We start from the raw sequence: 958,820 nt of genomic DNA on the forward strand, positions 1-958,820 counted from the left end.
AATCCCTAGGTTTATAATAAATATAATAACTAATATTAGAATAACCTAAGGAAAGAATATATTTAAATTATATATATATATATAAATATTATAAAAAAATAAAAAGTTTATATCTAACCCTATGATAAGGAAATAACTAAAAATCCTTAGTACTTAAAAATACTATTTAACCTATAAGATAATATATAAATATACCTTATATACTAGGAATATTAAAGTATCTCTTAGATATTATATTAATACTATTAGTATAAAAAGTACTAAGAGGAAAAATAATAATAAGACTATTTCTTAATTATATTATTTTATTAGCTAAATAATAAACCTTATATATAATATAAGATAAACAAATATTAGGTATTTTACTAATATACTTTTAGTAATATTTTATATATATATAATATTATAATAAGCTTTATTATATAACCTAAGAATATAAATAAATTATATATTAGATTAAGGATTAATAAAAAGAAATTAACTAATACGAATAAAATAACCCTAAAGCCTAAACTAATACCTAGGCTAAGTAAAGCTACTAGGAATAAGTTAATAGCTAGATAAATAACTATAACTATAAAGCCTATATAAATAGCGAGTATAAATATAATTACCTTAGCTATACTGAGGTAATATTAAAAAACTAAGCACCCCGTTTAATATAGGGTAATAAATAGATAAATAAAGAAATATATTACCCTAGAAGGCCCTTTACTTTATAAATAAAATACTTAAATAATAATACTTAGAACTAAAAGTCTAAATTAAAGGAAAATAATTAAATATTTTAATAAATAATAAAGCTAAGTAAAATGATTTTAGCCTAAAAAAAGAAAATTACCTTAAGAATATATCACCTTCGTATTAATAGTTTAAATAACTCTTTACGGAAGAGCTTAAGATAGGTTTATTAAAATATATATATTATAACTTAGAAATTAAGTTTATTAATAAGAAATAACCTAGCTTTAATAAATTTTATTTACTTAATAAAATATAATTATTAATATTAAAGAAATATTTTAAAGATATATTATAAAAAAGATATATTAAGGAAAGCAAGTTATTTATTAGAGATCTTATTATCTTTATTTTAATAAAAAATAATAAGCTTTAATTTTATATGAATTTTAATATCCTTAATATTATTATAATTAAGGACTAACTATTATTACTTATTATTAATATATTAATAAATTAATTTTATAAAATAAAATATTTTATAATACTTAATGTTAAGAGAGTATATAATTTTATTTAAATTAAAAAAAGATATAAATAAAAAACTACTTTTTATATTAAGTATAGATTATTTAAATACTGTAGTATACCTTTTAAACTTCTTAGTATACTTATTATATTTTAATAAATAACTAATAATATAGTATAAGAATACCTAGATATATTTATTATATATTACTTAGATAATATTTTTAATTTTTTTTAAAATAAAAGAAATATATCTAGAATATATATATATAAGGTATTATAAATATTATAAAATATTAAGTTACTAATAAAACCTAAAAATACTAAATATTATATATTAGAGATAGAATTCCTTAAATATATTATCTTATATAGTAAGATATATATAAACCTTAAGAAGGTCTTTATAATTAAGAAATAAAAAGAACGAATAAATATTAAAGAAATCTAAGCCTTCTTAAGATTTATTAATTATTAATATAAATTCCTTAGAGCCTTTAAAAAATAGCTATATTTCTAATAAAATTTCTAAAAGAATAAGGCTTTATAATAAAAATAATAATAAAGTAAGCCTTTAAGTAAATTAAGGAATCTATCTTAAGTAAATTAATACTTAAAATATTTAACTTATCTAAGTAAATTAAACTTAAAGTAAATACCTTATACTTTATATTAAGTACCTTAGTTAAATAATAAGATAATAAAAGACTTCTATATTTAGTTATATTTTATTCCTATAAGGTATATAAAATAAATCTTAATTATTTTATTTATAATAAAGAATTCTTTATAAATATTAATACTTTTGAGGAATTTTAATATTATTTCCTTAGAAATAAATATTAAATTAAGATATATATAAATTATGAAAATATTACTTACTTCGCGAAGATATAAAAACTTAATAAATAATAATTATATTATATTAAATACCTTTTAGAATTCAGTTCTTATTATATATCTTTATATTACTTAAAAAAGAAATTAAAGTATTATAAGTAATATTTTAATAATTTTAATATAAAATGCTTTATACTTAAAGCTAGAAGTCTTAATAGGCTTAAATTAATAAGGTTTATTTATATAGTTTATTAATAGCTTTAGTACTATACTAAAGCTAGCTTTATTTATAATAAATAGCTTATATCTTACTTAATAAAAAAGATTAAAATATAACCCCTATATTTAATAGCCCTCCCGTCTAATATTAACTTTCTAATTACCCTTTTAATTCTTAATTACTTAAAGAAATTAAAATTACATTTATTATCTTTATAAAAAGAGATTTAATTATAACTAATAATAGCTATAACTAGGGTGGTGATTTAGTTAGTGATTAATTCACTGACTAATTAACTAAGATTAGTTATAACTAAAAAGTCAGTGATTTTTTAGTCTTAGTCTAATTAAAGTTAGCCTTTTTTTTTAACTAAAGAAATTAGTTAGACTAAAGTCAAGGGCTAATTTTAACTAAGACTTTTTAGTTAGACTAAAAGTGACTAAAGAGTTAGAATTTTAGTTACTTATTAATATAATAAATAAATAACCTTAATTATTAGTAATATAAATAGCTTATATAATATCTCTATTTTATCTATATTATAATAAATTAAATCTTATATTTTTATCTAATTTATTGCGATTATTATAATACTTTTAAAAATAAGTATTTTTAAGAAGCTTATTTAAACCTCTTTAAGAATAATAAGCTAATTTAATTAATTATAGCTTAAATAAATTAGTTAAAATTAAGATAAAATATATTATAGCTAAAGGCTTATATAATGATACTTATAATAGTTTTTATATTATATAATATTCCCTTAGTAGCCTTTTATAGCTATTTTTAGTAATATTTCTTATTATATGAGTAATAAAAAGCTTAACTTTTTAGTCTAATTAAGAAGTCTTAGTCTTAGTCTTAGTCTAACTAAGACTAAAATAGGCTAACTAAAGTCAGCCCTTAACTAAGACTAAAGTAACTAACTCACAACCCTGGCTATAACTAATAAATTAATTAATAATATATTAATAATACTAATAATTACTTTTTATAAAAACCTTTAAGTAATTAAAATAATATAATTAATATATACTAATATATTTATTAATAGAATTAAAATAACCTTAGCGAGGAAATTTATAAGCTTTATAAAAATATAAAAAATATTTATAATAAGCTATAAGAAATAATATTAAATATATCCCTTTAGAGTATAATATTAAATAAAGACCTTAATAATCTAAAATATATTAAATTTATAACCTTTCGTTATAATATTTTTTTTTAAAAACTTTTTATCTATTAAAAATATTAATAAAAGAATTAATTATATTTAAAAAAAGTTTTTTTTATTTAAAGCTTTTAATAAAAATTAAAAAGAAAATATGCTTTTATTAATAAGAAAAATTAATTTCTTAGGGACTTTAAATATAATTAATATATAATATAACTTATAACTCTTATTATAAGTATTAATACCTTTTATTATATTAAATAAAAGCATTAAAAATATCTTTTAGTTAACTAAGATCTAGCTATATAGCTATAAGTATAATTATATTAGGAAATAAGAGTTATTAATATTATAAGTTTAAAGAGATTAATTTATAGAGTTAGTATTAAAATTTAAACTTAAAAAGAGTTAATATTAAGGCTTAGTATTAAACTAAAACTTATTAATAAATAAAGGTCTATAGGTTTAATTAATAAAATCTATCTAATAAAATATATAATATATATATCTTAGCTTATATAAAAAAGATATCTTAGGTAATAAATAATTACTTATATTAAGTAATAAGTATTATTATATTACTTAATATATAAATAAAAAAATAAAATAATTACTAATATTTAGGGTTATAATTTAGCTACTTTAGTCTTAGTTAAGAACTAACTTTAGTTAGTTCGTCTTAGTTAAGGCTCTAATTAAATTACTTTAGTCTTAGTTAGCTATAAAATTTAGTTAGGCTATTTTAGTCTTACTTAGACTAAGACTAAGACCAAGACTTTTGAATTAAACTAAAAGTAATTAAAAAATTAAGCTTTTAATTAGTTATATATTAAGAAAAATTACCTATAAAAATTATAAAAGACTATTAAGAGAATATTATATAATATAAGAATTATTATAAATATCCTTATATAAGCCTTTAGCTATAATATATTTTATTTTAATTTTAATTAATTTATATAAAGTATAATTAAATAAATTACTTTATTAAAAAGATTTAAATAAGTTTTTTAAAAATATATATTTTTAGAATTACTATAATAATCTTAATAAATTAAATAAAAATATAAGATATATTTTATTAGAATATAGATAAAGTAGAGATATTAGATAACTTTTTTATATAATTAAAAATTAAGCTTATTTATTTATTATTTAAATAAGTAACTAAAACTATAACTTTTTAATTACTTTTAGTCTAACTAAAAGGTCTTAGTTAAAAATAGCCTTTAACTTTAGTCTAATTAAATTCCTTAGCTAAAAATTTAAATAAATTTTAGTTAGACTAAGACTAAAAAAGTACTAACTTTTTAGTTATAACTAATCTTAGTTAATTAATTCGTAAATTTATTACTAACTAAATTATAACCCTGCTAATACTACCCTTAGAGAACTTAGAAGACTTATAATTAAATAAGTAGACTAGGTAGAAAGCTAATAAGAAATAATAATATATTAAAAATATTTATTTATTTTATAAAAATATATAAAAGAATTTATTAAATATTATTATTAAACTATAAAATGTAATAAGAAATTTAATAATAGAGATTTCTAAGAAACTAGATATTAATACTTTACCGAAGAAGACCTTAATATAGGACCTAGAAGTAACTAAGATTATAAGATATATTATTATAATTATTAGCTAAAATTATTTCTTTAATATTATAAATATTACCTTATGATAAGAATAATTTATAAAATAAAATCAGATAATTTAGTATTAAAATAAATTTAATAATATAATAATCAATTTCTAGACAATTTAAAAATAAATAAATAATTAGCCTAGATGAGTTATAATATAACTATATATATAAATCTATAGTTATTAGCTATATAAATACTAAGGTATTAATAAAACCCTGAAGTAAATTAAACTACTAATTACCTTTCTTAATATAAAGAAAATTATTATACTAATTATTAATTAATATACTTTATATATATAACATAGGATATAATATTATAAACCCTGTTATTAATTATAATTACTTTTAGTTATAAAATAACTATAAGACTTAATTATTATAAATTTTATTACTAAGTTATTTTTATTAGTAGAATTACTTATTAAAAACTTTAATAGTAATACTTTAGTTATTATAAATAAACTTATAAAATTTTCTTATTTTATACTATATAAAGAATTAATAATAATTAAAGAATTTACCTATTGATTTTATTTCTATGTTACTAAAATGTATAATATATTAGTTAAGATTATTATAAATTAAGAAATCTTATTTATTTTAAAATTTTAAAATTTTAATAAAGTCTTAGAAAATACTTAGAAATTAATTATAAACTCTTTATAATATATTATAAAGAGATAAATAAATTAATAAAATATATAAATTAAATATTAAAATAATACCTTTAATAATATATTAATTATAAATAAATTACTTAAGTAAAAAAACTATTAAATACTTAGCTAATATATAATATAGCTATAAATAAGAATATAAAAAATATATTAACTTATATTAATTTTATATTTATACCTAATATATAATAATAAATAAAGTATATTATTATTTATTTAAAGCTAATTTAATTAATAACTAATTACAAAACCTATATAGAGAAATAAATATAAAACTTAAATTTATTAAAAATAAAATATTAAATTATATAAATATTAAAAAAATTAGAAAATTAATCTTCTTAAGAGAAAATATAATATATCTTATTTAGTATTAAAAGTATTATTAAGATCATTATTATTTATATATTTATATAAGCTAAGATATATATATTATATATTTAATTAGATCGGTTTAATTAATTAAACCTATAGGCCTTTATTTACCTTTAAGTCTAGCGCTGAGCCCTAGTACTAATTCTTTTTAAATTTATAAAACTCTAATACTAACTCTAAGAACTAATCCCTTTAAAACCTATAATATTAATAACTCTTATTTCCTAATATAATTATACCTATAGCTATATAGCTAGATCTTAGCTAGCTATAATAATACTTCTTTAATTCTCTTATTTAGTAATATAGAAAATCTTTATAATTATTATAAGTATTATAACTTATATCTTATATTAAATATTATTTTTTAATTCATTAAGAAATTTAATATCTTTATTAATAAAATATTTTTTTAATAATTTCTTTTTAAGAGCTTTTAATAAAAAAAGCTCTTTTTTAACAAAGCTAAAACTTTTATTAATATTATAATTAAATAAAAAAAAAAGCGAAATAAAAAAAAATATATAAAAAAAAATAATAAATATAATTAATAATAAATTAGTATATTATATATTTATATTAAAATTCTTAAGGCTTTTATTTAATATTATTACTTATAGCTTAATATAAATATTTTTTATATTTTTATAAAGCTTATAAATTTCTTTATTATAGTTATCTTAGTTATATTAAAGAATATATTTATAGATATTAGCTATATTACTTTAAGTATTTAGTTAAAGATCTCTATAGAAAGCTATTATAATCTCCCTAATATATTACTTATTAATTAATTAGTTATAGTTATTATTAATTATAAAAAAACCTCCTCTTATAAGGGTAATAGAAGTAATTTTAAACTCTTTAAGTAATTAAAAGATTGCTATTAGAGGGGAGAGTTATTATATAAAAGAGATTTTAATCTTTTTAGTTTATTAAGATATAAGCTATTTATTATAAATAGAGCTAGCTTTAATATATTATTAAAGCTATTAATAATTATATAAATAAGTCTTATTAATTTTAGCTTATTAAGTCCTTTAGCCTAAGGTATAAATATTTTATTATGTATATTATTAAGATATTAATTATAATATTTTAATTTTTATTTTAATTACTATAAAATTATCTAATAATAAAAATAATAAGAAACAAAAAAATATTAATATTAAAGTATTATAAATTTAAAAAGTTTTAATACTAATACTTAATATTAAATTTAAAAATAAATAAAAATTTATAAATTTAATTAATTAAATTTATTTTATTTAATATATAATATATTATAACTTAATTTTATATTATTAAAAATACTAATTAAAATATTTTAATTTATATCTTAATAATTTTTATTAATAAAAATTTTATATTTAAAGCTAAAAATCTTAATAACCTTAAATTTATAAAGTTTATTTATATAATTATTAATAACTTTAATATAATATTAATATTAACTATATTTATAATAAATAGCTTATATTTTAATTAATTAAATATATTTAAATCTAAGCTTTTTTAGATAATAATTCTTTTTATTAATATATATTTTTTAATTAAAATTCTTAATAATTAAAAAAATTTAAAATCTTAAAGGATTAATAAATAAATAATATATTAAAAAAATTATAATACTTATTTTTTATAAAAACTTTTAATTAAATAATTAAAATAATATAATTAATACTTATTAATCTATTCATTAATATAACTAAGGTAATTTTAATAATAAGATTTATATACTTTTTAGAAGTATATTAAATATTTATAATAAGTTATTAATAATTATATAAAATAAAAACTTTAAAAGTATTAATAAAGATTTCTATAATAAAAATTTATTATTAATTAAACTTATTATTTTTAATTATATTTTATTTTTTTATTTAGGCTTTTTTTATTTAATTATAATATTAATAAAAATAAAAATTTTTTATAAAAAAGCTTTTTTATTAAAAGTTTTTAAAAAAAGTTATTAAAAAAATATCTTATTAATATAAATATTAAATTTCTTAAGGACTTAAAAAATACTACTTAATATGATATATAAGTTAGAATACTTATAATAATTATATAAATATTTTATATTATTGAATAAAAAAAATTTAAAAAACTATTGATTTAATTAATTAAAATCTAGCTATATAGCTATATATATTATTAAGATATAAGAATTTTTAATTAATATTATAAGTTTTAAAGAACTTAATTTCTTAAGCTAGTATTAGAGTTTTATTAAATTTAAATTAAATTAATATTAAGGCTTAATATAAGATTAAAACTTAGAGGTAAATAAAGATATATAGGTTCATTTTACTTAAATTTATTTAATTAAAATTATAATATTAATAATTTATTAAATAAAATAAAAATTATTTTCTTTTAATAATTACTTCTTAGTTTTTATATAATTAACGCTTATTTTTTTTAATTATTTTAAAAAAAGTTTCTTTTTTATTTATAATAATTACTTCTTTTATTTAATTTAATATTTTTAATTAATTTAATAGCTTTTATATTTTACTAATATTCTTAATATAAATTCTTTTTTTTTACTTATATTAAAACTAAGAATTATAATAATATATATTTAAAATATCTTTAGTTATTTAAATAATATAAGGTTTTTATTAATTAATATTATATTAATTTATTTTTTAAATTATTTTTTAAATTATTTTTTAAATTATTATTATTTATATATTTATATAAACTAAGATATATATATTTTATATTTAACTAAACTTATAAGTTTTTATTTATTTCTAAGTTTAATATTAAGTCTTAATAATATTCTTTTTAAAATTCATAAAATTTTAATATTAATTCTAAGAATTAATCCCTTTAAAGCCTATAATATTAATAACTCTTATTACTTAATATAATTACATTTATTACTAGGGTTATAATTTAGTCAGTAATTAACTCACTAACTAAATGACTAAGCTTAGTTATAACTAAAAAGTCACTAACTTTTTATTCTTAGTCTACTTAATTTACTTTGAAATTTTAACTAAAAAAATTAGTCTGATTAATTTAAAGCGCCTTTTTAACTAACACTTTTTAGTCTAACTAAGAGTAATTAAAAAGTTATAGTTTTAGTCACTTAAGTATATAATAAATAAATAACCTTAATTTTTAATTATATAAATAGGATAGATAATATCTTTATTTTATTTTTATTATAATAAAACTTACTTTTTATTTTTATTTATTTTATTAAGGTTATTATTATAATTTTAAAGATAAATATTTTTAAAAAGCTTATTTAGAGCTCTTTAAGCATAAGAAAGTAATTTAATTAATTATAGCTTATATATAGGGTTCTAATTTAGTTAGTAATTAATTTACTAATTAATTAACTAAGATTTATTATAACTAAGAAGTTAGGAACTTATTAGTCTTGATCTAATTAAAATAAAATAAAAATTTTAACTAAAGAATTTAATAAGATTAAAGTTAAGGGCTAGTTTAATTAAGACTTTTTAGTTAGACTAAAAGTAATTAAAAAATTATAGTTTTAATTACTTATTAAAATAATAAATAAATATCCTTAATTTTTAATTATATAAATAGCCTATATAATATCTCTATTATATCTATATTATAATAAAATATACCTTTTATTTTTATCTAATTTATTAAGATTATTATAGTAATTTTAAAATTAAGTATTTTTAAAAAGCTTATTTAGAGTTCTTTAAGAATAACAAAGTAATTTATTTAATTATACCTTATATAAATTTATTAAAATTAAGATAAACTATATTATAGCTAAAGGCTTATATAAGGATATTTATAATAATCATTATGTTATATAATATTCTCTTAATAGTCTTTTATAGCTATTTTTAATACTTTTTCTTAGGTATAAGTAATTAAAAGCTTAACTTTTTAGTTACTTTTAGTCTAATTAAAAAGTCTTAGTCTTAGTCTTAGTCTAACTAAGACTAAAATAGCCTAACTAAGTTATATAGCTAACTAAGACTAAAGTAATTTAGTCAGAGCCTTGACTAAGACTAACTAACTAAAGTTAGCCCTTAACTAAGACTAAAGTAACTAAATTACAACCCTGGCTAAAGGTCTGAATAGGCTTAAATTAATAAGGTTTATTTATATAATTATTAATAGCTTTAATAATATACTAAAGCTAGCTCTATTTATAATAAATAACTTATATCTTAACTAATTAAATAAATTAAAATCTAACCCCTTTATATAATAGCTCTCCCCTCTAATATTAAACTTTTAATTACCCTTATAATTCTTAATTACTTAAAGAACTTAAAATGACTTTTATTATCCTTATAAAAAGAGGTTTAATTATAACTAATAATACTAATAACTAACTAATTAATTAACTAATAATATATAAATAATTATAATAGCTTTTTATAAAAACCTTTAATTAAATAATTAAAGTAATATAGCTAATATTTATTAATATACTTTTTAATATAATTAAGATAACCTTAGTAAAGAAATCTATAAGCTTTATAAAAATATAAAAAATACTTATAATAAGCTATAAGATATAATATTAAATATATATCTTTAAAGTATTATATTAAATAAAAACCTTAATAATTTTAAATTTATTAAATTTATAATCTTTAATTATAATATTTTTTTTATTTAATCTCTTTTATTTAATAATAATATTAATAAAAAGATTAATTTTATTAAAAAAGAGCTTTTTTTATTAAAGGCTCTTTAAAAGAAGCTAAAAAAAGGGTAAATTCTTATTCGCGAGGAAGATTAATTCCTTAGGGACTTAAAATATAACTAATACGCGGCATAGCTTATAACCCTTATTATAAATATTAGTACCTTCCGCTATACTAAATAAAAGATTTAAAGAAGTCTAATAGTTAGCTAGGATCTAGCTATATAGCTAGGGTTATAATATAGTTATCTTTTTAATTAATTAGTTAAATCTTTAATTATACTTTAAAGAGCTATATAAAATTAGAATTAAGAGCTAGAAATATAAGAGTTTTTTTATTAAGTAATTTCGCTATTTCCCTATTAAGAAAAAATACTATTACTTATTTATTTTTTTTATATAGCTTATAATAGCCTTAAGTTACTTTTGTTTACTTTTTTAAGCCTAAATTAATTAAAAAATTAACTTTTTTAATTTAAAAAACTATAACGCCTTATATAAACTTACTTACTAAGCTATCTTATTTTTTCTAAGTAATCTAGCTATTTATATATATATATAAACTGTTTTTATATTTTTAGCTTATAAACCTAATTTTTATAAGCTTAACTAAAATCAAAGGTATAGTAACTAAAGGTAACTAAAATAATAACTAAATTACTACCCTATATATAGCTATAGGCATAATTATATTAGGAAATAGGGGTTATTAGTATTATAGGTTTTAAAGGGATTAGTTCCCAGAGTTAGTATTAGAGTTTAAACCTAAAAAGACTTAGCACTAGGGCTTCGTGCTAGACTAAAACTTAGAGGTGGATAGAGCTCTATAGGTTTAATTAATTAAAGCTATCTATCTAAATATATAATATATATATCTTAGCTTATATAAGTATATAAATAATAGTGATTTTAATGGTAATTTTAATAATAATTTTTTATTATTATAGCTATATATTTAGCTTAATTATCGCTTTTCTTATCTTAATAGTCTTCTAAGAGTTAAATTAAAGTATTTAAGAGATATAAGTTTTAAATATAGTATTTAGCCCTAATTAAGTATTATAACCCTAGGCTTATAATTTTAATATATTAAGAAAAAATATAATTAATTTATATTTAAATTTATTTTTATTTATTAAGCTTTTAAAAATAATTAAACTTTAAAAAATATTGTTTTATAATATTATTACTATAATAATACTTATTTTAATAAAAAAACTCTTAGTTTTATTATACAAATTTATGACGCTAATTAGACCTAGGGTTATTCTATAATATATATGTTTTATTTTTTAATTTATCTTATTGTCTTTATTATTAATAAAAAGAGGTACTTTTAGCTTAGTTATAATATTTTCTATCTTAGTATTTTTCTAAAAGCTGAATTTAAGCTTTAAAGAGATAAAGGTCTTAATTAAATTATATAGAGCTTATTAAGTAATATAAAATTTAGAAAAAATCTTTATTATAATATATATATATATATCTTATAAGGAAATTACTAATAGAAACATAGTAAGCTTATTTAATTAATTATATTTAATATAACTAATTTTTCCCCTTAACTAAAGATATAACTTTTAGTCTAATTAAAAATTCGTAGTTATAAATTGTTATTAACTTTAGTCTAACTAAAATCCTTAGTTAAAAAAATAAGGCAACTTTTATTAGACTAAGACTAAAACATTACTAACTTTTTAGTTATAACTAATCTTAGGTAATTAGTTACTAAATTAATTACTAACTAAATCATAAGCCTAGTCTTAGTCTTGTTTATTATTTAGTCTAACTAAAAATTCTTAGTTATAAATAACTATTAACTTTAGTCTAACTAAAATCCTGAGTTATAAAATTAAGGTAAATTTAATTAATTAATAACTAAAAAATTACTAACTTTTTTATTATAACTATTCTTAGTTAATTAATTAGTAAATTAATTACTAACTAAATTATAACTCTAGCTATTTTATAAAAGGGATCTTAATCTCTTTAGTTAATTAAAATATAAGCTATTTATTATAAATAGAGCTAGCTTTAGTATATTATTAAACCTATAAATAATTATATAAATATACCTTATTAATTTAAGCTTATTAAGAATCCTAGCTTTAGGGTATAAAGCTTTTAGTATTAAAATTACTAAGATATTAATTATAATATTTTAATCCTTCTTTTAGGTAATATAAAGTTAAATAATAATAATATTATATTGATAATAGTTTTAATTAATAGGGTTAGTTATTTAAAATATCTTACTTTTTATATAATAGTAGTATATTATAGTATTTTAATAAGTACCTTACTTTAACCTATAGGCTATATGTATATAAAGCTTCTTATAACTCTAAGATTAATTTTAAAATATATTATTTATTTTAAAGACTTAGTTTATTCTTATAATAGCTTATTTATTATACTTTTTTTAAATACTTTATATAAATCATAGCTATAGTTTTTATCCTTTTATTAAATTAATTAAAAACCTAAATTAAGTATATAATAAAGTAACTAATATCTTCATTAATTCTTTTATTAAAATTCTTTTTTAAAGATCTTAGGTATTTTAGGATTTTTTATAAAAGACTTAAAGCTTTTTAAAGGTATTAAATCCTAAATAACTTTAAAAAAAATATTTTTATTTTTAAATAATAAATCCTTTTAATCTTAAGTTTATTTTTATAATCGTATTTAATTATATCTATAAGATTATAAGAAATTATAATAATAGTTTTTTAATATCTTTATTATACTTTTTATAAATCTTACTTATAGTCTCTTTAAGTAATATTTTATAGATATCTTAAGATTATATATAAGTATTTATTTAATTTTTATTAAATTACTTAGAAAGATATTAATATTTATTTAATTACTTAATAATATTATAAACATTAATTTTTTATTGAACCTTATTTAGTATTTTAAGTTTTTTCTTTTAATTATATATATTAATTTAATTAAGGTCTTTATTTATAAAGAATTCTTATGCTTTTCCTTAAGTCTCTTTCTAGCTAAAGCCTTTTATAGCTTATTAAACTTTTCTTATTATCTTAAAATTAATATATAATTTACAAAGTCTTAGTTTTTACCTTTAAAAATATTTTTAGGTTTTATTTTTAAATTAAAATTTTATAAGTATTAAATTATATTATTTTAAAAAATTAAAAAATAAATATAATAATAATATAAATAATAAATTTTTTAATTTTTTAATTATAAATACTCTAAATAAATTAAAAAAGGCTTATTTAATTATTATCTTAATATTATTATTAGCTTTTATATCTTAATTAATAATATTTTATTATATACTATTAAGGCCTTTAGTATTGTAAGTTATTAATATAATATATTATTATATAATTAAATAATTCTAAGTTATAATTATATTTTTTTCTATATTATATTTTTAAAAAGATTAAAATATCTTAGTATAAAGATATCTTTAAGTATTATTAAAATCAAAATAAAATAATAAGTCTTTTATTAATTAAGCCTTTATATTATAATATTATAAATACCTTTATAAGTAATTTAAATAAAAATAATTTATTTATCTTTTATATATTAATTATAAGTTTATAATATTTTATTATTTATATTTATAAATAATAAAATTACTATTAAAATTAGTATTATTTATATATTTACATAAGCTAAGATATATATATTATATATTTAATTAAATATATTTAATTAATTAAACTTATTAACTTATATCTACCTCTAAGTTATAGTCTAGTACTAAGCCCTAATATTAATTCTTTTTAGATTTATAAAACTCTAATATTAACTCTAAGAGCTAATTCCTTTAAAATATATAATATTAATAATTCGTATTTCTTAATATTATACCTATAGCTATATAGCTAGATCTTAGCTAGTTATAATAAGACTTTTTTATTTGATTATTTAATATAATAAAAAGTATTAATATTTAAAATAAAAGTTATAAGATATATTATATATTAATTATATCTTAAGTTCTTAAGGAATCAATTTTTCTTTAAGATTTTTTTTTTCTTTAGGCTTTTTTTAAAAAACTTTTAAAAAAAATTATTTTTTACAAAAATTAATTCTTTTATTTATATTATTATTTAATAAAAAAAGGTTTAATAAAAAAAGATTATATTTAAAAATTATAAGGTTAATATATTTTCAATTATTAAAGTCTTTATTTAATATAATATTTTAAATATATTTATTTAATATCATTTCTTATAATATATTATAAGTATTTTTATATTTTTATAAAATTTATAAAATTCTTTATTAAGATTATATTAATTATATTAAAAGGTATATTAGTAAATATTAATAATATTATTTTAATTATCTAATTTTAAGATTTTATAAAAAGTAATAATTATAATTATTAATATATTATTAAAGCTATTAATAATTATATAAATAAACCTTATTAATTTAGGCTTATTAAGACTTTTAGCTATAGATATAAAGGTTTTATTATTAAAATTACTAATATACTAATTATAATAATTTAATTCTTATTTTAGGTAATATAAAGTTATATAATAATATTATAATTAAAGATTATAAGTTTAATTTATTTTAAATATTTATAATTATTATTTAATATAATACTTTAAAGAGCTTTATATATTATTATTTCTTATATTATATTATAAGTATTATTAATATTTTAATAAAGCTTATAGATTTTCTTAATAAGATTATTTTTATTATATTAAAAAATATCTTAATAAGTATTTATTATAATATCTTAATTATTTAATTATAAGACTTTATAAAAAATAATTATTATAATCTTTTTAATATATTATTAATTATTTAATTAATTAATTATAATAATTATTATTAATTATAATTAAGTTATTTTTTATAAAATTATAAAAATATAGTTTTTTAAGCTTTTAATTTCTTTATTTAATAAAAATTTATTATTAAAAAATTAATATTAAAAAAAATATTATGAAAATATATTATACTTTTTTAATTAATTAAAATATAACCTATTTCTTATAAATATAGCTAATTATAATATATTATTAAAATTATTAATAATTATATATATAAATTATATTAATTTAAACTTAATAAAACTTTTAATATTAAAATTATTAAAATATTAATTATAATATTTTATTTTATATTTTAAATAATATAAAAATATAATATATATATATACTAAATATCTTAATTAAATAAATATCTTAAAAATCTTAATTTTTTTTAATATATATAATAAGCGAGTAAGCTAGGTAACCGAGTAAGCTATATTTCTTAACCTCTCTTTTAGAAATTGCAATAAAAATACTATAAACTATTTAATTAATTAAAACTACTCGCTATACTTTTCCCTAGATATCTTAATTACTACCTAATAGGTCATTATATTATAGCCGGGTTAACTATAGATACTATAACGCTAAATACCTAGTCGCGCCGACCTTCCTTAACTACTACGTCTCGATAATTTAGCTATTACCTATGCATTAGTATCTATTTAATTAATTACTTACCTTCCTTCCTCTATTATTATAACCCTTCTTTTCTATAGCCGGGTTCTTTTTGCCCTCCGGCGCCGACTAAGTATCTTATTTGCCTCCCGAAGGTCTTTATTCTTAGTAGCTAGTAAGGTAACCCGATATATAACTATTTTTATCCCCTTCTTAAGAGACCTTAGGGCTTTAAGGATTAACTCTAGGGAGCTACTTTAGTGCCTTCTAATTTATCTTTTAAGGTATTTAGATTAAGATCCGGCCTTAAGCATAGTCCTTGGGGTCTTTAAGACCTAAGAGGTTAAGGGCTTAGATCCCTCCTTAATAGGCATTAGAGTCCGTAGCTATATATTAAGCTTTAAGACTATAATTTCTAGGTTAAGGGGAATAAGGTTAGCTCCTTTAAAAGCCCCCTTAATATTTCTCTCTATTATAGTGGCCTCGTGTATAATATAGAAAGCCGGAAAGAACTTAGTCTTTAAAATATGGGTTATAAAGTATCTAATTAATTACTTTATTTCTTAACTATAAGCTTGCTTTAATATACTAAAGTACTTAATATTAAGAGGCTAAAATAAATAAGATAAATAAGGTAATATATAAAGCTAGATAATTTTCTTTTTCTTATAATATCTCTTAAATTTAATAAAGTAATAACTTTTATAGCTATTAAGGATTAAGAGATAATAAGATCTAATTAATTAATTAGTTATATATCGGTTAAAGTACTTTAGCTACTTAAGACTAATCTTATTATTAATCTAGCTATTTTAGGTTATTATAATTACTTAATTACCCAGGAGGTTATTTTTTTAGTACTAATTAATAAGGTAATATTAGCCTATATTAATAATAAATAGCTAGATTACCTAGCCTTTTATATTAATTACTTAAATAACTATAATCTATTCTTAGTTTTTAGGCTATATTAATTTTAGCTTTAAATACCTTTCTAAGCCTATAATAACTATTCCGCTTATAATTATACCTATAAGAAAGCTAGTCTTATTAAAGTTATAGATATTATTTAATTAGATATTATACTTCGCGATTATATTCGCTATAAGCTAAAACTAATCGCAGATAATAATTAGATCTTTATACTTAGCTCTCTAATAGTTATACTTCCGAAAAAAATATATCTTAAGCTCTTAGTATCGCTTAATAAAGTTTAAAGCCTAATATATACTAATAAGTAATATATCGCGGTCGGTAAGTAATTAATTAGCTATTTCTTTTATACTATAAAGCTAAGGGGGAAATCCTCGCGAATCTAGGTCGAGAATAAAGTAAATAAGGATCTATTCCTCTAGATTAAATAAGCGATGCGATTTATTAAAAGTATCGCATTAAGATTAGATACTAGTCTACCGGCGACGTAAAGTATAATAATTAATAATATATATTTCTATAACGCGCTAGATACTAAGTCTTAGGTTATTTTAAAGGGCCTAAAGGGTAAGAAATATTCTAGCCTTATAATTAGACTATGATATACTAGGCGGTTAAGAATTAATTAATTAAATAGAGATAATATAGGTTAAGGGATTTTTGGCTCACTTAGTTGCCTAGCTTACTCGCTTATTATATATATTATAAAAACTATAATAAAAATATAATAAATTATTTAATTAATTAAAATTATTTATTATATTTTTCCTTAGATATTTTAATTATTACTTAATAAGTCTTTATATTATAACTAGGCTTATTATAAATATTATAATATTAAATACTTAGTTATATAAATTTCCCTTAATTATTACTTTATAATAATTTAATTATTACTTATATATTAATTTTTATTTAATTAATTACTTATTTTTTTTTATTAATATAACTCCTTTTTTTTATAATTAGATATTTTTTATCTTCTAATACTAACTAAGTATTTTATTTATTTCCTAAAGGTCTTTATTCTTAATAACTAATAAGATAACTTAATATATAATTACTTTTAGCTTTTTTTTAAGAAATATTAGGGCTTTAAAAATTAACTCTAGGGAGCTATTTTAATATTATTTAATTTATCTTTTAAGGTATTTAGACTAAGATTAGGCCTTAAATATATTTTATAGGGTTTTTAAGGCCTAAGAGGTTATTTAATTAGATACCTCCTTAATTAATATTAATATTTATAGCTATCTATTAAGCTTTAAGATTATATTTTTAAAATTAAGGGAAATAAAATTAGCTTTTTTAAAAGCTCTCTTAAGATTTTCTTTTTATTATAATAGCCTTTTATATTATATAAAAAGCTAAAAAGAACTTAGTTTTTAAAATATAAATAATAAAATATATAATTAATTATTTTATTTCTTAATTATAAGTCTTTTTTAATATATTAAAATACTTAATATTAAATATATAAAATAAATAATATATAAAGCTAAATAATTATTATTTTTTATAATATTTCTTAAATTTAATAAATTAATAATTTTTATAATTATTAAGGATTAAAAAATAATAAGAATTATTTAATTATTTAATTATATATTAATTAAAGTATTTAAGTTATTTAAGATTAATTTTTTTATTAATTTAATTATTTTAAATTATTAAGCTATATTAATTTTAGCTTTAAATACCTTTTTAAGGTTATAATAATTTTTTTATTTATAATTATACCTATAAAGAAATTAATCTTATTAAAGTTATAAATATTATTTAATTAGATATTATATTTTATAATTATATTTATTATAAGTTAAAACTAATTATATATAATAATTAAATCTTTATATTTAGCTCTTTAATAATTATATTTTTAAAAAATATATATTTTAAGCTCTAAATATTACTTAATATAATATTAACCCTAATATATATTTATAAATAATATATTATAATTAATAAATAATTAATTAGTTATTTCTTTAATATTATAAAGCTAAGAGGGAAATCTTTATAAATTTTAATTAAAAATAAAATAAAATAAAAATTTATTTCTTTAGATTAAATAGCTAATATAATTTCTAAATAATATTATAGTAAGATGAGATATCTTTTTATTAATAGCTAAGAGTTTTCGAAGAAATTATATATATATTTATAATATAATAAAGACTTAAGTTTAAGTTATTTTAAAGGGTCTAAAGATTAAAAAATATTCTAGCCTTATAATTAGATTATAATATACGAAGTAAAGAAAATGTAATTAATTAAATAATAATAATAAAAATTAAGGGATTTTTAAAATATTTACTTAACTAAGATATTTATTATATATATATATTATAATATTATTAATATTATAATTTAATAAAAAAACTTAAATAATAAAAAATATATTAATTTTTAAATATTATATTTATATTAATATTTTAAAAATTTATATTTAATATTATTTAATATAATTTAATATAATATTTTTTATATTATTATAAATTTAAAATTCTTTTTAATAAAAATATTTTAATTATATTAAAAAATATATTTAGAAATATTAAATATAGTTTTTTAATTATTTAATTAATATTTTTAAAAATATTTATTTTAATTTTTTTAATATATTATTTATGATTTAATTATAATTCTTATTAATTATATTTTTATAAAAATATTAAAAATAATTTTAAATTTTTTTAATAAATAAAAGTTTAATAATAATATATAATATTTATTATATAAAAAAATTAAATTATAATTTTTAAATTAAAAATAATATAAATTATTTATTATAAATAAAATTAATTTTAATATATTATTAAAATTATTAATAATAATATAATTAAAGTTTTATATTTTAAATTTATTAAGATTTTAAATTTTATATATAAAATTTTAATTTTTTTTTTAAATAATATATAATTAAATATTAATAATAAATAAAAATCTAATTATATATTTATAAATAAAAAATTTTAAATATTAAAATTAATAAAATATTAATTATAATATTTAAATTTTTTTTATTAAAAGTAATAAAATATTAATTATAATATTTAAATTTTTATATTAAAAATAATATAATATTTATATTATATATTAATTATTTTATAAATTAAATAAAATTTTATATTTTTATTAATAAAATTTTAATATTTTTTTAAAGTATTTTTTAAAAACTTTTTATTTTAATAAGATTATTTTTTTATTAATATTATAATTTTATAAAAAATATAATATATTTAATAAATAAGTAAATTAAATAAATACATAAATAATTTTTTTTATTTTTTTAATTAAAAATTATAATAAAAATATTATAAATTATTTAACTAATTAAAATTATTTATTATATTTTTCCTTAGATATTTTAATTATTACTTAGTAAGTCCTTATAATATAGCTAAGCTTATTATAAATATTATAATATTAAATACTTAATTATATTAATTTCTTTTAATTATTACTTTATAATAATTTAGCTATTACTTATATATTAATATCTATTTAATTAATTATTTATTTTCCCTTTTTTATTATTATAACTCTTTTTTTTTATAATATAATCCTTTTTATTATTTAATAATAATTAAGTATTTTATTTACCTATTAAAAGTCTTTATTCTTAGTAATTAATAAGGTAACCTAATATATAATTATTTTTATTCCCTTCCTAAGAGACCTTAAGGCTTTAAATATTAACTCTAAGGAGCTATTTTAATATTTTTTAATTTATTTTTTAAGGTATTTATATTAAGATCTAGCCTTAAATATAATCCTTAGGGTCCTTAAAACTTAAGAAATTAAAAACTTAGATCCCTCCTTAGTAAGTATTAGAGTCTATAGCTATATATTAAGCTTTAAAATTATAATTTCTAAGTTAAAAGGAATAAGATTAATTTTTTTAAAAACTTTTTAAATATTTCTTTTTATTATAATGGCTTTATATATAATATAAAAAATTAAAAAAAACTTAGTTTTTAAAATATAAATTATAAAATATTTAATTAATTATTTTATTTTTTAATTATAAGCTTATTTTAATATATTAAAATACTTAATATTAAGAAATTAAAATAAATAAAATAATATATAAAGCTAAATATTTTTTTTATATAATATTTCTTAAATTTAATAAATTAATAACTTTTATAATTATTAAAAATTAAGAAATAATAAAAATTAATTAATTAATTAATTATATATTAATTAAAATATTTAATTTATTTAAGACTAATCTTATTATTAATTTAGTTATTTAAAGTTATTATTATAGACTTAATTACTTAAGAGGTTATTTTTTTTAATATTAATTAGCGAGGTAATATTACCTTATAGTAATAATAAATAATTAAATTACTTAGTCTTTTATATTAATTATTTAAATAATTATAATCTATTTTTAATTTTTAAATTAAATTAATTTTAGCTTTAAATACCTTTCTAAGCCTATAATAATTATTTTATTTATAATTATACCTATAAAAGAAACTAATTTTATTAAAGTTATAAATATTATTTAATTAAATATTATATTTTATAATTATATTTATTATAAGCTAAAATTAATTATAAATAATAATTAGATCTTTATACTTAGCTCTTTAATAATTATATTTCTAAAAAAAATATATTTTAAGCTCCTAGTATTACCTAATAAAATTTAAAGCTTAATATATATTAATAAGTAATATATTATAATTAATAAGTAATTAATTAATTATTTCTTTTATATTATATAGCTATAAAAGAAATCCTTATAAATCTAGGTTAAGAATAAAATAAATAAAGATTTATTTCTTTAAATTAAATAGCTTATATAATTTCTAAATAATATTATATTAAGACTAAATATTTTTTTATTAATAACTTAGAGTATAATAATTAATTATATATATCTTTATAGTATATTAGATATATAAATTTAGGTTATTTTAAAAGGCTTAAAAACTAAAAAATATTTTAGCTTTATAATTATATTATAATATATTAAGTAATTAAGAATTAATTAATTAAATAAAAATACTATAAATTAAGGGATTTTTAGCTTATTTACTTATTTAGCTTATTTATTATATATATATATTCTATTAAAAATTAAAATTATAATTAAACTTTAAATTTTAAAAATTATATTTATATTAATATATTTAATATATTAAATTAATATTATTTTTTATAATTTATTAAAAAATTATATTTTTTATATTTATAGAATTTTTATTAATTATAATTTTTTAATTTTTAATTAAATATATTAAAAAAAAATATATATTATAATTTTTAAAATATTTATATAATATTAAATATTAAAATAATTAAATTCTTTTAAAATATTTTAATAATTTAATATTATAAATTTTATATTTAAAATTATATATTTTAATAAATTTAAATTAATAAAATTTATTTATATATTTATTAAATATTTTAATAATATATTAAAATTAATTTTATTTATAATATATTATTTATATTTTAATTAATTAAAAATATTAAACTTTAATTTTTTATATATTAATTTTTTTTTATTATTAATTTTTTTATTATTTTTAAATTTTTTTTAATTATAATTATTAATATTTATAATTAATTAATAATATATTAATAATTATATTTATATTTAATAAAACTTTTTAATTAAATAATTAAAATAAAATAATATAGTTTTTAATATAATTAAAATATAAAAATATTTATAATAAATTATAAAAAATAATATTAATAAAAAATTAACTTTATTAAAAAAAACTTTTTTTTTTAAAAAATCTTTTTATTAAAAACCTTTTAAAATAATTAAATATAATTAAATATTTAAGATTAAAAAAAATAATATTTTAAAATTTAAAATATAAATAATTATAATTTAATTTTATATTATTTAAAATAATAATTAAATACTTTAATATATATTTTAATAATAAAAATTTTATATTTAAAATTAAAATTTTAATAAATTTAAATTAATAAAATTTTCTTATATAATTTTTAATAATATTAATATTATATTAAATTTAATTTTATTTATAATGTATAATTTATTTTTTAATTAATTAAAAAAATTAAAAACAATTTTATATAATAATTTTTAATTAATATATATAATAAATAAGTATTATAATTATATAAGTATTATAAAAATCCCTTAACTTATATCTTTTTTATTTAATTAATTATTTCTTTATTACTTAATATATTATAGGCTTTTATTAAGTTTAGAATATTTTTTACCTTTTAGGCTATATAAAATAACCCTAAGTTAAGTATCTAATAAGCTATAATTATTTATAAGGTTTATTATTATACTTTATATTATTAATAATATAATATTTAATCTTAATATAATATTATCTAGAAATTATATTAGCTTTTTAATCTAAAGGAATAGATCCTTATTTACTTTATTCTTAACCTAGATTTATAAGGATTTCCTCCTTAGCTTTATAATATAAAAGAAATAGCTAATTAATTACTTATTAATTATAATATATTACTTATTAATATATATTAAGCTTTAAATTTTATTAGGTAATACTAGGAGCTTAAAATATATTTTTTTTAGAAATATAATTATTAAAGAGCTAAGTATAAAGATCTAATTATTATTTATAATTAATTTTAGCTTATAATAAATATAATTATAAAATATAATATTTAATTAAATAATATTTATAACTTTAATAAAATTAGTTTCTTTATAGGTATAATTATAAATAAAATAATTATTATAGGCTTAGAAAGGTATTTAAAGCTAAAATTAATTTAATTTAAAAATTAAAAATAGATTATAATTATTTAAATAATTAATATAAAAGACTAAGTAATTTAATTATTTATTATTACTATAAGGTAATATTACCTCGCTAATTAATATTAAAAAAATAACCTCTTAAGTAATTAAGCTATAATAATAACTTTAAATAACTAAATTAATAATAAGATTAGTCTTAAATAAATTAAATATTTTAATTAATATATAATTAATTAATTAATTAATTTTTATTATTTCTTAATTTTTAATAATTATAAAAATTATTAATTTATTAAATTTAAGAAATAATATATAAAAAAATTATTTAGCTTTATATATTATTATATTTATTTTTTATATTTTAATTTCTTAATATTAAGTATTTTAATATATTAAAATAAGCTTATAATTAAGAAAAAAAATAATTAATTAAATATTTTATAACTTATATTTTAAAAACTAAGTTTTTTTTAGTCTTTTATATTATATATAAGGCTATTATAATAAAAAGAAATATTAAGGGGGCTTTTTAAAGAGGGAGCTAAGCTCTTAACCTCTTAGGTCTTAAGGACCCTAAGGATTATATTTAAGGCTAGATCTTAGTCTAAGTACCTTAAAAGATAAATTAAAAGGTATTAAAATAGCTCCCTAGAGTTAATCCTTAAAGCCCTAAGATCTCTTAAGAAAGAGATAAAAGTAAATATATATTAGGTTATCTTATTAATTATTAAGAATAAAAACCTTTGGGAGGTAAATAAAATACTTAGTTAGCGCTAGAGGGTAAAAAAGATTAAATTATAAAAAAGAGGGGTTATAATAATAAAAAAAAGAAAATAAATAATTAATTAAATAAATCTTAATATATAAATAATAGCTAAATTATTATAAAGTAATAATTAAGAGAAGTTAATATAATTAATATACTTAATAAGTAAGTATCTTAGATAAGTAAGTATCTTAAAAATCCCTTAACTTATATTATTCCTATTTAATTAATTAATTTATAATTACCTAGTATATTATAGATAAATTATAAGGCTAAAATGCTTTTTACCCTTTAGGCCCTTTAAAATAACCTAAGGTTAAGTCTCTAATGCGCTATATTAATATATATAGTCTCTTAAAAGACCTCAAGTCACTAATAAAAAGGTATTCTTTTTATATAAGAAACTACTACGAAATTATATAAGCTATTAGATCTAGAGGAATAGATCCTTATTTATCTTATTCTTAACCTAGATTTATAAAAATTTCCCCCTTAGTTTTATAATATTAAAGAAATAGCTAATTAATTACTTATTAACCGCGATATATTACTAATTAATATATATTAGGCTTATAACTTTATTAAGTAATACTTAGAGCTTAAAATATATTTTTTCTAAAAATATAATTACTAGATAGCTAAATATAAAGATCTAATTATTATCTATAATTAGTTTAAGCTTATAGTAAATATAATTATAAAGTATAATATTTAATTAAATAATATCTATAACTTTAATAAGATAGGCTTTCTTATAGGTATAATTATAAATAAAATAATTAATATAGGCTTAAAAAGGTATTTAAAGCTAAAATTAGTTTAGCCTAGAAACTAAGAATAAATTATAATTATTTAAATAATTAATATAAAAAGCTAGGTAATTTAGCTATTTATTATTAATATAAGCTAATATTACCTCGCTAATTAATACTAAGAAAATAACCTTTTAAGTAATTAAGTAATTATAATAACCTAAAATAGCTAAATTAATAATAAGATTAGCCTTAAGTAATTAAAATACTTTAATTAATATATAATTAATTAATTAATTAATTAATTTTTATTATTTTTTAATTCTTAATAACTATAAAAATTATTAATTAATTAAATTTAAGAAATATTATAAAAAAAAAAATTATTTAATTTTATATATTATCTTATTCCTTTTATTTATTTTAGCTTTTTAATATTAGGTATTTTAGGCTATTAAAAAAGGCTTATAATTAAGAAATAAAATATCTAATTAAATATTTTATAATTTATATTTTAAAAACTAAGTTTTTTTTAGCCTTTTATATTATATATAAGATTATTATAATAAAAAGAAATATTAAGAGGGCTTTTAAAGGAATTAATTTTATTCTCCTTAACCTAGAAATTATAATCTTAAAGCTTAATATATAGCTATAGACTCTAATACTTATTAAGGAGGGATCTAAGCCCTTAATCTCTTAGGTCTTAAGGACCCTAAGGATTATACTTAAGGCTAGATCTTAATCTAAATACCTTAAAAAATAAATTAAAAGGTATTAAAATAGCTCCCTAGAGTTAATCTTTAAAGCCCTAAGGTTTCTTAAAAAAAGGATAAAAATAATTATATATTAAGTTATTTTATTAATTATTAAGAATAAAGACTTTTAAGAGATAAATAAGATACTTAGTTAGCGCTAAAGAATAAAAAAAATCTAGCTATAAAAAAAAAAGGTTATAATAATAAAAGAAAAAAAATAAGTAATTAATTAAATAAATATTAATATATAAATAATAGCTAAATTATTAAGATATAATAATTAAGGAAAATTAATATAACTAAGAGTTTAATATTTTAATATTTATAGCTAGCTTAGTTATAATATAAGGACTTATTAAGTAATAATTAAGATATTTAGGGAAAAATATAATAAATAGTTTTAATTAATTAAATAATTAATAATAGTTTTTTAATAATTTCTATTATAAGAGTTAAGATTTCTTAAAATACTTATTTATCTAAGATATTTATTTATTAAGTATATTAAATATTTAATATTATAATATTTATAATAAGCTTAGTTATAATATAAGGACTTATTAAGTAATAATTAAGATATCTAAGGAAAAATATAATAAATAATTTTAATTAATTAAATAATTTATAATATTTTTATTATAATTTCTAGCTTAGAGATTAAGATTTTTATAATTATAATACTTATTTATTATATATATTATAATAATATTTTTTATTTAATTTTTTTTATTTTTAATAATAATATTAATAAAAATTTAATTTTATTAAATAAAAATTTTTTATATTAATAATTTTTTTAAAAAAAAAAAATATTAAATTTTTATTAATAAAAAATTAATTTTTTAAAAAATTTAAAATATAATTAATATATAATATAATTTATATTATTTATTATAAATATTAATATTTTTTATTATATTAATATATTTAATAAGTAAGTATACTAAATAAGTAAGTATAATAAAAACCCCTTATTTTATATCTTCTTTATTTAATTAATTAATTTATAACTAGTTAATATATTAGGCCTTAATAATAAGGCTAGAATACTTTTAGTACTTTAAGTTATTTAAAATAACTTAAAATTAAGTCTTTAATATATTATTATTATTTATAAAGTTTATTATTAAACCTTATATTACTAATAATAAGGTATCTAATCTTAATATAATAATATTCTAAATTTATATAAGCTATTTAATCTAAAAGAAGAGATTTTTATTTATTTTATTCTTAACTTAGATTTATAAGGATTTCCCCTTAAGCTATATAATATTAAAAAAATAACTAATTAATTACTTATTAATTATAATATATTACTAATTAATATATATTAGGCTTATAATTTTATTAAGTAATACCTAGACCTTAAGACATATTTCTTTTAGAAATATAATTACTAGAGAGCTAAGTATAAAAATAGTATTATTATTTATAATTAACTTTAGCTTATAATAAATATAATTATAAAATATAATATTTAATTAAATAATATCTATAACTTTAATAAAATTAGCTTTCTTATAAATATAATTATAAATAAAATAATTATTATAAATATAAAAAGATATTTAAAGCTAAAATTAATATAGCTTAATAACTAAGAATAAATTATAATTATTTAAGTAATTAATATAAAAGGCTAAGTAATCTAGCTATTTATTATTAATATAAGCTAATATTACCTTATTAATTAATATTAAAAAAATAATCTCTTAGGTAATTAAGTAATTATAATAACCTAAAATAATTAAATTAATAATAAGATTAATCTTAAATAATTTAAATACTTTAATTAATATATAATTAATTAATTAATTAATTTTTATTATCTTTTAATTCTTAATAATTATAAAAATTATTAATTAATTAATTTTAAGAAATATTATAAAGAAAAAAAAATTATTTAGCTTTATATATTAATTTATTTTTCTTATTTATTTTAGCCCCTTAATATTAAGTATTTTAATATATTAAAATAAGTTTATAATTAAGAAATAAAATATCTAATTAAATATTTTATTATTTATATTTTAAAGACTAAGTTTTTTTTAGCTTTCTATATAATATATAAGGCTATTATAATAAAAAGAAATATTAAAAGGGCTTTTAAAGGAGCTAATCTTATTCCCCTTAACCTAGAAATTATAATCTTAAAGCTTAATATATAGCTATAGACTCTAATACTTATTAAGAAAGGGGCTAAATTATTAACCCCTTAGGCCTTAAGGACCCTAAAGATTATACTTAAGGCTAGATCTTAGTCTAAATACCTTATAAGATAAATTAGAAGGTATTAAAATAGCTCCCTAAAGTTAATCCTTAAAGCTCTATAGTCTCTTATAAAAAAAATAAAGGCTATTATATATAAGGTTAGTTTATCAATAACTAAGATAAAAGACCTTTAAGAGATAAATAAAATATTAAGTTAGCGCTAAAGGGCAAAAAAGACTAAATTATAAAAAAAGGGGTTATAATAATAAAAGAAAAAAAATAAGTAATTAATTAAATAGATATAGATATATAAGTAATAGCAAAATTATTAAGGAGTAATAATTAAGGAAGGTTAATTAGACTAGGTATTTAGCGCTATAATATCTATAGTAAGTCTAGGTATAATATAAAGACCTATTAGGTAATAATTAAGATATCTAGGGAAGAATATAATAAGTGATTTTAATTAATTAAATAGTTTTAATAATCTTAAGGGCTAAAAGTAAGATAAGGTAGGCTTCTTATAATAAAATATAAATTAGGTATAATCCTAACTTTAAGGCTCCTATAAGGATTAGGTATAATTTATATTTTATTATAATAGTAAGAGATAAGGATTTTACCTAAGAACTAAAGGGTAGTTAATAATATAAAGGGAATAAAGAGATAATAATAAAAGAATAAATATATAAGAGGGTAAGAGTATTAGTGCGACTAGGTATTTAGCGCTATAATATATATAATAAGCCTGGCTATAATATAAGGACCTATTAGGTAGTAATTAAGATATCTAGGAAAGAGTATAATAAGTAGTTTTAATTAATTAAATAATTTATAGTATTTTTCTTATAATCTTTAGTAAAAAGGTTAGGATTTTTATTATACTCGCTTATCTATTATACTCGCTTATTAAATATATTAATTAAAAAAATTTAAAAATCTTTTAAATAATTAATATTTAATTATTAAATTAAAGCTTAAACTTTTTTTTATTTTAATTTTTAATTAATTATTTTTATATTTTAATTTTTAAAATAAATATTTATTTTTCTTATTTATTAAATAACTTATTTTATTAAATTAGCTATATATAATTATATATTTATTTTTCTTAATTAAAATATTATTTTTTTAGAAAATAAAGTTTTAATTAATTAATTTAAAATTATATTAATTTAATTAAAAATAGCTTTTTTTAATTAATTAATTAAAGAATTATTTCTTAATTATTTTTATAATTTATAATTTATATAATTTCTTTTTTTTAATTAAAGTTATTATAATTAATTAATTAATTTATTAAATATTATTATAAACTTTTTAATTTTTATAATTAATTAATAAATTAATATCTTAAATAATTAATTAAATTAGCTTTATAATTAACTAATATAATTATATTATAACTTTTTATAATAAATATAAGTAAACTTATAATTAGATTTTTTTTTATTATAAATATTATATTATAAAACTTTTAACTTTTTATTTTTTATTTTTTTCTTAATTTTAGCTTTATAAGCCTTTTTATTAAAAATTTACTTATTAAATTAATTAATTAATTAACTAAGGAGCTTATAGTTAAAATTAACTCTTAAGGCTATAAGGTAATCTTTTTATTAAAAGCTTTATTATACTAACTAGCTAGCTTTTTTTTCTTATATTTAAAAGCTTTTTTTTTTTTTTTAAGTTATAATTCTTTTTTAATTTTTTTTTTTAATTATTACTAATATATTAAAAAAGCCCTTTTTATTATTAATTAATTAATAAATTAATTAATTAATTACTTAAAAAGTTATTATTATAACTAATTTATAAGCCTAAGCTATTACTTTTATTATAAAATTAATTTTTTAATAATAGCTATAAGTAAAAGCTACTTTTAATTCTTAGCTAAAGCTTTTATTAATTAATTAATACCTTTATTTTTAATAACTTTAATAGTTATAACTAATCTTTTTTTTATAGCTATAAGTATTATAATAACTTTTTTCCTTTCTTATAACTAGTCTTTATAAAGGCTACTAGGTTATTTTTTAGCTTAATTAGTTAAATTACCAAGGGAATTATAGCTAAATTAACTCTTATAGCTAAGTTATAACTCTAGCTTATTAGCTTTTTCCTTTTTTTAATAAGTAAGCTAGCTATAGCTAAATTTAATAACTAATTTTAGCCTAATTTAATAGCTACTTAAATTAATAGCTTACTTTAACTAATTTTAATAACTAAGCCTTTAAATCTTTTATTAAAAATAATTATAAAAGTCCTTATTTTATTATTAATTAATAGCTTAAGAAATATACTTATTAAGAAATTATTATTATAATTTATTTTTAAAGCTAAGGCTAGCTAGGTAGCTTAAAGTATAAGCTATAATAAGTAATATTAATTAATATAAAAACTAAAAATATTTTAATTAGTTAGACTTATAAAAAAGCTTAGGTATTAAAATTATTTAATAACTTAATTAATAAATTAACTAAGAAATTATTATTATTATTAACCCTTAGTGCTATATTAAGACTTTTTTTTTTTATTATAATAAAAAGCTATAATAGCTATAATAGCTATAAGGGCTATATTAAATACTTTAGCTAAAAAGCTTATAAGCTATTACTAGCTTAATTAATTAGCTAGCTAAGTAATTTATATATATAGCTAAGCTTCTAAGCTAAGCTATAACCTTACGAGCTAAGTAAGCTTTAAAGACTAGTAATAAGAGAGGTAAAGCTATGTTTTTTAAAGCTTTAAGAGCCCTAGCTAGCTAGGTTAATAATTAAATAAATTAATTAGCTAGCTAGGGAAAATATATATATAAATAAACTTCTAAACTAAGTTATAACTTTATATACTAAGTAGGCTTTAAAGACTAGTAATAAGAGAAATAAAATTATATTTTTTAAAGCCTTAAGAAAAGTATTAAAAGCTTAGCTAATTAAATTACTTAATAAATTAATTTATTAACTAGGCTAGTAATTTATATATATAACTAAGCTTTTAAGCTAAGCTATAACCTTATAAGCTAAATAGCTATAAGGCTAGTAATAAAAAAATAAAAGTTATATTTTTAAAAGAATTTTTTAAAGAGTTTAAGAGTTTTTTTTTTTTTAGCTAAGTTACTTAATAAATTAATTAATTAATTAGCCTAGAGTTTTATATATATAGCTAAGCCTTTAAGCTATATTATAACTTATCTTTTAGGGCTCTTAAGACCTTATAAGCTCAGGCTTTAAGGTTATTTATAATTAGCTTCTTAGCTAGGCTATGATTTTTTTTAATTCTTATAAAGAGGTTAATTTTAAATTAGTTAAAGGCTAGCTAATTAGGCTAATTAAAGAGCTAAGAGGGCTTTAATTCTTACTTTTTTAATTATAGCCTTTATAATTAAAAGTAATTAATAGCTATAAGAGGAGGTATAAGTTAGGGCTTAAGCTAGTTAGGAAAATTATATACTTAGTTATATAATTAACTAATTAAAAAAAGTATCTTTTATTATAGTTTTTAGCTAATTATTCTTTTATCCTAATATTTAAATTAGATTTTTTTCCCTTTTACTTATTAAATAGCCTAAGTAGCTAAATTAGCTAAATTAGCTATATATAATTATATATTTATTTTTTCTAATCAATTATATAGCTATAGGTATAATTATATTAAGAAATAAGAGGTATTAGTATTATAGGTTTTAAAGAAATTAATTCCTAGAATTAGTATTAGAATTTTACTTAAAGATAAATAAAAGTTTATAAGTTTAATTAATTAAACCTAACATATATGTATAGCGAGTGCAACAGTCATGCGAGTATAATAGTTTTATTTTACTTCTTAAAATAAGGTTTTTTTTAAAAAATCCTAAGAAATCTAGATTTGGCTTAAAATAACTATAATATAAGAGCTAGCTTAATTATGTAATATATAACTTATTCTAATTTTTATAGATTATTAAAAAAATTCCTTATAAGGTAGTTTAGAAAAAAGTATATTCGCACTATATAAATAGCTATTTCTCTATAAAGGCATTTTTTTAAAAATTAATAAAAATTATATACAGTTTATTTATAAGTTAGATAGCTAGAAATACTTTTTTTAAGTTTCTACCTATTTTATTTAAGTTTTTATTAAAGTTTAAAAATCCTAGTTTTAGTGCACAGTCTAGCTGTTGCACTCGCCTAACTATTGCACTTGCTTATTATATACGTTATCTAGTTAAATATATAATATATATATCTTAGCTTATATAAATATATAAATAATAATAATTTAATAATACTTTTAATATTAAAATTTTTTTACTATAAAATATAAATATTATATAAATTAAAAATAATTATTTTTTATATATTTTTTATTAATTTTATTTAAAATATATTATAATTATAATACTTATATATATATAACTAATTATTTCTTAAATATCTTAAAAATAGCTTATATATATTAATTTTAATTATCTTTTTTTTTTATCTTTTATTATAAAAGCCACTCTAAGCCCCCAAGGTACTACCTTAGATTGCTTATTTTATTTGCCACGGTCATGCCACGCGAAACGGGAAACTGATTTAGTAAGGCATGGCGGCAGATGGGAGGCGGCAATTGCCAAACCCCGCGGGGCACCAGACTTTCAGGTGACCAGGCTCAGCCTTAGGGGCTAGCGCCGAGGCGGGAGGCTAGCTCAGGAGAAGCAGAAATAAGCAACGCCAATATTGGCCTTAGCCCGAGCGCGATGCCAAGGAGGAAATTGGATGCAACCAGCCACCACCACACAAGCAACCCAATCAGAGCAACACGGCCTCGCACGGCATAATGATGCAAAATCATAGCCAAACAACGCGACGAGCTAGCCGACGTTTACGAGCGGCTAGAACCCCATAGCCGCTCAGCCCTTCAGCCATGTCCCATGTCCACAACGGTAGTGTAACCCCTTGGGACATGGCGTTCGCCGACTCACCGTAGGCGCTCGTACCGTCAGTTCTTTGTTTCTCGGATTCTAAGATTAGCCCGAGCTAAATGTCAATAGGCTTGTGGCCAAAGAGTCGAGACCGACCTAATTGTGAGCCGGGAACCGAAATTATGGCACCTTGCCGGATTCCGGGAGCAGATGGCCTCGGAGCTCCAACGAGGATATCCGGCTCGATGATGATAAAAGGCTGAGGCACTTCTCTCTATTTCGACTTGCTCTCCAGACCTCCTCAGCTGTCCAGTCTCAGTCAAAACACTCTTTTCACCCTGACATTCTTTTGATCCATTCGTTGTCAACACTTGTCTCTCATTCCTATCACTTTCCTTCAATAATTGCTTCCCTTTCCAAGCCGTCAACATGAAGCTGTCTGCCCTCACAATCCTTGCCATCACCACCGGCATCCTTGCTGCCCCCGTGGCTGACCCGGTTGCCGTTGCCAGCTACGGCTACGAAGCTCCCAAGAGCAGCTATGGCAACAAGGAGGTGAACTACGGCAACAAGGACGAGAAGAAGTACGCCCCTGTGAAGAAGCCTGAGCACCACAACTACAAGGCTCCTGAGAAGAAGCCCGCGTACAAGGCCCCCGTCAAGAAGCCCGCGTATAAGGCTCCTGAGAAGAAGCCCGCCTACAAGGCTCCTGAGAAGAAGCCCGCCTACAAGGCTCCTGAGAAGAAGCCTGGGTACAAGGCCCCCGCCAAGAAGCCTGCCTACAAGGCTCCTGAGAAGAAGCCCGTCTACAAGGCTCCTGCCAAGAAGCCTGCCTACAAGGCTCCTGAGAAGAAGCCCGCCTACAAGGCTCCTGAGAAGAAGCCCGCCTACAAGGCTCCTGAGAAGAAGCCCGCCTACAAGGCTCCTGAGAAGAAGCCCGTCTACAAGGCTCCTGCCAAGAAGCCCGTCTACAAGGCCCCCGCCAAGAAGCCCGAGCACAACACCTACAAGGCTCCCGAGAAGAAGCCTGAGCACACCACCTACAAGGCCCCCGCCAAGAAGCCCGCCTATAAGGCTCCTGCCAAGAAGCCTACCTATAAGGCCCCTGAGAAGAAGCCCGTCTACAAGGCCCCCGCTAAGAAGCCCGAGCACAACACCTACAAGGCTCCTGAGAAGAAGCCCGAGCACACCAGCTACGGCTACTAGGTGTGTGAGTTGACTTCTGTGATGTGCTTGTGTTGAGTGGGCTGGTCGGCAGCGTCGGACGTATCGTTTTAATCATTAATGGATTCCTTCGGGATACCGCTTCTGTGCTTTGTGGAGGACTCCCTTGGACAAATCTGATCTGTCTTCTTGTACGCTATTTTAAAACTGTTGAATAATATTGACGGGACCTTTGCTTGCCTCGCTCACATCGTGCTGTGAAATGAGCCTTTTGCTCCCCTGGTTTTGTTGTGTGATAAAACGGGCCAATGGGTTTCATTCTGTTCAACCCCTCACTTGGATAGCTCCTGAAACAGTGGTCTTGCGTAACTGAAAGGCGAGACTCGGCTTGACGCAAGGTGTGGCATGACGTAGGATTGAGTTTCCAAGCTAGAAATGTGTTGCCATGGCACAAGAATTGCCCATCCTTAGTAGGCTCTGTGACAATGCAGACTGACTATTCATCTTGATCAATGATTTAATCGTACAGTTGCTTCTCGCGCTGGCATACAGCCGGATGACGGATTGTTCCTGGCTTGAGCTTGCTGAAGTCCAGGTCAACCTCTTCCTCCACAGCAGGGAATGGTCCTAGAGGCGTGATTGCCAGTGGATTGATCTTATAGTGACTTTTGGTATACTGCTCCATGATTAGCGTCTGCGAACATTGTGTGATGGTATTGGATCTTACGTTCTCCTTGATGTGTCTAAAGTCTGTTGTCTCCTTGAATCCTGGTACGTTCCAGTAGAGGTTCTTCAACCACTCATGAATGACCGGGTAGTTGCCGCGGATGGTTCCTAGGTTGCACTTGAAGTGTTGGACGTAGACAACATCAAATCGCACAATTGTTGCATACGCGCGGATGTCAATTTCCGTCAGCTCCTTTCCAAAAACATATGGGCCTCCATGTTGATGAATCAGACTCTCGAGTTTATTGAGAGCCGCGAAAACCGTTGGCACATTTTCATCATAGCCCTGTTGGGTTGTGGCAAACCCTGCTTTGTAGACACCGCTATTAAGGTCTCGCTGCATCCACTCGCTCACGTCGTCAATTGTCGCCCTGAGATGTTCTGGATAAAGGTCAAGTTTTCGGGCCGGATCGTCCTCCGCCAGGATCGAGTCGAATGCGGATGGGAGCCATCGTAATAGCTCTGCACTTTCATTGTTCACGATCTGGCCCTGCTTTCTATCCCAGAGAAGAGGCACACTGTATCTGCCTTTGTACTCGGGATCGTCTTTGAAGTAAACCTCGTGCAAGTACTTGGACTTGAAGAGCAGATCCTCAGTTGATCCCTCATACGTGTCGTCGGGGGAGCTTGGGAACTGCCACCCGGGCCAGCCCTTATCGTCGCCTTTGGGGTATGGCTTGACAACAGAAACATCAATGACCGACTGGAGTCCCTTGAGGTACCGAACCAGGTTGACCCGGTGAGCAAAAGGGCAAAAAAGACCAATGTAGAGGTGGTAGCGCCCAGCCTCTGGGGGAAATTGGCCGCCTGGGCGCACAATCCCGTGCCACGAGTCTTCTGGTGAACTGTGAATCGACATTGTAGAGCCGTAGATCCGAGCGTTCTGAGGTGTAAAAGCGTAAGTTCACCATAACCCCGCTCGATGATGAGATGGATTAAAGTGGCTGAGTAATATTGACAGACCCAGCAACCCCAACCAAGAGCCCCGTTACTCCAGCGGGTCCCCCTTCGCCAACCTTTCGTCTGTGAAGGATCTGAAGATGGGACAACGTAGGGAGCTTGCGCCAATAGGGAAGAATTGCTTGTGGCTATCATGAAGGCACAGTGAAAAGAAATCACTACAGATGAACTGAAATAGGCATGTTCTGGTAACCCATGTGAAGCTGAGGCGAGCTGGAGGCGGCTAATTTGTAGCAACTCTGTGCATGCTGGTGACTGGAACATTACCTTCTGACCTTGCCACTCACGCTGGGGCTACAGCGCCCGGTTTGCGAAAGGCTGGCGAGTGGAAGTTTTTCACACTCAGCATAAAAGAACTCGAGCAAGTCATAAATCACAGTTGAGAGACAAACAGGGGGGTATTCACTCTTACCAGACCTCGTGGCATAGATGGTGTGAAGGAGGTCATCAAAGGGTCCAAAAAAGCTTTGCTATCTCCAACTCCACTCACGGGACTTTGCGATGCTTTCGACCCAATGCCTACTAGAAGATAAGGAAATCATCGCCGAAAGTATGACGCATGTGTGGTCGAACTCGCGGGAGCCGAAATTAAGAACATTCTGCAAAGTCATTGAAGCGATAGTTGATCAATTGATGCGGTTTACGTCTTGGTGGTAAAGATGAGCCTTCAATATTTGACTGCCTGAGTACAGCGAACTCAGTAGTGGAAGTATAAGCTCATTTCCGACCCCTCTGATCGCTATCAGACTTTGAGATGAGCACGCTTATTGTGTCCTCGACCTCATCAAAGTGACGTCTCATCGTTCATCTCTTCGTCTTCGGGGGCTTTACTACCCCCAGTCTGCTCCTCTTCGTCTGAGTAAATCAGGGGAGGGGGCGAGTCAGCGATGCGAGATCTCAGCTCTTGTCGCCTGTCCCTCCAAAGCAGCAGTTGAATAATAGCTGTCTCCAGTACTTGGTGAGATGGTTAGCATATAAAGTTTGGCAAAGGAAGGGGATGGCAACTTACAAAGTAGGACTTGCAAGATACTTGAATACGTGTACCCCTTTCTGGCAGCAGGAAAATCTGTGGTTTTCCACATGAAGTTGGGCACCTTAACATGTTAGCAGATGCTTGGAAGAGGGAAAGATCCGACCAACTATAGCCTGAACGACATAAGCCAAATCGTTTGCGACGGCGACCAACAGAGCGCGCTTCTCTGTATCAGCCGAACAGATCTCATTAATCCAGCTAAGGATGAGCGGTCCAGCGCCATGCTAAAGTTCGGTCAGGTAAACAGTTTTTGCGTTGAGGTCATACGTACACCAATGTGACTCAGCCAATAAACGACCATTCGAGAATCGATATCGGAGTAAAGTGGCATAGACAGAAACAAAAGGTTAAAGATGAGCTGGGATAAGTTCAGCATTAAAAATCTCATAGCCAGCTGGGAAATTACCGTAAGCGCTGCACCAGCGTAAATAAACGGCCAGCGTTTCCCCTGAAGAGGCCCATCAGAAGTCCAGGCCCAGGCAAGTGCCATGAGTATGAATATCGCGGTAGTCGGAATGGGCACTGCATGATGTTTACATTAGGGCCAAGTGCCTCAACACACCGATCGCTCCGATCGAGCAGACTAGAACCTACAGCTGTTGATCTCAGGGACGGAGAAAGATTTGCCTGGCATTGGTGGTGGTTGGGCATTGAAGCTCTTCAACCAATAGCCCATAGCAGCCTGAGGATTTCCGTTATTCCAAAGAATATACAGCAGCGCTGTTAAGGTTATGAGTCAGTCTCGATGAAAAGAGTTTTGAGTAGGACAACATACGGAGATGATAAGTATGCCAGCTCCGTAGAGTCTTTTTCACCTTGGCCCTCGTCCAAGGTTGCTTGCCAGCTCTTCCAATTGCCTGCATGCGTTTCACCGATAGGATATGCTCATCCTCAGTTGTCCACCAGGTCCTCTTCCCATCCTGCGGAAGATTTGGGAAGAAGAAGTAACCAGCAACTGCAAGGGGGAGTGTGATGATTCCATCGATGATGAAAAGCCAACGCCCTATGATATAAGCCAATAATTAGCGCTGCCCTTGTTGGAAAATCCTCTTGGAAAGTCCAAGTTGTTGAAAGACAAGCGAAGTGTTGATGACCTACAGCCTGCACGACCATGCACTCCATCGAGGTTTGTGTATGCAGCAGCCTGAAGAAAACCGCTAAACATTGACCCAATCGAGCCCGCTATCCAAAACAACATGGCCCGTTTTCCAATTTCTCGGGGAGTATACCATGATCCCAACATATAATGAATCCCTGGGTAGAACCCGGATCTGAGGATGGGGTCAGCGGCTCTCTCCAAACCAATGCGAGGCGACAGTCAAATTGTCGAGTGTCGGAGCGGCAAGGTCACTCACTCGAAGAATCCTACGAAAAAGCGCAACGCGTAGAGACCACGATAAGATTGAACAGCTGAAGTGCAAATAGTTGCGATCCCCCATCCAACCTCCAAGGAGGGAATAACCCATCGTGGTGAGATTCGAGTAAGCAACAAGTTGGATGGAATTTGACCGATCACGTAGCCAACGGTCCAGATAGAAGTGCCTATCCATGGAGTCAGTGACGGCGGGTACAGATGGAAGTTAGGTAGATAAGAGGAAGTGCTTACTAGTGACGAGCTGATTTCCGTACATCTCGAGGTCCTCCTCCATACCGCTCAAGAAAGCATTATTGACGTTGGTTTGGTCGATGTTCTTCAAGAAGTAGCCTATCGAGGCAAAGGTGAGGATAAACGCGTCAACTTTGAAGAGTAAGCGGCGTTGATCTGGAGGAAGCTCCCACGTGTCCCAAATGTAGCCTTTCCACGTTTGAACTGGCTTGACGACGACTTCATGATGGGTACCGTCTGGCTGAGCTTCTACAAGGGGTACATAGCCCTCTGAGCTTTGACCCTGCACTTCCGTCATGACTGAGAGTGGTATAGAAGAATGTGAAGTGCCTGGAAGCTGATATGTGTTCTTTCCGTTATTTCTAAGAAAGAGGAGTTCAATTGCTGAGAGCGACCGTCATGCCCAGCGTTGAACTGAATCAGGTGGTCACCCTATGCGCTCATCATTCCCACTAATCGCGTCAGTCAACTAGCCTCATGCTATTGGCTCCCTGCTGTCATCTGAACGACAGTGTCGCGCTTGATTACGAAGCAACCTGGTCAAATGCGACTGATGTGTACCAGTTGACGGATAATTGTTATGAAATACCCGGTGCATCGTTGCTGCGTTGGCGGCTATAAAGTTAGGTTACCGGAGTTCTAACCATAGAGCTTATAGCGACGCAGTCCAACACTGGACTCACTAATTGCAGGCAAAAAAAGCAGCTGCAAGTTTCTTGGCGCCCTTCCTTTTTGGGCAAGTTTTTGGCCTTAGGAGGTGTCGTATTTAAATAAGATTTAAAGAAAAAAAACAACCATCTTCCAACTCTGGGAGCAGGAGGTTGCCTTTCTGTCTCTTCATCGAGAGGCCTACCTTGTCCCTACTTTACGTGAAGATTCAACATTATGGGTCTTGGCTTCTTCTGGCTTCCATCGCATGAAACGTGATGGTTATGGATTAAGTTGGCCGGGGATTGTCGAAAACATTTCACCGAAAAGGTGTGGGCGAATCTTAGCAACCTTTGATGTGAAGCACACACCCACGGTATTGAGTTTTGATGCCGTCATGTATTGATAACTGTCTTTTCTGTTGTGGCTGATGGCTTATTGTCATCATTGCAGACAATAGTAACGTGCACACCCACACTAAACGAAAGTAGTAATAATAGTTCTCTTCTCTGGCCTTCATCGAAACCCTCCATCACTCGACTCTTCGTCTTGTTCCCTCCATTTCTTTCCCTACCATCCGCCTTCTGATTCTTCCTTGGATCGTGGCTCTCAGATTAGGTCTCACTGCATGATATTTTTGCGAGATGCCTCTCGGATAAGACGCCACGAATACCATCCCTGTGTAACAGGATACTCGCAAAGCATCACGTAAGATTCCTCGTATATGCACCTCGCAAGCGCGCTATATCACCGCATCTAGCCCGGTGTGCCCAGACTGACCACGGAGGGTCACGATAAGCGACCAGGTCCCGCCTGGTAGGACAGAAGCTGATCACTGCCTCTGTAAGAACGACTCTCCGACAAGTTACGGGGCTGAGATCATCGTGAGCCACCCAACTTTGCATCCTCGTGTCAGCCTAGAACCTAGAATTAAGGACCCTGGTCCCACACGAGACGTGAGCGTGAGCCCAAATGATATCGGGGCCAACCTGTGGATGAGGACTTGAGAGAACAAGCTCAGGGTCTTGAGATCTATATATACCGTACAGGCCAAGGCACTTCCTCTTGTCAACATTCCAGTCCAAACATCCCCCCCGAGAATTTGCCTTTCCAAAGACTTGAACCCGGCCATGGATCTTTCAAAGCTTACTCAAAAGAAACTTGACGTCTCTCGTGGTTTCACATACAGCTATTACACCTTCCCCGCACAGGGCTCCAAGCCTACCCTCATCCTCTTCCACGGTTGGCCCGACACTGCACGGCTCTGGGCCGGCCTCATCAATAATTTCCTTGTCCCGTATGGCTATGGGGTTGTTGCTCTAGACTGCTTGGGCTACGGCGGAACCTCCAAACCTACTGATGTCGCCTCGTACGCATACCAACACATGACGGCCGACATCACCGAGATTCTTGACGCAGAAAAACTGTCTACCGTCATCTCTGTGGGCCATGACTGGGGCAGTGTCCTTGCTCAGCGGTTGTACAACCTCTACCCCTCTCGGGTAGCAGGTCTCATAATGGTCAACGTCTCTTACATCCCGCCAAGTCAGAAGTTCGATCTTGATGTTGTCAACGAGTTGACAAGGAAGGCCTATGGCTTTGGCATATATGAGTACTGGAACTTTTTCACTTCGGACGACGCACCCAAGATCATGGGGCAGAACCTGGAGTCTGTGTATAGCGTGGCATTTGGGGACCCCTATACTTGGCTCGCGAACTGGTGCAGCCCCGGTGGAATGCGCAAGTTCATCAACGATGGTCAGACTCAACCCACTCTTCCTTACGCTACCTCTGAGCACAAGGAAGATTTCATGGACCGGTTTGGGAAGCCACCTGGTTTTGAGGCACCTAGCTGCTGGTATAAGGCATTCCTGGTTCCCGAGCAGAGCGAAGCCGATTATTTGCTGGTCTCTGAAGACGCAAAAGTAGTCAATGTGCCGGCCTTCTTTTGGGGTGGGGAGCAGGACTTTGTATGCAGAACAGCGGCACTGCAACCCAACATTGATGCAGGATATTTGCCAAAGGTCAAGGGTGTAACGAGAGAAGGGGGTCACTGGGCACTCCTTGAGAATCCGGCGGAGTTCGGCCAAGATGTCCTGGACTGGCTGGAGGAGACTTTCCACTGAGATAAGACATATCATATGGCAGCATCAATGAGTAGTAGATCGACTGTTGATGAGCGGTTCTCAAGTAATCTTTGCATAAATTATGTTGCTTCCATTTTAGAAGACCCCAACAAGCGCTATACTGCTACACTGTAACATCTTGGACTCCAAAATCCTCCCAGACGACCCTACACATGTTCAAACCAGCCATTTCAGCCCAACTACAAGATTAACCTAACTTCCCGAGGCTTACAATGGATTCATAATCAATCTCTTTGATGTCTAGGCATACACCCTGTCTACCATTCCGAACCTCTTGGTTGCCATCTGACCGATGTCATCAGCAAAGGCGATGTGCCCAACATCCCTTTCAGGGTGCACGTCGACGATCTTGAGCCGCCGATTCCTGAGTAAACGTGACCTTTCCTCGCCATCCAAGGTACTTCCCCCTGGAGGGACATTGATATACGGAGAGTCGCGAGTCAAGCCGGCGACGTTTGTGAGGAAGTCTGGGGCGCGAATTATCAGCCTAAGAACGATGGTAGCAACTGCACATATGCTCATCACGACAAGTGAGGCGATGTAAAGCCCCATCCATTTATGCTGGACCCGGTACACCACTGTGGCTATGCTAAAGCTTCCTGTTGTGCTGCCGTACTTGGGCTCCATGCCGGTAAGAGCAGCAGACTCAGTGATGTTGTGATCGGTGAAGCCAAGGATAGAAGGCATATCGTAAGAGATGCGCAGTGCAGTGTTCATAACCATCGCTAGACGCTGTGCGAATACCTTTAGCGGTAAACGCGTATATTCATCGGTGAGCGCCACGGCGTCCCCCTCGATGCCACGGGCTGGGTCGGCCAAATAATTCTCAAGTGGGGATCGGTTTCCGGAATGATAGGAGCTTGCTATCCAGGGCAAAAATGCTATAAAATATCCTGCAGCTGGGGCCCCTGGGTCAGTTTGATTGATCTTGGTGATCATTTGGTTGTCATGAAATGGCACTGGTTGAGCTGGTGAATGCCGGATCTTGTCGGATCTGCAGACCATCTGGCCTAGCCGCTGTTCTCGCTGACACTGAACTTCAACATCGACATAGATATGGCTAATATCGCAGATAGTCGAGTTCCCCTTGGTGCCAAATACCAGACTACCTTGAGTGATGGGTCCTTGGCTTGTGTGGTTTTTGGTTGAAAAGTTGAAGCCGGTGAGGGGAGATGGCGTATCCATATAGATCTGTTGAAAGCCATTGGCATAATTGCACATTCTCTCTTCGTTTGTTATGCTGCTGTTGACTGCTTTGTGAAGAAGCAATGCATCAGGGGTTTCTTCACGCCATGTTGTTGTATTAAACCAAGGAGAGCACTGATAAAAGGTTAGTCATGAGCGCCTTAACGCAAATAGAGGTAGGACAATAATGCTAGACGAGCCAGGTGTACCTACCTCTAGTGTTGCATAAGTCGTTGAAAGCTGAAAGCTAATGTTACTTGGAGTTTCTTGTGGGATGCCTCTGACAGGAACCCCGACCAGAGATTCGTAGGTGACAAGACGATCAGTAGGGACTTGGAGCCAGCGATAGGGGTCTTCTGAGTCGTATCCCGGCAAGCCAGTGATTTCAGGTACTCGGACGTTCTGCCAGAGATCCATCCTCGCAGCTACAATAGCCGTATCCACACCTCCAAGCCCTCGTATCGCAGCATCAAACGTCGGGCTTGATCCGTTGGAAGCTTGAGCAATAGCATTGGATGCAGAAATTGCGGCCCCAAACATAGCGTATACCCTCCCAAGCTGGGTCGCGAGATTGGAACTGCTTGCCCAGAGTATCCTGTTGAAAGGTAATCCGATGTCCGCTGCAGGGCTGTGCATCAAGCCGTGAGTCGTCGTTTCGATGAGGGACGTCAGGCGGACAGTTCGGTAAGCTGCCTGACCACCAGCTGGGCTAATCACCTATATGAATCCGAGAACGAGAGACCAGAAAGTGAAGATGCGAACAACGAATGGGCTTTTGAGCGCGCTGACCAATGTCTGGCTGCTCAACAGTACTTCAAGGGTCTGGACATTGTTAGAGAAGGGGGCAAGGTTAGATCAAAGCCTCGACTGGCAAAATGTTGGAGTTGACAGGTCTGGTTGATCACTTACACCAAGCTTAGTCCCACGCTCTGCTTTGAACAAGGCAATGGTTCGAATCAAAGCGCCGAGGACAGCGGAGAAAGCAATAGGCCAAAAGGTAGAGGCCAGCCCAATAGCCTCGAGTACTCCATCGCCGTAGGAAGAGATGGGTTGGTAGTCCAATCGAGTTACCAAGCCTGCCAGGACTGAGCAAGTGAGTAACCCGTGCAATACTGGTGACGACGACGCGCAAACCTACCAAGGAATGGAACTGGGATCACAAGCTGTGGCACATAGGGCGCAGCGCGACAAATAGAGGCGTATGCTGAGCTTGGAACCGGCCGCGGATGACCTGGCCAAGACGGCGACTCATTCAATCCCCTGCCCCCCGAGATTGAGACTCCCATGCTTTTCTTCTCGGGTTGTAGCAACTGATCTGGTGGCATGTTGACAACTGTGCGAACGCTGCCTGCTGTCAATCCAAAAAGAACAGATTGGAGCGAAGAAAAAAGGAGAAAGAAGGCGCAGAGGAGGATAAGAAAGGGCGTGCAGGGGGCATCTTAAACACTTCCTTGATGGTCTGATACAGCTTCAGCTCGCAAAAAAAGAACCAATCCCGTTGCGCATTGAGATCCTACCCACAACGCAATGACAACTGCCCACTGTAAATAGTCAGCCCAGTACGCAAGGATATCGCCTTGAACGATAAAAGCCTTTAATCGTATTGGAACGGGTGGCATGAGATGAAACTAAGCAAATACTACAACTAAGCCTAGACGGCCTAACATCCGATCTCCTGGTCAGAGGTGCTCCACATTCGATTTGCCGATGCCGACCGGGGGACTTGGGGATCTTGTAAAGAATACCAGATCGAATATCAGAATTGGCAGAAATTGTTGAGAGTTCGTTTTACATGGCCAGGGGGCATGAGACGTTCTAAAGTTGACGTAGCTAAGAGCCGCGGTCTTATCCGCCGCTTCATAGGTCTGGAAGCATCATCTTGGCCGACGATATTTGACTGCCCTGGTATTGCTCTTCTATATTAAAAGCTTGGCTAGTAATTCACATCTAGTATCGAAACTACGAAGCCTGTTGAATACCTTCAAGAAACTGGTTTAGCTCCTCACTGCCCCGCGTTGGTTTTGGTCAGGTTTCTCACATTGTATGAATAGATGTAGCCGACCACTGTACAGTTCTGGTGACAGAGGGGCTTGTTAACGTGTGGATCAAAAGTTAAGCAATCTTAGCTTCACTTCATGAACCATCGTCTACTGGTATATAACTCTATTACTCTGATTGACTGGTGTGTGCAGATTTGCAGCCATTGAAGTGAAAAGGCAGACGGCCCTTGGCTCAACGATGAATTTTTTCGAGGTTATGTACTGTAATCTGTATATGGTTTTGCGTGCACAACGTCTAATCGATCTATTTCGCTATGGGCGGTCGTCCTTCGTTGTCCATAAAAACAACTAGTAAATTCCCCTGACCTTCAGACAGTCAAGAAGCACCGCAAATCCACCGGCTTTCTGCACTACGTGTCAAGTTGAACTCAAGATTTTTATACAAGGATATCGTAGCATCCAAAGCAAATATGCCCAATTGCCCAACGCACGGTGTGTAGAGTTCGGGGTGTGGTGTCATTAATACAGGGCTTGCTGAAAACGGGCAGTCCAGTGAGTTCTGTGAAAACCTGCTGAGTGCTTGTGTTTCAAGCCCCTGGTGATGGTCGCGTCTGAAGAAACGGCTATGCGTTTGGACATGTGCGCCGTGCCATTTGGGGCGGCGGTGTTTCTGCCCGTCATGAGGTGATGCCGCCACTACATCCTCTGGGAAACAAGCCTGGATTGTCGGCCAACAGTATGGAGACTCCTTATTTACTTCCTCCGAAGTAACTCGTTTACGGTTACAAATGCTACATTCCCCGGGTTACTTAAGCGTCCTATATTGCTATATTGGCATCCATGTTACAACGAGATATGATATGCGGGATGCATCTGAGAATTGGCAAAGAATGTGAAATGGCGCGGGGAAAGTAGGTTCCTGGGGATGCCATAACGATAACTATGAAGGGAGAGAAAATGAGCGCCAGTAGGCATTGGGAAAACCTCTTTCGTTTGGTGAGACTGCATGCCCCCAGGCCAGCCAAGGTACGGTTACACAGACCCTTTATCCGAAACACGGAGCCGTGGTCGCTCTCAACAGAGTGCCTTGATCATGGTAGCTCAAGGCATCGTACTCAAGAAGCACACCATGGTGATGCCTGCTCTATTTTCAAATAGTTGATCTCACGAAACTTGTTTCCAACCATTCGAGAGGTCAGGATGCATGGTTGCGTGCTTGGACGCATACCCAATCACGATACAGCCCACGGAGTAAGACGGTGGTAGTGTCGACGCTGCACAGCCACCCATATGACGCAATTTTGTAGGGCGATTGGACCCTGGGGACAAGAGTCATGCCGCTCAAGGCATACCAAAGTCCATAAGCACCGTGTTTTCCCGATGGGCGCACCGACTCGCTGGTCGCCCTGAGGCTGAAAGACAACAGCCACCTGACCAATGTTTGGGTTGCTAAAGTCACTAGCCCTTATGGAGAGATTTCAGCGGCATTGTTGCCTAGCACAATAGCCTATCATGTTCCCCATCCCGCCTGAGAGCCAAGTGTCAGAATTATCCACTTTTGTGGTACCAAGATTACTGCTGCGGCCACACAGCTCCAGCTCGCTGGCTCCAATGACTGCACTTTTAACCAGCCCTTTGTTTCTTGCAGCTGATGAGGCCCGCAGTCCTCTTCCCCGCTAGGCTGCACACGAGGCAACTGTGGGCTGACGTTGTCGCCCGCTCAGGATGGAATCAAACACACCTCCCTCACTTGAGTCACTACCTATCAACCAAACAGAGAACCTATAAAGACTCTGCACGTTGACCCCTGCCTCTGAAGCGTCTATTTCAAGCCTAGGCGTATTAAGCACTGCAGAGCTCTGGACGCATCACCGGAAATCTCTTGTCCTCATTGTTTACTGCTGCAGTGGTTTCGCTACCCCGCAAGGCATGCTTGGAGATGACTATTGATCAAGCGCTGACGGCGCATCCCAAGGATGCATTGATCCCCACTGATAACCATCAACGGCCAGCGGTGCAAACACCCGAGAGAGATGCTGAGCCCACAGCTGAGCCCACAGCCGTCCAGAGTGCTGGTCTTCTCAAGTCTGGGCTTTTGTCGGAGCGAGAGAGCGAGGCATGGCAGAGGGCAATAGAGACTGTGGTGGAGAGTGTCGTCTCTATCCGCTTCTGCCACCCATATTCGTTCGATACCAACCTTTCCGCATCAAGTGAGGCAACTGGGTTCGTTGTCGACGTTGAAAAGGGGTAAGATTCAACTCTCAGACAGCTGGATTTGCTGCTAACTCGACAAAGCATTGTTCTTACAAATCGACACGTTGTTGGAACTGGGCCATGGACAGGATACATTCTCTTCAACAACCAAGAGGAGGTCGACGCATTCCCAATTTACCGTGATCCCGTGCATGACTTCGGTTTCCTGAAGTTCGACCCCTCAGCGGTCAAGCATATGAAGCTGGCAGCTATCAAACTTCGGCCCGATCTTGCTAAAGGTAAGAGCGGGCACTATGAGATGAGTAAAAAGAGTTGTCAGGCTGATCATAAATACAGTCGGTGTGGAAATCAAAGTCATCGGAAACGATGGAGGTGAAAAGCTTGGTATTCTGTCAGGTTTCATCAGCCGCCTTGACCGAAATGCTCCGTTGTACAAGGGGTACATGGACTTCAACACCTGCTACTACCAAGCAAACGCGTCTGCCGCTGGAGGGAGCTCGGGAAGCCCAGTTGTCAATGTGGATGGCTATGGCATCGCTCTTCAGGCTGGTGGTCGAAGTGACGGTGCCTCCACCGACTACTTCCTTCCTCTCGACGGCCCGCTGCGCGCTCTTAACAAGATCCAGCAAGGCCTGTCCGTCCCACGAGGCGAGGTTCAGTGCGTCTTCCAGCTTAAGCCTTTCGACGAGTGTCGGCGACTGGGCCTTAGTTCCGAGTGGGAGACTATCGCACGCAAGGCTTTCCCGAGGGAGAACAACATGCTCGTCGCTCACACTGTTCTGCCAGAGGGACCATCGGATGGCAAGATAAAGGAGGGCGACATCTTGATCAAGATCAATGGCGTACTGGTCACTCAGTTCCTCCAATTCAACACCATACTGGACGAGAACGTTGGGGAAACCCTCCACTTCTTGCTTCAACGAGATGGAAAGGATGTGGAGGAAGATATCTTGGTCCAAGATCTCAACGAGGTCACACCTGATCGCTTTCTGGCCGTCAGCGGCGCATCATTCCATGACCTCTCCTACCAGGTTGCTCAGAGGTACACAATTGCTTGCCGTGGGGTCTACGTATGCGAATCCGGCCCTTTCCATCCATCAGTTCGCAATGACATTGTCATCCAGAGCATCAGCTACAAAGACACGCCAGATCTCACAACCTTCATCGAAATAATGAAGGAGATTCCCGACAGAGCGCGGGTTGTCCTTTCGTTCAAATACTTGTGGGACTGGCACACCCTTCACACTGCTGTCGTGTCTGTTGATCGACACTGGTTTGGGAAGATGAGGATGTTCAAACGAAACGACTCTACGGGGGCATGGGATGTCGACATACTGGCGGAAGCGTTGCCTGCAGTTCCCCCAAAGCCTCTCACTGCATCCTTTGCTGCTCTCACCCATGTCCCTCATCGAGCAGTTGCCGATGTCGTGAGGAGCTTTGTTCACGTCAAGTACTCTACGGCCTTGTTGCTTGACGGGCAATCCGTACATGAGAAGAGCGGCATGGGTCTTGTCATAGATGCTGACAAGGGCCTGGTCCTTGTTGCCAGGAACATTGTGCCGACCAAGTTCTGCGATATTGAGCTTACCTTTGCCGACTCGGTCCTGATCCCAGGAAAGCTCGTGTTCCTTCACCCCTCTCACTACTATGCTGTCATCAAATACGACCCTAGTCTCGTTGATGCGCCAGTACGAAGCGCAAAACTCAGCACAGAGCAGATCTCACAGGGAGCTTCTACCCTCTTTGTTGGACACAACGGGAACGGGGAGATGGTTTACAGTTCGACAACAGTCACTAGGGTCATGCCCCTTGAGCGTACTCCGCCCAACCCTCCCAAATGCCGTCCGATCAACCTAGACCGGATCGATGTCGACAGCAGACTCAGCGCACAATGCACAAGCGGAGTCCTCATGACAGAAAATGGCGATATCCAGGCGATTTGGTTGGTCTTCGAGAGGGACGATGATGAGGAGACCAGCTTCGGTCTGGGCTCTCTCGCCCTCCTCCCGGTGATCACAAAACTCGTCCAGGGAACAATCCCAAAGCTCAGAAGCCTTCCAGTTGAGCTCGAAGCTATCACCATGATGGAAGCCCGCGTAATGGGTGTTGCCGAGGAGTGGATCCAGAAGGTTGGAAAGAAGTCAGTGCAGCATCGACTCTTCACGGTGAAGAGAGTTTTTGGCCAAGCACCAGACCAGTTGCTTGAAGGGGACGTTTTGCTGACACTCAACGACGATCTCATTACCCAGCTTCCCGAGTTGGAGGTCATGTACTGGCATGAAAAGGTCGACGCAGTCATTGTTCGCAGTGGAAAGCAGCTCAACCTGCAGCTTGACACGCTGCTAGAAGATGACTTTGAGACATCCCACGTTGTCAACTTTTGCGGCCTTACGGTTCAGAAGCCACACCGAACTGTGGTACAATCGATCAAGAAACTGCCTAGTCAAGTCTACATCACGACCTGGCTTCATGGATCTCCTGCCGCTCTTTACAGCGTCTATGCCACCAGATTCATTACCCACATCAACAGCGTACCCACGCCGGATCTAGAGTCGCTCGTTCCTGTTGTGGCTGCCATTCCTGATAACACTTGTGAGTCTCCAAACCTGATAGCCTCTATAATCGCTGTGTTCTAACAATATATTTCCCAGACTTTACTGTCAAGGCTGTTGACTTTGCTGGTGCTCCGTTTGTGGCTACCGTAAAGAAGAACGAGCGGTATTTCCCGACTGTCGAATGGATAGCTGATGCATCACGCGATGAGGGTTGGAGGCGTGTGACCTATGATGAAGGAAAGGCTGTGCAAGGGGAAAGCATCTATGGAATTACCTTTTGATCATTGATGGGCTGGAGTCAAGGTAGCAGGATTCTTTTCTCGTAGTCATCTCTCAAAGACTGTATTCCACTCAACCTAACACTAGAAATGAATGATAATAAGAGAGCAAAAAGGAAGCAGGCGTCTGTCTGTCAGTGTCTTGTGGGAGCCAAAGGCGGGATCTAGGGGCCACACGGGGCAAAAAAACATACAACAGCGGGGATTCGCTGGTCGTCACCGACCCAACTACTAATCCGCCCCTCACCGGCTTATCTATGGGAGAGCGGACGGGATCCCGAGTTCTCCGGTGGGTATGGTCGTATGTGCTAAGAAAGACGCAGTACTGTGGTTATATCTTGCAGAGCCAAATCCGTACACACAGAGCCCGGTGGCGAAAGTGTCCACCCTCAGGCAGGGTATGGTGAGGAGTGATTGCGGCGTGAAAAGAATCGGGTGAGGCAGTTGCAATTGCACTGAGAACACGCTTGTGAACTCATATGAGACTGAACAGCATGAGCGTCACTCAATGATAGAGAAATGGATTCGGGTGAACTCAAATGCTGCTAGTGAAAGACCTCACTCTTTTGACTGGTCTATCGTTAAAACGGGACGGGAAGTGATGTCATGCCGAAACGTTAACTTGACCACGACAGTCTCCTATGTTTGGGGTTGGGAAGCTGGTAATGGCCTCGCTCTAACTGACGGCATCGACATTGTCAATTCAACCGATGAGAAGACCTCCAAGCATGGAGAGCCCGCGATAAGGACACAGCACAGAAATAATGAGGAAATGTCTGACTGTCAACGTGACCAAGCGACTTCGGGGGCACCGTGGGGGTGGATCTTTTCATTTGTCGAGACTCGCCAAAGAGACCATCACAAGACACCAAAGTGGGCCACTGATTGCCATGTCGATATCTCGCTTACCGGTTCCCCTTTTTCCCAGGCGGCCTGGCCACAACAGAAAAGCCCAAACTCAATACATACTGTATGGGGCACTATCGACGATCACTTGGCCAACTTACCGCCATTCCATGTCCAATCGGCTCTGTCGGACAAACATGGCCGTATTTTCCCATCCCGCGAGGAACCTGGGATTGGGCACCTCTCTTCGTCAGCATCATGAAAGTGTCTTGGAAACTTGAACTCTTACACTGGGTCAGCGGTCAGTGCTGAGGGCTTGTGACTGCCACTAGTGTGGCGTGGGTGTTTGGAACAGACCCGAGTCGTGCCTTTGAAAGACATCGTAACACGTTGAGAGACACGCGTCAGGGCTCGAGAAGTTGCATGCTTTTGCAGGTGGGTGGGAGGTGGGTGGCGATAGGTATAAGGCGGTTTCTGCCCCCTCTGCCTCCAAGAGTATTGTGCTCAATTCCATCCTCAATTCCACTCTACTGTTGATCAATTGATACACAATGGTTCCTCCTCCGCTCCCAATTCCTGAAAGAACCCTTTCTTTTTCTCGCACGGACCCAGACGTCCAGGTCGAATATCCACCACACCATGAGCTCCCATCTAGCAAGCCGGTGGTCGGACAGGGAGGGCAGTTCTCCAAGCCGACATTGGCGTCCCTCTCTCTTGAAGGCAAAGTGATCGTGATCACAGGAGGTGCAAGAGGGCTGGGTCTGGTCATGGGCCAAGGCTGCGTCTACTCTGGAGCTGATCTTGCGATTGTCGACTTGAACAGTGAGCTTCGCGCCCAAGAGAGTTGTTGTCGGTCACAGGGTTCCTAACGGCATTCAGAGGATGAAGCAGAGTCCCAGGTCGATGAACTGATTGACGCTTTCAGAAAGGAGAACCCGGGATGCGAAAGGTCAGCCTTTTCACGACTGTTTCATGGCGTATTTTCCTAACTCATCGAAACCAGACTACCCCGAGTTACGGCGCACTACGCAGATGTCTCAAAGCCGGAGTCTGTGGACAAGTGTATTCGCGAGATTCTCAACACCTACCAAAAGATTGATGGTCTCGTAACCTCAGCCGGATTCACAGAAAACTTTGACGCCATAAACTATCCAATTGACCGAATGCGCAAGCTTTGGGGTGTCAACGTGGACGGTACCTATCTCTTCGCCGTGGCTGTCGCCAAGCATCTTATGGAGCGAAAGGCTCCTGGAAGCATTGTTTTCATTGGTAGCATGTCAGGGGCGATCGTGAACGTCCCTCAACCACAGGCGTAAGTGCCAGGGCAATGATCTGACTATTTCTCACCAACTAATCGTGATAAAATACAGCCCTTACAACGCAGCGAAAGCTGCGGTCAGGCATCTTGCTGCGTCATTGGCCGTTGAATGGGCTCACGCTGGAATCCGCGTGAACTGCATCTCTCCTGGCTATATGCTAACAGCTTTGTAAGTCTCTCACTATGTAAATCTTGGCCTGGTTGGTTCTGACAAAAAGTAGGACAAAAAAGATCCTGGCCGATAACCCCGATCTTAAGAAGACTTGGGTGTCTCTCATTCCGCAGGGTAGGATGGGTCAGCCTGAAGATCTGATGGGCCCCGTCACCTTCTTGTTGTCAGACGCAGCTTCGTATGTCACTGGCGCAGACCTTCGAGTCGACGGAGGATACACCATCACATAAGATGGGCGACTGAAGTGGTATTGTATTGGTCAAAAGTAGAATTTGTGTAGCACAGCCAAAGTAAATGCAAGAAAAAATGAGTCCAGCTTTCTCATATGACATCGTATATGAATGTTCGTCTCTTAAGTAGAGTGTATTGTGTAGAAACTGCAGCTTCAAAATATGGAGCAGTAGCAGACAGCCCCGATAATGATAGGACCATATACGAGTATTGCCTTCATTTTGCCTTTGTCGAGCGCTGAAGGCCTCAGCGACAGAGGCATCTTTGTAGCTAACAGACAGCAAGAGCCCAGAAGAGACTCACCTGATTCGTGAAACATACAGAAGCCTGAATGTCTCTGCAAATGTTGCCACTGCTGAGGTTCTTATTTGTTGTAAGTAGTCTTGAAACCCTATCCGCATTTGACAAGGCACATGCACAATCAACATGTTTCACTGGCCCAGAGCCTAAACTGCAAGCGGCATTCCGATAGTCAGATGTGGCCATCCCGACCCCGGCGCTTGGCCATCGTAGACTGCGTCTGGTATTTCTAGCGAAGTATGGCGCAGTGAGAGGTTGGGTATTGCCCAGATTAGTTATCGAACTCCTGTCTAGGAGGAACAACGGAAGATTGATATCAGATCTCGTATCAATTTGTCGCTACCATTGAAGCATGACCTTACATTGCCCAAATTCCTGTCAAGCTTTTGTTTCACACCCCAAGCTTCTCCCTCCTTTAACCATGTTACTCTGCTGAAAATGTAACAAATGACATAATAGCACCAGCTTCAGTGTGACTCGCGAAATGGTCTATTGAAAAGAATGGTGGGCGGATGTGTTTTTTTTTTTTTCATTACCTGCAATGATGACAAGAAGCCATCAACCACAAGAGTAAAAAACACAGTCATAATACATAGCAGTATAAAAACCCAATACCGTGTGGGTTGATGTGTCCCATTACACAAAAAATCAATACATACGATGCAGTCGTGTTCGAGTAATCCCTAAACAGCCAGGCGAACCTTCAACTTGTCACCTCGAACAATTTCATCTTGCTTGGCCATCAGCTCCGGCAGATCCCAAGTAAGGTTGACATATCGTCCTGCCAGCCACGATCGCCTTTGAGACGTGAGGAAAACTAACGAATCCGCACTGAGCTCCGGGGTTTCGACAAAGACTACAAAGCAAAGTTAGAAACGATAGGCAAGCGAAAGGCCTTGGAGTCCTACCTGGTCGGTACAAAGGAGGCAGATCGTCAACACTGCCCATTGTTGTTGGGACGTTTCCGGGATGGATGCTGTAGGCCACAATCCCATCATTCTCATGCTCGGCACAGATGAACTCTGTTAGTCGTAAGACGGCCAGCTTTGATATCTGGTAAGCACTAATGGTGGGAGTCACACAATGAGCCCCAACACTGCAGACGTTGACGATAGTCTTGGACTCGCCCTTGAGGAGCAGAGGAAGCAAGGCCCGCACTACAAGATACGGACCAAAAACGTTCACCGTGAGCACCTTCATCCACTCGGTAGGGTCAGATTCCAGAATTGGCTGCATCGAGAGAATGGCGGCATTGTTGATCACGATGTCTAGATGTCCGAACGCCTGCTTGACCTGATTTGCCAATGCTTCAACGCTCTCTGGGTTGCTGCAATCAGCCTGGATGGCCAGGATTTCGGGCTCTGAGTGCCCAACCTTGAGGGATGTTGCTTTGATTGCTTCAATGGTGGTTGACATGTCTGATCTGGCAACGATGACAAAACGAGAGGCTCCAGCCTTTGCAAAGGATATGCCCATGGCTTGGCCAAGGCCCCTTGATGCTCCAGTGATTAAGACTGTCTTTCCACGGAGATCCGATTTAGTCGGATCTATGGCTGGGTAAGTGTCACAGTGTACGACAGAAGTCATATCGTAGTCAGCTGTGTTAGTTAGAGCGTTATCGACACATAGGTAGAGTTTGGTGACATACCAGGGCCCTCCAAGGGGTTTGGTGTACCACGGGGAGGAGGCATGTTGAGTCGGTTGATGATGTTTACGCTTCGCACTTGTGTTTTTGTGTTATTGTGAATGTCGGGTCCTGGTTGTTATGTGAAACAATCTCTAGCATCAGGAGTACTTATATCCCCCAGATCGTATAGATTTATAAGCGCCGACGGCCTCGTTGTCGACTCGAAGGCCGACGGAAATTCCGTTTCTAAGACAGGTGCAGATACGTGATCATCAGTGGGTCATTACAAGTCACCCAGGTTAGGTACGTCTTTCTCTGGGTGCTCACATTTGCATTGCTACACCTCAGAAAGTATTTGTACTTCATTCTACAGTATCTACCGTTTAATCTAAGTTGGAAATGCTAGCTCATCCAACGCACTGCTCCAAACGACATCCCCAAACACATCTGGTGCAATATCTGCGTGCGTCTGAAGGCTCTGTGGCATGGAAGCACTCAGGTCATACGTCACACCTTCTGTGCTCGATGCCCCCAACTGCATATTACTCCCGGCCTCGTATATTATGGACCTTGGTACCTCATGGAGGCCAGAGGATTTCTCTCCTAAATATTCTTCGTACGTGGCCACCACAGCACCCACCATGCCCGAAAACATTGTCACCAAATCCATTTGAGCGTCTGCGGAAGATATCAAGGCCGTCAGCCCTTGAAACTTTTGCTGCAGCTCCTTCCCAAGGGATGATAAATGAATCACCCTCTCGACAGCCAGAGAATCACCAGCCGGGATGACGATGTTAGTTGCATGGTCGTCTCTCAAGGCATTGCCTCCGCTCTGTGGCTCCAGCAGGAAACTTGCCGAGTTGGAAAGACAAGACAGGGCTCGACAGATCTTGGCATATGTGTAAAAGGTGAGATACCAGACTTCTTGCTCTGGGCACTTGATCACTTTGTCGATGAGTGATTTACAAGAGAGTGACAATTTCCGGAACATATTATGCCTTTGGCCAAGTGAAGTTGGAGAGCTATCCCAGAAATCGTGATGAAGCGAAGTCTCCGAAATTAACGTCTCAAGGAGGTGAAACTCCAATTGTAATGCGACTAAAAAGGGGTAAATATGAGATTATTGCCAAAGAGAGTCTGCTCCACGTACGGTTTTGTTGGAGTTCCGGTAACAATGACCTCTTCAAGCCATTCAACTCACGGCTGAAGGCTTGCACGGTCACGGTGCTCACGAACTCATCACGGATCTCCGTGTGGTCCAAATCATCATATGCAAATATATCGCATATGCGGCGGGATAGCTCATTAGTCTGAACAAAGTACGATATCAGATGGTCAGTCGGATACTCCAGGCTGGTAGCAAGGAATTGGCGAGCCTGTTCAATGTATCTTGTATGTGGCATTGCGCAGCGAGTTCTAAACTTGGTAGCAATCCTGACTAATTAGTCCCGGGCTGGACAAGCAGGTAAGGCGATGAGTTCTCACCAAGATGCTGTGCAAAATGTTCCGAGCAGCGCTCGTAGTTGATCAGTCGTGCGCGGAGACCTTCTGCAAGACTCTGTCTCGTCTGGGCCGAGGTCAACCTTCCGTTTTCCATTGTCTGGGTTTTGATCCAGGCCGAGATTATGAACAAGTGCCACACACAACTGTGCGAGCTGGACAATTTGTTGTGTCTCTGGTAGAAAGTGGTATTGATACCAGGCCAGATAGACAAGGAGACCTTGTAAGAGCTCCAGGCTACTCTCTGACTCCAAGAGCACCCTTCTGTGTGCCTGGATACGAACTTCCTCGCCGAGTTGTCTCTGCAGTGAACAGTCCTTAAAGAGCATGGACGCCATGATACAGAGAAACAAGAAGGGCGTGTTCGATCTGAGCGAGTTGATATCTGCTTCCGCGTTGGGAAGAACGAAAGGGAAATGGTAAATAGCTTCAGTACGGTACTTGTCAAACAGGGTCTGGGCCAGGTCCAGAGTGACAAGGTTCCGATCTATCACATCACGGGGTGCCAGGTGTATTATGCCGTGCTGCGGAGCCAATGGAAAAGCGGAGCTAGTGATATCCGCAAGGCCGGATAATCCTTGAGGTTGAAGCTGCGAGAGGATTACACTCGATGAGCTGTGCAGTTGGTTATTAAGCAGAGACAACAAGAACTCGATTCTTTGCTCCAGTAACTTGACACGACTAAAGCTTCATCAGCATTCCTTAGAAATGGAGACACTGTGAGGAGAAAGCTCACGATGTGCCAGATGGGCTCTTTCTCTTATTCAGAACGTTTTGATATACACATCTCTTTCCGAGGCGCGTGCACCGCTCACACTCAGTGGGAGAAATTGGGAGACATTTCGACTTGCCAGCGGTGCAATTGACACATGCCCTCCGTCTCAGGCCGACAGTCGTCGGGGCTTGGTTGGCAGACATTTCGATGTTGGAGAAAAATGGTAGATGCTGGTGTGGTGAGATTCCTCTGAGAGTCTTGCTCCTTGCCACCCACCCAAGCAATGATTGCTACGTCATCGCACCAGGGGTCGGAAGTTCCGTCGGCCAGATTACTCCCGAAAGCTGACGGGGTTAACAAAGGCGGGTCCGGACGGCCTTAAGCGGGCTTTTGCTCCCTTGTCCGCTTATGTCCTCTTACGGCCGTTCTTGGCATTCCTCATCCGTCCACCAATCTCCCATAGCTACCTGGGGTACTTTGAGCGTGCTGCTCTGGCTCAAACGATACGGGACTGTTCCCTTAGAACCGTACTCATGGAGCGAATTTCCCGTCGACGGAGGCGACCGGCCCTTTCGTGCATTGAGTGCCGCCGCCGCAAGATCAGGTGCGACAGAGGACAGCCTTGTCAGCATTGCGTCTCGGCCAAGCTGCAGTGCGCATACAGATTCTACCGCGAGCCTAGAGAGCACACCACGATCGCACAGCAGCCGTTGAGTCCATCAACAGAAGGACCTTCACCTGTATCACTGTTTCCGCAGAGGACTACTCCTACACGACAAGTCGATGACGCCTTGAGCCTTCAAGTTACATCTGTCCCAGCAACAGAGCAGCTTGGTAGTTCACGGCTCAGTGCCAATGGCAAGAATGGTGAGAACACACCCGCCAGCTCACATGATGAGGAGGCGCGTATCCACGATCTTCTACTCCGTGTCCAGAGACTTGAGGATTCTTCAGCAGCGAACCCTCTACGTGGTCTATCCGAGACTGGCCGGACCATTCTTGCTCGACAATCTGGCTTGCAAAATTCTCAAGTTATCTTGAACAAGACACGGATCTTGAGGTGGAGCCATTGGATGGGCACGGCACCAGAAGTATGATGCGCATTCCCTGCTCATGCACTGCGACTGTTGCTGACAAGTACAAGTTTGAACCCATCTACACCTGCTTCAGCGCAGCCACCAATAATGATCAAGCAGCTCTAGTTCAAGATCCATTTCTACAAGCTGAGATCGCACACGTTGGCCAACTTCTTCAGAAATGCAAAGATGCGGCAACGGTTATCAAAACGCGGCGGTTAGGCCTACCGCATCCCGAGCCTACTCTACCTCCCCTCGCCCGTGAAGTGGCTGATGCGATGGTATCCCGTTACTTGCACACGTTTGAGATAACATACCGTGTGTTTCACATTCCCAGTTTTTGGGTCGAGTATCAGAGATACTGGAGCGATCCGGAAACCTCTCCTTTCAGCCTCCGTCTCAAAATGCTTCTTGTCATCGGTATCGGATCCAGCATTTACGAACGCGATGATGTACCTTCTGGGCTTCGCGATACGGTCTGCCAATGGATCCACGACGCCCAAGCTTGGCTGGCTGGCCCGTTAAAGAAAGATCGCCTCGACTTGTCCGGACTGCAAATCTACTGCCTCACCATCCTGGCCCGCCAAATATTCTCCATTGGTGTTGATTTAGCATGGATATCGGTGGGCTCCCTCATACATCGAGCCATGCAGGTTGGGCTTCATCGTGACCCCAAACATCTTCCTCCAATGTCACTCCTCCAAGCTGAGCTACGGAGAAGACTATGGGCTACCATACTAGAAATGGCCGTACAGTCATCTTTGGACACGGCGATGCCGCCGAGGATATCCTTTGATGAGTTCGATACAGAAGCGCCATCGAATATCAACGATGACGAACTGGACGAGACATCAACAGCAATACACCCTCACCCAAAGACTACTTACACGCAAATGTCTATGCAGCTGATACTCCTTGATTCTTTACCGACCCGGCTCCGGATTCTTCAGCTTCTCAGCGGCCTCCATTCGGAACTCTCCTATGTAGACGCGCTGGCACTAAGCTCCAAGGTTTCCGATGCTTGTCGGGCCTATAACCGCTTCCTGAAAGACAACGAGCATTCTAAATCTCTATTCCATCGGAACCTGCTTGAATACCTTATTCGCCGGTTCATGATTCCCTTGCACTGTCCTTTCGCCAGCCAAGCGCACGTCAACCCGCTCTTTCACTTCTCGCTCAAGGTCAGCTTGGATACTTCAATGGCAATCATATCTCCTCAGCCGGATGATAGCTTTGCTCGTCTCATGTCTATCAACTCTGGCTTGTTCCGAGAGGGCCTTCGGTATGCTTTCACGACCATCACCTTTGAACTCATCCAGCAGACTGAGTCGCAGCGGATCGAGGGTACACTAGGACGCAGCTCACAGCACCGCGACTCATTAAAACAAGCTGTGCGGGGAATGATGGACCTATCACTGGAACGCATTCGTCAGGGGGAAACAAACATAAAAAGCCACATGTTTCTTAACATGATCTTGGCCTTGGTCGAGGCTAAGGAGGCAGATGTTCCCCATGAACTCAGGGTTGCCCAAAGTGCAAGAGAAAGCCTGGAGCTATGCTTTGGTCTTCTACAATCACAAGTCGGAACGCCTTCAGACTTTACATCTGGTCAGATGGGCTTTGCATCCACGGGTCTTGATGAGCAAGGAGGATCGATGCTGGACTTTGACCTGGACTTCTTTTTATCGGATACGGATTTCTCTTGATAAATCGATATCAATGTACCATAACTCCCGGCTTCTGAGTAGAATTTGTAATTATAATAACACCGTCTTGCCAATCTCGACCCTGGACCTTAATCGTTTCCTCGCTAACTAGCCTCTCCCGCAGTCAAGTGCTCAACGAACCATATGCTTTATTTGCGATCTGTTCTCAAATTACAAGTTCAAAAGCGACATGAATAGGGGCAAAGCCTAGAGTCTACGCCTAGGCGTTTCCCAGTAACATCATGACTGGCCGTTTCGGCCGTAAGCGGCCTCCGGACGTAGGCGGTCCATGGGGGATCCCTATTTAACCCAATATCTGCGCACATTACATCTTGGCACTCAAAAAGCTGCATCTCAATCCCTGTCTTTCATTGAATCTCCCGGTACTTGCCCCTGTTACAGCTGTCGTCCTCTCATTCGGCACACCCACTCAGTACTCACTCCCCTTGCCCATTAAAAATGTCTCGAATCAAAGTCCTCATCAGTGGTGCAGGCATCGCTGGCAACGCTCTGGCTTTTTGGCTCTCAAAACTTGGTCATGATGTCACCGTCGTCGAGCGATTTGCCAACCTGCGCACGAACGGTCTCCAGCTGGATCTCCGAGGTCACGGTGTGCAAGTCCTGAAGGGTATGGGCCTTGAGCAGGCATTCCGAGCCAAGCAGGCGCCTGAGGAAGGCATGCAAGTTGTCGATGGCTCTGGGAGACGTCGGGCATTCTTCCCTGCGAATAGAACGGGCAAGGGTTTGCAGGCCTTTACGACAGACTACGAGATCATGAGGGGTGACCTGGTCCGACTCATCCACGACGCCAGCAAGGATCGAGTCAAGTACATCTTCAGCAACTCAGTTAAGAGTATCGAGAATGGATATGATTCGGTTCAAGTCCATTTTGCAGATGGCAAAGCGGATCGATACGACCTCCTGGTTGGCGCTGATGGTCAGGGATCACGCACTCGCAGAATAGTGCTTGGATCCAAGACCAATGATGGATTTTACCCTCTAAAAGGCGACTTCGTGGGATACTTCACATCCCCACGGCCCATAAAGGAGGGGGAAGGGTATATCGCCACAATGTACATTGCGCCCGGTAGACGGGGCATCATGACCCGGCGGCACCGTCCTGACGCCATTCAGGTATACCTTTCTTGTACGACAGACTCAAAGCGGCTCAACGAAGCACACCAGGGAGATGTTCTAGAAGAAAAGGCGGCATTGACAGAAATCTTCCAAGGCGCTGGCTGGCAGACAGAGGAGCTGCTAGAGGCTCTACAGAAGTCTGATGACTTTTACTGCCAGCGTATGGGCCTTGTAAAGCTGGAGTCTTGGTTCCAGGAACGGGCAGTACTGGTAGGGGATGCTGCCTACTGCCCGTCAGCAAACACTGGAATGGGTACAACCTCAAGCATCGTGGGAGCCTACGTCCTGGCCGGTGAGATCGGGAGGCACGTCGGGGGCTCCATGTCCATGGGAGAAGACGTCAAAGCTGGTCTCACTGCGGCGCTGAAGGCTTATCAGGACAAGTTTCAGCCCTTCATGAGCCAGGTCCAAGAGGGAGTCCTTGAGGATACTAATGACTTTTGGAAACCATCCTCCCCTTTCGGCATTGAGCTGATGAACTACGCTCTTGGGGCTGCATCTCTCCTCAAGTTGGACTTGCTGAGCAAATGGATTCTCAGAGAAGATATTAAGGGGTGGGATCTCCCAGAGTATAAGGAAATACTGCAAAATTAGATCGGAGTGTAGTTCGTGTATAATAGTCAGTCAATTTGTATACTACTTGTTATTTACGTCTGCACCAAGTTGCACACATTTCATCCATTGCGATTCAGCCAGCCATCAAGAGTGAGTTCCTTCAGACCATTGTATCGATAAAGAAGTCTACAAGCGCCAAGCAACGCAATCATTGTTCGCTCTACTGCCAAAGAGATAAGACATCTGGTCTAGCCGAGTATTACTACACAAAGACAAACATGCTCATAAGCCCTCATCGCAACTCTCATCTGGAGCTCAAATCAGCCCTTCACCAAATTCTGTCATCCACACTTGCTCGCCCTCTTGATCTCAGCCTCTAGCTGCACCTCTGTTTCGAGGAGCCCCATGCTTCTGCCGAGGCCGATCAGGGACAGTCACCAAGCCCTTGACACCTCTCAAACCCATCTTGCCAGCTGTCGTCTTTGCGATCGGGGGAGTATCGGGAGATCCAAGCCCCTCCCTAGCGTAGACGTTGGCTTGTCTCACCAACTCAACCTTGTCCCATTTGAGGTTCTTGAGGTAATTGTTGTAGTAACCAAGCCACGCTTGGTAGATCCGTGCTTTGTCGTCCTCCTCCATCTTCTCGGCAATACTCAGCACTTCCCCTGCCAGGGACAGGTCAGGCTCTCGGGGGCTCAGGGTGATTTCCTTGAGAGACCATTTAGGGAACCAGGCCTCTGCAGCCGAAACGATCAGAACGCCTCGACCATCAGCGTCGGCGCGTGCTGTTCGTCCAAGGCGATGGATGTAGCTTTGTTTGTCAGCAGGAAGACCGACCTGTATCACGGTAGTGACGCCCGGGAAATCCATTCCACGAGCAACGACGTCTGTAGCCACGAGGATGGAGCTGCTAGAGTCGCGGTATTCGTTTGTGATTTTGGTACGCTTGTTCTGCGACATCCGGCTGTGCAAGACGGATACTGGAGGCAGTCCTGGAAGGGCAGAGAGAATTTGGCCATAGAAGTCGGCGAGGGCAGCAGTTGGGGCAAACAGGATGGCTTTGAAAGTTCCATCTTGAGCGGCCTCCTGACGAACGCAGCCTGCCATAGCGGCCGCGACGGCTCCAAAGGTCGGGACCTCAACAAGGAACTGGGGAACGCGCTCGTGAGTGTTGACTTCGCCGGCCGGGATGGTCGAGATGAACTTGTAACCAGGAGCCAGAACAAGGCCAGCTACCTGCTGAACATGAGGAGCAATGGTCGCGGAGAAGAGCATGCCTTGGCGGTTTGTATCCTTCTTGTCGGGAAGACGGTTGACAATCTCCCTGAGATCCTTCATGAAGCCCATGTCGAGCAGCCGATCAGCTTCATCGAGCACGAGGCTGTTGACGTTTCTCAGCGAATAGACGATTTCTTCGTTGGACATGTGATCCAAGAGACGGCCAGGAGTGGCAATGAGGATGTCGCAACCACTGAGGATCTGTTTCTCTTCGCGGTCCTTGTTCGTGCCACCGATGGCGATCTGGACGCGATAGCGCGGCAGTCTCTGTAGCAGCTTGGTCGCTTCAGTGGAAATCTGCATGGCCAGTTCTCGGGTAGGGGAGATGACGAGGAGTGAAATGCCGGCGTCAACAGGTCGATTCTCTGTGAGCATGGTCTGGAGAGCTGGGAGCAGAAAGGCCATGGTTTTGCCCGTTCCTGTCTTGGCCTGGACGAGGCAGTCGCTTCGGTTTGGGGGCAAGAGCTCGTCCACGGTAGCGGCCTGAACTGGTGTCATGAATTCAAAGCCCATATCTTCTGTGATGGTCCGGATGACCAAAGGGTGCACCTGGTTCTGTTCCAGCAGTCCATCGAAGCGACGGGTGCCGAGCGGGACGGGTTGCTGGGGTTGGGGCTGAGACGGTTCAGCGACAGGAGCAATCTTCTTCGCCTGATGCTGTGAGCCTCCTGCAGAGGCAGAGGGTGATGGTCCCGCAGGGGGGTTGCCTTGGCCACGGTTGGATGAGCCGTGGCGAGGCCCTCGCCGATTTCCGCGCCGACGGCCGGCGCCATTCTTGTGGCCATCCATCGGGTTTTGGGATCCTTTGATAGGCGTATATCCTTATATAAAGACGGTATAAAGGAGTGCGACAGTCTCCAGTGTTGTTGTTGAAGAGCGATCAAAGGTTTATATCTGCCTTTCGTGGTTGTTGATGTTCCTGGATGCCTGAGAATCGGATTTTTTTCTTTGATGAGATAGATTGCGCTAGGCTTGGTTCAGCAGTAGATTCTAGGCCACACAGGGCTTAGATCGACCCCACAGTCAAGGCACCCTGGTCCTTCTTAATGCAGGGAGAAATGCGGATCAAAGGGCGGCAGCTTGATGATGAAAAAAAGAGAAGACAAAGATCTCGTGTCAATATGAGAAGAGGGCGGAGCGACGCTTGCACATTCTTTGTTGCGATCATTTCAGTGATGAATGTCATCGCCCTGTGTCGGGCAAAGGTCGGGCTGGCTGCTGACTGTTGTGCTGCACGGACCAGCTCTAGTACCCAGGTTGTCACGCACGTGCTGTGCCATGTGATTGTCCATCTCGTGTCGTGCACGACTTGGTGACCTGCTACCACTCCGTAAATTCTGATGTGATTTAATATCAATAGGAGATACCAAATACCCAGGCTGAAAATTAACCTTTTGAATAGCTTAATATTCCATATGGCATGCGGAGTTCACCCTTGCATCAAGAAGCCACCTCTGGTAAGCTACCTACCCTACGGCTTCTTTATTTCTCTTAGGGAAAGGTAATGCACCTGCATGATTGTTGGTGGTGACTAGAATCTATAATTAAGACTCCGCAGCTGCTTTTTATAGCATAAGTGCTAGTTGAAAGAAACTGTCATATTTAGGTATACGTCACGGTCTGGAGGAACATGGCAAAGATAGCTGCGTGCAGAGGACACATGAATCCTTCCTGTTAGGAGAAGACAGTATACGTGGCGAACTCAAGTGTTTAGGGTAGACTTCTCTATACTCGCCAATTCCGGCACAGGGCATTAGACTGAAGGCATTAAACACGGGAAAGGCTTTCGTCTATCTGCCAAGATTAGGACCAGGGGACTATGTAGTTGGCCATCTCTAAGCCGGGGGATTGATGACATATATGGTTGAGTAGTAAGGTTAGCTCTTCGTTATATCTGTGTCCTTTTTATACGGGATACTGTTCCGCTTTTGATCATTGGCTGTCTTACTGTCAAGACATGTGTACAATCGTATGATGGTCATGAAATCGACAAGGATTTTGCTCTCGAGTTCAATGCAATGCTGACTGACAACACACTCAAGAATGTGCATGGGGCAGGATATCAGGAAAGCAATGCGTTTATTCCATTGCGAAACCTTTGGATTCATTGAAGAGTGCAAAATTGACCACCCTGAGGTCTGGTTTTGCTGCACCTGTCGTCGCCCCAACGCTTTGTTCTGAGCGCCATGGGCCACCTAGCCTTGTGACGAGTTGGTTGATAAAGCTTCATAGGCAATATATAGTACTATACAAGATGTCACATTGCTTTAGTGATAAATTTAAATAGTCTTTAGTTATTTTTGGTGTATGTCACTGCAACGAAACTGGCTTGAGAACACGAGCCCCCTGGGAGGAGTGCTTGCTGGACGTCCAAGCACATAAGCCCTAGAGTGATCTAGTACCTGTCAGCTGCCCTTGCGGTATCAAGCATATATCTCTTCTACGAAAAATTTAGTTTTCCGATACCTTGGCAGATGGCGTAGAGAAACCTTAAAGACCTGTCACGCTGTGATGCGGAAGCTGCTGGTGGCTAGGAATACTGTACAAGGAGCTACGTGTTGACTGTTATGAAACAAGACCTCGTTTATTTGAGCAGTCGATTTAATTTTGAACTAACATTGAAGAGACGGGTTCATCCCCTAATGGGAACAAACGCGCGTTACTGCGTGAGGCAATCGGTCTGACAGCCAAGCTCAGAAGACGACTGATGCTATTTGATGACAGACATCACGCCAAAGTTGGATCCAAATGTTCCAAGTGCACACCACTCTGTATTGAAAGATATCCTAAATGACATGATCTTGGTCTTGGGCGCACTTGGCCATCCATGAAAGGGGCCTGCGCAAGGACTACTCTGGCACCAAAGCCTTAGAAAGCACCATCCTGGCAGGTGAGGCAACGAGCCACAACATGAGGGCACATGAGATGCATACGCTCAGCTAGAATCCAGCCGGGGCTTAGATTACGGCGGCGCTAGATTTGGGGCTTACTAAAACTGCTAACAGGCATGGCTGCATCAGCAGGATTTGTGACCGAAAGGCATATGAGAGACGCAGGGGTACTCGGACGTTCTGTCAGTCCATCTTGGCCCCAGTCAGAAGTTAGACCGACGTCTCAGCTCGGTGCCAGGACGTCCGCGGACACCGTGAACGAGCGCTCGGATAGGCCTCGCAAGTAGTGGAGCGTATCTTCGGTTTGACTGTGGGGGTCCGAGGCTCGACGAGCAGATACTTATCCGCGTATTCAAAGATCGGTGCCGAGGCTGTGCAAGGGTTTTGTGTGCGAGCCCCGTAGTATCGCCATTTTTGGTGGTCTCACAAATACGCCTTGCCGTATCGTCTCGGACCTGAACGTGGTTGAAGTCTCTGACCCGAGCGGTGTTACCGGATCGTCCATAGCAATTCGAAGCCCTGCAGGAGATCTTGTAGACAGTTGCCGGGCCTTGAACCCGCAGTCGATGCCCAGTGTCATTCCCAGTGGTGTTTCAATTGGCACATAAGTGGTAGGTAGGCTTTTGGTAGGTAAAGGCACATTCATGGCGGCTTCGTTATTGAATAAACTAAAGATGACAACATCTTCCTAATTAGATATTATTTCCAAATCACTAAATCCCCTTCCTTATGTCAACTTGACGTTCTTCATCTCATCGGTGACAGACACGAGTTTGGTGACGCCCTTGGTGGCCTGTAGCAAAAGGTAGTTGATGACGTTGAGCCCCAGGACCAGCCCGATGGCGCCCAAGCTGAACCAGACCCATGGGCGATCTCCAACCCACATGAGGGTCTTGGTGTCTCCATGGTGCCAAGAGCAGCCTTCCAGGTCGGTGATGTACGGCTCCAGCTCAGTTGCATTGATGACTTGGATTGCTGGGGTGGGCAGCGATGGCTGGTCGAGCAGCCAGTTCTTGATGATCATACTCAAGAAGAAGGGTCCGGAGCCAATCATGATGGCGGCATGAGGGAGCAGCTTGGCCCAGGGGCGGGTGATGTCGTTGTAGTAGAGGAGCTTGGAGATGGTGGCTAACAAAACAGGGTGGCCGGCAGACGAGATCATCAGGTCGTTGGAGACACCAGTTGGAGTCGTCGACTTGAACACAGCGTGGTGCGTCTCGCCATCAGCTTCGAGCTGCTCGAAAGGAATTGTGTGGTTGCAGTTGGTGTCCATGTCGAGATAAATGCCTCCATAGTGGTAGAGGACAAAGTAACGAATGGCATCGGCGCGCTGGATGGGGAATGTGTACTCGTCCCAGGTATCCAAGAACCATGAGTATTCGGCCTCGATGAAGTCGCGAGCAATCTCGTCGGTCCAGAGCTGCGAACAAGTTAGCACCAAAACAATCTGGGTGTTGCCGGTCGGTCGAGCGGGCGAACCTTGTACTCGAAATCCTTATAAGCCTCCTTGCAGGTCTGCTGCGAGTGAATCCATTTCTCAGGGATCACATCAGTAGCGATGGTCTGGTGGAAGATGCGAGGTATCGTCTGGGGAGGCTGAGTCGGCTTGGGCGCAGCCGAGGGGGCAGCATCGAGGGGGAAGGTGAGGCGGGCGCCAAACAACTCCTCATTGCGGACGAGGAGAGTGATGAGGGGTTCGAAGAGGAGGACGACGAGGCTGACGATGATAATGTCGGTGAGCAGCAGGAGAGCGGCGTACTTTCTCGGTCTGGGCAGTCGCAAAACCTTTCTCGGCCAGGCCGACCAGCGAGAGACAGATCCTCCCACAGATTTTCCCCAGTCGAGGCGCTCTTCGTCGTAGGAATCGTCGGCGTCAACATTGGCGATGAGGGGTGCGGCTGAAGGGCTGGCCGACCGGCCTCGGTTTGGTGAAGTGGCTGTCATCCCAGGCAGTTGAATAGGCGACGGCTCATTGGGCGACACACAGATACAGAGAGGGAGAGAGAAAAGAAAAGATGAAATGGAAGGGAGGGACGGACAGTCGGAACTTGGCAGAGGTGCGCGCGCGTGCGATGGTAATAAGCTTAAATGAGAGAGGGACGCACGCAGTGTTGGGCCCCTTAATTGCGCAGCCCACCCAGTGTGAGAAGGCGAAGAGAGTTGGGAGGGTGAAAAATCTCTTGCGGGCTGTGTCTGGGCGCAGTAGGTACCTAGCAGGCTGGCGCATGCAGTGGCTACAGGAGGCAAGAAACTGCGAAAAAAGCCTGCGAAAAGCCTGCAGCAAACAGCCCGCCTCGAATAGCACAGCGCTGTGCTGGTGCACCACCCCGACGGACGGATTAGCGTCCAGTGAGACCACGCGTCAAGGACTCAGGGGCACCGCGCGTTCTGTTGCATTGTACAGTAGCGGCTGGATTGGCCAATCTGCACTGAGGCCTCGGCAACTGCTGACTGGGGAAGAGGGTGTGGGCAAGTTGAGTCTCGACGAGGCCCAATGATAGCGACGTCGAGGGGGCATCCTACGTCAGACAGAATCTCTGACCGGCCAGTGATTGGCGATGTCCTTCATTTCAGGGGCTGACAGGTCCACCTCGAGATGCGAATCAATCTCTTGTAATGACGCATCGCTTCACCACGTAATGAGAATCGCGTGTCACAGCCCCCAAACCAGGCTAGAGCTGGTCTCTTGTCTTATCACCGGGGGGGCCCGCTAAGCCCCCCTAGCAAGCGACCGACGGGAGTGTCAAATCTGTTTGTTGCTTGGGTGCCGGCCGATTCTTTTCTCTTTTCTTCCTCCGACCCGACTTGCATCCTTTTTAGTCGGTTGTTGGTTGAAGCTATTCGTCTGGTCTATCTTTTTTTTTTCTTTCTCTCCTTCGCATAGTCTAGACCGAATAACTCAACACAACGCAAAGCATGGCGGAAAAGGCACCAGAACAGCCCGATGTTGGCCAGCCACAGTTTGCCTACCACGCCGTGGTGGAGCCTTTCGTACGTGTTTGTTTGGGCTTTACTTCGCGGCTCAATTGCTAACAGGGCACGTGTGCGTGCTGTGTAGATGATTGTCGGCATCATGGTTGCGTCTTGCTACTTCAATCGACTTCGGGGCTACTCAATCTCACCCTCAAACCAAGACGAGGGCCTCCTCGGCAACGCAAAGCTCGAGCCGCGTGACCAAGATGACCTCTTTGACGACTCGGATAGCTTCGATGAGGCTTCGCCCTCGCTGACGCCCGCAGCGGCCACGACGACCGAGACGCATCCTCCCAAGAAGCGATCATGCTGCGGCACCATCGTCCATACGCCCAATTCCTCGCGATACGCCAACTACCCCCACAGCCGCTTCATACAAAAGTTTCCCTTCTTGGTTGAGATGTTCTACTGGGCCATCAACCTGCTCTTCTACGTCAGTATCAAGGGTATCAGCGGCCTCATCTTTTCCACTGATGGAGTGTGGAAGATGGCTGAGGGCCACGGTATTGCTATTCTGAACTTTGAGCAAAATGGTCCCTTTAGCTTCTTGTTCCCGATGCGCGAGGTTGCTGTGCAAACCTTCTTCAGAGAAGGCCACCAAACCATGTTGACGATCCTGAATCGGGCCTACTCCCTCATCCATATTCCCGTCACTGTTAGGTACGTGGTAGCTGTGTCTCTCTGCTGAGAGAAGCCATTCTAACGCTCGATAGCTTCCTCGCCTGGTACTACTATGCCGCGCCGACCCACGCCCAGTTCGCCGCCGCCCGTCGCATGATGAGCCTTACCAATATTGTCAGCTTCTGCGTCTTTACAACATATCCTTGCATGCCTCCTCGTCTGCTGCCCGAGGAGTACGGCTTCTTCGATACGGTCCGTCACGAGGACGCCGAGTCCATCTACGCTACCAACCAGTTCTTCAACCAGCTGGCGGCGTTCCCCTCGCTACACTTTGGCTACTCGTTCTGCATCGGCACCGTTCTCATGTACCACTCTGGCATTTTCCGCCGCCGCCTCGCTCCCCGCGAGAAGCGCATGTCCAAGGCCTGGCAGATCTTCTTTGCCGTTCTGAGCATCGTGTATCCGTTGTTTGTCCTGACAATCATTGTGGCAACAGCTAACCACTACTATCTTGATGCGCTGGCCGCCACGGGCGTTGTGGCCATTTCTTGGCTTTGCAACCGCTATCTTCTGTATCTGCTTCCCTTGGAGGATGTCTTCCTCTGGTGCGTCAGGCTGGAGAAGCCTGTTCCTACCACTGGCAACCGCCGAGGATAGCGGGTTTCGATTCGGACACGGCCTCCCTCACGAATATAGTTGGAGATACCTGTATCGAGGTATTTTATTTAATGTATAATGATGTATTACATCTACGGAGTACTGTTTTTAGACGGTGGAAATGGCCCAGACAAGACCGATACCCGGGTACAAGGACAGGATAACTGGAGCGCAAGTCGGAGCATAAAAAGCTTGACTGCGCTTGTTCAGACCAACGAATCATGCCCTTATGGAAGTCAATAGAATACACGCGAGCCAGTGGCCGCCTACGCCTGGCTGGACCTCAAAGTCTCACTGTGACAGTTGTGAAAGCCCAAGCCAAGCTGCAAGCCATGGCATCAGGTGGGCTGTGCTGGTCACTCGGTGACCTTGGATGGCAGCCCTGGTGTCGCATTGCACAACCCCCTCCACCACATGATCTTCTCTTCAGCGCCTGATACGCACTGATTGAGCATTGAGCATGAAGCATGGCGCCTCACGCCCCGAGCCGACATGGTGCATCAATCAGAGCTTGTTAAATTACACCGGCGTGACCTGCCCGTGCCCGGCCGGAACCCCCGGAGTCTTGAAACTGTCCGACGGCGTTTGCTTCAAGTGCCGCGGGAACGGCGGAAATTGTGGTTCTTCTGGTGGATATTTATTTTGTTGCTGGGTTCATGGAGCCACTGTCGATCCATGAAACTAATCTCGATACTGGACTGAACCAAGAAGCTGTGGCTAGGCTGGCTGGCTGGGAGGGAGGGTTACAGTTTGTGGGAGCATGCAGTACCATAACGTCCAAAGGCATCGACCATACTCTATGCGGAACAAGGGAGAAGCGCCAGGGCTGCAGATACAACCCAGGAAGACGCTGAAGGTTCGAGTCTAGTATTGACCGCCATCGTGGTCGGTGCATACTGTATTATCGCACTCGGCTGTCAGCAAAACTCACTCCTTCAGGGTCCAAAATTAACCAATGAATCAGTTCCCGTTCCCGCGGCGTCTGGTGCGTCGGACTCGGGAAACTGGTTGAGCCCGCATCCCGCCGGGAGTCGGTGAATAAATCCCCCCAAAATCTTACGTGCTGGTAGTTGGGGCCCTAAGCAGCTCCTGAGACCGCGACACTCATATCCGATGAAGAGTCTTAACATGTGTCCATGCTGGAGATGTCGCTGCGAGACGTCTTTCAAGGCGGACAAAGTCTTCCGTTAGTTCAAGATTCAGCAGGAAATCAAGCACAAAATGACGCGACCCCACTGCAGGGAAAAGCAGCCAAGATCAGCCCTAGCCTCTACCTTCCAAGAGGGACAAGGATCTTCAAGCTGCCAAGGAACTGGGCACTGTCGATGAGATGACGAGCCACTCGCCATCCAAACCGAGAGAACGAAAACTCTCGGAAGCTGTTGCGAGCTCGGCACACAACTTCAAAGCAGCCACTGTTACTGTAGCTCAACCCCGTGTCAACGGAAGAGATAGTTGCCGGGGGAATGATTGGGATAGAGGGGTAACCAAAAGCTTGACGCGCGGCATGTGGGAGTGACAGGGCCCCTGGTAAGTGTGGCATCGGGAACACCAGGCTAAATTGGCGCTTCTTTAGGGCCATTCGGGATTGCTTGGCGGGAAGTTCCATGCCGAAGTGAGGCTCTGTACAAGCGCTCCTGTCGAAGTCGATAGAGACAGAACCGTGGTCGTCGTAGTTTTATGCTCGCAGGTGGCTGTGACTGGCACAGGCATACGCGTACTTCGACAGTGGTTTTCAATTGTTGTTAGGTGCAACACCTGTTGAAGGCGCAGTTCTGGGCTGACGCGGCGATGACGCTAGAAGCAGAGGCTGCATGCTGAAGTCTACAGGTGTGGATTTGGGAGACACGATGTCGCTACTGTCGTCAAAGACATTTCGAAGCTGAAATGAGCGAGACAACTGGGAGATGCTACCTTTCGCTTGATCCTCGAAAGATCTGAATGTTCTAGATGTAGTACTAAATGACTCTCATTGTTGATTTGGAAACCTCGCTGTTTCGCACTGTAGACTCTACAACAGCGACTCGGTCAACCTCGAGAGATGGTAGTGGCGAGAGGAAGAAGACCTTTTACATGTATGACCGTTGTGTTGAAGGCTCAGAGCTACGGGGACTCTGGGCTGCGGCCACAAAAAGTAATGGAGGCCAAGTCTGACTTGGATTGCATCTGGAACTCGGTTGTCCTTTCCAATCAAGCGAAACTGAGGCTGAAGATATTGCGTGTTGCCCAATTACAGAGGAATGCCCGGAAAGCTGCGAAACTATAGCTTGAAAAGACTGGCAAGATCAACGAGGCAAAAGTGAAGAACGGGGTGTCAGGTCATTAACGAGTATTGACCTTCGAGTTCAACATGTCTGCGCAACCACTATCCCTGTTTAAAGGGATATTCGACGAGTTGATTTATATGTATGATATCTGCCATACGTTGCCCGTCTATTCGTCTTTGGCGTCTTGGATAGAGCCCCAACGAACCCATAATCAGATCTAGCTCGAGCACCACCAAGCCCACATTGGTAGCGTTGAACCTATATGAGCGGCAGACGATTCCTGGTATTCGAATTATCGTTACAGAAAGTCGTTGACGCCTGATCAATTGGGTTCTGAGGCCGTACAGGCGCTCATGCTGCCATGAGAAAGCTGAAGCTCAATGAGGAACTACCCGTTCGCACAAAGGGGTTTCAAAAATGTTCTCTCGAACTAGTGCTGTGGCTCTATTATACATAAAAGGGTGATTTGGTAAATGCCGTATCCTTGTAGGCGTATAGCTTCACCCAAGCGACTCTAACTTCACGATCCCATCTATTCTCCATTCTCCTGCATGTGTTGTCCTGACTTCTACCCTGACTGGGCCTTCACGGCCGCGTGGAAGTCCTTCAAGAACCTCCACCTGCTCTTCTCCTTCCATCCATTTTCCTTCCAGTCATTGACCTTGTCCGGGAAAAAATTGATCACATCCAGAAGAGTGTTATCGTGGGCAACGACCACGAACACATCGTCTCTTGCATCAAGCTCAATGACCTTGCCTACTGAATTTTCTGCCTCAGCCACGTTTCTATCTGGGGCTTCTGAGAGATTCTGGTAGAATGGTTTATCTCGAACCTGTTGTGGGTGGACTTTGACTAGCACTTCACCTGGACAAATACTTCCAGGCAGGAAGGACGGGTTAGAAAACGGGGATGGTGAGATATTTTCAGGTAGAGGCAGATATTGTGAAGGCCGGAAAGAGCCACAGTGATGGGCTGTATCAGCACCCATGAGAACAAAGGTCGAAGGTGTAGTTCGAGCCAGCGCGGCCATATGACCGACGGTATGCTAGAAAGCACTGTTAGGTCGCCAGTGCTTCAGTATGTTGGTTGGCTTTCTTACACCGGGAGAATCGAGAAGATAAAAACTTCCATCCTGAAAGTAGTCGACGGTACGGATGTCTCCAATCTTTGTGGCGCCTGAATGAGAGTCAAAGTCGATCTCGTGAAGTTCACGCCCCCTGTTTCGTATCAGCAACTGTGCCGGATATACCAACTCGTCCACGTACTTGTAATCCGTCTCGAGAATTAATCCTTCAGGGTTTGCAGGATAGCCGGGCAAAAGAACGTCTTTAAAACCTGGGCCAACAACCAGAGAAGTCGTGGGGGGGAATGTTGAGGGGTCTCCAGAATGGTCAAGATGCCAATGACTGAGGAGCACAGGTGTAAGTAGCCTTTCAGTTTGCAGGTAAAGGACTCAACATACCTCCAGATGATGGCTTTGATGCCGTTCAAGTCAATGGAAGCTTCTGTCAGAATCGAGGCAACATCGGTATCAACGGTTACAGAAACTCCCAACTTCTCTGACTCTGCGACAAAAGACTGGAGGATGGCTGGTGGGGAAGCGCCAATGTCCTTGCGAAGCCCTAAGTCGAAGATGAGCTTCTGGCCGGATGGATGCTCGATCAAGAATGAGTATGCAGGGCACTCCAAGAAATCGTGACCTGGAACATGGTCCTTTACAAAGGTTGTCATTGGTATACGCAGCCGCGCAGTGCTGTCAATGACTCTGACATCCACCACGTTAGTTGAGGAGGGAAGTTCGAAGCTAGGAAGAGAGGCTGCCATGATGAGGAGAGATCTCGGATGTGCTGATATGTTTGTGATTGTGTCTTTAGTGGGAGGTGTTTTATTAGGCGGCCAACCATTTATACACAACGTGTTACTCTTCCTGGCTGTTCAAGGTGATGCTATTCCTCCGCGTTGCAAGCCACCGCCCACTTTTTCGAAGCCATTCCCGCAGAGTTGGTCCGGTGATCAGGTACAGTGGCTTAGATAGTGCCATGCGGGAAGCACAGCATAGGCACTAACAGAATCTAAGTCCCAGAGATCTCATTCCTCCGGTCCGTCCCTTGGCAGGCCAGGGTCTCCCCTGTCAAGGCCACAATCTTTTTATGACACGAGAACAGCTAGAGTCATTCTGCTGGAACTACATGTTGTCTAATGGTGCTGAGTGGGCTCTTGTTAGGACCAAACACGTAACTAGGCCGATGATGGAGTGGTAGTGAATCATCCACGGTCAGATTATGGGCAAGGCATGCTAACATTGCCTATTAGCTTCGAGGTTTATGGAGACAATTGTTCGACAATACGCTTGGCAAAGTTTGGGTTTATGTTATATCCGCTGACAAATCTCGCCTCCAGATTGATGATACCCAATGGCTGGTGGTAAGTAGAAGAGCCGGGCCCTGGAATATTTGAAACCCGAGGCACGCTTGGTAGGAAAGTGCGGCGAGGTTGAAAGCGTGGCCGTTTTGTGCAGACTGCATCTGACCCAGGTAGTAAGTATTCCGATTACATAGCTATAAATGGCTGAGATCATGAGCCACTCAAGGTCTCAGTGGCAATAGGACTCAGTTTAACTCTAATGAATACCAAGTATCGGCGTAATGACAGAATGGAAAATGCGGCTGAGATTTCAGGCGTCCTCCCACTGGTAGATGATATGTCGCTCCCCCAATGCCGCCTTGAGGACCAATAGCAAGTCGTCAACCGAGGTCAGGAACTTCAGATACAGAGTTACTGCCACGCAATATCGTCGGTGGTTCTCGTCCTTCACTAGTGTCGTGGTTAAGATGGCATCGCCGCCCTGGGCGAGGTACGCCTCGATGGCCTGGCGGACGAGAGGTGCAGGCAGCCTCTCTGGTAGAGGGGAACCCGTTCTGAAAGCCTGCTCAATAATGCCAAGCACGGCCATGATGTCTCCAATGGAACGGTCATCGAGGATACCCGCCGTGCGAACGAGTCGTTCCTGTAGTTCCTTTGGGAGAGAGCCCGCCAGCTTGAGAAGACTTCCAAGAGCCTGATTCATGTACTGACACTGCTCTTGTGCTTGTACGAGGACTTGTTGATTGAATGGTCCGAAGCTGAGCTCGCCCTTGAGAAGGCCAATCGAAGCACTGAGCGACATAAGGACCTCTGATACCTCGATAGATACCTCCTCTGCTACCGTGCTGAGTGCTGGGTTTTGATCCGCTCGACCCCAGTGAGAGATGAGGAGGGCGTAGTGATCAGAAAGCGTTCGGACAGAGTTTGCGAGTGTCTTGCAGACATGAGTCGTAGCCGAGGGAGGACTCGGAAAAAGCTGCACAATGAATGCGGCAGCGAATCCAATCAAGACGGTAACTAGCCGTTTCCAGAATGCAACTTCACCCTTGCCTGGAAGTCCATATTGTTGAATGTGGTCATGATCCCAGCTGAAACCAACAACGAGGGCAAAGGTGGCTCCAGCCATGATGCTCGCCTGGGCGTACGCTGGGGGTAGAAAGATTCGCCACCACATTAGTGGAACAAGCATCACAGCTGTGATGGCTCCCATACCATAGGGATTCCCTGGGCCATGGCCTGATCCGATATACCATGCAACCATGCCCATTACGCCGCCAAGGACTGTCCCCAGTGTCCGCGCAACTAGGGAGAAGGTGAAGTCTGCCAGATACACAACTAGACATGTCTGAGCGCTGATGACGGCCCAGATACCCTTTTCTCGATAAAAGAAGCCCGCGGTGCGAGGAAGTGATGCGGGAATGGACAGTGCAATGGTCACAATAACCATCCGAAATGCGAACATGCCAGCGGGGTTTGTGAGCCATCCGTAAGTTGCAATTAGCACACGGCTCAAAGGGTTTCTGCGGGAGGACGAGCCTTGGTGCACTCGGCTAATCTCCAGGCGTCTTCGAGCCTCCTTTGTCTGCTCATCGAACGCAGCGGAGTCCTTGGTCAAGTCAGGGTCGTCCTCGTTTGATGTGCCAGAGACTGGAATGGTAAGCCGCCCGTTGAATAACCAGGAAATGGCATATTGAAAACGATAAGGGATCCAGATGCGATGAGTAGTTCGTATCTGCGACAGTTGGAGAATGTAGTCAAGGAGCTTCTCTGTTGTTTCTACCATGTTCAATATCCGCTCCTCAACCACCATGGAAATAACGATACCGGGAAGAAACAGATTATCCGTGCCTTCGATATGCTTAAGTCGACCATTCTCGTCAAACAGCTCGGCATGAGTTTCAAGGACGCCTTTTGTGGTGTTGACAATGCAGGTTTGCCTTGCAGCACGGGAGGCGGCGAGAGCGTCTTGCATATGGCGTGCCAACTCGTCAAATTGAGACTGAGAGGGTTTTCCAAACCATCGGCATGAGTTAACAGCATGAATGTAGTCGCTGGCGAGCTTGATAGCCTCGGAGCCTGTTTGTAGCACTTCAGAGGTGGTCTGTTCCAGTGTCGTCCTTGTTCGGGAGCGGATGGCGGCGGTCTCGGGTGTTTGAAGGGCCTCCATCAGGTTGGCGCTCTCAAACCGGTGTCGTTGACCAATTTCATACCCTTCTTTCTCTATAGCTCGCCCGCCGCCTTTGTCGTGACGCGTTACCGAGTGTTCTTCCTGCTTTTGAGCTGCCCGTATCCTGGCGATGTGGAAGTCGATCAAATACAGGCTCGCAAACATGACCTCTCGAACACGCCCCTGCAAGCCATGAACATCGTCTGAATTCCATCTTCCACGAGAGAAGTCGAGAGGGAGAAAGGCAAGAGATGGTTGTATGGCTTTGAAAACTGCAATCATGTTGGCTCGGGTTGCTCTTAGCTCAGCCAGGGAAACGTGTTGATCGGCTAGACGTTTGCGCGTCGAGTCCAACGCCTTATCCGTCATGCGTACGAGCTTCTCTACCTGACCCAGCACCACGTATGATGTTGACTGGGGGAAGAATAGAACGCAGCATGCTGCACCAAGTCCAGCGCCGACAGCACCCGGCTTCACTAGAACCGAGGCCAAACTGCCCAGGAAACTTGGAACCGTTGGGCCCACGAGTATGAAGATGTCGGTAACAATGGTGCCAAAGATCTGCATGACAATGAGCTTGGGGTTTGAGCACCTCAACCGTGCCAGGACGTATATGAAGAAGCAGCCCATGACGTAGAAAACCACTACTACACGTGCGTCGATCAGAAAGCCTTTGTGAACCAGCTTCTGTGCCTCCCATACCACGCTCTGACCAGATATCTTGGCCGCTGCAGCAGCTTGTTCCTGCAACGCGGCAAGCCTGGCATGTATGGTGATGTTGGGTCTCGCTGCAAACGCGGCCTTCATTGTGAGAAGACCCCAAGCCCAGGCAAGACACATGCCGAATAATAGCGAGAGGGCAGCTAGCAGGTAGACGAACAAGATGCTAGCCGGCGGAACAATGAACAAGAGAATGGCGGCAAGGAATGAGGCTAGGCCGATGCTCTGGAGTGCTGGGTCAATGAAGATAAGAAGCATTGAAATCCACACCGCGGCCCAGCAGCGGAAGAAGATTTTGAGGTCATGGAGGTTGAAATGGTCCAGCCACTTGGGAAGTTGTCGCCGCCGAGGCTGTTTGAGCGGTTCCTCTTGAGAATCCACCATTGTTCATGCTGCTCACTCGTTTCGGGGGGATCATCAGAGGGGAAGCAAGTCGTGGTCGGTCAGCACCATCATCGTATTTATTGGGGGGTCCAATATTTATTAATATTGGGGCTGGTACCGGTGGCTATGACGTCTTTGTGCTCACAATTCCGCCGATGCAAACCTTGATGCGTGTCTAGTTCCACTGCTAGCAGGGTCCATGCAGCCCGCTACGAGAGTTAATTGATTGTGAAGTGTCCTTGTCTTATTGACTTGAAACATGCTGATGATGCGGTGAGGGCGACACCCACCAGCCTCGATAATTATTTGTGAAGGTCGTGTCTCGCCATCGGAGAGAAAGTTCGAGGCACACCTATCAATGCTGGAAATGGGCTTTCGCGATAGCGTCAACGGGTCCTGGTCCTGGTGTCAACCCTGAATAGATGTGGGAACAGTCGTCATGGCTCCATATCTTGGCCATGGACACCTTGGTTAAGTGTGTGTAGCGGTGTGTATATCTAGTATTTCACACAAATTGACCATTTGGCTACAGAATTAGGCCAATCCCAATCTTCAATTACCTTCGAACCTAGGTTACCTCTGTAAAATAAACAAGGAACAATAATGAAGATTTCTTGTGCAGGCCGGCCCAGAACAGTAGCTGACTCGTGCGGGCTGTGGCCTCAGGCACCCATCAAGACCATTCAGGTAAAGTGTGTGACTGGCCATTCCCAAATCATCTCCAACAAATCTCCCGCAGGGTGGTCAATCAGACAGGAGAAAAGAGCGGCACAGCTGGCGTAAGAGGAGATAATAATTGTAACCATGCCTCCTCGATCACAGCCACGTGCTATGACCTTCACCGGGTATGTTGATGTGCTCACGTTACGTCTTCGAGTACTGATAGTCAGCTTGGCAGCTGCTGGACATGCAAGAGAAGAAAAGTCCGATGTGATCTTCGACCAACAGCGTGCAAAAACTGTGAAAAAAGGGGGATAGTCTGTGAAGGCTATGGAATCAGGCTACAATGGGTTTCAGACTCGCTAGGACAGGCGGAGTCGGGAACTGGCCTTCAAGGGCGCCGTAGCCTTCGACTTGGTATGCACCATCACTAACACTCCGGCTCCTTCACTAACCCATTTTCATAGACCAGACTTGCAATCTGTATGAATCAGCAACCATCGACAACTTTCTCTCGGCCATTGACCACGAGATTGAGTCAGGGCTATCATCTCAGCAAGGTCCCTTCTCCGCGTTCCCAGCCAAACCAACAGACACGCCTGGAATGGATGCATCTACTACGCAACCAGAGACTTTTCCCACGCCCATAGTCCCAATGGAATCTGATTTTCAAGATGCAGTTCAAGGACAGCAGTGGATAGCCCAAAGGGCCTCTTCTCTTGAACTACAGTTTCCTGGTACTGAATCGACCCCAGACACAACGCAGTGGTGGCCATTCGACTCCGACCTCCCATCCTCCTCCTCAGGGTTGGAGCTCGACAACTCACCAAGTGATATAAGCCCTCTCGGTTGCTTCCCACCAGTCGAGGAATCAAGTGACCAGCAAGCCTCTTTTGACCCTGATCATGTCGAAAGAAATCACCAACTGACACCGACATCAGATGCAGTATTGAACTTGACCAAAATCGACACACACTTACCAAAACACATCTCGATAACGCTGTTTGGGAACGCAGAGGTCGATTCGTTGATGAACCATTACAATTTACACGTGGCAGATCTTCTCCAACCGATAGATCATTCCGGGAACCCCTTCCGAACCTTGTATCTGTCCACGGCGCTTGAAGGAGTCTCATATCGTGCATGGGATACGGAAACACCGACAGCAAAAGTCTACTCTGCTCTTTCTCATTCTCTGGTAGCCGCCTCGGCTTTTCACCGATGGAATTGCGACCAACTGCAACCCCATTATCGAGAAATGGGTGTCAAGCATCGATACTACGCCATTCAGGCACTGCAGGGTGCCATTCAACAGGCAGCCCCTGCTGCAAATTATAAGATTTTGATGGTTGCAGTGCTATCTCTCATCACTATAGGAGTCAGTCCAGGCCTAGGTTAAGACAATTGGACGAGCCCTGCTAATGCAGCACAGGTACTGTCGGGAGAGGGCGACGACTTTCGCTTTCATCTTAATGCTGCAGCCCAGCTACGTAGTCTACGCAGTCGATGGAAGATCATGAGCCGTCAATCGAGACAGCTCAATGAGATTGGGGCCTTTCTAGCATTGTTGGCTCGCACGCTCACCTTCCAAACCTCCACATCATCTTGGCCCAGCTGTGATGCCCAGTCCACCGCAGAGGACAGCACGATTATAGAGCGGAGCGGCAGCTATGAGTACTTGTACGGTGTCACGCCTGATATAGCCATGTTGATCTACCAAACATGTCAATTGGCCGAGCATCTGGCACGATTCCACGAAAAAGGAGAATCCATGCCGGATGACTTTCTGGAGAAGTGTGAACAGGTTGGAAACAGGCTCCAGGCCTGGCGGTTCAACTCCGAGAAGATATCATCAATCCCACGGGGCGATGAATTGAGGTTCACGATTCTGATGCACCAAGCCAAAGCCTGGCACAGCGCAGCGCTCATCTACTATTACACTCGCATCCAGGATTGCTCACCTGAGGATCTCGTCGAAGAGGTCGAATGCGTGGCGGAGCATATGCAAACAACTGAAGATGTAAAGCTGGCATTCGACACTGCATATGAAGAGCCAAAAATGGCGCCCCTCACTTGGCCAGCGTTGATTGCTTCTTGCAACGCTATGAGATCCAGGCGTGAGGTTTGGCGAAGGTGGTGGGCACGCATGCAATTGTACAGGATCGCCAATATTGATAAGCAATGGAGCATAGTGCAACAGATCTGGGAGATAGTGGACGGTCGAGAAGAGAAAGGAGAAGGGTCTGTTACTTGGACCCAAGCTTTTGATAGCATCGGGATACATGTATTGCCAACCTAGTTGGTGTTTGACGAGATCTTTCTCCGAGACCAATGGGAGAATTGTTGAAATTGTGCATTAGCTTATTGGTTTTAGAGATGCCAAGGTAGCCAGTCAAGCAGATTTCAAGTTGTTGTTATAACACTATTTAATCAATCGTTGCCTCAAATTTGATCATCTTGTAGGTGCCTCAAGGGCCGCCGCTTCGCTTCTCCCATAGACACCCAAGCAGGTTGCAGCGAAGCAGCATGAACACGTCCTTCAGCACAATGACACCACGAAATCCAACGCGGCATAAATTCTTAGCTCTGAGATGGAAAATCTCTTCTGACAAGAGGCATTCCACTGCGAGGTAACTATGCTGACCCTCCTTTGTCAGAGAAATAAACTCTCTAAGCAAGAGACTCCGAGGTTTTCTCCACACCAACCACACTAAAGAGGGTATCGGGCCGCCAAGTGGGCTACACACTGCATTGCCAAGATGACCCCATGATGACAGTCATATTCACACCCTTCCAGAAGATCAAGCGGACAATAATACTCTGCAATTTCGACGCAGAAGGGTGAGCTAGAAATATCATGGAAGAAATGTCTGGTCTACAACATCGAGACATTGAAGGTATGGCGTATGCAACCATCATCTATTATCTATACCACCTAATGAATTCCTTTCTCTAAAACCGTGCTTGCCATCATTTTCCCACCAAACCGATATTCTTAAGAGTCATAGATCACCTTTGATACAACACCTTGATCAAAATTGCCGCCACACAGAAGAACAACACTGGTCTTCCCCGCCATGTCCTTGGCAACCTTATTGAAGCCCGCAAGGGCTAGAGCGGCAGAACCTTCAACAATCATGTTCTCGTCAAAAGCAAGAGCCTTCAGGCTCGCAATAATATCTTCTTCGTCGCACTCGATAACGTGGTCTACCACCGAGCTTGCTAGCGGCAGAGTGATGGTGTCTTCGTCGATACCCCCTGCTACCGCCTCAGCGAGGGTGGGCAGGTGTTCCGTCTCAACTACTCGACCAGCGCTCATGGAAGCAGCCAATGCCATCGAGTTGATGGCAGCAATGCCGTATACTTTGGTCTGAGGGTTGAAGGCTTTGATGACAGACCCAATGCCACTAATCAATCCGCCGCCACCCATGGAGATGAAGACGCAGTCTACCTTGTCGCACTGCTCAAGGATCTCTAGTCCAATGGTGCCCTGGCCAGAAACGATGTCACTGTCGTTGTAGGGCGAGATGTATGTGTATGTTCCAGAAGCAGCCAGCTGCTGTGCGTGCTGCTCAGCCAGGCCTGTCTCAGCACCGTGCAAGATCACATCAACGCCGTATGATTTGATCTTTTCAAGCTTTGCAGGAACCACCGTCTCTGGCAGCACAACAGTGAGTTTCTTTGAAAGGGCTTGAGATGCCAAGGCGGCACCGATCCCATGGTTGCCAGAGGATGCTGTTATGAGCGGCCCTTGTCCAGTATGGGCTGACATCTTGGACATGGCGCCCCGAAGCTTGAAGGATCCGGTAAGCTGAAAGTTCTCCGCCTTGAAGAGAACCTTTGCGCCATGGTCTTGCCCCGTCTTCCTCGCTGGAATGAGGGGCGTTTCGTAGATGTGATGGCGGATGCGATTCCGAGCTTGAACGGCAAGAGCGGCGATTTCATAGAAATTCGACATGGTGGACTTCTGAATAGCGAATATATGTTGAAGGGAGATAAATCGGAAGGTTGGTCGGGGTGGCCTGGTGTTTTTTAAACCTTGGTCTTAACATACCTCAATTTGGTGCTTACTGATAACTAGCTGGGCCCGAAGGGGTGAATGTAGTCTTGAATGGCTCAAGACCTGCATCCGAGATACTGCCCCCAAATACTCCCAGTCCTTTCTGCTCGTTCATTGAGCTATATTTTACTAACTTCCAGAGTAGATTCATCTCATTTCTTGGATTGTATCCTATAATTACTTCATGGTGTTTCGCTGCCACGATTGAAGGCCTCCGAGTCATTTGCTCATGCTCTAGGCTCTTACAGTGTCCCGGGACGAAAGTAGGGGCTGGCCAACACGTTCTTTTTCTCACAGCTCTATGATTTCCCGGCTGCTTTTCCTACCGTAAGCTAATGCGTGAGTAAACGTTGCCTTCCCCCTCATCGCTGAGTAGAGGTTACAAGCACATCTACTCTATCCCTCAAACCCCTCACCCTTGTAGCAAGGCGGAAAGATACGTAAACATGGCCAAACTGACTCACCAATGGGCTCGTTGTTCAAGTGACTCCGAGTTATTGTTCCACATGCAAGCTAAACGTTGCGGCTTCTGTGGGTCAGATCTCGGAGTCTCTTGCTCTACCAGTCCCGGGTGCGGGCATCGGCTCTACATGGCCCACCCACTCTATGAAGTATAAGCCAATTATGAAGCAAAATGGAAGGCAATATTAGCAATGGGTCACGGAGGATGCACATCTCCAGGAATAGAAGGGTAGAAGATAGTGTCAAATTGACAGCAGGCCCATCTGGTCCAGAGAGTAGGTGATCATCGTTAGCTGAGTTCTTCGTGTATATTTACTCACTACCCAGTTCCCTATTATCTACTCATATCGAAAACGTTCCTTGATTTATCTCCTTTCCCTCAAATTGCGCACCATGTCGTATCGAGAGCCTGTTGTTACTTCTGCGGCTTGCGCACCCCTTCCCCAATTCTCCCAAGCCGTCAAGTTCAACGGAATGGTGTACTGCAGTGGCACCATCGGAATTGACCCAGCAACTGATGAACTCGTCTCAGGAACGGTAACGGATCGCGCACGCATGGCTCTCAAGAACCTTCAAGCTGTACTTGAGGCCGCTGGGAGTGGGATGGATCGCGTGGTGAAGGCAAATATCTTTTTGGCCAACATGAAGGATTTCGATGCCGTCAATATTGCCTGGGATGAGTTCTTCCCCAAAGATCCCAAGCCCGTGAGTTTGGTCAAAATTAACCAGCTCTTGGACTGAGTCCAGACTGACAACCGCTTTCCTTAGTGTCGGACTTGTGTGGCTGTCCACCAACTTCCACTGGATACCGATGTTGAGATTGAAATGACAGCGAGCTATGACTAGAGGGTGCAAACTAGCATTGTGTCTGTGAAATCGGGTTTCAGATCAGGGGAGATCATTGCCACCGAACTGCTGTCCCCTCAACAGCATTGTGAAGGCCATCGAGCCAATGTCTGGCAGGGGTTTGGTCATCAAAAACAGGAATAGATCTGGATTCATGAATTGTATTGTGCAGCAGTTCAATCTACAGACAACTGAGACTCTACTTATCCTTCGTGCCCTTCCGGTGCTGCCTCAAATCTCTGGCTCCATGCTTGTAGCAAGGTCAATCAGAACAGGGTTCGCTTTGCCTCGGCCAACAGCCAGCATATAGATGCGCTTTGAAGAACATGTTGGCTATTTTATAGTCGCAAATTTAGGTGAGCGTGTGCCGCTTCCGCAAGCCGAATAGAGTTATCGAGCCAGAAGGTGGAAGCAATAGCAGCAGCTGATAGCAGAACGAAACAATTTATCGAATGCTATTGAATGCCCTTTAACATAAAAGATTCTTCCTAGTAGATAAAAGCTCTCTGATCAGGTTAAAAGTCGCCTTCTCCCGTCTATCCTGACTATATAATTGCATCTATTCCAAAAGAACGAATATCTTAGAGCCGAGCCTGTCCGGCTGGATTCACAGCGGGGTCATTCATAAGTTATTTTACGTGCAAACATGACACCATACTCTGACGTCCCTACTTTTTCCAATATTATCACTTTCAGCTGTCATTCTTTGTAGACTTGTTCTTTGAGCCGAGGCCCGAAACATGAGTCTGGGGAAGAAACTCATTGCAACCCAAACCCACCTCTTCTTGGGAGCGGCCCGAATTATATGTAGCAGGGATCTAAGGGCCGATTTATAGTACAGTCACTTGAAAGGTTATTCGACGGGATCGGCGGAAACTCTACAAGGGTTGCGGAGCTTCCACGCTTGAGGGGAGTTCCTTAAAGACGTGAAATGAGGCCATCAACATCCCAGCAAACGGCGCCAAGCACTGTCCAGCATACAGAAGCATTCTTTCCTTCCCATTTTATGTAAAAATTAGTAACCCTCCTTGATATTCCTTACTCTTTCAACCTTCTCTCTTCATCATTGCCGATCCTGGCCCTGCATACCCCGTGGGGGAAATCTCGTCGGACCGGCATCGAGCCAATAGCACACCTACATCTGGGTATGTAACCACTTTCAGCAGGCCCGCCGAGCTCATATTAACCTCGCATGATTATGCGCTGGGCTTCGGGCCGATGAGAATACAGGGACGCACTTGATGCAACAGCCTGTCGAATGTTTCCAATGGGATAAACCACGCCTTGCACCCCTGTAACACACATCGTCATTGGGTGGGCAATCTAACTCGAAACGAGATTCTATTAGTCTACCCCGCAGTAAGCACCAATCATTCCAGTGTCTTGAGCTCGGTCGCTTTCAAGCGAATCGGGCCTCTCGCGCATTCAACCCCAGGTGATGAAGGCTAAACCGGATTGGCTCCCACGCTCATGACAGGGGCTCGTGACATTCAACTCTTGTGGACGGGTTTATTAGAGACATGAGATCCAAGTATTTAGATGCTCATGAGTGCCACGCATTCCACTGTCCGAGTGCAAGACAGAATACCTCGTCTTCAGCAATCATTCGTCCCAGCCAAGATGAAGCCCCTCTATGCATTGGCTGCTGTCTTTGCCAGCATATGTCCAACCGCTCTTGCAGCAGATGCCGCTGCCTGGAAATCTCGAAACATCTACTTTGTTCTTACCGATCGGATCGCTCGCAGCTCCACTGATAATGGAGGCGCATGCTCAGACTTGGGCTCCTACTGCGGCGGGACCTTCAAAGGCTTAGAGTCTAAGCTTGACTACATCAAAGGCATGGGCTTTGATGCCATCTGGATCACCCCGGTTGTCTCTAGTAAGCCTGCACGGTCCATATATAATCATCTCAGTCAATAACCATGTCCCCAGATACTCCAAATGGATACCATGGGTATTGGGCCGACGATTTGTATGCCATCAACTCCAAGTATGGGACAGCTGAAGACTTGAAGAGCCTGGTCAGCTCAGCCCACCAAAAGGTGACAATTCCATGTCCTCTAGCAGGCCCAATACTGACATATATAGGGAATCTATGTCATGGTTGATGTGGTCGCCAACCACATGGGCCCAAATATTGGGGGCCACAAGCCTGAGCCTCTGAACCAGCAAAGCTCGTACCATTCGGGATGCGAGATTAACTACTCCGACCAAACAAGCATCGAGGTTTGCAGCATCGCTGGCCTCCCTGATGTCAAGACGGAGAATTCCGCGATCCGCACTCTTTACCAGAATTGGATCAAGTGGTTGGTGAAGGAGTACCAGTTCGATGGTATCCGGATTGACACAGTCAAGCACGTCGAAAAGGACTTTTGGCCCGGCTTTCAATCGGCTGCCGGAGTATACTCGATCGGAGAGGTTTTTGATGGGAACCCTGACTATCTGGCTGGATATGCTAGTGTCATGCCTGGCCTTCTCAACTACGCCATCTATTATCCGATGAACAGATTCTACCAGCAGCAAGGATCGTCTCAGGATTTGGTCAACATGCATGATGAAATCAGCGCCAAATTCTCCGATCCTACTATATTGGGTACCTTTTTGGATAATCACGACAATGCTCGATGGCTAAACCGAAAGAACGACGTTTCCCTTCTCAAGAACGCCCTGGCCCATGTCATTCTCGCCAGAGGCATCCCCATTGTCTACTACGGAACCGAACAGGGCTATGCGGGAGGGAACGATCCAGCGAATCGGGAGGATCTCTGGCGAAGTGGATTCAACACCAATGCAGACTTGTACCAAGCCATCTCTCGTCTTTCCAATGCACGATCAAAGGCCGGAGGTCTTGGCGGGAATGACCACAAGCATCTATTTGTGGAAAACAACGTCTACGCATGGAGCCGTGCCGGGGGGGACCTCGTCGTTCTCACCACCAATCGGGGCCAGGGCTGGTCGGGTCAGTACTGCTTCTACACACAAAGGCCAAACAAGTCATGGAACAATGTTTTTGGACAAGGTTCATATGCTTCAGATAATGATGGCCGGGTTTGTGTCAATGTCACGAACGGGGAGCCTGTTGTCTTGCTTGCGAGCTAGGCAGCTGATGGCTGATGCTTTGTGCCCTCTGAGGCAATTCATGTCAATACTTGTTTCATTTCGAACCCACTCATTTCAAGAATATTCAGTGTTTTCAGAGTACATAGGTAGTCCAACCGTATATAACATGATCAGTCTTTACCCAAAATTTTAAAAATGAAAAACGAGTGGACCACGCGAACACAGGGCAAAGCCGATAAGTGCAGCACAGTGGCTGTCAAGCTTGACTCTATTCACAAATGCTGACAGAGACAGGGAGCGACAGCCCATAAGTTCCATCATCGGCAGGTGGGAATTATAAGTACCGTAGAGTAGAATTGGGTATGGTTTAGGGTATCACTGCCTCGCTCTTGTAAAGAAGCTGATGATGCATATAAAATGTCCGTGGGCAAACGGCTTCGATGCGAGTGTCAGGTTTGAGTAAAGATGAAGCCACAGAAACGCTTTGCCTGAGCCACGCATGCTGTTTTTTCTCGGGCGAAACAGATGTAAGGCGGGGTTATGCTTTTATCGATGGGCGCGTCGGGGAAGCTTCGGATATCTTCTCGCTATAATTTGAAAACTTTTTTACTGGTGTAGTGCCCACTTTTCTTGAGGTGGGTCCTATTGCTCACGTAATTAGGTCTAACTAATTTCGGAAGGACGGGATTTCGTCTTTAAGCGGGTCCGCATATGTACACATCGCTCAGCAGAACGTGGTCGTCAGTAGCACGTTGAAGAAGCGCAGCTTGGTCCCAAGTTCACAGCGGGTTGCGAGAAGAGATTTGGGTTTTGAAGTTGATATCATACTTTGGAAAGCTTCTTAAATTATAGTTGTGCCATGGATTCAGGAAATATAAGCTGCTTGTTAGGATCTCGGTTGCTGGTCCCGATGCCGTGGATAAGAGCATGCCCTGAGATGCAAAGATAATAGAATAACCAGAGGCTACGAGGTCCAAGAGTAGCAGGTCATATGTCTATGATTCAGTGTTAAAGCTGGTGTTAATCGAGTGGTTTCATGCGGTCAAACATCTGTTCCTTTCAACAAACATTCTCACCCAGGCGCACAATCAGGGTGGAAGCAACACAACCCTCTACGATGGTCCTCGTTGACACTCGTATATAGTAAGGCCCCTTATTCATAAGTTAAGCTCAATTGTCATTAGATCGGGAGACAGAAAGCCTAGATGTATCTGATTATACTAATATCAAGCGAACTTGCTTGATGGCGTTCCAAGGTAATTATGTCTGACCAAATCGAGTGGTCAATCACTTTTCGATGTGAGATTCTTACCCACCATTTCATGCCATTTTGAAAGTCAATGTGATCTCAATAACGCCTCATAAGAAGTAGGTGAGAGACGATGCTATCAGCGACCATTCGTAGATTGCCGTGTCTCCTCGGGTCGTATTCCGTAGTCACGGGCGCCACTTTTGAAGGCGGTCGTAGCCACAGAAAGGACCACACTTGGCGTGAGCATCTGTAAGCAAAAGCAATGTGTTGATACATTCTTCTGTATGCTCAAACGAAGAAAAGTTCGGATCATGTGCACTGCGTGCATGGGTTTGTCAGTCAGGTTGATCGCGAGATGTACTGACTTGACCCGCATATTCTGAACGCTGGAGTTGGAATCTAGCACTTTCCCACACTGAGTATCACTTAGGCATGCTCCATGTTGGAGACCGGAAAGAAGTGCATGCAACATGTCGACTCCAATTGGCACACTCTGGCAACCCTATGTGCATTTCACATCTGGCCCATCACCCATTTCAAGACATGACTGAGTCCCACCCAATTGCTTGAATCACAGTCCCCTATATCAGACGACATCTCTCTTGAGGCTCAACTATGGACACCAGCAGTCCAAGCTTGAACTCGTCATTCGGCAAATAAACATTGATGGGTGCAGCAACCGGCTTCTCTGCCGATGAGGAGACGCCGAAAGACCAGATGACCGGTGGGGACCGTCCGGGGCAGTGCCGGCCGCATCTGGGTGATAAAGGAACCGGAAACTAAGCGCCGGCAGCTGCATTGAGATGGACTCAAAGGAAACTTGTTGGACGTGCTTCGGGTTAAATTTGTAGATACTATCTTGCGATGTAAAATACGCTGCCTTCGAGTTTGGGTAACTCGGAACTCTCAAGACTTCTCTCACCAGCCAAAGACTCGGTTTCCTCCCCGCGCCTCGGCTATCGCGCTTGGTGTATCTTCTCCGATCCGGGGTCGTAGGAGGCTGGGAGTGGCGAAGAAGCGGGGGAGGGCGTCGACAGGTGGTGGAGTCGATTCTTCTCGACTTGGAATCGTCGGCTACGCTAACTAAGTTGACAGAGGAGGGGAAACAAGCATGCAACTCTACAGGCCTGTCCAACCAGCGGTGGCGGAACTACGATGATGGCGGCGATATCGGCTGGCATCCCGAGTCCCTCCCTATCTTTCATGGCCAGCAAAAGTCGGAAACCAATGATGACGAGAACATAAATCCCCTCTCTGACCCTCCGCTGGACTTCTCTTGCTGTTGTTCAGTATCTCTTCTTTACGTCCCATCACCTTTCATAATGGCTGACACATCACGACCCGTCCTGATTCTCGGCGGAGGCTGCTTTGGCCTAGCGACCGCGTACCACTTGGCCCAGAATGGTTACTCAGACATTACCGTCTTGGAAAAGGACCACGAGGTCCCCAGTCGCTTCTCAGCAGCCAACGATCTCAACAAGGTGATCCGAGCCGAGTATGCCGATCCCTTCTACACCGAGCTGGCTCTGGTAAGTTTCCTGAATTGCATTGGCCATGCACACTTTACTGATGCATTTGAGTAGCAAGCCATCCGGAAATGGCAGACTGATCCATTGTACAAACCGCACTACCACGAGACGGGCTTCCTCAACGTTGGATCCAACAACGCGCCCGACCAGACAAAACGAGTTCTCGAGAGTTATTACGCATCTGTCAGGGACAATTCCGCCTTCAATGGCAAGGTGCAGCGCGTGAACGGAAATGCCGACATCAAGAAGCTGGTTCCCGCATTCCATCATGTGCAGCGCTGGGCTGGCTACTTCAACAAGCTGGCGGGGTACGGTCACTCTGCCAACGCTTTGAGTGCTGTGTATGCAGAGTGTGTCAAGTTGGGCGTCAAGTTCCAGCTTGGCAGCCAGAAAGGAGAAGTTGAATCCCTGGTCTACGCATCGAGCCGAAACGGCACCAAATGTGTTGGAGCAAAGACCCGAGAAGGCCGAATCTATCTTGCCGACAAGACTATCGTGGCTTTGGGCGCCGATGCCTCCAACATTATTCCCCGCATGGGCAAGCAAATGACAGGTCGCTGCTGGGGTGTCGCACACATTCAGCTGACTCCTGAAGAGGCTGACAAGTTGAGAGGCATTCCCGTCACCAACGTGCGGGATCTTGCCTTCTTCTTCGAGCCCGACAAGGCCACCAACAAGCTCAAGTTCTGCCACATGGGAGGTGCTTACACCAACTACGCTTGGTCTCAAGATGGTCTCTCAATTCCTTACTCCGAGCTCTCCGAGTCGCAATTCATCCCTGAAGAAGATGAGGTGCATATCCGAAAACTCCTAAGAGAGGTGTTCCCACAGCTCGCGGATCGCCCGTTGATTGACAGACATCTGTGCTGGTTTGCCGACACGGATGACTCAGATTACATCATTGACTTTGTGCCTGGAACCGACTCTTCACTAGTTGTCCTCTCCGGTGACTCGGGTCATGGTTTCAAGATGCTTCCTATTTTCGGACAATGGGTACAGAAGTTGTTGGTTGATGAGAAGCAGTCAGAGCCCAAGTGGCAGTGGAAGACGTCAAAGCCCAAGGAGACGGCCGCTTGGCGTAGTAGTGGTAGTCAGGAGCTTGCAAGCGTAGCTCGCGCCAAGTTGTAATTTCGTTGTTGTAATATGTATTAGATAGACTAGATTGAGAGTCATTGAATAGTCATGCAGCTGGTATGAAGCAATCGCGGAAATGGTTCATTCCCTGACAGCTCTATTTCCATCCAAATGGCCTTGAGGCGCTTCTTTGGTCTATTAGTTGGCTTGCGCGCCAACCGAGTCCCAAGAATATTGAGACTCGATGATGATAATCTTGGAGTTCTGAGGGTGCATATCGTACAGGTTCGTTGATCATACTGCAAACCCTTTGCGGTTCGATGTCTCGTAACTAGATTCCAATACTTATTCAATTAGTCAGTTCTTGGGCTCAAGGCTTTCTCGAAACATGCATGAGATGAAGACCACCGGTAGTTGGAGGAAGGCAATCCACAATCCATGCTTAGTATGTCTATATATGATTGCTTTCAGGTGCGGTTGCTCGATCTTTCAAAGATTGACATTTCCATGAAGAACCTCATTTGCGTAGCTGTACCTTTTGGGTAGCCTAGGATCGATAGTTTCTTGAGTCAAGGATGTGACAAAGATGAACAACACGATTTTCAACATGGTCAAGCTGTTAACACTCTTGCACATGGTCAAATCGCATAAACCTTGTCTGCGTTTCACCGGCTGCCAGTTTGGCAGAAGATTAAACGGCTGGCAGCACACTTACAACTGTAAGAAGGCCGAAGCGGTCGAAGATGATAGTTCGTTCATGACAGCTTTTAAATCAGAGGCAACTAGCCAACACCACGGAAGATCATAATATCGAGCCTGTTAAAGACTTATTCGAAGAAATAACACTCAAGATAGGTATCTTGAAGCCATCGGGGCAGTATCTTTCCTTATCTCCGGCCGATTAAGATCATGATGCATACATCGGCTCCCACATAGGTACTTAACAGTCTCGTTTGCTCGGCCCGCGACCGAAGAGCCCAAGTATGACTGCACAGTCACTTCTCAGAAATTGCATTACAAATCGCTACTGTCCGAATCGCAAGCCATGAGAGGGGATCCTTCTTACAAATCTTGGACTGCACACCATCTTGTGTCTATAGAGGGGTAGGCAAGCCTATCCCATTGTAGTCAAGATCCTTCATGGCGCCATTTTCTGTGGAAAACACTGGCCAGATGTTAATGTTGCAATGAGTTTTGCATATCGCATCGGAAGCGATAACCAATGAGATGACGTGCAAACCAGGTTGGTCATCGTGTGCCATTATGGCGAGATGACCTTAATTGGGGAACCCGGGGATCGATGCAACAATGGCTATGCCATAAATAAGCGTGTGCTTGGCCATATTAGATGGAACAATCAAACAGATCTTCATATCCCTTCGACTAATAATCCAATCAACTCTCAGCCACCCCACACCATGGTTCCTGCTCCGATCGATCCCAGCATCAAAGATGTTGCCGAGCCCATCAAGGACTCTCTCAAGCTGCCCGCGCCGGCTCGAGAGAGACTTGAAAAGGCAGGCATAGACCTGTCTAAGGGCTACCCTTATCGTCCCTCGCGTCCGCTATATCTGCAAGACGTGTACAAGATCCGTGATCAACCTCGTGACTACGTCGACGCAGGAGCTAGGGCAGACAAGTCCAAGAAGAACCTTTTCTCTGCGGCGACAAAGGTTACCGACTTGACTGCCCACATCGGAACTGAGATCGAGGGTCTGCAGCTCAAGGACCTCACAAACGAGCAGCGTGACGAACTTGCCTTGTTGATTGCTGAGCGAAGCGTCGTCTTCTTCCGAGACCAAGATCTCAGCCCTCAGCAGCAGAAGGAGCTTGGCGAGTGGTACGGGGAGGTCGAGGTTCATGTAAGTATTTAGGAGCCAAAGTTCTTACAAGTAATCTGACATTTTGTTCCAGCCTCAAGTTGCTCAGGTTCCAGGCCTTCCAGGTGTTTCCATCATTTGGCCTGACCTTCAAGCCACGGAACGACCCGCAACCTTTCGCCAGCCTGGAGGTGCGTCAAGATGGCACACAGATCTAGTCCACGAGCGCCAGCCTGCTGGAATCACTCACCTTCACAATGACACTGTTCCCAGTGTTGGCGGTGACACTCTGTGAGTTTTGCTTAACGTCTATTGAACGATCAAATACTAACGGGTCGAAAGCTGGGCCAGCGGATATGCTGCCTACGAGAAGCTGTCACCAGAGTTCCGCAAGATCATTGACGGAAGGTCTGCTGTGTATCGATCTGCACACCCTTACCTGGACCGAGATGACCCTGAGGCTGGTCCCAAGTACATCGAACGTGTTCACCCACTCGTTAGAGTCCATCCTGCGACCGGTTGGAAGGCCCTTTGGGTCAACCGAGCTATGACGGATAGGATTGTGGGACTTGACAAGGCCGAGAGCGACGTCATTCTCGGATACTTGTACGATGTGTACGAGAAGAACATTGACATCCAGCTGCGCTGGAGGTGGACACCTCGAACTTCAGTTCTTTGGGACAACCGGTATGTACCTTGATCCAACACATGGGGAAGTCAAGACTGACATTTGTAGTATTACGATTCACAATGCCAGTTGGGACTACAGTGGTAAGGAGCCACGACATGGAACTAGGGTGACATCGTTGGCTGAAAAGCCTTACTTCGATGCCGCAGCTCCAACACGACGAGAAGCTCTGGGATTGCTTGGTGAAAGTGAGAAGGAGGAACTTGAGGCCTCAAAGTAGACTACCTACTGGCATATAGCAAAGAAAGGTGATTCAAGGACTGCTTGGTTTTGTGAATTCTCATGCGCGGTAGAAGTGACCTGTGATCTACAAGTCACTATAAGGGCTCGAGGCAATGGTGAACCAGTCATCTGCGTTGCCAGAATACAGCTCCCACAACGCTGCGATGACAAACTTTGAGCTCCTAACCACTCAGATACCTTTAACTGGCAACTTATTTATAAGTAGCCAACAGTGAAGAGGCCAACTTCTAATTCTGTTACTCTCGCTCTTGGTGTTAATATCGTACATCCAGACAGGGACGATTTGATTCAGATCCTCGTGTATAAACTGATGAGCCCCCCAAAAACCTATCCAAACAAAGTAACCCATTTCATTCTCAATGAGATCAAATGCGTTTTGAGATGGCCGCGGTTGGAGACGGGAGATTTTGTCACTGAGGGATATAAGTTTTCGCACATGTATATTGTTTTATACTATTCTAACATTGTAGGAAATGGGATTCTTCTCCCTTCAGCTACTCGGTGACTCATGATGAGTACTGAACTGTTTTTAAAAGTCTGAGTTTGTAGAATCGCCCTCTCACTATGATCGTCCCGTAGCCCCTCAGTACTTGCATTACCAACCACGACCGTCCCGCCATTTTTGTTATCATCGTCAGAGAATCTCTCAAGTTCAGTGGCATTATCCTCAGGAAACTGCGCATACTGGCTGCGGCCTTTACGCACTCGGCTGCGCGTGTTGCTCTGCTGATGCTGACCATAGGACGTTGTCCCATAGTGAGAGGCCCCCGATGATCCCACAATACGAGGCATGAAGTGCTTAAAGAACTTGCGTAGGGTCGGCATGGAGCCGCATATGACAAAGAGATTTGCTTCGATGAATCTACGACTGTCAGCATCACCATGCAGGCCGACGGCCAAAGCGTGACGTACGTCCATATGTTGGCGGGTGCAGAGTCCCAAGAAACATCTGTGCTGGCTAGCACCACGGGTAGATACACCAGTCTGGTCACCGATGTGGCAACGGTTCTGCAAGAATCAGAAAAGATCTACAGTATTCTGGAATCACTTACAAGGATCCAATTGCAAAAACGATGATGGCTCCAAACTTTTGGATCTTGGGCATGTGTAGATTATACACCATGGGAATTGGCAACACAAATAGTATCACGTCGGTGACAATGTTTGACACGGCTGTAGCCATGTATAGAATGGCCGCATCAGTGCATGAGCCACCTTCTACCTTGAAGTCAAAGGCCTTGCGGGGAGGGTTGCAAAGGAACCACATCATAAATGTAATGATGACGGTGTAGGCCGTGACGATGCCAATGGTAAGCCAGACTGCTATCCGGAAACATCTTTGAGGAGAGAGGTGGAGGTAGAAGGAAAGGAGAGACAGCTTGATGAAGCCATTGCAGAGCTGGTAGATTGGCCCGCAAAGATAACTTATCTACGCTTGCAGTCAGGTTTGGGTTGAAGATCGAACAATGCAGCAAAGTTTACTGACTAAGGAATATCGTTGGAAATCTGCGAGGCTCATCTCCCAACTGTGAGCACACATTCCGCCTTGTGCGATGGAGGCTGTGAAGTTGGGGTTAGGTGAGTCAAGTGGCCGAAGAGGTTGAAGAGACTTACCGATGAGCAAAGCTTGGGTCAAGACAGAGAACAACTATCAAGAGTCAGAAACAGAATCTGTCTGGCATCATGGACATCAAGGAGAGTTACCCAGCCGAGAAACATGAACCCTGTAATAAGGTTAGCAACCTCTGCTCTATGTGACTATACCCTTAGACTTCTGCAACTTACCATCATCAATCTGCAACCCCTTGGACAAAAAGATCTTGGTGTAATATCTCTGCAACAGAGCAATCAATGCCAGTGGGGCACCGAGTCCAAAGATCAGATAATGCTCCAGCTTCTTCTGCTGCTTGGGGTTGGCAAAGTTCAGAGGCCCATAGTCAGGAGGAGGCAGGCGGAAAACCTCTGTGCCGTTGATGGTCGGAAAAGTCGTCATGTTTTCGGCATGACGGAAGTAAACGAGGATGAGGAAGCCAGGAACAAGTCGATCTTGGGGATGCAGAAGTCCTAGGTTAAAGATGGGAATGATCTCCTGAACTGCTGAACACGAGCTCTGGTCATAGCTTACAGCCGCAGCATTGGGTGCAAGGTTAGCGTGAAACGCCGGTTGTTGACGATTAAGGCACGAGAGGTGCAGTGGGAGCCGTCAATGTTCGCTCAGCCCGTGGCTTGCACCGCCAAGCCCGCATCATTGGCTTGGAACGGCGGCCAGCCTCCGGGAAGTCGGGATAGTCCACACCGGCCAAGGTCGCGCGGGACGGGCTGCGCATGCCAGGCCATCCCCTCGAGGAAAAGATTGGCATTTTGGGGATTGGTGGCTTCCGTGATGACCAAATCCCTGATGCAGAGCTGAAAATTGGTGCCTATTAGAAGGGGCGAAACTCTGCTAGTATGCCTTGGCACGCCTGAGCTGGGCTGAACTGACAGCCAAGAAAGACGCAACGATGAAAAGCAAATTGGAACCTTTCGTGGAAGATTCTCAAGCAACCAGATATTGGCGTACAGATGTCAGTCATAAATCTCATCGGCTGTGCGGAACCTCATCTCGATAAACAATATGACAGTTGACTAGCAATCCAACCTTCCCCAGATCACCAGCGCCAAGTGCGGAGCCTAGCTGAATGCCCTGGTCTAGCATCTCCACTGATCTCCAAACCCCTCAAAGTCTGAGCGGACAAGATCTCACATTGACCAGTCCGTGCTGTGCATGGACTAAATTCTCGCAAGTCTTGCCCATCCTTGGAGGCTCCGTAATCATGCCTGTAACACGGGATGCTTTGGTTCATTCAGATGTCTTCCAGATTTTATTAGGGCCTGATCTTCCTTCTTTTCTTGTTGATCTTTTCTCTATCTAACAGTTGGAATCCCAATCGAACATTTTCTTGCTTCTTGTACATCTCATCTGTCCTCGCAATGAGAATCTCCCTTGCTAGTCTCGCCCTGTTGGGCGCTGGCGCGTCAGCCACGGCTACACACGATTCATGTCCATGTGTGGGTTTTCTGCGCCGTCCTCAAGCCTCTCCAGCGTCTTGCTAACACAGACAATACAGTGCTCTGCCCTCGCCGCCGTCCCTCAACTTAAGGGAAAGATCTATGTTCCGGGGAGCAACGCATACGACGCCCGTTTGAAGACCTACTATTCAGCCAACGCCGCCCTCGAACCTTGGTGCATGGTTCTCCCTGAGACTACACAGGATGTTTCCAAGATAGCTAAGGTTATCTCCAAGAAGAAGTGCCCGTTTGGCATACGCAGTGGTGCACACTCTGCATGGGAGGGCTCCAACGGAGTTGAAAATGGCATCACCATTGATTTCAGTATGGATGTCTACGCCCTGCTCCCCTGGGTCATGGCTAACTGCTGGGAGGCTACATGAACTCTACCACCTACGACTCGAAAAAGAAGATTGCGTCGATTCAGCCCGGATCCAATTGGGGCCGTGTTTACGAGGCGCTCAACGAATATGATGTCGCGGCTGTTGGCGGCCGTGCCTCTGTCGTTGGTGTTGGTGGCTTCACCACTGGAGGAGGAGTAGGTGCCCATTCACGACCACCCTGGCACCCGTTGGCAGCGGTCAAGTTCTAACCACTCTTTAGTACTCGTTCCATTCCAACGCTCGTGGTTTTGCTTGCGATGTTGTCGCCAACTTTGAGGTGGTTCTCGCTGACGGTCGCATCGTCAACGCCAACAAGAACCAACACCCTGATCTGTGGAAAGCCCTCAAGGGTGGCTCTGGAAACCTGGGGTTTGTGACTCGAGTCGACCAATGCAAGTTCATTTCCCCTTCATGACTGGACTTTCTCCTGGTGCTAACCTGAACCGTTCGACAGACGTTGTTGACTCAAACAAGCTTTGGGGAGGCTTTGTTAGCTTCGACCTGTCGCAACGCGATCATGTGTTTGAGTCATACATCGACTTTGCCGAAAACATGCATCTTGACCCTGCCTCTCAGCTGATCGTTTCTGTCCAGTACAACGGAAAAGAGCGCATCCTGATCTCGGTCGTCTCCAACTCTGACGCCATTCCTGCTGTCCCGGCTTTTGACGACTTTCTCTCTCTCCCAAATGTTTCCAACACCCTGACCACGGGCAAGATTGCGGACCTTGTCCCTCAGTTCACGGGTCCTACACCCTTGGGCCTTTAGTGCGTTCTCCTATGGCCATCCCGTCAATGCTGTACTGACCTCGTTCTAGTACCAACTGGATGACTGGCATGACCACGAATGATATTCGGGTCATAAAGTTTGTGGATGAGAAACATGCCGAGTACGTCGAGAAGATGAAGGCGGCAGCCCCCGACTCCGACTTCAGCGTTCTTGTCCAGTTCCAGCCATTCACTGAGTCCATGGTGGCTCACTCCCGCAAGGCGGGCGGTAATGTTCTCGGTCTTGAGGATGTCGTCGCTGATGGTCCTGCCCTCAATTGGCTCATTGCTGTCACTGTAAACACGGCTGAGAACCAGAAAAAGATTGCCCCCTTGACACTGGAGTATAGGAATGCCATCAACAAATATGCCACCAGCATTGGCGCCAACAAGAACTGGGAGTACCTCAACTACGCTCTGGGCGACCAGGATCCAATCAAACATTATGGATCCGAGTCTGTCCGATATCTTCAGGCCGCCTCTAAGAAGTATGATCCTCAACGCGTGTTCCAGAAGCTGAGAGCCTCCGGGTTCAAGATTCCCGGCAGGGGTTAAGTTGTCTGGAATGAGAGAATTTCTCACCTCAACGAATTTACGCCTATAGATCAAATGCCTTTATCAATAGATAGACTATCTTGTACTGGTGGGAGACATTTACTGCGCTCGCAACCACCTTCCATATTCCAACATGCCCCCAGTCTTTTTCCAATGATGACTATGGATCTAATACCTTGCCTTATCGCATCCTGCTCGCTTAACCTATGTTGAGCTCACCTGGTCAGGGGCCGTGACCGCAATAATTCCGTTCGCTGCCGATATCTCCGCATTAGCTCCGCGAGATCTACGTTCCGTGAATCAGCCTGAATGCTGCGTTGCTGATGCCTATTTATTGCGGGGTTCTGAATCATCATCCCGTCCTCTTCTTATTCTCTTTCTTCAACTCCAAGATGGCTACCAGAACAAAGAACGCCTTGAACAACCAGGTCCCAGCTGGGGCTGAACTGACTGCCATGTCCCCCGTTCAACCAGATCCATATCTCGTTGCCTTCGATGACCAGGATAGCGAGAACCCCAAGAACTGGCCAGAAAGACGGAAGTGGACTGTAACCAATGTCCTCTCGGTAACTGGCTTCAATCGAATCCTCGTGTCAACTGTCATGGCCCCTGCACTGTCCTTGATTGCAGTCGATTTGGAGATGAACTCGACTGAGGCTATGATGGCCTTGAGCATCTACTTGCTGGCAACTGCTTTCGGCCCGCTTGTGATCGGACCATTGTCCGAAGTCTACGGCCGCCAGGTGATCTTGCACGCGTCCAACATATGGTTCTTGGTCTGGAACATCGCTTGTGGCTTTGCAAGCTCCAAGGAGCTGCTCATTGCTGCCCGGTTCTTAGCCGGCTTCGGAGCCAGCGCTATATACGCACTTGGAGGTGGAGTCCTGGGTGATATATGGCGCCCAGAGGAGCGTGGGAGGTCTCTTGGGTGGTTTCTTCTGGTTCCTCTGCTGGGAGCCGCAGTAGGTAAGTGTCCTGAACTGCGTGTCCGCCAAGCCATATCTAATTCTACTCACAGGCCCAATCGTTGGTGGCTTCATGACATATCGCGTCTCTTGGAGATGGATGTTCTGGTCAACATCCATCTTTCAATTTGCCATGGTTGTCGTCTCACTGACCAGCTTCCGCGAGACGTTTGCCCCAGCAATTCTTAAAAAACGAGCCAAGAAGCTGCGCAAAGAAACAGGTGCTCCATACTACACACAAGAAGAGCGGCACCGAAGCCAATCAAATCTCGCTATTATTCTTGGCCAAGCTTTGAGCCGCCCGCTACGGCTTCTTGCCTTCCATCCAATCATCCAAGTATCATCCATCATCTCTGCCATCAGCTATGGGCTTCTGTACATTGTTCTTGCGAGTTTCGCCGACCTTTGGATCCATCATTACCATCAGTCCGTGGAGATCAGTGGCCTCCACTACATTTCTTGCATGCTTGGAGAACTCGCTGGGTCTCAGCTTGCTGGGCCTTTGATGGACTATTCGTTCCGCAGAATGGAACGCCGTGCCGATGGACAACCTGTTCCTGAACATCGCATCCCCCTCATACTGCCTGGTGCTATTCTGGCCCCCTTTGGCTTCATTATCTATGGGTGGTGTGCTCAGTACAAGGTTCACTGGGCTTGGGTCGATGTTGGCATGTTTTTCACAACCTTTGGCATGCAGATTGCAGGCATGCCCATGCAGGCATACACGATCGATGCTTATCCGGATCATACATCCAGTGCCATGGCGGCAACACAGTTCCTCAGAAGCTTGACTGCATTCTTGTTCCCCCTGTTTACCCCAAAGATGTACTCGGTTCTGGGTTACGGATGGGGAAACAACACTATGGCTTTGGCAAGACTCTTCTTTGGAATTCCAGCACCACTTCTCATGTGGAGGTATGGGGCGAGGTTGCGGGCAAGGGCAACATCGAGCTTCTAGGCGCTATCATTTGACGTCAATGAATCCTTGTACAAGGAGAATGTGGGAATATTGCAGTTTCCTTCTTCTCAACTTGGATTTCGGCATTGTGTCAAGATATGTTTACCTGCTCTTAGACTTAGGGGATACTACAGAACACAGAAATATCAGTGTTAGCCAGGTAAAAATGTCAGTCATTTTTGTAGCTCTTGCGTTTTGGGCCCTCCGCCAGCTTGAACTCTTAGTTATCGGAGATAGTTCTTGCGTAATGGGGCCTCGATCTGCAGCTCTGGATAATCAAGAGGGCCGTTGTTAATCGTCATTTGCTCGAGTTTCCATCTCACCATTGGGGATTAGCTTTTGTCTATGCAACCCGGAGCAGATCAGTTCACTAGACATTGAATGGCCGCCTTGTTGAAATAGATTTCTCTTGGAGATTGTCTGTCTATGAGTGGTGCATCAAAGATCCTGGCCTTTCACACCAAGTTGTTCCTAGCGCCTTGATAATTAAAGCCATGTTCCATCGTCTTCTGCCGTTTATTCACCTCTACCTCTCGCTGCTTCCATCTGCTCTCGTTCTTCAATGGTCAAGTCACTCTTGGCCCTTCCAACATTAATAAATGACAACATCAACAGCGCCACTCCTGATATGCCGACACCGAACCATAATCCGACTTGGTAACTCTCCCGTAGAGTAGGGCGTGACGTCTGTCCCACGGCCACATCGGCAAATCCAAGAAAGAAGCTGATTCCCAGAAACAAAGTGCTGTTGATCAGTGCTCCCGCAAGTCCTTGACGCCGTGCAGGTAGATTTGTCGTGATAAAAACGTTACTGACGGTAAATGTAATGTCGATGCCAACGGTGGATGCAACCATAGCCGGCAGAACCCAGGCCCAGTAGTTCGGGTTTTCTGGCATGAGAGCGAAAAGGAGGCAGGAGACAACATAACCCACCCCAGAGACTATCAGTAGGATACGACCGGGAAGTCGATGGAGAACTAGGCCTCCCACTGTAGCAAGGAGAAGGCCACCAACTATCAGAGGAACATACCATAGAGCCGTCAGCAGAGGAGATATCTCGAGGACAAGCTCAATGTAGAAGCTGCTGTATAGCAGGAAAACGCCAAAGCTGCCATAGGCAAAGAAAAGGGCCACGACAAGGGTTGTCATGTATGGCGGCGAGAAGAGGTCAGCTGGGACAAGGGGGTTTGGGACAACCCAACCTTCGAGGTATACGGCCGCAGCGAGAATCGCTACGCCAACTATAATAGTGGCAATAATTTGAGGACTTGCCCAGCCCTTGGGTGCCTGCGAGCTATCGGTGATGGCGTATACCAGAAGGATAAGACCCGGTACGATGGTTGCCACCCCCCACCAGTCCATGCCGAGGCCGTCAGGGGGGTGTTTGGTAAAGTCATTTGGGATGGAGAAGAATCCGGCGGCGAATATGACAACAAGGATGATTGCACCAATCCAAAAGTACCATTTCCAGGACAAAAGTTCGCCCGAGATACCTCCTATCAGGATGCCGATGAAGAACCCAAGAGGTGCAAAAGCACCATATATGGCAAAAACAAAATTCTTTCGTGGCCCTGGTCGGTATGTCTTGCCAAGTAGCGTAATACCGGCAGGTAAAAAGGCCGCTGCTCCAATTCCCTGCAAAGCACGGCAGATAATGAGCATGATATAGTTGTGACTGAAGCCGGCAACCAGACACCAGACCGACATCCATGCAAGCCCGCTGTTGAAAATGATGTATGCGCCATGCATATCACTCAGCCGGCCCAGTGGTAGCAGAAATGCGCCGGTGACGAGAGAGAATACGCTCGATGGCCACGTTCGAGATGCTTCGGGGATTTCAAGCTCAATGGCTAGCGGTGGAAGGATGATGTGAAATCCTGAGACGAAGAATTCCTATTTTTCTAGTCAATACATGCAAAGTAATAAAGAACCGATGAAACGAGGAACATACAGCCATTGCCATTGAGCCTAGGAGCGAGAATATGAAGCCCAACTCGGCCCATCGCGTGGCAAAGGCCGCTGGCCGCTGTCGGCCCAGCTTTTCAACATCGATGATGGTATTCGTTGCGGATTCAGGATCCTCGCTTTCGACGACGACTTGTCCGTGAGTCATGTTGGAGACCGGGTCACGGAAGAGACGCGGTAGACAGCAGATAAAAGGCAGTCAAAAAGAAAAGGACAATGTCGAGCTACTTATCGTCGATCAATGTTGAACATACTGGGCCGGCGCAGTGTTGCTTAACACCCAGGTTGAAGAAAGGCCTGTCAGGAGGACAAAAAGGATCAGGAATTGGGCCAGGGTGACCCTTGGTTCTTATTCCGCAAACTCTGACATCATGAGAGTTCATCTTGGCAAAATGTCCCTTTGCTCCACCCACAACTGCAAGCTCTAAGATTGGGCTGCCACTACCACACGATCTGGGCACGAGATAAGATTCCCAATCAATGGCCTCTTACGATTGGCTTGAATACACTGCGGTGAACGATGGTGCCAACCGCTCGCGACAGTGTCCGCATGGCAACTCAACAAAGTTGCGTGGGGTATTTTTGCCTCTGCAGGACATGGGGTTATATCTTCCTGATTCAGACTAGCGTCTCCACAGCTCCGTATCGGCGACTGGATCATTTGTCATCCAGAGCTGATGTGAAGGATGGGTTGAAGGAGGTGGCTTGTCTCGTTGGTAACAAAGTACTCTGCACTTGAAATTGTATGTTGAAGAACCGGATCTCTATGATTTAAATATGCCAAGTTCATCCAGTCGGTTGCGCCCTCCGAGATGTTCGGTGTTCGGTTAGTTCCCACCAAGAATTCCGCTGGACAGCCGACCCCTAGACACTCGTATAATTACAACTCCATGGGCATTTCAGTTACCGGGTCGACCATCTGGTGCACCTTTGTGAATTGCCGAGGCACTTGGGTTTCCAGTCGCAGTTTCAACCCAATTATCTCTTCTGCGTCAAGGGTCCTTACCGCCCCGTTTGCTGACCAGCAACTGCTATACCATGTCAATTGTCGGTTGCATATCTTTAGAGATAAGGCCGCTCTAGTCACGCATCGACTTAGTCAAATTTGACCTCGTCGCTCGCTCTGGGTCACCGCTTATGGACCCTCAGCGCCCTTCCAACAAAGCTTGCCACAACTGCCGTTACAGTAGGTTACGATGCGATCGATCAGTTCCGGCCTGTCGCAAGTGCACCACTACTGGCAAGGAATGTCTCGGCTATGGGAAGCTGTATAGATGGGCGGGTGCAGTGGCCAGTCGAGGCAAGCTAGCCGGTAACAAATTGCCTGTGTTGAACGACTCAACATGGGTTGCTGAGGGGTCTGCAATCAAGTATAAAAGCACGGCGACCAGAGACGCGGTCGTCTCTGCAAACGCGAGGCTATGCCATAGCCGTACTCAAGCTTTGGCATTTTCAAGTCCCAGCAACCAAACGATTCCCTGGGCTTTAGTTGACCCTATGTTCCAAGATGTCCACTCTATGGAACGCCAGTATCTATCATATTGTTAGTTCCCCTTTGTGACACAACGCATGCTGTTAGGGTTGAGTCTAGGCTAACATCGCAAGTCACAAATCGACTCTGTCCGGATCTCGTGGCTATAGACCTCCCAGGCCTAAATCCCTTCCACGAGTTGGTCCCTCTAAGCGGAGCACATCCACTCCTGAGACACATCGTTATAGCTGCCTCGGCAACTCACATGTCTAATTTCTTAAACCCTCGAGCTCATAGTCAACTCAACTGGTCACAGTCCTCAACTCATCAGGCATTAGCAGCTTCCCGACGTGCGGCAGCAGATGCCTTGGTCGCTAAGCAGAGAGGGCTCGAGGCACTTCGTCTGGCGATTGAGGAAGCTAGCCCCCTTAAGAGCGACATTCTTCTGGCGGCGGCCCATTTCTTTATCGCCCTGGAACTCATCGAGTCTGGCAAGCATGGCTGGAGAGCTCACCTTGAAGGTAGTGGCAATGTGCTCAGACATCTTCAACCAGGGGGTTATTCGAATAAGATGCTCAGAGACTTCATCATAGCCGACTGTTACATGTAGGTCGAACCCACCAGTACACTAACTCGAGGCTGACCTTCTTCAAGAAGCTATATCTTTGCATCGACAGTCGTCAACGGCTTATTGGCCTCATCATCTTACTTTTACACTGCGCAAGCTCCATCAGTCATCCGCTTTGCTTCCAACAACAGCTACATTTGCTGCCCCGCTGAGATCTTGCAGATATTATTGGCTGTGGCACGACTCTCAAACGAACCCAGTGATGATGACGTTTCCATTGCGAGGGTCACTGAAGAAGGGATGGAGCACATGAATCGTGCCATGTCGTATGATCTGGATGCCTGGGCGCGCGAGATCAAGAATGTGCCACATGGTCGCCAAGTCACTGAGATTCAGAGCCGCACACATGCCGGGCGTGCACACCAGTTGGCATGTTGCTTGTACATCCTATACGCGGTTCCCTCGATCAGGAACCACCTACCTCCAGACACTGAGCAAACCTTGGAGCAAGACCTCTTCCTCCAGTTGCTGTCAATACCTCACGGGGATCCAAGTTTCAAGACATCACCGTGGCCAACCTTTATTGCCGGAGCCCAAGCCCGAGACCCAGAGAGGCAGGCCTGGAGTATGTCAAGGATGAAAAGACTCGCCGACTGCCTTCCCTGGGGATTTGTATATACTTCCATTGACACGCTGCAGGTAATATGGGGCAGGAGGAGAGAGGATGGAGCACAGCACAATTGGTTGCAGATTTTGAAGGACCCAGAAGTTGCCTTTATTCTGGTTTAGGAGCCGAGCACCACGTCTTAAGTACGAGTTAAGATACTAAGCATAATAGAATAATCATGAAGACCTCTCTTGGCAAATCAATACTCGAACCTCCATCTAACATCCGAGTCACCCTTCCAGTCTTCCACCTCACCAACGTGCTTGATCTCCTCCGCCACCGCGGCACGGCTTTCATTCTGCTTCTTCAACCTCCAACCCAGCAAAGTCACAACGATGACGTTTGCTACCAGATAACCCAAAGCCATAGAGTGTCCAACGATGAATCGAGGACCATCGTTGGCTCGGTACAGTTGTGTTCCCAACACGGCTCCAAGATTCCCGATGCTGATCTGCATTGCGTTCGCGATGGCTCTCTTTGTCTGTCCCGACACGTTGATTGCGGGCCAAGAAAGCACCAGGGCGGTAGCGGGATATATACCAGCGGCAGCAAAGAAGGTTCCCAGGTACGAGACTCCTGGTCGAGTTGTGGGATTAGTGTTGGCGAGGAGGATTATGTACCCGATGGCAGCAACAACTGATGACCCAGCGATGAACAGAGCACGTCGGCCTAGCTTCTCAGAGACTATAGCAACACCCAGCGTCGTGAGAAATGCAAGGGCATACGGTGGAATAGTCAAGAGCTGTGCGACTGCTGCTTTGTATCCAAGATCCTTAATGATGGTGGGCTAGATTGACAATGTGAGCATCGGGATTGATAGAATCGCATCGATAGAGACTAACCAGAAACAAGGATAGAGTGTACAGAGGCAGACTCATTGTGTGGAAGCCTAGGCCATAGAGCCAGCAACTGGGATCCCTCAACGCCTCACGGACCGCTGCCCAGCTGAATTGTTCCTGTCGAATAGCATCACTGTCCGCTGCCAAGCGCTCATGGATGAAGGTCCGTTCAGCCTTGGTGAGAAATTTTGAAGTATCAGGGTAGTTCTCGATGAACCAATATGCCGCCACGGCCACCACAACGGTAGCTATCCCCTCCTGTTGAGTGTCAGTTCGATCCAGGGGTATGTTACCGTGGCTCTTACCAGAATGAAGATCCAGCGCCACCCATTCTCCCAAACGACACCTCCCATCTTGCCGATACCCTAAACTTCTGTTAGCTGGATGAATTCCTTCGCAATGGGGTAAAGAGGTCTCACATATGCGAGGATACCACCAAAGGCACCGGCAAGGGATGCTGCACAGAAAAACAGCGAAATGCGATACTGCCTCTCTCGTCTCTTGTACCACATGGAGAAGTAGAACACCACTCCTGGAAACAAACCGCTCTCAGTAACACCAAGAAAGAATCTGGCGATGAGGAAGCCCTTGAGGTCTTGAACGATGCCGAGTAACGTAGCTACAATGCCCCAGGCAATCGTAAGGGTTGGAAGCCAAAGCCTTGGAGTAGTGCGCTTTAGAATAATATTACAAGGAATCTTCTAAGGTATTAGCAAAGGAATGGCGCAGGTTAAGGGCAACAGACCTCGAAAAGTACATAGCCCACAAAGTATAGAGTGAGACCTGTCAAGTACTGATTTCCAGCTAATTACCACACAGGTTAGCATGAGTTTTAATCCACAAGGAGATTACAGGCCCCCGTACTCATATTGAGGTCATCGACCATTCCCTCGATCCGGGCGTTTCCGACTGTTCACGATGTCAGTATCTACTTGTCGTGGTCGAAGACCAGTCCAAGCCTTACCATTGCTGCGATCTAAGAACGATAACAGATACAGGACCCCAACGGCTGGAAGTAACTTGGCGTCTAGTTTCCGCAGAAGCGACTTTTCGTTTACGGGAGGTTCAGTGTCGATGGTGCCAGCCTCATCGCTAAGATCAGGAGGCGAGTCTGTCTTAAGATCAGAAGCCATTTTTGCCGAGATCAGACAAAGACTGTGAGTGAAGGTTGGGCATTTGTCCGACAAAAAAGTGCGTATCACCAGCTTTTTAATAAAATTCTGACAGTAGCCAATTGTGTGTCTAGTGAGTTTTATTGCATCATGATATCCTTGTTCGTGTGTTTTCGAGGTAGCATCTTGCAACGACTCGAGGGTTACAGCAGAAGTTGATGACCTTTCCATTCTCGTCTCCCACCAAGTACCTCTACCTGATACTCTATGTTTAGTGGCTGCACTATAGAGTATCTCTACCAAGATCTGCATCTCAATGAGTTATTTGCGGAGGGAGGGATAAGTCAAACAGCAAGCGTCCGAATGTGGATGTGATCGCGATGAAGTGCTCCCAGGAGATCCCCATGACGTCTCCGCGGAGAGAGAGATCACAATCGTAGCCAATCAGAATTGACCAATATCGTGATTTCGGCACTTGAACCCGGGGTTCTGGGGGTGGCTTTTGGTGTGTTATCAGGGCTTTGATGTCGCCATACGATGGGCCAGTGTCGTGCTCTTGACACAGCCAATTGGCGTGAGGAGAGCCGTGGAGGAGTTGCACCCGAGGAATAGCGAGGTTGAAATGGTGTGTGAGGTAAGCCTTTCGGTGTGGATTCGTCTTGTGCCGTCCATCAAAGGCACTCGCCTGTCAGTCATGGTCAAGATGCTGCAGCATGAGATAGGATGGATCATGGTCGACGGGCTTGGTTGTTATCCAGGACAAGGCAAGCAATGACCACACTGTCATTTTCGATCAAGTCCCACTTTAAACGCACATTTTCCATACCTAATTTATATACATGTCTTCAAGCATATCTCCAATGGCCTCTTGATCAATGTTGCGATTCAAGAGATGCACAGTGACCCTTACACTCGAGTCTTGCCATATTGTCACCCAACTTGGCAGTTTCAGCATTATCACCCGCTATAATCGTATAATTCTTATTTCGTTTCATTCATTTCCAGTCTCACACTTGCGTCGATAATGGAAAATTTCAGCCGGACTTCTTTGCTGGTTCTCCAAGTTTCACCTTCACCACCAAGACAACCATCTCAACACACAGAGTAGCCCATTGTATTTTCTCAATTTCTGACATATCGCAAAGACTTTTAATTGATTCCATATTCATTTTTTTCTGAATTCCTTTTCTTTGTCCTTTTCTCCCCGCCCAAAAAGCCCTGTCAAGCCCATCACGGTCGACGAAAGCTCCTTCCTCTCGGTTTCCAGACAGTGCACGTGACGCACACCCCAGATCTCTTGCATCCCTCGACTCCTCCCATTTCATTCCACCTCCAATTCTTCCATCTTCATCATCTCCAGTTGGTGAGAAGGGCCGTCCTTGGAGCTCGCCTGTCGCTGTGCTCGATACGCCAAGAGTCTATCCTACACGACTGGGCCTCTTCCTCGCCGCGATCACCTGCCCTTCCATCCGCTCTACTCGTCGCTACTTCGCCTAAAGACCCCATCATGTCCTCTCGAATTCTCCAAGATGCGGGTATCTTGGAACTTCTCAACTGCCTGAGATCCTCAAACGCCAGCGACTCGAACGAGCAGGACGAAGCTTCACCCAACGCCAATTGCCCCGAGCAAGTCATTCGCGACACCTGGAACCGCCTGCGTGACGCCTAGTGGGCGGTCGCCATTCAAGTTCAGAGAGATGAGGAAGCAAATGGCCGGGCCTCAGATGACGTCAGCCTACTCGACTGGCCAACCTTTATCAGACAGCAGATCCCCCTGACCTCTCTCAAGGTCATTCTTCATGCCATCCACTCAGACGATTGGGCTCGCGCTGCCACCAAGTCCCAACTTACGGGCCGTCTCCTCACACTCTCTGTTCGATTTGGGCTGGGGACAAGAGTTCAAGAACCGTGGCTTCTCTTCCTCTACCTCGGCCAAACGGTACCGTTGAGTCTTCGCCTCGTCAAGAAACTCAACGCGTGGCTTACTGCCAATGAGCACATCGATACCAACCTCGTCCTCCCTGCTATCACGGAACAATCCATTCGCCGCCATGGCCGCCAAACCCAGTCGCCTTACGCAGTCTTCGAAGTCGACGTCGACAGAGCAATACAGTACTTGGATCAGCATCATCCGCGATCCAGTGCCAATGTCTCCACCCCTACTTCCTCTCACCACCAAGTCAACGGAACCATACCCGAGAGAAATGAGGCGAGAAGTGATCCCAACGGCAGTGTTGATGGCAATGTTGCACGCAACGGGCAGCGCGTTCTACGACCTCGAACATTCAGCCAGAGGGATGATACAGAAGGGCAAGATGAGCATGAAGCGAACTCCAGGAGGAGAGTCCGCCGCCTCCCTCGTGACTCAAGTGAAAGCTCTACAGTCACACCAGAGGCTGGCCGACGTGCAACTCAAGGTACATCAATCATGACACCTCTTGGAGTCCCTGACATCTCCCTCGGAAGAGTGGAGTCTCCCTCGATGAACTTTTCTGGGGGCCACAGGGGACGTCAGAGTGCGGATAGTGCTGGCGATGTCGGGTCACCAGGACTGGAAGCGCGTCTCAATGCCCTGAGAACTCTGATTCAGTTCGGACCGGCTATCGAGATCACCGGCAGCGACCCGATGGCTCATCAGACACGAGGCCTGTTTGACTCGATCACTCATCTTTCGCAGCTTGCACTCGCCGCATTTGGACAATTAGAGCAGCAGGGCAACCGACGAAGCACCTCGAGTTTCTCAGATCGAACGTCGCGCTGAAAGAACGTGAGGGAGTCAGAGGTTGTATGGGTTTTTGTCGCAGAATTCTGGGCCAGCAAGAGTGTCAGGGGCTTGTGGAGTGTTGTTGCGGTTGCTATGAATAAGTTAGCACCATGTACTTCCAGTTTGTGCTGTTCTATCACGATCTGGCAAGAGAGTTGCTTCGCCAGTTATAAAAATTCTCTCATGTCGAGATGATAGTGCAATCATAGTTAATCAACGGATCAGTCACCCTCCACAGAGGTACCATAGAAATAGACCTAGATGATCAACGTGAACCCTGTCGATGATGCCACCATCTTGCAATGAAGCGACCCCGAGCCTCACAGACTGATACTGCAATCCCCCTGCATTGGAACTCAATACTCTCTAATATTCATGGGTTTCTCAGGCCCGCAGCGCAATTGTCTTTCATTTCTCGCATCTGCCAGGGCGTAGCCCAAAACCTCCCCACGTTGTTCAGAACACCCGGTAAGTCAAATCACGTCAGAGCAGATTCAAATGTCGCAAAGGCGGAGTTCCATCCCTACAAAGTTGCTTGAGCATCGCCATAGACCATTCTACACTGTTCCGGGCAGGAAATGACTAAATCTACCCCAATGCTCTTTAGCTGAACCGGGCGGCCATGGGCAAGGAGTTCCACAACTCGTTAGTGACTAAGCGGAGGACTACTAAATAACGCAAAAGGTCCAGTTGGCCGAGAGTTGTTGTGCTCACCAATCTTCCTTTTTATTATCGTCCTTTACACTATTCGGACCATTCGTTCGTCAGGGTATTCTTGAGAACTCAGCATGTCACTTCCTGCCTTCCTCTACAGCTCGAATCACGAGCCACTCTCTTGTGTGGACATGCACACCGTGGGAATGCCGACCAGAATCATCTTGAGCGGCTACCCAAACATCTCAGGCACGTTGCTTGAGCAGCGAACACAGGCAAAACTACATCATGATTACATACGTACACGCTTGTTGCAGGAACCTCGAGGACATTCGGGCATGTATGGGGCCGTACTTCGACCAGAAACCGAACGTACAAGATCAGGCGAGGCCCACATGGGAGTTCTCTATCTCCATGGCGAAGGATATAGCAACATGTGTGGACATGCCACGATAGCCGTTTGTCGGCTCCTTATCGATCTTCAAGACACAGTGCATTTCCCAAGGAGGCATGACCTCGTATATAACGCCGAAACGAGAAGTGTGCGACTAGTCCTGCATACTCCAGGGGGGCTTGTGGAGAGCGACGTGCCGACAATCCAAGATGGCGCTCGATCAGATCCAACTCGCCCCGTGAGCTTCGTCTCTATTCTGGCTTTCTCGCTGGCGACTGACCTTTCGGTCGATATCCCGGAACCTTATCGGTGGCCAGAACTTGCAGACCGCCCGAGTGTCACTCTTTCACTAGCCTGCGCGAGCGCCGCGAGCTGTCATGTCGACATATGCGAACTAGGGTTCCCGCCCTTTAGGGAGGCCATCGACATCAGTTGCCTCGATTTCGCAACACGCCAGCTAAAGGCAGCACTGAACAACTCAGAGCTTGTCAAGTCACACTTGATGCTACCAAATCAGAGCGATACTTGCGTTTTCGGGGTCATGATCGAGGACAAGAACACAGGGTCTCCAGCAGAAGGGACGAATGGGGCCGAAACAGGCATGTATTTCTTTGGCGATCAACATCTGGACAGATCACCCACCGGAAGTGTTGTAGCTGCACGAAATGCCCTCAAGTATGCCAGGGGAGAGCTCAAGGTTGGAGAGTCGTGGACATATCACTCCATCTTAACCAACAGGCACGGCAGCGAATACGGGTTCGTTGGGAAAACCTTGCGTCTGGTAGAAACCGAGGTGAGGGGCCAGAATATGAAGGGCGTCGTGGTTCAGGTCAGTGGACACGCCTATTATTCCGGGGTAAATACGTATGTAATCGAGAAAGAGGATCTCGTCGGTCAAAATGGATTCCTCCTTGAGCATCTGGATAGACAAGGTAACAAATAATTGACACTATCGAGAATTTGACGTGAAGCCCTTCTATGGGCCCCATAAATACCCAATATGACGTCTTTATAGAAGCCAACGTTCAGAGGAGGACAGCCATTTTCTTGAGACTTGGTCGAATGCATTACATGGGAGGCTGTCGCTAAACTTCCGCCTTGGCCGGGAAAGCTCCATTTCAGGCCCCTCTTCGGCGAATAGCGTTTGGTATTATGATCAATGACTTGAAATTTCGAGGTTATCGCTTGACAAGATTTGCTGATGTTGGCGTGCTTGATCTGGGTAAGTATATGATGTGGAGGTTCAAGAGGAGCATGTGTTTGACGGCGTACTTGGAACATACATTCCCCTCACTGTTCGACATTTGGCACAATATCCAGCTCCCCATTTCTCTACGGCTCGGCTTAGTAGAGTCACTGCTTCAGACGAAATATGGAAGGCCAGATGAAGCAGGAGAATGAGTTGGTGCATCCAGTACAGCCAGCACGGCCAGTACCATCGGTGCGCGAATGCCGTCGCGTGCTGTTAAAGACTGATGCTGTCGTCTTACCGCTCTTGACGATTGCTATGACATTGGGTTTCCTAGACAAGGCAAGGGCTCTTACTTTATTCTATCAGATCCTCGATCGCTAACGAAAACAAGTAGAATGCCTTGTCTTTCGCGGCTCTATGGGGCCTCAAGGAGGACACGCATCTCGTCGGCCAAGAGTACAGCTGGCTCGGTAGCATCTTCTACTTCGGCTACCTCTTTGCCGAGTTCCCCAACCTGTGGCTTATCACACGGGTGCAAATCGGAAAGTACATCGGTGGGTGTCTAACAGCGTGGGGGGCTGCTCTGTGCCTCGTGGCTGTCTGCCACAACTTTGCCGGCGTGGCCACCATTCGGTTCTTCTTGGGAGCCTTCGAGGCTTGTTTGCTGCCATGCATGATGCTTCTCAATTCGATGTGGTATCGGCGAGAGGAGCAGCCTTTGAGGACTGCCATCTGGTGTAATACCCTTGCCGGCGTGTTCGGTGGTATCTTGGCGTATGCCATTGGCAAGATTGAGGGCCCGTTGGCAACTTGGAAGGTTCTTTTTCCATTTTCGCCTTTGTCATCACTCAGGACGCTAACTTGGATTCTCAGTACATATTCATCATTTATGGGGTCGTCACTGTCGCCATGGGCATCGTGACCCTGGCCTTGCTCCCTGACACTCCAGCAAATGCCTGGTTCTTGAAGGCTGAGGAGAAGGTTATTGCAGTCCAGCGCGTCGCAAACAACCAAACAGGTGTAGTACGGAGCAAAGTCAGTGTCAGAGCCTTTCTGTTCATTCTCAATCTCTGACTGGGAGCACTCAGAACTTCAAATTGTCACAGATTAAAGAAGCCATCCTTGACCCCAAATGGATCATATCATCTCTCGGCGTCTTCGCATTTTCAGTTACGAACGCCAGCATCACAAACTTCAATCCTCTCATCATATCTGGCTACGGTTTCTCACAAAGCCGAACAGCGTTGCTCGCAACGCCCCAGGCAGCTATTGCCATGGTGGCTCAAACAGGGTTCTCGGCAATCACTTTTTATGTACCAAATCTTCGATGCCTATTCTGGGTTCTTTCAGCATGCCTCGCTATGGTAGGCGCCATCATGGTACACGTCCTCGACGCAGAGCTATACCGAAATGCCAGTCTAGCAGGCGTCTACCTCATGGGTTTCTACAATCCTCCCTTTATTCTAGCCGTGAGCCTACAGACTTCCAACACATCCGGGACAACCAAGAAGAGTTTCGTGTCTACTTCCATAGCAGTCTGGTATGGTCCGTACACCTCCACTCCTCAACTTGATTTCTCTCACTAACGCATGAGAAGCTCTTGGAAACATTGTTGGTCCGCAGTTCTTCCTCGAAACAGAGGCCCCTCGTTATCAGACAGGCATCGTCGCCCTTGTATGCTCGTTTGCTGCTGTGGCGGTTTGCGGTATCTCTTATGGTACATTTTGCATATTTGAGAACAAGAGGAGAGACCGAAAGTTTGGAAAACCCAAAGACGTAGCTGAGACTGGGCTGGTTGTCGAGGAGGAGAACTTGACAGATATCGAAAACACCAACTTTCGGTACACGATATAGAGAGCGAACAAGAGCCTTGTTACAATGAAATGAGGAGGGAGGCTTTATCAATGATTACTTGAGCACTTTCGGATTTTATATAGCTATGCTTCCTGAATCTAAACAATAGACGCAACATGACTGTGTATTACAACCTCCGTCGCCCCCCTTCTTTCTCGCAAAGGTCATCGTCAAAGGCAGCGCAGCTTACCACAAATTAAAGACGCCATTCGGTACATCGCGTCGCTTCAACGGGCTGGAGGTATCATTCCTCGTGATGTTCTGGATGGTACAACCCTCAGTTTCATACACCTCGGCATATGTACCCGTCAGAACAGCTCCCAGCCACTCAAAAACGGCAGAGAGACCGTACGCAAACTCCTCCGAGTGCGTGCCAACCGAGTTCCGCTGGTACAAGATGTTGGCACCGACCTGGCAGTATCTCTCGATGAGGGCATCCGTGTCGGCGACCTTGCTGATCTCATCGTTGATGGCCTTGTAGGCGAAGATGGGCCATTGAGGCACGCCGTGATAGCCCATGATGCCATCGCGATTGATGATTCTTTGAAGCTTGGGGTCTCGGAAGGTATCGAGACCGTCTTTGAAGAAGTCACCGATATCAACTCCGGCATATGCGACACCAGCCTCGGGTGAAGTAAAATCCAAGGCAGCCAGGAACCCGGTCTTGTTGTACGGTCCCTCAGTCTTGAGCTTGGAGATCAAATATTTCTGTACCTCGGGGTATTGGCTGGTCAGGCCGAGGATAGCGCTTGGGGCCAATCCAGCGCCGTCTTGGCCGGTGATGGACTCGAGAACACTGGTCACGTTGGGGGTCAGGCCTCCCAAGGCAGCGCCGACAATGGTCTCTGACAGGTCCGGAGCGTATTGAACCACCAACTCAGACGCCCACTCGCTAGCAAGGGCACCTCCAGAGTATCCCCAGAGAGCGACGCGAGGCGAGGTGGTGTTCAAACCCAGGCCGAGGGAGAGCACAGCACGGACCGAGTCAATGGTTGCATGCCCAGATATGACACCAGCAGTGAATGAAGCCAATGGGCCTTCATAGTCTGGTACAGAGATGAAAAGCCCCAGCCCCAAGACTGTACCAAAAGGAACGCTGGCATCGGCATCATACAGAGTGTAGCTAGGGCTGGCGTCAACGTCGGCAGAGTCGTATGGCACCTGGTAAGACAGGAGAGCAGCCTGGTCAAAGTTGCGTGCTGCAGTGCTATTGGGTCCCAACTCTGGCACAAACAGGGTGGTGACGGCCCACGTGGGCTTATACTGGCTATCAGTCGTCCGGTAAAGAATGTTGTACACGGCCGAACTGTTGCCAGTGACCTTGGTCAAGTTGCCGGGTGCAGGTCGGAGACGCAGGACAGCGCCAGGCTCAGCATTCTCGAACCCTTCTGGCGCAGTGTACCATGGATCTTGACTCGGTGGGAGGGGACCAGCGGAGGAGGATCTTTTGTGGAAATGGGAGGCTTGGGTGGCAGAGACAACGCCCAACCAAAGGCTCACGAGAGCCAGGACACGATGGAGAAGAGCCATGTCGCATATGACGCTACAGTTGGCTTGACAAACAGCAACAGCAGATTGGCAGTGGCAGGCTTTTGTTCATCAGGTCAACTACAATACAATACCTCAATGACGCGAGCGAAGCATGGCTGAGCCGAGTGATCCGAGTCCGAGAAGCATGTCAGCCAAAGCTGCAGCTGCGGCGAGCTCAATTCGCACAGCCGCGATGTTGTTTGTCCTACGGACATTGCGGGAATGACGGCTTCACGGCGTTAGCCTCTGGGGCTAGACACCTTGGCGAGGATGCGACGAATCGCGAACAAGCTAATTGGGGAGTTGATGAGATCAGCGTCGATCATGGACCCGATATGGAGCATCAGATGGGGCTCAGGATTCAATGTTCCACTCATCCCGACACGGGACGATCATGACGGTATTTCCCACGGTACTTGAACGGTCGCTTACAGACGGAAGGCTTAGCTGCCAAGCTGTCTGTGCTGGAGCTGGCCAAGCTCGGGGCGGCGAATGAGACAAATCTCGTCTGCTTACCCCAGAACCAGGCTGGACAAGAGGTTGGGGGCAGTCCAAATTGGCATCATCCGTAGGATAAGATCTCGCCTGGTGTCTAAATAGGCAATGCCAGGCTCACCTCAGACATTTCTCAAACGAGACATGAGATTCGAGCTTGTGTATGGACAAGTCCACGAGGTTGGAGCTGGGCAAGACATCAGAGCTTCTACGCGAGCTTATTGTCTCTCATCAGGCTATGCGTATCACCAGGGCGAAACCTAAGCTTCGGCCTCGCGTCAGAACCATGCGTGGAACAGGGTACACCGACTATACCGACGGAATTGAAGGCTCCCGGGATAATGCCAGTGAAGGAACCAGTTTGTCAAAGACAGACACCAGTGCAGTCAGACACTGCAATCACCAGGGCATATTTTCGCATGGCCCGAGGTGTCTCGCGATCCAGTTCAAGGTCGGCAGAATCGAGACACCCAACTTGTCCGTCGACTGTGTATACCCGTCGATCGTTTCCGAATGTGCGATCGTCGAAGTCCGGGGCCATGGCATCGGAATCGGGAGCGCGACGCGATGGGATGAAGACGTAGGCAGGGAATGCGTTTCGTGTCGGTCGGGGAGGCGGATTTGGGGGATATTATCTTCGATTGAAGCAATCGCGGGGCTGTCAAACACATGGGCAATTATGTCGTCGCGTGATGTCGATGTTGAGCATGAGCTTGGGTGGACGAGGGCGTATATATCAAACCCATTCCTGGTGCTCAATCCAATCAATTGCCATAGCCGTAGCCATGCGCGAGGTCAATCTCCGGGACAAAATATGCGTCTTCGGAGGCGGTGTCGAGTGGTCGCACAGACGCGGTGGCAATGTCTTGCCTCACGGGGCGTGACGAGGCTTGGCATCTATCGTTTGTCGATCAAATGATGCTCTCTTGGCGGTTAAAGTCCGTGTAACAGGTACCCAATAGGGCTTATCGGTGGCTCGAGCCCTCTCGTCCGTCAGGTGGCATGCGCGTTTATCGAGTACCGCATCTTGTCGATAAATGTGTGGCTGGGCTTGGTGTTGAGGATCGCGAGATTGACGCGTTGAGCGCGTGTTCGACGCATTTGTTCACTTCATGTGTATCAGCTTTGATGAACATAGATCAAAGGCAGAAGCACAAAACAATGCAGAGAAGAGGAACATGCCGGGTTTTAACATGATGGGATGCCATCGATTGCGCCATATACCTAGCACTAGTTGTCAGTCACGAAAGATAACATGGCGATGGCGAGCTTGGTTAGTCGACCTAGCCAACCAACACAGCCAAGACAATATGCTGTATCGCCATATCATAGGCCAGCCGTTAATATTGTCGTTCAAGAAGGCGATATGGCAGCCCGGATCAGAGAGATAATTCGTTGATTGCGTCTCACCCAAATCTCCCCGCCTCGCCCTTGGTGGTGATGGTGTGGTCACGTGGTGTGCTCTATCCATCAGCGAGTCGCTATCGATAAGCCCAGCAACAGAGACAATTGATGGTAAACACTCCAGCTTCAAGTTTGCTAGATGGTTTGAAATGTAATGAAAATTACGTGTAGATCTCCCGTGACTTTGGCTCCTTGTGATACTTTTTCTTTTAATGCTTGTCAAGTGTTAAATGTGTGCTAGAAGCTATTCAGTTCTCCACCATGACCAACACAGAATGCGTTTCTACAGCGCTGAAATTTACACGACAGTCACACCGAATCATCAAGACCAAGACTTGAAGGGCTAAGAAACCGAAACCAAATGATGCTATAGAAGACAGAAATGCCAATTTCCAATAACAACTCCTCAGTCACTCATTGAAGCCCATCTCACCCAGTTGTGACACATTACCCTACAGCGACGGATCTCTCGGAACAACCAAAGATACCCTCGGGCTGCCGACACTTTGCGGCATTTACCAAATATTCTGCTACCGTCTGAAAGAACCGGCTTTCCTATCATTGCCCTCTCTGATCCTCCATCGTGTCATACAGTGTCATCCAAGGGCACGCATTTCAACCTCACGCTTGACGTACATGGCACTTACAACATTCGCGACACTCATTCAGATCAGCAACCCAGCTGTAACTACGCAATTGCCATTGACACCTTGCAGACACTCAAGATCATGTGCTGAGGAAACGGGACCGGATGAAGATCAGCCGCGCCACTACAAAATTCAGCTTTGGCATCCTCTCAGCTGGCCAGACCCTTCGATCTCGCCGAACTTGGTTGATGGTTCTCGATCGTTCAACAATACACAGACAGATGGCTCTAGAACACTGAAAAGGATCGTCTAGAATTTCGTCACGATCATCCCTCACCGTCTCTTGGGCTCTCACTAGCAGTAGAGCGATCGTGTAGAGCCGCCGATCTTTGGCGCAGTGACATACCCGTACACACATATCAGCCACATGGCAAAGCAAGACGGTCCATGAACCGGACACTGCTTAAACAGAAGAACTAGCAACCTTGATGCAATCTTCTGCCCAAGCTGATCGGCCAACTTCCATCACAGTCTCCTGTTGACTACGAGATAATCTCACAGAGGCTATCCGCAGGCTGTCAGCTCCGGTCAGAAGGCGCCACTCATTCTACGCTGCAAAAAGAAGAAAACAGTATTGGAACTAACTAACCAATGGTCGCTGCCTAGCCGGCTCCGTGGGCGAGTCCAGCCCCGTTTACTTGCGGGTAAGACCGGCGAGTCAAGGCCAGACGCCACAGGAACACTGTAATTTACCCCTGCCGAAAGGTGGAGGAGAAGATCCGTTTGTGGCTTTGCGGTAGGAGCCGAAAACATAGCATCCAATCACAAGGCGGAATCCAGAAAAATGGATTGGCCGTTAGGTCCCCGAGGCTGAATAAGGGGACATTACTCTTGGCATTTTGTTCCTTTTCCATACTTTCAACCCCGCTTGCCCCTGAGTTGTGCAAAAGCCGGTGCTGATCTGAAGCCACTATTGATTCTTTTCTACTCCACGAGCCGCTGAGGATAAGGCCACCAACAGTCAGAGACAATGTCAAACAGGAGAAGAAGTGGGAGTGGCGGGTTACCTTGAAACCATGTGTTTGACCCGCTCCGGAGATGTCTAGCAGCTAGAGAAGCTCTCCCCTGGTGTCTGAGAAGCCACAGTTCGGATATTGTTTGGCGGTTTGCAGGCGTAGCCGCCCTCCAACTGTGCCCATCACTCGCGAACGGCCTCCTCGGCGAACTCATCGGGTGACGATGAGTCGATCAATGTCCAGACCGACAGAAGCTATCGGGGGAGCTATTGGAGCCACCGGGACCGCTACACAACCGGCACCAGCACATTGTCTGACATACGTAGCAAGCGTGAGCGCCTTTGGCTCATAGCGGGTCCTCGGTCCCTCATGCCCAGAGACGTATGGTTGGAGCGACAGGCCGGAGCACGCTATTGCCTAGCTACTCGAGCCACCAGAGCAGTTCTCGCGGCTTTCACGTCAAGGCGAGGGGCCTCGGCCGTGGCGGCCGCCAGTCTGGATTCGCTGGCAAGTGGTTAGACAGTCGGCGTGAGTGCGGGATGACCAATCGGCAGCGATAGCAGGCGAGGCTAGCAGGGGCATCACAAAGGTCCCAGCAGATTCCGAAGCTATCGAGACGATCCAGTGACATGGTGTGGTGTGGCGCGTGTGGCCTCGATAGACTGATGAATAAGGCCAACATGCATAATATGCATAGAAATGACAGCCAAGGCTCGGCTCTCGGGCGGGAATGGTAACGCTGGGATCATTCAGCCCTGAGCAGAGACGCCACGTGCCTGGCCAGTATCGACGCCTCGTCCCTGATGCGGTTAGCTGTTTGTGGGGGGCTGTACCTCCTTTTCCAAAACGGCGGAACAAGCACCCCGGCCAGCCAAGCATCACCCTCGATTGAGCCAATGCCGTGCATGCCCAGACTTGTTGGGCTGAGGGCTTGGCCAGTTGGAGAAGCACTTGGTGTCACGATCTGCAGCCGTCGGACCATCGGGCGTTTGTTGTGAAGGAAATAAAATGAGAGGGATCTTGGGACAGGAAAAGGAGACGCAGTGGATAGGGGGCAAAACATCGCCGGTTCAGAGGCCTCTCCGCCAAGCAAGAGATCTCGACCATCAACTCCTGGTGAGGTTCTACTGTATCATCCAGGGCTAAGCACGACCCTGAATCTCCGAAGCCCCAGCCCCTCTCGACCAGAAGCTTGGGTCTGTCTTCCTCGATTGATGCATACCCCGTCGACGCTAGTGCTCCATAACGCTATTGGCATGATCACCCTTGCTTGGGCCTCGCCCTGGGACCGAGCTCCTGCAGCCGACGGTCATCGGTGGCCCCGGGGTCACTGAATGGGGAAAGTGTTGGTCGAGATCTCGTTCGTGGCGAGCTGATATATGGGGATGAGCTACGGACTCTCTTGGATCAGACTCTTGATTCGGGAAGCCGGCATTTGACCGGGGAGGACAAGCAAGAGCCAACATAGGGCCAGTCTCTTGGCGGTGATGTTCCGGATCGTCCCCAGCATGATGTAGGTGTATGTAGGCTGGTGCCATTGCTCTGAGCCAATCGACGCATCGTCAGGGACCTCTGGGGGCCTGTGCCGTCCCCATCCGACTGAGATATGTCTCCCCATCCTCATGGGTCATGACAGTTTTGTCTCATCCTTAATCGAGCCCTATAGAACCGTGTCCGTGGACTCTGTAGATCGGCCAAGTAAACAATCAACTGCGGTCAGGCCTAGATTTCAATAGCGTTTACTGGTGTGCGGACATGGTTTGTTCTTTTCCAGACCTAAATTTCAGCTTCACTCTGGCCGACTTCCGCATGACCCCAAAGAAGCAAACTTGAAATTCATGCGGCATATCCCTGGCGAATCAGATCAGCCTCTACGAGATTGGTAGAGCACCAAAGGGTGTCTGTGGTGCCCTTCCACCTTATTGCTTCTTTTGCTCTCTAGCTTCCGCTAGCTAGACGTTGCCAACCTTATTAGCCTCCCTCACAACGTCCCGGCGCTTCGGGCCACCAGGAGGTTCTAGGCTTGGGTCACTATCGCTGAGGCTAACGCCAAGCTATCGAAAGAGGCTGGATTATTTGGGAACGGTTTCCAAATCCAGCTCATGTCCGCCGGTGAGGCTTCTGCTAACCCTTTCTCGAGCTCACTGAGCTGCGAGCGACAATGACTAGGCGCCACCGCAGAGCTCTGCAGCCAGAGGGCTGGATCACCATGAGCTGGCGCTTCCAGGACGGTCTAGTCTCGGGCACAGAGAGAAGCAATCCCCGCCCAACTAGTTGCATCGCTCGGGGTCTAGATCGTCGGAAGCAATTGCCGCCTCATGATTTTCACCCTTTGGGCGGGAAAGGGGCGTAGATGGCTATCAACTAGATGGAGAATCTACCACGATGCAAACAGCCTCGGACTTGTATAAGAAGCCCGTCTCCTTCGCACTCATCTCAACTCTTCAGGCAACAAGCTTCAATTCAATCATTGGTTAACAGACACCAGCAGCTCTTCTCTGGTCTCACAAGGCATCTGCCCTTGCCAATTCTTTGTTTGCTCCCCCCGACTCTCCCTCCTGAACATTCACCATGTTGTTCAAGGCTTTCTCCCTCAACCTGCTCCTGACCCTCGGGTCTGTGGCCGCCTCGTCCCTCAGCGAGCGCGACACCTCCTCTCTCGAGGCTCGTGTCACCTGCGGCAAGAACACTCTGAAGATCGGCAGCAAGTGTTACTGCAAGTCCATCGTCTTCAAGATGGACAGCAACGGCGACTGCGGCTGTGACGCCGGCTACAAGGTGTCCGGCCTCCTCTGTATCGCCGACTGCCCTGCCAGCGCCTACGTCAACTGGAAGAACCAGTGTGCTTGCCAAAAGAACTACCTCAAGTTCATTGGCGGCGACTGCAAGTGTCAGCAGGACAGCCAGACCGACGACGGCTCCAAGTGTACCGATATCTGCCCCGGCCCCCACAACAACTGGGTCAGCGGCACCCACTGCGAGTGCGATACCGACTTCGTCTCTGCTACTGCTCCTGGCACCGGCTGTGTTCGCGACTGCTCCAATGGTGCTACCCCCAACACCGACTCGACTGCCTGCGAGTGTCTTGCCGACCACTTTGTCCTGAAGGCCAACGGCAAGGAGTGCGAGTGTGACCCCGACTACATCCCTGGTGAGGGTGCCGACGCTGGAAAGTGTGTCCCCAAGTGCATCAACGGCGCCACCGCCACCACTGACCACAAATGCGAGTGTCTTGCCGATAACTTCAAGCTCACTGCCAACGGCCGAGAGTGCGAGTGCAAGGATGACTACGTTCCCGGTACCGGGTCTGACGCCGACAAGTGTGTCCCCAAGTGCTTCAACGGTGCTACTCCCCTGGACGACCACACCGGCTGCAAGTGTGAGGCCGCTAACTTCAAGCTCACCGCCAACGGCCGAGAGTGCGAGTGTGTCGATGACTACATCCCCGGCACTGGCGCCGACGCTGACAAGTGTGTCCCTCGATGCTCCAACGGTGCTACTCCCCTGGACGACCACACTGGCTGCAAGTGTGATGATGTCAACGCCCACCTTGTCAACGACGACCGCGAGTGTGCCTGCAACTCCAAGTACACCCCTGGCAGCGGCAGCCAGGCCGGTATCTGCATCCCCGACTGCTCCAACGGTGCTGTCCCCAAGGATGACCTCACTGGCTGCAAGTGTTCCGACATCAACGCTCAGCTCACCTCCAGCGAGCAGGAGTGCACGTGCAAGTCTCTCTTCAAGCCCGGTACTGGTGCTGATACTGGCTCTTGCGTCCCTGACTGCGGTACGGCTACTGCCAAGGCCGACAAGTCTGGATGCGAATGCACCAAGGATCACTTCCAGCTCAAGGACAACCAGGTCGACTGCGAGTGCACCCCTCCCTTCGTTCCTGGCACCGGCGCCAACTCTGACAAGTGTGTCCCTGTCTGTGTTGGTATTGCTACTCTGAAGGACGACGGAAGCGCCTGCAAGTGCCCCAGCAACGCTCACCTTAAGACTGGCGGCGTTGAGTGCGACTGTGACACCAACTATAAGCCCACCACCAAGCCCGCCAAGCAGCCCGCCTGCGTCTACGACTGCGGCTCCGCCAAGCTGAACCCTACCTTCAACGGCTGCATCTGCGACAAGCCCAACACTGAGTTCAAGGATGCCGCCACTGGCTGCGGCTGCAAGGCTGGCTACACTGGTCTCTCCCGATTCGGCTGTGTCTCTGACTGCGGCACCACCGATGCCAAGTGGAACAGCGCCAAGTCTACCTGCATCTGCAACGTCAAGGCCTACAAGTACACTCCTGCCAGCGGCTCCACCAGTGCCAGCTGCGCTTGCGAGAAGTCCACCGATGTCTACGAGGAGGGTGACGGTGTCTGCCACGAGCCCTGCGGCACCGATGCCGACTGGAACAAGAAGTCCCGCGCCTGCATTTGCCGCAAGAAGGGCATGCAGTTCAACAACGGTGCTTGTGCTTGCCCCAAGCCCGATGAGCAGAAGTGGAACGGCTCCAAGTGTGTCGCCGACTGCGGTGACGATGCTCAGTACGACAACAAGCAGGCTCGCTGCGTCTGCCTCAAGCGCGGCCAGAAGTGGGCTAACAAGGTCTGCTCTTGCGACCCTGGCTTCACCTGGAAGAACCAGAACAAGGGCTGCGTCGCCAACCCTGCTTAAGAGATCTCTTTTACGAGAGCGACTCCTGATTTGGGATTTTGACGGCCCACATTCATTAAAATGTCATGTTTCATGTTAATGTCACCTTCACTTCTTGTCTTGGTTGAGTTACTGAGAGGGAACGGAAGGGTTTCTTCGACTCACAGTACATAGTCCACACTCACTACTAAGAGCTATATTTACTTGTTAATTTATATTTTTGTGTTTCTGGAAACTCTTTGCCTTCTGCTCTCTGCGCCCTCGTGATTAACACTGTTTCTCCAACCTTGTGAAGTTTCTGTAAAACTAAAATGGCCTCCTGCTTTTGAAAGACCATGTTCCTCATGCCCTTGATCTACCATCCACTGGCCTCTGACTCAACTAGGCTACCGATGCAATTTAGGAGCGCCAAACGGCACTGACGCTAACTAAATCATCCCCCAAACAGGCTTACTCTCGAGCCAGGGATCGCCCTCTGCGAAGGTTCACCCATGTGGTACCTCAGTTCTCTAACCTTGTTCGTAGCTAGGAGTTGAAATTGATGAGACATTTGGTGGTCATGAATGACAACGATGTTTATGTTTGAGTGGAATAGAGATTGGTATATTTTGATATTAAACTCCAAGTGAACCCTGGTTGCCAGAAGCTGTGAGTCTTGTCGAAGCCTTCCTTCTACCATAACTCCCTCTATACTCCATACGTAAATTCGCGATACTTCTTTTGGTAGTAGTACGTCGCCAGTCCTCCAGCAGCACCAAGGGCCAAAGGAATTGGTGCCCTACCTCCCGTCTTGATTATCCGGGGGATAGCAGATCCAGTAAGAAGGACGCTGTTTCCGAGGGCAAGCTCGGCGCCATAGTCCTGGTTGGTCTTGAGAAGGTAGCCTAGAGCACAGTGATGAGTAAACAGGACAGCTAATTGTTAATTCTTAAGGGAGTTTTCATACCGGCATAGGCGTACGAGACGCCCAGTCCTAGCCCCGCGACGAGAGAGGGTGTTGAGCGGGTTCGCAGGTAGCCGGCGGTTCCGCCAGCCGCCACTGTTCGAAGTCAAGATTAGCCACGGATACGCAAGAATTGACACAGATTGAGACTTACAAAGACCGGCAAGGGTAAAGGAAGGGTGTTCGGCCATGGCTTAGACTTTAGTGACACTCAATGGCACTTCAATGGCTTCCAGAAAGTTGTTGCGTGAGGAGAACTTCGGGCCAGTGAAGGGAGATCGGCGCGGCCAATCAGGGTGACTAATCAATGACAAGGCCGAGTGAGTGGATGGCGAGATTCGGACCTCGGGGTTGAAGAAAGTCCGAGCTCAATTAGATCCGGTTGGCTCCGGAGAAGATAGACCGACGTGATTGGACAGATATGACAATTAGCGCTCTAACAACTATGGCGGTAATTTGGCACTCTTATGTTAGAGCCTTAACATCCCGACCGAGATCTTGGGAATGTTTTCAAGTTGAGTGTCCTTTCAGTTAATAACTTTAGTTAACGAATTGCACCCTGGCTTGAACGGCCTATTTGTTTCATAAATTTCCAGGCTGGGAGTATTTTGCTGTCTCCGAGGCGGAAAACTCACATCAACTAAGCCATCGTTCTCGAGCCGGTAACGATGAACAGTGCACACTATTCGAGAGACGCCTGGGTTTCATTACACATGCCACTGGCCTCAATAATTTATTGATACATAAGAGAGTACATGATGATGGTCCAGCCCAAAGCCCACCAGATGAGTTCCCTTCACCATCCCTCATCCAGGACAGTTAGTCCCTCATATCCCTGCCCCACGACTTCAGTGTCGACGAAAAACACAGCAATCGCCTTGGCCCTCTTGTGTTGACTGTTGTTCTCTCCGACCGTGTGGCGGCAACCAGGCTGCTCGATGAAGCTTTCTCCGACCTCGTACACCTTGGGTGGATTGCCATTCATGCCACTCAAGATGTGTCCCTCGGTTACAGGAGCCATAACTGTAGCCCCACCATGGCGATGGGGAGGCGTAAAGCCGTTTGGGGAGTAGTCGAGCTCAAGAGCGACGATGGACTTTCCAGATGCGCCTTTGAGCTCGTAGTCATAAAGCACTCGGATGGTCTCTCGTGGCTGAGTCCTGTGAGGCACACTGAGTCAATATACATACGATTGAAAATTCTACTGATTGCAACCTACTGTGTTTCTTTGGCTTTGGATTCCATTTTGGGAGGTTGGAGGAGAACCCAGGCAATGGGATGAGCATGTTACGAATTTGATGAACGATGATTATGCCATAGTAACCACTATTTATTCTTCCTGACCGTCAGCATCAATGACGGATATTCATAACATGGCCTAATGTTCCTCTTCCATCTCAAACCATTGGAAACGACTATCCGGATGCTGACTTGATAGTCGGGAACTACAGGCCGGATGCCGAGTTGTTCAGGGAATCGGAAATCCCCACCTCAATTGCCGATTCCCCGTGTAAACGGATTCCCGATGCTCTGCCCGTGTGCGCCGAGACGGCTGACCGGTAACTTAGTAAAGAGGGACATCTCTGAGAATCAGATGGTTTGTAATCTATTGGTGCGTGTTATTTAAGCCATGCTTCTTACTCATTGGCAGTATCGGGTCCTCATTCATCATTCCTCCCATATTGTACCAAGAGCCACCACCATCACCCATCACCGCGATGAAAGCTGTTCAAATCCTGGGCGACAAGTCATGCCCCAAAATTGTCACCAATTGCTCTCTGGAAACCCCTAAGCCCGAAAATGACGATATTCTTGTCCAAGTCTACGCTGCCGGAATCACTGGCGACGAAGTTCTGTGGCCCGAAGTCTACAACACCCCAACCCGAATCCCGGGCCATGACATTTCTGGCATCATCTCTGCGCTTGGCCCTGGCTATTGCGGGCCTTTGAAGATTGGCCAGGAGGTTTTTGCGTTCCTGGATGCAGACCGAGGTCAAGGCCAAGCCCAATACGTCATTTGTTCCCCCGACGAAGTTGCTCCGAAGCCAGCATCCATCTCACATGCAGAGGCGGCTGCGCTGCCGATCCCGGTTCTGACAGCCTGGGAGGCAATGATTGAACACGGCAAGGTTGAGCCTGATATGAAGGTCCTTATTACTGGGGCTTCCGGTGCAGTTGGGATACTGTTCGTCCAGTTGGTCAAGCAGATGGTGGGAGCCCACGTTATTGCCTTGGCCTCAGCTCGACACCATCCAGCTCTTACGCAGTTTGGTGCGAGCGAAGTGGTGGACTACAATACTCCAAACTGGGAAAGGCTAATCTCGGATGTGGATGTTGTCTTTGATACTGTCGGCGGAGACGTCTTGGCCAAGACTTGGGAGACTGTCAAGGAGAACGGTGTTATTGTAACGGTTGGAGATCCGCCGCCACCCTGGGCTTTTGGACGGGGAACCGCTGTCGAATCTATCGGGAATCCAGGCGTAAGGTATCTGCACTTCATCGTCTCTGCCAACGCAGAAAGGCTACGGAAGGCATCAGAGATGATTGATGGTGGGCGTATCAAGGCATTGGCTGTCCAGGCTTTCCCGTTCCTCGAGGCAGAACAGGCCTGGCTTCATGCCCGGCAAAGAAATCGAGGACACAAGGTCGTGATTGACTTTGATGATGCCAATCATGATGTGTTGGCAGGGAAGAAGTAAGAGGAGTAGGGGCAGATTGTGTGGCTTGCTGTAATATATTGTTTCTTGTCTATGATCCTGTATAAATCGTGAGTCACTTCACAAGTCTCTTAACAGGCTCAACATAAAGTACCCACCGTGTCCAAAGCTCTTGGCGGACGGGACTTGGATGTAGAAATAGATAACATGTAAGAGATGCATCAGTGCACAACGATGCGTCAAGACCAGCGGGCTCTTATCATTACTGCCCTGTCCACCATGATATATCTGTGGCGAAATCACTGGAACTATACCATCCACATACTGTATCCATATTCGCAAGAGACGCCAGAATATCATCATCACTGCTCAGCTGTCCGCCTTCGGAGCCAGGTATCTCCTGCCCCTCGCCGCCAGAGAGACTCGGTACTCCAGTTGACTGAGGAGTGTTGCCCTTTGTACTTTTTGGCCCTAGCCCAAGCACATGCCGTGCAATCATCTGAATCTCCCGCACATTCCTAGCTGTTCTGGGCCATACCTCTCCCAATGCTTTCAAACACCCAATGGTCATGCGGATCTGATCTCTTGCTATTGCCAGCTCCTTTCCCTTGTGTAGGAAATTACATGCTGAGAGTAGGGCCAACGTGCCTTCGCTCACCATGCAGGTGATGAATGGTGTGTGGTTGAAGGGTCGAGCCGGCAATGCGAGGAGACGAATCTGAGCTTCTACTGATCTCAGGACACGTATTGTGTGTACGTTGATTAGATCCGGTGTGGGGGAATCGGCAGGAGGATCCCGGGCACAGCTCGAGACACTCTCGATGGCGTTGAATCTGAGGTCTGATAGAGGTCTGTGTAGGCCGATAGTTGCACTGAAAAGGTCAATCCTCAGTACCTATATGCACCTTTGAAGGCGTCTACAGCAGAGTTATGATGGGAGACTTACACATGGATCACCAGATGCGCTTGGAACATGAGCTCATCAATGAGGCCTGTCTTGGAAATGACTTGCTTGTCATCTTTGGGCAGTAGAAGAAGCCATGCATCAACCACAGAGTCGGCAGCCTCAATGACCTGTGTTGAGGCTTCCTTGACAGCAACTTTTGGTGCTATCGAGATTGCCAATGCTGCACATCGTACGGCGCCAATGAGATACGCGAAAGAAGAGAATGACGTGTCGTCGGAAGCGAACTCACGACACTCGAACTCTTCCAAGGTCTTGGGTTCGGGGATCTCCTGTCCAAGTCTCAGCAAGAGCTGCAAGAAAGACGATGGTATCTATAACTCACCCCTGATTCGTACTCGGACTCTTCACAAGGCAGTTCAACAGTAGCCTCAACATCTAGCGTCGCAAAATTCATGGCGCCCAATGTGCCCGCGTAAAAGGCATCCACGATGAACAGCATCCACCACGTCCGTCTCCAACATTCTACCAACACTGGGTCCTGACATCCATTCTCTGTGGCAAACTCTTGACGGGGCATTCCAAGTCGTAGGGTAAGTTGAATGGCAGCATCCATTTCCCGTTTTGAGTCTTCTTTGTATCCATGCCAGAAAAGCGCTATTGAGTACAAGAGGCGGCATTGTACCATGACCGGGTCGTTTGGTGATGCTTGTAAGAAACAGAGTTCGACAAAGTCTTTGAACGAGGCGGACCACTGCTTGGAGTCATAAATGTGGCCGATGAACCGCACGACAGCGACCAACGGCTTGAAACTGGCCTCTCTGCCCGGGTCTTGGCAAAGCTTGATCAAGTGTCTTTTAGGGAGGATGAAAGGATGAAACCTGTGGAAGTCCTTGTAGTATAGGTTGACGAGAGCATCATTCTCGATGTCCTGGACTTGAACCTGGGGTGTTGTTGGCGGTGTTTGGCGAGAGAAGCCCTCATCAAGACCAAATCCGCCTAATATGCTAGGATCATCAGGGATTGTGAAACCAGGCGACAACAGCAGAGGCTCCGAATTCTGCCCGGCCGGGGCCTGGGGCTGTGGGATTTTTACTGGAGCTGGCTCAACGCTGCCCAGAGACGGTAGACCCTCCGCCGCGGCGAGTCGTTGGCGCCGTTCTGCCAATGCCGCGCGATCCAGACCACCTCTGCGAGAGCGGGCGTAGAGGCACTCCCTAGTAGCTTCAGCACATCGAGTGCATTCTGGTTTCTTGCCATCGCATTTGAGGTGGCGTGCGCGACATGGCAGACACGCCAAAGAAGAGCGAGTGGCTCTGCTATTTCGAGCTGGGACGTCGCTGTTGGAAGAACTCATTAGGCCGGGCTATGAGGTCATACGGTGTTGCTTTGGCCTGGGATGATGTTGTCCGGTCTAACTTTGAAGGGGCTGAGTATGGGAACCCGGGTACTCGGGTATCCGATGGGTACCCGGTCCCCACCGGCCGGAGCCCGGGATAATTGGTTGCCCGATTAGGCTATCTCCGGAGATGCAAAGCGTCTTGATGAAGACGAACAACTCTGGGATAGAGTACAAGGCAAGATATTATAAAAGTTCAGGGCAGTTTTGTACAGATAGATCATCCAAATCGCAATACAAATTTTTCTGTTCCAGTACTACACCACTATCACCATTACCTTCAACACTCATCACCATGCCAAGCAAGATTGTCATCATTGGTGCCGGCTTTGCAGGCGTCTGGAGCGCTCTCTCAGCTCAGCGTCTCATCAACCTCAAGGGCAAGGAAAAGAATGTCGAGATTCTTGTCATTTCCCCAGAGCCATCCTTGGTCATGCGTCCAAGACTCTACGAGGCCAACGCTGCCAGCATGAACTACCCGCTCAGCGATCTATTCGGCTCTGCGGGCGTCAAGTTCTTGCAAGGAACTGTCGATACCATCCAGATCGAAACACACACCGTCAAAGTCCGGACTGCTTCTGGTGGCGAGGACAGTGTGCAATACGACCGACTCATCCTCGCAGCGGGGAGCGCAGTCGTGAGACCTCGTGGAGTTACGGGGCTTGAGGAACATGCATTCGACATTGACACTCTGACCTCGGCTACCAAACTTGAATCCCATCTCGAGGGTCTTACATCGCTTCCGCCAAGCCCTGCCCGTGATACCATCGTCGTGTGCGGTGGCGGCTTCACTGGCATCGAGCTTGCGGCCGAACTCCCCAAGCGGCTTAGCCAGCATAAAGGCGCCCGTATCATTCTGGTTGAAAGCGCAGATGAAGTTGGCCCGGAACTCGGACCAGGTCCGCGTCCCACCATTCTCAAGGCCCTGAAAGACCTCAACATCGAAATCAAGCTCGGATCTCGAGTCGCAGCTGTTGACTCCAAGGGCGTAACTCTGGCTTCTGGCGAGCGTATTGAGACTTTGACGGCCATCTGGACTGCAGGCCAGAGAGCTACGCCTCTCACGGAGCAGATTCCCGGGGTCAAAGACTCGCTTTCTCGTCTTCATGTTGACGAAAACCTCCGTGTTCCGTCAAGCGAGGACGTTTTCGCCACAGGAGACGCTGCTTATGCGCTTGCCGATACAAAGGGCCATTATGCCTTGATGTCTTGCCAGCATGCACTTGCACTCGGCCGTGTATCGGGCCACAATGCTGCCGCAGACCTACTCAACGAACCCAATGTGGCATATTCGCAGCCTGGCTACAATTGCTGTCTGGACCTTGGAGGCTGGGGTGCGGTGGTTTCTCGAGGCTGGGATAGAAACGAGCAGATTACCGGAGACCTAGCGAAACGAGGCAAGGCCTTCATCAACCAGAAGGTCATCTATCCTCCCGAGAATGTGGAAGAGGCCATTCTTGCGGCTGACCCTGCTACTCCAACTGGGGATGCGCATTTTAAGATTCTTCTTGAAGCTATGGCCTAGGCGGTCTATGTATGAGGAGTCACATTTCCCGTGTGCCTCCATCTTGTGTTGATGTTGGACATTCGTTCAAATAGATCTAGATATATAGACTAGACAGATTAAAGGGGCACTCACTACTATGCATACATGGCATATTTCCAATATATAAATAGGTCTCTGATTACACACTCACGCTGCTTGAACAAATCGTCTAGCTTCTGATATTAAAAGTGTGGGAGTGAATGTTGATGGTGGTCACCTCCCAGGTCTTACCACCGTCAGTTGTGTGCAATCCCGAGGAGTCGGCTTCGTTGATACCCAATGTGTTTCCAAATGACTTGTCGGCCTCGTTCAAGATGATGGTTGTGTCAAGGTATTCTAGCTTCCATTAGCTGCGCCTACTGCGAGTATGAATACCAGGAACTTACGATGGGCCGCTACCGTGCCGACGCAAGCATCGTCTTGACACTCAACAGCGGTGCCCCAACCCTCGGCGTGACCAGAGGCTATATTGTGTCAGTGGTCTACACATTCAGGTCCAATCTTTGTTACTTACAAGTTGAGAGGGACGAGATAACAGAGCCACCAACTGTGACGGTCTGGTCGTATTTACCGGTAGAGTCATTATAGACGTCTAACATCATATTAACTTCATGGCAGGTAAGGGGTCGGGTTGAACACACAGTGAATGGTGAGCTTGGTGCCAGCCTTGGCTGGAACTTGCTTGCCACCGAGTTGTTCTCCTACTTCAATCAGTCCTGGGTTCCCTTATCAAGATAAACGCGACTGTAGGCTACCTTGCAGCGTGCTGGCCCATGTGCACCATTGCCCAGCGCTTGCACCACATTCCCTAACTTGAAGTCAATTATTCCGCTCACTGCCAGACATTCTCGGGTTTCACTAACCGCTTAGGGTCCGAAAACGCAACAGCGAGAGCCTGGATAAGATCACCACCACTTGTTCCCATGCCGGGCCACAGAGCAAGGCGGTCCTTGGGAGGGTTGGGAACCTTGGGCAAGACAAGTGTCGTGGTGGCTTCACGGATCCATGACTTTGTCGGGCCCAGAGAGAATGCAGGACCAAAGCCCACAATGTTCTGGCAACTCGCCAGCTGGAGGAGGCCGAGAAGACCGAGAGACGTCGAAAGCTGCATGTTGGCCTGATTAATGCAATGTTGTCCTTGTGAATTATTGTTGCTGGCTGTGAGAGTGAAGAATAGGTGTGAGGGACTCAACTTGATATATCCAAATGCTTTCAAGGCAGGCCTGTTACAATTTACGAGGCGGAGAATCACTACATAGGATTCCACCTATCAAGCCTTGGCGCGCATAGTTGTTTCATGCCATCCATGGTGGGGTGTCCTCCGTGCTAATAAGTCAAGTGCCGATATTCCGATCAGTCTGGTGTTTTGAGGAACCCCCTAGTCGACTCCTGTTACAGGCTGTTTCCCCAATTTTGCAAATGGCACAAGCTCCGGTGCCGAAACAGGTGAAGGTAGCACTGTAATCTTGGATTCTGACGTTTCAAGACCCATGAGCCCTTTTGATGGTCTGCTTGTCAGATGCGGCTCGGGCAAACGATATTGTCCGAAGAAATGGTGTCGAAGCTCACTGTGTTGCCACGAATGAGAAACGGCCTCCTGGCCTGGCTGGTGGAGTCGTTTACCAGTGGAAAGGCATTGTATTCTCGTATAGAGATTGTGTAGCATCGGGCTAACTGATATAGCCCTGTCCCTTCTTTTGGAAGGGGACTTTTGCCGCCATGTAGCCCGCGGTGATAAGGAGAGACGATTGACAGCAGACTTCAGAGAGCGAAAGCTACCATTCGATCTTGACGGCTATGTCGAGGGACTTCATTTTACTGTAGACCATGAAGGGAATATTCGAAGCATACGAGTTCATGGCTGCCCAGGAAATTTCCGCAAAGACTCGTTGTCTGTTTTCCATGAGTTGATTCTGGTGCTAGTACCCTGGCGTTGTCCTGTCATCGAGGCTTTTACTCCGAGAATCGTAACAACACACTTGGAACAGTCTAGCTTGGACCCATCGACAAGGACAGAATAACTCGCCAATACACAACCATGGCCTTCTCACTATAGTACACGTGTGATGCTGTTCCAGACTACTCTGCGTGTTTTGGCATCCGCTTAACCGTATCTGCAAGCCATTGACGTACCAAGACAACTGTGCACTTGCCTCTTCCTAGCTTCCATTTACGTCTGCTGCGTGGGTGCACTGTGGCTGGCCTTGTGTTAGACAAGCAACGACGCGTATTTTACGCACGCCACATGGCACCTGACGCAGCGACCGTAGCTTCAACCATTCAGGCGGAAGAGATTGTATACATTACTAGCGACCATGACCAAGCTTTGGGCTTCTGCTATACGGTCCAGTTGCAAGTCATTGACTTTGGGTTCCAGTCCTGTTAGACTGGTCCCAATCAAGGTTATTTGAGAAACATTTCGCTTTAAGGTTAATGCATCCTATCAGATGTCTATCAAAGATGGGCGCAGTCTCTGTTTCATAAAGCAATTACGCGTCTGCCTCTATTTCTGGTGCAAAGACGTTCAGCTGTTGTCTGTCCCAGCCACGAAAATGTCACTACGTAACGCGCTGCGTAATCTGCTGCATGAGCTGACTGCCCAATCGTAAAGAGGCTTATTTGGATCTTCTAAGATGCGAGTCTAGTCCAATCAGCATCAGGATGCCGCCAACGGGCTAAGGCTTTTCTCCAATAAGAGGCTAATTAATTACCCCGAAGCCCGACTTGCAAGGCACAATGGTCCATAATGGCTGAAGGAATGATCGTGTAGTCGAACGGTGATTTTCGAATGAAAGCAAATATTGTCAAACAGAGCTAGAGGTGCCATAGAATGGCATAAAGACTCGAAGATGTCCCTTTGGACTTGGCCATCACACTGTGCCTATCAATCTAACCCTACGAGATCTTCTAATTGGACTTGTTGAACCCTTTCTAGCCTTCTCAAATCATTACTCTATCATTCACCATGGTCAAATCGGATCGTCCTCCTGCCAATGCCTTTGTGGCTGCTGCTCGCAAGATCTATAACCCCATCGGCTTCTCCAAGGGCTACAACTTTGTCTTATTCTTCGTCTTTGCAGGAGCATTGATGGGGTTTTCTCTTGCCAGGCTGCAGTATCTCGACTATGATGGGACCTTTTGTGGAAAAGATGGCCAAGCCGGCATTGGTGAATGCTACTTTTCCGGCAGAGGAACTCCCAGAATTGGTCTCTTGATGCATCTTGCTACGATCCTTCCCGCCGGGCTACTCGTATGCTTTCAGTTTGTTCCAGCAATTCGGCACAAAGTCATACTCTTCCATCGAATTAATGGCTACATAATTCTGGTTCTATCGCTCATCAGTACTGTTGGTGCTCTTATGGCCGCCAGGCATGCCTTCGGAGGGGGCTTGGAAACTCAGCTTGGGGTTGGGTTCGTGGGGATCGCATTCATCACATGTCTGTTCTTGGCGTGGATCAACATCAAGAGGCTACAACTGGAACAACATCGAGCTTGGATGCTTCGAGGCTGGTTCTACGTATGTCATGGCTCATGAGTTCCCTTCTGTGCTAACACATGACAATCTCAGGCCTCGAGCATTATCACACTTCGAATCATCATGATTATCATGGCCTCTATCATAGGGTCAAGCAACGATTACTTTCAACCTAGGATGTGTGCCCAGATCGACTATGTTCTTGGGGAATCCGACACAAGAGCAAGCTACCCCGATTGCGACAGTTTCTATACAGGAAAGGACTTGGACAAGCAGGTTCTGGTCAAGGCCGATATGGGCGATGGGAGCTCTGATATGGAAGTTGGCGCTTCTCTTGGCCTTGCCTTTGGTCCAGCACTATGGTTGGCGTTTGTTATCCACGCGATAGGAATCGAGATCTATGTATGTTCTCACTTCCCTCGTCTCTGAGTGCAATCCGCACTCGACGCACCGGATTACTGACCATCTTATAGCTGCGACTGACGCCCATTGAGCATGAGAGGTTGAGAAACATATCCCACCTCAGACAACAGGAGGCCGGGATGAATCATCCTGGAAGAGCTGGACTGACAGCCGACCGACTTGGTGATGCTACAATTTGGAGGCCTGTAGATTCCACGAGGGCACCTGATGAGGTTACACGACTGAACAAGTAACTCTCCGATGCGCGGTGTCAGCGGAATATCCGTAATTCAGGACAGAATATGGGTCCTCAGTCAGAGATTGGGTCAAGATGAGATGATAAAGAAGCTACAAGGCCTCGTATATTCTTGTATCAGCGGACACCCTCTTCAAAGGTCATTATGAGTGCTGCAGCTCCGATTACCAGGCCATCGATTGGATAGAATGGCTTTCATGTTCAGTTTCCCTTGTTCCCTCTGTTTTCTGTTCTTCGTCTTTTCTCTATTTAGTCTTCATAGCACAAATGGGTGGGCTACTCTTGAACAGACAGCCTGGCGCGGTGACAAGATCGCAAAAAAATCACCATAATGGAAAGCTCATCATCTACCGGCAGGCTTGTGCAGGACGTAAAGCCAAGGATGGATGCTAACTAATCCATCAACAGCACCACCTCAGCCCCTTGTTGTTGCAGCAGTAGGGTGGATGATCTGCAAGTCGGTCTGGTGGGCAGCCACGTACGTCTGCCCTAAAGAGATGAGTGCAGAAATTGCGGTTTCAAGACGATCCACCCAGAAGGGGCATGGATTCAAGGCTATAGCCCAGCCATGAACAATGGAGTTATCGATGGGTGATAAATGCGTTTTGGGCGTTTTTGTCGCTCAAACACTAGTCATTGGTATCAATCTGTACAAGATATCTCTGCCTGAGTATCAGTCTACGATGCTACGTCTTGCTGTGGCCATAGTCTCGACTAGCGAAAAACAGGAAGCGCATAGCGCGGCAACATTTCCATGCTGACATGACACGGAGTAGACTTCTGCAATTGTCATGCAGCTGTGGGAACCCTGCATATTCATGACTCGACAGCCAAGATTCTGCGGGCCGAGGCTCTTCAATGGTCTCGAATTGACGCATCGTGACTGGATATACCAGCACCCGGGACCTGTACGAGACCCCTTCAGGAACCCAGGCTCATCCCTGCCATCTATGATCGACATCCGAGAACAAATCACGATGGATTCATTCGCTTCCCAAGTCCCACAAGGCCTATTCTAAAGGCCCATCGCATCCCCGGCCGCTTCGTAGACGGTGGAGAGATGTCCCAGCTTAGGCATGCATATGTTGTATCAGCAGCAGCACAGTTGTCTCTTGCATTGCCTAATGTTCAGTTTAAAACCTGGGGGGCGGCATCAACCCTACGATGGACAAGCGTTTGCAAGTCCAAATCTCAACGCTACCAGAGCACGAAATGCTGGTCAACACGAGTCTTGAAGTCACTCTGGCTGAGCTCCATGGCAGCCAAGCTTTGGCCATTCTCATAAAGATCTTGGCTGTTAGCTATGTCTCCTACCTCACTCTATGGCTCGTCTATGCTCTTTTCTTATCCAACCTGCGCAAGGTCCCAGGGCCTTTTCTCGCCAAGCTGACTGGTCTGTGGGAGGTCAAGAAGGTGGTCGCAGGAAACATGCATGGAATCATGGTTGACCTGCACAAGACTTACGGTACCATACCAATAATGCTCAGCTATTCTCTTGAACGCGATTCAGTAGACACTAAACTAGCTTGAGCCAGGTCCTATCGTGCAGATTGCGCCCAACCGATACGACTTCAACACGCCCGAAGCTGTCAAGACCATCTACCGCATTGGTAACGCCTTTACGAAGTCTCGCTATTACGAGCCATTTGGTACCCCTGATTTCCATAATCTGATGAACGCATTAGACAACAAGGACCATGCAGCCTTGCGAAAGCAGATCGCATCCCTGTATACCATGTCGGCTTTGTTGTCTTATGAGCACTCTGTCGATGCCCAGACAGCCATTCTAATGGAAAAGATGCAAAACTTCGCCAATCGAGGAGATGTCGTCGATCTGCCCCAGCTCCTTCAGTTCTACGCTTTTGACGTTATTGGGACCATCACGGTGAATATCTCACGATAAGACACATCCCAGAAGACCAGGCCCTAACCTGACATGCTTTCACTCTAGATTGGCAAGTCGATGGGGATGATGGAATCTAACACCGATATGTATGACACATGTCGGGCTCTAGATGGAATGTGGCACGATACCGCAGTCTTGGGACTCATTCCCGGCATACACTTACGGTATATACAACTCGCCAAAGTTCTCGGCTTTACACCTCCGACAAAGGCCCTGGATTCGTTCATAGACACCCAGATGCAGCAGTACACGGAAGCTATGGAACGGAAGGGCGGTGTTGGAGATGATGAAGACACCTTCTTAGCCAGAATGCTGAAGTTACAGGAACAAGGAAAAGCTACCAAGAAAGATACTCGACACTGTGTAACCATCAACATCGGCGCAGGTTCTGATACTACAGCTATCGGTCTCAGCTCTATTGTTTACTATCTTTACAGCAACCCACGCACTCTTAATCGTCTCCGCGAAGAACTTGATGAGTTTGTCGAGGCAGGGGAGTTATCAGATCCTGTGGGTTTCCAGCAGGCACAGAAGATGCCATACTTGCATGCTGTCATCAAAGAAGCCCTGCGGCTTCATCCTGGTGTGGGTACGCAGCTCACGCGTGTCGTGCCCAAGGGAGGTGTCGTCATTGAAGGCCAATTTTTTCCAGAAGGGGTAAGTAGAAATCCTTGGTTCTCTCTGTATGAAAATGCTGGAAGAAACCCTAAAAAAGCGCTACTAACTAAGTGTTCAGGCGGAGGTGGGCGTCAATGGATGGGCTTTGTATTACAACCAAGACGTCTTCGGAGAGGATGCAGCCAAGTTCCGACCAGAGCGATGGCTACAACCCGGTGAAGATGTCAGAATCGCATCATCTTTTGCGGTATGTAGACATATCCGTCTTGGAAACTCACACAGACAAGAGGCTAATATCAGTGCCCAACATCTAGTTCGGCGCCGGTCCCCGATCATGCCTTGGCAAGAACGTTAGCATCCTCGAGATGTCCAAAGCCATTCCTCAGATTGTGAAAAACTTCGATATTGAGCTTCAACAAGATGAATCGTGGAAACATGAGTGCTGGTTTTTCGTCAAGCCAGAGTTCAAGGCACAGATTAAGTTGAGGGCTCGTTAGCGAAAGTTATCACATCCGAATAGCTTGAGGAAGTAAAGCCCTGGCCTGGGAGTCTAAAACGACGCTTGGAGTGGATTGAATGCACAACATCGAGCAGACAACACGATCGGTTACGATATGGACGCCTCATCAAGTGTCAGGCCAGCAAGTGAGCCGCTCTTTTTCATGAGCATCATCAACAATCAACTCTGCCAGCAGACCCTTCTGCCGCAAGTAGTGCTAATTCTTGAATTATAATCAAGTAGGCGGGCTATCCCATGAATCTGATGTACCAAGGTGCATAAAGACTCGGATTAATTTCTCAAGGTACCTACCTTCCTACTTCCCAGTGCCCTCCTTCTATCCTGTAATCATCACGGAGCGGAGTTTCATGTCCCTCTCAATCCCTGCGCATGTGGTTGATAAAAAAACCGACGGGGATAAACTCCGCAAAAGTCCGCAACCCCAAAGGCCGACACTGGCTCCCTAGACCCCGCCATTTGCAGACGGAGTTACGCCATAAATGGCGACGACCGGAGGAATTCGTTCGTATGATTGGTAATGAACATGATGTGTTGAAGAGTAGTAAACGGAGGCAAGAATGAACATACTTGGTCGAGTATAAACAGCCCATATCTTCTCAGTCTTGATATGCCTAAGTGACAGACACATTGCAGCTTCTTCCTATTTCTATCATCAGGTCATCTCCATCAATTCATACGACCTACTGACTCTGATGGATAGCAGTCATGGCTCAAGACGCCAAGATCATCTTCTACACCAACCGCCAATGCCCTTGTACATGCCCTGGCGTCCCGTTCTGCGAAGACGAAGCTGACCAACCTTCTCCAAGATGCTCACCGGGTTCATATCACTTTATCCGAGCTGGGAATTCCTTTTGAGGAGAAGCAAATTGACCTCGAGGTTCCAAGAACAGAGGCTTACTTGAAGATCAACCCACGCGGCAAGGTCCCAGCTCTGAGCTACAATGGCACCATCATCACCGAGTCTGCCATCATCGCCAAGTTCCTCGCGGATGCGTACCCTTCACACCTTGTGCCGCCATCTAACTCTGTAGACGGTGCTCTCCGCCGCGCTCGAATCGAATTCTTTGCCGATACCTATGCCAACAATGTGCTGGGACTGCTTTACAAAGGCATCTCAGCAAAAACGGATGCTGAAGCTGACAAGATTGGCCAAACTTTGGTCGAAAACATTGTCAAGGAGGTTGAGCCAGAGTTGAACGACGCTGCGCCGTATTTTGGAGGGAGTGACAAGATCACTCTGGCAGAGGTCAGTTGGTTCCAAGTCTTTGGCCTATCAGGACATGATCACGCTTATCAGCCACTATTGGAACTGTTTAACTGACTACTCGCACAGGTTTTGGTAGCCTCCTTTGTCATCCGTCTGTTGTCATTGGGCAAAAGTGGAATTCTATTCAAGGAAGCACTCAGCGGGTTGGAGGCCAAGGCTCCGAACTTTGCGAAGTGGGCAGCTGTTCTGCAAAAGACGCCCAACATTATTGACATCTTTGATGAGAACGTCTGGACAACGAAGATTTCTGAGAGAATTTCTGCTGCCCGGGCTTGATGATGAACCTCAACCCATATATGGGGCAATGTGGTAAAGGGGGATGGTAGAAGCTACTCTAAGCCTGTCATGGGCGCTTGATAGTAGAAAAGGGTCATGAAAGAGAGGGGGGTTCTGCTTTGCTAGGAAATTGATCATACGGCCTCATTCTGATCTCACTGCGTGCCTACGTTTTATCCGTACAGTGAACTATCCTGTGCAGCAACTCGGCCCATGAGGAGCGGGTTCATCTTACAGCTTGTCCTTTTCACACAGCCAAATGTTGAACATTGCTGCCCAAGTGTGTATAATTTGCTTGTTGTAAGTTGGTGAAGGCCAAGCTAAAAAGCTAAAGATGCACAAGCTGACAAGGCCAAACCCTAGGAAGATCACGGGTTCTCACGTTCCTGACAACGAGACCTCTACAACACCGATACCATGTTGTATCTTATCTAACCGAAACTTCACCAGCAGCGACGGATGAGAGCAGCGTGGCAAGTGAGAGATACAGCTCTCAGCCAGCAATAGCACGCAGCCGTTAGGCAAAAAATGGAGGGCCTTCGAGGTCACCAAAAAAACATACAACAGCGGGGATTCGCTGGTCGTCACCGACCCAACTACTAATCCGCCCCTCACCGGCTTATCTATGGGAGAGCGGACGGGATCCCGAGTTCTCCGGTGGGTATGGTCGTATGTGCTAGACATCGCTGCTAGAAGAGTTCATATGTTGAGCGTACAACATGCGGGAGAGACACTGAAGCAAATGGTAGATTGTCCCGGGACTAGCGCACGTCGAGTTGATCTTGGCCCTGGTTCACGGGTGGATACTCACCAAATTGGCCTTTCAGTCCCTCGGCAGGTTGCATACTGTCCCGGGTAGATTCATGGTAGCAGAAGACCAACATGGCAGATCTGAACTCCTGACTCACTTAAAGGGTCAGAATGCCATGATAGAATACAGGCTGGAAGGAAGTATTATCATAGTCCACGGCAAGTTCAATTCTATGGTGTATCAACAAACGTACTATGGAAATTTTACGTAGCACACATCGATGCTTAACCTCTTCTTCAATACAATATCTTAGCCAATTTCGCTTGACCCACGTTGTGAAAAATTCGAGCGATTAGTCATCAATGAACCATCCGCGATGGCCTCAGGCGCAAAGAAAAAAGCCACCAGAGCCCCACAGCAAGTCTGTATAAAAAGTCCTTCTCCCTCTCAACTTTTGAACTTTTCTTTCTTTCTTCTTCATGTCGACAATACTTCAGTAAGCCTATCCCTACTGGTAGCCTCCTGATCAACCCTCGCTAACGCCCTTTGCAGGAGAATCATTTCTATAGTATTCGACCTTCTCTTGGTTCTCCAAAAGAGCCACAGATCCCACCCTGGTTGATGAGTGCATATCCTCGACACCCTAGAGTGAATACCTTGGTCCTCTCGCTCTGTCTGCAAAGACGGCGGCAGTCGCCTTGAGCGGCTGCTGTATAGAGAGTTGTTGTTCCCTCATGATGATCTCGACCCCAGCAGCGGTCTTGCCTTCGGGCGCGCGGTTGGGGTGGGTGTTGATGGACGTCTGACAGGCGTGTTTCTTTTTTCCTTTTCGTTGCTCTCTGAGGCTTGCCTCGGAAGTGAAGAAGAGTGCCGTAGCAGTGAAAGTGATTGTGGGATTAGAGTAGGGGTCGCATTAAGCCTTGAGAGGATCGACAGATTGAAGACAGTTGATCCACTTCTGCATGTTCCGTTGCGTCTGAGAGTCTCCACCCTGTTTCGGAAGCCCAGCGCAAGATTGTATGCTCTATGATGCTTCAGTTCGTGCCTGTAAGCTGCGACAATGGCCAAAACACGTATATGAACTCAGACACATGTATGGTCTAATTGCCCGTGACTACTCAGTCGATCCCATCTTATTTCACCACATGGGCCACCAGCAGGCCTGGAGGTTGGAGATGGGTCTCGATCATCTCGGTTATGATGTCAAGAAATCTCTGTTGCCTGCTCGTTACTATGGAGAAGAGTGCAATGTTTTGACCGCTGTTTGAGAGCAGCCATCTCACCGAGTGAGTGTATTGGCCATTGCGGATCTCCAATGCTCAGTGAAGTTACGACCGGTCAAGGATACTCACGAGCCACAATCAACTATCTGAATGACTGTGTGGTTACACGGGTTTCTGTTCTCAGATACGCGTTCTGCATCAGGGTTCCCTATGAGATAGCGCTCTACTCGCACAGCATTACTCCTTAAGATGTGCGCACTGCCTGTCATTCGACGCGAGAGGATGTGGTGATTTGTGAAGCAAGGAAATCAGGTATGGGTCATGTGAAAGTGAATTCGCAGTTGCAAAGTGGAGAGTGTTAGCGGGCTGCAGCGAAAAACCCGTTGGCTGGAGCTGCATGGTCTCTTGCTTCAGTGCGCTAACAGTGGATCCTTCGTGCAACACGCGCAATCAAGTCGTGTTTGCTCTCCCCTGCGCGTCGTCTTTGTACCTTTGGCCTGCGAGCGGGCGACTGGCGGAACTTCCAAAAACGGAATAGCCGCAGATTCTCTCAGGGCGCGTCTGACTTTACGCGTCCGCAACACGCTCTTTACGCGGTTCAACATTCCTCTCGCGCGCGTTGAGCCTATACCATTCAGAAGGCAGATCACCGCTTGGGCTTGTAAGCTCTCCAAATCTTAAAATGGTCTCACCGAAAAAGTGAAGTTTTGGGCTTCAATGTGTGCCCTAGAATAGTTCTGCACCATCCTGCTGGCCAATTTGGTACCTCAATTCTTAAGGACGCGTCAACCCACCTTTTGCGATCTTGCTACTAGGTACGCAGGCGACTGGCGTAAGCCTTCCTCTATTGCCAGACCTCCCACCCTATAGAGGATTGCACCCATCTGGGTCGATATTCGGACGCTTGGGCCCTCCTGTCCATGCCTGTCTCGAAAAGCCGAAGCCCACCAATTACAGCGAACGGCTCGGGAGTGCAGCGTTGGTTTGTTTCCAGATGCTGGGCGCGTGTCATCGGCATGGGCGAGCTGATCCCCTGCATCGACGTGCGAGGCTCAAACTCCTCTTGGTTCATCATTTTGATGAGCCTCATTGAAGTCGTAGACAGCTCACGTAGATCGTTCCTGTGATGTGACCAAGAATTCTTTGCATCAAGATTAAGATGCTTTGTGATTGGCCACCTCGCCAGACAACCAGGCACAGCACCTTGCAAGGACGCACTCCCGCTAATTGCTGACAGGCGCAGCAGCACACAGGGAACCCTTGAAGCCAAGTGAGGCCCAGAATAGAGCATCTTAATTGGCTGGCTCGCCAAACGTTTACCCCAAGGGACATCACAGCCCTATGGGAATCATACTCTTGATACTGGAAGCACTGAAGCAGTTGAACACTACCGATATATCCACGATATAAACCTATCCTTACCTCTGAAATATTGTCTTGGATATCTCATCTCTTTAATCCAAACACTCCTCCGCTTTATACATCCGTCTAATTAACATCACACACTGCATCATGAAGCTTCCCTGGCTTCTGTCCCCACTCACTCTCGGGCTGGGAGTTATCGCCCAGTCCTTTGTTTCGCCGCCAACCAAGGTCGAAGTGATGCTCTCCAAGAAATTTCCTGGAGCCAAGATTTCGTACAAGCAAGTTCACAACCTGTGCGAGACAACCGAAGGTGTCAAATCCTTTTCTGGCTATGTTAGTCTCCCAAGGGACTTTATCCCTGATGCCAAAGACTGGGACGAGGACACTTCGGGAAACTTCTTCTTCTGGTACTTCGGTATGGTATTATCTTGCTAGGAAACTAATTTTACATGCTGATTGGCCCAAACAGAGGCTAGAAATGACCCCGAGAATGCGCCCACCTCCATCTATCTCGGCGGAGGCCCTGGATACACTTCCTTTGACGGTTCCTCCGTATTCCCCTGCTACGTGAACCCCGATTCAAACTCGACGACTCTCAACAAACACTCTTGGAACAACCATGTCAATATGCTCTACATCGAACAGCCTCTTGGCACTGGCTTCTCCTATACAAAGATTGAGAATGGCACTTATGATACTTTGACAGGAGAATTTACTCCTGTAGTGAATGGAGAGACCTTGCCAGAGCTGAACGTTACAAACCTGCAGGCCACACTACAGACTGCTGGCATTGGAGACACGATGAACACCACCAAGACGGCCGCGAGAACTCTTTGGCGGTTTGCACAGGTGTGGTTCAACGAGTGAGCGACCCCTCCAACGAATTCTCATGTAAAGTGCTAACCATGATAGGTTCCCCGAGAGGGCCACAAATAACGATGAAATTGCTATCTGGGCAGTGTCGGTAAGTGTCGTCCATGGCCCTTCTAATACCTTACTGACGTATCGTCACCCAGTACGGTGGTCTCTACGCACCCGTCTTTAGTTCCTACTTCATCGACCAGAACAAGAAGATCGAAAAAGGAGACCCTCCGGTCGCCAACTCGACCGCCCTCAACTTGGTTACAGTTGGATTGTTGAATGCCATGGTGGACATACGTTCCATGGCCTTGGGCTTTCCAGACTTTGCGCTCAACAATACCTACGACCTTCCGGTCTATCCCGAGGAGGTGGCTGAAATGGTACTCGGGAATATCACCGCGCCTGACGTCGGCTGTCTCGCTCTGGTCGACAAATGCAGAGCTGCCGTAGCGAAGGGCGATCCAGAAAGCACGGGAACCAACAACGAAGTCAATGAAATTTGCCTCAAGGCAATGGGAGTCTGCTTTGGCGCGGTCACGATTTATGACCAAGTATCACCTGTTGGTCTCCCACATATGAAAAACGCCAGATAAAAATTGCTGACTGGGACACACTCTAGTATCATCATTTTGATATCACTTTGAATAAGTACGCTTCATTTCCTACCGAGTATGAAACTGCCTTGCTCAACCAGCCCTGGGTGCAACAAGAGCTAGGTGTGCCTTTGAACTACACGCGAGGCAACAATGAGATTGAGGCTGCCTTTCTTGGACGGACTGGTGACATGGTTCGCTACGGCCTCGAGTACATTGGCCATCTTCTCGAGAACGGCGTCAACATTGCCATGATCAACGGAGATAGGGATTTCCGCTGCAATTGTAAGTTCTCGACTAATCCAGCTGTCTGACGTAAACTGACAAGATTTGGACAGGGTTTTCGGGAGAAAACGCCTCGCTAAGCATTCCATTCGCCGAAGCTCACCAGTTCGCCGCTGCTGGATATCAACCCATCATGACTAATGCCTCCTACGAAGGAGGCTTCGTTCGTGAACACGGCAATCTCTCATTCTCACGAGTGTTTCAAGCCGGTCACAGCACGGGCGGTTATCAGCCTGAGACCGTGTCTGCCATCTTCGAGAGGGCAATGCTCAGATCTGATGTTGCAACTGGAGAGATTAAACTTGCCAAGACCCCTCACTACGCATCTAAGGGAAAGGCAAGCGTCAGAGACGTCAAGAACAAGCTGCCTGAGTTGATTGAGAACATCTGCTATGTCTTGCAGCCTGGCGATACATGCACACCTGAGCAGCTTAAGGCCCTGAAGGAGGGCACCGCCGAAACGGAAGACTGGGTTGTTGTGGAGCCGGCCGGGACGAAGGGGGAACGCGTCATGGAGGGTAAGGGTGGCGATGGAGAGAAAAATAGCTCAAAGGGATCCAGCCAAGATGGAAGCCAGACGACGACATCTGGTGGCGTTCGTCTGACTGATAGCTTGACTTTTGCTTTTCTCCTGGTGGTGGCGACGGTCATTGTTTGAGGCAAAAACAGTTTTCCACCTGAGTAATTGTTGCTGGGCTGTTCTTCTGGGGATAGAAGGCGAACTTGGGCTTTGGGTCAGATTTAGCTTCGTTCTTTTCAGTAATAGAAGCAGTGGTATTTGTGTATTATTAGCAAATTTCGTGTTGTACCGCTCATTTTCAACCACTGCTATCTGTTCAGATTCCGTCTATACTAAAAGTGCACCGTCAACTCTCTCACCGGCCCATGCAAGTCGGTGTCATTGCTCGGACACATCAGGAGGCGAAGCTCAGCTCGCCGCTTGTTATACAAAGTGGCGGCATATACCTCTTTCACTCGCTTATCTTCTGGTATCGCCGGTACATCATCCCAACTGACGCTAGCATGAAGATTGAATGAGGGTTTAGACCAAGCACTCCAGGGGATAGTCAGTGAGGTAGGGTCCAACAACGAGGGCACGTAGTCTCGAGTATTGATAGGCCCCAGTGATTCTTCCTCCACTGCTACGATTGTACCGAGGCCTTGGGCAGTGGCGTCGCTCCTCCACATGCCTTCGACTCTGTTGGCCTTGAGAAGCATCTTGAGGGCGGCATGTCGCAGGGAGTGGTGACGACAGCGGTGTGTGACCAAGAACAATGGGATGACCAAGCCGGGCTCAAGACTAACTCTGACTGCATTCTTCCCACTTGTTCTCTTGTGAAGTGTCGCTGCAAGTCGAATCGCGTACTCAAAGTAGCCCAACAACGAGTCGTAACGAGTTTCAGGACCAAAAGCAGTTGCTCGAATAAGTATCCGAAGAGCGACATGGTACAGGCGGAGTGAGAGTTTGGTAGTATTCTCGTCATACGTAGGCCGAGTGTTTGAAGCTTCGTATATGGCCATGTTGGTCTCCCACTGAACCAGTCGTCTGATGAAGCCGTCCACCTTTGTGAGCCAAGGACCATACGGCGTCGCCTCGTGGAACAAGCCACTATCGAGGAGAAAGAAGGCTCTAGAGATACTGAAGAGCTCGGAACTGAGATCCTCGTAAGAGCTTGGTGGGATAGAGGGGATCTCAAGGAAACGGTTCAGATCAAACGCTGCTGTAGATTCGTTGTAGGGATATGGCGACACCGAGTCACTAAACGTCATGGCTTGAAGATCGACCCTCATAAGAGAACCGCCGAGGATATCGAGACTCTTGCCGTGGGCGACGTCTTTAGAAATGATCCCAAGGCCGGCCATGACATGTGTGTGCATCTCTCCCCAACGCCCAAGCATATTTGCAGAGGCTGCAAGGGCAAGCGACAAGCTCACCACTTTGGCAGACGAGTTCAAGTCCTTGGCAAGAGCCATGGCCTTTCCGTAGTGTGTGATGGCGCGAGTAGAAAGATCTTCGATATCCGTGTTGCCCGTTGCAGCTGGAGCCTCTGTCCTCTGATGAAGGGCCCCTAATGCGATCGCCGCATGCCATATAGCGGGTTCGCCGTGTGCCAGCTGCAAAACGCTTTGCTGCCAGAAACTCGATGGAAACAAGCTGCATGTGCTTGGGACAGTGACAGTGCGGAAAAAGGCAAAGAAGCTTGGGTCATCTGGCGATGTTGGTCTGGACGGAGGGGTCTGAGTAAGGGCTCGCGAGACAGGGCCAATTACAGACAGTTGCTTGACGGCTTCGACAAGCTGTCGGCGCGGCATGAAGCTTTCTTCGGAGAGATAGCCATCACAGACACGCTTGGTAGACTGGCACCTCTTGCACTGGGGCTTTGCCTCGTCGCATTTTACACGACGGATTCTGGACTGATGTCAGCGATGGCGCTGCAGAGTCATAGAAGATGGACATACCTGCAGGTGATACAGCCCTTCTTTGACCTGGCCATGGGACAGTTAGCGGCTGAACGAAAGCAGCCAATAGGTTGTGAAGGATGCTCAAAGTAGATGGGAGTTGGGTCGGGGATGCTCGTTCTAGGTCGAAGTTGAAGAAGATACGTCTTGACTCAGCCCTACCAGCATTCGACGAGGTTTTAACAAGCTACACACTCGAGACTGCGCCGTCTGAGGGCGCGCAAGGATCACGCAGGGACCCTGGTCCAGGCATGTCAGAGTTTAGCATGAAGCAGATACGAAGAGTACGAGGACCAGGGTCCTAAACCCTTTTCGGTCATTCCCGAGCAGTGTAATAACTGATGAATTATTGAGCCTAGATGGACCGAGCTTGGTCCTAACAACTTGAGAGCATTCGTCTCTAAGGTGCACTTCGAGGAACCATAACAACTCATAAAACTGTTTGACCTAACGAACGTAAGGATGAATAACCGTTTACGGAACTAACCACATAGACCAATACTCGTCAACCAACCAACCCCCGGGGAGAGAATCCTGTGCTGTAGGCGACCAGGCAAGGATATGACAGGTCTCACAGCTCAACACCGATCACACCCTGACCATGTCGCAATAGGTGTGAGCCGATAATGTGATTCTCCTCCTTGAGCTGGCAAAAAGAAACCCTCAACAGGCGAAAACATACAACAGCGGGTATTCGCTAATCGTCACCGACTTAACTACTAATTCGCCCCTTATTAGCTTATCTATGGGAGAGCGGACGGGATCCCGAGTTTTCTAATAGGTATGGCCGTATGTGAAAGCTTGGGTACGTGCTTTTGCTTATAATGGGCTTGAAACTCCCAAGATTCCAAGTCGATTAGCCCCTAAGCCTGGGAGCTCAGTTGTCAAGTGTTTTGGTGGGTGAGGCAACCCATTCTTCAAAGCGGAGCGGATACTTGAGGTATTCATCGACTTTTTGTTACTAATGACTTGGGATTGTTCTGAAAACGCCTTGCTTACTACTATTACAGACCTGAAGTATTGCGAGCCCCCCTTTGATCTATTCTTGCTCACTTTTCGCCCCTGACTTCTCAATGCCCTCCTCCCCACCCTCCTGCCTCTGCTTTCCAACATCCTTCTTCACACTTCGCCACTCCATAGATAACGCGCCGAGCATGGTCAAGCACACAAGAATCAATCCTACCCGGAACACAATTCGAATTGATTCGTTGTAAGCGACCAAGACCGTCGTCTTAATCGATGGCGGTAAATGTGTTAGTGAAGTTGCGCCAGCGTTCTGGATATTTTCAGCACTGAATCCCGGGACGGACGATAAACTATGAAGAAGCTGGTTGTTGATCATGTTCTGAGCCACCGAGACAAAGATCGTTCCACCTAACAATTGAGAGAAGAACATGAGGGAGGCGCCAATGGGGATATCCTTCTTCGTCAAGACGGTCTGAGCAGCGAGATTCGGAGCCTGGGAAACAGAGCCCATGCCCCAACCATAAAGGATTTGATAGCCGATCAACTTGGGTGTGGAAGTGTCGACGTGTAGCGTGGTTAATAAGCCAGCACCGACACTCATGAAGCACACTCCAAGAATCATGAAGGGTGTGTAGTAGCCAATACGCTTCACCAGTATGCCCGTTGAAAGAGACGCTACTACCACAGAGAGTACGGTAGGAAGAATGCGAAACCCTGAGTCTACTGCCGAGACTCCCTGAATGGCCTGGAACCAGATGGGCAAGTAGTAGGCTGAGCTTAAATTAGTCAAGGTTTATGACTGGTCTTTACTGAAGAAACCCACTGAAGATCATCATCTGCGAGCCTATGCAGAGTGTTGCGAAGAAGCCGGCGGCGATGCTGCGCTGCATAAAGATCCTGGGCGGTATGGTAGCTGTTTTGGGTAGAAAGACTTGGACCATGGCGAAGCCCAGAAGCAGTAGACCGGCAAGAACGAGGAGAACTATAACACGTCCATCGTTCCACTGTATAATCAATTAGACCCTGGCTTTGTTTTGGACCTTTGTACTTACTGCATGTACCAATCCGCCCCATTGAAGTGCCAAAACTAAGCAGACAGTACCTGGGATAAAGAGAACTGTGCCATAAATATCCAACTGCAGTATCTTCGCCTTCAGCGAGAGTTTTGTCTTGTCTTGGTCAGGAATATTGAGGAGAAGCTGTATAACAACCATGGCCACTCCTCCAAGAGGGAGATTGATATAGAAGCACCATCTCCAGGTGACTTTGGAGGTGAATACTCCTCCAAGCAACGGCCCGACAACAGATGCAGTGCCAAAAACAGCACCGAACATGCCTTGGTATAGTGGGCGCTTGTGTAACGGAACGGAGTGGACAATCACGACCATCTGGGTGGAATAAGGATATCAGAAACTGTGAACCTCAAGTGACAAAAGGTTTTTCGATAACACTTACCACGCCGGTCATGATACCTGCCGCTCCCAATCCCGCAATGGCCCGGCCAATGATGAAGACGACCGAGTTGGGTGCTGCGCCGCAGATAGTAGAGCCAATCTCGAAGAGTAGGATCACGGACAATAGTGTCCTCTTGATGCTCAAAAACGAGTAAATCTTTCCAAAGAGAAGCTGGAAGGCGCATAGTGTTAGGAGATATGCAGACCCATACCACCCGATATCTGTGACAGCGTTGAAGTCATCCGTGATTTGGGGAATGGCCGTCGTGATAATCAGCCTGTCCTGTAAGTTGTTAGCTCCAATGCTTCTGTCCGTGATATGGGTAGGCTTACCAAAGAAACGAGGAACATTGCAACAAAGACAGAGGTGATGAGTAAACCGAGCCTTAGACCGGAAGGATATATTGGCTCTTCGGGAGTAGTCTGTGTGGGTGTAGTGCTTGGAGTATCATTTGTATCGGATGTGGCTGGTTCGGGAATCGTCGTGGTTCCACCGCGGTCGAGGGACTCAGAATCACCTTCAACCCTCTTCTTCTTTCCAAAGAACATTGCGTCAGGCTTGAAGCAAAAGTTGTAACGCTCGCTGTGATGGAGAGACCAGGTAGGGAGGCGCGTAGACTTTGAATGCCGAAGTGCTGACTCTTTGGTGGGATGAAGAAAGAGATAAAGGTCTTGAAGAAGGATCACATTAATAAGTAAATCATCAATGGAGAGTCCCGACCTTCTGCTGGTACGATCGGTGGTTGTAAAGGGGAGAAAGGCGCCCGAGGTGGATCGGCCCCGAGCGCCGGGAGCCCCGATTTCGTCTCGGGCCCGAAGGCTCCTAATTAGGCAAGGAGATTCCCCCCCCCCAATTCGATTGTCATTCGATTTTAATCCGATTGCAATTCGAATTTGATTCGAATGTAATTCGATTTCCTTTGAGTGATTCACATAGAAGATGCTGAAGGGCTGCCCGTGATTCACTGCCGCTCCGGCCTTGAGTGCCATCTCTTTCTGTTCAGGACCCTCATGACACATTGGCAACCCATCCCTCCTGTTCATGTTACGCTTTCATGGGTATCTAGGTAGGCTATTATTCAATACTTAATTTCTACAACTCAAGGCTCGACTGGTGCTACATCTTTGACCAGCCCAGAATCAGTGTATGCCTCCATTTGGTGGAGTCGTCCAGGCCTGTTAGCATAAGAGAAAAGTGCCCTTTGCCCGCCTGACGCGTAGCTACACTCCAGTACTGAAAGGTGCGTCTTATCGTAATATATGAGACTGAAGATAGCAAGATTAGGCGTAGCAAGGCTGGAAGTGCTAATATATTATGAGATATTCACTAGACTATTCCATCATTTGCTCAGCGTAAGCGACGCCGCACATTCAACAGCAAACCCGAAGCTTCTCGCGTACCATCCCGGACCCCAATAGCTCAACTCCAGATTATGCGGTGCAGCCCTGATGATGCTCGTGTCTATCCTGGTGCTCTTGGGCAAGGCGGCAACAATGTCCTTGAGATGCTCATCTGTGGCAACCCAGTAATGATCCCTCTCAGCAATTGCAACCATGATGGGCGCGGTGACGTTGGCACCCCATTTTTCTTTCCATGTGGGAAGCCACGACGCTTTCAAAGCGACAATCTCATCGAAGGGCATGGCGTGGTCGATTCGCTGTGACTGGGCGTACACCTGCTCATCTGCCGTTCCTGGCAGTAGTAGAGTGCTATCTTTGACTTGAACGGGAATGTTGATATGCGTAGGGGGAGGGTTTGGCTGCGCAGCATGGCCGCCAGTGGGTTTCAGAAGAGAGCCAAAGCCAGACATAACAATGCCTCCTAGTGGGTAAGTCGGTGTCTCAGAGCCAGTGGTATACAATGAAGCCGCTACAAGGGCACCGTTAACACCGAGACTATGACAATGCAAGACAATGCTGTTGCAGCCATTTGGAACTCCGAATTCCTTCCATAGGGCTGGGAGAATGTATTGGTGCAGCTTTGTACCCCATTCCTCAGGGAAGCTGGATCCTTCTGGGATGGGCGTGACAGGAGTTGAATCAACGTATCCAGGACGGTCAATGGCCACAAACGGAACTGACAGAGAGTCGCTTGCCAAACTGGCCGTGTAATCAGGAGTGGCGTCAAAGTATCCGCTGTTATAGCAGCCACCGTGAAGGCCAACGACCAGTGGGCAGTACTTTGGCCTGGACGACTTGGGTGTGGGAATATGGCGTATTCCCGACACGGTAGTGTTGTCAGCGAGGACAAGCTTGAAGGCGTCCATGGTAAATATTCCGATAAGTGCCTTCGTGATGTTGCACAAGTTCACCGATCGATAGCCTCGCGTCTCATCAGGACAATAAATTACGCACATTAAGCGAGACTAGACTTGCTGACAAATAATCCACCACTGGAATGCGCTGATAATGGCCCCATTGTTGCGGTCTGGCCCCATCGGATGTGACGGTCCAACTCCAACCTTCACATCCTCCTTGGCCTTTCCAGACTCAGTGGAGATCGGCAATAATAGTTGCAATCCCATAATGTCAGAGGCCGAGAGACAAGAATCTCCCCCGTCGACGGAGGAAGCAGCAGCACAAGACGTGCCTCGCGACCCGCACATCGACGTGGATGATGCACCCGCAGATGAGGGGTACACGACCGACGCGCAGTCGACCACCTCAACGTCGATAGCCTCCAGCGTGCGAGACTATCAGTTTGAGAATAGTCGCAGGTATCACAAGTTCAAAGAAGGCCTGTATCAATTCCCGAATGATGTGCCCGAGCAGGAGCGGGAGGACATGAAGCACACCGTCGCTGTCCACCTGCTGGGCGGCAAGCTGCATAATGCGCCGCTCGAGGACCCGCAAAAGATAGTAGACATTGGCACAGGAACGGGCAGCTGGGCGATCGACAGTGCGCCATGAGTTGATCCAGTGTCTAAAACACATGCTGACTCGTTTCTTCAGTGGGCGACGAGTATCCAGGTGCTGAAGTCATTGGCATCGACCTGAGTCCTATTCAACCGCCTTGGGTTCCTCCAAATGTCAGGTTCCTCGTTGATGACGCCGAGGCGCCTTGGCTCTTTGGCCAAGACTCGCTAGACTTGGTCCACATGCGAAACATGTCGACGGCAATCAAGGATTGGGATACGCTCCTTGGGCAGGCATACAGGTACATCCGAAATACCCTTGAAAGCAGCACAGCTGACATGTCACTTTCAGCAACCTTAAGCCTGGCGGTTGGATCGAGTTGCCCGAATTTCGCTGGGTATATGGCTGTGACGATGCAACCATGCACCCTGACTACACGCCCCCCAAGATGGTGGCCAACATCAAGGAGGGATTGGCCACGTTTGGGGTTGACATGCACGCGTCGGAGAAAAATGAGGAGAGAATAAGGAAAGCAGGTTTTGTCAACGTTCGACACGAGATCAAAAAGGTACCTGTCGGACCGTGGCCCAAGGACCGCAGCCTCAAGACTATAGGCCTCTACAACAGGAGCATCATCTACGATGGCCTGCAGGCTATCACTATGGGGCCTTTTACTCGAGGTTTGGGTTGGACGCCCGAGGAGGTCGAAGTCTTTCTTGTCAAGGTGCGGAAGGACTTGATGGATTCTTCTGTGCACTCTTACGTGCATTTTCATTCCCTCTGTGCACAGAAGCCGAAGACAGCCTGATGAATTGAGTCCAGACACCCAGATTGACATGTATGTTTAACAGTTCTTACTCCTTCTTTGTTCAAGTTATAAGGGTATGGATGTAAACCGTATGCAAGCCGTCCGAGGAGGGCCTCTGGGCAGAAGAGGTCATCTTGACAGCAGAACATATCAACCTTAACCTGTAGCGACACGTCAGAGTGAAACAAAGACCCTTGAATATTCTAAATTTATCATTCAAGCCGTCCCGCGCTACTACTAACCAAAACCGGAGATCTTCGCCGGCAACAGGACAAACATTGGCTGAACGACCATCTGCTGTAACATGTCAACTATCACCAACCTCAACCGCTTCTATATCGCCGACTCAATGTAGGCCACGTAGGTTTCTCGAAGATGCCGCAGCGTCAATTGTGCATGTGCAACGTTCAAAGACCCAATCACGTTCCTCGGTCAGTTGCCGCGCCCTCTCCCAACAAGCCACGGAACCCGTTCCGCCGAAAACTCACTCATCGTTCCGCCATGTCTCGGCCTCAACTAGTTACGTCAGCCCACGATGCACCTACTGACAAATGAGTCACCGCTATTTGTCTAGAAAAGCCCGGCCTAGTTCCCATCTACTCCTTGTTCTGTCCACTCTTGTTCTGTCAATTACAAACTTCAACTTTCACCATGTCTGTCGAGACCGAACGCGCCGCATCTCTCGTGGATGCTCAGAAAAAGGCCATTGAGCTCTTCAACGAGATTGAACGAGACCTCATCCGTCCTGGAATTAGTGAGAAGGAACTCAACGACAAGATTCACGCTTTGGGAGCTGAGCGCCATGGAGTGAGGACACACTGGCACAAGCGAGTCATTCGAAGCGGACCCAACACATTGAAGCCATTCGAGGAGAATCCCCCAGACCGAATCATCGAGGAGGATGACATCCTCATTGTCGACCTTGGACCTGTGTTTGAGGCGTGGGAAGCAGACTTTGGACGCACATATGTCCTCGGCGATGACCCCCATAAGATCAGACTTCGCGATGCCCTCCAGCCCATCTGGGTAGACGTCAAGGCGAAATATGACAAGAACCCAGACATGACTGGAGAGGAGCTCTACAAGATTGCCTCTGCTGCCGCAGAGAAGGAGGGCTTCACATTTGGTGCCCCCATTGCGGGCCATCTTGTGGGATCGTTTCCGCATGAACGCATTCCTCGCGACAAGATCAGCTTGTACATTGCTGACGGAAACAACAACTCGATGAACTCGACTGGAAAGGATGGACATAAGAGGCATTGGATTCTCGAGATTCACCTTCATGACAAGGAACGTGGGTTCGGAGGCTTCACTGAGCAGCTTCTGACAGCAGAGTAAGAGTAATGGATGATGGGACAGGATGGGGAAAGGAACCAGTTGGGGTTCAACACTCCAAAAGAATGCTCAGAGATATAAAGTTATCGTTTGTGGTAATAGGTTGTATTGATACAGGAGGATGGATCTATTCAACTTGCATCTCATACAGGAACCCAATGACCAACATCAGTGCACAGGTCTTGACGAGATTCACGCAGCCTGCTTAAATGGCCCAGAGAATAACCATTCCGCAATGAGCTTCTGGCTGTGCTTGGCTTTAGGTTCAGCATCCAAGGCATGAGCTTTGTCCCTGTGCACCGACTCCATCTGTTTGTGGTGATCAAAGCTGTGGACCTGATCCGGAACAAGCAGCCACTTGTAGCTTCCATTCTCCCTTGAATCCTCGAAGCAGTACTTTTCGTCATCAAGAATGAGCTCCCCAACAGGACCTGGTTCATCCTTGCCCACTCTCACCTCACCAACAGGACGACCAGCTAAGCCACAAATCATCCTATGTGAGCCACCCACGAGCATGTCGAGCTCACAAGCAATCACGAAGACACATGGAGGCAAGGCATCCTTCGAAGCGTAGATGGGGCTCAGGAGGGGATCCTGTAGATCTTGACCATGTGGGATATAAGCCCAGTCAAAGATTGGAGAGAGGCGCAGCAGCCAATCTGTAGGTCGAGCACGAAAACCTCCTAGCGAAGGTTTGTATCTCCGCGTCTGAGTCTTGTAATTGCGATCGATAGACATGTCCACAGGCGCATACAATGAGATGACGGCCTTGATGCGACGGATGCCATCTCCACTGCCGCACATGCTGGGGAGAGTGGACACGGAGAGTGCAAGGTTACCACCAGCTGAGAAGCCTGCGATGGCAACTCGATCTTTGTCGATTGGGAGCGACGAGTCGGACAGGGCTGCTAGGATAAGCTGCTCCAGGTCGTATATGGCTGTTGGAAAGCGAGCACTCGGGGCCTTGGGGTAGTCCAAGGCAATGACCAAAACGGAGTAAGTATCGGAGAAGTAACGGTTCCAGGCATCGTCATTTTGAGGATTACCCATGACGAAGCCGCCTCCATGGACGGTGAATAATATCGGAAGATTCTGGCTAAGACCGTCATGGTAGGACTTTGGCGTAAATATTCTGGACATTATGAGCTCCAAATACACAGCAAGAACACATTTGCAGATCGTTTACCTGATAGGAAGCTCTGGGCGGCATGGATAGGATCTGGTTGAGTTGGGCGGATCGTTCGGCTTCGAGGCCAATCTGGCCTTCATCGATGCAACACGTTGACCAGCTCGATTGATATAGTAGAGCAAGTACACAAAAATCGTGTAGTAAATAGTAGTCAAGGTAGGCAATGGCTCATGAAACTGGCTCCGAGCCGAGTCCAAATCGCCAGCGGAACTCGCCATGTTGAGGTTGTATCAGGGGCGGATGGACGACGACCCAGAGGCTCAGTGCGATAACGAGGGCTCACTGGGAGAAGCAGACACGTTAGAAAGAGGACAGATGGTTCAGTATAGCTTCAGTAAGCACACTTCAGCTTGAGATTAGTGCCTTCAGCCCGACGCCTCGCCTGGTCAACAAGCCACGGAACCCGACTCTGAGACATCAGCACGTGTTCGGGGCCTTCGGGCGCCGAGACAAAGTACGCTAGACCAGATTGGATGCCGAGAGGTCCGAAGCCCGCTCTCTCTTCCCTTGGCTGGCCCGAAGACATGAGACCATGCAAGCTTCACTGTTTCTCCAAGAAGAGAAGTCCAGAGACTGACGATAGCCCGATTTTTTTTTTTTTGGCAACGACTCGAATGTTGGCTCTGCAAAACCTCAACCCTCAGACATCATGTCCCCCACACCACCAGCTACCCCAGGCCTTCACAAGAACGCCTGTTCCCTCTGCGCTCGCCGCAAAGTCAAATGCGACAAAAAAGACCCTTGCTCCAACTGTCTCAAGGTGCAGACGCAGTGCTCGTACGAGACCCCAGCTCCACCCCGTCCTCGGAAGAGGGCTGCCGACCAAGATCTACTGGCCCGATTGGCTCAGTACGAGGACCTGATGCGGAAGCACAACGTCGACTTTACCCAGCATGCTAATATCTGGGTTCCTTGTGAGCTAGAAGGGGACCTAAAAGCTAGTGGCTCGCCGGCACTAGATGTTGCTCCCCAAGAAGAACTGTGAGAGAGAGTTCCACCATCTTGCTTGCACACTATACTGACTCTGCATCTAGATGCCTGTGGTCAAATCTTACCCCAGAGGTATGATATAATGCTCCTGACTCTTGAACCACCTCATACTAACACAGCTGCAAAACAAGCTCAAATATCCTTCTGTCCAAAATCTGCGTCATAAAGACGACCCATTCCTCCATCCCACACCCTCACTCCAGCTGATGCTACCTGATGCGCACCCCGAGCTTCACGAGTTACACCCAGAACCCAGACACATCTATCGTTTCTGGCAGATCTTTGTCGAGACTGTCAACCCTCTCACCAAGATTATCCATGTGCCAACTTTGCAGCAGCGCATCATGGATGCAAGCTGGGACCTTGTTCATATTCCCAAGCCCCTGGTAGCCATCTTGTTTGCTGTCTACACTAATGCTGTCACATCAATGTCCTCAGATGACTGTCAAGCCTCCATTGGCGCGAGCAGGGACACTTTGCTGACACGTTACCGAACCGCAACAGTTCAGGCTCTTATGGAAGCCGAGTTCCTGACATCAAGAGAGTTTGAGGTCCTTCAGGCCCTTGTTCTGTTCCTCCTCGCAGACCCAGAATCCGAACTGTGTTCCACTCTTACTGCAACCGCTATTCGGCTAGGCCAGAAGATGGGTTTGCATCGTGAGAATGCAGACTCCAAAATCTCTTTTTTCGAGAAGGAGATGCGAATTCGGCTCTGGTGGCAGTTGCGTGGCCTCGATGCAAGAGTCCGCGCTGTCTCGATCCCGGGGATCAAGTTGCCAACATCAGAATGCGGCGACGTCCGTCCTCCACTGAACGTCAACGACGCAGATCTACACCCTAACATGACGGAGCCTCCAGCTGAACACAAAGGTCCGACCGAAATGTTGTGCGTGTTGATGAAGTATCAAGTCACACACTGGCTTCGATCCTCGCCCAAGGCGGCAAAGTTCTTCGAGAACATCAGCCATGGACCGATTAAAGGCAAGATATCGATGGAGTCGCAAGACGAGGCAATCAACGAACTTGAAGGCATATACCAGGAAAAGTTCTTGCGTCATTTGGACAAACGAATACCTCTACATGGCGTGACTGATGCCATGGCTCGGCTTGCCATTGCTCGTCTGCGGTTCAAGCTTCACCATCCACGGGGCCGAGCCATGGGTGGCAAGGATGTGTATTTGACCAAGAAAGAGGGCGATTTGCTCTTCGACTCAGCCGTCACCTTGCTGGAGCTGTCCAGCTACGGCATTCGCAGCAAATTTTCATCACATCTGTTTACCCACTTGACTCACTGGTCTCAGATGGACGCTTACATCTACATTCTTAGCGAGCTACGGTGTCGATGCACAGGTGATCAGGTGATGCAAGCATGGAAGCTGGTCGAGGAGCTCTACATGGAACATCCAGAGGTGATGAGCGACACCGAGAATGCTCTCTCCAAGGCGCTTGGTGACCTGACCCTTCAGGCTTGGGAGGCACACAGAAAGGAAGTGGCACTGGATCAAGGAGTTCCACCACCCTTCATCCAACTGCTCTGGACCAAGAGGAATGATGAACTTGAGCAGAGTATGCAAGCACCTTCAGCGCCTGATGTGGAGGATCTGGGTGGTTTGGGGTTGATTGATGATAACAATTTTAACTGGGAGTACTGGGACGACTTGCTGCGACTGTAGACAAAACACAATTAATCGCTCAATTAATGAGATGAGAATTCCTCTGAGGGAGTTGATTCACGATGAATCTCCATTTTTGGGTGAAGAGTGTGATGTGAGACCATCTCGAGCTTCACAAGTAGTTCACAGAGATCAATCACTAGGTCGCTAACGGGCGCTCGTTTGCGCAGGGAGAGGGAGGCAACCGTTTCTTGTCGATTGGCCGTTTTTGTTAGTTCTCCGTTTCTGTTCCCCGCCAGTATTATCCGTTATTACTCTCCGTTATTACTCTCCGTTATCATTCTCCGTTCCGTCTCCGGCCGCCGTTTTGCCAGATCTACCTTTGCGCCCCGCCGTACGCCGCGCATTGCTCACCAGCATTAAGCTTAAGGGCCACTCCCGCAAATTCGACGCTATTTCGGCGATCAAAGGTCAAGAATTTTCTTAAGCATCTCTCAATCCTATCAGTTTTCATCTACGTAGTTCCTCTATTGTTCAAGAAAGTTTCTTCAGAAAAGAGCATCTGAAGTGCACCCACTGTTGCTAGATGTGTTGGAATGCATTAGAGCTGGTCTTTGGCCTTGGCCGTGACCTCATCTATTAGTGGTCTAGACTCACCTTAGCAGGTCACTCAAGCCAATGGCGCGGCCGTCCAAGTGTCGTAGTGATCGCTAGTCCGTATTAGCGTTGTCATCTCCGACAGGCCAGAGCGAGTAGGAAAGGGGGAACAACATCTCGACAGATGGACTCGAGCTCATGGTTTGCCGCTGTCGATAGAATGAGCTACTGAGAGTTCGTTATCAAGGAGGGCGAGTGCTGTGTTGGCTCTATTTGTCTGTTGGTCACACCAAACCGCGAAATACAGCCGCAATTCTCACCCAACAAGCCCTTCCCGGACTTGAATTCTACGCCCCGCCTGGACCCCTACCCAGCCCACTGGCTCGGCGGCATCCTCCCGTATCCTAGCTGCAGCCAGGGTCTGGGCCATCCACTCACTCCAGGCCATTGTCCAGGGCCAAGACCACGACCACAACAAGACAAACCCCGCACATGTGACGCGTTTAGCGCCAGTTGTTGGTTTGGAATCCTCCCCTCACCTTCGATTTTGGAAGTGTTTCCACTCTTTCAGACTTCAGAGTTCATCATGTCGTCCCAGATTGAAGCTGTGAGTAGCTGCGCCTGGGACTGAACCTCCCATATCCCGTTTCGCCCACTAAATAATCCACCAGGATCCAAGCGTCGGCTATGAGAGCGACGTGACGGCAGATAGGTATTTCTCTCTCTGACCATGTTGGCTGGTCCCGACACTGACTGTAAATAGCGATATCGATTCGACCGCGTCTATTACTTCCAGCATCTTTGAGAATGAGTACTTTCAGGGTAGAACTTATGCTAACCCCAAATATGGCAAGCATTGGTAAATGACTTTCAACAACTCGTTGGCCTCTGCTAACGATGCTAAGGGCACCCAACGATGAGGAGCAGCTCGAAGCCCTCGACATTATGTATGGCTTCTTCACGGCCTATGAGCTGCGCTCTTGGATCTAACCTAAAACCTACAGACACCATTGGTTAACTTTGATGTTGGACAATAAGCTGTACCTCGCACCTATCGGAGACAACCCCCAGGTCAGTCCGTGGCACCTTGAATGAGAGGATCTGCACTGACCCTGATAGAATATCCTCGATGTTGGAACCGGAACCGGAATTTGGGCCATGTGAGCATTTCTGAAGATCGAGACATTCACCCACTAACTCTCCACAGCAACATGGCCGACGAATTTCCCTCAGCCAAAGTCATCGCCACCGACATCACCCCAACACAGCCATCTTTCGTGCCACCCAACCTGGAATTCCAAATCGACGACGCCCAGATGGAATGGACCTTTGAACCAGAATCCTTTGACTTTATCCACATCCGTTATCTGCAGGGATCGATCGAGGACTGGGACAAGCTCTACGGCCAGGTATACAAGGCTCTCAAGCCCGGAGGCTGGTTTCAACACATTGAGCCTGATCTCCAGATGCTGTCTCAGAACCCGGATGTCGTTGTTGATGATAAGCAGTATGTCCCATACTTGCTACCTAACTGTTCTTCATGTACTGACCCCAAGTCTGTAGCATCTTTAGCCGATGGGCTCAAGTCTTCAACGAAGTTGGCCAAAAGATGGGCCGAACATTCGACTTTACCGATCGCAAGCAGGAGAAGATGGCCCAGTCTACAGGCTTCTCCCGCATCACTTACCAGGCTCACAAGATCCCCGTCGGCCGGTGGCCCAAGGATAAGAAGAAGAAGGAGCTGGGAAGCTTTGTCGGTCTCTCCTTCAGCCAGGCACTCGACGGCTTCGTAAAGATGCCCTTGTGTGAGATCCTCGGCTGGAGCCCTGAGGAAATGCAGCTCTTTGGCGTCGAGATGCGTAAAGCTCTGATGGATCCAAAGACACAGGCGACTGGCTGCGTGTAAGTGATACCTACTCTCCCTGCTGTGATAAATACGCTGACCCAAGGAACAACAGTTTCAGCATGTATGGCCAGAAGCCAGAGAAGCCGATTGAAGAGGCTTTGGCCAAGAACTAACGCACGTTTCAGCTTCTTCTATTGGAAACCCTATCATCTCCATCATAATCCTCGTCTATTGCTTCTTCGTTACCTCCATGCTTGTGATAGTTCCTCTCTTTTCTCAAGCGCGTGGTTCAGACTCTGTACGGCGGTTTGTTTGGCAACATGCCTATTTTGTGTGATGATTGCGATGAAAGAGAACGATGAAATTACTCAAGTTTTCTATGCCATTGGAGCGCTGTTTGTCCCCTTCAGCTTGAATCTCATTTGGCCTGAATGCATATTTTCTGCAGCGATTGTACAAGGTGATTCCCTCCTCTTGAAGGCAGTTTACTGAACAGACCTGCCGTGTTCCGGTCTTGATTTGATGCACTGGGATACTTTCTGCCTTAACGGGCTATTGAAGGAATTTGTTCCAGAAAACCCCGATCTCATGACGAAGGAAATATCTATTACCCGATCTTGACTTGTGCCTTTTCCGCATGCTCAAATGAATCCCCCAAGTCTTCCAAATTCCAGTAAAAGTGTCCGATACGCCGAAACAAATTGCCCTCAACATCCTCGATGAGAAGCAGGCCCTCTCCGCGACCTCCAAAGTTCCGTATATGCAGACAACACACATTGACTGATGGATTCTCGGCAGCTGCCGTATCCTCATCTGGTTTGCAATCGGTAAACCCTTCATATCTGGCTGTCTGGCGTTCTTTATCTCCCTCTTCCGTTCTAGGTTGGTAGAAGAACAGCTCACTCGTTAAAGGATAGAACACAGCGTGTCTCGTATTGCCCCTGATGATGATATATCCAGAAACCACGGCACCAAACGATGCATCGTCGTTGGCCAAGTCGACTTGCACATCCAGAACTTCGCAAGCAGGTTCAGGTATTGATGACTCGACACCAAGCTTGCATTCAACCTCTCCATCAACCGAGGCCCATGACCATGAAGGTGCACGATAGGTTTCGATTTTGGCTTTTCGCTTGTCGACGGTTCCAGACGATGGGAACCAAAGATGAGTGACTTTCCACAGGAGATTGCATGGCAAATCTGTTTCCCAGAGTCCGGCTAGGTATCTCCCAGGTCTCCCAAGGGTCTTGGGGATGGCTGAGAAAGCGATAAGCTTGTCCGCGGGATATGTCAAATTTCGTTGCGAGTAAGCTGTGACAAGATGGTTCCATTGTTTCTGAATGTCCATTAAAGTGCCCGAAGAGTTACTTGTGCCGTCAACGATCCAGCTAGTCTTAAAGTGTACCTTCCAGGTCGTTCTAGGCGGACACCCAGAGTCGCATCTCTCAACCGAGTTACATCTCCAACGGACTTGGGTGGAGGAAAATTCCACAAGTCTTGGTGATAAGACACGCTCCTGAAAGGTCCATGCCCTTGAATTGATCGGATCAGGCATACCTTCAGGGATTGGCTCTGAAGTCGCAATGATGGTCCCCTCAGCCCCAGATTCATTGACGTATCGAAGAGCGATTGGGTCCAAAGGCTGAGGTATGGAACGAGTTTGAAGAAACCCTTCTGTAACGGTCGCGGCGCTTGACGCTGATAGTGTGATGTATGCTTGATTGTAGACTTCGCCCATCTGGGCAATGTCTTGGGCCTTCTCGTTGCTGTCGTCTTGCACAATGCAAAGGCTGTCTATCCAAATGTACTGGATCCCGAGACGATGCGTTGTAGCGATGGAATCCTGCAGCGTCTTTGGAAGGCTTCTAAACTCGATACCATCGTATCTTTCTTGAATTGTGGCAATGGTGGTCATGACGCTCTGGTTCTGTCCACCCCAACAGTAGCTGAGAGCGCACCACCGAATGTCTTCACCAGCCTCTGGAGCATAAAGTCGAAGGCTTGGTGGATTTGTCGATCCATCGATGCGGATTACCCGTCGAGGCGCAAAGTCGCCTGTTGGTGGAGGGCAGGTTCCTTGGTGATAATGCGTTTCGTAACATTCCTTGATATGGGACCTCAGAAACTCGAAGGTCTCTTCCGTGTCAACGCGTTCTTTGATGGGCCTGAATACAATGTCTTCAGCCGCCGGATCCTCTGAAGGCAAGTCAGTCCATATGTTCAGCTGCATGCTGTCAGAAGCAAGGCATACCTGGCGGGGCCACAATCCTCATAGTATCAACCTCGCTCACCCAACTCAAACATCGCAGACTAAAGCCACTCTCCGTATTATAAGATATCTCAAATGGTCGGTCGTAAGGGTTCAACATGCTTTTGGCGAGCATCAACGCAGATCTGCGCTGCCAACCCTCGAATCGTAGGAACTGAGGTTGATCAAACCGTGGCTGTCATGAATTTGGATCAAGTGACTGTGCCGTTGAAAGGTCAAGGAATGGAAACTTTGGATAACGAGAGAATAGCGGACAGCCTGCTTGCACAGCTTGATACACCTCGCCTCGAGTGTGTGGAAGTGTCACGTCGTATTGACCGTAGGCTTCCTTCTTGACGGGTTTATCGAGGAGGATGTGATTGCAGTGCTCACATGTGTGAGGCTGGACACTTTTGCCTGAAGCCATCTTCATTGAAAGGTCGAGTGTTCAAAGAGTTGAGTGAGATTTGCTGAGCGAAACTTTCTGCAGCGTGTCCTTATCCTCACTCAGCTGAAAGAAGGTTGGCGCATCGCGACTTAGCTAAGCCAAGGCATCTAGTGTCTAAGCCTCCATTTGCCAGACGCTTACTTGTGTGGTAGCCAAGGATAGAAAGAAGCAAAATTGCAATTTATTCTTACAAATGTTGAATGCGAGGTGTTAGTTCGGAGATGTTCTAATTGCACGCGTTGAGAGTGCACATGAAATGGTGTAGCATGGAAGTTTGTTTCCATGACATGAAGGGAACAAATACGTAACATAACGATAGCTCTTCTTTGAAAAGGAATTAAGGAGTATACTTTGCCCTGTTGCTAGTAAAGCCCTTGTACTGACTGAGGTGGAAGAGCTATGTCACCTTCGACAGAGGAGCCAGCCAAAATGCACCCGACAAGGGACATGTAGTCGACGATTGGAGAATATAGGTATGCCAAAGATAATAAGGGACCTCTTTGTCCTAGCAGAATCCCGACATTTTTCGCACTAATTATTTTCGTCAAGAGACGACCAAAGTACCCAAGAGAACAAGGAGCGAAATGAACGGCAAAGACAGAACGGCGACATAACCTCGGCACAGCTGTATTTGGCCAATGAACCAAATCGCGGGAACTGGAATATTCTTTCTACCCTTTAAATTAGATGCATATATAGTCCACCGCCTTGCAGCTTCGCTTATTCCGCTCGTGAGGCATTCTGGCCACCCGGTTCGCTCTTATCCGCACACTCTCACTCATTGCGAATCTTTTGTTGTCAATGATCACTCTAACCCCCCTTTGTCATTCTAAATGACAATCTCGAACACATGGAAGATAAGTGCAATGACGGCGTCAAGGTCCAATCCCGCAAAACACCACAACCTTGGGCCATGTCATGACAACAGCCATCATGCACTTTGCCACCTTTTGTCTTATCAATGCAGAGCAAATATCCACCTCACTCCTCAAATTCGGGCCGGTGTCAGTAGCAGATGTCCTTATTGATAAAATCGTGCAGGAGTGGAAAGGTAAAAGACTCACAACGACGTGGTGATGATTCACATAAGACCAGGGGCAGTGGTCTTGTCGACACTAGCGCCTATTCCCTTGCGACTAAGGATCAATTCCGGGCAGCCCTATTAATCTTCATTTTTCAATTGATCTATTGTGACTGAATAAGTAAGTTGTTTGGAGTTGACAGCCCATCGCTTCATCCCAAGATCTCAGCTAGATCAACCTCTCCACAAATCGTGCTCCCACTTCCAGCCACGATCGATGTGCCTGAGCCGAAATGGCTCGGCCCGCATCCAAGCCTAGGAACAACTATTTGTAATGCTTTGTCTGGCATGTGCAAACAATAACCTTACCAAGTCTGCGGGCTGGAGATGCCGTGGAATGCATTGACGCCTGCATCTGGACTGGCGCGCCACCGTGTTTCCCCTGACCATGACATTCCTGTCACAATTCTGGATGTCGGCCCACTCCAGTTTTGAAACTCAATCGCACTGAGCATGGTTATAGTGAGCGAATATTTATACAGGTAAGTGTGTCTTGTGGATGGTTCTTGGACAAGCACCCTTCAAAGATATCCACCATGCATTTCACTTCGTACTTGTCAGTCGCCTTCTTAGCCTTGGGCTTGACTGTGGCCTCGCCCCAGGGCAGTCTCCAGAACCGTTCACCGGAGCCTCCTTTCAAGAATGGCAAATATGTCGTCAGCCGCAGGGCCCAGTTCACCAACAAGAAGGTCTTTACTTTCCCCGGCAACAAGCTCCCCAAGGGGCTCACCGCGAGCAACTACCCGGCTGGGGACAGCCACAGCTTCCTCCCTGCCAACCTCAAGGTCCGTAACAACTACCTTGAGCTCCATGTTCCTGGTGGCCAGACCAAAATGCCGTACAAGTGCGCCGAGGTCATCACCGACGTCCAGAACATCAAGTACGCCAGCGTGCGAACTACTGCCATTTTTAGCGAACCTGCTGGTGTTTGCAATGGTAAGTCTGTGCTCTTCCATCAGTAGGGTAACATTACTGACATAGCCCCAGGCATGTTCTTCTACCAGAGCGACACTCAAGAGATAGACATCGAGTGGCTCTCCGATCCCGAGTCGCAGTCCAACGCCGGCACCCGCCATGTCTGGTTCACCAACCAGGACGAAAACGGAGATGGCAAGAGCACCTACAAGGCCGTCACTCCTCCCAAGAACCCTACCTCGACTGAGCACGAATACCGCGTTGACTGGACGGCCGGATTGGTTCAGTTCTACATCGACGGTAGAAGGATTTGGCAGACTACCCAGGACGTGCCCACTGAGCCTGGTGCTTGGATCTTCAACAACTGGTCCAGCGGCGATAAGGGCTGGAGCGTTGGTCCTCCTGTCCAGGAGGCAGTTTTCAAGATCAAACAGATCGAGATGTACTACAACACGGCTTGAGTTTGCGTATTGCTGCCCCGAAGTCTACATAATGCCTGGGAAAAGTGACAGCATTTGGATATTGACTAGTGCCTTCAGTAGTTATATAACGCTCGGTTCTCAAGATGAATGGCTTTCTGTTGACATGTCCATGATGGTATTGAATAAACCTGACATGCCGGTGCGACAAAGCAATTCCGGGTGTATACGCTCCGGGCCGAAAATTCCAAACGATATCAACACACATATATGTCAATTGTCTATGATATGTCCATGTTCTATCATATACTCATCACCAACCAACCCCTCATTCACTCGTCTCACTCGGTCTCTGCGCATAGATGGAAACACTATCACAGTTAGCAAAAAATTCAAACCAGGAGAAGAAACCTTACATAGGCCAATAAGCATGAATAGCGGGATTGTTCAGCTCCGCCCTCGCACCGGCCACGAGGACAGTAACCTCCTCTCGGCTCCACCCATGAATCCTCGTCAGCGGCGCCATAGCGGCACCTTCAAGTGCATATCCCGTGTTGATATTATTCCATTGACCCAGAAGCTTATGCTTCTTATCCTTGGGCCATGGGTTGGACGGCCACTTGAAATACGTGTCGACAATGTCGGTGAAGCCAACTTCAATCATGAGGTCCTTGATGTGCTTGTGGGTGACCATGGCTCGGCCCATCTTCTCGGATGCGGAGTTGAGGAGCTTGTTCCAGATGGCGAGCTGGTTCTTGGGGGTGAGAGTATCGTCGTCAGACTTCATGGCGATGTCGACTTCTTGAATCTCGACAAAACCTCCAGGCTCAAGGTTGCTGGTCGAATTAGTCTCGAGACAGAGTAATACAGGAAATATCATCGCTTACTCATATATCTGGCGCAGATAATCTTTCCAGTTGCCGACACTGATATTCATCATTCTGCTGTGAATATAGTCAAAGGGCTTGGAGTAGCTCCATTCCTCGTCAATATCGTCCACGATGAACTGAACATTTGGGGGTACACTTCAAGTTGTCAGCTTGATCATCCAGAAGAACAAGGAGCCTTACAATTCTGGCTGTGTAGGCGACAGGTCGATTCCAATGACCTAGATGTCTGTCAGCGCAAGCTTCGCTAGATGCTAGTTACACTACCTCTGCCTCAGGATGCTCATCGGCATAGTCCAGGGCCCAGATGCCGGTACCAGTGCCCAAGTCCAGCACGCGCTTGACTTTGGCGTCGGCGTCGTTTGGTGGAGCCAGGCCAAGCTTGTTCTCCAGCGTGTAAAGGAACAAGTGGTGCTGCAGATCTACAACACTGAGCAATCATCACCTCCAAAGGTTCAGAAACGATTTACCTAGTCGTTCATTCTCGATGTCGTCATTGGGCATGGCATACTCTAAAGCACCGTCAGTACGATGTTTTCACCAGACTCAGCAAAGAACTCACTTCCGTCCTTATATCGGTGGTAGGTTCTGCCATTCTCACGGCGGTAGTCGAGAATGGAGGCCGAAAGACTCTGTGTCGACGATGCTGCGTCCTGTAACGAGCGGGGTTGAAAATCAGCTTTGTGCCTCCTTTTTTGTGCATTGCACAAAGCCTTACCGTCTCATATGATGAATCTCCGTCAGTATCAACCTGCACAGATCAGCCAGTGCCATCTCGCAATCACAGAGCGCTCAAACCTCGTCATCAGGGACCACAGCTGGCCCCGGGCTGGTCGTATTCTCTTCTTCTGGTCCGCACATTGTCAGCTTTCTTATCGCCAAGCTTGAAAAGAGACGGACGACGCAAGCGCGACTTGTGAAGACGGGATCTGCGAGGGTTAAGTATGCTGAGCCCCAGCGGGAACCTGAGAGCAAGCCAATCAGGACTGCATTGTTGACGACCAACGAGTGCCACAATGCATGAAGCGGCAGAAGGCCCCCCCAATCACGGGCTGGTGTTGTTTCCTCTTCTCGCGCGGGATGCGGAGAATCATGAGTTTTGAGAGAATACCCTGTAGCTCCCCGCTTTCAGATGTGAGCTGATGCAACATGCATGCGTAGATCATCGTGATAGGGAAGTATCTGGGGAAGCTGGTGGTCCCTGGGAGCTGGAGGGGAGTATATCCTGGGATGACATTAGTAGAACGAATGGAGGGTTCATGTTGCAATCTCAGCATATCTTTCTGAGTTTAGAGGGTCACACGGAGATTGAGTGCCAAGCATGCATGGAAATCTACTTGGTGGCTCAGTAAAAAAGGTTGGGTTCCTAGAATTGGCAAACTCTCGATCTAATAGTTGGAATATCGTCAATATAAACTTGCCCATGTTTTGAGCCTAGGGCGTCGGGTTGAAGTTAGTTCCCGTCAGCCCGTACCAATGAGACGCTTGGTACAAAGCGCACAAATATGCGTCTAGCCAACCAACTAGCCTAGGAGCACACTGCAATGCGACAGACCAGGTGGATAGAACATGCGTCTGAGTAATCTTTGTACCACTTGATATTTATAGAAGAGTTTTGAATACCCAGCAAAGTAGAACTCAAGGTGGCCAACTCATTATGCACCATCACCATCACTGTCACATGCACTCGGAGCTGATGGCGTTACTGCAACGGAGTGTGTTTGGAGCCAACAGTGTGCAAAAGACCGCGATCCAAACTATTAAAACAAGCTCTTCTTGACAGAATAAAATTTAAAAGCCAGCAATAAATACACAAGACCATCTCTCCATCTACGGCTGATTCGCTCGTCTACGACAAAACCAACGGTCACATTCCCCGCGTTTCCCTTCCCAATGCGGCGTCTCACCCGCCAACAAAGGGACCAACAACTCCAATCCCATCTGCCAAGATCTGTTTGATGCCGGCAATTGAGCTGACATGTCTTGAGCACGGGTGCATCGTTTGCTGGTTTGTTGGTCGCACAGCAGGCTGGGCATACATGACAGTGTGGGTTTATTCAGCCCTGTGTTGCTGAACCCTGGAAGACTTGCATCGTTAAACCTGAGGCTTAAGCAGATCCATTGATCCCGTCGGAGGATTTTCGTCTCCATTGATCCATCGCTTGCGACCATGTCTGCTTGTCTCATAGCCGATGATTGCCTGAGTCGATTTTCGACTTGGCAACGCAAATCACAGGCCAACACGTGGGGAGAAGTGCAGCCGAGACTGGTGGATTGACGAAGAACGTTATCGCAGCCAATCAAGACGTCTCATTCTAGCGCGTCTGTCTTTGACACAGTGCCTGGTGCGAGTGCGACGCGGTCGATCCTTGGCTGATGATGGATGTGCCCCTGCCAAGCCTCAAAGCTTGGCATAGCACAGCCCCGCCGGGTCTGCTCGCCTGCTTGCTTGCTTTACGAGGGAGCCAAGGAGAGGGGAGAGATCCTTTCGGATGGTGACTCCTTAATTTGCCAGATTCGTCTACGAGTCAATTGCGCCTCGTCGGTTTCCTCAGCCGCGGGGTTTATCACCATGGGCAGATTCACAGAACAGGGGCTTCAGGGGGACAGAGGCCACATTCTCGTAAAGAATTAATTATTGCGTGCGAGCTAATCAGCGCCATTGGCAGCTTGCGCAAAAACCAATCTATTATTTTACTTTAAAAATTCGTCAAAGATATTGTCTAATACACTCCCGATATGCATCCGTTGCCCCCTGGCAAAAATAATGATCCGACACCAACTCCTTTGCTGGCACGTCTAGCCACCCGGGTGCCGAGTCGCCGATGCCAAAGCTCAGCCAGACCTCGTCGTCCAAAAATCCGTGACTCCTCTGCTCGGGCTGGTTCCCGTGGTACACCATGCTGCCCGTCCAAATGTACTTGCTATTAGTCTCGCCGTGGTATGTGAGCTTCTTGCTCACGCTCAGCATTGTGTAGGGCGCCACCGCCGAGTAGACAATGATACGGTGATCATACCACGTATTCGTAAACTCGGGCGGGTCGTAGCGCATCTGCACCATGCCAATCATGACTGTATTGTGTTCGTGCGGTTCGCACTCGCCTCGCTTGCACAGCGTGAGGCTGAGCATCGGTGTCGATTGATGAACCCGTCGGTCGCTGAGCATCACATCGTGGATGCACGTGTTCTCCATGCTGTGCCATGTCTTCTTCTCGTTGCCCGGAGGGAAGGGTTCCTGGACAGCGGAATCGCGCTCGGCCTCGACGTCTTGGACGGGTTGGTTGGTCTCGTTGAAGCGGAAAAGCTGGCTGGGTTCCACCATGAACATCATCTCGTCCTCATCCTTGCTGAAGGGAGAGTAGATGGGTGCCCAGTTCTTTTCGCGCTGGTATCGGGGATCCGATTCTTGGCCCTCGGGGGGTTGCCGACGAAGTAGGACCGGTTCGGTGAACTTGATGGGCGGCAGCTTCTTTGCGTGCTTACCCATCTGTCTGACGAGCTCGGGGACGGCAGCACGGGCGTCGATGATGTACATGCCCTCGCAAAGGATGGGGTCGTCGACCTGGTGCGTGAAGATGAGCATGGGAGCACCATGCTTGGTCCAGAACAGCTTCATGTCCTCAGGACCGATGTACTTGTCCATGCTGGGTTCCCTCTTGCAGTGGTGCTCAGGACCAGCAAAGTCCTCGACAAGCATCTTGGACCAGTCGTCGTTCGCCGTCAGCTCGGGCCGACCAAAGTTATCGTAGGTCAGGCTGACAAAGGTAGCGACCTGTCGCGCCAGTCTGTATTTTTTCCCCTTGATCTCCTTATCAACGTGGGGCGCGCGGGCGATGACGAGGAAGTCGTGCTTGCTCCCCTTGGGCAGCTCGAGCAGGGTCGGGTTCATAATCTTGTGGCCTGTCGACTTGACATTGATGGTGTTGTAGAAGCCGAGGTTGTTTCGTGTACTCGTCAGGAGACGGTAGTCGTTTGTGCGGCTGCGGATGGCATCGTAGCCTTTGGGCCCCGAGGGGAAGAGGTAGTCGGATTCGAGGTGGAGGGTGCCGAGGATCAGGACGACGAAAGTAGCGATTGCCGCGTAGAGGACTACGCGCTTCGGGTGAGGGAAGCGCATAGTGAGCGATTGCGCCCTCACATCGAGGTTGGACAACAACAGATGGTGGTGATGTCTCGGCAGCGGGTGGGAAGGGGGCTTTTCATCTGAGACCAGACTCCAAGGGGGCGACAAGTCTTATAGCGTCGGTGTCGGTGTTGGTGTCGGGGACTACCTTCCTTGGTCAAGCTTTTTCCTTTCCATTTTTTTTTAGCACGTCACCCACTGTAATCAAGCATTTGCCAATGCTACTCGCCCCTGTTGATGCGCTAGGCTCCATGCGTTCGAAAGGCCCCGACCGAGTGGAACAGGGTTCATTCGTACTGTGTATCAGCACTGTATGACATGGTCTGATTGTCGATGAGGACACAGTGTGCATCTCTGTCTCATTTCGGCAGTCTGCTGTAGTCCACCAACAACACCAGGTCCCCAAGGTCCAACCAACACAAGGAGTCGAAGATGATGGAAGCTCTCGTTCAATTCAGCTCTGTTTTTCAGCTGCCTAATCGCTTGCAAGCGAGCCTCGCACCGTATACCATATCTGTCCATCAAACGTACCCCGACCAACCACCATCACCCACGAGCCCTGGAGATGAGATGGATGGCCCGCCCCCCTGTGGTCCGCATAATTCTGGGTCAAGAAAGGCCAGGGCTGGACCGCGAACTCTCTCCCAGGTTCTTCTCTTCTGGAAAAAGGAGGCGGAGCTGATTGGCCTCGGCACTGCCAAGAGCGGCATTGGGCCTTGGCCTCCCCCAGATGGAACCGCTCATCAGCAACATCTGACATGTGTGCCAGTTTGTCAGTCATTCCACGCCCAGGAGCCAAGACATTCGAGATTGGAGCTGACGGTCTTTGTAATGTCTCTGCCGGTTAACCGGAATAGCCGAAAACAGTTTTAAACTCTTCGGTTACCGGCAAGATAGGTCGCACAGCGTCAATTCTAACCAGGTCTTGCATCCAATGACGATGAGCAATTCTGTCATTACGCAACCCCGCGCTTTGTCTCTGGTCGTGCATCCATCCATCTCGGCCAAGACTGCGGACCCTCCCCTCTGTCCAATGTGCCACCCTAGACATGGAAGAAAGGCCACAGTATCAACCAACATTCCCGTCATGTTACTGTTGCATCTCCGTGCTGCACGTAACATGGTGCGAATGCGCTTCAGTCTCATTGGCTACCTATCTAATAGTGAAGCGTGCGAGTTGAGCCGAAGACGCGTATAGTAATCTAATTGTCCAACAGACAACAGCTATTCCGTTTCATACAACTTTTTGACATAATTTTGGTAAAGAAAAAAAAGAACATGGTGGTGATATTATTACGTCCCTCACTCTACACGCTGGCTTGCTAGCTCGTGTGTCTTCCTGGGCTTCATGGATCAAGCAGTGATCTCATCTTCTATCTCTCCAAATCGTGATTCCTATCTCGGAGCGTATTTGTCGCAGATGGGGCATTGGATATCCCTGAAGGTGGTCGGCGCATCGCGGTCGAGGAGGAGCCACGAGGCGAGTTCCAAGAACACGCATCCTAGAGACCATATGTCGTATTTCTGGGTTATCTTACCATCGAAGTCAAGATCGGGAAGTTTGTAGGTATCCGAGTATCCGGGGATACTTCTCGGGATGGTGTGCGACTTGGACCAGAAGCTCTCAAACTCGGTCAAGCTAAAATCAGGGATGACAAGGTAGCCGCTTTCACCTTGATGGTAGCCCAGAGACTGATACGACGCCTAGTGGAAGATCATCGCTGCTTGGGGACTTGGACTTCCCGACTTCTGTCCTTTCTCGATACAAAGATGGTAGAGTTGTGCTGATACAAACACTGTACCATCAATACTCGAAACCAGACTTTTCGCACTTCCCAAATCATCCCATTTCCATTTCGGGCCTGGAAGAAAGACTGACATTTGCCTTTAACAGGCGTGGAGGCTACGGGATGTTCCAGTCATTCTTGGAGCGAACCCTGCTCTGGAAAAGAGATGGCTATACCAGCTCTATGAAACCCATCAAGCTCCCCCCTGCGCGGAACCTGCCGACGTGGTCGTGGATGGCGTACAATGGGGTCATCTCCTATGTTCAGGCCGAATTCGACAAGGTCGACTGGACCAAGGAGTATTCATCTTCCTTCGACTCAGGAAGTGGCGCTCTCGGCAAATGGCACTGGGAGACAAACGGTACGAATAGGCCACCTATCCTAGGGCTTTCAAGAGTCAGAGAGCTCGACTCGAACAAAGACAACCTTGGGTTACTTAAGAGGATAACCTTTGACACTCTCAGTCCCAAATGGCAAGCCCAAGACATGCGGTGCGTTGTTATCGGCAAGGCCAAACGAGGCGACTCCTTTGGTCCTTTCAACTTGAATTGCTACGTCTTGATTGTCAACGCTTCTTCGGATGAGAATCTACGTGGAGCCTATCTCATAGTTGGGGCAGGCGAATTGATGGAGAGCGAGATTGTCTGGGATCGTTATGAGGCAGGGAATTTGCATTAATCGGTTGCGAAGCTGTCATGTCACGCATTCGTCTTGTTCGCTAGGCCATGACTATCCAACTAGAAAGAAAAACACAAATGATCAAAGAACTATTACACAATTGTTACGGTGGATAAGCAGCCCTGAGCAGCCAAGTGATTGGCAAGTACCAAGCCAAGGCCTTCCTTGAACTTCCCCCTGAACTCGCCTTGATCTCTATCACTGGTCCGAAGTTTGACCTCGCCCATACCCACCCTGCGATATACCAGTCCGCCTGTGTCATTCTGAACGTCGGGAGCCTCCGTTAGTAGGAGTCCTGGCATGCTGTCGAATCCTTGCCCATAGACCTTGCAGGCTAAAAGTAGGAGCCGGACAGGCTCTCCGAACCGCAACTCTGGGGCCTCGCCCGACGTCGTTACGATATCCGGGAAAGCAAGACAAATCATCTCCAGCTTCATATCTGTTTCAGTGACTGACTTGTTGAGGAATTGCATTTGGAAGGAGATGTTGCGACTCTTGTCCTTCGCTTGCAGATCATCCGGTGATTTCATGCAGACGTCTAGCAAGAGGCCCTTAATGGTCAACCTTGCTGAAGATAGTCTCCCATAGGGGTTCGGGGTAGCCAAACTGTACTGCACATCAACCACTTCAGTCTGTGGGAGTTCGTTGGTGCTTGCATTCCAGACAGCCTCCACAGACCCCACGACGGAAGCCCATGACCAAGTTGGTGCGTAATATGTCTCGCGCCTAGAGGTCCCAAGTTCATCGACATGCCAGCACACAGTACTACCTAGCATGCCCTTCCACATCCCGCCGATGTACTCCATACCCATGGGGCCAGCGAGTGCAGCAGCGACTCCAGAGATGGCGGGAAGTCGATCTGACTCGTGGGTGATGGCGCGGCGGGTGAAGGGAGTGACAACTTCGGACCAGACAATGCGAGGATCGCTGGAGCGCAGTACGAATGAGGAGTCTTTATCGCCTGTCATTCTGTCCAAGTTGATGAGTCTGAGGGCCTCCTTACGAAGGGCGGATCCCGGGCGACACTCGCAGAGATGGACCTCACGACAGTGCCAGACCAGCTCGTGGGAGGTGAAACGAAGGATTCTCCCGGATAGAATGTGTTCCTGGAGGGTCCATGCCCGTGTCTCAAGGGGGTTCTGAGCTCGATTCTGGGGGCCGTCTCCGATGTTTGTGGTCCAGTGCCGGTCAGACTGCCACGGCCGTGCAAATACCTCGACTTGCTCAACCTTGTTCTGAACTTCTGCAACGGCCGCAAAGGATTTCCTAATACTGAAAGGACGCGAGTGAAAACACCCCTCAGTACTGTTACGGGCGGCGGCAGCGGCTATGGTGATGTAGGCGTTCTGGTAGACGTCGCTCATCTTGGGTGACTGGACGGCCCAGTCATCCTCGTCATCCTGAACAATGCAGAGGGAGTCGATCCAGAGATACCTGATTTGAAGCTTCTGACAGGCAACTATGGCATCTTTGAACGTCTGCGGAAACTTGGACAGGTCGATTCCTCGACAAAACTCGTCAATGGTGCCCTTGGTGGTCTTGAGGGGCATCACATCACCCCAGCAATGACTCAGAGCGGCATATTTACCGCGCTCATCTGAGCTGGGTACGCAAAGGCGGGGGTTTATGTCTTTGGAACCGACATCCAAGATACGTGTGGGAAACGGTCGGTCTTCGCTTCCACGCCTACACTCGTCGTGGTTATGGACGCATTGTTGAATCCAGCCGTGAACCACGTCCCAACTTTCGGGCGAGTTGGCTTCAGCACAAACATGAGTGCCAGTACCGATAATGTCCCAGGGACGTGTAGTTTCTTCAAATGTGTCAGAATCTGCATTCTCTGCTCGGTTTCGGTGGTCAAAGTATAATTACCTGGCAAATGGTAAAGCTCAAAGCTGCAGATCGAAGACTCTTCGCAACCCATATAATGACAATGGAGGTGAATCTGAAGAGCTCCATCGAATCCCCATATCAACTCGGCAACATCGTCAACCTCACCATCATACCAGCGCCTCCCAACAGAGCGGTTCTCGTAGCTGATCTCTGCAATGTCTTCCCAGGAGGTGTCGAGAAGTGGGTATAAGGAGGCCGTGGCGTCCCTCAGCAGCGTGCAGACTCTGCATCGAACTGAAGCATTCCGACACAGCTTGCTAAAGTTCATCTTGTGTGACGGATACTCGGTCTCGTGGAAGCCAACGATAGGTTTGAGGTCCAGGCAGATAGCGCAAAAGACTCCGTTCTTCAATGGATCATCCTCCAACTCGATGCGTTGAAAGAGGACCTGAATCTGGCCGACTTCTTGGCGGAATCTTTGGAGATACTCCCGGAACTCTTTGAAAGGGCTCTCGGGTATCTTAAGAATAGCCACGTCTAGGTTGCTTATGGCCCTATCGAGGTAGATAGTTTCAACGGCGTAACACTGCCTGGCGTAGGCAGTGGCCATGAGGCACCCAAGCAAAGCATAGATGTGGCCGTATCCTTGCTTGTCTGGCATATCGGGCTCCCATGGCTCGCTCTCTGTCGGCGGCCTGAAGCACTCAATGTTCAAGATGAGGTCGTCGAGGTCTGCGCCTTCGCGAATAGCCTCGAGCATTTTCTGCGCGCTTGGGGCCTTGAGTACACGCGCAGCCATGGTAAGTGCGACATAGCAGCAGTATGAACCCTGTTCCGGCTCGCCGGGTGCTTCGTTTGATTTCTCAGTTGAGTCTTGCGATGATGCAGGTGTTTCATCGGACCTTGTCCCCTGATCGCCGACATTGACGGCGTTCTCCTCTACCTCAGCAACCTCTGCGGAGGAGCCCCCCGCTTCTGTCCATACTGCGGCATCTGCGGCCTCAAAAGCCTTCTCAAGGGCGTCGTCACATCTCTTCAGTAGCTCAGAAAGGTCGAGACACTGATCACTAAGATAACCCAAACGAACAGCCCGTTCCTCACTCAAGGGCATTGTTCCCTTGATAATGTTGCTGGCCAGTTGACGGATCTCATCGGGCTGATCGACCAACGATGGCAATCTACCAAGCTCCAGGATCTTGTCATCGTCGATAGCCAGAAATATGCTCTCTGGCCTCAAGATGGTCGGTTGATCCGCACCTGAGTCGGAGTCGTTGTCTTGTAGAAGTATGCATTCGCGCCTCTTTAGGTAGAAGTTTCCTCCTGTATAGTATGAGGTGCGCCCTTTGTCCGACTCGGGGGAATCATTGGGGAAATCTGCTGTCTCTTCGTTTCTTGAAGCGGTGCCGGAATTTGAGCCATCTGCTGTTGGTTGCTCGTCGATGGGTTCCATGGCAGGTGGCGATGGCAGGCCTTCAAGATCAAGACCACCTAGGTCTACTCTGTCGATGAATTCTTCGTGTCTAGACATGATTCCGTTGCGATTTATTTCGTTTCTAGAGATGTAGAATGTTTGCCTGTTTGAGGAGCGGGATATTGTTTGCAGTAGGAGACATTCAGCTTGTCTTGGCATTTAGCCGCGCGCATGCTGGAGGCCTCTTCCAGCCAATCAAATACAAATTTGACATCACCTGCCGGTGCGAGAAAGCCTACTAGTGTTAGGGGTAAAAGCAGCACGATTCCTTCAGTTGCGAGAATAGTGAAAGACCATAGGGCGGATGCGTGATGAAAGCCTGTTGAGAATGCCTAGGTGGGGAGCACATGGTGTTGGGCTGCCTACGAGGCATACCGCCGGGGGTTTCTAAATACGTACATCCTGGGCTGTGTAGCTAAGTGGATGATCTGACTTAAGTAGCAGAAATCTAGGCTAGGCGTGGTAATCTGACTCGAAGCAAAGTGTAAAAATGAATGTTTGATAATATTATGTACGCCTATCTATCTAGGACAGGAAGGATCGTGTCTCATGCGTTATAACCAATCATCTAGTTATCCCATGCCTTGTATGTCCATCAGGCCAGAAAGTGAATCTCAAAATTCTCAGGCAAGTTCGTTACAGGCAAGGTAGTAAGTGCGGTAGTACTTGTCGTCGCCCATACAGGTCTTGGGCTGGATCTTCTTACCACCAAAGTGGCAGCCGGCATCGTCGTAAACACGGACTGCACCAGATTAGCACACATATCAAGGATTATGGTAAGTGAAACTTACGGACGCAGCCGGGCTTCAGTTCGTCGATGATGACGGAGCGGACAGTCCAGAATTCGTCGCCAATGTTCTCGTGCTCTTCGTACTTTTCGCAGCGGTTGGCCTCGATCTTCTGGAGCTTCCAGTCGGCAAGCTTGGTGCTCTTCGTGCACTTGTGGTCACTGAAGATGGCGCCCTTGAGGTAGATGGCGTCGTCCGGCTCCGGAACTGGCTTGTAAGGAGAGGCAGAGACACCCATGGAGAGGGCGGCGATGGTGGCGATGATGATGGAGAACTGCATGTTGAAGGTTGTTGGTGTTGGTATTGGGGGTTGGTTTGTGAAGAGTGTGTTGTTGTGAGGGTGTTGTAGTGCTGTTGTTGTGTGTTGAGCTGATGTGTTGGAGTGATGAGGAATTGTTGATTGAAGGTTCGCATCGGATGCCTTTATACTCATTTCTCACCATCAACAGGGTCCTGCTCTTCTGTATGTCGTCCCGAGTTGTCATGATGATCTCAGCCTCACTCGTTCCCATGAAGAAACAACGTTGCACGTAACTTCAACGTCTCACAAGGATCTGATCATGATGCAGGGCTGTTTCTGGACACGAGCTGCCGTTGGTTGGGTGGCCCCATATCGACCTGCAGATGGATGGCTGGTTACATGGGCCGACATCAAGGGTGGATACGATGCCCCGGATCGCCAGAGTCTAGAAGGGCACGCATCTCAGCCCAACGGTTATTTTTAGGTCGCGACAGTATCGTGACTTCGATGGTTAGCTGCGAGAAGTAAGCTTCATCGGGATACGATTACATCTAAAGCCATGTTACTTCCATACCCGCAGTCTCCCATCTGCCCTGGGACGGCCCGTCGGCATAACACCCTTGCGTCGATCTTGGCGCTGAGATGCTTATGACCTCGTAGTGGGGTAGGGCTCGACCGTCTTCTGCAGGCTCAGCCTCTCCATGTTCGAGACCAATTCACTCCGGCCATGTATCAGAAGCCGTGGAACCCTTTGCATTTCGTCGTATTGGGACGTGTCAGAGTTGCACTCTCACGACTTTGGACGCAGGTCGCGTATAGAAAGCAACAACGCTTCGGTGCGTCCGTCTTTACGAGAGATGCAGATGGATTGCAATCATTGATCATGAGTTGGAGAACTGTACCCACCCGGCCATAACTCCTGATCTACATCGCATTTGGGATTCAAGTGAGGGTAACTGGGAGTCGTTGGGCTCTGTCTGTGATGGTCTGAACGAGAAAGATGAGGACCAGCATCACCACCAATACAAAATGAACATGCTTAGTGCGAGTAGTAGCTTAGGATATTGCCACTCTTCCTTAATGGGATAAACAAAACAGGTAGCACGCGGTCGAGGTGGGTTGCAGATGCCGTGTCCTAACTCTACCTACCCTAAAGATAAACGGTAGATTTAAGGAGGAATAGACCCGAAGGATAGTTGCCTTGAACTATTGAGAAATATGTAGATCTACTACCAGTATTTGAGGGTGCTTTATTGAGTTTACGCTTGTGGGCTGCCTTGGATAATGTTGCAGTATCTGGTTCTCAGGGCCGAGTGACTGGTGATGGCTTCATTCAGTGGAACCACATTCCCTCTGCCTGGATGGCGTCATTGTATTAATTGCGGTTTTCTTTCGCATGAAGGACCCTAAATCGAGATGTGACCGCTTAATAAACTGAATTGAGAGGGCAAACTTTTACAATAGGCACAAGTCCAGTTGACCCTTTTGCCAGGCAGCCAAGATAAAACAGGTTGATGACGCCAACGCATCCCAGGCAACAGAATTATCTGGGCTATTAAACTGCTCAGACCTACCGGAGCCGAATGCAAGCTTGGAAAACTCATTTTACTGGAAATTACGCATTCCTTAATCATGGCCTCACATCAAGAGACATTCGATGACACCCGTTTTAAGGTGTTTACGTGGTTGAATAATACTCGCTACGCGGCATCTTCGCTCCAACCTTTGGTCGGAGGCCAGGCTAACTTTACCTACCACGCCAAACTCTTGACTCCTCTTGAAGATGGGACGACTGAAGTTGTGGTCAAACACGGGGAGCCCTACATGGCAAGACATCCCACGAACGAGATCACAACACATAGATGCGTGGGTTCATAGAACTGGGATTCAATATATCGCTAATAGTATATAGCGTGTTGAAGCTGAGTGCTTGAAGGAGCTCAACTCGGTAGAAATACACCTGAACCAGCTTGGCGGAGCGAATTGCACTGTCAGAACGCCGAGGTGCTTCTACTACGATGATGATACCAAGACTCAGATACAACAGTATCTTCCCAACACTGTTGATCTCAAGACGTACATCCAAACTCATTTCTCGTGGTCAACTCTCAAGAAACTTGAGCTGCCATGCCGTAATGTCGGCAAGACGCTGGCAGAGTACATCTCCAAGTTCCACCTCGCCAGCGAACATATGATCCAAAGGACGGCTATGGAGGGCGCTCAGTCTCCGCCGAAGCCATTTCCTGCGCTTCGAAGCAATGACCAGATGCAGTCACTTAAGCACATGATCAATTATGACTGGTTGTTGCAGCGAATTGATCAGTTCCCCGAGATTTTGTCCGAGGCGAGAGACGTATTTTACCAAGTCAAGCTACAGGCATTGCTTCAGTCTGATGATAAACCCATACACGGCGACTTTTGTCCCCAAAAGTGAGTGCATCCAGTGCATAGACCGGGACAGCTACTCACAAACTTGGCAGCATTCTCCTTCCTGACGCGCCTCTTGATTCTCAAACCAACATCTCCTTGTTCGTCGTCGACTGGGAGAACGGCCAACTTGGCGTAGAGAACCTTGACCATGGAGAAATGATAGGGGAGCTTTACGCCCTGTGGCTGTCTCAGAAGACGGACGCGGCGCTCTGGGTGGTGCAGGGATACTCCGACGGACTTGGGCCAAGACCGACGGACTTTGTTTGGAGGCTTGCTGTGCAGGTGGGCGTCCATCTCTTGAGCTTTGGCACTTTTGGGGGTAGTCCGGCTCAAGCTGAGGATGTGGCGAGGCATGGAAGAGACATTGTTGTGAATGCCTGGAAGAAGAACCGAACTTGGTTTGATGAGAGCGAGCTTGCATGCTTGTTTGCTCGAGTTGAAGAATAGGCAGATTGAGGCTCAGGTACACCATACGAAGCCAACACTACCAAGATAATGACCAAGCCCATTCCATGTTAGCCCTACAGCCAACGAATCAACACCTCTCTCGATCCGCTGACCGTCAGCACTAAGACGCCATCTCCAGAGATCCAAGCCCAACGACTGATTTCGTCAGAATTGATAAATTCCAATTCTTGGCTTTCATTTGAACTTCCGTGTGCCCACCAAGCTACACAAAACTGACTGTGTGCCCAAGATCCGAGACATAGGTCGGGCCCGAGATGGGCTATCTTGTGCTTGCAGCTGCTGCGGCCGTGACCTACGGTGTTGTGGTTTGTGTCTATCGTCTCTATTTCAGCCCGTTGGCCAAGTTCCCAGGTCCCAAGATTGCTGGTCAGACAAATCACCTACATCACCACCTTTGGGACACACTGACATCAAATAGCCGTTACTTCGTGGTATAATGGTTACCATGACCTCGTTAGCGGTGGTCAATACATCTGGGTCATTGAGGAGATGCACCGCAAATATGGCCCAATTGTGCGAACCCGCCCGGATACGATCCACGTCAACGACCCAGCCTTTATAGAAAAGCTATACTCGCAATCGCCCAAACACCGACGGGAACGACATAGCACAATCCTGGGGACGATGCAAGCCGACGGTTCTATCCTGGCAACTAAGGACCACGACCTCCACCGCCGCCGTCGCGCCGTTCTCAACCCATTCTTTTCGAGCCAGAATGTGAGACGTCTGTCTCCGGTCATCAACGGCATCTTGTTCAATCTGTTGCATCGAATGGAAGGCTGGGCTAAAACTGGACAGCCCGCCAAGCTGAACAGCGCATACAGAGCTGCCACCAAAGACGTCATCCAAGCTTATGCTCTCGGAGATGGAGAGATGTGTCTTGACATGGAAGACTGTAACGCAGCCTTCTTTGACGTGTTTACTCCGCAAAGAGTCTGTCATCTGGGCACTCATGCGTTTTGGTTGGCGTACCTGATGGCCAATCTGCCTCCTGTGATTATGACTACCCTTCTCCCACGGGTTGGTGTGTTTGCAACATTTATGATCGTAAGTGTGGGCAGCCCCTTGCAGTTTCACATACTGATTGTTATTCAGAACCTGAATGCAGAGATCGACCAGATAAAGCAGGCGGATAAGCTGCCAGAGGGTAAGACCATCTTTCACGAGATTCTCCGTAGCGACATTCCTAGTTCCGAGAAGGAAACACCCCGTCTTGCGGATGAGGCCATGGTCTTGGTCATTGCGGGGTCAGAGACAACAGCTTCAACCTTGGCCGCTATCACTTACCACCTGCTCGCTGACCCGAGTCTCATGGCACGACTGAAAGTTGAACTTGAAAGAGTCATGCCCGACGTGAACGAAATCCCCGATCCTTCCACGCTGAATGGGCTACCGTTTCTCAACGCCCTGATTCAAGAAGCTATTCGTCTGTATCCTGGGGCATCTCACCGACAAGATCGAGTTGCCCCCGACGAAGATCTCGTCTACCAGCGTCCAGACGGCCAAACCTTTGTTATACCTGCCGGAACAGGTGTTGGAATGACGGCACCACTGGTCAACCGCAACCCCGACCTGTACCCCAACCCACTGGAATTCCGCCCTGACCGATACCTCGAGAACCCCGGCCTCGCCGCCTACCAGTTTGCCTTTTCAAAGGGAACCAGACAGTGCATCGGCATCAATCTGGCGTATCAAGAGCTGCAGACTTTTGTTGCCGGCATCTTTCGCAAGTACGACGTGTATGATGCATCAAAAGATAAGCAGAGCGGTCCGACCATGGAGCTGTACAAGACAAAGGAGGAGGATGTGGCCATCTATTCGGATTATGTGACTTTTGGTCAGTACCCAGGCAGTCAGGGGCTGAGGGTCATCATTAGAGAGTAAATGACAGAGAGGCGAGCGGGTTTGTATTGGACTATGGGTTTCGTGTAGCTAGAAACACATGATGTGCTATTTCCTAACAGGCATCCCCTGATATAGTGCTTGCGTACAATTATAAGATTAACAGGAACCCCATGACGGGCTCTCTAGGGCCTACTTGCATGCGATTTGTGAGACTTGGCGGCTGAATCATTAGATGAGAGAATCCTTCAGTCGTATACCCATCACCAACACCTGCTCCTCTCCTCAAGGCAACATCGGCAGCTACAAGATATGGTAAGCCATCCCAAATCGATAACTTTTGCTTCTTACTCACAGAACCGTTGTCAGAGCGGATTGGAAGCGTCACTGTCTGGAGAGTCTCCGGCAGACGAGGATGACTACGAACAGCGGCACATCCTGGCCCATCTGCTGAAGCAAAAGTTCAAATTTCCAAAATGGGGCCCTGAACAATCTGGGATAGACACCCTGGATCTCTTCATCGTTTGTAGAAACACCTTTGATGCCTTTGACAGACTGTACAGCCCCGTTAATCAGGCTGCCGACTTTGTCTGGCAAACTCGACGATATAGTTCAGCTCGGCAATCTCCTCTGGAGAAGCTTCCGTCAGAAATTTTGAGAGACATTGTGTCCGCTCTTGAGATCACGGATCAAATCGCTGCTGCTCTCTGTTCCCAGTACCTTGGGTCCACACCGTTTGGGTCATCCGCGAGCATCTCTGTTTAAACCACAAGCAGGTCTCTTGGGCAGGCATGCCGATTATTTATCTTTCATGGTGGCCTACGTATCTTCCGCAGGCTCCCTTGGAAGTTGTACCAGAAGCAAATTGTCCCTCATGTGACCGAAGAGCGAACCGAATATGGATACGGGATTGGGTCAGGGACGCAATCATCAGCTCTGAGACGGCTCTTTCTCCCGACAATCATCTCCTAATCGAACAAATTTGGAATCAAATCCCATCGAGCGGCATCCTAGAGCACCTTAACCTACATATGGAATCATGTCTTGATGTGCGCGCACCTAAAAATAGCTCTAGCTGTTATCTGCGCAACAATACATCAAAAGAATAGGTCGGCCTCGAGACCGTGAAGAATGGAACCAGCACCACAGCAACATTTGTTGGGCATAGGTGGCTGACTCTGGAAATACTCCTCCTATGGCTGACCACTATGAACCGGACTCGAAGAACGGAGGTATCCGACTGGGGTAAAGAACCAAAGATGGAGGGATGGGCATGGAACTTTAGGGCGGATGAGTAGAATTACCCAACAACTGAGACCATGCGACGGATGACTGAATTACTCGGTTTCATGGTGCTCGGCAAATGGGCCAGTCATTGCCTGGACGTGACCGATGAGGTTTCCGAGGAGATGATTGTTCATTGGCACGATCGCACTCTCGACGTTGAGAAACGGGCCCGGAGCTGGCTGATGGCGATTTACACAATGGCCCTGAAGTAAGGAGGTTTCCTGAACTGAGGCAGCACTGGGAGTACTGGCATCAGGTTGTAAAGGAGGAGAAAGAGCGAGATGCCTGCTATGGGGGTTCTTGACGGAGTGAGAAGATGTACTGATGATCTAGGGAATGTGATTCTCTGGATCACGGGAGACGGAGACAGGAAGATACATTAGCCTTGATTGTTTCATGTGGAAGGAGTTGGAACACATCATCTCATAGTACGAGATTAGCTGATTCAATCATGTCCCCATATTATCCACGCACCCAATAACCTGATGTCCGATCCAACGATCGATGATCGAGGACGCCAAGCGTACTGACCGGCTAAAACGGCCCGCGTGGCATTGACACAAAAGGCGGGATTAACGCGTCCAAGATGGCGCCGCAAATCTCCGTTCCAATCATGTTATTTGTCACCAACTTTTCAGGAACACAGACCGGTTTTGGGGGTTGCATTGTGGAGAAAGTGATCTTGGTTTGTCGTGGGAGGTGACGTCAAGGATACGGGGAATTAGCCTCCAGCCAACACCACGTTTCTTGACTTTATTGCCAGTGATCTCATACGATTGATTTCGCGACAGTAAATAACTAGTTTAAATGAAGTCTCTGGAGTCAGAACAGACACTCTCCCCGTAGCTTCCATCCATCCATCTATCCGTGGTCGCAATGCCTCAACACCAAGGTCCCTCGAGCCGCCGGCTCCTCCAATTTCTGCTATTGGTCGCACAAACTTCGGCTTCCACTCTTTACTCCACCTACAGCTTCAATCCCCTTGAGCATCTCGGCGGCATATCGCCTTACTTTGAGCCCCAAGACCCCCCAGCCTCTCCAGATGCTCCCCAGGGCTGTAAACCAGAGCGTGCTGCCTACCTAGTGCGACACGCAGCAATCTACGCAAACGACTTTGACTATGAAGAGTACATTGAGCCCTTCGTTGAAAAGCTGGAGAACCACACCAAGATTGATTGGAGCAAGATCCCGTATTTGAACTTCTTGGCCGACTGGTCTGCCCCATTTTCGGATGCCGAGGCCGAGCTTCTGACCCGAGTGGGCAGATTAGAAGCGACGCAACTGGGAGTTGATCTCGAGTTTCGGTATCCCAAGTTGAGGCTCCCAAAGCGAGTTTGGACCTCATCTGCTGAGCGAACCCTCAAGTCTGCTCAGTCATTCGTCCGCGGACTCGAGATGGACAACCAGACCATCAAGGTCGAGAGCATTTACGAGTCTGAAGAGTCTGGAGCCGACAGCCTGACGCCTTATAGCGCCTGCCCTGCCTACTCGTCATCTGCTGGTAGCGACGAGGCATCCGTGTACCAGGAGAAGTACGCAAAGCCTATCATTGCCCGGCTAAACGACCTAGCTCCCGGTTTCAACTTTACCGTCAACGACATCTTCGGCATGCAGCAGTTGTGTGGATATGAAACCGTCATTCATGGAAAGTCTCCCTTCTGCAACCTGGAGCTCTTCTCGCCCGATGACTGGCTTGGCTGGGAGTACTCGGAAGATGTTCGATACCACTACAACGTTGGTTATGGCAACCAAGTCTCGGGCTACGTCGGCCTTCCATGGTTTAATGCGACAGCCGATACCCTCCTCAACAAGGAGTCAGATGACCAGGACCTGTATGTTAGCTTCACTCACCGTGAGCTGCCTCCCATGGTGTTGGTCGCAATGGGCCTGTTCAACAACTCCCAGTTTGGAGGTCCGCCTCAGATCAACGACACGATGCCGCTGAGCCGTATCAACTACCGACGAGCCTGGAAGAGTTCTCATGTCTTGCCTTTCCTCAGCAACATTGCTATTGAGCGATTGAACTGTACGGGCAGCTACGGATACGACGACGGAGAGTATTACCGCGTGCTAGTGAACAGCGCACCTCAACCTCTGCCAGACTGCGTTGACGGACCAGGGACGAGCTGCTCGAGGAAGGGTTTTGAGGACTATGTGCAAGACAGAGTGGACATGTTTACTGGGTTTTCGGACAAATGCGGCGTGGACTACAAGAACACAACGGATATTCTATCGATATATCATGATTGACTGAGATGATTGAACGAGATAATGAAATAAATACACGTGGCATTCTCTTCATTCCCGTTCGTCCCATATCGCATTCAACATGGCGTGTGCCGCCTCGATGAACTCCTCCTTCTTCAGTTCATGCGCAAGAATAATGCGAATAGCATAAGCCGTCGTATTGACAGAGTCGATTTGCAACTCTAGCTCATGAACTATTCGCATCATATGAAACAAGAGCTTTTCCACAGGAAAGGGCCGCGTCGCGCGGTAGATGCCCTCGTTTGAGTCTTCGTGAAGGTTCATGATGATTATGTCGACCGAAGGAGGACCCGTGTAGACGGCCCCGGTAGATGTACGAAGCTCCCCGGTCTTTGGATCGTTGTATTTGCCGTCGACAACGGGGCGTTTGGCCTCGGCATCCCAGTGAATGGGGTGGAACTCGTTACCGTCGAGACAGTCGCCGCTTGTTGAAGACATGGCTGATGAGAGATATGATAGAAGATCTAATATTTGATGAATTAAAGATGATGCGAGTTTGATGAATTGTGTTGAACAAGTCAAGATTGAAATGGGTGTAAGTGACGCCTTGGGATGGAGTTCGGAATAAACAGGGCCCGAAGCATCGTCTGAGCTTCACCCACTGATGGCTGCCTAAAGAGGTCAAATCCTGCGCCTGTTCATCAACTAACCTCATCTTTGAACGTTCTTGCATGTTGCTTCATCGGCAAATTCTCATTTCGCCATGGAAACCTCAAATAACCCTACCTTTAAATGTTTCGCTCGCCTTCCGTTAGAGCTGCGCCTGCGCATTTGGGAGCTGCTGCTCCCCCCTCGTCGCGTTCTTAAGATCGGGCCTAGCACCTACGAGAAGAAGGCGTCAGAATTTGGTCAAGTCTGGACGAACGACCCTCCTTTGACGCTTTTATCCACCTGTCGCGAGTCTCGCAGCGTGGCTCTCGACAATGGGTGCTTCACTAGGAATCCCACAGAAGATTCAGCCCCTGAAAGCCTAGTATGGGTTGATCGCCGTCCGAGGGCAGTATATCTGCCCCTGACCGCAGCCTCATACTCTCGAGCACGTTCATTGCCTATTGATATCAAGGCATTGGTTTGTCTCTGGCCCACAGTGGAGGGCTTGCAATGCCTCAAACAGTCTCTCCTTGACCAGCCTACTTCAACACCAATCCAAGTCATCTACATTGGACTTTCAGCCGTCGTCTACAACCATCCAGCTTGGGGAGTAACCTACCCTGACTTGAGCAATCTTCCACCCGAGCTACTTCCTCCAAACCCTCTCTACGAAGCGTCCGACATCCTAGTCATGGACTTGCATGATGTACGACTGCCGGCGTTGTTGGAATGTGCTGATGGGATGGGGCAAGGGATACCGCCAGCTTTCAAGTTTCATAAGAAAGCTAGCTGCTTCCTGGAGACTTTGAAACTTTACTGGGAAAGCAATAGCAGGGCTCTAGAGTTGCGTGAAGCTTGGTATGGGACGACACATGACCACGGCGCTGTCCTCGATGTCCCCTCCACCATGTCAACAAGTTCGCAGCTTGGTCGGATCGAATTGAAGCCAGCAGTGATATTCGGAAAGACGAGAGACGCGATATTTTTTGGCCGCAACAACGATCGGAAATCGCACGAGCGGTTAAGCGGCATCATCTTCTCGATAGGCAGCCTTCACCTCTCCAGAAGAATACGGCCGAGTCTTTATAGCCAGATCAGAGGGCCAAACTATGCCTGTGGGGTTACGTGCGGAGGTAGAATAACAAGCCGTGATCCTTGAAAAAGTGTTTGGATATCTGCCTGGGCAAGAGCGCCGAGGTGGTGGCGGAAAATAGGCGTTCCTACAGTCGTAAAGTTGGGGGTGATCATTTGAGATATATATAGTAAGGAGTGAAAGCGGAAATAACTGATGGTGTGGAAACTACGGACTGGGTCAAAATAAATGGTGTTACTACCGTGAAAAAGATATAGAGGCCTGCTCATATGAAAGCAAGCAGATCTTTGACGGGCTCCTCAACCAACACCCACTCGTCAGCGCCCAACTGCCCAGCCTCAACTTCCTTCTTCTCTCTACCCTTTCCTGGCTCTGGGTACTTCTTAAGATGCTCAATAGCCCAGACGAGCTCCTTTGTCAAGGCCGGGGGTATTCTGCCTTCACCCGTAAATCTTCCAATGCCTGCAATCTGGAAGAACCCATTCAGCCATTCCTGGGTCTCCCCCCTCTCCCACCTGATCTCGTGAAATTTGCGTCTCTCAACCTTCACCTTCTCTTCTCTCTCCCTTTCCCACTTTTGTTGCTCCTCTAGCGGAGGCAGTGGGATGGCATTTCTACCAGAGTAGAGTCGTGCTAGGGCGACTGCTTGGTACTCGAAACTTCTAAACGTTAGAACCCGTGGGAGTCCCACCAGTGCAAGATTCGAAAAGTCTTGGAAGAACGTGTGCCAGTATGTCTTAATCAGCTTGTTTGCTTTGTAGTCAAACAGCGGGCGACCGTTGGCCTTGCTATTCCACCAAGGATAGGAGGGCCTATAGCCGGTGCAGTAAATGATTTGGTCAATATCGCTCAAGGTAGTGTCGTCTTCAAACACAATTGTACCGTCTAGACGATACTCTTTGATGATTGGCTTCCATTCAACTCCAGGAGGAGCTTCATCACCGTCCCATCTCGATTTTGATCTTCTCGACTGATAGACGGGGAGATGAACGGCTTGGAGCAAATCAACCGTAACATCGTGTCCTGAGGTCGAATTTCCAATGATGAGCACCTTTTTTTTGGTGTAGAGATGCGGCGAGCGGTAGAACTTGGAGTGCACGACACGGCCAGGGAACTTTTCCATGTACGCTTCCAGGCCATCAACAACCGGCACCTGGATCAGTCAGTTAGCAACAAAAATATAGGCCATATACATTTACGCACCCAGGGAATTGAATAGTGTCCATTGGCGATGATGACGGCGTCAAATTCCTCTTCCCACCAAATGTCGACCCCTCGCAAGGGCTCATACTTTCGGAGAGTCAGCTTCCACCTCTTAAAGCCATCACCAGGCGTAAGTGGTAGCTGTGATACATCCTCCACGGTGGTGTTGAGCGAAAGGAACTCGTCAGTCTTGTGGAGCGAGAAATAATTCTCGATGTACTGGCGAGGGACGTAATGTGGAACAAATGGCCCATAGGAAAATCGAAGGTCAGAGAATGACATGGCGATATCGGGGACATTGGTCCTTCATTCTATCAGCGACCTCATTCTGAAAGTAGGTAGTTCAACCTACGTGAGATTGTCGTAAATCGGCGTGTGGGAATATCTCTCTTGCTGGTTTGGAGGTGCCGTCGTCGGAAGATTCGTTGGGACGTCCAAAGGCTTGTCTATGTCTTCTGGCAGGCCTCCCGGTTGAATCGTGGGGATTGTGGGATTGGGATCGTATATCCTCAAATCCGTGTCAGCAAATAATCTCCTTTTTCTAAGGGTAGGGCTCGAGTTACCATGTTCCGCCAGGCGTTTCTCTTCTCTCAAACACACGTATGCGGTCATAGTAGTCTTCAGCCTTGAAAGCCGCCGCCGTTATGGCCCCTAGAGTAACATGATTAGATTCGAGGACGTGGGATAGATCATGTGCTGATAATACCGGCGGCTCCAGCTCCGATAATGGCGACCGACTTGATCTTGTTGTTGTTATCACTCATTCTGTTCTAAAAAGTCAAGATATTGAGGGACGCAGAATTCCAAGATAACTCTCTTGCGGGGATGGAAGATTAGAAATTGGTCAACGTTCCTCAACGTTAGATAATATGCATTTGTATTCGTCATGATGGATGCAGATGTCACCATTGCTGCATCACGTGAAGTTGTTGGTGTTGCTCCAATCATTGTCACGACCTGAGACCGGCTGTCGATAGCAGTGCTGATCGAGAGTTTATCGCTCTGATGAGACCAAATGATAAGCAAAGTAGTAGGAAACGTGGTTTTAATGTTTTCGGCAAAACAATGTCACACGTTGCTGGGCTTATGCTGTAACAAGATTATGCCTGTTGACCTTGGACCCATCCGTATTGGCTGACCAGTGGATTACGAGAGCCAAGTCGCGGGCGAAGCAGTCAGCTTCGCTACCCAGGACCAAAGATCCATATCGTATTACCTGGGTGAGCCACTCATTTCCGTCAGCTAACCGCTTGGGATCGTAAGATTCATCCCGGCTTGATCAGCCACTCGGCTTCCAGGGCAGACGGGTTCCGGACCCTAAAACGGCGGGTTTCTGCGCCGACCCGGTAGGATTGTTCACCCGATATGGAACCACGGTGCGACTTGGCATTTGGTATGTGCTATTTAAGAGGCCAAGAGTTTGGATTGAAATTTATGTCGATTCACTTCTTCGTCTGTTTTCCCAGTTGGCTCGATTGTCATAAACATCCGTCGACATAAATTTGCTCCCAACATTACCAATCTTCATTGGTGAAGACCATCAGCATCCTTCATCGGCAATGGCTTCTGCGGATTCGAGCGCCAAGCAGTCGGTTCTTATAACCGGCTGCTCAGATGGTGGAATAGGCGCTGCTCTCGCAGTCGCCTTCCACAACGCTGGCCTAAACGTCTACGCAACCACTCGAGACCCTGCCAAAATGAAGCGCTTGGTATCTCTCGGAATCAAGACCCTCACTCTGGACGTTCAATCAGAAACCTCTATCGCCGAATGCGTCAAACAAGTTCCCGCCCTCGACATCCTCGTCAATAACGCTGGCACCCAATACATCATGCCGGTTGTCGACATTGATATCGCTGCAGCAAAGAAGATCTACGACCTCAATGTATGGTCTCATATTGCCGTGACACAGGCTTTTCTGCCGTTGCTACTTAAATCATCCAATGGCATGGTGGTGAATCAAACATCCCTTGGCGCTGTTGCCACAGTACCCTTCCAGGCTGTCTACAACTCGTCAAAAGCTGCTTTGGCCATGCTGTCCGACACATTGCGCCTAGAACTTAAGCCATTTGGCATCAAAGTTGTGGACCTCAGAACGGGCATCGTCAAGAGCAACTTGGTCCAGAATGCGCTACTGAGGAAGCCACCTATCCTACCAAAGGATTCTATCTATGAGCCCGCCAGGGATATTCTGGAAGCAGCCATGCGCCAAGAAGGGTACGAAGGACAGGGTCTGGAGTCACAGGATTGGGCAGATGCTGTTGTGCGCGATTTGCTGAAGAAGAACCCGCCGCCTGTCATCTGGCGCGGTGAGATGACTTGGCCAGTTTGGTTTGGCAGTTTCTTGCCCTTTGGATGGTTGGACGGGATTGCAAAAAGGCTGGCTGGGCTTGACAAGGCAGAGGAGGTGCTGAGCCGCGCAAACAAGTAATAGCATATCTATAACAGGGAGGAGACGCTTTGGGGGGTGTCATGCGTTGGAGCGTACTCCTGGGCTTGCTTATACGAAATTGAATCTACACGGGCATATTAAGTCAATCAGTATGGGTATCTAACGTCTCCAAGAGGAGTTATCGGGCACAGTATCAAAGACCACAATATTTTTTACAGGGCAAGGCCAATCATTTTGACTACAAGCGAAGCCTCGAACACTTCATTATTAAAAGAATGAGTGCCGTAGCAGGCCGATTATCTAGCATTTGCTCATTACCATGTGTGTCAAGTGATCATATGATTTGAGACACCTATCAGGATCAGAGACGAAGCGTGACCCTTCTAGACGTTGGGGTCAAAGTATGGCCTCTCAGCCTGGGGTGTGATGCGCAACATGTGCCGTCGGGTCTGACCCTCCTTGACCTGAAAATCGCGGAGGGCGGAACTACACAGTGTCAACATTGGCTTGCAGGTTTTGGATACTCACGAACACTTACTGCTGGGTGATCCGGTTGTCATAGACAACAACTGTGCCTGGTGTCCAGTGTACTCGAATGTGCCAGTCTTGGCCATGCTCAATGTGGTCGTAAAGGAAGTTGAGGATGTTTGCTATACACTAATTAGGATCTGCTACCGCGTCTTGATAGGAGTTCTACTTACCACTCTCTTCTTCCTTCAAGCCTTGAATCCGCCTCGTGTATAGACGGTTGACATACAAAGACTTGGACTTGGTTACAGGGTGAGTTCTAACAACAGGGTGGATCGTCTCAATCGGTTCGCGGATATATCGCTCCTTGTGATCAGCAACCCTAGCCTGCTCAAATCCAGAGTGTGTGGCTTCGAGGCCGTGCAGCTTCTCACGATACAGTGGTGATAGCGCATTGTATGCGGCCACTGTCGAGAGATAGAGCGTGTCACCTCCTGATTGAGGGGCGTCAAGTGCCAAGAAGATGGTTGTTCCCATGCCATTGCTTTAGAATATTAGCTCTAGTCTAAGTGATGAACACTGCATGTGCTTTGACTCACATCTCATAAGACATGTCGGTGTGCCACTTGATGCTGCTGACATTATTCTTGATCTCATTGTCTACTGCACCAGCTCTAAAAGCGTCGTTAATATCAGCACAAGGTATCAGAGTGGAACATTCGAGGACGTACGTAAAGTCTCGGTAGACTGGCAACAGCTCGGGATAGTCCTTGACATGTCCTCCATGCTGATGAACATGCAGCTTGCCAAAGTGAGCACCGAACTCCTTCTGCTTGTCAAAACCAATATCGGCAAAGTCCTGTCCACGAAAGACGATAACTCCGCGCTCGGCTACCAGAAGCGCGAGTTCATCCTTTTGCTTGGAATCGAGAGAGCTGAGCTGGAGACCATGGACCTCAGTGCCCACAGCTGGGGTGATCTCCTGGAACGAAGAGCCTGGGGCATTCAAGAGGGCAGCTTTCGCAGGATCGGCACGGAGGCCTGGGTCGGTATGCTTGAACTCTTCCAGGGGTGGTTGCAAGCCTGGTTTGAAATGTGGGAGATAGTGGGAATATTTGTACTGAGCTACGTCAATATTGATATGCTAGAGTAGTGGACAACTACCAACCTCATTCTCCTTGTAGTTGATTGAAGTATCAAACTTCAGCTGAGACACAATCTCTGAAGGCTGGGAGGTAGTCGTAGTCGCGGTCTGAGTAGACATGGTTCTCAGTGATAGAGTCAAGGATTGTGTGACGTTATTTGCTTGATCGCCTCAGATTATTCCCACGTCTCATGCCCAGCATTTATCAACATGACTCCGATTCTCGGAATGTCCATGCTTGGTAATATGAAGCGGGGGATCGCCATTACTCCGAGGAGAAATGCACCCTGAGCCATTAGCGACGTCGCGAAGGCATTGCGACATCCCCTAGGAGGTTGATGTGACGTCTCCGAGTGTCGCGTCTACCCCGACCTCGCCCTTATCCCCGGTTTCTCGTCATAATTCCCGCGATGACGAACTTTATTTCCTCCCTTCTCATTCGTCCCTTGTAAGATAGGGTATCGGGTGCAGTTAACCGCTTCGCATAGTTCACACAATCGCCATATATCAAGCTTATGACGACTCCACCTGAAGATAACGCGGTGCAACGTCAGATAATACAAAGAGAGGACGGCGAATATCGGAGAATGCCCGACTTGATATCCAACCAGTACAGCTTACTTCCACCGAGTGTTTTTGGCCATGTCTACTCTCAAAGAACCAGCTGTAGTTGTTGTTGGCAACTCTCCATCTTCAACGGATGAAGATATTGCAGTCCCGATATCGACAAACGTTAGCGAACGCATAGCTTCGAAGCGACCTCTATGGCGGCGACTGGTGGGTTTCTTCTGGGACTCCGTTGATGGAGATCCTCGAGACAGGCGGTACATCCAGAAACTGGACACATTTCTCTTGTAAGATTTATCCTTACTTCGCTCCAGGCAACTTGTTAATAGCTACAGTTCTTATATCTGTCTCGGCTACTTCATCAAATACCTTGACCAGACGAATATCAGTGCGCACATGTCGGTTTATGGTGTTTGGGTTATCGCTTACCATGTTCAGGCAATGCATTCGTCAGTGGAATGAAAGAAGACGTAGGTTCACTTGATAGCGGAAAGAATCCCCCGTTAACATTCTTCCTCTAGCTCGGTTTATACGGAAACGAGCGTAACTGGCTTAACAGCTACTTCAACATTGGGTACTTGATCGGTACTGTGCCAACCCAGATGGTGCAGCTCAAGTACGTTAGGCCGTCCATCTGGATTCCTCTCTGTGAGGTTCTATGGTCGGTTCTCGTGATGGCTATGGCATCTGCCAAGAACGTGGAGACGGTAAGATGCTGCCGTAATCCCCCTATAGAGACTCGGGACTAACAAATCACTCTGCAGCTTTACGCCCTCAGATTCTTCGTTGGCTTGCTTGAAGCCTGTGCCTTTCCCGGATATGCTGCATTGCTCGGTGGTTGGTATGGACCCCGAGAGTTGACTAAGAGGATGGCAATCTTCGAGCAGACAAGTGGTATTGCGTCCATGTTCAGTGGCTACTTGCAGGCAGCTCTTTACAAGGGTCTTGGAGGGCGTCATGGCCTTGCTGGTTGGCAATGGCTATTCATCTTTGATGGGTATGAACCAAGACCTTTTCTTTCCCCAACTTTCCGTAGCTGATGCTTGGTGCGTTTAGAATCATCTCAATCCCCATCGCCATCTGGGGCTTTTTTGCGATCCCAGATCTGCCGCATACCACCCGCGCATTTTACTGGACAAAAGATGTAAGTCGGCTAGGATCATTCTATTACGTACTTCGAGGTTAACAAATCATAGGATAGAGAATACGGCATCCAGAGGGCTGAAAGCAACGGCCGTGTTGCTCCTCAACCGTTGACCCTGCAAGCCATCAAAGGAGTCTTTTCCAACTGGAGACTCTGGGTGTTTATCTTGCCATATCTGTAAGTCCAGCTGTCTCGAAAGGTGATCCAGATGCTGATAATTACAGAATGGTCGCTCAGGCAGGCAGCGGCACTGGCTACTTCAACCTCTACCTCAAAGCCGAAGGCTATAGCGTCGTGCAGACCAACGTGTTGCCTACCGCTGGTAATGCCATCAGCGTTGTAGCAGCTTTCTTAGCTGGAGGAATTGTCGATGCCACCCAAGCTCGTCTTACAATGTCTGTCATTATTCAACTCGCTGTTGTGGTGTCCAACATCCTGCTTGCTGTCTGGTATATCCCCAACGGCGCAAGACTGTTCGCATACTTCTTGTCGTACGTTGGAAGTGCGGCCCAGCCTATCATAATTGTAAGATTACCCAACTATCTCAAGTTTCTCCCACCAAGATCGCTAACAATGCATCTCCTAGTCGTGGGGCCACCATCTCAACGCTGGTGATCCAAACCTTCGTCAGCTCTTGGTTGCAACTGGCAACATCTTCACTTACAGTTTCTCGACCTGGTTGCCCCGTGAGTACAGCCCCGTTCTTAAGAACTATGTAGCCCAGGAACTAATGCGTTACTTGCAGTGGTCCTCTTCCCAACCTACGACGCTCCCCATTACAAGTACGGATACCAAGTCTTGATTCTCTTCGGTGGTTTGGCAGTCATTGGTGCTTACTTGCTTAAAACTCTCCAGGGGCGGTTCGGATAAGTTGTGCGGTATCATAAGACGAAACACAAGCGACGGACGGGCTAGCACGGGTCGCTACTGTCACGCCCTCATAGCCAGGACTTTGGCCTGGACCTGGAACCAATCAAGGCCGGCACTCAAGGTTAAATAGTCGTGTCTCAAAGCTCAGTTGTAGAATTGACTTCCACTTCCTCGGTTGCCTCATGGATTCTGTTGGCATCCTTAACTACACCTAGATACAACACAACGCTGCGCGGAAGAAATCAGGGCCGCTCTCCTTGCACTACTCATAACGTCCGGGGTAATTTTTCTTCTTCGTTGGACCCAGCCCGTCTAGGAATAGTACATTTCACCTTTTCTTTTTCTTCTTGGGTTGGCTATGGAACACTTGGGGTGTAATCTTCTCCCACAGAATCCTAGCACGTGTTGGTTTGGGAGATCGGCGGCGATCATGGCTGTTCTTCTTGCGCCTTGAGCGAGATCTGGGTGAATTGGTCTCACTTCTGACTTCCGAGTGAGAGGTGCGTGCAGTAGAAGAGCCCGGTTGCTCGGGGGGGACAACTTCGGGGCATGGAGACGGTGTCTGGGACTCTGGCTGCTGTGCGTTGGTGGAGTCGCCATTAGCATCAGACTTTGTGTGTTCAGCCTCGGACTCGGACTGTCCCTCGTCGGGAGAGGGTAATCCTTTCAAGTGTGCCAAGGTCTGGAACTGTAGCTGACTGCCCCCGCTCCTGATCGTAAGCCTGTCACGACAAGCAAATCTGAGAACAGATGACAGCCAGGATGTGGGCGCGTCAATTCTCTCCTGCATACGTGTGACAAACGGCCACACGACTGAGTTCTGCTCGCATTGATTGCATACATTCCCTGAAACTTCTCTGAGGCATAGAAGGCAGAATGAAGTTGGTCGCACCTCTTTGACACTACCGTCGATGAGCCGTGTTTGGGTCAGACAGCCCGAGCAATTAACCACTTCCTTCCATATTGGGGGCGAGTTTCGTGATCCAACAGTGACGGCAAGTGAGCCGCCCTTTGGTGGATGTCCGCGGGGGCATCTCCAGCCGTCGTGGTCCTTGAGTAGCTCATACTTCTTCCAGGCGGTGCTAATGCGTGGGTCAATGACAATGTTTCCAAAGGATTCTTCTTTGATTTCTCCTTTGGGGCTATCGCAGCATCTGGCTGATATGTACTTGGGCGATATGAGCGATAGAGCGAGGTACTGTAAAAGACAGACACGGCACATGTAGTGCTGGCATGGGAGACGTCGAGTATTTCTGCCCTTCCACTCGTAGGAAAGGCCACAACTTTTGCACTCGACCATGATGGCCGTCCTCACAGATTCTCTGCTTTTTGTTAAATAATCACAACAATATATCAAAGTAGACGTGAACAACACTCACTTTGGGGTGTCTTCCACAGGATACGGGGGTGTCGCAGTATCTTCTCTCTCGGCGTCTGAGTCGGTGTCGCTCTCGCATTCTGATTCCTTGTCCGTACAATCTGTCCCGGAACTATCCTCAGTATTGATGGGTCGAGCTTGATTTAAGGGAATTGTCTGTGGTATGCTGTCCTCTGTACTGTCTTGCCCGCTTTGTGTCGCGCTTCCTTCAGAGCTGTTGTCGTCGTCGATATCATCTTCTAGGTCTAGAACCCATTTCGAATCACCGGGGAGCTTTGGAAGTGGATCACTCTCATGGTTGTCGTCTGAGCAGTCTTCGACTGATGGCGCCTCGTAGTTAGACTCAGAGATAGGGCAGTCAGTGCGATGCGCTGGTATCGCCGTTGTATTATCAGGAGACCGCGCCTTTGAGGCCATAGTAGGATCCGTGACTTGGTGATATTGTTTGGTCGTGAGAGGAACAGGAGTTCGTATCGTGGCGTGTTCATCACTACTCCATGCTTTTGAAGGCATCGATGCGTCTGTGATGTCATGTTCCTCCTCATCCGCAGTGGAATAGGACCTGTGACATTAGCAAATGATCCATATGGATTTTCTACAAGTTGAAATATCTCACATATCTGATGCATCTTCAACCGTAGGGGGAAGTGGTGTAGTGAACCATGGGTGAAGCATCGCCTGCGCCGCGGACAATCGATCCTCGGGAACCGGCTGCATGAGTTTGATGATAAAGTTGCGTCCAAGTTCTGAGACATTGTGAAACTTGAGCTTCTCTTCCGGGAACTCCAACATGCCCGAGGCATAACGAAACATGTCGGACAGATAAGAAAAGGCAGAGGCGTTGGTGAGTATCCTGTACGCAACCGCGCCCAACGACCACATGTCGACTGAGAACGAGTAGGTGACGTCTGACTCGACGCCGAGAGCTTCTGGGGCGGCAAATCCCAGAGTGCCGCGTTTTAATGTAAGGAGAGTGGTAACGTCTTGATGCCGGCGCCTGCTGATGCCGAAATCTGCGATTTTGACGAACCAGTTTGGGCCTTTGGTGACAACCATGATATTCTAAAGTTGGGTTAGCTCTTCCACGTTCGTGTATAGAGACTCAGTTCTGGCCTACTGCGGGCTTTAGATCGCGGTGAATGAAGCCATTATCGTGCATGAAACTCAAGCCTTCAAGGGTTTGCTTCGTGATTTCTTGCCCTTGAGACTCTGGCAGCGGTCGTGTGAGGTAGCGCTGGAGGTCGCCGAGTTCGAGGAATTCCATCGTGATAAAAACAGAATCTTGATGCTCATACCAGCCACGCGAGCTCACAAAGCAGTGCCTGTACTGCTCGACTATCAGTCACCAGCCCAAACCCAAAGCGTCGAGACAACACAAACCCGTGGATGTGAGAACTTCATGATAGCTTCGAGCTCCCTAGCATAGTCCAGTTCATGCCCTGGTACAACCGACTTCTTGAGCTCTTTCACCGCTCGTAACTCCCCAGTGCCACCATCTTCCCTCTTTTCTAGATAAACAGTCCCGTAAGCGCCTTGGCCGAGATATCTCCGCCTGACCCAGCGCTCTTCTCTCCGGGTCAGTCGCTGCTTCAGCGACTGCCCCGCCTCATGGAAAACATGTTGGATGCAAGATTCTAGGAACTCGGTGTTTATCTTGGAGTCGCGGACAAGATCGGACAGCAATGGCCGCTTGCTGGACATCCTGACCCGGTCCTGAAGTCGTGGCGTGAGTTTTCGACTGGAGACATGGAAGCGGGGTAGCTCTTTGACAATTCAGCCAGGACTCGGCCGAGACTCGAGCGGTGTTGATGGCAATGCTATTATCAGTTCCCAGAATCAGAAGAGGATGTGAAAAGAGTGCGGGCTGGGCGATAAGGATACTCTTGTTGTATATATAATAAAAACGATCTGAGGGAACAGGAGGGCGCAGCTGAGGCTGAGTGAAATTTGTGCATATTCATCTTACGGCGATGCATCTTCTGCCTCAGGCATTAAAAGGCCATACAGGAAAGCCAGGGAATATTCAGAGATAATATTAAAATCCACTATAGAAGAAGAGTTTAATACGAAAATTATAAAAGGGAGATAAATATTGGATGTTAACTAGTGACTTTTTATATAAAACGAAACTTTGCTAAAATTATTAGCGTAAGTATCATAATAAACACCCATTTGCAAACCATAAACAATAGCGTAAACCCAAAGAACTATAGTGAAGTCTGAGATCTTGGGCTTCTTTAGTTTAAGGCCCCTTAAGCAATTCAGGGGAGAAACTATAAGCGATAATATAAGTCTTAGCCTAACCCTACTTTCTAATATAGATAACCTTATGGTTAGCACTCTGCTCGACGGCCTCGTCCTAGACGTTGATGTCCCACTTCAGGTCGTCTGCGGTACCGCTCAGTCAGCACATCGTCTTCTTCAGCGAGTCAACATGAATCAGCGCCGTAGATGCACTCACAGTCTGCGGCAACGTTGAATCGCCTGGGCTTCTCGCCAAGCTTATTGGTGGCCGCAATGTCCTCCTTGGACAGCTTAATCTCTTCAAAATTAGAGCGAATACGCGAGGGGGTGACGGACTTAGGGATGACCGAATGGCCACCGACTTGGGACCAGGCAAGGATGACCTGAGCGGGGGTGGCGGCCATCTTGGCGGCGATCTCCCTGATCGTGACGTTCTCGATGAGTAGGGGCTCGTTGTTGCTGTTGTTGCCGAAGGCCGAGTAGGCGGTGATGTGGATGCCATTCTCCTTGGCGTAGTTGATTAGAGTGCTGTTCTGCTGGAGCAGTTCGCTGAGTTGAAGAGATTTTAATCTTAGAACTTACGCCATCAGGAAATTGCCGAGGTCAACTAGCCCCCATGGCATGCAAGCCATATACGGAACTGTGGCCAAAGCAAGGCATGGATATGAACCGCGCAAAGCGGTTGAAGGTGGTGTGAGTCGACAAGTATATTTATTCTCAAGACCTGCCGTCCGTAATTCGAAACTAGAAGACTTTCCTCGACTGTAGTGAAAAATAAAAGCGGGCATCTGTAAAGTGAGAAGCCCGTTATGGATTTGGTTTTTAAGCCCCGATATCCTAAGGCAGATGTAGATGTTAACAATTGCAGTAGTAGTCAAGAAGAGTGGCCGTATTGGGGGCTACCCCAATGCATCTGACCTGTTTCTACATGTAGATTGTGCATTCAAGTGTGATCTGGCAGCAAACCACCCTTGCTTAGGAGGATGGCCTCTTCGTATGGACCGAGGTCAGGCATGATGACTCGTTGTTCCCACTACCGGCTATGGGTGATTCCTTTCGAAGGTTCGCGTCAACATTCTCAGGCCTGCCACTCTCTAACTAGTCAGAGTCTTCATACATGTGACTTCGTCTACTACCCTTGACTGAAACTTCTATCCAAAAAGCCCTTCCCCTAGCTCGCCCCTCATACTCTCACGTTAGTATAAGTTTCACTTCTATTTACAATGAGATGCGATTTGGATATTTTCTTCACTTGATAAAACCACAGTCATCTTCTACCCAAGTTGATTCATATGTACGAGAGATGCGCACTCGCAATTCGGAGCCGTGTAAGCTGTTCCTTATCTACATCGGGCACAGTTTCATCATCTATACTCAGTCCTGATGTACTCTCCTGGAACCCGAGTTGTATTGAAAGCTGAGGTAGCTGGAGTCTATAACAGTGCAAATGAACATATGCCTCTATGCATAAATGTGGCGCACAGTCGCGAGTCGGGTTCATGTCGTCAGTTGTGAGTCCGGCTGTGAGTTTGATCTGGGGGCACCATCCGCGGGTTTATGTGAGAAGCACAGGGAGTCGTAACAAGATGCCTCCAGCTCGAGCCTCCAACCTTCTTGCCCTTGACAATGATGTTCCTGCATTGATAGAGCGTCCGACGTCATTTTGATTACTTTTTCCCATCTGCGATCCCGGCGGGACACGTAGGCCCCTCAGCATCCTTTGAGCTAGTATCGCCATTCAACCCTGGTACGTCCTTGAAAACTGCGAAGCTGGAATGTGTCTCCTCCAAGACAGGAAAGTGGAAACCACACTGCGGGCATTGCTCATGTAGTACCTCCTGTTCCCTTGCCAGATCGTACTTCTTGTCTTGCGTGTGATTACAGACAGGGCAAATACGAAGAAGCCGCGTCCCCACAAGCTCGAAGTTCGTGATGATATCCTCCATTATGGCGCCGTTAGCCGCCCATGACTTGCAATACTTATGGTACGTATCTTTATGCCAGTCATATAGTGCGCCGCGACTGGTCCAGAAGCTACACTCATTGTACCAGCTCCGGTCATCGGGGTGTTCCCACCACGTGAGGTGAAGGAAGCCAGGGAGGGTCATGAGGTGGCGTCGCGTATCGGCGAAGAGAACTTTGAATTTTTCATATGCGTCGGGACTGGAGAACCGTACCCGCTGCATACTCAAATAGATAGGCATTTTGATAAGGTAATATGCAAAGTATTATAGTATTGCGACGGTATGTGAAGCTCTGTAAGTGCGATTTATCTTTGAGGCTCAAATATTGATATCCTCAGAGTAGGTCACTTCTCCTTATATATAGGTCTTCTCTGAAGCTCCACCTACGTTTATTAATTCTCTTGTCTCCGAGGGCTAGGAATGATGAAAGGCGGGGCAGGTGCGCCCGTTATCATGCGTTCGAACGGCAACGATGGATCCCAATGCTTGGTCAAGGGCTCGAAGAAGCGGTGGGGGCGGACTTCCGAGCAACCCAACGGAAATAACACAGCCGTAACACAACTGAAGGATGGACCCCAATGCTTGGGGGGTTACGCTTGGTCTGTAGCTAGCTCGGGAAACTACCCAATTGTACGATATGCTATTTCGAGAACCATCACACCATCCAGCAATGAGAGCGACGCTGAACTATCGGGCTTTTACCATCTACAGCAAACTCGAGGAGGACAACCCTTCCCAGTGCAGGGTTTTCCTGGGAAGGAAAGAAAGAGGACTCATAATTGGTACTGCCATAACATTCTTCCCCCCTGGAAGCTTCCCTGGCAGTACCTATTCCAGGCTTCTTCACAGATACCACAGCTTCATCCCCTCCCCCGAGGCGGGGGCTATGCTTCTACTACCAAATCTCCATGTCGGTTTCCATTCATACATAAAAGCGGGTACGGTCCGTCTACCCTATCTTTCGGAACACGACTCAATGAGCGGCCAAGATAAGGATGTGGATTTAAACTCACACGCCTCGGAAACATCCCTGATTGGCTGGCGGACACGACAAGAGAATTAGGGCCTCGACGATTCACACCTAAGATAACAGACCACGCCTTCGAAACAGTGTCTCAACTTCACGTGATAAGAATGACGCCGTGCAAGATAAGCTCCAGTTCCCTTGCTCAGGATGCTTATTCGATGTTTCCTCGGCACCCTCTTTCGATGCATGAGAGACTTCGACGCTTTGGCTATGAAGAATGACAATGGAGCAAGACGCAGATGAGCATAGGTTTTTGAAACGGACAAGGCAAGCGTGTCTCAACTGCAGGTAAGAGGCATTCACTAGAAGGCTTGGTTAGAAATTCTCACTGTATTGTCAGGCGCAAAAAAGTACGATGTTCTGGGGACCGTCCAATATGTACATATTGTTCACGACTGCGCCAGAAATGTTCCTACGATGATACATCGAAAACAGAAGTGCTTGGTCAGGCGCCTTGTTCTGTGTCGAATCCGGCAACGAAATACAACGATGAGGTCCTATCCATGTCTTCTCTTGAGAGCCGGCTGTGTTCGCTGGAAGCAAGTGTCCAGAGGTGAGCACTCGTAGGGTCAAGAGCGTTTCAATTCGCTAACAGATAAGTCTCATACACTTGCTGACCAGCGAGCGTGGTCTAGCCGGCTCCAAACCAGTTGGCGGATTTGATTTCGTTCTGCCACGCCAAGCGAGGCCCGAAGGATGTACTGCAGGAGATCCAAAGGTGTCATCTGTAATATCTGCCGGTGCCCTTATTTCTGCAGCCGATCTTTACTTCCAGTATTGTCACAACCAACCCTACTCATTGTTCCACGAAGAGAGCTTCCGACAGCGGCTGGCATCTCAAGAACCTCCAGTATATTTGCGCCTCGCGTTTTTGGCTACGGCTAGCCGGTTCTCCCATCTGGGACATGTCCATCGCGCGACCGGGGTACTGTCAATGTACGCCGACCAAGCCTGGGCTCTGGTTGTCAAGCATTCAGCAGTCGCTACAGACTGCGCCGACGCCTTATATATCGCGCAGACGATTCACCTCCTTTGCGTCATCGACTACTCAGGTAGGGTCTATCGTGGCCTACTCACTCCCTCTTTTTACCATCATGCTAACTTTGTGAAGACGGAAAATGCACGGCCGCCTGGATCAAGCTTGGGCTTGCTATTCGGATAGCTCAGCGCTACCACTTCAATGATGAACCAGATTCGCGTCTGGAGCCTTGGGAGAGAGAAGTGTACCGGCGGACATTCTGGTCGATCTACCTGCTTGACAGGCTCATCTCATGCGGCAGAGAAAGACCTCCTGCCATCCGCGATAGGGATTGCAGGCTACGTCTCCCATGCAGTGAGAGGGCATTTCGACAATGCTCCCAGACACAGTCTCCAACATTAAGCCAACTCATCGGAGATGCTCCAGAGGTAACGACTCTACCAGCCCAAAGTCACTTTTGTCTGATTATCTTGATGGCTGCTACGCTTAATCGCGTAGTACAGTATATACTACGTGAGAATACACAATTTGGTGATGCCGTTCCATGGTCGGCAGCATCTCGATATTCAGCCCTCGAATCAACTTTGTGTCGGTTGGAGCTCAACTTTGGAATGCTGGTCCCATTGAGCAATATATTAAACCGGACACTTGATGTGGATGGAGTGGTAGACATGCGAACCGCAGGCCCTCTGATATATAGCCGAGCCCTCTTTCACCTTGCAGGCTGTTTGTTGCACCATCCTTTTCTTCTTCAGCATCGATTAGGGGATACGGCTAGCAGAGCGCCTGCTGATTTCTTGCGCAAGGCTTGGGCATCGGGCAGAAGGCACGCAATTGCACTTTCGATGTTGCAACAGACGCAAAGCCTTGGCTACATCACAGTCTCTTGCTTTAGAGGCTACTGTGCGATGGTAGCCGGATCAATTCATATCCTGTTCTCGTCTGATAGTAACGAGGAAGTGCGCACAGCATCGATACAGCATTACGAGGAGTGTCGAAACCTCTTGAGGGAGTTGTCACATTATTGGGAAAGTTCAACACGAATGGTGTGTCCATTCCGTCGCAAATCCTTCCATCCGGTCTAACACATGTAGGTGGCGAAACTCGAGCGTCTGTATAAGGACCGAAATCGCTATCGACAATTTTTCAACTGTCCAACGGCAATCGGTGAACGGCCCAAGATGACCGCAGTGTGGGATAGTATTGACAACTGGGTCCCTTCAGGCCGCTCCACGAGTCCTGACCATGACCCCGCGGAAGAAATGCAAGCAATCCACTTCAGTCCCTCGCTGGACTTCTTCAACTTCTCAAACAGGCTGGAGAATATCAATGGTTACTTACCAAGGCTGGAAGAGGAGTGGTTTCAGCTTGGATGATTAGAAAGTATGTGTATATCTGCAACAAATTTATTCGCGTACAATAACTATACTTCCCCTGTGACCATTCTAAATCCTCTGTGGGCTAGTTACCATGTGTCTCACACTCAACTCCTCCTTCAGCCACACTCAAGACGCATGGCTGGCTTAGACTCATTGAACAGGTTTGTCGTTTGTGGCGACGAAGTAGGTCTTCACAAACGGCCCTTCGGAGGTCCAGGAAACCTTCAGGCCAGAGGGAAGTGCAATGATATCTCCGGCTTGAAACTTATGCATCTTCCCGGACTCATGCTCAACGATGGTCACCAGTCCTTCCAGCAACATGATGGTTTCGTCCCCAAGCGGCGAGCTATACTCGAAAGAGGCGGAACCGTCCTCGTTGCAGCCTGGAATCCCGCGCCCGGTTCGCCAGAGCCCAACTTCCAGAGTTCCCGTGGAGCCCGTGCTGCGTACCAGGGTAAATTCGCCAACGGCCTGCTGACCCTTGCCTGGCTCCTCCCAGGTAAAAGGAGCCCAGCCTTGCGGGTTATGATTGATGTTGCTAACGATGACGTCGTCGAGTTTGGTTCCCGGAGTAGCACCGTCCCATATTACCCAAAACTTCTTCAAGAAGGGCGTGGTAGAGTGCCAGGAAAGCTGGACATGCTTTGGATGGCTGATGATTGTTCCTGCTTCGAGATGATACTTTTTGCCGCTAGATTTGATCGTGACCTCGGACGAGCCTTCCAACAATAGCATCGTTTCGTCACCCAGAGGGGCGGAATAGACGACATCGCAGCTGCCATCGTCGTTGCATCCAGCGATACCAGGGCCAGTACGCCAGAGGCCAGCAGCGAGGGACCCAGAGGTCCCACCAGTCCGGATAGTCACAACTTCTCCTTTAGACTGAGGGCCGAAGACGGGGTCTTCCCAGTCAAACGGTGTCCAAGTTCCGGTAGTGTTGCGGGAACCGTGTTCGAATTCGTGAACGTTGACCATCTGGATAGATTATTCTTAGATGATAGGGATTATCGAAGTAGACGAAAAAGAAGTTGCTGACTGGAGGGGCAGGAATGCATTTGCAGAATGAGAGGAGAAATGCTATTAAGTAGTCACAAGGCGTTCCTGAATTTGGGAGTCTTATTTTAGCTCAGCGCTCATAATCTTGGGGAATCAAGGCCCAAGCCGTTCAGTAATTGTTACGCCGAACGATAATGCGCATGAGATTTCTTATCTCGAGACGTATTGGAGGCGCCATTGTCGTGACCTGTGGTGGGTACGGCCCGAGATTCGGGCCGTGTCTCATCCTTTAGTAACTGTTCTAGTATCTGGCCGAATCATTATGCAGCGCTTACCGTCTCGTGGCTAACAGAAGACTTTCGACGACTCGATAGAAGCTGTCGTAGCTCATGAGTTGGACCTATGATATCGATCCCAAAACCAACCCGGAGATCACCCCATTCCCTTCTCTACTAGTCTGTTCTACCTAAGGATGCTGCAACTATCATCGTGCTCAAGGAAAGACATGGAGCATGACAAAGCTCAAGGGACTACGCTCGGGATTCGGAGATAGCAATTTAATGACCCGGGCCGCGTTCCGTGCTTGCATCCGAAAGAACAGGGCGCCAAAGGTCCGGCCTGCCGGGGTCGACCGCTCCGATCATGAATATCGACTAACAGAGTATCTACTTCCTATCTGTTGATCGACCTTGTAGCTCCACCGTGTGGCTCAGATAGATCCAACGGACCGGGAAATCGCCCAGTACGGACGAAAGAATTGGCCGAAGGTTGCCGAACTGATCGTTGAGTGCTAAGGGATGAATTTCTTTTCAAGACGACAAGAACACCAAAATATAGGCGTAGAATTAGTATCACTGATAGGATGAAATACGGTCTTCTTCCGCCTGCTGTTCGAATGCGATAAGATGCAATGTAGAAGCATCATATAAAGCCCCCTTGATTTCTTCCATCTTACACATATTCACCCCCAGTTTCATCGTTCAAATACAAAAAATGTCCGAAGATCGTCCCAAGATATCAACAGCTCCTGAAGCCCACGAGACGCCAGTCGTGACCGGGCAACACTCGAGCAAGCGACAATGGAGACCTTACTTGGTCGATGTAGTCAGTATACGAACATTGCCTGATTGTCCAACATGTTCATCCGGACTTACAATAGATATAGATGTTGAACATTGGCCTTGGAAGCATGTCCTTTGGCTATTCTTCTGGTGTAATTGGTCCAACAATTGGTAAAGTATCATGGCCACCCCGTCCGACCCAAACTAACGCAAGTCGCAGCCCAACCGTCTTTCGTTGAATATTTCGATCTTGCCACCAGATCAGATTCCACCAGCCTCATCTCGTGCATGAATGTGAGATCCCTGATCCTCAGTGTTGGGGGCCGTACTGACATTAAGGTTCCAGTCGCTTTTTTTCGCTGGTGCGGCCATCTTCATATTGACGGTCCCAATTTTCGCAGACAGATGGGGCAGGCGAGCTGCCGTAGCAGTGGTAAGTATCGTGCAAAATTTCGTGGACGAAAAGCTTTCTGACTACTCTGTTCATTCAGTCAGCTGCAATTATTGTCATATCTGGGGCCGTAATGGCAGGATCTGTCAATGTTGGCCAATTTATAGTCTTCCGCTTTGTATCTGGGGCCGGGTAAGTCACCACCACCCTGCCACTGGAGGCCTCAACTGACACATGCTAGAACATATATGATGATCTCGGCAGTAACACTCTGGATGACGGAGATCGCGCCTCCTGCAGTCCGGGGAGTGTTTGTTTCCCTTGTAGGAGCCAGCTTACTGTTTGGTTACTCCGCCTCTGCCTGGGTAGGCTACGGCTTCTATCATTTGGACAGCCCCCACGCCTGGAGAGCCCCTTTCGGTGAGACAGATGCAGTCTGTAATATTGGCCTACGCTAATGATTAAACAGCTTTTCAAGGACTGCCTGCTCTCGTCTTACTTGCACTTCTTTACTGGCTACCAGAATCTCCCCGTTGGCTTATGCTAAAAGGCCGCTATGAGGAAGCCAGGAACAATCTTTTGAAACTCCACACTCCAGAAGAAGCGGGTGTCGAGTTCACCCAAATCCGCTTACAGGTTGAAGTCGACAAAAATCTCGAAGATTCGTATTGGGCAATGTTTGCAAACAGAAATTACAGGAAACGGACTCTGATCGGAATGGGGACCTTTGCCAGTATTCAGACGTCCGCCATCTTGGTGATCAATAGTGAGTTTTACAGAATTAATAGTGTATACGGGCATCTGCTAACCCCTAGTAACAGACTACGGCCCTATGGTCAGCGTCATCATCTTGGAAACCACCATGTCTGCTTGGCTAACATCGCTTTAGATTTATGGCACGCTTGGCTTCGACAACAAGACGCAACTCTTATATGCAGCAGCCTGGCTCACTCTCGGCTGGGGTGGTGGGTGCCTCGCTCTCCTTGTGGTCGATAAGATACCGCGGCCGAAATTCATCGGTTACGGTCTCCTCGGGTGCCAGGCATGCCTCATCATCGAGGCGGCATTGGTCGCTAACTTCGTGGGTACCAACAACATGACTGCTCTCAGGGCTGCAGTTGCGATCCTATTCATCTTCGTCTTCATTTACGAGTTTGCATTGGATAGCGCCCAATTTGTCTATCTGGGTGAATTATTCCCAACCCACATACGGGCCAAGGGGGTGTCACTGGGTTGCGGAACACTTGCATTGATGAATGTCATATGGTTGTCTGTTGCACCAACCGCTTTCAAGTAGGTCCTGCACTTCATTCGTACGACTGGTTCAAGCGCATGGCTAAACATCACAGTGATATTGGGTGGAAATTCTATTTGTGCTTTATTATTCCGGGATGCTTTTGTGCCTTTGGGATTCTGTACTTTTTCCCAGATACTCTCGGTCTGCCACTGGAGGAGATAGATGCGATTTTTACGGTACGTTCCTCTTGGATGGACTACCCTTTCAATGATCATTGGACCGCTAACAACCATAGGATAAGGAAACGATCCTTAGTATCCCGAATGGCGAGGTAGACATGGTCCATACAGGTGAACTCACTGATTTCAAAGAGGTCTAAACTCGCAGCACATATTAGGGAGGTGTCAAAGTGTTGGTTACGGAAACAGAATATTTAATTAAAACACGTCTCTTCTAACTTGTTAACCGGGTGTTATTATGCCTCGTGATTAAAGAGTTTTATTAAAATCTTTCTACCGAAGCCTCGTCACTCTACCTCCTCTCAACTTCTGGCTTACGTGCCCTGCTAATTGTTCTGGTCTGGCACTCGCGGCACCGCTGCAGCTCCGGCTGCGGCTGCCAATACCCTCGTACTCTTTTTACTGTCCCAGCCGCCTGGCTCTTTATAGACACGAAACGCTTCAGTCGCTCCAGCAAGTAAACTCGCGGCGGCAGCCCTCTGTATCCGACTTGGCGTTTGACTCTGGTTGGCTCTGCTTGAATGATCCTCTCTGTGGCCTGGCCTATCGTCTGCCTCTCGATCTTGACTTCGGTTTGTGTTTGATCGTGATGTGTGTTGTGTGTACGGACGATGCTTCTCAAACTCGGCGTCTGCTCGGCGTCTGGCTTCTTCATGTGCAGCCCTCGCTCTGGCACGTTTTCTCGCCAGATCATCCATGGAGTCATCTGGGTCATCCTCAACGGTTGCATGACGTGGATTCCTTCTCGGTTCTGGACCCGCATCCGAATACGATCTGGCCCTGTGTCCACTTGGAGGAGTTGGCGGTTCTCGCTCTGAATCATGAGCGGAATATCGCCTTCTTGTGATTTCTCGTTGAGAGTCAGATGGTTGACTGTCGATATAAGACCAGTGCTCGGATCTAGCTGAGCCGCCTAAGGATCCTTCGCTCTCGTATTCCACACTTATACCTCGTCGAATATGCTCCTCGGAGGCTCCTCGATGACGGCGCGTCTTCCGTCTTGACTGGCGTGGTGGTTCTAGGTTGGAGCCCTGATCTTCTCTAAGACGCTCATCCGAGTACCTCCTTGGTTGCTCTGGGCGTTCCACCCGCACAGTCTCGGACGTCTCCTTAATGTCATGCCAGCTCAAGTGAGTCCAGTCGTAGAGAAGATCATCAACAACTTCTGCCGCCATGGGCCTCTTTGAAGCCAGAACAATATCGGTGCCCTGTGAGTTGCGGAGAATGAGGGCGTTGCTGCCGTCGGGTCGGGGCCCAGCGTCTCCTTCATGAGCCTTTCTTTCGGCTGTCGGCGAGAAAACCATGTCGTAGACCCACAACGCAGTCTCATCGGGGGTTTTTTGGGATGAAAGATCCTCATTGTCGTCTGGAAAGTCTTGTTCAGGGCCTGATACACGAATAGTGGGTGTAGTCGGAGAGCCATCAATAAGCGGTGTCTGCGGCTCTTGCTGCCTCTGACTTTGGGATGTGTCGGTGGAAGACCCCTCGATTGCCTCCTGATCCGAGCTCTGAGTCAAATTGAGGAGCGACTCGTGAGCAGTCTTGACGAGGTTTTCAGCTTGTCTTCTCAACCTGCTCCTCGCATACTTCTCCGAATCATTGCCAGGGCGTCGCCTGCTGTGTTTTGTGACTTTCTTCTGCTGAATAGCCAGAAGAAGGGTCGTGCAGACGAGCTGAACAGTGCTCTTTTGCGTCTCGATCTTGTTGAGCAGATCTCTGACTTTACCCTTCCGAAATGTCCACTTGACCCTCTCAAATCCGGAGCCACCTCGAGGGATGAGCTCCCATACTTCAGCATGTACATATTCGATTTGTCTGATTGCTGAAGCGACGGATTTAAGGAGCCATCTTGTATGCATGTTTCGCCCATCGATGAGGACTTGCTTCAGTTGGTCCAAGATAATCGAGAGATCCTGGACTCCCCGCGCTATTGAGACGATGTCTTTGGGGGCATTCTGGTACGAGTCGATGGTGTCGAAGAGCACCTCTACAAGGGAGACACCCGCCGTGGCGATGCCTGCGACACCGGCAATGATTGACAACGGATCCATAATGATGGAAATGCACTGACAGGGAGTTTGCAAACGGGCCAAGTTAACAGGGCAATCAGGTGGAATTTATGGTGTCGCAAGGCAGCCTGATACCAAGAGGCAACCTGACTTGCATTGCATGTGGCGTCTCAGCTGAGCTAAGATGTCAAGGGAAACATATTGGAGGGCACCAGGTCTTGGTGGTATGGGTTGTCATTGTACAACTCGAGCCCGGAGTCATTCACTCCCAGTACAGCAAGCCATGGATTTCTGTGTAATAATGCGACGGAATTCATATCAATAATACTAGGGTCTAGTTCACTGATTCCCATCCATTAAGCACAGCAGATCTAAAGTGTTACTGGGGCTCGTAGGTTGACCAAGTTGAACAAGTACATGTTATGAGGGATGCCTTGGTGAGAGCCTTGAAGCGCTGAGCCTGTGCTCCCAACTGTCAGTCGCCATCTTTCTAGCCCAAAAACGCCTTAGCAGCCGCTGCAATCCAATGAGACGCCCCTGTGCCGACCTCCTTGGAGGTCACTGCCGCATTCTCCGAGAGCCTGGTTCCCTTTTCACAAATTCCATTGGTCAGTCCGCCTCACTTTCAACCCAAAGGACCATTGAGGGGCATCAACGCAGCGACGTCTGAGGGAAGAGACCAGAAGAATGACAAGAGGAAATAACACAGCGAAGAGGATCATCGTTGAGTGGCTCGCTTCACTTTGCGGCAAACGCGGACATGGCAGTTCAAATCTATATTCAGATAGATAAGATTCATGCATGCAGGATCCGACATGATGAAATGCAGTGCAATGAGGGACCAACACATCACTGATTCCTCTTGGCCCGCGGAATGAGGCCCCAGCATAAAAACATTCCAACCAGCAATGTCACCATAATCGGCTGCAGAACAGCAACTCCTGCTTTTGAGGCTATCGCGCCTGTCAAAAATGGAAAGACAGCTGACCCAGCCTGGCCCACAGTGGCCATGAAGTCTGCCAATAATTAATTGCTGGCTCGATCGTGGCGAGAGCTGAAACGCAACATACCTATAGCAGCAACATGCAACTCTCGAGGTAGTAAGTTTGTGAGAACTGATACCCCGACGGGGAAGAAGGGTGCAATAACAAAGCCAAGGAGACTGATGGCGACTGCATCGACGGCTACGTCAGGGACAAACCAAAACACCAACTGCAACCCGAGTCCGATGAAGATGTAGATAAACACCATGCGTCGGTCGCCAAGTTTATGCGTGATATCGGCAAGAAGAATATGCCCTATCATGATGCCTCCCCAGAAGCCAGACGCGACGTAGCCGGCGATACTGGGGGGACTGTGTCGCACTCCAATAAGGAACTCGATGACCCAGCCTGGACTTATTAGCATTCCCATGAAACATTTTGGCGTGCTTTAACTTACCACCGGCAGTAACTTCTGCTCCGACATAGAGGAAGAAGAAGAGACTAATTATCCACACTGATTTCTGCAAGAGAACGGCTTTCATCTGGTCGCTAGCGTCCTCGCCATCGGTACCCCCAAAGGACTTGAAGAGGCTATCTCTAAAGCTCCAAGACAACCATGCAATATTGGAAAGTGTCAGAACCAACATCATGAGGTAAAACAGATGCCAGTAAGGAGTCTTGGCAGCAAACGTCGTCGCTGCAATAGGACTAAGCAACGCACTCAGACCATGCACAGCATGCAACACGCCCAACCACTGGTGTTTCGCATGTGCGCAACATAGGTGTTCACCTGAGCGTCAAGGTACGCAACACCCAGACCTGTAAAGAAGAAGAATGATCCAGACACTAGAAATGGGGGCTTTCAGAAGGTGAGGGCATATGCGATGAGTTGGATCGAGGCGCCGATGGCAAGCGTGCCTCCCGTCCAGATAAGGCGGCTGAACCAGGTGTATGATCTATATACATGCTCAGGCCAACCAAATTCTCAAACGCTATCAAAGTCCCCCTGCCAAACTGAGTCAAACAGCTCAGCAAGCCATGGTTCCTCATACAAGCCCTGGAAGAGCTCATCTGAGAAGTTCAAACACTGGCCATCCATCGCACCACCCAAGCCTTCAGCAGCCTGTTCTTGTGGCACATTCTGCGGTAGTCTCGACTGCATCTCTGTCATGAACAACGTTTTGACAGCCCTGAGGAGACCAGCAGTCCTAAATAAGAGGCCCATGCGAGGACCCGGGTCGTCCACGATGCCCATAGCCATAGCAACTTCTCCGAGTACCTCATGGGAACGATCGAGAACACTCATTACATCTATCCTCTTTCTCACCTCTTCCATATCCCATCCCGGCTCCTTATGGATCGTCAGTTTGAAGAGTATTACCAGGCAGTGGAGGAATTGCGTGCAAAAGTCGACATTGATGCCAGCCAGGTCGCTTAGAGGCATATCAAACAAGAGTCCCAGCCATCTTTCGGTGCTGCCCAAAGCTGAATCCAGATTTTGAAGTCTCTGGAAGTTTTCCGGGATTGATTGACTGCTTGTCTTGGGTTCTCCAATGAGGTGTTTCTTGAGTGCCAGTTCCGCATAACACAGGTACAGCTGGATGATTCCTATCCCAAACTTAGTTCTCTACATTTTTCTCGGGGCAGCTTTGTGGAGATATTCAACTCACTCTCAGACTTGATGTTGGCAGGCAACGTATCTCTCACTTCACCAAGCTGCCTCAGCAGTGCCGTGATAAGAGTCGCAGATGGTGACTTCTGCGTGCCCTCCAAAAATGGCTGCACTGAAGCAAACGGTTCAGCCTGGTGGAAGATAAGCTGACACTTGATCTGAGCCACGAGTATGGCATCGAGATGCGACTCTCCTTGCTCGGAAAGAATTTGTAGACATTCTTGCATGTAAGCAGTCCAGCGCATAGGCTCCGTCTTGCGGAATGCGGTCCAAGTTCTGGGATCAAGACGTCAGACAGGGGCCAGTCAAAAAGGGTGGGCGTATACATACGATGAAGACAAGTGAAAAAGAGCAAGAATAGTTCGTCGCTCCTCTAGTGTTCGTTCCCTCCGTGCCTGTTGCTGCTCGGCAACAGATCGCCCGAATTTGCAGCGCTGGGTCCCATTTACGGGTGGTTTATGCAAGCCGAGTTCAAAGGCCAGTGACACGGCCATTTGAGTAAGCATTGTCATGAACGGCTTGTCCATTTTGAAGCCATGTGACCTAAAATATTGTAAGCGCAATACTCTGAGCTATTCAGCTGTTTCGCATACCATGACGCAAAGCAGATGAGTCCAATGAGCAAGTCGAGGTTGGCGAGATGCTCACAGACTATCCTTTTTGATATGATTCGCCAGATGGTCTCTTCCATGACAAATTGTTGCGAGATCTGCTTGGATGACAATGCCATAGTCACAAACCAAGTAAATGGTTTCTGCTGACGAAACTCTCGCGAACTGAGAGAGGGAGGGAGGTGAAACAGTGGTGAGTTGGGTAAGAAGGAGCGCCGAAAAGTGTTGAGCTGTTCCTCGGCAACACGATCTGTGAGGCCATGGATAGACATGTCACTCAGTATCAGAGAGGAAGGATCACTTGATTCGGGTTCCACGGGACGGAGGAGTTCGACCGTGGCATCGGCCGAATTTATCGCAACGTCCGGCTGGTATGACGATGCAGGCGATGCTGGAGTACTATACTCTGGCGGCGGATCGAAAGGGATTTGTCCGCTAGGCTCAACTGAAGGGAGATCGTTCGTCCCTGGAGTAGCTGTCGACCTGCTGGCGCCTTGTGACTGTATTAGAGAGACAAGATCGTCAAGTCTCCGCTCCAATCTAGCGTCGGCACTGGGTGCAGATCGTATCGCGTTGGTTCTGCTCTTTCGGACACCAGCGGCAGGCTCGCAGGAAATTTCAAGGCGGCAACATCTAAACCCAGTCAGACATGTCATCTTGTCACGCATATAAAATGCGTCTAAACGGGTCTCACCTCTCGCATCTCCCTCCATTTGAGCGATAAAAGCACTTGCACTTGGCACGGGAGCAGCCAACACAGGCTCTGCCATAAGGTGCCGGAATCCATGGCGTGGAATATGGAGGCGTACTCGGGGCCATTTCTGCTGTTCGACGTCCGAGGTTGATCAAATGCCAAGGTACTTTAACTGGACTGATTGAGGGTCTCAAGCAAGGCGGAAATGAAGTCCGCGGGGTTGGGGCGGGATCCACGCGTCACTGATGCCTCAGGCACCCAAGTGCCCGAACCCCGCGGGATTCAGGACGCCATGTTTCAATGTCGACGGATTTAACGACGGTATTCGAAGTTCAAGCAGGAAATGAGGTCATTGAAGATTGTGTATATGAGTGCTCTAACCATTCTATGATATACCTTCCTCCCTCCACTCTTTACATCCATCATCGCAGTCTCTCTCCCCAATATCATCTCAGCCAACTTAGCATTGACCCTCCTTGACGATACAAGATCCAACTCTCCCACAAAGTCCCAACTCTCCATAATGTCAGGTACTCTCAACATCTTGCGGCAAGCCTTCTTCGCCGGGTCCCCGAGGTTCATGCCAAAGGATCTCCCCGATCTCAAGGGCAAGGTTGGTGCACTCACGAACCCTGGCTACCCTATACCTCGACCAAGAAATCTGACAATTTGCTAGGTCATTGTCGTCACTGGCGCCAACACGGGAATTGGCAAAGAGATCACCCAGATTCTTTACTCCAAGAATGCGCGTGTTTACATGATGGCGCGTTCTGAAAGCAAGAACAAGGAAGCATGTGATGCCATTCAAGCTGCCGTCCCCAGGTCTGGTGGAGAACTGATCTGCCTCCCACTTGACCTTGCCGATCTCCCAAGCATCAACGCTTCTGCAGCTGAAATCCTGCGCCGAGAAAGCAAACTCCATGTCCTCTTCAACAATGCCGGTGTTGGTTTTACTGAACATGGTTCCAAGACCAAGCAGGGCTACGAACTTCAGCTTGGCGTCAACTGTCTTGGAACCTTGGCCTTCACGCAGCAACTGACCCCCACGCTAATCTCCACAGCGAGAGACTCGCCCGCTGGGACGGTTCGCGTGGTCTGGGCCTCGTCCACAGCTGCTATCGCCACTACCACCAAGCGCTACATGGAGAGAGTCAAGGACATCACCAAAGAAACTTCGGCAGAGCAGTACTACATCAGCAAGCTTGGTGACTACTTCTATGCCACCGAATATGCCTCACGACACAAGGGACACGGCATCATCTCAACCCCCCTCAATCCCGGAAACCTGGACTCGGAGTTTTGGCGCACGATGGGCCCTGCTTTTCACTGGTTCCTCCGCAAGACCGTCTTGTACCCTACAATCTACGGTGCATACACCAACATCTTTGCCGGCTTCTCCCCTGAAGTGACCTTGGAAAAGTCAGGAGCATTTGGTGAGTTTATCTGATAATGGCTTCGATTAAATATCGACCTGTCGCTGACTACTCAATAGTGGCTCCGTGGGGAAGGTTGTGGCATGCTACCAAGGACATGGTCGCTGGGTCCAAGACCCGGGCAGAGGGAGGCACTGGCATCGCCAAAGAATTCTGGGAATGGAGTGAGGCGCAGGTTAAGCAACATGCGAAGTGATCTTATCTGTGGTGGCAGCGTTGACGGCTGCCGCCGTTCCTGTTTCGCTTTTCCCTTGGGTTGTTTCAGTAGGTCTACGAAATTGTTAATGGCGAGGGAGGGGGATTATAATTGATAGAATGCGGGATAATATACGTCGTTGGTGCTTCTTAAATACCGAAGCTACAGGAATACTTACAATCGTGAGTCTCACGGCGATGCCGAAGCACTAGTGCTTCACATTTCATGGCGGATTCGAGCCCATGCCATCTGAAGCTTGCCCTACCCACGGATCAACGAGACTTCGCCACTAGACAGCCGTTCCTTAAACATGTGGCATTAAAGAATGGGCTGTGGACACTAAATTGGGAGATGGACTGATAAGGGGTCAAGTGATTGAAGTCATGAACGTCTTTTCAAGGAATCTTCCGTTGAAGACCGGAGCCACACGGATAAAGTTGCGTCCGCGCCTTCAGGGTCCAGGGGAAACAACCTGGGCAATTAAGACGTTTGTGTATCTAGAACAGAACAGGGCAGGAGACCGGCAGTTGGCTGAAGAGTACGAAAACCACCGGGGCAGGCATCATCCGTTGGGAAGAAACGCCATTCCGGTGGCATCTAGTTCCAGCCCAGGGTAGATAAACTAGCAGCTTTCGAGGCACGGTCTGGGCCTTTCGGCTGAATACCGGGGACGTTTACGAGATGCTGATCCCTTTCGCTTAGTGACGGATGTGTCACCTTTAACAGGTTGTTGTCCCTGAAGGTGATCTCTTGAAGCGGGGAAGGACAGGGACCAACATGTCGATCAATGATCACCATGGGCTCCAGTGATTTACGCGTTCCCAAACCCTGGGATATGGGCATTGACAAGAGAGGCCAATAACGGCCAAGCTGAGACAATCTTTCCCAACTAGGCAGGACGATGCTACGCGCTAGGCTGACTCGTCGAGATTACCGATCTCTTAGCTCGCAACCTTGATCCTATTCCGGTCAGCTAAAACGCTGCCGCACGGATGACGCATCCGGTACTGCCCTGACGATGGCTTCGTCACTAGCCCAGGAACCTGCCGTCTTACGCGAGTCAATTCATGTGCTCCTGCCAGGCATCAAGTGCCGGCAGTGGATAGTGACGATGCATCCAAGTCTAGTCCCTGAGACGGTCTGCGAGGTACGGCCGTCAGACTGGACGCCACCTTTGTTAGTGGCGTTTATCCTCATAATGCGGAAGCGCAAGGCTTGTCGGCATTGAGCACTAGACTTTGGCATGTGGCCCTAAAAGATATGGGGAATCTGCAGCTTGTGGGTAGCAGAGAAGAGCGATTTGTCGATCGGTGGACAACTTACCGAGATACTGAGTACTTCCACATGACGAACCCTGAAGATATAAGGTGTCTTGTGCATTCCTCCCCTTCGCTCGGCCCTCGTATCTCGTCATCTTTTCGTCTCTGATCTGTTTTCTGTTGCCCAAGATGGTGGATCTCGCCTCCATCTACTTTGGCCTCTTTGTGGGTGTCTTTGTCTTTACTATTGCCAAGGTCATCGGGCAGACTCGAAGTATCTGGAAGCGCACCCACAGTCTTCACAATACGTACCTGTACTTGATCTGGGCCGAGGCTTGGACCAACTTTATCTTTGCCATTGTTACCTTTTTGTTCTTGAACAATGTCATCAAAGGAAGGCAAGTGTAATTCGAGTATGCCATTGGGGGCCATAGCTAACTGTCATCTCCAGCCTCATCTTTTTCCTTTTTACAGTTGTACTATGGGCATTCCAGACACAACTCCTGCCCCAGATTATTGCCAATCGAGTCGCCTTGATCATGACCAACAAGCGCCGAGCGACGCACTTAAAATGGAGTCTCGTCGTCAGCATCGGTCTCATCAACATCGCCGTCTGCTATATCTGGACTGTCGCCCACCTGGAAGGTGCCACCCCAGCTCAGGTCCATCACAATATTATCTTTGAAAAGGTGGAAAAGATCTTCTTCCTTATCATTGACTTGGGACTCAACTTGTACTTTTTGTATCTGGTGCGCTATCGCTTGATTGAGGATGGCCTGGGCAAGTATTGGAGACTCTTCAACTTTAACGCTGGCATGGTGGGCATATCTACAACCATGGATATTCTCTTGCTTGGCTTCTTGAGTCTACCAAATCCCTACCTGTAAGTTCACCCTCTGTATCACTTGACTGATAGCCACTGACCTTTTATAGATATGTGCAATTCGCTCCTGTGGCATACATCATCAAGCTGTATATCGAGCTACTGATGGCCAGCCTCATCTCCAAGGTGGTTCGGAGCAGCGAAGCTGGCCGAGGCGAAGGCTGGTACTCGAACAGCAGAGAAAGGTCCAACCCGACCAACTACGGTCTCACGTCGCGTGCAATCATCACCAGCACCGCCACGGTTTCGAAACCTAGCAACACCATCATGAGCCGTTTAGGCAAAGAAGCTCCTCCGGCTCGCGAAGGCAGCCACAATGGATCAGAGATTCATCTGGCCACATTTCCAGAGCCGCATGGAATCACGAAAACTGTTGAGACGACGGTTGTGGTGGATGACGGTGACGACGGCCGGAGCGAGAGTACTTTCAAAGGCACCTATAAAGAAACGGTATGAGAGGGAGAGTTTATCTTTTTGAGTTGAGTTAATGTATTGTAATGAATCATGGTAAGCTTCTAGTACTGTAATAATACCATATGATGGAGAGGTCCTTGAGAGAGAATGCCTACCACTTACTCTCATTTGTTTCCCCCTCTGCCCATCTTTGTTTCTTTCCACAACACCACAATCAACTTCGTAACCATGTCAAGATCCTCCCTGTACTGACTTTGGAAAATATCTCGCCCAAAGCGATGCTGGATCTTGTCGGAATGCCACCGCTTTGTCTCCTTTGTCATGACTTGGAACAATTCCTCAGCGTGACCGTTAGAGGAATAAACGAAAGCCGTTCTCCGGAAGAATTGTCGCACACTTGATTCGCTAAAATCTCGTCGTAGTCCTGATTTTGTCGGCCATGGGATTTCACTGCCGCTGAGGTTGTCCGTCTCGTCGACGGATTTCCAACCATTCTCGTACCTCTTCCATGCATCTGACCAGTCGTTTTTCCTTTTCTGCTTCCTCCGCTCTTCTTTTTGTCGTGCACGTTCGGCTCGCTCCTTGGCTTCTCGTTCCTTTTTCTCTTGTTCTTCGCGTTTCCTGGCTTCTTCGTCCCTCTTCTTGGCCGCTGCACGTTCCTGAGCCTCTCGTATTCTCCTCTTGCTCCGATCAATCATGCGCTGCTGGTCTTCTAGGTGCTCTCTGAAACATTCAAAAACACTCAATACTGAAGGAGTGGGCCGAAAGGGGTAGATTGGTGATGTCGGCTGTTGCTGAGCCTGCTCCCGTCTTTGCAACTGTTCCTCTACCAGGGATAGGAATTGTTGCACTTCTTCCTGACTCCCACATGTTGAGTCGCCCATTTTTCTTCTGGTGCAAAACCGCCGGATGTTGAAAAATGGCGCCTGTGATATACCCAAGGGTTGCTCAAATCTGGAGACCTTGTCTGCTTGGCGTTTGTGGTAGTGGCACAATGTAGCGGTCGACTCATACAGCTCGGTGTGCTGAGATCGCTGAAACGAAGCTAGTTGACGAGGACAGGATGGTATTTATGCATTCTGGGGAGAAGGAAAGATGGCATCTTAGATGCGAGGTCTTGCTTTGTTTCTCTCTCTCTTCTTTTGTTGGGCATAATGACATCTTCAAAAAGAAACCAACAGCTACAAGAATAAGAAGCACCGTACCAACACATAACGGTATGAAACCTAATGCTGTAAAACACCGACATACACAAAGATTACATTGCTATTAAATAGGCTTCATAGATATCGCCGTAGAAGGTTATTAATGCTTAAGCCGACATTACGACGGATTCTCATCTTCACTGGAAGGAAAATCGCCATCATAATCAATGAAAACACAAAGCTGTTAAAGACAAGTCTGTTTCTGTTCTGCCAAGACGGGCTGGATATTTAGTAACCTGATTGTCTTGAGTTTGGGCAAAGTAGAGGCCGCGTGAACTGTAGGAGGATGTTCCTGGTAGAAGTGCATGACCCTCGCAGTAAGGCTGTTGACCGATTTGAGTTGCCCGCTGCCATAAACTCTATATAATTGCTCGCAGGCCGTTTATGAAAACTCGTGAATGGTGTTAGCAGAGTTCAACGGCTCAAAGATGACTCTCAGCCCTTCCAGTTCGGTCACTTCGTTGACGGATCTTACCTCGGTAGCAGCACAGCCCAAGCTCTTTCGATGTTATCTGGCATCCCCGAACCTAAAGAGCCGCTTTCCTGGGCAGCCAATCACCAGCAAACTCTAGTTGAAAGTAGAAAGTCTCTCTGAAATCAGGGTTTTGACAAACAGATAAGTCTATTACTTTATCATGCAATAACGCGTACTTGTAGGTCGCGCAGACAGAGTCTGGTGGTCACATCGGCCGTCCATATTGTTTGAGGGGTTAGTTCATCAAGCATTCCTTGTTACTATGAAACGCCGTAGTATTGTACAAATGAGGTGTGATTATGCCTCCGCGACTTAGAATGTGACTGGCAGGTCAACAACGCCCACATCTCCGCCCAGCGGAGTAAAGTTGATCTTTTCGAAAGGCACAGCAATCTTGAGATCAGGGAATTCCTTAAACAGGGTGGCTATATCTCCTTAATTAGCTCTACTACAAAGGTAAGAAACCTTAGAGTTATCACTTACCAAACACAGTGGTTAGCTCTGTCTTGGCAAGGTGCTCAGCAATGCATCGATGGGCACCGAATCCGTAGCCAAGAGGATCCTCAGCAGGCCACTTTCGGTTCATGTTGAACTCATCGGGGTTCTCAAAGATGTCTGCATCACGGTTGGCCGACTGATTCGAGGCAATGATGCCTTCGTTCGCCTTGATACGCTGGGCTGAGTTAACTTTGAGAGTTCTTAACCACATAGTTGTTGTCAGCCTACCTTGCCGCCAATTTCGAGGTCAACTTTGGCAGTTCGCTTGATAGCGAGAGCTGACGCCGTGTGATATCGGCACAGTTCTTCGACGAACTGGGGGGCCAGGGATGGGTTTGCCTTCAGCTGCGCCAGTTGCTCCGGATGTTGGAACAAGGTAACAACACCCTGATAATCGTTAGAAGCTGAACACTTATGCAATGCTGCAGAGCCAATCTTACCAACGCGATCATGTTGACCATGGTGGCATTGCCAGCAACGAGAAGTAAAAAGGCAATTTGCACTGCATCAGCCTTTTCAATGTTGCCAGGTTTCACCTGTTCCGTGCAAAGCTTGCTGATGAGGTCGTCCTTGGGCTCTTCGAGGCGCTTGTCGACCAAGCTGGCCAGGTAGTCGAGGAGCTCCCTGTTTATAAGTGAGTAAAAATCTCAAGATTGACCTAATGGGCACTTACTGGTTTGCTGCAGATGCTTCTCGGGCTGTAGAACTTCCGTTTGTTCGGATGGCATTCTGATTCGTAAGATACTCCAAATCGTTGAAAGGGACTCCAAGGATGGTGTAGATGATCTGAAGGTAAATCGTCAGCAACGTAATGGTGGTAATAAAGTGGAAACTCGTACGTATGACGGCACTGGGAGCGCAAACTCCTTCACCAAGTCAACTGGGCCTGTAGCACAACCTTTCTTCTTCATGGCAGCCAAGAGATCGTCGACTGTCTTCTGGATGTACGGTTGCAGCTTCTTGACATGTTCGGGAGTGAAAAGAGGCTCGACCATACCCCTGTACTAGATATCAGAGCTGAACTTCCCGGAACTGTCGCCGTGAATGACTTACCTCTGGTTCATGTGGTCTGGAGCATCCATATCAACAAAAGTTGGCTTAGCCTTGGCAGCTTGCTTGCCGCCGGCATTTAGCTCCGGGAAGCCAGGGCGTGTGCGGACCTGCAACGATCGTCAGCCAAATAGATTCATAAGGAGCTTCTTAGAGTCCTACCTTGGAGAGCCTTTCATCAGTCGCAACAAACGTGACATCCTTGTACTTAGTCACAAGCCACGCAAGACTGCCATCAAACAGCTTGACCTTGGACACTGGATCAGTAGCTCGCAGACGCGCAAACTCAGCCGGGGGCTCCATCCCAGAAGCCCGCTGGAACGGAAAACTTGGGGGTTCTGACGCCATTGAAGCAGCTGTCCTTATGAACTGCCGCGTGGGTGGACTGCGTAGAAGCAACTTGGTTGAGATGATCTTTGAAGGGACGGGCCGCATATTTATGGATGTGGATGCTGATGATCTACAGGGCAATGAGAGAAGTGATCATTCACTGCATCAGCCTCAGAAGTCTTATACTCAGCTCTCCGGAATATACGGGACATCATGAGATCATTGGATTTCAAAGCAGTGTACGATTTGTCCTCGGAGATGGCCCACTCTATTGACTTCTCGCAAGGTTGTACTGGCTCGGACGTACCACACTGCTAGCGCTGCTGCATAAAGGAGGAGTTGCAAATAGCAGTGTCTCTACTCGCAGACTATGTCTGCATCGAAATGTAAGTCAACGTCATTGTGATACACCTCAAGGTCCGCCTTCTTCGCGCCAGTGTCAACGACTGCCACTTAAGATCTCGATACGAGGGTCTAGACCAGCTCCAAGTCACTTGTATCGTCCCGAGCCGTCCGGATGCCCAACGGCGGAGACTAGAACGTTTTGTGTGTTAGTGTCAGCATCGCCTGATGAGTAAATAAATGGATCTCGTTGGTCCAAGCCCCCTGCGCGACGTTTGAGATGCCTCCGTGGAGATGGTTCAACTACCGCGGAGATGCTGAAATCTGCCGCTTAAATGCCCACCCCGGGGAAATGTTAAAATGATATGATGCCATGATCTGATGGAAAAAGCGTTCCACTTGGTCAGCATGCATTTGTTCAGCCCTTGAAGAAACCCGCGGAAGCTCCTGATCGCGGTGTCGGTCAAACGACCTGTGAGCTTGGCTCTCTACCGGAGATGCTCTCCCAGCCTGCATCCATGCCAATTCTCCTCTCGTAAGCCGAGATTACTGGATCTCATATAGGGGCGATTGGGCCACATACGTCGTCGGGCAAGCAATGATGTGGAATCAAAAATTCAACAACTAACAGAAATAGCAAGCACGAATCATCTTTCGAGGTCCACGCGTCAAAACCCTCATCTAGCCCGGTGCGAACCCCCATTCATTAGTCTAGGCTGCCCCGTAAAAAGTCTTGCCATTGCCGTGTTCATCATTCATTCCTCTTGTCATGCGCTTTCGCCCCTTTACTTGGTGCTGTGAGAGACGGAGACGTGCCTCGTCTCGATTCTACTCTCCTCATCTGTCGCAGCGCTCTTTCTCCTGCCGTCGAGGAAATGCAGGTGAGAGTGAGTGTCCACATGAGGCCCCTGATACTCAACGCCGTCGATCTTGACAGGGGCTTCCATACAGAGGTACATGTACCAGTAGTACGCGGCAACGAACAGACCGCCCCCGAGGATGTTTCCCAAGGTTGCAGGGATGATGCCTTGAAATGAATTGTCAGTTTTTGCCCTTTCAGCTCCCCACTGGAAAATGGAGTTTCTTACCCTTCCAGATGTACAGGCCAACATCCAGCCCGGGAGTGTGCAGCCAGATGCCCATTGGCATGTAGAACATGTTAGCGACAACGTGGTCAAGTCCCAAAGACACGAATGCAAAGATGGGCCACCACATTCCGATGACCTTTGAGCTCAAATCCTTTGCCTGAGTTCCGAGGAAGACGGCCAGACACACGAGCCAGTTGCAGCCTATGCCTCGCAGGAAGATCTGATGCAACTGCGGGGTTATTTGCTTCTTGGTTGTGAAAGAAATCACCTCTTCCTTGTAGGGAGAAGCATCGAAAACACCGCCATCTGTTCGACTCCGTCAACTTCAACTCCCACGTGGCCGAGATTGGCGAAATCTTACATCCCATGATAATGGCCATGACAAACAGCGAGCCTGCGAGGTTCCCGAAAAAGCAAAGGAACCAGTGGAGCAGCATCTTTCGGGCCGGAAGCCGGCCGTGGAGAACAGATGTCATTGTAAACTGGAAAACACGGTTAGCGGAAACTTGGGAGGCGCAGAGGTACCCAAACACACCATGGTGGTTGCGGTGAACAGGTCAGCTCCGGTGAGCACAACCATCACCAGGCCCAGGGGGAAGACTCCAGCCCCTATCAATTTGATGAGGCCAGGGGCATTCTCTTGATACCAAGGGGCTGTCATGGCAGTGAGGGAGACGGCACAGCCAAAGGAGAGGAGGCAGCCAGCAGAGACTGCGGAAAGGAAGACCTTGTCAGGCCGCATGTTTCCCTTCCTGACACCAATCCTGGAGATGAGTTCTATCGTCTCCGCGGGCGTGTACGCCGCCAGGTTGTTGATGTTTACCACAAGTGGGTTACTCATGGTGTAGATGAGTTTGGAAGTGAGATGTCGATATTTCAACTTCAACAAAAGCTTTTTGATACTCAATCGAGGTCAATTGGTTTGGATTTTTCATTTTTGTATTTCTCAAGAGAATCACCATCTCTTTAACTCTCCCAACTCATAGCCCGCAACAATAGCTTCGCAGTCCCAAGTCCGTCCCGAGGCCATCAAGGCCTGCGGGACATCGGGACGTCTCCTGACGACTGGTTTCTAATCAACGTGAGACTCTCAACAGTCGTATTGACATCGTGAGATTGCTTCAATGAGATTTCTGAATCTGGCCCGACTTGAGGCTTCAGGAGACCTATTCTCCTCCATCGTAGGGCTGTTTCTACCAGATAGTCTCACCACCATCGGAAGACCTCATGAATAGGAGGGTGCGTATGCCCTGCCTCTAGATGATCACTTGGACCTCGGTGACCCCATCAACGTCTTGGTTCAAATGTTTTTACCGGGCTAATGCCACAGGGGTCTAACCTACTCCGGCCAACGGTGAGGAGCCGTGGCCTTAGGGGTCCTGTCACACGGCGGACCACGCTGTCTGATTACCAAGCCCCTATGCTCCAGGCTTTAGGGCTCCTCTGCCATGGCGTCCTCGTGGTCTGATTTGGTTGTTATAAAGATATCATCCTGGCCCACTCAGCCCTGTTTACGCCCGAAATACAGCCTATCAACCGAATCAGGGATTCTAACTTGCTTCTTTCTTCACCGTTACACAATGACTCGCTTGGTGACTACATGCCGGAGCCTCGTTCCAGCAGCCAGTCAACTTTGTTCAATGGGAAGCAGAGCCGCTGTCTCCACTGCTCTCCGTGCAACCTTATCGAGACAGGCCAGGAGAGCTCCGGCTGTTGGGGTCAGATCCTTCACCTCAAAGCCGAGAGTCAATAATGGAGCCAATTATGCTCGCTTGGTTCCTGTCGTCGCGGCTTCTACTGGCCTTGCTCTCGGCTACTACCTCTACCAGCGTGGCTCTACCCCGGTCCGTATGGACTTGACACCGCCAAAATGCCACAATTGCGTAGACGAGAGCATCCCAAAGGAAGAGAAGGGGGGCGACTGCGGCTCAATGGAAGGCAGGGGTCTGGATTGTTGCTCCAAAGAGGTAAGTCAGATCCCCTCGTCGGGCTAGTTGTGATTCTTAGGCACAAGCTGATATCACTAAGGGCTCTATTGCTATGGTCCCTGCTATTGGTGGAGACCCCAACATACAAGTATTCGAACCTATCACCGAGAATGGTGTCCAGCTGGCAGATCTTCCCGTTGAAAATGCCGTTCTTACAACCGCTCCCAATGTTCCACCAGCCATCACAAGAGATCACCCTGCTCTTGTCAAAGTCCCACTTGTCACTACAACCAAACTTGCACAGCTCACAAGCCAGTACAAGTATGAGCAGTGGACTTTCAACGGCACAGTACCAGGACCCTTTATTCGGGCCAAAGTAGGCGATGTCGTGGAGCTCAGCCTTACAAACAAGGATCCGGCTGGCAATCCGCACAACATCGATTGCCACGCCTTCACAGGACCCGGAGGTGGCGCTGCTGTAACAACAGCTGAAGAGAACGAGACGAAGACTGCTCGCTTCAAGCTGCTCTACCCAGGACTCTACGTGTACCACTGCGCCGCAGCGCCAGTGCCCGTTCACATCGCCAATGGCATGTACGGGCTGATGTATGTGCAGCCAGAAGGCGAAGATCTTCCTCCCGTGGACAAAGAATACTACGTCATGCAAAGCGAGTTTTACCATGAGCCCCCAGAGGTCGACGATGATGGACGTCGTTCTGAGATTGTCGAATTTTCCTATCCCAACGGTCTGCGAGAAGAACCTCAAGTTGTCGCCTTCAACGGCAGTGAATCCGCTCTCACAAGAGACAAGCCCCTCAAGGCAAATGTTGGCGACAACGTCCGAATCTTCTTTGGCAACGCTGGCCCCAACTTGACGAGCTCATTCCACATTATCGGCTCCCACTTCAAGAACGTGTACCGAGACGGGGGTGTTCTCAACCCACCATCACAAGGCATCCAGACAGTCTCGGTTCCTTCCGGCGGCTCAACAATCGTGGACCTCAAGATGGCAGTTCCAGGGACCTACACCCTAGTAGACCATGCCATCTTTCGTCTGGACAAGGGAGCTGTTGGCTTCCTCAATGTGTCAGGGCCGCCAAACCCAGCCGTGTATCAGAGCCCTCAACCGCCCAGGCCATGTGTGGGATGTAAGTTGCATGCCTGATCAGGTCATCTCTCGTCTCCACTCGATATCTTGATTGTGTGGCCAAGACACAGGGGGGCTGAGCACTGCGCTTATCATTTCTCGCATCAAGGGGGGCTAAGATGGATAAATTGGGGTCTTCTTTCATTTATGGCTCGGAAAGACGCTTGTAATTATGGTCTGGGTGAGATTTCGTCTACTCAGGAGGATTTCGTTGGCCTTGGGATCCCGTGGTTCATGACGCATTCCGGAAAAGGGATTGATGCGGCTTTTGTGATTCCCATTGATGGCAGCTTTCTTGGCTTTGACACGTCTCGGAGGAGTTTTGTGACTTTTATGCGACGATTCATTATCTTGTCTGACTTCAAATTCATGAATCTGAAAATCTTTTATTTCACCTCTTCCGCCCAGTGTGGATTAAACCTCTCCGAAGGATGTATTGAGCACCAAGTGCTGTACCCAACCACCGGGTCAAAGTTTGCATCAGAAACAGCGGAGGGAAAGGACCGGGAAATGGAACCGGGCATGGATAAACCGTCACGGGGATGCTCACGTGTACGAGCATAATTCAACCGAGCAAGTGTCGACATCCCTGCCTGCACCTTGTTCACCTCGTGGCTCAACACGCTCTCTCATTCAACCTCATTGAACAAGCTAACCTAGACCACAGCACAACGGAGTGACTTTGTGTTTATAATACCTACCTAGTCGATAATGCCATCACTTTCAGCTTTGATAAGAGTGCATCTTCGCCTCGGCCATCCCCGTTCAAGTTATTATGTCTTACTTTACCGTCGCGGTGTCGATTAGGGATCCAATCACTTTTGCGGATCTCGCCGTCGGCCCGTCGCCCTGCGGATCTCGATCCACCTCCTGAGATAATCTCCAAGCCAACGCAGTTTTTAAACCATGGCTGGTTAGCTTGGATCTGAAGCTTGTCACATCGGATGAATTTATTGGACGTGCTTCACCTACAGCTTGGTGGCTGGCTCAAACATGGTTCGCTAGGGGAGGAACTTTGGTCTTGGCTGGTCCATCTCCAAGGGGGTTTTGCCGAGTATGACGTCTACGATGCAAAATATCCCCAAAGTTGTTATGACCAAAATCATCGTCCGTTGGCTTTTCAATTCCATTTTGCAATTTGACTCTTCAATCGCCAATATGAGCTTCAACCCCTATGCCTTTCCTCTTTCGCCGAAAGAATATGCGCCGAGACCGGTGCCCTTGCTTGAGGAATGGAGGCAGCTATGGAGCGTCTGGGATCTTGTGACGACCAAGATGATTCCTTCCGATGCTCTGATGGAGCAACCAATCCATTTGCGCAATCCACTACTCTTCTACCTAGGACATATCCCGACCTTGTGCGTTGGGCAAATCTGACCACTATATCTCATCGTAGGGCTAATGGTGATCTCCCAGTGAAGATATACATCTAACCAGAGCAACCAACAAAACACCAACCGAGCCAGCGTACTATCACAAAATCTTTGAGAGAGGCATTGATCCGGATGTTGATGATCCATCCAAATGCCATGACCACAGCGAACTACCCGATGCTTTCCCTCCATTGAGTGAGATCCTCGAGTATCGTGAGCGTGTAAAGTCTCGGATCAAGCATCTTTACGAAACCGGCCAAGCACACTCAGACCGTTGCGTTGGTCGGGCTCTTTGGATTGGCTTTGAACATGAGGGTAGGTTTGCTGCAGATATTTGAAGATTTGATCTGACAGCAGCTGCACAGGACTTCACGCTGAAACCTTTCTTTTCATGACCATCCAGAGTCCCAACATCCTACCGCCTCCGGGAATCCAAAAACCTGACTTTGCGAAGATTGCCAAAGAGGCAGCGTCGCGGCGCCTTGATAATCAATGGTTCACGATACCAAGCCAAACATGCACCATCGGTTTCCGTGATCCAGAAAGTGACCAAGGACCAGACCGATTCTTTGCGTGGGATAACGAGCGCGAACCGTACGACGTCCACGTCCCTGATTTTCAATCGCAAGTTCGACCAGTGAGCAATGGCGAGTACGCAGCGTACTTGATCGACGCCAAACAGGTACAGATCCCGGCAACTTGGAGTAACATTGGCGACTATCACAACCAAACGGATTTCTACCCCTTTATCTCCCGTCTCGCCGTCAAAACGGTCTGGGGGCCAGTTCCTTTGACTCAAGCCCTCGACTGGCCCGTGATGGCCTCATTTGATGAGGTAGAGCGATACGTAAGCTGGGCGGGAGCTCGGATTCCTACTCTACACGAACTTCGGAGCGTGCATGAATTTGTCGAGCGCCAACGCAATGCCCCGGACAGCAAAGTGAACAAAGGCCTTCATACAGACCCTTATGCAATCTTTACCGATCTCGCGGGTACAAACTCTGGCTTTCGGAACTTTCATCCGCTTCCGATCACACATAATGACAGCGTCTGCGGGCTGGGTGATACGGGTGGTGCGGCGGAGTGGACGAGTGACTTCTTTGCCCCACAGGCCAATTTCAAGCCGATGGATATCTATCCGGGATATAGTGGTGAGTTTATTGATCTGAGATGACTCTTAAGAACAGCTTCTTGGGCGGCTACTGACAAGTCTACCAGCCGACTTCATGGATGGGAAGCATATGGCCGTTGTAGGGGGGAGCTGGGCTTTGCACCCTCGTATCGCGGGGCGAAAGAGCTTGTGAGTATCTCGGCCAGTTCGAATGTTACTGACACTAACGTAATCAAGTCTGAACTGGTGGCAAAAGAAGTATCTTTGGCCATGGGTAACATTCCGCCTTGTGAGAGATGTTAAATAGCTAGACAGAGAATTGTCAGCCGAGGCTATGCAGTACCAATACCGCGTTTGAGGGAGTAACTGAGCCGGGGCTGCCAAAAAATCGTTGAAAGTTACTACCGAGAAGTGAATATGAGGTTCGATATGAAGCTGAACTGTATCAGTGCCGTGACGTCCAAGTGAAGTTTTTCCCTGGCTTTCCACGGGAGGCTGGCTCCATAGAGAATTTGTGACAGACCATCCACGTTGTGTGGTTAAGCGAGTTGAAATATAATCTGTATAATGCCCAGACCTCTATATGCTCTATGAAATTCAGACGTGCGCGCCGTTACATGATCCCAAACTATTCCCGCTTTACAAGGTCGGGGCGTTTGGCGTGATGGGTACCAAACCACCCTTGCCCTTGAACACCTCCAAAATATTAGCCTGCTCCGTCAAAATAAATCTATCCGTCTGCTTTCCAATGGCAGCTAGTCCCTTCCAACGCTCAAAATCCTCGGGGTTCCTCTTATCACCATGTGCTTCCTCCGCGTGTTCCCAGTGTCCTTTAGAGAACCCTAGCATGCCGCTGACTTTCTTGCTCGTAATGTCGTAAACTAGGGACACAATGGTACCTGTCTCCTCGAGCCAGTTGATCTGCCAGAGCTCTCCTGGTCGTACACACTGATATGCGGCGGTTTGATAGTTGATACGACCGGCCATCGGGCCACCGTGGATGGCATAAACGACACGGTTTTCAGAAAAGAACCAGATTTCGTAACGCCATTTCTCTGGGTTGCCCTCGGCGTCTGTAGCGTTGTAATCGTAAACGAGGTGTGTGTCGCGGATATCATCCTCGAAGGATGGGTCAAGGGGTGTGTTTGTTTGGTATCGTGGGAGAGCCATGATGAAAATTTATGGGTTGTTATTAAGATCAAACTTTTTCCCTTGATATAGCTTGGGTTCCATGACGTCTTTATACTCTCCCAAATCTGGTGATCTCGCTGAACGCCGAGATAACGTCATCCACTCCCTCGGAAAATGCGGCTCCCAGAGACTCCACTACGGCCGGAATTAACAAGACAGGTGCCGGGATGCCTTGCCGATATGTATATCCGAACCTCGATATGGCCAGAGCTTAAAGTGAAAACTTAAGTTGGCGTCGTATGATGTCACACCGCGCGACGATAACGTCCGAAAATTGGCGCAAAGCGCCGCCAGTCTCGCGATGTAGGAATACAATCAATCGGCCCTTTGGCCCAACAGACTGGAGTGGAGTTTCGGTTCGAGGCGCGTCTATTATCCTATTTGGTTTAACGCTGTTATCCTTTTGATAACTAGTCAACGTGAGGCGCTTTTATTGCCCTGTTTCGTACATATCTATGTCCCCGTGGCCGATACACATAGACAACTGTCCTCACGCTGCTGTCAGGCGTTTCGGCCTCTCCGTTCTATTGTTTGGTCTTCGCGATTCCAGATTGGACACATAAAGCTTCTCCCATTCGCACGTGTATTTTACGGCATAGTTAGCTGATCTGGTGATATCATCATGGCGATGCGACGCTTACAATGCATCTTGTAAACGCATGGCGGGAGATCCAACGAGAAAGTCATCTTATCAATATCATACAATACTATCAAAAATGAGGAACCATCTGGATCCAGGTGGGCGATATAAATACCCCTATAGGAACCTTCCTGATACTCATAAAGGACTCGACAATTATAAAAACCCTTGCACCACAAGATGCCACAACAAGCATCCCAAAGATGCCAAGACTCATCTTAAAATACCTCGATGCCAGGACATCCTTGGTATTGGTCGAATACACTTCAAATGTGATGAAGAGAGCGACGCCGATGCCAAAGAAAAATACGGGCAACGCGCACGCAACAGTCAAGCAACTGATCTTCCAAGCGAGTTTTTCTGCACTTGTTGGGAACATCCAGTTCCATGCTGAGAGATGCACTCCCCCGTATATGGCCGACATGACCATGGCTGAGAAGGGTACCCAGGGCGTGTTCAAGAGGGTGAAGAGTCGGGCGCAGAATAATAGATAAAATCCATAGGACTTCTCCTCATCCTTCAGGGTCTTGAAGTCCAGATTTCCTCCCCGATTGGTGAATGGAAGTTCACTAAAAGTGTCGGTGTCATTTTGGGGTACGAACTCGTCCAAGCGAGAAAGATAGAGTGGTAGGGGTGGCCCGTCACTCGGGAGGACACCCGGTATCCTCATGGGTTCGTCGACGTCGCTTAGCTGGACCTTTGGGGCCGTTATAGCCAACTCGCGGCGTTTCTCGAAGGCGAAGGTTCTGAAGATCGAATCCCACCGACGAATAAACTCCTCTGATATCTCGATATGACCACGGTCGATGAAAGGAGCCAAAAGAGATCCATCCAAAGAGTCAGAAGAATTTCTGCGCAGGAATTCCGAAGATTGCCGGTTCGAATTGTCATAGTAATATGTTGAAAAGTGATCAGGGATAGGCTGCTGCATGCCGTTGCCATAATGTCGGGTACCGTGTCCATACAGGGCGACGCCGGATGGTAGAATGTTGCCATAATACATCTTCGACCCTAGTTCGGGCATAATCCATTTCATAGGTTTGCCGTCCAGCCCCAGCGGAGGTTCTTGGTAATCACTCCTTGGAGCCTCGAAGAGTGCCATGTGATAGCAGGCCCACGAGTAAAACTGTTGTTGGACTTTCAAGGCTATCTCGCCCTCGAAATCGCCCATCTTTACCACAAGAGGCTCTTGGACGTTGAGAGGTTTCTAAGAGGGCATGTTAGTTGCTATTGTGAATAGATGCCTCGGACGCAGGGAGGAAGTAAACTATACCTTGAACCAGCAAACATAGAAAAGTACTGCACACACCACGTGAACCATGGTGTGGACCTCTAACAATGTCAAGGGAAGGTTGGTGATCTTCCTAGAAATACACTGTATCACCATCCAGAGAACTTGGATGACCACCAAGCACTTCTGGAGAATATCGGCTTTGCTTTTGTCGTCAATGTCCTTCTTTTGAATCTTGATCCAGTGCCCCCGTTCAGCAAGCCAGATAATAGTCTGGGTGCTTGGGCGAGCGGTGAATGGTCTCCGCGTGAAATGTTCCCGCCAATCGGTGTCCATGTCGCTCTCTGACATGATTTCATCAACGTCAAAGTGTAGACCTCCCATAATGATAAAGAAGGCATATCGAAGATCGATTTCAAACTTTTATGTCATTTCAGTATATCATTGATGTACGGGACACGTGCGGAGAGACATCTTACGTTCGCATCTGATCCCCCTCGCCGCCCAAGCTCAAAGTCTTCTCGCCGATTCTTGCGACGTATCTTAAGGAGTCTAGATTTGAGATTCCATGCTTGCCGTAGTTGATATGCCGCCATGAATAAAGCAATTTCAGGCGCAAAAAGGGTCAGGGCGACCCATTTTAGCTTTTGAAGGAAGATAAATCGTGAAGAGGTCTTGATGGGGACGTCTAGATGCAACGCGGTGTAGATACACGCAACGAGCGTGAGCACGCAGCTTTGTATGATATCGAGACTACCGCGGACGTTTGGCGAATCGGTCCAGGTAGGGGCGAAAATGGTTCGTAGGTCCTCGGTGCTATTCTCATGCGGAATGAGAAGAGACCACGGGATTTGCGTCGACGAGTTCGCCATCGCCAGATGAAGCGCTATCGCTTCGTGAAGTTGTCAACGACTCTTCAATTTCGACATAGAAAACAGAGATAAGGATGAAAGATGTGAATTTTTGTCACAGCCTGGTTTGGGGTCGAGACCTATTTAACGCGTGCCAAGGTTGACTTGGGTTGAAAACCAGGCCACCAATCACAAGCTAGGAGCCCATGGCTGTGCAGCGAGCTGAACGAAACATGGCTTACCAAGCTAGGTCGAGAACCAATAACTAACGGGGAACCTGCAGGCGCTTTATCGACTATTGGAATTCCAGGCTGTCTCGACCGGCTTTTTTTGCCGGTGCCGATTGCCAAGGCAGATCGGATGAAGCCTGTACCTGAAACCATAGTGAAGGTGAGGAAGGCAATGAGTTGGACCATGCAACCCGTGATGAAAACGTCGCAGAAGAGAACGTGATGTTGTTAGTGTTTTTATCAATGACGTCTCCGTCGGCCACAACATCAAAGAACGTAATAATCAACACATGATGGCATTGAAACCCAATACCGTCATCTAGAACAGTGGGAATTGTCCAATTATGCGTATGACCGTTTGAGCACTCAACGGAGACATGTAGTTCAATCTCCAAGGCATTACACCGTTAGATTGTCACAAACAAACTTACTTTTCTGTCGTGCATTTTATGCAGCCTTCCCGGGAATGCACATGTCGTCTTGTGGCTGGGGCCTGCCAAGGAACCGGATTGTGGCACCAATAGATGATCACCTTGGCATTCTCCCTTGCCAAAGACCATATTTAATCTACAGTAGGTGATGAACATGACTGAGAACCTTCAAAGCAGATGGAGTTGAAGAGATTTTTGTTTGATGTTGCGTTGAAAGAGGCTTGGCCATGGCGGCAGACTTCAACTCCTGTCAAGTAAGCAAGTTAATAGAAGGTCATAGCTTGTCCTTAACAGTCTCACCCAGGGTTATTGACAATAGACTGCTCTACGGAGTACGATAGAAAAGGAAAAGCATCAGTGGCTACCCCAGAGCAGTCACAAGCCAGTGGGAGCGGAGGCTGAATGATTCGCGATGTGGCGTTCCGGGGCGGCCAAGATTGCACCCGAGCCAATCTCTCTCTCGAGTAGCTAATCCTCTCGACGCCTCTTGATATCCGATGCGGCACATTGATAGCCGTGGCGCCAGGAAACTTCAGCACGTAACTCAAACCTTGGTAATCCTGCAGAACTGTTCATACAAAGTCTCGGTTCCTCCCGCAGCACCGCGATCGACCTTCTCGACCTTTGACCTTTCCATGTTCACTCGAACAATACTACAATGGGCCTCCAGCACCGTCTAATATTTGCATCAATTCTATTTACCTCATTTCTCGTACCAAAGGCCCTTGCGCGTGACCTTTCCTCACCCAGCTTATCCGAGTATCCTCGCTGTGCAGTACGACTCACCCCTACCCGAGGATCCCCTCTTTTGACACCCTGTTCTAGGCAAAATGCATGATCACCGCCCTTCAAGGGGGCTTTTGTGCCCCTAGCAACCAGACGTGTATTTGTGTAGACCACGAGTTTCAGCAAAATGTCACGAGCTGCGTGTCCGCGACCTGTACCATACCTGAAGCATTAAGTGCGTAAGCTCCGTCCAGCCAACAATAGGTCACTATCTACGGGATCTGCGCTAATACCTGGTACTGCAGAGGCCAAGAACTCCAGCTTAGCAGATTGCGGTGCTCCAATACGCGACCGCTCGCAACAGTTTGTCACTCTCTCCACTGCTCTCACTGTAGCAGCAGGCGTCTTTGTTGCAATTCGGTTCGGTTATAAGCTGTCGGTCTCAACTATCAACATCGATGTCGATGACTGGCTGGTCCTGGCGGCAATCCTCTCCTTCATTCCTGCTGCCGTAATCACTGTCCATGGTACAACGGCCAATGGGTTCGGTCGAGACATCTGGACTCTTAGTCCTCAGCATATTACCACAATCACACGCCTCTGCTACATCCTAGGAACATTATACTTCCTGCAGACTGTGTTAGTGAAGCTGGCCATTATCGGATTCTACATACGCATATTCCCTATGCGGGAAACCCAGCGTCTGCTCTGGGGCACCTTCATTTTCACCTCCTTGTGGGGCGTTGCATTTGTCATTGTAGGCATCTTTCCCTGCACGCCCATCTCATATTTCTGGGACCAATGGGATGGACTGCATAAAGGCAAATGCAATGACATCAATGCTATTTTATGGTCGCACGCCAGTTTCAGCGTCGCCCTAGACCTATGGATGCTAGCCGTGCCGCTGTGGCAGCTGCGAAGTCTCCAGCTCCATTGGAAAAAGAAGGTCGGCGTGGCCTTCATGTTCAGTGTTGGTACCTTGTAAGTTGTCTCCCCTGTGGCTCTTACTCTGCCGGACACGTACTGATGCCTTGATAGCGTAACCGTCGTGAGCGTTATCCGTTTCAAATCTTTGGTACATTTCGGCAAGTCGATAAACAAGACATGGGAGCTATATAATGTGTCTGTCTGGTCCACCATTGAGATCACTGTGGGCATTATGTGCGCCTGTCTCCCAGCGATGCGCGCAGTGCTCGTCAAGATCTTCCCCATATTGTCCGCTTCATCGACGCAAAGTAGCAGAGGCAATCAATACTACGAGCGACATAACAGTCTTCCACCCATGGCTGGTAGAATGGGGGCCCAGGCTGTGGCAACTGCCAGCGCCAATCGACTGCATTCTGACGAGGAGCACTACGTGGAGACACCTGGGATTATCTTTCACAAGACCTATGGTGTGCGATACAGCGAGAGTGATGAAGCGAGGCTCATGCCAGAGAAGTCTGGAAACTCATTTGGTCAGAGAAAGCAGTGACGTACGGAGGAGACAATAGTTTGCGAACGGGAAGCTGTTGAACGTTGTGAAGAGCTATGGCTCGGGCATTTGGTTGAGAGCATCATGCGCTATTTCATTAACCAAAGGAAGCATATAATACGGCTTCTTTAAGGAGTAATATGGAGTGCCTATTTAATAAGGATATAACCAACCACTTGGTTTCATAGGCGAGCTGAGAATAAATGGCCACAGCTGGAAATTATGAAACTGGATGACCACCGTACCTGGTAGCGTCCGTATGCTGTTTCAGTGGCAAAGTGTTTATCCCTGCACTTATCGATCCCTCTATACATGCATTGACGTTGAACGTGCTCCCTTGGTGCACGGTGTGCCAAGTTTCAGAGTTGTCCATTTAAAATGACAGCTCCACCAAGGGAGTTATTGGAGGAGCACTTTGCATAAGAGGCTATGCCAGGTCAGCCGACCGCAGTCACCAGTTCATCATTTCATGGCTCTAGATTGTTCTCTCTGCAAATTTTACGCGGTTCCTCAAGTCTACCTCGCTTATCGACAAGAGTGTAATACAGATTGTGCTTTTGTCAACCCATATAAGCTTGATGAGGACAGAGTAAGATCTTTGCCTGGGCCCCTGTCATCCTTATTAAGTGGACCTAGCTTGCATTACTGTCTGCAAGCACTTAATAATCTGATGCTTGTTAGCACAGTTGCCACTGCCTGATGACATCCTGCCAAGGGGCTTTCCCTGGCAGCACTGACGTTGATCCTTGGCATTCACAGGGGGAGCCGATCTTTCACAATCAGGATTCATCTAGGAATAGCCCTTGACCCCTGCGCCACATGCGCCTTGCGGTAACCATTGCGAGGGACCCTTTGCTGTCTCTTGGCCCGTGGCTTTCTCTGTTTCGGCATTAAACATGACACAGCCAAGAATCCTTCAGAACATAGATATAATGGGATGCTGCCCCAGTAGCGTACCCATTGGAGATACATCCGCACGTTTCTTTATTCTCCAGCAATTTGCGAACACGAGGAGCAACAACTTTCACCACAATAGAATGATTCACAAGCTCCCACTTGTCTTCGGGGTAACATGGCTTTACCTTACTGGCGCACTTGCTGAGCGCAACTGCGACAACAGACTCTGTCTCACATCCTTCCGCTGGTGCGACTCAAGCCCATGTGATTTCCCCGACAATATCCTGTCGATACATAGCGACCTCGGCGACCGCAATACTGGGTACGGCGTCCTCCTTGGCACTGACGAGTACAACATCACCTGGATCCATGCCGACTCGGATCATCCGATTTCTATTGAGTGGCGGTTCCTTGTAGGCGAGACTGAGCCTGATTACGGTGGAAGGCTTCTTTCCTGGGGAGTTAGTAAGTGATCTTCGCTTCCTCCCTTACTCTAACATTCAGGGAGTGTCGATGCTGACCATCTCAAGACACAACGGATAGTCACTATGTCTTCAAACCTTACGACCTCTTCGCCAAGATGGCATCCTCTCCCAAATTCAACCTCACAGAGACTGAAATCCGTAGTCTCGCCAGTGGCATGATCAACGTCATTTTCATCAGACAACCAGAAAAAGGCGACGCTCAGGATGGCTGGCAGGACATGAGCTCCCAGTTCTCGGTGCAGAACGGATGGGCTGCTGCAGCTGCCCGAGCGCAGTATGACATTGGAAAGCAGAAGGAAGCGGATAAGTGGGAACTCGGTGTCGGTATCGGTGTAGGTCTTGGTGTGCCTTTCTTGATGGCTTTTACTGGGCTTCTGACCTGGTGGTTTACCAAGAAGAGATGGGCATCGACAGAACCTCCCAAAACTACAACCTAACAGCCGAAAACACTAGTAATCACAGGCTGTGTGTGTATGTCTACCTGTATTTACTCTCTCAAGTCCTTGCGAGCTAGTTCCCTGATACCTAAGAGAGACTTTACTAAACCTGAATCCTTAATTGTGTACTCTCGCCCCTGGTGTATGTGATAGTTGCGTTTTGATTCTGGCCTTGGATAGAAGTCATCTTTCACTCCTCGCATGATACTACCTATGAAAGTAGTTTTAATCAGGGTTTATTTAAAAAGAGATTTGAAACTGAGTATGAAGGGGTACCATAAACTTGCCTTTGCCGACTGGTGATGCACGTGATAAGCAAGGTGGTATCATACTTACAACCCACAAGGGTCTATAATGTTATGAGGTATACAACACTCATCTAGCGTGGCGGGTACTATTTATAGTGCGTTTCGAGCGAGGGCGCTTAGTACTGCTGTACCACCCCCTCTGACCGAGCCAACCAGGAGCTGCGAGAAAGAGAATACATCACATGCCACTATATGAACATAACAGGCCAAGTACCAGCATTTCCCCTCTATCTCTCCCGCGTTGATACTTAATAGACTTCAAGCCAAGATCAACTGAACCACGATGGCGAGATCATCAATAGAGGCACTCCCACAAGGTGGCGAATCTGCTCCACTGCTAGGCGAAATCGGCCTTAGTCCCCCTGAGGGGATGGATCCCCTGACTACCTGATACCTGGTTCGTAGTGGCGAGGTAGATGCGTTCCCACCCTTTAACATTATAGACCCTTGTGAGTTTAAGCGCCGGCAAATTAAATTGCTGCTGCGCCGCTCATGCCGACGTCACCATCCCTGAGTCCTTAAAAGGTGCTACTACTCGCTATCAACTCTGCTCGATATCTCAACCCTTCACTTATCTCGATCTTCTGCCTCAGTTAATCCATCGAGGGCCGGGCTTCAACTATAATAAAGAACACATTTCTTCACTTATCTCCTGTTCAACTTCAACACATATCAACATGTCCCTACCCACTCAACCCGAGCGAACCGCCCAGTCATCTGAGGCAGTAAAACTCCAGCCGCTGGCCCATCAACCCATGGGTATTGCCCTCTTATGCATATTCTCATCCGAGGTTAAGCTAACAAGACGTGACTCAAGACGCTCAACGACCGCAGCCAAATGAGCAAGCTCCATCAGATACCGAGCTCAGTCTCAGAGGTGGTAGGGCGGGCGAGGGCGCGTGCCCTGGTCGGTTCTGCGGCATCCCATGCCCCCTCAACTGTTCAATCTGCATCATTCCCATTCCCTGTTGCTGTTAAGGATTTTTCGCGGTATGATTGGTTATGTGTGAGGAACATCTTGGAACATCGGGCGAGTCGACGTACTAGTAACTCTGTATTTGTCAACGGAAAGTAAATAAGTAGTTGAGCGGCGTGGATTTGAATAGCTATGGAAATCTATCATGTTATATCAAGATCTCGCGTCCCAAACTGTTGACAACTCCATTCATAGGACCGTGACAAAGCTGCAACACTCTTTATAGATTCCTAAAAATTCACCGTTGAGGCTCTATCCTGCCGTGCTTCGAATTAAATGAGCCAAGTACAATATTATCCCTGATGACCTTCCACTCCTCCAGTCTCATCCTGTGCTGTCTGGTGTGAATGTGCGTACTCTGCCCCTCTTCATACGAGTCATCTCCATACTCAGCCACAAGCTTTACTACCTTTACATTATGTTGCCACATCTTGTTCAATTTCAATTATCCTCGCTTTCTATCGCCATAGCTTCTGCGTAATCTGGGAGAAGAGACAAAACTGACGCAATATCGTCATCATCAGCCCGCCCTGAAAGGCTGGAGATTGGTCTCCTGGGATGCAGTTGCGAGGACCAGACCTCTCTTTCTTCTTCGGTGCCGTTGCTGCCGGAGGTTCCGTGGCGAGTAGACTCGGCGCCCCGGTCAACATGTGTCGGGTCCACCGCCAGGCTGGATGATCCGTCAATATAGAAACACCTAAGACGGGACACTTCAGTGTCATAACAGCCACAACGACTTAGAAAGATAGTTTCTTCGTGACTCGTATCTTCAAGAGAGAAGGAAGTCGGAGGCTCAATGTGCTCGTTGATTCGACAGTCGATAAGATACACCCCGATGGTTAATGTCTTCGATGTCACCCACCTCTGCTGTCTGGGGGAATCCATGGTTAGGTAACACGCACGGAGGGTAATCTATAAAGAGCAAAGCATCAATACTTTCGTCCCTCTGAGTTCTTCAGAGTTCATGGGACTCACCTCGAGATGATGTTCCACTCTGAAGGGAGCGTTATGGCAACTGGCATTTAGCTGTTTTTCATGGGCTTCGCGCATTTGCCTGCAAGTCGGCAACCGAAATTCAACGGCAGCTGGCCCTGGCTGAGTGGCCATTGCCATTGGAATCCAGACATCGTCCTCAAGCTGTATCAACTGATCATGGGGTGATAGAGAGACCCTCCGCTGAGACAACTCGCGTCGAAGACCAGTCTGCGAAAGATGCGTCACTGTTTGCACAAGGACGCATCTAGCAGATGTGCCGAGGGCAGAGAAGGAAAGAGTGGCTACGATTCGTATCAGGCCTCCAAAGGTAATGATGAAACGAGAGGCTTCCAAAATGAAAGAACAGTTGGCTATTTCCCCACGGATGGTTCTCGTACCAAAATCCAAAAAAGGCCCTCCCTGTATCACCAAGATTTCATGCCTCAGTTGGAGAAGGGGGTCAGCAAAAAGTCGAGGTTTTTGGAAAGTCACTTGAACTTCCCATCTGATCGACATATGCTCAGTCTGCACGCTGGCCTTCTGTTTCCAATGAAGGAGAATGAACTCGAACGAGGTGGTGTATGGCCCCTCCGCCAAATAGTTGAGATAAGGCAAACCATCCCAGGCCTTTGATAACAAGGGCTTGACGCCTGTTAACGTCTTCCTTGTGCTTTTCAAGGTGGTATTCAAGTCGAAGTTGGTGGCCTTCCGAAGTCGTAGTTGTTTCCTCTCAGAGCTTATAACCTCCGCTGGGCCATCCCCCCAGGGCCTTTTCGTTGTTGATATGCACCTAAGAGTGACGATGGCATCGGTGATCTGGACCGCCTTGAAAACTTGAAGATATATTCCGCCCTGGAGTACCAAATCCTGGTACGGTCCCAGGATGGCAAAGGGCTTTGAGAACCATAGCTGACATTTCATATTGTTTTCTGAAACGGCCTCCGTTTGGGGCACAGTAGACACCTCGTCGACCTTACTGACTGGTGCCGGGAAGGGGGCTGCTCGATGGTTGCTTGGGCCTGAGTCATCCCTTTCGACCTGGCTTAGCTTTTCTCCCGTACTGGCAACAAGCGCTCTTTTATGATTGTCCACCTCTGTTGCAATGGATTCCTCAATGGCTCTCAGCCGCGAGGCTACTTCAACGGCCTCGTCGCTCATCTCACCAAAAACTTGCTCCATCATCGCTAGCGCCGACTTCAAGGCTTGTTGCGATGAGATCAAATCTCCAGTCCTGGCGCAACATGATGCAAAGTCACGTAGCAGGCCCGCATGCCTCGGGTCGCTGGTCTCCTCAGTTTGTGTCGTGCGGAGGTAGTCCATGGCGGCTGAAAAAAGCTTTTTTGGCGCTTTGCGGCTTTCCAAGTGAAAGATAGAAGCCTGCAATGGAGGAAGGAATCATAAAGAACTGGTATGCAAATCTTCCGTTTGGCGGCAGTAGATCACTCTCATCGACGTGTCTTGAGATTGTATCCAAGCAGCGATCAATGAGATTGGAGAGCCGGTAAGCGATATCAAGATTGCCTCTTCTCTCTTTCGCTTTCCTACTCATTGTTAACACCAATCTTTAAATTACGTAAACACTCTTACCCTTTTCGTGCGCTCTGAGACTGGATGTAGCGCGCCAGGCCATAGGAGGCCTGCATAATCCACTCTGTTCTCTCCTCACCCATGGCATCAAGACGCCATTGACAGAGAGAGGCATGGAGAGAGATTGACATCACATTGCCATTGGCATCGCTTACTTTCTTGACCAAAAAAAGCCTTTCAAGCTCGTAGATTGCTAGTTTGAGTTCAATGTCGTTGTCTACCAAGACTTGGAGCTGGCTCGACAGGTCGATCCCTTCCAAGCTGTTTTGGCACTTGTGGAGCTCCAGGCCATGCAAAAGAGAGATTGGAATACTCAACGGTCCATAAACGGAGCAAAGGCTTAGTAAATGGCCAGTATGGGGGTTCTTGGCAATCAGTGACTTGTAAAGGGCGTCAAACATGCTGAAGAGGGACTCGCTTGTATCCCACATCCACATTCCGGGGTCAACTTGAAACCGAGCAATACGCTTGTAGTTCTCGGTGAAATCTTGCGCAAAGGACCCAAGGGGCATAATTCCCTCATGAATGAGGATCCCGGCGAGTTCAAGACCAAGAGGGAAGCCGTCAAGAACCTTGGCCGCTTGCCTGGCTGCATCTTGGTCTAGGGAGGGTTAGTGAAGGTCAAACCACAATCACACGACTTACCCTCTTGAGTCAGTTCCCCTTGACCCGTCGAGGCTCGCCACAGAAGGTGAGACTGGGCAGATACCCCGTCGAGGCGTTCAACCGGAATTTGCGCCCTCTTCAAGAGACGTGCTATCGCCTTGTGTGTTGAGGTGACACAAACAGACCCAGGCGAAAGGTTCATAAAGGGTTCCAGCAAGGTTCTATTTGGAATCGGATCGTTCGCTCGATCGATGACAACAAGCCAGTGGTTGTCCAAGGTGTTTCGCAACCAGTCCAAGACAAAGGCTCTCGGTGAAGCGATTTGCCCCTGGACCTGGACGCCAGCGACGCGTTCGCAAATGCCTCCAAAGCAAGAAGCAAATGATTGCTCAATGCTCGTCTCTGAGGCTGCATCAATCCACAGGATTGCCGAGAATTGGAGTCTCCGCTGGGTCACATACTCGTGGGCCAACTGCGTCTTGCCGGACCCAGAGATACCGCAAAGGATAACCCCTTTCTGTCCTTCTGACGGCTGTTCAAGGTACTTGATCATACCAGATATCTCACTTTCTCTTCCAAAGAACCGATCGGTCTTTGGTGGAAGTTCACATAAAAGTGCACCCTTGAGAGGACTTAGAGGGACATCGCATATATCTAAGAAACTAAGTACAAAACCCTCAGAGCAGTGAAAGTTACTTACCACTCTGCTGAGAGACAGCGTCTCCGGGACCCAGGTGATACAATACTGCCTTGGCATAAGCAGCAGCCATTGCCGCAGCATACGGCTGCCAGTCTTTGTTTTTGTGTTCGTCCCCGTAGTCGCAAACACCCCGAATGACGCCGACTGGAATACGATTCATGGTACCAGCCGCCTCCATCTCCAGCCCAATTATGTTGTATTTGTCTCTCAGCTCGTTGCGTCTTTCTGCATTCCTCACAAGCTTATCGCCACTCCCGATGGGGCCATACCACACACGGATCCGGTTGTTTGCTGACCGCTCGCCTCGTGTTACGACGTGAAAAGCGCCCTCGCTATCAGTGCTGTAGAGAACATCTTTCTCCTGACCGGGATCCTGAAAGGTGCCCCGAGGATGCTGCTTGTCCTTGATTGTCTCATACAGAGGCAAGAATTCGTCGACATCATTGGGTGCCATCATCTTGATACTTCCTATAGCGGATCGGACGACAGTTTCGGTATTGGCCAAAACACGGCCAAGTCGCAGCGGCTGAAACCCATTGGCGGTTTCCTTGCCGAGCTCATAGGCAATAAGCCCTGCACTCTCGCCCTCCGGCAGGCCGACGAGGACATCTCCAAGCCGGATATCAAAAGGAGATATCAAAACGAGGGACTCTTTCGAGATTCGGAAGTCCCGCTGCGATGCCGACGAGCAAGCCGAACCAGAGATTGGGGAAAAGCTTCTTCACCTGACTCGCCAGGGCCGCAGCCGAGCCGGTGCCATACTCCTGGCTCTCGGGCAGTGTGGCAATGATGATGTTGTGTCCGTTGATATCTCCAGCCTGGAAAACGTAATCATCGCCTCGGCTAACGGGAAATCGGCCTCTGTGTCTGTGGTCGAGCATGTGGAGAGCTGCCTGAGCCTCGGTTTCCAACGGCGCGATCCACGCGATCGTATAGAGCGCAGGATCTAGCCTGTTCATTGTGTCGTCTTGCGAGGATCAACAGGTAGCCGGATCAGATGATGGAAGTTGATGGAAGGCGAAAACTGAATCAGGCTGCGAAGAGACAGGTCAACCCCGCTGTTATCTCTTTCCTCTTCACTACATTTTCAGGTCGCCTCGATTCAGACCTGCAGTAGGTGGCTGTGCGTCTGAAGTGGCGTATCCTCGAGTGCCAAGCGTGACGAGGCTCTGGCCGACAGGTCTTTTCTTGGTCGGCTGCCATCGAAGGAACTCTCGACGATGATAGTGGCAGCATGTAACTTGGACCACGAGGGGAAAGGAAGGCGATTGAGCCTGGTAAGCACGTTCTTCGGGAGGACAGAAATTCGGGCATTGAACAGCGATGTTGAAGCAAGGAAGATCGCGACTATCATCACCGAGGGTGTTCAGGGGTTACCTAAGATCTAAGGCATCCATTCATATGGATGAAGGAAAAAGAAGCACCAAGACATGCATAGGTGGGCATTAACATATTCTCAACTAAAGATAGTATACGTAGTAAGTAAAATAGACTAAAGGTAAGAATATCATTTTTCTTATTTTCATATATTTTATTTAGCTCCAATTATATTATTGAACGTAGTTAGGTAACCTTTTGTGTCGCCCCCTGCTTCGCTCATTTCCTCACTCGTGTACTGTTGCTTCTGCCCACGGCGCTGCTTCTGTCCTTCTTTCCTTCTTTCCTCATTTCGTCGTACGCATGCAATTGCCATGTTTATGAAAAATCTTTGGACCGACGGCGACACAGTTATTTATCCGATCCCGCCTCGGAGAGTAATTGCCCCGTACGCACTCAGCCGTAGCCCGTTCTGCAGACCAGGATGGGGGCAGGCAACCCACTTGTCGTTGGATCCTCAAGCCACAGCGAAAGAGCCCAGGTAGCCAGAGCTAACAGCTTTCTTAGACAACTTGGTGAGGCCTCAATGCGTTAGCCTTTTCCGACTGCAAGGCCGAGAGATGTACTGCATTCGATAAGCTCCCATCTTAATCACCTTCAAACACCACACAGGCTCCGGGCTTGCTTGAGCATCCAGGGTAACTGTTTTATCGATAAGGGGCTACGATAAGCAGATAAGCATCCATGTAGCAAACAGCAACTGCACTTGCCAACAGGGTTACTGGCACACCTTGATGGATTCATTACCCAATTCTCCACAGGGCTTCCCCGGCAGCTGAAGGCCGACTGCGGAACACGGGTGCGGAAGCTGGCCGCCCAGAGTACAAAACACGTACAAAATTGCATGCCATTGGTTCAACTTGCGAGTGGCCTGACTCCAGAGCTCCGAAAACCGCCTCGAGCGTGAGGTGTGTCGGGATGGTGATGGTGATTTAATCTCCGATCTTATCTGATCGATAACTTAAAGGTCAATGCCACCCGACGACCCGACGGACCTGCTACAAGTGATATCATCGCTTTTCATGGCCTAAATATTGAGCGAGTCGCTGAATACCCCAATCGAAGTCACCAAGACTTCTTCTTCAATTACCGAGCAACTTCTCGTCTCAGGGTTTGTCTACACCCACTACGATCCCAATGGAATCCAAGCCCAAGGCCATCATTGTTGGCGCCGGAATCGCAGGCCTGGCAACAGCCTGGTGGCTCGACAGAGCTGGCTGGACCTCGATCATTGTCGAAAGAGCCGCCAGCGTGCGAGAAGGAGGCTACGTCGTCAGTCTTTCCGGCTGTTGCCTCGACACTCTCAAGCAGATGAACGTCTTTGACGATTTGAAGGCTCGATCGTACAACTTTGATGAAAACGTCATCAAGGACACAAAGGGCCGCGAAATGCTCCGGTTGCACTACGCTGATGTGCATGGCGGGCTGGATAGCTTTGCTGTGCGTCGAGGTGACCTTGCCGATGTCCTTTTTAAAGCCTTGCCAGCGACGGCATCTATTCAATTCGACCAGACGCTGGAAACCGTCATAGACGACGGAGACAAAGTCAAAGCAACCTTGAAAGGTGGCGAAACCATTGAGGCTGACCTCTTGATCGGCACCGACGGAATCCGCTCCTCCATCAGAAACCAGTTCTGGAAAGGCGCCGATTGTCTGGAGGACCTCGGCTACTCTTACGCGGTATACGATGTCGACGAGAAGAAGGAGCTCGAGGCGTCATGTGTCTCTTTCAACAGCCCGGGACATCTCGATGTCTTCTACTGCTTGCGCAATGACCGACTGGCTGCAATGCACATCTGGCGAGACGACCTCGCCCATCTTCAAGAACGAGACGATCGTTTCGGCATTCTCCGCAAGGTCACAGATGGGGGAGCCGCGCAGGTGACCGAAATTATCGACAAGGCAGAAGCAGCTGACAGCGCTGTCATCATTGATAGCCTTACCATGGTGTGCTTGCCGCAGTGGTCCAAAGGGCGCGTTCTTCTCGTCGGAGACGCAGCTCACTGCCTCACGCTACTCTCCGGTCAAGGTGCCGGCATGGCCCTCACATCTGCCGAGATCTTGGGCAAGGCGTTCATGGCGACTAAGGACATCCCGCAGGCTCTTGCCAGCCACGAGAAGAAGCTCCGCCCTGTCATCGAAAACCTCCAGCGCCGCAGCAAGAAGATGGCGGCCATGTACATTCCGAAGAGCATCTGGGGATATCACCTTCGAAACCTTGTGCTCAAGATTATGCCGAGTTCGTGGATTGCTTCGTGGCATGTTAGCAGTGCCAAGGTCGAGATGGACTTGGCCACAGTTAAAACCTGAGGCCGGCTGCATTCATAGTCGCAAGTTCAGGGGTGTTCTTAAGGAGTAGAAGGAGAATATCCAAAGCGAGCCATTCATCTCGAATTCTATTAATATCTAGTAATCTGCAGTTAACATCCGTGTTTCATGACCACGTTCAACTCTTGTCCACCTGCGGCTCCTCTGTCTTAAATGCCTCCGGATATAATTCAACCATCTTCCCATAAGCCTTCTGAGCCCTGTTCCTGAGATCCCATTCTGCATCTATGCTTGCTGCATCCGCAACCTCCTGTAGCTTCGAGGCCCAGAGCTTCCACCTTGCTGGCGTCACCTCAACGCGGTACCTTTTTAAAGGCTGTTTCACTTCCTTGATGTAGGCATCTCCTGCAATCAGGATGTAGTTAGCCTGGGCAACCACTTGGGCTTTTCGACCAATATTGGTTGCCAAGTCTCCGGAAGTACGTGTTTCGAAAGCACTTTCAAAATCCCCGGAAATCCAACGGGTCCCGTCCGCATCCAAAAGCTCAGCGCTGAAGAGCTTCGCCAGCAGAGCTGATTTGTTGACCCATGAATGGGAGGCCTGGCTTGCAGTCCGGAATTCGTTGTCTCTAGTAACTCCCTTGGCTATAGGCGGAAAGCCATATGAGCGTCACAACAATAGGCCATGGGGCTGGCTTGTACTCACCATGACTGCTATTCCAATCCTCGGCAGCAGCAACCTCAAGCCCCCATCCGAAATAAACGAATTGAGGGTCCTATTAGTCGTTAGCGCACCGGACAATGATGGTCTAGAAATTAAGGGAGCTCACCTCCTTGCCGAACTCATCTGCTGCATCGCGCTTGATACCAATCAAGAAATTGGCAAGCCTGTCGTGTCTGATGTCCGTGAAGGGGACTTTGCCTACTGTCTCAAAGACAGCAATGGAGGTCTCATTTAAGATGCCCCCAGCAGCGTACTCGGGCGGCTGTCTTCTCCACAGTCTTCTCCCGCGAAGCCAGCAACGTAATGTTCGTTGAACCGTTTGATGGCCTTGGTGACTGCGGTGTCGTCGCTGTCGGATGCAAGGAGCAAATCTTGGATGATCTCAAAGTAAATGGCGCCAGAGTCAAGTTGTTCATTTTCCTCGGCTATTCTGCCCTCGACATGTATCAACCAAGGGGGCCTGTCTGAGGGTGCCAGCGGCTGAACGTCATTCGACTTTGATTCATCCATATTGTTGCTCATGGTAGTAGATGTGACAATTGTGAAAGAGTGAGAGTGTGTGGAAGGAAGAGATTCAATAGAAGGATAGAAATCTGTGGGAGCTGTTGGTTATGCAAAGGTCAAGAAACAGAGCCTGTCAATGGCAGTCTTGTGAGTGAACGGAGGCCTTGCTGGGCTGCCTGTGGAGAGGCACAGCGACAACGCAACAACGGTAATTCATTTTGCCGCTGGAGTTTGACTGCACCATCTACTATTGTCCAATCACATTGTCACAGCGGCGTGCGTGGCAAGACTCGGGTGACAGGATACCGATGATCTTACAACGGATGAGAATCGATATGCTTAAGTGAGGAGGCCACGAAATTCCCCATAGCTAAGGAGATGATACTTTAGTACGAGTTTGTTGCTTTTGTATGGATAGGCGGTACGTCATGTATTGTGAACCTCGAGTGACTGTAGGCAGCAGAAGGTTTTTTTTTTTTTTTAAAAGGCCACTATGTTAGCATTAGGATATAATGCTATGATATGTTAAAAATGTGTTCTTTATTATAGTTAAAGCCTAGCCCTCGATGAGTGAATTAAGCTAGAAAATCATAAACCTCGAGGAAATGAGGAGCTCTAATGAACGGTATGGACATGTGCCGGGGATCTATTCAAGTTAACCTGTGTGAATGGTTATGCTCTTTCTATCTCATCTCTTCGTGTCCCCTGTTAAACCAAGCGACTTTTGGTTATGCATTGGTATCGACCTCACCCCTGATCGCTTCCTGTACCAGTCCTATTGGCCTCATTCTTCTCTCGACATCGAGCTAGTTCAAGATCTTCGGTCTTTTAGCTCAGTTAATCCATCAAGGGCTAGGCTTTAACTATAATAAAGAACATATTATTAATATATTATAGCATTAACGTACATGATAAGCATATGCACCAAACAAGTATGTGCACCAAAAATCCCTCAATCATCACCAATGCCATTTGATCAATTAATTATCAACCAAAAATCATGCCTCAACTCTATTCTGAACGTCAAGTCCTTCTTGCGCTTCAAGCTCTCCAAAATAACCCAAATTTAAGTCTCCGAGGCGCTGCTAGGCTATACCAAGTTAACTATTGGGCCTTACGTCGCCGGCACAATGGCATTCAATCTCGACGCGATTGGATTCCTAAATCACGCAAACTATCTAATCTAGAGGAACAGATCATTATTCAGTTCATTCTCGACCTGGATTCGCGAGGATTTCCCCCGCGACTGCGTAGTGTTGAAGAAATGGCCAATCGATTGCTCGCCGACCGCGACGCGCTACCCGTCGGCAAGCGCTGGGCTTCCAACTTCGTTAAGCGACACCTAGACCTCAAGACGCGTTTTTTTCGGAAGTACGACTACCAGAGAGCTAAGTGCGAAGATCCAGCTATTATTCGTAACTGGTTTACGGTTGTGGCGAACGCAATCGCGAAGTACGGCATCCGATTAGAAGATATCTATAACTTTGATGAGACTGGCTTTATGATGGGTATAATTCAAAGCGGAATGGTCGTCACAGGCACAGATAGGCGTGGAAAGCCAAAATCAGTGCAGCCTGGAAACCGGGAATGGATTACAGTCATTCAAGCGATCAATGCGGAAGGCTGGGCGATCCCGCCGTTCATCATCGGCGCGGGCCAATATCACCTCGCCAACTGGTACCGAGAAAGCAACCTCCCGGGCGATTGGGCTATTGCGACGACCCAAAATGGCTGGACCGATAACGAGACTGGTCTAGAGTGGCTAAAGCACTTTGACCGGTGTACAACCAATCGATCAATTGGTTCCTATCGTCTCTTGATCCTCGATGGCCATGAAAGTCATCATTCTATCGATTTTGAGAGGTTTTGCCAGGATAACAACATTATCACGCTCTGTATGCCACCTCATTCATCTCATCTGCTTCAGCCCCTTGACGTCGGGTGCTTCAGCGTGCTCAAGAACGCTTACGGTCGAGAAATTGAGCATCTGATCAGATGCTCTATAACCCACGTTTCGAAGACCGAGTTCTTTCCGGCCTTCCACGCCGCATTTCAGGCCACCATGACACAAAAGAAATATCAGATCAGCCTTCAGAGGAGCCGGGCTTGTTCCTCTTGACGCGGAAAGTGTGGTCTCGAAGCTTGATGTGCAGCTACGGACTCCAACGCCGCCTGAGGAAGTGGCTGAACCCTTGACCCCTTGGGTCTCAAAGACCCCAAAGACCGTGCTTGAGGCTCAATCTCAGTCAGATTACCTCGAGAGACGAGTTATAACGCACAAAAAGTAGCTCCCCAGAGTCAATTCTAGAAGCTATACGGTCTTCTTCTAAGGGAACAAAGATAGTTATGCATAAGGTTGCCTTACTCGAGGCTCGGGTCAAAGACCTTGAACAGGCGAATGAGATACTAAGCCGGCGCCGGAGGGCAAAAAAAGGACCCGACTACAGAAAAGAGGGGTAATGACGGTAGAGGAAGGACGGCAAGCAATTGATCAAATGGATGTTGATGCGCAGGTAGTGGCGGAATCGTCGAGAAGTGGTGGTCAAGGAAGGTCGGCGCGACCGGGTGTTCGGCGTTGTGGTGTCTGCGGCAAGCCCGGCCATAATGCAAGGACCTGTCAGGTAGTAATTGAGACGTCTGGGGAAGAGTATAGTGAGTAGTTTTAATTGATCAAATGGTTTGTGATGTTTTTATTGCGGCTTCTATCTTATGGGTACAGGAAAAGTGGTGCACATACTTGTTTGGTGCACATGCTTATCATGTACGTTATATCCTAATGCTAATATAATGGCCCTTTTTTGTAGTCTTTCTGCTGCCCGTAGTAGAAGACTTATACCTAGCTGCATCTTAAAAGATTATTTCATTTCTTGAAGGGTATTTAACTGAGCCCTGTTCTCGAGATCCCACTCGGCATCCGTACTTGCTGCATCCGCTCCCTTTGTAACTTCGAAGCCAAAAGTTTCCACCTTGCTGGGGTCACTTTATACCTTTACCCTGTCATAATTGAGCAGTAGCTCCTCAATTTCCTTAAAACCGCGGTCAGATGCATATTCCAGCGCTGTCCTCCCAAGTTCATCCTTTATGCTAATGTCGACCCCATGATCTAGAAGAAGCTGGACTGTTGTCGTATGGCCCTGTTTAGCTGCGTACACCACAGCCGAGCCTGCTTTGTGAGAAGGGTAGTACTCCCACAACCTGCGCATGAGCCATGTCAATATATCATTTAAGTGTCGGAAAGGCCCACCGGCCCTTGCATTGGCATCAGCGCCGTGTTCAAGCAGCAGCCTCACTGCCCTGTCCTGCCCATTGCTGGCTGCGCAAATAAGTGGTGTCAATTTGATTAATCCCATGTAATCATCTTCATATCCACCCAGGTTCACATCAGCACCGTATTTCAGCAAGAGCGGCACCATTCCCTCATGTTCCGACGAAGCTGCACAGTTCAGGGGTTCGTATTGCCCCTTGACCGGGACACCTCTGTCAATACGTAGCCTAGTTATTGACTCGTGGCCCATGTGAATTGCAGTTATAATTGCTTCCATGCCCTGCCGACTCTTGGGGTCGAGACTGGGGGGCCAAATGCTGGGGCATCTGGAAACCCTCCTCAGCAAAAAGCTCGCCGAGGCTAATGAGGATCGGAAAGCGATCGTACGGTATGAGGCCGAAGCCCTGGCATCAAGGGACGTTGAAGATAAACAAGACTTGATTCACGAACTTGGCCGGCAGCGCGCCACGATTGATGCATTCCAAGGGATCTGCGAAAAAGCCTTGAAGACCGTCGTATTCGAGCGAACTGGGCAGACCATCCGCGATGTCAAAGCCACGGACAATAGCGTGGCTCTGACGGGGTTTGCCAACGCAGAGGGGGAAGAGACACGTATTGAGCAGGATATATCACAGATTGCTGCAGACGGGCGCAGCATTGCAGTTTCTGGTGTTGTGAACAATGTGGATTTTACAGCCTTGTATTCGCAAATACATCAATCGAAGTAGGTCGAACTATGTACGAGCGAGGCTCAGGCCGTTCAATGGCACCGCATCAATGGCAAGTCCTTTTGCCGTTGGAGTTTGGCTGTCCCATTCTTGCACGAAAACTCCCTGACCACTCCCATAGCCATCCTCTTCGCTTACCCTTTTCCTGGAACGAGACCCAAGCTCAGCATCGACTTCCTCTAAAAGAAATAGAATCCCCGGCATCCACAATAGGGCCGAAGATATACGACCCATCAAACATGATGGCGTATGATGGTCCTTTAAGTTGTTATGGTGGTCGAGATGACGGGTGGGTGTGGAGCGGAATTGCCCAAAATGGTATCCCCGGGCAGCCTTCGGACTGACCGTTCATCAGCCCTCGGACATGGTCAACCTTGGGCAAGGAACCGTGGTGGTCTAGACTTCAATGATGTTTCTACTACTCAACATCCAGGCTAAACCATTGTGTAAAGGGACTAATCAAGAATGCGCACCATAAGAAGACCAGTGTTGCAGAGTACAAGCATCCAACGACTGTTGAGTCTGCAAGGCTTCACGTCTGGTCCAGGTAGCTACATCGTTCAACTGTCCATAATGATAGAGACTAGGCGATACGAGATTCCGTAAAACAATCTTAATATGTTCTCGTCATCAACCCCCCTAGACGACACCAGGTGAGGCATATCTGGGAACTACCTGGCCACTCCTCGCCCCTTTCCCTGTTACAGAGCCGACCTCCAGTAACATCGCGCCTCTTGAACTATCTTGCTCCCCAGCTTTCCCCCATACTTCAAATTTTTCATGGATGCCCCTGCTCGACTGGTGGCCCTGGGGCTTGACTCGAGATAACTCTTTTGCTAGCTTGGCATCTAACCCAGACTGGCTTCTCCATCTGGGGAGGAGGCTTCCCCGGGTTGGGGAAATTGATCAATAAAGAGGATCTAATACTACTCTGGAAGCTTTCAGCTCTCTATTTAAAGAGTGACGAATCGCTCCTCAGTAGGGTCAGTCAGTCCTCTCCTATACCAACCTCCATTCTACTTGAATCAAGTCTTCTCATATTTCTCACCTACTTCTTCATTATCGCCCCTCTTACGTACTCCACTATGGGAATTTTCCGCAAAGCTTCTCTGTCGCGGCCGGAAGGCGAGGCAGGCAAGACATGGCCAGCCATAGCTATGGGCTTCTTCGTTGCCTTTGGCGGAGTCCTCTTTGGCTACGGTATGATGATGTTCCTGCTGCGCAGTGTGTCAAACGGCTAACGGATTTCACAGATACTGGAACGATCTCAGGTATCCTCGCTATGCCGTACTGGCAGCGGCTTTTCAGCACTGGCTACGTCGATCCCAACGGTGACCCCAACATCACGACCGCACAAGAGTCCACAATCGTCTCTATCCTTTCGGCCGGTACCTTCTTCGGTGCTCTTAGCACGGCTCTGTTCAGCGATTACCTCGGCCGACGACCCGGTCTTATAATTGCCTGCTGGATCTTCAACCTCGGGGTTGTTCTCCAGACCATCGCCACGGCTATCCCGATGTTTAGCGCCGGTCGATTCTTTGCAGGCTTTGGAGTCGGTCTCGTCTCGGCAATGAGTATGCCTCCTGCTACAATAATGTTCCGTTCTAGTCACTGATTGATTACTAGTTCCTCTGTATCAATCCGAAACAGCGCCGAAATGGATTCGGGGTGCCATCGTTGGAGCTTACCAGTGGGCTATCACGATCGGCCTCTTGTTAGCTGCCGTCCTGAACAACGCGACGGGGATGAGGAATGATACGGGATCCTATCGCATCCCCGTGGCAGTTCAATTCGCCTGGTCGCTTGTCCTCTTCTTTGGCATGCTGGTCCTTCCAGAAACACCTCGATTTCTCATCAAGAAGAACCAGCCCGAGAAGGCCGCACTCTCGCTTGGTCGAATCCGCCGTCTCCCCTCTGATCACCCCGCCGTCCAAGAGGAATTGGCAGAGATCCATGCCAGCCATGAGTACGAGAAGAACCTTGGGCAGGTGTCTTATCTAGACTGTTTCCGTCCACCTCTGCTGAAGCGCCAGCTCACGGGCATGGCCATCCAGGCCCTGCAGCAGCTCAGTGGGGTGAACTTTGTTTTTTATGTAGGTAAAGCTATTCCAGGCTGAGAGAGACATTCTTACTAACTAACAATTAGTACGGCACCAAATACTTCCAGAACTCTGGCATTTCGAACGGTTTCATCATTTCTATGGTTACTTCAGCGATCAACGTTGCCTCGACAGTCCCTGGCATGTACGCCATTGATCGTTGGGGCCGCCGACCTCTTCTCCTCTGGGGAGCTATCGGCATGTGCGTTTCTCAGCTAATTGTTGCTGTCTGTGGAACTGTCTCAACTGGCCAAAGTGCCTCGACAGGCGAGATCTTTGTCAAGAATATGGCCGGGCAGAAGGCTTCTGTGGCATTTGTCTGCATCTACATTTTCTTCTTCGCTTCCACTTGGGGTCCGTTGCCTTGGGTGGTGAACGGCGAGATTTTCCCCTTAACCGCTCGCGCCAAAGGTATTAGTATGTCTGTCGCCACGAATTGGCTTTTTAACTGGGCTATCGCTTTCTCGACGCCGTATCTTGTTAACTATGGCGAAGGCTACGCGAACTTGCAGTCCAAGATTTTCTTTGTCTGGTTTGGAGCTTGTTTCCTTTGCATCTTCTTCGTGTACTTTTTTGTTTACGAGACAAAGGGTCTTTCTCTGGAGGAAGTTGAGCTTTTGTACGACGAAGTTTCTGTCGCAAGCAAGTCAGTCCATTGGAAGCCTTCCGCTACAATGGTGCAGATTCAGGGCGGCCAGGTTGATGGAGAGAAGGTCATGGATACTAGGGAGCTGAGCGCCTCTCACCATGAGGGCAAGTCTTCGGAGAGCGCTTGATGACCACGGGTCAAGGGCCAAGTCTGCATAGGATGTGGTCATATCAACCTCTTTGTACCTCTATCTTGGGCTGCCGGCCCATGTAGCATTGAGAAGACGAGCAAACCTTGGATACGTCTTCTCTAACTTTAGCCCAAAATTGACAGGTTGATGTAATCATACTGCCTTTGGGACTTTGCTTCTCTGAGGTCTTCTGTTTGACCCCGCCGATCGCCCATCTGTCAAAGTTTTCCGCACTCAACGTGTAAAAGAGCATCAATGCATGAGTAGCATAACGTTGATGCCCTGAATTGGCTTCAAAAGGCCGTCCATTAAAACCGAATTTATATGTGATTAGACCCCAAATCTCATGCAGGTCCTTGTGAAAGAACGTCAGTCATGCTCTACCCGTTCTTCACAGCGTCGATATGTTGCAAGGGTTAGGGCCATAAAGTGACGTCAAACCGTGAAGCCGGGACTCATCAGCCTGAAGCTCAGGGATAAAATTAGTCGTGTACACTCATATGTGCTGAAGATCCACCAACGATTCACTGGTATGATACTGCTCCAAGGATGTAGAGTAATAACGATCCATCATGTCCCATCATAACCCCATTCCCCAACATGAGCAACATGAGCAACACGAGGCGAACCTAGACCTGCTCTAATTGGCAACTCCGCAGGCTCCTGGGCATTGTGTCGGTCCTTTACCGGTCCTTCCCCATGTCATGACTCGGTATCATCCAATCAAGCGTAGCCTTTCATGAAGTGACAAGTCTGGTTCCAGGAACGCCGGCATGGGGATCAGTCTAGATTATCGTGGGGCCCCGCACAGATGGAGGAAGTAATGGGAAGGACCGTCTTCTGCGCCACATCAATCCTATGACCTCGGGTCTGCTTCTTGGCAGTTCCATTACTTCATTTTGACGATCAACTAAAGGGTTTCATTAGAAAGAGATTGGTTTTGCTAGTTCGGGTGACACGGCGGCCTTCCCGTGTAAAGTGGTAGGCCCGGAATTACTGATTCGGGTAATACCGCGCTAGTTCTCAACCTTGAATCTCGGCTACCTCAACTAACTTGTTGTCTATAAGCAGTGCTGTTGAGTATAAAAGCAACATGGAAGGAGATTCTTCATCGAGAATGACCAAAACATCCACATACGCATACGCCAGTGACCTAAACGACGAAGCGACGCCATGACTCTCCTTACAACCAGATCCGTGGCATCAAAGTGCCTGAAGTGCCCAACATTTCTTACTGGGAAATGTGCAGGAACCATGGCCACCAAACGGCGCATGGCAACTGAGGCTGTTGTTTTCAGTAGAAAGGACAAGAAGGAGGGTGACATATCGTCTGTTTTCACGTCCTTCTCTGGCCGAAAAGCCGAACCCTTACCCGAGAGATTCCGAGACCTCAAGGCGAACCTCACTGCCGGATTTGAAGAGCAAATCCAGAAATCCTGGGATGATTTGGTTGAGGTTCTCAAAGTTCGAACTGAAGAAGTCGCGAAAAAGCGCGAATCTGTACGTCGTGAAAGATGATGCATTGTCCCAGGATGGTATGACGCCGTGCTAACTCAAACAGATCATTCCTCAGATTCAATTCTCCGACATTCAGACTAGCAATGTCTCCTCAGCCAGCATTGATGCTGTTCGACGAACCGGCGTTGCTGTCATCAGGGGCGTTGTGCCCAAGGACACCACCGAGGCACTTCTCAGCGATGTGCGCCAGTATTTTTCCAAGCATGCATTCAAGGGCTTTCCGTCAGATGCCGACCAAAAGGTCGGTGATGCTTTATCTACATGGCAGATCGCATTTTTAACACGAACCAGGTCGTTTACGAGTCGTACTGGAGTCCATCCCAGGTCAAGGCGAGGTCGCATCCAAACATGCTGGCCACACAATCGTGGATGAATCAGTTTTACCACGCCGATACGGATCAGAAAAGTTAGTAGTCTTGCTCCAATGTCTTTGCCCGCAGAAGCTAACTCGGCCGATCATAGTTGACCTTGGCACTCCTCTTTCTTATTGCGACCGAGTCCAGATTCGTCCTCCTGGTGATAAACAATTTGCGCTTTCTCCACACGTTGATGGTGGAGGCGTGGAACGATGGGAGGACAAAGCCTACAACCATGTTTATCGCAAGATATTCCAAGGAAAGGTAAGATGAAACTTTTCATCTATGAAGCATATCATTAACCGTGAGAAGTGGCAAGAGTATGACCCGTGGGATCTCACTGGCCGGCTCGACGCCAACATGAACATGTATGATGGACCAGGAGGTTGCTCTGTGTTCCGCACGTTCCAAAGCTGGCTTGGGCTGTCTCGACATGGACCTAATGAAGGTGAGTTAGCAACCCTCCATACGCCGAATTGTGGCTAATCAAAAAGGAACTCTCGTCGTTCATCCCATCTTGCAGCCATCTACGGCTTACTGGATGCTCCGTCCGTTCTTCAAGCCCACCCAGAAGGGCTCACTGAATGGGTGGAAGTTCTCCCTCGACGACGACGATGGAAACGTTTTTCTTCACGGTGCGAATCCTGGAACCGCGCAGGAGCATAACCCTGACCATCATCCGCATTTAATGTTGAGCGAAACTATGATACCTTACCCTACCGTCGAGCCTGGCGACACTGGTACGTTCAAATGAGGTCAAAACAACATCATGCTAACATCTGCAGTGTTCTGGAGTGCCGACACTATCCACGGCACGGAGAGCGAGAACACGGGAAACGTCGACGCCTGCGTTTTTTACATTCCATCGGTCCCGCTGACAGCTAGCAACGCGGTAAGATGCTTGAGCCTTGTTTGGGAAGAACTTCTAGCTAATGTCGCGCAGCAATACGTCGCGCAGCAGCGGGATGCCTTTCTGAAGGGAGTCCCTCCGCCTGACTTCCCTGGTGGCAGCGGAGAGTCTGAGTTTGTGGATAGAGGAAGCACTAAAGATATTTTGAGCGACTCTGGCAGGCTTGCAATGGGATTGAGTCCTTTGAACACATCGGAGGCGACCAAGGGGAAGGAGGGTCTTGTGTCTGAGGTGAACAAGATCTTGGGTTACTGAGAAAGTAATCATGTAAGAAAGCGGTTTCGGTGTACCTCTTAGCCCACATGACTCCGGAATGTTGGGAGTTTGAAAAGTAGCCCTGAAGATGATCGGGTGCTTCGACTCATTCCTTATTGCGCCGCATAATCCCATGACTGTTTCGATATCACATATTGGGTAACTATTCAAGAGAATACGAGCTTGAACCATTCCTTATTTTTAAACTGCGAACCTCGCATCGTCCGCTGTCGCTGCTTGTTGACTTCGATTCTACAGGGTGGAAAGCAGTGAACCCGGCGAGGGTACGGGGAGTCACAAAGGTAGTTCCCGCACAGGCTAATTAGCTTTTTTCTGAAACCTTCCTAGGTGCACCCGTAAAAGGCTGACGGGCGCTACTCCAACGTTTTCCACCTCGCAATTGCATCATCATCTGTTTTGTTCGCCTTATCTTAGCCATTTCCTGCGCCATGAGTGGCGAACTACCCTTCTTGGAATTTTCCGAGTTCATCGCCGGAGGCATAAATGCCGGGGAATACGTCGATTTCGATGAAAGGGCTGATATCAGGTGCGAATTACGGAGGCAGGCCCAAAAAGTTTTGTCCCGCGCTAAAAGCCTCATAGCCCCACACGAAAATTCAGGCGAATCAGAAGCAGCAAATTCACAGCCAATTACTATGAGGAATATCTCTGCCTTCTTTATACTCATTTCCTCCTTCAAGCTCAATGATTTTTCTGATATGTGAGGGGATTCTCTCTATCCAGGCTTGGATCTTCTCTTGCGGCAGCTCAGCCCAAGCCTTCTCCCAAGCTCGAATAGCTTCCTGCCGGCTCTTCGGAGCGCCTTTCTTCGTAGTTGCCCTCTTCAAATACGGCCAGGCAGGCTCAATCGCGTTGAGGTCAGGCGAGTTGCCGCACCAAAGCATCCTTTGAACCTCAAAGAGGTCATAAATGCGCTGTTGAATATGATGACTATGTGCCGGCGCCTTATCTTCCTGTACGATCGTGCCGGGCCTCTCTTTGGCACATTCCTTCGCAAAAGGAAGCAGCTTCGGGATCAAGATCGAGGTCTGATAGCGGTACCAATCGATGCCTCCTTTCGAGCTTCTCGTCAGCTTGCCGTGCCCCTTATCCCACTTCCATTGTGGCTTTGGCCCGGGCAGCTGCCGCAAGTGAAGCCTCCTCATCCCATTCGAAATCTCCCACTCACTTCTCATCAGCGGCTCAAGCTCCTCATTCATCTTCTCCACCGCCTCGGCGGCTTCCTTCTTCTCTTTCGCAGTCTCTGGTGCCCAGCAATGACAAGGTCCCTTCTTATCGTACGAAAAGGCGGCCCAGAACATGAACTCGCTGGCGCCCTTCCACCTCTCGCGAATACAGCTGCGGAGGAAGCGTTCGTCGGCTTTCCTCCACACGCGATAGCCCCCGCGGCGGTGTAGTAAGATGATTGACGTTTCATCTGACCAGATGACATTCTTCCAATCCTCTATAGTCCAGTCGCGATGGGCTATACACCAGTCAAGCCGCTCTTTCTTCATCTTCTTCGTCAATCCAGGCTTCCTCGTCGGCTTGGTCTTGCGGTAGCCTGACGCCTTGAGGATTGATCTGACTGTTGACTGGGAGATATTGATGCCTTGCAAGCTAAGCTCACCCGCAATATCAGCAGCTGATTTCTCCCTTCCAAAGCGGTCCCGGCTAACCTTGGCGATAATCAGGTCTTTCGTCTCTATCGTCTGCTTCGAAGGCCGGCCAGATCGAGGTGCATCTTCAAGGTATTCATCTCGTAAGGTCAGCGGTACGAGATTTGGGTCAAATCCTCGTTCGATTGCGCGTGCATAGATACGGTTGACCTGACGGGTTGAAAGCCCTGTGATACTAGCTACCTGAGCAGTAGTCTTACTGCTACAAGGTGCCTTAAGGGCCACAACTAAGGCACGGGTTGCAATATCTGTGTTTGGGGCCATAGCGAAAAGCGGCTTGGTGGGCAAAATCGAAGGAAAAGCTGCTGAGCAAGATCTACATACAATTTTGGTGGGGGAGCTGATGACACAGTTTCCTTGCTTTTTTGGTGGGGCGCGCTAACCTCTTGGCAGGACAAAACTTTTTGGGCCTGCCTCCGTAAATGGCAAAAAGATCACCCTCTCTGTCTTTGCGGGCTCTCGAGAGGAAGATAACGGAGGCGAAAATGGGGAAGGGCGCTTCGAGGACCAATTTATCCTTGACTTGGCCGAAGCTGCTGATATTGCGATGGACGATACGGATGAATATGCGCTTCTCGTCGATGATATATAGCCATGGCCATCATGGAGATTGGAGCCGTTCCCTTCGCCAAGATCGCGCCACCCTTGACGGTTCCCTACCTTCCTGCCACAGACCTACGTTCAACCCTCTACCCGAAACAATTCGACTTCCGCCTACAGACCATCGACGGGAAACCAGTCATATTCCCCATCTCACCAAAGGATGCGGCGTACGTCCGTAAAGAATACGTACCAGATCCCAATTTCATCTACGAGCCTCCAGCCGGATTATCACTTCCCAGGTACTCATCAAAAGATATCATGATCGGAGAAGAATACCTTAGGGGTATTTTTAGCGCCGCAAAAGCGCGAATTCGGTCCCAAATGCTATTTTGCATGGCTTTTGCGAGCGGGATCAGTCACTCGGATCTTGATAGAGAGGTTGAGACCCATCACAAGATGCACCAAGCTTGCATTATAGCTGGAATCCAGATACGAATTCCACAGCTCAGGGGGTTTATAGTACATGCCGACTCGGGGGCGGTAATTGGATTCTTACGCGACTTTGTTGAGCAAGGACCCTACGGAGGCACCCTAAGCGAGACACATCTGAATAACGTACCGAAGAAGCTGAGGCAGAAATGGCTGCTGCAAATAAGTGAGACCATGGGGTTTTTGCACAGCTTTGGACTTTTCTGGGGTGATGGCAAGGCGGCGAATGTGGTCACTGATCCGAACGACGCTTGGTTGATTGACTTGGCCGGTGGATGGACGAATGGGTGGGTTGACAAGTAGGTCACTGGGACGATGGAGGGTGAAAACCAGGCGTTGCGGAGGATGACGACGTACCTAGGCTTTGCAAATAAGATATTCCTGCTGTGGCAAGGAAATCTCTCTGTCCGCTTATGCCTTGATAGATAGCTTGCTGAGCATATACCTTCTTTGTTTTACTATGCTGTTAGGTGAGGGTAGTCATGTAGACCGATGTTTAATGAAATCATGCAGCTTTTGCACAAGGCATGGTGGCTTCCGAACATATAGAGCGGTATTTCAGCAACATTTGGGATAGGCTCCTGTTAACGAGACCCGTAGGCAATCCCTCCGTTTGACTGGCTCAAAGATTGACCAGACAAAAATAGTGCTTATACCTCAGCCCCAGTTTGCCTACGAGACTTTCATCTTCGCCCTCCACGGTACTCGTCTTCGGCTTGTTCTCATTATGACCCGCCATCGCATGCAGACCCTGGCGGTAGCTTCGGTAGTCGGTGGTAGTTGCGGGGAAGTCAGACACCCACTAGACAGATCTCAGCCCATTATTCAGTATTTCATGACTATTCCTTTGTCGATCTTTGACCCAGGGGATCCGAGTCGCCAAAGAACGCTCATAATCACAGCCATGTTTCAGTAAATCGAATCAGATCTCGAGTCTTCAACACACGCAGGGGCCAGAACTTGGCGGCCGGTGCCGGTATGGAGGAACTGGGCTTTCGTTGGTCAACTGAAAGGCAAATTTTCCGTTGTCTTCTTCGAAAGGCACGACCCCTCAGTTGATTGCAGACCGGACTGACGCCGTGGCGTGACAACTTGTCTCGTCAAGAACACAACTTGGCAGTTCAATGTGCGGGACCGATTGGCTGAGGTGGCACGGTTTCATGTGGCTGACCGAGTTGAGAAGTTGTGGCGAGCTGAAATATGTATGTCTCGCCCGCTGCGTTCAAAGAGCCTAGACAACAGCTTTTTGGCGAGATTGCATGCGTTACCCCTCAATTGATCGTCCAATGAGTCCCTGCGCTAGGTTGACTCTTGAGCGGTTACAGAAACATGGCTTGGAGAAGGATTCCCTTTCATAGATGAGTTCACACACTCTCTTATAGCATACGGCCGGCTTAGCATAGAATTGGCGTGGAAGAGTTAAGAAATGTTTGATAAGGCCTAATAAAGCGTGGATCACAAAGAAACGCCGCGTAATCCAAGCCTCACGCTTGGCCAAGACCTTGGTCATTCCAAGCATCAGATACTGTACTATTCGCAGCTCAACCCCGCACGACCCTGATGTGTTGGGCTGCAAAGGTGGCGCAGCCCGTGTTGATATGTCTCACTCTGAGTGAATACTTTTATGCAGCTACTCTAAGCTGGAACACAGTTCGATAGTACCGAGTTCCGCAGAACTCGGACGAGCTTCTTCATGCACACTCGAAGCGGTAAAGATTCACTCGTAGGGCGAGAGGTATCAACATTACAAGTCTAGACTAGGCACAGACTCCTTTCTTGATACCCACGGGAGGCATCGACTCCAGTTGTTTCGACATGATGGATTGGTGTATTCAAATAGGTAAGACTGGATATGCTAGCCGAGACAAATGAGTGACATGAAGCTCAAGCCCTCATGTGAACGCATTTGCGACCTCACAGCCTAGCTTCACAGACAAGGGCAACTCAGACAAAAGATCCCGATGTTGCATTGCATTTCGAGACATTGACCGCGGCCTATGGTGCAGGGTCTCGAAGCCAATGAGGCAGAGTATACAGGCCACGCATGTGAATCGTCATCAGTGGGATGGTGATCTTGACACATCGTAGAGACAATTGTTGAGACATCCTCGATCCTCTCCTTGCTGCTGCTGCGTCTTGAGTCTCCGTATTCGCATCTCGGGTCATCGGGCTCATCCTGATGTTGCCGAAAGCTGACTCTTTACGACTATAAAAGACCCCTCTCCTCGACAGCATCACATTCAAGTTTGTCCTCCAACATCACGCCCAAGACCCTTCACTAACACCCGCCTAGAATGCCTTACACCATCAAGGTCCGCGTCTACCAGACCAACACCAACGCCTACTTCCACATCGTGGAGAAGGGCTGCTGGCACTACGCCAAGGGCGCCGAGTGGAGCGAGCACAACGGCATTCTCACCCTGACTATGGGCGACAGCGGCACTTCGGGCATGCTCCGCTTCAAGACGGAGCAGGGCAAGGAGGCCTTCTTCATCGCAATGGGCGTTCACAACTACAAGCCCTGGGTCGACACCGTCACCGGCCTCGCCGACGACGTCACCTGCGTCAAGGCCCTGCCCGAGTACTACGGCAACGCCTCCGACAGGACCCGCTCTCGGGAGTCTCAGCGTACCTCGCAGTCGATTCTCAACATTGATCGCAGGACCATTGCTACTGAGTACAAGGTTTCACAGGGCAATGATCTTGAGCTCAACATTATCATCAACTAAGCGGTGGCGGGGAAAGGAAGACTATCTGTTGCGATTTAGGTACTTGCTTGAATCAGGACTTGTAGATTTTCCAACGATTTCGATGCTATACTTGAATGTCCCCATGATCTTGTTTTGTGAGTGATGAAGTGTGCGTATCAAGTACTTCCAGTGTCCAAAGTCCCCAAGTGTACTCGTCCTTTCTCCACGGATATCACAGAAACGGCAAAACATAGTCCTGAATAATGCTCAGCTATCAGGTAGAAAATACACGTGTGCTCAGTCTTGTCACTCCACATCAAACTGTTCGGTTTCAATCAACGGCTTCAAGGACCGTCGTCGTAGTGAGTCCCTTAGTCTGCCTGAGGGTTTATCAAGTCCTAGTGCTTTTGCAATGGCCTATTTCCAATGTTAGTCAGAAACTCCCAAGGCTGAAGCATGTCCTCACCTGGCCAAATGTCGCACTGACACTTGTCGGATCTTCCACATCACATTCAGTATAGCCGATAGCCCCAGCTCTTTCGGCAACCCGACCGCCTTCAATTGAGTTGTCGGGCAAAGCTTCCACTCCAGGCTTGTTCTTATATGTCCCCACGATGAGGTAAGGGGTTCCAGGACAGTGCTGAATAATCTCGGGGATCCATTTGTACTCGACCTCTTCCAGTTCAGCGCTCGACGTCGTCTTCCGTGAAAGGACAAGAAATATGCTAGTTGATTGGTAGCTTAAAACTCGAAGCCGCGTGTACTTCTCTTGGCCGGTCGTATCGTAGAGTGCCAGACGTGTCAAATGGCTATTAACTCTGCTTTGGGTTAATGGCTCGATAGGAGGTGAGTTTGAGTAGACTATGAGCACTTACTTGACTTCTACAACAAAATTCTCAAACGTCTTTGGCGTATACTCGCGCGAGGTGGCACCTCTAGGATACGCGTAGGTCTGAAGTATTGTATTCTTCATAGAATTATCATCACCGATGACCACGATTCTAAGATTGTATGTTAGCAACGGCGACAAGTTCCATTTGGAGGCTCACTTAATAGCTCTTTTGGCATGGTACCCCCTCAAGGCGGAGGCGACTAGTCGTGTTGAGCCTCTGTTACGCTCACCAGTCGGCCTCCTTGTCGGCCTCGGCCTTGCTTGGGTTGATGTTTGGGCATCGTCTCTTCTAGGCTCCGCCTCCACAGTGGTAGAAGTCGTCATAGTAGCAGTTAGCTGCTCCGTCAGCAATATGGAAAATGTTGACCCAGGCGCCAAGAGGTCAATGTCGTCGAGAGTGATCGGAAGCCGGAAAGCCGATATTATGGATATGTCGTTCAAACTCAAGCCCGAAAGCATACTCCAAGCAGCACTCGGCGCTGTGGATGATGTGAACGAAACATCGGATTCGTTCAACTGGGTACGATTATACACTCTAGACCTTTCAAGCGCTAGCTCAAAGTCATTCCTCGCGACGATAGAGGGACTCGTGATGGTGATGGACTGTCTCTTCTGTGATGCCGATGAGATAGAGGAGGAGGAGGAGTCAACACTCCTCACGCTCAGAAACGACAGTCGCCTGGAGATTATGGATGATGCATCATCAAAGAATTTGACTGATCGACTATCAGACATGAGGTTGCCTTCGAGACGCTGTAACCGATGTGCGAGTGCTTCATTCTGCTGCAGGACTTCGTCCACTTTGGAAAGGAGCGTGGTATGGCTGGTGCGAGCCTCCAACTCGGATTTGCTGTACGGTATTTCATGTCAGTAACATCCAGTATATTCCATAAGCATGCCGAACCTCTGCAAAACTGCCACCATCAATGATAGCGAGCTCTTTTGAGATTCGAGTCTCGGCAAGAGACCCATGACTCTCTTCTCACTCCATGCCCATCGCAGGCGGTGCATTAGCCCATCTTTGGGACAGACAATCGATTCAAGCTCCGAAATTGTCAAGACTGAATGAGTTATGACGATCGAAAGATGGTCCAACTGAATCAAAGCTTTCCGAGAGGGGTCGAGGCTCTCGATTGAGTCGATGAGGGACTGCACCGACGACAGCGTCAGCTTCATCTGTTCCACCGTCTCAAGTACCGAGGCTGCGGAGCTGGGCGCATCCGCAGCGGTTGAAACGAAATTGGACAGGACGCCATAGACCTTGCCCGCAGCGGCCACCAGGCCAACAACAGACGCGGCGATACTCAAAGGATCAGCCATGAGGTCTTTGAAAAGCGACAGAGGCCGCCAGACAAAGTGCGAGGCCAACAATCGCAGCGCGAAATGCCACGAGGGGCTGAGTCCATTTTATCGCGATTCTGGCCAGTTATCAGCCTGGTGGCTTGGACTATTGAGGCGTCTAGTCGCCTTGAAAAAGCGAGGGCCGCCAATCAGGGGATGGTTCGCAGGTTGCACAGAGTGGCAGTACGGCGCCACCTTAGAGCACATTGGCAATAAGTGAGATACCCTATAGGATATATGGAAGTTTTGAATTCATCCTACGATATGTTCGTATCATTTCTAGCTTGAGACATATGCCCAGAAATGACTAGAAACCCAGGGCTCAAGTGCCTAAGTGCCTTCAATCCTAAATTAAACATGCGGCAGTAGATACTCTAGGGCAAGGAAACGCACGTGTTGAGCTAACTAAGAAAGAATCTGAGTAACGCGGTTGTGGATATAAACAACACCATGAAAACGAAATGGATCTCCTCCAACCATGTAAGCGAGTATGCATCGGGAACAGAAGTTGAGGCTATTCCCCGGGACAGTGCCAAGTAGTTGGCTCAAGACTGCTTAATCTTTTCCAACCCACCCTTCTCTTGAATCTTCTTTTCAAGCACGTCTATACCCGCCATCTTCTTCATGGTACTATCAGTCAAGCCAATAGGAAGCAAAGTGGCGAGTCGAGCTGTGCCGGCTTTTCCTCCCCTCGACACCAGGTACGGTGGTTTGCGCTGGCTAAGGTCTCCAGCAACCTGATTCGCCCACGCCGTCGCATCAGGTTTGACGATGCCTTTCTCCTTTCCGGACATTGTGGCCTCGATATCTTCCTTGGCAAGGTTATAGATCGAGTCTGCGGGAAGCACAGGATGGGGCGAATTATCGTGAAAGGTTGACTTGACGCCACCAGTCAAGAGATTGATGACACGAATGCCAAAAGGGTCGAGTTCAATGCGCAGACTCTCAGTTATGCTGGTTGCTGCAGCTTTGGAAGCACCGTAGGCTCCCTGGAAAGGCAACGCACAGCCGAGAAGACTTGATCCTGAGGTGTTGTTGGCGATGATGGGATTCCGGTCCGACTTGAGCAGCAGGGGTAGAAACGCCCGAGTGACACGAATGATGGAAAAGACGTTGAGCTCGAACAAGTCGTGAGCCTTGTCGATATCGATGTGAATAATGGGCATGCTGTAGCCAGTGCCGGCGTTGTTGACGAGTCCATCCAGAGAGCCGCCAGTCAATTGCTTGACGTGTTCGACGGCAGCAGCAATTGACTCTTCGGAACCAACGTCGAGTTGAATGCATTCAATTCCTGCATTCTTCACGGCCGTCAATTTTGAAAGGTTGCGCGCAGAGGCAAAGACGCGCCAGTCGCGTTTATGAAGGGCGATGGCGAGGGCAGAACCGAGACTGCCATCAGAGCAGCCCGTCAAGAGAATTGTTCGTTTTGTCGTCATTTCGATGTTTTTGATGACCTTATTGAGTTATCTACTTCTACCACAAAACAGCCGCTGACTGGCATTTTTATTCTCATCGCCATCAAAAAGTCGCCGAGCCTCAATCCAAGTTGAAGCCTCACGACGCTCCAAAAAGTTCCAAACAATCGGGAGGATTTTTAACCGGTTGCCCCCATTACTCAGCGAAAACACGGGGCTCTGGAATGCAAACTCGCTTGGCCTGGGTCCGTCGGGGCACGGTTAGACCGCTAACTGGGGGCCAAGTCCGCAAAAGCCCGCTGTTGATGAGAGCTGAGACATTGATTTGGGGCTGGTGGCGTTGGCCCGATTTTCGGGCAAGTCCATCAGATCAATCACTTGCAAGGTTATTCCGAGACTCCGCTTCGTGGATCAAAACCCGCTCCGGAGGATGATAAATGCTGTTACTAGGAATATTCTAAAGAAACACAATAACTATTTCTTATCGGATCATAGTATGGATCGATATTTTGTGATTTTCTTCCATGACGTCCGTCGCGGATCGAGAAGACATACCGCTGGACACGTTTAGAAATGAACTTCTCTTGCTAATTAACCTCCTTCGAACCGAGACTTTTCTCCTAAAACGCGCAAGATCAGTCAAAGTTATTATGCTACTAGGTTCACAGCAAAGTGGCCACGGAATCAGCTCCTGTGGCCGTTTATCAATGGGACCATGCCAAGACGACAACATTCTGGGCACCAATGACGAATCCTGACCTCCCTCAAAACCTCCGAGGTGTCCTACAACCAGCCAAACCCCAACTGGCCTGACTGACGTCTGATATTACACCTCCAATATGCCCAAACCACCCGAAGAGGGCTAGAATCCGGCCATCGATCCCCTTGCGCTCTTAAATACGGATTTATTGAGAATATCCTACATCACGACTTGAGCGCTTAACATGGAGTCCCGGACCATCCCCGCAATGCAACGTCTACTCGCGGGGTAGCGTGTTTATTTGTTTTGCGCACGAATCGTATTCTATCGCCAACTCTAAACTTCGGGGAAACTTCTTTGATCGGCTGTCACTTTCCAAGTCTGGAGTGATCCGCGGAGGCCAGGGTTCACGATGCCACTACTATAAATGACGGGGAGAAATAATGCAAATGTTCAGGTCACCGTCCTGCTCATGCCCTCAAGCCTCCTCTCTTACTGTTTTTGCTATGCATCTCTGGTCTCGATCCAACCTGAGTGCTCTCTTGGCTCTTCTTGCAGCCAAGGGGGCATTCTCACGAGCTCTTGTTAAAAGAGATAGCCCTGTCCTACCAGGCCTCTGGGCCGACCCCAACATTGCCGTCGTGAACAACACCTACTACCTCTACGTCACGACTGATGGCTTTCCAGGATGGGGCGGAAATGAATTCTTCTGGTGGAAGTCTGAAGATCTCGTCTCTTGGACCAGAAGCGAGGAGCCCTTCTTGGTCCTCGACGGCGAGAATGGCAACGTCCCTTGGGCCACCGGCAATGCCTGGGCACCTGGCTTTGCAGCCAAAGATGGGAAGTACTACTTCTATCATAGCGGCAACAACCCTTCTGTTTCAGAAGGCCACAAGAGCATTGGAGTGGCTGTCGCCGACCATCCCGAAGGACCCTTCAAGGCCCAGTCAAAGGCCATGATCCAGGGCACCAAGGATGAGGAGATTGTCAGCAACCAAGCCATCGACCCCGCTGCTTTCCAAGACCCAGAGACTGGAAAGTACTACATCTACTGGGGTAACGGCGTACCCATTGTCGCCGAGCTGGACGACGACATGGTTTCGCTCAAGCCCGGCTGGCACAGACTGGAAGGTCTCGTCAACTTCCGCGAGGGCCTATTTGTCAACTACCGCGACGGGACTTATCACCTGACATATTCTATTGATGATACGGGGTCTGAGAACTACCGTGTCGGCTACGCGACGGCATCCAACCCCATCGGTCCCTGGACTTATCAAGGGGTGATCCTGCAGAAGGATACCTCTCTTGGCATTCTCGGCACGGGACATAACTCAGTGCTCAACATCCCTGGAACTGACGAGTGGTACATTGTCTATCACCGCTTCCAGATTCCCGGTGGTGGTGGTTTCAAGCGGGAGACTACTATCGACAAGCTGTACATCGATGAGGATACTGGGCTATTTTTGCCGGTGAAGCCGACCTTGGAGAGTGTTGGACCTCGAAGACTTCCTTGAACAAATGTACATACTTAGGCCAGAGTAGAATTATTCAGTCCTCGATATCACGCTTGTTGAATTTACATCATTCTCAAATATAGCCGAGAACGGTAGAGTCATATAAACAAAGAGTCCCAACATCTCTGCAGAGAAGACAGAAGAACTGGTCTATTCCAGTGCAACCTAGGACCAATCCACCAAGCGCCAATTGGGCATTTCTCTGTGCCCGAATTTCAAAGAATCAACACTGCCAAGCATGGCATATGCGGTTTCAGAAGGCGCGAGAAGGCGAGTGAATTCTGGATGAAAATTAGAACAGGTCGTAGCCGGGGTGTCTCCCACCAAGGACAGCTTGTTTGAACTCACAGCGACGGTTCCTGCGAACCCTTCGAACAAAAAGCAACAGCTCTTGAACAGTCTGGGCAGCACCAAGAACGATCCTCATCCTTTCTCGGATCTGGTCGACCAGCTCCCGTTCGCCCGCGTAGTTGCCCGTGTCCCTTAGAAAGTTGCAGCAGGTGGTGCAGGTCTGGGCATTCCGGGGGTCGTCGAATAGGGCATTGCAGCAATCTTCGCAGAGGCTCATCTTGTACCGTGAATGAGAGTGTGAGCCTTGGAGAAGTGCGTGTGTGGTGATGGTCTTGGGGTGTCTGTACTAAAGGGCGTCAAACGACTCTCTTTATAGTTATTTCTTACTTGAAGCGGATTGCAACTCCCGAGCCTGGTTTCACATTATCAGCTTGAGGCAATTAGTTGGACGCGGATTAGAATCGCAGAGCCTCACTTTTTCTGAATCTGACCTGTTATTCGCTGCCGAGTTTCACGTATGCAACTCTAGATGCCATCCTGCGCAGCCTGCCTCTGCCCGATGCAAGCCCCCCCAATTACCACAACCCATTCGTGGGGTGGCCATGTATTTTAGTCTGGTGATTTGAGGGAATTACATGTGAAGCCTCGTTATGTGTCATAAGGCAACATTGCACCCATCCTTTTACTCTATTTTCTCACCTGCATTCACTTATCTGGCCTCAAACGCGTCATGCCGAGCCTGATCTTGGACTCGCTTGCACTTTATTCCTCAGGACCATCATGTAAGCGAGCAAAGAGGGGATAATGAGCTACATGCAAACGATGCCGTGTATTAAAAACAACTCGACAGTTTAGTCTTGTCTAATATACTCTAGTTTCTACCCATAGCGTGTTCAATCTCCTTCAGCGCAGCAAGAACCTTCTCGTCATACTGTCGTCGGCCGACAATTTGCAAACTGACAGGAGCATCCTTGTACTTCTCCGGGCTATACATGTCGTACACAAACTTGTCTTGGTCGTTCTTGGGCACGTAGCTGGTGTTCTTGATATCCTTGGTAGGATCGACAGTCGTAACTGGGAAGACTGCTGCTGGGTAATCGAGGAGGTTCCATTGAGCCGTGTATCCCCAGTAGCGTGACTGGTCGTGGGGTGTAGCGGCTCCGAATGAGGGAGGGCAGAGGATAACATCGACTTCTTGTCCGTCTTTGCCTGTGTTTGTCCAGGCGCGGGCGTATGCAGCGCGGTAGTCCTCTCGCTCAGTGCAAAGCTGAGACATGTTAGCGCCGAAACTTGGACAGTCAAAACTAGGCACCTACCTTCCAAAGCTCATGTTGAGTATGGTTCTTAACCTTGGGCTGCTCTTGGATGATGAACTTTGTCAAAGGCAGAACAGGCTCTCCACTAGCCTCCATAGTCTTGAGAGCCTCCTCACCACCGTCAGGCCAGTACAACTCAGAGATGATATCCCAGGCCTTGTCATGGAAAAGAGGCACGGCATCCCAATCCACAACTTCCATGCCCGCCTTTCGACATGCCTCTGCGACCTCGGTCAATGCCCGGGTCATGGGGGGATGAGGCTGCACAACACCATCCCACCACATAACGGCGACCTTGAGAGGCCTCGTAAAGGTGTATGGGGTCCATTCCTTGACCGTCAGAGAAGGGTCAATCTTCCAAGGCTTGGATGCCAGGGAAGCCTTCATGAACAGCTCAAGAGCTTCACGGTCGACTGTCATGGGGCCTGGGGTTGAGGCGATGGTCTCCTTGCCAGCCATGGGTGCTCGTCCACCCATGACTGAGATGCGCTTGAGAGTCGGCCTTGAAAGGCAAGTTAGCTAAGGTGGCTATTTTTCATTTTAGGATGCCATACTTGAAACCGTAAACACCAACATGGGCTGCAGGACAGCGGATGCTACCGCCAATATCACCACCAACACCCTAGCATTGTTAGAGAATTTCTTAGCAGAGTAAAACTCGTCTTACCAAGATACTTCCACGGATACCCAAAAGAGCGGATTCACCACCACTGCTTCCTCCAGAAGTCAGGTCGCGGTTATAGGGGTTGACGGTTCGCCCATAGATAACACTGATGGTCTCAAGGTGCATAATCGTCTGCGGTTGAGTGGTTCGCGCATAAAAGACACAGCCTTCATCGTAAAGAGTGTCATAGAGCAGGTTAGACCCATGGGGCTTGCCAATCCAGGCTACAAATGATGCATTGGTGGTGACATTCTCGCCCACCATGCCGTGGTGTTCCTTGGTAGAGATTGGGAGGCCAAAGAGCATTCCTCTCGGCTCGGGTAGAGAATCGAGGTGCTGAGCACGGGCAATTGCCTCGTCCCACATGAGTTCCACAAGACAGTTAGTCTAACACCGTTAGCCGATAGTATCCACTTTGACATGACATAGGGCGTACGTACAGCAGCCTGGGCCAACGCGGCCCTTCGCAAAAAGGCCCTCGTGACTTCTTCCACCTTGATCTTTCGCTCTCGCAAAAGAGAGAGCAACTCTGTGACGGAGTAGTTTTCCGTGATCTCAATCTCACGTTCGGTCAAGACGGCCTTGGGTAGACCCTGGGAGTTGAGGGGCAGCTCGTCTGGGATCCCCTCCAATTTGGGGTCAACCTTGGCGAGGGACTCATCACGCTTGGCCCTCGCCGACGCAACTGTCGCTTCGTAGGCTGCCATTGTTTATTCTGATTGTCAGCTGCTTATATTCAAGGTTGAGAAACGGTGATCCATACTGGAAAGAAAAGCCAGGATGCTGGTAGATGCTGGTCCGTGCAGGGGTTATAACAACTTCTCCCACAACTTGATATGCTTATGAAGGAGGAAGAAACAGATATCGAGTCTTGGTGCAAGAAACAGGCGGGTTTATAAGGCCGGCCTCGGGTCCGAACGGCTAACTGATAGAGGTAAGCCGGGACCCCGCACTTCGGGGGTTCAATGACAATATGAGCGGCAAGCGTCGGTTCCGAGACCGGTATCTGTTAGTGTAGATAAGCATCATGGGATCTCGTGTACCCATATTGGGGATCTGTGAGTGTTGCTTGCAAAGCCACCGCTAATAAGAGACCTCTACTGCTCCCATATCCTAAACTAGAAATATCATTGTACCCAGTGCTGTCAAAGACTACCTCCCATTCCCAGGCTCTGCATTTGGCTCCCTAATCATTGTAAACAGCTTAATCGCATCTCCATCATCATCACAAATCATATCCTTCTGAAACTTGAATCCCCATCGTCCGTAGATAGCCACGTTAGGGACATCACGGCTCGACTCTAGATAACACTTCATATTCTCAGCATCGGCTTGATCCGTAACAGCCTTCATCATCTGAGCGCCAACACCCTTCCCTTGTGCCTCTGGAAGCACTACCATAATGTTGAGGAAGTAGTATCCTCGGGGGTCTGCCCAGAGCTCTGATTGAGCCTTGGCTTGGGCATCTTTCCAGATGTAATATCGCTACATCGCGGGTTAGCATGTTGGTATGACAAGCGGGGGTTTATCATGTTACTTTGACATTGAGACCTCCCCTGCCATAGTAAAGATTCATCCAAATTTGACCAAAGTAGAGTCGCCAGCTCTCCAGCCAGTCATTCCACGTGGGAGGTTGGTCTGCCGGTTGGGGACGTAGCCACATGGCTACACCAAGTACTTTTTCACTACCCTCTTCCTTTGCAACATGGAATATTCCATTTCGCATGCCCCACCGCATCCTGATCCCTAGAGACACAGAATTCCGCTCGGGGTTAAACTGGAGAGACAAGTAATCAGTCAACGGCTTAACCTGAAGAGGCATGTTGGGTCCAGAGCGGGCTGAGTAGCAAGCGCAAGTTGTAGGGGTCGTTGAAATGAAAAGAGTAACGTCCGCCTACCTTGGTGTGGTCATATACCCATACATTGTATGGATCTCCCGCAAAAGCCTGTCTATTAGTACGTCAGCTTGCACTATGTCGAGGTGCTATGCTCGGCTTGAATTGTTCCAAATACCAAATTGCGACGTCGTTCAGGCGGGTTGAGAGACAGCCTGGGCTAAATACTTACTGCACGGCTTTAACTGCGCCAGGAATATCCGCTTCGGTAAGATCGGTGACGTATATTGTCATTTTCAACTAATTTGGCTCAGATAATAACTTATATGAGATGACTGAAGGTGATGGAGGACAGTCGATAATCCAAGGTTGAAGAGTCTGCGGGGTTGATCAATCTAGTTCCGAATCAAGGCCGCGCAGAATTGCCCAATGAGGGAGGTGAATCCGAGACATTTCCTCCCCCATGATAACGAGGGGAGATAAGAGCCACTTGATTTGCGCCAAGATTCTGCTGGAAACTTTTGTTTGCAAGAGGCCCCGTAGAGGCCAGATGAATCAGCATCCCTATTCGTTGAGCCAAGATAGTTATCCTTTTGACAAGTGTCAGGTGAGATTCCCCTCCTCGGAGGGGGTTAAATTTGCAGTGCAACTGTCATTTGGAAAAAGTCATTTACAACCCTCCAGAAAATCCAGAAGAATAGACAAGGCTGGGTTTACGCACGGATAGCTACTATGAATTTGTTGAGGGAATGGAACCTGCGGCATAGACCAAGTGCTAAGGGCTCTGGTCAAGTATCAGCTACGCGTCTTCTTCTTTTGGCAAAGCCAATGGCTTTATGCCTACGGGCTTGAGCTCATGAGGTTTGAATCTGTAAAACTTCACTGGGCTGGCTGCAAGTTTAAAATAATAGGGACTAATGAACCGTGGAAATGCCGCTTAGAAGCCATGAATTTTCTATAAAGAATAGGAACCCTCCCCCTCATCCTTATAACATGATACTTCATAGTGAAAAGGCGCCTCAGTGTTAAGCTTAATCAGGTATCAACCGTCCTGCCCCTGAGTGACATTCAAGATACCCTTGCTTGGTTGTGAACTGCATGGTCTGCAGATCACTATTTCTGGTATTAGTCCATACCCGAATCCTGAGGTTTGATGTTGCCATACCGCAATGAGCAAAAGAAAATCTACTTGCTGCTAGGCTCGCAGTAAAGAGCCTTGTAACCAGTGAAACAGCCCTTTCCATAGTCGTTGTAGCAGTCCTTGAAGTCGGAACCCTTGCGGTCATACAGCTCGCTGATGCTTTCGTCCTCGGTGTCGGTGGCAGTTAGCCAGCCCTGGTGAGGGGGGTCGATGCCCAGGTGGCCACCGTGGTCGGCGTGGTGGCCGCAAAAGGGAGCGGTGCCAACCCATTGGCACTTGCTGCGCCGGAAGGTACAGTCGGCGAGGGCGCCGCGGGCCAGGATGGCCATGGTGATGGTTGCGAGGATGGAGTGCATCTTGGTAGTTGTTGAAAGTGGAGTGGAGTGGTTGTTTGGAGGTTATTGTGAAGGTTGATGTGTTGATGGTGATGAAGGATGGGTTCATCGGAGGGATCCAGATGCCATTTAGATATTTTTACTCCTCCCGAAGTATTCTCCTTCCTCAATCAGCGTCAGCAAAGTCTAAGTGGCGAAGCAATCATCCCTCTCTGTTTCGGCCGTTTGTCGGTGAGCTGTTGGACCATCTGAGGGCCATCGCAAGACTCCACTGACACGGCATGAAGCTCCTCATCGTAGCCGTGTGAGCAGGGCCCTTGGTCACGGACGGGGTAATTATGTCTTTCGAATTCCCGCCATTTTATTTCCGTTCCAGCTATCGGGCGTGAACGCCTACCCGATACCCTCTATTGCTTTTCGCAGGTGAAATGGCAGTATTGAAGATGCATCTTGTATCCCAGAGAACAGGACAATCTTCATATTCATCATCTAGGAAGAATATCGTAGCTGTAGGCATGGAATTTCTGTCATGGCCAACTCAGATGAACTGGCTGCCCATGAATGATACCCCAAGTCGCCTTCCATCATCTCGCCTAAATCATTGTCTTCTTGCTATTCAGAACACACTCCTCAACGGACCCTCGGTCTTTCCATGTCTTTCAGCAGCGAGTTCAATTATTCGTGTATCCGAGACTGCCGACCTTCCGTGCCCCATCCAAACCCGGAGCTACCTCCGTAACCTCCTTTCAATCTGACACAAGCCCCGCTGAGACACCGATCTCATGTCTCGATTTCATTGCCGGGAGAATTACGAGAGACAAGTTCCATCCCGAACCCTTTCGGATACTTAGGTCCCGCATGATCTAGATCTCCTGAGACAATTCTCCCAGAAGAGGAAACCCGGGGTGGCGGTCCGCTTGTCGGGCCGCTTCTTAGCAAGCGGGATCTTGACATGGGTAACGGAAAAAGGAATTTGATTACTCTTCCATGATCCCGTGAAACCGATTTGTAAATCAAGGGATCGGACCCGTGGACACGGTTTTGGGTCCACGGGCCGGGTATTGCCTCCTGCTATGCAGTCGAGCCTATTGCTGTTGCTACATGGTCCGAAATTGCTTTGTCGTAAGTTACATTATTAATTATCCCGAATCCTGAGTATCACGTCAAGTTCCCATCTCTTGCTAATATGTCCACTACTCAGTCTGTGTCAAAATCCGCAACCTCTCAAGCATCCTCCTATCAAACCTAATGATGATGACCCTGCCGGCTTTGCACCCGATGGCAAGAGTGTACCCCAACACCGAGTATTGACAGTCTCGGCAGTCGGTCGGCAATTTTAGTATGTCGTGGTCTAGCCACTTGACCCAGCATGTCTTGACATCGACTCTAAGTTCTTGACGGAAGTGAATGACTTGATGAGACCGGGTGGGTATCAGGCCACGCACATCCGATGGGAGGGGACACTCTCCGACACTTGTGAGAAGACCTCTCTCTCCGGGGAGGAACGAGAGCTGATGAATCGCATGAGTAAGATCCATAACCTTGAATAGACGCTCCTCGGTCTTCCAGTTCCAAACCTCGGCCCACGGCACAGGGACGCGGCTGTCCAGAGTAGCCGCATATGACGTAGTAGTCGCCACGTATGGTCCCTTGTCCGAGAATGCTGCGAAGGGCACCTTTGCCAAGGTCGAGTTGGTCCCTTCTTCAAGCTTCGAGATGAACCGTCCTTCTGGCAACCTCCATATACACAGGCTGCCTTCCAAATCTGTTGCCACCAAAGCGCCATCGGCCGAGAACCACACATTTCCAAAGTTGAGCTCACGAGGCCCCGAGGTGCTATTTTGGTCGACGATGAGCTTCTTGGTCTGTAGGTTCCAGAGGTGGAATTTCCCTGCCGCGCTGTCGAGGTAGTGCGTTGGGCGAATGCTTGCTGCCATAAATTTGGAGCAAGGGGACAAGGCCAGGTGCAGAATCTCATATCCCGTGGTCGGAAAGACGTCCTGAACCTCAAAATTCATGCTCCTGCGGTTCCAGACACGGATCTCGCCATACCCATTCAAGCCCGTGACGATGCTTCGCGAGTCTGGAGAGATGGCAAGACGAATGGACCCCAGCGCATCCTCAAACTGCCATTCACAGTCCCCGGTTCTTGTATTCCAGATACTGGACGTTTTAGCAGACTGCCCAAGCCCCACGAGGTTTGAGTCATCAGAGAAGACGATTGAAAGCTTGGTTTTATCGTACTCCATGGTTGAAAGCTCGTGTAGACATTCTCCTGTGTTGGTGTTCCATATTCGAAGCATGTCATCAACTGACACTGTTCCTATCATGGTGTTGTCAGGAGAGAACTTGATTTGATGTATCGTTCCGAATGCGTGGTGTGGCTCATCAACACTTCGCTTCCAATCCCAAATCCGAATGGTCTGGTCCATGGAGAAGGATGCGAGAACCGCGCCGTCAGGGGAGAAGAGTATCGAGTTTATGAGACCCGAGTGGCCTTGGAGGATATTGACACAAGCATTCTCAGACAGGCTCCAAATCTGAATGGTCGAGTTGAGTAAGGCCAAGGCCAAAAATTTCGAGTCAGGCGAGAAGACCAGTCTTTTGACATCCGACGGGAGGTTTTCAAAAGAGGACAAGCATCTGCCAGTTGCGGAGCTCCAGATCTGGACTTTCTTGACTGAACCCGTGGCTATCGTTTCCGAATCGGGAGAGAAGGTAGCGACTTCAACGGTCCCTGGGCCTTCTCCGGCGTCATCTGTCAGCTCGCAGAGAAGTGCACCGCTGTTTCGACCCCAAACATGCATGGACTTGGAGCTCCAGGAGTAACCGCCTCGGCCATAGATATCGAAATAGAAGTATGCTAGCACCATACTTGAATCAGGCGAGATTAAGGCCCTTTCATACCGGTCTAGAGTGAACGAGGTCTGACCTGTGCCGGAATTCCAGAGCTTGGTTGGTATGCCGTTGCCGTACGAGACAATAGTCTTGAGATCAGGCGACAAGATAGCTTCACGGACCATGCCGCCCGGTGGCATGAGTTCCTGCACGCATGCTCCCGTATCCCGGCTCCAGGAGTATATTGCCATGTCACTTGACACGGCTGATAAGAACCTAGAGTCGGCTGAAAAGGCCATTGAGGAGATCTCGCCGTTATCCGCCATCAACTCGTGCACGCAAGCCCCTGTTGCCAGACTCCAGATGCGGATGATTCCATTGATAGCAGCAGCCGCTACAACTTCTGCATCTGGCGATAGAGCCGTGGCACAAATGGGAGCACGGGTGCCTTTGAGTTCGTAGATGCATTCTCCTGTGTCCCAGTTCCAGACTCGGACAGCTCGATCCAAAGAAGCTGAGACAAGGATTGAGGAATCCAGTGAAAAGGCCACGGCGTTAACTGGAGCTTGGTGGCCTTCCAGAACCCTCAAACAGGTATCCCAGTCGGGCTCCACTAATGGTACCAGAGTAATCCACGGGGGAATCTGACTCCTGAAGGCTTGTCTGATGGGGCTATTCTTTGGTGCAAAGACCAGTGCAGAGGAATACACCTGCAGCGGAGCGAGATTGATGCCAGTCGCGTTGGAAACCAGGAAACGCATGGCGTCAGCAAGGAACTCGGACAGCCGCTGAGCGTTCTGGGATTGCGACTGTGACTGAGACTGCGATATGTCAGCGAGCAGAGTCGGGTAAAGCAACCGGAGTACATACCAGGGCTGTCTGCAAATTGGTGATCAGCTGCGAAACTTGCCACGCACGGTCAATCAGTGTCAAAGCCTCGATCCAGACAAGGAAATGGTGGGTCAAGAAGCTATAGACAAGCATGATATCCTCCTCCTCGAGGCCAGCCAACTCCTGATGGTACACCCAATGCAGGCATGCGTACTGCACCACACCCGGCAAACGCTCATCGATCAGTTTACGATCCATGTCGGAGCGACGAGTTCCGGGATTTTGAACTGTGCAGATGTCAGGCTTGAGGTGATCTCGCATCAATCCGAAGCAGCGTCTGGCCAAGTTCCTTGAGACAGCCTTTTCATCAATCCAGAATGGATTTTGCGCACGAGTCGCCGTATCGACGAGGTAATCCCTGAAGGACAAATGCAGTGTCCTGACTGGTGCATTTGGGGATTTTGGAATGCTGAGAACAGAGTGAAGCATGTCGAGCCTGTCGTCGATTGTGCTCTGTGGGACGTCGATGAGTCGTGATAACGTGATGGTAGAAAGAGGACTGGCGAGGGTGACGATAGCACCCACCACTCGTCGAAATTCTCCAATTATGTGTTGCCTCTCATCGGTGGATGCATCGGCCAGTTGTTGGCTCAGAACGGGTGAGTAGATGATGTGCATCTTGGAAGCGCCTCTCCTGTTCTGGTGTTGCAACACTTTTTCCAGCTGTCGTGCGGGACTACCATGTTTCCGATCGTTGATGAAACGGCAGATGGTTGCTGCAAAAATGAAGAGAGGGACGGCGCTTTCGGTCAGTGATTGGATCTCGGTAGGCTTGGGCCAATTTGGAGGCAGTTGGCGGTTTTTGGTGACGGAGGAATTCCAGCCTGTCCGAATCTCGCTGAGTTGGTACTGAAGGAAAAGAGAAATGTCGCGCTCGACGACGCGACGAGGGATCTCGTGGAGGATACAGTCTTGCCACCTGCCTTCGACAGCGCTAAAGCCAAGTCGCACTGGCAACTCTGGTCGACTAGTGACAAAGACTCGGAGTCGTGGGCGTTGGACATCTCGGGTTTGAGAAAAGAGGTTAATGATGAGCTTGATGTCTTCGTCTCGTTCGCATTCGTCCAGGGCATCAATGACAATGACCAGTGGTGTTCCATCTCTGAAGAGGTGGGCGCAAGCAGAGAAGGCGTCAAGAATGAGGGTCTTGAACTGTACTTGCGCGGCCTTCCCAACAATGGTAGGATCGGAATCGAATCTCTCCTTGATCTTTGGGCCCAGTGCGGGTTGACTAAGGGCCAATTGGCGTGCTATCGTGGTGAAAAGCTTGGCCAAGTTGCCTCGATCTGTCTCACCCCTCTTGAAGAAAAAGTTGGCTCCAAGCAGACCGTGACTGGCAAGTGAACGGGCGATTGTTCGAGATATGGTGGACTTTCCCGTCCCCGCCATGCCATTGAGCCAAAATATTGTTTTGCCATTGGGATCGTGGATCCAATTGTTGATGTGATTGAGAAGTTCGACTCGAGTGTTTTGTAGGCATGTCGGGTTATGTTGTTCGGCTCTAGAGTCGAAAGAGGCACCGTCGGCGAAGGGGAGTCGGTCGATTGCTATTCTCTGTCGGTCAACCTCCATTCTCCTTCGATCAACCTCCATTCTCCTTCGATCAACTTCTACTCGTCGTCGGTCATTTTCGGCTTTGTCGTCCATTTTGAGGATCACGTCACTGTTAGGCGCGGGTCAGCCCGAGTCTAGTCGGACGGGTAGGGACGGGAGGGCCAACTTACGCGACATCCACCTGGAGGACATTATGAACGATCCCCGTGCATCGCTCCAGTTCCAGGATCGCTTCCTCGACCTTTTTCTTCTGGAAAGACCACATCAGGCTGCTGAATCGCCCACGGTTCGACAGCAACCCCTCCAGCCAGAAGAGCTGAGCCTTGCCATCGCCCATCGCCTGGGCGAGCTTCCTCGAGGCGTGCAGTTTCGCCCCGCGAGGGCTCTGCAGTAATTGTTGGACATGTTGTGAAACCGAGTTCAGCTGAGTGGCGGCCTGCAGCAGCCTCGCTCGCTCAGGCTTGGAGTTCTTGACATCCTGCGCGTACTCGGACAGCCATGCGATGACCTTGACGGAGAGATCGACGACGGCGATGACGTTTGCGGCGACACCAAGACCTTCCATCGTTGATCAGTATCAATCGGTCGGCTTCATCGCTGGCGATCGCTGAGAGGGAGATTAGGAGTTGTCGGCGCAAAGGCAATGGAAGGAAGGATTGCGGCTGAGTGCGGGGGTCGCGAGTTCTGGACCAGGCTGCCATGAATGGATGCTGGGAGGGTTGAAAAACTGCTAATGCAATCTCCACGTGATCTCTCAGAATGAGGCCAGCCTCAATCAAGCTGGCTTCATCAAGAGCCATGTTGTCGATGTTCTTTCTCTTCTTTACATGGTCACGTTCAGTCGCAAAGTTAATTGCGATTAATCGTTTGTCCCGATATAGCGAGTCTCCACTCCTGCGTAAAGTACCTTCCTAATACAATCCGCCTGCCAAGACATGCACAGTGCATTGGTGCCTTGGTACAACCTCACAATCGGGACGGGCGGCCGATAGGTCACTTGGTTGCATACTTCTCCTGCCCAACCGGGTACGAAAATCAAACCGGTGAATTTCCATTCGCTACTCAGAGTCCGGTTCGGGGCACAAAGATGACTGCATATACATGCCGGCTTCTGTACCGTCTTATGTGTCAGCTTTCCTTGGCAGGGCTAAGTCAACCTCCCCGCCTACGCAACCTGTCTAACTTCTAAACACTCAACGAGGAACATGATATGGGTTAAACATTCAATAATGTCGCAAAGATCATTTTATCCTCCGGTCCTCCATCGCTTGAGTTGGAACCACTTGCCCACCCAGAGCCAAGCCCACGTTACAGAGCATCCGATTGTTTACCCTACACTCGTGAGTTATTCGTAAAAAGGGGCTGGATCACAGCCTGCCGCTGCCAAGGACACTTCAACGTAAGTGAGCCTATGAGGCCCCTCCATCCGAAACCCCAACGGGGAGAATTGCACCTAGAGCATTACCACCGGAGAGCCCGAAATGCCACAACGCGAGGTGGAAGCCGCGCTGGTGAACGAAGAATAGGTCACCGACGCTGGAGCTGACGAGGTACTGAAGACTAGAGACACAAGCTCCCCAGAGAGCACGGCCAGCGTAGATTGAGGGCATATGCTTGGGGTTTGCCAGAATCACACTGTAGCCGATGATGCCGGTGATTCCTAATCCAAAAAAGACAGGTCTTTTGCCGTTGATATGGGCCAGCGGCGTCGTGAGGATGCCAGCGAGGCCGAGGCCGACCATGAGGAAGCTCACGGACCGGGAGACCTGGGTGAGCGTGGTTCCTATCTCCTTGGCCATGACGGCGTGCGAGGGTTGAGGAAGAAGGCTGGTGCTGAGGAAAGGCCACTGCCAATGGCAAGGAGCCAACTATGGAATATCTTCTCCCGCTCGGGCCAGTGAATGGAAGCTCAAGATACAAGATGGCTTGGAAACTTTTCTATTGGCAATGTCCTTAATGTTCACTTGAGGAACGTTGGTCTCTTGCACTAATTTGACTCATCATACAGAAACTCCAGGTCCTTCGTGATACTTCCCCACTTAGCCTTGAGCATATCTGGGAAGTAACTAGACTTTGGCGCCCACATTCCCTGGCCACCTTTAGGGAGGTGACTTGCCCCAGCCGTGACATACGTCGATGTCAACCCGGTTACGGACTGCTCCTTCGTAGATTCTAGATCCTGAATCCGTGGAACAATAGCTCGTGCCCCTTTCTTATGGATAGTGCAAAGTAGTCTGACCAACAGCTCCGCCGTCACGTCTGCACCTAACGTGAAAGAAGCATTAAAGTATCCCAGTATAAAGACCATGTTTGGCACATCCTGTAGCAGAGATCCTTTCCACATGAATCGTTGAGTGGGGTCAACTTCCTGCTGATCAACCGAAAGTTTCACCCCACCCCCGAATTTGAGGTTGAGCCCGGTGGCAGTGACAATAATATCAGGGTGTAGTATCTCTCCTGATTGGAGTTCGATCGCATTCGCAGTGATATCTTTGATGATTCCAGTAACCACATCTGCTTTTCCCGACCGAAGCGAAGAGTAGAAGTCACCATCTGGGCAGAAGCAGAGTCGCTGTTGCCAGGGGTCATATCTCGGGTTGAAATGAGGATGCCACGATACGCTTGACGGGAGTTGCTTTCGAGCTGCCTTGGTAAGAAGGAACTTGGCCACCTTGGGAAACCAAGTGCAGAAGGAGTAAAGAAAATTGCTCAGGAAAACCCAGCGTAGGCGATTGATGCGTCGAGCGATAGGATGAGGTAGAATCTTGCGAATGATTGTCCCAACCAAGTCTCTAGTAGGCAGAGAATATACATAGGACGGGCTTCTCTGAAGCATGGTGACATGATCAGCCTCCTCCGACATTGCAGGCACCAATGTGATGGCCGTGGCTCCGCTGCCAATGATGACAACTCTCTTGTCACTGTAGTCGAAAGCCTCGGGCCAGAATTGCGGATGAATGACAGGCCCCTTGAATCTTTCGATCCCGGAAATCTCAGCAGCAAGAGGTTCGTCATAGTCATAATATCCGGTTCCCAAGATGATAAAGGATGCGCGGAACGTTTGTGGTTGCCCATCAGCAAGCACCTTGATTGACCACGACAAGAGCTTTGAGTCCCAGTCCGCCGAGAGGACTTTATGGCGGAAGCGAATGTTCTTATCGATGCCGTGACTTGTAGCTGCTTGTTGCATATAGTTGAGAATCTGTTGTCCCGCTGCAAGAGGCTTTTCTCCGGCCCAAGTGTGCCAGGAGAAGCCAAAAGTGTGGACATCGGAATCCGTCCGAATACCTGGATAGCGAAACAGGTCCCAGGTACCGCCGATAACATCTCGGCCCTCGAAAATCGCATAGGAGGTCCCTTTCGGTGCCCTTGTCTGGACATGATAAGCAGTGTTGATCCCAGAGATGCCGGCGCCGACTATGACAACGTCAAAGTCTACGGTGTTGCCGCTCGATTGTGTCATCGTGTGCTGGTTGATTGTTGGTTGAGAGTAATTGATCTTGGAACACCCGGAAATGAGAGATTGTGTAGTTTTACTGAAATGAGGAGTGCATTCTAGTTCAAGGACGGTGAACGATTAAATACATTGTAGGACCTCAGTATACGCTCGTCAGCTTGCGAAATGGCTGAAGTCTCGGTCCCCCGCTTCGGCCATGCAGCGGTCTCTGAAAAGATACGTGGCAGACTCCCTTAACAGGAAGTAAGTCGCCGCTCCGGAGGTGGGCGACGCTGAATATATGGTAGGACCTCGGTATGCACTCATGAGCTTCCTGCATGGCAAAAGCAAGGGACCGAAGTTCCGACCATGTAGCCATTTCCATCAAGATATGCGGCGAATTCCCTTAAAGGGTAGAAAGAGGCCGCTATGGTTCTTATGATATTAAGTGTAGTATGAATACGAAGCATGAGATTAGCTGGGTATAGATGGAGAACTCAACCCGGAAGGGGAGGGGGCGATCTTGGCCTTAATAGGAAGTAAGTCGCCGACGATGCCTAGGCGATGCAGGGGCAGTTTGCAAATGCCATTACGTGTTTCAAGCCACTCAATAAGGGTTAATGCTCGCATCAACGAGTTGGCTTTCCTGTTAATGGTTCTTGGCTGAGTGCCCACCGGGATTCCGAGAATCCGTGGCCCATGTGCCGCAATTTTGGGCTCGGCGTAGATATGAGGTAGCCTAAATGCATCAAAACTTGGTGTAATAAGCATATCTATGCCTTGAGCAAGTGAAAGTAGAGCAGCGTGGAATTGTTGAGACCGAGCAACGCCGAAAATGAACAGGTATTGATAGGTCAAAGTAGGCAAAACTGTTACCATGAGCATCCATTGAACGGACCTATTGTGAAGGGCTCAAGCAATATTACATAGTACAAAGTAATCACACCGGGCCGGCTCAAATAGCAAAACATCCATCGTAACCCTCCGCGAGCTCAAACCAAAGTCCCCTGAATCCTTGTTCCCTCTGATACCGGACAAACGCGATAAACCTTAGTAGCTGTGTTGTGTGCAGAACCTGGACGTTCACCTTGGAAATGTGGTCAATGACCTTTTCTCCAGGTCCCTCTACCTCTAACATGGCGACTAAGAGGGGGAACATCATTGGCATGACTCGGCAGCTACTGGCATCGGAAAGAGCATAGTATAGCAAATGCCCAATAATTTCCTTAGCCATATCTTGGGCCTCTTCATCTTCCCTGCCAAGGGGGAATCGAAGACGATGGACGACGAGCAAGGCCGCCAGACGATAGACCTTTGCCTGAGTCACCATGGCCGTGGATTCCTCTTGCGTATACGTGTCAAGAAAATCAACGGGAAAGATTGGTTCCCAGGCGTGGATCATCCGTTCCACGTCCTCATATGGGTCTTTCCCATTCTGTCTGGACTCTCTGGCGAGACTACTACACTCGCAGAGATCGTACAGCAGGGGCAGCAGCGTGCAGCAGAGCCCGACATAACGATCAACGACGACTCTTATCAGAGAAGGAAAGCGAATAATTGGCACCGTTCGTCTAACGAGACACTCGATCGTGTCTGATAGGACGGGGGTAATAGTGACAGGGTCGAGAGAGGGATTTTGAAGAAGTAGATCATAATACGGGCGAATTGAGAGAAGGGCACTTTTCATGATGGTGTGTGCAGAGTGGCAAGTCGTGAGAGTCTCAAAGACGGCCATAGCTGAACCAAGTCCCAGGATGGAGGTGGCCAAGTGAGCTTCCAAACCCGAATTTCGTTGCCTAATCAACGCAAGGTTTTGCAGAGATCGTAAGCCGTTCGCACCTGCCATCAGCTCAACGGTGCTCAGACTTGGGTGCGCCACCTGCAAACGGCGAATGAGGCTCAAGAAGGCGAGATAGCCTCCAATGTGCTCGGTGTTTGATGGCGATGTCACAAGCCACCGGACGACCGAGTAGAAAGGGGTGTTGAAGGTCGGGCCGATCATGAAGTAGCCATGCGTGGCCGAGAAGTCATCGGCGTCTCCCAGGTATAATTCGCCCAGCGACACAAACGTTGTATGCGGCATGCTTAGCGATATAGCGCTGGCCCTACCCGCTTCAACGTCGACATGGGACGACGATGAAGCGGGCGAGCGGGCAGGGCCGGTCTCTGTCAAACAGTCGGATTGGTCCTGCGCAACGTCGATGCCGGACGTGCCTAACGATGTAAAGATCCCAGCCTGTCCGGAGGGGAAATCTGGGGCAGTGGCTGGTCGACCGAGGCGGGCTCGCGGTCTTCGGGTTGTGCAATGTTTGCCGAGACGGAGGCACCGGACACAGCTGGCCTTTTGGTTACTAAAGGCACACTTGTGCTTGCTTCGGTGACAACGATCACACGATCTTTGCAGCATTTGGTCAGGCCCAATGTCCAAGTTAATTCGGAGGATAATGGGTTCGTCGTAGCATCAAGGGCTCAGTTCAAGGTCAAGGAAAGAGAGGATGCGTTGTGTAGAGACACCCCAGATTTCCCCGGATTCCGCTAGCGCCGTGTGCCGCGCCGACCCCAGTCAAACGAGAACCAATCAGCGGTTTCGGAACCTCGTACTCCTCCTATCCTTAACAACCAAGCCCTATCTGGAAAGAATGCCCCGACCGTACAGTAGCGTGGCCTCCCCCCCGCTGGCCTCGGCCTTTCCAAGGCAGCTGTACTTGTGTTTTGCTACCGGATCGGTGTAGAGAGTCAACTAGTCTTGGATGCGTTCCTCGGTTTATCATGTGGCAGTCGTTTCGTTTTGTCACTCCCAAGCTTTATAAAAACACGATCGGCATGTCATGGTCGTAGATGCGCATATGATACCTTGACAACCACCTCTCAATCCAATACCATGTTTGGCTTTCCGTCGGAAGCCTCGTGGCAACATCTTGTAGAGCGGTCCCTCAAGATCGCCCTGCCTGAAGCCATTGCAACCAAGACGCCTACCACGACTGTCGTCATTGGGCTTAAAGCTGTGGTGGCCGCAGCAGTTGCGTATGGCATCAACTCTGCTCTCAATGCCAGAGCCATGGAAGGGCTGCTTTCGAAAGACACCTGGGATTGGACCAAGGAAATCGTCTTGATCACGGGCGGCAGCAGTGGTATGGGTCAGATCATGGCCAAGAAGTTTGTTGCAAAGAAGATTAAGGTCATTATTCTTGACATCGTACCTCCTCCAGATGCGGAGCCCAACCTCCTGTTCTACCAGACAGACATAACCCAGCCAGATGCCATCAAGGAAGCAGCCGAGCAGATTCGCAAAGACGTTGGTGACCCGACTGTCCTCATCAACAACGCGGGCATCAGCCTGGGTATGAATCTCCTGGACTGCAACGAATCGCAGATTCGGCGCATGTTCGAGGTGAACACCATGGCCCTGTTTTGGACGACACGCGAGTTCCTGCCAGACATGGTGAAGAAGAACCATGGTCACGTTGTGACCATGGCGAGCATGGCTAGCTTTGTCACTATTGCGGGCAACATCGACTATAGTTGCTCCAAAGTTGCTTCACTCGCTTTCCACGAGGGCTTACGCCAGGAGTTGAAACATCGATATAACGCCAGAAATGTGCAGTCGAGGTAAGAAGAGTGTGGTCAAACAACCCTATCACAGAATGCTGACACGTTCCTAGCGTTGTCCATCCTTACTGGGTCCGCACACCTATGACCACGAATTTGATGGCGAGCCCGGATTTTAAAGATTCCATCATCGAGCCAGAGGATGTAGCGGAGCTGGTTGTGCGACAGGTCCTTAGTGGTAGAGGCCGACAGCTTATCATCCCTTGGACGAAAGGGATTGCAACGATTGTTAGAGCATTCCCAGAATGGCTTCAGGAGATGGTCCGCGACTCGAAGTCTGATATTCTGCGAAACACACAATTTTAATGAAAGCCCCCAGTTTAGAACATCATGAAATCAACACCGCACGTTCATGATATGATGATATAGTTGAGCTCCTAGCCGTTCACTCGCCTAACTCGCGTTCTCTCCGGAGTCCAACTCAACACCCGGGGAACCACTGCTTTGGTCCTAGAGGAACTCTTCACTAGATCGCCATGCATTATAAACGCCCCGAAGGTCTCATTATACAATCTCCATCCTCTAGCCCGTCGATCCGAGACATTTCATGTGTGTGGTGACACTAGAAGCTCACTCTTTGTGCCCATCTAACCTTGGATCTAAGAACTATGAGATGTACGCACCAAGACGTAATCCATTCGCCTCACATGCAGCGCGCCCATCTCCAAAATATCTAAATCAATTCCTTGGGTCGTACGTGTACTTGAAATCTTCGAAGCGAGGGTGCCTCAACACTTCAAGAAAGTGGTTCACAGATCCTGACCATGGTCCTGTAACAGTTCCAAGTTAGTCTAAGCCTCTCTTCACGTCTACCAACCCCAGCTTCTGGGACGACAATAGAGACACAGTCGGGCTACTTACCGATGACGGGGCCATCTACTGTCCCATTTTTGTACCTGTTGAACAATGTGAGCTAGCAATCTCATCTTTTATGTGGTAATGATTCAACGATTACTTACCAACTGGTGCACTCCCCGGTCCATGTCATGCCCTTCATGAACTCATCTTTCCACTCGTTGAACTCGGATGTTGCCTTGTCCTTGACGACGACATAGCTCAGGTCTTGAGTCTGGATTTTGAGAATGAAGGCGAGGGCAAAGTCTACCTGGCGCTCGATAGCCGGTATCAGAGATCCGTTGCTGATTGGCGAGTTTGGGCCGGTTGTCACTGCAAATTCGTCCGATCATGAGCAGAATCCACAGATATGGTGTCAAAGTCTGTGGCCAGCAGAATGGCCGTGTTGGAGAGGTGAACTTATGGAAATAGTTGGGCATCGATGGAGCCGTGACTGAAAGATAACCCCGGGCACCATTTTCAGCCCATTCCTGTTGCAAGTCCACGCCTCCTAACCAGACGATGGGAAACCGCGGCACAACAGAAGTGACTTATCCCGTTGTGGTTATGATGACATCTACCTCGTGGAGCTTGCCGTCGACTGTCTTGATCCCCGACTCGAGTCGCTCAAGCTTCGAGTTCTGGACGTGCCGCTGCCACCAAAGGCCTCTCATACTGATGCGAGAGTTGCGGTGCTGTTCTCGGGAGGGCTCGACTGCACCGTGCTTGCACGGCTTGCGCATGATCTAATCCCCCTTGGCCAATCTATTGACTTGATCAATGTGGCGTTTGAGAACCCCAGAATAGCTGCCGGTGACCTTGGCAATGTGGGATGTCTCAACAACCACATTGTCTGCTGTGAGAGCTTCCAAGTAGCCGTGGCCAGGCGTGACGTGCCGACAGCCTAATGGAAACTTGGGGATGAGTTTTTCGCATAGTTCTGGGTCATTTCCGAGTCGCGTGCGCATCGACTTGGTGACGTTCTCGACGCCTTGTCTCTGGGCATCTGAATAGCGATAGAATGATAGAAAGAGCGCATTCATGCCATGTTCGATTTCACGGCGGTAGGTGAGAAAGTAGCCTGGGTCTTCCCGGGATCGTTTCCTTTCCTCCTCACTGTAGGTCGTGTGCGGCCCTGTGAGGCGAAGTGACCGGCAAACTCGGCAGCAATCCAGGAGGGAGACCGGTGGAAGCTCACCAGTTTCCCAACAGCTTAAATAAAAGGTCAGATTCAAGTCTCACATGAATATTCAGAACTCACTTGGTTGGATGGCTGGCACCACTTGAATAGCTGACGCGCCTGATCCTATCACGGCCACTCTCTTGCCTGATAGATCAAGCCTGTTGTCCCAGTGGGCCGTGTGCACCAGAGTTCCACGGAACTTATCAAGTCCCTGGATAGATGGCCGTTCTACTCGGCGACGCAGTTCACCCAATGCTGCCATACATGTCATCTGGAGCGGCAATGGCGTGCGAGGATGCAGCAGTACTCTGCAAGGTGCTATCTGGCAAGTCCATCTCCAAGCTCAGTGAGGCTCTCGTAACCTACCAGAATCTGCGCCAACCAAGAGCCTCTAAGGTCCAGAAAGCAGGACGAACGCTTCAAGATGCATATCATCTACCTGGCGGTGAGGCGCAGCAGGAGCGGGACATATGGATCACCAAGGATGTTGAACGGAACCCGATATTCTGGGGGCACAAAGTTAGAAGAGATTGGCTGTTTGGACACGATGCAGAGGACATATAAGAGAGACCAAGGCGGGGACCGGATTAAAACTACGTTGTGTTGAAACGTCAATGAGAGCTTTCTTTGAGTGAATGCGGGCTGCAAAGCGGTGATTCTGGTGCATGCTAGGACAGATGCAGAGATGGAACTCGGAGTTGACCATGTCCGTACAGACTATGACTAGATGAGCTACAGGATTTTCAGGAGCCATCTCGGGATAGGGACCTACTTAACAGAAGAGGCCGTCGTTAGCCTTTACTGCTTGGGTGGCTAGAGGTGTCGGCGCTGAAATCATGACGGGTCCTCAAGAGCCCCTTGCCCATACATCTCGGCGATACTACTTTACTTAGTAAGGTCTTTGAAGGGAAACCCCCCACTTGAAAGTTTGAGTCGGTAGCAAACGCAACTGTCAGCATTCATGCTACCGCTGCTCTCAATGACGTGTACAACTAAAACATATCCAGCTCCCAGCTTTCTCCGGTCCTCGCTACTTCGGCATCTTTAGGACTTCTGATATCATTCAAGCGTCTCAAGCACATCATCTTCATCATGGATGACTTTGCGCGTTACTCAACTGGGCCATCAGCTGAGTGGCTCCGGTTCGAGAAGACCTGGAAATGGCCTGAGGTTATTCCCACTATGACGATTCGAGAAGCCCACGATCAGGAAAATAAGAAGACCGCGAAGCTATTTGCTAATGTCTTGGGAAGACCAGGTAAATAGCCAAGTTCTATTAACTACTATATCGCATCATCCCTTTTAAAAACCACCAAGTTAACTAACAGTATCTTCCTTAGATACTGGTCTCGAAGTCACGGATTTTCATATCCCTACCACAAACGGCGTCAAAATCCCCATACGCCTCTACCGGCCCCTTAAAGAGGACTCGGACAGCTACGATGAGAGCCCGGCCCTCTATATATCTTTCCACGGTGGTGGATACCATTTTGGAAGCCTAGAGACGGAAGACCCTCATTGTCGGCAAATCGCACTGAACACTGGTTTTTTCGTTCTGAATATCAACTATCGACATACTCTTGAGTGGACATTTCCTGCTCCCGTTGACGACAGCTGGACAGCGTTCCAATGGGCTGCGCAGAAAGGACCTGAGTACGGAATCGACCCGGAAAAGATATTCGTCGGGGGTGTCAGTGCGGGAGCCAACCTCGCCATGTCTGTAGCTCTGCGAGCCTTGAGAGATGATTCTCTTCTCAGCGTCAAGGGACTTGTTCTTGGCACTCCATCGACCGTTCATCCGGATCACTTCCCAGTCGAGCTGCACAAAGATGCGCCGTTTATCAACGCCCAGAAACTCCGAAACCTCACTGATCTTTATCGTCCGGATCCGACGGATCCGTCATTCTCGCCCCTACTACGATTTATGTCTGACTTTGTTGGCTTATGACCGGTATCGTTTCATATCGCAGGGCTTGATCCACTCCGCGATGAATGGCTTCTGCTGGAAGAAAAGATGCAGACAGCTGGGTAAGTCATATCAGCCAGATAAAAAGATAGAAAGAAGAAATAGTATGAGCCATAATGCTGACTCGGTTGGCTTTCTAGGGTTCAAATCACCTTGCACTTTTACCCAGGAGTTCCCCATGCGTTCATGTCCCTACCAATGCTTCCTTCGGCAAAGAGGTGGCGGCAAGGGATGCAGAATAACCTAAAGACATGGTTCGGGCAGTGATTCAAGATCTACTAGAGGTGCATGAAGCTCAAAAGCAACATCAAACATTTACATTCCATAAGTTCCACCACTCACGTGGATTCTAGCACCCGTTACGTAGTCGCTCGCAGCACTGGCTAGAAACACTGTGACCCCTTTGAAATCGCTGGGCTTTCCCCATCTGCCGGCAGGGATTGTCTTGAGTATCCTAGTGCTTGCTTCCTCATCTCCAAAGCTGCGGTCAGATATGGGAGTGCGTATCCACCTGGTCGTTTTGGTCAGTCTTGAGGGTCACCAGTAAAACCCTTCCACTCGGGATGGAGACTTACCCAGGACAGGGCACATTGACTTGGATGTTGTAGATTGCTAGCTCGTTTGCTAGCGAGTTCTTTAGTTGTCCTACTGCCGCCTTGACAGGTCCATATACTGAGAATCTTGTCATGGCCCTCTCAGCTGCAATCGAAGCAACGTTGATGATCTTGCCCCCTTGCTCACGTTCGGCCATGTGCCGTCCAACCAGCTGCGAGAGTACATATACAGCGATCTTCTGACTCAATTAACCCATCGAGGGCTAGGCTCTAACAATAATAAAAAAAATATTTTTAATATATTGTAGTATTGAAGAGTAATTCAACCTCATAGCATACCCAAAGGTTGATCAAGGCATCCTAGTTAGAGAAATACAGTTTTACACACAATCAAGCCATCATGCCCAATGCCTTTCAACGCAAGATTCAATATCAAATATGCTCTGCAGACGCTTCCGCGCTCAACACTCTGCCTCAACGAACCTCATCTCACCAAGAACACGTCGCCAGTTGACAATGATGTACTAGGTATTTATATCGCCTATATATAATAAAAAACTATCATCTCCCTCAGCCCTAGCCGAGAGGCTCACACCGCAGCTTATTCAACGGTCATAAACCTCAAAGTTAGCCGAGTTTAAAAGCACAATACCCTTGCTCCTCCACGTGTCACTCTCAACTGTATTGGTCACGTTTCCTTCATAGAGGAAGTTCTTTGGTGCACCATGACCCTTAGCCTCTGTGTATAGAGGCCACTTTGGAATGGACTTGCCCAGACTCGGGACTGCGTTTTCCCGTCCTTTCCAACCGTTGGGGTTGCCAGTCGCAACAAACTTGATCCAGTCGCTTGCCATCAACCGCGAAAGTTCTCTATATGACTCGGCCAGCCCTTGAAACGGCGGGGTGCGAACCGGAGGGTAGCCTGTGCCCTCAAGATTGAGCATAGCAAAGGCCACTTCAACAAAATGTGTGGCTCCGTCCAGGTAAGTAGCCCAGGAAGGAATGGCGTTGAATCGAAAAGAGTAGACTGGCAAGTTGTGCTTTGCCCAGGTCTCGGCTGCCAGTCGACGTGGGGCTACCATCATGACGTCTCCGTAGTATGTGGCGGTTCTCCGATACTGCTTACCATATGACGTCGGGGGGATCCAGTCGGCGGCGAGGTTGGGTAAGATCTGCTCTCGGCCCTTCTCGGGGTATGCTTTCAGAATCTTCTGTGCAAAAGACTTGCTGATTGGGGGAGATGAGTTCTCGATTGCCTTCTGGAACTCGTCCGAAGTATTGATGCCTTTTGGTGAAAAGCTGGTTCCTTCATCTGTGTTAGCCCCAACGATGATTGGGACCTTCACGAAATGCCCATCAGCGAGTTGTTTAGATGAGTGACGGACCACAAAGTCGCCATCAATCTTGGGCGTCCATCCACCAGAAAGAGCTGTGGTGTTGAGCACGGCATTCAAGTCCTTGAAGGGTAGACCCCGCAAACATTTGACAGTATCGCAGCCGGTCTTTTCCAGAAGTAGCTTGTATGAGGCCTCGGCCAGAATCGTCTGAGAGCCAAGGGCCAACGGAGTTCCACTTTCCATAATGGCGGCACGGAACAAGCCATCATCTCGGCCATTGTAAGCCAGAATCTGCGCCCCTACAGATGCAGCACCGGCGCTCTGGCCCCAGATCGTAACCTTGGACGGGTCACCGCCAAATGCAGCAATGTTCTCGTGAATCCAGTGAAGGGAGAGTCTCTGGTCGCGCAGGCCCATGTTGGAGTCGCCCTGCTCGAAGAACTCGGCCGAGTTGAGGAAACCCCAGGCACTGAGACGATAGTTGATGCTGACTGCAACAATCGGGTGTCCGATCTTCACAGATTGCTCCACGATGAAAGACAGGTTGTATCGGAGGTCGACACCACTGCCCTGGACGTAGCCTCCGCCATGGATCCAGACGGCCACGGGGAGCTTCTTCTTTTCGTATCCTGAAGGTCGGATGACATTCAAGTAAAGACAGTCCTACGTGGAATTTAGTCATCATTTCTCCCGGCTGTGGTTTTTACACTCACCTCGCTCGTATTATAACCAATTTGCGAGGGCTAGGGATATCAGTATGATTTAGTCGAAATAGGTCCCAATAACTTACTCCGTAACCGACGCAAGCAGGCGAGTACTTGACAGCATCACGATTCCCCTTCCAAGTTTCACGGTAGGACCAAGGATTGCGGAATCTAAGGTCGCCAACCGGGGCTTGGGCATAAGGGATGCCGAGGAAGAAGTCTTGGTCATATTCTGGAGAATGAACTCCTCGATAGCTTCCATTCTTGACGGTAGCCACAGGCGTTGTGCTATAGGGCTTATGAAAGGGGCCAGCCGCAACTTGTGCCAGCGACTGGGCTAGGACAAAGACACCGAAAGCCAGAGACTTCATGATGATGACAGTAGTTGCGAGCCTGTATGTCTCGGTAGATCAGTAAGGCGACGGACGGGCACGGCGTCATTTTAACGTCTAGCTAGGTAGTCATAATCTGGGGTCAGTCTAATTTCTGCTAAATATTTACCCAACCCCAGAACAAATGAGTCGATCTACCTTTTATCCTGGATGTCCGAGGCCGAGGTAACATCGTCACCCCGCAATATCAAGGAAGGCGATGCGGAGAAACTGACCATCTGCGGGGACATTGACCCTCACTTCGCGAATAGCAATGATCCCATACGCTTACCGAACGGTCTAACTTGCCTCAACTCGTGCTAAAATACCAGTTCGGCTGGATAATTATTCCCGAATGCGATTTCACCTGCCATCTCATATCCAGCCAGTTTTCAACCTCGGGCAAAACATTGATACACTAGGACGCATTCTTGAGAATCATTTCGTGTTCACTAGCTAGGACATACTAAACATAATCTTACTCGACCTGCTTCTCATGTCTTCGCTGATCGGCGCTGATGTAGTAGACGCCCTTTCGTGTAGAGATGAGTGGATCCTTGGACGATGTGATACCCTTGACACCGCCCCTCTCCGGAACCGGACTGAATGCAATCTGTTGCTGTCTGGCGGCGTTGTCATCCGAGACCTTGTTGATCTCGAGCTTACCAACAGGAACGAAGGTGGTGCTCTTGTATGGCTTTGTGGCATCGTCCAGAACGTCGTGGGGGTCTGCGATGTGTGCCTGGATCGTGAAGACGATGGGCTTGCCTGGGAATCGCTGGTGTAGATCATCCTCCAGGTAGCTCTTGGGGAGGTTCTCGAGGAACTTCTTGTCCTCGTCGGTCTTCTGGGGGTAGAGATGCTCCCCATCTGCGGGAATGAGGCGGTACCGCACGTTGGTGACCTTGCCGTCCTTGTTGGTCAGGACATGTGTGTTGGGCTCGTAGTACGTGATAGTACCATAGTTGTGGGGGTTTGGCTTCTCGGCCGACACAAATTCCCTGGCGGATTCGTGGCCAGGCTGACCGAGAAAGGCATTGAACGCAGCCCCAACCTGCTTCAGGATCTCCTTCTCCTTGGTAGCATCACGGCCCTCCTCAAGGGCCTTCTTGAGCGCGGCTTCAGCCTTTCCAACAGCCCCAAAGAGCTTCAGGAAGGCCAAGAAGCCCTCACCGTCCTTGGTGGCGAATCCGTTGAAGGTGTGGGCGATCAGGTCGGTGTACGTATCACAGTCAATCTGGAAACGGACAGCGATACCCTTAGGGGTGGCGCCGTTGTCCACGTCGGCAATGTGAGGGATACCACCACCGACAGAAAAGCGAGCGACGACAGGGGTTGAGGGGTGGTTGAAGTGAGGAGCAATGGAAAGTGTCTTGGCCTCCTTTGTTGGTGTGAATTTACCCTCAACAAGAAGACCCTTGGCGTGAGCTGTGTACATGAGTGAGACTGAGATCAACATCAAAGGTTCTGAGGTACATACTGGTGCGATAGCCAGGATGCTTGCCGAAAATCGCCTGCATGGCATTCACCAAGTCCTTTGGGAGTCCGCCCTTTGCTGCGGCATCTGCGCTGCCATTGGAGGGAACACCTTGAGTGGAAGACATTGTGAGGGACTAGACTCGGTCAAAGTGAATGTCAAGTAGGAATAGTTTGGAAAGTTTGTGAATTATGGAAGAACAAGGCGACTTTATCAAGTCGAAGCCGACGCAGCGAGATTGCCCAGGTGAGAAAACAATCGAGCACGACATTCCTCAAGGTTCCATCACATTTTGCCTTATCAGAGAGTAAGCGGTTCTAGAGTGGTCGCCGCCAAGAGACAGCCAGCCATTCCGATGCATATCGGCGATCACGGGCTTTTGTTGACCATGCATTCGTAGCGCTAGCTCCGGTGCACAGCCTCCCATCTGCTCTTTCAACTATCAGGACGACTATCTCGACTACCTGCACAAAGAGACTCTTTTCTCCCTTGCAGAAACATAGCGTGAGGGGATATATTCTCGACCAGCCCATTGTCCTGACCGATGCTGCAGAAGGGAAAACAGCTCCGGCCTCAATGCACGCCACTGCAAGCTCCAAACCTCGCTCCTGTCGATGGAGGCTAGCGGTGTGATATGGTGCGTGGTACGAATGTGTCAATCTCGGGGCTGAGTAGGTTGTGCAACAGTGGCATCAGATGTGGTTGGCGCTGTATTACAGGGGGGACTTGAAAATACGAGCACGAGCTGAAACAGGCAGAAGACGAGTTCAAGGCACGCTGACCATATCAACTGCCGTGATTGGGGAATGGCCTATAGGGTGCGGCAAGGCTTTTGCCAAGAGGCAAACTTGCAAGCTTGTGAACAGACAGGTTTCCATTGCGCGGGCGCTGACAGGTCCAAAGGTCGAGGTCTAGAGCCTCACGTAAGTCACCGCCAACGGGCGTGATCCCGTTGTGGCGGCTTAGGCGCACCGAGACACACATCAAGTGTGGTGTGGAATGTGAAGTGAGGATGCCCTACCCGATCGGCTATTACCTTGTGGGCATGTTGGAATGCAGCGTTATTGGCAATAGTTTGTTTGTCTTCGGAAGAGATACCAAGACCGGTCAAGCATGATGGGGCTTGCTGCAGAGGAAGGCCTCGTCTCTGAAGACTTATCAGTTCCTCAACTCAACTGAGACTGTTGAGACCACTATTGCGAACTAACGGCCGTCGGTGCGGCACTACCCGCGGGCCCGCGGTGCGTGTTCGCCGAGACATTGCTAGGCTAGGCCAGGGTCAACAGCCAGCCACATTCGCAACGTATGGCAAAAGATGACCAAATGCGCCGCTCGAATTCGCTCACGTCAGTTCCTTGGCTGTTTCCCCGCACAAGGGAATGTCGCCATTGCGGCAGTCACCTCCACAAAACGCGTGTACAGGGCGACGAACCAACGCCGAGACAGTCAATGTTGTACAGGACCATTTCAGCCGCACTACGACTTCAGGATGGACCTTGTTCATCTTCATGTGTTATCTTGCAGCGAGGAGATTCCCGCCAGATTAAGCTGGGTGCACCTCCAAGTGGCTGGCTGTCTGGCGGGGAAGCGGACGACGTGCAGAGCTGAAGACATGTCTGCATTAGAAGCCGCGTGTTTCCTGGACCTTTTTTTTGTTGTTGTCGCGGATCAAAGAATCCAGGCTTGCTTGGCTACTGCTACTGAGACGAGACCGGAGCTCAACATACAGCGTTGTGCGACCGTCCCAGCCGTCGGTTGAGGAAGGTCGTGATGATGTCCACAATATCCACAGTCCAGCTGGGAGACGAGTGGCAAGGTGAACGAGTAGTATATAACGAGGGAAATATCTAGACTCTGGACTCCTCATCACACTCTCTCTACATCCTCATCATTACCCCTCCCCTATTCGATCTACTAGCACTGCTCCTTCACCATGTCTGCCGCCGTCCACAAGCCCCTCCCACCTCGCTCCCAGTTGGACAAGATCCTCAAGGGCAAGGTGAGGAACGATGTCGAGAAGGAGGACCTGCAGGTCTTTGACAAGGGCGTGTTCATGAACGAGCTCTTGCGAATTGGTATTGCCCTCGAGACCACCAAGCAGGGTGTTCTCAAGGGCGGTCTCGTTGCCAATGAAGGTATCAAGAAGGGAACCTTCAAGGGCACACAGCTTGCCATGACCGAGATGTACAAGATCATTGAAGAAGCGTATGTTGATCCCCAGCACCCTCATCGACAGAGTCTAGCTAACCGAGCTTGAGTGCTGCGGCTCACTATGACGCCCGAGGCTTCGAGCCTATCTTCCCCGTTGAGAGAGATCTCACGACCAAGCAGCAGATCTACCAGTGGACCGATGGATCTGACGGCTACCCTCCTCATCTCAAGGACCTCCCTGATGATGAGAAGGACGACCAGACCAACAACCCAGAGGAACAGCCCAGGAGTGAGGGTGTCGGCAAGATCTTTGACTACAACAAGACGCAATTCGTGAGGAACATTGCCAAGGCCGTCGGCTTCCTCATCCCCAAGGAGATCGAGGCCGAGGGCACGCCGTACGCTGGTCCAACTCTTGCCGACTGCGAGCAATGGAACCGAGATCACCAGAGCCCGGCCACCGACATCATGAAGGGCCGCAACATCGGTGAGCATCAGGACTGGTACTCGGATGCCCGATTTGCTCAGCAGCACCTGAGCGGTGTCAACCCTTCAACCATCGAGAAGGCTCCCAAGGGCAAGATCCAGGAGTACATTGCGCAAGCTGAAAAGCAGGGCGCTGATGGTATCAAGAAGATCCTCTCGAGCGGCAAGGACATTCTCATTCAGGATTACTCGTACTTCCGAAAGGCTACAGGTCTCAAGGATGAAGAGACCTTTATCAACGTTGTCCCCATCCTCAATGAGCAGAACGTACCCATCGGCAAGGCAGAGCGATACGCTTGTGCTCCGATTGTCATCTTCCAACTACACGAGGACGGAAGACTTCACCCACTCGCTATCACCATCGACTACAAGGGCTCTCTCGACAAGTCTGTCACCATCTTCAACAAGAGGCTGACCCCCGATGACAACAAGGTCAACGAGAAGGAGGACTGGCCGTGGCGATACGCCAAGACCTGCGCCCAGACTGCCGACTGGGCTAGACACGAGATTGCTACTCATCTCGTCGACACGCATATGGTCGAGGAGGCCATCATCGTCGCCACCAACCGAACCATCCCCGAGGGCCATCTCCTGTACGAGATTCTCAGCCCCCACTGGTTCAGAACCCTAGCCCTCAACTCCGCCGCCCGCACACTTCTCGTCCCAGCCGTCATCGCCAGAATCGCTGGCTTCGGCCCCACGTGGAACCCTGCGGACCCTGACAAGTCCAAGTACCGAGCCTTCAAGCTTGTCGACTACTCGTACAAGAACTTCAACTTTGTCGACAAGTACATCCCCAACGACCTCAAGAAGCGAGGCTTCGACATTGAGAAGGAGAAGTACGAGAAGTACCGCAACTACCCCTACGCCTACGACATGTACCTGCTCTGGGGTGTCATCCGCGAGTTTGTCCAGTCGGTGCTTGAGACCAAGTACAAGTGTGACGCCGACGTGAAGAACGACAAGTACATTCTTCCCTGGTGCCAGGAGATCCAGAGCCAGAACGGTGGTCAAGTCACCTCGTTCCCCACCATCAAGACTGTTGACGAGCTCATCGACGCTGTCACCATGTGCATCCACATTGCATCTCCCCAGCACACTGCCGTCAACTACCTCCAGGACTACTACTACAGCTTCGTCCCCGCCAAGCCTCCGGCGCTCTGCACCCCCCTGCCCGGTGACCTCAACACCCTCAAGGGCTACACGGAGGCGGATCTCACCAAGGCACTCCCCATCGGCACTGAAGGTCCCAAGTGGAAGGACTGGCTTCTGGCGGCCCAGCTCCCCGAGCTGCTGAGCTTCAAGGTCGACGACCGGTACAACCTCCTCACGTACGCCAAGTCGCTGTACAACGTCAACAAGGCCCGAAACATCGGGGACAACCCAGAGTTCAACGCCGCTGCCATCAAGGACGCAGCCAAGACCCTCTACAGCCGTCTCAATGACCTTTCCGAGATTTTCCAGATCATTTCGCTGGCTCAGACTAATGGTAATGTCGAGTACCCGGTCCTGGAGCCATCGACGACTGCTATCTCCATCTTGATCTAAGAGGATCAGCGAGGTTACTGCGGGATGGTCTAGTCGCCGAAGTCATGAACGTCGCGTTGCGGAGAGAAGTAGTCCAAAACAGCTCAATGTTACAGTGTTGTACCATCTCCTAAGTCCTGTGTGTAACCCTTGGCAGACATATGAGTCTCCATCCGATAAAGATATTGTGATATCGCCGAACATTTAGGAACATCATAATCTTTACACCATGAAATCTCCCCCCACGCGCCTTGCAAGCTACATGACAGTCACTAGATGCTTGCCCACGCCTAAGAGGGCCATGCCCAATAATCACAAACGAGGCGTAGATACCTGTTGCCCTCTGATAGGTAGCATTCACTTTAAAGAGGCCTTCTGTTAAGCAATATTAATGGCCCTAATTGTCTCGGTGACTATTAAAAGGTATCTTTCTCTTCTGCCATGAGCCCAGCGGTTATTTTCTTCCACGTCTTCTCTTCGTTTCCAGTCTATCTCAAAGTGATCTGGACTAGTGTCCTCTCTCAGTTGATTCAGACGCAACCCCCTCAAGTCAAGATTGCTTTCTCTGCGATACAAGGAGTCAATAACTTTCTCTACACGTCTGACAATGAACTTTTTCTTCCGATGAAGACGAAAGGGTAGGGGGGCCTCCTCTGCCACAGTCGAGGAGCATGTTCCCGGCCAAGAAGGCGAAGACGAGGTTTGTCAGACATGCTTCAACTGGACACTCCGGGTCCCTCAGCCGAAAGACAACGGTCCTGATCCGGTTCTGAAACTCGCCTTTGGCCAATTTTCCGCATCCAAGGCAAACGGGAGATGCCGGTACTGTCACATCATCAATCAATGTCCAAGCAGTTTAAACCAGCTGGGAACACCACGATATCGATCACGGGACCTCCAAACAAGCCCTTATTTGTATCCTGGGATGATAATGAAAATGTATTTACTATTCATATATTAATTAAGTAACAAGATCTCTGCTCATGCAAAAAAGAAGGAAAAAATGCAACTTCTCCCACACAAAAAGCGCGCCAGCAGCTTCATCGCGCAACGAAGGCACTGTCCCGCTTCAGCCACGCCTCGACATCCTTGATGTGTGGATGAATGCTCTTGGCCAGCTGAATGTCCACATTGTAACCATCTTCCTTGAACCAATCCAACATCACACCGACTTCCTTCACTCCCGCCTTGAGTGCCTTCCCCAGCAGCCCGACTGTCGTGCCCACGCCGGCGCCCGTGAGGTTCTTGAACCTCTGGTTCAGCTCCTCAAAGGTAAGCTTTTCTCCGGCAAGCCCTATGGCCTGCTTGTTGAACCGCTCCGGATTGGCAAAGGCCTCCGCTGCGAAGACGCCAATGTCAGAAGTGGCAATCCACTGCAACGGCTTGTCTTTCATGGTGCTTCGCAAGCTCGTCATGAATACCTTGGCCTGGAAGTCTGGCGTGATGTTATCCAAGAAGATGACAGGGCGCAGGATTGTCCAGCCCATGGCGGATTTCCCGTTGGCGGTGCTGTCGCGGAGGTGGTGCTCAATCTGATGCTTCGCCTTAAAGTGCGGAATTTGGGTTGGGTTGGTCCAGGACCGCTCGTTTCCGCCGCGGTCGACGCTGCTGTAGACGAAATACTTGACATCGTTCTTGATGGATTCGTCAATGAGTGCTTTGCCTTGGCGGATTTCTCCCTCAAAGGTGGTGCCCTTGGCCACTGCGGCTTGGACTGAATAGACGCCCCAGATCGGGCCAGAGGCGACCTTGTTCGCAGCTCGAAACAGTGAAGGCACGTCGTCAAGGTTTCCCTCGACGAGTTTGACGGAGGATGACTTCTTGGTCAAACGAACAGCCGATGGCGACTGTGCATTGCGAGTGACGGCGAGGATGGTGAAGTCTTTGGAGAAACGAGCGAGGACGGCTTCCACGACACTGCCGCCTTGTTTACCGGTGGCACCAGTAATTAGAAGATTGCGGGACATGGTGATTATGACGGGAGGTAACTTGTAGGAGATGCAAGAGGAAAATGTCGGCGATGCAATAAGACAGCGAGAAACACGGATTGTATTTAAACAAATTGTATAGCTAATAATATTAATGATAGGCGGACTCTATTTACCGCCTTGCATGTCGTATTGAGGTTCATCCGCTTTTTGTCAGCACGCAACAAGCGCTCTTAATTGCCAACCCCGAAAGACCGCTCAATTTCGGTGGCCAAGTCTCCTGATGGAGTCCCACGGCTCGGCCTCCGGCCAACCCTGCAATCACCGAATAATGTCTGTCCTTGTTGTTTGCCAGTCGGCATTTGTCAGCGATCAATGCCTTTGTTTTTGGCCTTATTGTTTTTTTTTTGGTTTTTTTTTTGGGTCTTTGGGGAGGTCGTTTTTCTCCGGCTGTCGCTAACCTCGCCGAGCGTTTGTGGAGTCATCAGGAATAGCCCATATCTCCTAAGAGCACCCGTTCCTAGAGAGCCTGGTATAAAATGGTATCTTGTTCTTCTGTTCATCAGACTCCCTCACCTCGTACATTCCCATTGAAAATCAGCAGTAACCTCAACCCAGTACCTCTCTTACAACCGTCTTGTTTCACTCACTGCCAACATGTTGCTTTCCACCTTTTTTCTCGTTGCTGGCAGCATTGGAGCCGCAGTAGCCACCCCTGAGCCTCCTACTCTCTCATACCTCTTCCGTATGAACCTCACCCTCAGTTCAACCATCAACACCGGTCCAGGACCAGCAGGAACTCGATTGGCCATCCCCATAACTGGTGGAACTTTGTCAGGCCCCAAGGGCGAAGGTACGAGTTGACCGCAAAAGATGAACACGATGAGCCCCAGCTCACCATTCTCAGGAACTGTTCTCCCCATCGGAGCTGACTTTGGTGCAATCGATGCTTTGGGAAATTTCAATGTCGACGCACACTCTGTGATACAGATGGATGACGGATCCTATGTTTACAGTCACTCTGCTGGCCCTTTGATCTCTGGCCCTACTGCTTTGGACAGAGTCAAGTTTGAGACTGGAAGCACCAAGTACGCTTGGCTCAACGAGATTCTCGCGGTAGCCGTCACTGATTTCCCGGGTCCCTGGGTATCTCTCGATGTTTGGCAGGTGAACCCTGCCTCCTAATGGGTTAAGCCTCATCCTCGCGCAGGGTGCAAGATGGGAGTTTTGCTCGGTACCTAGCACACGTTCAAAGCCAAGATAGACTTTTCATGCCATAGACACATCTTAGACTCGAGAGGAAAGTTGAATTTCCTAGGATCGGGAGGAGGATGATTGAGCCGGTGATCGGAGAAGATGTGATGAGGCCCAAGGTTGAGCCATGTTGTTGTATTTCATTCTTATGTATATATTAATAAAAGTAGACAGATGTCTACATTAACCCTTAGCATCAAAGCAGCGTCGAAATAAGCTGGCTCAATCTGAACTATTCCTAACAGTTGAGTTTCCCGGTACAGGCTCGATGGATTCGTTGTGCAACATGAAATCATCAATCACGATAGTATTTCGAAGCTCTTCACAGCACTTTACGTCGCATACTACGGTTGCGTCAGGTCCCACGAAATGAGGAGAAGACAATAGATGGTTACCCAGAAATTAAAAATTCTATGCCATGCCGGTTGAGACGACCTCGATGAAGAGATAGTTGTCTCTCTCCAGGGTAGACTCACTCTGCTCTTCAACGCTCCTCAGCTTAACCTTGTGTAGGTACTCGTAATAACGAGCAAACAGTCTCATTTTCATTTTTGAATAAGGCCAAAATCCCCTCCACCTATCTGAAAACAAATTTCATCTTGGCTAGTGGCCTACTGATACCATGGCTTTATAATATCACTCATCTGGGATGTAACCAATGGACTCCGCCAATCTTCTATTTTGACTTGTAGAGACTCGAGGTCACATCACTAACCACTGCACCCTGGATTGGGTCGTGCTTGGCCTGCCGGGGGTGCGTGTCCTGATTCTCTTCCTAGCACGCCCTGGTAGACTTGTTTTGCTCCATTTTTTAGACACATTTACCGCGCGCTACAATGGCCGACCCACGGAGCTAGACCAAGTTCGACAGCTTCTTCCTGGATGGGGTTGAGCGATCGGGCTGATCGCGGCCCGCCGGTATTATCCTCAAGACCGGTCGGACCAACCACGGCCCTACGATATTACCGTTCAGACCGAAGGGACGTGCCGACTTGTCAAACGGTGCCGCATCGGATTGTCTCGGTGGTGCAGTCATGACCGAACCAGCGTGCTGACTACCTAAATCGAAGTGCTTCCCTGTATCATGCTTTGTTAGATGATCTTTAGATGCTTCCGAAGTTCGATTCCGACATGGTTACCTAAACCCAACCCACAACATTCTTTTACAAGAGGAAAGCCGGCACGCTCCCTAAACCCTCAGAGATTTCCGATACGACTGGACTCTCACGGCTACGTCTTCCTGTTCGCTACAAGTTACAAGCCCTACCTCAACCCCCCCGACCATGGCGTCCCACGCCCAAACCTCTCCGTCTCCATCTTCTGTCCCCGAAGGCAATTCCATCAACGAGCAGAAACGGGACCCTCGCCCTTCATCCGACGACACAGTCATGGTTGACGACCCTGATCAAGCAATTACGACGGGACACGATGTCGACAGCAAAATCGTCGGCTGGGACGGCCCAGATGACCCAGATAACCCCATGAACTGGCCAAATCGGAAGAAGTGGATGATTACAATCTCCTTGGGCATGTTGACATGGGTTGTGACGTTCGCAAGCAGCATTTTCAGCACAGCGGTTCGGCCTGCTGCGATCGAGTTCGGCGTGTCAACAGAGGTCATGACTCTGGGTACAAGCTTGTTTGTCTTGGTGCGTTCGCTAGCAGCACCGAGGTGGCTTCGCCTCTTGGCTAATCAGTCCCTAGGGATTCGCTTTTGGCCCTCTAATATTTGGTCCCATGTCAGAGGTGTACGGCCGTAAATACCCGCTGTTTGTTGGATATTTCGTATTTGCAATATTCCAAATTCCCGTGGCCACCGCCGAAAACGTTCCAACCATCCTCGTCTGCCGATTCCTGAGTGGCCTGTTTGGCTCGTCCCCCCTCAGCGTTGTCGGCGGCGCGCTTGTCGACCTTTGGCCCCCCGTGGAGCGCGGCATTGCCATGAGCATCTTCGCTGGCGCGAATTTTGTCGTGAGACGGCCTTCTTCCTTGAAAATAAATGACTTTGACGCTCACGAGACTTACTGCAGGGTCCTGTTGCCGGTCCGATCATGGGCGGGTTTATCACCCAAAGTTCGCTCGGCTGGCGATGGACAGCGTACATCACGGCCATTATGGCAGCTCTATTCGGTCCCATAGCATTCATAACGGTTCCTGAGACGCTGGAGTCTTCCCTACTGACTAGGAAAGCTCGCTCAGTTCGTCTCTCGACCCGAGATTGGGCCATGCATGCCGTTGCAGAAGAAACGCCTGTTGATCTCGACGAGATGGCGAACCGAATCCTAGTCCGGCCTCTAGCCATGCTGGTGCTCGAACCCATTATCATCCTCGTGACCCTTTACATGTCTTTTGTATACGGTCTCATCTACCTTTGTTTCACAGCATATCCAGCATCCTTTCAAGAGGACCGGGGCTGGAACAGCGGTGTTGGAGCTCTCCCGTTCCTGGCCATAATACTGGGCGTTGTAATTGGGGCCATCATCATTATCATCTTCTCCAGGACCCGGTTTACACGCATAATCAAGGAGAAGGGTCATCTGCCACCTGAGCAACGGCTTCTACCGATGATAATTGGCGGGGCATGTTTTCCCATTGGACTCTTCTGGTTCGCCTGGACCTCCAACCCTAGCATCTCATGGGTGCCACAAGCCATAGCTGGGGTTCCGCTGGGAATGGGTGTCATGCTGTAAGTGTTGACGATTTAGCGGGTTTGCAAAACGGCTGTTAACTTTTCCCTCGCAGTATCTTTCTCCAAGGCCAAACCTACATCATCGATAATTACCTGATGAATGCAAACAGCGCCCTCGCTGCCAATGCTGTAGTCCGCGCACTCTTCGGCGCAGGATTTCCCATGTTTGCAGCAGCCATGTACAAAAAGCTGGGGGTTGGTTGGGCCACCAGCGTTCTTGGCTTTATAGCCGTCGCGCTTTTCCCAGTTCCAATCCTTTTCTATATCTTTGGAGAGAAAATTCGAAAGCTCAGCCGATATGCGCCAAGTGGTGGCCGTCCAAAATAGCCGCAGGCTGAAACACTCATAATCAGGCCTCAACGGTACCTTTTGCACTATTAACTCCCACTTGGGTTGGGGACTCGGTAATACACTTGGGGGTTTGGAAAATGGTCTCTCAATAGACGGTCCAATTTTAGAATCGACTGGTTCGGGGTTTTCAGTTATAGAGCGGTTCGGTTTTCAGTTCTTGAATTAGAACACAGTATTTTTAATAATCTCAAACAGAGCCTTTTATTCCATGATCCCCGGACAAGCGCAATCTTTATCTTGGATGAGTCCGACTTTTGTCTACGTGACAATCCAACCCAATGATGCCTATCAAATACCTGACAAATGTGACTATAAATCATATATTTGTAGCTCGACCTAGTCAAAAACCCCTCTACGCATCTAATCAGCGGACGCATCTATACAATAGACTAGGCCTTTGTAACCCCTCAGAGAACTTCGTCTTGGTGCTCAAGGATATCAAGGCGAAGATGACCCGGTGCAACGCCGTGTTCCAACGGCCGGCATACTCTCGCCACCCAGGCCAGAGTAGGCGCTCATTATCATGTTCTCAATACTATTCCAGGCTTGGTGAGTTCGAGTAGTCATATATCTTGGTAGGCAGAATTGAACAGAAAGTGATGTGTGATGAAGCCTTGTCTCGTTTGGCGAGAATGGGTATTAATACCGATGTTGGCGGAAGTTGTTGTACCTGGTTTCTAGTTATTAGCAACTTCGAAATGAGAAACTGCCTTTGCGTTTGCGCTCTTACTCTGTCTAGAGTGCTCGAGTCCATGCCGACCTGCCTCATCCCTAAAGCAAGCTGAATCGCTAACGAGCGTGAGAACGGGTCCTTCTCGCCAGCGTGAGCCATTGCACCAAGAAGATATTGGAGATGCTGCTCGCTCTGCAAATATTGGGTTTCCATGTAGTCTTCTAGAAAGATCAATGATGCAAGATATGCAGAAAACACCAAGAAATGATCAGTCATGGCGCCCTTAACGTCGCCAGTCGACTTGAGAGCGTTCAGTATTTGCTCTGCCGAGGGTAAAAGTCGAAGCCTGCTGCTTGCAAACAAGTCTGCTGGGAGGCCGAGCTCTCTTATCTTTGCCAGCGCCGCTCGGTGTATGCAAATGACTGAGGTGTGAATACCAACATTGACGACGATGGCGTTCCGGTTCCACCCGCACTGCGGGAGGCGCAGGCTCTCTGGGAGGTACAGAATCATGTTGGATAGGTCGGCGTCAATGCTTCGCTGTCGAGCCCAGTATGGACCGTTCAAAATGTCCTCGATGTTGTCATTTGGGAAGGACCGGAATGTGTGCTCTAGAGTTCTGTAGAACGTATAGGCGGTGAGCACCTTACCAGCGAAGGGAGAATAGACCATAATCCCTTGAAGGGCGTCTATGAGCCAGGGCGTTGCTTCATTGGTGCCCATCTCGAAGGCCTCGTCGGACGCAGGTAATCGAGTCTCAATCTGCATCCGGTTGATACGTCAGCCCTTTGGGCTTCTCAAGCCTCCGCAACCTATTGCTCGACTCACATCCTTCTCATTGACTAGGGCGGGCCAGCCTGTGATTCCACCCACGAAGCGATCAGAGCAGAAGATGACCCACCAGGTTCTCCTTCGTTCCTCAACCTCAAAATAGTCTCTCGGTGGAGGAAGCGGAGGATCCGTTGGCTGCTGTGGACTATCGAGACGGTGCAACCCGAGCATCTGGGCAATCCGGACACACTTGGACAGACTGACAGACGCGCGAGAGAAGAGGAGATTTCGGGACTCATAGGTCCCTAGCAAGCACCAACATTGTGTATGGGCTATGGTGGTAAAGTACTCTCCTTGGCCCTAGCCGAAGGGGTCAGAATTACTGTTTCCTCGTGCATTTTAGTTCATGTACTCACCTTCATCTCATCTGCCTCGGCATACCGCCTAGACCGTTCATAAAACGGCATTGCGAGGTGTGCGAACTCCTGACGTGTTGTTGCGGCTAGAGCCAAGACGGCGTACTGCAAGGACATGGGCGGACGCATATGGGCAGGGCGATGTAGAGATGCCGTGTAGCGTGTGCGGTGCAACATTGGAGCGTCTTGGTTTAATTCATCAAAGTACAAACCAACTCTATGATATCTCAGTTAGCTCAGTCGGGCACACGTGCACACATTCCCACGGATCAAGAAACGTAGGAGAAAGGCGGCAATAAGGTGACCAAGAGGGTGGAGGCAGTAGCTCACAGTCGTTCAGTCAAATGGCTGGGCGGAAGCTGCTCAAACTGACCAAGTCCAATCAGTTCGTTTACCGTAGGTGGAACCTCCTGAGGCGGCATGGCAGTCGTTTGGAAGAAGGGGGCACCATCAGACCCGGGCCCGTAGAAAGTCGACTGGCCGATGTCTGTTGCATCATGGTTCCAGTCCAGATCAAGTCCAGCTTCCTCACCAAGGGAGACGGGATCATCTAGTAGTGCGTCTGCTCGGCCACTTTGTTTAAATATGTCCTCTAGTCGAGCTTTAAGAAAACGATCAGTTGACGCAGCTTATTGGCAACAGCATCACCATCACCCACCTAATCGGGTCTCCAATGTGGCATGAGAATTCTTCTTCTTAGTCAGTCGCTTCTGTCGCGAGTTTGGGAACACGCATTCATCTCCAAGTCGAACGCATCGGCCGCAGGCGGGCTTCAACCGATCGCATTTCACCTTACGAGCCCGACACTGAAAGCAGGAGAGCGTGGTGGTGCCTGTGCTGGTGTGTCCGCTGGCCTGCTCGCCTTCTCGTTCCCCTTCCCACGTTGAGGCTTGGCTGCTCGTTCCGATTGACGGCATATATTCATTGCTGTTTGATGAAGAACCGGCCCTGAACGGAATCTCGTGCGCCATCTCGGCTGCTCGGCGAGTCGGTCAAGCTGCGGTAAACACGGCGTGAGTATAGGTAGCGTAAAACGAGCCGAGCGCGAGCCAGACGGCAGGTTGAAATTGAAGACTCGGGACAGTGTATGGTTTTCTCTCATGAAAGCAATGAGGGGTCCAATGTCGTTAAGGGCTACTCGAGCTGTGCTAGGCATTACTCATCAGAAGAAGCTGAAGTCATGGGGTAACGAAGGGGCAAAATGTTGATATTCACCCGCGCGCGTATTACTCAGCTAAAGTTGGTGGTGTCTGGGTCCGCTTGCATGGCCTAGAAGGGTTCATTTTCCGTCTCGGCAATTGAAGACTAATCTGCATACGAAGTAGTACCTTATGCATACAGGTCGCAGGTATTTCAAATCTTAGTAAATCATTTTGCCACCCTTCACACGAATTTCCCGAGAAAGTGTTTTAGCTGATCAAGTTCCTCTCAAGCACCCTTTGGGTCCTGGAGATGGGCTTCGGCTCTGTCCAGACTCCAGAGTATCAAATAGCGCAATTATACTCGGCCCGTATGCATCCTGTTTGGTCGCAAATCTGGATTTGTAGACTCTATTGTTAATATCGTTATAGATCCAGTGATTTGCCTCGTTTGGCTTGTTCCTGAAAAAGAGCCGGGTAGAGTTGCACATTGCCATGTTCCTCGTCCAATAGACGGTCAAACTGGGCCAATTCTTAGCCAACGAGAAGATAACCATCAGGGAAAAGGACCACCAACCTCAGTATAAAGCATCCGAATGATCTCACTGTTTTCATTGTTCGCCATTGTTTTTAGCTTCTCGTTATAGAGGATGGGAACGGTCAAATGATCCTGATAACCGGGGTCTGATTCGAAATACCCATAACGTGTGTCAATGGTACATGAACATAGAGGATGACGAAGAGGAAAAGAGAAACGGGGGTCTGCACGGATATAACAAGACATAGGAATACCTCGTTGAATTCAAGGCAACTAAGTAGTGCGAGAGCTTGCTTTCTACAACAAGGCACAAGTCCTCGAAGCCTAGCTTTACAACCACAAAAAATCGAGCGTATACGCATTAGAATGAAAAGACCTCCAACGACACTCAGAACCATTGAGATCTTAGGGCGCCCTGTCCACGACATTCGACAGATCCGACACGTGGATCCTCTTGTTCGTCGAGCATGGGCGTTTCAGGACCGTCCACTGTCGAAGAGGTTCCTTTCTTACTCGTCTGCTCTGACTTGGTACTGCAAAGGGAGATCTATCTGCCAATGTGAATTGGGCTTGAAGGCTGATTCTCTATTCAACGGACCCCCCTATCCCGGCCTTGAGCTCCCTGTTTTGAAAAGTCAGACATGCCAACGCTTTCGAGGTTAATGTGCCGTGGTCTACGTCCCTCGTTTGATCTTCATCACCTATGGCACAACGAAATCGTTCACCCGTACTCTAAGGGGTGGCTGACGAAAGACTCTGATCAACCGCCGGCATTGTCTGGTATGGCCAAGAGGTTTCACGGGAATATTCCACACAACAATTATATGGCTGGAATGGCGACAAGATATTACACGGGGTCTTTGGTGAATAACAACAACGAGCGAATCAGGTGGGCCGGGGGGCCGTCTACCTGAAGATGGATACCGGGCACCGTCTTGGAGTTGGGCGTCAGTAGAGGAATCCATATCATTTCTATCCCACCATCGAAAGACATCCAATTTGGAGATCTTCAGAACAAGTGTCATCGAAACTCAATGCCATCCAGAAAGCATGGATAGCCCCTACAGCCATGTTTCAGATGGCTTCCTCAGATTAAAGGGGCCCGCCACATTGGCCTCCCTGACCATCTCGCCTACCCCTACCGTCAGTCTACACTTTACACGGTTCAAATCCAGCCCAATCAAGAAGAACGTGTGATTGGACACCCCGGTTCAGAAATTGCGTCTCCCTGGCGACTGCGGCACAGCAATTGTCAGATCACACCACCCGAAGCAGTAGCAAAAGATCAAGGCACGGGTGACTTGTGTGGTTTTGCACGACAGCGTTGAGGTGGCAAATAATTCGAGTGCAATTTCGCGACGGTTTTTGCTTGTTTTGTTCAAATATATGCAAGGTCATCAATCTTACCTATGGTCAGGATCTGTTGTTTCAGCTGTTGGAACTCGAACGCAATGATAGACGCGTCTCTGAACCGAGGTCAATCAGGATCAAGCTCAATGCCGACTGAGTTCAGAAAAGAAAGATTCCTTCTTGTGATTCAAGTATTATAATCGCTGAATATATACAAGATCTCTGAGAAGACGTAGTGGGAAGACAAGAACGCTCACACAGCGGGAGGACATAAACCAACAAGGTATAGCCATAATAGCCAACGAATAAATTAAAACCAAATAATCTCAGAGCTCATGCTTAGTGTATCTTGCTAGTATCCTGCGCGATTATTCCAATCTGAAACCCTTGACGTCAAAAAGAAGGAGAAGGCGGTTTTGGTTGTGCGGTAGCGGTTGCAGAGTCTTGTCCGGTCGAGGGGAGCGCCTTGAATTAGACGTGGCTGGGATCGGCAACGGTGTCGTCGACGTTGATGACGTTGGCGTTTTCGTCGACCTCGTACGTCTTCTTCTGCTTGGACGTCTTGACTGGGCTGTCGGACGCGAAGATGTGGTCCAGTTCCTCGAGCTATGAGGGCTGTAAGCGAGGTTCTCAGGCTGTAGAAGAAGGGGGCTTACAGTTCGGTTCTTAGTCTCGGGGACGAGGAAGTAGAGGATGCCGGACTGGATGAAGCACCAGACGCAGAAGACGATGTAGGTCTTCCAGGCAATGTTCTTGAGAGCGACGGGAATACCAAACTGCATGACAAGCATAGCTATTGAGTCCGAGTGTCAGTATGTCATCTTGAAGGTATACAGGGGGGTTCATACCAGCAGAGGTGAAGAGGGAGCTGAAGGCCATGCCCTTGGCTCGGATCTCGTAGCTGAGGACCTCGACGGGGTACAGAGCCTGGAGAGGAGTCCAGCCAACTGAGTAGCAGATCTGGAAGATGTAGACCCAAGCAAGGACAGCCCTGGAGACTGAGGGGGCAACCTTGTCAGCCTGCGCCTTGTCGTCGACATCAGTGATGTTTCCGATAGAAGCTGGGACAGTGACGCCGATCCAGCAGAGACCGCAAACGATGTTGACAACAATCAGCATGGGACGACGACCGACGATATCAGTGAGAGTGGCGCCAAGCATGGCAAAGGCGATCTGGACAGCGTTGATGCCCATGGCAACGTCCATCTGCTGTGCCTCGTCGCGGATGCCTGCGGTCTCGAGGAAAGCGGCGAGATAGTAGGAGACGATGTCTGTCACGAGTTAGTTTTGCTAAGTCTCCAGGCTACAGGTTGCACTCACTGTTGCCAGCCCACTGTCCGAAGAGAGACACGAGACAGTTGCAGGTGAGTCGGTACATCGAGGCTCTGTCCTTGAACAGGGCGCGGTAGTCCCACCACCTCTTGTCAGTGCCGTCCATCTCCAGATGCTCCTCATACTCATTAAGCTGGAGCTTGACCCATTCACTCTCGGGGTTGCCTTGGCCGTGGAGCCTGACCAGGTTCTTAGTAGCCTGTTCCTTCTTGTTGTGAGTGTACAGCCATCGAGGTGACTCGGGGAGCCAGAGGGCGCCGAAGGCGATGATGGTGGGGAACATCAGCTGGAGACCGAGGGGAACCATCCAGGAAGTTCTACCCGCATGGTGAAGACTGCCTCGAGCAGAACCGCTAGCAACGAGGGCTCCGACGGGCCACATGACGTTGTAGAGACCGGTGACGACACCACGATGGGCAGGGTGAGAGACTTCGACGACGTAGACGGGACCGGCGGCGGCGGCGATAGCAACACCGAAACCAAGGAAGAAACGGCCAGCCATGAACTGGTCGACGCTGGCGGTGACGTAGCAGGCGAGCTGGATAATGACACCGATGATGATGATCGAGGCACCGATTGTCATGCCGGCTCGTCGGCCCCAGGTATCGATGGCGGGACCAACAAAGGGGATAGCTACGACGGAACCAATCTGGTACATGGAGGTGACGATACCTAAAGACGTGTTAGTTCCCTGTCTGCCAGGCAAGATATAGCGCTACAATCAACAACGTACCGGTTTCGATACCAGCAGTGCCCACGTCAAAGAAGGCCTTGAACTTCTTGTTGGAGAGGAGAGTTCCAAGGAGGGAGCCATCGAAACCGTTGGCGGTAGAGCAGCAGAAGGCGACGGCACTGGCGATCAGAAGGATGGCGGCGGGAAATCTGGGAGGCGGCTCCTTGAGCATGGCCTGCTGGAAGGCCTCATCACCAATGGCCGTCTTCTTGGCTGCGACGACATGCTGAGCCTGGAGTTTCACGTGTCAGCTAGGCTATCCAACGCTTGTTTCTAGGGGACGAGGGAGACCCACGTCGTACTTCTCGTCGTGCTTTTCGCTGTGGATGGAGGACCCCATGGTTGAGGTGTTGCGCTTTGAAGCGATGAACCTTGTGGGGAAAGTCTGGGCTTGAAGGTTTGGGTTCAATGGGTGAGAATGTTCTGATCCTGACGAGTTCCTCAATTGACAGACGGAAGAGGAATATATATAATTGTCGCGAGGCGGTGGTTTGTCTGCATCAGAGGGTTGTCTTCTGGCCTCGTGTCTTGTCGCAGTGTGGAACGCGGTCTGCAGATCCGGTTCACCACCAAGATCTCAAAGGGCTGATTGCTTTTTGGGAACACCAGGCCGCTTCCAAACACGGGGGTGCCACGGATCGACGGACGGGGTTCCGAAGAGCGCTGGTCTTTGAAGAGCCCATGCGGGCCCTTCCCTGTCCCCCGGTCTAGACTGGCTGGACCCAGGGTGAGGGTGGTAGGAAGGGAGCCATCTCGCGTCTGCCACTACGCTACAGAAAATGGGAATCGACAATTCGGTTCCCGCTGGGCAAGGAATCTCGCGGCTGACGGCGATGGCGCCCCCCAGGTGAGGTAGGGCCGACTCAGGGGTCAAGTGATTGGATGCAACTCCGTCCAGTGGCAGGACCAGTAGCTGACGAGCGGGCAAGCTCCAAAGGCAGATCATGTCGGGCGGACGCGCTTATCGGCTTCGTGGCCCGTCAGCTTGTGTCCTCGGGACCGTGTGGGAGGCTTCGTCGGCCGACTAAACGGACAGCCGAGATTCCTCGAACCATTTGCTAGAGGAAGCCCCCAACAGTAGGCGCGCGAGCCCTCGACCTCTCCATGCCTCAGGCTGCAGCTCCCGTGGTCTTGCAGCATGGGGAACAGAGGGACGAACCACCTGAATTTGGATAAAGCTTGGCCGGGCCGCATTGCCGTCACCAGTCATTGGACGCGAACCCCTGCTCACCCAGTGCGAGGACAAAAGTTCCGCGTGGTTCCTCAAACGGTGTCTCGGCCGGATGAGGAAAAGAAGCAGAAGGCCTTAGTTCACGACAGTGTTGAGGCTTAGACAAAGGCCAAGAGAAACACGGCATAGGCATGGCCTTGCTATACCAGAAGATCAAATGCATTATCTGAGAAAGCCCCTGGATCACTCTCTCTGAAGCCAAAACATCAACACCAAACAGTGGCTCGCGTCGCGTGTTTCTCGCCAGCCATGATCCCCCTTGTCAAGCCACTCACTCCCCGCATTATGAGCTTATTCCTCCACGAATGACCGACGACCCCAACGGGCCGTTCCCCCGATTTCTAGGCCGCATGCAGATTAAAAAGAACGGGGCCTTTCGGCAAGACGGGAATCATGGGCTGGCGTCGACCAGGAGACTCCAGGCGCCCCCGGGACAAACATTCTCCAGAGAGCGGAGTCTAGCCTTGGCCTGGCCCACGAGCTTTATTGAGCACGCGCCATGCAGGTATTTCCCGGAATCCTGGCCACCTGTTGCCGAGACACTTTGAACGTCTAGTTGGGGAAACATTGGATGCACACTTTTGATTTGAGATTCCTCTGCATGTTGGGCTGAAGACTGAGCTGTTGGTGCCGTCGACGCCGTATACGCCGCCATTAGCGAGCACCCAGATGGCACATCTATTTGGAAAGATGCCGTGAAGCCGACGCCAAAAGGCCTCAGAAACAGTGCCGAGCTGTCAGTTGGCCTTTGACGGGGCGCGATCCCCGTATGCTTGGTGACTTGACCCACTGATGCCAGATTTAGAATCGAGAGCCGCTGCTGGTGGTGGGTTGGGGCTGACATGTTGCCGTCTTGGATTCGCTACCCCAGCTCTTGTCGGCGGCGTTACCGTGATAAGATCAGCCACAGACCTTTCTCCTCCTGTCGTCGGGATCGAGGTTCCATGCTCAATGGGGCATACTTCCGTGTTATGATTCCACAGCATCGGTAACTTGTCACGCTAGTTCAATATCCCGCCTCTGATTTCGCCTCTTCTGTCCTCCACGGCGAGGCCCGAGTCTCCAGACGGGCACAGGTCCAGGCGAGAAGAGTTTTTTCGTAAATTTTACTCGTGACAAAATCATGCGATGCTTGTCTTCTCCAGACTCCGGTCGTCGACTGACCGAGAGGCTCCATAACTCTGCTGTTGCCGGGGGAGTGATCAGTCCGATCCACTTACTCACCCTTTCTTGCCTTTATGGAATGCTGTCATTAGGCAGGGTGGGTACCAAACAACACTGCTGAGTGACTAGCCATTCCGCTGTAGACGAGACTCACGTTGGAGTCACGACGGCATGCCAGAACGTCTCAGGAGACAGTGGTATGGATGAATATGATTGCACCAGTGATTTGTGACATGATTGCCTGATGAACAGAATTTGAGTTGTTTGCAATTGATGAATAATTGATTACTATGAATGTCTGAGTGGCAAATAAGAGGCAAAGCCAAGCCGTAGTTGTGGATGGTAATCAGGAGGAGTGGCGATGTTTCTACACCAGCGAACATCAGAAAATTCCAAATTCCACCAACATCCTACACCTGTGCATGAAATCACCTTCGTAGAGAGCTAAAGTCAATCTATAATAAGATCATCACCAGTCAGTTCACCATTCCAGTTATTAGCCTGGCCATGCCGAGCTGGAGCGCTCAAAGAACCATCCCCTATAGGGTACTTACCACTTCCGCTTTACATGAACTGAAAGCTCCTCGCCAAGATTTACGAATCATATCACTGTAATGGGCATCATATAAAGGCTCTAGTGTTTCTGGTGAACACACACGTAATGTTGCCTGTGCTGAGTTTATCTGGAAGGCGCACACAATCGTAGGGGAGTCTGTAGAGGAACGATTTCTGGATGTTGGGCGAAATAAGACGGCCAAAGTTGCTTCTCTCGGCTTTGAGCGAGCACCAAAACCATGAAAGATCTGCAGGGAGTTAGGCGTAGAAATTAAGGGGTCACAGAGACAGTCGAACCAGACGAAACTGTGTTCTTTTTGTGCACTCGCCTGACAAATCGAGGGATGAGCTCTGGGGATTACACCGATATGATGGGGGCAAACAGGGTCAAGATCATGAATTTTACTCTCACACATCACATATAACAGGAGTATCATCAATGAAGATGCCCTCAATGGACGAGCTGATCAAATCACGCGCTCTGTCATGGAGATGCCAAAGAAGGGCAAAGGAACACGTGGGTGGAGAGGGGAAACAACAACCAGCCAATTGCAGAACGGTTTCTAATCTTATCAGTAGCCCCGCTCGGTGCATAATGTGTCTATATGCATCATCCCGTGATCCTCTGAAAAGCCTCAGTCAGCAGATGCTCCACTGAAGCCAGACGCATCAAAGGGAAGCATGCAGCTGTCCCTGTGGCTGAGGAGAATCAAACTCGACATAACCGCTTCCAATCGCCCGTATACCCGTTTCTACTCGTCTCTGGCGCAGAGCCAACCTGACTATGGCATCAAACGGTCTCGCATCCCGACGTACGAGTATCGACCGTTGCTGAACCCAAGAGACACCCGTGTGGCTATTCTCGAGCCAGCTGAAGCCTTCAATGAGCCCCTCCGATTGACCCTGAAGCGAGTCTCGCTTAGCAGCCTTGGTCGGGTTCGTTACGAGGCCTTATCTTATGTCTGGGGACCAATCACAGGTGATCGACGCGTGTACTGCGATGGCAAGGTCATACGCGTCACCCCCAACTGCGAATCGGCGTTGCGCCATCTCAGGTTGAAGAAGAAGCCACGGACGCTCTGGATAGATGCTCTCTGCATCAACCAGAGCTCAAATGCTGAGAAGAGCAGGCAGGTCCCCTTGATGGGTGACATCTATGAGTCCGCATCACGAGTCCTCATCTGGCTTGGCCCTGGTAGCAAGGAGATTGCCTCTGTGTTTCAGAAAGCGACTTTTCTATACCCATTCACCTCATCACCTCTATATGCCCTTCGATCATTCGGTCCCAGAGTTGGAGACCAAGTTAGAAAATGGAATCTTCTTTACTCCGTCTCCAACTGGCTGTGGCACCACTGCTGTAGGTGGCAATTACTCATCGCCTTGAATCAGTCTTGGCTAACGTGAAGAGAAGACATTGGAAGCCGGTCTGATGCTCAAGTCATGAGCGTCATCAGTCGCAACGAATGGTTCTCTCGCATGTGGACCATCCAGGAACACTTGCTCGCAAAGCAGTCCGTTCTCGTCGCTGGACATGATTACTGCTCATGGACTGCGTTTTCCTCTTACTGGATGTGGAGCTTGACAGCCATCCGATCTGTCAAAGAGACTTCTATGCCAGCTTCGTTACGCATCGCAACTTGGATCGCATTCAAGAATGCTACAGCAGCTCGGCAGGGGCAAAGCATATCATCGGCACCCTTTGACATTTTCTCCGGATTCGTCGAATGCGCCCGCACCCATCGATCAAGAGACCCGCGAGACAAGGTGTACGCTTTCTTGCCACTGATACAGAAGCTTGAACCTCGAAAAGCTCCGCTTCCCGTCAACTATTCCCTCTCCCCGTCCCGTGTCTACGAGGAGTTTGCAAGGTATACGATCAACATGTCAGGCTCACTCAAGTACCTCGAAAGCCTGCCGCCCCTTCGGTATCGAAGTACAATGCCCTCATGGGTCATGGACCTTCAAATACCCTCCAAGTTCCCTCTGATGCGATGGGCTGCCAGCCAACTCGGTGCTAGGGCGACGGGGGACAGTAAAGTTGATCTTCATTTGCTGGAGTACTCCGGACCGAAAGAGCTTATGCTCCGAGGCTGTGGCATCTCGCAAATTGAGACACTCTCGGCCCCCGGCCCGATGAAGCCGAAGCGTGTTGGCGAGCTAGAGGATTGGTTCTTTGGGTGGATCAGGGAGATTGGGAGAGCGGTGCATAAGGGTGAGGTCCCCTGGGCATACACCTCTGCTGAGTCTGGACTTCAAGAGTTCATCGACGGGGTATTCCGCTTCGATCCCTTCCTGGGCGGTTGTGTTCTGTTCCTAACATCGTCGGGACACCTCGGAGTGTCAAGATTCGATCTTCAGCATGGGGATCAGATTGTCCTCCTTGCTGGCTGCTCCCTGCCGGCTGTACTGAGGCCTTCCAATAACCAGAAAGGCAAGGCTCACTTCATGGGGGTCTCTTACGTTGCAGGCATCAGTCACGGAGAAGCTTGGATTCATGGTGACGAGAACACTGCTGCTCCATGTGAGACCTTTACTCTCATTTGATGAACGACACCTTGATGATACGCGATCCGTATCCCGCTCTATTTCGCCAAACAAGAACGATTCGGACGACGCTGACGATGACGAACTCGATAACATGCTTGCATCTGCTAGCATGGACAGACCTCGAAGACGCTAGGGGGAACACAATGATCTTGAGTCCTCGTATCTTGTCAAAGCAACTTGTTGTGCCGTCTTGGGCAAAGGAGAGTCATGGTGCCCAGGTCTGCCCATTGGCCCTGGTGTCTAGGCCTGCTATATCCGTCCCCCGGCAATAATATCATCTTGATACTAGCACCCGTGGGCATACAGTCACCACGGCAGTCCCATTAAATACGTGTTCGGATATATCGAAGAAAAATCGCCAAAGGCCTATGCCAACCCAAATCCTCGTCACAAGGACCATTTTCGATGTGTTGCAAAAGCCCACTCATATATCGAAAGGGGGTCTCGCAACTAGGACATTCGTAATCGTACTTTGGATCATCACAGCGATAGTTCCGGTACTGGTGACAGTGGCATGCGAGGTCATCGACGACCTGGCAGTCGACTTCAGATGGGCATGTTCCAGCTTCGAGGTGCAACACCATGGCCGAGTTGGTTGCAAATTGGCGATTGCATCCCAAGCACTTGATGTCCTTGGCCGCGTGGATGATCTTGTGCTATTGTCCATGTGAGTTACTGCTCCAGCCTTGCCATCAACGACTCCGCGACAAACATTGTTGAGGTTGGACGGTGAAGTGAAGCGCTGCCCACATGTGACGCAGAGGTTATGTTCGTCTACGTTGTGTTGCTCGAGAAGCCAATCGCTGTCAAAGATTTGGTCGCATCTTATGCAAAAGTGGTGATCATCTTCGAGGTGGTCATCGAGGTCATCCGCGTCTTCATAGTCTCGGACACCGCATAGGTGACAGATATTGTGTCGGGAAGAATCTCGCATATGCTGTTCTTTGGCGGCCTGAGAACGAAAATCTCTGTCACATCGGACACACTCGTAGAACTGGTATGATCCCATCTCGTTTGTTGTTCAACGCTGCAGCTGCGTCTGAAGGGGTTGAGGGGAAGGCTTTAATAAAATGGATGGCTGAAGGGTTCGCGGGGTTTGATCACCTGAACAGGTGGCGGACGTTCGTAACCAACGCTGTTGGTGGCTGATTATGCGACGAGCCTGACGGTTATTGGATACCTTTTGATCAACCTAAGTTAGCCCCTCTTTGAAGTACTTTCTATCTTATATTCACTCAATATCCACCACACTCCCGTGGCATCTACGTTGTCTTGGTACAAATTTGTTACGAAGAGCTCATTAAACAACATATTGCCAGTGCAACCCGGTTCTCTCATGACCATTTGCATGCCCTTGAGCATCTGACTCACTTGACCCTTATTCACATGTACATAACATTACATACCTATAATACATCGTCTATGCTTACATGGGCTCTACAACGCCTCATCCAACCCATCATTCGCGTCGTCCTTTATTCGTAGCAGTGAGCTCATGACATATTCGTAACTCATCATCGTGACCGTGGCCGCAGGAACACTCCGCGCCATATTAACCCCCATACCATTATAAAGCGCCCTCCAACCCTCTTCACGGAGTATCGTGTGAAACGTATCGACGATGCCCCGATACTTGGCCTGCAGCACCATGCCGCTGAGGCCTTCACCCCGAAGCCTGGTAAAGCCACCAAGCCCTTCAAGAAACTCAGCTCCGGGAACTGGCCGTCTTTGGGTCTGCAGTCTGGTGCGAATGACCTCATGGGGATATGTGACACCACTGGCTGCGATCTTGGACAGGACTGAGGCGGAAAGGATGCTCACCCACTCTGCTTCATCATCTCGCGAAGCACCCATTCCCTTTCCCGTGAACTTTGTCTTGAGGTATTCATAGGTAGGGAATTGGACCGCCACGTGCGAGAGGCCCAGTAAAGCAGCTCCGAGCCCGGAATAGAAGGCCCCCACGCCCTCAGTCGTGTACATCTTGTATGCGGCATCAAGCGTCGAGTGATAATGCCAGTGTGGCCGATATATACGTTTTTTGCGGAACAGTCGACTTCTACATGGTCGGTAGGCCTGCGACATAAGGCGAACCTTGACTGTCCAGATGGGGTTGGTGACAATTGTTGATGCAGTGCCGGCTGCAATCGATGAGAGGATGTTTACGGAATTTGGTCTTGAAGAAAGATAAGCTGGCTTGAACATCAGCACCTGTATTTGAGACTCCGATGGCCCTGATTTATCTGCGGCTAGGTATGTGTAACTCACGATAAGCTCGGGGCAATGTGACTTTGGAATGTTGGTACACTGTGAACCAGATAGCCCACGTCGGCAGATATCCCAGTAATAGAGGCCCCATCCCCCGGTACATGCCCCTCATCCCCTCTCCCCTCCATATGACCCGTGCCGTCTGGGTAAGACCTCGGTAAAGCTCATGTTTGCGGGATCTACTTGCGAAGCGGACCGGGACAAGGCTACCCTGGGCCTGTAGTCGGATTTTGATGACATCTAGAGGGCAAGTAAATATTCCCGACGCGAAGCCGCCGACTGCGCCTGAGAAAGCATTCAATTGCCCTTGTGTCGCGTTGGTCGCCCACGTTTCCAGCGGTGAGCGAGGGGCTCTGGGTGAGGGCATCGCCACATGAGGACACCAAGATGCTTCACATATAGCTTTAAGACTGCTTTAAACTGGTTGAGGGAGCGTTTGAGGCATGACTATAGGGGATTTGAAAGGCGATTTGAGATCAATTGGCGTCGTGAGATGAGATGATGAGAGAGTGAGATTTTGCTCTTCAGCTGATAACGTGACCCAACTTGACAGGGGTCGACCATTTGTTCCCGTAATTGGCCGACTTGCTCCCAATGCCCCACCTCTTGTGCTAGAATGGCTACCCTAGAGATCCGGGTAAGATCCTGGGATTCTCAGCGCAACTCGGGGAGCAGGTGAGCCTAGAACAGTTGATATCCCCTTCCTAGAGAAGACTGGTGATTTCTTTATATTAGATACTGTCTGAAGCATTTCAATATAGCGTAGTTTCTTGTTTTATCCCCTTGCTGTAACTAATTGATCTCAATAGCTCATCATGGTAGAGTTACTCCATGTACATCCTTGGGTTTCTGTGTTACCGATGAGAAAGTATCAACTGGCGATATAGTTTGTGGTTGACATTGTAGAAATTCTTTCTCCGCGCTGAGGGAGATAAAATAGACTCGAATGATTGCTAGTGAATGGGCAATCCTAGACCATGACCTACTTGTCGGGAAAATGAGAGCTTCCCGTCGTCGTTTGCCAGACTATGGGCCGACCTTGAAATGGGTATTGAACCATGTAATAGCCTGATCCTCTGCCTCTGATGCCTTCTCGGCAAGACCCTCCTTCTCCATGGATGCACGAACGCAGAAGCCATGTCCAGCTCCTGGGTAGATCTTAATCTCACCCCTCGCTGATTCAGGCTTTGACTCGGCGAGGGCCTTCATCTTTCCCGCCGTCTCCACGGGGAACTGACTGTCATTGTCACCCACAGCGACCGAAACTGGCACCGTGACCTTCTCAAAGTCACCAGGGAAGCTTAATCCGCTAGGATGGCCGGTGAATGCTGCGTCAATGATAGGCTTGCCGTCTACCTCAACACCGTGAGATAAGAGAATGGCAAGCTTGCCACCCCAGCAGAAACCAGCTACGCCGACGGGAAGGGTGGAACCCTCTGCTTTTCGAAGCTTCTCAAAAAAGCTCTCGGTGATGGGATAGGTCTTGCCGAATCGGTTACGTATCATGAAAGGTACCACGGCCCAAAGGGCAAGGAGCAAGTTATACCTGTGATAGTGTTAGTGACATCAAGTACAAGACGTGTAAGAGGCGTGCTCACCCTCGCCTGAGCCAATTTCCAGGGGCCATGGCAATGTGCACTCTGTCAAGGGCAGACACGGGAGCAGCATCCCCTGGCATGTCAGTCAAGTGAACCCCCAAAAAAATGGGTATGGCACTCACCGATCATAACGTCTGGCAGGTAGACTTTGTAGTTGCTCTTGTCGGCGTAGTTGTCGGCTAGGAGTCGACAGTTGACAAACTTCCAGCCAAAGGCATCTGGGATGACGACGACTATCCCCTTGACCTCCTTCCCCTCGGATGGCTCGACGACGTAGGTATCGAGATCGTGAAGCTTGATTATCTTGCCTCGAGGCTCGCCATCGTGGACACTTCCCTTGAAGCAATCGGGGCAGGACATTTCAACCGAGCAGAAAGTTTTGTGCTTATTTTTACTAATAATTCCAATTCTTCTAGGGCACTAGGACTCTTTTTAATTAACATGAAATGCTTCTTGGGGTTAACATGAGCGTCACTCGTGGCGGAGATAGGCTAAGTCCGATCCACGGTGCCGACTCGGCGAGGAGGCTGGCTGTTTACGCCTGACCCCCTCTGTTGCTCAGGGCGTCAGCGCCTCATACGAAAATGCGCGGCAAATGAAGCCGAAGGCGCGAGGCCGAGTGTCATATTTGATGTAGTTGTTGGATATGCATAGCTGTGTCGTACGCTACTTACGTCTTAGCGCACACGTAAACCCTTCAAATGCTGACGTCCCCAGTATCTCGGTCCATCTCTTTTGACGCGACGAGGCGAGGTTACAATGCTTATGGATCTTGTGCTATGCGTCAGTGAGTAGTTGAAAGCCGCGCATTGCAAGTAGATTAGTATTGAACGGCGCTTGCTTCTGACCCCGGACTCTTGTTTGCTTGCCGCGCGGTTGTGTCGCCAGCCTCCCTCTGCTGAAATCTATTTTTGTAAGGACACAATGCATAGGCGCAATGGAGGCAAAGGAGCGTTCTACCGGATGATTAGATCTTGAATCGGAATCCTATTCACCTACGCGACATCCCGAAACCTGAGTACACGACAAAGGAAATGAAGAAGTAGTGATGAACGACGCCAGCCATGTGGAAGGATCAAGATTATCCAAAACTTCATATGCGGGAAAACCTAGATTTGATCAATTCTTTGAGAGGCGATACTGGAAGTTACAAGTAGTCTCGTCAGAGGAGAGGTTCCTATAAGAAGATAAAGATGCGCACTTGGACACGTCGAGACCGTGGTTAACCGTGGTTAGCAGCATTGTACGTTGGAAGCAACCATGGACTCACTCGCAATGTTCCCCACATGTGTCAGTGAGAAAAGGCTTCAATTCATTGGCCTCTTGGTCAACAAGGTCGAAGAGCCACCCATTGCCTCGTCCAATGGACCAGGGTTGCCCCAAGACACTTCATGGGGCTTATCTTGGCCCCCTGTCTCCTCCTAGAATTGCCAGATTGGGGATATACCCGAAGCCAATACCATCTGCCTCTGTATCGCCAAACAGAACCGATTCACTTGATACTGCCTCGGTTAATCTCTGTGCTGTTCACGCCCCCGCAGATCACCCCCAGCCACTCGTGACACATTTATGCTTATCGTCAGAAGATCGCATTGCGTCCCTCCCGTGGCCATGTTTCTCCACCTCCGTGTCTCGGAGTATCTATTCAACGCGATAACACCCCCGTTTTAACAAATGATCACTCTCTCACTCTCTCACTGCTCTTCAATGCTACTCAATCTTTAATCATGCTCGAAAAAGCCGACAGTGAAGCGCCAGAGGGTGCATCTGTGACATATGGTGAGGTCACAGTCCAGACTGTGAAGCCATTCACGACGTTATCTGCCCTTGGCATCGGCTATGGAACCACAAACACCGCAGTTGGCCTTCTGCTCGTTCTCGGTAGCACTCTCCCCATGGGAGGTTCGCCACTGTTCTTCTGGGGCTTCCTGGTCATGGCTCTAGTCGGCTTGGCTACAGCCACCACTCTTGCCGAACTTGCCTCCGCCATGCCTCATCCCGGTGGCCAATACATCTGGGTGAACCGACTGGCGCCACCGCATTCACGGCGGTTTCTTTCCTACATCACTGCAGTCATCAGTTGGCTCGCTGCCGTTGCAACAGGCGCCTCAGCGTGCCTCTCTGTGCCGACTGGTGCTTGCGCCATCATCTCGCTCCTCGACCCCAACTTTGTCTACAAGCGATGGATGGGCTTCGTTGGGTTTCAGCTCCTCAACATTATCACGGTGTGCTGCGCGAGCTTCGAGCATGCACTCCCAAAGATCTCAAAGATCATGCTTTTGTTTAGCTGCGTCACCATAGCAGTCGTCTTCATCACTCTCTTCGCCATGTCTGACGAACACGCTTCTGCTAAAGACTTTTTCACTACCTCAGTCAACGTCTCGGGGTGGCCAAAGGGAGTTGCTTTCATCATTGGAATGAACGGTGCAAACTGGAGCTTCTCATGTCTCGACGTCGCCACGCATCTTGCAGAAGAGATGCCTTCGCCGAGCACGGATATTCCAAAAGCTCTCATTTGGACGATTATTATTGGCTTTACCTCCGGTCTCCTCGTCGTCACGTCAGTTCTTATCAACGTAACCAGCATCGATGGAGCTGCCGATAACTCGGCCGTCGCTCTCTTCTACCGCATCACGGGCAGCAAAGCCGCAGCCGTTGGTCTTTGGGTACCAGTTTTGATCACCACAGCCGGTGCAGTCTGGTCGATTCAGACTTGGCAATCACGCCTTGCCTGGACCATCAGTCGCGAGGCAGGATTCCCTCTTCATCGTCACCTCAGCAAGCTTGCACCGGCGCCGTTCCATACCCCCGTGTGGTCTCTGCTCTGGTCTGCTTCAGGAACCGCCATATTTGGGTGCCTGTATCTGGGCTCAGAGCTCGCCTTTAATTCTCTCATCTCTACAGGCCTTTTGCTCCAATACATTAGCTACAGCATCCCTGTTGTCCTGATGCTGCTACAAGGTCGACCCAACTTTCAGCATGGGCCCTTTTGGTATCCCAGGCTTGGACTTCTTGCAAACGTGGTGATGCTTGCATGGGCGCTGGTTGCATTGGTCTTTTACTGCTTTCCTTATTACCTCCCTGTTGTGGCAGATGGGATGAACTACACCTCTGCCGTCCTTGCTGGCATTGCTATGGCCACTGGGACTCTCTGGTTTGTGTATGCCAACAAGAACTACGAGGTCAAGGAAATTATGGAGGACTGAAGCTTTCTTGACCACGATTTATCTGTTAGCAGCCGGGGACCCAGAGGAGCACATCCTATCTGCTCGGATGAATCTGAGCTATCCGGTTTGGTCAAGCTGGATATCCAATTAATATGAACAGAAGACTTTTGCCTTATTCTATCCTAACCTATTCGAGATGTAACTTTGTAAGACTGACAACTCTTTGCTAAGTTAAGAGGGCTTTATTCCGTGTTCGAGCTGGAAGGCTTTCAACGCATACCAAGGCTTCTCATGAGGCTTTATCGCGACGCCACCTAAGTGGCGGTCTGATGGACAGCTGAAGCATTTTACTACGCCACCACTCGCAGCTGCACAGCCCTGTTCGAGACGCCCTGCCAGCAAAGATGTCACTGGCATGCGACATATAAAATCCTGCTTCCCCTCCCATCCTATTCTTGACCAGAAACCAAGCAACCGAGAGTGACCCCTGAGGCTACGTCACATTTGCATTGAAAACCATCCTGCCAGCAAATTGTCCAATTGTGCTTTCAATTCCAGGCCAAATTCGACCTTTAACCTGTCAAACATGGAACCCATCAGCTTCGCGGTCTCAGTCATCCCATTGTTTCACTCCTGTCTTCAGTATTTTCAGCTCTTCAAGACTGCGGAATCCGCATCCTTGGATGTTCAAATTCTTCTTTTCCAGCTTGACTGCCATCACGAAGATTTGATTATCTGGGGAGAAAAGCATGGTGTTTTCGACGAGATCCAGCCTCGGGTCTCCATGCCGGAAGAAGTTTTCAGCAGATTGGAGACGGCCCTTCGCCTTTTGGAAGCTCTATTCAAAGACACTCATGCTCTTCGTGAACGCTATGGCGTTGTCGAATCAAACGACGGCGGCGAGTCGGCAACAACTGGCCAGGACACGGCTTTTCCAAGCTCAGCGGGATTGCGTCGCCTCAACTGGTTCAGGTCCCAGAAAGCAAACTCTGACAGGGAGCAGTCAGCAAAGCCTTCATTAGGAGTACTACGCAAAACACAATGGGCGATTTACGACAAAGAAAAATTCGAAGGACTTGTCCAGAAGATTGGCGAAGTCGTGGGCCAAGTCGAGAAGATCCTGCCCGTACCGGACGAGTTCCGCAACCAGACAGCTCTCCGCGATATAGTGCCTCTCATCGAGGACCTCGCACGACTGAAGCTGTTCCAAACTGCGAGCGCAAGCATTCGGCCTGCATGGTCGAATGCTGCAAGCGGGTTGATCATCGCTTCAGAGGCTGCATCTGTTCGTGGGCCAGGTACGATTTCGCGCTGGATTGAGCAGGTGGACGACGGCGAGTCACGCCTTGAAGACAACCCATTACCACATCAAATTGCAACAGCATCGACCAACAACGCCAAGACACCCCAAAATAAGCCAAAGGAGCTCAGTTTCGAGATCGAGTACAGGAGCTTGTGGAGCCTGTGGTTCGCCTTCCTCCCAAACTGTCCATCTTCGTCTCTGGGGCTTTCATGCGCTACAAGGTTCCTCGAAATCAATGCAGACTGTCCGGCATTTATCAACGTGGAAGATGCGAAAAAGACATGGGGTCTTGGGCCAAAAATCAAACGAGCTCTCCAGAAAGATCCAGACATTGGGAAATATGCGGAAACACTCGACAAAGTGTCCAACATCAGTTACGAGTTACAGGATAAGGTTGCAGACTTACTCGATCCCATTACCGCCGGACTCCGAGCCCAGTCGACATTGCACATCTACTGCCCCCCCTGCCGGTGCGCTATTCGGACGGCCCTGATCCTTTGTCATCAGGAACTCTCCGGCGGCAAGGCTTGGGTCAGGGTAGACGACAGAATCCCAACCACATGTTGTGACGCACAAGACACGGCCCAGCTGCTACAAAGCTTCATAGAAACCATCAACGCATATGAGCTTGACCAGAAGAATGTCTTCCCGTCAGGGAGTCATCGTGGAGATGTGGAATACATGGACAAAGAATGGATCGAAAATCGCGTCTACACACTCCAGGTGGATCTCTACGCTGGCGAAGCCCATGAGGACCGCTTCAAGAACTTTGAAAGCTGCCTTCGTGACATGGAAAAAGGGGAGGGGATCCATTCGGTTGTCTTAGTGGAAGCGAGCAGTGGGGCTTGGATTCTGCAAACCGCGCCGTTCAGAAAATCTCCTCGGATGCCGAAGCAGACAGAGGTTTACAGTTACCGATGCCCGAAGGTTATATACTCTTGGAATAACCGTTTCGAGGACAAAGGCATTTACCGAGGTACCTTCACTCCTAGTGACCTTGTCTTCCCTCATCAGGACCACGAAACTTCTCGAAAACGTCCGAGACAAGACGAAGGAGATAGCCGGGTTTGAGGCTGTACATACTCTGGCTAAACACTTCCACCTCGATGCCGACACAGGACGCCCGCAAACGGGCCTGCTCAAGCACCTCAGTCCGACCTTAGCATCAACTCAGCTTGGAGAGGCAGGAGTTCATCTCTAGAAATGGAAATGGATTTTGGTGTGCTTGAGTTTCGTCTCCAACTTCTTCCTCATGACGGGCAAGAGGTAGGCTTCATGATAAGGGGGTTAGGAGAGTCGCTTGGCGACTTCGCTGTAGTCGAAAGAGTTGCCGAACCTGGGCACAACGATGTACGGACTCGTCGGAAGCTGATAACAATCCAAAACCATCTGTGATTATGGCTGAGTTTAGAGAGTATGGCAACAAGATATTGCACAAGAACCCTGGTCTTCTCCTTGTCGCTACAGAGGGCGAGTGTTGTGGCATCCGAGTACGTTGGGGGAATTTGGTACTCTTCGAGCAACGTAGCCACTTGCGACTCCCGGGATGTAGCATGTAGTCCCTTACTGTAGTTAAAGCCTGCATCCCATTCTTTGTGCTCGTTTGCTGCGAGATGCTCGACAAGGGCTTTTACGCCAGAGACAAAAAACGACGTGATATCAGTTGCTCAAATGCCCCAATGCCGTCAATAGTAACGTCGCGAACCAGCTCAGCACATTCGTCTCGTGAGTATGCGTGTGTGATGTAGTCCTCAGTACTGTCGGAGATGAAGGCAACGATGAGGCGGTACTTTCTGGAGCTCATCTTGGTACGAGGGTATGTTTAAAAGAGAGCGCATGGCATTCTGTAAGAACAAGTAGAGCTGCAAGAACTGCAGTGCGTGAAAATCGGAATAATGAAGTGTAGGGCTGTGGCCCGAAGCTATCCTCGATAATGAGAACCGGGGGCGAAGGGGTCATATAGCTACCGTTGTGTGGATGTCTTGTACCTCTAGGCAACGCGTCCTCGGCTTGGTTCTATAACTTTCCATCAACACAGTTACTCCCATTGAAATAACAGAATCTGGTCGGAGGGAACTTGGCTGCCTCTCCTATGGCACAGCTGCGGTATCTCACGGTTTGTTCCTAGTCGCAATACCCCATGTCAAACTAATCTCGCATCTCAGGAGTAGGCATACCATAAGACACTACCGGGAATATGTAACAGGATGCCACAGGTATTTCGCGAGACTTTGATACTACAACGAGTGATATATAACCCCCCTCGGACTCGTAGTCCGTTAGGCGATTTGTGTTGTAGTTGACAGATTCAGAGATAGCGAGCTAAATATACTTCCTATTTACCTATCTATAGCCTTGCCATCTTCTCACTAGCAACAGTCTAGACCCTCAGTAGAATATGTTTAACCCAGGGGGTTTTCCTAATCCTCGCCAATCTCTCGCGAGATAGGATGAAATGCATCCTTCTTCTGCTCTATAACTCCGCTTCCCCAAGGATCAGTATCAATCCCAACAATCGGTGTCTTGCACTTCGCCTTCAACGCGGCCTGCGCCTCGTCACTCTCGTATGGAACGCAATCGACCCCGATATCACCATGCATTCCATCGCAAATGATGACAGGCTTTCCACCACAAGGTGTTTCCACGTTGAAATCCTTGAGGGTGATGTTGGAGCAGACGGCGGATTCGCTGGCTGAGCATGATAGACGAGCAACAGCGTTTCCGTATACTCCAGAGGTGTAACCTGTAAAGTTCTCGAAGTGGATGTTTGTAATATCCATACCTGAGGGATACTTGTTGCATTCCTCGGCAGATTTGTTGAAGTAGCACGAGTCCAGGAAGATGCCATAGTCCATTCGCGCAACCCAGAAGTTCCTAAGGCTGGTATTAGTATTGGTTGCAGGCAAAATTGAGTAGGTAGTCTACTTGAAGGTCACGTTGTTGACATATCCTGTGCCAGTCTTTTCACCTGCCCAGACCTTGATACGGGCACCGGAGTACTATTGCACCGGTTAGCTTCTCCGATCGAGGGATAGATGGACCAACTCACATCGCCATTCAGCATCCAAACGTTCTCGATGTGCACGTCATGAACATTGGAAACCTCGCCCTCGTACTGGCCAAGAGAGCCCATGGACTTTAACACAAGTTAGATGGAGGAACTGCTGGGCATTCTACTAGAGCCTTACCTGGCCGTGCGTGCCGTTGCAGTACATGGTGTTGACATAGAGATCAGAGCTGTTGGGCTTGGGCGAAAAACAATCGTCGTCAATGTTGACCCAGGCTCGTTCGATATGAACCGTTGAAGTGTTCATGGTGTTCATAAAATCCGTGTTCTTCGGGATGATGCTGCCGTTGTTGGACAAAGCCGTTGCCACGACGTCAGTGTATCGGATGTTCTTGGAGCTGACGATGAAGTTGTTCCAGCAAGGAGAGTCCTTGAGGTGGATTCCAGAAATCTCCAAGTTCGTCGTATTCTCAGCGTAGAAGAGAATAGGCCGGTAGTACTTGTTGTCGGGGTTCAGAATGCTGGACAAGAGTAAGCTATGATTGGGATGAGGGCAATGAGAGCAACTCACGAGCCTGTTCCAGCCTCGAATTCATTCCACCAACGCTGACTGGGTACTTGTTAGTTTATATTCGCCTTAAATGAGAATTCGACGCACCCCTGGCCCTCAATAACTCCCTCGCCATAGATCTTGATGTTCTTACCTCCCCACTTCCAGAACATGATCGACTTCTGGAAGGGGTGGTACCAGGCATTCTCCTGCCAGTACTCAACGTCGTCCGTAAACTGTTATTATGTTCAGTATATGCGATGCTTGACCGAGAGGAGAATTCTTACCCGAATCTCGCCGTCCAGGTGGATATGAATGTCATTGAGCCCTGTTAAGTCTAAAGCCTTTCCAATGACAAACGTCTTTCCCTTTGGTAGATATAGTGTGCCACCACCATTAGCTTTCAACACACCCCTCTTGAACCTCTCCGACGCATCGTCATGATCGTTCTTAGATGGGCGAATGGTGATGATCTTGCGGTGGCCATGGTGTGGTGGTTTGTAGGGATGTTTATCGCGGAACTCTGACAAGTCGCGAGGGACTCCTGCGGGGAGGCTCACAGCATTGACAAGAGTCAGAGCCAATGCTCCCACAAGATAAAGAGCCCGAAAGGAATGCATGATAGGAATAGGGACGCCGCGTGAGAGACTGGGAATGGAACCAGCTGCCAGACGCAGGAGAGCGAGGTTCATGCATTCACTGACCCCCATCCTTATTTAAATATTCGGTCTTCGATGCATTTCCTTTCCGACCTCGGGATATTCTTGCAGCGACAAGTTGCATCTGCAGCTCGATCCTCATACCACCATGGCCCTCTGTGATCCATACTACGGCGTAATATGGGGTCGCCAAGCCGGCCGGAAAAGTGGTTCACCAGGTTGTCGATGCGGGGAACCGCTGACTCGTCTAGCATGGGATGCGACGATCGTCTTCGCTTTCAGCTAGGTGAGGTAACCATTGGTGGAATTACCTATCGCCATTTTACCTATGTTAGTTGCTCTTTAGGTTTAAGCTTGATCCTGAGGGGTTGAGAAAGACAACGGCCGGAAAAACGGATACGAACAACAGGCCGAGTCCTTTTCCGACATCGGCACATTGTCTTGCTCTGTTCCTATATCCTTGTCTTCTTGTACTTTGCGGTTTTAACTGTCAGTAGCTCACTCAAAAGAGGCCAGGGCGAACGGTTCCATACTAGAGGAGATCAAACCAACATCATGGTGGTGACGTCTGGATATCCTGACTTGATAGATTGCAGTAGAAGGGTGCGAGTCAAGCCCAGATTCCTCGCGCAATATTTCTGCCAGTGAGTTCAAGTCGATATCGTGTCCTATCTTTATGCAATATCTGACCAACCACTTGAAGTGGTAATCGCTGATAATACTGGCGGCGAAAAGTGAACCATGGAGAGCTAGGACAGGCACTTCGACCAATGTCGGCACCTCCGAGTTGATAACAAATCTCTGTCTTTTCGAACATACCTGGTTATCAATGAAGCTCTATGTAGAGTATTGCTTCTTTTTTTGTGCCCACTCGAGCTTTGACCTGTGGCTTGTTCAGAAACACGATCTTCCTGAAGGAAGATCCAGATCTGGTTCCATGTCAAAATGCTAATTCGCTATCATGAATGCCCTTCTATATGTTAACTCAGCAAAATCGACCAAAGGCTAGCCATTTAAGCTAATAATAAAGATGAGTTATAGCATGGTCTTTCAGATGCAATTAAGCTCAATAACCTTGCTGAAAGTATCACGAGGCGCTCCAGGACCGGCTAGGGCAGCCAATGAGGCAGTCAACATCACACCAACTATCGATTAGCTCACCGGGTTTGACAAAATCCGGGCCCGCGGGACTAAGACGGCCCATCTCAACTGTGTATGACTTCATCGACCGAAACACCAACCTCCCTTGACCCGAGATCTCACTTCAGTCTTCCACACTACACTCAGAGACTTTAACCATGGCTACCCTCAATACTGTGGTACCCGCTCTTCCTGTCCTCCTGGGCCTAACTGGTGTTGGGGTGGGCATCTACAGCTTCGTTTCGCCCACCAACGCCATCCGCATGTTTGGACTGCGCGCCCCTTCACCAAGCGATAAGAATCTCCCTTCACCACATGCCGAAGCCTTCCAAAGATCCGCTATATACACCTATGGCATCCGCAACATCGGCGTGGGCCTTGCCAACCTCGGCATCTTTGCGTTCTGGAAGCTGTCTCCGGTGTGTCAGACCAACCCGGCCGCGTCGGATGCTGTGAGACAATGTCTGGGAATTTGCCTCATTTTGGGCACAACTGTTGGACTGGGTGATGCTTGGATTATTCGACAATTCGCCAAGGATGAAGGGGTCCAAGGGGAGGCCAAGACTGAGGCAGCCAAGGCTAGTGTTAGCCACGCTGTCACGGCAGCCGTCATCTTGGCGACAGGCATCTTCTTGGTTCTGTAACGGCTTCGGCTCGATGCAGATAACCTTCTGGGCTGTTTCGCATTATATGTTCCCATCAACTCACCTCCATACAAACCGGCACCATAGAACGCCACCACTCAAAAAATTGATCGGCCGATACCACTCTTCAGCACCTTATCAACAAAATTGTAATTCACAGCTGTTTGTTCGAGCTTTATCTTCTTCTAAGTGCAATTATTATAAGTCAAGGCATTGAAATTGAAATTGTTGCATCTCTACATATTAAAGAGTTTTGCACTATGCTAGAAGGCTGCCGTTCTAGTCTTCTACTGCTTCCTGTGCAGGCCACCCGTATCGCCAGTGTCATGGATGGCATTGGGCACAGCCCTCTCCACACTCTCAGGCAGCTTCTCCTGCAGCTTCTGAGGAACAATGGAAGCCTCACCTCCTCCCTTGGCGTGCGACTTGTTGGTGGACTGCCTAGGCTCGGAACCAGTAGGATGGATCTTGCAAGTATCAGTGCATTGTACTTGGCACATCTGACGAGTAACTTACAGCCTCGGGAAGCTTCTCCTCAAGATTCTGGGGTGCCTTTCGCTGCACGGCTGTGGGAACCTTGGAATCGCCTGTGGCATGGGACATGCCCTGGCCGCGCTCGTTCTCCATTGGCATCATTCCAGACATGGCAGGTGATGTTTTGTAGTATGTGCGAGAGTTTTGATACTTGAGATGGGAATTGGGTAGTGTTGTTGGAGTTGGTTGATGCAAAGAGCGCAAAACTCGGGGCTGTAGATGGCGGGGTTTATATCTTTTGCTGCTCAAAGGCTTCTGCTAGACTGGGGAGGATTGGTGGAATAGTAGACGTCATGACTTAATCGTGATCTAAGAGAACGCGTAGAGCCGCGCTGTTGCTATAGTGCAATGCTGCACACGTAAGCCCCGTGTCTTGAGAGGCATTCCTCAGCATTCTTGTCTCGCATCGCCGGTCCTGGGAAGATCGAGAAACCCAAGTAAGCATAACGCCATTAATAGAGTCCGTTCCAAGCCGTTTTGGTCACTGTGCAACGGCTTAATTCGACCCGATCGACGGATAGACCGTCACCACTGGGGAAGCCATTAGTCGATGACGTCTTCTATTCTAGAGCATCAGGGGCGGAAGGTTGTCTTGCGAGCAGTGTATGAGTCATTGGCATTGATAATTCACCGTGGAAATGTTACCTTGTTTCATTTTCCCATTACAGTCTCGACAGGCCCCAATCTCCAAGCCTAGAGCCCGTGGTTGTTACAGTTAGCAGGTCTGTTATCAAGCCAAGGTCAATGACGATGTGGCTTGTTTCCACTACCTACACTAAGACCTTCTGTAAAGGATTTACTAAAGCCGATATGGTCGCGATTTGTGCATAGTCCTTCAATGAGTATGGGCGTATCTTTGCAGGCAAACTTTTGCGAGTGCGAATGCGAAATGTGAACACCCGCCAACACAACGAGGCGCAATTCGCGTCAGCAGCGTCACTAATCAGATACACATCTGCGAAGTGCATGTATGACCTATGTTGACTCGGTACTTGTTGAAACGTATCGTTCACTTTTGCCTCTGGCATAGCGGTCTATTCTGTTCCACAGCAGCATTTCTTATGCGCAACGCCCACAACGCCCACAACGCCCACAACGCCCAGCAGTGAATCCGTCCTCAGACAGCCGGAGGGCGATTGTATTGGGTGTCAGGCTCTTAGCCCAACCACTATCACAGTTTATGAATTTGTGTCGTCGTCTTTCGCGGTTCTTTCTCCAGCGTTACGGATGAAACTGAAGTGTCTAGGAAGGCCATTACTCCCAAGCCCACACAGCTTGCAATCAACATTATGTCCTGATCCACATCTAAAGATACGTTATTTCAAATTCATAGGGCCGGCTGTAGCCGGGATAAACTTTCTATAGTATGGGATACTGACTTCACATTGTATCTTTTTGGTTTTACCTTCTAACGTAAATCTCAACTTGGATACCATACTAGATCGCGCCCTTTCGTGCGATGGTCTCTTCCACGCAAAATCAGCATGGAAAGTGTTGATGCCCAACATATCCGTCCCAAGATGTAGTTTTCACGCATGCTTACAGCGCAGATGCAGCCTCACAGTGGCGTTGGTATCCTCTAATCAACATCGCGCTGCCAGGTTGCCTCTACGTCCAATCATAACCTCCCCAGTTGCACTTCTCGCCTCATTTTCAAGCAACCCCTCATTTTGTATCAGCTGCTTTATTTTGACTGCAATTTTGCTGCAACTACAAAAGCACCATTCAGTCTTCAGTGAAGCAAGCACACCTCGATCTCACCTCACTCCCTCATCATAGCAAAAAGCCACTGATATCCTCCATTGATACTCTCCATCAAATATATTCCCACAGAAATGGATTTTGAAGAAGAGGACAAAGAGAATGTGTGAGTTTCACTCCCTAGGATAATCGACTGATACCCCGACTGACGGGTTTCACTCGCCCGATTAGGGAAGCAACAACGAATTAGTAGACGGCTGAGGTATTCTTACCTCTAGTCCTCATAGAGTTGGCTGGTGTTGGCTGAGAAACAGCCCATTCACAGACAGGGATCTGGGTCAATCACAGTAGCTCAAGAGACGAGATTGAGTGACAGGAGAATCTTTCATGTGGCTAGCCGTAGACATAGTTGGGAATATGTTCAACGTTGATTCTTATCCACGTAGCATCTTCCATGCATTTGAGCGTTGCGCTCAAGATAATTAGTGTCTCAAGACTGTACTATCCATTTGCCCACTCATCCATTAACTTCCCCATTTCCCAGCAGCAAACACCCTTTCTAATGCGGTTGACTGCCCGGTGCCCCCGGATTTAAATGCGGATTCAGTGGCAGTTCATGTACAGGCGGTACCGTGCTTCCCGGCAACTCAGGCTGCTGCCATCCAGTCAAGGGCAATTCGTGGACAGGGGGCGATGCGTATGGAGGCAATCCGGACTGTGGGTGATGCTGAGGGGGTAGTTCATAGACCGGAGATGAAGCTGTGGTTACTCCCATATGGCTAGTATCCTTCTCGAGTGTTCCATAGGCCGCCGCTCCGGCTTGAGGATAAGTCCCAACTGGCTGAGGTTGAGGCTGAAAGTGGGGAGGATTCGAACCAGCAGGGAGCTCATTTATGCCATTCGTCAAAGTTGGCGCTGTCGGTGGTGCAGCTGGCGGGTTCTTCTTTCGGCGGAGACGGTAGAGGATACCTCCTATTAGTGCCGCGGCGGCGGGGAGTCCTACGCCGAGACCAGCACCAAGGCCGGCTTTCGAGCTATGATGTATCTTGTGGTGGCTGCTGGAAGACCCGTAGTCGCTTCCCGAGCTGTTCTCGGAAGAACTTCCACCGGCCCCTGTGTTGCTATCGGAGGATGTACCGCTCGATTCTGTTGGGAGAGAAATTCCGTCGGCGCTCGTCGCTTTCCCCGTTGCTGTTCGTTTCGTCAGTCACAGCTTGCCCAGAATGCCAACCACCCTTTCAGTTGTACCTGACGATGAAGTATTTGTAGAACATCCCAGCCCGGACGGCATCGTGACGCCCATACTCTTGCATAGAGATCTTGCGTAAGCCTCGGCGCTTTCACGGTCGCTATCAGAGCAGGCCTCGTGCAGACAACAGATCATGGTGTCGAGGAATGTGGCATCTTGGCAGATACACTTGATGTCTAAATCGCTGCATGTCGTGTTCGCTGATGGCGAGTCGCCGTCGAAAGTGGTGAAGCAAGATGACTGCAGCACCGCAGAGTGTTAGCGGATGTGGCCGACTGTTGAGCAAGTTCGGGGAGCTTACCGCGCACGATGGAAGTACTGGCAATGCATCTTGAGCCTCTGCAAAGGTTATCAAGAGGCACGCTGCCAATAGCAACACTGTCTTCCTTGCGAGTGTCATTTTGAGTCAAACCCAAGATGCCAAGCATCCAGGGGTCCTTGACGGCGCGCTACCCCATCTTTAAACAACTGGCAGGCTGCCCGTTTCTGCAAGGAAAACGCCCAATTTGGCCTTAGTGAAACAAGCTGAACACACGGCATCGATAACCCGGGGAGACGACCTGCAGGCTGTATGATGGGGTTGAGATCTGCCTCGCTCTGATAGGCTCAGGGGTGGAATTCCTCGGATATGGGTGCCGGGTTGAGCCCAATCGCCACGATCATGGTCTCTAGCGCCAGCCAGATCAGCCTCATTTAACAGCCGCAGGGGTCTCGAGAAAGCCCATGAATGCCGCTTTTCCGGGAACTAACTGCAGCTGAGTTTAGCCGCATTTTTATGGCCGAAAGGGCGGAATCAGGGCCGTCACTTGATCAAGGGTCTTAAGATAACCACAGGTTGCCTATACGATGTAATTACGACTCATAATTTTAATCCTATTCTTCAGTTATGGTCAGGCATGCCCTTTCAGAAGATATATGAATCCTAATTGACACTATAATATTATCATAATTAATAATACAATAAATATAAAGAATAGGTATGAATATCAACTGTTGGTGGTTGAAAAGGATTCCCAGGTCAGGGTACCACGTGGTCCAAGCGCTTGCCCTTTGGGTTAGGAGAGAGGGGAAAGAGCCTTACGAGGCACCCGAGCCCCGTCTGCTGCGTCTACATTACCTGATGTTAATTGTCTACTGACGTTCCTGTGTAAGGTAGCTATCAAGTGCTTATGGTGCACCGTCTTGCGGCTGCTTCATCATGGAAGTCGCTCTCACGTTTGGCAGTCTGGGCGATATCATTGCCATCTGCCAGGTTGCCGTCCAGCTGGGACGTGCCATCGGTGTTGGAAGCGGGGTCGTTGGCGAGAGCGCCAAAGAATACCAGGATTTCGGTGAGGACCTGGATGCCTTTGTCCGCATCCTGATGCAGGTTGGTCTGAATGCGTCTCTACACTCTAATGAGGGAGTTTGACAATGCGATCCCGCAGGTTGTGGCGACGTACCAGCAGCACGAGTTTTCGCCCTATCTAGACGGCCTTGACAATGCTGCCAAGTCCGTCATCGATCAGTGCGGATCTCTTATTCAAGACACCCTGGAACATATCCAACCGAAATACCATGAGAGTCTCCGTGTTGGGGGGTCTGGCAAGAAGATTAATGATATATATAGGAAGATTGAGTGGTCGATGAGGGAGAAAGACCGGCTGCGGTATACCCGGGAAAAGTTGCAAGATGGCGTCCAGAGGCTTTCACTTCTGACCACCCTCGCTGCCAGGTTAGTTTGTAGAGTGGAATCACATCACAAGGTAGTTGAACTGCCATGCTAACTCATGAGCTCTCCCTAGGAAATCCGCCCGAGTTGACAATGCCACCCTATGTAGTCGAATCGAAGAAATCCGACAGCTAGTGTCTGACACCAGCCAAAGTCGCGAGGAGATATTTGAACTTCTGCGAGTCCAGAGCAGAGCGAGTGAGAACCAAGCTGAAAAGCTCGAGGATATGAGCCAGCAGCTTGTGACACAGGAGAAGAGCAGCCGGGACATTCTAGGGCTGGCCAAGGACACGTTCTACGGCATGCTTGAAGTAAAAGCCCTCCTCGTTCAGATCTCCCAAACTGTTATCAATCTACAGGTCATAGCGTCTAACTCCATGTTCCTTCGTCCACTGGACCCGACTAAGGAGCTTCCCGTCATCCTAGAGGATGCCCTTGGAAACGAGCTTCCAATCCCAGCTCAATGGCTGGATTCATTAGAATGGGAAGTATGCATGTGCCCTTCCTTCTAAGTCCTGTGAATTTCTATGTTTAACTTCCCTAGGTCCTTTATGGCTTGCTTAAAGGCCACTTCAAAGGCCGTAACGGCTATGATATGGTGCTGAAGCGAGAATACGCCCTCGAAGAGAGTTCATCAGGACGAGATCTTGATACAGATCGGCCTCTTTACTTTTGCCTTCGAAGAGGGATGAAGATTAACATGAGCATGATATTCAACGCCTCTACCGTCGTCACTGGCGCTTGTCCACGATGCAATAAAGTGACAGATGTGCCGGAAGATGTCACTGTCCAATGGTAAGTAAGTCACAAAGTCATTCGATATAGGCGTGAGACTTAACCCATCCAGCACGAGTTCTGACTGCGGGATGTGGTTCCGCACGCAGAAGGTTGTTATCGAGGCCTCAGAAATTTCGGATTCATTGCAAGTCACTGGTGTCAAATCTGCGCCCATCGGCCAGATAGTGACAAGCGTTCCCGTCCAGCCTGCCGATTTCCAAAGAGTGCGACTTCTTCGCCAAGAAACCCCTGAATTTCAAAACACATCCCCTAGTGACGAGATGTACAATATTGAAATGGATGAGCGTAGGAATGAACGAAGACACCAGCCTGCCAGGGCCTTCCAAATCGGTAACAAAGTATGTTGATTTCTCCATGCTGTTTATGTGCCGCTGTGTATTAACGCACTGCTAGATTATCATTGAAGACGGGGATGGCGAGGTCATCAAGACCTACGAGCTACCTACGAGCAAGGACCACAACACCGACGATAGCAAAAGTTCAGCTGCAAGTAGCGAAGCTAACTTTGGAGGAGTATTTGGAAGAGCTGTGGCGAGTGAGTCGGTAACAAAGGAGTCAGTCGTCGCAGAGACCGAGGCAGCGGACGATAAGGACACCATTGGCGGTGTCGATCGGCGCATGACCAAGGATGAGTTCATCCACGAGGTGGAAAAGTTGGATTCCAAAGCCAACGCCTCCCCTGAGCTATAGAACGAACTCTGTTGAGTGGCGGCGATAAGCTTCATAGCATGCGTGTTGTTGCAAATGACAATGCATCACGGGAGCTGCTTTTGAGTAAAGGTTGGGTGACTTTTCTAGTTGAGTGACGAGCTTAGGAAGTTGGAGATGAAAAGAGATTCAAATATCGGTTTCTTTACTAGGCTTTCGTAATCACCATTTCGAATTAATACCCGGATTAGCTCGACGGCCTGGCCTTTTGAAGTAGAGAAATGGATGCGGGTGCCTGACCCGAGGTCATGTGTATTTCAATGCGGACCGTAGCTTGATCTATGTATGTTGTGATAGTCTGATAGATCAGCCTGAAATTCAACAAATTGGTCCGCTGTATCTAATTCGGTTGGCATCCCTGGTAGCTACCTTAGAAAGCTGTGCGCCCAGTCTTGACAGTCTTGATGATCCCCTTCTCCGCCAGCTTCTCCACCAGGTCCAGCAACATATTATCACAACCAGGATACGCCATGGGATCCATCACAATGGGCAACTTCTCGGTTTGCAAGTTGATGACGCTCTTGTAGTCGACCTGGCCAATGGGGATTCCAATCTGCGGAGTCGAGAGAAGTGGTGAGAGAAGCAGAGGGTTCAGCCACTGCTTGGGATCCGTCATGTAAAGGAAACCAGCACCTTCTTTGTGGTTGAGGAACTCCCCGCAGTAGGGCTTCGAGGAACACGGGGGTCCAGACGTCGTCTTCTCCATACTTGTCGAGGAGGCTTGTGAGGACCTTGGCGGTAATGTTTGTTTCATCGGTGATGAAAGTTGTCAAGGCTCTAGAAGAACTTCCAACAAAAGCAGAGCAGTGCCACGTAGCGGCAGCATCGTCCGAGACATAATAGCTCAGATTGCCGAAATGCAGCACCGAAGACGTTGCCCCAAGGCCAGCGGGGGCTGAGGCAGTGGCTGCCGTGCACAGGCACCCGAGGGTTGACAGAAGCACCAACTTACTGGATAACATAGCTACGAAGTTGAGGTAAAGCTGCTGAACGGTGTGAGGAATGCTCAACGGGGGCGAATGGCTGCAGCTTAAATAGAGGCCCCAGATCAACCTCACTTGTTTGGCTTTGACTCTAGATCACCACTGTGGTGAAAGATAGCTGAACCACCTAGCTATCCGGGTTAGGATATCTGGACCCGCTCCTTGTGCCGCCTGTTATCTCCAGCAGGCGATTCATCTGTATTTTCATGATGATAGGAAACATGTTCATTACCGTTATGTAATTTCTCTCCTACTAACCATGACATTACGGACGTGTGCCGTTATCTCTCCCGTCTTGTAGAAGAGCTCCTAATGAGGCTACCGGAGGATTGTGGCCAGACTCGGAAACGTCACCGTTATCTCAGGCTAAGCTTCGGGTATGAGCGATCTCGAAGAGCTTATAGTCAACATACCAGCCTAGTCTTAGTCACTCCCTGGCTCCTTGTCCTGGCTAAGCGATCCTGGCTATCCTCAGCAGTGGATACACCTTCTAGGCCATGCGTATTCTAGCCACTCTGGCAGTAGCCGAGGTATAGGGGTTGGGGGTAGAGAGATGCTTGGGTTCATCCATGACTCGAGTACAGGGTCCTCGTCACTGGCAAGATACGATAGGTTCAATCCCGATGGCTCTCCTCCGCAAGGGCCGCAACGCGAACGTCAAGAAGGCCGCACATGCCGCAAACGCCTATCATCTCCCCAGAGTCCGATAGAGTGGGACAGCCGAGTGCCTCAATAACATGCGTGCAGAGAATTCATGCTCATCTTCTATCCTTAATTAACCTGGCTACGCCCACGAACTATCTGATGCTATCCCGTCCTACAGCGCACCCGCCTTGGACAGCTCAGACACATCCTAAATCACCAAGGTTTAGCAATATAACTTCATTCCAGGTCTAATTTGACTTACCATAAACACATAGAATGCCAGTCTCGGCTTGGAATCCTCGCCTTTCTCGAGGATGGCCCTGACGGCGTAATTTCCCTCCGAGATCTGCGTGTTTAAGTGGCCAATGGTGACACGGCGGTAGAGAATGACCTCGTTCGAGTCGGGGCTCAGAGAAAAGATCTTGCGGGGGATGTTCTTGCAGGATTTCATGTAGTCAAAGGCATGCTCACGCCGAGCTCCGATCTCTAGATATCCACCTCGCCAGTAAAAAAGGGGGGAATAAATGAATCCAGGCTTACCAGCGGCACCACAAGTCGGTTCTGCACCGCCACGAATGAAGACGGCATCAGGTGTGTACTGGTCGACATAATTCTCCTGTTCGGTGGGGTTGTCGGTGGTGATGTAGAACTCCTCGAAGAAACGGACGATGTCGCTGCTCAGAGCAGGGATGCGGCTTGGATGGTGCACTCGGGATTGGACATGGCGGTAGGTATTTGCGAAGTTATATTGCAGGCGAGAATTCAAGATACAATGGCTAATACAGCAGTTCTATACCTACGATTGATACGATGTCTTTATATCATGGCCATCCTTCACCGCAGCATCATCCAAGCCACCACGCCGACAACATGAAGCTCTCATCTCGGAGACTTATCTGACTCGGAATCCACAGTCCGGATTCCAAGTCAAGCCGAGAATCCTATGACGCCATATCCGGCCATATAAAGGCTCATTTAATTCAAACCGATTGACTAGGTGCTGAGTGCGCCTCCGTCGATGCTTGCTAGCGTAGGGCCTGTTTCGCTGCCGAGTATCGGGCTGCCGTTGCATTTATAATCCGACTTGAATCATACGGTTCCCCGTAAAGCTAATCATGAAAAGATTTTAAAATAGTCTGTTTTTAGCACATAGAATTCCTAAAATACTTGAGAATACCATTTTGACCATCTCATATCTTGCATTGGCAGCATGACCAACATTACGCACATCGTCCTCTTCCAGTTCTTCGGCCACGTTAGTGGTGAGACTATTGACGATGTATGGCTCCTCACACCCAACCCCAGTCCCATGTCTAATCAATCATCCAGGTCGTGTCTCGAATGTTCCAGTTGAAGGAGAAGTGCCTTGACCCTGTGACGGGAAAGCCTTACATCCTGTCCTCCAGGGGCGGCCGGGATAATTCAGTCGAGGGAAGGAATGTGAGTAGCAAGCATCTAAACACCAAATGCTTCCTACTAAATGGCCATTGATGGTTAGAACGGCATTGCCCACGCTTTCGTCGTCGAGTTTGCCAACGAGGAAGATCGCGACTACTATACATTCAAGGAGCCAGCACACCTCGAGTTTATTGCAAGCTTGGATGGAATCGCGTCTCAGGTTACGGTGGTAGACTTCTCAGACAACCAATTTTAATTTGCAAAAAAGGGGTTACCACGACTGTGGAGGTACTGAACATATCACCTCTAGTGTTAACTACAAGAGCTTAGTATTAAATATGAACCACCTGTCCAAGTTTGGCGCTCCTGTAAATCGCGTCAATGACCCGCAACACTTCCCTGGCCTCGGTTGGCGGTACTGGGACAGCATCTTCACTCGCAGACCGGATCGCCTCTGCAAAGGCTTCATAGAGGCCTCCATATGTCTTGGGTGCCTCGACATGGTAATCCCGCCCCTGAAATTTCCCGTTCTCATCGACACAAATTAGCCGCCCTTTGTACGCAGGATCTTCCACTCCAAACCCAGCAGCATCAGGAGCCAAACCCGCCTCAAGCTGGGCTGCTTGCGAATCTCTCCCATTCTTGGTGAAAGACCCTTTCGTTCCACGAATCCAAAATCGCCTCTGAGTTGACTCAACACTCATATCGCTGATTCGAATGTTCACGATGAGCCCGTTGGCGTAGTTCAGCTGCGCTTGTACGCTATCCGGCTTGTCTGGGCTTATGCGTCCATCTCGTTGGCTCGAGAGCACCCCGTACACCGAAGAAGGCAGACCAAATAGTGTGTAAGCTTGGTCGATCAGGTGCGCTCCCAGGTCGAACAGGGCACCACCACCCTCGGTCGTGCCTAACTGGCCTCTCCAGGTCTCGAAATGCTCAGGGCGATAATAGTCGAAATGCGTGTCAACCTCGTAAATCCGACCAAAAATATCATCTTTGATCAGGTCTCTGACAGTGAGAAAATCGCTGTCCCATCGTCTGTTCTGGTATACACAGATCAAGCGCTTGTTCTCGCGGGCAATGCGGATCAGTTGGTCGGCTTCATCAACCGTTGGCACAAATGGTTTTTCGACAAGAATATGCTTTCCAGCCTGTAAACAGAGCTTTGACAGATTGAAGTGGGAGTCCGGAGGGGTTGTAATGACAGCGAGGTCAATCGCCGGATCTTGAAGTACGGGATCGAGGGTGGTATAATGCGCGAGCGAGGGGTGGTCATTGGGGGCCGATGATTCCTTGGTCGGTTTGCGCTGTACGATCGAGTGCAACTTGAGGAGAGGTGAGGCTTGGATGAAGGGTATATGGAAGATTTTGGCAGCCAGGCTATCGTTTCGTCAGAGCCGCAATCAAGTGGTGCAGTTGCCTCTAGCACAACAAGATGAAAACATACCCATATCCCACGACGGCGACCTGCAATGGGCTGTCTTGAGTTTTCGTCATTGTTCAAAGTGAGTAGGTTGCTGCATATGCTTAACAAGGATCATGAGGGAGGAGGCATTCATATACGGTCGGCCGTACTGGTGGCGGTACTCTGCGACACGGCGAGACATTGCCAATTCGAGAAAACCTGCCAAGACTTCGATTAGTATCATGATTGCGGGGTTTCTGAGTGTGCTCTGAAGGGGAAATTTCCGGCGATTTAATGCCATATTTCCACACTCGGTTGGGCTCTTGACTGTGGCCAGGGGAACAGCGTTCCGCATCCTGCGGGGATGCCATCAAGGCCATTTACTGAGACATGCGCGGACCGGGAATTACTCGGTGTGTACAGGCCTTTACTTCGCGATATTGAATTCGGCTTGGGTCAAAGTGGTCGTTTATCATGATAAGTTACTGATAAGCTGATATCACGTCACGCCAATTGGCCAGGGTCTCTATCCGTCATTGGACACGTAAATACACTCTCAAAACATGGCCAATACGGACATTCACATAAACAATTATAGTCTTTAGCAGTGGGTTTGAGAACATTCCAAAGGCGGTCTTGTATCTACAGCTGGGCCTTGTTCACCCGTTGGCCTTGCTCATCAAACCAGATCTTTCCCCCCGTAACCATCGACTCTTGCAAGGCAACACCAATCTTGACCACCTCGACCGCGGATTCGAGCTCAATCCACGACAGCTTGTTATCCAACACGGTCTCGGAAAACCTGTTGGCCTGCGTCACAAACGCGTCCTGAAATCTCTCCCAGTAATTCTGGGGCATCTCCTGCGATACCCCGCCGGCTTGGTAGACATGGACATGGTTCAGCCTTGGCATCATATTGACCACCAGTTTCCCTTTGGTCCCTATCATCTCTGTAGAGTCCTATGTGCCAGCGGTTATCGTACGGGATGCGAAGAGCGAGATCATTCGACCGTTGTGGAACTCCATCATACCAATAGCGTTGTCGCTGTCGTTGTATTGCCGCAAGTCTAGGTGGCACGCTGCAGTGCCAACTGCATGGACTGACTTAATCTTGGCTTCTTCACCAAAGAACCAGAGGGCAAGGTCAATATCATGGATGCACGAGTCCACAAAGGCACCTCCAGAGATGGCGGCGTATAAGACAAACTGTCCTGTCGGGTCCAGGATCTCGCAGCTCTGGCAACGCATCACCGTCGGTCGCCCTATGAGGCCTTGTTGGACCTTTTCGTACGCAGCGCGATATGAGGCATCAGAACGTCGTGAGAAGCCACAGATGACCTTGAGATCGGGTCGTGTCGCCGCAGTATCTAGCACAGATTGGGAGTTGAACTTGGTCAGCTAGACTCCTCCTAAGGATAATAAGTTCGAGGTTAAAAGAAACTATAAACTCACAACTTCGACAGTAGTTGAAAGTGGCTTTTCACAAAGCACATGTTTTCCAGCTCTGATGGCCATGTTGGACTGCTCAGCATGTGCACTCGTCGCCGAGGCGATACACACAGCCTCAAGGCCAATGTGAGCAAGCATGTCGGCAAAGTCTTCATATACTGTAAGTCCATGCGGCGCCAATTCCTCGCTCGCCCATTGCCTCTCGGCTGCGTCAGGACTACAGACGGCAATGAGGTCTGCGCGATGGACTTGTTGGAGCCAGGTGATGGCGTGTCGCTTGCCCATCCGGCCGAGGTCTGCTACACCAACTTGAACTCGTCGAACTGGCATTTTGTCAGAAAAGCTTTGTTGAACCGCTGAGACTACATGTTGGAGCTGAGTATGATGGGAGAGGCTGCCTATTACTTCCCCAGGCTATCATGGCCTGTCTCACCTGGAGAGTCCTCCCACGTCCAAGCCATCGTCCGTTTCAGGGATCATGCATATCCGGAAACTCTTAGCCTGCTAGTGATCACCCCGATCCATGACATAAACAGATCCGGGGCCCATTATCTCGGCTCCGTTCGTGCGCGACCCACCGCCGGTGGTTGGAGGAGACCGCGCCCTTCTCACGCCCTACAATCAGGGATATGTTAGCGTGAGGAAAGGCATTCCCTCCCATGTTTCTTATCAAATGCTTTTAGGCGAGCTGTTACTCTTTTCGATTACCAGACTGTTCCGGCGAATGTTTATTCTTGTTGGCAGTCGCCATTCTCCCCGGACCAGGATGATGGGCCATGATGCTTTCTCCACGTTTCTTGTCGACGACCCACCCCCACAACTGTTGATGCATCAGACGAGGAGAACCTGGGGACTCGTCCTGGGGTATTCGGGGGACACATTACTTGGAATAAACGCGTGATAATTGGGTGTCGTCACTGTTAATAACCTGACTTGGGTACGGCCAAGAGTACCGCTTCATAGGGTATGAAGACGAACGGGAGGACCACAAACGTGCTAATATCTCTTCCTTTTCAAGCAGCATCTTGACCACTTCTTTTACATCTTTGATTTGTATCCCCACTCATGCATCTGAATACATAGACGGACATTCAGCCTTGCTGCAATGGAACCCACAAAAGAGTCAAAGTTAGACACACACCCGAACGCAGGTGTCGACTTCTCTACGGTTGGTGCTGTACATGAGGAAATCACTTCCCCTCAAGGAGATGGTTACGTTGCCTATGGCCCCTCTGGTGAGGCCCCTCCACATACTCACAACTGCCCGCTGAAGGTTGCAACTAACGTCCTGAAGGTATCAAGGGAGTGTTCGCGTCACGGTTTGGCGGGTACTGCGCTGCCTTTGCTGCTCTAGGCGGCTTCCTCTTTGGACATGACCAAGGAGTCGTCTCAGTGACCTTGGTGATGGACGAGTTCCTGAATCGCTCCCCCGAGGTATCTGATGAGGCGAGTGGCTCAGGCTTCAAAAAGGGTCTTATGACCGCCATGATTCCTCTCGGTGCTTTCATCGGTGCCTTGAACCAAGGCTAGATTGCCGATTGGATCTCGAGGAAACGCTCGCTAATGGTGGCGGTTGTGATTTTTACGATCGGTTCATCGATCCAGACAGCTGCTGTCAACTACGACATGTTGACTGCGGGGCGGTTCTTCGGTGGCGTCGGTATCGGCATGTAAGTGGTTCTTCTCAATCATCTCCGTTCAAAAGACTCACGGCATCAAGGTTATCTATGGTAGTTCCGATCTATATCTCAGAGATATCACCCCCTGAGATTCGTAGATCCCTTCTAGTCTTTGAAGAGCTCTCAATCGTCGTCGGCATTGTTGTCTCCTTCTGGATCCCCTTTGGCACAAAGGACACTCAAGGCCACTGGTCATGGCAACTGCCTTTCCTCCTTTAGATCTTCCCTGGGGTTCTGCTAGGCGTCGGTGCCTTCTTCCTGCCGTTTTCACCTCGTTGGCTTGCCTCCAAAGGTCGACACGAAGAACCCCTGGTTACCCTCGCTAGACTCCGCTCATTACCTACCGATGACATCCGAGTTCGTGCCGAATGGACCGATATTGTTGCAGAAGCACGCTTCCAGGAGGTTGTCCTGAAAGAACGGCGCCCTAGACTTGTGGAAAGCAGCAGCATAATTTCCAAAGTTCAACTAGAAATTGTCTCGTGGACCGATTGCTTCAAGACTGGCTGTTGGCGTCGCATCCATGTCGGTATTGGGATCATGTTTTTTCAACAGTTCGTCGGAATCAAGGCCTCAGTTCGTTCCCATGTTTCCGTATAGTACCTTTCAAGACGCTAATTAGCGATAGTCTACTATTCGCCGACCCTGTTTGCCACTATGGGCCTGAATTTCAATATGCAACTCATCATGTCCGGAGTTGTCAACTGCGTCCAACTGGTCGGCATTATCAGCAGCCTCTGGACATTGGATCGATTTGGCAGGAGAAAGATCCTTCTCACAGGTAGTATTTGCATGTTCATTCCCCATCTGATCATCTCGATCTTCGTCGGTAAGTATTCTCACGATTGGCCTAGCTACATTCCTGAAGGCTGGACCTCTGTGGCTTTTCTTTTAGCCTATATGTTGGCCTTTGGATGCAGTTGGGGTCCAGTGCCTTGGGCGATGCCGTCTGAAGTCTTTCCTTCGTCTCTTAGAGCCAAAGGTGTCGCTCTTGCGACATCCCTCAGTAAGTACCAAATTTCTCCAATCTCCAGCCACCCGGTCTCTCAAAACCAAGTGAAACTAACACAAAAAAGGTTGGTTGTGGAATTTTATCATCGGCCTCATTACCCCACCGCTTATCCAAGAGACTGGCTTCGGGGCTTACGTCTTTTTCGCAGTCTTTTGCCTGTTGTCTTTTGTGTGGACCTACCTCTGCGTCCCTGAGACGAACGGCAAGACCCTTGAAGAGATGGACGAGGTCTTCCATGACCGTACTGGTACTCCTGATGTTGAGAGGAAGGCTAGAATTCTTGATCAGTTCCTTCGTGAGCAGCGGGGAGAAGGGCTCAAGTCTCCTTGAGGCGCCTTCTCCTAGGGGTCATACAATGACTGGGTCTTTGTTTTCGTCAACTTCAGTCATTTTTGTGACATTTCTTTTTCCTAGAAAGAGCTCTTGCTTCTCGTTGGCAACGTGAATATCATGCTAGGTCCTGGAGATTATAGGCCAACGTCATCATACCTAAGCTCTTATCGTACTCCAACGTCCTGGCCCCATTTAAGGACCCTCCTCATGATAGGGACAAGGGTTGAAAGTATTCCCGATATATACGAAGGCTATAGACTCGCTTTCTCACATAGTTCAAGCTAGTGGATGCACACCCATTTCCAAATCTGCAACGCCGAAGTCCAGAGCATGCTACAAGTAGCAAGATGTAGCAGGATGCCTTACTCGGGCTTTTTGGCGTACACTGAATATCTATCAAGACCGTTAGAATTGTTTGAATGCACTTGGGCAGGGAAACTCACATCGGCCAGTACATATGGATTCCCAGGTTCTTAAAGTCCTTTCTGACTCCAGCCAGCAGAAGCTGCAATTCTTCGATGCTCCAACCCAGCCCGCCTGCCTCCTTGGGTCTCGTAAAGATGGCAAGGCTGAGGGGCTCAAGGGCCTGTACGCCGTTCTCATACGCCCACATACCTATATGGAGGTTAGTGTCTAATCCATACAGGTATCTTTCGATTAGAGTCCAACACTTACCGATTTGCTTATACTTGGGATCTCTGGCCCAAGCACTGCAAGGCCACTTCTCTTTCACTTCGACTATATCAACGAACCCCGCATCTTTGAGCCAGTCCTTATAAAAGAGGGCAGTGTTGAGTGGATGACCACCGCCTGCAAATCCTTCCTGGAGCAGTACCGACCACTGGTACGCAGGATGTTCTTCCTTGAGTGTACCGTCATCAGATTGGAGAGGATATATGATATCCATAAGCTCGAGAGTCCCACCAGGTTCCAAATTGCTATCAGCAGGTTAGCTGGTGATTCAATGCTTGGGGGGAGATGGCTGTTACTCATAGCATTGCTTCAAGTACCTGGACCAGTTTCGGATAGACCCAGTCATGAAGCGTGAGAAGATGAAGTCGAATTTGCTGCTGAAAGTCCAATCATCTTCAAGATCATCCACATAAAAGTTGACGTTGGGGGGCACACTATTAGCGGGTCAGAAGAAAGCCGTAGAAGAGTACCACGCTTCAACTCCTCTCTGTTCTTACAATGATGGTTGAATAGGACTAAGATCAACCCCAGTTATCTAAAAACTCAGTTGTTAGGGTATCTAGGGTCTGATAACGCTTGCATATTTCGCTTACTTGACTTTCAGGATGCTCGTCGGCTGGACAATTGTCAAAAGTTTGGTCAAAATGTAGACTTGTACAGAATTAGGGTCGTACCGTAATCAATGGACCAGATACCAGTCCCGCAACCGGCGTCAAGGACACGGTTGAAGGGCCTGTCAGCTGGGGCACAGTGAAGGTTTCCATCAAACGTGAACAGTAGCAAATTGTGCTGGAGATCTTTGCTAGGTTAGACACATAGATGGTAGCACGGAAGCAATGACACAAGTACCTAGGCGTTCATTTTCGGTCTAGGAATAAGGGTGTCAGTGAAATATGTCAAACAACAATTCAGACGAAGAAAGAAACTGACCTCATCATTCGGAAGAACGTAGACTGGTATCTAATTAGCTACACATAGAATCGGATAAAGAAAGGATCCATAATTACCGCCGTCCTTATAGGCGTGATACGTCCTGCCATTTTCCTGCCGATAAGCAAGGATGCTAGATCCCATCGACGTTGTGTCGCTGACGTTATCCTGCCAGAGTCAGAGACGTTGATTCATTTCCATAAATGGGCACATGAAACCTCACCCCTCCGAATGCAGAGTCAGCATCGTCATCTTGGGCAGCAGCCTAAAGAGGATCATGAGAACAAAATCCTGCACAAGCCAAGGGACTCTCCAACATTTTCGTCGACGGCAAGCGGGGCATTATTGCCCTGGACCGGTGGAGGGCTTGTCCCCGCCGCCTGTTGTTCTGGACTGGCGCACATGCCCGACTGCTGTGGTTTGAAGGTGGTTCGTACAAGGTGTTGCGTCTGACTTTATGTTAGGCAAAGAAATAGGTCAAAGGTTGATGTGGAGGGGGCACGGTGAGACTAAATCGCTCATGACCTTTGGGGTGGCCCGTATTTACAGGTGGCATGCATAGTCGGCCTCTAACAAGATGCACCGTCGGCTAAAGCATAATGTTTGCTTCGAGGTACCCATCTTTAGAAAAGTGCATGACAAAGAACACGGTGTCTATCTATGTGTCATGTCGGCCAGTTAAACTTTCAAGCCCTTGTACTGAGACAAGGTTGCATTACGTGTTAGCAGCGATGATCTATGCAGAAACAGGGATTGTACAGCTATACAGTGTCAACTGCACACGACCAACGTTATTATGTGCTCGGATAGGATATTAGACCTGAGCAAAAAGGGTATTTATTAAAGTTTGCTTCTTAACTATAGAAACAAGTGACGAAGATTAATCTACTTTCTTTCCTAATTGGTACAAGCAGCAGCTCCCTTGCTTGTCGAAGTCACCCACTTGGTCGTCGTCGCCTTCACCGTTGATGTCGTGGTCTTGGAGACCGTGCTCCTCAAGGTCACCGTGCTCGAAGGAGTCAGTGTGGTCTTGACAGTAGACCAGCTCGTAACCGTCTCGGCGGGAAGCGTGATGGTGGACGTCTTCTTGGCGGTGCTGGTCGTCGTAACCTTGACAGTTCCTGTCGCGAGCGTGGTGGTCACCGTCTTGTAGGCCGTCACAGTCTTGGCGGGGAGGGTGGTCGTCTTCTTGACGGTGACGACGGAGGTAGAATCTTGCACAACAGTGGTGGTGGAAGCCTTGAGAGTCGTGGTCTTTCCAGTCGTCTTAGTCGTGACAATCGTGGTGGTCGAGCTAGAGCCAGGGATCGTAACTGTGGTGTACTTGGTGGCCACAGAGGTGGTCGTTTCCGAGACGGTGACAGGCTTGAGTGTAGATGTCTTGCCTGTCGTCTTGGTCGTGATGCTCAGCGTCGTAGTGGTGCTTCCGGGGACAGTCGCAGTCGACGTCTTGACGTTAGTCGTATAGGTCGTAACGACTGTCGAGGTAACCGTAACTAGACCAGCAGCGCGAACTTGAAGCTCGATGAAGTCGCGGTGTGTAAGACCGGCAGCAAGATCAATGGATGGGTTACCATAGACGACCGCAGCTCTGGGCTTGATCGTTGCCACAGCCACAAGACCATCCAGATCACGACGCTTGTTGGTCGGAATGCAAGTAATCGTCGTCTTCTTGCTCGTGGTCTCAGTCAAGGTGGTCACAACCGTCGAGTACACGGTAGTCGCCTTCAACGAGGTGGTCGTGACTCCACCAGTTCCAGATGTGACAGTCTTGGTGCTGGAAACAGTGACAGCCTTGGGGGTTGACGTCTTGGTGGCAAAAGTAGTGGTCAAGACAGTCTCCTTGGACGTAACTGACTTGGGAGTCACAGTAGCGCCGGTAGTTGTCACAGTCGTCGTCACAGCCTTGGCAGTGGTGGTGACCCAAGACGTGATAGTCGACTCAATGACATTAGTTGAAGTCTTGGTGACAGCGGCGGGGGTGATGGTGGTGCCAACGTCAACAGTCTCGGTCGTCTTGGAGGTGATGAGCTCGTCAGCCTCGGTTGTCTTGGAGGTCTGCGTGATGGTTGTCTTCTCCACAGTTGTCTTGGTCGTAGGATCAGGCGTGATGGTGGTTCCGACATCGATGACAGAGGTAGACTTGCTGGTGACAGTCTTGTCAGAGGCTGTGACGGTGGCGAAGAGTGTCTGAGACGAGGTGACTGTCTGAGTGGTGTAGACGGTTGTGTAGCTTGACGTTCCAGTAGGAACAGCGCCTGCAACAAAGGGTGTCGCGGACACGAGGGTTGAGTTGATCCAGGCCGTGGCAGCGAAGAAAGTGCCCAACTCGAACTGAGCAGCCTCATCACCGGACAGTTGCTTGGCGAAAGAGGCACGCTTGCTGGTGGAGGATCCAGCACCAGTGTTTTCATACTCTCCAAAGATGACGTTTCCGGTTCTGGGGTCAGCGTTCGTCCAGTCATCCCATCCAACGGCGGGGATGCAGGAGCCAAGGTCGGACTCGACGTAGGCGACACGAGCATACTGGTTCCATGGTCGACCAAGGTAAATAGTCGAGTACGAAGCGCCGTTGGCAGGAGTGATTGTGCACTGGTCAAAGACGAAACCAGCGGGCGTAGTGGTGTCCGTTCTCTTGTGGGCAGTCAAGGCGATGCCGTTCCGGTTGGGTGAAATGGTCGACTTGAGGAAGTAACCCGCTCCAGAACCCCAGATCATGTCGATGTTACCCTCAAAGTACGAGTTGTAGGCAAAGAAGAAGCCGTTGATGAGGAGGGCATCCTGGTTGCCATAGACTTGGCAGCCATAGAGCGAGGCATACTTGCTGCTCTTGACACCAAAGCCAAGACTAGCGTAGCTAAGAAAAAGTAAGTTAGTGTTCATGAGAGAAAGAGATGAGTCACATACTTGCTGGTTGTGCCGAAAGTGTTCTTGAAGTTGATATTGACAGCTTGGAAATAGTTACCAGTGGCGTAGAAGGTAGCGGAATCCGAGTTGGAGGCGTCAGCCTGAGTGTCGATACCCTTGTCATAGGTAATTGTAACCTGGTTCTGGGAGTAGTCATCAGGCGACTCGGAGTATCCAAGGAAGATGGTTGTTCCGGCTCTCGCGAGAACAATCTGCTCTTTGTATGTACCAGGGTATATGAAGACAGTGGGGGTGATCTTGCTAGAAGCGGGAAGCGCGTTGATGGCTTCCTGAATGGTCGCATAGGTAGTGACTCCATCAATGGCTTCCTTGGAGACGATGTAAGCGCCAGCAGGAGGAGTCGTGCCACTGTACTCGGTAGTACCGGGAGTAGGCTCGACAGTTGTGCTTGGCTTGGGTGTGGTGATCGAATCCCAGAAGGTCTTGTCGATCCAGTCAGTGCTGTCCATGACGGATGTGAGGGAGTACGAGTCACTCGTGAGAAGAGTGGCATATCCAAAGCCTTCTCGAGCAGCCGTGTTCTTCTCCCAGCTACCAGGACCCTCATTGGCGTACTCAGCAAAAGTGATGTGGTCAGTTCGAGGATCAGTAGTAGACCAGATCTTCCAACCGGCAGGCTGAATGATGCTGTCCAGATAACTGTTCTTGATCACCACCAAGGCATACGCAGAGTACGGGCGTCCAAGGTAGACTTGTCCCTGAAGATCAACAGTGGCTGACGCAGCTTCAGTGAAGAGACATTGGTCAAAGATGTAACCTCCGATGGCCGAGTCGCTCTTTCGGCTCTGGGCCGTGATGGCAGACTTGGCTCGCTTGGCGGCAAGAGTACATCCCTTGAAGTAAGCCTTGCTGTAACCCCAGATAAAGTCAATGGCACCCTCGATGTAGCAGCTCTCGTAGTACTGGTAACCATCTGTAGCGCCGTTGAGAAGAGTATCTTGCCAACCGACGAAAGAGCAACCGTAGAAACCAATCTTGTTGCCGTAGACACTGGCAGCCAGAGCAACGTAGCTGGGAGTGGAGCCGTCCAGGTTGTCCGTGTTGATGAACTTGACGTTGTAGAAGGCAATCTTGGTGCTTGCAGTGGCGATGGTGGCGGTATCAGCGTTGCTTCGACCAGCAGGAATGGTGCCCGCAACAGAGAGGCCCTTGGCTTGGGTGATGGTGACTTGGTTGCTGCTGTAGGTCTTGCCAGGCTCGGTCTCGGTGTATCCGATGATGGTGACAGGACCAGGTCGGTTGATGGCGGGGACTTGCTCCTCATAAGTACCGGGATAAATGAAGATGACTTGTTCTGTCGAGTCCTTGGGAAGGCTGGCCAGGGCATCGGTCACGCTTGAGTAGGAATCCTCCTTCTCGCCATTCACCGAGACAAGGACGGCACCCTTGGGAGGAGCAGTGCCATCAGTGAGATGGAAGGGGAATGAGGATGCTGTCTCAGTCGGGGTCGTGGTTGAAGATGAAGTCGAGTCGCCAATGGTATAGCTAGGAGCATAGTTGTACGCCTTCATGTCGAGCCAGCTAGTGCTACCAAGGAATGAGCCCAGAGAATAGGGCGCGACCTCAGACTCGGTAAGCTCCTTTGCAAAGCTTGCACGAGACGAAGTCCAGTTTCCGGGACCAGTGTTGTTGAACTCGCCAAAGAGGACATCTGAAGTCTGAGGGGTGCTAGATGACCATACCGCCCAGCCAGCAGCGGAAATGTGCTTGTCAAGGTACGAGTTCTTGTAGACGACAAGCGCATACTGCGACCAGGGGCGACCAAGAGAGGTCGATCCAAAAGAGGAGCCGTAGCTATCAGTGTAGGTGACCAAGCAAGTGTCAAAGATGAAACCACCAGCCCAAGATGAGGTCTTGCGGTTCTGAGCAGTGATGTAGGCGTTTGGTGTGTTGGAAGCAATGTAGCACTGGTGGAAGTAGGCCTTGCTGTAACCCCAGATGAAGTCGACACTACCCTCGATGTAGCTGTTGCTGAAGACCTGCACACCCTGGTTCACAAGGAGAGTGTCCTGGAAACCCTTGAATGCACAGCCGTAGGCCGCCATGTTGGTGCCAAAGAAGTCACCAGCCAAAGCCGCCGTGCTGCTCGTCTGGGGGTAGGTGTTGGTGAAGTTGAGGTTGTACAGCGAGAGTCCTGCGTTCTGTGTGTTCTTCCAGAAGATGACGGGAGTCTCCTCGTTCCTGGAGGCGCTGGTCGAGTAACCCAGCTTAAACCAGATGAGAACCTTGTTCTGGGTGAAGTCATTCTCAAAGCTTGTCTCACCACGGAGTGTGATGTGGCCGCTGGTTCGCGTGAGGGTAAGCTGCTCGTTGTAAGATCCAGCCTTGATGTAGATGGTGTAATCTTCGCCGTCATTGGGGATGGCAGCAACGGCAGAGGCGACAGTCGAGAATTCATTTCCAGTTGGCGAAGGGGCCACAGTCAAGGTTGATCCAGCGATCGAGGCGCTCGAGGTACTGGAAGCTGTCTCGGAAGCTGTCTCGGAAGCAGAAGTGGCGGCAGAAGTGGTGGTGCTGGAAACATCTTCCGATCCATAGACAGACTTGGGCCAGCCAGCGAATGGTGCGATGGCATCCTTGTCAAGCCAGGAATCATCTCCGAGAATGCTGGCAACCTTGTAGGATGACGTATCATCCGTAATAGTGACAGCTGAGGCACGGGCCGAGGAGTCATATCCTGGTCCTGTGTTGTTTCCCTCAACGAACGAACCAGTGAAGGTGGAAGGCGACGAAATCTTCCATCCAGCAGATGCAATGTGACCGTCGAGATACGAGTTGACAAAAGCAACATTGGCGTTGGTAGTGTAGTCTCGGCCCAGGTAGGCAGATCCCTCGGGGACCGAGCTATCAGAAGGCACAACGGCACAGAGGTCAAACACCAGACGAGATCCACCGTATGAGCTTTGGAACTTGTGAGCTGCAATCGTCTGGCTGGTAGTCGTTCCCTTGGTTACAATGACAGAGTTGTAAATGTAACCAGCGCCCTGTCCCCAGACAAAGTCTGTCGTTCCCTCAATGCGAGAGTGACTGAAGAAGAAGTTGCCATAGTCGAGGTACAGAGTTCCCTGAGATGACGCAATGTTGCAGCCGTAGAAAGCCACCTTGGTACCCTTTGCGTAGACGGCCAGAGCGACGTAGTTGGTGGTGGCATCAAACGAGTTCTCAAAGTTGATGTTGTAGAAGGACACCAGCTTGGCCTCATACTTGTTGGCAGAGAAGGTAGCAGTTCCAGATGAGCCACCACTGCTTGAAAGAACACCATTCTTTGCAGAGATGGTAACGCGGTTGTTCTTGGATGAAGAGCCATCGGTGCTTTGGCCACGAATGATGGTGGCGCCAGTGCGAGAGATGGAAACCTTCTCGTTATACGTGCCAGCCAGGACGTAGATGTACTGAGTGGTGGCATCGTTGGGGAGAGCAGCCGCAGCTGAGGCGATGCTGTTGTAAGACGCACACTTGTTGCCTTCGGGACCAACAACTACGGCAGTGCTTGGCACAGATGAGGGCAAAGCACACGCGGAAGTCGAAGTTGTAACCGCGGCTGATGATGTCGCCTCTGTAGTTGAAGTCTCATGGCTCTCGGTAGTGGAGGTCGTAACAGCCTCGGATGACGCGGTAGTAGACTCAGCAGTTGTTGAGGTTGATTCAAGGGCAGTAGTTGATGCTGTCTCAATGCTGGTGGATGAAGTCGTTTCCGATGAAGAAACATCCTTGGCATTGCTAGCCTTGATAGCAGCTAGGACGCCAGAGTCAATCCAGTCGGTGTTGGAGACAGCGACGGAAGGGTTGACGTTCTTGAAGAAGGCGGAGATGTCATAAGGCGCAAGCTCGTCAACCTTGGTGACCCAAGAGATGTACTTCTCCTGATCGGTAACATGGTTCGGGTAACTACCATCACCGGTAGTTCCGAACTCAATGTATTTGTTGGCAGTTGACTGCGTCTTGGAGTCGACGTAGACACCAGTAGCAGCCAAGAAACCAGCCAGGCTAGAGTCTCGGTAAACAACAACCGAACCATCTCCGTTGGCCGCGGCGAGGTAGACCTTGGTGTTGGTTAGTCCGCTCTTCTGGATGACGCTGGATGTGTCAAAGACAATTGTGGAGTTGTACATGGTCGAGCCGACCAAGCCACCCTTGTTGTACACCAGAACTCCATTGCTCTTGGTAGCCGTGATGGTAGATCCGTAGATGTAGAGAGACGGGGTGTTGTAGATGACCTTGTCTTGGGCCTCAATGTACGAGTCGGCCACAATGGCGGACGACCAGCTACCCGTGATGGCGGCAATGCCGGCAGCGACAAACTGACAGCCGTAGAAAGCGTTCTTGGAGCCCCGAAGGAACACCGCTCCTCCGGTACCTCCATCCTGTGAGTTTGAGAACTTAATGTTCTTCCAAGTCGTACCAGCGTTGTTGGCTACCGAGAAAGACAAGGCCGGGTTGGCACCGCCGCCATTCTCGATGACAACGCTGTTGGAGGTATAGTCGCGCTTCTTAGAAACCTCTCCAATAACAGTGACAGTGGGGGTAGCGGCAATCACCACGTTCTCGGTGTAGGTGCCAGCAAGGACGGTGACAGTGGGGTATCCGCTCGCTTGGGCAGTCTTGATGGCCTCATTGATGGCGGTGAAGTCTCCGCTTCCGTCGGCGGCGACTGTAAGCACTAGATGGGAGTCAGTCGATGTTGGAGCAACACTCTCTGAAGTGGTCTGGCCAGAAGATGTAGGGAAGGTGGATGTGGTAGAGAGGAGGTCCGTTGACGATGACGTTTCCGACTGGGTCGACTCTGTGCTAGACGACACAAGAGATTGTGTTGAGCTAGTCTCAGAGATCGATTCCGTGGCGCTGGTCTCAGTGGATGACTCCTGGGTGGTGGTGGTCCCGACTGAAGAGGATTGATCCGTAGCGGAACCAGTTGAGAAGGTTTCCGACTGAGACGAGGTTGTAGCACCAGTCTCGCTGGTTAGTGTCGTGCTGCTCCCCTCAGAGACTGATCCTGAAGTCGTCGATGTGTCGGCATCAGTTGTTTGAGTCGAGGTTTGAGCAGTCGTAGTCCAGCTTGAAGCAGTATCAACGCTAGACTCTATCGATGCTGAGAGAGAAGTCACAGCTTCGGTCGAGGTCGTTGAGGATGGCAATTCGAAGGAGGATGTCTGACTGCTCGTTGGCTCCGTTGAAGTGGTGTCGCCAAGAGTAAGCGATGTATCAGAAGATTGGGTGCTTTGCGTAGTGGACTGGTCGACATCCGATGAAGATTGAGTCGTAGTAGATGCGACTGCCGATTGGGTCTGTTGAGTATCCGACGAGACAGTCGAAGTAGCCGTAGTGAAAGACGAATCAGAGGATGAGAGCCGGTTCAGCCGCGGCCTACATCCCCTAAGGAGTGGGTTGATGGCAGTGGAGGACGATGTAACAGTATCGACCTCTCGCTTCTCAACCCGATCGGACGGGTCATCTCGTGGCCAATGAGGTGCATCGGCCTCTCGAGGGAACAGATTGATATCAACAAAGGGGAGGGTGTCAGGGGCAAGATGAGTATCCAAAGGAGCGTCAAGAACGAAAGTAGGGGAAGTGAAACGAGCGGAATGGCTGGACGAAGAGTGAACGAAATCAGGAACAACTGAACCTTCTTTTGCAAGGCCGCTCCCGCAGAGCAGCGGGAGCAGTAGCCAAGACAGTCTGGCCATGGTTTGCCGATGGTCAGTAACCTGACGTTGTCCGTGTTGATTCGATCCAACACGAAAGAAAAGAGAAACGGAAAGCGACAGCGACGTAGACAACGACCCACGGGTAATGGGGGGAGATAATGATCATCTATTATCTTGAAAGCTTACGAATCTGCCCATGCATCACGCCTACCCCCAAAGTTCAGCTCTCCACCTGAATTGTCGCCTCTGACGTTCGAGATCTCGGTTCTCCCGGTGAGAGTCTGTTGTACAAAAAGGAAGCGACGACAGCTAAAAACGAAACTATCGATTTCACCAACCCCGCCTGAAAGTTCTTGCACAGGGAACGGGCGAATGAGACATGAACCGAGCCGAGTCAACACGGACCTGAGAGCCGAAAGTGCCAAGTCTCGGCCGTCCATACTGTTAGTCCCGGGAAAATCTGGCCAGGCGTCGACGGCGCGGCGATGGATTCCAGATTGGGTGTAGGCTTGATGACTAGAAGCTGAACGCCCTCACCAGAATGGTTCTATTCTTTGCACGGAGACCAATTAAATTTCACAGATGACGACGACTTTGAGATAGCGGTTGCAAACCTAACGGCCCTGGCGTCATGATAAGACTCCTGAGTTCGAGTACACTACCGTGACAGACTGCCGGGACGCGGTCCAGCCCCTGGAGGCCGCAGACTTTTTCAGCTCCAGGCTCTGTCTCTTTAAGACGCGTGACGATATTCGGTCAAAGCGAGATCTAGAACTATGCTGCAGAGCACTTTGAACAGTCTCATAGTATCAGCTGGCAGCTGCCGAGGAAAAGACTCTGCCGACAGGGGCTTCACGCCGGCGACATCGGCAGACAAAATGGCGACGACCCATGGCGTTTTAGACTTATTGTGACACTTGACCGACACGTGGACATGGTCACAGCGTCTGGATAGCTTGGTATTGGATTGGTTCGGGATGTTCCGTTTGATTGGGTCGAGCTCCTGTGGCTTGATGAGACATCGACACGATCAGTGATTGGATGGAGCCCCTGACTCAAAAGCTGGCTTTTATTGGCGGGAGTTGATTCTTCCGCCAGTAACAGATCCATGGTCCTCATCAAGTCGGCAACTCTAGAGAACGGCTGGTCTGTGATAATCGGCATGGAAAAATTTCGGAAGTGTGAACATGTTGTCAAGACACCCAAGGCATACGATGCCCATTTGACAGATTTGCAGAGGCCATCAAGTCTAGGAATCAGAGCGCGGCTCCAGCCCTGCCAAGAGTCTAGAACAGATTGATCATCGATTACCTACCGGTGTCTGGTCAAGCTTTTCAATGTGAATACATGGACCACATTTGATCGTCGCCGAGAAAGGCAATTCCATTCGAGCCTTGCTTATCAGCTGATATCGCGCGTATATGTTGTGGAGATCGAGATGTGCCCCTGTAGCCCAAGCTTGGTTAAAGGGTCTGCTGAATGCCCATATGGAAAGATGCCAACCATTAGTTATTGCTATTTACAGCGGATTCTCCCCTTTCCATGAGCTCTGCTAGTGCGTCTATTGTTATTTTATCTCTCCTGGCTCCCTTAATGATGGTCTGCCAAGTCCTGGTCGATCCCTTCTTCGCGTCATTTCTCAAGCCCAATTCATTTTGTGAGGGACTCGTTCGGATTCAGTCCGGCGATGATGAAGTATTTTGAGGGCAATGGCAAATATTTCAACACCAGAGGATAATTTATACTCTTCTAGGGTCGGCATTGGGGAATAGCTGGATTGTACAAGCGCTGCTAAGTGGATGTTATGGAAATCTGGCGAAGGATGTGGCTATGAAGTGGTTTGCCTATGTCGGTCAAGACAGAAGCGGAGGAACGGAGCCGAAACAAAACCATATGAGCCCTAAAAAGAAAAAAAATAAATCAAAATAATGTTCTATGAGCGAATTCGCCATCTCATGCGCAGATGTTTGAGAAAAATGGCCAAGCCCCTTTCTTGCGTCATGGGGTAGGCTCCTCAAGAGAAGAATCGAGACCTTGAAGAGAGGACAAGCTGGGCAGGAGAAAAACTGAAAAAAAAAAAAAAAAAAAAAAAAAGCCACTGTGTTAGCATTGGGATATAATGCTATTATGTGTTGATAATGTGTTTTTCGTTATAATCGAAGCCCAGCCCCGATGGGATAACTGAGCCGGAAGACGCGAAGACAGGCTGGAGGCAGGCTGGAAGCATATCCGAACCCAGCTCAAAGGCCATGGCATCATCCAGAGTCTCGCTAGGGCAAGGGTCGAATGCTAGTCAGACCTGGAAATTAATGAAGTACGTGTATGACGGTGCTACCTGTGATGATATTTTAGAGTAACATGTCGACATTAATAACCTTCCAGGCCGTAGCATCAGATATCCAACAACGCTAGCGAAAAATCGTTTCTATTTACTCAATGACGAAGCATACCTTATTCTCCTCCTTTCTCAACTCTATTCAAACATGCGTCGAATGTGGATTACCACGAAAGGTGAAGGCCCATTGTTGAGGATTGCTCGGTACAGGGTAAGCGGAAGCCCCCGCGCGGGAACCGCGGAACAGCCAACGTGAAAGATGGGTATAGACTGGGAGACATACATGGCGACTTCTGAGGCTAGAGCCACTATTTACACAAGGCCCTTCATGATATTTTCCTTGGTTGTCTGAAGACTTCAAGCCGGATCCTGACAATTGTCGCCCGGTCACGTGCTGATCGTGCCCTTGAAGAGCTCACGTGACTTGGCGTCAGACACGCTCCTGGCTCCACCTTTTCGTCATCGAGCTTGACACGACGCATGTCTGCGGCACATCACACCTCCATGCCATTGCCAGATTCGGATCGTCAGTCTTTATTTTCGGGCTGACTAGAATCCTCTCGAGAGGCTTGCATAGTCCGCGTCGAACTTGAAGTTCCAAAAGAACCGTCGCCACCCCGCTCCGCGCCATCAAGATGAGTACCTTTGAGGATGACGAATTCGACTCAGGCGACGACCTCTTTGACGGGGTTACCGCAGAAGAGCTTGTCCAAAAGCCAAGTGTCAAGCATGAAAGAGACTACTCAATAGGGGTGGAAGCTCTTAATCCTGCGAAAAAGGCGCGATTCGCGCCCGAAAATGCCGAGGACCAGTCGAGGCTTCTTCTCGCTGAAAAGATCCTGGCTGAGAACTTTGGGCACAAGTCTTTCAGACACGAACAAAAGGCGGCCATTAATCGAATCCTGGCCGGCAATAATGCTCTCGTTGTTTTTCCAACAGGTGCCGGGAAGTCGTTATGCTACCAGGTGAGCATTGCCCATGCCTATTCTGAGTCTCTTCCCTGTCTACCCTTACTTACTCCTCACCAGATACCCGCAATTGCATTCCCCGAGCTCGATCGCCAAACGAACGAGAGACATCTCAATGATTCGGGAATCAGCATCGTCGTTTCACCCCTCATTGCCTTGATGAAGGACCAGGTCGACGCGCTCAAAAAGAAAGGCATCGCAGCGGAGTGTATCGACTCTACCAAAACTCGAGAGGAACTACAAGAGATCAACAATTCACTCCGCGAGGGAAAGCTCCGCCTGTTGTACTGTGCTCCAGAGCGGCTGAACAACGAAGGATTTGTCGAGATGATGAAGCGTGTCAAGGGTGGTGTGCGTCTCATTGGTGTTGATGAAGCCCATTGTATCTCAGAGGTGTGTTTGCCTGTCCCAGTAATACTGATAATCATAGCTAATAGATCCCCAGTGGGGACATTCTTTCCGTCCAGACTATTTGAAAGGTTGGAGACTTGCCTGCCCGTTGGTCACCTGAGAACTGACACAGTCTAGTTGCTCGATTCGTCAAGGAGATTCATGCGGAGCGAGTCATTTGTCTGACTGCGACAGCCACCCCTCCTGTTGTTGATGATATCTGCGAGGCATTCGACATTTCCAAGGAGGGAGTATTCATGACGTCCATGTACCGTCCAAAGTAAGTATTGTGACTAAGAGGATTTGAGATCTGGCAACTGACCTCCCTAGTCTCATTCTGGAGGCCAAGGCGATGGCAACAAAGCAGGACAAATATGAGCCTCTTTTCGAGTTCTTGAGAACCCACTCAGGTTCTACTCTCATCTATGTGACCGTTCAGAGGGTTGTACAGCCCTACACCTGTGCCTTTTTGTTTACTGACATCTTCTTCAGCAAGCAGAGGCCTTGGCTTATGAACTAACTAAGAATGGGTTCCCCTCTCACTTCTTCCATGCCGGCATGAAGGTGGAAGAGAAGAAGAAAATTCAGGACGAGTTCATGGCCTCGAAGATCCAAATTGTGAGTTCGAATATACTGTTGACATTGTTTCCTCAATCTCACATAATCCAGGTGGTTGCGACGATCGCCTTTGGCATGGGGATTGACAAGTCAGGTTGGTTCACTTTCGTAACTCTTGAGAATTAGACTAACGGCTAAAGACATTCGCAACATTGTCCACTGGGATCTACCCAACACTGTCGAAGAATACTGCCAACAGGTTGGCCGAGCTGGCCGTGATGGGGAACAGAGCCACTGCATGCTCTATCTTTGCCCCGAAGACTTTTACATCAAAGAGACATTTGCGCGAGGAGACTTGCCTTCCCGCAACTCCTTGCACAACCTTCTGACGGACATCTTTGATACCGAGGTTGTTACCAAGCCTGTAGGCGACACGTTCAAAGCAAGCCATTACCATCAAGGGGCGGAATTCGACATTCGCCAGAGCCCCTTGAGCGTCATTTATGCCACGCTGGAACTGAGATTCAATCTCATTCGGGCAGTTACACCGGAGTACAGCTCGTACAAGTTTGAGGCCACACCTAGTTACTTCCCCCGTCTTAAGAACGACAAGTCCCCCGAAGCCAAAGCCATCCTCGAAAAGGCACGAAAGGCGAAGAAATATCACACCATTGACCCGTCTGAAGTGGCTTCACTCACAGGAACATCTCGTATGGAAATCGTCAAAATTCTCAACGATCTCAACGACTCTGGCGCCATCATACTCACCGTTGGCGGGGTGGAACAAAAGTACAAGATCCTGAAGGAGCTCCCAAGTATTGATGCCGAGATTGATGCTCTGACGGATGAGGTGTACGCAAGTCTGCAAGTGCGTGAGAAGCAGGCGCTGGAAAGAATTCAGCAGGTGATCAAATTCATCACTGGGCGAAAGTGCTTTGGTCTTTCGATTGCTGAGCATTTCGGGATGAGTCTCCCTGACGGCAAGAAGAAGTGCGGACACTGCACATTCTGTCTCAGCGGCAAGGCTATAGAACTGCCACCATCGCCACCCAAGACTTTGAACCGGGCAGCAATTCGAGAAGTGTTGAACGCGACTGATGTCCGAGACGACGCGCGATTCCTTGCGAGAGTTGCTTTTGGCATCAAGAGCCCACGGGTGACCAAACTGAAGTTGGACAGGAACCATGTGTTTTCGTCGATGGCGGATTCTAATTTCGAGGTACGTTGAGAAGCTACGAATACTGTAGGATTTACTAAGCGTGTGATACAGATGATACTGAAAGAGTTCGAAAAGGCGTGTGATGAGTGATGTGAGACTGCTGCCTATCTTGCTGTTTGATGCACATGGCGCACAATAGCACCAAATAGTGTCGACGACTATCGTTTTTTTTCTTTCTTTTCTCACGGATTGTTCGGAGGGTTACCAGAAACGGCGAATGCGAGCGCTATATGTACTATTTGTTGTTCTGGCTGATGTGATATCCAGAACGTCATAAGTGGAGATAAAGTGAGATGGCACAGTTGACCGGGGGGTGTCATGTCACGGAGAATTAATGGGCTTACAGCTTTAACTAGCGGCTTATGGCTTTTTTGTCTCTGAATTTTTTGGGGTTAAACTAGGTATCAAAATGGTTTGCATGACAAACGAACGAACGACAAGGATGCCGTTGAAGCCGAAGCCGACGGGGCGGAAACGAGATTGAAGTGAATCAGGCAAATCATGCCAATGACGACGCACTGACAAAAAGCTTACCGCCTGCTGACTACGACGGACACGGACAAGGGCAAAGTCCGTTTTTTCCTTGGGACCGTTTCCTGTCAGATCTGCCTAGAACTAGGCTGGCGTTGTTCTGGATGGGACAAGCAATTGCCCCCGTTGAGAAGTTTTCAAGCTTCGAGGTGAGTTCGGGAACGAGGAGCCGTGTCGTGCTCGTAATTCGGTTGCTGGGTACGAATCCCGATGTCTCGGGTTGATGCCCGACAAGGAAGTGATGCATCACATGAAGGGGTCAGTGTCAATAGTTCTCAGGTATTTCAACATGATTAGACGTGTCGACTTTTTTTCAGCTTGAAAGAAAAAAAAAACAGAGTTTAAACACTGCCTGTTCGTCACAGCTGATTGAGAGGCTGGCTGGCAGGCGATGAATGCGCTGTTAAAAGTCGTGCCACCTGGACATGCGTGAATGTGGCCACCTGCGCTGTGCAAGGCTTTTCCGGGCGGCAGATCCATAGCGCCTTTGGGCCGTGACAGGCTGTTTTTGCAGCGAGTGGCTTGCGTTTGCGTAAGGAGGCAACGTTTGTACACAGTGTTGAAGACGGAGTTGGAAGCCTCGGGAAGGGGACTGAAGAGAGAGAGAGAGTCCTAGAATTGTGTGTTTGTTTCGGCTGTAAAATGTCTGATTTGACGTCAACTCCGTTTGACCTTTAAAAACGGTTGTAGGATCGAATGGATGATGGATGCTGACATTCCTTCCATCGTCAAAGACGGCAAAAAAGAGCGCGTGCTTTTTTGACTGACCTGGTCCCGTCGTTGCGTGGGTCATGCAAAAGAACAGGAGACGGCAAGCCACAGGGGGAGACGGTACGGGAGACGAGATGCACTTTTCCGGGGTACGTCGTTTCTTTTGGTCGCCACGAGCGGTCGCAACAAAAAGCCACAAAGAGCCAGAGCGAGAGCTCAGCCATCAGTGGTGATGAATAAATCTGACTGTGTTGTGCTTGTTGTACTGTGCTGTGCAAGCAAGCAAGGCACCGACAGACCCGAGAAAAGTTGGAGTTCCTCCGCTTCTCTCCCCTTCTATTTTGGACTGGCTGGCACTGGCACTGCCAGCTGGCGTGGGGTAAGGTCCTGGAAGTCAACTGTATTTGTACGGAGTCAAGGTGGAGTGTGCCCTGACCGCCGATCGCATCTACCTCAAACGTCGGGCCTCGCAGGGAAGGGAAAACGGTCGGGTCACTGACGTAAACACGTCACAGCGGGACGAGACAGGGGAGACACTGCTGGCCTTGAATTATTGGGCCATCAACAGGGCCCTGCCTGTAGCATGATGGGCCATGGGATCGCCCCCAGCTAGAGAGCCAGGCCCACTGCTGCAGCGGTAGTTGCGCGATACGAGGCTTTGTCACACAACACGGCCAACAGCAGACCTACCCTTGCTAAAAATAGGCTTCTCGTTCTATTTTCTTGAATCTTGCCTTTTTCCCACAGTGTTTGCTGACTTGGAAGGAATCTCCATGACTTTTGTAAACTGTGCTCAGCCTGACTCCGACGTCAGTATCGGTTGACCCGGGCCAACCAGAGTTTGTAGAGGCAGCTTTTGGTGGGGAGCTACGTTACGCGGCAGGGCAGATCATTGACAATAAGGATCAGGATCCCCAGTGTTTTTTTTTACTTTCTCAGACTTCTTCTCGATTGAACAAAAAATTCTTGTTTTTTTCTTTGTCTGTGTCTGTGTGTAGACCTGTTTGTTACGTACTACCGTGTCCTCTCGTTTCACCAGGGGGATCAAGATAATTCCCATCTTCCATCGTCGTCGTTCGTTTTTTTACTCTTTCCCACTTCCCGAAGCTCCCGGTAAACCCGTCATCGCATGCTCTCAAGCTAAGCTACTTTTGACGGGGTCAACCAACGTCCATCATGGTCTTTAACGAGCACGGCCAGCCAAATTATGATGCGCCGCGGGAGATGCAGGATCTCCCAGCGGGACAGGCTGTGAGTTTGGAGCAGGATAATAAATTTATGAGGCCATTCACATTGACAATTCCCCTTCCAGTACCATTTTGGTGGCCCGCCGCCCGAAGAACCCGGCGATCCCACCCGCCAGCCCCTACAGCCCTTACAGCCCTTACACGATCCATACTCGCCCGTATACGACCAGTTTACGCCTCCCGGTACCCATCATGGCGTGACTCAACCTCCAGCAACCGACTTTGGCAACATTACACCACCCCCAGGTATCAACAATCCTGTACCCGGGGAAAACGACTCTTCTCGAGATCTCCTCCATGATCCCTACGGCCACGGCGGCTTTGGCGGTTACGGCCATGACCCCAATCGCCTGGGGTCCCCGAACTCGGAATATGACGTCGAGGCTTCGAGATTGGCAGAGTCGAGACTCTCGGTCATTCGAAGAGCTGCCACCATGCAGTCTTTTGACCAGAACGAGTCCCTCTCGGTGCCAGGCTTTGTGCAGGGACGTCCAGACTCGGCGTTTCACGACCCAGAGGAGAGCTGGATGGAGCGACAGCAGCAGCAGCCCCTCACCCGCGGCCTCACCCGATCGCGAACCCGCAAGGTCAAGCTCGTCCAGGGCTCCGTCCTAAGCATCGACTACCCCGTCCCCAGCGCCATCAAGAACGCCATCGAGCCGCGGTACAGAGACGCCCCGGGGAGCGTGCAGGAGGAATTCACAAAGATGCGCTACACGGCCGCCACGTGCGATCCCAACGATTTCACCCTGCGCAACGGCTTCAACCTCCGCCCGCGCATGTACAACCGCCACACGGAGCTGTTGATCGCCATCACGTATTACAACGAGGACAAGGTGCTCCTCGCCCGCACGCTCCACGGAACGATGCAAAACATCCGGGACATTGTGAACCTCAAGCGCTCCAAGTTCTGGAACAAGGGAGGCCCCGCGTGGCAAAAGATTGTCGTCTGTCTCGTCTTTGACGGTATCGATAAGGTCGATAAAAACGTCTTTGACGTGCTGGCCACGGTCGGCATCTACCAAGACGGCGTCATCAAAAAGGACGTCAACGGGAAGGAAACAGTTGCCCACATCTTTGAGTACACGAGTCAAATCTCAGTCACGCCAGACCAGCAGCTCGTCCGACCCTCGCACGACAAGCCGCACCGTAACCTCCCGCCCGTGCAGTTCATCTTCTGTCTCAAGCAAAAGAACAGCAAAAAGATTAATTCGCATCGATGGCTGTTTAACGCATTTGGTCGCATTTTGAACCCCGAGGTCGCTATCCTCATCGACGCTGGAACGAAGCCCGGTCCGAGAGCCTTGTTGTCTCTGTGGGAAGCCTTTTACAACGATCGCGACCTTGGCGGAGCCTGTGGAGAGATCCACGCCATGTTGGGCAAGCGAGGCATCAACCTCCTAAATCCCCTCGTCGCGGTGCAGAATTTCGAGTACAAGATTTCCAACGTGCTCGATAAACCCCTAGAAAGCGCCTTTGGCTACGTGAGTGTCCTTCCGGGTGCCTTTTCTGCCTACCGCTTCCGCGCCATCATGGGCCGACCGCTGGAACAGTATTTCCACGGAGATCACACGCTCTCGAAGCAGCTGGGCAAGAAAGGAATCGACGGTATGAACATTTTCAAGAAGAACATGTTCCTTGCCGAGGACAGAATCCTCTGCTTCGAATTGGTCGCCAAGGCGAGTCAGAAGTGGCATCTCAACTACGTCAAGGCGTCCAAGGGCGAGACCGACGTCCCAGAGGGCGCAGCCGAGTTTATCAGTCAACGACGAAGATGGCTCAACGGATCCTTTGCTGCGTCTCTCTATTCTCTGATGCATTTTGGTCGACTATATCGATCTGGTCATAGCATCATCCGACTCTTTTTCCTGCACATTCAACTCTTTTACAACTTCTTCAACGTCCTGTTCAGTTGGTTTTCACTGGCTGCGTATTACTTGACGACAACCATCATCATGAAGCTGGTCGGCACGCCTCAGGTTCTTTCAGGATACCACGGATGGCCATTCGGTGATACAGCAACGCCCATCGTCAACGTCTTGATCAAGTACATCTACGTCGCCTTCCTGGTTCTGCAATTCGTCCTCGCCCTCGGAAACAGACCCAAGGGATCCAAGTACAGCTACATCGCATCCTTCATGGTTTTCGGTCTCATCCAGCTATATCTCCTCGTGCTTACCGGTTACCTCGTCTACCGAGCCTTCACCACCACGCCGATCGAGGAGCAGATTTCCTTCGCGTCCGGACAGGCCTTCTGGGATAGTTTCTTTGGCGGCGGTTCTGGTATTGCCGGTCTGATCGTCATCGCGCTTGTCACCATCTATGGTCTCAACTACATCGCCTCCTTCCTCTATCTCGACCCGTGGCACATGTTCCACTCGTTCCCCCAGTACATGATCCTCATGTCGACGTACATCAACATCCTGATGGTGTACGCCTTCAACAACTGGCACGATGTCTCGTGGGGAACCAAGGGCTCTGATACCGCTGAAGCTCTTCCTTCTGCCAAGGTCATCAAGAATGAAAAGGAGGCCGTCGTTGAAGAAATCGAGCAGGAACAGGAGGACATCGACAGCAAATTCGAAAAGACCGTTTGGCGAGCTCTGGCCCCCATGAGCGAAATGAACCAGGAAGAGCCCGAGAAGAAGGACGTGGAGGATTCGTACAAGTCCTTCCGAACGGGCCTGGTTATTCTCTGGTTGCTCTGCAACATTGTCCTGATCGTCTTTGTCACGACGGACGATTTCATCACCCTCGGCGTCTCTGTAAGCCTCCCCCATTTCTTCCTCTCAAACAGCACTGACAACCTCGCAGAAAGCCGCCGACGTTCGAACGCCCATGTACTTCCGATTCCTCCTTTACGCAACAGCTGTGCTGTCCATCATCCGCTTCGCCGGTTTCCTCTGGTACATTGGCCGAACCGGCATCATGTGCTGCATCGCGAGAAGATAGAGCGATACGCACCACCAGTCAACGTGTCTATGAACTGTTTTCTTCTTTCTTTTGGGGTAAAATTAGGGAAACTTCATTGCACTCAGGAAATCCTTTTTTAATTGTTTGATCTTTGTTGTGGATGCATCTCGGCAGGGGAATGGCTAGGTGTCTGGCCTTTCCGGCATTGGGGACTTCGTCGGTCTAGGCATCGTTGCCTTGTGTTGACGTATCGAGCCCTGATCTTCCTCGCCGGGCTAATTGGCGTTCTTATTATTGTGAAAGCCATTCTGATCATGATGGCAGGAGCCGAAGGAGGAAGAAGGCAGGTCTTCCCTAGGAAAGGTGGCATTGTATTTGGCGTTGGATAATAGGTAGATTGTTGACCTGCTTGTTTAATTCTATTCGGTAATATGGTCTAGATACCATTTTCTGCATTCTATGGACCTTGAACCTTTCTTCCGTTGTTATAGTTGACAAGTGACGTGAAGAGACAGTAGTATCAACCACAACTGATCAACACATTTCTCATCTCGACGGACATGTTAGCAACATGGCGACAGAATCAAACACAATGTCGTATTGCCACTATCACGACGTAGATTCACCGCGGGCTTAAGCTTTGTCGAGATATTCGTATATGGATGGGGATTGCAACTGGGTAGCCCTGCAAGAGTTAAAAGTCGATATTTTTCGTATATCTAGGGCTGATTGAGATATTCCGGGATGGGCTTCAAATCGCCGATGCCTTCATTCTTTGCTCCAGTCTTTGTTATCACGAACAGTTCGTGAGGGTAGTTGAAGAATACCCCGATCCAACAGCCGTTGTACCCTACAGGCCACATCTGTCCTGAAAGAATCAAAAGCACTCTCCGCCTTTCTCATGTAGTTTGATCCATATCATATTGATATGTAAGGACTAAGCTCTACCAGGAAGCTTCGAAAAGACGCAACCAAGACACAAGAGTCATCTCTACACGAACGACTCTTAACACCAGTGTCACAAGCTCAAGACGATCACTCGCTCACAACATGACAATCTAATGCCTTTCGAACATGGCCTCCACTTCCTACCCCCTGAAATCCCAGCCCTGTGAGTCTACCCCGGATCCACATTAGGAAATTAATTGCGAAGCCAAGATCTAAAAGTAGGCGGCATTTGTAATCGCACTATTTTGGACAAACGATCCAAGGGCGAGATTGGTGCTTACAAATGACCCCGCTGCGGCGCGGTTTAAACACCCATGGGTATATCATGGCTTCATCAGCCCATCTAAATATGGATAGTTTTCAAAGAGAATAGCTGCAAGTTTGAGATTAACGCGAACATGACCAAGATCTTCCTGTAATCTTGATAATCTTTGACCCCCCCCGAGAGTTTAATCAAACTGATTCCTGTCTAGGACTGGCGCCACTGGCTACATCGGTGGTGATGGCCTCCACACGCTGGTGAAGGCGCATCCCGAGTACGAAATTACCGCGCTTGTTCGAAACAAGGAGAAGGGTGACCTGGTCGCTAGCCAGTATCCCTCGGTTAAGCTAGTCTACGGTGATCTAGACGACTTTGAACTGCTTGCCGAGCAAGTCTCCAAGGCGGACATTACCTGCCACTGGGCCAGTTGCGAGCACGAGGCCGCCGCCAAGGCTATAGCTGAGGGAATTTCACGCAAGGCCAAGGATGATGCAGGATTTGTCATTCACTTATCTGGAGCCGACATTATCTGCTACCCTGACTTAAACGATGAGACTTATGGTATCAAGAGGGACCAGGTGTTTGACGACTGGGATGGCATTGGCGAGGTCACCTCGCCTCCTGAGAACGCACCTCACAAAGAAGTTGACCTCGCTATTCTTGGTATCAGTGGGAAAAATGCCATTGTCTGCCCCCCAACCATCTACGGTCCAGGCCGGGGCCCTGGTAATCAGAGGAGCATCCAGGTTCCTGAGCTAGCGTTGCATAGCTTGAAGAGGGGTGCTGCTATCACTGTGAAAGAAGGCGAGAATATTTGGAACTCTGTTCATGTGCACGACTTATCCAAGTTGTGGCTGAAGCTCGTCGAGGCCGCTGCCCAGGGTGGAGGCAAGGCTGATTGGGGTTCAAATGGATACTACTTTGTTGAGAACGGAGACTTTAGCTGGAAAGCCATTGCAGAGAAGATTGCTAAAGAGGCAAAAGCTCAAGGTCTTTGGGAGGATGAGAAGGTGGAGAGTTTAAGCGTTGAGGATGCCGACAAGGTGTGGTCTTATGCTTCTTTCTTTTGGGGAACCAACTCTCGCAGCCGAGCTATCAGGGCCCGCAAGATCTTGGATTGGGAGCCTGTGGAGAAGGATATCTTTGATGATGTAGTTGCAGTTGTCAAGGCGGAGGCTGCTTCTTTGAAGCTGGCTGAGTAGGCTGGTTCAACGATAGATTGGGTGGGACGCAATACATCTATCTATCCCGAGATTCTTTTCATAAAATGCCGCAAGCACCGATTGGACATATGCTTCCGAGAAACTTCAACTCCAAGATATTGTTGGAACTCATCTCATCAAGTCAGCAACTGAAAATAGTTGACACTAAAGGTGACTCGGCTCAGTTCCTGCATCTGACTCGGCTCTTGTATCTGTGACTCGGCCCAACCGCGTGACTGAGTAAAAACGATCCGCGCCACGTTAGTTCCAGAATCGGCCTTTGATCCCGGGAATATTTTGAAGGTTGCTGGAAGCTGGAGAGGCACATTTGGCCAATCATTCCAACACATCGGCATCAAGCACCGACTCTCAGTCAACCGCTATCATGGCTCGGCATGTCGGAAAGGGCAAGTCACCGCGTAAATGGTATCAATATGATAGCGAGGACGAATATTTTAATCGACATGTCTTCTAAACTCTAATCCTGAATTGTCAAGTTAAACCATCATTGCAATTGAACCATTCCTACTCGCTTCTGACAAACCTGTTTAAACACGAACATGCGAACTCTTCGATACATCTCCATCGTCGGCTGCCATGCCGAGGGCGAAGTCGGCGACGTCATTGTCGGCGGCGTGCGAGATGTTCCCGGCAAGACAATGTATGAGAAGCTCGTTCATTGTCGCGATAAAGAGGATTCTCTGCGACAACTCATTCTCAACGAGCCACGGGGGAGATCATCCATGAACACAAACCTACTCCTTCCGCCGACAGACCCAAGGGCAGATGCAGGCCTCTTGATCATGGAGAGTACCGAGTATGCCCATATGAGCGGATCCAATGCTATGTGTACAGCTACGGTACTTTTGGAAACGGGCATGATTCCCATGAAGGAGCCAGTGACTGAGCTTGCTCTCGATACTGCTGCAGGCCTAGTCACCGTCAAGGCGCAATGCGACGCTGGCAAGTGCAAGTCTGTCAGTGTCGAGAACGTCCCATCCTTCGTCGATACACTCGACCTGAAAGTTGACGTGCCTGGGCTGGGTGTTATTTCGGTTGATATCGCTTGGGGTGGTATGTGGTACGCCTTCGTCAAGGCATCTGACCTTGGTCTAAAAGTCGAGAGCAACAACGGAGCTAAGCTGGTCGAGCTTGGAGAACGAGTCAAGGATTACGTCAAGGCCAAGCACACACCTATTCATCCCGAAAACGACGGCATTCGTGGCGTCACTGTTATTTCCATCACCGAAGATCTTAAGGACGAGGAAAGTTGCAAAACTGCCCTGAACACAGTCGTCGTCTCTCCAGGCCGCTTGGATAGGAGCCCTTGTGGAACAGGCACATGTGCTAGGATGGCAGTCCTGCATGCGCGAGGTCTCTTGAAGGTTGGAGAGGTATTCAAGCATAGGAGTATCATTGGTACCGAGTTTATCAGCCACATTCGAGGAACAACTCAAGTCGGTGACCGACAGGCTGTGTTGCCAACTATCCAAGGGAGGGCATGGATTTCAAGCTACAAGCAGATTGTGCTGGACCCTACCGACCCCTTCCCGGAGGGTTTCAGGGTTGGCGATCAGTGGCATGTATCTGGTGGCGTATCTTAGAATGTCCTGCATGGACTAGAATACTTCAGCAAAATCTATAGCTTCGACTTCAATGCCTGCTTCTCCTCTGCCAGCTTTCTCTTGCGTCTCCATCCTTCCAGCTTAGGGGCTACCATGCCAGTCCAGATCTCCAACCACTTTGGATCGAAAGGAGGTAGCGTTCGGCCACTGGTGCCTTCGGCCGGTTCCCCAGCAATGTTCCTCAAGAACTCGAGATACTTGTCGTAATCAGGGGCAATAGAGTAGTAATCCTTGCCCCCCTTCTTCTCGGCGACTCGTTTCCGCTCCCACTCGAGCTGCTCGGGAACTGATGGCAGTGGCTTGGCTCTTCCAGAAAGCGTTCTCGCGACAGCCACAGCTTGCCATTCGTATGCTCTGAATGTGAAGCCGCCTCCGAGCTAATATGTGTGGTCAGCTTGTGAAACAGGTCATGAGATAAGGAGGACATACCATTCCAACAAACGTTAGGGTTGGGTCTTCAATGTTCCATGTGTGTTGGTAGACGCCAGGAAGTCGCCGGTAGGCATTCTTGACCCGGGATTGGACCTCAGGTAGGAACGGAAAACTGAAAGTATATCCCGTTCCGTAGATGATGTGGTCTACCTTGTCCAGCTGCGTGCCGTCGGTGAAGTGAACTTTGCCAGTCTCAGAGTCGAGGCGACTGATTGCGGGCTTGATGGCTATTTTTGGATGCGTAAAGGGCTCCCAGCCAAAAGCTGGGATGGGGTCGCCACGTATTGATGCGTATACTGGGCCTTCAGTAAAGTCGAGGATTTCGTGGATGATCTCGTGCGAAGACACCGAGGCACCAACCACAATAACACGCTGCCGAAGTTAGCTCTCTGGTGGGTTTCCCTTTTGTAGTGCACTCACCTTTCCTGTGTACTTGGGTCCTTCCCTGAAATGTTTACTGTGCTGAACAACCCCGGGGAACCTCTTGTCAAACTCGATGAGTCCGTCAACCTCTGGCAGCCAAGGAATATTGTAGTGACCCGATGCAACGACGAGGGCATCAAAGGTCTCACGCCACCAATAATTTCTACCATTGACGACTTTGCGAAGAGTCAATACCCACTCGCCATTCTCCTTGATAGCACGCTCAACTGTCGTGTCCAGCTCAAGCAGCTTCTCATGGCCGCCTCGAGAGAAGATGCCCTCTACCCACTCACGGATCGTCGTGTGGTGACGGAAAGGAGCTTGGGGTCCATACTCGTCCAGACTGCGCTGAGAGAGCTTGTCAGGGAATGGCTCTTGGGTGAAACTCATGATGGCCGGCGTGATGTTGCTGTGAAGATTCTCGTGAATGGCCGTGTCTGAGAAGCGGTACTGATGACTATTGACAGCCTCGGAGACAGGTGTGACGGCTGGGAGATTCTCTGGAATTGGCACAGCAGTGTCAGCTTCCCCGGCAACCAGCTTTTCTAGGGAGGGGATCCCGGCTGGCAGATGAGGTGTGTGAATCCTAGACAGGCGTGTAAGCGTCCAATGCGCGTCTGTAGAGCAGTAGAAGCTCACCATGTTCCACCGACACCAGCTCGGCGGTCAAAGACACGAATCGTATCAAAAGCTCCCTCCTTGACCAAGGCATCAGTGGCAATGGCACCAGCGGGACCAGCGCCAATGACGGCGACGCGACGAATCTGAGTAGGCATATCTAGAGTCTCGACAACGCATTTGTCAGTCCCCAAAGTGATCAAGCGTAATAGAGAAGACAAGATTCCGTGAGACATGTTGAGGGACAAATGTCGTCTTAAGAAATGGCGGGCTCGGTTCAATTGGCTCCGAAACCGGGCTAACTTGATTACGCCAGATGTCTCACGATGGCGTTTATGCATGTTGAAGCACGTAACACCAGAAAGATATGTACGTGATTCTGATAACTTCCAATGAATGGGTAGGACTAGATATGAGGCCCACCATAGTTTGATAGTAGGCGAGAGCGCGCGGGGAGGTGCTGGGGTGAGATATATTGTTCCGACTCAGGAGTGGTAGAGATTGTCCGTGATTTCTGACAAATGCAGGTGGACATAAATACCCATCGCCAATTATACATTGAGCAGCTTTGATAAGACCTTGTGCGCATTGAATCCACGCTCAGTGCCGCGACATCGCTTCTCAAGGCAGTCGCGTTGTGAGCTAGCTCAGAACTGTCGCTGGTGCTGTGATGGCATAAGGCAATCCAGGACTCAACAAGATTGGTTAAATAATAATTCTATTATATGTAATTTATTAGGAGCATCGTTCAGCTAAAGAAATGCCTTACTCCCATAGGTAAACTAGCTCACATAAGTTGGCGAGGGCTCAACTCCAGGGTCACAGTCGTAGAGCATGGTTTTCTTCCAGTGTATATTTGCACTGGCTCACTAACAATAAAAACAGCCCAAGCTAATCATCATTTCTGCATCAACTGATGTAACACCTCAAAAGAAATCGCTGGTTCCCTCCTAGAGTGATCGGGCTCCTCTTTCACCAATCTTCACTTGTCAACCACTAGAAAACTCGCTACTAGTTGGGTCAAACCCACTGCACTGGGATAAAGAGATAAATATTGATGCATCCACGACTGCAAGGTCAAGTGCCGATTCCGCTGGTCTTTGTGGCCCGAAGTTAGAGAGCAGAGGCTCATCTACATGAAGTAATGGTGGGTGAAACGCTATAATTGAAGTTCGATGCCAGTGATTACAGTGAGCTATAGACCGTTTAAAAGACCTGATATCTATAGAAAATGCCCAGGTGGCCTTGGAATATGAACTTCCACCCTTTGTTGGCAAGGACAGCTTCCCAAAGAATAAAGACAAGCTCATCTGACTTAAGCCAGGAACGTCAACAGACAGCTCGACAACGATACTAATATTTCTAATTGCCAAAATAGAAACAATGCTTGCTCGGTCTAAGACACGGTCTAAGAGTTGCATAATGCTTGTGGCATAGGCTCCAATGACCCTGAGCTCATTGTCATCCGCCAAGCAAGCGCCCTCGAATACGAGATTGAGAGCCTCAGAAGGCTAACACCGCCACTGTCAGTTAGGCAGGGAATGCCGTGATAACCGACATCCTATTCGTATCCCGATGAGGTGACCACAACAGTCATCATCAGAATGACGATGATTGCCGGTACCGAGACACATTGCTTGCGTGGCAGCTGGCCCCTCAGGGGTTGGTCTACCAGACCCAGAGCTGGGAAGAGCCAGGTAGACGTGGCCAGTTTCCAATCACAAGGGCTTCTATTCTTTGCCAGATGTACACTATCTATGCCCCCAGAAGACACATGCTCTCAAGACTCAGCACCAATGGAAACTCTCATTATGCAGTCAAAAGATAAGGCCGCTCATCACGGATCTACTCATGTCATACCATATCAAGGTTAAGACTGATTGGCCAAAGCTTTAGTTACGATGAGCATCGCACCCTCTGATTGACTTTTTCACAAATCTCGATTTAGTCTTTGCATGATCTCATTTTTACGCTCTTGGCTTTTGGCGTGAGGAGATTCTGGTCCGACTTTCCGAAGATGGAGCAGTGCCCAATGTGGACCATGCCGATCTGCTCATCATCGAAACGGGCCCAGCCGGCCTTATTGCCGTTAGCTGATGGGGTTCTACTCCGCATTGAGTCATGGGCATGGGGTTGGAGGTGTGTTTCGAGGGATCACTTGGCTTGCATTGGGGTCTGGTGTGAGGGCTTGCTTGGCATTGTCAAGGTGTCACTCAGGGGTCAGACAGTTCGGTCATAATCTGTATCAATTTCTTCTAGAACAGTCGCAATACTAAGCAAGGATCATTATGAACTCGATGTTCTCAAAACAATGCTATGAAATTTCACTTTTTCCTCCAATCACCACCCCTTAAACGGCGATGGGCTGCTTCTGATTCCTGCAGCAGTCGACAGCCGAGCAGAACTGGACATCGTTCTCCACATTGGGGTTCGCAGCGGTCTGGGGGATGGACTGCCGAGCGGGCCAGATCTCCTGGTCCGCCGAGATCTCCTTCTTGTGGTGCTCCTGCAGGGCCTCGCGGACCTTCTGCTGGAAGAACAGGGGTCCCTGCTCCATCTCGGGGTGCATCTCGCCGTTGACAAAGACGCCAGCATTGACGTTGCGCTGGGCGTTGGCGCAGAGGTACTTGTCCTCGGACATGATGCGCTTGTACATGTCGCTGATGACGGTGAAGTCCTCGTCGCTGGAGTTCTTGTTGCGGAACACCTCGTACCTCATGATGGACTTGCTGGGGCTCTTGGGCACAAAGCGCTGGATCATGAAGAAGTGAGGACTGGCCATGGTTAGCTTGGCTCGGGTGTAGATATAGTGATGAGACTTACGAGACGTTGGTGGAAGCATTAGGGAAGTAGTAGGTAGCAGCAACTCGGAATCCCCTCTTGATCTGGTCTTCTGTAGGGCTGCCAAAGTGCTGGATGTACGCCTTCTTGGTCTCAACATAGTACGAGTTGAGGTCGGCGATGGAGGGGATGTCAGGGTGGGCAACCTTGCAGTGGTAGCACTCGTTGTAGTTGTCGGCAAGGATCTTCCAGTTGTAGTCGCCCTCCATCTCCCAGGTGTGGTCAAAGGCGTAGTCCTCAAAGTTGTAGAAGGAGAAGCGCTCATGAGCATCGATGTTGTCAAAGTCGTCGCTCCAGGCGATCTCAGGCTTCTCCTTGCCATCCATGTTGACCCAGATGAAGCCTCGAACATCAACGTGGACGTGGATGGGAAGCAGACCGTTCTTGGACTTGTCAAAGCCCTCGAGGTCTTGGTAGCCGGGAGCCTTGGCGAGCTTGCCATTGAGGCCGTAGGACCAGCCGTGATACTTGCAAGCAAAGAAGCTGGCGTTGCCCTGGTCACCCTTCTCAGGGGGGAGGACAGGGAAGGCACGGTGGCGGCAGATGTTGTGGAAGGCGTTGATGTTGCCGTCACGGTCCTTGCAGATGATGAACTCGAAGTTGGCCACCTCGTACTTTAGCCAGTCTCCGTTGTTGGGGAGTCTAGCCTTGTGGGTGGTGAGAAGCCACTTTCTAGAGAAGATGGCCCGCTTTTCAAGATCGTACATCTCCTGGGAGGTGTACCATGAGGCTGGGAGGGCTCGGATGGCGCTCTTGGTGTCAGGGGCAGGGGCGGGGGCGCCTCCACGGCCAAAGTAGCTTTTCAAGAATGACTGAGCCATTGTGATGTGTGTGTGTGTGTGAAAGAGATGGAAAGAGGAAGAAGAGTGGGAGTGAGAGGAGTGATTAGTGTCCGAGATAAGACAGGATATTAAAGTAGGTCTTATAGATAAGAGTTGGTGGTGGAGGAAGCTGTGCTTATGAAGCTGGTGTTGAAGATGTTGATAAAACCACTTTGAGTTTGGAGCTGGTTGTCTTCTAAATAGTTGTCCGCCTCTCCCATCTCGGACACCCAAGAATAGACCGTGGCATGCACTATCCCCCCATCTCTTGCCACCTGATACCCATTGCCATGACAGATGGAGTTGCTGATTGGAATGAGGTGGCCCTCGACCGCGGTGAGTTGGCCCGATCACCTGACCGGGCCGTCTATCTCTGGGCGCCGGACTAGCATATCTCACCCCCTACAAACAAGGCCAAATCCGCCCTTGATACACCCTCCTCCATGGGCATGGACCCAATCTCTCATCGATGACGGTCTCTGGGGCCGTTGATTTGACCCCGGCGCCACTGCCAGCCGCACGCACACGGGGAAGAAAAACAGATTGTCCCCCACGTCTAGATCACATCGAAGGGTCGACCCCGGACCTGCAGAACTGTCTATACCAGGAACAGGCATCTCAAGGCTTGTCCTGCAGTCTCGATCACGAACTTGTGAAGCACCGGCAGTTGTTTGGAAGCGAAGGAACACGGGTGAGTGAAAATTCGGCTGGAACTGCTCTTCTTAGGATTTTCGTGTGAATACCGCCGGCAGGGTGTGCACAAATCGCGTCCACCTGATCGGTAATAAGAACGCTGTGAGGGCTGTACGACTGGGGGAGAACCGACAGCCGGCGCTGTGACCGCCCTTTGTTTGGGTCGTACGGGGACACGATTTCGTAACAGCTTTCAAAATGCTGCGCACCGCGGCCTCAGATCGAGGGAGACGCGCGGCGAGGCCGAAGGAGACGGCATCATCGGTAAGGATTTGCTTTATCGCCGCGGGGATGAGTTTTTGCCGTGATTTACAAGGTCTCAACTAATACGGGAGTGACGGCGAGCAGATTCTTGAGGGTTCATCTGTAAGTGTCTGACCGTGAGCGGAGATTTTGAGTCCGTCGCTCACCAGTCCGCAACTTGCAATTGACCGCAGGCGATGCAGATGCTTGACTTTCATTAGTTTCCGAGTAGAGAGCGTGAGAAACCCATTTTCTGGTCATTTCACCAGCAGACAGCTCTTGTCGGGGGTTTGCTGGCAGTTGTGAGTGAGACGAGCAAAATGAGTGTCACACGTTGCGAGACCAAAATGAGTAGCATCCAAGCTCTGATACAGGAGCTACCATGCATCAAGAATGCAAGCTTTTTGAATCTCTCTATCCGTAATTCCCCGGTGTAGTACGCGTTACGCTGGTGTTTCTCGACTTGGTGTTTTCTCCTCAAAGATGAGAACCAGCATGCTGTGAAACTCCAAACACGAACACGAACAGCTTGATGAGCGTGTGTGTATCATGACCAGAATTAGAACAATAATTCAGGATTCAAGCTTTGCAGACCGTGATACAGCGTTCGTCGAGATAAAGCTGTCAATGCGAAGAACCGTTGTTCAACATGCAAATTCAGCCCCTGACGATCCGGCTCCTGATCAAGATTTCAACGCATCGGCAGTTGAAATTTCTCCGACCTGCTAGAAGAACGGAGATCCCGCTAGAATACCAGAGAGAATATTTCTAGAAGAACAGTAGATTCTCTTGTGTGAGAGGGAGGGGTTGCGATAACCTCAAGCTACCTGGTCTTGATCTTGCCTACCCTACAACTGTGAAGACCACGATGGGAAGGAGAACCAAGGGCCAACGCTGCAAGACTGAGTAATCAACAACAGTTGATTGAATCTAAGGCATGCCAGACTGGCAATGCAATTGACGATTCAGGGATTTCGGTCTCCTTCAGCTTCGTTATTCATCAATATCAAAGCCTTTGGCTAAACACCAACACCCAACCATCGCCAGTCAACCACCGCAACCATCAACAGCCAACTCGGCCTCAATTTCAAGCCACAGCCTACATGCAGGGTCCTCTCACCACAATCTACGGCCACTAAGACAACAGCATCTACTTCACCCTCACGAAACACACCGGGGACAATGAAACCCGTAACGGTCCGGAGGTTTCACAACCCGAAAGCCTTCTCGAAGGTGTCCGGCCTCAGACAAAACACGTGGGGGGTTGTGACATGCTCGGCAGACCTTCCGACGACCGAAAGCCGGAGCTGGATTGTAGGGGGGTCAAATGATGGGACGAAGGAAACGCCACTAGCGTCCTGTAGCTTCAATTGGGACCACGTGTGGTGCCTGGGCCCTCTGCCAGATGTGACGAGTGCCGTCGCTTCGAGGCCTGCAAACTTCGAGACCGTCGTGGACTGCGCGCTAGCAGTCATGGCAAAGTCCACGTCGAGTGATATGCATGGGTAAAGAGACCGGATTGTCCGGATAACAAAGTGCGGTCGACTCTCGGCTGCAGGAGCTAATCTATCTGGCATGGATATGGATACAGGCAGACATGGATATGGACCCCAGCAGGCGGCAGTTGAGGCGAACCAGGCTACCGGAGGCGTGGGGCCTGCAACAAGACAAGACAAGACAACAATAGATGGGTGTCTCAATGCTTAGCTGGCAGATCAGATCAACTGACACAACTCGAGCCACACCCTTGCGCGTCTGATGCCAATTGAGGTTTGACAATTGCAAATCTCGCGTCAAGCTAGGCCGGAAACGGAGCGGCTATGCGTTATCTCGAGGGTGCGGGGAAGCGAAGCGAAGCGAGAGAGATGAGGCTATCAAGACAAAAGAAAGAAAAGCTTGGACTCCTTCGATAAGTTTTGCAAAGACCGGAACCGTGCAGGCCGATCTCAAGTGCGGGGTATTGGCTTTTCGCTTTTCTTTGCGGGGGGGCGAAGACGCGGCGTCTGAGATAGGGCTTTACCTGATACGGCAGCAGGCATGCACACCGTACATGATGGCTGCCGCCCGTGTTGGAGGCCAGCTGACCATGGCTGTGAACGGGGAGGCGAGGGGAAAGCTTGACGGAAATCTTAATCTCGAGGGAGATGATGGTCGACGAGGGAGGTGAAGACTGTGGAAGGGGGGAGGTGAAGGGTTAGAAGGGCCGACATGCTGTTTTGTTCGTGATTGAGGCCAATGAGTTTTCATTGACTTTGTTCAACTCTCCAACACTTGTCAAGACCCGTTGCCTGCTGTGACTCTTATCTCAAGGTTGCCAAAAAGTGATGCTATTCCCAGGGTGGTCACGTGATCGGACTTTGATACGTGATCGGATTCCGGCCACATCGACCGGAATTCCAGACACTCTACGGATAATGAGATCTGGGGGAGGAGAATCGGACTCCGGTACCCACCGACACCGGACCTGCTCTATCAAGAGGGGTGATAAAAGGCCCAATGGACGAGACCAATGGACAAGGTCAATAACTCATCAACTCGACCAACAAGACGCACCAGACTATAATAATCTCTGTCTGGCAATTGGCAAATCAAGCCCTTCATTCGTCTCTGCCCCACCCTTCTCCCGGAGAGCCAGCCAATAGCATCACTTGCACTCCTGCACAAGTAATCACCTCGCAATGGCCTCCAACCCTTCTTCCTATCTCATCGTGGGAGCAGGCGTCTTTGGCGTCTCCACCGCCTTCCACCTCATCAAGAAGTACCCGGACGCCTCGGTCACCATCGTGGACCGGGACCCCTACGACGGTGACAACCGCGTGGCGGCGTCATGGGACTGGAACAAGGTGGTCCGCGCAGACTATGATGATCTCGTCTACTGCCGCCTCGCCATCGAGGCCCAGGACGTCTTCAAGTCGGACCCGCTGTGGCAGCCCTACTTTCACGAGACGGGTGTCTACTGGATCTGCCGCAGCGATTATGCTCAAGATGTCATCAACAACTACAAGAAGCTAGGCCGCAAGGCTGATATTGTTGCTGTCTCTGTCGAGGAGGCCAAGAAGCTGTATGGCGGCCTGTTTGACCAGGCTGACTACACTGGAGCCAAGGAGGTGCTCATCAACAAGACCAGCGGCTGGGCCGCGGCCGGTGACTCTCTGCGGGCCATCACCCGCGAGGCCATGAAGCTGGGCGTTAAGTACGTTGTGGCTGATGTCGCGACCCTCCAAATCGATGACAGTGGTCGCTGCACCGGCATCAAGACTGCCAAGGGCGACGTTGTTTCAGGCTCGAATGTCATCCTCTGCACGGGGGCTTACACATCCAAGCTGCTCGAGTATAGCGCCGCGAGCAGTGGCCTCGAGGAGCTCCGTGCTGGACCGCGGATCGTGGCCGGTGGCATCACGACAGGGATGGCCACTCTGGATGAGCGGTCATACGAGACAACCTACTCCAAGATGCCTGTCGGATTCCAGGGATACACTGCCGCAGAAGGTGATTTGCCCCGTTGCCACATGTTTCACAGCAGCTAACAGCCATATACAGGACCCTTTATTGGCAGCCTTCCTCCTACAAAGGACAGGGAGCTCAAGTGGTGGGGACGCACCATCTTCAAGAACACTCGCCAGGTCCTGCCTGGACGGTACATCTCTGCGCCGCCAGATGATAGGGATTATGCGCAGTGGAAGGTGTCTAGCAAGCTCAAGGAGGATATTGACTACTCCAACCAAGTATTCTACGGAAACAAGGGAGCCCACTGGACCATGGAGAAGCACCGTATCTGCTGGTAAGTTTTTTTTTCCTTCTCCAACAGCGAGATAGCTCCGACTGACGTCCGACAACTAGGGACGCCTTCACAACCAGTGGAGACTTTATCATCTCCCCACACTCTGGAGCCAAGGGCCTCTACGTAGCAACCTGCGGCTCGTTCCACGGGTACAAGTTCTTCCCGGTGCTGGGCAAGTACATCGTGCAGATGCTCGAGGGCGAGCTGTCTCCTGAGCTTGCGGAGAAGTGGGCCTGGGACAGGGAGCGGCCCGACCCAGCTCTGAACCCTGAGTGGCCGAGGGCAGAGATGAAGGATCTGGCCGATCCCGCAGCGAGGCTGTAAATTGTGATAGAAGCTGTAGAAGAAGAAGGAAAGAATGCATGCATGCTTGGTGTGAGGGGAAATGCGTCCTCCCTCCTGCGGAGAAGGGGGCATGCTCGGGAGTTGGCCGATGTCGGCACAGGGCTTGCGTGGCAGGGGATAACAGCATAATCATGACTATCCGTATAATGAATAACATCATCGAGTTGCGTTTTCGAGTCAGACCGACAGAGGCAAACCGGACTGTGCGGTGAAGTGAGTGACTGGGTGCTAATCTTTGTCTTATCTCGTGCTATTGCTATCGTCTCCTTACATCCCCACTCTTGCCTCTCTCCCCCCCACTTGTTATCTTTTGTTTATCTCCGGTGCTTGTCTCCCTTTTGACACTTGTCGCTGAAGTACCCAGTTAGGATAGTGAGGCGAAGCCTTCTATAATGCATACGAGTCATCGGTATCATAGCATGGATGTATGATGTACCGTTGTATCTGGATATTGTACATGTGTGTGTGTGACCTTGTAGAGCGTGACTCTGTAGTGGATCTGTAGATGCCCAACGTGTAGCTCAACAGTCTAGCAAGATAGACACAGCATAGTCTCTTGACCTCACCTGAACTCGTCTATATCTCCAACTCTATTCCCTATCCATCCACTACCTACACCACCACGACCGGATCTTCACGGAGTCGCCATCAGGTGGACCACACTCCTTAGTCCCCTGTTAGCGCACCCCCGGTATCCGTAGTGAGCTCGCCTAACCCCGCGTTATCAGCCAGGGCCAATGGCTGATGCGGGGTTTGCAACGGCACGGATTGGCCCTGAAGTGTTGCCCTTTAGTGGAGGGCGCCCCCAAGTATTTAGTGGAGGCGGGCCCCTTCTTGCTCTTACGCACACCGTAGGTCCCGCTACAGTTGCCTCTGATCGATCCCCCCCTGTCGGTGCGAGTTGGACCACCCAGCAATTAAATGACGCCTCCAGACGAAAACACCACCACGAGCGTTACCAGTTCTCGCGGGAGACGGCGATCACATCATGCCTGCCTCACTTGCAGGTACGTTTTTCTCCCAGTTTACCCCGTATGCCTACTAACTCGGTCAGGCGCAAAAAGACACGCTGTCCTGGCGAAAAGCCGGCGTGCTCCAGTTGTGTCCGTCTTAAACAGTCATGCTCTTATCCGCCGGCGATAAGACCCTCCCAGAGCGGCCCCTCGGTACGTTTATACCGTCTCCCTGACGCTTATTACATCTTGACGAATTACAGGAGGAGAGGCTGGCTCACTTGGAAGAGAAACTGGATTTCCTGCTGAGTGGAAGCTTGTACACAAGCCCCAGCGTCTTTGGTGTCATCTTGTGCTGACTCTTCATCCTAGGCCTACCCACGCCACTCGTCAACAGCAGCAACAGCAACAGCAACAACAACAACAACAACAAGATTCCGCCTTTGAGGAGAACACAGACACTTCTGAAAAGTCGTACTCAGGGCATCCTCTGGGTCGTGAACCGAGCTATCCGACCAGCCACCCCTCGGTCAAGTCGGACTGCGAGAGTTCGACGCTGAGGCCGAGCCCAGCCGATATCGCCTGCGGTATCGCCCTCTACTTTGAGTTTTGCCATCGGCAGCCCATCTGGTGCTTTGAGCGTGACGAGGTCAATGACTTTGCCTCTCTGCATGATGAGCTGGCTTGCAGTATCCTGGCTTTGACGCTGCGCTTCTCGGAGAACCGTGATCAGTCCCAGCTGTATGGCAACAATGCCAAGAGTTTGATCATGCTCCGGATTGCCAATGGAACTGTGGATCTTTCTACTCTCGAGAGCTTGTGTCTACTATCCTATTCTTCTTTTATGGGTATGTTATTCTTGACAAGTCTCTGGAACCTAGCTAATTTGTCTAGATGGAAACGTTCATCTCGGTCAGTTCCATCTCGGCCTGGCCTTCCAGCTCTGTCGATCTGCCATGCTCGATCTTGAATGCGTGTATCGCATAGAAGATCCGCAGGCAGACCGCAAAAAGAGGCTTTTCTGGAGTCTTCAGATGCTGGAGCAGTCATACGGCCGACAAGAAGGTCTTTTGAGTGTTCCAACCGAGATTTGGCGGCCATCCTATTCTTCATATCGTGGACACCACTCCGGCGCAGACCCAAGAGCACCAAGACTACCGAGAGACGATCTTGGATGCTCAACACCAAACGAGCCTGGAATCTGGAACACAAGTGTCCATCTAGGCTGGGTCTGGAGTCAGGTCAGAAAATACGTCTCCGACTGCGCTCACAACAACCTCAAGGAACCCTGGCGTCACGACTCAATGTACGCCAAGGTCCTTGCCGACTTTATGGAGACGGAGAATAGGATCCCCATGTGTCATCGGTACGACACAGTCAAGTTCTACGAGCGTAAGGTGGAGGATCTCAAGATGCACCGCGACTATTGGGCGCCATGGTTGAAGGAGCAGTTCACGTACCACGTGATTCCCACTGTTCTCAACCATCCGTTCCTTTACATTGTCGGTGCTCAGCATAACCCCAACCTTGCGATTCCGAATACCTTTTGGAGAAGGTCGTCAGAGCTTGCACTGCTACACTCAACCTGGATCGTTCGTATGATCGACATGGTTGTGGATAAGCAAGTACCGTTGGCGGATCCCTTCTTTGGACATGTCGCGGCTATCGCAGCTACGGTACATTTGTACTATTGCTGTGCTGCTGCTACGAGACTCAAGCACAAGTCCAATACCGACTTTGCAAAATGCAGAAGGTTTCTCAAGGGGTTCATCCCAACTTCAGCTGCCTGCAGAGTATTGGTATGTCTCATATAAAAGTACAGAGAACGAAGCTAACAACAACTCATAGGATCGCAATCTGGACAAGATGACACGAATCGCCGCCGGCTCTGAAACCATGGATGTCGAAGATTGGATGCCATCCAAGATCTACCTCAGCGTACCCTTGATGTGGAAGATTCTGCAATTCAACACCGTCGCCGACTCCCACGAAATCCCACACGCCGGTCTCCTGGATTCCTCCCTCGTACCAGTCACTGCCAACGAAGATACAAGCGAAAACCTGACTCTCGAGATCATCGTCGCCACTTCACCAGAGATCACCATCAACACAGCGGATGGCGGCCAAGAAGCACCCACCATGTCGTACAAACCCACCGTCTCTTCGTCATCACAGCCTGACTCGGCGCGAGACACAGTCAGCGACGAAATCCCTGTTGACGACAGCCTCACGCTGTGCACCACACCATGGCTGTACGCAGACTCGTCACAGTTTGTCAACATAGGGGACATGGGCTATGACGACTCACAACCTGCCATCAGCGAGAACAGAGGTTCTGCGTGGTGGGAAGGTGAAAATTTTAGTAATATCATGTTTAATCACTTTTAGAATGCGTAGCAGGTTTCCGGTTCGAGGGGTTCACAAAAGTTGTACACATAGAGTGGGAGTTAATAGAGATAGTCCTTTGGGAGTTGGGCATGCCTACCTACACGGAGAGCTCACGACACACAAACCCTGCAGAAACACATCCAAATCTCCTACCGTGCATGCCTCCCGTGTCTCCAAAGTGTGGATCATGCGGAGTCTCATGGTGCTGCAAGCATTCCACGCTCTCTCACGACCCTCCCGATATGGGGCGTCCGGGGTGCCGAGACCGGGGAGGAGGCGAACAGTCTGGGGTTTTTCGGCTAGATGTGGGGAAAAGAAGCCACCTCCGCGGGGAAACCGAAGCGGAGATGACGAATTTCTACGCTAGTCATGCACGATTTGTCCAACCCTGGTCTTTGGCTTGGGGCCAGGAACAGCGACTTGGTGAGTCATTTTAGTCAGAAGAAGGGCCAGAAGGCTTCTAGCACGACCGGATACGTCGACCGAAGCAAGAATCTGGGGTGTTGAGTCTGGGGTAATTAGACGGGGGTTTGTTTAGCTCCGGGGTAGTACAGCGTGATCAGGTCAGGGTCCGGGAATGGCCTCCTCTCGAGTCAGTTTCCAGGGGATCCAGTTGCCTATTCCAATCATGGAATTGTTATTACCCACCGTGATGACTGTGTCTGTGCTTCTAGTCTCGGGACCTTCGGTGCGCGGCATATTCGCCTCGCGTTCGGGTTGGTGATGTTGCTGGCTCATCATTCTATGGAGCTGGGAAACCTTGATGACATTTGCTGACCAGTTGGGTTATAGGAAATGATATGTGAACCCCATGGCTTAGTTAGATACGAGTAGCTGGATTGTTGTTCGAGCTGGCATTTGTCAGATCCGGGTCAATACTACCGAAGCCTCCACTAGTAGCGCTATTCGTCAGCATTGTCAATGAACTTCCTGTTGGAGGCCACATAGTATGATGCATTCTTTATCTGCACATCATACTCCGTGGGGGTCGTCTGTCTAGAAATCAGCATTCTCGTGGGGTTCTTTTCGCCCCTCATGTGTGAAGACTTTACCCATCTGGCTAGTAGTGGTTCCTGGGAGTCACGGTTGCCTGAGGCCTGATCTCCTGGAGTATAGCCGTAGCCATTGCCACTGCGAGCAGCTCCCATGTGCACCACTCTGTGCCTTCTGTTCTCGAAACCCTATGAGTACCGTTCAAGTTGCTGAGAGGAAACAACTGCTAATGTCCTAGGCCTTCAGATTCAGAAACCCTCTCATGATCCGGGGCGACGATGTAGCAAAATCTTACATCCTAGGGATGGTGCCGTGTCGACCGCCCTGCTCTTCGTCGCCTCCGTCACGACGTTGAACGGAAACTTCCAATCGGTCACTCCATATCTACATCTTTGGTCAATTAGCGGCCTCCAGCCTAGAAACCCCTCTGGCCACCTATCACGCTCCTCATCGGGTCTACATACTGGCTGTTGCCCTCTCCTTGAGGCATGTGCAAAGGCACTCTTGTTCCATGGAGCAATCTCAAAGCCCGTGGAAACCTATTTGGTGAAACTAGAGGTGCAATAGCGGCCAAATCGTTGCCAAAATGATCGTTATGGACAACCATTTTGTCAATAGACAACTCCATGCTATCAACGCCCTCAAGATCACGACCATCATCTGCATCTTGGCAACAGGAACCAGCTGAGCGACCAGTCCTCTCCGTTGCCTTGTGCCGAAAACGATCTCTTTTCGAACCCTGAGGAAAATATTACAAAATTAGTTTACCCATACTCTTTTTCTCTAACTCCACATTGCCGATTCTGCCTCGCTCTGACTTCAGGTTTCCGAGGACACATTGGAAGATTGTGGTCTGGCACATCTCTCTCATCGCAGTTTATGCCTTTATTGACTAATTGGCTCTTTTTGGCATTTTTTTACTCCCATCGCGCCTCAATGACAAAGGGTTGGTCAGAAGACGTTCTCATCTGCCGTGCGTTCGGGCCTACTGTGCCTGGCGTTGCGAAAACGGTGTTTCTTTCGGGAGTTAGCATCATTGGAGGGAAAAGCCGCTTAAGAGCGTGTTAAGTCGGGCCAGTAAGCTCTATTGGTATTGGAAAGGTAACCGAGAAAGTCAATTGCGCTTTGATCCAAACAGTGTTGTATTACTACCTGTGCATAGTGTTGTCACTGCTGCTGTGCACAGGCTGGACTCGATACCATCAATGCTCCGTATACTACCACCCAAGCGGTGAGACGAAACAGTAGTGATGCTCCCGCAACATCACTTGACCAGCAACTCGGCACGTCAGACAAAGCCGATTATCGCTTCCGACTGCGGTGAAGGCCTACCCCCGCCGAGTTGGAGAACTCGATCGAGCAGCTGACTTTAGCGAGGAACGAATAGTGAGATGGCTCGGACCTTCAAGCCGTCCCCAGCCACTCCGATCTGGAATGGCACTTCTGATAGCGGCCGTTGGAAGAGCTGTCTTTCTGCCTGCAGCTGTGCATGCATTAGAGACTGGAGATATCACGCGTCCTATCATCTCGGCACGGGGCCTTGACTACCGGTACTTGATGCCCGACGATCAGAGAATCGCCATCTGAACCACCCCTCCCTCTCTTCGTTATCTCCCCCGCATACAGTAGACTAGCCACCCGAGGAGAGATAGGGTGACGTCCGTCGAGACACACCCTCCCGTACGGCTTCCTATCCCGATCACGTGATCGCTCCCGCAACCGGAGGCGTAGGGGTATAGTTATCGGAACCATGACATGGGAGAGACCACCTTATTTTAGTTCAAGTGCGGAGTTGTGAAAGGAAAAGCTATTTGGATATAATTCAACCTTCATCCTTTTGTCAATAGCGTTCTTTTGTGTGGTTCATCTCACAAACCCCCTTCTTCACACACACAAGACCAATGGCTCCCTCACCACGCGTTGTCATTATTGGAGCCGGCATCGTCGGCGTCAATGTCGCCGATGAGCTGGTCTCCCGCGGCTGGTCAGACATCACCGTCGTCGACCAGGGTCCCCTGGACATGCCCGGCGGATCTACCTCTCATGCCCCTGGCCTTGTCTTTCAGACCACCACATCCAAGACAATGACCGCTTTCGCCAAGTACACTGTTGAGAAGCTTCTGTCTCTTGATTGCTTCAGACAAGTTGGTGGCTTGGAAATTGCCACCACCCCTGAGCGCTTGGAGGAGCTCAAGCGAAAGAAGGGATATGCCTCTTCATTTGGTGTTGAGGCGCATCTCATCAGCCCTGAGCGATGTCTCGAGATGTACCCTCTTTTGAACAAAGATCTTGTCCTCGGTGGCCTGCACATTCCTACCGATGGTCTGGCACTAGCTGCCCGCGCTGTCCAAGAACTTATCAACCGCACCCGCAAGGCCGGAGTGCGTTATCTTGGCTCAACAACTGTCACTAGCATCGACCACGCCGACGGTCACGTTTCAGGCGTCGTGACACGTGATGGCACCATTCCCGCCGATATTGTCATCTCATGCGCTGGTTTCTGGGGCGTCGAGGTGGGAGCAATGGTTGGCGTGCCCATCCCTCTAACGCCCATGGGCCATCAGTACGTCAAGACGACTCCCGTACCTGGTCAGGCGGCCAGGGTTCCAGAGCCCAACGGCGTGAGACTCCCCATTCTGCGACATCAGGACCAGGATCTGTACTACCGCGAGCACGGTGACCATTATGGTATCGGCTACTACGGTCACCGACCGATGCCAGTTGTGGCCGCCTCGTTGGGCGAGACACCCAAGCACGTCACCGAGCATAACATGCCATCTCGCCTCGACTTTACTCCCAAGGACTTTGAGCCCGCTTGGAAGCTCACTCAGGAGATTCTCCCCACTCTGCGAGAGACCGAGATTGCGAGTGGGTTCAACGGCATCATGTCCTTCACACCGGACAACGGCCCGCTTGTTGGCCAGGCCCCTGGCTTCGACAACTTCTATGTGGCCGAGGCTGTGTGGGTGACGCATTCCGCGGGCGTGGCTCGAGCCCTGGCTCAAGTTCTGACGACGGGCAAGTCTGAGCTCGATCTCACTGATTGTGAGCTCTCGCGATTCGAGCAGGTCCAACTTTCTCCTGGCTATGTTGTCGAGACATGCTCGCAGAACTTTGTCGAGGTCTACGATATTATCCACCCTATGCAGCCCAAGGAGTCACCTCGAAACCTACGCGTCAGCCCATTCCACTCTCGCCAACAGGATCTTGGCGCCTATTTCCTTGAGGGTGGTGGCTGGGAGCGTCCTCACTGGTTCGAGTCCAACCAGAAGCTCATCAAGGATCTCCCTGAGGAGTGGAAGCCCGTCGAGCGTGATGCCTGGTCATCTAGGTTCTATTCACCCATCTCTGCGGCAGAGGCTTGGAAGACACGAACTTCATTGGCCATGTACGACATGACCCCCATTCGCAGGCTTGAGGTGTCTGGTCCTGGTGCTGCAGAGCTTCTTCAGCGTCTATCGACTGCGAATGTTGCTGGAAAGCCCGGCACTGTCACATTTACTCTTCTCCTCGACGACCATGGAGGTATTCGCAGCGACGTCTTTGTGTCCAGACTCTCGGAGGACTTGTTCCACGTCGGTGTCAACGGCCCTGTCGACTTGGCCTACTTTACCCGGGAAGCTCGTGTTCAGACCAAGAAGTCTCCATACCGATTTGTCGAAGTTCGCGACATCACTGGAGGCCTCGCCAGTGTCGGTTTCTGGGGACCTCGTGCTCAAGATGCGATCAAGTTGATCACCAAGGACGATTTTAGCGAGCGGGCTCTTCCCTATCTCCATACCAAGAAGGCAGTCATTGCGGGCATCCCCGTCATTGCAACGAGGTTCTCGTACATTGGAGAGCAGGGCTGGGAGATTTACACAACTGCCGACAACGGCTTGAGACTCTGGGATGCTCTCTGGCAGGCTGGTCATCCATATGGAGTCATCGCCGCTGGTCGAAGCGCTTTCAACGCCCTACGAATCGAGAAGGGCTTCCGGTCTTTTGGCATTGACCTGACAACTGAGTACGACCCTTATGAGGCTGGACTTGAGTTTGCCATTCATCCTGGCAAGGAAGGCTATGTTGGACATGCTGCGCTTAAGGGCAAGTCCAGTGAGAAGGCTGCTAAGCGACTCCGTGGTCTCATCATCAACGACGGACGCTCAGTGGTTCTTGGAAAGGAGCCAGTGTTCGCCAAGGGTCGAGCAGTCGGTTACATCACCAGCTCAGCATTCGGATACAGCATTGGCAAGCCCATCGCGTACGTCTACCTCCCCAAGGACGTCATCGACGGAGACACAGTCGAGATTGAGTACTTTGGCCGCCGTATCAAGGCGACGGTCGCGGATCCGGCTCTGTACAAGCCAGAGTCGAGTCCCTATGGACAGACTAGCACGGCCAGCTTCTCGGCTCGTCTATGATTACGAATCAATGGTTTGGAAGAAAATATGGTTACAGTTGGATTTGCAAAGAAGGAAGCATGTTGGGATGTGTTTGTTGCATGTCAAGACAGAGTTTTGCGTGTAAAGCGAGTCTGCTTGACCTTTTATTGCATGAATTAATATGAGAATAACAACGTTCATTCAACTCGATGCAAACAAGACGCTGTGAGGCGTATCTGTGGTAGTCTTTTCGCCAGTTCCTAAAAACACAGCCCGTTACGCCGTCGCTCCCTCAATGCCCTTCCGCCAACATCCACCAACATAGTAGCAACCTCAATACCAAATCATGACTTAAACCGAATACCCATTCCCCAAGTCAAAACCTCTCTTCATCAACCACGCCAATCCCAGAAAACATCCAAGTCACATATCTCTGGAACCGACCCACGTCTCGAGTTTTTCGACAGCCCAAAGTCGCTTACAGGCTGCTTGAACGTGAGACTTGGCTGTCTGCACAGACAGCCACGGTGCTCCGGACAGCCGATCTTCATCCCACCTGAAGGCACTGGGACGCGCACTTGGACTTTACCATCCAGGGTACCAGCCATCACCATGTCAAAGACTTCTTTCTTCGTCAGACGCGGCTCTGCACTCCCCCTGACCACACGCCTCGCTCTGGCGCAAACCTTGATGCACCACCGAGGCTGCTCAGACTCAGCAGCGGCCTCGAAAATTGCTCCTCCGGGTTCATAGAGCGCGGAAAGAGGAAAATTGTCTCTGCTTAGGGCAGCGATGGTGATGTCTTTGAGCACATCAAGCTCGCCCACGGTCCAGGGATGGTTCGGGGGGGATGGCGTGCCCCTACCGTCACGGCGCGGGATAGTGGCCGGAGGCTTCCACTGTTCATCTCCCCATGCCTTGTCGAGGAACTCCAGTGTTTCTGCTTTGTATGCTTCCGTATCCGTGCAGTGTCTGGACGCCTCAGTTGGGGCCAACTCGGGACCAGCAATTCTTAAAGTATCACCCATTTTCTCTGGTGGAGATTTCGGGACGGTGGATGTCGATTTTGTTTCTCTGCGATGGGTGTGTTTAGGATGCACGGCATCGATGGAGGAGAAGCCTCATATCACATTACTTATATATATTTCTGCCCAGGTGGAACGTTTGTTGAGAACTGCGGTACAACTCTTGCAAAGTTTGTTCATACAGATGAAGCTTTTTGTATACCCATTGATATGCATGGTCGAGTTCTACCTAGGCCGTTATCAATCTGTTTTGACTTTCATCAAGCATATTACCACCGTCTAAGACTCACATCTCCTTCTCATACTCATTCGGACACCTCAACAACAACCTTGCCTCTCGCCCGGCCAGATTCCACCTTATCCCAGGCTTCGGCAAACTCACCAAACTTGACAACACTGTCAATGTTTGGCTTCAGCTTTCCTGCCTCTAGAAAACTAGTGATGATGTCGAGGTCCTTGCCAAGTGGAGTAATGACAAACCAGAGGCTTTGGACGTTCTTCTTCACGTCTGCTGGGCGGCTGTCCTCTGGCACACTGCACACACTAACGATAGTTCCGCCTTCTCGGACCGCGTACCAGGACTGGGCGAGCGATTGGCCTCCGATGCAGTCAAAGACAAAGTCAATCTGCCGGGACTCAGGATCCTCGGCAACCCATTCGCCGATGCTCTGCTTCTTGTAGTCGACGGTCTCTGTGGCACCGAGCTCTCGGACAAAGTCACCGTTCTTTGGTCCAACCACAGCGACGAGACGGCTTACTCCAGCAGCACTCGCAAGCTGGACCGCCCAACTGCCGACTCCTCCAGCTGCAGCCGTGATGAGAAGGCTGATCTTGGAGTTCTTCTCCTTTGCGGCTGTGTCACCGTTTAAAGCCGAGGGATCCAGCGGGCCCTTGGTGAAGAGGGATTGGTATGCCGTCAAGGCGCTGATTGGGGTCGCTGCAGTTTCAGCCCAGCTAAGATTCTTGGGCCTGATGGCAAGCTCCCGCACGTGCGCCAGAGTGTACTCAGCCGCGGCGCCCGGACGGTTGGCTTCGATGCGAGCGTAGACCTCGTCGCCACTCTTGAAGCCGCTGCTTTCCGGAGCCGAGACAACTGTGCCGGCGAGATCCTGGCCCGGAATGGGGATCTTGTCATCGCCGATGAAGTCGGGGGCCCAAAGAGCCCAGTCGAGTTCGCCCTTGCATGGGGCGGTGGCGTGCACCTTGACCAGAACATCCTCAGGATGGGTAGGTACAGGAACTGGGATCTCGGAGAGGATGAGGTTGTGGGAATTTTTGTCAGGCTGGAGAACTGCCTTCATCGTGGTGGGGATGTTGAGAGAAGCCATGGTTCGTGTGATAGGTTGAGAGCGATTGATGGCAAAGTTAGAATTGAAAAGATGGTTCGAATGAAGCCGAGCGCGAGTAAAGGTAGATGGGAAAGCTTGGCGTGGAATGATCAGAAGGGAGATGACTCTTGACATTCTTTGACAGCTGCTGGTGCCTGTTTTCTTTAAACTCTGCTTCCATCGAGTCTATTTGTACTTAATTCTCAAATCCATAGCCTTCCCGAGTTATTCCATTGCTGACAACCACCCTCCGCAGATTTGTCTTGTGAATACAACCTCTTTGAAGCAACGTACCATGTAAAAACAGTGCTGTCAGCACTGTCTTCCCAATACGGTAATCTGCCAACCACAGCTCAAGGCTTGGCACATCTGGCTCTGCCAATTACCGTCCCACCTCTTTGCATCATCGAAAAGTCATCAATGCCCGGTTGACCCGGAGCTGAAAATTGAAGCCTCCTTATGACCAAAGAATGAGTCACGGTATTGTAATCAATAAACCATCTGAATCGAGACTTGTGGCTGTTTTGATACCTCGAGCCGCCCTTCTAGGAGCTCGGATTTGCCAGTGTCACTCGGCTCAACCACCCTTATGCATAGATTTGCGACTGTCAAATGAGAACCCGCATAACCGCATTGTCAGCCGAACACTGTGGAACACAGCTAGGCGTTCATAGTGCTTATGATTGACGCGTGAAAACGTGGGGACCTCAACACATTCGCCCTGCGGATACCCGATACCCGAACGACCCGCCTACTCAACAAGCTACTAGCAGAGAGCCGCGAGGATTGAGTTGTGTATAAAAGCAGCTGTTTTGGCCGTTAAATCCTCATTCTTTCATACAACAGCACTCTTCAAACAATCAACATCATGGACTTTCCCAATGTCGACTTGAACCTCCGGTGGCAGGATCAGAATGTGGTCAAGAAGGATGGCCAGTGGACTGTTGATGGGTGAGTGCACTCCCGTGACACTCTTTCCTATTATTATCATGCACTTGGTCACATTTGAGGCCGTTGAGAGTATAAACTTACTTTGTGCAGACGACCGACCGTTGGTGTTGCTGTGTCCCATGTTCATCACCCGCCCAACATCCCCGGCCAAACATGGCTCGGACTCACCGTAACGGCTCCTGTAAATGCGGGTGAGTACTACTTTCTCTTCCATTACAAACTTAAGACTGACTGATCTTCAGCCACGCCTCCTCACACTCACGCCGGCGCAGCTGTCGTAGCAACCGTCATCCGCGGTCACGTCCTCAACCAGATGGTCCACGCTCACGTAGACCCGGCAACTGGCGAGACACGCTCTCATGACAGTGGTGCCAAGATTTATGGTCCTGGAGAGAGCTGGTATGAGGCTCCAGGCTGTCACCACGTCCGTTCCGAGACCGTTGGCGATGAAGAGTGTGTCTTTATCGCAAACCTCATTGTCAGCACGGATACTTTCAAGGGGCTGGATGTCAAGTCTCGAACCCCAGAAGACGACTTGGCCAAGATTCTGCGTGTTGTTATTATTGACAAGGAGGTTGAAGAGCAACAGGCTGCTGCCGCACAACAGTAAGGTTAGAAGTGCCAGGTTGTTGTACAAGATGCGAAAATAAACTCCAAAGTTTCCGATTGCATGAATACAAATTTCAGTTCCTCGTATATCATGCTACAAAATAGCAGCAGGGCCATTGAAAATATGAGCGCTATAAGATACGTGTTCTATTAAGCCATGTAGTTCTAGAGGCAAGCATGTCTTCTGAGGCCAACTCAGATTCAAGCAGAGGCTTGTCGTAGCGTCATGCTACAAACATAGACTTATTCACAAAACATTAAAAGTTATGCCATATTTAAACACTGAATACAAAATTCTCCTCAACAACAGCCGCGGAGACTCGTTGACTGGTTTGGTGAGGCTTGGGCAGCTGGCCAGGTCAGGATGCGTAACTCTTCTCCACTACGGTCACAGAACAGAGTCGAATTTTCCATGATCATTGGGCCAGCTTGTTTCCACGTTAATTCCCTCATCCTCATCAAGACGCTCACCATCTCCGGAGGTAGGCAAATCGGGCAACCGATTAGACTCTCCCGGGCTCCGGCGGGTGGGGGCCGGGTATCCATCGGATACCCGAGTGCCCGGGATCCCGCACTCAACCCCTTCAAAGTTAGACCGGACAACGAATATATTCACGGCTAGAATATACAAGATGATTTAAACTTAAATATAGACTACCTAGATGCTGAAATATGCTATGGGTTTGATTGGCCAAGCAAATGCTTGATCGCCGAAGTGAACACTGTCTACAACTATGCTATTATTACAACTTAGAACATGATGTTCAGCACACGCTTCCAGGCGGGCGCCGCAGCAAGCTCACGACGGTAAGCGTTGATGCTGTCCCAGTCATGCTCACGGAGACCAGTGTCGAGGTCAATCTCGCTAAGCTTCAACCAACCCTGTCTCTTCCAGATGTAGCCAAAGATGTAAAAGACAATGACAACGGGGAAGGCCAGGTAGGACTCGAAGAAGGACTCGGCATCACCGACGGAGCCGTCGAGGTTGGTGATGGCAGTGTAGAACTGAGCAATCAGAACGATGATGTTGAGTCCCAGGCCAATGTATGAACCCCAAATACCGGCAACAGCCTTGAAAGGGATCTCGTCGAGAGTGTGGCCGTGATACTTCCAAGCATGTCGGAATCGGATGTGGCAGAGACAGATAGATCCCCAGGTGAACAACGCAGCCAGACCAGAAAGAGCCTGCAGCCAGGTGAAGACGGTGCTTCCGTTTCCGTTCACACTGAGATAACCCAAGAAGCCGATCAAGATGATGGAGGTGACGGCAGGAAGGGGACGGCCCGACTTGTCAATGTATGCAAAGAACTTGGGAGCGAAACCTTGCTGGGCGAGAGCAACAAGGGTTCGGCTACCACCGTACACACATGACACACCGATAGACAAGACGGAAACCAAGATGATGACGTTCATGAACGAATCGTAACCCTTGAGACCGGCGTTGGCGACGGCGATGACAAAGGGAGAGGCGCTAGGGTCATCGCTGCCAGCGTTCAACAGTCGCTTGTCGGTGGAGTCGACAAGAAGACCAACGAGGAGAAGACCAACAACGTAGAAGAGGGTGATTCGCCAAAAGACTTGCTTGATGGCGCCGGGGAGGGCCTTGGCGGGATTCTTGGCTTCAGCGGCAGCGAGACCAACAAGTTCGGTACCGCTGAATGAGAAAGCAGCAGTGACAAAGACACCTATTCCATGTCAGATATTGCACTTCATAAACCTTGGTCGGCTGTATGATACATACCACAGAATCCTCGGAAGCCGTGTTGAAAGGCACCTGGGTCATACCAGAGTCGGGCGCCCCAGTATTCGTGATACATGCCGTCAGAAGGTCCACCACCACAGACAAGGACAACAGCAACGATCATGAAAATGACAGTTGCCGAAAGCTTGAGAAGCGAAGCCCAGAATTCTTCTTCGGCGTATCCAAGAGTACCGAAGATGTTGATGATGATGATGACGACTAGGAAGACCTTGAAATGGTGTTAGTCTAGGTCGAGTTCCACTTGAACATGGCTACTCACACTAATCCAGATGGCGACGTTGCTGGTGGGAGCCCAGTACTGAATGACAGTACCGCAGACTGTCAGTTCCAGAGGCAAGACGAAAGCCCATTGCATGACATAGTTCCAACCCATGGCGAAACCCCAGGAAGGATCAACGAATCGGTTGGCGTACCTGAACATCTGTTAGTGCTTCTGGTGATTTGAATGTTTGTCGCCGGTTAACTCACGTGTAGAAACCACCAGACACGGGATACATGACAGCAAGCTCACCAAGGGCATAGACGACGTTGAACATCATGACACCCATGATAAGGAAACCGATAAGAACAGAGCCGGGACCACCTGTTTGCAAGGCAGCTCCACTACCGACGAAGAAACCAGCACCGATACTAGGTTCAGTTAGCACCCAGAATCAAAGACCAGGTTTGATTGAGTCGGGAGAGTGCTTACCTGCCGCCGATGGCAATCATGTTGAGATGGCGAGGCTTCATCCGTCGCTCAAGTTCTACCGATCCCTTGCCATGATCCTCGTGGGCGGTAAAGGACTCGAGAGTGAGTCCATTGCGAGTGGCCCATGACTTCTCATGCTCGGTGGTGACTTCACTGGAACCTGGCTTTTCATCCAGTCTTGGGGAACCCTCTTGAGCCTCAAGGGCTTCATTCTTGGGACTGATGTCTGCCATTGTGAATTCAATGCTCAGGGAAAAAAGATTGACTGAGTCGAAACAAATTGCTACGGACGATCACCAGCGGGAGAAGCCAGATATAACGTCCCCCGTAGGTGGCAAAGGCATGGTCACTGAGATAGCACGTCTATTCGGGCCTAAGTCAATAAGGAAGGTCCCAACGACCAGAGTAAAAAGGTACGTAATATGCGTATTACAGTTAATCGTTGGTCTGATCTGGGGGAAGCTGGCGTACACGGATAAAGCGGCAAGACTATGCCGGAAGAGAAGGGCACTACGCCACATGACCAGGGTATGCTCTAACCTGTTAGGTCGCGAGGCTATCAGCTCCCCGTTGATCGCGTGTGTCTGCTGTTTCGCGTGCCTGGGAGAAGACGGTTGGAAGACTCGGGGAAGATGCTTACGTGGTACGGGTTGTTTTTTAAGCTGTGACATGGCTTCAGCGGCATTAATGGCAATTGGCGAAGCTATCAAGCATCTCGGGAATTTGGAAGAAAGAACAGCTCTAGAACAAAATGGGGGGGTCAGTTTCTAGGGCGATTTATCCCGGGCTTGACCAAGTTCGGGAATGACGGGGTTGCAGCAATGCAACCGACATGGTTCTACCAAGGGATACACTTCAGTCCGGGGTAAAAAGACCCCCTTTTCCCACGTAAACTGACCAGGTTCAGGTATCTCTGCGGTATCTCGATCGACGCGAGATGGCGTATCAGTCGGGCACGCCGTGTGTCACACCTGGGTCAGCGAACGGAGCCGATCTAACCGGCCGGTCTTATCACTAGTGCGAACCCCGCGCATAACATACGACGCGGAGATGCCTAGGGGGACGCTAATTGGGTTGTCGGTTGCAGTCTTATCAGAGGTTAATTTGCCGAGGCAGACACGGGCGTGTCATTTCTTCAAAAGGTCCCGTCATGTTTTACTTTGGTTTCCCAAGGAGGAATGTGAAAGGATTCATGTGTTGGTCTCGAGACGACGCAATGTCGAATGGAGGTCTCGTTTATTTATGGAGTCGGGCCCGGAGATATGGAACAAACATCCCGCTGCTGTATCCGTGTCAAGGTTTTGCCGTTTTGAACGACTCGGAGGTGTGCAAGATTCGATTCGCGGCAAGCCCGGGAGGGTGGTGACGGGTAACAAGATGGTCGCGTTTTGCCTTTGAGAGGATATAAAACATACAACATATACAATGTTGTAGTTGCGCCTTGTAACAATGACTAGCATTGGCTCTTTCAATGATGTTGTGTAGTTTGAGGCTCAATAGATCTGATCGAAGGCTTGGCAGGGCCTGGGCGCTTGGCGTTGCGACTTGACGGCTTGGCGTTAACCAGGAAGCTCCATGTCGTGCGACAAGCTTGATCGGGGGCCTGATCAGAAAGGGCATGAAGACCGCTGAATCTTGCAGATATATAGATGTCGCGTTGTCGGAGAATATGGCTTTTCGAAATAGTTCTGTTCTTCTGCATCGCTCAGCGGAGTGGCAGAATCGATGAATGGGGGGAGTGAGCTGATGACGCAATCCTCCGCTACCCTGCACCCCAGCCATTTTTTTACTCGTGATGATTGATGTCCTTTCCAAGCGAAAGAAAAGTCCAATCATTGGGTAGGTACTGTGGAATACTCTTAATGGCCTAGGCTTTAATTGTCTGAAATTCAGAATAATACACAACGGGTATGATTCTGTTGTGTGCATCTCATTCTCACAACATGAATCCCTCGAAAGCTGGGATACAACAGCCCCTTCGCTTTCGCGCCACGTGCGTGGTCTCGAGTGTGGAGTGGCTTGTGGAGTGGCTTGTGGAGTGGCTTGTGGAGCTGCGGGCGATGAAAGATAAGAAACACTTGCATGGCCCACTATAAACCCACTTTGCCTCAAGTCACTTTTATCTATCACGTTACTCTCTTATCAGCGTTTAGCCACTCGAGTGATAACGGTGACCAAGCCACACAACAGAGACCAGCGTGGCAAGGTACTCGCCCGAAGCCACTTTCGCCACTTTCAGCCAGTTTTAGCCACATCTACGGATCGCTCGAGGGCTCACTATCATCTAACAGTAGGGCACTAGCTGAAACGCTGACTAGTTAGGTGCAATGGCGATAGTACCCTATCGACCAGGGCATATGGGGAAAAGTATGACACTCGTGTAATTTAACTGGCTTGCCACCACCAAGTACGAAATAGCCTTTGCGCGAGGAAGATCGAATGACGACAACATGGGTTGAACCAAGAGGAAAATGGTACGGATGCTATTGTGATAGAAGAACATGAAAAACCCATTCATAGTCAAGGGATAGGGGAAGAAAAAAGCGGGGATAACATCGAGACTGGCATTGGCTTTTTGACTGTTTGTCTATGCTTTGCTATCTGACATTCAGAACATAAGACCATCCCAAAAACACTTGCACCACCATCACTAGCACTTCACCGACCACTGAGCTCAATATAATGCTTATTTATGTCAGAATTTAGAGAGATGCAAGGAGGGTTATTGACATTTTTCATACCTCAAAGATGGCGCATTGTCATCAAGCCCACCATTGGGGGAACTTAGCAGCAAGGGCACCAGCCAAAGTTGTTGCAGCAGCGGTACTTGCATTCCTTTGCATTAGCAATCTCAACCTTGGCCTCGCCCTTCTTGATCAAGTCGGTGACGTCGGAAAGGCTCATGTCTCCGTCGGCTTCGGGGGCGGGAGCGGCGACGGCCAGAGAGGCCAGGGCGAAGATAGTGAGAGCAGAAAACTTCATGTTGAAAGTGGAAGAGGCGTTGAGTAGAGAAGTTGATTTGTGTGAGATTGTCGAGGTGAGGGTGGTGCTGGATTGTCCTTTTGAATTCATCTGGCAGAGCTGTACTCTTTATACTTGAACGTTCGGATCATCGGTCCTTGAGGGATCCGGACCTTCGCGCATGAATGTAAGGTCTTCTTTTCACACAATGATTTTACCTGCCTATTTGAGTTCCTTGTAAGACTTGAATGTTGATATCTTGTGGGGAAATGTCTGGGCATACGTTGGATGTCAGCATCGCCACACTCCTCAGAAAGGTATGTCTCAGCGCTTGTGTCCCCATTGGTTGTTGCCTGTCTGCACAACGTTGAAAACGAGGCTTGGTGAGTCTTTATAAGTGGATTAAAAATGATGATGAGGAGGAAAACTGGGCCTTCTGGCCTAGATGAGAAGGTGATCATTGAAGTTCAGTACGAGGCTTGGAAGAGGAGCAAGTGTGTTGGAAGTAAAGTTTAGGATTCGTGCATTGCATTGAGTACCTTCCTATGAAGGAAAGTGAGTAGCTTTCAAGACGCATATAAGCTTATTTCGCTCTTCCCGCTGATAGACTTGTGGAGAATCGAACAGACCGGGCCACGCACTCTCCTGTACCGACGTAGGAGGTGGACTGATTACAACTGCCTCATACTTGTGAGAAAACAAAGCCTCAAGGCCCTAGGATAATGCAATGTGGGGAACGGTGCGCTCAATGCTCTTGCTTTTCTATCTATCTTGCAGCTGTCCCCTGAAATAGGGAAGTGGAGGGTGAGACCTGAGCCCAGTCACGATGGTAGAATAGTCATCATGATAGATATGGACTTGCTAGGCACTTCCCTAGAGTAGAGTTACGGAGCGCCCTGGCCACTGTCAAGGCCTGGACCCGGGAGAATGCCAACATCACGCTTGAAGCGCTGCAGCCATTCGTCATTATCAGCTGCTGTTTGGTTCCATGCATCGTCACTAGCATAATGTTAGTGGGGCAAGAGCTACGGTGGTTAGGCGTGATTACCTCTCAAATAAGATCCACCGAGCTTGATGCTGAATCTCGGCGTCTGATGGTACGTGCTGATTTGGGTTGTTGGGTGACATGGTAGCCATGACGAAGCGAGTCAGCTCCTGCGCTAGACGACGGTAGCAGTTGGAATCGTTCATGAAGAATGTCTTTTTCATCATGTCTTCGAAGGCCCCAGGGCTCTTTCTTGACCGAACTCCAGAGTCGAGCCTCCCTGACTGAGCCCTTAGCTCGGTTGCTTGAGCACGATGAGCTGAAGTTACTCTTCGTGTGGTTCCAGGGCTTCTACTGTGAGAAGGACTCAAGGTAGTGGACCAAACCAAACCATCTGCGGTGTGGTGATCTTCAGCGTGGATGTGGGTAACTTCCAGCCCCAAATGTCGTGAGAGAGGACCATCGGAATGTTGAGTCTTTTGAAGATGAGCGCGCTGACGGAAGTCGGCCAACCACCCCGCCGAAGACATAACAAGCCTGATGAGCCAATCCGCAATGAAATCATAATGCGGTATAGGTAGTTCTTGAATATTGCCAATAATATAGCAGCATTCTTCTTGCAGCTCGTCATCTGTGATGTGTATGTCGAGTACAGCCTTGGCTTGGATAAGGTCTCTGAGTTGCACCTCTAGCGGACATTGTTCAAACAAGTTGTCCTTGCCGTTGATCTTGAGAACGCAGAGCCTGTTTTCAGCGCCATGTCGGAGGGGCGCGAATCGAGCTTGTCTGGCAATCTCCTGGTCTCCCATTAGAAGGTCTCGGAGCCAAGAAGACTCGGCACATCGTCGGGACGATGCTTCCGAGGCAAAGATGACTCGACAAGCCTCGAGCTGTATCTCCTCATCAGTGGGCAGTTTTCCCATCTCTTCCTTGTAGTTGACCATGAAGTAGGCAAGCTCTAGTGTGATGAGCTCATATGCGCTGCATGGGGAGTCGGCTGGAGCGCTATTTGCGGTAAATGGAAAGGTAGATGTTCGTTCCATCTCGATAAGGTCTAGATAAAATAAAAATCAGAAATTAGCGCCATAAAACCCAAAGGTCCCAAGTGATACTCACATGGCGGGATAGAGCTTTCCAGCATGTCGAGGACGGATGCCTCAAAGCCCCAGTCGCCTTTCCAACCAGCCATAGTACTGCCATTCTTAAAGTGCTCTGCTAGATGATCAACTCGGGCTGGCCAGCTACTCATAGTCATCCCGCAGAAGCCACATCGGGATCGGATTTCTGATGTCGTGATTTTCCAGCTCTTCATAGACCAGTCAACAAACTGAGCGTTGTGGACGAGCTTGAGGTGCTGGTTTATGTGATCCTTCCGGTAGAAGGACTTGTCTTCGACTCGTCTTACTTTGCAGGCCGTGTGGTTATGAGTTTCTAGATGAGAATCATCAGGGCTAGCCATTCCGCAAAAGACACAGCAGATCTGATTTGTCCTCGGGTTCGTCGCTCGTGATCCTTCCGGCGTACATACCCATCTCTCAAGAGATAGGTGAAGCGACTTCTCGTGTCTCTGCCAGTCGTGCTTCGTTCTGAAGGCTTCGGCACAGAAAGTACATTGATATGGTTTTTGGGGATTGATCAGTGATGTCCGTTCCTTTCTCTCAGGGATGGCTCTTCTCCTGCGGCGACGATGGCTTCGCAGCTTGTTGATGTTGCCGATTGAACCAAAGGAGCCGCCTGAGCGATGAGAATTAGAGGAGGCAAAAGAACTGCCACTAGATGTGCCTGTACTGATTGCTGAGGTGCCGTTGCCAAAAGAGCGATCCGACTCTTCGTCAGTCAACATAGAACGGTAGTGAGTGTTTCTTCTGGGAGGACTCTCCCAGCTGGAGGCCACGGCCCTGGCAATAGCAGTGACAGATGCGGGCTCACTCTCGGGCGGCGAGTCTACCCAGCGCTGTAGTGGGTTTGTGTTGCTATCGATAGCTGGCGTTCCAGGCCGACGGCTGATATCGATAGGACCAATTGGTGTGTTATCAGTATGGGAGAATAGATTCCTTTTGGGTTGTGCTCTGCGTTTGCGACGAGTATTGGTAAACCAGTTGGAAATCTGAGTCTTGGTGAGACCTGTTTGATGCTGGAGGAGTTCTTTTTCCTCATCGGTTGGGTAAGGGTAGCGGCTGTGAAGAGCCAACCATCTTTTGAGAATCTGGAGAGCTTCTTTGGAGAAGCGGTGACCGCTCTTTGCTGGAAGAGTGCTGCTTTGGTAATGCTGCTCTGCGATGATCGTTGAGCCAGGTATGGATCGTCTCTGAGGAGTTTGGGATAAGATGGTGCTTAATAGTCCAATACCGTCATAGTGCTGGGAGTACCCGAGCTCTTGGTTTGTGGTGGCTTTGATAGGCGGGTGAGGAGGGTGTGAAGGGGGGTCTGGAGGTATAGCAGCAGCTTGGGAGAAGACAGCATCGGCGAGGAAAGTAGACAATTCTGCACATGAGCCGTCTGTGCATGATGAAGAATCTTGGGAGGGTTGCTCGTTGAAATTTGCTAGGGCCTCGAGGCCGATGTCGCTGAGATCGATACTGGGGGGCAGAAGCTCGTCGCTATGGATATTGGCTAAGAGAGTATCAATGTCAGGGGTAATAGTGATCTCATTGGACTCGTGAGGCTGAGATGAAGACCCGGTCTCCTTTTCTGCCTGCCAATGGATAAGCCCGTCCATCTGGTGGGAAGGGGGGTTGTCTATGGTGGAGAATATGGCGCTACGTCGTGGCTGTGGCTTGCCGATAAGTTAATGCCTCGGGTGAAACCAGCAGGTTTAGAAGAGAGAATATGGCAAAGTTTGCACAGAATCAGCAGAGGGAAAGAAATGACTCCAAGACCGGCCGTGACCTTGGATGAATCGCGTGCCTGTGCCTTGATTGGCTACGCCCTTTGTGTTGGACAAAGGTGGGTCACGTCGACAGTGGGGATCTGATGGAAGAAAACTTCGTTTTAGGTGCCCTATCTATCTAATTGCGTGGCACGAAAGATTGAATGTGTAATTATTAAGACTATGGAATATATAGGTTTGAACTATGTCCCTATTTGGGTGTCGATAGGCCATGGCTGGCGACGGCATAGACGTAAGGTCAGCCTTACCGTGTCTGGTTCTCGCGGAAGCCTTCCTTGTTGACAAAAGGGGTAATCCACATTACCAAGCACGAGACCAGGCTGTGTTTGTCCCAGAAGTAGGGGTCTCTCCATAAGCCAGCTAGAACTTCGTCTGTGGGAGCCAACCAACTGTCATGACCCGGGCGGTAGAGTAGCAAACCAAAGTAACCAAGTAGGAGCAGCCAGAAAATAGAATTAGAGACATCCACCCAGTCGATTCATCTCCAATACCTAGCAGGGCACCCGCAATTGGAACACCAATAGGAGTTCCGAAACTGACAAGCATGGTGACTGTTGCAAAGTATCGCCCGTAGTGCCTTGATTCGCAAAATTGCCCTAGGCAAACAGGGATGAGGCTGAGGTTGCTTCCACTGGAAGCTCTGAATGTTATGGAAATGACAATTAGAACTGGCCTTGAGCCATTGCACGGTAGCCATATGCCAATCGACCCAGAAGATGCCGAAGCAGGAGAGGAATCAAGGTTCTGCCAATACCACCCGCCGTGGATGCGACGCCTGTTGCGAGACCTCGCCTGGCGTGGAAGAAGTGAGCAATGGCGCCATGCACAGGTGTGTTTAGGAGAACGCTCCCAAGGCCACTGAGCACGGAATATGTCAAGATGATCTGGTAGTAGGCTAAAATATCTTGATTAGAGCTGTGAGAGAACCGAAATAAAGGATAGAACTTATTTTCAGACAGACCCAATAGCATCAAACCAAGCACAACGAGGGTACATCCTGCGGCCATGAGAACTCTCAGCCCAAAGCGATCCAAGACGGGGCTTATTTGAACACCCACTAGGAATACTAGAAACAGTTATAGGCTGAATATCCAGCCTATCTGTGAATAGCTGTAGCCCTGGAGTTGATGACTCTTGAAATGAGACTCAAAGACAGCGCTTGTGCTGATGAAGTCGTAGATGCAGACCATGGAACACCACGAGCCAAAGATGGACAAGCCAAGCAGTCAACCAACCCTCAGGAAAGTTGTCTGATGTATCGCCTGCTATTTGGTCATGGCCACGATCGCCAGAAGAGGGACTGTCAGTGTCGGCAGCAGTAGAGGCGCCATCCTTTACATGAGTCTTGAGCTGATCGAATTATTGATTGGGAGTAGGGTGGTACTTTAAGCAGCTATCCTCTGCATGTTGGTTTGGTGACAATGGCATGTGCAAGCCTAAAAATCGGCTATGGTAGTTTACACAAGGAAAGAGACTCATTTTTGTCTGAAGACTTTCAACGTGGACGGGTATTAATCTTACGAGCTTCGCTGTGCCGCCAATAGTGGATGTTGACCCACGCATACACGCAAGGCGTAGACTATGGGAGGCGCTACGTAAGGGCGTACACCGGAACATGGAAGGCACACAGGGCGTACAGTAAGGCTTTGACTACACCAAGGCGTACACAACACTAGGGCGCCTACATAGGACACTGTTACAGCTCGAATGTTATTAGTAGATACGCGATTAAAAGCAGCACGCGTGTAACCATGCCGAGGTGGGGCCTTTAATACCAGTTATCAAGATCCTTTGTTGATCATTTTATATCCATTCTCATAGAACCAGAGAGGCAACCCCAAAGACCTCTTTTATATAGCACTTACTCGCGCTGATATCTTTATCACCTCCTTTCTACCTTCCATGATGGTGTCTCAAACTGCAACACAACCAGGCATCGCCCCAAAACTCCCACTAGATGTCGACGATATCAAGAGACAACGAAAGATCCTCGACAAGTCGCAATGGGGCCCTGCTGCTCCAGCCAAGAGTGAGACGTTTAGAATCCGTGAGCACGGCCACAAGTCCAAGGCCAAGAGATGGGATCACGTCCTGAGCAGGGAGTCAGCTGAACGCGTGGGAAACTCTCTTAAGTATGCAGCGGGTTTCCTCGGCCTGCCTGGCATGATCTCACTAGGTGGAGGACTGCCCTCCAGCGAATACTTTCCTTGGGATGAGCTTCACTTCAAAGTGCCCCCAGCTGGTCAGTTTTCCGAGAAGGACATGCACGAGCATGGTGTTTTGCTGGAGGCTGGCAAACATGACCAAGCCACGGCAGAATCCGACTTTGATATCGCCACGGCGTTCAATTACGGTCAAGGACATGGCTCTGCGCAGCTCTTGCGCTGGATCACTGAACACACTGAGTTGATCCATGATCCTCCGTACTCGGACTGGGCGTGCACCATGACTCTTGGCTCAACCTCGAGTCTGGACTTTGCCTTTCGCATGCTCACTCAACCAGGTGACTACATCGTCTCGGAAGAATACACCTTCTCGACGGCTGTTGAGTCTGGTACGCCCATGGGCATCAAGGTTGCGGGCGTCAAGATGGACGAAGAGGGTTTGCTTCCGGATAGCCTCGACGACATCTTGACAAACTGGGTCCCCGAGAAGCATGAAGGAGCTCAGAAGCCGCGTATTCTATACACGGTGCCTACTGGTCAGAACCCTACGGGTGCGACTCAGGGTGTTCAACGAAGAAAGGATATCTACGCCGTGGCTCAGAAGCACGACCTATACATCATCGAAGACGAACCATACTATTTTCTCCAGATGCAGCCTTACGCAGGTCAAGGGGAACCCACTCTCCCCCCCGCCACTCGCAAGGAGTTCCTAGACAGCCTGCTGCCGAGCTACCTAAGCATCGATGTGGTCGGACGAGTTATGCGCATGGACTCTTTCTCCAAAGTCCTCGCTCCGGGAACTAGATGCGGTTGGATCACGGCCAGCGAGCAGATGGTTGATCGGTATAGCAGGCACTCAGAAGTGGGCACACAAGGCCCCAGTGGCGTGTCGCAGCTCATGCTGTTCAAGCTGCTAGATGAGCATTGGGGTCACGGTGTGTATCTGGACTGGTTGGTGCATTTACGGATGGGCTACACCCAGCGAAGAGACGTCATTTTGGACGCCTGTGAAAAGTGGCTGCCCAAGGAGGTGATCAGCTGGAAGCCGCCAGTAGCAGGCATGTTTGTAAGTCGCCATCATACTTTGTGACAGAACTGGATAAACTGACCGAGTCTCCACAGCACTGGCTCCAGGTTGACTGTAAGAAACATCCGAGCGCCTCTTCCAAGAGTATTACCGAGATCGAGCATGAGATTTTCATGGCTAGCATCGAACACCGCGCGTTGGTGATTAAAGGTAGCTTCTTCTACGCCAACAAGGCCGAGGAACATGATACACTCTTCTTCCGGACCACGTATGCTGCTGCGCCATCGGATAAGATTCATGAGGCTATACGGCGATTTGGAGATGCAGTGCGGGAAAGCTTTGGGCTTGAACAATGAGGATTTGCTGAAGAGACAACTGGGTCCCTCGGCCTTAAAGGATGCTCTACGCTTTATTGAATTATTGTTCGCTCTATGGAGATGTATGGCTATCATTAACTCCAAGTCTATCTTAATCACTAACCCCAGTTATAAAGCTATCAATGCGGATTCTTTTGCGTCTCAGGTCCCGTTTCCTATCCTCCTGGCTTACCCACCACGACTGGAACTGACCGTACTGCTTGTACAGCTCCTCCAAGTCTTTGAAAGGCTTATTAAAAACAGGATATGCCGCAATGACAGAGTCCCCTTCACTGCTTTGTGATTCCAATCGTGGCAAGTATTGAGTATGAATCATCCTTGACGCCCACGCACTGAGACAACGGCACCGGCACGTCTTTGGTAAGGATTCTGATGTGTTCTTGGTAGCGCAATCAACGCAACAGCGAACCCAATGTTCTTGGATGCCATTCCTTCTCAGGCGCCTGAGCACGATCTTGTAAATGATGAACTGGAGCTGCTGAGGTCCTGGCCCATAACGGACATAAGCGGCACGGCTATCGAACCACGGACCATTGAGACACTCTGCGATGCAAGCAAAATGTAAGGAAGGGTCAATGGATATTTCTGGTAGTCCTTGTGTTCCTAGAACGTCCGGTCGAGCGGGATTGGTGAAAGATGTGACCATTTTCTGAAATTCAAGTCCATGGCACGTCACCCCGTACGTGTTTTCAATATTCCATGGAGTGGAAGACTTGTCTGGTTGAGTTGCATCTGTGAGGGTTGAATTACCATTGTCTTGCGTAGTATGATGAACGCCACGAGTTTCGTAGGCTCTTCTGATCATGCCACACAGGCTGGGCAAGCCATTTACCGTGTAGGAAGGGTCGATGAGATATGCACAAACAACAGCTTTTGACCTGTTAGGCTCTCTCAGACTGGATCTTGAATAGATCAAAACGCATCCATCCTCTGAAGCATGCAGAGGTTTGCATTTGGGAACCTGAGGAGGGTTTGCCCCTGAACGGACGAAACATTGCTTTTCGAAGATTTTTGACACTCTGAGAAACGGTTCATCAGGCTCCAACAGTCCCTTTTTGAAAGAATTGTACAGGTTGTTGACAAAATCTCTGGTGCCGGGTGCATTTCCCACTTCGGCTACCCCCCCGATCTCACACCGCTCGAGGCGGAACGCTGACCGACGGATGGCACAAAGGAGTTTTTCGGCGACTGGATTGCTCTTCATCGTCTTGACCATGTCGACAATAGATCTGTAAGTTGGCCTGAACTCCACACAATGATGACCTTCTCTGCTGAAACAGTTCTCTTCATCACACCGGCACCGCGGGAGCCTCGAATTCTGAAACTCTTGCAACGCGTCTTGAGCGACCGCGATTACATGAAGCTCGCGGACTATGTGCCACTGAGGGGATAAGTAGGACGAGAAGGCCAGATTGGCACGAAACTTGGAAGAGGGTGAATCTTGATGCGTTGGCGCTCTTTTTTTCATGGTCCAGAGTCTTTCAATCTCGTTTATGGTTTCTAGGTCAAGCAACGCTGCATCATCTAGATACAGACTCGATCGAGAACGGAGCTTTGCGAGCTTCCTTGGCTCGACAGAGTTGAAGAAGCTTTGGATATTATCGCGAGTTATGAAGAAGCAGCAGAAGCGTGATTCAGTGAAGGCTGCGTGGCGAATGACACCCTCGGGTCGGTCTAGGTTGGTGAATTCTTTCTGAGCTTGGAGATACGCCGCATAGTCGTCATCTCTAGTCTGATCGTGATTAGAAATCTGAGTGTGCTCGAGCAAGGAAGATGTAAAGACGTCGGTGTCTATGAAGCTCAACGTATCGTTCTCTCCAGAAGCAATAGTGCGGAGCTCGCTGATGATGGAATGCCTGTATTTATCTCTTGCCCAGTCGAAGATATAATCGATGATCAGAAGAAGCTGAAGGGCCTCGTCTCGTTTTGTGATGGAGCCTGTCCAGGCTTCAACGATTTCCTAGGTCTATCAGCAGGCGGGAAGAAAAGCCGGTCGAACACCTCAACTTACACAGCCACTCTTCTCTGTGGGCCCCGATGTCACAGCTCTGTCAGATAGGTATGCCACAGAAACTCTCCAGTCTTCTCCTCTATTCATCAAAAACCAAACCAACGGCCCCGATGACCATTTAGAGGACGCTCCGGCAACCGTTCTCGGACGTTGCTGTGTCTGAAGAAACGTCCAGATCGGAAAGGCACTTTGCAGGCGGATTGACTCCCAGTCACAATCGGATTTCCCCGACTTGGCTTCGAGAAGGAGGAACGGGAAGTACAGCGGTTCTCCAGTCTCATCGAATGGCGAAGGCTGCAAGATTTCCTCGATGTGCGCATCTCGATTGGTGCTCGAGAATTGTGGCTTCAGGCTATCGTTAAGGAGGTTTTCGAGATTCCTTGTAGGCCTTAGTCCATAAACCGCGTCGGGCTTCTCTTGCTTGGGTAGGAGTGCCCCTAGTTCTGGATCATGTTTGATAAATTCGTCTTCCCGGTGCCCGAACAAACGGTTAATACCCCTAGCTTCGAGGCTAGTCAAGACGCCAGCCTCTTCGCGCTTTTAACATGCCCCCCCTGTGAAAGCCTCTCCTCTTGACTCACTAATCATCGGGACGGTTGCTCCGTGAGCACCGGCATGGCGCTCGGTTTGCCTGGCGGCGTTGAAGAGAGTCGGGCACCTCACCATGGCTGCCATCGCGGATAACCTCGATTTCCGAGCGCCAAAGCCGTTTTCTGCAGTTCGTGCTATAGCCTATTAATATAGGAAGTCCGATTTCCAGAGCCAGTTTCAAACCTACCAGACTACCTCCGATCTCAACCTAGCGAGGACATAGGGCTCACAGGCAAAACGCCAGGTCGACTCATTCCTCCGCCTGCATCTCTTTGCTACCTCCACTAGGTTAAGCACTCGTACCTTGAGGTCGAGTCTCCAAGGAGCTGCCTCATTTTCGTCGGTTGCGAAAGTGTCGAATTGAGTCTCTCCCAATCGCTTGACTTCTTGTATAGTATTCGCATGAGCTGGTGGGTAGTCGGATTGTGCCAGGTCTTGGACAAAGGTGATGCCCTTGTCCCTGCACAATCTTTGCAGAACATTGACGACTGGCAGACTCAACGTAGGCATCTTTTCTTTCAAGCGTCTAGTCAGATCTAGACACTGTAGAAGTGAAGATTTTGGGGAGATGGCAATTCTAACCGCCATGATTTGAAATGGACGCGTACCGTTAGGCAGCGAACAGTCCAATGGCCAATCATCACCACGAAACCCCGGTCGCCAAGAAAGCGGCCATGGGCTTTGAAACACGGGGATGCTTTATCATCGATAAGATGAAATGGTCGAATCATAACCAGCGGTGCTTATGTAGGTAGGTATATAATATTACGTCTATATGGCAGACTTTTAATATTCTAGTACTACTGCGAACTTGGTGACTGTTCTAAAGAAAGAGCCATTGGTCACGCTAACGAGTTAAGAGCACAGTCTAGATTGGTATTGTGAGACGGAACTCGAGGGACACGTGAGATGAGGCAATTTATCGCTTCCAAGTCCCTTTTACTCAATCCAGGCTCAACAGGTTAGAATGAGCTTTGCAACAAGCCATCGGTTTCGTTCTCTCCCCCGACAAAGCATGTATGAGGCGTTCTATCAACTTGAGAACCGGCATGTTTTCCGTCGCTTTCACCTCAACCCTTCCTACAGTTCCCTCATCCGAATTCCCGTTCCAGTTGTTGGCAGGGCGTAGGGCAGAGCTAGCGCCCCTTACAACAAATACAATTCCCTTCTTAAAGCTTACGGGGTTAGGTCGTGAGCTGGCCTTGAGCCATAGGCTTAGTTGGATAAACCCACCAACTGTTGCAAGTCCGATCATAGTGACCAAGCTTCCTGTCGTGGTGGCAATCGGAATGTTGCCAATCCGATATATCATAGCCTCCCGTAACCGTATCTCCTTGTTATCACTGCATCCTTGGTAACTTGAACAATACGATGAGCATCACAACACACCACCACGCAATCATTCCCACAGCAACCCACCGAAAAGTGATCCACATGGCAAAAGCAATGGCCACCAAGATGGCTACCATCGTCAGGGCAAGAATCCCACCGGCGAGGGCCTTGATAGCCATGCGAAGGAAGGCCAAGATCTTGTCCATCAGCCCCGGCGTGGAGAGGAGCGTTGTGAATGTTTGGATGCGCCACGGCTCTTCGAGTACCTTGAGCACGTCGTTTGTGTTGGGCTCCTTGTCCCACTCGGCCGAGAACCAACTGCTGTCGTAGTACGGGAACCGGTTCTCCAGATCCTGCTCGAATTGGCGGCGCTTGTCCTGGCTCGACCCTGCGCGCATGCACGAGAGCAGATCAACATGGTACAAGAGGCGGGTTTGGAGGAATCCGACCTTAATTTGACGCATATTTAAAGGGCTGATCTTTGGTTGAGTCAAGGTGACGGACCGGGTGAACTTGTCTTCAAAACATTCCAACCTGGTACCCGTGTGTCGTTTCCAGCCGGTCGGCAGCGGAGCGCTGTCTTTCTTGTGCCTGGGAAGCAGGGGATCTCTCTCGGTCATTGTCCTAGAAGAAATTGCGTTGAAAAGCTCTCTCTTTTGCGCCATGCACTGCGCTAGTGCCCTCTTGGCTATGTAGTTGTGATCGTTGGCCAGATCCCACTCGGCTCTTTCAGCAAAATAATCAAAGGTGGATGCAGAAATGCGACCTCCCCTCCAGGCAGTGTCGAGTCTGTGGATAATCTCTCTCATAACGGTGTGTATCGTCCCTGGTCGGCACGATCGCAAGTATCGCGAAAAGACGGTCCCTCGGCTGAATATGTTTGTGTCGTCCAGAAAGTATCTGTGGTCAAACGCTTCCCTCTCGACATGGGCGCCAAACTGAAGCAGAAGCAGAAACCGGTCGAGTCTCGTAGACTCGTCCAATCTCATTTTCCCTGGCCGAAGAATGCTCTCCCATGTTGCAAAGTCCCCATCCAGTGCCCCAACCTCGGCGCTCCCGATAGGACCTGCACAAAGCCATGCAAGAGTATTAATGTCCACTGGTGGAGAAGCTCTCAATGCCGCCCTAAGAATGTTTCCATCGACTCTATGGACGGGAATTGTCCACCATTCGAGCTCGACGCGGCTTCGAAATCGGGCCAAGTAGTACAAGCGAGGGTAAATGTACACGCGCCGAGTGCTTCCCTGGCCCTTGTGAATTATCCTCATCATGTCACGGGGCAGATCTTTCGCATCCTCTCGACGCCTTGAAGTGACAAATAAAGCGGTGCTGAGGCAGTTCTCATCCAAATGCAAGGGCACCTCGGAGGCTGGACCGCTCCCGTCCTCGTCGGGGGGGACACCTGGCCAATCGTCACTTCCACGCCACCAGAAGTAGTTCTTGTACCGTGCTTTCGTTTCCGACTTCATATGCGGCCAAGGCGACCAAGGCGACTTGGTATCAAGAGCGTGGTGGCTAGGGAGCATGGTCTCGAATCTCTCGCTAGCGTGTCTGTACCCTGAATTGGCTGGTTCGGCATGTTGTCCACTTTCTCCAGAGTCAAGATATAAGCATGTCCATGGCTTGAGGCTACGATCTGCTGGATCGACCATGGTCTTTTTAAGTAACTCAGAGACTTGGTCAAGGAGTCGCTGCTTGTATGGAGATAGAGGAAGCAACATATATGTCATTCTGTCGCCAAGCTCCTTCATGTCGGACAGTGCGTCATCTAGCTCTGGGCGAGCCCGTGGGTGTTTGCCTCTCAGGCAAAACGAGCTCCAAACAAGGAGGCCGTAGACGTAGAGATCGCATTTCTGCAAGCTTTCAAGCCCGCCGAGGGCCGCAAGCTCACAATCGGAAGGCAGCCAGTACGGTGTTCCAAGGTATTCTTCCTTCTGCACATTCGAGATAGTAGCACCGTGTTGTTGGGCGGTCGTTTTGTCCTGGCCGACGGCACATCCAAAATCACACAGCTTCGCAGTCCAAGTGCCGCTAGTATTGAAAATGAGGACATTCTCTGGCTTCAAGTCGCCATGTGTGAAATGGTTCTCGTGGAGGCTTCGCAGACCGTGACCGATGTCGATGCATAAGAGCCGAACCACCTCGTACGGATCGGGCTCTAGGCCTGACCAGCGCTGGAGGGAGGTCCAGCACAGCTGTAACCGCGAAGACAACCACGATCGCTGCGGCTCGGCTCTTCTAGCTAGGGATGATCCCACTAGGCCTTCCTCTGCTCGCGCGTCGTCGCTCTGTTGGGGTTCTGGGAAGAGACGTTCTAGAAACTGGGCGAGGTCCATCTCTGCTCGCTCAAAGACGAGTAGTGGGAGCTGCAGGCCACCACAGCAAGGGCTTGCGGGGTCCTCAATGGTGTCAAGACAAAGACCCCAGCCGACCAATTTGACGATGTTGGGGTGGTCTCGGAACAGCCCCGGGGAGAGAGCGAGGACTTCACACTCGGCAGCCCGAAAGCGTGAGGATAGATTGTTGTTACAGAAGCGAGTGTCAGCGTGCCCGCCCCTCATCTTGATATGCTGTTTAATAGCAATGTGCTTGACTGGCCAGATCTTGTGAATGCGTTTGTCAGCCCGCCGATATAGCCGCGCGACTCCAGGGTTTAGACCGCGGACGTTGCCCTGACCACCCTGCCCGAGCTGATGTGAGAACTCGTTATTCAGACGGAACAGCTGCGGTCCAGGGATGCCACTCTCTTGTAGTGTTTTGATCAGACGGTTGAGGGTGGCTATGTGGTTTCCTCCGGTTTCCTGGCGAATTCTCGTGTGTCGTGTGCTTGCGTTCTTGACCAGTGCCGAAGATTTTGAGGATGCCCCCGCATTAACTGCGAACCTTCCTTTCCGCCTGCCGGTCCGTTGATCTGTGGCTGGACGGCGGCGCCGGCCCTCGAGCGGACGGATGCTCTGATCGACTACGACAGGCATCATGGGATTGCATCAAGCACAGCTTGGATGTTGGGCCAGGCGGGATGGAGGAGCAAAGAATTAGGAAGCGAGTGCCGGATGATGATCTGACAGCCGGAACTGAACGAGCCAAAACACCAGCTGCCACCACCCTCTTCGGACGCTGTATAGGTAAGCATGACAGAAGTCTCGGCATCGGACACCAATCAGCGCAAGCTGCTTCGTTCATTGGGCAGGGCCGGAATCAGGCTGTGGCCAGCTGAGGGTCGCTGCCTGACAGCAGCCACTTTTCGAGACCAGGCTCTGGCCATGTTCATCTTCTGACAACATCGTATTGCCTCAAGCTCAGAAGAATGGACCCAGCTAGCCTTGCGTTCGGCGTCATCGCCATCTTCAAAGACACGTATCTTACAGCTAAGTTCATCGAGACCACCATCAAGACCATCAAGATCTACCACGATGAACAGTCTCGGATGGTGATGCATTTCACCGTTCAGATTTACCGCCTCAAGAACTTGTCGAGGCTGTTTCGGGCTGCCGACGGCAACAGCGTCGACATGACGCTATTGGAGACGGTTCCGGATGTGCGCCAGATGCATCATGTGCCATACCGAACCATGCTGAAACATAGCAGGAGTACCTAAATCTGGTGCGCAGCGTCCTTGGACAGCTTCAACAGGTTCTGGCCGAGTACGCCAAGCTTGCGGCCACGTTAGACGAGGACTATAAGAGATTCTCCCCCCTCAGTCCGCATTTCAAGTTTGATCCAGTCAAGGACTCGCTCAAGATTGACGATGCCAGCAACACTGGGAAGATCGAGGAACCAGCGGATGGCGGGGACGGCAAGAGCGACAATCCGGTTCCTGTCAAATCGAAGTGGTGGCCATTCCGTGGTTTTGGATTGGGCAACTCCAAAGGCGCAAAGTCGCCCAAGAAGCTGACGTCCCTGAAGAACTTACCACCAGGACTTCAGTGGGTGTTCACGAAAGGTGAGTTGGAGCAGACGCTGAAGAAGTTCGAGGAGTGGAACAGGGACCTTGAGTACCTAATTGCACCACTGCTCGACGGCTTTGGCTTCTATGGCAACGCGGATCTCCGGGAGCGGCTCCGGCCTGATGGCGATGGGAAGACCGAGGTGAACCTCTTCCAAGGCCACGTCGACCTGAATATGCTTGCTGCCGACCCAGGCGGCAAGTCAGGAGACGCCAGAGCTTCCAAAGGTAAATGGGTATCGCACTGGGAGCCCTGGTACAAGTTCCACTATCTAACATGGAGCTAGAAAACTTCATTTCGTGCCGAGAGGCCGAGGCCAAGGCTGCCCAGCCTAGAATCCTCGTTGAGTTCAAAAAGATGGCCGACAAGGGCGACACCCGCCTCGACAACATGGCCCAACCAGTCAAGGAGCTATACGGCCCACAGCTGGCACGACTCCTTCACACGGCCGGCAATTATTCCTTCAGGACGCTGCCCTTCAACTCATATTCTTGGGACGCCAAAGAGACCCAGTACACGTTTCTGTTCGACTACCCACCCGGCACATCGGATCTCAAGCCAAAGAGCCTAAACGACTTCATGTTGTCCAGCAGTAATGAGTCATACTACAAATTGGAACTCAAACAACGCTTCCATGTGGCACAGACAGTCGCGCGTGCCATCGGCGCTTTCCACTCAGATGGATGGCTACACAAGAGCATCCGCTCCCACGCCATCAAGTTCTTCTTCCTTGAAGACGATGACAAATGCGACTTTGCAAACCCTTACCTGACCGACTTTGAGTTCTCGCGACCTGTTGCCGGTATGACGCGCCTCGCACCGGGCGCCGTTGATGTCGACCATGAGGTGTACCGCCACCCGGACCGCCACGGGTCGCCAAGCACGAACTTCAACATGACCCACGACATTTACTCGTTGGGCGTGGTGCTACTTGAGATTGGGCTGTGGCAGACAGCAAGACAGATCTATGACGATATAGTCAAGTACGAGTTAGGTGGTGACGCGGCCAAGGTAACGGCGCTGACGATTAAGAATGCCTTCTTACAGGATGCGAAGGAGAGACTGGCGCATCGGATGGGGTCAGCGTATCAGGAGGCGGTGGTTGCATGCCTAGACGACGATTGGGAGGAGTTGGTGGGCAGCCGTGACTTTGCGAATGAGTTTCAGAGAAGGGTTGTCCAGAAGGTCGACATCAGGGCCTTCATCGGATGACTAGGGATGGCATAGAGAATATATCACAGAGTGTATTTATGCATAGGTAGCTAGAGGCAAAAGGTCATGGAGAAAGGACCGGTTAATATCTCCAGTTGCCGTCGGTGATTATAAGACCACCTATCGGTCTTATATCTTTCTGTAGGCTACGCCTTGGAACTAGTCGTCTGGTTTAGCGAAACATAACTGACATGATTCGTGCACTCAGCGCAGGCCTGGATCTTATCGCAAATTTAACGTAACCTGCAGTGCGTACATAACATTCCTTAGGCTACGAGTATCGTGACAAGACCTCCTTTAGAAATCTAGTCAGCAATAAAGCGGCACCTTAGTCCCCAAGCCATTTCAGCAATGAGACTGTCGACGGGCCCAAAGATATGAGCCTACTTATTTTACAACTGCATATGCATATTCTACACCCTTTCAGCTACGAGCGTCACTGAGCGCCCTATGCATTCGCGGTGAGAGCGCCCTTATGTAGAAAGCGCCTTAATGTAGGCATGTAAGATGGCCCGCCCTAATGTACGCCCTTATGTAGTGTGTCCGCGATGCACGCCCTTGTGTGGTTCTGTTCAATACCCCGATTATGTAAGGGAAAATCTCGATCATGTATTAATGCAGCTAAATCAGAAGTCTGGAACTACTCTAACCCGAACTGCCCATGTTATTCTCTTGAACCCCTTTATCCGAAATGTCATCCTTCTCTGTAGGTCTTCACACCCCGTTATTGATGAACGTGATTTTAATCTAAACCAGCGATTAATCAGATTTCTTGCCAAAGACGGTAAAGTCTACTACGGCGATGCCATTCTTCCGTCTGGTGTAACAGACATCGGCAAGGCTGTTCAAGCTCGAGTTGTCCGCGGCAGCCCTTGGAGCAAACATGAAGTTACCGATCAAGTGGAAGTAAGAGTCCCGATGTCATGCTGATTCTGTATAGTGATTAAAACAGGATATCTAGGGCGTCCAATCTCTTCTGAGCCCTCTTGCTCGCGAAGATGTTCGGACCGTCCGTTGCCTGGGCCTGAATTATGAGCAACATGCTTGTGAAACTGGGACACCGATCCCCAAATACCCGGTCTTGTTTTTTAGACCTCTGACTTCTCTCAACGGCCCCTTTGATCCTATTCCCCTCCCACCCATCGCACAACAAGCCGAAGGCGTAGACTATGAGTGCGAACTCGTCGTCGTCATTGGCAAGGAAGCCAAGGAAGTACCCGAGTCTCGGGCCCTGGAATACGTTGCCGGATATGCCGTTGGGAACGACGTTTCTCATCGTGAATGGCAGCTACGCCGAGGGGGGACCCAATGGGGCTTCGGGAAAGGGTTTGACGGATGGGCTCCCTTTGGCCCGGGCATCGTCAGTTCAAACATCATTCGAGATCCGCAGAGCTTGAAGATTTCGACCAAGATCAACGGGCAGACGGTGCAAGAGAGCAACACTGGAGATATGATCTTTAGTGTGGCAAAGACTATTGCATTCCTGAGTCAGGGCACGACGCTGTTGCCGGGTGATTTGATCTTTACTGGAACGTGAGTACTAATTCCCCAGGTGAATTTTTGTTTGCTCATCAGCCATAGACCCCAAGGTGTGGGTGAGGTCAGGCAGCCCCCTCTGTGGCTCAAGGATGGAGATATCGTCGAAGTCAGTTTGGAAGGTGTAGGAACCTGCATTAACAAAGTTCAAGATGTCAAGGGTAACCACTCAACTGATAAAGCTAGCCAGTAATGACTTGGACAGAGTCCGAGTTACGTAAACAGCATCCAACTCATAATGAGATCTTCACATGGCTGACCGCCACCTCTATTCACTCAAATATCAATCAGTGAGCATGTCGTAATCTGACCAACCAGGCACAGCTGCCCTTCTGGCCCCCGATGCTCGTAGGTGGCAGACCCATCTGAACCAATGAAGGCTGTCACCTCAGCTCAACCAGCTCACGACAAGTGTGAGCGAAGGAGGGTACCCATGGCTACCTGATGTCCAAAGGGCCATAAAATGACATTGATAAGCTTTTAATAGCAATACAGGAATTACCACAGACTTCTAGGAGGGTCTTTTCTGGGTCAAGCCATCCACAACTGTCAGCGCTAAACATGTCTCCGACTGCACGAGAGCCAGGGTCGTGTACGGACACTTTTCCTTGGTCTTCGGAGACATAGACCAAGGGCTATCAATACTTAGTTCTGATGAATATTTAATTATGAGATCCTGCGAGGGTTCTCTAGGTGATGGCATAGAACACTTGAGTTCAACGATCCCTTCACTCCCCGCCAACCTCTCTACTCATCCTACCCAAGCCATGTCGACTGAAGCAGAACCTCAATACCTTCTCAAGGAAAGCAACCGTGAGGTTGAGCGTCTCCAGAAGCAGCATGCGTGGTTTCAGCGATGCCTGAACAACCAAATGGTCTTTGCCCCGGTAGATCTGAACAAAGAGGAACTGAAGGTGCTGGACGTTGGTTGTGCCGATGGTGAGATGAGCTTCTAGGCTGATGTCATAAGGCAAGCTAACGACTGACCAGGAATCCTTCTTCGTGATCTCCAGAAGCAAGTCACTCCTTCCGCTCAGTTGGTGGGAGTAGACATAATGAATAGTTTTATGCCATCTTTTCCCCAAGGCAACATCAGCTATCAGGTCTACGACGTATGCGAACCGCCCTCAGGCAAGCTTGAGGGAGCTTTTGACTTTACTCACGTGCGATATGTCTTGCCCGGATGTGCCAAGGTTGGCTATCAACAAGCTGTTTCTAATCTTGCTGGTAAGAGCCGAGACCCATCAACAAGAGATGCGCAAGTCTTGTAACTGATGCAGATACTCTCGCACCTGGAGGCTGGCTTCAAGTACAAGAAATGGACTTGGACTACGATCGCTCTGAAGTTGGGCAAGCAACAAACGACGCCAACCAGATTTTCTCTGGTATTTTCGACAAGATCGGCCTCGGGGCCAGATTCCCGAGCAAACTCGACAAGGCATTCGAAGCTGCCGGTCTGGTGAACGTGTCGATCCAGAATGTCGATTTGCCGATGGGTAAACGACTGGGAGATGACAAGGCTGCCCAAGACTCCTGGGAGCCGTTTGTCATTACGATTCCGAGTGTTATTGAAACTGCCAAGTGTAAGCTCATCTCATCGAGGACGTTCGTTCAATTTCTAACAAGCTGCAGCATTGGCGGCCGATATTCCCGATTCTGTCTACGCCAACCTGGCAGAGAGGTTTGAAAAGGAAGTCAAAGAGCAGGGCTCACTGTGGAGGTCGTTCATCATCATTGGGCAAAAACCTGAATAACCGGCACCTACTCATCTTCATGGGGGTTTTGATTGACAATTGGAGTTGGCAATTCGGGCCGATGCCTCTGAGATGCCATTCTTTGTCAGACTAGGGGCGGCCGCCGTCTGGCTTGAACAGAGCTATCCCCGACAATGTACTTCTTGATGATATTCAGCTCCCGTTTTTCTGCCGCTGTTCCATACAGAATACCGCAAGCATCTAATTGACACTTTTATCTCCATTGACTCCATCATAGCAATGTAGACTTACCATTGATCTCGTCAGTAAAAGCCTGGTCAACCGAGGACTCCGCCATGTCAATTGTCGTCGTTCTCTGATCCCTACCCAATTTGGATGCTTAGAGCTGACCGCCTAGCCAAGAGGTCGTAGCGCTTGCTCCACTGCACGTTGGCAGGAAACAGGGCCGAGTTACCGACGGATAAAGCGACCAACTGCATTTAACCGCTGAGGAGTATGAACAACTACAAACTGCTCTGTTTTGTCCGACATTCTGAATCAGCCATTCTCTATCATCTTCACGAACAATATGTCTGCTTCAGCTCCGCTAGACGTCGAAGCTTTACTCAACCAGCTCACGCTGGATGAAAAAGTTGAGCTTCTCGCTGGTCAGGGCTCTTTTCGAATGACCGGTCTGCCCGACCATGGTATCCCTGCCCTGATTGTAAGGCTTGACATGTCAGCACAGCAAAGACTTTGACTGATATTTAGAGTAGACATCTGACGGCCCTCATGGAATCCGTGGTAAGCGATCGTTTACTCGGGTAAGTGCCAAGTTATGCCTATGGTAGGCAGTGGACTGAGAATGTGTCGCTAATGTGTTAGCTTCCGAGCCCTATGCTCCCATCTGCAACGGCCATGGGCGCCACGTTCAATGCAGAGCTCCTTCACCAAGTGGGAAGAGTCCTGGGTGATGAAGCAAAGGCTAGAGGTGTCGACGTTCTTCTGGCACCTACAATCTGTCTCCAGCGCTCTCCCTTGATAGGCCGCGGCTTTGAAGCCTTCGGGGAAGACCCTTTCCTCAGCGGCATCCTGGGTTCGCGATACATCAATGGTGTCCAAGAACGCGGCGTCGCAACGAGTGTTAAACACTATGCTGCTCACGATCAATCCGACAACAGCATCGAAGATAATGTGTGCATGACTCAACGCACCTTGCGGGAGGTCCACATGTTGCCATTCCAGCTGGCTCTTCGAGACTCGGATCCTTGGACGATCATGACCGCATACAACAAGATCAACGGAATCCATGTCAGCGAGGATCCTCTTCTTTTGAAACAAATTCTACGAGACGATTGGGGCTTCAAAGGTCTCGTTATGAGCGACTGGTTCGGAACGTACAGCACATCGGAAGCTATCAACGCTGGCTTAGATCTGGAGATGCCTGGACCCACGGACTGGCGAGGCAAACGCTTGAGCATCGCTGTCAACTGCAGAAAAGTGCCTCAGGCAACAGTTGACGAGTCTGTGAGGAACGTGTTGAACCTCATCAACAAGGTTAGAGGGGGCGAGCAACATAATGACCCCCCTGCTTCCAATACCCCCGAACAGCGAGCCTTGATTCGACAACTCGTTGCTGAAAGTGTCGTTCTACTGAAGAACGAGAATGAACAACTCCCGATTAAAAACCCGGACAAGGTGAAATTCGGATTGATTGGAGATCATGTCAAGAACCCTGCACTTTGCGGAGGTGGTAGCGCTGAGGTTGAGCCATATTACTCAGTGACCCCTTATGATGCCATTGTCGAAGTGGTTGACGCAGAGAATGTGTCCTATGCGCCAGGCTGTCATTGTGAGTTTTGTGATACATATGAGGTTGATATCGTTTGAAAACTGACAGCCCCCATAGCCTTCAGATTCAGCCCCCTCCTGAAAGGTCTCGTTACGTCGTCTGGGGCAGAGGGCTGGGATGTAGAAATCTTTGGACAAAACCCAGATGACCATCCCGATACCCAAGCAGTTGTGTCTGCTCTTGCCGAGAAGCAGTTGATCGATGTCCCTGAGAGTCTACACAAGTCGATCCCAACAAAATACTTTGTCAGGGCCCGCGCTCGTTACACTGCTGAAACCTCAGGTCTCTTCCGCTTCGGCTTTAGCACATCTGGAAAGGGCAAGCTCAAGGTCAACGGACAACAAGTCATTGACTTGTGGACGAGTCAACCTCCTAAAACTGACTCAACTGCCTGCTTCAATCGCCTTTCCATGGAGAGGTTCCACGACATTGAAGTGACCCAAGGACAAGTTCTTGAGCTTGAGGTTCTCCAGGTTAACGAAAACCTCGCTGGTGGCGTTGGCACAGCTTTGACCTTGACTGGACGAGTGGGAGGCTACGAACTTCTTGACGAGGACCAGAGTATCAAGGAAGCAGCAGAGCTCGCTAGAAAGGTCGACATACCGATCGTCATTACAGGTCTATCCTCAGACTATGAGTATGAAGGGAGTGATCGGAAGAACCTGAGACTTCCTGGTCGCGTGGATGAATTGATTCAGGCCGTACTGAGTGCCAATAAGAACACAGTGCGTACAGTCGATTTTTCTTTCAATACGCAAGCTAACACAATCCCAGATTATCGTCACCCAGTCCGGATGTCCCATAGAGATGCCGTGGGAGTCACAAGCATCAACACTGCTTCACGCCTGGTTCGGAGGCCAAGAGACCGGTCACGGCCTTGCCGACGTTCTTTTCGGCAAAGTCAACCCCTCAGGCAGACTTTCCTTGATCTTTCCCAAGTCCATAAAGCACACTCCCGCCTATCTCACTTTCTCCAAGGCTGACTATGACATCGTGTACGGCGAAGGAGTCTTTATCGGTCATCGATACTATGAGATGGTCGACAGAGAGCCTCTTTTCTACTTTGGTCACGGCCTCTCGTACACCAAATTCGAATACTCGAAGCTTGAAGTCCCCCGTGATTTCACCTCAGCAGTCGATTACAAAATGCAAATCTCGGTTGACGTCACCAACAAGGGTCCTTACCCTGGTTCAGAGGTTGTCCAGGTTTACGTCCATGATCCCGAAAGTTCCGTTCAGCGCCCTATCAGGGAGCTCAAGGCATTCGCCAAAGTGCACCTGGATGTGGATGAGACAAAGACTATTACTCTTATGCTTAATAAGTACTCCTTGTCGTTCTGGTCTCAGGAAGTGTCCAAGTGGAAGGCTGAAGCGGGAGAATACGTTGTCATCGTTGCTGCTAGTTCAAACCCGCATGACGAAATCTTGCGGGCGAGCTTTGTTTTGTCAGAGACCTTTTACTGGAGTGGCCTGTAAACAGACGGTACAAAGAAAGGGGGAGGCAGTCAGCCCAACCGCTAGGATAGACCGGGAAAAAGTATGAAAATGTTCATGCCAGTGTAACCTCCGACAAGTGCTTGCGCGTGACAATTGATCATTGACTCTATTACACGTGATATCTACACTATGAAATACTCTACTGCCTAGAGCTGTACTGGACTTCCGTAGTGGAAACAATGTTGATACCCTTGGCGGCGTCCTCCTGAGAGTATGAGTGAGTTCGCACCTTGGGGTTGTAAGAAGAAGGGAATGGCTGCCTCGGCGCAGAAACCTGGACGGTATGGCCTCCATCTTCTGCGGCAGGCCTAGGCCAGAGCTTGGCTTCATCATCATCTCCAATCTTTCTCCCCGACTCGGAGTCGTCCCCAGACTCGAGTTCGATGGCATTGGATTGCCTGCGGCTCAGCTGTCGTCTGCTCCTGATGGCGTGCGATCCCTTTGTTGTGTTGTGGGAAGGACCACCGTAGCTGGCGCCGAGAGAGCTGAAGATTCCGGGGATGCACTTCTTGAAAAATGGCTTCAAAGAGCTTGCAGAGGCACAGATGATACAGCCAGTGAGTTCTGCGTACATCCAGCATAGTTCATACGCCAGACCCCAGGTATAGTTGGCACTGCTGAAGAGCTTGATGGTGAGAACGCAGTTGTAGATGGCGACAATGATGACACTTCAACCGTTAGCATGGCTCAAAGATGAAGTTCAAATCTCGACTCACAATCCACCAGTCGTAAACAACAGCAACAGTGATAGCTTTTGACGTCGAGGAATCTGAAGCGGGATGACGATCCTCAGCGGAAGAAGCAAGATGACGAGATCCATGACGACGTTGGCAACCGATGCGGCCAAGAAGAAGCCAAACTTGTCGACGCACTTTCCCGTAGCCATGGCGACAAGGTCCCAAGAGGCTTTGATGGGTTGACAGCCAAAGAGACTGATCATGGCGTAGACGACAGCGTACGTGATGAAGAGGCCGGCCAAGACTTGGACGATTCTGCGAAAGGTTCATTCAGGGCAGAGGCGGAGATAGAAGAAGAGCAACGAGATCTTGGCCAGATCTGAAGAGAGCATGTAGAAGATGTTGACGGGGATGGTCCACTGGGGTTTGTTAGCAACTGGCGATGATAGTGGGTATGTGTGAGAGTGTACCTTGAGCAAGATCTGGTACTTGGCCTGTGAGACCTGCCAGAAGTTGATACCGCAGCCGCCTTGAGCGACCACTACGCATGGTTAGTATTCAATCACCAGGTCGGTATGATCCAAGACTCACTCCCCATGGTACAGGCATAGAACATCCAACACGAGAACAAGGCTGCGCCAGTGAGGTCTGCACAAAGTCAGCGATGAAACCCACAGTAGATGTTGAGATGCAACTCACAATCATCCAGACGCAATGCGTTATTCATGATCCCAACTCGTGTATAGATTCGCAACCCGTAAATAACGGACCCGAAAGCGAACAAGACGGCGCCGATGACCACCTGGGCCGGCGCCATGGATCCAGCAGCCCACCTGTCCTCGCCCTCAGGGGGAGGCATCATGTAGACGGTGTCAGACATTGTGTCGAACGCTCAAACCGGGGCTTGTCGGACTCGTATTGTCGTGGATGAGGTTCGTTGGGCGGCTCAGGCCTCGTTTTCAACGTTTCGCTTCACCGGGCAAACATTTCTCATGGACTACCTGCACCCTTCTAATAAGGATTCAGCTGAGCAGGATCTGCACGTAGATGTCTCTTTTCACCTCTGTGAAAAGACAGGTCAGGAGCTTTCTTTACTTTTGATTCCTCACTCCACCTGGCCCAGTGTCAAGGATGTTCTTACATCTACAAGACATTCCCAGACGGAGGTACAAGGTCATGGAATAAACCAGGTTCCGCAGCAGCTTCGCCACCTTGGCATAATCACCCAACTGTTTCTTCAACTGCCGGCAGATGAGTAGCTTCATTTTTCTCTAGGCAAGATTGAAGAGGGATGTAACCTCGGCTTCTCTAGGCCCAACGGCAGTTACTTCATGTCGAGTGTTGCTGTCGTTTTTTCTTTTTGTATAGTATCCAATGTTGGTGCTGACCAACGGCCACGTAGGATGGTAACATCCACGGTGCCCAGGCTGTGGAAACCAAATGAAGAGCTGAGACTCGTGGCCTTCTTGGCTGCAACGGTTTTCAGGGGCCGTTGCTTGGCACGTCGAAGCAGATCTCTTCCTTTGGCCATCTTGAAGAATCATGTTTTCTTTTGCCATGACAAATGGCTTACCAGTTGCATGACTGCGGTCCACATTAACAGGGGTCCGAGCATGAGGGAGGATTCCCATTGTGTTCAGAGACATCACCCGCAACATGGCTTGCCCCTTGCAGCGAGCCCGACAAGATGGGATTCCTTTCGTCTGTAGATACTCTATTGAGAGCTGGGCTTTCTCAATGTGAACTGATTTCGGGGAATTCCCCTACTGGCGGATTGCCGATCTCGCCCGAATCGTGTGTCAAGCAGGGTATGCGAGTCTTGTCCACCATAAGCAGGAGCTAGGCCGGGAATATGTGGACGTATTCATTGGTCTACTACCGAGCGAGCTTTCGCCGACAAGTTTCAGTCATAAATTTGATAGCTCCTCGCAAACCGGCTCCAGCAGGTCTTTCCAAAAGGATAGCTCTGCGAGACGATCATCACTTCATAACCGACCGATTCGCACCATCACTTCTATTCCGAGGTTGGGCATTGTTATTCCGCCTATGCTTGTTCTCGACCACTGTGGTCCTATTATGGCATTCACGATATGTCACTTTTTTCTTTTGGTGAATTTCTTTATGCCTCGTTGTCTAGCGCTCTTGTTGCAATACATCCATTCGCTGGACTCGCGACCCATTTCCTGTGAGGGTCTTTTGCCCTCCAACCGAGAATCTTTCTTAAAAAGAAAGCGGGAAATGGTTATCTGACGTTATGGGAAAAGCAAACACTCTTATCCATGCCAAGATGCCCCCACAACGGAGCCATCTACAAGCTTCAACTGGCTGGAAGCAATTCCGTTATCAGCGGAAAACCCGAGACAATCACGGTTCGGACCGAGCGGAGAGAGAAAACCGTTGCCTCCCGCAAGCGCTAATGCCAGTATCAAGCCATGAGCTCGTGGGTTTTCACTTTAAAACAAAGAAATGTTGCAGGCATGTAACTTCGAGCCAACACAATATGTACTGCAATAAGCCTAGCGTTGGTCGACAGTCTTTTTTTTTCTCTTCCGAGCAGCCACATGGATCATTAGACGTTGCTGCGTCCTTCCCCTGCTGCGTCTTTTTGCACTCCGCCGAGATGCAACTTGACGATTTTCTTACCGGTGGAGATTTCATGACCCGAGATCACGACCCGAGACCAAGGCAAAGACTCCTGGCCAAGATTTGGTGAAACGATCTTCTCTGCAGGTCCAGTAGCGATGGAACGCGACACGATGATCTTGACCAGCATCGTGGGTTCGCTCCGAGGGAAGAGTAAACTCGCGATTCGTGGTGGACCCTCGCCCAGAGAGGGTATTAGTCAAGATGGCAAGGATACGACTCCTCATTCTGGGTCTCCGCACATGGAGTTTGCGTTACTTGGTAGCTGGCCATGTGAAATGTGAGAGTATCATGCGGTGTTTCGATTCCCCTGAATCCCCATGGCACCACTAGGTTGATCAGTTAGCTCAGCCAGGGAGCAACCATTCGTCCGTGCCGCAAAACCTGGATATAAATCTATCACAAAGCCCTAGCACTCTATGCATCATCTCAGACACACATTCCCAACTCTAAATTTGCCCACTTCTCAACATGGCAGAACAGTACCCCTTCAAGAACAAGGTCATTGTCGTGACTGGCGCTAGCCGGGGAACTGGCCTGGCCCTCACCCGCTATCTGCTTGTTCGGGGTGCCAAGGTTTCCATGGCCGCGACCTCGGAGGAGAACTTGAGCAAGGCGGTTGCTGAGATTAAGAGGGATATCCCTGATGTTGAGGACAGGGTCATCAGTTTCCCTGTGAACGTCACCAACCCCACGGACGTGGAGAACTGGATCAACGCGACAGTTGAGAAATGGGGGGTGTTGGACGGTGCTGCTAATGTGGCGGGTGAGTTGCTTGCGGTGCACGTTTGATCTACTACTGACGGTTGAAAAGCGAGGATGAACAAGAGCATTCATCCTATTGAGGACCTCGACCTCGAGGAACTAAAGGAGATGCTAGACGTCAACGTAATTGGCACTTTCAACAGTATCAAGTACGAGATGAAGAACATGAAGCCTGGAGGTAGCATCGTCAACTGTGGCAGCCAGCAGGTCAAGTACGCCTCTGGAAACATGGGAGCGTACGCAGCCTCCAAGAACGCCATCCGCGGCCTCAGCCAGGTTGCCGCGTACGAGGGTGGAGCCAAATACCCCAAGAACCCCATCCGAGTTAACCTCCTGTGCCCGCATGTACCTTGCATCTCCCGTTCGGTTTGCTTACTGACCGTTGTATCAGGGGATGTATCGATACGGACATGATCCGCCAGCCTCTCCACCTTCCCAACGGTGGTGGAACATGGACTATGACCGAGGGTGATCATCTTACGTCGATCATCAAGCGTTACTCCAAGCCAGAAGAGATTGCCGCTTCAATTGCCTTCCTCCTTGGTGATGAGAGCAAGTTTGTGACGAAACAGGAATGGTATGTGGATGGTGGGTGGATGGAGGCAAACTACGTGGCATAAGCAAGGCATCCGCGGTAATAGATATTTAATCACACTCGTTAAACGACCTATCGCTTGCAGAATTTCATTTTGGCAAGGCTGAGGGGGTTGAGATAAACTCTAGTGCATGAATGTCCGCCCGGGAGAGCAACGCGGCCCGAATCAAGTCGTTAGGGCTGACTCCTTACAGGGGCAGATGGAACTTGGGAATAAACTGGGGAGCCCCTTGTCTGTAATGCGAAAAGATTAATCAGAAGGGAGCACGGGATGCCACTTTGGGTCTGAGGAGTCCACGTGGATACCACTTGGGAAGAGTATCGCCTACCCGAGAGCCGGGGACGACAAGCCTTCTAACTGTCTGTGAGGTGCTCATTCTCTTAAGCTCAATGTGATTTTGGACTTGTAAATAGAGTTTTCACAAAGTTAGTCACTCTCAGTGCAGTGTAATCAACCTGTGGTAGGCGGAAATGCAACTGAGTGTGCTTCGTATTCCGAGTCTGTTGAGCACAGGGCGCCCTTGGTTCATCAACTTTTCCCTTCCCATTCAAGAACTTCAACTTCAGGGTAAAGCTAGAGACTTCAATACCACCACTTAGACTTTGCTGCTTTGATCGCGTTCAAAATACCCGAGTAGGCCGGCTTCTTCTGGAACTCCTCATCCCACACCAAAGCAGCGCCCTCACCCTGGAAGGTGCTAGGAATCCACGAATACTTGTCCGAAACTCCCTGCCCAAAGTCAGTATCTTGACAAGTAGAATTTTGGAGAGACTCATACCCAAAGCGTGATGCCGATGCACTTCTTAACGGCCATGCAAGACTCCACGACTCGCCGGTAGGCTTTGGACTGCTCCTCAAGCTTTTCCTTAGTCGCAGGTGTCTTCATGCGGATGTCAATCTCAGTGTACTCAACAAAAACTCCAAGATCGGTGAATTTCCTCAAGGCTCCTTCGAGGGTCTCGCGTGAGGGAGTAATGGTTGACTGAGTTGGCGTGGGTTCCACAACGAGATGTCCCTGCAGACCAACACCGTTAATCTTGACGCCGTAGGATTGAACGAGCTTGACGATGCGCGCTGCTCCGGCTGTCTTGGCATTGTTATACTCAAGGTTGTAGTCGTTGTACCACAGCTTTGCATTCGGATCTGCCTTGGCAGCGAGGCGGAAGGCCATCGGGATGTAAGCTTCTCCAATGGTCTTGTACCAGACGGTCTGGCGGTAGCTGCCGTCCTCATTGAGAGCTGGCTCAAGTTAGCACAACGCAAATTGACTGGACGACATGACTTACCTTCGTTGACAACGTCCCAATGAGTACACTTTCCCTTGTACCTGCCAGCAACCGTGTTGATGTGATCCTCCATGATCTTGACCAAAGTCTGGTTGTCAAAGTTACCAGCCTCAACCCAAGGAGCAAGCTGACTATGCCAGACAAGAGTGTGGCAGCGAAGCTCCTTGTTGTTGTTGACGGCGAAATTGGCGTGCTGGTCAGCAGAGCCAAAAGTGAACTCGCCACGCCTTGGCTGGACAGACTCCCACTTCATGGCATTCTCGGGAGTGATGGCACCAAACTCCGATGGACCTTTGATGATGTCCTCCGTGCGGGAGTCGCTTCCGAGGGTGAGGGCTGTGCCGACATGCTGCTTTCCTTTGGCTTTGATGGCGCTATCGAGACCTTGGGCTCTGTAGAGAACTGCATGTTAGGCTGATGGTTGATCTTGCGTACATTGGACTTACGATTTTGGCCTGGCAAGAGCCTCGCTGGTGATGGCCAGGGTCAAGAGAGCTATGTTAAAAAGCGAATGCATGGTAAAGGGATAAGTTGATGAGACAGTGATGAAGTCGTCCAGAACATGAAATGTGGAGGTCAGTTACCTCTATATATAGTAAAATAGGCTGATGACGACGCCATCGTTGAAACAGGGCATCTCTGTAATTTTCCAAGGATTGAATGATCTGCCGATATTAGAAAGGTGCGTCGAAGTTACATCCAATTGCCGAATTAGGACTGATGGAGGAGGTTCCGTTCTCCAAGACGCACAATTCAGGGACACTTTATTTACCCAGCTAATGACAATGGACCGGTTAAATGAGTGCTTGGCCGAGGGACCTACCCCGCGTAGCCAGCTGTTCATAGCTCACATGGCTCATCTTGGCTAAATAGATCGCTTGGACTCAGTCACTGGATGTGTGTTTCAAGTGAAGCCGGTGCTACTTTACTCCAATATGAGAAAGGCCGTTGAAGGTAAAGTCCATAACTCAAAGGCAGTTGGGTGGCTTTTGAGAACCAAGGTAGTCATAATAAGGTTATCTTAAGGAGAAAATACAATAGCCAAATTTATGATTGCAGATCAGGCACTTCAAGGAGGCCATTGTCACCTTCCCCGCATCGGATTGGCGGTCCGTCCCTTGGACATACGATCACGTTGTGGCTTCATGCCTCTTTTACCCGCTTAGTATAGAGCACGGCATATTTACGGCAGAGAATAGAATATTTGGTAGCCAAAGGATGGGAATTTTGAATGGAACCATGCACACTGAAACGGCCTGTAAAAATGAGAAAGGTCAAGTGATGTCAAGTTATTATCCACAAGCTAAGCCAAAACCAGAGCAAAAGTCCATAGCCTAATCTCCATACAAGCGCCCAAACTCGGGAGACTGCCGAAGATCCATGTGGCCGAGTTTACTTGGCAATCACAAGCTTGCCATCGGGGTTGTGGTTAATAACGACAGCGGGGCCGCGGACAGTAAAGTCAACAGCGAGGGGCTTCTTGGGAAGCTTGGCAACATCCAAGAGCTCTCCAACCTGGAAGACACTGCCGTAGGTGACGTAGTAGGTGTTGACGGGCTGGATCTGGTACTGGTTGCCCGGCTCGGGCTTGAAGGTGGCAGTGGGGACGCTGGAGGCGCCGTCGGGGGAGCTGGCAAGTCCAATGAAGAAGTTCCCTGTTTTTCTGTGGTTAGCAAGGAGGAAGGCCGTTAGAGGATGAAGAGGACTCACTCTCGGTAGCAACGTCAAGGGTAAAGTCGTTGCCGGTGTCAACCTCGTAGGCATTGTTCCAAGCCGACGACTCAGCCGGCGCCTTCTCAAAAGAAGGAGTCACGCCGTTGACAACAGCCATGTTGAGAGTAGTTCCCGGAACATCACTATCATCACCGGCCTTAGTGCCAAGGGTAACACCACGAGTCTGCGTGATGGATACCTTGGCACCGGCCTTCTCGCCACCCCTCCAGGTGCCGACGATGGCGTAGTACCGCTTCCACATCTCAAACTGAGCGATGGCTCCGTCGGGAGTGGCCTCGGCGACCTGGTAGATGTTGCTCCAGATGGAGGACTTGACTACGCCCACAATATCGGGCTTCTCACTGAAGAGATTGTAGTTTTGGGGGGAACCGGTTCGGTTGTTGATGATGATGGTGTACTTGTTGGACATGTTGGCGATAGTTTTGGGGGTGGGTTGTGTTGAAGATGGAGTAGTATAGAGTTGAGTAGATAAGAGTGTTTGAGTGATGAGTGCTTGAGTTGCTGTTCGTCTTGGGCAATCAGATGGACCTTTATATACCTTTTCTAGGGGACCTGAGCCAAGATATCCGCCATGTCTACTTGGGAGCGCGCAATTGCTGTTGTCATGATGACTCTCAGCCTCTGGGTTTGTTGCCCAAAACTGATGGCATCGCCGAGCCGTCATCCGCCTGAACGCAGCGCTACTCAAAGAAACCGCATCCTACTCAGATAGTCGGATATGTGACACCGGAGGGCAACGCAACTCAGTGGTTCACTTAGCGCCCGTCGCGCGGTACGGTCCGGCGCGAGGCGAGCTGAATGGACCTGATCTAACCGTGTCTGGTGGGCTATGATGCATGTGCCGAGGGTGAGCTGCAGGAGTAAGAGCTAGTCAGGTCTATTTCGATCACGTTCCTCCCAGCTGCGGAAGGCGTTCTCAGCCCCGAGGAGGAAATCTCACTGGCTGAACGTGATTCACCTACAGGAGGCACGCATAATGATGTGTTGGTATGCAGGGCGTTTAGGGCTGAACAACTATTGCTTACTATCTTAACTCCCAGCCAGCCTTGGCGACACACTAGGCAAGCCAGACTTCTTATCACGGCATCTTTTCCAATCCTCAACTCTGGTCAACTCTCTTCCTGCATCATCCATCACAAACGCGGCCACGCCGAGACATGCCGAATGGCGTCGTCATTAACTCGAACGGTGCAGCGCACCATCACCATCACCAATACCTCGGGAAGCACCCAATCCTACGCCCTCTTCGCGGCCGCCCCAACCGTCACTCCCGCCGTCTCTTCCATCAGCAACAACATCATCCTAGTTCTGCGCGGCGTAGCTAGCTCCTCGGGCCAAGCTTACTTCACCCTCCCCAAGGAGCCGCTCTACGCCGTCTGTGGCATCATCTACGGCGGTGAATCGACTGTTGAGAGCCAGGTTGAGGTTCTGGACTCGCGGCCGATCGAGACGGGACGCATGTCAGATGACGGGGTTCCAGTGGCAGGCACTACACTGGAGATGATTCTGCGCAAGGGCACCCCGAATTTTGCCAATCGACCGGATATTCAGCCCACCGGCAAGCAAGACTGCTTCTGCATTCGGACGAGCAGTGAATTCACTCATAGTGAAGCTCGTGCCGGTAAGTTCTAGACTCCGTGGCCCTTGCATCATATTGCATCTCATAATGGATGTCCCCGCTGACCAATGTGTCCAGGTGACTTTGTCATTGGCATTTCCCTCTTCAAAAAGCTGTCGCGCTATTTCGGCCCATTCGCGACATTCCGTCCCGCGCCTGGGATGGAGTACCAGATTCAGCCGCTGAACCGATACTACCTCGCAGTCGGCGATTATCCCGTTCGGTCACGTACGCTGGAGGGTTTGGAGAGGCGTAGCTGTCTCATCGATTTTGATCAGCTGGAGTTGGATGATGTGCAGATTCACCATAATGAGCATGGTCGTCTGACAGTAAAGTCGGATTTTAACGAGGATTAACGGCTCTTGTTACGTACACGCAATCTATGCAATGATTAATTCAGGCCCAACTTGATAGGGAATATCCCTCAGCTAGTTACGTACGCCACCTCAACCCCGCCGATTCCCCTCAAGGTTGTGTCCCATACGCTCTGTCTCCATCATGACAGGATGATAGATGATTTCATCCAACGCCGCATCCAAAGTCCTTGCATTCGTGATCAACCAAAGCCCGGGGGTCTCGCAGTCCCACTGGTAGTAGTTGTTATTGGCATCCTTCAGAAGAAACTTAGTGCCTTTACGAATCACGGGCTGAAGACCATGGATGTTGTAGCTCATAGACAGGTTGGACGTTGCCGGGTCAAAGTAGGTGTTGAGCTCCATGACCCTCTCGTCGTTGGTCCATTCAAGAGTGAGATCTGAGAGGTTCTCCACTCTGACGACTGCATTCACAGGCTTGGCAGGCTGCGAACGGGTGCCCCGTGGGATGCGTCGCGGTGGCGGGGCTCCAGCTGAAGGAGCACCAGCTTCATCCAAATCTGCCGTCATTCTTAGTGTGTGTAGGCCTACGAGCCGAGTCAGCCATCTTTCTTCATCGGTATTCTTTCTCTTACCTTTGGCTTGGTGTAGCGAGCTGGATTATCGTGTGAGAGTAGCTTGCCCGGGTTGACTGGAAGACAGTTGGAGTTGCTCGAAGGATAACCAAGCCGTCAAATGGGCAGATATACTCGGATCCCTCACATAAGTAAGCACTTAAAAGTCTAGACTGAGATAGAAATAGAGGCTGCAGTTGAATGTGACCTGGTGTGGCTGGCTGGGATGAGCACAACAGGCAGTCAGCAGCCACAGTCTCTTCCATCCCACGCTCTCATGGCCGAGACTGGATATGACAACGGGTGGCGGTACGCTATTGTCTACTTATGGCTGGCTGAACAAAACACGAGCTAGGTTCTCCCCGCATTGCGTCTATAATGGCCGCAATTATGCAGCTCTGTGGAAGCACCACCTATTTTGGAGTAGTCGGTGCGCCATCCATCACACTCTGAGACATTGGGCCTCCTAGCCCTTGTATGGTCATGTTATCAAACTTGTATACGAAATCGTCCGTGGTTATCAATGATCAGAAAGATATACGCCAGTCAGATTGTACACAAATAGCTCATCAATTACTGCCATACTCCCGTTGGCCTGAGCAGTTCCTCAAGCTTTGCCCGCGCTGTCTTTTCTTCTCCCCCAAAGCCAATACCAAGTCTAGTTCAACAGTCATGGGCGCCAATATCGACTGGACTGGCTTTTCTGCCTTTTCCAACACTCTAAGCGTTGCTTCTTTATCCACACAACAAACAGGCCCTACCCTTCAAGCCAATGTTGCTGCAGCGGCCGCCAGGTTTCGCGACTGGATTGACGATGTCCGCAACAATCCTCAAGGACACGGATTCTCCAACGCTCCAGTCAACTACGCTGGAGCTGTTGTGCGTCTCCTTAACACCTTCTTTCCCGCCAATGCTCGACCTGTCCTATTCAGCACAGGCAATCCACCGCCAACCGTGGGAGGGCAGCCCATCATTCAACCTGTCATGGTTCCCTTTGGGGCAGCTCCAAACGTTCAGATGGGCATTGCCGACGGCGCGTCTGCTCTGGGCTACTTGTTCAGCGTCGTGTCGTACCCTCAGAACCTACAGCCTACCTGGCAGAACTACTTTCTTCCATTGACGGTGCTCTATGCCTGGTCTGTCTACTTGGCATACATCAACTATGACCCGAACATGCCCCTAAACATCGACGCTGTTCCCAACATGTCATGCATCATGTACCTACCGCGCGGCAATGACCCTCCTTACTTCTTCTTGGGTCACACCAAAGCGAGGGCGGCCACCGACCCCAACGACTTTGCAAATGACAAGAGAGACAATATGAATTGTCTCCATTACCGCGGTGGCCAGATCCAGGCTGCCGCTCGCACAGGTGGCCGACCACCCCTGCCAAACCTCAACGTCGAGGTAATTGAGCAAATGAAGAGTTCTTTCTTCGAGATTCTGCCAGGGGCAGTTGGATTCGATCCCATCGTGGAAGACTTTCGTAACCCAGTCTTCGATGCTTTTGCCAATGCACCCGGAGGAATGACAGCCTTGAGAGATGTCCAGCAAGTACTGATGGACGAGATCAAGGATGAGTACGCGGTTCTGAACACGCCCATGACTTGGAAGCCCAGCAATATTGCTTCCGCGAAACGATTCTCGCATACACGCACACAGAATGAGATGCGACCTGCAGTTACCAATCTCATAACCGCGTATCTAGCAAACCAGAACACCCAGCAGCAGTGGATCGCTGTTCTTACGGCTTACATCGGCCCAAAGATCCTTGTTCCTCCATTGACGAACCTCAACCCCTTATTTGTCATCGGCCAACTCGTGCCGATCCCGCCTGTAGCCCAACAGACCATCACCGCGGTTGCTACTGCCTTCTACACTCAGCATCAAGTTGCTTTGGACATCAAGGTGAGCAAGGTAGCTCAACTATGCCAAGGCATTCCAACACCTGGCCTTGTTGGCGCGACTGATGTTGCTCGGGAGCAAAAGTGGATCAACAAGTTCCGCAAGGACATCACGGACGACTATGGCAGATGTGCCGAAACGCTCCCTGCCTATGGCGTTTCGTAAGTCTATCTTTCCTATGATGAGATGAGAGAAATTTTAGTTGACCATGCACAGGAACCTTTTCTATCCACAAACGTTTGTGACCGCCACCGCTGGTCCCAATGTAAGGGGATTCGCCCTCGAGACCAGAAAGGTGGGCAAGGGGGCCGCAGAACTGAACGCATTCGCTACCAACTTTGACACGAATGCCATGGATGGAATTTCTCAAACTCAAGGCTCTGTATACCGTCTGCCTTGTGCTCAGTTCTGTGCGACCATGCTGGAGCACGTACAGATGCGTGATACACCCCAAAAGCGAGATGCTTACGATACCGATATGCGCGCCACACCAAGAACAGTAGTCCTGCCTCCTGCTTAGCATTAGAATACGCAAACTAGTTCTTTGATGTCTACTCTTTGGCTGTGACATGAATCTAGGGTACAAAGAGCTTTGCCAATCCCTCAGCGCTCACGTTTCCACCGCTCAAGATAATCCCTACGTCCCACCCATTCTCTCCCGCCTCTCGTTCCACCATGGCCCTGAACTCCTCATTGAACAAGACAACAGCCAGAGGAACTGCAGCGCTGGGCTCCACGAAAAGCTTCATTCGTTCCAGGATAAGCCTCGTAGCTTCGAGAATCTGGTCCTCTGTCACAGCATACATGGCCTTGACGAGCTTCCTCTCGTATATAACACTCCAAGGGAGGGGTCCGACTACACCGATTAAGCCATCAGCGATGGTACTCGTCTTGACCTCTGTGATTCTTTCACCTTTGATGAACCCGCGTCTTGCATCATCAGCGCCTTCGAATTCTGGCTCGCAACCAAACACACGAATCGGGGTGCCTTCGCAACTAAGCGCGGTCCCGGACAAGAGGCCACCACCGCTGCAAGGCGCGATAATAGCATCGAGGGTGGAACCAAGCTTTTGGACTTGATATTGGAGCTCGAGACCAGCTGTGCCTGCGCCGAGCATGACGTCGGGATGGTTGAACGGGGGCACGAGCCGCGCACCAGTCTCGGCTGTGATCTTTGCTGCGGCGGCTTCTCTTCCAAATCGTTCACAAAGCGTAACCTTTGCTCCATAACCTTTTGTGGCAGCGATCTTGTTGGGGCGGGTGCCGTCCGGCATCACAATGTAAGAGGGTATACCGCTCGCTTGGGCAGCCAGAGCAAGGGCCTGGGCATGGTTTCCTAGCTCGCGGATCAGCAAATGCGATCCCTTTCATGTGAAGATGACGTCCATACCCGCGCTAAACCCAACGACTCCCTTCTTCATCCCACCATCCGCGATCCAATCAGGGTCCTGCTTGAGCCTCTCAATTGCATGGAAAGCACCACGAGCCTTGAAGGCGCCCATGCGCTGCAAATTCTCGCACTTGAACCAGAGTCGGATGACTGGTTTTGCAGGTCGAGCATTGCCTGGCAGCTCGTTAGGAGTCGAGGCCATCCGGTTTAGTGTTTTATTGGTGAGGACGGGAGTTTCGTGAATCAGAGGCTTGATGAGCTCATGGGCCTTGGAAACTGATTCCCGAGTCAAAGGGAGACATCTTGATAGATCTGCCATGACGGATAACAACTTGAATGAACAATTAGGAACTGACTGTTTTCTCTAGAGTCGTTGGTGAGGATATTTCAAAACTATAGGTGTTTTTGTACTGAAGCATGATCAATATTGTGAGACGGCTACTATCTACCTAGTCGGCTATTAAAACTCATAGCCTTGGTTCACGGCTCGCTTTTCCGAACTGGTCTATCTTGGTAATCGGCCTTCTATCGGTATGCCGGTAACCTAAACAGCGCGATATGAGATTACGGATCGTCAACGAACCCATCGGCGATGAAGGTTCATTTGCCGAATGCCAAGGAAATTAGCCCGAACTCAAACTCCTCCCATATCAAGTCTCTGGAGCAGTCGAGCTAAGGCGGTGAGTTATCCCCGCATCTTTCTTCTCGCTGACAGAGTCCAAATCTTCATTGATAATACACTTCATCATGTCCTCCAACGGAGACGCTGTCATCCTCCCCGCTGGGAGCGCCAAAGGCCTCGCCAACTACCCCCATGGGCGTCTCATTCCCTCAGCCGGCTCCCGAACATTGTACATCTCGGGCACATCATCCAGACTTGCAGACGGATCATTCGAGGGCTTCGAAACCAACAGCGACGGCGCTCCATCTTTCGACGTCGGAAAGCAAACAGCCGCCATTTTGCGCAACGTCGATGCCGTCATCAAGCAGGCCACCAACGGCAAAGGCGGCTTGCACAACATCATCGACGTCACGGTGTTTCTCACGGATATGGAGTATTATTCTGGGATGAACAAGGTGTGGAATGAGTTTTGGCCGAACTATGAGGAGGCACCTGCGAGAACGACGATTGCGGTCAAGGCTTTGCCCAGCCCCAAGATAGTTGTCGAGATGAAGTGTACAGCTGTGATCTAGTTACAGTACTGATCAGCAGATTGATAATGGTAAAAACGGACCAATTGTGCAATCTCTACAGCTTTGAGTAGCTATACTGCTGTGATGCTTCAATTCGCCTAGTCCCTTCCTCGGCATCCTCACAGTTGTTACCGAATGCCGGCGAAGGGTGACAACTTGCCGGATGGGATTGTTAACTCGTAATCTAGATCAATTCGTGACACGAATCTAATGAAAACTGTCAGCATTATCGAGAGCGAGGGCCATGCCACGGATGAGCCAGCCGAGGGAAGGATACTGCAATTGGAAGGCAAGCCGTGCTTGACCCTTTGTTGACCAGAGTCGCGGAATGAGGGACGTTACCGGACGCGATTGACCTGTCAAAAGTCAAGCTAGATTGGAATTTCAAAGCATTAGAAAATGCAATATTCTATAGTCGAATACAATGCCATGCTTGTTTGTAGGGGAAAGTATGAGTCCAGCTGTCTCAGACTGAAACATTGCAAGGGCAAGACAAGGTGAGTCGCTCGGAGAACAATAGTAATACAATGTCAAATATTTAATAAAAGAATGATATCTAAAACGAATGTTTTACACACGCTCCCGGATCATGTCACATCAATAGTACAATAAACGAAAGCGTAAAGGGAGGCGCCGGTCCAGCCCAAAGGGCGCCCCCTTTTGTGGAATGCAGTCCGCATTCCTGTCAAACAATAGCCTGTCAGTAGCCCTTTTTTGTCTAGTACGGCTTTTGGCCGACAATGTTTCCTGGTGGGGAATATCGAGCGACGGTGTACCAACCGCCCTTGCCGTCGCTGACGGTCGCGATGCCAATTTTGACGCTGTTCTTCCACACGCACTGAGCTGGAGGGGTGATTAGCAGGTGGTATAGCATTAGAGGACATGATTGAAAACTTACTGTAGTGGCCGTACTCGGAAAACTTGCCCTTGGGAATAACCTCGTTCTTGTAGTTCTTTACCTCAGCGAGCCTACCCGCACCTTGTTAGTGACGCTCTATGCGCACGATGCAGTCACCTACCAGCCCTGGGTTCCAGCAGTAATGGGATTCTTGTATGTTCCACTCGACCTATAAAGCGTCAGCATGCCAACGCAGTATCAACTTGCCATCAATCTCACCATCCGTATGCCAGATTCTCGCCTTGGTTGGGTCGGTCCTTGCTAGGAGAGTGCGCAAGCTTTCCACTCTTGGCAATCTTCTGAGCCCAAGCCTTGGCAGCGGCCTCAAGCTTGGTGTCCCAGACAAGTGCCTTGACATTCTTCTTCTTACGAGCCACCGTGTGCAAGCGCAAGCCCTCCTTCTGATCAGCCGTCAACGCTCTGGGGAACAGGTTTGACAGGCTTCGCTTGTCGGCATCGTTCTCAGGTGGGGGACGGTCGGGATAGTCGTGGACGCTCTTGTCGATGGGATCGATAAAGATCTTGAGCTTTGATTCATCAAAGTTTGGGTCTACGGTGACGTCGGCGTCTGCTGTGGCCAATACCTCGGCGTACACAGGCACGCCAATGTTGACGGTAGCAGTCGCCTTAGCGTCAGCGTCGAGGTCCAGATTTGCGCGGTCCTCAGCGGGAGCCGAGTTTGCGCCAGAGATGAGGTGGATCCCCATGATGATGAATGATTGAGCTGATATTGTTGAGAGGAGCATGTTGGTAGCGGAGTCTTTGGTTGTTTGGGTGTCTCGAAGACAAAGAGATTTGCCAGTGGTTGATTGCAGTCGATAATGTGTATTGCGTTGTTGAGGATGAGAGAAGACGGAATCCAGTGGTGATGAAGCGTTCTTTATATTCCCATCTGGCGTCAATATTCACCCTTCGTCGACACCTTCCCGACAGACTATGACTCCTCTTTTTCGATAGTTCTTGACGTCTCCGGGAGGGATTCCCCAAACTGTATTACGGATCCAGAACCCTCCGTGGGATCAACGTTCCTGGAAGACCCCCTTGTCTCACCCGCCGCCAGCAACGTTGGAATGAGGGAGAGGGAGATCCACCCCTTGTCAACGTTTGTCTGCCCTGCGTCATTCCGCACCCTTTGTTTGCAGATCAATCAAGTTCTCCAAGGAGTTGGGAACAATGATCTTCATTGTCAAGATGGTTCAATCTCTGGATAACTTCCAGCATGATGTAACAACTATCGCCGCCTGGTGTCATCACATCCGCCTCAGTCCTACCACTATCGCCACCTGTTGCACAAAAGGCTATCCAGAGTTGTTTGAGGTAAATGGTTTTTAAATTCCATGCATCAGCGTGATCAAGATGCGCGCGGATCACCTCAGCCCTACAGCATCCGACCGTTCTCTGCATGTTGTCTCACCTTCACATTGTTGCTGAAAACATCCTCCATTCTAGACCTCTCACCACGCACTGCCCTCATCTTTCCCCATCCATATCCGACCTAGAGCATCCTCGTCCGAAGCCACCCGCTCCTGATGCAAGGGCCAGGTGCCATAAGGACCCTACCAAACTCTCTCGTGGTTTTGCATTCCAAAGCGTTTCAGCCAGCCAATAAATTGGACAGCGCAAGCGTAACATCCGCATTTGACCCCATTTCCGAGACTTGCCGTTTCTGGTTTCGATAGATTCCAAGACAAATGCGCTAGGGACCAATCGGATGCATAACGGGGGCGTTGGAGGAATTGTGGCCTGGGGTTGGTTCAACGCAGATGCCCAGGAACAAGCGGCGTGATGACCATCGCTAACTCTAATCAGATCACCTCGCTACTGGCTTGATGGGAGAGGCTTCAGCTTGGCTGTCCATTCGTCATGAAGATGTTGGGCTGGCCTCAGCTGCCCACTCTTGGTGCTACTTTCTCAGGATGGGTCCTTGACACCTTCAGAGCATGAGGAATGATGCAAAACGCAGAATCATGTTCATGTGGACTAACCCAAAGAGCACTCGCTGGTCGTGAAAGCCGTTGACCGTAGAGTGCCTGACGTACAAAACGTCTCTAGTTCATGAACTAACCCTAGTCACATTAACGAGATCCGGGTATTAAGACGACCAAGCTCTTCTAGATGACGCTCAACGAGGATGACCTCATGCTCGACACTGCCATTGATCTGTCATATCGCCACCAGATATGACTATCCGGGTTTGCTACTACTTACGTGGACCCGGTCATGATCATGCAGATGATCGTTCCGTTTATGAGTGTTCGCCTTTGACGGGGCTTCCATCACATTTCTGCAACGCCAACCCAGGTTATGCTTACCTTCCACCCAGGCTCCGATAAGCTTAAAGACTATGGCTTGCCATCATCATCACTAAAAGATGGAAACTGGGGCGCAATCGTCATCCATCACTCGACTCCCCGCTTGATCAAGATTATGGTGGCGTGGAGAACATGGGGTGAAAACCGGGAGCTTCTTTGACGAGAGGGCAATATGGCAAAGTCCAGGCATTTTCCCGTAGGATGCCACTTTGGATTATGAGGACAATGGCATCCAGAGGCGTGATGGCACACCTTTTAATATCATCAACAGCTAAGTACGCGCCTAAAATGACACAGGCTGATAAGGCCACAAATCATAATTCGAGAAAGTGATTGAAAAACCAATGATTCACATACGTAGGTAAACAGTCTAATTTCTCTTCCACTCCCCACTCCGATGCCCAAGTGATATCATACTCCTCAACAACGCCCCTCGTGACAAATGCCCACAAACTCAACAATCGATCAAACTCCACTCAAAATCGCGGTAGGACGAAGTTGGAAGTAAACCAAGGACACTCTGAATATTCATCTTCACGTGCTGGCAGCTCAAGCACCTCCTCCTTGGTCATGTTCCACACACCACGCCACATCCCAACCATCTGCACAGCTGATTTGCGAAGTCTTCCTGCCCTGTGGCGCTTTGAGAGATCCCAGCCCGACTCTTTGTCGAACACGTGGTCTTGCTGGATTGCGAACCCAGGTGGGAGTTCCACCAGGTCCTCGGCCTTTTCCTTGTCGTGTACCTCGCACGGGCTGGTGAAGTTTGGTCGTAGGCCGTAGATGGGAAGATCGGTGAGAGGCCAGTCGAGCTGGCGATTGACCTGAAGGATCTTCTTTTGAATTGCCTCGGGGTCTAGAGGCGAGTTCCATTTGGAAAAGGTAACGATGTGGTTGTTTTCGTTTGTTATCTCGACTCTCACAGTGGGAGGATCGAATTCTGTTTGCTGGATCCAGACGTCCAGGTGCGGGATCGAGTCCCAGATGGTGACCCTGTTATTGTACAGAGTGGCCGGGTCGACGGGTTGAAGGACGTATTCTAAAGCCGTTGTTTCGGAGAAGAGAATGGCAGCAGCGCCCATGAAAATTAGGGCCCGAAGGTTGGAACCAATCTTAGACATCATGATTGACTTGGGTAACTGCAGTTGTTGTGATGATTGGCGATTGTGTCGAAGGTGGTTGTAGTTGTAGTGGTGGTTTTTGAAGGAGGAAGTGACAGTGATGATGTTGAAAGTGATTGGAAAAGGGAAAAAGAGAAGCCCTGGTCGCAATGGGATGTGGTACTATTTATGTGTGTCTGTTCAGCAATCCAACGACCAGGCAGAAGGAATAAGTAAACAAATAATTTATGATTGCCGGTGGTCATGCATAAAGTTCCATGTGAAAGTAAACTGTATTTGCAAAAAGAACCGGTAAGTATCCTCAACAATGAGTATACAAAACCTTGTTCAACCTATCAATGTTCCCCCTGTCCTACGTAACCGATTTCCTGCCACACGAGCTTGAATCTCTCCAATAGTCCCATGTCGGGCATGAATGTCCTATCAAGAAGCTGAACCACTTCGGTCCATTTCGTCACTTGCATCGAGTCAAAAACCCTCTGCAATCTGTCAATGTACCACGTTCGAGTCTCCATCGACTTTTCCGCTGCAACAGCCCCAACAAAAAACTGCCAGATAGTTGGCTCGACCGAGGAACACAATCTGATATGAGGCTGTGCCAGAGACTGCCTCAGTTCCTCGGCAAGAACACCAAAATCCGTGTCAGGCCTCGATAACCAAGAAAGCAACAAAAATAGCTGCAAAGCAAAACGCAGAGTGCGGATGTAGTGGTCATCACTTCCCAACACAACCTCCACTTCAAGCTGCAAGCAGTCGACCTGATGTTCAATACTGAGAATTTCGTTTTTCGACGGAACTCTTGTTGCATTAAACTCGTCAAGTGCTTTGCGGAGCTGCGATATGCCGCTGGTTATTCTGGAAACGTCTAGAGACGTTGGGTTATCCTCGTTCCGCAGGGCTTGCATAAGTTTTTCGTGGGAGCCGTTGGTGGACGTGATTGCTTGACCGATCGAGTCGCTATCAATCAGTCAGTGAAATACTGATGTACGTTGGGACAACTTCTTACTAGATGAGAAAGTCGGAGAACCATGATGGAACTCGAGTAATTCCCGCTGCCCGTCTCAGTCTGATCATCTGAGCCAAACCCTGGATATGCACGTCCAACGCTCTTTCATCACTTGCAAGCCGCTAATCAACAATGTGTGAGTAACTGCAGCAACAAAAAACTCAATTTTAACCTCTCACCTCAGCAAAAGCCAACGTGAACACAGCCCCGAGCATGCCGTCCGACAAACCAGCGGCAGTGTCGAGTCGTTTGTTGATCATGCTAATAGCCATACACTTTCGTATATCGGCTTCTCGGGACGTCCATGGGCTTCTATGCCTGGGTGTGTACTTGAGGCCAATAGCCATGGACGCCTCGATGAGAGCGGGCTCGGCAAGTAGTTGATCGACCCAGACCGTCTCCCTCTCGGAACCGGGGTAGCCGTAGCCAGCCGGGAAGACGATGGGTCGGAACTCATAGAGCACTAGGCTTGTTAGTTGCATCCCCAAAGTGTGGTTCAAGGTTACTCACGGTAGCTAATCGAATTATGGGGGTCTCTAGAGCGTGTTGACAATAGCATGTCGGAGCCGGGGTCCAAGAGGGGTGCTGTCGGTACTTGGGGGGTGGCTTCATTGCCAGACATGGGTTTCTCCGACCGAGCTACCAAATCTCTTTCATGGATCTCTTGGAGCTTCTTTCGCTGTCTTTCCTTGGCAAGCCTCTGTCTTCGCCTAGCAAAATTCGTCTTGGTGATGTGAGCTCTCATCTGCTTCGTCTCCACCACCCCCAAACCAGGGGCATCACTAGTGTTGAGAAATGTCAACTGCAACGGCATGATCAAAGTTCCAGCACAAACAATGAAGTATTTAGCCCAGTTTGAGTGTGAATTCAGAAGAAAAGAAGGAGAGAATCGATCTCGAGGTCCAACACCTGGCTGACCAATACCAGATACCGTGATCCCGAGATGACGGAGATGAAGTGCGGCCTTACCCTTTTAGGAAAATCAGATTGCTTGGCAAAAGTGGAGCCTCGGAGAGGTCGGAGCGGATCAGCCCTGGACTATCACCGACTCCCGATTAGGAAAACAAGATGCTTCAATCATGGCCTATCATTCTGGAGGCGATCTTTCTATCACTTGTAAAGGCTTTATGATTGTTTGATAGTTGACTCCATGATATCCCGTCCTTCTTGTATCTGATTGGATGTCCTTGATCTACCCCAGGCGTCAGCATGTGTACCCCATCGCTTGTCCTAATTCCCAGGTCAGGGCTGATTAATAACCCAGCTCGCATATTAACGTTGATGAGGCTGTTCGACGAAATAGGAAAACAAGATAGCGGATAATTCGGGTTCACTTCAAAGCGGTGTTCAAGTCTGACATTGCTAGGCTGGAAAGGATGGCTCTCTTCATGTATAAAACGTCAACTTTGCTACTTTATCTTTCCTTCAGAACCATCACAGCTCATTCTAACTATCTCAAACTCATCAAAGTGCACCATTCACTCATAATTACCCTTCATCATGTCTCGCTTTACTCCTCAGCTGGCCGGCGCTCACGTCCTCGTGACAGGTCAGTATCTCTCACTCTGTGGTGCCGTCTCAGAAGACATTCTCACAATTATTTAGGTGGTCGTAAAGGCATTGGAAAGGTCATCACTGAAACCCTTCTTGCCGAGGGAGCCAATGTCTCGTATTGCTCACGAAATGTCACCGGTGAAGAGTTTGCGACTTTCAAGGGTGCAATCGGGGGAGCACGTGCTGTTGGCACAAGTGTTGATATTGCCGACCCTGAGTCAATCAAGGCTTGGGTTGAAAGCGCCGCCGAAACTTTTGGCGGGATTGATATCGTTGTTGCAAATGGTGAGCCTGGCCGTGAGCCTTCAAAGCTGAATGTTCAGCTAACTTTTCCATAGCCTGCCCAAAGTACACCGGCCCAGCTATCGAGGAGTGGCAAAAGAGCTTTCAGGCCGACGTGATTGGTCTTATTAGCCTCATCCATGCCGTAACTCCTCATCTGGAGAAGCGAGACGGTGCCGGCTCCATCATCGTCATCAGCTCCCTCGCCGGGTTTGAGGCGAGGCACCCAGCACACACTGGCCCATACACGACATTGAAGCGAGCCCAGGCAACCTTGGCCAAGGACTTTTCGCGTGTTCTCGGTCCTAAGGGTATCAGAATCAATTCGATTGTCCCAGGGACCATCGACTCTCCGGCGACGATCCTACCTGATGGAACTGAGGAGCCAAGCACCTTTCAGGAGGTCATGACAGCCAACCCAACCTTCCTAGAGAGCCTGCTAGCGAGCATCACTCTGGGAAAGATTGGTCACGCTCAGGATGTTGCCAATGCCGTGGTATTTCTTGGCAGTCGGCTTTCGAGCTACATCACAGGTACCAACTTGATCATCGACGGCGGCATTTCCACTACTCTTTGAATGGAACCCCATGTATATAGGCTTCGAACTCATAGATATGGCTGGGTTTGCTTCTTTAGTAACTCAAATCATCTCCTATAGCCAGCAGAGAAGTCGCATAGGTCGAATATGCATCTCTCTTCTCGCCCAATCTGCTGCAGCGCGGCTGTCAAATATCTGATAGGCTTCTTGGGCGCTTTTCACATGTCTGCATTCCTGCTTTGGTCGGCTTGAGTACACATTTCAACGGTAACACAGCGACCAGCCTCTCCATTCCTATTATTGCTGTGCAACCTACTGCAAAGAGTGAATGATTGTTTCTAATTCTCATCCAGGTATCAACAATATTCAAGTCATTTGGTCTCAGTGTATTCGACTAAGCGACCTCACAGCTGAGTCTGTACAACCAGAGCCAAAACACGCAACGTCAGGCATGTATGGTGTTGATGTCCAACGCAAAGTTAGTGTCTGGCAACACGAGGTCCGTGGCTCGGAATTTCTGGGTCAGCCAATGCCGGGATATCCGAAGCAACGCTTGGCATGGACAGGTAACAAAGACACAACATCCGACAAACAAGATATAAACATAAGCCCAGATGCATACGATGGCGTCAAATAGAAAATAACGATGACGAGACAGGAAAGGCATCACTCGCAGCATCAAGACGTGGTGAAACACAAACACGACAGCAGTCTCGCATCTTGGCAAGGTCATTGGCCTGTGCTAGACATCCCTGACGCACTGCCCCATGGCGCCAAGCGTGGCAGTTGAGACGCCAAGACGTTGGCAACCAGGCCTGAAAGGCACAAGCAGCGTCTTGTCCTACGCGGTCAAACGCGAGCGATACGTGGCATCACTCGAGATGACTGAGGCTGTGCTAGGTGGGTGGCGTGGACGGCATTGCCACGGCGGCCTCCGCCCCTCTGATTGGGCATCAAGGGTATGATGGAGACGGTCCACAGGGATGGCGGTGCAGGGACTGCTTAGTCGACCGCTTGTTTGTACGTACATAGTATGTTTGTTGATATATTTAACCTAGGACCCCGTCTTTCTGAGAGGGGCTCTCAACTCTACTTCCTAGACACAATCTACAACACCAAGAATCATCATGAGCTACAACGACGACCGTCAGGGCTACCAGCAGGGTGGTAATTACCAGGGTGGTAACTACCAAGGCGGTTACCAGCAGGGCGGATATGGCGGTGACGACCGTCAACAAGGTGGTTACCAACAGGGAGGATACGGCGACGACCGCCAGCAGGGAGGTTACCAGCAAGGAGGATACCAGCAGGGAGGTTATGGTGGTGACCGTCAACAAGGCGGCTATCAGCAAGGTGGCTACCAACAGGGCGGTGGTCCTGGCGGCGGTCTTGCAGACACCTACTTCTCTGAGAACCAGCAGCACCAGGGACCTCCCGGATACGGCAACCAAGGTCCTCCACCCTACAACCAAGGCCAGGGTCAGTTCGGCGGCCCAGGCGGACCTGATGGCCCAGACGGCGAGCGCGGCGTGATGGGTGCTCTCGCTGGAGGTGCTGCCGGTGGCTTTGGCGGCTACAAGCTCGGCGGCAAGACCGGACACACCAAGACAGCTGCCGTCGTCGGTGCCCTTGCCGGTGCCTTTGGTGGCCACAAGCTTCAGGATGCCGCCGAGGACTGGAAGGATGACCGAGATGAGAAGAAGGAAGAGGAGAAGCGACGAGAGGAGGAAGAGAAGCGCCGAAGGGAGGAAGAGAAGCGCAGGAGAGAGGACGACAGATACAGGAGGGACGATGAAGGAAAGCATAGACGTCGTCGTGGATCTCACTCCAGCTCGAGCTCTGACTCGGACTCTGACTCGGGCAAGGGCAGACGTCGCCGTGGAAACTATGCCGGCAACTTCACTGCCTCTTCCAGAGACATTCGTCTCGATACTCACGGCGACTACATCCTCAGCGCTTCATGCGGACGTGGCGATGGCTCTCGCAGCCACAGTTCCATCTCCCTCAACAGAGTCCTCGAGAACCACCGCGGCAGCTTCCGCTGGGTCGACAGCGGAAAGCGTGGCGGAAGCAACACTGTCACTGTCCAGCATGGCGACACCCTCCGCACCATCGCAGCCCGTTTCAACTGCTCCTTTGACGAGATTGCCCGCCACAACAACATCAACAACCCAGACCTCATCTATCCAGGCCAGACGCTCCAAGTTCCAGGCGGTGGCAGCTCTGGTGGGTACGGCAACTTTGGTGATTCGGCGCGCAACGTGCGTCTTGTTGATGGAGGCCAGAAGCTGGAGGCTGAGCTGTCCCACAATGGGGAGTGGTGCTTCAGCTCGATTGTGCTGGATGAACGGATAGAGAACAACCATGGTGAGCTGAGGCTCATCTAGGATGGCTAGGATGATTCGAGCGGGTTGAGCAGATTGAACTTTCCTTGATTTTTGCAGCTCTTGTGTTTTCCTCCACTCGCCGGTCCTATCTAGGGATCGAACAAAAGCAATGTTCCTAGCATACAAAAATATCAGAATGCCATGCCTAGAGCTACATGTTGCTCAACTATTGTTCAACCATTTTACCGTTCCTCCTTCTCATAGAATCAAAGGGTGGTCCAGCGCTGGTCCACAATCTAGGTACGCGTCCTTCTACTAGAGCGCTATCTAAGACACTAGAAAAGCTAGTGCAATCACGTTAATGCCTTAACGCGTCTCAGAGATTGCAGTTAGAGGCAACCTAATTATAGCCTTCTCGGTCTGTGGCCACGTTTCGGCTTCGTCAATGCCAAGTTGAGGCCCTGGCCCTGGTCCAAAGCTTAGCGATGGCTCAGCCCTGACTGGCGAAAGCTTAAACTTCTTTCCACCAGGTTCCGTGACATCCTGAGATGCAAACTCTCTCCGCTCTTGGCAGGGGCCTCCTTCGATGCCATATACGAGCGCCCAACGAGGCCGAGCAACGAACTCACTAGCCGTGTCTGGTAAAGGGCTGTTTCAAATGCACAGCTGCGGGGTAGAGCTTGCCGGACCTCCGAACCAAATTGTTTGGATGTTTCTCTTCACCAGAAGGCCAGTCGGAGGGTCTTACCCAACGTCCACAGCACGATCCTTCCTTTCAACATTTCTGACATCAATTGACACGTAGAGGAAGACTAGATGTCAGAAAGATGCCAATTGCATAATTTCAGACCTCTATCGAGCCTTCTCGATGCAGTTCACCAGCTGAAAGTCCATCCCCTGATGCTGTAGGGTAACTAATCCTCTATACGATCAGCCCCATGATCTGCGAATCAGACCACCCGATAAGAACACGAGGGCCCCTTTAATTAGTAGTACGACTTTGTGATTGGGGGTACCACCAACAAAAGGTCCACTGATAAACATGCCCGTCAGCAGAGCATCATGGCCAACAGTCAAAATCTGCGTCCTCTCCTTTTGCTTCATTTCACGATTTTTCAAGATGAATTCGTGTCTTCGTTGCTCAGGGCAGTCCTCTGTCTTTAAATTCTTCTATGTATTTATTCTCGTCACTTTTATACTGGTTCTGACTGGCCAATACGAGTCCGTTCTTGAACCGCCAAGGGTCCCACAGCCCACGATTAGCACAGTATCAGACCAAGAAAACGCCTACGTCTTTTACGCGACGGACAACACCTACGCGTGCTCAGTTTTGGTCAATGTTCATATTCTGAGAAAAACACACGAGACGAAAAGACGAATTATTGTTCTAGTCTCCAAAGATGTCTCATCCAAGTACCATTCTTCGTTCAAGTCCCTCAGCGCAGAGGTCATCCAGCGGAAGCCCATGGGGCTCCATCCCGAAGCGAACAAAGATTATAAAAATTCGCTGCTCAAACTCGAGGCTTTCAGGTTGCCCGAGATTGACCCTGGGCTGAAGCGTCTTCTGGTAGTTGAGGGTGATCAACTTGTCTTGAAAGATCTCGACCACCTTTTCGACCTGCCCCCAGCAGACATTTACGCCCCAAGAGCCTACTGGGTCCGAGACGAGCTCTTCAGCAGTACCCTTATGCTTATCCAGCCAACACCGGAAATGTGGAATGATATCAAGGATATGGTTCCGAATCTGCAACCTAACCAGCTGGAGATGGATGTCATCAACGATATCTTCTCAGGAAAAGCTGCTCCAATCCCCGAGTCATACGTGGTACTGAACAGTCACTGGTCGGAGTGGACCCTTCCTTCATGGTTCGCACCCAGTGCCTCTGTCGCCACATCAGAAGCAGCTGGGGCAACACCAACACCCTCGGCGAAACCCTCCAAAGAGGAGTTGGATGAGCTGTCTCTCCAGGCTCACATCGTTCATTTCAGTGCTGATATTGGAAAGCCTTGGGACTACGATGTATGGCAGGTTGGGGAGTTGGAATTCAATGCGCATCAAGTGTTGCTCCTTCAATGGCAGGAATGGAGGGTAAGGGCTTTGGCGCTGTGCCCGGCGGGGGTAATTGATCATGTCTGATCGGAAGTCATAATGAGATGGATGTAAAGGGAACGGACTGTAAGCATTGTAATTGTAATGAAAAGTGTATGAATAGTTTCTTCAAACAGCTGGGCCTTGTGTCACCTCATCATCGGGAGCCCGTGCGTGTCTTGATCGATCTGAGTTGTGCGACTAGACAGAGAGGAATGCCGTGAAACTGAAGAAGAGCTCTTGCGTATGCAATTGACTACGTAACGTCGTGAACTGTGGGCTGCTTCGCCGTGCTGAGGTCTTGAGCTACTTTAGCAGGGATTCACTCCCTTCAAAACACTGTTGCTGGCTCGTCCCCCTCTCAAGCGGGGTAATGCGAGTGACTACCGAATGCTACCCCTATATTTTACAACCTTGCTATTGACAACTCGTAGTGAAGCGTCTCGCTTATTAGACCGACGATTGCTTGTCAAAAAGAGGAGTATTGGGTGCTGAGTAATCGGAACATCTCCATCCAGCTTCCACGATTGGAATCTTCCTTTGCTCCGATGACGTGCGGAGGTGGAGTTTGAACCTCACCCCCGCTATATAAACCATTAAAAGCCTCACGTAACGTTGCCCTCGATCCTTCATCCTCAGAATCATCCAATCACTATCTTACTCGAGAATTATCAAGTCGGACCAACACTAGTCGCAAAACCTATCCAAAATGGCTCAAGTCCTGGTTGTCTATCCCTCTGGTCCGTCGTTTGACCATGACTACTACATCAAGACCCACATGCCCCTCGTCGCTGCGTAAGTGATCCTTGGGCTGCGAGGGGAATCGAGAACTGACAGATCTTGATAGTTCTTGGGGCTCTCTTGGTCTCCTGAGCTGGGAGATCCTCAACTTCCCCGCCGATGCTCCTTACCAGGTCCAGGCTACGCTGAAGTGGAAGAGCATCGCCGACTTTGAGGCTGCCGCTGCCTCCCCCGCAGCTGAGAAGGTTTTTGGGGACATCAAGAACTTTACTTCTGCTGAGCCTATTCTTCTCAAGGGCGATGTCGTTGCCTCTCAGTCTCTGGCTTGAAGACTTTTCGATAGATATGAATAATGACATCGTAATGTGTTGAGAACTATGTTCTGTACCAACGACCTGACTGACCATCTTGGCCTAAAGGAAGGGGAGAAGAATCGCTAAATCCACCAAAACAATGAAAACGACGGCCTTTACTTGCTAACTCCTATCTCCGAAATCTGAATCAGGGCCAAACCGAACGTCAATGCCGCCGTAAGAATGGTGGCCGGCACAAAGGCATTCTGCAAGTCCGTGGAGTTGACATAGACCAACCAAAGAGCCACAAAGATGAAGTTGAAGACAAGGCAGAAAACCATCCAATACAGCAACCTCCGCTGCGAGAAACCCATCTTGGCATGCAGTCCCCAGCCGATCTGACCCATCTCCTTGACCAAGGGGGGAGGGTTCAGCTTCTTGGGTAGCATCGAGATAATGGTCTTCTCGCCTTTCCCTTTGCTTGGATACATCAGCCCACACACCATCTGCTTTCTTGCGGCTCTCATTTGAACATCATGCGGTTGAGGGACGGCGTGTGTATAGTCTTGAGCCGTACTAGGAGGAAGAAGCCCGGTTTTCATGGAGCCGACCTCGCTGTCATCGCGCCGCACAATATAGAACTACATTACTTGTCAGCATTCGATATTTTCCTGGATTTCATCGCTCCGGCTGGTTTACCTGGATGAACTCCACTTCAGTGCATCTCTTCCAAGAAAATAGCCACCCAAGCCAGCCACGGGCCGAATTGATGGCCTTGTTCACATGCCGATACAACTCTTCGTCGTCCACCAAGCTCTCCGAGTTGAGTATTGGAAACAGGTGACTTTCCGTTGGTTCGGTAAACGTCTTTTCGACACACCAATAAATGTCTCTCGAGGGGCCTGGAGCCGGCATTGCTGTGGAAGATTGAACAGTGCCACCTGCGAGAGCGATGTTGCCAAGTGGAGGCCGGCCACTGATACCTCCAGGCTGTCCAACGGTGTTCGATGACATATTGCTAGGCGAAGGCTTTGATGAATTGGACTGCTGATTGGTGACGGGGAGGAGAGGGTGGCTGTTGGTGATTCTCGGCAAGCACACTGGCTTATAGCTCCTGAGCTCGTCTCGAGACAGCGGCATGCAAAGCTTACTTCCTTGCCACTTACCATAGAAATATCTTATCAGTGCTAATTCTTTCTACTGGCACTGGACACTCACCTCCCATGTCATCAGGAACTGATCAGGTCTGAGATTTGGTCGTGGGTTAGGAAAAGGCCCCCAATCGATTGGTCGTCCGAACCATTCCTGAATCCTGAACTGAAGAATTTCAACTTGGGAGAGAGGACTAATTTGATCCGCAGGCGTGAATCTTGCTAGCCTCGAGCCGTCGTCGTAGCTGATGTTTGGAAAATTGGCCTGGATGAAGAATGTGAGCCACCACCAGTGGTATGTGAAAAGGGCTTTGGAGCTTAGAAAGAATATGCTCACCTCGACTAGTGCTTGACACACCTCTTCTATCGTGGGCCTTTGGGCAGACTTGGCTAGCATTCCGGCAAGCATAGGTTCAAGGTGTTTGGCTCTCATATCCTTATGAGCCATAACATCAAGCCAGTTGATGACATGGATCTTTACCTTTGCACCGCGATCAGAGCGAGTGTTGTTGGGCCTGTCAGAAAACACATTGCCTCCATCGGTTCTGATGGAACCTCGAAAATCGACGACACCTTCCGAGCCCCCACACACTAGAAACGCCAACATCTCGATAAAGACGTACCCGAGCTTCCAGATGTCATCGGCCAACATTTCTGTGGCGGATGGAGCATGAAGCCTCTCAGAACTTGGAGTACGGGATTGAATGTCTGGCGAAGGCCTTCGAAACCCGGGGGAGTCGTAAAGTTGGGCAACACTTCCAGCTTTCCAAATGGATGCTCCATGGAGATCAGTTGATAGCCCAAAGCCTGTCAGCTTCAGCATAAGGGTTCCTCCAGGTTCCGGATCCTCGTGGATAAAGATATTAGAGGGTTTGATGTCGCGATGAGCCATCTGAATCGAGGAATGAAGGTAGGCCACTGCACTCGAGAGTCCAGCAAACTGGCCCCAGAGCGATTTTTGGGCGCGTGTCTGAAGCCCAACATCTTTGTCGTACCTTCCTAGAAACAGCTGGCTGAGATTTCCCAATGCAAGAGGAAACAAGAAGTTCAAGTATTGACTTCCGTTCTCCTCGCATCTAAAGACGGAGAGCGTCTCGACTACATGGGGATGATCAAGGTTCTTGACGAGCTCTAAGGACTGATACTCGGCCCAAAATGTATCAAGAGCAGTATTTCTGTGTAGCCTTTTGACCGAAAACTGTTCGTTCGAGGATATTAGCGTTAGAAATTCCCTGGGGTTAATTAGGTAGGCACCTTTTGAACGCCCCTCTCTTCCCTTGGCTGATCGGGCTGATCGGGCCGATCTACAGACCATCGAATGCGACCCGTAACGTCAAACATAGTGTATGTCTCACCAACTTCCCGCGGGACCGAATATAGGCCACTTCGTATCTTGCCTCCCTCCTTGTATTTGTCAAATCGCTCCAATTTAAGGTAGCCTTGCTTGGCCGACTTCAACCCCATGTTGAGGCCTACTAGCGCGATTTCTTGGGAATCTGGTTGGAACAACGGGATCTCGTCGACATCAGGCATGTCAAGTTCTGCAGGTATCTCTAATGGCTCTTTGTCCTTGTACTCATCTGAAATGTCTGCCTCAACGGGGGATATTGCAGGCTGTTGGACCCTGGGGGGGTTGATCGTCGGCCCAGGAGCTGGAGTTATTGGCTGATCGTGTAGAGGTTCGTGGGGCTTGCGCAACGTTTTGTTCTCATCTTCAATGCCTGTCTCAATGGGAGATATTGCAGGTTCTTGGACCCTGACGGGGTTGTTGGTCAACTCAGGAGCTGGAGTTATTGGCTGATCGTGTAGAGGCTCGCGGGGTTTGCGCAACTTTTTGTTCTCATCTGCAATGTCTACTTCAACGGGAGATGTTGCAAGCTCTTGGGTCCAGGGGGGCTTGTTTGGAAACTTAGGAGTTGAACTTCTTGGATGATCGTGGAAATAATCCATCGTTCGTCCCTCATCAACTCGTAACATCGGGCCGTGCGTGGATGCTACTTGTGGTGACCATGGAGGACCGGTGACAGCTTCCCGCTGCACCGCTTCGATCAACTCGTTTCCGCGTCTAATGAGCGTGTTTGTAGTTAGCCGATAATTTGATCCCCTCAACATGTCATCTAAAATGAAACGACTCATCATCTCGGAGATGCTGTCGTTCTCTCGTTTCTGTTTTAGAACCTTGTCATGAAACTCCTTGACGGCCTCCAGAACGTCTTCACCATCATGAAAGCAGGCCTCGAATCCCCTGTTGTTGATGTGACCCAGTCGCTTGATAGCCTCTTTCCTGTACATCTGGTATTCATCTCGGCCGGGCTCTCCAGAGATAGACCAGACGAGAACCTCGCTGTAGACAGCCCCGAGAGCCCATACATCAACATTGGTTCTTACTTCAGGCCTCACATGAGCTTGGACTGTATGGCTGGGATAGCATTCCGGGGCGCCTGTGTTGTGATGCGTTTAGCGACCCGAGTTTCCCTTGGGGACGACTGCCAATTTTCACTACTCACTGTACATGAGGTTGCCCCCGTTCTGAATTTCGAAATGTTCATCAGGTGTTGAACCTCTCCTGGCCCCAGCCAGACCGAAATCGGCAAGCTTGAATCGAATATCGAACCTTGTGCTTTCCCGCGGTGTACTCCTTGGTGGATGAGGGAAGACTAGAATGTTGGCAGGCTGAATAGCTTGATGGACCCTACTTGTGGTCAGTATCTGTCCCAAACTTGCCGATAAATACTCACGCCGTGATGAACCCCTTCCCAGACTCTCCGTCACTCGATGGCCTGGCGAGGGTGTGGAGGACGTGCAACCCTGACACTAGCTTCAATAACTCGCGCCAGAGCATCTCAAATTCCGCCGGAGTGACGGGAGGCGTGGTGTCTTTGAAGAAGTCCAAGAGAGAGCCCATGGAGGCATACTCGAGTATTATGACGCGCGTGTCATCTTCCTCAAAAGAAAACGAGCCGTAGTGTTTGGCGATGTGCTCTTGAGCCTTAGGCTTCTCAGAAAGTCTTGCATAGAGCTCCGCTTCAGCCTTATATTGGCTTTTCATGTCGGGGCCCTTGAACGTCTTGAAGACGAAAGTAGTGTCCTATACCATGTAAGTTAGCTCATGTCTTTCAAACGGACCAAAAACGTACACCAGTCATCGTATTGCAATCGGGGTTAATATGGACTTTTTCGTAAGATGGACCATTGCTAGCCCGGGCAAGGTCTCCGAGCGATTCACCATATGTCACGGGTAGTATTTGTCGGGTATGCAACTCCCTCTTGAAGATCAACTCCTTGCTAAACTCCAGGGGGCAGAACATCCACTGCTCGTCCCAAAAATCCCGAAGAGGTGTCTTCCATTCGAAAGAAGGATCCAAAATGGGCAAGTCGAAGTCGTCTCGGTTCCTGTTCGTAAAGAGTGTGATTTTCTGTGTTTGACCGACATAAACCAACGTTGAGAAGATGCGTAGGAATCTTGTAACAATCTGGGCTGCATTTTCCTTTATATTGCAATATTCGAGAGCTTCCCGGACTGGCTCGATGTCCCAATATAATTCAAGTAGAGAAGGGGGAACATAAGGACGTTCTTGGTTGTGGCCATCCACACCGGTCTTCTGATTATGGTGTACCCATTCACGAAAGTGAACGGTATGTTCGTTCTTCATATCGACGGAGCCACTCATCTTGGCTCTGCAAGAAACATGCCGCGGAAGATGAATACGAATAGACTTAGAAAATGAACATGATGTGGAGTTGGAAGGGTTTCGCTGTGACCTGGGAGGAAGACGGTATGGGTGAGGCAAGCGACCGGCAGAAGACAAAGGAACGAAGAAGTGCTTTGGTCAGGTTCGCAAAAATCTCGGGAAGCCCTTGTATTTTACCAGAATGGATTATTCAGCTACGCCACGCCTGCTGCCTCGTCTACATCATTGAGGGCCGCGGCTCATCTAGGCGCCCGAGCTGGTTGACCCCCTCACGTGGGGAATCACCGGAGCCCAATGCCTTGAGCCAAGTCTGCCTTGGGTGTGTTGGCTGGCTGCCTTGCTGCAGGTCTCAGACTCAAGGCGGTTAAAGCATTGTGACAATTGTGATCGACGAGGAGAACTCGCATGGAACACCCTTATTACTGTAGGTGCGGAGGAGCTTGGGCTCTTTGCACTGAAACGAAGTTTTGCAGATAATGAACATGAATCTTTGGAACAAAGTGTTCGCTGAAACTTCTGAGCATCCAGGCTCATTATCAGTCACTTGCACCATATCTAGTCTAGCCTGCCCGCGACGTCTCCTCGGAAGCCAATCTCGCAGACCGACTCGCAGGATGAAAGTAGAAAACATCAAAGGCAGACTTATTGAGAGGAACAGTTCAAAGGCGTGCGGGTGGAGATTCGCAGCCTCCTTAAGGCACCTAGCATCCTCGTTTATCTCGACTAGCCCGCCCTGAAAGAATGTCTGGATGAGAGTATTAGTATCTACAAGTACTTTCGAGTAATTCAATGGTTCGTAGGGATTCTCACATCTAAAGTTATAGCAGCAAGGTATGCAAGTTTTACGCAGTTTATGACTTGCATCGAGATGCTCTCCAATTCCGTTTAAAGGGGATGCCTCCCCTCTTATCAGATTGTGCTTGCGAGCTCTCAGCGAGAATGCGTCCGATCTGCAAGTTGCGGTATTGCAATATGGCGTTAAACTAGAGTAGCAGTATGTTAGCGCACAAGCTGCCAACGGAGGCTGCAATGTATCACCAGTGATTTGCCTTCCTGTAACCATGCCATCAACGATTTGACCTGACTGGCTCGGATTTGGAGATTCCTTCTGACGCGATGAATACGCCGAATGAAAGACGCCAGCTCTTTCTGGCAGTTTTCCATGATCTTCCGAGGGAACCCCTCCCTGTCCCATAGATCTTGGTAGTTCTCTGCAATGTCGTGCAGTGTTTGGTCGTTGAGATCCATGACCAATCGAAAGCTTTCTAGGAGCTCACCAAAGTAGTGAAGCTGCTGTACCTCTTCAAAAGAGAATGTGTCAAGGACCACGAGTCTATCAATCTGGTCCCGGTCTTCTGTTCTGGCCTCTCTCAGCAATCGAGTCCGTGAATGGGTTGAGAGAACGGCAGCCTTTTTAGCTGCGTCGGCATCTGGATTGCCCAGCCTGAACAAGTTTAAGATCTTTCTCTTTCGATTCGGGGGAGAAGCTGCGGGCACCTTCTCGGAAAGGTCATGAGTCGAGGCCTTGGAAACGTGAAATGAAGACGCTCGGGTGAAGGCTCGCTTCATGTCTTTCGGTTGAGGGTCAATCCGGGCCGTCTGAGCTTTCGTCAAGACGTTTCGAATCTTGCTCTCAATGTCATTAATGCACTCTCTCCAATCCTCGTCACACCATTCCAGTTGAACCATGTGAATCGCGAGAGTTGCCGCAAAAGACCCTGCCCGGCTGTCCATTGCCCTAGACGCCAGCGCTGGGACCTCAGTCGTTGCCTCTTTGATTCTATCCTCCACGAGGCCGTTTGATTTGATGTTAATCCAGAAGGCTTTGCCCGTGACGAGGTCGAATGTATGGTAGACAGCCATCTGTTCAATGTTCCGTGTCGCTGTATCGTCGAGCCCAATACCTCGCTCTAATGAGCGCAGAAGATACTGCACGCGAATCTCACGCCCTGAGCGGCCTAGCTTAGGAATATCTAGTAACCTCTCATTCGGCACATCAAGGGTGTCATGATAGTTGTACCCCGTCATGTGGTAGTCAAGCGGCTCATCTGTGGAAATGAAAGAAGACACAAAGTCCAAGAAGCAAGAATCGACTTGGTGAAAGGAACATAGATATGCGAAGGCGTCGCGTGAACAGTTAAGCCGGGCACGTGAATGAGCCGCCTGGATGAAGCTAAAAAGCGTCAAAAATCGGTAGGTTTACTATGCTTGATGCCAACATACATGAAGCGAGATTTCGGGTCCTTCCCATTCTCAAGTAAATGCCTCCTCAGATGACTGTAGTGTTGAAAGTTCCCTTCTCGGTAGACTAGGGAGCGAAGTTAGTAGAAGTTGAACAAATGTCCCACTGTGTCCTGACCATCATCGCCATCGTCGAGCTCCAGGATGCTTATGTGCTCCAACGTGGGATCAAAGAGCCGTTTCTCGTCGTCTGCTAGTCGTCGGCGATAGCGCTCAAGAGTGCTTCTCAATTGCTCTGGTCTCAAAAGGTTGCACGGGTAATCTGCCCAATTCTCGCACCCATCGACAAGAAGATCGTGAGAGTTCATAGCTGCTACAAGAGGGAATGTGTACGGCAGGAGAAGTGGCCGGCCTAGGATAGGTGCTCAAAATTTATAACACATAGATAAGTACCCAAGCACCCTCCTCCCGGCACATGGGGCTCAAAGACCTCGCACAGGGATCTGACAGCAACCCAAGCACATGAAAGGACCACACCACCACCATACATGTGCCCTGACTTTAGTTGGTAACTCAGAAGTGACATTCAAGCACCGCCACTTTCTCAATCCCCTCAGCTTCTAGATTTGAGCTCTGTGCTCCACCACAACAGGGCTTTTAAGCTTACAGGTTAACACAATGCGGCCATGTGTCCTCGTGCGGCTCTGATCAATTCTCAAGGCAAACATAGCGGGATTGATTCTGCCTCGTGAAATGAGATTTCCCAGGGCAGAGCACTTCATCCAGTGGAATTTATCTGCGGTACACCCAATTCTACGCCGTGTTGCGGTGTTGTTCAGACACGTCATCGCAGAAATGTAGCCAGCTGGCAGACGTCCTTGGCACACATAATTGCTCGGCTAGAGCCATGCTTTCATTTGCTGTCTGGCAGGCATATCAGGTCATTCGTGCATGCTGTGAAACCTCAAAGTCACCACTATTCCACTGCCCCAACGCCACAACTGTATAGCCCCCACGCCCCCAAGGCTACCATTTACGCCAGCCTCGTTTATCAAGCTCGGCCAATTGATTGTGCTCAACCCGGGGTAACGTATTTGATCACAAGACACCGTGTTTTGGATGTGTCTAGCCTGAATTTGACGCTGGAAAGTGCCCGTCATGTCAAGCCTGATCCCTACTTTACGTCCAGGGCGGGTATGTCGAATTTCGATGGTTCTTGAGGCAAGTATCTACCGGTATTTGGGCGAACTTGGTATTTATGTTTCAACACTCTTTCTTGTCATCAATGAGATGTCGAAAAGAGGTCATTAACAGCCGAGGCAAGAGTAGACAACAGCGAATGATAGCATGAAATGCAAAAAGTCTTAGAGCATCATAGCTGTCTCAACATATAGATCCTACCCTCATGGACACTATTGAGCAGTTGAAAGGTGCAAACGTCAAATTGTCTAGGTGCCTATTAAGTTGAGCCATGGCAGTGTCATGAATAGTTTGATATTCTCAACCTGTGATAGCTCGGAGCCTGGGTGGTAACAATCAGAAAACCAACGACTAGGCTACTAAACATAAAACCCACCTACTTTATTGTTATTTTCAATGATGTCTCCGTTGGCTACAGCATTAAAGAACACGCTGATAAACACATAACAGTAGCATCAAAACCCAATGCTGTAAAACACGGCAACTAAGAAAACCCACCTACACTCTACTTTTTGCCTGTTAAGTCTGTAATGCATGTAGATAGTGTTTTGTGATTGGGTCCTCATGCTGTTTTTGTGCATAGGTAGCTGCGTTCTGTCCTATTGCGGCTAATGCTTTCTTCTCAGGCGTGGATAATTAGCCATAGCATCTTTCGTTTCTTGTTTTTTTTCTTTTTTGCAAGTACGTGGGGTAATCCTGCCAGAGGAAATTGCCGGTACTGCACCTTCATGATTTGATTTCGTGCCCGTTACCGAACAGACCTCTATCATCGACTTCGATTCTTATCTTTGCCCATGTCACGGTAGTACCTTTGCTGGTGACTTAAAGCGGAGCTCATTGAGACTTTTGATCCTGGAGGTTACCGTGGAGGCGATGAAGATGATGCTTCGACCCAGTAGCTCAAATACAATGCGTCCTTAGCGGTCGTATTACTAACAATACTGGTAGAGAAAGCCCGTGTGCTTTCCCCGTTCCACTGCTCTTGGAAGTTTGAAATGAGGGCCAAGGGGAGAGTTGAAGAATAAGAGTCTCTCGACTGGAAGGAAACGATTTAAATTACAGCTGTTTTAACTATGACAAGGGAAACTCAACCATCGCTAACAAACTAGCGATACGATTAAGAGAGGAAGTCGGACATCTACCCTACCTAATGTAGGGTTCAACTCACCACACTGATATGCTAACTACCTCTAGATAGCTCTCACACCTCAACGTGGGTCATGGCCGTTTAGCCTGCCCTTGGTTGCGATTTCGCTCGGGATACTTCCGTTCTTCCGATAGCGCGAGCGAACATGACATTGCTTTAGAAGCCTGTTCCTAGCTCTTATCATTTAAAAGTATGCGAATGGCTGATGAAATCCACGCGATGTAAGGATACAATACCTTATCTGCGAATCACAGCTGTCGCTGGATTGCGTGATGGGCTTTAGTGGGAAACTTGCTCGAACCGAGATCTCGCGAGATCAAGTTTAGTATTGCGTGCTCTGGAGGAACGAAAATCCTTGGCGGTATCAGGTTAGCGAGGAAGACACATTTTTCGGGAAAATAAATGAGCATGCCCTGCCCAAGGATCTTGGGCTGTCAGCTTTTGATCGTTTTCATGCAACCGCTTATCGCACCGCATCCCACCGGCGTTGTCAAGCGAATTCACAGCTGATGCTTGCAGCAATGGCACTCTCAAACATCCACGAGCTCGCCAAGCGAGCCTCGGACTCAATCGAGCCCCCGCTGCCGCAGTCGGCTGGATATGTCGTCGTTATTATCATTGGCTTCTTAATTGCGTTTTTCATGATGTTTGCAACTCACGTCTTGAAGAAGACGGTGGGGGAGGATAACAGAACGACTGAAATGTTTATGACAGCAAATCGACGGGTTGGAACCGGACTGACGGCCTCTGCTGTTATATCTTCCTGGCTCTGGAGCACGGCTATGCTAGGGAGCTCCCTTGTGGGATACAACTTTGGCGTCGCTGGCCCGTTCTGGTTTGCAGCTGGGTAAGCGTCCAAGCCATCAAGTTATCTAGTTCGAGCACTGATAATTTCCAGGTGTTCACCTATGATCGTCTTCTTCTCACTGCTTGGCATTGCCTGCAAGTTGAGGGTTCCAGAGGCTCACACTCTACTTGAGATTGTGAGAATTCGGTACGGGACAGCTGGACACCTTGTGTGGATTGCACTCTGCCTCATCAATAATATTATCGCCATCGCAAACATGCTGCTGGGCGCAAGTGCTGCTATCACTGCCCTGTGAGTGCAATGTTTCCGATGTTGGGATCATTCTAATCGTGGATAGGACTGGCATGCACATTATCGCAGCCACCTTCCTACTGCCTGTTGGCGTGGTCTTGTATACCTTCGTCGGCGGTATCAAGGCGACCTTCTTGACAGACTACTTCCACACCTTTGTCATCACCATAATTATCTGCTTTTTTACCATAAAGACGTTCTTGACACCTGAGATTGGGTCACCCTCGAGTCTGTTCCAGCTTATCGTCGAGGCTGGAAAGGCAAACCCTGTTGCGGGCAATGAGGACGGTTCTTATGTAACAATGACAAGCAAGGGGGTAAGTATAGCCAACGAGTCACTCAACTGCCCGGGCGCTAACATTCAAGGCCATGTACTTTGGTATCATTCACGTCCTCGCTAACTTTGGTCTGGTCATCATGGACACTGGCTTTTTCGCAAAGGCCTTCAGCGCAGCTCCCCAGGCCGTGGTTCCAGGCTACATCGTTGGAGGGATTGCATACTTCGGCATCCCTTGGTGCCTTGGAACGCTGATGAGTCTCTCTGCGATTGCGTTGGAAGGCACTGAAAGGTTTCCCACATATCCCCGCCGAATGTCTACAGTCGAGGTTTCGAATGGCCTGGTCATGCCATACGCTGCCATCGCAATCGCGGGCAAAGGAGGCGCGGTTGCCGTCTTGCTCATCACATTCATGGCTGTGACTTCGACCATCTCGGCCCAAGTCATTTCGGTATCCTCAATTATCAGCTTCGATATCTACCGCCGATACTTCAACCGGGATGCTACGGACAGGGACGCAATTCGCTGGAGCCACATTGGTGTTGTCTTTTTCGGCCTTTTCTCAGCAGCCTTTTCCACGGCTCTCTACTATGGAAAGGTCGACTTGGGCTGGACCTTGTATATGCTGGGAGTCCTGACTTGTCCTGGAATCTTCCCCACGGTATTCACGATTCTCTGGAAGAAGCAGTCCAAAGCCGCCGCCATCATCTCACCTCTGCTGGGCCTGGCCACTGGCATTGCGGTTTGGCTAGGCAGCGCCTCTTCGTTGTATGGAGAAGTTACCGTGGCTTCCACCGGCCAGATTTTGCCATGTGTTTACGGAACAGTCGCCTCCGCTCTGAGTCCTGGCCTCTATTCCGTGGTCATCTCGCTCATCAAACCAGACAACTACAACTGGGCCGATTTCCGGAATGAGCGCCTTGCTTTTGATCAGACAAAGACCGCTGGACAAAGTGACGAGCCAGTGTCGCATGAGCAAAGAGTTGCAAGCTACACAGCCGACAAGGCGAAGCTTAAACGGTGGGGAACACTAGCGGCGGTTTGGTCGCTGGCCACATTTCTAGGACACTGGGTTCTCTGGTAAGTTTAATCACATGCATCACTTTAAGCCATGAGCACTGATCCATTCGTTTAGGCCACTGCCCATGTATGCATCCAAGTATGTGTTTGGAAAGGGATTCTTTGACGCTTGGATCATTGTCGCCATCATCTGGGTGTGGATCACCATGTTTATTGCGGGCTTCTACCCTATCATTAACGGATGGGGTCAGCTGAAGTATGTGTACCAGCAACTGACAGGGAGTGCACACGATGCGAAGGACCAGGGTAGCAGTTCTGAAGCACCGACGATTCGCGAAGAGATCACGAGCGACCCTGAGAAGTGATTCAGTTGATGGAGATGATGGATAACGTGGGGAAGAGCTTCTTAGTAGCTAACCCCCCGTAGTTAGACCTGAGCATGAATATAGCAGTTATTGACGTGGCATGAATGCTGGAAGAATGTGATGAATGGAAGAGACTGACCGTTACTGCTAGATAAGTCGTCGTCGGACGTTACAGTTCGTAGAAGCAACACATAGGGAGGCGCTGAAGGAGAATCGTCCCCAGTCAGCTGATCCCCAGAGCATGAATCAAGAAGCGAATAGCCCCTGTAAATCACTAGTATCACTTCCCTTTGAGGGATGTAATGAGCCGATACAAAACTGAATCATAAACTCTTTGTGCTGTTTGAAGTGATGCGGGGACCTTAGGGTGCCTATTGAGGGCATTGTGAAGCCGAACAATGTTCTGTTAGCGGGAAGACCTAACTCACTGGACATTCGAAGTCTCCGAGTTGGGTTGCACTCTTTTACCGAATTGGGCTTTGATGTCATAATGCATTGATCATATTCATTGTTCCTGTGGCCGACGACCCCTTTCAGATCCGTGATTGATATCAACAAAGAAGTCTCTAGGTATATAAGCCGTCAAATGACCCAACAGTAGCGCAACTAGTTGGTGATTCAGAATTAAGCCTCAAGTATATAAAGTGAGCCTGGCACCCAGAACCATCGACCAAACGCACTCCAAACACCAACAGAACCTGCACGCAAATCCCGCCATCTCGAAAACACACCAACCTCCCAACCTCGCACTACACTACCGCAAAGATGCCCGCCGAGCCCGAGGTTCACATCCACATCATTGAGAAGAAGGAGTTGGCCGCGATCGACAAGGTCAAGGGAGCCATCGATGAAATTTATGGCAAGGGCATGACCCACGTCCAGGAGGACACTTCCAAGTTCGTCGTCAAGACGATCAAAAAGAACCCCGAGAACCTCCTGAAGGAGCTCAAGGATAAGGGATGCTAAGCTCTCTGCATGAGAGGGCGTTTGCGGCCAGCATATGCATCGCTCGATAATTTGATCGGAGCAAAAGGGGGCAAATGTGTGTTAGCTAGCATTTGCAACAATTTGAAGGCTTACTAGAGTCCAAATCCGTCGTATTTTCACCTATCCTCTCTCGGTCCCTACTTTGCGCCACGTGTTCCTACCAATAAACTGTATCGATATCTGAGTTGAAAGTCGGTATGACATGATATATGGAGAATCTATGTCCGCTGCCTGGCGGTGTATAGCGTAAGGTCCGAGGCCGACGAGTCTGGACCGTGTCCGGGCTTTGGTGAGGTTAGACCACCTATCGGGAGGTCCGGGTGACAGGCAGTAGCTAGCGAACAGGTTAGTGCCCACTCTCTGGTGGATTTACTTGCCATTTCCAGCCACGTGAATGAAGTGTATGCTAATATGAATATAGTCCGTCACGGTACTCTCGGCTGCGGGTGAGCTGCTCTACTATAGCACCCGTATAAACCCACTTCGTGGACCACCTTTCCTACCCTTTTTGTCACCAACTGTCGATATATACTTCTTGACTAACTAAATAAGCATAATATGGCGGGAAAACATGTCATCCGCTAACCTTGTCGGGCGGGCCGAATGGGTTCGTCCCAATCCCATGGAATACGAAAAGCTTGAATCCCCTTTAATCATCCCGCTCATGGTTCACGGTATTTGTTAGAATGAAACGTGCTCAAAATGCCACCACTGACGTTGAGACGTTTCTAGAATGGCAGGGTTGTGTTATTGGTGGAATCATCATTATGCGGCACTTCGGAGTGGGTCGATCCGTCCGCCTCATTTGGGTAATTATGCTTATACAGACCTATATAAGAAGGGACTACATGTCTTTAGTAGTAGTTTGTTAGAGCAGCCAGTCTTGGAATATCAACAATCATGGCGTTTCTGAAGCTTACCCCGACTCTTCTCCTGGCTATCGTCAGTGGGGCCTCTGCCAAGGACATCTTTGTCTCCCCCACTGGCTCTGGTTCTGGTACCCTTGATGCTCCCTATGGCTCTATCCAGTCTGCCGTGAACGCGGCCAAGGCTGGTGACACCATCTACCTGCGAAAGGGTACCTATGCTCCCACGACAAACATCCAGTTCAAGACGAGCGGAAGCAAGGGCTCCCCCATCACTGTCCGACCTTACCAGAGCGAGAAGGTTGTCATTGACGGTGAGAACCTTCCTGGGTAAGTTTTCTCAGCCACTTCCGGACTTTTCAGTCAATTAACGGCCAAAAGTACTCCCAAGAAGCTGGACGAGGCCCTGCCCAATGGTGAGCGAGGCATCTTCCACATCCAGAACGCCAACTACTGGTCTTTCTACAACCTGGAGTATGTATCCATCCTATAACCTACTGGGCTTCCAACTTATACATTTTCAGGCTGATCAACGGCCCCTACGGCATCTACGCCCGTGATGCCTCCAACAACTACTACGAGGGTCTCTCCACCCACGACAACTACGAGACTGGCTTTCAGCTCGAGGGTGCTTCCGCCAACAACGTTGTCGTGAACCTCGACTCTTACCGCAACCGCGATCCCCGCAAGAACGGTGAGAGCGCCGACGGCTTCGCCTGCAAGGACGGCAAGGGTGAGGGTAACGTCCTCCGCAACGCCCGTCTCTGGGACAATGTCGATGACGGTCTTGACCTGTTCATGTTCGGCTCCCCCGTCACTCTGGAGGAGGTCTACGCCTGGGGCAACGGTTACAACCGCTGGGGCTTCAGCCCCTTTGAGGGTGATGGCAACGGCTTCAAGCTAGGCATCAAGAACAACCCTCCCGCCAACCACATTGTCAAGAACTGCATTGCCTTTGACAACCTTAAGAAGGGCTTCATCGACAACGGCAACCCCGGCACTCTGACCTTTGAGCGCAACACTGCCTGGAACAACGGCGATGTTGGCTACAACATGAAGAGCTCCTCTTCTCAGATGAACAACAACATTGCTGCCTCCAACGCTGTCTCCCAGGTCAGCTTGATCAGCAGCGTCAAGCAGTCTGGAAACTCTTGGAACGACAAGACTACCTGGAACGACAAGTCCTTCAAGAGCACCGACTCTTCTACCCTCAAGGGTGCTCGTGGCAGCGACGGTCGGGTCAAGGCTAGCGATTTCCTTATCCCCACCAGCGGCAAGGCCATTGGTGCTACCACCAAGGCCAAGGTTTAAGAGCTAGGAGATTTGAGATGTTCACGATGTACATATTATTGTTCGGAAAATAATGGTTTAAGCCCTACGTTTGTCCGTTTTGACGGCTGTATATACAAACATTTATAGAGAACGCCAGCGATTTCGTTCCAGAGATATCTCGTATTGGTAGAAGTGTATGATCAATCCTTAAACAAGCTCAACTCTAGAAACCTTGGCGTGAAAAATCTCCTTGCAGCGTTCACACACGTCGTTGCGAGGTTTATGACTCGCAACCGGGATGTCCTGGGGAACCCACTCACTATATATCCCAATCCTCGTGAACTGTCCATGTTTTGTTGCTCTGAGTACTAGCCCAAATCGTGTATCGGGCCCAGGTCCCATGATAGTCTCCCGTCCTACCTTGAATAGCAATTCTAGCAACCAGACCGACGACAATGATGCGTTTGTCTCATCCTCGTTGTCAAGGATAAGCCTTACTGAATGCTGGCCGCCATCGTCATGAAGAATTAGGGCAGCTCCAGAGGGAAAAGAGAGGGTGGTGTAGACCAGAGGACCGTTGATGGTGAGCCGGCTGCTAGCAACACTTCCCAAAGGCAGTAGGGAATTTGAGACTACAACTTCAATCTCCAAGACGCACGCGGTTTCTCGCCGCGTGTCTCTCTCCCACATCTCGGGACGCCATTCTACTTCCATCAAGTGCGAAGCCCATGAGAATGATGGTCCACCCGTCGGCTTTGTTCGTCGCTGGCCAGCTTTGACGCTCCAGAGAAGTCCTCGAATAAGGGATGGCTTCCATAGCCCGGCCACGTATTCCGACGTGGATAGACCAGCTGCCTTAGAGAAGCGACTCGCCACTGCTGCAAGAGCATTCAGCCTATCATTGGCAAATGTTAACTGGCGCGCCGAGTACTTTTCCACAGTATGTGCCCACTCCTGCCGGAGGAGGTCATCTGTCGGGGGCGGGAGCATTCCAAAGCGCTGCTTCTTGCCAGAACTATTGCAGAAGTATGAAGCTCTTTGGCTCCCATAGTCAATGATCCTCTCAGACAGAGCCTGTTCCTGAAAGGTCCATGCTCTCATGTCAATGGGTTCGCCTACCGCAGGTCTCCACTTGACCGCCTGGATAATGTCGTAAACACCCTCAGAACATCTCATGGGTAACGCTACTCCCGGGGCCGGATGAAGCCGATCGTGCAGAAACCCTCCGTGGCAGGTAGTTGAACAAGATGCGGACAGAGTAACTAGGGCTCCTTGGTAGACCTCGGGCATCTTGTTGATCTCTCTGGCTTTGTCGTCCTCATCATCCTGGATGATACACATGGAATCTATCCAGAGATAAGGGAGATTCAGTTCACGGCATGTGCGGATGGCGTCGCGGAGCGTCAGGGGCATCTCTCCAAGGTCAATGGCTTGGTAGCGTTCATTGACATTCTGGCTCGTTGTCTGGGCTTTCTGGGGACCACCCCAGCAGTAGGACAAGGCAGCCCAGATCGGGCTGTCTATGGAGGCTGAATCAACTAAGCGGGGATTTTGTACGTTGATTAGTCGAGAGGGGGGTGGTAGGCGTGTCTGCGTACACTTGGCATGTGAGCTCAAGCACTCATTTAGCGACGTTTGCATTTTCGAGAATGACTTTGAGGAGCTGACAGCCGGCTGAACCACATGTGACGTAAATCTGTCCATTGTGGGAGCATCTGGCTGTACAATTAGGAACAATCAGACTACCAGGCCCGCTTAACTTACCCTTCCGAGGCCATAGATTAAATCTAGTGACGCCATCAGTAAGCCAGCCCCTCGGTTCATCTCGTCTCCAGGCTCCTTCCAGGGTCATCCCATGGCCACCATCTGCCCTGCGAATGTACCAGAGCGTCACCACGAGTGTGAATTGACAGGCGGTTTCCTCGGTAACAGCGTCCACTAGGAGTCTTCGTGTGAGATCGTTCTTGAGAGTGACAATACATGCTTGGAAGAGCCCGCAGGTGTTTGTTGCTGCTGTAAAAACCTGCGCTCCGGGAATGTGAAACGAACCAAGGCTAGTCTCGCGATTCGTCGAGTTCGCGGCCTTGGCCGTGTCTACAATGAATTTCTCGCAGTGTTGGCACGTATGAAGCTGATATTCTTGAGCATGCTGACGGAATGTTTCCATTTTTACGGTGTATCTTGGCTAGGTATGTTAAAGAAGAGGGAGCTGGTACGTTAGCGGGTACAGGGTGAGACAATAAACCCAGTGGGATAAATGACGGGCCGACTGTCCAATAAGAGACCTGTAGTTCTGGGAGGAACGCCATAATGCATTATCGACCACCTACTTGTTTGGAAGATGCCCATCGCCTATCCGACTACAGTATCATACTCTTGAGCTGGCTTTGATTGATCAAGCAGGATCGTCGTCCGCTGAACCTTATCTGCTCCTCGGGCACTGACCAATAGGATGCGAATTACCGAATACGGCAATTTTGCCTAGCGCTGATGCGTGAGCAAAATGGGGGATTCTGACGTGACGTAAACTCATCCCATGCATAATCACCGCCGTTTTCTAATCATTCTATTCAAGTTCGGCAAAGATCACATAACAGCCACCTCAATTTCCTGATAGCTGGTTCCCTGCAGTTATGGAGCCGCTGCAAGTCGCTATGCACCGCAATGGCGCCGTCACCAAGACTCGACGCGGCCTACGAGTCACCAGGGAAAAGCATCAGGGGACATCCTTTGTCAACGCAACCACGGTCGCAAGAGTCACAGGAAATTCACACCTGCCTTCTACAAAGATCAAATTTGTACTGGAGAAGCCGCAGAAACCCCGACAGGCGCCAAGACCGGTGACTGAGGCTGACCTGAGCCGTGTGCAAGGGGGTGAGAACCGAAGAATTGCGCCCAGAACGAGTTCAAGGAACCAAGACAAGGACGTATCGGAAAAGCCTTATTCGACGATTCCATATCAGTCTGTCGCTAGCAGAGTTTCCAAGGAATCGCTCTCTTTCCCATTGACCAAAGCATGGCGTCAACTGAACGAGGCGGGCGCTTGTTACATCCCATCACCTTCTGGCATTCCCCTACCAGACTGGGTCTTGCATGGGCTTCCTGCAGAAATCCCCGACGAAGGACGAAAATGCTTCCACGCATATCTCTTTTCGTGTCCCATAAGGCATTACCCATTTGAACAGCTGCAAGTCGTTTCGTGGCAACCGCTGTCCATGGATCAGAGTCGCTTTGAGCGACTGATGTTAGAGCCATTGATGCTCAACTGTACTTTGACAATGGGGGCCCTGTTCCTCCTGCTCAAATCTGGGACAAGGGAGTCAGCAGGGTTTTCGATGCATTCGGCAAAACTGTGCGCCTTGGTCAACAAACTGTTGGGAGACGAGAAACAGACCATCGGCAAAACAGTGGTCGTAATTCAGTCTATTGCGAGCTTGGCTATTTTGGCAGTATGTTCTTGACCGAAATCTGTAATTCTGGCTTACTGACCCGGCGTGCCAGACATTTCTTGGGTTGTACGACCATTGGTTGGCCCATCTAAACGGCCTCAAGCTGTTGGTCCAGGCAGCGGGCGGCTTACAGGTCCTCCCACTACCAGTTCAAATACTCGTAAAAAAGTGAGTTTTCGAGCACGGCTTTACACTTACTGGCACTAACCTACCCCAGAGCGGACTTGAAAGGGGCTTCCGAGATAGTAACGACACCTTTTTTTGCCCAAGCACAATTACAGAGGCCAATCTCAGAAAGTCTCCCTCGCGACCGACGGATGGCCATAGAAGCCGACGTCCGACTAGCAGTTCGCCAGTATGATGGTGTATGCGATGACTTGTGTGACACCATCGCGTCTCTGGCTGTCCTTGTCGCCACAATCGACTTTGCAGCATCGCAGCGAGGGTCGCTGATATTTGATCCGCTTGCGCTGATGGAAGAATATTATGGCATTGAGTATCGCTTACTGATGGCCTCAGTCCCAATACAGACACGTTTGGAGGCCCTAGATAGGTGTTTGGACGGGGCTAATGCGCTCCAACACCACAACAACCCCTCGTTCGGCTCGCCTAGCGATATGCAACATGAAGCCGAAAGGTCTCTTGACATAACTCTTCGTCTCGCGGCTCTCTTCTTCCTCAAGATGGTCAAAGGGGGTCCAGCTGATACTCTAGACGGACTGGTGCACATGATGCAGATCTTGAACGAGCATATGCGTCGCATTACATATCTACCTTTATCTATGGCAACTGATCCCCCACGCGGACTTTCGAGGAGCGCTCTCATATGGATTGCTCTTATGGCAGATCGGATCTCGAGGGGGAGCGGTTTCGAGGGATGGAACTGGGGCTCAAGGAAAGTCGATCGGCATATTTCTCGAGACTTTTTGTTATGGGCCTTGGGCGGAGGAGGCGTCCACCATGCTGATTTCCGACTGTGCCGCATTTTGGACTTGGGAAGATTCGAGGTTGGCTCATGGGACCCTCGAGCACAGATTGAGCAAATCCTAGCATCGTAACACCCGTTTTGAGATAGTTCCGGGACTGCAAGCAAGAAAACAAGGCCTGATTATCCAATAGACTCCAGTTGAAGAGCGTAGCGAGGGCTTATCTCATCCTGAAGGCTGGAAAATGTGGAGTTGGCGATACATTACTGCATTCGGCAACTTGGATGCGATTGGCCAGCTTCAAAAATCCGAGTTGACGACTTAACACGCGCTTGTAACTTGCTTCTTTGCCCATGAGAGATTTTTTAGGCGACATGATGACATGAATGTTTCTGAAGGGGCTGGCTTACGAGCTGGCCAGCCCTCCTGTTTATAAATAACAGCCCAAGCCCTCTCCTAATCAGAGACCCTCTTAACCCTGTGTCATTGCTATGCGAGGGCGCCCGTGGTATACCGTATACGTTTCTGACAAGAACCAATAAGTTTGGCTTTGACATTGGTCCTTCCAGAGATATTGTTCCCACAGAAAGGTAGATCAGGCTTGAATTCTCGCCACAGCCCGAAGGCTACTAGCCGCACCCGCGACACGAATCTCCTGCCCCAGCATCATGTCAGAACTCACCGATCGCGTAGTCCCTAGAGACTCTATAGTTCTCGTGACTGGTGCAAACGGGTTCTTGGGTTCACATATTTCTGACCAATTCCTTCGTTATTGCTATCGAGTCCGGGGTACCGTTCGCAACCTTGAGAAGATTGCCTGGCTCGAGAAACACTTTGAAGAAAAATACGGAGCTGGGCGCTTTGAACTCGTCATGGTGGCTGATATGGCCGCTGAAAAGGCCTTTCATGGAGTAATCAAGGACAAGACAGCACTCCTACTGACGTTGTTGAACCTCTTTACCAAAGCCAACAGGTGTCTCCATTGTCGCTCACACAGCTTCAGTCGTGTCCCTTGATCCAGATCCGAACAATACGATCCCTCTGGTTATCTCTGGCTCACTCAACGCTTTAAAGGCAGCGTATGATGAACCGAGTGTAAAACAGTTTATATACACCTCGTCCTCTGCCTCCGTGTATAACCCACCGGATGAACCTGGTAACATGGTCGCCCAAGATACCTGGAACGAAGAAGCCATCCGAGAAGCCTGGAAGGAGCCGCCATACGAACCTGAGAGAGGAATAATGGTATACGCCGCTGGTAAAATGCAGGCAGAAAAGGAGATTTGGCGATTTCACAAAGAGCACCATCAAGAGCGGGAGGATTTAGTAGTGAACAACCCCCTCGAGCACCGTCAACTGTCTAGGTACTAACTCACATGAGTTCTTCCTTCCACTAATCTGGGCAGACCACTTGATCCGGTCAATCAAGGCTATACGAGCACGTCTGGCTTCATCCCGCTACTTTGCAAGGGTGAAGCAATGCCCATGCATCCTTTCTTTCCCCGCCGTATGTATCTGACACTAAACAACTACAACGACTCTAATTAACATGCCTACAGAATACTACGTTAACGTTTAAGATACCGGTCGACTTCATGTTCAGCAGCCATTCTTTCAACTGTGAAGGACGAAAGAATTTTTGCATTTGTGGGAAGATTTAGCTGGGATAGAGTTTTGTCCCTCTTGCGAGAGGCTCAGCCCACCAAAACCTTTCCGGATGATTTTTCGGGTGGGGATGATCCCCATGAGATCCAAGGTCGGGATAAGGCGGAGAATCTACTTCGTGTGCTTGGTCGCCCAGGGTGGACGAGTTTGGAGGAATCAGTCACGGACAACATTCGGGACTTGTAACTTGCTTGGAATGGGCCTGACTTTGGATCTGAGGTGCGTTTAATTCAGCGATGACCATCGAGAACCTGGTATGATTGCGTCCCAAAAATGATTTAGTCGGTCACCATGATAAGAAAAGGTACTGGCTGCCGCAAATTCTGACTGTGGGCATCGTCTGCAGACCTTGATCCTATTGCGGCACCGCAATTACTTGCATTGCAGCCAACAAAGGATCGAAAATGTCGTTAGAGGTTACCTACACTCAATCAAGCTAAATTTGTCTCTGCCACCTCGTCATTCCTGCCTTGCGAAGTCATAAAGCGTGATATTAGCTGCTCTTAACTGTCGGCCGCCCTCCATCGATGGGCAGCGAATCCTACACCTTAGCTGAACAAGCCTGACCATGCCAGAGAAACGCATCTGAAACCGTATTAACTCGGCTATGCCCGGGAATATCGAGGCTTTTAAGCTTCTCTCTACCTGGTTCCCTACCGCAGATCAGCAGACTGTGTGCTGCGCGGCCGTAAAACCCAACGCTGAAGCTATGCAACGTTGTATTTTGGTCTCTGGAAAATGTAGCCCTGCATGCATAGCTGCTCCTTAGTCAACGTGTCGTGTTGTTGTGGCCCGGGCCCCCAGAAGGATGAAACATGCGACTTGTGTGGCTGTGTCAATGCTTCCTTTGGACTGCATAACCTACACGACTGGCAAGCTGCTACCGCCTTTTTACGACTGGTGATAACTTCATTGTGGCTCCACCTGTTGGCTTGGTGTCTAAATGAGCTGGCAGGCGCAGTTTGGGCCACGGGTCGACTGAACAGTTGCAAAATCCAAGATTAGATCACAGTTCTGTGTGTAGAGGATCAGAGGATTTGAAAGAGGAAAACATGACGCTAACTTGTGAAGTAGAATAATGGTAAAAAAAACAGCCTATAAAGGGCGCTATTCTGTCACCGAGTTGAAGATTCGGGCCCTCATCACCATCACACTCACCAAGACAGGCTATCCATCTACCATCATCACCATCTTTCCCCATTCCCGCACTTAGTCAGTTCGTCACCATGAAGACCAGCGCTTTCGTCTCCATTGTCTATGCCACCGTGGCTTTTGCTTCAGTGAGTTCACCATTCCGGCTACCGTGCCAAGCTCTGCATGATTGACAGATATCAAGGCGATCCCTCAATCCAACAATGTTCCAAAGGCTGTCAGCGCCCCCATTGACGGCTATGAAATCGCCCCTATGAAGTGGACTGGACAGGTCGACAAGCGCAGCGAGAATATCACTCTTGAGGGCACCCTTGAGGAAATCACAGTCAAGGCCCGAGAGATCAACCCAGACTTCGGTGCCTCTCCCTCAGTTGAGAAGCGCGGTGTGAGTTCTCTCAACATTGTCTAGATCCATAGCTAATCTTTGGGTGTTCCAGTTCGGAAAAATCAACTGCGGCTGGGGAGGCAAGGGCCGTGCTGGAGTTCTGGCCATCAAGGAAGGTATTGACTACCTCCAGGGAATCGACGGCTATTGTGGCCTAGATGATGGCCCCTACAAGTGTGCCCGCGTCAGCTGCTCGTGGGACTCTGCCATCTGGCTCTGCAATGACAATGATACCCCTCTTCGCGTTCCTTGCAAGGACCTCGGTCCCTTTGCGGCCAAGATCCGCGAGGACTGCATGTCCAGTGGTTGGTCCGAGCCCATGACTCAAGGTACGCTGAGACGAAGAGAGCTCTAAGATAGTGAGACTAATACTCGAATTAGGCCAGCTATTCAGCGATAAGGGCAACTGGAATGTGATTGTTGGGAAGGACAGTTGCTAGACAAACTTTGCGATGCAAGAGATGGGAGGGTGGATGAAGGGTGCCGGCACTCGATGAGATTGATGATCTAGACGACATGAGGGATGAAATGAGCATGGACTGGTGTTGAGCATTTCTTTTTATCATTGCGCTCTTTTGTAATGCAAAGTCAATTAACACAGACCTGGTCACATTATAAGTATGGGCATTTTTGATTCCTGAGAGATCAACCTGAGCGAGGGCTGACTGGGGCCGATGACAACGCTGGGAACGACCAAGAGTGCAGTACATATGCCCTTTCGGAAGTAACAGTGAGGCCTAGCTTACAACCACCGCGTGTATTAGTGGCTTTCGCTTCTTGAAGTCTTTCGAGTCCTAACTTGAAACCTGTGCTATAGAAGCTTGCCACGATTGTTTTGTTGTGAAACCAATGCTTTTGGCTAGGTGTAGTATCTGCATTGACAGAATTGTCATTCTCCGAAGCGTATTGAACTTTGGTTACTTGGCCATTATGATATTTGAATTTGTCTAATAGTATCAGGTTCAGGACCGTATTATTCCATAATCATTGTAACTAGTAGACGGCCACCGGAAGAATACAAACACGCCGGTATTCTTTGGGCAAGGAAGAGTTCAACTGATAAACAGCCATCCTGGCACGAGCAACAGCCCGTATTACCCTCCTGAAATTTGTGCAAGACTCGACTCACCGTTCGGGGTGTCCTGCAAGCTCGTAAGCCATCCCTGGTTGCTACAGCTCCGCGGCCTGCCTCCTCGTAGAGGGTCTAGCGGACTGAACGGCGGTCGGCGTCGCCCTCTGGGCTATATAAAGTTCTGGAAGGTCGCTATGACTTCCGCCCTCCATATGAGCGCCTCGCGTCCTGAAGATAGGGCTGAGAGTATTATGACGGTTGACGAGGAACCAAATTAACGCTCCAACCGTCAATACACCAGCTGTGACACCAAGACCGACGCCGGCCTTGATTGAAGTATTCCAGCCACCGGGGCCAAGGTCCTCGCCTCTATTGCCGTCAACTGGCGGAAGAGCCACATCCGTACTAGTTGCATTAGCCTGCAGCGGTTTTGCCTCCTCCCAGATACCGGCGGCCGACTTGTAAGCTTGGATGATCGCTCCGTCGACCCAGTAGTAAATCCAGACCTCGCCGGGGACCTTTGACCGCGATACCACTGCTATGCCGCCGCTTCTTTCTCCGGCCTTCGGCTAATTTGTCTGGCTACCGTTGGGTCCAAGAATCCATTCACCGTCAGTACTGGACTCGCGAGCCTGATATAATGTGTTGTCTGTGCCGATATAGTAGACTTCTCGTAACCCGTTCTTTGTCACTGCGTGTCCAATAGCTTGAGTATCGGGGTCCTAGAATGGTAGGGAGAAGTCGGAGCCAGATGTGTCGTCAAATTTGAGCTGATTGGGGGCGGTCTCGTTTGTGACGTTACCCTTCAAAGGGCGCGGGAAACTATCTGGGAACAATGAGTGATATGTTTGGGCTGGATATTTGGTAGTCAGATACGCCTTACCGATCTGCCACATCTCATCTTGTGGCAAGCGAGCCACTTCAATGTCTCTAGAGCCTCGTGAGGAAACCACCGAAATGTCTTTGCGCTTGTGATAAGCTAACGCCAAGGCCATCCTAAGGCCGGCATCCGGCGAGACCCTTCCTACGTCAGTCCAAAGCTTCGCGTCCTGCTCCCACGACATCATCATTATCTGTCTGTCCGCATTGTGGTAAAAGAGTCGATATTGTCGATATCCAACTTGATCCACCAAAACCTCGACGGAGAGCCCGGTTCTTTCGTGGACCGAGTTGACGCGGGCTATCAAGGAGGGGTACGTTTCGACCGTGCGATTGAAACGACCAGTCTCCATGTCGCACTCAAGGGCGGAGTCTCTGCGACGAGATTTCACCATTGAAACTGGAGCTGGCGGCACCAGTCGCAACCATTCCGATATCACAGAGGAAAGCTTGATAGAGCCATCGTCTATCGTGGCTACCAAATGCTGATGTTAATCATACTAGCTTGAGTTTCCCCTCAATGTTCAGTATTCCAAAATGTTTATCATGAGTGGTGATTCCAGAAACCAACCTACTGGTTATCAACGTAGACGCTATTTCCAATCTCCCGGAACGTCTCGATTTGATGGTGCATATCCTTGAAAACATTGTCCATGAGCAATAGCATATCTCTTCCAAGCGGCATAACTCGTTCATCCTCTTTCCCTTCTCCCCGGCCTTCCCCCATGACAACCTCGTAAATGACCTGGCTGGCTTTGCGATGATCACCATCGGCCTTGTATTTGCTGCCAAGCAAGCTGTGAGCCACTTGGTCTGTCCTCCCGCCAATGTAGTCTTGTGGGAAGGGTACAGATGATAGCCGAAGAGCGTTGGTAAAGTTGGTGTCGAACCCGCCAAGTTGGACTGTCAAGGTACGGATGTTGAAAGGAGCAACCTCGCGGGCGAGAATCCTTGTAAGGCCTATTTGAGATCAATTTCCAATTCATAGTCAGGTTCGAGAGTGACTTACCATCCATCGCAGCCTTGGCAGCGGCGTAGATGCCCATGCTTTCTCTGCCACCCACTCCGGCGCCAGATCCGATGTTGAGAATCAACCCTTGACGTCGTTGTCGCATATGAGGTAGCACTGCTCTGATAAGGCGGTATGGTCCAAAGTAGACCGTCTCCATTTGCCGGCGGACCTCATCTTCTGGGAAGCTCTCGACAGGGCCGTGAATGGACCAGCCGGCGTTGTTGACCAAAATGTCAATCCCAGTGCCCTCCTTTTCCAATTTCTCAATGACGAGGCCACCGTCGGGGTCGTCAACATCCAAGTTCAGCCAACGACCGCCCTTGTTCTCGATCTCAGAGACCAATTCCGGGACTTTGGCTGGATTTCGTGATGTTGCAATAACGTTGTGGCCGTTGGCAAGGGCGAGCCGAGTGAGCTCCAGACCAAATCCCGACGCTGCCCCAGTGATAAACCAGCTTAGCTTAGAAGTCTTCCAAGAAGTCATATTGATGAAGTGTAATAAGACTATATAAGATGCTGATAAAGTTGGATTGTTGCCCAGAAGTCTATGACCTTATAAGAGAGAGGATCGCGGCTCACGGACTTTAGCGCCGGTTAGGTCCGGGACAATCGGGGCCGCATTGGCCAGCACCTGAGACTTTGATGGTGTCAAGGCACCGGTTTGGAGACCCTCCGGAGTTAAGCTGCGGACTATTGAGGAATGATCAATATCTGATTTTGGCACATGGCACATGTAAAACGAGTGTACAACCCCCAAGCTAGGGGAGGCACTTCGGGAGTCCTTTGCTTTGCGTTGGCTGGCCCTGATTCTGGACAAGAGACCCAAACCCAAAATTGAGATTCAAAGGCGCGAAGACCGTTTCCTACAATTGATACTATCACAATAGTCACTGAGAGACTGGGAAATATTGGAACTTTAGTCTTCCCATCAGAACCGAGCAGCTAGATGAACAACTTCGACCCCTTAACTTTCCTCTTTTTCTGCCACCAAGGCCACAAAAACGACCAATACCGCTGCATAAGCCGCCGTAGCTGAGAGAACCGCGATGTTATCGTGGAGTACGAAAGCCATCATGATACCAAAAACAGCCACGAAAATGGTCGTCGTCCAAAGCGCCTGTCGAGTATCAAGGGTCAAGATACAAAGCCACATAGGTGCTATTAGAAACGCAGCGCCAACGGCAGCGACGCCTGCACGCATAAGCAGTTTCTCAGATCGGTTGTCTCCTCGTGTAGCGACAGGCGAGATGCGCTTTGTCTCCCAGTTTAGGACCAGTCTTGACCGTCCAGTGGGAGGCCTGATGTTTTCCATGACCCTCTCGAGAAGATCTCTGTCGACCCGCCTCTGCCCTGTGATCAGAAATGGATCTCTCGACTCACCGCCGCGCCTTTCCATGTATTCGTGTTCCTGCAAAGCTTGGACTAGATTGCTATTGGGTCAGGGTATTTCGATCTCGAACTGCGAAGAAGGAAAGGGATCGACAAGTTCAACTAGAGAGTGCTCGTTCTCACCATAGTTTTGGAGATCCCTCTCCCAGTCCCTCCAGTCTTTAACAGGTCCTTCGTACAGATTCCTGGCATGAGTAGCAAGTTTATACTGTAGTCTTTGTATGCGCATCCGCTGCATTTCCGCGAGGCTGACGCGGTAGCTTCTTGACCGTTCATTGGGCGGAGGAGGAAAGAGGATCTTGGCGAAATGGAACTGTCGGACCTTTTCAATGAGATTATTCTTGTATTCCCCTCGAATCCATTCCTGGTCTGCTTCCTCCGCGGCAGTGGGTGCTTCCTGCAGCGGGCTGTCCTGGCCGCTGAGTTGCTGATCAGTGGAAGACATGGGTCGTATGAGCGGTAAAGATTGTTCATGCTCGATCTGCTTGTTGACTGTCAATTTGGAAGAGATTGTTAAATATTTCTGCCCGGAAACCTGCCATGAATGTTACTTGGTAAGCCAACCCTGTCAGCTGAAATGCAGTCATCTGCAGGCAGCTCTATCCAGGATGGAGTGGCTGTTTCTGCAATGCGGTTTGGGTCGTCGTGTGACCAGAGCAAGATGGCGCTTGGCCGAGGGAGGGGGCATAATTGGTATCCCAGATAACGCTACGGCCCAAACTTGCGGGACCCGTTATCACAGTGCCAATTAGTTATAGTTAGGCTCTGGCAAAGTCTTTTCTCGGCGAGAAGTTGTCTATCTTGACCTTTTCCCAAGCCGCGTGACTTCATAGTCACACTGTGAAGACGCAGAACACGAGGTCTCTCCACGACAAGGCGGTTGCCTACTTATACCCCCAGGACCCGGACATATCATAGCGCTCTGCACGACACGACAACAACTATAGTGCATCCTCGGATATACTCGCTGCATTGTCATCAGAACTACCTCCTCATCAATCCCCAGCAAACACTCCATGACCAGTCGCAACGTATCAGAGGCCTTGCGAAAAAAACCGCCCAGCTTTAAGGTCCAGATCGCGCTGACGGGCAATCAAATGGTCCTCTGCTTTTCCGAACAAAACCAAGCCCAAGAATATTTCGAGTCGTTGGGGCAGGACTCCGGTCTCGACCCTATTATGAGCGTGGATGGCCTCGAGGTGTCCATAAGTCTGCAGGGAGTCCAATGGATCGAACTGGGAAAAGATCCCAACAGATCATTCAGGATTAAATTCCAGCGTTATTCGGCTGCTAGAGAGTGGCTACAAAGTTCCAAGCTGCATAAACTACTGAAAACAAAAAGAGGAGAGGTGGTGATCGCAGAGTCCAACCCAGGTCCAACAGGAGGAGAAAAACCACCGCAGCAGGGTACACCTTTGAGTCGGGTTAAAAGCCGTCGGAGGGAGCGATCTAACCAGAGAAACCGATATAATCAGAGGGTGCGACCTAATGAGAGAAAGGGAATTGAAAGATCGGACTCGCTGACTGACAAGATATATCGGGGGTTTGAGAAACTTACCCGAAGGGGATCCACACAGAGCAACGATGGATAGGGAAAGCCGTTGGCGGCCTGGGGCTGGGATGTACCTTGCCATGAATAAAACCTTGACATGATGGACGCTTTTGGTCTTGTGAAATCAATAAAGATCTCAAAGCGCTCGTGAATATAGGATCTGATGGTGGCTTATATCTTCTTAATCAGCAAGCCTTCTTCCGCTTTCCCAGGCGAATGCACAGTTCTCCAAAGCGAAATGACGGTTGGCCCAGCAAAACGTTTTAGATTCCTATTACGAAAGAGTAAAATCACTAAAGATGCGGTAGTGCCAAGTAAAGGGTATACTACACCTCCGTTAAAGGAAGGAGGCTTCGAGGGAGTTAGCCAGACATAAGCCTTGTTGCTACATACATCCAGTCGAAAGTAGAGGGGTATGTTCAGACAAAATTATACTATTGCACCCAAGATGCATCCATAGATTAGGCAGCTAGCGAATACAACGCCACCTGCCAAGCAAACCACCAGATGCATCTCTCCCATATCGGTTACTCCTATTTGCCAACCTGCTCGTTCTCGTAGTGAAGCTTATCAAAGTACGGATGGGTGCATGCCCTCTTTGCAGAGAGGCGATAGGCAGGGTCGTAGACGAGGAGGAGATCAAGCAGATTCAGCCCTTCTTCGTCCAGGTTGGGGCACAAGGGGGCGTCATAGTTTCGTCTCCATTTCGGAAAGGAGGGCTTGAAATCAGGATAAGAAGTTACGTCAGGCCAAATCTCATTGTCGGGTGTTCCAAGGACACTTTGAAAAGGTTAGTGCGGTCAAGTAGACGAGGATGTTGCAATTACCGGAAGATCTTGAAAATCTCATCTATTTCGGAGTCGCCAGCGAATATTGGCTTGCGCGTGCACATCTCGGCGAAGATGCAACCGATGGACCACATGTCCACGCCTGTTGAATACTGCCTGCCTCCCAACAAGACCTCTGGTGCTCGATACCAGAGAGTTACAACTTCGTGGGTGTAGGTACGTAGTGGAACACCAATAGCTCTCGCGAGGCCAAAGTCGGTGAGTTTGAGGTTGCCTTCTTTGTCGATAAGAAGATTCTGAGGCTTCAAGTCTCGGTGAAGGACACGGTGCGAATGGCAGTACTTGATGCCCTCGCAGAGGTGAAGCATGAACTTGCGCACGACCTGGTCGCCCATGCCAAGGGTGCGAATGGTTGCAGACGATCCAGAAGGAAGAGGCTTGCCACGGCCTCCATCAGATACTGGTAGGGAGTCCATGTACTTCTTGAGGTCAAGATCAAGAAATTCAAGGACGAGATACAGCTTGTGACTATCTGCGTGGACGATGTTGAGCAGGCTGACGACATTTGGGTGGTTCATCTCCCTGAGGACTGAAATTTCACGGATGGCTGTGCTGGGGACGCCCTCGTCCTCTGTCTCGAGGCGGATCTTCTTGAGGGCAACGAGGCGGCCATTGTGTGCGAGGTCCCGGGCTTTGTAGACAACGCCGTACGTTCCTATGGTTGTGCGAGTCAATAGCTAAGCAAAAAAGATGAGTGTCGGGTCAGGGAAACAACCTTCACCGACCTTCTCTATCCTTTGGTAGTTGTCCATGATGTTGAAGGTGATCCAAAATGTCTCACGTGAGACCTTGGTGCTGGGTAATGTGGAGGCTCTACTGCCAGGCCGCCAACGCAAGGGTCGTTTTGGGTTAAAGTGGTACACGACCAAGTCCGGTCGAAGCCTTACTAGAGCTAGTATGCGTTAGGTTCGGAATAGCGTCAATTATGAAGGCGCGTCCGTAGCAAAACGTTCTCTTGGTGAATCACGTTATGAGGAGGAAAGGACAGAATTTCTTTGCGGGTGCTCGGTGGTGGTCAATGTCGGTCGACGTGTTTTGTTGCGGGGACAACATGAAAAGAAAAAGCGCGCGCGATTGGAAATAAACAGGCCCCGCATCAGTTGGCATAGGAACATCAACCACCTGATATCTCATGGTTAACACCGTCATTTCCTGATGATGCGTGCTGACAGATCCTTCGCTATTAAGCGTTTTGTCGTCAAGATATCTATATTGTCGTTGCGTTATGAAACTCTGTGAACTGTAGCATGAGAATCGTCGGACTCGCCATCACAGAGACAATCACACCCAATGCGCGTGCTAACCCTGGAAATATCAAAGTAGCTATCCTTGGGATACATGAGTATCATGACTGTTGCGCCAGATAAAGACTAAACTCTACGTTGCAACGATATCTAACACCAATATTCATGCAAGTGCAGCAAGCAGCAAACTCCCAACCCCAGCAAGAGCCCCGATCCGGGACCAAAAAACCTGAGTCTTTGACTTCTTCTGCTCCTTCAACTTGTCAATCTTTGTCTTAATTCCACCCTGGTCCTTCTTGTCCGCGTCTCGCTGCTCAACCTGACTGGCTAGAATCTCGCGGTTGATCCTTTCCATATCATCTGCCCACCTTTCACTCTGCTCCTTTGTCTCCCTCTGGCGCCTTTTGATGTTCTTGATCTCCTCTTCGTATTTTCTTCGATCCTCACTTCTGGAGCGGTTCATGCTATTTCTTAGGTCGCGAATGACAGCGTCAGAACGCTCCAGGGCCTCGCTTAAGCGCCTTTGACCATCTTCCTTCTCCGCAGCAAGTCGCTGTTCAAACTCCCGAACAATTTTTTGCACCTCCTGGCTTTGCTGCTCGCTGAACTCATGCAGTTTGCCGTCGAACTCAGCCTTCAGGCGGCGTCGCTCTTCTCTGGCTTCCGTCTCGGTCTCCTCCTTGATGCGAACTGATTCGGCGGCGACTTCTTGAACCATCCGTTCCAGCCTCAGCTTCTCGTCGTAAAATTCTTGCTCAATCCGACGCCGCTCTTCTCGCCTATCCGCATGCAAAGCCGCTTGCTCACTCTCAATCTCTTGCAGCAGTGTCGCCTTTTCCAATTCCATCGTCTCGATCATCTGCTGTAGGAGCACATCGTGGTCTCGTTTCGCCTGCTCTTTTTCGTGATGGAGGGTTTGGAGAGCCTTTTCAAATGCCTTGCGCTGCTCGGCAAGCTCAGATTTCAAGGCCTCACCAGCCGTCGTCTGATCGACCTCGAGCCCCCTGTTGACCATTTCTTCCTGTACTTGCAGAGTGACGATATCCAAGTCAATGACCTTGGAGACAATGTCCAACGCAGACTCTCGAGTGTTGTGGAATCTCATACTCTTAGAGCCCTTGGCAGTCATGTATCCCCACCATTCACTTCGGGCAAGGAGTTGTTCCTCGCGATCCTCGCCCTTGCTTTGATCCTGCAACTCGTCCCAGAACGTTGTTACAAGAGCCACATTTTGAAAGGCAGCATCACCGCAGAGATTTCGAAACATAGTGAGGTTGCGCATAATTGCGTTTGTCATCCGCTCGTCCTTGATTCGGTGCAAGTATATGATGCCGTTCAACTTGAGGTTGTTCTTATACGAGGAACTAAGCACCTGAGCAACGTCGGCAAGCACGTCAGCGTCTCCGCGGTAAGTGTCGTCGAAGCCGGGGGTGTCGAAGAAGACGACTTGCTTGTTGCCCAATCGACATTCGTATATTTCGGTTTTCTGTGTGCCTGACGCGTTGTAAGTCTCGCGCCGCCAGCTGCTGGTGAAAGACCTACACGAGGAGAGGCTGTGCCCAACAGTCGGCCCTTTCTCTCGCCCCTTTCCAATTAGGTGCTGTAGGAAATTGCTCTTTCCGGAGCCGGTAACCCCCATGACAGCAATGAGGGACAGAGACTTGGCGTTCTCTTCTTTCGAAGCACGGTCTGCCTGCAGCCCAGCTGGCTGTTGTAGTGTTACAGTCACCATTTTGTCTACTAGTGACTACCTAGAGAGCTCGAAGTCAAGATTTTGATGGTGAATGAATGAGAGTAGTACAATGGCGCGTCTCCAAGACCTATAAAGAGCATATTCTCTCCCCGAAGACTTGAAAAACTCCCCTACTCCGTCTCGAAGTCACAGCCTGAATTTAGGATGTGCCACATACCCTGGTGATTGCTAGCGCCGTGGCTGGTTGCCTTGCGAGGCAATCTACATGTTTTCGACTCAGCCCCCGCCATCAACTGCAATAAAAAGCCCACAAAGCGACGTGGATACCAATCAAACAGTTAACACTTAGATCATCCTTCTATCTTACTGATTTTGGAACAGCCTCGTTGCCTTGCTTAAGCGCTTGAAACCCACACAACCGCCTTGGACCACACCACCTTGTCTGCAAGCTGACCATCCGGATGGACAGGCTCCGACACAATTCGCGGCCTGACCATGATCTGAACAGGCCTCCCATCCAGACGCGACCCTCTTACCCCGCGCAAGACACTATCCTCAGCCTGCATGTCTGCATTTGCTGAACGGAAGTGTTTTAGGCCCTGGTGTTCCAGACCCTCGACGCTGATGAGAACATGGCGCTTCCACAACTGGATGGCCAGCTTGCCAAACTGCTCCATCAGCTCTGTTAACTCTGACAAAGCATCCTGATTAACTTGTTGCAGGAGACATGCATATTGTCTCACGAAGTCTTCAGCCCGCTCTTCAAAGAACTGTCTTGATGGTGGAAAAGCGGCCTCCAAGAATTCGACTGTCCGGACTCGCCAAGTTGTCATCACTTCTGGGTTGAGTCCTGTCCTTTGTTAGCATGTCTTGCGTCGTCTAGTAATGGAGCTGTATGCGACAACCAACCCTCGAATACCATATCAGAGGCTCTAGGCAGCCAGCTTTGGAGGAAAAAGGGCTCTGTTAAAAAGAGGTCGCAGAGAGTCTTCGCAAGCGCGGCTTGGAGGAGCACCGGGGCGGCTGTTTCATCCTTCATGTTGATTTTGAGATGAGGCGGGAGGTCAGGATCATTAGCCAAGATGTTATTTGACATAAGAACATCAGCTGCACGAGATTCGTCTACTTTGTCGGTTGCGTGAAAATCGAGGCACCAGTCGCGAGCCATGCCGTCAAATAGATGGTTGAGCTCTCGTCGAATCTTGTCGTCAGGGAGACTGCTGGACACTTTGCTGCTCAAAGCGCCAATGGCGTTGGAGTGAACCGCTGCTATCACATGCTCCTGATCTCTTATGTCGTCTTCCAGCTGCCTCGCTCGAGCCTTTTCCTTTCGGATATCTTCCTGGAGTTGGCGGATGCGCATTAAGTGATACCTATTATCGGTCGCGAGTTTGATGCATTCTGAGCTCGAGACCATGACGAAGGGTGGCCAGTCGTAAGTCTCTGCGCCAGCCATATTGCTTTGCAGGGGAACTGGATACTCTTGTACATGTTTTCCATGTCGAATGCTACCTCCTTCATGACACATCCCGGTGTCTTGTGGTTCCATGGCCTGGGCTCGATTGCCGCCACTGCTCTTGGAATAAGTTGCTGGTTCAGGTTCATGCCCCAGGGCAATGCTTGATTCAACACTTCCCATAATCGAGCGTGGAGACTAAACATTTTCGTAAGTTACAAAACCACCTGACTCTGGGTATCCGACCAAGCAGGAACTTACTGGTCTTTCTTCTTCGCCTGTCGGATTTTGTATGTCCGCCTCTTGGCCGTCGGCTGTCGGGGAAGCATAATGACCCTCATCCTTGCCGCCTTGTCTGCTCATACTGAGCTCGCTAGCGTGACAATCCATGGTGCTGGGTTATTCGGGCGTTAGTAGCAGGTCAGATCAAACACAAAATCCAAAAATGAGTACGTAACCCTGTCTGTCGTCTTATACAGGAATTGTGTGGCATAGGAATCGTCACTCGGCCGTCTTAGGTGCCGGCACCTGGCGAACCAGGCTCACAGCCTGCCTGATATTCAGTGCATCCATGGCATGACCTGACGCGTCAGAGCTGAATGCAGCTGCAGCAAGCCATCGGTAGGCCCAGCCAATGCCCAACGCCGAGTATGCGCTGCACACCAGCGCAGAGGCGATGCATGTCTTGGCGAGGCATTTCAGCCGAACAAGGCGTTCTAGCGCCTTGATTTTTTGGAATCAGGCTCGGCAAATTAGCCGTCCTCCTTGCGTAGGAATTGACTAGATCTTGGGCGTTTCCGCGTTTCTCTTACTGTGATCCCCAACTCTATCGCGTTTTGTTTTACCTCGTCCTTGGCTGAATCATTTGTAGCGTTTCCTGTCCCTGCAATCACCATGCCGGCGTCCGAGAGGCGTGAAGGTCTGGCCCTCCAAAGAAGGGCTCGGCTCATTGTGGGCATCGATTATGGAACAACATACTCCGGCGTTAGCTTTGCAATGTCTACGGCCACCGATTTCAAGGAGATCAAACCTTGGACAGCTTACCCTGGCGCCTCATCGCACCGCTCCGAACATTGCGAGAAGGCGCCTTCGCTGATCGCATTTGCCGATGAGAATGAAGAAGAGCTCAGCCAGAACTTGTGGGGATACCAAGTCGAACCGGGCATGAGAGCATATGCTTGGACGAAGCTGTTGCTTGATAGCTCAGCTATAGCGTCAGAGTACGATGATCCAAGCCTAAAAAAGGCTATCGGTAGTGGAATCATGAAGTTGCCTCGAGGTCGCACAGCAAAGGAGATCGTCACGGCCTACCTCCGAGGGTTGAACACCATGTATCAGGGGGTTGTGACCGAAAAGTTTGGCCATGGCTACCTCGACAATCTCCCCGTCGACATTTGGTTAACTGTGCCTGCAACTTGGTCAGATGAGGCCAAGCAGCTGACCATGGAGGCAGCACGGGATGCGGGCTTTAGTTCTCGACCCTATGATCGTGTTCGACTGATCGCTGAACCAGAGGCAGCAGCTCATCTCGCCCTAAAGTCGAGCATCCATCACGTTCAAGATCTGATAGAAGTACGTATATACATGACCCTTGCAAGGAGGCCACCCACATGCTAACTAGCGTCTGAAGGTCGGAGCAAAAGTGATGGTGTGTGATCTCGGAGGTGGGACTGTGGTAAGTGACCAAATTTCGCTAGCTTCTGAGTGCCAAAGCTCATTCCCCCAGGACATTACAAGTTACGAGGTGCAGAAAACTTCACCAGATCTTAAATTACGAGAGCTCTGCGTCGGCGGGGGTGGCAAATGTGGCGGCACGTTCGTGGACCGCAATTTCCATGCCCTCATGGAGAAACGATTCGGCGAGGCTTTTACATCTCTTGATCCTGAGATGACTGGCCCTGGGAGCCAATTCATGGATCAATTCGAGATGGCGAAGCGGGACTTCAGTCTCAAGCTGCCCAAAACTCGGCCACATCGATTACATCTGCTCATGAGGTCCCTCACGGCGACCCCGGATTTGAAGAAGCACTACGACGACCGCTTTGGATATGTTTTGATCACGCAACAGGACCTAGAAACTTTGTTCGACCCAGTCTGGGACAAAATAGTCGGCCTGGTGACCGATCAGGTCAATCGAGCGAAAAGGGAGACGAACAGCAGCATCGACCACCTTGTGCTCGTTGGTGGCTTCGGTTCTTCGCCTTATATCAAGGAGAGACTGCAAGACTGGTGTCTTGCCCAGTCCATCAGACTGACCACACCATGGAGCGGAGCGTAAGCATTACTGAGGTCTTGGCAGAAATAATTGCTAATGAGCGTTGTCGGATAGATGGTCGGCCGTTGTATGTGGTGCTGTGCTCCGAGGGATCGAGGGTGCCATTACAACCGAAAAGAGATGCAGAAGGCACTACGGATACAACTCTTCGTGCGAGTATGACCCACAGAAGCACGGCAACTACGACAGAAGGATGAGAAGGGTGTGGAGAGAGCGTAGCACCAAGCGGGACCTGCTGAATGGTTTCATATATTGGGTTGCTTCCAAGGTCTGCGAGTCCATACCCGGCCATGCCCGTCGTCGAGCTGACTGCTCTGTACAGAACAGTGTAATAGATTCCGAGTGGAAATTCTCTGTAGAGTTTCTCAAAGAGGTCACAGCACCTACCCAAGAGGTCGGCGGCTCTATTTCACTCTACGCCTGTAGCCTTGATGATGGTCCGGACACAGTGGAAAGTCCTGGTATGCATTGAGGAGCTTGAAATCGTTTCTCATTGCTGACAGAAGTGAATACAGATGTTGAATACGTCGCTGAAATGTACTACACGTTTGAAGATGTGGATTTTAACACCATTGAACCGAGCAAGCAGGAGGGTGTGATGTTATATCCACTAAAATTGACCCTCGAGGTCCGGGCGCTGGGTGAGGATGGTTTGTTAGACCTCAAGGTCCTGCACAAGGGGAAAGAGTGTGGCCAGGCAAAGCTGGCATTTTCTTACTCGGTGGAGTAGACAATCTTTATAGAGGAAGGGGTCGGGTTAGATGTATGATACCAGTAGGGAAGCAAAATCCTCTCTATAAGAAGCAAACGTCAGTGCAATGTCGTGAGCTAAGAGCATACCAGATCGAGTGAGTCTCGGCGTTTAAGTCGGCGCTTGCTTCGGTGCCTACCTGGTCGACCAGCCGACGAAGTTTTGGCAAGTGACTGTCAAGCCCCTTGAAGCATGATCCATGTTCAGGTGCTCTTTTATGCCCGTCTGGACTTGATCAAATCCCAGGATAGGTCGATGATCAGCCAAAGAGCACCGTAGCTAGAATATGCACTCACCGATCAAGCGTCAACCCTCATAAGGGGCGTCTCCTGGGGTATGAAGTTCGGCCGACTTCCCTTCGGCCATGACCCTCCGCTCATCTTGGCTCAGGGATGTGCACGCCAGGCCTGGCTCAATCAAACACCTTAGCAAGTGACAACTCACTTTGACTATTTGTAGCGACTACTCTTGGCGTTGGAGTTCGACGTATAGCCTTGTAAACCTAACGCTTCGGTCTAGACCATGATATTTGACTGGAAATGATGCCATGATCAGAGGGGCCCCATGATGCCATACCCGAAACTCGCGGAGGAGGTTAACCTGCTGCCAGTCTAAGCTAGTCGAAACACTAGACAGGTGGGTCGAGGACCTTTTGACAGGCAGCCAGTCTGCCTTTCCCCCGATCAAAGGCGCGTATACCCGAGATGACGAGCAGTATACAGGTGAGCAGAAATGATGCTCCTCGTGGACCACATCCTATCTATGATCTTTGGACAAAGGGTTGTCATTCAAGGATCTGGACTTGGGTGGGCACGCTGGGTGGCTAACTCAGGCGGCTCTCACTTAGTTCTCTGCCAGATCGACGAGATCCTTGTCTAGCCCCGGAAAATCATCTCAAGAGGGACAGTCTTTAGTTCCCACTCTTGGTGGCGGTGTGGCTTGCGTGTAGTCCATATTTTCCCATGGGGAACGACATTGATGTGATGCTCGAAGGTCTGCAACGGAGCATTACACGGCAAACAGTGGTACTGTCACCGCACTTCCTGCCACGGCTTCAGTCTGGTACGCATATGTCAAGAACTACCTTCTTCATCGATGTGGCTGGCGGCCCCTTTTAGAAGCGTCACCAAGTTCACCATGGCGTTAGTTGAGGCCACGAGGAGATTCGCAGAATACCCAGGGAGAGCATAGCTACCCCCCGCCGCTCCCAACTGCACCACGAGGCATGCCGGGCTTACCATTTGCACGCCCGAGGCACAGCACCTACCTAATTCGATTCTCTCCGTAGCCCCTGAGCTTTTCCCCCACGATGCTCGGCATTTGCTAACGTTGGGTCAGTCATCTAAGTCACCGAACTTCGAAGCCAGCAGGAGGCTCAAGCGGGTAGAAAATTACGTCAGAGAATTAAATATCTCTTCCAACACAGGAGTGGCTGAAAGAACCTTGTCTGAGGAGTTTTTAAGATTTGATACAAGCTCATACATGGGTTGTGTGACAGGTGGGAGCTAGCCCCTGCACTAGTCGTGTCTGACCTCCGAAAATTCAACGGTCAACTGATTGATTAGCTTCTTACCTGGGCTAGACAGAAGTTCTCCCAGGTCCTGGCTTCTCTCATGGTCCCACCTTTCCCTCTCGGGAACGTTAGCTGCAGATCGCTCTGGAAAGCCGACCAACAGGGTATACCACGAGTTTCAGGCTGGAGCCCAGATGTCCCTTTCATGTGATAACCTCATTTCAACGCCTCAACGGTGTCGACAACCATGATGTGCAATGTATATAATGTTGGTCGAGACTTGACATTTTCCTCCTCTCTCAGCAAGTTCTCCATCACCACATTCGTTTCAGTTCTTTCAGTTCTTTCAGTTCTTTCAGTTCTTTCACTTCATTACATTCTTTGATCTTTACCCACAACGCTCCTTTCTACTTGTCCTGTGTGACTGTGTCATTCCTTCAAATTCATCTGCTACATTTTACCCTTCAGCCTGATTCATCATGCCCAGTCTTCGCCAGGTCTCTCTCCTTCTGGGAGCCATCCTCCCTGCTGCCTTGGCTGCGCCCTTTAACTACAAGCTCCAGGAGGAAGTCATTCCCGGAAAGTACATCGTCACCCTCAAGACGGATTCTGATGACACCACGGTCCAATCTCACCTTCACTGGGTTGAAGATGTCCACCGTCGCAGCCTTTCGAAGCGAAGCACTGTTGGCATTCAGTCAACCTACAATGCTACCAACTGGCATGGTTACTTTGGAGAGTTCGATGAGGACACGATCAAGGAGATCGAGGCCAGCCCTGAGGTAATTTCAGCTACCCCTACCTTGTACCACCACTAACACCAAGTCAGGTTGCCTTCATCGAGCCTGATCACAAGATCCACCTCCAAGGCGATGACGAGGACGGCAAGGTCTACCTCTGGGAACAGCCAGGACAGATCTCCAAGAGGGCCTTGACTACTCAGCAGAGTGCCCCCTGGGGCCTCGGAGCTATTTCTCACCGCGAGCCTGGTTCCAATAGCTACACCTACGATACTTCTGCTGGTGCCAAGTCTTACGCCTACGTAGTCGATAGTGGTGTTCAGATCAACCACTCCGAGTTCCAGGGTCGGGCCATTGCCGGACACAGCGTGTTCCCTGGTGCCCATGTCGATACCAATGGGCACGGCACCCACGTTGCTGGGACCATTGCTGGCAAGACCTATGGTGTGGCCAAGAAGGTTGGTGGAAATCCCGCCCCCATTATCTTCATTCCGAGCGTACGATGTACTAAACTGACTTTACTAGGCCCAGATTATCTCTGTCAAGGTCTTTCAGGGACGTGAAAGCTCTACTTCGGCCACACTTGAGGGTTTCAATTGGGCTGTGAATGACATCGTATCAAAGAAACGTGCTGGTCGATCTGTGATCAACCTTTCCCTCGGTATGCAAGACCCTGGTTCTGAATCTGAGAAAAGTATCAGACTAACAGCCCGCTTTAGGTGGCCCTGCTTCTCAGGCCTGGACTGCTGCGATTGCCTCTGCCTACAAGTCTGGTATCCTCGCTGTTGTCGCGGCTGGAAATGGTGACGAAGATGGAAACCCTCTCCCTGCCTCTGGCCAGTCTCCTGCCAATGCCCCCAACGCTTTGACTGTCGGTGCCATCGACTCTAACTGGAACCCTACCTATTTTACCAACTACGGTTCGTTCCCGTTGCCCCAGATGGCTGTTATAATTGCTAACCATACCCAGGACCTGAGGTTGACATCATGGCACCCGGCGACCGCATCGAATCGGCTGGTATTGGCTCTCCCAATGCCATCAAGGTCATGTCTGGCACCTCTATGGCCTGTCCTCACGTTGCTGGTCTTGCTCTTTACCTTCAGGTCAAGGAGAATCTCCGTGCCCCTGCTGACGTGACCAAGCGCATCAAGGCTCTTGGAACTTCCGGACAGATCAGCGGCAACCTCAATGGAAGTCCCAACCTCGTTGCTTTCAACGGAGCAATGAATTAATGAAGGGCTACTTCAGCCCCTTGGTTGAACTTTTGCTGTTCTGAAGGTCTGGATACCTTCTAAATATCCCCTGGTGATCTGGAGTGTTGGGAGTACCTGGCGTATCAACTAGCAGATAGGGATGACTTATAACTATAATACACCTTGATGGATGTTACTTACTACTCAAATTCGTCAAAGCACACACCATGATAAGTTTAATGCGTTGTTCTATTGTATAGCAACACAGCTATTTCAGTCCTAAGCCCAACTCCTTTCCCCCTTAATCTTCATATGTCCCGCATGTCCCGCCCCCTTTCGACTCGGTACCCAGTCAGGTAAATCCCAGAGCAGCTCCTCACAGCATTGTTACGTCAATAGGTCTCTACAACAGTCATCGTCCATGGTGGTTACGGTATCGCCACCCGTCACTCAGCAAGAGAATCCACAGTCAAGGTCAACAGTGACGGTGCTGGAGGTCAAGCTGGGACTGTCTTGCTTGCCAACCGAGCATCGGCCATTGTTGGAATCCCACTTTCCGCTTCCCCAAGCATCGTCGCCATATGTGAAAGTAGCCTAGTGAATTCGAGATCAGCAAGTCATTCAAAGAGATCGTTTTCGGCTTTCATTAATTCAAGGAGGGACTTACAACATCATCACCAGATCCATGAGTGTTGATGTTAAGCACCAGAGGGAGGCCTTCACTCTCGGCCATGAGCTGTCCGTCGCCCCAGATGCTCTCCTTAGACCAGATCAATTGCTGCTTGCCGTCGTAGACCCAGACGTTCATCTCGTGGGAGCCCTTGGCGTTCTCTCCGTCGAAAGTATGGACGTGGACGCCACACCATCCGCCGTTGAAGCGCTTGTTGATCTTTGGGGCCTCAGCTGCTTCTTGGGTAGAGGCAGCAATGGCAAAACCAAGGAAAAGGAGAACAGATGAGAAGGTTTGCATTTTGAGTGGTAGTAGAGTGGTCCAAAGAGTATGCTGGGCTGAGAATAATGTGGAAATATGAGACTGGGTGTTGAGATGTACGTTAATAGATGTACAATCCACTGGGTTTTCGTGACGGGCATTCCGGCTATTAATAGCCTTTCCCCCTTTCTAGCCTCCCATCTACACCTTCTTCATACGGTTTTCAGTGAAGATACCGACCTTCCATTCTTTGTGGAATCGGAAGCATCTAAAGCTTCGGACATATCAAGCCTTGCAGAGCTGCAGATGCTCAGCCGCGGCCCGGCCGAAGCTTGTTTTGAGATGAGTTGGTCTACAAAGGTGCATGGATAGCGCCGATGGGATATAGTGGGTCGAAGGATTGGAAACGCGGTAAACGGCGTGACATCGGAAACAGGAGGTCTCATGCACGTCATTAAGAGATTGAAGGGGAGTCGTATCAGCGTCTGCATAACTTCCCCAACAAATACAGCACGGGAGATCACTCGTCACTTTGTACGTAAGAACGAGTAAATGCATCTGATGGCATTACGTTACTGTAATGATCCGAGTAGCCCCAAAGGACAGGAATTGGCTTGGGAAATCTAGCTTTCCCGATAGTATGGCCAGTCGTGCTGTAACACAATCTAGGCAAAACAATAGTACTAAGCGTCGGAATGCTGTTGCCTTGAATCCTTCCATAACATCGCTCCATAGTTGACGTATAGTGTAGAGCTTGAAACATGATGGATTTTAATAAAGCACATATCCCCATTGTTTCCCATGGACCTTGGTGGTGTTGGGCAATCACTGACTGGTCCAAGCATATCCACGGTCGATCAGTCAATCAACTACGAACACTAGCGAGGCGCAGCTTGGCACATGCTCGGATTTTAGAAGCCGAGAATCAATGAGATGGCGTATCAGTACCGTAAGCATTCGGACCGACGAGCTTCTCTTCGCCAGGCAGATTTCCTTCGATCTATCTGGCGTGGATGGCGATTCCAACTCATTTCACAGACATGCAATTTCTACACCCCAAGCCCCTATTGATTGAAACTTTTGCTTCTCTCCCTTACTCCTCCATCTTGAGTCACGTTAGCTTAGTGACAATGCTACGGGTGCATGGGTTGGTGTCAAAGTAGATCTCCCGGCACAGTCGGATGTCAATTTCAGACATGGATAAAAAGAGCAAATGAACTGCTTATTAACATTCTATGAGCACAAGTTCGCACCTCAAAGCTATCATATGAATACTTCACTAGATCTTCGCGTTAGGGGTTCCGAATTCAACCGCATTTGTGATTGACCCAACTCCTTCGAGGCCAACCTCGACAACGTCCCCATCCTTGAGCCAGAGGGGTGGGTTCCTTCCCATTCCAACTCCTTCGGGGCTGTAACCCAGGCGTATCATCAGTGTGACAATTCAGGATTGTTGCAGAGGAATGGAAAACTCACGTTCCGGTAAAGATGAGGTCGCCAGGTTCCAAAGTGGTACCCTGACTCAAAAACGAGATGACCTTTTTGATGCCAAATATCTGGTCTTTGGTGGAGCTGTTCTGCACAGTCTCTCCATTGAGCTTGGTCCAGATGTTGAGGTTCTGGCCGTCTTTGATGACGTCCTTGGTCACGATACCGGGCCCGTAAGGCGCCCATCCATCGAAGCCCTTGCCAAGAGACCATTGGCCTCCGCCGAATTTGATCTGCCAGTCACGGTGAGATACATCGTTGCCAACAGCATAACCCAGGACATAATCCAATGCATCATCTTCGGAAACGTCAAGGGCCTGCTTGCCAATGACGATGACAAGCTCGCATTCGTAATCCAGTGATTGGCCGGTCTGCGCTCTTGCGGGAATGGGGATAGGGTCGGATGGTCCTGAGAGCGATGACTTGGGTTTGTACTGGTTGGAGTTTAAGTTTCCAGTTCATGAGCTTCTTGGTATCAGGATCGCTTACAAAAAGGACGGGAAATTTGGGAATAGGCATCTTGGTCTAGATAAAGTTCATCAGATACAGAGCCTTCTATGTGAGCCTCTTGCGTATCTCACCTCAATGGCATGCTGCGTGTAGTTCAAGCCAAGGCATCTCACAGTACCGACATCCTCCGTTGCCAGCGGAGCAAGAAGAAGGCGAATATCGACAATCTTATCGGTAACGTTGTGGTCCCCAAAGACATCACCGGTGATCACATGCGCCTTTTTCGCTTTGGCGATGTTGGCCTCGCCGTCGGGGAGGATGGCATCACCGTAGTAGATTCGGTCATCTTTGGCAAGAAACCGGACGAGTCTCTAGGATGCATTAGTTGCGAGTGGACTCCATATCAGATCTGATGAGGGCCTTACGGAGAAGGCTGGCATGTTGAGAAAGGTCTTCGGCGGAAGTTGACCGAGGTTTTTTTCGGTTACGAGATACGGCTCGGGAGCTCACTTAAAAGGCTGCAATCAAGCTCCAAATCCCACAGCTGTTTCTTGGATCTCACTGCCAATTATCTCAGGCACAATCAGGGGATAATTAGTTCTCTTGATTCGTCGACAATGCCATGCAAGGTCGAGGAACCATGACCGGAAGCGGTGACGGGTAGAACGGGCCTGGCGGATGGAGGCGGGGACCCTCCTTCGGCGAAACAGGCCGAGATTTCGGGGCATATACCGAACCAATGAGAAGCCCCGTAGCCGTAATCAAGATCAATCTCTCTGGATTCACGGCCAAGAATGACATAATGGTTCAACCGAGGACACCGGATACTGGCGGAGATGGATCGACGCCGAACTCCTCGGGGCATTGACCGGGCAGAAACAGCCAGTCATTGAAGAGACGTTGTCCACACCATGTGTTTCCCCAGATTAGGGCCCCATGGGGATGATCTTAGCTCGGGGCAACGGAGGCTGCTGCTCGGACATTTAAGCTTGGGCATCTCCTTGATTGAGTTTGTGTTGAGTTGGTGGACCTGGCTGGATGTTTATTTGCACTTCTACACCATCATCTTGATTGACCAGCACGGCCTCTATCAGAACCAGCCCGCCAGCTCTCAGATTCATCAATATGGCCCTAAAAGGAGCTGAAGTCGCTGAGCATAACAGCGCCAAGTCGTGCTGGGTCATTGTCCATGGCAAGGCATATGACGTAACAGACTTTCTCCCCGGTAGGCATCATCGAGGCAGATAACGACAATCCTGTGTTCTGACATCCCTTAGACCACCCCGGAGGTTCCAAGATTATTCTCCGATATGCCGTACGATACTCATTTTTCCGTCCGAAGTTTCTACTAACCTTGTTCCCAGGGCAAAGACGCAACCGATGAATTTGACCCTGTTCACCCTCCCGACACACTCGAGAAATATCTCGACAAGTCCAAACATCTAGGTCCCGTTGACATGTCAACAGTGGAGGAAGAAGAGAAGGAGGAAGACCCAGATGAGGCCGAACGATTGGAACGTCTCTCTCAAAAGCCACTCCTTTCGCAATGCTATAATCTACTCGACTTTGAGGCCGTGGCACGACGCGTTATGAAGAAGACGGCCTGGGGTTATTACTCTAGTGGTGCTGATGATGAGATTGTGAGACCCCTCCCACCCTTGCCTGGCCCTTCTGGCCTGTGTTGTCGATGGACCATTACTCATTTCTATTCCTAGACGATGCGAGAGAATCACAGCGCTTTCCATCGCGTCTGGTTCCGCCCTCGAGTTCTGGTTGATGTCGAACACGTCGACTTTTCTACCACGATGTTGGGAACGAAATGCTCGATCCCTTTCTACGTCACTGCCACAGCCCTTGGCAAGCTCGGCCATCCTGAAGGCGAAGTCATCTTGACCCGGGCCGCACACAAACACGACGTAATTCAGATGATTCCCACGCTTGCCTCTTGCTCACTAGACGAAATCCTCGATGCGCAGCAAGGAGCTCAGGTTCAATGGCTGCAGCTTTACGTCAACAAGGATCGAGAAATCACAAGGAAAATCATTCAACATGCCGAAAAGAGAGGCTGCAAAGGTCTTTTTATCACAGTCGACGCGCCGCAGCTAGGCAGGCGAGAGAAGGATATGAGAAGCAAATTCACTGATCCCGGCAGCGATGTTCAAAGTGGGCACGAAACCGACAACAGTCAAGGTGCCGCCAGGGCTATCTCAAGCTTCATCGATCCGGCTCTCTCGTGGAAGGATATTCCTTGGTTTCAAAGCATTACATCAATGCCCATTGTTCTCAAGGGTGTGCAACGCGTCGAAGATGCTGTCAAGGCTGCTGAGATGGGCGTTCAAGGCATTGTTCTTTCCAACCATGGTGGTCGACAATTAGACACTGCGCCATCAGCTATTGAAGTTCTGGCTGAGACGATGCCGGTTCTGCGTGAGCAGGGGCTTGACTCGAAAATGGAGGTTTTCATCGATGGAGGTATCCGACGAAGCACCGATATCATCAAGGCCTTGTGTCTCGGTGCAAAGGGCGTGGGTATCGGTCGCCCGTTCCTGTATGCCATGAGCTCTTATGGCCAAGAAGGCGTAGAGAGGGCTATGCAGCTACTCAAGGACGAGATGGAGATGAACATGAGGTTGATAGGATGCGCAAAGGTTGAGGATCTCAACCCAAGCCTTGTGGACTGCCGGGCTTTGTCATCGCACGCAGGTGGTGTCCCGGCTGACAACTTGTCGTCGGCTGTGTATGACCCGTTGGCTGTGCCATCTCAGAGGCCCAAGGCTAAACTATAGATTTTCTCTGGAGGATATTGGAGTCATGGCCAAAGAGTTATTTTCTTACATCTTTTCTTTCTAGTTAAGGGTAGTCATAGTCCGAAAAATAGACCAAGTCTTATTCTTGAATGGCATGCCACGACACCTTTTCAGGTATAAGTCCCAAGCGAAACAGCAAACAGTCCCTTAAAACTCACTTAAGAAGCCATCCTTTGAGTTTGTTGGATAATGAGTGACATCATCCTCATTCCCAAGATGCATTTAGCCGAACTTCGCGCAAGCAACATGAGAATTGTCCTCCACCTAAGATCAGGGGTCACTGCACCAACCTCCATCGACAACATACGAACTTCCCGTCACCGCACTCGCCTCATCACTCCCAAGAAACACAATCACCTTGGCCACCTCCTCCGGCTCCAAATCCCTCTGCAAGCTCTGTCCCCGCATGACTTCCGCCCTGTATTCGGGAGTCAGAACCTCTTCCTTCTGTCTCTTTGTCGCGATGGCTCCAGGCATGACGCTGTTGATCCGGATGTTGAACTGCCCGAACTCCTTGCTCTGTGTACGCGTGAGGCCCATGATTGCCGCTTTGCAGGCCCCGTAGACTGAGACTCCAGTGGCGGGGATTCTCCAGGAGATGGATCCCAGGTTGATAATGCTACCTCCTCCAGCCTTCTTCATCGCTGGGATGAAGGCCTGGCTCAGGAAGAAGATGTGTCTGAGGTTGCCGTTGATGTTGATATCCCATGCTTCGGGCGTCACTTGTTCTGTCCGGAGCCTGCACTTGTTGCCTGCGCCTGCCGCATTGTTGACCAGAACATGTACTGTACCGTGCTGCTTCAGTATATCGGTAGCGGTGGCTTGTAGTTTCCCCAGGTCAGAGACGTCGCAGAAGTAAAAGATGGGTGTCTTGATCGCAACTCCACTAGAATCTTTGGCGTGGGAAACAACACGGTCGATGGTATCTCCTGCCGACTCCCCAGCGATGTCGAGGAAGATGACCTGGCAGCCTTGGAGAGCAAAGAGTTCAACTGTGGCAGCGCCTATCCCTTCTGCACCACCTGTGACAACCACAATCTTGTCACGAAGGCTGGGGTAGATGGCATGCGGTCGAGGCATGTTGGTAGTAGGCAGTCGGTAAACAAGACGGGAAGAATTTTGAGCTGGAAGAATGAAGTCGTCTGCTCATCGCCAACCCCTCTTTTCAAGTTCCTCGTGACAAATCTGGAACAACGTTACAATGTGATGACGTCTACTATAACCAAAAGGGTAAACCGATCGGTGTACAAAAACGCCTTGTCTTCGGGGTTTACAAGACATGTGCGTCGAGAGACCTTGGCGATATCACGATTGGGGGCTGTCAAAGGTAGCGATAAGCCAATAATTTCTACACCTAGTTTCTCATGAGACATACAATACCTTGTGGGTTGATAGAATTCCCTAAAACTTGGAAGAAAAACACGATAGAGCCACTGGCATACGCCATACTTATTTACTTTCTAAAATTTGCTGGAGTTAGGCTTCTTCTGTTAGGGGGTATGCCTATCCTTTGACACTACCATCCTAGAAACAAGGTTGAAGCCCCATGTCGCTTCTTCCACGATCATCATCCCTCGATCTGGGGTATGCATGTCATAGTCGCTACTCTGGACCCAAAGAATAGTTTTACGTAAAAGCCGCCAAGAAAGAAACTGCCGTAAATATTTGGCGAATTTGAGATCGGCAAAAAACAAGCGACAACCCCTCTCTCTCGGTGGAGTCACCCGAACACACCATGATAAACACCAAGCGGGGAAGCGGTGACACGCAGTCCAGGCATCGAGGTCACAAAGGAAACAGTCGGACAAGAAATACAATATGACGATCCACCTCTGGCGCCTGACAGCTACCGAGGCGCTTGGCAAGATCGGGGCTAAAGACATTACGATTGAGCAGTATGCATCTTCTCTGCTGGAACGGATCAATCATCGCGACGACGACGTTAGGGCCTGGGCATATCTCGATCCAGCGGCCGTCTTAGAACAGGCCAGACAACTCGATAAAGTGCCCTTAGAGAGGCGAGGACCACTCCATGGCCTGCCAGTTGCAGTCAAGGACATCATCTATACCAAAGGTTGGTGAAGTACAAGCTCAGTACACCGAGAGCTATTTACTAATGCCAACAGATATGCCAACGGCGCATGGCTCACCCATATATAAGGATCACCTCGTGGCAGTAGATGCCGGGTCTGTGACGATCCTTCGAAATGCTGGGTGCCTCATATTCGGTGAGTCTCAGCCAAGTCCCCAAGCACCATGTTGCTGATAATGGCCAGGCAAGACAACAACGACTGAATTCGCTGCCGTGTTCGCCGGTCCCAAGACTCGAAACGCACATAGTACCACGCGCACCCCAGGAGGCTCCTCTTCTGGATCTGGTGCAGCTGTAGCCGACTTCCAGGTACCTGTTGCGCTTGGGAGTCAGACCATGGGCTCTATCGTCCGCCCAGCCGCCTTCAATGGGACATACGGTTTCAAACCAACATGGAACGCTATCACACGAGAGGGACAGAAGTTTAGTGCCCTCACATTCGACACCATCGGCTTCTTCACTCGTAGCGTAGATGACGTCGACGCCTTGATGGATCTCTTTGCGGTCCATGATGACGAGAAAAGTACATTCACTGATATTAAGGGCTCTCGTATCGCTGTTTGTAGAACGATACAGTGGAGTCTCGCCGGTCAGGGAACGATAAATGCTATGGAGAAGGCCGTGGAGTTACTCAAAGCCCACGGAGCTCAAGTCGAAGATATCAGCCTCGGTTCCGAGTTCGATCGTGTTGTCGAATGGCACGGCAAACTCGGCCAGACTGAGGGCGGTATAACTTTCCTCCCCGAGTACCTCTCTGCCAAGCAAGATTTGCACGATCATTTGATTGGATGGGTTGAGAACAAGCAAAAGATCACTCACAAAGACCAGCTCGAAGCGTACGACGGTCTCTCCGCCCTACGTCCAAAGTTTGACGCCATTGCGAGTCGTTACGATGCGGTTCTAGCGCCGAGTGTGCTAGACGAAGCACCAGAGGGACTAGATAATACTGGAAGTCCGATTCTTGCTTCAACTTGGACGGTAAGTCGATTGGAACTCCACGGGACATGGCTGACAATAGCAGGCGTTGCACTCCCCAGTCATCAACATTCCGGGTTTTCGGGGTCCGAATAACATGCCGGTCGGGGTTTTGCTTATCGCACCCCGTTTCAGAGATCGTCACCTCCTCAAGGTGGGCAAAGCAGTCGGCCGTATCTTTGAAGCAGAAGGTGGATGGACTCAAGGATCATAAGATGTCTATAAATTTCGTTTCTCTCATCACAAGATTTTGTGCTAGAATAGAAAAATTTCAGTCATTCTACCGGCGATGACGGTCATCCTCGTCCTCGGATGATGACAGCAACGCCTCCTCATCTCTCCTCCACTCATCCATCTGGATATCCTCCGCCTGTAGTTTTGTGTAGACCGTTTTCGGTTTCCTCAACCTCCTAACGCCAAATATGATGCCTACCACAACAGCGGCGAAAGCAGTGATAATCACACCCACAGAAATCCATTTCCTCCATCCTCTTATACAGCAAGGATACCAAGCCATGTATATACCCACAGCCCACTCCGTCCAGCTCAATCTCCGTGCTTGATCTCGGACAAGACCTTTTCGCAACAGGTGCTTGAATCGGGGTCCGTTCGGCCCCGTCTCGAAGCGGTGAACTCCGAAGCGGGGGATGGTTTCTTGGCGAGGATCGGATTGAGGAAACTGGAAATCACCCCAGTGTCCTTTGTACTCAAACCATGACGTGTGATTGGAGGAAGATCTCGGAGATTGTTGCTTGGGAGGGGTGAGGGGGATAAGAGTGAAGGTGTCGGTGTCGAGTTTGTAAAAATAGGCCGACAAGACGGGATCCCATCTCTTCCCTTCATCGCAGTAGTCAATCAAAGCCGCATTATGTACGGGTGCGCTGAAAGACATGTCAGTATGCACTCAGAGTTGCTATAAAGGAAGTATCATACCCAGGCATGGCGTAGTTGGCGTGAGACCCTCGGGCACTGTACACGATGGGCTACAAATTGTTAGCGGGTCGGTCATGAGTTGACATGTTTGAGAATAAACGTACTCTATCACCAGCTTTGGAAACCGCTGCGTCATTCCAATCGTAGCCCTCGCCATCAACATGCTGACTGTAATAAATGCCAACAGGTTTTCCGTCTCGGAAGCGGACCATGTTATGTTCCCTTGAGATGAAGGTCAGCCATGCCCAGAACAGCAATCCAAACACGACTCACCAGTCTCCGACGTGGTTTCCGAAATGCATGCCAGCCGAGGCCTTTTCGCTTGTAACAAGACGATTCAGAGGCTCCAGGACTTGCGTGATGTTGGGGCCTTCGTTGTAGGAATAAAAGTAAAAGTAAAACGCATCCAGGTCAACCTCGTTCTTCTCTACAAGAATGACGGCGCAAGGTGTGGCATTGTGTATCCTGCCAGCATCGTCTGGTGCCTCGCCGAGAATCCATTTGGGATAAGAAAAGGGATCATCTTTGGATACCAGGGCAACATCTTCATCTCCAAACTCGTTGAGAGTCCCCAAGTTGCCGAGATCAATTGAAGGGATACCGTTAATTGCATGCCCTTGCACCGTTGGTGTCGTGTGCTGAAGATGGGCGAGCAAGTCGCTGGGCATGTACGGATCCTCAGAATGCAGCCAGACAAGAGGCGCTAGAACAGGTCGCTCGTTAGTCAACGGTTGCCGCACGGTTCGGTCACGACGCGGTCAGCAAGTTTGACATACCGTAGTTAGCCACATAATCCGGACATCGGAGATCCGGCTTTTCCGTCTCGGCTCGGACAGACAAGGCCATCAAGAAGAAGAGGCACCTGAGTAGCAGCGCCTGGGCTGCCGATTGCCCTGCCATCTCGAATCCGGCCTGGTCAGCACTTGCGATGACAAGTTGAGGCTCGAAGGAATAAGCATCAGGGATGCTCGGTCTGAGACAGGGAAAAAGAATGATATCGGAAACGCTTAATCAGCCAGCGCAACGCGCACCCGCGTCGGTAGCTTCGGCTTCAGGGGGGGCTGGGTTGGGCTTTGCTCATTGGCGGTCTCGTGTGAGGCATTTCCAACCAATCAACCGGGCTCTGGGAGTCGCTGCTGGCTGACGCGGTCCACAATTAGCAGCGTCGATACGAGGTTCTGCTAGTGTGCATAACAGGATGAGATGCCGAAGATGTGAAGGCATTGCTCCTTTATCATCATTGCCGAGGGACTCCGGAAAGTGATATGTCAAGAATTAATTATGACGTAGGTAGTCAAAGCTTAACCGAGCGCCCACATTCCGCAATCCAAGACGATCCAGGCACAGATGAAAGGTGGAGCTCAGACACGAGGATAACGGCCTTATCAGGGGGTGCACGGAGATGACCTCACACGACCGTGAATCTCCTCGAGAGCACATGCTATCTAGCAATATTCTAGCAGCCGTATTATACGTCTTCTACGATCAATTATACAATCCGCAAAGCTGAAATTGCAAGCTTTTTACAAAACTGGAAAAGCCAAGTAATAAATTCCTACCAAAATTCCACACCAGAACTCACTGCCCGTCCAGGGTAGGGTTCTGCATTCCTGTCCACACACCACCAATGAGGGACCCCCCAATGCGTTACAATCCTGCCATCAAAGATAACGACGATAACTCTGCCTCAAAACAAAAAGACAATCCAAATTCCACTGCCGAATCCGACCACATTCACTGGATCCCGTTCCTTAGCTGGCTCCTTGAGGGTAAGACAAACGGGCAAATGCCAGAAATAGGCGACAAGTATTTGTTCAAAGCTCTCGATCATTGTACTTGGAAACCTTCCAGTGCACATTCCATGATCTTCTCCGCCGACATGAACTTCAGTCCCCAACGCCGACAAGTTCAGAGCAAAGTACTCTTGCTAAAGGAAAGGAGACGCCAAAGCCGAGCTCTCCTATTTCTCACTCCAATGGGCCAAAGATAGAGGTTACAAGTGAACCACAGCTTGGGTCCAGTTCAGCCTCTAGCGATACGAAGTCAGGAAAAAAAGCGGCTGGATTGTCTAATTATTTGTCACCCACCGTTGAGACAGCATCAATGACCTCCCAGAATAGTGATGATTTATCAGACAGCTCGACGCGACTGAGGTCTAGGATGAAGCGAGCCTTCTCAAGCAAGTCGGATCCGGAAAAGAAAGAATCCAAACAGATTCCAGACCACCAGGCCACCGAGCGTTGTCAGGAACTCAAGCAAAAGGTCGTCGAAGCCTCCCAGAAGATTCTCGCCTCATTTCTCACAGATGGAGGCAGATCCCTTGATCATCCGGTCCTTATGCGGTTTTGGGGATCGATTGATGCTATCTGCCGGGCGAGTATTGAATCCAAGACACACATTAGAGGGGCCCTAGTTGGTGATGCGTTCTAGCAAATATCATGGGCGTACGTGGGTAGCCCACGCAAGACTTACATGATTCGAGACTTTGATACCTTGTCCTCGCTTTCTGAGAGGGCTAAGGCTCGAGGGCCTAGACAAGAGACATGGGCTGACTGCCTCAATTGCCGATCGGAGACGGTATACGGATCTGCTGCTGAAGCCCTTTAACATATTCGTTCGCACCATTCCCGGCGAGTCACATGTGAGAGCGAGGGTCTAAGGCCTTTCGATGACCCGTCGTTTGTCTGGCTCCGTCTGACTACTTATGGAGGTCCAGATACCATCAGTGTCGACCGCGTCGAGGATGTAGTGTATAAGTTCATTCACGATTTGCTTGACCTAAACTCGACCGTTGAAGAATTGCACCTGTTGGCGGCGAGGGCGTTCAGGACAGACAAGATGGAGAAAACGCCCCCTCATTCCCAGAAATTGCGCGCCCTATTTGGGGAATTGGCCTCCTTTTATATCTTCAGGGGAAGTCATCTCTCGCTGTTGAACAGCCTCTCGCTCGCAACCGCCGGCAAAGACGTCATCCGGTCAGATATTATCTCTGAAGATATCACCGATGTGGAGCTCCGAGCATCTCGGGCATCGAATGCAGCCAAGCATCTCGCGGAAGGCATCAAGAGTGACATCATTGTGCTCACCAACACCACTTCAACGGTCGAGAGCTTAGGTGCCGAGGCGGTTGGTGCCGAGTTTCTCGTCCTGGCTGTCATGCTCAAGCTTTAAAGTCGACCGCTCAAGATAGCCAAGAACATGAAAGATGACAAAGTCGACCGGCGCGACGGGGAGATGGAGGTTGTCGAAACCTACCAGAACTATGTGGCTAAGCTGCACATCCAGGCCAACCGGCGGCCACAGAAGCGGCTGTTTCTCGACATCAACGCCGTACAGGAAGAGATAGACGCGCTCCTGGTGATGGGAAATTGCCAGCGGGTGGTCGTCAACAACTTCATGAGATTGATATGGTCGTGGTCGTTCCACCTCCCTGACCCGACTCGTATGGACTTGCACCTAATCGAGGGCCGTTATGCGAGATCACACATGAACAAGCGAGCGACCGTCAACCCCGATTTGCTGACGCTCTGGGAGAAAACCACAGCTTTGAAGGAAAATGTCAAGCAGACCGTCGAGGTTCTCGAGGAGAACCATGGAAAATCCACCCGAGTGTTTACTATCGTCACGCTCTTTTTCTTGCCACTGTAGGTTTCCCGACATAAACAAGGTGCCAACTTTGACAGTCATTAACCCATATATAGATCTTTTGTCTCGAGCTTCATGGGTATGAACACAATGGACACACGGGATATGGAGCACAATCAGACAATCTATTGGACGGCTGCTGTGCCCGTGACAGTGGGCAATATGGCATTAGCTCTGATATATGCCTATAGAGGGCAAGAAATTTCAGACTGGATAGCTTATAGAATGAAATAGCAGATAGGCATCGTCACTCTATTGATGTTCCCTTGGGACAAGTTCAGGAGATCGGACATTGTTTACCGAGGCCAACGGCACCGGGTCCGGAGCCAACGACGGGGAGATACGGCACCCCGAGATGGTTGGCCCTGTTGACATAGCTTATTTCAACCACCTCACAGCATTTGCTGTATCTTGGTTGGAGGTTGAGGCTTCCAAGCTGAAACATTCATCCTCATCGAATTATTCCAAGGTTTAGCCACGTGGTCTAAACAATACATCATCATGAGGGCACACAAGCATGAATCTCTCCCTTTTCCGTTAATTTTCGGAGTTTGGTCACAAGACCCAACTCTGGTTCAACCTTGTTTTGTGAAAGGTATCTCGGAGACTCTCGTCGACTTATCAAGCGGGCAAACACACATGTTTTCACCTCTTGGTTCTGCCTGACTGATCAAAATTATTGTCACTACAACCTCTAAAGATCTCCCAGCAAATCCGCTGTCTTCAAAACAATGGCCCCTGTCACCTCTGGTAGCTGCCTCTGCGGGGCATGCACCTACTCATACACGGATGAGCCAGCTATGAAGGTAACGCCGCCTCAACTTACGACTCTATCACTATCTAACCTCTGGCAAGGCTCTCTGCTACTGTGTCACCTGCCGCAAGGTCTCAGGAGGGACAAACACTACTAATTTTATTGTCCCAGAGGAAAAGTTCACCCTGAATAGTGGCCAGCCCAAGTCATTCTCTACCGAGCACGAGACCGGCATGACCATCACCCTGTTCTTTTGTCCCGACTGCGGGACAACCATGTGGAAAGAGGCTTCGGCATCCCAGTTCAAAGGCGTGAAAATAGTTCAGGCGGGAACACTGACAGATCCGACCAATTTCACTGGGAAGATTGATGTCGAGCTGTACGCTCCTGAGAGAGCCTCCTGGCTGGTTGCTCTGCAGGGTGCAGAGCAGAAGGAACAGCTTTAGGTTAGGAAATAGCTCGCTGGGGCTGGCGTTGTGTAAAGGAGCGGAAATTGGCATCATCGATCTTGTCCCACTATATACCTTTGTTGCGAGAAGAGTATCTATTGACATTTCACGCGGTTCAGAGTGAAGGGCTTAATAGCCGAGATCCAAATTGATTGATCGGTTTATCAACGTTGAAGTTGTATTTGAGGGAGACCGTATACCGGCCCGGCTCCCCGTGCTTGGCTCTCGAAAGGTTGTATTTTCAGAGTCAGCCAAGGGCAGCCACTGAGGTTTGTGGCATGGAATGATGCAAGTCTGACGTGTCAGGATTTTGACCGTTCACGCCATCGCAAATGCATGTGAGGATCGGTTTGAAATTGCTGATCAAAGATTTTGAGTTGAAAGGACATCCAGGTCGGGCAGATTTACAAGTCGTTGATGCGTCACGAGGAGCAAGGTGCACAAAGGGGAGTGAGGTTGGAGCTGGATGTTGGCTGGGCGAAGGGCTGTGGGACGGCACGTGATGTAGCCTAATGCCAACAAAGAGATTAGGCCAATGAGCTTTGGGGTTGATCGTTTTAAGTGGAGAGTTCTTTATCAGTGTATCTTATCGATAAGAGTAAACTTAGATAAAACATGCACAACTAGCAGAGCGAGATCGGAGGTTGCATCAAGCATGGATACGCGCTCTCCCCAGAACGACGTCTTGGCCGTGATGCCTCAATCGGATCTAGAAGGACAAGCACGAGATAATGTATTGCAGCATTGGGTTCGGATGGATATCACAAGAAATTTTATTATGACAATTAGGAGTAATTAACCAGTACGGCTTTTTCTTAGTCACACTGCGGCTCTACGCACTCCCCGTGACGATATCCATCTCCTGAATCGGGACCATCTTTGTCCTGAAAAGGAGTTTGTGTCCGACGACAAGGACAACGAACAAGATCAGACTGATGTAGTTCGTGAAGAACTTGCTGGTGTCCCACTCAATAAACACCTCAAAACCACTTGTGATAATGATGAGGACAGTGAATATCAGGCCGTACCAAGAGAGGTATGGCTGGAAAGGGGCCACGTAGGGTAGGCTTGATCGGGGGATTTGATAGAAAGACAGAGCCTTCATGAAGCGGATATGGCATACGTTGATGATGGCCCAGGCGATGAATCCAGCAACCGATGTGATGCTGAGAAACCAGTTGAAGACAACAGTGCCATCATTAGACAGGTTGAGGAATGATAGGAATCCGAAAATGGCACAAAACCCGACTGCGTAGTATGGCGTTCCGAAGCGGTTCGTCTTCTTTAAGAAAGCTGGGGCATGGCCGGAGTCAGCCAGAGAGATAAGAATGCGACTGCTCGAGTAGACATCCGAGTTGGCGGCAGTCAAAACAGCAGTAAGGAGCACCGCGTTGAGGATGGATGGGAGGACCGGGACTCCGGCAAGTTGGGCGACGATGACGAGGGGAGAAGCTGAAGCGTCTTGAGAGTCGCTGAGAAGACCCTCATTTGTGTATGGGATATTGAGGCCCAGGAAGAAGACGGTCGAGATGAAGAAGGAGAAGACACCCCAGAAGGTCCAACGCATAGCAGAAGGAATTGTCTTTTGAGGATCCTTGGTTTCTCCAGCTCCAATGGCGACAAGCTCTGAGCCCTGATAACTGAAGCCGGCGGTGATCATGACGGACCAGAAGCCGATGAATCTGCCAGTCGCGCCCTCTGCCAGATGTTCAGCAAACGCACCGGGCGTGCCCCAGTACTTGAAGCCCAGGTAGCCCTGTTGGCCAACGCCTGCATTAACGCAAATGGAAAAGATGATGAAGCCAATGATAGTGATGACTTTGATGCTGGAGAACCACATCTCAAACTCTCCGAACCACCGCACCGGGAGGAAGTTGGCGATAGTGAAGAGAACCCAAAACACAGCAATCCAAATACCGATGTTTAGGCTCTTGTCCCAGTATTGAATGATAAGGCCAGCGGCGGTCAACTCAAGGGCGAATGTGATTGTCCAGCTGAACCAATAAACCCAGCCCATGGCGAAGCCAAATGTGGGATCGAGGAAGCGTGTGGCATAGGTTGTGAATGCGCCTGCAACGGGTATGTATGCAGCCATTTCTCCAAGAGCAACCATGACTGAGAAGAGCAGGCTGCCCACGAAAATGAAGGCGATGAGTAGAGAAACAGGCCCGGCTGTTGCGAGAGCATTTCCCGTTCCGATGAACAAGCCTGTTCCGACTGCAGCGCCGATGGCGATGAATTGGAGATGTCGGCCATGGAGTCCTCTCTCCAGCTGAGTATCATCGGCAGCTTCGAAGTCGACAGACTTGGACGACTGTGCCGAGTCGTGGGCCTCTGTCTTGGTCTGGATATCCATGAAGGCGGTTGTAGTTGACGAAAAGCAAGAAACAGGCCAAGATTCCAAAGAAGCAAAGAAAGGCCTTCTTCACCAAACTACTGGGACTACTACCTCACATTTTCCAAAAAGGTAGACGCACGAAGCCATTTTATCTGATCCGATGAGTCGAGGCACCATCCGATTCTCGAACCCTCTTGTCGTGTTAGGGCGAAGATTGGTGGAGCCGCGATGACATGAGTTGAATAACCGTTATATAATGAATTGCTTTCTGAGTCCCTGCTCTCCCATTTGTACCCCGGAGAATATGGCGGGACCCCGCAATAACCCCGTGGTTTCTTATCTTCTTTGTCGTGAGGTTTGTGAGATGCCAAGATGATGCGCGTTCTAGCTGATTTCGAGAGGGGCTTGGAGGCTTTTGTGGCTGCAGCCCGCCGCAAGGAAGGGATTTATTGAGCATAAAAGCCCCAAGAGCGCATGAACTTCACTTTTCCACCAACTCGAGTTTTCCGCCCTTGCTGAACAAGGCTTGAGCTCGCTAGTCTTCATACTTGTCGTGCTAAGGCGGATGTACAAGTTGGGCGGAAGTGGGTCTATGGGGATGTCAACCAAGGGCGGAGGCTAAGATTTCATCTCGCGTGAACACCTTCTCTGCCGAGAATCCTTGCCAAGATTTGCTCGCATGATCTAACGGGTTTTCTGGGTTTAATTGGGGACTTAAAGCCGGTGTTGGTAATCATGTCGTTGAACAAGTGGCCGCCGGCCGCCGAAGGTTGGCCCGACGTGATCCCCCACACTGCTGTTACGCAAGAGGACTGATAATCTGGAAGGACACAGGGTAGATATAACTGGGGTAGGGTTTAATCAGAGATCTGATAAATCTCGGATGATATGTTAATTACCTACTTGACTACCCCTCGCCACTCGGCGTTGAACGCGTTGAGGCCCGACTTCGGACCGTCGGCCACATGATAGGGGCTACTCTGAAGATGCTGTCGCGACTGCATGGAATCTGTGGTACAAGGGCACGAAAAGCCTTTGGCATATGCTAGGTTGAAGGCGTAGTGACATATTACGGCCCTTCGTCTACCATCTACAGGACTCACGGAATAGCACACTTGATCGAGGAGAGAAATTCCTTGCGATTAACTACCAGATCCTGTAATGTTATAGCGATATTGACTACATTCAGCCCAATTACTAACTCAGCCAAGTTTACAGAGGGTAAATAAAGAACTTGTTCTCCAGATCAGTCAGATCAAGCATCGAAACGTCAACCTTGACCTTGACCGTCTCATCACCCACCACCTGCTCAACATAGCCCTCTCCATGGTTGCCGAGGGCAGCCTGTTCGGCAATCCACTGTCGGCGCTCCTTGTTCCGCTTAACCAAGATGAATCGAATAGCGAGCAACAGAATAGGTGTCAGCGTGAAACTGGCGACAATCTGCGTGGCCCAGGCGCCGTAGTATCGGTATCCTCCAGACTTCCAGAGCTGTGGTGAAATAATGTTGGAGATGCCGTAGAGAATCATGAACATGGCGTTGCGAGTGAGACGCTTGGTGTGACCGGCACAGCTGGAGGAAAGCCAGCCGAGGGAGATGATCCAGGTCTGCGCGAAGCAGTTCGGCGGGAGGATCAAACAAGCCAGGAGTGCGATTGTCTTGTGCCAAGGAATTGTCACCATGCCAATACTGCTTGCGATACAGGGGATGCACCAAAGCGCTGCCCACCAGGCGCTGTAGTTGGGGAAGAACCGGATGAGGAGTGACGCCGTAATACAGGCAAGAATGGCGAAGCCGCCAGAGGCAACCCAGACCAAAGTAGATCCCAGGGGAGAAACGCCAAGGTCGAGGAAAAGCAGACTTTGTTGATAGGGGAGGTTGTTGGCCAGCATCAGAGTGAAGCCCGAACCGGCAAATAGCCAAGAAACGGGATCCTTCAGGGCTTCGTAGAATTGGTACTTCTTGAACGTCTTTTGTTCAATAGAGCTTCGGGTCGAGTCGTGGACTCGACGAATGGCATGAACCTTTTGCTCGGTGCTTAAGAACCAGGCTGTCGCGGGGTTGTTCGGGTACGCGAACCATGTGATGACGGAAAGAACCAGAGAAATGCCACCTGTGATGATCATAAAGAACTTCCAAGGGCTGGTGCTGACCTTGCTGAAGAGCAAGCCATAAGAGACCAATCCGGTGAACATGGGCGAGCCGATGCACGAGATGTAGAACAACGGCTGCACATGTAGAAGCTCCTGGGGGGTGAAGAACATGGCCATGGTGATCTCGAGAGCTGGGATTACTGAAGACTCGACAAATCCGAGGAAGAAGCGCAGAGGAATGAGAGCTCCATAACTCTTGGCGACGCAGTGCAAGAGGACGACCACGGCCCAACAGAAGATGGTGCCGGAGATGTAGGTGCGGAGTCGGAGCTTTTGGATAAGGAGCTGGCCAGGGACCTGACCGAGGATATAACCTTGTACATGGTTAGAATCTATCGCGAACGAGATACAGGATTTGGTGTTTTAATCTCACCGGTGTAGAAAAGCGAGTTCAAATTGTTATACTCGGCATTGTTGAGGCCAGTATCCTCGAAGAGACCCAGGAGAGTAGCCTGGCCCAAGGTTGACTTGTCCACCTATCCCGTGCATTGTCAGTACTCGAGCTCATATTAACTCTAGATAATCGAGATGGTACTTACATAGAGCATAAAGTCAATGAATGTGACAAGGAGCAGGACGTGGATATAAAGCTTGCGCTTCAGCTTCTTCTCCCCCTCCGGTGTCAGTTCACCAACATCATTTCCATACTGCTCAATGAGCTCCAAGGTCTCATCAGCAGCCTTGTTGGAGATGACATTCCCGTCATGCAGCGAACTGCTGGAGCTCGCATCCACAGCTGGGATGGGGTGCTTCTCGTCGCTCATCGTGCAGGAATGTTCAAGGCGTTGCTTTCTGGTGGAGAATCTGTCCTGCTGTTGCATTGAACTGGAGATCCATCTTGGCGCGTCTTTGCTTTGTCTTAAATACGGATCTCTTTCAAATAAGACTCTGACGTGCTCGGTGAGGTGTTGTCGGCGTCTTCTGTACGAAAGAGGATACGTGAGGAAAAGCTGTCACCGATTCGCCGGCGACCATTGACTACTTTGGGTTAGTGGGTATATCTTCTCTAGTGGAATGATCGGTTTATCCGTGCGTTCTTCTTCTGGACCATGATGTTGCCCGATGTGAACTTGTTGGTTTGCGGTTTCGCTTCACACGTGGTCGAACTATCGACTGACGGTCGGATGTTAAGAAACTTTAATTGTGAGCGGACTTCTAAGAGGGATTCTAGGTCTTTTTCTGGGCCTAATAATGGTGACCTGGTGATATGAAGTGTTGGCTCGGTTTATAATACGATTGCTCGCTCCTCTGACTGGCCTGGTAACCACTTTAATACGCGTTTTCCCTCACAAATATCTACAACATTTTAACATGAAGCCATCCAAAGAAAATTTCTCGAATCTATCAAATTGATCCCCTTCTAATCAAACCGGAAATTGTATTCACTGTGGCAAAGGTCGTCGATGCGATGTTGTTCGGACGCGGCTCCGCCATGCGGCTCCGGAGTGGGTACACTCGGATCGAAGTGCCGGAGGCGAATGGTTTTTAAGATAGATAAGCTGATAGGAATACTGTAGCTTGTGTTAGTAAGGGTTCCCAGGAAAGGGCGATGGTGCAATCGTGCTTCTAAATGATGAGTTGCTGTCTGGTGCCTGAAGACGGCGTCTTGCATTGCTTTATAGCTGTGGTGCCGGGGACCTGAATCTTTTCTAGGCTAGCTTGCTTCTGACTTGATTCTAGATGTAAAATGTTTTTGTGATGGCGAGGGTTCGATGACTACGGAGATGCCGAAGGTGGTTCAAATAAGAATATGACCGTTCCATGACACCACAAATGTGTACCTCTCTAGTCAAAAATGCCCTTATACCCAAGCCACTTGCACGTGGTAGTTTCCGAATCCACCATATTACAGCTCGTCAACTGCCTACCACTGCCTAGCTTCGGCTCAGCAGCGATGGTATAACCATCAGCCAGCGATGCCTTCTTGCCCTGTTCCGAAACCGCTTTGACTTTGTGAAACGTCAGCTCTCCAAAATCGGGAAAGTAAGAGTCAGGATCTTGAGGTGTCATGAAGCTCTCGACGATCCACTCTGCGTGGTTTGTGCAAAGAGTGCCGTTTGCCGGTGCGGTTAGATCGATCTCGAATCTCGAAGGCTAGGTTAGCTTCAGAGGAAGAGCATTTTTCGTAGATTTCTCACTTCTTGTTTTGGGTGAAATTCTCCCAAGTAAATGCGCCCGTAGTGTTGTCCTTTTGTGTCACCGTCATGCGCACATGATCCCCGATATCAGTCCAGATACCCTGGGTGTCATCTAAAAAGATGGGTGGGTTGGGCCACCATTCGTAGAATGCAAAGACACCAAAATCACCCTCTTTATCGTATAGGTAGTAGTAGCCTCCCTGGATGATCCCTCCATCGTAGACCCTTGCAGGGTCATCGCACGTGTTTTGATCGCCGCCGATACCGACCCAGACGGACGAGCTGTAGTATGCGGTGGAGTTGTAGCCATAGGGGAATGTGATGTTTGGGATCACAACCTCCGCAGTTACGGAGGCAAAGCGTGGTCCGGCGACTTCGCCCCCGTTCCAGATGTAGCTCACTCTGTGTTGTACATCTCGAGGGTGCTGTCGAATCTTGTCGTGGGATTTTAGGCTTCTCGGAATGATGCCCTTGGCCCTCGCTGTGGCAAGGTCTAGGGCATTGACAAGAGTGCCACCTAGTAAGAGCACGTTGCTGAGAAGCTGAAGTCTCATCGTGTGCACAGATGTATGAATATTGAAAGACGAGTGACCAATGATTGAAAACTGTTTGGTTTCACAAGACTTGGCGTTGCCAAGCATGTTCTTATATATATAATCATTTCTACCTATGTACAACAAGGTCCGATGGCTTCCGTCACAAGTTATCCGCCAATTCTTAGCTATAAGAAAGTTCCCGCTGTAAACGTCTCTCAGGTCACTATCAGTGCCAAACATCCTGGCTGCGTCCACATGAAGACAAAAGAACCCTGCGATAATCCCTTAATTTCCATTCATTCGGATTTGTGGGTCAGTATCGTGGCCCGTGACGGTGTTTAGAGTTCATGGCTAAAACTTCTTGGACCTCAATTCCAAACCACCGGGTAACTCGGGATGATTCGTCACGCTCGTATTCACTATTATACCTGGTAAACTCAAAGAAAATGGGAATCATGAGTTATCCAAGAGGATCCGGTATTATAGATGTCCACGGATGCCGAAAGCATGACATGGAGTAGCGAGGGCAACTCCGTTCGTACCCAACATTCGTGCAATGTATGATCGTCAACTAAGTGGGTAATTGAGAATATAATCGGCGTGTTCTTTCTTGTTGTTTCCGCTTACTAACTGCCTGGATTCTGCTCGTCTTGCTCCGACATCGCCGGTAACTGCGGTGGAAAATCCATCCAAGAGAATGCCATGTCCACCTCTGCCAGTGAGCTCACATTAATCCCACTATCAACGAGAGACAGAGCTGAATCCGACGACATGTCTTTCTCCCTGGGCAAGGCCTGGTTAGCCATTGACCTGATGCCATCCGAAACCTCTCGAGCCAAAGCCCAAACCGGATACAGTGTTTTTAGTATGCCGAGACTCAGGCACAGACGACTGTGGAATTGGTCGGAATATCGAGATGGGCGTAGTGAAGAAGCGGATAGTTGAATGGTGCAGCTAAGAAGCAACCCATTGAGCATCAAGGGACTGTGTTTGAGGGCTGATGATTCTAGACCAACCAGGTCGATGAAGTGCTTGGCAGCCTCGACTGCTTTGATACCATGCATTGACCTTGAGTAGGTCGGTAATAGATCCAGGCTAGACTTTATTCCCGACGCCGCTGCGATGACACCTACAAGATCACTTCGGGGAAAGTGGAGGTACATGGTCGTGTACTCGACGACAGCGTGTGCTTGGAGGAGCGTATGATCCACACCCCCTGTAGAATCCACAGGCTCTGCTTTACCAACGCCCAGGTGATGCGGCCAGGCAGCCAGGAGATTGTCGACATTTTGGATCTGGTCACGATGGACTTCATGAGTCGAGGCTATCGACAGCGCGCGAGCGAAGAGCTGGGCAGCCTCTATGCGGTACGCGAAAGACGAAAAGGGGAGGTCGTCATTGGTGTATATCCTCGACTCAAATTGTTCAAGCGTCGAAGGTTCAAATAACAGCGGTTCCCCCGAGTATAGAAACTCCTCACACGGAAGAGGCATGTCTGATTTGACCGAATTGCATCGAAAGTTGGGCTTGTGGTCGAGCGCGGCCATGAAGCCGTCTGTGATGTAGAGCTCCCACCAAGTTCTCCTAATGCTTTCTTCCACGACTGGAGATCCAGCCGAGTGGGTGACACTGAATGATTTGCGGTGCATGTCGAGGTCCAGGGCGAGAGAGATAGCTTCAGAGAGGCTTGAGCGGGATCTGTCGTATACGCAGCGCGCATGAAGGATCATGGAAAAGAGCAGAAGAGCTTGGACGAGCACAAAGTTACGCTCTCCTCGGTCCCATGCCTTCTTCAGTGCATCGTCTGCCATGCCTTGCATCGTCTCGCTGCATATCGTTCCGGAATAATGGCAGCCGATGAGATGAATGACCAACTTCATGTATGGAGGGTAATTCTGTGACGTGTAGAGCGCTCGAGGCACCAGAAAGGGATGTGCTCGAAAGAAGTTTGTGTAGAAAAGATTGATGAGAAGAGTGTCGTCCTCTACCGGCTCAGTCTCATCGCTAGCGGTCTGCGCCCTTTGCAGAAGACATTCTGCAAGGCTTGGCTCACTCCACGGGTAATCATTCCCATCAACGGAGGGTTGGAGGTCTGTGAGAGCACTGTGAGGATCGGCGGAATCCCAGACGATTTGCTCAGGCTCTCGCCGACCAGCTCTCAGAGTTGAATCCGTTGACGCGCCCGTCGTTGACAAGTCTCCTGGAGAGCGTGAAGCAAAATGGTGAAGCTTTCGTCGCTTCAGGCCTCGTCGCGATGGTTCATAGCGACATCGCAGTCCCTGGGTCTGGCAGCGCATGCATTGAGGGGATCCGGCGTCGCATTTGACGTGCTTTCGGCGACATTCCGTGCATGCTAGCGCGCTGGGTTTGCTGGAGCCATCTTGGTGTGAGTTCACTGTCGGGGATGTCTCGGAATTGACGCTGTGGAGGGACATTGATGGCAACCAATATCCAAGAGGCTGTTGCGGTTGGAACAATCATCTAAATGAGATTTTCAGTGTCGATTCAAGAGGATGCATGCAGAATAACGCGCAACAATTGCTCAGTGTTAACGCCATCTTATCGAGCGGATGAGCCCCTGGAAAGTCGGCTCCGCAAAGGCCGGATCCAAGATCACGCAATGCTAGTTGATAAGGCGTAATATGGGGCCAGTAAATGCATACTATTCATCACAGAGAACCTTGGAATGGGAAAGAATATTTGTATTTCTGGCGAAATCGCGCCATAAATATGTACTTGTGAAGTCAGCTGCGAATCAGCGTCGCGTCTCCCTTTTGTCAACTGCCTCGCACACAGTGCAAGGCGCCTTCTGCATCAGACGCGCTTTACATGTAAGAGGCATCATAGTAGCCCTTGGAGGCGTAGCTACCCGTCAGGACAGTCGAGATAGACACTGCCGAAGAAAGCTTGGTGTAGAAAGAAGCTCGCGTGCCCGAAGCTCCAGCACCGGTGTTGCTGTACTCTCCAAAGATGACGTTGCTGGTACGCTCGTCGCCGGTGTTCCACACCTTCCATCCGGCAGCGTTGATGACAGAAGTCATGCTCGTCTTCTGGAAGACGACGCGGGCGTACTCTCTCCAGGGACGGCCGAGGTAGTACGCGCCGTTGGAAACAGAGTTGCCAGAGGCTGCAGCGATGTTGCAGTTGTTGAAGACGTAGTAGGAAGGGTTAGAAGAAGAGTCACGGCCGTTGGCTATTGGAGTTGTTAGTACACAAGTATTTGTTATGTAACGCTTCTTTCTTACCTGTGATGTAGCCAATGGACGCGCTGACGACGCGAAGATCACACTTCTCAAACCAGCTCGAAGCCTTCTGGCCAAAGATAAAGTCAGTGGCACCCTGAATTAGGCACTTAGAGTACAGCTGATAACCCTCGTTGCTGAGAAGAGTGTCCTGGTAGCCAGTGAGGGCACATCCGTAGTATCCGCTGTCAGCGTAGGCGCTCAAGGCGACAGCCTGGCTGCCCTTGCCGTACGTGTTGGCAACGTTGACATTGTACAGCTTAAAGTTGGGCGACTTGACGCGCAGAGTGGCGCTCTCGTCGTTGTTGAGACCATCAGCCTGGCTCTTCTTGGCGGTGATGGTGACCTTGTTTCCACTGTAGCTGCTGGTGTCGGCAGTGTATCCGTAGATGGACAGCTGAGCTGAGCGCTTGGGCACAAGGACCTGCTCGTTGTAGGTGCCCTGGTCGATGAAGATGCACTGAGAGCCGCTAGCGCTGGTGGAGAGGGCGTTGACGGCAGCTTGAATAGTGCCGTATTGGCCACTAGACGGGGACTTGCGCACAGTCAAACATCCGCTTGGCGCAGAGGTTCGGCTGGCAGCAAAAGCTGCAGTAACAAAACTCAAGGTGGCAAGAAACTTCATCTTGGCTACTGATACAAAGTCGATAGTAGTCTGATCCAATAATCATCATTCATCAAGTCATCCAGCTCTTTATAAGTCCCCATTGCTGTCTTCGAGAAACCCGTCCCATTTACGTACAACGTGCAAACTTTAAACGCGATTGGTGGAGAATAGCAATTTCCAGACGGATTAATACGAGGTAGCAGCGAGGTTAGCCTTGAAGATCGTTCGGTTCCCCCGGAGCCACGCCTTCCGAGCCTCGTTTCAGACGTTTCAAGTCAAATGCCGGTACCCGGGCAAGTTCAATGCATTGAGTTTGCGGGGATGGCGGGTGGTTGGTGGATTAATCTGGGGTCATGTTCTATTGGAGACGAGGGGGGATGTTCCGCCAAGGATTGGATATATCTGTTTCATGCATCATTCTACCATGAAACCGGTTAGTAAGAAGTCAGGCTGAGAACAGCAGTTGAGTTTGGCTGCTTGCCCCTTAATAAGTTGCGGTCTGACACATTGTGGGATAGACTTTATAGCGGGCTCAGTTAAGACGAGACACAAAGCACAATCACAAGGCGGTCAAGCTAACTGTAAACTGAGTGTGAAGCGAATTATTCAATATATTAAAGCTAAGCTTCCCCAAGGCTCCAGTGCCGTCACCCGGCTAGGGCTCGATCCAATCATAGCTGTAATTACATACGTGTCGTTCAGCACAAAAGTTTTCCCGCCAAGAGAATGGCAAAGTCCATAAAGCATAAGATTCATAAGAATGTAAAAGAGTTTTTCGTCCCCTGCCTGAGAAAGGCACACACAACTGCAGGGATCACCCCGGGGCAACAAAGAAGAGTCGAAGTGGTAAGAGGGTCAGCAGAAGAAGAAGGGAAGAAGACTGCGACTGCTGGGGTCGCCAACTGGGCTCATTTCTGGATAAATGGTTAGCAGCTGTATATACCTGAGAGAAAACTGGGGACTTACAGAGAAGAGCAATGGCACCCAGGACAAGGAGAGCCAGGGCAGGTCGGAGGTTCTCACCGCCGTTAACAATGACAATGTCGTCGTCAGGGTGCTTGCAGACGGTGGGCTCGACCCAGGGGACAACCTCGAAGGGGCTGTAGCCCAGGCAAGAGGTGTAGGCAACCTTGCAGTGGTCAATAACGTCGCCGGCCTCATCGCAGCACTTCTTGTAGATGGCGGTGCACTCGATGCAGCACTCCTCGGGGGTACCCTTCTTGCCAGTGTTGGGCTTGGTGCCGGTCTGAGAAGTGGGAGGGCCGCTGATGATCTTGCCGCCGTTGTCCTTGCTGTCGCCACCCTTCTTGGTACCAGTAGAGTCGCCGTGCTTGCAGACAGTAGGCTCGACCCAAGGGATGATGTCGAAGGGGCTGTAGCCAAGGCAGGTGGTGTAGGCAACCTTGCAGTGGTCGATGACATCGCCAGCCTCGTCGCAGCACTTCTTATAGACAGTGGTGCACTCAATGCAGCACTCCTCGGGAGTTCCAGAAGGCTGCTTGGTGGGGGGGCCAACGATGATCTTGCCGTCCTTGCCCTTGGGAGGATAAGAGTCATGCTTGCAGACAGTAGGCTCAACCCAAGGGATAATGTCGAAGGGGTTGTATCCAAGGCAGGTGGTGTAGGCAACCTTGCAGTGATCAATGACATCTCCGGCAGCGTCGCAGCAAGCCTTGTAGGTGGTGGTGCAGGTCACGCAGCACTCCTCAGGAGTTCCAGAGGGCTGCTTAGTAGGGGGGCCAACGATGATCTTTCCGTCACCGCCCTTCTTGGGAGGAGGGTAAGGCTTGTCACCGTGCTTGCAGACATAAGGCTTCTCCCAGGGGACAATGTCCCAGGGGTTGTAGCCCAGGCAGATAGTGTACTCGGCCTTGCAGTTCTCGATGATGGCACCGTCGGCGGCACAGCAAGAGTCATAGACAGTAGTGCACTGGATGCAGCACTCCTCAGGGGTTCCGGTGGGCTTGGGGGGCTTGGGCTCGTTGTGCTTGCACACGGTAGGCTCGATCCAGGGGATGATGTCGAAGGGGTTGTAGCCGAGGCAAGTGGTGTACTCGATCTTGCAGTGGTCGATGACATCGCCAGCAGCGTCACAGCAGGCCTTGTAGGTGGTGGTGCAAGTGACACAGCAGACCTCGGGGGACTCGGTCTTCTGGGGGACGGGGACGGTGGTCATGCTCTTGGAGCAAGCAGTGGGCTCAACAAAGCCAGTGCCGGCGTATGGGTTGTAGCCCAGGCACTGAGCGTAGTCAGAAGCGCAAGAAGCGTGGTTAGCACCGGGAGCACTGTTGCAAGCATCGTGCTTCTTGTTGCAGTCCGCCAGGCAGGGGTCGGTGGGCAACGGCAATGGGGCGACCGAGCTGGTAGGAACAACGCTGGTGGGAACAACGGTGGTAGGGGGAACGACGGGCTCGGAGGTGGGAACCGGGTCGATGGTCTCGACGGGCTCGGTAGTCTGGGCCAGAGCACCAGAGCCGAAGGCCACGGTCACAAGACCGGTGAAGGCGAACGAGTATCTCATCTTGATGTTGTAGTTGTGTTTTGTGTTTGTGCTTTCAGGCAAGGAGTGACAAAGTGGGATAAAACGAGGAAAAAAACAAGGTCGAACCTAAAAGAGTGGCAGACGCAATCGGCTTGTGAACGAGTGAAAGCTGATTGATGCTGATGAAGAATTTCGATTTGAACGGACCATCGCGACCCTTCTTATACTCGGATCTCGCAGGTTGAGGCCGGACTGTCAACTCCCATGCCAAGAAAGGGAAAGGTGCCTCGGGAATCTGGGGAATATCCCTGGAATTGACAGGATACGATATTTCCCCGGATTAAGATGCCATACGCCACATAGGGCCAGCCTGGCCCTACCGGAGGTGCTCGTCTAGACGGTCTCCCTTGAGAATGTCTCAGACTCTGACCACTGGGCTGACCTCGGGTATTGGGATAAGCAATGCAATGCAGCCACAGACAACTTAAGGGATAAGCTAACAGGTAAGCATAATGAGGGCTTGTAATGAGAGGTTGGTCTCGTGTCTGTGATAATTTAGCCGTGATACAGTCTCAGGAGTCTGCATATTCAGCTGGTCTGATTAGATCTCACCGATACGAGTCTGCAGCAGGCAAACAAGGGAGAAAGCGAACACAATGTCTCGGACTATCGGGTTAGATCCGAAATCCCATCCAATCGCATAGACTCCAGGTGTTTTACGGCTCGGCGACATGTCTACCGACGTCCCATGCCCAGCTTTTCAACGGATTGTAGGGTTATTTCCAACGCAGGGGTTTGGTTGGTGGCTGCAACTCTGGGAGAATGATGGCTTGTCTGTCTCCCTGCGTAGGGCGGGAAAGGAGGGGAGAAGTAAATTAGGTGGACTTGGAATTTGCTGCACATGATGGTTTGCGGTTATCTGAATGGCTTCAGTTGAATTAAGAGGCAAACATTCAAACATTCAGGCTCGCAGGAGATTCCCCAATTGGGAGCAGTTTCGAATTTCTTTCTTTTTTCAGTTTGGCAATGCATCTTGACCGAATGTTTACGTTTTGAATTGAAGGGCGTGTCCTGTCTCGCAAGAGACTACACCGCTCTTCTTTACGGACACAACTTGTCGGAGGTCTTACCCTGGACCAAGTGGACACCAAAGAGGTATTGAATTGGGGATTTATCAACAAAGTTTCAGTATGAGAACGACGAGACGGTGAACAGCACGCAGAATGACAAATTGCTCACTATCAAGTCTGAAAATCACACCTCGCCAACTGCCACTACCCACTCATTCACCATACACTTGCTCCGTATTTCAACGACGTCTGCCTCTTGAATTTCCCAAGAAGCTCACAAATGAAATATCATTTCCCTGCCCGTCTATGCTGGATCCTCTCGGTGCCCTCGGAATCTTGGATCGTTGCTGGTTCGACATAAAGCCGATTGCCTCTCGTTGTCCACTAAGGGTCGTTTGCTCCACAGGTATAAATACGTTGCCAACTGCCTTGACTACCTTGTGATATGCCTTGGTAGCTATCTTACTAGTACTCTCCAGTATCGGAGCCGTCTTCCTTGCGTTACCCTCGTGATAATTCAACATGTCCAATCCATTGGCCCATAGGACGCCGTGGCCCTCGTTGTCCACTGGGTGTTTGTTCTCAAGGGCGCGGGCAAGCTCGCTGAACTCGTACGTGAAGCCTGTCATAGACCAGAACCTCGTTGACGGTGTCTTTGATGTACCTTTACCATGCAAGAGGTTTTCGAGTGCCCTGGTCAATGATTCACAGTGCCTGCTGACACTTTGTTGTACTCCCGGATCGTACTTCGGCAGCTCCCTCCTCAGCGACTTATACAGCCTATACGCTTGTCGGTCGAACTTCTGATTGTGGTAGGCGTACTTATATTTCAGGTAGGCGACTTCCTGGTTTAAATCATAGGCCACCTTTCTCAGTTTCTCGCCCTGCATCCCCAGCATATTCAGCCCGCCTCGTGGGACGTTGCTGACAATGCCGGCTGGTTTCTTCTGCCTTGGATTTTGGTATCGGCCGAATTCGACGTATTTCTTGGTAGAAGTGATGAAGGTATTGGATGGTGGGGCATCCCGACTGTCAACGCCGCGGTGTATGGGTTTCACTTTGCTCCCAAGCAACGTGATCTCTGAGTCGGGAGTCTTTTCTCTGATATTTCGGGCTGCTGAAATTCCACGCCCGCCCTTGGAATGGCCCGTATGATCGTCAAAATTGACGGGATCATTATTGACATACTGGTACAGATTTGGTCCGTCAACGTCTCCCGAAGGATCAGGCGATGTCCATCGTCCCAGCCACGGGCAATAGTATCGTGCGCCGCAGTGGTAGAGTCCAGTTTCTCTGTCATGTTTGTACCGCTGGAAATGATACTCGCGAGAGGCCTTGGCTTCTTGGTGCATCGATGAGTAGGTGACTGCACCAAAGGGCGAGTACTCCCTCATACGAGATCAGTTGGCCCTCATCATCGAGTTCCATATTGTCACCAATTTGGTATCTTGGCAACGTTTTTTCGCCAGTTGCGCTCTCAACGAGGGCCAGGAGTTTGTGGCCCGTGACATGGGTGATCATGCGCTGAGACATGTCATTCGCGATAAACTTGAGCTGAATCTCGAGCCCGTCAAGATAAAGAGTGTCTCTCTCCTTGCGTGTAGGAGACCCAGCTTTGGCAAAACTCTCTGTCACCTTTCGAATTCTCTTTCCAGAATAGTCGTAGACGTAGTAGGTTGTCTGAGGGGGATCGTCCTTGGTCCACAGCGTAGAAGATGACCCCAACAAGTTCTCGAAATTCCAGCTCAGCTGAGAATATTGGGGCAGACTTGTCATACAACCCACTTGGCCTCCATCGTCAGAGTAGCCGTACTCCTCTGGCAGGGATCCAGATACCGTACCAGTCAAGTGATTGCTCATCTGGACTTTGGAGTCGGTGCTGAAACGGCTTGGAGAATCGTACAAGTAGCGGCGCGTCCACTGAGAAGCCTTCGGTTGATTGACAGCAGCATGGGTCGTTTTCTCAATGTTTCCCGCGAGATCGTAATCGTACGACTCAAGATACTGGTAAACCTGTTGGCTGTCGACGACGCCTTTGGTGGGGTTCATTCCAGTTGTCGCATTGCATGGGCTAAGAATGCCAGTGCTCGGAAGAAGGGCTCTCCCAGACGCGGATATCAACTGCCCAATGGCGTTGCAGGTGTAATCGCGCTTGGGCTCGATCCTCGTATTTTGGAAATACTTTGTTTGCTCAGACGCGTCGTAGGTGTGTATGCAGCGGCCCACGCAGTCATAGGCGTGTGTTAGGTCTTCAAGAACAGTTACTCGGCCTCCATCCTTGCTGGCCGTCTTAATATGCGGAATCGCTGAGTCAATCAGTCAGGTCAACCCTGCTCACATGTACGTTCACATTGGCACCACCATCTTGGATATGCACCACTGATGGCTCTTTAGTATTGCCTGCACGGCCATTGCCCTAGCGGGTGACCTCTTTCAACTCCGCAATGAACAAGAGGCACTCTTTCACATCTTGGCCAAAACAACGAAACAGTATGGGTGGCCTACTTCATCCATGTAGGTTCAACCTTTCGCCAGTCATGCGAGTATTTATAACCAACGATTGCTATTTAGCCAAGCTTACTTAAAAGAAGCTTGAGATTGGTTTAATGACGAGGGAGCTGTCTTGATAACAAGATGGTAATGACTGCAAGTAAGAAGGAAATAGGACAGTAGTGGCCCTGCTCCAGGCGTCTCACCGGACTGACTGGAGAAGCCGCCCAGCTGAAGTTGGTATGCCATGTTACTCGAATATCTCAAATCCCACCAGATCAGGAGCCCAGCCCGAGGACGATGATGGCGTGAAAGTGACAGTGTTGTCGTCTCCTTTAACGAAACCATCAAGCACAACGTTCAGCCTGCCACTCTCAAACCAGTCTCCACCAGCGATTGGGAAAGCCCAGCGCTTGGAATCTCCTTTGTTGACAGTGATGGTCATGTTGCGAGTGTTGGATTCCCAGTCCCACATGGTATGGCGATAGTCGTAGTTGGTAAAGTCGATGCCCACGAGCACTTCACCATCTCGAGGGGCGCTGACTGACTTGAAGGTGACTTTGGTGTCTTTGCCGCCGATGTCTCCGATCTTCTTGTTCACTGGCAGGCACTCGGTCTTGCTGCAATCGACAATTTTGGCGGACCCCTCGAGAGATGCATCGTCAGCGGCGTAGTAGCTGAGTTCCTTGGGACGTGAAGCCTCTTCAATCTCGCTCAATACGAGGAGTCTAAGCTCATGAGCCTTCAGTTCAAAGGTCTCGATATCAGAGATAGAACCGTCAGCATGAGCCCAGACGTCACGGGCCTTAGCCTTGTCCACGCCGATCAGACTTAAATCAACGTCCACCGTCTGAGACTCGTTCTTCCAGTTGGCAACAGCCAACACCTTTCGATTGGAAGAAAGGTCGCCGGCCCACACATCCCACTCTTCCTCGGTATATCGGATAACGAGTTCAGCTGCCTTGCCCAGGGGGTCTTGGTTGATGGCAATGACCTCCTTGTTGGACATGATCTTGATAGATTCACTTGGCATTTCCTTCTCATCCAAGACTCCTCCGATAAGGAGAGGCGACTTCATCATGGACCAGAAGCCAAAGTGAAATCTCTCTTCCTCAAAAGACAGGAAGCCGAGCCCGATTCTAGAGTCGTTAGCAGTAGTCTCAGTCATGGATGATTGGAATCTCACTCAAGCATGTCCATGTCTGCAAATGCACCTGGACGAGTGTGCTTGGCATGGCCGACGACTTGGTTGGTGATGCGCCAGATAGCCCGCCAGGCACCAAAGATGTCGTTGCTCATTCTCCAGGTGTTGCCCAAGGGAGCAGCCCTAATAATTGTGAGTAAATATAGTCAAAAGACTGCAGACAATCGCTACATACCAGTCTGGGACATTCTCGCCGATACCCCACTGGCAGAGGAATAATTTGATATCTCGGTCAGTCTCATTAAGGGCTGCGCCCATCTTGATGAATCGATCTGGGCTTTGGGCCTCAGGCGAAGTGGAATCGACCATGACGGTTTTGGACGTTGAGTAACAATTGTCATATCTAATAAACAATGTCAGTCACGTAATACATGCTTTTACTTAGCCGTCGACTCACTTGAGGGCATCACCGCCCCAGTCGGCAAAGGACTGGGCATCGATCTCTTCATAACCTAAGAGTTTTCATTAGCATCATGTTGTGTGTTGACGGTGGTAGACACACCCAATGATCCAGGAAGGTCAGTAGAGCCACATTGGTAGTACCCGCCCCCAGAGTAAAGGCCAAACTCGAGGCCCAAGTCATGGATATACTCGCCAAGAGCCTTGGGACCAGATGGGAAAATCTTAGTGTTCCATTGCAATCGATTGTTCTCGTCTCTTTCGTTTGTCATCCATCCACAGTCCACGGCAACAATCGTATAGCCGAGTTCCGCAAAGCCCAAATCCACCATGCCCTTGGCGTTGGCCTTGACAATTTCCTCGGTTGGGTTGCAATTGTACCGGTTGTACGTGTTCCAGCCCATGGGAGGAGTTGGAGACCTCACAGTCTTGGCGTAAGCGCCAGACAAAGCGATGAGGCTAGCGAGCAAAAGTCCCGACATGATGGCCGCGTGTAAATGATCCAGTAGATGAAGCAGGAGACCCTCTTGTCAGCGTTTGACGCATGATGGCGTGTCCTCAGCAGGTTTTCAATTGGGCTTTATACCTCTATGCTTGACTAAAGTCATGTCGATCACTTTTGGCAATATGGCCATGGCAATGAGGGGTGATGGAACCATGCGTGGTAATGTGAGCGCGGAATCAGTCTCAAATAGGAATGAGAATTCGGGCTAAGTACTTAGTCCAACCCCCTGGGAGAGCCATAGCCGAGCCAATGCATGGCCTCGGAAGATTTTGGAGACCTCCACAAACATGGGCAAAATGGAGAGACACGAAAAAGGCCTCGGCCAAGTGTTCTCAGCCCTGTACGCTGTATAACAGTCCTGGATCTGACTCAGCCTCTGCTGTTTCACGCCGGGGCATGCAGGGATCCGAAAGTCCCAGGTGGCAGTGCTACTGCGGATCTCGGATCTCGGGGTCAGATGTAAATAAAAATGATTATTGGCAAATATTTACATGATGATGCTGGTTTTGACTTGACCGGCATTGGGAGTGAACTAGCGTTTGTCGATCTGCTCGTTTGAACGAATGAATGATGGTTCGAGAGAACTGCACATAGTCTCGATTCAGCCTCTGATTTACAACCTTCTGCGATTCTCTATCTAGCCTCAGCTAGAATGCATCGGTAGAGTCATGATATCACTCACGTAATTTATTTTCTCGTGGCAGCTTACCTACATCTTGAACGCATGATGCATATTCTCATCCATATTAGTCTGGGCATTGAAAATAACAACCTATTTCGTTCATCATGTCAAAATAAGCTTCAGAGCGCGACTTGATGCTGAAAGAGGATCGTTTAGCTCCAGCTAACTATACACAGCCTACACCGACTCAGGGATGCTGCCAATCTCCACGCCTGGGGCTCCGCGCAGATGTCCCTACAAGGCGAAGGTAAGTGGCATAACGGCATAAGATGATGCCTCAAAGAAACGAATCAGATTCACGAGAATGGTCCTGCCAAGACTGCACCCCCTGCGCTCATTGGCCAGGTATTGTCAACAGACAGCACAGCCTTAGTCCACCAAGCTGGCGCTGGCGACCCATCTGGACCTATTTTCGGTAAGCATAAGCCGCGCCTGATGGTAGGCATTGTTTAATACTGAGGCTGAAATCGAGTTGCAGAAACCCATATAAGGTCAAATGCATCCTCTCTTCAATACCAATCCCAAGACATCAACATCGAACCTTGAGCAACCATCCCATCTGGATTCACCATGAAGTCCCTCAGCTTCGTCGCAGCTGGCTTGGTCCTGGGCCTCCCCCAGACCTTGGCAGCACCGAGCAAGTCCCAGATCAAGTGGGGGAAATGCGACTTGCCCTGGGGCAAGGAGACCGATGCTGCCATTTATGGCGATGTTGAGTGCGCGACCCTCAAGGCTCCTCTCGACTACACCAAGCCCGACAACGGAAAGACCATCGATCTGCAGCTCGCTAGGGTCAAGGCGAAGGTGCAGCCAGCCAGGGGCAGCGTCTTTTACAACCCGGGTGGCCCTGGAAATTCGGCTGTTGAGTACCTTGTGACCAGTACAGAAGATTATTACAAGCAAGTGAATCCGCTAGCAATGACAAAAACCTTTGCTAATAGTCTTCTAATAGAGTTCTCGGTGGTCAATACAACTTGGTTGCTGTTGATCCACGGTAAGCCGTCTTGGCCCTTTCAACTGTGTCTGCGCGGGAGACTAACAGACTACCTTCAGTGGAACCGGCCGAACCCTCCCCTTTAACTGCTCAATCGAAGAGAAAGAAGAGGGTAACAAGACAGCGGCAAAGTCAAAGCTATCACGCCGTTTTGACGTTCTCCCACAGGCCAATGCCTGGCCTACCTTCAAGGGGAAGACTTGGGACGAGTTGGGCGAGAAGGCAAAGCAGTGCTACAAGGCCCGGAAGGAGACTGGCGCCTTCATCGGCACAGCATTTAGTGCTCGAGATATCATGGCTGCTGTCGATGCCTTGGGCGAGGATGGCAAGTTGAGGTACTGGGGCATCTCGTACGGCACTGTCCTGGGACAAACCCTCGCTGGCATGTTTCCCGACCGCATCGACCGGATGGTCCTTGACGGCAATGTCATGATCGACGAGTACGTCATGGGCCTGAACCCTTCCCTTGTCAAGGATACCGAGAGGTCCCTGCTTCACCTTGTTGAAGAGTGCGTCGACTCTGGGCCCAAGCTTTGCAAACTGGCCGACTGGGCGGGTTCCAACACAACTGTCGAGATCCTGACCATAGCCATTGAAGCGGTCTGGACCAAGTTGCTAAAGACTCCCAAGATCCCGGAGAAGTGGGGTCTTCCCAAGGAAACAGGTTATTTCCAGGGCGGTGTTTCGTTCCTGGTCAGCATCAAAAGCCACATCCAGCGATCCCTTTATGAGCCTGACAAGTTCATCGGTCTCATCGACTTCCTTGAGAAGATGCTTGACGGCGAATGGAAGGAAGTCTATGAAATCATGAATCCTAGCACAGAAGGAGAAAAAGGAGAAGAGGAAGAAGAAGAAGAGCCGACTGAGAAGTGGAACTGGGGCGAGGATGATTCGTTGCAAGGAATCTACTGCGGCGATCAGGCTTACCGTGCCGAGACAGTTGACGACCTCTACTCAGCCTGGGCGCTTCACTCCGAGCAGAGCTCTTTCAGCGACGCCGGCGCCAGTGCAGAGCTCACCTGTGCCCGATGGCCGTTCAAGGCGGCTGAAACGATCGACATGAACAAGTTCAAGCACGTCAACACAAGGGTGCCCATCCTGTTTGTCAACAGCAGATACGACCCCGTTACCCCCTTGGTCTCGGCTTACGAGGCTTCCACCCGTTTCAACGGAAGCAGAGTTGTGGTCCACGAGGGCGAGGGTGTAAGTTGTTTTACTGGTACAAGCTTTTAATATTTTCCCCCCAGCTAACAGTTTTCAAACAGCACGGTATTCACGGAAACCCGTCGGTGTGCACCTACACCGCCATCATCGATTACTTCAAGAACGGTCGGCTGCCAAAGCCTGGCGTCTCATGCCCGGCCAAGACCCCGATCTTCCAGTTCTTGAAGGAGAAAGCAGCGGCTCAAAACGAGACCGAGTCGGGATAATATGCATTAGCGATATGCCGACTTGACTAGACAAGACAAAGAGGTATAGATGGATACTGTGAACAGCATTAACAGTGCTTAGTTTGGGTTTTGGACATTCCTTTTATGCATACAACTTGAGGATATCGTTACGGGCAGGCATTTGCGTTGGTTCTAATGAGAATGATAACGGCCTGATCATCGATAGAACTAGATATTATTTTCAGCCACATTGTTTTATATTCAATCCTTATTACACTGGTACCACTGCTGCCCATCTCAGTAGCGATCTGCCCAAGGCTGATGCGCCTATTTAATTGTGAGTTTATTCTTCCTTCATTACTGCCCCTAAGCAAAATGAGGGGTAGGATCGGTACAAAGACATATCAATTGATTGCCTCTACAAAGGGGTTGCATACTGATATCAAACACCTGGAATGCTATGTTTAGTGCATTAATAGGCAGCAGCATTCGGCGTCTTACGTGGACATGTCTTTATGGGCTACAAAGCCGCTACCTAACACTTGGCTGCGCTACCCAAGCCTCGCAGTGGTCAAATGCACAACGCCATATCATCTTGATTGGCCGAACCACAGCCTCTTTGCAACCAAGACCTGTCATTCGATCTCACATTCAGCAGTTATTAATATCACGTCAGCCACGTCATCGTGACCAAACAGAAGGCGGCAAATTCCGCAGGCTTTATGCATTCAGCTGACGGGTAAATAAAGTGTCTTTTCTCCGCACTATCTTCAGCCAGGTAACCTGACCACACCACTGCGCGCATTCTGACAGTCTGTTAAACGCAAACTCCGAGCTCCATCATGGGTGCGCTTATACTCCACCGGAAGATGACATCTATGGCTGATACGCTTGATTAGCATCTCAAGATCCCGAGAAGCAAGACCTGACCTATGAAAAGGGCGAAATCAAGGCGAAGGGCGCCTTCACGGCAGAGATCCACATCGCCGTCCGTGTCTCACTCCAAGATGTCTGGAACGATCAATACGCCGGCAGCCAGATCATGGCCAAGCGACCGGGCATGTACCTGAAGTACTTACCTTGCCGCTACCACGAAGTCAGCGGTGATATGCTCACGGGCGGCGCGTACCTGTTCACCACCAAGGAAGAGGCAGAAGACTTTAGCAACTGGACCAGCAATGAGTTTGAGGTTGGCGAGCCAAAGACAAAGTACTGGAAGCAACCGCACTTCAAGTCGGTGACTCACTGGACCTGGAACGTCATTGGGGCCTACAACTTCAAGCCTGTCGATGAGCATGCCATCGGTCGCTTTCAGCGCTGGACATATGACATCAAAGACGCCGAATCGATTCTGAAGCAGCTGTACCCTGTTCTGAAGGATGGAGCTGAGAACCGCGAGGCGACTTCCTTCTGGCTTCTCCACCGACCTGAAGACAAGATGATTGCGATCCAGATGACGTTTGCCAAGACCAAGCAGGATGATCATGAGTCTGCTCTCGAATCTGTCATATCTGCGGCTGACCTCACTTCACTGGGTGAGGTCTTTCCAGACCGTCTCAACGCTGAGCTCGAGTTGGATCGTACTAGTGCGTTGCTAGCGCTCTGGCTGCCTCTGGCTCATCACACCAAGGGTGTCAAGGTGGAAAGTCCCAACTTTCCTGCCCTTCCAGCGCTGTCTCAGGAGGGGCTTCTTGTGGAATTGTGAAGACGGAGCCAAGTATAGCGATTGTGAGATTCCGCATAGCGGGTGCAAATGCAGCAGTAGTCTATTAAATGCAGTCTATTTCGTTCCAGTCATAATGGTCCATAGCTTCAGCCCAACAGCGCCTCCTTAACAGCCTCAACTTCTTCAGATGTCCCACAAATCAGACCAGCCCTGTCATCACAACCCTTCAAAGGGGTATCCAGGATTCTCAGGCCAGTCTCGGGGTCGATAGCCTGACCTCCAGCGCACTCAATGACAAGCGCGACGGGAAGCAGCTCATAGAGTCTTCGCAGCTTGGCCTTGCTGGTTGCGGTGACGGGGGAGATGTAGACGCCATGACCCTTAACAAGGGCGTGGAAGAGATCGGGAATGAGACCTCCAGAGTATCGAAGGGTGTACTTTTCGCTGATGAACTTGGTGACGAGGTTCATGTACTTTTCGTTTTCGGCGGCTGCGCGGAGATTGGCCGGGGCAAAGTATCGCGCCTTAAACGGAGGCTGAGCAAAGCAAATCTCTGGACGAACAATGGTGATTTTGTCGATGTCGTCCAGGTTAACTTCGAAGCATACATCGCGGGTTCCAGGAATTCGAAGGGCCACGATAGCGAGGGTGCGCGGTCCAAAGACCCCAATAATGGATGCAATTTGCTTCTTGGCAGGCTGGTTGAGCGAAGTGACTCCCTCCCAAACACCAATAATGGTGCCCACAGACCAATTAGGCCCAATAATTGAACTGCCATCGAGAGGATCGAAAGCAACAGTATATCGCTCGTTGCTGCTGCTGTCGTCTTTACCGCCGTTTGTTGATCGTTCCACGGGATCTTCCTCACTGCTCGCTGTGTAGATAGTCGGACACTTCGCGATTTCGTCTCGCAGGATCTTCTCAGCCAAGACATCCACATTCAGCTGCTCATCTCCAAACGCATTTTCGGTGCCGACAATTGTGACATGGTGTGATGATCTGAGTTCCCTGCCGATAGCGGAGATAGCCGTAAGAAGCCCAGGAACCACGGATTCGCGAATGGAAGAATGAGTTTCTTGAGGAACAAAAGATGAGAGAAACTCGTTGAGCTCCAGCTCCGAGTTCTCGCCCGTTCGAGATGGACTCATTGTTGCGGTGAGTTGTGAGGTTAAGGTTGAAGTGATGGGGCCAGCCCAGTTGCGAAAAATTGACGCAATCGATAAAACGTTGATAAGCTTTATCACAAGTAGCGAAGCAAGCACCAATAATAATTACCGTCCAGTATCCGCACAGTGGTTCTCAACAGTCCTCCGCTTGATTAACTACGTAGTCCTAAAGACAGCATGAGACCTGCTTGGGTTTCTTGCATCTCAAATGATTGTACCATCTTTCCGCATCTGATAGGCGAGAAGGAGACCAGACTGAAGAAGACATGTTTCCAGGATTAAAAAGAAATTAATTATTGTAGACATTCTAGAGCAGTACTTTAGTAACGTCGAACAAGGAGCACCATGATACCGCAGGAGGCGCATACAACAAAGCCAAGCATTTTAGATAATCAGGATCATTATACCCAAGAAATAGGGCTAAATACTTTTGAAAGAATCTCGGCATTTGCAGAAGCTCGTATCAAGCACATCGGACATCGGCATATCTCCTCTTTGGGTCAAGGTCCGGATCATCCCTATAGGCATGAGCACGTACCCCAGATACAACACACGGGGCACGGCTCCAGGGGTTCCTAGTCTATAGCAAAGCCTATTGGACTGTATTATTCTGTGTCAATTGAATTGATCTTAGGTCTCCCTCCTGTTGGCGCGGCTCGATCGTTACCCTGGAAATCCCGCTGCGAAATTTACTTGATCGGGCTGCCTGCATGTTTTCTAAACTAAGTTGAGTCCTCAGATGATATGCCATTACTGGTTACGACGATTATATTTTGGAGCCCACTGCCAATAATCACCTGGTCGAAGGCGAAATCTTCACAAGGCCACAGAGATAAAGCCAGTGCTGTTGAGATGACTTGTGCATCAAAATTCAACTTTACCAGTCCGAACTATCCAGGGGTCTCCGTCCCTCTCACTCGCCCAAGACGATCATGGCTGGATCGAAATGCTGCTTCAACGCCTTGAGGTTAAGCGTTGGGCGGTTAAGCCACCTCTGCTTCAAAGAGACCCCACCACTCTCCCACTCTCCATTCGAGCGTGTTGAAATTGCAAAGACAGATGTGATGATAAAAATCTCTGTGCCTTCTAGGAGCCGTTGGGGCACGCTGACAGATGCAGTTGGGATGAGAGTTCTTTGCCGCACCAAGTTGGTGTTTGCATCTGGCTTCAATGCAGAGCTAGACACGACAGCCTGCTCATTGCCGATGATTGTCTCAACGACAATGCCGCTGACTCCATCTTGAGAGGCGATGAGGGTAGAGTTATCGGTTGACACTACCCCCTCGAATTGACCAGGCACAGCATCATCAGCAAGATCTGCTGCCGAAAGATTCGTTCCGTCGGCTGTTTTTCTACCATAAATGGCGAATCCTCCCTCGACAGTGTGGATCGATGCTGTACCCTTCAAAGCTTGGATGCGATGAATTCGAACATGCCAATCCGGCCATCGATCAGTCGGCGGAATCAAGATTGTGTCAACATGGACAGACCGATCGCCCCAAGGATACCAACCAACACTGGCGATGGGGACACCTGGGTCTCCATCACTCATTGTGTTGGTCACAGCCATGTCGAATTGCACCCCCTCACTCTTCCATTTGACTGTCCACGACTCAGCACCGTCTCTACTGATAGCCAATTGGTTGTCTGGAGCTATCTGCTGGATGAGAGGTCCTGTGGGAACAGAGAAGCCAAAGGCAGATGAGTATGCGAACTTGCAGTACTTGGCTTGGTTCGCCTTCATTGGCCATGCGACAAATTGACCCGGAGTAAGCATGAAGTGATGGCTACCCTTTGGGTGATTGCAAAGAATTTGTTGAGGAGCCGAGACGATCTCAACCCCTGGGTCCCCAGCAGGGTACGGCAGTTCTTCCGACGCCCAAAAGTCGTCATCGTCGGGTAGGCCCACCGCTATGAGTGTCTTGAGAGCCCAGTAGACCGACTGAGGAGAATTGTAGTCTTCGGCCATGTACATATTCCTGCACACGAGTTAGTTTCGAACGAGAGAATCACCTATTGACTTACGGATACAGCCATCCAATACTCAAGGTTCCATCCGCGTTGAAAATGTCCTCGGAGTTCTGCGCCCACCATCTCAGGTGTCTAAGGAGGAAACCTCTGATGGCTCCGGGTGAGTCAAGTGGCTTGGGCATGTCTGGAACGTTTGCAAATGCTAAGGCAGCAAAGTAGCCTCCGCAGGCAAAGCGGTATGTCAAGGAGCGACCGAAAGGGATAGCAGATCCTAAGATACTGTTAGTAGGCGGAGTTAAAAGGTAGCATTCAACATACCTTGCGCATCAAAATATCTCCAGATGTTTGCACCAAATTCACGCGCACGTTGTCGATACATGTCGCACCTTGATGGATCAATGTCGTTGGCAAACTTGGAGTATAGCAGTTGGCTGAACTGAATCGCGAAACTGCCAGAGTAGTAATCAACCTGTCTTCCTACTCCGATAGCATCTCGACGTCCTGTTTTGAGGGTTTCCAAGTGCTCTTGTTCTGCTTGTTCAGGTGTCTGCCATGGGCCGTCTGCTGACCATCCGTCATGTAGGTAAAAGGTGTCCAGAATCTCAAGGTCGGCGTTCATCTCATCCTTGACATGGTCGTAAGGGATACCACAGACCTTGGTCAAGGCGAGGTTGGAAAAGACGCGAAACCATCGCCAATTAGTAGGGGGCATCTGTTTGCCGTTCATTGACTTGAACCATTCCGTAATATTCTCCTTTTGTCTGTCGCTCAATGGCTCATAAATCTTTCCTGAAGCAGAAAGAATCGCAAAAGCGAGAATCTCTGCCTCAACCATTCTCTGATCCATGTCATGCACAGCTCCCCAGTACTCAGGGTGCTCAGGGTCGGTCCCCGAAATGAATCCCTTCACCCATGGCTGGACAAGTTCGCTGACTTGAGATGCCAGTTTCTCATCTGCAATTGAGTCGTACCCAAAGAGCAGGGCACCAATTGCCCATAGCGGTCTAGCAAAACCTTCAAGCTGGGCTGCGGATTCATCGAAATGCGTACCAGTGCTAATCGGGATTCGGATACGGGCTTTCTCTGGAGAAAAGTACCCGGTTAATGGTTTGAGAAGAGCAATAGTCGCTCGAATCAAATCCGTTCGAGTCCGGAAAGGGTTGTCTGAAAAGCCTGCAAGGGGTGGCATATTGGAATATCACTTGACTGAAAGAAAGCGTGAAGAGCGAGACTACAGAACTGCTCTAATGGTGGATAAACTTGGCTGGGTAAACGTAGCAATTATTACCTCAAACTCGGACGTTTTGCCCCCATGACCATTTCCGGTTGGCCTGAAAGCTCGGGCATCGGGCCAAGTCACAGCCGAGGTCATCAGCTGAGCAAGACGGAAGCGATTGGACCGCTTGTCGCGAACCCCGTATGAAGCTAATCGTTTCCTTGCTTGGAGCCGTTCTCGCGTGCGGGGGATGTGTGCCGAAAATCTGGGGTGATTATGCAGCTCAATTCCATTTCTGACTCAGGTTTGTTTAACTCAGCCTTTCTCCATCTTCTCGGGCAGCGGGCGATCCATCGGATTCCGATGCAGCATTCAACTGAAACTTCGTCTATCAATGCAGAAGGCGCAGCAAACATGAGCGCGTCAGCAATCGTCGGTCCCGGTGGGGAGAGCGAGATCCCATCTTGTCAGGGGTGTCGTCGTCGAAAGCTTCGATGTTCGCGTGACAAGCCGACGTGCAATCATTGCCAAAGGCTAGGTGAGTATTCCAAGACTCTGTATTTCTGGCTTCAACTGACTGGAATAGACTCGCCTTGCGTCTATGATGCGAAAAAGAACAAGCCCGGGATGAAACCCGGAGTTATCGAGTCACTGAGTCGGCGAGTTGGTAGGTTGACCGACAGCTTGCTTATCTCTTCATCTCTAACCCCACAAAGAGGCACTTGAAAACACTGTTTATGATAGCTCACGGCAAGACACCAATGACCTGCCGAGTGCTCCGTTATCGGATACATCGCAGCTTGTTGGAGCATTCTCCAGTCTGATCCAGGAACTGCGAGGTCTAGTTTCGGCTCCCAGAACTGTAGCACCATTACAAGCTATCCACTCATCACCAGAGGCGTTGCATCAAACAGCTCCAACACCGGCGCAGTTGTCTTCAGTCACCGAGGTAGCAGTCGTCTCACCCAGCCACAGAGAACCTCATTCTTCCCACCCACCTTCCCGTAAGAGGAGGAGAGTTGACAGTTGCGGCAACCCAAACATCGAATTGGCAAGTCAGCTTGGTGAACTAGGTGGCAGCTCAAATCAGTTACCACCTCCAGAGCTCCTCGAAGAAATCGTCACAGCTTATTTCAACCTCATTCAACCATGGATCCCCGTACTGCACGAAACTCGATTCAGAAGCCGATTCTACAACCATGAGCAGTTGCCTCCTCTGGCTGTTCTCTTGCATGCCATCGTCGTCGCTGCCATCCGCTTCGTCGACTGTGATAGCCATCAACTATCAGCTCAAGAGGTGGAGACGTGGATGGCGAGATCTAGAAGCATTGTTATACTCTCTGCAATGGATGGACTTGCCGTTGAGAATTTGCAGGCATTGAGCATCATAGCCTTCAGTGATGTAAGTACCCTTATTTAATGGGAAACAAACAAGTAACCTTTCGTAGATGGGCAGTGGCGATGTCTCAAGAGCTTGGCCTAGCATTGGCTCGCTCACAAGAACCGTCGAATATTTGCAGCTCAGCGTCGAGGCCGATGATCGACAAGAGAGACCCCTTTTGAAGCCTCTCCCTTCAATACCACCTTCGAAGAATTGGACGCAAGATGAAGAGCGACGAAGAGTTTTCTGGAATATCTTCAACCTGGACAGGTAATGTTGGATCTCTTGAGTTTGAATTCCTCACTAATCCGTAATTCAGACTTTGCTCCGTCATGACTGGGTATTTCCTCCTAGCAACTCCCCTTCCAAGTCCGGTCTATACTAACAACGGTAGATGGAATACTAGTTTGACATCAGATGACGTCCGTCGAAGGCTACCGGCCGATGGAGGTCTCTGGCACAAAGAGGAAACGGTCTTGACCCCGTACTTCGGCATCTGGGACCGTTCCGCCGCCAGAATCGGCAACTCGATCGTCTTCCTACCCGCACATTACCCAAGTCCCGAACAAACCACAGACGCACCGCCAGGCCCAGAGACACCGCTGACGACCCCAACTGTGCCGAAAGGAACTACCACAGTGGATATGTCAACCGTAGGGGCATTCGCCTACTGCATTGAGGCTACCGAGTCCCTCAGCCAAGTCACGACTTATTTTTTGCAACAGAGGATAAACTTCAAAGACCGTCAAGAAGTCAGCAACTGGCTTACAAGGTTCAAGGAGCTCGATTTGCGGCTTGTCCAGTAAGCACCATGGAACCACGTGTCTCGCCTCTCTAACATCTCTCAGTTGGAAAATGTTTCTTCCCCAAAAGTGGAAGGACTCAAATATCTCTCGACGACCAACCATCATCAACATGGATCCCAACTTGACTCTCGCTCATATCACACACAACACTTCGATGATTCTCCTCCACCAACAAATTGCATACCCAGCGCCCCAGTGGACGACGATTGTCCGAATGCCCAGCGCCCATAGCGCAGAAACTTGCCAAATCGCAGCCTCCGAGACAGCAACCATCACCCAAAAGTATCTCAAGTATACCCCAAATAACAGCCCAGTCAACAGCCAATTTTCATTCTGTGTCTTTGTCAGTGCCCGTTCACTCCTCGGTAAGTTCCCAACAACGCAAAGCTTTGTACCCTTCGGCTCTGACGCAAATAGTGCACTGGCGGTACTATAAGACAGACTTGGCGCCCGAATTTTGGCAGCTCGTCGAGAGCCTTGAGGAGATGGCAAAACGCTGGGTCGGCCCAATTCTCAAAGAGAAACACAAACATTCGTTGGCCGGGAAGTATAGTGCCCAGCTGCGTGCTCTACACAAGAAATGCGAAGAGCACCCGGACTTCTCACTCGACGTGCTCGGATATTCTACCGACGGATTTCCGCCAGCCGATATCGAAGCAAACCCTGGTAATGAGACGCCTCAAGACCAGGATAGTACTCTCTCAAAGCCCCAGGAGACACAGCCAGTTCACCAGCCGCAACAACTTGACTCAAACATCAACAACGTTCCAACGACGATGCCGATGGGGCAACTCAACTCCTTGATACAAGCCTCCCCTACCAATCAAAATACCGAGCAGCATTCACCCGACGAGTTATCTGCCATTTCTACTGTGTTGATGGATCAGGGTTTTATGCAGCTGGACCGAGTAATCAGCTTCGATGACATGCTCTTTTCGGCACAGACTGCAAATGATCAAGGTACCGCGTTTCAAGTGGACAACTGGACTTTAGGGTAGCGGGAACAGCAACGGCTTGCACATCTAATCGTGGCATCATATCTATCAAACCATTCTCATATTTAGCAATCCATTCACAAACTCAATATGAAAATAGTCTTCGTATACCAACCCGTAGCCCCAGCATCTCTTGTTGTTCTTCGCGTTGTGGTTCGCCGTAACATTCTTCAAGATGGTTTCAAATGAGCGTTTGGATTCAAATCCTTGCTCACAACAGTTCCTTCACTTGCTTCTGTTAGAGGCCTGAAGATATGTTCGCCAAGCTCGGAGGGACCTGTATCCCGATCAGGGTTAATATCCATGGTGCTGTTTGAGGATGTGTCTGTCGTGGTAATGCGGGAGTCATCAAGTGTTATTATTATCGGCGAAAGACTCAGGTTGAAAGCTGACTTCAATAAAAAGTATCAAACATAATATTTCGATCCTCAATTATTGCAAGCCCGCCACGGCCCCCGCGCGTCAGACCTTCCGCATAGGTTCCGGCGCCGGGACCCACATCCGACAATTCCCCCGATGCCCGATGCCCGATTCCCGGCGCCCGAACTGCTCGGCCGTATCATTACAACCACCATTAGGACCATCAAGCTGACAAAAGTGACGCATGAAAGTAGCGATAACCAATCTCAATTATTAATAACAACTTGAATTCAACATCAATTGCATGAGAACGAAATCCTCGCATTGTCGACGCTCAAAATATCTTCCACACTTCAAACTTTCCCATTGCCGTTGTTGCCAGGAATTGGCCGTTCGGTGAAAAAGTGAGATAATGGAGTCCGCTCTGAGTCGAAAGCTGTAGTTCCCCGTCCTTGACAAAATAATCGTTGCCATCAAGTCTCCAGATAAATATCGTGCCATCGGGGGATCCCATCGCGAAGCGTTTGGAATTTGCCGAAAATGCAAGGGCCTGAGCATCGAACTTTACTTCCTGCCTTGACTTCCATCCCAAGGTTGTTCTTCGAAAGATTCTGAGGATTTGATTGTACCAAATGATGCACCATTGGCCGTCTAGTGAGAATTCAGCAGCCCTTTTCGCCACATGCCACCCGAGCTCTCCACGCCTCATCGGACTCCAAAGATCAAACTGGGAGCCAGTTGCATCTGGGTAACTGAAGATGGTGCACTTATCGGTGTGAAAAGCGACGTAATTCTCCCCATCTGCCGAGGGGATAATCTTGTTAACCGTAAAATTGAGTTTTTGCGACCGAAGAATGGTGAAATTGTCATTAGAATCAAGTTCCAATGTGATGATCGCGGATGGGCCACTCCTTGCGTGCTTCGCTCCAAAGACTCGGCGGGTATTTGCCGAAATGCCCCAGGTAGTAGTATATGGCGCCCCATAAGCCCCAAACTTGCTCTTTGATTGGCAATAATCAAGGGATTTGGCAAATTTCCAGCTTCTGACATAAGAGTCTTCATCCATATTGCTATGGTGTGAGATGAGCCGTCGACCGTTGGATGATACTGCCACGCCCAAAATTGAGTCACAATCTGTAACTTGGGGATTTATCTGTGTAAACCCGCCCTGGTCGGTTTGCCGCCAAAGATGAAATATGGACTGGCTTAGACTCGCCTTGCTAGCTGAAAAGAGCCACCGACCGTCCACTGAAAAGGCGCAAACAAAGGGTACTCGACGAGTCTCAATTACCCTTCCATTAGGAGTGAAGTAGTGTCTATCTTCCGTTGCGAAGGTAAGTTTGACGGGTGATAGTTGCGGAATTGGGGGTTCCTGTAACTCTGGACGCCTGGGGGCTGTTGAACCGTTTGGGCCACCCTCGACTGGGTCCCGCTGAACTGTTGACCACGATCCAGAGGCTTCATCAGCTTCGGGAAGCTCAGTGAGAGTTCTCTCCGTTGATTTGAGGTGGCTAGGCAAAGGTTTCGGCCGTACTGCAAGACTTTGTCGGATCGTAGTCCACGATCCGGAGGCCTCATCCAACGTGGTTTGTGACCTTTCTGGCCGTGTTTCAAGGTTCGTGTACGAGTTCAAGTCGATTCCAGCGTCTGTGTCGGACTCGACCACTTCGGTAGCGCATCTGGAAACAATCCAAGGATTTTTCAAAGCTGCGGCGGCACTCGGTCGATCTCGTGGAGACCGGCTCATGGCGGCGACTATGAAATCACGGCATTCGATGCTCAATAACTCGTTGGAGGGGAATTTGCCCCCATGCGCGACATATCGGGATAGCCTTTTTCCTATTGGAGATGGAAACGGAACCTGTCCGGCAGCGATACGAAAGGTGATGGCACCAAGGGCCCAGATATCGATTGCAAGGGAGTAGACGGGGTACTCCGAGGAATCCAAATCCTCTTCGTCCTCGAGGTCGCTTTCGTCTGATGGGGCAAAGATGTTCTGAAGCTCCGGTGCCAGATATGGCTCTGTGCCAATAATAGTGCGGAGAGACGTTGACTCGCTCTGCTTGCTGCAACCAAAGTCCGAGATTTTGACCCACCAATTGGGTCCTTTGTGCTGCACGAGGATGTTCTGGAGATAGATAAAATTGTTAAACGACTGTATTCAAAAGGCAGCCAGGTCTGTCTTATCATACCTTGGGCTTCAGGTCACGATGAGCGAATTTGCTTCGATGCATGAAGTCAATGCCTTGGAGGATCTGTTCCGTGATAGTCCGTGCTTCCCTGTCTGGCAGAGGATTGTCGAGGTAAGACTGTAGGTCGCCCAAGGGGAGATACTCCATGGTGATGAAGATTGAGTCTTTGCCCCTATACCAGCCGAAAGATGGGACAAAGCATTCCCGAAACTATGTCATCGAGTCCGTTAGTCACAGCGGGTCAAAGGGGGGCTGATGTTTGATCTCACTCGCTTGTGGGAAAACTTGACAATTGCCGAGATCTCCCGGGATAGGAACTTGTCCAACGACCCATCGAGGGTCACTTGTATCTCCTTGGCGGCACGTAATCTGCCCGAGTTGGGACCCGAAGTGCATTTTTGCAGTGAGACGACGCCGAATGAGCCCCTACCGAGCATGGTTTTTTGATCCCACACCTCCTCCTCAGCCCTCCGCCACCTCCCTCTAGCGGGGTCAGAGACATACGTGGTGTGTATGGTTTGTTTTTCGCTAACGAGCTTGGTTTCGAGCTCCCAGTCACGGACTAGGTCGGGCAAGCTGTCGTCCATGTCGAGTCGGTGGTAAGTCTACAAGTTTGGCAGGGGCTGCCCCAGTGAGTGAGAAAGACAAGTCAACCTGGACCAGAGCCACCTGAAGAGGGATCAGGTCACGAGGAATCGGGCAGTACCAATAGGAGACCGTCAATACTTGGTCGGCGAGCCAGTAGAATCCTCTCATCGGCCAGCCTCATTCGGTACGTACTATTGATAGCTTAGCAGAACGCCTGGTGGAGAGCCTGGCGGCGCGGGGCCTGAGGCAGTGTCAACGCCGACTGGCAGATCAAGGTGAAATTTTTATCAAAAAAATCCATCTCCGTCGGGGAAGTGGAAGCTAGGTTGTATGCTGACGCAGCATACCTAGGTAGGTTCTACGCCTGAGAAAGACTAGAGGCTCTGGTGCAGACCTTTGAAGACTTTGGAGAGCGCAAGCCAAGTTAGAGACGATAAGCACATTCCCAGCCAACCAATGGCGAGCGCCTGTTGCCCTGATGTCCCAATCACATTTATTTTGCACTCATGCATCGAATCCCTCACAGGGCCACTCATTGGCTTGAAGCAGCTGTTATTAATGAGTCATCTTGTGCCATCTCACGATTGTTGAAGTAGACGAAGACTGCCGGATCTTGAAGTGGTGAGCATTCTGGTTCGCAAGCAGTTTCAGGCACCTCATCGAAGAGCTAACTGAGTGTTCAGCCATCGATGTGAGGTTTGTGACAGCGCCTTGTTTCTACAACTATCGGACCGCTTGTGGATTGGCGGGATTCTGCCGATTACACGTTCGTTGGTATTGCCTATCATTGCGTGCATTCATACACCCTCTAGATGATACTAGGATGCGTGCGTGGCAGTTAAAGGAGCAAATCATCCTCAGCACATTGCCAAGCCAAGCCACTGTGTGCAGTTTCGGATTGTGAGCCTGGGCCTTGGGTTGAAAATAGCTACGCGCTTATGTCATTTCATGCTAATTGACGTGGCATTCCAATTGCACTTTGAATTAGAACCCCTCTTCCCAACACTGCTGCTCATTTCTTTACCTCGGGTCTCACCTTTCGTCACCGCAGAATTTTACTTCCTCTCGCAACTAAATTGAGGCTCCAAACACCATCTTCGGCTATTTAACGACCACCCACAGCCATGCTTTCTGCCGTCGACCAGAGCCTTGTTCAGACGTACCACCTTCCTCCCAACTTCTGCATCGGGCCTGCGCCACGCGGTCCTATCCAGCTCGGCAGCATCCTCACCAACCTTAGAGATGTAGAGGTGATCAACTCAGACTGCCGCGTCCCAATTGATGGAGCAAAAGTCTTCTCTCATGCTCAACATGGGTTTCAGGCAACGGCATCCCGCATGAGGAGAGGAGAGTTGGGCACATGGGCCAAAGCAGTCGGCTTTGAAGGCCTCGGCGGGGAGTTGAGCGGGTCAAGAGAGACGAATAGAGAGTCTGAGTACAAATTCGGCCGCCTTGACACTCTCCATTTCTCTCCCACGCCAACCTACCGCCGTGCCAGCATGAAGAAACTCGATGTGGCCGAATACGTCGAGGCTACGGGTTGGGTACCGGTCTATCTTGTGACAGGGCTCAAAGTTGCCGTTCAACCATCTGTCAAGATGAGCACCTCGAGAGATTTTACCGCTCTTGGGGAGGCAGGGGTCTCAGAGGCCACTGGTCTTCCAGCCAATGTTGGTCCTCGTGTTGACTTCCAAGGCCGAGACCAATCCTCTGAAGGTTGGTCAACTTCTGACGATTTCATCTTTGGCATAAGGGTTGAGAAGCTTGTCTACAAACGGCGTTGGCTTTCACGCCAGCGCCGTGACGAAGGCCCCCTGCAGTCCAAACTTTTCACCAAGGGAGCCCAGCTAGTTGGAGAGGACGGTGACTCTGACGAGGAGGATGAAGATGAGATTGTCGAGTTGGAGCTTGGCGAGGACTTGGATGGCATGGAAATGGTGTCACAGATGGAAACTGGGGAAGAGACGATGTGGGTGCTGCCGGCCAAGTTTGCTTAACTTTGTAGCTCTAGTCTCCTGCTTGACAATAATGCGGAGGTATCTCAGGCGTTCTCTCAGCCCATTAATTCTTTCATAGTCAAAGCTGGAGACTTGCGAGGAATCCTCAGTATTCTACAGAGCTAAGAATACGAGTGTGGACTTTCACTATGTCAGCTTGTAATGCTACGATCTTCTGGCTCAGTTAACCCATCGAGGGCCGGGCTCCAGCTATAATAAAGAACACATTTTTAACACATCATAGCATCATATCCCAATGCTAACTTGCAATGCTACGTATGATAACCACTATTAGAGGTGGATGAGATGGTAAAGGTTTCTTGGCCTGCCATTGTGATGGCATGATGCCGCTCATCACAGTGCAACTGGTACAAACATACATCCACCACGATGCCTCTCACAGATTGGCTCAACCCAGTTGAGAGCTTCTTTACACAAATGTCTTATCTCGGTGTACAGCAGTGACCGCAGGCCAGGTTCCTCAACGTGATTCTACAGATCAAGACTCGGTCAGCGGCATTCATACTATTGATGCTGCAGTACAAGAGTATTTGTCCTTACCTGCACCGCTTGTTCCAAGCAAATGTGGAGATCCGACACGGACCAGACATAACCCCCGTCCAACACCTCTTCCACGGCCCTGACAATGCCATCCAGTGCTGTGAGGCTTAGGTGATGACGAAGGCGGTCGAGAATCCTGCCCTTCATCTTCTCGGCAGCCAGAACAACATTGCGGGCAGAAGCCACGTGTTCTTCACCGTCCCCGGTGATCAAGTAACAGCGTTGTTCGGGATTGCCTAGGTATAGCAAAGCCACACCAAGTGCGGAGATGTCTTGCGGCGAGTTAGCACACGTATCATAGCTGGGGAGGCCATCAAATCACATATCATGAACACCCATACTCCAATGAATATGGCAGTATTTATCAGCGCCTCAGTACCACTCCCTCCTGGATCATCCTTGGCTTCTTTATCCGGGTGGGTGTGGGCTGGAGAACTGGAGGGCTCGCAATCGTCATCCCACAATGACTGCAATGCACAAGTCGACGCTTGGTGTGCTTGTTTTGGGGTAAAGGGGTCAAGGTTTAGGAATGCCGAAAACTTGAACGCCCCATTCGTTTGTTTGGCCTTCATCAATTGAAGAACAAGTCTCTTCATCGCTTCCTGCGCCGAAAGAGGGCTTTGGTTGCTCTCGCCAGCTAGGAGATTGTTCAGCTTACCAATTCGTTTCTCACACAAGATTAAGGGACATACAATGAAGCTCGTCCTTCCACTGAGGATGGAACCACACAATCAGAATTTCGTCATAGAGACCCCTGCTCGCCTCGTCTTCGATACAAGTCCTCCAGGAAAGGTAGTCGACTGTTCCAGGATCCAAGTTAATATGTATATCGCGACGATGCATGACAGTAGCCATAGCTTGGGACAAACTGATGAATGCAAATGTCTCCAATAGGGTGGTCGGAGAAGTTCCCTGTATGACCTGCTTGAATATCCGAGTTCCTAGTCGGCGTAAATCTTTTGGTTTCGGGCATTTCTCTCGCAGCTCGTGAATGAAAGAAGTCAGATCTGCTGAAAGAGACTCTGCTGCAAGTTGGCAGAACTGTCGATAGCGTGAGCTGAAAACTCTATTCAGGTCCCTTAGGACGTTGAATTGTGGCATCTCCGGCCACCGGCGATAGGTTGAGCGCTCGCACTCCAGGACCCAACTGCAGCGTGCTTTCTCCATCTCTCTGGCATCATTATCCATTGAATTCCATTCTTGTTGACGAGCCTGGGCTTTGGCAAAGAGCCGTTCGATTTCCCTTTTGTGGCAGGCAAGATAAACACCAACATCCAACATGTCTGTGGTGTTGTCTTCATCGTGCCAATTCATTCCGTCGAACGTATCAGCAAGGCAGAGCGTTTGGCATACGAGGCATGGTAACGCTCTATAAGGTAATGGTTTGCGCTTGGACCAAAGCCTTTGCAGTTTGTCCATAACTTCTCGCAGCTCGATTTCATGCTGTTGTTCACTGTAGTCAAGCGAGCAGAGCGGGGTGGCAGCTGCCCAGTCCCCACAGCATCGAAAATGACTCCTGATGCTCTCAAGATTGAGCTGCTCTCTGTTGAAACTCCACTGACAGAATGGACACTCCACATTGCCTGATCCATTTGGTCGTAAAATCTTGAGATAGCTGATCAAAATGGGCTTTCTCATTTCGGCCACAGACGCGCGGTCCCGGAGATGTTTCAAAGCCAGTTCAACGAGAGCCAATTCTTCCTCGTCAGGGAGGATAGTCTTTTCGTCGTCATCATCGCCGACGGTTTCCTCTTCTTCATAGATAGTTTCATCTAACGGTGAATTAGGATCCGCCAGTTTGTCTAAAGATAATGATCGAAATTCATTCCTTACCTTCGTCTTCTGATTCATCCAAGAAGTCCAGTCCAATCTCAAGACCTTGAAGCTCATCCAAAACATCGGAGTCCTCGCTCTTTGTATCTGGAGCGTACGGCTCGCGGGTTGATGTTTCTGAGATGGCCTCGGGTACGAACATCCAGTGTGATCCATATCTGTCTGAAGGGAAGCTCTGGGTCCATTCTGGAGTCACCGCCCCCCAAATGTTGCGCCATTGATAGCCGGGTTGCAGATCGAATACTGTTTCCGGGGCCGGTAGCTCGCTAGAGGCAGATGATGGAGCTTCGAGAGGTGTTCCGGTAACAGAAGAAGTCGTAGCGGTCGAAGACGGTGATGGCCCAATCAAGACGGGTGATCGGGGCTTGGTGCGCTTCGCTTTTGTCAGGCCTGGGCAATCTAACTTTCTCTCAGAACATCGCTGACACCCATGTCCTTCCGGCACACACTGTATACGTCTGATGAGCATATGGTTCTCGGAGTCTTGATAGAACAAACCTTTTGTTTGGCTTGACGGCAGATGTCGCATTTTTCAGTTGCAAGCTTTCGGGGTGACCGGCTCAGTCGCTTGTATTGGGACAATTCGGCAGGTGACCTTGTGCGTATTCGCCGAAAGGTCCGCGGGCATTGAGGAGCCATGACATGACAACCCACCCCCGCCGAATGGCAGGCCGATCAGATTCGGTGTTTAAGGACAATGGCGATGAAAAGACCCTAGGGAAGTCCAGGCCTATAAATAAGGAATACAGGGGGGCATTTTACACTCCTTGTTCTCAGCCTCAACTGTGATGACGAATGAGTTCCCTCCGCATTCATGACAGTCGGAATGACGTGGCGACATCCGATCCCGCACGCCCGTGAGCAGTGCGGCGAGGAATGATTCGTGAAAGGCCCTGGTCAACTGGCCAACGGGGGCCAATCATGTTACTGCGCACTTGGCTTCCCCTTTACAGTAGTGATCAACAGGTCGCAGGGCTTGCAATTATTGTTTTCAACCCGCGAGTACGTTGGAACAATGTCCCCCAACTTCTGTTAACAATATCAATGTCAACGCTTTGGGGCAGGATAATTTCGGGACAAGCTCAGCGAGCGCGCAAACAAGGGTATTCTAACGTATTTTTGCAAGCCCTGAATCACGGCCTCTTTACCATCGCTGAAGGTACCGTATGGTAGACGACGCAGCCTGGTTTTCACCTACAGGGATGCTATGAGGTACGAATAGGCGGACAACAGCTGAGGCAGGGAGGTGCCGGACCACTCGACGCCGAGCCACTTGCAGGATGTGGCAAATGAGTCCGATCGAAGAGGAACTGCGCAAAACTCCCATTGGTGACCATCAGTGAGCCAAACGCTCAAAGCATAGAGGAGCCAATGGGAGCCTCTCGCACATCTCCTGCACCCAGCACAGAGAATTGCTAGGTGCAAAGATGAGATTAGATGCCCCAAGATCACAGCAGGTTCATGGAACGGAGATTTTAAATACGATTGTTTTCTTTCGATCGGTTCATCCTCAAGTTATCTTCACACTTCCCAGCAACAACTGCTCTTTCGCTACTCTACGCAGCAACTCTACAACAGTATGTCACCATAACTTGACCTTAGCAAACAAGCATTAACGGAACTTGTAGAAAATCTGGATTCGCCTCCAATTTCGATAAACATGTTTGAGTCGCTACGGTGCAACGAGAAAGTTGGTCTTTTGTGGTTTGTCCTTATCGCGACGGCCATCCAAACCACCGCTACCGTTGTCGGTGTGATTTTTGACATTCTGGACTATTTTGCAGCGTTGTGCCGTTGAAGGGTCTTAATCTTTCGTAATCGGGCCTGTGGGCGCATATGTCGAGAAAGGGCTGTAGTCTTGAATGGGAGGTACTGGCAATTTCATGTAAAGACATCAGCGATGAGGCCGCCTGAAGAGTGAGAATTGGGTAATAAGTGTGTTTATGAAATGTAGGCCCTTACTTCTCACACCTTGGCCGTAGCTCAAGAGTCTTGGTCGAGCAGTTGGTGATATCTCTATTTGGAGGGGCAGGTCTCAGATTCTAGAAACAGACATACGTTCCCGCAATTTGAAGTCTGTCTCTGATATACTCGAATAATGTCTTGGAAAGTTGATAATGTGTTCTTTATTATAGTTGGAGCCTGGCCCTTGATTGGTTAACTGAGCTAGAAGATCGTGTCTTGGAAAGAGACATTGATATTGTCGCTGATGGCTCGGAACAGAGCTCGAATGGACTTACCCTACACCCGCATGTTTCAACATGACTGGAGTAGTGGCCAGCCCTCGATCTTCTCGCTCAGTTAACCCATCGAGGGCCAGGCTTCAACTATGATAAGAACACATTGTCAACACGTCATAGCATCATATCCCAATGCTAATGGCCAGCCCTCACACATACTTTATATAAAGGGACCGGCCTTTTAATGTTTTACCCGTTTGCTCGGTCATCTCTTGGCAGCGAAACCTTCCGCAGCGTTAATTTGCGGCTCAGCGAATAGGAGCCGCGAAATCAATCCACAGCGAGCAAGGGATACGCGGTCAGATCACGTGAACACGGGGAGGCGAAAAATAACAAGTCCGGCACTCCGTAAGATGTGCTTAAAGGCCACGAATCGGCAAATGACTCAATTAGAGAGATTCATTGATAAAGACGCTCCCAACCTCATCTTGAGACATACCTTCCCCTCCTGTTAATCCGAAATCGACTGGCGATTCGGCAGATGTTGTCCAATTTGCGTTAGCTTGCATCACTCTACCGTGGTCTCCACTTGGGTAAATGCCGCGCCCCAGAACCAGGCGCACCATCGATCCGCGACAGACTTGCTCAGTACATTTCATCAATTGCGTTACCTAACCGTCGCTTGGATTGTATACAGATGCAGAGCAGCCCCCAGAATGTGGGCGCGGGCAAGCCCGGGGGCTCAGCACCCGGGGGCCCTGACGACCCCAACAAAAGAGCTGTGCGTATCTAGCCTCGGGGACGCGGAGCAGGGTGTGGCTAACTTGGCTCGGATAGTGCGACCAGTGCCGTATGCGCAAGGTGAGGCTGAAATTGGATATCTACGTGATGTCGACCAACACGGCGCATGGCTAACCGCACTTCTCATCTTCGGCTATGTAGGTCCGATGCGACAAAGACTGGCCTTGCTCCAACTGTCGCGTAGCGAACCGAGCTTGTACATCAACGGGCATTGGTCAACGGCCAAAGGAGACACGTCAACGTGTTCTCATCTCATCTCAGTAGTACGTTCTCGCCTACTCACGACTGCCTCAACCTCAGCGAGGTACTGTAGTATAGCCGTGTTGACTACTGCAGTGAGCGAAAGATTGATCAGCTCGAGTCCCGACTCGCCAACATAGAGCAACTACTCAAGACTCTCGTCGCCAGAGATCTTGGCCCGGGTGAGCCGGCACGGCAGCAACTTTATGTTCCCTCCCCGGACGTCCCAGACAGCGGCACTGCCACCTCAATGGGAGACTTTGACTCGGGCGATGAGGAGACAGCTGACGGTGGCGACTCCGGTCTCATCTCCCAAACCGCGATTGCAAGCGAGTTCCTCGCCCACGCCGTACACCGCACATCTCTCCACGACGCCCACCCCAGCGTAGATGCAGCAGTTACCAATCTACGCCAACTCGTACGGCTCCAGGGGAGCCGTTCCACCAACAATGGACCTAGGTTCCCGCGCCAACTACCTCTCCCTCCGGGTGGGTTATGCAAGTTACCCATGCCGCCGATAGAAGCCGTGGTTCCACTGCTCAAAACACTTAATAGTAGGCAACCTCCAAAGGCATTCCTGAAGTGACAGAACAGTGATTTACATAAATACAGGCGGAACAGCCAGCTTCTTCGCATTCGGGATGACTCTCGTCGGCATTGAGGACTTTTCCAGCCTGTGCCGGATGATATACTTCCCCACGGAGGACTTTCCTCAGGCTGTATTTGCTATCGTCAACGCAGGCCTGTATGACCTGTTCATGGAGGAGTGCTGTCTATCCGACGATGTCGAAAAGCGAGACAAGTATGAGGCGTACGCCAAGATGGCCCGAGCCAATCTGGAAACCTACCTAGCCAACCTACCCATGTTTCTATCCTCCAGGATCGAGAACGTCCAGGCCCTTCTACTAGGAGTTAGTTTTCCTCTCTTGTTTACAGTCATTGGAATCTGTAGGTAGACTAACCAGCCTCCAGACCCAATATGCTATCGACGTCACGCGCCCCTCTGTCGCCTGGCATCTTAATTCGATTGCTGCTCAGCTCTGCCAAACTGGGGGCTTTCACCGCGCCGATGTTGCCAGTACCGAGTCAGCTCGAACAAAGCAAATCAAAGGCATCCTCTTTTGGCAAGTGTACTCTTGGGACCGGGGGCTAAGCCTGCGTATGGGCCGCGCTTCCGTCATAAACGATGGCGACATTACCATCCCCCGCCAGTTCGATTTCTCAGGATTCCCTCTTCTTGAAAAGCCAGCCACACTCAAGTTTTGGCTGGAGAGGGCTACTCTGCAGGGTCAGATATACATACAACTGTAGGTGCCTCCCTCCTCTGGTGATGGGAGAGCGACAGCTAACTCTGCCCACAGGTATAGCCCAGCTGCTCTGGCCGTTCACCCCTCTGAACTGGGTCGTCGCGCAGAGGAATTGGCTGTTGAGTGCAGAAGACTTGTCGTAGAGGAGAAGAAGACCCAACAGGAGGCCTTTGCCTACCTGAAGCAGATCAACTCGTCAGAGCTAGTTGAGATCTTTATGCAAGGTGATGAAGTCCAGTTTCTCGCAACGCTGACACTTGTCTACCGAGCTATTCCAGCCCCTCCCGGCTCCCCTAGCCGATTTTCCAACGAGTGTTTAGAAACTGCACGCCAAACAATGAGAAGGCACAAGGAAACCGTGGCCTTGTTGAAGTACGGGGCTTACATGAAGTCGATATATGTTCACCGGTGAGATTTGATTTGTTGTGCCCCTTTGGAACAATGAACTGACCCAGACAACTAGAAATCTGATGTTGGCTCCCTTTGCGCCCTTCTTTGTCCTGTTCTGTCACATCGTCGAGACCCTTTCTGGAGATGACCTCGGGATGCTTCAAGAGTTCGTGGCATCACTGGATCTCCTACGTGACGCATCAGAGACAGCGGAGAAGCTGTGCCGCATCTTCCAGGTCTTCAGGGACGTGGCCATGGTATACGTGGAGGCCAAGTCACAGCGTCGTGACGACCAGAACGACGTTCCGATGGGAAACCAGCTGGATGCCTATCTCAGTCAACTAGGGTTCATGCCGATGGAGGGCCAGTCCATGCCCCAAGCCGTCCCCCCCACCACGGGCGATGTCCTTATGCCACCTGGCATTGGAAGTGGTCCGACCACGCAGATGGAGGATTGGTTTCTGGGTAGTCGAAGTATGTTTGGCTTGCTGGAGGAAGATCTTGGGCAGATTGACCCGATGGGATGGATGCCGCCACCGTCTTCCGGGACGATGTAGGGAATATTATGGGATTATCAAAGCTGTTTTGGTATCGTTGGCGTTATCTAGAAGAAGTTAGGGATTGTAAGTAGGAGAGTAAATAGTCCGCTCCAGTCTTAACTGTATAACAATATCTTTTAGTACCCATGTTGGATTTGGAATTGACTCATGGGCTTGTGCCATGTCCTGAGACAGGGTGTGTAGATGAGGCTATGATCATTCATCCTGACTTTTGAAGAATAGGAGCCTGGAGTGAGCCATTATAATGCTGCAGAGGAAGTAGCTGTGATGTCAAAGGGGAGAAACTTAGGACATCTATATGCTTTATCCTAGAATAGAGAGAGGGGTGATGGTGGGCGCCAAGACCTGCATGGAACCACCTTGGACCGGCTGTGAAGCCCGACCACTTCCTTCAGCCAATTACAACGGAGGGTGGGTAACACAAGAACGCCCACGCCGACGACTGACATCTCGGGCATCCGCGGAGGCCGTGATCAGACAACACAATCTTTCATATTCTCTTCCCTTTCGTGTTCTAAATGGAAGAATTTGCTCGCAAACTTGATGCCAATACTCGTGGCTGGCTTACTTGCATTTAACACCCAAAGACGGGCCTGATGATTGACGGCTACCACTTCGCCCGGAGCCTTGGTGGATCCCGGCCGCATCGGACTCCGCGGGAAAGACCCACATCTACGGCGGGTGGTGTTCCAACTGGCTCGGCGGGATGATCCGCCGACTGGGAATAGCCTTCATGAACAGCAACATAGAGCCTTAAGTTGTTGATTGTCAGTTTGCATCAGATGTATAAAGTGACGAGAAAAGTGTTGTTGGACTCGAAATAAACACACACAAAGTCTCGCACGCTTACCCAACTCAACACTCATCAACTATAATTTCCCAGCCCCAAAAGGTTCAGGTCGTCATCGTCGGCGCCGGTCTTAGTGGTTTCCGGGCAGCTACCGAGATCCATGCCGCCGGTCTATCCTATGTAGTCCTAGAGGCCATGGACCGCGTCGGCGGCAAGATTCTCTCTGTTCCATCCAGAGACGATGGAACGGCCCTCATTGATGTCGGCGCAGCATGGATCAACGACACCAATCAGTCGGAGATGTATGCCCTTGCCCAGAAATATGGCTTCGAGCTTGTCGGGCAGCGAGCCGAGGGCCGGACTCTGTATCAGGACGCGAGGGCAATGTTTCTGTCTTGCCCTATGGGAGCCCAGCCAAGGTAAGGTCAAGGCCAGTTGATGATCTCTGAAGCCAGTATTACTAACCAAAATGTCTTCAAAGCTCACCCCCGAGCAACAAAAGGGGTTTGATGAAATCGCCTACAAGGTGGGCGAATACGTCGAACGCTCCAACTTGAAGAATCCGCATCTGGGCCCCGACGCTGCTGAGCTCGACTCCATGACCATCGCCCAGTTCGCCGAGAAGAAATTTGGCGGCACCTTGGTGGCCCGTCTCTTTTTTACTGAGCTCGCCAAGGGCTTGGTTGGCACGCAGCCTGAACAGATCAGCGCACTGCACCTCATCGGCTACATCAAAAGCGGTGGTGGTCTTGCTATCATGATGTCTGATGGCAAGCATGGCGGCCAGTACCTCAGGAACCGTCAGGGACAGCAGCAGTTTGCAAAGAACCTCGCAGCTGAGCTTCACCCTGGGACTGTGAGGCTTTCCCACCCGGTCAAGAGCATCATACATTCCGACGACTGCGTCTTGGTCTACACGGCGAATAGGAAGCAATTCAGGGCCGACAGGGTCATTGTGTCGATTCCTACGCCTCTGTATCCCCGGATCCACTTCGAGCCTGAGCTCCCGCTCGCGAAGAAGGCCCTTGGAGACTCGAACAAGCTAGGCTGTTACTCGAAGACAGTCTTCGTGTTTTCTTCGGCTTGGTGGCGAGAGGCTGACCTTTCGGGCACTGTCAACTCGCCTGGTCTGATCACCTTTTCCCGCGACACCGTCGTTCCCGAGGATGAGCAGTATAGCATCACATGCTTCCACCTTGACGCGCCTGGTCTAGAATGGTCCAAGCTCCAGGGTCATGAGAAACAAGATGCGGCCTGGAGAGAGTTCCACAAGATGTTTAGTGTTGTGGTTGACAAGGTCCCCAAGCCGACCAAGGTGATTCAGCAGGACTGGACACTTGAGCCATGGGCGTGGGGTGCGCCGAGCCCTTTCATGGTTCCCGGCATCATGTCTGGAGAGCCTGGCCAGTCTATTCGAGATCCGGTGGGACACGTACATTTCATCGGATCGGAGACGGCGCTTGTATGGAAGGGGTACATGGAGGGGGCTCTGCGATCGGGAGTTCGGGGTGCACAGGAGGTTATTGAGGCGTTTGCTTAACCTAGAGATTTTCTTTTCAGATGGGGCCCATTTTCGCTGCTGCTATCTTATAGTGTCACTGAAAAACTGTTTTGAATACAAGTTGCTTTGGAATTTTTTGACTAGGGAGGTTGCGCCCTCAGCTTTGGGAATCAAGCTCTGGCTCAACGAATTTCCAAATTGAGGTTGCACTTTAAGCAGGGAAGAAATCATGCTGTGCACGTGAGAGATTTTCAACCCAACGGGCCGCCCCCTCATTTTTCCATCGTTGACACCCAACATCAGCTCCGCAAAGCCATGGGTGAACGCGAAGATGATTATTGGCCGCTAGAGGCTGGTGAAGCAAAGAAATTACTTCCAAAGTCAAGAAATTCTGGTATTGATTGCCCTATGTTCATTCGCCCGCATTGGCCGAACTGACTAGTCTTTTCAGTAAGAGGAGTCGTCGGGCACCATGTCCCGCTCCCACTTTACACATTCATCAAGCCATACTGTGAACGGCCATCCTACTCCGACATTTTCACCGCGATCAAAAGCGAAAATCTCTCTTGGTTCAGGTCTCTACTATCTACAGGACTCGCCTCTTTGTGGGACATTGATGAGAATGGCCGAACCCTATGGCATGTGTGTCAGGCGTTATTTCTATGCACAAGATGGAAACTAAGCTGATGCGATCTAGTACGCCCTATTATGGGAAGAAGGGACTCATTTCTGCCGTTTACTACTTGATAATGGCGCCGCGGGTCTATTGGGGGTGATCCCTCACCGCGCGAGTCGGATGTGAGCTTCCATTAACCGGTGTTTCGGTTCTGAAAATTGACTCACTTGTGACACACTCAATAGAGAAGCGACTCCATTACATGTTGCTATACAGGTAATCTATAACAAAATGAAACTAGAGAGGACAGTGCCGACATGGGCCTATACCCGGACTCGCTGGCTTCTCGAAGCAGGGGCCGATGTGCATGTCTCCGACATGAATGGCATGTCATGTTTCGATCTTGCCTTTCACATCGACGACTATGTAAGTTAGAATCTGTTCGTAACTTGGGGGCTCTCTAACAGAATGGAACCAGGAACTGCAGAGAACCATCATTCCGTACACGGACGTCGATGTCCTCGAGACTATTCTTGTTGCCGAGACCCTGCGTGGTCCCCTACTCCAACAGTGGCTCCGTGACAGTCTTGAGTCTACCTTGGCCAACCTACGTCTTCTGGTTAAATCCGGAGCTTGCCCAGATGCGAGAAGCTCTGTTGGCCAAAATTGCCTTCATATCTGTATCCAATTTGCAGACTCTCGAAAAGCGCCCAACGCTCTACGTCGCGCCTTGGTAGAATTAATCAGCCAGGGCGCGGATGTCAATGCAACAGATCACAGCGGAAACACCGTGACGGATGTTGCCTTTCGACGTTTGGACCCCCGAGGTGCGCAAGGCACTTATCCAGCCGATCTCTGGGCGTGCTCGCTGGCAGCATGTGGATATGACGTGCTTGGCGAGTTCCAAGGGGGCCAAGCCCGGCTCACTCGGTATGGTTCCCGGTACAAGAAAAAACACTTTGAATCGCTATGGGAGGGAATAGAAGACAGGTCCTATATTCTCAACAATGTTCTCAGCCTTCCAAGAGAAACGCTCAACCACACCTTCCCTGAGGTTTTGAAAACAATTCCTCAGACTGAACTTCGGACTCTTCTTGATTTTCACCTATCATTTTTCGAAGGCACAAACCATTACGAATGGATCCCCGACTTACGACAAGCGGGCGTGGATATGGAATCCATCCAAGCCATTATCGTATCAGATGGAGAAAATACTACGAAAGAGCTATTTTTCGATACACCGCCCGGGGATCTCAAGACACAGAAAGTCACCTGCCGCTTTCCACAGTTACAGTTCCATCACTCCTCTTGCTGCCATCATGAAACCCTTCAAACAATATCAACGGAGCCCGAGGCGTGGTTGGATGGCCGTGATGTGGCCAGAAAGTTGTCTATTGCCACAAGTATGGAGCCACTAGCCAAACACTTCTTTATGCCTCCACCCTTGGAAGGCCGGGCTTGGCTCTTTCGCTCTCCCGTCCATTACAATACTCGGATCACCCAGTCAATAGAAGTGAAGACGATGCAAGTGAGCGCATCGCGAGGTTCCGAGGGTCTTGACTGCTTCAAGGCAGTTTGGCGGGACATTCTGCATTTGGCAGCTGAGTGGCAGTCCACGGGCTTATGCTGCGACCGAATCTCCATAATGCTCCAAAACAGGCCGAGCCAAGTAGACTTGGAGCCTATTCTACTCCAGCATCTGCTGGGAGTTTACGAGGAATTGGACTTTCTCGCCAGCATCTTTGAGGATGATATGAAAAGCCAGGACGAACTGCGTGTGATGGCTTCTGAAGAGAATGGCAACTTTGCAAACACGGCAGCCCTATATCGAAAGCTGTTCCGTGACATGCAAGGTATTGAGCTACTAGACCAGGAATTCTTTGTTTCTTCCAGCAGGAAGCAGACACTGCATCACTTCTGCCTCCTCACTCAAGCGGTCGGCCTCGCCATGCTTTTGCAACAGCAGTGTCATACTGGCCATATCCACCCTTATTTTCTCCAATACCCGGTTTCTAGCATCACTCTTGAGGGTTACGAAGACTACCACAACACTGATAGACCCGAATATAGCGCTGACTTCGGGCGTGCTGCACGGAGCTACGATGAGGATTTGAAGATCACTGCAAGATTGCAAGATCTAACGTGCGCAGGGAAGATGCTGGGAGGTCCTGTATTTGTTTTCACTACAATACCAAAGCAAACGGAACCAGCCATGCTCTATGGCAGCTGCGAGGATCTCGTCGACACATTCGGTCAGTGCAGCATCATTTCAGTTGATGCCGACAATCGATTGAACACCGTGGTGGGTGTTCGAATCGGAGGCGGTACCATCTTTCCAACTCAAGGCACGTCCTCTTCGGGTCAACGACTGTTCCACTGGGGTGACTTTCCCACGAACATTGATGAACCTTCTACGTTCGGTTACACCGAGAAGATTCTCATCGGCGCACCAGTTACCAACAACGACTGCACCCTCAAAGAAGAAGATGCGAGACGCGAAGCTAACGCCGCTGGAGCGCTCTCGCTTGTCCACGTTCTCAAGCCCTTTTGGTTTAAAGACCAAATCCAAGCAGGCCTGCAAGGGGGCCAGTACGTCAACTTGACTGCTGGCGTAGTGTGGAAGCATTGTCCTGGCAGATCTCTGAAAGAAGCTATCTTGAAAGGATATGCCTTGAACAACAGCTTGCATTTTCTCAATGACCTGTCTGGACTCCAATTCAGCATCTGCACAGGCTTAGCACGAAGAGTCCCACTAAGAGAGCTCTTGGTGGAAAGCCCGTTTTTCGACATGCTTGACCACGCAGGCATCCAAGGATGGGACAGTATTAAGGAGAATGTCAGAGAACTATTCAAGGCCCCGATCAGCCATGAAATATTGAGAGACCAGTGCCGCTTTCCTAGGGAGACTCTTCACGAAGCATGCCGAATCCTTTTGGCCCATCTCCAACCCACCGGCGTGGGCATGGATGGGCAACTAAGGATCCTCTGGCCCGCTCCAGAGGAACCTGGGTATTGTTTTGTTGCTAACCCCGAAAGGTATCCACATCTTCAATGGTGCCACATGATTCAAGACAGTGAATGGTGTGCAACGTTTGCAGCAATGACCACCATGTGTATCGAAACAGAAGGTCACCGATGCCCCGGTCGAGAATCCGCCGTACCATGGCGTCTCGAGAGTAGTCTCCTATCGACTGGGATGTTTCAGCCCGACACGGCTGGCACAGTGCTAAAGGTCGGGGCTTCATATTGGGTTGGCGACACTGGCTCTGGGGTTTGGGTCACGGTCCGAGAGCCAGAGCAGGGAACACAGGTGCTGATTTTGAACAAGCGGATCCCTCCTAGCATACATAAACTTGCCTGCAGAATACTGGGATGGGAGGCTCTGAGGGAGTGCTACATGAGAGAGACGTTGTCTACGGATGTTGTTGTGTATTCTAGGAGACGGTCGCCCTGAAAGCAGTCGATTCAAGTGGCTGAACCCTTTGTTTGAGTCTTTCCAGTATCTACAAGGCCATCAAGAATGCCTAGTATTAGTCGGGGCCTGTGCTACGTTAAGGCTACTATTGGATAGTTGTGTTGAAATGGGAATGTCATGATGAATTGGTTGATTGGAGGTTGAAGAACTGCGCGAAACAGGTAAAACCGAGCTAAGTATATGAGGGCCCAACACGGGATCGGACTTATGATAGCCCTGACTTTCAACAGGTTGAGGGGCCTGGAGGACTTGCCAGTCTTTTTTACCGAGAAACAAGGGGTGGGGGCCGACTAGATCGTCATTAGCTTATGATACCAACTGAACTCCGGATCAGCATGGTATTCTTTACTGTAGGATCTATCTTTTGGAAGTTCGTCGCCACTCAGCGGTTACCTCTCCCATGATGAGAGCGAGCTAACGCGCCCATTAAGCATTTCAGCTCATGGGTAAATGATGACAAGTCTCCGGCTGTTGAATAGGCTATTCTTGCTGTATCCGCACACCGGCAGCTCTTCCGAATGATCGGGGCATAGCTATTCTCGCTCACCTTGCCAGGTGCACGGCCTGTTTTGTTTCTCGGGGCTCAGCCGATCTCCCACTCAGGACCGAGAATCTTCGGCAGTAGATCAAAATGATATTGGAGATGTGAACATTTATGGACGCGTGCTTTATATTGAAATTTTTCACTATGGGCTGTGAAAGAGGCCATCCATGTCTGCTATTGCGAATGCAGATAGCTTAGCAACACTCAAACATTCTCTCTTCTCGGGCGATGGATGAAAAGTAACGGACGATATCATGTTCCAGAAGACCTCCGAGACTAAGGGGAGCTCCTGCCGAAGCCAAAGTCTGTCGGTGGGACGATACTCCGCGCGCCCGGCTTCATCAGCGACGATCGGGGCCAGACCTTAGTGTAAGTTGGAGACGTCAGTGTATCACTGGGGGTGAATTTCGCAACGTTTGAACTTGTAAGATATGGATATACTGTTGAAAAATTACTGAAGAGCATTGCCCTTGTGTGAAACTAACGGATGGTAGATCACATCTTGGCCCATCTTTGCTATCCTCATCTCGTCTCAAGTATTGCCATCTAGACCATTCACAACCAACACACCTTGGTCCGGGAATTATGTAATATCAATAGATACCCCTGGAGATAGGTGAGATTGAAGCTTCAGGGTATAATTTAGTCCCGTTGATCAATTCGAATTGTCTAGGTACATCCATATCTTCGCAGTGTCAGTAACCCTGAGCACCTTTCAACACGCATCAATTAACCTTCCACTGCACAATGCCTGAGCAATATAATCCTTTTCGAAATTATTTAAATTCTTATTTAACACTCCAACCCCAGAGGCCTACTACCTCCTAGATATTCGCGCTGTCAGTGCCTACTTATCCCAGTCATCATGGCTTTAGAGCCAAGTACCTGTACTAAGCATCCCATAAGTCACAGATTCACGAATCTCAGGCCCACGGGCAGCAAGATGATTTAGAACCAATGTCGAGCCATCAGGCAACGCTTCGAGGCCGGCACTGACTTTGGAACTTTGTCACCCCAGGCATAGGACGGAGTCACCGTGATGGAGCTTCCTAATTCGCCTCTGTGGGCCTCAACCTTAGTGGTTTACCGAGTGGTCGAGCTCTTGGTAGATGTGTTTTCTCTTCCACTCCTCGCGTTGGCTATCATAGTATGTGTCATGATGCTTATCTGACGGGAACACACTCTGCTAGAGGATCCCAATAGGGGACTCACCCGCCCTCGCCCCGTTTCAAGGCTCGGAATCCAGACCAGGGCCGCACATACGCCCGGGTTTCACCCGTTTCCCCCGCAAGGGTAGGACATGGAAGGCCTCCGTTAGTCCGCAGGCAAATTGGCACAGTGGTTAGGCTGTTGCGCTCTCTCCACCCAGTTCTTCGGTACTGCATGCTCTCGCCACGCCTTCGGCGCCGCATCTTGGTTCGTTGGAGAAGATGCTTGCGTTGACACAGACAGCGCGGAGACGAATGCGGAGGCCTGTCCCCAAGGAGCCAATCGACGATCGAGGGAGAGGTGTTCTGTCCAACATTGTGATGATGGTGGCTAACTTAAGATGAACGCCAGTGCACTCTCAGCCCATTTAATTCCAGTCCTAGGGCCAATGACCACTGCCTGGGCCTCATGATCAAGTCTACGCTTCATTTGGAGTGACCATGCACTCTCGCCGCCATCCAGTCAGGATCACGAAGGTGATGGGGCACCTTAGGGTTCATCTTGACGTTGTCCGTCATGTTTCGCTAGCCTGGAGGAACTCCAATGAACAGGTCTGTATCTCGGCCTTCATTGCTTAACTCAAAGATGTGCTAGACCTGCGTCGCCCCAGCATGGTTGAAATGGTCTGTAGGCAACCTGGACCTCGTACAGGTTTCAGGGGTAGATGCCTCCTTACGGATCCCTTCCGGCACTACCTCTCGGGAACGTGTGGACTGCCCAGTGCGCAGCCGGAGGAAAGCTGGCATATCTTGAGCCCCTTGTGGTCCCTCAGTCACGTCAGCCAGTTATGCAACAGGCACAACATGGCTAAATCGCAACGGCAGAACGGCTAAACGGCAGGTAAATTGCACAGTCAAAGCTTCCATATCGGCAATGTCGTCAAGAAAACGGCAACGCGAAATCCACGAGTTGCTATGCTTGATTGGCCGTTTCTTCGGGCTTTCACGACCGGACTCCCCGGCACCATGTGTTCCCTCAAAATGTGGCATCAACAGCGCTCAAGTCCGGAGATATGCAAGACTAGCCGGGTAAGGACACCCACAGCCATTCATCTCCCCTGCTTCCATGACCCTTCTCCCGGAGAGTCGCACCATAGCTGGACACCATCAGCAGGAATGAGTGCCGTGCACCAAGCTACGGGAGCCCTCCCGTTATCTCCATCGGCTGCCCTCCCGATGGCGCCATTTCTCCACCTGTCCTACCTTGGGGACACCGAGCTCCTCAATTTGGGGTCCGTGATGAAGTAACAGCAGGCTAGAGAGATAGACTGGAGACTTGAGATTCGTTAGAAATACGTATCTGGAGCGTTAGAAACGGAGTCCGGGCCTTCTTTATCAGATAGCAGATTACCTTTCAGATAACAAAGACCCATCAAGATCTATGGAGCCTCTATCATGGTGAACCTAGGTCAGGGTTGAAGATTGTCAGTTGACAGGGTAACTCCCAGGCTTTCAGCAATGCCCGCCATGCCAAGATGAACCGCTGCCATGAGGGGAAAAGGCAACCACACACACACGCTACCGCTCGAATGGACGACGCATTTCGAAGCCTGACCTAACCCCTCCTACGCCTTCAGCCACTCTCAAAGCCAAGTGACAACCTGATATGGCCATTATTGCCATCAAAAGACCACGTCATGAAAGATACGCTTCTCCACCGGCCCACCATCCGATAAACATGGCTTGGGGTAGCTTAATCTCACCGACGGTGTGGACTGGTCTGGCCATAGTTAGCGACTTTGCGGGGGTGGAGTTTACCCCAGGTTGGGCCACCACCCATGATCCATGCCTCTTAGCCTTTGCTACTGATACCGAGGGTAATCAGCAAGAGTCTCTATCTGGCAATATGTCCATGACTCGCCCGGGGAGCTTTTAAAGGCCAGGGATCCCCCTCTAGCTGTGGGTTCTCTTTGTCTTATCCTTCACATCTCATCCCTTTTTGTACACTCCTCATAATGTCGTTCAACAAAGAGGAAAAGTCTGACATGTCGGACTTGAAGCTCGAGGGAGTCAACGACAAAGCCGAAAGCGTCCGCGCTGGCGATTTGGGTCCCAATGTGGATCAGCTCCAGCGAAGCTTGGGCAACCGCCAGGTCCAACTGATCGCCATTGGAGGTTCCATTGGAACCGCCAGTTTCGTCAGTATCGGCACTGGTCTCATCAAGGGTGGCCCAGGCAGCTTGCTGATTGCCTATACCCTCTACTCCTGCATGCTCGGTCTAGTCAACAACTGCATCGCTGAGATGGCTACCTTCATGCCCATCACCAGTGCATTTATTCGAATGGCTGGTCACTGGGTTGATGAGGCTTTTGGCTTCATGGCCGGATGGAACTTCTTCATCTACGAGGCTATCCTGATTCCTTTCGAGATTTCGGCTCTCAACCTGGTGTTGACCTATTGGCGCGACGACATTCCCGTCGCAGCAGTAGTTGCAGCCTGCATCGTCCTTTACTTGTGAGCTTCCTGTGACCTTGTCAACTTCCTGGATTACACTAACAGACCGAAGCGCACTCAACGCCTTTACCGTTAAGTGGTACGGAGAGGCCGAGTTCTGGCTTGCGTCCGGCAAAGTCATCCTCCTCCTCATCGTCTTCTCCTTCACCTTTGTCACCATGCTCGGTGGAAACCCCAAGGGCGATCGCTACGGCTTCCGATACTGGAAGAACCCCGGTCCTTTCGCCGAATACATTACAACTGGCGACCTGGGCCGATTTGAGGGCTTCCTCGGCTCCTTGTGGAGTGCTGCGTTTACCATTGTCGGTCCTGAATATGTCTCGATGGTGTCCGGTGAGACTAAGCTTCCTCGCCGCTACCTCAAGAACGCCTTCAAGACGACATACGCTCGCTTCGGTTTCTTTTTCATCGGTGGTGCCCTGACCGTTGGAGTCGCCATCGCCTACAACGACAAGACCCTAGTCTCCATCCTCACCGGCGAGGAGGGCGGTGCTGGTACTGCAGCCGCTTCGCCCTATGTTATTGCCATGAACAATCTCGGAGTCGGTGTGCTGCCTCACATCACCAATGCGCTGCTCATCACGAGTATCTTTTCAGCCGGTAATGCCTACACATATTGCGGAACCCGAAGTCTGTACGGTCTCGCGCTTGAAGGCCAGGCTCCCAAATTCCTCCGCAAGGTCACGAAGCAAGGAGTTCCCATCTACTGCCTGGCCACTATCATGGTCTTCCCATGTCTTGCGTTCCTCAACGTTTCGAGTTCCTCGGCCGTGGTCCTGACCTGGCTTACCAACTTGATCACGGCGGCGCAGATTATTGACTATATCGTCATCTGCATCACGTATGTCTTCTTCTATAAGGCCTGCATGGCCCAAGGTCTCGACCGCAACACCTTGCCATACACTGGATGGTTTCAGCCCTACAGCGCCTGGATCAGCGGGGTTTTCCTTACCGGCGTGGTGTGTGTTTACGGCTACACAGTCTTCCTGCCCGGAAAATGGGATGTCGGAACCTTCTTTACCTTTTATACCATGGTGCTTGCTGCTCCTATTCTCTTCTTTGGCTGGAAGTTTGTCAAGAAGACCAAGTTTATCAAGGCTGAGGAGGCGGATCTGGTTTGGGAGAAGCCCATGATTGATGCGTATGAGGAGAACTATGACGAGGAGGATCTTGGATTCTGGCGGGAGGTCATGAAGATGGTTGGTCTGGGCAAGAAGAAGACTGCTAGCTATGCCGCATGAGGCTCGAGAGGGTGCTGAGCCAGTTTGAGCTGCAGACAGTACATATGTTAGATGAAGAGCCAATTTTCATGTCTTTGATTAATATTTGACGTCCCTAGACCCTGTGAAGGTAACTATAAAGCTTTCGTGGTGTCTCTCGGGGTTTCTCTTGTTGCATCCATCCCCAATACGTCTAAAATGGTGGTTGGTGCCGCCACCAGCGTCTCCAAGAGACACAGAGATTCATCGTCCGACGAGGGAGCTTGCACAGGACCATCGTTGCGTTTGGAATCAGTACAGGGAATAGCCGGTGTTTCCCTAACAGTGTCCAGCTTTGCCAATCCTGCGCAGCCCCGTCAACTGCCTCTGCCGCCGACCTCGGCCTGCTTACTTTGTTCGCCATCGCCGATGCCCCCTACCATTGCTTCTCCCGAGAGATCACAATACGGCTCAATCTTAACCCACAACTCGGGTTCCAGTCGGGTCTTGAGCCATCGTGCATGTTCTGGATACTCCTTTAAGAATTCGATACTCTTATCAAGAACAGGCATACCCTGGCGGAGGTATGACCTGATGATTTGGCGATGGGCCAGGGGCTCATATTTCCCATCTGGTCCTTTTGGTGCTGGATGGAACTTTCTTCCCTCCCATGTAAATGGCCACTTCTTGAGTTCCTTTTTTCTCTTGGATGGGAGGTCCTCGTGAATACGGATGCTGGAGGTCATATTAGTATGGACCAGGCCTAAGCCAATGATGAGGCACTAGACAATTAGCTGGATCTAACTTAAAGAGACTCTCCTGTGCACTTATATCATAATACTGGCACCTCTTCTTCTTCAGCAGTGTGATCGTGACCGTGGTGATCAATGAGGAAAAAACATTTTCTATTCTTGAGGGCGATGTCGTCGCCATGCGAATACCAACGCTCTTGAGAACGATCGAAGTCCCCTTGCCAATGATGCTGGCAGACGAGGTTCCGAACGAACGTGATCTTTTCTTCCCGTTCGTTGCCAGGCACGAGGTGAGTAGCTGATTGCAGCAAAACTCGCACTTTGCTTGCGAAGTTTGCCTCAGACTGCGGCGCTGCTGAGCTCTCCATGATCAAAATATGGGGATCGTGTTGTTGGCAACGGATAGACGTCGCCCGTTTGCGATGAGCCAGAGATTGACAACCGGGTTAGATCTGGAGGCGCATTGTGTCACCCGTGGAAGAGCAGAGATTTATTGTAGTCATTGAGGAGAGGAATAACCTTTGATGATTATCTTTTGTTGAGTCTTCCCTACAGCCAGCCCAGAAGCTTATTATTAGGCAAATGCGTGAGCATCGAGTCATGATGCTGAAGATGGGAAACTGTCTTCATTGTTGCCTTGAAAGTAACACCGAGGCTGCTACACAAACCGACCAAATAGCCCAAGCGTCAATGAAATCACATGCCGACGAACAATAAGCGCCGTAAAGCGTCCGACGAGCGAAGATAACAGCAGGCCAGTGTCAACATGGCGAAGATGTTTGTCGACATCTACGTTTTATAACATTCTGCATATAAAAAAGCCCGTCATCGGTCCCACCAAATGAACAAGGAAGGAAGCCGACGGATGACAGCCGGTGAAAACGGGTCTAGATGCCGCAAAGCGGAGTCCCCGGTGCATCGCGGTCACACAATATCGGATAGCCGCCCGAGCAGTCGGAGGTCGGGCGGCGCCGCCGAGGTCCCCGCTCCAGGCCGGGCAGGTACACCGAAGAGAGGACACACGAGGGGGTAATTTCACATTAAAGCAGGCGAGAGCAGGGGATGAGAATCCGGTTCACACCATCAGCTACGCTTTGGTCTATTTCTGTTTTCATCATGTCCCCCCAAAATTCCTTCTTCGAGGCCGCGGAATACATCCCGCCCGATCCCATCTTCGAGGTCACCAAGCGATTCAACGCTGACAAGAGCCCTAATAAGGTTAATCTCGGTCAAGGCACATACCGTGATGAGAATGCCAAACCGTGGATTCTGCCTTCTGTGCGCGCGGCTGAGAAGTTGATCGGTGAGGCTGGTCATGAGTATCTCCCCATCGAAGGCCTCCAGAGCTTCCGCGATGAAGCCACCAAGGTCTTGTTCCACGACACGGCGGCTTTAAAGGAGAACAGGGTATGTGGACTCCTCAGTCAATACTCTCGAAGTATACTGAAGTATACAGATCGCCACTTGTCAAGCAGTCTCGGGCAGTGGTTCCCTGCTTCTCATCGGCCTCGTCCTCGCCAAGGCCAAGACGGGTATTGAAAATGTCCTCATTACCGACCCTACCTGGTCAAATCATGACCTTCAGTTCAGATCCATCGGCTTCAACATCACCAAGATGCCCTACTACAAGGATCGCAGGTTCGATTTTGAAGGTGTCATGAAGTGCCTCAGGGCTGCTGACCATCGATCGGCCGTTGTCCTGCACGCCTGTGCTCACAACCCTACCGGCTGTGACCCTTCGCGAGAGCAGTGGAAGGAGATTGCTCAAGTCATCAAGGAGAATGGTATCTTTCCCATCATCGACTCTGCCTACTTGGGCTTCAACTCTGGTTCCTACGATGAGGATGCTTGGGCTGTCCGACATCTTGTTGAAGACTTGAATCTCGAAGTGGCCGTGGGCATGTCGTTTGCTAAGAACATGGGACTGTACGGCGAGCGTGTTGGTCTTACTGCTATCGTCACTCGTTCAGAAGAGACCAAGAAGACTGTCTACTCGCTGCTTCAAAATGCTCAGCGCCAGACAATCTCCAACCCTCCAGTCTACGGTGCTCGCATCGCGGCCACTGTGCTCAGCAACCCAGACTGTTTCAAGCAGTGGCAACAAGACCTCATCACAATGTCTTCAAGAATCAAGTCCATGCGGCAGAGACTCTACGACGAGCTCGTTCGTCTTCAGACACCCGGAGACTGGTCACACATTATCAACCAAACAGGCATGTTTGGTTATACCGGCATTAGCTCGACACAGATCAAGCACTTGGAGGGTATGAAACCCGGTACCTACCAGAGAATATTTACTGACTCATCTTTCCAGAGCACTACCACATCTACATGGCAGTTACTTCAAGAATATCACTGGCAGGCCTCAACGAGCACAATGTTGAGTATACGGCGAAGTCGCTGGATGAGGTGGTTCGGACAGTCGAGTAGCAAGGCAGCAAAATGCTGAGTAAATAGAGCCAAAATCAAAGCAAAGCTATTGCAGTCATCTCGATCCTGCGCAAAATTTGGTCATTGTAAGACGATGTTGTTTTTAAAACTGTGTTCTTTGATACCGCACATGACACTCTGCCGTGATATCTGAACATGAAAATGGAATCACCAATACACAATGTCGCACCTGCCCAGAATTCCAGTGTATCCACTCCTCTTCGGTACCGTAGAAGAGGTACACAGATTATATTCAGAAAATATGTAAACCATCGAGATATTCAGTGATTGCCACTATCTAGGCCCTTCAACCAGTAATCCTCCTCCACAGGAGGATCACCTCCCGGCTCGCCTGTCTCATCTTGATGGCCGGGACCTTCGGCACTTGGCCAACAGGGGTCCGTAAAGGTGCCCCCATAAGGTTCATCCAAGATCTAGATTCCCGAGTCACGAAAAGAATTCTCCTGCAGGGCTCGCCCCCAAGGTCATGCGGACAACTCGGCCCCTGGCGCGTGACGATCCACGATATGGATTTGCCGCTGCCAACCGTGAGCTATCTCTGTCTTGGGAAAAGATAACCTCGCTTCTGCCTTCCATCCCACGTCGATTGGGCTTCGGAGACAAATCACATCCACGCCTGAGGCTTCTAGAGACACATGGCATATCCGACTTTCCGGATCTAGTCTAGGACTTACATACCGCGATAAGAGGAAACACTAGAACAACAACCCAACGGTGCCCTTCCCGGTTCGATAGATTGTGGGTGGCAACGAGACGCTTTCAGGTTGACCCACGTGGGGTTGGGTTGGCCGCCCATCGGCACCCGGTCCGCCTTGGGGAAGCCATCGCAGGATCGAGACCTTCAGCCCTCGACTATTCCGATGACGGTCAGATGGCGTCTGATGATACGGCCTCGACCAAGGGGCATGTGACAACCTACACACTTACCCCGCTCCCCAGACTCCCCGCGCCATCATCAATGGCATCGGTTAGGGTGCCGATGGATATGGAAGACGACGATGAGATTAAGTTCAAAAGATGATGCTGTTCACCCATTGTGCTGTTCTTTGTAACTCTAGGATAATCTCTGCCCTCAATCAAAATACTGCATTCTCTGCACAATGGCATCTTCTCTCTCTGGGAGCATCACAATCTCTGGTTCTCGGGCAACCCGGGGCTTAGTTCTACCGCTGAGGACGTCCAAGTCCAGGGCGCGGAGAGAGAGCCTTGTCCAGCTTCGCCGTCATTCTTCAACTTCTACTGCCATCGAGGCTACCCGAGCAGCTGCGCCTGCTCGAGGCACAGAATCCCCCCTCTCAGAGCTTCCTTCTACCGTCTTGTGGCGATCACTTCTCATCAACGCTGTATCATCAAGACCATGGCTTCTTCTGCCATCCCTCACCCTCCTCCTCAAGCTCTCTCGCCCGGGAAACCCTTTCCTGTTCAATGTCGACCGCAACCCCTTCCTCCGCTCCATTCTCAAGCAGACATTTTACAAGCAGTTCTGCGCCGGCGAGACAGGAGTCGAGACGCAGGACACGATGAAGCAGTTGCAGGATATGGGATTCCGTGGCACAATCCTCACATACGCCAAGGAGACCGTTTTCGATCACCACACAAACGAGCAGCTCGGTCTTGGTGTTGATGCGTCGTGCAAGGGTGAGGCCCAGTGGAATGAGAGCATTGAGGCGTGGCGCGCCGGAACAGTGAAGACTGTTGAGCTGCTCCGGGAGGGCGATCAATTAGCTGTCAAGTGAGTTTTTACTGGAAATAATTGGTGTTTTTGCGACAATTGACTAACAATTGCAGGCTTACTGGTGCAGGTCCTTCTGTCTGCGAAGCGTTTGCCAATGGCACTCCCCTCCCTCAGCAATTCCTCGACGCCCTCGACGAAATCTCCCAAAAGTGCAAAGACCGAGGTGCCTACATTCTGGTCGATGCCGAATCTCAGCACTACCAATGGGGAATCTTCAACGTGGGCATGGATCTCCAGCGCAAGTTCAACCGCGACGGACAAGCTGTTCTCTACAACACATACCAGGCCTACCTCAAGAGCACCTCCGAGACTCTCTCCAAGCATCTCGCCTGTGCTCTTGAGGAGGGCTTCACCCTCGGTGTCAAGGTCGTACGCGGCGCTTACATGGCGTCTGACCCCCGGCATCTGATCCACGACACCAAGCAAGACACGGACAACGCCTACAACAAGATCGCACAGGGGGTGCTCAGACAAGAGTTTGGTGGATTCGGCGGCAGCAATGCCAAGCCTTTCCCCTCCGCCATGCTCCTCCTGGCCAGTCACAACAAGGAGAGCCTGGTGGCAGCGCACGAACTGCACCAGCAGCGGACCAAGGCGCAGCTCCCGACGGTGCCCGTCAAGTTCGCGCAGCTGCACGGCATGTCGGACGAGGTTAGCTTCAGCCTGCTCAAGCTCAAGGACGACGCAGGGGTGGCCCCCGAGGTGTACAAGTGCTCCACCTGGGGCACCTTGGCCGAGTGCATGGCGTATCTGACGCGGCGAGGTATGGAGAACCGGGATGCGGCCTCGCGGACCCACGATGAGTACAGCGCCTTGAAGACGGAGGCCTGGAGGAGATTGGCTTTCTGGAGATGAGCGTTGGTGAAGTGTTGAATGAAAAGCAATTGCATAGTAGCATTACAGTTTGTTGTTGTATCTAGCACAGAATTTGAATTTGAACATGAACTTTACATGAATCAATTACATGTCTCAAACAACCACTTGACTCTGTATCACTCCCCTCTCATAATCTTTCTTGATGCATCACTTGATAGATCATTTGATGTACTAGTTAGCCTCATCTTGATATCTCAACTCTTCCCCTCTTACTTACACGTCGTCGTCAACGTCGAAACAAGGTCGCAATCACGATGCATAAACCTCCCCTCCATCCTGTGGCGTCTGCATCCACCGGCAGGGTTCCCGACGCCCCCACTTGTTGCGGAGGCGACATGACCTCCACGTTATCAGCACCGTCATCGGTAGTCCTCCCGTGCCCCTCACGCACAATCTCAACGCTGCAAGCTCACCTGCAAGACTTGTCGACATCTTTCTATCTACGGTTTGGTCTGTACTACCCTCGCTAGACTATTTCTGTTCTGCATCCTTCGGCTTTCCTTATCTCGACTCGAGACGCCCCAGATTCGTCACTTGAGCTGTATTCCCACCAACAAAGCCCAACATGTCTAGCTTGAGCAATGCCACCCTCTGCATCCTGGGGACGGGTAAGGGTCCTTGTAAGCGACGACTTGTTTTTCGTGACTAACAGAGTTCAGGTAACATCACAACACCCATTGTGAAGAACCTCGTCCCTGCCACACGGGATGGAAAAAGCAATCTGCCTTTTACCAAGTTCATCGCCTGTGTGCGATCCGAGGCTTCTGGGAAGAAGCTCTCTGAGCAGTTTGCCGAGTACAGCGATATCCTCACTGTGTCTCGTGGTGACAACGTCAAGGCTGTGCAACAGTCCGATGTGATCATTCTTGGCGTGGACCCTGCGGATATTGAGACTGTTCTCACGCAATCCGGTATCAAAGATGCCTTGTCCAACAAGCTGTTGATCAGTGTTGCTGCTGGCTGGACAAAGGAGAAGCTCGAGGCTACCATCTACGGAAGTGCGAGCACCTCAGAGAACCAACCTGGGCGGGCTTGGGTTGTGCGCACGCTGCCAAACATTGCATCCATGGTGTCTCAAGGTCTCATTGCCATTGAGAATGCTCCCACTGAGCCCGCCTTGCCTGATGAGCATTTGCAGTTGACAAAGGCCATCTTCCAGAGTATCGGACAAACAGTCGAGATTCACCCTCGTCTTATGAACGCTACCACAGCTGTGGGAGGTTCTACACCGGCTTTCTGGGCCATCATCTGCGATGCCTTTATCGATGCTGCGGTTGCAGTTGGAGTCCCTCGCGCAGATGCCCAGACCATGATTTACCAATCCATGAAGGGCTCAGCCGAGATGCTCCAGAGCGGTATTCACCCCGGAGTCCTAAAAGACCAGGGAACTTCTCCCGAGGGATGCACAATTGGTGGAATCATGGTCTTGGAAGAGGCAGGAGTTCGAGGTCATCTTGGGCGTGCGCTTCGTGAAGCCGTGACTGTTGCTCGCCTGATGGAGACCGTCACTCACGTCAACGACACGAGGCCTACTTCATAGTCAAAGCATGTATATAAACACCAACAAAACATTCTGATGACAATAAAAATGACATGAAAAAACTGATCCGCCAACACCATTTTTCTTTATAAGTGCATATTCTATAACTTGGCAAAAAACTTGTGAAACCACGAGCGACTCTCCATATTTGCAATGCATCCAAATCCAAACGCCGGAATGATTCGAAGAGATCGCACAATCGTTGCTGACAGTAGATCCCTCCGGATCTGAGCGGCTCTCTCCACGAAGGGCACGCCACCAGGTCGAGCGTAGAGATCCAATCCAAGAAGGTGCACAGGTGTAGCAGCGAACTGTGAAAAGATTGGCACAGTGAGTTGTGAGATAATAGCCTTCGAGTGAGGGTTCGACGACATGCTATCTGGGATGAGAGCTGACAACCAAGGTGCCATGGTGAAAGAGCCAAAGATGGTGATGGCATCTCGGAAGAGAAATGCTCCAGTCGCAGCTTTGGGGACACCACGCTTGACAACAGGTGCTGCCTTCTTGGGTGGTATACTCGAAGCACTAAACATCTGTGCATAGCTGACATCCTTCCAAACTCCAAGCGGGACGTTGACGATCATAGTAGACACAAAAGTAATCGTCCCGACGGCAGCTTTGTGGAATTCATGAGCCAGAGTGTCCGAGCCGTTGGACACGGCGTAAGTCGCAGCGTAGAGAGTCCACACTAAGCCAAATGGGCGGCCAAAGACAAAACGGCCAGGGCTTTTTAGAGCTGCCACACTGTGTAGCTTCATGCCATAGCCAAAGGGTCGATTGAATGCCACCTTTTCAACCATTGCCCTGAGGGTAATTAGAATCTCTTTCATAGCGGACAACTAACATTTTACTCACCGGTCGATGATGGTAATTGCAGGCGTAACTAATGTGGCCGAAATTGCAGCAGCTGCCACATCCCCAGCCAACGGCCTCCAGAGATAACTGCGGTTGTAGTCATTGTCCGAGACGTCTTGCTGCTGCATGGTAGCCATGGGGAACGTTCAGGAAGGATGAGTGAGAACACCCGGGGACATCAGCGTCTCCAGACCCAAGAGTATACCCAGTATCTCCAGCGTCACCGGAACGGCCTCCTTCGGCTCTCCCGTTACGGGACCTATCACCATGCCGAAGACCGGACCTCCACCGGGGGGGCGCCGCCCCATCCTGAGTCAGATACCGGGCCAACTCCCGGCAGATAAGTTAGATCTCATGCGGCTCTTTTGATGAGGCGTTCCCACCCCAGGGTCCCCGTGGGGTCGAGATTGTGATCTTGTGATAACTCCACACACCGGATCCCTGCCCGGTGGCTGTGAGGGGTCGCTCTTGAGTCGCCTCCAGATATCCACTAGCCTTCGGCAGGGCCCCCGACATGGCAAACTTCGAGGCGAGCATCAAGATGGATGAATGAGCATAAGAGAGATGGCTTCAGCCTCCAAGTGGTGCTGTTTCTTCAGGCTTCAGCACGAGCATCTTCCTCAACCTCACTCCTCACATCTCACACTCTACCATCACAATGGCCTCTGTTAGAGCTCTCGCCTCCAAGGGCCGCCTGCCCATGACCCGTGGTCTTCGCACCACTCCTCCCAGTATCTCTATCCAGACTCGGGCAAAGACCACCGTGCCTTTCAGACTCCCTGCTGCCCGCAACGAGCCCAATGTAAGATGACCACTCCAAAAGACAATGGACACACACTGACATCAGCCAGCCCACTTACACAAGAGGCTCTCCCGAGCGTGCCAAGGTTGAGGAGGCCCTCAAGAGACTCCGATCTCAGCTCCCCCTCAAGAGCGAGATCATCTTCAACGGCGCCTCGCAAAAGATCGCCAAGAACGAGGACCAGGTCCTGCCTGCTGAGCACGCCGTGACCTTTACCAACTACCCACTCGCCACCAAGGAGCAGGTCTCCACCGCTATCGAGTCCGCCCTCAAGGCGAAGCAGTCATGGCAGGACACCCCCTTCGTGGACCGTGTCGCCATCTTCCAGCGTGCTGCTGAGCTCGTTACCACCAAGTACCGATATGATCTTATTGCTGCCACTATGCTCGGCCAGGGCAAGAACGTCTGGCAAGGCGAGATTGATGCCGCTGCTGAGCTGGCTGACTTCTTCCGTCTGAACTGCAACTACGCCGCAGAGATTCTCGAGAAGCAGCCTGACCGTGGTAGCGATGGCATGTGGAGCCGAGTCGACTACCGTCCTCTCGAGGGTTTCGTCTACGCCGTCTCTCCTTTCAACTTCACTGCTCTGGGTGGTAGCTTGATCTCCGGACCTGCTCTGCTCGGCAACGTCGTCCTCTGGAAGCCTTCCCAGTACAACATCTACCCCAGCACCATCATCTACAACATCCTCGTCGAGGCCGGTCTTCCCCCGGATGTCATCCAGTTCGTGCCCGGCGATGCCGCCGAGATCACCGACATCGTCCTCCAGCACCGCGAGTTTGCCGGTCTCAACTTCATCGGCTCCTCGGACGTGTTCCGATCCATCTACGGCAAGATCGGCCAGGGCATTGCTGAGAAGCGATACCGTGATTTCCCCCGAATTGTCGGCGAGACCTCCGGCAAGAACTTCCACCTCATCCACCCTACCGCCGACATTCCCAACGCCGTTAACCATACTATCCGAGGTGCTTTTGAGTACCAGGGCCAGAAGTGCTCGGCCACCTCTCGAGCCTATGTTCCCGAGTCCCGGGCCAAGGAGTTCATCGAGGGACTCCAGGCCGGTATCAAGGAGATCACTATTGGCAACCCTGACAAGGACTTTGAGGCTTTCATGGGCCCTGTTATCCACCGCCGATCTTTCGACAAGATCAAGTCCATCATCGATGAGAGCAACAAGGATCCTTCCGTCAAGGTGATCGCTGGTGGCAAGTACGACGGCTCCGTCGGTTTCTTCGTCGAGCCCACCGTCTACCAGGTCGATGACCCCAACCACAAGCTCTTCAACGAGGAGATCTTTGGTCCCGTCCTGGCTGTCCACGTTTACCCTGATGCTGAGTGGAAGCCTCTCCTCCAGAAGATTGACAAGAACGGTGGCGGTCTTGCCCTGACCGGTGCTGTCTTTGCCAACAACCGCTCCGCCCTCCGTGAGGCTGAGGACACCCTCCGCTACTCTGCCGGTAACTTCTACCTTAGTAAGTTCTCCCTCTCTCTTCTCACCTTCAAAATACTAACAATTCTTCAGACTGCAAGACCACCGCCGCCCTCATCGGCCAGCAGTCCTTCGGTGGTGCCCGAAGCTCGGGTACCTGCGATCGCGCTGGCAGCTCAGACTTCCTCCGACGCTTCACTGCTCCCCGACTCATCAAGGAGGAGTTCTTTGAGCAGAAGGAGTTCCTGTACCCCAGCAACAAGTAGATATAGAGCATTGCATGTAGAAGTGTACGAAAAGCGCAGATTTAGTGTTAATAAAAGAGTCAAACAAGCCACCCTCTTGTCTATCCACTTAACCGTGACTCCACCATCTCACCTTCACTTCATAGACTGGATCATCCCCCTTTACTACCTTTGTACTGCCCATGATAGGTGCTATGAGTCTGTGACAGCCGTTGAATCTTGGCTTGAGGTTGTAAATGTGGAGAGGCAAGGACATGGGTTCTATGGCACGTCCCCCCAGTTCGTACTCTGTGCCTATCCCAAGTTCCTGTCTTGCTGCATCGTGTGGGGAGGACGCTTGCGCTAGCCGTGTGTCATCCCAACTTCTAGAAGCAATTCATGATCCGATGATAACCTTGACTGCCGCATGATCCACAATTGTGCCCATTTGGGCTTGTAGGAGACGTGTTCCCAAGCTGACTTGGCTATCTTCAATGTCACAAGATGTTCAAGGTTGACCCGTATGTGACTCGTCAAGGTCGCCTGATGTGATGATAACGCGGATCATGCCGACGACATTCTCCTTATCCAGCCTTGACCTCTCAAAAATGGCACATTAACTCCCATAGCCGAAAAGTGGTACGACCGATCTCGGCACTTGGTGCCTCCTGGGGGCTCACATCCCCAGTCCAGCGGCTAAGCTAACCCAGAAGGAAGCGAGCTTCCCACCTCCGCATTATCGATGCAAGATCGGCGCATCAGCAAGACGCACAACGATGGAGACAAGGCATAAGAAGTGGCGAATGATAGGCGTGAGGCGTTTGCCATGTGAGTAACGCCAATCAGCCAGCAGACAAAGCCAATCGCAGCAAGTGTCGGGACGTCTCCCGGGAGCTTGTTCAGTATCATCGGAACGCCAGCCGTTCAGTCGCAATCAGCCTCGTCTTCTCCACCATCGCCAAACTCGAGACCCTTCTATTCTTGCCTCGTCTGGGGAAATCGAATGATGGTAGGGAGTTCACCAGGTCATGTCAACACGGACCGGCCGTTTGCGGCCGAGGGATGAAGACGATGATGATGCAGAGAGCAGGATAAAAAGAAGAGAGGTTACGACGATGAAGGCATCAATTCAGTTCAATTCAGTTCTATTCAGACAGAACAACCCTTCAATTCTCCATCATGAGTGTCCCCAAGTCCGAGCCGATTCTCATTGTCGGAGCCGGAGCCTTCGGCCTCTCAACCGTGCTCCATCTTCTCCAAGCCGGCTTCAAAGACATCACAGTTCTCGACAGAGACGATGAAGTCCCCTCTCGCTTCTCAGCTGCTAACGACATCAACAAGATTGTTCGCGCAGAGTATGAAGATGACTTTTACACTGACCTGACTCTGGTAAGCTTCACCAATGTTTCTACAGGCTTCAATGACTGAATGATGCATCTAGAAAGCCATCGATGCCTGGCAAACGCCCCTGTTCGCCCCGCATTTCCACCAGACCGGCTTTCTCCACTGTGTGTCCGGCTCGGCCCCGAAGGAAGCTTACGACACACTGAAGCGGTTCCAAGATGCGGCCGAGAGACACCCTCGCATCAAGCCTTCGGTGGCCCACATCAACGAGAAGAAGGACATCGATGCTGCCTGCTGGCAGTACAAGCCGAACCCTTTCCCCGGATGGCACGGGTACCTGAACAAGCTCGACGGATACGCCCACTCGGGCAATGCCCTGCGGTCCATCTATCTTGTTACAAAGGCTCAGGGTGTCAAGTATATCCTAGGCAGTGCCGGAGCTGTATCTGAGGTTGTCTACGATGACTCCTCCTCCAAAGGCCGGAAGGCAAAGGGCGTCAAGACTGTCAATGGCCTCTTCTATCCCGCCCGTCTCGTCATCGTCGCTACCGGCGCCGCAGGTGGAAAGCTGATTCCCGAGATCGGCAAGCAACTTGTGGCCAAGTCTTGGTCTGTTGCTCATGTTCATCTGACAGAAGACGAGACGTCTGCTCTCCGTGGGATTCCCGTCACCTATGCTCGCGATCTAGGCTTTTTCTTTGAACCTGATCCGAAAACTAACCTGCTCAAGATGTGTCCTATGGGTGGCGGTATAATCAACACTGATACCAAGAGCGGCATCTCTTACGCCCCCGGTAGCATCAGTGAAAGCGCCTTCTTGCCTGAGGACGACGAGAAGCAGCTCCGACAGCTCCTACGACACGCGCTCCCCCAGTTTGCTGACAGACCCTTTGTGCGAAAGTCACTTTGTTGGTTTGCCGACACGGCCGACTCGGACTTTATCATCGACTACGTCCCGAATACTTGCTCGTCGGTAGTATTCCTAAGCGGCGACTCGGGCCACGGTTTCAAAATGTTCCCCATCTTTGGCGAATGGGTCAAGGACCTGCTTCTGGCGTCTGATGGAAAACAGCCCGTGACTCGATGGCGATGGAAGACGCCTTCCGAGGACGACAAGGGCGACTGGGGCGGTGCTGTCAGCTGGAGACTTGGAAACTCGAAGGAGTTGGTCGAGCTGAAGCCCAGCCAGTCCAAACTGTGAAAAGGATGTGTCGAGTTTCTTTTCAGGGACCATAATTAGAGACTAATACTTGATTCTGTTGCATCTTTTTGACCGTCTGCCATCTGTTCTGACAGCTTCTGATTCTCTCGACGCACATTTGCGATACTCCGGCCTACTTCAAGTTGCCTCAACATCGAATGCTAGTGATGCGGCAATCCAGTTGAGAAAACACATAGTAAAACCTCGTCACTACGAGTAACAGAACGTTTCTCGCATAGTTAACAGCGAAATAAATATGAGTGGTTCGAATTACTGGATGATTATCTATCAATGACGCACCAATTGTGTTTGTTCTTGTTCGTCCCCTCGGCCGCTCTCGCCATAGGCCAAAGCGGGAAGATCGTGAGTCTTGTCCCGTCAAGCTGGAACACCATCTCCACTTGGTATTGAACAAAAAAGACAGAATCATCCAATTGATAATAGCATCTTCAATAAACCGACATGTTTCCAATTGGCTCATGTCCTATTGTTATGCCGTCCAAAGTGAAAGGGCTGATTAAATCGCGTCGGGTCTTCCTACCCTAGAGAACCAAGGATGGGGCACAAAGCAGCCCTCTTGGCACACGACGGCTTAGTGTGTGTAACAGAAACATCCTGTGTAGAATGTGTCCAATAAGCTTGGTGTCATACCTACTTTTGCTTCTCCTGAATCTCATTCTTCCTTCCTTCTTCAACCAGCAGCTGTTGGTCAAGCTGACGCGTGATGCCGTCACGACCCCCACGCGTCTGTAACGCGTCAAGACCTTGAGCTTCCAGAATCCCCCATGGCTTAGGTGTCTGCACTTCGGCATTCATCTAGTGACGATGATCAAGATTCAACGCAGTCAGGTCCCGTGCTGCAGACTTTCAACGGCTCTTTCCCGAAGCCATCGAGAACATTTCCATCATGGAGCTGGAAACACCGAGAGAGGCGACGTCGCCGGAACCCTTGTCCGACATATGCCTCTCCGTGATTGGCTGATTTCGTGTTATCCTCCACCGGAAGGCCTGCCGGTCAACCGGGTCGCTTCCCGGCCCCGAGACTGAAGAGGGGAGTCCGTCGGCGAGTCGTGCATTTTGACCTTTCGTCGGAGCGGCCTCTCATCATCGGAGCCCAGTTGCGATGCAAACCCCACTCTCAATGAGGAGTATCAGCCATGTTCGGACCTTGAACATGAAAAAGTGAAGTCGGTTTGAGATATTTACACACAAGACATCTCCAGGTTAAAAACACACCAAGCTGGCCACATCCCCTTGTCAGATCTACCCAAGTCAATACACATAGTCAAAGCGTCACAATGGGCTCGCAAATCCTAGCCTCTCCCCAACCCCACGTTCCCTCCCCGGGAGTGTGGTGCCCGGCCGTCACCTTTTTCGACCACGCCGCCGACAAGCCAGACCATGCCGCTCAGGCAAAGTACTTTGCCCACCTGGCTGATTCGGGCCTGAATGGCCTCATCGTCATGGGCTCCAACGCCGAGGCCTTCCTCCTCACCCGCGAGGAGCGGTACGACCTCATCGCCCTGGCCCGCAAGACCATCGGCCCCGACTTTCCCCTGATGGCAGGCGTTGGCGCCCATTCCACAAAGCAGACCCTTCAGCTGGCTGAGGATGCTGCCAAGGCCGGGGCCAACTATCTCCTTGTCCTGCCCCCTGCCTACTTTGGCAAGGCCACCACCATGTCGGTGGTGAAGCGCTTCTTTGCAGAGGTCGCCCTCAAGTCTCCCCTGCCCGTTATCATCTACAACTTCCCCGGCGTGTGCAATGGCGTCGACATCGACTCCGAGTCGATTGTCCAGATGTTCAACCAGAGCAAGGCGACGCACCCCAGCGGCAAGTCCAACATTGTCGGCGTCAAGCTCACCTGTGGCTCGGTGGGCAAGATCACGCGTCTCGCGGCGGTTCTGTCGCCCGATGAGTTTTCCACCTATGGCGGCCAGTCCGACTTTTTGATCGGTGGCCTGGCAGCCGGCAGCGTGGGCACCGTGGCGGCCTTTGCCAACGTGTTCCCTACGCTGACGTCCAAGATCTACGCCCTGTACAAGGAGGGCAAGTTCGACGAGGCCACGAAGCTGCAGCGCATCGCTGCCCTGGCCGAGAGCCCCTGCAAGAGCGGTGTGGCATCAACAAAGTACGCTGTGGCCACCTACTCAGCCCAGCTAGCTGGCATCGAGGGCGCCGAGGAGAAGCTCGCACCGCGGCATCCTTACGAGCCCGTGGGCGATGCCGTCAAGCAGAGCGTCGCGACGCTGATGAAGGAGGCGGGCGAGGTTGAGAAGGATCTGCAAAAGACATGGACGGACCGTGTCAGGGGACGATTGAACTGAGTTTAGTGTTTTGAGTAGTCTGCATATTAAACTGGCGCTGAAGGCAAAGCCATTGTTGATCTGATGACAGAAGAGTTGCAATTGAGTGCCGAATGAATCGTGCAGCAGGGACTTGGCAGAGACAGAGACATCCAGGGCGTACATAACACGACTGCATGAGACGGAATCCACGTGTCGAGATTGAGATGATGTGGATGGAAAAGGAGACCGTCAGCCATGCCAACCCCTGTCGCCAACATACAGCATCTCGACAGTCACCACGAGATAGCCAGCCGTTCCTCCTCCACGTTCTAGCGCCACAATGGAAAGCTGGGGTCCTCTTAAGGCGTGCCCACACCACTATCATTCACTGCTGAAGCGAAGTGATAACACCATCCCTGTCTAGTCCCGACGAACCCGAACCCCGATAAGGGCCGGCAACATTGTCCTTCTACCCCGCATATCGCGTTGGAGCTAGTGCAAGCCTGCACCCAAATTTCCAACCATCTCGTGACTTTTTGCCTCCCAACTCGAAAGAAAGACGAGGCCCATAACCCCCATCTAGCCCTTCCACCACCTCTAGACCGTTTATCCATTCAACCACAGGTCGGACTGTATAGTACCATGCCGCCGAGCTCTTCCTCAAACGCAAGGAGAACAGTGGATTCTGCAAACTCGCGAGGAGGCCGCGTGTCCAAAAGATCCGATAACGCGTTCGTCAAGCCCGCCCCCATCTCCCCAATTTATGAAAAAAGACCACCCTTGTCCCCCTCATATGCAACATGACGCTGACCATGAGAACCACCCCAGTTGTTCACGGTGTCGCAAGCAAAAGATCAAGTGTTCGGGTTCGCACCCTTGCGATGCCTGCAAGAAGCGCAAGCTGTCTTGCGAGTTTGACCAGCGCGACCAAAAGATCTTGGTCACAAGAGGGTAAATTTTCGAGATTGTTCTTTTGTTCTGGAATGACGTGTTGATCGACTTTTAGCTTCATTCTTGATCTGCAGCAGCAGGCTGCCAATAGTCAACGTCGCGCTGGCGCTGCAGAGTATGTTACACCAGGGTCGCTGGACACAAACATAGACGTTGGCGGCAGAGGTCCTGAAGAAGGTTTGTCTCTATATACATCACTGGCTGCTGTCGTCCGTGGCTCATTCCGAAATAGGCGACACCGTCACCGTTAATGTCAACCATCCTCCCTCTCCAGGCGGCAATGCCTCCACTGTCCCAACAGACGATGCATTGTCGGGAAACAGGAGTAGCTCAAATAGTAGGAATGGGCTGGACCCAGTGGCTTCTGCTCTTACAAATCCCCTTTCAACTGGACAGTCCAAGTTTATGACCTCGGCTGAGGGAAGAGAATGTGAGTCCTCCGCATCTGTCCTCGCTCGACACTTCTGACGCCTATCTTAGTTTACCTTGGCACCTCTTCAAATTGGTCCTTCAGTCGCCGTGTACTCAGCCTTACACATGAGTATATCCATCAGAGCCCCATCGCCGCAGATAACCTGCTCTTTGATGGCTCAGCCTACGATCTTGGATGGGATGGCTCTCGCATCAGCCCACCTCCAGAACCTCCTCTAATGCCCAGTCTGGACCACGCTGTGTATCTCATCAACACGGTCAAGTTTCATTGCAGTCAGATATTTCACTTGTTCGATGATGAATCCTTTACGCAGTATCTTCACGAATTCTATGCCGACCCTACCAGTCACATCGCCGTCGCAGATCTCCGCTACATTCACCTCCTAGTTATTCTGGCATTCGGAAAGGCTTTTGCCGAAACCAACAATTATCAATCGAAACGGCCACCCGGAGCTGATTACTTTGTCACTGCTCTTCGTCTCCTACCGAGTATTCACATTCTCGTCCAAGAACCGATTTTATCGACTGAGATTCTCTGCTGTATCGCCCTGTATTTTCAGTGCCTCGACTACCGGCACTCGTCACATTGCTATGTGGGTGTTCGAGTCTAAACTGGTTGAATTCTAGCTAATCCCTTGTAGATTGGTCAAGCCATGAGAATCGCCCTCTCACAAGGCATGCACACAGATATGCCTCTTGAACACCTAGGGGAGAAGATCGTTGAGCGAAGCCGCAAGTTATGGTGGACAGTCTATGTCCTTGACCGTGAAATGACATCGTTGATGGGCTTGCCTCAAACCATCCACGACGACGACGTGCATCCTCAGCTTCCACACTTTTCTGGCTCGACACATAGAGTGGCAGCTCTTCATATGCAAATTCGGTTATGCCGGACAATTGCCTCGATCAATAGAGGTAAGAACTACGCTGAATGAGACCATCATTTTACTAACAACTCAACTACTAGGTGTTTATGGGGCCAACGGGCGACTGAACAAGAAGTTCTTGCTCAGCACCAAGAAAGTCCTCGAAAACATCGCTGGGCTGGCCGACGAACTTCAGCAGCAGTTTCCCCTGGGCGTGGATAGAGCCATCAATGGAGTGTCTCGAACATCGGGCTACCTGCACCTTCTCTATCACCAGGTGAGTAAATAACCCATATAATCTAAGAGAGTTTACTGATTCGTCTAGTGCATCGTCCTCGCAACACGTCCACTGCTCCTCTGCTTCCTCAAGATCCGATTCGAGACTCCGGGCTCCATCACAGAAGCGCTCAACTCCTCTCAAACTGTCTGGAACCTGATCAAGATGTGTGTCGACTCATCCTACCAAATGATCAACATTCTTGGCTGTTTGCAAAGTCAAGGTCTGCTTGGTAAACTCACTGAGATTAATCTCGCTGGGAAGCATTGTACTGACCCTGTTACTAGAAGCCTTTCTCCCTTTTGATCTTGAGTCTCTGTTTATCTCGAGTTTGAATCTGCTTGTCGCCCCTGTTCTCGATCCTCGATTTCTTGAGCATGATACGTCGTTTCGCCATAAGTCGTATTCTATCTTTAATGAGATGATTGGAAAGGGGAATCTGATTGCAGTATTTCGACGATCCGAACTTCAGCAACTCGACGACATGCTCAGCCGCCTGCCTCGAGAAGATACCGGACAAACCCCTGTTCCAGCCAACGTCGATGGGCAAATCATAGGAGGCTCGATGCCTGATGTTCCAGAGGGTGCAACACCGGCTATGGATTCTCTGAACGGGGAAAACGAAGCCATGGAGTCCATGATCCCAGGCATGGAGGACTTTGGAATGGATGCGTGGTTTACGACTGCGCAGATGATTGATATGGCAAACTCGATTGCGAATAGCGACACCGAGTGGGTTTCGCATACCATGATGGAACATGACATCTGGTAGGGAGAACCTCAGAGACTGGAGAGCGAGTACATGGAGAGGGCGATGACTGGCCCTTTGGGTAAACCACGTCGGATAGGAGCACCAAAAGCCAATGCCCCCTCCTAAAATCACACACGAAAAGCATTTGTTTCTATTCTTGTTTCAATGACGAGCGTGGAGCGTGGGTTAGGGATGTTTCTGGTATCAACGCCAGCTGTTTAGGTATGGAGTCTTGGAGGGCACTTGATGTATTTTAGGGCAATGCTTGGGCGCTTTCTGGAAAGTGATGACTGCCCTTTGTTGTTATTAACGTGTTGCGCCTTTCACTGTGACATTCATTAGTAAGAGATGATTCGCATTCTCGCATTGAATGGATGAGTTACCATGCTGAAATTCAATGGGTTGATGTGGGTTACTGACGTCGTCGTCTATCAGCGAGATTGATGTCCTGGCTCTACCCGAACCGCCAACGATAGGTGCCACATATTCATCGAGGCTCTTTGAGAACATCAAACGGGCTGAGTCCCTTGTTTCTTGTAGCCCTCTTAGCCCTGCTCGAGTCTCATCATCGGACTTCCCCAACCGCGTCTCGCTCCAGCTCCGTTTCTATTGTAACAGACGGCACAACTGAACTTTCTTCCAAGTCGCCAGGAACGCCGTCCGGCTGCGTAGTGGTTATAGAAAGTGGTCCAGCAGACTCTGAATTGGAAGGGCTTTCAAAAGGCGCAGGCGGTGACTGTTGGGCGGACAAGGGGGACCTTGTCATTGATGAGTGTCCGCTCACGGTTGCCATGCTCATTCTACGAGAAAGAGCTTGGTTGCCTGCCGGGCTAAGAAACGACCTTGGCGTTCCGCTTCTAGATAAGCCAAGCTGACGCCTCGCCTGTCGATCTCTTGATCTCATCTCGCGTTCGGCTTGTCGCTGAGCATCAGTTGCCTCCTTGCTCTGTCGAGCTTTGTGGTGTATTTCACGAAGCTGCTCTGTCTTTGTATTAGTCACAAACCGTATTTACTTGTGCTAGATAGGTACTTGCCATCGCTGAGATCAGAGTATCTCAGTGCCAAAACTGGATCGTTGAAAGACTTCTTCCACCCCTCCTCAATGATGAACTCGGAACCCAGAACCACATCAAAAGGCACTTGATCATGAACCAAGAACTTGTGTCGATGAGTGTATGCTGCGTTAACAGAGTACCATGAGAGCATGATGGTTGCCTGGGGGACAATGAGTTCTTCGCCCCCGCTGAACCCAAGCCAGGCCTTGCCACTCTTGGCCTCTTCCTGTTTGTCCTCTAGACCAGCTCTTTTCACGATGCGTGTTGAGATCCAGTTCAAGTCGCAACCACTGTCTAGCTTGACTCGGAAGGGAGCAGTGGCGGGAGCCTGGGGGTCATCGGGTACAATGACGAAAGGGAATAGGAACGGACGCTCAGTGCCGAGCGTGCTGAGTTCGCGGAGGCGCTCGGAGACCTTCTCGAGCCCCCGGCCCACTATAGGTGTGTCTGGTATCGAAGTGTGTTCTGCGATTGTAGCTGATGTTTCCTGGGTCTCAGTGGCTGGGTTGAGATCATCTTCAGTTGTTGATATGGAGGATCGTCGTGTCTTGTCGTCTCTGTGAGCATTGTCTTCAGAAGCAATATAATCTGGGCTGCTAATTGGTCGTTCGTATCGAGCGTAAGGCCTCAATAAACCCTCTATCATGTCCCTGGGGATGCCCTTTTGCCGATTATGTGTAGCACAATGAGACAATAAATGGTTGATCTTGCTCTTCGGGATGCTCTGCTGGGGCCCATATCGATAACAATGGATCAACAACTCCCTGATCATGTCCGCAGGGATTTCATGAAGAGGACAATGGTCCAGTAAATCCTTGATCATGCTCTTGGGGACTCTAGACCTGTCTTCATCACGATGTCTTATCATTTTTTGGATCATATATCCCGTATGATCCTGGTGATGAACAACCGTTCTAACCATTTGATGGAACTCAGCCATTTTCCATCTCTTTCGTCAGTTACTAGAGGAGGATGGGGGTGAGGCCGAACTAACTGATTCATCTCTTCAGATAGGAGCTTAGACCAAGTCTCGAGCTGTTCTAGTGCCCCAACAATATTTTGATCGGGAAGGAAGCTGCGCAAGGCATTCTTGTTGGCTTTGTGGACATGCTCTTCAAGTTGAGGTATCAGGCGAGCGCACTGTGCCAAGCAAAGCTGCATGGTTTCTTCGTGGTGCTGACGAAAGAGTTCATCACCGAGCGCTTGAGGTAGGACATGTGCGCTTCGAGATATGATCTTTTGAAATAACCAGAGGCGATCGAGCAGCCCACGATCAACAGAAGAGGTTCGCAAGCCTGATACAGCCCTGATAACTTGTTGAGTCTGGGTCACAAGCGAGACCACGCCAGCAGCGATAGAGATCGGCTCGGCCATCACGGGATCGCTGGTATGCTGGCCGCGGAGGGGATCAAAAAAGTGAAGAGAGGAAAAAAGGGATGAAATCTGAGTCCCAACAAATACAATTACTTGAGACTTGAGCCTTGATTCGGGGTGCGGGTGAATTATTTGTCCGCTGCAAGGAGTCCTGTTGGGACAAATTAGGCTGTACGAAATAACTGCTTGAACAGCATCAAATTAGGTTAGATGACTCTTGACAAGAGTCAGTACCACAGTGATGGACATAAACCAACCTCAAGATGCGGAACGCAGCGACCAAGACCCCCCAGGTGGCACAGGATACCCAAAGCTGGCCAAGTTGATGGGAGATTCTCCTGAAACCGCCATTTTTCGTCGATTCAGGCAGCTCAACATGCTTCATCTACTCAGACTCCAGGCAGAACTACACTCATTGGAGGATGAGCTGCTCGAAGTAATTCAGGAAGATCAACAATCGGATCACCCCGATAGACAGGACTATTCAAGAAACTTCTTCCTGCTGAAGAGATGCGCAGAGCAAGGCAAGGATTTTGAGCAGTATGAGTTGATGCAGCAGATTGGAGAGAAACTAAACGAATATAGTAGGTCCAAAGTTATTAAATAGTTATAAAGCCTAAAGTTAATGAGCCAGATACCACACTTTCAGCCGCCGCAGCCGTAGATGGCCTCGCAACACCAGAGAAGCGCCCTTTAGAGTTCCTACGTCTTTGGCTTAAGGGCGCCGGAGGCGGGGAACATTTCCCCCTGGGAACTGAAAGCACAATCTGGGAGTCAGAATCACGGGCAGAGTATGTGAGCCTTGCCCCGACGGCTAGGAACGACAGAATATCATCATTGGTTCGAGGAATTCTGCTGGATATCTATCACTTCTTTGCCGAATCTTGGAAGAAGGCGAAGAAAAGGTGCAAGAAGGTGAGATTTTCCATTCCATATGTTCAACCTGGAACTAACTTAAATCCTAGACTGACCCGTCTTCCACCACGGCTGAACCACATATACGCGAGTATAACGACGAAAAGCTCCAGGCCGTGAGCGATGGTATTACGGCTGCCTTAGCCTCTCTTCTCCCGACCTTGATGATCCTGGTCTTGTACTTTGTCAAGCGGATGCTGGTTAGAATTGGGCTGGTCATTGTGTTCACCACCATCTTCTCTGTTGTGATGTCGTTCTACATCGGTGCAAAAAAGGGTGAGGTGTTTGCAGCTGTGGCAGCTTTTGCAGCTGTTGAGGTTGTTTTTATCGGAACTACTGGGTAGCCGCAACCCATTGGAGGCACTAGAAAATTGGTAACGTCAATGAGAGATGATCTAACTGTAATAAGGCATTACTTCTGCATGCTCAATTCGGGCTGTGAAGGTCAATATGAATAGTGCCAATGTTATGATGCCAAACAAACTCGTAGCCTTGGACAATTAGACATTCGATATGGAAGTGGTGAGTTTACATGTATGTAGCTTGCATGAAAGTAGTGAAAGAAGTGTTATGATTGAAGAGACGCTGTTGAGAGCTCATTCTATATAGCTACCTAGTATCAAGACCAAAAACCCACCACCCAGATAAGACTCCCTGATATCATCCTTTAAGACCAAAAGAAACCCTAAACCCTAATCAAATCTTCTGCTGTCATAGCCGCCAAAGGAAGTATTAATCTATGTCAAAACCAGTCCAGCTTTCCAACTCCACCTGGCATTACAGGAGAGTCATAGAACACCACCCAGCGGTAGCCAAGACACAGGCACCGACTATAACGGCGTCGAACCGTCCTTCTCTCTGGACCTCCTGAGTTTCCTTTGTCTGCCCGAAAGACTTGTCGGCTGTGTTGCTGGTGGCAGCGTCGTTAATGGCGGCAGTGTCGGGCGATTCGCCGGCATTTCCCTCCTCCTTTTTATCCTCTTGCTCCTCCTCTTGCTGCTTTTGCTCCTGATTCCCCTCCTGAACTTGGTCCGGTATAGCGGGTTCCCCGTCGCCAGGTTTTAGGTGAGGGACGATGTATTTGTCGAGAAACGGCTGTGAGACTCCAAGGGTACTAGCATTGGAGACAGCGTTTTTCATGCGTGCGATGTATTCTTCTCGAATCATGCCATCAGTTGCGTAGTTTTCGCTCACGTAGACCAAAGCTTTGATGTCTAGAGGGCGATATGCCCTCTGTTGTCGTTGACTGGGCGGGCCATTCGACGGAGGACCATGTGGATGGGAAGAGCCCTCTGGATCCGAGTCTGAGTTTCCACCCGCTGATTGCGATGTTTGACCGAACGCTTGATCTGACGAGTTTGACGCTTCTTCAAGCACATGGGCTAAGCGTGCGGATGTGAATGAGGAGTATTGTCTGTGGCGCTGGAGGACAATTTCCAACATGTGCTTTTGGTACAACTTCCTAGCCACACCTTCTGAGCGATCCAGTGCCTTCACATCCCGGGCATTGACAAGGTACACAAGGCCCTCGACTGAAGAGTCATCCGCAGAGACCACATTGGCCACCCCACGCTCGTTGATCTGCCACCTGTAACCCGAGAGTGTCCCCGTGCCGATGAAGACGCTTGAAGGACACCGCTTGGCCATCTGGGCAACATGGAGATTGCTCCCGTAGGCAAAGTATAGGACATCGGGTTTCCGTGTCCGGGGTAATGTTGACGGCTGCATAGTCTGCGCATGTGAGTGATTGTTTTCTTTGACGATCATTGGAAGCTGACCTGTGAAAGAGATGATTGATTGGTGTAGGGAGAATGAGTAGAAGGACCCCTAGTCGATGCAGCTGAATCCTATGAACTGCCCAGAAGATGAAGGATCGATGGTACGTTATTGAGTGTATCTGCGCGAAGGAGAAAACTGAACAAGAAAACGTGCATATGGGTCTATCAGGTTAGGCTGGATCGACGGGCCAGGTTGGGTTTATGTTTGGATTTAGCGAATCGGACCCTTGCCATCGTGTCACGAGACGTTGCCCCAGTTGCCAAATGACACGTCTGCCGCTGACTTGGCTGTGAACCAGTGATGTGACTCACAGGGGCTCATTACCTCAAATCTATTGACTTGCAGCGAATGACATGCAGTTTTGTCCAAATGAGGCGACAGACGAAACGTCACTGAAATTTCTTAACCCCCAGCTTCTAGTATTGGTCAATGAGGTTGCACAAAGTGGATACGATTTGGGCAATGTTTGGATTGATACAATATTTGAATTGACACCCAAACAGCGAGGTTTGCTGACGTGGTTGACCATGCCAACGTTATGAAAGGAGGCGAGATGAGTGTGGAGGTTCGAGCATAACAACGCACAATGGACAGCAATCTCAATTGATGATGATGACGGTAAGGGAAAGAAAATTTATCGGAATAGTGCCATTGTTGATTAAGGAAAACATTAGAGTGAGAGTACAATTGAAACTTAGCATGTTGTCCGTTGACCATTGACCAGACCGCAATTCATCATCCTTCACTCCAAGATGCGTACAGTGTTCTAATTATAGCGGGATTACCTACCCAGGCGGCGAGTCTTGTTGAGCCAGGGAGCTCAAGCTGCGGTAGTATCGGTGACTGGAACATCAGCAGGGTTCTGAATGCCATTTGCCCCTGCTCCGGCAGCCGGCTCATTGACACTCCTTTTTTGTGCACCCGGACCCTCGGGATAAACTGGGCCTTCGGTAACATCTCTAATTCGAAGTCCGAGACGGGTGGGGTCGATATTCCGATGCCCCCAGAGGAGAATGGCTCCGAAAACTGGCTTCGCGCGGAGATCCAAGATTCCGTAGAAGACGGCCTCAGAGTCGGGCGCGATGATGTTGCCACCCTCGCAAACGCCCCATGCGATGGGATAGCAGATCCACACAATAAGCGTGATGGTGCCACAAGCGAGAAAGACGCGGCCGACATCACTTCCGATGCGATTGGCATGGATGCGAGCTTCCCATGCAAGCTGGTACACGATGTAGGCGAGTGCGGCACAACCTGTGTTGGGGACTCAGCAATGTTCCTTCAATGCGGCCGTGATAGGACTGGAATTCGAGCAAGGGATGACGAACCGAAAGCGAAGTAGCCCCATTTGTACGAGCTTTTGACAAGGGCGCCCACAAGTCCAGTGACGATCATGACCCAGTCAACGAGGATAACCCACAGCACAGTAGGCCATGGCATACCGGCCGTGAGTAGTAAATCCATGAGAAGAAGAGGAGTGGTGATGAACCTATTTATGGTCAGTATTGTAGCTGTGTCTGTGTCCATCGGCAACTCACCAGTCAATGTATCGCACATAGAAGATTTCACGATAGACACCAGCCACTCTATGATCGCTGCGCCGGAACTGAACAGCGATAGGAGTCCAACCCAAATTGGAAGCCATTGAGAAGTAAGAAATAGCAGCAATCATGGTAATGCCTCCCGTGATGTAGTGAAAGATCCGATCAGTCCGAGGCTTGGTCCAAGCAGTCCCAATGACAGCGATGGTAGCAACCGTCATCATGGCACAGACAGCCCAGTACCAATCTGAGCCATGAGTAGTCAGGTTGATATCACTACTTTGACCATTGACGGTGTCAGTTACAAAAATCGTCAGCAGGTGTGAAAGTAGACGATCTAATGAGCTTACGGTTGACGTTAAGCGCGTCGTTTCGGCGTGGAAAGATTTGAGAGGTCATGATGGAGATAGGTATTGTTAGTTAGTGTTGGCTGCAACGTGGTACTTTTTAACAACGAAAATTCAGATACTGGCATCAGTGGCCGACAAGATGGATCTGTTCTTGGCATATAAGGTGCTTGCTGGATCAGCGCTTCAACTGCTCAAGGATCTAAAGAAGGATGACTTCATTTTCTCGGTCATTCCGGGACACTCGGCATCTTGCGTGAAGATGGAAATAACGGTTATACAGAAGCGTTGCCGATCGACTCGTCATAGCACTATAAACTCTCAAATCCTTTGAGAGACGGCTGAGAGAGGATCGAGTCGATGACACTGATGGCCGGGAACAGCCACACCACCTGTCACCTGCCTGTCTGTACCGGCGGGTCTTGGAGTCGCTGGTGATCACTTAAGCTGCAACTCAATTTGCCTGCTACGGATTGAAACATCACATTCTAATGCCAAAAAACTGACTGACTTGGAGATAATGGAGTTGAGGGCTGCTTAGTCTTGGCTAACCGGTTGTGGGTGGCGATCACTCAGTCAGTCGTCGAGGCGGGTTAAAATTGCAGTGAAAAAAGTCCGACAACTTTTGTCGGGGAAAAAAAAAAGACCGTCGAGACTACCGTCAATATGGTATAGGTAAGGAGAGCGGCGATGATTTGGTCAGCTCACCTGCCAACAGATCGTGTCTAGCACACGCAATTGAAGCCCAACCATACACTTACTCGGCGGGTATGGAACGAGTCGCCGTTAGATTCGCTCTCGCTTTCTGTCTATATACGGAGTGACTATAGGAATGATGAATTATCTGACAAGTGGGGATGAAACATTTATCACTCCGAAGCCGAATATATAATGCGCGCGGAAATGGGACTATACAAAACGACGACAGATGGGAATGAGATTCAAGATGTGTCAATCGTTGAATATGCAACAGACGCCATTCCTACACTACCACATGATATTCCTTGTCACCTCCCTCCTACTTAACAATGGTGAAGAAATAGGCCACGGTCAGTGTTACGATCAGCACAATGAACCATGTGCCTCGTAGGCCAAGGAAATATTGGCTCTGTAGCCTATCCAGCTCGCCCCGCCCCCTCTCATAGTACACTGCAGTCCATGGGATCTCGCCATCCGAGAACCCTGCGTTTTGAAGAATCTGTTCGGCAACGATCTTGCTGCCAGCAATACAGATTGGAACTCCAGTTCCTGGATGCGTACTTGCCCCAACAAAGTAGAGATTTTTGAACTGCGAGTGTTGAGTCCCGGGCCGGAAAGAAAGGACATTGAAGAAGGAGTGACTTAATCCCAGGATAGTTCCCTTGTCTAGGTTGAATTTGTCTTGCCATGTGTATGGAGTATTAACAGTTTCGTGCTTGATGAGAGGGGATAAGTCCACGCCAATTCGGGATTGAATAGTTGCGATTATCGTTTTGCGGGCAAGTGATACCATAGAGTCCCAGTCCTGATCCGAGGCGACGGTCTCTTCCGTGCTATTGGCTGACTTGGATGTGCCCCTATGTGTTCCTGACTTGTCCGACAGCAGGTGACCCACGGGAACTAACACGACGATGGAGTCTTTGCCTTCTGGGGCGGCCGACGGATCCACCCGCGAAGGAACGTTGACATAGAAGGACGGCTCCGCCGGGATGAGATGTTGCTTGAAGATACTGTCAAAGGACTCTCGGTAGTCGTCCGCAAGAAAGATGTTGTGAGCCTGGAGCTTCGGAATTACCTTCGAAATCGACCAGTAAAATGAGATACTGCTACAGGATGCCTCGCGCTTGGACAGAGAGCGCGCATAGGAGGCTTCCGGTAGAAGATTGTTGTATGTGTAGACAAGGTCCGCAATCGAGACCACGATGTCTGCCGGGAGGAGGGTTCCGTCTTCAAGGATGACTCCATTGGTTTTCCTCGTGGCCTTGTCGATGGAAATAGATTGTACTGAGGTGGACAGGCGGTATTCCACACCCAGTCGCTGGCCGACCTTGACAAGGCATTCTACAACCTATGGAACTAGTCAGTCTGTTGAAGAGGGGAGAGAGTCCACTTGCACTCACTCTATGAAACCCGCCTTTTGGGTACAAAATTCCCTCTGCCAACTCTGTGTACTGCAACAAGCTATACGTCGCCGGTGCATCAAACGGACTCATGCCCATGTACATAGTCCCGAATGTGAAGACTCTTCTCAGTCATTCGGTCCAGAAATACTTGCTAGCTCGAGTCCAGATGCTCTGGAAGGGATGAAGAGCTAAAAGATTCAGCAGCATCTCTGGTCTCGCCATATTGAGAAAAGATGAAAAGTTCCTTCGAAGCACATAAGCGGCGCTGATCTCGTAATGTCGATGTGATTCTTGTAGAAACGAGAGATAGCGTTCGAAGCCATCTATGCCTTCAATCGCCTCGATAGACTTCTTCATCTTCGTGAGATCGGTAGATAGTTCAAAGGAAGAGCCATCCCCAAACCAAATGTTGTAGTTTGGGTCACACTTCAGTAGCTCAACCCCTTCGGCGGAGAGTGAAGTTCCAAGATCACGGAAGATCTCATGGAAGAACTGGGGGAGGAGCAGTAGGGATGGGCCTTGGTCAAAGCGCTTTGTCGGTTAACAAACCTGAGCATAGGTAGCTGGTTTCGAGAGTCAACTCACATAGCCATCGTGATTGATCAGAGAACATCTCCCACCCGTAAAGTCGTTCTTTTCCAGAACCGTCACCTTGAAGCCGGCCTTTGCTAGTCGTGCAGCCGTGGCAACTCCTCCAACACCGGCACCTAGGCGAGCCCGCTAGTCAGTAGTGGCATCGTCACTCGCAAAGGGGCCTGAGGACGCATACCAATTACAACCACGGACTTCCCTTTAGACTTTGGTTCTTCCATTTTGACGATAGAGAGTGTAAATGCCTCGACGGAATCGGAATAAGCATCAGTCCTTTCTTTGTGTAACCGCCAAGGGAGTCAATGACGTCCTCCATTTCCGCTCCCCGACCCACCATCCTTGTCATGTCTCACCATCCCCTCTCAACATTTGTGTGTATCACATAATCGTCAATGCACTGCAGTTTTAGCCCACCTCGACGACTAACTGAGTGATCGCTGCTAGCCAATCATTTGCTAGGCCTCAATGCACTGCAATTTTAACCCGCCTCGACCCTGGAGTTCTTGGCTCAAATGATAAGAGATACGATCTTCTGGCTGGATCTTCTGGCTCAGTTAACCCATCAAGGGCCGGGCTTCAACTATAATAAAGAACACATTGTCAACACATCATAGCATCATATCCCAATGCTAACACAGTGACCTGATATGAGATCCAACAAGTAACGGCCGCTATCCGACCAGCCGTTGCTGGCCTATCACTAACTCCAAGAAAGATTCTACTGGTTCAACGCTGACCATGCAACCCTGATCCTCCTCCACAAGGGCACAGTTGCTTTCCCGGCCCGAACGGAATAACCCGGTTCTCTTAGTACCCGCCCAATCTCCATGTAGCTTTCCACGGCAACCCGGATCGGCCCCCTCACTTCGGGGGGAAGCTCATCAATGGCCCCTCGAGCAAGTTCATATTTCGCAAAGGCACGATCAAGGAGCCTTTGACGCAAACCTTCGACGGACGATCCGGATGGAGTTTGAACCACATCTTGAGTCTCTAGGCCCGATTCGCTCAACCACGTACTCGGAACGTAGACTCGGCCCATGCCGGCGTCCACTGCGATGTCCCGTGCCATGTTGACATACTGGAGAGCAATTCCCATCTGCACGCCGCCATTCACAATGCGGCTACGTGACTCTTCCGATATATCTGGATAATAGTGCCAAAGTATGAGGCAATTGCAAAGCTCTGCAACTGTTCCCGCCACACGGCTCGCATACAAGTCCAGATCTTCGGTAGTTGCTATTGGAAAGCTTGTTGCAAATAGCAAGTCGGTCTCAAACCCTTTCAAGAGGTCGTGGAGCGGCTGGTTTGGAAGGTAATCCGTCGGTAGCTGTAATAATGCCTGCTGAATCGGTTCCGGGAATTGATTCCTGACATAGTCGTCAAGCTCGGATGTTGATGATTTCTGGCCAAACGCAAGCTGCAAGAATCGCTCTAGCCTCTCGATCCACAACCTTGCCTCATCAACAGATGTGGCTTCGTCAACCAGATCATCAGCGGCCCTGCAAAATGCGTAGAGGCGGATGAGATCCATCCGAAGCTTTCCCTCGAAGACTCCACTGGCGAGGTAGAAACTCCGACTTTTCTTACTTAAAAGAGTAGTTGCGTTGACAAGCCCAGCGATGCGCTCTTTGTCGTACTTGGCTTTGGGTAAGAGAAGTGTTTGAATGAGGAGAGGCGGACTTGGAAGACCAGTGTGGTGTCTAAATCTCTCGGGAAACGTGTCCAGAATGGCCAGGGCATTGTCGAATGCGACGTGTCCGAAGACAATCATGGTGTTTGTTAGCAAAAAGAAGATGGCTTCCCTACCGAGAATCAGTACATAAGACTAGATAAGAGCTGGGGCTCTGACTCGATATCCAGCCCCTTCCATACTTCAATACTATGCTTGGTTCCGGAGGTTATACTCCATGTTCCGCGGCGTAGAGGAAACGTATCGACCATCCAAAGATAGAGTGTCGGCACCAGAATAGGGATCACGGTGCTGGCCAAGGGTAGGTGGACCAAGAAGTCAGACGCAAGACTCCTAACGAGAGTTAGTAAGACAGATAGGGTTGAAAGATCCGTTGACGAACCATAGTAAGAGGATGAAAGGACAAGCCCATATCAAGATGAGGCCTAGGTAGGTACCTTCTCCACCATTGTGAACTGCCGCGAGGCCATATAGAATTGCAAATACGAGTATGGCCTGACCGACGATTCTATGGGAACTACGTCCTCTATCTAGATAGATGGAATGAACCGTAGTTTTACTTAGGATGAGATAAAGTAGAGAAGTATTGAACGTTTGGATGAAAAAGAAGAAAACTTCTTCAGCTGGAATGTCCTGGACCGTTGGACCGACGATGGCGCCTGGAGGATATGTCCAGATCTTCTGCCTAATGAGATATGAATCCCACGGGCTGGCGTGTTAGTAGAGAAACATTTTAATCATTCAGTCGACATACATGGTTGAAATCACTGCTCCCTGGTACATGTGTTGCGATGAGACTTTGCGTCAACTGGTGGAGGGTGTGGCCTACCGCTATCAAAAACCCAATCTTGTACATGCCCATTCGCGATAGTAGCGGCCTGTAAACGAGAGCAAGACAAATCCCAACGGGAATTGTGTACTTGACATGCCTGATGAGGGGTCAACGGATAAACCTAGTGGAAAGGAGATTGGGGCGCCTACACCAACGCATAGTCCCACACCATTTTGGAAAGAAAGGGCCGTTGCAGCCACAGCTAAAGAACTTTGGAAACGACGTAAAGAAATGAGATAATTTGAAGATTCTCGAGAAGCTAAGGATGGTGAAGAAACTAACTTTACGCGGGAAGCCGTTTGCCGGTGGCTGTGCCGCTTCTCCCGATGTCGGCAGTCGTTGACGTCAGCACTTCGGGATTTGTGAGACCTTGCAAGAGATTGCACTGGTCATCAACCGCCAAGCCTGCGGCATTTTCGATATCGTGAGGGCTGGGTATTGAATGAGCCGGGTGATGATGAGTGGTGAGTTCGCTCCCTGGGACAAGGTGCGGAAACCATCGTGGCCTTGAGCGGGATATCCGGATGATGAGTCCATTGAGTCCTGAGAATGGAGTGATCATAGTGTTAGCTGAAGCCATTTACTGGAGGAAGATGGGAAGAGACGACAATGAAAACAGTCCCTCTACTGATCGTACCGGGCTAGAGTTATGTGATTGTTTGTTACTGTCACTCTGATCCTATGTCAAGTTGTCCCTGCTATGCCCTATTCAACTAAAAAACGACAGTCTCAACGGCACCCGTAAGTATGATCAGTCCAAGATGATAAACAAAAGCTGACTCTGGGCAGCTATCTTTCTGGAAATTTTGCACCTGTCCAACAAACAACCCCATTAACGCCATGCGTTTACACAGGAAATGTTCCCCCAGAGTTGCAAGGGGGCCAGTATGTTCGGAATGGTGGCAACCCAGCGGGACATGAAGACGTTGACAGAGATACACATTGGTTCGACGGTGATGGGATGCTATCTGGTGTCGCTTTCAGAAAAATATCTCCTGATGACGGTCAGATCATACCTGAGTTCGTCAACCAGTTCATCTTGACCGATCTTTATCTGTCAAAGAAGACAACGGCAGTCTCATCACCAATCATGCCAAGCATAACAACCCTCGTCAACCCCCTCTCAACCCTGTTTCAGGTTACACTATCTGTATTACGGACCGTATTCTTGGTCTTTCTTTCGCATCTTCCTGGTTCACAGCAGGCGATAAAACGCATTAGTGTTGCGAACACGTCTATCCTGTATCACGATGGCAGAGCCCTCGCCACTTGCGAAAGTGGTCCGCCAATTCGCATCCAACTTCCGTCCTTGGACACTGTGGGTTGGCTTAATGGTATCCAGGCCGAAGGCGAGCCAGAAGACTTCAGGTCCCAGTTAGACGCCCATCAGTTCGGAGGCAACGGCGCCTTGAGCTTTTTGAAGGAATGGACGACCGGGCATCCCAAGGTGGATAACAGGACTGGCGAAATGCTACTCTATCACAACACATTTCTGCCTCCTTTTGTTCACTACTCGGTAATTCCAAGTAACCTCTCGAAAAACAGCAAAACTGCCAAACTCAAACTCATAAATGAGCCGGTGGTCGGAGTATCTGGAGCGAGGATGATGCACGACTTTGGGGCTTCACATACGCAAACCATCATTATGGACCTACCACTATCTCTAGATCCTCTAAACTTACTGAGGAATAGGGAAGTGGTATCTTACGACTCATCACAAGCCTCTCGATTCGGCGTGTTTCCTCGACATAAGCCACATGATGTACGATGGTTCACCAGCCAGGCCTGCTGCATCTTCCATACAGCTAATGCGTGGGACACAACCGTGGAAGGAAAAGTTGTGTCTGTCAATCTCTTGGCTTGTCGGATGACCTCAGCTACTCTCTTATACAGCGCTGGTAATATTGCCCCTCCAAATGTCTCAGGCAACAAGAAGGATGTCGACCTCGAGAAGACCCCCTCGACTCGGGAAAACCTGCATGCGCCGCCAGGGCCAATGTGTCATTACGAGAAAGGTTCAGTTCTCGAATCATACACCCCAAGACCAAAGGCCCTTGATTATCTCTCAACCCACGCATCCGAGGACAACGACCAATGCCGCCTATATTATTACGAGTTTGACCTATCCACAACAGAGAAGAACTTAGTTTCCCATGAATGGGCCTTGTCGGCGATACCCTTCGAGTTCCCCTCTGTTCGTCCAGACTTCGAAATGCAAGAAGCTCGCTACGTATACGGCTGCACTACATCGTCATCATGCTTTGGTGTCGTCCTTGGAAAATCCGTCAAGATTGATGTTATAGCCAAGATTGACACCAGGACACTCATTCAGAAAGGAAAGGATATGCATATCGCGCCTGTCACGGGGTGTGTAGATGAGCGAACAGTCAGCGAAATCCTTGACGAGGATAACAAGGATGATCCTATACAATGCTTTCGTCTTCCCAGAAATCACTTTGCCCAAGAGCCACGATTCATTCCCCGATCATCATCAGACGAGGAGGACGATGGATATCTCCTCTTTTATGTTTTTGACGAGTCTCAGTTGACCATATCTGGCGAATGCCCTCAATCAGCCGTGTCCGAGTTTTGGATCCTGGATGCCAAGAGCATGCGCAATGTCGTTACAAAAATTACGCTCCCTCAACGTGTGCCTTATGGATTGCATGGAACCTGGTTTTCTTATTCGGATATCGAGAAACAAAGGGATATCAAGACGTTTCGAAGCTTGGAGAAACTTCAAACAAGGAAGCACTGGTGGGTGTTTGGCCAAAAAGTATGGTGGTGTTCCTGGGTCCGATGGAGAGAATTGTTAGAAAAGGCGGTTAGATAACAAATATTTCTCTCAGAAGTCTTAGCTTAAGGCAAATTTGCAAGTACTGCGCTGTGCCATGTCGAAAACAAGGGCAATTTATTGGGCGAAGTTCTTTAATCACGATCTTCTGGCTTAGTTAACCGATCGAGGGCCGGGCTTTAACTATAATAAATAACACATTGTCAACACATCACAGCATCATATTCCAATGCTAACACCGTGGTTCTTCAATTACAATGTCTTCTATCTCACAAACTGGTCCGCAAAGCTCGCCCCGAGTCCAACAGCTTCATAATGCTTCCTCGCCTTATCCAACTTGCTGAATACATCCTCCACTCCCACAGGATTGCCATCAGGGTCCACATAGATATAAGCGCCCGTAACGTGGAACAGCGTCACAATCTCCTTCACATCCTCCGGCACCTCAAGCGTATGAATATCTCCAGGAGGCTCGTACGCGTAGCCGCCTTCAGTAGCCCACCAGGGGTGTTCGAGATAGTGCCAGCGGCCCTTGAGCACAGTGGCGTGTACCGCACCAGCGTGGCGATGACGAGATAGGATGCCGGATCGTCGTACACGGAGGATATTGACAAAGTAACCGCCCGAGACGCTGAATAGAAGTGGCCGGAACCAGACGTCTGGAGCTTGGGGGACCCAAAGACGTTCGTCGCATTCAATGTCGAAAATGCCGGGGATAACGAGATCGTCAGGTACAGCGGGTAGACGTGGCCCGCGATAAGGGATGGCAGCCTGATCGGCACGCTCTCTGAGCTCTTCCGGCTTGGAGGTGTTTTCGTTTGCCATGGTGAATTGGGGTTGTGGTTGAGAAGAAGCGTCTGGGCTTAGGTGGTAGGTGGTAGGCGTGTTGCAGTTCTGTCCTAATGAGGTCAACTCGTGGTTTATAAAATAGGATTTGAGCAAATCCTCGCCGTCCTTTGTGATCTTCTTTCGACGGCGTTTTTTCGTTGCAATCCGCAGATCGAGTCATTCAATCACGGGGTACCTGGGCGCCAACAGCGGCCCGAGGTCGGGGGAGGGCCCCGGGGGAGGGCCCGGAGGGGGCAAGTCTTAGACCCGATGAACTCCTAATCGGGCCTCAGATTGACCAATGACAATTTATTGCATTCGTATTACGATATCGAAAGCTTCCATCCTCTGTGTTTCACAATATCTACCCAATCCACATGTCCCTGGTCACTCCTCCGCGAGCCATCCGCCCTCCGGCGCCAAACTTCATCAAGTATCTCAAGACACGCCTCAACATTGCGGAATTTTCGCCACCTAATCATGTCACCGAGTTTTTCCCGAATGGCCTCGATCTCGGACATCTCGTGGGCTTCTCCTCCAGCCATGAAGAGGGGGAACAGCAGTGTGCATTCCACCAAGCATCCTTCCGAGACTTCCCGGCTGAGTTTGACGATGGCTTCAACACATGCTTTTATCTTGGCCTGTAGCACAACAGAATAGCCACTTACATGGCGCCTGAGGGTTCGGTACAGATGAATGAGTGCGGCGTTACGGTAGGCTTCGCCCAGCAGTGCCAGTGGTGAGCCGCGCTCGTTCGAAGGACACACCCAGCGTTGAAGTTCATCCTCAATATTCCGAGCCCGAATTGACCGATCACCATGGTTGATGGTTTGGCCAGTTTGGGAAATGCCATTTGCATCTGCAAAGTCAGCATTAAGGACGCTGGTCTCAGACACAAGAAACAGCAGACGTGACGCGAAGCCAAAGTACGGATCCGGTAGAGATTCATCTGCTGCCGCCCAATAGAAGCCTTTAATCAAGGGTGGGCGATCCATCGAGACACTCATCATGACATCGTGGTACGCAAAATTGCGGAGTAGCCATCTCCCCTCAAACGTCACCTGCACTGCCTGTTTCGGGTCATACACCGAGTTTGGCCCCTGTGCTAGAGCTGCAGCTGCGCCCGTGAGATGGGGGTACCAGCTGTCAGTGGCTTCAGATATTGACTCCATAGAGCAGAGGACCATTGTGACTGCGAGACACATTTCTGTCGAGAGCTGACTTTGTTGAACCGACTCTTGGAGACGTGCTAGAGCATATCCACGATGGCGTAGAGACAAGGGCTTGAACTTGTCATCTCGCAAGGCCAGATGGGACGAGGCCCATGCTGACACTGCATACATAAGGGGTGGGCATTCAAATGCCATAGGAAGAATGACTATGTGGATAAGTTAGCTAGTTGCAAGGCTAATGCGCCTTGGAGGGAACATGCCAGATAGGAAGCAGTTGTTCTCTAGGTTGGTAGTGATTAGGAATGCAAACGTTGCCGTGTAGTATCGCAACATGGCTCGTCTACTTCCAATCAGGTCCTCAGCCTCTGCATCGTCCGACTCCGAGAGCGGCAGACCCAAAGGCTGACACAAGTGTGTTATGCCCCGGAGTTGCTGATCTATTCTCGGAGTTCTTGTCATGGCAGAATCGGTTCTGGCCGCCGTGTCCGATGGCACAGGCGATGACGACCTCAGGGGGCGAGGTGGTTCACGCTTGCAGACCAGGTTGAGCCGCGAGCAGTGGCTGCAAACAGGGTAGATCTGGTCACACTTCTTCTTTCTGTAGTACATTAGCGTCAGAAGAGGTCCATGATGATATCGAAGCAGGGCAAGAGAACCAATGATGGCATCCACATACCTTTGACGGCAAGTCAGGCATCCGCGCCTCTGCCGGGTATACCCTGGCCTCCTCGATGGCCCTGCGAGAGGGGCCATTGCTGGGTTCTCCATTGATCGTTTGAGGTCTCTGTACGACTGCAGGATGCTTTCGTCCGGGCGCTATGGGCGGGATAAAGAACAGAGTCGATCGTAGGAGGTCAGCAAGGATGAGATGAAGTCTCGAGTCACGAGAAACCCTTCATGCACGGCGCTATCGGCGGGGTGGGGCAATCCCAAGATGGTATAGCAGAAGTTTGGCTCCTCCTGGCCAAGAGACTCTAACGTCAGGGCGGACAAGCTGGACTGATTTGGACCAATTAATGTTTATCTCGGTGTCACCACCCGGGGTGAAAGCGCTGATCACGAAAGTTTGTCATGTTCGACATGATATGCCGCCTTGGTTACCTCCAGCTCTTCCAGTTCTTGTGGCTAGGGGCGTGAGATGACGAAGGACAAAGAGTTTTGGTCACATTGATGAAAGTTTTATTCACCCACAACAGTTTAGCTATCTTGGGGGATTCTAGAATGCATCAGAGTCTCGCGGACTCAGTGTGGCAAACTTGACGAGTAACAGCCTCGATCGCCTCCCTCAGAATCCCAACCATGCGCCTAAGCTCGGACTCTGTCACCACATACGGCGGAGCCATGATAACATGGTCAACATGAACCTCCCCTGTTGTACCAAGGTTCCCCAGAATGTTCAAGCCCAAGTCAAGCGCCTTGTCCACAATCTGGTGGCAAAGTCTTAGGCCCGCGGGAAAGGGGGTCTTGGCAGCTCGGTCCTGCACAAACTCGACCGCCCAGAAGAGACCTCGGCCCCGGATATCGCCTACATACTCTAGTGGACCAATCCCCTCTTTCAAGAGTTCCTCGAGGACTTGGCCCATTCGTGCCACGTTGCCGAGGAGGTCTTCATCGCGGATGATGCGCTGAACCTCGAGCGCTGCGGCGCAAGCTACCGGATGCGCCTAGAAAAAGTGAATAATTAACTTGATGGCTCTCCTTGTGTTTTTATTGGTGCTAAGCATACCTGAAACGTATGGCCATGGGCCAAAAGCCCTGATCCATCGGCAAGGGCATCAAAGATCTTGCTGCGGAGTAGTACCCCAGACAGGGGGATGTACCCTCCACCCAAAGCCTTGCCAATAGTCTGAATGTCAGGGCCTGAAATGTTTTCCTGTTCCCAGGCGTGCATAGTGCCAGTTTTGCCCATTCCACACATGATCTGCTGGGGTTAGCTAGGGTCTCATGGAGGGAGCTCTGTAACTAACCTCGTCCAAGATGAGAAGAACATCGTACTTGTCGCAGATCGTTCGAACTGCCTTGAAGTACCCAGGCGCGGCGGGGAGACAACCCAAAGTTGTCCCGCTAACTGTCTCGGCCACGAACGCAGCGACGCTCTCGCGGCCGACTCGAAGAATCTCAGCCTCTAGCTGGTCTGCCAGGCGCTTGACATATTCATCGTTGGTCTCTTTATGGCCCTTGAGCCGATAAGAGAAGCAAGGATCCACGAAACTGACGTTGGATGACAACCAGTCGCGATACATGGCTCGACGCGAGTCATGACCCGACACACAGAGCGCGCCTATCGTGTTTCCGTGGTAGCTCTGCTTTCGCGCAATAAAGTGGCGCTTCTCGGGCATACCCCTTTCGTGCCAGTATTGCGTCGCCAGCTTGATGGCAGCATCAGTAGCCTCGCTGCCAGAGTTGACAAAGATAGCCTTGGAAAGTCCTCCAGGCTGTCCCTGCAGAAGCAGAGAGGCAAGCTCTTCCGTGGCATCACAGGTGAACCGTGCTCCCGAGTAGAGATAAGAGAGCTGGCTGATCTGACTGCTCACAGCTTCCGCAATCTCAGGCCTGCCGAACCCGAGGCAAGAGACGGATGGCCCGGCTGAGGCATCCAGGATCTCGCGACCATCTTCGAGGAAGAGGGAGACGCCAGAAGCTGAAATCACCTTCTCTGGGCGGTTCGCCATGGCGCGATGAAGAATGTGCGAGTCGGATACGAAGGGGTGAGCCATGATGGGCGATGTCTGTCAGGGGGTCTCGCACCAGGGGAGTGATGATTGCGTTTGAAGATGAGCTGAGGTCTGCTTGGATGCCCCAGGCTGGCTTTAAAGTTATCGAAGAAAAGATGGTGCTTGGAAAACAGACTCCGAATCACCCCCGAGATGATCGCGGTCGAGAATCTTGTCTATTATACAAACACCGCCGTTGGCGCCGCTAGCGGCCACCACAACAGCCCAAGTCAATCAGTATGAAAGTTGCTTTCATGAATCGATAACTGATATCTCTTTAGTCTCTCCGCTTACCCCGCATTCACAAACCCCGGCTCAAATCCACGTCCGGCCGGATCATGTTCGTTATCAGGTTTGTCCGGGGAAGGGCAAGGGTAGGTTAGCAGAGGTGCTGATGGCGTTGCCGTGAGAGCATGGACCTTAACTTGGTGAGATAGGTGCCCAGGACGCCTTTCAATAAGACAGGAGGTGAAGTATAAGAGGCTTCACTTTCCCACAGGTCAATTCTGCCCTCGCATCTGGCTTCTCATCAACCTCCTTTCCCATCAAAGTCATCATTGCATAACCATCAGAATGAAACTGGAAATCCTCACAGATCCTGACTCTGGCGTTTCGAAAGCCAGAGCTGATGATTCTGGAAAGCTCGAAACCCAAATCGGCGAAATACAGAGCCTACACAATGGCACCACGTCCCCCGACACGAACGAAGAAACACATCGAGGCTTCAAGCCCCGACACTCTCAGATGATTGCAATTGGAGGTGCCATTGGTACTTCTCTATTCCTGGGAACTGCTCAAGTTCTCCGTGTGGGCGGGCCTCTCTTCCTGCTCATCTCCTACGGCGTCTTGTCTATCCTAGTGTACTGCATTGTCACTGGCATCGCCGAAGTCGCAACATACCTCCCTGTGCCCGGCGGTACAATGGCATACTACGGCCATAAGTACGTGTCTCGAAGCATGGGGTTTGCCATGGGATATCTATACTGGTACTCCCTAGGCATCTTGATCCCATACGAGTTCGTCGCTTCGACCCTTCTCATCGACTTCTGGGGCCCTGCTGTCAGTCCTGCTGTTTGGATCACCGTCATTTACGCCGTCATCGTCCTTCTCAACTTCTTTCCTGTACGGGTATTTGGCGAGTGCGAGTTTTGGAGCGCTGGGATGAAGATCATACTTATCCTTGGCTTGATCTTCCTCTCCATCGTTCTATTCTTTGGAGGAGGGCCGAACCACGACCCCCTGTACTTTCGATACTGGAAGAACCCTGGACCCGTCAATACCCATATTGTGAAAGGAGATGCAGGTCGCCTCGTCGCACTTCTTCAGTCCTTTGTACTGGCCTCGTTCGCCTTCGTCCTGGCTCCCGAGCAACTCATCGTTACTGCGGGCGAGATGCAGTCGCCGCGTTACAACTTGCCCCGTGCAGCCCGACGCTACGTCTGGCGTCTGGTCATTCTCTTCATGCCTAGCGTCTTGGGGATTGGCGTGGTCTGTATGTCCAACGACCCTGCCCTCTCTGCATCTGGAACAGCGAGTTCTCCCTTTGTCATTGCCATTCGCAACGCCGGGATCCCGGTCCTTGACAGCGTCGTCAATGCCATGATTCTTCTTTCAGCCATCACCGCCGGAAATGCCTTCCTGTATTCTGCGTCCCGGAATCTTTATTCTCTGGCCAAGGCTGGCAACGCCCCGGCAATCTTCAAAAGATGCAACAGTTACGGTCTTCCCTACTTTTCGGTTGCTATCACGGCCTGTCTTGGTGGTCTAGCCTACCTGTCTCTCTCCAGTAGCAGTCTTACTGTCTTCAACTGGTTGATCAATATCACAAACACGTCCGGTTACGTCAGCTGGATCTGCTGTGGTATCATCTACGTTCAGTATCGCAAGGCGATCGTCCATCACAAACTGGAGTCTCCGTACCGTTCCCGGTTGCAACCTTGGGGCATGTACTTTGGCTCTGCCGGCTCTGTCGTCTTGCTGTTGATCAATGGGTTTACCGTGTTTTTCCCCTCTGAATGGTCTGTGACCACGTTTCTTACTGCCTATATCGGTATCCCGGCCTTTTTGCTCATCTATTTTGGCCACCGCTTTTACTACCGGGATGACGAATGGGTTAGAAAGCCGGAGGACATTGACATGTATGAAGGAATGGATGAGGTACTCGCCGCAGAGAGGCCACCTCCTGCTCGAGGCCAGATCAGCAAGAGATTGTGGGCGTTGATCGAGTAGACAACTTTAAGTTACGTCACATTCTCTCCAATGGGTATCCAAACTCATTCAATTAACTATGTATTTTACACAACTTTCCAGTCATTAGCCCCTGATCCACCGGTGACGCTCAAATAAGAATGGACACGGCCGTGTTGTCAGGGTCCATCACCATGTAAGGAATGCTGCCCTCATCCATTCCCTTGCTGGTAACAAGGAACTCTACATCAAGCTTCTTCAAGTCGAGGTAAAACATTTCGCTGATGTTGCGAACCGCCTGAGCCTCCGGGCTGTTTCCAACCTGTGCTCGCCACTGAGACTGGGCAAAGCTGACCAGACTACGGTCACTGGGCACCTTGAAACTGAGGAGCCAGGGAACTTGCACCGCCAGTAGCCACTCCCTCTGTCGACCAATTGGTAGAGCATCCACTAGACTCTTCTCTGTGTAGGCCTTGAGCTCCGCTAGGGACTTTGGCAAGGCGTCGCACAGGGCCGGTGGCTTGGAGAGCACAAAAGCCTGATAGAAGTTCTGGAGATAGTTGACAGCGGTATGGAACGGAGCTGCGATGTGGATAGACATTGTGAGCGCATCACAAAGCTGATCCAGGGTCTGAATATTGGGGAAGGTCTTGATCCAACCGTTGGTCTGGACCTCCTTGCACCAGTCCTGGACGTACTTGTCTTCCTTGACCATCTTGTCCGCTGTATTCTTGTCATAGTACATCAGGAGCATGCTCATAACATACTTGCGGATGGCCTTCCACATGGAGAGCATGTTCTTGGCGTAGGCGTAGTTCTTGTACTTCTTGTCCGCCAGACCTTCGGCAGTGTTGGGGAATCCACGGTTAGAGAGGTCGTTGGGGATGTAGCTCTTGACATAGTCAAAGTTCTCGAATTCGTAGCGCACGAAGCGGTACAAGTAGTCGGGGTTGACGCCAACAAGGTCCTTGATGACCTGCGGCACAAGTGTGCTTCTTGCGGCCGCGTTGAGTGAAAGCGTCTTGTACCAATGTGGCTGGAGAATCTTGAAGACGATGTGCTCCATGGGAATAGTCCGGTGAGTAGCCACGATCAATGACTCTTCAATCATGTGCGCACGAGTCAAGTGAACGCTGACCTCATGACGAATCCAGTCTGAGACTTGAGCGCATGTCTTTGCGTATCTCCAAGCCCAGTCGTTCTTCTCCTTGTCGGAGGAATCGGCCGGAGACTTGCGTTGGTTGAAGATGGTGACCGAGTTCTTCATGCTGACCTTGTAGTCACAGACAATAGCAATCGGATGCAACTTGCCGTCATCGTGAAGTTGGAAGAGCGTCACGGCGGAGCAGGCCCAGTTGTCATCAGAAGCCGGCTCCTTGTGCTTGAGCTCCTCATCAGGCTTGGCACCGAATGCCTTGCGGAAGTAGCGAGTATCTTGCATGAAGAGGGATTTGGGATCAATCTGGGGCAGAGTCTTAGCCCAGTAGTCCCATCCATCGCGCTTGGCAGTATCAATGAATTCGGTCAATAGGTCCTTCGACACCTTCTCGATGGTCGTAGGGTTGGTGCCGGTGAAAGACTGCTCCGCGAAACGACGATCACCAAACCAGTCAGGAAGAAGGCCAATGTTGGCGCCCTGCTCAATATCGGTGCCAGACTTGCGGTGCTTCTTGTTGTACTCGACATAATCCTCAATCTTGGGGCCTTGGTCAGGAGCACCACTGATGTCTCCATTCTTCAGGCTGAGCAGCCACCTTGCAGTCTTGCCGGCAAAGTTGTCAGGAATGATCTGCTTGATCATCAAGCCAGTCTCAACGAGACCGAGAGCATTGAAGATCTTGAGCTCGGAGACTTGGTCTGCGGATGGGATGCTTTGAAGATGGGGAGGGTACTGGGCATCTGTGCCATCGGGGTTCTTGGGGTAGGCTGAGTACTTGTAGATTTGCTTCTTCTGGGAGAGATCTACGTATCGAGGCAGAGTTGGTTCAACTTGCAACACGTCGAAATACGACTCGTAGCTATACAATTAGCAAAGATCCCATTGGTGCAGTCGCATAAAACTCACCTTCTCTCAATGCGGCTGTAAGCGTGCGTAAGAGCGGCCTGCGTGCCAGCGTAGGTGCCCTCCTCAATGTTACCTCCACCCAACTCTGGCTTTTGAGCCAAGTTCTTTTGATCCGGCTTCGCATAAATCTTGAGCTTGACTAGCTCGCTGTTGAATACACCGGGGTCGATGTCGGCAAAGGGAACATCCTGGACACCAATGCTGGCATCCTTCTTGCGCTCCTCAAGTGAAGGCTGCTTCAGGATGGCATCAGGCTTGGGAGCTGCCGGCACAGTCACCGGCAGCTGGGGAAGAGAGACGCCAGTGAGAACCATGATTGAAACAAAAGGATGAAGAAATGACAAGTGGAGGAGAGAAAAGATTAAGGGAGATGTGCTCGAGGAGGGAGCAATTGGACGAGGAGTGCACGCTTATATACACTATCTCGCAACGGCATTTCCTCTCAAGTCAGCTTCCCCATGTTAGGGGGCTTATGGACGGTTAAACCATACTTGAAAGATGACAAAAACCCCAGGTCTCGACCGGCCAGTAGCAGTCCTTGCATATGTGCTCAGTCAACAGATATTATGCAGGCTGACTCCAGCTGAACGCCCAAGTCAAAGACTCGTTGCAGCCGGGGGCCAACGCTTACAGGGTAGTGGTTAGTTCCAGCCAGCCACGCCGGACGTTAAGTCGCATTGGTGCGGCACCGCAGTCCAACTAGAGACAATAGATGCCCTGTTAGGCATGTGAGGGGTCTAGACTCATGGTTGAGTTGAGGGGGTATGGGAAAAGGTGGGTGCAGACTGCGTTCGGGGGCTGAGGGCAAACAGCCAGAGTAAGCCGAATGCAAGAAGGGTGCATCGGTCACAGGGCTGACGCTGGCAATCTTGGCTTGCAACAAAGGTGCAACGCATCGTCAGCGAAGCTTGGAGAAAACCCGACTTTTCAACCCACATTTCTTCGTGATTCAAAGTCAAAGAACCAATCATTCAGATGCCATTATGCAGCGCATCATACGAGCGGGGAATATGTCTCAAAAAAGGTTCTGGGCAAGTTGGACTCACATTCCAATGCCGCTGAGTGGCGCTGGTCCCCTCAACACCGCTTACGCCGCCTGCAACTACGAGAACGGCTGACTATCGCATCGTCGAATCAGAAAGCGATTTGAGTAAAGACACATGGCTAGGTTCAGCCGCAATGTGGGTTGCCTCTCCGGTGGGTGACTGTTTGGGGCCGTCTCACTCGCCGATAAGGCTGACTAGGCAACGCTATTGAACGGCTAGTTGCGCCGGCAGAGCAATTTGAGCTTGATATGCATAAAGCGGCACTTGAGCGTGTCAAAGCCACAGGGTCGAGACTCGGACCGCGTTTCGGGAGTGCCACGGGCCGCTTGCTGAAAATCTGGCTGCAACATTAAGCGAGAGGATACTTCTGGCTATTTGATAATGAGATATGTGATTGAGCTTGCATCAACTTTACAGTTTAAAACCGCATGAGAAGGCCTGCACACTTTCACGTCCAGGAAGGCTCACTCAACCCCGACCGCATCAGTGGACCAGTACTACATCCACCACATAGTTACGTAGGTAGTGATATTGTCAGTTATCACTATGTCAACTGTATTCTACCAGATGCCTCATATTTCCCGTATCTTGTACTCCTCCTCAGTGACGGGCTCATGCCAATTCGTTTCACCAGTAACCATGACAAGATGTGTCATGACAGACTCATCATCAGCCCCATGCCAATGAGTCGTCCCAGGTGAGGCCCAGATAGTATCGCCGGCCCTGATCCGCCTGGCTTTGCCTCCCTTGTCGCAAATCCACCCACTACCCGAGAGCACATGGATCATTTGCCCCTCAACGTGAGTATGCCAGTGCGTTCGAGCACATGGCGTGAATGTGACGCTGGCAATACCGGCGCTTTTGTCGAGATGCATGATGTTGGAAAACACCTGGCCAGTAAAAGTGGCTGTAGCCTTGGTGACCTTGGTGCTTTGGTCGGAAATAATTTTCGATTCCGGCATTTTCGCTTTTTTATGGGCTGCGTGCGCGATTTGTAGCTGGTGAAAAATGACAAGGTTGACACCAGTAGGTTGAGTAAGGGCGAGAAAATAGTCAACTGATGATTTTCACTCACAAAAGTCAACTAACTCAGGCTGTCTGTTGGCGGCGTAGTCTGTGAACCAGGGTGAAATCGAAAGGAGAGGACAAGGTCTTAAGTATATATAGTTGCTCTATGGTCGAAGAACGTGGCTCGTATAAAACCCCTCGAGCACGCCATATCCACGTTGTGGATCTAAAATGTTCATCAATACCTATCTACGGGAATCAAGTTCCGATGCCAGGTCCCATCCGTCTAGTCCCCATGGCTCACCATGCGCAACAAATGGCTCCTCCTCCTGGTATACCTCATACTTGTACTTGCTCCCGATATGGTCATCCCTCAACCCAGCTTGGCCCTTTCCATAGACCCTCTCCCGTGCCGTCAATCCAGGCTCAACTGCCTCCGGGTAGATGCCACGCCTCCGAAGCTCTGGAACAAGCAAGTCCACGACATCCTCAAAGGAACCGGGCGACGTGACATATCCAAGATTGAAACCATCCACATCAGCAATATTGATCCAGTTCTCCATTACGTCCGCTACACTTGATGGAGATCCCACAGCAGACGGTGAGATTTGGCTCATGGCAGCTCTTATGCCGATGAGACGAGGCGTCCAGATGGGTGTCTCGACTGTGGGCTTGAACATGTTGGACAGCTTCCTGCCCTCATCAGAGTCTATCTTACTGATATCCTCATCGAGTGAGTATTTCGACATGTCAATACGGGTCCATCCGCTGAAAAGAACCAAGCCGCCAACGGGACTCGCGTGCTTCCTGAGCTCCTGATACTTATCCTGGGCTTCTTGGTCCGTCTTGCCCAGAATAGGAGTGAAGGAGAGGTAGAACTTTAAGGAACTTGGGTCGCGTCCCTTTTCGGCTGCAATCTTGCGGTTCTTCTCAATCTGGATCCGTAAAAGCTCCGGCGAAGGTGATGAAACGAAGATGCCCTCTGCATGGGTGGCGGCAAAGTCGATTCCTTCGGCTGACGCGCCCGCCTGGAATAGGAACGGCGTTCGTTGAGGAGAGGGATCCACGATATGTCGAGTGGATAACTTGTAATACTCGCCCTGATGGTTGATGTGGCGGACTTTAGACGGATCGATGTATGTGTCTGTGGTCGGATCGGGTTGCAGCGCGTCATCAGCCCACGAACCTTCCCATAACCTGTGACGGCCTCATGTCAGAAAAGCTCGTGTGTCATCAGGATGCGAAAAGGGAGGTAAGGCGCACTTGTACAGTGTTCTCATATACTCGTCAGCCTGTGCATATCGCTGGTCATGCTCAATCGGATCAATGCCAATGGCGTTGAATGCAGACTTTTTCCACGATGTGACGATGTTCCAGCCAATACGCCCATCCGTCATATGATCCAGCGTGGAAAACCTCTTTGCTAGAACGAACGGAGTTTCGAAAGAGGTTGACGCCGTAATGCCGAATGTGAGATTCTTGGTCACCGCCGCCATGGCTGTAATCGGCTAAGATGAGCTGTCAGTAAAATGCCCTTGAGCTCACGTGTGTCAAACGAGTTCGCTGCGTACTATGGATGGGTCGGTCACAGGCCACTGGACAGCCTTTCTGATGCTTTCCTCGACGGTTCCGCCATAAATGTCAAATCCTCCGTTTGTGTCCGCAAGGAAGAGGCCACTGATCCCACCCCTTTCGAGAAGTTTTGCCAGCTCGACCCAGTAGGTCAGCTTGCGCTTTGTTGCTGATCTATCAGCCGGGTCCTGTCCGAGTGTTAGTCCAGTGTTCTCTCTTGAATCAGGGTCAAGGTTGTATGTACTTTCCAATGTCCGACCGAGAGATGGCCGACTGTTGACATGTCAAAGGCATTTAGCAGAATCTGCTTCTTGGGTGGCTTTTCAGCCCCCGGGATGTCTTGAGTCGCCATGTTCCACGTCTCTGATGCCTCGTGATAACAAAATGGGTATTCAGGGTTGCCACTTGATTGGTATCACAGTAGATTGCATTGCTCTCCATTGCAGCATGTGCTTTATAGACCGGACGTTATCTCTTGTGTCGAGTTCCATTTGTGAATCTCTCACTCAATTGGCTGTTGGTAACCCCGACCAATCTGGTAATGACGCCTCCAAGACCCTGTCATTGCGTCTTAGCTGAAGAAACCAATCTGGATTCGGTTCGATGGCGTGATGGAGACCAAGACACGGAGCTATCTTAGATATGAGAACGGTTTTTTGGGGCAATCTGGAAATCTGAGAGCCCCAGCCAGAAGCGTAGATTTTCGATGAGCCAAGCCAGGAACAAGTTGACGCAACCGCTATCAAACAAAGCTGATTGGCCCGCTTTCTTGTTTCCAACGGTAGAGGCTCCACGTGGGGAACCTAGACCGGGAGGATATAAGAGGCATCAGCATCGCGGAGCTCCGACGAAGTGTAGTTCCCCACCAATTGTGCTATTTTCTCCCTACGTCTGTCCATCGCGGAGGCGCCGCTGAAGATGAATGCCTCGACAGAAGCTCGATATTTGCTCCTGGGAGATCAGAGACCCCACAAGATCCCTCGCATCGAACCGGCAGCCCCCGCGATTCATCCTCCCTGGCCATCAGGGGATTCACAGATTCAGCACAACGATTACCAACATTCAAGTCGGCGTGGGGCCGAGGATGAGGTCCCAGATGCACGTCCTACTGCTGCGTCGCTGCCCGCAGGTACCGGCCAACCTCCCCGGACCAGGGGAACAGTTGCCTGCCGGAAGTGTCGGTCGCGGAAAACAAAGTGCGACAATCAACGGCCGAGCTGCGGATATTGTCTGAAGATCGGCGAGCCTTGTGTGTATGAGGCGGAAGCCAGCTCCTGGTAAGCAGTTGCAGCTACACCTCCAAGCCTGTTGCCCTCGGAGTGCATCATGCTAAGCGCAAGACAGCTGCCATGTTTTTGGACGAGAGGTTCTGCAAGCTTTAAACGAGCTTCGAGAAATTGTCTCGAAACCACCAAATGAGCGATTGCCGGTTGATAATCTCGAAGTGACTACTAGCAATAGGGAGGATGTATCCCCTTCAAGTGGCCCAGTCTCCGTCGTCACATCAACTCCTCAGCCGGCAACTCCAAGTAGCCATCTACGACTTAGGCCAGCGTCGGCATCTCTACGCTGGACCCAGAAAATCGAAAACATTATCCAGTGGCGCATCTTCCAATCGCATATTGTAGCGAGCGACATATATCCCGACGCCGATCTACCAGTCACCCTAGACCACTCAATGCCAAGCACCGATAGAAGGCTCCTGACTGACCTCGAATCGAGGTATATCCATAGCGTGCACCTGTTTAACCCCATATTGCATCTTCCAACACTGCACGATCTGATTCTTCGCGTCGCAGAAAGCCAGTTCGATTGGTCACCAGAGACTTGCCTTGTTGCTCTTGTGTGTGCCATCGGTGCTATGACCGAGCCATTAGACACATCACAAACACCTGAAGCGTCTAGCGTTGTCAACCCAGACGAGTCTCGAAATCGTAGCGACCCCATCCTGGCCATTAGGTACTGGAACGTCGCATCTAAGCGCCTGGGCCTCGTCCTCGACCGGAATGACATAACGGCTGTGCAATGTCTGTGCCTGGCAGGGTAAGAATGCTGCACTGAAACCGTCAATGTTGTCAAGTGCTAGTGTGAAGCTAACTCGGAAGAAGGATATGGCACATGCTCAACCTACAACCGCTCCAAGCCTGGAAGTACTTTAGTCATGCTGGAAACGCATGGTTCTGCACAGTCATGCGCAAGTAGGCATATTCATGACTCGGGACAAATAGGGTTCGGTACTGACAAGGTGTAAAGTGGCCCGTTGCCTAAGCATCCTGAACGAACTCACTTTGGTCCGATCTGCGTCCAAGATGCTCTTTGCTTCACAATTTGGAAATCTATCTGGTACGTCTGTTCATTTTCAGCTGCCCTCTGCCACCGACTCACGCTCATGCATCTTTATTTAGCGAGCTGCACCCCGAACTTTCGCTTCCCCCCTCAGTGCTTCAGGACTGCGAAGTTCTTCGACCATTTCCAACACTTCCAGACCTGGACGATCCAAGACTTGACGATCCCTTGATCAACAGCGAGCGCAGTTGGCTCTACTACCTCGCTGAGATTGCTGCACGGCATCTCATAAATGACCTCCTTGAATGCCACGTTTACGACTTCGACAACCTCCAGCGGGCGGATGTTGTGCGAATGATACGCCACACCGAGATATTCGAGGCCCAGATCGACGAGTGGCGTTCATCATTACCTGCTCAACTCCAATTCGATGTGACTACCGACTGGACTCTTCCCGAGCTAGATCACCCTATGACAATGGTGTTGAGGCAGCGGTACCTATCGAGCCTCGAGTTGACATACCGGCCCTTGCTACGGTTATGCACCGACTTTTCTCTGGAAGATTTCCAAGGATATGAAGCACCGCTTCTAAGCAGTGTTGTGAAACTAGCTTCTCAAAATCTACGATTCTCATACTTGAAGATCCTCAACACGAGCAAGAGTCTCCACCAGGGGACTTGGTTCAACCTCCGCAGCTTGACCGGGTCATGTCTGAGGTTTGCTGCGGTGGAGAAAGCCCAGCGGGACGGAAAGCTGGCTGGCGCACAGGAGGTTCGGATCCCGCCGGATTGGAGATCATGTGTGATGAAAGGGATAGAGACTCTGCAGCCGTACTGGGCTTCAAAACGCGGTGGAGGAGCAGGTTTGATGGACCTGATGGACCAAGCCCTGGCGATGTAGGGACATTTTGGATTTGATAACGCCGGGGGGACGCCTCCCTGTTATGCATACGGAGTTCTTTATCCTTTGAACTGGCTCACGCTCTTTGTTGTTGTTGTTGTTGTTGTTGATGATGATGATGACCTTTCCAACAGTGCCATTGGCCACAAGACAAAGACCAAAGTCACCAATACTTGACAGCGTAAAAACACAACCCATAAACTCGCAATCTGTCAACGGTTCTGACACTGCCTTGCGATTTACTATCGTTGAAGAGGTCACCTACTGTCAATGTATCGAAGGACATGGGGTTTCCACCAAGTCAACATGAAGCTATTCGTCTATCTAATCTAAATCCGGCACTTTGCTTCCTTGCATACCTCCGACTAACACATCTATCCATCGCTCACACAACTGCCTAAGAGCGCCCATTTGTGACCGGCTGCGGGTAAACCCCAGCCCCGTGCATCATGAGCCTATCTATTGTCGAGTTATTAGGTCTTCTGAATTGCAACTGCGCGAACTGTATCATCCGGGCCACTGGAGTCGTCGTTTGGCTGATCCAGGGACTCTATCGTGCTTCCTCTATCGATTCCGCGTTTTCTGTATCCATATTAGCATAAGACGTCGATGAAAGGCCCAACCAACGGGCCATGGTGGGCAGACTTACTCCCGTGAATCCATCCACCAACTGAGCGGATGCGAAAGGAGAATCAGGGCGACCGACATGCCGATGCCAAAGGAAAAGCCTTTGGTGTACCTTGGAGCTTCCACAGTCGGGTAAGTGAGGAGTCCGACCCAGGCCGTGGATGATTGTGCCCAAGCAGCTCCGATGATGAGCGTGATGGACCGCTGAGCAGGAGAATGTCTCATAACATGGTTGACCCAACTAAAGACGACGGTGGAGGTTGACGCGGCAGCAAAGTTGGTCATGAAAGCGAACCATTTGGCTCCCTCTGGCACGTCCCAGACAACCAGAATAGCTAGGCCGACGATGTTGAAGATGTGGCCGCCTGTCAGGGCCCAAACAGGTCCAACCAGTAGATCAGAGGCGAACGCAGTCGCCAGAACAAAGAAGATGCCGCAGACGGGCTGTAACGTTCCCAGCTCATTGATCCTGGGAATTGAGTAGCGGTCAAGGCTTCTGAGCCACAAGAGATAGGCTCCGCTAGCTTGCGCTCCCCCTGAGTTCCAGAACAAGGTCAAGATGACCAGGAGTGCCCAGAAGAGTGGGTTTCTGACCACCTGTCGCACTGATTTCCACTGGAACTTCTCGGATGTTGTGTGCCCAGCAGCCTCTAGCCGTGAGGTCGAGAGATCGACATCGGCTTGGCTCAAAACTATCCGGTTCGGCATAGCTGGGGTGCCAGGGATAACAAAGACACCAAGAATGCCGATCGGGATGGTGATGACGGCGCAGATGATGTACATCCACCGCCAGCCAGCCAATCCATGCACATCATGGAGACGTGCCGATGTTCCAGCTTGGATCAAACCAGCAGTCAGCACACCCAAAGTGGTGCCGTTGTAGAAGATGCCAGCACGACGAGAGATCTCATCCTTTCGATACCAGCATCCGAACATGAATTGAATCGATGGATAGAACGCGGCCTCAAAGAAGCCAACGAGAAAACGGTACCCCATGACTTCGCCAGCGCTTGTTGCGCGAAATTGAAGGAGGGTGAAGAGGCCCCAGAGGACGTCGACGGCCGGGATCAGCCATTGGAGAGGAACGTGGGTGAGCAGGAACATGAAGGGAAGTTGACCAACGACAGCTCCAACGGTATACATGGTCTGAAACTGGACGAGTTCATTGCCGTTGAGGTTCAGGTCTTCCTTCATGCCCGAAACGTACGCATTATCTGTTACCCAGTTAGATGCTTGAGTTGTGAGAGATAGTTATCGGGTGAGTAGTCATACTGATGTTGGACTGGTCGATATACTTGACCCAATACGCGAGGAATACATAAGGTACGATGAGAAGATCGAGTTTGACAATCAACTTCCTCTCTTTCGGTGAATCTGTGGCTGCAAACCACCTGATAGCCATGGTGAAGGTGTGGGCTTGAAAGAAACGCGTGATCTTTAACGATGGCTCGTCGATTGCTGTGTCTTGATGTTTCTTTTTTCACTCATGAGGGCGGTCCTGAAGAGGCACATATAGAACTATCCTTCCACCGTATCTAGACATATTCGAGGCTATCTAGCCACGGCATGGGCCAGAAGACGTGCTCACATTGGAAATTCACGTAAGTCCGCCACTGAGAAGGTTCTGACGAGTTGGCAGTCACCTTCAGGTGCCAGAAGGCGTGCTTCGATTAGAAGTGCACGCAAGCTCGATGCTTCGTAGCTAGTTACAGGGCAGCCGAGGCGAGGAAGGCAAGTCGAGAGATGTGGTAAGTCCGGCAAATCTCCGTGTTTGACCGGCCAGGGCTAGACTAACTGGAAGGATTCTTGGCTGTCGGGGAGCTCGCCGATGGCCAGACAGGGTCAAAAGCGTGGGGACAAGATCCATCTTAACCAGGTTCACCTAGCCGAATTGGCCGGCCCCCGGCGGTGTGGGGCCGGCTGGAACCCGTTCGCCGGTATCCATCGGGAGTCATCCGCCGTCTATGTGGCTATCACATCATCGAGCCAAGCCAGGATCGCTTAGTGAGTGTTCTCAAAGAATACCGAGAAATATCAAAATGATGAACCTCCCTCCTAGCGATGCTATTGCTCAGCGCAAGCCCTGACAGAAGGCCATCCTTGGAAAATTCACCCCCCTCGTCATAACACGCTATGGCCGTCATCTCAGATGCTCAGCCTGAGGGCAAGTCCCCTACACTTGGGACCTCAGTCAACGGCGAGAACCTGCCATCTAAGCTTGAGGAGCTTCGCGTGCAACCTGACGCGGTGAACGGAACTGTGACCAACGGTGCAGTCGCCCCGGGCAGCCACAGTACGGAGGACGAGAAGCCCAAACAGCCGTCACGCCTCGAGACCGTGGCATCCTATCCGGTATCAAATCTCACGCTCGAGGACCGTTGTATTGACGACTTTCGTCCCCTTCGTGTAGCTGTCATTGGCGCTGGGCTTTCTGGCATCCTCTCTGGGATTCTGCTCCCTTTGAAGGTGCCCAACATACAACTGACCATCTTTGAGAAGAGTAAAGAGTTGGTAAGTAAACTGATCTGTTCTTTCACTTCTCTCTAAGCGTGGGTGAGAAGTGCTAACATTCTCATCGACAGGGCGGAACCTGGCTTGATAACATTTACCCAGGTGTCCGATGCGACATTCCATCGCATGTCTACCAGACTACCTTCTCCCCCAATCTGCAATGGTCCGAGCAGTTCGCCGAGGGAGCCGAGATTCTGGAGTACTGGAAGAACTTGGCCAAAAAGTACGACATCGCCCGGTTCCTGCGTATGGGCACCTACGTCGAGACTGCGCAATGGGATGACGCGCAGTCGACCTGGGCTCTCACTTTACAGGACGTGGACTCCAAGCACACGTCGGTTGAAAATTTCGACTTTGTCATCACCGCAATTGGTCGCTTCAATGAGTGGAAGTTGCCCGATTATCCTGGCATCAAGGATTACAGGGGCCATCTTCGACACAGTTCCAACTGGGACCCGACCTATGATCCCACTGGAAAGACCGTCGCCGTCATTGGCAATGGCGCCAGCGGCATTCAACTAGTCCCTGAACTTCAGAAAGTGGCCAAGCACATCGATCACTATGCACGCAACAAGACATGGATCGCCGCGGGATGGGGCGGCCGCGAACGCCAGTTTGGACCAGAATACATCCCCGAAGAGCAGATCAAGTCCTTTGACAACCCAGACACCTACCTGCAGTTCCGCAAGGACGCAGAGGACCGGTATTGGAGAGGGGCCAACGCCATGACGGCAGGTACCAAGGAGAATGCCGATTATCGACAGAGGTTCATCGACATCATGCACCGACGGTTGGAGAAGAAGCCTGGCTTGGCCGAGAAGATGATACCTGACTTTTCGCCTCATTGCAGGAGATTGACTCCTGGTCCCGGATACCTGGAAGCGCTCACTAAGGATAACTTGGAGTACATTCAAACCCCCATCTCCAGATTTACTGCTACCGGTATTGAGACGGTCGACGGCGTTCATCGTGAAGTGGATGCCATCTTCTGTGCGACCGGCCACAATATCGACTTTGCCCCTCCCTTCTCCATCCGTGCCCGTGGCGTGGATCTAAAGACGGCATGGAAACCTGAGGGCGAGATTGGGTATCCAAAGACATATCTCGGAATGGCGAGTGCTGGGTTCCCCAACTTGCTCTTCATCGGAACTGTCCACACCAACGGCATCGCCGGTACCTTTATTCACAGCATTGAGAACCAAATCACATATTACGCCAAGGTCCTTCGCAAGGTATCCAGCGAAGGCATCAAGACCATCACACCATCCGCCAAGGCTGTCGATGACTTCATATCCTACGCCGATGCATACTTCCCCACAACCGTCATGACTGGCAACTGCAGCTCATGGGCGAACGGTGGACGTCCCGGCGCGCGGATACACGGCGCCTGGCCCGGCAGTGCCTCGCATCTGAGCTTTATCCGTCGGAACCCCCGATGGGAAGATTTTGAGTACGAGTATGTCTCGGGCAGTGGGAACAGGTTTGTTTTCTTCGGGAATGGCAGGACACTCAGAGAGGCGGATCCCAACTTTGACATTACGTCGTATTTGAAGAGGGACCCAGCTGATATTGATCTCCGCGATATACACGAGAGTTGGCATAACTGGCCGTAGGTTGTTGGACTATTCGGTAGCTTGAGCTGATAGAAATCACGGTCAATGGCCGTAACAAGGTTTACTGAATAATTGCCCGTGAAACATCACACCTACAACAGTGAAGTACTGGAGAAAAATCAATATTATGCCCTTTACACTTCTATAATAGCTGCCGAAACAAATTCTAAGCTAACCCTGCCCATTAACACCTTGTCCAACTGCGCACTGAGGAGCTACACTGTTCTTGGGGAGCAACCTCAGCACCAACCCATCCACAGGCTCCTCTGTAGTTTTAATGGTCATTTTCTGACAGAAATTGCTGACAGAGTTCCTTCATCAGAGCTAAAACTCACAGAAAGCCTTTATATCAGGTACAAGTGTGACATTCATGTACTGATTTGCTAATGGAGGCTCCTTATTCCAGGCACCACGATCAGAAGACATCGAATCGCAAATCACAGCATAGCAGCCATTGTTAACTATCTAAATACAATCCTATAGCTATGTATACACACAACTCAGTCTGCAAGAGGAGGCAAAATAGGGTGTATGTCGTCGACATAGTCAAACAGCCCGCGCACATTGGCAGTGCGAACGTCTCCAGGCCCTCTCGGTCCACGATTTGTATTTCCGCTCAGGAAGTTGTGGGGAAATCCGATATCAAACGGGTAAGCGGTTTCAATCTCCCCAATCTCCTGGCCTGTCAAACGCAGACCCAGAGCTTCGATGTTGCCTCGGATATGATCGAGCTTTCGGCCGCCCAAGATTGGAAAGACATATGGTGATTTGTGCAGCACGTATTCCAGGGCAACCGATGTGATTGGGACCCTCTTCGCATTGGCGATTTTCTCCAGCTTCTCCGAGACCAGAGCCTCGCGACCGTTGTTCATCGAGGGCATGTTTCGACCATCCACTTTGATCTGGTCCTTTGGCTTGAACAGGCCACGACCAAGCGTACCCCATGGTGCCAAGCCCATTCCTTCAGCTCGACACATGGGTATGATGTCTCGCTCGAAATCCCGATCAGCGGCGGACCACCGACCCTGGTATACCGAGAATTGCCTAAGTCCGTGCTGCCTCGCGTATTCGTTGCACTTGACCACAATCCAAGCTGGCGTGTCCGAGATGCCTAGGTACAGGACCTTGCCCGACGAAACCAGGTGATTGAGAGACTGCATGATCTCGGGTATGTCTGTTGTCATGTCCCAGAAGTGGAGGTACAGGAGGTCGATGTACGTGGTCTGGAGTTTCTTGAGGCTCGCTTCCACAGACAAGTGCAAGCTCTTGCTACCATTACCACCAAAGTTAGATTGCTGACGGGTTGATTCCGACCTGGACTTGAAGTTGCCCGTGTACTTTGTCGCCAGGACGAACTCGTCACGTCGTCCGGTTTTAGACAGCCACTCGCCCAACCACTTCTCAGACTCTTCTCCCTGGTAACTCGACGCTCTAGATGGAGGCTTAGTATTGGAATGCAGAACATAGGACCCCTACTTACGTGTCAAGGAAGTTGCCTCCCTGCTCGTAAAAGTAGTCAAGAATCTCAAACGCCGTCTCCTTGGTGCACTCGCCGAGCGAATCGTTCATGACACTCCCGAAATTCATGGTTCCTAGACATATCGGGCTTACAAACACCCCTGCGGTTGGAGCCAGTAGCCGGTGGCGGCCAAGCAGGCTCTTGGGAGCTGGAACGGTGGGAGGTGCCATTGTAGAATGCTTCACGACTCAGGATCAGGGCTGGGGGGGCACAGGTTGCAAAAAGTGACGCCATCGACAGATGGAACTTATTCAAACATTGACTCTGGCAACGCCTTTATGGCAAGTAACGTATTGGTCTGTTGCATCGCGGAGCGAGGCCGATGTGGATCCTGAGCAAGACATTTGCCTTGGCCATGCAGAACAAGGTCTTATTGGACTATGATTGCGTGATTCGTCACTAGGCAGATATACGCATTGGAGCGTCTGCGTCGCGGAGCCTAGCCGATGTGGATCATATAGATCTAGCTTAGCGACGTGAGATAGGGTCGTCAGCATCGCGGAGTAATGCCGATGGGGGCCCCGTACGGGTATTGAGTGGCGAGGGATGGTGTTCGGTTCCGCGACGGCTCGTCTCCACCCCTGGATTGCATCTCGGACATACGCATCTCGTAGTGGTCGTGACGAAGGATCGATGGATTTGCAAGTCCTATCACGAACTTCTTGGTCAGGATGGCGACTTGTCTAGGGTACCAATGAGGTTTCTACGGCTTGGGTTTCCAACATCACATTCGGTTCTAGAGCGGGGAGCCATCTGCTTGCAGTTTCCGATTGCGGGAAGTCGTACATACATAATACAAGATCTCGGTCCGTAACAGAAGAATAGATCGACTTTTGAGACCCTCGCAAAGCTAATTAAGTAAGAAATGTCGTCTATCACTACTACCGAGGAGTCCTTGCAGGGTGGCGCTGTGAAGTCTCTGTCCCACGACAAGACTTCACCCTCACCTCTCGAGTTGTACGTGCAAAGCATGCTTGCATCCTCGCAGTATGACAAATTTGAACCTAACGCTACGTCTTTGACAGATATGGTCTCCCCTACTGGGGCAATGAGAATGGACAAAAGTATGCATACGCTCTACCTCTACTGCATTGCACGTGAGAACGAAACTAATCACTATGCGGGTACAGGATGCCCCCTCTCGAGCTCTTTGAGCACTATGAGCACGGCAAGGATGCGGATCCCGAGTTTGGATCCCTCCTAAAAGAGGGCGTCAAGATTTCCGACATCACCAAGTCGATCGGTGCTGAGGTCACTGGTGTTCAGCTCTCTCAGCTGGATAACAAGGCAAAGGACGAACTGGCACTCCTTGTGGCACAGAAGAAGGTATGCTACCGCGATAGAGACCCGAGATAACACCTAGCTGACGTGTCAAAGGTTGTCGTCTTCCACGATCAGGACTTCAACACTATCCCGATCCAGCAGGCTGTAGACTTTGCGAGCTACTTTGGCAAGCTACATGTCCATCCCGTCAGGTAATTACCCCTGTTTAGTATCCCAAAAGGCTTCTTTGGCCGCGATTTGACGTACCTGGGCTCATCCTCTCGCTCGCAGCGGCGCTGTTCCCGGGTTCCCTCAGTTGCACATGGTCCACCGCGGCCTCGATGATGTAGGCCATGACAAGTTTCTCGAGACTAGGACTACGTCGGTCTCGTGGCACAGCGATGTGAGCTACGAGTTGCAGCCTCCGGGAACCACATTCTTATTCGCCATCGACGTGCCCGAGGCCGGAGGAGACACTCTGTTCGTCAACCAGGTTAAGGCTTATGAGCGACTATCTCCTGCATTCCGACAGCGATTGGAAGGGCTCAAGGTCGTGCACTCTGCTCATGAGCAGGCTCGAGCTGCACTTGAGAATGGTGGACAATTGAGGAGAGAACCAATTACTTCTGTGCACCCTCTTGTTCGAACACATCCGGCGACGGGTGAGAAGGCGCTTTACATCCAGCCTCAGTTTGCCCGCTCAATTGTGGGATACAAGAAAGAAGAGAGCGATGCCCTGCTCAACTTTCTTTACCACCATATCGCCTTCAGTCAAGATCTTCAGTGCCGGGTTAAATGGAACCCTCGCTCGGTTGTCGTGTGGGATAATAGAGTCACGGCTCACTCAGGCTTAGTGGATTGGGAGGGACCTCGCTTTAGGTATATTGCCCGTCTAGCAGCACAAGCTGAGGTGCCCACGGAATAAGTACTTGTTGGCATTTAGAGATATTCTATGGCCTTAATGCTGGCTCTACAGCAAAACAGTTCCAATCAACTCAGGTTTCTTGCCCCCGTAGCACATAGACAAATCTTGAGCTCCGTGTCCGTAAATGAGATTGCCTTCGAGTTGACATGGGCGCCAGTTGGAAATTGGACGCGCACTCACTGACTTACGCGTTGCCCAACCCTTCACCCTTTAAAGAAAGCCTGTCAGCCCTTGATAGATCTGATCCCGAACCCTGATTGGTGGGTTTATCTTACACAGTCGAAACAGTCGCTGGTCGAAACTTGGCGCGTTTCATCAACCCTGCGACCATCAATGTCAGGAGATCTGATCCACCACGAGTGCTGCTCTACTCCCGTTGAAACGGAAATTATCTCCTAGCGAGCGGAAGATCGGGTCATTCTTCATTAATATCGAACTCTACGCTATGTTTGGAACGTGCATTTTTTCCGCGGCTTCATTATCCGAAATGCGGATCATGTTTTAAATGTTGATGATCCCCAGGCTGATCTTGAAATGTTTCTTTTGGTGTTCTGAATTTTCGGTCGTTTCTTCTTGTTTATTTGTTCAATTCACTCTTTTTCTCTCTTTCCAACTATGCATCACTCTTTTATCTCGGCATTGATTGCCGTTGGTTCCGCCGTTCAAGCTGCTGCGCAGTTGAGCGGCAAGGTCGGGCCCTCAACCAGCCGCGCTGACAAGGCGGCCGTGAAGACCTGCAACGTTATGGACTATGGTGCTACTGCGGATGCAAAGACCGACAACGGCCCGGCTATCCAGAAGGCGTGGGATGATTGTAGCGCGGGTGGTGGCGAGGTGTACATTCCCGAAGGCGACTATGGACTTGGAACATGGTTGAAGTTGTCTTCGAAGAAGGCCATGTCGTTCCGTCTTGATGGAACTCTTTACCGCATTGGGTGGGTACGGGAATGGACTTTGTGCCGACATCACTAACATGCAACAGCACCGATGGCGGCAACATGCTCTTTTTCCAGCACATGCAGGACTTTGAGATGTACAGCAGCAACTCCAAGGGCGCTATCCAGGGATACGGCTACGAGTTCCACAAGAGTCTGTCTAACACGGAGTGGAGTGGCTATGGAAATAAGTGCTAACCTTGGAATAGACGACGAATATGGCCCCCGAATCCTCCGCTTCTACGACGTCAAGGGCTTCTCGATTCACGATGTTGCGCTAGTTGATGCCCCTGCGTTCCACTTCTCTCTGGATACCTGCTCCGATGGCGAGGTCTACAACATGGCCATTCACGGTGGAGCTCGAGGCGGCCTAGATGGCATCGATGTTTGGGGTTCCAACATCTGTGAGTCAAAGTTATGTATCACCATGAGAAAGACTAACAATTTGTAGGGATCCACGACGTCGAGGTCAGCAACAAGGATGAGTGTGTCACGGTCAAGAACCCCTCCGACCACCTCTTGATTGAAAACATCTTTTGCAACTGGTCGGGCGGTTGTGCCATGGGCTCTCTAGGCACTGATACTGGTAAGTTAACAGACATGGATATCAGAATTTGGCTAACCACAGACCAGACATTCACGACATCAAGTACACCAACGTCTACACACACAACTCCAACCAGATGTACATGTTCAAGTCCTACGGTGGCAGCGGCACAGTCTCCAACGTCGCCCTCAACAATTTCATCGGCCACTCCAACGCCTACACTCTCGATCTTGACGCCACTTGGTCATCCATGAAGCCTATTGAAGGTGATGGCATTTTATACACCAACATGTCGTTCTCTGGATGGTCTGGCACCTGCGCCAATGGCCGACAGCGTGGCCCTATCAAGTTCAACTGCCCTCCCGACGTACCCTGCACGGATATGCTTGTCGAGGACTTCAACGTGTGGACTGAGTCTGGAAGCACGGTTGAGCACGGATGCAAGAACGCTTACGGTTCGGGAGTTTGCCTAAAGGAGGGAGCTGAAGCCGGAGCATTCACAACTACCCAGACCGTCACTGCAGCTAGCGGCTACTCCACTCAGACCATGGACGGTGAGCTGTCTACCGATCTTGGCCTGTCTGTCTCGATCGCCATTCCTACTATTAGGGCCTCATACTTCCCCGGCGTGCCTGTTATCAGCGCCCGAATGGCTGACTCTGCCGGCGAGTCCAAGAATGCGGTCAGCGATGCAACCTCAGTCAAGGAGACCGCACCCGTTGAGACCTCTGCCCCTGCGTTTGCTGCCTCATCTGCCGAGGACGCTGCATCCATCGAAACCCCTGCTCCTGTCGTCGAGGCATCGTCTGCCGAGGATTCTGCGCCCGTCCAGACTTCTGCTCCCGAGGCCGCTCCCGTTGTGGATGTGACTTCTGCTGAGGACTCTGCCCCAGTCCAGACCGGAGGTCCCTTCTTCCCGCCGTTCCAGAGCTTCGGTGGCCCAAACATGCCAGACTTTGCCCTGGCCACAACCCTTGAGACCGCCATCAAGCCCTCCGAGACCCAAGCCCTTCCAGACACAGAGACCGAGACCAGTCTTCCTGCTACTGAGTCTAGCGTCAAGAATTCCAATGGATCTTCCTCTTGTAATGCTAAGAGACGCCGACGTAGCCAGGCCAACTACTAGATGATCTAAAACATTGTGTTTACTTGGTCGTAGGTTTCTGAAATTACACTAAGCACTAGCTCCATCAGATATTTCGAGATAGCACATCCATCGGAGAACTTCAACAGTATATAGTTTTCATATCTTAAATAATAAAATTTCTACATCTCGCTTTAGAATTAGATTTGTGAATATGTTCCTAACTAGGTAGCTTGTTATTGCAAAGCTTAGAATACTTATATTTAACAAACACCGCAGCAAGGATTAATATATTTAACCTCATGATAGATAAATAATCGGATAAAGTGATGAGATGATAGTGAACTTAGTTTAAAATCTTTTTTAAGCATCCCATATTCTTCAGGTAAAAATCCTGTTCACGCAGGCATGCACCTGACATCCATGAAAGGGGCCCACCTTACTTGTCACCTACCCTATAGATTGTTCAATTTTGGCCCATGGATCAAAGACGGCATCCTGTACAAAAAGCTTGTGGGTGCCAGGAGCAATATTTAGGCAGACTTCATAGTCACTAACACTTTTGAAACAAAACTATTATGTTTGCACTCACGACGGGCTTGAGTTTTGATCAGGTTTGACGTGAACTTCACAACACCTACATGCTCTGTGTGGAGCATGTACAGACTGTGCGAAGGCCTGTGGGGCCCTAGCTGACCAATGCCAATCACAGCTCGGACGGGTCTTTCTGCTAAGAGATACTTCTCGAGACGCGATAGAAAGGCCCTGACATAAGTACTTCTTAACTGTACTGATAGGGATCTAGCCCAAGCCTTCACACAACCCAATCTCGATGTCAAGATCTGTGCACACAGGCGGGGCCAATTATGAAAGCATAATGATTCATAAGAAAATTAGTGAATAATCATCAGTTACACAAATTATGTAGAGATAAAGCATGGGTGACGAAATCTTGTATTCCATTATGTCTAACCTCCATCAGTATCAATCCAAATGGACACCAAGAAAATCCGTGATAAGATCATTCAGCTGGCGCATACTAGTCTGATCGTATTCATTGAAGCCAGGCGTGCCCTTGCTCCCATCCATACCAGGCACAGACTCTCCCGATGACACGCGGCTGACCAAGGCCCGGGCAACTAGGTAGAACTCGTGCGTGTGACGACTGAACCCAGGTCTTCTCCACATGTCTTGAAGCGAATCAGCCGTTTCGTATGGCTCTGCGATAGGGACGGTCTTTAGGTAGGCCTCATAAGTCGATTTCCAATTGTCGAGAGCGTTGCGTATACCGCCGAGTTGGTCGTTGCCGGTCAGGGAATTCTGGTGTTGGAATATGGTCGAGTAAATAGCTACAGTTACAACTGTGAGCAGAGGTACTGCAATTGGGGAGTATATGAGCTGACCAAGAATGATAGCAAAAAGATGAGAGGCGCCATGCTCCACAAGGACACGACGCAGGTTCGGGTCCATCTTGTCCTTGCAGTAGCGTTCAAAGACTTCGCACAAGGTAAGATAGCTCCCGGAGCTGGACCGTGAAAGAAAACCCCGAATCTCTCGAGCGCACTCGGTAGCGGTGCCAGCCTGGAATATTGAGTCGGGCCATGCTATGTGCATGATCATTTCCTTGATGACCATTCGAGGAGGGATATTGTTGAAGAGAACGAAGCCCTTGTCAAACATGAATGTCCACATGACGACACTACAACTAAATTAGCAATGGCGAAAAAATGGTATAAGGGTCAGAGCTTGTCCTACCGGATCAACTGCTCTCTCGCAATAAAGTCTTGCCAGTCAAAGTCGTCGAAGATAGATGTCAAGTCATAGTTGCGATGCCTTGCAGAACGGACACCCACGTCTCGCGCGGCCTAAACATGGGTTAGATACATCGCGACTGAGCAGATAAGATAGTTGGGGACATACTGATACAAGGGAGTTGAAGCGATGACGGCGAGCACGCCGCTTGCTGTTATCGTTTCCTTCCCAGTTCTGGTAGGTGCATACCAAATATCCGGCCTGTAGAGCTTGGATCTTGTCGATGCCCTGCACGGGATTCACCAAGGGACAATACGGAGCGTCATCGCAAAAGGCATCGTCACTGAAGACCATCTCCTCGACAGGGTTGAACCAGGTCCTAGCCAGCCCATTATCGGTAGGCTCCGGGGAAACACACGCGCCTATTTTACAGAAAATATTAGAGAGCTGGAGGTTAAGATGGCAGACGAACAAACCTGTTACGACCATTGAGGCGACTAGACTCGGCTTTGCGGTGGTGGGATCGAATGATTGCCGATGTATGAAGGGGCAATTTGGATGCCATATGTTCCAGAACAGCGCGAGAAATTTGCGTAGATGTAGCGGGGAAAAGAACTGTAAGCAGCTCTGTTCTGTGGTAGATGAGTAGTCCTTCGTGGCGGCGCTTCTTCTAACATTGTTCGTGCTCAAGTCGTGTATTTCGGCGACAATCTTGCGTGTCACCATGATGAGAGGATCCTGGAAGAGCAAAGACGTGCCCAGCCCAAGACAAAGGGGTTGTGAACTGGACTGTAGACCACCTTCGACATTGAAAAGCGCAGTTTTCGCTTGCCGTGCTGCTTCGTCTTGCAGAAACTCGGACACAGTCTGTACCCGCTGAGCGAGGGACCCACAATCGAAGGACTCCACAAGACCGGTACGACTGGTAAAGGTGTACAGAAAGTCAAATGAACCTCTTTTCTGATCTGGCTGGGGCTGATCGAGGGGCATGGTCTGATCGAGATCGAGAAAGTCCAGCCACGTCAGACTATCGGAACACGGGCCAGGATCACAGTCGACATTGCCGATGAGGTTGACATCGAGAGTCTCGTTGGTGCTGGAAGACGGCGTGGGATCGCCTCCCAAGGCCGACGTCTCGTTCAGCTGTGGTCCTGCCTCTGATCCCTTGACGTCGGGATTTAGCTGTCCTTGGACCCCCTTACGGGTCTCATCTCTTCGCTGGTAGGTGCAAGACACAAGCTTGCGTCGGCAATCGTCACATGGCCAACCGGCACTGCATGCTTTCTTCCTCCGCACGCAGCGATCACAGGCCCTCCGCTTCTTGGCGCTGCGAGGAGCCCGCACTTCGGGGGCCATTCTGATCGGATGCAGGGCGATAGAGTCGTATCAGCTCCAAGAACAGCATTCCTGGGGAAACTGGGTCTGGGGAAGGAATCCGGAGGATGAATCTGGGGTTCTGGGGTAAAGCGTCGGAGTTGCAAGGACGAGGAGACTCAGTCGACGTCGGGAAACGAATCCTTTTAATATTCTGGCAACCCAAACGAGTCTAGACTCTGGCTCTAGCCACCACTGAAAATGCGGGGGAGGAGGAGCCAATAGAGTTTACCGGCTGCAGGGTCGTCGGACTCGCTTGTTGAGATGGACGAATTGGAGATGGGCAATTGTCGGACTAAGAAGTCATCAGTGCCAAGACAGCCTCGGCAGTGGTTGTAGGTCCCTGAGGTCGGTATTTTCTGTAATAGCTTCGGTGAACTACATAACTGAGGGCATTCAGGCACTGAAATCTCAAGATGTTGATGTGATTCACTTTCACAGGGCAGCCTTAGTCTAGGTCCTCTGACACCATGGCGTTGCAAATTGTTCTCGACTACCTTCTCGCTTTCCCGAATAATTTGGTCGTTCTCCTCAGCTTGGCCATTTTATATTGGGTTGGCTACTCCATATACTCCGTCTTTTTCCATCATTACTCCGACATCCCAGGTCCGTTCTGGGCAAAGGTGTCGAGATTATGGCTGGCCAAGCAGGTCCTGTCTGGAACGGTTGACCAGACCCAACGAGAGTTGCATGAGAAATACGGTAAGGAGCCAGTTGATATGCGTGACAATGCCCTCATACCGTCTGTCTAGGCTCAATCGTTCGAATCGCTCCCAACGAGGTCAGCATCTCGGACCCCGACGCCATCAAGACCATCTACGCCGTCAAGAATGCCTTTTCCAAGACCGACTTTTACACGCCATTCGCACCCCACCTCTCGCCAAACGAGGATCTCTTCACTCAAAGGGATGAAAAACACCATTCATACAGACGCCGCTTCGTGAACAACATCTACTCCCTCAAGAGTGTCCTCGAGTCGGAACCATTCATCGACCAGGTCACCGCCGTCTTCAGGACGCGACTAGATGAGTTTGCCGTGTCCGGACAGATTATCGACATTGGTCTATGGCTTCAGATGTATGCATTTGACGTCGTCGGAGAGCTCTTCTACGGGAAGCAGTTTGGCTTCCTCAAGAACAGTCACGATTACGAGAACTACATCGACTCATTGGACGCGCTGCTTCCGGCCTTGTCGACCATCTGTGTGCTTCCCGCGTACGTCCGGCCTCTACAGGTCTTTGGTTCTCTCGTACCGCAGATCAGAAAGGGAAAGAGATGCTATGACAAAATTGTTCTCGCTGCAAAGCAAGTTGTGAAGGAGCGACAGCAGCTCATGATGACTGACAAGGTCCAAAGGTGAGGCCACCCTTAAACGGTAATTTGAGGGAATGGGACTAATACGGGGATAATCCCCTTGTAGGACTGACATTCTCGACAAACTGTTCCAACTATCCGCTGACAAAGAGGACTTCTCCATCCCCGATATTGAGACCGAAGCTTGGGTTTCCATCTTTGCAGGCTCCGACACGACCTCGATTGCGACACGATCTATCCTCTATCACTTGCTGATGACCCCCGACGTACTTGCAAAGCTCATCAACGAAGTTGACAATGCTGTTGCAGACGGTACTCTCAGCGATCCCATCAAGCATTCCGAGGCCGTCAAGCTCCCCTACCTGTCAGCTTGCTGCAAGGAGGGCTTCAGGGTTCATCCAAGTGTCGGAATGTCCATGCCTCGACATGTTTCTGAGCCTGGAGCTACCATCTGTGGCCGATACTTTGCGCCAGGGTATCGCGTAGGCATGAGTGCTGCGGTTGTTCATTGGGACAAGAGCATCTTTGGCCAAGATGCTGACGTGTATAACCCGGATCGATGGCTGCGACCTGAAGGAAAGGACATGGAGCGCCATCTTTTGCACTTTGGAGCCGGCACTCGAACATGCATTGGTAAAAATGTGAGTAAAAGACGAGACTGGCAGTAAGATGTAACTGCTAATGGTGTCTAGATTGCTCTGGCGGAGATTTACAAGTTAATCCCGGATTTGGTTCGTCGCTACCGATTTGAGTTGATCGAACCTGAGAAGGTCGAAAAACACAGCTTTTGGTTCTTCAAGCAGACAGGATTTAATATCAGGGTACATCGACGAGAGGGCGTGAAGGAGAACCTCATAGTTCAGTAGGTATCGAGTCATCAACCGGCGGGGTTGAAGGCCGCAGGGAAACTCTGAGGGTGATACAATATTTGGCAGAGGTAGCCGTTGCTAGCTTTTATAGGATCGAAAATTTTAGGACCTGAAGCTTTCTGGAAAATACCCGGGATGTGGATCGCTATGATGAATCCAGTACATAGTGGCTTCCATGGGCCGCGACGTTAGTCCTTTAAAACCACAGGAATCGTGACAGCCAGCCTGCGAAATATGTGCAATAGTAATCTAGCGCACCAGAGAATGTTTTAGAATCACTGGACTAATTAATAATCATTTACATGGGGGAGAAACTGGTTTCCAGACATGTAGGTCTATCCTCAGGGCCATGCCTGAGGAGTTGAGACAGCGGGACTTGAGGTCGAGAGCCTCGTCCATCTACCCCTCGGACAACACGGCCACATGATGTTTAATGAGCTTCTTAAGCCTATTGAAGAAAATATGCCTAGGTCAGGAAAGAGCTTATCATCATGTTCTAGGCGCATAACCTCTTCTGGTGGCGGCACAAGACGGGGCTGAGCGCACACTGACTGCTGAAAGTGGAAGCCATTAGTCAACAGATAGTAACGGCCATTTTTATGGTTCTAGGATCGACCGCTGCTATTGGATCAAGTGAGCCTTGTCTCGAACAGAAAGGAGCAGAGGTGGCCTTGTGCAAAGGGGCCGGTCGAGTTACCAAGTCCAGTATCCCATACGCCTGGAGCTCAAGCACAAAACATCTCGCAGCCTGTCAGCACTCAGACCCCTGCTGTGGTAGAAGTCGAGAGTCCCGGGGCCGAACTCCCGACAGGGCTTGAGGCTCAAGGTTGGGCTAGATCAGAGGGCCATCCGTTGCCATACGAGGCAGACTCAACACAGCGCTGAGTTGTAATTTGGCTTGTTACATCAAGATATTTGGTCGTAACAGAAAGCCAAACAGCTTGAGCCATGTTGCCGGAATTGTAAAAGCTTAAAGGTGTACATATCGCACGTATTCGTATCATGACTGTTTGTTTTTAGAGAATCCAAAGAAGAGAGGCACAAGAGTTAACCAGCCACACCAAAGAACCACAAAATTTGACAAGCGTCCCCAGAACACCATCGAGAGCAATCCCCTACATCCTGTCAGTCAATCGCACGTTTGAGCTTGATGTCCTTACCGGAACGGATGTGCCACCACTCTTCTTCACCCAGGTGAAGGCTCGGTCTATCATCTTGTCTGATAGCAGCGTGATGGTGTCAGAGGGAAGAGGCAGGTCATGAAGGCAGTCGGGGTAAATAACAATAATCCCACATCCACATACAAATACAGACATGAAAACACTAGCTGGAACACCATTGGGTCTCACTTTGAGGACGATTGATTCCTGTTTTCCGTAATTCTATCACTTTTAAACCCGTCAACTCGGATCGTTATTTTTCCCGCTGACGAGTGAACAACATAAATAAAGAGTCGACTTCTCCTCCCATTAACCGATTCATCAATAACAACCGATAACTGACGAAAGTTTCATTTTTCTCAGCGACTTACTGTAAGTAGTTAGGGTCAAACTGTCTAGATCGCCGACAAGTTTTCCCGCAACGCATTCCCGAATTCGCAGGCTAAAGTGCAAGTCTCTGGGACTATTCTATCAACTTGGTGGCATTGAACGATATTGACTCCTTGGGGCGATACTGCTTACTGGTACTGCATGTCTTATAATGAAGCGAGCCAGCCTGTCGAGGAGCTCGGTCAGTTCCCAGATGGCGTTGGGATGAAAGAGATGAATTACACCTGTCTCTATTGAATTATTGAGGCACATCCTTGCAACGACATCAGATGCAAGAAGGTATAGGTGGGCGTTGATTAATTGCTCATACGTAGAACATAGGTGGTGATTATCTATCCTCTCATCCAAAACTCCATTATCGCGACATTATGCCACATTCCTTGCCTCCACGCGTTCGGGGTATGTCTCATTCGATACGCTGGAGCCAACCTCGCTTCGCTTCGCATCTTCATAAACAACATTGACATTAGTGGTCCGCAAGATACCATCATATGTCATAATCTCCTCCTCAGATCCGGTCGGGGATACGCCGCGAATCTCAGTATGTGCGTGCTTCCGCGACGGGTGCAGATCGTTGAGCATGAAGCCCGCCGAATGGCCCTCGCGGTTCCCAGCCCGTGACCGTTTCGAATTGGCGTTGGAGAATGCCATCCAGCTGCTGCCGTAATGTTTCTCGCTCGACTTGTCCGAGGTGTTGCCAAAGAGCTTAGGGTACCAGCGACTAAAGAGTGGTCGGAGGGCGGGCATGGAGCAGGATATAATAGCAAGATTAACCTCGACGGCTGTCCAAACGTAGGCGATGTTGTGGTGTCGGGCCTTTTCGTTCAAGTATAGTAGCCTGTATATGTTGACGAGTCGGATGATGGCGACGATTGGGACACTGCGTCAACATAGTGATTAGTATCGTGATATCAAGTCAGAGGTGATTTCTATCTGCTTACAAAGCGCCAATGGCGAAGATGCCCAGAACCGCCACCTTTACTCCGCGCGGCATTCGAAGGCCTAAGAAAATCCAGAACGGCAACGCCAGAACCATTACGTCCATCAGAATTGTCAAGGATGACTGAATGATGTGGAAGCTGTTGTCGATGCATCTGGTATCGGGGTCTTTTCTCAGCTCGGGGTGCCAGTTTGTCTCTATCGGCACACACTGGAACAGGGCACCGAAAAAGATGGCAATCGCATGAAGGACCGTGGCAATAATCAGCCCCCAGATGACCCTGAAGATGGTCTTGTCGTGTCCTTGCAGACGTAGGAGGAAGACTAGGATCGAGCATTTGACGAGCGCGAGGACGGGATTATAGCATAGTTGCTCGACGAAATTCCACCAAAGACCTGCACTGGGGTCGAAATCTGGGACCTTGTCGTCCTCCCAGCCGTAGTAGTTGAGCTTGAAAACTAATTGCGCATACGTTGTGAGCGGATGGGTATATTGTACAGAAGGACGAGGACATACACATGAACAAAGTCGACGACACTAAGATCGAGGAGACCTAGGCCAAGTGAATTAGCACAACGAAAACTCATTGATAGCACTCGTGTAGCCTCTTACCAGTGCTCCACCGCAAAGCCAATCATCTTGGGTAGAAAGTCAGCATAAAGAACGTTCGAATAGCTGACAGAAACAATCCTCGTCTCTCCTGATAAGATCGAAGACGCACCTAAGCCCAGAGTACGCATCGTGATGCGAGTGTAAGCCCGGAGGGCGAAAATCACCGTCGCCATGGCAGGGAAGAAAAAGATGATGAACAGTCCCGTCCGCTGCAGCGACGGTGTAGGAATCTTGGCAACATCTGGGTACGGTCCGGGTCCAGCGCCCCTCAGCTCAAGAGTCGAGCCATCCATCCATCTAGATCGCATTTGCGCATACAAAGATAGAGTCGTCAGAGGTCGTTCGATTTCCAAGTCGTTCCCTTCAGTATCAGGTGAGACGATCGCAGGATGGAAGATCCATCGTCTGGGGAAGGGGTTCGAGCGATCTTAACAAAGAAAAATGTCAGATTGTGTGCTCGAGATGTCTAGCTGCATGCCCCTTACATGTATCAAACCCACTTTACTAACTTACTGTCTAGACGAGGCAACCCTGCGGAGAACCGTTCGCAGGTTGCAGGAATGTAGCATTCACTGTCGACGAGGGTTGCGACACTTGGGATCCTGAAGGAAGGGATCAGCGCAATCCTCAGCTGGCATCTGCATTTGACGATGGCGCGAGAGCCTATCGTTTGCTGATCAGAAGTTTGGACCGCTCATGGGCCCGAAGCCGATTAAGAAAATAATTAACTTAAAAGATTAAATTAAATCGCTGGCTTAGATCGCTCTTTAATGCTAATTAACTTACCTCTAGCCTTATGCCATCGATTTTAGAGACCCATCAGGAAGGTCAACCACCTCGACCATTGGTATGCTTACAGTGTCTGGCTGCCTCCCTTCTCTCAACCTCGCCTATGCTTACTCCGTGCCTTATCCCGTCGGCACACTTCGCTGGACTTAGTGCAATCCGTCTTGTTTCCAACCCATGCTAGTCTTCTCCCTAGTCACGGCAGAACCAGTTCCCCGACGAACGGAAAGATCTTCAGCAGATCGTCTAAGTTTGGGCATTTGACGGCCAGGGTTCATCCCCAACCGACTCCAGGGATGATTCCCGTTGGTCAAGGCTCTCATCAGGCGAACAGGTCCCGAGTTAGCGAGCCCAATGACTATTCACGTATCCCTTAGACGCTTACTTGGTGGAGAAACCTTGGTTCCCTGAATCCTACGCTAGTAACGACGGCACCCTGACAGGGAAACACACGCGGGCAAACCATACCCAGACAACCCGGGGCCACGGGCTGGGAACTTGGGACGACAGAAACCTGGGAGGGAAATGCTACTGCTGGTTTGCGGCATTATTTATCTACGCGAGGCAATATCGCGCCTAGATTTACTCCGTACTATGTAGACAAAGGAGCGGTCCCTCCCTTGATAATGATATCCGCCACGTCCAGTCGTCGATTTGTCATTGACAACTGAGGCGTCTGACCTTGTACCGTGGCCCAGAAACTGTGAAACCCCTCTTCGTATGTATTTCATCCCCGTAAGAGGATACCTTTTGTGTTTGGGGAGGTTCAATAGGTGTACTTCATAGCTTCTCACGGCTGCGGCGAAACTCGTTGGATGACACTGCACACCGCGACGCGAACCACAGCTCTAACTCCAAGACCCTGTGTGAACGGAAATTGAAGGATGCATCGATAGATGAACGAATGCGCAAAAGGGGGACTCGCCCGAGCGCAGAAGTGAGCCCTGTCGATTCTTCAGCGTCTTACCCCGCTGATCGGCAATAAGATATACAGATATGGGAGAGGCAGAAGAGATGCTCCATTCATCTGCACTTTGTCAGCATTCAAGCCAAGACTTTGACTTTCCCTGTCGGCATAATATCCGACTTAAATCTCTGCTTTCGTGGTCAAGCTGCAGAGGCATCTCAGCAAACCGGTAAACTCGCCTAGACGAACAACCTGGAATCCTGGACGGCAATTTCGAACTCCTCGTGTGGCCCACATGGTTCCCAGGAATAGGATCCTACTGCTCCGCCGGTGTCGGGTCGTCGAATGAGAGGCTGCGTATAAGTAGTTTTATCTGCAACGTCAATTCATTTTTCGCGGTGGCATCGTTGTTCTGCAGAAGATCAGCGTCTCTCAAAATGTTCATCCAGCGGTCCAGTTGGTTGGCTTCGGTGGCTCTGTCCCTCCTCCTGTCCTCTTCCAACGCCCAAACCATTACCGTCAATGGCAAGACTGTCGGTACGTCACACTATTTCTTCTACGACATTCTTCGTGGAGAATTAGCTTTGCTATGCGAGAGCTTATTTTGCTAATCAAATTATCCCATGGCCAGCCGCCGATAAGTCCAATGTCGCTCCAGCAGCCGATGTTCCTTCGGGTGATTCCCACACGGGCTTTGAAAGCATCCAGCTGACTGAGGATGTACTCACCAATCTCACGGACCTCAAATTGAGCAATGTCTCGCTGTTCTACTTTGACGACGACTCCAACTCGGAGAAGCGATCCGTCGGTAGTTCTCAGAAGTGCAGGGCGTTGCCTGGCGATGCCCTCTATCCCAGCCGCATCGCCTGGAAGGTCTTGGACATTCTCAGCGGTGGCGCGTTGATCAAGACGGTGCCCCTGGGTTCTGCCTGCTATGATGGCGAGCATTATGACGAGACCAAGTGTCAATTCCTCATCGACAACTGGAACAAATCCGACACACAGTGAGCTTCATTCCCGTATTCCCTGAGTAGCCTCATACTCTGTTGACACTTTGCAACAGCGTCGTAGATCCCTCTTCGGTCATGTCCCCTCTCTTCGAGGGTGCCACATGTGAGCCCCAAGGCGCTGCTCTCGGCAAGAACTGCACGCTGGGAGGATTCCCATCGTACTCGCTCAATATCACCAACGTGGCCCAAATCCAGCTGGCCATCAACTTTGCTCGCAACTCGAACCTGCGTCTCGTTGTCCGCAACACTGGTCATGACTTCCTGGGCAAGAACACCGGAGAGGGCGCTCTGTCACTCTGGACGCATCATCTTAATGACATTGAAGTTATTAAGAATTACAAGTCCGCTGGAGGCCGCTACAAGGGGCCGGCCTTCAAGGTCGGGGCCGGCGTCGTGGTACACGAGCTTTACGAGGCTGCTGAGCGCGAAGGCTATACCGCTGTTGGTGGCGAGTGTCGTGTAAGTTGGGAAGGCTGTTTTCTCAGAATTAAGACTGACTTGTGATTTCCCAGACTGTTGGTGTCGCTGGTGGCTATGCCGTCGGAGGAGGTCACTCTCCTGTGACGCCCATTCACGGCCTCGGTTCCGACCAGATTCTCAGCGTCGACATCGTCACTCCCGACGGCCGCTTCATCACTGCGGATGAGACTCAGAATAAAGATCTTTTCTGGGCTCTTCGTGGCGGCGGCCCAGCTACTTGGGGTGTTGTCACCTCGATGACGGTCAAGGTCCACGAGAAGACAGTCTTCTCCGGTATGACGTGGGATACCACCACGACGGCCATGAACATTACGGACGATACCTTCTGGAAGGCCATCGAAGCCTACTGGCGACGCTACCCTGAGTTCTCCGCTGCCAAGGCCTACGGTTACTGCCGGATGTCAGGACTCACCGGAGGTGGCTATGCCTGGCGAGGCTTGCCCTTCATGGTCCCCGGAATGAAACTCATTGATTTCAAGAAGCTTGTACAGCCTCTGATTGACGAATGGACTGCCCTGGGTGTTGATCCCCAGCTCCAGTTCTTCGAGCATGACAGCTTGTACCAGGCTTGGACTCGTCACTTCCCAGTCTCCAGAGTCGGTAGCCCTTATGCCCGAACTGGATCGCGCCTCTTGCCTCGCAAAAACTGGGAAGACGAGGAGCTCTTGAACAAGACTATCCAGACAGTTCGCTCCATCGTGGAGGATGGCGCTTTCCTGGTTCACTACAACATCAATGCGGATGAGCCCGACAACACGGCCGCGAGCTCCGTTAATCCGGCCTGGCGTGACGTCATGATGTTCAACATCATCGGTCTCACCTGGACCGAAGACACGTCCGAGTCCGACGTGGCTGCCATTCACAAGAAGCTCACCGGCGATCTCGTTCAGCGCCTCAAGGACGTCAGCCCCGGCGCCGGCGGCTACCTCAACGAGGGCGACGTCATGGACCCCGAGTTCTCCCAGTCCTTCTTTGGAGATAACTACGAGCGTCTATTGAAGATTAAGAAAAAGGTTGACCCCAAGGATGTATTCTGGGCGCCAACTGCTGTGGGTAGCGAGGGCTGGTACATTACCGGCCAGGAAAGCTATGTGACGAAGCAGACTGGTCGTCTCTGCCGTAAGAACTAAGCAGCGGTTACTTTCTATATACGGCTATCTTATAGATATTAGAAGAATGACGTTATAAATACATAGGGATATAGGTAGACTGTCTTATCCACCAACATGCGACGTGTATGTTGTGACACAGTGAAACTCCCAAAAATGGGAACATGGACAAATACCTAGTCTACGCTACTCGCACTGTCCACTGAAGGTCAAAGCACGCCTGGGACCTCAAGAAGATCGGAAATCTTCCGCAATCCATAGAACTAGGCAAACGGGTTGGATTCGTGAACGAAATCTGCCTTGAGCTGAATTTTTGCGGAGGAATACCATAGTTGATGGAATCATACTGGTCAAAATGGGCATGAGAGATGAAAATATAATCAGCTTCGTCAACGCCATCTATGTCGAGATACTTGGGCAGGACTAAGGGCCTTTCCAGATACGTATCGAGCCAAATCACAAGACCATTGGTCTTTAATCGATAGGTGGTTGCACCTATGCCAGTGATTAGATTTGCTCCTGCTTCGTTCAAGACTGTTTGACCAACCAAACCACTCAAGAGTAGTAGTCATATCGAAGATGAAATAAATGGGATTTCAGTTCAAATAGCAAGTTTTAATAACTATAAGAATTAATTAATTATCGTGAATATGTCTGACTTTTGAGGTTCATGTCGGATAGCGAAGAAGCACACCCTTGAAGTGCTACTAATCCATATTCGGAAATCGAGGAGCCGATATCAACCAACTTTCTCCGCCTCAACGAAGGAGCTGAAATCCAGTCCCGCCTTAATTGAGGGGGCGAACCAGGCCCCCCATGGTGTATGCAGTTTCTCGCTTAGTTAAACCCGTGTAGGCTGTTATGTGAGAGGTTGCAGACGGTGAAAAGGAGCATGAGGGCCTCGGGCCCCTACTTGCTGCAGCTGTCGGAGGTTCCGCTTGTCATATTGATTGTTTCATCACACTCCTTTCGCTTGGCCGCTGAACCTTGATGAAAGCATTTAGAGCCAGCATAAATAGCTGTTTAAGAGCTTAGGTCTATCGCAGCCATTTCCACGTTCTTCAACACTTTGAGACTCGGAGGTCCGGAAGATCTCCCCGACTGAGGACGCCATTCAGGATGACCCATCATGGCCGCTGAGAGACAAATAAACGCTTCCATTGTCAGCCAAGGAAGAAGAAAAATAATCATAAGAAAGATGTTACCTTCCTTTATATCAGTACTATTATACTAGCTGCGGTAAGAATTTGGCAAAGGCTCTAGAATGCAATTGAGTGAGGAGGGGGTTTTTCTAATGCGGATGGCACTGCTCTTCCTCTGATACCACATCTGCCATTATCTAGCCGCGCTGCCTCCGCACGATACCGGCAAGATAAGCTATCTCTACGCTCTTGACAACTTGTTCTCGGAGGGCGCCCTTGCGCCGGGGATCAATGCCGGCGCGGCCTATCTTGCTTACCCCGCAAAATCGGTACGGGGTCAAGGCCAACTCATCCCGGTAGAAGCCATGTGACTTTCTTGACTTCTCGTCCCACCCAACCCCCTCTCTATTCGAACAGTGAGGATACCCAACACCTGTTGAGTCCCACTTCAGCCAGTCGCCATGCCTCAGACATTACGATCTCCCCGCCGGCCTCGAAAGCATGGCAAGACGTTTACCGGCTGCTGGACATGTCGAAGTCGCAAGGTCAAGTGCGATGAGGCGCGGCCGAGGTGTCGTCACTGCCTGAAAAAGGGCATTGAGTGTGAGGGATATGACATTCGACTTCATTGGCTACCACCAGAGACCGGCTGTGAACTTGAGCCTTCAACTTCGGAATACCAAGCCAAGTCATGTCGGAGTCAGATTCCATTTGGTGCGTACTCAGCCTTCGAGTAGAACAGTGGCTAACAACAGGTGTCTTAGACTCAACAGGACCGGCTCTGCCGTGGTCTCAAGTTGAGGAGATTCTAGTGGTGCTCGACACGCTCCACACTCAACTCGACGGTACCCAGGGAAAGGACAAAACCTCTCGATTCATTAATGGTTTTGGTGTTTTTGAGTCTCATGACCGAGCATCCACCTGCACTTCAGAACCATCATCCCCGGCGTCGGAGCCACTCAACGTTCACCATGATCTCGCAACCTCTCTGGTACCATTCAGTCCTGATCCCTTTGAGATCAGAAACTCTATAGGCTTGCTTTCGCCGGAAAGTGCATCCGACTTATCGTCTCTATCTTCCATCTCCACCGTTCAGCTTTCAACTTTCGACCCCGCCTTCGTAAATCCCTTCTTCGACGATAATCTGGGTGAAGAAAGCCCTAGCTGCAACTACTCAGGGCATGGGAATCCTACGCATGTTCAAGAAGACTCGGTACGAGACTGTTCTGCCAACGAAGAATCGCAAACAGCCCTGAGTTTCCCCCTTCCACCACAACCATCACCCGAACTCACTGGCAAGGAGCGGTTCCTGATGCACCACTACATGAATAGAGTTGTACATCTCTTTTGCGCCCTAGATAATCCCAAGAGCCCTTGGAAGACCATTCACTTACCTAGGGCCCTACAGAGTGCTGGAGAACTAGTCATTCAGGGCTCAACATCTAAGATTCGAGGTGCTTTGAGGAATGCGCTGCTCTCGGTTAGCGCCTTTTGCCTCTCAAACGATAAAGTCCAGATACAGGACGAAGATGCTCGGAAATGGAGAAAAGACGGAATCTGCTACCGCGGAATCGCCATTAAGCTTCTTTCAGAGGCTATTGCGCCTGCATCATTCTCCAAGTGCCGGCCCAAGTATAAAGAGTTTCTCGCCACCATGCTGTCTATGATTTCCATCAATGTAAGTTGCCGCCTCCTTGAGATACTCACCAGTTGCTAAAAGCCCTTTCAAGGTCATGTCAGGGGACACTGCGAGCTGCAGCCTGCATCTAGACGCCGCCCACGGATTAATCACTCACGCCAGGACTTGGAAGTCCAGGTACTCCAACAAGGCTCAGGCCCTTCATCGAATCTATTTCTTCCTTAGAACCATCTACGAGAGCACGGCCATACAAAGCACGACGACTTGCGACAAACTCTGTGAGGCTCGCATCGCAGGGTCGTTCTGTACTGGCGAACCAACCAACCTGCTTTACAACAGCCCAGAAACGACACCTTCAGTCACATCATCCAAGGCTTGGTCCAGCGGGGATGCATACGAGAGCATTTATGCCATACCACAGGACCTCTTGATGCTGCTGAACAGAGCTGTGGAGCTAATTAGCATGGTTACGGAGGCGAGGGAGACATCTATCAGCACGGATATTCCACCACACCTGGTTGAAATTTGCGACGAGTTGGAAAAGAGCATCATGGATTACGAAGCTGGTTATATCGATGCAGATGATATGTCAGGCACGGCATCATCAAACCTATCCATCATCCAACACATGACACGAGCTTTCCATAACGCCGTCATCATCTATTTCGCCCAACACATACGGCTAGTGGGACATCGCTACCTCCAGTCCTTTGTCGAGAATGTGCTCGACAGCATCGAGGCGATAGAGCGAATCAAAGCTGAAACCAAGATTCTCGCAACACCACTCTACTGGCCAGCATTCATCGCCGCGAGCGAGGCATTCGACGTCAGACTTCAGACTCGGTTTCAGTTTTGGTACAACCAGGTGGAGAGATACGGCATAGAGTATATCCGTGCAGGTCGTTGCATCCTGGAGCAAGTATGGGCAGAAGGGCCATCTCGAGGCACCCGTGTAACCAGTCAGTGGAAGACTGTGGTTGAGAGGACTGGTTCGACACTGATGTTGTCTTGAGTGGCGTACTATTTATCATGTCAAACTTCATTCGGTAACGAGTTACTGTAATTAACATTGTATCATATTGCTAGAACAGAGCGTTATCTTTGCTTCATTTCCCCCCCTCCTCATCCAAGAATGGGGGTGCTTCCTGGCCAGCTTGCCACTTGTACTTGCTGCCAGGATGATCATCTGGCAGTCGCTTCGAGCCGATAAAGACTTCTCTCGCCGTTGCGCCCTCTTTGTCAACCCCGGACCTGAACACTCCACGACGACGCAGTTCTGGAAGCAGAAACTCGATAATATCCTCAAAACTGCCCGGGTTAACAATGTGCGATAAGTTGAATCCATCGACATCAGCAACCTCGACCCAACGCTCTAACTCGTCTGCGACAGTTGTGGGACTTCCGATGATCTTAGCCCCGAGACCACCGATGCTGATGTACTCGGCAATCCTTCGCTTGGTCCACGGAAGATTGTCTGTTCCTGGGACTGTGTCTGACCATCGACGCAGGATGGACTGGATGCGAGGCGCTTCAGTCAGACGGAAGTCCTCGTCATCCGAGTAACCCGATAGATCGATACCGGTCCAGCCTCCAAATAAGGCCAGAGCGCCCTCGGTATCAGCGTACGACAGATACTCGTCTCGCTTTGCCTTGGCTTCTTCATCCGTCGCTGCAATAATAACGGCAATTCCAACGATGATCTTGATGTGGTTGGGATCTCTACCCTCCTTGGCAGCAATGGCACGAATGTTGTCTACCGTCTTCCTCACGCCTTCTGGCGTTTGGCCTCCAACGAAGATGGCCTCGCCGTGCTTTCCACCAAAGCCGTTGCCTGCCTCGGAAACGCCAGCCTGGAAAAGAAATGGAGTTCTCTGGGGCGAAGGCTCGACGAAATGAGGGCCAGGTACCTGAAAGTATTTGCCCTTGTGGTGAATCTCGCGGACAGCATCCGAAGCGATATAAGTTCCGCTCTCACGGTCTGCCAACACGGCATCGTCTCGGAAACTTCCTTCCCAGAGCTTGTACAAGACTTCAAGGTACTCGTGTGCGATGGCGTATCTTTCGTCATGAGGGATTTGCTCGTCTAACCCATGGTTTCGAGCTGCACTGTCGAGGTACGAGGTGACAATGTTCCACGCGACACGACCCTCGCTGAGATGATCAACGGTCGAGAGTCGCCGAGCAAGGGCATATGGCTTCTCGTAAGTCAGACTTGCCGTCACTCCAAAGATGAGATTCTTTGTCGCCGCCGCCAAGGCCGGGACCAGATACAGCGGGTCGTTGACAGGATACTGAGCCCCCGAGCTCAGGACCGGGACCACATTAGCAGGGCCTTTGTAGACATCGTATGGACCCAGAGTATCAGCAATGAACATGGCATGGAAATCTGCCTTGTCCAGCAACTGGGCGAGATCGGTCCAGAAAGACAGCTTCTTGTACTGGTCTGTCTTGTTCCGGGGATGTCTCCAGAGGCCTGGAGCTAGATGGCCAGGTGTATTCATGACAAAAGCGTTCAGAATGATCTTTTTCTTATGAGAGGAGCCATGATTGTTTGGCAGTGGGTTATCGTTGGCTGCCATGACTGAGGTGGTCAGTGAGGTTGCCCAAACTATTGACGTTAATCATCAACCGGGCTCAGAGGTGTGTTGCATGAGCTCACCGAATTGTTCTTTCTTAAGTGCGAGGTTTTAGAATTTTGGCTAAGATATCAAAAGTTATGGTCCCCAGAAGAGATTAATTTGCAATGAATAAACAATGCGAACTGGCGTTGTTCAGGGAAGCGGGGTGAGACGGCTACATTGCACCATCGAGTGGAACTCTTGACGAATTGCCGCATGGGCCAATCTTGTTCCAGCATCACTCTATGGCGCAATAAGCAATTTATTACGCCATTTTCAGTGAGGGTATGGACCTCAAGACAGCTGTAGTCTGCGTTGATGGACTGAAGGCGAGTTATTAACCTCAGGCTTTTCAACCAGATCCAGAGCGCCGGCGTAAACAGGGCGTCATCTTAGGCCCTCGTTACCATAGAGGCTTGATAGTTACTATGATAGGCTAAGGTATGTATAGATGGTTCTTATTGTTGTTATTTCGCGTAACACACTGGCTATCTCGGCTAAAAGAGAAACAACCAAACCACTGCCTCAAGTTTCCAGCGCCTGTTTCCCACTCCCGATTTACCCAAGACAACACTACTCCGGTAGTCAGCGATTAATCCTATAAAATGAAATAGCTATAGTCTCACCTCACTACTGAACCTAAACCTTGTGAAGAGCGAGGCGTCGACATCTTGCTAGGACGCCATGGCTTTGGCCTTCCTCGATCCACCGAGTATACCCATCAACATCACGATCAGTTGCAAGAAAGTGACCAAGCCTGGGATCTGCATAATCTTCAGCATGGCCTCTTGATCTTCATTCAGGCTGGTCATCGTGAGCTCCGGCTCTGTCTCGCATTTTTGGCCTGTCATCTGCTCCTGTTCGTCTTCCGGGGCCACGACCGTGTTTGATGCACTCGGAAATGAGCTTTCGAGAGGTTTGCCGATGATTTCTTGCTCAACAGGATGTATCAGAGCTTGTAGAACTTTTGTGATGTTCTCCACGGTCGGCTCCATGGAATCCTGTCTGGCCTGGATGTCTTGCCGTTTTAGAGCTTGAAGCACCCTGGGAGCCTCAAGGGATGGCGCCTTAGCTGCACTGCCCAGGCATTCTTGCTTTGATGTTCCACCTTGCGGAGATTCCATCTCACAGGTCGCAAGACTTTCGGGCTCAGAAGAGGCTGATTCAAAGGACACCGAGGCAGTGTCGGGGATCTCAACTGGGATGTCTTGGTAGTTTGCCAGCTCCATCGCTCTCGGCAATGACCGTGCTAGCTCATCTAGCCGCTTTTGAAACGCCTCAGGCTCTCGAAAGTCGATCAAGGTCGTCGACTGGCCCTCCCCCTCGTGTTTTACCGAACCAAACTTGAGTCTGGACATGATCCGGTGGCTCCACTTCTCCAATCTTCCCTCGATGTCGACTTTCATTGTGAACGGCTGCCCCGCGTGTTGAAAGGTGAAGGCCGTGTGGACGCGGCTGTTTTGGAACGTTTGTTTCTTAAGTTCGTTGTCTGTAAGGTTCCATTCCAGAGTCTTGTACGTCCAGGTTCCTTTTCCAGGCAACAGTTGGCCATTGAAAGCCCATCGTGATGAAGACTTGAAGGCCTTCTCGGAGTTCACACCTACACCTCCAGCTCCTCCGCCAAAGGCGTGAATCTCGGGAGCCAAACTCATTGTTTGCTTGAACTCAGTGCACTTGGCTTCGCCAACGAGCCGCCTGGGCCCATACGAGTCCATCATCTGGACGGGGCAACCTGATTTGTGACGGCCTTTACCTGGTTTGGCATCATATGAGTCGAGGCACTCATCGTGCTCATCCAAAGTGACTTTGATTGTCGCACTCTCGACCCTACAGCCTCGGGGCGGACCAAAGTTGAGATCCATGTAAATGATGCCGGCTGGGAACCGGCTTTCACCCAGGACACCCCATTGAGATTTTTGCAAGAGAAATTGGCAGTCGATTTTCATTCTGCCAATGACCTGGGTTGCCACACTGGCATGACTAGCCAAGTGGTCGAAACGGTGGAAGGGCTCGTATCGCCCAAACCGCCTCTTTGTGCTCAATAGAGCTGGTCGAGGTTGTTGGGGATCGGGCATGTTAATTGATTTTTGAACGCAGCAGAAGTATTCTGGCAGGAAAGCTTCCCCAACAGTCGAGGAGTAAAAAGATGGAGAGAAGAGTGGACAATCGCAGCCCAATTCATCCCTCGGCCGTGAAACACTTTCAGCTCATGCATGGCGCTCTCGGCAGGACGAATCACAACAACCATTCGTAATCGGCTACCCCATTTCGTAGGTCTGGATGGCGGAAGTGCAAATGCTGCCTGGAGAGGAGAAGCCTGTCAGCTACGTTGGTTGGTCTTCAATGCTCGATTTCACTTCCATAAGCGCCACAGAGGCATTCTCGAGTACCTGGCGGTAACCAGGCTTTCTGCATCGAGGCTCAATCCGGAGGCCTCCAGCCCAGCCTGACTTTTCTTCCTCGATCACAGTTAGATCATCGATCGACAACCGAATCTGACTGACCTCCCGTCAACTACCAGAAAACTGGATCGCTGTTTTTGTAGGGGTTTGAACAGACTTTCAGCTCACCAAGACTATCCAACAAAATGAGCCACGGAGAGAGCTCCAGGCGCCCTAGCCTGAGGTCAGAGACCACAGATGCCCCGAAAAGCAGGCGATCCCGAGGTCAGACCTTGCCCGAGATCTTAGGGCCGCCCAAGCACGACCACGGCCGAGTGCTCTCCAGACGCATCATCCGGACAGATTCAGAATACGAAGACTCCCGGACCAGACGACGACCTCCGCTAAGGCCCCCGGCGGAGATGGATAGAGAGCGGCGCGTTTCTTCAGACGAAGAAAGTGACTCTTGGGAGTCTTATTCTTCTTCCGATGACCACTTTGACTTGATATGCAACCCGCGCCACACCAAGGATGTTTCAGTTCGACTCGAGTACGACGTCTTTCAAGACCTGGACGATGAGTTAGAAGAGATCAACCGGTTTGTCCGTCGAGGCGAGTTTGGAGCTGCCAAAGCTTTCTTCAACGAGAATCTCCTGGCTCACATCACCTCCCCTTGGGTCTTTGTCCAATACGCTGAGATGCTCTTCGAGATGGGTGACTACAAGTCTCTTCTTTTACTTGACCCTGAACCTGTATTCCGCATCATGTTATCCGGAATAGGGGACGAACATCTTGAACCGATTAGAAGACTTGAGATCAATTGGAGACTACTCAAGGCATCTTGTCTATCTCGCAGTCAGCATGAGCTCGGGCCTGTCCTGGATGAGATTTGCCGGCCCCGCGAGATCGTACCAGTGCGAGAAGACGTGGGATCAACAGAGGTACGCAGATCAAAGGTACCCAGACCGGAATTTTGGTTAATTGAAACGCTAGATTCGCATCATTTGTCTGGCTATGACCCTGATGCACCTTTCGAATAGACGAAGTGTTCTCGTAATAGAACTCTCGAGAAATTTGGCAAACTGGGGAAACTGGAAGCATGTATACGAACTGCTCCAGGCCCAAGGCCGCATATGGGACTTCCGAGATCTTTTCACCACATCCTGTATGTACTTCGGTATCGAGAGCGCCGAAGAGCAACTCCTTGGGTCGAGGTCCATCCTTCAAGCGATCGCTGAAGACTGGGTGCTGGTAATGGACGATGACGAGTCCACTCTGCTGGCCATTATTGATCTCCTAACGACCATTGCGCTCCATGCCTTCAGCCATGCCGAAGGCCAGCTGCTCTCTAAGAGATACCTCGTCTACGCCAGCACCCTCGTTGAAACTGTCATGACGAAACATCCCCGCTACACCAAGACTCGGCCTTTCCTCCAGTTCATCGTCGCTCAATCATCTATATCACTACAAACGGGTAATGGAAGCCAATTGCCGTACAGCTATCTTGACGACTTTCCCGGCTTAGTAAGTTGCGCATCGGTCCTTGAACTGCCATTTTACGTACCAGTTCACCAGGAAAATCCTGGATGGAATCCTCCGGATCTTCCAGAAAGCTCCATCGGGCCTCTTCAAATGACATTGGAAGCTTCCAGGGGGTTGGATGACTATCGAACTCAGGCGCTGTGCCTCAAGGCACTCGCCGTGAGGAGTCGTGAGCCATCCAGATTTTTTGAAGAGTTGGTCCGCCTTCAAAAGGCGATACAGCAAGACATGGATGGCTATTTAACAACTTGTCTCTCCAAGTATCTGATTTCAAATGACAGGGACTCAAAGGAAATTCTTCTGGAAGAATTGAACCGTTTTGGGTGGTGGCAGGAGACATCAAATTTGCTCAGACCGGAGAAAAGCTGCGCGCGAGACATCATCCAGCAGGCTCTGTCCGCTCCACATCAAACCCATGTCTCAAAGAGTGTTGAGGCAGGTTTTCGGCACTACGGCTCGCTTTCAGACTCTTTCAAACGGTTCATTGAACATATGAGAATGCAACAGATACCACTGCCCAGGCCCTCGACAGCTTTTCGACTACCACCAACACCTGTATTCATACCACCCCGACGGCCGGTCTCTGAACGACAGTCCGCTCCTGGTTACCACTCTGATGACAGTCAAGACGACTCTGGGGAAGATCATGATACAGCTCGAATGAGACGCTCCCGAGAGCGAATGCGGGCAATTCCAGAGGAAAAGGAACGTGAGTACTAGAGGCCTCTTAGATAGTTGTCCCCATGAAATATGCTTGGCTCTTCAGAACAGCAAGTTGATCATTTCACAGGCGCTACGGAGGATCGCATAATATCAGGTGAAACGAGATCTCCGCCGTTGCGGATCGAATCTAGGGCGCCGCCTACTACTTCAATCACCTCCAGGCCCACCATAGAGGATGAAGCTAGAGATGAGCGAAACCACCTAGACTAGGTAGGTGATGGGCGAAACCACTCAACAATCGCAACACACTGCCCATCCAATCGCTTCCTTGAGAAGCAGAGTTTCCATTTCAGCAAGGAGCATTCACCCAATATTCCAAGAATGATTTGATGTCTAACAGCGGGGGTTGCGTTTGGTGCGAACATGGTTGCGAGATACCTTGGGAAAGATGGTGTACGGCACTGTTTCGGGGGAATATCAGTTCACTATGTGCGTAATCGTAGCAGTTTGTCGTTAGTCTTGGTCAGTGGGTTTCATGATATTACTATTAGCCCATATTCCACGTCCTCAAAGGCAGTAACGTGAAACTTGCACCACAACGTCAGCACTAGAGCTACGGATGAACCGGCCCTTGACCATGAAACCATCGGTCTGCGGAGCAGGAAGCCCCTTACAGGCCGTCCTATCACAGGCATTATGGAGATTGTCACAGATTGTCCATAGTACAAAGGCCAAAGCACACACCGCCAGATGTGAAGTGAAAAGCTCTTTGGCTTAGTAGGGTAGCCAGCGCAGCTCATCACTTATTTCGGGACCATACCACGACGACAGAAAGCCAGTAACCCTTTATGCTCTTAATGCTAACTTTTTACCCAGGCTTTCTTATACCAGTCAAGGCCCTATCAAGTTCCATGAGTACTCACGCAAACGCACCTTTGTCAACCCTACCAACGCAAGAAAGACTCCTTTGACGGATTACTACGGCACGGACATGGAAATGCTTGCGTGGGAACAGTCTCTAGGCTATAGACACACTTTAATCATCACATGGACGGCTATCGGCAAGGGCCGTCCGCCGTTGGTGGGCTTCTATCCGGTCAAAGGGAAGTTGGTTGCGGGTGCGGACACCAGCCGTGATGCACTGTTCTTTGTGGACATCGGCGGCAGCATGGTTCATGATCTGATGGAGTTTCACGAACACCATCCTGATGCGTCAGGCAAACTCAACCTTCAAGACTTGCCTGCTACCATCGGCCAGATCCAGCAACTAGACTCAGTCATCACGCCAATGAACAGTCGATTAAAGGTATGGCTACTTTCTTTGTTTTTAAATCACATTAACAATCAACTAGGGCGCCCGCGTTCCTGCCTTTATGGCTAGCCTGATGACGTCCGTAAGAGCATCCTTGCGGTACTAGACTGGGAGTGTGTCTCGGCAATCCCTTACTGGCTTGTAACAGAGATGCCGGAGTTTCTAGTGGGGGAAGATCGAGAGATACAGCCCATTCGAGACCGGTATGCACCCGAGGATCCAGAGTTGGAGGATGAAGGCCATTTAGGTGACGGTCATGTGTCTCTATAATGAGGGAGTCAACGGCCTCTACTGGATTCACCAGATGGATTATGAGCAGACACAGCTGAGAAAGATCTACAAAGAGCACATGCGAGAGCTGCAGCCCACGTGGGACGCAGAAGTGGCTGGCGGCAACCAGCTGCAGCAGGCTGTCGACCCAGCCTGTGTTGTTTTTCATGGCCCTGACGAAGGAGTGGTTATTGAGCTCTAGAGCCATGAGCATTTTAAGGTTTCATAGCTCTAGTAGCTAATAGCGTCGTACGAAGTGCCTTAATACCTCAGGTACCCTTATGCTCTCTAATACTACGAGGAATGCCTCGCCGCCTAAGATGGCTAGCTTAATATATTACTTATCTATAAGCTAGGCCTATTACTTATAGAGCCTAATTATTATATTAATATTATATATCGAGAGATATCTCATAATATCTTTGGTATTACTTCTTTCGAGGTTAAAATAGCCGGGGAGAAGGAGAGGAAAAGGGTGCTAGTCCTTATACTTAGCGGCAATAGAGACTAGAGCTGCGGCCGCGGCTATAGCGTTAGAATCCTCGGCGTTATATGATTTCTTAATTATGGTTCTTATAGGTATTATATTAGTAGATATTATATTAAGAGACTATAGTCTTAAGAGAAGGTAGAAAGAGATAATTCTCTTATTTCTTATATAGGGGTTAGAGCTTTTAACTACCTTATGAGAGGCTTAACCTCTTATAATAATATGACTAGGTATAACTCTTTAATTATATATAGTAGAAGGTTAAAAAAAAAGGCTATTATATTAGCATCGGGACTATAATGCTATGATACGTTAAAAATGTGTTCTTTATTATAGTTAAAGCCCGGCCCTTGATGGGTTAACTAAGCCTGAAGATCGTGGCTGGCGGCGCGTTGAAAAACGACTTCATGCGAGCTGTCAATCGTCAATCGATGTGCCGCTGGCTACTGGCTACGGCCGGTATGGGAATGGATCGATGCGATTGAGAAGGGGGGTAACGTGAGGCTCGGGAATTTTTTGGAACCCAACAACGAGCTCAAGAGACTGTTTTGATGGCACGAATAGGGACAAGTCTCTGTAGAGCCAAACAAGCCGATGAATGAAGAATGTAGGATTAAATCTTGGAAATACTAAAGACTGTGACCTTTCCCCTCTAGGCCCTCGCTGCCCTCCCCGGAAATGCAAAATGATCTTCAATCCACCTTCTTCTCCACATCCGTCGTCTCTTCAACAGCCCTCTGAGACGAAGTAGACCCTCCTGAGACACCCTCCGTGGGAGTAAGTCCACCATTCATGTAGTGATCCTCCCAGTCCACGTCGCTAAGGTACTTGAAGTCGAGTCCACGGATCTCATGTTCCTCGCTGGCACGGATGTGCAGACCAGGGATCTTGTTGATGACAAAGAGCAGAAGGCACGAGATGCAGAAGGACCAGGCGGCGCAGGTCACGGCACCGGCAAGTTGAAGTCCAAGCTGTCGCCATTGGTGCTCCCACCATCCACCAGCATATGCGTCACCAGAAACACCATCGAGAGCTGGGACGAACTGGGCGGCAAAGAGACCTGTGAGGATGTCGCCAATAACACCTCCGACACCATGGATGGCAAAGATATCGAGGCCGTCGTCGATGCCGATGAGATACTTGTACTTGACGGTAAAGTAGCAGAAGGTAGATGTGATGAGGCCAATGAGGGAGGCGACGTACACGGGAGCTGTAAGTTACCAGTTAGCATTGCGAAGTAAAGACACGGACACTTGAGAGAAGACGTACTAAAACCTGCAGCAGGAGTAATGCCAACAAGACCGGAAATGATACCGGAGCAGAAACCGACCAGGCTGAACTTGCGTGTGAACAAGTAGTCGAGAAGGACCCAACCAACACCACCACCGCAAGCGGCAAAGTTGGTGTTGACCACAACGTAGATAGATCGAAGACTCAAGTTGGCAGTGCTAGCGCCGTTGAAAGCGAACCATCCGAACCAGATAAACACGGTGCCGATGCACATGAGCAGAGGGTTGTGCGGCTTATAGTGAACCGCCTTCTTGCGGTCCGTCGTGGTGGACTCGGAGAGTCGGGGGCCGAGCATCATGGACCAGGCGAGGGCGCCGAAGCCGCTGGCGATGTGCACGGGGCCGGATCCGGCGAAATCGTAGAGGCCGAGCTTGTAGAGCCATCCACTGGGGTTCCACTCCCAGTATGCAAGGCTGAGATGTCGAGGTTAGTGGGTAGTCTTGATGTTGAACGATCGAGGGCTTACATGTAGTAGACGAATGTGGTCCAGCAGAGAAGGAAGACCATGCTAGGGAGGAGACGGCCACGCTCGAGCATGGCTCCGGCCAAAATCATGGCGGTAGCGGAAACAAAAGTGAAGCCAAAGGCAGCATCTATACAAGTCAATGGTCTGTACATATCCCAGGTCCATATGATGACGTACATAGAATCTCGGGGACATCAGAGTTGGCCATGGACGGCTGCGCAAGGACATTGTGAAACGCAGCAAGCGATAGGTCTCCCCAGATGGGATTCGTAGTCCTCGACTGGTACAGCGAATATCCATAGATCCAGAACTGAATACCGCACGCGCACGAGCAAAACAGGGACTGGAGGACCATGGTCAGGGCCGCCTTTCGGCGGTGCATTCCCGCGTAGAGGAAGCCGATGGCGGGAGTGATCTGCCAGCAGAGAATTGTGCAGACCAGCAGCCAGCACAAATCTCCCTGCATAAGTCACAGCGATTAGTATTCTACTACAAAACGTTGCATTTCACCGATTGCTGCCGTACCTTGTCGTATGGGGCATTGAGATCTTGAGTCACGGGGTTACCACCGGTGGGATCGACATTGTAGTCGGGCCACTCGGTGACGGGAGTAATCGTGGAACTCATTGTCTAAGGGTTAACCTAGGGAAGATCCTGTCAAGCTGGCTGTGTAGGAATCATCTTCGGTGAGCCTCGGCTCCTATTTAACAGATGAAGCCTCTATCAGCACTGATTGATCTTCACCTTGGTGTTTCATCCTCACCTCGTATTTTGTCCGCATCTGGTTAATTCATCCGAGATAAGCGGCTGCAGAGCTAAGATAACTTTGTTGTCTGGGCGGTGGCGTAGATCTGTTATCTACGAGCCGGGCCATGTGGTTGGAGGATTGGAGATGGCGTAGATAACGGGCCAAGGGAGGGGGACGCGTATTGGCCTGTCCCCTTGTCGAATGCCGGGCTGCAACACCACCTCACCGTTATCTGGGGCGGACACTATTGGTTCCCCCGGGTGATAAGATAAAACAGGGGGGACTTTAAAGTTACCTGAAGTAGCAGTAAGCTTATCTGTCCATGCATAGAAAAAGCCACGGCTTCCGCGCCAACAAGCCATGGATCGAGCGGGCGGAATGAATGGGAGTCGGGGGATTTGAACGGACGAGCAAATAGGAGACTGTTAGGCTTGAGTCCACGTGGCAGGGGCTGTGTTTGCGTCGATAGTGCCGTGTTTAATCTGGCTGTCAAATCTAACGGGGAACTTGCCGGCAGGTAGCGTGGGTAGGTAACTGAGGAGGCATCCCAAGCACCTTTTGGCATTTGAGGCCATGAGACGTGATGGCCTCCTTGCCCTGTCTACTCGTAATTGTTTCATGGAGTGTCTCAGATTGTCCCGCGACAGGCAGATCATAGGCTCTCGGGTGTGTCTTGTGCATCCAGCCTACCTATCATCAAGTGTCGCATCACCATCGCGACTCGTAGCTTTCATCGGTCTCGACATATGCCAAGTCTCTATTCTTCGATAGACCTCCAACTATCTGCACCCAGAATCCAGGATTGAGTAATGGTTTCCAGTCACCGCTTCTTATCACGGGTCCTACTATCCGCCACCGGATCTCTCCCGAATCCCGCTGTGCTTCCCACAACGCATCGCCATTCGCCAGCAGCCATGGGATTGGGCTATGACGCAATCTCTCCTCGGTGGGTACCCTGCAGGGTGCATATCAAAAATGCGGGGGACACGATGTTCTGATTTGGGTCCGGGGTAGCCAACATGACTCCATTTATCGGCCATGATCCCAAGGCACATGTGAACTTGCCAAGGAAGTGCAATGTTGGCAATCGTAAGACACTATCGAAATATTCGCGATATCTGGAACTTGAGCGCAGCTATAAGGTGAGAATCATGTATGTTCACCTACAATGGCTTATCTACCCGCAGAGTGGCCTCGGCAGTCCTCGACGTGCCTCGCTTAACAATCTCGCCCAGAAATTCTTCAACCCTTGATCCAAGCCTGACAGCTGTAAAGATGAACGTTCGACTAGGTGCAATCAGACGATTAATCAACATGTAGCCCTGAATACCATACACTACCGGTTTCATGCCATTGTGGCTCAACAGCTCAACTTCAACCTACTTATCGGGACCCGGCCGCCAAGACCGCCAAGACCGCCATCCCCGGGTCATACGGATCCCCAGATATCTGCTTCGTTCAGCTCTCACGACGATTGTCTTGGCAAATCAACCGATGTGTCGCCATGCTTCAAGCTGCCTCACGGGGCTACGATTAGGAGCCCCCTATCCATAGATATGCCAGCACATGTCACGATATATGGAGTCCAAATGAGGTCTAAGAGTTGATTGTGTTGCCAAAACATCTACCGCTTAATCTTCAAGAGGCAAAACGTCAAATGCAGGAGTCTTGAACACATCCCAACCCTCCGAGGCTTGCGGGTCTGCAAATGGTTTCAGGGCAGCGAATCGCATCTTGTATCTTCCCTCCGCAATCTGACTTCCGTTGGCAAACCGACCGAGCCACCAAAGCTCAGTTCCAAGTCTTCCGACAATGTCACGCGATAGATCCCTCAACGGCAACGCGATGAGATCATTGGCATCGTCTGAGCTGGCGTTGAAATACTGCTTGCCAGACAACTTGGCCCAACTTGTCGCAGACCCGACATAACCTGACTTGCCGATAACTGGAGGGTACTCCCAGTTGTCCTCGGTCCAGCTATCATCAAAAATGTCCCATCGCAGCTCTCGCGTACCAAAGCCGATGCGTGAGTATACGGCGGGGAAGTCTTGAACCTCTGGGTCTAGATCAAAGGTGAAGTTGCTCTTCTCCGCGATAGAGATCTCCTGACGGGTTGAAGTCATGGTTGGGAAGCCGATAGGATACTCAAAGATGTCACCGACGTCCTTTTCAAGGTCGGATGCAAGACCCATATAGGGCACTCCAAGGAATTCGCCGTTGTTGCTGGTGATGACAATCTTGCCGCTGTACAGGGGCAATTTGGAACCATCCAGGCCAGCAGGAGTCTTGAAGGAGATTTTCGCAGACTTGGTCTCCCCAGGCTGGATGATTATCTTCGCATCGGGCAGAGCAACCTGGGGGTTCATCTTCTGAGGTGCAGCCAGGACTTCTTCGCCCCAATACATTCGCGGTGTTCCCCAAGTGTCAGGGTCGGTATTCATGGAATTAAACCCTCCGTAATTCTCAACCGAAAAGCCATATGTCGCGAGCTTATCTCCAGAATTAGTGATTTCGACTGTGTGCTCCTCATTGAAGTGGCGTGTATCGTTGAGAGCGAATTTGACAAAGGAGAGACTGGTGCTGTAATCGAGAACCTTGGAAGCATTGACGATGCCGGTGCCGACTTGAGCCACTGAGGCCATGAATCCATAGTCTGGACTATCTTGGGTTCCGTCGTGCCATTTGACAGCTTCACCGGATGAAATAATCTTCATGGCAAGGTCCTTGGCAAAGTCAGGCCCGTGAGCAGAGCGACCGCCGTGCTTGCTGATATACAACGCTGCGATACCTGCCACATATGGGCAAGCCATAGATGTGCCGCTGAGAACAGCATATTCGTCGTTCAAGTAGCTTGACAAAATCTGACCGCCTGGGGCGGCCACATCAGGCTTGATGAACAGGTCGTTAGTCACCCCAAGGCTTGTAAAGTAGCTCGGGGCTCCTCCTGTCTCCTCATTGAGGACTCCAGTGAGAGTCTTCATGGGCGGAGTGGTAAAGTCAGCAGTGACATTACCGCCGGCCTTAATAGTCTTGATGATGGCAGCGCCAGCTTCTCGGGTGATCATGGCAATGCTTCCGTCCTGGGAGACAGCTGAAGGGGTCACGATAGGCATCTCGTTGGTGTAGATGAGGATATGCGTTGCACCAAGGGCAGCCAAGTTTTGCTGCTTTTGCGAAAAGTTGCATCCTCCCCGTCGTACGAGCACAACTGAGCCGGTGAAATTGCGAGTGCTTTCCGGCAGTGGGCTGCAAGCTTCATCTGCGACGGCCGTATCAAGACCGACTGGGATAATCGGCCATCCATCGACATCAGATGGGTACCACTCGGCCGCTGGCATGTACGGGACGCTGACCATCTCTGCGTCTCCGTCATTGTCGAAAGTCGCGTTGAAGGAGGGTGTGGCAATGACATCTCCGTCGATGGAAGAAATGGCAAGGACATGGGCGCCGGAGGATCCGGTGCTGGCGGCAAAGGGACCAGCTTGGCCATCGTTCCCTGCTGAGATGGTGACAACTACACCCTGGTCGACGATTCTCGAGGCTACTACAGCCCATGCGTTTTCGGACCAGCCACCGAGACTACCGATGGAGGCAGTGATGACGTCGGCCTGCAAGTCTTCATCAGTTGTGCTGTGATGAATACCCAGCGTCTAGTTACTTACTCCGTCGTCATAAGCCTTGAGGAAAGCATCGATCAACACATCCTCGGTTGTTGCGTCCATTTTCCCGAAAACCTTGTACACTCGGAGAGTGGCATCAGGAGCAACTCCGGTGATCCTAAGCAATCTCAGCCTTCTGAAAGATAGACTGCCTGACTGGTCTTTCACTTACAGATCGCTCTTCCCGGCGATGATACCAGATACATGAGTTCCATGGCCCAGATTGTCCATGGGGTCTTCATCGGGCTGCTTTTCTTCATCTTCGGGCCATTCTGTCACCATCTCTTTAGCTCAATATCACTCTTATGAACGGCATGCTCTTACCTCCATCACCCACAAAGTCATATCCACCTTCGATCTTGAAACCAGGGCCAAACCCTCCGCCAAGCTGTCTATTGTCAGTCAAACTGTATGTTCGCATGATATCAAAGTTCACTTACTGCGGGATGATTATAGGCAGCTCCTGTGTCAACAACGGCAACAACAGCGCCTTTGCCCAGGACACCATCAGCATGGAGCTTGTCCACTCCAGTCATGTGATGAATAGACGTGTTGATGCCAGCAGCCTCTTTACCGAACGTTTGCAGCGGCTTCATGGGAGCCAAGGTGACTTTCTTGACCTGCCAAGCCTTGATGACAGATTCCTCCTCCTGGAGAGTATCAAGATTGTCTTTCGGGGTCTCCACACATGCACCCTTGAACACATCGCTGTTGAAGACCTTGATAAGCTTGACATCGGGACGGCCCGCTAGTCTGTCAGCCGTGGCCTTGGAGTTGGTTCCCTAGTATTCATTAATACAGTGTCCTCCGCAGCTTGTTGCGAAGGAGCCATACGTCTTCAAACTCGATGATGAATCGCTTAGGATCTACATCAGTTTCGTTCACAGTTTGAGCGATATCTTCGCCGTCACGACGCAAAAGAGTGTTATGGCGAGCCAGAGTGCTGGCAACGCACGAAAGAGTTAAAAGAGTGTGGAACAGGCGCATAATGAATGGCAGCGGTTGGATCGCCTAGACGCTAACGATCTCAAAGCACAACAATCAATGCACAGAGACTATGTATTTATATATCTTGATGAAAGCTGAGTCAAGTGGTGGGAATGCATGATGAGCCGACAAAAGTTCCCTAATAATACCCCGGAGAATGTTACTCGATAAGGGCTTAGATATCTTCCCTTTACCATACGCGCGTTGTTGTCCGTCTTGGCAAACTAATACGACGCTTGGCTTCGACCGACGCAGCCTGATCACGCGATGATATTCATCCGATTGCAATAGTAATGCATCGACTATCACAATAGAGACCCCCATGTCAATGATGCGAGAAGCTTTTTCTGTAAAAGGGTCTCCTAGAGTGAGCCTACTGGTGTGATAAAGACGGGGACGGACCTCGTATTTAAAATCGAAACTCATATCCCTTGCATGCCATTCTGTGACTTACCCCTGAGTTGAATGTGACCTTCTATTTCCATACTATCTGTCCGGAAGTGCTCCACTTTCTTGACGACCCTCCGCCTACCAGTGAGGCCTATCCAGAGAACCCATGCTCCCGCGGTCAAAGCGTGGGGGACTTGCTTCTTGGATAGGTTTGGCATAGCGTTCATGATTGGTGGACTCTCGTCAGTTGATGCTCTGCATTGAGGCCTCAGATTAGAAAGGTGGTGCGAAGTGTCTTTAGATATGGACACTGGGAGAGCCATTCTAAAACCAAGGTGGCCAGCGGTGTATTGATCTTTTTGTTAACTATCGGGTTGATTCCTAGGTCTTATTTTACGCCAGCTTTTGTTCCATAAGAGAAGATATTGACAAGATTCGTCTTAGTGTCCCCTGGGACTATTCGTGTTTAGGCAGCATAGGGCGGGTTTGATAGAAGCCGAGCCGAGAGTCGGCGACGACAGAAACAACAGTCCTTAAACAGAGTCTTGGGTTGTGTGATAGTAGGAGGCAGAACTATAATCACAGGAATGCTGTTATTTCTAACCCGGCAACCGCCACTACAATGAAATCACTTTCTGAACTCAACATACCCCTCAGATCCCTACTAGGGTGGCATTGCTACCTATCTGGCTAGCGTTGTTATTGAAATCATCTCGCATGGTGTCTTTGGCTTCTGGTTATCAACTTCAATAGTGCCTCACCGGCCTAAAATGATTTAAGACATCAGGATTTGATGTTATGACCTGTTTCCGAATATGTTCTTCACCATTATGCCGAATTGACTTCCACCCAGAGATCAAGAAGGGCAACAACAAGAATAAAAACGAGTCTCTTGACGTTAACCTAATTGTATATACGTACTACGACGGGGAACTGAATACCTTGTGGAAAGACTCGATCCCCTCGGACGAAAGAGCGACTCCGTCCCCGACCTGGGACACCATCGAAATCTATGACCCCAAAGATGGTGGACCGCGCGTTGAGCCCTCGCCCAGTAGCATTAGCCCCAAAAACAGAATCACATTCTAGCGTACTGAAGTTTCGTCTCTAAGTGTTCTCTTATCTGGTGACGTATGGCGATTGAATGGAATCTTCATTCTGAGTTTCTCCACGGCCGGTCATCAAAACCATGCCTGAGTCTTGAGCTTTGTGATTTAAGTATGCATGAAGCCTTCGGGTGATTAGTTTGCATCTCCGATAAGGCTTGGGGACGCTTAAAGGAGATCTTGGGAAAGCAACAACACATGGCTACTTGGATTGAGAAATGTCGCCAAGATGCCGCGATGTTGATCTGCACACAGGGTATAGATTGACCAGGCAAGACGTTGCTCAAAAGATATTACCCAAGACAGCTTCGGATTGCTTGAATGTTTGCCCCATGCCGTGGTGCCGATTATTGCAATGTCTCGGCCCTCATTTCAATTCAGTGGCGGCATCATCACCCACGACGACGTACACTTAAACTTTATACTCTCGCTTAAACTTTGAAAATAAACAAAACGTGCCGTTGGCTTATTTATACATTATTCATAGCTGGGCAGTTGTGGGTTATGTCCCTATTAAGTCAGCTTCTGTAATTGTGTGTAAGACACGCTAGCGGCATTGGTAAGGTCTCCAGCGTCGTATTGTTGGCCAGAGAATGTAAGAGGGCCAATCGTCGTTGACATAATCACCTGCTAATCACGGTTCTGTTATTTCCGTTGGGTTGCTTGCAAGCCCACCCCCCACCGCTTCTTCAAGCACTTGACCAAGAAATCACCTGCTAAACGACGCCATTCCCGATTAACCTTGAACATCGGAAACACCGGCACATGTGTCATCATGATGATCCACGAGGGCGGCCGCCACAGGGGGTCATATATATAACGACTGATCGAAGGAACTGTCCAAGGTGTCTTTTGTGAAGCTATGAAGTTAACGTAATCAATCATGAGAATGGCAGGTCCCGTCTCACGGACGACAAGCTACAATGGCGACGTCGAGTCTCGGCCACCGGTTGAGCTGGGCTCCCCGGAGCCGACGCCCCCGCGATATCGCAGCTACAGCCACCCTTTCGCTGGCCGACTTGGAGCAAATCAGGCATTTACAGTCGATCGAAGGACCTCGGCGGACGAGAAGTTGTTGGAAAAGGAGCCAGACGCGACACCGCACATGTCATTTCGAGAGCTGTTGGATTGCCGACCAATTTTCAGCCGATATTTGTGGAAAGCTGCTCTCATCGAGGGAATTGGTGGGAGATCATGCTGCTCACGAGATTATCCGTTTTAACCAACTATAGGCACACTGATGCAGGCGTACATCACTATCTGGATCGGCATCTCACCACCAGTGCTTCCCACGCGGCCAACAGCTCAGCTGGGCAACTTTGACAATGCCGCATTCATAGGCCCCCTGGTAGGCGGAATCACCAACATCATTTTTGTTTCTTTATTCATTTCATCTTTCGGGCCCGTTTCGGTAAGGGTATTGATATTCTTCGTGCAGTCAAATTCTGACCGAACCAGGGAGCTCACTTCAACCCGCTCATCACCTTTGCGACATTCTGTGCCCGCCTATGCTCCCTTCCTCGCTTGATCCTATACATTGGCGCTCAAATTAGCGGAGGCGTATTGGCTGGGCTATTAGTTAGGGCAAGTTATGGCACCAGAGAGTTTAAAGTCGGTGGATGCTGGCTTGACCCTGATATCGTCCCCGTCAGAGAAATCTTTGTCGTCGAACTTGTGTCGGCTACCATTCTCCTATTCCTTGCCTTCGGCGTTGGTCTTGACCCACGGCAGGCTCAAATCGTCGGGCCGGCCCTAGCTCCATTCCTCGTTGGACTCGCTTCTGGAACTTTGGCTTTTTCTACAGCGTTTACGCGGTACGGATATGGCGGTGCTGGTTTGAACCCAGCTCGATGCATGGGGGCCTTTGTAGGGACGAGATTTCCGACTTGGCATTGGATACACTGGTAAGCCCCCAAGTTTCTTTAGTCTCTTGTTGAACTAAGTTGAAGCTGACTGAATTTTTAGGGTGGGAGACGGTATTGCGTGCATCATCCATGGCCTGGTCTACTACTTTGTTCCGCCCTGGACCAAGGAGACCTAATACACGCGGCGTTTCGATAGGCAAGTTTTCACTTTGGCTTCGGATGCCTCGTAACGAAGCTTAAACGTTTAACGTATTCAAATACCTAATCCAAAACTACATCTGCCCGCTCGCAAACAACGCCTGTGCCAAAATCGGACATCACACCTTCACTCCACGCTACTCCTGGTTGCTCATCACTCATTTATCATGAATATCAACCAAAACCTTGACCTGGTTATCCTTGTCGTTAATCAGTGCCTTGATACCGTCTTCCACAATGTTCTCGAGCTTGACCTTTCGTGTGATCATTTGACTGGGCTCAATGGCGCCTGGCTATGTCAGCGTCCACTCCGCAAAGGAAGCATGAGTTGGTCTCACCTGTGCCGAGATTCTCAATGACGGCTTCAAAGTCTTCTCGCTGGTAGCCTAGAACAGACTTGTAGGCACTCTCCTTCCATGTAATCCAGTTGGGGTTGAAGGGGATTTCCTTTTCCCAGATGGCCACGTTGACCACGGTGCCCTTCGTCTTGACGACCTCGCAGGCACTCTTGACACTATGCGACAGTTAGTAATAGCTCACATTATTGTATGGGCCAAGAACGCACCTTGCTGGAACTCCGGCGCAGTCAAATACCACATCGGCGCCTCTGCCCTCGCTCAAGCCCAAGACAGTTTCGTTGAGGTTCTCCTTGATCGGGTTGACCACCAGAGAGGCACCAAACTCCTTGGCGAAATTCTGGCGAGACACGGCAACCTCAGAGACAATGATATCCTTAACACCCTTGGCCTTGAGACACAGGATCATTGCCAAACCGATTGGCCCACCTCCAATGATGACGACCTTGGACTCGGGGTTGATCTCTGGGGCTGCACTCATGGCATGCCACGACACAGAAAGAGGCTCGACAAGAGCTCCAATCTCAAGCGACAGGTGCTTGGGCAGAGGGAAAACGTGTGTAGCGTTCACACAGACAGCTTCGCTCAACCCACCACCACCCCCGCTCAATCCGACGAAACCTCCATCGTGACACACATTCTCGGCGTGCGAATCACACGCTGCGCAGTGTCCACAAAAGATTGTAGGCTGAACAGCACACGCTTGACCGACTTCAAAGCCCTCTACTCCAGGGCCAACTTCTGAGATGATGCCTGAGAACTCATGGCCCAATGTGACGGGGATGGTCTCTTTGGTGACGGGATGAGCGGTTGTGGGGCAGAAGTTGGGTCCTCCGAGGTACTCGTGAAGATCTGTTCCGCAAATACCAACAAAGGCCGGGGCGATCTATCCATGTTAGAAATAGACGACTCCATACCTGATCTACATGCTCACCTTGATCTGTCCCGCCCCAACCGTCGGCTCGGGAATGTTCTCAACCCGAATGTCTTCCTTTCCGTAGTATCTAGCTGCGCGCATTGTGCTGTAGTAGAATGATGTTTGCAGGTTCCTGGATATGGGCCTACGGATGTTCCTGGCGAAGAGCCTGTTAAATGGTCCGGCAAGCCTCGACATGGTTCAAAAAAGCAAGTTTGACTCGTCATAAATCGGCTCCGCCGGGTGACTTTATACGGGCCGACCTTGTAATCATCCCACTGAATGCGTCAGACCCACCGGTGACACGGCGTCGAACCCCCGCTGCAATGTCGCCTAACAATGCGGTCCTTTTGCCTGTCCTTTTTGCCTGTTCTCATCTACCGTCTCACGTTGACTAACTTGACCGCTCGACCGAAGATGAAGTGCGGGGTGCAGTGAAGATCGGGATCATCTTGGACTCTTATTCGACATGTTTGAGATTCAAACACGCATGATCCTTGTCTAGCTTTGGTGGAATGCGGGGGAATTGGATGCTACGGTTGTTGGTGGTGGCGGATCTAGGTACCAATAGTCGGACCCGATCGAGAGGAAGCAACATCGGTGCCGACTGGGAGTGAATGTCCATGGGTGGCAGAGAGAATAGGGCTGGAGGGATGTGAGGAACTAGCGAATATATACTCAAATTACTGAGAACCTTGATGATCTCGAGGGATAGACGAAAACCGCTACAACCGCCAATATTCACCGGAACAATTGAATGTATTGACGCCTAATTATTGCTGATCTATGAGTGAATTGTTTCATCAACTGCAGCTTACAATTCCAAACGCGGCATTTGCCCGCATTGCGGCTTGGCTCCCGCAGCATCTGCAGAGACCAGTATTTCCCTCACTGGGCCTCTTTCCACTTCTCAGCTCAACAGAGAACTGAAATTACCATCAATTTTGCCGAATGTGATACAAACCCCATCACCTTAGATGTGATTGTCGCCATCGGCCACCCTACCAAGTTAAGCATCACCGAACCTACATCTGACCCATCCATGCCCACGTGTCGTCCAGGTTGACTCAAATGACAGCAGAGCCTCATACCACTATGATTATCGCTCAAAACCATATCGGAGGAAAAGTGGCTCGACTGTGGATCTTCGGTGTTCGGCTTCCAACTTGGCAGGACCCTCAGATCATGAGCCTCAAGCGAGTGGTATGATGCGAGCCGTTGAACCCACCTGCACCCGGGTGTTCCTATCTTTGATCTTGGCTTTGATCTACTGATACATCCTTACCGATACCAATGATAACAAGTTGTCCATGGATCTCAGCCTGACTGTTGATGTTATCTACCCTACATCTTTCACGTTCCACTTCATGTACTCCAGCAAACCCCCTACCCTAAGTGGACTTGGCTCTCATTTCTGACGTATTTTCCTCAATCACTTTAGTTTATTGCTACCCGAGATCCGTCAGTCTTCTAAACAACCAGGTTGTCGTCCAAAGCCCACCACTGGTTCATGACTGCACGAGGCTGATTCAACAGGCGAGTACACTCTTTCGTTTAAATGACGTCAATGCATGTTCTTATTTCATTAAAAAGACGAAAAACACAATTTATTACTAAGTATCTTAATACATGGCTCCTCGTCCTCAACTAGGCAAACACCAACAGGTCATCCTTAGCCGCCATCTCTTCCAGGATGAATTTGGCTGCGACTTCTCTGCCTTCCCCAGCATCCCTGCACAACCTCGCCAAATCTTCTGCCTTTTTCTTGATTGCCTCGGAATCTTTCCCCATGATGACATCAGTCAATGCCTGGCTGAGGTCCTTGGCTGTCCACCTGGGCTTCGTTTTCCTGCTCCCAAGTCGCCCAATGCCGAGCATCTCGACACGTTGGGCAAAGTCATAGCAGTCTGTCCATTGGGGAAGGACGACTTGAGGGGTCGCAGTGCTATGGCAATTAGTCCATGATATTCGAAAAAGGGAAGGGGTGGCATACATAACTGCTTCGTTGAATGAGTTAGCGCCTCCATGGTGCACCGCACATACGACATTGCCTGTTTGTAGAATCGAAATGGGCTCAGCGGCGACCCAGTCAACGATTCTAACTTTATCTTTAACAATATCTTGCCCAAGAATGTCCATCATCTTGGCACTCCTCTGTGCATTGATGCCCTTGTGAGTTTTTAACTTCCACAACACTTGAAGGGGGCGTTTCGATGACATCTGAGTCTCTTCCATGACTTTCTTGATAGCACATGCCATTTCAATCATTTGCTGCTCGTCAATCTGACACATGGAACCAAGGTTGATGTACACAGTCGGGCCTTGGGCTAGCCATTTCTCCAGCTCAGGGTGCGATTCCTCGATTGGCGACGCGCTTCGAAGGATGGGCCCACAAGGTAGGATATTATCAGGCAGTATTCCCTCAAAGTCGAGCTCCGGCAGAAAACCGACGACAATCTTCAGGTCGTTAGGTCTGCTGCGCTGGAGATCGATCGCTGTCTTGAGATGGATGCCGAGGTTGTCTTTCAAGTGAGCGGTAATCTCTTTTCTTTGACCGGATGTGATCCAGAGATAGGCCATGTAGAACAGGAAATAGATATTGAGAGGGATGAGGTGCCACGGCACGGGGTAAGAATATCCAGTAAACAGTCTACCGACTCATCAGTCGTTGATTGGTATAGGAGAAGGTTTGAGACATACGCGGGATACTTCCAGAATCTTATACCACGTCGCTGCTCAGATGCGGCAAAGTCCTTGATGGTGTTTGGGCTCAGAACCATGTACTTGACCTGCAAATGCCACACAGCTGTCAGACCGGCCGTCATGAGCGGGTCCAACACCACAAGGTCCGCATTCACATCTTTGATAATGCCGATAATTGAAGTGACGATCTCCCCCAATTCCTGGCCGGTGTAGGGTATGAATGCGGGAAGAAAGTCCTTGATGGCCTGCTTAGTCGCAGAGAAACTGAGGGGAGTGGAGACAGAATCAGGAAAGCATCCCGCCCGAGCTGGAATGTTGTGCCGCTCAATATAGTTTTGAAGGCCTTGACGGCCCGAGATGCCTTGAATTTCGTGGTAGACGATGGGTCTCGCCATTGGTGTGGATCTTCGGGCATACTCTGAGACCTCGGCGACGGACCCTTCAAAGCCACGAAACGTGGCGAAATGGATCTCAACACCGGGATCGGCCTCAAGGATGGCCTGCGCGGTTGCGAGAAAGACATTGGATTGGCCGTGCTCAATATTTGTGAGCATCAGGACCTTGCGCATACTGATTGCAGGGGTAGCTTGGGCTGTCATTTTCATGTTGTTACGATTGCGGAGTTCGAAGAACACGATGAGGTTTCGCTGAATATGGATGCACATCGACAAATAACACAAAAAGAAGAGGACAAGGGAAACTGGTCGCATTCGTTCTCGCACCTGGCACGTTCAAGCATGTTACGGTGAATTCCCGACTACGACATCAATCTAAGACACGTTATCGCCCATTGAGACCATGTGGGTCGAACTATTGAATGGCAGATTCCGATTGTCGCTGCAACCACCCTGTTTGGGACCACCGCTTTCACCGGAGGACGGTGTGAACTCAATCAACTAGCAGGCAGATCAGAAGTCTTAAGAGGGAGAAAAGCAAAGGGTCTTTCTGGAGAAGCATCGACTTACTGGCCACCTCTTCTCACGATGAAGTTTCTCTGCCTCCACGGCTCCTATGGGAGCGCCGCTGTAAGTCCATACTCACCACCCGCCGCTTACGTATCATCACATCACTGACTATTGCCTGCAGAACTTCAAAACCCAGCTTGGTCCATTCACCGACGTAGTGCAGAGTTCTGGCTCTAGCACGTTCAAATGGATTGACGGCGGACACAGAGCGGTACCGCCGCCTGGGTTTGAGGACTACTTTGGTGCTCCTCCGCTCTTCCGCTTCATGGATTATGATGGAGTCGGGGCCTTGGACGGCCTTATGGTCAAGATCCGTGATTTCCCCAAAGGCATGACTCCCGAGGACACGATCCGGAAGCTGCTGGGTGAAGAGAATATGTTTTCGTTCGATGCTGTGCACGGCGCCCTCGAGAGGCTGCATGAGATTATTGACCAAGACCCCGAGATTGATGTATGGTTCTAGATGGCATTGATGTCAGAGGTCAAGATCAAGGGCTGATAGATTGGTATACAGGGAATCCTAGGCTACTCGGAGGGAGCCACCACCGCTGCGAGCTTGGTGCTTGAAGAACGCCGACGATTTGAAGAAAAGGGGATTCCCCGTCGCATCAAGGTCAGTAATCAGTGTGTATCATGATCCAAGACTCATGTCCAGATAGGCTGCCATCTTCTTCGCTGGCTGGCCTCCTATGCGCCTGACCGATGACAATCGTGTCGAGTGCCTACTGGCAGATGCGTGCGAGGACATCATTGATATTCCCACGTGCCATGTCGTCGGATGCAACGATCCATACATCCAGGGCGCCATGGCGCTCTACGGCATGTGTGACGAGGATACCGCGGCCCTCTTTGATCACGGCAAGGGTCACACTCTGCCGAGGGATACGAGAACCATCAACGAGCTGGCCACGGCTATCACTGATACGATAGTCAAGGTTGGGAACAATTGAGGGGTTGCCAAACCGCTGGGGAAGGGCGGGGTGATTTTCTAGATTGAGTTAGGCAGATGATCTCGCCGTCAGATAATAATGGAATGCATTCATATTCATGTCTAGATGTAGTAAAGGTGACTTGCAAACATACGACCTGACTCGCCTGGAGGTCTTACCGCACGCACGAGGGAGCGAGACAGGATGAGGATGCAACTGTATGCGTACCATTAACCGATGCGACCATGACAAGACAAAAGTTCACCGACTCGGTGTGGCGGGATGCCCCTGATCACATCTGACAGCTGTCTCTGGGGTGGGAGGCATACGCAAACGTGTAAGTAACGGAACAAGCCGGAAGATAGGCCCCCAGCTAACCCCACGATCAGTACACACTAGCGTTGGCTCTCATTCGGCTCGGCACTGCAAGTTCGGTACTGCAGGTCGTCAGTCCATGTGTCAAATGAAAGTTGAGATAGAGCCCCCGCGGACTAAGACCAAGGGAAATTAATTCGATTACCAAAAATGATGAAAAGTGATCTGATCAAGCCTCGGCCTAAACTGAATGCGCATATGAATCCAAGACATGCCGTGATGATCGACGTAGCAATCTACGCGAGGTGGGGGCGTGGCGTAGATCTCGGCCTTTTCCAAACACCAATAACTCTTGCCCCTGTCTCTTTGGACCATACATAGTTCGGAACCAAGAAGAGCCGAAAGGCGTCGGAAAGTGGGCGAAAGCAGTCGAGAAACGATTCATAAACTATCGCATGCCATCCCATCGCATCATCTATAGCTAAGCTGTGAACGGCGAGATCAACTGCCGATGCAAAGGGCCAGGGTATCGACGCCATGATCGAAAGGGTCTCGGTGTAACAGATACATAGGATTCGGTTCCGTATCTGGGTCGAGTCTGTATCTGAACCAAGGGAAGTGATCTGCTCCTCCTATCTCTTGGCACACGATGCTCTTGTCTACATGCAGTAGAGGTAGCAGTACATCCTTGACTTACGGAATTCCAGCGGCTCGGTGCAATCCAAGGGACTGACTCTTGGCTTGATGTTTCCATTAAGGCGGTTTATCAAAAACGATGAGAACGGCGAATATTGAATAGCAGAAGCTGAGTTCGGTCATGGGAGTGCAAGGGTAAAAAAAAGATATAGCTGCATTGATTTCCTTCCTTTGCTTTTGCTTCATTTGTTCCGATATCTGTCAACCCAATTATTTCACACAGCTCCTGGGCTTCTCGTAGCATCTTTCAAATTCAAATCCACACATCACAATGGCAGCCAACCAAGAGCCCCAGCTAGCGCCCATCGCCATAGTCGGCATGTCCTGCCGGTTGTCTGGCGACGTGTCTAACCCCGAAGACTTCTGGACACTCCTGTCTCGGTCACGAAGCGGCTGGCGAGAGATACCAGAAGACAGGTTCTCCATGGGAGCCTTTCACCACCCGAACCCTCAGAAGAAGGGGTGCATCAACGCCAAGGGGGGTTACTTTATGAATCAGGACCTGTCGCGGTTCGATGCTCCGTTTTTTAACATCACAGAGCAGGAAGCCTTGGCCATGGGTGAGACAATATTCTCGAATACCCCCAAAATGTCTTGCATATTTCCTAACATGTCTTGTTATAGACCCGCAACAACGGCAGCTACTCGAGTGCACATACGAGGCACTTGAGAATGCTGGTGTCCCCAAGGAGTCAATCGCTGGCCGCAACATTGGCGTCTTTGTTGGCGGTGCCTTGTCAGACTATCGCATGGGTACTCTACGTGATGTGAACAGAGTACCAATGTTTGATGCCACTGGCAATCACCAGTCCATCCAAGCGGGCCGTTTGTCTTACTACTTCGACTTTCATGGCCCCTGTTCATCGATAGACACCGCATGCTCATCGAGCTTGTATGCTCTCCATCAGGCTGTGCAGAGTATTAGGTCTGGCGAATCCGAGCAGGCCATTGTGGCTGCTGCCAACCTGCACCTCCAACCCGATGATTACATCTCCATGTCGATGCTAGGGTGAGACACATTGTTCTTATTCACCCACAAGTCTTGATTCATGATGCTAACCAATCAAGTATCTTAAATGAGCATGGAAAGACCTTTGCCTTCGATGAACGAGCCAAGTCTGGCTTCGCCCGTGGTGAGGGCGTCGGGGCCCTACTTCTGAAGCCTCTTGACCAGGCTCTGAAGGACAATGACAAGATCCGTTCAGTCATTGTCAACACTGGCACAAACCAAGATGGAAAGACTGTTGGTAAGTAAACTCGCAAAAGTTTCGAAGCACACCACACTTACACCCCCTTAGGCATCTCAACGCCAAATGGCGAGGCTCAGGAGCGTCTCATGCGTGATGTCTACGCCAGGGCAGGCATCAACCCCGAAGACGTCGGCTTCATCGAAGCCCACGGCACGGGAACAAAAGTGGGTGATCCCATCGAAGCCGGTGCCCTCTCTCGCGTCTTCGGCAACGGCCGCACCAAGCGTTTTCCTCTCTATATAGGGTCCGTCAAGACGAACGTCGGACACCTTGAAAATGCTAGCGGCATTGCATCCATCATTAAGGCGACTCTGATGCTCGAGAAGGGCTTCATCCTGCCTAATTTCAACTTTGAAAAGGCGAACCCCAACATCCCCTTGGATCAGTGGAACATGAAGGTTCCTATCAACATCCGTCCTTGGCCAAAGAACAAGCGGTTTATCAGCATCAACAACTTTGGCTTCGGAGGGTCCAACGCACATGCTGTTCTGGAACGCCCGCCTACTTCTCTTTCAGATCTGCCGATGGAGTCCAAGAATCAGCGTCCCAAGCTCTTTGTCTTGTCCGCTCACGACGAGGGGGCACTCAAGCGCCTGGCGTCGCAACTTGGTGTCTACATCGAGCAACATCCCGAAGTCTTCCAGAAGCGCCTCATTCGAGACATTGCCTACACGCTAGGCGAGCGTCGGTCTCATCTACAGTGGCGAATTGCCCTTACATCAACATCTCTTGATGAGCTCGCCTTGTCACTCAATGGCATTGACGCCCTGCCAAGTAGAGCAGCCAAGGTTCCCAAGCTGGCTTTCGTTTACACCGGTCAAGGAGCGCAGTGGGCTGGCATGGGCCGTGAGCTGCTGAGTAGCCATCGCATCTTTGCTGACACAGTCAACGCTGCCGACGACTGCTTAAAGAGAATGGGTGCCAATTTCTCTCTGATTGAGGAGCTAAACAAGAGCAAAGACGAGTCGCAGATCGGAAAAGCACACATCAGCCAACCTATCTGTACGGCGGTTCAGCTGGGCCTAACAGCCTTGCTTGAGTCCTGGGGCATCAAGCCTTCAATGGTGGTCGGCCACTCTAGTGGTGAGATTGGAGCTGCCTTTGCCACCGGTGCTATCACTCTCGAGGCTGCTATGGCTGCTGCTTACCACCGCGGCCAGGCCGCTCAGAAGGTGAAGGCCAAGTTCCCGGATCTCCGGGGCTCCATGATCGCTGTCGGTGCTGGCCCAGCCGAGGTGAAAGACCTAATCCAGTCTCTGGGTCTCACCTCCATCGTCGTGGCGTGTGAAAACTCGCCCTCTTCCGTCACAGTATCTGGAGATGAGGATGCCATCGATAAGCTTGCTGTCGAGCTCGAGAATCGCAGCATCTTCAACCGTAAGCTGCGTGTTGATGTGGCTTACCACTCACCGCACATGCAGCTCGTCGCTGATGACTACATGGCTTCGATCAGCAACACCACGAGCCAAGATTGCGACGGCGTTGCTTTCTACTCTTCCCTGAATGGCAACAAGCTCGACTCAACTGTCGCTCTTGGTCCATCCTACTGGGTTGACAACCTCACCAAGCCAGTCCTTTTCTCGTCGGCTTTGAAGGAGCTCTACGAAGACGGCCAGCCTGACATGATTGTCGAAATTGGACCGCACTCAGCCTTGGAGGGTCCTATCAAGCAGATTCTCAAGGGCATCAGCAGCCAAGCCTCCAGTGTCAAGTACCAGTCGTCACTTGTGCGCAACCAACACGCCACGACCACAGCGCTCAAGCTTGCCGGCGCTCTGTTTGTCAAGGGCTACCCTGTCAACTTCAGCGCTATCAACGAGGATGATGACGGTGCCCAGAAGCCTTCCTTGGTCGCTGACTTTGCCCCATACCCGTGGGCAGACCGGAAGTACTGGTTTGAGTCTCGCTTCAGCAAGCAGCATCGCCTCAAGCCATTCCCTCGCCACGATCTATTGGGCACACTCGAAGATAACTACAGCGAGTTGGATCCCACATGGCGCAATGTCATTACTGTCGATGACGTGCCGTGGTTGAAGCATCACAAGATGCAGTCGCTGACGACCATGCCTTTAGCGGCTTACCTTTGCATGGTAGTGGAGGCTTCCATGCAACGTGCTGGTCTGCGCGGTATCCCCGCTGAGCAAATCCTTGGATACCGACTTCGCGAGATCTGTGTGTCCAAGGCATTTGTGCTTGACGACAGCTCCGAGTATGAGACGGTTGTGACACTGCGATCGTACGCTGAAGGCACCCGCGCTCAATCCTCTGACTGGGACGAGTTCCGGATCGCCTCTTGGAACTCTAGCAGGGGTTGGTTGGAGCACTGCACAGGACTTGTGGCTATTCGAAAGCAAGACACCTCCAACGCCGTCAGCCAGGGTAGCACACATGGTGCTCGTGCACGCAAGACTGCGGCCGATAACATCCACGGGGGCGAGCTGTCCACCCAAGACTTCTACTCTGAACTTGAGGGCTTTGGTGCCGAGTACGGATCTTTGTTTCAGCTTCAGCCCTCAGGTGGCCTCAAGGTGTCGGGAGAGTACTCTACCAGCGGTGTCACCGTACCCGACACAGCCTCGAGTATGCCCTTCAACCACGAGACTCCCTCGATCCTACCAGCAGCATTCACAGACTTGTTTGTTCAGCTGACGTTGGCCATATTTGGCGCTGGACGAGGCGAGATGAAGTCTCTCTTCATGCCTACCGCCATCAAGGAGCTTGAGATCAGCAGCAATCTCCCAGGTTCGACAGGCCAGCAAGTCCAGGTTGTTGCTCACGGCAAACCCAATCCTGCCAGCCTTGGACCTGTCGACTTCTACGTCGATGTCTGGAACACTGAGCACAGCACCGAGCCTCTGCTGAAGATGGACGGTTTCCGGATGACTCCTGTAAACGGCGACACGGGACAAGAGCAGGTCCCTCGCCAATTGTGCTACAAGATCCAGTGGGAGCAACTAAACCCTCTTGACCTGGAAAGCCCCGGAAGTGAGAAGAGCCTTGAAATGGCTCCTCGTCGCGTCTGCAGCAACAACGCGGTTTGCTCATCGTCGAGTGAAGATCTTAGCGACAGCCCTAGGTCCGTCGGTACACCTGCCAGTAGTCAGGACAGTGCCAGCCAGGATGGCCAACCGGCCGACACGCATTCTCTGCATTTCGCGCTCGACAAGAACGTCCTTGCGGAGCCTATCGTCATCATCTCTGACAAGGACGAAAGTGACCCGCTCGTCGGGGCGCTGGTGAATCTCGCTGATCTCCACACCGGATCCAAGCCTACCATTGTTCCTTTTTCCAAGGTCGAACCTTCGGCAGTCCCATACATTTGTCTGGCCGAGCTTGATGGCCCACTGCTCCATGGGCTGTCGGCTAACACCTTCAATCGCCTACAAAAGCTTCTTCTCACGTCCTCTTCCATCCTCTGGGTCAGCGCAGGTGGCTATCGATACGCCGAGAAGCCTGAGAATAACATGGCTCAAGGCCTGCTCCGATCAGTGCGCTCCGAGGCAAGCAAGACGGCAGCGCTTCTAGACCTAGATCCCAACTCGAGGCTCAATGCCTATGGTCGGGCGGAACTCATTCTTGAGGCGCTGACGACTTCACTTGTCAAGCCACAAGATGACACGCCCGTGGACTTTGAGTTCGCTGAAGAGGATGGCCAGCTTGTGGTTCCCCGCGTCGTCGAGTCCGAAGACATGAACGTCGCCATTTTCCGCGAGACGCAGGACTCGGCTCCGTATCTGCAGGAGTTCGATCAGCCTGGACGTCGACTCAAGGTGGCTGTCGGCACCTATGGAGCGCTCGACTCGTTGTACTTCAAGGAGGATATTGAGCTTCCTCTGGCGGAAGATGAGATCGAGATCAAGGTAGCCGCCACTGGCATGAACTTCAAGGATGTGGTGATTGCCATGGGCCAAGTCAGCAGCCCATACCTTGGTGTCGAATGCAGTGGCATTGTCAGCAAGGTCGGCTCAGGGGTGACATCACTGTCGGTCGGCGACAGGGTCTGCGCTATGTCGCTGGGTGCATACAGCACCTTCGCCAGATGCCCCGCGACCAGTGCCGCCATCATCCCCGAGAGCATGAGCTTTGAGACAGCCGCCTCCATCCCCGTTGTCTACAGCACTGCCTACTACGGCATTGTCAACCTCGCCCACCTGCAGCCCGGTGAGCGAATCCTCATCCACGCCGCGTCGGGTGGTGTCGGCCAAGCCGCGGTCCAACTCGCCCAGATGATCGGGGCTGAGATCTATGCAACTGTTGGCAGCGCCGAGAAGAAGAAGTTGCTGATCGACACATACGGTATCCCCGAAGACCATATCTTCTACAGTCGCAACACAGACTTTGGACCCGCGATCCGAGAGGCCACCAACGGCGAGGGTGTCGATGTGGTCATCAACTCCCTCGCTGGTGATCTCCTCCGCGAGACCTGGGAATGCCTGTCCCACTTTGGACGTTTCGTCGAGATTGGCAAGAGAGACATCACATCTAACACGAGACTGGAGATGAGCAAGTTTGAGTACAACTGCACTTTTAGCTCCGTCGACCTCACACTTGTGGCTACCGAGCGACCCAGGATTATGAAGCGCGTGCTAACGTCCGTCATGAATCTGTTGGCCGAAGATGTGGTGAAGCCCGTCGGGCCTATCATCACCGTTGGAATTTCCGAGGTCGAGACTGCTTTGCGCAAGCTTCAGAGCGGAAAGACTTCTGGCAAGGTCATTGTCAGCCCCCGAGCTGGCGAGAGAGTGAAGGTAAGCGCATGTTTCCTGATTGCCGGTTCAACTGCTAACAGCATCAGGCTACGCATCCCCAAAGAATCTCTACCGTGCTTCAAGCGGAGGCTACCTACTTCATCATTGGCGGCACTGGCGGCATCGGCCGCTCCATGGCCAGACGGATGATCCAGCTGGGTGCTCGACATATTGTGCTCCTGTCGCGCACTTCAAGAGTGACTGGAGAGCTTGGCCAGCTGTCAGAATACGCCAGAACTCAGGGTGCCAATATCTACCTGCGGGCTTGCGACGTTGCCGATGAGAAGAGCGTCGGGGCTCTCGTGGAAGAGTCAGCGCGGACATTACCTCCTGTTCGCGGTGTCATCCACGCTGCAATGGTGCTTAGAGTAAGTGATTGATGATGCTCAATGTTGACCCCAGCTAACATGCCATAGGATGTGCTGTTCGAGAAGATGACATTCGAAGACTATGACCTCGTGGTCCGGTCCAAGGTGTACGGCGCATGGAACTTCCACAAGGCCCTGCTTAACACTCCATTGGACTTTTTCGTGGTGCTCTCCTCTGTAGCTGGCATCGTGGGCAACAGGGGTCAAGCTGCGTACTCGGCTGCCAACACCTACCTCGATGCATTCACTCAATATCGCCTTCGCAGCGGTCTCCCAGCGACATGTTTGAACCTCGGTGCTGTCTCGGGCGTCGGCTATTTGGCAGAGAACTCAGCCAAACAAGCGCAGGTGCTCAAGAACCTCTCAGGCTCCACGGTTGACGAGTCCGAGGTCCTTGCTCTTCTGGAGCAGGCCATCAACGGCAAGATCGGTGTCATGGGCAATGAACAGTGCGTGACAGGGCTTGACTTCAGCGACGGCACATCCCTGCCATACTACGCTTCCGATGGGAGATTCGTCCACCTCCGCCATGCCGCAATCGTGAGGTCGGAAGACGCAAGCGACCTCCCAGCATCGGCATCTCTGACCATCGCACAAGAAGTTCAGAGAGCGGCTACCATGGAAGAGGCCCAAGGGGTTGTGACAATCGGTCTACGCGACAAGCTTGGTGCAATCCTGATGCTGCCACCCGAAGTCCTGCAGTCTCATCAAGGGAATGCTCCTGTCACGGCATTTGGCTTGGATTCTCTCAACGCCATCGAGCTTCGGAACTGGATAACAAAGGAGCTGCAGGCACATCTGCAGATCTTGGAGCTGCTCACGAGTAGTAGTCTAGGCGATCTTGCTTCATTGGTGTTGAAAAAGTCAAGGCTTGGGGATGTCTGGCGTAAGAACGAGGCAGAGACAGAACAATCATCATAAAAATTAGATTATTTATGGTAGAAAGCTATGTTATGATTTCCTTTTGCTTAGGTTACTTCATGTGTAGATCGAGATGCCCATGTACGACTCTAAACAAGAGATTACCGAGTCCATGCTAATTTCTGCGATATTGCTGTCATCTGATTTCCGTCTGGTTCATCTTTCTCAAGCATACGCTTCTAGAAACCTTCATCATCAGCCATCGCACTCATCTTCCGTCACCATATTCTCATTCTCATCCTCCATCACCTGGCTGTCATTCTCGCTTCTTTGTTTGTCTCGGCGAACAAGGAGCCTGACGGACGCCTCAACTGAGAATTGGTGTACCAATTCTTCATGATACCCAGGAGTCAAGTCTCCGCGGCTGAGGTCGGTGTAATGCGAGTCGCACAAACTAGCAAGCTCGCGTATGAAGTAAGTGACAGGACCCTGGCCTGCCCCCGTCCCTGAGTGGTCGCTATACGTATCGTCCCAACCGATCTCAACGTACTCGCCGTCGCAATCGTAAAATACCGTGCTATAGTCTCTGTCTGGCTCTGCCCGCCAATAGACACTCTTATCGACAAGCCAAAGGCCAGGGAAATCCAGCCAATACACCATTTCATCAATCAGTTTTGCTAGTAGACCTCGAGGAGATTCCTCCATCCTCAAGTCATAGATGTATTCCGGAAGGGCATGGTTCCAACTCAGATCGAATTCAAGGGCGAGATTCTCCACCCCCAAGGCGGCCCCGGCCCAGTCAATGCCGAGAAAGGGGAAATTATAAAACATATTAGAGTTCTCCAATGCTCGTTTAGCAAATTCCCAGTTATTGAAAGTAACGCAGAAGACATCTCGGGCGGGGTATACTATGAGATACCACGTATCGTGACCCTCACCCATGACAAGTAGTCCCGGATGAACATCCTCTTCTCCGTCATCCCAGTCGGGATCGCATTGTATGGGGAGCTTCCCCTCGCGGTCGCTTTTGTCGTACAGCTCTTTCCACGCGTTGAGCCGAGAGTGCTTCATAACGGCCGCTCTTGAATCTTTGCAAGCTGTCCAAACCTGGAGCCGAAGCTCGGCTGGGAGTCTTGGAAATAGGCGAAAAGTAGAAGAATCCATCTTAAGGCTGAAGTAGAGCTATAGAAGCCTGAATTACTTGCCACAAGCTTTATGAGTGCGTTTGGGATGCCGTGAAAAAACCGTGCCGAGTCATGAAGAGAGAAAGGAGGACCAAAGGTGAAGCAGTCTGTGTATTTAACGAAGAGGGAGGAAAGAAGGAATTGGCGATAAATATCTTCTTATGTGGGCCAAACACGTGAGTCAATATATGACTGTGCAATATTTCTACTCAGCTATGCGAGAGAAAACTTTATTCCAGTGCCTAACAGGGTGATGCAACAACCCAAGGTTTTTGATCTTGCTATTTCGAAGCCTACCTTGGCACAAGTGGGGTCACGTGAGAACCCCCTTGTGACGTGAGTGCCGAAACTTACGTCGAACTTGATGTGACTCTCACGCCGGGCTCATCTTCCGCCGATTGAGTCATCGAGAAGTCTATCAAGATCATCCTTCGAGACACCAGATTGACACTTCTCCTGGCACAGTCATTAATCTCAAAGCAGTGCTGAACGGATCTCCCGAATCTACCGCAAAGATACGGCCATCCCCTCCTTTGGCAAGACAGCTGTCGAGGAAGCGATATACCAAAAAGAACCACAAGAGCTCAACATTCCGGCCTCCATTCTACCCACCAATCTCTAGAATCAAGGCCGACAAGGCCTCACTTACGTGTGAGTACAGGTAGAGCAACGGGCTCACCGGCACAGCAAAAGGTCGGTGTAGCCATCGAGGAACGGAAGTGGTACGGCAATGTTTCCTTCGTCGCTACTCTGTAGCTACACATCCGGACATCGTCATCCCCTTCGACCCTTCACCGAGCGCAGGCACACGGAGTCTTGTCGGAACAGACCGTTTGAAAGTGGCACCGCGGACCGCCAGCACGAACCTCCTCCTAGCCGTCAAGATCATGATCACCCGCCAACAAGCATATGCCCAGGCTCAACCCAGTGGAATACCGCTCAATGTCACTCACGGTCCTTTTCTTAATGGCCTCCAACATTGCAAGGGTCAACCAAACTGTACAGAGCTTTTCAGGGGGAGTGGCATACCTTGAACTTGCGCTCGTGGTGCTATTCAACTAATCAGTCAGTATTTGAACCATCTGCAATCCATAGAGTATAGACGAGCTTACCTTCATTAACTTAAAATGTTTCTGCTCGTCGCAAAGCGATCACTGGTTAGTCATCGCACCTACCCGGGAACAGTAAAGAGACTGATGTAGAACTCACTGTCCCCTGCTCGTCTCAATACTGGGATACCAGTCAGCATTGCCAATAAATATTGAAAGGTCCAGGACGTACCTCGAAGTTCTCCTCGGCCTCCTCGCGGATTCCTGGCTATGCTCAAGTCAGCCATCAATGCTGTGAAGGGATCTGTGCACTGCCTATCGCTCCACGGCCGAAGCCACCACCAGCACGACCGCCCGCACGACCACCCTGTGCCATCTATCAACCTCCATGGTCGTGACTCAGTGCAGAGCAACTGATGGAGAAACGCGGGGCTCCCCTGGGGTATCGGCTGTCGGGCAGTAGTCCGAGATGTACGACGACGACGACGACGGACGCGGGTCGGATATGGGGAGCGTAGGCGTAGGACAACATGTTTCTTGGACTCGACGACGAAAGCAACGAGCTGGGTGGATCGGGCTCAAGGGCGGGCTCAAGGGCGGGCTCAAGGGTGGTTTACAGAACCGCGATACTGATTCTACAGAGAGGTCAGTGACGACCCTAGGACATTCGGGCCCAGGACAAGGAAAAGAGGACATACGCGGACCATTGTGTTGAGATTCTAGACACGAGACGGAGTACGTCAGTCTCTGGCATCAATTGGGGATTGACGGGAAACGCGTGCAAGTACTTACGGTGGAAAAAGGATTGGTTCGTTCGAAAGGAAGCTGGAACCTACGGTTGAAGTTTTAGAAGACTAAAATCAAGATCAGCAAACTCGGACATCAACAGCGCAGCATGAGGGACTCACGGAGAAGAGGCAAACTGGTCTATACGACGAACACTTGCATTGGGAGATGGGGTCTCACGACGGCGATTGAAGATTGATGGTTAAGAAGAGAGAATCTCCGCAAAGGTTGGCGTTGGTGTTGGTCACGGTGGCGCAGACAATGGAAAGGGAAGGTGCGACTCCCCCCAACCCACCCGACGTTCCTGCTGTTGACGCTGCACCCAAGTTTCGTCGACCCTTGCGATTTCCCGAGGTCGAATCCTTCGACTGGGAGTTGACTTCACACATTCATCAACATCCATCGAAGCATCCGCGAATCAACACAGCATCATTCAGACGCCCTTTTACATTATTTCATCAACCAGCCATCCGCCATGTCCTCTTCCGAGCGCGTTCATCGCCAAGTTCCCAAGCATTGCGGCATGCCGCACAACTACAGGGACCGTACACCAGCTACTGAAGCAACATGAACATCTCAGGATTGGAAGGCCACGAGATTGAGAGCATGCTGACGACCATTATCTTGGTAGTGCACTCGAATTCCCCGAAGCAGAACAGCTGCAGACGAAGAAGGCCACCTCCGGCAAGATTGCCAAGCTCGAACATGAATTCGAATCCGCGGACACCGAACGAGTCGATCCCCACCGCAAGACAAGCCCGAGCCGTCCGCCACTTGTGAACTACCATCAAAAGATCATCAGAAGTTCATCAGAAGTTCATTAGGAGCTCATCAGGAGCTCATCAAAGGGGATGAAAAGATCACGGCGGCCGAACCGGATAAGAACCCCGAGCACGACATCGACTGCGCGATGGAAGCCACCACCGACGTGTCCAAGACCGATGCCGATGGACAGTTCAAAGAAGCCAGATTGGACAAGAGGCGAAACGGTCACATCGGGCACATGAGCGTTGATCTCTGGCGAGTCAGACGAAGCCGACATCCCCATGCCCTTCAAGCAAGTCAAATGGCCATGGGCCTACACAAGCTCGGTCAGCATGAAATCCCTTGCGATTGGGTGTAATCCCGCAAAAAACAAGTCCGCAGAGAGTACAAGAAGGGCAAATGAAACCACATTCCCGCACAGCAGACTGGCTTTGCATCGAGTTCGTTAGCAACACAAGCAGCAAGCGGGCCGGCCATCTTTCTCGAAGGAGTTATTTGAGCCAGTGGCGGAACACGCAGAGCAAACAGCTTTCTCTACGGGAGTTAGTTGAGCCAGATACAATGTGGCGTCGAGTGCATTGGCGAACGGAACTGGCAGAGTGGCTTGGCATCGAGTTCATCGGCGGGACGAACAGGGCGGCCAGCTTTCTCTACATTTCTCTACGGGAGCTAGTTGAGTCATAGGCGGAGTGGCAAACAGACGAGCAGATCGAACAGCTTTCTCTGCGGGAGTTAGTTGAGCCAGAGACGGCCAATCCTACCTAGCTACGTGCAGGTTTGGTTGAGTCATGTTGTTTCAAAAGGCCCCAACCGTCCAGTTTTCTCTGAGGAGTTTTCTGAGTCGTGGCCAGTCTCTCTCAGCCTTAGTTGCGAGTTTGATTGAGCCAAGGTCCAGTCGCAGCTGAGCAGGGATGCCAGTGTGTCTGAGTCCAGAAAGGGGCGCCTCCATCAGGGCTAAGGGGAGCCTGGAGGAAGGGCGACGAAGGCGGACTCCTACAACCTCCACGTGGTGTCGCCCGGGGACCTGGTCTCTTGTAGACTTCAGGCAATGTAGGAGACGCAAACAGTGGTGGTCAAGGCCTGGGGAAGGTGTTTTGTGCTTGGAATGATGCGGGGCCAGTCCGTAGGCATTTCTTTGAACAAAGCCGTTGTGTTGGAATGTGTAGAGAGTGTCAATTGACTTCGTTATGTCCCTTTCCACCTCGCAGAGGCCCTTGAAGGATCTACCATCCTGCGCCCCAAGGATGACGTGACTCAACCCCAGTTGGGGCGACATGACGTTCGAGCTTTGTTCTTCGAAGCACCGCCTAATCCAGACCCTTCACGTCACATCGAACAAAAGAGAGTATATGTACTCAGGTGTGAAGAGGCAAACAAGGCAACCACTTAGCTAGCACCTATGGGCAGTGATGGGGACATGAGTTGGCCAATGTTTAATTACACATCGTCGGTTCCGCGTTCACTTGCCAGTATTATTGAACCAAGTGCCTCAATTGTTAAAATCTAACTCGACTCAATGTTCATATCAGACCTCATACTCCGTTTTGATCCATCGACATCGCCGACAACCTGGTTGTCTCGACGAACCAAGAGCCTAATCCACTCCTTAACCAAGAACTCGGAGGGGTCGGTGGCCCAAAAACCTGGGTCGACTTCATCGTCGCCAGCGCGCATGTAGCGCCCCGTGTAATCCTTATCGCCCAATTCCCCAAGCCTTCGTATGAAGCACGCCACAGGGCTCTCGTTCGCTCCACTATTTGGATCAGGGTCGGTATCGGAAACCTCGATTTGAACGTACTCGCGGTCGTAGTCATAGAATACCGGGCCAACTTCCCTGTCAGATGTTGTGGACCAACGAACATTCTTGTCGATAAGCCACAGTTTGGTCCAAAATGAACAGTCTGCTAGGTTTTCAAGCATCCTCGCCAAGTAACCTCGAGCGGATTTCTCCTCCTTCAAAGTGTATATGTTGGCTGGAAGGAAACGGTTCCAACTGGGGTCGAACTCGATGGCGAAATTTTGCACACCCAGGGTTTTGGAGGCACTGTTGGCGAAAGGGAGACTATGAATGATATTTCTCCTATCCCCTGACCAAAAGACTGATTCACCACTGTCGGAAGTAACACAGAAGATATCTCGTGTAGGGTAAACCGTGAGATACGACTCATCGTGGCCCTCGCGTACAGTGATCATCGCTGGGGGAACAGCCTCTCTTCCACCATCAGCGTAGTAGTACTCTGGGACCCTCCTTTCCTGTTGTAGATGATCGTTCCACTCCCTGAGCTGGTAATGTTCCATGATGACGGCCCGCGACTCTTTGCAAGCCGCCCAAAGCCCTGCATGCCATAGACAGGCGGATCTGTGGTCTAGGTTGGCTCGACCATGGTTGTTCAACCGGTTGAACTTGTCCCAACCTAGCGGTACGAGCCTCTTGTTGTTTCCAATAGTACAGTAGTGCAATCCAGATCGGTGTCGTTGAGACGGGCGCAAGCATGCCTCCCAAATGTGCAGCCGAAGCTCGGTCAGGAGTCTTGGAAATGGGTGAAAAATGGAGGAATCCATCTTGCAGGTTGTAACTGAGGTAAAACAGACTCGAGCCTTTGCCGGAACGTTAACGACTATGTTGGAAATGTCATGAAAAGACTAGTGAATCGAGAAAATTGGAGTCTAGTGAGCGAAGTGGCAGTCTGTGATACTAGATGGAGGGAAGTCCGGGAAACAGAAATGAGGGAGGTCAACGATTTGCTTTATAGATGAAAGAAAAGCCAATGAGTCAAATCTAGACGACTCAAACTCTCCAGGGAGACGGGCGCAGAAAAGTTTATTCCTGTCCTCAACCCGGTGAGTCAATGGCCGAGAAGGTTCATGATCGAAAGCTTACTCCCATACACTGCTCATGAAAGTTCTCGGCGATGAGAGTCACGAAGCCTCTGTGATGAAGACTTGCACATTGCATTCCGCACCCCATGCCTTGCGGCCAAACAGATACCAGTGTTTACCTCCGAAGTGAGCACTTGGAACTCGACGGCTGGCATCGCAGGGTGGCTTAAGAACATTTAGTGATAGCGTTTTGGCGAATTGGATCCTCCTGTCGCCCTGTAGGTATTGAAAGCTTATTCTTTATCCACGTTGTCAACACTCTCCTAACTGTGACACTGAATCATCATTAACGACGACAACAAGGTGTCCCCGCCTCCCATTAATCACGGATGCGCAAAATGCCATCAAATCCAATATCCAATGTCTACACCATTCTTAAAATACACTAGCCACAAGGATGCTCACTACAGGGCGCTCTTATACCCTTCCTGCTGATTCTTCCAGTACTTGTTGGTGCCACCCTTCTGACCAACAACAGGATCAAATTCAGGGTTACGGACATTCCACACCGCCTCGAATTCTTCTTGAGTACTAGCTGTCTCCTCCCAAGTCCATGAGAAGCCTCGTGGATAGGCTCCCATCATTACAAACCCTCTGACGGGAAACTCCGACACTGCCACTCTTGCATTTTCCACCGTGATGCCGCGGGCCGCTCCAGTCAGACAGTCGGCTTCGATATGGGTAGCAGCCGGATCGTAAGACTTATGTGAAACGCCAGCTGGGATGACAAAGAGGTCGCCGACGTTGACCTCGAGGTTCAGACCACCCTCCTCGTAGGCATCTCCATAAGTGTGCTTCTCCCAGTCGTCACTCAAGTCGGCTACTCCCCAGCGAATTCGACCAGGCCCAGAAGTTACAACCATTACTTCATGGGTTTGAGAGTGATAGTGCGACCTTTGTTGGCGGCCGTACTTTGTCACCCACTGGACATCCCAGTCGTTGGCACGGAAGGTATCAAAGACGGAGGTAGCATCGATTTTGCCATCGCGTACGAAGACATTCTTGTAGAGAAGGAGAGGTTTCGGAGAATTGGGGACAAGTTTCGTGGGCTTGATATTGTAGACGATGGGCTCTGGGAATTCCGGCATTTTGGCCAAAGAGGTAGTGAGACAAGACAACAGGGGGAGGGGAATGTGTAAGGCACAAGGCGAATAGCTCTATGCGACTAGCGATTAATAAATCCCACAAGTTCAATGACATTCAAAGCGGGTGGGAGCAACAAGCGACCCTTGGAAGCATTTATAGACCGGATCGTGTTACGAGTCCTGGGAGGAGAGCTACGGATCGACCACGGCAAGATATCCGACACTCGAGAGTCAACTTGCTTATCGGATAGTATAAACGCGGGGTCAAACAATTAACTAGGAAAGTCATGCCGGGAATGGTAGGCTGGATTACAAAGGCGAACCATAGCTCGACTCAACCCGTCGGCCCATGAAGCCGGTGTCATGATAGCTTGAGCGATAACATGTGGAATACAGGCCAATAGGTCAAAGGTCCGCCATCGAACATGTCAATAAAAAGGCCTTTTAGTGATTCAATCGGACGAGAGAGTCCCTATCCTTTGCTTCCAACACCGCCCCTATTTACGAGTGTCGGCGAAGCCCTCGCCAGCATTCCGTGATCATTGAACTCGGCCCAAGGTGCCGGCCGATCCTTGTGACACGGAGAAAGATGCCGCTAGCGTGATCCTTGCGCCCACGAAAGGAGCATAAGACACCAATACGACGGCAGTACATTATGCCCGCCTTCTATGACCCTTATATTATAATAAAAAATCCAAAAATAATCTATAAAAGATTAAGTGTTATTATTAAATATTTTATTAGTTCTCTCTTTATTTTCTATAAATTTTTTTCTTATAAATTACGAGCGTTCCCTAAGAGTTAGAGGTACTCTGGCCTATTGGTGTCCCATCTTTTTCCTGGACCGCGTGCGACTGCAGTAGTTGTTGCTGGCATTAGGTTCCTTACAGGGATCTCGGCCAATTACGACAAAGATCTCGGTGCCCACGCCTAAATTGAGCTATAGGCTTAACGCACTGTCACTAAGCTACGGAGTAGAGAGTGACTCAAATAACGCCCTAGCAGTGGAGACCAGTACGCCTCACCACATTCAAGGACATCTCAAGCCCACAGCAGATGCAAAGGGTGTCCTACCCGGTAACACCGCTCATCGCTCATCTCACTCTCGATCAATCAATCATGTGCACAGCATGCTGTAGAGATGAGAAATATGCAGTCAAGCGTGATTTGAAGGAACATCAAATTCTGACAACATTGAGATCGGTGAATTACCCCAGTGATGCCCAGGACGCATCTTGCAATTCATTTCCCTCCATACAACAAACAACACCCAATAATGATGCTCCTCCAACACTCAACTGCCAAGCAACTCCAGACAGCCTTGTCATTCCCAAAGCCACATTCATCTTCCATTTAATCCCTCACCTCACGACTAACATCAATCTCAATATCCGCATGCCAAGGTCCCTCATTGGCAACACCGGTTAAAATGGACATGATGGATATCGACTCGGACGAGTCCTCGGATGAGTTAAGCCGTATTTGCTGCGTCTGCTCAGGAATCACGGCCCAGGCCTTGACATCGACTGGAGGTTATCGCCATGTATCAAGCCGGGTTGACCTAGCGAAGATGCAACCCTACTGCGATCTGTGCAATATTCTGTCTCACCAGATCTGCCCAAGTCCCACCAGCGTCTTTAACAAGTACAGAGTTGGCAACATTAGGAACCTGCGACTTGGCACTAGAAGATCGGGCATACGTCAGAGCAACGTGGTCACCGTGACGATTGATACAGATGATGAGGGGACGTTGTCAGCCGAAATTGATATTTTGGAAGTTTGGACGCCTCGTGGTGAGATATTCTGATCCACATTACCGATATCAAGACTCACGGGGAGACTAGGAGACCCAGCTGCAGCCCTCGGGCTCCCTGTGCTCAATACACATCTCACCAACACCAAGTCCACCGAGACTTTTCAGTTCATCCAAGCATGCCTAGATGAGTGCAATGCGCATGATTGTAAGTCTCCTCTTCGATTGGAGACTTCGCAGTCAGCTCCGTCTCGACTTCTGGACGTCGACAACACAGTCCGTCTCATCGATGTTGGGAAGGTCTGCCCTCCCTACGTAGCCCTGAGCCACTGCTGGGGAACCAATCTGTCACAGTATATGACTGTCTGGGCGAATTTGGCTCAGAAGAAAACTAGCATTGATTGGAATGCTTTGACACCAACGTTCCGCGACGCTATCGAAATCACCCGCCGTCTGAAGTTGCGCTACATCTGGATCGATGCCCTGTGTATCGTACAAGATTCCAAAGAAGACTGGGCCAATGAGTCGGTGAAAATGGGCGACATCTATCACAATGCATTCATCACAGTCTCAGCAAGCCATGCTCGGGACGGGTTCGGTGGCTGTTTCAACGCCCAGAGCGCCGTTGGACTGGGAGAAACCTTTATCACTATCACCAACCAGGACCAGTCAGGCCAAGAATCGTCCGTCATCTTGACCAGTACCTTGTCATCCGATCCTCCCCGTGTAGTAGAGAATAGCCCGATCAACAGTCGTGGCTGGGTTTATCAGGAACGCATTCTCTCGCCTCGGATCGTTCATTTTGCCTCAACCCAAGTCGTCTGGGAATGCCGCAAGACCTACCGTCTCGAGAACCTCAGGCCAATGGTCTTACCCACAATTCCTTCTATGATTCTCCGGCCAGACACCGTGGACAGCGCTGTTATGGCTGAGCGGTGGCACAGAGGAATTGTCGAGACGTACTGTAGGCGGGCGTTTACCAGATATGACGACCGACTGGTAGCTCTTGCGGGAATTGCACAGATCTATCAACTGCACATCAAAGACCAATATCTGGCCGGATTATGGGAGTCTCATCTTGCGTACGGGCTGTCCTGGGGACACACCCAAAGACCAAATCACAAGCCCCAGGGTCGGCGACACCCAAGCTGGACGTGGGCGTCGCAAGATGGAGAAATCAGATGGTATCCCATCTCCCACTTTGCTGCCGATGCCGGGTTCTCTCTAGTGGCTAACAACCTTGATTTTGAGCTGATGGCTAGGAAGGAGTTTAGTCCAGTCAAGGGCGGTTACATCACTATCAAAGGCCGAGTTGCTCGAGTTACTCGAATAGACCCCCTCCAAGTCACAGCTTTTGGAGAGGTTGACTTTTACCTGGGAAACATTGGAGGAAAATTCTTTGCGGACGAGCTGCTAGAATTGCCGCACATCTCATCAAAGCTACCAGAAGTGCTGGCTCTTGCGCTCGGGCATGTGGATGACTTCGCCTCACAAAGTACGCGAGTCCTCGTGTTAGTGAGTGGTGGGCTCGGGAGCTCAGCCTATTCGAGAGTAGGGTATGGAATAGTAAATGGGTTTGGAAGTACGGCAGCTTGTGTCGAGTTCTGGGCTAAGCAAGCACCGCAGCAGCTTGATCTTTACTAGGCTGCTTGGGGAGTAGAGTTGCCAAGAAGCGTAATTTAACTCTGTACCTGAAACCGACACCTTTGCTGTCTTCTTTGATCTGGCCTTATCTCTTAACCATGTTTGCTGTAAAGGGATGATGTAGCGCTGTCCCGCAAAGCATCCTTGGCGTCCTTGAGCATCTCTGCTCGAGTGGCATCGTCCAGGTGACCAACACCCTCTCGGGAAAAATGGGAACAACCACGCACTTAAGTGTCCGGGTATTTGGAAGCAAGCCTGGCTTGCTCAGACTCTCTCATGTTTGAAAGCCTCTTCTTCAGATCGGTCACCGGGTCTGAGTGTTGGTCACCAATACTACCACCTATCATTTCATCCCTTTTCCGTTCCCAGTCTTTTTGGGCGTCGAGGTACTCTATGAGGCCAAACAGTCAGTATCTGCTTGATATTTCTGGGAATCACAAACCTACCCTTCATAAGCTTATCTGAGTATTCCATGCGCTCCATTCTTCTTCCGTGCGATGTTCTATCGCTTGCATCGTGCCTGGGGGCTGGGCTTTGCGATAACAGCGAGTCACCTGCCGTGGCATGCCCAGGTGTGTGAAACCAAGTCACCCACTTGAAAACCAGGTCGCGGATCTTGGTAGAATCGATACTTCCATCAGCTCCCGGCGTCTTTGCCAGTTCTTTGATCTTTTCAGCTAACGATGGAGTCTGTTGAGTCAGGCCGATCATTCTCAATGCGGCCTCTAGTGTCCATTGGGGCGCGCGCTGACTCGGCCAACTCCGAGGATACATGAGCGCTATGTAGGCTTTATCCATGTCCGATAGCTCATAGTTGTAGTCAATGTCAAAGTCTCGGCCAGTGATGACTCCAGGCAATGGGAAGTGCATGATGCTTTGAGTGTCGACTTCTCGCAAGGATGTCATGTTCTTTGAGTTGTATGGATTGATGCTGACGTCCAGTTAGTGTTGTTTCGATGAGACCGTTGACTGATAAGTGAACTCGCATATGTTCTTTGACATCGGCGTCGCCCCAACCTTGAGAGCCATAAAGCGTCACGAGTGCATCGGCACCTGTCAAGGCAATGCCACCGTTGGCTGGGCATTGATGTTCGTGAAGCATGCCCAATGCATGGCCGAACTAGAATGATTAGCCAATGGAACAAGGTGCCTAACAAAGCAAAAACAGACCTGATGAAGTATAACGGCTTTCTCGGCTGCTGCCATTTCATTGTCGCTGCCGATACAGCCAAGGTTCATGGTGGCAGTGCGTGGCGCCGCCTTCAAGCAGTCTGTCCCGACAAGACTCCATGTCCCTTGACTTGGCGAAGGATCGAAGGCAATGACAATGTCCGGACGAGCCACGGAGTCCCCGGCAGCGATGAAGGAAACATTGCTGTACCACTCCCATTCCTCGATGACAACGGCGACTTTTTGGCGCTGTGCCTGTGAGCCACTGTGCTCTCCATCTATCCACCCATACGTGATGGCTTGTCGGCCCCGGCTCCAGAGCTTTGTAGGCAGAGTGATCACCACGTTGTCAAGTCCTCGTGGCTGTTCTTGGTATATGGCTTCCTCGATAGCCGTCTTGCCTGAAGAGGGGATGACTGCATCTTTGCAGTAGGTTCGAGCGATTCGTTCCATGTCGCTGTGTACAGGAACTTTGAACCAAAATTGGCCGGGATAGGAAACGCAGTGGGAGGAAAAAAGGTGAAAGTAAGAGGGGAGGTCACAGAAGAAGATAAATATCGTCAAGATGCAGGCTTCTAGACCATGCCTCACATGAACACAGCCTGCGCGCGTGAGAATGCCTGTTAAGTCTATAACACAAAGCAGCGGTTGTCATCGCTAATTCCGTTATTGTCTTAGTGGCACCGACTTGCACTTGGTTCAATAGTTCCAGCACTAGCGATTTCGCCGTGGGTGGGTGACGAAATAACCAGAACGGTGACGGGGTGGGCGAGGACATCTTCGGCATAGCAGGTTTAGGAAAGAATCATCATAAAAATATGGTTTATGAAGAGGAGCTTAGTGTATTAGTGCTCTAAACCTTCTGTCATTGTCATAGAACACCATGATGATAATTGACATTCCGAACGGCGAGATATTCAGCATCTCCGTGCTACTACCTCGTCTTTTCTTTCACCCAGGTGTGTGGCTTGGAGAACCGAGCTGAGATCTGCCAGGTGAAAGGCGCCCCGCATAGCGCCTCCGTCACAGAACGAGAGCAAGAAGCTACACGGGAGTTCAGGGTAGTAGTCGACTTGGCCGTACTTGACCTCCCCGATAGTGTATATGGAGTCATATTTTCGAAGGGGGTGGTATGATTTCGATGGTTTTTTCCCGACTTTCTCGCGTGACCGGCACACGATTGTTCTCCCTCTTGGTAATAGGCCCAGGCGTGTCGGCTCCTCGCTTGCGACTGTTTGTCTTCGAAGCCTCGACACGTTCTCTGGTCTCTTTGTTCCCTCATTCCACTCCCTTATCAATGCGGGCTGGACCTGGCAGAGATGCTCTGGCAATTCGAAATGGCCTTCATTGAAGTGGTCGAACGCCTCGGTTATCCAAATGAGGTTTACAAACGAGCGGGTTGCGGGGGACATTATCAAATCAAGGACGTGCTGTTCAAACCAATTGGGGATATTGTTTTGCCTTTTCCTTTGCTTTTGTACCGATATAGGAACTAAAGCCTGAATCGATTGAGCAGGGCCTATAAATGATTGATTCTGACTCATGCCGGAGATTAGAGATTCGGGGACATGGTGAAAAGGAGTCTGATTGATAGCTTTTAGCAATGGCCACGGAGTTGAGAAGATGGCAGATCTATGAAGGGAAAATGACAAGACCTTATGGGGGGTTATAGAGAAGCAGTGAGGGCTGGGTGCAGGAGCAAAAAGCTTAGCTCTCAACAGAAGAATGAGTTAAAACCTAACGCCTCCGAGTTTGTTCCCTTGGTTATGGAAATTTTGTTGTGGCCTTGAAGGCAGAAAGCTAAAAATCCAGAAAGTTTAAATTTGTTTGCGAGATGCCGCCTTCTCGCTCCCCAGTGATGACATGACAGCATGACACTATTCGCGCCACACGTGCTGATTTAAGGGGCGCCACTTTGGCGTTGACCAGGTGCGGATTGGACAGTGGTGACTAAGCGACCCGACCGTGAATGTTCACGCAAGGCCAGGCAGCAGTTCTCATTTCCGTTATTCACGCTGCTCAAAGCTTCATGTTTACACCGAACTATCCATGATGACAGACGCAGCTCCTTCTGACCCCCTCGCTGGCCTCGACGACATTGACTGGGCCAGCCTGCAGCATGCATATGGCAGCGCAGAAGACGTTCCAGCCCTGCTGAAAGCCTTACGGTTTCACGACAAGAAAGAACTCGATCGAGTTTACTTTGCCTTGTCCAGCAACATCCTCCACCAGGGAACTCGATATCAAGCTACTTCCTATGCGGTCCCCTTTTTGTACGCCTTGCTTGACGCAAAAGACACACCTCGTCGCGAAGATCTGCTCTACTACCTCGTCAACGTTGCCCTGGGCCATCCCTCTGCCTCCGTTCCGTCAGGCGTCGAGATTACCAAATGGCGAACCCTTGTGGCGAAAACTCAGCAGCCGAACTTTGCAGAAGACGAGAGACGAAAGATGGACGAGTATATCGCTGCAGCTACCGATGATAAAGATCGCCAGCGCCGCGAAGAGGAGTCCCTGTTTAGATTGTCGCCTGAGAAGATGGCAGAAAGAACGCTAAACGGACTCCGAGCTTATGATGCGATCCGGGCTGGATTAGACTCGGTGTATCAATGCTTGAGGGACGACAATGCTGATTTGAGAGCGGTGGCTGCTTTTTGTCTGGGCTTCTTCCCTGAGAATAAAGTCAAGGCTGAGGGTGAGCTTTTGGCTCTTTTAGGCCACGAGGAGGACGTCGCAGTCCGTGGCACCGCGTTGATATCGATTGCCCTACTCCAAGCTCCATCACCAGGAGATCTTGTGCAGACCGAGGTGGCACAATACCTGAAAGCAAGTTTCACCAATCAAGATAACGATCAGGCATCCAAGTGGTCTAGCGCCATCGGCCTCGCGATTCTTCGGATCTATGAACCAGAAACCATCAACACAATACTCCAGGCAATCTCAGACGACAACTATCTGAGCATCTTGCAACGCGACCACTGCAAAAGATTCCCCTTTGCATATCCAGACCTGGCTTCGCTGGCTGCCTCCGTTCTGAAAGTCAAGGGCAGCGAGTTCCCCCAAGTCACTCGAATCACTTTAGCCCAGCTCGAGGGCTCCAAGGGGCAAACGACATGGTATCTCACAGAGCTGTTGTTGGAGTCAGCTTTCGACGGAAAGCCTCTCTCGGGGACCAAGCCATTCTCGGAGTTGACCGAGCTTCAGCAGGAGACACTGCGAGCTTTGGTTAGACTTGACCAAACCACCTGGAGCTGGGGTAACTTTGTTCGGATATTGAGAGAGGGGGGAGTTCCATCCACCCAGGAGGCTCTGAATGTTTACATCGATGGAAAGGAATGAGAAACAAAGATTCCAAGTTAAATACGCAAGACACAAAAACATTCAGGAAGCTGTCACTTGCTCATGGTGACTGGCCTTTTTGGGTATTTGACTTATTAACTTATGCGCGCTGTGTCTTACCTCTCCGTAAAATATATCCGTAGCCCTTTACAAATACCCCACCCAACAAGCCGATGAAACCACTCATATTACCCCCAAGATTTTAGGCAGAGTAGGGAGGAAGGTACATGTCTAGTGTGTTAAAAATCGAATGTTGTCATGCCGTTCAATTGGTCACTGGTAAACCCAAGAGTCTGGGCAACTGCCAAGATGCCGTTTTTGCCCCTGTTTGGAATAACCCTTGCTGTGCCGCATTGCCCAGACGTTACACTTATCTGTTTTGCTCGTACTCCTCGGCCTATAAAGATGTGATGTTATGGGATGGTGTGAGGGTAAGAACAGCTTAAAAGAAGCATGGAGCCCCGTTCATTTATGCCTATTTTGCGTTGGTGCTCGTTGCCTGGGTATTCATTGCCGGCGATTTTATTATTCCATTTTGAAGAACGTGTCCCCGGTCACACCCATTGAAGACCTCCGTCAAAATGACCTTTTCGCGTCTAAGTCAAGTCTGGTATTTACCAGCCACTTTCGTGGCCCTCGCAGCAATGTTGACCCAGCCTGTCCTCGCATGGCAGCCCTACTTTGGTGCCCTCGACCAAGATGAACCTGTCATGCACGCCCCAAACCACATCAAAGCCTCGAAACCATTCTCAGTCGCTTTAAACTGGTCACGCAGTGTTTGGTATGAGGAATGCGAATGGTATTCCGAGCAGGCCGGGGGTTTTGGCTGTGATTGGCCTTATCTGAGGATTTACCTTGGTGGTGATCAAGACTTGGATTTTCTCGACCCCGATTCCGATTATCGCAAGAAATTCACCCACTACTGTTATCTCGAGCCCTGCGTTACTACCAACGTCACCCAGTTATCTCTCACAATACCGCAAGACGCAATCCCCAATAGTGGTACAGACGGCAGAGGTGGTGAAGAAGGTCCGTGGTGGGCAGTGAGCCTTCGATGGGACATTTTCTACCTGCAGCCCAACGGCACCGCTGTTAGTCGACGATATGGCCTCCATGACGATTCAACCCGGTTCAACCTGACGGGCGCGGATGACGAACCTTGGCCAGAGAACCAGACAGGATATGCTTGGTACATGCTCATGGAAGACTATGCCTGGAACATACCCTGCGACGCGATGAAGTGTGCGAGAAAGTGCTTTGGGGAATACATGGATACTCCAAGCGGGAAGAAGAGTTACGATGCCGTGGAAGAGTGCGTTGAGACATGCCCTGGTTATGGGAGAGAGGAAAAGGGGTGCATCACGGACAACATGAGGTTGGGTGATCCCGAAACAGCGGCGACGAGCACTGGCACAGAAGCCTCCTCGACATCAACTGATACAGCAAACAAATCAACAGAGTCATCCAATTCTGGAAGTAGGGATGTTCCTTTGGGAGTGAGAGGGTTTGGTTGGTGGGTGAGCCTGGCTGTTCTTGCAGTGATGTAAGCGACAGCGGGCACGGCTTCTGGAATATTGACAATTCTATATGAGTGTAGTAATTGGAACAGCGCACAAAGACTTTGCCCTTGTTAATTCATGTCTCATAGGGGTCTTGATCATTTGCCTTAGAAAGGGCTTGCAAGGGGCAAAACCGTCTATTCTTGAAAGTCCTTGACAGGGACTACCTAGCAGCTCGTTCGATGCGAGAGACTGAGGCTAGAATCTGTTTGTCACTATCTCCATGTATCGTCAGTATCATCACCATGAGGGATGTGCAGAACACCTGACGTGACACAGGTGACAGATCCAACGCACAGGTTTGGTGCGCTCCTTACGCCCAGTGCACTTGGACATGTCGCGGGTCGCCCTCACAGGTTCGCATAAAGACGATTCCTTGCACTTGAAACGAGTATTCCTGCCACAGTGTATGCACTCCCACACGATATAGACGCATTGACACATTTTGGATAGTAGCTTTGAAGTAGTTGTTTAAAGAAGTAGATACTGTTGGTGGATTCTGGGCGTTGGTAGTTGTGGTTCCTCGCGCGATAAACTATGGATGCTCGTTGAGCAGCAAGAGGGGGAAGAGTATACATATAAAGAAGTAATTTGCAGTCAATAAAATCCTATTTTGGCTGACTCTCTGATGCGTATCGGCTTAAGTATAAGGGGTTCACCCCCCACTAATGGATCAGGGAGTGAATATACTTGTCTACCCATGGATCAGGGAATGAGCATATATGCCTACGAATAGATCATGGAGTAAATATATCTACCTACTAATGGATATTGAGACATATGAATCCAAACGCAGAGGTTATGGCGCAGTAATTGCCTTGGTACCTGTTAGAAAGTACCTTCTACTTTTTCGTTAGCATAGTGGTTTCTTGCGCTCTATATAAGCCGCTCTATAAGTTTCTTTTAATCTTTCTACTTACTATTGCTTTATGAATAGCACTACCGATTCCAGGTTTACTACCTTTTTATACCTTTACTATTAATACTAATACTGAGAGAATCTATTGTCAGAAGCTGGAAACTGGCTTTTCTGTAATGTACCCGCCTATTTCGTGGTGCACCCAGTCCCATTCCCATGTTTGGGAGAAGCGATACACGGGCGAGCAGATCTAGTGGCATATCGGTATCCTCCATCCAGCGACCTTTGCCGTTAATAACTCTCTTAGATTTATCACATATTTCACTGCTAGTTGTGAAGTAGTTGAAGTAGTTGCGAAGTAGTTAGTGATCAGAGTGAATATTGGTGGTGGATTGGGGTTTGTGGTTATTGCTGCGAGGATTATGGACTAGCTTGTGAGAAGGAAAGGTGGGACAGTGAAAGATATAAGTGATTGACTTAAGTTAATCACTAATAACATTCAATTGTAATGTTAGTCTGTCACGGTGTAGCTATTTTATGGAGGCGGTGATGTTCTTTATGAGGTAAGTAGTGAGTGGGTGAATGAGGGAGCATAAGCACACTTTGAATTCATTGTCATGGGTCTTTTTCCAGATGTGATTAATATTTTCCCACTTCAGGTAGACCACTTTATAGATCCTTATCTTCGTTATGGTCTCTTTCACTGTCGTCATTGGCATCGTCATTGTCTGTGATATCTCCGTCTCCGTCTCCCATATGTGGCTTTTGCTTCACCTTCTCAGCGATTTTGTCACTGCTCGCAGAAATATCGACCACACCTGGCCCGATGACCAAGTCCGGGACATAAAGTGACATGTCCGCAACGTCCCTGATGTAAAAACCAGGAAGCGCATCGGTTACCATTACCTTGATCACAAGGTCTTCCCTCTGCCTGATGATGTGGACTAGTTTCTTGGCCATCTTGTCTTCACTACCCCCCGAGAGCCTTGAGAGAGAATTAATAATTACAATGACCATATCGCCCTCTGGTAGTAACGACAGTAACGTTTTAACAAGCTTGAGAGCCTCCTTGAGATTCTTCCTTGCCTTCGAAAAGAACTCGTAGGCTTCCAGTTTTTCAAGGTCCACTGACGGACGGTGGTCCGAGATGAACCTGAGAAGTTGGCCGACCAGGCTCCTGACCAGGGCGGTAGGGCCCGACTTGTCCTTGGAAAGAGAGTCATTGCTCCTGTGTGCGCAAAAGAATGCGAGCACCGGAAATTGGACTGTACTTCGGAGAGCTGCGGCAGATAGTGCGCTGGTAAAGGATAGTGGGCTGTTAAGGGAAGCCGGGGGCGTATAAAGGTTGATGTCAATGATGCTCGATTGCTTCCCCTGCAGCCGAAGGTCCACCTGTTCCGAATGTAGAATTGAATGAGACATGTTCTTCTCGTCGGAGTTGAGCAGCTCTATGTGCTTGAGGCAGTCCTCAATGTCTCTCATTGGGTCGTGGGGAAAGCCTCGGAGTTTCTTCAGCCATTCCGAGGCTATGTGGATGTTGTTCTCCTGGCGGGAAGATATGGGTATGGCCTGCTTTTCTCGTTACGAAAGTTTTAGGTCTTGATGATCAACTATCAAAGATGGTTTTAATCGTGTTCCAATTAAAAAACAAAACGCGCTGGGAAGCCACCCTCACCTGTCTTGGTACTGAAATTCGGGTTGCTAGCACACAGACTATACAAGGCGCCCTCCAAGTGATGGAACAACGCTTGGTGAGCTTCTTTGGTGATTTTGGCAAATGCTTTCTCCAAGTTTCTGAGAGAATCTACCATCATTGCCTGCGTGTCTATTGGAGGCGAGCTCTGTTAGGCATGAGGAGACTGAAACTGAAAACCGCCAAGGACTCACCACTGTTTTGCTCCATTGACAAACCGCAGACCATGCCCCAGATTACCAACAGCGATTTGTATGCTGCCTAACCTCTCCTGCTCGCAGATATCCACTTCCTTTTGAAAGTGATCAATTTCACTTTGCAGCTCAGCTAAAGCGCCATCTACAGAGAGTTTCTGCTCTCCATCATCATCATTCTCCTCGTCACTCACCACGCCCGGGCTGGGGTTTTGGGCACTATGGGCTCCTGAATTTTGCCTCTTTCTAAGACGGATACTCGTGGCCAAACTCTTGGCTCTATCTTGTAGCTTCACTGCTGCTTGTTAGCTATGCGCTTGTCGGGCTTATAAGCCGCTTACTCTTCCGGACTTTGGTGATCTCGTCAACAATACGCTCTAGGACAGTGAACACAGTGACAATCACAGCATCTGCGCGTAAGTGCAGCCTAACGGAGGCATGGTGTATTTGTGAAAGGCGCTGGATAGTCTCTAGCCTCTCTGGAATTTCGGCCAAGAAGTTTTGAACCGCTTCGCGGTGCTGGGCACGTTTCTCGACAGCCTGTAGAAGGACGTAAGTCATTGCCCACACGACGGCTTCCAAACGTACAGCCATAATCATGGCATACCCTCCGGAGATGACTGAGCCATAGACGTCGCTTGGAATCATTGTGAGGAATCCGTCAATGGCGCTTCTGTTGTCCTCCACCTTCTGATAGCATCTCCGGACAAAGTTTTGCATGATCTTGTCTTCGCGGCACTATCACGGGTTTCTCCTATCTTATTGATAATCTGTAGAACATATTCACAGGTGAATTCGCTTGGATCTTTGATGTCGAGATCGAGTTGAGTGTTCACATTTCTCTCCCTGAGAACAGCGACGAGCTTTTGAAGGGGATCGAATATGTCACGGTCCGGGAGGTGTTTATCTTTAAGCCCTACGAACGGGAAATGGAAATTCGCGCTCTTGTCGCATACCCCGATCGCTACTTGGTCGACGATCACCTTCATCAACGCGGTAAGATGTTTCTAGAAGTTACAAGCATCTCCCACTTGCAGTACGAAGGTTTGGCAGTTGGACCAAACAGAGAGGAGGCAAGTATCATGAGATTCCACATCCGCGACATGTCTGACAACGTGATGAGCTACAGATCAACAGCGCGGTGGTGGTGGACATGAAAGTGACCTTTGAAGGTGGGCCCAACGAAGAAAACAACCCAATTCAGGTCCCGAAGTTCACATCTCCCGCATCTCTTTGGTTGGTAAATGCTGATCACGGGGCATATGATCTCTTTGGGAAACCTAGCTGCTATCACATGTGGTGCCACCATCGGGATTGCACGTCGGATGTGTACGTCGAATCACAGAAAAGCAAGCGGATCACAATTGAATCCAACATCAAGCTTATCCTAGAAGAGTATGACAACAAAAAGAAGCGAGGTGATCAGGGTCTTGGCCGGCTCAAGAAGCTCATGGAGGAGAGGGACATCATTAGATTGCTGCCAGGGGCAGTTCCGGGCTTCGTTCTGAGAAACCGGAAGTGGGGTGAGTCCAAGTGTTGCATAACTTGAGGGATGCGCAAACTAACATGGACAGTCCTCCTTAACCTTTTGCAACTTGGGCCGGTCGATCAGGACAATGGATGGAGTAATCTTGTCCTCCCCCCGGGGCACCGGCAGTTGGTTCAGGCCATGGTTGAGACTCACACGCAGCAGCTCAATTCTAACAAGGATGCTAAGCTTGAGATGGACTCGGTACGAGGCAAGGGTAGATAATCAGGCCTTCCTTTTTAACCCTTGAGCGGCATAGCTGAGAAATCGTTAGGGAGAGGATGCGTCATTCTCTTGCATGGAGTCCCGGGAGTGGGCAAGACTTCCACGGCCGGTAGGTGTCTCACTTATCTCTTTTACCAATGACGGATACTAATTACAGATACCATGGCAGAATGTGTCGCTGCTCATACAAAGAAGCCACTTTACCCCATCACTTGCGGTGAGACAGACCATTTGTGTTCTACCCCTTTATTCAGTTCTCAGCGAGTTCTAACATACCTGGTGAAAAATAGGAGACATCGGCTATAGGCCCGAAGACGTGGAAAGAAACATGGAACATCACTTAGACTAGCACAAAAATGGGGTTGTGTGCTTTTAATTGACGAAGCAGATGTCTTCCTTGCCAAACGTGACGTCTGTTCAGCCCTGTTTGAGCTCACGGAGAGATATTGGTTAACTGTAAGCAGCAAATGGATGTACAGAGGAACGGCCTTGTCTCAGGTAAAGCCACCCAGCTCAAGGAAAACTGGTAAGGTCCGGGACTAACGGAATAATAGTCTTCCTCCGTATCCGAGAGTACTACTCGGGGATTCTGTTCCTCACAACAAACCGCGTCGGAGCGATCGACGACGCATTCCGATCCCGCCTCCATCTAACCCTTTACTACCCGAAGCTCACCAAGAAGCAGACAAAGGAAATATTCAAGCACAATTTTAAACGGATTGCCGCCATCAACGCTAACCGCACACTGAACGGGTTGTCCCCGTTTGAGTACAAGGACTCGGAGTCGAAAATCATGGACTGGGCCATGGAAACCTGGAAGGCGCTGAGGTGGAACGGACGCCAGATCCGCAACGCTTTCCAGACCGTCCTTGCCCTGGCCGAGTTTCAAGAGAACGGCCATGGCGGTGAGTCAGCGCCTCGAGTGTTGACTAGACAGTACTTCAAGATTGTTGCCAATGCCTCCACCCAGTTCAACGACTACTTGCTCGGGACCCATGGCATGGACGAGGATAAGGTGGCTAACCGCGAGTACATGAGAGCATTGTCATACTCACCCTCTTCTGAGTTGGTGTTCAGGGGTTTTAACCAAGACTCTTCTGAGTCTAGCTGCGAAGAGGAGGAAGATGATGATGGGTCAGAGACAGGGAACGACTCGGATGAGTTTGATGGCTTCGAAACTGGAAAAAAGAAGAAGAGCAGAGGGAAGAAAGGGAAGAGCAACAGTAAGAAGAGCAAAAAGCCGACAGGGAAGAGGAGAAACTCAGGGAAGAAAATCAAGGAAAAGAAGAAGGAAGTGAAGGAGAGCGATGAAAGTGAGGACTCTGAGTGATGACGCTTTCCTATTCTGTAAGCTGTGCCGAATCATGGCCTTTCAACGATTGTCCAAATTTGCCCGCAACGAGTGTCATAAGTAATGTCCAACCTCTGCTTCATGACCCAGACCATGACGGCACTATAGTCAGACTTTTCGAAATCTTAAAAAGCATTTCCTCGTTGAACCCAGACTACATTGCCAAAGTTTGGGGCAAAAGATGCCACCAACGCCATCGTTCTAGGTGCTACGCATGTCCTAGTTGCGTTCGCTGTCATCCGCGCTCAGGCGCATAGCAGACGCACCCGGTGCAAGGACTCACTGATTCAATGCAAGTTTGATAGTGAAAACAGCATCGAGGGTTTGAAAGGAAAGTACTTTTAAATGCGCAGAGCTTGATTATTTCATAGGTACAACAAGTCAAACTCTCAGATCGACTTCATATCCAGCTCTCCAGCTAAAGCAAGCCAACGTCTCCCAACATGGCAAAGGTGTGAGTGCTCACTCAAGAGCCAAGGGTCTTGTGCTTCTTGGCCGCGCAGGCACCACACATCTCCTCCAAGTTGTCTTTGGAGCCATGTTGAATTCTTCCACACCAGCCGATCCTCCCGTGCTTCTGGTTGGCTGCCCTGGGGCAGATGTAGCAATCATGTTCAACACGAAGCTCCTTGCGGCAGACTTTGCACCAGTAGTAGATCCTCATCTCGTGACACATTGTTCCGGCTTGGGCGCTTGATGTTCCAGTGTGCCCTTTGTCCGGGTAGCACCTGGTAGAAGAACGGCTCCATAGTCCAGAAATGGTGCAGCTTGAAGGTGTAACAGTGTGATCAGCAGGGACGAAAGGCTTTGAAGTCGATCTGGTAGTAAGGGCCAGCCGTAATAAGAGAGATGAAAAGTTTTGGAGGTTTATTTGTTGTTGAGAGTGGAAGAATGAAATGGAATGAATTTCGTCTTGGTGGTGATATTTATACTTGCACTTCACGACTCCCTGATTCAACGCTACAGGTATCGTGGCCACCTTCTACACTGAATCAACCTTGATTCATCGCCAATAATCTTCCCCCAGGGTCAGGAGAGTGCTAAACAGATGATCTATGAGCTAGAACAAGTGGCGCTTTGAATCAAAGGCCCAAGACAGGTTTTGTCACATCAATCCACGGACTGTACACAAACCTTGCATCTTTCACAATAGCGTCAATTATATTCAAGGTACATTAGGTCCAGCTCTCAGATTGACGACAATTCTCGACCTGCATTCAGACAGCCAAGTGCGGTGTCTTCCTCAGGTGCGCATTTCCTTGCTCTTCTTCTCACAGGCACTGCACATTTCATCCTTGTTGTCCTTGGAGCCCTGGCGAATGGATCCGCATGACCCCAATCTCCCATTTTTCTGGCTAGATGCCTTGGGGCAGATGTGAGTGTCGTATCCGACTCGGAGCTTCGTAGCGCAGACACTGCACTTGTAGACGATCGTCAGGCCATGGCACATAATTGCGGCTTGGTTTCTCCGATCTTCCTTTTGGCCCGGTTCCTGTTTTGCAAGAGAATTGCTCGATGACCTACAATTATGCAATCACTGAAGGTTGAGACACGCGATGACCAAGAGCGAAGAGCTTTGACGTCGATCTTAGAGGCCAACCAGTACAGAGAGATCGAAGTCTTTGTTTAGATTCGTAGGTTAGAGTAGGAGAATGAAATGGTCTACGGATTTCGTCTCCATCATGCTATTTATAGTCAAACCGACGGAGACATAACTCACGGCTGCAAGCGTGGTTCTTACCATACCTCTGCGCAAATGTTGTTGTTTCATTGTTAACAATGGTCTCAAAAACTCAAAAAGGTGCTATATATGCTATAAAATAACCTCAGCTTTCCCACTTCATGTTATCAGAGTTTGACAATGCACCACACACTGACTTACTTTATCGCGTCAATGGCGTCACGTTTCCACAGTCGACAATGATCAACGACGTCACTTATACACTCAGACAGGGAATCTCAGACAACCAGTGCTCATTTTCATTGAACTATTTGGCATGTAGGCCCGAGCGGATCCAACACTTTCTCAACTCCGGTAGTCCACTCTATGCTCTCAACTCCGCCAGTCCAAGTACCACGGTCTCTCAACTCCGTCAGGTCAGCACAACACTCCCTCAACTCCGCTAGTTCAGTGACTCGATCCATTCTTTGGCCGAAGAAATAGTTGCCTGTCTAGGAAACACCTTTTGCGTCAACACCCGATGCACCTCTGCGTCGCGATCCAGACACAGGTCCTCCACAATAGTGATGACAAAGTCCAAGTCAGCAGCCTGTCTCAGAGTCGACAGGACTGCACCGCTAGTAGCTACACCCGTAAGCACCAGGGTATCGATCTTCAGAGTCCTGAGGACGGTGTCCAAGTCAGAGCCAGCAAAGGCTGAGGTTCTCTTCTTGGTGACGACAATGTCCTTCGAACCAGCAGGAGGGGCGACGGCTGGATCAAAGTCCGACGAGATGTGGCCTTCAGTAAACATACCCTCTCCCATGGTGGAGAGACCGCCCATGAACTTGTTCCTGGTAGCCAGGTCTTCATATCCTGGTCGAAAGGCTGTTCGGACGTGAATCACTTGGACTCCGGCTTCACGTGCTTTCTGGGCAGTCTGCGCCACGAGTTTGAGATAACCCTCGCGATCAATATCCCCAATCATGGGGATGACGCCCTGTTGTAGGTCCAAGATGATAAAGGCCGTAGTGGACATGGTGGTTGTAGGTGTTTGGGTGTGATGGGAGTGGGCGTGAATTGGTCTTTGACTGGTGTGAAGGTGAATGAGAATTGGCAATTTCACTTGCAAAGAAAATGCCAAGGCGTCTCACAATCACTTATATACTTAACTCTCCTTGTAGGAGTTGAGAGTATAGTCACGGGGTTAACATGGTTATGTCCGTGAGCCTCCTTCTGGGTTCTTGGTCAGTATTTCCTTGCTTATGTCCGGGTTCGGTGCCGAATCGGCAACACTCATCCAAATGTCTTCAAATAACGACGGATATCCATAGAAAATTTGATGAGCAATTAATGTACTCGCCGGAGTTGAGACTTCGGAGAGATCCTTTGACTGCTTGATTTAGCAGCTCTCCACTGGGGGAGGTGGTTCAGTTCCGCGAATCAGACTTACCCTAGAGGAATGATCAAGATCCACAGGCCCAGTGACATGAGACAAATGCCTCGAGCGGTTCCTAGCTTCAGCTGAATTTATGCCACCTATGTGGCTCTTTCCTAGTGATGGTGTACTCAGTACATGGATTTGGCCATAGAGGATGACCGAGACCGGTTGTATTTCTCAGGATGAAGAGGACCCTTTGACAAATGCGTGGTGGGCCCCCCCTTTTCACTGCAAATTTAACACACCCAGAAGGCCTATCCCAGCGAACCATCCAACCCCATTGTAAAATATCCACGCAAAAGAATCCATATTAAGATACTCTCAAAAATAAAGTCATAAAGCACCAGGTTATGAATGAAGCCATTGATTCAAGTTTGATTACATTCTGCTCTATTGCGCTATGCCTTAGCTGTTACGAAAGTCGCTAACCTGACCAACTATCAATCGATCCTGATCTATATTGCATGCTTACTTTTGTTTCCCTTTTATTGCCTTGTTTTATATCAATCTGTAGTGTCGCTTTAGTATCCAACTGCCCATGTTTTCAGTATTTGACTGTTCACGTCGTTGTTTTCGCCGTCCGCAACGGAACAACCCCAAGCATTCGTCACTTAACCCACTAAAGGCTCACGCTCTTCGGCGCCTTCTGCCTCTTCCACATACTTCTCCACGAGAGTGCTTCCAGCGGGAGGGAAGTTGGAGAATAGCAGTACTCCCATGGCAAGCAAAGCGATAGCCTGTATCTGTCAGTTTCTGCGGACTCGGAGCTGTTTGGCGTGGACTACATACCGCATTGCAGAAAAATGTTGCGTACGCCTTGCCAGCTTCAGCAAGACTGGCAAAGATGAATCCAAAGAGACCCTGGGTTGCGAGCCGTGCCACATTCTCGACAAGGGTGACAGCATTGAGGGCATCTGCACGTTGAGAATCGGGGCACATTTGGGTAATCACACCCTTGGCAGCGGGTGCAGACCCCGAGCCGAATGGAAGCAGAAATGCGGCTGTTCTGTCAGCTCAAAATTCAGGTTCTTCATCAGAATGTGAGTTCTTACAGAGATAAATGTGCCATGGACGCGTCGCAAAGGCTGCTACGGTTGTGAGAGCTCCATCGACAACAAGACTCCACCGCAAGAAAACCAGGTCAAAGAGACAGCCATCATCCTCCTTCTTAGAAGGCGGAGCCTCATACGGCTCATGGTCCGCCTGCTCACCAAGCGTAGCATCAAATTCGCCAGCAGAGGTTGGCAAATGCTGTGACGTAGCATCGTCAACAACTTCCTCCGGTACCTCTGACAAGGGCTTGGATGAAAATCGGCGACGTCCCCATGCGATGATGGGAGGAAACATGAAGATGAGGAAGAAACTCCTCATGAAAGCAAACTCGGACATGAGCCAGCCATTGTTGCCTTGATCAAAGTCAAAGGCTGCCGTGGCGTACATCTGGATCAAAAGAGGGGCATAGCCTGTGGCGAGCTACACAACCTGAATTAGCACATGCCGAATACGAGCATGGTAGCACGAATGAGCGGTGTGGGAGGATGAGGGTATCCAGAAGGGTGGTCAACTCACCACGCCGAGAAAAATGCCGCTGCAGAGAAAGATGATACCGTAATGCTTCCTGTACTTTCCATCCTTGAGGCGCAGTGTTTGAGGTGTGAGGACTCTGAGAGGAGCGAGGAAGCCGGAAACGCCTCGCTGGCCTGGCTTCTGACCGTTGGACATGGGCTCTGGGGAGATGTAAGGCAGAGAGAAGAAGACGTAGATACCCGCGAGGATGAATGAGACGAAGGCCACGTCGAAAGGAGCTCTGATGTCAATCGCATCTCCAATCATACCGCCGGCTGCTGAAGTCAGTCGCAGTCAAAGGCTATTGGGCCATTGGTGACTTACTGAGATATCCCAGACCCTGGCCCAGCATAATAGCTCCCTGAAGCTGACCAAACACCGCAGTGCGTCTAAGGGGTTCAACAACTTCTCCAGCAATGATATTAACCACCAAACTGTGAAGCGATAAGCAGAATGTCTCTCAATGTCTCGGGGCTCTTACATGTAACCCGCAGGTCCGCCAAGAATCGTGATGAGCTGAGTCGCCTGGATAATCATCATGCCTTCACTCTTACCAGCGACGACACCAATGATTTGTGTCACGACTCGGATGGCCGGGATAAATATTTGAGCGAGCAGAGCTGCCTTCGGGCCAAACTTCTTGACGGTCCATCCCGCCACAAAGAGGTTCAAAGTTCCTGAGAAAATTAGATGAGGTTCGCCTGCTGTAAAAGAACAACTTACCGCAGAAAGTCGTGCTCATACCCAGGATACTGAACTGGGTAGCCGTTCCCGCCGCAATCTCATCTCGACTGCATCTATCCCCGGGTCCTTCATACGGCGGATGAGAATCATAAAACGTGTCACATGTCATTAGGTGAAAGACATAAAACAACCTGTCTCAGATCAGCCCTCCCACATCCAAAAACGCCGATCTCGACACTTACGGGACCTGCGTGAAACTAAAGCTCAACGTGATCAGAAACCCCGCAAGAAGGATCCGATTCTCGACCTTGAAGGCCCGCTTCAGCCAAGACCCTACGCGGTTCTTCTTGGCGGGTTCATTTTTGGGAAGGAGGGGTGTCGTTTCATCGGTCGTCATAATTGAGGCACAGCTTGGTGATCAATTGACGCGCGAAAGAATGCAGGAACAAGTTGTACAACGAGTGAGGCGAAAAATCTTGTGATGATAAATACGGATGCATTCTTTCGCAAGAGGTCCATAATTGCTAAGAGGGGCTCGGCTTTCCGAATGGGGAATAGCGCTGATTTCACGGCATTACTCGGTTATATCACAGAGATGCATTTCCTTATCTCGTGCCACCATGGGCAGAATTGTTGTGCTTCGGCTTCGATGCCTCTGGAGCTGAAGTGTCACTAGACTGCCATTAATATCACAGGTGGTGTGTCAAAATGACATGGCTGGCTATTGGTTGCTGGCGTAAGCTCTGACCTTCAAGCGACACTTGAGTGAGCCCGAATCCTTGTCTTGCCAGGGTCCTTGGCCTTAGAATGACTACGGACATTCAACTCCCCAGCCCAGCCAAACTCCGATCTCTCCTTGCTTCCTCCTCAGCTTCCGCCTCAAATCTCAATCGCCTCTTGTCCCACTCCTTTCGACGCGGTGTATTAATCCCAAAAAAGCTTGCGACATAAACAAGGTCAGGACAAGCGTCGAGGAGATCATCTACATCAGATGGTTCGACATCCTCATCCAGGTTGACAAAGAGCTTGACGAGCTTCTTGGCCTTTTTGCAGCTCTGCACAGCAACTTGCCCCAGAGTTGTGCTCAGGTCCAGTTCTTGGAGAGTGGAAGAATGAGAGTTGACGAGTCGGGCGATGACGTCGTTGAGGTGATTTTGCGCCGAGACATGGTCTTCCGAGTCCGTTGGATCTTCAACATCTCCGGCTGAGACCGATACGAGCCGTTGTGGTGGAGATGCTTGACCAATGGCATCCAGATCAAGCGTGGAAATGGCGCATCCTAGACCGAAATCGACTTCTCGAAGCGCCGTCATGAATGGCATAACCTGGACAACCCAGGGGGAAATTTCTTCGATACTCCAGACACGGAGCTTTTGAAGGGTTGGACCCCATCTCTTGCAAGCTTCCGAGAGTTCATCTGCCGTGATCAATCTGCACCGCAACTCCAGCTCACGAAGAGAAGGGCACTGGCGGCTGAGATGCGACAAAAGGTCAGGGGTTTCCTCGATGAAGAAATCTTGGCCCAGAGTGAGGCATTGAAGATTGGTAGAGAGATGCGGTGACAGGGCTCGTATCATCCACAGGAATTGGCCATGAAAAGTCAAGCTGGTCAGTCTTTGAGCGGCCTTGGCAAAGCGCTCATCTTTTAAGGACTCGTCAAACGCCTTTTGATTGGCTTCATCCTCTTGTTGTTGCTGGTCGCTTGTCCATTTGACATTTGTTGAGTACCAGAATGTCTTGAGTCGCGGGCATGCATCGAGTAGAGCTGCCATATTCATGACATCCTGTGTCGAGACATGATTCGAATCTTCAAAATCCATGCCGCGTTCAATAAGTATGTCGTCGACATTTGGACACGCACGAGCGATGTCAACGATGAGGTTGCCGTTCTCGCCTTCAGCTTCCCATAACAGCCGAAGAGACTTTACCAAGGTCGTGAGATGAGGTTCAATGGCTAAGGTGAATCTGAATCCCCACTGTCTCGTTATGCTGTCAAGGTCGCGAGGGTGGTTGTATAGGTAGGGCTCGGCGATGGATTGGAGCGTCCTGCTGGAGCGACAGAGCGCCAAGAGGGTCACTTGTCGCGTCACATAGTCCCATTCAGTGACGTAATTGACGATGAGCTGGTAGATCTCAATAGGCAAGACGAGAGATAGATCACCGTCCCGAGCACCTAAGTAACTGCCGAATAAAACTGGCAATTCGTCCGTGTCCTCGACGTCAGCAAAGTCCTCTATGTCGTGATAGAAGTCGATGGCGGCACGAGCTCGGCGTTGTGCTTGTTCGTCGTGAGGTTTCTCGCGAGCGACCTTGTTTAGCAAGTTTCTTAGCCGAATGGCCTGGCGTCCTGCCAAGCGACAGGATATTTGGTATTCAGTCATGATGGCGCCGAGATGTGGAGGATGATGTTGCACGTGGAGCGCGTCTGATGGCTCTCAACAAGGGCCCGCATAATTACGTATACGCGATTCATGCTTATCGTCATTTGCGGTTATGCAATTAAAGAGAGTATTGATGAGGACGTGACAAAGAAACAAGTTAACACAATTGGTCTGTTCGGGTCAGAGATAAATAAAGGATATAAGTATAGGGAGAAATGTGACTTAATTATGCCTCGATTGGTCGCCCACCCGCCTCTGCATCGGTGTCGTCGGGCGTTTTCGAACATCTCTGATTGGAGGCCAGTGTTAGTAGACAACGGGGCTTCATGGTCAATCATGATGCTTGGTATAAATACTCCGTAATATAAGCATGGACCTGCCGTTCAAACAATTTGGACGGGGGGCAGAAATGAGATTGAAGCAATCTAAGCTAAATATGGAATGTGGATGGTTGCTTAATCTGGCAAGGATTCACGAGGCGGTCAGCATTGGCTCAAACTGCCTTACAAGGCTTGAGAAATAGAAACTCTTTTAGTAAGATCGGGGACTCGGAAGACTGCAGGGGATCCCTTTCAGGAAGGTGATGGCCATCAAGCTGTCTGTAGGCAGTAAGATGACAACATTAATTAGGCCGATTAACTCGGACTGTCGTGTATATAAGTCTCTGCTTCGTAGACCAGCTGCTAACGGTGGAACCGTTTCTCCTCTTGACTTAGTCTCTTCATCCTCCCTCTACTCTCTTAAACATGAAGATTAGCGCTATTCTCGCCCTGGGCGCCGCCATCCTGCCTCTTGCCAGCGGCGAATGTAACTGGCAAGACGTCGGAACCCTGAGCAAGAAATGGCGTCTCAGCACCTACAAATCCAAGAACTGCATCAGCCAGACTGGCAGCTGGAAAGGCTCCGGCTTTGGTGTCCGATGCATTGACATCCCCAACAACACCAAATCCTTCATCTTCACCGTCGGCAGCGGCTACAATCCTCTCAACTTGGAGGACTGCACCATCTTTTTCAAGACAAAGGGGAACTGTGGGGGAGAGCAGGTTGGAAGGTCGAAGGGTAGCTGGAAGAAGAGTTCTGTGAAGAGCAAGGTGGCTGGCGCGTATATCCAATGCACCAAGCTGTTTCAGAAGCGCGAAGAGGAGGGTGAAGGCTCGGCGGAGAGAAAGTTTGTGAGGGATGATGATGGCGAGTGGTTTGAGGAGCTTGAGGATGGAAGATTGGTCAAGGCTGATTTGGTGGAAGACGGCCTAGATGGAGATGAGGACGAGAGGGAGGAGGCTTGAATTCCTACCAATGGTAGCACGGGTGCTCTAGTTGTTTGAGTATTAGTCGTAGCAGAGAAATTTGAAATGGAAGCTACACATCATTTTTGTCTGGGTTCCTGCTCATCTATGTGGGATATTTTCGATGAGTGAGACCAACAATGAGGATCCATCGACGTCAACAGCAGTCCATCATTTGAATCTTTTATAAGCAAGGTTACCTCTTTACCTACCACCCTAAAAGCACATACGAGTGCTCAGCGTCCTAGTCGAGTGGTTAACTCTTCCTTGCTTCCGCTCCTATAAACTCTCTCTTCTCTCCGCAAACCTAAAAACCACTCTTTTTGGGATTTCACAGGTTCAGTTGAGGGCTTTATAGGTAAGTTTAACTCTTATTCTCCCACCCTAAAAGCACACTCGAGTGCTCACCTAGTCAAGTGGTTGACTCTTCCTTACTTCCGCTCCTATAAACTCTATCTTCTTTCCGCAGACCTAAAAACCACTTTTTTGTTTAACCCCCAGAGTCTCAGTTCAATGTCTTTTAATGAAGGTTACCCTTTTCCCTCTCATCCTAAAAGCACAAAAGTGCTTGGCGTCTGGTCAAGTGGTCTTTAATTCCGCTCCTAAAAAATCTCTCTTCTTTCCGCAACCCTATAAACCTACCCCCCTCTGACCAGACGCCCACCTAAAAAAAGCCATCCACCTAAAAACCAATCTTTTTGCTGTTTTCCCTCTAGCTTGTGGTTTTCGTTATTTCTTGGTCATCAACTGCTGAATGTTCTGGGAAACCCCCTGACCGACGAATTGTGTCGTGAGCATATGAAAGATGCCTGCACCGCTGGACCGTTATGGCCTTCAAAAACTAATCTTTTCGCCGTCTCTTATGTTGATTCTAGTTTCCGTTATTTTTCATGCATCAGGTTCTTCTCGCCCATCATCAGTATTCCCCTCGACCGCGAGGCTGGCCCTGATATCGTGATGGATGCCTACGCAGCTGGACCGCCAAGGTTTTCAGTTGACGCAACGGTATGAAAACTCCTTAATTTCTTCGTTGGGGAGTTTTCCCAGCAAAAATTAGGTTGTTGGGCACACGAGTCTAGAAGCCAACATCGCATGATGCCACGTGAATTAATCGTCTTAATTAACTTATTACTACACCTTGTTGGCTACTGACAGCCTCTAGCTCCGTTTTTCCTCACCTCCTTCACACACAGCAATATCATACGTCCTTGAGAATTATTCCGTTCAAGTCCCCACTCTTCTAAGACTCTATCATCCATCATGGCTATCTTTCTCCCAGATGAGATCTGGAGACAAATCTTTTCACACTTCGAGATGGTCCTTCATGACGGTTACCGCAACCTTGAGCCCCTTAAAAATCTCACCGCGCTGAGCCTTGTAAGCCGACGATTTCATCACATGGCTCAGAGTCCGCTATACCGAACAGTCCTACTCTGGGGACTGAATGATCTCTACTTTGGCGATCGCCACGAACTTTATCTTCGCCTCGCTAAGGCCCTTGCCAACAACCCTCAGCTTGGCTTGTCGACCCGGGAGATTTCCCTCGCGCATGGGAATCTATCAATCCAAGATGATATCATGGATCTTCTTGGAGATCGAATTGAGTCGCTCAACATCTCTTCAGAGTCCATCGATCTACTGAAACGCGATATCATCTTTGGACGGAAAGGATCTGGCGTTGCGAGCTTCCTCCTTGCGTTGATGCCACGTGTGCGATTGGTGGAACTATGCTTATACAATGAGACATCCTTGGCATTACCATACCTGCTTGGTGGACGGCTCAGCCAAAACACGGGCGAGCCACATACTGTTGCGAACCATCTGCACAACCTACAAGAGCTTCGCATCACGGCTGCGCAGGGGCAGACCTGCGAATACATTGACTGTTTCGAGTCAATCTTCCTTCATCCGAACCTTCGAATTCTTAAACTATCCGGGTTCGACCTGACAGAAGACAATATCATGGATACGGAATGGCCGGATTACCCGTGCAATTTGCGACAGCTAAATCTCGACAAGTGCATCGTGGATGCGTCAACCATAAGAGACGCCTTATCCTGCTGCAAAAAGCTTGAGATTTTTACCACCACCGCCGGTAGTTATGATACAGCCGGCGATCTTCTCTACAGAGTCTGGAAAGTGGACTTGAACGAGTTCGGAGACGTTCTTAGAGAGTTGGGCCAAAACTTGGTCAAGTTCGAGCTTGACACGTCCGCTTACCGACGCGTTCGTGATGCGGCGGGCAAGATCGGGTCTCTTCAGAGCTTGAAAGCTCTCACGCATCTCTCAATCGCTAGGAACGACTTTGTTGGTGCAGAGGACGACCCGAGCGCAATCCCTCTGGCCGAAGCCTTGCCCACGTCAATTGAGGTTATGGGTTTTAAGGAAGATGCAACCAATTCCCAGTTGGTACAGGAAGCATACGAGTACAAAAAGATGCATGACGAGATGTACGGCCTGGCAGTCGGTGGTCAGTTCACCAGCTTGCGTGAAATCACGCTGTTGAGGCAGGGGATCCCTGAAAAACATAGATTCGAGAGGGAAGTTCCTGGGTGGGATATTGAGGACACCGACTGGCCTGTCGGTTCAGCAGTTGAGAACGAGTATTACACATACATGGAGCTGTGTATGAAGCGAAGGGATGACGGATCTGAACGGGTGCAGAATGTATAGATATAATACAAACCTAGCACAAAATGAGGTCACCGTTCATACTATGTTTCAGCGCATGAATTCACTCAGCATCACGATTCTTGTAGAATTGATTGAAGGAACTTATAGGAACACCATTATTGTTCTTGACCAAGCCACCTTGGGAGGTTCGTTGTGCCTTTTGGAATGGAAATGCTATCCATAGTTAACCAAGGTACCACCCTGTTTGACCACTGGATCGATTCCCATAGTCCCTATTGTAGGACTGGAAAGAAACATCTCAAAGGCACGTTACTATCTGTTGAACACTTTGCCTGGGTTCCTAATCACTGGTAGTCAGTACGCAGGGCATGAAAGGGGGGATCAAACAACTCACATAATCCAGTAGGGATCCAACACTCCTTTCAAAAGTTTCTAGTGGGATGGTCAATAAAACAGTTGAAGGTCTGCACGGACAACACGACTTACCATGACCTGGATAGTGTCTTGACCAACCTCTTGCAACAAGGCATCCTTTTTCCCAATGCCAACTCCGTGCTCTCCTGTGCAAGTGCCTTCCATCTCGAGCGCGCGCTTGACCATGGTCTTTACCGCCATCTTGGCCCTCTCAGCCTCTTGAGGGTCCGTCTTGTTGTATGTGATGTTCTCGTGGAAGTTGCTGTCACCGATGTGTCCTTTGACGCAGGCTTTCAGGCCAAGAGAAGCGGCGTGGGCTTTGCTGTCTTCGATGATGTCGGCTAGTCTACTCAGCGGAACGGCCACATCGGTATTCCCTAGTGATGTGTTAGATCCTGTTTCAGTCAAGTGGATGGGAGGTCTTACACATCTCTTCGCCATCCTGCCGCATCGCCAACAGAGAGTAGAGCGACTCTTTCCTCGCCGACCACAGCATCTTCTGCTCATGCTCATCTCGTGCGAACTCGAAGGCAAGGGGACTATACGGCTTCATGATCTCGCGGACCGTCCTGATGTTGTCGTCAACTGTTCCCTTCGTGCCCGAGAACTTGAGAAACAGTGTTGGCGTCTCCTTCCAAACGCGTGGTCGTGTTGCACCGCCCTCGTTGACGATTCTCATCTGTGTTTCGTCCATGAGCTCGACAGCTGCTACTTGAACACCTCTCCGGATAATGTCGGCAGCGGCGGAAACAGCGCCCCTCAAGTCGTCGAAAGGGACCACCGCCACGGAGAAATGGTCTGGTACAGCAGCGAGCTTGAGGGTCGCTTCCGTGACGATGCCAAGAGTCCCCTCAGATCCTACGATGAGGCCATTCAGGTTGTATCCTGCGCTGCATTTGCGGGGACGGCGTCGAGTCTTGACGACACTCCCGTCAGCGAGAACCACGGTCATGTTGATGACCCAATCCCGCATGGTTCCGTAGCGAACAGCGTTGGTGCCAGAACAATTGGTGCCAATCATGCCTCCGATCTTGGCACTTGGAGCTACAAAACAGATCAGTCCCGAGCAAGGAAATACTGCCAGGACGAGAGTTGAACTTACCAGGATCAATCGGGAACCACAGTCCTGTTCCCTGCTTGGCAAGCTCATGGTTCAGATCCGTCCAGCAGACACTCGGTTGCACAACAACGTCCATATCCTCCTTGTTAAGCTTCACTATGCTGTCCATGTACGCAAAGTCTATGCTTACGCCCCCAAAGGGAGCGCTGATGTGTCCCTCAACCGAGCTGCCTCCGGAGAACGGGATGATGGGAACCTTCCACTTGTGGCAGATGCGGGCAATACCACTGACATGTTCGGTACTTCGCGGATAGGCCACAGCAACTGGGAGAGTATCGACGTTTACTGAAGACCATTCCGAATAGCCGTGTGCGAGGAGGTCGTCTGAATCTGTCGAGATGATGCCGTCGACGTCGCTAAACAGGGATTGTATCTCCTCAATAGCCTGTAATCCTCGACATTAGCGCTGTCGGCCTGTCCACACTTGGAGGAAGAGGTCACCTTTTCCATGTCCTTTAAAGAAGCATAGTTAACTTGTGGCAGTCTGCGCTCGTCTAGAATTGGAGCTGCTGCTGCGTTGCTCTTTGTTAGTGTTGACGCGCCATAGCCTAGCGCGGCTGCTATGGCCATCGACACGACAACCCCAAAACCGCTAATGCCTTGAGGCTTGCTAGCATGTGTTGACGAGCTTGGGCCATTGTTCTCTGGTCGAGCTGCTTGGGACAAGCTCCGTCTTAGGGACTTGGGAGATGTTGAGGGGATGCGGCGAGACACTCGAAGATGTCGCAAAGAGGACGCCAAGATGGTTGATCGTGGTATCATGATGAAAGCAATCGTAGCGCCCGCTGGTGATTGTGCGCTGGTTGTATGGTTCATCGGTTGGCTATATGTAGTTCCATATAGCCGACTTCCCGCCCATACTCCAACCCCGGAGAGGGCCGCCAAGTCATGTACCATTCCCGACCATTAGATCCGAAAGATAGAAGCCCTTCGATATCGGTGAAATGCTTGACAAACGCCGACGACACATCCAGGGACCCCCGGATGCGACATCCGAGGGCTACTCCAGTCTACCAGCCCCCATGGGGAGCGGGCGCCGTGCCCGAAGGCCGCAAGGTTCAGCTGACGATGACTTTTCCCCGCGTTTACCCCATGTTCCGAGGTCGATCTAACCTTCCTAGATAAGGTATTCCGGGGTTAGCTGTGGGGGAAAATAAAGGATCGCATCATGGGGGAAGGGAAGTTGGAGGCGTTCTAGACCAACACATCTAGGCTCTCGGACGTGACACCCGAGGGCGTCTCCATGATGAACGAAAGACTAAGTTAAACGATATACGATACGTATATTAAACGAGATAGCTCCCTTTTACAATTGCCACCAACTGCTCATTCTCAACCCATTCTTCTCATCATCTCTACACTCTCATCTTGACCATGTCCGTCGACGCTGCCGAAAAGCAGAGGCAGAGCCTTGATCCTGCTTCGAAGCAGTGCGAAGCCATCAACAATGATGAGCTTTACAATATCGACCCCGAACAGGCCAAGAAGGTTGTTCGGAAGTTGGACTGCGTCATTATGCCTCTGATGGCCCTTGTCTACTTCTTTCAGTGCAAGTCTCACGCTGGAATCCTGCAAAGTGGCAATGCTGACCTTTATCAACTTGCAGATCTCGACAAACAATCCATCAACCAGGCCGCCATCTTTGGACTCCGCGACGACCTCCACCTCACCGGAGAGCAGTTCTCCTGGGCCGTCTCCCTCTTCTACCTCGGCCAGCTCTGCTCGGAATACCCTGCGGCTTACCTTCTCTCTCGACTACCGATTACCCTCTATGTGGGCTGCACTATTGTCGTCTGGGGTGGCGTCAACATGGCCATGGCTGCGTGTCAGACCTTCCAGGGACTGGCAGCTGCGAGATTCTTTCTAGGGTTTACTGAAGGTATTTCCTCCGTCGACTACAACGGCCGTCGAGAGCACGGGTTAATCAATACTCACTCACGCTACAGGAACCGTTTCTCCCGCCTTCATCATCATCACATCGAACTGGTACGTGAAGAGGGAGCACCCAATCCGCGTGGCGACATGGGTCTCCATGAACGGTGTCTCCCAGATTATCGGCGCCCTCATGATGTACGGAATCGGACAGTCCAACATTTCTCTTGCTCCGTGGCGCACGTTGTTCATCATCTGCGGTGGCTTGACATCCTTGGTGGGCGTCCTTTTTATCTTCATGATGCCGCGGGATACTTCTACGGCCTGGTTCTTGAACGAGTCTGAGAGAGAGATTGCTACTCAGAGACTGGCTGTTGACCGAGCGACTCGCGATCGGGCCGAGTTCAACAAGAAGCAGGTCAAGGAGGCTCTGCTGTCGCCTATGACATGGATCTACATGATGATGGGTTTGTGCATCACCTTGACCACTCCCATCATGAAGGTGAGTCGAATCAAGCCCTTTCTGGGTATTGTGATGCTAAAAGTTGGCAGTTCAGCGCCAGTGTCATCAACGGCTTCGGTTACAGCAAGCTCCACACAATGCTCGTCGGAATGCCAGCAGGAGCTTGCAACACAGCAACAGTCTGGATCGGTGCTCTCGTCCCACGAATGTTCCCCGGAACCCGAACCTACACCGCCATCGGCCTCTGCTTTGTCCCTCTTCTTGGCGCTGTCCTGCTCATGAGTCTACCTCGTGAGGGCGCCGAATGGGGCATCGTCGTGTCCACTTGGTTGGGCGGTTGCTCGTCAGCACTGCTCAGTAGCTCAGCTAGCATCATTGCCAGTAACGTCAAGGGGAACACAAAGAAGAGCGTCGTATCTGTCGCATTCTTCATCGCTTATTGCGTAGGGTGCATTGTCAGCCCTTTCGCCTGGACCTCAAAGGACGCACCCCGCTATACCAAAGGCTGCATCTTGAGCTTGTCATCCATGATTGGTCTCATCATCACCTACATCGTATTTACTATTGTTGTCAAGCGCAAGAACGCAAGCCGAGATGCCAAGGCGGCAGATGGGCAGGTTCAATATGTGGTCGAAGGCTTGGGAGGCAGTCAGCAGGCTGGTGTGTCGACCGACTCAGATCTCACCGATGTGCAGGATAAGGGCTTCAGGTACACCATCTAAGACGTGGAGAAGGACTCAAAGACTTGCGAGTGGTTAATCTTGATAAGCCATTGTATATTCTTTTCTCTATCCCAGTTACATGTTCATCGTGTTCTTACATAGTCGAAACCACCTCGGTTCCTCTTACGCGACTCTTACATCTATGCATATCCTATCGCACAGTCATCGTCTCGTTCTCCCCGCGAAGACGAGGCAGCTCACAGCAGCTCCCTTCCACTAACTTGATTGTAGCCTCCCTGCATTCTCTGTCCATATCTCTGTGCTATGTTGGGCCCGCTAGGAATCACTTCCATGAGAACCGCACCAGACTCGTCTTTCGGATATCTCCCGTGATACTCGTCATAGCCGCGAGGCATGGCGGCATCCCCAACAAAAGTTGAATTGGAACCGGGCCCAGCCCAGACTGGCAGTGGAAGCCCATCAATACCCACGTTCCTCACGTCTACATCCCCCGATGGCTGGTCATGGGGATCTAGTAAGGGAACATCCTCGTTTCCTCGTTTCCAGCCCTGAACACCTGCTCCTTCTGCTGCCATACGCTGGAGCTGTAGGTGTCCATATGACTTCCACGTCAAAACATCATCTTGCCGCTTGCGCCACCAGATCATTGTGCGCAAGACGAGTGACGGAAGGATAATGGACAAGCCGCCAAGCACAGCGAGCGCAATGAAACCCGCTTTGTGTAGGTTTTTAAACTCGAGGCTGTGGATCTTTTGAGACGAGCATACGTAATCCATCAAATCCTTCCTTTTCTGTACGATCCATGTAGTATTATCCCTCATGCCAGGGTTGTCCGGATCCTGCGGGCCCAGGGCAACCTTGACGACGCCGAGCTGGACTTTGGCAAGCCCGATCATGAACCAATACTCAACCTCGCGTATCCATTGATCGTTTGGCAGGGGATTCTGTACACCGTGACGTAGGCCGGGATACTTTTTTGCCCTGAGGGCCTCTGTGCGAAGATTCTCTATGACCATGTCGATCCCACCGGCTTGGTGCATGGCCCACTGGATTGGGGCGAAAGCAGCGACTTGCTTCATCGATAGCTGGCCGATAAACGTCATGTTGGAGGTGGCATCGCCGTAACTCGCGAGTGTGGTCCACTCATCCGATCCAGCCTTCGCGAACTGGTATTGGTCGATACAGCCAATAGCTGTGACGGGGTTATCGGGCCAGTAATGGTTAGGCAACAAGTCTTTCTGGCGTTGCTTGGTAGCTGAAAAGAATGGATCGGTACAAGGGCCGTCATTTTTAACCATGGGAACTGCGTTGTTGTTGAAGAAGACGACAGTAAGGTCGGCGTCATCTCGGCGCAGCTCAGGGATTGGCTTGAAAAGCTGCAGATAGGAAGCGTTACCTACCATACGGCTATAGAAGCCCCTATAAAGAATTAGAAACCCTGTTGAAATATTCGTATTGGATGGGTACTGTACGTGAGAGTATATGAAGTCTCGGCGACAAATTCCTGCAGGTTGCTCACGCCATAGGTGTAGTTAGTGGCAGCCGTGGGACCAAAATAGATGCCCGTGAAGTTTTCACCCGTCAGACGTTCGTTGACCATGCTGAACTTTTGAACATTGAGGGGTGAGCATGTCGTGGAGCGCCGAAACTTGACTCTCTCCGCTGGCGGGGCATTGATACCAAAGTCCTCGTGAGAATCCAACTCGTCCGTCTTGATGGTGATAGCAGGGTGCTTGTCCCCCTTTGTTCTGGGCAAACACACGCTCTCATCGAATGGGCATGACACGTTTACCACTCTAATGATGGGCAGTCGACGGTTGGGAAGAAACTGATCGCAGAGAGCTGAGTCGGCATCAGTCTCGTAGCAGTTGTCGACGTATGAGGCAGCCTCCAGCGTATGCTGCGCCACTACCGTGTACGCAGCTACCCTATCTCCTTCCAGGTCTGGCTCCCAAAAACCGCATTTGGGGCTTTGTATCAGTACTTGATTCCCCTGATTATCCAACATCTCCATGGCGGTGATGAAAGGTAGGGCAATAAGGAAGAAGCCAAAGCTGACAAGAGCAAGAACAACAATTGGCAGGGTGCTCTTCATAACGTTGGGACTGCTGCCCCATGCAAGCCACAGCTTTAGAAATGACAATCCAATTGCGACATCGCTGGTGCCGTTCCGGAGGATGGTCTGTTTCTGGTGATATAAACCGTCAAAGGCGGAGCCTGCTTGTTTTTGTCGCATGCGCCGGTTCAGCTGGAAGATAAAATAGGCGATCAGGGTCCATAGCCCAGCGGCGACAAATACCAGGAAGATACCAATAAAGATGCTGAGAAGCTCAGCGTCATCCTTGAGCATGGTGATCTGGCCACCCGTCGGCGCATTCTTGTCCCAATTTCTCCATCCTCCCCTGTGGACGAGTTCAGGCTTGACGTATAGATTCGATATCGATGCCATTGTTGGTTCATAGGGATGAAAAGAAACACAACTCGTGCGGCGATTAGGTTTTGTATCTGCCCCCCTCGGCCCCGTGTTAACCCCGAGCCTGGTGATCGACGTGGGCCCAGCCAACATGAGCCTCTTTTTTTTAAGTCCAGAGCCTCATCTCATGTAATGGTTGCTCCGATCGCCGACTTTTTCAGGGCTGAGTTTCGAGACCAGATCCTTGTAACTCCGCAGAATAAAGGGGGGCTTCAGCTCGCAAAGAACAGCTTGTTTCGTTTAGCGAAGACTGGATGAATCAAACCTGAGCTTTTGATGCATGGACCAGCACAGCCTACCTAAGCTGGGCGAAGAAGCTAGATTCTAGAATGCCAACCCCTGCATCCCTCCATACACTCCGTACCACGAGAGGAAATATGAGTTGAGAAGGAGGGAATGATCATCACGACATTGGTATGCATTACATATTACCCGCCCCGCTATTTAATATGCTCCTTTGAGGCCTCCTATTAGCAAATCCTCAGTCCGCATTCCCTCGGCGGGCAGCTGAAGAACTCCTGCATCACCAGTGGAGGCTCCTTGGGTGCGTCGGGGCTTGTGACTGTTTTAAGCAATAAGCTCTTTCCCTTCTCGCAGCCTGATCTCCCCAAAGAAGATGAGCTGTCCTCTAGGAATGATGTTCAACCAGGAACCAGGCCCTAACTTGGAGGGATCATGCTTGTGGTGGAGTTGGTGGGATCCACCAGTTTTGAGATCAAATAAGACGAGATTTTATTCTGCTGCCTTGAGATCAGCGGGTGAGAGTTTGACAGATTTGGCCAAAATAATGTCACTCAATATTGGTGATCCAGTGAGTATGCTTTCGTGAGGTGATCTTCACAGAGGCAGTTCTCAGGCATCCGAGACATCCATGGAACGGGTCGCCTTGAAGCAGTAACAGAAGCAACGAATTCGGAATGCTCTGCCTCAGTGACTTCCTTGTCCAGGGCTTCAACTATTCTGGCCAGTGCAAAAGGCTCCAGACAAGCCTAGAGCATGGGTTCTCATTAGCCGCTCAAGGCACTCGAGGACATTGCGATTGCAGCCCCGCTTGTTTACTCTAACGAGACAATCGTTAGGCTCGCATCAGTAGCTGTAAAAATGAACGTCATGCCTTTTGGTTCAAACTATCTACGGAGTACATCGTTAACAAAGCTAACTCTAGCTCGGCAAGATGTCCTCAAGGACTGCCACCGGGAAATGTATTTTCTCAACCTATCTTCTTTATGACAAGCAAAACATCCTCAGCGTTGCTGTAGCCCATCAAATAATCCCTTCCTACATGTCGAAAGTATCTGCCTTTCCATACTCCCAAAGAGTGCCCTCCTTCATGGCAGCCATCATCCACTCACGACACGCATGGTCTGTTCTCACAAACTGCTTGCCGAACATGGGCACTGAAAACTTCACGGCAGACACGAGACCATGTGGGTCATGTGTATTCGCGTCCGTCTCATCGATCAACGACGGCGTGAACTCGTGATCCGCAAGCACAATACTCATCGGCCTCGCCAGCTTCGGGTCGCCTCCGGTCTCGAGCCGCCAGTGCTGTCCAATGGCCTCCTTGAAGTTCCATCTCTGTATTCTATACAGACGGGGCCGGGCTATCACCATGTGTTCAAGGTGTCTTGCTCTGGCCACACGGTACCATAGGTCCTCCTCAGCGAGGTCCACCTGGAAGCCCGCCAGGCTTCGCAGTTTCGGCCATCGTTCCCAGATGCCCAAGTCATTCGTCCAAAAGTCCACGGTGCGCAGACCTCCCACCGTCACAAATTCCTCGACGTTGCTGAGGGCACCAAGTCCATCGAATAGGCCTTGGCCAAGGTGCGGGTCAAGCTCATTCTCCTGGGCGAACCTGGGAGCTGGCAGCTCCAAGATCAGTCGGCGTACTGAGCCGCCAAGCTCAAAGAGCACCTTGCGGATGAGCGACCCCAGCAATGCCGACTCTTGAGGAGCCGGGGTACAAACGCCCAGGTAAAGAGACGAGGTGTTTTCGAGGGGTATGATTGGCGGTAGATTCGTGCTGGGGGTAGATGTCTTGGCGAAGGACAAGCAGTTCCAGAACTTCTGGATCCTTTTGTGGCTGTCCAAGTAGACGCAATGCTGCCTTAATAGCCGAGTCGCAGTCCCATAGGTCGCGCGACAGACCTGTGACCAGGCGACAAGTAGTTGGACCTCTGGTAGCGATACATCGACTATCGCGTGGAGATTTGTGATCGACAACGAAGCTTCCACAATTTGCAGAATAAGCTCGACGGGGAGACGAGGCTGGTGCGTCATCTTGGCTGATGTGCCGCGTAATCTCAAGCTCTCGAAAACTCGGGCTTTTGTATCTTGGCTATTCTTTGCTGCCTGAAGAGTTTGGGTCTTAGTTCTAGGCTGCAAGAATCGACACGGAAAGGGTGGTTGTCTGATAGCCCAAATGGAGGAATGAGGGCATCACATCCCTGTTAGGCAGCCACGTTTTCCCCTCGTTGTCTAGTCAACAGGAGTAATCATCATCAAGGGGATGATCAACATACCTTGATATTTCGTTAAAAATCCTTACAAATCCCTTCTCGTTTATTTAAAGGATTTTTGTTGCACTATGTCATTGATGACTTCTTCTACTTTGTCTTTTCATCCTTCGCACCCCGTTCCAAGTCAAGGTGTTGAGCCTCCAGCTTGCCCTTTAACCGATATCAGGTAGCCTAAATTCAAGCACCTTATAACTAGCTGCCTCGCCACAAGCATCCTAGCAGAGGGATTTCAGTTCCCCTTTTGAACTGACCATCACGAAACCTACTCTAGTCTCATGATGTTTTCAAAATCTTCTCCCAGCGTTTGCCAAGTCCGCGTGGAATGCGAATACCCTATACCAGCGGTGGTAGCTAGGGGGGTTAGACAAAGGACATTGTAATTTTGCCATTTACTGAGTATGGTGGATTCTCGATTTTTTATTCGTGACGCTGAATTAGGTGTGTCCGGCTTGAAAATAAGGCGTTAGGGTTAGACGTATTCGTGGTTTAAAGGAAGCCATAGTTATGAAGAGACCCTAAATATCTTGCTCCTCATCTTCAAACTAAGACCAATCGTCAATAAGCCCGTAACCTTGCTCTATGATTGTGGACCTATGCTACTATTTGGTGAACAAAAGAGCTAGGGTAAATGGTATCGTTCGGGGAACAAGCTGAGAGATGAGGTACCCCGGAAGCAAGATATTGGCCTCAAAGAATCCCGCGGAGAATTGAGCCGGGAGCTGAGACTTCGATCGCTTCTAATTACCTATCGCAGCAGGTTACGGTGGGTGACGAATCCTGCCAAATTGCGAAGCGTGATCCAAAATGACGACTATCGATGCTATCCCGCATTCAGCCCATCCCCACCTCCCTTGAATGTTTGACGCGGAACTGCTCATTCATAAAGTGAGGCGACTCTCAGGCTCGGCTACTTTCATTTCCAAGCCAGTTGTTTCCTGTCCCTCTAACCATGTCTTTTATCCGATCCGTCATCCCTGAATTTGAGGCCGCGAATCAGAAATATGCGGCCCAGTTCAACAAAGGCGACCTGCCTCTCCCACCAGGACGGTAAGGGATTCACGCCTAATCGGCCGTCTGATCAATCTAATTGGGCTTTATTTAGCAAAGTGGCGGTCGTAGCATGCATGGATGCTCGTCTCGACCCTGCCAAAGTGCTTGGACTCCAGGAGGGCGATGCCCATGTCATTCGAAATGCCGGCGGCCGTACCATTGATGCAATCCGGTCCCTCGTGATCTCGCAGCAACTCCTTGGCACACGGGAAATTGTTATCGTCCACCATGTAAGAGATCAAAATGCATTCAGATCGCCACAGGAGACGCTAACAGGCGGTTAGACTGACTGCGGTATGCTGACATTTTCTGATGTCGAGCTCAAGGAGAAGATCCGGGATGAGTTAAAAGAGGACGCAGAACATATTGCCTTTTTGCCATTTGGAGATTTGAGGAAAAGTGTTCTGGATGATATTGCCATTGTAAAGAAGAACCCCCTGTTGCTCGACGTTCCTATTACGGGATACATCTACGATGTCAAGACTGGCAAGATTGAGAAGGTAGAGTAGCGCGAAAGATCAATTGCGCAGTAAGACTTTAGAACGAGATATGATTCAACAACTTTCATTACTAACGTCCCCAATAGTCTGTGCCAGGGGAGAAATAAGCTCTGTGGTTGAGAGCCTGTCTGTTCGGATATACACAGCTAGCTAAATCCGGACTTGTCACCCAAAGATAAACTGACTCAAATGTGCAACGTTAAAATTCCCTACTGACTCGTCATTCTTAATTACCCGCAACCCATGGATCCCCAGTCTAAGTGTACCAGCTCGGTTCAGGGATTTCCCCCAACAAGGCCCAGCTGCCCACTTCACGGAACTTGTAAGCGATTGGGTCGTGGAGAGAGTGGACTAGACGTCATTTTAGCGCCGTACAGCGAATATCCAACGGTTCCCACTTACGGCGAGTGTTGCGCCAGAACCTGTCAAAGCCGTACTTTGACAGGCCGGATGAGGCGCCGGTGAGCTCAAAGAACTTGCTACTCACCGTAATGGCGGCTTCGATTGCAGTTGCTTTTGATGCTGCTACCTCTGCTTCGGGTTAGTGAATATGCAATGACAAGGGAGGATCTACTCACGGACTGCAATCTCGCCACGTGCTTCCTGGGTGAGCTCCTCTCTTGGAGCATGGATGAGCTTCGATATGCGCTCAGCCGTGCGGTCAACGAGGGCCTCGGCTGCCCAAAGCGACGCTTGTAAGCGTCCGTAGCCTTCCCGGATATACCACTCGTCTGTGGCCTTGGCCTTGTCGTCCCCGCCGTATGGCCAAGCTCGAGTGCGAGTGCGGGTGTACTCGGTGGCAGCCTCAAGAGCTCCAATACCGACACCGACGTGCACAGCTGCAAATTGAAGCTGTACTGGCGGGAGAATGAAGTCGTGGTATGCGTCTCGGGGTGTGAGCTCCTTGTTTTCATAGCCGGCAATGTGCTCCCAGGAGACACGCACGTTTCGGATGACACACCCTCCGGATTCCTGAAGCCCATTAGTTTAAATCTCACAAGTAGCCGAGTTAGACTCACCGTTAGGCGTTGTCCGATAACGTCCCAGTCGCCCTTGAACGAGATCCCAGGGTCCTTTGTGGAGACGTAGGCAAAAACATGGGTCTTTGCTTCATCCTCAAGGACCCCCTCCAAGACGGTCACGTCACTGATAACGCCCCCTGCATTGCGGAGAAGGAAGGATTTAGCACCGGAAATATCGGTCAGAGCTAGAAAACGCACCGGTGGAGAAGAACTTGTCGCCGTTGAAGACAAGCGAGTCCCCCTCATCCCGAGCAATCATGTCGGCGTTGCGAGGGTTGACGGCACCGCCAAGATAATAGTTGCCTTCGGTGAACTCCCGGAGCCAGCGGCGCGCCTGCAGGGGCGTTCCGAGGATTTGGGAACTCCAGAACCTTTTCCGCGTCAGTGACATCTCACGGGATAGCTTGAAGATGCAGGTCATACCATGAGTAGTGGTTGCCAATTAAGTGGCCGATGCTTCCATCAGCCTTGGCGATCTCTGTGGTCACCTTGTATGAAGTCTGCCAGGTCTCTCCTCCACCGCCAAACTCGCGGGGACCGAGAAGGTTGACGAGACCAGCGTCCTTGAGGAGCTGGACTTCAGCAAAGGGAGTCTTGCCGGCAGCATCTCGCTCAGCTGCATCGAGCTTGAGAATGGCTGCCACTTCTCTGGCGCGCTTGACCCATCCTGAAGGCGTATCCGGCTTGGGCTCTTCCTCCCACCGCTTGTTGGCCTGGATGCGAGCCTGCTCGGCTTTGAAACTCTGCATGGTGAGGGGTTTTTTTGTCGAATGTGTGTGTTACTGTATCAGAGGGGGAGAAGGCGTCTCTGGTTGGGTGCGAGGCGAAGTGGTGTGCTACCAAAGGCTGATGATGGGGGGTTTTATAGACGAGATGATTCGTCTATCTCGACGGCCTGTCGACAGGGAAATATTTCCGCCTCACAGGGATCTGGCGGAGGTAGTACGGATGAGTTGGATGAATATCCTTGGTGTTTCGCCATTGAGCTGAGCTGTCACGCCTTTGCAGCTATTTGATGCCCGCGCTTGTTTGATCCACCGTGAAGTGGGATAACCTCGTGGCTCATGCATGGATTTAAGACGTTGGTCTCTCCGAGACTTACTGAATCCCCTCTTGCAGATCATCCTTGGGCTCTCGGCTGTTCAACGACTACACGATGTCTGAGACAGGAATATTCCCAATTTTCGATTCCGGCGCGGGATATGGAATCATCGTGGGACTAGGTAGGACTCCAACTTCATCACTTACCCCCCTGCTAAGACCTGTGTAGGCGGCATCTTTGCCATCCTCATGAGTCTCACGACTTTTGCTCTCAAGCGATATTTCTCTGAGGTTCAAGACTCTGAGATGTATCTGACTGCAAAGCGCTCCATTAAAGCTGGTCTTATAGCATCATCTGTCGTGTCCTCGTGGACGCTGAGCGCTACGCTTCTTACGTCGACAACGTTTGGGTACTCGTATGGCATCGCGTCCACATTCTGGTATGAGATAACACTGGGCCCTGTCCTTCAACATAGACTGACTGGGGTAGGTACGGAGCCGGGTGTTCAGTTCCCATCCTAACATTCGCTGTCCTCGCCATTGAGCTCAAGAGAAAGGCGCCAAACGCACACACCTTCCTAGAACTGGTCAAGCACCGCTACGGAGCTCCCGGTCACATCGTGTTGGCTGTCTACTCTCTGATCTACCAGATATTCATTGCAGTAAACCTTCTGGTCGGCGGAGCTGATGTTTTCCATCTGGTGACTGGCATGAACAAGATTGCTGTGTGCTTCCTGTTTCCCTTGGGAGTCTGCATCTACACTTTGTTCGGTGGTATCAAAGCTACCTTTCTCACAGAGTGGGGTGTGTATAACTCAATGCCTCTTCATATTGTGTTGGTCTTGCTCACACTGCTATAGTGCACACTGTCATCATCTACATTATCATGCTCGCATCAATGTTCGTCATGTACGCAACCTCGGATCATGTCGGATCACCCGGAAGGATGTGGGAGCTTCTCAAAGACGCGTCAGAGATCCGCCCTGTTGAGGGTAATGCCGGGGGAGAACTGTTGACCATGCGGAGCTTTTACGGCGGCCTGGTCGGTCTCATCTTCTTGGGCGGCGGCTTTTCTGCGACTGTAGACTCCCAGTAAGCATTTATCCTCTTCAATCAATTCTGCGCAGGAGGCATGCTAATAAGAAACCCAGACTGTTCCAAAAAGCTATTGCTGCTGATCCCAAGTCAACGGTCGCGGGATACCTCTTGGGATCCCTCTGCTGGGTATGTGAGTTGGTTTTGCTCTCGTTCTTGACTGACAGCAAAACAGTTTAGTATCCCCTTTTGTATCGCAACTACCTTTGGTCTTGGAGGCGCTGCTTTGGAATACACCACCTCCTGGTAAGTGATGTCATGTTGTGGAGGCCGCGCTCAACTGATGCTTATTTTCAGGCCTACGTATCCGACTCCCTTGTCACCAGCTGAGATCAACTCGGCTTTGGTCATGCCATATACGGCATACACAATCATGGGCAAAGGTGGCGTTGTAGCCGTGCTTCTCATGGTCTTCCAGGCCATCACAAGCGCCATGAGTTCAGGTGAGATTTCAAGTTGGAGACGCAACCATCAAGGTCTAATGGGAGTAGAAACCGTCGCCGTAACCAGCTTGGTCACATATGACTTTTACCGTTCATACGTCAACCCAGAGGCGACTGGAGAGAGACTAGTTTTTATCTCCCACATTGCAGTTGTCAGCTTCGGCTTGTTGACTGCATGTGTTGCTGTGGGCCTTACCTACGCAGGTTTCTCTGTCACCTTTATCGTAACGGCCATTGGAATTCTCATTGATGGTATGCCATCCCAAAACTTTGACACTACACTTCTGACGAATGATAGGTGCTGTGATTCCCAGTGCCTGCACGCTTTTCTGGAAAAAGCAGAGCAAGTACGCTATCGTTCTGGTACCAATCATCAGCTCCCTGGCCAGCATTTCAACCTGGATTGGCGTAGCATACCACAAACACGGGACGGTCACTATCGCGACGCTGTCTGATTTCATACCGACAGTGGCTGGCAACATGCTAGCATTGACTGCGCCCATCATCCTAACGCCACTCATCACGTACCTCAAGCCTGAGAACTACGACTTTGAAAAGTTCAAAGAGCTCCAGCAGGTTGATGACTCTGGTTTTGACGTCAAGGCCCAAACGGAGGGTGTTGCAGTCAAGACTGCCCAAGAGAGAACAGAGGCCGAGTTGGTGAACCTCCAAGGCATCGAGAAGGAGCTCTACGTCGCACGGAACTATGCACTTGGCGCTGCCTTGTTCATTGCTGTTTCTCTGACCATGTAAGATTTGATGCATTCAACGTCAAGGAAAAGTTCTAACCTGGTATAGTCTATGGCCGATCCCCATGTATGGAACGTCTTATGTCTTTAGCAAACCCTTCTTCACCGGCTGGATTGTGGTTACTTTTATTTGGGCCTTCTTCGGAGCCATTGTTGTGACGCTTCTACCCATTGTAGAGAGCCGAAGGGAGATTTACCTCTTCTTCCGTGCTGTTATTACAAGGAGATCAGCATCGGGATGAGTAGACAGCTCGACGAAGCGATCATGTAAAGAGATCCATCTCTCATTTCGTGGATACAGTAGGATATCAACGGCTCAGTCTCTTGATGTTAAAAATGCGCACGTTACTTAATAATTTGTCACTGGTTCCACCCACGACAATGCACCTCCTTCTCCATGTCTGAGCGCGATGGAGAGCCCTTGCGCCATGGCACGCGAGTCAAGAGAATATTAGATACGTATTACATAAAGCAGTGGAAGGGAATAGCATATTCTACTCCAAGGGGGCCTGGATGTAGAATAAAGGAAGATGACAAGATGAATCTCTTGGTCATGGTTGAATTGATAGTTTCGGACCCCGACAACACTGAGATGCTAATTTCAATTTCCCTGGGCCCAGTGGTGAGGTAATTACCTCAAATATGGCTCTCTTAATTGACAAAGCAATATTTGCTCGTGATTGGAACTCAGAGTTCTTAATCCAAGTGAGGTGTGATAGTTTTCGAAGCGATGGTGACTCGAAGTCATGTTTAACCAAGCTGGGAGAAATAGGTAGGAATATCCGGCGTCAGTGCCCCTAAAGAAAATCCCTGCCAGGTAGAATTTGCCACAAGAACGACTTCTCCTGGGCCTTATTTATATGCCCTAGCCTGAGAATCGACCGTCTCCTCTTCCGTCTTCCCCGCTTGGAGTGTGTATCCACTGAGGGTCTCGCAACGGCTGGCCCAGACGCAAACATGGGGTCGAGTGGAGGATGCGGGTGAATGAGTCGTCGCTCGGACACAGCCCACCTCCTCATTCCAATCACCTCGACAAGCGGCTTGTTGTTTCCCATCTCCTATCTCTCCCGAAAGCTCAGAGCAAGTCTACTAGATAAGGCCCACGAAAGTGAACCACTTGGAAACTTGCCCGGTGCATCGACTATTTGAGAGCTGGAACGCCAGTCATCGTCGAGCCTCAATAAGCCTCGTGCTAAACGGCCCAGACCACGCTAAAGAGAGAACAGATTCAGAACCCGAGTGCGTGCTAAATTATTCAGCGGCACTTGAGACAGGACCCCTGCCAAGCTAGAGTGTAATTACGGAGGTATCCGTTCAAGGTCCGACGAGTTGGTTGACACACGTGTGTTGGTGGCATGTGGCATGTTGTCAGGTTCAGCTGACGGGTTCAAGCTCCTCTTTGAGCGCCAGGAGCGCAAACAGCGGCTCTTTCGAGACAGGGACAAGCCCTTGGCGCAACAGCTAGCGCAAGCCACTGTCGCGACGCCTGCAGCGCGCTTGGTTGCTCTGATGTCGCTGGTGACGAAGAGGGCTGCGTCCGTTCAGTTCGCCGACGGCTCCCTATCCCCCCTTGGGCAAGTCTAAACACCCATGAGACGCGTGACAATAGCCTTCTTGACGGTGGATGCGAAGAAACGGTTATTCTGCGGCAGAGATCTGTCTCAGATCGGCCCCGAGTCAGTCGCAGACGAATTTCCGTGACAGGAGCAGTTAACCTTCCGGCGAATGTTCGAGATTGGGCCTAGTGCTGGTCTAGGGCATTCGTGTCGCGCCCGTTCTCGCCAACCAACGACCGCTAGAGCATGGCAGTGATAATTCACTGCCCAATACGCGTATGCTCTCGTGAAGTGGGTTGGTCGCGGTCCCGCAGGCTAGACTGGACTCGACCACCTCCGATGATGGTCTTTGGGGGCCAAAATAACACCGGAATCGTGTGGTGCGAGTCACAGCCAAATGTTGTCCATGTTTTTTTTTACCCCAGGTGGTCCAAGTCCTTCCCCGACCTCTCCACTGATCATCAACATGCTTTCCCCAGGCTCTCCACTGATCTCCAGGTCGTAAAAAGCAAAGATGATGTCGTATTTGAAGCTTGACAGGAATCCGATTCAGCCTTATCAACAGAACCATGCATATCGCACTTAAAACCCTGATGACCTGCATGGCTCGATTTGTCATTTCCTGTGGCTTATCGGCCAACCCGTAGCTCCAAGCAGACTTGGCCGTCACGGCAAACGACTCAAGCAAAAAAGCCACGGTCGTTACGACGGGGGGCACGGCCAATAGCCAGGCCTCGATCCAGGGGTCCAGCCCAGAGCTGAGTCGGCAATCGAAATAGCCTCCCCTCCACACCCGCATCCTTTCCCCAGGCCAAGGTTCCTGGAGCCGGCGTCAGACAGGGAGCCTGTTTGGCCCACATCGGAACTTCCCCGTCGAACCATGTGCATTCAACGAGCCTGGGGCGTTAGATAATTGGGTGAACTACCGACACAGCTCAGGATGCCCCTGAAGGGAACTGCATCGTCCCGGGGCAGATACTTGTATTTGACGGGTCCGCCCACTGTCTCGGCTCGAGCGGTTCGCCTCATTCCTTTGCAGCACGGAACGGCCAGCGAAAAATGTCGACAACCACAGCAGTACCCGAGTTCTTTGAACTCAGCTGGTCGATCCTCTTCACCGTCTGCATGGGAAATGTCTTCTTTGGCTTTCTCGTTTGTGGTATTACGAGGTTCACCCCTCTGGCGCTGGTGCCCATCATCACATCTGCAGCTGGAGCCATCGCAAATGGTCTCTGTTACTACGCCAACTATGGGAACCACCCACCTATTCCCACAGCCGTGACCTCGACTCTTGGGGATATCCTCTGGCCGGTATGAGCATTGGTGTCGACACTTGGATAAGACATGATGAACTGACACTTTTCACGTCATCAGATTCAAGAAGTGGGATTGCTTGGGTACAGCTACATGATCCTTCAGCAGCTTCTAACAGGAAGCCGTCGGCGAGCATTCCAGGGATTGTTCTGGAGTTTCATCGGAGTCATCGTCGTGGTCCGTGTTGTCATCATCGTCTTCAGGGTGCAGTACATCCTGCACGGCAACGCGAGTCATCTCGTCACCGTCAACTACGTCCACATCGGATACTTTGGCTCCATCGCAATTCTTGAGTGCATCAGCGCCTATTTTCTCATCACGACTCTGGTTGCCGCTGAGCGTGCATCTCTTCAAGCCGCGCTGCGAGTTGGTCTCTTCAGATATTTGGCGCGAAGCACAGAAATTCGAGTGGCTCTTCTTGCAGTCCAGGGTGTTTTCCGAACGGTTACCCATGCCATCAAGACTCCAGGACAGCAGGTCAGCAACATTGGAAGCCAGCTTGATCGATTCGCCTACGCCCTCCTCTGTCTCTTTCCTGTCGTCTTATAGTAAGTATTGATCTCATCTTCAACTTGTCCATGAACTGACCGTCATGAAGCATCGATTTGCTGGCGTCCAAACTCAAGTCAGGAAACGGCGGATCATCATCCTACACTGGGGCCAATGGCAAGACCCAGTCCAGGAATCGACAAGAAGCCTCGGCCAGGGTGATCACCATCGACAGGAAGGGGGGCGAGGAGGCAGTGTATGAATCAAGGATAACTACTCGGAGACACAGTTCGCAGGAGTGCATCATGGAGACGGAGTCTTTCGGAACAGGACCATCTGATGTTCCACTTGAGGAATTAGATGTCACTGCTCATACAAATGATCGGCGACATAGTCGGGGTGGACCTTGAAAGGATTGATATGTTGATTCCCTGTATTACTAGCCAAGCGAACACGTTTGTGTAGATAGCCACATTAATATTTTCTTAATCTGTTCAACCGACATTCCCAAGTTTCTCTCTCCAATAACTTCGAAGACGACTCTCGACTCAGTTTATGTAGCTCCATGATGAATCATGCCGTCATCTATGCAGATCTTGAGGAGGGCAGGGCAACGATATCTTATCAGAAGCACCTACTGATAGATTACATCAAGCATAACGGTCAATAACATGTTCTTCGTTAATTTCATGGACCAGCAAGGAGATATTTCGGCAGCCCACTGTGTTCATATGAAAGTGAGATGACATATACATAACTTGAGCACAGAACGACAATACACTGCCTCGCCACGGAATGGCATAGCAGTGAGCACGGCAGAAAGGAGTGTCAAGTTTCTAAAGAAGGAATGACTATTTGCCTAAACGAACGTCCTTACATATCCAGCCTCCCCCGTTTCACCAAGGGTCCCTGGTGTTAAAGGTCCAAGGTCAGTCCTCGTCTCGATCGGTCAGGGCCTCAGACCCTCCACACATGCACTCCAAGTGTTGCAGGGTTCCCGGGCCACAATAGATTTAAATGCAGCCGCAAATATCCTGGCAGGCAAGAATGCAGCTGAGGTTGCCAAATGGGTCTGGGGTGATGCACCAGTCCAGGTAGCACTGCTCATAGCACTTTCTGTCGCAGGCCTGAAGACGTGTTTCAGCTGAGGAGAGAGCTATTTTCTGTTAGTGATGCAGCCTTCTTTTGTGATGTTCGAAGAGAGAACTTGCCTGCATTAAAGTCTGCCTCAGTAGGCAGAGCCGTACCAGTGACAGCCAAGGTGGCGAGGATGGTGACAAGAGTAAACTTCATGTTGATTGAAGACTGAAAATAGGTGCTTTGTGGTTGGGATTCTGAATAGAGAGGAGGTATGATAGCTTGCCGGTGCTTGCTATTCCTTGCTGGTGAGTGAGTGAGAGACAAAGTCATCAGAGGTCTTAGGTCTTTTATAGTTTATTTTCTTGTCCGATCTTGTTTTCTCGTCATGTTCTTCTTCACAGCCCTGAGTTGTTTTCTCCTTGTCCTCTGTTTCTTCCTGAGCTTACTTTTGTCTTGGCCTTCCTTGGCTAATCATCTATAGCTATGCATCCTCCACACTCCCCCACAACTCAATCTTCCCATCTCTACACAATCCACCAAGATTCCCCGCATAGTTCTTAATTTCCACAAATGAGACAGGACTGACTCTCTGCATCACGGCAGGCAAGCTTACATGTTTTGTTACCTCACTATTAGCTATGGTTAGTGTGACCTTTAAAAGCTTCTTGCCTTCCCCTTTCAGCACCACCGCCCCCATGATCATCAGGCATCGACGCAATGCCAAGATCCCCCACGGCGATTATCTCTCCATTAGTAAGTGGTCTCTTTTCTCCTCAGGTCATGAGTACATACCGCATACATACCAAAGACTGGGCAGCGGTTTAAACAATGCGGGAAGCTCTTTAGGATCGACCTAGAGCGTCCACGATTGGAGCGATGAGCCGCTGCCAGGCCCGACCCGCGACGGCCCGGTTGCGGCACGACTGGTGAGAGACGTTCCAATACTACGTAAGCCCTAGTCGACTGCCGCGATACCTGTTTAACCGAGACAGGGGTTTCTCCTCGCACTGCTAGCCAAAAGAAGAACACAAATGCTGGCCCAGCAGCATTGAGCTCATCAACAACGCGGCGGTGCCCAGCTGGCACATAGGCACCTCACAAGGGCTTCCATAAACTCCAGCAAGAGCAAGGTCATTAGCAGCAGGCTGTTCAGCGGTTGCGCATTAGACTCCGTCAATGCCATTTTATGGACTTAGCGAAACCTCAAAAAGAAGCCACCGGCCACAATGACCAAAAAGATAGTCAATCTCGACACCGTGACTATAGGCGACCTCTTACGTTTGCCTACGTGTTCAACAGAAACGGGTTCAAACAGTCAAGGGGCATCTACCAAGGTTTGATGCGGCCGACGTTATGGCCGACGCCAAGATGCCAAGATGTTAAACCGCTTCATCATATTGGTGATTGAATTAACCATCGTTGCCACCAATGAGCAGGCGAGGGCCAGGTTGTCTCTAGCCCTCGTGCCTTGCTTAATTATCGCGCACTTGAGCATTCCTGAGGCTGCTGTGCCGTTTATTTGACGAGGCGGTTTCCAACGGGGATAAGCCGGCCGTGCTGGTTTATGGTGAGTAGGCGAAGGCGAGAACGAAAGGCGAGGCGAGGGCGAAGACGAGGGTAAGGTTGATGTACGGTTAGGTGGTTTGGGTAGAATGCATCACGTCTAGCAGTGTCTCAACCATAGTTCGACATCGCCGTGATCTTGATCGCCGAGGTAGGTAAGATTGAAAGCAACTATACCTTGACCTTAGTGAACTGCCTGGAGCTTCTTGTATCGATTACGTTATGCCCTCTTCCAGAGCTTGGCTTCAGTCTTTGACAACTATTTCGTCTGATAATGAATCTTGGATGTACCTCGTAACCAAACAACGAATCTAGATGGTACTTGCTAGGCCGAACATATCGTCGTAATGAAACGCGACAACAGTCTTGGAACAGATAAGAGGTGTCCCTAATATACTGGACTAAGGGCAGATATCAGATGTCATCATTCCATCTATCAATTCACAACCAGCTCATCATAGTGTCGGATCCATGAGATTCGGTTGAAGCATCTATCTTAGCAAATATGGCGACTTCGGAACTGCATGGCAATACCCTACCGGGAAACCTATCAACGAATGGGTACTTTTTGGAAAATTCCACTCTTGATTAGGAATCAACCCAATAAATCGGAGAAAAATTAGAAACACGAAACCCCAGGGGCATCATTACACCACGTACCTGCGGATGGCGTGATGACAGCTGCGTCAACCCCACATCACGACATCATCACGACATGCCTCACCTCGGCACTGAATAAGGAAAAAGACGGGGTATTCGTCATATCCCGCAGCGATTGCAACTGTAATTTTCGTTTATTCGCTCTCTTTCCGACTCCAAATTGGGCTCACCGCTATCGTCCGGCATCGGCTCGTCGGCTACGAGATGCAAAGCCACGATTACACAATCAAGAGAATTAGTAATTATGAATAGGAAATGTCTCATCTGTATGGGGCATAATTGACTTGGAGGGGGATATATAAGTTGCATCTTTGCATACCTCTCAACTCCTCAGACAACAATCAACAACCGACTCCGCAGCCTCCACAACTCAACAACTCACCAAAACACCTAACCTCCATCAAAATGGCCGGCACATCTCTCTACGATCTCATTATCCCTACCTTTATCAAGGGTCTTACTACCTACGACCACGTCCTCGCCAAGGCCCAGGAGTACGCCAAGGAGAAGGGCATCAACGTCGATGAGTTCCTCGAGGCCCGTCTCGTCGAGGATCAGCTTCCTCTGAGCTTCCAGGTCCAGAACACCAGCAAGGTTGTCCAGATCACTGTTGGTCGTCTGACTGGCGTTGAGCCCACACTGCTTGAGAACACTGAGAAGACCGTTGCTGAGCTCCGCACACGAGTGCAGAAGACTCTGGAGCTGGTCAAGGCTGTCAAGCCTGAGGATGTGAACTCTCGAGAGGAGGCCCTGATTGATCTGTGAGTTTTCTCAATCTTCTTTCTTAGAACTATCCTAACACGCCTATAGTCCCTGGGCTGGCAAGACCCACCAAGTCACAGTTAAGCACGCCGTCCTCACCCACGGCCAGACCAACTTCTTCTTCCACCTCGTCACTGGCTACTCAATCCTCCGAGCCAAGGGAGTCCCCGTTGGAAAGGCCGACTACCTCAGCAGCTTCCTCGGACTGTAAGTAGCCAAAAAGAAAATCTGAATAGACATAGACGAATTAAGAAATACTTAATATCGACCCGCAATGTCGAAGCTCTTGCTTGGTTGAATGTTGAGATTTTGTTTCTATAGTGACGACCGGCTCGCTTGGGCGAGAATTTGAGTATGTTCCCAGCTTAGATAGTCCTTTCCAAGGGTGCCCATTTGCTGGACAAGGCAGCACGAAGGAATGAAGGACAAGGAGAATAGCGTTGGAGTTTTTCTGAACTTAAGACGGTTAAACCCTCTTAAGGTTCTTTCACACTAGGTTCCTAAGTTTGTGGAAGCGGTAGAAGTAACTCACGTATATTCACCAGTCTGACAGCGGGTTTTAAAGCCACCTATTTAGGGATCGCGTTTCGGCGCTCCAAGCTCAACGACCAGGATGTGGAAGCCCTCATTCATACATGTATAAGAGTCTTAGCCTCTTGCAATATAACAACCAGAATAGGTGCATAAGGGAATGTAACATGGAAACAAGTGATCAAATAAATTGAACAAGCACTAGGGCATGGGTCCTGGTAACCTTTCGGAAAACGCCGATTCAATATGTGTGTGCGTGTGTGTGTGATCCCGGCCCTCCTGGTGACACTGCGCTGGCACCTACCTCAGCCTAGGCCCCCTTTCCTACTTCCGTAACCTATCGAACTTGATCAAGCAAGTATTCTCCTATCAAGATGAATCAGAATCAGTTACGAGGCGAGTAAACTTGAATTTACCTGTAGCTTAGGGAATCGCTCATCGTAGAAAACCTCAACCCGAGCGGTGATGCCAGGTGTAGTATTCTCAAATCCCGGAGCAATCGATGTCTGATACTCTCGGTATAGGGCAGCAATGAGAGTCGTCATTTCGGCCATAGCCAAACTACCAGCAGTCAGAGAAGAGGACGACTAAGGATGACATGGGAAGGAATCTGCTTACTGCATGCCAATACACATGCGACCGCCACTCGAAAAGGCCCAAAACCAACGGTTTAGTTCAGTAACATCAGGTCCGAGCCAGCGATCGGGGTTAAATTCCAAAGGGTTTTTGAAAACTTCTGGATTGCGATGCAGAATCCATGGTGAGATGCTAACAACGGTGTCAGCTGGGATGGGGTAGCCGTCAACCACGGATGCAGCGTTGACTGAGCGTGGCTCGGAACTTGGCAGCGGCGCATAGAGCCTCAGTGTCTCCTTGATAATGGCGTGGAGATACGTGCATCGATCACTTTCATCGGCTCTGGGATAGCCATGCTGATTCAGTGATTCTGCAGGAAGCCCAAGGAGCTCATCTCTCAATTTTTCCTGAAATCGTCGATTCTCAGGCAAGGAGAGTGACCAGAGGAGAAACATGAGCGTATCGCTGGTGGTGTCGATTCCAGCAAGAAAATGATCTGCGCACTCGGATGCCGCCTGCATATCGTTCAGCCCATTGGTCTTTTGCGTTTGATGGTGCTGCCAGAGATGGGCGAGGATGGATCTTTCTTTTCCTGTACGACACCGTTATATTAGCCTCTGGTACGAATATGCATGATTGCATGTCTTCTCGGATAGGAATGTCTTGAGAGGGGGGAAACGAATTGAGGGTATTTTACCATTCGTCTTCTGAGAGGGCTTGAAACCTTCTGGATCCGACTGGAAATTCTCGAATGCCTGTAATGCGAACTTCCGAATGCCGGTATACGTAGTTGGCAGCTGCATTGGAAGAATTGGTTTCACCAGTTGGCGCATGAACCCCGTACGAGCGTACATCCATTTCGTGATGGACGGCATATGTACCAAACACCAGGACAACTTGCGGCGAGAAGGATGCATAATGTCGGAGATCAGAGCTCGGTCTGTTTCTGATCCCCGCATGGCAGATGTTGACCCGTGTTTTCCGTAAATAAAAGAGGTGATATTGTCGAGGGAGTAGTAGTGAAGTGTATGGAAGACATCGCTAACGTGGTTTGGCTCACTACCGATGAGTTCCATATACTGTCGCGTCTTCTCCTCGACTAACTGTGTTGTTGGTGCTTTGAGTATAGTAGATTTCGCGTAGGCGTGGGACAAGAGCTTTTTTCGGCTGCCATGCTCTTCTACCGAGTGAAAGCTAAACAAGTTCTGCTCACCGTACACATCAAACATGCGGTAGAAGGCGGTCCTGCCGTATCGGCTCCCGGGGCCGTAGACTGTCTTTAGCGCAGTCAAACTGTTGAATGAAATCTCATTAGGGCCTATGCGGACCGCCGGACCGTATTTCGAGTGCAGCTGTTGAATTGTACGCGTGCGAGTTCCTCTCCAGTCCTCGTAGCCAAGTCGCCACTTGGTGAGGGCGAAGGCTATCGGGCCCGGCACGCGACTGAGAGGGCTAAAAACAAGGGGATCTAGAACAAAATATTTGATGAGAAGAAGGAAAAGGACAGAGAAGGCGACCGTAATAGCGAAAGAAGTCATTGGGACAGAGGCAGGTTGAAGACGTCGTTATTGTGAGGGGTAGGAGGTATAGCTTTCGATTGAATGGACATTCTTGCTGGTTTTAAATACTCCTCGTGTCAACGGCAGAACTGCGTAAACTCTGGCATCTGCAGTATAAGCTAATTCATTTTGGTTTGCGGGGAGAAGGGAGGTGGCCACCAATAATGTCGATTCTGGGTATCGCCCAAGGTCACAGGGCGTCACTAGCTTCGCCATGGACGCACGACGTCAAAATAGGGCGCAGATACGGATGGAGAGAGTGCTAATTACGCGAAGCTGATTGGGGAATGTTCTATCTCCGAGATCGGGTAAGTTCCCCCATTTCCCCCACCACATCTTGCTTGATGCATCTTGGGCATCTACTCATACGACAACTGATCCGGTATCAACGCCGGGGCGCCGAGTTGAAAACGACTGTTGAAATGCGTACTCATCATGACGGATCGTCCTGAGTCGGCAGGCTCCCGGGAGTCCATTCCCGGCTCCAACCTAAGCCAGCTGGCAACGCCCTCCATCGACATGGAACACGCGGCAACTTATCCATTGCAACGGGATCCAGCACGTCAGAGTCAGAGTGCTGCCACAGTCGCCAGTTGGATGCCATCGTACCCTGATGGGCTTGACAATGATGGGGGATCTCCCAAGGTCGGGGCTCGCTTTTCGTCCAGGTCCGTGAAGATCCTTCGCAATTGGTTTGCAGACCACGAAAGCCACCCTTATCCGTCCTCCAAGGAAGTCGAGATGCTCCAGTTTCAGACTGGTCTTTCTGGACAGCAAATCACCAACTGGTTTGGAAATTTTCGACGACGCTACAAGTTCCGAGCCTTGCGACCAGTGTCGCTCGATATCCGCAACTGGGCCGAACCCCCACCCAGCACCCAAGGCGCAACCAACATCCCGCCGAGGCGTCCGACACCCGTTCCAATGGAACACATGAACCCATTGCAGCGCTGGGAGAACTCACCACCCCAACATGAGGCGGCAGCCGTGTCTGACATCTCCCGGGCCGTCGCTGCATCAGTTGGATCACCTTCAGCTTTTGCTCCGGCACGACCGCGCACATCTGAGTGGTCGGGAAGGTCGACAGGGACTGCATCGTCTGTCAGTAGTACAGGGACATCTTGCTCCAGTAGGGACTCTGGATCGGCCTCCTCCCACGCGTCTCACACTTCTCTGGAGTACCTGAAGCGCAGCACCAACCGCAGGAGGCGTGGCACGACACATCGGCGACAGAGGGGAAACTGGTTGAACCAGCTTCAGGTATCCGGCCGTTACCAGTGCACATTTTGCACTGAATCATTCAAGACCAAGTACGACTGGGAGCGCCACGAGAAGTCGCTTCATCTAGCGTTAGAGGCGTGGGTTTGCTCACCTCAAGGATCGGTAGTGACACACCCCGACGAGGGCTTGCTCTGCGTCTACTGTGGTGATGCCAACCCGGATCAGGCTCACTTAAAAAAGCACAACAATTCTGCCTGTCTAGAGCGACCTTTTGAAGAGAGGACATTTTACCGGAAGGATCATCTCCGACAACACCTTAAGCTAGTGCATAACGCCAAGTATCTTAAGTGGCCTATGGAGGCGTGGAGGACCGCGATTCAGGATATCCACTCCCGATGTGGATTCTGTGGTATTGAGATGGAGTCGTGGAGTAGCAGGACTGACCACTTGGCCTCACATTTCAAGGATGGCCGTACTATGGCAGACTGGACGGGTGACTGGGGGTTCGAGCCTTCGGTCATTGAGATGCTTGATAATGCCATACCTCCATGTGAGCTCTATGTCACAACTCCTAGTGCTATAGCTAATACCACTGTAGATCTCATCCATTACGAGAAGAACTCACCTCTGCCCTTCTCGGCTCTGGCCGGTCCCGCAGACACGCCAAGCAGTGCTTACGAACTAATCAAGTTGGAGTGGGAGTATTACATGCGAGACTACCATGATACTCACGCCGAGGATCTATCTGACGAGAAAATGCAATACGAGGCTTGCTCAATTATTTTTGGAGCCGAAGCCATCTCGGAAGACCACCCATGCCCCGCTCCGTCATGGCTGCGCGACCTTTTGATGGCGAATCACGACGTCGCCGAACAGGCACGCATCCAACCCATGAATCAACTTACCAAATCTCGCATGAGCCCACTGAAGATTAATGGGAAGAGGAATATCTTTGAGGGCTGTGAATTAGAAGGGTCGCTCTGCCGGTATATCGGCATGCACATCATCCTGGGACTGCAGCTCTCTGACCATGACCTCCAGCAGGAAGCGTGCCATGCCATCAGTCGTCTCGAAACTCCTTCTCCAAACCCATCTAAGCGCTTTATGGAATTCCTGGTGAGACTAATCTGGGATTCTACTGAATGGCTGGGGCCTTTGAGAGAACGAGGGCGGTTCTACTCCGAGAGGGAAATAACAGATGCATACCCTCATCCGCTAGACATGGCCCACCTCGACTCTTTCATGGGACAAGCTTATCCGATAGATCCTCAACAGGGTCCCTTTGGAACATTCATACCAAGTGAACTACCCAACCTGATAGCAGGCTTGGAACAGTCTGAGACTCCTCAGCTCCCAACGAGCCTGCTCTGGACCCCGGCCCTAAAGACTGCCCAACATTCCATGCAGCCTTTTGCTGAGCTGCCTCCTAGCCCCTGGGCTCCCGCCATGAGCGAGTCAACATTCAATTCCTCTTATGTCAGCCCGCCCATCAACTCGATATCCGTCACACCCTTCTTCCTCAACGACAACAACAGCTATCGTCGGCTGACAAGGGAGCTGTCCCGCTTTGTGGCTAGTTGCATGTCGCCCAACAACCCAAACAGTCATGTACCGAGTGACGAGGAACTAAAGTATCAAGCGCGCTGGATTCTTTATGACGAGTAGGTTCCATATGCCTCTGGATTATAAACATCGAGTTGAGCTAACATACGAAGTGATGATCCTTGGAACCAAACCCCTGTTGATAACGTCGAGTGGCTAAACGAGTTCAAAAGGAGCGTCGGTTTATCGGTGGATGCTTTAAGCCAGATGACTACCCCTCTACCGGCCAAATGACAAAAGATATTCATGCGGTGGTGTTTTCTTGAATTTCCATCGAATGTCTTTAGCCCATTTAAGAATCGTTTGGTACACTTTTAGCCATTGTTATGTGCCTCCCCGTGCTTATTGTGTCCTGCCCCCAACCCACGCAGACAAGAGTCCCGAGTGAGAAATTTGGACACCCCTCCCGTCTCTTATCTAGAGTAGTCGACTAGTTCAACAATTTTCTACATCCCTCCCATCTCCTAGTCGCTTTCCACAGGCTCCGGTAGATTTAGTCGGTTCATGTCGTGGAACTTAAGCATATGTCGTACCGAGTTGTCCTTGCGAGAGAAGCCCTTGCCTCCTTCTCTGGAGTAATCACATCCTGGCACGAAACAATGAAACCTCTTCCTCCTCTCATGGCGGTCGTTTATATGCCGTTGGAGGTGAGTCTTGGTTCCGAATCCTTTAGCACAATTTGGAAAGGGGCACTTGTGCTCCTTGGCATGGTAGCGCCGATGATGCCTAGGAAGGGTTAGACCACGTTTGAATACCCAACCATGGTGCCTTACTTTAGCTTATACGGCTGGTCAAAAACCCGGTAGCAGCCAGGCTCGACGCACTGCAGGGCCTCCTCTCCGAGGGGCGAAGTAGTCTGACTGGTTCGACCTGGGAGATCTGTGAAATTGATCAATATGTTCTTAAATGCGCGCTCCTCCTCAAGTCGGTCATTGAAACTGCTTGCATCTTGTCGGTCGAGAATAGTATCGGCATGTCTTTCTCGGCGGAGGCGACTTTGTGGAATGTATCCTGTTGTATCTGTCTCCGACGGGGTTCTCTCTGGCTGCAGAGGCAAGGCTATCCTCTCGTTTGTAGAATTAAACCAACATCTGCAAAGAGTGCTAGGTAGAGAACGACTTAGCCAAGGGGTGTATGGACTCTGAGCTTGCAGAACTAACCAGAATTTGCCGCCAGCGTTGCTGGTTTCAATCTTTCTTGATACGCATCCAGCCCTCGGGCAGTTGCCTAGAGTGGTGGGGCCGTGTCGGCCGATGATAAAAGCCATCGTGATACTCATCCCAGGCATCAGGCCCTCAGTGCGAGCCTGCAAGAGTATCTGCGATGAGTCCAGGGAGTTGAAGAGCAGATACTCCTCAGCTTTGACTTTGTCACTCCCGGGACCTGTCGAAAAATGGTCCATGATGATTGCATGTACCTTCTATGAAATCACATTAGCCAGAGCTGCGTGGTGATTAATTGCAACCTACACTCCAGCCGTACTCTGACGGGATTGGCAGGACACGGCCAAGCGCGTCTTCAAATCTTACAGGATCCTGAAACCAGGTTCGAGATGTGTCTGGCCTTGGAGGTTGGCTCTGGAGCTGAGTTACAACAGCCATAATTTGAAGGTTCGATCTCCATATGTTCTGAGCAAGCTCGATCAGGGTTTCGAGCCGAACTCCAATACCGCTAGAGACTGGTCAATGCTGATTCCAAGAGAAGAAAAGGGTGAACATACATGGATACCAAATCGGAAAGATTCTGTAGTAAGGAAGCAGCCTTAGTGATCATCAAACCCTGTTGCGTTTGTTCACGCCTTGATTGTATAACCCCACTACGAACCTCCTCAAGCTTGCTTTGCAAAATAGAGGTTTCGGTTTGACTCTGTTCCGTGTTGGAGAAGGTTGTAGATCTGTAAATAGTTAGCAAGGGTCGGGTTGTCACTAGTATGGAAACACCAACAGGCCGATAGTAATGAGCCGCATATTCAGACTGCCCACATGTGTCGCAATATATGCCCGAAGCTCTACGACATCCTTTTCCATGCCGACACCCCACTGAACCTTCAGTCCCCAGGACTTCAGCCTGTCTGACTTGCTTGAGCTGTCGCCATGCTGGGGCTGGACTTCAAGCCTCTCGTACTTCTTCAGCTTCGAGGCAAACTGGTCAAGCGGGTACTGGCACATGAGAGCCGCGACCTTTACACTATTTAGCGCTGCTTCTTGGCCAGGCGGACATGGGAGATGCTCGATCTCGTCCAAGGCGCGCTTGAGGCCATGAAGCTCGACGATGAGCTCCTGGTAGGATGAGGCTGAAGAATGGCGAAGGGAAGAAACTATATCATTGATGAGCTTCCCAGCCGCTAAAAAGTCGCCGATAGAGAATCCGAAAGACATGAGTGATATCTCGAAGATATATCGAATAAGAATGAAATATTCTTCTCTTCAGGTATAGATAGAGGGAATTTGAATAAAATAGTCCTAGATGAGTGACTTCGGGCTGTACACGAGTGGCTAATGAGGGGAACCATGTTCTGGCAGTGCAAATAAGTCATATGATTTCCTACAGTGACCCTGGTAGATGTAAGAAATCAAGTCCTCTGTGGCCGGAGGTCTAAGCCACCCCAGCCACAAGACAAGAGGTTGCCTTGAACGAGCAGTCTCTCAAATCAGGCTCTGGATTTCCAATGGCCCTGTGCCACTCAGGGATGCAGACAACTCGAACGGCAAGGGATTACCATTCATCCGCAATGCCTATTCGTAGCAAGGGTCAAACCCCGCCATCTAAGCCTCATAGCTCCGCGTCCAAAGAAGATAAAAAAACGCGAGAATCACATCGTGAAGAGCCATTTTTGGTGGCAATCTTTCTCGTGGATTTTTGTGCCCAATATTCCGGCAACGTTTCAGGTTCACCGAGGCATCGGCCAAGCTCGTTATAGAGCCTCTGGACTCTTCCTACACTTTCACTGGAAGCTCAATAAGTTAGAGGCACGCCAAACTCAGGCCGCTGTCCACGAATCGCCATGCGGCTCATCAACGTGAGGACAATGGAGCTGGAGGAGTTCCATGGAGACCAGGTCCCCAGGTACGCCATTCTCTCTCATACCTGGGGACAGGGCGAGATCACATTTCAAGACTGGAAAGATCTCAACCTTGCTTCCCAGAAGGCGGGTTTCGCCAAGATCCTCGGCGCTTGTCGACAGGCCTCTGAGGATTCCCTGGAGTATCTCTGGGTGGACACCAACTGCATCGATAAGACGAGCTCCGCAGAACTCTCGGAAGCTATCAACTCCATGTTTGCCTGGTATCGCGATGCCGTGGTATGCTACGCTTTTCTCATTGATGTTCCTACCATACCCGCCAGTGGTCTAGTTCGTTACGAAGCCTACTGTCAAAGTCGGTGGTTCACGCGCGGATGGACCTTGCAAGAGCTTCTCGCGCCACGGGATGTGATCTTCTTTGATCAAAATTGGCAGCAGATCGGCAACAGGTCGGGGTCGTTAGGGGAGCGGATAGCTGCCATAACGCAAATTGAAGTCCCTTTCATTACTGGTCAATCCACTCTCACGCATGCGAGTGTCGCCCAGAAGATGTCGTGGCTATCACGACGTGCCACTACGAGGGTCGAAGACATGGCATATTGCATGCTTGGAATCTTTGGTATCAACATGCCTCTACTCTATGGCGAAGGAACAAAGGCCTTTCTGCGCCTACAGGAAGAGATTGTGAAGATATCTACCGACCATACCATATTCTGCTGGAATTGGGTCGAGTCCGTACCCGGCTCATGGACCAGCATGCTAGCCCCTACCCCGGCGGCTTTCAAGTTTTCTGGCTGTTACTTCGAGCCCAAAAGGGACATCAGCTCACCCGAGATATTCCCCTACTCATTCACCAATGCTGGTCTCTCCATCCGGCTTCCTCTTGTTTCAGCTTGGGGCTACTCGTTTGCCCTTCTAGAGGCTCATCACCCTGGGTCCTCCTGCCAATTTGCCATTCCTCTCCGCTATATTGTAGAGCTTGGGGCCTTCAGGCGGATAGCTTTCCCTCCAGGTCCTATTTCTATCGAATCGTGGCTCCCAGAGCCGGCTCGCAAACTGCTCGTGAGGGCGAGACCGAACCCATTTCAGTTAGAACTAGGATTTCCCACCACGCCAGAGTTCCAGTATGGCCTCCTCTTGACTACCTCCAGCAACGTGCTGCATGACTTATGGCGCGATTCATTTTATGGAGACGAGTCCCTTCCTACGAGCCTCAAGTGGGAGTTCCCTACAAACATCATTACCGCATATCCTGCAGGTGTGTGGGACAATCACCGAAGCTTGATCATGTTTCCTACCCAAAGAAGTGGGTCAAGGAAAGTATTTGCGGTCATGGTACAGATTCGAATGCAACCCGATTCAGAACTTGTCATGTTCTTTGCCATTCGGATACATAAGTCTGGCGAGACCCAGTGGTTCTGCAGGTTCTCACCTGAGTCCGCATGGGATGATGATGACTCTGTGCCCGAGGTACACCTGGAGGCTTTCAAAGAAGAAGTCTCGCACCGAACCGAAAGCATCATGTGTTCAGGCCATTCATGTCAAAAATTTCATCTTGATATTCTCTCTGAGCGAAACGTTTCCTCTAACACGGTGGTCCGCTCTGCTCATGTATCCACAAAGGGAAGCCACGAGGAAACAGGTCCGATTACTATGATTTGGGATGGACTAGCCAATAAGAGAGTTGAGCTGCCATCAGCCTTAAGAAACTACCTAGTCTAGCTCAAGTTCTTCCCGCTGAAATGGGGCATGGATGTGAGGGGAAGTTGGTGTCTCATGTCCGAGATGATATGGGCCCGCTCAAAATATAGGACACAGTCGTGTGTGTTTTGCGGGACTGGGACGATATGTCTTTTGTTGTTGGTTAATGCAGTTGTATACAGCGAGGATGAGGTTGCCAGGGCTTCTAATCTCGCAGTACATTGGAAAGTACCCATTCTTGTCAGAGGTTGTTACTGCTGGTTTTGCCAATTTCAGGCTTTGAAGTCTCAAGCGTGCATATGCATTGCATTCGACAAAGGGCAAATGAGATGGGAATACGATCATTAGGGCGAAACATACCGCGTTGAAACAACATTCTTTCTATATCTCCATGTCTCCAAAAAGAGTCGTCAGACAGAGTGGAAAAGAATACAGTTAACTTTACGAATACAGCCGCGTGAAGTCCCGACCTCAAATAGCAAATTGGTGAGCTAGAATGCAGGCAAGCCTGTTGGAACAACTGAGTCTTTTGCTGTTGTAGCTGATGGCCTCTTTTGGACTCGTCATTGAAAATAATAATAACCCTGGTGGGAAGGCGAAGGAAAATGAGGAAAACCCATCTCTTTTCATTACCACCCGAGTTCCACACAGGTACGACAAAGCCATCTACACAATTTCAATCTTGCGGTAGGAATATTTGCTCCACGGTCGAGGAACCCAGTCCCGAATTAACCACCCTGAGCCGGCAATGTCACCGTCGTCAGATACAACGGCGTACCCAACACGAGTATAGGCCACAGTCTCAGGAGTTCCCGTAGCCTTCCGCAGTACGATGCCACATATTTTTAGTTCCGGGCGCCTACTTGCACCTGAAGCGATTGTGACGGGCATAAACCAGGAATCAAGACAACCATAGTCGTCGATGCCATAGTCGTCGATGCCACAGTCGTCGAAATCAAGGCCCCCATCACTGTAGGACGGTTTGCGAGCAAAGTTTTCCCAGTCAAGAACCATCTCTCTAATGCCAGGAAACTTGAACAGAACTCCAAACAAGGTCAAGCGGCCACCGCAAAGTTGGCCGAAGGGATCTCCGTTGCTCGGTTGAGTTTCCACGTTCAGAATATCAACCAGGAGGCATCTATCATTTCTTTCAAGGCTAGTATTTCACCTTTGACTGAGGCCCAAGTCCGGGAGGGGGCCAGTAAATGTGAACCTCGAGTCAGCCATGATGTCTGCGGGGAGCGACACAGAAGAAAATAAGTGCTTACCAATATACTCTTTATAACGCCAAGTTTCCCCTTGTATTGTTATATTGCCGACAGATTCGATAGGGCGCCATAATAAACCAGAGTGCAGATGATTTTCCCATAGTCCAGCAAAGTATTTACTCCCAGTGAACTGCGAAGATGCTTTCGCAACTCCACAAAGAGCAATCAGCTTGTCGCTATCCTTGGTCAAACCGCACCTACTGTATAAGAATATTATCTTATTCCAGTTCTTCATCAGGCCCGTTTCATCCAAGTCATCTCTTCCAAGAGTGATCTTTCCAGATATAAACAGGGACCTATACCTGCCCAATGCCTCCTCAGATGGGAAATGCTCGGTCAAGGTTGTTTCTCTGCATTCCCAGACTGGGAAAGGTGCCATGTGGATCGTTCGAGGACTGAGTTCCTACTCTTGGGTCATCCACGCACGTAGAGCGGGCCAAACTCGGTGAACAGACTGGCGAAGTTCGGGCACAATTCAAGCTTCTCAGCATGATCTCCATCATTCCGGAAAGATTCAACTGTAAAGGGGCCTCCCTTGGTTGGATCTCGGTTGCAGAAGAGGCCTCGGTTGGATGTCGATTGAAAGCTGGATGTCAGGTCGCATATCCCGTTTGAATATACGCGGTTCATTTGTCCTGACTCAATAACCCAGTCCTGAGGAGAGTCTTGGACAATACTTGCAACTGATTATCAGGCTGCGACACTTCGGGAAGGGTGCCAAGATAACTTACCACAGCGAGTCAATCCAGAGATACTGGCCACCCAGTCGCCTGGCCGCCACGACAGCCTCTTGAAAGCATTTAGGGAGCTCAGTGGGCTGTATCTCACGCTTCAAAAGAGCCATATTCTGGGTAGTCAATGTGAGAAATTTGTCAGTGCCCCAGACATGGCTCAAGGTGAAGTATTCCACTCTCCGGCTTTGGATACGTTCCTGTAACTCGTCTCGTTCAATCAGTCTAATGACCTCGGATGGGTCGATTTGAATCAGACGACTGGGAAGCCATCTATCTATGCCCTCTTCATGAGATTCTCAACAGTTTTCATGAGACTGTATACAAGTGGACAGTGCATTGTGATAGAACTGGAAGAGACTAGCACTGTCAATATTGTTCCCTATCGGATGCGGCAAGGGCCTATTGTTTTCTAAAAACGGCCCAAGTTAGTGATTCTCACAATAGTTTTCCCTCAGACTCCTTGGGACATTTACTCACATTTGTGGCGGTTGTAGGGATTAAATTCTAGGTAAGTGAATGTGGTGTTTAATTCGGGTAGAAATAGGAATCTGATTCCCGTGGGCTCACAGGAAGCCTCCTCACAACGAAGCCAACTGTAAATCGTGAGAGACTCCCTGGGGTCGTAATGATGCAGCTGATGGCCATCGGTACTGGAGCAGATGGTGTGCCCAAGGTAGGAGGTTATAGCAGTGTAAAGTCTAGTACAGATCTCGCAACCCCTTTAGGCCTGCTCCCTCACGTACTAGCCTGAGACGTCGGACCATACATCAACGGACTTGGATATCTTGCTGAGGTCTTTAAGAGATACACCTCCAACCTCGTTTTTGAAGTGCTTGGAGCATTCGAGGCAAATCATTCTACAACGATAGTTAGATTTGGTCTGGGTGTCGATGTGACTAACGGTGGCTCTGTCGCAGGACAGGGGAGTTAGATAAGAGGCTAATGTCGAGAAGCCATTCCCCCTCAAGATTGACAGCTAAGGCGCTTCTGCTTACCCAGCCAGCTTCTTCCTCTGTGATTAGAGAGAATGCCAGGGTCGAGTGTGACATGAGCACAGCCTCGTTTTCCGTAATAGGCCGCAAGATGCAGTCAGCACCAGATTTCGTTTCTCAGACTTATTAATTTCTACTGCTCTAAACTGAGTCCATGCAATGGTTGTTGATATGTCTCACTTTCGATTTACCATGGTGTCGCCATGGTCTACCAAATGAGTATTAAATCTCACTCTCAGCTAATTCTCTTTCACCTCATTGACTGGGCTTCCAAACTCTGGCTACCGCCCGCCAATCTTCTCTTAATATATAAGAAATCTAGATATATAGCCAACTGAAACCATGAAGATAGAGTGCCTGAAAAAAAGCCTCAGCATGTTCAATGAAGTACATACTTCTTCAGACTCCTCTTCCCTGTTTTCCACTGTTCAGCGGCCCTCCCATTCATGTACCCGCTAATATACACATCTCCCACAAAGCGGTATTCACCACGGGTTCCCTCAGGTCTCAATAAGATAGGTGTGGAGCAACCCAAGGGCACGACGACTTGGTCCCCGGGGAGCATGAACCCTGTACCCATTCCTATCCTCTTCTCCTGTGTGATACAAAAGCACCGCCCCATCATTCTGTCGCCAAAATGTCTCTGCAGATACTCCCTCCTCACCTCGGGCCGCACCGCAACTGCCACGTTGAGGTAGTCGTACAATGTCCGATCCAGGGGTAAATACGGCAGCCGTTCGTGGATCAGGTTAGCAAAAATGCTGTAGCAGGCCGTTCGCCACTCGCTCGGCCAGTTGTATGGCGACGGGATCTGTCCGAGTGACAAGGTTGTGGCCAGATCCTCCTCCGCCCTCTGCCTGGATTCATCGTCCTCTTGTCTGAAGCTGTCGAGAAGAAGGGCCCTCCAGTGTAAAAAGGCCATGAGGTAGTCTCCCAAGTTGCAGAGTGTGCCGACTGCGATGCCTTTGTTCTTTATTGTATCGAGCGGGATGGCCGAGATTTCCAGCTTGTTCAGCCGCTCATCGAATGCGCAGCGAGCCTTGGAGGAACCTGCTGCAGAGAAGCGAAACTTGCAAGCTAAAGACGTCGTTTGTGGGATGTGTGACCAGTCCGGGACGAACGAGGGTAATTTTGCTGAGCTCGTGTGTACCGGAAAGTGTATGGCCTCGCAGATAACGTCCAGACATTGTGTCGTCTTGAGGAGATAGTCAACGACCTGGGTGTAAACATCCTTGACTGGGAGGTTATAGTCGGCGCGGAATTCATTGCGTATCTCATCAGGCAATACTCCAAGAAGTCCAAAGAGCTTGTCTCTTGGATCTGAAGCAAGCTTTCTTCGACACGCTCGCAGAATCTCAAGCAGGGCTCCTTCTCCATCATCCATGTAGACTCGGAGATCAGGAAGGCTAGCCGGGCCTTGGTATATCAGAACCTGAGCGTAGCTAAACTGATCCGTTGAGACCACGGCGCGCCTCCCTTCAATCTGGTCATTCCGAAAGGCCATGTCGCCCCGGTGTTTGCTGAAAGCATCTGATGCCAGTTGATACGAGTCCCAGGAGAGCTTTGTAGTTCCGCAATAGACGTGGATTTCTCGTGCATTGAAGACCTCTTGAACAACCCATAGTCGTCTCCAGTAATCTCTTTCGAACAGAGATACTACGGCCGCGAGATCCCCGTTTCTCGCTCCAGCTGCTAAAAGGCGCGATACCTTGTCTGGGTATTCGGCCTGGCCAGCTACTTGGTCAAGAAAATCCACGGCGCTCGAGCTATCATCTTCCTCAGGGCCAAGCCATATTGCCACAGATTCAGCATTCGAGTAGATGTCGGGCATGAGCTGGACCTGCTGGGCTCGCTCATCTCGATTCTGCTGGTCGATAGAGAGGGCATCCACCCACACCAGTACTGACTCTACCCTTTGACGGAGCGCTTGAAAGGCACCATGGAGGCTGGCAGAGACGGAGATAGGATACCCTTCGATCTCAATCATACGCGTATCCCTTGGGTCTCCCCACGCGTACGACACGGCGATATATAGAGGAGGATCCTCAAGAGACACGTGGACGATTTCGCACTTGATCGTCGTCATTCTTTCCGGGTAGATCCTGATCAGTCTGATGGACTGCTCCTCAAGTGGTCGGTACTGATACGCCTTGTCGCCAAGAAACGACGATCCGGATACATTAGACCAGGACCGTCCCGCCCAGTCGCTGTAAGCCGGAGTTAGACTCGGCCTAGAGGAATTGGGAGTTCTCTCGCTCTTTGAACGTTGCAGCTGCGTAGAAGGAATTCCAAGAGGGGAGACATTCCGGACGTTGGTGGGAGGAGAAAGCAGCTCTTGGTCGCTGTTTGGATTTGACACCTCTGGCGTGATCGGTCGAGACTTTCGGGTCGTTGAAGATCTCTTCCGACCAAATGGTGGTGGTGACTGGGGAGGCGGCACCATAGGACCATGTGTTGGAATGCCCTCCGGCGCGGACAGCCTGCGGTCCTCTTTAGGCCGCTTCTCCCAACGCCAACTAGATCGAGGAGGAGAAGGAACTCGAGCGTTCCTACTGGTACTGGTTGCTGGTTCCTCCACACGGCGGCCTTTGTGGATAGATTGAATGTATACGGGAGGGTCACCGGAAGGAGCTCGCTCGCGGCGTACTGGTGGGGGCGAAGGGGTCTGGGGAGTTGTAGATATGTGCCTAGGATGTCTATCTCCTTTCATAGTATATCTGTCATCATCGGAATAGTATTCACCTCTTCCAGGAGGGTATGGGGGTGGAACCGGGAGGAACTCGGGCCCTGAAGGCGTGGGGCGGAGGTGGATGCGGCCATATCTTGGCTCGCCCATGATGGTTGAGAGGTGTTTGTGATGATGTGTACTGGTGCTTTTTGTCTCTGACTGGAAAAATATGCTTCGCTTGGTCCAACATGCGAATCCTAGACCTAAAGGTAATGATAAGATGCAGTTGAAGAAATTCCTAATCGGAGCCTGATTTCACCCCAGCCTGTCAGCAAAAGGGCTGAGGGACATCTAGAGATAGGCCAGGGTCAGAGCGGCAAAATACCGGAGTCCGGGCCGGAACAAACAGAGCCCGGTTTATCTCCATGGGGGTTGAAAATGTCAATGGAGACTGAGGCTGATTTTGGAGTTGGCATAAACCTCCAAGGCGGCCAAGGCAGAAAGATCAGACCAACCAACTTGAGGCAGGGCAGACACACTCGATTTTGGACTTGACCAAATCTGCCTCCTTTCCTTTCTGGATCTAGGAGTCAATACTGGGCTTCTTGCGGAAGACCCGTTATCGAGCTGGCTGGCTCATCAATGCGGGGGTGTCCTGGCGGCTAGGCCCGCTCTCATGGATCACGCCACTCCTCATTGAAGCGGGGTTGACAAGGGAGACAGCCCTACAGGCTCAATAAGTTGGCAAGGATACGATGAAGTTACACCTACGGGAATTTAATTATGGTAAGAAGCGAGACCACAGGTCAAAGGCCAGGCCCCTTAACTGTCGCAAGCCCAATGAGCCAAGTCTGTCTCCTCAGGATCTCATTTGCTTAACTCTTATTACGATTTATTCATCAGTATTATAGGATATTCGTTTCTCCTTAGTATATATGCTAATAGTGTATCATTCCATTATCACACCCGCCCTGCTCGGGGTTCATCGGGAAATACCCATCCCCAAGGAAACTATTCCAAAACATCATGGCCGCGGCATCATCCGGGGCACTTTGAAACAAATCGTTGAATGGGGTCGATGGATCCTGGAATGAAGGAACCTCCATGTTGTGAAGAGCGGGGTCAATAGCAAATACTTGATGATCTGGTGCCGGTGGTCTCGAGATTGCGGGAGGGGTTATGGATCGCTCGTGTCTTGACTCATCAACTTGGAGGTTCATCAAGGGTTCAATGATTTCATCCTGTCCCATGTGTAGCCGCGAGAAACTCTCCCCACATCGACTCAACAGCCTCTGAAGCACAGCATGAAATGTAGCTGGAACACGGAACCGCGATCCATCAGCTGCAGTCGCAAGGCATGCGAGTATGCGACGAAGCATGTCAATCGCAGACATGTGATCCCCCTTTGACATATATCCCACCTCAGAAGAGGGTCTGTTAAACACCTCCAGCTTGATGATGACAACGACCGCGTACATCATCCTCGTGAAGACGATCACCGGCACTTGCCGTAGACCGTCGCCCGCGAGTCGGAGGAACATGTTGATCAGGTTGTGCGCAATATCTAAGCACTCTATCCGTGCGTCGACAAACTGCGGCGAGTCTCGTGTAAAGACGTCTGTGGAGGGCAACGTGTGGATGGCGTACGGCGGTCGAAAGTCTTGGAGTTCGTGGTTATCGTAGAGACCGGGTTCACAAAAGTTGAGGAGAATCATGTAGTGGTGTATTTCAAGGGTTTCTGTGCCTATTAGCAGAAAGTTGAAGAGTGAGTAACCCATCTTACCGGTCATGATGTCGTCGGGTAGGTTTTGTCTCCATTCCTTGACTCGCTCGAAGCCTCCCTTGAGAATCAGGCGAGTGCGTGAGTCTGAAAAGTTGATCGATGAGCCCTCGTCTAATCCAACCATGGTGAGACTCTCTTCGGCCAGTCTCTGAAGACGGATCCATGCTGCGAGGCGACGATCGCCAATGTGTGCAATTGACCGAGGATCCAGGATGTTTGTACAGTCCCTCACCCAGGAACCCCAGCGAAGGGTGTTTGGTCGACGAAACGCCATTGCAATACTAAAAAAGACCGATCAGTCTTCAAACCATCCGTGGCTGGTGATCAAGCCGTACCTTGAGCAAAGTAGGTAGCAAGCAGAGAAGGTTCTTGCTGCCTCGAGATACTCCCCAGTCTGCGCAGCCTCACTGTCAGAGGACGGAATCTGATACCGCTTGTCATTCGAAGACCGTAAGTCAATCACCATGGTCGCCGCAATATTGACAAACTGGCCAAAATTGAGGTCTTGGAACCTGTCCGGGGGATGACTCCAAGTCGCGAGAACCAATGCCGCCTGGATGAGATCGAGCGACTTCCGACCAAAGATCATGGCCTGCTCCATTACATATCTCTCCGCATCTTGGAACAAAGATTTCCAGAGGCTCGGTTTAAAACTGCTTGAAGCCGTTGCCAGCACCGCCCGGAAGAGCGCTGGGCGATGCCGCTGTAAAGCGCGCCAAGAGAGGGGAACCGGAGGTAGAATCAGGGGATACCGCGGCAAAAGCTCAGTGCAGAATTGAACACACAGTTCTTCGGCTAGGGATTCTTCGATAACTCCCCGAGCCACGGGATCCTCCTTGGCGGGCAGCTGGTCAGGGATCTCGCGGGAAACAGGGCGTCCTGGGGATGGGGCCGGGATTCGACTGGGAGCCAGCAATTGTTCATTGGCGCTTGCCGGAGTCGTCGAAGCTTCCGACGTCGAAGGGGTCCAAAGTTCCGCTCTCTGCTCTCTCGCAACAGATCGCTGAACCTCCTCGAGCTTCTGCTCAAGCTCGCGAATCCTCGTCTCATTGCGTCTTCGTCTCCTCTTTGTCGCGGGAGCGTGGAACACACAGTCGAGGTCCAGCTTGGTGCATCGAGTGCATCTTTTCGACACGAGGTCCGTCTCGGAGGGATCTGTAATGCACTTAATCTTCCTCCTCCTACACCCCTGGCATATGCATTAGCTGACGACTCTCACTGCAGGGAGACGGGAGTACCTCGCAGGTGCGGTTAAGGCGTGTCTCCACCGCGCTCTCTCCTGAAGGGCTCATGGTATGTACTTGGCTTTTGTTATGAGGGGGACAAGAAAATGCGGTAGCGGCCAAGGAATCAGGGCCGCTCTCGACGTCCCAAACACGCTTTTTCAGAACGGAGCGCGGCCTTTAATAACGAGCCGCCCACCGATGCTAATTTACGCCACGGCAGACTAACCGCAAAGATTACTAAGTATGGTAACCTTAAAAAAAGCTAGTGGATACGTCGATCAATCTCTTTAGTGCTGACCACTTAGGACGCGCAACATGATCAGTGTCCTCGCGATAATGGACGTCATCAGGATGAGGCTGAGCCCTAAGTTGGACTTGCTTTTTATGCTGGAGAGGACGTTGGTAATCTGATGAATAGTTTGTCATCATAAATGCACGGAAAAAGGGACGAGACAACTACCGCTCGTAAGATGGACGAGTCGAGACCAGACGTGATGCAACGTAAATTCGTCAACCCCAGAAATAGAATCAAGAGTTGCTTGTATATAAGATGTTCTGGAAGAATGTCAATCAGTACCTCAATCGACACCGATCAGCATCTTGTACCTTGTATCCGCTCTCTTTGTCCCTCAACTTCAACAATGGCTGTCAGGCAGCTCCTGACAACTCTCCTAGGCCTTGTCTCTGCGGTGAGCGCAACTGCCTTACCCAAAGCATCATGCTCTCCTCAAGATCTCCTCAACGAAGCTCTTGAGGCACTTGGAGGCGAAGACAAGATTGGAGAAATCAAGGGGTTGACCTACCACTCCCCACGGCACGCCACTCATCCCTGAAACCACCGACCCTTACACTAACTATTTAGAATATTCCGCTCCCGCAGCCTTATGCAGAGCTACGAGCTCACGAGAGCCGACACCTACGTCGCAACGTCCGGCTCGCAGAACATCTCCTTTAGAGTGGACCAGGGGTTCCTGGAGCAGCGGATCGACCGCCGTCTTGTTCCCTCGAGTAAGTCCGGCACTTTCTCAATCTCAACTATACGCTAACGGTTCTAGACCATTGGTATTGGGGATCACAGGAGCTCAAGCCTCTTGAATTTTCCCTGGTTGTGAACGAGGGCAAGGATGGGTTTGCTTGCTATGTCAAGGGAAACAACCAGATTTACCTCCCTCAGGAGCTTGCCCCTGGTTACACTGACTGTATGGCTCTTCCTTCTAGTCGTTTGCATTATGGCTAACTATCAAAGCTGCCCTGACCTACAACCTTGTCGTGCAGGCTCAGATGTTCTCGCCTCATCTGATCTATCGTGTAAGTTTTACTGCATTCCAGTCGAATGGGCCGCTAACCCCTTGCAGATGAGGGATACCAAGTCGATTTCAGCCATCGCGGTTGATATCAACGGAATCGAGTTCCCAGCTGGTAGGAAAATGCCATACTCCAATATCGGCAACACTAACAATCAACAGTCCATGATCCCAGCCGCGAGATCACAGTCATCCTTGACCCCAAGTCCAAGGTTCCCTACATCATCCGCACAGCTGAGCAGCACCCCATCTATGGGGAGTCCACCAAGGACCTCTACCTCTCCGACTACAAGAAGGTCAAGGGCATTCAGTTCCCCCACCTCGTGCAGACCATCTACAACTCGACCACCCAGAACCTCAACCAGGTGCTCGAAGACTTTATCATTGAAGAGGTCATCCTCAACCCCAAATTTCCGAAGGGTTTCTTTGACGGCATCGATGAAGGGAAGAGCTTTGCCCCCAAGGCTGGACCAAAGAAGATTCCCGGTGTTCTGGATGGAGTTGTTACCGAGTTCAACACCAACATGCTCGGAACCGCCTTCAAGAACGCCAGCATTGAGAACCTCAAGGTCGAGACCCCGCTCAAGGATCTTCCCTACGTTCACTGGGTCATTGTCGACGATGGCGATGAGATGGGTGTCAAGCAATTGGTCATCGAGTTTGAGAACGAGGTTATTGTGTGCGATGCACCCCCTCAGTGGAGCAAGGCTGTGATGCAGTGGGTTGCTGAGAACCTGAAGAAACCCATCACTCACGTCGCGGTAAGCTATAGCACTGTTTACTACTACGGGACAGCCCATTGACATGATCTAGCCCACTCACCACCACGGTGATCACGCCGGAGGAACCGCCGATTACGTTGCTGCTGGCGCCAAGCTCATCGTGCCCGAGATGGCCGTCGACTACTGGTCCAGCATCCCTGGTGCTACTTTCGTCACCTTCAAGTGAGTGAGAGGCCACTCAACAAGGAGCCACAACTAATGCGACATAGCCAAACCCACCCCTATGTCCACCGTGACAACAAGATCCAGGCATGGTTCAACTGGGAGCAGCAGGCCGTTCATGCCGCTGATTGGTCATATGTCACCATCACCGAGAGATGTCCCACCGCCAACTCTACCATAGTCGCCTTTGAGGCCGATGCTTGGGAGGCGGGATTGGATGCCGAGATTTCCAACCAGGGTCTGATGCGACAGTGGTTGAACCAGATCCTCGCTGATGGCCTGAGCCGCGATGCTATGTGAGTATTGTACAACGCATTATTTAACACGTAAAACTGACCGTTCTCTTAGCGTCTTTCCCGCTCACGGCAAGGTGACTCCCCTGTCTGAGCTGATCAACATCACTGCCTTCCCTTACCCCGACTTTGACGTCACCCACTGGAAGCAGGGAGCGGCTCTGTGCTGAGTCCGCGGCCCAGTGGACCTGGAATCTTTTCAAGTCGACACACGCGATTAATTCCCCGATCTGACCTGTTCCTTGAGGTCTACTACCTGAATAGCATCCCAACTCTCCTTTCTCAAGACCAGCAAAGAGCTAGATATTATAGATTAATAAGGTGTTGTTGTTGTTTCTCACATTGCCATCATGAATATGAGCTTCCCAAGAAGAAATTGGTGACAGGAAGCCAGTATGGCAGCCCAGCTTTCATCTGACTCCACCATCCGGCTCCCGTAAGAAAGGCCTTCATGAAGAGTGTTGCAAGACTGCGTTGGGTTTGGGGAAGTGTGAGGAGCAAGGCCTCCAAGAGCATGAGAGCTCCCACATAAGACATGTGCCATTTGATCTGATTTTGCTTGCAAAACGGGAAGACGGGATAGAAGTGAGGCGCTGTAAGCTGTGACTTGCGATGAATCTTTGTGTGGAGGGAGGTGAGTGGCCAAGAGGTGAGGCGAGGTAGCCCTCCCAGGATGTATTCGCAGATGAGGATGCCACGCAGGATTGATATTGACATGATCAATGGAGAAGATTTGCGCACTCTTGATTGTGAATGAAAAAGAATTACGCCTTTACTACAGTTGATGAGAGCTTGCGTTGATATCCATGACGTCAAAATATTGTTCTCTCAACGCGACGCGACGTGGTCGTGAGGTGACAAAATAAAGCTGACTCCTCCCAACGACGATGACTGGTCAGAGTCTCGCTTTTTCTTACCCCGCGTGAGTGGTGTTGGTGCAGGGTAGGATACCTCACTTCACGATGTCATGAAAACTTCAATTCACAGCCCTAATAGGTGGTAGAAAAGGGTATTTGGAAAGCTACAAATTCTATATGGATTGACTAGCTACATCTATACAAGTGTCAGTTCCTAAATTGACGGGGAACGGCTTCCTCGTCACTGAAGGCGGAAAGTTGACTTCGATTGCCTACATCCTTAGTTCACAAATGTGATAGCAACCACTCATTCGTAAATCCCCACGATCCTGAAGAAGGGTGGAGCTCGGTAACCGACGTACATACATCCAATAAGCCTTGGTATTACGGTCACATAACATGTTCATTTCAAGACTATCCGTAGGCATCTCTGCATCACCCAAACCAACTCCGACCGTGGCCGACACGGAATTCGCACGAAACAGCCAAGAGGGCGATCCCCCACAGTAATCACCATCCTCCCGCAGTTTTTGCACAGCCCCAGCCCTGTGCCACAGAAACTGGGCCAATGGCTGCATTGTCTCAAGGCGCAGTCACGGAAATGAAGGGGTTTTCAAGTCAGCGCCTTGCCCAATCTGGAGTTTCGGAGCGCTGATGACGCAAAGCCGATCTCAGCCCTGGTATTTCCCTGGGCGACCAGAGGCGTGTCTCAGCAGTGGACTTGGCTTCTACGCATCGTATTCTTGGAATTGAAGATGGATAGGAGTTTCTGTGGCGCTTTAGGAGCTAATCTATTGCTAGTGACGGCATCAATAGGCACCAAATCGCATAGGGAACGGCCTGCTCAGCTGCGTCGAAAGTAAATCCGAAGCCCGGAATCCGGAGTTCGGAACAATCCCCAGCGGCACAACGCTCCAGAAAGGGACAAGCGTTGTTTCTCGGCGGCCAGTAACACCAGATGAGCCACGACAAGGGTGCAGGCCATCGTCATCAACAACTTCAACTAACACGGCATGAATCTTTGGATATAAGTAGAGCGCCACCGCTGATTCTGAAAAGATGCACTCCATCAAGCCGCAGAGGTCCAAATCCCATCAAATCCTTTTTCTTGCTTTCTTGGTGCCGCCATGAGGACCCTTTCCTTGTCACTACTCTCCCTTGCTTTGAGCTCCCTTGGGCAGAGCCTCCCGACTGAAGAATGCCCAATCCTCGGTCCCGTACTTCCTTCAGGCTTCGACCTTTCAAGCAGCAAAGCCTTTAAAGATGCCAAGTCTAGTCTCCCCAAAGCTATCGAAGCCCTCTTCGAGGCAGGCGTCTTAAACGACACTCAAACCGCCTTCGCCATCGACGTCTTCTCGACTGCGACCAACGAGTCCCTCTATAGCTATTACCACACCGGAAAGGAACTGAAGAGTACTTTGACTACGGGCCAGCTCGACGACGGAACAATATTTCGCATTGGAAGTGTTTCCAAGATCTATACTGTCTACTCCATCTTGGCACATGCTGGTCTGGAGATTTTCAACCATCCCGTCACTTTCTACGTGCCGGAACTTCTTGGAAATGCTGGAAGCGACCCTCTGAGCAAGATCAAGTGGGAGGATGTTACCGTCGGTGCTCTTGCTGCACAGCAGGGAGGTACCGGAGGAGTTCGTAAGTTGTCCAGCATTGGGTCGCCTCAACACAGCTAACCTCATCTAGCCCTGGAGGCTGTTACGTGTCACGGTTCATCCAAGGGTTGCACCACTGAAGGTATGTTTCATGCTCCCATTACTTAATCTATGTATAATAACGCGATCAGATTTTCTCGCTACCATGAAGGACAAGAAGCACCCCGTGGCTCTTCCATTCCGAGCCTCCCTCTATTCAGATGCTGGATTCGCCCTTCTCGGAGTTGTATTGCAACGCATTACCGGACTCACATACAATGACGCGGTTCAGGCTGCCCTGGCTGCCCCTCTTGGACTCAATAGTTCCACCACATTCGAGCCCAACGGCCATGATGTCAATGCTCTGATTCTCCCAGGCTCACCGGCCGAGTCTTCGTGGGGATTTGATAACCAAGTCACCGCTCCGTATGCCCCCTCATCTCTTATTTTTGATTAGATGCTAACATATTGCACAGTTCAGGTGGCATCTACGCCAGCGCAGCTGACCTGCGAAGGCTCGGCGTTTCGATCCTCGAATCCCAGCTCCTCTCCCCGCGTACGACTCGACAGTGGATGAAGCCTCTCGGTGGCACTGCATCTCTGACATACGCCGTCGGCGCGCCCTGGGAGATCAACCGCCTCACGGTGCCAGCCACTCCCGGCTCCAACCGCACCCGCGTTTCGGACCTTTACACGAAGCTGGGTGGCAATGCTGGCTACGCTGCTGTCTTTGCCCTGTCGCCTGACCATGAAATCGGATTCTCTGTGCTTGTGGCTGGCCCTTCTGCTGTTTCTGACCGTATCCCCCTCCGCGATGTTGTGGGAACCGTATTCGTGCCAGCTGCCGAACACGCCGCCGTTGAGAACGCCGCTGTCAACTACGCCGGTGTCTTTGCTGATGATTCCGACGAGACCTCAAACCTCACCTTGACTGTCGACAAGGGCCACCCAGGACTTGGCTTGCAGTCGTGGAACGTCAACGGTGTAGACTGGCGAGCCAACCTGACCCTGCCAGGAGCTGATCCGATCCTTGCAGCCAGCCAGACAATCCGCCTCTACCCCCTCGGCCCCGAGACAGAGGAAAAGTCTTCGTCTGGTGACACTCGACGCATCGCATTCCGTTCCGTTGCCCAGATCAAGCCGATCAGTCCACGAGCTGAGGCCGAAGGAGGCGAAGGCATGTTCGACAATGGATGTCAGACGTGGTTTGATGTTGGATTCTGGGACTCGCTGGATGAGTTTGTCTTTGAGGTTGTTGACGGAAAGGTTATAAGCGTGGAGAACGCGATTACACAACAAGTGTTGAAGAGGGTGAGTGAATAAGGTAGGGGAGTTGTGTTGGGCATGGGGGAGGGCAGTTTTAGAGGGTACTTGCATTTGAACGTCCTTCTGTTTTCATTCTAGTCGTATTTATTCATAACTTTTGAGTAAACATTGTTGTTTATGAGTATGCATAATATAGCGGGTTATAGAAAGGGAAGGGTTACTAGACGAGCGTGGTTATTCGCTAGCAAATCAATAGAGCAATACAGTACCAGAACAAGAGCAGGCCAATAACAAGATTGATGGATGTATCGAAACACAAGCTGGAGCCAATAAACACAACTATTGTCCCTAACACCGCACATGGATGATCCGCTCCGAGATGGTGGTCATTGGCGTGTCATCCAAACCTCACTACCCTCAACAAAGCATAGCTCGCCTTCTCCCTCCAACCCCAGGTTTCCCCTCACCCCGTAACCTTGTGCTCTCTTGATAAATACTGTCGTCATGTTGCTTGAGTCTTCCCACGATGACCCACGTTCCTGCTTGGCGCCCTTTCATCATGAGTTCCGGGGCTATTGGAGTCTCGTAAACATTAGCTTCCCATGGCCGGGCTACAGGTCAACGTTTACGTCGCAATATCGGTCACGTGGACCGCTGCAACCACCGCGCTGCTCCTCCGTCTCAAGGCCCGGAGGATGACGAGGATGAAGCTGTGGTTTGATGATTATCTAGCGTGTGTAGCATGGGTACGTTCGTACGTTTTGAGCCTGCTTGTTGTGACTGACACATACAGGCGCTTGTTTCGGGATATAATTCTGTTACTATCTTTTGTATGAGCGGATGAATCAATATGGTGTATCTCCCGCTGATAACTGCAGGGACTGCTCGTTATATGCTTGGCCAATCGCTCAGTGGCATACAAGACCAGACTCACGCAGATATGATAAGGGAAAAGTCGAGATTCCTCCTCTGGATTACAGAGCTCCTCTACGCCGCATCGATAGCTGCATCAAAGCTGGCAATCCTGTCCTTCTACTGGCGCATCTTCCGCTATACCTCGATCCGCATACCCATTCTAGTCCTTATCGCGGCTGTGTCCATCTGGTTCACCATCCGGACATTCATGGTGATATTCCACTGTGCTCCGGTTCAGGCATACTGGAACAAGACCATTACGCACGCCCGTTGTTTGGTAAATCCATCAACGTTCTTCTTTTGCACGATTCTTATCCACTGTTTGATGGACTGCATCATCTTGGTCTTGCCAGTCATTGAAGTCGCAAAGATGCATCTGCCATGGTCCAAAAAGCTCGCCGTGGTCGGCCTTTTTACGTCTGGAATCATGCATGTCTGCCCACTCCTCGCTGCTTCTGCATCCGCTGACCATGGCAAAGAGTCTGCATTGCGTCAGTCTTTATACTGATCCAAGCTATCCACTATGACCCCAATACGAGAGAATTCCCAAGGGAAATTGCCCTCAGCATGATCTGGGGAGGCGTCGAGATCAACGTGGCAGTCTTTTCTGGCAAGCAAAGTCACAAAATCTGCCTTGAGTGAGCGCTAATACAGAGTTCAGCTTGTCTTCCCATGCTCCGCCCGATATTCCAGAGACTCATTCCTGGAATTTCAACTGCCGAGACTAGTCGCCCGATCAGCTTACCCAGTGTAGTGCTCCCACCGACGTTGTCAAGAGTGAACGAGGCCAAGCAGGAAAAGTCGCGCAGGTCGGTGGCTCAGGGCTTCGTAGACCATGAACTGGCTACCGTGTCGAGCGCGCCAAGCGATGCATCAAGGCAAAAGAGTCCTCATCAAGCTAGAAATTCAGTTGAAGGTTAAACAACGGTTTGAACTCTCGTGACTCCGCCACGACCAAAGCCTTGGAAATTCCCTCGCCAAGCCAGGCTGAGCCAGGTCGATGCCTTGGAAAGGTCAACACCTTCCCGTTGAAGCCGACTATCTAGATGCTTGGCAACGGTAGTCTAGTCTCTCACATGTTGAGCAGCCAGTCCCGACACGGCATCTGCGGACAACTGCCGTGTCTTGGGTCTGCCTAGTTTCTGACATTCGGGATCGCCAAGACACGTCTATGTAACGCGCCAAGACCCTCGACCGTTGTAAACGTGACTGGTCTAGTTGACAAGCTGACGTTTCCCCAGTGGCTTTGATGATTAAAACGAGACGATAGAGTTATTGCCAAGCCGTCGCAGCATCGCCAACCGCTAAAGGAAGCGCTGCGCCCGTTGCGTTGGGTATCGCCGAGACTGAGTGGGTAAACAGGCTAACCCGGCGAGGGAGCTTGGACTGGGTAGATCTCTCTTCAATCTCATTTTACCCAGGCCCCTTTTTTCCACGCGTCGGCGAATCAGCGGAGGGCATTTAGCATCGGAGCGTAAATTAAAGACTCAAAACGGTCCAGACTCGACCGTTTCAGCGACTCATTTGCGATACGAGCCCCTGACAGGGCCAGCGCAGAGTTTACCCTCTACAACCAGACGATGGGAAAACAGGCCGTTTTTGCCGAGACTGAACAGCAGAGAGAGCACGTGGGCGAGTAAAATGCCTTGTTCGCTAGGGGCACAATGGAGCAGCTTCATACGCACTGTTGGCTTGTCAAAGAGTAGCCTTGTGGGGTGACGACTCGGTGCGAAAACCCCCTGTAACTTTGGCTCCCAGCCACGAACTCGCCCTTTGTCGATCCCATTCTCTCGCAAGCGTTGAAAGCCTCTGCCGACGACGCTTCAACTGCGCCTCTGTCTTGGCAGTGACATTATGCTGGCTGAATAGAGATTGTTTCTTGCTAGATCTGCTACGAAGAGCAAAAGTTATAAACCTCGTCGTTTCCTGGGGACGAGAAAGTGGAACATCTCAATCATCTCCATCTAGAACCCACTTTCTACGCAAGCCTAAATAACACCCAACCAAGATGCGCGGCCTCCATCTCCTTGCGACAGCGGTGCATGTCACTGGCACACTCTCATGCGCCCTACACGAGAATCACCAACAGCTCGTCAACAGGAAACGGCACGTCAGTCCCCGGGCGGCGCCAGGGGACACGGATTGGGCATACGAGGCGTCCTTTAACTGGGGCCGTCTCAACCCTGGTTGGTAGACCCCTTCTTCCCCCTCGGCAGCTCGGCCAGCAAGCGTGTTTCTGACACCCCTGATGCAGATTATGCCCTCTGCCAGACCGGCACACAGCAGTCGCCCATTGCCCTGAGCCTCAACAATGGGCTGTCGCTGAACCACATCCCCGAGTTCAACTATCCTGATAGCGTGGCGGGTAACTTTTACAACTGGGGTTACGGCCCGGCCTTTACCGTGACGCATGAGGATGGTGTATGGGACCAGAACCCGTCCTTCTCATTCGACAACGAGACTGTCTATCTCAAGGGATGGCACATCCACGCCCCGGCAGATCATTCCGTGGGAGGAGATCGGTCCAAGGCGGAGCTGCATCTCGTCCACGTTGACGCCAAAGGCCACGAGCGAGCCGTCTTAGCCATCCGCCTCGACCCGGGTAATCGGGACAACCAGTTTCTAGCCCAGCTGCCGTCCATGATCGGCTTCAACGAGACGGATATCACGGAACCGGCAGAGCTGAACCATCGGCTGGCGCTCGAGAGCGTGCTTTACTTTAACGAGTTCTGGACCTACCAGGGCAGCCTGACGAGTCCCCCCTGCCACGAGGGCATCCGGTGGTTCGTGGCCAGGCAAATCATGTTTACGGGCGTGCAGCAGATGAGGGACATTCTGGGGGCGAGCACGTACAGCGCCCGTGCCGAGCAGGAGGTTTGGCTGCACAGGATCAACGAGTGAGGCGCGCAATTCAGGAGGATTATTGAGTGATGATCTTATCGGACAAAAAGTTCCAGAAAACGTCACTTACGTAAAGCAGAAACGATACTAGACGAGACATGTGGGAGATGATGCAGTCAGTGCGTGAGGCTTAAGCCACCATCGGGAACAGCAAACCACATTCGATTCAAGGAGCAGGATAGTAAATGCCAATTCAGTTGATGATGATGGCTTCAAAATGTTCATTAGTCTATCATTATTGTACATACGCTCTCTATATCTAGTTGTTCGCTTTAAAAAAAATCACGAAAAAACAACTCCCTTAAACCTGTAACCGGTTCAGAGGGTAGCTCTTGTTGCTCGCATCCAGGAAAGTCTTCTTCTTGTCCTGGTGGAAACCGTCGTGCAGGCGGTTCACAAACGCCTCGAGGATCGCCTGGTGAAGGTCGCCAACGGGGTAATCCTTGTGGAACCAGTGATGCCTCACAAAGACACCTCCGCAAGTCTTGTCGCCAATGTACGGGGCACCGTTGCCGTCCATGCAGGGGATAGGTCGAAGCTCCTCGTCAGAGTCGTAGTCGTAGCGAACGTAGTTTGCGAAAGCAGCCTGTTCGTGCGCCCAATCCTTTGCCCACTTCTTGCATCCGTCGTACTTCTTCTCGGTGGGACAGGCCTCCCAGTTGGTGAAGAGTTCCTGGGTGCGCTCGCTCTGCCGGGCGACGACGAAGCCGGTGTTCCACATGGGCTTGCCCTTGTGGTCGCGGTTGCGGGGGGAGTCGGGGTCACTGGCCATGGCGACGAGGGTATTTTCGGTGATGTTCCAGAGGGACATGAGCCACTCGAAGGGCATGTGGGGGTACATGAAGACGGCGTCGGCGTCGAGGAAGACGACAAACTCGTGCGTCTTGAGGGCTTCCTGGATCATGGGCACCTTGACCCATGTGCCGTGTCGGTCAGAGTAGTTAGGGGCTCGAATGAATCGATAGTCGTAGCCGTGAATCATGGCTGATGCTGTCAGTGAGAGGGTTCTTGAGTGAATTGAGGCGACATACCATAGAGGTAGTGATTCATCATTCCACCAGTTCGTCCAACCATCTCCTTGGGGTTCAACTTGGACGTGTTCATCATAGCACCGACTCCCTCATCCACGCGAGTGTCGACATCGAGAATGAGCAGCTTCTTGCCGAGCGGCTTCCTCCATCGGTAGTTGTCCTTGGCAATCTCGTAGTTGTACCCCTCCTTGGAAACAAACTTTGTCTCATTAAGATCGTGCAGAAAAGGCTTCCACAGCGCGTGCATCAATCCTGACATGTCATCCGGGGCTGGGACCGGGGCGGTCTTTTGAGGCGGCTGCTCTGAAGCTGGGTCCTTGAATGTTCTGCGGATGAAGCTGTCAATGGGTGCACTGATGTCTTGATGATGGGGTCAAACTTACGGTAGAGCCTCGATGGCTTCGGCAAAGTAGAAACCCCACATGTGAATCGCCAAGCCGAAAAGAACCAGCAGGCCCATGGCGATGAAGACGCCTTTCCGCCGATTGAGCCGGCTGAGGAACACCTCGTCCATCATCATCTTCATCTCGACGGTGGTGGTGGCTTGAAGGCCGTCTGCTGCAAGTGTCGATCGGTCGGAGAAAACAATGTCTTGAAGAAGAAAAGGAATGGGCGTATTAAATGCGCGGTGGCTAAAAAAACGAGTGTGTGTGAGAGGTTCCAGAAAAGACGGGACAAGAAACTGGAGAGAGCTGGGCGGCCGACAAGCTTTTTGTATAAATGTCACATCATGCAGGAGATTGGCAATCGAGCTCGGCTTTCAGCAGAGAAAAGGACCAACAGCGTGTCCCTCATCGGCACGCACACAGTGACTGAACGGACTGGACTGGGTGGCTCACCACCATGGCACCACCGCATCAACCGTATACGAGGTGGGTCTGACAGGTCTGTTGCCACGCAGGGATTGGATGCTCCGTAGAGTCTCTTCACATGCGAGATGGCCCAGACCCGTCCCTGGCCAAATCTTCTGATTCCCGGACTCCCGATCCGCCTTTCGGACGCTAGATTCGTCTAGCAAAATGCTTGATGGGCCCCCTGGACAGATACGGAACGGACCAAGTACCCGCCGCCTGCAGCCTTGAAAAATTGGCTCTTTGAAGATCTCTTGTCATGAGCTTGTTTATCGTTTCCGCTCTGGATGCAGGCCAAGAGAGGGTTCCAGCATGTCGGTTTACAATGCTTGTTTACGCTGTGCAGCCTGTGCTACAACTTGGCAAATGCTTACCTTGCTTGGAGAACATGTCTTGGGATGCACGTGCTGGATCGGGCTATTAATAGCGTCGATATTTGCCCATCAGCTTGCCTTGACTCGACCCATTAACACGACCTTTTTACGCCTGGGCCCATCACATCAGACAGCCACAAACCCGCCGGAATAAGCTAGACTACGGGCTCTCCATCTAGAAGTTAAGCCGCAGCCACAGAACACACCGAGCAAATGCCTAAAATTAATTTGCCCATGATCAACGTTGCATCAGATCAGTACGAGGCACGAAACGTTGGATGTAGACTCCCACAGCAGGGTTACTCACATCCTCTATAGTCCATTGGCTGCGCTTCTACGAGGACCTCCCATGTTCATCACCTATAAAGACCCTGGCGATAGCTCCACAAGGCTGTGTGCTGTCCTGTTTCATCTGGCCTCGATACGGTCGCTTTCGCCCTTTCACTCACAGCCAACGTTCCTCATTGCAATCTGCTAGCGCCGAAACCACTGCCAGCTCTTCACAACCAACAACCCGGAGTTGCGGATAAAGACAATGCTCCGATGCAGATTGCTTGTCAGAAAACGCCATCATTGGCGTCTTCAAGCCACCAACTGACTCGCCCTGACGACTCCCTCCTGCATTAAATTGCTGCAGCTTTCAACCAACAACACCTTAGGCATCCATCCATCCATCGGCCACTTCCAAGAAGACCCTCCGCAACAGAAACGCCGTCTGAGCGTTCCCATTCAGGCTTCCTGTGCGACCGTTTCACCTGGCCGAGATGACAGCGCAGAATGCGCCCCGTTTCGACACCAACGCACCCCACCGGCAACAAAAGGACCACTAGCGAGCATCGAAAAGGGACTGTGGCATTGGCTGCACCGTTTAGACGGGAACACGGCTATTAATAATAACGCCGTCCCGGGCGCTAACAGTGGCTTTTTATGCATCCGTTGCAGTCAATCACCAGTTGCCTCCATACAAAAGGGGTACTCACTGCCCCCTGATTTCATGACAGAGGCCTCTTCTCCTTTTTGCGAATTGAAACAAGCGCCGAAACTTTAAAATTTTTGCTCCTTGATGCGTCTCTTGTTGGATCCTCTCGCTTTCGCTAACCTGCGCTTTTCACAGAGTGGAACTCGACAAATCGGGCACTGACTGCGTTTCTGTCAACTGTCAGAAATCTGTTTTCTCCCCATGTCATATAAGCCCGAAGATGGTTGTGTTTGCCGATCTCACTCTACCGTTACGGCTGGCCTGTTGCGTCTTCTACGACATGTCCAATAGAAATGGTGGCAGCCTAATCGAGCGTTAAACGTAAAAGCTTCGTCTGTAGGCGTACGTACCCTGTACGACGCGTCACTTTTTCTCCCCAAAGCGACGGGAGGTGTCATGCCTCGAATAATGAGTATCATCATTTGATCGAGATCGAGACGTTTTGTTGGTTGGTGTTGCTGCAACTCTTACTTCCGGTCAGCCACTGCATCACACGACTGAGTTCATCCACATGTAAATGCACCTTCGTGGCACAAACGCTCAAACAAAACATGACTGTGGTATCAGGAGAAAGGGGGAGGGAATATTTTATTGGCCGAGACATCACAACTGCATCTAGGAAAAGGGAGACAGGGAATCCATTTATGGAACCAAAGTGCGACGGCTTCCTCACACGAGCTGTGTATCCCGTTTCATCGGAGACTACCCTGAGTCGTTGTTTTAAGCTTCTTCTTGGACCTAATGCGAACATCAAGTATGTCCCGTGCCTTGGGAGTGCTGTCTTGGAATGCCTCCACGAACCTCAGGTCCCTGGGGCTCTTACAAGGCCAGTCAAAGCCACCATCTACCGGCTCGCCTGCCGGAGAACCACAAAAGAAACAGCAGCACGCTCTGCATATGTCCCCGTGAATCCTTTCTTCTTCGTGTACGGCCACCTGATGATCGTCTGTCAGAACGCTCGACTCTTTGAAGGACTCCAGCCGCTGGCGCCACCGCATTGTAAAACCTGTTTGCCACTAAGGGATGAAGCATCACTCTCAACCTATACCAATGTACCCCAGGCCTTGAAACCAATCTCATCCCGATGATCGTGATGGATCTCCCCCACAGTCCAGCTCAAGCCAGGGGAAGGGGCTGTGCTATACGAGAGGCGCACCATGCCACCGAGCTCGGGCAACGTGCTCGAGCTTCGATGCGAACAGGAGGTCCACACGAGAGGAGTTTCGTTCCTGACCTAAATGTCCCATCTTGCGACCAGCCCACTCTTTCCCTTGGACTTGTGCTTGCTGGCCGTCTCCATCGCATTGGCTTAGGGCTGCGTCTGTGTAGCGCCAAGCCTTTCCCAGTAAAAGGATATAGCGTAGAGTTCCCCGGTGGCGCTACTGTCGACCGTTTGTTCCAAATTCATCACCGTGTTGTCCATAGCAGGGGATGCTCGGAACCACCTCTAGTCGGAGGAGCAGGAGGGGCCGTGCCGCAGGTACGAGTTGCATCCCATCCGATATGGCCCTACATTCCACTCTTGCAGGATGAAAACAGATGTGGCAGTGCCGCCAATTACACTTGACCAGAGTGCAATGCGATGGCTCCGTTGCGCGGCCAACGCCGATAAACTTTCCCCTTCGACAACAATGAAAGCACAACAGAACGAGCAATGGTTTATCATTCAGTTTAATTCTTCCCCTACTGCACCGGGCGGACGGTGGCATAGATGAAAAAAAGATAAAATTCAGGAAATAAGGTTCTGTAGCTATCCATCATGTACCAGGTTCAATTCCCGCCATATATCTTCTGCCATCTCTATTATTTTGCCATTTGAACCTTCTTTGCTTCGTATGATCTAACTTGCTAGATGCCATATCTTCTTCATACACCCTCAATCTTCACGTGTACCTCGGTCCCGTTGTCGTGTAGATATCATCATGCCACGAAGCACTGAGGGCACTGCCGCTGCCTCTCAGATCATTTCAGTCCTGGGTTAGTCTCAAGTTGATCTGAGTAGAGATTTTTGGGTTTTTATTTAGTAGCCTCGAAGCTCCCTTCTATCGATGACCTTCTCACCGCTCATTTACATGAAGAAGTCACTCGCACGGGGTGAAGCTCTGATTGCCACCTCTCATCTGAAAGGCTGGAGAGCGTCAACATAGACTCGCGATTCTCACTGACTGGCCCCTCAATTCTACTCTCAAGCTTCCTCTCGCCCGAAACATCCAGAAGTGACTTCAAGTCCTGGTCTTGCCCCCTCGGGATGGAATCTCTCCGTCTCCACAAGATGGGAAGTGCTTTCGCCAATCATAGTTGCTCAGAAAGCTGTCACCCGGGAAGCTTTGGAAGATTTGGGTATTGTCTATGATGGTATTTGGATTGGACCTCCATCGCCCCTGTCATTCTTAACCCGGAAGCTTTCTTCCTGGCTCACACGAGTGCACTGCCAGTTTTATTAACATCGCCAAGTCGAGGAATCCCCCGAATTCGCCGGCCCTCTGGCTTGAAAAAGAGGGCCGCCTGATGGTGTACGGGTGGTGTATATCCGTCCTGCTTAAGGAGATACGGAAGAAGCGGATGTGGCCCTTGTCCCATGGGTGGCTCAGCCATGACCTGTTCTTACTTTCAGGGAGCCGGAGAGGTCAAGCTAAGACAGAGCTAGTCACTGTCACACGACGTTTGCATTGCCCTGAAATAGTACCATGAGGTATTTTCAAGCGAATGATTCTCCAATTACTATCTAAAGCCCTAGAAAGTCGACGCAGCACTTGTCAACCAGCCCGTCCCACATGCCATCATCGGCGTGCTCCCACTCTTGAAGTCAACTGCCAGGGCTCCTACCCCCGCAAGAGTCTGTATGACCGACACAACCGCAGGCCCGTTCTTCCGGGCGGCCAGGTCCACCGCGTCCTTTTCATACTGCGAGATCCTCGCCTCGAGTGCCATTATCAGCAGCTGGTTGATGTCCCTCTGCTCCTTCACCTTGGCCTCCCTCTCAGCGTCTCTCTTTTCACGATCGCGCTGCACCTCCTTGATCTTGGCATCGAAAATGTCTTGCATGATCTTAAGAGCCTTTACCCGGGCCTTCTCCTGCCTCGCCTTCTTTTCCAGCTACTTTTCCTTCTGCTCAAGATCCGCGACGGCGCGCTGGCACTTCAACGGTTGATCCTCCTGCATCGTTGCAGTCTCGCTCGAGAGACTTCATACGATCGCCCCTATTGCGGTTTAGTTGCTCGAGCTTTTCCCGGTGCTCTCTCTCCTTCTTCGCTAGGAGAGCTGCCATCTTCTCGCTACAGCTTACCACTCTGCATTGCCTCTTCGTGACTCCTTTTGGCGTCTGCAAGATTCTTCTCGTGCTTTGCTCTCTCCGCTGACATGTCTTTGGGGAGCCCTTCGCCGTCTCGGGTCTTGTTGAGAGACCGTTCCCCGACCACCATCTCGTGTTGGATCCCAAGAACCATGTTGCCGAACAAGAACAGGATATGATTGACGATGCGCAGCGCCGATTCCTCAGAGATATCGTACCGGAACTCTGGCTGGCGCATTCAAGCATGTCGGCCCAGTTGGTAGAACGAAGCTTGGCCTCTCTTGCGATGTCGCCGCTTTGGTCACCGTTGAGCCTGTCCCACAAGGAAGTTGCCAGGACGACATGGGACATATCTGCCCTTTTGCCACAGCATGCCCGAAATATGTGTACGTTCCTCGAAGCTGCCAGTCATACGGTTATCGATGATTCTTTGTAGGTAGATAACTCCCGTCAGTTTCAGATTGCTGGAGTATCTCTGGGTGGGAAATTAGACCACGTCCGTAAGGGCCTCGGTTTCAGAGCGGTACGTGTCATCGAAGCCGGAAGTGTCGACCAGGACTGAATGGCCCTCGGCAGCGTAACAGACAGTGCGTGGGGATGCTAGAGGGGTCGTAACTTGAAGCGGGCGACTTCAGGCGGCGAAGTTATGGCCGATCTTGACGTCGCTGCCGGTCGGGGGCGTGATGAAGGTGTTATTCCCGGTTTCCGTCAGCCCCGTGATACCAATTATGGATTTCGCCTTGACTGTGTTAAAAGGTATCAATTGGGACAATGTGTATATACTTGATGTCTTCCTGAACAGCAGCCTTTGCTGCTGCATCCAGTTCCACCTTTCCATCTAAGGTTAGCTTGTATCCATCAATGTAAGATGGCACTCTACCCTCCGCTTTGTTATCTACAGTCGCTCGAGGCTGCTCTAGATCCACTGATTAAGAGATTGACTCATCCTATCGGATTGGACCCTGTTCAGGAGTAACAACAAGCAATACACACAGATTAAGGCGATCCACAAGGATAGCCCTACTTTGCAACAGGTTCTTCCCTAGATCTAGCTTTTAAAGCATATCTCTACTATGTAATAAATTAGACTACTCTTCTAAACACTATACTAGTGTTCTCTAACGATGAAAGACTTCCGCGCACGCAGGAACCAATCTGCAACTGCGTATAACAGAAAAACCCCCAAGATAGGAGAGATATAGTTCATGTCTGTGATCAGTCAGTTTCTGCTCAGAAGGTCGGGACAACATAAATAACTTACTATCTGCGGTCGCTGGCATCATGTATGGAAAAGAGTAGATAACGGTGGAAAAAATGGAAAAGAGAACTGTAGCGACTCGACAGAAAGTTCCCAGTCGTCCTAGGTTGAATGGACCCTTGACATCTTTGTTTTTCGGAAACAGCGAATAAAAGGCTGGGAGAGAGTATGATAATGAAGGGAAGATGACGACTCCTGCTGCAAGGCTATTGGAATGTTAGCAGCCACAAACCAGACAAACATTAACGTTATGCATACCTGTTGAACGCTGTGGTGGATGCGATCCCAAGCAGCGAGAGCAGGGAAACCAGGACCGTGCAGAGCACATGAGCCTCGAGCGGGATATTTAATCTTGGGTGAACCCGAGACCATAACTTGGAAAAAGGAAGACCATTGTCTCTAGAAAATGCCCAGCAGATTCTAGACATATAGGCCTGGAGACCTATAACAGCAAAGAAATAAGAGGCCATAATCAAAGATAGCATGAATATAGCAGCCGCCTTATTCTTGCGCAGGGCAAGATAAAATAGCTGGAGAAGTGGAACTCCGGTCTCTGTCCCAACTATGCCATTGAAGTCCGTTAGACACCACATGAGGAGAACCGCCAGGGGCCATGCTGTAAGAAAACCAAGCCCAACGGTCATATAGAGAGCTTTCGGAACGTTTTTCTCAGGGTCTGGGATTTCTTCAGCCATGTGGACTGCGGTATCAATCATGCCATAACTATAGTTGGCATTGATCAAACCGACTAGAAAGGCCATCCCTTTAGATTTCCAGCCACTGATGTTTTCGAGACTGTCGAAGATATAGGAAGCATCGGTATGTGTCGCACTGACGGCGGGTATGCTAATCGTGATAGCAGCACAGGCTAGGATGTTGACAACCATTCCAATTGTGAGACCTGTAGATATGCTTTTATAGTTGAGGTTGACGATGAATATCGAGGTATTGAAGGCGAGGCCGACTAGATATGCCTGCCACGAGTGGATGGTACTTTGGTGTATATTAGCTGAACAGTTTTGGGGTGTGCGGACTCCAGAGACTCACAACGAAGGGTGTACGAGCTTAACGCAACCTAATACCAGATGACCCATCAAGACGAAGCCGCCTGACGTAGCAACTATGCCCCCAAATAAGTTGCAAAGGCCGGTAAAGAAAGCTGACGGTCGGGTAACTGAAGGGGGGGCCAGTTGAGTCACCCAGTAATACTGGCCGCCAGCATTCGGCATGGCGCTCATGAGCTCCGCGAGGGTAGTAACAATGAAGATGTTCATAACCCCAATGAGGATAAGTCCATAGACAATAGCGGCAGAACCGCCGATCAGCACGCCAGTAGAAAATCCACCGGTGACCCCAAGCCAAGATGCGGTCACCATGAAAGCGACTCCAACGAGCTGCAAAGTATTCAACTCTCTCTTCATTTGCGGTTCGTAGCCCATAGCTACAAGAACATGGGGGTCTCAGCAATTGCACTAGGCGTGGACGGTGACTCAACTTACACATGAGCTTCATGCTGTCTGCGGTAACATGCTGGTCCTTACCAGGAGAGATAGACTCCCGCCTGACCCCAGGGGAGATGGATTCCCGCTTCACCGCTGAATGGCGATCCACGTCGTCTCCAGATAGTTTGTGGTCCATGTCTAAAAGATTCAAGGGTAAGAAATAATCTGATACGGTTTGCACGCAATGGGATGTTGGTGTTAAAGATGATTGACCGAAGGGTGAAGGCTGGAGGAGATTGGATCATCAAGTGGAAAGTGGTAAATCTGGGGAATAGTTATGTCGTAATATGCATGAACAAAATGGCCTCCCACGAAATTCTACTCGACCTACTTTCCCTTAATCCGAGTATTACACGCGCACCATTAGTACGCCTAGAATTACCGGATTGGGAGCTCAAGCGAAGGGAACGTCTTTGACAGATCAGCACCAAGATATCGCAGCTCCGGGCCTCGTATCGTGTCTCAAATAGGAAAAAGTCTAAAATGATCATAATCCCGCCATCCCGGTGGCGTCTCGCTTTTCACTGCTTTGGCCTCCCTTTGATCCGTGGAAGTAGGCGGTGCACCGCGTTATTGTGACGGTCAGGGTTCCAAACGTAATAAACCGTAACCCGATTGGTTTATGTTGGCAGTCGTGACGGGGCGTAGAGTACTGAGCGTGAAGTATCACGTCCGATAATGTCAAAAAATACTGAGGTAGCTAAAGCGTCTGCCTAAGAAATGCTTCCCGGTCTTCCATAGGCAGGGTCTGGGGATCATCTCACAATGGACATCATGAGATATCACCACCTTCTCACTCGCACGGAGTGGGGGAGTGAGCGGTCATGCATGCGTTGATCCATCCCGTGTTTCGCCACGCATTCGGTCGCGGCATGGGCCGTATGACAGCCATGCAAATCGCTGAGTAGCTGTGAGCATCTGTCAATTGCTTGTATCACAGCTGCAGTCGCTTACACCTGGAGAGCCGTGCTCTTTGTTGCAGTTGAAGCAGCATGCCCTTGAAGGAGCAAACCGCGGTAACAGATAGCGTATACTAGTAGACTTCAGTCTCTGTGTTTGGGAAATGATGCAAAGTTAGGGCTATCTCAGTACCTGGCCGACCATATCAGACTGCTATTAACTTCGCGAAGCCAAACAGATGATTTTCTCCATGGTTCATTGACTATTTAATAAATACAAAAAGGTATGAGACTCGCGATTCTGCTAATCAGAGAATAACAGTTGGGTCACGGTCTACCTGATCCCAAATTTCTTTCAAGGTATGGAAATGGACATCTGTAAAGTATTTCTGCCTCTGTTCCCTAACCTCTTGCTCTGGGCACTTTGCAGCACCAGATGCAGGGTACAATTGCAGTTGAGCAAATACAATTTCCTTGTCTGAGCCCCCGTGCCTGAATGTGTCAATTATCTCATTCAGAGTTTGGACTCGCACAGTAAACTTGGTGTGCCTTTCTCTGATAACGTCGACGATCTCCTGCCAGGTGACCCTTTGGCCTGAGAGGAACGTGTAGGGTTCCCATTCAGGTCCGTTCAATAGGGCCGCGAGCGCCTTTACCACGTCTCTAGCCAACGTGATGTCAACAGAATCCTGCAAGCTGCCAGGGATGAGGAATTCCCCGTTGCTGAAGTCAATCAGCGCCCCTTCTCTCATGTTTCGTATGTATCTGTTTGGTGCGGGCACAACATAATCCGCAAAAAAGCCGAGGCAGACGATAGTCCACTCAACTTCACGCTGTTGCCCCAGTGCTTGCCGGACATGCTCATTGATGTTTCGGAAATAAGCGGGCTGGTCGGGATAGTCTCGCACGTTACCCGCAAACTCAGACGGGATAAAGCGTTTGCAAAGAACGCTTCGCTGGCAGGCCGTCAAAAGCTTGAGATGTATGTCCACGTAGGCCTGAGATGTATCCACGATGGTAGAGATCAGAGCTTTGCAGCCCACCAAGGCCTCATCGAGGGAGGCATCGGAGTAATCGGTGATAAATTGCTGGATCCCTTCCCTGGTGAGATGGGGCTTGTATGTTCGAGTCAGGACAACGACACTGAGCCCTGCTTTGGGGAATTCTTCGACAATGTACTTAGCTAGGTCGCCAGACCCAGCAATAGCGATAGACATACTAACGAGAGGAAAAATAAACCTTGACTCTGATTGGGGGGGAGTGTTGGCTCCTATTACACTTGAAGAAATATAATAACTCGTTGTCAAAGGTTTAGAGTACGTCCATGCAGTAAAGGACAGTGATAAAGGTATAAATACTCGGACAGAATAGCGCATAGGAACTCATTCGGCTACTGACCTAATCTGGTAAGATGTAGCTAGAGTGGGGCACTAACGTGGAGGTATTAGAGGGAAGAAGCGCTCGATGACTTTGGCATTTAGAAATCGTGTGCACTTGTGATACCCGGATCAGGACACACGGTATGTTTTATATTCCTGCTAAGAAGCCGCTAACGCGGGATAGTTGATCTTGGTGAGTTACGATCACCCTGACTGTTCAAGCTCTCTGGGGATGAGTTACTATAACAGGAAGAGCTCAATCCCAGGAGAAGCCTCTCTAACATGAATAGAATGCTCATCATACAGCTCCAGAAGGTGCTAAAACTGCAATAAAGGCGATTTTTAACCCCACAAGACAACATGACGGGGTTATAAGCGGCCTGGCGGCCTGACCAGTGACGAGCCCGGAGAGAGAGGTGTCTCTTCAGACCTGAACTCGACCCGGTTTCGAGGATGGCGAACCTGATTGAGGGTGGTTTAAGGAGAACCCTATACTGGTACCTGTTATTCCCTTTATTTCGGATCTCTTTCCTTGGGTTCCATTCCTGTCCCAGTTCCGTTAAGTGCCTTAGCAGGTAACAGGAGGCTGCACTGCACCGAGGTGAGCTGGTCTGGTTTCCTCGTCGGCCGCTGTTTTTGGGCAATACAATGGCCGGCTTTCCATTTCATACCATTTTTCGGCATGTTTATATTAACGGTGAATTGGCCAATCTATAGAGTCTCCTTTGTACTTGCTTGCAATGCCCTCAAGGGAGTTCAGTAGACGAAGATAGAAGTTGCCAACCCTGGTTGGGGAATGGCACGCAAATCCTTCTCAACTTACCCCAGATTTCTATACCCACGTCAAGAATTTATAGTGATTCCGACGTAACAGATGCATGGGGGGTAGGAATATCGAACTCCATCGTTCTTGGTGATACACCTGGGTGATGGCCTGTATTGCCATAAGCTAGCGATCCTGGCAGCAAGTAGAATCCACGCTGGAAAGGCACGGACAAAGTGAGAAATCTTTTAACGATCAGTGCCAGCCTGAGAAAGCTCCCGAGAACTCTTCCGAGGGCCCATAATTGGGCTCTGCCAAGGCCTGCTCAACTTCTAGGCTGATCCTTCTCGGCACACAGGGCCGTTTGCAGCAGTCGCACCATCGATGGTGTGAACTTTGCCTGAAGCTTGAGCCACTTAATTTCAGGAATTTCGTTACGAGATGAGTGTATCAAGGTGAGATTGGAAGCGGAGCACTCTGCTAGCTTGAACCCGGTTCCCCGGCTAAGCGCTTGCCGTAGGAGCCGGGATGATACTTGTCTCTGGAGACGGGAGATGCGCAATCTGGAAGAAGGTCCGCGTATTCGCGAGATCTAAGCTAATAATTTGGATCTCGTCGTAAAACTTGCAGTGTTTGGAACCACTCTTTACTTCGTAACGTACCCCTCTAGGTATGCCAGACCTACATGCCCTGCCTTCACTTTTCCTCCCTCGGCAGCATCTCACAGAGTTTCGGTTCACAGGATCTAAACCACTAGTGATGCTACCCGGCGATCCTTCAAGTCGTGGGCTGCCTGTCAAACGCCGTGCACGGCTTCCATGTTGTCATAGCGTCTCCACCCTCCCACAAGTTAGGATTCAACACCTTGCCTTCGGAGATGTTTTACTCAATGGAGAATAAGAACCCAAGCGAATCGGGACTCGGAACAGAATCATCAAAAGAAATACGATGCTAGTCAATTGCGCCAAGCCGTGTGTTCGAATAGCAAACCGAAATCCCCATTTGTTGTCAAAAGAACCCAGTTAAAATGGCGTCGATGATGTGTAGTACAAGACATGAAACAGTTTTGCTTTTCATGTAGTTCTTCGTATTCCTGCAAACTGCTATAGACAAATCATGCCTGGTACGTCAACTCCACCGAGTTTTTCAGGCTCTGAGCAAAGGGCGTAAACCTAGCAGTGTATTGCATTCCGAACAAGAGCCTGATCAGAAATATGGGCCTGAATTGCACACGACAAAAGGACCATCAGAGCTGCAAAAACCTATAATGAGTATGAAGCTCGTCGTTGCCCTAATCCGAGTGCTGTTTGGGACCCAGAAGAAGAGAGGATGCTCACCCGACCAAGATAACATGTGCCCTCAAACAATTCGCCCTTCAGCTCAAGCCAGACAACATCAATCAAGCCCGACCCTGCAACACGCTGAACGATTTGAGACTCACAAAGAATCACTACAGCTACCGCATGGCCACCTTCTATGCCTTTTCCCCGTGTGCTATATTTACATTCCCATTTAGATGGTCTGTTAAAGAGCTATGGCCATCTAAGAGTCTCTAGTCAATGGCAAGCCCAGGTTTTACTCGACGCCGTTTCTACGTGAGTCCATTGGAGGATTTATCCCAGGTGTGATCTTTAATCTACCATCAAGCACCTTTGCCCACGTTAAGAGCGTACTGTCTACCTCAGGTGCCTCTAAACACCTCAAGCCATCGCAGCCGCCTTGACTTGCGGTATCCCATACTGGCGTAGTGTGGCTAGTTGGGAAGGATGGAGTCCTCCTTGTTCTAATTGGGGTTAGCTCTCGGATCTACCTCCCTAAAGTCCGACGCAGACTACTTCCTAGTTCTAGGGTAAGGATGGCTGGCTAACTGAGAATGGGAAGACCATGATATTTAACCGACTGTTGTGGGATGACCCGAGCAAGGCTGATATGAGTGATGGGCCTTGGCATTTTACCCGGCACTAACCCACTCTCTGCAAGGTGGCATGTACAGTCAGCAAGGCTTTGGTTTATCGTTGTTGTTGCCGGCGCCGTTTGGTTGGAATTTGTGGTTAACGTATCTCATTGATCTCCCCCAACCCTACACAAGTTGACCCGAACCAGCGGGATCTTGGCCACCACGCATGCATTTCAACTATGACTTGTCCGGCTCCTTTTTGGACCTGCGTCTCGGTGATTATTAAAATGTGGATGGTTATTTGGCAGACCAACCTCGTGTGTGACATGCCATTGTGGGCAAAGCAAGGCTAGCTCTTCTTAACAAACCCGTATATAGCTTCGCGAATATGCTTAATGGCAGTCTTATAGTACGTGAAAACACTGCAAGGTAATCTCGGGTTTTCATCCAACCTCTTCCAATTATTTGTCTAGCCTTTATGCTAAGCATGTGTGCCAAATAACTGAGTACCCAGGTAAGCTGGCATGTCATATGCTCCCGTCAACGACTGAGTCTTGGCCATATTAGGCAGAATTACGACGTCTGACTTTTCCCCTGCTGTTCCCCGCTAACGTGAGCTCTTGGGTGATGCAGCTTATCATTACAAATCCTTACGTGTGTGCTCGCTTCTCGAAAAGAGCACTAGCTAGCTCAATAACGCGGGAACTATGGCTCCTAACTGGAACTAGTTGGCGTCGCGTCGCTTAGGTAGTCTTGGCTCGGAGCGATCGCGGCCGTTGAAAGTACCATCCAGGTACGACGACATGACAGGTTCAGATGAGCAGTATCATTGGCTTAAACGTGGCATTCCGCCCTCAAGGTTCGGAGGATTCATCCCCTGTTCCGATATGTCGTCTAGATTTACCAACAAGACGACGCTCCACCGTGCCGAGAAGGCAACAGCAAGGCCATCATTGGCCTCATTTGGTCTTTGCGTTCCATATCAAGGGGTAAGTGCATGAGACGAAATAAAAGCCGTGATAAGATCTGGAGTAATGCGCGCCAAGGCCGGAAGGATGCGCAGACGACAGCTGAAGGCTTGAGTTGAGATTTGACTCATTACTACGGAGTAGCAAGCGAGAAAAATCGTGTGAGATCCTTGCACGTGGTTGAAGCATGGAAAAGGGGTTTTGCACGTTATATGTCATCTGATTTGTGGAAGCTGAAAAGACGTTTGAGCACGATGTATGGGTGGCTGTTGTCCTTCCAACGAAATGACACGACATGGGTAACGACCATTAACGAGCCAGGCACTCTCAACGGTCAGAGCCTCAATCAGTTAGGCGCTTAAGCGCGTTGGCCGACCGGATATACGTGGTTTTGTTTCCAGAGGCCCGTGAGTGCCCTCCAAGAACGTCGAAACAACTGTCAGTGCATGCGATTCAAGGGGGTTGTATTGATCGACTTGATATTAGCCAGGTGGCGTCTATCATTCTTCTCTACATTTGACATTATCGACACACCTCCGCCAATCAATGCTGATCATGTAGGTCACTTCTATGCAAGCAATAACGACGAGCCCTGTTCCCAGGCCTGTCCACACGCCGTCCAAACCCATGCCTGCAGGACCCAGCTCGAGCCACATGGCAAGAGGCACGGCGCCCAGATAGTTGACAAAGAAGACTACCCAGGCGGCGAATGAGGTTCTTGCTAGGCCGCGGAGTACACCGTTGCATCCGCAGATGACGGCGTCAAACACCTGGAAGCAGGCGACCGAGAGCATGGTTCTCGAGACCAGGTCGCGGATTTCAGGATCTGCCGAGTAGACGTAGGGTATGTAGTTCCTCAAAGAGAAAAGAACAATGGCATCCAAGAGTCCAATTCCCACAAAAAGCATCGAGTATAAGACGGCCACTCTCCTAGCAGCAGACACTAAGCCTGCTCCAATGAGATGGCCGATTCTGGTGCTGACACCGACGCTAAAGGAAAAAGGAATATGCCACATTACAACCGACGTGGTAGTCAAGATCGTCTGTGCACCGAGGTGCATGGTGCTCAGGTAGGACGTGCTAAACGTTAGAACCTCGAACGCTGCCCACTCTGCAAGGGTCACTGCTGATCCAGCGGCCGACAGTCGAACCATGGGGCCCCAGCCGCGAAACGCGCGACACGAGAGCCCGGGCCAGCACTGGTGAGAGGACCTCTTGAAGGCGATGCACAGGAGCAGAAGCACCGGACGGAGATCGTTGGCCAGGGCGGCGCCGAGAGCGGCACCCTCTAGGCCCATGCCGAGACGGAACGCAAAGAGCCAGGCCAGGAGCGCGTTGACGGGGGCACAAACGACGAGGATGAGCATTCCCGTGTCAAAGTCCCCCTGGGACTGCAAGAACCGCTTGCCTGCCTCGAAGGACGCGTAGCCTGGCAGGCCGATCAAGCTGACGCGCAGGAACGAGCCCGCTTTTACTGCCAGATTCTCCTGCTTCAGAACGAGTGACAGGAGCGCCGGAGAACTCAGCCAGAGGGCGCCCACTGGGATGGTGGCGAGGGCCATCAGGAGGAGCATCCGCTGGACATGAAGCCCAACACCCATCTTGTTCCCAGCGCCGTATGCCTGGGCACAGAGAGTATCCAGAGCCGTAGCCATGCCCTCAAAAAATGCCAGACCACAGATGTTCATAGTGGTGACGCCGATTGCTGCAGCGGCGAGATCATCCTGGCCCAGATGACCCGCCGCGGACGTGGTGATGACGCTGAAGGAATATTGGAGCAGGTATGTTGCCACGAGGGGCAGCGAATATCGCGAGATAAGCGACAGCTCGGTCCACCGGCTGCGGATGGGCCATCTCGAGGTGTCGTTGTCGTTTGAGGGCAGCAAGGGGCTTGCCTCACAATGAGTGCTGTCGTCGTCGACGTCGTCCATGGTGGAAAGATGCACGATGCATACTGATGGTTGCTGCGTCACGAGCATGGACGAGAGGAGAGATGTGCCTACAGATATGACCTTGGGACAGGCTTGACCCTGAAAGGAAACGCAGACGAAGGGCAAAAGCAACGACCAACATGGAATGATTCCGGGAGAGTTGAGCCAACCAACCCTGAACCAACAGGAATAACATCAACAAACGACTGATTCTGGGAAGCTGCCACGCGAACCATCACCAAAGAGATGCTCTCGCCTGGGTCCGGTCCCGAGAATCGGCCAGGGATCTGTCAGTTCGCCGAAAGTGCAGTTCTGCAGGCGAAGAGCCCGACTCCGCAAAGAAGACTGCTACACGCATTCTGGCTGGCCCGTCAGGGTTGAGGGGTTCTAGAACTCGTACCATTCTCGCAGGATTTGCTCAGATAAGGATGGTGAGCAAAGAGGGGAATAAAAAGGAAAAAACAGCAGCCAAAAGAAATAACGCGGAGGGGGTTCAGGGATACAGGGGTCTCTTTCTCACTCTACCCATCACGACCGACGACTTGGCTTTGACAATGTCTCCGCGAGTGCCGCGACGATCCTCCACTCACACCCTCCCTCCCGCTCCCAAGTGGCTCGATTCCGAGGGGATCGCCCAGGGTACGGCCCGTCCAGCCTGAGACCCCCTCCCTCTTCCGTTGCACACCAAGTGGGTAGCACCCATCTTAGTTCGGCCGCGATTCAAGACGATGGCGTGCCATGGCTTGCTAGTGCCCCTGAATGGCCTGAGCTTGAGAGGACAAGAGGAAGAGAAAGGGAAAAAAACTGCGATTGAAGCCCGCTTCACCTTGCCTCTTTGCCTCAAGGCTGACGGGCCGGATAGCAATAGAGGCCGCCTGGTGTCGAGCTAGATAATAGCCAGAAGCAATGCCAGACAAGGCAGACCGGGGGGCTATTGATCCAGAGCGTGGGGTTACTTTTTGTCTTTAGCGAAAACCCTATCGTGCTGTGCCGCTGTCATGTCAGCGCCATGGCTGACGACGTGTGTGTGGGTGGCTTCAAGATGTGTTGGCTCTAGCAAACGTTGAAGCCATTGCCGTCTGCCACATTCCCAGATCCTCGGGACGACCGTTGAAGGCGCATGAATGTAAATGCTCGTGATTGAGTTAATTATATATCTACATGTTGTATCTAGCTTCGTACGACCCTCTTGAATCCGCCCGTGAGGCCTCTGATGTTCCTCTTTCGTCGTACTGCATCTCGAAATCTGTGTGCACCAACACACCCTCTGTCAGCTTGCGCACGCTTTCGCTGCCAATCTCTGCTTTTGTGTCAATTTGCGCCGTCACGTCTCTCCGCCATGTCGGTTGTTCGTTCCCCCTTGCTCTTGACCCCATTCTCAAGGCGCTGCTCAAAGCGTGGCTGCCCTGCCTGGTAGTGGACTTGTTGGTGTTGCCCCTCGAGCCACCAGACTCTCCCATAGCGGTCATCTCAAGACCCGTACCGTTGCCACTGTCCTTGAGCTCGTATGGGGCTCCGATGGCGGCGACAGCTGTGTGGCCTAACAAACTGTCGATGACACCTTTGAGACTGGGGATGCACACAGTAAGCACCGAGAGACCAAGAGATATTTGCGTCCAGATCATGGTAGAAACAGCCTTCCATGTCGCATCGTCAGAGTCGCCAAAGAGGTAGCTCGCCTGCGACAGGGCGGGGATCGTAACAATGGGGACACTGTAGCATTGTTCGTTAGCATTGCATCGACCGATACAATACGACGGCGTGGGGAGACAAACATGAGACGGCTGCCGAAGAGAGCCATGACGATAAGCTTACGCCTAAGCGAAGTCTGGACGTCCCACATCATGGCCACGGGAAGAGCGCACAGCGCAAGATCGGTCAAGATGTTCATGATGCCGTTGAAGATGAAGATGGGTCCTTGGCTAGGACACTGGTCGTTGCTTTGCGACTCCCATGGTTCGGGAAGAGGGCATTGGAAGGCTGTCGCAAATATACCTGCCACAGTGTATGCGACTACAACACCGGCTAATATCAGGTTGGCGAGGTTCAAGCCTCCGATGTTGCTGATCTGCCTGATGAGAAGGCATAACGATATCTTTGTCGTAGCATCGACGAGCAATGCGAGTATTCGGGCGGCGTAGATCAACTGTTTCAACTGACGTTAACGACCTGAAGCAGCGGGGAATAAAAAACTCCACCAAGAAACCAACCTTGCTGAAACTTGCAAAATCCTCATCCGACACGTTTTTGCGATGCTCTCCTAGTCCGTGGTTGCAGGCGGCGACGACACAGGCCGTCTGGCAAAAGTAGATGGCGGCAGATCCCAGGAGCAGCAGGTCAAAATCCTTCATGGACGTGATGTTGAGGCGGATAATGAGCTTGCCCACGATGCCGAGGAGGGCATAGATGAAGAAGATGATGGCTGTGACGACGACGAGAGCCCCATGGTTGTCCTTTGTGAGCGGGTAGAAGGGCGGAGACTGATCCGAGTCGAGGGCCATCGTTGGCAAGCAAGCAAGGCCCTGGGGTAGGCTTTGCTTTGAACGACGTGTCTTGCGTAGGATCGTGTAGCCGTCAGAGAGCGACGATCCTTTTTAGCAGCAGCTCAGCTCGATCTACGAGGCGGCGGGATGGGATGGGGGGATGGGGGCCCGTTGGCCTTTAACATTGAAGGGACCGAGCTTTTTTTCTCTGCTTGCGAAATCGTGACCAGGTCGGACCGCATGCATCAGCAGGCAAGGCAAAGCGGGCGAGAGATGAGCAAGGCGTGCGAGCAAAGTGAGAGGCTGGAGGCGAAAGAGAAAAAGAATGGGGGCGGCACGCATCACATCACTCAGCGGCAGTCAAAGTCGCCTCGGGCGCATCCATCGTCTGCCGGTAAGGTTGCCAAAGTTTGCACTTGTTTGTTTGAGGCTTGCCCTGCCACTCACTAAACTAAACCCCCCCTTGCTGAACATGAGAGAAGAAAGGTGAAGGTGAAGAGGAAGGCCTCGACGCCTCCTAGTTCGGTTGCATGATTTCTTCCCACACTTGGACGAAAAAGGTTGTGTGCGGTGCTGTATTGCTTCTGCGTGGCTTCTGCCCACCTGTGCCTGATTTCAGGTGGGATGAAATCCCTGGAGGGTTCCACGAGGTGCATCTTTCGAGGCCCATGGTCGTCTCCATCGGTAGGGGGCGAGCGACGCACCTCGAGGACACTCGACCAACCCGACATTGTCGTTTCAACGCCGGCAAGCCTTGTCTTGACTTTGTCATCCACTTTTTCAACCAACCCCCGGACCGGTCCTTTCGAAGCTAGTGATGCGGTCCAACACTGAGGCTACCCATGTCTAGTCTTTCTGCAGCAGAGAGGGGACAGTCACCCTGATCCTTGCCAATCGGAGGATGTTGTCTGTGCCCGGTAAGACCCAAGAACAAAGTCGTTGCATTCCGCGACGGGGCGAAGCGCCCCTCCCCCTTCTTCTTTCGCCCTTTGTTTTCCCCCTTCCCTGGGGCTGGTCTAGGCGTGGTTATTTCCTCTGTCAGTCACCGGGATTTGCCAAGCTAGACCTGGCCTGAACATCGATTTCAGCTGCTGGTGGTGGGCTCGAAACGAAGTCACATCGCTTGTGGCAACCCCAAGGCAAGGCCTAGAGCCGTAGAATTCCCGGTCCTGGGACGTTCTCTCACACGCCGCCCCCTTGGCTTGTCAGTTCTGCTTACTTGCTGCTTGGCTGCCCGTCATCTTTCTTTTTTAATAAAGCGCCCCGGATCTTCCATACATCTTCCCTCGTTCCCTCACATTGATTTCCCCCTCCCCTTCCCTTCACCCCCATGCGAACTGTTGGTTCCTGCACTGGCCTCACAAATTAAATCATGTCTGTCGCCTCTAGAAACGAGAGCCTCGAGCTCGGGCAGGCCAACAAGGCTCCCGTCACGGTCGATCATGGCGTCACGACCGAGAACGACAACAACTCGGTCTACAACCAGACTCGGACGCGCAAGGTCTTTTCCTTTTCGCAGCTGTTTGCCTTTTCCCTGACCTACATGGCACTATGGGAGGGCATGTGCTCGTATGTCTCTCACCTCCTTTGGTGTTGATGGCGATGCTGACCTCGCAGAAACATGTACTTTGCCCTCTTCAATGGCGGCCCCCAGACCTTCATCTTTAGCTTCATCATCGTCTTTTTCGGCGCCATCTCCCAGGCTGCTTCCCTGGGAGAGATGGCCTCGATCCAGCCTGGTGCGTCTACCCTTTGCCCTTTACGGATTTAACATGCTAATGTGCCGCAAAGTTGCTGGTGCGCAGTACCATTGGACATATCACCTTGCCCCCTCATCCGTCAAGAGATTTGCGACATGGATTCAAGGATGGGCCACATGGTTTGGTTACGTCTCTCTGCTTGCCGCCATCGCCAATGTCACCATCATCCTGCTCGAGTCCATGATTGCCCTCAACCACCCCAACTACGTCGCCGGTGGATGGCACACCTCTGTCCTGGTCATCGCCATGTGCCTTGTCCACGGCTTCTTGAACATCTACGCCTTCAAGCTGATTCCCTGGATTGAGCTTGTCGCCGGCGTCCTCCATGTCTGCCTGTTTGTCATCTTTGTCGTTGTGCTTGTCGTCATGGGCCCTCGCAACCCCTCGTCCTTCTGGCTGTCGCGAAACATCTCGTCTGGCTGGGAGAATACCTACGTCGCCTGGAACCTCGGAATGCTCACCTGCGTCTGGAGTTTCACTGGTAAGCGTCCTTCGTCTACTCATTATTGCCGTATCTAACAACCCCAGGCTTCGACAGTGCCATCCACATGAGTGAGGAGACCCGAAAGGCCAAGTCGGCTGTCCCCCGCGCCATGTTCTGGTCCATCTTCATGAACGGTGTCCTTGGCTTCGTCATGGTCAACGTCCTCATCTCTGCTATGGGCTCCGTCGAGGACATGCTCAACGAGGCCAGCCCTATCCTCGCCATCATCATGTCCGTCACCGGCTCCGAGAAGGCCACTACTGCCATGATCACTGGCCTGTTTGTCATCTCCTTCAGTGTCAACCTGGCCAACATTGCTTCCGTGTCTCGACTGACCTGGGCTTGGGCTCGTGACGGTGGTATGCCCGCCTACTTTGCCTACGTCAGCCCTAACCACCGAGTGCCCACTCGATCCATCATCTTCACCGTCTTCCTCGTCTGCGCTCTGAACCTCCTCAACATTGGCAGCTCCTCCTACGTTGCCTTCGGTGCCATTACCTCCCTCTCCTCCATGGCCCTCTACATCTCCTACGCCATCGCCATCAGCAGCATGCTCTACGTCCGCTTCAGCGGCAACACCATCAAGGTGGGCGAGTGGAACCTCGGCGCGTACGGTATCTACGTCAACTCGTTCGCCCTCATCTACACCCTCTATGTCATCATCTTCCTCCCCTTCCCCTCAACGATTCCCGTCACCGCCGAGAACATGAACTACTGCGGCCCCGTCATGGTTGCCGTCCTGGTCATTGCTGTTGGCCTGTGGTTCGCCCGTGCTAGAAAGCACTGGAGCGGTCCCAACCTCACCATTCTTGACTTTGTCGTTGCCAACGCCAATGCGTAGGCGTAAACTGTATCAGCATATACATCATAGACACTGTGGGAGGAGACTATTTACGGTCTCAAAATGGACATGAAGATCCATTTACTTGTATAAATTGTAAAGCATCAAATAATATACCCACGGCTTCTTGACTCCCCGTCGAATAATACGCCCTCGAATTCTTGGCCCTCAACCAGTGTCTCAAACCTCGAATGAATATGCGCGGTTTTTTTTCTTTGCCACTCAACAACCGGTTTTCGAGAAGAGTCCATGCATGATTCTCGGTGGACACTCTCCTCCATCTCGAACATCTTGAAACCAACGTTCGGCCAACACGGCACTCAACCAACACACAACCAACATAACAGTAAAACATCCTTGCCATCTCCTTCTATTAATAGGCAGGGTTTCAAGATGTTGTACAGCTGTCATGCTACTAGAAACATGGGGGTCCACCCGCCGGCCGCAGCCATGCATCACGAGGCTGAGTCGCCACGTCAATGACAGATGCACACGCTCTACTGGACAATAGTGTTGACACATGGCGTCGATATTGGTCTGTTAAGCTTATTTGACATGACGGCTTGGCTGCAGGCTCTGATGGATGGATGTTTTAAATAGCACGACCGCGCTGTCAAGCCGTCTTTGCCTTTCCACCGTACGATCGCAGGTCCATGTTTCATAAGACGAGCATATAAGCAAGGTGTATTGATCCGGTTTAACCGGAGCCAGGGGGACGCGGCATGCGAATGCAGGTCTCAACCAACACAACATATAACTGCCGGATCAAGACGGGAAGCAATACGACGTGTCAGTCAACAGCCGCGACTGCCGAGCTTGGAAAAGCAACGGGAATAAAAACGCATTGCTAAAGAGGTAATTTTCGGGCGTGAAATAGCGACATCTATCCGACATCTACTGCCGATGCTATCAGAAGTTACAGTTATTGCAGGAGTCATTGCCGTCAGCAAGAAATAATCTCAATAGTAGAGCAAGACAAAAGAGAGAGGTTGTCCAAAGTCTTTTTGTCAAAGACTAGAAACATTAACCCCGAAGCTTCTGGTGGAACATACAGAGCTCTCATGACTCTAGCATCAATTCACAAGGAAAATACTACATCATAGGTAGGTAAGGACATGTGTTTCGTAACGCCATTAAATCATTACACCAACTAATCAAAAAAACTTGCTAAAAACTTGTAAAACAGCCGCCAATTATGCAATGTCCGTAACCTTTGACTCACGCCCAGACGCCATTGTATATCGCTGTCGCCAATCACTGTGTATCATCCCCGCAAAGCATCTGCCCACCACGCCACAACCAATATTCCCTTTGTGCCCATAACCTTTCACTGGAAACCAAGGGTGAGGTAGTCATGGTGCCATAGCCTTCAAAGCCTAGCTCTTAGAAGAGCCGTTGCAAGAAGATGTTTGGACCATTTTAAACGTCCATGATTCATCGTGGGACTCTAGCCAAGACGGCGATGAGGAATGAACATTTTCTGGCCCCTTTTGCGTCTGAAATCCGCTGGCAGGGGATGGTTGGTCGTAGTCCAGTGTAAGTGCTGGTGATTCGGACAACTCCTCACCATCTAGTCCCTCTCTTGCCTGCGATAGCTGGGGAGACGACAAAGGGTCACTGGGCAATTTCATGCCCTCGTGACAATCCTTAGCATTCAGGAGTGGAACTTCAGGCTTCAGGAGCGGAACTGGCGCTTTGATGATCGCCACAATGATGGTAAGGATGTTGTCAAGCTGATGACGAAAGACCGAGAAGTGATGCTGTGTTTCCGCCTGTAACCTGTAGCCGTACGCATTCAAAGCCGTGATAATATAGCTCAGGGTATCCAGGCACACGTTGATAACCCACATAACATTATGTTTGGGGGATCCCAGCTCCGGCGGTGTTGTGTCGCCGCCAAACCGTTCCTCAACCCTGTCCATGGCCTTGTCTAAGTGATGCATCCGGAACCAGACGTTCTGTAACTCGTGTCCTTCAACGACTGAGATGTTGGAAATGTGGGCGATGGCGCTGCGGACAAGTGCGGCTGTGAATCGGACGCGGGTGCAACCAGGACAAACAGAATATATGTCCTCTGCAGAAAAGTCCATCTCTTCTTGACTAATGTCCAGTTCTGTAGCTAGGCTGGCAGGTAGCATATTGGTGAAGAAGAAGAAGAAAGAGGTATTTCGAATGGAAGGGCGAAAATTATGCTAGCAGAGAACAGCAACGGGTATGCCGGTGACGAGAGGTAGCAATAAGACATTGACAGGTGTGCTTAGAGGTAGAGGCCAAGATGGCGGAGCAGGTACTCTGATAACAGAAGAACGTTTGATGCAGATGCCAGACGTTCGATGTGCTTTTGCCGTTTGGGAGCAGTGTTGATCGTATGTTAGTGTGAATAGCAAAGAAGCTGCATTCGGACAAAGAAACGAATGAGAGTTGAAGACAAAGGGAATAAGTCGAGAACACAGAGGGAATGACTGGCAATTTATGGCCACGCTTGGCAGTGAACAATATTCAGAGGCTCAAAGAGAGTTTGAAAGGCATAGATAACCGTTGAAAGAAAGTCGACCAGATGATCATGTCAATTTTTCAACTCTGGCAGATAGAATTCGTACTCTTCCTCCTCCCGGGAGATTGGGACGAATAGATTACTGAAGCTCTCTTTGATAACCCAACTTGGATAAAAAAAAAAGCTAATTTTTCTACTCGAGTTGAGAAGTGATAGTCCTGGGATTCACAGACAACATTCCCATGCTTCAAGATAATCACTCCTACCCATAGTCACTTAGCTTGATAAGTACCTATACTTCATATGGTTGGGTGGATGAAGCAGAACTGGCTTCTGTGTCTCCGTATTGCACTGCCACGAATTTCTAAAGATGAAAGTTTTAATGACTGACCCAACATGCGTCGCCCCATAAGAAAGTTTTGATGATGAAACCTCTGTGGAAACTCGCCCCCGAGAGAATCGCCGAGATGTTTTGTGGTGATAGAAAAAAACTCAGAGAGATCATTGCACGAATGAACCAATCCATGATGAAGAGTCGGGGTCTGGTAGAATTGAAGGGAAACCACGGATTTGCCAGTCTGTAACGCGGCTCCTTTCTGATGTACAAAGGCAGAGTGGTCTACACTCGTGGCTAAGATGAACCAATGGTAAAGACGTGTGAGTCTGGGGACGTATTGAAGAATGGAAGAAATCAGGCTGACAAGAAGTGAATCCAAATGAGTCAAGGGCAAGGTTCAGGCTGAGTGCCGCTCACACTGTACAAGACAGACCCCTTTTCTCACTCTTGCTGGTGATACCGTCTTGCCCCTTCTGAGGCGTTGCTGCGCCAGCGGTAGACAAAGTAGCACAGATGTCACGCCCTTCGCTGAAATATCAGGTTGCAGTATTTGGAACTGTGCTCTTACGTGATAGTTTCACTTCCAGGTTCAACAAGTTGGATCAAGCAAAGCTAATTTTTGTTGACTGCAAATGACACGCAAGTGATCGAACAGCAATGCCTCTCCGTTAAAACTCTTGTCGAAGCAATCGGGGCCAATGATCAAACAGAGAATATGTCAAGCAATCTAGCTAATCGATGATAAAGTGAACGTGAGATCAGTGGTACTTTCTCATGCTCCGTGAAAAGCCAAGTGAGACACCAAGGTAGACAGCTTTTTGGGAATCAAAACTTAGATTCAAGCCGCCGAAGCCCAGGCAGCTTTTTGTCATCCAATTCTCTCACAACTGGCTCGTTTCTAGAGGGAGCCAAGGCCCCTTGGGACCTTCTCGTCACAAGAAAGACTATCGATGTACACTAATGCCGTAGCAGGCCTCGATCTAGTTATGTAATATGAATGTGTCCTGAGCGAATGCCTGCTCGTCCATCTGGAGGCCTCCAATTGCACAGCGTCGTCTCAGATACGTTGTGAAAATGTGTGCAATCCTGACCCTGTTCGAAGCCCGCCGAGGATGGATGAGACCGTTGGTACTGCCACAAGCATAGAACGCGCATTAGAATCTTTTTGCGTGAGATATGGATAAAAAACGTCATTTACTGTAAGAATACTCTTATGCAGCAGATATCGGACTTCCGGCGGCAACAGAGTCGTCAAGTCCGGTTTCCACGGCCACCGTCATTTGTTCCACCATTGACCCATCGTTAGTACCAACCATGATGCCAGTCCTTAAAGATGATTTCGATGAGCGGGCAAGTATCAAGACGGATGTGTCAAGGGAGTCCTTTCTAGCTGCTTACTGTAAAGGACTGAGCCAATAGTTGGTCCACAAGGCTCTTTCAAACCCTTGGCCCCAGGCATAGGAAACCAGCCTTCTCTCAGGGTTTTCTGATGCCCTCATCTTTACCTTCCCAGGAAGTTTAAACCAGGCCTTTGACCAATTGGGTTTTGGAAGCCTTGAAAAGGCCTGGACTTCCATCCCCATCAACATCGGCTACACGTTGCCCACCCCTCCTATGTGTCATGTATCATTCGGGATCATCGCGTTATCAAGGCCAAGGGAGTTGATGCTTTGACCCCTGAGCACCGTTGTAAGTGGCTGCTGTATCCCGCATCGTTCGAAACTATCGGTTTGTTTGGCTTTGTTTGGACTTCTCTCGGTCCACTCCAGCCGCACTGGATCGCACCCATGGTCTTTCCATGTCTTATTGCCATTACCACTTTGGTATCTATCTGTCCACAGTTCATTATATGATTGCCAATAAGTCCCTCTTCCCTTTGAGAGTATCCTTTATAACACAGTTGACGAGCATATTGGCCCTCCTCTGCTTCAGCCACGGGAGAAAATGGCTTCGCTTAAGATTTCCTGGCCGGTATCGTAGCCATGTGCTCGACGCCACGTTCCGAGAACGTGGGAAGAAAGAATCACCTGGAGTAGGCCGGCACTATTCTTACGTGCCTCGCATTTGCTGTTACCATTCCTGTTTATCTCATCTACTGGAAAGGACCAATTATTCGAGCCAACTCCAAGTTTGCAATGTCCTTGGACACCGATAGACAGTGCGCCGGAGAAGCAGCTTGGACAGAAGGATCTCTGAACTGGAGAAGTTCGCGTCCCTTGGACTCCGCGATCAGCTTCATTACCATGAACTATCTAGGTCGATAAGAAGGGTTGCCAATCAATAAGACCACACAATGTTCAAGACGGCATGGTGAAAAAGATCGCCTAGACAGTGTCAGGCAATTATTCCAGGCCCTTCTCTAGTAACTTAATCAGACCTTCACGATCAGCGCCCTGCAGTTCACCAATCTTCTCGCCCTTTTTGTACAGCTGAAACGTCGGCATGGAGGACACTTTCAACTCCTTACACAGGTCAGGCAGTTCATCCACATTGATCTTGAGGAACCGAAAATCCTTAAACTTGTCCAACTCGTGGCAGCTGGAATTAATGTTAGTAGCTGGCAGCCAGCGTTCGGATCAGTGTCTGGCTTACTGTGCATAGACGGGAGCAATGGCTTTGCATGGCTCACACCACGTGGCGAAGAAGTCGACGACGACAATGTCATACTTCTCAAGGGCTTCCTTGAACTCTTCGTTTCTGTTGTATTGTTAGTCAACGCAAGAACATGGGTAGATGCCTCAGGAACGTACGTCCTCACGTTGTGCACCATGATGGTAGTAGCGTGTATGAACGAGTCAGGTAGGCGATGGATAGTGCGGCTATTGACAAACGATGTCCGGCGCAAGTTATACTGCAACTTTGCGTTTATGAGAGATTATAGTACTAGAAAGCCCTCACAGATGAAAGTTATGAAAGTTGAAATGAGCAGAGAAGGCAACGATTATACTTGAGTGAACACACTCGGTTGACATCATGATGCCGTCATGGATATATCTAAGCATTCCTACTCCACACTTTGTTTGTTCGCATACACTGAGAGAATGCCGATATTGCCCCGAAGCTGAAACCTGACGTCAATGGCGGAAGCGTTCAGACATATTCTAACGTCAACTTAACGTACCGTATCACAGCTGCCGTTCCAGACTACCAGGTGAATATCATGCAGGGACGTTAAGCATGCATTGGCCCCGGCTTTTGAACCATGTTCCATAAGCTTATCATCATAGAAGTAAGAGATAGTGGTGCACTTGGTAGGCGAGTTACTTTGAGCCAAAGCGAGTGTCAAGTGACTTCCTGTAGGGGAATCAAAGGCAACACTATATGATTGATGTTTATTTCAAGAACGCGATATTAAGATCTCAAATGGGTCCCTGCTATTCTCCTTTGCGCCTATGTATTCTTGAAGTTCAACACATTCTCTAGTACTCTGCGCGTGCATACGCCCTGGTACCCATGCCAAAGGTGAGGATCATGGAGATCTTGTTGCAGAACAGGCTGAAACGTTAGCGCCAATGGAAAAACACGATCCTCCTCCAGGCATCCTGGATTGACAAGGATGCTTCTTGGCCCCTCAAAGCCCCGCCCGGATCCGTTGTCAGCTGAGGCACATAAGCATAAGCTCGCACATCCATCTCAACCTGTATCTTTATTTCTCTCGCTTGCCTTCAAGCTCCACCCAAGTCTTCAGAATGCTTTGTGCAATGTGCATGTCCATCTTCTTCAGGGGCACCTTGAATGGCCCTCACCATCCGGACGAACAAAGTCTAGTCACAGCTGCCAAGAACGGCTGCAGGATGTGCCTCCATGTCCACTTGACATCCAGCAACCACTTCGCATCACCATTGGAATATGCCATCGATTGGGAAATTGGAATTGAGAGGCATTACTTGATTTTGATCTGCTTCAGAACCACACACAAAGAAGTGACTGCGTCGCAAGAGTGGCAATTCTATGTTAATACCTCAGCAGACGCCAACGCACCGCCTGGATACGACAAATTTCTTAGTCAGGTCACTGCCGACCTGGAATCGGACCCTTGTAGAGTCCGAAGCGAGCTCCCTCCTCTCAGAGACATCCCGGATAGCACGGGTGATGAGAATGTCGCCAAGTTGGCTAAGCACTGGCTAGAGAATTGTAAAGCCGATCATGGGTGCGAACAGCGATGCCGACAGCAGCATGAAAATTGGCATCCCGGGCGTCTCATCGAGGTCGGAACCCATCATCAGCAGCCACGCCTGGTTAATCGAGAAGACGCCCAACTTGAAGGCGGTTACGCCGCTTTGAGTCATTGTTGGGGACCGAATCCCGACTTCCTGATGCTCAAAACTGACAAAGAGAGCAAGTTCCGACGAGAAATCCCAATGGAAAAACTCCCTGCTAGTTTCCGCGACGCCATCATCACCTGCCGTCGACTGGACATCCCATACCTTTGGATCGACTCTCTTTGCATCATACAAGACTCTCACTCTGACTGGCTCTTGCAGTCAGAAGAAATGTTCAAGGTCTATCTCAACTGCGAGCTCAACATCGCCATTGACGCTTCAGCGAGTGCCCACGAGGGAGCCTTCCGTGAGAGGGATCCCAGGTATCTACAAGACTGCTGTGTCTGGACACCCTTTTTCAAACCGCAGAGGCAAAATGCCCAGTTTGTCACCGATGAAAATGAATTCAAGAGTACAGGTAATCACAACCTTGGTCCACTCTTAGACCCAGCTAATTGATAGTTTAGATGGGATAAATCTCTGCGAGGTATACACCGTGGATGATTTCGCCTGGGCACGAGAGGAGGCTCCCCTCACGAAAAGAGCATGGATCTTTCAGGAGAGACTCCTTTCACCTAGAACCTTGTACTTTTCCTCAGATCGCATTTCGTGGGAATGTGGCCGCCAAAGATCAATCACGGAATACCTCCCCTTCAGCAATGACAATGCCCAAGGGCCAGGATTCGACGCCAACTTTGTCGCCGAGTATAACATCCGGGAAGATGGCGACCTTTTTGACTTCTACCGAGATTTTGTGGATATGTACACGGACCGTGAGCTCACGTTCCCTGTCGCAGACAAGCTCGTTGCGTTCGCGGCTGTCGCCAGAAGGTGTGCGTCTTGGTTCAAGGGTGACTACTGCGCCGGCATCTTTCGTGACACCATGCCTTGGGGGCTCCTCTGGCATACCTCTTCGATCGGGTGGATGACAAGATCCCAGACATGGCGGGCCCCATCTTGGAGTTGGGCAAGCATGGACTGTCGCGTAAGGGGTGACCTCATCCCGAGCGAGCAGAATACGGACCTGGCCAAGATGGTGGATGTGTCCGTGGAACTAGTCGACCCCAATAACCCGTTTGGCCAAGTCAAGTCTGCCTCGCTGACTTTGACGGGACCTTTAGTCACTGTCGATGCATTAGTATTTTCGGATTGCCAGACTATTCGGGAGGATCTACCCCCAAGAATTGGTTGGGAAAATGGTACATCTGCTCTTGGACATCATTTCGAACTAAAGCCCGATGAGAGTTTCGAGTGGGATGGGGATGATTCCATTGACACATGGCTCTCAACACACAAAGAGGCGTTTTTTCTCGCTGTTGGAGAGTCTCAGTACGTGAGATCAAAGGAAGAATTTCCAAAAACTTATGGTCTTGTCTTAAAGAAACTGGAGGACGGGAATTACACTCGGGAAGGCCAGTGGGATGGGAGATTTGGGTTTGTGGACAATCATGCTCAGACGGCATGTGAATTTCGTACCGAAACCATCACGATAATATAGTGCACTATTGACGACTTGCGCACAATGCCGAACCAAGCATCAACCATGATGCGATCTCCGGCGTCTGTCTCAATGGTCTTGGGGTTTCTTATAGCCTGCCAAGGCAACTTGCGGAAAGTTTTGCGCTCAACGAGCTGACCCCGCTCCATCTGTCTGAAACCATTTTTCTGACCGTTGGTTGTCTCGGCGTGGAGGTGCTTAGGAATTACTCGGAATGAAGTGTGTGGTGAATGTTGATGCTAGGGGTTTCGTAGCCGCGGAACGCGCGCTGCACCTCGCGTCTACCCCGTATAGCACCAGCAGGGGCAGCATTAATAATGGCCTTACTTTGGCATCGAACCCCTCACCTCATTCGGCTATTCTTGTCATGAACTTTACTCCAAACCCAACGACAAAGGCAATGCGAACACTTGCAAGGACGGGGACCGCGGGATCCGTTGTAGCAACTCGTTTATTTCTTGACCCCCGGTGCTTGGACAGGTTGGTTGCATGAAGCTGATCCCTCGTACCAACGCTGTCGCGATTGCCCCGTAAGATCTCCTGAAAATTAGACATGGTAAACTTTGAAATGTGTTCTGTATCAACGATTCAGTCATGAATCCTCATCTCTAGTGATATGGAGCTCATACTACTAAAAGTAAGATGGCTACTGCCATCGGTGAAGCTCCCGATTTCCGTCATGAAGCGATTGGCTTGTGATGGGAACCGCACCCGCGGGACGCGTGGGATGCGTGGCCTTGAGAGCATCTGAGTCTTGGCTTCTTGGAACTTTCCACTTCAGCCAAAATGATATAATTCGCGGCCCCTCTCATGACACAAGATGCAATGTCCCAACTCTTGGATGCGTCAGGAGTAATCTGTTATTGTCGAGGAGACCCTATTCTTTTCTACACCGTCGCCATCTGCACTCCGCTACCATGAGCCTTGCTGGTCAGGCTTTCGTCGTTACAGGGGGAGCATCCGGGATTGGGAAAGCAATCGTCAAAAAGCTCCTTGAACTGTCAGCCAAGGCCTATGCTCTCGATTTATCCGAAATCCCCATCCACTCATCCACTCCTGGGGAACTAGTACCGTTCTCAAAAGTCGATGTTTCCTCACGAGCAAGTGTCAAGTCTGTTTTCGATAAAATCTCACACCAAGACCCAGAGCTCCGCGGTTTGGTCAACTGTGCTGGCATCCTGCGCGCCACAGACAGTTCTGAGAACTCGGATGAAAGCTTCCGCTTACTTTGGGATGTCAACGTTATGGGAACATGGAACACGAACACAGAATTCCGCAACTTTGTCAAAGCATCGAGAGAGAACACTTCAGGGTCCAAGGAGCATCGAGCGGCGAGTATCGTCAACTTGGGGTCCATGGCGTCGGTTAGGGGTATCCATGGGCTTTCGGGGTACGTTGCCAGCAAGCATGCCGTGCTCGGTCTCTCTCGCACATTTGCTCAGGAATGGGGGCCTGAATCGTTCAGGGTCAACACGGTGGCCCCGGGGGCTGTGAATACGCCAATGATACAGGGGATGGCGGGAGACGACTCGCATAATGCAGCATACAAAGGTGCTTTCAAGAGCCTATCGGAACCTGAAGAAATCGCGGACGTGATTTTGTACCTCCTGGGAGACGGTTCATCTTCAATCAGTGGGCAGCTGATTGAGGTCAATGGTGGATGGCCTTAGTGAGATTCATCAGTGGCATTAACATAACGTACATGATAAGCGAGTGGGACAGACAAGCGAGGGGGACACTTTTCCTTACCCCTAAGATTAAAAACTATTATAAAAACACCACAGACCATTTAATCAATTAAAACTACTCACTATACTCTTCCCCAGACGTCTCAATCACCATCTGACAAGTCCTTGCATTATGCCCGGGCTTGCCACAGATACTACATCGCCGAACACCCGGTCCGACTGACCTCCCTCGACCACCACTCCTCGACGATTCGGCCACTACCTGCGTATCCACATCCATTTGATCAATTGCTTGCCTTCCTTCCTCTACCGTCATTACCCCTCTTTTCTGCAGTCTAGTCCTTTTTGCTCTCCGGCGCCGGCTTAGTATCTCATTTGCCTGTCGAAGGTCTTGGACCTCTGCCCTCACGAGAGCCATCTCATGCATAACTGCCTTTGTTCCCTTTGCAAGAGACTTTAATGCTTCAAGAATTGACTCTGGAGAGCTGCTTTGGTGCCTTCTAATCCGTCTTTCAAGGTATTCAGACTGAGATTGGGCCTCAAGCACAGTCTTTGGGGTCTTTGAAGCCCAAGGGGTCGACGGTTCAGCTGCCTCCTCAACCGGCGTTGGCGTCCGTAGCTGCACATCAAGCTTTGAGACCACAGTTTCTGGGTCAAGAGGAACAAGGCCAGCTCCTTTAAAAGCCCCCCTGATATTTCTTTCCGTCATAGTGGCCTCATATGCGGCGTAGAAGGCCGGAAAGAACTCAGTCTTCGAAACGTGGGTAATAGAGCATCTGATCAAATGCTCTATTTCTCGACCATAAGCCTTCTTAAGCAGCCCAAAGCACCCAACATCAAGGGGCTGGAGTAGATGAGAGGAATGAGGTGGCATACAAAGCCGGATAATCTTCTTCTCCTCACAATATCTCTCAAATTCGATAGAGTGGTGACTTTCGTGGCCATCAAGGATCAGAAGACGATAGCGACTATTTGATCGTTTGGCTGTGCATCGGTCAAAGTGCTTTAGCCACTCTAGACCGGTCTCGTTATCGGTCCAGCCATTTTGGGTCGTTGCAATAGCCCAATCACCCGGGAGGTTGCTATCTTGGTACCAATTGGCGAGGTGATATTGGCCCGCACCGATGATAAATGGCTGGATCGCCTGGCCTTCCGCATTGATCGCTTGAATGACCGTAATCCATTCCCGGTTCCCAGGCTGCACTGATTTTGGCTTTGAACGCCTTTCTGAGCCTGTGACAACCATTCCGCTTGCAATCATGCCCATAAGAAAGCCAGTCTCATCAAAGTTATAGATATCATCTGATCGGATGCCGTACTTCGCGATTGTGTTCGCCACAAGCCGAAACCAATCGCGGATAATCGTTGGGTCTTCGCACTTTGCTCTCTGGTAGTCGTATTTGCGAAAAAAACGCGTCTTAAGGGCTGGGTGTCGCTTAACGAAGTTTGAAGCCCAGCGGGTGCCGACTGGTGACGCGTCGCGGTCGGCAAGCAATTGATCAGCCATTTCTTTTACACCACGAAGCCGGGGGGGGAATCCTCGCGAATCTACGGAGGGCGCTTTCAAAAGTTATGTCCTGCCAAGGCGCTAATGCTACTTGGCCCCACCTTTGAGAAAAAGCAACTTCAGTATTTGCCCACCAAAATTACTAGGGACTTTCCCCCTCATCATTCTTGCTCCTGTTTCAATCTGGTTAACCATAATGGCCTCAAAGCCACGCACCAACAACGCAACCCGGGCTTTAGTTATTGCGTGGAAATGCCCCTCCGGCGGCAAGACCACCCAAGAGATCGCCGGTATTCTTAACCTTTCCGACCGTCAAGTCAACCGTATCTATGCGAGGGCCATAGAAAGAGGCTTCGAGCCGGCCAGCAGACCGCTGGTTATTCTTGACGAGCATATCGAAGATGCCCCCCGTACTGGGCGCCCTAGGAAGCAGACCGATGAGGCCCAGCAGGCAGTTATATCGAAGGTACGCCGGGATCGCTATGGGAGGGAAAAGACGTGTGCTGATATCGCCGGCGAGCTCAGTCTCGAAGGATACGATATCTCCGCGGTCACGATTTGGCGGATACTACGAAAAGCCGGCTTCCAGAAGACCAAACCGACGAGGAAGCCTGGACTGACGAAGAAGATGAGGAAGGAAAGACTAGAATGGTGTCTTGCCCATAAAGACTGGACCCTCGAGGATTGGAAGAATGTCATTTGGTCAGATGAGACTTCTGTAATCCTTCTCCATCGTCGGGGCGGCTATCGTGTATGGCGACGGTCAGACGAGGCCTTTACTCGCAGCTGTATTCGCGAGAGATGGAAAGGCGCCAGTGAGTTTATGTTTTGGGCTGCCTTTTCGTATGATAAGAAGGGCCCTTGTCATTGCTGGTCTCCAGAGACCGCAAAGGAGAAGAAGGAAGCCACTGCAATTATCGATACGATGAACGAGGAGCTTGAGCCGCTGATGCGGGAAGAGTGGGAGCTATCAAATGGTATGAAAAGGCTACACCTACGTCAGCTTCCCGGGCCAAAGCCGCAGTGGAAGTGGGATAAGAGTCACGGCAAGCTGATGAGAGGCTCGAAAGGAGGAATCGATTGGTATCGATATCAGACTATGATCTTGATCCCCAAGATGATTCCTTTCGCAAAGGAATGCGCCAAGGAGAGGCCTAACACAGTCGTACAAGAAGATAAGGCACCGGCACATAGTCACCGCATTCAACAGCGGGTTTATGACCTATACGAAGTCCAACGCCTTCTTTGGTGTGGCAATTCGCCGGACCTGAACGCGATCGAGGCTGCGTGGCCGTGGATGAAGAGAATAACTACGAAGAAAGGCGCCCCTAGCAGCCGGCCAGAAGCTATCAAGGCGTGGAAAGCAGCTTGGAAGGAGCTTCCACAAGCTAAGATCCAAAGCTGGATCGAAAGAATACCTATACATATACAGAAAGTCATTGAAAATGAAGGCGGCAATGAGTATCGCGAAGGCCGGCACGGCAGGAAGCCCAAGAAGTACCGCTGGGAATAGCCCCATAGAAAATCGTATGTAAAATGCTAATCCTTGCTTTCTTTGCTTTTTCCTGACCAGGGGCTCTCGTTAGCGTAGGACATAACTTTTGAAAGCGCCCTCCGTAGATCAAGAATAAAGTGAATAAGGATCTGTTCTTCTAGATCTGATAGTTTACGTGATTTAGGGATAGTATCGCGTTGAGACTGGATGCCTTGCTGCCGGCGCCAGAGCTTCATACGACGAATATCATATATCTCTGCAGCGCGCCGGAGGCTTAGTTTTGGGTCATTTTGAAGGGCTTGAAGGGCAAGAAGGATTCTAGCCTCAGTATTTGAGCTAGACATCTTTTTTGGTGATGAATCAATTGATCAAGTGGAGATGATGTAGGTTGAGGGATTTTTGTCCCACTCGCTTGTCTGTCCCACTCGCTTATCATGTACGTTAGTGGAAATCTTTCCTAGTTACTATCGTCTATTTCTTGTTCCATCGAAGTTGAGGTGGTCTATCGTGTTTTTTCCATTGTTGAAGCCCGACCCTTGATGGGATAACTGAGCCAGAAGACAGTTGTGGTTGACTTGGATACCGTTCCAAGGCTCTAACTTTCGAGGCTTTGCGCAAATCCAACACAACAGGAGCGTCTTTGCACTTATCTATATTCGTGGGCCACCACCACTAATTACTGGCAGCGGTCCGCAGATCGCTTTGTTAGAGGCGCTGGTGTTGCTTCAGGCATAAGATTTGCTTGGCGGGCAAATCTTGATTGTGGGGGACCAGGAAGATCAGCCCGCCTGCGGAACCAGGGCTGTGGATTCGCGGCGCAACACTTGGGGATGGGGATCGAGATTATGGAGTTGTTAGGATTTGGCGACTTAACTGCTCTCTGCCATTCCGTGGATGAGAACCCCGTCCTCTTTCCCCACGGCGTCTTAGAATCAGATCAGTTATCCAAGCAGCCTCTCAACTAGTAAAAGTGTTGGTTTGTCCAAGTTCTAGGCATATATTTTATTAATTTGCTGAGGTAATTAGTCCTTGGATATGGTATTATGTTTTAATGCAATCTTGTATTAATGACTGTAACTTTTGCTGTTGTGGTTCACGGCCTCGCGGACTCGTCATTCAAGACAATAAAGAAAAAAAAAAAGGATTTATATACTGCTTCACACTATGCATCAGGCTCCGCAATCTGAAGAACACCTTTCCCAAAGTTCTTGCCTGTAAAGATCCCTGCCAAAGCTTCGGGCCCATTCTCGATCCCGACGGTGATGTCCTGGAGGACCTTGAACTGGCCAGAGGCGATCAGAGGCGCAACCTTTTCTATCATGGCTTCGTACTTGTCGATTGAGAGGTCTACGATGAAGCCTTCCATCTTGAGGTACTTGTTGGGGACCACCCAAAGGTTCTTGACGCCGTACAAGTCCTCAGGCTTGTCATGGTACATAGCCATCTATACTTCGGTTAGCTCTGTTCCAAAATCTGGACCGATCGTACTTACTGTTCCGCACGAAATAATGCGTCCGTATGGCTTCAGAGCCATCAAGGCAGCATCTAGCTGTGGTCCACCAACGCCGTCCCAGAAAATGTCGATTCCCTCGGGCGCCAGTCTCTTCAGCGCCTCGCCAGGTTCGTCCGTCTTGTAGTTGAAAGCCCCATCGAAGCCGAGTTCATTGACCACAAAGTCAATCTTGGCTTGGCTGCCCGCCGAGCCAATGACTTTGAGTCCTTCGGCCTTGGCGAGTTGCCCAACAAGCTGCCCAACTGACCCGGCTGCGGCGCTGACAAATATGGTCTCCCCCTTCTTGGGCTTACCAATGTTGTACAGGCCTTGGAACGCTGTGGTACCTGGCATTCCCAGCACGCCTAGGAAGTACGTAATGTCCAGCCCATGGGGCTTGGAGATCTTCCACAAGCCGGCGTCTTCGAGCTTATCTCCCTTGATGAGAGCATACTCGACGTGGTCGCCGTAAAAGGCCATCACGAGATCTCCGGTTTGGTACTTCTCAGACTCGGACCGAATGACACGGCCGACAATGGCGCTGACGATGGGAGTATCGACATCGAGAGCTGGAATGAAGTCCTCGATGGAGGGATCGCGCGTGCGATCACGGATGTAGGGGTCTAGGGAGGAATAAAAGACCTTGACAAGGATTCCACCCTCAAGCGGGGCAGAATCAAGATCCAAGGGCCGGTCTTCAACGACGATATGCTCCCCGGGAACTAGATAAACGTCTGGGATCTTCTTGTAGATGAAGGACTTGTTGGACGTCGGCGCCATGGTTGATGTTGTTCAGGAGTGAAGACTTGAGTGCAATGATACTCTTTGACTACGTGGGGCCGGAATTCAGAGCCTTGAAACATCTATTTATCTCGTAGGACAATGACGCGATGCCTAGGAGATTGGTAATCAAGCCATCTTACTAATTCAACGGACGTCGTACCACACGAGAAGCGCATCGTTTGTCTGGTTATGGATTATTTGGCTCCAGCCTGTCTTGGCTCTCTGCTTACCAAGACCAGCTTCCAGTCTGTAGCCTTGCGCTTCGACCCATGTCCAGCATGGCTTGATCGAGAACTGTACCCCTCACTTGACCTTCCCCAGAAGTCCAGTCTTTCCAACTCCATACATCATATTGCAAGTTGTTGTAGATCCTGCTCCGAAAAGAGTTGCAACTCTGCGTCGACCGTCTCTGGATGAAGTGCCTCCCGAGTGACATAAAAGCCGAACCCAGCCGGGTTCTGCCCTTGAGCATAATTCGCCGTGATGGGGCTTCTATTCAGCAGACTGATAGCCCAAGCCTTCGCCTCAGGCTCCTTCTCTATGACGCTCAGTGCCATCCCAACTGGGAATAGGTACAGGAACGTGGGCTCCTTGCTTCGGCTGTGATGGCGGGTCACCCACTCGAAAGCGCGGAGGATCTCCATGGCGGGATCTCGAACCGAGACTGAAGCACCAGGTCTCCGGAGTGGCTCGAACCTTAGGTATCTGAGAGAGGCTTCTGCAGGTGTGGCAGTTGTTGCACAAGTTTCGATGCGTTGGCTCGCGCCAAGAGGGTCCATCTTCCACAGCAACGCAAGCAGCCACATCAGCGTAGCATTGTAGAGCATAAGCTCTGTCGCAAGAGTGAATTTGCCGAACCTAAGGCGTCCCGATTGCCTTGAAGTGCCGATGGAGCCTAGAGCCTCGGCTGCTGGACCATTGAGCTGTGAAGTGATACCAGCATCAACTTCCACTTGATCACCAGAGCGGGCTTGCCATTGCCAACGCCAACGATAGAGCGAAACAAGGAGTGCCTCGGTTCTTCTCAACAATTCTCCGTATGGAGTCTGTTGAGCCTCATCCATGGACTCATACGCGGCGTGGTCGTGGAGTATTCTCGGCACAGCAACGAGAATATCGAGTAGATAGCTTTGCGGTGTCTTGGACGCAGCATTCGCCGCAAACGGCACAGCTCGCCAGCGTTCCTCTTCAAGAAACAGAGGCTGCTTACCGTACAAGCTGGCAACGAGCTACAGTAACAATATTAGCTTGGCAATCATGTTCATCATCCCGATCCTTCTTACCAGCGTTGCTCTTGCTGCCTCAAACGCATTGAGCAGAGGCTGCTGCTGGAAGGCTTCCGGTCCACAGATGTGTAGTAGCCTCGCAAGCCCTCGCAGATGAGATACAGCTCCGGTTTGATCGGCATGAGACGCCTAGATATGTCATCAGCTACCCAATTTCTTCAGGGATGTTCAATCTGCTCACTGCATGCATCATCAGAACAAGAATAGGTACCAGCAGGTCCCGCCTGCAGCTACTCCCTAGTTCTTGAGCCAAACTCTCGAGACACTTTCCATACTGTATGACTCCCTTGAGTTCAATATCGGACTGGTGATTTGACTTCCCAAAGTTGGCTTGTGACAGGGCCTTGGTGGCATCTAGAGAGAGACGACCGAGTTTCCCTGCCGCAGCTTGATCAAGCCAAGGGGCTCCGTAGCTACGCCATACAAAGTTGGAAAACATGAAGGAGAAGCAAAAGTCTCCTTGAAAAGCAATCAAGCTCATCTCGGGTGGTGGGGAGGCAACCCGAGTATTCGTAAGGTCGGTGTCTTTGCTGGAACTGGCTGAAGCGTTCTGCCCCGCCGACGTCGCTTCTGTAGGTTCCATAGTCGGAAATGGAGCGGTCGAAGTGTGCCGCCAAACTCGGTCCCTGATGTATCCCAGGCATTCAAAGCCCCCCTTGGTACAACGTACACAGACGGGCTTAGTTTCATCTAAGCAATCAGTACGCCAATTACTCGTGGAGAATCAGTGAGATCTTACCGCACTTGACTCTGCGCTTTCTGCAGGTGTTGCAGCCTTTGCTGCGACCGGGAACGCCAACCATGGTGAAAGCCGTCAGTCAAATCTCGCAGGTTGTGAATGTTCCTCGGCAGCTCGCGCAATGGTTCCCAATCGGCTGCCCTGTTCTTATATCTTATGCTAGCGTTACAGCTGACAAGCTAACTACGCCACGCTTCAACCGCCGGCATTAGTGCTGACCGTAGCCCGGAGGGTCCGATACAGCGGTGCCAATTCACAGGCCTGATTGGCGCAGGGGAACTGTCATCATTAGGGCTGAACTTCAACATGCCGATGGCTGATGGTGATGCGGTGCAACATGGGTTTCTTCCGCCGAGGTACCAGTGCTGATACAAAACTGTTTGCGGATACAATGAGCGAGATTGAGGTATACTGGGCCTAGAAAGTGACGAAATGCTCCGCCGTGCTCATGGACAGCAATGAAATCCAACATCAGAAAATTCAGGTATAAAGGATCAAGGTGATTGAAACAGAATTTCACAATCCCTTCCTTCATCATCCCATTCAACTTCTCAACTCCCTCTTCTTCAGTCCTTTCATTCAAAATTACAAGATGCGTTCCACTCATCTCATCCTTACCTCTCTCTTCACTTCTGGCCTTGCTTCCGGCAAGGTCTACCCTTCTGGCGCCTCTGATGCCCTGGCCTTGACCCAGCCATACTATCCACCGACTGCCGACTGCTGGGAGTACAAGGTTCCAGTCACCATCACGTCTGAGAACCTCATCTTTGACTTTCCCGACTGGAAGGACGATTATGCACTCCAAGACTTCCTGACGGCTGCCACAACTCGAGCCAGTGCTGGCTACCCCAGTCCCATCACCGGCACCAAGAATGAGACCGAGACCTTCACGCTCGCCGCCTCCTTCTGCACTCCAAAAAAATCCAGCAAGAAGAAGACCGTCATTCTTGCCACCCATGGCATCGGACAGGCTCGCACTCATTGGAACTCTGCCTACGAGCCTGACAAGTACAACTTTGTTCAGCACGCCATCAGCCAGGGCTACTCTGTCTGGTTCTATGATCGCCTAGGCACCGGTGAATCTGAGAAGTGAGCCTCTCTCGTCTCATATGTGGAACCAAAACTAACCTAATATTCAGAGTCTCTGGCTTCACCAACCAGCTTCGTAAGCAAAAGACCATCCTCGTTGAGCTCGCCAAGCTAGTCAAGGATGGCCAGTACACTGGCACATTTGGAAAACCCAACAAGCTCGCCGTCATGGGCTTCTCTTTCGGATCTTTTGTCACTCACTTCGCCGTGGCTGAAAACCCAGACATTGCCGACGCTGCTATCTTGACTGCCATCAACTACAACACAACTGGATTGAATGCAAACGGACTAGTTCGCTCTTTTGTTCCTCGGGTCGCATCTCTTCAGAACCCTCGTCGCTTTGGGCTCCTTGACCCTGGATACCTGACCTGGGTTGATAGCGTTGCGCAGATCAACACGTAAGCACTGTGTGTCGTCGTCCCATACCCATCGACTCACAAGTAAATAGGTACTTCAAGTATCCCTACTATGATATGCCTACTGCATCCTACTGCGAAGAATACAAGCAAGCATTCGGCATCGGAGAGTTTCTCACCATCACCGATGGCAACTTTGATGCCAGCCGCTTCACTGGCGCAGCTCTCGTAAGTTCTCTAACCCTTTACTTCCAGCCCATAATAACACATGATAGGCCATCACGGGCAAGACCGACTACATCATCTGTGATGGAGAATGCGAGGGCATCTTCGAGGAGCCTGCCCGCACCATCTGGAAGAATGCCAAGTTCCAGCCGTACCTCCACCCGCACGCCAGCCACAACTTCAACTTCCACCACAACGCCACTGGAGCGTACAAGGTTATTACCAACTTTTTGGAGTCTAACGGTCTTTAAAGATCTGCTTATTGAGGAGAGCGCATTCCGTGTTGGAGATTGCGATGGAGCTGAAAAGGGAGGGGCTGTAGGATATGGTTTTCTTTCTCTTTACCTTTCATGTTCATTGTGAAAGGCCTTTTTACATTACGGTTCGAATTGGTAGTTTTATAATACTTGCATCTAGGACATGTATTCTTTGATAAACGCGGCCAGTTTCATCGTGACTTGCCTGTCGTTCTTATTTCAATCACTCACTTCTCGAACACCGAAGGTCTTATGAGAAACAAAAACAAAAGGCAATCAGCTTAACATGATAGTCTATATCAATTCTAGTACGCTGAAACTCGCTAATCCAGAGAACTATTCGTACACCCCCGACAGAGATACATAGGGCGAATTAGCGCTCCACAGTTTATACACGCCTTTCCAAATACTCCAAGCCCACTAAAGCTTCAATCAAAATAAGTTACATCCTAAGAGCTGCTCTTCTTGTTGCCAGCATCACTCATGTTTACAAAGGAAAAGAAATCCGTAGGCACGAGACCGTAGATGACAGGCGTAGTGGTTGGATTGGGTGGTTTCTCGGAAGAGTTTGCTGTTGATCCACTATCCCGTTGGCTCTGGATCAGTACTGAAGTTAGCAAAAACAGCCATCCTCTTACAGACTGATAGATATTCTCTAACCTGGTATTGAGCAAGTGGACGGTTGTTATCTCCAGCATGTGTGCCGTCTCTTGGTTCCGAAGATCCGCTGGACGGGTCTATTCCGTATCAGAACTAAGCTCAGTATGGGACTTTTTAGGAGCATAACATACCGTTAGGACTCATTCTCACGTCGTTTTGATGGACTCTCTTGATCCTCAGTTTATTGTTGCAAGTTTGCAAGAGCTGACACTTTTGAGATCGGTTTGGAGGTTCATTGATTTCATCAAATTCAATAGTTGCTACTGATCTTTAATACTCGTACAGATATGTTCAATCGTCTTCTCCCTGATTCTCTATCTACGCGGCGCAGGCCTTAGATGTTGAGGAATTGCGAGCGACCGAGGCCTACAAGGCGGTTTCACTGCCTATCCAGAGGCGTACTCTATGTCTCGACCAATTTCAGCAAGAAACTTCGAGCAGCCGAGATAAACTCAAATACCAGATGCGAAACTTGCCATATCATTGGAGGGTTCTCAAAGAGACTAACATGGCCCTTGAAAGTGGGATGACTCCTCTGTGTCACAATGGCATAGCTGACCAGGACGCATCGAGCCCAAGGCAGACTCAGATTGGGCTTGGAGGCACAGCACGTAGAATCCAAACATTGCTTCTGCTGACGACAATGTCAAACACCAAAAACCAATCATATCCTTCCCCAGAAATGGAATCAATTCAAACGGCACTGCATATCGATGCTATACCCCTTTCGGAAGGAGAATGCGAGCTGCCTCGGCGTGGCTATGATGACGGCTCCGCTCCCTCCACTGGAGACCCCTGTCTTAGCCCGACAGGGCTGACGACCTGCTTTTCAGCTCATCGAGATGGTGGGAGCTATTGGAATCATTATAGCTTCGTGATAGGATGGGCTACCTCCGCCGGCAGATTGCGGGCTTTACAATACCAGTTTATCCACCTCGTAATGGGGCTGATATGATGTACCTGCAACCCAAGCTGCATATTGGGTGGACAACCAACTTTTTGGCACGGACTTTTGTCGCTGGCATCTAAGAGAGAGCGTAACGAGTCTTGAAAGACTGCTCAAAAACAAGATATCAAATTTTCTTGACTCTTTTCTCGAGGCTCATCTATATAAACGCGATTTCTCGCTCTCCTGATCTTCATCTTCTACTTCTTCAACACCCCAATCCTTTCTCAACATCCCCTCCTCGTTCTCATACATATTCATCTTCCAAATCAATGGCTTCTCTCCTTGCCAAGCTCTTCCGCCGGAAGAAGCAACCCCCCATGGTCTGCGCCGTCGCTCTCGACGACCATGGCCATCCCATTGGCGAGGACCCCAATCACAAGCACACGGCCGCTTGCTTCGTCGACTTTGAACCCCTCTCCCTCATTGAACTCTTTCAATCCCAAGGCTGCCAATCCTGCCCAGCCGCTGTCCCTGATATTCTCGACGCGACAAAGGACCCCAACCTTCTTCTTCTTACCTACAACGTCACGCTGTTTGACCACACTGGCTGGAAAGACACCTTTGCAAACAACACCTCAGACCAGCGTCAGAGAGCTTACGCTATGAAGTGGCAACGCAAGAGTATCTTTACTCCTCAGATCGTCATCAATGGCGTGGCCGATGGCTCTTCCGCCGGAGATGTCCAACAGCTTGTTCAACAGGCCAGGACTGCTCGGGCAGGAATGGGATGGAACATTTATCTTGACGCCAACGACACTGATGTCAGAATTGATTCAACTGCCGAAACGGTGGATAGACATGACATTCTTGTCATCCTTTACCGAGCCAGTGATGAAAAGGTCAAGATTGGGAAGGGTCCCAACAAGGGCAAGAAGCTCAACCACCGCAATGCAGTGACGAATGTCATGAAGATTGGAGAGTGGACCGGAGGAAATCTAACGATTCCGCTGCCTGCTTCTAGGGACTCAATGAAGCCGGGTGAGGAAGCTGTTGTTGTTCTTCAAGAGGGCGGTGCTGGAGGTGCCATCGTGGCTGTTGCCAAAGTCTAGCGGATGAATTCGGAGTCTCGGAAGCGCGAAAGGTTACGATGTCAGTTTACTTATTTTCTAATGAGAGTCCATCAAATCTCCATATTCTTCAATCTATCAACATTGCCTCACCCTTTGTCTACCTCCAAGCTACCTTCTCTCAACGACTGTACACAAACCCTACATAATAGCAACTTGCACCTTGTCTCTAGTCTCCCCTAGGCTGTGCATACTCCATGAGCACTTCATCCTCCAACAACCTCTTGTGGCAGCTCTCCTCCAGGCAGACACACACTTCAATGCCTTCATTCTCAGCCGCATCAACAGACCCCGCTCGGCTAGGATACAGCAGCACAAAGCCCTCAAAACCTGGGTTCGGCCATCTCAGTGCCTTGGGAAGTCCAAAGCCAAAGTCGTGCGCCTTGTACGCAGTCATGCCCTGCCAGCTGGACGCGCCGAGATCGATGCCTAGGAACGAATTGATGCTGATCTCGAGGAATCGCTGATCCTCGTGTCCAGCTACCCACTGAAGCAGGTTCGAAAGGTACTCTGGAGTGATGGCGTTGATTGAGCCTCGTACCGACGTCGCAAGCTGGGGCAGGTTGCCCGCGACGATGTCCTTGACTGCCAATGGCTCGCAGCGCGCGGCGGCAGCGCCAACACCCAAGAAGCGATCAGGCAGTGGTGGGTTCCAGACCTTTCTGGTATCGACGGCATGGACCAGGATTGCCTTGAATTCTGGGTCTGGCTTGAGCATCTCCAGCTTCGCACGGGTGATGCTACTCCACAGGAGAGCCATGATTGCATCGTAGGTAGAAATCCAGCTGCCTCCATCCTGGTTCGAAGCCGTAGACTTCAGCAAGTCAAGCTTGCTCTTGGGAAAGTGCCACATCTGGGCAACCAAGGAAGGCATCACGAAACCGGCGGGAGGAGGTGGCATCGGGCCGCCAGCATCTCGCACAACGGGGAACATCTTGCTAAGCTCCTCGACTCTAGCCTTCGTTGGGCTTTCAATGTCAAGAGGAGTGCCGTGAATGCTAAACTGATGCTTCGTAGGAATGAACGGAGTTCCATTTGCCGCAGCAACAGTGTTTTCTGCCCAGGTGGTCAAGAATCCATCACATCCTGGCCCGTCGGATACAGAGTGATGGATGGCCAGACCAATGACGAGACCACCTCGGATGAAGTTGAGTTGAAAGGCAGCAACAGCGATTCCCTCCTCGTTGTTGTCACCAAGGGGAGAGTGGAGTGGTTTGGCTGTGACGAATTCGGGGAGGAGTTGGCTTCCTTTGAGGGCACTTGCTGGGAACTGTTTCTCGTCAGTATTGTGGCTCTTTACAAGAGATTAGGGGAGCCTTACGTGTTTTTCGGCCAGTTCCTTGTAGCTAGGGAACTCGTCTTGGCCTAGCATGTGCTTGACGTGCAAGCTGGCAGTCGAGTCCCGCTTCCTAGCCACCCACATAGTCCCAGTGGTAGCGTTCATCTCCAGAACACCACTAAGGATTGGGAACTGGGATAGTGTAAACTCCAGTCCAGCGGTCATGTTACGAACTGTCGCCTCAATGCTGGTGTCTTCTGGGAGAGCAAACACTTCGGCAACAGCGACGTAGACCTTGGGCATGATGTGACCCATGAGGGAGAGGGAATATCGCTCCGATTCTGGGGCAGATCTCCATCCTAAGGGATGAAGACGAAGTTCAACTGGTGATGGGCCTGAAGACATTATTGATGGAAAGTTTTTGCGGATGTAGATCTCTCTGCAAAGAGTGGCTCGGGGTTTGTTGATACTGAATATCATAACCATTCCATCCTATCTATATATGCAACTACACTGACTTACACCGGCGGACGAGGCTCCGGCCTGCCTCTGGCTGGTAAGCCTTGACCCAACGCTTAGCAAAGACAGAGTAGCATTATGTGGCGTCCCAGCCCAATCTAAGGCGACCCGGAAGCATATTGATCCAGCCATGAAACTGTGGCAGAGCTAAAATCTGAGTAAGACGCTAGCTATCAATTCGATCTCCCATCTTCGGCGGAGCGACGGCGGAAAAGATCTGTTTACTCCTTTCCACCTTTACAGAGTATCTACACACGGAGATCCTCCCGCCGACTATTCCCATTACCGAAACCCATGGATCAAGAGAATACATGCGCTAGCGAGACCGTTGGGCCATCCACGCCAAGGCGGCTCTTGCGCAAGGGCACCCATAGCTGCGCAGAATGTACGAGCCAGATTCGACTTTTCTGAATAGTGTTGACCGTTTCTTCAGGCAAGAGGCGAAAGACAAGATGTTTCTTTGACAATCTCTCGTCTGCCACATGTGTGGGATGTCAGCGCCGAGGCACGCGTTGTGTAGGCCAAGAGTTTGTCGACATCGCTGCATCCAAACCTGAACATGATCCAAGGACGGCAGAGAGGCTGGAAAGAATAGAGCAGATGCTTGCGAAGCTCACTGAAAGATTCCTCGCAGACGGCCTGGGCGATGAGCACGACGCGTCGCAGAGCCAATTGCCCGTTCCAAAAGTGTCGGCGGAAGACCGGAGTGCCAGAGACGACTGGCAGGACATTGGCGATACTAGCCACGGAGACTCTATCCATCATGTAGTCACCGAAATAGCGCTGGTAAGTACCTACCTTTTACCATATTAGTCGTTCCTAAGTAGACTAGCCTGAATACAGAGAACATCAGACAACACCACGGCATCAAGTCATTTTGCCCTGCCTGAGTTCGCGGGAACATGTCAAATCCTCCACGCCGCTTTACCATCTCAACATGATGTCGATCTTCTCTTCGGGTCTGGGAGAGCTGCTATTTATCTACAAGCACTCTGCAATTCCTACAGAGAGCTGTTTGAGGAAGGCAACTCTGTATCAGCTGCTATGCTGTCGATCCTCCCTCCAGTCACCGCCCACCCGGTCGTTCTCGCAAGAAAGCTATTGCAGCTCGCTCTTTGCATACAGCAACTAGATCTTTCGTTCAACCGCCAGTCCCTTCATTTGGGTATGTGTACTGGTGAAGCTATGCACAAGTGCTACTCTCTTGCCTCAAGCAAGGTGACCTGTCACGACGATCTCCTAGACTCTCTCGAAGGACTCGAGTGTCTCGTCTATGAAGGAGTCTACCTCGTCAACTGCGGCAACCTTCGTCGAGCATTGGTAACTCTGCGCCGCGCCGCAACACTGGCTCAGTTCATGGGGATGCATCGCAAAGCCCCTCATACCACTCCGAAACAACACGATCCGGCGACCCGTGTCTCGGGAGATGTAGCCTGGGCACATATCGCTTATCTAGAACGCTACATATCCCTTCTCCTCGGCATGTCGAGTTCCATCACGAATGCGAAGTTTGGATCCGAGGAGAAAAAGGTCAACAAGACAGACGCAGAATGGTTTGAGAGGTTCCAGGTTGATATTTGTGAGCAAATCATCAACAACAACCAGCTTAGCAGCCATGGCGACCTTACCGCCACCCAGAAGATCGATGAGACAATGAACAGAATTGCCGACAGTATCCCAAGCAACTGGTGGGCACCACTTGAGCTTCGCCCCGGTATGACTGGCGACGACTTGATGGCACTTGTGGTAAATGCACAGATGCAAATTATTCACTACAATCTACTCACGGTTCTTCATCTCCCATATCTCCTTCGCAAGACGCCTAGTCATCAGTACGACTACAACAAGACGGTCTGCACATACGCCAGCCGCGAGGTTCTGAACAGGTACATCGCCTTCAGATCTATTGTCAGAATCGTCTTTTGCTGCCGCCCCGTCGACTTTTGCGCCTTGACAGCCTCCCTGACTCTCCTCCTCGCTCACCTCAGCCGTGATGGCCAGGACTCTACATGGCTCTTGAAGCACCAACGCCTCGGGGATAGGGCGCTGGTAGAGAAAACGATAGAAACCCTGGACGAGCTCAACCGACTCAACGGAGATGAACTGACAAGGGAGACTGCAAAGCTAGCGAGACGCTTAATGATCCTCGAGGCGGACTCCGCAAAGACCGGCGACGCCTATAACTTCGGCATTGTCGATGAAACGCGTGATGACAGCGACAACGGGCAAGGGGAACGTTCTTTCTTCCTCAAAGTTCCATATTTTGGAACTGTCAAGATGGCGCCTCAGGACTCGTTTGTTTCACCGTGTCTTGAAGCCGCACCCAGCATAACCCAAACAGACAGCTCACACACGATGTCATCAGCTGTTTCTAGCGGGTTAACCTCCTACACATCGTCCGAGGAGCCTCTACATCTGCCTCAGCATCTACTCATCAATGATGAAGTCTCCATCGCCCAGCAGACGGAGCTAGACATGTTTGATATCCCGATGCCAGATCTCATGGCAGATTCAGGTGATTGGGCGTTTCAGGGAGTTGATACCGCGTTCTTTGATAGTCTAATGAGTTGTCAAATGATGGATGAGGGGGGCTGGAACAGCACTTGGTATGATGACAGTCCACAGGGAAACGGCGTCTAACGGCTTATGTTGAACATTAACTAGAACATGTTCCCCAGAGCCCTCATATAGTTTTCGATAGAGTCTGCGCTTCATTGTTAATTATCTACCAACATCTACCAACGAACTACCAACGACCTTCTACACATCTTGCATGCACGGTGCCAGCAACTTCCTCCTCACATACCAAAACCCGGACTGAGCGGAACGGTCCTTCTGTCCCCTGCTGCTCCCGTATCGTATCGCCCATAACCTGAGCAAGGCCGAACGCAGAATGCCCAGAATCCCATCCTAATTTCTCGAAATTTGAAATCTCACGATAGGTCACAGTTGAGCCGTGAATAACATCCATCGCTCGATCTCCCGGGTCCAGTTCCTTCGCGAGTCCACACTTGCTCGTCACCAAGTCCTTTGACTTCAAACTCCCCTTGAAGCAGCTTTGACATCTACCAACACAGTAGTCAACCAGATATAGCACCTCGAGGTCATGCTGGATACAACAGCAGAAATAAGCCATCAATATGGGGTCAAATCCGCCCGGTGACCACATCTCGGCAATGTCAATAGCCAACCGCCGAGCAGAAAAGAGCGATGCTGCCATATCCTCAGACCATTCAGCTTCTAGAACCCTTGAGACGTTGTGTCGAAAGATTGGTCCAACTTCTTGTTCTATATTATGGCTGAAACCGAAACGCAAGCCGAGCACGTCAATGTCGTTATCATAAGACACCTGTTCGCTCTGCGAGGGCAGGCGAACGACATTCATCATCCCTTCTTGATCGCTGCCGGCTCTGGTCTTCACCGTGTTTGAAGAATCGATTGTCGTTCTTGACAAGATATTTGCCATCTTGTATATGGACGGGTCGTTTTTGAAGGTCGTTGAAGAAGCAGCTCCACGATGGTCTGTGGCTGTGACGTTGAGGCTGCTAAGAAAGGTGTGCTCAACATGTGCATCGTCATCTACCGCCTCGCCAGAGATGAATTTATCGGGACTGGAAATGTCTTGAAAGCAGACGTCGAAGAAGTGGATGCCAGGCCTCGGTAAACTCGCATCCCAGATCTTGAGTTGTAGTTCGGCTGGTAATTGAGGGAAAAGAGTAAACATGTTCAACAATTAGCCAGTGGCTGATGACCTTTGACTGGACTTGATGCTTTCAGGAAAAATATTTATAACAATCAAACATGGACAAAATATGTTTACATCGAGAGGGTGGTCATATTGCCAGCGGCTGTCTATTGTTCTCATACTTCGGCGGAGAAAGCGCCGAGTCCGTCCGGCGCTTTCTCACGCCACCGCAAATAGTTAGATTGCGCGAGATGGCTGATATGCCTGCCTAAGCGTTTATAATTAGACCCCTGGTTCAATGCTACCTGCAGTAATGGCATGGTTCTTTGGGAGCTAAGTCTTTGAACAGCGTTCCTACGTTTCATGATTTCATCAACATCTGCTACCATGTGTCCCAGTCATGAATTTCCATTCCCCCGGTGGACATAGTAACATATCAAAAAGATACAGAAACAATTACAGGCCCATGAAGGACTTCAGCTAGCATCTTGATATTCGTTTAACCTAGGTAGATATGTAACGAGCGTGTTTAGTTGTTCAGAGCACAACTTGATCTGCTGCGGCGCGCGCCTTGACATTCCCTGACAGGCAATTCCATTCCAACAAGCACAGGCAATAAAAACGAAAGAGGATACCCTGTACAGAGCATTCTCTCTCCAGATGTCGTCTAAATCTCCACTTATGAGAATTCGGCGCAGTTCTTCTGTCCCTTCTCGCAAATCATCTAATCACGATATCAGACCCCCAAGCCCAAGATAGTCAGAAATTAAGGGCATCTTACCGAGGTGAAAGCATCATTGCATCTGTTCATGAAGCAAGGCCCCTTCTGGCAGTCGAGGTAGCAAGGAAAGTTCCTGACTTCGATGCCGCCTTCGCAAATGTCGACACCGCAAGCGGCGTTGGCGCTGGTGGCAGCAAGAGCAGCGAGGAAGGCGTTGACAAACTTCATTTTGATAAGGCGCGTGTGGTTTTCGGGAAAGAAGATGTGGTGTTCGGTTGACTTGGAAGGGTTGCTTGGATGGAACAACAATGTACTCAAGGGAGAGGAAGCTGCCTCTTAAATAGATATCTGGATTCAAACGAGGCTGTGCAAAGACTGCGAGAGAAGATATCTCTTCCTACTACAGCATTCATGTGCACCCTTGGATAGAACGCCGATATCCATTCATGACCGACGGCCCGGCCTCCAAACGGTCCCTCAGCTGAACGAACGCAAGGCTGTCTCAGCTTTCTGCCGACTTGACACTGCCGATCATGACCTACGGCTTACGTGTAAGCATTCCTTCCTTCATCATCAGCAGTTCTTTGTGTGTTCTTTCTCAGCCATCCATCGCCATGTTCATCAATTACAAAACGCTTCGATCGACATTATGCATGGCGCTGCGTTTATCCGTCTCTAGTATCTTGCTGCGTTACTCAGAGCCAAATTTCAACGGAAATTAGAAGATCATTACTGCAGTTGGTCTTTGAGTTAATCTATTATAAGCTTACCTGAAACACCAGCCGCATGATACTCTTACACGACTGCTAGGCGCTACAATTTGCTCAATACAGATTACTAGCCCGTAAATTCTCCATACTCATATGCCGATCTATGCTCGCACTCTAGCCAGTGACCAACTACAACCCCATGGCTCGGTCAGACAACATGACGTTCGAACCCACAACGGCGTTCTTGGCTGCAAAGATCCCGCCTCAGTCAGCCGCATAACTCTAGCAAAGGGCAGCATAGGAGTCTTGATTGGTTTGAATATTCCGAAAATTGTTAACTCGGTGCGTAAGCAATTGGAATAAGCAGCCGCAATATCAGACATGATGACGAAGTATTAGCTAAGGCTCCAGTATGAAAGATGATCCTCCTGACTTATCAGCACAGCCTAATAGCATCCAAGGATCAAGGTGAGTGTGATATGGAAGCAAGGCAACAGCACGAATGTGATTCCTTCATTTCTTCTTCCTTTAGGTTTCAAACTGATACATAGGTGCCCATGCTGTATGACCAGGAGGGGCCAGATAAGTTATCCTTATTATCTAGGACTCAACCCCGAAAGTCAACCCAGGCAAAACCTCAATAGTGCTAGGGCTGTTCTTCTCTCCAAGAAGTGTGATATGAATATGCCGCTTCTGATCTTGACTCTTGCCCAGCGATAGTTGATGCTTCCCTTGAGTAGAACCAGAGTGCACAACATAAGACCACGCTTTCCCATCAGCGCCAGTGTCTGAAGCAGGCCCATGAATTCCATCGTAGACGCCGGCGATAAGATCCAGCTCCGACTCAGAGACCGTGACAGAGACTTGTGAAACTCCAAGCGCCCCTGACGGATGCTTCGTAGAGGAAGCACCTTGATCGCCTTGGTATGGAACCCTCAGATGTCGAGGTGTTCGGTCCAGACACCAGAAAGGAGCAGTTCCGGGATGGAGAGGGTTTCCAGAGACGTCTTCAGCTGATGCAACTGACCACTTCAGCTCAACTCCATCAGGGCGAATACGCCCGCCCGCAACCGGGTCCCTATAAGTGGCTCCGGAGGTGGCATCCTTAACCCGTTTCTGGATCACAACAAAATCCTTCTCGTCGGGGAGAGTGTGTGCCCAGTCAATGACGGTACCCTCTTCCAATTCTCCCCATCGGTGAGACTTCCGCCTCTCCGGGTCCAAGTTTTGTTGAAATGCGATGAGTTCGATATACACGCCATCGGAGAATAGAATGAGCTTGTTGAGTGTCCGTCCATCAGCATGGGTGCCACCATCGATGACTGTAAGAGCACCTTCAAGGCGCTTTGGCAACTCTTGCAAGGTTTCGTAGGAGATCAGGATGACGATGTGGTCGAGAATTGGCCGCACAGAAATGTTGTCTGCCATTTTGAAGACGAGTCAAGGTGATGATGAAGTTGGTCGAAAGAAGCTGTTGAGAGGAGAGATGCTTGATAAACCACGCAAAATGCTTGGCTGTCGATATTTATACGAAAGCCAATTGCGTGATCAGGATGTGGATTACGTCACGGAACAAATCACAGCGGACCGGCCGAGTTCGGAGGGATTGTTCAAGAGTAAAAACGATAATGATAGACTCAATGATAGACTCAACATTTACGGGTGACTCGCCCATCATAAGTTGTCTAACTGGAATACTGTTGCGAGGCTATTCCCAACCAACAATAGGTAGCGTTATGCGTGCCTTGAAAATGGCTCAAACCCCAACCAGTAGCCTTCCCCTCACGGACTAAAAGCAGCCCCGTCTAGAATAAAGGCAAATAATTACATTAAAGAACAAATCGTCAAATTTTATCTCTATCTTGTCGAGGAGTCCCTGGGGCAAGACCTTCGACGGTACTAGTAAACCGGTCCGCCATCAGTTCTCATCCTCTACATAACTCGAATGCCCCTTTCCCTTCCTTCCCATAACTGCCAACCCCTCCCCATTCCCTCCTTGCATCACCTCCATACCCATAACCCTCTCGTAGAAGGGCACAGACCGTTCCCAGTCCCCCGTGAACAGCAGGCTCCGTCTCAGATAAGGCATTGCTTCGATGACCTCCTGGATGCTCTTCAACAGCCATGTTCCAAGCCCCTGCCCCTGATACTTGGGGTCAACCCACACATCGGTGAGGTATATAAAGGTGACATAGTCGGTAATGCAGCGGGCTATGCCAATGAATTGAGCCTGCGAAGAAGAGGCCGTCTCGTCTGATTGGGACTGCTCGTACAAGCCGAAGCATAGCGAGCTCTCCAGCATCTCACGCATAGCGTCTGCAGGAAGCGGCTTGGCCCAATAGAGGTCATCAGAGGCAAACACCTCTTGTAGTTTTTGAATGGGCAGCAGGGTCCGATCGCTTGATATGAGGTATGAACCCTTAGTCCAAGTCCGATTTTGAAGTTGTTTTTTGATCGACAGTGCCATTTTAAGTGGAACAGATGCAGTGGTGAAGATGAGAGAAACCATGTAACTGTGACGCTACCAGGACGAGGAAGCTCATTATCTACGATTCGGTCGTAATATCGGCCCGTCAAGTCGTGCGGGGTTCCGGATTTTGAAGGATGGGGATGTAATACAAAGATGAGTCAACACTTCTCGCTTGGAAAATGGGATCGGAAGCTCTCAGACTGAGCAGTTCTCTCCAGGAAAGGCGTCATTTTTCTTGACTAAGCTGAATGCCAGCCATGCCCTTATAAATGCTACAAGCTGCAACGCCTCAACAACAACCATCGTCAAACTCTCAGGATTATGCATTGCAAGCCTGATTTTCTCGTTTTATTTGGTAGATAAAATCCAAAAGCCATTTTTACACATAATTGATGCTGCTTCAACCCAGGGCACTCATTTCTCGTTGGATATATGTCACCCTCCCTTCTGGCAATTAACCACCAACTACTGACGACGCACAACACGTCTTGTAAGCCATGCCATTCCCCCAATGGATGACACAAACATCAAACTACCCAGATAGATAATCAGAGACCCAAACTTCCCCAGCCCATAGCTACTGGATAGGGGTTTGTCCAATAGGCTCTGTGAAATTGGCGCTATCACTATGTTCCCAACCCCCTTCCCAAACGCCATCAGGCTATAGACAGGCTGCGGGTCGTCAGAGAGCATTGATCCAAAACGCTGCCAGAAAACGACATAGGCTCCAGCAAAGAGTCCATATATAATCGTGAACAGAACCAGAGGTGTTAGAGAGTGAGCAAGACCCCACAGCGTAAATGTAGCGACGGAAGAAACCAGAGTAGTGATGATGACAAGGACGAAAATGTCATTAACACGATCAGATAGATACCCGAAGCCGAGTTGACCGGCAACCGTAGCCAGATTGTGTGCTGCCAAGACAAGGGCGCCAATAGGCCCGGAGAGACCCATAGCAGCGGCAAATGTCGGCAGGTAGAGTGAAGGGATATAATATGCGAGGCTCTGGCTCAAGTTCGACACTGCCAGAAGCCAAAAGACCGGGTTCTTCAAGAAGCTCAGGTCGACAGGTCGTACGGTCGCCCGGGTTGACACAGGCAACCTCCCCCGAAGAAGAGGGAGAATAGGCACTATGAGGACAAGTTGGACCACGACAAAGATTCGCAGTGCCCAGCGAAACCCCCATCGACCCAAAAGCCACTCAAAGAGAAATGGCAAGCCGACACCGCTGAAACCTCCGCCGGCAAAGACTACCGCATAGGCAAACCCTCGCCGTTGCACGAACCATTCGTTCAGCATGGAGAGTAATGAGGAATAGAGGAACAGGAATCCAGTTCCGTAGAGGACTCCCTGCGTCGCAATCAACACATTGACAGACCGGGCAAAGGACGCACCGAGAAGAGCTAGGATGCAGGTGGTTGTTCCTCCCAGCACCATGTGGTACTGCCAACGTTGGAACCGCGTGACCAGACGCGTAGCGAAAGGCGCCCCTAGGAAGTATATGCTTGACGAGATGGTGCCGATCGCAGCGATATTTGGCGAGTCTTGGAACTCGGGCTGGCGGCTGTAGTGTTCTTGGAAGACTCCAAACGCCATTGGAAAGCCTGGAGCAACTAGGTCAATTTCCAGCCAGAGATGGGCACGTTCATCAGCCTTTCGGCTTACCCCAAAGTACTCCTTCGATAATGAAACTTCCGAAGAGAAATTTCCAGGCAGCAGGGCCTCGATCCGTGGGAGCAAGACTGGACATGTGCGATGTTTCGTCGCCATGCTCTCCTCTGGACCTTCTCGACAGTTCAAGTGACATTGTTGGCGTCTTGTAGTTGTAATATGCGTCGAAAAAGTATTTGCTCGGAGCGTTCTGGATAAGATGCAGCGTCGTAAGTGGGACAGGTACTGACTGAGCAATGCTCACAATGGAAGGACAGACGGGGGATAGGAGGGGCAGATAAATACTTAACTGCTTCATGATCCACTTAGGTTTGTGTTCTCTTCCTATTGGTTGGTTGGTTACCAGCCGAGGGGAGGAGAGGACTGGAAGGATGCTGGCTCTCGCATCATTCGGTGTATAATGACGCTGGTCTCTATCTCGGCTTCGGCTTCGGCTTCGGCTTCGGCCTCTACCAAGAGCCCCTTGAGACTCGATTAACTGTAAGAGAAGAAGAGATAAAGGGTTTTAGAAATGGGATATCTGTGTGTATTGTGGCGTCTCTTATCTTCCATTGATATAAGACTGGCTTCCTCCCAAGAAAACAGTAGCATTCCTCATCTTGATCTTCAAGCAACATTCCCCATGACAGAAGCCGACATACCCAAGGGGAAGTATCCCGCCAAAACACATGCCCGACGCGTAGTCGACTATATTCGATCCAAGATACCTCATGCAGATGGCTTTATCTTTCTGTCCGGTTCTCCAGAGAAGTTCCATGATGACACAGACCTCGCTATTCCGTTTCGTCAGCGGAGCGCCTTCATGTACCTGACTGGCGTTGAAGTTCCTGATTGCCACCTACTCTATGAGATTGCCAATGAACGCTAAACACTCTTTATACCACCCATCGATCCCGAAAGCATCCTATGGTCCGGCATGCCCTTCACGACTGAGAAAGTTCCTGACAAGTACGTCGACGCTGTCTTGCCAAACACCGACCTTCAGACGACGCTTGACTTGATTGTAAGCAGCACGCATGAAGTTGGGAACTCATTCTTTACCATTGCTGGACATGTGAGAAATGGGATCATCTTTCCAGGCGGAATGAGCGTGGACTCGACCAGCCTCAAAGAAGCCATTGACGAGTGTCGGGTGGTCAAGGACGAATACGAAATTGCCTTGATCAAAAAGGCAAACATCATCAGCTCTGCTGCACATCTAACCGTCATCAAATCTGTTAAGAAGTGCAAGAATGAGTCAGAAATTGATGGCTTGTTTTTAGGAGAGTGCACCAAAAGGGGAACCAAAATCCAAGCCTACCCGAGCATTGTTGCAAGTGGACGTACGGCTGCGACGATGCACTATGAAAGGAACAGCCAGAATCTCTACCTGAACGGAATGGCCAAGGACGTGGTGGTTATTGATGCCGGAGCCGAGTGGAACTACTATGGTGCAGATATCGTGAGGTTGTCCTTGGCCACGTCTATCCTTGACTAACATGAAGCAGACTCGAACTCTGCCTATCTCTGGCAAGATCACGCCTGAATCTCGTTCGATTTACGAAATTGTCCCGAAGATGCAGGAAGCTTGCATTGCGGCCCTGAAGGAGGGCGTTCTCTGGGATGATCTTCATGTGCTGGCGCATAAGATTGCCATTGATGGCCTCTTGGCGCTCGGTATTTTAAAAGGAAATAACGATGAGATCCTGGCGGAAAGAATCAGCACCGCTTTCATGCCGCATGGCCTCGGCCACTTCTTGGGCATGGATACAGGTGGTCACCCCAACGAGACCGATCCAGATCCCATGTTCAAGTATCTGAGCCCGAAAATATTCGATTCTTGGCTGACGTTCTTAGAGACATATGATCCGTCTGTATCTCAACAACCAAAGGCTCTCGCAATACATTGATGAAGAGGTGCTTGACGAGTACTGGGATATTGGCGGCGTATGGTGAGTGGACAGTGTGCAGGTCAGTTGTTTGGCACTAACATCGCTTTCAGGTATTGAGGATGATCTTCTGGTTACTCGAGACGGCAGCGTGAATCTTACCATCGTACCTAAGGATCTAGACAAGCTGGAGGCTATCATGTCGAACAATAGTATGGCAACTTAAAGATGGCTTGAATGGTTCAGTTTGAACGCCCCTGTGATATTCTGGGTCGGGGGGTAATCAGATGGGCAAACGTACTCAGCTGGAATGAGAGACATCCATCAAACACTAGGACCAAGCCAATCAAAACTATTCAACAACCCAAAGCGAAAGGGAGGCGGCAGCAATGATCCCCAGCCCAATGTCTCCAAGTTTCCCCTTGCCTCCAGCTCGACAGGCTCATTCAAATGATGGTCCAGTACGCGCTGGATGAGGTGCTTAAAGTTGGCGCACGATTCCCCAGCAGGAGCAGAAGGGGGGACCCAATCCAAGAATCCCACCAGCAAGCTCAGCTGCTGCACGATAGCCGACCTCGTCAGTGCAGCGTAGCGAGGATCAGATCCCGTGGGAGTTGGTTGGAGAAGCTCTTGACAGAGGATGCCTCCACCAGGTGCCCCGTACTCCAGGAGCTACTTCAAGTCAGCAATCTTCTTTTCAAACTAAATGACAGTGATTCCTACCTGCCATTCGAATTCGCGTAGTATGACGGGGCTGTCCAAAGAGCTCTGACGGTTCCAGAGTTCGACTGTTAGTTTGACGAGGTCGAAGCTCGCAAGTACCAGATCCCTCTTGTCAGATTGGCCGTGTCGATGAAGCAATCGTTCCACAAAGAAGAGATTCTTCAAGTAATCGAGCTGGAGTGTGATTCTGAAGTACAAGGTCTTCGCATCAACTTCCGGGTTAATGAGGTCGTCCGGGTTGTACTTGACCCATTCTGGAAAGGTAGACATTGATATCATCTGTCGAGTCTTGATGTCTCTGCCTCAATGTCAGTCTGGTCCAACGAGGCCACTGGAAGAAAAACGAACTGGAGTTGGTTTATATCCACAGGTCTTCTATTACACAAGGCGATATCGATCAACTCGTCGCGTATGACAGCGATCATGTGTCGCGCTCGAATCATGGTGGTCGGATATATCTCACCAACCGTATTCCAGCCATGGTCATCCAGCAAGTTGAATGCTTGCATCAGAGTGGTATCATCAGAACCAAGGTCTTCATCACTGATGTCAAGGGGCATCGGAGTGGAACAAAAGGTACCAGTCAAGGAGGGCGGCCGACCAGCAAAGGAAACGCCAAACTTGTCCGTGGTGAAGATCTGGGCGACAAGTCGACGTCGATACTCGGAGCAAAGTGTTGGTCTGTACGAGGGCCCATTTTCTAGAGCGTGGAGTCCAAGATATGTGAGCATGGTGACGGCCAGGCTGTGGGAGACGTAGCTCGAGATTCCTAAGAGTTGTCAGTGAGAACCCGATCTTGAGTAGTCAAGAGCTAGAAATTACGGGCATCGCCATCAACGATGGAGTCGAGAACCGACTTTCGCCGGCAGAGATCAAGGAGTACCTCATTGCCCTCGGTAAAGGTGCGAGAAAGTTCAATACAGTAACCTAGACAAGCGCGAACTGTCTCAGAGGAGGCTTGATGGGCGAGCGATTCAACGTGGTTGCTGCGTAGAGAGTCGACGTCGTCTGATATCCGTGCAATCCCAGCCCACAAGAGCCCTATGGATTCCCAACGGAGATTTTTGTCACAGAATTGGCTGATCCATTGTTCGGCATCATGGCACTCCTCTTTGATTGGTCGTCTCGTGTTGTTACACAGAATCTCGGCCAAGGCGCTTAAACCCTCATCGCCCCTTTGCAGTAGATCCTTGAACGTGACCTGAATGGATTGCACGATTCGATAAATTGCAACATTTATCCATCCCTTTAGGTCACTTGAAGGTCTCTGGGATGCCGTTTGCTCAACCGGTAAGCATCGAAGGACGAAGAGAGCAGACTCTCGGACAGGTGATTGGAGCTCGCGAAAAGTAACACGTTGATGGTTCCCTTCGGTTTTTTCTACGCTACCTGGATGTGAAACAGACCCATTGGCCAGAAAGAGATTCAACTGAGTCTCTTCAAAGACGTTGTTGTGACTCGTATAGCCAAAGTAGCCCGAGTCGGAAGCCGCATCAATCAAGGGTTTTGGTGCTGTTCGAGATCTCCCCTCAGTGGCAGCATTGGCCTCAGAGATTGATTGCGGTCCACTGTTCGATGTCTCTAACGGCGGTGTTGATGATGGGTAGATGCAGTTGAGTTTGGTTCGTGCTTTTCGACATCGTTTGCACGTTGGTTCCGAGCGGTCACAAGCCAGTTTTCGAGCCCGACAGGGAGCGCATGCCGGGCGATGACTGATTCGACGAGAGGAATTTGGAGATGTGGACGATATCATTATCCAAGGGCGTCTTGTCTTTGTAGGAGTTAACTGTGACATGAGTGTGGCATGGCTCGGAAGGCATCCCGGAGTGGGAACGGAGCGGAATATTGTAAACACGACCACGACATCGTCCCCTCACAAGGCACGACTAGGGACTTTTTTCTTTACAATGCGGTAACACCATTTTATATCATCTCATAATTCGCTCTTTGAGCCTCAGTCCATCAGTAAAGGAAATGGTAGGGACGGGAGAGCTGGGTCTTGCAGAGTTGGGCCGCTGCACGAAGGAAGGTCTGGCAAGATATTCAGTTCCACAAAGGTGGGATAAATACCCTTGTCGCATTCATGCGGAGAAAGGTCTCATGAGTGGTTAAAATTCTCAATTCAAGGGTTCGGTAAAATTCACAGCTGAGGTTGCACACCCTCTTATTCTCCCGGCACGTGTCAACTTAGATGCCTCGGCTCAATGAACTCTCAAGTAAGCTCTCCAACCAGCAACGCAAGACCTTCCAAAACAAGCTCTAGTTCATACCCATAATTCATTAAAATTAAGCATGTCTAATTATGTCGTAAAGAAGGATAATTACAGGTCATTCCAGAGTATCGTGCCTCGAGCTTTTTGCTCATATCTATCCCCTCAGTGATGAATACGTCTTGATGGCCTTCTCGAAGCTCTCTCCAATTCCCTTGACCAATTCCTTAGCGTTTGCTTGAAGCTCATCCGGAACCTTGGCAATGACGGCGTCTGAAAAGTCCTCGGTCAAATCCCTCTGCAGCTCCAAGTTGAGAAGAATGACAGGGCGGAGGAGCAGCCTGTCAAAGTCGGGCTTGGCCCGGATGACCGTCTCGAGGGTCACGTTGACTTGACCTCCCAGCTTCGTGGTGGCCTGGGCGACAGCAATCGTCTCATCGACCGACAATGGGCGAGACGCGCGGGCCGTCTTGGTGCCGTTGTGGATTTCGGCAAGGAGGATGGTGGACTTTGTGATGATGGGTAGAGTGCCGATGAGGGTCTTGGGCCAGTCGGCAATCGTCTTGTTGAGGGACAGGGTTGCGTTTCCGATGTCGTTTATGGCAGCGATGATGGTAGCTCCGGAAGCGAGAGCGCTGCCCGCGAGGGCCAAGACGGGGAGGATGCTCAGACGCATGATGGACTCAGTTTAACGAGAGATCTGGTACTGATTCTGAAAAGCTTGGCCAGATTCTTTCCTCCTCCGTTATTCCCATCTACTTATACCGTCTTTCTCGCCCTTCACGTGCCAAGTGTCAGCCTTTCAACTCCGAAAGCTGAGTTGGTGGCCTCGTGTAATCACAACCCTCTCCCCGCATCTATCCTCAATCAGGAACTCTGCCCCGAGATCACAGCATCCAGATTAAATGACTCTCTCTCCCCATGGGGAAACCCCTCGGGCACTTCCCGGCACTCAGTGGTTCCTTTGCTCGTGGAGGCTGGGAAATCTTGAATGGGTGCGGGGAGGATCGCCAATTCCGGGGACAATCGACAGGGGTGATGGCATTCTGGGCCGCGGCAAACACTTGACTTGCACTTGGAGTAGATGCATGTGGAATTGTTTGTGGGAGGATGAGGTTTTTTTTGGGGAAATGACAGCTGCGCCGCAGGTGACAGAAGGATTCGGTGTGGCAATGTCGTCCAACATGATGTGCTGCTACTCACACTTCTCTCATGTGCATGCATAACTTGGCCTTGACACTGACGACAAATCATGCACGATGCATTCATGTTCTCCTGGGCCCTAGAAAAGCTTGTCGCTGTCGTTGCAGGGCTGCTGAGAAGTCACAGACCACCTTGGCAACGGTCAAGCCAAGCCGGGAAGCCCCAACTCTTTCTGGGTCTCTTGGTAGCGACACATGCCAAGTTCCAGTCCCCCATTGAATTAGAATCCTGTCAATTTGTACATATGCTTTGCCCTTTCCACGTGCAACGTCCTCTCTGTGCCTCTGACCATGTGGGCAGTGAGCAGTAACCCACATGCCTAGTACAGGCCAATGTCAGAGCTAGTGAGTAACTATCGACAAGTTGAGATCTATCGGTCAGCACGCCAATATACAATCAATCTACTATCTTCAACACCAAACAATCCATTTCCCGTTCATCAACACCCTTCACCTTGAGGCCAATTCCTTGGGATCGCCATCTTAGTCACCAAGAAGCAATGACACCATTTGATTGGCCAACACCCCGGGCCATGCAGCGACCTGTTGGTTTGCGACCAACAGCTCAACTTGTCTTCCCCCTCACTTGGCCCATTTCCCATGCGTTGTGATTATTTGCGTTTCACCAGAGGGCGCCCACAACTTGAGAACCATCCCTCGGACGAATCAGTTCCCACCTTCGAATATGGCAGATGAGACAGAGCCCTCAGCCCACCGCACGGGGAGCAAGTCTCCCACAGAGCCTGGCTCCTCTCCACCTGGAAATGAGGCGCCACTGGAGGCTGGTGATAATCCCGCCGACGACGGTGACTCTGCTTTCGGATCCGAGCCTGCCAGTTCGACAACATCGATTACCTCGAGTATTCTAGAGTATCGAACTGTGCACGGGAGAAGATACCATTCTGACAGAGGAGATGCCGCTTACTGGTATGTAGATACCAGTAACACATGCTGCGCCAACTAACAGCAATGACTGAAGGGCGCCCAATGATGAGCAGCAGAATGAGTCTATGGATATCAAGTAGGTTCCTAAAGGTTCGAATTAGGAGACATCGCTAACATGTCCCCAGCCACCATCAGCTCACGTTAGTTCTTGGGGATAAACTGTACCTCTCGCCATTGAAGCAGGACATCCAGGTTTGTGTCAGATACTCACTTGACGGACCTGTCGTCTAATTGCACTTGTAGCGTGTTCTTGACATCGGTACTGGAACGGGTAAACACATCTACTCTTGCCAATCATTGAACCACTTGCTAATATTTCACGGCAGGAATCTGGGCCATGTATGAGCCCACAAGTTATGAAACTGAAAGAATATTAACACCAGTCACAGTGACTTTGCTGATGAGTTTCCAAACGCCGAGGTGACGGGCACAGATATCTCTGTGATCCAGCCTCAATGGGTTCCTCCCAACCTCAAATTGTAAGACTGCTACTCGCCTTCAAACGGAAGAAGTTTCTCATGCTCTTTAGCGAAATCGAGGACTGCACACAAACCTGGACTTTTGACGAAAACTCGATCGATTACGTCCACATGCGATACCTCATCGGAAGCATTAAGGACTGGCCGGCTTTGATGAAGGAAGCCTTCCGCGTCTGCAAGCCGGGAGGCTATGTCGAGAGCTACGAGGGCTCTCCGGATATGGAGAGCGATGACGATACCGTCCCTAAGGATAGTGCTATGGCCGATTGGGGTCCCATCTTTAAGGAGGCCGGAGCCAAGATCAGCCGTCCGTTCACCATCTTGCATGAGGATCTGGCCCGCAAGGCCATGGAGGAAGCCGGGTTCGTGGACGTTGAATCAAGAGACTTCAAGGTACGCCGAATAATATGGTGTCTTATTCAACAGAAATTGAGTTGCTAACCTATTCAGGCTCCTGTTGGTGCTTGGCCAAAAGACAAGAACATGCGCGAAATCGGACAGTTTGCCCAAGTAGCACTAGAGCAAGACATTGAGGGCTACGTCCTCGGAGTCGCTGGTCTAGCACGCGGATGGTCCAAAGATGAAGTGGCAGTCTACTGCGCCAAGCTTCGTCAAGAAATCAGGTCGCTGAAGCAGCACGCGTATTATCGCATCCGCGTTGTTTACGGCCGAAAGCCGGAGGACATTGCGTAAGCCGAGACGGGATCAGCCTTTTTTGTACGACTGTCTTGGACGATCTTTGAGACACGGGACATGCACGATGACGCAGTGTAACCGAGATCGAGGTCTTGGATGTGCTGGGCACTGGATGGGATACCCGGTATGGTTGAACAAGATGCTCGGCACCCGGGAATTGGGGTAGGGAGCCCAAGCGCGAACAGATGGCATGCGTGGCAGCGTCCAATAAGAACCAACATTATCGCTCAAGAACCGTGGCTAACGTTCATGTCACGCTGTCCCGTGACAAGAGATGGGTGTCGAGACGTTGAACTCTGGGAACAAGGCGCCAACGTTTGCGCCACAGCTTGACGCGCCTGTTTGCCCCCGTGGCGTTAGCATTGTGAGTCTAGGCGTTGTCTGAGACCTTTCTCGAAGTGGTGACTTCAGTCTCGAAGATGTCGAAGAGAGCCTAGGATAGCAGTCCGTAGGTCAAACCTGATCATGAGCTTTATTCTCGTGGCGCGTTGCCATGGTTGTTTTCCTTGTCTACGGGCGCAGGATGTCAAGCTGCGACCAAATTGAAGACTCTGACATCAAGGTAATTACACAGTGGATAATGCAATAAAATGTAATGGTGATGTGATGGGTTGATGCTACCCTGATTACTCTAAAACTGGGGTTGTCAGATCCTTCTATTAAACACAAACAGTAGGAATGGTTGTTTATCCTGGGGTCTTTGGGTCCCTTGAAGCTGAGCCAAGATAAGACGGGTCGGATTCTCCCGGGCGCAACTGAACACAACGTTGTCAGAGTAAGCAGGTCAGCAGTAAGATCCATTATCTACCACGCCGCAAACGGTCCCAGCAACGAGCCCTGGCTCATCTACCACCATGACTGCATACAGAAAGAACCGCACCTCGGCAAAGGATCTCTTTTGCATGATCTGTCAGCATCTGTCGAGATTAATCTGCAAAAACTGTCCCTGTTTAGGGTAACCCGCGCGAGGAGCAAAAACCTGATTTGATTCGGCTGATCAGCGACAACCTCCGACAAACCGCAAACGGCCTAGTGGGGCCCGTTAGTTTCAGGCAGGGAAAAGGAGAACCTGGACCCAGAGGCGTTTAGCGGGGGGTCACTCAGTTTGAAACTATCGAAGGATTCAGTCTCTCAGCTGGACAATAGTCTCGAGCGCCATCAGCGCCTAGTGGATAAAAAGTAAGGTCGGTAATGAAGCAGTGGACTGAGGGACTCGAGGTTGTCTACGGAGCACGTACAGGGGTCGAGAGGATCCATCTGTGAAGAAGGTGAGAAAGCGAAAATGTAAGGGGAATGAAGAATGGATGCTCAGACCACGCCCGCTTGAAATGACGCAAGGTTGTCATGGTCCATCTCTCCGGCCTCTTTGCCTCGTTGGTACTAGGGCTCTTGCAACCTTAATCCTGTCAAGCTTTTTTCCCAGCCCGGCAGCTCTGACGCTCCCGAGCTCCGACCGACCAAGCGAGTTGTCCTCGGAACACGACGAGAAGCTGGGCATCACAGTCGACAACAAGAGGGGCTGCGCAAGACAAGCTTTGTCGACAGCACCAGGACCATGGCTTCTTCACCAAATCAGAGCTCCCGTGGCTGAAGACTAGCTAGTCAAGGCACATTTTCAGCTCGCTTCGGACTCCAGAGATTGGTCGCGTCCAGCCTCCAGGTGCGTTAGGGGGGACCATGCTTCCCATGGCGTTCCTCTAGACCCAGCGATGCGATCCACCAGGGCTGCCACCATCGATCAGTCCCTCTCCTTGGCATCATCTTTAGCCCCGCGGTTCGAAGGAAAGCACCTGAACGAGAGGAAAAAAAAGGTGTGATGAAAGGATCTGACAGCAAAAGACCCCTATTTTCCCTATCTTTTGAGCGTTCAACAGTCAGCGCGTCTCTCGCCTCTCGGTCGCTGATCTCCTCCTCTGGGGTCCACTACAGCGCCATCCATCCCACTGTTACTGTGGACCCCCCTCGAGGGTCATCCCAATTCACATTGCCGATCAGGGGGGGGGCATAACCGGGAGAGGCAGGCAGCGAGTGAGTGAGTGAGTGACAGTGTGTGTGTGGCATGTGTGTGTGTTCTATATGAGGAAACCAAGTTTCGATTTTCCCGTATTCAAGCCACCGATCGCCTGCCTTCTTGCTGTTCTGTCATCTTTTTTCTTGCTTCATCCATCTCATCTTCTTTCCTTGCCGTATCTTGTCTCTCGCTCTTGTCGGCAAAGGCGGAAAATCCGAATTAATTCACCAGATGCGACCGTCTTCTTTTTCGACATAACGCTCTTCACTCGCTCTTTTGCCGTTTCTCGGCGTACAATCATTTCTACGACTCTCGTTAAATCTACACGCGCTCATCGGACACGGTCGCCATGCTCGCCGCTGTTCAATCCTCGGGCGTCGCCCTTGGTCGCATTCTGCCCTTGGCCGTGACGCTGGTCGTCATCCTGGGCATTGTCATCAATCAGCTCAACCTCAGCGACGACCCTTATCGGTGCAACGCCCTGCTTCACGAGGGAAGCTGGCTGAATGCGCCCGATAACAATGGCAGCCGGGCGCCTTTCACCAACTGGCAGCCCAAGGGCTGCATGCTGCACAAGTACAAGAAGGAGGAGATTGCCGACTGCATGGAGGGACGACACATGCTCTTCTTTGGCGATTCGACCACGCGACAGATCTTTTATGGAATGGCCAGGTTGGTAAGTTCACGATAAGAGGTCATCGTTGTTCTGCTCGGCTCGACAGTCGCATCACGTGACCACAGGCAATCAACAAAGGGATGTCGCGGTAGCTAATTGGAATGCTTCTCTACAGCTCGACGCCGACAAAGCCAACGATGCGCGAAAGAACAGCAACAAGCATGGCATCCACGACATGGACTTTGGCGGAGTCCGTCTGGTCCAGGTCTGGGATCCCCTCATGAAGCCCGGCAACGCCACCGACATGATTGAGGACCAGCTCGCCCTGTACCGCCAGGAGAGGCTCAACCCATTGCCCGTCAAGAAGCAAAAGGCACCGGCCTTCATCTTTATGGGCGTCGGAATCTGGTTCGCCGCCCGATTCGAGGAGGGTGTCTCGCTCGAAAAGTTCAAGACAACCTTCCAGAACGTCTCAGCCATTGTTCAGAACAAGGACTTTGCTCCCTTCGGCTCTCGACCCATGGACCCCCGCGATGGCATCGGTTCCGAGATGTTCCTCGCTCCCGTTGCGCCGCCCTTTTACGACGAGATGCCCGATTACCGCAAGACTGGCATTGCCTCGAACCCCGGCGAGATCGAAGCCATCGACGAATACCTCGAGACGATGGAAGAAACATCTGGCATCCCCATGCTCTGGTCGTACCCTGCCCTCTCGCAAGACCAGATGGGTGTCATGCAGGACCTCGAGAACGGCTTCCACGTTATTGACTCCGTCTCCGAGATCAAGGCTCAGATCCTCCTGAACCTGCGATGCAATGCCAAGATTGATGCTAAGAAGGGATACCCCTACGACCGCACTTGCTGCACCGACTACGGCCCCAAGTCTTGGATCCAGATCGTCATTGTTGCCCTCGGTATTCTTTACGTCGGCGCTGCTGCTCTGTTTGAGATCCTCGCCCTCATGTCCAAGCAGGTGCCCAAGCTGTCCATCTTCAATGCCGACGTTGCCACCTTTGTTACCGGCCTCCTCGCCTGCTACTGGGCTGATCGCACCCAGTCTTTCGCCAAGGGCTCCAAGGAGTATGTCACCTTTGAGTTCAATCTGCTTACCGCCCTGTGCTTCATCGCTGGCTTTGCCTTCCTTGCCAAGTCTAAGCCTCCGCCTGCCAGGCCCGGATCCCAGACTCCTGCTCCGGCGACTCTTGATGACATGAAGCCTCTGTCCCGCGACCAGACCGACGAGTGGAAGGGCTGGATGCAGGCTATTATCCTGGTCTACCACTGGACTGGTGCTTCTCGCGACCTCAACATCTATGTTGGAGTTCGTCTTCTTGTTGCGGCTTATCTCTTCCAGACTGGTTACGGACATGCCGTCTTCTTCAGCACCAAGAAGGACTTTTCTTTCAAGCGTGTTGCCGCCGTGCTTCTGCGACTGAACCTCCTCAGCTGCGCTCTTCCGTTCATCATGAACACCGACTACATGTTCTATTACTTTGCGCCCCTTGTTAGCTTCTGGTTCGTCATCATCTATGCCCTGTTCGCCATCGGCAAGAAGTACAACGACAACACATACGCCCTGGTCGTCAAGATTATCATCTCCGCCGCCATCTGCCCCGGAGTGATGCTCTGGACGCCTGTTCTCGAATGGGTTTTTGCCATTCTGAGCCTCGTCTTCCGAATCAACTGGGATCTTCACGAGTGGCAGTTCCGCCTGGGCCTGGATGGCATCATCGTCTACGTCGGAATCCTCATGGGCATTGCCTCCGTCCGAACCAAGGCCTACAACCTGATCCTCACCAAGTCGTATGGCATTGCTGGAATCGCTGGTATTCTCTCCATGCCCGTGTACTGGTGGGTCGCCGTGAGCCACGCCGAGAAGAAGCAGGACTACACCAAGCTGCACCCCATCTTCTCTTTTATCCCCATCATGGGTTTCATCGCCGCCCGCAACATTTCTCCCGTTGCCCGAACGTGGTACTCTCGATCCTTCGGCTGGCTCGGCAAGTGCTCCCTCGAGACGTTTACCCTTCAGTTCCATATCCTCCTGGCCGCCGACACCAAGGGCGTTCTCCTTCTCGACATCTTCCACGGCGATGGTGGCCTTCTCAGCGACCGATGGAGAGCTCTTGTTGTCATTGTTCCCATCTTCCTGTGGATCAGCTCCCGCGTCGCGGATGCCACGGGCGGCATGGTCAAGCTTCTGACTGCTCAATGGACTACCGAGACGCAAGACGATGAGCAGTTCGACCTGGAGAACAAGGCTGATGCCGAGCCTCTCATGAGCAGCTCGCTGTTCTCTAGCCTGGCGCCGCTTACCCGGCACATGCCTTCCAAGTCTTCTTGGGCCAACAACCTCAAGGTTCGCATGGTTGGCCTTCTTGTCCTCCTTTGGGCATTGAACCTGGTAAGTTGAGGCATTCGCCGCTACGTTGAACCAATGCTAACAGGATCTCAAGTTTTATTAAATGTACCATTCACGGCGTTCGGAGTATAGCGCATCGACCGACCGATCGACTGCGGGAACATTGGCAGGGGACCGTCAAAAGACGCAGGACCGGCTTGTAGGGGATTACAAAGACAACGGATATACTGGGTGGCTATTTCTGGGCTGGCATGCCCATCACATACTTCTGGGCTCACAACCCAAACCTCGATGACACGAGATGTAGATTTCTTATTCATAATGACAAGACATCAAACCACCGTGGCCACGGACTCGTTTGGGAGTGACCATCTCACATCAGCTCATTCTGCACAGCCCCGGACCCTGACCCTCGAACCGAGGAGGCCCCTCTAATCAGGGCTGACATGGTTAAGGACAGGGATCTTAATTAACACATCCACATCCAACCGAGGAGGATTTGTGCGGCGCGGGTGTCTAGGGTGTGCCGTATTTATACGACGGGATATTCGGATAGAGCCGTGCTTGTTCCAGCTGCGAAACCAAGGGGTTGAGGCATTTGGTGTTTCTTGGCGCTCATGGTTCAGAGATACTATCTCGACCTCCGTTAAGACCTGTAAGATAATGAGTGTGAAGGTAATAAACAAAACGAGGCAGGTTTGAAGGATTGCTTTAGGGTCCTTCGTATATATAGAGTAGAGGCGTTTCGCAGCTATACTACCTACACCAACACAAAATCCTCCTGAGGATGATTCCGATCCCGCCATTGTTTGATAGCCTCACCATCCATAAACTTATACATATAGCACTGCCCAACAACCTTGAACTCTCCAGTTGTCTCTGTCGGCCTCAACACAAACGGGACATCGGCACCGAATAATAACACACAAACATCCCCCTTTTGCATCGCCTTCGGCCCTAGCCCCCAGAACCCGTGTGAAACAGTGTTGAAGAACCGTCTGTTGGTCCCGTACGACTTGAAGGCTGGATCAAACATACGACCCACCCTTACAACCGTATCGAGAGACCAGAATCCTCGTCCAGGTTTGAGATGGGCTGCATAAAAGACCTCGTTTTGGCGTAGGCAGTAGCCGGCGAATTGCTCTACCACACGGTTCCGTCCATCGCCGGCTTCGTCGTCTTTGCTGTCGTAGTAGCACACGAGCGTTGAAGCAAAGGCCTCGTTGACCTTCTCCTTTGGATACGGAGAAGGCTTCTTCGCGGCAATCTCCCAGCATAGGTCGATGAGGTGACCGCTCCCCTTGGGCGAGTCGAAATCCGAGGTTTCCATGACTCGCGTGAACTGGTCGATGGTGTCGATGACATATCCCGAGACTGTTAGCTTATTACCGTCAGCCTGGGCTTTGAAAGGCTTTTGCTCTGCCTTTCGAAGAGTGGCGTCCCAGGCTTCCCAGAATGCGTCTGCATGAGAGGGCATCTTTCTGTCCCACTGAGGTATCCATGAAGGATGTCCGTACTCAGGCCTCAAACTCTCCTCGGTCTGGTGGGCCTGGACCAGAAAGTTGAGCGAGTGCTGGGCGATATTGACTGCCAACAACCGGTGCTGCTCCTCGACACTCAGCGAGTAATTCGCCTGAAGCCAAGTCCTATCCGTTCCCGGCCTCTTCGCCTTGGGATGACCCAGAAAAGCATAGACGTGATCCAGCTTGTTTGTCGCGTTGAAATACCGCGAGGCTTCCATGACGAGCATAAAGTCAAAATCACAGTGAAGGGCCAACTGATCATGGAAGGCTCTAAGCGTTGGGTTTCGGTACATCCAGTTACCCTGCTTCTCATACGTCGACCAGACGTTCCAAAGGGCATATAAAGGCGCACCAGATAGTATAGCCGCAGTCTCAGGCCCAACGAGAAGTTTGATCTCTTCACTGAAGAAGGTGTTGTAAATGAATTCGGCAATCTCTGCAAAGTCGATGCTTGAATCGCCCCAGAAGGCTGTCGCCTCAGTAGCGATGCCGACCTCCTGGAGAATCCACACACGGGAGAACCAGGTGAGACTAAACAGCCTTCCGATGCAGTCTTTGCCGTTGGCACCGAAGACGGAGGGGAGGACTGACCGCCTGCCGTATCGGTTTCCTGTCAGGTCTGTATACTCTGAGGCGCCTTCGGGTTTCATAGCAAGGTAGGTGTAGGGCATCTCTTCCTTGGTGGGAATGAACTCCTCTAGGTCTGTCTTTGTATAGATCTTGTTGTTGATGGTTCGTATGCACCGGAATGCTTCCTTAGCAGAGCCTGTAGTGTCTGGGCCCAGCCAAACGAGGACATCTCGGGCTTTGTCGTAGATAACACCCATCAAGTCGACTTGATGACCCTTCTCAATATTGTCATTCTGATTGATGCATATGGCATCAGCCCATGCGATCCGGTCCTCGTCGGCATCGCGCATACGACGCAGTCCATCTGAAAGACTCTGTCCGATACGACAAATATGGTTGGAGCAAATGATTTCTGCGCTCCTTGTTGGATCCCCCCATACGTAAGAAAGAGCCGTGTATGGAGGAGCCGTGTCTATCTCGGCTATGAAGAGGTCGCACACAAGCGGGTCGTTGGCGGAGCCTGCGTAGATTTTGAGCAGGCGGAAGAATCCGCCTTGGGGGATTTCGGTGTAGGTGAACGTCTCAGAATCCATTGCGAGGATAAAGATGGTGTTTATTTGAGTGACTTGTATGAACAGAGAATGAAGGAGGACTTTCACAGGAGCTATTCGCAGGTTGATATTACGGCTAGAATGTGGCGATGCAATCCACACGTTGGGGCTTAGACCCTTGTCTATGCTGCACTTCCATGTACGATATAAGCTGCCAAGGCTAAGAATGGGCATGCCATTCAACAGGCAACTAAGCGGGTCGTTAATCGAGGTCTTGTCAGTTGTCACTGTAGGACCAGACCTGAAAGTCCCCTCCTCCGCCAGTCGCAAAATGCCCTCCAGATGGGCTCGCCGCAACCGCAAACGAAAGCCACAGATGGCTATGATCATGGATGACGGTGCGGATCTCGCTAGTCTCCGCATCTGATATGTACAGCTCTTGTGCCGGTGAAACTGACAAAACCCATCGTCCATCGCTTGTCACGTCCACACCCGTTACTATGCCCTATGGTTCATGTAAGCCCATCATGTTTCATGCCTGTCTTGGTATCTTACCTTGTGCTTGACCTGCTTGAAACCATTTTTCGGATCATGGGGCCATAGTCGCACAGTGTTATCCTCACTACCAGACACCAAGAGGTTATGCTTCGAGATGGCAACCGAATGAACACTGGCTTTGTGGGCTTGGAACCTATTTTTCGGCTCGTCGTCCGATTTGATACCCTGTATAGGCCAGAAACCCAAGGTGCCATCTAATGAACCAGCTACGAGCATGGCAGGGTCGGATGAGATGGCGACACTCACAGGCGTATCCGGGAACGTGAACTGGGCAATTTCTGAACCCGACTCGGTATCCCACAGCCGGACCGTGCGATCAGCACTCCCTGACGCGATCATATGGCCATCTTTGGAGATGTCTAGGGCATATACCTCGCTCAGATGGCCTGAATACGTGCTGCTCACAGTGGCTGATGCAATGTCCCAGACCTGCAGCCGCCTTCGATCAGCCAATGCAACCACCGCATGTTGTCTTGGAACCCCATACCCTTATAAGCGAGTCTTCACAGGCAGTAATCAACCTCTTGCTATCAGTAGTGAAAGCTACTCCCCTCACCAACAGCATCTTTGGTGTGTCCTCTGTTGAATTGTGCCTCAGAGTACACGTTTTGTCTCCAGTCTCAACGTCGTAAATGTAGGCGGCATTCATCGCGCCGATAGCAATGTACTTCCCATCAGGACTGAATCGTATAGCATTGATCAAAGAATCCGGGTTTTCGCTAGGCATGCGAAGGAACTCGAATTTGACTTTTGGACCTGAGTCTGTTGAATGGATATGCCACCGATTAGGGTCGTCCATCAGTTCTTGTAGTGACTGAGCATAGTTATTTTCGAGGAGCTCTTGTTCAGCTAAGGAATTCATCGAAGCTTGATTTTGGGCAAGAGATTCGGGAGTGAGCGATTCGTCGTTGGCAAACGGCTTTTGCCCGTTGTCAAGGTTGGACCCGTCATGGTCCTCCATAGCCCGAGTAGCGCGTACGCCGAACAGGGAGAGCCAGAGCAAAAGAAGGGAGAATACAGAAACAAAGAGATGATTTGAAACACGGCTCATGATGCTTGAAGCTTGGAACTCACCCTGTCTCCTTAATAGGTGTTGGTTGGAGACGCGTCATTTTTCACAGGCCTACGCACGGTGAGAAATGGCCGACATGGATTGAACGGCCCTTCAATGTTCCGTTTTGATATCAACAATGATGCTTGTAGCGACGAGAACAAATTAGAATTACTACTATCGCCCTTGTTGCCCTGAGGTTGGTTCTGACGCGGGTCAGGAACAGAAAACCGACAAGGACCGCATCTGTCTTGGCAAGTGAACTTGAAACAGTGACCACCTCCCGCCCCCGATCTTCAGGTCGGACCACTCAAAGGAACGGCATTCTACTGCACTGTACCGTACGGGATGATGCTCACCTCGGTTATTGCCAAAAGTCAAGAGAATGGCTTACCCCGCAAACTGTCACTATCCGCAACCCTATGGGATGACGTTTGCCCCGTAGGCGCCGAGCTGACATTTTGAGTTTTATGACGCTGACATGATGAAGTATTCGAGATCTGACAGCTGATGAGGAGTACTTATACAGATCAGAGAGACGCCAGTCGCTCCCCTTTTCTTCATCTCTGTCTATTCTTTGTCTGAAGAAACCCATTATCGAAACACTCAATCACGTATACGTATCAAATAACGTCAACATGCCACACGGATCGAACGTCGGATACCCCCAAAGCTACGACTCTGGCGACCAGCAGCACTACAGTGCGGCTGCGGTTCACAAGGAGGGGAACCTGCACCAGATCAACACAGATGGATATTGTATGCCGTGAAGAGCTCTTGGTGGGCCATAAGAGTATTGTGCTTACCAAGATGTAGTGGACAAGAACAAGATCATGAATGAACTGGCAGAGAAAGATGTGCGTATCTCACATAGCGTTACGGTGTAACGTTCAAGTCACTGACAATTTCTACTTCCAGATCCAAGAGCATGTCAAAGAACGAATGAAGAATGAACCTGGGTTCGCGGTAAGTGATGTTTCATTAGAATTGCTATCACCTTGTGGTAGAGCTCTATGCAGTTGCTAACAGCATGCTCCTACCAACAGGCCATGCGAAACGGAAATAAACCCTCGCGAGGCGCTATGGTCGACGCCGAGATCGCTAAAGAAGAAGCTGAAATGCTCGCCGCCAAGAGAAAGAGCAAGAAGGGTAGCATGGGCAGCATTTCCAGTTCGGGCTCGATGAGTGAATAGGAGCCACACCCTGGCCGAGGCAGGGGAGGCATGGGCTTCGGAGGGAGACAACTCCTCCAAGCATGGTAAATGATGAGGGTTTGTATAGTGAGCTCAAAGTCGCCTACTCCTGCCGGTAATTGGGATTCATCTTGAACGATTTGGTTTGGATGAGATAGGGAGGGGAGCACTCCGTCGAATGGATGGATCTTTGACATGTTTCATCCCAAGAGTGTAGGGATTAATTCAATAGCTGCCAAGAACACCACAAAGTCCCTTGATCGTGATTTTGAATGTTTTATCAGGTCTAGCCAGTTGCTAGAAGCCCGGACAATGACGGCACAATTTCCTTGACTCTGAGTCCTCAAGGTCAGGGTGGATGTACAGGTAGCATCATGCATACCAAGGAACGATCTCTCCTGAGGCTCCAGTTCCATCGCGAATTTTAGGAGATCCGTTCTCGGGGTTTTATGTATGAAAACATGCTTATTGAAATCTGGACGCTTCCAACGTCTTATAATTAAAAATACACGAAGATTCATTCAAAGTCGTGTTCTGTAGGCCGTAACAAGTATGCAAGCGTTCTTCAATCTCTCACACCATATCCTCAGCCCTCGCACCATTGCCAACAGGCCGTCGAGGAATGTGGGACGAGTGATGATAACCATTTCCATGCATGCCCTCTCCTCCATCGCCCTTGTATCCATGTCCAACAGCACTTCCGCCATGGGCTCCCCAGCCAGCCCTGTGCGTGAAGACCGCATCGATCAACTCAGCTCGGCCGTCAGCGTACATAAAAGGAGCACCACGGTTGAGGGGGATGTGGTTGTATCTCCAGTCCCAGACAGCGGCATAAGTCATGCGGTATGCTGAGAAAGCCATGACAGTGCCAATGACGGCACCTGCGAAAACATCGTACCAGTTGTGGAACTCGTCAATGGTGAGGGCTCCACCGATGAGGCAGGCACCGAGAATGGGAGCGTAGATGGCGATGAGCTTCCACATGGAAGGGTGGTAGTTGGAAAAGACCTTGAGCTTCGCGTTCAGGTACAGGTACAGATAGACGAAGCCAGCAAAGGCGGCAGTGGTGTGGCCACTAGGCATCGACTCGAGACTATCATCGATCTGGTCAGGGTCGCCAGTGCAAATCTCTCGCGTGTAGTAAAGCTTAAGGAAGCCCTTCTCATTGTAACCCTGGTTGGTTGCGCGTGACAGATCCGGCTTGCACACGTCGAGGAAATGAGGTCGCAGGCCGCCGATGAGCCACTTGACAAAGACCTGGAAGACGGCGGCGCAGATGAGAGAGTATAGAAGACCGATAACAGCGTTGTTGACGTCCCAAAAAGATCGAATGCGGATCTGCATCACAAGAATGATGAAGATGGGGATGATGCTGGCAAGGAAGGCGGCGAGCCAAATGGGGATAATCTCATCGCGAAGAGGATATCCGAATTCGGGAAAGACAATCTCGCCGTCGGAAAATGTAACGGGGAATGATCTCGAGGGGGCAGGCTTGGCTTCGTAGACCTAGGTAATCATTGTTAGAGGAGAATGGTGAGCGTTGGAAGATGACTTACACCAAGGCCAACAGCACCCATGCAGATCATGGTAAGAATGTCCAGCCAGGTGCACTTGAGCCACTGACCGAAAGTCGGTCGCCTCGACATTGGTAGCGGATCGTGGACGCGCTTTTGGCGTCTGGTCGAGGGGCCGGCCGGGTGCGGCGACTTGGACCTGTTGAAGAAGCCCATGTTGGCGAAGTTGGTGATGTGTCGGTTGGATGGAGGCTGGAATGATGGCCAACCGTGAACAGGCTGACTATACAATCACCTTGATGTAGAAGTTGTTCGTTAAACTGGTCTAGTTTGGACTTGAGAATGGAAGCTGTTCTTCTATAAATTCACATTTGTAGATGGTGATTTCACTTCTCAACTCGCAACCTGACGTCACCATCGTCATGATCAGTTACCAGACGACATCGAAACCGTGCCTTCTGCAACACGCTACTCGCGTGCCATCTACACTCTGTGCTTGTTTCGGTAGCATCCCCCTTACGCGGCGACGTCATTGATCAAGCTCATTTCCTGGAAACGCGAGCCTTGGACGGCAGATTCATGCCGAGGGGGCTTTCCGCGCGGCAGTTTGGTGCCGAGTTGACCAATCACAAGTCGCAATCTGCTGTCCTAGCGGCACGGGGATCGCGGCTTGGCCTTGATCTGGGACCTGCTGCTGTGGCTTGTTTTTGACAACAAATATCTTGTACACTGCAGTATTCAGAGAGAAAGTGTTAGGCGATTGTCAAGACAATGAACGTGGAGATTAGTGAGGCCGCGGTTCTTTGTGGTGATGCAAGAATGTTGCAGCCACGGCCCATGCTGACGTCGAGAACTTTTGGTTACGTAAATCACAAATACGAAAAAGAAGGTGGGAAAACAACGTGTAAAAAAGCCGATCCATCGATTTACTTCTCAAAACAGGCTTAAACCAGAGTTTTAACCTCAAAATAACCTTGATTCCCGGTTGTAGAAGAGGTGCGGCCGGTGGGTGTGGCTCGTCATTGTGGCTGGTGAACTTGATCTCCGATGGAGGCTTTGGGCCGTACAAGACATTTTATTTGTTTTGCGTTTCCCTCTCTATTCGATTTTTCTATTCGCCGTGATTATAATTGGAGTGCTTCTCACGAGCGCATGCTGTTGCATGTGCTACACTCTTTCATTGTTTTCCACATGCACTTGTTCTCAAATGAGGTGATCTAGGGTAGTTGGTAGTGTCGAGCGAATCCAGGACATCACGCCCATGTGTGTATGTTTGCTGGTATTGTTTCGACCCTTTTCAAAGGATCATAAATGACTATCTTGATTTTGAGAATCTAGAGCTTATGAATTGATTGGTGATCTACGCCTTTGGTCATGCTACCCTCAAGGACTCATTTGGTGGTGCTCCTATGTTCCGGTGGTCCTCTCAAAGCGTGGCTCAAGACACGGCTTATGGACACCAGATCTGAACAAAATCCAGGTGAGGTGACTGCTGTACATTAATCGGAATCTCCTGAGAACCAGCGACAAATATTCCCTAGATATCTTACGCAGGGGGTCAAATTGGGACGGATCACTGATGCCGATATAGTTCAGCTTCCGTATGAGTAGGTAAGAAAGCATACAAACAGACACTCGTCACCATTGCGACTAATATGACCAACCCTATGTACGGGCACATGCCAAGTTTTCTAGAACTCCATCCCATCATAGAGCCAAGAAGTGATCAGCATGCAAGCTGTTTTACCAAGAGGGCCGTGCTTGGCCAAGCCGGGAGATTCGCAATGACAGTCTTGGCACGTGAGAAACCATGGCAGGGTTTGTTAACCAAGGTCCTGTTTGGGGGCCGAAAAGATGTAACTTGATGGAAAAAGTGTGACCCAAAGTAGATGAGCACATGTGCATACACAGGTTGTGATGCACTTAATCAAGAAACCTCAAGTGTTAAGATATGAGTCGTCTCATCTCGCATAACCATTTGATTAAAGAGGGAACAAAAGCCTAGCGCTAGAGTCGCCTTGAATTTACAAAAGAAAGCCCCTTTAAATGATAGTAACACTGGTCAAATCACCCCCAACCCACCATGAAGGAAATCCAGCCCGGGGCTTTACCCTATCCCATCTGCTCCTCGGCTTGTCCCTGGTATTCCAGATTTCATTCTCATTCTTTGGGTTAGCTTGAAACAGCAACAACCCATGTCGCTGATACAATGTCTGGCCTTGAGATTCCGATTTCCTCAGCACGAGGGAGCAGAGAAGATCTTCGGCCTCTAGTAGCCGTAGGCAGTACAACGGCTCGTCATCTTGAGTGTTGTCGCCCGAAGGAACCCATTCTGCACAATCTTGGTACAAGCATGGAGACGAATTGACAACCGCGTCTGCCTCTGCCACTGTTGTTTCGACAAGGATACCGCGAAGAACGATCTGGGAGTCCTGGCAAGATTCCGTCCATGGCTGCATCCCTTCGCTGTGCTGGGGCCATTTCTCGACGCTGAAGTGAGCTTCAGGAGCGCTTGGTGTCTCCTTGGCATACCAAATGATCTTGGTTTCCAGGGAGGCCCAGGACCATGTCGGCGCGCGCCACTCAGGCACCCGTGATTTTTCCTCGTCAAATGGGTCAGTTGCCCAGGCGAGATCAGGCACGAAAGAGTCTGCCCACAGACCAGCAAAGTGCTGACTCTCGCGCATCGGTGCCATGTACTGCGCAATACCGTCGATAGCCATCAGTTTGTCACCTGGATGCGACAACTTGAGTTGCGTATAAATCTCAACCACCTCATACCATTTCGACTTGAGAGCAGAAGTGTCCAGGTGAGCTTCGGCGGGCTGAAGTTTTGAGTTGCCCGGGAACCCGTGAACCTGGGCTTGGAAGCCGCCAAGAATAGGCGAACACTGACAAACGTTGCGAGAACGGCATTCCCACACAAGCTCCTGGCTCGTGAAGTATAGAGTTCGGGGCGAGAGAAGACGTTCCTGCATGACCCATGCGCGGTTCATCAGAGGATAGTCAAAGAATCGGTGGTTAAAGTTGAACCGTGCAAAGAGTCGATATTTCTGGCCGGATTCGGGGATGGTGCCAGTTATTTCGATCTTTGGAGAGTTGTAGAATAGACCACCTTGGCCGCTCGGCGAAGAAGCGGCGGCGAGAGTGACAAGTGAGTTCTCATAGATCTGACACATCTGCGAACCCTCCTTTATCCAGCATTCGACGTTGTGTTGAATAATGCAGAGTGAATCGATCCAGATATACCGATACCCCAGTTTGCGAGTGATGGCAATGGCATCCTTGAAAGTCTTGGGTAGCGCTGCGGCTGGGATTTCGTTGGTGTATTCATCATACGTCTCATCGTTGAGTTGCGCAGTGATACTCTCGGGTGGTCCCCAACAGTGGCTCAAGGCGAGGTATTTGGCCTGCGCCGGGTCCAACTCATGAGTGTCGACGACTCGAACAGACGTTTCTCGAACCTCCACCAGCCTTGACGGGAGAAACCCGTCGGGTGCATTCTCGCAGAGTGAATGATTGTCCAGGCACTCCTTCAGGGCACCTAAAGCGAAGGCGCTTGACTCATCCGAGTCTGTTGACGTTGGTAGATCGTCGAAGAGAGGGACGCTCTTCCAAGGACTGGGTAGTTCTGTTGCGAGTTAGGCAATCATCCAACAAGCAGATCCAAGGGCGTGGGATGAAGGTACCCGGAACCGCATGAATCAGAATATCGTGCTCAATTATAAAAGGCTCCTTCTCGATCCTCACATTCAGTTCCCACTGCGAAGAATCTTCGGGGTGAAGCATGTCAGTGCGCTGTCGTCTCTTAGTCGTCCAAAGTATGTATTTAAGGTCAGGAGACGAAGCCTCTGGTAGCAGTTGCTGGACAGCCTGCTGGACCGCATCGCAACAGATGCACCCATTTTCAGCAGCCTTGTAGAGTCGTTCAAGAGTTCCTCGGGCGTCATCCGCCGCAAAGCCACGGCAGGACTTGCAAGGCGACATGGTGACTCAAAGGCTGATACCTTGGTTTGAAGATGAAAGATCTGGGATTTATTTCTGCCCAACGATGAGATTGGGTCAAAAAGCGACCCCAATCCTGGTGGCTGACCACCAAGTGTGGCACACTTTACTCGTAGCTTGGCGCCACGACTTAACATCGCGACAACGTCGACAACAACACCAAAAAGTAAGATCGCGAGTTATTGCTCGCGTGGCATCTCTCCCACCAGGAAAGAAAATCACAAAAGAATATAAAAGAGATATATTTACTCATAAACCCCTTTGACCAAGATCTATAATATAGTACCTCTTTTTACTCCTTGACAACTATACTATTCTTATCTCCCCTTACTTTATGTTAGTTTAAACTTGTAATCTCTGTAGAACGGAACGAATGAGTTACATACCTCGGCTCAATCGATGATCTGGCATCACCGCTTTCAACGCTGTTAATAACCGGGCCTCGTCGAGAACGCTTATAGGCATTAAACCAAGAGCCTTTGAAGAGATAGTCAATCTCCTCGACACTGAGACCAGAGATCTCTGGAACCATAAAGAACACGTAGATAAGGGCCAGAAAACACCAGCCAGCGAAGAACAGGAATGCTCCCCAGTTGTCCGTTGTCTTCAGGAGCGAGGGAATGCTGTACTTGACGGCGTAGATGAAGAGCCAATGAAAGGTTTGACTGACGGCGCCACCGAAGGAGCGGATGCGGTTTGGCCACAGCTCGCCACCGAAGATATAAGGAAGTACGAACAGACCTGCCACTCCTGTCAGTAACGGAACCACATGACAATTATTGCAGAGACTTACCGACGGCGTACCCGAAGGCGTGAACGAAGAGGGCTGCAATGGCTGCATGGGATGCGCCGGACGAAACGGGGCCTTCCTGGTGGAACTTGATAAAGACACCAATGTAGACATGCGAGATCAGCTGCATTGCTATTCCCACAAACAAAGACCGACGTCTCCCCAGGGCGTCAATGAAGAAGAACGACGCGATGATGCTAAAGAAGAACTTGGACATGCCGTACATGCCGCTCAAGAACATGCTACGAGCCGAGTCACCGCCCAAGCCCATGATGCTCATGATTGGAACAAAGTACGAGGTGACAGAGTTGGCGCCCGACAGCTGAGCAAGAGCATATGAGATCAAGGCTTGTTGCAGACGGCGGAGGTTGGAGGGGACGGTGAATGTCTCTTTGACGATGTCAACAAAACTGGAGCCCATGCCACTGATCGAGTTCTCGATATCTTGGATCTCCCCCTCGATGCGTTGGTGATCGGTAGGCAGACATCGCAACTTAGCCAAGGTTGAGACAGCGTCGTCTTTCTTGTCCACCATCATGAGCCATCTGGGCGATTCGCAAATGAAGAAGCTGGCCAAGATGGCAAAGAACATGAAAATTGCCGGTGAGAACCACACGATCTGGTACTGGAGCCTGCCAGGGTCCATGTGCAAGAATATGCCGTACACACAAAACACCGACGTGAACAAGGCGATACCCATGGCGATGGTGTACCAAGCTGTAAGGAGGCCACGTATCTCGGCGGGAGCGAGCTCAACGATAGACATAGGCCCGGTGACACTGAGTGAGCCGATCCCTATGCCAGAGATTATACGTGCTGTGTACAAGCCGGCCCACCCTGGGGAGGCGGTGGCGATCATCTGTCCGAGGATCCAGATGGAAGCGTACAGACGAAAAGACCATCTCCTACCGATTCGGTCGTTGACGAAAAACGATGAGGCCGCACCAACAGCATAGCCGATGTAGATGATGGAGATGAAGTTCTGGATGTCGCTAGCCTTTGCGCCCGATTTGACGTTGAATTGCTTTTGAAAGCCGGGTAGGGACGGAACGACAGATGAAGATCCCTGGTCCCAGGCTTGTTGCCAGTTAGTTTGAAAGGATGCCCGTAATAGAACGAACGGTAGACTCACTGGTTGGAAGGCCTGCTAAAGCATAGACGGCACAGGAGAAGAGCAGGCTCCGGTTGACCATTAGATCTCGCGGAGTTGCTTTGATAGTCCGGGCATATTTTGCCAGGACTGACTCGGTGAAGATTTCCTTGATGGGCATTCTGACGTTCTCTGTCGTTGTTTGTCAAGTCGTGATAATGGAGCTGTTGAACTGACACAGCAACTGGAGGGACTATCCAGCGCTGTTATATGCCAGCATTGATGGCGTTCAACAACACGGTTCTCATCCCCGATATCTTGGCCAAGCTGAGAGCTCAGGCCTGTACCGGAAGAATACGAGTCGTTATCCAAGATAGGGAACCTAGTGTTCGGAAGAATACGGGCAGCCAATCGGAAAGGGGCGCAGCATATCTTGGTTAACCGACCGGCCCCATGGCTATCATCACCCCGCACGCATGGACTTGGCATCTCTGATCTGATCCACCTCGATTCCCTGACAGGCGAGAGGGTCGGGTCTGGTCTGGCGTGGCAAGAGATGATACCTTCATACACCAAACAAAATGCTCCAGGCAAACAGCAGGAGTCGAAGACAAGGGCCTCTCCGGCGGCGACGGGTTCCAGGAACGAGAGCCCACCAAGCATGTCTGAACTGCAAAGAGAAGAAACTCAAGGTGACTTCAGGGATACAGACCTCCCGAGCAAGGCTAATTTGATTTGAACCAGTGCGATGACCAAAACCCTGCTTGTGGCAACTGTAAGAGGCTGGCTATCTGTGGGTATCAACCGAAACTCAGGTATGAAGTTGTTCATTGCTCATTGACCTCATAGCCTGTCTTATCCAAGACCCCAAAAGCAAGAAGACGAGGCCCCGAAATTACCTGGAGGTCCTGGAAGGCCGCGTCGCCAGCCTTGAAGGCCGTGACGACAGATCCTCTTCAGGCACGACACAATCTCCACTTGGCCCTGCAGTAGGCTGCTCCAATGGAAGCACCCCGTCAACCCAACTGACACCAGACAATGGTGAGGGAACCAGCGACTTGTCATCCAGAGTGGGCATGTTGGACTTTCGGACGACACAGATGGAGCCCCAGTATCTCGGTTCATCGTCTGCGTTTGCGTTTTCTCGCATCATCAACTTCTCTCTCAGCCGAGACCTGCCCAGCGAACCCGCCCTGGCCAGCCTCAACAATAGGCATGCATCGCCGCCGTCTCCTTGCCTGTTACCAGATTACGAGGTCGCTCTGACGCTTAGCAATGCATATTTCAAGCACATTCACCCACAGTACCCTTTTCTGCATGAACCGACCTTCAGAGCTTGGGAGGCAAGACACTATGGTTCATCTCATGATGCGACCGAAATAGGATTTTCTTCGTCGCCATTGTTCTTCCTCAACATGGTAAGATTGGGCAGAAATAACTAGTCGAGCTTAGGGCTGACGGCATGGCAGGTGTATGCCGTTGCATCTCTTCTCTTACCGAACACTCAGTCTTTGGCCGAGGTGAGTCTTAATTCCTGACCCGAAACACGCGTCCCCGGAGCTGATGCCGTCCTGCTCAGCAATTGTACATGTCCGCTCAGCTCTTCACCGACATATTGTCCAAGGATAACCTAGAGTCTATTCAAGCCCTATTGTGCTATGCCATGTACTCTCTTCGCTCGATGGACGGACCATCCCTCTGGTATAAGCGACATGCCGGCTTAGCTTGATTGCCACGGCGGCTGATGAAGAAATCAGGAAATTATCCGGCCTCGCACTGCGTCAATGCATCGAACTGGGCTATCACCGAGGCATCAAACGTCTTGCGCCCACCGCAAACCCACTTCAACAAGAAATGCGCAGAAGAGTCTTCTGGGTTGCGAATGGAATTGACTGCACCGTGGCCTTGAGGCTGGGACGGCCACTGGGTATCCCGATTCAGGAGATCGATGCCGAGGTAACACAAATCTTGCACCCCATCACTCTTTGACTCATACTGAACACCTGAAATGCAAAGTATCCATCAGATGTTGACGACTCTGCCATCACTGAAGCCGGCATCACCAGTCCGCCTCGGTCCCACCACAGCCAGCCAGCGACAACAATGTCCACTGCCATCCACGTGTTCAAACTACGGCATATCTGGGCTCAGATACACACCTCGCTTTTTTCAGGCGCCTCGCGCTCAGACGTCGAACATGGTGCCTGCCATCCTCGCATCAGAGAGTTACGGGCAGACTTGGACGCCTGGCTGGCGGAAGCTCCACCTTCACGGCCAAGGCAAGATGATGATCTGTCCATCTTCTCTATAAGCACTTGGTATGAACTGAACTACAGCTACACCATGATGCTCTTATATCGAGGCCAATTAGCAGAGTATAGAGAGTCAAACAGGCAGGTTTTTGAGGAATGTATCCAGGCTTCCAGGAACATCTGTCAATCTTACCGTCGGCTCTATATAGGGACAGCAGTTAGATATACGTGGGGGACCCTTCATTGTCTTTTCTTGTCTGGTTTGACATACCTGCATTGTCTATGGACGTATCCTGCAGTCTTGGAGTCGGTCCGCCCAGAGGATGTCAGCAAAACATGCACCGACTGCACCATGGTGTTGGTGGCGATTGCGGAGGGTTGGCAAAGTGCGGCGCCTTACCGCGATACATTTGAAGCCCTTGCAAATCGTACAATCGCTATGGTGATCAACAAGAGTCGCTCAGCCCCAAGCCCGGCTCCCCCGTTAGGCGGGATCGAGATCGGGGATGATGACAACTGGAGCCATTGGTTAACCGACATGGCGGAAGCTGGAGTACTGGATGGAGTTGATGGGTTGTTGGCAGGATTTATAAGTGACTTCGCGACGCACCCAGATTATTGAGAGAATTTGGTTTACCGACGTTTAGTACTATCAAAGATACGTGGTAATCCAGCCCTTTTGCCCCTGTCCTGTTGCGAAGGCAGAACCAAATGTGGCTGCAGATTGGCTGCAAAATTAAACACCTTACAGCTTCTGCATGGGAACCTGTTTCACAGTCAGTTTTGTTCTTAGAATTTGCCGCGTGATTGGTATTACCCGCTTCATCTTGAAATCCTGAGCTATTCGGGGCCAGTTAGCACATGATGGTAGGTTAATCGCTGATTCAGGGGCACATACCAGAAGCCATCTTGAGCTTGGACATCTCTCTTGGGCCATCCTCTCCCTCTGACAGGCCGTTGTTCGGCTTGCCCTGCTGGGCAACTCGCCACTTCCAGACAGTTGTGAACTGGTCAGGGACACGCTCGATTTGATTCTTGACATGCTGGCAGGGACGTGTCAGCATATGATGCTATTATTAAACCGGATCTCATGAGACCTACCTTTCCGAGCACTGGGAGAAACTTGAAGCCATGTCCACTGCAAGGTACTTAGAAAATGATGGCCAACCATGCAACACAACAAGGATGGGGAAACTCACGAGCCTCCTGTGCAGATGAAGAGGGAGTCGGAATATCCAGGCACGTAATCAATCACGTACTGCGACTGTTAGTAATAAACACAGGTGGGTGGATTGGCAAAGCACCCACGTCGTTGTCGATGCTATCAGTATACCAGCACAGCTAAATTTGTCACACATCAGCCTTGATCCGATCAACAGTCTCTAGCGCTGCACCCACTCTGCTATCCGTGAAACCAAACTCGGCCAACTCAGGAAATGCCTGAGCAATGACTTCCTTCATCCGCGAAAGGCCGTACAGAGGCACCGTGTTGATACGCTCCTCCGTGTACTTGGTTCGTGGAGTGGAAATCCGGCTGTAACATGTTAGCCTGCGTCCATGACCCCCAAGATGTTGGGCCTACAGGTCTGGCTGCGTTGGGTGAGCTTGAAAATTGGTGAACTGTCTCGCATGTAAGCAACGAAGTGCGGGACGGCTATGGATTCGACTCACTTTACGACCCCGAAAGCCGAACTTGAGTCGCCCTTCCTTGGAGATGGGGAATCCGCCGCCCTGGTAGTAGCTAGCATGAGAGTCAGCGCAACGTCTTGGGTGAAAAGGGAGTGCACAGACTCTTCCCCTTCTCCCCTGCGATAAGACCAGACGGGGTAGTTGTCAGGGTGGAATTTCTTCCAGAGGTCCTGTCGGTGCTTCGGAATGTCAATGAACATGACAGTTCCTGCCGTTGCTTCGACAGTCTGGTGAGCTTCCGGGATGATGGATGCAGTCCAGCTGCCAGCTGATGTGTGTTAGCCTTGGGGAACAGGCGCAAATCGGACTGAATCTAGTTACCAGCGACGATGACCAAGTCTCCGAAGTGACGAAGCCCATCGCACGTCTTGATTCCAGCAACCCTCTTGTTCAAACCGTCGTTCTCGACGATGAGGCTGGAGAGCTTACCCTGGGGATCGCCCAGGGCGAACTTGACTCCGACTTGTTCACAGAGGAACTTTGTGTAGATGCAGGCCTACATTCATGAGGTTAGAATTTTGTTCAAAGCAGAGAGACCTGGTTCTCGGATGACCTGCCTTGTCAGCGATGGTAATGCCTCCCTGGATGTCTATGAAGCCATTGGTGTTCCCGCCATTGATCCTATCAATGATGTGATACTTTTCAACCCACTTGCGATCAATTTGCCCCAGCCTTTTCTCATCTTGGGCGTTTCCCTAAAAAACGTGTCAGTCGAAAGGTCGACAATCGTCGGCGTTCATACCTTGACAAATTGCATCCTGCGGAATTCTGGCGCCGTCTTCTCCATCGTCTTCAGACTGTCTGCATAGTAGTCGCGCAGCTCTGGACCCTCGGCGAGGAAATACGATCCGCAGATGTAGAAGAGCTTATCTTCTGGGGTCAAACCCTCTGGGAGATCGGAAACGTTGGCCTCGGTGATTGCCTTGTTCCACGAGAGCCAGAAATCTCTCGCCTCGATGGCCAGGTCTTGATAGCTAAGAAACTAATGTTGGCATTCCCCTCCATTCAAAGTAAACAACGGGGGCTATCTTACTCTGTCCTCTCGGCGTAAGCCATGCGAAAGACCTTGTTGATATCTGCTGAAGCGCCATCGCAACCCCTTGAGGGGTCATACCCGTTCTTGTCAAAGGCACATCGGTCGAAGATGGTGATGTTTCTGTAGCCACCGCGCGCGAGCCATAAAGCGCTGCTCAGGCCGAAAACGCCACCCCCAACGATGATGATCTCGGAGTCATGAGAAAGCATGGTGAGAGAGGAGTAAAAAGCCGATTGTGCGGGTGGTGATAATTTTGTTTGTACTGCGAGGAGCCTACTACGGGAAGAGTGGGTGACTTGTCTAAGGCAGCCTTGGACAAGAGTGTAAGACGCGACTTTATATGCGCAGTCACGGGTACGATCATATCCGTTCACTGTGTCAAGCTAGCTGCCATGGTGCTTGCTGGCGTTGAAGCCGGAGAGTGATCCGACACTCTTCGTATTCTTCCGAGTCGCCAACCATGGCTTATCTTTCATGGCCCACACTCCGGATTCCAACCAACCGCCCCCGAGAGGTGTTCGGAAGCTACCGATGCATGGACTACTCCGGTACAGTGTGGTCTACCAAGTTGATTAGGCCTTGACCTCTCGGCACCGCCCTGACTATATTTCTCTTGGTCAATCTGTACTCCCTGCTGGATCTTCTCAACCTTACCATGGTCCATAAACTCATCTTTCACCCATGCATCTCGCACTTTGTGAGACTCTCGTCCACCGTCGTGGGTCGAGATAAGCTCATACGCCTGTTTCAATTTTATTCACGGTTTAGGATCTGGTACTTGACGAGACACGACTGCCTGATTCTTTCCAAAGAGCGATGGGTGGTCTTTATGAGTCGCCTTGCACTTACGCGAAAGGTGCTACGCGCTGGCCGGAGTGTGGAACAAATCCAGACCGCCACCAAGGCCGCCAGCGCCTCACTCAGCGGCGCGGATCACGATTGCTTCCTCCATCACGTCTCAGTTCTTCGACATTTTCTCTTGGCTGCATACCTGGTTTTGGACAACGCGACCATACTAGACAGCCTAGGGCTCCATCCCTGGAAGAGCTCACAGCGCATAACTCTGCAAGCCGCCCGGTTCTGGTTCAGCGCTGTAGTGTGCGGGCTCTGTACACAACTCTACTCCTACCATCGAATGAGGCAGTATCGGAAAGACAAGGATGGCATGGATACCAAAGCAGATGGTTATTGGTGAGTGCTTTAGCCGAAATCTGTGGCTGTCGCTGTGTGCTGATACAAGACCGGATCCTAGTAAACACGCCATTGACAAGTTTCAGCTTCTATCAAACCTGTGTGACTTGGGAATCTCATCGTCTGCGGCTGGGCTAACTCAAATAAACGAGGGCCTTATTGGGATCTACGGCATTATAAGTAGTAGTGTTGGGATTTATAGACAAGTGATAGCGACCTCATAGTAGGAAAGACCAGTCTGAAATTAAACCATATTAGTATAGAATGCTTCCTTGGTCATTGCTTAGGTTCTTCTTTAATAGGAATGCTTATTCTAAATTGTTATTGTAAAGGCAATGCCTGCCACGCCCTTCACAACATCGCAACGACGCCAACAACAGCAAAAAAGAAGATCGCGAGTTATTGCTCGCGTGGCGTCTCTCCCGCCGGGAATTGAACCCGGGTCTCAAGCGTATTGTAAATGACAAGCTTGCATACTGACCACTATACTACGGAAGATGTGTGATTGTGATCAACCACTGTAGTGAGAGGATTCGATGGGACGGTGTGGAGATATGCGGGTTATAGCCCCCCCACGTCTCGCGTCAGAGGATATGAGTGACTGTATATATATTCATGGGCATCTAAATGCTCGTTGATTGACTATAGATACTTAAATATCCCAGCCGTCTCTCGTATAAACTTTGCGCCAGACGCGCGCACGCCTCAGTTTGTCCCCCAACACCACAAGCAATAGAGTCATCACAGCGTGTACATGAAATCAGGGCGCACATCACCACTAATAGCCTTCTGCTCATCGTTCATAGCGTCCCACTTGGCGTTGCGCTTGCCGTTCCTGCGCGCCCTGTTCTCCCAACGCAGCGCAAAGTGCATGAAGATGGAGCCACCAAGCAGGAAGATCACTTGGTATGCAAGCACCATGCCGTGACCGGTCCAGTAGCGAGGCTTCTGGCGGTCAAGGTAGATGTTGGATGAGACGACACCGTTGAGGTTGCCCCAGCCGACGACCATTCCGAGAACGATGGCGCGCTTCAAGGAGCCCTCGATGTTGTTGTTGACCCAAGACACGGTGTTGGACACGGTCGGATAGATTCCTGCAAGAGATCAGCGAAGTCGTGATAATGGAAGGTGTCAAACTTACCCATTGCTCCAAGGAAGACGGCGCCGTATTGAACCTTTGGCTTGTGACTAGCCAGCAACATGATGAAGCCAATGATACCCACGCAAACAGTGGCGATGTTGCAGAAGCCTCGCCATTTGGTCCGATCCGCCGTGAAACCAACAAAGATGGTGGCCAACGCCGCGCACGCATACGGAGGCACAGAGAGGAGCTGCGCGCGTGTGCCGACGTAGCCCATACCACGAAGGATAGTGGGAAGGAAGAGGGAGAAGGCATACAGAGGCATCAGGCAGCCCATGTAGATGACCATGTACCCATACGTCTTCCAATCCTTAGCGGCAGCCCAGATATATCGCTTGTCAAAATCTTCAGCGGTTCGACCCTGACGGTCCATGATGAGACGGCGTTGAACGCGGATGCGACCCTCGGGGGACAAGAAACGGGCAGTATCAGGCCAGTCAAAGACCATCCACCAGCAAAAGATGCCAATAAAGACGGTCGCCAAACCCTCGAGGATGAAGATCCAAGCCCAACCAGATTTGCCGCCGATGCCGTCCATCTGAGCAATGGCAGCAGCTAGCAAACCACCAAACGATCCGGCGAGGGCAGCAGCTGAGAAGAAGATGGCCGACCGGGCTCCAATCTCGGAGCTCTTGTACCAGCAGCCGAGATAATAGTTGACGCCGGGGTACAAGCCAGCCTCGGCGACACCAAGGAAGAATCGCGCAGCCAAGAGACCAGGGTAGTTGTGGCACAGACCCATGAGGGTCATGACGATGCCCCAGGCGATGATGATGCCTGTGAAGAAGATGCGCGGGGTCAGACGCTTGAGGAGGCCGTTGGTGATGGGCTCAAAGAGGGCGTAGCTGATGAAGAAGATGGTGAGCGCCATGTTGTAATTGCCAGTCACCATGCCGAGCTCAGCTTCCATGTTCTCGAGACGGGCATTTCCAATGTTGGTTCGGTCGAGGAAGGAGAGGAGGTAGAGGAGAGAGAGCCAAGGGATGAGCCACAGGTCAACCTTCCACATCAACTTCTTGTCCTGGCGATGGTCAGTAAGATGGCTCAAGACGGATGCATCTGTAGTAACTAACAATTTCCCGGCGCTCCTCTTCACTCTTCCCCGCGTCGGGGTCGGGCAGGTTTGCCAGAAGCTGAGCACGCTCCGCCTCGATGGCAGACGTGGGAGGAAGCTTGGAGACATTCTCAACGTCCACAGTCGTGGGCTTTTCCTGCTCCGACGGCGGCGTTCTAGTGCTATCAGTCGTCATGGCGAAAAGCTGAAAAAGAAGAACAATGATTGACAGCTCATCACAACTTCTGGGGGAACGACACCGCCATATAAGAAGATCTCAAAGGCGGCCCGAATACCGTTTTGTCTCTTCCCTCTCTGATGTGCCTCGGCGCGTTGTCCACCCCCATTCCCTGCAAGCCCTCACATGCGGGGACGGGGAGAGGTCAAAGCTGTTCAGATCTGCGATTCGCTCTAGGCGATTAAAGGAAGGTAATAAGGATCAACGTGGAGAGGAGACATTTCCCCGCGATCGAGTCTAATTGGACCGACGGGGTGAGGAATGTCGATCGTGGATGGTTTTCGGAGGCTGTGATGACCGAGTGAGCAAGGATTGCGAGCAGCAAGATTGCAACCCCCCTCAAATGCAAAAAGGCTATCAGCCTGAATGCATCCCCCGGCTGTGTGATGCAAGAGGAGGCTGCAGGAAGCCAGCCACCGAGGGATCTGATCTCTCTCCCGTGCTACGTGGCTTCATGTTGGATTCTCGTGTGTTTCTAAATACAGAGAGATTGAAGCCTACGCCATGTATTCCTTTATTGTTCGGGACATGGAACACGTTTGTTGGTTGGTTGGGGGACCATTCTTCCCGTGTGTCACATCGAGGCGTAAGCCTTCTTCCCCCTCTGCATGGCCATGCCGTCACTTCCGAAACAAACACAGAGGGACATTTTGTTTCGGGCTTACGGGGCGCATATTTACGCTGATCACAATGTTGCAGCGGCGGGAGGCCATAATTGATGTCCGAAGGAGGGTCATGTTGGCTGCTTACTGGGGCGTCTGATGCCCGCGACGACGCTCTTGGCGCCCGACATCAAGTTTGCCTTCTCACATTTTGCCCTCCATCCAAGCATCATGTTAAGCTTAAGAGTAGTCGCGCTGCTGAGTCTTGGCTTACCAAGACTGGATGCAAGCCCCACGTGGCAAAAGCTTGATTATGGTGTGTAGCTTCTCGGCCATGATGGAGGTGGCTTTGTTCCCCAACTTGTCGCGTTGTGCTCAACCAATGTGACGCCATTATCACTGTCGGGCGAATTGTCCCTGTAGATACTTGATGCCGTCAGATAATCCGCAGCCATCCTTTTTGTATGATCCTGCTGGGCATTTTCAGCTCCAGAGAATCCATCTCCTCACGGGAACTTTTGTACCACCACCATTACCGCCGAAACTTTCCGGATCAGCACAAGCGGCTACCGCGGGCGAGTCAGAAATAACCCCGGGAATTTGGTTCGGGACGATACATGTGCTCAAATTTCACCAAGAGTTTATTCGCAGTTCTGTGTCACCACCACCAGATACAACTGAAGTCAACATCACCCATGCACCCGCCAAGCTCTCTTCCCTCTTGGCGATACAACGTCCGGTAGTTCCGCCGCCAATGAGGCAGGTGGCGGGGGTAACTGCTCTCTTGGCGTGGATGGTTCCGTCTTGGCTTGGAAAATGGAAGAATCCATGGATGACGGAGCGGTCGGTGCGTGAGGCATTGCTGCGAGACCTAACCCGACAAGGAGAGGAGCCCGATCAATGCTACCACGAGATGAGATATTGGTTGCATTTCTTTCTGGACGAACGGAGATCATCGCGTGACAGCTGTCAAACATTGATAGGTTCGGGGCATTAATCTGGTGCCCAGACGCCCGGATTCACGTTGTCTTGGCCCCGATGTGTATTACGCGTCTCTAAATGTCACACTGTCGCGTGGAATACCCTGCACGAGTCATGGCCATGTGGGCAGTGGAAACAACAGCGAATTGAAGCATCTGAAGAGTTGCCTTCATACTGGGTCACGATAGTAGTCGGTGGCTGTGGATGCACACCGCACACCTGCTGACATCAAAACAGAGCCTGGACAATGCGTCCATGCAAGGATATCCACATCATCCGGGGTAGATCTGGGGAAGGATCACGCAAATCTCTGTTCCGCTCATGACCCCAGGCCCCGCGAATGTGGCGGTGGGTGAAAATGGAATGCCGTAGGTTCGTTTCGCCAGTGACAATGGATACAGAAACCTCGAGTTGATGAATACTCTCAATGAAGAAATTGCCTAAGCGTAAGAAAAGACTGATCAAAAATTTCGTCAAAGAAGAACGAGTAGTTGAAGAATTTTTGATCACTTCGGCCACTTTTCATCAGAAGTAATGCCACCTTGGCTGGCGTTTCAGGTCACAAGTCGTTGTGCATTTCCTCAACTAACACAAACGATTCGAAAGGGAACAATGAAAGATGGAAAAAGTCAAAGAGCGTGCATGAACTGTTTGAATAAACTTTGGCGTGACACTCTAACTTTGACTGCGCGCACCTACAAGAAGCCCACAATCCATGACACTTTGGGATATGGTCACGGGATCAACTTTTCGTGAATATAAGAATAGCCATAGATTCGCTGTCGCCTGTGTATGATCTCATGCCAGCGGGAACTCGAAAAGCTCAAGTTTGATCCTGAATCACTGCCTCGGCCATTCAGCAATACTATCATCACCTCACCAGACTTCGAAATGGGAGAAGACTGCTGTCGATGCCGTCGCATTACGGCTTGGCCTGGAGCCACGATTAAGAGTCTGGCATTACGTACCAAGCGGATTGTCTGTTGGCTCCGCCCATCAAAATCACCATCACCATCACCATCACCATCATTGTTGGCAGGCATTGGGCACATTATCAAAGAAGATGTTAATTAGCACATGACAGCATTAAAACCCAATGCTGCAAGACAGCACAACCCATCACCATCACCACCACCACCACCGCCTCTACCAGAGTCGGCATCATCAAAACCTCCCTCATCAAGGCGGCCGCCACCAAAGCGGTTGTCATCAAAATGGTCGTTGGCAAAGTGGACATTACGAAAGCGGCCATCAGAACCAAACTCGGAGTGCCCCCTCCTCCAACTCCCAGTCGACATACTCGTGTGTGTGATCGAGTATCTACCCGAAGTCGACAGGCACATTCTCTCTGTGACGTGTCGAGCCTTTTGGAACACCGAACGCCTCACCCTCCGCCATGAATCAATTTCCTTTCTCAGCCAGAACGAATACCTGTGGTATTTGACCCAACTCTCGCGGAACAACCCAGATGTGTGGGTTTGCGAGGAGTGTAACAAACTCCACCCGGCGGGCGAACCAAAATCTAAAGTCTGGCAGACCTGCGTAAAGCATTTCGTAAGGGGAGGCCGCCTGGCCGGTGACTTCAAGAAGCTGTCGCTCAGCCATCGGGATGTCCAGCGTGCCCTCAAGTTAGAGCGCCTCGGTAACCTTGACAAAAAGCAAAGGGATGTTCTCGATCAGCTCATGAAGCCAAATAGAGCCAGAATTTCAACAGATTCAGAGATAATGGGCGCTATAAGATCCGAATTTGCGGCTTATCCTAAGATTGTGGAAGGAAGGTACTTGGTGTTGTCGGTTTGGACATACCAACAACGCCAAGAGTCGATATCTCTGCAGTCTATGGGAAAATTGACCATATGCTATCATCAAAGAAGTGATAGTATACTCAAACCTCTGATATGCTCAGCTCTGGGATCGGCTTCGCAACGTCCAAGGACTACTGTTGACGGCTTCTGCCCCGACTGCCCCGTCGACTTCTCGGTGAACTTCTCGCCCAAGAGAACCACTGTGCGCGCTTGGCACGATTTGGGGCCTGAGGGAACGCCGCTGGATGTAGCTTGGAGGGTCCACTGCCGGCCTAGACTTCGTTCCTCTTCTCGTGACCTGACACTTGGTCATGTTGGAGGAAGTGTTCGGGAGCTGTATGAGTCATGAAAATGGTGAATAGGACAACAGAAATTGTGGAGTTCTCTTCATCTTAATCTAGGGATCTAAAAAGTTGATGTTACTGGTGACCTCTCGTGAAATTATTTCCACTCTTCATCCCTCCAGCATACTCAATGCTTGTCTCAACAAAGGACCAAGGGCCCAACCACCTTTTGCTCTTCAGATGCCTCCCAAGTTCGTAATCTCGCAGTAGCCAAGTCCTACCACCGAGTAGATATTAACCTAAGAGAGGAGATAATAGTTATAGGGCATGAAGCGCATTTGTTTAAAGACTCTTTTTCATCCGGATGCTTAGGTAAATAGTTCTTCATAAGAACTCCGCTTGCCTGTATGTACGTACTTGGACGGGGCGGAAACTTGACATTTAAACACAGATACCCTCGCTCCCTACCCAAGGTGGCAGCTACTAGGGGCAGGAGTGACAGGGTGATATGCATTTGTTGAGATTGCCTCTATTTCAACCTGTCGTTTCTCTCGTGTTCATTTCAATGACATCTCCACAGAGGCATCAACCACAACGCCAAAGCATCGATAAACGCACGCCGGCATCAAAACTCGTCCTCTTTTCTCTTCTTCACGATCGAGATCCCCAACGCTGTCTCTGCCGCCACCGCCGTCATGTCCACCACTGTGATTGTTTGCACCATCATCAACACCATTTGCGTGGTCACCACCATTTGCGTCACCATGGCCATGGCTTTAGGGGTTACGGAGTGATTGAAGCGAAGGAGAGGTCGTCCCTTCGAAAGAGTCGGATAAGGAGTTGGGTTTGGACCTCGACAACTTGGATGACTTGGATAGGATGGAGACGGTCATCGAGGCCTTGGACCTGGCGGTCCTGGAGGACCCCGACACGCCCCTGAGACGGTTTGGTGGACGGGTCCTGCAGATTGAGCGTCATCTCAATCTGCTGGAAGGTTGAGTATCACTGCTGCCTCTTAGATAATATCTGCTGGACGTGAGTTTCTTCACGAACGATGGAGCGTGGCCGATAATTTACAGATCACAGACGCGGCCCTGTCCTTCGATAACCTCGCCTCGAGCCTCCAACTCTCTTCTCTCTCTTCTCCCTCTACCTCATCGTCGCCAATTCGCCAAGTCTTCGTCGTTACCTTGCCCCGAACGTCCCCTCGGCCCGGCTCGGCAATTCTTCTTACTCGAATATTTTTTTTGCATGGCAACAAGGGAATTCCAGTTGATCAAAGCTGTCGACTGTGTTGAACTGGCTTAATTTCATATCCTAAAGTTAGATACGTACAGTATTATGTCGTAGTTCTTACATGTAATCCTTAGACGAGCTGTTTAATACAGTATAATAACCCTCATTCCCAGAGTAGTTGTCGTGGTAGACCAATTGGCGGCTTGGCTTGGCCTCCAGTCCGGGTACTCTTAAGATCAGGCGAAACTACAGCATGACTGTGTAGGTGTGTAAGACAGGACTGTAAATAAGCACAACAAATTGCAGCATAGAGCTACTAATATCATTATCATCTAACGTCAAATCGTAAAGTTAAGGATTGACTTGAAATAAAGCCACCCCGCCTGCAAAACCAATCTCTCCCCACTCCTACACCACCAACACCGAAACAATGCTACCCACAAAAAGATGCTTAAGTCTTGAGGATATTGGCAGCCACGACAATACCCCGAGCAGTCTTGCTAACCCAGTCCTGGGCCACGGAATAGTCGCCGTCCTTGGCATACTGAACACCCTCGGTGATGCCAGGGAACGTCACAGCAGCGTATCCTGTATCGAGACCAGGGGCGGTCACCACGTGCTTGTAGAACTCACGGTTGGGAAGACCGCCTTGTGAGATGAAACCACGCTGGAAGTCGCGGTACTTGTGGTTGACAACCTTCTTGAGGATCTCGTCGTTGCGCTCAACGGCGATCTTCTCGAGGGCCTTGACCTCGTCGGCGCTCTTCTTGAAGTGCTTGATGGCTTCATCGAGCTCAGAAAGCTCCAGGTCGGCACCTGCTCCTTCGGTGTACTCGACGAGGTCGTCATAGTAGGCTCGAAGCTCGACAGCGTAGTTCTGGGTATCGATGGGGAGGATCTCATCACTGGCCAAGTGGTACGCGATGAGAGCCAGGTACTGACCCTGAGAGGCATGCACATGGAAACCAGGGTCGCCGAAAGTGGCCATCCAGTGGTAGGTATCATAGTTGGAGTGGTAGTGCCAGATGGGATCGCCGGCACCACCCGAACTTCCGACATCAAAAGAGCTGATGCCCCGATGGAGGAAAGGTGTGTAGTCAGATCCAGAGCCGAGGACCTCGACGACACCGCCGGATGCCTCATGCCAAGCATCGTAGAGCGAGATGTTGAAGCCACCAAAGTTGGGATGGATGATCTTCTTCATGGTCTCAGTCGCGAGCGTATGAAGCTCAGGAGTAGTGGCCAGGTTAGGTCGAGGGCCAGAGACGGCAACATCAATGTTGAGATACGAGACAGCTGTCTCGGTGAGCCAGTTGACGTGCTCCTCAACCCATTCAGTAGAGCCAATGAGACCCCATTCCTCGGCATCCCAGGAAGCAAAGACAATGTTTCGCTTGGGCTTCCAGCCAGCATCCTGGAGCTTCTTGAGGGCCCGAGTGAACTCGACAAGGATAGCAGATCCAGAATTGGGATCTCCGTTGCCGCCCTAAATGGTCAGTCATTAATTCTAAAAAGATGAGTTGAGGGCTACTCACGACCATCCAGGTATCTCTGTGGTTTCCAATGACGATTGTCTCATCGGCGTTGGTACCGTTGATGACACCAATGACGTTGTGAATCGGAGCGATACTGTCGCGAGATACCACATCAAGAGACAGCTTAACGCCTGGGGCAGGACCAGTGCTGTATTCGGCGTCGAGTGCACCAGTCCACCTTGTTCGGTTGACAGTTTCGGCAGAAATGCCGTGGCCGTCGAGAGCCTTCAGCAGAGGCTCGGCTGCCAAGTACGAGATGGGGAGAGAGGGGATCTTGGCGATCACATCAGAGTAATCGGCTCTGGGTGCATCTTTGTGAGAGGGATAGCCAGGAGTTGTAGGGTCGCCAGGGTGAGTTGAGAGGAAGAGAGTTGAACCTTTTTGCACAGAGCTGGGGTTTCTAGCAGGGCCATCTGAAAACAGTCAGTTCATGTTCACATATTCTTCTGGTCTGTTGAGACTTACTAGGATAGGCCTCGTAGCCGTTGGCAACCGTGACGTTACCATCGTCACCGGGGTCAGTAAATATGACGGCTCCAATGGCACCGTGGTCCTGAGCGTTCTTGACCTTGAGCCCGCGGAACAAGCCACCGTACTTGATCAGAGCAATCTTGCCCTTGATCTCAACGCCGAGCTCGACGAGTCTCTCAAAGTCATCGATGGAGCCACGGCTAGTACTTGTTAGCGACCATTCTTAGTCTCCCTCACGTAAACAGTCTTACCCGACATAGACGTATTCGGCAGACGCATTACCAGTAGGAGAGTAGCCCAACCACGTCTGTTGGGAGATCACATCCAATCCTGTAACGTCGTCTTCCTCTAGTACATCCTCCTTGAGGTTTACCTCTGATACTTCACCGCTGGCACTGGTATGTTGCAGAGAAGCACTGACTGGGTACCGCAGGAAAACGTGGTACTCGTTGAGATGAGCATCCACGCCATTCTCGTTCCATCGGTCCGCTGTCCATTGCGCAGCGTCTTTGCCGTAGCCAGCGAGCTTGTTCTGGTGGCCGTAATAGTCGGACCACTCATCAATGGAGACGTTGTCAAACGAATTGACCAATAGAGTCTCGTGATCATTCAATATGGGAGGCCATTGATCATTGCGCTTGACAAGCGGCTTGCGATGGGTATGCCTCGCTTCTAGATTAAAGTCGCGCTGACAAGCAGACGCGGTAGAAGCAAAGGCAGCAAGAACAGAAAGCTGTTGGACACGCATGATGAAACCGCGATGCCAATTGAGCTTGTAAAAGACGCAAGGCAGAGGGGTAGTAGAATGATTGACATCACCGGGAAGCACAGAGACTATAAATGCACGGCTTGCAGGTGCCATGTTACCATGCAACTCTATCATTGTGCCATTGACCAGGCAGAAAGGCCAAGTCTATCCAAGACCAGGGATTATTTGGGTGAAGCTCCATCTGATTTGCCAGAACTATCGTGACTCTGTGCTACGTCGGGTCAGCTTCCTTTCCTAGGCCGCACCACGCAGTAAGCTTACGAGCTCTCGAGCTCGGGATAGGTCCCCGCCATGTCGTCATACCTCGACCAAGACAAACACAGCCAGCCGGTGGTAACCACTTCAGGAAGCTCAGCAAAAGCTCGTTGCTTGAGCACGCCTTGGCCACGAGGCGGGGGAGGATCGGCGCATAAATCACCTTCCTGATCGGCGATAGAGCTGCCTTGGCCCGGCGGGGTTAAAGACAAGCATCTTGCTTCTCGCGCCATCCGAGATACAAATTGTATCGCGTGTGTAAGCACAGCAGATGCTGTGGAAGTTCCCCGCTTCTCGAATGCGTGATGGATCGGCAGTTGAGACTCGAAAATGCAACGCGATAAGCTTCTTTACCAACGTTGTAGGCGTAGGGCTTGGGGGGCTTTATATATCTCTGGCTCATCAAGCCTGTCGAAACTATAGTTCTCACTTAATTGAGTTCATACCAAGCAGTTTTTGTAGTGGAAACCAGCGCTCAGCCGTCGAACATTGTGGCCGTGGGGGGCGGAAGCACCGGGCCTTGGCTTGCAAGCATGGTTATCTCAACTGCTAGAACTGCTCGATTGGGCTTAATGCTCGTACAAGGGGAAGATGAGCACACGTGAGCAAGCATCATCGATGCCCTGACATAGAGGTGCTCATTGCTGTTGTCTCCACAGGTTCCTATCGAAACCTAGCTGTGAGGGTGTTATTGTACCAAAGCGCAGCAGAGCCAGATGGAATTCCAAATGGTCGGCGGACAAGCTGGAACGACATGGCCCGCGAATGAGAGGCTGCCCCGAGATTATTTAACAGAGTCTTGGCTTCAGATGGCAGTGAGGCTAGTCAATTCCCCGCATCCCCAGGAGTTGACATCTTGGTACTGGAATAGGGTTAAAAATAACCTTAATTGTTGGGCGTGTCTGCCAAAGATGGCCTCCTCCACCAGGTAGTGGTACTATCGACCTTCAGCTACGCCCTCGGCGAAAGGCGCAATTATTCATACCACTTTTTCTTATTTCTCTACCATTTTTTTGGGGGTTTAGAACCTTATATAAGAGGCATGCTCTTAAGAATATAGTCGGTGGTGGATGTCATAAGAAGTGCCATTTCACGGCATGCATCAAATCGTGAAGTTGGTGATCAACTATCCACTACCATTATCCATCTCATTCCAAGCTGCGCGCACACAATTTCCACCAATTTAGCAACAAAAGATGATAAGTCTCACCGAATAAAACCTACTAACCGAGTCATCAGCCTTGCAAGGCTCTGCCAGACCTACGCAACCTCCATGGTCACAATTCGACCCGAAGGACAGACAATGGCGAACCTCTTCCGTATAGCATCCATGATCAGCCTTCGGTGCTCGGTAGGAATGAAAATCATACGCTCAGTTCCTCTCAAGATCCAATCTCTTCTAAAACTCAGACCCCACCCAACAAGCTTGACGTCCTCGTCGGCTGGCCCCGAAACCTCCAGTTTGCCGAATTGGGTGTTCATGCAAAAATTGGCTGTTGAAGTCCCGGTCTGACCTAAACCCAGCGTGCGAAAGACCCCATTGTCCAGCTTTTCTTTGTATATCGTGGGGCCGAGGTACGTGAATAGCTCTCGGGAGTCCGAAGAGAAGGCCAGTGGCGTGTTGCCCCACAGGAAGGATGTATAAATACATTCTCCGGTTGGAACGTAAAAGACCTTGACGGACTCAGCGAAGCAGGAAACAGCATAGAACTCGGCATCTAGCGAGCATATGACCACGTACCTACCAAACCGCTCTTTAGAAGGACGGACCCTTGTGCTTGTCTTCTGAGGAAGGCCAAGTCGTTTGTTCTCAATCAGGTCCCAAACCACCGTTTCACCATCTATATCTCTTATGGCAGCCCGCTCAACACCATTTGGGAAGGCAAGCCATGCTGATGCAATGGCAGGCTTTTCAAAAAATGCCGGGTGAGAATCAGAAGCCGGGACGCAAGAGCCTGTTCCCACGCTCCGAATCTTTGTTCTACCATCATCCGTATGTGATACCAGCGTTTTGCCGTCCGGGGAGAAGATTAGGTTAACGATCCGATCGGTGTAGTTATCAGCTAGTCCTATAGAAACTTCCTCTGGTGAGGGAAGTCGCGCTTCCCGAGGTGACTCCGCAGAACTTGTCGAGGTGTCCCATAGCATGATTTTTTCATTCAGGAGGTTACATGCTAGGAGTTTTTGGCCTGTTGGGAAAACAGACAAGCCGGCTATTTCAATACCGTGGCTATTCATGATCTTGATGCAAGCACCTGCTTCATTCCAGAGCCTAATACATCCGTCGAGTGAGCCGGTTATGAGGACACGGCCATCTGCAGAGAAGCAAACAACCCGCACTCCTCCTTTGTAAGGTAGGGTTCGGCTGCAGATCCATTCTTTAGTGTCTGCCTCTTGATGCCAGACCTTGGCCGTCCCATCTACTGACCCCGTGGCGAGGCGTTTCCCATCGGGTGAGGAGGCGATTGAAAAAATCCCGGAGTCATGATCCCCCAAAGTTTGCTCGAACCTATGAGTAGCCAAGTTCCAGACTTTGGCTGCTCCACCGACGGATGCGATGACCAGTTTATCTTTCGACAGGAAAGTGGCGGATGGGCTTTTAAGCATATGACCGAGGTCGTTGATTTTGACACGAGTCTTCCAGTTCCAGACGCGGACCCCATTGCTTGCTACCGTCGCCAATTGCTCCCCGTCTGGTGAGAAATGAACAGAGCATATCTCACCATCCGTAAGTGTTTGGATACATTCAAATGTGTCGACTTGGAGAATCCTGACTTGACTTTCAGTTGCGGCGGCCAACTTTCCGCCACAAGGCGAAAAGGCGACACAGACTACATGCACGTAGTTCATGAACTCGAGTGTATAGACACATTCACCCGAGGTTGCATCGTAGACTTTCGCTCCATATCCACACGCCGCCGCAAATAGCTGTCCATCTGGAGAGCAGGCGACACTACGGACAAAGAGGTAAGGACTGGCAGAGATTGTCTGGATGCAGGGGTCCCAGTCGTCCTGCATATCGGGTCCGGACACAATCCACTTGGGTATCTGCTTTTGGAATCGCTCTCTAACTTTGCTGCATCTTGGACTGAAGACGAGTGCCGAGGCGTAGACCTGGCGAGGGGCGATCTCGATGGCTGCTTTGTGATAGCGGACGAAACGGCGAGCGTCTTGGAGGAATTCGAACAAATCTCTGGCCTCTACCGGTCCCTGAGACATTATTAGTTGTCTCTGAGCAAGCGACAAGACAGATTAATCTTACCAGCGCTGATTCAATATCGATAGTGGCCTTGACTGCCACTGGCAGCTGCCCAAGGAGACTGAGTGCCTCTAGCCAAAAGGTGAACTTATTTTGCAAAAAATGCATCACCTGGTCGGCAATCTTGACGTCCTTTCTGCATGCGGCAGACTCCACCAGATGTCTAGCCCAGTGAAGGCACGAGTATTCGAGAGGAGATAATGGATCAGGGTTTGGACGTGTGAATTCGCCAATGAGTGTGCCATAAGAGCTCAGGCCGTAGATGTTCTCCTTCAGTCCACATTCAAGAGTTTCGAGGCATCGCCGGGTCATTTGCAAGTGCTGGTGCTCGACTCTGTGGGGGAAAATGTGACCGCTGCCCTCTTTGAGAAGATACTCCTTGGCCGACTGATGAATAAAGTAGACTGCGCCGTCTTGATAGGTCAGAAAAGATCCGCAAGAGCCAATGGTGTCCTTGACGTCCATCTCATCGTATCCTGCCATCAAATCGACAAAATCGATCATGTCGTTTGACTTGAGATGGCCGTAGGCGAGGCAGGCGGCGGCCAGAACCGCCTTCAGCCGATCAGACTCAGAGGATGTCAATATTCGATCCATCATGAGCTTGTAAAGATCAGGGAGGCCCTTTGGGAACTTTCTGAGCTCTTCCTCGACCCGGCGTCTGGGCACATCAGACTCGGCCAGCCGTTGGCACACCAAGGCCACCCAGAGAAACGTGTCTTCTGCGTGAGAAACCATATAGTCATAGACTGTCTCCTTCAAATCCTTCTTTTTGCCTTTGCTGTAGTTCTTGTCGTCGCCCCAATTCTGGGCTAAATCATCTACCTTTGTTCGAATGTATGACTGAACAGCCTGCGCAACTTTCTTCTTGTTTTCCTCATCTTCAAGCGGGATAGGAACTAGCCCCCGGATGCCTCTGAACTCTTCTTTGATCTCGGGCCAGTCGCGACTCGATACAATCCACTTGGCACGGCACGAGCTCGAGAGCTTCACGATGAGTTTGACGAGGTTTGATCTGCCCGTCTTGCACTCATCCAAGGCGTCGATGATGAATATTGCGTCCTGGAGAATCGGATCCTGGAGTATCTCGGTCAAGACCTTTTCAAGAAGTAAGTTGGTATTGGGGCCCTCGAATAGCTTCTTCTTTTTCTTGTCGTACTCCACGCGAAGCTTTGACATGAGTGATGGGTAGTGATCGAGTATCATGTAGATGAGACCGCGCATCACAGCGGTGTCGCTGGATTGATCTTTCTCTGTGGCCTGGCAAAAGAAGTAGGAAAGCGGGTCGGTAGACCTGTCTAGATGATCGATGATGCCACAGATGAGCATCGTCTTTCCTTTTCCGGGGTCACCTTTTATCCAGAGGGCCCGGCTTGATGCATCATTGGTGAATTTGTCGTAGCCAGGGTGCTCCAGGATCCAGTGATACGAGCCCCAGAGTGGACTCCCCCTGATTGCCTGAATCCTTTCTTTGTCCCTCTGGGGATCAGTGAGCAGCAAATCCACAAGGCACTCTTGGTCATCCTTGTCTTGTTCCCTCTTCTGCAGCCGTCGAACCTCGTCCCTGAAGGCCTTTTCTTGAGACCAATCGATATCTCGGATCTCGTTGAGCTTTGCCCTCATGTCCTGGCCTGTGAACTGAATCAAGTCCTTTTCGATATGGGCCTCTGCGTCCTTGACTTCCTTGATTTCATCAGCCCAATCATCCAACTTGACTGAATCTCTGAGGATGACAGATATCCCATTGCGATCATAGAGGCAAACACTCCGCATCTGGAACAAGAGAAGCTTCTTGTAGAGGTCGACCACATGACTTTCGAGGTTCTTTCGCAGCTTGGCAGATGATGAGCTGGCCAAGTCTTTGCTGAGAACAATGTCGGCCAGGTTCCAGTACCATTCTATTCTTGTTAAGACGTAGGCGATGCCTTTGCGGTTGATGCCTGGCTCCGTGACGGGGTTCGCGAGGATCTGGAAATTCGTTAGCAGTTATTAATGGGGAACCATGGGTTCTTAAACATACCTCTAGACCAAGAGACACGCCGGCCCAAATAGTAGAGGCCTCGGGCGAGTACTTGACGGCCTTGTCCACAATGCCCTTGATCTTCTCCACGGTCCCAAGCACGTCCCCAACGACCCCCTTAAATTCCGCTTGCTTCTTGGACCTGTCTAATCCGGCGTAGACTAGTTTCCACATCTCAGCCGACTCGACGCTTTTGCAGTGCTCCAAGTCCGGGACAGTGGGGGAAGTTGCCGTGTCGGCCCATTCCTTCTTATATTTGGAGAGGACCTCCTCGTATGCCTTGACTCGGTCGTGTTCTTTGTCTTTCAGGCTTTCGTATGCTTTCTTCCACAGTTGTTCGGGGAGGCTCTGCGGCACACTCGGCGTAGCGGTCGTTAGCGGTACGGGTGGGATTGTCGACTGGGTTGGTGGGCTGGCCACTGGTTGTGGTGTTGGCGATCCTGGTAGGTGGGCTGTTGAAGATATTGGTGGCTGGAGTGGTTGGGAAGCTACAGGCCGAAACGTCAGGGAGGCCGGCATCTGGGCTGGCAAATGTGCTGCTGGCTCATTTGAGGATGTTGTTGGGGTTGATTGGGTGGCTGGCTGCGTTACCGAGGAGACCGCTGGCTGGGTCGTCGAGAATGTGGTGGACGGAGCTGTGGATGACACTGTCGGCTGAGTTGATTGCGGGTTGGCCGAGGGCGCTGCTGGAGATGCTGGTGTCTGGACTGTCGAAGGGGCTGCCGGTTGGGTAGTTGAAGTAGCTTCCGGTTGTGCAATCACACCCGTCACTCTTGTCGGCGTAGCTGCTGAAGAGCTTGTCGCATGACCGGAAGTCGTCGACTGTGCCGTGGAAGGCTGTTTCGACGCGGACTCATCTTCAGAATCCGAGCCAAGAACCTTTTTCTTGATCTTGCTCGCCCACTTGGAAAAGCCAGGCGCCATCGTTACTTGTTAAACACTGGCTGTAAAGCAATTGATGAATGGGGAAATGTCGAGGATGCGGGGAAGATTGGAGGTTGATATTCAGGCAGCGAGGAAGAAGAATCAGGCTGTAATGCCAAGGAAAATAATTGGTGGCTGAATGCTGCATAGGATGGCATGAGCAGTGTTGACAAGGGTGGATGCTCTTGGTTCTAGGAATCAAACGTAAACAATCAAGATAGCTGCTTACCCGGTTTAATATTAGTGTTTAATTGATTAATGGTTGTCCTCAATGATGAACTATGTACATGAAATACTACTCGACAAGTAACGAGCCTACTTTAATCACGAAACTTGCCTGGTGTTGATGTCTTATCGCTGCGTTAGAGGCTCGTCAATCGACCTGTGGGGGCCGAGCTGAAACCTGCATGATGCAGTTCAAGTCAATAAACGAGATACCAAAGAACTCGGAGACGGAACTCGAGCACGCCAAAATCCATTTCCGTTTCTAGAACTGAGCTTCTGGCGCTCTAAGCTGAGTTGGTGCTGAGGTCGGGCTGAGGGATCCCGAGTTCAGGTTGAGGCGGGCTGAACAGGTCCATTCCTGGGCCTGTTCGGGGGAGAGAAGTCGCTCTTTGTCGAGGTCCTCGTGGCCCTGAAGCGCGAAAGAGAAGGCCATGGAGCCAGACCAGGGGGCCTGGAAGTAGGCGGGACACCCTGGAATCGCATTATCAAGTTCTTGGCCCAGTCATGATCGGCATTACTCTAGAATCTAGCGAAACTAAAAGGAGTCTTATTTCTGGAGTACCAATCTAATCTTATTTGGCATTTCTAAGAATCATGACAGTTCGTTCATCTCAAGCTACCCATGCTGACGCCCCAGCCCTCATCAAATGAGCTTTGGTAGCGGGACAGAATCATTGACCGGCCCATTGGTCTCGGGAGAGAAGCACTCCCTGCCGGTGAGAACAGAGGTTGGCTTGTTCATCTTCTCCAGGACCAACTGAGTCAGCTTCACAAGCATCACATCGCTGCCTACATTCGTGAAGCCACGTCAGTAAAACCATAACAAGGTAGGTCTGTCGCAAAGCAAGGGAAAATACTTTTGGCACCAGCAAATGTAGCGATGACCTGCCGCTTGCTAATTCTAGACTTGTACGCTAGCTGCCCAACTGGTGTATGGTGAGTCTTGGCTGGACAAAGGGCACCCTGGGAATGGAACTTACTGGGTGTCACAATCTGGGGCACTCCCAGGATAGAGCCGAAGTACTTTGGCTCATAAGATTTCACAACGCTCGGGGGCCTAGCACTAGTCAGAAATGCTCACTATGTGGGAAATGATGGCCAGGAACGAACCCGCTTTCAATGTCTCTGTAATCGAGTTTGGCGTTCCCCAACGGGAGTAGAATCACTGCTTCTCCATGTCCCCCATCGTTTCTCGTGAGGACGTGCTTGTCGACCCAGTCACGGAAAACCTCGCACTCTGCAATGCCGTGTGCTCTTTGCTCTTCCGTGACTTTCGACCCAAGCTCCCTGTCAAATCAAAACAGAAAAAGTCAAACGCCATCCACAGGGATCTTGTGCTTCAGAGCAGACACTCACCACTTCCATCCCTGAGATGGGCTCACGTAGACGGGTTTGCCAAACTTCTGCTCGTAGCCTTGTCGAAAGTCATCAAAGGTGTGATAGTTGTCATAGTACATTGGCCAGAAACCAGACTGACAGTTTTAGCGGTAAAACATTGCCAGCAGGGAAAGACACTCACATTCTCGAGGTATTCCGCAATCGATTTTCCTTGGGCTTCGACTGGGGGGGATTCTTCCCACAGCTGGGTCAAACTGACCTTGGTGTGTTGAACACCAAGAACTTGCTCCATTGCTGCCAGGAAATCCTCGTTCAGCCGTTGCTGGCCGTCTATCTTGTACGGTAGCCAATCCGTCGGATACAGAATCTTGGTTGGCTACTCACGGTCAGTGGGTGACATGGAAAAGACTACTCGGCGCTACTTACCGGTAATTCTGATAATTTGTTACCAGTCGACAGGCGAGTGAAGTGAACGAGATCCTCGAGCGATCGAGTGAGAAAGGCCAAGCTGTCGAATTCCCTTCCCGTATGTTAGCCACGGCAACACGCTGACTGGAGAGCCGAAGACTGACTCTGAGCTGGGCACCACGCCCTTCATGGAAATGCTTCTACCGCTGAGACGGAGTCCTTGAACTCCGGTCGCCCGTGCTGGCTCTCTTCCGCTTCCCGTAGCTATTATTTGTGAGTCGAGCCCTCGATAATCAAGAAGCGCGGCACTTACTATCAGTGCCAATCGCCATATCGCACCACGGGTAGCCAGAAACGCAAACCCCTGCACCCGTGGAGCTGCCCGCCGGCCTTTGATAGCCATCACCTCTGGGGTTCCGGGAAGGGAAGTAATCAATTGCGTAGTAGCCCTTGCGATCAGCTTCGCAGCGTAGCGGATGGGCGGCCAGCGAATTGAGGCAAACGCGCCAGTGTGAGTCAAAGCCAAGGTAGATCGACCAGCGGCGAGCCGAGTGGTGAAGGGTGAAGAAGAAGCAGAGCTCGACTGCTCCCTTGGATGTGCGAATGTGGGCGCCTATGAGCTTAGATAGATCTCTATCCAAGTGTCTCGTTTTCCCTCATCCCAGATGCTATAAATAAGAGAAGAGCGTCACTCCAAATCAGAATCTATTGTTACATAAAGCAATAACAGAATACGTAGCGCCACCTGTGTGTCTAATGCCCTCTTCTCGAACGGCGCTTGAAGGGTTTGTTTGGGTTACACCTGTGGACGCGCAAGTATTGAGCGTTGTATTCCTTCCCACAGGCTTTGCAAGGCATTTTCTTCTCAGAATCCGGCCCATGATGATTCTTGAAATGCCGATCACGATTGTCCTTCCTTGTAAACCGCTCTCTGCAATGCTTTTCAGGGCATGCAAAGGGGCGCGGCCTCCTCCTACTCTCATCAACGGGGTCAGGAACACCGCCACTTGAGGGGCTCAAGGCTGGGTTTCCCCGAGGCTGTACATGGTGATCATCGTTGGAGTCCTGTCCAAGCATAACCACATCTTGCCCAGCTGTGGGTGACTGTATGCTTGGAGGCCGTTCAACTGTTAAAGTGTTGGCAAAGCGAGATTGCAGGCGCCTTGCTACACTCTGAGCATCCACGCTGATGTGCCAACTCGCTGCGTCTGTAGCTATAAATTGTACTGTTCCTGCCAAGAGGCTATAGAGCCCTACAGAGATGGTCGATTAGCCAACACCTGAACCAGGGGTACGCCACGAATGGGCAGGGCAGGACTCACAGAGCAGAAATATCAGCAATATACTGAAGATAGCGCCAGCCATTACCTCGGCCCACAGTAATGATTTCTGCGACGAGGCCCGCCGGCCTGTCACGGCCTTCCTGTGCTGAGTAGACTCGGCCCCAATACCCGGGTCTCCTGGGTTGGGATCCTTCGGGGGGCACCGATCCTGCTGAGACGGTCTCTGCTGCCCGTGTTCGGGATCCCCTAGTTCAGCGAACTCAGTTAGATCGTGAAGACATTTCACTGCGTCAATGAGGTCCGATGTCAGGCGCTCAGCGTGCTTGAATAAGTCGTGGTAATCCAGAGTCTGAGGCGTGTACAAAGTCCACATAGATATGCGTACACTCCAGATGTCCCGCGCTGCGGCTTTAAACAGCTTTCGGTCAGCACCGTGGAACAGTGGAAGCCAACGCGGCAGGTCTCGTCGAAACTGCTCGTCGTCGAATTGGAAGTTGGATGAATCGTGTTTGTGGATATGGAGCGTGGCCGAGACTGCTTTGCACACGCAGAGGAGAGCTATTGCCATGCCGAGCTCCTGCGGCAGGTAGCCATGCGAGATCTTATGCAGCGCTGTCATGCCAAATCGCCACGCTCGTGTCGAGTTGGGAAAGCGTCCGCGTACTCGGCCAAAAATCAGGTGCTGCCTCACCTTGGCGTACTCTCTGATGAAAAGGCCCCGCATGGTTGTCTTTACTTTGTCGGTGTTCATGATTGGGTCTGTTTTGAACAATAGGTCTCTATAGTCGTTGATGGTTCGCTCGCTTGGTGTCTGTTCACAACGGGCTGGCATAACCCACTCCCACCAACATCTCCAGGTTTGGAGAACTGCGCTAAACGGAATGAATGCGGGTGCTGCGCCCGAATTGTCCTTGGCGTCTATGTCTGCGCCGACTTCTATGAGAAAATATGAGAGTTCAAAGTGATCTGCCCGTGCAGCTTTGTGCAGGGCTGTCTCGCCTTGGTTGTTGGCCCAGGCGATGTCGGCGCCTCGAGCGACCAGAAGCCGAGCGACGTCAAGGTGCCCAGCGGTCACGGCGCGGAGCAGGGCCGTGTTTCCGGACTCATCGTGTGCGTCAATGTTCACAGTTTCTTTGAAAAGATCGTCAGTTATTTGTCTGCCCAAAACATCCACGAACATTTGCATGTGCGAATAAGGTAGGACGGTATGGTTGCTCAAAAGATCGTCGATGACTGAGATGTCGCCATCACCCGCCGCTTGGAGTAGCTTGACATCTAGCATGCTGTTTTTATCCTCCCCTGGAAGCACGTCTCTAAGGACATCACTAGGGTCCTTATGCTGAGGACACGGCAAGCTTTCTTCCTGCTCCTGGCCCAGAAAGCCGTCGACCAGTAGCCTGAGGGGGAGGAAGGGCTGAGCCCCAACGCTTCCTACCGGCGCGTCGATGACGTCTCGCAGACGTGCCTTGAGGCCCTCATATCGAGCGAAGAGGTGAGCGCCGTCCCAGGCAGGCAGATCACACTGGGAGTGCCACTCATCTGAACCGATGACATCGATGAGGGTGTTTTGGAGTATCTCGTTCCGAACTTCGATCTTGGTGTGGGCAGGTTGCTTGGAGATGGTGAAGGCGAAGTCTAGGGAGCCGAGTCGGCGGCAATGGCAGTCGGTCGAACAAAGCCCATCCGACCGATTTTTCTTGATGTAAACTCCCTCGCCGAAAGAGTCGCGGACAGAGACGGAGCACTGGGCTGCTGGTGACGAGTCGGTGGACTCGACAAGGCGAAACATGGGCAGCCCGCGGGCGATGTCAGGGTAATAGAGACAATCATGTTCGAACAAGCAAGGAGCTTGCGAGAAGCTGCTTGCGACATGCTGTCCGAGTTCATCGGCACTGCAGAGTTCAATGGTCTGTTAGCTACTGTTGTCTCCAAACGGCTACGGGGTGGGGCGGGACGTGCCTTGTCAGGTCCGCGTCCGGCGGATTTTGGTGGGGAATCATGGGTGGCAGGACGATGACGAGTCGGAAGTCGGAAGCAGGCGTTCAGCGTCGGACAATGGGATCGATAGATAGCGAAGTATCAAGAGCATTCATTTAAGAAGAATATGGAAGAGTTGAGGTAGCTGTGGCATTCCATCTCAAGGCGGATGACACAGGTTTACTTATAGCTGGAGGGCGGCCAACACCAGGGTCCTCCAGCTAGGGGCCTCCTCAGTCTGTTTTTTCGTGGGTACCTCAGCCCAAGGCTCTTCAAGGTATCCTCCAGATTTTCACTGGTACCAATACTCCACATCTTCCCGGGCATAGAACTTTCAGCCTCATCAAGGTACATAACCTCCAGCTTTTCTAAGTAACTTCTAAAAAGGCAGATTGTCTCAGCCCAGTTTCCGTACCTCACCAACCAGATCGTCTCAGAGCGCTGTCACCTCCAGCTTTTTTCTCACTCTCCACCACCCTTCCCCCCATTTCACCGACTCGAGCGTCTTCAGGTGCAGCTCATCCCCCTCACCAACTTTTTCACCTCCAGCTTTTCACCTACCGGGCAACTTGAATCAATTGAACCAATCCCGCCCCCCGAAGCTCTTATGCTGCCCAGTGGGAGTGGGAACGCAGGACCAGGACGCGGGAAATGCATCCCGTCACCCTCCTTGTTCTGTCTGCCTCGCTGCTACAGCCGCCTTAAGAAAGCCACCGTCTACGAAAAACGAGGCTCTGAGTACGCGACTTGCGCGGTACTTGGGTGAAGAAATATCACCATAAGACAGCTCCTATAAGAGACTCTTCTAAGTATATAAAATAAGAGAAAAAAACTAAATATAAAATACTAATAAGAAAATTTAAACATAATCTAACACTTTACATCTTTTTATGTATTTTTTAGTATATTTATTATATTTATAGAGGTACCTACCCTAAGGGAGTAATACGCTAACATTTTTGTCCCAGTGGGTTGTATTTTTCTGAATCTGCGTGGTGAGCATGCTCCTCCAGGTTTGCTGCAGATTTCCAGGCTTGCTCCTTTTTTCAGGAAGATGAAACTTAGATAAATATCTAGCTCGCCTTCTCTACGTCCTGTCTTTGTAGAAGTGGCCAACCATCCACCCATCACCGTCCGCAGCTCACTCGTTGACCACCCCCACCAGAGCAATCCAACATCCTTCATTGCCTTTTAGAACTGCCCGGCTGGGTCCTTGGGGATGCTTGGTGAGTAAGCCCGACACATGTTCCGCGTCTTCTGTCTCCTGTTGCTCCCCTCTATGCCTCTTCCTCAGGTAACCTTCTCATTCACTGTGTTTTGCGCTTGTCGTATTCGATTGCCAAGCTCCTCGATCCCCCCTGGGTTCGACATTCGATTGCATACAGGACAATCACTAACTGGTTCCCATAAAACATTAGCCCAAAGCTCTTCCCTTCCTCGCCATGGAGGCCTGCCCTCGCCGGGTCCCTCTCATTGCAGCCATGACACGACGTACCACTGCACCACGCAGCGCCACGAAACAGCCAGCTGTACAGCTGCCCAGCTGGGATCTAATGGCCGTATCTCTCGCTATCCAGTCAACGCCACCCTCCGTTATTTTGTCGACCTGGATGGGTTCCAGGCCAAAGCCGATGGCGAGTACGTCGCAGCCTGCTTCGAGGTGGCCACACAGGCATGGAGCCTCGGTCCCGTGCAATTCAAGCGCTCGTTTGATCGCAAAGATGCCTTCTTTTCCGCCGTCTACTCCAGCGACACCCCCAATGATAGAACCCTAGCCGCAGCCTTCTTTCCAAACTGCCCCGCCGAGTCGCGCATGGTCAAGGTCTTCCCTCTGGCCTTTGTGTTCCGCGACGCCATGGTCAACACCTTCTGCCATGAACTCGGCCATGTGCTGGGCCTGCGCCACGAATTCGCCGCCCACACGGAGAAAGACGACCCATCGGTCCACTGGGGCTTTCCCAATCCCGAGTCTGTCATGAACTACTACAACCACCCGCTTGAGATGGCGGTGCACGAGTTGGACATTGCGCTCACAAATGGTCTGTATGCGTACGAGGGAAATAGCTTGGAGGGGTTCCCTATCGATGTAGTGTCGCCGACCTCTGAGCCTTGCTGAATATGATGGATATGAGTCTGCAATGAGGAAGTTGGGATCTATTGGGTAGCTGCATTTCTATAAATCATCGATCATACAACCTCTGGCTATCTAGCGGAAAGACAATCCTCTGAGTGATGTTAGTTTAAGGTTGGGTAAAAATGTGGGCTCAACTCACCAGATCCAAAACCGTCCCAAATCTGGGCCCCTCGGTGGCGAGCTTTAGCTACGTCCGCAGTTTGGAGCGACATGAGCCCAGCACGGGCGTCAATCGCCATCACATCTCTCGGTCTGGCGACCAGCGTATCTAGATCCATTGGTTAGTGACGTGTTTGGGTTGAGATTGACGAAAAGGCGCACCTCAGCCAAGCGGCTGTCAACACAGGCTCAGGTCCTGGACAGACGCGTCGAGATGTCGTCAAGAATATTACTCTTGACCTTCTCTATAAAGGACTCTATCGCATCGCTGTCTACTCCGTGCTCCCTGAGAAAATCGACCTTGTCTCCCAAGTCCACGTGGTCGTCCCGCAACTCAAGCAGCCTGCTGTCAAGTTCTTCCAGCACGTTTGCAGTATTGTGGTCATCAGCTTGTAGCTGCTCGACTTCTCTTTTTAGCTCTTGGTTGTCCTTCTCCAAGGCAGCGACTCGTTGCTGGAGTTGTTGATTCTGCTCTTGCGTCGCCTTGAGCTCGGCCCAGATCAGGGCGATCTGGCTTGTGGCATCGTCTTCGCTTCCGGCCCGATGTCGCTTCTTCTCGTTGATTGGAGCCATGGGAGGTGGAGGCTCGGTTTCATCGTACGATGGTGGAGCGTCTTGGACTTGAGCGCAGAGTTGAATAACCTTAGCTCCCGTGCCGTGGTACATGCTGGCGAGGTCATCTTGATGGCGAAGAGGCTTTAGGCGGGCCTGGCGAATCGCATCGCTGATGGACTGCAGCGTGACTTTGGGCAGCTTGGTGGCCTCGATGTAGATGCGAAAGGAAGTTATGTCGGAAAGCATGCGAACGGCATCGAGGACCCTGCCCGACTGTGCTCGGGTTGGCGACAGGGGCTCTTTGGCGGCGAGGGGAACGAGGACTTCGAGGTTTCGGCTGACTTGGAAGTCTAGGCGAAGGGTGGTGCAATCGAACTTCTGCTGTACGATATTCGGAGTAGTCGCGGCAAAGGTAAAGTCGAGGGAGGTGATCGAGGGAGGATGGATCGGGATGAAAACGTCTGAAACGCCTTTGATGCCTTTGAGGTTCATGGGAAAGCGTAGTTCGAAGAGGGCGCGTGAAGTGTCGTCACAGAAGCGAATCCTTAGCCTGATATCGTCGATCTTGGGGTCAGGCTTGACCAAATGATGCGTCTCATCATTGCATTCCCACTCGACAACGGCGGGCGTGCTCAGGTCAACATCCAGGCATGATGAAGCAGGCTTCCTAAGATCCATAAGCAACAAGGCAGGTAGGGGGCTTACCTCGAAAAGCCAACATCACACACACAAACAAGGAGGATCAGTTTCGCTGACAGGCAACCTGCTTAGTCTCCAGAACTCTGCGAGACCAAGCAAGCCCCATCCGCAGGCCCCGGTTCTTCCAGCGAAGGAGGCGACGAGCGCTCGTTCGATGGGTAGAAGTCGGAATTTATTGACCTGTGGCGCGAGTCACCGGCTCTTCGAATGTGCGTGAATGCGGCGACGTGAAGATGCGACGCGATGCGATGGAGCGCGGAGGTGGAGTGACGAGAAAGAGCGAATGAGGAGCGAGTCTCACGGAAAAGTAACCGACTTGGCCTCCAGAACTCTGCAAGGCCAGTCAGGTCGCTTCTCTCGACTCTGGGTATTTCAAAGAGAGAAAAAGAAGTCAACCCATTTGAGGGCTCGAAGCAGAGGATGCACAAGGGCAAGGGTGCGTGCGCTGTGATGATGAAAGGAGGAGGTTGATTGCTGGGCTTGGCGGGGAGAGGAAGCAAATGTGGGGCGAGATCACATGACCCTTTCATTCACTGGGAGGCTATCGGGCCAGGCATGATGACTAGAAAAATGGCCCAAGAGGAGAAGCAGAGCCTTCCGCCATGTTTCTCCTAGGCGAGCCATGACAGTGAATGCGAATTTTTCCTGTTTGGATGCAGCATTCCCCGTGGCTGCCTGGCTGGAGGGCCTGGGATGAGCGATGCTGCAATTCGATCAACCTTGCCGATCCACAAGAGCCTTCAGCCACTGTGGCTGGCAAGTTGGTCGCGCAAGCCACAGCACAGATCACCCTGTGGCTGACACAAATATGTGGGCATATCCATGGAAAATGTGCCGCATCGAGTGCGCCCATTATTTATGCACCTCCCGAGGTCTCCGATTCACACCAATTCTCAAAGGGTGCGGTGCTTCAGAAACATCAGTTAGGTATGTATAATCACTTCTAATGAATGGTTGCTAAGAGAATTAGGGTGTCATAAATAAAACCTTACCTTATCCTTAGATATTTCCTTTGCAGCTCTATTCAACATACCTGACGACTCATTGATCATCACCACACTGGAGCCACGGAATGGTTTCTTAAGTCAATGTATTTCTTAGTGTCTAAGCTAGTTTTGTGTACATAGACGCCATGTACTCAATAGGCAATTAGGATGCATTTCGGATGCGTTCATGAACACAGGGTCAACTGCCCTCCTGGCTCACCTCGCAACCGCATATCTGCTCTTGGCCCGTATCGAATGCCCGTGGAAATACAAGATGTAAGGAATAGCTGCAAGAACGACCGAAATGCAAGCCATTATGGTGAGCGTGTAGTGTGTACCCATGTTCTCATAAAAGGGGATGCCGACCACAGTCATTCCTCCTGCAATGACATATCGAGTCAAGGCGACAAAAGTAAGCGCCGAGGCGGCGTAGATCTCATAAGAATCGATGATGTACATATAGACGCAGATAAAAACGCCTGTCACGCCGTAGCCAAAGACGACAACGGCAAGAATGGCGGACCATATGCTAATGTGGGAGTAGTTGGTCCAGCCAAGCCAGAAGAGCGAGACGGGGATGGCGATAGCAGCGCCCAGCATGGCATACCACAGTCGTATTTCTGGCTGAAACTTGGTTTTGCCTTCGGATCGTATAGCTTTGGCTGTCTTCTGGTAGACGAACGGGACGGAGACAAAGTTGATGTAGGTGCCGATGAACATGGCGATGAAAATGATGTTGGCAAGGCCTTGGTCGAGGTCGTATGTGTACTCAAAGATGTATGGCCATCCGACAAGGAAGGTGAAAAGAACGATATAGAGGACGCTGATATACAAGGTCATGGCGATGATAATCGGTTCAGTTAACATGAGGAATGGGCGTGTCATGCTGACTTTGAGTCGACTGAAGAGACTGGCGTCCGTAATCTCGTGCTCGCAGCGAAATCGATCATCACCAGTGATCCTTCGATAGTGTGCAGCCTTCCACTGCAGAAGCAGAGGTCCGTAGGTTTCTGGCATGAAAAGGAGGACCAGCACTAGTACGAGCCCAGAAGAGATGAGTATAGACCACTCAGTCCAACGCCAACTTACTGTTGTTGAGGGACCTATGTAGGCGCCCATGACAGCGCCGATCATCGGGCCGCCAAAGCAAGTGATGGCATAGAGCGGGAAACTCCAGGTCTTCTCGAGACTGTTATACATGTCGGCGATGGATCCCCCGGAACAGACGAGCGGTGTTGACGCGGAACATCCAGCGAGGAATCGAAAGGTGATTTGGGCTCCAAAGTTGGGGGCAAGCCCTGCAGCCATTATCCATATCATGAACACGGCCATGGAGACTGTATAGACTGCGTTTCTGCCAAAGGTTTCGGAGAATGGACCTGCCACCAAGGATCCAAGGCCCATGCCGACGAGATATAGGCCTGCGAAATTGTTAACGTCTGCAATGCGGATAGGATCATACGGCAACGTACCTGTAGCGAGTGATTCAGCAACTTCGCTGACACCGAGTGAGTGTGCAGCTTGTGGTAGAACAGCCGCATCAATGCCTGATGCAGCGCCGACAAAGACTGCTATGACAGAGATCTGCAATGTCACACCGATGCGTCTGCCAAGAGACCAGTTCTGTGGATTCAATGGATCGTCCGGGCCTTGCCAATCAACGACGAAGATCTTTTCGTCGTGTCCCCTAGCGTCGTGATCTCGAACATGGATACCGGTCAGGACTTGGCTGAGAGCAACTCCAGCAGAGTGACATTGCTGAATTGCCTCGTTTGTCGTGTTCCTATGCATCGGGACTGGGTATTCTTCGATGTCGGCAGTACCCTCATTCGAGATAGAAGAGTCTGGCCCAGACTCCTCCTTTTTCTCCTCATCTGAGGGGCCTTGACCTGCTCCTTTACGCTTGGTATCGGGTAAGAGGTTTCCCCTCGCCTTTTCGACATCTCGATCAATCTGGGCCTGAGCAGCAGCCGCCGCCCGACGATATTGAAGCAAAGACTGCATCTCACAGAAGAATGGCTTGACAAAATTGGACTATGGACAAGCAGGGGCCGAAAAGCCGCATTTATCGCGCGGAGATGTCAACATTTATTATGGAGTACAGGATATGTCAACAATTTTTGCGGAGTCAAGACGTCAACATTTTCACGCATTAAATCCGAATATCCTTCTCTGCCGGGAACAGACGAATAGAATTGTCCAAATAATGTGGGAAAATGGAGTCTAGACGGCTTTTGGTGTTCGGAAAGCGTTCCGCGTATCGGCCAGACATGGTAAAGTCGGGGATTAGATACAGCAATCTGAGATCGGCAAGAAGGCCGTTATCTGGCAGTCCATGATGCAAGATCTGGTGTTGCTTTGCATGTATGGGCTTCAGAACTGATAGTAACACTATTTGCAGTGCTCCATGTGTACTAACACGCCATATGTTCTCGGCCGAGGACATGGCATGGCATTCTTCAACTCACGCGACTCGTGTGTTTCATCAGTCCTGATCATCAAGAAGCGAACGTCAGCCCTTGCTAGCGCTTCAAGCGATGGCACTAGCGGAAACAATGTCGGGGTTCGGATGACACTTCCATTAGCGGGGTGTCATTATTTTACGTCTTGTCAAATATGACAGGAAATCATACCTTTTTGGCATCTTGCATCCCTGGGGTTGGAACATGAAGTGTCGAGGGACTATTGTCTTTTGTAGGTCGGTCGCTCCGGCTCCAAAATCTAGACCTTGGCAACCCAGTTCTACTTAACTTTCATACTATCCAGGGTACCTGGAAAGCTGACATTCCTTCGTCTTTAGACTTTGAGGCTCGGGCAGTGTCCGAGTCCGTGTTCTCCCTCGTTTAGTGCCATGTCCTACCGTTCCTCGCCAACCAACAAGACCACTGTTGGTTCCAGGATGTCTGACAATACGACCCATCCTCTCTGCCCCCAATGTCCAACGCGACAAGGTTAAAATTCTTCATCCGTCATGGAACATCCATTTTGGAAGGATTCATATTACTGAGGAGACAGTGTAATTACCATATTAGTCAAGCGGGCCTCGTCAGCGAACGGACGAAGCTTGGATCAAGCAAGTCGTCTATACTACGTAGTACGCACATGGCAAAACTGGGCCAGGCGTTTTTTCTGCCCTACACAGCAGGGCTGATGAAAAATTTGGTGCATTTCGAGCAAGGGGGGTGGTTTCAGACCCACGAAGTCTCGTGATACATGATGGCTGGGTGCTTGCTTGACAATGCAAAAGGGACACATTCCCCAGCCAACATGAGCATAGGGGAACCCCCTGAGGCATACTCCGTAGACTCGGGAACACCGCCGATGGGTTCAGAATTGGTCATCTGCACCATCTGCCATCTTAATAAACGTGTTGCCCCAGGGGGAAGTGCGTGGCATGTGCGGCACAGCTCTATCCGCGACCGGGGGGGGCACCTGTGCCGTATGCGAGACCAGACGTCGGATTAATCACTCCGCAAGCCTCTTTTACCGGGAATAAAGCATCGGATGCTTCAGAGTTGGGGGCTTGGCGGGGAACCGGGGGCGCTCAACTGCCAAGCCACTCAGATGCTCAAAGCCGACCATCTCGACTGCGGCAATTTCCCCCAACTCTAGCGCGCCAGTCGCGGATCCGGACACTTGCTGAGGATGTCTTACTTATGTGTCACCGACTCGCGCGGATCCCTTGCCGATGCAGCACCCGTGCCCACCCATCCAACTGATGACTCGCTAACGTGATCCCTCGACAATCGCCTCTTACGTTCGGGGTACCCCGGAGAATGGAGCAACTCCACGGGGAAGGGGGCTGTTCAGTATAAGCTTGGGGGTGTGCCCCTCCTGCGGTTGCTTTTTTTTCCTGCTGGCAGGGTTTCCGACCATGTGAACCATCTTCTTGGCCGCAAACCAGCATTGGATCCGGCCGATCGCTATTAACCATGGTACAGCAAGGCGAGAACGTCAGCGAGGTCTATTATGAGCTGAGCTGGTCCATCCTCAGCACGATCGGCATTGCCAATGTCCTCTTTGGACTGATGGTCGCCGGTATAACGAGCTTCTCCCCCGTTGCAATTGTTCCTATCGTCACTTCGGCCGCTGGTGCCATCGCCAACGGTCTCTGCTACTATGCCTACTACGATCTTTCGAATCCTATCAAGGGACAGGCAATAGCCTCTGCGATTGCGGATGTGCTATGGATGGTGAGACGTCCTGCGACGGATCTTAGATGTGAAAACTAACTGGCTGCGCTTTTGTAGGTCCAAGAAGCCGGACTTTCATTCTACAGTTACATCATCCTAAGCCGAGTCCTTCGAAACCGACAATGGGTCATCTTTGCGTGTCTCTTCTGGATCATGATTGTCGCCATCATGGCCATCCGCGTAGTCATCGCTGCAGTCAGGGCACGACGCATCTTGGACGAGTCAACAGGAGAGCAAACCATCATCAACAATCTTCACATGGGATACTTTGTCCTGATCGCCCTCCTCGAATGTGTCAGCGCCTTCTTCCTCCTTCGAGTTTTCGGATCGGCCAAGTCGACATCGCTCAAGGCGGCTATCAAGGCTGGTCTGTTCCGCTATTTGATGAGGAGCACCGAGGTTCGGCTTGCGCTGCTGGCAGTGCTGGGTATTATGAGGGCTATCACGTACTCTTTCCAAACGGCTTCTCAGAGTGCGACAAATGTTGCGTCGCAGCTTGATCGATTCGCATACACCATGGAGTGCATGTTCCCAGTCATGATGCTGTAAGTCAACTGTCCTTCAAAGAAAACGCACATACTCATCAGCCCCAGTATCGACATCCTCGCCTCCAAAGTCGTCTTCCACAACCAAGTCTACGGCTCCTCATCCCACAGCCGACCCATCCCAGGCTACCCACATCGACAGTTCACAGGCGGCAACGACCTAATCCTGACGACGAACCAAGGCGAACACATTGTCGAAGTGCAAGGCGGAGATACAAATCACGATCGAACGAGCTCGCAGGAACGCATCATCAGTCGCAGGGAAAATCGGAAACCGTCATCCGAAATTGATCTGGAAGAGATGGATCCCAAACAAATCGGCATCAGCAAGACGGTTGCGTTTGAGGTGCGTAATTCGAGTGCTAGCAATAGCATACGATGAGACGTGTTTTATATGAGGTTGGGTTTGTAATGCATGATCATAAAAAGTAGTATTTAATGGTATTGGGTAACGGCCGGATACATTCAAGAGTCGTTCATCTCAAGCCTTTTCTGTGAAGCTGTCACTGTTGTTGATGATTCCACCTATGCTGTTATGCCAACCTAAGTTAGAATTGACATTGTCTACGGCTAGGTTAAGCTCTTCTAAAGTCCATCCTAACTATCATCAGCATTTCATCTCTATGCTGAGGTTATAATTAAGAATGTGAGTATTTGCTCCAAGAGAACTACGACTACCGTAGGATCTGGCCCTGAGCATATACATGGAATGATTTGGACGATTCTGTGTCTGCTAGTATGGGGTTTTAAACGAGACGGCGCCAAAGATAGAAACCAACTCCGGTGTGTCCTTAGCTCGCAGCCGGTCTGGTGCAAAGTATGTTGTCAGTTTTATCGACGAGAGACGGTTTATACACGTCCTCGCCAAGATAATTTTAACCAAATGAGATAAGAGAGTTGGCTCTAGGAAAAGCAATTGATCTTGGTGTGCTCGAGTTCCATCGCTCAGTATAGTGGCATCCAAACTTGAAACAGATCAGCGCACAGCCACGCTTGGCCTTGACAACATGGGTGATTGTTGGTCGTGATAAAGGTCACGTGGAGGACAGACCCAGAATGACGAAATTGAACCTCAAGACCTTATTTGAACTCTTCTTATTCATGCTCATTACGTTGGTGAGCCGAATGCCAGTGACCTATCCCAGCCAAACACCATGGATACAGACTCGACGATAGGCGTCCTGCGACCCTCTATCGAGGAAAACTCGGGGCTAGATACTCTCGTGCTATCAGGCCAATCAATCTTTTCCGAGAATACGGCATCTATACCCCTCTATCAGTTGAACAAGGAGGTAACCTCGACTTCTCAGAAAGGTTCAACCATCATGTTGGAACGTGTTGAGTATGATGGACCTGGAGACGCAGAAAGCATGGCGTCAATCAAGCAGAGAAACCAACATCTGTTTTATCTCGTGCATCCAGTAAATGCTCAGTACAGGACAGACCTGCCTGCCTATTACATCACGTCTGCGTCGCCCGACATGGTTGGAAACGTCAAGTTCCAAGCCTCCAAGAGTCTTTTACAGAAAGTCGAGTTCAAAGCAATTTTGAGCGCCGGAAAGACTTCGTCATCTGATGAATTGTTTGACCAGGATAACCAAGAGACACTTTTTGAGGTCAAGCCAAAGTGGAAGGGCGGCCAGTATCAGTGGACCGACTCTGCAGGCAAGAAGATTGCCCATGAGGAAGGGAAAGGGCAGCACAAGTTGGTGATTTCAGTTCCAATTCCGCAGCAAACCAAAAACGCACTCGTTGCATTGTGGGCTTTGAAGATCTGGCATGATACTTTGGAAACCAGGGCGGCCAAGAGAGAAGGTAAGCTACAATGCGCAATTTTGAATGACTCAACGAGATGCTAACTGCAAGGTTAGAACTTGAGAACTTGACGGGCCCGATAGACCCCTCTTCGTATGCGGACTCGAAAATAACAAGTCGAGCTGGGGCTCTTGCTGGGTTTGGGGGAGCTGCTTGAGCTATCGATCCGAGGCTATGCCTTGTGCTCTCAAAATTTAGACCCAGAGATTTCGATAGTTGTTCTAGAAAGTCTGCTTGTTCTTTACAACTGTATGCTCAAACTCATCACCACCTGATGCAAATCATAACGACCGAGAGTCTAAGACATAAGATCCAGGTAGTTTGGCAATCCTGTTGGGATGCTCGTGTCATTCCTCGACTGACATGTGATTGGATGGGAGAAGCACGCCGAAGCTAAAGGATCATGTTTCGATAGAGACTGTGCCCCTTTTTGTCCGGACAAAGCCCTCTTCGCGATATCCTGAGCCTCATGATTCTCTGCCCGGTTATCCAAGACAGCTGGGTAATGGAACTGAGCCACCTCTTCTCTCCTGAATGACCATAAGATTAGAAGACCCTTACCTAAAGTGGCGAGTGCTCCGATTCCCTAGCCACATCATCACGGGACTGGAAGTTATCTCTTGCCATTCAGTCTTCTCTTTTTCTCTTCCTCTGCCTTTAATCCTCCACACGATCACAGCCAACGGAGGTACATGCTGCTTCTCCTTGCCTCGCGACATATCTACCATCATCACCCCATCTGTAAGCCTTTGCTGAATTGCCGCCCTTTCTCTGTTCTCCTCCAAGTATTCTCCACATATATACACCCTAACCCATTTCCCAAGGCTGACATCCTCGCGTGGCTGACTTTCCCGTGGCCTTGAAATCGAGCCTCTGCATGATTCATTTCCCACCCGTCATCATCTTACTTCTCCACATCCCTTGGAATCTAACTAACTATGCTATCTAGGCCTGCCCATCGATCTCTGCTTCTCTTTCGTCAACGCCGTAACAATGCCCGGCCGCATCTACGGCCCACTTCCTGAGGGGGCGACAATCAACCACTCGAGAGGGAGAACAACTATCCACTTCGGGACGGGGGGTGGCAACTTCAATATCGTGGGAGGAGACATTTACTTCACTGGAAACGGAGGTGGTCGACGAGGTTCTGGTGGCCCCAACCGAGGGCGGGGGGTAAGTTCAATCTCGGGGAGATGTTTTCTCGATGGGCTAACTCCATGTCTGACCAACCGCCAGCGCCGTCAGAGGCGACATGAGAACGAACGGGCTCCTCACCGTGCTGGGAATCAGCTTGAGCACCCAAGCCAGCCGAACCCATCCGCGAGAACCGCCAAGCCGAGTCCGACTTCGAAGAACACCCAGGACCCAGCCAAAAAGGCCAGCACTTCGAACCCCCCCATGGATACTGCCAAGCCAAGCCTACCGACGAAGAACACCGAGGGAAGCCGGGCTGGGAAGAATACTTCGGGGGGCCTGACGGGGACGGCCGATTATGAGGCTACACCAAGTACTGGGAAGGCCACCGAGACCGGGTCTTTCGCGAAGACAGTCGAGGCGAGCCCGCATGCGCAAACTACCAACACAGTTTCACCCAAATGAACTCAGTTTCATGGGGAGTAGGCTGGCAACCAGGTCATGGGGATTCAACTTGTGTGTTGGTATGTTTCTTCAGCCCATCTCCTATTTTTCAGGAACTGCTTAACATCAGAAGTTCATTCAATTTCGCGCTTACCTGCTGGTCCGGGCTAGATACCCATCTACACCTCTATGCTCACTCACCCCGAGCTTCAAGCCGCTTTGACGCCCGACCCCAGCTCTGGCACCCCTATTCGAGACTGGTCGTGGGAGGAATCGGGTGTGTGGACTTCGTTACCATTTGCGATCGAGTAGGGTGTGAAAAGGGATGTGCTTTGTTTGTTTTCTTTCCCGGGGAGGGTGACCAAGATAGATACATGGGAAATACGAGAGATAGCCGGGCAATCACATTGATTTTCCTTTCAGACAGTATTTCCATGATCTCCCAAAGCTGCTTCGTCATCGCTGATTGGTACAGAAACCATTAGGTACTTTGAGAAACCTGAATGGTGGTAATACGTTGGCACACTGAGGAGGCTAGGCAGGATGGAGAAGGGACTCGGAAACATGCTGCATGCCAGGTGGGAACTACCAGACTCCGGTGTCGAAGGCATATGCCCTGACTTTGTGAGACGCTCCATTCAACCCCAGTATCTCATCTACTTCCACATCTGATTTCTCTATCCCCAGTGGAGCTTCATCCTCCGGAGGCACTTCGCCTTGCTCCCGAGTCTAGGTGGAAGCCTGGTGTATCCCGGGTTCACGTGATGCCCCTCTGAGGTTTACCTAAGGAACCTGCGACTTCCCCTTATATATTACAATAGCTGAACCACTTTCGCCAACAAACGGGCGAGGCGCTACGGCTCAGTGGCGAATGTCCCCAGATATCTACTGGCGAGGATGCAGGACCCTGAGCTTGAATCAGCCCGCCCGAGGCCGCGGTTCAAACCCATGTTGATGTTGGTTTTTTTTTCTCTTCTTTTCTTGATGCTTGCCTACACTTGAGCAATCAAATCTATTTTCGGACACATCTTTTTTCCCTTCTTCGATTGCTATCCAGTGGGATCCACGGACTTTCCCTTATTGAACAGAGCTGTGGTTTGTTGTTTGTGGCCTGGGTGTACTCGCCCTTTACCCTCGTTCAAGTATATTTACTGTCAAACACAACGATTACGAGTGTGGGACCTTGAAGAGCGAAATTACCATCACGGTCCTCATCCTTGAGGCGGCGGGTTGAGGCCCGCCCTGGCACCAAACCCGCCGCATGTGGTGTGCTGAGGCTTTGAGCCAGAGGAACTTGGAAGGTACGGTGAGCGGCACTGACACGCCGTGCCTCACCTTAGCTCACCGAGATTCTCATGGCACCACATTCGCTTGTTTCACCAGTGATATTCAAAAGAGCGTCATTTCTGGCAGCTAGAGCTTCGATATCTATCCGTTTCGAATCAGTCAACCTCCAGGAGCTGCAACAACTCGTGCAGTCTCTCCGCCACATAAGCAGGGTTATCAGCTTGAATAAAATGACCCGCCCCTGGCACTTGGAAAGGCCCTTTGCTCCTCTCGGAGATCGTGAGGTTAGCCAGACCTTGATTGTAACGATGCCAGTATGTGTTCATGTACGTCTGAATAACAGCGACAGGAATCCCTAGGTCTATCTCTGTGCGCTCTGCGAAAAATTCAAAGTCGTGGCCTAGCACTGTGATGTAGGGGGCATTCCCTCCAGCCTTGTAGAGAGGGGGTGAGCCGGCGCGCGGCAAAAGTTGAAACAGATTTCGTCGACTCAAACCCTCTTGGCTTCCAATGTCGGGATGGAACCTCTGCCGTATCTTTTCTCTGGCATCTCGCAGACTAGCGGCGGTCACGCCTGAAGGCAGGACTGGGTCGAAAGACTCAGAGTCCGGATCAGGGAAAATGGAGACAAAGTCCGTGTCGGTCAAGGTGCTGTCAAGGAAGAGGATGCCAGCAACGGCGCCCGGATATTCGTGAGCATAGAGGCGGATAAGGGAACACCCGACAGAATTTCCGACGCAAACAATGCGCAAGGTATCAGGCTCTCTGACATTCATTTTGTCTTTTGCGATCTGGGTGATGAGCTGCCGCATATCACGAACTGCACTCATGCAATCATGGGCGTGACTCGGGTCTGCTGCGCCTGCATCGGCGGGGTCGCGGTCGACAGATTGGCCTTGTCCAAAGCGATCGTAGGTGAGAAGGGCAGGAAGGTTCCGCGGAGCGTGTTCTCTCAGCTTAGCAATCGTCTGCGCCCATCCCGCCTGTGGTAATCCGAGGCCATTGACAAAGACGACGAGAGTCGTCTTGGCAACTGTCGACGTTGTGGTGGGACTAAAGCTGTAGCATAGCCGAGCAGTTGGTTTGGTTTCCAGACGGATGAAGTCGTACGTAGTATTAGAAGGCGTGTCACTCATTTTAAATGGATGGTTGATGACGAATCCAAGTTTGGGCTCGGCTGACGAAGGTGAGGTTGATGGTGATGGCGCTGACATCACATGACCAAAGACAAAGATCGGCACAACGGAGCACTGCCAAAGTACTCAATCAGGCATTCTTCTTTACTCGGGTACTCAGGAGCAGGATTCAGTGGCAGGAAGGTGTGCACTGGCGAGTGTTGTTGTCCTTGAACATCCTTCAGGCTGTGTATGTATTACTCGATTCTGGGTATCATTATTTTCGGTTCAACTCCAACAAGGGCTAACAAGCAGCTCTCAACTATCTAAGCCCGCAGGGAACTTTTAGAAAGACCTCGGCAACGTATAGTCCTAAGGTTGCATCGTGGTCTCTTCCATGGAGCCATCATCTTCGTATATCGGGGGACTAGGGTACAGCTCTTGGTAGAACGGTAAACACTCGTCCACCGGAACATTCGATACCCTCGCAAAGTCGCTTAAAACGACTCGGTGCTGAGAACGCAGTATCCTCGCCACGCCTGTTCGTATGGATAGGTCGGGTCTTCCCTTGGGGAAATACTCCTTGACGAGCATCAGCTCGACAACCAGCGCGTGAGTTACTTCTACCTCGTCTCCGTGGCCTGTATCGTGTGCGTAGTTGATAGCACGGCCTTTGGTCTTTTTCAAGGAAAAGGCAAACTCCATGTCAAGAGTCCCAAGAATGTCGTCTGAGTTCCACCCGCTGTAGATACCATCTTCTCCCAAGACGGTCACTTTGCTGCGCTTATGAACCTTGTCATCCTCGGACCCCTCGATCTCATTTGCGTGGCGATCGCAGGCTAATGCAATCGTTCTGACGGTTTCCTCCAACCTCCAAGCGCCCTTCCACAGTCTCCAGATCTGAACATTTTCTCCATTTCCAGGATAACTCGTGAGGCCGTCCATTGTCAGGCGCACATTGTGGGTGCCATTGGGGTCGATGATGGAGCCGAAATGACAACCAATCTCTATCCCAGCTGCCTGAAAGATACGCCTCGAGTACAGTGTTGAATTAGGGACCAATAGCGAGCGTGCCACATCGAGACTGCGTTTAAGTGTCACAATCCTGGGGTCTCCGCTCAATTGGCCCTTTCGTCGAACACAGGCCTCTGCTTCAAACTCGTATGAGACAGATGCAATACACGTGTCCAAAGAAGGCGGCAGGTCGTCGGGGACTCGATAAGAGAAGGGATACTCGTACTTTCCGCGCTGGAGAGTGGCGGTTGGCGTGATGAAGGAACAGTGCTTCAATTCGGTTATTTGGTTCTTGCAGTGCCTGCACCCTCTCTTGAAGGGTTTCTTCTGGATGATACAGAGGCGCAGGCTTGCGTGGAGCCTCTCTACCTCAACGATATGATGTGCGTCGAGGACCAACCTCCCTTTGATGAGAGAACTATTGCGGTTCTCAGGATCGTTGAGAATAACTGTGGGAGGCGTGTCGATCTGATAGCTGAGCGAGACGAGAGAGGTTTTCGGATCTTGGTGCTTTTTGGACAAGGGAGATTTGATCAATGCCGACAGACCACTCATTTGAAAAAGGCCTGTGGGAGATCTTGAAGGGTCGGTTGGTTGGGGTGTGGTGCTGGGGCGAGAGACAAGTAGAACAGACATGTTCTCAAGGTAATGGCGAATAAGTATCTCGTGCAGGTCCAAGTATTGTTTTCTGACTCGATTGAATCGGTAAAGATATGGAATAGAAAGATGAGGAACAAGAAAAAGGCGACGATGCAGCTCCGTATAAAAAGAACTCGTTCATTGCGGTCAAGTCAAGACTCGACACGACCGGGTTAACCTGCCAGGAAAGGCACCTCAAACAGATGCCCCATTGGATCTGAATGTCTCCACGCAAGATTTATTCTTGGCTAGCCGGGGATCACACAACATCCAGACGACGACGGTTGGTGAGCTGATCAGAGACCCTGGCTGAGAGTGGCGGTCTAACCCCTTGGGGACAAAATAACCGGTGCTTCACCTCACAGGCAGCCTGGGTCAGGAGATGATATATTGGGGTCTCCGCACTTTCTGGAGAATTAAGATGTGCAAGTGTTAAGACCTGTTTGATGTAATGCTTAAATGCTGTTATGCATTGTCATGAGGCATAGTCACGATGCCCAACGATGGACGGTGAGTAGGCGGATGTCCGCTCACCCGTGCATGGCATGATGTTGACTCTGAGAATTCACATGCAACAAGTCAAAACGCTCGGTACGTCATTGCAACCCTCAGATTTACCTGTCAACAATGAGGCCCGCCACCGATGGATTTCGGTGCTTTGTCAGGTTCTTTCTCTTCTCTCTAGCCTCTCTCCGCATTCACAGGAGCTGACTTTTGCAGTGGATTACCAATACATACTCTCTCGATGATGACAAAAAGAGGCTCTATTACCAACTCCCCAAGATGGCGGTGGCCTTCTCGAATTCCCCAATACCGATTGAAGGGCGTGGAGCTGTCGTGGTGAACTGCCAAAATAGGTCTAGCGGGGCCCGCTGCACACGCTTCCCCCAAAATGGCTCGTGACAGCGAGATGTATGACGATGTCTCGGGTTGAGAAGCCAGACAGGGCATTCCACAACGTTCAACCTCCATCGTTGCTATTTGAATCCCCTATTCCCGCTCCATACGCCAATCCCTGAGCGATGCCAGCCGAGTCGCGTCCAGATGCCAACTCGAGTCAGGGACGGAAGAGCCGCACAAAGAGCTTCTCGGGGTGCTGGACGTGTCGCGCCAAGCACGTCAAGTGCGACGAGGCAAGGCCGACGTGTAATCGTTGCCAGCGATCGGGTATCGAGTGCGAGGGATATGAAGTTAGGCTTTCGTGGACATCGGTGAGGAACCCATCGACGTTCCGTCCCAGGACCGCGTCGAAGCGGAAAGCGGCGCAGAGGGCTACCAACAGGCTGCTGCAGGCAAGACCGTTGGATGTTGTTGAAGAGACAGAATCTCCTCGGGAGTCATCTGCTGCAGATCCGGAAGAGACCGCGCCACCCGAAGAACCATTGTCCGGAGAATCCGCAGGCCAGGATCTACAGCCAGAATCTGTTTCTCCTCCTGAATCTACCCAGTACCCGCGGCCACATGTCCAACAAGAACCCTTCAACGGTGGATTGAACTCCCGTATCTTTCACTCATACGAACTATTAGGCCAGGGCCTTGCTACAAGAGTATCGTATGTCCCCCTCCAGCAGGAACACAACCAGCATCAGCCTCTCCCAGACCAAGCCAGAAGCTGGGAGCAGAGTTCCAGTACACAAGACAATGTCAACACGTCAAACAGTCTCACGCCTGCCAGCATCGGCGATATTAGTACTGGCAATCTGGTCATTACGGGTGTCTCCCAACCTACATCTCCTTCGCCAGTCCGGAGTCACGAGCAGTATCAACACGAGGGGTCAGACACCCATACAACACGTCATCTGGATACTCTACACAATCCCGGCCTCGAGTGCGAGCTTTTGGAGCATTGGACATTGCGTCTCTGCGATTCTCTGAATCCTGTTCCTGGAATTCATAACCCCATGCGAACAGCCATGATGCCCATCGCCCTTGAAGGATCTCGGACAGACTCGAAAAAGGCGACCGGCGCAACCGCACTGTTTCATCTCATCTGCTCAGCATCTGCGTTTCATCTGGCGCCGAAACGACCAACTCCCGAGTCTAGAAGAGCTCTTGAGAATGTGGCACTAGAGCATCACAACATTGGCATTACTCACCTAGCCCAAAACATCCGCTCCGATGATCGAAACCAGTGTGTACCCCTCCTGGCATCTGTCGTCATGTGCATCATGAACGAAGCCATCACGCTACCCACGCAGTTCTGGCGTCTTCACTTTCGTGGAGCCGTCGAGTGGGTGAACCAAATTGAACCACAGGTTTGGCGGCAAAGCGAAGCAGCTTCAGCTGTGTACCAAATGTTTATAGGGATGGCAACTCTTGTCCAGGCGCAGTTGCTGTTTGACGGCCACCAGACATCCTTTTGGCATTTTGCCTATGATCCTAGATCTCAGCCCGAACCGTATGCGCTTAACCTCGCCATTGGCCTTCCCCAACCAATACTCCAGGGGATCCATACAATGAACACCATCCAGATGCGAAGGAAGTCGTTGAATGGGCAGGGGATCGCGCCGTCTCGTCAGGCCCTGGACCGCCTTGAGCTCGAGCTATATCTCTCGGTGCCCGCCAAGCCGGATGCATCGACCAGCAGGGAATACGGCGACTTGATCTACCATCACGGCTGCACATTTTACTACGCAGCCCTGCTCTACATGAAACGTACTCTGAAGGACACTCCCGTAGCTGACGTGCAGCCACTCATCAAGCAGTCGCTGAACCATCTCGAGGCGCTGCAGACGAGCACTACAGAACGCTTCTCACCCATGATCTGGCCCGTGGCCATCATCGCATTCGAGATCCTCGACGTCGGGATGCAGCATCGTATGCTTAAATGCCTCGACTTCTTCCTTGACAGATCAGACCTAGCCATCTGGGCGCAAATTAGACATCTGGTGAGGGATCTGTGGGCGCTGCGCAAGGGTCCGTCGGTCAACCTCAAATGGCACGAGACCCTACTCGGGTCCATGAGTGACAGCTTCATGCTGCTGTGAGCACGGCTATAACTGCCGAACTGCAGAAAAACCCTAGTTTTCTCGTCAATTTTCTCCCCCGTTACCAAGCGAGCTTATCTCTTGGCGGGGTCTTCTGCTCGATCTCACCCATCTGCGATCTCAACTTGCTTCTTCCTCCCCACCATTACTCAAGTTTTATGCACGTTTGGGCTCCTATGGGTCGTGATTCGAACCTCTGACGATTAGCAGATCCAGCACGTTGCAGCAAAAACCGCGCTGAGTTGCCAGAAGAGGCTTGGTGGGTAAGCTCGCCTTTGACGCGCCTCGATGGGGCAATGGACCCCGAAATCTGCACCAAGCGGTAAGAGCGGTTCAAGGCGAAGTTCGGATGGGTTTTTCGCTGGTTATCTCTGGGGATTGATAAATATCTTTAATCTACAGTTGATGTTCCATGGTTCTACCAACCCAATTACATCCTCTCTTCACCATGTCGAGCCAAGTCACCCTCCATTGCGTCCGCCACGCCCAGGGCTATCACAACCTTGGAGCTGAATTCTTCAACTTGAGGGACCCCGCTCTGACGCCTCTTGGCGAGGAACAGTGCGCCAAGCTCCGACACGATCAGTTCCGGGATCAATCCAAGATAAGGCTTGTCGCATCTTCTCCTCTGGTCCGAGCCATCCACACAGCATGTCTCGTCTTTCAGCCTACCCTTGAGACACAAATTCTTCTCGCCATTCCGGAGGCTCAGGAGATTTTTGACTATGGAAGTGATACCGGGAAGGAGCCTGAGTTTCTGAAGGAGACAACTGATAAGCATGGATGGCCTGTGGATCTCAGCCTGGTTGGTCGTGGCTGGAACAACAAAGATCTCGATGGACCAAACAGTCCCGTCAGTCCCGCCTGTGCAGCCCGCGCCCGCATAGTTCGAAGGATACTCCGAGAAAAAGCCAAAGAGCTAAGCCAAGACACGGACGAAGAGATCCATATCGCCCTCGTAGCCCACGGAAGCTTCATGCACTACCTAACCAACGAATGGGAAAACAGCACACGCGGTTGCGGCACGGCGTGGAGAAATTGCGAGGCGAGAGCCTACAATTTTAAGGATTTTGAAGATGATGGGGCTTGGCTCGTTGAGACTGCTGAGAGTAGGGAGAGGAGGGGAGTTGAGGGACCTCCTGCGTCGTTGGAGAGACAGAAGGAGCTGTACGAGGAGACTATGGATGGATGGGTTGGGCAGGGTTTGCCGGACTTGAGATCTGTTGCTACAGCTTCCGCCAAGGAGCCTCAGTCGAAGCTGTGATGGGCATGAGCTCTCTGCTGCCTGTTGACAGATCTGCGGAGACTGCTGAACGCCGTGGGGGTGACTGGAACGTAAAAAGAAGACTGCATAGTTTGACTACCACGGTTGGCTTTATGGACAACCTAACATTAGATATAGAATGCGTTTACGGATTTTTGAGAGGCTGACTAGAGAATGCTTGGCCTACCCCAGAGGGCTAAGAGAAATAGGTTAGATATAGAGGTTAGGAAAATGTCCTCATTGTCCTCCTACTTCCCTCGATAACGTGTTAAATGAAGTTAGATAGCTACACTACCTAGGCAAGTAAGAGTAACATGTCATAAGAGCGCCTTAACCTAGAGCAGTGGTAGGTTTACGGTGACAAGGTATTATGAACCTTGCACATGTAGAACAGCACAATATCCATATCCAGTTATGCTTACCTATGCTCATCTTGTCCCAAGCTATCACCTTCCGCGACTCTGGATAACACCAGCATCAAGCTGGTACGAGAGACACTCCAGTCTATACCCAGATCTCATCTAACAGTCAACGTTCTGGGGATGCTCAACCCTCATGTTATTTGCTGTTAATCAAATTTATACCGGCTAATACAAATGAATACTATACATAACGTCATTTCTATGCGGACATGTGGCCATAATGATACAAACCAAAGACAAATAAACAAACGCAATGCAAACCGCTCATTTTCTCCGCGGTGGTGGTGATAACCCCTGTTGCTCCTGATCTACCGCCAATCCGATACTCGAATGAGACCTCCTCTCATGCCCATACTCCATACTTCTTACACTCTCGCTTCCTCTACCTAATGGCCAGTTGTCGGACTGTGGTGATGTTGGTGACATGACGTTGGCTACTGGTGTTATTTCCGGTGCTGGGTTTTTATCCCAGAATTGGAAGCCTCCTGTTTCTTGCTCTTCGGGTATGTCTCTCAGCTCTACTCGTTCGGGGTTTCCGGCGGCTCGTTCTTCGGCTAGGGGTAGGGGGGCTGAGATGTGCTTTGTGCTTCGGGATTGTGTCCAGCCGGTGCTTTTCCCGCCATCTGCTGTTGAGTCGAGCCTTCTTGATGTGAGGGATGTGTGGATGTCGCGGAGGATTGGTCGTAGGATGGGGATGCATTGGACGATGATTGTTCCGGCAACCTCGGATGAGTACCAGATTTGGGACATGCCGTTGCGCCCTGTGAGGGATTGTGAGTGAGAGTCGATGGCAGTAGTTTAATATCACTTACACATGTAATGCGAGTCACGGTCGTTTCCTTGATCCTTCCATCCAACGCGAATAGCCGCAACAATCGCAACACTATCAAATCATAAGATAACCATCAGAGACGCGTGAATGGTTTTGATACTCACATCATTCCCAGACTCATAGTGAGACAGAGTCCAACCTTTTCCGCCCTCCGCATTTCTAATGAACGTGTGATTAACCAAGGAAAAGAAGCAAAAACAAAGTCCATAATGATGTTGTAAACTGGCAACAGGTCAGTAATGATGTCTCCCTTGAGGAGTAGCTGACTCACCATTTCCTCCCTCTTTGAAACTATCCCGAAACTTCCACCCGATGCAAAAGTCGAGCCGGTACCAGTTCTGATAGCTGTCCTTGTCGCACACCTTGGCCCACTGAAAGATGACCTTCAAGATCATCCAGATGTTCATGGTGACGATGCAGAACCAGAGTATTCCTTGTTGCCACCGGTTGCTCATTCGAAGGAGCGTCACGCCAAAGGCCGTCTTTGTCCATGCTTGGCCGATCAGGTTGCCACATGATGAGATGTTGATGAGGATGTGCATGCGGTCGTCCCATTGTTGCTTGGAGTTTTCGAGGACGTAGCCGTTGCCGAATTGGTAGACGATGAGGGAGTCGGTTGCGAGGAGGACAGCCTTGTGATTTGTTAGCCTTTGTGTTGGTGCAGGGGCATTAATGAGACACTCACCCATGAAACAATGAGTATGTAGTCGTCATACCACATGCCATGCCGTCGAGTTATCTTTACCCATAACCTCAAAGCCAGGAAGGCTGTCGCACCGAGGAATAAACACCACAGACCAGCGTTGAGCTCTGGATATGGATTGATGAAGCCATGGACAGGCTCGTCGTCGTCGTCGCGAGGCGTTAAGCTCATGGCTTTTTGCTACATTCTCGGCCGGCCGCGGGTCTCTCTGTAGGAAGGCGGCGCAGGGGAAGAAGTAAAAAAAAGAGAAGTGAGACAAAGAAGAGTAGAAGAAGGGACGGGAAAAGCAGACCAAACCCCGCGGCAAACATGGGTTCACTTCCTTTCTTACGTCCTTTTTTGCCGGTAATGGTATAACTTGGACGTGCTATGTGCAAGGGGTCCCCCCTTGTTCATCGGGTGTCGCGTTCAATCGATGGGAGGGGGGGGTGGGAGTCTCCATCAAAGTTTCAAGAATAAGCCTGGAACCCACTCGTCGTCGCCTGAGAAGTATTCGTAATTCTTCTGTTCGAAACGGGGAGAGCGATAACTGACGTAACGGATCAATACGATAGACGAGGGAAAAAGAAACATGGCTCAACTGCCGTATCAAGCTGAAACGAAAAATGATGCCTCTAGGAACCCGACGACGCAGTTAGAGTTTAGGTGAGGCCGTGTTCCCGCAGACGATGAACCTGACACGAAGCCCTACGCAGGCGTGGTTTCAAGCCTCTCCACCCCCCGGGGGGGGAGACCCAGCCAGCTTCCAGGAAGAGATTGCTGCCCGCTCTTCGCTAGAGTTTCGTGAAACGATAGAGTCTGGCGGTTCCTGCAGGAGTACCCCTGTCGCGGGAGCTAGCCTGACGCTTCCTATACGTGGCATAACGCTCCCCGGATTGATGGCCCTCCCCCCTTGAGCTTGGACCTTGCTTTTTCGAGGCACACTGCTCTGGTATCCGTGCAGCCATGTGGTTGCTTTTAGCAGTCAGACACCCAAGGAACAGTGGTATGTGGCCAGTGGCGGCCTCTCGGTGACTGAACAGAAAACAAGGTCTTTCGTCCGTCAGTGGTTTCAGTGGCTTATTTCTGTGCCCGGACTCTGCGCCGGCTCCGGAGCCTCGATTTGGGATTCAAGTCCGATTCTGCAGCCATCGAGCCTTTTTCTTTTTCTTTTTTAAACTCTCGTCGTGTCCGAGGCCCCCGAGCCGCAGATAGATTACACATGTGAAGATTCTTTCAGCTCCGATTGATTAATATGGCTGGTAAGATCGCGGGTTGAGCCGTCTGCAGTGCTGTTTATGTGAGAAATGCCCGTGTCCGAGCTCATGCTCTCCTGAGCAAGGTGAACAAATCTCCCGATGACCTGTCTTTTCAAAATGTGATCGTCCTCCAGGGAAACGGCAAGAAACACTTAATCTTGCAGCAAACAGTCTCTTTAACAACCTTGCCGCCCAACAAGATCCAACAACCAACATACTGGGTTCGGTTCACTCTGGGTACCGCAAAATCCGTGCAGATTAGAATCATGTCATGCAGCTGGCTATGGAGTCTCGGTGAAACGCGCGACATGGTCATGTCATCTTTCCCTGCATGGTCGGCGGGGCCGTGTCGACCCATATCCATTCCAAGGAAGACTCTGGCGGCAGTTGAAGGGGGAATAGTTTCAACATAATGAGGAGACCCAAACAAAAAACATCTGCCTTGGGATAATTCGTGAGTTATTTGTTGGATATTCTAGCGTGTCTTGTCCTTTGTGCGGGCTACCACGACGACGGCCCTCACAACTCTTGTCCTATCAAACCAGTTGAACAACCGCCCGGCTAGTTTGAAACCACCCAGGGACACTCCGTATTCTGCGAGTAACTCATCCTGTCGATCCATAAACTTGACCAGTCCCGAAAAGACATCGTCGGTAATCTCCTTTATCGTTATAAGGTTGCGGTCATATCCGCACTCGACCAGCTGATCCCGATATTCATTCTCCGTTAGAAATGTCTTGAGGGGACATCCCATAATCTTGCCGATGAGACGAGCTTTCAGGATGTTCACGGCAGAAGCTGATTCGTTGATGAGGAGATCAAAAGCCATGAACTGTGCATCGAGCTCTCTGGCTGCGTGTTCAAAGACGGGCTTCCTTGATGGGGAGAAGTGGTATAAACAATCAAGAGCGAGTAGCCATCGTTCGTTGAACCTCTCATCAGCCAACGAGTAGACAGCATCTGCCACCTGAGGGGTCCACGTCTCGGGCTTTGCAGCGTTTGCACAAAACAGCTTGAAAGATTCGGCTGTAACCACTCCTGCATCGTTGCCACTGTTGGCTATCTCACGGTAGATTTTTCGTCGTGATGTCTGAACCTGGGCTTCGTTGAGGGTGAGGCCTACGTAGCGAAAGTTATCCCAGTTCTGTGACTGGGCGAGTCGTGCGAGTTCCCATGTTTGATCGCCGCAGCCAAAGCCCAGATCTAGAATGGCGAGAGATCCACGTGACCCAGTTGCGAGGAGTTCCTCATCTAGCAGTCCAGCGGCGCCGATGACTTGCTTGAGCAAGGCTGCAGAGGATTCGTGGAAGTCCTTGATGGGTTCGCCTGAGGGGGTTTTCCTGGAACATGTCAACCTACCGTTGTCCATATGGAAGACGGATACCACGGAGGTAAGCTTCTAGGGCTTCGATAGTCTTACCAGTATCCAACGTTCATCCACATGGACGGTGGGGGAGATCTGATGTTGAGCTTCCAGTGCCCCAGACCGTAAATGTCGCTCTTGTGCAGGATCGTGGTGCCAATGAGCCCTGCAACAATTATCGTAAAGACAATTCCCCAGACAAATCCAGTGGCAAAGCCACCCTGTGTCAAAGATGAGTCCATCTTGAAGTATCTCGCCAACGACCACAAGCTCTCTCAATGTTGCGAAAGCTGGCGTTGTGATGGCTTCGTCTAACTGGCCTGATGTTGGAGGGACCCACATATCGCTAGCTGACTAAGAATTGTGCATATGCACACATTGAATTATGCTCGTATCGTATCTATCTGTGCTTAAACGAGTGCTTCTATCATAAACTCATGGCTCAATGTCAATCAATGCTCATTATTCCTCCCACGGAATCGCGACCCCAAAATCTGACGCGATCCTCATTGCTGACACGACGCATCCCTCAAGAAGAACCATGCCGTCCCAGCACCAGGCCCCCGCCAACCAGACGTTGTCCTGCCCGTTGACCCAAGCAGCCGCCGTGTCATCATCCTTCTTGGCGGACCTCGAATCCCCTACGAGCTGCTGCACCAGGGCCTGGCCCTCGGTGCTCCGCAGCGTCCTTGTGAATCTCGCTCGGCGGAGGGTGGTGGCTTTCAATTCTTGGTCTTCTTGCAAGGGGCATGTGCTGACGACGACTCGGCTTGGCATCGTGTGCAGGGCCTCGGTCCGGGCGCTATCTGACTTGGGGAATAGCGTCCTCAGCGTGATGGTCTCAGATGGCGACGTGTCGGCGAGGTGATGCATGCAGGAGCTGACACTCTTGTCGCTGTCCTTGACTACGCACATATTTGCTCCGGTTTGGGGCTTCAGGACGGAACTCTCGACGCGGCGTGTCGGGAGTCTTTCGAGTGTCGGTCGCAGCGGCTTGAAGATTGCCCCAGCAACATCCGGCGACACGGCAAGGACCACACGATCGAAAACCTGCTCCTCGATGCGCGATGACCCGTCGACCGTCGATTGCCAGCGAACGATCACCGATTCCCCGTCTGCACCTGGCGCTGCTTCGATCACTCGACTGTTCAGATTCACATCCTCCACGCCAGTTGTCAACCTGGCCTGCACCTGCGAGACACCTCCACAAACCGTGTAGTGATGCTGCCCGTGGGAGCGCTTCTTGTAATTGACAATGTCGCTCGCAGGGAAGGCAAGGAGCTCGTCGTGAGAGCAGGTCGACACTCCGCTCAGCAGTGGGAGCAAGTAATGCGATGTGTATCGTCGGGGCAGTCGTATTCTCTCGAGGTAATCGGCCAGCGACTCGCCGTATCCCGATGCCGTCGCGTGTCCCTCCAACGGGGAAACAAGGAAGCACGCCAGCGTGAACCAGAATTGACAGACAATCAGGTACAGGATCTCGATGATGTGGGCCAGCACACTGCGATTTCCAGGCCACGGGGGTGGCATCTGGTGCAAGTTCGAGGCGTGCACGAAATAGCTCTCGTCGGGTCGGTTCGTTCCATCGCTGTTCGTTGGGAATGCCTTTGCAAAGACAAAAAGGAAGCGGGTCGGGTGCAGGGGGATTTGAAGGTGGTGATACATGCGCAGTAAGTGATCGTAGTAGCCGCCAGCGTTTGCGCGCATGGGCAAGTCGATGCGCTCAGTCAATCCGGTTTCTCCATTCTTGACGGTGACAGATGCGGAATCGAAAGAAAGGCGGTCGGCCTGCGGGAGTCAGTCTTGTCGTGACGCTTCTGTTTGTTGAGATGTCTCCCCACCTGCTCAAACAACGTCACCGAATACCGTTCTTGTTCATCACTGCGCAAGAGATAGGCCGTGGTCAGTCCAGCGAGCCCCGTGCCAATAACAGCGACTCTCTTCTGTGCAACGAGGTCATGCCCCTTTGACGACACCTTCTGTGGTTGTTCCATTGAGCATGAGCAATTGAGTTTGCGCCATCATCAGCCGCCGCAACTGAAGTTTAGACTTTGACCTTTTTCCTCCCCCTGCCGCTTTTTAGCTTCTTTTTTCCTTCCTTTTTTTCCCACAACCATTTTTCCCCCTGATTAATTGGTCAGTTCTCATTGGGAAGGCGGGAAGGTACCGTTGTGAGACCGGCGCAATTATTATGCTTCGCCGATGGCCGGTGCAACAATGGCCCCGAGCCGAGGCTTGTTGCGGGTCGGTCAGCGAGTGTCTCAACAATGCCAAGTTTTTTGCACATGAATTCGTATCGTAACTCAACAACTACCGATTTGGTGGCTTGATACCATGGTTGGCGTTTCCAATGCCCGTCCAATTGGCATATTGGTCGGATATCTCCTGACCTGCGCTGCTCTGACTGCTCGCTGTCTACACCTTCTTTGGCGCCGTTCAAAGATTTCACCTCGTCAAGATGCATCTCACCGCCGTAATGCGATACTTGTCTTCAGCGCCCTAGCGGCCGTGAGTCTTGCCACCACTTGGTATCATATGTTTTGCTTCTTCCAATGGTCTTATCAAAAATGGGCTTTGTCTGCCCCAGCTGGTCTTGATACCGACAAGCTTCACCTGGGAGAATGGCTCCGTGACACGACTCTTTTCAAGCAAGCTTGGGTGTCGACCCTTGAGAGGCCGCCAAGAGCCTGTTGGTCACTACAGATTTTTGGGTTTTGCGCAATTTGGAGCATTATGCTTGCAGCTCAGTGTAAGTGGACCAAGATCTCAATTGTGATGGGTGCTGACAACGTTGGGTTTACAGCCAAGAAGGGGAGAATCCCGCATCTCTGGATCTTCATGCTTCTAGGTCAGATTGTGGCCATCTCCTTTGCTGCGAACCTGTCCTTTCTTGCCTTTACCGTCTTTGACGAAGGGAGTCCATCAGGGTCCAAGAAAAGTGCAAACAAATCCAAGCCCGAGTCACGAACAGGACAAGGTTCCTGGCTGCCCCTTTCGTGGCTAGCCATTCTTGCAATCAACCTTGGCTGTGCTGTCGCCATTCCAAGCAACCTCGACCATCCCCAGTTCATGTTTCTGCTGCTGGCCCCTCACGTACTCGCCTTTGTGCCGCTGCTGATGAACTGCGTGTTCACTACTCCTGCCCCTTCGCTAGTATCGAAACAGCCACCGTTGGTTGCCCAGGCTGCAACCATGGCGATCTTGCTTGCTACAGCCGTCACAGGTCTTGTGAGAGAAGGTAGAAGTTGGGAGGATGTCAAGATTGCATTGTATGAGCATCCGGCTGTGAGCAGTGTAGGGTGGGACGTCATCTGCTGCTGGACGAGTTTTACCGCCTGGCATATCCTAGGCCGAGTATGAGCTTGAATAGTCTGGGATGCTGGTTGAATCAAAGACCACAAGGCCAGGAAGTTAGACCCATTCATAGTTCAGCCTCAATTATCACATTCATACTCAGTAACTCGCTACGTGAATATCATACCGCAGTCCTCATGGATGCTCGACTTCTGAAATGGGCAGAATCGACTGGCCTTATTGTGTCTCACTTCAAAGCTTGTTTATACCTTGTAATTATCGAATAGAGGTAACCTCGTCCCCTGTTGAGTGACTACCGGAGGGCTATCCTACAGTTACGTTCGGCCGGCTAGAGTTGGTGGCTCCAACGTTCTCAAGAAGCTGGCCCCTTCCCCTTCTCCTTCTCTTCCTTTACTGCCCGTTCCACGGCGTTAAGAAAGCAGCTTTGACATATCTTGAGGCTCTTGGTCGCGGGGTTCAGCTTACAAGTGGTGCATGTATCCCCTTTCATAATTGGTTTTTTAACTTGATTCTTCGCCCGCACTCGCCCCTTTTCCCTGCACTTCAGCGACATTGACATCTTTATTGCACGATACGCACTTGCCCTCTTCCCTCCTCTTGGCGTTTATCATGTTACGGCTGGTGACGCGGCGTAGCCTGCAGCTGTCGCAGCTTACACTGCCTTCGATGGGGATCATGGCGGGACTATACACACACTTTTTACATTTGGGCGCCTCTTGTTCGTGCGCCTCCTCTGCCTTTTGACTAGGCTCGGAGGGCAAGGGATTCCTTTGTCTTGAGGAGCTCATGATCGATGACTTGGTAACATTATTGGCGTATGACTTAATTTTGTTTGCATGCGGGCAGTACTCGTGCTTTATCTAGCTACCTGTGCTGCATTTATACGCAAATCGTTCATGGAACACGGTCTTAATCAGAGGCTTTCCACCATGACGACAGGTCATGGCATTGAATACCCAGTCACAGCGTTTAACAAATAATCGCATTCAGTTTCACTGCCGCGAAATACCACTCGTGATGCTATGTAAGGCTCCATGCATTTCTATCGTCATTTTGGGGGATGCCAGCTTTGCTGCTGCTTAGGCGTGACTCATCCAAGTCTGACTGATGATTCTAGACCAAGGGAATTTGGTAAACAAGATGAACGGTTCGACCGAGTAGACACTGTTAAGAACTCGATGACGCTTCCAAGAGAAGCCATCAGTCACAGTGATGAAGAACACAGTTACCGGCATGACAGCCGTGAGTATAAACAGGGTATATATCTACTATGTTGAAGCCTATACTGGAACAAACCACGCTCTAATATCTTACTATTCTACGTCCTCCCCGAGTTGTGATTCAAGTAAAGAGTACCAAAGGTCATCAACAGTGTCTTCTCCACAGGCATTCCCAACCCCTAACGAGCAATTACATTCAGCTGTGTGAGTGTGAGCGAGGCAATAGTTAGAGCACATAGATTTCAAGAAAAATGGCTTCATTACACCTAGGTGTTATTTACTGGAAACAAGTATCGTTTCCTCGTTTGGGGACTATCAGAACCTCATTGCTTTAGGCCAAGGCTCGCGAGGCTGGCTGAGCCTACATCTCCTCAAGGATCGGACGTCTTCTTCGCTTTCTCTTCCTTCTTGTTCATTATTTGCTCCTTCTCGTAGTCTTTGCACGCTTGGCATACACCAGTGCCATCATGCACAAGCTGCATTTTGCAAGCACTGCAAAGGACCCCTTGTTGGCGCTTTGCTTCTGCCCAGTTCGCCTGGCATCTGAGAAGGCAGGCTTGGCACTTGGCAAGCCCCGGTACAGGTTTGTTTGCTGCGCATGTGGTGCACATGCCCTCGTTCTTTAACTTCTGGTATCTTCCTTTGCTCGACTCGTTATGTTTCACCCTGCAGCTGTCACATAATCTGGTGCCGAGAGGGGCCCTATTTGAACAGTTGAAACACTTCCTAGTAGCTGAAACGGGGTCTATAGTTGGGTCGAGTTCTGGATCTCTTCTATGCGCCTCTATGGCCTTTTGGCTGGGCTCAGAGGGCAAAGGGGTTCTACTATATGAGGAGCTCATGGTCGAGGGCTTCGTAAACTTTCAAGAGTGTAGGTTGACTTGTTAAAATGAGGGCCAAATTTGGCTCCTACTACTACCCTATTTATATCGAGGCTCCCTTTTGAATTTACTTTTATTCAAGGACGTTTCCTCTCCCAGGGACGCAGTGTATCACCTCTAATATAAGCCTGCTATTATCACGGTCCTCTAGCTCAGTTATCCCATCAAAGGCCGGGCTTTAACTATATCAAAAATCACAATAAACTGTTGTAGGCACCTCCAGAAATACGTTTCAGGTCGAAAAGTATCAACGGTATTCAGTGTCGTCTTCCCTCCAGCCGTCCCCAATCCCGGCCGATTCGTTGCCTTCGCTTTCGAGATCAAACAGGTTGCCGAGCCATGTGTAGAATATACAAAGTAACTAATTTACGAGCTATAGGAGCTACCTCCCTTTATCAGTACCCCCCCTCCCGGAAGTAGACTCAAACAAACCATCATTTTCCCCACAAAGCATTCATCTTGTCACGGGTCTGGACATACAACTTGCGATAGGGGAAAAGGCCTTGACTATCCCACTTCTCGCAGATGTTGAGGTACCGGTCTAGAGCTGAGTCTGAAATAGGTTTTGACTGAAGGAAGGAAAATCAATTAGTTTGCTGTCGTGTCTCGGATGAGAATTAATGGAGGGACATACGTTGCTCTCGTCAGAGGTGACGTCGTAGTCACAGGCATACATGCCCGAAGAGAGAGGCAAAAGGTCCTTGTAGTGACGACGGAAGTGCTGCCGCAACTTGACCGAGGATGAATCATCTTGCCAGCCCGCGAAACTCATCAGGTAGAGATACATCGGGGTACTGAAGGCGCACTCGCTCTCAGCTGGTTCGAAATTGCAGACGATGGCAAGCGTGTTTGAGTGGTTAGTTGGAATGTCTGTCAGCCTGGGTTCGGCAATGTCTAGCAACTAATGACGAAGATCAGCCTACCCGCCTTGACGGTTTAGAACATGACGCCACATACCCTATCCAAGTCAACCGATTCATCGAAGCAAAGGCCGTGCAGCTGCCATTTTTCGCCATTGTCTGCCGTCCACAGGTAATTCTGGAAAGTGAATAGGTCGCTGATGGAGATCTGGTGAGTATTGTTGATTTCAATGACGGAAGAGCGCAAATCATCGGGGATCGCTTCGTACGCCCTCAACAAGCTCTTTGCCTCGGGCTCTGTGTCGGCAATACCATTGTTCATCACAATAAACAACAGTCTGGCATCCGCTGGCGGTTGATCAGGTAGCTCGGTAGCCCGCTCCTTGGAATCGTAGGCGATCCCACAGTTGATTTCTGTCCCAAGTCTGGGAGTTTTCGCGGCCTGTGCCAAGAACCATTTCATAAGCGGTTTGAAGTTTTTCCCGAGGTCGAAAGTGATGGTTTGCTCCCACAGCTTTGTGCTAGGGGCTGTGCGACCCCAGAACTTGGATATCACACCCGGAAAGGCTGGCCCACCGCCTCGTGCAGCCCAGAATAGGTCATCGTTCTCTGTAGGACTAGCAATGACGACGCGCCCATCAGGAACGACAACCTCCAACTGGGTCAGCCAGTCTCGGCAGGTGGGGCCGAATCCTCTCATGGCTAGACCTTGGCCGCCGCCAAGATGATATCCAGATACAGCCACAGTAGGGCAGTGGCCATGTGGGTAGAATCGGTTTGCCTTTTCTAGGGCTGCCCCTAGCTCATCGTTCCGAACAGCAGGGCCGAAATTGATCTCCTGAGTCAGTGGATCATACTCGACTCGACGGTTCAGGCGACTGGTATCAATCAAGATACCATGTTTGAGGTGACCGTTAAAAAGATTGTGCCCACCCGAGCGAACGCCGACAGTGACACCGAGTTCTGAGGCACGCTTTAACGCTTTAGATACGTCATCGGCAGTATGAACGACGTGGATTTCTTGCGGAAAGAGGTCGGGAGTGTCGCTGTTGGGATTGTTTCGTCGGCAAATTTCATACTCTGGGTCCCCAGGAAGGAGAACCTTAGAGGAATAGGTCCGGTTGGTCTGATAAGATGCCATTTGAGGTGCCATTAGGGATAGGTTTAGAAACGGAGTAAAGGTGATAGTTGGGTCGCGAATTGATAGTCTTGTTATTCGAAAGGCTAGGAGGAGGGAGGGTATTTATGCTAACCTAGGATATAAGGTTATTTATTATATAATAGAAAAGGTATCCCTTATAGACCTAGAACCCCTCTCTATGTCCTTATGTTCCTGGAAGTCGGACCCGCGTTCTCAGATCGCCACCCCGATCCGCGGACCCCGATACCTTGCCCTTGCTTGTTACCAAACTACCTGACGTGCAACCGGCATTTCGATAAACCCGCATTTGCAGCAGCACTATTCGTCCAATCTTGGAGCTGACGTCAACATGGGTTCGGCTTCCTCGCTGACGGTTCGACGCCGAGGGTCCGGACAAGAAAGGCAAAGTCTCGTAACGCTTGCCAGTCGACATGCGCTCTCTACAGGCTACAGGGGCTTCAATGTTAATTATTGGGCACTGACTCGTGAGAGTCGTAGCGTTGCGCGCAATCGCCTGTATTAGCCACACTTCCAAGACCCATAAACCCGCCAGGTAGCTTCAGTTTCGCAGTTGTGAGCTTTACCACAAGCCGACACGATGACACGGATAACGTCGCCTGAGTCCCGAACAAGCGGCCCATTTCTTCAGCACAGGTGGTAAGATTGTGATAGTCCTCCGAGTTGAGGGCGAACCCACTCCCGATCCAGGGACAAGAGCCGCGATTAGAAACGCGAGAAATAGCTGGTACAAGGTCATGCAACATTTTGAGGGCCACCAGAGGGAACCTTGAGTGCTATGGAGCCCGCGGAGTCCTGTGTGAATGTGAACACGCCATTGGGACGCTGTTCCTTGATGCTTTCATGGACAATGCAGAGGGTGATGGTTGCAAGGACGAGGTTCCGGTCCACTCCTCCCTCTTGGCCCACGGCGAGGGCATGTCGTAACCAAAGAAATCCAAGACCCTCATGATGGATCGTGTCTAATCCCAATCCTGAACGTCCAGCGCGGACTAGGTGTGACGCCGATGGCACACAAAGAAGACAGAATATTGTTAAAGGGGCGGGGTTCCTCTCGGCTGTGCCGGTTTCATTGCCGATGGCGGCGAGGGGGTGAAGCGGGTTACCAAACGAGGATAGCGGCATGAAGGCATCGCACAGGCAGGCCAACCAGTGGTGAAGCAGCAGCCGATAGCGAGTGACGGTTGAAGCTTGGGCGTCGTCGTTCTCTGCTCCGGCATCTCGGAGGCCGAGGCTTGCGACACTTGTCGGGAAGCTTTCGCGTCAGCCCAATGAACGGTGGCCCATGACAATTTAGATGGTACCCCTGGAACGTGCGGAAATGCATCGATTGCAGGCCAGATAGTTCTCGTCGCGCTTAACGCGCCGTTCTCGGCATGTCCAGCACCCGGTGAATGTTCGCCCTTGTGGGCGAGGCACCGGGCGATGAGGACCTCCTCGGAGCCTGCTCGAACCGGACACCGGTGGCATGGGTATACTCAGATGGAGGACTGTAGAACAACACTTGAAGACGAATGTTAGAGTTGTGTGATTCGGGTCGCAGAACACTACCTGGCTGAGTTAACTAGCAACCGGGGGGCCGACGTCTCTCCAGATATGCTTCCCCCGCCCTTCTTTACTTCTTACCCACAGTTCGTCGGGCCGCGGAGGCATTCCCAGTTAGGAATAGCACTGACACTTGATATCCACGATCTTATCGAGAAACGTGTATCCTTTGACGCGTTGTTGCCCCGCACTATCTTTCAAACACCTCGTTGGGAGCATGCACCAGTCCAATCTTAGCAAGACGATATGCAGACTCGCGAAGAATGTTTAATAAATCATAAGCATTGTCCCAAAGGTTCAACTCGAGCCCGTTGCAAGCCTTGATGTCGTTTACCTTCCTCAATCTACCTTTATCTACCTCACCATCAGCACTCTATCATGGCTGTTCTCTATCAGCTCCAACTTGTCTCACGCTGCAGCGTTCCTGGACTCTATGAAGAGCCGTACACTTCTTCACGCCGTCACCATTGATGGAAACAGCCGTTTGACGGTGATGGCTGGAGTTGTGGGCCGCGATCCTGACGGAAGTACCCCGGATTCCTTAGCTGAGCAGGCATCTCTCGCCATGGATAATTTGACAGCTATCCTTTCAGCTGCCGGAGCTGGCCTGCGGGACATACTCATCCTGAACATGTTCATTGTGGACTGGGCTGAGGATAAATTCTCAAAACTTCAGCCCGCCTTTGGGAAACTGATCCAATCAGATGGCGGCCCTGGTTTCCTTGGGAGTTTGTTGGTTCCGGTCAAGGCGATGGCCTATCCAAACTTCAAGCTTGAAGTCCAAGTCATTGCGGCACTTCCAGACTGCATCCGCAACTGGCAAAAGGAGCTAGCTCTCTCACGCAACCACCCACCAACTTGGCAGGTTCATGTTGCCATCATAGGTGGAGGCTTCAGCGGCCTCCAAGCTGCGACAGACCGTCAAAAAACTGGCTTCTTGGCCCTGATTCTAGAGGCGAAGGACTGACTGGGCGGACGGAGCTGCTCCCTCCCGCTGACCTCTGGTTCCGGGCTGGTCGAGTTGAGCGCGGCCTAGATCAATAACGACACGCAGCCTCGGATCGCTGGCCTTGCCCGGAAATTCAAGCTGGGCTATTGTGACTCTCTGGTCGAACGGGAAGACGGTACTTGCTTTCGTATCGATTCCGAAAATGCAACAGAGGCCAGGCGCCAGTTCGGCCGTATCTTCCTGTGTCAGGATAACTAACTACTCATAGACCACCGATGCCCAAGAATTCGGGGTCGCCATCTTTGAAGCAGTTGGAGCCTTTGATGCCACAGCCGCTGATATAGACTTGAAACAGTGCACTTGGGCAGAGGAGGATTGTACGTTGGAGGAGTGGATGGCCCGTAAAGAGCTTTCTCCCATGACCCGTACCTTTACTCGACTGCTTGTCGCCATTCTTGTTGGTGAAACTGCTGCCGAGATTGGTGCTCACTATTTCCTGGACTACATCAAGTCACAGAGTGGTTCTGAGAGCCTTGCTAGTAATGGCCCAAAGGGTGTTCAGAATCTCAAGATCAAGCAAGGTGTGTGCGGAGGAGAATATCACGAGATGTTTGAAACTGACTGCTTGCCCAGGAACCAGCGCCATTGCCTCGGGAATGACCTCGGAGCTACCCCCAGGTTCAATTCTCTTGAACTCACTGGTCGCTTCGGTCCGCCAAGATGCCAGCAGGGTACACATTCCGGCGCGAAACGACCTCGAGATGGCCGCTAAAAAGGCTATTCTCACTATTCCTTCTAATACGTATCGTTTTATTAAGTTCTCACCGCGTCTTCCTTAACACAAAGCCGCTCTTGTCTCTCAAACCAAGGGTGGGGTATATTACAAGATCATCGTCACATACTCACAGCCATGGTGGGGGGACCTTGGCCTGGCGGGCCAGTTTTTGAGCTTCAAGGGACCAATCTGCTTTTCTTGGGATATCGGTGATCCCAAGGCAAGTCAATATTCTCTTGCCCTCTTTGTGGTAGGACTTCCAGCCCTTGGCTTCAAGGATCTTCCTCAATTTGAGCAAGAACAGGCCGTCCTCATCCACCCCAGCACTCTAGTTGGTCCTGACAGCGCCCACCTTGCCAACGACGCGTTAGAGGTCAACTCCATCGTGTGGCCGAATGAAGAATTCTTCCATGGCGTGCCGATTTCATCCATAGGACCAAATACCTTGTCCAAGTATGGGCAAGATTTCAGGGCCGTGTTCCAGAATATCCACATTGGGGGTAGCGAGACTCCGTATGAATGGAAGGGATACGTGGAAGGGGCGCTTCTTGCAGGAACGCGAGTGGCAGACGAAGTTGCGGCGAGTCTTCAAGACGAAGAGTAAGGTGTATTAAAAGAGACTTGCGCTCGATATGATAATATTTCTACAAACAGTCTAACACGACGGCCGTGTTCCATCGTGGCAAACCCTGTCTGCATCACTACCAAATCCCCCGGTGATAAACGTTTGAAGTACCTTGATGTCCATACCCAAGGGGCCCAATGTTTACTTTTAAATAGAACAGACCCAACTACACCTCCTGGAACACACTGAAGCCCGCATCAATCCCTGATGCTTCCAGTGATTAGCATGAGCCAAGTCAAGAGCGTTAACTGCAATCAAGGACACGATACCCATAGGGAGCGACTCGAAATAAATCTGGCACGCGATGAACCATAATGGAGCCGCAGATTCCTCGAGGAATAGTGCTTAACCCGAGCGGAATGTCTGGTTCCCAGTACGGCGCTGCTGGACACCAATGTAGGCTCGAGAAAACAGTTTGGCGTATGCTGGGTGGTCATGAGGGTCATTACCACTCTTCAACTGAGTGATAGGAAGTCTCTTGACCCGCAGTTCCTAGCCGAGGTTGACGGTTATCTCCTCCTTGGGAGTATCCAAAGTTTGCGGTGAACTATGATGCCTATTCCAAGCCATACGCGAGGGCGGTATCGGCATCCCATTGAAACCGTTTCCGCACCCAGCGTGTTTCCTAGCAGCGCTTATCTGGTATTGATCCGTAATCAACAGGTGACCCCACTTGGTACTGGGAAGAACTCTCGGAGCCTATGTGCCGCGCCTTTATCCCCGTTATTTCACATTTCCTTTCCCTTTGATATCCCCCCTTTGGAACTAGAAAATCAGAAGCATGGACCAGAGGCACGCTGTTCTCTTTACTGGCTGCTCGGATGATGGCTATAGAGCTGCCCTCGCAGTCGCCTTTTATAATAAAGGACTATGTGTTTTTTCTATAACGTATATGTATAGCAAGTGTCTTAGATAAGCAAGTATCTTAGCTATACTATATACCTAAAAACTATAAACCTTAAACCTCTAAAAGTTATTATAAAATAATTAAAAACTTAAAGTAAGTATTTTTATAAATCTAACTCTTTATTTAATTTAAAAGTAATTTTTTTAGGTTTTTAAAAAATCTCTTATATAAAGAAATAATAATATAACATATATATATAGCTTGCGTAATAAATAAGCATGCGTAATAGCGCACTATACTGCAAAAAACAACTTACCCTATACTACTTAGCTAGTATAAGAAAAATAGCTATAAGCCTAAAAAGAATAGTTTTATAAACCTAAGTTTCTAAAAAATTTAAAAATAATTTTTTTATATTTTTAAAAAAATCCCTTTATAAGGATATAACTAAGTATATAGTATAAATTTATTTTTTTATATACTACCTTATAAAGAATTTATTAAGATTTTTTTTTAAGATTATATAAAATAGGTTATTATATAATATATATAATATTAAAATTATAACTATTTTAAGCTATATTTTAATTTTTAAGAAATTCTTAGATTTTATTTTTTAAAATAAAAATACTTTATTAAAGAAATAAAATATATTATATTATATAGCTAGATTTTTATATATCCCTTTTATAACCTTTTTAAAAGAGAGATCTTATATATTATCTTATAATCTTAATAATATAGATAATAATAAGAGTAAATAATTAATTAATAATAATAATAATTACGCTAAGGAAAAAAGCCTAAAGCTCTCTTTTCTTATTATAATTAATAAAAAAGATAATAATAATTAGAGGCTATAGCCTCTAACCTTTTTCTATATATAAGAAATTACCTAATAGCCTAAAATAGCTTAGTACTTATTTTTCCCAACTTAATATATTCTATTATATATACTTATTTGTTATATAAGCTATATATATATATTATATAATATAAATATTTTTTTAAATTATATTATAAGGGATTTTTTTAAATAATTTTTAATAAATAATTTTATATATATTAGCTTAAAAGAATATAAATTATTAAATTTTAATTTAATAAGATTTAATTTAAATAATTTAAAATCTTTTAAAAAGATTTTTAATTATATAAAAATTTTTTTATAAGGTCTTTTAAGATATTTATTTATTTAAGATATTTATTATATATATATATTAGCTTAAAGCCTTATAAAAATAATTTTTAATTTATATATACTTAGTTTATATACTTATTATATATAATATTATTTATTAAATTAATTATATATTTTAATTATATAATATATATAATAAATAAGTTACTTATATAAATAAAAAAATTACTTTTCTTAACTTATAAGATTAAAATTATAATAAAAATATTATAAATTATTTAATTAATTAAAGTTATTTATTATATTTTTTATTAAATATTTTAATTATTACTTAATAAGTCTTTATATTATAATTAAGCTTTTTATAAATATTATAATATTAAATCCTTAATTATATTTTTTTTTAATTATTATTTTTTAATAATTTAATTATTATTTATATAATAATATTTATTTAATTAATTATTTTTTTTTATAATTATTTTTTTTTATAGTTAAATTTTTTTTATTTTTTAATATTAACTAAGTATTTATTTATTTTTTAAACCTTTTTATTTTTAATAATTAATAAAATAATTTAATATATAATTATTTTTATTTATTTTTTAAAAAACCTTATAGCTTTAAAGATTAACTTTAAGAAGTTATTTTAATATTTTTTAATTTATTTTTTAAGGTATTTAAACTAAGATTTAATTTTAAATATAATCCTTAAGGTCTTTAAGACCTAAGAGTTTAATAACTTAGTATTTTTCTTAAATAAATATTAAAATCTATAATTATATATTAAGCTTTAAGATTATAGTTTGTAAATTAAAAAAAAAAATTAAATTTTTTAAAAATTATTTTTAATATATTTTTTATTATAATAATTTTATATATAATATAATAAATAAAAATAATTAAATTTTTAAAATATAAATCATAAAATATTTAATTAAATATTTTATTTTTTAATTATAAATTTATTTTAATATATTAAAATACTTAATACTAAGAAATTAAAATAAATAAAATAAATAAAATAAATAAAATAAATAAAAAAAAAAAATAAAATAAATAAAATAAAAAAATAAATAAAAAAATAAAAAAAAAAATAAAATAAAAAAAAAATAAAATAAAAAAATAAATAAAATAAAAAAATAAATAAAATAAATAAAATAAATAAAATAAATAAAAAAATAAAATAAAATAAAATAAAATAAATAAAATAAATAAAATAAATAAAATAAATAAAATAAATAAAATAAAATAAATAATTATAATAAGTTAAAATAATTAAATTAATAATAAAATTAATTTTAAATAATTTAAAGATTTTAATTAATATATAATTAATTACTTAATTAATTTTTAATATTTTTTAATTCTTAATAATTATAAAAATTATTAATTTATTAAATTTAAGAAATATTATAAAAAAAAAATTCTTTAGCTTTATATATTATTTTATTTATTTTAGCTTTTTAATATTAAGTATTTTAATATATTAAAATAAGCTTATAATTAAAAAATAAATTATTTAATTAAATATATTATAATTTATATTTTAAAAATTAAGTTTTTTATAATTTCTTTTATTATATATAAGGTTATTATAATAAAAAGAAATATTAAAAAGATTTTTAAAAAAATTTATTTTATTTTTTTTATTTAAAAATTATAATCTTAAAGCTTAATATATAATTATAGCTTCGCGTAGCTAGCATCCCACTCGGTATAACCAGCACTCCTAAAGTAGATACCTATGGCTCGTGAGCCTAAGACGCCAAAGCCGGCCCGCCCCGCTAAATTTATATATAACTAAGTAGCCTTTTATCATATAGCTACCTTATATTAGTTAACTAAGGCTATCACTAAAGTTAGCGAGTAAGGAGTAAGGGCATCGCGACTATATAATCGCACCTTTTGCCGCCCGCGATAGAGTCGCTCTATAGCTAATACTTTCTTACCTTTAAGGAGGTAAAAGAGGCTATCGATGCCGTCGCTAAAGACCTCGGGATAGCCCTTATTCTCTATTAAAAGAAGCCTAATACTACTAACCCTACCTATATTATATTATAATACTCTAAAGGGCATACCTTTATTTTAGTTACGAAGTATACTTATAAAAGTAAACGCCGAGGAATAAGTACTTAGATAACTAGTTGCCTATATTATATTAGTATTAAATCTACCTTAGCCGGCTAGGTACTTAATTATATAGATAGTAATAGAGCTAATATATATAATTATTAACTTCTCGAGCCTAGGGCCTTTTTTAGCTATTATATTAAGGCTATTATTAAGAGAAAAAATAAAGTTATCTCATAGTAGAATTTAAGCTCTTGATTTACTTAGATTCTTATTAGGTTAAGAAGTAATAGCAACCCTAATATTAAGTAAATTACTAAGGATAATCTTAATAACCTCCTCTACTATTATTACTATAAAGAGCTTTGCGGCTAGACTCTAGTCAAATAGCTTTATAATAAGCTTAAAGAAAATAACTTTTTTTTCTTTAGAGACTCTTATAACTCTTAAGGTTATATATCCCGCCTCTTTATTACGCTAAAGACTAATATATCTCTTCTTTAGTAATATCCTAATATTATCCTTTATAATAATACCTATAAGACTAATTAATTTAATATATTATTATTTAATATCTATAATATAATATTAATAAATAAGATCTTCTAAGTTATAGCTATTTTCCTTAGTAATAAGACTAAGGCTTAATATAGCTAGGCTATTATAATATTATATTATCTTTTTCTCGAGAGTAAAATCCTAATACTAAAAGTTATTATTATTAACTAAGATCTCGCTTTTATAAATACTTTCTCTTATTATTTAGTCCTTAATAAAGTCTTATATATTCTCTATTATTAATATATTAATATAAATATACTCGCTAAAATAAAGTAATATTTCCCTAAGGCTAGCTATAATACCTATATAAAGAAGACTATATATTATATTAAGTTCTAAGACTTCTTAAAGGCTTAAAATAATATTATATATAGTCCTATAGTTTATAATTATAAGAAGTAATTAAAGTAATTTAAGCGCCTCAGCGCTTATCTTAATACTATAATTTTATATTATCTTAATACTTAGCTTATCCCTTAGAAAGAGAAAGTTATTTACTATTATATAGATTAATATTACTATTTTAGGTTTATAATAACCTTAGTAGTTAAATCTCTTTACTTAAGTATAAAGTAGTAGCTCTATATAAGCACTAGGGATCTTATAACTATCTTCTAGTAACTTTATATCTTCTAATAATATTAAAATACCTTTATTACTATATAATAACTCTAAGGTAAAAATAAGATATTAATAATTATAATATAGCTCTTATATATCCTTATCTAAGACTAGATTAGCCTAATAGCCCTCTGCCTTATTACTAAAGAATACGCCGAGCTTAATTATAACCTCTCAAAGTTACCTAAAGGCACCTATTATCCCTACCTAATTATTACTATATATAGGCTATTATATAAATATATAATTTAGCGCTGGCTATATTAAAAAGAGCCTATCCCGCTAGATAAGGTTAATTAATACTAGTATTAGGATCATAACTATAATATATAATAGGCAAAATAGCTAGAGGTGCCTTTAGAGCCTTATATTATAAAGGGAAAAGATAGACTAAAGGGCATTATTACTACCAAGAAGACTATAGCCCCTAGAAATACCTATCGCGACCTTAGTCTCTTTAAACACATAGAGGCCCTCGAGACTACTAAAGCAAGGGCATCATAAGCGCCTCCTTCTATAGCCCTAGCTATTATATAAGCTATAGCTTCCTCTTTATTATCTATACTATTTAATATAACTCTTAGGCTTTATTAGGTTACTAATAATAACTTATATAAGCCCGGTATATAGATATAATGCTTATATTAATAAGTCTTCTAATATCTCGAAGATATAGATAATATAGGCGCCTTATCTAATGCCCTGATCTGCCTTAATAATAATACCCCTCGAGAACTTATATAGAATATAGCGGCCGGTATCGCGATAGCGGCCCTCGCGGCTTTAAAAGGGATTAGACTTAATAGGGGTAAACCTAAAGACCTAAACCTTAAAGCCGCAATATATTTTAAGGGGCGACTTAATTAGAAGGCACTAGAAATTAATTAAGAGTAAATAAATAAGTTTAATAGCTAAGGATTTAATTATAATACTAAGAAGCTAAGTTAGTAATAATTATAATATCTTTATATATATATTTAAGTATATAATTAAGTAAATTATAAATAAGATAATTAAATATAATAACCTCTATTAATTATATATTAATTTAGGTAGGTAGCTGGGATCAGAGTATATGCCATAGTCGCGCTACTAATCCCTACCTTTGGGGTGCTAGTTATACCGAGTGGGATACCGGCTACGCGAAGCTATAATTATAGATTTTAATATTTATTAAGAAAAAGATTAAGCTTTTAATTTTATAAGTTTTAAAAAACCTTAAAGATTATAATTAAAGCTAAATTTTAATTTAAATACCTTAAAAAATTAATTAAAAGATATTAAGATAGGTTTTTAAAATTAATTTTTAAAGCCTTAAGGTTCTTTAAGAAAAAAATAAAAATAATTATATATTAAGTTATTTTATTAATTACTAAGAATAAAAACCTTTAAGAAGTAAATAAAATACTTAATTAATATTAAAAAATAAAAAAAAACCTAATTATAAAAAAAAGAAATTATAATAATAAAAAAAGAAATAATTAATTAAATAAATATTAATATATAAATAATAATTAAAAGAGATTAATATAATTAAGAATTTAATATTATAATATTTATAATTAACTTAATTATAATATAAAGACTTATTAAATAATAATTAAGATATCTAAGGGAAAATATAATAAATAATTTTAATTAAGTAATTACTTTTAATAGCCTTAAGGGCTAAAAATAAAATAAAATAAGGTCTTTATAATAAAATATAAATTAGGTATAATTATAACTTTAAGGCCCTTATATAAATTAGATATAATTAATATCTTAGTATAATAAAAAGAGATAAAGATTTTACTTAGGGATATAAAAATAGGCTAAAAAGAGAAAAGAATATAAAGATAATAATAAAAATATATATATATAAGAGGGTAAGAGGGCTAATATAATTAGGGATTTAATATTTTAATATTTATAGTGTGGTGGAATTCCTTAGGAACCACGTGACGAGAAGGGCCGAGGAATTCCCGGGGAATTCCCCCACTAAGAGACCCACTTTTCCCAAAGGAATTCCCAGGGAATTCCCGGGAAATTCCCCTAAGATTCCCTTGGGGAAATTCAGGGGAATTCCTAGGGAATTCCCTACAAGAACCCTTAGATCTCTTAGGTATAATAATCATCGAATTTTGACCTTATTTTTCTTCCTTTTGGAAATCCGTGACCTATCAAGGACCCGGAATTTCTAAGAGGCGCCTCAGAGGATTAAGATTAAAAAGCCTTTATTGCTTTTCCCTTACATATAGTAAGCCTAGCTAGAATATAAAGACTTATTAAATAATAATTAAGATATTTAAAAAAGAATATAATAAGTAGTTTTAATTAATTAAATAATTTATAGTATTTTTATTATAATTTTAATCTTATAAGATAAAAAAAGTAATTAATTTACTTATATAGCTAACTTACTTATTATATATATTATAAGAAAATTAATTTTATTAAAGTTATAAATATTATTTAATTAAATATTATATTTAATAATTATATTTATTATAAGCTTAAACTAATTATAAATAATAATTAGATTTTTATATTTAGTTTTTTAATAATTATATTTATAAAAAAATATATATTTTAAGCTTTAAGTAATACTTAATAAAGTTATAAGCTTAATATATATTAATAAATAATATATTATAATTATTAAGTTATTAATTAATTATTTCCTTAAAACTATAAAGCTAAAAAGGAAATCTTTATAAATCTAAGTTAAAAATAAAATAAATAAAAATTTATTTCTTTAAATTAAATAATTAATTTAATTTTTAAATAATATTTTATTAAGATTAAATACTTTTTTATTAATAATATAGCTAATATTTAAAAACTATATAAATCTTATAATATATTAAATACTTAGCTTTAAGTTATTTTAAAAGGCTTAAAAAATAAAAAAAAGTTTTAGCTTAAATAGTAATAATAAGTATATTTAATTATTAAGAATTAATTAATTAAGTAAAAAGTAAGGTATTAAAGGAAAAAATATAATTCTTACTTAATTATAATACTTATTTATTATATATATTAATTAAAGTTATTATTTAATATAATACTTTAAAAGCTTTATTTAATATTATTTCTTATAACTTATTATAAGTACTTTTAGTACTCTTATAAAGCTTATAAACTTTTTTAATAAAATTATTTTAGTTATATTAAAAGGTATATTAATAGATATTAGTTATATTACTTTAATTATTTAATTAAAAGTCTTTATATAAAGTAATTATTATAATTTCTTTAATATATTATTAATTATAAATAAATCTCTTTTTATAAAAATAGTAAAAATATAATCTTTTAAGATTTTAATCTTATTAAATAATTATAAATTATAATTAAAAAGTTAATATTAAAAAAAAAAACTATTATATAAAAGAGATTTTAACCTTTGTAATTAATTAAGATATAAGCTATTTATTATAAATAAAGCTAGCTTTAAGTATAAAGCTTTTATTATTAAAATTACTAAGATATTAATTATAATACTTTAATTCTTATTTTAAGTAATAATATATATATATAATAAATATCTTAAATAAATAAATATCTTAAAATACTTTATAATAAAATTTTTATTTAATAAAATTTTTTTTAAAAAATTCTAAAATATTTAAATTAAATCTTATTAAATTAAAATTTAATAATTTATATTTTTTTAAGCTTAAATATATAAAAATATTTTTTAAAGATTATTTAAATAATCTCTTATAAGGTAATTTAAAAATTATATTTATATTATATATATTATTATTTCTTTATATAAGAGATTTTTTAAAAACTTAAAAAAATTATTTTTAGATTTAATAAAAAATTAGATTTATAAAAATACTTATTCTAAGTTTTTAGCTATTTTATAATAACTTTTAGAGGTTTAAGGTTTATAGTTTTTAAATATATAATATAGCTAAGATACTTATTTATTTAAGATACTTATTATATATATATATTATAAAGTTATAACATATATGCATAGCAAGTAAACTACTCAAGTAAGTAAACCACTTGTATTTTTATATAAAAAGCTTAATTTTAAAAAATTACTAAAAGTTGAAATCTAGCCTAAAATAGCTATAAATTTAGAATTATACTTATTATATAATATATTATTATATAAAGGTTTATAAAAAATTATAATTAAATTAATTAATAAAGAGTGTAGAAAAAAGTAAATCCGCACTATATACTTAGCTATTTCTCTATAAAGGGATTTTTTAAGAAATATATAAAAATAATTTTTAAATTCTATATAAAATAAGGTCTTTAAAAATACTGTTTTTAGCCTTATAGCTATTTTATTAAGAAAGTTAGTCTATATAGGGTAGGCTATTTTCTGCAGTACAGTATAGTAGTTCACTTACTTGACTGGTTTACTTGCTATGCATATATATTATAATAATAATATATATTTCTTAATTTATAAGTTATTCTTAATAATTAGTTATATATAATAAGTTATATATAATAGCGGTTAGTGCTATATTAGGTAGGTAGGTATTGCATAGTATATATAAGTTATTATTTACCTACTAGTTTTCTTTATAGTTAACCTTTTAGTTATAAATAGGTAGCCCCAAGTCGCTGCCTAGATATTTATTAGGCCATCGTGATAACGTCGGGTTCTATAGATGCTAAAGTTGGGTAAGAAAACTATGTTCTTTATTATCGTGGAAGTAACTCGCCCCTAAAGGAGCGACACCGCAATTCAGATAGTTAATTTCAAAAGTCCTCCTGCAGCTAGAATGTTCCATAGTGGTAAATTAACAGTCCCAAAGCATGGTGTCACATTTGACGATGGATTCTGACTGTCAGTTGAAGCTCTTGATTTCTAACTGAATCAGTGACTGAAGTTGGTCTGTTTTATTCTTCCTTGGATCGGGTCGTATTCGTCAGCTATGACGAAGTGTTCCTCACGATCTGTTTCATCCAAGTTTTGATCCTTCTTGGTCATACAGCCCGCGTGTCAGTGCGGCCTTGGTGATACGATGCGACACATGATGATCCAAACCTTCTTGATATCTAATTGAGCGGTGATACAGCCAGCATGAGCCTTCGTCCGCGAGGAGCTATATTAAATCGGTCCTCCATCTCCATCTCCCAACTCTGCATTTCTTTTCCCAAGCGGAATTGAAGCCCCGAGCGCATAACCTCACTGACCGCCCAGTAAAGCTCTTGCCAGGCAAGGTTCTGCCCAATGCAACCTCTCTTGCCGATGCTGAAAGGTGTCAATGCAGATTTCATTTCGGCTGTTTCCTCGAGCCATCGGTCCGGAATAAACCGGTCCGGATCTGGAAACACAGACCCGTCACGATGATGAAGCCAGTTCTGCATCCCAACCACGGTGTTAGGCGGCAACGTATGCTTACTGAGCACCAGAGGCTCGACAGTAACTCGTGGCAGTGTTGAAATAATCGTCGGGTGGGTGCGGAAGGTCTCCTTGATGACTGCATTGACATAAGGGCTGTTTCTGATCGCCACGATGTCATCCCCTGGTATTGCGGTGATTTCGGAGCGCAAGCGTTCTTGTATACCGGCATTTCTCGGTTTCGAGATCTCGTATAGGAGATACGTCAATGTCGAAGATGTGGTTCCTGAGCCAGCAAACATGTATCCCATGGCTTCCTCCACAAGCTCGTCATGGTTGAGCTTGCGCCCGAGATAGTCGTCAACTCCAGTGGCCAAGGGCGTGAGCAGATACCTTTGATCCAAGGTACAATTTTTCAGAAAATGGTCTACCATCTTGATAGACATTGCTTTCCAGTAATCCCGTTTCCGGTATGAGTCACCAATAAATCCTGGTAGAAGGCGACCAATGCCTAGTTTTGATAGGAGTGGTAAAGCGCTATCGAATATGAGTGTCGGTGCACTGCCGTCCATGGCCTCAAGGAGAGTATGAGCTCCGCTGTCATTCGAATTGTTGGAGAAATCTGTTGCGAAACCGGCCTGACAGATGACTTCAAAACTGAACAACCCGCATAGCTGGAAAGCATCAGTAGTTCCAGTGACCGATGATGATGCGCCGGTCGCGAGCCGCTTTGCTAAACGTTGGGCCTTTTCTCTGATCAGGGAGTCTAGAAGTGCGACCGATTGCAACGAGTAAGGGGGGCTGCTCAATTTTCTTCGTGCAGCATGTTGACGAACGTTGCTATCATGAAAAAGTCAGCAGTTTGAACTCCTGGGAGAAAATGCTGCTCAGAAATAGCAACGGAGTTCAAAGCCGAGTGCGGGAAAAGGGGCTCATACGTACATCATTTCGAAAATGTTACTTTTACCAACAAAAGTAGCGGCTCCATAGAAACTTTGCTCCTTGATTATTGTCTTGTTTGCGTAGATGGGCCGGAGCTGCCTCCAGTCGCTGACTGACACTTCGTGTGGACCAATTCGAACAATGGGGCCGAACTTGGCATGAAGTTCTTCTAGTTTCTGCGATCCAGTTGCCATTTAGCCTCCGCCTTGAGGCACAGAAAGGATTTCAAGCGACACATACGTATACACGGCGGCCTTGAATAGTGGAGAACCACACAGCTGCTCCAGTGAGCTTCGTAGAGAGAGGCCCAGGAATATGTCTAAGGGGACTGAAAAAGAGAGGCCCAAAGACCTTGACAAATGGCTAGTTAGGCATGAAGGACTTTGATTCGGGATAGGGAATTAGCATGGTTATTAAACTGACCTTAGTGGTGAGAAGGAACGCAAGAATCAAAAAGACAATAGTAAAAACAGCTCCTCGGGATGATTCTTCGAGGTATTGTAGAGAAGACATTGCGAAGGCTTGTTGATGGAAGTAGAGGGCCTACAGATTCTATTCATTCAATAAGTATGTTGCTGCAATTATAATTTAATCAATCGGTTTCTTTTCAAAGTAGCCTCTTTATGTTTTAAAGGACGTATGTCGTCCCTCGTCCCCATGGTCTGTGGAGCAGGGGGATGGATAATGGGAACCGATTGGTGGCTCGGCCCCTCGCTCGCCTCGCACTGGCGGTTCGGCCCCACATTTCCCCGGACATGAATTCGGCTCAGGGTTGAGGTCGTCCCGAGGCGTCAATAGCGAGAGTCGATAAAACTTGCAAATTATTGTTTCAACGGGCGCTGGCATGGTAATTGATAAAGCCACTAGCTAGGAATACCAATTTGTAACTTCATATCTTAATAAAACTTATTAGGTAGTAGACTTTATATTAGCTATCAGCAGGACCTAACTAACTACGCAAGTAAGGAAGACCCCGAGAAAAGACAAAGATGGTCAACTACGTAAAATACTATGCTGTGTATAACACTACAGGCGGCATCCTTCTTTCAATTTGAAATTAATAAATTATTTCTTACCTAGTTCAATAGGAGTAATCCCCCCGAGGGCTCACTACAGGGTAAAATCAGCACTCAGCTCCTGCCCATCATTTCCAATACACATCTATACCAAGGCAGCCGTTGCAATCCTGATCCTTTTACCGTACTTCCAGAGTGGGACGGTAAGAAGTGCAAATATCCCCATCAGCAAGCCAAATATTCCGAAAGCCTCAGCTGCGCCTTTTTTCTCAACCCATTCGGCTACGAAAAAGGTCCAAGCGAAGGAAATAATTGAGCGCAGAATTGCAACGATAACAAAGCAATCTGCCGCCAAGGTCTCATAGGAGTCAATAATCTAGAAAATGGCATTAGCAAGCTGTTCGAACGGTCAAGGGGATGTGCTTTCTTACGTAGGTAAATCCAATGCTAGGGATTTGCATAAGACCAAAGGCCAGCATCCCGAACCCGACCTCAAGACCAACCCAGCCATGCTGGCTTGGATGCTGACCACAGAACCCAAAGACCAAAAATCCGGCCGTAGCAATAGCTAGGCACGGGAACATCGCAGGTAGACGATCTTCGGCCTCGGCCAATCCGTTGGTTTCATGCTTCGCTCGACGCTTGAGCCCCGAGTCGGACGAGATATAGGTATACAAGAGTGCGAGAAGCGAGCCTATGAGAGCGCCAATTTGCAAGAGTCCAGCATTAGCACCCCAAAGATACGGTGGTGAGGCAACCAACTGGATGCCGACGACAGAAATGGCCGCAACACCGCCGACTAGCCCAGCATAATGCAACATGACAACCCAAACTGCCGGAAACTTCAAGGTAAGCCATGGCCGCAAAAACTGCGGAAGTAGTTTTCCTCTTGGCCTGTGTAAAGCCAGGGTGCGGGCAATTGTATACGAGGGGTAGCTCTCTGGGTCCGCGTTCTCGAGACGAGTCGCTGTGGTTTCTTTAACCGAGATATTGTCAGATTGCCCATTGCTGTCAGTGGGAGCAATGCGTGAGTAGAGAGTTTCTGGAACAAAAAGCATAGAAGCGACGAAGCATGCTCCGGAGAGACCGGTGCAGATCCAGAAGATGTAATCCCATCCCAAATCGAAGCCGATGTAGCCCCCAGCAATCCCACCTACAAGAGGGCCGGTACAGAGAAAGATAGTATAAACGGCCTTAAAGAAGTGACCAAGTTAGTTGATATGCTGAAGCTAAAAGCAAAAACGGCTCAAGTTCGCGCTGACTCACCAGGGCTCTTCCTCGCTCGTCGACAAAGTAGATATCACCCAAAAGAGCTGGGGCGACGGTGTCCGCCGCGGCGCCACCAATAGCTTGGAAGATCCGGGCCGCAATGAGGGAATTATACGAAGATGCTATTGCACACCAGACGCTTGCGAGTGTCATGACCAGAGTGGCCAAGATCATCACAGGCCGGCGGCCGAAGACGTTGGCCAGTGGAACCCACCATATATTCGCCGTCCCAAGAAACAGGACGTGAACCTAACCACACTCAGCTCTTACAACTTCTCAACTACGAGTTATGGAATTCCAGCCTGGCACTTACAGCTATCAAATATGTGAGTTGTGCAAATGATCGATGATCATTTGAGAATGTTATGCTCCACAACTGGAGTGCCGGTGCAATACACGAGCTGGTGAAATTGGCCACGAACGCATAGAGCGAAGCCGTGGCCAAGACCATACTCTTGCGTAGCAAGGTCCAGTTAAGAGGATCCGCAGGATCTGGAGACGGCTGCGGCAATTTGCGGACCTCGTCGACTACATGGCCGTTTTCTGTCTCTTGATGGCCTAGCAAAGGTGTCAACCGAGCTTTCAATCCCTACGCCGGATCTCCATCATGAAGATCAGGGATATTTAGGTGCTTTCGAAGGTACATACCAATAAGTTGTACTGTTCCCGGTGGGGTTGCATTCTTGACCTCTTCAAGGCTTAGGCTGAAGGCGTATTTCCAAGCAGGCATGGCGAGGTAGTCGAAATCGATCAGCTGAAAAAGGAATATAATAAGTGGTTGACTTGAAAATACTGAAGCTCAGATGAGAGAATGTTTGTACTATGCTTGTATTTGGGCAATTGCGTAGATCTAAGGGGGCATCTTTCTTATATCTGAAAAAAGATTAACCATCGCATTCATGACCTCAGATTCCCCGACCTCCACTTCCCCAGAATCTTGCGCCAAGAATGCGGGGATCCGACACCCGAGACCATCAGATTGGAAACTAAAATTCAGCGCCTGAGGGGCTGGGGATCTCCGTTGAGCTCTCGGACGACGATTGGTTACTCCTTGTAGACAGGGCTAGACTTAGTGAGGGTTGGTCTCGGGACCTATTTATCTGTAGAATGACTAGAACTCTGTTGCATACTTAACTTGAGATTCAGGAGCGAAGAATATTAAACCGTCTTATCTGTGACTTAACGCTGCTCAATATGAACCATGACAGGCTCCTCTAGAAGAATAAACACTCGACCAAGGATTCAGCAGCGAGGTCGAACCCAAAGATTGCCACAGCCGTGGTCTCGATTGCCGGGATGTGGGTTCGAGGCAGAGACCGGGATGTGGACTCGTACAAACGAACATTAGGCCCCCAAGCCTATTGGTGCCCTCACTCTCGATGCAAGCCGATTGGATGGACATCACCTATTGCTGCTAATGCCGTCCTATCAGTGTCATGGAGGTCTGGATAACATCTGGAATGGCCGGTCCGGGATAAAATATTGAAGGTTCGGCTCTTTTTCTTTTTGTTTTTCCGCCCTTTTTGGTGGAGCGGCCAGGCCTCATGCATAGTGATTAGAACTCGGCCGCGTGACCGCTTTGTGCTGAGACCCAGGGTTCCTGGATGGTCACCTTTCCATAGAGATGTAAAATGCCAATGTCTGAAGCTCGGGCGAGATGGTCCAATCAACTGCCGCATCTTCATCCCGCAGTGTTCGCGGGGTAACCCCACATTCCCGGATTCCGGCGCACCATTCCCGCGAGTTTTATCACTGCCTCATCATTTGTCTTTCGTAGTTCTGCAGCAATTCAGCAAGGTCAAACCCCAGCATTGTAACCGATATTACTCGCCGCAGAGACACTTGTGTATTATGGGCCATGGCCTTCTCAATGAGCTCCAACATCCCGAGGCTGGCGAACGAGAATTTTGCGGAATGCCCAGTTTGCCACCGACAATTCGCGAGAATCGACCACCTTCTTCGCCACAAAAGAACTCGTAGGTCTCTTCCTTGCCAGACGAAATTGATAGCCCGTATCTGTAGATCGGCCTAGTCTAACTTCAGAACCTTCAGACACATTCGAAAAGCCTCACAAATGCAGATACTGCAGTAAGCGATTCAGCCGAGCGTACGTATTGATCGTGTATCTATGTCGAGTTCTACTGATAAATCCAAGAGATCTTTTGAAAAGACACTTGACCATTCACACAAACGTCTATTCTCAGCTGGGATTGCAGCGCGTCAAAGTCTCCAGACATTGTGATCGAGTATCACGTGCCTGTGAAGAGTGCTCAACGTCGAAACTCAAGTGCAGTGAGCAGAAACCCTGCTTACGGTGCGTAAATAAGGGAATTGTGTGCCGTTGGGCACCGAAATTGGACGGGCAGCTGGAGGCACAAGATACATCGCTTGAGGTCGATGGTAACAGCTCTACGATGGCGACAGCAAACTCAATGAGCACCACCACTCAACCTAATCCATTAGCTACTCAGGGAGTAACCCCGCAGGACACTCCGTCAAACAGTTCACCCAGTTCCTCGCTGAACCAACCTGAAATTCTTTTCGTGGATTCTCGGCCCACTGGGGAGGCATCATCGCGCCAGGGAAACACTGTTGTCGAGCCATCATTAGTGCCGGTCCACGCCAAAGATTTTCTTCCAAGCCATGACTCGAACGGGAAGTGTATGGCTGTAGAAGATTCTGGAGCGACCAGCTTTGCTTTATTCCTGAAAAACCTATTGCTTGACCCCGAATCTGGGGAAGGCTCGTATTCAACAGATTTAGGCGAAGATGCCACCGGCAACGGGAGCTATGTATGGGATAACTTCATGGCTTTTGACGACGGCTCTAAAGTGTTTGACGATGTGTCTCTGGGCAATCCCTCACATGATATGGACGCATTGAGCCAAACCGACACCAACGGCGAGACCGTCGGCGTCGAATACAGTTTCGGCCGTAAGAAAGCGGCACTGGCTGCATGTGTTGGAGCAAAGGCTTTCGAAACTTCGATTTGGCACTGGACGCCAAGACATGGAGAATTCGCCAGCGAAGAGGAGCCTCATCTATCGGTACCGCGCGAGATCCTCGGCAAATACGACGATATCCTCTCTGAACTCCCACCACTCTCAGGGAAGCTTCTGTGCGACTCTGATAGAGATCGGGTTGTGGCACTTGTTCTTGCCTTTTGCGACAGATCCAACTTGGCCTACGTCACACCTTCTTTACCTTCTCTCTGCGTCTTGGAAAGACTGTCCCATCGCTTCCTGCAGTTCCAAACCGCGGAGCCACTGCCTTGGTTCCACGTCCCAACGTTCTGTGCTGCAAGCGCCCCAGAAGAACTGCTTCTGGGAATAATTGCCTATGGAGCTTCGCTTATGCCTGTAAAAGCCTTACAGAAACTTGGGAAAGCTCTTCCCAACATCTTGTTTGATGCTCTGAAAGCCAAAGTAAGTGCCAGGCTTGCATTGCCAACAACGACGCTGACGGTTCACGAAGTGGAATAAGGATAGCACGCTTACACGGAATCTGCAACAACTTCAATCGTATAGTATGAATCATCCTCTTATGCTTATCATCAAGTCTAATTTGAAACTTAGCCATGATCCTGAGAATATGGTTCTGGTGCGGCGGAAAAAGCAAAATGGAGATGGCCGAGGGCTTTGCTCAACCGATCATTACTGTGAGTGTTTTTACCAGAGACGGGGAACTGTACTGACCTGCAATAGATTCTCAGAAGATCGGGAGCACTGAGGCGTACATCATGGAAGAACGTCGTTCCTGACGAAAACGACGCTGGGGATGAGCTAGAACATAAGTGGCTCCTTTGGGTTGAAAAAGAGTCATGGGTTCGGTATGACAGCGATGACAGACCTAAGGTTCTCTGACGACTGATAGGCCTTGCAGATTGGTCCACCTTATTTTCGTTCATGATGCACAAGCCTCGATGACTCTATTGATCAACCCGTCACTTTCATATACAGAATTGGAAATACCGCTTCCATCAAAAGACGATTTGTGGAGGGCAGAAACAGCAGAGGAGTGGAAAATCCGGATGCTCAGCCATGACACCAGAGGATCCGATATTCTATCCGTCACCGACTGTCTTCGATTCGCAGTGAACCATGGTAGCCTACCAGTCGAAGAACTTAACCCTTCCGGGCTGCTATTCACATTGTACGGGTTTTGGGGCTTAATCTGGGAATACAGGCAAGCTCATCACATGCTTCGGGTTGGTGACCTATTCTGCGGATTGGATGGCTTATCTCTTACAGCCCGGTTTGAAGCACTGACAAAGACTTTGAACGTGTTGCGAACCGTTGTAAATCAAATCATCGGTCAACGCAATTTTTCTCCTTCTTCAAAAATTCTGGCAGAGCTGACCACGATTTTGGAGTTCAATGCTATGTCCCTTCATACCCCTTTGAAGACTCTACCAGTCTTCGCCGGCAAAGATGGAGAGGCCGAAGCGCACAGGGTATACCCCATAGCAGAGCAATGGACCCAGAGCCGAGACGGACGCCAGGCTGTATGGCATGCAGGACAGATCTTCAAGTCAGCGAAGGGTCTGGAGGGCCAGCTTATCAGAGACTTTCACGCTGTAGCAATCTACCACGCGTGTCTAGTATTTTGGGTTTACGGAATGATTACGGGTGGCCGAAACGAGCGAGAAGGACTCTTCAGAAACCACTCGACGCAGGGAGTAGTTGTTTTAGATGGAGACCTGTCATCGGATGCTAAAGCCTTCATCGCACACGGAGGGCGTGTTCCGGCAATCAAGGATTTGGACAGCCAGCGACACGACCCTAGCACATTGCCCTTACTACACAAACCTGCCAGGACGATGAGTGTTGCGCTGAAAATTTTTAGATTGGGGGCAAGTCAGAGTGGGTTAACATGTGAGGAAGCGGCTCCGATCTTTGTTACCGCTTTAGTGCAGTTGATAAGCGCACTAGGAAAGGCTGCAGATACTATTGGGTTTAGTTAGGAGTTTCTAATAGGTTTTACTTTTCTCTTCAGTGTGTTCTTTATCCGCGTGGAAGCATCTCGCCCTTGAAGGAGAGAACTGCAAGTCAACAAGAGTTTGCAATAGACAGCTGGATCTAAAGAAGAAAGAGGTGAGAGCAAGGAATTGAGAGTTCGCGGAGGGGACAGGCCACGGCGAGTTGATTATTGAAAAAAGACAATTAAGTATCCCCTTGTAATGATATGCTTATAAATACAGAGTAATGTATGCAGTAGTTATAAGATGTACGTTTTACATTTCTAAGTATGGCAGTAATAGGCAGCTTCAAAGCACAATCTATACCATGGAGTGCTTTATTTATTTACTAGACTTGCGACTTCTGTACTACCTCTCATGCTAGGCTATGGTAATACGACACAGGATTATACCATATCTTCGCGGCAATGTATTACGAGTGGGAAGATCAACCAGGATACGAACAGAAAACGTCAGAGCTCGGAATAGAACAAATAGACCCCGGTGGAAGTTATGACGAGTGGGTATTTCCCAAGGGATAAACCGGTCGTACTGGGTTTATATTAGCAGAGGATTAAGAGGCGTACTCTGAGGTAGAGGGTATAAGTTATGTCTAGTAATATGCTTAAAGGTATTAAGTATAACTAAGTTATATTAATAGCTAAGGTAGCGGGTATATAAGAAAGTGCAATAAGTGCGTTTTATATACTTAAATTATTCTTTAGGACTAATATTACTAAGATTTAGTCTAGGGTAAGACTAGTATTCTTATTACTTGGTCCTAGGACCGGGTTAAGAGAAGTTTAGTCCCTTTAGTCCCTTTTACTTAGTTAAGTGATTCTACCGGCTTTCCCTGCCTAGCATATATTATAGCCGTGATATAAGGTCCCTCCCCCGTTAGTCTTATTCTTAAGACTATTTCTATAGCTAAGTATTAAGAGTAAATAACCTAAACTTATAAAAAATTCCTTTCTTATTAATATAATATTAGGTCGAGTTTCTAAGTATATTTCTTCTTATAAATTTTCTAAAATATAAAGTCTTTCTACATATATTAATACTTTTAGGTCTAAAATTATACCCTATACTTATTATTTCCATCGGGGCCTTTCCTATAAGGTAGTCTCTAATTATTCTAATTATTATTTAAACTATATCGACGCGAAGGTTATATGTGATAGTGCTAGTATAGCCTCCTTTCGTGAGTTTTTTTTTTTTTCTTATCCTTATGTAGATATTTTGTTTTATTTATTTTTTCCGGCTGATATTTATAGTCGCGAAAAATATTCGTAAATATAAGCGGCTCGAGAGTAAAGAGGCGAAAGCGAAGGCTACTCTTAAGGAGGTGATAGCTAAGCTAGCTCGTATTTAGAAATAGAAAAGGTTACTTAAGGCGCGAGGTAACGAGGCCTTTAAGTATAGGCTATATGCTCTAGAGGAGTTAGGCGAGCTTTATAAGGAGTTATTTGTAATTATAGACGCTTATTCCCTTAGGGCTATTAATTTAATTAATTAGAATACTATTAGTCTCGATAAGCCTATATTTAATATTAGTAGAAGTTCTATAGAAGGCATTATATACTAGTGAGGTATTCTAGGGGTTCCTATATATTTTCTAAGCCTAAGTAGTCCTTTTATTTAATAAAATATATTATTTTATTATTGACTTTATTTATATTAAGGATAGCTTTTATAATATATTCTTTTAATCTATTAACTTTAGTCTCTAATTTATTACTAGTTTTAACTTAGATAGTATTTTATATTAATTTAAGTAATAAAATATAGAAGATTAAATAGAGCTTAACCTTAGGTAATAAGTCTAATTTATAATTATATTTTAAAATTTTTTACTTAATTTTATATAATCTAATATATTTATAATTAAGTTTTTTATTTTATTATTTTATTTTAATATTTTTTATCGCGAGGTAAATTATATTCCCCTCTAAGAAGGTTAATCCCTTAATCTTTTTCTTATTAATATAGGTTATTATTTTATTTCTAATAAATTTAAGTTTTATTTATATTTCTTTATATAGGTTTTTTAATTAATTACTAATAAGGATAGCTTTAGGATTAATAATAATATCTTATATTTATTAATATATAACATACTTAATAAGCGAGTGAGCCAGGCAAGCGAGTGAGCCACCTATACTGTGCACTAAAAGCTTAAATTTCTAAGTATAATAAAAACTATAATAAAATAGCTAGACATCTGAAAATAATATTTTTAGCTAATTAACTCTTAAATAAACTATATATATTTTTTTAAAACTTTTAAAAAAATTCCTTTATAGAGAAATAGCTAAGTATACAGTGCGAATTTACTTTTTCTTAAACTACTATAGAAGAGATTTTTTTAAAAATTCTAGGGAATTATATAAGATTCTAAATAATATAAATAGTATATTTTAAAATTTTAAGTTATATATAATTTAAATTAAATTAATTAGAATTTTTTAAAGTATTTTTTAAATTAGGTAAAAATACTAAGAGTTTCCAAAGTGGCTCACTCGCTTAAGTGGCTCACTCGCTATGCATATACATTATCTAATATAAATTTAAAATTAGCATAGGCTAATATAATCTTTATATTTTTATTTATAGCTATATTATAGGCTAGCTATATAGCTAATAGCTTTTTAACCTAGTTAGTTTATTTATAATTAATATAGCATTAAAGGTATTACTTTAGTATTTAGTTTATATATTTTATTTATCTATTTATCTCCTTATAGTATATAATAAAGAGCTTATAGTTAATTCCTAAGTATCCTATTAGGCTTTGCTAGAATTTTAAAGTAAATAATAATCCTTAATCTATAATAATTTTAAGTAATATATTATATATCTTAGTAATATAAAAGTAAAATAAATAACATATGTAATAAGTGAGTGGGCTAGATAAGCGAGTGGGCTAAAAATCTTAACCTTTAAGATAGGATTTAAGATAAAAATATAATAAAGCATTTAATTAGTTAAATTAAACTACTTTCTTCTTCTTTAGATAGCTTAATAATAATTTGATATATTCTTCTATTATAACCGGCCTTGCTATATATTCCATAATAGCTTTCCTTCGGTCGCACTAACCTACCTCGACTACCACTTCTCGACGATTTAGCCTATATCTATATATCAATATCCATTTAATTAATTACTTCCCTTGCCTCATCTATAGTCATCTTCCCTCTATCTTATAGGCGGGTTCTTTTCGCTTTGCGCCGCCTACTAAGGGCCTTATTTAATTATCGAAGGTTCTTAACCTCAGACTTTAATAAGGTCATCTCATGCATTATTGCCTTTATCCCCTTTATTAATAACTTTAGAGCCTTAAGAATAGATTCCGGAGAGCTACTTTAATGCCTTCTAATTCGTCTTTCGAGGTATTCAGACTAGGAGCTAGCTTCAAGGGCTATCCTTAGGGTCTTTGAGACCCAAGGGTTAGGCTAGCTGGTCTCCTCCTCAAGGGGCATTAGGGTCCATAGATACACATCAAGCTTTAATATAATACTTTCGGGGTCCAAAGGAATAAGCCTGGCTCCTTTGAAACCTCCCTTGATATTACTTATCGTCATAATAGCCTAGTAGGCGGCGTAAAAAGCTAGGAAGAACTTAGTCTTCGAAATATAGGTAATAAAGCATCTAATTAATTACTTAATCTCTCGACTATATGCCTTTTTTAGCGGCCCAAAGCACCTAATATCAAGAGGCTAAAGTAGGTGAGACAAATAAGGCGGCATATAAAGCATGACGATCTTATTTTCCTCATAGTATTTCTCGAATTTAACTAAATAGTAACTTTTATGCCTATTAAGGATTAAAAGATAATAGCGACTATTTAATCAAATAGTCGTATGCTAATTAAAGTACTTAAGCTACTTAAGACCCGTCTTATTATTAGTCTAGCTATTATGAGTCATGGTAATAGCCTAATCGCCCGGGAGGTTACTTTCTTAATACTAACTGGCGAGGTGATATTAGCCTATAACTATAATAAACGGCTAGATCGCCTACCCTTCTATATTAATTGCCTAAATAACTATAGCCTATTCCCGGTTTCTAGGCTAGATTAATTTTAGCTTTCTATGCCTCTCTGCGCCTATAATGACTATTCCGCTTATAATTATACCTATTATAAAGCCGGTCTTATTAAAGTTATAAATATTAGCGAGGGTAATATCGTATTTCGTAATTATATTTGCTATAAGCGCGAACTAATTATAAATAATAGTCGGGTCTTCGCATTTAGCCCTCTAATAGTTATACTTATAAAAGAAATAAGTCTTAAGGTTTAGATGCCGCTTAATGAAGTTAGTAGCCTATCGCTTGCTAATAGGTAATATATCGCGGTTAGTAAGTAGCTAATTCGCTATTTCTTTAATGCTATATAGTCACGGGGAAAACCCTCGCGAATCTAGGTTAAGAATAAACTAAATAATAATCTATTCCTCTAGATTAAATAGCTTACGTAATTTAGGAATAGTATCGCGTTGAGATTATATGCCTTTTTGCCGGCGACCTAGGGTATTATGGTATATATTATAGATCTCTATGGCTTTCCGGATACTTAATTTTAGGTTATTTTAAAGGGCTTAAAGAGTAAGAAGGATATTTGCCTCTTTATTTAATCGAGATATCTTAGGTAGTTAAGAATTAATTAATTAATTAAGAAGAAGAGAGGTTAAGGGATTTTTAGCCTACTCGCTTATCTAGCCTACTCACTTATTATATATATTAAGTAAATTTTTTAGCTATTATTAATTCTCTATAGGGTATAAAGTAATAAAATTTCATAAGTCTATCTATAATAATAAGAATACTATTATAAAAGTTCCTAGTTTATTGGAGAAACAGAATATACTATACTATATAGCTAGATCTTCGCGAATTCCTTTCATGACCTTTTAAAAGAGGGATCTCATATACTATCTCGTAATCTCAATAACATAGAAAATAGTAAGGGCAAATAATTAATTAATAGTAATAATAATTACGCCGAGGAAGAAAGCCTAAAGCTCCCCTTTCTTATTATGATCAATAAAGAAGGTTATAATAATTAGAGGCCGCGGCCTCTAACCTTTTTCTATATATAAGAAATTACCTAACGGCCCAAAACGGCTTAGCACTCATTTTCCCTAACTTATAGCTCCCCACGAGGCTTTAATACTTATCCTTATAGTCCTAAAAGCCTCGTCAAACTTATCCCCCCCTACTTCACGTATTATTCCCATTACGCCTCACCTAGCGCCGCGCCTGCTATATAACTATTCTAAATCAATTGATTAAGTATCCCTACTCTTCTGCCATTTCTTTATCCTCTCGTCTCGGCTCTCTTTTAACACCGCAGCAGGTATCCAAGGCTAGGCGGCAATGGCCAGAATCTCGTCCCACTAGCAGGGTCTCACCATCCCGCCAGGGAGGTAAGTAGCGTAATTACCGGTCAGCAATCATTACGTAGGCCGGCCACGCACCATACCGAGCTAACTCTTTTCCCCTAGGTTAACTAATATAATCTTTATCCCCGCCCTAATCGCCTTCCGCTTTAATGCAGCTTCCTCATTAGTCTCATAATCTAAGCAAATAAAATCTTCGGCTCCGCGGATATAAGGTCCTTCTTCGATAATAAAGGGATGCCCATCTCTAGTTTAACCCTATCCATAATCAATTATCATTTAATCAGATAGACCTAATAGCTTCTATCCCATAGTCATATCTTCCATACCCTTAGATAAGGAGGGGCTCCCAGTCTACTAGTACTTAGAGCTACTATTCGACAAAGGTCATAGCCGCTTCGGAGTCCCCAGGGATAGATTACTAAGGGGCTTACTTAGGGTCTAAGGCTAATCCTTCTAATCAAGAGGTACAGGAGTCGAGGATTTATCGGCTTACTTCTAAACCCTAGGTCTTAGGCCGACTGACTTCTTCATCGGCTTCTTCGTCTTTAGGTCAGGCTCATCATTATTAATCGGGACGACTACCCCCTCTTAGTAGATAAGGAAATTATCTATAATCTCTACGCCTCGGTTAGTATACTATTTAATTAGTTACGTAAAGAGGTTAGGAAATATGACTCTAGAGTTAAGGACTATAAATAGCCCTAGCCCTTAGGGAATTTCTACTATATTACCTAGACCGGCCCGGGGAATTAAGATTAATCAGTGGGATTACTAGTTATTAATATGGCTAATATCCCTTATATCTACCGGCATATATCTTCCCTAGTTAGTATAAAGCTAGTCTCGGGATACTATCTAAGTAAACTTAACTAGACTATAATTAATTATATCTACGTAGAGGGATTACCGCTTTATAAAGACCTTACTATAGGTATTCTTACGCTAAAAGTAACTATCTTTAATCCCTAGCTCATTAAAGATTATAGTCTAGTAGATGCCTTAAATCCTATCTAAGTTATTATTATATAGGATATCTCTGGGCTTTCCCCCCTTAGTCTATGAGTCTAGTAGCTAGTCACGGACTAATAGATTAAATAGTTGCGAGGGTATTACCTCGTTCCTATTAATATTTAAGGCTATGGGGGGATAAATTGTAGCTAATTCGCTTAAAGTTACTCCTATGAGCCCTCTAAGGGTTTAAAAGAGGCAAAATATATTAAGGAGACCGCATTCTTATCCCCCTCTCTATAGAGTTAAGGGAATAAAATAGAAGTTAAAGTAGTATAATTAACCGGCGCTTATAAGGTATTCTCGCTAGGCGATAGAGGCGAGCTTTATATAGAGCTTCTAATTAGTTAATATAATATCAAAGTAATAGAAGTCGCCCCTAACCCTATCCTATATAAATATAATGAAGTGCTTATTATACCTAAACCTAAAAAATCCCATAAAGAATCTTTTCCCTCTATAGGCTTTACGCTACCTCTAAATCCCTCTAAAACCTATATTATAATTTATTAGTACTCTCTCGTAGTTATCGGGGAGGAATAACAAAGGCTCCTCCTAGTCAGAGTTATATTTTAGCTTCTTCGCTTAGATATCGATTTCATATCGTATAACTATAACGACCTTTTCGAGGCTATTCCCAAGCATTCGCAATACCACTAAGATTAAGTCATTTAGGAGCATCTCTCTATCCTTCTCTAGGTCCTAGTATAAGCGCTATAGAGCTAGCGCATATTCCCCCCATAATATATTATAGGTAGGATTATTAAAGTAATTCCTCTAGAGCTTATCCTTTCCGAGCTTTAATTTAATTAATTAGCGATCATCTATTATACTAGGGTATTTAAAGGTAGTAGAGTCTTAGTAGTCCTATTCCTATCATGGCTAAAAGAAAGGCAGCTACTTAGATTTATATAACTTCTTAATCGTATTAGGGCTAGTCTTATTCTTCTCGAGGAAGCTTCCTGCTCCTCTAAAGTAATTAACCTAAGCTACTAGGTAGGTTATCTTCCCTTTCTTTATAAACCGCGAGTAATTAACGGGGGCGAAGAAGATAATTAGTTGCATAAGTAGAGGTATCTTAAAGGTTTAAAGTATACTCGAGGGTATAGAATTATCGCTATAGGAAGGTCTTTTCGTTAATTTATATGTGGTATACGTAGTGTATGGTTCTCGTATAGTTGCGCTTTATATGATTAAATAGAAAGGCGGTCGATCGGTCTTTTAAGCTCATTGGTTCTGGGGTGCGAAGGGCTAATCCTAAGGTCGGTTATTAGTCTGCGCTAATCTCGCTATTATTAAATAAAGAATATTATTTCGTTAAGGGAGTAGATGCATGCTTTTAAATAGGCAGAAAGGAGGCTTTATATTCTAATTAAATAGTCAGCGCGGGTGATTATAAATAAGGAGCGGGATATATCTTTATATCTCGAGGAAAGTAAATAAAGGGTCGGTTTATATACGAGGTGTAAAAAAAGGCTAATATATTATTCTCCTCTTATGAGGCTATCTAGCTCTTTTGTTATATGCAGAGGGCGACTATAAATCATAGCCTTCCGCTTAGAGGTCACCTAAATACGCCGCTCTTCTTCCTTTATATATTTTAACCTTATATATATATAACTCTTATATACTCCTTATTTTCTTATTTTCCTCTCTTTTAATTTTACTACTCTTACCTATACTTTTAATTAATTAATTTACTATATCTGCGCAGACTCCTTACGAGATCCTCGCTAATAAGCGACGGAATATCCTTCCTAATATTTAGACTCTTACTTAGCCTTAGCTCTCTTATACTAACTTCTAGAGGGGTACCTCCTCTTAGTGGAGTGACCATAGTAGTTTCAAGGTAACTCCTATAGAGGCCCAGACGGCTAACCTCCCTAGGGCTAATTCCCATATCCTCTCTACTCTCAATAGCCTTTCTAACCAAATAATTAAATAAATCCATGAGTGCCTTAAGGTCTAGATCTATTCTCGCTTCGCCCTTAACCGAGATAGCTTCCCTCTATATATTAAGCTCGCTTTTAACGACATAGGCTATAAGAACCCAAAGGCTATCGCGAAACATTTCTTTAAGCGCTACGGCGCTCCCAATGCTATCATAAGAGAGCTCATTTCGCTAATACCGAATTATTCCCTCTAGACTATCTATATCCTTGCTGACTTTACCTATCCCCGTAGATAATTTTTTAAGTAATTGATTACTCGCCTAGAGCACTAGAAAGCTCTTAGGATTACCCTCCTTAGGTTCCATAACCCTATCTTCTATCGATACTGCTGCTAATCCTACTTAACTAATATTAGCTAGAATAAAAAGCATATCCTTTACCCCTTCTCATCTTATGTCTTAATCAAGGGTTTTATAGGCGGGAAGTATACTAACTACGTTTAGTACTAGAAGCCTTGCGAGTAGGAGTTTCTGCCTAGGTATTAGCTAAAATCCGCTACTGAGGGTCCTTTAGACTAGCCTCTATAGGGGAAGGATACTCTAAAGGATTTATCCGGTGAGGTTAGAATTAATTAATTAAATCAGGTATCTTATCCTCGCATTTCCTACCTATACCCTTCTGAGGATAGGAATTAAGAGCAAGACCATTAGCTTCTCTAAGGGATACGCTAACTAGCTCTTAATGAGAAGGCTAACCCTTCTGGGTTCTAGAAGGGGTTAGATTTTAGGTCTTAGGAGCTTTCCCGCTGAGGGATGAATTTTAAGTATAGTAAGGAGTTATCATTTTTGCTTAACCAATGGTAGGGTCTTGTGACGATCGTATCTTTCCCAAGGGATAAATTAGTCATACTAGGTTTATATTAGCAGAGGGTTATAGGCGTTATCTTAAATAAGGGGGTATATATCACGTCTAGTAATATACTTAAGGTATTAAGTATAACTAAGTTATATTAATAGCTAAGGTAGCTAATATATATAAAAGTGCAATGAGTATATTCTATATACTTAAGTGCGTTGTGTTAGACTAATCGTGAGTTGGACCGCTATCGTTCCTGGACCGCGTCGGTCCTAGGCCGACGTCGTTCCCATATATTGTCGGTCCTCGTCTAATAGGTCCGTGGGGCCTGGGGTTCTGTGGAGACCACGTGACGTAGCCGCGGAGGTCGTAACACGATGTCTCCCCTCCGTTGGGTCTTGTCCCTAAGACCTATATACCCCAGTCTTTCCATCCTTTCGTTAGTGCGTTTCAATCTTAACCCTTTCACCACTCCTGATGCCGTGATGGCTGATTATATATCTAAACAGGTTTCACGTAAAACCCATGAGTTGCACGCCCTCGCTTCTTCTGTGGAATTCTCGAACAAGGAAGCCGATATGCCTTATACCCGTTGTTTCCGCTTAGGCAAGCGGTATCTGATGTCTGCGGATTCATCACGCTATAGCGAGTGCATTCGCAGCAAGAAATCTTGCGATGGCACCTATATGGCTGCTTCCCATGCGTTCTATTTCTCTCCCCTTCGTGCGTTCCTCTAGCTAACCGTGGAAGTGACTTCTTTAATAAAACAGGAGAAGAAGTTAGAATAGGACGAGAGCGAGGCCAGCGACGCCCTCCTTATGCTTCACGAGGAGATAGCAGAGCTTCAGTCTCGCCTGGCTGCGGCGGCTGGTCGTTTATCGCGCATTCGCAAGACTCGGAGTAGCGTGAAAGCAAGGCGTTCCGAGGCGACCCGCCGGGGTCTTTAGGAGGTGGAGCAGGAGGATAACCTTTTGTCTATGTTGGATGCCTATGAAGGTGCAGTGGTGCGTGACCTCTAGGTAGATTATGTTCCTAACGAGGTTGACTGGGTATCCCTTGGGTTGGGCGATGAGTTTCTTAATGCGTCGCCCTTGTTCGATCCCGGTGCTGCTGGTGGAAGTTCTTTAGAAGGCGTTGTGTACTAGTGAGGTATTCCGGGGGTTCCTAGGTGTTTTCTGAGTCTGGGTAGTTTTTCTATTTGATGAAATATATTATTTTACCGTCGACTTTGTTTATGTCGAGGATAGTTTCCACGATATATTCTTCTGGTCCGTTAACTTTGGCCTCTGGTTTATTGCTGGTTTTGACTTAGATGGTATTTTGTGCCGATTCGAGTAATGAAATATAAAAGATTAGATGGAGTTTGACCTTAGGTGGTAAGTCTAGTTTATAGTTATATTTTGAGATTTTTTGCTTAATTTTATATAGTCTAATATATTTATAGTTGAGTTTTTTGTTTTATCGTTTTGTTTTAATGTTTTTTGTCGCGAGATAGATTATGTCCCCCTCCGAGAAGATTAGTCCCTTGATTCTTTTTTAGTTAGCGTAGTTTATTATTTTATTTCTGATGAACTTAAGTTTTATTCTTATTTCTTTATGTAGATTTTATAGCTGATCGTTGGTGAGAATTGCTTTTGGGTTGATGATAGTGTCTTGTGTTTGTCGGTATATATCTGGGGTGAATCTGAAATTAGCGTAGGCTAGTGTGATTTTTATGCTTTTGTTTATAGCTATGTTATAGGCTAGCTAGGCGGCTAGTAGCTTTTTAACCTAGTTGGTTTATTTATAGTTAATATAGTATCGAAGGTATTATTTTAGTGTTTGATTTATGCGTTCGGTTTATCTATTTGTCTCCTTGTGGTATGCAGTAGAGAGTTTATGGTTAATTCCTAAATATCCTATGAGGCTTTGCTAGAATTTCGAGGTAAATAGTAGTCCTTAATTTGTGATAATTTTAAGTAGTATACTATGTATTTTAGTAATATGAAAATAAAATAGGTAGGCGAATTCTTTGGCCGTTATTAACTCTCTATAGGGTATAAAGTAGGAAAATTTCGTGAGTCTATCTATGATAATAAGAATGCTATCGTAGAAGTTCCTAGTAGCTAGTTCTTTTAATAGGGGTAGTTTAGTAATAAAATCTATGGTGATTAAATCCTATAGTTATTTTATAACCGGGAGTAGTTATAGTTTTCTATAGGGCTTATGGCGTTATGCCTTGGTTTTTACGTAGAGATCGCATTGGTCGATGATTATTAAAATGATTTTCTTTATATTAGGGAAAGTGAATGTCGTCTTGATTTGTTCTAGGGTTTTATTAATTCCCTGGTAACTATATAGTTAGTATTTATGTATTTCGTATATAAGGTTATGTTATAGTTCGTTTGGAATTTGTTGTTTATTTATTTTTTTATTATCTAGGAGCTATATATTATATTCCTAGATTCGCTTAAGAAGTAGATTATCTTATTCCGCGACGTAGGTGCTTCCTATAGTGATATAAGATATTCCCGCGGCTTAGTCGTACTCATATAGCTTTAGTAAGTGCTTATCTCTTAGCTATATATAGTCGTAGTATATTCTATAATCGAGGTAATTATTTAGCCCTGCCGTGAGGTCTTCTTATGTAAAGTATTAATATATTATTTCCCAGAAATCTCCGTTATTAAGTTTCTTATCGTGTTTTATAGTCTAGTAATAGTATTTAATGAATTCTTCTATATATTTCTTTGGTATAAAGATATGCTTCTAGTGTGTAATTATCCCTTATTAGCTTTTTACCTAGTCTACTCGTCTAATTATAAGTCTCTTAAGTTCGCTAAGGGTAATATCAGCGATAATTCGGTTCTTTTATTTGTCTATTAGGTAATATAATAGTATTTATTACTTAGTATAAGCGATTATTTATTATTTGAGATATTTTTCCTGCGTGAATTATAGGAGTTATTCTTTTATTTTAATCTTTCTAGTATCTAGGTTAGGTTATCGGCTAATAGCGTCTACCCTATTATTCTCTATTCCCTTGATATAGATAATAATATAATTAAATTTTAAAAGATATTTAGTATATCGTAGTTATTATCCGCTGAGTTCTTAGGTTTTCGCGAAGTAGGTAATATTCTTATGATCTATATATACCTTAATCTAATATTTATTTCTTAGAAGATAATACTAAAATTCCTTAAAGGTATTTATTATTATTAGGAATTCTTTATTATAGATAGGATAGTTAAGTTCTACTTTATATAGCTTATAGGAGTAAAATACGATAGGGTATAAAAGTCCTTTATTATCTCGTTATCTAATCTAGGCGCCTAATGCGAAGTCTAAGGCGTCGGTTTTAAGTTTAATTTATCGAGATAGGTTAAATATCTTAAGTATTAGCTCGCTTAGGATGAGTTCTTTAATTATATTAAAGGCTCTTTTGGCCTTATCCCTAAATATAAATGTCTTATCTTTCTTCGTGAGGTTAATTAGTGGTATAGCGATTTTCTTAAATCGTTAGAGGAATCTATGGTAGTAGTTAGCGAAACCGAGGAAGGCTTATATTTCCTTAACGTTTGTTGGTTCCTTTTAGTCCCTGATTGCTAAGACCTTCTTGGGGTCTATGCGTATTTCGTTATGAGAGATAATATATCCGAGGAATTCTACTTCCGAGGCGTAGAACTTGCTTTTCTCGGGTTCTACTAGTAACTTAGTGTCTTATAGTGTTTATAATACCTTATGGATATATTCTATATATTTTTTTTCCGTTTTAGAGAAGATAAGGATATCGTCTAGGTAATATATAACGAATATATCTAGATATTCTCGTAGCATATTATTAATTATTTATTAGAATATAGCGGGTGTATTAGTAAGTCCAAAAGGTATAATGAGGTATTTAAATAGTCCGTACTTAGTATAAAAAGCGGTTTTTTATTTATATCTTTCTTTGATTTAGATAAGGTTATAGGCTCCTTTGAGGTCGAGAGCGGTGAAATACTTTATTCCGAATAGTCGATCCTTTAGCTCGCTGATAAGGGGCAGCGGTATTTAATCCTTGACTATAATAGTATTAAGTATTCTGAAGTCGATATAAAGCTAGAGCTTATTATTTTTTTTTAGAATAAATATAACGGGGTATCTAATAGATAATTTACTTTCCCTAATATATCCTTTCCGTAGTATATCCTCGATGTATTCCTTTAATATAGGTAGTTATACTTCGTTAAGTAGGTAGAGTTTATTAAAGCCGGGCTGCTTCCTATCGATAAACTTAATTTCTAGGTCGTAGTATATGTGTTTAGGTAGACTTGTTTTAAGTTCTTCCGCAAAGAGCTTTTTATAGATGCGGTATTATAGTGGAATATTCTTAAGTTATTCCTCCCTTAGTATCTATTTTACCTGCTTAAGGTTTTCTTCTAACTCGTGGAATTACTTTATAACGCGTGCGACTATTCGCTATATCTATCGTTTTTATCTATTATAGTATTTATATTATATCCCTTTAGGTAGAGAGGTATCTTATATTTGCCTCTTCTTAGCTTCTCTAGTATCTTTGGTAGAAATTTAAGATCTTATATTATATCTTAAGTCGTTATTTAATATAGAGGGTGCCTTATTATTAAAAGAGAGCACCTAGCTAGTTTTTTAATCGAAATATAGGTTATAGCATTATAACTATAGGTACCCGAGCATAAGGTCATAGTATTTATTAGGTATAATATCAAATAATATCCCTTAGTTTTTTTCTTTAATAAAAACCTTGAGGTAATTAATCTCGTAGTTGATGACTTTGTTATTGTAATTAAAAAGGGTTCCTTTTAGGTTAATAACTGAATAAGGCGTTTGCTTATGCCTCTATAGTAGCTTAAGTCTATTTGCCGTCGTTGGGTCAAAGTAGTTTTACTTGGCTCTGCTATTTACTAAAGCGTTTAATTATTCTCCCTTGACTTATACTTTTAGTTCTAGGTATCGTTGCCTATGTGCTTTGTTTGTGGAGTAGAGGGCCTTCTGGGGTGGTATTTCTTTGTGTTTATCTATCTGTCGCCCTGTGCCGGATGGGATATTTAGTTTTTTGACTTTTTGATAGCGTAGCTAAGGTGGTCGAATTTATACTTGCTGTCTATATATGCTTCGTAGTCGTGGTCGTTTCTTAAGCTGTTTTGTTATTGCTAGTAGCTTTCTTTTGCTTCTCGATCTTCTTTATACTAGGCATTACTTAGTTCTCCTTATTTCTCTTGATTGACCTTTTTTTGCTAGTCTTTAACCCTGTGAATTACTTGTTTGCGTTTCTGGATAGCTTAGTATAGGTCCTCGTGGTATTATGCGTATGCTACTCCGATGGAGTTATACTAGTGGGATACTTGGTATCCTTTTATTTTATATTATATGTAGGGGTTGCTATTAGGTTGGGCTGGTAGAGCAATAGGGAAATAGTCTTATTTTTGCTTTTCTTTCTTATGTTCTTTATATTAGTAGTATTAGTAAAATATCTACGAGATGCTAGGATGTTCCTTATGTGTTAGGTATATTCGTATATTATCTTAGGGGTTAAATAGTGCTTCCTTGTGTTAGGGGTTCTTAGCTAGTTCCCTGTGGTAGGCCTAGAGGTAGATTTCCTGCGTATATGCCGTATCTATATATTTTTATGCTATATAGATATATTATTCTCGTTTATTATTTTAGTATCGGTTGTTATCTTTATTATAGAGCCGCGGGTAGGGTTCTTCTTCTCATAGTTCTTCGTTAGTCTTTCTTCTTTCTTATCGTTGTTCCTTCTGGGTCTATTAGAGTTCCTTCTATAACTTTGCCGCGTCGCATTTAAAGTTAATTTAAGCTAGATCTCCGGTATCCCTTCTAGAGATTTGGTCTGTGCGTCGTAGTATGCGGTATTCCCTTTTCTATTATTCATATATCTCGTCGTATTCCCGTAATACTTTAAGTCGGTATTATGGGCATAGATTATGATTATATCGCGTAGGGTTATCTTATTAGTAGTCCCTTCTGTATATAATAGAAGGCATATAGGGGGGTGTCATATCATATCCCACGATCTATTTCTTATGATTAAACCCTTCTGCGGCGGCTTCCTCGAAGTCCACTTATTCTACTACTATTAAGGGTAATCATGGTTTTTATTCTATTCGTGCTTCTATTTCTTCTTATTTGAGTTTCTTAGTTATTATAATAGTGACTATCCGTTGGTTTATGTTGCTTAGTCTGGTTTTTTCCTGCGTTATTAGCTCAGGGAGTAGTTACTAACGTATGGGTTTATCCTCTTCCCGTGCCTTTATCCTTTGCCCTACCTAGCTATAGATTTTCTTATCATTAGGTTTAGGTCTATAAGGGCCTCTTTTATTTATCACGACGTAGTACCCGCTTTATGATATCCTAAGCGTTTAGGTAGTATAGATGGCTATTTATGGACCGTGGTCCTAGTTAGTAGCGTTTAGTTATCTCTTACCTTCGGGGAGCGATTATTGTTCCCGGGGCTTATAGCGTCCTTCCTAGATATCGCGTTGCTTTTTTCTATACTTATTTACCTTATGGCCTTTCTTATAGCAATAATAGCATTTAATATCCTTAGGTCCTCGCTAGGTTACTCTAAGTTCTATAGGTCCTAGGTTAATGCTATATAAGGTATTATTTTACCTCTTTTTACCTTAGTTAGCGTCGAAACGGGGACTATTAGCCTTACTACCGAACTTAGGGTTCTATAATTTTTTCCAAGAGAATTACTAGTCATTAATCTTAATTACCCTGCCGATATAGTCAATAAGGTTATTTAGTCGATCTTCCTTATAGAGCTCGGCCTATATTTCTTTCTTAAGCCTATCGAAGAAGAAGGATATTAATAGCTACTAGTCCTAGTTGAGTTTTAAGGCAAGTTAGAGGTACTTTATTCCGTACTCTAAAGTAGATCGAGTTTATCGGAGTGCTTTGATCTCTCTTTTAGCTTATGCTTTTTCGTTAATAGTCCCGAAGGCCTATCGGAGTGCTACTTTGAAGGCTTCGTAGTCTGAGTATAGGTTACTAATTTGTGGTGAGAGTTCGGCGAATAGGGTAGTGAGGTATTCCCTTATGACTAGTTTGAACTATGCGGCAGCGTGGTTCTTAAGTCTTCCCGCGGCGTACTGGACCTTACTGGAGGCCAGGGTGAACTAGGTTGGATAGTAGGTTATGAAGGCCCGCAGCTGCGTGAGAAAGGTCGGCAGCTTATACGCGGTTCCGTCGAATATCTCTGGCGGGTTTAGCTTTAGAACTTCTCCTACGTCTTTTCCCCTCATGGCAGTAATAGCTATATTATTGATGTCCTAGATACTATTTAGATACTACGTATTCTAAGCGCGCTGGGATTCGCCTATCCTTTCAAGGAGTTCGCGGAGTCTATCTATTTCGGTATTTATAGCGGTGATCTAGGCATGGAGTTACTTGACTTCCTTGTCGTCGGAGCTATCCGCGTCGTCTATTTCCTCGTCTAGGTTAGCGGGAATAGGTGCGATAGGCGCAGGTGGATAGTTAGTAAGTGGAACCTGCTGATAGTTATTAGTGGGAGTAGCCTGAGTAGCTATTGCGTTTGATATTATTTAAGGTAACGTAAGTAATCTACTGAATAAAAGCTATTAATGTATGATGATTATATCTTTCCTAAGGGATAAACTAGTCGTACTGGGTTTATATTAGCAGAGGGTTATAGGCGTTATCTTAAATAAGGGGGTATAAGTTACGTCTAGTAATGTGCTTAAGGTATTAAGTATAACTAAGTTATATTAATAGCTAAGGTAGCTAGTATATATAAAAGTGTAATAAGTGTATTTTATATATTTAAGTGCATTATATTAGACTAATCGTAAGTTAGACCGCTATCGTTCTTGGACTATATCGGTCCTAGGCCGATATCGTTCCTATATATTATCGGTCCTCGTCTAATAGGTCCGTGGGGCCTGGGGTTCTGTGGAGACCACGTGACGTAGCCGCGGAGGTCGTAACAGGTCTGGCTTTATGTCCATAGTTGCTTTCAATTAATCATTTGCCTCTATCTATTCCTAATCTCCCTATCGAGTCCTTTGTCTAGTTTTAGTTATCTTCTACGGGCTTTATATCGAGCTTATTTCTTAATAAATAATAAATTCAAGTATTACGTCTGAATTATCATGGACTATATCACGGTTATCTCTTATAATGTCCCGCCTGTCCTGGATAGCGTCCTCTATGTCTTAGGCGGTATCTCTAGTATCTAATCAAATAATCTATATATCTCTCGTAAAATAAATACCCGGATTTATTAAAAATTCCGGTGGTTATATTATAGTACTAAAACTTTCTCCTCTATCTCGTCCTCCCCTACTAAAAACCTAAGGATCCTCATAGGTTTCTAATATTACCCCTCTTTCTTCTTCGTTTTATTTTAGAGGCTTTTATACTAAGCAGCTTACTCAGCAGTAAGGCCTAGAAGTTATACTTCTATACGTATTAAAGTATTTCTCCTTAGGTATAGCATCTCACTTTTTTCGCTAAGATCCTCCTCCCTACTATCTTCCTCCTCACTTCTATTATCGCTTACTTAATCAACTATTTAATTATTCGCTACTTTCTTACTTCTCGTTACCTACATATTCTCTTTATCTCCGCTTCCCTCTAAACTTTCTTTCTCCTCTTTAAGCTTCTTAAGGACTTCCTCTTTATCTAACTCCCCTTCCCACTAGCCATTTTCATCCTTCACGAATTTCTTTAGGTAATCCCCATAGATAGATTTTATAATCTCATAGCTATTAAATATCTCGAGCTTATAGTAATTCGCCCCGTCATAATATTTAAAGATATAAAATAGGCTATACTACTTATATGCTATCTTTATTTTTATTGATATATTATTTAATTAGGGAATATTAAATCTTAATACTAAATCCCTAACCTTTAGAGGGGTTTTTCTTAACCTATAGATATTCTTCTTATTCTACTTCTTCGCAACTTTCGCCCTAAATATACCAATCTTTTACCGCACTACTTCTACATCTTTACCTTTTCTTTTAAGGATTCTAACCCTCGCAAGGATAAGGTTATCTACCATAGATACTTTATCCCAATTAATCAATCGCCAAGTAGGAAAATTAACCTCCAAGGGGTATACTAACTCCCATCCGTAAATAAGATAGAAAAGAAAGTATCTATATAGTACTTTCGCAGCTATTCTATCGGCAAAAAGCGCTCTCTCTAGGTTATCATACTATCTTAGCTTCCCTTTTCTTTCCATCTTCCTTAAAGCCATCAAAATAAAATAATACCCTCTCTCATTAATACTATTAGCTTTAGGGTTATATAAAGACATAACGATCTACTATATTCCCAATTCCTCAAGCAAAGGTAGAAATTCCTTCTTAAATTCAGGCCCACCATCCACTACTGCCACAAAAATCATACCAAATCAGTAAATAAGATTAGCCACAAAGCGCCTCAATACTTTAGCCGTAATCTTCTTCAGAGGAATCACTTCCACCCATCCTATCATATCACATCTTACCTCCGCGAGGTACTTAAACCCTTAGTCTAATAGCATATACTAGCAGTCAAAATAAACCTTAATCATAAGATCAAATAGTTTAGTATACTAGACGGCCTCTAATAGCCTCTAAGGAGCATAGGCTTAACAGGTAGGGCAGCACCATACTACTTCGGAGACCTAGTTCTATATACCATTCCAGAAATATCTCCTCTTCGCAAGGTTATAAGTCACTTCCCTGCCCTTATAACCGCTATTAAAGTAATACGATTTAATTAATTTCTTCTATATCTCCGGGTCATCTATTACCAGTAGAGGTAAATCATAATCCTATTTTACTTACTTCTAAAGTTATCATCCTTAAATAAAGAAAGAAAGAGCCTTTCTTTTAAACTATTATAGTTATAAATAAGTTAGCCCCTTAGGCTTCTCAAAGGTATATAGGTATTTAGCTATATCCCTATACTCTTAAGAGTAGACGCTATCTAAGACGTTAGGTTCCCCATTAACGTGAACTATATTAAGGTAGAGGTCAACGAAGTCTTTAATATCTCCTTTAACTTATACGTCTAGTTAATTAGATAGTCCCGTATACTTTCATAACAATCCGTTAGCTACGCAGTTCTTCTTTCCGGGTACATATCTAACTATAAAATCAAAGAGAAGAAGGTAACTAATCTATCTCAAGACGAGGGAACTAGGCACATTATCTACTTTGCCATTAATTTAGTAGACTAATACTTGCGAATTAGTCTTAAGGACAAAGGGAATGCCATAGATTATGCCCCTAAGGCGGCGGAAGGCATAGAGGACCGCCCTATACTCTCTCTTTATCGCGTCATACTTAGTTTCAGCTAAGTTTTATAATCCGGATTTAAATCAAATTAGTTTCCTTTTCCCATCGATCACCTATATTAAAACGCATCCCTAGCCTAAAAGGCTTACATCGACTATAAGGATTACCTCCCTAGCTTCCTCGGAGTAATTAAGAGTAATAAGGATCGGCGGTGCTATAATCCTCTTCTTTAATATCTCCATAGCCTCTTTTTAGTCTACTCCCTAGACAAACTCAGCGTCTTTCTTTAGCAGGTCTATTAAAGCCTTCATAATCTATGCGAACTATTTAATCTATTAGCGATAATATCCCATAATACTAAGGAAAGACCTTACCTCCCCTACATCGAAGTAATCTTCCTACTCTAAAATTTTTATAACCTTCCTCTCTTCTAGCTTCCTCCTATAGGTCCCATAGAGATAGCTAATAACTATTACCGTTTTTCTATAAAACTAAGACTTCTGGCCTATAACCATATAGCCTAATAGCTTAATATTTACTAGTACTTTATTAAGGTTAATTAAGTACTTTAGAATAAAGCGGCGTATTCCTAGGGCTACCTCCTCCCCACCGTAGTCTATTATAGGTCCCCTAACGCAGATATCATCTAGGAAGGACTAATAGACGTTAGGGATTAGGTCTCTTAAGATTTAGAGGATATTTCGGGTAAACTAAGCGACTAAGTTTATAGCTCCTTGCGGCAATATGCATATTCTTAGTAATCTAATTAGCGTTATAAAACTAGTTAAGTCTCTATTAACCTCCGCTAATTCCATCTAATTATATCCTAAAAAGAAATCCAAGAGTAATAGCATCCTATATATAGCAAAGTCTATAGAGAACTTATCGCAGCCTAGAGGGATAAGGCTATCCCGTATTATGTGTTTATTTATTAATATAGCCGAATTAATTAATCGAAACTAACCGTCCTTTTTCTAAATAAGGAAGAATAGGTTCCTATAGGGGCTATAACCTTCTTCGAGGATTCCTCTCTCCATCCGGGTTCTCAGGAGTTTAATAACCTCCTTCTCGCACCCTTTGGGGATAAGTATACCTTTTACTTACTAGGCCTTATACTTAACTACCCTAATGACCTGCGGCGGTGCGACAAATAGATTAAGTTTTCCACACTCTAAAAATTCCTATATAAGTGCCGCTTCTCTATTATATATAATCTCAAGGAATATATCTAATTCTTCGCGCATAAGGGTACTATCTACTTAATTAATTAGTCCTTAGAGTCACTCTTTATAGATCTAAGTTCCTCATTTAATATCTAAGAATTTTAGTATAATCTAATCTTAATATTTCAAATCCTCTTATAACTTCTCCTTTACCTTCTCCCACTTTTTAGCTTTCTATTCTAAGTTACCTTCTAAGGTAAATCTATCTAACAAAACATTATCTCTCGGGTAGATCTTAATGCCTTTCTTTTTATAGAGAGTATTAACTAAGATTTCTTCCAACTTACTCTAGTTAGGCGGGTCTTTTCCTTTCCATATTTCATACTTCTTTCTTACCTATTTTCTAATTAAATAGTTTATATCCTTAAGGGCTATATAATATTACCTAATCGTCTCTATTTTAATAATACTAATTACCTCTTCCCCCGACTCCTAACTTAACCACTATAGTAATATCGAGACATCATTTAGTTCTAAATTACTCTCCTAGTTAACCTTAGGTTTAAAGAGAAGGTTAATATTTATTTTAGCGGCATACTATTATCTATGCTATAAGTTAGGGCCTCCCACTTAATAGACCTTATAGCCGGGGTGACGATATAGGTATTGCCTAGTTAGTATCAGAGGAGTATAGAACCGTCTCTTATTAAATAATTAAATAATACTCTCGCCAAGTAGATAAATAATATGCCGAGGATAAAGGGAATTAAGATTCCTTTTAAGGGCGCTATATATATCCTCTACTAAATCTATATATTGCCGAGGTATAGTCGAATAGTAGTCTAGCCTAGCATAGTGATTTAGTCCTAGGAGAAAGACGTAGTTAAGGTATAGGCTAGAGTAATTTTAAGGCTATAGGCTTTTATAAGCTCCTGCGAAATAATATTCCCTTCGGAGCCTATATCCACTATGGCTTCGATAACCTTACCCTCTAGATTATTAAGTCTTATAAGAATATAAGGTAATTCCTAAGACTAGGCGACTCTCTTACTTTAGCCCTCAATTATTAATTCAATATTATTAACTATCTAATTAGTCAGTTCTCTTTCCTTAGCTATAGGCATAATCTTCCCTAAGGTCTCCGTCTTATTCTACTAAACCTTTACTATCTTTATCTCTTCGTCCATTATGCCCGCGTCGGTTATAATAATATAGTCTCCGGGCTAAAGGTCCTTTATATTATTATCAGCTCGGTCGGTTTAGCTTACTTCATTAATAAGAATTATATTTACGCCGGCTCTCTCGCTAATTACTATCTAATAGGCCTCTCCTTAGTCTTATTCACTAACTTAGACCACATTAGCGCTATTAGCCTTCTAATTAAATAGTCCCCGCCCTTCTCTAGTGGTATATAATACGGGTTCGATATAAATAATCTACTCTATACTATTAGTAATATCTTAGTAATCTTCCGCTACCTCTTTACCTAATTAGGGCAGCAATATAAATAGCTTATTAATTAGAATCGAGATCTTCTTCGTTTAAAAATTATCTCTTAGCTCTTATATAATTAAAGCCTACTTTTCCTTAAGCATTTAAAACCTTTAGCTCTTCTCTTTGCTTATAGCGGCTAATTTCTCAATTAGAGTCGACTTCCTAATTAACTAAGTAGCTTCTTATACTTTAGTAATATCTTTAATATAGACCCTCTTCCTTATATTAGTATTAATAGCGATAATCATAATAGTAAGTATCTAAGGCGCCCCTACTTAATTAAATAGTATAGGGTCTTCGTTAACTAAGATCATATTAATAGAGGTTCTAGGCGGCGGGTTCTAGTTATCTAGGATATCTTAGTCCCTATATATAATTTCCTTAGGTAATTAATTAAATCCTTCTAGGGACTTATATTTTAGGCGGTAGAGATCTAAGGCCTCGGGGTTCTTCTATATAAAATTATTAATAATATTATTCTTAGGCTAGGTTAGTATAAACCTAAGCCCGGCTTTATTATATTATTTAAGCCGCCTTACTAATAGGTATAAATCTAATTCCGGGAAGCATATTAACTAGTTATAGATAAGCTTTTAGACTCTAAACTTCTTAAATTAGTATATAAGATTTAGCGATAGTATTATATTACCCCTTCTAAGGAGGGCTACTTTACCTTAAGGGTTATAACTCGCGATACCGGCGTTTTTATTATAGGCTAGGTTAGTATAGGTATTAGGAAAATAATTTCTTCCTATATAATACTAATACATTATATTATTTTAATAGCCACTTCGCCCTAATCTATAGGCCGCGTATATATAGAGATTCTCATAGTTCTAAGGTTAATTAATTAATATAGTATTTATCCTAAAGGGTTAGCTCATCCCCGTGGTAGCCTGCCTATCATTCTCCCTCTAGATGATCTAAGCGAGCTATAGCTATATCTCCTGCCCTTTCGCTAGATTAATTAAGAGCTAGGTTAATTACGCGGTAAGGTTATCAATCTTCGAGTTAATTACTTCGTCGGGCTCCTTTCTTAGGATCCTAGGGGTCTTAGTACTTTTTATAAAGGGGCTAGAGTTCCTTAGAGGGGTTAAGGCCTAGGTAACCTTATAAGTATTATTTTTATTTTTAGAGTAGTAGGTCTTCCTAATCTTAATCTTATTCTTATAGTACTATTTAATTATATCTATACGGTCATAGTAATTTATAATAGTGAGTTCCCTAATACCTTTATTATGCCTTTCATAGATCCTATTAATAACCTCCTTAGGTAGTGCTTTATAGATAGCTCGGGACTATATATAGGAGTCTATCTAATTCTTATCGGTCTATTTAAAGAGATATTAATATTTATTTAACTATTTAATAATAATATAAAAATTAACCTTTAATTAGACCTTATTAAGTATTTTAAGCTTCTCTTCGACCGTTTCGGTTTAATTAGAGTTATTATTCGCAAAGGACTCCTTTAATTTCTCTTAGGCCTCTTTCTAATTAAAGCCTTCCATAGCTTACTAGACTTCTCTCTTTATCTCAGGGTCGGTATATAATTTAAAGAGTCTTAGCTTTTTATCTTTAGAAATATTTATAAGTTCTACTTACTAATTAAAGTTTTATAGGTACTTAGTTATATCTTTCCCTTTAAAGGCAGGGAATAAGTAAAGCGGCATCGCAAATAAAGGACTATTTAATCCTTTAGTCATAAGTTCCTAGAATAGGTTAAAGAGGGCCTTATTAACCATCGCCTCGGTGTCATTCTTAGCCTCTATACTTTAGCCAATATCACTCTTTAGCACAGTATCAAGGCCTTTATCATTCTAAGCCATCAGTACGATATCTATAGTTATCATTATTTAATTAGATAATTCCGAGTCATTATAATATTTTTCCTTATAATTCGCGCCTTTAAGAGGGTCAGGGGATCCCATCCTAGGGGTTTCCTCGAATGCCATTAAGATCAGGATAAGAGCAATAAGTATTTCGCTTCTCATAAGCCACCAGGCAAGCATTCCGATAATAAGGGCCTTCTATTATCGCGTCGTAAGCGTCTTTATAAGCAATTCCAATAGAGGTAGCCTACTAGCTCCAGTAAAGGGAGGTCCCTTCTACGCTAGCCATAGGTTTACGATATCTTCCTTTTCCATATCCATAATAAGTAGGTCCCTTCTGCAACCAGCATTTACTTTATATAGGGCATAAGAAGGGTCCATATTAACTTCGATTATCCGGGGTAATCTAATCAAATAATTCTAATCTTTTAGCGGTCAAGGGAAAGGCGGAATCGAGCCATAGCTAATTTCGATACCGGCTAAGCGATTTTTAGGGTCCTCCTAATCGCCCACTTCGTCTTTTTCATCGCAATTCTTTAATATCTCGCGTTTCTTAATCTCGTGGAGGTAATTATATTTATAGTCCATTAATTAGCAGCATAGGAGTACGCTCTCTTATCTAATTAATCGGTTTTAACTAACTCTGGTATATACCAATCATTAGAAAAGTAAGAGTATTAAAAATCCTATATGGGGGCATTAGATTTATTAGAGAAATAGAACATACTATACTATATAGCCAGATCTTCGCGAATTCCTTTCGTAACCTTTTAAAAGAGGGATCTCACACACTGTCTCGTGATCTCAATAATATAGAAAATAATAAGAGCAAATAATTAATTAATAGCAATAATAATTATGCTAAGGAAGAAAGCCTGAAGCTCCCCTTTCTCGTTATGATCGATAAAGAAGGTTATGATAATTAGAGGCCGCGGCCTCTGACCTTTTTCTACGTATAAGAAATTGCCCAATAGCCCAAAACGGCTTAGCACTTATTTTCCCTAACTCACTAGTAGCTAGTTCTTTTAATAGGGGTAGTTTTATAATAAAATCTATAGTAATTAAGTCCTATAGCTATTTTATAACCGGGAGTAGTTATAATTTCTTATATAATTTATAGTATTATGCCTTAGTCTTTGCGCATAGGTTATATTAGTTAATAATTATTAAAATAATTTTCTTTATATTAAGGAAAATAAATATTATTTTAATTTATTCTAAGGTTTTATTAATTTCTTAATATCTATATAGCTAATAGTTATATATTTCGCATATAAGTTTATAGTATAGTTTGTCTAGGACTTATTATTTATTAGTTTTTTTATTATCTAGAAGTTATTTATTATATTATTAAATTTATTTTAAAAATAAATTACCTTATTTTATTATATAGGTTATTTTAATAACTTAGTGAGGTATTCTTATAATCTTACTTTATTTATAAATAATAGGTTTAATATTAGGGTTATATTTTATATATTTCTGCGTTTATTATTTAATTTTTTATTTAAACTAATAGTTATTATAGATATAGTTTATTTATTTAAATATTAGCTAGTAATTCCTATTATAGGGGAATAAGTCATAATAATATCTAAAGATTAGTTTAAATACTTCATCGGGAATAGTAATTCCTCCTTAGAATATAAAGAGTCTATCCTCCCTTTTATTATATCCTCGGGCATAGTCTATAAAATTAATAATTTATTTTCTATAATTCTTAATATACTAAAGATACTCCGGTAGGGGTATTAGCCTATTATTTAGCTTAGTATTAGTGGTTTTTCTTCGTTAGGTCGGCTATTAGTTTTCTTAGTAGGTTTTATAGTATCTATAATCACTGGGTCCTATGCTAAGGTCTTCTTAGTCAAAGTAGCGGTATATTATTTCTTAGAAATCTCTATTATTAAGCTTTTTATTATATTTTATAATTTAATAATAATATTTAATAAATTCTTCTATATATTTCTATAATATAAAGATATATTTCTAATAGGTAATTATCCCTTATTAGCTTCTTACTTAATCTATTTATTAGATAATAAGTCTTTTAAGTTTTCTAATAATAATATTAGTAATAATTTTATTCTTTTATTTATTTATTAGGTAATATAGGAATACCTATTATCTAAGGTAGGCGATTATCTATTATTTAAGATATCCTTCCTATATAAATTATAAGAGTTATTCTTTTGCCTTAATCTTTCTAGTATTAAGGTTAGGTTATTGGCTAATAGTATTAGCTTATTTATTCTTTATTCTCTTAATATAAATAATAATATAATTAAATTCTAATAAGTATTTAATATATTATAATTATTACTTACTAAGTTCTTAGGTTCTCGCGAAATAAGTAATATTTTTATAATTTATATATACCTTAATCTAATACTTACTCCCTAGTAGGTAATACTAGAATTCCTTAAAGGTATTAATTATTATAAGGAATTCTTTATTATAAATAAGGTAATTAAGTTCTACCTTATATAACTTATAGGAGTAAAATATAATAGGGTATAAAAGTCTTTTATTATCTTATTATCTAATCTAAGCGCTTAGCATAAAATCCGAGGTATTTATTTTAAGTTTAATTTATCGAGATAAGTTAAATATCTTAAGTATTAGTTCGCTTAAGATAAACTCTTCAATTTTATTAAAGACTTCTTTAACTCTAGTCCTAAATATAAATAGTTTATCCTTCTTTATAAGGTTAATTAATAGTAAGGTAATCTTTTTAAATTATTTAAAGAACTTATAGTAATAATTAATAAAGCTAAGGAAGGCTTATATTTCCTTAATATTTATTAATTCTTTTTATTCCTTAATTACTAAGACCTTCTTAGGGTTTATATATATCTTATTATAAGAGATAATATATTTAAGGAATTTTATTTCCGAGGTATAAAACTTATTTTTCTCGGGTTCTATTAATAACTTAGCGTCTTATAGTATTTATAATACCTTATAGATATATTTTATATATTTTTTTTTTATTTTAGAGAAAATAAGGATATTATTTAGGTAATATATAATAAATATATTTAGATATTCTTATAGTATATTATTAATTATTTATTAAAATGCCATAGGTATATTAATAAGTCTAAAAGGCATAACTAGGTACTTAAATAGTTTATATTTAATATAAAAAGTAGTTTTTTATTTATACCCTTCCTTAATATAAATAAGGTTATAGGCTCTCTTAAGGTTAAGTATAATAAAATATTTTATTTTAAATAATTAATCCTTTAGCTCGCTAATAAGTAATAGCAATATATAGTCCTTAATTATTATAGTATTAAGTATTTAAAAATTAATGCAAAATTAGAGCTTATTTTTCTTTTTTAGAATAAATATAATAAGATATCTAATAAGTAATTTACTTTCCTTAATATATTCTTTTTATAATATATCTTTAATATATTTCTTTAATATTAGTAATTATACTTTATTAAGTAAGTAAAGTTTACTAAAGCTAGGTTATTTCCTATCTATAAACTTAATTTCTAAGTCATAGTATATATATTTAGGTAATCCTATCTTAAGTTCTTTTGCGAAGAGTTTCTTATAGATATAATATTATAATAAGATATTCTTAAGTTATTCTTTTTTTAATATCTCCTTAACTTATTCTAAGTTCTCTTTTAATTTATAAAATTATTTTATAATATATATAATTATTTATTAATTCTATTATTTTTATTTATTATAATATTTATATTATATTCCTTTAGGTAAAGAGGTATCTTAAGTTTACCTCTACTTAGCTTCTCTAATATCTTTAGTAGAAATTTAAGATCTTATATTATATCCTAAGTTATTATTTATTATAAAAGATACCTTATTATTAAAAAAAAGTACCTAGCTAGTTCTTTAATTAAAATACGGGTTATAGTATTATAATTATAAGTACCCGAGCATAAAGTTATAATATTTATTTAGTATTATATTAAATAAAATCCCTTAGTTTTTTTTTTAATAAAGACCTTAAGGTAATTAATCTTATATTAAATAATTCTATTATTATAATTAAAAGGAGTTCCCTTTAAGTTAATAATTATATAAGGCGCCTATTTATACCTCTATAATAGCTTAAGCTTATTTATTATTATTAAGTTAAAGTAATTTTACTTAGCTCTATTATTTATTAAAGTATTTAATTATTTTCCCTTAATTTATACTTTTAGTTCTAGGTATCGTCGCCTATGGGCTTTATTTATAAAGTAAAGGGCCTTTTAGGGTAATTTTTTTTTATATTTATCTATTTATTACCTTATGCTAGATAAGATATCTAGTTTTTTAATTTCTTAATAGTATAGCTAAGGTAATTAAATTTATACTTATTATTTATATATATTTTATAATTATAATTATTTATTTAGCTATTAACTTATTCCTAATAGCTTTATTTTATTATCCTATCCCCTTTATCTTAATAGGTATAATCTTCTTATTATAATCTTAGGTAGATCTTATTAAGGTCTCCTCGCCTAATATAGTCGGCATATTCTTATAAGACCCTATCGGTAGGTCTATAGTCCTTCTAGAGGTATAGTTAGATATCTTTATATTATTTTTTATTAATAGCATTTCCTTAATAAGTAAGGAAATTAAATCCTTTCTTCGCTATATATTCTAGCCGGTTATATATAGCTAATACCTCTTATTTATATTATAGATATATTTCTTCGCAATAGAGGATTATTTTTATATTAAGGCAGCTTCTATCTAGTACTTCCTCTTACTCTATAATAATTTACTATATAGTGATAGTAATCTATTATTCTAGGCTAATAATCCCTTCCTTAGTAGGATAAAAACATAGCATAGCGACGCTAAGTCCTTTATATTACTTATTAACCTTATATTAATAGGTTTTATAAGCTAAGTAAGGCCTAGTATTTAGCTATAATAATAAGATTAGAAAATAATTATTCTCTTATTTATTGGCGATATAGGTATTATAGAGGTAATCCTTATATAATACCTAAGAGATTTCTTTATATTATAGGTATATAAATAGGGTATATAAGTTATCTAATAGGTTAAGCTATAGCTCTAGCTATTAAGGGTTTATAATTAATTCCTTATAATACGCTTAGATATAGATATTTTCTATATTATTAATATTTTATTATTTTCTAGCTAACTAGATATATTATATAGCTAAGCTAATCTAATAATACTAATTAATTTCTTCTTTAAAGAAGATTTTATAATTATCTTCCTATAGCGCTATATATTAATTATGCTTATATTAGTGGGTTTAAATAATATTAAGTTCTTATTATATTTATACTCCTATAAAGTAATTATCGCGATTATTAGGTTTATAATATTTATTTATTTTCTTAACCTAGTTATTATATAATATTCTATTATATTAGGCTTCTATAGGTTATTAAGCCGAGATTAGCGCTATAGGTTTTTACTTAGGTTTAATACGCCTAATTATAGCGATAATCCGCTATTATAATAAAGTTTTTTATTAGTCTTTTTCCTTATAAGGTTCTAATAATAGCTCCTAAGTCGCTAGGTCTATAAGGTATAATTATTTAGCCTTTAGGGGTAATATTAGTTTATAGAGTTATTAGCTCATAGTATTACTAATTATATAATTACCTTTAGCTTATTTCTTTATTAAATAGGCGGATTAATAAGGTATAATAATTTCCTCGGGTTATAAGCTTATTTTATTATATCCTATTTATGCTATTTTAAGTATCTTAGTAATTTAAATAGCTATTTAGGGTTTTATATTTATTTAGGTAGTTCTTATTTATTTTTTACCTTCGGGGAGTACTTATTATTCGCGGGGCTTATAATATCCTTCTTAGATATTATATTATTTCTTTTTATACTTATTAACCCTATGGCCTTTCTTATAGTAATAATAATACTTAATATCCTTTGGTCCCTATTAGGCTACTCCTAGTTCTATTAGTCCTATATGCATCCTATAGGAGGTTCCTCGTAATTATTATTAATTTCCATGGCTATTTTATTATTAATATTAGTTTAAAAAATAAGGGTTAAAACTTACCCCTCTTAGCTTATTTCTCTCTATAGTCTTTTCTTTATATCTCTTATATTATTATTTATTAATTTTAATAGCTATTGCGATATATTTATTAAGGTTATTAGGTTAGTCTATCTTATATAATTTATCCTTAACTTCTAATTTTAATTCTCTATAAAATACTTCTATAAGGGATTTATTATTAAATTTAGTCTTTAAGGCTAATTACTTAAATAGGGCTATATAGGTAGCGCATAACTTAATTTAATTAAAGGTAAATAATTACATAGCTGCTTACTATTCCTTATTTATAAGTCTAAATATATCCTTTAAGGCGGCTTTAAAATTATTTTAATCTAAGAAAATATTAATAATATCTTAGTCTTAGTTTACTTCTTTATTAAAAAGGAAGTCCTTAGTAATAGATTCTATCTATATAGCTATAATGCCTTCTATAAGCTATCTCGCGAATAAGGCCCTTATCTTAGTACTTATAAGTTTAATTAAAAAAAGTTTAAAGTACCCCTTATAGCGGGTTAGGAATAAAATAATATCCTTAGTATTTTTATTAAATAATATTAGCTTAAGTAATTTAATTACTTCTCTAATATCCCTAGCAGGCATAGGGTTAATTACTAATAATAATAATAATAGTATAGCTTATTACTATACTTATCCCCTAAGTTAGTTAATTATAGCGCAGAGCTAATAGATCTTAGTAACTATCTCCGCGGTGCTAGGGGGTATATTATACGCGGGTAGCTAACCCTGGCTAATACTTAGGGTACTAGGGGTATTATTACTAGATATATTAGCGATAATATAGTATTACTTAAGGTAATACTAAGTAATCTACTAAATAAGAGCTATTAATATATAATAAATAAGTATTTCCTAAGGGATAAATTAGTTATATTAGGTTTATATTAATAAAGAATTAAGAGGCATATTCTAAAGTAAAGGGTATAAATTATATCTAGTAATATATTTAAAGGTATTAAATATAATTAAGTTATATTAATAGCTAAGGTAATAAGTATATAGAAAAGTATAATAAGTGCGTTTTATATACTTAAATTATTCTTTAGGATTAATATTATTAAGATTTAGTCTAGGGTAAGACTAATATTCTTATTACTTAGTCCTAGGACTAGGTTAAGAGAAGTTTAGTCCCTTTGGTCCCTTTTGCTTAGTTAGGTGATTCTGCCGGCTCTCCCCGCCTGGCGTATATCATAGCCGTGATAGAAGTATTATATAGTTAAATAAGTTAAACGAGAGTACGTTTAACTATAATTAACTAAGTAAATTAGAATAGTATATATAGCTTTACTTAATATAAAGGATTTTATATTTTTTATTACTTTTAGTTTATTTAATATCTTAATATTATAATAAAATATTTCTTTATCTTATTTAATTAGTTATTTCTTTTAGTAATAGAGGTATATTAAATAACTTAATTACTTATTTATTTATTACTATAAAGTAATTAGCTCTAACTTAGTAATTTTTTTCTCTTATTTTAATTAATATTTCTCTTAAGTAAGATAATTAATTATTAAGATAAAATTAATAAGGAAAATATATATATTAAAATAAACTTATTACTAAAAAGTATAATATTATAATTATTATATTAATACCCCTAATAGGTATATTAGGTATAATACTTATAGCTCTCCTTAGCTTAGTATTTTAAATTTCGCTATTTATAGTAATTATAAGATATAATAAGGAACCTAGTATTTTTAATAAAAAAGACTTATATTTTATTATTATATATAGCTTTAGATTTTAGTATTATATTAAGATAATAAAATATTTATAGATATAAGTTACCTACTAAGGCGGGTAGTTATAAGAAATAATCCTAAGGATAAGAACTAATATACTTAATAAGCGAGTAAATTATCTAAATAAGTAAATTATTTTTCCTTCTTATATCTAACTTTTACTTAATTAATTAATTTATTAATTACTAAGTATATTAGACCTAAATTATAAAGCTAAAATATTTCTTATACTTTAAGCTATTTAAAATAACCCTAAATTAAGCCTTTAATGCGCTGCGGATATATATAAGATTAATTACATAACCTTATATCACCGGCAATAAGGTATCTAATCTCGACGCGATATTATCTTAAATTCGCGCTAATTATTTAATTTAGAGGAATAGATTATAATTTAATTTATTATTAACCTAGATTTATGAGGATTTCCCCCTTAATTATATATAATTAAAGAAATAACTAATTAATTACTTATTAATTATAATATATTACTTATTAATAAGCGCTAAGCTTATAATTTTATTAAATAATAAAAAAAGCTAAAGATATATTTTTTTTATAAATATAATTATTAAAGGGCTAAGTATAAAGATCTAATTATTATGTATAATTAGTTTTAACTTATAGTAAATATAATTATAAAATATAATATCTAATTAAATAATATTTATAACTTTAATAAAATTAGCTTCTTTATAAATATAATTATAAATAAAATAATTATTATAGGTTTAAAAAAATATAAATAATTAAAATTAATATAGCCTAAAAACTAAGAATAAATTATAATAATTTAAGTAATTAATATAAAAAACTAAGTAATTTAGTTATTTATTATAGGCGCGGGTTAATATTACCTCGCTAATTAGTATTAAGGTAATAACCTCCTAGGCGATTAAGTAATTATAACCTTTTAAAATAGCTAAATTAATAATAAGATAAGCTTTAAGTAGCTAAAGTATTTTAATTAATATATAGCTAAGTAATTAATTAGTTATTATTATTTCTTAATCCTTAATAAATATAAAAATTATTATTTTATTAACTTTAAGAAATATTATAAGGAGAATTAAATTATTATACTTTATATACCGCCTTATTTATCTTATTTATTTTAGCCTTTTAATATTAAGTACTTTAGCCTATTAAAAAAGGCATATAATTAAGAAATAAAATATTTAATTAAATACTCTATTACTTATATTTTAAAGACTAAGTTCTTCCTAGCCTTTTATATTACTTATTAAGCTATTATAATAAAATAAAATATTAAGTTATCTTTTAGAGGGGCTAGGCTTATCCCTTTTAACTTAGAAAGTATAATCTTAAAGCTTAATATATAATTATAAACCTTAATGCTAATTAAGGAAAAGGCTAGGCCCTTAACCCCTTAGGCTTTAAAGACCCTAAAGATAATACTTAAGGCTAATTCTTAGTCTAAATACCTTAAGCGATAAATTAAAAGGTATTAAAATAGCTCCCTAGAGTTAATTCTAGGTATTCTTAAGTCTTTAACTAAGAGAATATTAAATATATTATATAAGAATACCTTATTAAAAGCTAAGGTATAAGATCTTTAATAAGTAAATAAAATACTAAGTTAGCGCCGGAGGATAAAAAGAAACTAATTATAAAAAAGAGAGGTAATAATAATAAAAAAAAAAGGTAAGTAATTAATTAAATAAATATTAATATATAAGTAATTATAAAATTATTAAGAAATAGTAATTAAGGAAGGTTAATTAGATTAGGTATTTAGTACTATAAAATATATAATAAGCCTAGATATAATATAAGAATATATTAGGTAATAATTAAAATCTTTAGAGAAAAATATAATAAATAATTTTAATTAATTAATTAATTTATTATATTTTTATTATAATTTAGAGTTATAAGAGCTAGGA

The 958,820-nt window shown here is 48.7% G+C and overlaps 316 protein-coding genes and 12 pseudogenes across 328 annotated transcripts, besides 12 other annotated features; 157 read left to right on the forward strand and 171 right to left on the reverse strand.

Annotated features, from left to right (window-relative positions):
* Positions 1 to 33,748: 33,748 nt before the first annotated feature.
* On the forward strand, positions 33,749 to 34,525 carry NCS57_01299700 (uncharacterized protein; the record flags this gene model as incomplete). Its single annotated transcript, XM_053062650.1, has 1 exon — positions 33,749 to 34,525. The coding sequence occupies one exon, from the start codon at positions 33,749 to 33,751 to the stop codon at positions 34,523 to 34,525; it is 777 nt and encodes a 258-aa protein (XP_052907545.1).
* Positions 34,526 to 35,000: 475 nt separating this feature from the next.
* On the reverse strand, positions 35,001 to 36,086 carry NCS57_01299800 (GST N-terminal domain-containing protein; the record flags this gene model as incomplete). The annotated part of the gene is made up of 2 exons (XM_053062651.1): positions 35,211 to 36,086; positions 35,001 to 35,159 (listed from the first exon to the last, which is right to left on the reverse strand). Exons 1-2 carry the CDS (start codon positions 36,066 to 36,068, stop codon positions 35,001 to 35,003), a joined length of 1,017 nt encoding a protein of 338 aa, XP_052907546.1. The 5' UTR covers positions 36,069 to 36,086.
* Positions 36,087 to 36,953: 867 nt separating this feature from the next.
* NCS57_01299900 (MFS domain-containing protein) lies at positions 36,954 to 39,106 on the reverse strand (the record flags this gene model as incomplete). The annotated part of the gene is made up of 10 exons (XM_053062652.1): positions 36,954 to 37,123; positions 37,179 to 37,263; positions 37,310 to 37,426; positions 37,474 to 37,560; positions 37,609 to 37,724; positions 37,797 to 37,922; positions 37,978 to 38,205; positions 38,301 to 38,473; positions 38,558 to 38,744; positions 38,809 to 39,106. 10 exons carry the CDS (start codon positions 39,104 to 39,106, stop codon positions 36,954 to 36,956), a joined length of 1,587 nt encoding a protein of 528 aa, XP_052907547.1.
* A 1,480-nt stretch (positions 39,107 to 40,586) lies between these two features.
* NCS57_01300000 (AB hydrolase-1 domain-containing protein) lies at positions 40,587 to 41,582 on the forward strand (the record flags this gene model as incomplete). Its single annotated transcript, XM_053062653.1, has 1 exon — positions 40,587 to 41,582. One exon carries the CDS (start codon positions 40,587 to 40,589, stop codon positions 41,580 to 41,582), a length of 996 nt encoding a protein of 331 aa, XP_052907548.1.
* Positions 41,583 to 41,843: 261 nt separating this feature from the next.
* On the reverse strand, positions 41,844 to 44,113 carry NCS57_01300100 (uncharacterized protein; the record flags this gene model as incomplete). The annotated part of the gene is made up of 4 exons (XM_053062654.1): positions 41,844 to 42,923; positions 43,002 to 43,505; positions 43,698 to 43,873; positions 43,927 to 44,113. 4 exons carry the CDS (start codon positions 44,111 to 44,113, stop codon positions 41,844 to 41,846), a joined length of 1,947 nt encoding a protein of 648 aa, XP_052907549.1.
* Positions 44,114 to 46,727: 2,614 nt separating this feature from the next.
* NCS57_01300200 (uncharacterized protein) lies at positions 46,728 to 49,838 on the forward strand (the record flags this gene model as incomplete). Its single annotated transcript, XM_053062655.1, has 4 exons — positions 46,728 to 47,035; positions 47,084 to 47,280; positions 47,339 to 49,594; positions 49,654 to 49,838. The coding sequence occupies 4 exons, from the start codon at positions 46,728 to 46,730 to the stop codon at positions 49,836 to 49,838; spliced, it is 2,946 nt and encodes a 981-aa protein (XP_052907550.1).
* Positions 49,839 to 51,232: 1,394 nt separating this feature from the next.
* On the forward strand, positions 51,233 to 52,401 carry NCS57_01300300 (uncharacterized protein; the record flags this gene model as incomplete). Its single annotated transcript, XM_053062656.1, has 5 exons — positions 51,233 to 51,503; positions 51,561 to 51,630; positions 51,685 to 51,993; positions 52,052 to 52,168; positions 52,221 to 52,401. The coding sequence occupies 5 exons, from the start codon at positions 51,233 to 51,235 to the stop codon at positions 52,399 to 52,401; spliced, it is 948 nt and encodes a 315-aa protein (XP_052907551.1).
* Positions 52,402 to 53,385: 984 nt separating this feature from the next.
* NCS57_01300400 (uncharacterized protein) lies at positions 53,386 to 56,765 on the reverse strand (the record flags this gene model as incomplete). The annotated part of the gene is made up of 7 exons (XM_053062657.1): positions 56,566 to 56,765; positions 55,815 to 56,510; positions 55,480 to 55,763; positions 54,750 to 55,427; positions 54,351 to 54,425; positions 53,611 to 54,300; positions 53,386 to 53,558 (listed from the first exon to the last, which is right to left on the reverse strand). Exons 1-7 carry the CDS (start codon positions 56,745 to 56,747, stop codon positions 53,386 to 53,388), a joined length of 2,778 nt encoding a protein of 925 aa, XP_052907552.1. The 5' UTR covers positions 56,748 to 56,765.
* A 312-nt stretch (positions 56,766 to 57,077) lies between these two features.
* Positions 57,078 to 59,326, forward strand: NCS57_01300500 (Fungal-trans domain-containing protein; the record flags this gene model as incomplete). Its single annotated transcript, XM_053062658.1, has 2 exons — positions 57,078 to 57,635; positions 57,689 to 59,326. The coding sequence occupies 2 exons, from the start codon at positions 57,078 to 57,080 to the stop codon at positions 59,324 to 59,326; spliced, it is 2,196 nt and encodes a 731-aa protein (XP_052907553.1).
* A 459-nt stretch (positions 59,327 to 59,785) lies between these two features.
* On the forward strand, positions 59,786 to 61,057 carry NCS57_01300600 (FAD-binding-3 domain-containing protein; the record flags this gene model as incomplete). Its single annotated transcript, XM_053062659.1, has 1 exon — positions 59,786 to 61,057. One exon carries the CDS (start codon positions 59,786 to 59,788, stop codon positions 61,055 to 61,057), a length of 1,272 nt encoding a protein of 423 aa, XP_052907554.1.
* Positions 61,058 to 61,387: 330 nt separating this feature from the next.
* On the reverse strand, positions 61,388 to 63,085 carry NCS57_01300700 (uncharacterized protein; the record flags this gene model as incomplete). The annotated part of the gene is made up of 1 exon (XM_053062660.1): positions 61,388 to 63,085. The coding sequence occupies one exon, from the start codon at positions 63,083 to 63,085 to the stop codon at positions 61,388 to 61,390; it is 1,698 nt and encodes a 565-aa protein (XP_052907555.1).
* A 2,829-nt stretch (positions 63,086 to 65,914) lies between these two features.
* On the reverse strand, positions 65,915 to 67,185 carry NCS57_01300800 (uncharacterized protein; the record flags this gene model as incomplete). The annotated part of the gene is made up of 2 exons (XM_053062661.1): positions 66,667 to 67,185; positions 65,915 to 66,607 (listed from the first exon to the last, which is right to left on the reverse strand). The coding sequence occupies exons 1-2, from the start codon at positions 67,129 to 67,131 to the stop codon at positions 65,915 to 65,917; spliced, it is 1,158 nt and encodes a 385-aa protein (XP_052907556.1). The 5' UTR covers positions 67,132 to 67,185.
* A 918-nt stretch (positions 67,186 to 68,103) lies between these two features.
* Positions 68,104 to 69,438, forward strand: NCS57_01300900 (PAP2-3 domain-containing protein; the record flags this gene model as incomplete). The annotated part of the gene is made up of 3 exons (XM_053062662.1): positions 68,104 to 68,178; positions 68,246 to 68,820; positions 68,874 to 69,438. The coding sequence occupies 3 exons, from the start codon at positions 68,104 to 68,106 to the stop codon at positions 69,436 to 69,438; spliced, it is 1,215 nt and encodes a 404-aa protein (XP_052907557.1).
* A 2,835-nt stretch (positions 69,439 to 72,273) lies between these two features.
* NCS57_01301000 (Lactamase-B domain-containing protein) lies at positions 72,274 to 73,529 on the reverse strand (the record flags this gene model as incomplete). Its single annotated transcript, XM_053062663.1, has 4 exons — positions 72,274 to 72,750; positions 72,805 to 72,922; positions 72,971 to 73,111; positions 73,168 to 73,529. 4 exons carry the CDS (start codon positions 73,527 to 73,529, stop codon positions 72,274 to 72,276), a joined length of 1,098 nt encoding a protein of 365 aa, XP_052907558.1.
* An 850-nt stretch (positions 73,530 to 74,379) lies between these two features.
* Positions 74,380 to 77,340, reverse strand: NCS57_01301100 (uncharacterized protein; the record flags this gene model as incomplete). The annotated part of the gene is made up of 1 exon (XM_053062664.1): positions 74,380 to 77,340. One exon carries the CDS (start codon positions 77,338 to 77,340, stop codon positions 74,380 to 74,382), a length of 2,961 nt encoding a protein of 986 aa, XP_052907559.1.
* A 1,240-nt stretch (positions 77,341 to 78,580) lies between these two features.
* NCS57_01301200 (Zn(2)-C6 fungal-type domain-containing protein) lies at positions 78,581 to 80,299 on the forward strand (the record flags this gene model as incomplete). Its single annotated transcript, XM_053062665.1, has 2 exons — positions 78,581 to 79,378; positions 79,433 to 80,299. The coding sequence occupies exons 1-2, from the start codon at positions 78,605 to 78,607 to the stop codon at positions 80,297 to 80,299; spliced, it is 1,641 nt and encodes a 546-aa protein (XP_052907560.1). The 5' UTR covers positions 78,581 to 78,604.
* Positions 80,300 to 80,995: 696 nt separating this feature from the next.
* NCS57_01301300 (PALP domain-containing protein) lies at positions 80,996 to 81,970 on the reverse strand (the record flags this gene model as incomplete). Its single annotated transcript, XM_053062666.1, has 1 exon — positions 80,996 to 81,970. Exon 1 carries the CDS (start codon positions 81,956 to 81,958, stop codon positions 80,996 to 80,998), a length of 963 nt encoding a protein of 320 aa, XP_052907561.1. The 5' UTR covers positions 81,959 to 81,970.
* Positions 81,971 to 82,915: 945 nt separating this feature from the next.
* NCS57_01301400 (uncharacterized protein) lies at positions 82,916 to 83,368 on the forward strand (the record flags this gene model as incomplete). The annotated part of the gene is made up of 2 exons (XM_053062667.1): positions 82,916 to 83,227; positions 83,291 to 83,368. The coding sequence occupies 2 exons, from the start codon at positions 82,916 to 82,918 to the stop codon at positions 83,366 to 83,368; spliced, it is 390 nt and encodes a 129-aa protein (XP_052907562.1).
* A 1,620-nt stretch (positions 83,369 to 84,988) lies between these two features.
* On the forward strand, positions 84,989 to 86,467 carry NCS57_01301500 (Alpha-amylase; the record flags this gene model as incomplete). The annotated part of the gene is made up of 3 exons (XM_053062668.1): positions 84,989 to 85,247; positions 85,301 to 85,410; positions 85,457 to 86,467. 3 exons carry the CDS (start codon positions 84,989 to 84,991, stop codon positions 86,465 to 86,467), a joined length of 1,380 nt encoding a protein of 459 aa, XP_052907563.1.
* A 2,535-nt stretch (positions 86,468 to 89,002) lies between these two features.
* Positions 89,003 to 90,337, forward strand: NCS57_01301600 (DAO domain-containing protein; the record flags this gene model as incomplete). Its single annotated transcript, XM_053062669.1, has 2 exons — positions 89,003 to 89,209; positions 89,264 to 90,337. The coding sequence occupies 2 exons, from the start codon at positions 89,003 to 89,005 to the stop codon at positions 90,335 to 90,337; spliced, it is 1,281 nt and encodes a 426-aa protein (XP_052907564.1).
* A 1,364-nt stretch (positions 90,338 to 91,701) lies between these two features.
* NCS57_01301700 (TauD domain-containing protein) lies at positions 91,702 to 93,011 on the forward strand (the record flags this gene model as incomplete). Its single annotated transcript, XM_053062670.1, has 4 exons — positions 91,702 to 92,145; positions 92,198 to 92,394; positions 92,446 to 92,790; positions 92,840 to 93,011. 4 exons carry the CDS (start codon positions 91,702 to 91,704, stop codon positions 93,009 to 93,011), a joined length of 1,158 nt encoding a protein of 385 aa, XP_052907565.1.
* A 476-nt stretch (positions 93,012 to 93,487) lies between these two features.
* Positions 93,488 to 95,027, reverse strand: NCS57_01301800 (uncharacterized protein; the record flags this gene model as incomplete). The annotated part of the gene is made up of 7 exons (XM_053062671.1): positions 93,488 to 93,896; positions 93,947 to 94,042; positions 94,087 to 94,463; positions 94,521 to 94,594; positions 94,649 to 94,682; positions 94,739 to 94,758; positions 94,820 to 95,027. 7 exons carry the CDS (start codon positions 95,025 to 95,027, stop codon positions 93,488 to 93,490), a joined length of 1,218 nt encoding a protein of 405 aa, XP_052907566.1.
* A 997-nt stretch (positions 95,028 to 96,024) lies between these two features.
* NCS57_01301900 lies at positions 96,025 to 97,787 on the forward strand (annotated as a pseudogene). Its single transcript has 5 exons — positions 96,025 to 96,406; positions 96,457 to 96,620; positions 96,686 to 96,815; positions 96,863 to 97,232; positions 97,283 to 97,787.
* Positions 96,025 to 97,787: a sequence feature.
* Positions 97,788 to 98,179: 392 nt separating this feature from the next.
* NCS57_01302000 (MFS domain-containing protein) lies at positions 98,180 to 99,710 on the forward strand (the record flags this gene model as incomplete). Its single annotated transcript, XM_053062672.1, has 2 exons — positions 98,180 to 98,753; positions 98,806 to 99,710. The coding sequence occupies 2 exons, from the start codon at positions 98,180 to 98,182 to the stop codon at positions 99,708 to 99,710; spliced, it is 1,479 nt and encodes a 492-aa protein (XP_052907567.1).
* Positions 99,711 to 100,226: 516 nt separating this feature from the next.
* NCS57_01302100 (MFS domain-containing protein) lies at positions 100,227 to 101,823 on the reverse strand (the record flags this gene model as incomplete). Its single annotated transcript, XM_053062673.1, has 2 exons — positions 100,227 to 101,603; positions 101,662 to 101,823. The coding sequence occupies 2 exons, from the start codon at positions 101,821 to 101,823 to the stop codon at positions 100,227 to 100,229; spliced, it is 1,539 nt and encodes a 512-aa protein (XP_052907568.1).
* Positions 101,824 to 102,776: 953 nt separating this feature from the next.
* On the forward strand, positions 102,777 to 104,503 carry NCS57_01302200 (annotated as a pseudogene). The gene is made up of 3 exons: positions 102,777 to 103,218; positions 103,281 to 103,752; positions 103,801 to 104,503.
* Positions 102,777 to 104,503: a sequence feature.
* Positions 104,504 to 104,580: 77 nt separating this feature from the next.
* On the reverse strand, positions 104,581 to 106,353 carry NCS57_01302300 (MFS domain-containing protein; the record flags this gene model as incomplete). The annotated part of the gene is made up of 7 exons (XM_053062674.1): positions 104,581 to 105,168; positions 105,224 to 105,478; positions 105,526 to 105,585; positions 105,640 to 105,921; positions 105,966 to 106,024; positions 106,085 to 106,129; positions 106,185 to 106,353. The coding sequence occupies 7 exons, from the start codon at positions 106,351 to 106,353 to the stop codon at positions 104,581 to 104,583; spliced, it is 1,458 nt and encodes a 485-aa protein (XP_052907569.1).
* Positions 106,354 to 107,839: 1,486 nt separating this feature from the next.
* On the forward strand, positions 107,840 to 109,093 carry NCS57_01302400 (uncharacterized protein; the record flags this gene model as incomplete). Its single annotated transcript, XM_053062675.1, has 2 exons — positions 107,840 to 107,962; positions 108,026 to 109,093. The coding sequence occupies 2 exons, from the start codon at positions 107,840 to 107,842 to the stop codon at positions 109,091 to 109,093; spliced, it is 1,191 nt and encodes a 396-aa protein (XP_052907570.1).
* Positions 109,094 to 111,730: 2,637 nt separating this feature from the next.
* Positions 111,731 to 113,190, forward strand: NCS57_01302500 (annotated as a pseudogene). Its single transcript has 4 exons — positions 111,731 to 112,153; positions 112,210 to 112,371; positions 112,425 to 112,881; positions 112,934 to 113,190.
* Positions 111,731 to 113,190: a sequence feature.
* Positions 113,191 to 113,376: 186 nt separating this feature from the next.
* On the reverse strand, positions 113,377 to 114,720 carry NCS57_01302600 (uncharacterized protein; the record flags this gene model as incomplete). Its single annotated transcript, XM_053062676.1, has 1 exon — positions 113,377 to 114,720. One exon carries the CDS (start codon positions 114,718 to 114,720, stop codon positions 113,377 to 113,379), a length of 1,344 nt encoding a protein of 447 aa, XP_052907571.1.
* A 6,073-nt stretch (positions 114,721 to 120,793) lies between these two features.
* NCS57_01302700 (uncharacterized protein) lies at positions 120,794 to 122,887 on the forward strand (the record flags this gene model as incomplete). Its single annotated transcript, XM_053062677.1, has 1 exon — positions 120,794 to 122,887. One exon carries the CDS (start codon positions 120,794 to 120,796, stop codon positions 122,885 to 122,887), a length of 2,094 nt encoding a protein of 697 aa, XP_052907572.1.
* Positions 122,888 to 123,553: 666 nt separating this feature from the next.
* On the reverse strand, positions 123,554 to 124,000 carry NCS57_01302800 (uncharacterized protein; the record flags this gene model as incomplete). The annotated part of the gene is made up of 3 exons (XM_053062678.1): positions 123,554 to 123,750; positions 123,813 to 123,905; positions 123,964 to 124,000. The coding sequence occupies 3 exons, from the start codon at positions 123,998 to 124,000 to the stop codon at positions 123,554 to 123,556; spliced, it is 327 nt and encodes a 108-aa protein (XP_052907573.1).
* Positions 124,001 to 124,605: 605 nt separating this feature from the next.
* On the reverse strand, positions 124,606 to 125,054 carry NCS57_01302900 (Cupin-2 domain-containing protein; the record flags this gene model as incomplete). The annotated part of the gene is made up of 2 exons (XM_053062679.1): positions 124,606 to 124,969; positions 125,029 to 125,054. The coding sequence occupies 2 exons, from the start codon at positions 125,052 to 125,054 to the stop codon at positions 124,606 to 124,608; spliced, it is 390 nt and encodes a 129-aa protein (XP_052907574.1).
* A 473-nt stretch (positions 125,055 to 125,527) lies between these two features.
* NCS57_01303000 (PKS-ER domain-containing protein) lies at positions 125,528 to 126,508 on the forward strand (the record flags this gene model as incomplete). Its single annotated transcript, XM_053062680.1, has 1 exon — positions 125,528 to 126,508. One exon carries the CDS (start codon positions 125,528 to 125,530, stop codon positions 126,506 to 126,508), a length of 981 nt encoding a protein of 326 aa, XP_052907575.1.
* Positions 126,509 to 126,728: 220 nt separating this feature from the next.
* NCS57_01303100 (Zn(2)-C6 fungal-type domain-containing protein) lies at positions 126,729 to 128,727 on the reverse strand (the record flags this gene model as incomplete). The annotated part of the gene is made up of 3 exons (XM_053062681.1): positions 126,729 to 127,338; positions 127,413 to 127,702; positions 127,756 to 128,727. 3 exons carry the CDS (start codon positions 128,725 to 128,727, stop codon positions 126,729 to 126,731), a joined length of 1,872 nt encoding a protein of 623 aa, XP_052907576.1.
* Positions 128,728 to 129,064: 337 nt separating this feature from the next.
* On the forward strand, positions 129,065 to 130,294 carry NCS57_01303200 (Pyr-redox-2 domain-containing protein; the record flags this gene model as incomplete). Its single annotated transcript, XM_053062682.1, has 1 exon — positions 129,065 to 130,294. One exon carries the CDS (start codon positions 129,065 to 129,067, stop codon positions 130,292 to 130,294), a length of 1,230 nt encoding a protein of 409 aa, XP_052907577.1.
* Positions 130,295 to 130,484: 190 nt separating this feature from the next.
* NCS57_01303300 (uncharacterized protein) lies at positions 130,485 to 131,426 on the reverse strand (the record flags this gene model as incomplete). The annotated part of the gene is made up of 6 exons (XM_053062683.1): positions 130,485 to 130,651; positions 130,702 to 130,779; positions 130,830 to 130,907; positions 130,957 to 131,016; positions 131,071 to 131,123; positions 131,179 to 131,426. The coding sequence occupies 6 exons, from the start codon at positions 131,424 to 131,426 to the stop codon at positions 130,485 to 130,487; spliced, it is 684 nt and encodes a 227-aa protein (XP_052907578.1).
* Positions 131,427 to 133,280: 1,854 nt separating this feature from the next.
* On the forward strand, positions 133,281 to 134,446 carry NCS57_01303400 (uncharacterized protein; the record flags this gene model as incomplete). Its single annotated transcript, XM_053062684.1, has 3 exons — positions 133,281 to 133,832; positions 133,884 to 134,192; positions 134,264 to 134,446. 3 exons carry the CDS (start codon positions 133,281 to 133,283, stop codon positions 134,444 to 134,446), a joined length of 1,044 nt encoding a protein of 347 aa, XP_052907579.1.
* A 1,214-nt stretch (positions 134,447 to 135,660) lies between these two features.
* Positions 135,661 to 137,469, forward strand: NCS57_01303500 (uncharacterized protein; the record flags this gene model as incomplete). Its single annotated transcript, XM_053062685.1, has 5 exons — positions 135,661 to 135,913; positions 135,984 to 136,333; positions 136,400 to 137,011; positions 137,091 to 137,219; positions 137,287 to 137,469. The coding sequence occupies 5 exons, from the start codon at positions 135,661 to 135,663 to the stop codon at positions 137,467 to 137,469; spliced, it is 1,527 nt and encodes a 508-aa protein (XP_052907580.1).
* A 728-nt stretch (positions 137,470 to 138,197) lies between these two features.
* Positions 138,198 to 139,038, forward strand: NCS57_01303600 (uncharacterized protein; the record flags this gene model as incomplete). Its single annotated transcript, XM_053062686.1, has 3 exons — positions 138,198 to 138,246; positions 138,302 to 138,741; positions 138,829 to 139,038. 3 exons carry the CDS (start codon positions 138,198 to 138,200, stop codon positions 139,036 to 139,038), a joined length of 699 nt encoding a protein of 232 aa, XP_052907581.1.
* Positions 139,039 to 142,524: 3,486 nt separating this feature from the next.
* NCS57_01303700 (uncharacterized protein) lies at positions 142,525 to 144,774 on the forward strand (the record flags this gene model as incomplete). Its single annotated transcript, XM_053062687.1, has 6 exons — positions 142,525 to 142,792; positions 142,847 to 143,240; positions 143,290 to 143,341; positions 143,394 to 143,798; positions 143,858 to 144,116; positions 144,170 to 144,774. 6 exons carry the CDS (start codon positions 142,525 to 142,527, stop codon positions 144,772 to 144,774), a joined length of 1,983 nt encoding a protein of 660 aa, XP_052907582.1.
* A 194-nt stretch (positions 144,775 to 144,968) lies between these two features.
* NCS57_01303800 (Zn(2)-C6 fungal-type domain-containing protein) lies at positions 144,969 to 146,829 on the reverse strand (the record flags this gene model as incomplete). The annotated part of the gene is made up of 3 exons (XM_053062688.1): positions 144,969 to 146,526; positions 146,577 to 146,696; positions 146,768 to 146,829. 3 exons carry the CDS (start codon positions 146,827 to 146,829, stop codon positions 144,969 to 144,971), a joined length of 1,740 nt encoding a protein of 579 aa, XP_052907583.1.
* A 786-nt stretch (positions 146,830 to 147,615) lies between these two features.
* NCS57_01303900 (MFS domain-containing protein) lies at positions 147,616 to 149,545 on the reverse strand (the record flags this gene model as incomplete). The annotated part of the gene is made up of 5 exons (XM_053062689.1): positions 147,616 to 148,313; positions 148,366 to 148,546; positions 148,595 to 148,930; positions 148,998 to 149,279; positions 149,330 to 149,545. 5 exons carry the CDS (start codon positions 149,543 to 149,545, stop codon positions 147,616 to 147,618), a joined length of 1,713 nt encoding a protein of 570 aa, XP_052907584.1.
* A 791-nt stretch (positions 149,546 to 150,336) lies between these two features.
* Positions 150,337 to 151,287, reverse strand: NCS57_01304000 (uncharacterized protein; the record flags this gene model as incomplete). The annotated part of the gene is made up of 1 exon (XM_053062690.1): positions 150,337 to 151,287. Exon 1 carries the CDS (start codon positions 151,261 to 151,263, stop codon positions 150,337 to 150,339), a length of 927 nt encoding a protein of 308 aa, XP_052907585.1. The 5' UTR covers positions 151,264 to 151,287.
* A 163-nt stretch (positions 151,288 to 151,450) lies between these two features.
* NCS57_01304100 (uncharacterized protein) lies at positions 151,451 to 152,660 on the forward strand (the record flags this gene model as incomplete). Its single annotated transcript, XM_053062691.1, has 3 exons — positions 151,451 to 151,895; positions 151,949 to 152,153; positions 152,204 to 152,660. Exons 1-3 carry the CDS (start codon positions 151,523 to 151,525, stop codon positions 152,658 to 152,660), a joined length of 1,035 nt encoding a protein of 344 aa, XP_052907586.1. The 5' UTR covers positions 151,451 to 151,522.
* Positions 152,661 to 153,311: 651 nt separating this feature from the next.
* Positions 153,312 to 153,998, forward strand: NCS57_01304200 (Peptidase-M24 domain-containing protein; the record flags this gene model as incomplete). The annotated part of the gene is made up of 1 exon (XM_053062692.1): positions 153,312 to 153,998. The coding sequence occupies one exon, from the start codon at positions 153,312 to 153,314 to the stop codon at positions 153,996 to 153,998; it is 687 nt and encodes a 228-aa protein (XP_052907587.1).
* Positions 153,999 to 154,187: 189 nt separating this feature from the next.
* NCS57_01304300 (Abhydrolase-3 domain-containing protein) lies at positions 154,188 to 155,402 on the reverse strand (the record flags this gene model as incomplete). Its single annotated transcript, XM_053062693.1, has 2 exons — positions 154,188 to 155,127; positions 155,182 to 155,402. The coding sequence occupies 2 exons, from the start codon at positions 155,400 to 155,402 to the stop codon at positions 154,188 to 154,190; spliced, it is 1,161 nt and encodes a 386-aa protein (XP_052907588.1).
* A 431-nt stretch (positions 155,403 to 155,833) lies between these two features.
* NCS57_01304400 (Zn(2)-C6 fungal-type domain-containing protein) lies at positions 155,834 to 157,847 on the forward strand (the record flags this gene model as incomplete). Its single annotated transcript, XM_053062694.1, has 3 exons — positions 155,834 to 156,165; positions 156,219 to 156,246; positions 156,294 to 157,847. The coding sequence occupies 3 exons, from the start codon at positions 155,834 to 155,836 to the stop codon at positions 157,845 to 157,847; spliced, it is 1,914 nt and encodes a 637-aa protein (XP_052907589.1).
* Positions 157,848 to 158,958: 1,111 nt separating this feature from the next.
* Positions 158,959 to 160,403, forward strand: NCS57_01304500 (uncharacterized protein; the record flags this gene model as incomplete). Its single annotated transcript, XM_053062695.1, has 9 exons — positions 158,959 to 158,991; positions 159,056 to 159,096; positions 159,148 to 159,243; positions 159,290 to 159,331; positions 159,389 to 159,455; positions 159,504 to 159,544; positions 159,592 to 159,891; positions 159,948 to 160,286; positions 160,343 to 160,403. Exons 1-9 carry the CDS (start codon positions 158,971 to 158,973, stop codon positions 160,401 to 160,403), a joined length of 1,008 nt encoding a protein of 335 aa, XP_052907590.1. The 5' UTR covers positions 158,959 to 158,970.
* A 434-nt stretch (positions 160,404 to 160,837) lies between these two features.
* On the reverse strand, positions 160,838 to 162,599 carry NCS57_01304600 (HET domain-containing protein; the record flags this gene model as incomplete). The annotated part of the gene is made up of 2 exons (XM_053062696.1): positions 160,838 to 162,426; positions 162,482 to 162,599. 2 exons carry the CDS (start codon positions 162,597 to 162,599, stop codon positions 160,838 to 160,840), a joined length of 1,707 nt encoding a protein of 568 aa, XP_052907591.1.
* A 1,944-nt stretch (positions 162,600 to 164,543) lies between these two features.
* Positions 164,544 to 165,383, forward strand: NCS57_01304700 (GH16 domain-containing protein; the record flags this gene model as incomplete). The annotated part of the gene is made up of 2 exons (XM_053062697.1): positions 164,544 to 164,943; positions 164,995 to 165,383. The coding sequence occupies 2 exons, from the start codon at positions 164,544 to 164,546 to the stop codon at positions 165,381 to 165,383; spliced, it is 789 nt and encodes a 262-aa protein (XP_052907592.1).
* Positions 165,384 to 165,669: 286 nt separating this feature from the next.
* On the reverse strand, positions 165,670 to 167,122 carry NCS57_01304800 (uncharacterized protein; the record flags this gene model as incomplete). The annotated part of the gene is made up of 9 exons (XM_053062698.1): positions 167,027 to 167,122; positions 166,947 to 166,979; positions 166,791 to 166,881; positions 166,699 to 166,740; positions 166,496 to 166,650; positions 166,412 to 166,449; positions 166,229 to 166,366; positions 165,758 to 166,177; positions 165,670 to 165,712 (listed from the first exon to the last, which is right to left on the reverse strand). Exons 1-9 carry the CDS (start codon positions 167,087 to 167,089, stop codon positions 165,670 to 165,672), a joined length of 1,023 nt encoding a protein of 340 aa, XP_052907593.1. The 5' UTR covers positions 167,090 to 167,122.
* A 1,816-nt stretch (positions 167,123 to 168,938) lies between these two features.
* On the reverse strand, positions 168,939 to 170,345 carry NCS57_01304900 (uncharacterized protein; the record flags this gene model as incomplete). Its single annotated transcript, XM_053062699.1, has 1 exon — positions 168,939 to 170,345. The coding sequence occupies one exon, from the start codon at positions 170,343 to 170,345 to the stop codon at positions 168,939 to 168,941; it is 1,407 nt and encodes a 468-aa protein (XP_052907594.1).
* Positions 170,346 to 172,261: 1,916 nt separating this feature from the next.
* On the forward strand, positions 172,262 to 172,816 carry NCS57_01305000 (HET domain-containing protein; the record flags this gene model as incomplete). The annotated part of the gene is made up of 1 exon (XM_053062700.1): positions 172,262 to 172,816. The coding sequence occupies one exon, from the start codon at positions 172,262 to 172,264 to the stop codon at positions 172,814 to 172,816; it is 555 nt and encodes a 184-aa protein (XP_052907595.1).
* Positions 172,817 to 172,908: 92 nt separating this feature from the next.
* Positions 172,909 to 176,177, reverse strand: NCS57_01305100 (HET domain-containing protein; the record flags this gene model as incomplete). The annotated part of the gene is made up of 2 exons (XM_053062701.1): positions 172,909 to 174,629; positions 174,689 to 176,177. 2 exons carry the CDS (start codon positions 176,175 to 176,177, stop codon positions 172,909 to 172,911), a joined length of 3,210 nt encoding a protein of 1,069 aa, XP_052907596.1.
* Positions 176,178 to 176,743: 566 nt separating this feature from the next.
* On the reverse strand, positions 176,744 to 177,188 carry NCS57_01305200 (uncharacterized protein; the record flags this gene model as incomplete). Its single annotated transcript, XM_053062702.1, has 2 exons — positions 176,744 to 176,862; positions 176,912 to 177,188. The coding sequence occupies 2 exons, from the start codon at positions 177,186 to 177,188 to the stop codon at positions 176,744 to 176,746; spliced, it is 396 nt and encodes a 131-aa protein (XP_052907597.1).
* A 1,593-nt stretch (positions 177,189 to 178,781) lies between these two features.
* NCS57_01305300 (APH domain-containing protein) lies at positions 178,782 to 180,026 on the forward strand (the record flags this gene model as incomplete). Its single annotated transcript, XM_053062703.1, has 3 exons — positions 178,782 to 179,015; positions 179,062 to 179,579; positions 179,630 to 180,026. The coding sequence occupies 3 exons, from the start codon at positions 178,782 to 178,784 to the stop codon at positions 180,024 to 180,026; spliced, it is 1,149 nt and encodes a 382-aa protein (XP_052907598.1).
* Positions 180,027 to 180,301: 275 nt separating this feature from the next.
* On the forward strand, positions 180,302 to 181,931 carry NCS57_01305400 (uncharacterized protein; the record flags this gene model as incomplete). The annotated part of the gene is made up of 3 exons (XM_053062704.1): positions 180,302 to 180,413; positions 180,466 to 181,094; positions 181,143 to 181,931. The coding sequence occupies 3 exons, from the start codon at positions 180,302 to 180,304 to the stop codon at positions 181,929 to 181,931; spliced, it is 1,530 nt and encodes a 509-aa protein (XP_052907599.1).
* A 270-nt stretch (positions 181,932 to 182,201) lies between these two features.
* Positions 182,202 to 182,654, forward strand: NCS57_01305500 (F-box domain-containing protein; the record flags this gene model as incomplete). Its single annotated transcript, XM_053062705.1, has 2 exons — positions 182,202 to 182,204; positions 182,259 to 182,654. 2 exons carry the CDS (start codon positions 182,202 to 182,204, stop codon positions 182,652 to 182,654), a joined length of 399 nt encoding a protein of 132 aa, XP_052907600.1.
* Positions 182,655 to 184,052: 1,398 nt separating this feature from the next.
* Positions 184,053 to 185,426, forward strand: NCS57_01305600 (uncharacterized protein; the record flags this gene model as incomplete). Its single annotated transcript, XM_053062706.1, has 1 exon — positions 184,053 to 185,426. One exon carries the CDS (start codon positions 184,053 to 184,055, stop codon positions 185,424 to 185,426), a length of 1,374 nt encoding a protein of 457 aa, XP_052907601.1.
* A 1,967-nt stretch (positions 185,427 to 187,393) lies between these two features.
* NCS57_01305700 (uncharacterized protein) lies at positions 187,394 to 189,095 on the reverse strand (the record flags this gene model as incomplete). The annotated part of the gene is made up of 5 exons (XM_053062707.1): positions 187,394 to 188,281; positions 188,332 to 188,635; positions 188,684 to 188,839; positions 188,895 to 188,982; positions 189,038 to 189,095. The coding sequence occupies 5 exons, from the start codon at positions 189,093 to 189,095 to the stop codon at positions 187,394 to 187,396; spliced, it is 1,494 nt and encodes a 497-aa protein (XP_052907602.1).
* A 795-nt stretch (positions 189,096 to 189,890) lies between these two features.
* Positions 189,891 to 190,760, forward strand: NCS57_01305800 (uncharacterized protein; the record flags this gene model as incomplete). Its single annotated transcript, XM_053062708.1, has 1 exon — positions 189,891 to 190,760. The coding sequence occupies one exon, from the start codon at positions 189,891 to 189,893 to the stop codon at positions 190,758 to 190,760; it is 870 nt and encodes a 289-aa protein (XP_052907603.1).
* A 344-nt stretch (positions 190,761 to 191,104) lies between these two features.
* NCS57_01305900 (TauD domain-containing protein) lies at positions 191,105 to 192,453 on the reverse strand (the record flags this gene model as incomplete). Its single annotated transcript, XM_053062709.1, has 6 exons — positions 191,105 to 191,207; positions 191,260 to 191,371; positions 191,423 to 191,733; positions 191,789 to 191,863; positions 191,921 to 192,309; positions 192,358 to 192,453. The coding sequence occupies 6 exons, from the start codon at positions 192,451 to 192,453 to the stop codon at positions 191,105 to 191,107; spliced, it is 1,086 nt and encodes a 361-aa protein (XP_052907604.1).
* A 522-nt stretch (positions 192,454 to 192,975) lies between these two features.
* On the forward strand, positions 192,976 to 194,914 carry NCS57_01306000 (MFS domain-containing protein; the record flags this gene model as incomplete). Its single annotated transcript, XM_053062710.1, has 10 exons — positions 192,976 to 193,187; positions 193,236 to 193,288; positions 193,339 to 193,370; positions 193,422 to 193,607; positions 193,665 to 193,897; positions 193,957 to 194,044; positions 194,097 to 194,221; positions 194,269 to 194,569; positions 194,631 to 194,730; positions 194,790 to 194,914. 10 exons carry the CDS (start codon positions 192,976 to 192,978, stop codon positions 194,912 to 194,914), a joined length of 1,455 nt encoding a protein of 484 aa, XP_052907605.1.
* A 328-nt stretch (positions 194,915 to 195,242) lies between these two features.
* Positions 195,243 to 198,011, reverse strand: NCS57_01306100 (Protein kinase domain-containing protein; the record flags this gene model as incomplete). The annotated part of the gene is made up of 5 exons (XM_053062711.1): positions 197,673 to 198,011; positions 197,410 to 197,619; positions 196,909 to 197,354; positions 196,294 to 196,854; positions 195,243 to 196,236 (listed from the first exon to the last, which is right to left on the reverse strand). Exons 1-5 carry the CDS (start codon positions 197,991 to 197,993, stop codon positions 195,243 to 195,245), a joined length of 2,532 nt encoding a protein of 843 aa, XP_052907606.1. The 5' UTR covers positions 197,994 to 198,011.
* Positions 198,012 to 201,744: 3,733 nt separating this feature from the next.
* On the forward strand, positions 201,745 to 203,882 carry NCS57_01306200 (Zn(2)-C6 fungal-type domain-containing protein; the record flags this gene model as incomplete). The annotated part of the gene is made up of 5 exons (XM_053062712.1): positions 201,745 to 201,815; positions 201,868 to 202,080; positions 202,128 to 202,579; positions 202,639 to 203,552; positions 203,601 to 203,882. 5 exons carry the CDS (start codon positions 201,745 to 201,747, stop codon positions 203,880 to 203,882), a joined length of 1,932 nt encoding a protein of 643 aa, XP_052907607.1.
* Positions 203,883 to 204,035: 153 nt separating this feature from the next.
* Positions 204,036 to 204,860, reverse strand: NCS57_01306300 (Cupin-3 domain-containing protein; the record flags this gene model as incomplete). The annotated part of the gene is made up of 1 exon (XM_053062713.1): positions 204,036 to 204,860. One exon carries the CDS (start codon positions 204,858 to 204,860, stop codon positions 204,036 to 204,038), a length of 825 nt encoding a protein of 274 aa, XP_052907608.1.
* Positions 204,861 to 205,874: 1,014 nt separating this feature from the next.
* On the forward strand, positions 205,875 to 207,949 carry NCS57_01306400 (MFS domain-containing protein; the record flags this gene model as incomplete). The annotated part of the gene is made up of 11 exons (XM_053062714.1): positions 205,875 to 205,985; positions 206,047 to 206,113; positions 206,163 to 206,236; positions 206,289 to 206,375; positions 206,434 to 206,525; positions 206,575 to 206,753; positions 206,803 to 207,099; positions 207,155 to 207,168; positions 207,223 to 207,626; positions 207,683 to 207,806; positions 207,866 to 207,949. The coding sequence occupies 11 exons, from the start codon at positions 205,875 to 205,877 to the stop codon at positions 207,947 to 207,949; spliced, it is 1,533 nt and encodes a 510-aa protein (XP_052907609.1).
* A 186-nt stretch (positions 207,950 to 208,135) lies between these two features.
* NCS57_01306500 (Helo-like-N domain-containing protein) lies at positions 208,136 to 209,860 on the reverse strand (the record flags this gene model as incomplete). The annotated part of the gene is made up of 1 exon (XM_053062715.1): positions 208,136 to 209,860. The coding sequence occupies one exon, from the start codon at positions 209,858 to 209,860 to the stop codon at positions 208,136 to 208,138; it is 1,725 nt and encodes a 574-aa protein (XP_052907610.1).
* A 984-nt stretch (positions 209,861 to 210,844) lies between these two features.
* Positions 210,845 to 213,903, reverse strand: NCS57_01306600 (MFS domain-containing protein; the record flags this gene model as incomplete). Its single annotated transcript, XM_053062716.1, has 8 exons — positions 210,845 to 211,209; positions 211,259 to 211,398; positions 211,447 to 211,509; positions 211,854 to 212,409; positions 212,472 to 212,749; positions 212,804 to 213,016; positions 213,067 to 213,717; positions 213,779 to 213,903. 8 exons carry the CDS (start codon positions 213,901 to 213,903, stop codon positions 210,845 to 210,847), a joined length of 2,391 nt encoding a protein of 796 aa, XP_052907611.1.
* A 398-nt stretch (positions 213,904 to 214,301) lies between these two features.
* NCS57_01306700 (uncharacterized protein) lies at positions 214,302 to 215,407 on the forward strand (the record flags this gene model as incomplete). Its single annotated transcript, XM_053062717.1, has 3 exons — positions 214,302 to 214,391; positions 214,455 to 215,211; positions 215,271 to 215,407. 3 exons carry the CDS (start codon positions 214,302 to 214,304, stop codon positions 215,405 to 215,407), a joined length of 984 nt encoding a protein of 327 aa, XP_052907612.1.
* Positions 215,408 to 216,855: 1,448 nt separating this feature from the next.
* On the forward strand, positions 216,856 to 218,005 carry NCS57_01306800 (uncharacterized protein; the record flags this gene model as incomplete). The annotated part of the gene is made up of 3 exons (XM_053062718.1): positions 216,856 to 217,070; positions 217,118 to 217,549; positions 217,600 to 218,005. 3 exons carry the CDS (start codon positions 216,856 to 216,858, stop codon positions 218,003 to 218,005), a joined length of 1,053 nt encoding a protein of 350 aa, XP_052907613.1.
* A 1,950-nt stretch (positions 218,006 to 219,955) lies between these two features.
* Positions 219,956 to 221,647, reverse strand: NCS57_01306900 (Cytochrome P450 55A2; the record flags this gene model as incomplete). Its single annotated transcript, XM_053062719.1, has 8 exons — positions 221,354 to 221,647; positions 221,195 to 221,301; positions 220,981 to 221,140; positions 220,815 to 220,927; positions 220,582 to 220,765; positions 220,370 to 220,528; positions 220,127 to 220,316; positions 219,956 to 220,068 (listed from the first exon to the last, which is right to left on the reverse strand). The coding sequence occupies exons 1-8, from the start codon at positions 221,624 to 221,626 to the stop codon at positions 219,956 to 219,958; spliced, it is 1,299 nt and encodes a 432-aa protein (XP_052907614.1). The 5' UTR covers positions 221,627 to 221,647.
* Positions 221,648 to 222,648: 1,001 nt separating this feature from the next.
* On the reverse strand, positions 222,649 to 223,792 carry NCS57_01307000 (uncharacterized protein; the record flags this gene model as incomplete). The annotated part of the gene is made up of 4 exons (XM_053062720.1): positions 222,649 to 222,890; positions 222,952 to 223,257; positions 223,313 to 223,433; positions 223,487 to 223,792. The coding sequence occupies 4 exons, from the start codon at positions 223,790 to 223,792 to the stop codon at positions 222,649 to 222,651; spliced, it is 975 nt and encodes a 324-aa protein (XP_052907615.1).
* A 799-nt stretch (positions 223,793 to 224,591) lies between these two features.
* Positions 224,592 to 226,044, forward strand: NCS57_01307100 (Copper-containing nitrite reductase; the record flags this gene model as incomplete). The annotated part of the gene is made up of 2 exons (XM_053062721.1): positions 224,592 to 224,918; positions 224,980 to 226,044. 2 exons carry the CDS (start codon positions 224,592 to 224,594, stop codon positions 226,042 to 226,044), a joined length of 1,392 nt encoding a protein of 463 aa, XP_052907616.1.
* Positions 226,045 to 227,184: 1,140 nt separating this feature from the next.
* NCS57_01307200 (uncharacterized protein) lies at positions 227,185 to 228,817 on the forward strand (the record flags this gene model as incomplete). The annotated part of the gene is made up of 5 exons (XM_053062722.1): positions 227,185 to 227,384; positions 227,443 to 227,714; positions 227,765 to 228,550; positions 228,618 to 228,699; positions 228,748 to 228,817. The coding sequence occupies 5 exons, from the start codon at positions 227,185 to 227,187 to the stop codon at positions 228,815 to 228,817; spliced, it is 1,410 nt and encodes a 469-aa protein (XP_052907617.1).
* A 332-nt stretch (positions 228,818 to 229,149) lies between these two features.
* NCS57_01307300 (uncharacterized protein) lies at positions 229,150 to 229,680 on the reverse strand (the record flags this gene model as incomplete). Its single annotated transcript, XM_053062723.1, has 1 exon — positions 229,150 to 229,680. One exon carries the CDS (start codon positions 229,678 to 229,680, stop codon positions 229,150 to 229,152), a length of 531 nt encoding a protein of 176 aa, XP_052907618.1.
* A 731-nt stretch (positions 229,681 to 230,411) lies between these two features.
* On the reverse strand, positions 230,412 to 232,444 carry NCS57_01307400 (uncharacterized protein; the record flags this gene model as incomplete). Its single annotated transcript, XM_053062724.1, has 3 exons — positions 230,412 to 231,548; positions 231,615 to 231,992; positions 232,052 to 232,444. 3 exons carry the CDS (start codon positions 232,442 to 232,444, stop codon positions 230,412 to 230,414), a joined length of 1,908 nt encoding a protein of 635 aa, XP_052907619.1.
* Positions 232,445 to 233,742: 1,298 nt separating this feature from the next.
* NCS57_01307500 (CFEM domain-containing protein) lies at positions 233,743 to 235,284 on the forward strand (the record flags this gene model as incomplete). Its single annotated transcript, XM_053062725.1, has 4 exons — positions 233,743 to 233,859; positions 233,910 to 234,045; positions 234,116 to 234,791; positions 234,849 to 235,284. The coding sequence occupies 4 exons, from the start codon at positions 233,743 to 233,745 to the stop codon at positions 235,282 to 235,284; spliced, it is 1,365 nt and encodes a 454-aa protein (XP_052907620.1).
* Positions 235,285 to 236,321: 1,037 nt separating this feature from the next.
* NCS57_01307600 (uncharacterized protein) lies at positions 236,322 to 237,103 on the forward strand (the record flags this gene model as incomplete). Its single annotated transcript, XM_053062726.1, has 2 exons — positions 236,322 to 236,646; positions 236,712 to 237,103. The coding sequence occupies 2 exons, from the start codon at positions 236,322 to 236,324 to the stop codon at positions 237,101 to 237,103; spliced, it is 717 nt and encodes a 238-aa protein (XP_052907621.1).
* A 3,848-nt stretch (positions 237,104 to 240,951) lies between these two features.
* Positions 240,952 to 243,214, reverse strand: NCS57_01307700 (annotated as a pseudogene). Its single transcript has 4 exons — positions 242,981 to 243,214; positions 242,256 to 242,928; positions 241,595 to 242,209; positions 240,952 to 241,550 (listed from the first exon to the last, which is right to left on the reverse strand).
* Positions 240,952 to 243,214: a sequence feature.
* Positions 243,215 to 244,769: 1,555 nt separating this feature from the next.
* NCS57_01307800 (FAD-binding-3 domain-containing protein) lies at positions 244,770 to 245,942 on the forward strand (the record flags this gene model as incomplete). The annotated part of the gene is made up of 1 exon (XM_053062727.1): positions 244,770 to 245,942. The coding sequence occupies one exon, from the start codon at positions 244,770 to 244,772 to the stop codon at positions 245,940 to 245,942; it is 1,173 nt and encodes a 390-aa protein (XP_052907622.1).
* Positions 245,943 to 246,078: 136 nt separating this feature from the next.
* On the reverse strand, positions 246,079 to 247,146 carry NCS57_01307900 (uncharacterized protein; the record flags this gene model as incomplete). Its single annotated transcript, XM_053062728.1, has 4 exons — positions 246,079 to 246,545; positions 246,607 to 246,676; positions 246,731 to 246,825; positions 246,879 to 247,146. 4 exons carry the CDS (start codon positions 247,144 to 247,146, stop codon positions 246,079 to 246,081), a joined length of 900 nt encoding a protein of 299 aa, XP_052907623.1.
* A 5,060-nt stretch (positions 247,147 to 252,206) lies between these two features.
* NCS57_01308000 (MFS domain-containing protein) lies at positions 252,207 to 253,996 on the forward strand (the record flags this gene model as incomplete). Its single annotated transcript, XM_053062729.1, has 4 exons — positions 252,207 to 252,321; positions 252,375 to 252,695; positions 252,748 to 253,214; positions 253,268 to 253,996. The coding sequence occupies 4 exons, from the start codon at positions 252,207 to 252,209 to the stop codon at positions 253,994 to 253,996; spliced, it is 1,632 nt and encodes a 543-aa protein (XP_052907624.1).
* Positions 253,997 to 255,172: 1,176 nt separating this feature from the next.
* On the forward strand, positions 255,173 to 257,038 carry NCS57_01308100 (uncharacterized protein; the record flags this gene model as incomplete). The annotated part of the gene is made up of 8 exons (XM_053062730.1): positions 255,173 to 255,499; positions 255,561 to 255,758; positions 255,809 to 255,923; positions 255,980 to 256,137; positions 256,186 to 256,321; positions 256,368 to 256,613; positions 256,659 to 256,765; positions 256,817 to 257,038. 8 exons carry the CDS (start codon positions 255,173 to 255,175, stop codon positions 257,036 to 257,038), a joined length of 1,509 nt encoding a protein of 502 aa, XP_052907625.1.
* A 641-nt stretch (positions 257,039 to 257,679) lies between these two features.
* Positions 257,680 to 258,993, reverse strand: NCS57_01308200 (HTH-Tnp-Tc3-2 domain-containing protein; the record flags this gene model as incomplete). Its single annotated transcript, XM_053062731.1, has 1 exon — positions 257,680 to 258,993. Exon 1 carries the CDS (start codon positions 258,979 to 258,981, stop codon positions 257,680 to 257,682), a length of 1,302 nt encoding a protein of 433 aa, XP_052907626.1. The 5' UTR covers positions 258,982 to 258,993.
* Positions 258,994 to 262,043: 3,050 nt separating this feature from the next.
* NCS57_01308300 (uncharacterized protein) lies at positions 262,044 to 262,478 on the forward strand (the record flags this gene model as incomplete). The annotated part of the gene is made up of 1 exon (XM_053062732.1): positions 262,044 to 262,478. One exon carries the CDS (start codon positions 262,044 to 262,046, stop codon positions 262,476 to 262,478), a length of 435 nt encoding a protein of 144 aa, XP_052907627.1.
* A 267-nt stretch (positions 262,479 to 262,745) lies between these two features.
* On the reverse strand, positions 262,746 to 264,699 carry NCS57_01308400 (uncharacterized protein; the record flags this gene model as incomplete). The annotated part of the gene is made up of 5 exons (XM_053062733.1): positions 264,236 to 264,699; positions 263,489 to 264,181; positions 263,315 to 263,440; positions 262,906 to 263,257; positions 262,746 to 262,856 (listed from the first exon to the last, which is right to left on the reverse strand). The coding sequence occupies exons 1-5, from the start codon at positions 264,649 to 264,651 to the stop codon at positions 262,746 to 262,748; spliced, it is 1,698 nt and encodes a 565-aa protein (XP_052907628.1). The 5' UTR covers positions 264,652 to 264,699.
* Positions 264,700 to 265,217: 518 nt separating this feature from the next.
* Positions 265,218 to 266,108, reverse strand: NCS57_01308500 (Amidase; the record flags this gene model as incomplete). The annotated part of the gene is made up of 1 exon (XM_053062734.1): positions 265,218 to 266,108. One exon carries the CDS (start codon positions 266,106 to 266,108, stop codon positions 265,218 to 265,220), a length of 891 nt encoding a protein of 296 aa, XP_052907629.1.
* A 1,185-nt stretch (positions 266,109 to 267,293) lies between these two features.
* NCS57_01308600 (uncharacterized protein) lies at positions 267,294 to 268,301 on the forward strand (the record flags this gene model as incomplete). Its single annotated transcript, XM_053062735.1, has 1 exon — positions 267,294 to 268,301. One exon carries the CDS (start codon positions 267,294 to 267,296, stop codon positions 268,299 to 268,301), a length of 1,008 nt encoding a protein of 335 aa, XP_052907630.1.
* Positions 268,302 to 269,463: 1,162 nt separating this feature from the next.
* NCS57_01308700 (Amidase) lies at positions 269,464 to 271,279 on the reverse strand (the record flags this gene model as incomplete). Its single annotated transcript, XM_053062736.1, has 5 exons — positions 269,464 to 269,859; positions 269,909 to 270,410; positions 270,463 to 270,530; positions 270,576 to 270,959; positions 271,013 to 271,279. 5 exons carry the CDS (start codon positions 271,277 to 271,279, stop codon positions 269,464 to 269,466), a joined length of 1,617 nt encoding a protein of 538 aa, XP_052907631.1.
* A 445-nt stretch (positions 271,280 to 271,724) lies between these two features.
* NCS57_01308800 (N-acetyltransferase domain-containing protein) lies at positions 271,725 to 272,701 on the reverse strand (the record flags this gene model as incomplete). The annotated part of the gene is made up of 4 exons (XM_053062737.1): positions 271,725 to 272,057; positions 272,110 to 272,349; positions 272,471 to 272,522; positions 272,640 to 272,701. 4 exons carry the CDS (start codon positions 272,699 to 272,701, stop codon positions 271,725 to 271,727), a joined length of 687 nt encoding a protein of 228 aa, XP_052907632.1.
* Positions 272,702 to 275,076: 2,375 nt separating this feature from the next.
* Positions 275,077 to 279,731, reverse strand: NCS57_01308900 (NACHT domain-containing protein; the record flags this gene model as incomplete). The annotated part of the gene is made up of 3 exons (XM_053062738.1): positions 275,077 to 277,542; positions 277,592 to 279,275; positions 279,337 to 279,731. 3 exons carry the CDS (start codon positions 279,729 to 279,731, stop codon positions 275,077 to 275,079), a joined length of 4,545 nt encoding a protein of 1,514 aa, XP_052907633.1.
* A 1,422-nt stretch (positions 279,732 to 281,153) lies between these two features.
* Positions 281,154 to 282,629, reverse strand: NCS57_01309000 (Monooxygenase; the record flags this gene model as incomplete). The annotated part of the gene is made up of 1 exon (XM_053062739.1): positions 281,154 to 282,629. The coding sequence occupies one exon, from the start codon at positions 282,627 to 282,629 to the stop codon at positions 281,154 to 281,156; it is 1,476 nt and encodes a 491-aa protein (XP_052907634.1).
* Positions 282,630 to 285,483: 2,854 nt separating this feature from the next.
* NCS57_01309100 (uncharacterized protein) lies at positions 285,484 to 286,517 on the forward strand (the record flags this gene model as incomplete). Its single annotated transcript, XM_053062740.1, has 2 exons — positions 285,484 to 286,211; positions 286,265 to 286,517. 2 exons carry the CDS (start codon positions 285,484 to 285,486, stop codon positions 286,515 to 286,517), a joined length of 981 nt encoding a protein of 326 aa, XP_052907635.1.
* Positions 286,518 to 286,889: 372 nt separating this feature from the next.
* Positions 286,890 to 287,788, reverse strand: NCS57_01309200 (uncharacterized protein; the record flags this gene model as incomplete). Its single annotated transcript, XM_053062741.1, has 4 exons — positions 286,890 to 286,981; positions 287,073 to 287,107; positions 287,171 to 287,322; positions 287,627 to 287,788. The coding sequence occupies 4 exons, from the start codon at positions 287,786 to 287,788 to the stop codon at positions 286,890 to 286,892; spliced, it is 441 nt and encodes a 146-aa protein (XP_052907636.1).
* Positions 287,789 to 289,320: 1,532 nt separating this feature from the next.
* On the forward strand, positions 289,321 to 290,176 carry NCS57_01309300 (Abhydrolase-3 domain-containing protein; the record flags this gene model as incomplete). The annotated part of the gene is made up of 2 exons (XM_053062742.1): positions 289,321 to 289,486; positions 289,569 to 290,176. The coding sequence occupies 2 exons, from the start codon at positions 289,321 to 289,323 to the stop codon at positions 290,174 to 290,176; spliced, it is 774 nt and encodes a 257-aa protein (XP_052907637.1).
* A 333-nt stretch (positions 290,177 to 290,509) lies between these two features.
* NCS57_01309400 (Carboxylic ester hydrolase) lies at positions 290,510 to 293,160 on the reverse strand (the record flags this gene model as incomplete). The annotated part of the gene is made up of 5 exons (XM_053062743.1): positions 290,510 to 290,705; positions 290,770 to 290,960; positions 291,369 to 292,748; positions 292,799 to 292,828; positions 292,876 to 293,160. The coding sequence occupies 5 exons, from the start codon at positions 293,158 to 293,160 to the stop codon at positions 290,510 to 290,512; spliced, it is 2,082 nt and encodes a 693-aa protein (XP_052907638.1).
* A 478-nt stretch (positions 293,161 to 293,638) lies between these two features.
* On the reverse strand, positions 293,639 to 294,764 carry NCS57_01309500 (Catalase domain-containing protein; the record flags this gene model as incomplete). Its single annotated transcript, XM_053062744.1, has 2 exons — positions 293,639 to 294,588; positions 294,641 to 294,764. 2 exons carry the CDS (start codon positions 294,762 to 294,764, stop codon positions 293,639 to 293,641), a joined length of 1,074 nt encoding a protein of 357 aa, XP_052907639.1.
* Positions 294,765 to 296,570: 1,806 nt separating this feature from the next.
* Positions 296,571 to 298,822, forward strand: NCS57_01309600 (Manganese lipoxygenase; the record flags this gene model as incomplete). Its single annotated transcript, XM_053062745.1, has 2 exons — positions 296,571 to 296,842; positions 296,896 to 298,822. The coding sequence occupies 2 exons, from the start codon at positions 296,571 to 296,573 to the stop codon at positions 298,820 to 298,822; spliced, it is 2,199 nt and encodes a 732-aa protein (XP_052907640.1).
* Positions 298,823 to 299,841: 1,019 nt separating this feature from the next.
* On the reverse strand, positions 299,842 to 300,768 carry NCS57_01309700 (NmrA domain-containing protein; the record flags this gene model as incomplete). Its single annotated transcript, XM_053062746.1, has 1 exon — positions 299,842 to 300,768. The coding sequence occupies one exon, from the start codon at positions 300,766 to 300,768 to the stop codon at positions 299,842 to 299,844; it is 927 nt and encodes a 308-aa protein (XP_052907641.1).
* A 618-nt stretch (positions 300,769 to 301,386) lies between these two features.
* Positions 301,387 to 301,914, forward strand: NCS57_01309800 (uncharacterized protein; the record flags this gene model as incomplete). The annotated part of the gene is made up of 2 exons (XM_053062747.1): positions 301,387 to 301,582; positions 301,637 to 301,914. The coding sequence occupies 2 exons, from the start codon at positions 301,387 to 301,389 to the stop codon at positions 301,912 to 301,914; spliced, it is 474 nt and encodes a 157-aa protein (XP_052907642.1).
* Positions 301,915 to 303,266: 1,352 nt separating this feature from the next.
* On the forward strand, positions 303,267 to 304,999 carry NCS57_01309900 (MFS domain-containing protein; the record flags this gene model as incomplete). The annotated part of the gene is made up of 4 exons (XM_053062748.1): positions 303,267 to 303,632; positions 303,688 to 303,954; positions 304,014 to 304,669; positions 304,726 to 304,999. The coding sequence occupies 4 exons, from the start codon at positions 303,267 to 303,269 to the stop codon at positions 304,997 to 304,999; spliced, it is 1,563 nt and encodes a 520-aa protein (XP_052907643.1).
* Positions 305,000 to 305,558: 559 nt separating this feature from the next.
* NCS57_01310000 (Zn(2)-C6 fungal-type domain-containing protein) lies at positions 305,559 to 307,854 on the reverse strand (the record flags this gene model as incomplete). The annotated part of the gene is made up of 6 exons (XM_053062749.1): positions 305,559 to 305,693; positions 305,754 to 306,458; positions 306,525 to 306,827; positions 306,884 to 307,100; positions 307,214 to 307,484; positions 307,542 to 307,854. 6 exons carry the CDS (start codon positions 307,852 to 307,854, stop codon positions 305,559 to 305,561), a joined length of 1,944 nt encoding a protein of 647 aa, XP_052907644.1.
* Positions 307,855 to 310,381: 2,527 nt separating this feature from the next.
* NCS57_01310100 (MFS domain-containing protein) lies at positions 310,382 to 312,315 on the reverse strand (the record flags this gene model as incomplete). Its single annotated transcript, XM_053062750.1, has 6 exons — positions 310,382 to 310,516; positions 310,567 to 310,703; positions 310,759 to 311,181; positions 311,231 to 311,914; positions 311,976 to 312,207; positions 312,271 to 312,315. 6 exons carry the CDS (start codon positions 312,313 to 312,315, stop codon positions 310,382 to 310,384), a joined length of 1,656 nt encoding a protein of 551 aa, XP_052907645.1.
* A 3,291-nt stretch (positions 312,316 to 315,606) lies between these two features.
* NCS57_01310200 (HET domain-containing protein) lies at positions 315,607 to 317,469 on the forward strand (the record flags this gene model as incomplete). The annotated part of the gene is made up of 2 exons (XM_053062751.1): positions 315,607 to 316,282; positions 316,337 to 317,469. The coding sequence occupies 2 exons, from the start codon at positions 315,607 to 315,609 to the stop codon at positions 317,467 to 317,469; spliced, it is 1,809 nt and encodes a 602-aa protein (XP_052907646.1).
* Positions 317,470 to 317,795: 326 nt separating this feature from the next.
* On the reverse strand, positions 317,796 to 318,481 carry NCS57_01310300 (C2H2-type domain-containing protein; the record flags this gene model as incomplete). Its single annotated transcript, XM_053062752.1, has 2 exons — positions 317,796 to 318,128; positions 318,185 to 318,481. 2 exons carry the CDS (start codon positions 318,479 to 318,481, stop codon positions 317,796 to 317,798), a joined length of 630 nt encoding a protein of 209 aa, XP_052907647.1.
* A 428-nt stretch (positions 318,482 to 318,909) lies between these two features.
* NCS57_01310400 (uncharacterized protein) lies at positions 318,910 to 319,626 on the reverse strand (the record flags this gene model as incomplete). The annotated part of the gene is made up of 1 exon (XM_053062753.1): positions 318,910 to 319,626. The coding sequence occupies exon 1, from the start codon at positions 319,552 to 319,554 to the stop codon at positions 318,910 to 318,912; it is 645 nt and encodes a 214-aa protein (XP_052907648.1). The 5' UTR covers positions 319,555 to 319,626.
* Positions 319,627 to 320,763: 1,137 nt separating this feature from the next.
* NCS57_01310500 (DLH domain-containing protein) lies at positions 320,764 to 321,716 on the reverse strand (the record flags this gene model as incomplete). Its single annotated transcript, XM_053062754.1, has 3 exons — positions 321,458 to 321,716; positions 321,336 to 321,408; positions 320,764 to 321,283 (listed from the first exon to the last, which is right to left on the reverse strand). Exons 1-3 carry the CDS (start codon positions 321,693 to 321,695, stop codon positions 320,764 to 320,766), a joined length of 831 nt encoding a protein of 276 aa, XP_052907649.1. The 5' UTR covers positions 321,696 to 321,716.
* Positions 321,717 to 323,062: 1,346 nt separating this feature from the next.
* On the forward strand, positions 323,063 to 324,541 carry NCS57_01310600 (uncharacterized protein; the record flags this gene model as incomplete). Its single annotated transcript, XM_053062755.1, has 1 exon — positions 323,063 to 324,541. The coding sequence occupies one exon, from the start codon at positions 323,063 to 323,065 to the stop codon at positions 324,539 to 324,541; it is 1,479 nt and encodes a 492-aa protein (XP_052907650.1).
* Positions 324,542 to 328,225: 3,684 nt separating this feature from the next.
* Positions 328,226 to 329,982, reverse strand: NCS57_01310700 (uncharacterized protein; the record flags this gene model as incomplete). Its single annotated transcript, XM_053062756.1, has 7 exons — positions 328,226 to 328,679; positions 328,731 to 328,804; positions 328,855 to 328,941; positions 328,994 to 329,333; positions 329,384 to 329,422; positions 329,471 to 329,598; positions 329,650 to 329,982. 7 exons carry the CDS (start codon positions 329,980 to 329,982, stop codon positions 328,226 to 328,228), a joined length of 1,455 nt encoding a protein of 484 aa, XP_052907651.1.
* A 1,337-nt stretch (positions 329,983 to 331,319) lies between these two features.
* NCS57_01310800 (uncharacterized protein) lies at positions 331,320 to 331,805 on the forward strand (the record flags this gene model as incomplete). The annotated part of the gene is made up of 1 exon (XM_053062757.1): positions 331,320 to 331,805. The coding sequence occupies one exon, from the start codon at positions 331,320 to 331,322 to the stop codon at positions 331,803 to 331,805; it is 486 nt and encodes a 161-aa protein (XP_052907652.1).
* A 287-nt stretch (positions 331,806 to 332,092) lies between these two features.
* On the reverse strand, positions 332,093 to 332,597 carry NCS57_01310900 (uncharacterized protein; the record flags this gene model as incomplete). Its single annotated transcript, XM_053062758.1, has 2 exons — positions 332,322 to 332,597; positions 332,093 to 332,272 (listed from the first exon to the last, which is right to left on the reverse strand). Exons 1-2 carry the CDS (start codon positions 332,448 to 332,450, stop codon positions 332,093 to 332,095), a joined length of 309 nt encoding a protein of 102 aa, XP_052907653.1. The 5' UTR covers positions 332,451 to 332,597.
* Positions 332,598 to 334,599: 2,002 nt separating this feature from the next.
* Positions 334,600 to 335,689, reverse strand: NCS57_01311000 (CFEM domain-containing protein; the record flags this gene model as incomplete). Its single annotated transcript, XM_053062759.1, has 3 exons — positions 334,600 to 335,231; positions 335,346 to 335,529; positions 335,591 to 335,689. The coding sequence occupies 3 exons, from the start codon at positions 335,687 to 335,689 to the stop codon at positions 334,600 to 334,602; spliced, it is 915 nt and encodes a 304-aa protein (XP_052907654.1).
* Positions 335,690 to 336,487: 798 nt separating this feature from the next.
* On the forward strand, positions 336,488 to 338,488 carry NCS57_01311100 (Nha1-C domain-containing protein; the record flags this gene model as incomplete). The annotated part of the gene is made up of 6 exons (XM_053062760.1): positions 336,488 to 336,658; positions 336,717 to 337,003; positions 337,074 to 337,488; positions 337,545 to 337,795; positions 337,848 to 338,136; positions 338,192 to 338,488. 6 exons carry the CDS (start codon positions 336,488 to 336,490, stop codon positions 338,486 to 338,488), a joined length of 1,710 nt encoding a protein of 569 aa, XP_052907655.1.
* A 2,856-nt stretch (positions 338,489 to 341,344) lies between these two features.
* NCS57_01311200 (Stress-response A/B barrel domain-containing protein) lies at positions 341,345 to 341,788 on the forward strand (the record flags this gene model as incomplete). The annotated part of the gene is made up of 3 exons (XM_053062761.1): positions 341,345 to 341,413; positions 341,464 to 341,574; positions 341,633 to 341,788. The coding sequence occupies 3 exons, from the start codon at positions 341,345 to 341,347 to the stop codon at positions 341,786 to 341,788; spliced, it is 336 nt and encodes a 111-aa protein (XP_052907656.1).
* A 76-nt stretch (positions 341,789 to 341,864) lies between these two features.
* NCS57_01311300 (uncharacterized protein) lies at positions 341,865 to 343,029 on the reverse strand (the record flags this gene model as incomplete). The annotated part of the gene is made up of 2 exons (XM_053062762.1): positions 341,865 to 342,912; positions 342,980 to 343,029. 2 exons carry the CDS (start codon positions 343,027 to 343,029, stop codon positions 341,865 to 341,867), a joined length of 1,098 nt encoding a protein of 365 aa, XP_052907657.1.
* A 550-nt stretch (positions 343,030 to 343,579) lies between these two features.
* On the reverse strand, positions 343,580 to 344,716 carry NCS57_01311400 (uncharacterized protein; the record flags this gene model as incomplete). The annotated part of the gene is made up of 3 exons (XM_053062763.1): positions 343,580 to 343,869; positions 343,921 to 344,326; positions 344,390 to 344,716. The coding sequence occupies 3 exons, from the start codon at positions 344,714 to 344,716 to the stop codon at positions 343,580 to 343,582; spliced, it is 1,023 nt and encodes a 340-aa protein (XP_052907658.1).
* Positions 344,717 to 345,491: 775 nt separating this feature from the next.
* NCS57_01311500 (MFS domain-containing protein) lies at positions 345,492 to 345,916 on the forward strand (the record flags this gene model as incomplete). Its single annotated transcript, XM_053062764.1, has 2 exons — positions 345,492 to 345,621; positions 345,681 to 345,916. 2 exons carry the CDS (start codon positions 345,492 to 345,494, stop codon positions 345,914 to 345,916), a joined length of 366 nt encoding a protein of 121 aa, XP_052907659.1.
* An 806-nt stretch (positions 345,917 to 346,722) lies between these two features.
* Positions 346,723 to 347,407, forward strand: NCS57_01311600 (MFS domain-containing protein; the record flags this gene model as incomplete). Its single annotated transcript, XM_053062765.1, has 2 exons — positions 346,723 to 346,894; positions 347,142 to 347,407. 2 exons carry the CDS (start codon positions 346,723 to 346,725, stop codon positions 347,405 to 347,407), a joined length of 438 nt encoding a protein of 145 aa, XP_052907660.1.
* Positions 347,408 to 347,772: 365 nt separating this feature from the next.
* On the reverse strand, positions 347,773 to 349,488 carry NCS57_01311700 (uncharacterized protein; the record flags this gene model as incomplete). Its single annotated transcript, XM_053062766.1, has 12 exons — positions 349,351 to 349,488; positions 349,257 to 349,298; positions 349,111 to 349,201; positions 349,034 to 349,056; positions 348,953 to 348,971; positions 348,778 to 348,900; positions 348,697 to 348,719; positions 348,601 to 348,638; positions 348,400 to 348,537; positions 348,086 to 348,348; positions 347,854 to 348,025; positions 347,773 to 347,803 (listed from the first exon to the last, which is right to left on the reverse strand). Exons 1-12 carry the CDS (start codon positions 349,435 to 349,437, stop codon positions 347,773 to 347,775), a joined length of 1,050 nt encoding a protein of 349 aa, XP_052907661.1. The 5' UTR covers positions 349,438 to 349,488.
* Positions 349,489 to 349,930: 442 nt separating this feature from the next.
* NCS57_01311800 (uncharacterized protein) lies at positions 349,931 to 357,645 on the reverse strand (the record flags this gene model as incomplete). The annotated part of the gene is made up of 2 exons (XM_053062767.1): positions 349,931 to 351,890; positions 351,941 to 357,645. The coding sequence occupies 2 exons, from the start codon at positions 357,643 to 357,645 to the stop codon at positions 349,931 to 349,933; spliced, it is 7,665 nt and encodes a 2,554-aa protein (XP_052907662.1).
* Positions 357,646 to 360,576: 2,931 nt separating this feature from the next.
* Positions 360,577 to 363,166, forward strand: NCS57_01311900 (uncharacterized protein; the record flags this gene model as incomplete). Its single annotated transcript, XM_053062768.1, has 9 exons — positions 360,577 to 360,906; positions 360,970 to 361,302; positions 361,355 to 361,388; positions 361,438 to 361,579; positions 361,630 to 361,741; positions 361,792 to 361,917; positions 361,969 to 362,011; positions 362,058 to 363,076; positions 363,128 to 363,166. The coding sequence occupies 9 exons, from the start codon at positions 360,577 to 360,579 to the stop codon at positions 363,164 to 363,166; spliced, it is 2,178 nt and encodes a 725-aa protein (XP_052907663.1).
* A 2,328-nt stretch (positions 363,167 to 365,494) lies between these two features.
* Positions 365,495 to 368,517, forward strand: NCS57_01312000 (Chitin synthase; the record flags this gene model as incomplete). The annotated part of the gene is made up of 3 exons (XM_053062769.1): positions 365,495 to 365,569; positions 365,631 to 368,330; positions 368,380 to 368,517. 3 exons carry the CDS (start codon positions 365,495 to 365,497, stop codon positions 368,515 to 368,517), a joined length of 2,913 nt encoding a protein of 970 aa, XP_052907664.1.
* Positions 368,518 to 369,824: 1,307 nt separating this feature from the next.
* On the forward strand, positions 369,825 to 370,890 carry NCS57_01312100 (NAD(P)-bd-dom domain-containing protein; the record flags this gene model as incomplete). Its single annotated transcript, XM_053062770.1, has 2 exons — positions 369,825 to 369,841; positions 369,900 to 370,890. 2 exons carry the CDS (start codon positions 369,825 to 369,827, stop codon positions 370,888 to 370,890), a joined length of 1,008 nt encoding a protein of 335 aa, XP_052907665.1.
* A 560-nt stretch (positions 370,891 to 371,450) lies between these two features.
* On the forward strand, positions 371,451 to 372,494 carry NCS57_01312200 (uncharacterized protein; the record flags this gene model as incomplete). Its single annotated transcript, XM_053062771.1, has 1 exon — positions 371,451 to 372,494. The coding sequence occupies one exon, from the start codon at positions 371,451 to 371,453 to the stop codon at positions 372,492 to 372,494; it is 1,044 nt and encodes a 347-aa protein (XP_052907666.1).
* A 35-nt stretch (positions 372,495 to 372,529) lies between these two features.
* Positions 372,530 to 374,224, reverse strand: NCS57_01312300 (uncharacterized protein; the record flags this gene model as incomplete). Its single annotated transcript, XM_053062772.1, has 4 exons — positions 372,530 to 372,892; positions 372,945 to 373,319; positions 373,368 to 373,956; positions 374,010 to 374,224. The coding sequence occupies 4 exons, from the start codon at positions 374,222 to 374,224 to the stop codon at positions 372,530 to 372,532; spliced, it is 1,542 nt and encodes a 513-aa protein (XP_052907667.1).
* A 2,114-nt stretch (positions 374,225 to 376,338) lies between these two features.
* Positions 376,339 to 377,650, reverse strand: NCS57_01312400 (oxygenase subunit alpha; the record flags this gene model as incomplete). Its single annotated transcript, XM_053062773.1, has 2 exons — positions 376,339 to 376,762; positions 376,812 to 377,650. The coding sequence occupies 2 exons, from the start codon at positions 377,648 to 377,650 to the stop codon at positions 376,339 to 376,341; spliced, it is 1,263 nt and encodes a 420-aa protein (XP_052907668.1).
* A 3,614-nt stretch (positions 377,651 to 381,264) lies between these two features.
* On the forward strand, positions 381,265 to 382,691 carry NCS57_01312500 (DAO domain-containing protein; the record flags this gene model as incomplete). Its single annotated transcript, XM_053062774.1, has 3 exons — positions 381,265 to 382,075; positions 382,127 to 382,367; positions 382,427 to 382,691. 3 exons carry the CDS (start codon positions 381,265 to 381,267, stop codon positions 382,689 to 382,691), a joined length of 1,317 nt encoding a protein of 438 aa, XP_052907669.1.
* Positions 382,692 to 383,633: 942 nt separating this feature from the next.
* NCS57_01312600 (Zn(2)-C6 fungal-type domain-containing protein) lies at positions 383,634 to 386,053 on the forward strand (the record flags this gene model as incomplete). The annotated part of the gene is made up of 4 exons (XM_053062775.1): positions 383,634 to 383,878; positions 383,929 to 384,513; positions 384,560 to 385,464; positions 385,514 to 386,053. The coding sequence occupies exons 1-4, from the start codon at positions 383,833 to 383,835 to the stop codon at positions 386,051 to 386,053; spliced, it is 2,076 nt and encodes a 691-aa protein (XP_052907670.1). The 5' UTR covers positions 383,634 to 383,832.
* A 2,894-nt stretch (positions 386,054 to 388,947) lies between these two features.
* On the forward strand, positions 388,948 to 391,449 carry NCS57_01312700 (uncharacterized protein; the record flags this gene model as incomplete). The annotated part of the gene is made up of 1 exon (XM_053062776.1): positions 388,948 to 391,449. The coding sequence occupies one exon, from the start codon at positions 388,948 to 388,950 to the stop codon at positions 391,447 to 391,449; it is 2,502 nt and encodes an 833-aa protein (XP_052907671.1).
* A 1,291-nt stretch (positions 391,450 to 392,740) lies between these two features.
* Positions 392,741 to 393,763, reverse strand: NCS57_01312800 (PKS-ER domain-containing protein; the record flags this gene model as incomplete). The annotated part of the gene is made up of 1 exon (XM_053062777.1): positions 392,741 to 393,763. One exon carries the CDS (start codon positions 393,761 to 393,763, stop codon positions 392,741 to 392,743), a length of 1,023 nt encoding a protein of 340 aa, XP_052907672.1.
* An 868-nt stretch (positions 393,764 to 394,631) lies between these two features.
* NCS57_01312900 (uncharacterized protein) lies at positions 394,632 to 395,324 on the forward strand (the record flags this gene model as incomplete). The annotated part of the gene is made up of 3 exons (XM_053062778.1): positions 394,632 to 394,714; positions 394,805 to 394,905; positions 394,957 to 395,324. 3 exons carry the CDS (start codon positions 394,632 to 394,634, stop codon positions 395,322 to 395,324), a joined length of 552 nt encoding a protein of 183 aa, XP_052907673.1.
* A 749-nt stretch (positions 395,325 to 396,073) lies between these two features.
* NCS57_01313000 (Amino-acid permease inda1) lies at positions 396,074 to 398,009 on the reverse strand (the record flags this gene model as incomplete). The annotated part of the gene is made up of 5 exons (XM_053062779.1): positions 396,074 to 397,008; positions 397,065 to 397,293; positions 397,345 to 397,498; positions 397,554 to 397,715; positions 397,777 to 398,009. The coding sequence occupies 5 exons, from the start codon at positions 398,007 to 398,009 to the stop codon at positions 396,074 to 396,076; spliced, it is 1,713 nt and encodes a 570-aa protein (XP_052907674.1).
* Positions 398,010 to 401,621: 3,612 nt separating this feature from the next.
* On the reverse strand, positions 401,622 to 404,913 carry NCS57_01313100 (uncharacterized protein; the record flags this gene model as incomplete). Its single annotated transcript, XM_053062780.1, has 4 exons — positions 401,622 to 401,736; positions 401,786 to 402,776; positions 402,839 to 404,481; positions 404,861 to 404,913. 4 exons carry the CDS (start codon positions 404,911 to 404,913, stop codon positions 401,622 to 401,624), a joined length of 2,802 nt encoding a protein of 933 aa, XP_052907675.1.
* Positions 404,914 to 406,517: 1,604 nt separating this feature from the next.
* On the forward strand, positions 406,518 to 408,160 carry NCS57_01313200 (Aminotran-1-2 domain-containing protein; the record flags this gene model as incomplete). The annotated part of the gene is made up of 2 exons (XM_053062781.1): positions 406,518 to 407,843; positions 407,900 to 408,160. 2 exons carry the CDS (start codon positions 406,518 to 406,520, stop codon positions 408,158 to 408,160), a joined length of 1,587 nt encoding a protein of 528 aa, XP_052907676.1.
* A 1,180-nt stretch (positions 408,161 to 409,340) lies between these two features.
* Positions 409,341 to 410,507, reverse strand: NCS57_01313300 (annotated as a pseudogene). Its single transcript has 2 exons — positions 410,193 to 410,507; positions 409,341 to 410,141 (listed from the first exon to the last, which is right to left on the reverse strand).
* Positions 409,341 to 410,507: a sequence feature.
* Positions 410,508 to 412,123: 1,616 nt separating this feature from the next.
* NCS57_01313400 (uncharacterized protein) lies at positions 412,124 to 415,090 on the reverse strand (the record flags this gene model as incomplete). Its single annotated transcript, XM_053062782.1, has 1 exon — positions 412,124 to 415,090. One exon carries the CDS (start codon positions 415,088 to 415,090, stop codon positions 412,124 to 412,126), a length of 2,967 nt encoding a protein of 988 aa, XP_052907677.1.
* Positions 415,091 to 415,422: 332 nt separating this feature from the next.
* On the forward strand, positions 415,423 to 417,274 carry NCS57_01313500 (uncharacterized protein; the record flags this gene model as incomplete). Its single annotated transcript, XM_053062783.1, has 3 exons — positions 415,423 to 415,653; positions 415,704 to 416,289; positions 416,349 to 417,274. 3 exons carry the CDS (start codon positions 415,423 to 415,425, stop codon positions 417,272 to 417,274), a joined length of 1,743 nt encoding a protein of 580 aa, XP_052907678.1.
* A 691-nt stretch (positions 417,275 to 417,965) lies between these two features.
* On the forward strand, positions 417,966 to 419,003 carry NCS57_01313600 (FAA-hydrolase domain-containing protein; the record flags this gene model as incomplete). Its single annotated transcript, XM_053062784.1, has 4 exons — positions 417,966 to 417,980; positions 418,031 to 418,180; positions 418,236 to 418,807; positions 418,856 to 419,003. 4 exons carry the CDS (start codon positions 417,966 to 417,968, stop codon positions 419,001 to 419,003), a joined length of 885 nt encoding a protein of 294 aa, XP_052907679.1.
* Positions 419,004 to 419,577: 574 nt separating this feature from the next.
* NCS57_01313700 (uncharacterized protein) lies at positions 419,578 to 420,564 on the forward strand (the record flags this gene model as incomplete). Its single annotated transcript, XM_053062785.1, has 4 exons — positions 419,578 to 419,749; positions 419,801 to 420,037; positions 420,091 to 420,393; positions 420,443 to 420,564. The coding sequence occupies 4 exons, from the start codon at positions 419,578 to 419,580 to the stop codon at positions 420,562 to 420,564; spliced, it is 834 nt and encodes a 277-aa protein (XP_052907680.1).
* A 529-nt stretch (positions 420,565 to 421,093) lies between these two features.
* Positions 421,094 to 423,832, forward strand: NCS57_01313800 (Beta-glucosidase; the record flags this gene model as incomplete). The annotated part of the gene is made up of 5 exons (XM_053062786.1): positions 421,094 to 421,228; positions 421,281 to 421,328; positions 421,390 to 422,356; positions 422,414 to 423,081; positions 423,131 to 423,832. The coding sequence occupies 5 exons, from the start codon at positions 421,094 to 421,096 to the stop codon at positions 423,830 to 423,832; spliced, it is 2,520 nt and encodes an 839-aa protein (XP_052907681.1).
* Positions 423,833 to 423,992: 160 nt separating this feature from the next.
* NCS57_01313900 (uncharacterized protein) lies at positions 423,993 to 425,410 on the reverse strand (the record flags this gene model as incomplete). The annotated part of the gene is made up of 6 exons (XM_053062787.1): positions 423,993 to 424,521; positions 424,570 to 424,845; positions 424,894 to 424,949; positions 425,001 to 425,071; positions 425,122 to 425,178; positions 425,230 to 425,410. 6 exons carry the CDS (start codon positions 425,408 to 425,410, stop codon positions 423,993 to 423,995), a joined length of 1,170 nt encoding a protein of 389 aa, XP_052907682.1.
* Positions 425,411 to 427,644: 2,234 nt separating this feature from the next.
* Positions 427,645 to 428,558, forward strand: NCS57_01314000 (uncharacterized protein; the record flags this gene model as incomplete). The annotated part of the gene is made up of 3 exons (XM_053062788.1): positions 427,645 to 427,939; positions 427,988 to 428,273; positions 428,330 to 428,558. 3 exons carry the CDS (start codon positions 427,645 to 427,647, stop codon positions 428,556 to 428,558), a joined length of 810 nt encoding a protein of 269 aa, XP_052907683.1.
* A 558-nt stretch (positions 428,559 to 429,116) lies between these two features.
* Positions 429,117 to 430,337, reverse strand: NCS57_01314100 (Beta-xylanase; the record flags this gene model as incomplete). Its single annotated transcript, XM_053062789.1, has 4 exons — positions 429,117 to 429,263; positions 429,313 to 429,773; positions 429,821 to 430,212; positions 430,267 to 430,337. The coding sequence occupies 4 exons, from the start codon at positions 430,335 to 430,337 to the stop codon at positions 429,117 to 429,119; spliced, it is 1,071 nt and encodes a 356-aa protein (XP_052907684.1).
* Positions 430,338 to 431,212: 875 nt separating this feature from the next.
* NCS57_01314200 (uncharacterized protein) lies at positions 431,213 to 431,963 on the reverse strand (the record flags this gene model as incomplete). Its single annotated transcript, XM_053062790.1, has 2 exons — positions 431,213 to 431,475; positions 431,531 to 431,963. 2 exons carry the CDS (start codon positions 431,961 to 431,963, stop codon positions 431,213 to 431,215), a joined length of 696 nt encoding a protein of 231 aa, XP_052907685.1.
* A 755-nt stretch (positions 431,964 to 432,718) lies between these two features.
* NCS57_01314300 (uncharacterized protein) lies at positions 432,719 to 433,528 on the forward strand (the record flags this gene model as incomplete). The annotated part of the gene is made up of 2 exons (XM_053062791.1): positions 432,719 to 433,175; positions 433,251 to 433,528. The coding sequence occupies 2 exons, from the start codon at positions 432,719 to 432,721 to the stop codon at positions 433,526 to 433,528; spliced, it is 735 nt and encodes a 244-aa protein (XP_052907686.1).
* A 3,052-nt stretch (positions 433,529 to 436,580) lies between these two features.
* NCS57_01314400 (PALP domain-containing protein) lies at positions 436,581 to 437,714 on the reverse strand (the record flags this gene model as incomplete). The annotated part of the gene is made up of 2 exons (XM_053062792.1): positions 436,581 to 437,341; positions 437,396 to 437,714. The coding sequence occupies 2 exons, from the start codon at positions 437,712 to 437,714 to the stop codon at positions 436,581 to 436,583; spliced, it is 1,080 nt and encodes a 359-aa protein (XP_052907687.1).
* Positions 437,715 to 438,142: 428 nt separating this feature from the next.
* Positions 438,143 to 438,589, forward strand: NCS57_01314500 (uncharacterized protein; the record flags this gene model as incomplete). The annotated part of the gene is made up of 1 exon (XM_053062793.1): positions 438,143 to 438,589. The coding sequence occupies one exon, from the start codon at positions 438,143 to 438,145 to the stop codon at positions 438,587 to 438,589; it is 447 nt and encodes a 148-aa protein (XP_052907688.1).
* Positions 438,590 to 439,307: 718 nt separating this feature from the next.
* On the reverse strand, positions 439,308 to 440,233 carry NCS57_01314600 (SCP domain-containing protein; the record flags this gene model as incomplete). The annotated part of the gene is made up of 4 exons (XM_053062794.1): positions 439,308 to 439,432; positions 439,488 to 439,558; positions 439,609 to 439,656; positions 439,707 to 440,233. The coding sequence occupies 4 exons, from the start codon at positions 440,231 to 440,233 to the stop codon at positions 439,308 to 439,310; spliced, it is 771 nt and encodes a 256-aa protein (XP_052907689.1).
* A 2,042-nt stretch (positions 440,234 to 442,275) lies between these two features.
* Positions 442,276 to 442,923, reverse strand: NCS57_01314700 (uncharacterized protein; the record flags this gene model as incomplete). Its single annotated transcript, XM_053062795.1, has 1 exon — positions 442,276 to 442,923. The coding sequence occupies one exon, from the start codon at positions 442,921 to 442,923 to the stop codon at positions 442,276 to 442,278; it is 648 nt and encodes a 215-aa protein (XP_052907690.1).
* A 332-nt stretch (positions 442,924 to 443,255) lies between these two features.
* NCS57_01314800 (uncharacterized protein) lies at positions 443,256 to 444,734 on the reverse strand (the record flags this gene model as incomplete). The annotated part of the gene is made up of 4 exons (XM_053062796.1): positions 444,437 to 444,734; positions 444,106 to 444,389; positions 443,927 to 444,048; positions 443,256 to 443,877 (listed from the first exon to the last, which is right to left on the reverse strand). Exons 1-4 carry the CDS (start codon positions 444,669 to 444,671, stop codon positions 443,256 to 443,258), a joined length of 1,263 nt encoding a protein of 420 aa, XP_052907691.1. The 5' UTR covers positions 444,672 to 444,734.
* Positions 444,735 to 445,426: 692 nt separating this feature from the next.
* On the forward strand, positions 445,427 to 446,339 carry NCS57_01314900 (uncharacterized protein; the record flags this gene model as incomplete). Its single annotated transcript, XM_053062797.1, has 3 exons — positions 445,427 to 445,475; positions 445,532 to 445,765; positions 445,819 to 446,339. The coding sequence occupies 3 exons, from the start codon at positions 445,427 to 445,429 to the stop codon at positions 446,337 to 446,339; spliced, it is 804 nt and encodes a 267-aa protein (XP_052907692.1).
* A 1,088-nt stretch (positions 446,340 to 447,427) lies between these two features.
* NCS57_01315000 (LysM domain-containing protein) lies at positions 447,428 to 448,687 on the forward strand (the record flags this gene model as incomplete). Its single annotated transcript, XM_053062798.1, has 1 exon — positions 447,428 to 448,687. The coding sequence occupies one exon, from the start codon at positions 447,428 to 447,430 to the stop codon at positions 448,685 to 448,687; it is 1,260 nt and encodes a 419-aa protein (XP_052907693.1).
* A 982-nt stretch (positions 448,688 to 449,669) lies between these two features.
* On the forward strand, positions 449,670 to 450,764 carry NCS57_01315100 (uncharacterized protein; the record flags this gene model as incomplete). The annotated part of the gene is made up of 1 exon (XM_053062799.1): positions 449,670 to 450,764. The coding sequence occupies one exon, from the start codon at positions 449,670 to 449,672 to the stop codon at positions 450,762 to 450,764; it is 1,095 nt and encodes a 364-aa protein (XP_052907694.1).
* A 661-nt stretch (positions 450,765 to 451,425) lies between these two features.
* On the forward strand, positions 451,426 to 451,786 carry NCS57_01315200 (uncharacterized protein; the record flags this gene model as incomplete). The annotated part of the gene is made up of 2 exons (XM_053062800.1): positions 451,426 to 451,511; positions 451,564 to 451,786. 2 exons carry the CDS (start codon positions 451,426 to 451,428, stop codon positions 451,784 to 451,786), a joined length of 309 nt encoding a protein of 102 aa, XP_052907695.1.
* Positions 451,787 to 451,926: 140 nt separating this feature from the next.
* On the reverse strand, positions 451,927 to 456,629 carry NCS57_01315300 (uncharacterized protein; the record flags this gene model as incomplete). The annotated part of the gene is made up of 7 exons (XM_053062801.1): positions 456,039 to 456,629; positions 455,640 to 455,989; positions 455,409 to 455,593; positions 454,156 to 455,342; positions 452,969 to 454,099; positions 452,450 to 452,911; positions 451,927 to 452,391 (listed from the first exon to the last, which is right to left on the reverse strand). Exons 1-7 carry the CDS (start codon positions 456,570 to 456,572, stop codon positions 451,927 to 451,929), a joined length of 4,314 nt encoding a protein of 1,437 aa, XP_052907696.1. The 5' UTR covers positions 456,573 to 456,629.
* A 963-nt stretch (positions 456,630 to 457,592) lies between these two features.
* NCS57_01315400 lies at positions 457,593 to 459,184 on the reverse strand (annotated as a pseudogene). The gene is made up of 3 exons: positions 458,953 to 459,184; positions 458,817 to 458,901; positions 457,593 to 458,766 (listed from the first exon to the last, which is right to left on the reverse strand).
* Positions 457,593 to 459,184: a sequence feature.
* A 2,458-nt stretch (positions 459,185 to 461,642) lies between these two features.
* Positions 461,643 to 463,883, forward strand: NCS57_01315500 (uncharacterized protein; the record flags this gene model as incomplete). The annotated part of the gene is made up of 5 exons (XM_053062802.1): positions 461,643 to 461,968; positions 462,020 to 462,220; positions 462,267 to 462,537; positions 462,587 to 463,578; positions 463,634 to 463,883. The coding sequence occupies 5 exons, from the start codon at positions 461,643 to 461,645 to the stop codon at positions 463,881 to 463,883; spliced, it is 2,040 nt and encodes a 679-aa protein (XP_052907697.1).
* A 1,869-nt stretch (positions 463,884 to 465,752) lies between these two features.
* NCS57_01315600 (Polysaccharide lyase family 9) lies at positions 465,753 to 467,047 on the forward strand (the record flags this gene model as incomplete). Its single annotated transcript, XM_053062803.1, has 3 exons — positions 465,753 to 466,066; positions 466,118 to 466,210; positions 466,261 to 467,047. Exons 1-3 carry the CDS (start codon positions 465,771 to 465,773, stop codon positions 467,045 to 467,047), a joined length of 1,176 nt encoding a protein of 391 aa, XP_052907698.1. The 5' UTR covers positions 465,753 to 465,770.
* A 168-nt stretch (positions 467,048 to 467,215) lies between these two features.
* NCS57_01315700 (HET domain-containing protein) lies at positions 467,216 to 469,175 on the reverse strand (the record flags this gene model as incomplete). The annotated part of the gene is made up of 3 exons (XM_053062804.1): positions 467,216 to 468,528; positions 468,607 to 468,723; positions 468,773 to 469,175. 3 exons carry the CDS (start codon positions 469,173 to 469,175, stop codon positions 467,216 to 467,218), a joined length of 1,833 nt encoding a protein of 610 aa, XP_052907699.1.
* A 466-nt stretch (positions 469,176 to 469,641) lies between these two features.
* NCS57_01315800 (uncharacterized protein) lies at positions 469,642 to 470,629 on the forward strand (the record flags this gene model as incomplete). The annotated part of the gene is made up of 2 exons (XM_053062805.1): positions 469,642 to 470,457; positions 470,510 to 470,629. 2 exons carry the CDS (start codon positions 469,642 to 469,644, stop codon positions 470,627 to 470,629), a joined length of 936 nt encoding a protein of 311 aa, XP_052907700.1.
* Positions 470,630 to 474,274: 3,645 nt separating this feature from the next.
* Positions 474,275 to 475,025, forward strand: NCS57_01315900 (uncharacterized protein; the record flags this gene model as incomplete). Its single annotated transcript, XM_053062806.1, has 4 exons — positions 474,275 to 474,328; positions 474,385 to 474,585; positions 474,638 to 474,914; positions 474,967 to 475,025. The coding sequence occupies 4 exons, from the start codon at positions 474,275 to 474,277 to the stop codon at positions 475,023 to 475,025; spliced, it is 591 nt and encodes a 196-aa protein (XP_052907701.1).
* A 2,082-nt stretch (positions 475,026 to 477,107) lies between these two features.
* On the reverse strand, positions 477,108 to 478,032 carry NCS57_01316000 (uncharacterized protein; the record flags this gene model as incomplete). Its single annotated transcript, XM_053062807.1, has 2 exons — positions 477,108 to 477,496; positions 477,546 to 478,032. 2 exons carry the CDS (start codon positions 478,030 to 478,032, stop codon positions 477,108 to 477,110), a joined length of 876 nt encoding a protein of 291 aa, XP_052907702.1.
* Positions 478,033 to 478,512: 480 nt separating this feature from the next.
* NCS57_01316100 (uncharacterized protein) lies at positions 478,513 to 479,382 on the reverse strand (the record flags this gene model as incomplete). Its single annotated transcript, XM_053062808.1, has 2 exons — positions 478,513 to 478,898; positions 479,061 to 479,382. 2 exons carry the CDS (start codon positions 479,380 to 479,382, stop codon positions 478,513 to 478,515), a joined length of 708 nt encoding a protein of 235 aa, XP_052907703.1.
* Positions 479,383 to 481,022: 1,640 nt separating this feature from the next.
* Positions 481,023 to 482,089, reverse strand: NCS57_01316200 (Cyclin-dependent kinase 1; the record flags this gene model as incomplete). The annotated part of the gene is made up of 3 exons (XM_053062809.1): positions 481,023 to 481,269; positions 481,317 to 481,992; positions 482,053 to 482,089. The coding sequence occupies 3 exons, from the start codon at positions 482,087 to 482,089 to the stop codon at positions 481,023 to 481,025; spliced, it is 960 nt and encodes a 319-aa protein (XP_052907704.1).
* A 655-nt stretch (positions 482,090 to 482,744) lies between these two features.
* Positions 482,745 to 484,313, reverse strand: NCS57_01316300 (G domain-containing protein; the record flags this gene model as incomplete). Its single annotated transcript, XM_053062810.1, has 1 exon — positions 482,745 to 484,313. One exon carries the CDS (start codon positions 484,311 to 484,313, stop codon positions 482,745 to 482,747), a length of 1,569 nt encoding a protein of 522 aa, XP_052907705.1.
* A 356-nt stretch (positions 484,314 to 484,669) lies between these two features.
* NCS57_01316400 (uncharacterized protein) lies at positions 484,670 to 486,120 on the reverse strand (the record flags this gene model as incomplete). Its single annotated transcript, XM_053062811.1, has 3 exons — positions 484,670 to 485,124; positions 485,184 to 485,928; positions 485,992 to 486,120. The coding sequence occupies 3 exons, from the start codon at positions 486,118 to 486,120 to the stop codon at positions 484,670 to 484,672; spliced, it is 1,329 nt and encodes a 442-aa protein (XP_052907706.1).
* A 504-nt stretch (positions 486,121 to 486,624) lies between these two features.
* Positions 486,625 to 488,735, forward strand: NCS57_01316500 (uncharacterized protein; the record flags this gene model as incomplete). The annotated part of the gene is made up of 6 exons (XM_053062812.1): positions 486,625 to 487,302; positions 487,361 to 487,405; positions 487,457 to 488,004; positions 488,060 to 488,273; positions 488,328 to 488,466; positions 488,521 to 488,735. The coding sequence occupies 6 exons, from the start codon at positions 486,625 to 486,627 to the stop codon at positions 488,733 to 488,735; spliced, it is 1,839 nt and encodes a 612-aa protein (XP_052907707.1).
* Positions 488,736 to 490,748: 2,013 nt separating this feature from the next.
* Positions 490,749 to 492,242, forward strand: NCS57_01316600 (uncharacterized protein; the record flags this gene model as incomplete). Its single annotated transcript, XM_053062813.1, has 5 exons — positions 490,749 to 491,051; positions 491,099 to 491,467; positions 491,535 to 491,670; positions 491,729 to 491,929; positions 491,980 to 492,242. 5 exons carry the CDS (start codon positions 490,749 to 490,751, stop codon positions 492,240 to 492,242), a joined length of 1,272 nt encoding a protein of 423 aa, XP_052907708.1.
* Positions 492,243 to 492,653: 411 nt separating this feature from the next.
* NCS57_01316700 (uncharacterized protein) lies at positions 492,654 to 493,173 on the reverse strand (the record flags this gene model as incomplete). Its single annotated transcript, XM_053062814.1, has 2 exons — positions 492,654 to 492,797; positions 492,871 to 493,173. 2 exons carry the CDS (start codon positions 493,171 to 493,173, stop codon positions 492,654 to 492,656), a joined length of 447 nt encoding a protein of 148 aa, XP_052907709.1.
* Positions 493,174 to 494,413: 1,240 nt separating this feature from the next.
* NCS57_01316800 (FAA-hydrolase domain-containing protein) lies at positions 494,414 to 495,512 on the reverse strand (the record flags this gene model as incomplete). Its single annotated transcript, XM_053062815.1, has 5 exons — positions 494,414 to 494,546; positions 494,611 to 495,056; positions 495,112 to 495,147; positions 495,204 to 495,443; positions 495,498 to 495,512. 5 exons carry the CDS (start codon positions 495,510 to 495,512, stop codon positions 494,414 to 494,416), a joined length of 870 nt encoding a protein of 289 aa, XP_052907710.1.
* A 685-nt stretch (positions 495,513 to 496,197) lies between these two features.
* Positions 496,198 to 497,858, forward strand: NCS57_01316900 (uncharacterized protein; the record flags this gene model as incomplete). The annotated part of the gene is made up of 4 exons (XM_053062816.1): positions 496,198 to 496,297; positions 496,350 to 496,387; positions 496,437 to 496,712; positions 496,788 to 497,858. The coding sequence occupies 4 exons, from the start codon at positions 496,198 to 496,200 to the stop codon at positions 497,856 to 497,858; spliced, it is 1,485 nt and encodes a 494-aa protein (XP_052907711.1).
* A 291-nt stretch (positions 497,859 to 498,149) lies between these two features.
* NCS57_01317000 (uncharacterized protein) lies at positions 498,150 to 498,959 on the reverse strand (the record flags this gene model as incomplete). Its single annotated transcript, XM_053062817.1, has 1 exon — positions 498,150 to 498,959. The coding sequence occupies one exon, from the start codon at positions 498,957 to 498,959 to the stop codon at positions 498,150 to 498,152; it is 810 nt and encodes a 269-aa protein (XP_052907712.1).
* Positions 498,960 to 499,652: 693 nt separating this feature from the next.
* On the forward strand, positions 499,653 to 501,160 carry NCS57_01317100 (annotated as a pseudogene). Its single transcript has 4 exons — positions 499,653 to 499,953; positions 500,006 to 500,107; positions 500,156 to 500,949; positions 500,993 to 501,160.
* Positions 499,653 to 501,160: a sequence feature.
* Positions 501,161 to 501,226: 66 nt separating this feature from the next.
* NCS57_01317200 (AA-permease domain-containing protein) lies at positions 501,227 to 503,487 on the reverse strand (the record flags this gene model as incomplete). The annotated part of the gene is made up of 6 exons (XM_053062818.1): positions 501,227 to 501,827; positions 501,880 to 501,929; positions 501,984 to 502,101; positions 502,153 to 502,582; positions 502,656 to 502,852; positions 503,462 to 503,487. 6 exons carry the CDS (start codon positions 503,485 to 503,487, stop codon positions 501,227 to 501,229), a joined length of 1,422 nt encoding a protein of 473 aa, XP_052907713.1.
* A 1,230-nt stretch (positions 503,488 to 504,717) lies between these two features.
* NCS57_01317300 (CENP-V/GFA domain-containing protein) lies at positions 504,718 to 505,050 on the forward strand (the record flags this gene model as incomplete). The annotated part of the gene is made up of 1 exon (XM_053062819.1): positions 504,718 to 505,050. One exon carries the CDS (start codon positions 504,718 to 504,720, stop codon positions 505,048 to 505,050), a length of 333 nt encoding a protein of 110 aa, XP_052907714.1.
* A 27-nt stretch (positions 505,051 to 505,077) lies between these two features.
* Positions 505,078 to 505,527, forward strand: NCS57_01317400 (uncharacterized protein; the record flags this gene model as incomplete). Its single annotated transcript, XM_053062820.1, has 1 exon — positions 505,078 to 505,527. One exon carries the CDS (start codon positions 505,078 to 505,080, stop codon positions 505,525 to 505,527), a length of 450 nt encoding a protein of 149 aa, XP_052907715.1.
* A 728-nt stretch (positions 505,528 to 506,255) lies between these two features.
* NCS57_01317500 (CENP-V/GFA domain-containing protein) lies at positions 506,256 to 506,724 on the forward strand (the record flags this gene model as incomplete). Its single annotated transcript, XM_053062821.1, has 2 exons — positions 506,256 to 506,330; positions 506,380 to 506,724. 2 exons carry the CDS (start codon positions 506,256 to 506,258, stop codon positions 506,722 to 506,724), a joined length of 420 nt encoding a protein of 139 aa, XP_052907716.1.
* An 835-nt stretch (positions 506,725 to 507,559) lies between these two features.
* NCS57_01317600 (AA-permease domain-containing protein) lies at positions 507,560 to 509,083 on the reverse strand (the record flags this gene model as incomplete). Its single annotated transcript, XM_053062822.1, has 1 exon — positions 507,560 to 509,083. The coding sequence occupies one exon, from the start codon at positions 509,081 to 509,083 to the stop codon at positions 507,560 to 507,562; it is 1,524 nt and encodes a 507-aa protein (XP_052907717.1).
* Positions 509,084 to 510,277: 1,194 nt separating this feature from the next.
* On the reverse strand, positions 510,278 to 512,040 carry NCS57_01317700 (uncharacterized protein; the record flags this gene model as incomplete). The annotated part of the gene is made up of 3 exons (XM_053062823.1): positions 510,278 to 511,533; positions 511,593 to 511,695; positions 511,759 to 512,040. 3 exons carry the CDS (start codon positions 512,038 to 512,040, stop codon positions 510,278 to 510,280), a joined length of 1,641 nt encoding a protein of 546 aa, XP_052907718.1.
* Positions 512,041 to 513,004: 964 nt separating this feature from the next.
* On the reverse strand, positions 513,005 to 513,911 carry NCS57_01317800 (uncharacterized protein; the record flags this gene model as incomplete). The annotated part of the gene is made up of 2 exons (XM_053062824.1): positions 513,005 to 513,305; positions 513,358 to 513,911. 2 exons carry the CDS (start codon positions 513,909 to 513,911, stop codon positions 513,005 to 513,007), a joined length of 855 nt encoding a protein of 284 aa, XP_052907719.1.
* Positions 513,912 to 514,519: 608 nt separating this feature from the next.
* NCS57_01317900 (Zn(2)-C6 fungal-type domain-containing protein) lies at positions 514,520 to 516,328 on the reverse strand (the record flags this gene model as incomplete). The annotated part of the gene is made up of 1 exon (XM_053062825.1): positions 514,520 to 516,328. The coding sequence occupies one exon, from the start codon at positions 516,326 to 516,328 to the stop codon at positions 514,520 to 514,522; it is 1,809 nt and encodes a 602-aa protein (XP_052907720.1).
* Positions 516,329 to 516,718: 390 nt separating this feature from the next.
* NCS57_01318000 (Pectinesterase) lies at positions 516,719 to 517,760 on the reverse strand (the record flags this gene model as incomplete). Its single annotated transcript, XM_053062826.1, has 2 exons — positions 516,719 to 517,086; positions 517,139 to 517,760. The coding sequence occupies 2 exons, from the start codon at positions 517,758 to 517,760 to the stop codon at positions 516,719 to 516,721; spliced, it is 990 nt and encodes a 329-aa protein (XP_052907721.1).
* A 796-nt stretch (positions 517,761 to 518,556) lies between these two features.
* NCS57_01318100 (uncharacterized protein) lies at positions 518,557 to 520,263 on the reverse strand (the record flags this gene model as incomplete). The annotated part of the gene is made up of 2 exons (XM_053062827.1): positions 518,557 to 518,656; positions 518,705 to 520,263. 2 exons carry the CDS (start codon positions 520,261 to 520,263, stop codon positions 518,557 to 518,559), a joined length of 1,659 nt encoding a protein of 552 aa, XP_052907722.1.
* Positions 520,264 to 524,034: 3,771 nt separating this feature from the next.
* Positions 524,035 to 525,869, reverse strand: NCS57_01318200 (Alpha-galactosidase; the record flags this gene model as incomplete). The annotated part of the gene is made up of 5 exons (XM_053062828.1): positions 524,035 to 524,923; positions 524,971 to 525,111; positions 525,164 to 525,331; positions 525,386 to 525,440; positions 525,491 to 525,869. 5 exons carry the CDS (start codon positions 525,867 to 525,869, stop codon positions 524,035 to 524,037), a joined length of 1,632 nt encoding a protein of 543 aa, XP_052907723.1.
* A 1,275-nt stretch (positions 525,870 to 527,144) lies between these two features.
* NCS57_01318300 (uncharacterized protein) lies at positions 527,145 to 528,998 on the forward strand (the record flags this gene model as incomplete). The annotated part of the gene is made up of 4 exons (XM_053062829.1): positions 527,145 to 527,473; positions 527,527 to 527,568; positions 527,628 to 528,771; positions 528,834 to 528,998. The coding sequence occupies 4 exons, from the start codon at positions 527,145 to 527,147 to the stop codon at positions 528,996 to 528,998; spliced, it is 1,680 nt and encodes a 559-aa protein (XP_052907724.1).
* Positions 528,999 to 529,801: 803 nt separating this feature from the next.
* On the forward strand, positions 529,802 to 530,664 carry NCS57_01318400 (uncharacterized protein; the record flags this gene model as incomplete). Its single annotated transcript, XM_053062830.1, has 2 exons — positions 529,802 to 529,805; positions 529,859 to 530,664. 2 exons carry the CDS (start codon positions 529,802 to 529,804, stop codon positions 530,662 to 530,664), a joined length of 810 nt encoding a protein of 269 aa, XP_052907725.1.
* Positions 530,665 to 530,771: 107 nt separating this feature from the next.
* NCS57_01318500 (uncharacterized protein) lies at positions 530,772 to 531,791 on the reverse strand (the record flags this gene model as incomplete). Its single annotated transcript, XM_053062831.1, has 1 exon — positions 530,772 to 531,791. The coding sequence occupies exon 1, from the start codon at positions 531,771 to 531,773 to the stop codon at positions 530,772 to 530,774; it is 1,002 nt and encodes a 333-aa protein (XP_052907726.1). The 5' UTR covers positions 531,774 to 531,791.
* Positions 531,792 to 532,704: 913 nt separating this feature from the next.
* On the reverse strand, positions 532,705 to 534,951 carry NCS57_01318600 (uncharacterized protein; the record flags this gene model as incomplete). The annotated part of the gene is made up of 3 exons (XM_053062832.1): positions 532,705 to 533,770; positions 533,817 to 534,033; positions 534,081 to 534,951. 3 exons carry the CDS (start codon positions 534,949 to 534,951, stop codon positions 532,705 to 532,707), a joined length of 2,154 nt encoding a protein of 717 aa, XP_052907727.1.
* Positions 534,952 to 535,392: 441 nt separating this feature from the next.
* Positions 535,393 to 538,163, forward strand: NCS57_01318700 (Zn(2)-C6 fungal-type domain-containing protein; the record flags this gene model as incomplete). The annotated part of the gene is made up of 8 exons (XM_053062833.1): positions 535,393 to 535,516; positions 535,565 to 535,645; positions 535,695 to 536,380; positions 536,427 to 536,629; positions 536,679 to 536,699; positions 536,754 to 537,161; positions 537,208 to 537,530; positions 537,583 to 538,163. 8 exons carry the CDS (start codon positions 535,393 to 535,395, stop codon positions 538,161 to 538,163), a joined length of 2,427 nt encoding a protein of 808 aa, XP_052907728.1.
* A 691-nt stretch (positions 538,164 to 538,854) lies between these two features.
* NCS57_01318800 (Protein kinase domain-containing protein) lies at positions 538,855 to 541,299 on the reverse strand (the record flags this gene model as incomplete). Its single annotated transcript, XM_053062834.1, has 3 exons — positions 538,855 to 540,648; positions 540,713 to 540,922; positions 540,982 to 541,299. 3 exons carry the CDS (start codon positions 541,297 to 541,299, stop codon positions 538,855 to 538,857), a joined length of 2,322 nt encoding a protein of 773 aa, XP_052907729.1.
* Positions 541,300 to 542,424: 1,125 nt separating this feature from the next.
* Positions 542,425 to 543,297, forward strand: NCS57_01318900 (uncharacterized protein; the record flags this gene model as incomplete). Its single annotated transcript, XM_053062835.1, has 1 exon — positions 542,425 to 543,297. One exon carries the CDS (start codon positions 542,425 to 542,427, stop codon positions 543,295 to 543,297), a length of 873 nt encoding a protein of 290 aa, XP_052907730.1.
* A 354-nt stretch (positions 543,298 to 543,651) lies between these two features.
* Positions 543,652 to 546,220, reverse strand: NCS57_01319000 (uncharacterized protein; the record flags this gene model as incomplete). Its single annotated transcript, XM_053062836.1, has 5 exons — positions 543,652 to 543,789; positions 543,859 to 544,130; positions 544,181 to 544,495; positions 544,551 to 545,630; positions 545,692 to 546,220. The coding sequence occupies 5 exons, from the start codon at positions 546,218 to 546,220 to the stop codon at positions 543,652 to 543,654; spliced, it is 2,334 nt and encodes a 777-aa protein (XP_052907731.1).
* A 2,348-nt stretch (positions 546,221 to 548,568) lies between these two features.
* On the forward strand, positions 548,569 to 551,166 carry NCS57_01319100 (Fungal-trans domain-containing protein; the record flags this gene model as incomplete). Its single annotated transcript, XM_053062837.1, has 7 exons — positions 548,569 to 548,656; positions 548,709 to 548,935; positions 548,986 to 549,466; positions 549,525 to 549,823; positions 549,885 to 550,219; positions 550,274 to 550,627; positions 550,683 to 551,166. 7 exons carry the CDS (start codon positions 548,569 to 548,571, stop codon positions 551,164 to 551,166), a joined length of 2,268 nt encoding a protein of 755 aa, XP_052907732.1.
* Positions 551,167 to 552,428: 1,262 nt separating this feature from the next.
* NCS57_01319200 (Amine oxidase) lies at positions 552,429 to 553,499 on the forward strand (the record flags this gene model as incomplete). The annotated part of the gene is made up of 1 exon (XM_053062838.1): positions 552,429 to 553,499. The coding sequence occupies one exon, from the start codon at positions 552,429 to 552,431 to the stop codon at positions 553,497 to 553,499; it is 1,071 nt and encodes a 356-aa protein (XP_052907733.1).
* Positions 553,500 to 554,367: 868 nt separating this feature from the next.
* On the forward strand, positions 554,368 to 557,530 carry NCS57_01319300 (uncharacterized protein; the record flags this gene model as incomplete). Its single annotated transcript, XM_053062839.1, has 2 exons — positions 554,368 to 554,502; positions 554,555 to 557,530. The coding sequence occupies 2 exons, from the start codon at positions 554,368 to 554,370 to the stop codon at positions 557,528 to 557,530; spliced, it is 3,111 nt and encodes a 1,036-aa protein (XP_052907734.1).
* A 3,728-nt stretch (positions 557,531 to 561,258) lies between these two features.
* Positions 561,259 to 562,999, forward strand: NCS57_01319400 (AA-permease domain-containing protein; the record flags this gene model as incomplete). The annotated part of the gene is made up of 2 exons (XM_053062840.1): positions 561,259 to 561,758; positions 561,811 to 562,999. The coding sequence occupies 2 exons, from the start codon at positions 561,259 to 561,261 to the stop codon at positions 562,997 to 562,999; spliced, it is 1,689 nt and encodes a 562-aa protein (XP_052907735.1).
* A 1,772-nt stretch (positions 563,000 to 564,771) lies between these two features.
* Positions 564,772 to 566,139, forward strand: NCS57_01319500 (Aspartate aminotransferase; the record flags this gene model as incomplete). The annotated part of the gene is made up of 3 exons (XM_053062841.1): positions 564,772 to 565,116; positions 565,166 to 565,973; positions 566,024 to 566,139. The coding sequence occupies 3 exons, from the start codon at positions 564,772 to 564,774 to the stop codon at positions 566,137 to 566,139; spliced, it is 1,269 nt and encodes a 422-aa protein (XP_052907736.1).
* Positions 566,140 to 567,260: 1,121 nt separating this feature from the next.
* On the forward strand, positions 567,261 to 568,750 carry NCS57_01319600 (Proline dehydrogenase; the record flags this gene model as incomplete). Its single annotated transcript, XM_053062842.1, has 2 exons — positions 567,261 to 567,892; positions 567,949 to 568,750. The coding sequence occupies 2 exons, from the start codon at positions 567,261 to 567,263 to the stop codon at positions 568,748 to 568,750; spliced, it is 1,434 nt and encodes a 477-aa protein (XP_052907737.1).
* A 586-nt stretch (positions 568,751 to 569,336) lies between these two features.
* Positions 569,337 to 570,311, forward strand: NCS57_01319700 (uncharacterized protein; the record flags this gene model as incomplete). The annotated part of the gene is made up of 2 exons (XM_053062843.1): positions 569,337 to 569,379; positions 569,431 to 570,311. 2 exons carry the CDS (start codon positions 569,337 to 569,339, stop codon positions 570,309 to 570,311), a joined length of 924 nt encoding a protein of 307 aa, XP_052907738.1.
* A 101-nt stretch (positions 570,312 to 570,412) lies between these two features.
* NCS57_01319800 (uncharacterized protein) lies at positions 570,413 to 571,303 on the reverse strand (the record flags this gene model as incomplete). Its single annotated transcript, XM_053062844.1, has 2 exons — positions 570,413 to 571,115; positions 571,167 to 571,303. The coding sequence occupies 2 exons, from the start codon at positions 571,301 to 571,303 to the stop codon at positions 570,413 to 570,415; spliced, it is 840 nt and encodes a 279-aa protein (XP_052907739.1).
* A 521-nt stretch (positions 571,304 to 571,824) lies between these two features.
* Positions 571,825 to 573,663, forward strand: NCS57_01319900 (Multifunctional fusion protein; the record flags this gene model as incomplete). The annotated part of the gene is made up of 3 exons (XM_053062845.1): positions 571,825 to 571,968; positions 572,018 to 573,440; positions 573,491 to 573,663. The coding sequence occupies 3 exons, from the start codon at positions 571,825 to 571,827 to the stop codon at positions 573,661 to 573,663; spliced, it is 1,740 nt and encodes a 579-aa protein (XP_052907740.1).
* A 1,137-nt stretch (positions 573,664 to 574,800) lies between these two features.
* On the forward strand, positions 574,801 to 576,166 carry NCS57_01320000 (DAO domain-containing protein; the record flags this gene model as incomplete). The annotated part of the gene is made up of 2 exons (XM_053062846.1): positions 574,801 to 575,010; positions 575,063 to 576,166. 2 exons carry the CDS (start codon positions 574,801 to 574,803, stop codon positions 576,164 to 576,166), a joined length of 1,314 nt encoding a protein of 437 aa, XP_052907741.1.
* A 1,298-nt stretch (positions 576,167 to 577,464) lies between these two features.
* NCS57_01320100 (uncharacterized protein) lies at positions 577,465 to 578,493 on the forward strand (the record flags this gene model as incomplete). Its single annotated transcript, XM_053062847.1, has 1 exon — positions 577,465 to 578,493. One exon carries the CDS (start codon positions 577,465 to 577,467, stop codon positions 578,491 to 578,493), a length of 1,029 nt encoding a protein of 342 aa, XP_052907742.1.
* A 754-nt stretch (positions 578,494 to 579,247) lies between these two features.
* NCS57_01320200 (Zn(2)-C6 fungal-type domain-containing protein) lies at positions 579,248 to 581,752 on the forward strand (the record flags this gene model as incomplete). Its single annotated transcript, XM_053062848.1, has 8 exons — positions 579,248 to 579,405; positions 579,461 to 579,582; positions 579,638 to 579,835; positions 579,886 to 580,430; positions 580,479 to 580,752; positions 580,805 to 580,980; positions 581,029 to 581,212; positions 581,268 to 581,752. 8 exons carry the CDS (start codon positions 579,248 to 579,250, stop codon positions 581,750 to 581,752), a joined length of 2,142 nt encoding a protein of 713 aa, XP_052907743.1.
* Positions 581,753 to 584,401: 2,649 nt separating this feature from the next.
* NCS57_01320300 (uncharacterized protein) lies at positions 584,402 to 585,419 on the forward strand (the record flags this gene model as incomplete). The annotated part of the gene is made up of 3 exons (XM_053062849.1): positions 584,402 to 584,744; positions 584,795 to 585,075; positions 585,126 to 585,419. 3 exons carry the CDS (start codon positions 584,402 to 584,404, stop codon positions 585,417 to 585,419), a joined length of 918 nt encoding a protein of 305 aa, XP_052907744.1.
* A 433-nt stretch (positions 585,420 to 585,852) lies between these two features.
* On the reverse strand, positions 585,853 to 586,803 carry NCS57_01320400 (Gamma-glutamylcyclotransferase; the record flags this gene model as incomplete). The annotated part of the gene is made up of 1 exon (XM_053062850.1): positions 585,853 to 586,803. One exon carries the CDS (start codon positions 586,801 to 586,803, stop codon positions 585,853 to 585,855), a length of 951 nt encoding a protein of 316 aa, XP_052907745.1.
* An 871-nt stretch (positions 586,804 to 587,674) lies between these two features.
* Positions 587,675 to 588,794, reverse strand: NCS57_01320500 (uncharacterized protein; the record flags this gene model as incomplete). Its single annotated transcript, XM_053062851.1, has 4 exons — positions 587,675 to 588,108; positions 588,183 to 588,343; positions 588,393 to 588,642; positions 588,746 to 588,794. 4 exons carry the CDS (start codon positions 588,792 to 588,794, stop codon positions 587,675 to 587,677), a joined length of 894 nt encoding a protein of 297 aa, XP_052907746.1.
* A 966-nt stretch (positions 588,795 to 589,760) lies between these two features.
* NCS57_01320600 (Amino-oxidase domain-containing protein) lies at positions 589,761 to 590,946 on the reverse strand (the record flags this gene model as incomplete). The annotated part of the gene is made up of 2 exons (XM_053062852.1): positions 589,761 to 590,789; positions 590,842 to 590,946. 2 exons carry the CDS (start codon positions 590,944 to 590,946, stop codon positions 589,761 to 589,763), a joined length of 1,134 nt encoding a protein of 377 aa, XP_052907747.1.
* A 27-nt stretch (positions 590,947 to 590,973) lies between these two features.
* On the reverse strand, positions 590,974 to 591,656 carry NCS57_01320700 (uncharacterized protein; the record flags this gene model as incomplete). Its single annotated transcript, XM_053062853.1, has 3 exons — positions 590,974 to 591,375; positions 591,430 to 591,551; positions 591,614 to 591,656. 3 exons carry the CDS (start codon positions 591,654 to 591,656, stop codon positions 590,974 to 590,976), a joined length of 567 nt encoding a protein of 188 aa, XP_052907748.1.
* Positions 591,657 to 592,153: 497 nt separating this feature from the next.
* On the reverse strand, positions 592,154 to 594,129 carry NCS57_01320800 (Bifunctional lycopene cyclase/phytoene synthase; the record flags this gene model as incomplete). Its single annotated transcript, XM_053062854.1, has 6 exons — positions 592,154 to 593,237; positions 593,285 to 593,458; positions 593,508 to 593,834; positions 593,880 to 593,899; positions 593,955 to 594,054; positions 594,107 to 594,129. The coding sequence occupies 6 exons, from the start codon at positions 594,127 to 594,129 to the stop codon at positions 592,154 to 592,156; spliced, it is 1,728 nt and encodes a 575-aa protein (XP_052907749.1).
* Positions 594,130 to 595,047: 918 nt separating this feature from the next.
* On the forward strand, positions 595,048 to 596,790 carry NCS57_01320900 (uncharacterized protein; the record flags this gene model as incomplete). Its single annotated transcript, XM_053062855.1, has 1 exon — positions 595,048 to 596,790. The coding sequence occupies one exon, from the start codon at positions 595,048 to 595,050 to the stop codon at positions 596,788 to 596,790; it is 1,743 nt and encodes a 580-aa protein (XP_052907750.1).
* A 225-nt stretch (positions 596,791 to 597,015) lies between these two features.
* NCS57_01321000 (Cupin-7 domain-containing protein) lies at positions 597,016 to 597,576 on the reverse strand (the record flags this gene model as incomplete). Its single annotated transcript, XM_053062856.1, has 1 exon — positions 597,016 to 597,576. One exon carries the CDS (start codon positions 597,574 to 597,576, stop codon positions 597,016 to 597,018), a length of 561 nt encoding a protein of 186 aa, XP_052907751.1.
* A 326-nt stretch (positions 597,577 to 597,902) lies between these two features.
* NCS57_01321100 (Zn(2)-C6 fungal-type domain-containing protein) lies at positions 597,903 to 599,519 on the reverse strand (the record flags this gene model as incomplete). Its single annotated transcript, XM_053062857.1, has 3 exons — positions 597,903 to 598,957; positions 599,012 to 599,349; positions 599,428 to 599,519. 3 exons carry the CDS (start codon positions 599,517 to 599,519, stop codon positions 597,903 to 597,905), a joined length of 1,485 nt encoding a protein of 494 aa, XP_052907752.1.
* Positions 599,520 to 599,977: 458 nt separating this feature from the next.
* On the reverse strand, positions 599,978 to 601,468 carry NCS57_01321200 (uncharacterized protein; the record flags this gene model as incomplete). The annotated part of the gene is made up of 3 exons (XM_053062858.1): positions 599,978 to 600,415; positions 600,478 to 600,672; positions 600,719 to 601,468. The coding sequence occupies 3 exons, from the start codon at positions 601,466 to 601,468 to the stop codon at positions 599,978 to 599,980; spliced, it is 1,383 nt and encodes a 460-aa protein (XP_052907753.1).
* Positions 601,469 to 602,038: 570 nt separating this feature from the next.
* Positions 602,039 to 603,694, forward strand: NCS57_01321300 (AA-permease domain-containing protein; the record flags this gene model as incomplete). Its single annotated transcript, XM_053062859.1, has 1 exon — positions 602,039 to 603,694. One exon carries the CDS (start codon positions 602,039 to 602,041, stop codon positions 603,692 to 603,694), a length of 1,656 nt encoding a protein of 551 aa, XP_052907754.1.
* A 109-nt stretch (positions 603,695 to 603,803) lies between these two features.
* NCS57_01321400 (Manganese lipoxygenase) lies at positions 603,804 to 606,031 on the reverse strand (the record flags this gene model as incomplete). The annotated part of the gene is made up of 2 exons (XM_053062860.1): positions 603,804 to 605,670; positions 605,718 to 606,031. The coding sequence occupies 2 exons, from the start codon at positions 606,029 to 606,031 to the stop codon at positions 603,804 to 603,806; spliced, it is 2,181 nt and encodes a 726-aa protein (XP_052907755.1).
* A 1,304-nt stretch (positions 606,032 to 607,335) lies between these two features.
* NCS57_01321500 (Cupin-2 domain-containing protein) lies at positions 607,336 to 607,725 on the reverse strand (the record flags this gene model as incomplete). Its single annotated transcript, XM_053062861.1, has 1 exon — positions 607,336 to 607,725. One exon carries the CDS (start codon positions 607,723 to 607,725, stop codon positions 607,336 to 607,338), a length of 390 nt encoding a protein of 129 aa, XP_052907756.1.
* Positions 607,726 to 608,016: 291 nt separating this feature from the next.
* Positions 608,017 to 609,695, reverse strand: NCS57_01321600 (Bac-luciferase domain-containing protein; the record flags this gene model as incomplete). The annotated part of the gene is made up of 4 exons (XM_053062862.1): positions 608,017 to 608,968; positions 609,035 to 609,279; positions 609,343 to 609,531; positions 609,588 to 609,695. 4 exons carry the CDS (start codon positions 609,693 to 609,695, stop codon positions 608,017 to 608,019), a joined length of 1,494 nt encoding a protein of 497 aa, XP_052907757.1.
* Positions 609,696 to 610,261: 566 nt separating this feature from the next.
* Positions 610,262 to 612,529, forward strand: NCS57_01321700 (Zn(2)-C6 fungal-type domain-containing protein; the record flags this gene model as incomplete). Its single annotated transcript, XM_053062863.1, has 5 exons — positions 610,262 to 610,620; positions 610,688 to 611,386; positions 611,452 to 611,541; positions 611,597 to 611,686; positions 611,749 to 612,529. The coding sequence occupies 5 exons, from the start codon at positions 610,262 to 610,264 to the stop codon at positions 612,527 to 612,529; spliced, it is 2,019 nt and encodes a 672-aa protein (XP_052907758.1).
* Positions 612,530 to 613,174: 645 nt separating this feature from the next.
* On the reverse strand, positions 613,175 to 614,558 carry NCS57_01321800 (uncharacterized protein; the record flags this gene model as incomplete). Its single annotated transcript, XM_053062864.1, has 2 exons — positions 613,175 to 614,370; positions 614,429 to 614,558. The coding sequence occupies 2 exons, from the start codon at positions 614,556 to 614,558 to the stop codon at positions 613,175 to 613,177; spliced, it is 1,326 nt and encodes a 441-aa protein (XP_052907759.1).
* Positions 614,559 to 615,289: 731 nt separating this feature from the next.
* NCS57_01321900 (uncharacterized protein) lies at positions 615,290 to 617,280 on the forward strand (the record flags this gene model as incomplete). Its single annotated transcript, XM_053062865.1, has 2 exons — positions 615,290 to 615,667; positions 615,739 to 617,280. The coding sequence occupies 2 exons, from the start codon at positions 615,290 to 615,292 to the stop codon at positions 617,278 to 617,280; spliced, it is 1,920 nt and encodes a 639-aa protein (XP_052907760.1).
* Positions 617,281 to 617,780: 500 nt separating this feature from the next.
* NCS57_01322000 (Aldo-ket-red domain-containing protein) lies at positions 617,781 to 618,969 on the reverse strand (the record flags this gene model as incomplete). The annotated part of the gene is made up of 2 exons (XM_053062866.1): positions 617,781 to 618,711; positions 618,761 to 618,969. 2 exons carry the CDS (start codon positions 618,967 to 618,969, stop codon positions 617,781 to 617,783), a joined length of 1,140 nt encoding a protein of 379 aa, XP_052907761.1.
* A 695-nt stretch (positions 618,970 to 619,664) lies between these two features.
* On the forward strand, positions 619,665 to 620,987 carry NCS57_01322100 (TauD domain-containing protein; the record flags this gene model as incomplete). Its single annotated transcript, XM_053062867.1, has 5 exons — positions 619,665 to 619,756; positions 619,825 to 619,863; positions 619,930 to 620,125; positions 620,177 to 620,274; positions 620,354 to 620,987. 5 exons carry the CDS (start codon positions 619,665 to 619,667, stop codon positions 620,985 to 620,987), a joined length of 1,059 nt encoding a protein of 352 aa, XP_052907762.1.
* Positions 620,988 to 621,602: 615 nt separating this feature from the next.
* On the forward strand, positions 621,603 to 623,595 carry NCS57_01322200 (uncharacterized protein; the record flags this gene model as incomplete). The annotated part of the gene is made up of 5 exons (XM_053062868.1): positions 621,603 to 621,922; positions 621,970 to 622,076; positions 622,132 to 622,326; positions 622,374 to 622,508; positions 622,556 to 623,595. The coding sequence occupies 5 exons, from the start codon at positions 621,603 to 621,605 to the stop codon at positions 623,593 to 623,595; spliced, it is 1,797 nt and encodes a 598-aa protein (XP_052907763.1).
* A 942-nt stretch (positions 623,596 to 624,537) lies between these two features.
* On the reverse strand, positions 624,538 to 626,661 carry NCS57_01322300 (Zn(2)-C6 fungal-type domain-containing protein; the record flags this gene model as incomplete). The annotated part of the gene is made up of 4 exons (XM_053062869.1): positions 624,538 to 625,252; positions 625,309 to 625,418; positions 625,474 to 625,727; positions 625,782 to 626,661. 4 exons carry the CDS (start codon positions 626,659 to 626,661, stop codon positions 624,538 to 624,540), a joined length of 1,959 nt encoding a protein of 652 aa, XP_052907764.1.
* Positions 626,662 to 627,149: 488 nt separating this feature from the next.
* On the forward strand, positions 627,150 to 628,859 carry NCS57_01322400 (uncharacterized protein; the record flags this gene model as incomplete). The annotated part of the gene is made up of 4 exons (XM_053062870.1): positions 627,150 to 627,381; positions 627,432 to 628,035; positions 628,100 to 628,634; positions 628,686 to 628,859. The coding sequence occupies 4 exons, from the start codon at positions 627,150 to 627,152 to the stop codon at positions 628,857 to 628,859; spliced, it is 1,545 nt and encodes a 514-aa protein (XP_052907765.1).
* A 1,919-nt stretch (positions 628,860 to 630,778) lies between these two features.
* On the reverse strand, positions 630,779 to 632,389 carry NCS57_01322500 (annotated as a pseudogene). Its single transcript has 5 exons — positions 632,074 to 632,389; positions 631,965 to 631,990; positions 631,869 to 631,905; positions 631,354 to 631,810; positions 630,779 to 631,292 (listed from the first exon to the last, which is right to left on the reverse strand).
* Positions 630,779 to 632,389: a sequence feature.
* A 1,705-nt stretch (positions 632,390 to 634,094) lies between these two features.
* NCS57_01322600 (FAD-binding PCMH-type domain-containing protein) lies at positions 634,095 to 636,277 on the forward strand (the record flags this gene model as incomplete). Its single annotated transcript, XM_053062871.1, has 4 exons — positions 634,095 to 634,194; positions 634,289 to 634,661; positions 634,721 to 635,126; positions 635,180 to 636,277. 4 exons carry the CDS (start codon positions 634,095 to 634,097, stop codon positions 636,275 to 636,277), a joined length of 1,977 nt encoding a protein of 658 aa, XP_052907766.1.
* Positions 636,278 to 637,859: 1,582 nt separating this feature from the next.
* NCS57_01322700 (Zn(2)-C6 fungal-type domain-containing protein) lies at positions 637,860 to 640,049 on the forward strand (the record flags this gene model as incomplete). Its single annotated transcript, XM_053062872.1, has 3 exons — positions 637,860 to 638,112; positions 638,163 to 639,076; positions 639,129 to 640,049. 3 exons carry the CDS (start codon positions 637,860 to 637,862, stop codon positions 640,047 to 640,049), a joined length of 2,088 nt encoding a protein of 695 aa, XP_052907767.1.
* Positions 640,050 to 640,143: 94 nt separating this feature from the next.
* NCS57_01322800 (Bac-luciferase domain-containing protein) lies at positions 640,144 to 641,616 on the reverse strand (the record flags this gene model as incomplete). Its single annotated transcript, XM_053062873.1, has 1 exon — positions 640,144 to 641,616. One exon carries the CDS (start codon positions 641,614 to 641,616, stop codon positions 640,144 to 640,146), a length of 1,473 nt encoding a protein of 490 aa, XP_052907768.1.
* Positions 641,617 to 642,329: 713 nt separating this feature from the next.
* Positions 642,330 to 643,730, reverse strand: NCS57_01322900 (uncharacterized protein; the record flags this gene model as incomplete). The annotated part of the gene is made up of 1 exon (XM_053062874.1): positions 642,330 to 643,730. The coding sequence occupies one exon, from the start codon at positions 643,728 to 643,730 to the stop codon at positions 642,330 to 642,332; it is 1,401 nt and encodes a 466-aa protein (XP_052907769.1).
* A 512-nt stretch (positions 643,731 to 644,242) lies between these two features.
* NCS57_01323000 (uncharacterized protein) lies at positions 644,243 to 646,511 on the forward strand (the record flags this gene model as incomplete). The annotated part of the gene is made up of 3 exons (XM_053062875.1): positions 644,243 to 644,977; positions 645,030 to 646,287; positions 646,345 to 646,511. 3 exons carry the CDS (start codon positions 644,243 to 644,245, stop codon positions 646,509 to 646,511), a joined length of 2,160 nt encoding a protein of 719 aa, XP_052907770.1.
* Positions 646,512 to 649,005: 2,494 nt separating this feature from the next.
* NCS57_01323100 (Ammonium transporter) lies at positions 649,006 to 650,696 on the reverse strand (the record flags this gene model as incomplete). The annotated part of the gene is made up of 5 exons (XM_053062876.1): positions 649,006 to 649,523; positions 649,583 to 650,016; positions 650,070 to 650,196; positions 650,247 to 650,529; positions 650,595 to 650,696. 5 exons carry the CDS (start codon positions 650,694 to 650,696, stop codon positions 649,006 to 649,008), a joined length of 1,464 nt encoding a protein of 487 aa, XP_052907771.1.
* Positions 650,697 to 652,448: 1,752 nt separating this feature from the next.
* NCS57_01323200 (uncharacterized protein) lies at positions 652,449 to 655,463 on the reverse strand (the record flags this gene model as incomplete). Its single annotated transcript, XM_053062877.1, has 6 exons — positions 652,449 to 654,425; positions 654,480 to 654,594; positions 654,649 to 654,748; positions 654,801 to 654,864; positions 654,917 to 655,258; positions 655,311 to 655,463. 6 exons carry the CDS (start codon positions 655,461 to 655,463, stop codon positions 652,449 to 652,451), a joined length of 2,751 nt encoding a protein of 916 aa, XP_052907772.1.
* A 2,379-nt stretch (positions 655,464 to 657,842) lies between these two features.
* NCS57_01323300 (uncharacterized protein) lies at positions 657,843 to 659,000 on the forward strand (the record flags this gene model as incomplete). The annotated part of the gene is made up of 4 exons (XM_053062878.1): positions 657,843 to 658,143; positions 658,192 to 658,370; positions 658,418 to 658,863; positions 658,925 to 659,000. The coding sequence occupies 4 exons, from the start codon at positions 657,843 to 657,845 to the stop codon at positions 658,998 to 659,000; spliced, it is 1,002 nt and encodes a 333-aa protein (XP_052907773.1).
* Positions 659,001 to 659,180: 180 nt separating this feature from the next.
* Positions 659,181 to 660,492, reverse strand: NCS57_01323400 (uncharacterized protein; the record flags this gene model as incomplete). Its single annotated transcript, XM_053062879.1, has 4 exons — positions 659,181 to 659,311; positions 659,361 to 659,536; positions 659,588 to 660,264; positions 660,313 to 660,492. The coding sequence occupies 4 exons, from the start codon at positions 660,490 to 660,492 to the stop codon at positions 659,181 to 659,183; spliced, it is 1,164 nt and encodes a 387-aa protein (XP_052907774.1).
* Positions 660,493 to 661,941: 1,449 nt separating this feature from the next.
* On the reverse strand, positions 661,942 to 663,596 carry NCS57_01323500 (uncharacterized protein; the record flags this gene model as incomplete). Its single annotated transcript, XM_053062880.1, has 3 exons — positions 661,942 to 662,239; positions 662,288 to 662,944; positions 662,995 to 663,596. The coding sequence occupies 3 exons, from the start codon at positions 663,594 to 663,596 to the stop codon at positions 661,942 to 661,944; spliced, it is 1,557 nt and encodes a 518-aa protein (XP_052907775.1).
* Positions 663,597 to 663,968: 372 nt separating this feature from the next.
* On the forward strand, positions 663,969 to 664,912 carry NCS57_01323600 (FSH1 domain-containing protein; the record flags this gene model as incomplete). The annotated part of the gene is made up of 4 exons (XM_053062881.1): positions 663,969 to 664,022; positions 664,084 to 664,413; positions 664,477 to 664,575; positions 664,622 to 664,912. The coding sequence occupies exons 1-4, from the start codon at positions 663,981 to 663,983 to the stop codon at positions 664,910 to 664,912; spliced, it is 762 nt and encodes a 253-aa protein (XP_052907776.1). The 5' UTR covers positions 663,969 to 663,980.
* A 1,261-nt stretch (positions 664,913 to 666,173) lies between these two features.
* On the forward strand, positions 666,174 to 673,189 carry NCS57_01323700 (Carrier domain-containing protein; the record flags this gene model as incomplete). Its single annotated transcript, XM_053062882.1, has 6 exons — positions 666,174 to 666,462; positions 666,527 to 666,911; positions 666,971 to 667,149; positions 667,201 to 671,900; positions 671,948 to 672,268; positions 672,317 to 673,189. The coding sequence occupies 6 exons, from the start codon at positions 666,174 to 666,176 to the stop codon at positions 673,187 to 673,189; spliced, it is 6,747 nt and encodes a 2,248-aa protein (XP_052907777.1).
* A 195-nt stretch (positions 673,190 to 673,384) lies between these two features.
* Positions 673,385 to 674,293, reverse strand: NCS57_01323800 (uncharacterized protein; the record flags this gene model as incomplete). The annotated part of the gene is made up of 1 exon (XM_053062883.1): positions 673,385 to 674,293. One exon carries the CDS (start codon positions 674,291 to 674,293, stop codon positions 673,385 to 673,387), a length of 909 nt encoding a protein of 302 aa, XP_052907778.1.
* A 4,123-nt stretch (positions 674,294 to 678,416) lies between these two features.
* On the reverse strand, positions 678,417 to 679,211 carry NCS57_01323900 (2EXR domain-containing protein; the record flags this gene model as incomplete). The annotated part of the gene is made up of 1 exon (XM_053062884.1): positions 678,417 to 679,211. The coding sequence occupies one exon, from the start codon at positions 679,209 to 679,211 to the stop codon at positions 678,417 to 678,419; it is 795 nt and encodes a 264-aa protein (XP_052907779.1).
* Positions 679,212 to 680,197: 986 nt separating this feature from the next.
* Positions 680,198 to 680,881, reverse strand: NCS57_01324000 (uncharacterized protein; the record flags this gene model as incomplete). Its single annotated transcript, XM_053062885.1, has 1 exon — positions 680,198 to 680,881. One exon carries the CDS (start codon positions 680,879 to 680,881, stop codon positions 680,198 to 680,200), a length of 684 nt encoding a protein of 227 aa, XP_052907780.1.
* A 1,426-nt stretch (positions 680,882 to 682,307) lies between these two features.
* On the forward strand, positions 682,308 to 684,275 carry NCS57_01324100 (HET domain-containing protein; the record flags this gene model as incomplete). The annotated part of the gene is made up of 2 exons (XM_053062886.1): positions 682,308 to 682,671; positions 682,723 to 684,275. The coding sequence occupies 2 exons, from the start codon at positions 682,308 to 682,310 to the stop codon at positions 684,273 to 684,275; spliced, it is 1,917 nt and encodes a 638-aa protein (XP_052907781.1).
* A 227-nt stretch (positions 684,276 to 684,502) lies between these two features.
* Positions 684,503 to 685,898, reverse strand: NCS57_01324200 (ZnMc domain-containing protein; the record flags this gene model as incomplete). The annotated part of the gene is made up of 4 exons (XM_053062887.1): positions 684,503 to 684,666; positions 684,722 to 685,206; positions 685,262 to 685,395; positions 685,446 to 685,898. The coding sequence occupies 4 exons, from the start codon at positions 685,896 to 685,898 to the stop codon at positions 684,503 to 684,505; spliced, it is 1,236 nt and encodes a 411-aa protein (XP_052907782.1).
* A 1,599-nt stretch (positions 685,899 to 687,497) lies between these two features.
* NCS57_01324300 (uncharacterized protein) lies at positions 687,498 to 688,784 on the forward strand (the record flags this gene model as incomplete). The annotated part of the gene is made up of 1 exon (XM_053062888.1): positions 687,498 to 688,784. The coding sequence occupies one exon, from the start codon at positions 687,498 to 687,500 to the stop codon at positions 688,782 to 688,784; it is 1,287 nt and encodes a 428-aa protein (XP_052907783.1).
* Positions 688,785 to 691,871: 3,087 nt separating this feature from the next.
* On the reverse strand, positions 691,872 to 693,809 carry NCS57_01324400 (uncharacterized protein; the record flags this gene model as incomplete). The annotated part of the gene is made up of 5 exons (XM_053062889.1): positions 691,872 to 692,728; positions 692,878 to 692,888; positions 693,090 to 693,384; positions 693,431 to 693,629; positions 693,678 to 693,809. 5 exons carry the CDS (start codon positions 693,807 to 693,809, stop codon positions 691,872 to 691,874), a joined length of 1,494 nt encoding a protein of 497 aa, XP_052907784.1.
* A 433-nt stretch (positions 693,810 to 694,242) lies between these two features.
* Positions 694,243 to 696,172, forward strand: NCS57_01324500 (ATPase-AAA-core domain-containing protein; the record flags this gene model as incomplete). Its single annotated transcript, XM_053062890.1, has 5 exons — positions 694,243 to 694,612; positions 694,664 to 694,834; positions 694,892 to 694,951; positions 695,000 to 695,059; positions 695,397 to 696,172. 5 exons carry the CDS (start codon positions 694,243 to 694,245, stop codon positions 696,170 to 696,172), a joined length of 1,437 nt encoding a protein of 478 aa, XP_052907785.1.
* Positions 696,173 to 698,316: 2,144 nt separating this feature from the next.
* Positions 698,317 to 698,892, reverse strand: NCS57_01324600 (Isochorismatase domain-containing protein; the record flags this gene model as incomplete). The annotated part of the gene is made up of 1 exon (XM_053062891.1): positions 698,317 to 698,892. One exon carries the CDS (start codon positions 698,890 to 698,892, stop codon positions 698,317 to 698,319), a length of 576 nt encoding a protein of 191 aa, XP_052907786.1.
* Positions 698,893 to 699,905: 1,013 nt separating this feature from the next.
* Positions 699,906 to 701,941, reverse strand: NCS57_01324700 (uncharacterized protein; the record flags this gene model as incomplete). The annotated part of the gene is made up of 8 exons (XM_053062892.1): positions 699,906 to 700,031; positions 700,084 to 700,295; positions 700,347 to 700,767; positions 700,864 to 701,135; positions 701,185 to 701,294; positions 701,342 to 701,537; positions 701,584 to 701,735; positions 701,787 to 701,941. The coding sequence occupies 8 exons, from the start codon at positions 701,939 to 701,941 to the stop codon at positions 699,906 to 699,908; spliced, it is 1,644 nt and encodes a 547-aa protein (XP_052907787.1).
* Positions 701,942 to 702,365: 424 nt separating this feature from the next.
* On the reverse strand, positions 702,366 to 703,925 carry NCS57_01324800 (uncharacterized protein; the record flags this gene model as incomplete). Its single annotated transcript, XM_053062893.1, has 1 exon — positions 702,366 to 703,925. The coding sequence occupies one exon, from the start codon at positions 703,923 to 703,925 to the stop codon at positions 702,366 to 702,368; it is 1,560 nt and encodes a 519-aa protein (XP_052907788.1).
* A 746-nt stretch (positions 703,926 to 704,671) lies between these two features.
* On the forward strand, positions 704,672 to 705,211 carry NCS57_01324900 (uncharacterized protein; the record flags this gene model as incomplete). Its single annotated transcript, XM_053062894.1, has 1 exon — positions 704,672 to 705,211. One exon carries the CDS (start codon positions 704,672 to 704,674, stop codon positions 705,209 to 705,211), a length of 540 nt encoding a protein of 179 aa, XP_052907789.1.
* A 1,260-nt stretch (positions 705,212 to 706,471) lies between these two features.
* Positions 706,472 to 707,884, forward strand: NCS57_01325000 (F-box domain-containing protein; the record flags this gene model as incomplete). Its single annotated transcript, XM_053062895.1, has 1 exon — positions 706,472 to 707,884. The coding sequence occupies one exon, from the start codon at positions 706,472 to 706,474 to the stop codon at positions 707,882 to 707,884; it is 1,413 nt and encodes a 470-aa protein (XP_052907790.1).
* Positions 707,885 to 708,157: 273 nt separating this feature from the next.
* Positions 708,158 to 710,141, reverse strand: NCS57_01325100 (FAD-binding PCMH-type domain-containing protein; the record flags this gene model as incomplete). Its single annotated transcript, XM_053062896.1, has 6 exons — positions 708,158 to 708,185; positions 708,240 to 708,277; positions 708,332 to 708,636; positions 708,686 to 709,303; positions 709,362 to 709,764; positions 709,821 to 710,141. The coding sequence occupies 6 exons, from the start codon at positions 710,139 to 710,141 to the stop codon at positions 708,158 to 708,160; spliced, it is 1,713 nt and encodes a 570-aa protein (XP_052907791.1).
* A 612-nt stretch (positions 710,142 to 710,753) lies between these two features.
* On the forward strand, positions 710,754 to 712,436 carry NCS57_01325200 (MFS domain-containing protein; the record flags this gene model as incomplete). The annotated part of the gene is made up of 3 exons (XM_053062897.1): positions 710,754 to 711,258; positions 711,326 to 711,753; positions 711,804 to 712,436. 3 exons carry the CDS (start codon positions 710,754 to 710,756, stop codon positions 712,434 to 712,436), a joined length of 1,566 nt encoding a protein of 521 aa, XP_052907792.1.
* Positions 712,437 to 712,657: 221 nt separating this feature from the next.
* NCS57_01325300 lies at positions 712,658 to 714,846 on the reverse strand (annotated as a pseudogene). The gene is made up of 2 exons: positions 713,870 to 714,846; positions 712,658 to 713,816 (listed from the first exon to the last, which is right to left on the reverse strand).
* Positions 712,658 to 714,846: a sequence feature.
* A 1,302-nt stretch (positions 714,847 to 716,148) lies between these two features.
* NCS57_01325400 (uncharacterized protein) lies at positions 716,149 to 717,150 on the reverse strand (the record flags this gene model as incomplete). The annotated part of the gene is made up of 1 exon (XM_053062898.1): positions 716,149 to 717,150. The coding sequence occupies one exon, from the start codon at positions 717,148 to 717,150 to the stop codon at positions 716,149 to 716,151; it is 1,002 nt and encodes a 333-aa protein (XP_052907793.1).
* Positions 717,151 to 718,338: 1,188 nt separating this feature from the next.
* Positions 718,339 to 719,046, forward strand: NCS57_01325500 (Carbonic anhydrase; the record flags this gene model as incomplete). The annotated part of the gene is made up of 4 exons (XM_053062899.1): positions 718,339 to 718,436; positions 718,492 to 718,669; positions 718,724 to 718,939; positions 719,026 to 719,046. The coding sequence occupies 4 exons, from the start codon at positions 718,339 to 718,341 to the stop codon at positions 719,044 to 719,046; spliced, it is 513 nt and encodes a 170-aa protein (XP_052907794.1).
* A 149-nt stretch (positions 719,047 to 719,195) lies between these two features.
* Positions 719,196 to 720,710, reverse strand: NCS57_01325600 (uncharacterized protein; the record flags this gene model as incomplete). The annotated part of the gene is made up of 6 exons (XM_053062900.1): positions 719,196 to 719,290; positions 719,342 to 719,470; positions 719,518 to 719,911; positions 719,959 to 720,098; positions 720,160 to 720,332; positions 720,385 to 720,710. 6 exons carry the CDS (start codon positions 720,708 to 720,710, stop codon positions 719,196 to 719,198), a joined length of 1,257 nt encoding a protein of 418 aa, XP_052907795.1.
* Positions 720,711 to 721,117: 407 nt separating this feature from the next.
* On the forward strand, positions 721,118 to 723,531 carry NCS57_01325700 (uncharacterized protein; the record flags this gene model as incomplete). Its single annotated transcript, XM_053062901.1, has 9 exons — positions 721,118 to 721,184; positions 721,232 to 721,442; positions 721,493 to 721,806; positions 721,863 to 722,094; positions 722,154 to 722,226; positions 722,273 to 722,343; positions 722,395 to 722,792; positions 722,839 to 723,289; positions 723,339 to 723,531. The coding sequence occupies 9 exons, from the start codon at positions 721,118 to 721,120 to the stop codon at positions 723,529 to 723,531; spliced, it is 2,010 nt and encodes a 669-aa protein (XP_052907796.1).
* Positions 723,532 to 725,889: 2,358 nt separating this feature from the next.
* Positions 725,890 to 727,058, forward strand: NCS57_01325800 (uncharacterized protein; the record flags this gene model as incomplete). Its single annotated transcript, XM_053062902.1, has 3 exons — positions 725,890 to 726,156; positions 726,220 to 726,707; positions 726,758 to 727,058. Exons 1-3 carry the CDS (start codon positions 725,905 to 725,907, stop codon positions 727,056 to 727,058), a joined length of 1,041 nt encoding a protein of 346 aa, XP_052907797.1. The 5' UTR covers positions 725,890 to 725,904.
* Positions 727,059 to 730,356: 3,298 nt separating this feature from the next.
* On the forward strand, positions 730,357 to 730,924 carry NCS57_01325900 (uncharacterized protein; the record flags this gene model as incomplete). Its single annotated transcript, XM_053062903.1, has 2 exons — positions 730,357 to 730,712; positions 730,762 to 730,924. 2 exons carry the CDS (start codon positions 730,357 to 730,359, stop codon positions 730,922 to 730,924), a joined length of 519 nt encoding a protein of 172 aa, XP_052907798.1.
* Positions 730,925 to 731,568: 644 nt separating this feature from the next.
* Positions 731,569 to 733,358, reverse strand: NCS57_01326000 (uncharacterized protein; the record flags this gene model as incomplete). Its single annotated transcript, XM_053062904.1, has 4 exons — positions 731,569 to 731,610; positions 731,661 to 731,805; positions 731,863 to 732,412; positions 732,518 to 733,358. The coding sequence occupies 4 exons, from the start codon at positions 733,356 to 733,358 to the stop codon at positions 731,569 to 731,571; spliced, it is 1,578 nt and encodes a 525-aa protein (XP_052907799.1).
* Positions 733,359 to 733,814: 456 nt separating this feature from the next.
* On the forward strand, positions 733,815 to 736,436 carry NCS57_01326100 (uncharacterized protein; the record flags this gene model as incomplete). Its single annotated transcript, XM_053062905.1, has 3 exons — positions 733,815 to 735,150; positions 735,199 to 736,261; positions 736,316 to 736,436. The coding sequence occupies 3 exons, from the start codon at positions 733,815 to 733,817 to the stop codon at positions 736,434 to 736,436; spliced, it is 2,520 nt and encodes an 839-aa protein (XP_052907800.1).
* Positions 736,437 to 736,666: 230 nt separating this feature from the next.
* NCS57_01326200 (uncharacterized protein) lies at positions 736,667 to 738,580 on the reverse strand (the record flags this gene model as incomplete). The annotated part of the gene is made up of 6 exons (XM_053062906.1): positions 736,667 to 736,928; positions 736,976 to 737,305; positions 737,363 to 737,622; positions 737,672 to 737,873; positions 737,923 to 738,096; positions 738,147 to 738,580. The coding sequence occupies 6 exons, from the start codon at positions 738,578 to 738,580 to the stop codon at positions 736,667 to 736,669; spliced, it is 1,662 nt and encodes a 553-aa protein (XP_052907801.1).
* A 626-nt stretch (positions 738,581 to 739,206) lies between these two features.
* Positions 739,207 to 740,946, forward strand: NCS57_01326300 (HET domain-containing protein; the record flags this gene model as incomplete). The annotated part of the gene is made up of 1 exon (XM_053062907.1): positions 739,207 to 740,946. The coding sequence occupies one exon, from the start codon at positions 739,207 to 739,209 to the stop codon at positions 740,944 to 740,946; it is 1,740 nt and encodes a 579-aa protein (XP_052907802.1).
* Positions 740,947 to 742,619: 1,673 nt separating this feature from the next.
* NCS57_01326400 lies at positions 742,620 to 743,037 on the reverse strand (annotated as a pseudogene). The gene is made up of 2 exons: positions 742,925 to 743,037; positions 742,620 to 742,869 (listed from the first exon to the last, which is right to left on the reverse strand).
* Positions 742,620 to 743,037: a sequence feature.
* A 1,261-nt stretch (positions 743,038 to 744,298) lies between these two features.
* NCS57_01326500 (HET domain-containing protein) lies at positions 744,299 to 746,755 on the reverse strand (the record flags this gene model as incomplete). Its single annotated transcript, XM_053062908.1, has 1 exon — positions 744,299 to 746,755. The coding sequence occupies one exon, from the start codon at positions 746,753 to 746,755 to the stop codon at positions 744,299 to 744,301; it is 2,457 nt and encodes an 818-aa protein (XP_052907803.1).
* Positions 746,756 to 747,525: 770 nt separating this feature from the next.
* Positions 747,526 to 749,734, reverse strand: NCS57_01326600 (Zn(2)-C6 fungal-type domain-containing protein; the record flags this gene model as incomplete). Its single annotated transcript, XM_053062909.1, has 4 exons — positions 749,609 to 749,734; positions 748,706 to 749,559; positions 748,371 to 748,651; positions 747,526 to 748,325 (listed from the first exon to the last, which is right to left on the reverse strand). Exons 1-4 carry the CDS (start codon positions 749,660 to 749,662, stop codon positions 747,526 to 747,528), a joined length of 1,989 nt encoding a protein of 662 aa, XP_052907804.1. The 5' UTR covers positions 749,663 to 749,734.
* Positions 749,735 to 750,237: 503 nt separating this feature from the next.
* On the forward strand, positions 750,238 to 752,307 carry NCS57_01326700 (Lactamase-B domain-containing protein; the record flags this gene model as incomplete). Its single annotated transcript, XM_053062910.1, has 9 exons — positions 750,238 to 750,410; positions 750,459 to 750,604; positions 750,652 to 750,795; positions 750,843 to 750,904; positions 750,952 to 751,015; positions 751,063 to 751,661; positions 751,714 to 751,844; positions 751,892 to 752,140; positions 752,193 to 752,307. The coding sequence occupies 9 exons, from the start codon at positions 750,238 to 750,240 to the stop codon at positions 752,305 to 752,307; spliced, it is 1,683 nt and encodes a 560-aa protein (XP_052907805.1).
* Positions 752,308 to 754,121: 1,814 nt separating this feature from the next.
* On the forward strand, positions 754,122 to 755,966 carry NCS57_01326800 (Beta-lactamase domain-containing protein; the record flags this gene model as incomplete). Its single annotated transcript, XM_053062911.1, has 4 exons — positions 754,122 to 754,647; positions 754,696 to 754,746; positions 754,796 to 755,069; positions 755,120 to 755,966. The coding sequence occupies 4 exons, from the start codon at positions 754,122 to 754,124 to the stop codon at positions 755,964 to 755,966; spliced, it is 1,698 nt and encodes a 565-aa protein (XP_052907806.1).
* Positions 755,967 to 756,511: 545 nt separating this feature from the next.
* NCS57_01326900 (uncharacterized protein) lies at positions 756,512 to 757,466 on the forward strand (the record flags this gene model as incomplete). The annotated part of the gene is made up of 4 exons (XM_053062912.1): positions 756,512 to 756,655; positions 756,703 to 756,739; positions 756,788 to 757,253; positions 757,304 to 757,466. The coding sequence occupies 4 exons, from the start codon at positions 756,512 to 756,514 to the stop codon at positions 757,464 to 757,466; spliced, it is 810 nt and encodes a 269-aa protein (XP_052907807.1).
* A 1,366-nt stretch (positions 757,467 to 758,832) lies between these two features.
* On the forward strand, positions 758,833 to 759,725 carry NCS57_01327000 (Alpha-carbonic anhydrase domain-containing protein; the record flags this gene model as incomplete). Its single annotated transcript, XM_053062913.1, has 2 exons — positions 758,833 to 759,010; positions 759,079 to 759,725. 2 exons carry the CDS (start codon positions 758,833 to 758,835, stop codon positions 759,723 to 759,725), a joined length of 825 nt encoding a protein of 274 aa, XP_052907808.1.
* Positions 759,726 to 760,026: 301 nt separating this feature from the next.
* NCS57_01327100 (Nucleotid-trans domain-containing protein) lies at positions 760,027 to 761,342 on the reverse strand (the record flags this gene model as incomplete). The annotated part of the gene is made up of 3 exons (XM_053062914.1): positions 761,140 to 761,342; positions 760,757 to 761,082; positions 760,027 to 760,709 (listed from the first exon to the last, which is right to left on the reverse strand). Exons 1-3 carry the CDS (start codon positions 761,280 to 761,282, stop codon positions 760,027 to 760,029), a joined length of 1,152 nt encoding a protein of 383 aa, XP_052907809.1. The 5' UTR covers positions 761,283 to 761,342.
* A 6,018-nt stretch (positions 761,343 to 767,360) lies between these two features.
* NCS57_01327200 (uncharacterized protein) lies at positions 767,361 to 769,148 on the reverse strand (the record flags this gene model as incomplete). The annotated part of the gene is made up of 5 exons (XM_053062915.1): positions 767,361 to 767,461; positions 767,514 to 767,716; positions 767,769 to 768,503; positions 768,558 to 768,951; positions 769,010 to 769,148. 5 exons carry the CDS (start codon positions 769,146 to 769,148, stop codon positions 767,361 to 767,363), a joined length of 1,572 nt encoding a protein of 523 aa, XP_052907810.1.
* A 6,270-nt stretch (positions 769,149 to 775,418) lies between these two features.
* Positions 775,419 to 776,849, reverse strand: NCS57_01327300 (uncharacterized protein; the record flags this gene model as incomplete). The annotated part of the gene is made up of 1 exon (XM_053062916.1): positions 775,419 to 776,849. One exon carries the CDS (start codon positions 776,847 to 776,849, stop codon positions 775,419 to 775,421), a length of 1,431 nt encoding a protein of 476 aa, XP_052907811.1.
* A 1,157-nt stretch (positions 776,850 to 778,006) lies between these two features.
* NCS57_01327400 (uncharacterized protein) lies at positions 778,007 to 779,350 on the reverse strand (the record flags this gene model as incomplete). The annotated part of the gene is made up of 3 exons (XM_053062917.1): positions 778,007 to 778,562; positions 778,625 to 778,995; positions 779,060 to 779,350. The coding sequence occupies 3 exons, from the start codon at positions 779,348 to 779,350 to the stop codon at positions 778,007 to 778,009; spliced, it is 1,218 nt and encodes a 405-aa protein (XP_052907812.1).
* Positions 779,351 to 780,704: 1,354 nt separating this feature from the next.
* Positions 780,705 to 782,417, forward strand: NCS57_01327500 (uncharacterized protein; the record flags this gene model as incomplete). Its single annotated transcript, XM_053062918.1, has 4 exons — positions 780,705 to 780,901; positions 780,950 to 781,071; positions 781,124 to 781,573; positions 781,621 to 782,417. The coding sequence occupies 4 exons, from the start codon at positions 780,705 to 780,707 to the stop codon at positions 782,415 to 782,417; spliced, it is 1,566 nt and encodes a 521-aa protein (XP_052907813.1).
* A 1,376-nt stretch (positions 782,418 to 783,793) lies between these two features.
* On the reverse strand, positions 783,794 to 784,555 carry NCS57_01327600 (uncharacterized protein; the record flags this gene model as incomplete). The annotated part of the gene is made up of 1 exon (XM_053062919.1): positions 783,794 to 784,555. The coding sequence occupies one exon, from the start codon at positions 784,553 to 784,555 to the stop codon at positions 783,794 to 783,796; it is 762 nt and encodes a 253-aa protein (XP_052907814.1).
* A 3,035-nt stretch (positions 784,556 to 787,590) lies between these two features.
* NCS57_01327700 (Thioredoxin domain-containing protein) lies at positions 787,591 to 788,018 on the reverse strand (the record flags this gene model as incomplete). The annotated part of the gene is made up of 3 exons (XM_053062920.1): positions 787,591 to 787,786; positions 787,841 to 787,945; positions 787,999 to 788,018. The coding sequence occupies 3 exons, from the start codon at positions 788,016 to 788,018 to the stop codon at positions 787,591 to 787,593; spliced, it is 321 nt and encodes a 106-aa protein (XP_052907815.1).
* A 919-nt stretch (positions 788,019 to 788,937) lies between these two features.
* On the forward strand, positions 788,938 to 791,008 carry NCS57_01327800 (HET domain-containing protein; the record flags this gene model as incomplete). Its single annotated transcript, XM_053062921.1, has 2 exons — positions 788,938 to 789,928; positions 789,978 to 791,008. 2 exons carry the CDS (start codon positions 788,938 to 788,940, stop codon positions 791,006 to 791,008), a joined length of 2,022 nt encoding a protein of 673 aa, XP_052907816.1.
* A 917-nt stretch (positions 791,009 to 791,925) lies between these two features.
* Positions 791,926 to 792,678, forward strand: NCS57_01327900 (uncharacterized protein; the record flags this gene model as incomplete). The annotated part of the gene is made up of 1 exon (XM_053062922.1): positions 791,926 to 792,678. One exon carries the CDS (start codon positions 791,926 to 791,928, stop codon positions 792,676 to 792,678), a length of 753 nt encoding a protein of 250 aa, XP_052907817.1.
* Positions 792,679 to 796,860: 4,182 nt separating this feature from the next.
* NCS57_01328000 (PKS-ER domain-containing protein) lies at positions 796,861 to 797,970 on the reverse strand (the record flags this gene model as incomplete). The annotated part of the gene is made up of 2 exons (XM_053062923.1): positions 796,861 to 797,142; positions 797,191 to 797,970. The coding sequence occupies 2 exons, from the start codon at positions 797,968 to 797,970 to the stop codon at positions 796,861 to 796,863; spliced, it is 1,062 nt and encodes a 353-aa protein (XP_052907818.1).
* A 350-nt stretch (positions 797,971 to 798,320) lies between these two features.
* Positions 798,321 to 800,062, reverse strand: NCS57_01328100 (Zn(2)-C6 fungal-type domain-containing protein; the record flags this gene model as incomplete). The annotated part of the gene is made up of 4 exons (XM_053062924.1): positions 798,321 to 799,202; positions 799,257 to 799,388; positions 799,441 to 799,949; positions 799,999 to 800,062. 4 exons carry the CDS (start codon positions 800,060 to 800,062, stop codon positions 798,321 to 798,323), a joined length of 1,587 nt encoding a protein of 528 aa, XP_052907819.1.
* A 528-nt stretch (positions 800,063 to 800,590) lies between these two features.
* NCS57_01328200 (Hydrolase-4 domain-containing protein) lies at positions 800,591 to 801,919 on the forward strand (the record flags this gene model as incomplete). Its single annotated transcript, XM_053062925.1, has 4 exons — positions 800,591 to 801,087; positions 801,138 to 801,485; positions 801,536 to 801,671; positions 801,719 to 801,919. The coding sequence occupies 4 exons, from the start codon at positions 800,591 to 800,593 to the stop codon at positions 801,917 to 801,919; spliced, it is 1,182 nt and encodes a 393-aa protein (XP_052907820.1).
* A 1,884-nt stretch (positions 801,920 to 803,803) lies between these two features.
* On the forward strand, positions 803,804 to 804,583 carry NCS57_01328300 (uncharacterized protein; the record flags this gene model as incomplete). The annotated part of the gene is made up of 1 exon (XM_053062926.1): positions 803,804 to 804,583. One exon carries the CDS (start codon positions 803,804 to 803,806, stop codon positions 804,581 to 804,583), a length of 780 nt encoding a protein of 259 aa, XP_052907821.1.
* Positions 804,584 to 804,770: 187 nt separating this feature from the next.
* Positions 804,771 to 806,285, reverse strand: NCS57_01328400 (uncharacterized protein; the record flags this gene model as incomplete). The annotated part of the gene is made up of 2 exons (XM_053062927.1): positions 804,771 to 805,871; positions 805,923 to 806,285. 2 exons carry the CDS (start codon positions 806,283 to 806,285, stop codon positions 804,771 to 804,773), a joined length of 1,464 nt encoding a protein of 487 aa, XP_052907822.1.
* Positions 806,286 to 806,999: 714 nt separating this feature from the next.
* Positions 807,000 to 809,039, forward strand: NCS57_01328500 (uncharacterized protein; the record flags this gene model as incomplete). The annotated part of the gene is made up of 2 exons (XM_053062928.1): positions 807,000 to 807,185; positions 807,243 to 809,039. The coding sequence occupies 2 exons, from the start codon at positions 807,000 to 807,002 to the stop codon at positions 809,037 to 809,039; spliced, it is 1,983 nt and encodes a 660-aa protein (XP_052907823.1).
* Positions 809,040 to 812,115: 3,076 nt separating this feature from the next.
* On the reverse strand, positions 812,116 to 812,943 carry NCS57_01328600 (Glyoxalase-like-dom domain-containing protein; the record flags this gene model as incomplete). Its single annotated transcript, XM_053062929.1, has 1 exon — positions 812,116 to 812,943. The coding sequence occupies one exon, from the start codon at positions 812,941 to 812,943 to the stop codon at positions 812,116 to 812,118; it is 828 nt and encodes a 275-aa protein (XP_052907824.1).
* Positions 812,944 to 813,433: 490 nt separating this feature from the next.
* Positions 813,434 to 813,994, reverse strand: NCS57_01328700 (N-acetyltransferase domain-containing protein; the record flags this gene model as incomplete). Its single annotated transcript, XM_053062930.1, has 1 exon — positions 813,434 to 813,994. The coding sequence occupies exon 1, from the start codon at positions 813,980 to 813,982 to the stop codon at positions 813,434 to 813,436; it is 549 nt and encodes a 182-aa protein (XP_052907825.1). The 5' UTR covers positions 813,983 to 813,994.
* Positions 813,995 to 814,450: 456 nt separating this feature from the next.
* NCS57_01328800 (uncharacterized protein) lies at positions 814,451 to 815,581 on the reverse strand (the record flags this gene model as incomplete). Its single annotated transcript, XM_053062931.1, has 1 exon — positions 814,451 to 815,581. The coding sequence occupies one exon, from the start codon at positions 815,579 to 815,581 to the stop codon at positions 814,451 to 814,453; it is 1,131 nt and encodes a 376-aa protein (XP_052907826.1).
* Positions 815,582 to 816,572: 991 nt separating this feature from the next.
* Positions 816,573 to 817,644, forward strand: NCS57_01328900 (AMP-N domain-containing protein; the record flags this gene model as incomplete). Its single annotated transcript, XM_053062932.1, has 4 exons — positions 816,573 to 817,097; positions 817,144 to 817,484; positions 817,528 to 817,587; positions 817,638 to 817,644. The coding sequence occupies 4 exons, from the start codon at positions 816,573 to 816,575 to the stop codon at positions 817,642 to 817,644; spliced, it is 933 nt and encodes a 310-aa protein (XP_052907827.1).
* A 204-nt stretch (positions 817,645 to 817,848) lies between these two features.
* On the reverse strand, positions 817,849 to 819,135 carry NCS57_01329000 (Fungal-trans domain-containing protein; the record flags this gene model as incomplete). The annotated part of the gene is made up of 4 exons (XM_053062933.1): positions 817,849 to 818,196; positions 818,248 to 818,545; positions 818,596 to 819,016; positions 819,105 to 819,135. 4 exons carry the CDS (start codon positions 819,133 to 819,135, stop codon positions 817,849 to 817,851), a joined length of 1,098 nt encoding a protein of 365 aa, XP_052907828.1.
* Positions 819,136 to 820,614: 1,479 nt separating this feature from the next.
* NCS57_01329100 (uncharacterized protein) lies at positions 820,615 to 821,133 on the reverse strand (the record flags this gene model as incomplete). The annotated part of the gene is made up of 1 exon (XM_053062934.1): positions 820,615 to 821,133. One exon carries the CDS (start codon positions 821,131 to 821,133, stop codon positions 820,615 to 820,617), a length of 519 nt encoding a protein of 172 aa, XP_052907829.1.
* A 1,154-nt stretch (positions 821,134 to 822,287) lies between these two features.
* Positions 822,288 to 823,776, forward strand: NCS57_01329200 (uncharacterized protein; the record flags this gene model as incomplete). Its single annotated transcript, XM_053062935.1, has 8 exons — positions 822,288 to 822,586; positions 822,639 to 822,680; positions 822,730 to 822,796; positions 822,848 to 822,875; positions 822,931 to 822,943; positions 822,994 to 823,083; positions 823,134 to 823,476; positions 823,534 to 823,776. Exons 1-8 carry the CDS (start codon positions 822,345 to 822,347, stop codon positions 823,774 to 823,776), a joined length of 1,068 nt encoding a protein of 355 aa, XP_052907830.1. The 5' UTR covers positions 822,288 to 822,344.
* Positions 823,777 to 826,139: 2,363 nt separating this feature from the next.
* NCS57_01329300 (Cas1-AcylT domain-containing protein) lies at positions 826,140 to 828,871 on the forward strand (the record flags this gene model as incomplete). Its single annotated transcript, XM_053062936.1, has 3 exons — positions 826,140 to 826,466; positions 826,582 to 828,810; positions 828,863 to 828,871. The coding sequence occupies 3 exons, from the start codon at positions 826,140 to 826,142 to the stop codon at positions 828,869 to 828,871; spliced, it is 2,565 nt and encodes an 854-aa protein (XP_052907831.1).
* Positions 828,872 to 829,528: 657 nt separating this feature from the next.
* NCS57_01329400 (HET domain-containing protein) lies at positions 829,529 to 831,454 on the reverse strand (the record flags this gene model as incomplete). The annotated part of the gene is made up of 1 exon (XM_053062937.1): positions 829,529 to 831,454. One exon carries the CDS (start codon positions 831,452 to 831,454, stop codon positions 829,529 to 829,531), a length of 1,926 nt encoding a protein of 641 aa, XP_052907832.1.
* A 235-nt stretch (positions 831,455 to 831,689) lies between these two features.
* On the reverse strand, positions 831,690 to 833,021 carry NCS57_01329500 (uncharacterized protein; the record flags this gene model as incomplete). Its single annotated transcript, XM_053062938.1, has 3 exons — positions 831,690 to 831,917; positions 831,968 to 832,399; positions 832,458 to 833,021. The coding sequence occupies 3 exons, from the start codon at positions 833,019 to 833,021 to the stop codon at positions 831,690 to 831,692; spliced, it is 1,224 nt and encodes a 407-aa protein (XP_052907833.1).
* A 563-nt stretch (positions 833,022 to 833,584) lies between these two features.
* NCS57_01329600 (uncharacterized protein) lies at positions 833,585 to 834,214 on the forward strand (the record flags this gene model as incomplete). Its single annotated transcript, XM_053062939.1, has 4 exons — positions 833,585 to 833,780; positions 833,838 to 833,878; positions 833,940 to 833,987; positions 834,068 to 834,214. The coding sequence occupies exons 1-4, from the start codon at positions 833,660 to 833,662 to the stop codon at positions 834,212 to 834,214; spliced, it is 357 nt and encodes a 118-aa protein (XP_052907834.1). The 5' UTR covers positions 833,585 to 833,659.
* A 573-nt stretch (positions 834,215 to 834,787) lies between these two features.
* Positions 834,788 to 835,944, reverse strand: NCS57_01329700 (AcidPPc domain-containing protein; the record flags this gene model as incomplete). The annotated part of the gene is made up of 2 exons (XM_053062940.1): positions 834,788 to 835,720; positions 835,771 to 835,944. The coding sequence occupies 2 exons, from the start codon at positions 835,942 to 835,944 to the stop codon at positions 834,788 to 834,790; spliced, it is 1,107 nt and encodes a 368-aa protein (XP_052907835.1).
* A 1,826-nt stretch (positions 835,945 to 837,770) lies between these two features.
* Positions 837,771 to 839,715, reverse strand: NCS57_01329800 (HET domain-containing protein; the record flags this gene model as incomplete). Its single annotated transcript, XM_053062941.1, has 2 exons — positions 837,771 to 839,359; positions 839,418 to 839,715. 2 exons carry the CDS (start codon positions 839,713 to 839,715, stop codon positions 837,771 to 837,773), a joined length of 1,887 nt encoding a protein of 628 aa, XP_052907836.1.
* Positions 839,716 to 840,025: 310 nt separating this feature from the next.
* NCS57_01329900 (MFS domain-containing protein) lies at positions 840,026 to 841,794 on the reverse strand (the record flags this gene model as incomplete). The annotated part of the gene is made up of 4 exons (XM_053062942.1): positions 840,026 to 840,059; positions 840,120 to 840,474; positions 840,527 to 841,600; positions 841,656 to 841,794. The coding sequence occupies 4 exons, from the start codon at positions 841,792 to 841,794 to the stop codon at positions 840,026 to 840,028; spliced, it is 1,602 nt and encodes a 533-aa protein (XP_052907837.1).
* Positions 841,795 to 842,194: 400 nt separating this feature from the next.
* Positions 842,195 to 843,924, forward strand: NCS57_01330000 (Fungal-trans domain-containing protein; the record flags this gene model as incomplete). Its single annotated transcript, XM_053062943.1, has 8 exons — positions 842,195 to 842,305; positions 842,358 to 842,406; positions 842,463 to 843,031; positions 843,083 to 843,133; positions 843,193 to 843,314; positions 843,371 to 843,569; positions 843,630 to 843,734; positions 843,787 to 843,924. The coding sequence occupies 8 exons, from the start codon at positions 842,195 to 842,197 to the stop codon at positions 843,922 to 843,924; spliced, it is 1,344 nt and encodes a 447-aa protein (XP_052907838.1).
* Positions 843,925 to 844,610: 686 nt separating this feature from the next.
* NCS57_01330100 (DAO domain-containing protein) lies at positions 844,611 to 846,799 on the reverse strand (the record flags this gene model as incomplete). Its single annotated transcript, XM_053062944.1, has 14 exons — positions 844,611 to 844,631; positions 844,683 to 844,705; positions 844,764 to 844,908; positions 844,967 to 845,003; positions 845,065 to 845,123; positions 845,174 to 845,206; positions 845,264 to 845,399; positions 845,448 to 845,485; positions 845,537 to 845,606; positions 845,657 to 845,822; positions 845,876 to 846,005; positions 846,055 to 846,249; positions 846,297 to 846,528; positions 846,588 to 846,799. 14 exons carry the CDS (start codon positions 846,797 to 846,799, stop codon positions 844,611 to 844,613), a joined length of 1,497 nt encoding a protein of 498 aa, XP_052907839.1.
* A 1,723-nt stretch (positions 846,800 to 848,522) lies between these two features.
* NCS57_01330200 lies at positions 848,523 to 850,181 on the reverse strand (annotated as a pseudogene). Its single transcript has 3 exons — positions 849,996 to 850,181; positions 848,923 to 849,943; positions 848,523 to 848,875 (listed from the first exon to the last, which is right to left on the reverse strand).
* Positions 848,523 to 850,181: a sequence feature.
* Positions 850,182 to 855,573: 5,392 nt separating this feature from the next.
* On the reverse strand, positions 855,574 to 857,876 carry NCS57_01330300 (uncharacterized protein; the record flags this gene model as incomplete). The annotated part of the gene is made up of 4 exons (XM_053062945.1): positions 855,574 to 856,608; positions 856,658 to 857,070; positions 857,123 to 857,328; positions 857,380 to 857,876. The coding sequence occupies 4 exons, from the start codon at positions 857,874 to 857,876 to the stop codon at positions 855,574 to 855,576; spliced, it is 2,151 nt and encodes a 716-aa protein (XP_052907840.1).
* Positions 857,877 to 859,412: 1,536 nt separating this feature from the next.
* Positions 859,413 to 864,355, reverse strand: NCS57_01330400 (NACHT domain-containing protein; the record flags this gene model as incomplete). The annotated part of the gene is made up of 4 exons (XM_053062946.1): positions 859,413 to 859,870; positions 860,876 to 861,362; positions 861,415 to 863,379; positions 863,432 to 864,355. 4 exons carry the CDS (start codon positions 864,353 to 864,355, stop codon positions 859,413 to 859,415), a joined length of 3,834 nt encoding a protein of 1,277 aa, XP_052907841.1.
* An 868-nt stretch (positions 864,356 to 865,223) lies between these two features.
* On the reverse strand, positions 865,224 to 869,398 carry NCS57_01330500 (C2H2-type domain-containing protein; the record flags this gene model as incomplete). Its single annotated transcript, XM_053062947.1, has 10 exons — positions 865,224 to 865,369; positions 865,561 to 865,637; positions 865,691 to 865,867; positions 865,937 to 866,052; positions 866,100 to 866,294; positions 866,345 to 866,438; positions 866,491 to 866,590; positions 866,640 to 866,939; positions 867,304 to 867,579; positions 867,649 to 869,398. The coding sequence occupies 10 exons, from the start codon at positions 869,396 to 869,398 to the stop codon at positions 865,224 to 865,226; spliced, it is 3,231 nt and encodes a 1,076-aa protein (XP_052907842.1).
* A 1,407-nt stretch (positions 869,399 to 870,805) lies between these two features.
* NCS57_01330600 (uncharacterized protein) lies at positions 870,806 to 871,702 on the forward strand (the record flags this gene model as incomplete). Its single annotated transcript, XM_053062948.1, has 2 exons — positions 870,806 to 870,812; positions 871,005 to 871,702. 2 exons carry the CDS (start codon positions 870,806 to 870,808, stop codon positions 871,700 to 871,702), a joined length of 705 nt encoding a protein of 234 aa, XP_052907843.1.
* Positions 871,703 to 872,068: 366 nt separating this feature from the next.
* NCS57_01330700 (uncharacterized protein) lies at positions 872,069 to 873,112 on the reverse strand (the record flags this gene model as incomplete). Its single annotated transcript, XM_053062949.1, has 1 exon — positions 872,069 to 873,112. One exon carries the CDS (start codon positions 873,110 to 873,112, stop codon positions 872,069 to 872,071), a length of 1,044 nt encoding a protein of 347 aa, XP_052907844.1.
* A 1,223-nt stretch (positions 873,113 to 874,335) lies between these two features.
* NCS57_01330800 (MFS domain-containing protein) lies at positions 874,336 to 876,123 on the reverse strand (the record flags this gene model as incomplete). Its single annotated transcript, XM_053062950.1, has 2 exons — positions 874,336 to 875,540; positions 875,592 to 876,123. 2 exons carry the CDS (start codon positions 876,121 to 876,123, stop codon positions 874,336 to 874,338), a joined length of 1,737 nt encoding a protein of 578 aa, XP_052907845.1.
* Positions 876,124 to 878,051: 1,928 nt separating this feature from the next.
* Positions 878,052 to 879,239, forward strand: NCS57_01330900 (uncharacterized protein; the record flags this gene model as incomplete). The annotated part of the gene is made up of 3 exons (XM_053062951.1): positions 878,052 to 878,312; positions 878,370 to 878,857; positions 878,906 to 879,239. The coding sequence occupies 3 exons, from the start codon at positions 878,052 to 878,054 to the stop codon at positions 879,237 to 879,239; spliced, it is 1,083 nt and encodes a 360-aa protein (XP_052907846.1).
* Positions 879,240 to 880,011: 772 nt separating this feature from the next.
* Positions 880,012 to 880,829, forward strand: NCS57_01331000 (uncharacterized protein; the record flags this gene model as incomplete). The annotated part of the gene is made up of 2 exons (XM_053062952.1): positions 880,012 to 880,672; positions 880,729 to 880,829. 2 exons carry the CDS (start codon positions 880,012 to 880,014, stop codon positions 880,827 to 880,829), a joined length of 762 nt encoding a protein of 253 aa, XP_052907847.1.
* An 836-nt stretch (positions 880,830 to 881,665) lies between these two features.
* On the forward strand, positions 881,666 to 882,271 carry NCS57_01331100 (uncharacterized protein; the record flags this gene model as incomplete). The annotated part of the gene is made up of 2 exons (XM_053062953.1): positions 881,666 to 881,845; positions 881,909 to 882,271. The coding sequence occupies 2 exons, from the start codon at positions 881,666 to 881,668 to the stop codon at positions 882,269 to 882,271; spliced, it is 543 nt and encodes a 180-aa protein (XP_052907848.1).
* A 1,421-nt stretch (positions 882,272 to 883,692) lies between these two features.
* On the reverse strand, positions 883,693 to 884,694 carry NCS57_01331200 (AB hydrolase-1 domain-containing protein; the record flags this gene model as incomplete). The annotated part of the gene is made up of 1 exon (XM_053062954.1): positions 883,693 to 884,694. Exon 1 carries the CDS (start codon positions 884,671 to 884,673, stop codon positions 883,693 to 883,695), a length of 981 nt encoding a protein of 326 aa, XP_052907849.1. The 5' UTR covers positions 884,674 to 884,694.
* Positions 884,695 to 885,024: 330 nt separating this feature from the next.
* Positions 885,025 to 886,302, reverse strand: NCS57_01331300 (LDB19 domain-containing protein; the record flags this gene model as incomplete). The annotated part of the gene is made up of 1 exon (XM_053062955.1): positions 885,025 to 886,302. One exon carries the CDS (start codon positions 886,300 to 886,302, stop codon positions 885,025 to 885,027), a length of 1,278 nt encoding a protein of 425 aa, XP_052907850.1.
* Positions 886,303 to 887,327: 1,025 nt separating this feature from the next.
* NCS57_01331400 (Zn(2)-C6 fungal-type domain-containing protein) lies at positions 887,328 to 889,292 on the forward strand (the record flags this gene model as incomplete). The annotated part of the gene is made up of 1 exon (XM_053062956.1): positions 887,328 to 889,292. The coding sequence occupies one exon, from the start codon at positions 887,328 to 887,330 to the stop codon at positions 889,290 to 889,292; it is 1,965 nt and encodes a 654-aa protein (XP_052907851.1).
* Positions 889,293 to 889,743: 451 nt separating this feature from the next.
* On the forward strand, positions 889,744 to 890,556 carry NCS57_01331500 (annotated as a pseudogene). The gene has a single exon.
* Positions 889,744 to 890,556: a sequence feature.
* Positions 890,557 to 891,242: 686 nt separating this feature from the next.
* Positions 891,243 to 892,684, reverse strand: NCS57_01331600 (uncharacterized protein; the record flags this gene model as incomplete). Its single annotated transcript, XM_053062957.1, has 5 exons — positions 891,243 to 891,739; positions 891,791 to 891,861; positions 891,915 to 892,032; positions 892,082 to 892,442; positions 892,496 to 892,684. The coding sequence occupies 5 exons, from the start codon at positions 892,682 to 892,684 to the stop codon at positions 891,243 to 891,245; spliced, it is 1,236 nt and encodes a 411-aa protein (XP_052907852.1).
* A 1,542-nt stretch (positions 892,685 to 894,226) lies between these two features.
* Positions 894,227 to 895,383, reverse strand: NCS57_01331700 (uncharacterized protein; the record flags this gene model as incomplete). The annotated part of the gene is made up of 2 exons (XM_053062958.1): positions 895,172 to 895,383; positions 894,227 to 895,091 (listed from the first exon to the last, which is right to left on the reverse strand). The coding sequence occupies exons 1-2, from the start codon at positions 895,354 to 895,356 to the stop codon at positions 894,227 to 894,229; spliced, it is 1,050 nt and encodes a 349-aa protein (XP_052907853.1). The 5' UTR covers positions 895,357 to 895,383.
* A 193-nt stretch (positions 895,384 to 895,576) lies between these two features.
* Positions 895,577 to 897,132, reverse strand: NCS57_01331800 (uncharacterized protein; the record flags this gene model as incomplete). The annotated part of the gene is made up of 2 exons (XM_053062959.1): positions 896,956 to 897,132; positions 895,577 to 896,902 (listed from the first exon to the last, which is right to left on the reverse strand). The coding sequence occupies exons 1-2, from the start codon at positions 897,106 to 897,108 to the stop codon at positions 895,577 to 895,579; spliced, it is 1,479 nt and encodes a 492-aa protein (XP_052907854.1). The 5' UTR covers positions 897,109 to 897,132.
* A 295-nt stretch (positions 897,133 to 897,427) lies between these two features.
* On the forward strand, positions 897,428 to 898,474 carry NCS57_01331900 (uncharacterized protein; the record flags this gene model as incomplete). Its single annotated transcript, XM_053062960.1, has 2 exons — positions 897,428 to 897,863; positions 897,918 to 898,474. Exons 1-2 carry the CDS (start codon positions 897,449 to 897,451, stop codon positions 898,472 to 898,474), a joined length of 972 nt encoding a protein of 323 aa, XP_052907855.1. The 5' UTR covers positions 897,428 to 897,448.
* A 2,490-nt stretch (positions 898,475 to 900,964) lies between these two features.
* On the reverse strand, positions 900,965 to 902,543 carry NCS57_01332000 (FAD linked oxidase domain-containing protein; the record flags this gene model as incomplete). Its single annotated transcript, XM_053062961.1, has 3 exons — positions 900,965 to 901,099; positions 901,165 to 901,431; positions 901,488 to 902,543. The coding sequence occupies 3 exons, from the start codon at positions 902,541 to 902,543 to the stop codon at positions 900,965 to 900,967; spliced, it is 1,458 nt and encodes a 485-aa protein (XP_052907856.1).
* Positions 902,544 to 904,659: 2,116 nt separating this feature from the next.
* On the forward strand, positions 904,660 to 906,422 carry NCS57_01332100 (Amine oxidase; the record flags this gene model as incomplete). The annotated part of the gene is made up of 4 exons (XM_053062962.1): positions 904,660 to 904,959; positions 905,312 to 905,624; positions 905,677 to 905,774; positions 905,931 to 906,422. 4 exons carry the CDS (start codon positions 904,660 to 904,662, stop codon positions 906,420 to 906,422), a joined length of 1,203 nt encoding a protein of 400 aa, XP_052907857.1.
* Positions 906,423 to 916,702: 10,280 nt separating this feature from the next.
* Positions 916,703 to 918,443, reverse strand: NCS57_01332200 (uncharacterized protein; the record flags this gene model as incomplete). Its single annotated transcript, XM_053062963.1, has 4 exons — positions 916,703 to 917,828; positions 917,931 to 918,106; positions 918,171 to 918,293; positions 918,354 to 918,443. The coding sequence occupies 4 exons, from the start codon at positions 918,441 to 918,443 to the stop codon at positions 916,703 to 916,705; spliced, it is 1,515 nt and encodes a 504-aa protein (XP_052907858.1).
* Positions 918,444 to 919,091: 648 nt separating this feature from the next.
* On the reverse strand, positions 919,092 to 920,945 carry NCS57_01332300 (MFS domain-containing protein; the record flags this gene model as incomplete). Its single annotated transcript, XM_053062964.1, has 5 exons — positions 919,092 to 919,322; positions 919,378 to 920,139; positions 920,213 to 920,464; positions 920,529 to 920,773; positions 920,864 to 920,945. The coding sequence occupies 5 exons, from the start codon at positions 920,943 to 920,945 to the stop codon at positions 919,092 to 919,094; spliced, it is 1,572 nt and encodes a 523-aa protein (XP_052907859.1).
* A 1,933-nt stretch (positions 920,946 to 922,878) lies between these two features.
* On the forward strand, positions 922,879 to 924,078 carry NCS57_01332400 (Fungal-trans domain-containing protein; the record flags this gene model as incomplete). The annotated part of the gene is made up of 4 exons (XM_053062965.1): positions 922,879 to 923,640; positions 923,690 to 923,741; positions 923,791 to 923,873; positions 923,920 to 924,078. The coding sequence occupies 4 exons, from the start codon at positions 922,879 to 922,881 to the stop codon at positions 924,076 to 924,078; spliced, it is 1,056 nt and encodes a 351-aa protein (XP_052907860.1).
* Positions 924,079 to 958,820: the final 34,742 nt, after the last annotated feature.

The sequence above is a fragment of the Fusarium keratoplasticum genome, chromosome 11 (genome assembly GCF_025433545.1).
Source record: "Fusarium keratoplasticum isolate Fu6.1 chromosome 11, whole genome shotgun sequence".
In the NCBI taxonomy this organism is placed as follows: Eukaryota; Fungi; Ascomycota; class Sordariomycetes; order Hypocreales; family Nectriaceae; genus Fusarium; species Fusarium keratoplasticum.